At 46.3% G+C, this 1153433-nt stretch overlaps 2 protein-coding genes across 2 annotated transcripts; both read left to right on the top strand.

Moving 5' to 3' along the window:
- Positions 1-562399: 562399 nt before the first annotated feature.
- Positions 562400-564481, top strand: LOC138508003 (axoneme-associated protein mst101(2)-like). Its single transcript, XM_069625447.1, has one exon. It carries the CDS (start codon positions 562400-562402, stop codon positions 564479-564481), a length of 2082 nt encoding a protein of 693 aa, XP_069481548.1.
- Positions 564482-659518: 95037 nt separating this feature from the next.
- On the top strand, positions 659519-1143732 carry LOC138507837 (E3 ubiquitin-protein ligase DCST1-like). The gene is made up of 17 exons (XM_069625446.1): positions 659519-659528; positions 660032-660115; positions 660605-660733; positions 729977-730116; positions 767805-768156; positions 929829-929972; positions 973614-973735; positions 990177-990334; positions 1008183-1008282; positions 1020882-1020977; positions 1024360-1024486; positions 1035541-1035657; positions 1038189-1038331; positions 1055259-1055372; positions 1056247-1056289; positions 1072718-1072836; positions 1143415-1143732. The coding sequence occupies exons 1-17, from the start codon at positions 659519-659521 to the stop codon at positions 1143646-1143648; spliced, it is 2232 nt and encodes a 743-aa protein (XP_069481547.1). The 3' UTR covers positions 1143649-1143732.
- Positions 1143733-1153433: the final 9701 nt, after the last annotated feature.

The raw sequence follows: 1153433 nt of genomic DNA, 5'->3' as shown, positions 1-1153433 counted from the left end.
CCGTCAAGCACGTATTAGAGAACCCTGTCTCCAGGAAGAACTCCTTGTTTCTGACAGGGTAAGCTAGGCAAGGCGCTTGTTAGAGGCTTCTCTTGAGTTGTTTTACTGCCTCGGATTGTTCTGGACCCCATTCCCACTTGACCCCCCCTTCAAGAGATGAATCAGGGGTCTGGTGATCTCTGCGTAGCCCTCAATGAACTTTCTGCTGTAATTAGTCAGTCCAAGGAGGCTCCTTAGTTTCCGCAGAGTTGTGGGATCCTTCAGTTTCTGGAGTGCTTCCACTTTCTTTTCTTGGGGACAGAGACCCTGAGGAGTAATCTCATGCCCCAAGAAATTAACACGGGTTCTACACCACTGTGCTTTCTGAAAGGAAAGTTTTGCTCCGGCGGCCCTCAACTGTGTCAGAACATAACGGATCTCCGCTATGTGTTCTTCCACAGATGAACTTTTGATGAAGACATCATCTACATAAGCCAGGTTACCCTTCGCACCCAGGTCGGGCATGGACTTATGTAGGAAAATGTTGAATTCATTGCCGGAGTTGAGGTATCCGAAGGGAGTCCAGGTCCATGTGTACTGCTGGCCCCCAAAGGTAAAAGCCAGCTTGTATTGGTCCTCCCTACTGACAGGCACGGTCCAGTACCCACTGGTCAGGTCTATTGCAGTGAATACCTGTGACCCCTGGATCTGGGCCAGCCCTTGGTCAATGTAGGGAAGAGGCCATCGGGAAGTATGGACCCGTTTGTTGAGCTCCCTAAGGTCGGCGCAGAGTCTCCATTGGCCATTTGGCTTCAATATTCCCAGCACTGGATTATTGAAGGTGCTGTGGACTGGACGGATTATTCCCCAGGACTCAAGATTCTTAATTATTTCACTAAGGGACTCCATGGATGCGAGAGGCAAGCGATATTGCTTCACAAACACTGGAGTCATGCCAGGGTCCGTGGGAATTGTTGTTGTGTGGATGTCGGTGCGACCAGAGTCATATGAGTCTACCGCAAAGAGATCTTGGAAATCCAAGAAAACTTGTTTCAACTTTTGCTTCTGTTCCAGAGTCACACAGGCATCAGCTAGGTTGACTCTCTCTTCCACCATCTGCCTGAAGCCTGGAAAGACTTCTGATTTGGCTATCTCAGCGGCCTCCTCCAGCTGGGTGGAGAAGTCCCTGGTCAGAGTGCTGATTTGGACTGGAGGCTTCAGGTGGGAAAGGCAGCCCTCATGGACCTGGAAAATCACCTCATCCCTCCTGAAGTCACAAGTCACATCTTCCTTACCATAAGGGCAAGAAGTGTACACCAGGAAGTTCCCCCCATGCCGGGTAAAGATCCTGTATGGTGTTGTATTGTCATCACTGTCACTGTCAAAACAGTCCTTGAGGATTGGTCCTAACAGTTCATTTCCTAAATCAATGGAGAAATGTCGGTCATCAACCGCCATTCCAATAATGGTGCCTGCAGCTAGAGTAATACTCTGTAAGTCGCTGTTATCCACCTCTATTGGAATGGTGTCATGTTCTATGTTGACTAATGGTGTTGGGTTTACCCCTAACCCTTGCTGTTGGAGAGAAGCATTTAGATGAATATAAGCATCAGGGTTTTTCAATCTTTGTCCTCTTTTAACTTTTACTTCCAGGGAGAATTGTCGGGTCCTTTCTGGGATGGTGACTTCCTCTTTGAATTTCAACTGCATAAGGTAGCAATTGAGCTGACCTAAATGCTTTCTCTTGATCATCAAAGCCCATGGGATTATCCGCTAATCGGGGCCAAGCTTTGACGTTTATTAGGTCCAAACTAATGGCGAAGCGATTGAGAATGTCACTGCCTAAGTAAAAGGCGGCAGTGACGTCTCGCACAACCCAACAATTATGGACTATGCTCTTGTTGCCAATGGAGATTTTGAGCATACACCTGCTTGGCAGGAGATGTTTGGAATTGGGTGTTTCCAGATCCATTTCCCATTTGTCTATCAGTTTGAATGTGGGAATGGCTGGATCTTTTGGGAGTTGGCGGAACATGGCTTCGCTGATGAAGCTCTTACCGTTGTTCACACACACTCAAGCGAGAACAGAGTCCTTCCCATCATTTAACTGAACAGGGATGAACAACTGCTCTCCAATTTGCTGAATATCAGCCAGGCTCTGAGCTGATTTCACATCTTTCTGGACTATAGGAGTGGGAGTGTCTGATTGTGGATTGGTAAAGAATTTCAGAGTATTTCCTTCCAGTGTGGAATACCACCTTAAACTGGAAGGAAGGTTGATTTTCAGAAATAGAGAGGACCCCCCATCACCAGTCTGTTGTCCTACTGCTAATACTGTCACGTCTGGAATTTGGTTGTTCTGGAAGGGAAATTCTACTTGGTCCGATTTTTGTTCAACCATGTGGCAGGTGCCATTTAAACTAACATGGTTGGCACTCTGTTTTAATTTTATTTGTCGGCTAGTCTGGGTCAAGAGGACCTTGTTTATGCAATCTATTAGGGGTGACAACCTTCTCAGGAGGTCATTCCCTAATAAACAAGGGGTGCCCTCTGGAGTCACTTCTATGACCGGGTGTTTCAACTTCTGATGCCCAATTTTAATGTCCAAATCTGCAGTCCCCTCAACGGGAATTTCCTTCCCGTCAAAGTTCTGGAGTTGTCCAGGAAGAGAGGTGAGAGGAATACGGTAATTCTCCCCCCTTCCTGCATTTAGTTCATCAAAGGTCCTTCTGGACAGAAGGGTAGCCTGGGATCCAGTTTCCACCAGCGCCAAAATTGTACCCTGCCCCTGTACTTGTACAGGAGCATAATATCTTCCCTCCTTCTCCTCAAGGGGGCACAGATAATGCACATTTTTGGACAACTGGTGGGCTAATTTTCTGGTTTTGGACATTGCTAGCGAAGAGATTTGGGCGGAATTCTGTGGAGAGCCTGGGGAATCTGAAAGAAAAAGTTGGCAACTGGAAATGGTTTCGGGTTCTGGGCTGCCCTCCCTTTTTTGGAGGCAGTCACCAGGATGGGTTTGAACCAGGGGATTTCGGTATTGTGGGTTCTGGGATGAGATGATGGGCGGCGGTAGCTCAGTCTCCATATCTCCCCATTCTGGATTGGAATCCCTTGGGACCCATTTTTCTTTGGGAGGAGTTCCCCCATCTCTAAAGGAGAAGATCCTTTCCCCAGGATCCTCTGAGGATCCCTCTCCCTCAAATTGGAAGATCTGTACCTCCTCCACAAACTGGGCCTGTTTGGGTCCTTTGTTTCTCCTACCCCCCCTCTGCTCCTTGGGAGGCAGGCTTTCAGAGGCAGGAGATTTTGTTTCCGGTTCCTGGTTTTCCAGGGGCTGTTTACAAGTTGGGAAGGAAGCTTCCTCCAAGGCTTTACACCCTTCTTCCCCTTGTGCCTCCTCCCTGGGAACCGGTGGGTTATCGGGGTGCTGCCCCCGTCATTGTTCTGGAGCACCAGGTCCAGAGTTTGGGGCATTCTGTGGTGGCATGCTCATCTGAGGGTTCTGTTGAGCCCTCAGTATGTGACCCAGATCCCGTGCCATATTTTGGACCTGGCGCTCAAGTTGGGAAACCCGCTCAGGTTGATACGGGGTTCTGTTTTCTCCCCTGGGCTGATCCCGGGAAGGGTAGCTATCCCTTCTCTGGTAATACCCCGGGTTGGGAAGATTTGGGTACCCCTCCACCCTTGGCCCCCCCTCTCCCGGATTAGGTTGTCTGGGCTCAGGGAATTGGGGAAAGAAGGATGGATGGTTTTGGGGCTGGAAACCTTGTGGATACCTGGGAAAAAAGTTCTGCCCAGTGTTTGGGGAATTTCTGCCCTCCTGTGGGAAGTTAGGAGGGAAGTTCCCTGGGTCAGGTACTTGGCTGGATCCCCCCCCTTAGGCTGGAGGAGTCCACACATAACCCAGGATGGGTTGGTTTCCCTTGTAGCGGGGACTGACATAATCAGGGGAGTGAGGGACCCCATTTATGGGACTACCTCCTTGGCTCCCTGTCTGTGACTGGCCCGAGGACCTTCTGGGCCTAGGATTATTTGGTGCAGGCAGGTTTTTAGGCCCCCCATCTCCAAATCTAAAACGGGGGCAACCTTTACCTCTGCCACCTTGGCAGCAGCAGGGGTGCTGGTAGGTTTGGGGCTTTTCTGCGCATTACTTTTGTTTTCTATGGGCTTCTGCACCTCATAGATCCGGGTGGCTTGCTCAATGACCCAGTCTAAAGATCTTTTCTCGTGAAAATCTCTCACGAGCTGTGTCATTATGTATTTGGGGAGAGCATGGAAAAACGTTTTGATAAATTCTCTGCTGTCCGTGCGCACCCTTCTGGTGGTCTGCACAAAAGCACGCTTTAATTCTTGCACAAATTCTTGTGAGGCCTGATCCTCCCCACATTGTAAATTGTAGGCTGCCTTGCGAGCCTCTTGAGGATTTCTATGAACAGAAAAATGTTTCAAGATGTCCGCCCTATATGCGGACCATCTTGAATGGTTTTGGTCCTCCAGCCCTGCAAAGAAACTGGAGTATTCTGGGGAGAATGTCCATTTGACGTACTGGATGCAGCTACTGCTGTCCTTCAAATGGAAAGTCTCCATCATTTGCTCATGGAGCTCCAAGTGTTCCCAAACAGAATACTTGGCGTTCTTATGATAAGGCGTGATGACACTCCTTATTGCCTTTATTTGTTTCAATGGGTCCTTAAGCAAGGCCCTTTTTGCCTTATTGGCCTTTTCGGTTCGGGTAACCCTGGTCCATTCATCCTCCGACTCAGAAGCACTGCTCCCAGAGGTGCCCGTCTGATCTTCCAGGTTTTCCCAGATTCTGCGAGCCTGGGAATGACTGGCAGAATGTGGGAACCTGGTCTCCTGTGTCCTGTGACACTCAGAGGAGTCTTCAGATCCCTCCTTGCTGCCAGGATTTGATGGGTACCCCCCCCCCCACTGACCTAACTGGGCAGAGGTTTTCAGGATGCCCTTAATGGGCCTACTCTCCTGGGGTTCCCCACTAAATTGCACTGTGCTTTGGGTGCCCATACCCGGATGCCCGCCCCTCCATTCCTGGGTGGTACTGGCCTATGAGCCCCATACTTTTAGCTGGATAGTAATCTGCCATCCCTGTGGCCCCATGCTCATGTGCGCCAGGGAACATGGGGGTGGCAGAGTCCAGGGACTGGTAGAGATGAAGGCTTCTGGTACTAGGGCTCCTGAGGTTACGCTCAGGCGTTTCCCTTTCCCAGCAAACTTCATCTCTATCATCCCCTGCTCCCTTTTGCAATGCAAGAGCCTGGGCTTTCAGCTCCTCAACCAAGGCCTTACTCGACTCTATCAATCTCTCCTGCATGGCTACCTGTTGCTGGAGCCTATCATTGTGCTGGCAGAGAGCCTCATTCTCTCTCTGTGTCTCCTGATTGGTCCTGGAGTACTGGGCCAGTCTTTGCTGCAGGAGGGTTACCTCCTGCGTCCCATCCCTACTGGCCTGCTCCTTTCTTGCCAGAGCCTCTTCCACCCTCCTGATGTGCTCTAACAGGTTCTGATGCTCTTTTTGGAGGTCACCCAGCCCCTGGAGGGCCAAGTGATTTTCATCAGTTTTTCTTTTTAAATGGCAGACTTCCTGGCCTAAGGTGTCCCTTTCCTGACTAAGAGTCTGCATCTGTGCCGCCAGGTCGTCCCTTTGCCTTTGAAGGGCACCAGCTTTCTGGCGCTCCTGATCAAACTCTGCCTTGGTATCCAGGTCTTTCAGGATCAGTTTATTGCTCTCTGCCTTTTCCCTATCTAGGTGGTTTTGCGGGGTGACTACCTGCTCAGCACATGCCCTATTGAAATCTAATTGTTGCTCCAGCTTTTTCTGTCTCTGCAGTAGGGAGTCCAAACCTTCTTGGTACTCCTTCTGCAAGGCCATAAATCTGGTATCCTGGTCAGACTTTTCCTGTTTCAGGATACACATGTCCTCTTTGATTTTAATGAGATACTGTCTGCTCTCATTTTCTGACTCCTGGCTTCTGTGCATCCTCTGCTCAGAAGAGACCAGGTCAGATTGGGCCTTCTCTAACGCGATCTGTTGCCTATTTGCCAGATCTTGGCCTTCAGCACATTTGTCCTGCATGGCTCCCATATATAGATACAAATATGCCGCTATCCTAACCATCTTGTCGTGTTCATCTTTAGCTTTAGGAGCCATGTATAGTTCACTCAGGGCCACATGTAAGGGACCCTGATCTCTTCAGATATCTAACTCAGTTGCAGTGACCTGTTGCGTGATTGCCTGCAACCACGCATCCTGGCCCTGCTCAATCCATTCACCTCTCACAAATACCTTATGTAAGAAGTGCTCTCTGGCTATTTTGATGTCTACCAGTGTCGTCATTCTGGAATTTGAGTTCCTTCCTGACTTACAGAAGTTTGTATTTTATTTTGCAAAACAGACCGTTTCCTTAGAGCGTTCCTTTGAGGGGTGCTTTCACAGTGTAAAACAGTGTGGTGATCTAACCGGATATGTGTATCTGGTCAGTCGGCACACTGTATTAAGCTGCACAAGTGGTAATTCTAACCCATAATATCCCGGCTCCGAGCCCCCACTTTGTAAGCGACTTCAATTCAACACTACAGCTAAGTCAAGGCCTAGTCTGGGATGCTGATGGAAGCCCTTATTGATGTATTTTTATGTCCAGTTCATTTACCCTCATATAACACCCCTCTCTCAGAATCCCCCCGACCCTGCTGAGTCAAGAAGTAGGTTTGTTTTGCAAATTTAAAAGGTTTATTTGAAAATTAAACACTATATATCTATCACACTTTTATAGTAAATTAATATTTGATATCACACTTGAGAATATGAAGTTGATCAACAATGGATAATGTTATAGTGGTACACTCTTTTTAATTGCTTAGAAGTTGATATAGAGAGGATAAAGTAGCTGAGAATGCTTTTATGGCTTCAAGGACAATGCAATGATGAATGAAAATGCAGTACAGAAAATAAACTTGATGTGACTTCAACAAAAGACAAAGTAATCACTTTTCTTTGACAGTTCACCCTCCCTCCCTCCCTTTATGCAAGGTAAAGAGATGGAAGGAAAGCACACAGTTCTCAGGAATGCAATCAAATATAATTCAGTTCCCCCCTAGCAAGCTTAGGGGAAAACAGGTATGAGTTTTAACACAGGCAAGATACTTTGATGTGGTTGCAATTAAGTGAAAAATATGCTAAAAAGGCTTTTAATTCCCTATAGGGGGTTCAGGGTAGTGATAGATACTTTGAATCAGTTCAGGATCACTTTAGCAATGCTCTATAAATGATTGTCAGGTTGCACACGAATTTCAGCAAGCAAAGCAAGGACAAATATTTTTACACGTGGCTGAAATTGAGCAAAATGTGAAATTGTGGCAAATTTATTCGTGTGCGTTGAGCGCGATCACAGAGGCACTATAGGGACTAGGAAGTCGGTTCTAGGCTCGTTGGAAAGCCTAGAATCTTAGCTTTAAGATGACAGTTAAGACTCGCTCCTAGCACAAACGGTTCCGGAGATACGGCCAATTTAATAAAGGTAGTTTTTCGGATTTGAAATTTTAAAGCTCAGAATGACAGATGACAGTTTTCAGTTTTGAAGATGACAGAATGACACAATTCTAGGAGGCAGTTCTAATAGGCTAAAATAGTTTGGATTAGATTATTTTAAACTAAGAGATTGGTTTTGCAAAGTGAGTACTCACACTATATTTTTTAAATAAGCCGTCAAGGTCTGGTCAGGTTGGATGGGACTTCCGGCTGGTGGTTCTGAAGTCCCGGCTATCTGGGTCAGCTCTGCTCTCGGGGTCTGTCAAGCACCGGTTCTGCTCACAACGGTCTGGTTTGTGGTTCTCTCTGGTTCCAGATACAACACTGCTTTCTGGATACTGCTACAGGTTCTTGCAAAAGTTCTTGGCAAAAATTCAAACAGCTCGCCCGGCTGTTGAATAGTTTGGTTGGTTTTGAGGCCTGCTGAAGAGGATTCAGCTTGTGGATTCAGGCCTCTCTGCTACAAATTCTGGAGTTAATTTCTGCTACAGGTTCTGGAGATTGATGGATTTGAAGTCTGGATCTCTGGATGTGAAGTCTGAAGTCTCCCGGCAAAGCGTCCCGCAAGAAAGTGGAAAGTGAATCTCCCTACCTGTCCTGCACTGTCTGCTTTTATGTGTTTAGAAAGTGGGTGTGTGCGTGGCATAACTGAGCCTGCCCCTCTCTACTTGTCATTGGCCCAATTCTCCCCTCTCCCATGATTGGGGGAAATAAATGGGGTGTCAAAGTGATGCTGTAGGTTTTATGGTCAGAGGAACCTCCCCTTGTCAAATTGCACACAAATCTATTTCTGACCCCAATACATATTTATCAGATACACAAGTGGTTGACATTACATGTATATATTACAGATGAATTAAGACAGGTCTCTGTTCAAGCCCCATGTTCCTGCGAGCCGGGATTCAGAAATGACAACATTTTGCGCTTTTTGGTCGGTTTACCAATATCGGACATTTACCAAAAATTACACAAATGTGCGCAAGGAGTATGGACATTAATTGATGAAGTGTCAGATTTTTAACATGCAGACATTTGGAGTAAGACCCTATTTCCCGCTAGCAACCCCCCAGAATACACCACAGGGTCCAAACACCTCTTAAAACGTGCACAGAAAAATCACAAGAATAATGATATTACTTATATAATTCTGACAAGTCCGTACTATGAATTATCCATCTTTTTTAAAATTATGCTCTGGCCAAAAGGGGTGTGGTTTCCCCCAAGCACATGGTGGAGTTTCTGGTTTGTCCACTTCCCCCAAGCTCAGCTTGCTAGCAGAGGCACTGTCCCTCCCATTTCCTTCCAAGAGGAAGCCACTTTACGGCCCCCCCAATATAACATTTGCCTGAGTCCAGGACAGGGCTTTGTTCAGTTTCCTGTAGTCCCCAGGTGCCACTCCCCTAATTCAATCAGAGAGGTGTCATCTCCTTTTGGCAGGGGCAGCAGGATTCAGCCAGGCCTGGGAAGAGTTGTTGAGCCAGTTCAACTCCTGTCGGGGGTAGTTGTCAGGCAGAATTCAGCTAAATGTCACTTTAGTTCCCATTTTTCTACATTCAACCCAAACTTACAATTTTTACACATGCAGCTAGAACACTGATTCTAAGTTCAAAACGATGACATTTAAACAATTGCAACCTATGTGACACTCACAAGTAGGTCACTCATTTATTCCAAACATTTCGATTTTAGTGGCTTTACCCCCAAATTCACTTAAGCTGCTGACATCCCCAGCTATTTTTTTATATATACATTAAATAATTACTTCCTTCAAGTCATTTCAGAATATAGTTTTACATTGTATCCACCTCTTAGCAAGTCTTTCCTTGGCCTGGTTTGGGTTCATTTGTTCAGTTTTACACAAAATTCTGGTGGTTTTAAAACGCCGGCTTTCTGATAGTGGTGAGCACCAGTATTGCATCCCTTTTGACATTAATAAAATGAATTCCCCACAATTCTGGGTTGCTTTTGGCAATCATCATTGCCATTCCCAATGGTTTCAGGCTACTGTGTGTGTAGCCCCATGGTGGTTTTAGGCAGTGCCCTCCTGTGCTCACAACATAGGCAAAAATGGGTGGCCGCCTATTCTTCATGTTTTCCCTGTGCACACTCTGGAGAGTTCTGTCCATCATGATGTTTTCAATGCCAGTACTGCAGAGTTTTATGGTAGGGCTTGGCTGCATGGGTAAAAACATCCCACACCGGCATCCACGCTGAAAACGTTGCGGCACCTAAAAGACACAGAAAAAGAACTCAGTTCAATACAAATACGAAAGGGTCGCATCGCGCATCAAGCTCTCACTCACCTTCAGCGCTACTCATCTCAGCAGCACGTCGCCATCCCCGGACGCCGGCCATCATCTAAGGAAGGAAAGGAACGAAGTTAGAGAACTGTTCAAAAGACTCATTATACTTACCTGTCGGACTCTTGCCAGTGAAGTAACTAGGCAGCAACGAGCCTGCATCAATCAGCGCACCCCTGCGCTGAAAGTAGGACGCAGAGCACACTTTCCAAGAAAACAAGGTGAGCTGTGGATCAAAGGGAAGGGTTGGACCCCGGGGAAGAAGGGGTTCAAGCACACAGACCCAATAGGAAGTTAAACTCTACCAATCCTGTGTTTCAGGCCCAGTCTCCAGTCGAGTAGACACCAGGGAAGGGTTTGAGGTCGTAAGAGGTCAGAACAGGCTGAGAGACGTCCCCGTGGATACCAGGTGAGCGTTACAGAACGCAAAGACACACATCAAAATCCACCTGGGCGTCATGGAAACGTCAGAAACTGACCAGTTAGCCCACATGTTGGGGCAGCTACGTTCCGAAGTACATGCCAGGCAGGAGACCAACACCCTGAGGAGAGAGCTGATAGTAGCCAAAGAACGCACTGATGATTTAAGCCGGCAACTTCTCCAGTCACAAGCAGGACATGCCCCAATGCCGGGAAGCGTGCCCTCGATGCCAGCACCATCAGCCAATCCCGTTCAGATAACCCTTCCTGGGGCAGTTCCTTTGGCCCCACCCGAACAATTTACGGGGGATACCAAGAGGTTTGCAACGTTCATGAACCAGTGTCGCCTGCACTTCCTTTGTAGAGCAGGGGCCTTTCCGAATGACCAATCACGGGTCGCTTTTGTGCTATCCTACCTGAGTGGTAGCACTGCAGACTGGTCTGTACCCTTTGTGGCCCAAGACGATCCTTTGCTGCATGACTTCAGGGGCTTTCAGCAGGAGATGGAAAAGCTGTTCGCCTGTCGTACTCATGGGCAGGCATTAGACAACGAACTTCTGTCCTTACGGCAAGGGAATCAAGACCTATTAACATACATAGCCACGTTCAATAGACTCGCAGTTGAAGCAGAATTGCCAGTGGAGAAGAGAACCACGTTATTTCATCTGGGGTTGCGGGGGAGCTCAAGGATGTTCTTGCACAAGTAGTGAACCCCCCGCAAGACTGCTCAGAATTCATTGACTTTGTTGTTCAACTGGATCATAGGTTGCCGGACCGAAGAGCAGATCGAACCAGACCGGACCCTCGCCCTATGTATGTGCATTCAAAGGACAATATTGCCTGCACAACGGAAGGTTCAGGAGAACCAATGCAAATCGGAGGAGTCAGATCCCCCTTGACTAAAGCGGAAAGGGATAAAAGGAGACAGCAGCAGTTATGTCTGTACTGTGGAAGGTCAGGTCATTTCCTTAAAGAGTGTCCTGTGAAGCCACCGAGGAGGACAGTAGGGGCCACGGACATGGAAGATACCATCAAGGAATCAGAAAACTCCCCAGCCCGGCAAGTGTAGGGGTCCACTTGTCGAGCGAAGAAAGTGAACTACAGACCTCCCATTTTGCACTACCTGTGGTCTTGATCAATCACCAACAACCATCTCGGATGCACGCAGTAAGAGTGTACATTGACAGTGGAGCCGTTGGGAAATACATCGACCAGGATCTTGCGGCAAAGATGGGGCTTCCGTTACACCCTAAATCAACCACCGACACTGTTACCACTGTCGACGGTACGGAAATAGCTTCTGGTCCAGTATCCCAATGCACTGCAGCTTTAACCCTTCTGTGCCAGGATGGACACCAAGAATCTATCGTTTTCAACCTCATTAAGGCACCACAGTTCCGGGTGATTTTGGGAATGCCATGTTTGGTAGCTCACAATCCTCGAATCGATTGGCGTGCAAAAGAATTGGCCTTTCCCGAGACTTGCGCCCACACATGTTATTGCCAAGAGAAACAACCAATAGACACCAGAACCTCCACGCTTGCGACTGTGGCAATCGGGACCCTACCAAGTGAATACCAGGACTTTCAAGATGTCTTTCAGAAAGAACAGACTAATACCCTGCCACCGCATAGACCATACGATTGCCAAATTGACCTGATACCCGGCGCACAAATCCCTTGTGGGCGAATTTACACACTCACGGAACCAGAAAACCAGCACCTGAAGGCCTATCTTGACCAATACATGACCAACGGGTTCATCCGTCCCTCGAAGTCTCCAGCAGCCAGTCCTCTATTCTTCGTACTGAAAAAGGAGGGGGGGACTTGAGAACGTGCATCGACTATCGCGCACCTAACCAGATTACCGTACAAAACCGCTACCCCCTGCCACTGATCCCTGAATTGCTTGATCAAGTCAAAGATGCCCAAATCTACACAAAACTAGACCTGAGGGGGGCATATCACCTTGTTTGCATAAAACAGGGGGACGAATGGAAAACCGCTTTTCGCACCAAATACGGCTTGTACGAATATCAAGTAATGCCCTTTGGCCTTTACAATGCACCTGCAGCATTTCAATACTTCATGAACGATGTCCTACGGGAATTGATTGATGTCTGTGCTCTAGTGTACATCGACGATATTCTAGTATATTCCGCATCAAAGCAGGACCACGTAAAACACGTCCGATCTGTATTGGAGAAACTCCATCAACACCAGCTCTACGCCAAGCTCGAAAAAGTGCTCATTCCACGTCTCCGAGGTGGAATTCCTGGGCTTTATTCTCAGCCCGAATGGAATCCGAATTGATGTACACAAGGTAGATGCTATCCTGAGCTGGCCATCCCCAAATTCATTTAAGGGGGTTCAAAGTATGCTCGGTTTTGCAAACTTCTACCGGCGGTTCATCCCAGGATTCTTGCAAATCGTGCATCCCATCACGTCATTGCTAAGGAAAAGCAACAAAAAGTTCCAGTGGACAACAGAAGCCGAGGAAGCTTTCCAGGAACTCAAAGCAAGATTCACATCTGCCCCAATCTTACGCCACCCTCGCCCTGATCTCCCATACCTGGTGGAAACGGATGCCTCAAGCATGGCTATGGAAGCCGTCCTCTCACAAAAGGACCCCGAAACGAGCCAGTTACACCCTGTTGTCTTCTGGTCGCGTAAATTCACACCCCCTGAACTCAAATACGCTATCACAGACAAAGAACTCCTGGCCATTAAGTCAGCCTTTAAGGCATGGCGGCACTACCTCTTGGGCACCAGACACACAATCACACTAATAACTGACCACCGGAACCTCCAGTACCTAAAAACGGCATTTCGACCAGGGGTGAAAAACGGGAAGGCCGATGCCCTTTCCCGTATGGGGGTGGAAGAGCAAGGGTATCAGACCCCTGACCCAATAGCAATCATCCCAAGTGACAAGCTCCTAGGAATCACAGCAACCATAACTCAGAAAGAATTACATGAAGAAATCCAAAACCTGATGAGTCCGGAGCAAATACAAGTGTGGAGTGCACAAAGAGAACATTACATGATAAAAGATCCGTTGCTCTACTTCAGGAATCGTTTATTCTTACCAAACCAAGAACTACGAGAACAAGTAATGTCCGGTTATCATGATTCCTTGATCGAGGGCCAACCCGGAATCGCTAAAACCCTAGCCAAGGTAAAACAAAATTATTGGTGGCCCACGTGGCGTAAAGACATTATCCAATTCATCCTATCTTATGGAGTGTGTGTTCAAAACAAGTCATCCAAGCAGAAACCGGCTGAGCTATTACAACCATTGGAAATCCCACCAGCACCCTGGCACACATTGTCCCTCGATTCTATTACTGACTTACCACCCAGTCAAAGGTTTAACACTATTCTTGTGGTCATGGACTATTGCACATTTCATTCCTCTTAAGGGGCTCCCAAATGCTTCCACTCTGGCAAAGGTATTTCTTGAAGGTATCGTACGGCTCCATGGGTTTCCTTCAGTTTTGGTCTCAGACCGAGGTACTCAATTCGTATCTAACTTCTGGAGAAAATGCTTCTCTATGGCCCAGATCGACATCCGGCTATCCACCAGTCACCATCCCCAAACGGATGGTCAAACTGAGAGGACAAATCAGACGCTCGAGCAGTATCTGCGTTGCATGTTACACCAAGCTGAAGGAAGCTGGTTTGACCTATTATGGATAGATGAATATGCTAATAATTCCCTACACACCAGCACTGGGCAGACACCCTTTTATACCATGCATGGCAAGCACCCACGTACTTCTGAATTGGACGTTCCTACAACCCTGGAAATGCCAGCAGTCAAAACATTGAACATAACCATTTCTCAAACCTTTAAAAGGGCAGCTGAACACCTACTTCAAGCTAAGAATCGCCAAAAGAAGTTTGCTGATCAACACCGAGCAAAGGCCCCCAACTACCAAGTTGGAGACAAAGTCTGGCTGGCGTCTAAACACGTGTCCATTAAAGGAACCTGAACTTTACGTCCAAGATACCTGGGTCCATTCACCGTCACCTCCGTGATAAATCCTGTGGCGGTCAGACTAGCTTTGCCGTCAAACATGCAGATTCATCCTGTGTTCCACATGTCTCTCCTTAAACCTGTTCAACCTGGGACACGGGTAAGAACGCCACCGCAGCCAGTAGTAGTCGCTGGGGAGCCAGAATTCGAAGTCAAGGACATCCTGGATTCAAAGTACTTCAGATCCAAATTATACTACTTAGTAGACTGGAAGGGGTATGGTCCACAAGACAGGACATGGGAGCCTTGTGAGTACATCCATGCACCTCGCTTGCTTAGACGATTTCATCAAAACCATCCAAACAAACCAGGACCAGACAGAGGAGCCACCTTGAGAGTGGCCTTGGGGGGGAGTGCTGTCATGATTCCTGCCCCTCATGTCCCCAGCCCTCCAAGATGTCAGGCTGGAGCCAGCCCACTGTCACCTACATGGCCCTCAAAGGCCTCTCCATCCCTCCAAAGACCCACTTGGAGTCAGACTTGGCGCTTGTGGCACCAGACTCACTCACTCCCAAAGGTTAACATTGTTGATTGGACTTGTAGTGCATTGATGGGGGCAAGATGGATGCCCCCCCATATTTCGGTTCCCAGAACTGCATGCGCAGTCTAGTCTTTTGGGTGTGGTTCAGCCCAGAGACACATGGGATACCCAGAGACTATTTAACCCACGCCCAGGCTGAGAAACATGCTTTGCGTTTTCAGCACCTGCAGCCTGACTCACAGTGTTCGGATCGGACTCCAGTAGGCCTGCATCTTTCTTCTGCGCTCAGCTCCTGCAAGAACAAGAACACTGTTAGGAACAGCCTTACCTTGCGGCGCTCCTGCCCATCATTCATCGGTCCTTCTGTTCTGCAGGCAACTTCGGCGGTGTCATTCCCATCCCGGCATGCCGCTTCCTAAGGAAAAGGGAAAAGAACAGAAAAAAGGCAATAGTGAGTATTGAGCAAATCTGTGCTTATTTTGAAAGACTGTACGAGCTTCAAAAGCTTACCTGAATCCCAGCCGCTCTGGGGGAACTCTGTCTTCTGAACTTCTCATCCATCTGCAAGAGGGAAAAGACACTCCAGGTTAGTGTGGAAATGTCTAGAGGCGTCGCATACCGCGCTTACTCACCGCATTTCTTCTTCATAACCGGCATCCACGCTGAAAACGTCGCGCCACCTATAAGACACAGAAAAAGAACTCAGTTCAATACAAATACGAAAGGGTTGCATCACGCATCGCGCTCTCACTCACCTTCAGCGCTACTCATCTCAGCAGCACGTCGCCATCCCCGGACGCCGGCCATCATCTAAGGAAGGAAAGGAACGAAGTTAGAGAACTGTTCAAAAGACTCATTATACTTACCTGTCGGACTCTTGCCAGTGAAGTAACTAGGCAGCAACGAGCCCGCATCAATCAACGCACCCCTGTGCTGAAAGCAGGACGGAGAGCACACTTTCCAAGAAAACAAGGTGAGCTGTGGCTCAAAGGGAAGGGTTGGACCCCGGGGAAGAAGGGGTTCAAGCACACAGAGACAATAGGGAGTTAAACTCTACCAATCCTGTGTTTCAGGCCCAGTCTCCAGTCAAGTAGACTCCAGGGAAGGGTTTGAGGTCGTAAGAGGTCAGAACAGGCTGAGAGACGTCCCAGTGGATACCAGGTGAGCATTACAGTTTGTCACCTGAAGAAGTTGAACCTCAAGGGTGGGATTCCTCCTATGAAGGGGATGGTTAGACCTCTAGTGAAGAGCAGGTCAGCTTGCCTGTGAGAGAGAGACATGACCATCCATCCTCGTGCCTGATGGAGAGGCCTCAGAGGGCCCGAAATTGACCCCAGAGACTCATAGAAGAAATGAACTGAAATGTAACATGTTGTTAAGAAAGGGGGGGAAGGGTGATGTTGCATGAAGCCAGCGTCCGTGGCACGGGGATCATGGGAGAAGAGGAGTGTCGGGAAGGGGAGGGATAGTTATGTAGGCGTTGGAGGAAGAATAAAGACGTACGTAGTAATCCTCCTTCTGTGTCCGCCTTTTCCTTACTTGCATGCCGCAAGAAGGGGGGCTGTGTGGGCTGATACTGGTGAGACCTAGAAGAGATCAAAAGTTAAATACTGAATCTTATTTTTTAAAACATTTTCTAATGTACTGTCTGTGCACTTTAACATTAATATTTTTAAATCCCAGTCTGTTAATTCTCTGTTCTCTCTGACCTCATGCAGATAGGGGAAGTCTCGTCTTTTTATTAAAGCTTCACATTGACTTTGCTTAGATTTCTTTGCATGTGTACCAAAATCAGGTCTTCAGAAGCAACGGAGACTTGGGCTATCTTTTAAACATGTACACTAGAAACCTCCAGGTGCTCAGCGTAAGTGAGTAGTGCTAACAGGAAGTCTTCTCAAGGAGTGCGCGCTCGCAGAAAAACACGTCTGTCTATGCAAATCACTGCGTGCTTCTGGCCTTGCACAAGAACATGCAGCCTCAAAGATGCTGCTTGCTCAATAAGTCCAAGGCATATCAATCCGCCCAAACACAGCCCAGCTGCTGCGCCTCTTTCTTGGAGTAATTATCACAATTCAAAATATGTACTGCAATCCCTTGCCCATCTAACACCAGGACAGTGATATTTCTACACACACACACTCTCGGGTTTAATAAACGCTTTATAACGTCAATTTAAGTCAATTGTAACGCAGCGCTCCGCCTGAGATTTGTTCTGTAAATGTCTGACGCTGAATCTTATTCTCTGATGCAATCACGTCTTCTTGGTAGCTCGGATTTTCTTACGACTTCTCTTCTCAAAAGGTGTCTCATTCAAGAACCCCAAGGAAATAGGATCAAAAGCTAAGCTGAAAGGCAATTTAGAAGGCCCCATTGGCAGTGTTACTTCCTGTCTCTCAAGGTTCCAGTCCTTTCGGAACTCAGGATGTTTCTCTCCATCTTCAATTGGGATTGGAGGCCCTCCTGAATGATGGTTAATAATAATAATAATAATAATTTTATTGTGAATTAGTTCAAATTTGAACTTTACACAAAAAGTACAAATACATAAATACACATAAAACTTAATACAGACGTAATTATCAATACATACATTAAATATAAAAATCATATAAAGACTGCATAAAATTAAGTAAAAATATACATTTATGTATATATGTATATATATATACATAATCAAACACACAATACAATACAGGGATAATACAATGCCGAACAGAAATGAGATACAGAGGTGAAATGTAGCATACTCTATACTTGTCCCATTCAACTCTACACACAAAGTGTCCAACACAAGTGAACACTTGCTGCCCGGTGCCAGATGTCAAAGGTAGTGATCTAGCCTCAAACTACAAACATCAGGCAACAGGCGTCAAACATAGGGGGCTAGGTTCTAAGGGTTCCTGTAAAGGAGCCACTTGCATCTCCTCTATAGCCTGCTGGGTGGGTAATAAGCTTTCAACTTTAACCCAAACCCTGTATAAAGCCAGTTGAGTCCTAATTGAGACCGAGTTTAAACAATAATCCCAAAAGGACTCACCACATATATAACGGGCCCAGGCGAGGGCACATAGTCAGGACGTGCCTAATGGTTTCTAAGTGTTCTCCCTTTGCACAAATACGACAACTCCTATCCTTAGGTGGAATGCCCAACCGTGGCCCAATGACTGCAAGCACCTGTAACTGGTTCGTCCGCAGCCTTAACATAAATTGACGTACCTCCGGATCAGGGCATAATAACAAGTATTGTTGGGGTTTTCTACATTGATGAATTACATGAGATACAGCTTTGCAGCCCTTCAAAGTTGACAAATGTGTATAGTTCTGAGTCCAGTCCCATCTATTCATTTTTTGTATAAAAGTTTTTTTTGATGGATAAATGGCATTAGCCGCTTCTTATCATGGGACCAATCTATGTCAACAAAGAGTGCTTCGTTTAGCTGTTTATGGCTATTTCCTTGGGGTGACTTCTCGTTATCAAAATTAATACCGGCCAGGCTAAGCAGTTTGCAAGTTGCAGGGGAGATAGCTTTCAAGTAAAATACACCTCGAGCTCGCAATCCCATGCCTTTCAAGGATGTTAATCCCAGTTCTAATCTGATATCCTGAACAGGGCAAGCCGGGCCCAAGCCCAAGACTGCTTGCCAGTACTGGCCCTCAAGTATGTTGAGCCAATTCAAATCTTGTATAGCTAAACCTCTAAGCCATACAGGACGGCAGGGACAAAGCACTGTTGATAGAGTTTGATAATCCCCGCTATGCTAAACCCCGCAGTTCCTTTGGCAAATTTGCAGGCCTGCAGAGTAAGAAGTTTAGCCCGCCTCTTTTTTTGCGAGACGATTGAGTTGTAGTTGGGATGGATGTCAAATTCTAACCCAAGGTAAGGATATGTTTGATCAATACTTATACTCCCTAGACTAGTCTCGACTCCTGACCGGCGTGGGCCACTTTTGGCGATAGCCAAAATCTTGGTTTTCCTTAGGGCAATGGTAAGTCCCAACTCTGCAGAATAAAGAGACAGCGCCTCCAGCATGCTCTTTACTCCTGGCAATGTGCGGTCGAACAAAATTAAATCGTCCGCATAAAGCATCCCGACTATAGGGGTGTCACCCAATTTTGGGGGTAATTTGCTTTGACGGCCATCCGGGGTAACAGATCGGCTATGTACAAGTTATAGCACATGGGCGCACCAACACAGCCCTGTTTTACACCCGTGTTGATACTGATGGAATCAGTGGCCTCTCCCTCGTTACTGAGTCTAACCCTGGTACTATTATTACTATGTAAGCTCACCAATACATGAATTATCCAGCCCGGGCACTTCAAATGCCTTAACTTGTCCCACAGGATCTCCCTCTTGACTTGGTCAAATGCGCTACAAAAATCAACAAAGAGTATATACAGAGTAGCATTTTTGTTGCTCAGAGTGTTATTGATCAGCAGGTCCAAAACCCTAATATTATGGGCTGTACCAGAACCGGGTCTAAACCCTGTCTGGGCAAAGTTCAGGATGTTATTTCTAGTAACCCAAGATTCAAGTTCCTTAAGGACAAGTGACATAAAGATTTTACTGGTTACATCGAGCATGGCCGGAGACGGTAGTTGTTAGTGTTACCTCAGTCTCCCTTTTTATGCACTGGTATAAACACCGACCTTCTCCAAGAGGCTGGGATTACGGCCACACTACAGATGCGAGAATAATGTTAAGAGTACGTGTGCCCAGTTATCCGGGTCACTTTTTAGTACCAAGTTTTCCAACCCATTCGGGCCAGGGGCTTTGGAAGGTTTGAGAGTTATAATAATCTGTTTTATCACTTTATGGCTCAGGGGCAAGGGCCAAGGGGATGTATTTGAGACTATGGTAGAGGCGGGCGTGTTTTCATCAAAAAACGTATGCTTAATATAAGATACCCACTGTTCCTCACCAATCGGATTAACAATTCTTAATCCCTGGTCCCCGCCAGCCTCACCTATTAGTTGCCAAATTCTACGAGCATTTCTACTCATAAGAGTCTGAATAAAACACTCCCATTTTTCACATTTTTGAGACTTACGATAATGATAAAGCCATGCACGATAACGTCGCTTTATGGACTTGATCGCTGTCAGGCTCTCCTGCAGGTCCCCGATATTAATAAGGGCGAGTCTACAGGAACGAATTTCCCGCCTCATTAACCTTTTACGATCTCGGATCTTGATATCAAACTTGCCCCTCTCAACGGCTTTCCATTTAGTTTTGGGTGCCTGCATATGCTTAAACAGGGACTGAGTCAGAGATTGTATCCATACCTCTATCTCCTCAGGCAATTTTCCCCTTAATTCATTCTTCAAACAACAGCCCTCTGGGAGAATCATGGTCCTCATTCTTTCAATATTAGTCTGGGACCAGCAAATCCGATTCCCATGGTTAGTTGTAATCACATTGCCACAGACATTCCCCGTGCCATTTCCCCCTCCCCCATTCAGGGACAGGACAACTGGGGCGTGGTCACTGTAAGTGTTGGGAGCAATATGGATACCCATAACATTACTCAAAACACCTTCAGAGACCACCATATAGTCCAGGACTGCCCTCTTTGTGCCCATATTCCAGGTCTGTCGGCCGGGATTATCACCAGTTGTGCGACCATTTAGGATTATGCACCTCCATTCATTTAAATAATCAACCCATACCTTGCCTTTGGGATTAGAGGCAGTTTGTGGCAACTGGCTAAAGTCAAATACATTATTATAATTACCACACCCTTCTAAATCCACACATCTCGCATTCAGGTCACCACATAGTATGATCGGGTTGCTTTCATGATCAGCATCCCAATTCATTAATATGGAGTCTAATTGCTCGAGGATGGACTCAGACTTCGATGTACCCGATGGGTCATAGATATCAATAATTAGCAACTCTTGGGGTTTTCCTTCTTTCTCCGTTAGGGTCCCTGCCACAGCCAATAGATTACTACCTGGTTTAGAGTCAAATACAAGTCTCGGGCTATATGAGGATTTTATACCTATTAACAGGCCACCCTTAGGGCGACCACTTTCCCCCTTAGTGGCCTCTGATTGAAAAGTCACATACCCGTCAAATTTCCCATCAAATGTAATCCAGGTCTCTTGTAACACAAAGATATCATGCGAGAACAGGAGTTCCTGTGCACTAACCCCGTTAAGCCAGTGGTTGAACCCCCTGGTGTTCCAACTCACCACTGACCAAATTCAATCTGAGCAACTTTTAGATGCAATCATATTCTTTAACCATTCCCAGCCTTGTTTGTCGTTGCATTTAACTATTGACTTCGGTTCAGCTTTAGAGACCTTTGATTGAGTCTTTCGACAGTTACATTTAGTACATTCTTCTTCGGGCAAATCCATCTTTGGCGGTATGTCTATAGCATATGCTAGATGTCCCAAGGAAGCTGAATGTAGTCTGAGTAGAGCTGTAGTTTCCGGCAGGCTACAGTGAATTTTAGTGATCATAGCGTTCAGGGGTCTCAATGGCTCCACAAAGTCAAAATCCCCACTATTAAGTATCCTTAGGGAAGGAACCTTATTTAGCAGTGACAAAATTGTAGCTCGATTCAACGGCCGTCCCTCGGCAGCTATCTTTGGTGCAATAGTTAATGTTCTCTGTGGTAACGTCACTGAATTAGTAAGTGGTGGAGACACCACGGAAGGGTCAAGGGAAGGAACGATAATATTACTAGAAACCGTATTTGTGATAGGCAATGGGTTCTGAATCACTTGCGGTGGTACATTTAGTTTAACTACTGGATTAAGGTCTACTTGGGCCTGTTTTGTGACTATGTCCTCTTCATGGAAAGACGTGGCACAGGCCGGGCCTTCCTCTATCAGCCAGCTAGTAAGAGTGCCCACAGTTTGTGCCGACCGTCTTTTGCATCTAGCAGCTCTTTTTCGTTGCTTTTTTGACATATTGGCACTGCCGGGTCTAATTGTAGAGTTTAAAACAGGACGATTCGCATCCTGGTTGTCCGGCAGTGCAATATTGATCTTCTTTTTTGACCTTGGGACATTCTGTTTTGGCTGCATCTCCTGGGAGTTAGTGACAGACCCCGTGACAGGAATCCCCCTTATGAGGTCTGCCAAGGACGGGGACAAGGGCGTGTCCCGATTTACTGCCCTCGGTTTCACAATGACGCAGTCTTGTGACGCACCTGTTGCAGCAGAAGATTTCTGAGTAGCAATCTCACGCAGGTCAATTATTGCCTTCTCTTTGTGTTGAGTTTGAGTTGATAAACGTTCACATATACTTGCAATTGCAACTCCCTGCAGCTTCAGATCTTCATGTATTGTGCTGCATAATTTTAAAAGGATTTTTACTGCAAAATTTAAAGTGCTGTTGTTATGATTTGAAGAAGTCTCGTGGGTACTGTATTCATCCTCAGTAAGAGTACTTGAGGGCAAGGCAGTGCCATAGAACATATTAGGACTGGCGGATAGCCTGGCTGCCCCTCCTGTATTGGACTGTTGGTGCTGTGAGGTTTCATTTATTTCAGTGGCCACAACAGTACCCACTATCACCCCCGAGGGGGGCGCTACACCCAATGTAATCTCTTCCCTTGGCAGTAAAGGGACTTGAGTCTCTTTTACTAGAGGAGGGACTATCAAGGGGAGCTGCAGTTATGAGGACGCTGTATTTACAGCCTCTTCAATCCTCCCCCTTATGTCAGGGGAGGTACGGTCTTGTAGGGCATAGCATAGCTGTAGTAAGGAGTCGTTATCCAAATCCAACGGAAGGTAACTACTATCTGCCTCAGCTAGAGGAGGAATCACATCGGATGCCGGCATAGAAGTTATCTGGGCAAAGGTTTTAGTGGGGAGAAAGGCGTCCAGTGGACCTTTTTTTTGGATAGACTCCTCAGGCACTTTCAGACCTGTGTCCCCAGCCTTGTCGCCTTTCTGCAGCCCCATACAAACTTCATCAGGCTGTTTAGTGGAGCGCAGTGCATGGTTTTTTTTTCCCCGAGTGCCGGCTGCTTTGCAACGGCTGGAGGCTTTCCCTGGCATTACCAATCAGTAAGAAGGGGGTTCACCCCAGGGCAGTGAACCGACCTTACGCTCAACCAGGGGGACCTAAACACTACGTGTCTAAAATGCCCAATAAACGAGTGTTACAGAATCCCTGCGTCACTCAGCCAGTTAGGTTCGTCACACCGCACTGCCAACAGCTGAAGATCACTGGCTGCTGTTCCCGACAAGCAGGGTGTCCAAATAGTCCGTAACGCCAGGAGTGGAGGGTAATTGGACTTAACAATGAATCCTTATTGGGGACTCACCCAGCTCCTGCGAATAAATGGTAGGTACAGCAGGCGTGCAGGCCTCCTTCTGCAGATCAAAATCCAGCAGGAGCAGGGAGGAGCCAATGTCCGCACTGAGCACTCCCAGGGCCCGACTCCCCGGTCCACACGGCTTCGCTCAGGGCGCACACAGGACACGGCTCCTTCAAACTACTCCTCCGGTCCGCCACCCGCCGCCCGCCGCCCACTCGAGCGTTACGCTGTGAGCAAGAGATCTGGCTCCAGCCGAAGCGCCCGATCACGTGAGCAGCAAACCGTCAGACCGTCAAACCGTCACTGCAGGGAGTTACGCAGACAAACAGCGTAAGATTTGCAGCCACTTCCGACAGTCGCAGCCACTGCAAACCAGTGTTCTTAACCAATGATGGTTAAGAAAATGTTCTAATGTACCTCGCAACAATCAACAATCCAAATTCCCCCCAAAGTCTCCTTTACAATCACTACCTCACCTTCTCCTAATGGCAGAGCATCCCCGTACCCCCTGTACAGCGACTTAACATCGGTGGAACATTTCAAGCCCACCTGCTTGAAATGAAGATGAAGGGGGAGAAGAAGAAAAGGCACCAGAAGTAGGCGACAACAGTGACGGACACGGGTGTGATTGAACTGGGTGACTGCCCACGCGGAAAGCGATAGTGAACAATGTTTTCTATTAAAGCATACAGATAGCACCAGTGGTGTGCAAGGAACATCACCAAACAAAGCAGTGCCGATCCCATGGTTTGGGAAAACAAATGTCTTCTCAGTTCCAAATGCATTTGTACGTGTTAAGGGACAGTAGTGTTAATTAAAAAAATATGCATCAAACCCTGCATTAAAACAAACAGGACGCGTTCAAGCATTTATAAAGGAAACGAGCAATATACCCAGTAAACAGGGTCATTATACATAAAGAACATGTTGACGGATTGAACATTTCACTCACGTGTTTCTCTTGGGAGCTTGGCCTAGCAGACCACTTCCTGTGCAATGCGGGTTTGTTCAACCAAGTGTTTGTTCATGCTCGGACATACCTTGATGACTTGCCTCATCGGACATAGCCACCAAGGAAACATTTTCCTGCACTACCATTCCCGGGCCACCTGCCATATTCATTGAGGACAAACTCTCACACTCAACACTGACGCTACTTGCGCTGCCATCAGAATGAATATCAGTTGTAGGAACGATGCCAGGATTCATGAGGGGAAGTGCTCCAGGAAAGTGGTGAGAGTGGTACACAGCGTGGGGGTATGATATGATATGGCATTTATAACGTGCATATATATACACAAGTGTTTCAAGGCGCGATGAGGCAAGGAAGGGGGAACAGAGGGAAGACAGACAACAATCTTACTAGGCCAGGTGACATTCAGATCGTGCAAGTGCAAGGGAAGGGGGAAAAAGAAAACTGTGGGGGTTAAGGGGGAGGGAAAAGTGCAGAACATGGGAAATAAAATAATAAGATAAATAATAAGATAAATAAAAGAACGGCCAGCTGGTGGCATGTGCAGGAAGAGTGCAGATATAAGTGCTGGTGGGGGGGACTATAGGATACAGAAAACAGTCCCCAGGTGCAAGGGTTGCCAGGAGGCAGTGCAGGCGTGAACTGGCAGGGCTTGGGCCCAAGATCAGACGGATGGGTGGCAAGGTAATCAGTGCAGTCTCAGTATCAGCCAGGACTTCAGCAGGGGAGAGGGGGAGAGAAGGCAGAAGCAAAGAGGAAGGTTTTAAGGTGCTTCCAGAACCAAAGATGGTTCTCCTCAAGTTTCAGGGACAGGGAGGTTGTTCCAAAGGGAGGCCCCAGCCGAAGAGAGAGATCTACCACCAACTTGTTGCTTGGAGAAGCGACTGACCCTGAGGGAGTTGGAAGCAGATGAGCGAAGTGCTCGAGAGGGAAGATATTTAGGAAGAGAGAGTTGAAGGTATCGAGGCCCCAGGCCCCAGAAGACCTTGTGGACGATGCAGAGGGTTTTGAACTTAATCCTCACTGCCACTGGGACCCATTGCAGAGATTTCAGTCCTGGAGAGATACGATCCCTGGGCCTGAGCCCAAGGTAAAGTCTTGCAGTCATGTTCTGGATGAGTTGCATAGGGCGTAGAGTAGAAGCAGGCAGATTTAGAAAGAGACTGTTGCAATAGTCCAGCCTAGAGAGAACCAGAGCTCTGGAGACAGTGAGCTTCTGGGGGAAGGAGAGGAAAGGAAGAATACCTCTGAGGAGGTGCAGCTGGTAGTGTGACTTCTTAGAGACGTCAGAGATGTGAGGAGAGAAGGAGAGTGTGGAGTCAAAGATGACCCAGAGGTTTTTAGCCTTGCAGGTGGGAGCAGGAAGAGGGCAAAGAGAGGCCGGCCAGAGAGCTACTGGAAAAGAGGGAGTGGCTGTGCCGATGAGGAGAATCTTAGTCTTACTGGCATTAAGGCAGAGGTCATTGGCGGCACACCACTCCTGGATAGCAGACAGACAGTCAGAGATGAGGGACGGAGAAGAGGTGGCCGAAGGTAGCCTGAAAATGAGCTGAGTGTCATCTGCATAGCACTGATAGTTGGGGCAGAGAGTGGCAATGCAGTGGGCAAGGAGTGCCAGGTGTAGGTTGAACATCAAGGGGAGAGGTTAGATCCCTGGGGGACACCACAGGTACAGAAAAAGATAGCAGAGAGGAAGGACCCAAATTGGACCTAGGAGGGTCAGTCAGAGAGGAAGGAAGTCAGCCACGCCAGGGCCTGACCGGTGATACCCAGGTTATCAGGAGGTTTGGATGCTGTCAGTGAAAGGATGAGAGAATGGGAAGCATTAGTGAACAATTATTTCCAGAACATAGATTATATCAGGAGACTGGAGATATCCCATTCCAAGATGGTGGGAACATATCACAACAGTGATTGGCAGCAGGAGGTTAATTGTGCGGTAGAGTCGAATCTTGGGAAAGATTCTAAACTGCCTTTCACCCATGTCATGGACCAAGATGGTCACAGCTTAACTGAGCTCTTGACAAAGAAGTTACTAAGGAAGAGAACGCAGAACCAGAAGATTCAGAGAACCCAGAGACAGTCCAGAGGTAAGCTGAAGACAAGATAAGTGGATATAGTGTATATTTATTGATACTGAACTTGTTGTATCTAGTTACAATAGTGATTGCCAGTATATGCAATTAAGGGTAGGAAAAGGAGAGATGTAATGTTTTTACCAGACACACACTAAAGAAGACCACTGTAAATGGTCAGTAACTACAGTTAAAGAAGTTTAGGGAGCACAGATGTTTCAGAGCTGAGCGTGTGTCAGGAAACATGTGGCGTCAGATGCAGTTCCCTGCAAGAAGCCGAGCAGGACTAAAGTAAAGCTCCCTAACACGCACGCATGCACGTCCACTCTCAGTAAGAGAGCGAAACGGTTTGATGATGGCGGGTGCACAACACGCTTCCAAGATAAGGACTATGCATCCCATGAGGGCAGGTGTGTGGTGAAGTCCTGAGTAAAGGGATTTCATCTTTTAGAGCGCGGAAGCACGGTATGAGTTAACGGATTATAACTCACAGAGTGTGGGTGCGCAGAGCCGAGTGGAAAGATTAAATGCACAAGTTAGCCCGGGAACGTGTGAAAAACCCATAGGCGACCAGGAGATCAAACTGGGAACAAGTGCAGGCAGTGTGGTGAAGCATCTTCTGAATTCTATGTCTGGACCGGAGGCTTCGTATTATGCAATAATCTCCTTTATCTACTCATCCAGCAGCAAAGAAATGTTTGTACATTTAAACAAAACTTCTTTCAAAAACAAAATTAAACAGTTTCTGATAACATGAAACGTGGCTCCATAACTTGCTGGGTTCATGACCTCTTACCCAGCCAATCACAGTCAGACCCAATACATAAAAGGCTGTGTTTTTAGTCTCTCGTCTTTATTCTTTGCTGCTCGTCATAGCAGATAGTACTCGTCATGCCTGCTCACGCTGATTACTCATGTGTGTTAGGTTAGCTACAGTTTGCGTATGTGTTTACCTTAGATTAAGCAGGTTTACTGCAATATGTATGTTTTTGCATGTTTTGCTTGCAGTGTGCAAATGGTCTTACTGGTGCATCAGCGCTGCTTTTTACTCGAAGCTCAAGAGAGAAACACCTGCTTTATTTGAGCTTGCCGACGGTCTCCTTCAGTTGGTTTGTTTTTACACAACATTGCGCACTTATTTCCAGCTCACGTTCTTTGGAGTTCACTGACCCTGGTTTGTGTGGGGATCCTGTGGAGTTGCAGGTCAAGCATCATTAAAGTATGTGACGCACGTGGTGTTTTGTTCCTCATTTAAAGGAGGCTTCTCCTTATGCAAAGGGAGTTCCTGCTTTATTGGTAATGTTAGCCCGCTGCGCGCGGGGTTAACCAGCGTGCCTATCAGCGCGTGGAATAATATGCAAGAGCCGGAGGTGCTGTGAACTATCTTTATTAACTTCGTGGCGGCAACTGCCGCAACCCCGCTCCCGCCCCTCCCCTTCCCTTGACGTCACGTCCGGGACGTCAATGTCCTGGCCGGCAACGGCGGCCCGCCCACACAACGATGTGGGCTGTCCGACATCTCCCCAATTTTTAACATGTAAGTCCCACCGCTGTCCTTACCCCATCTCCTCGATGAGTCGAGTGGGCTTCATACGGCTCCTCTGGGGACGTCTCGACCTGCCCGGGGTTGGTCGTTCCTTGGCAGGCAGCGGTGTGCCTGTTTCGCCTCCTGATTCTTCCCCATCTCCTTGATAGGCTTCTTCTCGGGGACGATAGGCTTCTGTCTCGGTCCATCGTCCATTCACCTTCGGGGCCAGGTGTGACGCGTTTGAAATGCGAGCTGTTCCTCGTCACCACTGAGCTGTCGTGTCTTTGTGCGGTGACCATAGTGCCTTTCTTATGGGTTATGAGGAGAGGGGTGGATGCGAACGTGGCTTCTTCCTTTCGGCTTTTTGGTTATCTGAACCACACTTCGTCACCTGGCTGCATTATGTTTTCGCGGGCTCTCCTTTTCCTGTCTGTGACTTCTTTGGACGTTGCCTTCCTCGCGGTGTCGTTGTCTTTCGCCACTTGCTCCAGCGGCGTCAGTTCTTGCGGCCTTGGATCTTCCGGTAGCCTCGTGGTGATTGGCCTCCGGAATAGCAGGTCCTCTGGGCATACTCCTGTCGTACTGTGCGGCGTGTGCCGATATTCCCTGAGTAGCTGGTTGAGGGCCTGCTCGAAGGGCTTGTTTTGCACGTGTGCGATTTGTAAGGTTCTCCTGATGCTGGCCATGAACCTTTCGACCATGCCATTGGCCTGGGGCCACCGGGGGGTTATTTGTCTGTGTTGGAACCCCATGTATTTCGCAAATTTCTGGAAGTCATGGCTTATGAATGTGGGGCCATTGTCCGACTTTATGACCTTTGGGATGCCGTATGCTGAGAGCATTCTGTCAAGTGCCGGGATGACGCTCGAAGTCGCACTGCTGTCCACTATCTGGGCATCTGGGTATCTCGAGTGTTCGTCCATGAGTACGACGGCGTGAGTCCCATTGCTTAGAGGTCCAAATAGGTCTACCGCTTGCTCTTCCCACACTTTGCTCGGCAATGGTGATGTCTGTAGGGGGTTCGGGTGAGTTGGCGGTGCCACTTGGGTGCAGACGTGGCAGTTTCCAACGATGTTCTCTACCAGCCGGTCGAGCTGCGGAAACCAGGCTTTCTGCCGAATAAGACGTTTCGTGGCGACTACACCTCAATGTCCTTCATGGGCCACATGTACTATCCTCTCCCGGAGGGTTCTCGGGATGACGACTTTGCAGCCCTTTAGCAGTACGTTGTTCTCTACAACCGTCAGTTCCTTCCGGTCTTGGTCCAGCCACTTGACCTCCTCTCGTGTGGTCTCTGACTCTCCCCTCGCTTGTTGTCTTATGAAAGCCATCTTGTCTTCTTGCAGGCAGTGTCTCACGATTTTGAGTGCTGGGTCCGCCTCTGACTGTGCTGATAGCGCTGCCCACCCTACTGGCATCGGTTATAGGTGGTGTACGATATAGTTTATGTACGCATCGGCTATGGATGGCTGGGACGCCGTTGTGTTCTTAGGGTGGCGGGAGAGGTAATCTGCGAGGTTTTCCTCCTTCCCGGGTCGGTGTTGTATTACAAATCTGTAATCCTGCAAACGCAGACCCCATCGGGCTATTCTCGGTGGCATCCTGGCTTTCGGGCTACCGTATATGGTGACTAATGCTTGGTGGTCGGTGATGATGGTAAATTCCTTGCCGAAAAGAAAGAAATGGAAATATTCGCAAGCCCAGACGACTGCCAGGCTTTCCTTTTCCGCCTCGGAGTACGCCTGTTCCGTGGTTGTCAGGCTTCTGCTGGCATATGCCACTATGTGTGTACTGTGTGGTTCCTTGGGGTCCTTCTGTGTTAATATGGCGCCGAGTCCCACGGGACTGGCGTCCACGATGAGTTCGGTGTTGCGGCTGGCATCAAAGTACGCCATGTCTTCAGCTTGCGATATGGCTTTCCGTATGGCTTCGAACGCCTCTTGACAATCTTTCGACCATATGAACTGAGCGTCCTTGCGTGTGAGTAGACACAGCGGGTTGCTGACTGTGGCATAGTCTTTTAGGTATCTGGAGCAGTAGCTCGCTAGGCCCAGAAACGACCTCAGGTCCGTGGTGTTGACGGATGGCGTGGCTGAGTTGAGCGCCTCGACTTTCTCCGGATCGGGTCTCATTCCTTTTTCCGAGAAAATGTGTCCGAAGAATCTCAGAGAGCCCTTTGAGAACTCACATTTTGATTTGTTTAGTGTCAACCCTGCTTCGTCCAAAGCTTGGCACACCCTGTGGAGGGCTATGTTGTGTTCTTCCTGCGACTTGCCATAGACTAGGACGTCGTCCGAATAGTTCAAACAGTTCGGAACGTGTCTGATGACCTTGTGTATTTCCTCCTGAAAGATTTCGGCGGCGGAGGAAATGCCGAAACTGAGTCTTTTGTATTGGAACAAACCCAGATGGGTGACAAATGTGGTGATGTAGCGGGATTCAGGCGCTATCTCGATCTGATGGTAGCCTTTCGTGAGGTCCAATTTGGAGAAGATCCTTGCACCGTGCAGGAGATGAATCATATCGGTGATCCTGGGGGCCTGGTGCCTCTCTCTTTCGATGGCTGTGTTAGCTCTGCGCATGTCTACGCATAGACGTATGGAACCGTCCGGTGACTTCTTGGGGACGGGGACGATGGGGGAAACCCATGGTGTGGGACCCGACACAGGTTCAATGACGTTCATTTTGATGAGTTTATCAAGTTCTTCTTCCACTTGCCTCTGAATGTTAAAAGGGATCCCTCGATAGTGCTGGGCAACCGGTTTGAAATGAGGGTTTATGTGGAGATGGACCTTCCTGTTTCTCAGTTTGCCTAGCCCGGTGAAGAGTTTTGGAAATTATTGTTCGATTGCGTCCGGTTTGGCGAAATATTTTTGCGCCATCAGCTGGTATAGGATGTGCACCAGTCCCATGTCTACCGTGGTACGGAAGCTTAATATGCATCCGCTGTTAGCCTCCATTTTTATAATGTGTAGAGGAACTTTTGCTGTGTGTTCCTTATGAGTGCACCATGCTGTGATCATGCCTCGGCACGGCAGAGGGGTCGTGGAGCCATATGGATATATGTCTACCGTGGCTTTCTTGATTTTGGGTGGTCGGCCCAGGGACTCGTACGCTTGTTCACTGATGATGTTGACCGTCGCGCCGGTATCTATCAGAAACTTTAATGGGGTGTCATTTACCAGCAACGTTAGTATGGGACTGTGTTGGGTAGCTGCTGTGTTGTCTTTCAAGGCCCACACGTACCCTTTCCTTCTTTGGTCTTCTTCTGAGGACGGGGTGTCGCTGCTGGTGGGAGAGCGAGTTTCAACATACCTCACAAAACGTCTTCTGTGTGAGCGTCTCTTGTCTTCCGAGGAGCGTCTGTCCTCACGCATGTATCGGCTCTTGCGATCGCCTTCCTCTTTTCTGGAGGGTCTCCTTTCACTGTCCCCTAGGGAGCTGGGTGAGCTCTGGCGACTGTGTCGGCGCCTGTCTTGATTACGGTGCTTGGTGGGCGTGTATGTCGGCGCGTTTTTGCACATGGCTCTATAATGATCCATGCCTCCGCATGCGGCGCACTTTTGTCCTATGGCCGGACATTCTCCCATGTGCGGGTACTCATATCCGCATTTAAAGCATGTGGCTTCGGGGCGTTTGCCTCCTTGGCTGGGGTGTGCATACAGTTTGTTGACTGAATCGTTGTTTTCGCTAGGCTGTTGTACGGATACTTTTCCAAGACTGTCCAGTTGGGAGTCGACGGCCGCTTCCATGTGCGCCAGTGCTAGTATTTCCTCCAGGGATCTTTGTTTCTGTAATAGTTGCTTGCAAAATGGTTGCGAGAGGCATCCCGCAATTACTTGAGACCTGAGGGCCTCCTCGTTCGAGTATCTATGGAATTCACAATGTTTTAATTTAATGCGAAGGCGCATTACGAAATTGTCTATTGACTCACCCTTTTCTTGTCTGGTCGTGTGAAACACGTGTCGTTCATAGTCGACGTTGGTGTGCGGGGAAAAGTATTCAGATAGCTTGGCATTCAGTTCACCGTATGTGACCGTGTCCACGTTTAGCAATTCCCCTGCAATGTCTCTTACTGCTGACCCTACAGCCATGAATAATGTGTTTTTCAGCCTTGTGTCGTCAGTTAGCCCTATGGCGCCGGTGTAGAACTTAAAGTCCCGGAGGCCATATGGTCCATCGGGGTCCTAAATTCGACGTATCCCGAATTTCAAACGGGTTTGGCATTTGCATGACCTGGGATGCGCCTCCCTCACTTGGTGTGTGTTGATTGTTCACTTGTGCCGCATCTATGCCTGATGACGCAGGTGCTGCCGTTCCCGCCCCACCCGAGGATGAGGCTGGGGTGCTCGCCATGTCCGACATAACTGCTGGGCGATGGTGGTTGCTAGTGGGCAGGCACGTGCGGGGTGCGGCTTCTGTGCCTGGTGCCTGAGGGTTGTGTTCCCCTCAACACGTGAGGCGACTTGCCTCTGTGCCTGCACGTGGGGCGTGCGACGCTGGCTTCTGGCGCTCTGCGCACGTGGGGCGGCTTGCCTGTGTGGGCACTGTTCACCCAGGGGTGAGCGTTCTGCTCTCGCCGACGGGTCGTGTGCAGGGAGCTGTGGAGTCCCTTCTGCAGGCTTCGTGGTTCCCTGCCGCCTCCTCGAGGCGGGCACTGTCCTTTGCGAAGGCATGGTATCACACGGGAGCCGGGTTGCTGAAGTCCGCTGCCGGGGGTCGTGCCCGAGGCGCGCCGACGCGCTGCACTGCTCGACTGCAGGCCCCGGCACGACTAGCTAGGGCCCGTGTCCGCTCGTCGCCATTGTTAGCCCACTGTGCGCGGGGTTAACCAGCTTGCCTACCAGCGCGTGGAATAATACGCAGGAGCCGGAGGTGCTGTGAACTATCTTTATTAACTTCGTGGCGGCAACTGCCGCAACCCCGCTCCCGCCTCTCCCCTTCCCTTGACGTCACGTCCGGGACGTCAATGTCCTGGCCGCAACGGCGGCCCGCCCACACAACGATGTGGGCTATCCGACAGGTAAATGCTTAGCTTCTTTTGTCAGTCGGAGGTGTCTCAGTACATGGGCGCTACATAATTTATAATTCTGCCTCCAGACAGAGGTTATCTAATAGTTCAGCTCTTTTTCGTTGCTTTTTTGACATATTGGCACTGCCGGGTCTAATTGTAGAGTTTAAAACAGGACGATTCGCATCCTGGTTGTCCGGCAGTGCAATATTGATCTTCTTTTTTGACCTTGGGACATTCTGTTTTGGCTGCATCTCCTGGGAGTTAGTGACAGACCCTGTGACAGGAATCCCCCTTATGAGGTCTGCCAAGGACGGGGACAAGGGCGTGTCCCGATTTACTGCCCTCGGTTTCACAATGACGCAGTCTTGTGACGCACCTGTTGCAGCAGAAGATTTCTGAGTAGCAATCTCACGCAGGTCAATTATTGCCTTCTCTTTGTGTTGAGTTTGAGTTGATAAACGTTCACATATACTTGCAATTGCAACTCCCTGCAGCTTCAGATCTTCATGTATTGTGCTGCATAATTTTAAAAGGATTTTTACTGCAAAATTTAAAATGCTGTTGTTATGATTTGAAGAAGTCTCGTGGGTACTGTATTCATCCTCAGTAAGAGTACTTGAGGGCAAGGCAGTGCCATAGAACATATTAGGACTGGCGGATAGCCTGGCTGCCCCTCCTGTATTGGACTGTTGGTGCTGTGAGGTTTCATTTATTTCAGTGGCCGCAACAGTACCCACTATCACCCCCGAGGGGGGCGCTACACCCAATGTAATCTCTTCCCTTGGCAGTAAAGGGACTTGAGTCTCTTTTACTAGAGGAGGGACTATCAAGGGGAGCTGCAGTTATGAGGACGCTGTATTTACAGCCTCTTCAATCCTCCCCCTTATGTCAGGGGAGGTACGGTCTTGTAGGGCATAGCATAGCTGTAGTAAGGAGTCGTTACCCAAATCCAACGGAAGGTAACTACTATCTGCCTCAGCTAGAGGAGGAATCACATCGGATGCCGGCATAGAAGTTATCTGGGCAAAGGTTTTAGTAGGGAAAAAGGCGTCCAGTGGACCTTTTTTTTGGATAGACTCCTCAGGCACTTTCAGACCTGTGTCCCCAGCCTTGTCGCCTTTCTGCAGCCCCATACAAACTTCATCAGGCTGTTTAGTGGAGCGCAGTGCATGGTTTTTTTTTCCCCGAGTGCCGGCTGCTTTGCAACGGCTGGAGGCTTTCCCTGGCATTACCAATCAGTAAGAAGGGGGTTCACCCCAGGGCAGTGAACCGACCTTACGCTCAACCAGGGGGACCTAAACACTATGTGTCTAAAATGCCCAATAAACGAGTGTTACAGAACCCCTGCGTCACTCAGCCAGTTAGGTTCGTCACACCGCACTGCCAACAGCTGAAGATCACTGGCTGCTGTTCCCGACAAGCAGGGTGTCCAAATAGTCCGTAACGCCAGGAGTGGAGGGTAATTGGACTTACCAATGAATCCTTATTGGGGACTCACCCAGCTCCTGCGAATAAATGGTAGGTACAGCAGGCGTGCAGGCCTCCTTCTGCAGATCAAAATCCAGCAGGAGCGGGGAGGAGCCAATGTCCGCACTGAGCACTCCCAGGGCCCGACTCCCCGGTCCACACGGCTTCGCTCAGGGCGCACACAGGACACGGCTCCTTCAAACTACTCCTCCGGTCTGCCGCCCGCCGCCCGCCGCCCACTCGAGCGTTACGCTGTGAGCAAGAGATCTGGCTCCAGCCGAAGCGCCCGATCACGTGAGCAGCAAACCGTCAGACCATCAAACCGTCACTGCAGGGAGTTACGCAGACAAACAGCGTAAGATTTGCAGCCACTTCCGACAGTCGCAGCCACTGCAAACCAGTGTTCTTAACCAATGATGGTTAAGAAAATGTTCTAATGTACCTCGCAACAATCAACAATCCAAATTCCCCCCAAAGTCTCCTTTACAATCACTACCTCACCTTCTCCTAATGGCAGAGCATCCCCGTACCCCCTGTACAGCGACTTAACATCGGTGGAACATTTCAAGCCCACCTGCTTGAAATGAAGATGAAGGGGGAGAAGAAGAAAAGGCACCAGAAGTAGGCGACAACAGTGACGGACACGGGTGTGATTGAACTGGGTGACTGCCCACGCGGAAAGCGATAGTGAACAATGTTTTCTATTAAAGCATACAGATAGCACCAGTGGTGTGCAAGGAACATCACCAAACAAAGCAGTGCCGATCCCATGGTTTGGGAAAACAAATGTCTTCTCAGTTCCAAATGCATTTGTACGTGTTAAGGGACAGTAGTGTTAATTAAAAAAATATGCATCAAACCCTGCATTAAAACAAACAGGACGCGTTCAAGCATTTATAAAGGAAACGAGCAATATACCCAGTAAACAGGGTCATTATACATAAAGAACATGTTGACGGATTGAACATTTCACTCACGTGTTTCTCTTGGGAGCTTGGCCTAGCAGACCACTTCCTGTGCAATGCGGGTTTGTTCAACCAAGTGTTTGTTCATGCTCGGACATACCTTGATGACTTGCCTCATCTGACATAGCCACCAAGGAAACATTTTCCTGCACTACCATTCCCGGGCCACCTGCCATATTCATTGAGGACAAACTCTCACACTCAACACTGACGCTACTTGCGCTGCCATCAGAATGAATATCAGTTGTAGGAACGATGCCAGGATTCATGAGGGGAAGTGCTCCAGGAAAGTGGTGAGAGTGGTACACAGCGTGGGGGTATGATATGATATGGCATTTATAACGTGCATATATATACACAAGTGTTTCAAGGCGCGATGAGGCAAGGAAGGGGGAACAGAGGGAAGACAGACAACAATCTTACTAGGCCAGGTGACATTCAGATCGTGCAAGTGCAAGGGAAGGGGGAAAAAGAAAACTGTGGGGGTTAAGGGAGAGGGAAAAGTGCAGAACATGGGAAATAAAATAATAAGATAAATAATAAGATAAATAAAAGAACGGCCAGCTGGTGGCATGTGCAGGAAGAGTGCAGATATAAGTGCTGGTGGGGGGGACTATAGGATACAGAAAACAGTCCCCAGGTGCAAGGGTTGCCAGGAGGCAGTGCAGGCGTGAACTGGCAGGGCTTGGGCCCAAGATCAGACGGATGGGTGGCAAGGTAATCAGTGCAGTCTCAGTATCAGCCAGGACTTCAGCGGGGGAGAGGGGGAGAGAAGCCAGAAGCAAAGAGGAAGGTTTTAAGGTGCTTCCAGAACCAAAGATGGTTCTCCTCAAGTTTCAGGGACAGGGAGGTTGTTCCAAAGGGAGGCCCCAGCCGAAGAGAGAGATCTACCACCAACTTGTTGCTTGGAGAAGCGACTGACCCTGAGGGAGTTGGAAGCAGATGAGCGAAGTGCTAGAGAGGGAAGATATTTAGGAAGAGAGAGTTGAAGGTATCGAGGCCCCAGGCCCCAGAAGACCTTGTGGACGATGCAGAGGGTTTTGAACTTAATCCTCACTGCCACTGGGACCCATTGCAGAGATTTCAGTCCTGGAGAGATACGATCCCTGGGCCTGAGCCCAAGGTAAAGTCTTGCAGTCATGTTCTGGATGAGTTGCATAGGGCGTAGAGTAGAAGCAGGCAGATTTAGAAAGAGACTGTTGCAATAGTCCAGCCTAGAGAGAACCAGAGCTCTGGAGACAGTGAGCTTCTGGGGGAAGGAGAGGAAAGGAAGAATACCTCTGAGGAGGTGCAGCTGGTAGTGTGTCTTCTTAGAGACGTCAGAGATGTGAGGAGAGAAGGAGAGTGTGGAGTCAAAGATGACCCAGAGGTTTTTAGCCTTGCAGGTGGGAGCAGGAAGAGGGCAAAGAGAGGCCGGCCAGAGAGCTACTGGAAAAGAGGGAGTGGCTGTGCCGATGAGGAGAATCTTAGTCTTACTGGCATTAAGGCAGAGGTCATTGGCGGCACACCACTCCTGGATAGCAGACAGACAGTCAGAGATGAGGGACGGAGAAGAGGTGGCCGAAGGTAGCCTGAAAATGAGCTGAGTGTCATCTGCATAGCACTGATAGTTGGGGCAGAGAGTGGCAATGCAGTGGGCAAGGAGTGCCAGGTGTAGGTTGAACATCCAGGGGAGAGGTTAGACCCCTGGGGGACACCACAGGTACAGAAAAAGATAGCAGAGAGGAAGGACCCAAGTTGGACCTGGGAGGGTCAGTCAGAGAGGAAGGAAGTCAGCCACGCCAGGGCCTGACCGGTGATACCCAGGTTATCAGGAGGTTTGGATGCTGTCAGTGAAAGGATGAGAGAATGGGAAGCATTAGTGAACAATTATTTCCAGAACATAGATTATATCAGGAGACTGGAGATATCCCATTCCAAGATGGTGGGAACATATCACAACAGTGATTGGCAGCAGGAGGTTAATTGTGCGGTAGAGTCGAATCTTGGGAAAGATTCTAAACTGCCTTTCACCCATGTCATGGACCAAGATGGTCACAGCTTAACTGAGCTCTTGACAAAGAAGTTACTAAGGAAGAGAACGCAGAACCAGAAGATTCAGAGAACCCAGAGACAGTCCAGAGGTAAGCTGAAGACAAGATAAGTGGATATAGTGTATATTTATTGATACTGAACTTGTTGTATCTAGTTACAATAGTGATTGCCAGTATATGCAATTAAGGGTAGGAAAAGGAGAGATGTAATGTTTTTACCAGACACACACTAAAGAAGACCACTGTAAATGGTCAGTAACTACAGTTAAAGAAGTCTAGGGAGCACAGATGTTTCAGAGCTGAGCGTGTGTCAGGAAACATGTGGCGTCAGATGCAGTTCCCTGCAAGAAGCCGAGCAGGACTAAAGTAAAGCTCCCTAACGCGCACGCATGCACGTCCACTCTCAGTAAGAGAGCGAAACGGTTTGATGATGGTGGGTGCACAACACGCTTCCAAGATAAGGACTATGCATCCCATGAGGGCAGGTGTGTGGTGAAGTCCTGAGTAAAGGGATTTCATCTTTTAGAGCGCGGAAGCACGGTATGAGTTAACGGATTATAACTCACAGAGTGTGGGTGCGCAGAGCCGAGTGGAAAGATTAAATGCACAAGTTAGCCCGGGAACGTGTGAAAAACCCATAGGCGACCAGGAGATCAAACTGGGAACAAGTGCAGGCAGTGTGGTGAAGCATCTTCTGAATTCTATGTCTGGACCGGAGGCTTCGTATTATGCAATAATCTCCTTTATCTACTCATCCAGCAGCAAAGAAATGTTTGTACATTTAAACAAAACTTCTTTCAAAAACAAAATTAAACAGTTTCTGATAACATGAAACGTGGCTCCATAACTTGCTGGGTTCATGACCTCTTACCCAGCCAATCACAGTCAGATCCAATACATAAAAGGCTGTGTTGTTAGTCTCTCGTCTTTATTCTTTGCTGCTCGTCATAGCAGATAGTACTCGTCATGCCTGCTCACGCTGATTACTCATGTGTGTTAGGTTAGCTACAGTTTGCGTATGTGTTTACCTTAGATTAAGCAGGTTTACTGCAATATGTATGTTTTTGCATGTTTTGCTTGCAGTGTGCAAATGGTCTTACTGGTGCATCAGCGCTGCTTTTTACTCGAAGCTCAAGAGAGAAACACCTGCTTTATTTGAGCTTGCCGACGGTCTCCTTCAGTTGGTTTGTTTTTACACAACATTGCGCACTTATTTCCAGCTCACGTTCTTTGGAGTTCACTGACCCTGGTTTGTGTGGGGATCCTGTGGAGTTGCAGGTCAAGCATCATTAAAGTATGTGACGCACGTGGTGTTTTGTTCCTCATTTAAAGGAGGCTTCTCCTTATGCAAAGGGAGTTCCTGCTTTATTGGTAATGTTAGCCCGCTGCGCGCGGGGTTAACCAGCGCGCCTATCAGCGCGTGGAATAATATGCAAGAGCCGGAGGTGCTGTGAACTATCTTTATTAACTTCGTGGCGGCAACTGCCGCAACCCCGCTCCCGCCCCTCCCCTTCCCTTGACGTCACGTCCGGGACGTCAATGTCCTGGCCGGCAACGGCGGCCCGCCCACACAACGATGTGGGCTGTCCGACATCTCCCCAATTTTTAACATGTAAGTCCCACCGCTGTCCTTACCCCATCTCCTCGATGAGTTGAGTGGGCTTCATACGGCTCCTCTGGGGACGTCTCGACCTGCCCGGGGTTGGTCGTTCCTTGGCAGGCAGCGGTGTGCCTGTTTCGCCTTCTGATTCTTCCCCATCTCCTTGATAGGCTTCTTCTCGGGGACGATCATCCTCTCTGTCTCGGTCCATCGTCCATTCACCTTCGGGGCCAGGTGTGACGCGTTTGAAATGCGAGCTGTTCCTCGTCACCACTGAGCTGTCGTGTCTTTGTGCGGTGACCATAGTGCCTTTCTTATGGGTTATGAGGAGAGGGGTGGATGCGAAAGTGGCTTCTTCCTTTCGGCTTTTTGGTTATCTGAACCACACTTCGTCACCTGGCTGCATTATGTTTTCGCGGGCTCTCCTTTTCCTGTCTGTGACTTCTTTGGACGTTGCCTTCCTCGCGGTGTCGTTGTCTTCCGCCACTTGCTCCAGCGGCGTCAGTTCTTGCGGCCTTGGATCTTCCGGTAGCCTTGTGGTGATTGGCCTCCGGAATAGCAGGTCCTCTGGGCATACTCCTGTCGTACTGTGCGGCGTGTGCCGATATTCCCTGAGTAGCTGGTTGAGGGCCTGCTCGAAGGGCTTGTTTTGCATGTGTGCGATTTGTAAGGTTCTCCTGATGCTGGCCATGAACCTTTCGACCATGCCATTGGCCTGGGGCCACCGGGGGCTTATTTGTCTGTGTTGGAACCCCATGTATTTCGCAAATTTCTGGAAGTCATGGCTTATGAATGTGGGGCCATTGTCCGACTTTATGACCTTTGGGATGCCGTATGCTGAGAGCATTCTGTCAAGTGCCGGGATGACGCTCGAAGTCGCACTGCTGTCCACTATCTGGGCATCTGGGTATCTCGAGTGTTCGTCCATGAGTACGACGGCGTGAGTCCCATTGCTTAGAGGTCCAAATAGGTCTACCGCTTGCTCTTCCCACACTTTGCTCGGCAATGGTGATGTCTGTAGGGGGTTCGGGTGAGTTGGCGGTGCCACTTGGGTGCAGACGTGGCAGTTTCCACTGGCGTCCACGATGAGTTCGGTGTTGCGGCTGGCATCAAAGTACGCCATGTCTTCAGCTTGCGATATGGCTTTCCGTATGGCTTCGAACGCCTCTTGACAATCTTTCGACCATATGAACTGAGCGTCCTTGCGTGTGAGTAGACACAGCGGGTTGCTGACTGTGGCATAGTCTTTTAGGTATCTGGAGCAGTAGCTCGCTAGGCCCAGAAAAGACCTCAGGTCCGTGGTGTTGACGGGTGGCGTGGCTGAGTTGAGCGCCTCGACTTTCTCCGGATCGGGTCTCATTCCTTTTTCCGAGAAAATGTGTCCGAAGAATCTCAGAGAGCCCTTTGAGAACTCACATTTTGATTTGTTTAGTGTCAACCCTGCTTCGTCCAAAGCTTGGCACACCCTGTGGAGGGCTATGTCGTGTTCTTCCTGCGACTTGCCATAGACTAGGACGTCGTCCGAATAGTTCAAACAGTTCGGAACGTGTCTGATGACCTTGTGTATTTCCTCCTGAAAGATTTCGGCGGCGGAGGAAATGCCGAAACTGAGTCTTTTGTATTGGAACAAACCCAGATGGGTGACAAATGTGGTGATGTAGCGGGATTCAGGCGCTATCTCGATCTGATGGTAGCCTTTCGTGAGGTCCAATTTGGAGAAGATCCTTGCACCGTGCAGGAGATGAATCATATCGGTGATCCTGGGGGCCTGGTGCCTCTCTCTTTCGATGGCTGTGTTAGCTCTGCGCATGTCTACGCATAGACGTATGGAACCGTCCGGTGACTTCTTGGGGATGGGGACGATGGGGGAAACCCATGGTGTGGGACCCGACACAGGTTCAATGACGTTCATTTTGATGAGTTTATCAAGTTCTTCTTCCACTTGCCTCTGAATGTTAAAAGGGATCCCTCGATAGTGCTGGGCAACCGGTTTGAAATGAGGGTTTATGTGGAGATGGACCTTCCTGTTTCTCAGTTTGCCTAGCCCGGTGAAGAGTTTTGGAAATTATTGTTCGATTGCGTCCGGTTTGGCGAAATATTTTTGCGCCATCAGCTGGTATAGGATGTGCACCAGTCCCATGTCTACCGTGGTACGGAAGCTTAATATGCATCCGCTGTTAGCCTCCATTTTTATAATGTGTAGAGGAACTTTTGCTGTGTGTTCCTTATGAGTGCACCATGCTGTGATCATGCCTCGGCACGGCAGAGGGGTCGTGGAGCCATATGGATATATGTCTACCGTGGCTTTCTTGATTTTGGGTGGTCGGCCCAGGGACTCGTACGCTTGTTCACTGATGATGTTGACCGTCGCGCCGGTATCTATCAGAAACTTTAATGGGGTGTCATTTACCAGCAACGTTAGTATGGGACTGTGTTGGGTAGCTGCTGTGTTGTCTTTCAAGGCCCACACGTACCCTTTCCTTCTTTGGTCTTCTTCTGAGGACGGGGTGTCGCTGCTGGTGGGAGAGCGAGTTTCAACATACCTCACAAAACGTCTTCTGTGTGAGCGTCTCTTGTCTTCCGAGGAGCGTCTGTCCTCACGCATGTATCGGCTCTTGCGATCGCCTTCCTCTTTTCTGGAGGGTCTCCTTTCACTGTCCCCTAGGGAGCTGGGTGAGCTCTGGCGACTGTGTCGGCGCCTGTCTTGATTACGGTGCTTGGTGGGCGTGTATGTCGGCGCGTTTTTGCACATGGCTCTATAATGATCCATGCCTCCGCATGCGGCGCACTTTTGTCCTATGGCCGGACATTCTCCCATGTGCGGGTACTCATATCCGCATTTAAAGCATGTGGCTTCGGGGCGTTTGCCTCCTTGGCTGGGGTGTGCATACAGTTTGTTGACTGAATCATTGTTTTCGCTAGGCTGTTGTACGGATACTTTTCCAAGACTGTCCAGTTGGGAGTCGACGGCCGCTTCCATGCGCGCCAGTGCTAGTATTTCCTCCAGGGATCTTTGTTTCTGTAATAGTTGCTTGCAAAATGGTTGCGAGAGGCATCCCGCAATTACTTGAGACCTGAGGGCCTCCTCGTTCGAGTATCTATGGAATTCACAATGTTTTAATTTAATGCGAAGGCGCATTACGAAATTGTCTATTGACTCACCCTTTTCTTGTCTGGTCGTGTGAAACACGTGTCGTTCATAGTCGACGTTGGTGTGCGGGGAAAAGTATTCAGATAGCTTGGCATTCAGTTCACCGTATGTGACCGTGTCCACGTTTAGCAATTCCCCTGCAATGTCTCTTACTGCTGACCCTACAGCCATGAATAATGTGTTTTTCAGCCTTGTGTCGTCAGTTAGCCCTATGGCGCCGGTGTAGAACTTAAAGTCCCGGAGGCCATATGGTCCATCGGGGTCCTAAATTCGACGTATCCCGAATTTCAAACGGGTTTGGCATTTGCATGACCTGGGATGCGCCTCCCTCACTTGGTGTGTGTTGATTGTTCACTTGTGCCGCATCTATGCCTGATGACGCAGGTGCTGCCGTTCCCGCCCCACCCGAGGATGAGGCTGGGGTGCTCGCCGTGTCCGACATAACTGCTGGGCGATGGTGGTCGCTAGTGGGCAGGCACGTGCGGGGTGCGGCTTCTGTGCCTGGTGCCTGAGGGTTGTGTTCCCCTCAACACGTGAGGCGACTTGCCTCTGTGCCTGCACGTGGGGCGTGCGACGCTGGCTTCTGGCGCTCTGCGCACGTGGGGCGGTTTGCCTGTGTGGGCACTGTTCACCCAGGGGTGAGTGTTCTGCTCTCGCCGACGGGTCGTGTGCAGGGAGCTGTGGAGTCCCTTCTGCAGGCTTCGTGGTTCCCTGCCGCCTCCTCGAGGCGGGCACTGTCCTTTGCGAAGGCATGGTATCACACGGGAGCCGGGTTGCTGAAGTCCGCTGCCGGGGGTCGTGCCCGAGGCGCGCCGACGCGCTGCACTGCTCGACTGCAGGCCCCGGCACGACTAGCTAGGGCCCGTGTCCGCTCGTCGCCATTGTTAGCCCACTGTGCGCGGGGTTAACCAGCTTGCCTACCAGCGCGTGGAATAATACGCAGGAGCCGGAGGTGCTGTGAACTATCTTTATTAACTTCGTGGCGGCAACTGCCGCAACTCCGCTCCCGCCTCTCCCCTTCCCTTGACGTCACGTCCGGGACGTCAATGTCCTTGCCGCAACGGCGGCCCGCCCACACAACGATGTGGGCTATCCGACAGGTAAATGCTTAGCTTCTTTTGTCAGTCGGAGGTGTCTCAGTACATGGGCGCTACATAATTTATAATTCTGCCTCCAGACAGAGGTTATCTAATAGTTCAAGGGCAATGTTTCTGTCCTGTAAACAAGATGGTGCTGCGCATTGCAGGTTCGAGCGACTGCATTCATTTTCGTTTTTCAAACTGCTATTTCTTTATTTAAACGTTTATTTTCACAGGAGTGCTATGCGCCCTGGGTATGTGCACTGGCTGATTATTTAATAATTTAGTTTAACCGTTAAAGGACTAAACGGCTGCATTACCAAGCCTTGCCTTGCAGGTTCCACAACAAGGAAGTCGGGGGAATAGGCACTCTGCTTGGGTGCCCTTCGCTGCATACACTCGTTTATGTATTTATGCATGTAATTCTGAAAGTTCTAAATCAATTCTTGCTGTGTTTGGATACTCTTGTTCTACAACATGGAAGTTGGGGGAAGAAAGGAACCCTGCTTGTGTGTCCATCTGCATACATGCCTTTATATTTTAATGTATGTCATTTGGTACACTTTGTTTACATCCCTGCTCTGTCTGAGTAATATTTTCACTCACATACTGGAACCCTACATGCTCCACTTATGCGGGCTAGGTTACTCTCATGCCTGCTGCCAGATTTACCTAATTCAATAATGGGACCAGGTGCCTGGTACTGTTGTTACGCTGCCTGCCTGCTTGGCAGTAGCAGTGCCTGCCTGCTTGGCAGTGTGTTGCTATGGACCTGGCATTGGTGGTGTTACACCTTCTGCCTGCTTGGCAGTGGATTGATATGGTCCTGCTATTGGTGGTCTTCTGCCTGCTCGGCAGTGCCTGCCTGCTTGGCAGTGGATTGATATGGTCCTGGTATTGGTGGTCTTCTGCCTGCTCGGCAGTGTCTGCCTGCTTGGCAGCGGATTCATATGGTCCTGGTATTGGAGGTGATACACCTTCTGCCTGCTCGGCAGTGGATTACTATAGACCTTGATTGGGTGTTACACCATCTGTCTGCTTGGCAGTGACTGCCTGAGGTTGCTGCATTTGTCAAGACTCTGCACCTAAAGGTGGTCCCGGGAAACAGGTCAGAGTTCTGTGTCCCATGATTCCATGCATGTGAAGCTCACGTGCAATAAAAGCTATAGGCTTGACAATGTTAACGTGAACTGAGGAGCAATCAGGGCTTTATCCTGCTTGGATACATGTGTTCTTGGGATACTGGTTGGTATGTATATGTATAAAATGCTATCATATTGTCGTACTGTTTTAAAATGTTATTGTTGGGAGATCTGGTCATGTTTTTGTAATTGTTGGTGGCAACATGTATCCTGTCTTATTGCATTCTTGAACATGGTCACAGAACTTTCAAGTCCAGTCAAATGAGGATTGATTTCTTCTAGCTGTAAATTCATCTGGCACTATAGTGGAGAGTCACAATTAACAGCATGTTCTGCTCTTGGGGGTATTAAGGCATGTTTCCTCATGTGGGTCCCTTATTTCCCCTTTGGATGTGGGAAGCTCGCAACCTTTTACTCATGTTTCTGGTCAGAAGTGCCGCGAACACTGACTTAATAGTGTCATAAGGTCTGCTCTAGCCTCATGAGAGGTTTTTCTCACTCACAGCCCTTTAGCTCGCCAGCAAAGTTCATATAATAGTTATGTCTCGCTTCACAGACGTTTCTGTTCAAGGCTGCACACACTATCAGTCCAGCCAGCTAGCTAACATGGCATGGAGGGCATACATTCTCTTGATGAGTCTGGTGTCTGCTCACACTAACAGAGGACATTTTTTGCTGGTATGAAGGTGTCCTCCCCATTAGTAAGAAAGACAAGTGTTTTCAAGTATCTCACATCTGTATATGGCATAATTGCTCCTCCTTCTTAATTGATTCCTCTACCCACGCGGTTGGAACAACCATTTTGTCTGTTTTTTGTCATTAAGAAGAGAATTCCGTTGGGTCCAAATGTTTTCTTCCTAAGTGGACAGTGTTTGTATTACTTAAATCATGGATGATTTTGATCTGCATGGTCAGTGCGGTTTCTTCCCTTAGTTTCCCTAGGCTGGTTCAGCGGGTATTCTTAAATGGATATATTATGTGACTTTCACCTCCTCCTAGGTGCCAGGCAAAAATCCTCTGGGAAATGCGCTCAGATTTTCTATTTATAGTCTTTCAATACATCATCACCATTTGTTTCTGCCCAGCTGGCTTATGGCATGCAATGGTGTCAACATTAACTTGTCGGGATGACTATAGTTTAGATTTAGAGGGGTAACAGACGCGATCTGGTGGTGTAACACATGGTTTTCTCACAACTCCTGAAATTGGCCTTTGCAAAAGAGATTTAAACTTGCATAATAGGAAGCCTCCGGTCTTGCCATAGAATGGCGAATCCCCCTCACTGTGGGGAGTGGGGGGGGTTAGATTCTATTAAAGAAACAGAGGCGAGTTTTATCCCTCCCTCCCGGGTTTATCACAGCTCTTTTCATACCTGGGTTATGCCGGAGTAGAGGATTGTAATTGCAAAGATGATACTATCCTATGATTGTCATAGGGCATTTTCCTTCCAATGGGCAAATGTTCACACTTGTCTGGTTTCAACATTATTGGTGTCAGGAAGTTTCTTTGCCATTGCCTCAGAGGGTTCATTTTTCACCATATATCCCAGGGTTGCAGTTACACAGGTTTGTCGGTTTTGGCTATCCCATTCTTCAGTCCCAACCTCTTATGATACAGTCAATGAAATGGGTAGTTTTTTTTTTTTAGACTGTTTTTCGTGTCATCAGCTGGCCCTGCCTATTGAGACTATGACAATAAGACAAGTATTCAATGGGTAAAAGAGGATTAAGGTGACCTATCCCGTGTCAAGGATGACATGGAACATCTCATAATCTGTTTATTGGCAAGAGGGTTGCAATAATGGCTAGGCAGCGGGCCGTAGATGAGTCTGTGCATGGTGTCTTGTTCCTTATGTCAAATAGCTACATGACTCAATCTTAATGAACTCTGTTCCATTTTATAGTTCACAGAAAGTATGTTATTTCTCGTAATGGTTAATTTTTGAATGGTAGGTACCCATTTTGTAGAATGTTAAAAAGAGTATTCTTTTGGTAAGTTACCTCAATAACCTGTTTTTGCTATTCAGGATATTTTTTATTCTGATGCAGAGGATCCTCTTACGTGAAACATTTAAATACATGGTTTCAATGTAATACATCACATTTGAGAGGTATGGAAAGGGCCATTCGGGATTAATTTCTGCTTTCCCTTTGCTTTGAATGTGTTTTGCTCAGCATTAATGTAGGAGTCATATTACATTTTAGTTACCTTTCGGATTAGGGCTGTTCATTTATTACGGAGAAACACCTTTCCAAGTGTCAATTTTTGGGGCTTTATTTCTGGTGAACACCCCTTTTTATCTGAATGATGCTTCAAGGTATATTTTAATACACATTCCAATCCCTGTGACCCCAGGGTGTATAAACTGTGACCTAACGGTTGCTATTTTCACTGGTTATCAGAGATGGGTTAACTCGTGGAGGTTGTCCTGTTGAGATGGAGTCTGCTAATAGCCTACAGCCAAAATATTTCCCACTAAGGAGAATAACTTCCCATATTCAAAGAAAGGGTAGGTCATACCTTGATCTGTTCTGTAAAGCATTCAAAGAATACCAACGGCAACAGGGGGCAAGGTATCATTTCATAACATTACCCTCTGCGGAACAGAGTGCATTTTATTTGCAATATGTTTGCCACTAGAGCAGGTTTGGCATATCTCTGGTCAGTAGCTGCAGGAAATGATTTTCCTCCTCGAGGTGTGGTTTGTTATGCCTTGTATCCACGGTTATATCTTTTATCGTTATTTTTGCCTGGCATACAGATCACAGAAAATCTATATTTGGATATCTGAGATTTTCCAAAGGAGCTGCCAGACTCTGTAGCATGCTTGTGGATCTATATGCTTCTGTTCATGATAGTTGGTATTGTTGCATAGATATTCATGTAAATTGCCTCGAGTGTGAGGTATTATTATTGCTGGTTACCTCCATATCAGACCCCCTCAAGGTACTGCAATATATATTGAGATAGTAGCAATGGTTACCAACTGTAATTTGGAAGTCAGGATATTAAAGCTTGTGGTGGCATCTGTACATGCCACCCACTGGTTTCATTCTTTTCTCTCAGGTCCTAAGGGGTTTAAAGGCTGTCCTTGGTTTATTAGAGGCAAATGAGTTGTTGAAAGGCCTTACGGAAGCGTATTTTATCCTCAATACACAGCCTATGAAGGACAGTGGCTGATATGAAGTGGCAAGGGTGCTGGGTTACCTCTTTGCTTGGATCCTTAATGTGGGGATTATTTAAAGTAACTTCTATTGTTCCGAATGTTAAAGATGAAGGATGAGAGACTAACAGCACAGTGTTTTTTGTAGTGGGTCTGGTTGTGATTGGCTGGGTTAGAGGTCATGAACCCAGCAAGTTATGGAGCCACATTTCATGTTATCAGAAACTGTTTAATTTTATTTTTGAAAATGTTTTCTTTAAATGTAAAATTTTTTATTTGCTGCTGGACGAGTACATAAAGGAGATTAATGCATAATACTCGCCTCTGTGTCTTTAATAGAATCTAAACTCAAACAAAAAAGGAACTGGTAAGAGACTAAGCAGCAATGAAGGCAAACCACATTACTGCACATTTAGTGAAAAGACACATTGAACTCAAGAGAAGCTTTTAAATTCTTGTAAAAATATTCGTCTTTGTAAATACTTCTCTATACAGCAGTAAGACATTCAATATGGTCAAAACATTCCAGTAGATACATCTTTTGTAATAGAAACTAGAAGAACAGTTCTAAGGAGCCTTCAGTCATGCAGTGATCGCTGTCAGGCGATTGTAAGAGATCTGGGAGTCTTTGAAGTAAACAGGGTTAAGTAGTGAAAGAAATATAATAGTTTTGTGTTTTTTTTCAGGTCCGAGCTGAACTCAGGTCCGTGATCAGGGAATCGGACAAGAGCAAGCAGAGGACAGACATTTTTGATTTTATCCACTTCCCCTTCCCCCCACAGGGTTGGCGATGCTGCAATTATAACACAAAGGATGCAGGGTTGGCAGTTTTCAAGAGGTGTGTGGGGTTAATCTTCAATCTCCACGGGTTTGGTAAACTGGGACCTGACAAATGAGCTGCAGTAGAGTTCCCTTTTCAAAGGACCAGTTAGCAGGTCGATTTCATTTTCTTGATTCTCCAATAGCTTAATAAGGGAGGTCAAACAGTATTTATGTTTTTGTGCACACAAGGTTTACACTTTCAACAGTTTCAATTTAGTACTGTTGCAGAACTCTGTTGAGTTTGCAGACTATTGTTGATATACTTTTACAGTCCTCCACTTGCAAGTGAGTGAGTGCCTTCAAGATTACTGCCAGGTCCTTGCTGCTGTCAGTGACAGCGATCATGAGACAGGCTAATGAACGACCCATCACTTTCCTGTCTGTGTGCATGGGTGTGTGACTTCTATGACATAATGGTGTGACGTCTGCTTAAAACCTCCAAGACAATGCACTGCTTATTGGTAGTCAGAAGCAGTTTCTCTGAGTTCCTTGCAGTGCTGTGCTTGAACACCTCATTGTTGACCATTAGGATATCGGTATAGCGTTCATTGTGTGAACAGTCATCAGTGCCTACTATGTTGATGATGTAGGATCTATGTGATTACAGCAACCCTCACAATTGCAATGGCCGAAAAAGGCCGACATTTTTATTTCATTTTTTTAAAACCCCTTTACACCACATATATATGTGGAAGGAGACCCCCACTTGCCCATATTAATATTATATCCTATACCCACCATATATATATGTGGTGTAAGGGGGGGTCTAAAAAAAAGGAATCTGTATTTTCGGCCGTTGTAATTGTGAGGGCGACATTTTTGGCCATTACCCATGATGTCATCCTGATTTAGCAAGTTCTCCTGTGCCTTTGATTTGCTCTTCAGAGTATTCTCTCATCATGAAAGTTTTGTCTGGCCACTTAAACCATTTTCATCTCTTCCACTCATGATGATGATGTAGATTGCAATAGAAGCAGTTATGAGTGATGCGAGCCATCCTAGATGAGGAACCAGCAAGATAATTAAGTATAGTTAGAATAGGGAAACGCTTTTTGCATACGTTTACTTTGCTGTACATGTTTTTGGATTTGTTTGTTAGTTAGGAACTGGTGATTAGGATTTAAAAAGGAGACATGGTGTTCAAGATTATTAATGTGGTTTAATATTCGAGTTCTTGATCCTAAGTGTAACCCCTAAAGAAATTGAGATACTAACACGAAAGGAATGACACATGTAGGATTATTTCTGCTTAGTGAGGGTTTTAACACATTAGGGTCTGACCATTTCTGATACGTTTGTTGTGCTTGTATTTACAGGGATCATGTTTACACATTTATTAGTGACGTTTGTTTTTAGGGCACTTTCTTGTACATTATTGCTTTTTTACGTGATCAATTTCAAATTTGTAATAAAGAAGTTATTTTTCTATACAAAAAATAATTCTGTGAACTGATAAAGTTGATAGCCTACACATCGAGCATTGTTGAATGAGGCCATTGGTTAAGTGGTGTTGTATGTTTCTTGGGGGTGACTCACTCCATAGTTCCCCCTTTGTCCCTTTTAAGTATTGCTTGTAGATGGACAGAGTAACATATATGAAATGTTTTTATAGATGGGTATGCAGCAGGACACTCCACACAAATCACACACATACTTCTTCATTGTGTGGATTCTTCTTTCCATTCCACCGATTGATACAATGCTCCCTGCAACTATTATAACCTGGTCTAACCTGCAGGTCTTGGATGTGGCTCTGGTTCCATGGGCATGCTCCTTGTACTTTCTCCCTAGGATGTGCCAGAGATTGTACCAACAATTTAAGTATCCTTTACATCATGGAAGGTTCCTCCCACCAAACTGATGCGCTCCCGTATTCCATTCCAAATTTTGGTCGTCACGGACAGAGGTTTTTCGGATTCCAGGATGTATTTGTTGAGGGGGTAGCGTATTACCCCCTCAACAAATACATCAAGTTTACCCTCACTGAATTTAACGTAGCATTTCTGAAATGACTTTGCCTTGTCTTCCAGTTTTTCTGTCCTCTAATTGGAAAAATCTTATGCATGTGACAAACCTCTCAAGAGCAGAGGTCCCAGGTGGCACCAGGAGACTAGCATGTGTGTTTGGAAGAAGTGCATACACATTGATGCAGCATGTGCATCTGGCACAACCCACCCTGCGGGTGCAGCTTAAACACATGGGCATATAATGGAGGTTTACAGACCAATTCAGGTTGATACTCCCCAGTGCTTATGCCAAGACTAGCATCTTCTGTATGCCTCTTCATTAATCACGCGCGGTGCATTATTGCCTCCATGCCTCAGCGGAGTGCATTCTCAGGACAATTCTGCCTGTACACTACGCACCATCATAAATCAACACCAGAGTGTGGTTAGCAAGAATGGACCAAAACATACGGCAAAATGGGCATGAAGCATGGCCAATGAGTTGGCTAGCCCATATGGAGTACCGAACACAGAGTGGTGTCAGCAGAAATGGAATTTAGATAGAACGGAGTGGGGTTAGCCGAAATAAACTAGAATGTAAAGAGGCCCAATTACTCACCTTTTCTCCGATTGGGTAGTAAACATTTGAGACTGCCCCCTGCTGTGCTGAGAATGTACTCACCTGCTCCCGGAGTGGATAGTACGCCGCACAGACGAACCTCTGTAGTCTATAGACGTACGCTCCAAACAATGCAACGAAGAAAGCAATTCCATACAAGAACCCTGTTGGAGATAAAGACAGAACGACAGATTACAACAGAAATTCGAAAGGTTTTGTCAGTCCCTCAGTACACATGCAGTCTATGGCTGCACCACTATGTAATTATCATTGATAATGATAATAATATTTGATTTGATTGTTTTTCTAATCATTATTATTATTAATATTATCGCTGGCATATAAATAAAAGCATATTAGTACCTGGCGAGGGACAATGAGATTGTTGCAAACAATCGGATTGGCCCTCGCTGCGTCCTTAGTAGCCCAACAAAGCACTGCTCGGTGCTGTGTCCCTCGGTATTCCTTTCACGACTGGCCACCATGGAAAGGGAGAAGGGACTATGTGTAATCCCTTCTCCCTGTTCCCTGGCGGACATCATTTATTTATTTTCTTACAATTCAATGGCCGAAATGGAAAGGAGAGAAGGGAGTACATAGTCGCTTCTCTCTTTTCCATGGCGGCCATCTTCTTTGTTACCTTTTTTTTTCCTTTTTGCATGGCCGCGTGGAAAGAGAAAAGGAACTAGATATAGTCACTTCACCCCATTCCATGGCAGACATCTTTTTTTTCTTCTGTCTTCCAGTTGCGAAACGCCAGTATAACAGGCCGTGGTACTAATATCAATAAGCCTCTCACCGGGTGGGGGGCATAACCACGTTAGGTAATGCAACAGGGTCTTTGTTAAGGACCTTGCTTTGCTCGGCCTGTAACTCTGGGCCCCAGGGCATTACCTGATGCCATAATGCCCCCGCTGGCTCTGGGCTTATTTCTTAAAGAACACTGTAATTTCTTGCACTTGGTGTCTTTATAATCCTCTAATTGTGAAAATACGGACGAATACATTATTATTCACTAGCTGTTTCATCAACGAGCTGATTATATTACAATCCTCTAGATTCAACATCACAGATTCCCAGTATTGAAGTCAGTGACAAGGGGACTACTTTTTCATTTTAGCATATTAATAGAAAAACTAACCCTTCAAATAGAATCCCATCACAAAAAGTTTTAATGACATTATATGCCACCTGCATGTTTGGAATAAGTCATTACCACTGGCCAAAACATGTCTGGGGTTGCTTGAGGTGGTGTACAGAACGCATGTGAACTAACAGTTCTGGGTGGACTGCCACTTTTGGGGAAGGACCACGTCTGCCTATCATATTTTTTTTCTCGTTCTGTTATGGCATGCTGAAAAACAAGTGTTTTAAGGGGTTGCCCAGAGCAATGCCAGTGGTTCTGATTTAGTCAAAGGTATCCATCAGTTTTCAGTTGCATATGACGCACTAAGCTTGGGACCTCATGCATTACCAGACACTGAGTTCCTTGTGACGTGTGCCGTCCGTATGATATAGCGTTGAGGGGAATTCTTTTTAAATGTATTATGATTTGTATTTTATTGCCAATATCATTATTATATTCATGATTGATAACATTATAATTTAGTGCCAACAGAACATGAAAATAGTATCCGTAAAATTTAATAAAAGTTTATAAAATCTAAAAACATAATTTAAAATTGAATTACATCCTGTATTTTATCTCTCGCTAGTTACGGGTCATGAGCTATTTACCTTATGCCTTATACCATGGATAATTAATTTCGCAAATAAGGTAAGATTATTAAATGGAATTCCTCCATGGCACTCCACATAGTTTTACCTCCACCCTAAATGTGGGTGGGTGAAAATATTGTACCCTCCCTGACATATTACTTTTTAAAATCTTTAAGATTTTACAACTATTATTAATGAATTATTTTTCATTGCTTTATCTGGTTACAATGAGTTACACTGAGTCATATGCTGCTGCAGACGACATAACCTCACGTCTAAGCCCAATTCCCACGTCCCTCCCGCCCCACCCGTTACTTGCATGGTAAATGCAGTGTCGCTACTGTGTGAGCGTTGTGAATTGTCGCTAGAAGGGGGAGTGGGTCGCGCTAGTTGTTCCCTGGTTTACACTGTTCCTTGTTTCTTGTTATCCTATGTGAGGGAACTGAGGTACTTTCTGCATTGTTGCCATATATCCTTAGGTTGGCTTTGGTGTGGTAACGTGGCGCTGTATGTAACGAGCTTCATTCAACTCACACTCGATCATCAGCTTCAACCAAGTTTCATGCTCCGGGGCGGGCCTCTAAACTACGTCTTCACTACCCTTAGTCTCGCGATTATTGAAGCCATGTTTAGGAATGGGTGTGTTATTCTATCTTGTGTCTCAAAAAGACATAGTAGCCATATACTTGGCTTGTGTTCGATGTTCATCTCTGTGATTTCACCTACCGTTTTGGTGCCCTATTGCCAGAAAGTGGATATGGCGGTTGTCCACAGCCGGTGCAAAAAGGCTGCCTTCGCTGATTGGCACCGGGTGCAAAGGGGGGAAGCATCAGGGATGATCGAGTGTAGCTTTTCCAGGAGTGTGATATGCCTGAGCAACATATTTAAAAGGAGTTCGTTTATATGCCTCATTATGGGAGAGGTTCTTTGCAAGAGAGTAGGTGATCTTCGTCCATTGGTTATCTGTGACTGGCTCATAGATTTAAACCTCTCACCGTTGGCGAGCAAGATCTGGGCCACTTTTTACCCAATTATCCCCTCAAGTGGTACATTTCCCCTTTCAGTTTGGCATTTTCAGATAAGACAGTTCAAACATTGCTCAAGCGTTCCATGATAAATTACACAAGTAACCCGTGCATGTTGATGATTTTCTCTCATTTTGTAAATTACGTCCATTTGAGTGAACAAAGTGAGGCAAATTGCTCATGGCACACATATGATTCTTTGTGAAATACCATGTGTGCCCGATTTGTGGGTAATCGCCACTGAGCATGCAAATGGATTTCTTTGAGATTAGGCCTGCATCTGTTCCCTCCAAAGGCTGGTTTTCTCCAATCTCCCTCTTATCCTGTATTCCATGCGTCTCCCTATTTGATGGACACATTGGGCCTCATTACAAGTCTGGTGGTAATTTGTCTGTACATCTGCTGAATTACTGTCAAACCGCCATATGGTCCCGTGGGTTTACCGCAATGTTAAAAGTGGTGGTAGGACAATGTTTATCACTATTTCTGGAGTCCATTGGGTTCCATGGGGATTTCGGTGGATTTACTGTGAGCGGTAATTATGCCGCAGTAATTCAGCAGATTTATTTTTACTTAAAAGTGGGGGATATACCTTCAGCATGATGCTGGAGGAAAATCCGCCACTTCAAGGTCAAACTTGTAGTTCAGCGGTGCGGGAAAAAAGGCGTTTATTCCGTTACGGCCAAATAAAATGTTGCTAATGGAATTTCCACCTGTTCTTTCCTGCCAAACTCGTAATGAGTCCATTGTGAGGACGGACTTTGAGTTCCTTGAATCAACTTCTTTCTATCACAATCCACCTGCATTTGTGAGTTTCTTTCCCACAACCTCCTCCCCTCCATTCTGATGATCCCTTCTTGGCTCCTCACCTATGATGAGATACCCTGTGTAGTCTGGTTCCGATGGCTCCAGGAAGCACCTCTTTGACATAATGCTGATGTTTGCCTGCTGCAGTGCGTCAAAGGCTGATACAATGTCTCTGAAGATGTCAGAGGCAAATCCAGTGCCTTTCACATCAACGTTGACGTCAACAGGGGCTGAAGAGGGTAAACAATGTTTGGTCAGAGACAACGTCACAGCGGAGTAAAGGCTCACATTAGGGCACCAGGCTCAAAAAGTCTTAGAGAAGAAGCATTAGGTGGAACTATGCTTCTTCCATGCTCCTTTACGCCTCTGATTTTTGAGCAATAAAACGTTCTTATTAACATATAACTTGACATTCCGTAACTTAATTAAACTTTACATAATTTATCATCATTTATGTTACCTTGCTGTAGCTTAACTTACCTTTTCTAACTGAACACAACTTACAACTTAAAGGAGAGTTCCGGGACTTTTTTTTTATTGTCCCTACGGGTCGGCCATGTGTTTGTAAGCATAAATCGGTAGATCGTAGGAAACTTTCCTATGGACCTTACCCGACTTTTCGCCCATTATCGCACTCGAAATCAGCCTCCATTTTGTGATAATCCTATCATTCCGCCGCATCGCCCTGGCTCACCTGCCTTTGCGGCACTAAATCAAATCCCCCGCCCCTGAGCCTGACATCAGCAGACGCGTACTGCCCATTTCAAGCACGTCTCGTGTCAACAATCGCTGCGCCTCAGCTATTGACGTGTTGCCATGGAAATGGCAGGACGCCTCTTTCCCCAATAAGTATAAACAGACCGTTTCACAACACACAGCAGCAGATTTTCGATTCCATTCCTCTCTCTGTGTTACTTTGAGTATTCTGTGACTCGTTTCAGTGCTCTGGTCAGCTACCTTCGCCGCTTGTAGCCCGTGTGAACACCTGTACCATCTCTGTAAATTATTTTACTATCTTTACCGCACAATGGCCACAATAATGCCGTATATGTACGAGCCCGAGTACACCGAGGAAGAACTACTGGAAAGTCAAGCACGCGAAAACGATGGGGATTCGGACGGCAGTTGGGAGGACCAGTCAACGGATGAAGAGCCTGGACCATGTCGCATGGACGGCGTCTCCACCTGGTGCACGTGCAATCGGTGCGAGCTAATGCCAACTGAGGAGGAGAACTGCTGCTGCCGTGAAAATTCCGGGTGCTTGGCCTACATTTCGGAAAGCGAGCAAAGTCTGCAGGAAGGCGAGCAAAGTCCGCAATGCATCACCGAGCTGCCAGAGTTCAGGGAAGCCTGCCTCTCACGGACCGTGTTGAGGATGATGATGGTGCTTATGCACGAACTTCGCGGCACTGTTCGTCCGCGTAATCCGAGTAACGAGTAAGTATACTCTGTTTGTGATGTCAGTGATGCCACCACTATTTCATGGTCGTCTCCCACATATAAAATTACATTTACATATCATTCGAACGCATGTAAATTTGTTCCATATAGTGCATTTTCTAGATATAATTTTTTTCTAAGAAAAATGACATGTGTTACCTGAATCGACATTGATAAGAAAGTTTGGTCAGTTTAATACAGTTTGCATCTTTTTTTTTCACAGGTGGTACAGGCTGGTGGCCTATCGTTGCTTCACTTGGTGGCTTCACGGGAGGCTCGGACACCGCGTTCGGAGAGTAATACCTGCCTGTGCGGTACTTGCCATTAGACAACATTTCCCCAGTGACAGTGGACAATACCGCGGATTTTCCCTCGATGTGATGCAACCTCAACTTTACAATGTGTAATGTTTATTATTTATGTTTAATTAAAATCTAAAATAAAGCCCAACATATATTTTAACAATGGTTGTTTTGATTTTTTAAATGAATCTAGTGTATATTCTCCTGGGAGGGTGAGGTATTTATAAACTCACCCCCCTGCATTCCATGTAGTAGATCCTGCAGCCATCCTCTTACATTCAGTTAGATGGCCTCTCCTTGGTGAGGCCCTGCGGCAAACGGGTCTTGTCTGCACGACCACCGCCCCGATCCACCCCCCGCCCTATCAAAGGCAGTTCGCACCGGGGTACTTGTGCTGGCAAGTGGAGCTGTCAGGGAGCGATAAAGGCCAAGAGGTGCCAAAGACCATGTACACTTCAAAGTGGTCTATAGAGCATGGGTTGTTGTTCCCATGTCTACCTCCAGACTCCGTGTCTCCTGCCAAGCATCCCCCCTCACGCTGGACGGCCCCCTGCAATCCACATAAGTGTGTCTCCATTCACGAGTCTTCCTGTGTCTTGTCTGCACGACCACCGCCCCGATCCACCCCCCGCCCTATCAAAGGCAGTTCGCACCGGGGTACTTGTGCTGGCAAGTGGAGCTGTCAGGGAGCGATAAAGGCCAAGAGGTGCCAAAGACCATGTACACTTCAAAGTGGTCTATAGAGCATGGGTTGTTGTTCCCATGTCTACCTCCAGACCCCGTGTCTCCTGCCAAGCATCCCCCCTCACGCTGGACGGCCCCCTGCAGACCGCATAATGCCACGACATATACACGTCATTCATTCACAAACACACCCCTGTTTCGAATTCTTTATAACCCACTTCATATTTCTAATGAGAACTTCTTTGCGCTTTGCTAGTCAACCCGTGAAGGTGCTGGTTATCTGCTCTTCGTCTCTGTGAACTTCCGTGACCACTTTGAGCAAACTCGTCAGTTTGCAACCTGTGAACTGCTCCCTGTTCTACGACAAGAAACTACTCTGATCCCTGCATCTAACTGTTTGTTCGTCAAGGTAAGTCCATGTACCATAATCATTTTGCGTCCAATTTTTTAATTTATATCTATTTGCTAGTAGTCATCAAATTGCATCCATGTTTTCTTTTCGTTCACGACAGTACATGCAAGGAACTAGTCACATGTTCTGAGTTTAGTCAAATTACTTTTTCTATTTTTTGAAAGTTATTGAAATACTTATCCGCATGTGAATAACATGTATAGTTCCAAGAACCAAAACGGACCTTGCATTGAACCTTTTATGTGTCATTTAATGTTTTAACACATTGGTATTCATAGAGAATTGTTGATCTTTACTTTTCAGAACTTTCCATAATGCCTGCCTGTTCCATTGGCGGTTGCCCTTCGAAGACCCATAACAAATCTGAAGGTACTATAATGCATGTTTTCCCTAAGACAATAGATCAGATAAGAGAATGGGTCCGATATTGCGGATATCCAGCCTCTGAGATAGAAAGTAGAGTCCTAGAAGTCTTTGCGGACAAGAGGGGTGATCGATACCGCATCTGCAGCAGGCACTTTAGCCCAGACATGTACTCCACATCATTGCTAATAAGGACGAAAACACTGCGAGCGAGGCGAAAATTGCTCTCAACCGCTATTCCCACTCTATTCGTCCACATCCCTCCACTGGTGAGTCAAGTTTACGTATTTATCTCTCGGCATTGCGGTAGTGTGTAGCATTAGCTAACAATAATTTCCCCATTTATGTATCCACTCAATATGAAGGCTGAAGATTCTCCATCCGTGTCGTTATTGCAGTCATCAGCCACTTCAAGCGCCTATCGGGTAATCATACTTAGCTATTCTGACACTGACTTGTTTTAGGCATGTAAATCAATAGTTTTAATTGATCGTGTAATTATTTTACCTAATGGTACACCACAGTACTCGTCCTCTAGTCTTTGTTTTCAGTTATAATTATTGTTATCCAAAATAATGCAAGTACTGTCTTTCAGGGAGATGCTGAGGAGTCCAACGCATTGACGACAACCGTAGATGTCACTCAGATGCTCGAGGTACGTTTCCGGACAGTTCCATCGATGGAGATCATCAGATCTTGCATTCTTGTAGCGTGATTGTTACACACAATGTTTCTTTCGTTTTTAGCCATTGGTATGTCCTTCTGTCGTCGCCCTCCTATGTGTCTTCTTTTTTCAATATTGTGTTCATTACTAATGAAAGTCCTATGTTTCAGGGAGTCGATGGAGCATTAGTCCAAGAGGAAGGGGGAGCATGCAGTTACGGGTCGGCGCAACAGCTTGCAGAAGTGTGCACCGCAGTTACAGCGTCCCTTGATGTTCTTATGCATTTCGAGGTATGGATACTGACAGATCAATCATGCGAGATCAAATGACGTGATTACATCCGCTATACTTCCTTCTTTATTAACGCAAGTACTATGTTTCAGGGAGCTGACGGAGCTTCTTCAACAAGAACATCACCCCTAGTAGTTGATGCAGATCTCTGGGTGGTGACACTTCCAACGATGGAGCAAATCGAATCATATTTGGATATCCATTATTTATTTTAGACAACTGATCATTTGTGCAGGTCTATTTAGATGAGCCGTTGACGCCTGCAGAAAGTTTATGTTCTTTTAAACAAAATAGAAAACCATACTAATGCAATTACTGTGTTTCAGGGAGTTGCTGAAGCGTCATCTTCAATAATATCATCAATGGAAGTCTATGCGGAGCCCGAGGTATGGATCTTGACAGTTCAATCTAACTAGATCAACAATGCGTGAACTATTGTCGTTTGAATGTTCTACACAATGCGTTCATTCGTGTTTTGCTATTGAGATGTACGTATGGGTATTGGTCCCCAAGTACATTTTGTGTTTTCAATATTATTATACATACTAATGAAAGTTCTATGTTTCAGCGAGTCGATGGAGCCTCAGTGAGTGATGGATGTGCTTATCATGAAAGTATAGTCGTTGCAGCGCGAGAGGAAGTGGAGACATGCACACACGAGTCGGAGCAACAGCGTCCAGATGTTGAAGTTCGAGGAAAGAAAGTTTCAAAGAAAAGAAAGCAAAAGAAGGTTAGTGTCCTGTTCACTATATTATGTTGTCTTTCACTGTCAATAGTTCAATACTGTAAGTTGTGTTTAAACTGAACATCCCTTTTCTAATCTGTCCTCTAGTTGCGAGTGGGTGTAAGAACTAGATCTACACAGACAGTGAAGCGAACGAGAGATGTTGCTTGTCAAACCTTTTGGCAGGGACTTGAGACTGGAGATGCATCGTGCCAATGGGAAGAATATGAAGTGATTGACAACGGAGCTATACCACCACCAGCCATTGATAGTGAATGTCCTCCTGGTAGTTTGGATGCAGTCGTAGATCAATTCACAGAATCCACACCCGCAAAAAATAAGAGCACGCGAAAGTTGAAGACATTGTTTTTTTCTCCCATCTCCTGACAAGGAACAGATGTTGCAATGGAAGAGAATGAAGTGGACGACAATGAAACACCATCAATATCACTCAGCATAGCGGAAGACGATATCAGAGATTGTACCTTTCATGCGAGTGACATGTCCTCAACGTTACAGGCCGAACCAGCTGGGATGCAGAGTGACAGTATAAGGAAAGAGGCCAAATTCATTGTATTCGATAGCTGTTTGATGGATATTATTATGATGATGAAATGTGGGCATTGGGTTGGTGGGGAAGTATGTGGGGAGCCATTGATTAATGTGACTCGTGCAATTCGAGGCACTAACCTTAAAATACATGCCACCTGTACACAATATCATCCGTTCGCATGGTCTGCACAACCCATGCTGGGGCAACTGCCAGCAGGCAATCTACTTTGTGCAGCGGCCGCACTTTTTAGTGGTTCAAGTTTTAAAAAGTTAGAGTATTTCTTTCAGTTTGTGGGAATCCATTTCATTGCGAAAACTCAGTTCTACAAATACCAAACCGATTATCTATTTCCAGCCATTAGCGAAGCTTGGAGAATGGAAAAAATGTCTATTGAAAGTACATTCGCGGGCAAACGGTTCAGGCTAGCCGGTGATGGACAGTGCGACAGCCCAGGATTTTCAGCCAAGTACTGCACCTACCACTTTCAGGACATGGAAAGTAAGAAAATTGTGAGTTCGGTGGTCGTGCAGGTGTCAGAAAGTACATCCTCAGTGGCCATGGAGAAAGTTGGCTTTGTAGCATCATTGCAAGAACTACAATCGCGGGGAATGGTGATCGACCTGATAGCCACGGACAGACACGTTTCAATTGCCAAGACAATGAGAGAACAGTACAAAAATATAAATCACCAATTTGACGTTTGGCATCTTGCAAAATCAATCAATAAAAAATTGTCGGCTGCAGGAAAAAAAAAAGATATGCAAGGTATTTCACAGTGGTCCAAGTCAATCAGCAACCATCTTTGGTGGAGCTCAAAAACATGTGAAGGGTCGTTGGAAATTCTACTGGAAAAATGGCGGTCAGTAATGTTGCACTGTAGCAACGTACATCGATGGTCGACAAATGAGCATTTCCACAAATGTGAACATGGCCATTTGTCCACAGAGGAGGCACGGAAGAAGAAGTGGTTGATTCCTTCATCACCCACTCACAAGGCCATTGAAAAGATTGTATTTGATAAAACTATAACAAAAGCTTTGAGGGGACTCACGGAATTCTGCCACACAGGAGATTTGGAGGTGTTCCACAATATGTGCCTCAAGTACAGGCCCAAAAGATTGCATTTTGGCATGGAAGGCATGATAAATCGGACTCTTCTAGCGGTCTTGGCACATAACCATAATGTTGGCCGTCAACAAAGTAGGACGACCGGAACTTTAGGGACGCTTCGCTACAATAAGGCCTTCACTAAAAGAAGTAAACAATGGGTGATCAAACCAGTGTTTGAGGATATGCAATATGAGTTTATTGAGAGACTTATCGTAGATGTCCTCGATAGGCACATACATGGAGTGGTGAACGAACCTATGCAGGGGACAACTGCATTGCCACCCAACATTGCCTCTGTTCCATGTCCACCTAAAGCAGAGCTCATTGAGAAATACACATCACGGTTTAAATGATTGTAATTCGATTGTCTGTTCTCTCTTCTCTCGAGTCTCCTCATGTTGCAGGCCCATTTCAATTAAACCAAACAGTAATATAAATCATTTTTACAAAAATTATAGAATGTTTCCGTATTACAAACACATGGCCGACCCATAGGGACAATAAAAAAAAAGGCACGCAGACAAGATGCCCTTACACTAACTGGAGCTAACTAGAAATGTGTGCTCACTCAAAGTGAAGGTCAGCTGCTTTGATGTTTTGCTCGGGTGGCGGAACGGCCCACGACCCAATATAAGGTTCTATTGTGATTTGACCTTGACAGGCCGGGACCATCCTGAAAGACTAAGAAAAGATAATGAATAAAATTTCAGAAACGAAACGATGAGCCACGTTCATTAGAAGAAGTAACGTCGGCAAAGAAGGAGTGGTGTTTCGGGTCTGCCCTACACAGAGACACAATGGAAAATGCAAATATAATGTAAGTAACTTTTGATGAGTTTATACCGCAATTTCATTACTATACAGTGGCTTTAAAGACGGGTTCAGTTGTACTTGTTCGTTCTATGTGGCATAGTGTTTTCTACCGCGCACTATCTGGAGGAGAAACATCTGCTTTTACTGAAGCACCTCAAAACCTTCCTCTTTGCTTCTGCTTTCTCTCTCCCTCTCCCCTGCTACAACTGGTCCACTGTCTGCGACCTCGGTCCTGGGCCCTTCCACTCTCCACCTGCACTGCCTCCCTGTCAACCCCTGCACTGGGGGACTGTCTCAGTATCCTACAGCCCCCCCTTCCCAGCACTTGTTCTGCACTTACCTTGCACTTGCCACCAGCTGGCCCTATTTATTTATTATTTTATGCTACTTACCTTGTACTCCACTCCCCCCCCCCTCCATGCCTCGCCACGCCTTTAAACACTTGTGTACACCCAGTAGCGCTGTCCTCGCTATGAAATGAATAATTTTAATAAGGATCTGATGGTGAGACTAATTTCATTTTTTATGTTTTTAGGTACATCATTCACTACTGTCTGTGTCACGAGTACCAGACACCGGCGGACGGCTTCTACAGCCGCCAGTTGCTTCTCCGCGTGAACAACGTTACCACCCTGACCATTTTATGGGACGATCGCCAAGTACAAGTATGCCCTTACGCGGTACTAACGGTTAGATGCAACATACCTACCGTTGTGGTGGCCTAGTGCCTCGTTGTTGGAACAGCCATGCGATTATCAGTGCGACAGAAGAGCTTATTTTTATCGTAAACCAACACCCTGTGTACTGCACACGAACATCGCTTCCCTCAAGACGAACTAATTTGGATCGAGAGCAAAGAAAAATGCAAATCGCTGAATATTCTCTAAACATTTGATGTCCAATAAACGTACTTTGACAAATGTACAATCTTGCCGTTTGCTTTTAAACCACGGTTTCACATTCCGAATTGTGGTGCTGTATTGTGAGATGCTCTAAGACCCTGTGTACAGCAAAGGACCATCGCGTTCCTCAATACGAACTTTTTGGAACATGAGCAAATAAAAATGCAAATCGCTGAATATTCTCTAAACATTTGATGTCAAATAAATGTACTTTACCACATTTACAATCTTGCGGTTTGATTTCAAAGTACAGTTTCATATTCCGAATTGTGGTGCGCTGTATTGTGAGCTGATCTGTGTTGATTTCCGGGGTCTGTGTGGAGTCGCGTAGAAGACGCCTGGGCGCGTTTGCCTACGCAGCTCAGTCACGTCACGGATAGAGGCGGGGAATATGAATGTTTTGATAAAGTCTGTTTCAGGGGCGGGGGATTTGATTTAGTGCCGCAAAGGCAGGTGAGCCAGGGCGATGCGGCGGAATGATAGGATTATCACAAAATGGAGGCTGATTTCGAGTGCGATAATGGGCGAAAAGTCGGGTAAGGTCCATAGGAAAGTTTCCTACGATCTACCGATTTATGCTTACAAACACATGGCCGACCCGTAGGGACAATAAAAAAAAAGTCCCGGAACTCTCCTTTAATATAACTTGATAAAACCTAGTGTAACTTTACACAATTAAATGTATATTAAGTAAACTCAATTAAACTGTGCTTGGCTTAACTTAACTGGGCCCGACTAGACTCGCCCCAATGTGACTACATTTATTGTAACTGAAATTCTCACTGAATCCTTCAACCACCACCGACTGCAAAGGAAAAGACGATCTTGAAGCACAAATGTTAATTTTGTACATAGGGCTCCTTCAAAGCCCAACTGGTCTGCGATACAGGTTCCCTGTTCAAGCACGTATAAGCCAATTTTCCAGGCTCCGTCCACGACAGTCACATATTATGGGACTCTAACATGTGTGCGCAGTTGTAAGCTGGACACAACAGGGACCTGGGGCTGATGGGTAAGTACTACAACTCCTGCCACCTTCAACCACACACATTCATCCAGAAACAGGCACATGACCATCGCAAAATGTGCATGCCATCACTGAATCCACATTAAGCCAACTAGTATGCATCCAACACCACACATGAAGGAACACCCAAGGTGCACTGACACCATTCATGCCCTTCTCCATGCAGGTGTGATGCCGGTTACTCATTGAGGCCCTACCTCATGACATCCTACAGGAGGCCTGCTGCCATGCAACTGAAAAGGTGCAATACAATACGTACAGCTCTGGTTCTCTCTAGGCTAGACTACTGCAATAGCCCTTTCCTTAATCTTCCCTCTTCTTCTCTTTGACCCCTCCATGTAATCCAGAATAGGGCTGCAAGACTTATCCTTGGCCTCAAGCCTAGGGACTGCATATCTCCACCCTAAAAACTCTCCATTGGCTCACTGTTGCTGCAAGGATCAATTTCAAATCCCCCTGCATCATTCATAAGGCTGTGTGTGGCCAGGGACCATGCTATCTACAACCTGCTCTCACTAAATACTCTCCCTCCAGATCTTTAGGTTCCTCTGGCATCAACTTTCTGTGTGTCAAGCACTTTGCTAAACACCAAGCTGGTGGCTGATCTCTTTCCTCAGCAGTCTCCCTCCTATGGAAAGCCTCCCCCTTCCTCTTCATCTTGAGTCGGATCTCCTCAAATTCTGGAAGCTCCTCAAGATTTATCCCTGCACATCGGTCTATTAGGATATTTCTCTTCTTTGAAAGGGACAGTGAGTAATGACTTGGTTGAGACTCTCCCGGGGGACATCCATCCAAAAACAGGTCAATGGGCTGTGTTCGTGCCGGTAGAGGGACTCCCAGAACCCCCCTTGTTTTGCATATTAAGTAGCTTTGGGTTTCACCCTAAGTTACCAGGGGAATCCAGACGTGGACCCCTTGCCCACTGTTCTTAGAGAGGCACAGCTCCACCTCACTGAAGAGGCCCGACTAGGCCGAAACACGTGTCTGGGGTTTCTGTTGGTACTCTTGTTCAGAGGAGAATCGCCTAATATTTCGGTGCTGGACTGCCCCTGGGCAGGACAAAGACTCAAGTGTAGTTATATTTCTCCTCTGTGAAAGGGACAGTGAGCTAAGGACTTGGTTGAGACACTCCCGGGGGCCATCCACCCAAGAACAGGTTAATTGGCCGTTTTCGTGCCGGTAGAGGGACTCCCAGAACCCCCTTATTTATTGGCAGCTGACCACACTCACATAGGCACTTACAGCTGCTCACTCCATAGCACTTCCCTCCTGGTACACCTAGCATGTACCACCCCACTCGCTTACCCCTTCTCTCTCTCTCTCTCTCTTTCTCTGTGCACCTGCACATTCGAATGCTCACAAGGCCTAGTAGGTCCGCCTCTATCTTTTATTGTCATATTTGATTTTAATTTCCATGTTCCCTCCCTGCTGCCCTGTGGGCGTTTGAAACACAATTTACTTGATGTATAGGCTCCTTACAAATGCATAATAAAAAAAAAATACACTGCACACAAAGCGAGCAGGGGTATCATTGAGAGTCCCATCAACCTACTGAAGTAATGATTCAGATGCCTTGACCACTCAGGGAGTGTTCTCCTGTACAGGCCACACGTCATGTGCCACATCATACATGCCTGTTGCATCCTGCATAACATCGCAGTGCGTAAAGTGTACATGCAGACATAGTACCTGACCTCAGACCAGCGCCAGTCACCAGGCCACCGATCCAGGGGGAGCCCAGTGCGACAGCATCACGAGTGAGGGAGCAGCTGGTCAGCAGCTTCTTCCCATGAGCATGCATCCTTCCAGAAAGGAACAGTGACTGCATATGAGATGGTGTCCATGATGAAAGGAGGACAAGTGCAAGGCATCACCTGTCTGAGATGGCCATGAAAACAGACATCCACCATGCCAACAAATAGCAAACAGGCACGCATCCACACACACAGCCCCCCACTGCACGGAAGAGCAATGGACACATCCATACAATCATACCACTTTGCCAGTAAAGCACATCCCCAACATTCCATAAGGGAAGGCCATGGAGTCTGTGAAGATCAACATCAACTCATATCAACTCAGCAGCACACAAACCACCATGTACCCCTCAGTACCAGCATCTCTGTCCACACGTACACCCACACCACCAGACATGCGCCCTACATGTCATGACACACATGGGCAACCATCTGCATGACGTACTCACAACAGTGACCGATTGCGCACAACACATCGTGACACAACAACAGCACAATCCCACAGAGTCCAAACACTCCCCAGCGCAGCAACAAAAATGAAACACCAGAGGACCAACAGAAACACATTGGCTGACTCGACACGCCATCAGCGAATCCGAGAATTAGCCATTCCATGGAGGAATGTCTGCCATAGACACACAGTCCAGAACCAGGCTATGGGAAGAAAGCAGCACACAACAACCACTCACAAGGCACTCATGCAGAAGGTGTTAAACAGTAATTATGTAGTGCCTCCTTAGTATTTATATTGGCCTAAGCCTACTCGCGCTACACGGAAAACCACGTTACAAAGTTCCGATTTTGGGTTAACTTCGCCGCCATTTTAAGATTCATCCGCCATTTTGATTTCTACTCGTGTGTTCTTTGTTCTAAAATGGTGGGCTATGTTTTCAATTTGCAACCAAGCCTTCCGACCTTTGAGTTCTGTTAATGTTTAGGCTGTCCGAGAGCCAACTGTTTAGACTGAGCAATGAGACCATGTGCTTCATATGAACTGTTGTTTAAGTGTTGTCTACGCTCACAAGACTCATCCTTGTATAAATATTGGGACAATGAAGAGCAAACCTCAAGCGTATGCATTGGTCGAACTGTATTGTAAAGGAACTTGGTACAAGGCTTACCGCGGGATCTGAGAACATACATCACCATTGTGTCTTCATGGAAATGCAAACCTATTTAATCCTTTGCATAATATTGTATAATCTGTATGTGAACTAGGCACAAACTCTAGACCATGAATTATTAACATGAAGAGAGGCTTGACAATATTACACGAATTGTATAAAAGCACAAATGCTTAGATGTCCAACACTCTCTCACCTCTCCTTGTCGGCTGGTATACATCGTGAGGTGTTGGGAGCCAGGTAGCTATCTGTTTTGCTTTGTAAACTGTACATTAATAAAAGATCTGTGAATCTTTTTTAGCCCTTGATTGGTGTATTTCCTTTGTGCTACTCAGCCTCGATATTTCTTTGTTCTTTCAGATGGCGCCCGAATAAGGACCCTCAAGATTGATGCCACCTCTTTGAAGAGTTGACGCGGCTATCGTACCGGGATCGGACGGTGAGAAAAGGGAGCCCCTTCTTGGATGAGACGCAACACCTCAACAGTACTGCACGATCCGATCCCTGGACGGTGAGCACGCGGTCCGAGACGGCATCTTGATGAGAGTCCATATATCGAGGCGGCCAGTTTTGCCGAAATCACCAATGACGAGGGTCCTTTATTCTTTGCAATCCGATCGCACCTCCCTTTGTCCTTTGAATCAGGTGAGTTGTGCCCCGTATCCTGATATTTGGATGTAGTATTGTACTCGGGAGCACAATCAGTGCCAGGTAACACCAGTAATCTGACATGCCTGGAAAATTGTCTGCCTGTTTCAGGGCGTTATTCCACAGAGACAGTCAATCTGTGGAATTTGGCCGTCTGGCACCACAGGAGGGGTCGCCGGCATGTACTATGTACTTTAAGTACGGCATTGGTAGTACAGTATTCAATGATATTTGGCACAGACAAACTAGACATGCTTCCGAACTTCAGTGGCCAATCAATGGTCGTATTGAGATTTCCCAAATAGAGTATTTAGAATCCATATTGTTAAAGAAAAAAGCTAGACCTGCAGCATTTGATGTAATAAAAAATTGGAAAAATGAAGCTATGCAGCAATTTAAGAGTATGTTAATGACTCCAATCAAGCAGTCCCACTAAGTCAGTGCCTTGTCTGGGATTGCTCAAGGGAAGCCCTTATTTATATATTTTTATGTCCAGTTCGTGTACTCTGGATGACAACCCTTATATAACACCCCTCTCTTAGAATCCCCCTGATACCACTGAGCCAAGAAGTAAGTTTGTTTTGCAAATTTAAAAGGTTTATTTGAGAATTAAACAATATGTATATCACACTTTTATAATACATCAATAATTGATATCACACTTGTGAATATGAGCAGTGATCAGCAATAGGTAATCCTACAATAGAACAGTTCGGATGACTTATGACTAGGAACAGGGGAATACGGTATCAGAGCATGCTTTATGGTTTCAAGGAGATGCAAAGATGAATAAGAGGCAGTACAGAAATAAACTTGATATGATTTCAGCAAAAGATAATGTGATCACTTTTTCTTCGACAATTCACTCCCCCCCTATGCAATGTAAGAAGATGGAAGTAACACGCACAATTCTCGGGAATACACACAAAAGCAATACAAAGTTCCCGTTCCCCCCAGCGAGCTTAGAGGAAAACAGATATGATTTTAAACACAGGCAAAATCCTTTTAAAGGTGGTGGCAATGAAGTGAAAAATATACTCAAATTGCTTTTAATTCCCTATAGGAGGTTCAGGGTGAGTGATAGCTACTTTAAATTAGTTCAGGATCACTTTAGCAATGCTCTATGAACGATTGTCAGGTTGCAAACGAATTTCAGCAAAGGAAAGCAAGGAGCTGCTATTTTGACACGTGAAGAAATTTGAGCCAAATCGCAAATCGTGGCACTTTTTCCGAGTGCGTTGAGCGCAATTACAGAAAAGGTATAATGAATAGAAAGTCGGTTCTGGGTTCGTTGGTAAGCCCAGAATCTTAGCTTTAAAATGACGGTTAAATTTCGTTCCTAGCACCAACGGTACAGGAGATACGGACAATTTAGTGGAGGTAGATTTTCAGAATTTAAATTGCAGTTTCAGAATGACAGATGGCTTTGGAAGGTTTTGAATCAACAGGATGGACACGATTTCTATGATGCAGTTCTCAATAGGTTAAAATAGTTAGAATTAGATTATTTTAAACTAAAAGATTGGTTTTTGCACAGTCCTGGCTGAGTACTCACACTATATGTTGGACAGGAATGCGACTTCGTCACGGATCGGGTCAGGATTGGCTGCGGTTCTCTGGTACTGGTTCCGCGCACAGCGATCTGGGTCAGCTCTCGGCACTGCACAGCGATCTGGTCTGGGCCTGGTCTCTCTGGATAATTCTGCCTTCTGGGTCTCTGGTTCTGGCAAAAGTTCTTGGCAAAAATTCAAACAGCTCGCCCGGCTGTTGAATAGTTTGCAAATGATTTGGAGGCCTGCTGAAAAAGGATTCAGCTTGTGGATTCAGGCCTCTCTGCTACAAGTTCTGGAGTTAATTTCTGCTCTCTGGAGATTGATGGATTTGAAGTCTGGATCTCTGGATGTGAAGTCTGAAGTCTGGATGTGAAGTTGTCTGTCAAAATGCTCCGCAGAAAGTGAAAAAGAAAGTGTCTATCTGGCTTCCAGTGGCTCTTTTTATGTGTTTAGAAAGTGGGTGGGTTGGCTAATTCTGCATGCCCAACCCTCTCAAGATTTGATAGGTCAAAGAACATCACAGAGCGACCAGCCTAGTTTTGAACTGGGAGTGAATGTGTCAATTTAAAGATCCCAAAGTTGTACATTTCTGTCATCTGGTTACAATTAGTTATCAGTGTTTTTATAAAACATATATTTGACTTCAATTCAATTCACAAAAAGTGTCTGGGTCCGCCCCCAGAAACTTGGGAGTCGGGGACCACATGTCTCTTCTGCCAGGCAGAGCTCTGTTTACCGTCCACACCCAAATTAACATACCCTATTCAATTGCAAGAGTCTATTGTGTCGGCTGAGGTCAGCAGGCCAGGGGGCCACTCTGCATTTGGTTAGCATGTCCATGTGATCTCCTGAATTCATGTGTGCAGTTCTGAGGTGAAAAGGTTTCCCATCCTCTTGCAATGTTAATTGTATCAGCCTGTCTTCAGGGAACAGCAGGTGTTTAAATTTTTAATTAACCAAAAAGGCTTTGAAGTTTCCAGCTGTCTCAGGAGGCTGGCAACTCCTGAAGTACAGTTCTACTGTCAGAGTTTAGACCACTAGCGCCGGCTTGTGTCCAAAGCTGGTACTGCAGCTATTTTTTTAGGAGTTGAATTTGACAGGAGGATTTTGCTTGACAGCTCTAATCCTTGCTGCCATTGTTTTGATGGGCATCCTTACAGTAGAGTGGTGATGTGGAACCCCCCTCAAGAAGGTTGAATCTTTAGAGTGGTCTTGTGCCCATGATTTTAGCAACTTGTTGACATCAATAAAAACGGATTTTGAACAAATTGAAATGGACATTTTGAGCTTGCACTTCAGAGAAACAGCAGTGATTTCAAGGCGCTTTTGATCTAAAAGGCACTGCTATTTTTCCTTTGGCACCACCTTTCAGCCCTGGCGCTTCCGGTCCATCACGCTTGCACTGGTGGGTGGCAGGTTAGGCGACCATTTTGGTGTGCGCAAAACTGCACGGTTCTCCTGGTTCTGGGATAGAATGATGGGCGGCGACAGCTCAATCCCCACATCTACCCAATCTATTGATTTAGTTGTGTTCTGGGATAGAATGATGGGCGGCGACAGCTCATCCCCACATCTACCCGGTCTATTGATTTAGTTTTGCTCTGGGATAGAATGATGGGCGGCGACAGCTCATCCCCACATCTACCCAGTCTATTGATTCAGTTTTTGTTGTCACCTAATAATTCAACATGGGTCAAAACCCTTGACAAGCCCCCCCGCCCGACGGCGCTTTGATTTCGAGTCGAGGGGGAGTCGGGTGCAACGGATGTTTTGATCCATGCGCTGGTATGTCCGCATCATCTTCTTCCAATTTCGTAGATGGCACAGTTCAGCATCTTTTCCTCCCTCCAGTTGGATCGATCGGTTCTCCTCGCCGGTCCTGATGGGAATATTGGGCGGTACCCCGGGCCCCTCGGATCTTTGCTCCCGGTCCCTGGGTCGTTCTCCTTGGTCAGTCTCCATGGTTTCATCTCTCCTAGGATGATAAAGCAAAAGTGGCAATACCTATTCGCAGACATTTCTCCCCCACTATTGATATAGTGGGGCGGCATATACATTTTATAGTCAAAAACATGAACATTTACATTTTTTTTAAATCAGGAGGCCAGAACATGTTCAAGAATCATAGAATTTTATAGGCTATATGTGGAATATTTTAGGGTGGAACTGAATTAATCTGGAGCAGTCCCCTCTGGTATTGCAGAGGACTCCTCCAGTTGCTGCAGAGTGTGCCTGGGATGGCAACACTTTAGCTGATTTATATGGACCCACTTGTCTCCCCCTTCCGCCAGACTACCTTTGGGGATGCGGATCTTATACGCTACTGGGGAGACCTTGTCTATAATTTCAAACGGTCCCTTCCATGTAGGCAAAAATTTTCGCTGTTTGGCCTGTTTTCTTTGGAAATTGTATAGATAGACCCGGTCTCCCACATTATATACTTTCCTGGAAGTTTTCAAATCGTAATGGGTCTTCATGCTATCAGCTGATCTTTCTAGATTCCGCTGAGCATAGGCAAAAGCATGTTGGAGGTGTTTCCTTAAATTCTCCACATACTCATGAGTTGTGGAGGCGTTTATCAACGTCTGCTCTTGGGTCCTGTAGAGCAAATGCTGGGGAAGCACCATCTTGCGTCCAGTCATCAGCTCAAACTGTGACATTTTAGTTGCAGATGAAGGGGTAGATCTGATGGCCATTAGGACCAGAGGTAATCGGATATCCCAACTTGGCCCAGAATCTGCCACAAACGTTGTTAATATGCTCACAATGGTTCGGTTGTATCTCTCTACTGCTCCAGAAGAAGCTGGCCGGTAAGCAATATGTAGCTTCCTTTTGACCCCCAGTATCTCCCACATCTTTGTCATTACCTCACTGGTGAAATGGCTATCTCTGTCTGACTCAATCCTTTGAGGTAGAAAAGATGTGGTTAATCATCAGGGCAGCTGCTGTTTCTCCCTTGCAGTTTGGGGCCGGGCGACATTCCACCCACTTGGTAAACAATCATGTAACCGTCAACATGTACTTGTTTCCACTAGACGAGCGAATCACAGGGCCTACAAAGTCGATTTGCAAATCTGACCATGGCAGTGTCATCCCCCTCTTTTGGAGAGGCGCCCGGTGTGTGAGGGATGTTGGCTGAAATTGTGCACACACAAGACACCCCTTCAAGTATTGGTCGAGGTCCTGCCCCATGTGTGGCCAGTATGCAACCTCTCTTAAGATTTCCAGTGTTGTGTGAATCCCTCTATGACCGGCGGTGGCCGCATCATGGGCGTGACTTAACATCAGGCTTTCAGAATGAGGTAGGGACCACCCACTGATTGTGGCCAGCTTGGGATTTCCTTACCAACAAACCGTCTTGGATTCGGAACATCTTTGGACATTTCATCAACACTCTAAGGTCCTCTTTCCCAATGTAATCGGTATCCGTCAGGGGAAAGTTCTCAGGGTCCTCAATGTGTTGGTAAAACTTACCAATTATTGGATCCCCCTTTTGAGCCGTAATTAAATCAGCATCAGGGGTCTCCTTACTCCATTGTGCAGTTGAAAGATCATTGTGAGCATTTGTCTGGGACCTAGTGATAGCATTGACCTGGATTTTCCCCCAACAGGGACTCTATTTCTATTAGATCCCCTTGGATGGCCCCGGTTTTGGCCAGCTGATCAGCTAAGTCATTTCCAGTTTTGTCTGGTCCCTCTACTTTGGAATGACCCTTGATCTTTTTCCAGTAGATGGTCATCCCATTCGAGGTGACCAGGTCATCAATGTTTTGGATTAACTTCCCATGTTTCAAGGGTTTGTTATTAGCACATAACATGCCTCTGGTTTTCCAATTAACCAGGTGCTCCACGAAACCGTTCCGTACATAATCCGAATCTGTGACTATGGCCAGTTCGTGGAGTTGATGTTGGACAGCAGTGAGGATGGCTTGATGCACAGCCATCAACTCTGCTACCTGGCTACTTCGGGGACCAATTTTGTACCCAGCGGAGGGTTCTGGGGACTCATTCACCCATGCATTCCCTATGCCGACCACCAGTTCTTTTTCCCCATTGTTGTCAACATGGTAAGAGCATCCATCCACATAGACAATGGGCATTCCCTCACACTTGTCTTCTTCAAAGACTTTGTAGGGAGAATTAAGGTATGCCTCCATGTTGTCCTTGATATTAAGACTTTCGTCCTCGAGACAGTTTTCTCTGGCACAATCATGCAAGTCAGCCAGACCTTGCGCGAGGGGACTCTTCTTGTTTTGGCCATATCTGACCTCCACAGGAAAGCCTTGCATTGACAGAATCCAGGAAGTAATCCGGGAATTACTCACATTTCCGGCCTGGATTCTGTCACTTTGGAGGTATTGCAGAGGCTGGTGTGGAGTCTCCACTATGATGTGTTCCCCCTGGATGAATGGGCGGTAATTCTTCAATGCCCACACCGTTGCCAGGAGTGCCTTCTCACAATCGTTGAATTTTTCCTCCACAGAGGATAAAGTTTTGCTCGCACAGGAGATTACTTTATTGACCTTGTCATGCTTTTGGTATAATACTGCCGTCAAGCACGTATTAGAGAACCCTGTCTCCAGGAAGAACTCCTTGTTTCTGACAGGGTAAGCTAGGCACAGCGCTTGTGAGAGGCTTCTTTTGAGCTGTCTTACTGCCTTGGATTGTTCTGGACCCCATTCCCACTTGACGCCCCCCTTCAAAAGATGAATCAGGGGTCTAGTGATCTCTGCGTATCCCTCAATGAACTTTCTACTGTAATTAGTCAGTCCAAGGAGGCTCCTTAGTTCCCACAGAGTTGTGGGATCCTTCAGTTTATAAGTGCTTCCACTTTCTTTTCTTGGGGACAGAGACCCTGGGGAGTAATTCTCATGCCCCAATAAATTAACACGTGTTCTACACCCCTGTGGAGGCGTTTATCAACGTCTGTTCTTGGGTCCTGTAGAGCAAATGCTGGGGAAGCACCATCTTGCGTCCAGTCATCAGCTCAAACTGTGACATTTTAGTTGCAGATGAAGGGGTAGATCTGATGGCCATTAGGACCAGAGGTAATCGGATATCCCAACTTGGCCCAGAATCTGCCACAAACGTTTTTAATATGCTCACAATGGTTCGGTTGTATCTCTCTGCTGCTCCAGAAGAAGCTGGCCGGTAAGCAATATGTAGCTTCCTTTTGACCCCCAGTATCTCCCACATCTTTGTCATTACCTCGCTGGTGAAATGGCTATCTCTGTCTGACTCAATCCTTTGAGGTAGAAAAGATGTGGTTAATCATCAGGGCAGCTGCTGTTTCTGCCTTGCAGTTTGGGGCCGGGCGACATTCCACCCACTTGGTAAACAATCATGTAACCGTCAACATGTACTTGTTTCCACTAGACGAGCGAATCACAGGGCCTACAAAGTCGATTTGCAAATCTGACCATGGCAGTGTCATCCCCCTCTTTTGGAGAGGCGCCCGGTGTGTGAGGGATGTTGGCTGAAATTGTGCACACACAAGACACCCCTTCAAGTATTGGTCGAGTTCCTGCCCCATGTGTGGCCAGTATGCAACCTCTCTTAAGATTTCCAGTGTTGTGTGAAACCCTCTATGACCGGTGGTGGCCGCAACATGGGCGTGACTTAACATCAGGCTTTCGGAATGAGGTAGGGACCACCCACTGATTATGGCCAGCTTGGGATTTCCTTACCAACAAACCATCTTGGATTCGAACATCTTTGGACATTTCATCAACACTCTAAGGTCCTCTTTCCCAATGTAATCGGTATCCGTCAGGGGAAAGTTCTCAGGGTCCTCAATGTGTTGGTAAAACTTACCAATTATTGGATCCCCCTTTTGAGCCGTAATTAAATCAGCATCAGGGGTCTCCTTACTCCATTGTACAGTTGAAAGATCATTGTGAGCATTTGTCTGGGACCTAGTGATAGCAGTGACCTGGATTTTCCCCCAACAGGGACTCTATTTCTATTAGATTCCTTAGGATGGCCCTGGTTTTGGCCAGCTGATCAGCTAAGTCATTTCCAGTTTTGTCTGGTCCCTCTACTTTGGAATGACCCTTGATCTTTTTCCAGTAGATGGTCATCCCATTCGAGGTGACCAGGTCATCAATGTTTTGGATTAACTTCCCATGTTTCAAGGGTTTGTTATTAGCACATAACATGCCTCTGGTTTTCCAATTAACCAGGTGCTCCACGAAACCGTTCCGTACATAATCCGAATCTGTGACTATGGCCAGTTCGTGGAGTTTATGTTGGACAGCAGTGAGGATGGCTTGATGCACAGCCATCAACTCTGCTACCTGACTACTTCGGGGACCAATTTTGTACCCAGCAGAGGGTTCTGGGGACTCATTCACCCATGCATTCCCTATGCCGGCCACCAGTTCTTTTTCCCCGTTGTTGTCAACATGGTAAGAGCATCCATCCACATAGACAATGGGCATTCCCTCACACTTGTCTTCTTCAAAGACTTTGTGGGGAGAATTAAGGTATGCCTCCATGTTGTCCTTGATATTAAGACTTTCGTCCTCGAGACAGTTTTCTCTGGCACAATCATGCAAGTCAGCCAGACCTTGCGTGAGGGGACTCTTCTTGTTTTGGCCATATCTGACCTCCACAGGAAAGCCTTGCATTGACAGAATCCAGGAAGTAATCCGGGAATTACTCACATTTCCGGCCTGGATTCTGTCACTTTGGAGGTATTGCAGAGGCTGGTGTGGAGTCTCCACTATGATGTGTTCCCCCTGGATAAACGGGCGGTAATTCTTCAATGCCCACACCGTTGCCAGGAGTGCCTTCTCACAATCGTTGAATTTTTCCTCCACAGAGGATAAAGTTTTGCTCGCACAGGAGATTACTTTATTGACCTTGTCATGCTTTTGGTATAATACTGCCGTCAAGCACGTATTAGAGAACCCTGTCTCCAGGAAGAACTCCTTGTTTCTGACAGGGTAAGCTAGGCACAGCATTTGTGAGAGGCTTCTTTTGAGCTGTCTTACTGCCTTGGATTGTTCTGGACCCCATTCCCACTTGACGCCCCCCTTCAAAAGATGAATCAGGGGTCTAGTGATCTCTGCGTAGCCCTCAATGAACTTTCTGCTGTAATTAGTCAGTCCAAGGAGGCTCCTTAGTTCCCGCAGAGTTGTGGGATCCTTCAGTTTATAAGTGCTTCCACTTTCTTTTCTTGGGGACAGAGACCCTGGGGAGTAATTCTCATGCCCCAGTAAATTAACACGTGTTCTACACCACTGTGCTTTCTGAAAGGAACGTTTTGCTCCGGCGGCCCTCAACTGTGTCAGAACATAACGGATCTCCGCTATGTGTTCCTCCACAGATGAACTTTTGATGAAGACATCATCTACATAAGCCAGGTTGCCCCTCGCACCCAGGTCGGGCATGGCCTAGTGTAGGCAAATGTTGAATTCATTGCAGAGTTGAGGTATCCGAAGGGAGTCCGGGTCCATGTGTACTGCTGGCCCCCAAAGGTAAAAGCCAGTTTGTATTGGTCCTCGCTACTGACAGGCACGGTCCAGTATCCATTGGTCAGCTCTATTGCAGTGAATACCTGTGACCCCCAAATCTCTGCCAGCCCTTGGTCAATGTAGGGCAGAGGCCATCGGGAAGTATGGACCCGTTTGTTGAGCTCCCTAAGGTCGGCACAGAGTCTCCACTGGCCGTTTGTCTTCAATATTCCCAGCACCGGATTATTGAAGGTGCTGTGTACTGGACGGATTATCCCCCGGGACTCAAGGTTCTTAATTATTTCAGTAAGGGACTCCATGGATGCGAGAGGCAAATGATATTGCTTCACAAACACTGGAGTCATTCCAGGGTCCGTGGGAATTGTTGTTGTGTGGATGTCGGTGCGACCACAGTCATATGAGTCTACCGCAAAGAGATCTTGGAAATCCAAGAAAACTTGTTTCAACTTTTGCTTCTGTTCCAGAGTCACACAGGCATCAGCCAGCTTGACTCTCTCTTCCACCATCTGCCTGAAGCCTGGAAAGACTTCTGGTTTTGCTATCTCAGCGGCCTCCTCCAGCTGGGTGGAGAAGTCCCTGGTCAGAGTGCTGATTTGGACTGGAGGCTTCAGGTGGGAAAGGCAGCCCTCATGGACCTGGAAAATCACCTCATCCCTTCTGAAGTCACAAGTCACGTCTTCCTTACCATAAGGGCAAGAAGTGTACACCAGGAAGTTCCCTCCATGCCGGGTAAAGATCCTGTCTGGTGTTGTATTGTCATCACTGTCACTGTCAAAACAGTCCTTGGGGATTGGTCCTAACAGTTCATTTCTTAAATCAATGGAGAAATGTTGGTCATCAACCGCCATTCCAATAATGGTGCCAGCGGCTAGAGTAATACTCTGTAAGTCACTGTTATCCACCTCTATTGGAATGGTGTCATGTTCTATGTTGACTAATGGTGTTGGGTTTACCCCTAACCCTTGCTGTTGAAGGAAAGCATTTAGATGAATATAAGCATCAGGGTTTTTCAATTTTTGTCCTCTTTTAACTTTCACTTCCAGGGAGAATTGTCAGGTCCTTTCTGGGATGGCGACTTCCTCTTTAATCTGAATTTCAACTGCATAAGGTAGCAATTGAGCTGACCTAAATGCTTTTTCTGGATCATCAAAGCCCATGGGATTATCCGCTAATCGGGACCAAGCCTTGAAGTTTATTAGGTCCAAACTAATGGCAAAGTGATTGAGAATGTCACTGCCTAAGTAAAAGGCGGCAGTGACGTCTCGCAAGACCCAACAATTATGGACTATGCTCTTGTTGCCAATGGAGATTTTGAGCATACACCTGCTTGGCAGGAGATGTTTGGAATTGGGTGCTTCCAGGTCCATTTCCCATTTGTCTATCAATTTGAATGTGGGAATGGCTGGATCTTTTGGGAGTTGGTCGAACATGGCTTCGCTGATGAAGCTCTTACCGTTGTTCACACATAGTCGAGCGAGAACAGAGTCCTTCCCATCATTTAACTGAACAGGGATGAACAACTGCTCTCCAGTCTGCTGAATATCAGCCAGGCTCTGAGCTGATTTCACATCTTTCTGGACTATAGGAGTGGGAGTGTCTGATTGTGGATTGGTAAAGAATTTCAGAGTGTTTCCTTCCAGTGTGGAATACCACCTTAAACTGGAAGGAAGGTTGATTTTCAGAAATAGAGACGACCCCCCATCACCAGTCTGTTGTCCTACTGCTATTATGTGACGTCTGGAATTTGGTTGTTCTGGAAGTGAAATTCTACTTGGTCAGATTTTTGTTCAACCATGTGGCAGGTGCCATTTAAACTAACATGGTTGACACTCTGTTTTAATTTTATTGGTCGGCTAGTCTGGGTCCAGAGGACCTTGTTTACAGAATCTGTTAGGGGTGACAACCTTCTCAGGAGGTCATTCCCTAGTAAACAAGGGGTGCCCTCTGGAGTCACTACTATGATCGGGTGTTTCACCTTGTGTCGCCCAATTTTGATGTCCAAGTCTGCAGTCCCCTCGACGGGAATTTCCTTCCCGTCAAAGTTCTGCAGTTGTCCAGGAAGAGAGGTGAGAGGAATACAGTAATTCTCCCCCCTTCCTGCATTTAGTTCATCAAAGGCCCTTTTGGACAGAAGGGTAAATTGTACCCTACCCCTTTACTTGTACCGGGGCATAGTATCTTCCCTCCTTCTCCTCAATAGGGCACAGATAATGCACATTTTTGGACAACTGGTGGGCTAATTTTCTGGTTTTGGACATGGCGAGAGAAGAGATGTGGGCAGAATTCTGTGAAGAGCCTGGGGAATCTGAAAGAAAAAGTTGGCAACTGGAAATGGTTTCGGGTTCTGGGCCGCCCCCCCCTTTTTGGAGGCATCAGGATGGCATCAGGATGGGTTTGACCCATGGGATTTTGGTATTGTTGGTTCTGGGATAGAATGATGGGTGGCGACAGCTCAATCCCCACATCTACTCAGTCTGTTGATTCGGTTTTCGGTTCCCCTGGTTCCGGTTCTGGGCCGCTCTGCCTTTTTGGAGGCAGTCACCAGGATGGGTTTGGACCAGGGGTTTTTGGTATTGTTGGTTCTGGGATAGAATGATGGGCAGCAACAGCTCAATCCCCACAATTACCCAGTCTGGGTCGAAATCCCTTGGGACCCATTTTTCCTTGGGAGGAGTTGCCCCATCTCTGAAGGAGAAGATCCTTTTCCCAGGATCCTCTAAGGATCCCTCTCCCTCAAATTGGAAGACCTGTACCTCCTCCACAAAATGGGTCTGTTTGGGTCCTTTGTTTCTCCTACCTCCTCTCTGCTCCTTGGGTGGCAGACTTTCAGGGGTAGGAGATTTTGTTTCCGGTTCCTGGTTTTCCAAGGGCTGTTTACAAGTTGGGAAGGAAGCTTCCTCCAAGGCTTTACACCCTCCTTCCCCTTGTGCCTCCTCCCTGGGAACCGGTGGGTTATCGGGGTGCTGCCCCCGTCATTGTTCTGGAGCACCAGGCCCAGAGTTTGGGGCATTCTGCTCTGGCATGCTCATCTGAGGGTTCTGTTGCGCCCTCAGCATGTGACCCAGATCCCGTGCCATGTTTTGGACCTGGCGCTCAAGTTGGGAAACCCGCTCAGGCTGATACGGGGTTCTGTTTTCTCCCCTGGCTGATCCCGGGAAGGGTAGCTATCCCTTCTCTGGTAATACCCTGGGTTGGGAAGATTTGGGTACCCCTCCACCCTTGGCCTCCCCTCTCCCGGATTAGGTTGTCTGGGCTCAGGGAATTGGGGAAAGAAGGATGGATGGTTTTGGGGTTGGAAATTGGGTGGATACCTGGGAAAAAAGTTCTGCCCAGTGTTTGGGAAATTTCTGCCCTCCTGTGGGAAGTTAGGAGGGAAGTTCCCTGGGTCAGGTGCTTGGCTGGATCCCCCCCTTGGGCTGGAGGAGTCCACACATAACCCAGGATTGGTCTGTTTCCCTTGTAGCAGGACTTACATAGTCAGGGGAGCAGGGGACCCCATTTGTGGGACTACCTCCTCGACTCCCTGTCTGTGACTGGCCCGAGGGCCTTCTGGGCTGTGAATTATTTGGTGCAGGCAGGTTTTTAGGCCCCCCCATCTCCAAATCTAAAACGGGGGCAACCTTTACCTCTGCCACCTTGGCAGCTGCAGGGGTGCTGTTGGTTTTGGGGTTTTTGGGCTGATTCTTATTTTCCACGGGTTTCTGCACCTCATAGATGCGGGGGGCTTGTTCAATGACCCAGTCTAAAGATCTTTTCTCGTGAAAATCTCTCACGAGCTGGGTCATTATGTATTTGGGGAGAGCATGGAAAAATGTGTTGATGAATTCTCTGCTGTCCGTGTGCACCCTTCTGGTGGTCTGCGCAAAGGCACGCTTCAATTCTTGCACACATTCTTGTGGGGCCTGATCCTCCCCACATTGCAAATTGTAGGCTGCCTTGCGAGCCTCTTGGGGATTTCTATGCACAGAAAAGTGTTTCAAGATGGCCGCCCTATAGGTGGACCATCTTGAATGATTTTGGTCCTCCAGCCCCACAAACAAACTGGAGTATTCTGGGGAGAATGTCCATTTGACGTACTGGATGCAGCTACTGCTGTCCTTCAAATGGAAGGTCTCCATCATTTGCTCAAAGAGCTCCAAGTGTTCCCACACAGAATACTTGGAGTTCTTGTGATAAGGCGTGATGACACTCCTGATTGCCTTAATCTGTTTTAAGGGGTCCTTAAGCAAGGCCCTTTTTTGCCTTATTGGCCTTTTTGGTTCGGGTCACCCTGGTCCATTCATCCTCCTACTCAGAAGCACTGCTCCCAGAGGTGCCCGTCTGATCTTCCAGGTTTTACCGGATTCTGTGAGCCTGGGAATGGCTGGCAGAATGTGGGGACCTGGTCCCCTGTGTCCTGTGATGCTCAGAGGAGTCTTCAGATCCCTCCCTGCTACCAGGATTTGCTGGGTACCCCCCACTGACCTAACTGGGCAGAGGTTTTCAGGATGCCCTTAGTGGGCCTACTCTCCTGGGGTTCCCCACTAAATTGCACTGTGCTTGGGTGCCCATACCCAGATGCCCGCCCATCCATTCCTGGCTGGTACTGGCCTATGAGCCCCATCCTTTTGGCTGGATAGTAATCTGCTATCCCTGTGGCCCTGTGCTCATGTGCGCCAGGGGACATGGGGGTGGCAGAGTCCAAGGACTGGGAGAGATGAAGGCCTCTGGTACTAGGGCTCCTGAGGTTATGCTCAGGTGTTTCCCTTTCCCAGCGAACTTCATCTCTATCAGCCCCTGCTCCCTGTTGCAATGCAAGAGCATGCGCTTTCAGGTCCTCAGTTAAGGCCTTACTAGACTCTATCAGTCTCTATCAGTCTCACCTGCATGGCTACCTGTTGCTGGAGCCTATCATTGTGCTGACAGAGAGCCTCATTCTCTCTCTGTGCCTCCTGATTGGTCCTGGAGTACTGGGCCAGTCTTTGCTGCAGGAGGGTTACCTCCTGAGTCCCATCCCTACTGGCCTGCTCCTTTCTTGCCAGATCATCTTCCACCCTCCTGGTGTTCTCTAGCAAGTCGTGATGCTCTTTTTGGAGGTCACCCAGCCCCTGGAGGGCCACGTGATTTTCTTCATTTTTTTCTTTTAATTGGCAGACTTCCTGGCCAAGGTGTCCCTTTCCTGACTAAGAGCCTGCATCTGTGCCACCAGGTCATCCCTCTGCCTTTGAAAGGCACCAGCTTTCTGGTGTTCTTGATCAAACTCTTCCTGGGTATCCAGGTCTTTCAAAATCAATGTATTGCTTTCCTCTTTCTCTCTGTCTAGTCGAATTTGCCGGGTGGCTACCTGCTCTGTGCATGCCCTGTTAACGTCTAGTTGTTGCTCCAGCTTTTTCTGGCTCTGCAGTAGGGAGTCCAACACTTCTTGATACTCCGTCTGCAAGGCCAGAAATCTGGTATCCTGGTCAGCATTTTCCTGTTGCAGGATATCCATATTAGTTCAGGATCACTTTAGCAATGCTCTATGAATGATTGTCAGGTTGCAAACGAATTTCCGCAATGGAAAGCAAGGAGCTGCTATTTTGACACGTGAAGAAATTTGAGCCATGTCGCAAATCGTGGCATGGTTCGTTGGAAAGCCCAGAATCTTAGCTTTAAAATGACAGTTCAATTTTTTTCCTAGCACCAACGGTTCAAGAGATACGGACGATTTAGTGGAGGTAGATTTTCAGAATTGAAATTGCAGTTTCAGAATGACAGATGCGCTTTGGATGGTTTTGAATCAAAAGGATGGACACGATTTCTATGATGCAGTTCTCAATAGGTTAAAATAGTTTGTATTAGATTATTTTAAACTAAGAGATTGTTTTTTGCACAGTCCTGGCTGCACTGCACCACCTCCTTATGTACCTATTCCTCCTGTCTTAGCTCTTCCTGCTGTCGTTCCTCCTCCTGTAGCAATTTTTGTTCTTCCTGTTGCTCCTCCACCGCCGGTTATTGCTCTGCTTCCTGTTGTTGTTCCTCTGCCTATACCTCCACCTTTACCGACTGTTACGGTTCCAACAGATCCGTCTTTATTGCCAGCGATAGTGTCTCCACTACCTGTTGTACAGGATTTGTCGACTCTTTCTTTCCCAAGCGGTTCTGCTCCGCTCATAGCTGATGAAGGAGTAAGTGTTGAATCAAAAGTTGTAACTCGAAATACAGTTTCCAATGAGAAGAGGAGAGATTTGAATGCATGGGCTAAGCAATGTATAGAGAAAGTTGAACAATCTGCTGTCTTAGCTACACTCTCTAATCTAAAAAGTATTCCCGATCAGAATCTCTTCATTGAGGGGATGGGGATACACTTGGCTGTAATGTGGAATAGATTGACAGACACAGATGTCCCACAAGGGTTGAGGGATTTGAACATTTTAGCTTATTCAAGTGATACTGCAGAGAAAGTACATGAGCATGTCGAGAGGGTTTTTGAGTTTAGAAGGAGTTAGAACGGTTGCAGAATGATGAAATAGATGGTGATAGTTTGGATGCTTTTTACATGCAGAAACGATTCTTTCCTCTTTGTAAGTCAACGAGTGAAGAAACGTGAATTTGCACAAGGGATGCGCTTAGATGGATATCAGATGTGTCGATATCTCCCATTGAAGTATATGATACGTATAGTCAGTATACTCCACAAATGCAGAGGAAAGTGTTACAGGTAATGGTAGAATACCTGCAGGATGAATATATAAAGAAAAAGATGTGTTGTTCCACAGAATTATTGAATATCTATAAGAGAGCTTTTGCGTCTGATACCACTTCCACCACTTTAGCGCTCAATTTGGCTCTGTTGCTTAGTAAACGTTCGGAGTTGCCTACTTCTCAGTTGCCTATGAGAGAGGTTCCTCCAACATTTGTTCCCAAAGTTGAGATTCCGGCTAATGTTGCAATGGGTGCAGCAGCCTATGATATTGCAGCTCACTACATATCACAGTTTATTCACGTTGCGTTCTCAAGACAGGAAGTGAATACTATTAGACAGTCGATTCCAGACATTAGGAAAAATCCAACAGTATTTTACAAAGAAATAGAATCTGTCTTGCATTCGTCAGTTTTTACTCTGGCTTATATAGACTTGTTGTTTCCTGTGTTCCTACCTGCTGATTTATGGAAACAGATTAGGAATGTAAATGATCCAGCAGGGTTAGGTGACACATGGGTTAACTTGGTTAGGTTAGATGGAGAAAGGACAGCTGGTGAAAGACCACCACAGGTGATACTGACTTTGCCAGATAGAATAGTAACAAAATTGAAGACTTTATTTCCAGAGTGAAGGATTGGTTGGGACAAACTCACTGCTTATACCCAAGGAAAATCTGAAGGTGCTACCAAATTTCTTAATCGGTTCGAACAAGTATTCTCAGATTTTAGCAGACAGGATTTAAGCACTGAGTCAGGAAAAAAGATTGTGGACAAGTTTGTGCGTGGATTATTGCTCGACATCCAGTCACAAATTATGACTTCCGAGAGTTCTTGGCAAGCTAAATCACAGTCTGAAGTGTTGCATATGGCTCAGTATTATGAGAATAGAGTCAACAATGAGAAAGAAAGGATTGAAAAGAAAAGGGGAGATCTGAAAACTAAGGAATTATTGCAACAGATGATCAGAGGGCCTAGAGGTGGTAGTACACAGTTTCAAGGTCAGTTAGTTCCACAAAGTAATGTGCCCTTGGGTCCTGTACACGCGAACCAATGTGCTTATTGCAGACAAGAGGGCCATTGGCGAGCACAATGCCCGATCCTCCAGCAAAGATCGAATAACACATGTGGTGTCATGGGTAGACGATCCAGAGGCCGCCCTGGGGTAGGGGGTCCTGGTACAAGCCAGTTTGCTCAAAATTCTCAGTCTTTTTCACAAGATAATCAGCAACCTAATGTAGATAGCAGAAATATTTTTGATAATCCTTCAACTGCCTATCTTTCTGAAGATCTTGTCTTCGATGATATATTGTTTCGTTAGGACAGCCCGAAGCAAGGGTCTGGAACCAACGCCTATTTGTCAGGGCTGGCTGGAGTAAGAATCAGGAAGAGGTTGGCTGGAGTAGTATTCAGGAAGAGTTTGTACATAGAATTAACATTGTGGTTGCCCAAGTCAAGATGGAGAGAAAGAAACTTAATCTGAATGGGTTAAGGAACAATAGTATGTTTGGTTTGTCTGATTGGTGGATAGGATAATGGGTTGGATTCTTGGGAGGTGAGCAAGATTCTAAACTGCCTTTCATCCATAGTAATTCCGTGGCTGGTTGTGTATTAGTTAAGCTTCTTAAGTAAGGCCTTTCAGAGTTCAGAAGATTTACCAAAGAAGTAAGAAAATCGTTTGCTGAGCCAGAGTGAACTAGAAGACATCAGGTGGGATTGTTCTTTTTATAAGCTAAAAGACTTTCACAGTGAACTTTCATCTTTCATAAGAAAAACTTAAAGAGTTTACGAGTTTTAAAGTTTATTGAGTGAAAAGACGTTTTACAGTTCTATTACTATAAGAAAACACGTGTAAAGACTGTGCGCTCAAGTTTTAAAGTTGTTTACTGCATGAAAAGTGTTTGAAGACTGTTTAAACGCGTGCGTGAGTCCGCGTGACGTCATTAACGTTGTTATGGGAGCGCGCAGGTATTCGGAGCGATAAAGCGCATGTCCAAATGAATAGCGCAAGTGTTTTTTGAGTGCGTGCACATTTTTAACATGAGAGACTTTGCGTAAGAAAGCGCGTGTTGGGTTGCGATAGAGCGCAAGTCCATTTTTAACTAAGCGCGAGTTGTTTTGAACGCGTGTACAATTTTTAAGTGAGTGACGTTGCGTATAACCACGTGTGTTCGGTAGCGATAGAGAGCGAGACCATATACTTAGCGCGAGTTGTTTTTTAGCGACCGTACTCTTGTTTTCACGCGTACGTGTATTTGTTAATATGCGCGTGTGAATTTTATACGCGAGGACAATTTTTCACATCTTGTGATTTCGCGTGTTTATCACAAACGCGTGTCGCGAAAGAAACTATGCGTTCATATGTGTAAAAAGAAAAGGTTCACACGCAGAAGAAGAGCAGCATTCAAGAAAGTTTATGAGTTTCTATTTAATGTAATTTTATGCAAAAGGAATTCAATTCTTCAAAGAAAGACTGCATTTCACAAAAGAATTTAAAACTTGAACTTTATAGAGTTAAGAACTTAAAAAGCAAAGAAGAATATCTAAATCTGTAAGGTGCTTGCAAGAGTCATTACTTTAGGATTCTAAAGAGACTTGAATGGCTTGACTATATGCACTAAGCATTATAATTGTTTACAAGATATTCCATACAGATAATTAACCTCTCAGTCTTATACAGAGGTTTAAGAGGTAATGAAGTTAGAGTTTATTTTAAAATAATTTTAGAAAAGAAGTTTACATTAATATATAAGTAACCAAGTGTATTTGTTTACTACAGATACCAGAGCCTAACAGACGGTTGCAGGGCTGCAGTGTCCCAGTTGTTATTTTCTCCAAATTCCCCTTTCCCTTTCTTGGGGTTCTCAGCTCAGCTTACACTTAAGGGTTGAGAGGTGAACTCCTGGTGAGGGTCTGTGAGGCCAGCATCAGCTCCTGTGGAATTCAGTCAAGCCGGACCCTGACAGGATGAAAGGCCCACGATAATTTTTCCCCCTGAGCTGATATGGATCCCACAGAAGCATTAGCAAGTTCCATTAGGGACATGTTTTCAGAGTTAAGGGAGGAGATGAGGGCTGTGCGAAAAGAGAACCAAGAATTACAAGTTAAGTTTGAAGAATTAAACTCTAAGGTTACCCGAAGGGATGAGGACATTTCTTTGGAGTCAAGAGTTTCAGAGAATCCTAGTAGAGAATTACCAGTGTTAATTAGAGAGGATTTGAGTGAAGGAACGAGTTCTCAGGGGATAAGTAGGGGATGTTTGAATATACCTATAGGTCCAGTCCCTTTAGCACCTCCAGAACGTTTTGGGGGAGATGCCAAGAAATGCCAAATTTTCCTTACACAGTGTGAACTTCATTTCCTTTGTAGACCTGAAGCTTTTAATACAGATGCTACTAAAATAGCTTTTATGCTGTCTTACTTTACTGGTGAGGCGGCAACCTGGGAAGTGTTATTAGTTGGTCAAGAGAATCCTATACTAAAGAACTTGTTAGCCTTCAAGTTAGAATTTTAAAAAAAAGTTTGACAGACGACTATTATCTCAAGAAGTTGATGGAGAATTATTAGAGTTAAAACAGGGAACCACAGATTTAGTGTCTTACATCACACAGTTTAGATCTTTAGTATTAGAGAGCAATTGGCCAGAAGAGAAGCAATCATCTTTGTTTTATAGAGGCTTGAGAGAGGAGTTAAAAGATGCTTTATCTACAATTGTTAATAGACCCACTTCATGTGAAGATTTAATTAATCTAGTCATACAAATTGATTATAGATTAGAGGAGCGCAAGGCTGAGCGCAGAAGAGGAGGAGTTGAGCAACCCAGAGTTTTCCCTAGAGTTGATAAGGGAAGATTAGAATTTGTAAATAAAGAATTGAGAACTGGGAATGCTTGGAGAGTAAATAAAGTGAGAGGTCCATTAACTAAGGATGAGAAGGATAGGCGAAGGCAGAATAATTTATGTTTATATTGTGGTAGATCAGGACATTTTGTTGGAAATTGCCCTTGGTGTCCAAAAACCTCTTCGTCTACAAACAGTTCCAGAAATCAACAAGTGGCAAATACAATCCAAGCTGCGGTACCACATATTACATTGAATGTATCCTTGTATATAAAAGAGGAATTAAAGGGAAGTGGTCCAGTAGTAATTGATTCTGGAGCCACTGGTAACTTTATGGATTGGAATGTGGTTAAAGATATGAATGTGCCTTACATTGTAAAAAATATACCAGAGAATGTGAGAGCGGTGGATGGGTCTCAACTGACTTCAGGTTTAATTACACATGAAACAATTCCATTGGGGATGGAAATTGGAGGACATTGGGAGGAAATTGTGTTTGAGTTAATAGATACTCCACAGTTGAAAATAATTTTGGGTTTGCCCTGGTTGACATATCATAACCCTCAGATTGATTGGGGAAGAAGAGTGGTGAAAATGGATTCTTCGTTTTGTGTTACAAATTGCTGTAAGGAAAAAGTTCAGGAGGATGTTTCCGTTAGTTGTTCAGAAGTAGTGGAAGGTTTGGTGGAATTGGGAACCATAGTACATTCTATTGGGGCAGTAATTGGACAATTACCAAAGTGTTATCAAGATTTTAATGATGTGTTTAGTGAAAAGGAAGCTAACGAATTACCTCCTCAGCGAGAATACGATTTTAAAATTGATTTAGAACCAGGAGCCCACATTTCTTGCAGTCGCATCTATGCCCTGACTGAGAAAGAGAATCAACATTTAAAAGATTACATTCAAGAAAATCTGGCTAAGGGGTTCATCAGGCACTTTCAGTCACCAGCAGCTTCTCCACTATTTTTTAGTCCAAAAAAGGAAGGTACTTTACGGACATGTATCGATTATAGGGCATTGAATAAAATTACAGTTAAAAATAGATATCCTCTGCCCTTAATCTCTGTGATGTTGGACCAGATTCAAGGAGCTTCAGTGTTTACCAAATTAGATCTTCGTGGTGCATACCATTTGGTGCGGGTATGTCAAGGTGATGAATGGAAAACAGAATTTAGAACAAAATTTTGTCTTTTTGAATACCAAGTAATGCCATTCGGACTGTGCAACGCCCCGGCGGCTTTTCAATTATTTTTATAAATGAAGTGTTGAGAGATTTTATTGACATTTTTGTAGTAGTATACATTGATGACATTCTCATTTTTTCTAAGGATCTACTGCAACATGAAGAACATGTTAAGTAAGTTCTACAGCGACTAAGGGAAAATAAATTATTTGCTAAGTTAGAAAAGAGCCAATTCCATACCCAAGAAGTGGAATTTTTGGGTTTCATTATTTCACCCAAAGGTTTGGAAATGGACATGAAGAAAATTAAAGAAGTAGAACAGTGGCCCATTCCAACTTGTGTAAAAGATATTCAAAGCTTTCTGGGTTTCGCAAATTTTTACAGGAGATTCATAAAAGATTTCTCTCAAACTGTTTTTCCCATCACCAAATTATTGAAGAAAGGAATGAAATTTGAGTGGAAAGATGAAGCGGATCAGGCCTTTAAAAAAATGAAGAACTGTTTTACATCGGGACCAATTTTATTACATCTCGATCCTTCCAAACCATTTTTTGTTGAAGCAGATGCTTCCAATACTGCAATTGGAGCAGTACTTTCTCAAAGGCATCCTGAAACTGGGAAACTGCATCCTGTGGCCTATCTATCCAAGAAGTTGCTTCCTGCCGAGATAAACTACACGATTACTGATAGAGAACTCCTTGCAATCAAGAAGGCATTTCAAGAATGGAGACATTATCTGTTAGGAGCAAGATTCACAATAACAGTTTTAACTGATCATAGGAATCTTCTGTTTTTGAAATATGCTCGAACATTTTCACCAAGACAACTTAGATGGTCACTTTTCTTTTCAGAAAATGATTTTGTGATAACATTCAAACCAGGGCGGCTAAACGGTAAAGCGGGTGCTTTATCTCGACAAAGTTCTTCAGATGAGGTAGAAAATCAGTTATTACCTGAGCCAGTGATTGCAGAAGATAGATTTATTCTAAGTACTACGAAAGAAGAGAATATGCTTCTTGAAAAGATTCGAAGGGAATTACCGGAAAAGGCGATTCAATCTTGGCTTGCGGAAGATTCTGGAAGACATTTAATTGATGGATTTCCCTGTGTCCATTCTAAATTTTACCTTCCAAGTAAAGAACTGCAAAAGGAAATTATGCAAGAATGTCATGACTCAGAGTTGGTGGGTCATCCTGGTATTCGTAAGACAATTGAATTGGTGGAAAGAAAGTTCTGGTGGAAAGATATGAAAAAAGATATTGAAGACTATGTGAAAACTTGTGAAGTCTGTGCTTGAATGAAATCAGGAGGAGGAAAACCATCTGGATTACTTAATCCGTTACCAGTACCCCCTAGTCCATGGTTTACAATCTCCATGGATTATATTGTAGATCTTCCTAAAGATCAAGGTTACACTACAGTATTAGTAGTTGTGGATTTACTGACCAAAGCTGGGCATTTCATTCCCATGAAAGGAGAGGCCTCTGCAAGGAATCTGGCAAAGAGTTTTTTGCAAGAAGTGGTGCGACTCCATGGATTACCAACACAAATTATATCAGATCGAGGGTATCAATTCATTTCTAAGTTTTGGTGAGCTTTCTGTAAGGAGTTGGGGATTGAGATAAAGCTTTCTTCAGGTTATCATCCACAAACCAATGGCCAAACAGAACGAGTAAATCAGGAGTTAGAAAAATATATCAGAACTTATTGGCAGGAGAAAGGGAGCTGGGTGGATCTTCTTTGGTTGGCAGAGTTTAGCTATAATAATTCTGTCAAAGACTCTACTAATCATTCTCCTTTTTTCAGTAATTACGGTTTTCATCCACGATTTTTGAAAGAAGTGTTACCATCTGAGTATCCCAATCCAGAGGTTGAGCATCGTTTGACTAATATTAGGGATGGTTTAGAAAAAGTAAAGAAAACTTTGGAGAAAAGTAAATTAAGGTTTAAGGCTTTTGCTGATAGAAAACGTCAAAATGCACCACATTATCAGGTGGGTCAAAAAGTTTGGTTGTCCACAAACAATCTACGCTTAAAGGGAAGAACTAAATTTAGCCCAAAATGTATTGGTCCATTTGAAATTGAAAAGATAATAAATCCAGTGGCAATCAGGCTGAGATTACCCCCCAGTATCAAAAGTCACCCCACATTTCATGTCAGTTTAGTTAAACCTTGTGTGTTAGGGACTAGATTGGGAAAACCACCACCAACAGTTTTTACAGAGGAGAATGCAGAAGAGTTTGAAGTTAAGAAAATTTTAGATTCCAGGTTTGTTAGAGGTACCTTGCAGTATTTTATTGATTGGAGGGGATTTGGGCCTGAAGAAAGATCTTGGGAGGATTCGATTGATGTACATGTCCCTCAATTAATAAGACAGTTTCATAGAAAGTTCCCTGCTAAGCCAGGCCCTGGGACAGGGCTTTGAAGAGGGGGTACTGTCAGGGCTGGCTGGAGTAAGAATCAGGAAGAGTTTAGCTGGAGTAGTATTCAGGAAGAGTTTGTACATAGAATTAACATTGTGGTTGCCCAAGTCAAGATGGAGAGAAAGAAACTTAATCTGATTGGGCTAAGGAACAATAGTATGTTTAGGTTGTCTGATTGGTGGATAGGATAATGGGTTGGATTCTTGGGAGGTGAGCAAGATTCTAAACTGCCTTTCATCCATAGTAATTCAGTGGCTGGTTGTGTATTAGTTAAGCTCCTTAAGTAAGGCTTTTCAGAGTTCAGAAGATTTACCAAAGAAGTAAGAAAATCGTTTGCTGAGCCAGAGTGAACTAGAAGACATCAGGTGGGATCGTTCTTTTTAAAAGCTAAAAGACTTTCACGAATAACTTTCATCTTTCATAAGAAAAACTTAAAGAGTTTACGAGTTTTAAAGTTTATTGAGTGAAAAGACGTTCTACAATTCTATTACTATAAGAGCACATGTGTAAAGACTGTGCGCTCAAGTTTTAAAGTTGTTTACTGCATGAAAAGTGTTTCAAGACTGTTTAAACGCATGCGCAAGTCCGCGTGACGTCAGTAACGTTGTTATGGGAGCACGCAGGTATTCGGAGAGATAGAGCGCGTGTCCAAATGAATAGCGCGAGTGTTTTTTGAGCGTGTGCACATTTTTTACGTGAGAGACTTGCGTAAGAAAGCTCGTGTTGGGTTGCGATAGAGCGCGAGTCCATTTACTAAGCGTGAGTTGTTTTGAACGCGTGTACAATTTTTAAGTGAGTGATGTTGCGTATAACCGCGTGTGTTCGGTAGCGATAGAGCGCGAGTCCATTTACTTAGCGCAAGTTGTTTTTTAGCGCGCATGCTCTTGTTTTCACGCGTGCGTGTATTTGTTAATATGCGCGTGTGAATTTTATACGCGAGGACAATTTCTCACATCTTGTGATTTCGTGTGCTTATCGCAAACCCGTGTCGAGAAAGAAACTATGCGTTCATATGTGTAAAAAGAAAAGGTTCACATGCAGAAGAAGAGCAGCATTCAATTTTTCAAAGAAAGACTGCATTTCACAAAAGCATTTAAAACTTGAACGTTATAGAGTTAAGAATTTAAAAAGCAAAGAAGAATATGTAAATCTGTAAGGTGCTTGCAAGGGTCATTACTTTAGGATTCTAAAGAGACTTGAATGACTTGACCATATGCACTAAGCATTATAATTGTTTACAAGATATTCCATATAGATAATTAACCTCTCAGTCTTATACAGAGGTTTAAGAGGTAATGAAGTTAGAGTTTATTTTAAAATAATTTTAGAAAAGAAGTTTATATTAATATATAAGTAACCAAGTGTATTTGTTTACTACAGATACCAGAGCCTACCAGACGGTTGCAGGGCTGCAGTGTCTCAGTTGTTATTTTCTCCAAATTCCCCTTTCCCTTTCTTGGGGTTCTCAGCTCAGCTTATACTTAAGGGTTGAGAGGTGAACTCCTGGTGAGGGTCTGTGGGGCCAGCATCAGCTCCTGTGGAATTCAGTCAAGCCGGACCCTGACACTATTCCCGTCAATCAGAGAGGTCCCTATGTTGAGATGATGGTAGGGAATAGGAAGCATCTATTTTTTGATAGACACAGGAACACAGAAGTGTTCCATTGATCATTCACGGGTTCTAGACATTCCACTGTCGGGGCAGAATAACGTTTCTGTAGGGTTTTCTGGTACGCCAGTGGTTAGTCCGGTTTCTCTGCCGGTACCGATTTCACTGGGTCCATTTACGGATCACTGTCCGTTTCTTCTGACAATGAACTGTGGAGAGAATTTGTTGGGGTTGAATCTGTTGAAGGAATTAAATGCGGTAATTCATTGTTCTTCGGGTGGAGTGTATTTGACGATTTCACCACAGCAAATTTCTGCCGCACAGTTTTTGACAAGACCTTTGCCGCCAGAATTTTGTGAATTTCCAGCGTGTTTATGGGCGATTGACGACAATGATGTTGGTATTTTGCAAATTGAGCCTGTTAAAATTGTTTTGAAACTAGGAGTTAAGTTGCCACAAATCCCACCATATAAGATTTCAGTTGATGGTGAGCAAGCTTTGAAGTGTATAGTTTCTGATTTTGTAGATCGTGGAGTAATTGAAGAAATTGCAGGAAGTTTGTGCAATAGCCCAATTTTACCGGTGTATAATAAAGGGGATAATGCAATTCCCTTCCGTTTCATTATCGATTTACGCACTATTAATAAGATTGTTGATCCACAGTTTCCAATTGTGCCTGATGTAACAACGATACTAACAATGATTCCAGGTTTTGCATCTCATTTCAGTGTGGTGGATCTTAAGAATGCCTTCTTTAGCATTCACATACACGTGGATAGTAGATATTTGTTCGTGTTCACCCTAGGGGGACGCTCGTTTACATTCACCCGTGCGCCACAAGGGTGCACGGAGAGTCCGAGCATTTATAGTAGGGCTTTGAAAGAGCAGCTCGATACACTTGAGTTGCCTCCTACTTGTACATTGCTACAATACGTCGACGACCTTCTCTTAGCTGCAGACTCAGAAAGTGCTTGCAAGGAAGGCACTGTGTTATTGCTTATTCATCTAGCAAAGCATGGGCATAAAGCTTTGTTGAAAAAGTTTCAGTATTGTCGACAGGAGGTCGCCTATTTAGGCTATCTCCTGTCAAAGGAGGGAAGAAGATTGACACCTGAATGAATTAAAAGCATTTCTAGCATGTCTGTCCCAAATACACAGAAGGAAGTCAGAGCCTTGATAGGAATGGCTTCTTACTTTAGACAGTGGTTCCCTAATTTCTCACCAGTGATCAAACCAATGTTGGCATTGACAAAGAAGGGCATTTCTTTGCCACTACCGTGGAACTTGGAACACCAGAAAGCTTTTGATCTGCTGAGGACTGCACTGTGTTCAGCACCAGTTTTGGGCACACCAAATTATGATAAGGCCTTTGAATTGTATGTGCATGAACGTGATGGATGTGCTTTGGCTGTGTTAACGCAGGAACATGGGGGGAAGAATGGGCCGTGCAGTTATTTTTCCTCCACACTTGATCCTGTTGCATGCGCTTTGCTGAAATGTTTGAGAGCTGTTACTGCTGCTGCTGCGTCTGTAAAGCAGAGCGAGGGTATGGTCCTAGGCCATACTTGAACTGTGTTGGTACCTCACTCTGTAGACGTTCTATTAAATAGAACGCAAACGCAACACCTTACTTCCGCACGGTTAACAATCTATGAACTGATCCTATTTTAACTGCATATTCAAATTAAAAGGTGTTGTGTATTGAATCCGGTTGAATTGTTACCTCTTCCGCAAGATATTGCTTGCATTGACGAAATGTCACACGACTGCCTTTATACCACAGAACAAGAAACTAAAGGCAGGATTGATTTGAAAGATGCACACACCTCTGAATGATCCACAAGGGGAGCTGTTTTGCGATGGCTCCTGCTTCAAGCTTCCAGATGGTACATCCACTGCTGCTATGCCATCACTACACTAAGCACGATTGTGGAAAGCAAGAGAATTTCGCATAACTCCGCGCAGGCCGCAGAGATTATTGCACTGACTCGAGCTTGTGAACTTTCCGAAGGGCTTAGAGTGAATATATTTACTGACAGCCAGTATGCCTTTGGGGTGGTTCACAACTTCAGTAGACTATGGGCAGAACGAGGTTTCTTGACCGCACGTGGAACGAAAATCCAGCATGGCACCTTGATAGTTCAGCTACTCTCAGCACTAGCGCTTCCTACTCAACTAGCAAATATGAAGTGCGCGGCACTTCAGAAAGTAATAGATGATGTAGGGAAAGGGAATGCTTTTGCTGACAGGATAGCTAAATAGACTGCTACTGATTTATGCTCAGAAATGTATGTTACAAAGGAAGCCACAAACACTTGTACTGTAGATGAAGGGATTGACTCAATAAAGAATATTCAAGCTGATGCCACTCTAGAAGAACTTAAACATTGGGCTGAGGGTTTGGCAAAGTTGGATGAGGAAGGGTGTTGGGTAGATAATTCAAAAGGAAGATGGATGTTACCCGATGCATATGTCACCGCCATGATCACAGCGGCCCATGGTCCCACTCATACATGTGCTAGGAACATCTGCAAAATGTTAGAACCTGTCTGGGTGAATGTTAACATCTCAAAAACTGTTGAGCATTTTTGTCCAGAATTGTATGGTTTGCTTACAGCATAATGCGGGGAAGGGTACGACGACACCGAAGGGTAGTTTTGGTCCCCCCTCTGTGCCTTTTGAAGTAATTCATTTCAACTTCATCGAGATGGAGCGCTGTAATAACTACAAATATGTTTTGGTAGCCGTTTGTGCCTTTAGCAAGTGGGTTGAAGCCTTCCCTGTGAAAGATGCTACACCAATGACAACGGTGAAAACCATGCTTAAGGAATATTTTCCTAGGTTTGGTTTACAGAGGGTCATCTGGTTGGATAATGGTCCAAATTTTATCGCTGCTGTTATTCTGCAAGTATGCACAGGATTACAGATCGATAAACGGTTCCATTCGGCCTGACACGCTCAAAGTGCCAGACTTGTAGAATGCCAAAATGGTATCTTTAAGAATAAAAATGCCAAAGTCTGTGCTAGCAGTAATTTGAAATGGCTAGATGCTTTACCTATAGCACTACTGTCAATGCGGACAACCCCACAGACTAGAACTGGGCTCTCCCCATATAAAATTGTGATGGGGAGGCCAGCTAACATTTGGAGCCTGCCAAAGCCAAAACAATTAAAGGATGTAGAGCATTTGCTTCTTTCTGAATACTGTGACCGGTTAACTCAAAACTTGTATTTGATTTATCAGCAGGTGCGAGAAGCCCTCCCAGTTAAATAGGAGGGGCCAGGTCACAGAATTCGACCCGGTGAATGGGTGCTCATGAAGTCATTTGAGAGAGCATCCAGCCTCGCACCGTGCTGGAGAGGACCATTCTAGGTCCTGTTGGCCACCCACACTGCTGTACGAATAGCTGGAAAATGACACTGGATACACGCTACACACGTCAAGAGGATACCTTTCCCTTTGCCACACGACGGAGAAAAAAAGAAGAAAGGTACTTGCTCTGTTTCTGATGATCAATACGTGTTGAACGACACCAACGGTATTTCGGAGACCCTTCCTGAGCCCGAGGGGCCTGGGGAGATTGCTGCTTTGCCTCTGAATTCTTCTTCCGATCTTTCTGCACCTTTGAACGACCTTGCCCCTGTTTCACCACTTCCATCAGAAAGCAACGACACACTGTTCGCAGATCACGCAGTACCTGGAGTCTTAAGGTACGATCTGCATCCACGGCACTAGACTTACAGCACAGCACGGCTGTGCCCACAGGAAACGACTCTTGAGCTCATCCCTTCCCACTTTTTGCGCTGAAACATAAGTAAGTGGCTGGGACCGGGAAAAGCTATCTTCAATCAAGATCGCGTGATCACGAGATCACCAGCAAATGAACTATGGTGTTTTTCACAGGAACTTTTCGGGAAAGAGCTTCGAGGAACAATGCCTGTCGCTATCTCTACTCGTACGGAGCAACCGATTGATTTTGCGGCTAACAAAGACATTGGACAGAAAAATACATGGTCCTTGAGGACGTATTGTTTCCTTGTAATTATGTCAACCGGTCTCACAGTAGTAATTGCTCTTGGGTTTTGGTACATTGAAGGGGTGCATCCCCTTGAAACATTTTTTCCTACTCAGAGTGTTCCCACTATGTCTACACCTTTTGTGCATGTAAACACTCTAGCTCCTAGGGATTCCCAGCACAAACAGAGTTATCACAATAATACACTTCTGTTAATAATGAATGCCACTCATGCGATCTTGAATAGAACTAATTGCTGGATCTGTTTGCATTTGCCACAACACAGGGAAAAAGGGTTGGGCTGGTATATTCATCCTTTGCCTCTAACTACTGCATGCTTTGCCTCTCTAAGGGCATTATTCTTTGGTCGTTGGAACAATAGCATTTCAGGGAACTTTGATGGGACTAATTTAAATGAGTTCAAAAGGCAAGTCCTGACGCCTCTGGGATGCTCCCTTTTTGCAAATAGGAGCAAGCTTAACGTTGGCCTTCCGATAGACTATCTAGACCTTTTCACTCGTTAATCTCTTTCAAGATATCTCACGTAGGCAACCGGGATGCTACGCCTCCTTCCTATACTATCAATCATATCCCCAACTCTGTTTCCTTTTGCATACAAAGGAATGGTTCTCAGTCGATGAGTACTTTTGAGGGTTGTACCAATGTTGCAAACTTGACCAGTGCGGACAGACCTTTGTACGTAGGTGATCCTGTTTATTTCATTTGCGGTAATGAAGCTTATCCATGGCTACTTAGGGATTGGCAGGGTACTTGTTATTTGAGTATCTTGCTACCAAGGGTATATGTAGCTAGCACCACTGAGGTCTCTAGGGCTCGTCCAAGGCTGAACGAGAACAGTGATACTCCTTCACAAGTCATGGGTGATGTAGTGAAATCCTTTGTGCCATTTTGGGGTTAGATCATGAATTCCGAGGATATTAGGAGACTATCAAGAGTATTGGAGAGAACCATCAACCGGACCACCGATATACTCTACAACATGATGCAGAACAGAAGATTTAGATTAGTGGCTTTGCAGAACCGGATGTTGTTAGACATCATCCTGGCTGAGCGTGGTGGAGTATGTAAATTGGTGGGATCTGCTTGTTGCGTTTTCGTACCTGATTCCTCCCCTGCCATATTCAAGGCAATACAAAATCTGCACGTCCGAAGTACAGAAGTGCATATTCCTGAGGGAAACTGGGATCTTGATACTTGGTTCTGGGACTTTTTAAAGTCTTGGGGATGGAAACCTCTTTCAGTCTTAATGGTAATCCTTGGTATTTTGTTGTTCTGTTGTTGTTGCATACAATGTCTTCCTGCCATATGTTCGATGTTAGGGGGATGTTGTGCGCAAACTGTAGGAACATTAGGACCGAAAATACACACACCTGAGAAGATGACTAATGTTTTTGTAATGAGGGATATTACTGTTAAAGATCTGATGGCAATTGATATATCTGATGAATGTGATTCAGAATGCACGGACATTGAAACGTGGATTTACGAGTAAAGCAAATATTTTTAATAAGGCTCTTGGCTTAGGCCAAAAGGAGGGTTTGTTAAATGGTAATTATGTAGTGCATCCTTAGTATTTATATTGGCCTAAGCCTACTCGCGCTACACGGAAAACCGCGTTACAAAGTTCCGATTTTGGGTTAACTTCGCCACCATTTTAAGATTCATCCGCCATTTTGATTTCTAATCATGTGTTCTTTGTTATAAAATGGTGGACTATGTTTTCAACTTGCAACCAAGCCTTCCGACCTTTGAGTTCTATTAATGTTTAGGCTGTCCGAGAGCCAACAGTTTAGACTGAGCAATGAGACCTTGTGCTTAATATGAACTGTTGTTTAAGTGCTGTCTACGCTCACAAGACTCATCCTTCTATAAACATTGAGACAATGAAGAACAAACCTCGAGCGTATGCATTGGTCAAACTGTATTGTAAAGGAACTTGGTACAAGGCTTACCCCGGGATCCGAGAACATACATCACCATTGTGTCTTCATGGAAATGCAAACCTATGTAATCTTTTGCATAATATTGTATAATCTGTATGTGAACTAGGCACAAACTCTAGACCACAAATTATTAATGGGAAGAGATGCTGGACAATATTACACGAATTGTATAAAAGCACAAATGTTTAGATGTCCAACACTCTCACCTCTCCTTGTCAGCTCGTACACATCGCGAGGTGTTGGGAGCCAGATAGCTATCTGTTTTGCTTTGTAAACTGTACAGTAATAAAAGATCTGTGAATCTTTTTAGACCGTGATTGGTGTATTTTCTTTGTGGTACACAGCCTCAATATTTCTTTGTTCTTTCAAAGGGGCAGAGTGACAATGGGACACATCAGAGAGTGCACATGTTGGAAATACGCATCACCACACAGCATTGATGTGGTGTCATTAGGCACGGCCGGGACCTCACCCACAATGGCACCACATGAATGCATGGACAACTCTCGTCGCATGCCAGAGCAAACAGGACTCCTGTCCAATCCTAGCAGGAATCACAAAGTGCTCACATGGATTGAGCGAAGCTAACATACCACCACCAAAATGTGCACAATGGACGATTGAAACACTGTGCACCTGAACCTTGGGATGCAAACACGATGGAAGTGACACCAAGCACACGAGATGCAGGAGTCCCACCAAGTACACATTTGGGAAGCAGATACATCATCCTCGAAATGGGGTGGGTGCACACGGGTTTTTTTTTCTGTGGAATCCAGAAGCATAACAGCAAGGAACATCTAGGTGATGCAGAGATGGCATGAGGCCCTGTGACTGCAGGCCGCTGCAAGCTGAACTTCAGTAAGTATCAACGTATGCAACCAGAGGGTACACACAACTCATGATGACAGCACAATGCTGCCAACGAGGCAGGGACATCATTTGAGGGTCGCTATGGGTTGCAACTGCATCTGGGACCCCGCAGGGGGGCTCAGGTTTAAAAAAGAAAGACATTTCTGTTTCAGGTTACTGTAATGGAAATCATTTCTTTTTGAAGTAATTTCCGAGTGACTTCAAAATTAAATTATTTCGTTTTGAAATTCAAACTCCACCCCTGCCTCCCCAGCCCCCTTGGACATGGATGGCTCTGGCTCCTGTGCTATGCTGTGCATGACAGGAACAAGAGCTTGTTCCTTGCATGCATGCTGGAGCATGGGAGTCAAAGTCATGCCTGCAGAGGAGGAGCAACGGATTAGAGAAGGTAAGACATTTATTTTTTTAATGTAAAAGTGTATGTGTGTGTATATATTATGTAATATATGTGTGTGTATAGATCATGTAATGTGTGTGAATGAGTGCATGATGTTTGGGTGGCTTTGGCATGTTTATGTGAGTAAATGGTGAATTAGTGCATGTGTAAATGAGCAAGTGGTGTGTGAACATGTGTGCTTGTGTTAAATACCTGGATTACTTACCAGTAATCTTTACTACTCCTAGTCCCATGCTTCCTTGTCCCGGTACTTACCTTTGAAGCACCTTGCCTCATACATAAGTACTGGGACGAGGAAGGGGGACGTTGAGGTAATACCTGGCAGAGGAGTTGATTTTGAGGGTTGGAGGAGGAGAGTGGGAGGGAGAGGGCAGGAAAGGGGTGCACTACTACATAAAGGTCATTAATGCTAACGCAAGCATGATATGTATTAGTGGCTGGACTGGCATTTTGGTACTGCCAGTCTAGTCGTTTCTTACTGTGGCATGACATGTTTACTGGGCATCTATAATAAGGTAAGCATGATAAGTGTTTGAAGTGAAGGACTTCCAGGAATCAAGGTAAGTTTCTGGTAAGTATTTATTTCCATTAAATGAAGGCCCTCCTCTCTCAGGTGAATCTGTCAAGGTTATGGCAACCTTATGGAGGTTCCATGTCTCCTGAGAGACCACATAACATGTTTATTATGATTTGGCAGATGAATGGCAACAACAATATATACACGTTTGGAAGTGGTATAAGATCATATAATATGTTTATGAATACAGTTAAAGCAGGAACCACAACATGTTTATTTATTACAGTTACTTGTCCCTATCTCTGAAGATGCATTTTATTATAACCAATGTTAATCTCCTTATAAGTAGAATAATGTATGATACATGGATAGTAATGATACATATGTTATTTTGAGTATAAGGGATTTTGGCTAGGTGGTTGAATATATAACAGTCTTATTACCTGTCTAGCCTGGCATTTGGGTGCATCCAATATAGCCTTTTCATATGGTGTCATGGCATATTTTCTGGGCATATATAATGAAGTAAGCATCGTAAGTGTTATTACGTGGATAGACTAGCATTTTGCTGCAGCCAGTCTAGCAATTTATTACTGTAGCTTGACATTTTGTACTGGGCATCTCTGATAAAGCAATCATGATAAGTGCAATTACCTGGCTAGATTGGCATTTGGGTACATCCAGTCTAGCCTTTCCTTATTGTGGCATGGTATATGTTTCTGGGCATTTATGGTAAAGTAAGCATGATAAGTGTTATTACATGGTTAGATTGGCATTTTGGTTCAACCCATCTAGGTATGTCTTACTGTGGAATGGAATCTTTTACTGTGCATCTTCAAGGCTACATCAAATATGATAAGTGTTATTATATGTCCAGTCTACATTATGCAGCCAGCTTTGACATGTTTTCATATTGTGGCCTCTTCGACTCCACACTCTCCTTTTCTCCTCACATCTCTGACGTCTCTAAGAAGTCACACTACCGGCTGCACCTCCTCAGAGGCATTCTTCCTCTCCTTCCTCCCGGTTCTCTCAAGGCTGGACTATAGCAACAGCCTCTTTCTAACTCTGCCCGCTTCTACTTTCTGCCCACTGCAACTCATCCAGAACCAGCCTGCAAGACTTGTTCTTGGCCTCAAGCCCAGGGATCATATCTCTCCAGGACTGAAATCTCTAGACTGGATCCCAGTGGCTGCGAGGATTAAGTTCAAAACCCTCTGTATTGTCCACAAGTCCTTCTGGGGCCTGGGGCCTCAACACCTTCAACTCTCTCTTCCTAAATTTCTTCCTCCTCGAGCTCTTCGCTCATCCGCTTACAACTCCATCAGGGTCAGTCGATTCTCCAAGCAACGAGTTGGTGGTAGAGCTCTTTCTTTGGCTGGGGCCCCCCTCTGGAACAGCCTCCCTGCAACCCTGAAACTTGAGGAGAACCATCTCCGGTTCCGGAAGCACCTCAAAACCTTCTTCTTTGCTCCTGATTTCTCTCCTCCCCTCCCCTGCTGAACTCCTGGCTGAAACTGCACTGATTACCTGGCCACCCTCTGTTCTCGGGCCCTGGTCCCCTCCCCCATCAGTTGCACACCTGCACAGCCTCCCTGTCAATCCCCGCACTTGCGACTGTGTTCTGTATCCCGACCGTCCCCTACCAGCACTTGACACCGGATGTCTGCACTTACCCTTGCACTTGCCACCAGCTTGCCGCACTCTTTTACTTATAATTTTACAAAGGTAGCGGGCGCCCCTCTCTCGCAAGAACAGACATGATAACCTGTTCAGTGGTTATTAACCACTTGAGAGTTCGCAGCCACTGCTTTTACTCACTGTGCCTTTCACAGATGGGTAATATCCATTTGCATATCAGTCTTTGTCCTGCCCAGGGGCAGTCCAGCACCGAAATACAATGGCAATTCCAATCTGAACGAGAGTACCACCAGCAACCCCATACACGTGTTTCACCCTTGTTGGGGATCATCAGTGAGGTGAAGCTGATGCCTCTCTAAGCACAGTGAGAGGGAGACCACGTCTGGTTGCCCCCAGGAGACCTAGGGTTACCAATCCCAGGTTCCTTAAAAAATAATTTTACAAAGGTAGCGGGCGCCCCTCTCTCGCAAGAACAGACATGATAACCTGTTCAGTGGTTATTAACCACTTGAGAGTTCGCAGCCACTGCTTTTACTCACTGTGCCTTTCACAGATGGGTAATATCCATTTGCATATCAGTCTTTGTCCTGCCCAGGGGCAGTCCAGCACCGAAATACAATGGCAATTCCAATCTGAACGAGAGTACCACCAGCAACCCCATACACGTGTTTCACCCTTTTTGGGGATCATCAGTGAGGTGAAGCTGATGCCTCTCTAAGCACAGTGAGAGGGAGACCACGTCTGGTTGCCCCCAGGAGACCTAGGGTTACCAATCCCAGGTTCCTTAAAAAATAATTTTACAAAGGTAGCGGGCGCCCCTCTCTCGCAAGAACAGACATGATAACCTGTTCAGTGGTTATTAACCACTTGAGAGTTCGCAGCCACTGCTTTTACTCACTGTGCCTTTCACAGATGGGTAATATCCATTTGCATATCAGTCTTTGTCCTTCCCAGGGGCAGTCCAGCACCGAAATACAATGGCAATTCCAATCTGAACGAGAGTACCACCAGCAACCCCATACACGTGTTTCACCCTTGTTGGGGATCATCAGTGAGGTGAAGCTGATGCCTCTCTAAGCACAGTGAGAGGGAGACCACGTCTGGTTGCCCCCAGGAGACCTAGGGTTACCAATCCCAGGTTCCTTAAAAAATAATTTTACAAAGGTAGCGGGCGCCCCTCTCTCGCAAGAACAGACATGATAACCTGTTCAGTGGTTATTAACCACTTGAGAGTTCGCAGCCACTGCTTTTACTCACTGTGCCTTTCACAGATGGGTAATATCCATTTGCATATCAGTCTTTGTCCTGCCCAGGGGCAGTCCAGCACCGAAATACAATGGCAATTCCAATCTGAACGAGAGTACCACCAGCAACCCCATACACGTGTTTCACCCTTGTTGGGGATCATCAGTGAGGTGAAGCTGATGCCTCTCTAAGCACAGTGAGAGGGAGACCACGTCTGGTTGCCCCCAGGAGACCTAGGGTTACCAATCCCAGGTTCCTTAAAAAATAATTTTACAAAGGTAGCGGGCGCCCCTCTCTCGCAAGAACAGACATGATAACCTGTTCAGTGGTTATTAACCACTTGAGAGTTCGCAGCCACTGCTTTTACTCACTGTGCCTTTCACAGATGGGTAATATCCATTTGCATATCAGTCTTTGTCCTGCCCAGGTGCAGTCCAGCACCGAAATACAATGGCAATTCCAATCTGAACGAGAGTACCACCAGCAACCCCATACACGTGTTTCACCCTTGTTGGGGATCATCAGTGAGGTGAAGCTGATGCCTCTCTAAGCACAGTGAGAGGGAGACCACGTCTGGTTGCCCCCAGGAGACCTTTAAGGAACCAGGGATTGGTAACCCTAGGTCTCCTGGGGGCAACCAGACGTGGTCTCCCTCTCACTGTGCTTAGAGAGGCATCAGCTTCACCTCACTGATGATCCCCAACAAGGGTGAAACACGTGTATGGGGTTGCTGGTGGTACTCTCGTTCAGATTGGAATTGCCATTGTATTTCGGTGCTGGACTGCCCCTGGGCAGGACAAAGACTGATATGCAAATGGATATTTCCCATCTGTGAAAGGCACAGTGAGTAAAAGCAGTGGCTGCGAACTCTCAAGTGGTTAATAACCACTGAACAGGTTATCATGTCTGTTCTTGCGAGAGAGGGGCGCCCGCTACCTTTGTAAAACTATTTTTTAAGGAACCTGGGATTGGTAACCCTAGGTCTCCTGGGGGCAACCAGACGTGGTCTCCCTCTCACTGTGCTTAGAGAGGCATCAGCTTCACCTCACTGATGATCCCCAACAAGGGTGAAACACGTGTATAGGTTTGCTGGTGGTACTCTCGTTCAGATTGGAATTGCCATTGTATTTCGGTGCTGGACTGCCCCTGGGCAGGACAAAGACTGATATGCAAATGGATATTTCCCATCTGTGAAAGGCACAGTGAGTAAAAGCAGTGGCTGCGAACTCTCAAGTGGTTAATAACCACTGAACAGGTTATCATGTCTGTTCTTGCGAGAGAGGGGCGCCCGCTACCTTTGTATAACTCTTTTACTTATAGTTTTTATTTATTCTACTTATCCCATGTACTGCACTGACCCCTCCCCTTCCTGCATGCACCCCCTCCACCCACACTTTTCCCTTTCCCGCTTCCCCTGCACTTGCGCGATCTGACTGACACCTGGCCTAGTAAGATCGTTGTCTTCTCTCTGTTCCCCCTCCCTTGCCTCATCGCGCCGTGAAGCACTTGTGTATAGGTGCGTTATAAATACCATATCATATCATTGGATTTTTAATAGCAAAGCAGTAAGATAGCTCAGCGGGTTGAGCGCTTGCTGCTGCAATCAATGCGTGATCTGCAGGTTGCAGGTTCGAATCCCGGCCAGGCCAAGTCAGTCTTTCATTGATAAATGAGTACCAACATCAGTTATAATGATAATTGTATTTAACTATGTGCTATGGATAGTGCTTTGGCAACAGCGCTATATAAATAACAAATTGTTATCATGGACCAAAGCATTTATGCTCCTGTGCATTGTTGGTGACTTGCATCTATTGGATTTTTAGATACTGTAATATCACAGCAACTGGCAATGTAGGGGCTCTACTTATCATATAATGACAATACATGACCAGCGCCATGATACCTTCAGGTGACCGTGCGCTTTACAAGTGTACATAACATAGCTGACATAACATGACATGTAGCTATAACTGGCATAGTATGGAATTAACTGGCCATACAATGCTGAAGTGTCATATCTATGACAGTGCCTCGACCTATGCTGATTATATTGGATCTAACCCTATCATATCATGATCCAATCCATGGCATATGAAGGCAGCACCCTTAATAACATGTGGCTGGTATCTGAAATGTTCTTGTCTGCTTTACTACCTATTTGGAATTTTAAAAATTGTACTTTTATTTTCTGCCGGCAAGCCACTTCCAGTGATGTTACCAGGGTTAAAGAGGAACTGATACCATCCAGGTCAAAGGTCATGTGACATCACTTCCAGTGATGTCATCAGGTGTGTGATGTCACTTCCGCGACCCCTGGCATTTTGGTGAATCGAAGTCCCTGCATCGAGAGCACTGATAGTGATTTGATTTTGATTTTTATTTGGCATTTCTAACGCGCATATTCAAATGGGTCCTGGCGGAATCTGCATCTGGTTGCAGGTGAGAAGTAAACAGAAGTGGTCATAGGCTGCACTGAAAGTAGGCTAGTACCTTATGATAGATGAGGATTACAAGAAAAGGTGGGTTTTCGTTTTTTTTCTGAAAATAGACTTGGATTCTATCTGTCGTAAATCCACTGCAAGGGAATTCCAGGAGTGGGGGACCAAGAAGGAGAACCGTCTGTGCCTCCACGTTGTGGTTTTAGAGAAAGGGACCACCAGGAGACCTTATCCCATGAATCGAAGAGATCCGTTAGGATGGTGGGTGACAATTGTAGATGTCAGATATGCCGGGCCAGGCTGTGAATACATTTAAAAACCAGGCATAGGATTTTAAACAAGATCCTCTGCTGCACTGGAAGCGAATTAAGGCTTTTTCGGTACTGCGAGGCAGTTATGATATAGCATTTGTAACGCGCCTATACACAAGTGTTTCAAGGCGCGACGAGGCAGGGAGGGGGGAACAAGGGGAGACAGACAACGATCCTACTAGTCCAGGTGTCATTCAGATCGCGCAAGTGCATGGGTAAGGGGGATGGGAAAAGTGCACAGGGGAAAGGGAGAGGGGAAAGTGCAGTACAGGGTTAGTAATGAACAAGATAAATAATAAGTGCCAGCTGGTGGCAAGTGCAAGATAAATGCAGACAAGTGCTGGGAAGGGGGGCTGTAGGGATACAGAGACACTCCCGCAGTGCAGGGGTTGCCAGGAAGGCAGTGCAGGGGAGAGTGGCTGGGCCAAGGACTGAGATTGGTGAGTGGCCCAGTTGCTGATTCAGTCCAGTTTCAGTAATTTAGCAGGGGAGAGGGAGAGAAAAAGCAGAAGCAAAGAGGAAGGTTTTGAGGTGCTTCCGGAACCGGAGATGGTTCTCCTCAAGTTTCAGGGAGGCAGGAAGCCTGTTCCAGAGGGAGGCCCCTGCTGCGGAGAGAGATCTCCCCCCAACTTGTTGCTTGGAGAAGCGGCTGACCGTGAGGGAGTTGGAGGCAGAAGAGCGAAGTGCTCGAGAAGGAAGATATTTAGCAAGGGAGAGATGAAGGTAATTTGGCCCCAGGCCCCAGAAGGCCTTGTGGACAATGCAGAGGGTTTTGAACTTAATCCTCGCAGCCACAGGGAGCCAGTGTAGCGATTTAGTCCTGGAGAGATACGGTCCCTGGGCTTGAGGCCAAGGACAAGTCTCGCAGTCCTGTTCTGGATGAGTTGCAGAGGGCGGAGAGGAGAGGCAGGCAGATTTAGATAGAGGCTGTTACAGTAGTCCAGCTTTGAGAGAACCAGGGCTCTGGAGACAGTGAGCTTCTGGGGGAAGGAGAGGAAAGGAAGGATACCTCTGAGGAGGTGCAGCTCGTAGTGTGACTTCTTAGAAGCGTCAGAAATGTGAGGAGAGAAGGTGAGTGTGGAGTCGAAGGTGACCCTGAGGTTTTTTGCCTTGCAAGTAGGAGCAGGAAGAGGGCCAAGAGAGGCCGGCCAGAGAGCTGCAGGGAAGGAGGGAGTGGGTGTGCGGTTGAGTAGAATCTCGGTCTTACTGGCATTAAGGCAGAGGTCGTTGGCGGCAAACCATTCCTGTTGATTTCCTAGGTAGTGCAAAGATTAGCCTGACTGCAGAATTCTGAGCGACCTGTTATCTCTGCAGTTGGAATTTGAATTTGTGAGTCTACCAACTACTGTTGGACTGTCCTTCTCCGAAATGAGAGGCAGTAAGGGCTTTAATAGTTTAAGTTGGTAGTAAAGAGATTCAACAGTTTGATTGATATGTAGGTTACAGTCCATACTGGAGTGCAAAATGCAACCAAGAATTTTCACTGTCTGGCTAAATTTTGTAGGGGCCCCAAACAGAATTGGACATAGGGCAATATGTAGGACATTTGCAACCTTCTTTTTGGAGCCAAATACAATGCCCTCCGTTTTAGATGGATTAAGTTGGAGCTTATTTTCTAACATCCAATTTGAATTTTATCAGCACAGGATAAAACTCAATCCATTTCCTACAGTGGTTGCTTGAGCCGGACGTAGATCTGGATGCCAACGGCATATGAGTGATAACTCAAATCAAACTGAGGACAGATGTTCAGCAGTGGGTGGATATAAACGTTAAACAGTAGTGGGGACAGAGAGGAGCCCTGGGGCACCCCACAGGTGACAGGCAAAGAATCAGAAAAATACGGACCTGCTTTGACCTGCTGAGAGCGGTTAGTCAAAAAAGAGGTAAATCATTTTAGCGCATTGTTGGATACCTGAGCCACTGATGATAGTCTTGAAATAAGAATATTGAAATTGACTGTGTTGAAGGCTGCCGAAATTTCCAGCATGACAAGCATGCTTATGTCAGCTTCATCAGCAGCCTCCAACAGATCATTCTAGACGGCCCTAAGTGCTGTCTCAGTGCCGCGGCCTAGTCTAAATACCAACTGGTATGAGTCCAGACTGTTGTGTTCTTCCAAGAAACTCTGGAGCTGCAAAAGTGCACCTCCCACATCCCACCACCCAACATGACAGCCCCTGACCAAACCAGCACAAGTGTGAACATCTGTGCAACTTGCTTACCAGACATATGGACACCGCCCCAGACAACCTGTTGGAAAGCACCACAACACATCAACCAGTCGACAGGACCCCTGCATGGACCTGATGGAATGGCACATCTCCTAACACACCTGTATGCACCCATGACCCTTGGATAGCCACGCACCAGCATGAGCAAAAATCTTCATGTACGACATGCAGACATGTGCATAACACCCGGGGCGACTTTACACCTTATTGCACATCACACACATTGCATCACAGGGATAGCGCAAGTGTGTCGTCATCATGCATAGCACGGCATGTGGGCAAATCAGCCCGGTAATGTCACTGTAGATGATCAACAGGGAACCGCACAATGGCAGGTAAATGGCTGTCATTTGTTGGAAAAATCCATCTTCTGGGACAAATATTCCACAACGGCGACAGACTGTGACAATGGGCCTCATTACGAGTTTGGAGGTAAGTAACTGTCCTTACCGGCATGGAGCAAATACCGTGTCCGTGTAGTAAAGAGTCTGCTAATAGAGGGCTGTTACGAGTATGCATCCAAAGCTTTGCGCCATGCCGGTACCGACATTACCGGCATGCCGTTAAAGTCCAAAAAATGGCCCTTAGCGGCATCATGGAAAGCGCAGACAGCACTACCGGCATCAATTGAAACGGCATTAGAAGTGACCGCTATCAGCGGTGACCATAAGCGGAACCGGAAGTAGCGTCATCGCACAGGAATGGGAAAGAGCACGGCGGCCATCTTTAAAAACACAATCCATTGCCATACTCAGCACCCATGACCTGGAGCATATTGCTGAGTAGATACATTAACCTCCAACAACTATATCATGCCCAAGGCAGTTAAAAAAGGCACCTCACGCCAGCGCAAGGAGTGCTTTAATGAGGATGAGCTCACCATGCTGGCTGAGACCCTGGCTGACAATGCCACGGTCGTATTCACAAACAGCCTCAAGAGGGAGGCAGTGATCAAGAAAAAGGAAATCTGGGAACTTTTCGCCCAAAGAGTCAGTGCGGTAGGCAACACCCTCCGCACACCAAAGGATGTCTGGAAGAGATGGGATGACCTGCGCCTGTGAGTCAGGAACATCCTGTCCGCAAACAGGAGCCAGGCCATGGCTACTGGTGCAGGAGCAAGCTCACCAATAAAGCTAAGCCGGTGGGAGGAGATCTGTGCCAGCACTATTGGCATAGAGGCCATCGAAGGTGTGGGTGATATGGAGTGTGGCGCCACCTCATCGGCGGAAGGAGGTGAGTGTCCTAAGAAAACACTGTAATGCAAAGTCTAATGATAGTCCACCAATTTGTCTGTCTAAAGAGGCAAGGCATGGCCCAATACATACACATTCCCAGCCTAGTTGTCGTCCGCAGCACAGACACATGCACATGTCTGCAGCATGGCAATGCCATACCCGACACACACCACACAAATATGAAAAGGGCATAAATCACACTGCACGCAGGCCACAACAGAAATGCATGTCACATAGCACACGCCCGCCCCAACATGAGTGACCCCGATGGATGCCTGCATGATCCACCTATATAGCAAGCAACGTGATCATCAAAACTCCACTGCCTATTCCCCTCTAATGTGTAGATGAGCAATAATACAAATGTATGCATGATGCTTTTCAAACCATCACTCATGCCGTCCCTCTCTTCGTCCCCCACAGGCTCAGATCCTGACAGCGAGGCCTGGCACTCACCCCCACAGGCGACTACACCCCGGAAGAGGGCCAGGGATGAAGGCAACAGGCCTTCCACTTCCAAAGCCCCACACAAGCCATGACAGGCACCGAAGACCAAACCAGCTCATGATGCCACGGCACTGGTGCCGCCAAGGCCCTTCACCACAGTACCCACAACACCTGTGACACATGCACAGGAGACAGTCGAAGGGGCACAATCTGCAAACAACAGCTCTGTTGGGGAGGCGGCAGCTACAGCACCCCTGACAGATGACGATGTGCAGGGACAGGTGTGTGTGGCTGTCGAGGACGACTCCTCCGACCTACCTGCTACACCAAGTCCGGGCCCATCCCCCCAGGTCACACCTGTCGACTTCTATCACGACACCACCACGGAGCAGTCTGGGGGGAGTCCCTAAAAGGGAGCATGAGTCCCATAGAGGACCCAAATGCATTTGCCCATGTCACACATGCACCCTCCAACTCCACTGGTGTGCCAGCGGGGGTGCAGAAGGCAGGACATGCTGCGCAGCACCAGGAGGAGCTCACAGCCCTGGTGAGACAGTTCGTCACAGACAGTGCCCAAGCAAGGCAGGAGGGGCGCGCTAACACCGCCTCCCTGAGGTAGGTCATTGTGGAAAGCACCAATAGATTGTGCGAGGAGGTGTCTGCCCTTAGGCTGGTCCTCAACCGCATTGCAGATTCAATGGAAGCTGAGCATCCAGCCCCCAGAATGGAGCAGGCGGCCACCCCATCTTCCTCAAGCTCCACGCAAACCAGCCCCCTACGCAGGTGAGAGTGCAGGGAGTGGCAGGATGTAGACGGAGCAGTCTGATGAAGGCAATAGACAATTACTTGGACACCATGTGTGGCGGAGTTGTGGGGGGTGAGGGTGTGTGGGGGAGTTGTGCGGGGAGGCAGAGGGGGGAGGGTATGTGGGGGAGTTGTGGGGGGAGAGGGAGGAGGGAGAGGGTGTGTGTGGTGGAGTGTTTGAGCACTTTAATCTTTATTGGACAGTTAAATACACCTGTTGTGTGAAAAAAAAATCTTGAGTGGACATTCCTTATTGCATATATGTCATTTATTCATGTACAGTGCATAGTATACATGTACTCCCACACCCAGTGCCCTCTGTCCAACTTTCATGTCAGCCTCTGCACCCATTGTGTTAGAAATATTGTGCAATCACTGACTGACGCACAGCACGTCCCTCCTGTGCATCGGCACCGTGATGATGTGCAGCCACATCTTCTTCATCCCCTTCATCATCACCAGGTGGTTGCAGTTCAATGTCAGGGGGCAGGGGCACGTTCCGTCAGATACACATGTTGTGCAGTATGATACATGCCATGATGATCTTGGCCACCTTCTCATACCTATAGAGGAGTGCCCCGCCCGACCGGCTAAGGCACCGAAACCGTGCCTTCAACAGGCCAAAGGTCTGCTCGATGACCACACGGGTACGGTTATGGGAACAATTGTAGTCCTCCGCATGCCTGTTCTGTGGGTTTTGGACAGGGGTGAGGAGCCACGACTTCAAGGGATAGCCACTATCACCTGCATGAGAGGCAATAAAAGGTATATGTCAGTTGATTCATGATAGACAGCTGTACTAGTCACACATCCCTGCAGATTATCGTTGCTCACATGCACATGTCCCTGGTTGTATGCACACAATTTTCATGTTCTCAATGTGTTATGTGCCATTGACTTATGGTGTGGGTTGCATCTCCAAGGTGATCCACGGTGTATACTGCCTTGATGTTGCTCACGCATTGTGGACGCATACCGCTGTGTTTGTGTCAAATTTGTGATGTGTAGTGTTCCGTCAGATTTTCTTACTGGCAGCGTGGCAGTAGGCTCGGCAATATTAGGCATTCAGCGCTGATTATTACGATGGTGACATGCTGCACTTCTGCTTCTGTGGTGGTGGCGGCCCTGTGACAAGCAGTGGATTCCCTTGGTGATTTTGTTCAGTGCACTCCCATAGATGCTTGTCCTGTGTAGTGATTTGCTGCAGTCATTTACACAGTGAATATTCACAGCATGTTCCAGGATTGTGTTACAGAGGATGATGGGTGGTGGACGTGTTGTTTGATGTGGGGTGTTTTTAAGTTTGGCATGTTGTGATAGGTGTCCAGCTTACCTCATTGCTATGGGATTTTTTTGTTATGTTCAGTTAGGGATGCTTTGGGGCACAGTGTTTTCTGATGTGCACATCATGCTGTCACATCAAAAATGACCACGTGGTGGTGTGTGCATCTATCCCCCCATTTCACTGCCATGTGCCTGTCATGCAACTTACCAAGCAGCCAAGCAGGTCGTCCTGCATGTCGCTCCATGTAAGTTGGTAGCGTAGAGTTCCGCAGGACCATTGAGTCATGTGTTGATCCAGGATATCGGGCACAACAATGTGTGATGATCTTGCTGGCATCACATACCATCTGCACGTTGATGGAGTGGTATTGCTTGCGGTTGCGGTACACCACCTCCATGGCATGCGGGACCACCAACTCCACGTGGGTGCAGTCGAGGGCACCTATACAATTTGGCATGCCTGCCAGTTCATGGAAGCCAACTTTTGTGTCAAAAATCTCCTGGGGAGTCTGTGGTAGGGATATGTGGGCCCTTGTGTGCTTCAGGAGGGCATCCAGCACTTTGTTCAGCATGCGAGAAAATAAGGGTTGTGACATGCCATGCATGTGCCCCACTGTGTGCTGATAGGTGCCTGTGGCAAGGCAGTAGAGCACCGACACTACCTTCAGTAGAGGGGGGATGGCATATTTCTATGAGGCTGACAATGTCGTTGTGTATCATGTCCACGATGGTGGTGATGGTGTCCCGGTTCAGACGTTACAGGGTGTGGATCTGCTCAGGGGTTAGGTTGAATGGACTGGCTCTGATGCGAGAGATTGGGGGCTGCCTGCGTGGTACCACTGGCTGCACTGGTGGGGCATGTTGGGCCTGTCTCACCCTCCTTCTCCTCCTGCGTCTCCTCTGTGGTGCCTGTTGTTGTTGTTGTTGTTGTTGCTGGTGTAGCAATGCAAGAATGTCCTCCATCCCCAGTATTGCTACTACTAGTGGAATCGTGTTGGTGTGGGAAGGGGTGTGGTGTGTGGGTGGGGTCCTTTTGTGCTGGCCCAGACTCCATTGCCTCCACCTGTGCTGATTGTGTGCACCCGTGGCAGTTGGGAACACTGCACATAGCAGTTTACGGGTGCTTCGCATATACCGGTATTGCCGGCATGCCAGTATCCCCTATTAGCGCCTTCATGATGCCGGTATTTGCATGTCCGCCGACTTGTGATGTCCTCCTGTTAGCGGCATTCCGGTATTGCCGGCCTGAAGGCCCGCGTACCCGCGCCCTTGCCGCTATTAGAGGCACCGTTATTAGCGGTACCTCTAATACCGGGTTCTTAGGAGCAGAGCGGTATGCAATGCCGGTAATCTTTAACCAGCATCGTTTTTCCATTACCTCCAACCTCGTAATGACCCTCAATGTATCTAGTGAGAGGGAATGTACAGTCAGAAGCCAAAATAGGACATGAGATCCAAACCCTCCCCAAAGCTTGCAGAGAGATACATGCATGGAGCCATGCTAGTTTAGAAGTGTGCTCACATCAGATGTAGAGGTCCCGAAGGATAGACACGTGACAACAATCCTCCCCTGTGCAGGAGTCCGACGCTGGCACTGTAACGCATACAGGTATATGTTCATGCAATAGCTCACAATCCACATGATCGTTCACACAGGTACATGCATACTCGCAATGTACCCACCTATACTCTGAATGTATCCCAGAGTGGAGCAGACTGATGCCCATGGTACACACCCTCCAGACCCTCTTTGCGCTAAATACTTGCAGGCCCCGACAGGTTGCCCATGTTCATTGGCATCCGGTGAAGGACTCATGACCCTCACATATTCAGAGGAGCCATCGAATATATGAGTCCCACTCCACTAATCAGTTGCGGTAGGCAGCAGTAAAGAGTGTGTCCTTCACTGTTGCAGAAGAGCCTTTCAAACCACAACCCTCAAGGTTGCCATAAACAAGGCCCCATTTACCTTATCGAAGTGCAGGCAAGTACAAAGCCAGTGTGCTCTCTGAGGATGTACGCAGGCCATGCAAGATGCACATAGGAATGCATGGCACATACCCTCATGCTCACACACACCTCATTCACCCTAATGGAATACCATGAGCATGACACATCCACGTGGGGACCTTCCGTTGCTGCATGTACTGTCATGCTCATGCTTGGACACCACACTTGATTTATGGACACATATATGTCCAGAACAACTTCATGTCTGCACATTACACACAGAATATCTGCATGGCCTGACAGCCACAAAACCGATGAAGTGGATACACTGCCTCCGACACAGGACTACTCACCTGATACACGTTGATTCACATCTGCATCATGAGTCAATTGCACAGACAAGTCAGGCGATGGTGCACACATCGTGAAATGAGCATACATGCCACCCATGTGAATGACTGATGATGCCATGCCCATGGACACACCTGCCGCGTTCATGTGCAGCATCAGGCTTGGCATCGTCCCACACACCACAACCTATATAGCCACAAAGGAAATACACATGAAATAATGGATTTGAGTGGTGGATGGCACACGTCAGACATGTATTGAAATGTACAGCATGGTGTGAAAACAAGGGTAAAGCTGAACATGTACATGGACAGGGAAGACATGAATGCATGGGGAGTGCAGGGGCATGAAACATACACGTTGTCTCACACATTTCGGCGCTGCACTGCCCCAGGGCAGGACAAAGGCTGATATGCTGGGAAATTTCTTCTCTGTGAAAGGGACAGTGAGCTAAAGACTTGGTAGAGTCCCTCCCAGGGTTTATTCACCCAAGAACAGGTCATTGGGCTGTGTTCGTACTGGTAGAGAGTCACTCTTTGTTGTAAATATATATATATATATATATATTTTTTATGTTACCTTACTTTATGTTGGATACATCTTTACTTTGTTCCAGAATGTTCAGTTTGAAAGTGAATGTAAATTGTTTTACCCACTACTGTTCTTGTTAAAATGTTTTACTTAAATATACAATTGGTTTATAAGAGATTAGTCAATTGTTCTAGAATGTTCTAAAAGAAAATGAAAGCATTTCATGGTAGCCCATACATTCATTTTTTATTACTTTGTACACAAAAGAAGTTCTGTGATAGGTTAAATTGCAGATTTTTATGATTGCAATAAGCTGCACGTGAAATGTGTTTAATGTTAACATATTGTGATTGTGGAAGGGTTATAGTGTACATTGTTAAGATGTACTTAATCATTATAACATATTAAGTGAAAATATCAAATGTGTAATTGTAACATTTTATCAGCCTTATTTTACATGGGGCAGAGCAGGACATGGAAACATAAAAGCGAGGCATAATGATTTTTACACCTCCATTTCCTGTTGTGCCCATTTCCTTGCAGTGACAAGATGGGGGAGGGGAACATACCGGAGATAAGAACAATGCTGTGCTGACCTCCTTCGTTTTTAGGGCATTTAATTTTACACCTGTAATAGAGTTTAATGCAGGTGTAAAATAAATGGATTGTATACAATCCACTTAAGTTTTACACCTGTTAAAGACCAGAAAGCCCAGGTGTAATACATATAGGAATTTGTTAATAAATACTGCCTGCAAAGTGCACTCTAATGACTTTATTTATTTTTCAACAAGACAGAGAAGAAAATTAAAGAGTTAAAGTGAACAAGAATAGGGCCCATTTTACTCTTTATTTTTACACTCGGTCTTGTGAACATTTAAAATTGAATGCAGGGGACCCAGCAGCATGTAAATGCTAATGTTGGTGGTCCCATTCACAAAAGTAACATTTCTAATAAAATGAGCCTATTTATTATGTTTTCTTTATAACTACATGTATTGTTAAAATTATGTTCAAAACGTTGTTGTATTTGCTTTTGTATTTGCTGAAATATTTGTTGATTCTATGTCATTTCATCGACAGACTTTTTTTTATGAGATTTTTTTACAGACAATTTTCTAGCAAAACATTCATTGATATTGGTTATTTTTTATTTTTGGGGGTGTCCCCCTGTACCCTCCCTACCCCTATTGTTTTTTTTACTATTCCCAACCCCCCTTCCCTTATATGTAGTTTACCCCCTATATTTTTCAATTCGTTTTTCGTTGTAAATCTTTTGTTAAAAAACTCACCGCAAAAATTACTGTTGATGAAAGGATGTTGTACCATATTTATATATATATATAAGCAATTATTCCAGAGAATTGCTTTAGATTTCATTGTTGTTTGGCAGGTATAGTTTATATATTTTCATATGTATACACACATACGCTGTAATTGTTTGTATTTTTATTGTGTACATATGTACGTTTATATGTACTTTGTGTGATAAACATGCATTTATTTTTCTACGTAAACCTACATGTTACATATAATGTGTAAGTATTGTACATATATTTAAAGGTGTGCTGTTAGTGTTATTGATTTGTCTTTATCTTTAGCATGAACATTAGTTATACAGCAACATATTGTTTAATGCTAATACAAATGTTCCATGTGTAATTATTATTAGTGTTCATATAGTGACAAATTAGTGCATGGGCCTCATTATAAGTTTGCTGGTCCGGGAACTACGTTACCAGCAAGCTTGCTGGTACCATAGTTCCTGGACTGGCAAACTACGAGTTTTGCTCGCGGGTGCCTTTCTGCCCACCAGGTGAGATCTGGCAGGCAGAGCGGCACTCGCGAGCACAGCATGTCAGATGCACCAGCACCGTTCAAAATGGTGCCGGTGAATCCAGCTTCCCCATTCCCACTGAGCCCAGGAATGGGCAAATACCGGGTCAGGCAAGGCCGTAATGACCTGGTAATTGCACATTTTTGGGTCCGGAAAAAATAAAATACTGGCGGCCTCGTAATGAGACCCTATGTATATGTTCACATGTAATTCCTCAACGTTTTTTTTCTAACCAGTAAAAAGTGGTAGCTTTAATATGATTACTAGATCCGGTGATCATAGTAATGTTGAAGAAACTGTGTTATTACATACATGTACTATTATATATTAAACATTAATTGATTGTGTGGTAAGTGGGCTTGGTATACATTTTGTATGTACATATATCTAATGTTTCAAATGTAGTATATGTTACGTACATATTAACTTACAATTAGCACTTGGCTTTGATTTAAAGATGAACCATGTCAATATGGTGAATGTCTACTGTAATGCATCATACATTTTATAACTTTAACAATGGTACACAAGCAGCGCTAACAATTTTTAATTTGTAAATTGTAGTACATGTATACATATGGGTAAATTGAGGTTAACATTTGTAGAGCTGATTTATTAATACAAGTAAATAGGTTAAGTAAGACCAAGTGTACTAAGCTTAAAAGAAATAGTGTAATTTGGACTTGGTAAATCAGCCCCACATATATATGGCCCCAATTTTTTAACTATGACTTTTATATGCGTAAATTACAACAAAAGTAATCTAGTCATATGTGCAGTGTAATTAACGTCAAAATCGCCAAATGCACTAATCACGGAAATTCAGTGTATATCATACTGTGCACAAAATCGGATGTAAGTCAATCCTAATTCACTGACAAAAACCACATACATCAAAATATACCCCATATAACTTTTGTGGGTGGACCACATGCCAGCGTGAGTGAACGCATCAAGGAAAACCCAAGTAAAACATGATGAACATGCACACATACCACCCACGAATGACTTTCACATGTTCCCACAAACATTTGCCAAATATTCCTGCTGCCACTGCACGATACAACACACTTAGCCACATAATGCAGCACACTTACACCACCAACATTATGGTTTAACTTACGACACTCCACACACATCTCCCAAGTACCAACTTCACTTAGTAAAAACCTATGTACTTACACCCTTCATACGGCAAACTTGCCGAGACTCCCTATACCCCCAGCACACCCAGCAAAACACAGACACACACCCCAGTGGATGGACACTGCCACCGACACACACACACGAAAAACAGACATACACACACACACACACACACACACACACACACCAACACGCCCACAATTCACTGGATACACATGCAGAAACACCCGTAGAACACAGGCAATAAAGGGAGTAAAAGGCTGAAAGCACACCAACAACACGTGCACCATACATGCCAGACATCCTGACTCTGACATTACAGTATGGAATGGCGCAACATACACCAGTTGGCACATGTATACTAGAACCTCTCTGACAATGCCAACACAATGCAAGACACACACAGCAGACACACACAGGACCCACAGGACAAACACATCACAAAACGACACAGACATATCCAAACACATACCACGCCACAAACATACATAACGCACACAGCGACTTCACCACACATGTGATAACATCAAGAACACATGGATCCCACAATCAGCAAACAAGGTGCACATTAGGAATAAGACCCACCTCTGGTGACATGAAAGTCACAACACCTGCGCACACACCTGAGTTACGGAGCACACACAGTGAAAAGCACAAAACTGAATGACGCACCCACCACAATCAGAGTCGAATGCCTACACCACCACCCCTGACAAACTAGAAATACCATACACATGTGCCCTCAATCGCTGCATAGGTCGTGTTATCTAGCAAGATGGAAGCTGCAAAGGAGGTCCGCTGCAAGATTAACTTCACCAAAGGTGAGGTGGACATGATGGTGGAGTTTATCCACAGCCACCAGACCTGCATGCTCCGGATGCCTGGACACTGCATCACGCAGAGACAGCCACATGCACATTGACTCAGGCTCATGGATCGGGTCAACAGCCTGGGCATTAAGCAACACACCTGGGAGGAAATCATAAATAAGTGGTTTGACGAGAAGCAGAGGGTCAAAACAGGGATTAACCGGACTAATGCCTCCGATGCTCGATTGAACAAGCCATATATTTCAACCAACCAATACAGCATTTACCTGATTGCTACATTTGTTTTCGACCACAGTTTCATGTGTATTGCTGTGCAACACATACAACCAGGCATGAGAACTCTCCAGATTTGCTAATCGAAATTGTTTTGCCTTGAAAACGACCATCATGTCGAAACACGAGTCGGCTGTTTTTGCTTGAATTAAAATTTACCCATGAAACTGTTCTATTTGTAATAACTACTATTACTTCAATGGTGCAGAGCGCATCACCATCGCATACCCTGTAATCATATCAAATCCAGTTCCCCTTGCCTCAGAGCAGACCCACCAGGCTTTGGGTTGCGACTGACACCAAGGGAGGAGAAGACCCTGAGCCTGATCCCGGAGGAGGTATGCACTGGTTTACGAGGCACAGAATCAGGCACAGACTGTCAGGTATAGCAGGTAGCCAGTGACTATAGATAAGGATGTTTTACTAAAAAAAAAGTGTTAGTGTGGTTAGTTGGGAATGATGTATGTTTCCTTATTTTTTCCTTAACTAAAGTTATTGAGGAATCCCAAGCCAAGATGGCTGAACAGTGAATGGAACTGGACAATTCTAGTGGGAACGCTATAGACAAGATACTTTAGACTTTGTGAAGACCTGTGAAGTTTGCACCCATTCTATGGCTGGTGGGGGGAAACTTCCTGGACTACTTATGCCCTTAACAGTGCAACTGAGCCTTTGGTATACTTTCTCAATGGATTTCATAGTAGATCTTCCTAAGGACATGGGTTGCTGTGCAGTATTATTGGTGGTAGATCTATTGACTAAAAGTGCCCATTTCATTCCCATGAAAGTTGAGGTAACATCACAAAATATTGCTAAAAGCTTCCTACAAAGGGTGGTTACATTTAACGGAGTACCCACACAAAATATTTCAGATCGGGGATCACAGGTTGTTTCAAAATTCTAGAGTGCCTTCTGTAAAGAGCTGGCAATTGAGGTTCAATTGTCATCAGGATATAATCCCCAGACCAATGGGCAAATAGAACGGATCAATCATGAGTTAGAGAAATATCTGAGATGTTTTTGCAAACCGAGAATAGTTGGGTGGATCTACTGTGGTTAGCCGAGTTTAGCTATGATAACTCAGTAAATGATTCCACTACCTTTTCACCTTTCTTCAGTAATCGTGGATTTAACTCCAGGTTTCTTAAATAAATAGTTAAAGAGAAGAGTCCTAATCTAGAGGTTGAGAATAGGTTAAATTGCTTGAGGAAAAGTTTGGCTGAAGCTGAAACACCACTTCAGAGGAGTAAATTGAAGTATAAACAGTTTGCAGATCGTAGGGGGTAAGGCTAGTCCACAATGATGGGTTAGCGAAGAAAGTCTGGTTGTCCACTAGACATTTACTTTTAAAGGGGAAAAACTAAGTTTATCTCACGATTTGTTGGACCATGTCAAATTGAGAAAGTCATACATCAAGTAACAGTGGGGGTCATTGGGACTTTGATGGTATTCTGCTGGTAAATATGGTGGGCTACCCATTCCATAGGACTCCATGGAGGGGATTTCCGGTATTACCGACACCGGTTATACCGGTGCTAGTAATACTGGCATTTTCTTTTTGCTGGTGGGGGCCTGATTTATCCCCATCTCTTGGCTGGAGGAAAATCAAGCAACCCCCACAGCAAACCTGTAGTTTTGCAGTGCAGAAAAAGTGGCGGTAACAGAATTACCACAACTTTTACCTGCACTTTTCTGCACCGCAAAAGCTCTCATGATCCCCAGTGACTCTTGTTAGGGGAGTTTTGCTAAAGTCCCACTTGGCGGTAAGACTTTAGTAAGCTATTCCAGTGGTTTGTTGATCCCCAACTCTTGGGGCCTCATTACACGGTAGGTGCTAAACTATGGTGCTATTAGCACCATGGTTCATGCCGGTAATTTACCAATTCCGCCATGGCGGAATGGGGAATTACCACCCCATTCTGAGGTTGGCGGGGCGGTAATTCCCCATGCCGCCATGGCCCTTCCCCATTCCCATTTTTGCCCCATAGGGCATAATGGGAATGGGGAAGGCGCTAATTACGGTACCGCTGTCAGGACTGGCTGAGTTAGTAACAGGAAGAGTAACAGGATTAACATTGTGCTTTCTGAGCGGGCTGGGTTAGTTGTGCTTTCAGAGCTGGCTGGGTTAGTAACAGGAAGAGTTTGTACATAGAATTAACATTGTGCTTGCCCAAGTCAAGATGGAGAGAAAGAAACTTAATCTGATTGGTTAAAGGAACAATGATATATTTGGTTTGCCTGATTGGTGGAAAGGACAATGGGTTTGATTCTTGGGAGGTGAGCAAGATTCTAAACTGCCTTTCATCCATAGAAATTCAGTGGCTGGTTGTACATTAGTTAAGCTCCTTAAGTAAGGCCCTTTCAGAGCTCAGAAAATCTACCAAAGAAGTAAGAATATCGTTAGCTGATCCAGTATGAACAAGAAGTCATCAGGTGGGATCGTTCTTTTAAAGATTTTAAGATTGTCACAGTGAACTTTCATTTTCCTTTATAAGAAAACTTAAAGAGTTAACAAGTTTCAAAATTATTTGAGAAAAGAGACATTTACAGTTGAAGTTATTATAAGGAAACAAGCTTGAAGATTGTGCGTAGAAGTTTAAAGTTAATTAACTGCGTGTAATGTACTTCAAGACTGTTTAATGTGTGCGCGAGCCCGCGTGTCATCGTTTACGTGTTTTTGGAAGCGCGCGGGTATTCAGAGCGATAGAGCGCGTGCCCAAATGAATTGCGCGAGTGAATTTTAGTGCGTGTACATTTCTAACGTGAAAGACGTTTCATGGGAAAGCGCGTGTTGGTTTGCGATAGAGCGCGAGTCCATTTTGATTAAGCGCGAGTTGTTTTTAACGCGTGAACTATTTTACATGAATTACGTTTCGTTTCTCCGCGTGTGTTCGGTAGCGATAGAGCGCGAGTCCATTTTAACTAGCGCATGTTATTTTTATCGCGTTTACGTATTTTTTCACACGCGCGGGTTTGGTTAAGAATCGCGTGTGTATTTTAAACGCGAGGACAATTCTTCACGTCTTCTGATTTCACGTGTTTAACGCACACGCTTATCAAGAAAGAAACTATACGTTCTATGTGTAACTAAGGAAACAATTCACACGCAGAAGGAAAGCAGCATTCCAGAAAGTTAAAGAGTACCTATTTAATGTAATTTATGCAAATGGAATTCAATATTTCAGAGAAAGACTGCATTTTAAAAAAGCATTAAAAACTACATAGAGTTAAAAGAACTTTAAAGCAAGAAGAATATCTAGTTCTGTAAGGTGTTTGCAAGGGCCATCACTTTAGGATTCTAAAGTGACTTGAGTGGCTTGAACTATATGCACTAAACAAGATATTATTTACAAGATATTCCACACAGATTATTAGCCTCTAAGTCTTTTACTGAGGTTTAAGAGGTAAAGAGTTTAGAGTTTATTTAGAATAATTTTAGAAAAGAAGTTTATATTATCATATAAGTAACCAGGTGTATTTGTTTACCACAGATACCAGAGCCTACCAGAAGGTTGCAGGGCTGCAGTGTCTCCGTTGTTATTTTCTCCAAATTCCCCTTTCCCTTTCTTGGGGTTTTCAGCTCAGCTTATATTTAAGGGTTGAGAGGTGAACTCCTGGTGAGGGTCTGTGGGGCCAGCATCAGCTCCTGTGGAATTCAGTCAAGCCTGACCCTGACAACCGCAAATTGCGGTACCGTAATTAGCACCAAGGTCCATTTGCGGGTCCCTACTTTAACGGCTGGTCTACACCAGCCATTAAGGTGGGGTCCCGCAAAGGGACCTCGTAGTAAGTCAGTAAGAGTTAACGGTCACCGGTAGCATTACCGGTGACCGTTAACCCTTACCACTTTCTGTGTAATGAGGCCCTTAGTATCTGTCTGTACTACTCAGAGACCTTGGTAGAGTTGCAGAGCAGCTAGGCTTATCTGAAGAGGAATAAGTGAGCTGTAGGTAAGTACACTGAACCCAGTTAGTTAATGCACATCAAAGAAACACTTACACATACATTTATATTAAAATGTAGATGTATTATCTTTACACAAGAGACCCTGTTAAATACTTAGAACAATAAACCAACACACATATGTATACTTTACAACACTTTCAAAAGGCCACTTGTTAGTTGGTAGTAGCTAAATGCACACAATTGTTACAGGAGTTTGACAGGTCTACCGTACTATTGGTAATAACGCGCACCCACAAAGTAATACAATAATTGCATTTAGTCAGCATACACATATTATATAGTGATTTCTGTGAAGGAAAACAGTTTGTTAGTGTTATACTAGCAGAGCCTTAGGTTCTATATGCAGTTTTGAGGCACAGCAAGTCTTTTAAAGTCCAAAATGCAACCCTAGCTAAAAGGCAGTTCGGAGAGTCTTGCAAAGCAGCAGAAATCAAACGTTCCTGTGGAAGATACATGAAGGCTTAACCAATGTTGGAGATCCTGTTAAGGGACTCGCTAAAGGGACACAAGCAGCGACTTGAGTCAGAGGTAAGAGGGGGTTGCCCTGGACCTCTCTATGTGCACTCCAACGCTCTGGAGCGACTTTCTGGAATAAGGTAAGAAATACCTTTTCCCCCACAGTACCGTAGGTTTGAAATTTTTTTTGTGGTGGATGCTCCGTGATGTTGCAGCACTGGATCCGATCTCCGGATTCATTGGTCTGATGACAGAAGGCAGGACAATGACTAGAATCTTTCAGCAGCACTCTCGAGGGAAGACCTCTTGCATGGCTTTCATCAACTTCTTTGGTAACTCTGCTGTTTTGGCACCTTTTCTGCAGCACCAACAAAGGACACGATTTGCTTGGTCAATCTTCTTCAGTTTTTGCAGTCCCACACTCTGATGAGGGGGTCTGGGTGAGTTGAATTGTTTCTCTGGAGTGTTCTTGAAGGCTCAGCAAAGACCTGGGCAGATTCAGAATTTGCAGGATGATGCACTGGAAATGGGCAGCAGGTCTCCTGGTATTGGGGTTCCGCAGCTCTGGCTACCCACAGGACCTCGAGAGATAGCTCAAATCAAAGTTTGTCTTGGGACTGGTTGTTCCCACCAGTCAAAGGGAAGGAGCCGTCCTCTTCGGAGTTCCTCTGTCACACAGAAAACAGGGCCAGGACAGCAGTTATCGTTTCAAGGTGTTGCAAAGGGTCTGCAGGCATCTCTGGTCATCTTGTTCCTCGGTTACTTCAGCTTTCAGTGGTTGACTTGCTTTTCACTCCAGGAGCCTCACCTTTTATACAGTTCCAGCACTCACTCCTCTGAGTGCAGTTTACAGAAAGGGGCATTTGGCAGTCCGATCAGGACAGCCAGACCCCCAGTGGGAGCTGGTCCTATTCTGGCAGACAAAGGACATGGGGGTGGAAAACTCCTGCCCCACTGCCTGCCTGCCCAGACACTCTGGAGCCTAGGTGGGGACATGTAAGGGTTCCCACCAAAGGCAAAACACACACACACATGCCCCCCTCCCAGAATTGTAGAAGAAGGGCTGACAAAAAAGAACCACATTAGTAATGGTGAAAAAAGAAGGGAGGCCCCAGGTTGGTACATGGGTGCCCCTATTGTGCACTACCATGGCTATGGACAAATCAGACAACAGTTGGTAGAACACGCCCACTGCCATCCGCCAAAACTAGGAGATTTTCTCTGTGGCTAAAAAGTGACAGGAGCAGAGAGTAGGGGGGTGAAGAATAGAGTTCCAAAAGACAGAGCCCATAAGAATGAATGAGTGGACAAAGGCTCCATTCATTCAGTATTTCAGAAAAAGGTCCAGAAGTCCAGCAAAAAGGGACGGGGGTCTCAAAGGAGAGCAGATGAAGCATAACAATGACAAATCTCCCTAACAACTCTAAAGGTACCACCTGGCATAAAGACACATTAAACCTTTCATGTAAGCTTGTTGAAACCATGTTTAGTGGGTACACGGCTTGGTAAACCCCCAGCTCCAGTAATCATAGAGGATAACAGGGAAGAGTATGAAGTCAAAAGTATTCTGGATTCAAGAAGGGTCAGAGGTCATCTGCAGTATTTAATTGACTGGAAGGGTTATGGTCCGGAAGATAGTACATGCACCCAGTTTGATCAAGATTTTCCACAGAAAGTTCCCACACAGCCCTGGCCCTGAGAGAGGGCTTTGAAGGGGTGGGGGCAGGGAGCGGGGGTATTGTTAGGTATAGCAGGTGGCCAATGACTGTACATAAGTTTGGGGGATGTTTTACTTACTTTTCCCTTGACTAAAGTTATTCATGAATCCCAAACCAAGATAGCTGAACAGTGAATGGACTGATTGGTTAGGAGAACAAGGACAGTCAACTTGGAATGTTCAGAAACTTATCTAACTGCCTTTCATCAGAGTTTTTCCCCAGGCAGTTATAGTCTCCCCCATTTTAGACCCAAAGTACAGCGAAAACCAGTTGAAGACAGAAGCAAGATTGAAGAAAAAAGAAAAACTACATAAGTTAAGAAGATTTGCAGGTGGGAGCGCAGCATTTTTAGATATTAAGCGCAATTGTAAGTGTAATGTTACTTAGTGTACATAAATATGACAAAATGAGAGAATGATAGTGTACATAAATCCTCACTATTTAAATCTTATTTAGAGGAAGATCAATTTAGTAAAAACAAGCTGCGTCTCTTTGGATTTAAAAGCTGAAGCCATGTTTAACTACATCCCTAGCTCAAGAGTCGGAGAAAGCGAGGCGTGCAAGTGTTGGCAGATGTCTCTTAAGCCTTAGCTGAGTCAAGGCGGGACTGCGTTGCGTGTCACTCGTGTCCCAGAAAAGTCTGAAGTAGCGCAGGGTAGTAGCACAAGGGCTTGAGGCATTTTAAATAAAGTGAAGGGTCCAACACATCTCTGCACATCTCCATTGAGTCAAGAGAGGCGCGGATGCTTGTAGCTTGGAGGCAGGACTGAAGGACTTCTTAGACGCATGCAGGGGTGTTGCTAGGTCTGGAAAAAATCCGGGGCTACACTAATGTCGAGACTGTTGGGACTTCGGGCTAGCTAGGTTTTAGTCTATCAGGGGCTACAACCAAAAGACTCGGGCTATAACCACCCCCCCACCCCCCAACCCTCTCACTAGCGATGCCTCTACACACATGCGCAGGAGTAAAGACACTACTTAGGGAAGTGAAAAGACGAGCATGCAGAGCAGCATCGCACTAGTCACAGTGCTTGTTTCAAATCTGGGATATTGACTCTTGAGACAGTAGGAAAAGGAGTAATCCTGCAGAGAAGCGCAAGAGAAGATATACAAGTAATTAAACGCTCAACAGTTTTTTTTATTCTAATGTAGTTAGTGATAGGGAAAGAGTTAGGTTAAGATTTAGGAGAATAAGATTTCAATGGAGACTCATTAAATATATATGCAGCTGATTCCATCACAGACAAAAGGATTCACTCTATTCTTCACACCCTCACCTCCTAGATTGGGACATGCCATGGCTGTAACCTGGATCCCCCGCACCTCACAATCAAACATAATCACATTCATCATTGAAGTGGTTATGTCTGAGTGCAAGGCGCTGGCGCACCATACAGCAGTCATGGCATTTTTTATGTCACATGGTTGATAAAGCAAGCATGATAAGTGTTAATATGTAGCTAGACTGGTATTTCAATGCAGCCAGCCTAGCCCATTATTTCTCTGGTATGACATTTTGTATTAGGCATGTTTGAAAAAGCAAGCATGATAATTGTTATTATGTAGCTCGACTGGCATTTTAGTACAGCCAGTTTTGACATGTTTTCATACTTTGGCATGCATTTTTAATAGTAAAGCCAACTGGAGTATGTTTGTATGTGGGGGTATTGCCATATATTGGCAGAACAAACATGGACATATTTTCTTACAGTATCATTACTGGCATTATGCGCAAAGCAAACATGAGTATTTTCTTATATGGGAATATTAGGTTACAATGGTGCAGTCAGCATGAAAAGAAATTGGCACAGCCAGTGTGAAAATGTTTTATACTGGCACACATTGTGCAATAAGGCATCATGAAAATGTGTTGGAGAAATTCCACTGCGCACTGTTGGTGACTTGCATCTATTGGATTTTTTCATGAGTTACCCTACAAAACCAATTGCAAACTGTCTTTTTACCTAATTTTTCTAAAAAAGTGTGCTCTAAAATACACCATTTTAACCCATTATTAAAAGAAAATGTGCTTTATTGGTGCGGGATCCCTAGCTATGCTCGGTTGATGTGGCATATCTGGGACATATATTTACTCCCCTCCAGTTAGAAAAATTCACTAGCTGCCACTGGTGAGAAAAGCACTCGAACCGGGACGCTCCTGGGGCTGTGTGGGAAAGTAGAATAGGATGCAGAATGAATGAGAAAGTATATGCCAGTAGAAATTAACCCAAAGCAACGGATTGAGCAGAAGATACAAGGAGAATATAATATGCAAGCGGCGTGAAAAGTCACAATGATTGAATACTAAAAGAAGGCTGTTGGCAACGATGTGCCGTGATGACAAGTGTGTGTGAAATTCAAATATTGCCTATTGAAAGCCATGTATGAAGCTCAACAGAAAGAAATTATGGAAGATTGCGAGAGAGCATTAAAAGTAAAGCGGTGAAAGAAAATAAACACCACAAAGTGAACTATATATGAAAACACATCGGGCCTCATTCCGGGTTTGGAGCTAACCATGGAGTAATTAGCTCCATGGTTGCCTCCGAAACCGTCCCAAATCCGGCATGGTGAATGGAGTAATTACCGGTCCATTCCAGGGTTGGAGGGACCGGTAATTCCCCATTCACCTTTTGCCCTTCCCCATTCCCATTTCTACCCCACAGGGCTCAATGGGAATGGGGAAGGAGGTAATTACGACACCGTAAATTACGGTACCGTAATTACCCCCGAAGTACCTTTGCGGGTCCCGTACTTAACTCCTGCTAAAAGCAGGAGGTAAGGAAGGACCCGCAAAGGGACCTCGGAATACGGAGGTAAGGGATTACCGGCATCGGCACCCTTACTGGTGCCGGTAATTCCTTACCTCCAACCTCGCAATGACCCCCATTGTGGTAAGGACAGAAGACTGGCAAAGGAAATAACACATTGTGGCGAAGCAAGGAGGCTGACACACAGGTACAAATACAGGAGAACCTGTGTGGGCTGGAGAGCCTAGGGTTCCTGGTTGCACAACCTGTAATGGGTGGATCGTGTGGTCTGACAACTATGCCTAGACCAGGGATCCTCAACTTTGAAAGCCAAAGAAGTTGCTGAAAAGAAACAGAATAAAGCAGTTTAATTGAACTGTTAAGAAACCATAAGGTGTATAAGGCCGCTGGGGAGCAGGTGTATGTGGATCTGGGTCACCTGGCCTAAGCCGCACCCACCTGGTGCCTTCCGAGTTGCCGCTCTTTCCCCTACTTAAGGAGCCCTCCAGCCTCTTTTCCTTTGCAGCTGGGGAGCAGGTGTAAGTGGATCTAGGTCACCTGGCCTAAGCCCCGCCCCCCTGGTGCCTTCCTGGTTGCCGCTCTTTTCACCACTTAGCAAGCCCCGCCCACCTGCTGCCCTCCTGGTTGCCGCTCTTTTTCACCACTTAGCAAGCCCAGCCCACCTGGTGCCTTCCTGCTTGCTGCTTTTTTCCCTACTTAAGGAGCCCTCCAGCCTCTTTTCCTTTGCAGCTGGGAAGTCCTGATGTCCTTTGCTTTACTGACAGGAACTATAACTCCCCTTGCTCGATAACGAGAGGATCGTTGAATTACTTGTGCAGAAGGATGTGGATCCAAAAGTATATTGTTGTTTAATGATGTTGGCATGTTGGTTTTCAAAGAGTTAGTCTGGGACATTGCCTATCCATTGATATTTACAATCCTGATAGAAGGTAAGTGTCAATCGTAGAGTCAAATTTGGGGGGGGAAGGGCACAGTGTAACTCTGTGTTAGTCCACTAAAAAATGCAACTGCCTTGGGGCTCCACAATGTCTTGCATGAACTTAACGGGAGACTTTTCCTATCAATAACGTTTGAATAGAGGAAAGTGTCTCTTAAATGAGTTCTTGAGGCAGACAGTCGGTTCAAAGGAAAAACCTGCAGTTTCTGACGTTTAAATCCACATTTTTGTTGGGGGGGGAGTGGAGTATACAGTGCTCGCGGTTAGTCACGTGTGTGTTTAAAACTAAGATTGGCGGGGCCGGGATAGGAACTTACCATAACACTGAGACAGATGATTAGATTTCAAGCTCGGTAGTTCCTTCACAGCCACAAATCCCCGCCGAACACTGAAGAACACTTTCCGCCTACTTTCGCTCTGCTTTCGTGGGAAGCTGAGCTTTTAAACACACGCAGGTCCTCCTGGAAAAACGGGTTAAAGCTGCAGTAGCTGGACTACTCAAGACACTGCCAAGCACCACAAAAAAACAGCAGAACACTTTCCACCCACTTTCGCTCCGCTTTCGCAGGAAGTTAAGCTTTTAAGCTCATGCAGGTCCTCCTGGGAAAATGGGTTAAGGCTGCAGTAGCTGGACAACTCGAGACACTGCCAAGCACCACAAAAAAACAGCAGAACACTTTCCACCTACTTTCGCTCTGCTTTCGCTCCACTTTCATGGGAAGTTCAGCTTTTAAGCTCACGCAGGTCCTCCTGGGAAAACAGGTTAAAGCTGCAGTAGCTGGACAACTCGAGACAGCGCAAGGTACCACTGCAGAACACTTTCCGCCCACTTTCGCTTACTTTTGGGGTAACAATAGCCCATACATTCTCCTGGGATTACGGGCTCATTATGGAATGGGAAGTGCTAGTACTGTGTCTTCCTCAGTGAAGTCCTCTCCCCAAACCCCAAGGACCCTCCACCCAGGTGATCCTCCCTTGCTTCTCCATGTCCAGGGTCAGGATCGAAAAACAATTGCCTTTCCCTGGCCACCTGAGAAGAGGACCTATGGGGAGTAGATTTGAGGACGCCCTCAAGTTTCTCACACTCCCTGTTGATCATGTACAGTGACATTACAGGGCCGATTTGCCCGCATGCAATGCTATGCATGTTGACTGACACATTTGTGCAACCCCTGTAATGTAATGTGCATGATTTGCAATAAAGTATAAAGTCGCCCCTTTCGCCATGGACATTTATGCGTGTTGTACATGGTGGTTGTTGCACATGCTGGTGCTCTTGCACAAACATGGCTACTTGCTGATTCTCTAATATGCATACTGCCTGCATGGCTATGCAAAGGTGGTGGGTGCATGTGGGTGTGTGGGAAGATGTGCCATTCTATTGAGTCCATGCAGGGGTTCTGTAGCAATCTACTCATTGATGTGTTGTGGTGCTTTATGATAGGTCGTCTGGGGTGGTGTCTCTATGTCTGGTAAGCAAGGTGCACAGATGTTCACACTTTTGCTGTCTTGATCATGGGCTGTCATGTTGGGTGGTGGGTGGGATGTGGAAGGTGTCGTCATGCAGAGAGGGGTCATCAGATGTTGCTGTACATTCTCATGTGGGTCAGGTGGAGTAGTTGCCATGAGGTAGATGGTCCTTTCAGGTGTGTCAACGATGTGCCAAATGATGCCCTCTCCCCCTGATCTCTCAGTCCAGGCAGTGCAGGTGTGCAGTGTGCATCAGCACTGGCAGCTCACAAGTAGCCATCACTATCAGTGCCCTCCATGGCAGCATTTTAGTGTCATCATGAGTTGTGTGTATTCTGTGGTTGCATATTTTGATACTTACTGATGTTCAGCATGTTGTGGTCTACAGTTATAAGGCCTTATGTCATCTGTGCCTCCCCTGGCTGTTCCTTGGTGATATGCTTTTGGATTCCACAACCATCTCACCCGTGTGCCCACACCTCCACCCCCCTTTTGGGGATAATCTGTCTGCCTCCCACAGTTGTACTTGGTGGGACTACTGTATCTCTTCATGTGCTGGGTGTCACTTCACCAGGCATGCACCATCATGTGTGCATCCCAAAGTTCAGACACACAGTGTTTCAGTCGTTCATTGTGCAATTTCTGGTGGTGGTATGTTAGCTTCGCTCCCTCCGTGGGGGCACATTGTGACAAATGAACAGATTGGATCTGTGTCCTGCCATTCCTTTTCAAATGTGGCATGCAACTAGAGTTGTCGGTGCATGCATGTGATGAAATTGTGGTGAGGTTCTGGCTGTGCATTCTGACACTGCATCCATTCTGTATGGTGATCCAACATGTGTGCTCTATGATGTGTCCCATTGTCATTCTACCCCTTCTGTGTGGGTGTCTCATGAGTGGTTGTTTTGTGGTGCTTTCTTACCTTTGTCTGGTTCTGGATTACAGGTGTGTGATGGATGTTCCTCCAGGGGATGTTTGCACAAGGCATGTCGAGTCAGCCAATGTGTTCCTGTTGGTCCTCCGGTGTGTCATATTGGTTACTGTGCTGAGGAGTGTTTCAACTCCGTGGGACTGTAATGTTGTTGTGTCACGATGTGTTGTGCGCAATATCAGGACCCGCCTTCAAGGTTCCTCAGGAGCCGCTGAACCCCACATACCCACAAAGGCGTCTTGCTCACAACTGATAGGATTTACAGCTGAGTTCGAACACCTCTGGGGGAAAGGGGAATGGGACAAAATAACAAACTCAGACAATGGATCTTCCTCATTAGGGTTGATATCTGCATAAATAAGAAAAGACAACAAGGTGAATTTCTATTTTCAGTCTACAACACCTCCCTCTCCACCCAGAGAAAATACACTGTACCTGAGAAGCCTCTGCTGAAAGCCAAGAGGAATTGTTCCAATTTAAATCCACTGATAAATGTGAAGAAAAAGTTTTAGTGGATCTCAAACTAATATTTAACTCCACTAAGGTTTTCATGAAAGACTTCCTTTTTTCTCTTCCTATTATGCCAACCACCCTAAATGAGTTAATATTCCTGGAGAATTCAAACTACTGTTGAATTACTGTTTCTTTCTTTTCCTTTTGCTCGAGTTAAATGTTCAAGAAAATTGTCTTTTCTGTCTTAGTAGGTCTGAATGATATTTCCAGAGACCTTTGCTAGTTAGATTGAATGTGCGTCTGGAGATGAGTTATCACATTCTTTTACTTAACCTAAAATGATTAAACCTAACTTGAATCTTATTCTTTCAGGTACTGAAACATCTCTGTTTTGCTTGCCAAACTGTAGATTCCTCATGTGATGCAAATGAATTTCTTTTTATTTCCTTCAATTCTTAAATGCATCCTATTTAAATTACTTATTTAATCCTGATAAAGTCCTAAAGCCTAGCAAGGCATCACCTGGATCAAATGGCCTGAAAATCTGACCAGGAGTAACATGGTATATATATAAAGTCCCAGCGTTAGTCAGAGGAACGAAATAAATAACCTGTTGCTGCGCTAGTCAGAAAATACAAAATCATGACAAAAAGTTGCAGTGCTACAGCCGCTGTGTAGCTCACCTTAATCAGGAAGGAAGTCACCTGAAAGGATCTGACTCAGCTTTCTCAATGCCATTCAACTGCGGACTCGACACGCTGCTCCTGCTGATCACTAGGACAGGACGCGACGAAATGGAATGCTTTGCTGAGGGAAAGTTGCGTTTGTCGCATAAGTGAAAAAGGTAAACAAGCAGGGAACTGCGTAAACAGCACACTGAACACTGCTTCCTTACAGACCCAAAAAATGTGCATGCATTAAGAAAAAACGTCTCTGAGAGCACACGCAAGAAAAAAGGCACCCGCTTCCGCTTCCCTAGCAGATAAATAGTAGTAGATAATGATTCATTGGAATGAACTACTAAAACTATTTAAATCTATTTTTAACAGATTAAATTGTTTCCTTCAAAAAATGCATCACTTAACTTAAATTGAAGATATGATCACGGATCTTCCTGCTTTAAAAATAAGAGTCTTTATCTTCTTCAACTGAAGCTGATCTTCTTCTTCTCACGTAACTCCAGGCCTAAAGCTCAAGACACAAAAAACAGGACCTACTCCAAGGACAAATCTTAATGAAAGGCAGATTAGAATGTTCTGCCTGGCCCTTTGTTTCTCCTTCCACCAATCAGGGCTCCAGGTTCTTTCCACCATTTTGGCCTGGGAAAACCTCTGCACTCTGAATACCCATGTTAAGGCCTAAACCAACTACTAATTGAAATACAGGAATAATTGTATGTAACTAAAATAAATGCAGTTAAGTGTCTACAAATGTAACATACTGTCCACATCTGCCAGGAAACCTGACATGCCATTGCTCATTGTTGTGGGTATGTCATGCAGACGGTTGCCCATGTGTGTCATGTCATGTAGGGCACATATGTGGTGGTGTGGGTGTACATGTCGAATGTGATGCGGGTTCATGTGGTGCTGAGGGGTACATGGCGGTTTATGTGCTGTTGTGTATAATTGAGTTGCTGTTGATCCGCGCATTCTCCATGACCTTCACTTACGGGATATTGGGGATGTACTTTACTTGCACGCTACAAAGGCTGTAGGTATGGGTGCATTGCTTTTCCATACAGTGTGGGGCTGTGTGTGTGGGGGCATGCATGTTTTCTATGTGTTGGCATGGTGAGTGTGTGCAGGCCATGCCTGACACCTGTCATCCTTTCCATTCAGGCAGCATGCATGCTCATGCGAAGAAGCTGTTGACAAGCTTCTCCCTCACACACATTGCTGTTGAATTGGGATCCTCCTGGGTCAGTGGCCCGGATTTCAGCTCTGGCTGGAGGTCAGGTACTAAGTCTGCATGTACACCGTTGTGCACTGCAATGTTATGCAGATGCAACAGGCATGTATGATGTTGCACACAACAAGTGGCCTGTACAGGAGAACCTTCCCCCCCTCGAGTGATCTAGGCATCTGAATCATGACTTCAGGCGGCCTATGGACCGCTTAATGATGCCCCTGCTCACCCTGTGTGCAGTATTTTACCTTTCCTGTTGCTTGGTGGTGGGCCACCTGTAGGGTGTCATGAGGTAGGGCCTCAATAGGTAACTAGCATCACCTGTGAGTAGAAGGGAATCAATGGCATCAGTGCACCTTGGGTGTTCCTTCATATGTGGTGTTGGATTCATGATGGTTGCTTTTGTGTGGACCCACTGATGAGGGGCACGTGTTGCAATGGTCATGTCTCTGTGTGCCCATGTGTGGATGTGTGACTGTGTGTTTGTGGTGGAACATGGTGGTAATTAGTGTACTTACCTGTCAGCCACATGTCCCCATAGTGTCCAGCTTCCAACTAAGCACAGATAATGGAGACATGGAATATGTGGCTGTTGTGGACAGAGCATGGGAAATTGGAGCAGTCCATGAAGAGGCAACCGGCATCACCGACAAGTTGAGGGTTGAAGGAGTGCCATCGGTGCTGGTTCCGGGACATGTCTGCTTGGTCCTGGGGGTGCATAATGCGACATGGGTGCAGTTGATGGCACCGATGACCCAAGGGAATTGGTGCGCTGTATAAAATGCATGAGCCACCTGTCTCTGCTTGTCCTGGCTAGAGGGCATGTGGACATGGCATTGGCTGCATATGATGCATGCCATGATCTGGTGCAGGGTGCATGACAGCGTTGCCTGTGAGATGCCTGCAGTGATGCCACTGGTCCTCTGGAAGGAGCCAGTGGCAAAGAAGTGCAGTGCGGCCAGAAGCTTCACATGTGCGCTGATGGCATGTGACTGCACGGTGGTGGGGATGCAAAGCACCCTCCCACTCCTGCAAAATGTCCATGATGACATGCAGAGACAAGAAAGCATTGGGCAGGCCGAGGAGAGTGGCGCTGGTGCGGAAGACACGCTCCCTCCATCTCCTCCTCTTTTGCTGGGGTGCGGCAGCGACTGCAGCGTCATGTCATTGCTGTGTGTAGATCACTATAGCCAAATCACAGGGATACAGTTCCTTGTATGAGGGCATGGAGTGGCTCTGTGTGCCTTTATGTCGGGACGTGTGGCATCATGCTGTGCCCGCTGATGTGCATCGTCACTGTTTTGGTTATTTTGTTCTTATTTGCGTGGGAGATTCTGCAGCTGTGTGTGTGTGTCTGGGGGGTGGAGGGTTTCAGGTATGTCTTTTTTTCGAGAGTTGTGTGTGTGTGTTTTGCATGGAGGCGTTGTTTATTTTTGGAATGGTTGTATTGGTTGCACTTATGATGTGGCTGTATGTGTGTTTTATCTGTTCTGTGGTGTGTGGCAGGGCGTCTCTTGGGATTTGTGTGTCCTGTCTCCTCTGTGGTGGCTTAGTGGTGATTGTGGCTGTTGTGTATTTTTTGGTAATTGTTTTGCGTTGATATTGTTTTGTGTTGACGGGGTTATTCACACCTTTCCGTCTTTGCGCAAGCTCCGCCTAGGATGAACGTTCCACTTTGACGTACACTTTTTGTCTGGGCTTCTGCCTGTCTGTGTTTTTGTCATAAGTCCTTTTTGTAAATAGGTGTAAGTTACCTTAACATAAGTTTCAAGTCATGTTGGGTTTAAGTTGTACTTTACTAAGCTAAAAAGAAATAGTGCAAGTAGCACTTACGCCATTTTTTGGTGCAAGTGTTACTTACTCTATTTTTTTAGCTTAGTGAATCAACCTCTTATATGTGTAAGTATGTTTGGGGTGTGTGGTTTAATTGTGTGAGTATTATTTATACATCAACTTTGTAAGTATCAACATTTTGTAATGTACATTTTGAATGTGCATACATGTGCCTATTTATGGTCAATACCAGAACTAATGTATAAAGGAAATGTGGAATTACTATTGTACAATTTACTTAACTTAGTTTTGTGTTTCTATTAATGGCATGGAAGTGAGTATTATGCACGTCTCCTTTCTTTAATAACAAATATCAGCAAAGAAAAAAAACAACAGCTCCCACAATTCACCCCTTTGTGCCCCCCTTCTGTCCTCCAATCAGAGACTGTCCGTATAAATTCTCTCTGGCCCATTCCCGTCCTCTTTCATGGCCGCAACGTCACCAGTGAAGTATGCCACGACCGTCAACCACTGTGATGCCTCCTAGAAGCATCACCAGTGGCTCAGTAGCCCGTGCGAGGAATTTCAGAAGAATTGCCTCTTTGGAGAGGAGAAACATGTTATTTCCCGAGAGGGATAATACTCGCTTCCATGCCATGAATAGGATCACAACTGCCCATCATAGACTAGGGCTAATCAGAATGCTAAGGCATGGCACAGAGGGTATTATCATGCACTATGCAAAGCTGTGAAAAAAGCACAAAGTGTAAACAACGGGCTTACAACAGAATGTAGGGGACATTATCCCATTCAGTTGTCCTGAGAATATATTCAAGCCGGCTCTCTCACAACACTCTTGACACATCTGGCCAGCATGAGGGAAGACACTGGTGCAAAATGTTACTGAAAGGATAGAAAAAGAGGTTCTGCCGAGATTCTCACGGCAGCTGTGACCAGTCCCTACTGTTTCAGACACTGAACCACACACACTTGGGGATTGGCCGGGAAATCAATGACTTTGAAGCAATGATACCAAAGAAAGAAATTCCAGAAGGTGTGATTACTCAACCTTTAAGTCCTAGGGTGCGAATATCTGCCACCCAAAGAAAAGCCACCAGACACATCAAAGCGACCAATTTAGAAAGCTGTTTCAGGGATGAATGAGCTTTGGGCGGACACTATTCAAATAGACACAAGAGGAGGTTGGCACCCCACTACCAAGAATACCGGGGCACTGGAGGAGACCGAATTTGAACACCTTTCATGGGTTGATATATTAATGGATGTTTCCCCACAGGAAAAACCTTTACTAAATCTTCATAAGTGGAAATCGCCAAGCAATACAGATTTACTGTTTGATAAGAAGCAGAGCCAGCCAATTCCACCAGGAAATTGACAATGGCTAAAACAGTGCCAGATAGGTAAATGAGTCCCTTCATAAACACAAGAGTACCCAGGCTGCGCAGGCTGATTTGTAAGACAGGAGAGTTCTAGGTGCCCATGAAATGGTGATGAAGCTTGTAGCTGAGCTATAAATGCCTTGATGAGTGCAACGTTACCCGGTATTAATGAGGTGATCAATCTGAGGGTTCCCTCCAGAACGGGTGGATGGGCCTCTCCATGAGGGACCAGTAGAATCCAGAGTAACATTGGCAACATTTGTGGAACCACTATGAGAAGCTGAATGACCAGAGCATACAAGGCCTGCGATGGCCGCCGCAAACAGCATGGTGGTACCCTGGGTTTGCACTTGTAAAAAAAACCTGGGTATCAGTGCAAACAGAGGAAATACATAAATCTGGTCCTTGCTCCAGTATGGGAGAAAGCGTTCATATCCAGGGACTCCTGGTCCGGTTTCGGACTAAAAGACTTTGCAAAGTTGTGCATTGAGCCATGATGCGAATAGATTGATCTCAGAGGGGCCACAGAGATTGTGCAACTTGTGAAAAACTACAGGGAACATGCGTCAGTCTGCTGGGCCCCGCCAATGACAAGCGCACCAGCCCGCCACGACTTGGATGCTTCAGGAATAAGAACTGGCCGCACCTTCAGCTGGTGCGGAATACAAAAGTCCCAAAACCTCTTTGCCAGATTCTACAGACTTCTGGTCCATGTGCCCCCAACTTGTTGGAAATGAACAACCGCCTGACTGTCCATTTGGAGAGTGTTGGTATAGCGACACCTGTTTTTGGCAAATCATTGGTCCATACAGGGTGCAGCCAGCATCTCTAAACTACTAATGTGCCATTGAGACTCTGTGCAAGACCACCTACTACAATGGAAATGCCACCACACCGATCTCCCCAACTGCTGAGTTTTGCATCGGATTCCAAGAAAAAACAGAAGTAGTACCAGTAATCGCCCTCCCGTTCCATTTATCTACATGATGGAGGCATCATCTTAATTCATTACACGCTTCTGAAGAAAGTAGTACCCAATCGGCAGCGTTTTTGAATCTTCAACCACTGTAGGGCCCTGTTATGTAAATACAGGAAAAAACACCCAATGGAATAGAAGCCCATATGCAACCCACTAGAATAAGTGGCAGGTGTGCCTGTAACGCTCTTCCAATTTCTCTCGATACCCTTAATCTTTTCCCTCAGCAGCGAGAGGGTACATGACACACAGTCTATCACAAAACCCAGAAACTGCCTTCGTTTTGATGTTTGACACCCTTACTTATACCAGTTGGTGAGGAACCCCAGAGATGTCAGAAGACTGACACTTAAGTGGAGATGCTCTAATAGCGAATGCAGTGACTGGGCCATAAAGGGGTATCATTAAGGTAAATCGGAAGTATGACTCCCTGATGATATTTAGAAAGCAATTAAAAACATTTAATTTTCAGTGAGTCTTTCTCTTGGAGTCATTTGTAGTTTTCATCTGCACCCAGAGATAGGTTTTTTGTGAGGTGCTCTTGCCAGGTATGCCCAATATAAATTCTAAATCAAAGCAAAGTTCTCTGAGATTGAACACTGGACAAAAAAAAATGTTTTCTTCCAGACTAAGAAAATGTGGCTGAGGAAGTTGGCTGGATGAGGATGCCATGGTTCTATAGCCATTCCTTCCATAATAAGACCACTTCCTTAGCATGACCTTGTTTCTGGTGGAATCTGAGGAAAGCTGGAGGGGTGAAATGTCGAGGGAGTTTTAAAAAATGTGATAACCCCAGACTGTATCTAGTACCCAGGATCTGTAGAAACAAAAATCCAATTTGTGAAACAATCCTGTATTCACCCCTCCATGGGTATGTGCAACCAGGGGACTGGGACCAAACTCACATTCATAGGCTGGTTGTGTTGCCTCCTGCCTGGAGCCACGTGTGCGTTGACCCCTTCCTGGGAAAGAAGGCCCCCTTATCCTCTGCTGGAAACTTCAGGACCTCTCAAAGGGTTGATGAAAAGGTTGTTGGGAAGGTCCTCCTAGAGCTATACTTTCCGTCTCGAGATCGCTGACCGCATGACCCTTGGAACAACCAGCCTGGATGGAGGCCTGGGTCTGAAACATTCATCTTATTGACATATGTGCTTTATCAAGGGTCGTAAATGTAAACACACATTTACCAGTTTTCCTTGATGGAACCGTCCCCAAGTAACACTTCTTTTGTGTCTCCAACCCAATTAACTTTGGATTCACCTTCATTAGGATGCCCTCACCAGACCACTGAATTATTGAAGCTTTTGTGTCCCCTACAAAACACAATGCCCTTTGGGTCCAACCAAAGATAACCTCGGGGTCTAAAGGCTTCTCACTAAATCTGGTAGGCAAACGTTTAAAAAGGATATCCTGGTCTCCAACCCAGGCCTCCCTATCGCTGACACCTATACTAGTGCCTCCTCCAAGGAAACTCTTACTGACATCCTCTTTTTCGTGCCTTCCCCTGACCAATGGACCCTTCATATGGTCTCTGTGCTCTCTCCCTTCTCCTCTTCTCCCATTCATGGTGGCACCCGTTGGGATGTCCTCTTGGCCCCCTTCCGCTCCTCTAAGGCCATCATTAATGTCTACGCTAATGGGACCGTCTTGGTCCAAGGCCCTCAGGCCAACCTCCACCTCTTTGATAGACGCTTCCCGTGCCTCATCAACTTCCTTTCCTCTCCTGCTGTCCCCTCTTCTCTGTCCTCGGCTACCTTGCCTTCACCCTCTCACCCTGCCCTCTCTCTTGCTCCTTCCTCTTCACCTCCACAGGGCGTACCGCTGATCTGTACCCCTCCCCGGTAGTCCTTTAAGGATGGCAACATTCTCCTCATTGCCACTCTCAACTCTCGCTCTGCCGTCAAACATTCCTCTGATATCTGTCGCCTTCTTGAGGAACTGGACCTTGACATCCTCGGCCTCACTGAGACATGGTTCACGGCCAGCTCTGTCACCAGCTTTGACACACTCCTACCTGACGGTTACAAGATCCTCTCCTTGCCCAGGCCCAACCGTGCTGGGGGGGTCGTCGTGGCCCTTATCTTCCCTAAGTGGATTCCTGCCACTGTCACCCCTACGCAGACCTACTCCTCCTTTGAATGCCTTGTCTGCCGACTCTCTCTCTCCTAGCCATTCCTTTACCGTGGCTACTATCTATCGGCCACCTGGTAAAATTTCCTCCTTCCTCTCTGAGTGGGCTGACCTCTCCTCCTCACTCCTGTCCTCAACCACTCAACTCCTCTTTCTTGGAGACTTCAATATCCACCTTGATGCCTCCTGTCCTCCCTCTGGACTCTTTCGCGACCTCTGCGACTCTCTCTCACTCTCTATTCTCCCATCTGGGACGACCCATTCTGCAGTGCACACTCTTGATGCTCTGATCTCTTCTGACCTTCCCCTATATGTCCCTCTCTCCACTCCTCTCTCCTGGAGTGATCACTTTCTCCTATCCTCCCACCTCACCTTCCCTATCCCACAGGCAAAGCCACCCTCATCACTGCCACCCACCTTCGTGGTCATCCGACCCATGAAGCGCGTGTCAGTTGAGGCTTTCGCTTCCACCTACTCGCCCCCCTCCCTCTTCGGCTGACTCCCACCCTGACACAGCCCTCTCCACTCTCCACTCTGCTATATCTGATACCCTTGATATCCTTGCCCCTGTCATGAGAATCCGCCTGAAGCCCAAAGCCAAATGTAACTCCTGGTATGACTCGGATCTCGTCACCCTTAAACGCAAGTGCAGGGTGGCAGAGAGGAAATGGCGTGCTTCATGTTCATCCTCTGACAAACTGGCCTGCCGCCTGCTCCAAAGGCAATACCGGCTCTCCGTTCTCACTAAGAAGAGAGCCCTTATCCAAGCCCGCATCTCTGCGGCATCTAACAATTTGGCCGAACTCTTTAAAATCTGCAAGAAGCTGGCCAACCCTGCTGCAGTCTCCACCTCTCCTGTCCCCTCCCAGGCCCTCTGCACCGCACTGGCCTCTCACTTAATTTCAAAAACTCAGGACATCCTGTCCTCACTCTCCTCCTATCACCTCCCCTCCTCTATTCCCTGCTCTCCCTCTGGCCCTTCTGCAGCCACCCCTCCTCCCTCCTTCTCTGCCTTTCCCCTTTTTTCTGCTGACGAGGTTTCGAGACAAGTCCGATCTACGAAAGTCTTGTCAAAACAGGTCCACCCCTGTTCCTCCAAAACTATCAAGGACCACATCGACTCCCTGGCGCCTGCCCTGGCTGACTTCTGCAATCACTCCTTCGCCTTTGGAGTCTTCCCAATCCCCCCTCAAGCACTCCCTTGTGCACCCCCTTCTTAAGAAACCCTCCTCCGACCCCTCCTGCCCAGCTAACTATCGCCCAATCTCTATCACTCCCTTCCTGGGCAAGCTCCTGGAGAAACTGGCCATCTCCCTGCTTAATCTCCATGCTGAATCTGTTGGTAGTCTTCATGACCATCAGTCTGGCTTCAGAGCTGCCAGAAGCACGGAAACTGCTCTCCTGAACATCCATGAGGACCTGCTCTCAAACCTTGACTCTAACACCCCTTGTGTTCTCATTTTACTCGACCTCTCTTCTGCCTTTGACACTGTCAACCACACTTTCCTGCTCAACCGTCTCCGTGATAACCTGAGTATCACTGGTCAGGCTCTGGCGTGGCTGACCTCCTTCCTCTCCAATCGACCCTCCCAGGTCCAACTGGGTTCCTTCCTCTCTGACATCTTTTTCTCTACCTGTGGTGTCCCCCAGGGATCTAACCTCTCCCCCTGGCTGTTCAACCAGATCCTGGCACTTCTTGCTCACTGCATCGCCGCACTATGTCCCAACTTTCAGTGAAATGCGGATCATACCCAGCTCATTTTCAGGCTACCCTCGGCCTCCTCTTCCCCTTCCCTCATCTCTGACTGTCTTTCTGCTATCCAGGAATGGTGTGCCGCCAACGACCTCTGCCTTAATGCCAGTAAGACTGAGATTCTACTTATCGGCACACCCACTCCCTCCTTCCCTGCAGCTCTCTGGCCGGCCTCCCTTGGCCCTCTTCCTGCTCCTACCTGCAAGGCAAAAAACCTCTCCTCACATATCTGACATCTCTAAGAAGTCACACTACCAGCTACACCTCCTCAGAGGTATCCTTCCTTTCCTCTCCTTCCCCCAGAAGCTCACTGTCTCCAGAGCCCTGGTTCTCTCGAAGCTGGACTACTGTAACTGCCTCTATCTAAATCTTCCTGCCTCTACTCTCCACCCTTTGCAACTCATCCAGAACAGGACTGCGAGACTTGTCCTTGGCCTCAAGCCCAGGGACTGTATCTCTCCAGGACTGAAATCGCTACACTGGCTCCCAGTGACTGCGAGGATTAAGTTCAAAACCCTCTGCATTGTCCACAAGGCCTTCTGGGGCCTTGGGCCAAAATACCTTCAACTCTCTCTTCCTAAATATCTTCCTTCTCGAGCTCTTCGTCCATTCACCTCCAAATACCTCAGGGTCAGCCGCTTCTCCAAGCAACGAGCTGGGGGTAGATCTCTCTCCGCAGCAGGGGCCTCCCTCTGGAACAGCCTTCCTGCCTCCCTGAAATTTGAGGAGAACCATCTCCGGTTCCGGAAGCACCTCAAAACCTTCCTCTTTGCCTCCGTTTTCTCTCCCTCTCTCCCCTGCTAAAATCACTGAACCTGCACTGAATCTGCAACTGGGCCACTCACCGATCTCGGTCCTTGGCCCAGCCACTTTTCCCTGCACTGCCTACCTGCACTACGGGACTGTCTCTGTATCCTACAGCCCCTTCTCCCGGCACTTACCTGCACTTGCCACCAGCTCGCCCTATTATTTATCTTGTATTCTACTAACCATGTACTGCACTCTCTTTACACTTGCCACCAGCTGGCCCTATTATTTATCTTGTATTCTACTAACCATTTATTGCACTTTCCCCTCTCCCCTTCCCCTTGCACTTTTCCCAGTCCCCCTACCCCTGCACTTGCGCGATCTGAATGACACCTGGCCTAGTAGGATCGTTGTCTTTCTCCCCTTGTCCCCCGCCCCTGCCTCGTCGCGTCTTGAAACACTTGTGTATAGGCGCGTTACAAATGCCATATCATATCATATCATATCATAATGAGTGCCTTCAAAATTGGGCCACAGTCATTTAGCAGTCGCTCCTAACAGGTAGACCAGGCCTTGTCAGCATCTTTTGACATATCCTTAGCATACAGGTGTGAGGGTGCAGAAGTGTGAGTCTGACACAGAGGTGGTATATTGGTTGGTATAGACTTTTATTAAAGGAAAAATGGAGGTTGGGGAAAGGCCTCGCTAGCCCTAACGCTAAGAGGGGTTTCCCTGCCTCATCATAAATCTTAAAGGTGTCTGTTAGGATGTCAAAACAATGGTAAGTCTACTGTCGTGTCAGAACTCTACCTCTCAGCCTCACACTAATAACTAAATACAAAGTGTAAAAGGGTTGTCTGCTCAGCAGGATCTTCTTCTCAGAGTTCAAAACACAAAGTTCAAATTGGTGTGAAAATAAACCAAGTTCCACAGGGGGTCAAGAGAATACTCTCCTTCTCTTGATGTCTCACAGTAATGTTCAGATGAACGTTGGTGTGAAAATAAACCAAGTCTCACAGGGGTCAAGAGAATACTCTCCTTCTCTTGACGTCTGACAGTAATGTTCAGATCAACAACAAAAAAACACTGTTCCTCAAACTCCGAGGAGGAGATGTTTCCTTGAATCTTGCTCCCTCTGGTGCACAACCTACTGTTCCTTGAATCTTCTGGAGGAGTCCTTCCTCTGTCTGATTCAACAAAAATGAACCTTTCTAGTCTTTTATCAGGTCTGGTTCACTAACCTGCTAGACTTGACTTGGTCCTTTACGTCCCAATGCTGCTGGTTTCCTATTTTATTTCTCCTCTTCTAGTCGGGCTCTCTCCGACTGTATCTGGGATCCTGCACACTGGTTGCAGTTACCTCTATGCTATGGAGGGCCTTCCAGCCTTAGATATTTCATTGATGGGACCTTGCCAGATTCCTTTTGGATCCCAGACCCTGCTGCACTTTGGCAGGGCTTCACTGCTTTCATTTGGGTCTCAGACCCTGTTGCTTTGCTTCTGCAGGATACATTTCCCTGTTTTACCTAGTGTTCACTCAGACAGACCTGGTATAGTTTCCTGTCAGGCACTATCTCACATAGGTATGTTCCTAATATTGGTATTGGCTTTAGTACTCTCTCTCTCATATCCCTTTGTAATCTTTGGGAAATGCTTATCTGCTTTGTAACGCTCTTGTCAATCTGTGAAATGCTGCTTTCTTCTCCTTGTACTCTCTGCGATGTAGTTGCACAGTTTACAAAGTTTTCATTGATTCGTGTAATGCCTCGTACATCCCCCTGTGCTCTTCGGGATATATTTGCATGGGTTACCAAGTCTGTATCAAATGTAATGCCTCTTGTACCCCCTTGTGTTCTTTGGGATATATTGGTATGGTTTACAAAGTTTGCATCAATTATGATGCCTCTTGTATCGCCTTGTCCTCTTCGGGATGTGTTTGCATGATGTACCAAGTTCATATCACTTATAATGCCTCTTGTATCCCCTTGTGCCCTTTGTTGATGTGTTTGTATGGGTGTTCAGCTCCTCTTGCTCCATCAGTGCCCTAGCCATCAGACCGGCCTGTTCCATACCTTTGGAAAGCCTTGGGCGGTCTCTGGCATGTTTGTGTGACGGAGTGGAGCTTCCTTGTTGCTATCACCAAGCTTGGTGTTCTTCTTCTCCTCGTCACATAGGATATGAAGACAGCCAATGTTTGATCCGCCCCTGGCACCCTATATTGCTTGCCCGACATAGAGGTCTTTGGTCACTCTGCCCTAATTTTCCTTCAGGAGCCACAATACAACTTTCTACGCAGAAAGAACTGCCCACATCTTTCCACCTGCGAAAGGATATAACACTCAGAAAAATTAGGATGAGTTAGCCCAAAAGGGTTGAACATTGGCTCATCCATGTCGTCCGTAACTCCCGACGTGGAAGTATCATCTCCTGTTATGTTCACTACTCTCCAGATGAGGGAGCAATGGTAAATCAAATAAGTGATGGAATAATCATAATTCGCCCAATCTGGAATCCACACCTCCCCACCTGACTTTGCGACTGTGGCTGTGAATCTAGCCGACTTTTATGGATATTTATCATCCCTCTGCCAGAGGGCCCACATGGTGCACCAGCGTCAACCAGCAGAAACATCCCCTAAAGTGCATCAGTCCTGGGGATGCTGGACTACCTGGACAAATCAATGTCCACATCTATAAATGCCTGTGTAGGGTGTCACATCTGTGTAATTTTGCGTGGCACAGACACTATCCCCATGTCATCACGGGCCTTGCCCTCGGTGCATGGGTGTTCTGCCAGCCCCTCATTAACAGCATTGTGACAGACTCTCCAAAGGTTTTGGCAATGGATGCCATTCATTCTTTAATGACTGACCCTTCATGCTCTCCAATATCTCATTTGCAGGCTTAGGCCACAGTGCCATAAATAAATGATGCAAATGTCCTGTGCCATTGAAAGGCGCTGGCACAGGCTCAAATTGCAAGGAAGGCTTAGCGGCCTTCCTATCTTTTCCAGCTACTGCACCCAGTATAAAGGGCTCCTCAGTTTACACAGAATAGGTATGTGATAGGACTAACAGCATGTATACATTTTGGTCATAGGAGGATAGCTCAGGGGCAACGGCCGGGTCCGCGCTTAGAAACCTCTTGGTATTAAGCGCGTTATGAATAACTTATCATATCATATGACAAACAAACCCACTGTCGGTTCTCTTTCCATGCCCATTGCTGAAACGCGCCAATACTGGGTCCCCTCCTCTAACCCACATTGGGCGTTCCACAACAGACTAGATGGGAAGAAATGTCAGAGCTATTAGCTCGCACCAGAGCGCATTAACCACAGCAGTACGAGGGGCTCAAGAGACCCATATGCAATAGCGAGCAGGGGATGGGCGCATACAGAGAGGAAAAGCAAACTTCAATCCTCTGCGGTGTAGCTGTGCAACCGAAAGACGAGCAAGATGAGAATGGGCCAGAGTGTGCTTAATGGACAGCCTCTGATTGGATGACAGAAGATGGAGGGCCCAAAGGGGTGAATTATGGGAGCTATAGTTGTGTATTCCTTTATGTTTTTCTTGCAGCTATTTGTTATAAAAGAAAAGAGTCCTTAAGAGCCTCCATGACGTGCCTAAGAATTTTTTGCATGTAGTTATTAACAGAATGTTTATTAACTTTAAAATCACAAATCATTTTGTGAACAGTTATTTTATATATACATTTGCCATTGACTGTTTGTGACTGTTTGTAAAACAAATTGTTTTCATTAATTGATTTATAATACATATAGACCAATTATACACCAGAAAATAATATTTAGATGCATGTACTTAATCAATTTGTTTTTCAATTATTTAAAGCAAACAAGATTGTGTCCAAAATGTACTTAACACCAATAAATAAAATAAGTACCATAAAATGCATCAAAATGGAACATGAAACTAATATCGTAATACACAAATTATGTTAATTGCACATTCGTTTTCAATACAAATACACACAATAAATAATGTACATCTATAAACAAATAACATTGTAAGATGTACAATACAAAACCACATCAGTTAACTACACATAATGGACTTGTTGCTTGTTTTCATCAATGTGTAATTACATTTGTAAGAGATACTACTTTGTTGTTTGTTGAAAATGTATTTTTTTAAACACCGTTTTTTGTTTTACTTGCCGCGGCATGTTTTAATTCATGGTAACATCATTTTGTAGTTATGTTATGTTATGTTATATCATTTATAAAGCGCCAAAGCCCTCAGGCATCTAAGCGCTCCTACACAAGCAGAAAAGGTTCAGTGAGGTTAAGCCGAGAGTTAGATGAAGAGTGTCGTTTTCAAAAGTTTTCGGAAAGATAAGAGGTTACTTTCCCTCTAAGGCCCGACGGTAAGTTGTTCCATGCCTTAGACGCAATCACTGGAAAGGAGCGTACATTTCCACGTGCACTCTTAGTCCTTTCCACCTGTAAAAGCCAGGTGGAGGTAGAGCAGAGATTTTGTGTGGGCTGGTATATGGTAATCCTATTCCTTAGGTAAGTAGGGGCTGTCCCATAGATGCATTTGTGGCACATAGTCAGTACTTTAAAAGTAATTCTAGCCATTATCGGCAGCCAGTGTAATTCCCTTCTAGCCAGAGAGGTGGGTCCATTCCTTTTCATACCATAGATTATCCGCATGGAAGTATTTAGAATTTTCTGCAGTCTAAGGACGTCTTCTCTGCTAGCACCCCCTAATAGGGCGTTGCAGTAGTCCAGGCGAGGCAAAATAACTGCCCTTACTAACTTAACTCGATTTTCTTTAGAAATTAGAGGGGCAACTTGTCTCAGTACTCGCAGATGATATCGGGTGTTTTTTTCAATAGCATCTACCTGGGCTCCTGCATCCAAGGAAGCCTCTAGGTATGCACCCAGAGTTTTTACCCTATCAACCACTTTGATAGGGCTGTCCTCGACCATAAAGCTCGCAAACGCAGGAGCTAATGCCTCTCTAGATTTTTTGGACCCATAAATCATAAGTTCCGTTTTGCCTACATTCAGACATAACCAATTTGAGGTCATCCAGTTCTTTATCACTCTATAAACTTCATTTAATTTATGCTGATCCTCCAGGTAATGTCCTGACAGCTCCATAGACAGCTGGAAATCGTCTGCATAATTGGTAAAGAAAAAGCCCAGCTTTTCCAATTCTCTGCAGAGGGGAACAATGTAAATATTGAAGAGCAGGGGCGATAAGCATGCTCCCTGAGGGACACCAAACAAAATAGTTTCTACCTCAGAGACTGCGTCTCCCCAATGTACCCTGGATCTTCTGCCCTCCAAAAAGGATCTAACCCAGTTTATCGTCTCGGTGGTCAAGCCACACGTATCCAACAGCCTATTTAATAGAATCGTATGATCCAGGAGATCGAAGGCAGCACTAAGATCGAGTAGTATTAGCAGTCCTGGTCTGCTCCTTTCCACTAAAGACAGCATATGGGTTTGGAGGTCCACCAAAGCACTGTCTGTGCCGTGGAAGCAACGGAAGCCAGATTGTGTTTCGTGTAACCTGCTTGTATTTTCGATATGAAGTTGAAGGTGGATTGTGGCAACATTATCAACCAATTTCAGCAAAAATAAGGTGTTTGTAATTGGTCAAAAGTTGGTGGCTTCTTTAGGATCTAGGCCGGCCTTTTTTAAGAGAGGTTTAACTGCCACTGTTTTAATGGCTTCTGGGACCATACAGTGTCTGAAAGAGGCATTCACAAATCTGCATAAGAAAGGAGCAAAAATGCCCAAATGATCCAGGATAATTTTTTAAGGTAAGCGATCCCCCGGACAGCTAGCCGAGTTCATGGTTCTCATAATGTCTTCAATCTCTATGATTGAAATATCTGGAAATTTGAATCCTGTATGAGTAGTTTTCAATTCCTCCTTTAAAGTAGGTATCTGATCAATCGAATGTTTGGTTCTTACATTCTGTAAGTTAAGGGAAGCTTTACTTGAGGTTTGATTTTGTAACTCTCTCCTAATTTTGTCCTGGGCACTTAGCAATTTATTTGCAAAAGCTCTCTGTGTTCTAACAGAATCCTCCTCGGTCGGAGTGATGGTGTGATTAAGAACTTCAGGCTTCTCCCAGGATCTAAAGAAACAAAAGAGTTCCTTAGTATCATTATCTGCTGATTCAATTTTATCATTGTAAAAAGTTCACTTGGCTTCTGTGATAGCTTCTTTGTTTGTTTTCTCATGTAATTTCCAAGTGGCCTTATTCTCTAAATTCTGGTCTTTAAGACAGATACGTTCTGCGCATCTTTTACTCTCTTTCAGTTTAGTCAGCTCTGGTGTAAACCAACTATGTTGGCGCACAGATTTCCTAGTAGTTTTAGATTTCAAAGGGGCCACATCATCCAGTAAACTAGTTATGTGCATATTATATTCTTCCACAAGTGTATCTGGATGATCTGATTCATTGGTTTTGTACATAAGAGAATTCATACATTCCGATAGATTATCTGTGGTGAGTGCCTTATAGTTTCTAAGAGTAATTTTATGCAGTGGCTCTTGTGTGATCTTTTTAGAGTTAGGAAGCAATATTTTGCTGGAAACAAAGGAGTGGTCAGACCAAATACAAGGTGTGGTAATAATCCCTGAGAGTGTAATATTCTGGCTTGCCATCCAATCCAAAGAATTCCCCTTAATATGTGTTGGGTCATTATTATGCACTAAGATATTATTTTTCTTCAACAGTTTTTCCAGTTCCTTAGCTTTTTTATCTGCGGTATTTCCCTTCCATAAATTTAAATCTCCTACTAATATGATGGCGGAATTCATGGTTTGTATAGCATTAAGTATATTTGTGAGTTCCTCATTAGAAATTGTGACACTCCTGGTGGTCTATATACCGTTATCAGATGTATACTAAAATTGGGATTAGGAATACATTTTGTATGTAGGATATCACATGCCTCACAATCAATTTGGGTTTCGTACATTTTCATACCCTCTTTACAGATGACTGCGACGCCACCACCATGGCCCTCTTTACAATGTTTCCCAAAGAATGTATAGCCTGGTGGGGTGACCTGTTCTATAGTGGGTCCGTGCGCCTCAGATAGCCAGGTTTCAGTTACACACATAATGTCTATATTGTTATCACTGATGTAATCCCGGACGTCCAAGGAGTTTTTGACCAAGGATCTAGTGTTTAAAAGAGTTAAATTCAACACTGGGGTATTCAAGGGGAGGAGAAGTACTTTATTTAACTGGGAAGAGCGGCAATTGCCATTTCATGTGTGTCATTTATCATGCTGACTTGAGTAGTGTCATCTACCATGTTGACATTTCCCTTGTCCATGTTTAGCTGACCCTTTCCATTAAGTGGGAATACTATCAAAGGATCCACGTTACCATTTCATGTAACCGGGGATATTTCTAAAGTGGGAGTGATATTTCGAACAAGCTGACTAGTCAGCGGCAGTGATATGTCGCCGGTATACCTAGAGGGTATCGTTGACTCCACAGCTGTTACTGCTAAGGGCGTTATTGCCAGCATTCTATTTTGGGCTTCAGCAGTACGGGCTAATGACCTACCTCTAGCTGCTTCAATGTCAGCAAGCAGTTCCTGAAGACCCATCTCCTTGGAGGGGTCGCTGCACCTGCACTACTTGACACGGACCGCCACAGACTGGCTGGTCACGTGCGCGCCGGCGCGTTCGTGCCTGGGGGCGGAATAAATTTGCTGAAAAAGAACGACAGTTCCACTGTAGTCTAGTTACTGAATCAGTTTCACAAACAGCAATTATTGGCCAGAATTTTAATCACCATAAAAACTGTTTGAAATTCTATATGTACTGTTAATAGTGCTGGTTGCAAATTGTAATTGTCACCAACCTGATATGTATGTTTTATTTTTACTTTTTAAATAGGTAATGTTTACAGTGGGATCATCTATTCTTACTTCTGTGTATTTTCTTTTATGGGTATGCTTTTATCCTGGATGGGAGTTATATAACATACATTACTTAATGTAATCGTATTTCTGGTGCTTGTATCTGCTTAGATTCACATGCTGTGCATATAGTCCGGCATCTAGTGGTAATCGCAGAGTATTGCATCTTTTTTTTGAAGATCGAAAAGGGATGTCGACCTGGGCGTGTCTTTAACACTATGCCTACTGTGGCGTGTAGTTTACCCATGAACCCTCACGCGTCGAGGTCCTGACGTTTTTTTTTCTGCCATGAGGGAGCCTGAAGATAATGCATGAGTGAGTACAGAAGGTTAGAAAGATGTAAGATGTCTATGTCTCTTCAACTCCAAGCGGGGAGGAAGGGTGGGTGCATGTGAATCTAAGCAGATACAAGCACCAGAAATACAATTAAGGTAAATTATGTATGTCCTCTGATGCTTATGAATCTGCTTAGAATCACATGCTGTACATAGACTAGTGAGCAGTATCAGGAGATGGAGGTGGAATGTTTGAAGGAACAGCGGCAAAGACATTTCTTAACACCGCCCGACCCACCTGAGAATCAGTCTTAGAATGTGTATCTAAGCAGTAATGTTGTGTAAAGGTGTGAACAGAACTCCACGTAGCTGCTTCGCAAATAGCATCTAAAGGAATAATTGCAATGAAAGCTATAGTAGCTCCTGTGCCTCAAGTAGAATGTGCTGTAGGTGTAAAAGGTAAAGATCTCTTTGACAGAGAGTAACACATTTGGATACATCTAACAATCCATTTAGATATTGATGACTTAGAGACAAGATCTCCGTCTCTACTAGGGGCAACAGAGACAAAAAATGGATCTGTCTTCCGAAGTGGTTTTGTTTTATTGCGGTAGTACATAACTGCATAGTCTTCTAACGTCCAGTGTATGGAGAGTACTTCCAGCTGAATTGGTTGGATTCTGAAAGAAAGAAGGCAGTTCCATGGATTGGTCCACATGGAATTTAGAGATAAATGTAGGTGTAAGGCATGGATGCGTGCGCAAAACCACTTTAAATTGCCTCATTACGAGATGGGCGGTATTCCAGCAGTAAATCTTCTGGAATACCGCCCAACTGAATTACTGTTAACACCACTTGGTATGGCGGAATTACCGCCGGATTACAAGTGGCGGTGGCGGTGTAATTCCCCATTATTTTGGAGTCCTTTGGACTCAATGGTGCTTTTTTGGTGGAATTACTGTAGCAGAATTTCTGCTGTGGTAATTCAACCAATTCTGCCGATTTTTGGGCTTTGAGTGGCAAAATTTACCTCCAGGACAATCCTGGAGGTAAATCCTCCACTCCAGGCCCGACCTGTTACTGCCAATTTTACCACTTACTGCCATACTCGTAATGAGGCCCTTTGTCCTTATAAATAGTAACAAATGAGTCTCGCACAGTGAGAGCCTGCAGTTCACTTACCGTCCTAATGGAAGTAATGGACACCAGAAAAGCAGTCTTATCAGTGAGAACCTTAAGACTAGCTTTGTGCATTGGATAAAAAGAGGGCCCATATGTTTAGTAAGGATGACATTCAAGTCCCACCCGGGAGTTGGATTAGAAATATGTGGGAGAAGTCTTTTCACTCGTTCCATGAAAGCCTTGATTACAGGGAGTTTCCACCAGGAAACTTTGCTTTGAGAGGTGGTGTAAGCATAAAGGGCAGCAAGGTGGACCTTTATTGAGTTCAAAACTAGTCCTGAGTCTATTAGGTGAGTTAGCTAAACGATTATGTGAGTGGGTGAACAATCAATTGGGTTGATGTTACGAGTTCCATATCAAACGACAAAGAGTCTCCATTTACTTGAATAAAAGTGTCTGGTATTTGGTTTACCTGCCTTTCTAAGAATGTCCATACACTTTTGAGGCAGTTGGAGATGCTGAACTCCATGACCTCAGGAACCAAGCTGCTAAATTGCATGTTTGAGGGCATGGGTGCAGTGTTGTCCCGTGATCCTGGGATAGCATGTTGGAGGGGCAGGGCAGTTTCACTGGAGGGCAAGGTGACATTTTAATGAGAAGCAAGAAAGATGGCTGATGAGCCCACATTGCTGTAATCAGGATTAGTGAACCTTGTGCCTGGTGCATCTTGTGAATTATCCTGTTGAGGAGAGGAGTTGGGGGAAAAGCGTAAGGAAATCTCCCTGACCATTTGTTCCAGAGACCGTTCCCCTTGGACATATTTTGGGGCTACCTGGAGGCAGAGTTTGGCCATTTGGGTTCTCCAGTGTTGCAAAGAGGTCGAGGTCTGAATGCGCCCATTCTGCAAAGACGCTGTGCAAAATGTGTTAGTGCAAACGCCACTGGTGTTCTACAGGTAGTTGAACGTCTGAAGATTGTGTTACCCTGGAAGGTGTTTTGACACGAGGACCATGTTGAGTTTGAGTGCCTGCTTCCAGATGCTTTGTGCTTGCTTGGACAGCCCTGGAGAGTGAGTTTCTGCTTGTTTATGTAAAGCATGGCTGTGGTGCTGTCTGTTAGGACTAGAATGGTCTTCCCTTGCAGTTGTTGTTGAAAAACATTTAGGGCTTTGAACACTGCTAGTAGCTCTAACATGTTTGTGCTTGCTCATTCCTGATTGTTACCACGTTCCGTGCACTGTCTGGTGTTGAAGGTGAGCTCCCCACCCTGACAGGGATGCTTCTGTGGTGAGAGAGGCCTGAACACAGAGATATCCTTCAAGTCCAAAACTTCAGACCCTAGAAAGTCAACCCTGAGCACTAAAGTTGTGTGAACTATTATGAACACTTTGCTCAATGTACCAACCTTTGAGACAACTGAGCCTCAAGTTCCTTGTGATAACTCATACATGTCTAGTAATTGTTCTGTTTGATGATATGTCACATACAACACACTGCAAGAAGTATCTAGGCCAGATTTAGGCTTAGTGTTTTACTGCACACTAAATGTTTAGCACTGAGGATTTAAAGTGCAACATGGTTATATGTCATTTTATTTTTGTTTTACCCTTGTATATATGTGTCACTGTGAACTGTTCAATACACATCTGTATTATATAATTTGGTTCTTTTCACTACATAAATTAATTTTGTCTCATCAGAATTGTTCGCATCTGGTCTTTCATCCTTTCGGCAAACATAGAGACCCCCCCCCTTTTTTTTCTTCTTTTTTTCTTGGAATAATGACCTCTAAAGGGAATACAGGTTAAGATACTGACCACTACTACGTGCAGAGCCATGTGATGAGTTCCTCAGTATTCCCTTGTCTGATAACTAATGGTTACTCAACACGTGACAAGGTAGGAACACGTTTATGCCCCCTTTAGAATAGGAGGGCTTTTAATAATCAGCTACATGAGAGAGGGGACAACTTTTTCTTGTTGACATCTGTGGTGAGAGTGGCATTTTCCCTTCTCCACCACTGCATTGATAGAACATGGGCTTTCACTAGGTTGTCCCACTGACCGCTTGCTTGAAACCAATGGAGAGCCACTCTTGCATAGGATTCATACACAGACAGGCATGTGGCACCAGAAAAATGCAGGAAGCCATCATTCCTATTAGCCGCATGGCTTTCTGTACGGTTATCTGATGACCGGCTACATAATTAGGGATTTGGAACAACATGTTTTGGACCCTCTCGTTGGAATGGAAGACAAGGCCATCTTCTGTCCGAATTAAAGCTCCCATGAATTGTTTTACTTGGCTGCGGACAAGGCTTGACTTCTTGATAGAGAACTGCAGTTGAAAGAGTAGGACTCCAGTCTTTTCAGTGTTCTCTAGACATACCTGGTGAGTATCTGCTGTTATGAGCCAGTTGTCCAGATAAGTGTACACCAGAATGGACTGTCTGTGTAAGTGAGCTGCTGCCACTGCCAGAACCTTGGTAAAAACCCTTGGGGCTGAGGCAATGCCGAAGGGAAGCACTTTGAATTGATAGCGAGTCTCCCCTAACTTAAACCTCAGGTATTTTCTGTGTGCGTGTAACATTGAAATATTTATTTATTTATTTATTTATTTATTTATTACATTTGTTACTTGCCCAGACCCACGGGTATCACAGCGAAAATTCAATAAATTGAGGCATTTTTATACAGTGTTACAGTTACCATCACACAGAACATATTTAACTAAAATACAAATAACTCATGTGGTCACATTTCTTATACTCAATTCAGTTGGTCAATGTAGCAGGTCACATATTATTTGAACACTAGTTACAAGAGGCGAGCCCTAGGGGAGCATGAAGGACATGGGCTACGTTAGCTGTTTAGATTCAAAGAGGGCGGTGACCCAAAGCATTCAGTTAGGTTAATATTTGTTAAATAACCAGGTTTTCAGAGCTTTTTTGAATCTTAGTAGGGAGTCCTCATTTTTGATACTAAAGGGTAGTGCGTTCCAGTGCGATGGGGCTAGGACTTTGAAGCTGCTTCCTCCAGCTCTACTATATTTGTATTGGGGAACTTCCAAGAGGGCCAGTTTATTGGATCTCAAAGTACTGCAGGAGGTTTTTGTTCTTGATGGTGTGATTGAGGTAGCTAGGCGCTTTACTGGTGATGCATTTGTAGACGGTGCTGAGTGTTTTGAAGATAATTCTTGCTTCAATTGGCAGCCAATGGTTTTCTCTTCTGATGCTAGATATATGTTCTGATTTCTTTAAGCCTAGAGCCGCTCTAAGGGCTTTGTTTTGTAGTAGTTGGATTTTATTTAAGTTGGTTTTGGAGGTTCCTAGGAAGAGGATCTTGCAATAATCCAGTTTCGTTAAGATCAGCGCTCTGGCCCGAGTGATGCAATTTGTGGGGGTGAGGAATTGGCGGCTGAATGCAATATGTGTTGCTGTAAAGGCTGTAGAGGAGGAAAGGGCTGCTATTTGTTTGTGCATAGTGAGGTTGGCATCTATATATACCCCAAGGGTTTTAACTTGTTTGAGTACTGGGATCTATGTACTGTCAATGTGGATGTGAGAGTAGTTAGCGTGGAGGGTGATTATTCTTTGTTGGCAGCCAACAAAGACCTCAGTTTTTTCATCATTAAGGCAGATGCTGTTTACGGCCATCCAGTTTTGAATTATAGAATACACTTTGTTGATAGTGTCAGTGTCCTGGGTGTAGTCACCTGTGATGGGGATGAGGATCTGGGTGTCATCTGCAAAGCTCTCCATATCGTCAAGAGCCGAGAAAAGGAGTTTAGTATATGCATTATAGAGGGTGGGTGAGAGGCAGGATCCCTGGGGGACTCCTATGGGTACTACTAGAGGGTCTGCTGCATGTTACCGATGGCAACTCTGGATGTGCGGTCCGTTAAAAAAGATTTGATCCACTGAGTAGCGTTAATAGAGAAGTTAAAGTCTTTTTTCAAGGTGTCGCACAGTTTGTCATGGTCTACTAGATCAAATGCTGCTGATAAGTCCAGTAGCAGAAGGGTGGCTAGTTTGCCTGAGTCTCTGATAGAATCCAATTGGATTTTCAAATCCAAGAGGGCTGTCTCTGTCCTGTGGTTAGGCCTAAATCCAGATTGTCTGGCTCCTAGTAGGTTGTTTTGTTCGAGATGGCTTTGTATTTGGTTGTAGGCTATTTTATCTATAATTTTAAGTAGGAAGCGGACAGTCATTATGGGCCGGTAGTTCGTGGGTACTAATGGATCTAGTAGAGGTGTGACCCACGCCACTTTAATGCTAGCTGGGATCTGATTGGTATGGAAAGAGGCATTCACGAAATTGGTAATAATGGGTGTGAGAGAAGGGCCACATAATTTGATTAGGTGTGCTGGAAAATTGTCTCCTTTGCAGTTTGAAGCTTTAAGTTTAGTTCTGGCATTAAGTACTACATCATGTGAGACTGGTGAGAAGTTGAAGAAAGGGGTGGTGTCTACTATGTTCATGGAAATTTGGTTGGACGTGGACGGCTTATCGGAGAGGAGATTTCTTTTGGAGATGATTTGTATTGTAATAGTTTGATTTTGGATGCCAGCGCATCTTGAATGGTGGTGCACCAATCTTTACTTGGCTGGACTGGGTTGATTATGGGGATCGGGTTCTCCAACTCTTTGAGTTTGGTGAACAGTTCTTTGCTGTCAGAGGTTGCATGACTGATTCTGGTGTTAAAGGCATTTGCTTTAAGGGTAATGATGGCTAATTTATAGATTTTGTTTACAGTGTTGAAAGCTTCCAGAACTTCTAATGTATGGGTTTTATTGAGCCGGTGTTCGAGCGATCTTTTAATCCGTCTTAGAGCGACTAGTTCCTTGTTGAACCAGAAAGAGGATTTTTTATCCTTGCGTTTGGTTTTGTTGACACAGGGTGCTAGGGTATCAATTGTACTGGTAAGACAATTATGGTAAATTTCAGCTAGGGCACAGGGGTTTTCAGTATTGATCTTTTTATTATTGACAGAGGTGGCTAAAAGAGGGTTGAGATTTTCTGCTGTAAGTTTCCGGGTGTTTCTTGTTACATAAGATTCCTCAATGATAGGTTTAGGTGGGTCTGGTTCGTTGCACAAAATAGAAAACTATCTTTCATATTCAAGGTCGCCATATAATCCCTGTCCTTCAACAGTGGAATTACCTCCTGCGGAGTTGTCATCCTGAACCTTTGAGGCTTGACATAATTGTTTGCAGGATGCAGATCAAATACAGGGTTGATTGTTAGATCCTTTTTGGGTACAAGGAAGTATATTGAATAGATACCCTGGTTTACATGGTGAACCGGGACGAGTTTTATCACTCCCTTTTGCAGCATGGCTCGACTTCTGCTTGAAGAATAAGGAGATGGTCTGGAGACATTCTTCTTGTCTTTGACAGGTGGTACCGATGTGTCTGGAGAAACTCGATGCAATATCCCTCACCCATTGTCTTGAGCACCCACTTGTCTGAAGTAATCCCCTCCCATGTGTGGGTGAAGTGTGTTATCCAACCTCCTACTGGAGATGCATGGGAAGGGATGTGGGCCAGAGAGTCATTTGTTGGGAGGGGTAGGGGAGCAAAGGGACTCCAGCACACTTCCTGGTTGTGGTGAGCACCAGGGAATCAGGCACAGAGTGTCCTCGGATTTATAGGGGATCAGAGTGAGCAGGCCTGAACATCTTCTCAACCCGCAGGTTAACTGCTGGAGTCAGGGAGGGCATGAGCGGAAAAGGGGTGATTCGCTTTTTTATAGAATTAAGCCGGGGAATTGATTGACTCACAGGCTTCTTTTCTTTAAGAATATCCTCCACAAAGTTAGGTTCAGGCCCCACCTTCCTCTTAAGTGTGTATTTTAAAGTGTTCTGCTGTTTTTTTGAGAATATTATTAAATAGCAGCGGGTCATCAATTGGGGAAGAGTCCCGGGGCTGCACAACAGGTGTGGCGTCAGCAAAAATGTAATTGGACTCCACCACATGAGTGGTTGTAGTAGGCCAAGGCCCCTGGTCACTGATGACATTGAGCCATGTGTCTGGGTCCTGGGAAGTAGGATACTGGGGTTAATCTCCCTGGTCCGGGACATAATATAAATCCTCCTCCTGATCATATAGATCACTCTGCAATGTATCCTCCAAAAAATCAGTATGTTTTGGTACTTGAAGCTCAACCCCTCCAAGAACGAATTCTTACTCCTCACTAACAACACCGAAAACACAGACATACAGACCTGGCTATCAACCATGAACTCTGAGGGCTTCACACCCGAGCTCAACTCCTGCGCCAAGTCCCTCGGGTTAGACATCGACAAACACCTCTCTTTCAAAGCACACATAGCTAAGAAAACTCAGACTGCTTGGTATCAGCTCTTCCTCCTGTGAAATGCCAAGCTCTTCCTCCCTGCAGATAGCTTTAGATCCACCATTCAAGCAAGCACTGGTCCCATCCCACCCTTATGGAGAAATGCACTCTTTGAAGGCCTCTTGTCATCCTCCCTTGTTCAACTGAGAAGTGTCCTACATGCGGCTGCACGCCTCATCATGTGTCTCTGCAGATTTGACCACATCACTTGCTCCCACATAGACCTTCACTGGCACCCAATGTATGCACGAATCATCTTCAAGTCTTGCTGCATCATCTATAAAGCAGTCGCCCTCAAGTCACCCAGCTACCTCGCGGAGAAACACAGCATCTCGCCGGACAACGCCCCACCAGAAGCCAGGACATGTCCAGACTTGAAATCCGTCACTGCAAAAAGGAAAGGACCAGAAAACAAGCCTTCTCTGCCTACTCCACAAGACTATGGAACCTCCTTCCTGTCAGCATCAAACTCGCCCCCACGCTCTCACAATTCAGAGAAGAACTCAAGACCCACTTCTTCAAGGAGTTTTTCTTCCTCAACACCTAGGCCATCACATTGTCTCTTGCGCCACCTTACTCCCAAGACGCCGCCCGCCCCTCTCCTCCCCCGTTACAGCTGTACCCTTCCTCTGTGCCCCTCTATATCCTACTCTGTGCTGTATAACTGTTCTGTTACCCCTGAAAAGCGCTCTGTTATGCATCTGTAATGTTGTACACCTCTCTAAAGCACTTTGTTATGTATCTGTATTGGTGTATACCACTATAAAGCGCTCCCTTGCTTCTCAAAGCAAGGTTCGCACTCAATAAATACCATATTAATAATAAAAGAGGAAAAATTTTCGCTCAATTTAGGGTGAGTGTTAACTGTCGACGCACGTTTTGACGTGTCTTTCGACATGTCTAGAATGGCCGTTGAAGATTTAGGGGGAGCACCTTGGGAAGTGGAAGACTTTGAACCATGCACTAAACACAGAGGCGGATGCACAGCAGGTTGAGAACCGGAAGGTTTTCCAGGATTCACCGAAGATTTCGACGCACATGTAAGTGCAGTCGGCTTCTTCGATGGTACCGTCAAGGAATGCCCATGGGTTGTGTGCTTGGGGTGAGTGTGTGTGCCCCTGTCGCCAGTGGGTGGCACCCCCAGAGAAGTACGTTCGGCATGCCTGCTGGTGCTGGGAACGGGCATGCAGGAGTCCAAAGCCTCTGCAACACTGGTGGTTGCTCGATTATTCCTCATCCGCTGGGGGAATGGGATTCGGTCTGCATGGCATCGACTGCCCACCTGTTAGGCAGAATCCTGTGCAGTTCCCTTGGGGAAGACTGCAAAAAGATTAAGACTACAGGAGTAAGCAGTAAACCCAATTGGTAGCAGTCTGCACCACCCAGATTTACCTGGTAGCTGTGGCTGAGCAGTCAGACTTCTCTCAAGAAGAGTAGGGCAGTATATAGAGCATACACAATAGGGCTAAAAACACAGTAGAGCAAACAAACACTGACCAGAGCTTTGTATAAAAAGTATATAATTATTTATTTAAAACACACTTTAGGCAATAGACTAGCACTCTAAATCAAAAGCAAGTTAAAACACAGTCAGGTAAAGTATACACACCTCCCTTAATAACTATTAGACAAGTCGGGATTAAAACATCACAATTTGTTAAACAGGTGTGAGCGCATAACCTGATGGCACTCCAATAGTTCAGTTAAAGGGAGAAAAAAAGACAGGGCATAGAAATAAAACAGGTCCCAACACTTTTTAGGAGTTCTCAGCAAGGGAGTAAAGCCAGTATAGACTGTCGAGCCAAAGTTCATAGGCCTGGCCCACTTTAAAGGGAGAAAAAGCGTAATGTGCCCAGGATCACACGGTTTAAAATGCACTAAAAGTCTTTGCAGAATGTTCAAAAGAGGTTGGGGCGATTCAAGAAGGTAAAGTTAGAAGGTCTGGGGCCAACCCAGTTGGCAAGCCAAGGATTTAAGGGTCACCTTGGGCAAACCGAAGAAAGGGAGGCCAGGCAGGACACAGTACCTTAAACAGAGAGGAAGCTCCAGCGGTGACAGTTGTTCCTGGCAGTGGTTGCAGTTCATTGTTTCGACCAGGGGAAGAGAGGATCTCGTCGAGGAGGAAACGTGGAGTCGTTGCACTGTACAGGGATGAAACCAGCCGCGGAGTTCGTCAATAAAAGGAGCGTTCCTTTTATTCGCGGTCAAAGTGGTGAAGCTTGGCTATCCTGCCGTTGGGGTGCTTGGCACGGGCGAGTCAACCAAGAGATGTCTTTGGAAGGCGAAAAGGGTGAACTGGTTGGCCCCCACCAAATCAGAGGAAGAAGATTCGTCCAGCAGAAGATCTTCTCTTGTCGTCGGGAAAGTGGTGAGGTCATTGCAGCAGGGCTCCACCAGTGGTGTCGTCGTTGCAGATGGCTCAGCTTCTTCCCTCTTTGGATTCTTAGGTCCTGTGGCGACTTCTGAAGTTCCAGTCCCAAAGGCCCTGCTTTTATGCAGAAAAACCCCCATTCATCAGCCTAGCTGTCAATCACACATGCTAAGTGGTGAGCCGGGCGGCTCACCACTGGGCCAATCAGAGTAGAGTGCGACTTGGGTTGCAGAGGCAACACAGTCCAGGGTGCCATTTCTCCCCTCCACCCCTCCTGTGTAACCCAGACAGAGTGGTACCGTTTGGAGGGCTTCTATGGAGAAGCCCGCCAAAATAGTGGAACAAAGGGCTCGACCTTGGTCAGAGTTACAGAGACGGACACAAACGCCATTTTAGAAAAGAGTTCTGGCAAAGAGACCCAACCGGGGATTTAATATTAAATAAATAAACCAGCGGTATCTTTAACATTGCACCAAAAAGTGGTGCGTTTAAAATCAATGGGAAAATCCCATAGAGAATATTCCGGTGGAATATTTTGCGTGGTAACCACTGCCACCAGCCAGAAACTCAATAAGGGGGGACTGGTCAGTGCCCCCTTGAAAACAGACCCAGGGGCAATATAATTAACCCCTTCCAGTACTTCCACAATATGATGGTTTGTACTGGTACTGTTCATAATTTAGGACTAGTAAAGTCAATGGTGACTTTACATGCCCTGGGAGACAATAGTCAGTCCCAGGGTATGGAGTATATGTTTGGGGGTCACTATGACACCCCTCTTTTACTGCACTGAGGGTGCTGTGTAACACACACATACAACATAGATGATACCCTATGGAGTAGAAAGAAAACCCCATAGCCCATAAGCACACAAAGAGTCAAAGACACTCAAATCATGCCTAAGAGTGGGAGGAAAAGAGTCTCACTCTTAGCAGGAGAAAAAAACAAACCTCAAAAATCCAGCAAAGCTGCTTGGGGACTCACTAGGTTTGGGAAATTAGCCTTATAAGAGAATTCTCCCTAACACCACCACTTAGTGCGCCATTCCTTAAATGTCTTAGGCTTAAAGAGTCGACAGGTCTTGCCACGCAGTTCGGAGTGCTCACGAGGCAAACAGTTGTTACACTCCTTATGTGTGCCCTTCCGTGTCCTTCCAACAGAACTTTCTGTTGCAGGAAGGGCAACATTTAAAAGGAGTTCTCTCCATTATGAAATATAAAGAAATGAGTAGCCAGACAAGGGAAAGAAAAGGGAAGGATGAAGAAAAGGCATTCTCTAATTGGGAAGAATGTTGAAAAGAAGCCCCCCACTCTCCACACTGTGAAAGGCTGAAGCCTGATGTGAAGGCTGCAGGCAGTCATCGAACGTCAAGGATGTCCTTCAGAACACTTGAAGGGGTGCCGAAAGTGCATCAAAAGTTGGACTAAGTTTAATAACAATAACTAGCAATACATTTGTAGCACAATACGAGCTCCACATTACGAGACCAACCAGTATGGCAGAAAGAAAAAATCTGAGGGAACTCAACGCGTGAATGATCATGGGTACCCTACATGTCACAGTAGGAATAGTGTTACAGACACACCCAGGTCAACATCCCTTTTAGATCTTTGAAAAAAAGATGCAATACTCTGCAATTACCACTAGATGTCGGACTATATGCACAGCATGTGGTTCTAAGCACATTCACAAGCATCAGAATGGTTTTTATAGTAGTAAGCAACATTTAGAAAATATATACTTTGATGATTGTTTTTCATATGGAACAACACTGCTGAATTTCCCAGGTTGTATTTTTTTGGATTCCCTCTTTTTATAAAACTTTCACAAAGCTTACAAATTGATTTGTAAACATTTTCTACATCTTGCGGTTCTGGGATCTCATAAAATTCCCACAAGCATTAATGTATTTTGACAAATTATAGTGTGCCTGAAGAAGGTAATGGGGTGGTTGTCTTGGGCTGATTACTACCTGTTGTATTGGTGGAAATAACAGTTGGTGTACAGGTAGGGAAATGCATTTGATTATGGTTGTCTAGTGTCGAACATTGTAATTTACCTTATTATTTTTAATATTCAATTTTGGGATGTGTTCATGTATTAAGTGTTGTAGCAGGTACCTTAGAAGTAAGTCCTGAATTTTGCTTTATGAAATCTGGCATTGATGAGTTTGCTTCTTGCCCATGGATTGCTGGGGTTCTTGTGGAAATTCTATCACGAACATCAACAGGTGACTCCACAAAAGACATGTAATGGTTGTATACAACAAAAACAAATGTTATTTCACATATCTATTCATGTCAGTTCTTACTAATAATAACATTTTACAATAGTGTGTAGTTTACTATTTTATAGTACTAACAGTAAAGGTTTAAATCATTTAAATTTACAAATATGTTTCTCATTATAATATTAATATGTATATATTTTATTTACTATTGTTACTCCACTTACTTGGGTCATTAATTTCTTCAATGTTTCCTCCACTAACAGTAAATGTTAAAGGCTGCTGTTGACATGGTAAGGTACAAAAAAGTGCAAAACATTTTTTCAGATGTTTTACTTGTACTACATCTAATGATTTACTTATTTTGTTTTTAGAGATTTCGTCAGTTCTTTCAAGCATTTTTAATTCTGGTGCTAATTTCTCTTGGTGGAGTGGAGTTTCAAATTGAAGTGATGGGTTTCCTGGACTGATTTTTCTTGGTGTGGTGGAGTTTCTAATTCAAGTGAGGGATGTTGATGATGTCATGGTTATTTTGTTGCCCAGTGTAACAGAGCGTGTTATTTCAACATCTCTTTTTTCCCCTGTTTTAAGGATTATATATTTTTGAGATATGATTTTCTTTGACCAGTTTCTTTTTTCTTTTTTCTGTTTTGGATGCTGATTTTTCTTTGAAGCTGAAACTACAATAAAAAAGACAAGTTGAAAAGTTAATTTTATGGGACTATTTTATTGTCATCAGCTTTTTGTAATTAATCAATATTACAAGTGTGATGCTGATGTTTTATCTCATGGTTTTTTAATGCTTTCTGCTGCCATCACCTCCTCTACAATTATTGCAGAAGGAATGTCTTATGGCTGTTCTCAATTATCATATTTCTTTTTATACTAATGTAATAAGAAATTGTATAGAACATAAATGTTCTTATTAATACATGCAATACAGTTATTGTACTGTAATATGTGACATCATTTGTAAAGAGTTTATCAAAACGTATACGACTGTTTTAACTATTGTTTGTGTATTGTAAATGAATTACTGTAATTTAAAAAGTATTATGTATTCTTCTGAAATGTAAACAAAATAAAAAAGTATATTGATAGCATGAATATCAATCTATCAATTTTTATTTCGGAACCATTGTTCCATAAAATACAAAAGTGGCAGCATTATACACAATAAAATCATTATCATTGTTAGTACGAACACTGACATTTTGCACGTAAATAGACCATCGGCAGGTCACTCAAAATTACATATAAATATTTAAAAAACTCAAATAAAACATAAGGTCACCTTCAAGTGCAAAACACATTACAGCGTAATAAAAGATTGTTTCTACTTACATTTTGTTAGTATTCAATTTTTTTGGGTCTGTCATGTTACTAACATGCGTAGTTAGTACATGCATACTTAGATTGTCAAAACATGTGTTACTATTGTTGTATATTTTCATATGTTTCTGTTTGGATGCCTCACCTTTGTAATAAACTGTTACAGTTGGAATGTCCCAAATTTGTATGCACATGTTTGCAGTTTGACATTTAGCTGTAAATTACACATATATTTAACATTCAATATGCAGTACATAAAAATGTGTAAACTATTTAATTACGTTACTATTCAGTGCATGATTGTTTACATATGGTAGTGCATTGACCATACATATATGTGATGGCGTACATTTTTCTATTATTTTTAGGAAGCTAAAAGTACAGATTTTGGAGTTTAAAACTGCATGGCATATTATGTGCATGTGTCTGTAGTAAGTATGCGTACACTAATGCGTAGAAGTTGCGAACATATGACTATGTACATACAGATTGGACAAATATACATGCAATGCTGTTTGACTGCCGAAATATTTATGTGGATAAATTGGTAATAGAATAATGAATGCATATGTATGCTTAACTCTGTGTACTGTGACGATTCTCCAGATGGTTTCACTTCGCCCCAAAGGGGAGCCCTTTTCATGAGGGTAGGGAGGTGCTGAAATGCGGGAGGACCTCATGGGGAGGAACTCCCCTCCTGGGATAAGGATGTGCGTATGGTCACGGCCCCTTTAACTCCTGACCCCAAACCTTCTCTACCTATGATACAGTCTGAAACCATGTGTTACTGTAAACTGTCAGACAATCTTGCTGTAATGAATACAGGAATGAAGAAGATCCTGAGCATGCTACAATCAAGTAGAAAGAGTGCACAACTAGCTGTTTTCAATCAAACTGATGTTATGCTGGGGCAGTCCCCGCTATTTGATCCCAAACAGCAAAGAAGGACTTTGTTCTGGTCTGTATCCGGGAGGAAAACCCAGTAAGCGAGGACGCTGTCGGGAAGCCTGCAAGGTTGAAACTGGGCTTCAGGAGACTGCATGGAGGCAGCTCTCGGGTGTAACAGAGACGAGCAGCAGGGCGCCCGGGCTGCATCTTGTGAGTCGGCTGGGAGCCGGCATACTTGAAGTGGAGAAACTGAAATGTGGTGGCGGGACCTGTCGTGGGTGGACCGTGCGGTTCAAGAACTGCACCAGGACATCCTATTCTGGCCTACCGCTGAGCAACATAGGCAAGAATATGGGGAGAACAAGAAACTGTGGTGGTGGCATGTCCTGCAACGGGTAGACCATTCGGTCTGGAACTTGTGCCGATATCGCCAGCAGCAGCTGGCTGCAAAGACAAGCTGGCCTAAGAAAAGAACTAGAAGTAGAAGGTGTAAGAACAAACCCGTGACCCCTGGGGAAACCGGTGAAGTATTCCACGAGTGAAGGTACCAGGAATAGAAGTAAGTCCAGGAGGGGGCCGATAATGTTTGTGACTGTGAATTGAGAAGCAGAAGAAGTAGAAGAAGAAATGGTAGTGAAACACATTTTGAGGCAATTCCCTGGCCAATTCCACAAGGGAGTGTTTCTGGAGCATCAAGGAGGACTCAGGGAACCTCTTCCTCATCCCAGCGGGGGAAAGTTAAAGAAAGTAGAAAAAGTAGAGAGTGGAAGAAGCTTTTGGAGGGAACTGCAAGATTTGTTAAAGAAATTGAAGATAAGCCTGAAAGAGGCTTATAGAGAACTGGGGAGAAAGCTAGGAGAAGGGAGTCAATCTCCTAGCCCCACCTGAATATTGTGGAACTTTGTTTCTTTTGGTTTTGAACCTTGGAACATTTCCTGAACGCTGCACCTTGAGAGACTCATGCCCAGGAAAAGGGAGTCATTCTGCTGGGCTTTAGAAATAAAACATTTTCTTAGATTAGGATTTGTGTTTAAGTGGTAGAGATAGAATAGGAGTTTGGACTAGGACGGTAAACTTTTGATTTGGACTACACAGACTTCTTGACTGCCAGAGTTTTAGTTTGAAGTAGGGAAACCACCTCTAGTTAGGGATAGGTAGGTTTGTTCACTCTGTAAATAAAAGTCTATAGCAACCACTGTGCCTACGTTTGTCAGACTTCTCATTCCATGCCGCCACATATGGTGTAAGAAGTGGTATCCTGCTCAACTGACATACATTGGGGGACCCTTAAATTTACCAAACTGACCATGGGAGCTTCCATCCCCAGAGTAGCAACGGATTTGATTTGTGTAGTAGTCAGGACATCGTAGTGGATGTGGGCCAATGCCAACTAATACCCAGAGGGTTTATTTTGTCCCCATTAAAATGCACCTACATCTGGCTAGTATCAAGGTCTGGTTTGGCCTGGAGACATGGTCTGGATGTGGTAGCGGGAGTAATCGGCCCAGACTACTGGGGAGATATAAAAACGTTGCTCCATAATAATGAAGAGAAGGCCTATCCCATAAAGGTTGGGAAGAAAATAGCACAGGGTATATTGGAGTCTGCCCTCTTTCCCTAATCTTTGGAGGTACAGGAACATGAGATCATGGAGAGGGGTGCCAAGGATTTTGGGGAAGCTGGCCAACCTCTCCCTATTAAAGTTATCCCAATGGGAAAAAAGATGCATCTGTTGCTGCAGAAATGCTAGGACCAGTGGATAATGACACCGAAGTAATTCTGGACCCTGCATTCTCACAACGGAATGACCCTATATTAGTTGAGATTTTCCACCAGGACACTATTGAAGAACAAGGTAGAGAAAAAGGAGGACCCTTCTTCTTTTAAAAAAAGTCTCCTCTACCAAGGAGATACCACAGATGATGGGGATGAGGATCTGGGTGTCATCTGCAAAGCTCTCCATATCGTCAAGAGCCGAGAAAAGGAGTTTAGTATATGCATTATAGAGGGTGGGTGAGAGGCAGGATCCCTGGGGGACTCCTATGGGTACTACTAGAGGGTCTGCTGCATGTTACCGATGGCAACTCTGGATGTGCGGTCCGTTAAAAAAGATTTGATCCACTGAGTAGCGTTAATAGAGAAGTTAAAGTCTTTTTTCAAGGTGTCGCACAGTTTGTCATGGTCTACTAGATCAAATGCTGCTGATAAGTCCAGTAGCAGAAGGGTGGCTAGTTTGCCTGAGTCTCTGATAGAATCCAATTGGATTTTCAAATCCAAGAGGGCTGTCTCTGTCCTGTGGTTAGGCCTAAATCCAGATTGTCTGGCTCCTAGTAGGTTGTTTTGTTCGAGATGGCTTTGTATTTGGTTGTAGGCTATTTTATCTATAATTTTAAGTAGGAAGCGGACAGTCATTATGGGCCGGTAGTTCGTGGGTACTAATGGATCTAGTAGAGGTGTGACCCACGCCACTTTAATGCTAGCTGGGATCTGATTGGTATGGAAAGAGGCATTCACGAAATTGGTAATAATGGGTGTGAGAGAAGGGCCACATAATTTGATTAGGTGTGCTGGAAAATTGTCTCCTTTGCAGTTTGAAGCTTTAAGTTTAGTTCTGGCATTAAGTACTACATCATGTGAGACTGGTGAGAAGTTGAAGAAAGGGGTGGTGTCTACTATGTTCATGGAAATTTGGTTGGACGTGGACGGCTTATCGGAGAGGAGATTTCTTTTGGAGATGATTTGTATTGTAATAGTTTGATTTTGGATGCCAGCGCATCTTGAATGGTGGTGCACCAATCTTTACTTGGCTGGACTGGGTTGATTATGGGGATCGGGTTCTCCAACTCTTTGAGTTTGGTGAACAGTTCTTTGCTGTCAGAGGTTGCATGACTGATTCTGGTGTTAAAGGCATTTGCTTTAAGGGTAATGATGGCTAATTTATAGATTTTGTTTACAGTGTTGAAAGCTTCCAGAACTTCTAATGTATGGGTTTTATTGAGCCGGTGTTCGAGCGATCTTTTAATCCGTCTTAGAGCGACTAGTTCCTTGTTGAACCAGAAAGAGGATTTTTTATCCTTGCGTTTGGTTTTGTTGACACAGGGTGCTAGGGTATCAATTGTACTGGTAAGACAATTATGGTAAATTTCAGCTAGGGCACAGGGGTTTTCAGTATTGATCTTTTTATTATTGACAGAGGTGGCTAAAAGAGGGTTGAGATTTTCTGCTGTAAGTTTCCGGGTGTTTCTTGTTACATAAGATTCCTCAATGATAGGTTTAGGTGGGTCTGGTTCGTTGCACAAAATAGAAAACTATCTTTCATATTCAAGGTCGCCATATAATCCCTGTCCTTCAACAGTGGAATTACCTCCTGCGGAGTTGTCATCCTGAACCTTTGAGGCTTGACATAATTGTTTGCAGGATGCAGATCAAATACAGGGTTGATTGTTAGATCCTTTTTGGGTACAAGGAAGTATATTGAATAGATACCCTGGTTTACATGGTGAACCGGGACGAGTTTTATCACTCCCTTTTGCAGCATGGCTCGACTTCTGCTTGAAGAATAAGGAGATGGTCTGGAGACATTCTTCTTGTCTTTGACAGGTGGTACCGATGTGTCTGGAGAAACTCGATGCAATATCCCTCACCCATTGTCTTGAGCACCCACTTGTCTGAAGTAATCCCCTCCCATGTGTGGGTGAAGTGTGTTATCCAACCTCCTACTGGAGATGCATGGGAAGGGATGTGGGCCAGAGAGTCATTTGTTGGGAGGGGTAGGGGAGCAAAGGGACTCCAGCACACTTCCTGGTTGTGGTGAGCACCAGGGAATCAGGCACAGAGTGTCCTCGGATTTATAGGGGATCAGAGTGAGCAGGCCTGAACATCTTCTCAACCCGCAGGTTAACTGCTGGAGTCAGGGAGGGCATGAGCGGAAAAGGGGTGATTCGCTTTTTTATAGAATTAAGCCGGGGAATTGATTGACTCACAGGCTTCTTTTCTTTAAGAATATCCTCCACAAAGTTAGGTTCAGGCCCCACCTTCCTCTTAAGTGTGTATTTTAAAGTGTTCTGCTGTTTTTTTGAGAATATTATTAAATAGCAGCGGGTCATCAATTGGGGAAGAGTCCCGGGGCTGCACAACAGGTGTGGCGTCAGCAAAAATGTAATTGGACTCCACCACATGAGTGGTTGTAGTAGGCCAAGGCCCCTGGTCACTGATGACATTGAGCCATGTGTCTGGGTCCTGGGAAGTAGGATACTGGGGTTAATCTCCCTGGTCCGGGACATAATATAAATCCTCCTCCTGATCATATAGATCACTCTGCAATGTATCCTCCAAAAAATCAGTATGTTTTGGTACTTGAAGCTCAACCCCTCCAAGAACGAATTCTTACTCCTCACTAACAACACCGAAAACACAGACATACAGACCTGGCTATCAACCATGAACTCTGAGGGCTTCACACCCGAGCTCAACTCCTGCGCCAAGTCCCTCGGGTTAGACATCGACAAACACCTCTCTTTCAAAGCACACATAGCTAAGAAAACTCAGACTGCTTGGTATCAGCTCTTCCTCCTGTGAAATGCCAAGCTCTTCCTCCCTGCAGATAGCTTTAGATCCACCATTCAAGCAAGCACTGGTCCCATCCCACCCTTATGGAGAAATGCACTCTTTGAAGGCCTCTTGTCATCCTCCCTTGTTCAACTGAGAAGTGTCCTACATGCGGCTGCACGCCTCATCATGTGTCTCTGCAGATTTGACCACATCACTTGCTCCCACATAGACCTTCACTGGCACCCAATGTATGCACGAATCATCTTCAAGTCTTGCTGCATCATCTATAAAGCAGTCGCCCTCAAGTCACCCAGCTACCTCGCGGAGAAACACAGCATCTCGCCGGACAACGCCCCACCAGAAGCCAGGACATGTCCAGACTTGAAATCCGTCACTGCAAAAAGGAAAGGACCAGAAAACAAGCCTTCTCTGCCTACTCCACAAGACTATGGAACCTCCTTCCTGTCAGCATCAAACTCGCCCCCACGCTCTCACAATTCAGAGAAGAACTCAAGACCCACTTCTTCAAGGAGTTTTTCTTCCTCAACACCTAGGCCATCACATTGTCTCTTGCGCCACCTTACTCCCAAGACGCCGCCCGCCCCTCTCCTCCCCCGTTACAGCTGTACCCTTCCTCTGTGCCCCTCTATATCCTACTCTGTGCTGTATAACTGTTCTGTTACCCCTGAAAAGCGCTCTGTTATGCATCTGTAATGTTGTACACCTCTCTAAAGCACTTTGTTATGTATCTGTATTGGTGTATACCACTATAAAGCGCTCCCTTGCTTCTCAAAGCAAGGTTCGCACTCAATAAATACCATATTAATAATAAAAGAGGAAAAATTTTCGCTCAATTTAGGGTGAGTGTTAACTGTCGACGCACGTTTTGACGTGTCTTTCGACATGTCTAGAATGGCCGTTGAAGATTTAGGGGGAGCACCTTGGGAAGTGGAAGACTTTGAACCATGCACTAAACACAGAGGCGGATGCACAGCAGGTTGAGAACCGGAAGGTTTTCCAGGATTCACCGAAGATTTCGACGCACATGTAAGTGCAGTCGGCTTCTTCGATGGTACCGTCAAGGAATGCCCATGGGTTGTGTGCTTGGGGTGAGTGTGTGTGCCCCTGTCGCCAGTGGGTGGCACCCCCAGAGAAGTACGTTCGGCATGCCTGCTGGTGCTGGGAACGGGCATGCAGGAGTCCAAAGCCTCTGCAACACTGGTGGTTGCTCGATTATTCCTCATCCGCTGGGGGAATGGGATTCGGTCTGCATGGCATCGACTGCCCACCTGTTAGGCAGAATCCTGTGCAGTTCCCTTGGGGAAGACTGCAAAAAGATTAAGACTACAGGAGTAAGCAGTAAACCCAATTGGTAGCAGTCTGCACCACCCAGATTTACCTGGTAGCTGTGGCTGAGCAGTCAGACTTCTCTCAAGAAGAGTAGGGCAGTATATAGAGCATACACAATAGGGCTAAAAACACAGTAGAGCAAACAAACACTGACCAGAGCTTTGTATAAAAAGTATATAATTATTTATTTAAAACACACTTTAGGCAATAGACTAGCACTCTAAATCAAAAGCAAGTTAAAACACAGTCAGGTAAAGTATACACACCTCCCTTAATAACTATTAGACAAGTCGGGATTAAAACATCACAATTTGTTAAACAGGTGTGAGCGCATAACCTGATGGCACTCCAATAGTTCAGTTAAAGGGAGAAAAAAAGACAGGGCATAGAAATAAAACAGGTCCCAACACTTTTTAGGAGTTCTCAGCAAGGGAGTAAAGCCAGTATAGACTGTCGAGCCAAAGTTCATAGGCCTGGCCCACTTTAAAGGGAGAAAAAGCGTAATGTGCCCAGGATCACACGGTTTAAAATGCACTAAAAGTCTTTGCAGAATGTTCAAAAGAGGTTGGGGCGATTCAAGAAGGTAAAGTTAGAAGGTCTGGGGCCAACCCAGTTGGCAAGCCAAGGATTTAAGGGTCACCTTGGGCAAACCGAAGAAAGGGAGGCCAGGCAGGACACAGTACCTTAAACAGAGAGGAAGCTCCAGCGGTGACAGTTGTTCCTGGCAGTGGTTGCAGTTCATTGTTTCGACCAGGGGAAGAGAGGATCTCGTCGAGGAGGAAACGTGGAGTCGTTGCACTGTACAGGGATGAAACCAGCCGCGGAGTTCGTCAATAAAAGGAGCGTTCCTTTTATTCGCGGTCAAAGTGGTGAAGCTTGGCTATCCTGCCGTTGGGGTGCTTGGCACGGGCGAGTCAACCAAGAGATGTCTTTGGAAGGCGAAAAGGGTGAACTGGTTGGCCCCCACCAAATCAGAGGAAGAAGATTCGTCCAGCAGAAGATCTTCTCTTGTCGTCGGGAAAGTGGTGAGGTCATTGCAGCAGGGCTCCACCAGTGGTGTCGTCGTTGCAGATGGCTCAGCTTCTTCCCTCTTTGGATTCTTAGGTCCTGTGGCGACTTCTGAAGTTCCAGTCCCAAAGGCCCTGCTTTTATGCAGAAAAACCCCCATTCATCAGCCTAGCTGTCAATCACACATGCTAAGTGGTGAGCCGGGCGGCTCACCACTGGGCCAATCAGAGTAGAGTGCGACTTGGGTTGCAGAGGCAACACAGTCCAGGGTGCCATTTCTCCCCTCCACCCCTCCTGTGTAACCCAGACAGAGTGGTACCGTTTGGAGGGCTTCTATGGAGAAGCCCGCCAAAATAGTGGAACAAAGGGCTCGACCTTGGTCAGAGTTACAGAGACGGACACAAACGCCATTTTAGAAAAGAGTTCTGGCAAAGAGACCCAACCGGGGATTTAATATTAAATAAATAAACCAGCGGTATCTTTAACATTGCACCAAAAAGTGGTGCGTTTAAAATCAATGGGAAAATCCCATAGAGAATATTCCGGTGGAATATTTTGCGTGGTAACCACTGCCACCAGCCAGAAACTCAATAAGGGGGGACTGGTCAGTGCCCCCTTGAAAACAGACCCAGGGGCAATATAATTAACCCCTTCCAGTACTTCCACAATATGATGGTTTGTACTGGTACTGTTCATAATTTAGGACTAGTAAAGTCAATGGTGACTTTACATGCCCTGGGAGACAATAGTCAGTCCCAGGGTATGGAGTATATGTTTGGGGGTCACTATGACACCCCTCTTTTACTGCACTGAGGGTGCTGTGTAACACACACATACAACATAGATGATACCCTATGGAGTAGAAAGAAAACCCCATAGCCCATAAGCACACAAAGAGTCAAAGACACTCAAATCATGCCTAAGAGTGGGAGGAAAAGAGTCTCACTCTTAGCAGGAGAAAAAAACAAACCTCAAAAATCCAGCAAAGCTGCTTGGGGACTCACTAGGTTTGGGAAATTAGCCTTATAAGAGAATTCTCCCTAACACCACCACTTAGTGCGCCATTCCTTAAATGTCTTAGGCTTAAAGAGTCGACAGGTCTTGCCACGCAGTTCGGAGTGCTCACGAGGCAAACAGTTGTTACACTCCTTATGTGTGCCCTTCCGTGTCCTTCCAACAGAACTTTCTGTTGCAGGAAGGGCAACATTTAAAAGGAGTTCTCTCCATTATGAAATATAAAGAAATGAGTAGCCAGACAAGGGAAAGAAAAGGGAAGGATGAAGAAAAGGCATTCTCTAATTGGGAAGAATGTTGAAAAGAAGCCCCCCACTCTCCACACTGTGAAAGGCTGAAGCCTGATGTGAAGGCTGCAGGCAGTCATCGAACGTCAAGGATGTCCTTCAGAACACTTGAAGGGGTGCCGAAAGTGCATCAAAAGTTGGACTAAGTTTAATAACAATAACTAGCAATACATTTGTAGCACAATACGAGCTCCACATTACGAGACCAACCAGTATGGCAGAAAGAAAAAATCTGAGGGAACTCAACGCGTGAATGATCATGGGTACCCTACATGTCACAGTAGGAATAGTGTTACAGACACACCCAGGTCAACATCCCTTTTAGATCTTTGAAAAAAAGATGCAATACTCTGCAATTACCACTAGATGTCGGACTATATGCACAGCATGTGGTTCTAAGCACATTCACAAGCATCAGAATGGTTTTTATAGTAGTAAGCAACATTTAGAAAATATATACTTTGATGATTGTTTTTCATATGGAACAACACTGCTGAATTTCCCAGGTTGTATTTTTTTGGATTCCCTCTTTTTATAAAACTTTCACAAAGCTTACAAATTGATTTGTAAACATTTTCTACATCTTGCGGTTCTGGGATCTCATAAAATTCCCACAAGCATTAATGTATTTTGACAAATTATAGTGTGCCTGAAGAAGGTAATGGGGTGGTTGTCTTGGGCTGATTACTACCTGTTGTATTGGTGGAAATAACAGTTGGTGTACAGGTAGGGAAATGCATTTGATTATGGTTGTCTAGTGTCGAACATTGTAATTTACCTTATTATTTTTAATATTCAATTTTGGGATGTGTTCATGTATTAAGTGTTGTAGCAGGTACCTTAGAAGTAAGTCCTGAATTTTGCTTTATGAAATCTGGCATTGATGAGTTTGCTTCTTGCCCATGGATTGCTGGGGTTCTTGTGGAAATTCTATCACGAACATCAACAGGTGACTCCACAAAAGACATGTAAAGGTTGTATACAACAAAAACAAATGTTATTTCACATATCTATTCATGTCAGTTCTTACTAATAATAACATTTTACAATAGTGTGTAGTTTACTATTTTATAGTACTAACAGTAAAGGTTTAAATCATTTAAATTTACAAATATGTTTCTCATTATAATATTAATATGTATATATTTTATTTACTATTGTTACTCCACTTACTTGGGTCATTAATTTCTTCAATGTTTCCTCCACTAACAGTAAATGTTAAAGGCTGCTGTTGACATGGTAAGGTACAAAAAAGTGCAAAACATTTTTTCAGATGTTTTACTTGTACTACATCTAATGATTTACTTATTTTGTTTTTAGAGATTTCGTCAGTTCTTTCAAGCATTTTTAATTCTGGTGCTAATTTCTCTTGGTGGAGTGGAGTTTCAAATTGAAGTGATGGGTTTCCTGGACTGATTTTTCTTGGTGTGGTGGAGTTTCTAATTCAAGTGAGGGATGTTGATGATGTCATGGTTATTTTGTTGCCCAGTGTAACAGAGCGTGTTATTTCAACATCTCTTTTTTCCCCTGTTTTAAGGATTATATATTTTTGAGATATGATTTTCTTTGACCAGTTTCTTTTTTCTTTTTTCTGTTTTGGATGCTGATTTTTCTTTGAAGCTGAAACTACAATAAAAAAGACAAGTTGAAAAGTTAATTTTATGGGACTATTTTATTGTCATCAGCTTTTTGTAATTAATCAATATTACAAGTGTGATGCTGATGTTTTATCTCATGGTTTTTTAATGCTTTCTGCTGCCATCACCTCCTCTACAATTATTGCAGAAGGAATGTCTTATGGCTGTTCTCAATTATCATATTTCTTTTTATACTAATGTAATAAGAAATTGTATAGAACATAAATGTTCTTATTAATACATGCAATACAGTTATTGTACTGTAATATGTGACATCATTTGTAAAGAGTTTATCAAAACGTATACGACTGTTTTAACTATTGTTTGTGTATTGTAAATGAATTACTGTAATTTAAAAAGTATTATGTATTCTTCTGAAATGTAAACAAAATAAAAAAGTATATTGATAGCATGAATATCAATCTATCAATTTTTATTTCGGAACCATTGTTCCATAAAATACAAAAGTGGCAGCATTATACACAATAAAATCATTATCATTGTTAGTACGAACACTGACATTTTGCACGTAAATAGACCATCGGCAGGTCACTCAAAATTACATATAAATATTTAAAAAACTCAAATAAAACATAAGGTCACCTTCAAGTGCAAAACACATTACAGCGTAATAAAAGATTGTTTCTACTTACATTTTGTTAGTATTCAATTTTTTTGGGTCTGTCATGTTACTAACATGCGTAGTTAGTACATGCATACTTAGATTGTCAAAACATGTGTTACTATTGTTGTATATTTTCATATGTTTCTGTTTGGATGCCTCACCTTTGTAATAAACTGTTACAGTTGGAATGTCCCAAATTTGTATGCACATGTTTGCAGTTTGACATTTAGCTGTAAATTACACATATATTTAACATTCAATATGCAGTACATAAAAATGTGTAAACTATTTAATTACGTTACTATTCAGTGCATGATTGTTTACATATGGTAGTGCATTGACCATACATATATGTGATGGCGTACATTTTTCTATTATTTTTAGGAAGCTAAAAGTACAGATTTTGGAGTTTAAAACTGCATGGCATATTATGTGCATGTGTCTGTAGTAAGTATGCGTACACTAATGCGTAGAAGTTGCGAACATATGACTATGTACATACAGATTGGACAAATATACATGCAATGCTGTTTGACTGCCGAAATATTTATGTGGATAAATTGGTAATAGAATAATGAATGCATATGTATGCTTAACTCTGTGTACTGTGACGATTCTCCAGATGGTTTCACTTCGCCCCAAAGGGGAGCCCTTTTCATGAGGGTAGGGAGGTGCTGAAATGCGGGAGGACCTCATGGGGAGGAACTCCCCTCCTGGGATAAGGATGTGCGTATGGTCACGGCCCCTTTAACTCCTGACCCCAAACCTTCTCTACCTATGATACAGTCTGAAACCATGTGTTACTGTAAACTGTCAGACAATCTTGCTGTAATGAATACAGGAATGAAGAAGATCCTGAGCATGCTACAATCAAGTAGAAAGAGTGCACAACTAGCTGTTTTCAATCAAACTGATGTTATGCTGGGGCAGTCCCCGCTATTTGATCCCAAACAGCAAAGAAGGACTTTGTTCTGGTCTGTATCCGGGAGGAAAACCCAGTAAGCGAGGACGCTGTCGGGAAGCCTGCAAGGTTGAAACTGGGCTTCAGGAGACTGCATGGAGGCAGCTCTCGGGTGTAACAGAGACGAGCAGCAGGGCGCCCGGGCTGCATCTTGTGAGTCGGCTGGGAGCCGGCATACTTGAAGTGGAGAAACTGAAATGTGGTGGCGGGACCTGTCGTGGGTGGACCGTGCGGTTCAAGAACTGCACCAGGACATCCTATTCTGGCCTACCGCTGAGCAACATAGGCAAGAATATGGGGAGAACAAGAAACTGTGGTGGTGGCATGTCCTGCAACGGGTAGACCATTCGGTCTGGAACTTGTGCCGATATCGCCAGCAGCAGCTGGCTGCAAAGACAAGCTGGCCTAAGAAAAGAACTAGAAGTAGAAGGTGTAAGAACAAACCCGTGACCCCTGGGGAAACCGGTGAAGTATTCCACGAGTGAAGGTACCAGGAATAGAAGTAAGTCCAGGAGGGGGCCGATAATGTTTGTGACTGTGAATTGAGAAGCAGAAGAAGTAGAAGAAGAAATGGTAGTGAAACACATTTTGAGGCAATTCCCTGGCCAATTCCACAAGGGAGTGTTTCTGGAGCATCAAGGAGGACTCAGGGAACCTCTTCCTCATCCCAGCGGGGGAAAGTTAAAGAAAGTAGAAAAAGTAGAGAGTGGAAGAAGCTTTTGGAGGGAACTGCAAGATTTGTTAAAGAAATTGAAGATAAGCCTGAAAGAGGCTTATAGAGAACTGGGGAGAAAGCTAGGAGAAGGGAGTCAATCTCCTAGCCCCACCTGAATATTGTGGAACTTTGTTTCTTTTGGTTTTGAACCTTGGAACATTTCCTGAACGCTGCACCTTGAGAGACTCATGCCCAGGAAAAGGGAGTCATTCTGCTGGGCTTTAGAAATAAAACATTTTCTTAGATTAGGATTTGTGTTTAAGTGGTAGAGATAGAATAGGAGTTTGGACTAGGACGGTAAACTTTTGATTTGGACTACACAGACTTCTTGACTGCCAGAGTTTTAGTTTGAAGTAGGGAAACCACCTCTAGTTAGGGATAGGTAGGTTTGTTCACTCTGTAAATAAAAGTCTATAGCAACCACTGTGCCTACGTTTGTCAGACTTCTCATTCCATGCCGCCACATATGGTGTAAGAAGTGGTATCCTGCTCAACTGACATACATTGGGGGACCCTTAAATTTACCAAACTGACCATGGGAGCTTCCATCCCCAGAGTAGCAACGGATTTGATTTGTGTAGTAGTCAGGACATCGTAGTGGATGTGGGCCAATGCCAACTAATACCCAGAGGGTTTATTTTGTCCCCATTAAAATGCACCTACATCTGGCTAGTATCAAGGTCTGGTTTGGCCTGGAGACATGGTCTGGATGTGGTAGCGGGAGTAATCGGCCCAGACTACTGGGGAGATATAAAAACGTTGCTCCATAATAATGAAGAGAAGGCCTATCCCATATAGGTTGGGAAGAAAATAGCACAGGGTATATTGGAGTCTGCCCTCTTTCCCTAATCTTTGGAGGTACAGGAACATGAGATCATGGAGAGGGGTGCCAAGGATTTTGGGGAAGCTGGCCAACCTCTCCCTATTAAAGTTATCCCAATGGGAAAAAAGATGCATCTGTTGCTGCAGAAATGCTAGGACCAGTGGATAATGACACCGAAGTAATTCTGGACCCTGCATTCTCACAACGGAATGACCCTATATTAGTTGAGATTTTCCACCAGGACACTATTGAAGAACAAGGTAGAGAAAAAGGAGGACCCTTCTTCTTTTAAAAAAAGTCTCCTCTACCAAGGAGATACCACAGTTGAGGGAATCTCGAGAACTCAATTGGTGGTTCCTCTGAGTCACTGCCGCATTGTCCTGGAGATGGCACGTGCACATCTGACATCCCGAGACCTAGGTATGACGAAAACCCAGAACCAGATAATACCAAGGTTCTACTGGCCGGTTGTACATGCAGATATTAAGAACTTTGTTGCCATATGCACAGCCAATGTGCCACTTGCCCCATTACAGCCCCTTACGATTATCAAGATCCTTTTCTCAAGGATAGGAATGAATATTATCGGCCCTTTGGAACCATCCCGATTAGGAAACAAGTACATCTTGGTAATCTTTGTTTATGCAATCTGTTACCCTGAAGTGTTTCCCTTGAAGAGTAACACCTCTCAACAAATACTGAATTATTTGATCCCTTTCTTGTCACGGGTGGGGTTTCCCAAAGAAATTCTAGCCGACCAGGGGCGTACGTCTATGTCAAAACCCATGGCGGAAGTGAAACAAATCCTCCACATCACCACATTGCGTACCTCTGTGTACCATCCACAGATGGATTGGTTAGTGGGTCGATTTCTTCAAACCCTAAAGAATATTCTTAAGAAGTTGGTCGAGGTTGATGGCTGAAACTGGGATATAATGCTGTCCTGGGCTCTTTTTGCCATTCGTAAGTCCGCCCAAGCTTCTTTGGGTTCCTCCCCTTTTGAACTCTTGTATGGTTGGGATCCAAGTGATGTCCTGGATATGCTCAGGGAAACCTGGGAGGAACATGTGGAAACTGTCCTCCAATTATCGCAGACATCACAAAGTCTAAAGAAACACATGGCCTTGGTCCGAGACCTCATTCAGAAACATCTAGAAAAGGCCCAGGGAGCTCAAAATGCATATTATGATCCAAAAGCTGTGAAAAAATCATTTTCAATAGGTAAAAAGGTTCTTGTATTGCTACCCACTTCCGAACATAAGATGACTTCAAAGTGACATGGTCATTACGAGGTATTAAAACAAACTGGCCCATTTAACTATCGAGTGTCACAGCCGGACAGAAATTCTAAGACTCAGATTATCATATACATCTAGTAAAAGAGTGGAAGGAGGATCCTGTTGAGAGTACTTCAGTGGTTATAGCAGCTCTCTTGTCTGAGCGGACCGTGGCGTATAATTTGATACCTCCTGAATGAACTCCCGAACGAAAACAATATATGCAGGATCTACTTGACCAATTCCCTGATGTAGTTGAGTAACCGGGGGGAGTTCCAAATTGCCAACATCATATCTGCACTCCCCCGAAAAAGTAGTTGATTTACAACCTTACAGAATCCCAAAGTCCAGAAAGGAAATCATTTTCAATGAGCTGTAGAAAATGTTGTAGCCCGAAATCATAGACCCTTCCGAAAGCCCATCGTCAACGCCAACAGTCCTAGTCGCAAAACTAGATCAATCGTGGAGATTTTGTACAGATTTTAGAAAATTAAACGCATCCCAGTTTGGCAAATATCCCATGCCTCAAATCTTATTGACAGACTGGGACCCATTGTTTTCATTTCCACAATTGATCTAAGGGCTATTGGCAGATGCCATTATACCCCTACAACAAAGAAAAAACTGCCTTCTCCACGCTTAGAGGACTGTTTCAATTCAAAGTCCTACCTTTTGGACCCCATGGTGCCCCATCAACTTTCCAGCGATTTATGGATAACATATTGAGACCCTTTTCCCACTTCCACTGCACATATCTTGATGATATTGTGATCCAAAGTTGAACCTGGGAGGAACATCTACGTCACCTACATGAAATCCTAACAGCCCTAAGGCAGGCGGGGATGACAGCCAACCCAATGAAATGCCACTTGGCCCAGTCAGCAGTGAGATACTTGTTTCTTTTTGTAGGGAACGTTTTGGTGAGACCTCATGTTGAGAAAATTACGGCTGTTAGTGAAACTCCACCCCCTAAGACCAAGAGGGACTTTAAAGCATTTTTGGCCCTTGTTGGCTACTATCAGTGGTTTATTCTGAATAATTCCAGTATAACATCTTGCTTGACCGATAAGCTAACAAATGCTGGACCCCAGAAGCTATGCTGGGAAAAACCAGACCAGGCCAGTTTCAACACCCCCAAACACATCCTCTGCAGTAAACCAGTACTTAAAATGCCCAACTTCAACAAAGAATTTGTTTCCCATAAGGATTCCCCCTTAGTTTGCTTATAATCCACCTCCCCTTGTAAGGGATAGATTAAATGTTCTGAGGTTTCTTTCTTACCAGATGCACTCTCATGGTAACCTCCTTTACCTTCCCTAAGGATCTCATGGGAGGAGACTTCCCACCAACTCATCCCTTCCGATTTTTAATTGGGATTAAAAAAAATGTAAGAGATTAAATCTTAATTTCTTTCCACGTCAGAGGAGTGGTAGTATTTTTAACTCTCTTTCTCTATGGGACATAACATAAATGGCAAATTGTCTGGAGATGTTTATCTGTTAATCTAAAGAGGCTATTGTCTTGTCTCTCCACTGTACCATATTTTCTTGGGGACTAAAGAGGTGGTAAATGCTCCCCTCCACAGTCTTCCTTATGGAGAGAATGGCCTGTGAGGTGAATAGGTGGAAGGTGACTCCTATCCTTTCATTATTATTATTATTATTATTATTATTATTATTATTATTATTATTATTATTTGCATATTTATTGAGCACAGACCTAGCTTTGAGAAGCAACAGAGCGACCTACAGAGGTATACAACAGTAAAGATGCATAAACGAGCGCTTTTCAGAGGTAACAACAGACAAGATATACAGCTGGTGATATAGTGAAGCACAGAGGAGGGGTACAGCGGTACCGGGTGCCGGGGAGGAAAGGGGCGGGCGGCATCTAGCGAGTCAGATGGAGTGAGGGGTGACGTGATGGCCTAGATGTTGAGGAAAGATTCCTTGAAGAGATGGGTCTTAAGTTCTTTTATGAGTTGTAGGAGTGTGTGGGCGAGTCTGATGCTGATGGGAAGGAGGTTCTATAGTCTTGGGGTCTAGGCAGAGAAGGCTTGTTTTCTGGCCCTTTCCTTTTTTGCAGCAGCGGATTTCAAGTCTGCACGTGTCCTGGCTTCTGGTGGTGCACTGTCCGCCAGAAATGCTGAGTTTCTTTGCGTGGTAGCTCGGTGACTTGAGGGTGACTGCCTTATAGATGATGCAGCAAGACTTGAAGGTGATTTGTGTGTGCATTGGGAGCCAGTGCAGCTCGACGAGGACCCGGGTGAGGTAGTCATATATGCGTAGAACCTTGATGAGGCGTGCAGCCGTGTGTAGGAGACTTCTCAGGGGCACAAGGGAAGCCAATGGAGGGCTTCAAGGAGTGCCTTGCCCCCATCCAGGTGGGATAAGACCAGTGCTAGAATGGTGGATCTAAAGCTGTCCAGAGGGAGCAAGGGTTTGTCTTTGCACAGGAGGGAGAGCTGATACCAAAGTGTCTGAGTTTTCTTAGCTATGTGTGTCTTGAAGGACTAATGTGTCTAAAGTAGCCGAGAGGTGGAGTAGAACCAGGAGGCAGGGCTGGCCGTCGTCAAGGATGTTGAGGGCCTTGTGTAGCCTAAATGGTTGTGGGGTTGGTCAGTCTCTGTTTTATGAGTATGGGACATACTGGTGGAAAAGAGAATTCCTGGTTGCTCTTTTCCACTTTTAGGGGTCCCCCACCTTGTATCAACTGGACCCGGTCCCACACCTGAGACCATATGTGAAAAGCCAGGAATGAGACACAGACACAGAGAGCTCATAGTTTTGGCTATAAACTTTTAATCAAAATAAAAGGGGGTTGGAAATGCCTGGTTGTCCCTATTCTATTCCCATTGGCCAGGTGGAGTCAGGACTCGGGCCTCTAGAACCTGGCATCCTTTTCCAAAACTCTCTTGGGGCCACTCCTGGCGCCTATGGTGCCAGGCTCATACACCATGAAAAACATGTGCTTGGGAACTACTTCATGTGTTAAAGAACCAAGCTATGCGGTCTAGTGTTTTGGGTGTGGCAGCCTAGGGACTACTTTACCTGGACTATTTTGTTCGGGCTATTTAAACCACACCCGAGCAAGACAACACGCTTCGCGTTACTTTGCAACGTGATGCTCACCGTGTCCAGCTATTCCCTCGAACCTCAGAGAAGCAGAACCTGCAAGGAAACAAAAGGAAAATCATTAGCAGCAGCATCTTACCTGCAGTCTTCATCTTTAGCCACTCGCAGCTACAGAGAACAGCTTCCTCGAATCTGCACACCTCCCAGACAGAACGACCTGAAAGAGGAAGATAGAGGCAACATTAAAGGAAGCAGTAGAGACATTTGCAAGTTACAAACTGCTCAAAAGGCTTACCTGGCTGGTCGCCTCTCGGCTGGCACCACTCTGGACATTCCACTCGCGCTGAAGAACACTGTGACCTACAAGGAAGGAAAACACAGGTTAGCAAAGGCAAGACTTCGCAGCGCTGTGCATAGCGCTTAATTACCGCATCATAGCGCTCTTAATACGCCATCATTTACCAGCGGGGCTCAACCAAGCCAGTTCGCCGCGCTGAAGCTTTGCATACCTAAAGGAGAAAAAAGAGAAATTTTTAAACAAATAAAGGCATGCAGGTTAGCAACAAAACTAAAGAACAGCAATAAGACCTACCTGAACAATATCAAACGGGCCGGCATCAGTGAAGTAACTGGACCGCACACGCCCATGAAAGACAACGCGCCCCTGCAAAGAAGGCAGGACGGAGAGCACGCCTAACTCTACCACAAGGTGAGGAGAGGGTCCCAGAGGGGCTGAAATCATACAGGGGTGGAGGGAGGATACTTACCCCGGTCGGTCAGCCTTGAACACAGTCCTCCTGTATTTTCAGGCAGAACCTTCCCCTCAGACCACAACTGGGCAAAGCTGAGAAGCATACCAGCGAGTAACCGGCTGGGTGGCGTCCCTGTGGATACCAGGTGAGCGTAACAGCCATCGCACAAGCTCTTCACCAACCCTTAACATGTAAGACACACGGTCTACTAAAAATTGGAAAACCCAAGTAAATAAAATGATCTACTTTTCCAATAGATCCACTCCAATTCGTCAAATGGAAGCTGACTCCCTTTTTAACGATGTGCATTGCATAATTTTTGATTTTTGAGAATTAATCTCCAAACCATTCTCACCAGTATATTGGTCAAATGAGTTTAGAAGGTACTGTAACCCTCATTCGCTACAGCCAAATGTAAGGAAGTCATCTGCGTAGCTTAGCCACTTAACTTTGAAGTGTGCCTACTTCGGTGAAGCAAAAGCTACCATGTCAAGATGCTCCCCGATGTCCGACATGTACAAGTTGAAAAGACACAGAGTTTTCATGCAAAGCAATTATTAGTATTAGCCTTAAAAGCCCAATGGGAATCCGCCATGTAAATAATTTCTTCCACAAAAGTTCTCTGTTTACCATATCAAAAGCGGAGGTAAGATTGCTTGTTGCAAGGAAAACTGATTTATACTTCTTGGACCATTTCAGAATAAAATCATTTAGTGATGTCCCCATAGATTTTCTAAATCCGGTCTGCCAATTTTTTAATCATCCAATCTCCCAAAAGCATTCTCGCAAATACTTTGCTGTTGGCATCCAGGATTGAGATGGGATGATAATTAACCATTTCTTATAAATGGGAACTAGATGAGCAATCTGCCAAGATTCTGGTAGTCGATTTGACTTAATTATGTTCTTAAAGCGGTAAATCAGAATATTTGACCATATAGCCGGATAATTACGAATGAGCAGATTAAACCAATAAACATTATTTACCAAGATGTTTACATTCCTTTTCCCCACATTCCATTTTACGTGGGTACTCAATAGGCCCCTTAATGAGTCATCCACCAACACAATATCCATACCAACACTCAACCTAACCATGGTCAACAGACCGCCACATGGCCGCCCGGTTGAATTGCATATTGATTGTTGGACCGTAGTGAAGCTATCTGTGTAAACTCGCCCCAAGAACCAGGTTTCCTGCAAAAGTACAATTGTGTATTGTCTTCGTTTTTCACAAAATGCAGGATCTGTAAATAATTTTCTATGCCCCCTCGCGTTCCAGGAGAGTAAAGACAGATGGGTTTCTTTTTCAAAGATGGCGATTCTCAAAAGGCCTGTTTCTTGTACCATTCAACGCTCCCCCTACCAACGACCACTTTTGCTCATTAAAATACATGTGTGGTTCATTAATCAAACTGGTCGCCTTTCTAGCAGGTTCAGCATGCATTTCTAATGTTGAACTTTTGTCAATTGAAAATGACAAGAGAAGAGGTCTCTGATTCCAGTTCCCCTTTTCTCTGTCAATTGAGAATAAGAAGTGACGTTGAATCCCAATTGACAAAGCAAATAAGCTTGTTGCAAAATAAGATCAGAAACAACCTTCTAATTAATATACAGTAAAACTCGATCAGTTTGAAATAAGTCCACAAAATCTACCCTAGTAATGTCTCTTGTAGGAAATGCACACACATTTTCCACTGAGCTAAAAAGTCTTAGGATGTTTGTTCTGTTTAAATTAACATCCAGATATTCTGGCAATAAGCATTCAACAAGTAATAAATGTGTGGATAGATCGCTTGGCTTTACGCGGATGGGATTCCGACCACCATCCTTTCTACCTGCCAAGTCATTTTGTGTGCTGGAGTCTAAATCTTGATAATAGTGATCAGTACCTCTTGCTCCTTTTAAAATACTCAACACTTCTCTCTGTACTGTCAATCTTTCCCATCCCATCATGCGAGGAATTGTAATAGTAACCTTTCTTTGTGTCCATATGTATGGAAGAACAACCCGTGAAACGAAAGACTGGCCCATGGACCAGGGTTTCTCTTTATGAGATGCCTTCTCTTCCTTGCCTTCCCACACCCTTTCATAACACCTCCCACCTGTTATTTACTTGTGTTCCCTGCTGACTCCTAGAATTTAAGACCAGGTTGGGAATTGACACACATTTGTATCTCGTAGACCCAGAAGAGATCCCTTCAAACAGGACCATGCAAGACTTCTGATCAGGGCAAGGATCCTCGGAATATGTATCTCGGGAAAGAATCTGCTTCCTGCGCCCAGCAACACTATCTGTGATGGCTGGTGAGCTTGTCCTAAGGTCTCCGCACTGGCTCCTACAGCCCTTAAATACTCAGTCATAATTAGGTAGGTCATTCTCAAGTTCTTTTAGCCCTTCTGTCAGTAATTCTGAGTTAGTGTGTTTTACCTTGGCAGCACATTTTTTACGTTTCACAGGTTTCTATGTTTATCTATTCCTCAAAATGGAAATTACTGAGGGATGATTTTTCATGTTTCTAATAAATGTCCTTGACGATTGTTTAAATTATTGTTTTTTAATTGGTTCTGTAGATATGCCTTCCTTAGACTGGTCAATCCATTTGCCTCTTTTATTGTGTTTTTATTTTCTGACCTCCTTCCCCACAGGACTGACCGACAAGGACTCTTCTACAACAATTAGATCAGAAGTATCTGAGTTCCCTGAACTGTCGATTACCATTGGCTCCGACTCATACTGGGGTACTTCAATCCTTGATGTATTCAAGTCCCCTACGGTGCAGTTTTCATAGTGGACCCCCTCCTGTATGAAGTCAAGGAGAGTGATCTGTTAGAAAGATTGGTGCGCCCTGAGTTCCCTTAGGGATTATGTTGATCAGGGCTTATGCCAGTACTTCTTTGTGTAGTTCACCTTGTGCAGTTGCAAACTTGACTTTGCCTGGTATACTCTCCTGCTAGGGCTTTCTCATGTGATTCACTTTACACACTTGCCAACTCGACTTTGCTGCATTCACTCTATTGTTCTTCTTTTGGAAATATCGGATCTCATATTCGCTTTCATTCACCTCACTTGCTTTTATTTGTGTTCGGTAATGTTGCCAAAGCGCCCCTGTGTCCCATTATCCCTCCTGAGGACTCACCGGCTTTCCATGGTGTTTTCCAGCTCCTTCGCGGTAAACTGGAATCAACGCTTCTGTGTCCCGTTTCCACTTTATGGCCTCATCGGCTTCACTGAATGACTTCCACATCTTGCCCGGCAAACGATTCTCTGTGTTTGTGTGGGGCAGATGCTGCTCTCCAGTTCCTGTGACCGTTAGAAAGTCTCCACTTCTCTTCCTCTCTCTGTTTCCCCACAGCAGACCAGTACCTGCAGTTCTCCTTCTTTGGCCCTCTCCCTGAGCCTGAAGGGCTCCACAGTCTTCTCTGCGGCTTGTCAGTCCCTTGGTCAGCACCAAGCAGGAGAAAACTCCCAAGGCAGTGTCTCCTTCCTTCATGCTTGTTCGGGTTTTTAATTGTTCCGGGGCACCTATCATACGCTCACAACCACTAGAGCGCGTTCAGTGTTTCTCATTCTGACTGATCTTCATTGTTCCATTCAGCCTCCTTGTCCCAGTACTTTCACATGTCTGGGAACAATTGACAGTTCTTGGTATTTTCTCTAAAGAATATTGGAAGGTGTCAACACTAGGCTCCATTGATTGTTAAAAAGAGCCATCACAATATGCCATCAAGAAAAAGGGGGATACCATGTCTCATTCGATGATGTCATGTCACTCCCTTGAGGGTTGCCACCCCCAGGTGGTCCTCACTCATACAGACACCCCCAGGGTCAGGATCAGGTAGCGACTGTCGTCCCCTGGCCACATGGGGAGAGACTACTGCTGGGAAAGGAGTGATGACATCATCAGATTCATTGGAGACTCCTTCCAGAGATTATTTGTTCTTTCCAAATAACACTTCAAAGCCATGGCTACATCCAGGTTGTGTAAAGTACTTTCAGCCTCTGTAGAAAGAGATGGGGAAAGAAACTGGTAAGGCGATCTCTTCATTCAGGTGAAAACCGTTGACAACTTTTGGTAGAAAGGTAGGTTTTGTTCTAAGCATCACCTTTCCCTTGTGAAAAAATTATATAGGGCTCTTCAATACAAAAGGCCTCTAGTTCCAAGATTTCTCTTGTGGATGTGACAGCTACGAAAAAAGGCCGTCTTCTGAGTAACCCATTTTCGATCTGTGGATATCATAAGCTCAAAGGGACTCTGCATGTGGGCCGGAAGTACAATATTTAGATCCCACGGACAGTGCGATTTCCGCCTTGGTAGGTCGAGTTTCATCAGTCCAGTAAAGTGCTTTTTGGCTACCTCGTTGGACGAGAAGTCCATCACCCCCTTGTTCAGATATGCCCCTATTGCGGACAAGTATGTGCGGCATGTTTCTGCTGACTTGCTTGTTTCCGCTAGGTGCATTATGAAGGACAGGACGTCATCATGTGATGCCGCTGTGGCTCCTTTTGTTTCTTCAAACACCAGTGGCAAAAGCGAGTCCACTTGCTTGTGTAGTATTCCTTAGTGCTATCCTTGCCCACAGCTTTGATGATCTGTAAATTCCAAAGCCAAAGTGACCATATACTAGGTCCTCAGCGACCAGGCTGCCAAGCACAGCGATTGAGGGATAGGATGTAAGACCCTGTCCCCCTCCTGTGAAAGCAGGTCTGCCCAATCTGGTATTTTCCATGGGTTCTGACATTTTAGTGTTTGCAGATTCGAGAACCAAATCCTCTTTGGCTAGAAAGATGCTATCAGAATCATGTGACAACTGTTTGTTCATTTTAATTTGTGAAGCAATGTGTTGATTTGTGCGAGCGGTGGAAGAGCATACAAGGTCTGGCTGCCCCATGGAAGTAGGAAACCCTCTGACAGATTTGATGAAAAATGTTGGGGTAGAGGAAGGGAAGTTGGTGGAGGGGAAGGGATGGGATGACAGTGACCTGAACTCACCACCGAGACCATCCAAACATTTGTTGTTATCCCCTTAAATGTAGGGATATTTGACCACTCACCAGTGTTAAATGCTGCTGGATCCACGGAATATCAAACTTGGGTTTGTTTGGGAACTTTGGAAGAAGTTTTCCAGCTCTGAGCTTTTATCATGGGTGCTGCCCTGAGACCTCCCCTCTAATGTTCCTTCTCTGCGTGCAAACGAGGAAGCCTCTGAAGCCGCTTGTGGATTTTTGTATGGGTAGGAATCCCCAGTCTTATTTTCTGGCCGTGATATTGCTGACATGCTCTTTACTGTTAGCGTGTGTGCCTTTTCCTTTGTCAGCTCCTCATGGGTTGATGGGTCAAAAAGATATGTGCCATCACATGGAAGTGACCGCACACTCTCCTGCACCTTAACCAGGCACCCTATTGCAGATCCACACTAAGGCAGATTTCTCTGGCTGCCGTATCCACATAGCCAGTGGCGGCCTACAAAATGTCTTGAGCCACCAACCTTGCACCACATAGGCCAGCCAGGAATTGTTCTTTCCTTGCCCCAGTTAGATTGTGTGCAGATTCCTCCATTTTCCGTCACAGCTTGTTATTACACGCAGCGAGAATGGCATCACTATTAGCCTGCCTCAAGTGAAGGGAACTATTACAGTAATCCTTCTTACCCAACGTATCCAAGGTTTTTTGTTCTCTACCTGAGGGTGTGAGAGCACTCGGTGAAGCCCCAGAAGGTGCTTTTCCTTGTGCCAATGCGGCCGACCACCTCTAAGTCTGCTGGCGGGTTGGTGAATAGGCACAACGTCTCTGCCGGGCCCTGCTGGAATGTGAGTCCACTTTCTTGTTGACTGGTTGAATGTTGTGTGGTTTTTGTCAGGTCATTTTCGCTTCCACCAGAATGTCATGCTACAACGGTATTCCTGTGCAGTCTGATTTTTTTGGAAGGACTTCAGAAAGCACACCAGATTCCACTGCAGGGATTTCTGGAAGTGGCAGTTGGAAAAATTCCACTACATCCCAGATTCAGTTTCTTCAACATGCTCGTCATCCTCGTCAGTTTCTATCACCTTAGCGTGGGTTGGCCTGCGGTCTAACACCTTTGCCACCTGCTCTTGGCTTTCTGGTACAGGTGCCAGTCCTGGCCCTATAGGAGTTGATTGGGCAGTAGGAAGCATTACCTCCTTGAAGAGGTCCTTAAAGAATTCTCGCTGTTCAGGTCCCTGAAGGAACTGTTTGAACCTCGTCGTATGAGATTCGTCCCCTGGCTGGGTAGTGTCCTATGGCCCACTACGGTAGCACAGAAGGGGTGGTGAGGCAATGCTTGAGTCATTTAGCCCCCGAAAGGAACAACATGTGGACCAGCCTGCCCTGGCTGTGTGCCCATGTATGTTCCTCTATGACCTTCAAGCTACAAGTCATACAAAACAATGTGCTCAAGGTGGCCATGAATATCCCACGACATGAGCACATCTCTGTGGCCAGAAGAAGCGTATATTGGCTTCCGGTTCGTGAGCGCATACTCTTCAAGACACTAACCATTACACACAATTTCCTCTCGAACAATGCCCGTAGATACCGCTCGCAAAAGTTCACAAAAGCGAATTTCGGGAGACCTACCTAAACCTACTACAGTCACCCCCTCGTCACCCCTAGATTTAGACTGCAAAGACCAGGGGGATTGAGCTTCCCAGTCATTGCCACTAAGAATTGAAACTCCCTACCAGTGACCCTAAAATCGGAGCAATCTTATTGGACCTTCCGTAAGCCCCTTAAGACCTTCCAATTTGACCAAGACACAACCCCGGGGAGTCTCATTTCCTAAGAACTTCTACGCATTTACTCAAAGATGTATGAAATTGCTGAACTGTTTCCTTGGTTGTTGTAATTTTTGTATCCAACGCCTTGATGCCTCTGGGTTTGGTGTGCTTTATAAATGACAAAATAAATAAATAAATAAGACATAGAAAATCCATTCCTCAAAGGGGTTCATCACATACTTTTCTAGGTTTGGACCAAAGAGATTCTCCAGACATGAAAAAAGAGAAGAACACTAACCTGTGACGAAGGCCCACCTTGTCATAGTGACTACAATGACAGAGTAAGTGGCTGCATCCTTCATTAACTGTTGACTCTAACCTTCGGTGCTGAAAGGGAACTGAATCTGCAAAGTCCTTGAGGACGGAATGGGCCAAATAGACTACACAAATCACTGCCATAGGGAAAGTCTGGATGCATTATGCAATTTCTGCAAGGACGCACCCACGTTTCTGTCAGCTGGAACAACAGAAGCCCTGCCCCATGCCACCAATGAATCCTTACCGGAAATATTCAGCACAATGGGCGATGCCTTGCAGTATCTGCCAAGCTTCCGATCCCTGTTTCATGAACCTTCATGGGCAGGAATGTAGGAAACGCCCTGTTCAGGATCCCTTCACCCTTGTCGTTTGATAGGCATCAGGGCTGAGACCTTAAGGAATCCCATGTGCTCATTCAAGCCCTTGGAAGGTCGAAGAACGTCCAAGTTATGCTATATGTGATGAACAAAGCACTAGGCATTTTCATCCGAAACCTGGGGAAACACTTGGGAAGGAATCCTGTACAAGGACTTCTGAATTTCTCTTCCCAGATGAGCGTTCAAAACAGCTGGAATAGACTTAGACCTGGAACTGGCCACATCGAGCTGTGAAGCTTGCCCCCTCTAAGAACGAGGAGCAGACACCACAGAATGGGCCTCATTACGACTTTGGAGGTAGCCATTCCCTTAATAAGGGCATGGCTGCCTCCAAAATCGGGTCCCGGTTCCCTGAATGGGGAAATACCGGGCCATTCTGAGTATGGAGGGCCCGGTATTTCCTCCTTCAGGGAACCCGGGCCCGGTCCTTCCCCATTCCCATCGAGCCCTCATAGTGCTCGATGGGATTGGGGCGGGAGCTAACAACGGGCCCATTACGAACGGGCCCGTTGTTAGCTCCCTGGTCCCCTTGCAGGACCCGCTATGGACGTCTGGAAAAACCAGACGTCCAGAGCGGGTCCCGGGAGGGGACCTCGTAATTGTGCGGAATGGGTTTAACGGCACCAGCACCATTACCGGCGCCGTTAAACCCATTATGCACAACTTATAATGAGGCCCAATGAGTAGTAGGGGGCCAGAATATCAGGTAGTAAAGGCATGATCTGATACACCCTTTCTGCCTTCTAGGGAGAGAAACCAGGACTTCCTCAAACCGGCCTCCGTATCATACTTGCAGGACAGTTAAGAATTGCTGCCTCCAGAGGAACTTTTTAACAAACCCTTTATACGTCAGAGCTGCAAGTCAACTCTGAAGAGATTTGGGACCTATAAAGGAATGTGGTGATGGGCTGAGAAATGAGCTATATTCGGAGGAATTGCAAAGGACTCTGTACGCAGGGCAGGAAGAGAAATTATCGGGCAGTGACAAATGACTATAACCTCTTCTGATGTACAATGCTTCGCAAAATTATGTTAATGATCAGCAAAATACACAATAACAGGTTTAAAAAAATTGGCTTTGGGGTGAGAGTGGGCTGTAACAGGGACGTCATTTCACCAAAATGCCAGGGGTAGCGGAAGTGACATCACACGACCCTTGACCTCTGATGACATCATAGGCAGTGATGTCATTTGACCCCACCCGAAGTCACGAAGTCACGTCACGTGAAGCGATGAAACACAACCTTTCACCCCATGACAAAATAGGAAGTGGCGTCACATAGCATTGTTCATCAGTACACTATGAAAAATAAGGTTACGGCCTTGATGTTAATTTTAGATGTCTCCCATTGCCCTTCGCCATACTGTAGTACTTCAAATCTAGGTGATACCCATTGCCCCTAGCCATACCGTTGTACTTCAAATCTAGGTGATACTCTTTGCCCTTAGCCATACTACCTCTTCTCAAACCTAGGTGTTATTGGCGCACCCTACCTACACCGTCCCATCCTAAACTGAATTGCTTCTCACTGCCTCATAGCTAATTCGCTTAGCCCTACCCAGATGCTACCTTAATGGAACTCTGCCTAATTGTGTTAGCCTAACTAGGTGTCACACTAACATACATCAATCGAACCGGTGTCAACTAAGTCAATCCCCGATCACCCATCACTCTTGCCATTACCACTGAGCATGTATACTTTATCCACCAACCTGCTCACTTGCATCTGGTTCCTCATCAATACTGCCTTACAGCCCAGTATGGCTCCTCAGCCACCCAACATGTGTTACACAATCATGCCTTACACCAAGTCCTCATACCCAACTATAAATGAGCTCCAACCACTACAACTTACCAGTCTCCCCAGTTCTACTATTCATAGGAACCTAGGATCTAGAGCCAGATTAGCCAAAATCTATGAGCCACTAGCCCGCTCACTGCCTACCCAGAACTCCAAAACTATACATAGGTCCACCACTAAAAAATCCAACGTGTCCCAATACTCCAACCCCAAACCCTCACTCAGCTCCCCTATTCAGGCCTCCCCTGAGTCAACACAGGACAAGCGCCACAGTACCACCACTAAAAACTTAACCAGCCCCAAAATAAAGGGAGCCTTGATCAACGCCAGATCGCTAGTAGCTCACGCTACAGAAATTGCTGACTTGATCCTCAAAGAAGACCTCGACCTCCTTGCCATTACTGAGACCTGGCTACCCCCAGCTGCAGGCCCCATGCTCATGTTGGCAGTCCCAGATAATGAGACAAGATCGTCCTAATTCCAGAGGAGGAGGTGTTGCCATTATCCATAAATGCAGTCTCACCATGAGACTAGCAACACCCACCAACGTCCCATCATGCGAAACACTCACAGTCAAAATCCCACTTACTAACACCCAAACTCTCAACATCCACATGATCTACCGCCCACAAGGCCCCATTGGCACCTTTGATGATGATATCAATACTATCCTCTCCAGCAACCTTACCAGTTCTACCCAAGTCCTCACCTTTGTTGACTTCAACTTGGGATATAACGATCCTGAAGACCATTCTGCCAGCATTATAGTCAACACTCTCTCGGAACTAAGTTTCACACAAAGAAGCATGGCACCCACACATTCCAAAGGCAGAACACTCGACTGGGTAGCCGATTACAACTGCCTAGCGAACATTACAAATATCTCACCTCTAGCCTGGACTGACCACTACCAGGTGTCATTCCTACTCTCTACTGACAGACGACCACCCCCACCTATTATCAGGGCCCCACCCACTCTCACAAGAAATAAGAAGAATATGACAGTCGAAATACTCATCCCAAACCTACTCCCTACACTCAACTCACTCCCAGATTACCTGGACCCAGAGACCTTGGTTGATGAATATAATAAGATCATGGCCACTTCGTTGGACCTAAACAAATGGTACTCTCCATTCCTTAAAAATTTAAGGGAGCAAAAAAGGAACTGTGAGGCCGTTTGGAAAGAATCCCCCTCAGCCACGAATAAACTCAAACTCTCCAAACTAGCCACACTCTACAAAAAAGAAATTTACCTGGCCAAACAAACCTCTTTTGACTCTCGCATATCCCAAGCAAAATCAAACATGAAGGAACTATTCTCCATCCTTAAAGAAGTTGAAACCCCCATAGTACCTTCTGACACCTGTACTAAACACAAAAACTGGTGCTCAGAAATCCAAAGCGCCCTAGCCAACAAAATTGCGACCCTCCAAAGTAAAATCTCTAGTAAAAAAGCGTCCCTCAATGACACTCTTCCCTCAAAAAACTCCAGATACACCTACGCTCATAGATCTCCCTCGCTTTAACTTTGCTAAAGTCACGATTCTCGAACTGGAAAAAATCATTCTGTCCCTGAAACCCTCCAACTGTCAGGGAGACCTGTGCCCGGCACAACTCATCAAAGATGCCGCCCGCGACCTCTCCCCATTCATCACAAAGCCGATTAATGCCTCCTTCGCATCTGGTTCCATCCCCACCAATCTGAAACAATCCTGGTTACTTCCACTATTAAAAAAAAACACACTCGATCCAGCCACGCCCACAAATTACAGACCCATAACGGCCGTGCCCTTCCTACTAAAAATCCTGGACAAGGTTGCTTATGTACAAATACAGAAGCACTTGGAAGAACACCACTTATTAGGCTCAAGACAATCAGGGTTCCACCCTCAACATGGAACTGAAACCGCTCTCATCGACTTGAAAGCTCAGATCGATACACTCAGAGACAATGGCCAAGTTGCCCTACTCCTCCTCCTAGATCTGTCTGCAGCTTTCGACCTGGTCGATCACTCTGTTCTATGCACACACCTCCACACATCAGCCCACTTCTTGGCCGAGGCCATCACTTGGATTACCTCTTTTCTCAACGGCAGAACCATGAGGGTCTTCTCACGCACTGCGGCGGCAGACCCCATACCCATCACTTGTGGCATTTCACAAGGTTCCTGTGTCTCCCCCACATTATACAACATATTTACCAAGCTCTCGGTACCACCTACACTAACTATGCAGATGATACCCAGATCCTCCTTCCGCTTTCTGGAGATTATGGAAAGGATTTGGCCTTGTTAAATAGGGTGTACATCATCATCCAGGCATGGATGGCCACACATGGACTATGCCTGAATGATGATAAAACGGAGCTTATCATCCTAGGCACCACATCCAGCTTAAAGAAACTTGGCCCTCCCTACAACTCCTTTATGATCGATGGTAACAACATCAAGGTTGGACAAGAGGTCAAACCTTTAGGCTTTTACCTGGATTCCAATTTCTCCCTCAGAAGACAGGTGAGCTCCCTGGCTTCCTCCACGGCATATACGTGTAAACTAATCCGCATAGCTAAACCATTTCTGTCTGACACCAGCTGCCTTACCCTCGCCAGAGCCCTTATACTGTCCCGCCTAGACTATTGCAACGCCCTCTATCTGGGATCGTCCAAGGCTACCACCAGCAAACTACAAATTCTCCAGAATAATGCCTTCAGAGCGGCTTTAGGCATCTCCAAAAGAGAGCACATCTCAGGATTTAGTGATCAGAACAATTGGCTTTCCATCAACGAAAAAATTCTGTTAAAAACCGCATCGCTCACTCACAAATCCCTTAATAACGCTGCCCCTACCTACCTGATGAACAGATTCCACAGACAACCTTCCCTGAGACCCACCAGAACTGCCTACAAAGACTGCCTCTCTGTCCCTCACTTTAAACGTGCCACCATAGGAAGCAATAGTTTCCCAGTGAAAGCAGCCAAGCTTTGGAACTCCTTACCACCAAATCTCAGAGAGGACCTGCCTTACCAGAACTTCCGCTCCAAGGTCATTTCTTGGCTGAAAACGTAGGCGGCCAAAGTCACCTGAAGCGCCAGGCTGTCCCCCTGTCGTGCCACTCGCACACATTGTAACCTCGTGTGCTCATTTGTCTATATGTATATTATATCTATGTAACTCATTGTTGATTTGTATATATTATTGGTGGGCCATCTTGTCTCTCTGTATATTCTATGACTATTGGAACCAAGCTTTGCATATTCTTGTAAAGGCTGCGCCCTGATACTCTTGGGTACGCTGGCGCATTACAAATAATAAAACAAACTAATGTGATATACATTTCCTACAAGAATGGACCACCATATGTATCATTAATATCAGTGTGTATAGGCCCATAGTACTGAGAATGCAAACAGACATCCAAGGCAAAATGATAAAGATGCATTATTATATAGCACTTATGCTTAAGCGCTTTATATAGAACAAATATACATACAATATCACACAACCAGTGTTGGTACTCATTTATCGACCTCAGAAGGATGAAAGGCTGAGTTACTGTTGGCAGGATTCAAACCTGCAACCTGCAGATCACACACACATCGCAGCAGCGAGCACTCAACCCACTGAGCTATCTTACCAGCTCTAGTAAAAAGAGCAATTACATGTCTGAATGTTCTCAAAGTCAGAAAGCAAATTAAACTGGTAACTGAGATTTAATAGCAGGCCAGTTCATCTGCTGGTTTGGTGCAACGTTGGCCGCATGTCAAGCCTGCGTGGATCTACTTTTCAGGCTTCGGAGTTTGAAAAAATAGGGAAAGCAGCGCACTTGCACAACATCCCATACTCTGGGCATTCATTTCCTCATACATGAAAACAAATATCCTTAAAAGCATGAGATGGGAAAGATAGACACATTACAACAAAGCATTCATTGTGCCACAATGAAATCAATGGCCGCTTTATGTGCTATGGTCAAATATTTCTACACTGTACGCAAGCTGATTAGGCAGAATGATTTTGTCAAGTGAGCGAGGACACCGAGATGGAATGTCTTGTGATGATTGTAACAAAGACAACGGCAGAAAAAAACATGCTGAAAAGCAAAATACATACTCCGAAATGTATGAGTATTCTACTCTTAAGAAATGTTTGTCTGCGTTGTGAATTTGAGGTGTTTAAGAACAGACTAAATCAGTGACTCACCCCCTGAAGTGTGCCTGAAATAAACCTTTAATGAGTTTACCAATTATTGTACATAATTCCAGAAAGACAAATTATTTGTTATTCCTATTCTTTCTTATTTAGGGTCACTGCTCAAAGTGTTCACTTGTGGAACCCCTGTTTTTCAAAGAGTCTGAACAAGAATTCCAGCCACTCCAGAGACAAAAAGCCACAAGCCGCTGGCCACAGCCCGGGAGCTTTCATTAAAAAATGTTTTTTTAAAAGAATACAAAACTTTTATTTTTTTAATTTGTTTTAGGCGGAGCAAGGGAGGCCACAGGGGTAGCAATGGAGACCCCCAAATGACGTCCCTGGGCTGTAATGGCCCACTCTCACTACAAAGCCAAAAGCACCCTGTTCTGAACCAGTAATGTTGTCTATGATGCTGATCAATGTTGCCTCAATGTCTCCCAAAATATGCCCTGTGTACACCATTTGCAGAATCACTGGCAGCCAGCCAGGTCTCTGAGGAGACCTACGCTTTGCCACTAACATTTGGGCCATCTCAGAACAGAATATAAGAAAGTGAGGGTTGCACTGAAATTTGTTAAATCCTTAGGCCTTCCCAGAACTTCTGGTGTGCATTGATCTGGAGATTAGGCCCCACAAATTGGAAGACCTCGGGATTCTTGTTTATTTATTTATTTATTGAATTTGTTAACAGCACCCAAAACCAGAGGTATCACAGTATTCATTTGTAAGTTGATAGGATGAAGAAAAAAATCATTTTAAAAAGACAATGCTGTTAAAACATAATCAGCTACAGAGTGAGTGGGCCTCATTATAAGGTTGCCAGTCCGGTAACAACGGTACCGGTAATCTTGCCGAGGTCTGCTCGCGGGTGCCTTTTCATCCGCTAGGTCTGACCCGGCGGGCAGAACAGCACCCACAAGCAGACCATGTCAGATGCAACGGCACCATTTACGAATGGTGCCGTTGCATCCGACCTCCACATTCCCATTGAGCCCTAAGGGCCTCAATGGGAATGGGGAGTAATTATTACCAGCACCCGGCAAAGGGGCATTACCGGGTCCAGCAGAGCTGGAATGCCCCGGTAATTGCCCATTGCCGGGTGTCAGTAAATTCATGACTCCGGCGGTGTGGCCCAGTGACAATGGTACTTTTAGGAGATAGATACAGAGACAATGGGCCTCATTCTGTGGTCGGCGGAAACCCGCTGGTGCCACCGGTGGTTGCTGCTGACCCGGAAACACTGAATCCGGTGCCACCAGGACATTACAAGTCCCGGCGGTGCCAGACGTCAGGCGGCAGGTCCGGTAACTCCCCATTCCCATGGAGTCGGGAGACAGAAGCACTGGAAGTGTTTCTAACGGTACCAGTGCTTCTGTGAAAAGTATGCCTGCAGGGGCAGTTGCGCCTGGGAAGTCTGACCCTTTTGGGCGCAACTGCCCCTGCAGGCAGACTCGTAAAGTGGCAGTCCGGAAACAAGGGTGCCGGTAAGCTTACCAGCATCCTTGTTTCTGTACTGCCGCACTTGGAATGAGGCCCAATGACACAACCAGGCTATCATAAATGTTCTGGCCAAATGATAGGAAGTCAGTCAGGTCTAGGTTCTTTGATGCAAGGGGGTAATGCGATCCACAGGGTGGGAGAAGTAACCGTAAACCTAGACCCCCTGCTCCTTTCCTGTTGTATCTAGGGGTGGACAGGGCCAAGGTGAAGGAGGAGGGTATGCAACGCAAGTTTGTCTTTCTGGAGATGCGTAGCTTTAGAAAGGATGGTGCTGCATTATGGATGCATCAGTGTATGATCGATAACATTTTGAATTCGATCCAGTTGTAGTCCATGGAACTACGGGGCCCGGCTAGTTGGGCTACATGCTGGCCCTCTGAGGGAACACACAAGAAAGAAAGACACAGACACAGTGTAATGATAAAAGGTTTTATTTAAGTGTAGTGAGTGTTGGTTTATATATTCTGTGTGTGTGTTTTGAAAGAATCCATCCAGACCGGGCTGCCTGGCCGTGCCCCCAAAGGGCTGCCTCGTGGCCAGCGAGACGGGCCCATTAACAAAAAAATCCTCCTGGGCTGCGTATGTCAGGAGCAGTTCGGGAGCTTGCAGAGATGCCCAGAGAAAGTTCACTCCACCCCAGAGGGTGGAACGGTGAAGAAAGAAGAGGGTGAAGAGGAGGCAGTGGTGAAGTCCCGAGTCACTCCGTTGAGCAGCCCAGATGAAGATGCAGCATGCTTCCTGCGTTTCTCAACGCATTGCTGAGGGGGCAGTCCAGAAGGAGGCAGGAGCATGAGCATGGCGGCGTCCCCATAGCAATGGGGACACCATTGAAATAGAAAATGCCACCCGGGCCACACAGTTACTTCTAAAGATTCGGGGGTCGCTGCATTGATGTCGGTGGGGCCTCCAGCCAATGGGGCCCACCCTAAAATAACATATATACCACGGGTCACATCTGTGAGTGTGGGTGGCCCTTGGTGCATAGGGGGCTGCCCAGGACAACATGAAGGGCGCATGTTGTGGACGGGCCACACTGGAAGAAGAGAAGGGGGCCAGGCCTCACTCGTCAACTGTGTGGCAGGGCCCAGTTCTTCAGTCAGTGTCATCAGGAGCAGCCCTGCACATTGGACAGACCTAAAGGTACTGTAAAGGGGTGACTGTCTGCAGCAGTCACCCCATTGTGACATTGGGTGTTTGTCTAGTATTTCCTATATATATATATATATATATATATATATATATATATATATATATATATATATATATATATATATATATATATATATGTTATATATATGTTTGTTATGTTTATAATTATGTACCGTTAAGTAGGGTAAATGTTAAGTAGGGGAGGTTAGGGAGTTGTGGTAATAGTTAGAGGGAATGTTAAGTAGGGTCATTGTTAAGTAGGAATGGATAAGATGTTATATAGATGCCCATTAGTTCAAGTATGGGGTAGAGAGGAGGCACCAAGGCGTGAGGAGGTGGGATATGTTGGTGGCCTACCCAAAGCCGCCCTGAAAGATGGGACCACCCACAGATGCCATCCTCTGGCCTCACTCTCCATGTGGGGGGGTATTTGAGTTTAGGAAGGGGATTGGGTGCGGCAAGCTTATCCTTAGAGTCCCTGAGACCCCACCAAGGAAGGGTAAGCTGACGTAGCCGGTCCCCGCTTAGGTGGAGCCCATGCCAGGGGAATCCTAAGGTTTATATGTAAAGGTATGTTTGATAAAGGGGGGCCCCATTGGGTTCTCTATATACAATTCCCTCTGTTGTCTCTGTCCTTAGTCATTTAAGAACTCAGGGTGTAGCCCATCTCATGAATTGATAACTTTTCTATTTGCATGTTGCTCAGCGCCCCATCAGAGCAGCTGCTCTGCGATGGTGGGGTGGTGTTGGTGAGTCTGTTCCTGGCCCGGATTATTTATAATACTGTGCTCGACCAGGCAATGAGGGCATTGTTTTGGAAGGCTTATAGTGACATTTTCGATTGTGACATTTTTGAATGCCTTTTTCTCAAATGAAAAAGTTAGGAAAAAAAATGCTGAAATTTTAATTTCTTTTAATTTTTTTTTATTGGGGTGGCGTTTTCCCCCCAACCCCCTGTTTTTTTTATTGACTCTTTTTTTACTAACTAAACCAAAAACAAATATATAAAATTAAAAAAATTATATTCAGGATTTTTTTTCAACATTATTTTTCGACATAAAGGCATTCGAAAAAAAATGTGCATTTCAAATTTTAACTGGATACCGTTTTGGAACAGTTGTAAGTTGGAGATATTGTTGGTGGAGGTGCCAGAGAAGAGGGCATTACAGTAGTCGAATCTGCTCCCGATGACTGGGCACAGGTGTAGGGTTTCTGTCAATGGAGAAGGAAGAGAAAGCAGGGTCCAGTGATTTGAGTAGATGAGGGGGACCCACGATGAGAAGCTCAGTTTTATCATCATTAAGACAAAATATGGTGATTAGCGTTTCAAGTCTGGATGATTCTGTAGATATGATTGATATTGGCTGAATCTATCGAATGATCACCAGTGAGTTTTAGTAGAATTTGGGTGTCATCCGCAAAGTTCGTGTAAGGGATATCAAGAGTGTTGAGATGATCAAATAGGGGTTTGGTGTGCATGTTGTAAAGTGTGGGGGAAATGAAGGAGCGTTGACGACTCCATAAGAAACAGGAATAGGGTCAGCCGCTTTGTCACTTGATGAACTATCGCTGAGGAAGAACCTGACCCAGCTGGCAGCTCCGCAGGAGAAATGGAATTTGGAAGTAAGAAGATCACATTGGATGTCATGGTCGAAGAGATCAAAGGCAGGTTGAGGTGGAGAAGGATGGCAAGATCCCCAAGTCACGTATGCAATCGAGCAGAATCTTGAGATCAAGGAGGGCTGCTTCTGTGCTGGGCTGAAGCGAGATTGGCCTAAACCAAGCAGGATGTGATTCTCAAAGTAGGCTTGGATTTGGGAGTAGGTTGTGCGGTCAAGGATTTTGAGTAAGAAGGGAACTGTGAAGGAAACTGTGGTGATGGGTGGAAATTGGTCGTAAAGGTGTGGTCAAGAGAGGGTTTTTTGAGTAAGGGCGTAACTCAAGCTTCTTTGATTGATGTGGGACAATTCCAGAGTCAAATGAGACATTTATGAATTTGGCATGGGTGAGAGTTGATCAGCACAAACCTTGACTATGTGAGCAGCGAAAATGTCACCTTTGCAGTTAGAGGGTTTTTGATGGAGGATGATTTTGCAGATGTCAGTAGGGGTGACTGGTGAGAAGTGGAAGAAGGATAATGTGCGCCCTAATGCAGGAATAGGGAGAAAAAGAGTAGTGATTCTAAATCCTGTTGTCATTCCATAATCATCAACTTGATGTAAGGTGTTTAAGGAACAAAAGTAAAATGCAAAATTCTTATATCCGTAGCAGTCAAATGCTCATATCTCAAAATACATACTCCCCACCTACTATCAGCTGACAGTAAATATTAATGTCAGAGTGTAATGGCCAAGTGGTGTGGGATGACACAAAGTAAGCACACTCATGCGTAAACTGTCTCTTTTAGTTCATGCAATCCAAGAAGCTCAGTATTGATTAATTACGTTGGCAGCAATGCAAGCCTAACAAAAAAGTGAGTTGTTGTCAATTTATGACACCTGAAAATCCTTCCATGGCACAGAAGCTCAATTCCTCATATTCCTCATACACAAAGGCAGTCACAGCAAAGACCAATGGGATAAAGGCAAAATGAGCACCAGAGATGGAAGTCTTACCTCGGGCAGTGATCTCTCGTTGCAAGTGAAAGCGGGCCATGTCAAGAATCCAGAAGACGATATAGTCTATGATGACCAAGAACATGACAATGATCATCTGCCGCATGATTTTGGTGATAGTGAGCGTGTACCTTTTCCTCTCCTTTCTTGTCAAGAAGCACGAGCCTGGAGTAAAATGGAAGGAAAGGTGGCCCTCCAGGATGAGTAGAGAGTCAAGAAACATGTGACACATTATCCAGGAAATCTATCATACCACTATTAAACCACAGAAAAACGAACCTTGCCAAAAGATGAGAACACCTTTCACTTCAGCTTTCGCAATTAAAAAAAATAATCACAAGTGGCATGTATTCATCATTTTGGTCCACTGATGTCTCATCATGCCATCGATTTGCACAATGTAAGCTGTGCCATCGGCCTTTTGTAACTGTATTCCCAGAAGGAATTGGAGAATCTTAAACAGTAGTTTCATAGCAGTGAAACACGTAACAAGGCAATATATGCATACAGTCAGGGTGTCAAAGAGGGTCCCCATTATTATGAGGGATTCATGTTGCACACACCCTATTGATGATGGGGAGATGGCAGCAAACTGGGGCAGTGTTGCAAATCCATATGAATCGAATGGAGTTAATTATGGATGGGATAAGTTACTTTTAGTGTTACAATCTTTTTGAATGTATACATATTAGATTTTCATGCAAGTAGAAAGATACAATATTAAAACTGCAAATGCAACATGAACACAATCCACACAATGGGTTGCTTTTCTCAACAGTTAGCTGTTGCACATTAGTTCTAAATAGCAGGTACATTCTCGGAAAGAAGAATGAGTTACCTAGTAAGAAGGTCAGCGTATGAACAGGACAAGGTTTACAGTCCTGCAAGGGAACAGATGTTATCCCGCCCTTTCAATAAAGACATTTAGAGGGGGTTAGTAATTTGTTTGGTAGTAATAAACATGTGTCCTGTGGCCAGTGGTTAAGTGCTTTTCCAGGTTATCAAAGGCTGTATGTGGCCGCATAAATTAGAAGGTCTTTTAGAGGCACCAGAGTCTGGGGAATTAAGATTGCAATCAGTAGTTCAAAGAAAATCTTGTTTATGCAGTCCTTCCTCTATTTGCTCAAATACTTAAGTGGACCATGTGTAATCATACTTAAAGTTAAAGGCCTTAGGCCAGTTATTGCTTGAAATGAATTATGTTTTCAATACCAATGTTTAACCATGTACTGATGTCTAGACCTACTATGGACGAATCCCAAGGAGAGGTGTGTTTTGAATATGATCTGAAGATGATAATCAAGATAAGACTGGCTAAGGAAAATGGAAGAATTTGGAAAAGATGGGACTTCTTTGAAGAGGTTTTGTCCAATCATATTTGAGGAGTGGGTTGTTAGAAAGTATCTGGGAGTGTTTTAAATTGTTCCAAAAAGTATATAAGATGCCAAATGATGTTGTTTTGTTGAGACTTAGGTTAGTTTGGTTCTGCAACACCATCTAACCGCTCCCCCCGAGCTTTGTACAACAAACTTGATTTATGTACAACCGTGTACTCTCTTCTGTTTTGGGTTAACGTGATTAAAGGCCCATCCCCACATTCGGGCCAGGTGTTCCAAGACGTTAGGGGTCTTCTGTCCACACCTCTCAGCTACGGCACCTCATGACAATGACAAGTCTTCTGTGCACAGCGAGAAAGTGGTCTGCGGATGCCACATTAGTTAAAGGTCCGTCTGCTCCCTGGAGATGTGGTGCTGCAGCTTAGCTGTGTGGAACGATTTGACGAAGCACCACATCAGAGCACCTCAGGTACACATGAGTACACATGAGTACACATTTGGGGGTGTAAAGCTAGGGTGAAATAGTGGTAAAAAAGGGGTTGTTTCTTTGATTTAAGTTTTTTTGGATTTTTGTTTTTCCTTTTTTTTGGTAAGGGTAGACTTTGAGTGTGGATGTATAATTAGTTGAGGTTGCAGGGTTTGGAAAAGTGGATATTCTTTGATAGAGTGGTCCAACTGTTCTGTGTTGTAAGTCCATTGTATATATTTGTAACTAGTTTGTTATTTTAGAGGTGTGAGGGGGTACCTTATTCAGCATGCCCAGTGTGAAGCTTGTCCATGTCAGAGTTCAAGGAAAAGTAACAGCACACTAGGTATAGACACAAGAAGATTAATAGCACACTAGGTCTAGGCACCTTAGGTATATTCACTTTACTGTTTCCAACTTTTTTGTAAGTTTCCTCAAGGTTGGTTTGGGCCTTGACTGGTGTTATTCAGAGAGCTAGTGAGTTCCCTGACCAAGATAGAGGGAAAGAACAAGACTTGTGATTGGAGAATGAAAGGACAAAGGGCAAAACTGAACATTCTAAACTGCCTTTCATTAGAGTAATCATTTGAGTAGGTCATGTTTTGTGAGTTTCAGAGTTTCAGGCCTTTGTTTTCCAGAAGAGTAGATTCCTCATCAAGGAAGTAAGAAGAAATAGAGAAAGCATCATTCATCCAGGAAAGAAAAAAAGATTGAATAGAACTTTCATCAAAGGAAAAAGCTAAGTTCAAGTTTGCAGTGTTAAAAAGATTATTTCAGTGAGTGTAGCTGCTTCACATTAATGGTTAAGTACTGGTTAAGTATCTTAAGCCTAACGGAAGTCTTGTAGGGAGTTGTACAGTGAAATACTGGGTTTACTTGTCGCGCGGGCATGTTTTTTTTTGCTGAGTGAAACTGACAAATTTCAAGCAGAGCCAGTAACGCGATCCTCTATATCCTCTATAGCGCTTCCCTCAGTCATCGTTGTTCATTGGCGGCTAAGTGACGACCAGAAAAGGCCAGAAGCTACGTCGTTGTTCAGAAGTGAGACTGACTTGAGTAAGCTGAGCGGCTTTTGTTTTGGCGGCAGCGTTACATGAGAGGTGAGATTTCACAGAACCGGTCTGAGATCCCAGCAGCCTCCTATAAGAAGGTGAGAGGCGCGCATGTTCTTTTTTCGCCGTGGTGATTTTCCATCAAGAACTGAATTCTTTGTTTAAAACGGAGTGGGCAGTGACAGGGGATTTTAGCCGAGACTGTTTCCTTGGCTAACGTTAGTTCACAAACAATTATAAACCTGTGAAGAAGCCACACACAATTTTAAAAGGAAAGCAACTGTGCAAGAACTGAAAAATGAAAGCTCAAAACAATATGAAACATGTTATTTAAAATCAAACTGATGGGCATGATACAAGCTTTTAAAAAACGAACAGATGGGCTTAAACTGTTTAGTCTGAAGATGAAGGTTCATACTATACATGATGATTGGATTAGGTAAATAGATAACAGGAAGGTTTAAAGGACTAGGCATTGAACACTTAAAGTTAGAAATTCATGAAATACTTTAGGGTATGCAGTTAGAATTATAGATAAATAAAAAAGAGTTAGGAAGTTTATCCTCCAGTTTAGAAGATACAGCTAAGAAAAGTTTACATTATCTGCAGAAGATAAGAGGTTCACAAAGAAAGTCAATGGGGCTCATTACGAGTCCGGTGGTAGCCTTGCCGGTAAAACAGGCAGGCTGCATTTTTCTGGCACCTGGCTCCATGGAAACATCGGGGTATTAAGACCCTGGTGTTCCTGGAAGTCAGGCGCTGGAAAAATGTTAATCCCCATTCCCATTTGAGTACCATAGGACTCAATGGGAATGAGAATGACGGAAACACCAGCACCGTTGATAAAGGTGCTGGTGCTTCCCGGAAAGTCTGCGGGCATCTGCCGTTCCACCGGCCAGGACAGGCAGCCGCCCGCAGCCACCCGTAGTCTCGGAGTGTGCCGGTCCGGTAACAACGGTGCCAGTAGGCTTACCGGCACCGTTGTTACTGGACCAGAACACTCGTAATGAGGCCCAATAGCTTCTAATGAAGTTCTAATATCCGATGGAGATAGATACACAGTCTGAGGTGGAGCTTCAAGTTCTTAAGAATATTATTTTTTCTTCTAAGCTGTTGCAGAGGAATTTTCAGGTTTTTCCTCTCTTTAAGGTTAAAATCTGAAATGTTCATGGAGGAAAGTGAGGGAAATTACATTGTGTGATTTTTTCTCATCCATGCAGGTACCAGGACGAATTGAGACATCCAGTGTCTGAATGTATTATTTTATCCAATTCCCCTTTCCCTCTGGGGTGTATCAAACTCAGCTGGATATAAAGTTATTTGAGGGCATTACACCTTTGTGGGTCAGTGGGGTTCAGCAGCTCCTGCAAAGTTTCCGAAAATTGGACTTGACAGTCCTGATACCCTTTAGTTTGCTTGTCTGGCTGGCTGGAGCCTTCACCTGAAGGTGGGGTAGTTTCCTAGGGTTAGTCCAACTGTACATACCTTTCTTTAGTATTTGCTGTGCAGGTAGAGCCCCTCACCTCGATTTTCCTGGCTAGCCAAAGTAGTAAAGGGAAACTTCCTGTAGTCAGGCAAAGACGGTTTTGTGGTAGTGAAAATCGTAGCAGTAATGAAGAGAGCAAGAGCAGAGGTGCTGTAGTGGAAAGCGTTGCGCCCCTTCTATGCTCAAGTGGTGGGGATATTGGCTGGTGAGTGTTTTTCATAAGATGCTGTCTTCTGTGTATGAGTGAGAAGTAGAATTGGAGTAAATAGTGAAGTGAGGTCATTGTGGTATAGGCGAGTACAGTGACTGAGTGTAAAGTGTAACTAAGGAATTGGGTAAGGGTAAAAACATTAGGTGACATTTTTTTCGTGCTGCAGGTTCAGCTTGGTATCAGATTTTTGTGAAACTATTGATAACTTGGGTTGGAGTATGAAGACTCAGTTGAATCATTTGTGCCATGTGTAGCCCGGCTATAAGGCAAACATTTTAAAATATCATAGGGAATGATTGTGGGAGAGGAAGGGTCAAATTATACATTCTTGACCTATTGAGGGATCATATGATATGGGAATATTGGAGAACCTGTATACCTTATTAACTATAAAGCACAAGGGCTCAAATTTAGAAAAGCGGTTAAACATCTTGGATTTATGGAGGATGTATGAAAAAAGCAGGAAGGGCCATAATGTTGAAATTGTGGGGGGAGGGCCGAAAAAGGTGGGTGCAGGAATTTCTTCGGCACCACCCCCATATGGGTGCTATCCTTTATCGCCCGCCGAGCGGTACACAGACCCTGAGTTCATACCACCATTTTTCCCAGCAGCTACTCCAGTGGTTGCAAGATGGACACAGGTAATGCCTCCATCCGTTACGATTTCTAAGAACTGGGATTTTGAGTACAGTGGAAGGGTAACTCTTTCAATGGTTAGGGTTGCAGAGAGGTTGAAAAGGGAGAGCGGGAATGGGATAACTCTGCCAATTGCTAGGTTAGCAGATAGATTAAGGGTGGAGGAGCAAGAAAGAGTGAGGCCGATAGTTAGAAGAGCAGAGGAAGGATTGAAAAGGAGAGAGGTTAGACGTCTTCCTGCAAGGATAGAGGATAGGCTGGGTAGAGCGGTAGATGCTCAAGAATCGCAAATAATGAAGGAAGCACTATGGCTAGCAGAGGAAGAGGTAATGCTATTACAGTGGCAGAGAAATGTGAGAAACCAAAGGGTGTCTCACCTACTAGTCCCCGGGGATCTCTCTCTCAGGTAGCCAGGGCACGGCCATCACCTTTGGATCCAGACCCTGGGGGTGGTCCAGTGTGGGAGGACCACCTGGGTGAGGGGTCTTCGGAGAGTGGGAGTGAGGTGACCGATGGTGAGGATTCTGCGATGTCCCAACTCCCCCCCCATTTTCTACACAAGCCCTGGGCCGAGGAAGATGGTGAATGAGAGTAACAAGACTAACTCTTACACATCTCATTGGACATTTTACTCTAATTGGGTCAGGTACTTGACTTTAAGTGCATACATCTGATACCAATTAGCTCTCCTCACACGGATAAAAGGCAGAACATAGAGACATACTCTGAGCAAGGTGGAACATGAGTAAGAGCAGAACCCCTGAGTGAAGGCGAACTTACTGGATCAGTGCGATGGACCGAGGGACGAGAGCAATGGGTGGAGGACCCCTGGAGTTCCCTGCAGGTGGTTGTTGACTCCAAAAGGCAGAGAAAGACACGTGCAGAAGGCCAAATCCCAATCAGGAAGGCTGCATTGTGTTTCAAGGATGCCAGAAACCCTCCTGAATGAACAGCAGAGTTGGGGAGGCGAGGCCAAGCCTGTGGTACTAGCCTTGACTTGTGACTTGAAAGACAGTAAAAGACAAGAAAGAAGCGCACACGGCCGGTGATTTGGCAAGTGACATGGGCGACCAGTGTATGCTACAGAAACATTGAAGTGGCAACATTATATCGCTCAATTGAAGGCTGCACACATGTGGATGAGACACAAAGAAAAGCAGACCTGTGAAGGAACTTTGAAGTAAGGATAGCTGTGGAACAGCAATACGGAGTAACAGAGTGGTCTGGCGAAAGGAAGTAGCCCACTCGAAAGTCTCTGTGAAAGGTGAAATGTTTGTAGCGATAAAATGAATGAACTGTCAAAGCGAAGTGATCAAAATTAACCCAGATAAAAGGGAAGAGTCAAAAGGTGGACGTTGAACTTTGAAGTGGTCCTACGCAGGTCTGTAGAGAAAGCCACGCACATTCGAAAGTCTTTGACATCAGGAAACAGCCTGAGCCCAACTGAGAGAGACCGGAAGTGTAATAAGTTAGGGGAAGGGAACCCCTAAAGGATTTGAATTAAGTTTGGGGAAAGGAGCCCTTGCAAGTGGTGGTGCACTTTTGTTTTGAAAGGTCTGAGCCCGAATGAGGGGGACCAATGTGAACCTTTGTTTTGGAAAAAGTCTGAGCCCGACTGAGGGGAACCGATGTGAACGTTTGCTTTAAGAAGTCTGAGCCCGATTTAGGGGGATTGGCATGAACTTTTTGGTTGAACTCTGGAAAGCGATACTTTAACGTGGAAGGCAAGCCCGACCTCGATCCACGATTTTACACTGCCTTTGTGTTAAGAATCTGAGCCAGAGTGTGTCATCCTGCCTACGGGCATCATCTCACTCCGTGCTGTCTAATGTGGGGAGGAGAGCTGACTCACCCAATAGGTTATGTTGCTGTGTTCTGCTGGAAGCGCTGCTTTCTTTGCTGGATAATTCGATTCTTTTAATCAGAAACTAGTGCTGCTCTTAATTTGATTCGTAGTTACTTTTAGCCTTTTGATTTTAGCATCTGTTTTTACATTTTGAAATAGTTGATCTGTAATTACTGCAGTATGTACTGGCATACTACGGTGCTGCTACTGTGTGCATACCGCAGTTGTTAAAGACCGTTACATGCCCCATATGCTAAAGAACTACAAGTCCCAATGTACTTGTAATCCTTTTGACCGCTAAATTAACCTGATAGGCGCGTCAGCGCCGGCGCATCGGGGCAGTCAGAAAGAGAAGAGGAATGTATATAAAGTTAGTTAATTGCTTCCTTCCAATCAGTTAGGTTGCTGTGTTCTGCTGGAAGCATTGCTTTCTTTGCTGGATAATTTGATTATTTTAGCCTTTGATTTTAGCATCTGTTTTTACATTTTGTAATAGTAGATCTATAATTACTGCACAACGTACTGCCATACTACGGTGCTGCTACTGTGCACATACCACAGTTGTTAAAGACAGTTACGTGCCCATACGCTAAAGAACTACAAGTCCTAACATACTTGTAGTCCTTTTGACCGTTAAATTAACCCAACAGGCACGTCAGCGCTGGCGCGTCAGGGACAGTCAGTAACGGTCTGTACAAGGTACGGATAAGTACAGGTCTGAAAGGCTTGTTATAATTTTTAAATAATGGGACTGCAAGAGGTCTTAGATGCGATAAAATGTGCTCGAGAAGCATCTGAGGTAAGAAGCATGAAACTCCATGATAATGCACTAAATGCCTCTTTGTTATTAAAGCAAAAACTGGATAATAGGCATGTCGGTGCCTGCCGTGTTTCTGTAATTCCATCCACACCTCTCTGTCCACCCTTGGCCTCACTATCTGACACTGTCGGGGAACTTTATGGCACGACTCAGCGAATGGTTAAACCAGCAAAAATTCGTATTAATGGAACGGGTGAGGAGATTAAGGTCAGTCTGCCACATGTGCCCATACATGCTTCTCTTCCCCCGACCACTTGACCCCTATAATGTCCTCATTTACTGGTGACCTCTTGCCCCGTGAGGTAGCTTTTAAGGCCCATGGGATGGGAAAGCCTCTAATACAGGACATTATTGATAGGGTTCATAGTCATAATATCGAGAAAAAAAAGTCGAAAGTCATAATATCGAGAGAAAAAAGTAAAAAAAAAGTCGAATTTCTTTTTTAATACGTTTTTTATTCGAAATGGAGGGATCCCCCAAATCCCCCGTTTTTTAACCTTTTTTTTATCTACGAGAGCCAAAAAATAAATATAAATAAAAAAATTAATAATTCTACTTTTTTTTCGACTTTTTTTCTCTATATTTTTGTCATTCGACATTTTTGTTCTCGATATTTTGACTGCACACCTATTGATAGCCCCAATATGGTCGAGGAGACAATAATATCACAAATAAGCAATGGGAAACTTAAATGCTGCTTACTAAACACCCGTTCCCTTGTAAAGCATTCTGTTGAAATTGCAGATATGATTCTGGAGCAAAATTTAGATATTTTATTTATAAGAGAAACCTGGATGACTGAGACTTCTCACCATGCCCTGCTATTGGCTACCCCCAACAGATAGTCAGCCCTCCACTTTGATAGGGAGGAATGTAGAGGAGGGGGGATGGCTATTATTTTCAAGCATAATCTGACGCTCCACACAACTAACATTCCTGATATAGAAAATTGTGAAACCTTAATGGTGAAACTCAATATAAACCCTGTATGCTCAATTAGCCTGCTCCTATTGTATCGTCCCCCAAGATCTTCCCCTTTGTTTGAGGAACAATTACTGGCTGCTATAGGTAACTCATCTAAGGACTCCACAGCTTTTGTTGGCCTTGGCGACCTCAATCTCTGGTATAATAACCCATCAGATGAGGAGGCCAAGGATTTGAGAATGTCCTTGAAATCCATTGGTTTCCAACAATTGGTCCAAGCTGCAACACATAATGGCGGCAATACACTGGACTGGATTGTGGCAAAAAACCAAGAAGCAACAATATCCTCAATTTAATAATGCGCCTGGTCAGATCACTATCTCGTAAGTTTTGTGTGCTCCACACAACTACCACAGGCATCACTGTCAAATAAGAATAAGCCATTTAAGACCTGGCGTATTTATAAAAATGTGACCTATGAGGCATTTAAGGAGCTAGTAGTCCCACTCCTTCCATCTTTACAGGGGCACATTTCCCTCAATGATCTTACCTACATGTTCAGAAAGGCCACCAGCTCTGCTTTTGACACACTAGCCCCCCTCAAACCAGCCAAGATGAATACATCTACGGACCAAAATAAATGCTTCTCAGAGGAAATTTTGAAAGCTAGACTTACCAAGCGAAAAGCAGAATGTCTCTGGAGAAAAGCCTCGTCGGTACAGACAATTTCTAGTTATAAACGGGCTGTAAAATCCTACAAACTAATGATCTTTAATGCTAAAGCCAAGAAATTCAAAGAAAGAATCCACCAAGTGAAATCTCCTTTGAAATAAATATTTACCATCTTATAAGAGCTAAAAAACACCCCAGTAAGTTGCCAGGAACAAGAGAGCAATGTTTGGTGTTAAGCGATTCATGATGGCTTCATTAGCAAAACCAAAAAACATCAGTAGGCCATCAGAGAACAGTTAAAAACGTTCACTAATGGCACTATAGCATCAGAGCATGTAGCTCATCATGTTCAAACCCATCCCAAAGCTTTCTCCTTTGAAAGGGTATCAGAGTTGAAGGTTCTTGAGATCATTCACAACCTAAAACCATCCTAATGCAAAGGAGAGATTTTCCCTGCTAAGCTCTTCAAGGACTTTGCAGAGACTCTAGCACTTTGGGTTGTCCGTTTTGTGAACCAGTCCATCAAAGAAGCATGGATCACTCCACTTATCAAAAAAGACAATCTTGATCCTTCAGTCCCAGGAAATTTCAGGCCCATTACTAATGTGCCGTTTTTGTTAAAGATAATTGACAAGATGGCACACCAACAGTATCAGAAATTCGTAGTAAATAATTATATTCTTGCGGAGGAACAATCAGGTTTTTGTGCCAATAATGGATCTCGAGACAAACATTGCCTCTATTATCGAAGAAGAGAACCCAGATCGACTCTTGCTGCTAGATCTTTCCTCAGCATTTGAACTGATTGATCACGATCTTCTTGCTGAAACACTAATAACAGTCAGTGGGCCTCATTACGACCCTGGCGGTAAGTTACCGCCAGGGCCGTGACTTTACCGCCATGGTGCTAACTACGTTAACGCCATGGCGGTAAGGGGATTTACCGCCCCATTCCGACCTTGGCGGGGCGGTAAATCCCCAATCCCCATTTACCCTTCCCCATTCCCATTTTTGCCCCATAGGGCATAATGGGAGTGGGGAAGGCGTTAATTACGCCACCGTAAATTACGGTGGCGTAATTAACTCCATGGTACCTTAGCGCCATGGATTTTAACACCTGCTAAAAGCAGGTGTTAAAAGCGCCATGGCGCTAAGGGACCTCGTAGTTGGCGGTAAGGGGTCGGCGCAGCTAACGCTGGCGTTAACCCCTTACCGCCAGGGTCGTAATGAGGCCCAGTATATCTTCTCCTTCTACAGCACATTGGTTTAAATCCTTTCTGGGACCCAGAATGGCAGCAGTAGTTAAGGGGAATTTCACCTCCCTAAAGACGTTGCTGCTCTGTGGTGTCCCTCGGGGGGTCCTGTTTGTCACCCCTACTTTTTAACATTTTCTTGAAGCTATTATGTGACATGCTACTAACCCTGGGTGTCAGGTTTACGAACTATGCCGATGACACCCAGTTGGTGTTCACGTTGTCGTGAGACTATGGAAAGAATGCCCAAAGAGTAAGGGAAGTGGTCTATGCTATACAAAAATGAATGGCATCCTATCTGTTGGCTCTCAATGAAGCTAAAACAGAATTATTGATAGTTGGCACGTCACAGAGATTAAAAAATCTAGATGATCAATACCAAAGATTTAAAATCAATAACAACAATATCTTGGTATCTGATCACGTAAAAACACAGGGTATTTTCGTGGACTCTCACCTATCCTTTAAGAGGTATGCATCATATTTAAAATCCATGTGTGCTTTCTACTCCAATTTATTATGGCAAATCCGCCCATATCTATCCAAGTATAACCTTGCTGTGATTGCCGGCGTCATAATATATTCCAAATTAGACTACTGCAATAATCTACTAATGGGCACCTCGAAATCCAATATAATAAAAATGCAAACTATTCAGAATGGAGCTGTCAGGGCTGTTAATGGGCTCAGCCGACGCTCTAAGATCTCAACAGCAAGGAGGAAACTACATTGGCTCCCGGTTGAACAAAGAGTACATTTCAAAGGCGCAGTTATGGTTTGATTTGCATCAATCCCCGCCAATTTCTTAAAAGAGTTGGTAGTATCAATTTTAGCTTCTGGGCCCCTATGGTTTGGAACTCCCTGCCTTTTTCCATAAAAAACTGTGGATCCATCAATACATTTAAGAAGCAATTTAAGACCTGGTTGTTTGATGAAGGAGCAGTGTAACCAGCTACCCACTTCCGCTTGCCTCCCTGGAAAACCAGCATCGTGCCGTTTTCGTGTCTCTTCTCTGTATTAGTGTTTGTCTGTCTTTGTGAGCGCTCTGAGGCCTCCAGGTCAAATGGCGCAATATAAAAATAAATATAGCTAGATAGATAGATTTATTCTTTATATTTGAACACTGTTTTCCTTTATATACACATTCTCCTTTCCACACTTTTGTACGAGAGATAGGGCAGGCATTAGATTTTGTTAGTATAGGCCATTTTGATTTGACAAACTCAACTAGGACTGTTTAATTTATGATTTGATGGTCGAGACTACTCCCATCCTAGTTATAGGGCAAAGTAGGAGTTTTCCCAAAGCCAGAAACATTAATAAAGGTTTTATAAATTGTACCTATTGTGTCAGTGTCATACTTGTGATACCATGCCTCCCCTACAGAGATAAAGAGCGGGAGGAAGTGAGAAGACAGGTATGGGATGTAGAAGGAGGAAGAAGGAGACATGGGCAGGTTCTTGTTAAATTGGACAACTCAGTTATCAGATTGGTTGAGGTGGACATCAAAAACAGGGATGCTGCGGGAGATGGCACCCTATGGTAGTGCTGATTAGGCTTCCATGCCTGTAGAAGGGTTAGGGGATGTAGTAGCCAGAGGAGACCATACCATCCTACCTCCCGATCCAGTAGCAGTGATAGCAAGCACACTATGGAGCCATAGGACACACCAAGGTATTTGTGAGGGGGGTCTTGCCAAGTCCCTCTGGTCCATTCAAAGAGCTCAATATCGATTTTGTGGCCATAACTAGGTGCAGTAATTTCAGATATCTTATTGTGGTGGCTTGTCCATTCTCCCTGTGGCTTGATGTTGGTCCCTGCGTGTACCCTGATACTAAATTGACAGTAAGATTTCTGGTGAGAGAGGTATTTCCAAGGTAGGGAATTTGTGAAATTCTAAAATCTGACAAGGGAGCCCACTTCTTTAATTCCTTGTTCAAAGAAATCACTTTGCTGCTAGGAATAAAGGATTGGTTGTGCACGGTGTACCACCCGCAGACCAACAGAATTGTGGAGAGGCTTAATGGGGTCCTTAGGGCCCGGTTAGCCAAATTGTGTGTTGAGTATAATAAATTGCGGTTTGTTGCCTCCCACTAGCTTCATTTTACATACAAAATCAGCCTTGGAAGGACCACCATTTGAGTCCTCACAAAATTGTGACTGGGCATAGGCCACATAGACCTCTCTCACCTACACATATGACATCAAATGCACACAAGATCTCAGCAGTTTTAGGAGAGGAGTTTATCGAATATCTTACAGCATTAACGAAAAGTGTTAAGATTATATCATCACAGGTTGTGCTCACCAACAGACAACAGGAGAACATGGCAAGACAACCGAGGATCAGCACAAAATACAGCTTCTCCCCGGGGACAGAGTCTACATTTGTTTCCATGGGCCACATACAGTGGTCTACCCAACTCCAACTGCTGTGAAGGTGGAGGGCAATAAGAGTTGGATCCACCTGAAAGACACTTGAAGGGATACGCCAGCCCTCCACCTGCACAGTAGCAGTTGCAGGCATTGAAGTTTGGTACGCTCTATGGATTTATCATTTGTTTCAGTAGAAAGGGGGGTACGAATGGAGATCTGGCGTTTAAATAATTTTTGTATAAGAAAAGGAATGTTTAAGAGTGTAAATCGTGTAACAATTAATGTTTTTGTGTTTTTTTTGGTCCTTGGGTCATCATGTCTGAAATTGACAAACAGTACGAATGGAGACAACTTAAATTGTCTAATCTTATGAAGTCTGAGCAGAAAACGTTAAGAGGAAAAAGAAATGTTGATAACCAGTTTTTTATATAATGATAATGATAAGTTAAATCCCATAATAAATGGACTGGGTTTCACAGCTAACAACGTATGGTATGGCCATGTGAGGAAGGTGGAGAGAGAGATCTGTAGGATATTCCTACATCTGCTCTCTCATCTCCCATGCTTCTGCGGTTCCTAGGGTCTTCATCCAGAATGAGATACAGGTAGCAGATGTACTATGTCTCATGCACTTAGCCCGGTGCAGGGTTTGAGGGCAGTTTAAAGGGCCCAACAGGTACCAGGTACCAACAGTTGCTGCCATGATGACCGTAACCCTGTCCAAGACTAGGGCCACCAATACTTTATCCCATATGGATACTCAAACTGAATCTGTTCTGTTTCCTCCACCAAATTGGCATCCTTGTGTGGAGCAGAGGGTAGATTGCGGAAGTGGTGTTGGAACGAGTTGGGTTGATTCAGCGGAGGAGTATGCCCATATTGAGACCGGGGTGAGAGATGGTTTTAGAAATATTCCCTAAGAAGATGATTATGATTTGTTAGTTAAAGTATTAACTAAAGGGGGCAATGTTGGGGCAGTAAAGGAGGGTCCCCATTATTATGAGGGATTCATGTTGCACACACCATATTGATGACAGGGGTATGGCAGCGAACTGGGGCAGTGTTGCAAATCCATATGAATCAAACGGCGTTAATTATGGATGAGATATGTTACTTTTAGTGTTACAATCATTTAGCATTTATACATATTAGATACTCACGTACGTAGAAAGATACAATATTAAACTGCAAATGCAACACAAACACAATCCTCACAATGGGGTGCTTTGCTCAACGGTTATCTGTTGCACATTAGTTATAAGTAGCAGGGACATTCTTTTTTTTAATAACATATTTTATTGAACGTTCTTTGAACATTCATACAACATACCAACTGTTTTCCCCCACCCTCCGTCTCCCTTTGCCAGGTCGATCGTCGATCTTTTCGTCTCTTGCCACTCTGTACATCACCTGTCCAGCAATAAGTTATTTGCCATGTCCATGTTGTGCTCCTGCGCTTCTCGCTCTCCCATCCCTCAGAGCGATCTCAGGTCACACGTTCTTCCCATTTTCCCCAGATTTTTGTGGCCTTTGCCGGGCATCCATGTGCTGTATACATTCTGAGTTCTTTCGCCGCGCAGATGTCCATTTCGTTGGACCACTGAGCCGCTGTCGGGCACTCCGGGGCTCCCCATTTCTGCGCAATGTCACGTTTTATCAGGCCCATTGCTGTGGAGAGAAGAATGCCTTCCCATTTATTTGAGATGTTCTCATCTGGGGCCCTGAGTAACATTACTGCGGGTCACAGTTCTATCGTGCGGCCCAGTGCTCTGCCAAAAATTGTAAGCATTGTGTCCAGAATGTCTTGATTTTAGGGCAGTCCCAAAGGAGATGGATGAAGGTGCCCTCTTCCCCTCGGCATATCAGACAACTTGGATCCGTTGCCCTTCCCCAACAGAAAAGGGACACTCGGGGGTAATATATCCTATGTAGTATCTTTAGCTGTACCAGTCTTATTCTGGAGTCTATAGAGATTTCACGTGGATGCATGAGAACCTGGATCCAGTCCTCAGGTTGAATGACCCCAACATCCCGTTCCCATCTGGCTTTGAGGCTGGTCACCTCTGGGGTAGCGAATGCGTTAATAGCTTTGTATAGGGCGGTGGTCACCTTGGTGGGGATATGTTGTGGAAGTAAATTGCGTTCCAGGGGTGTGGAGTCTGGGGCGTCAGCAAGTGCTTGCCTGTGGCCACTAAGTGCGTGTGATAATTGTATGTAATGGTAGTGTTCTGCTGCCGAAATACCATATTCCTGCTGGAGCATTTCAAACGAAAGAATAGAGCCCTCTGTTAAGATATTTCCTATCGTGGTTATTCCGGCCCTCACCCACCGGGTCCAGGCGGGTAGCTTCCACACTTCCGTCAGCATGTGGTTATTCCATAGTGGTTGTGCCATGGTAATCTTGTTCCCCCAGCCTATGTGCTTGTGTGCCTGCCGCCAGACGATTGCGATGTGAGAGGACATTGTCTGTGCAGGGGTCTGGATAGGCGTTGATACATTGTTTCGAGTGGTGGGGTATCTTGCCTGAAGGGTAGTTCTGCTCTGATGTGTGGTAGGGCACGGTCCCCATGGAGGAGGTCATTGACAATGTTTAGTTGACTGGCCCAGTAGTAGGACTTCAGGTGTGGGACACCAATACCCCCCTCCCAGATCAATCACTGCAGCATGGTCAGCGCGATTTGAGGTTGCCCCCCCTTCCATAACAATTCCCTGAGGAGGCGTTCTACCTGGACAAATTCCGAGTTTGGTATGGCCAGTGGGGCGTTCTGCAGTACATAGAGGAACCTTGGAAGTGCCATCATTTTGAAAAGGGCCGCCCTTCCCATGAGTGTGAGGGGGAGGTGCATCCAGTGTCGCACATCCCCCACGAAGCGGGCCGTCAGTGGGTGCAGGTTGTGACGCACATAGTCTGAGAGAACCCCAGAGACCCACATGCCCAGATAGCGGAAGCCTTCTCTTTCTATTCGGTATGGGGAGTCCCGGGGGATTGCCGAATCGTCCCCTTTTACTGGGAAGAGAACTGATTTCCCCCAGTTTACTCTAAGGCCACTGAAGTCTCCATAGGTCTTTAACATTTAGGTTATGATTGGGCATGCTTGGCCTGGGTTACTCAGGTAGAGTAATAGGTTGTCTGCATAAAGGGGAAGCTTATCCTCCCGTCCATTTGGCCAACAGAATCCGGACCACGTGGCGACCTGTCGGAGCCAAAGGGCCAGTGGTTCGATTGCCAGGGCGAAGAGGAGGGGAGAGAGAGGACAGCCCTGCCGGGTGCCTCTGCCCAGCGGGAAGGTCCCAGAAGTCCAGCCTTTCATCCTAAATGTAGCTAGTGGGGTTTCGTATAGGAGTTTAATCCAGCTAAGGAACATTTCGCCGAAGCCCATGCGCCTCATTGTTGCCCACAGGCTAGCCCACACCACCGAATCGAACGCTTTCTCGGAATCTATTACGAGGAGTGCGAGTGGAGTGTTTAGGGTCGGGACCTCTTCCAAAAGCAGGTGTAATCGGCGTAGGTTAATTCTGGTCGATCTTTGCGGCATGAAGCCGCATTGATCTTGATGGACCAGTGAGGATATTACCCCTTGGAGCCGGTTGGCCAGTGCTTTGGCAAGGACTTTTGTTTCGCTGTTGAGAAGCGATATCGGTCTATACGATGTGCACTGATCAGGGGGTTTGCCTTTTTTGGGAATGACCACTATGGTGGCCGTCCATAGATCCGGTGGGAGGGTGCCCAGTTCTTTAGCGGCGAGGAATAGATCCCGGAGGGGGGCGGCCATCTTATTGCTACCCAATTTCTTCCAGGTCTCGGCCGGGAAGCTGTTTGGGCCGGGTGTCTTCCCAGATTGTAGCTGGGTCATGGCTTCCGCTATTTCAGTTTCATCTAATTCCCTGTCTAAATGAGTTTTCTGCGATTCCGATAATTGCGGAAGCACGATCTCATCCAGGAGGGAAGCGTCTGTGGGGACAGTTGGGGCGGCATAAAGCGTACTGTAGAATTTTGCAAAGGCCTCTGCTATTTCTGGGTCTGTTCGGCCCTTCGGTGATCTGTCTGACATGTCTATGTCCCTCCTCCCGTCTTTCCAGCCATGCCAATAGTTTGCCGGCTTTGTCCCCGTGCTCATAAATTCTCGTCTTTGATTCCCAGTGTGCCTGCCGTGCGTTATCAAGCGCCGTGTTATGAAGTGATGCTCTAGCCTTTAGGAGGGAGTGGTGAATTTCTGGGGAAGCGCAGGATATATATCTGGCTTCCCATTTCTTTACTTCCTCCTCTGCCTCCATCACCCTCCTGTGATGTTCCCTCTTTTGGTTACAGATCCAGGCTGTCATTTCCCCCCTAAGTACTGTCTTATGTGCTTCCCATAATATCACAGGGTCCTCTACCGAGCCTGTATTGATCTCAAAGAATTCATTGGATTTGTCCGTGATGTGCTCCACGAACTCGGGGAGGCCCAGGTAGTAGCCATTTAGCCGCCATATTTTGGGCGGCAAGGGACGATCCGTACGGAGCGTCACCTCCAGGGGAGAGTGGTCTGATATGCCACGGGGTGGAAATCTGCCGATATAACCCTATATGCTTCTGGGGCCGGGAGGAAGAGGTAATCCAACCTGGATAAGGATGCACGGACCCCGAGTGGAAGGAGAATCCCTGGTCTGTAGGGTGGAGTTCTCTCCACACGTCACTCAGACCAAGTGCTGATGCGAAGGTCGCCAGCCGCGTGGGTCGGTCTGCGTTCCGGCTGCGGATGTGGGTCCGATCAAGTGGGTTGCACATAACATCGTTAAAATCCCCCCCACAATCCACACCTCTGCTTGCTGTTGTGCCATCATGGCCGTCACCTCCCTCAGGAGACCCTTCCCCAACCCCGGCGGGGAATATATATTGCTAGAATGGCCACTGTCTCTCCCCTCAGCGCGCCCCGGATCATCACAAAATGGCCCGAGGGGTCCTGTACCACAGCAGATAGATCAAACGGGAATAGCTTATGTAAAAGGATCAGGGCGCCCCGGGAGCCCATCGTGTACCCTGCATGGTATGCTAGTCGATAATTAGTTCTGCGAAAGAGCTGGCAGGTTGAACCTGCTAAGTGGATCTCGGTAAGGAGGGCTATGTTGGGAGAGCATCTGTTAAGGAATTGCGTGACTAATCGGCATTTGATACTTGACCCCATGCCGTTTACGTTCCAAGCAATGATTTTGAGTGATCTGTGGCGTTCGTGGGGCGTCGTTGGGGCTTATGTGTTTCCATAAGTGGGATCATCTTGGCGCTGTGTGGTCATTGCTGTCTAATGTTTGGCTGTGGAGATGTGGCGTGTGTGTGAGGTGGAGGCATTGGCATCGGATATGGTGTGTTCGGTGGCATCTTAATCACTGTGGACATAGTGTGATTTCCCGGAAAGTAACTAACGTAGAACTGTATCCCTTCCCCCCTCCCCATACTGCTCCCCAACATGAAGTATCTGTCGCCCAAACTCTACTGGCGCTCAAAACAGTGTCGCCAGATTAACTTAATGTGAACTGTGGTCACCTTCCCACCAACCTACTACTCGCTTGCGGGTCTGGTAACTCGGATCAGGGGCGTGGTGTCTGCCGATGGTATGGTGTGTTAGCAATGGCAGCGCGTGGCTCTCTGATCAGTTGTCTGGGAGCAACGGCTTCCCATCACCGGTGCCGACCCGGGAGGGGCGTTGCATTGCAAATGGTTGCCAAGAAAGGGATTGGTCGTTGAGGGTACTGATGGTACCGTGAGTTCCCCTCTCTGACCAACATGGTTGTTCCAGGGACCTTGTCAGGGATCGCGGTCTTCGTCCGGGTCCGTTGGGATCTCCGGTATGGGTCGTTGGGCGGGTCCCTCTCCCCGCAGTCGAGGTCTTGGTCTACCTCTACGGTTTTGAACGGGTGCGGTCCAGTCCCCTACGATGTGGGTCTCGGCCCATTTCCAGGCTTCCTGAGGATCGGTGAAGTGGACGCTTTTACCTTTGTGCTGGATTTTTAACTGGGCCGGGAACAGCAGCCCATATCTCACGTTCATGGAGTGGAGCTTCCTTTTAAGGTGCTTGAAGGATTGTCTGGCTTTCTGGACCTCACGAGTATAATCTGGATAGAAGGCAATTCTGGCTCCGTTATATGTCATTGTCCCTTTGGTTCGGGCCATTTGTAAGATGGCGTCCCTGTCTCGATAATTGAGCAGCCTTGCTATGATTGTCCTTGGGGGTGCACCCGGGGTTGGGCGGCCTGCCGGTATGTGGTGTGCACGTTCCACCGAGAAAAAGTTTGAGAGAGTCTTTGGCGCATACAGGTCTGCCAACCATTCCTCCAGAAAAAGTTCCATGCTGGGTCCCTCTTCATGTTCCGGCAGTCCCAGGATGCGGATGTTGTTGCGGCGGGACCTGCCCTCGCCCACTCGGGGCTCCAGGGTTTTCAATCTGGTTAATGCTTGCGCCAGTTGTTGATGTACCCCACCGAGGCTATCCTCCACACCGGAGATACGTTGTTCCGCCTCCCCAGTTCAGGATGACAGTTTTTGGAGATCATGGCGTAGGAATGAGACCTCGGTAGAGATGGCGTCCATTTTTTGCTCTACCGAGGAGCGCGAGCTGGCGATGGCGGCCATCACATCCTTGAGTGAGAGGGTCTTGTCCGGCGGAGGGGGGGTCACTCCCTGGTCCTCAGCGCCCTGTACATTGGGTGTGCTTGTGGCGTATTGGTCCATGGTGCTTTGTGTCGAGGTCTTTCTGCTCTTTTCTTTGCCCATGGTGTTGCTCTGTGTAGGGCCTCGTGTATCTGTCAGTGCTCGTAGAGGGGGCCCTGTTCGACAGGATTGGCTTCTTTTGCGCACTGGAGATGTCGGTGTACTTCTGCCCGTATTGCGTATACGTTTTTGTTCCCCCAGGGTCACTCCCTATGGGCGCACCGGATTCGAAATGGCAGGTCCCGCGTGGCCGTTCACTTTAGTTCTGGGGTCCGGGATTCAGGATTCCGGGCTGCCGCCGCCTGTTTCGAGTTCCGGGGGGATCCACTCTCTGTCTCCGGGGGGGGTCGAGCCATCCGCACCCCGTCCCCTGGCCGCACCACATGTACCCAGCCTATGTCACAGGCCGGGGGACTCACCCACTCTGGTCTTCCCCGCCCCGGCTGTACCGGGGACAAATGACAGGATTCAGTAGCGGTGCACCCTCGGATCGCCCTGGGGTGCTAGGCCTGGCTGCTGCGTTCAGCTGTCGGGGCTCGTGGGCTGCATTCGCTAATCCCTGTCACGCTTCAGCGGGTCTTGGCGGCGGCGGCCATCTTGTTCAGGAGGTTCCCGGGCAAAATTTCCAACGCCGATATCTCGTGTTTCCCTTTGCGAATTTAGCTCTGTTCACCGCTGGGTGTTGCTCCGAGGTTCCGCTGCCCGGAGTTATCTTTATTTTGCTTTTACACGATCCATATGGCAGGATTTTGCAGGATGTTTCAGGCGGCCACGGGAGCGCCGAAGCTTCACGTCTTCATCGCGCGCTCGCTGGCCACGCCCCTGCAGGGACATTCTTGATGGAAAGAAGAATGAGTTACCTAGTAAGAAGGTCAGCATACAAACAGGACAAGGTTTACAGTCCCACAAGGGAACAGATGTTATCTTGCCCTTTGTATTAAGATCTTTAGAGAGGGTTAGTCATTTGTTTGGTGGTAATAAACATGAGGCCCGAGGTCAGGGTATCCAGCAGTTAAGTGTTTTTCCAGGTCATCAGAGGCTGTATGTGGCTGCTTAAATTTGAAGGTCTGGGGAATTGAGATTGCAATCAGTAGTTCAAAGAAAATCCTGTTTATGCAAGACGTCCTCTATTTTCTAAAATACGTAAGCAGACCAATGTTTTACCATGTACTGACGTCATGACCTACTATGGACGAAACCCAAGAAAAGGTATGTTTTGAATATGATCTGAAGATGATAATCAAGATAAAACTGACCAATGAAAATGGAAGAATTGGGAAAAGATGGGATTTCTTTGAAGAGGTTTTGTCCAATCATATTTGGGGGGTGGGTTGTAAAAAGTATCTGGGAGTGTTTTTAATTGTTTGAAAAAGTATATAAGTTGCCAAATGATGTTGTATTGTTGAGACTTGGGTTAGTTTGGTCCTGAAACATCATCTAACCACTCCCCGGAGCTTTGTACAATAAACTTGTTTTATGCACAACTATGTACTCGCTTCTTAAGTGGCGGGCTTGTTTTGGGTTAAGGTGATCAAAGGCCCATCCTCACACACAGTGGACTGTAAGGAAGCATTTTCCCTTGTAAAATTCTGTAACTAGATAGTTAATATTTTATATACACCATCATTTCAGTTTATTCTAGAACAGAGTATTTAAAATCACAACCATGAGTTAGAATATTAATTACCTGAACTAAATGTTTGCAAAAAGTAAAAATAAATATACTGTGAAATCAGTTGTTCAATATATGTGAAAAACCGTTGGTCACCAAATGCATATAGCATTAAACACCTGTGGACACGAGTTCCATGAACAACAGAGAGAAATACCCAGAACTTCAGCTGATTATTTATATGTTTAGGGGCTCAGTGCATCATAGTTCTTGTTCTTTGGCCCTTCATGTTTTTCAATAGAAATTCATAGGGCCGGGAAGAGGTTTTGGATTACTATCCCTGGAACCCTTCTTCTTGGAGACACCCATGAGCGCTTTGGGAGTGCTGGACTTTAAGGGTGAATTGAAGTGATTAACTAATGTGCGACTATTCGACCTCAGTGTTAAGTTTGCTAAGGGCTAAAATATTCAGGGGCAATAGTGGACCACTGTTGGAGTTTAGAGTTAGGAATGAAAAGTTTTTCTCCAGGGTGTCATGGTGCCCAGATTGGCCAATTGGCCTGGGTGCTTTGTTAGTGGCCTTTAAAAAGGAAAACCTTGGAGTGGAACTGGGCTTGTTGTCATGACCACATAGGAACATAATCATTGTTATCTACCTATTCAAAGCTATTTTCCCCTTTCAAGGGCCCAAAGGTATATACATCAATTTCCAAGTCCAGTAATGCTGAGAAGGTTAAACAAACTACCTTTAATGGAGGTGAAAGGAGTATGGTTACATCTTCCAATTGAAAAACGAGGTTGCCATTTGTGCAAAGCTCTGGGATTTACTGAGTCACTTCGCCATGCTCTCACATCCTGTAGATGTATAATTAAGCATTATGTTGCATAGAATATGTCTTTTGCGGATAGTCTGCAGGATTTACAGGGTGAAGAGTTCAGGCTGAATTGCCTCTCTGCATGTAGCTTAGCCAGGCCCCTCGTGCTAATTAACGTATGACAGGTCTTTGAACTTGAACTTTTAGGGATGGAGGCAAAGTATTTCTACGATGCGAGATACGTATGTTTTTATTTTGTATTTTGTTTAGTAATAAATCTGGGAAAAGTGTAATGTATAACTAATTTAAAGGTTGTGAAATTAAGCAGAGATATAGGGATGTTATTATTGTGATGGGATTATGAATTGGTTATTTTATGCATTTGACACTTGTAACATTTTAATGAATTTTGTATTGTATTTATTTGTAATTGAAACTTAACTGAAATGTGTATTTTTTTGTGAAAACTTCGTGATTAACTATAACACAATAAAATTCAAAAATAAGGATATGCTGTAAAATCAGTTGTTCAATATATGTGGAAAACTATTGGTGAACAAATGTTTACAGTAGTAAACACCTGTAGACAGGAGTTCCACGAACAGCAGACAGAAATACCCAGAACGTCAGCTGACTATTTATATGTGTAGGGGCTCAGTGCACCATAGTTCCTGTTCTTTTGCTCTACATTTTTTAAAATATCAAATGTATAGGGCAGGGAAGAGGTTTTGGATTACTAGCCCTGGACTCCTTCTTCCTGGGGACACCCATGAGGGCTTTGGGAGTTCTGGACTTTAAGAGTGACTTGAAGTGATGAATGAATGCTCTTGGTTGGTCAGGAGACCCTCTTAAAACCCTGAAATCCCACATTGAGATAGAAGGGGCTGAATGGAACCTACGGCATGTTTCTAGTCTCAGGCTCACATATATAGGTAGCCAGGCTAGCTGGGTAAGAAGCCCAGGGTCATGTTATGGGTTTGTTTGATATGGGGAGCTCGTCTGCAGAATTTTATTGTTTTGGAGGTATGAAAACACCCTAGACGATGCACACTGCTCGGTCACCCAGTCAGATTTGGGGCTATAGTCAAGAGACTGGTCTCCAGGTAAGACGAGAGTTTGGAAAGTGGGTGGACTCAGTGGGTTTGCTGGTCTTATTGTTCTGTTATTTTATCGGTATATAATAATTTGCCTTCTACAGGCTAAGAACATGCATTTACGAAGGACCCATCTGTCACCTTGTCACCATGTTTGAAACGATTGTTCCTAGTGGAAGCCAATGATCTGCAAGTTCAGAAGACATTAAGTCCAGGATGGTTACCCCCAGAAAATCAAATCCAGAAATTTGGAAAGGGAATATAGTAAACTATGTGCAAATAAAGCCCAAAAGGGCAGGACACCCACCTGACACTATGTGCCGAGATACAGGCTTGTGGAAACAAACAGTGGGATTGGATAAGAACTATTCCTTTAACAGGCTGCTGATTTGAAGGCAGTTGCAGCAAATTGCCTTTACTTAATTCCTCATGGAAATGAGGCTCTCACTCACACAACACTTAACAAAGTTTATCTGAACCCACCTGGTCGGAGATACAATTTTCTCTCCGAAGACAACAATGGCAGAACAGTCTCTTGACCAATCCTTGCCCTTATGTAATCGATTTCTACAAATGTGGTGGTGATGTAGACATTGTCAAAGGTATCATCAAACAGGTACTTTTTGCGGTAGATCAGTGCCCTAGAAGGAGGAAGCAATCAGAGGAAGAAGAGGTTACTGAAAGCTGGATATGAGCTACTCTCCCATGGATTCCCAATAAGCTCATTTTGGAAAAAGGGAATTCTGTGTGGGTGGGCCATTCGGATGATGGCAATGCTACAACCTTTAAAAGTATAATGTCTGTCTTCCTTTTATATCCCCCTGCCCAAAGACTTATTGGTTTGGGGTTTTAGGTCAAACCCCATCACTGTTACATCTAGTGACTGATGAAAACACTTATACTCCCAGACCCCATCCTAACATCCAAAAGAGGAGGAACATTTATAAAATTGTATAACTGGCCCATATATCTGACATGCGTCAAACCTAAGTATAGAAAACAGTCATAGATGAACTACATTAACAGCTGTTTTTGTCAATCAAGTGGTAATGGTGTCAACCCACATGCTGACTTGATGCTGACTGCGCCCATACCCAATTAACCTTTGAGTGACACCCACCTCCCTCTTGATCTCTCATTTGGCCAGTCCAACTTTGAAATTTGTGAGACCCTTAAAGACAGTCGATTCTCTGTGGTAGTCCCACTCCTCTTCAGCCGCGCCTGAATCCTTCCCTAGACACCTCCATGCACCCAAGGCTCTGTTTCCACTCCTCCCCAATCTGCCCAACAGGCACTCACCTGAAGTAGATATACACAGTGATAATGGAGGCCAGATAGCCAAAAATGGTGATGAACTCGCGGTAGGGGCGGATGCGCTCGTGGACATCCTGCATTATGTCTGTGGCGATTTGTGATATTGTCTTGCTCGCACCAACGTCCACGCTAAAGCTGTGTTCAATTTTGATGTTGAATTGGAATTGCCGCTTGATGAATTCAATGATATTCATGAGGGCTGTACCAGGTGGGATAGTGGACAGAGGAAAAACAGAGAGGTCAGAAGCTTGGAAAACCATGGTCAACCCTTGCTTGCCCCGCACAGGTTTGGAGTTGGCCATTTGGACCAGCGATTGAACTGAAGGATAGTCATTCACATGCAAGCAAGAACCTCAACGTGCACTCAAATAACGTTCCCAATGTTTTTTTCTAATTTGTTTGTTATTGTTGTTGCCAAACTGATAAGGGTTCATCCACAAAACTCCCAGTTCAGAATGATATGTCAACAAGTGATATCATTAAATATAACTTGTTTCAAGCAACCATCACGTTTCCAGTATTCTAGAATGTAATGGCTACAGATCCATATCCACTCTTCCATCGGGAGGGTAAGGAGCATGTCAGCTTCTGACACAGAATCATAGAAGGGTATATATCAACCACGGATATATATTTCGAAGGGTTCAGAGAGCAATCACATTGTCAATGAGAGCAAAGCTCAAGCTTTCTATGATGCCACTCAGACCTCTGAGGTGGAATGCACACCATGGTTGAAAGCCACCCATCTATACCTTTTGCTGTGTGTGGCCACCATGCTTCCATTGCCTCCCCTTTGCGCTGTCCTCATGGAATTGCATTGCAGGGGTAGGAGAGCAGATGCATGAGAGAACTGTATAAAATACCTGACTCCATCTTGACTTACCTCTTCCCGCAGCAACCTAAAAATGGAAATTAAAGTATACATAGCAGACAAAATGCATTATCCCCCCTGCTGTGATGTCATAGCAGTTGATTGTGCACTCCATATTCATTTTCTATGACGTCAAAGCAGGCGGATTTGGAATTCAGAAAGGAAAATAGCTACTAAAGGTTTTCAATGGAAAGCCATAGACAACATTTCTATCAGGCATGTATTATCTAGAGCCAACTACTGATTCAGATGCTTCCCTTCATGGACAAGGAAATGCAGACTGCTCCAGGGAAGCACAAGGTACTGCCTCCGAGTATGCATTATCAATCCACAGCTGTCCACCATGGTATGGTGGGGTGCATGTTACTTTCTGTGACAGGTCTCAAACTATAGGCCATACACTTCAAATCAAGTTGAAAACAAATTGCACATCACAAAATACTAGTTTTAATATCTTATCTGTATTATAGTATGAATGATACTGTTTAAAATACAGTGACTGACCCATAGGGCATCTCTGAAGGGCCGTTCCAACAAGCCAATGTGGGCTGTTTTTCTTTCATTTTTTTTATTGAATATAGCTGAGTAAATTGAACTTTTTCAAAACAATTTTACATTACATCATTTAAACATTGGGCTGGTTTTAGGAGGCATTGTGGGCCAGCTTAATAATTGAGTGCACTGTTTGACTGGTCATTTTCATCAATTTTGTTGGCCCAATGTGCTTTAAAAATACGCTACTTTATATCTACCTTTCAGATTGTATTTTGTATTTTATTGCTATTTATTAAGCGCTTTTCTCAAAGCGCTGTTCAGAAGAACGATACAATAATTGAGTGGCAGGCAAACAAAAGTAGCAATTTAAAGTCGTAAAGGGTTAAGGCAGAGAGTGTTAGTATGTAGTGAGCTTTGATATGAGTATGAAAAAATAGTAGGAGAAGGAGCAGAGCGAATGTCGGGCGGTAAAGAATTCCAGAGTTTAGGGGCCAAGAGAGCGAAAGAACAGAAACGCGAGATGGCACAAGGGTGTTGAGGGACAGTGAGGAGACCAAGGTACTGGCAGCAAAGAGAGTGGGAAGGTGTATAGGGAGAGATCTGGGAAGAAAGATAGGATGGGCAATACCATGATAGCACTTAGAGGCAAGGCAGAGAAAATGAAATAGAAGCCGGGAATCAAATGGAAGAAGAGAGATAGAATGGAGTTAAGGAGATATGGTGGATCTAGGAGGAAGGTGAGAAAGAAGCCAAATGGCACAGTTCAAACCTGATTGGAGGGGAGAGAGGTGCGAGGAGGGAAGTCCAACAAGAAGAGCGAACCACTAATCGAGGGGTGAAAGAATGAATGAGAAGATAAGAAGTTTCCTTGCTTGAAAGGACAACAATAGACAGCTTTTGCTAATATTCAAGTAATGGACCCAGCTAATACGGGCAGCGGAGGAGGTTTGATGAGAGAATGATAGAGCCGAGTCAAAGGTGACTCTAACATTGGGGCAGTAGGGGTGAAAGAAAGGGAGGAAGGAGGGACAAAGAGAGCAGGAAGGGGAAGAGTAGAGGACCTCAGTATTCACTGGGTTGAGGTGAAGAAAACGAGTGGACATACAGGCTTGGACAGCAGAGAGACAGGAAGAAACAGTGAGTCAGAAAAGCAGAACATATGGGAATTGTCTGCATAGACATGACAAGAGGGATAAAAGGATTCCGTAAAGGACAGATCCTTGAGGTACACTGTAATAGAGGGGATGGGAGGAAGAGGTGTGTCCAGCCCAGGAGATGGAGTAGGAGCGTACAGAAAGGAGTGAAGCCAAAAAAGGACTGAACCAGAGAAGCAAAGAGAGAAGAGAGCAGTGAGTAAAGTGGGGGTGGTCAACCATGTCAAAGGCAGCAGAGAGATCTAGAAGAATGAGAATAGTGGAAGACTTGTTGTGGCGAGCAGAGAGAAGGGAGTTGGTGACATGAACAGCAGTCTCTGTGGAGTGTGCAGGATGAAAACCAGATTGAGTGGAGGGTAGAAGAAAGTAGAGATTAAGAGTTTAGAGAGGAAAGGAGGAACATAAATTGGCCGGAAATTAGATGGAGAGGAGGGATCAAGGGAAGCTTTTTTAAGATAGGAATAATAGTAGCATGTTTGAATTGACTAGGGAAGGAAGAGGCAGAAAGTGATAGATTGATAAGAGGGGTAAAATAAGGAAGCAGGGGGGTAGATTTAGGGAATAAGAGATGAGGGACCAGAATCAAGGGGTGAGGTGGTAGGATGAGCGATAGAAATAAATTATGTAGTATCGCCATCAGTAAGGGGGTGAAGGAGGAAAAAGCAGGAGGAAGAGGAGATTGTTGAACTTCAGCAAAGTCAGTTGCAGTGAGAGGGGATGAGATGCAAGGGTCAGGGAGGGAAGGGGAAAGTAATCTATTAACCAATTGGAAAAGGCAACGAGGGTGGTGTCAAAGGGTGGTGGTAATGGAAGACAGGTATTGTTCTTAAGCCTTAAGAAGAGTAGTGTCATAAGAGGAATGGAGGATAGACAAAAGTGTAAAGTTAGCATGAGAGAACGAGATTTCTTCCAACAATGCTCCACTTTGCGTAGGGAGGAGTGAAAAGCGTGAAGGGAAGGAGAAAGCCAGGATCGAGAGGGTCTATGTGAAGGGGTAAATGGATGGAGAGGATGGAGAGATTCCAAGCTTGACAAGAGAGTGTTGTGTATTGTGAAAGCAGCCCCTGAAAGCAGAGGTCTGGAGAGAGAGTGCAGAAGTGTTTGATAGAAGGGAGGGTAGAGGAAATCCCAGAAGCAAATGTGAGCATAGAGAATTGGCGTGAATCATGGCGAAAGAAAGAGGTAGAAGAGGAGGAGTTTCAATAAATGGGCGCTGAATAGAAAATGTGACGTGGAAACGGTCCAAAGAGTAGATAGGGTAGGAGTGACCAAGGAATTAGTAGGAATATTGGAGAAGATAAGATCGAAGGTGGACCCAGACATGTGGAAGGGGGAGAAGAAAGAGGGAGAGTAAATGAGACAGCTCACGAGTAGATGAAAGGTGGAGGTTAAAATCAACAAGGAGAAAGTCATCTGGAAAGCAGCAAGTCAAGTTCTCCCAAATTTTCCTTCGACTCACAGTTCTTCATGGTCATAACAATGGCGTTTAGGCAATATACACATTTCACATAACATAACACTTCCCTTCTCACTATGTAGGGCCTCTTGTGGGAAGTATGTATCGGGTGTTAAAGACACACAGTCAAAGGGCCTCATTCCGAGTTTGGAGGCAGCCATGGCGCTATTAGCGCCATGGCTGCCTCCAAAACCGGGTCCGGGTCTGGTCTGGTTGAATGGGGACTTACCGGGACATTCCGACCTCTGCGGACCCGGTAAGTCCCCATTCAACCAACTATTCCCCATTCTCATTTGAGGCCCCATAAGGCTCAATGGGAATGGGGAAGGTGCTAATTACAGGCCCGTAATTAGCGCTCTGGTCCCTTAGCAGGACCCGCAAAGGACGTGTGGTCAGACCACATGTCCTTTGCGGGTCACGCTAAGGGACTTCGGAATTGGACGGTAAGGGTTTAACGGCACCAGTCTCCTTACCAGTGACCCTTAACCCTTACCGCCCACCTCAGAATGAGGCCCACAGTGTCCAATTGTTCTCCAGCAAACAGAGACCACTGTGAATTTATTAAAACATCTATTTGCTAATTGTGCTGTCGTAAACACGTTTGTGCCTCATTATGGATCTCAATATCCCTTGCAAGCTTGCGAGTAGCACCCAGACGACGGAGAGGGCAGGAGCCCCTCCTCACCAGCCCTTCAGCAGCCCCTCACTTGGTGCATGAAAGAGCAGCTGCTTCCTGCTCTGCGCCGGAGGAGCCCGTACGACCAGGGGCCCGCATCCACCTGGAGGTGAGCCAGATGCGACCTAAAGATCTCCTCCTGCTGTAATCCGCTCGTCTGCAAACCAGCAGCAGAGACGGATTACATCCTTCTTTTCACTCGATCCTATGCCTGGTCTGAAAATGGCCGTGCGGCCCACACGCAACGCAAGCCTCCACAATGAGGCTGTTTACTGCGTTGCTTAGCAACGCTCATTTCATCTTCTGCCCGCGCCTATTCGCCGCTAGGCGTAAGCCAGCACCAGCCCTTCCGGCAAAGGCCTGGAGAACAAGGCCCTGTTTCGCACCTGCAGCCCAGTAGCACCCCGACGACGGAGAGGGCAGGAGTCCCTCCTCACCAGCCCTTCAGCAGCCCCTCACTTAGTGCATGAAAGAGCAGCTGCTTCCTGCCATGCGCCGGACAAGCCCGTATGACCACGGGACCCGCATCCACCTGGAGGTGAGCCAGCTGCGACCTAAAGATCTCCTCCTGCTGTAATCTGCTCATCTGCAAACCAGCAGCAGAGGCGGATTACATCCTTCTTTTCACCCGATCCTATGCCTGGTCTGAAAATGGCTGTGCGGCCCATACACAACGCAAGACTCCACAACCAGGCTGTTTACTGCGTTGCTTAGCAACGCTCGTTTCATCTTCTGCCCGTGCCTATTCGCCGGCAGGCGGAAGCCGGCACCAGCCCTTCCGGCAAAGGCCTGGAGGACAAGGCCCTGTTTCGCGCCTGTTTAGCGCGTGGATGTGCGTATTTGCGCCGGACGCTGCCAATTCTGGAAGCTTCCCTACTTCTGGTTCTAGCAGCAAAGGCTTGCACTGCCAGAGCGAAAACAAGTATAGAGAGAGAGAGAGTGCACCCATATCTCGAACTTCTTGTCAACATGAAATCCACTTTCAGATACCCTAGCCATAGGAGCTGCATAATGAGCTAAGTCCCATTCACCAGCACCTCGCTCAGCCATCCGACCCCGTAAGATCTCTAACGTGCCGGTGTCCTGCTGCACGCCAAGGATGAGGAATACAGGAGCCGCAGGTAAGCAATAATTGCAGCCACAGCCCGCTCCCTTCATTCCGTTCCCTCCGAGATCCCAGCCCTGCAAAGCATCCGCCACACACGAGGAACGCAATGGCGGCTCCCTCATTTCTATTTGTTTACTGTTGCTAAGCAGTGCATCACACTACGCCTGCTCCACACCGTGCTGCCATCATAGAGTGAACTATCCACTAGAACCAATTATATTAGCGGTACAACACAAGAAATCATATCCGCCTGCTACCGCCACACCTGCCCAAGTGTATAATCTGCTGCATACTGTAAGTGTATTCCTAGTGTACTCCTACAATCTGGCTCGCCATGAGCTGCCCTTTGTAACAAATTACTGCTCTGCTATTCTGCCTCTCATGCCTTGCCCTTCCACATTGCATTGACCCTAACACTGTATCATACAAACCCTTGTGATTCTTGCTGTACATGTGTGGATCGAATCTAGTGAAACACTACCACATCTAGTCATTGCAATCTAATGTGTCTTTAACTGCTTACTTGATTTTCGAATTTAGGTGAATCTCTGCCCCACTTAGCCAATGCAAACTAGTGTGTTTTTAGCTGTTTACTTGATTATCGAATTTAGGTGATTCTCTGCCCCACTTAGCCAATGCAAACTAGTGTGTTTTTAGCTGTTTACCTGATTTTCGAATGTAGGTGATTCTCTGCCCCACTTAGCCAATGCAAACTAGCGTGTTTTTAGCTCATTACCTGACTTTCGAATTTAGGTAAATTTCTGCCCCACCTAGTCAATGCAATCCAGTGTGACACTAGCTACTTTGCGATTCTCATACTTAGTTGAAGCCCCGTCCCACCCAGTATATGCAATCTGAGGTGATTTTTGACGCTCCTGTGGTTCTGAAGCCTACTGCCCAGACCTCCAGCCCTAGGAACTCAGCAACTCAGGAACCAGCTGATAGCAGACAAATGTCCACTGTTCTCACCTCCTCCCACCAAAATGTACCTACCAGGTATATACTCAGTATTGCTGAGAGTCATCCTCCACCTTATCCACGTATCTAGTCATCTCAGCCCCCCACCAGCCCCCCCAGCCCATCTAACATGGTTACCACCTCCCCACTCACCATGTACCTCTCCACACCTTGCAACCTCTCTGCTAGAAACTCCAAACTACGCGCCAGACTCCCCAAAATATATGAGCCCAGAGTAAGGGATACGACCCAGACTAAATCATCTAACTGGTCCCAGCCTTCTATCATGGCCACCCCCTCCAACAACCGCACAGACCTACCTAAGCCCAGCCGAACCAATACTATCAAGCACAAGACTCGATTATCAACCTCTACATCTGCTAGTAAATCTGTCACTACACCCATAAGAGTTGTTCTAATCAATGCGCGATCTGTAGTTGCTCACGCGCCAGACATAGCAGACCTCATGCTAATGGAAGAATTAGACTTTTTAGCCATCACTGAGACCTGGCTTCATGCTGCCGCTGGCCCAGCCCTTGCGCTAGCCATCCCTGAGAACTTCTCCATCCTCCGAGCAGACAGAACAGATTCCAGAGGCGGTGGCCTCGCCATAATCGCTAAAACCCACCTTAACCTTAAACCTGACACCACTGACCACTACTCATCATGTGAATTTCTCACAACCAAGCTCCCCACCACTAACTCTGAAACCATCACCATCCACCTATTATACAGACCCCCGGGACCCCTAGGTTCCTTCGAGGAAGACCTCAACTCCATCCTCTCCAACAACTTAAAAAATACCTCCCAAAGCCTGCTCTTAGGAGACTTTAACTTTGGCTACAATGACTCTAAAGACCCCAAGCGTCCGCCATTAACAACACACTGTCAGAACTAGGCTACACCCAAAGAGTGTCTACCCCCACTCATAACAAAGGGAGAACCCTTGATTGGATAGCAGACCACAACTGCGTGATCTCCATCACTGCCATCACCCCGCAACCATGGTCAGACCACCACCTTCTCTCCTTCACACTTGAAGCGTCTAGCCCAATCACTAATAACTCTCTAGCCACTGCTATCCCGACTAGAAGCAAGAAAGACATAACTGTGGAAAAACTCATCCCTCTCATTCTACCAACCTTGAACCAACTCTCGGCCAACTCTAACCCCCACCACCTTGTTGAAAGCTACAACAATAGCATGCGCTTAGCCCTAGACGCCATCGATCCTTTAAAGATGAGAAAATGCAAGCTGATAAAACACCTTAACACCTGGTTCAGGGCCCACCTAAAAGCCCTTAGATTAGAGAAACGCAAAAAAGAACATATTTGGAGACAAGATCCCACAGACAGCAATAAGCTAACCCTCAACAAAATAGCTTCTACCTAAAAAAAGAAATCTTCCGGGCCAAACAAGAATCGTACAACCTGAGAATACTTCACGCCAAATCCAGCACTAAAGAACTGTTTACCATCTTAAAAGAGCTAGAAACACCCATCCCTGCCCCAGACACATGCAAGAAAGATAAACAATGGTGTACCAGTATCCAAAATGCCCTGTCCAATAAAGTTGCAGGCCTCCAAATCAAAATTAATAGCAAGAAAGAGGCTTTATCCAACTCGTCCAAACCCAACAACACCCCCCGCGTACCAGTCATACTCAGCCTCAAACCTTCTAACTGCCAAGGCGACCTTTGCCCACCTCAAATCATCAAAGACGCAGCCAGAGACCTATCTCCATTCATTACCAAACTTATCAACGCGTCCTTCTCATCAGGTACCACCCCCAACAACCTCAAAGAATCCTGGGTCCTAATACTAAAAAAGCCCTCACTAGACCCAGCCGTATCCACTAACTACAGACCCATCACCACCGTCCCCTTCTTACTTAAAATCCTTGACAAGACAGCATACCAACAAATTCAAAAATTTCTTGAACAAAACCATCTCCTAGGAGGCCGGCAATCAGGATTTATACCCCAACACGGCACAGAAACCGCTCTCATTGACCTCAAGGCCCAAATCGACACTCTGAGAGATAATGGGAAAACGGCCTTACTGCTTCTTCTAGACCTTTCGGCAGCATTTGACCTTGTTGATCATAAAATCTTATCTAGCCACTTAGATTCGGCTGCCCACTTCTCCCAAGAAGCTATTGTCTGGATCAAGTCATTCCTAAGCAATAGATCCATGCGCGTCTTTTCCACCACGGCCTCCGCTGACCCCATCCCCATCACTTGTGGGGTCCTTCAGGGGTCATGTGTCTCCACTACACTTTCCAACGTGTTCACTAAGCCCCTGTTTGATGATCTCGACGGTCTGGGTATCACCTACACTAACTATGCTGATGATACCCAGATCCTCATCCCGCTGACGGGAGATTACAACACGGATTTGGCCTTGGTGAACAAGGTGTACCTCATCATCCAGGCATGGATGGCCTCCCATAGTCTATGCCTAAATGATGACAAGACCAAACTCATCATCCTGGGATCAGCCACAAATCTAAACAAATTGGACCTCAACTACTCCAGCTTCACCATTGACGGCAACTCTATAAAGGTAGCCAAGGAAGTGAAAACCCTCGGCATCTACCTCGACTCCACCCTCTCCTTCCATAAACAGGTCAGCGCCATGGCCTCCACCACAGCCTAGACTTGCAAGCTTATACGCTCGGCCAAACCCTTCCTTTCCACCCAAAGCTACATCACTCTAGCCAGAGCCCTCATACTATCCAAACTGAACTATTGTAACTCCCTCTATGTAGGTGCTAACAAACAGGCTATCAACAAAATCCAGATCCTACAGAACAATGCTCTCAGAGCAGCGCTCAGCTTCCCTAAAAGAGAACACATCTTGAATATTAGGAGAACCCACAACTGGCTCACCACCTCGGACAAAATCCTGCTCAAGGTAGCCTCCCTCACTCACAAATGCCTTAACAATGCAGCTCCCCGTTACTTATCCGACAGAATAACTAGATACACGGCCAACAGACATACCAGAAATAGCAACGCTAACCTGCTCGCTGTTCCCAGATTCAAGCGAATGAAAATGGGCGGCAATAACTTCCAGGTGAAAGCAGCCCAACACTGGAACACACTACCTCCCTCCGTTAGAGCACCGCAAACCTATCACCAATTTAGCCGAACTACATCCAGTGGCTTAAGAACCAAGACCAATAACCGACACCTTATTGTAATTATTGTAAATATGCTCAACCTGTAACTCTATCGCTCTGTCTCTCGTAATTGTACTTCACTATTTCCTCCTTTGTAACTGCATTACCTCACTGTGTCCTTCGCAATAGCATTACCCATGCTCACACTGTAAAATAATGTACAGCACTGTAACTAAGCTGAGAATATACTGGTAATGCTTGCGCCCTCATACCTCCGGGTCCGGTGCGCCATATAACTAAATAAACAAACAAACATAAACAAGCAGCCATTAATGACAATACTCCGTTTTTATCCAAACATTTAAGCAGCACTGTGATACACACTGAAAACGGGATCATTCTGAAAGTTCCTGTTGGTCTATGGGTATATACATCAAACCAAAAATGTTTAAATCTGAAGTACATCTGGAGTCCCATGTCATCAAGCAAAGATGTCAGTCAAAGGGCCTAAGCAGTGCCATCAAAGATAATCTACATTGAAGTCAGGCTTCCAAGGGGAGAATCCATGAGTAAAAAGCAAAACAGGTCAACATCGCCCTGGTCTATCGGCACCGTTGGGTCAATCGCAGTCTGGGCACAAAGATGCTATAATTACACTCTGGAGAATCAAGATGAAGCTGGTGCTCAGGAATCATATGGCAATTTAGCAAATGATCAAAGAACTCACACACTCAGGTGTCAAACCAATGAAAACAAAGGTCTGCTGCAAACACCCACCCCATCACAGAATGCTGGTGCTCAGGCTGGACCGCTGTGTATCCCCAGGTCAAGACAGCTGATCAGTATTGAGAAACCCAATCTTTAAAAGCCACAGGCAGCTTGAGAGACAAACAAGATGTCTTTAATGAAGATAGTTAATTATGTATTTTAAATAGGAAAGAAAGGAAACTAGTACATTCGTTTCAGTGACATCACAAGAGCCCTTCCCTTCACAATATTACTGTGCTTTAAAAATCTAGGGCCTTGCAGTCCTGCAATCGGACCAGATGCCACTGCGGCATGGACGTCCACATCCTTCTCAAAACATAGGTCTACGTCCACGTCATCTGTAGTTTTCGGATTATCTTGTAAGACATGTTTTTCTCTCGAGCCAACTGTTTGTTTACTGCGTCATATGATGGCATGGACTGGAGGCCGGAATAGGCAGCAGCACAAGCGTGCCATAGTGCATACATGAGGTGCTGTGGAGGTTGACAGCACCACTGGACTGTTCAGATTGCAGAACTACACAATTCTAGGAGGCGTTTGCAGTCTGACTCTATGTCACTTCTAAATATACAGTAGCAGTCTTGTTGGGGCCGTGTGAGGGACGGGTGGGAGCTGTGTGAGGAAATGTTGGGAAACGTGTGAGGGTCTTTCAGAGGTTATGTGAATATCTGTTAGGGGCTAAGTAGGTCTCTGTTGCTAGATATCAGTGAATCTGTTGTGGGTGTATGGTGCTCTATTTGGGGGCATCGTAAATCTATATTGGAACCCGGCGGGGATCTTGGACGAATGTTTCCTAAAAGCTTTAAATGTTATGTTGAATGTAGTCATTTTGGACGGTTCAGTCCATAAGTTATTAATTGCAGGCGATTTTAATTTCGATTGTATTGGTTCTAACAACAAGAACAAATCAATGCGTATCAAAAAATGGTCTCAATTTGTAAATCATCATAATCTCATTAGGCTTAATGGAACATTCAGTTCTGACATCCCCCGGGCGCCACTTGGTCGAGAGGTGTCTCCTCATCCATTATTGATTACATGTACACAAATGTATGTCTATGTTCGGATATTCTGGATTTTGAAATCGTGAATTCTACTATGAGTGATCACAATCAATTAACCACTCATTGGCAGTACCTTGCTGATCCCAATTTGCATAGAGACAAAATTGTCCAAGGTCGGTGTACTGTTAACAATGCAGGTAACAGACTTTGATGGACGGAAAAAGCTCTGGATTCCTTTCATGATTGTTTGTCCCAGAAGATAGTAAGCCATCAGGCAAACCTTAATTCTCCAAATGTTTGCTATACTGACATGATCCAGGCTTTTCGGTCCTCGGCGTCCAACACCCCAAGGTCCGCTCATCATCGCCCTACATTACATGTCTACGATAGTGAAATTAGAGAGCGTAAACGTGTGTTTAGGCTACAGAAAAGAGAAGCGCAAAATTTGCCAATTCATATTCGTTATAAACATCTTATCATTTTGAGAACGAAGTACAAGAATTGGATCACAGCCAGGCGTGCCCATCTATATAATAGTGATAGTCAACAACTTCTGGCCGCAGTACAAAGCAAGAACATTGCCAAAACCTGGGCCCTCCTTAATCAACCCACGGTTGGCCCCCAAACTATCATGCAAGCCAACGAAGTTTCTGAATCCGCTTGACTTGTGCATTTTTCCGACTTATATAAAATTCCAGTTGGTGGCACATCCCTAGAGTCTTTATGCCCCCCGTCCACCTTCCATATACATTTTGATTTAGATGAGATTCTTTTCTTTATTAAAAAGGCCAGTCGGTCTGGTGCTCGAGGTCCAGATGGACTCTCTAATAATATGCTAAAGGCTCATCCAGAAATCTGGGGTCGCATTTTGTTTCACATTTTTAGTTTTATCATCATGACCCAAAATCTTCCATCTACTTGGACACATTCCATTATTGTACCAATTTTTAAAAAAGGGGACAGGACCTTCCCCTCTAGTTATAGACCGATAGCGTTATTAGACGCTCCAGGAAAGATTTTCTCTCGCTTAATCCTAAGAGGTCTGCATCAGTGGATTACGCAGGCCAGGCTCAATGACCCTTTTCAATCAGGTTTTGTGGCTGGGTTGGGCACCATACCCAATATCATTACATTACATATGGTGTTATCGAACTATGCTGCCTGTAATCAAACGCTGTTTCTTGCCTTTGTTGTCTTTAAGGTCGCATTCGACTCTATCGACCGCACACTTCTCTATTACAAATTAGTTAAATTTAATTGCCCATCCTCCCTGCTAGCTTTGATAACTTTGTCACATACCAACACTTCTATGCAGGTTAGATTAGATCTGGCGGGCAATATGACCTTGAAATTTCATACATACAGAGGACTGAAGCAAGGGTATATTATAGCTTTATCAATTTTCAATGTGTTCATATATGATCTGGGTGTAAATCTTAGTAAAGTCTTGAGTGATCCTCCCAATTTAGGCACTTATAAATTATCATACCCATTTTATGCGGATGATCTAATTCTTATTTCTGAAACCCATACTGGACTGCAGAAACTCTTAGATGCCCTTGAGTCTTATGTAGACGTAAATCACTTAAAAATTAACATCAATAAAACTCAGACAATGGTTTGTAAATGGCGCCCGGGTTGTAAAGTTAAACCTTTCAGGTGGTGTTTGCATAATGTTCCTCTCGAACGAGTGTCCAGCTATAAATATTTGGGAACGCTTGTGACAGACACTCACTCCAGCCCTGAGGTTGACTTAGAAATTACTGCCAAGTTGCGATCTTTGATTGCTCAAGCAAGTTTTCTTATGGGTAAATTTGGAAAATTCACAATTAGACATGTGCTAACGTTTTACCTCCAGAAAGTTCTTCCAATCTTAACCTATGGGTCTGAAGTTCTTGGTTCTAAACCTGTAGCATGGTGGGACAAATTAGAATCGTCCTTTTGGAAGCCAGTTCTACATCTCCCCAGGTGTACACCTTTACCTCTTATTCGTTTTGAAGTAGGTTCATTATCTATGGTATCCTTTGTCACTTGGAAATATTGTGCCTTCTTTCGAAAATTTCTGCTATCTTTGGAGCGTCCAGATATACTAGGTAAAGTGGCAATTCATTTACTTATGCAAAATCAAATATTTTCTCGGAGGTGGTGCACATTTACTATGAATGTCTTATCTGACGCTTCTGTTGATCTAGATTTACTTTTATCCAATGAAGCTCGAGCAAAACTGAAAATGTGTCAATATGACTGGTGTATGACACAAAACCAATGCCTAAAATATAAGGATTTTGATCGAAGCTTATTTGGTCACAAACGCTCCAGAGTTATGGCCGATTATTTGGCCAAGGCTCCAAGCTCTAAGCTGCGGCAAAAGTTTCTTCGCTTTCGATTGAATCTTTGGCCAACCTTAGATGTACTGGCTCGTAGGAAACAAATTCCTTCTGTTGAAAATCAATGTCGGTTTTGTAAAAATCCTACTCAAAGGGAAACATTGGAGCACTGTTTAATACACTGTCCACTACTATTCTCTATTCGAAAGAAGTGTTTTAAACATTTCTTTGAAAAACAGAATGTATATATTCAGAAAAATATGTGGCAATGTATCTTCACAACTTCGTCCCTCTCTGTAAAGATAGCTACCATACAATTTTTGGACGCAATTTTTCCAGATTCGTAATAGCATTGTATTTTCCCTCTTAAACATCACTATTCATTATCAAATTACTTGGCTACAGAAGGAAGTAATTTTAGAGGAGAAATGAGTTGTAATGAATTATCATGCTGTTTCTTTCTGTTCTCTTGTCTTATATTCTTGTAATTAGTATACAAGATGTTTTTTTAAACAGAATGTATTGCATTGTCCATTTTTATATTTCCTGTAAAATTTGAAAGGTTGATTTTATCAACCAAACAAATAAAAAAATAAAAATAAAAAATATATATATATATTTGGGGGCTATACGAGTTGTGGGGCTGTGTGGGGGTCTGTTGCTTTTTGATATGTGCTTGTAGGGCTGTTAGGTTCTCTATGAGTGTCTGTTGGGGGCTATGGAAAAGTCTATTGACAACTATGCGCGAGTCTTTTTGGAGATATGTGAGGCTTTTCAAAACTATGTGAGGTTTCTTGAGGGCTCTTTGAGCCTCTGTTTGTAGTTGTGTATGGATCTGTTATGGGTTTGTAGGGGACTGTGAGTCAGGCTCTGTAATGGCGTTTGAAAGGTGCTGCTTGAGCTGTAAAAGAGTCTTGGGAGTTATGAGTGGGTTGTTTTGTGAGATAAGCAAGGTTCTGTTGAAGGCTAGATTGTGGTCTATTAAGGGTTATGTGAGTACAACTTAATTGAATTGTGTTTTATTCATATAGTTCTAATCAACTGCTAATAGCGCTTGATAAGAGGGGATAGTTCAATGGTGTAACGATAAAGTTAGAGGGTGGGGACTGTTTGAGGGTTAGCTGGGACTACCTACATTTCTTTTGGGAGCTTTTTGAGGGTCTGCTAAGGCTTTGTCGGCAGTCTATGTGAAGCTATTTCAAGGTCAGCTGGGAACTATGTTGATCGATGTAGGGTGATACCAGAGTCTCTTCATGGCTAAACCAGGGCCTCCTGGGGACTGCTCGTAAAGGTGTGTTGGTACTTTCTGACAGCCTGTTTGGGGGAGCGGGGGTTTAATTATGGTATGTTGGGGTAATGTGGACGTCTGTTGGATATGCATGGTAGTCTGTATAGGGTGTGTAAGGGCCAGGTGAGATATGTATGAGACACTTTTTGAGGGCGCGAGTTACGGTCTGATGTGGGCTGTTTGATGGTTCGTTGAATTTCTTTTGAGGGCATGTTTGGAGCTATTTGAGGGTGCCTGTGAGCATGTTTGGGGATTTTATTAAGGTGTGATGGGGTAGTATGCAGATATGCTGAGATTATATGGGGAGCTTTTGAGGTTATTTGAGGGTCTGTGGAGTGTGGGTGACTGTTAAGATCTAAGTGACTGTTTGGGGTTCATGTGATGGGCATTTTGGGTGTTATATGACAGTTTTTTGGGGACTAGGTGTGTCTCTGTTGGCGGTTACATAATGGTTATCTGGAGTTATGTATTTAAATGTGCTGTATAGCTGGTGCCAGATTTTTTTAGGCCTATTCATGAATGATGTTGTCAATGAAATGGACATTTGGTGGCAGGGATGCACGGGCCATAAAATACATCATGCCACCAATAGAAAAGTTGCACACAATTGCAAATGACAATTTGTTACTTTTTGTTGCAAACTATTTCAGAACCACCTGGAGGGCATTTTTGGTAAAATGTGTTGCAAATAGCGCATTGTAATACAAAACAACAACAAGACATTACCACATGGGATCAATCGAAGCAGGTTAAATATAAAATATATTTATATATAATACTAAATAATATTTAATGTGTTTGGATTGATCCCATGCGGTAATTCCTTTGTTGCTTCTCTTGGTTTTAACCCCCATACCACAAGAGTTATTGGGTTATTCAATAGTTCCAGTTGTAATGCACATTTGGTCAGTAACATTGGTCAAATCTACCAGCGTCACAGTGAAGTAACTCATCATACTGGCCAGCTCTGCCCCCAAAACCTAGCCCACACTAGCATGTTGTGCCAGCCCTTCCGCATTGCCTTACAGGCCAGTGCAAGTCTGTTTGGAGGCTACGGGAGAGTCTGGGGCTGCACATCAAGGCCTGCTGTGGCTACTCATGGACATTCTGAGACTTGTTTGAGAGCCATCTGTTGATCTCTGTGAATCTGTGATGCTAAGACTGGGGGTTATGCTTGTTTCTGCGTTACATTTGTGAGGGTCAGTGGGGAGCAAAGTGAGGGTCTTTTGGGATCTAAGTAAGAGGCTGTTTGAACTATGCAGAACACGGTCCTCCTCTCAGACCTCTTTTGCAGTGCTCCAGCCGTCCGCTGCCCAAATGGCCCTTCAGGGTTCCTTTGTCGTCTCCCATCAGCACGGGATGGAATAAGACCTTGAGGTCATATCACTGTATTTTAAACCTTAAAAACCCAGGTTCTGGTCTGGGTTTGACACTTTTGCCCAACACTCTTTTCATCATGATGGACTGGCCTTCCAGTGGCTTAAGCTATCCCTATCACCTTTGAAAGGCCAGTAGGGTGTAGCCAGAGTGGATTGCACTGCAGGTTTTACTCTGTTGAGAGACTTGCTCTTCCCCCTGCCCTACATCTCTTTCGGTGGCGCAGCCTTTCCGATGGATGTTCCCAACTTCCACAAGGCACCGGCCCACCTGGAGCCCAAGACTCAACTGCAGAAGTAAAGATTTGTCAAAAGGACTTACGTTCAGCAAGTTTGCCCCTTAGGTAGCCCTGGATGAAGTGTGGGATAATGCAGAACAGGAGGAGCACTGGAGGAGGGAAAAAACAGTATCAGGAAAGACATTTCAACCTATGAAATAAAGGAACTCTACAATGCTGAACAATATTTTGGGTTGTCAGAGACCCACAAGTAATCCTATGAAATTCCCACATATCAGGCTGCTGGGACTCCCAAAACAAGTATAGTACACCCCCCCCCCACATATCACATGCCAATAATGGCTGTTTGGCCCTGAAAAAATATTTTTGTGTGCTTAGCACACCACACCGTGGCACAAAGCCACAGTTAGGTTCTATTTGATGTACTGCATCGGTACTATTTTTGTTTTTGGCCAAAGCATTCACCAAACACAGGTTTGCTCTTTTCTACTGACCCAGACACACAATGCAGTTATTTTCTGTATTAGTAAATTCAGGAAGTTAAGCAGTTGCCTACATAGAGAGGCACACGCGTGCAGTCAAAGGAGCCAGGAGCTACTCACATTTGGCTATCCAGCAGAGGAACTTGAAGAGGCGCACAATGTAGCAGAGGAAAAAAAGGAACGGGATGACCTTCATGCACGAATCAAAGGCATCGTCAAAGATTTTGCAGCACTTGAAGTAAGGCTTGCCCAGCTCCTCATTGCAGATATCACCAATCTGGAGCATAAAGTACCAGATGTTCCGAAGGGCTCGAGCTGTGGAAGCAAGGAAGATGTTACACCATTGAATAGCAAGGTGCGGTCAGGTTCAGGCAAACCGCACAGAGAACCCATCCATGGAAGGAAATCTTGATCCAGGGGTGGTAGACAAGCCGACGTTATACTCAGGGAAGGGATCTGTGCTCTAAGGTTGGGAGACAAGTCTACCTTCTGCTCAGAGGTGGGATTACTGTTCCAAGGATGGGAAACTAGCCCACCCTTCCTTGTGAGAAGCAATTGGGAACTGGGTGAGTTGGAGGTGAAGAGGGCTGTTCTCTGGCAAGAATGACCCACTGAAATGTCATGACTGACATTAAGTCAACTTTGTTAGTCCTTTCAGAGGCACCAGCCTAGGAAGTTAGGGTGGCCTTTGTGTTCCACGGCGATGCCAATGTGTTGGCCAAGAATGCAAAGGTGATGTTCACCATCCACACAAATACTAACGCATTTAAGCAACATTCAGAAAGGAATGTATCAATTATTTGCAAAGTAGGATTCATCAATTGTCACTTTTCCTAATCCCAATGTCTCCACTCACCAATGAATAAAGCCCAACCATGCGCATTTATACTTTAAAAAGTAACAAACAGGTACACTCACTGGATTATACATAGCTAAACCTCCTGTGTTTGTGTTTTATTTTTTCTAAAAGTGTCTCCTCACTTTTCCAAGCTTGCTTTTTACTTAAGTTAGCAATATTTCTGCCTGTAAAGTAATTGTTCTGTTAAAAGGAAGTCAACGCTAGTTTCTCCACATATCTTTTTGCAATTTTTAAACAATGGTCAAGAGAAAATGTATGTCTATTATTTTGATAATGAAAAAAAGCACTTTGCGTGTCTGTGTTCTAAAGAAAGTCAACACAATTGTGTTCATCAGGCAGTTATTGTGCTGTAATCATGCCCCTGCCAGTTGTGAGGGAATATTTCACTTACTGCTATTTTACCTCTACAATTGTGGACTCCCAAAACCTTTTGCTTTTTGTTTCAGACTCCTGTCCTGACTTTTGCCAGTGGAGCACAGCCTTCAGCTGCACTCCCCCAGGCTTTTGCTCATCATTATGGGAAAGTAACATGTCCTTCAGACTGTCAGTACTGAGAAACATTTTTTCTCTTACTCTTTGACTTTGTCGCCACTTTTGGCAACTGTATTGCATTGTATAATGTACATTACTGTACCATGTAATGGGGCCCTTGCATTTCCGGGCCCTAGTCATCCACTAAGGATGTTTTGGTAACTGGAAAATGGGCCTCATTAAGAGTGTGGCGGTCCGGAAACAAGGGTGCAGGTCGTACCGTACAAGCACCCTTTTCAGACAGCCACACTACAACTCTGCCTTCCTGGGCCATTGTGTCCTGAAGGTCTGACCTCCCGGGCGCAACAGCCCCGAAAGGCAGAGTTGTCACTGAAGCACCTGCACCGTTACAACCGTGCCGGTGCTTCCGTGTCCCCTTTCCCACATGAGAATGGGGACTTACATTTTCCACCCCCTGATATCCCGGGCCACCGGAACTTGTAATGCCCCAGTGGCACCGTGATCTCAGGCAGCGGAAACAATGTTGCGAGTCCGGCGTCTTAAAACCGTCGGTAGCACCAGCGGGTTACCGCCGGACTCGAAATGAGATCCAATGTGCCTAGCAGTAGACTGGTGGCAGCAGAAGCTTTCTCTTGTACTTTTATGAATGCTTACAGTGCCATACCGCGCTTACCGTGTTTGGCTCATGACTGTGACTAGTGTCCATCATGGCCATGCCACAAGGTCTTTTGTCTTTTCCTTTGACCATTTTGTCCGATGGCCTTCCTCCTGGTCTTTGTGACCCAGGGAGTGCCTTTTTGGGCTTGCATTCACCTGAGAAAGCCGCTGCTTTTCGCAGGTTAATGCATGTCACGTGTGTAGGTACCCAGGAAGTGGGCTGAGACTGTATGTTCCCCATTCACACTACGGGTGCCAGGATGTCTGATCTGCATGAGGACATGAGAGCTGCAGTGGTCCCTGATTGGACCACTACTGGCGTGTATGAGTGGGGCACATCTCTTCATTGGCCACCTGGGTGTGAGTGCTTGCTGGAGTTGTGGCTATGAGGAGGGGTCCTGAATGCAGACCTGCAGATCAGCAACAGGTCTGATTTGACCTGTACACAAAACCAAGTATCCATAACAGCTGAGCAGACCCAAGGACTATCCGGAACCTCGCAGAAGACAGTTGACAACCTGAGCCCGCTGAAGTACCGGCAGAGCCCTGCTTTGCGCTCGATCTCTGAAGACCTGTGAGGATGCATCGGCCCCTTGGAAGGTGGGACCAATCACTCTTGACGCCGCCTGGTTGCCCTGCAAAAGGGCCTTCTCAGAAGTGTCCCAGGGCCACCCAGTGGACTGTCTGACTCGAACGCTAGCACTCATGCATGAGCATTGTCCTATTGAGTTTTGCCTCAAGCTCTAGAAATCTTAGCTTGCACTGCAAAACACCTTTTTGTAAAGTTTCGTTGTCCCAGTCCCTTTGGACCGCGAGTGAGAAGTGTGCATCAGACTGTGAGGTTTGGGTGCCTCTGCCTCCATGTGCAACAGTGACAGTCGCTGCGGGCAACTTTCACACCTTTCTTCAAGTGTCCTGAGACCAGCTGCATCGGTGCTTTCTTTGTCCAGCAATCAAGACAAGAGATACAGCTCCAGTTGTAAACCCGACCCGAATCAGCACCCGCAGCGCCTGTGCACTTTGAAGCGAAACCAAGGGAAATCATACTCCAGGCGACATTCTCCAGACCTGTCAAGTTCGGGCCCAGAGTGAGCTAAGGTTGGAGAGTAATCAAACCACTTACCAGTGGCCCCTAGTTCATCCATTGCATTGCATTTTTAGGCACAAAGGATTCCTAGTGGTCCTTGCCTTGGCTTGGATAGCCTCTGCTTCCTAAAGCCCTCCAAAAGTTGGGAATAGCTTTGTTCTCTGCATCTGATACTCCCATGACTCTCTGAACCCATTTTCTACACTTCAGAATCCTCGCTCGACTTTGCCACCCCCTTTGTGTCTTTACATACAAATGAGTGCTTTCACACGCACAAGGCTCCAATCTTCATAGGGCTGGACTTCTAAAGTTAGGGTTATGCATCTCTGAAGTTTGCCAATGTTATCAAGTTTTCCTGCCCGTTTCCCTTACAGCGACTGGCGGAATTCTGCACTTTAGCGCAATGACCAAAGTGGCAGTACATTTATTTTACATAGTGTGTGTTTCAGTGGTGATATTACTTTGGTTTCCATTATTCACTTGTGTTTGTTCTTGCGGCTAATACATTTTATATTTTCATATACTACTGTCTAAGGGTAATTCTTGGTCCCTAACTGTGTGTTCTAATCAAAGGCCTCAGATCACCCCCACTCTTCGTGCGACTTAGCCTTGACTCCTCTCCAAGCTACCGTGAAGTGGTCTGGCTATCTTCCCCGAAGTGTTCCCTGTTTTACTAAACAAGGGTGGCCTCCTAAAAATCTGTTCATCAGAGCAGAGTTTAGAAATCCTTTCTAACAAATTGGTGATCAGCAGTGCGATACGATCTGACTTACTTTGTGTTTTGAACACTGGTATAGAGCCTGGATTACAGATACACAGTAACACAGTGACCTTTGATTGTAATTCTAAACAACCTGCTAAACTTATAAAATGGAATCAGTCACTACTATTACTTTGGGTGCTACTAAATCTGAAACACTAAGAAGGCTATCTGCAGAAAGAGGTATGACTACCTCTGGCACACAAGCCAAGCTAATCCAATAGATTGTAGTTTGGCAGAACAATAGAATTGTACCTCTTCCCTCCTATGATTGTGAAGAAGGCACTGGGGCTGCTCCCGGAAACAGTCATGATGTGTCTGATGCTGCCATCATAGAGAGCGAGGATGAGGAAGATGTTCTGTCCAATGTATCCTCTGTTTCCGATGAAACCAAGGCTGTGTTAGATCTCAAGGGACAAAAGCCTGGCTGAGCTAAAGATGGAAACATTGGTGAAACAGAAAGATAGGGAACATCAGTTGGAGCCTGTCAAGCTTCAAGCTGCCAACAGCTCCTCAAGAGGGTCCCTCTTCACATTTTAGATTTCTTAAAGATCTGCACAGTGTGAATGATGAAAAAATGACATCATGGACTGGCTGACTGCGTTTGAGTATGCATGTGAAGTGCAAGAAGTAGTAGATGCTGATAAGATTGCATGGTTGCTCAGTAGACTGCCCCTTTCTGGCTGCAGTGCCATTGTGGAAATGTCAAGGACTGAGAAGAAAGAATTTGCAAAATTGAAGCAAACCCTGAAGATTCCTGCCCAATACTTGAAAAGATTCAAGAAGTACAAGAAAAGAGATAGTAGTATTTGGGTCACATATGTTACTGCATCTTTAAAGAACTTGACTGGTTTAGTGGAAAGCTATACAGTTACCACTTTTGAAGGCATAATACATTTGGTTATGTTGGAACTGATTTTGCCACATGTTCCCCTGAGCTTGAGCAGCATCTGGCTGACTCTAAGGAGATCGATCTTAAGACTTTAGCCACTGCAGCAGATGTATGACTATCCCACAGGGTGGCCAATAAGGTCAAGCCTGCTACTGGGAAGCAGGAAGAGGGAAAGAAGCAAAAAGAGAAAGAGGGTGGGTCATCTGAAAAATCTTCATCCCATCAGGGCCATAACATGTTTAAGAAGGGTAAGTCACATGACCGTGTACAGGGTAGTGGGACTAATCATCCCAAGCACAACTCTAGTTATTCTAAGCCTCCCTATGTCCCAAGACCCAGTGGATCTTGTGTGGCCTGTAGAGTAAATGACCATGTGAAGGAGGACCCCAGATGTAAGGTCGAAACCTTGGGGGTCCACTTTGTGAATCTGTCCTTCTCTCATGATGAGGAAGAAATACTCACAGGGTCATCCTTCCCTTCTGGTTCCTTACCCTGTGGGATAGAATCAGAAGCAGTCTTAGTTTCCCTGTGATCCTGTGAACCGAGAGTAGCTGAGGCATATGCCTCCATCCCTAATAACACAAAGCATTACTTTCAGGATAGTGTCTTGGTAGCTGATGCAGACACCTTTGCCATCAGGGACACTGGGGCCATTAGAACTGTAGTGGATTACACTTTGGTAAACCCACAGGAGCTCACCAGAGCCCCTATGATACCCACTAAGTTGGCTGATGGACCCCCCTCTGAAGTTTCCAGTTATGCCTGTAACTCTAGCTGTGAATGGTGGAGTAGTAAGGATACTTGTGTTCAGAGGCAAGTCCCTGAGAGAGTGCTGCTGGGAAATGATCTCAGAGACTTAGGTCTTGTGGGAGATACAGCACAACGACTCTGCACTAGGTGTAGCTCCTGGTCTGTGCAAGGGTGAGCTCTTCCCTTTCCCGGAGCAGGGACAGTTCCCATGGATACCACCAACCTCACCCCACATCTCGCTGGGTAGGGAGGGGCGCTGCACCAGCTAAAATAGAATTGCTGAAAACAGGAGATGGGCTACACCCTGAGTTATTTGATGACTAATGGACATAGACACCAAAGAACTTGTCTAGGTATCCCCACAGGGACCGGTCTTTATTTATGATAAACACTTATACTTTTAAATATTCTTCACTTTCCATTTCCCTAGGATTCCCCCGGCATGAGCCCCAACTAAATGGGGACCTGTTATGTCAGCTCACCCTTCCTTGGAGCGGTCTTGGGGATCCTTATTCATTTATTTATTTGAATTTATAAAGCGTGCAGCGGCCCTGAGGCATTGTGGCGCTGTTACAGAGGTTTCACTTGGATACAAAATTGCATAGGAACAAGAAGTGAAATAGAGACAATTACAGTAGGTGTGTTCCATGGTTACAGGGGAACTCTCTCAAATACGGATCATGGTTACAAGACGACTCTCTCAAAAATGGCCTAGTTAAAAAGCTTTGTTTTCAAGGCTCTTCTGAACACTGTGAAGGTGGTTTCATTTCTGAGCATGAATGGCAGTGCGTTCCAGTTTTCTGGTGCTAAGACCGAGAAGCTAGCACCTCCAGCTTTGACTCTTTTGAAGGCCGGGACTGTAAACTGGTGTGAGTATTGGGCCAGCTTAGGTCTGTTTGCATTTGCATGGTGAATTCTTTCTGATAGATACATGGGTGCCGAGTGAGAAAGGCATCTGTGGGTGATAGCGAGGGTCTTGAAGAGTATACGCTCTTTGACTGGGAGCCAATGGGCGTCTCGTTTGACCTGGGAGATATGATCCCTCCTAGGAATGCTTAGTGCCGTCATGAGGGCGTTATTTTGTGTGATTTTCAGTTTGTTGATGTTTTTGGTTGATGTGCCTAGGAACAGGACATTGTAATAATCCAGCTTGGCCCCAATGGTGGTCCTGTCTATATTAAGGCCGTTTCTGGTGGAGAGGTACGGTTTTACTGCATTCATGATTTTAGTCGTAAGTGCCGCTGACAATGAGATGGCACTGACTTGACACTTCCGGTGAGCTGGGTTTGCACGCGATTCTGGATGGTAGGTGGAAATGTAGGAGATGATGATCGGTCCATGATCGTGGTGTATTAGAGCTGATGTCAGCTGCACAATTGTGATCAGCTATCCAATCTATTATACGACCTTTGATATAAGTCGGCTTAGTGACTCTTTGGATAAAACCCATGTCTAAGAGAGCTTTGGTAAAGGATTTGCCTTTCTTATCTTTTGGGTCATTGAAGCCAAGATTGAAATCTCCTAGAAGTATTGCTCTAGTGTAATTTTTTAGATTGTCTCCTAAAAGGTGTAGAAGATTACCTTGAAAGTCAAGAAAAGGGGCGGGGGGCAATAGATGATGTGAAGAGTTATCGTATTGTTCGGTGTGAGGGATATTTTAAGTGAGTCTGATGCAACAGACCCCTTAACTACACTCAGGTACCACCCACATGGAGTGTATGGCCAGAGTATGGCTTCCTTGGGTGGTACCATCTTGCTAGGAGGCCTTGGGCGGGCCGCCACACTATCCTGCTACCTCACGCCAGGGTACCTCCCCTTTACCCCCTTTTTCTTCGTAATGTCTCTATATATATAGTTAACGTCCTACCCCTGCTTAACCTTCAAGTCTACATAACATTCCCTTTCTATATAACCCCCATTCTACTTTTCCCTACTTAACAATATTTAAATATATACATATAAGTACATTTACATACATACTTTGACAACATGTATCACCAAATAAACAGTATGTCACAATGGGGCTGACTGCTGCAGTCAGTCAGCCCCTTCACAGTACCTTCAAGGGCTGTCTCTGGTGACACTGACACCCTGAGGGCTGGCTGGGGGCCTGTCCACTGATGATAGATGGGGGTTTGGTCCCGCTTCCTTCTTCGGGTGGCCTGGTTCATCACATGAGGCCACCTGTGCCCTGCTGGTCTTCTGGGCAAGTCCCTGCCAAAGTGGGGACCGGGGTCCGCCCGCCACCACCATGGCTCTCCATGACCTGTTTCATTCATCTGGGTGGCCCGGATGGAGTGGGGGCCACCAATGATCATCAGGTGCCTGCATCCCTTTATAAATCTTCTGGGCGGGCCTTGTTGGCTGACACCTGTCAGAGCCCCGTGGCCGTCAACCTGCTCCTTGCATGAGCAGTTCAGCCCCTAAGCTCACTCTTCAGGGGGCTCCTGGCATAAGCAGTTATGCCCCTTGGTTCACGCTTCAGAGGGCTCCACACCAGCCAACCATGCCCATATACCTGGGTGAGTGGGGGGTTGGAGCAGCCCTTTCTTGAGCAGGGGAGTTCTATTCCTTTGTTTTCCTTTCTTTCCTTTATTAACATTGCATCCAGCCCCATGGTGGGCTGAATGGTTTGATCTAAAGCCAAACACATTGAACACACACACATAAATAAAACATACACAACACATTTAACAAAGTACTTTTATTACCCTGGTGTCTGCGTCTTTATTTCTAGGTGTTCCCTTAGGGGACAAGCACATAGCCCCTACTAGCCAGGCCCTCTGGGGAAACAGGCAACACAGGTCACAGAACATGGCTGACCTGGCCAAGACCAAGGCTGAACTTAAATGGGAAACCCAAGGCTAAAGGAGTCAAGAAACAGAAAAGAGGGAAAGAGATTATTCTCCCCCAACTCAACTACCACTGATGTAGAGGCAGTTGGCCAAGCCCCTGAACCTGACAAAGAAGAGGGGCTGCATGAAATACTTAACCCCCATGGCCATCCTGAATTGTAGAGCTTACTTGCAGAAGGCGGTCCTGGTAGGGAAGAGTTCAGTAAGGGCCAACAAGGATGCCCATCTTTGGAAGGCCTGAGGAGACAGGCCTGTTTCCCAGCTTGAAGCTGAACCTCCTGGGAAACACAAAATGTATTGGGAAGGTGGGCTCCTGTATAGTGAGCCCACAGAGCCCACTGAAATAGACCATAGGAGGTTGGTGGTCCCCCTTCAAATGAGATCCTTCCTCCTGCTGTTGGCGCATGAGGTCGCTCTTGCAGGTCATCTTGGTATCAAAAAGCCTAAGGAGGGTTTATCCATGCACTTTTACTGGCCCCAGATGAGGGGCCAGGTAGAGAGCCATTGCAGGAGTTTTGCCACTTGCCAAATTTCTGGTAAAAGTGGTGCAACAATTCAGGCTCCATTGGTACCACTCCCTGTAGTGGGTATACCATTTGAGAGGGTATGGATTGACATTGTTGGTCCCCTTGATCCTCCAACATCCACTACACTTGTGAAACACTTGTGTATAGGCGCATTATAAATGCCATATCATATCATATAACTAGCATATAACTAGCAGCAGGTGTATTCTGGTGTTAGTTGACTATGCCACCAGATATCATGAAGCCACCCCACTGAAGACAGTAACTGCCAGGTCAGTTGCTAGAGCATTGCTTGTCATTTTCACTGGGGTTGGCTTCCCTAAAAAAGTTGTGTCTGACAGAGGCAGATAATTCATGTACAAGTATATGCAAGCCATGTGGAAGGAGTGTGGGTCTCCTATAAATTTTCATCAGCTCATCATCTACAGACAAATGGCTTGGTTGAGAGATTTAATAGAACTCTCAAATGCATGATTGGCGCTATTGAGGAGTCCCAAAGGAGAAAGTGGGATCTCCTTCCAACATGCTTACTCTTTGCTTACAGAGAGGTCCCTCAACAAGGGGTTGGATATAGTGCCTTTGAGCTTCTCTTTGGTAACCCTGTCAGGGGACCCTTAGCTATAGTCATGGAAGGATGGAAACTCCCCACTTCTCCTGTCAGTACAAATGTAGTGGATTATGTGCTAGGATTGAGACAGCGGATGGCCTTACTGATGGCTCAGGCCAGTGACAAGTTGAAGGCTGGTCAGGCATTGGTCAAACATTGGTATGACCAGAAGGCTTCACTTGTTCATTTTCCCCCAGGCCAAGGAGTCCTAATCATGAATCCATAAGGCCTACGGCCCTACAGGATAAATGGTCAGGCCTGTATAGAGTTGTGGAGCAACCTGGTGAGGTAAACTATTTAGCCTGGTTAAGCCCCAACGGTGTTCCATGTAAATAGATTGAAGGCATTCATCCATAGGGTTGAAATGGCTGCTCTGCTCTTGGCATCAGACACAGAGGAAGAGGAATCTGAACACCTCCCTGTCCTGTTCCAGTGCAGTCCTTCAGATGGCTCAATTGAGGGTGTCAAATTGGCTCCTCGTCTGTCTTCGCAGGAGCAGTGTGAGGTAAGAACTTTACTGAGGCAATTTTCCCGCTTGTTTTCACTCACTCCAGGTTTGACACCTTGGTGCAAACATTACATTAACACTGGAGCTAGTGTGCCTGCAAAAGATAGGAGCTATAGGATGTCAGACAAGGTAAGGTCCCACATCAAATCTGAGGTCAACAAGATGTTGGATCTAGGGGTGATTGAATCCTCCAGTAGTCCATGGTCCAGTCCTGTGGTTCTGGTGCCAAAGGCAGGCACCTCTGAGTTGAGGTTCGGTGGTGATTACAGGGCTCTGAATGCTGCCACCAGACAAATGCTCACTTCCTACCAAGAACAGATGAATAGGTAGACACGCTGGGTGCTGCCAAGTATCTGAGCACCTTTGATCTAACTGCAGGGTATTGGCAAATATCCCTGATAGAGAATGTCAAGGAGAAGACAGCATTTCCAACTCCAGAAGGTCTTTACCAGTTCAGGGTAATGCCATTTGGATTGAAGAATGCACTTGCCACTTTCCAGAGGTTGGACAACCATGTTCTGAAGGGGTTGGGTGAATTCTGCATTGCATATCTGGATGGTATAGCAGTCTTCAGCTCCAATTGGGAGGGGCATGTGAGACACCTAGGGATTGGTGTGCAGGTTCTTCAGAAGGCCCACCTGACCATAAAGGCCAGCAGCTGTCAAATTCATCAGGCTTCAGTGGTCTACCTTGGGCATGAGGTTGGTGGAGGTAGAATTCAGACTCTTCCCAGTAATGTACTAGCAGTGCAAGACTGGTCTACCCCCCCAACCCATGAGGGCTTTCCTGGGCCTCATTGGGTATTACAGGAACTTCATGGCAGGCTATGGTACCATAGCCACCCCCGTGACTGACCTCACTACTCCAAAGAAACCCAAGAAGGTGACTTGGTCTGAAGAGTGTGAGAAGGCCTTCCAATGCTTAAAAGACTCCTTTTGCCTGGCCCCTGTTCTCAGGACCCCTGATTATCAGAAATTGTTTATTGTGCAGACAGATGCCTCTGACACTGGGATAGGTGCAGTTCTATCACAGCTAGATGAGAAAGGTAGGGAACACTCTATTGTCTTCATCAGTCGCCAAGTTAAGGACAGAGCTCAGGTGATCTACTGTAGGAAAATAATGTTTTCCTATTGTGTGGGCCCTAAGTAAGATGAGGCCCTACCTCTATGCGACCAACTTCACTTCATTGACCACAGGCACTTAAAGTGGCTGATGAACATGAAGGGTGAGAATCCTAAGTTGCCCAGGTGGTCCATTAGCCTTCAAAGCTTTGACTTCACTATTGAGCATAGGCCAGGTATCCAACATAGCTATCCTGATGGGTTGTCCAAAATGTTTAACTGACCTGAACATGAGATAATGGTAAGAGGATGCAACCTACTTGCAATCTTTTCCGCAAGCTCCTATTGTAAGCTTACTATTAAGTCTAGCTGATCTCTGTGGCTGCAAGGTAATAAGTTCATTGAGGTTGCCCAATGGTTGAATAGATAGAAACGTGAGTAAATTACCTGTTATTTTGCGCCTTCAGATTTGAGTAGTATGTAGGACAAAACAGATAGGCAAGGTATCATTAATTATTATTTATTATTTGCATCGCATTAATGGTATTGATATTTTCAGATGTTCTTCACAATGTTTTGGATGCAGTTCAATTATTCAATTGTTAGTCCTTCATATTACTTCATACAAGGATGGTTATATGAGTAGTTATCCAGTTAGATTGAATGTTTAATGTTATTTCACATTAGGTAATGAATTGATACTTGATGTTAGTTCATATTTGTGATCTCTCGTTTCGTCTTGGAAAAGTTGACATCTAAAAATAATGATTTTCTATTGTGTGGGCCCTAAGTAAGCTGAGGCCCTACCTCTATCCAACTCACTTCACTGTGCAGATTGACCATGGGCACTTAAATTGCTCAGGTGGTCCATTAGCCTTCCAGGCTTTGACTTCACTATTGAGCAGAGGCAGGTGTCCAACATAACTCTCCTGATGGGTTGTCCAAAATGTTTAACTGACATCAACATAAGACTTATCCAGGGTTGGATTAAGTCCATCTTTCCTTCGCTCGGGAGGGGCGAGTGTTACGGAAAATATTACTTACTGCTATTTTACCTCTACAATTGTGGACCCCCAAACATTTGCTTTTGTTTCAGCCTCCTGTCCTGACTTTTGGCACTGGAGCACAGCCTTCAGCTGCACTGCCCTGGGCTTTTGCTCAGCGTTATGGGGAGAATGACATGTCCTTCAGACTGTCAGTGCTGAGAAACTGTGTTTCTCTTAGTCTTTGACTTTGTTGCCACTTTTGGAAACTATATTGCATTGCACAATGTACATTACTGTACCGTGCAATGGGTTCATTGTGTTTCCGGGCCCAAGTCATCCACTAAGTATTTCTTGGTAACTGGACAATGTGTCTAGGTGGTGACGCTTTTTCCTGTATTTTTATGAATTTTTACTGAGCCATATCACACTTAACGCATTTGGCTCGTGTCTGTGGCTAGTGTCCGTCATGGGTGTGCCATGAGTTCTTTTGTCTTCTCCTTTGGCCATTTTGTCCATTGGCCTTCCTCCTGATCTTTGAGACCGGAGAGTCCTTATTTGGGCATGCATTCACCCACGAAAGCCAGTACTTTTCGCAAGCTAATGCATTTCACGTGTGTAGGTACCCAGGAAGTGGGCTGGGACTGTCTGGTCCCAATCCACACTACTGGTGCCAGGATGTCTGGTGTGCACGAGATTATGAGAGCTGCAGGGTCTCTGTTTGGACCACTGCTGGCGTGCATGGGTGCAGCATATCTCCTCATTGGCCAGCTGGGTGCAAGCACTCACTGGAATTGTGGATATGAGGAGGGGTCCTGAATGCAGACCCGCATATCAGAAACAGGTCTGAATCGACCTGTACACTGAGCCAATTATCCAGAAGAGCTAAGCAAACCCAAGGACTATCCGGAACATCGCAGGGCACCCTGAGCCCGCTGAAGTCCCGGTAGAGCCCTACTTTGTGCTCGATCTCTGAAGACTCGACCCCTTGGATTGGTGGGACCAATCAAGCTCGATGCCTCTTGATTTCCCTTCAAAAGTGTCCCTGCGCCATCCAGTGGACTGTCCAGCTCGAATCTTGACACCCAGGCAGGAGCTTTGTCCTATCGTGTTTTGCCTTGAGCTTTGGAGAAATCCTATCTTGTGGTGCAAAGCACCTTAATGCCAAATTTCGTTGTCTCAGCTGCTTTGGGCTGTGAGAGAGAAGCATGTGTCAGACCGCAAGAGATGGGTGCCCCTGCATCACTGTGTGACAGTGTCGGTCGCTACTGGTGACTTTTCCCGCCTTTTTTCAAGCTGTCCTGAGACGAGCTGCATCAGTGCTTTCTTTGTCCTGCAATCGAGATGAGGCATACAGCTCCAGCAGTAAACCGTACCTGCATCTGCACCCGCAGCACCTGTACACTTTGAAGCTAAACCAAGGATGGGATATTGTACTCCAGGCGACCCTCTCCAGACCTGCCAAGTTTGGAACCGGAGTGAGCTAAGGGCGGTGAATAATAAAACCATTTACCAGTGGCCCCTTGTTCATCCATTGCATTTCTACGCACCAAGGATCCATTGTCGTCCTTGCTTTGACTTTGGTAGCCTCTGCTTCCAAAAGCCTTCTGAAAGTTAGGAATAGCTTTGTTCTCTGCAGCAGATACTCCCCCTACTCTCGGAACCCGTTTTCTACACTTCAGAATCCTCTCTCTAACTTTTCCACCCCCCTTCAATATTGTACTTTGGGTCTTTACGCACGTCCAAGGGCTTTTTACACGCACATCTTACATTGAGTACAAAGCTCCAATCTTCTTAGCGCTGGACTTCTAAAGTTAGGGTTATCCCTCTCTGAAGTTTGCCTGCTCTTTTCCCTTACAGGTTTTGGCGGGATTCCGCACTTTAACGCATTGACCAAAGTGACAGTACATATATTTTACATAGTGTGTGTTTGAGTGCTGATATTACTGTGGTTTCCATTATTAGCTTGTGTTTGTTCTTGGGGCTAAAACATTTTCATATTTTCATATAAGCGGGAACTGGCCAATCCTGCCACAGTCTCTACCTCTGCTGTCCCTTCCCAGGCCCTCTGTACGCCACTGGCCTCTCACTTCATCTCTAAAACTCAGGACATCTTGTCCACACTCTCCTCCTATCCCCTCCCTCCCCCTACACCCTGCTCTGCCTCTGGCCTTTCTGCAGCCTCCTCTCCTATCTCCTTCTCTGCCTTTCTCCTATTCTGCGCTGACAAGGTTTCTAGACAAGTCCGATCTATGAAAGTCTCATCAAAACAGGTTCACCCCTGTTCCTCCAAAACCATACAGAACCACATTGACTCCCTGGCTCCTGCCCTGGCTGATTTCTGCAATCACTCCTTCGCCACTGGAGTCTTCCCATCCGCCTTGAAGCACTCCCTTGTGCACCCCCTTCTTAAGAAACCCTCTGCTGACCCTTCCTGCCTGGCAAACTATCGCCCCATCTCCACCACTCTCTTCCTGGGCAAGCTCCTGGAGAAACGGGCCATCTCCCAGCTTAATCTCCACACTGAATCTGTTGGCTGTCTTCATGACCATCAGTCTGGCTTCAGAGCTGCCAGAAGCACGGAAACTGCTCTCCTGAACATCTGTGAAGACCTGCTCTCCAACCTTGACTCTAACACCCCTTGCGTCCTCATCCTGCTTGATCTCTCCTCTGCCTTTGATACTGTCAATCATGCCCTCCTGCTGAACTGTCTCCGTGATAACCTGGGTATCACTGGTCAGGCTCTGGCATGGCTGACTTCTTTCCTCTCCAACCGACCCTCCCAGGTTCAACTTGGGTCCTTCCTCTGTGCTTTTCTCTACCTGTGGTGTCCCCATGGGGTCTAACCTCTCTCCCTGGCTGTTCAACCAATACCTGGTACTCCTGGCCCACCGCATAGCTGCTCTCTGCCCCAACTTTCAGGCTACCCTCGGCCTCCTCCTCTACTTCCCTCATCTCTGACTGTCTGGCTGCTATCCAGGAGTGGTGTGCCGCCAATAACCTTTGCCTCAATGCCAGTAAGACTGAGAGTCTCCTCATCGGCACACCTGCTCCCTCCTTTCCGTTATCTCTCTTGCTGGCCTCTCTTGGCCCCCTTCCTGCTCCCACCTGCAAGGCTAAACATTTCAGGGTCATCTTCGACTCTACACTCTCCTTCTCTCCACACATCTCGGACGTCTCTAAGAAGTCACACTACCAGCTGAACCTCCTCAGAGGTATTCTTACTTTCCTCTCCTTCCCCCAGAAGCTTACTGTCTCGAGAGCTCTGGTTCTCTCCATGCTGGACTATTGCAACAGCCTCTTTCTAAATCTGCCTGCTTCTACTCTCCGACCTCTGCAATTTATTCAGAACAGAACTGCAAGACTTGTCCTCTGCCTCAAGCCCAGGGATCGTATCTCTCCAGGACTGAAATCTCTGCACTGGCTCTCAGTGGCTGCGAGGATTAAGTTCAAAACCCTCTGCATCGTCCACAAGGCCTTCTGGGGCCTCCATACCTTCCACTTTCTCTTCCTAAATACCTTCCTTCTCAAGCTTTTAGCTCATCTGCCTCCAATTCCCTCAGGGTCAGTTGCTTCTCTAAGCAACTAGTTGGGGGTAGATCTCTCTCTTCGGCTGGGGCCTCCCTTTGGAACAGCCTCTCTGCCTCCCTGAAACTCGCGGAGAACCATCTTAGGTTCCTTAAGCACCTCTAAACCTTTCTCTTCGCGTCTGCTTTTTCTCCTCCTCTCCCTTGCTGATTTCCTGGCTGACACGGAAACTGCACTGGTTGCTGAGCCACCCTCTGATTTCGGGCCCAGGTTCACTCCCCCGCCAGTTGCACTCCTGCACTGCCTTCCTGGCAACCCCTGCACTTGGTGACTGTTTTCTGTATCCCTACAGTCCCACTTCCGGCACTTACCACCAGACGTCTGCACTTACCCTTTCACTTGCCCCCTGCTGGTCGTACTTCTATTTATTGTTTATTTATTGTGCTTATCCCATGTACTGCACTGTCCTCATCCCCCCCGCACTTCTCCTCCTTCCCCTTCCCATGCACTTACGCGATCTGATTGACACCTGGCCTAGTAGAATCGTTGTCTGTCTTCTCTTGTTCCCCCTCCCTTGCCTTGTCGCGCCTTGAAACACTTGTGTATAGGCGCGTTATAAATGCCATATCATATCATATTATATACTACTTTCTAAGGGTATTTCTTGGTGTCGAACTGTGTGCACTCATCAAAGGCCCCAGATCACCCCCACTCCTCGTGCAACTTAGCCTTGATTGCTCTCCAAGGGACCGTGAAGTGGTCTGGCTATCTTCCCAGAAGTTTTCCCTATTTCACTAAACAAGGGTGGCTTCCTAAACATATGTTCACCAGAGCAGAGTTTAGAAATCCATTCTAACACCAGTGATTGTGCCCATAAATGTGCCTCATCACTTTGTCACTTATTCAGCCACATGACTCTTCCATTATTTTTTCCCTGATCATGTGCCCATTGGATAGGCTTTGTGCCAGTGGTACCGCTTCTATCAATTATAGCGGAGCGATCAGGCTCATATTGGAAATCATGTAAGTCATTTTGGCTCCATCAGTAATTGTGCCAGTGGTTACAGTTGGGCACGATCTTGTGCTAGTAATCATGTCCCATAAGTTGTTTTAGTGCTGATGGCCCTTTTAATTATAATGTCACTAAGCTTGCACTATTAGATATTGTGCATGGACCCATCATACCTTGAGGTCATGCCCAGCTTATACTGGTCTTTGGACCGTCATCTGCCCAGAACAGCCACATATGCAGGCAAGCAGTGCAAACTACAGCTAGTATTTCCATTTACGTCACCCATAGGCATTGCTCCAGGAAGCATTTTGGTGGGCAACCTGTGTCCCTCCAGATATTTCTGCCTAAAACTTCTATCAGCCCTCACCAGCTTAGTCAATAGGGAAGGGCCATGGGAGTCCCAGGCCAAACCATCTGAAGGTCTGCAGGTTTCCCGCAACTTCTTGCATGAGAATGCAATGAGGAGCTTAATGATGCAGCCGGTGCCCTTACCGATGTGCTTGACGCCATTCTCCACCGCTTTGAAGAACCGCCGCACTTTATCTGCCACCTTCTTGCCCTTCAGCATCACCGTCTTCAGTTTGTTGAGCACACCTGGTGGAAACAGGGAGACACGCAATCATTGAAACCTAATGTTCCTGCACAATATTTTTGCATGTGTGTGTGTATAAATATTTGTTTTAAAGCACACGGGTTGTTACCTTTCTATAATGAAATAGCAGTTGTTACTTTCCCCATAATGTCCCATGCGTAACTGTGGACCGTGAATTAGTTCCCTAAGCCTGATTTCCTTCCCAGTCCTCTATATGATATCTGCACGAAAATCCCTTGAGTAAACAAAAACAACATTCACTTCAATCTGTCCCCATTGTCCCATCTGCTCTCCAGCATGAAGCGTGAAAAAAGACTATGCACATTCTGTGCAATTAGCTTCCCTTGATAGGCGAGCATTTAAAACAATGGCTGTAAACCAACTCCTGCTGCGGGAATGAAATTTGGTCAAATGTACACCTACAAATAAAAGGAAATTGCATTGAGAAGTGCGACTGCTTTTGAAGGCGAGCGGGCTGTCTGGTTTGTTGAGATGGCAGAGTACTCAGAAAACACGTACTCTAACACACCCATACTCACCAATACTTATCCATTCAAGCACACTTACACACACTCACTTTCGATCAGTCACCCTCCTTCTCATTTACACTCATTCGTATCGCTCTCACACAGACTGTAACACTCACTCTCACCCACACTTAAACCTCACACTAGCTTTCACACTAACAGTCACAATCACAATCATTGTCAGACACACACCCACTTTCAACACTCACTCCCAATCTTAAGAACTTCCACTCTCAGTCATAGTTAAACTCACCCTAGCACTGATACTCCTTTACACGTCCACGTATCCTCACTCACACTCCGACTCAGTCACTCCCTCACACTTATTTTCTTTCGTGCTAACTCACATATGCACTACAACAGCCACACTTACCCACAAAATCACATTCAATAAATCACTCACACTCGTACTCACTCCCATTTACACTTTCACTCACTCACAGTCCTCCTCTCGCCATTGCACTTACACTCACTCTGACATTTATGCTCACTCACACTCATACTCAGTATCACACACACTCAAACCTCACGTACACGTATGCTAACAATTACTCTCACAATCGTTCACAACCGCTCACTCGTACACACTCGGATTCAGACTCACACTTACTCTCTGTCATCCCCATTCATGCTCACCCTCTCGCTCGCTTTCCGTAATCCTCACTCAGGCTAACTAACTCCATGTATTCAATGATTGGAAACTACTGTGTGAACAATTCTTCCACCCTTCCCCTTTCTGAGCCCACCTTGTCTTCAGTTCTAGAACCCTCTCTCTCTACTCGATCGCGGCATTGAGTTTGGGGACTTGGCACATGGCCCTACATAGAAATGTAAATGTTATGATTGCCAGGAGAGCCTGTAGAGGAGGTCCCAGATATGGCCTGCACTCCGGCCACCCATTTTGAAGTACCAGGAACGTACACGCCAAGATATGTGACATATGATGAGCAAATAAACCAGCAGAGAGTCGCACTAGGGCTCTGCCCAGTGCTCATCAGAAGAGCAATACCCATTGAAGTGCCCATAACCAGACAACCATGGGCAGTGCGGTATCCATTGAGACAGCCGTACCAGCATAATGACACGAAATGAAGACTACTTGCAAACTGTCCCAGAAGAGATCCAAAGGGCCTTAATCGAAGGCAAATGGTGACGACACAAGGGCCCGGACAGACTCAGAGATGAAAGAAACGACAACCAAAAAGGTGATAAACAAAGACGAAATGTTACAAAGAAATTATGCAATGGACCTAGAAGAAGGGATGATGACGAAGTAATAAAGGAACGTAACTATAAAGCAGGATGAAAATATGCAACTAGCTAACGCCTGTAAATAGGCTTGGAACGCAAGAAGCTAAAAAAACAGTGCTGCTTGCTATGCTTAGTAGAAGAATAGAGCGGCAAGTGCCAACTATATATCTACCTCAACGAAGCACATTATATGAGTGCGAGTCCAGGATTTGTATGCCAGCTCAAAGCCAGATGAAAGAGCGGAATCAAAACTCAGCAAGAGGCAGCTCGTGCCTGGGAAGTCGAGGTAAAACCAAGTGGGGGAGGCGGATAGTAACCTCGGAAAATCGAAACTTGAGAGAACAGCCTGCCCCGTGAAGGTCGAGATAAGGAGGCCCAGGCAGGTGGCGGCCGAAAATAAGAATTAAATGCACAAATAGAAGGGAAAAGAAGCAGATTCACGGTGTATTAGCACATGACCAGTCAAGCACAAAGAGGTACCAACGTCTGATGTCACCCAAAAGCAGAAGATACCATAACGTTTCCTGACAAGAAGCTACAGTTTTGAGGCCATCCTCAGCCAACTAACTGACACATAGCCCTAAAGTGTTGATTGATGGAAGGGAGGCAGGGTGAATCTTGGGGCATACTGAATCTGGGTGACCATTCTGCATGCTGCTAATTAAAGTGGAGATTTATGCTTAGGGTTGTAGCCAGCCCAATCACAGAGGGACAAATAATCTAAGGTCCTATAGATAGTAGAACCAATGAGACGTTGTACGTTTAGTGACGTTTGCATGAGTAATGTAGAAGGGAAGGGCGTAGACGGCCACCGATAAGAGTTATCCAATCCTCACACTCTGTTACCATATACAGATATAGCACCTACACTTAAGTTACCTTTTCCAACCAATAGAATGGCATGACAAACCTTTGAGTGTTACACGTCAATGATGATGAATTTTGACTATAATTATTGCTGTTTGAATGAAGATTGCGGGAGTTGAAGCCAGACGGGTGATCGCATTACTGTTGATTTCCATGTTTCCCCGTTTTTTGTACTTGTCATTAAACGGACTTCCCTTTGCCAACCCATTGAGTTGTCCTTATTGATTGGTGTTGGAGTAAGAGAATCTCGCACCCCATGCACAAGGTGCATCTATCTCGTCCTAAAGTACTCGAGGGTGAGCTCTGATCCTATGGGCCCGTCAGAGGTCACTCCGCCCTCCTGTATACTTGGTAGCAGAGAGGATGGTTTTTACCATCATCTATTGATTATTGATTGATTAAAATAAGACACCTATTGACTGTTAACACAAAGTAACTCTAGGTCTTCGGCAATATCACAAGTCCTTCACCATTTGGCTGAGTAGACTGTGAAGCTTCCCGTGGACAATGGTTGTATAAATTGACCCAAAACTGCAGTGGGCCTGAAGAAACCTGTTTTAAAAACATATCCCTTCCCATTCCTACGGGCAGTGGATCAGGCGAAAGACTGAAGGAGGCGATAACGGAGGCGGTAACCCCGAGGGTCCAGAGAGGAACGATGCGAACGGTGAGTGAAACAAAAAATGTAATGTTTTGGCAAATGTCATAGGCTTTAGAACAAGTAATGGAAAAGGTAAGGGAGGAAGGTGGAAAAAACAAAATAATCATAAGTAGAGAAGACTGTATATATATATAAGGGGATAATGACTCGAGAATAATTGAATAAATAGTGGTTACCAGGGTAGACACCCGCGAAGAGAGAGAATACCGGGGTAGACACCCGAGAAGAGAGAGGATACCAGGGCGGACACCTGAGCAAGAGAGAGGATACACCTTATTCCTGCACTTTAACAGAGCCCCACATAATAGGGGACGACTAGGCTACCACCACGTTTAAAGACGTCGTGAACGGGGTTCATTTAAACTCCATGTCGGGGTACAAATTAGAGGCAGCGATATTTGCGTCCAGCTGGTGTCTGTCTAGTCTGTCAAGTGTCTGTCGTACGTGTTTTGTTGTGTGTCACATGTAAGGAATGTTGTTGTTTGGTGGTTAGAACTGATTGGGATTTTACAAGATTGTATAGCCGAGAGGGAATCATGCACGAATTGACATTGCGAGTAAATTGGTGATATAAAAGTTTTGGCGGGAAAACATTGGATTGGAGCTTGCCGTGTTTGGTGCTCGCTCATATTGTTGGCAGTATTAAAGTTGCATGAAAGCATTGAAAAGTGTTGTATAAGAGGACAATAGAACAGATCTAAGCATGGAAGACATTACTCCATTAGCGCACTTATGTAAGCAACTGCCGAAACATGCACCCAAGCTTAAGAAATATAGCACCAAGTGGGTTAAGGGTACCGCCCACAAGATGTTTATGCCGTGGCCACAAAATGGATCCTTATCTAAAACCGTTTTACAGCATATGACGACTTACTTGCATGTCACACATACAGGCAAGAAGCTAGAGAAACGCCTTGCTGTTCTAGAACTTTGGAAAATGTTTGAAAAGTCGAAGGAGGAACAGCCACCTGCAGACAGGATATTAAATGTATGCACGGAGGGGGTGAGACGTCTACCGCGCCACCTGCACCACCTGAAACAGAACCCGAGGGAAGTACGCCTGAGGGACTCTACCCATTAAGGGAGCTTAAAGCAGCTACAGGTTACATCAACCTCTCATATGAGTCACCTACATACAGCAGGGCTGAAAATCAAGGGAAGGAACAGAACAAGATTCTGATGGGGAGCAGGTGCAAGTGGATCTAGGTCACCTGGCATAAGCCCCGCCCACCTGGTGCCTTCCTGCCTGCCGCTCTTTTTCATCACTTAGCAAGCCCCGCCCAACTGGTGCCTTCCTGCTTGCCGCTCTTTTTCACCACTTAGCAAGCCCGGCCTATCTGGTCCCTTCCTGCTTCCTGCTCTTTTTCACCACTTAGCAAGCCACGCCCACCTGGTGCCTTCCTGCTTGCCGCTCTGTTTCCCCACTTAAGGAGCCCGCCAGCTTCTTTTCCTTTGCAGATGGGGAGCAGGTACAAGTGGATCTAGGTCACCTGGCCTAAGCCTCGCCCACCTGGTGCCTTCCTTCCTGCCTGCCGCTCTTTTTTACTGCTTAGCAAGCCCCACCCACCTGGTGCCTTTCTGCTTCCCGCTCTTTTCACCACTTAGCAAGCCACGCCCACCTGGTGCCTTCCTGCTTGCCGCTCTGTTTCCCTACTTAAGGAGCCCTCCAGCTTCTTTTCCTTTGCAGATGGGGAGCAGGTGCAAGTGGATCTAGGTCACCTGGCCTAAGCCCCGCCGACCTGGTGCCTTCCTGCCTGCCGCTCTTTTTCACCACTTAGCAAGCCCCGCCCAACTGGTGCCTTCCTGCTTGCCGCTCTTTTTCACCACTTAGCAAGCCCCGCCCACCTGGTGCCTTCAATCCTGCCTGCCGCTCTTTTTCACCAGTTAGCAAGCCCCGCCCACCTGGTGCCTTCCTGCTCCCCGCTCTTTTTCACCTCTTAGCAAGCCACTCCCACCTTGTGCCTTCCTGCTTGCTGCTTTGTTTCCCTACTTGAGGAGCCCTCCAGCTTCTTTTCCTTTGCAGGTGGGGAGCATGTGCAAGTGGATCTAGGTCGCCTGGCCTTGGCCCCGCCCACCTGGTGCCTTCCTGCCTGCTGCTCTTTTTCACCACTTGGCAAGCCCCGCCCACCTGGTGCCTTCCTTCACCATCACCGTCTTGTGGCCAATGCTGGATTTGACTTTTATGGACTTCATTCATTCACAGTGCGTCACTCTTTCTCAACTCTCATGCTGCACTTTCTTTGCATCTTGTACTCAGGGTGGCCCTGAATCATGCTATTCCCATCTTCATCTTGTATCCTGGCTTGCAACATTATGTGTTACTACTGACTTCTGCAATTGTATTGCTCTCCACTCTTGCTTCTCCACTCTTTACGACTGCTTACTCTCTGTTCTCTCCTCTTTTCCCTTCTCCCTTTTCCTATCTCCTCCCCTTACTTTCTTCTATGCACTTACTCTATCAGAATTGTCCCTGGACTTATATGATAGCAACCTCGTCTGTTTCCTCCACCCTCCCATTACTGCTTCCCCCCACCCCCACAACCCACGATCTGAAATGTCGTCAGGCCTAGTATGATAGTCGCTTGTTTTGTTCCTCCCCTCCCTTTCTGCACCCCTCTCCCTCACCTTTGTTTTTCTCCGGCTCTACCAGAAATGTCGTCAGGCCTAGTACGGTATTTGCCTGCCTGTTTCCATTTCCTTCCCACTCTCCCTCTCCCTTCCTTATCTATGTCTTAGCTCTTGCACTATCTGAAATGTCGTCAGGCCAAGTACGATAGTTAATTTCACATCCTTACTGTTCATGGCCTGTAAGAATGTGGTTGTATTTTCCCTTGTTCCCTCCCTTGCCTTGAAGCGCTTTGAAACACATTGTGTATAGGCGCTATATAAATAAACTATCATATCATACTATCATACCTCTGCAGTCCCGAGGGACAAGGAGAGACGCGACGATGAAAGGAAGGATCAGGCACAGACAAGTGCATCTCTCCGTAAGGACAGAGAGGGAAAGAAATGGAAAGGAAGTGAAGACAGAACTGATGAGATAGCATTCACAAAGGACGAATGGATGGGAGGACAAATACTATTGAAACTCGATGGAAAAGGAAGTGTGGAATTGAGACCTAAAGAGAGGTTAGATGAGGCACAGAGAAAGGAGTAAGAGAAGGAGTTAAGGGATGAAAGGATAAGAAGGAAAGATAGGCTGAGGTGAGAACAGCTACATCCCGAAGAGCAAGAAAAGCAGCTTGATTGCAAACAGAGAACAGCCTATAAGCACGACAGACAGAAACAGCTAAGGCTGGAAGAAGAGCAAAGGGTACGTGAAAAAAGGATAAGGAATCAAAGGGTTGAGGAAGTTTGAAGGGCAGATGAATGTAGAAATGAAAGGAGAAGGGAAGAAGATACGGTCAGAGAAGAGGAGAGGAAACGCAGAGAATTTGATGATGATATTGACCGTAAGCGTAGACAGAGGGCACGTGATCTCGAATATTTGGAGAGTAAAGTTAAAAAACCCGATCCAGTTGTAGACTGGGAAGACATTGAAGAATTCTTTCCTGCGTATGACTCAGTACCAGGCACGATTAGGGCAAATATTGAAGATGACTTCGACACCAGAAGCATCGGGGAAACGATCGATAAGATATATGATGAAATGGGGCTACAACAAATATCCCAAGGAGAAGAGGAAGACGAGCGCTTGGAAAGCACTCAGCTGTATGACACTGAGGATGTCACCCGAAGTAGTGGGGACAGGAAACTGTCCCTGGACAGATCAGAAATCCGTCAAAACAATGATGACACAAGGAGTTGCGTGAATTGGGAACAATCAATGTCCGACTCCAGAGAGGTGACGGAGTGCGAGACAAATGAAGAAGGGAGATGGCGCGAAAAGCGGCTCTCAAGGGACAAAGGGGTACGATGGTCAGATGCTAGCGAGTCCGCACCAAGGACATCAGAGTCTGCCACACAGTCTGACCGGCATGAAGGAACACCACATGGTCAGAGGGGGGTGTCAGCACCTGCCTATGTAGACATATTGAGGACACTGCCAGGCAGACAGCGATGCGGGAATATTACCCCTGTGATAGACAGAAGAGCTATGAGAGAAGAGAAAGAAGGCTGCGCATTACAATTTCCGCTACTATAAAAGGGGGGAGCAAGACCGCAATATATCCCATGGCCACACATGGATCGAGAATACCTGAAAAATAAGCTTCCAATGCTGACATCGGGAGCCGGAAGTGGATACATGAGTTAGAAAAAATGACAGGGGGAGTCACGCTCGCAATAGGGGACATTAAAGGTCTCCTGATCGCCATGCTTGGTGAGAGAGCAGACGATGTGTGGACACGAGCAGGGTACCCTGGTGTTATGACAATTAACACTGCACACGATGGAGCACCATTTAACAATTGCAGAGCAGCACTATTGGAAGCGCTACGAGTGTTCTACCTAGACACTTCCGATATGGGAGCTATAATGACTCAAAAAATGAAGGAGTCAGAAGATCTGTTAATTTATATCCAGAATTTCCAAGACGTGTGGATACTCGAAACGCATGAATCTTGGATGAAATCTATACGAGTGTTTTACCACATATTGTGCCAAGGGTTGCCAGAACCAGTGCAGAAACAGCTCAAGAAATTGGTAGGAATTGAGGGTAAACCTTGGGCTGAAATACAGTTGACTATCGCACATTACTGTAGATTGTTGCAAGAATCAAATCGAAAAAGGAGGAAACTCGAAAGGGTGAGGAAGCAAAGCTGGTACAAAAGAAATGATCAAAGTATGCTCTTGAAGGAGCCATGCTGACTAACTCAGCTGAACAGAACATGCAATAGGTGGCTAATCCACAGCAGAACAACCAGGGTAACGTAGGACTGTACCCGAGGGGAAGAAGATTTAGAGGAAGAGGATAGCAGAGTAATCAGGGATGTTTCCAAAGTAATCAAAGAGGCTTTCAAAATGTGCAAATGGGCAACCCAGATATGTCAAATGGACAAATAATCCGACCACTGCCAGTATGTTGGCTGTGTAGAATGACAGGGCATTTGGCGCGCACGTGCAGAAGCCAAGGCGCGTGGCAGGACAGCCAAGGAATGGGAGCAGGCACAGCGAATCCACCTGCGATCCCACAACAGGGTGGTGCACAGAATCACACGGTGCAGCAGCAAGCACCAGGCGTGCAGCAAGGTGCGCAACAAGGGGTTCAACCACCGAACATGGGAAATTTGCCACAAGGGCAATCCCAACAGGCACCACAACAACCTTTTCAGGGCACAAACTCCGGAAGGGGAGGCAACCCTGGGAATGGAGAAAATCTACAAGTGTACAGTGGGCCGAACTTGTATATGAACTAGGACAGCTGACTGGGAACCCTGAGGTGCTTTACCCTATCAGTGACACCAGACCCTAATAGGGAACCTAGGGTGAATGTCGTCATAGGGGGTAGAGAATATTCCTTCCTAGTTGACACGGGTGCAACACACTTGTGCATACGAAAAGGCAAGTTTTCCTTGTCCGGCGAGGCCATAGATACTCAAAGTTTTAAAGGAGCTCACAGTCGTGTTCCATTTACAGATGCACTCCCAGTCTCCGTAGGAGAGTGCAAAATGAATGTACCTTTGTTGTATTCGCATCAGACCCCTGTAAACATTTTGGGTCGAGACTTACTGACAAAATTGAACATGACAATCTCGTTCACGGAGGAGGGCATAGTATGCTACACTCCAGGAATGCATTATTCAAACGTGTGCAAAATGATTAGAGCATATTCAGGACACATAGCCATGAGAGCTATACGGCTGGAGCCAGAAATGTTTGCATATGGCATGCGTGTACTTATGGCGGGATTGCCAGGCCTTGCAGATAAGGTCAAGAGAACCCCTGATGAATTTTTATTCAGACCAAGAATACCTATGCATGAAGAGGAGGGACAAGTATTTCCCTTGATGGTACATGCTGCAGCAGTGCGAGCGAAAGTAGCATTGGTCGAAGGCTACGATGATGAAGGCAAACAATGGTGCGCGATTATCGCCATTGAAAAATGGTATCGAGTGACTGACGTCACCAATGAAGATCTGTTTGAAGAGCAACCAGACTAAGAAGAGACAAGGGTGGAAGTGAGTCTCATCTTTTGGGTAAAACTGATCAAAAGAGAAGTGCCTCAGAGAATGATGTTGGCTCTGATACGTCCGGAATACTTTGATGACGACATGGCCCAGGTGCCTGTCTCAGTATGGACTACAGGACTCTATGACGTAGGCCTCCTGAAGGGGGTGGGAGAAGTGAAAATTAAAACTGAAACCAGGAGCAATTTTACCGAGAGCCTGACAATATCCCATGTCCAGAGAGGCGGATGAAGGGATCGCAAAGACAATTTCCGCCATGATGGAACAGGGCATCCTAGTGACGTCAGAGTCACCATGCAATACAGTGATTTATCCTGTCAAAAAATCAAAGGGACGGTCTTGGCGTTTAATCAAGGATTTACCAGCATTAAACGATATTGTTGAGGCCGAATTCCCTCTAGTCCCTAACCCGTCTACAATATTATGTAATATACCCATCGAGGCAAAATATTTCACGGTGATTGACTTGAAAAACGCCTTTTTCTCAATCCTGTTGCACCGCGACTCACAAGATCTGACGTCATTTACGTTCAGAAAAATGCGTCTGAAAAGCACGAGGTTGCCACAGGGGTACTGTGAGTCCCCGTCCATTTTCAATAGAGTCCTACAGATGGACCTAAGCAATATTGCATTAGAAAGTGTCGTCTTGCAGTATGTGGACGACATCTTAATCTGCAGCACCACAGAGGAGCAATGCAGGCGCGATTCTGCTCAGCTATTGACTATACTGGCTGAGAAAGGTTATAAGGTTGACAAGGAAAAGCTACAATATTGTCAACAGGAGGTGCCATACATAGGCCAGCTGATCTCACTTGAAGGCAAGAAGGTGACCCCCACAAAGGGCTGAAGCCATATTGAACACGGCTAAGCCACACACGATAAAGCAAATGCAGAGCTTTCTAGGCCTGTGCAACTATGTTAGCATGGGTTTTCGATTACAGCTCATATACCAAGCCCTTGCTCCAGGCCCTAAAGAAGGCCCAGATGACAAAGGAAAAGATCGAATGGTCTGAAGCGATGGAAAAATGGTTTGCAGAACACTAGAGAGCGATTTGTACGGGCCCAGTTCTCGGGATTCCTAATTATGCAGAGGAATTCTACCTGTTTTCACACACAGATGGCAGCGTTATGACGGCAGTACTCACTCAAAAAAAACCTTGTTTGGGTACAAGCCCCTGGAATATTACAGTGGGAACCTGGACCCAGTAATGAAAGGCCAATTCCCATGCTGCTGCAGCGTTCGCCATAGAAAAGGCGACAACCATTGTAATGGGATGTTCCATGACGTTATACGTGGAGCACTCATTATTTGCCATTTTAGAGAAACCAAAAGGCACATTGACATCCCAGAGAGCGTCTGCATATGAAGTGATCATTTCTAATCCATCGATTAAAATAGTTTGATGTAAAACAGTGAACCCAGCCACCGTTCATAGCTGAGCCAGTCACTGAAGGAGAGCCAATACATGACTGTGAAAACTATGAAGAATTCTATGATGAAATCCCCAGGGTGAAGGAAAATTCCCTGATGGGAGGGGAGATCGTTTTTATTGACGGTTCTTCCAGAATCGATCAAGAAGACGGACAAAGATATACAGGCGTTGCTGTAATGAAACACATAGCAAACAGAGAATTTCGAGTACTCGTCAGTGCACGAATACTATCTCACTATTCAGCGCAGGCTGCAGAATTATTGGCTTTGATACTCGTCATTGAGAATCACGCAGACCAGGAAGTAATGGTGTACAGTGACTCTGCCTATGTGACGTCCACAGTGCACGCAGGACTAGTGCACTGGAAGAGGAGGGGCTACCCAGAGCAGATGGCACGGCAGTGAAGCATGCAGCCTTATTGGACAGGCTGATTAAGGCACTACAGCTCTCAGTGGGCATAGCTGTCGTGAAATGCACCCCTCACATGAAAGGGACAGATTTTGTGTCGCATGGAAACCACACAGTTGACACAGAAGCAAAGCATATGGCATCCAAAAGTGAGACGGTTATGGAAGTGGAAGTGGCTTGCACCCATGAGAGAATGATGGTGGCACGAACCACACCTGAAGCCTATAGCATTCTGGGGCAGACACAACTGATGGAGCTACAAGGGGAGGCATCGCAGGACGAGAAGAACCTGTGGAAACATCGACGGTGTTCCTTAAACCCCTCCGACAGATTGTGGCGGCAAGACAGTACTGGTAAACCAGTAATGCCTGTAGCCCTATTAAAAATAGCATTAAAAAGCTACACTACCCGATACACATGTCAAAAGAAAATCTAGCAGCAACGCTCACGGAAGACTGGTTCATACTGAATTTAGCTGAGCATGTTGCTTTCTTTATGGTGAACTGCATAATCTGCAAGCAATTCACCTCTGGGCACATATTAAAAGTAGTGAGAGGAGGCATCCCCTGGCCAAATGGGCCTTTTCAGCATCTGCATGTCGATTACGTCGACATGATTCAAGTATGCAACGGGTGCAGATACTTAATTGTTGTTGTGTGTCCATTCTCTAGGTGGATAGAAGCAGGTCCATGTACACACCCAGACTCTAATATACATCTTTAGGGAAGCCCAATAGAACTACCTAAGTAGTCGTTCTACCTTTTATTGGGGGTGGGTCAAGATTTCGAAGCATAAGAAGGTAGTTAACACATATCAACAGTTTACAGTTGTATTCATTAAATCGAAACTGTAAGTGGTATATTTAAAGTCATATTTTAATTCAATAATTTATAGAAAAGATACATTTTGAGTTAAGAAATGATGGGACAACCCCATTCATTTGGTACAATAAAACATTCACACAATGTCTAAAAAGAGAGAAAGACTGTTTAGTCGTGACACATTGATTTGTATATTATGATATCAAATATCTAGTAGCTTTGAATGGATATAATGATCTATGCAGAAAAAAGATCTTCCACTTGCAATGATCCTTATGCCCTATTATGAGGCAGTTATTTCGTCAAGCTAGTAGTTGTTACACTAGATGGTTAAGTGGAACTCAACATGTTTCAGTTCTCTGGTGATTCTGGGAACTTTCTTCAGGAGTAGTGTCACTGTATCTAAATCATTCCTTACAGTAAAAACAAACATTAGTAAGAGGTGTATTTAATACATTTATCATCGGATATCAGTTCCTATTACTGGTATTGCATGGCGGGTTTGGATCTGCCTACTGCAACTGTTGATATGAAACAGAAAAACAGAAAGATAAGGGATATGAATATTCCAAATAGTTCTGTAATAATTTCAATTTACAAGACAGGGCTAGGATAATTAATTACCTAGTCTTGTCAGAGGTGAGTGACTTATGAGGAGGTAGGGATCCTGAATTAAGCAGGTTTTCGATCTCCTAGGTCTGTTGATAACTCGAAGTTGAGTTATGGTGCGACCTGCAAAGTTAATATGCATATTTTAGTGAAAAAACGTCAATCCCTTCTTAATTGTAAGTCGTTTACCTGTATTAGTAATCAGGTGATTTTCGGCTCGTATGTGGCTTAGGGCAGGTATGTCCGTATTCCTTTAGTTTTCTGAATACGGTCGGTTTAATTTAGGTTCAATTAAGAAGGGAATCCGCACTTGCTATCAATAAACTACTAATTTACAGCTAAACTTAACGCTATAATAGATCCAATTGCCGTTTTTTCTAGGCTCTTGCTCCCACTACAGATTTTGACTTATGAGAACATTCCGTTCCCACCCACCTAGCATAACACAAACAAATAGACGCGGCCTGAACATTCAAAGCCCCTCTATATATAGAACGACTTTTGAAGTTCCAATATCTCATGCTATGAGGTAAGCCTTGATCTACTGTCCTCTCAATGTACATTCCTACAAGACTGGAGCCAACCTGTTAGTAACCTTCACTAAAATATGCATATTAACTTTGCAGGTCGCAACATAACTCAACTTCGAGTTATCAACAGACCTAGGAGATCGAAAACCTGCTTAATTCAGGATCCCTACCTCCTCATAAGTCACTCACCTCTGACAAGACTAGGTAATTAATTATCCTAGCCCTGTCTTGTAAATTGATATTATTACAGAACTATTTGGAATATTCATATCCCTTACTTTCTGTTTTTCTGTTTCATATCAACAGTTGCAGTAGGCAGATCCAAACGCGCCATGCAATACCAGTAATAGGAACTGATATCCGATGATACATGTATTAAATACACCTCTTACTAATATTTGTTTTTACTGTAAGGAATGATTTAGATACAGTGACACTACTCCTGAAGAAAGTTCCCAGAATCACCAGAGAACTGAAACATGTCGAGTTCCACTTAACCATCTAGTGTAACAACTACTAGCTTGACGAAATAACTGCCTCATAATAGGGCATAAGGATCATTGCAAGTGGAAGATCTTTTTTCTGCATAGATCATTATATCCATTCAAAGCTACTAGATATTTGATATCATAATATACAAATCAATGTGTCACGACTAAACAGTCTTTCTCTCTTTTTAGACATTGTGTGAATGTTTTATTGTACCAAATGAATGGGGTTGTCCCATCATTTCTTAACTCAAAATGTATCTTTTCTATAAATTATTGAATTAAAATATGACTTTAAATATACCACTTACAGTTTTGATTTAATGAATATAACTGTAAACTGTTGATATGTGTTAACTACCTTCTTATGTTTCGAAATACACACCCAGACTCTACCTGTGTAGCCAAATTCCAAGTGAGGGAAGTGTTCCCTAGATGGGGGATATGTGTCACGATTCCTGCCCCCAGCCCCCTGGCATATCAGGCTGGAGCCAGGTCACGGCCACCTAGTCGGCCCCTAAGGGCCTCTCCATCTGCCCACACACCTACTTGGACTCAGACTTGGCACCTTTGGCACCAGGCTCACACACAGTTCTGAGATCCACTTAATATTGGACTTGCAATGTATTATGGGGCAATGGATTCCCCCATGTAATTCAGTTCCTTGAACTGGATGAGCGGTCTAGTCTTTCGGGTGTGGCTCAGCCCAGGGATACCTGGGATACCTACAGACTATTTAAACCACACCCGGCCTGAGAAACATGCTTTGCGTTTCTCTGCACCTGCAGCGTGACACTCACTGTGCTCGGATCTCCTGAAGAGGCCCACTTCTTTCTTCAGCGCCAGCGCATCTGCAAGAATAAGAACTTTGTTGCCAATACTCACCTCGAATAGCATCCAACGTCTGTCCAGCTCTTCCCAGTCTTGCGGATTCCTACGGCAGAGTCATCTCCATCTCGGCACGCTGCGCCCTACCAAAGGGGAGAAGAATAGAAGAAAAGACGATAGTAAGCATTCTGCAATACTTAGCTCTCTCGAATTTGCAAATAGAGTTTAATCCTTACCTGACCTCCCGTCGATCGGACAACTTCTGCTCCGGAGCATCCCGCCGATCTGAAAAGGGGGAAAGACACTTCAGTTAGCGCAAAACATTTAAGAGGCGCCGCACATCGCACTTTCTCACCGCAGCTCATCTCCTCAGCTCGCTTCCATGCTGGGTTACTGTGGCACCTAAAAGGACACGGAAAAGACGAACATTGGTTAGTGCTAAGGAAGCCAATAAGCATCACGCTCCACATTCCTACTTACTTCAGCAGCGCATCACCATCCTCAAGACCTTCATCACCTAAGGAAAGAAAGGCACAGTATTAAAGGGACCAGAGCCATCAGAACTTTTGTAAGACTCATTCCAATTACCGGTCAGGCTGAAGCTGCAGCAAGCCCCGTCCGCCGGGCCTGTGCCAGTGAAGCAACTAGGCACCCTTCAGCCCGCATCCCCCAACGCACCCCTGCATCGAAGGCAGGACGGAGAGTGCCCCACATCAAAAAACAAGGTGAGGAGAGGTCCGGGGGAAGGTTGGTACCCAGGGAAGAAAAGGGGGGTCAGACAAGCAAGACCAATAGGGAATTGACCTCTGATAATACTGTGTTTCAGGCCCAGTGCTTGGTTGAGCAAGTCAAGGGAAGGGTTCAAAGTGGTCGGAAGTCCGGACCGGCTGAGTGGCTTCCCCGTGGATATCAGGTGAGCGTTACAGTATGTGAAGTAATGAGATCAGATAATGGGGCTCATTTTGTAAATGCAGTCTTTGAGCAGATTAGCTGGCTGCTTGGTATAAAGCCCAAGTTCTTGTCGGCATATCATCCAGAAGGTAATGGTATTTGTGAGAGGCTCAACGGCTTGTTAAAGGAAAGGATAGCCAAGTTGAAGCTTACTCTAAAGAATGGATGGTTGCACTGCCTTCCATTGGCATTGTATGCTCTTCGGAACCAACCAGCCTCCGACCATCATCTTACGCCGCACGAGATAGTCACAGGAAGGAGAATAAATACTCCCCTAACCTCTCGAGACAGAGCTAGATGTGATGCCCAGTCAACCCAAGAGGTACTGGGATCCGAAATGCAAAAGTACCTGAACTGCATGACATCCAGCCTTATTGTAATTTCAGATCAACTACAACAATGATGAAAAGAGTGCAGCGCAGCACAAAACACAGCAGGAGACACTGCAACAGACCCAGTTCAAGGTCTACGTGTTCCACCCGTCTTTCCTGGAGATGCAGTGTTGGTAAAAAACCACACGAGGAAGAGGTGGGACGAGCCAAGATTCAATGGTCCTTTCATCATGGAGGACTGCACTCCATCAGCTGTGAAACTGCAGGGCAGGGGAGCATGGATTTTTCTCAATGACATTAAGCCCTATATCGGAGAAAGCCCTTTAGCTGCACCCCACTGCGAAGAAACTACAGACAATGGGGAAGAAGCACAGCACATGCAGACAAGATCCATGACGAGGAAGAAGGATGCATGAACAGCAAAGCAAAGAAAAAAAAAGAACCCGTTAGCAAGTTATGGCATAACTTGGACATTTAACTTAAGCAAAAAAGGGGTAAGGGCATAAAAAAAGGGACACTCTGTGCATCCTAGTTGCAGGGTGAAGAAGAAAATTGCTCATGTAAGCCACAGCACGGTTGTTAACACAAACCTTTGAACAAAGTCACACTTAAGCCTTGTTGAGGAAAAGACTATAACAAACATTGATCAAGGACTTTTACATTGAGAACAAAAAGTAGCAAGACTTTGTTCGACAGCACTTATGGTGTCCCCCAGTGGAGACATCACAAAGGACGTGCTTAACTATTTCCATTTAGTATTGGTATCATATCCGTCGCTGGTAGGGAGGGTCACCAGTGTCACAGACTTTATACAAGATCCTGCCAACAAGAAAGTAATTTGGCAACTGCTTACTGTCATCGCGGAAGCCTTCATTGTCCTGCCAGAGTACAGCGAAAAGGACACAAATGCTTCCACCATAGACGATTCTAGATGAACTCAGCAATACACTTTTCTTCTGCATAATCGAAGATTGCCCATCTATTATCGGGAGAACAACTGACACTCTGACCTTTATTCGAGATCCAGCAAACACTGAACATTTGAGCCAGCTGTTAAACAAAATTAATATACTGGTCGCAATCCATGCGTCCGGACAGTGCAAACATTGTTCACATCAAGAAAAGAGCCTACAATCCTGAACCCAGCAAGGCAGGGAAAATGTCCCTGTCACCCGAAGACAGCAGACTGACACGTAATGTCCTTTTTCACCTAGTCACTGACTTTCCGGAGATGGTGGGGAGACCTATCGAGGTTGACGTCCTCACCTTCATCAGAAATCCAGCATTGTCGCTCAGATGGGAATGCTCCTCCATGGAATAATGCTGCAAGTGGAGCTTTCTAACTTTCAGAGAGAGTATGGAAGGATGTTCTAGAGAAACTTTCCGCCGAGGAACAGATCGAGGGAACAGAATCAAGAACCCTAATTGGTGTATTTGTTGACACTTTTCCCCTTTTTCCACACTGACCAGCATCCAGCATGTCCTCAGGACTGGAGCAGATTCGGGGGGGTGGACTGGGAGCTCACGTGTTTCGAACATGCACAGTAACAGTGACTTCCTGAAGTGTTAATCTAATCTATTTTTCCATAGTCTAGCAAGGGAACTATATCTTGTATCGAGAGACAATCGTCACCCGCAAGAGGGGGGACACTTGTGAAGCACCAGACACTTTATGATACAAACTGTTCAAGAACAATATTGAATTGGGGAGAACAATAACATTGACATTTAGTAAATGATTGAGATCAGGGCCCAGAACAGTAACCTGGTCCTCCCATAAGTAGAGGGGCACTCTCGCTTCTCTGGGAGAAAATGCTGCCGCCTCACTTACCGTACCATCATGTATTTATGCATTGTGTTTATCATTATTTTGCTGTCATTGCCGATCAGAACTGCATTTTTTATTGCTGCACGAAGCATTCCAATTTCAGTGCACCCACCTGATGATGTACGCATGAGTCCCACAAAAGCACCCAGACCCTATGTAGTAATTCAAGTCCAGAGTAAAAATCTGATGGTAAGGTAAATGACTTGAGAATGAATGTAGTTAGCAGTGACACATAAACGCTTGAAGTAACGAATGACCAGGAAAGCTGGAGACAGGGTCGGCGCGAAAGATATGAAGACAAAGCACTGACACCCACACGTGCATACACACTGAATATACACGAACCAGGCCTAGTGTCCATAACCACAAAACCTCAAACGAAAGCTACAGAAAAGACGAAACTGCCTATCCAAAAGGTCTTTACAGGAGTGGTGAGAAAAAACGAAATGAAGTAAGAGGAGAGTCAACAGAAGCAGTACTGACAGATGCCCTGCAGAAAACATAAGCGGCCACAGCAGGACTCTCCACAAGGACACAAATGATCATAGATCTTCTACTACCAAGCATAGCCAGAGTAAGAAAACTACAATAGGAACTGAAGAACAAAACAACAGAGGCTCTGCTATCCAGCACGCATAGTGCAACGCAAGGGACAAGTACCAGGCCTACCATACAGCCCTACACCGGACCAGTGCTAGGCTGGTTAGCATGGGCACTTGTACGCAGCAGACAAAAGTTGCATGAGGACTGGGAAAGAGCAGCCAGACTCTTGTCCACTCAAATGGCACAAACAAAGAAGCCTGCACCGTGGACCAGGATACCTGAGAATCCTCCAGCAAGAAAAAGCCACACAGACGCATTTAGGGATGTAGCTATAGCAAACTACAGGAAGACCCTGAGAATCAAGAGAAGCCTACATGAAGGTAACGATGAATTAAACGACTACCTGGACAGCACAGCACATCTAGGGAACAACATTTGGTACCAGCACATGAAAGAAGTTGGAAGTCGAACTTCAGAAGGAGAATGCTTCGTTTGTGCACTTCTAACATACAGCATGGGGAAATCCAAGATCTTCGTGGCTATTGAAATAGATGTCCCGACGGCACATTGTCTGTCACACGTAGCAATGTGCAACACCAGAGGCCAGTTCATGGGGAGGGATGCGTCATTGATATGGGCAACTGAAACAGATGACCCCGATGAAGATGATTATGTTCAGGACATTAAGACGAGAAATAGAGCCCATACTAGGAATTACGTGATCAGGTACGAAAAGCGTGAAGTTAAAGGAACATGAACAAGATGGGAAATAAACCTGAGACTGAACGTCCAAGAAAAACCCCAGAAGAGGCTCAAATTTGGAAGAACAGAGGCCAGATGCAGATTTGGGGAACAGTGCTTTCCCCAAACGGATGGGAAGAAGGAGTGGTGATCTGCCGAGCATGGATGGTCCTTGGAGCCTGCAAGTAGGCAATAGAAAACTCACAGAGGTTGTGCAAACCTCTATGGCCGAGACTCACAAGATTACTGACATGGGTGGAAGACAGAGGAGGACCCATGTAGATAGTGCCACGGGAAAGCCCAAAATTGTGGTTCAGGAACAACGGCACAAGGAAGATGGGAGAAAATCAGAATTGCGGACACATTTTGAAGCTCCAGGAATGACTCACGTAACTGCAGCAATTATGGATCATTATTGGGCGTGTGGATCCAAAGCATACATAAAACTGCCGAAAAACTGGGGAGGCATATGCACAATAGTGAACGTCCACGTTCCAGCACTAGTGATCCTGAAAGGTGACCTGAATATTGACAGTTTCCCAAAAGCAGATGCCCACCTGAGGAAAAGGAGATCTGTGGAATTGACAACTCGAGTGGAGAGAGAAAATTATTTTTCTGCCAAATCAGAAGAAGCATTTGATGCAATCCCATATGAACACAGGCTGTTCAGCCTCATCTCATCACTGTTCACGACAATCCTCATGCCAAGATTCCAAGTTGTAGCAAACACTAAATGGTTGCAAATAACCAGATGGGAATTATTGCAGACCATCAACTCGACAATAAAGGGATTCAATGCGATCAAGGAAGAGTTAAGAGCCATTCGATTGATGACCCTCCAGAACAGATATGTACTTGACATGATCACAGCGATGGATGGAGGTGTTTGTGCAAAAATCCGAGAATCATGTTGCACATTTATACCTTCTCATGACGAAGTAAATAGAACCTTAACAGAAGCCATAGGTATGCTAACAAACCTGCAGAACCAGATGATCGACGAAACTGATGTAGTTGATGACGACAACTGGTTTGGATCACTATTCTCATGGTCCCACAATGGATGGCAGACATATTCAAGTTCCTGGCAGCCCTGCTATTGATGATACTACTAGGATTTTGTGTTATCAAGATAATAATCTCGCAATGCCAGAAAACTCAGAAGAAAGCCATAGGGATGAAGATCATGATCGATGTCAAGCCAGGATGGAAGCCCAGAGTGATGATGAAATAAGAGACTTTGTGAAGGCCAGAGAGTATGCGCCAGAAGGAACAAAGTTTATGTATCCCAAGAAACAAAGAAAATATGAAGGAAAGTGGATCTATTGTAGCCCAAATGGACAATGTCAACGAATGAACTAATGACATGGAATAAAGACGAACATGTGAAAACAGCAGGAAACTTGAAAGGAGTGATAAAAATATAGACTCCAAAAAGAAACTCCTTCCCACCATCATGCACAAATCCAGAAGACGAAGAAATGGATACAGAAGAACCAAATAAGACGAATCCAAAGGAGGAAGCTGAAGTGGTTGATGAACCGACCAGAGGGGGGAGTGTAGAGGAAGTCCCAGATATGGCCTGCACTCCGGCCACCCATTTTGAAGTACCAGGAACATACACGCCAAGATATGTGACATATGATGAGCAAATAAACCAGCAGAGAGCCACACTAGGGCTCTGCCCAGTGCCCATCAGAAGAGCAATACCCATTGAAATGCCCATAACGAGACAACCATGGACAGCACGGTATCCATTGAGACAGCCGTACCAGCAGATGACACGAAATGAAGACTACTTGCAAACTGTCCCAGAAGAGACCCAAAGGGCCTTAATCGAAGGCGAATGGTGACGACACAAGGGCCCGGACAGACTCACAGATGAAAGAACCGACAACCAAAAAGGTGATAAACAAAGACGAAATGTTACGAAGAAATTATGTAATGGACCTAGAAGAAGAGACGATGACGAAGTAATAAAGGAATGTAATTATAAAGCAGGATGAAAATATGCAACTAGCTAACGCCTGTAAATAGGCTTGGAACGCAAGAAGCTAAGAAAACAGTGCTGCTTGCTATGCTTAGTAGAAGAATAGAGGGGCAAGCGCCAACTATATATCTACCTCAACAAAGCACATTATATGAGTGCGAGTTCACTTTATACAATAGAAGAATTAAGTCCAGGTTGCTAGGGGTCAAACAGGCCAGGATTTGTATGCCAGCTCGAAGCCAGACGAAAGAGCGGAATCGAAACTCAGCAAGAGGCAGCTCGTGTCTGGGAAGTCGAGGTCAAACCAAGTGAGGGAGGCGGATAGTAACCTCAGAGAATCGAAACTTGGGAGAAGAACAGCCTGCCCTGTGAAGGTCGAGATAAGGAGGCCCAGACAGGTGGGAGCCAAAGATGAGAATTAAATGCACAAATAGAAGGGAAAAAAAGCGTATTCACAGTGTACTAACATGTGACCAGCCAAGCACAAAGAGGTACCAACCTCTGATGTCACCCAAAAGCAGAAGATACCATAACGTTCCCTGACAAGAAGCTACAGTTTTGAGGCCATCCTCAGCCAACTAATTGACACATAGCCCTAAAGTACTGATTGATGGAAAGGAGGCAGGGTGAATCTTGGGGCATACTGAACCTGGGTGACCATTCTGCATGCTGCTAATTAAAGTGGAGATTTATGCTTAGGGTTGTAGCCAGCCCAATCACAGAGGGCCAAATAATCTAAGTTCCTATAGATAGTAGAACCAATGAGACGTTGTAGGTTTAGTGACGTTTGCATGAGTAATGTAGAAGGGAAGGGCGTAGACGCCCACCCGATAAGAGTTATCCAATCCTCACACTCCCGTCACCATATACAGATATAGCACCTACACTTAAGTTACCTTTTCCAACCAATAGAATTGCATGATAAAGTATTGAGTGTTACACGTCAATGATGATGAATTTGGACTATAATTATTGCTGTCTGAATGAAGATTGCGGGAGTTGAAGCGAGACGGGCGATCTCGCATCACTGTTGATTTCCATGTTTCCCCGTTTTTTGTACTTGTCATTAAACGGACTTCCCTTTGCCAAACCATTGAGTTGTCCTTATTGATTGGTGTTGGAGTAAGAGATTCCCGCACCCCATCCACCTCAAGGTGCAGCTATCAATAGCTAAAAAAGCCTGTACAAGCCTAAAAAAGATAGACTCAGGTGCGTTTTCTAATGAACGCTACTGTGCCCAGCCCAGAAAGGAGGAAGTCCTTCTGCCAGAGTAGTTATCTGTGTGCAAGCCTCTGTGGTCCGTTGCTATGTGGACTCGCAAATATCGGATTGCTCAGAGAATGCCAGGTTAGAATTTCAGATTTACTCACGTGTACTTTGAACCTTGAACCCCCAGAACTCTAGGAGGAGGACACGGAAATGGGCCACGGAAGCCTGCAACGGGAAACCCACATTACCAGCCAACCAGGAGTTTGTTTAAGGGCCTTCCAATTTGTATTTTTCGGATATGCTCATTTCCACTACTCCTTTCAATAAGCAATGGACAAGATAAAAAAAAAGAGGCGAAAGGCAGGGCCCATGACGATTTACCCTCCTAAAACAGATCTCTTCAGTGAGCCCAATTCTGGAAAGGGGAAATTGATGATCTACCCAAATCATAGATGGCCACTACCTCTCTGTGTCTTCAACCTCCTCTGGGAACCTCAAGTCCACACAAACAAACGCCTTTCTGCATCCAGTGCACCTCTTCTATTTCCCTACGTTCATAGGCCAGCTCCTGCATAGACATTCATCTAAGACACCTGGAGTTTGCAGCTACAGTGATTAGCTTCCCTTTACTGTAGCTTTCATGGTGCCCCAAAGGATGTTTTGTAATGTTTGTTGGAGGCTGTTTGTTTAGAAGACTCTCATATTCTCTACATCCAGCTAATTTACAGGATCATTTAGCATAGACTCCTTGAGCCTCTTCATTTTTCTACCTTTCCTTTCCCCCCAAAGTGTGTAATAATGTGCACAGGGACATGATTGGGCAACATCCTAACCCCTATATCAGCCGCTTTAAGATGGGCCATGACAACGCAGGATCTCCAAATATTGAGTATTCCTCAGTACAGGGCATGAGCACAAATATAAAAAGAGGGTCCATGATTGCACGAATAGGCAGTGGGCGTGGTAAGTACCATGGTTTCAAATGAAAATAAGTGGCCCATTGAGAAAGTTGTGAGACTGCAGCATTCACCTGTGCTCCTGGGTTGGAAGCCAAACAGCACATGCAGAGTGAAGTAGACAACACTTTTGAAAAACTTGAGACAAAAATCCTGGAGATCTGCGCCAACTGGTGTTTTTCCAAGTTTTTATTTATCAAATTGATTGATTGATTTCTATCGCGCTCGTACACAAGCGTTTCAGAGCGCGACAAGGCAAGGGAGGGGAACAGGGGAGAACAAAACAGCGATCTTACTAGGCCCAGTGACACTGAGAACACGCAAGTGCATGGGAGAGGGGGAGGGGAAAAGTGCATGGAAGGAGGGAGAAGCAGAAAGTGCGAAGCAGAGGAGAAACAGATAAATAACAATAATAAATAATAAAGGCAACAAACAGTGGTAATGCAGCCAGCAATTTGCAAGTGCTAGGTTTAAGGCAGCAGGCAGGGTAGGTCTGATAAGTGTTGGAAGAAAAGGGGGGGGGCTGTATGGGTACAGATACAGACCCCAGTGCAAGGGGTGGCCCGGTGGCAGCGCGGGAGCGTGGCAGGGTGCGCAGGTACCTGGGCCCGAAGAACAGAGGGTGGCCAGGTGCACAGTGCGAAGAGAGAACAGATCAGCAGGGGAGAGGGGGAGCAAAGGCAGAAGAAAAGAGGAAGGTCTTGAGGTGCTTCCGGAACCCGGAGATGGTTCTCCTCAAGTTTTAGAGTGGCAGGGAGGCTATTCCAGAGGGCGGCCCCAGCCGAAGACAGAGATCTACTCCCAGCTCATTTCTTTGAAAAACGACTGACCCTGAGGGAATTGGAGGTAGAGGAGCGAAGAGCTCAAGAGGGGAGGTATTTGCGGAGGGATAGCTGAAGGTATTTTGGACCCAGGCCCCAGAAAGCCTTGTGGACAATAAAGTATGGTGCCCTTTGTGATGACGTGTGTTTCGGCGAGGTTGCCTTTATCAAATCAGGGCAAGGTCTTGGTAAGTAAATATACAGATAATAAAACAAACAATAAATCAAACAAAAAGATTTTCACATTAAAGAACCATAAGTATGAGCATTTGTTTGGTTGTACATTTGGTGAACGTATATATAGTCATACAGTTAAGGTTCCACATGATTGCATTCAATGAACAGAGATTGCGGGTTGGTATCGGGGAGGATTGATAGGGGTTGAGAGAAAGTAAAAGAACAGAGAAAACCCGTCAGAACACTTGATTAACTTGTAGCATACAATCTTATTTTTTCAGTAGAATGAACTTTTAACAGTTTTTGCACCTGCTTACCATCTTTAATTGGTAATTTCCATATCTCTTGATTCATCTTTCATGGGTCAAATCCCTTCATTACTGAAAACAATATACAAGATATCTCCTTAAACTATTAAGTTATTGCACCTTATTGGGTTGTATCCATGCCATTGTACATCCACCTTGCATCCCCGGACTGTTACAAGATACTTACTGACAATCCCAAATGTGATATTGTTAACCAAATAGAGGGATACATAACCAGTTGGCACAAAAGGGGACTTATCTCAGATGAAGAACAGTTGTATCTAAGGATCAAGGAACCTGTAACACCCACAATGGCCCTCATTACAACCCAGGCGGTAAATTACCGCCTGGGTCGTACCCTTACCACCATGGCGTAAACTACGTTTACCGCCCCATTCCAAGGTGAGTGGGGCGGTAAATCCCCATTTCCCATTTTACCCTTCCCCATTCCCATTTTCGCCCCATGGGCATAATGGGAATGGGGAAAGGCGATAATTACGGCACCATAAATTACGGTGCCGTAATTATCGCCAAGGTCCCTTTGCGGCATGGATTTTAACGGCTGCAAAAAAGCAGCCGTTAAAAGCCATTTTAAAAAAGCCATTTTTAAAAGCAGCCGTTAAAAGCCATCCCGCAAAGGGAACCTTGTAATCAGGCGTTAAGGGTTGGCGCCGTTTACGGCGCCGTAAACCCCTTAACGCTTGAGTCAGAATGAGGGCCAATGTATTTCTTACCAAAGATACATACGAAATATGACAAAATTCGGGAGGGACGTCCAATCCTCAGTTGGATTGGATGGGCAACTGAAAACATTTCAGAATATCTGGGTACCATCTTAAAACCAAGAGCAAGTCAGCTAACGTCATATCTTGAAGACACAACAAGTGTAATCAACAGACTTAAATCAGTGACATGGCAAGAAAACTACATGCTGGCCACCTTAGACGTCAAGGCCCTCTATACCTCGATTCAGCACAAATAGGCAATAGCCACGATTGCTTACTCATTCAGGAAGGATTCCGCTTCATATTATCAGCAAATCTCAATGATTAAAGAAATGTTATAGCTAACACTTGATTTCAATATTTTTACCTTCAACAACACATTTTAACCACAGATTAAAGGTGTGGGCATGGGCACAAGATATGCCCCAGCCCTGACCAACCTATTTATGGGTTTGCTTGAGGATCATGCAGTTTACTACAATCGAGACTTTGACAATTGGATACAACTCTGGACACGGTATATAGACAATGTCTTCCTCATTTGGGAAGGAACAACAGACGAGTTTCAATAATTTACCGATAGAATCAACAGAAATGATTATGGAATAGAATTCACGGGTGAATGTAATAGTAATCAAATACACTTTTTGGATTTGACAATAAGTGTAGATGGACAACATTTAGAAACCTGGACATTCCGGAAGGAAACTGAGGTGAACTCAACTCTGCATGCTAGCAGTTGTCACTACAAAACAACAATAAATAATATTCCGCTCGGGGAATATATTAGAGCAAGAGGGAATTGTCAAAAACAAAATAGATTTGAAAGAGAATGTGCATTACTGGAAAAGCATTTTCTGCAAAGAGGATACAAAATCAAAAGTGTATAAGGAGCATATAAAAGAAGCAATTAGCTTAACCAGGATAAAACACTACAAACTAAGATTAAAGATGATTTGGTGAAACCAACGGAAGTGGGGTTCATTACCAAGTATAGCAGCAAACATCACAGCATAAGAAAGGTTTTGATGACACACTAGTATTTTCTAAAATTGGATGAAATATCAAAGATTATGTGTGAGAGAAACCAAACATGATCGTCAAGCGAGCAGACACTTTAAGGTCTAAGGTAAGTCCATCACTATTACCAAATCCAAATGTCTCAACAGACACAACATGGTTACACAAGGATCAGATGGGTTTCAGAAAATGCGGCACGTGCACTATGTGTCGATATGCACATTTTAAAACTCAAGAGTTTCAGGATATTAAAGGCAAAACTATCAGAATTAAACAAAGCATTAACTGCAGAACCAAATTTGTCATTTACGGGATCATCTGCACATGTTCTAAACTATACATTGGAAGCACAAAAAGGGAACTCAGAATTAGGATCAGAGAACATTTGGCAAAGATTGGCAGCCAATATCCGAAGTTACCATTGGCACAACATTGGCAAACGGAGCATCCAATGGAGGACAAGTCACATATTAGATTCATACGACTACAAAAGATAGAACTTGGAAGAAGAGGGGGTGACAGAGTGAAATTACACAGGCAATCTGAGGCCAGATTGATCTGTCATCTTAACACTACTGTGACGTGCCTACACTCAGACAATGGGCCTCATTGCGAGTTTGGAGGCAGCCATGGAGCTATCAGCTCCATGGCTGCCTCCAAACCGGCCTCCTTTACTGGGTTCCTGCAATGGGGACTTACCGGGTTACTCCGACATAGGAGGACCCGGTAAGTCCTCCTTGCAGGAACCATTCCCCATTCCCATTTGAGCCCCCAGAGGGCTCAATGGGAATGGGAAGGGAGGTAATCACGGGCAGATTACATCTGGCCCGTTATTGCCTCCTTCTTCCCCTCGCGGGACCCGGAAAGCACGCCTGGTTTTACCAGGCGTGCGATCCGGGTTCCGCGATGGGAACCCTGTAATCAGCCCTGACGGAATGAAGGGGGCCGGCCCCGGGACAATGAGGCCCAATGTAATGGCTTCCTTCCTTGGAGTTTAGAATACATGGAAGAAGTGAGGACTGAAACCATGTCCAGACATATACCTTAATACATGCATGATTACGGTAACTGTTGTAACTGTATGATTTGGTGCAACTTGACATATTTTCTTGTGAAAGCGCACACTTTTTAAGAATTATTCACATTGTTTAAATATGCGATATGTAGATACAGGCAATTTGTCAAATGAGTATAATGGATTTAATATTATGGATAGCTGTGATATAACGTAAGGAAGCTAACTATTTGGAGAGGTGTGAAGAGCACTAAGCGAAACGCGCCTATGCACCCAAGCGGAGATCACCAATTAATACATCAGCTATAATATGAATTGTCAGACATTAATCCCCAAAATATTAGAATTAACATCAGGTAACGTAGAGTGCAGGGGGGCGTGGCCTGAGCTCATGCCGTGAGGACGCATCCACCCGCGGCTCCTACCTAGATCCTGGAAAGATCCTGTGTTCTATAGTTAAAAGCCTTAACTGCGCGGTTCCGCCCACACCAACGGCACAACAAGCTCTTCCCCAGCCCCCAGACCGCACGACTTCAGAAAACGGAGTGCGGGCGAGGCGGAAAACAATGGTGAAGTTGGGGCCCCCGGGTTCCAAGATGGCCGATGCAGCATCGACCCGGCAGTGAGGGGGAGGAGCGCACGGGGATGCACGGCACCAAACAAAGCCCGCCGGCGCTGTGTACATTGACAAGCTGCGACAGTGTGGAGGGGACGAGAGGAGGTACGAAGAACTGCCGCAGTGGCTGGCTAGAACCCCTCGCATGTCGAAGCAGGACCGAGGGCGGAACCGGGGACGGCTGCCTGGAAAGGGCACTGACAACATCAGTGCATACACGCTGGGTCGCCACTAGCCAGCGCAAGGAGGTGGATCACCAGCAGCCCCAGACAGCCTGGGCTGCTGATTACATACGCAGGCTGCCCTGGGGGCACAGAGACGCGGCCCCGCAAGCAGCGGGTGGAAAGGAAGTGACTCGCCCCGGTCGAGTGTCAGCTGGCACAGGCTGGGGGAGAACGGACATCCCACACACTTGCGAGCAGGAGAAGCACTGCGATCGCAAAGAGGTATGTGGCTTACGCCGGCAACACCTTGCACATTAAGCTGAATGCACAGCGAGCGTGGGGCTGGAACCCTGAGAAACCTGGGCACAACCCTCTACGGTCCCCTACAGAGCGTGGGAGGAAGCTGGCCATAGTGAGGGCGAGGACACGTTACAGCGAACTACCCAATAGCAGGGTTCCATCCCCGGGACCACGCACATGTTGAGAAAGTGTTTAAAAAAAGGTAGCAGGCACTCCTCTCCAGAAGGAACATGGCATGGTAACCTGTTCTGAGATGAGAGTTTGCAGCACACGCTTTTTGCTCACAGTACCTTTCACAGATGGGAAATATTAATTTGCATATCAGTCTTTGTCCCGCCCACATGGGCAGACCAGCACATAAATGCTATGGCAATTCCTCCCTGAACAACAGTACCAACAGCAAACCCATACACGTGTTTAAGCCTTGTTGGGCCTCATCAGTGAGGTGAAGCTGTGCCTCTCTGAGCACAGTGAGCAGGGAGTCCACGTCTGGTTGCCCCCAGGTAATTCAGGGTGACCAACCCAAAGTTCCTTACATATATTTCAAAAAAGCTAGCAGGCGCTCCTCTCCAGAAGGAACATGGCATGATAACCTGTTCTGAGATGAGAGTTTGCAGTACACGCTTTTTGCTCACTGTACCTTTCACAGATGGGAAATATCCATTTGCATATCAGTCTTTGTCCCGCCCACATGGGCAGTCCAGCACCGAAATGCTATGGCAATTCCTCCCTGAACAAGAGTACCAACAGCAACCCCATACACGTGTTTCAGCCTTGTTGGGGCTCATCAGTGAGGTGAAGCTGTGCCACTCTGAGCTCAGTGAGCAGGGAGTCCACGTCTGGTTGCCCCCAGGTAACTCAGGGTGACCAACCCCAAGTTCCTTACAAATATTTCAAAAAAGGTAGCAGGCGCTCCTCTCCAGAAGGAACATGGCATGATAACCTGTTTGGAGATGAGAGTTTGCAACACACGCTTTTTGCTCACTGTACCTTTCACAGATGGGAAATATCCATTTGCATCTCAGTCTTTGTCCCGCCCACATGGGCAGTCCAGCACCGAAATGCTATGGCAATTCCTCCCTGAACAAAAGTACCAACAGCAACCCCATACACATGTTTCAGCCATGTTGGGACATGTTGAGAAAGTGCTAGGTGGGCTGGGAACAAGCGCTGAACGAGATGCGAGGGGCCGCTGCCCACCACAGCAAACTAGGAGCAACTCATTTTGAATATGGCTGTGGGCAACCAAGCTAAAATCCTGGGACAGTAGGCCACAGCCTCCACGGCCCACGGAGGGCTGAGCAAGCTGGGAATTGCAGTAAAACACCCCACGACAAGGAGCGGCCGGCGGTCCAACATTCTGAGGGACCCTTACACGCAAGGGTTGGCAGCATGCACATGACGCAGAGCACTCCGAACTGCCGCACTGCTCACAACTGGTTGCATGACATCCTACCCCTTGGGGAGGGCATCATATCCAGGCTTTGCCACGGATCACCAACATACGACAGCGACGGAACCCACAGGGAGGCGTCAGGCACAAAGAGACATTGGTCAGGCGTAAGGACATGGCCCTGACGGGACGTAAGGTGGGGATAGTCTGCTGGGCCCACGTGAAGGCGACGAAATAGCACAAGCAACGTTGGGCAGATCCAGAGCGCCGCACTGACTGAATTAAGGGGCCCACGGCCCGCACGGTAGCAGAGAACATAGCGCTGCCACCACAGCACCAAGGTATCCTTGCTGGCTGCGAGGCCTGAAGGAAACTCCAACTCCAAGACACGAGCTGCAATGAGGGAAGCTGCCTGACGGAACCAATCTGGGGACCCCCACACGAAACAGCATCGCTCAACAACTAAGCGCACACCTGTAGAGAAGGACCGATATCCCCTGCAGCGCCACCCACCACAGGGGACATACCTACCATGAAGCAGAAAAAGTACCCAACAATCATGGACTCCTTTCACGTCGCCAGACAAAAGGGGCCACCACAAATCGCCCTGGACACACAGGCCCTGCAGCCTACTGTGTATTAGGGAACCGACATAACAAATAAAAAGGCTTACCTCTCAAAACTAAAGGATAAGTGTGAGCAAAAGCGACGAGATTCGTCTAGCTCGTGTTTTCTGGCGTGTCAGGCAGTGTCAACACAGATAACTCTGTCAAATTCTGTATACGAGACAAAATGTAGAGAAAAACCACGTTGTTATGTCGGTTCCCTAATACACAGTAGTCATATAATGTTGTGAACCTTCTCTATTCCTTGTGTTTGGATACAGTGAGTATCATTTGGATACCTGTATACACGAATGACTTACAATATATGCGCTCTCTCTAGATCTGCTAACAAGTACTATTCCTTAGAACCATAGACTACACGAGTCACGGCTAAATTCTATATTTCTAACTTTAGGTGCTCTAGTCTCAGGAGAGGAGCGTCATTATTTACTGGTGTGTGAAGAGGTTGAACACACTCAGTCACCATCCATAGCGGAAGACACACACTTCCCCTACCACACATGCAAGGTATGTTTACTCTAAACAATATGATGGAGCATGACTGTTTGCGAATATTGTTTTAGAATAAAACTGGGTCGTGCTTTAGGCATGTATTGATCAAATTGGTGCCCACTGGCCACAACAGAGTCCTTTGAAACTCAGGAGAGCTCTTTTCTAACGTGCTAGAATGTCTTCAGTATTGTGCCCATAAGGTTACATTGACAAATTTATGTCCAAACCACAATTGTTCTGTATAAATTTGATACACTTGATGAAGGGCATTATGTTGATATGAATTTCATAGGATTATAGTCCAGTTGATTGAAATAGCTTTCATTTATTTATGTTTTTCAGTTGATTTCATTTGGCTCAAGAAGAAGGGATAGATATCCCGAAACGCGTCAGCCACCGTTGAATTGTATACATGGATTATCATTTCTTACCAATATACTTTGTTAACAATCTGCTTGGTTTGGTTTTTTCAGTTTAAAATGTTTAATGGTGAATCTATTGTGATTAATTATTAAAACCTCTTTGAGGTCTTTTTATGAAACTAATGAATGATTGCTTTTTTTCTTGATATCAATCATATATTGTTGAAGAAATAATAACTACTATACTTTACCATGTTGAACCATCATTTGATGGATTTAAAATAGAGTGCAGGGGACGGGAGGGCTCCTACCTTTGGATCCTCGTTTCTCTTCCTGCATATATGTTGTAGTGATCCTGTGCCAGGGTCACTTTTTCCTCCCCCGCACCTAAAAATAATATCTAAATTACCACTTACTAGCCAGAAAGCGTACTCTATACTTTAAACATTAGGTAGTGCGCCTACTAAATCTCTTTTGATAACGCTAATATAGCCATATACCCAGATTACACCCCAGCAGTGCAGACGGGCCGGAACTCCTTCATGCCGGTTAAGCTGAAACTCAGGAAATCGAACCTCAAGTACATGCTGATGTACCCATCCCGGCTCAAGGTCCTCTATAAAGGGCGTGCTGTCTTCCTAGAAACGCCAGCGACGGCCAACATGTGGCTGGAGCACAACAATCTGGATCATGGCAGGGAAGCGGTCACATGAGGAGCAGCGACCCAGATAACTATGGGGGTGGGGGCAGAACGCAGCGAGGGAAGCCCCCACGGGTGCAAGTAAAGAACCAAGAAGATTGCCATAGTTTGTTATAAGGCAGGAGTGAGGCGGGAGCCTCCGACGGAGCGAAAGAACACACCCCACGAATCGTTCGGTGTCAGCCGGTTGCTGACACATCACAGCCCGCACGCGTTGGCCCTGGAGGACTTGGCAGCTGTGGGGGCACTCGAGCGCCACGGACAAAAGGTGGATGCTGAGTGCAGTTACCTAATTTTGGTTTGGTTACAAGTTTGTTTGGTTTTTGGTTGTTCTGAATTCACTAGTGGTGAGATTTCTACACGAAATGGGATATGCAATATGAAGAGCAGGTGTGTTGTCGAATGTTATTGGGTTCAGGGAAGGCCCAACTGGAGTGGTGGACCAACTCGACAGCTAAAACGAGGCCAGCGGCTGGATGGCCCTGGAGTCGGGGTGTGGGGACACATACACTGCAATGGCCAATGACATTAAAATCTTAACGTGGAACGTCCGGGGGCTGGGCACCTACATGCGCAGAAACAGAGTCAAGTCCTTCCTCAACAGAAAGAGGGTGTCCATTGCCCTGCTTCAAGAGACCCACCCGACGCAGCAGGCCCTAGGGGTGGTGGGGGACCACTGGGACGGGCAATGCTATGGAGTTCCCTATTCCAAGTATGCCCGGGAAAAGCTCATCTGGATAAGCCCAACGGTCCCATTTAAAGTATCATGCTGAGAGGCGGACCAGGAGGGACGTTATCTGGTGGTGAGGGGCTGGATTGAACAAACGGAAGTCTACATAATAAACTCGTATTTCCCCAACTACGGGATCCCAAAGCATTTGGACACACTGGGTGCCAAGCTAGCTAGCCACCAAGACTGCCTCTGCATCTGGGGGCGGGGAGGATTTCAACTGCGTTAGGGACTGGGAACTGGACAGGTCTAAACCATCAGTAACCAGGAATGATGCGGCGACTGGTGCGCTAAACGCGCTGATAGAAGTCTTAGACCTGGTTGACGCGTGGTGAGAGCTCCAACCAATGGACAGGGGCTACTCATACTTCTCCGCACCCCACGCCCTGCACACCAGAATAGACTACTTATTTGTACCTAAACACTACCAGCCACAAATAGACTCGGCTCAATATTTGGGCAGGTCAATCTCGGACCACTGCCCGCTGCAGGTGTTGTGGAAAGTGAGGGGCCCTAGGCCACCCATACCACTATGGCGTATGTCGCCGGATGCCTTGGGGGACCAGGCCTTTGCAGAGGAGCTACGGGACAAACTGGAAGAATACATGGAGATAAACGTGGGCAGTGCTGAACAATGGGGAACAGTATGGGAAGCAATGAAAGTAGTCGTGAGAGGGGAGGCCATCACGGGAGCAGGAGGCATAAGGAAAACACTAAAGGCAGAACTGGAAAAAACGGAAGGGGAGATACAACAATAGGAAGCCAATACCAAAGGGACACAGGGGGAGGACGAAGAACTAGCATTGCTGCGAGGTAACTGCTCGGAAGCATGGGGCAGGCTCTCCAAATTTGACTACGCAGTCAAAACTGCCAAAACGCACGCTGAAGGAGATAGACCCAGCAGATTGCTAGCATGGTTATGCAGGAGGGGACACCCACGACATCAAATAACCGGATTCACGGACGAAACAGGCACACGACACAAAACACAACAGGACATAAACGATACATTCTGGGACTTCTACTCCCGTCCATACAGTCATGACCATCAGGTGGCACACTCCGACACACTAGACACACTGGATGAAATAGGCCTCCCCAAAATGGAGGTAACACATAGAGAGGCCCTAGACGCTGAAATAACAGGAGAAGATATTACCGAGGCAATCAGGTCCTTCACTTCCGGCAAAACACCGGGTAGCAACGGACTTCCCCCCGGAGTTCTACAAAACATATGACGCTGTCATCACACCGGTATTACTCTAGCTTTATCGAGAGGCATTGACCAACTGGGTATTACCAGGGTCCATGAGAGAAACACTAATTGTCCTGATACCCAAGCCTGGGAAACCAACGGAAATCTACGGCTCCTACCGCCCTTTGGCGATGCTAAATTACAACATCAAAATCCTCACCACAATACTTGCCAAACGCCTGAACAGAATACACAATGATCAAACAGGGTTTATACCTGGATGCAGCACTGCTCTAAACCTGCGCAGACTGCAACATATCCTGGCGCAGACCGAGGGGTCCCAAAAGAAATACACTATACTCTCCTTAGACGCTATTTAAGCATTTGATTCAATCTACTGGGAGTGGTTGCTGGCAGTGCTGAAGGAGTTTGGATTCGGGGAGGTCTTTATTCGTTGGGTTCCTATCCTATATACCAACCCTAAGGCCAGGGTTAAAACAGGGAGGCTGGTGTCTGCAATCTGGGACATAAAGAGGGGGACTAGGCAGGGCTGTCCACTATCCCCAATGCTGTATGTTCTAGGCCTCAAACCAATAGCAATATATCTTAGGAAACAGCACCTAGATGCTGGTGTCTGGGTTGGGGGAGCGGGGCACCTACTGTCACTCTACGCTGATGACATGCTCTTATATGTTAGGGACCCACACCTAAATGTTCCAGTTGTCCTAGACATACTGGACAACTATACCAAGGTATCCGGTATCATCTTTAGCAAATCTAAATCCTGCTATTCCCAATAGCCAGACTAAGAGGGATGGACCCCAGCACATTACCTGCGGTTGGACTTAGGTGGGCAATGGATTTGTTTAAATACCTAGGGTTCAACATTCAACACACGCCCGAACAACTACACAAACTTAACACAGCTAGAGTGCTACATGGCATGAGGAACTCTATGAAGTTCTGGGCCAAGCTACCGTTATCTCTACTAGGCAGAGTGGCCATCACCAAGATGATCATCCTCCTGAGATTTTTATACTTCGTTATCAACGTGCACTACAACATCAAAGCCTCCTTCTTCCGCATATTGGAGAAGCTGATCCGGGGGTTCCTGTGGGACGCCGCCCATCGCAGACTCTTACTAAAAACACTATACTTGCCATATGACCAGGGGGGCGTGAAACTACCAAACTTGGAAAAATACTATTTAGCAGCCCAACTCAGCCACATGGTAAAATGGTTGTCGGATGAGTCCACCTCAGAGACTATCCTGCCACAACAGTCGGTGGCACCCATCAAGCTGAAAGAAGCACTTTGGGTGACACTTGGGGCGGCGAAGCACACTCAAATGGTGGTACTACTGGGAAGAAAAATATGGAAAAGGACACAAGCCCTACTAAAACTCACACACCCATACTCCCCAGAAATACCAATAGCGGCTGGCACATGCCAACACAGTACAGACATGGCGGTGCTACGAAGATGGGAGGGGAACGGGATATACACATGGGGAGACATGTATGACGAGGGTGCCTTCAGGGAGTTCAGCTAATACAAGAGCGGGAAAGGGTCCCCAGCGAGCAGTTCCAGTGGTATCAACGGGTTCAAAAGGTGGCAAGGGATGGCTGGGGGGGATGGCCGGACGAGCCGCAAGCTGAACCAATCCTCACCCTGATGTACAACCTCAGCGACGGCTGGCGCACAGTCTCAAGTCTATATAGCATGCTCATAGACACACCAAACCCCAAGAGCACAGCGCGAAAAGAACAATGGGAGGAAGATCTGGGCACAACACTAACGGAGCAGGACTGGGAGAGAGCACTGAGCTACCCCAAAGCAGTGTCACAAAACCACTGTTTCAAACTGATACAGCTAAATGTGTTGTACCATACCTACATGACCCCACACAGGATTGCCACCTTTAACAAGAGTGCTAGCTCGCGATGCCCATGGTGCGCAAGAGAGGGAGCTGACATGATACACATGTTCTGGGGCTTTGAGCGGGTGAAAGGTTTTTGGTCACGAATAGAACAAGCTTGCAGAATGGCCGGCGTCGTCAGATATGAGTGGTCACCAGGAGAGTGTCTACTTGGAACCTATCCCAGGATCAGAAAGCACAAACATGTGCTCAGATTCATGGACCTTGCATGCATCCTGGCTAAAAGGACCATCGCCATGTCATGGAAAAAGGTTGGGGGGCACAATACCAACAATGGCATAGGGAATTTGAGAGATAGACTGAGGCTGAAACTAAGGTATGGATGGAAGCGGCTAATAGATCTGGGCCGGTAGGCAATGACAAATGGGCTGCATGGAAAGCACTGGTATGGGACATGTTCCACCCATCCGATGACAGACCACGCTGAACGAACCATGTATCGCGGCACAGGCTCCCTCACTCCCACGTGGCGATCTGTCCGCATCCAATATCCAACAGCTGGGGATGATGCCACGTGAAAAGGGACAAAAATGCACCCCGGACGCCGGGACACCCGCCTAGTCTCACGCTTCCACACATGAAGACTGTAGTAGGAAACTGCTTGCTTTGTTTGTTTGTTTGACGGTTATTATTAAAAACTGATCCTCAGTAACAGTATGTAATGTTAAACTGTTCCTAACTAAATGCAAATAAAAAACATTTAAAAATAAAATCAGGTAATGTAGAGTGCACCCACGTGGAGGTCATAGCTGAGTACATCAGCTATAACGCGAATTGTCAGTTCCTAATCCCTAAAATATCAGTTTTAATATCAGGAAACACAGATGATTATAATACATACATGAACGCACCAAACAGTTATATGATGAACCTGTTTGATTCATTAGACATCACAAAGTAATTTTACTTTTCGTAAAAGACCATTCAAAGATGGTGTCACCGGTCACCAAAGGAAACTGTGGACGCACTATGGCTGGCCTGTTCCCTTGGCAACTGGTGTCAACAGTGAAGGTTCGCCATGACAACGCATACACAGAAAATCAGTATGGCGTCGGCGTTCAGCGAGGGAAGAGCCGACACGTGAATATAGAATGCAGCTACGTTAAGATGCAGTAAATTTTAACATGAGGGAATTAAATCACATACGTTTATTATTTGCACTGAGTATGGTGATTGCACTTAAACTGAATCGAACTATACATCAGGCAGAATATCCATGTGATGTATGCAAATGCAGTTACAGAAAGATGCAGCGTTTTTTAACTTTAGGTAACAGCATCTCGTAGACTTACAAGTGCACAGAGTATAGTGATTGAAACACAATTAAATTTGAACTTGATACTAGGTGGAATGGATGATGTGCCTTAACACGATAATAAAGGACAGTGGATACTTAGAAATGGATTCAGTATGAAAACATTAATAATGTGGATAGACATATGTACAATACAATAGCATAGATACAACCCAGCAAGGTGCAATAACTTAATAGCTTAAGATATCTCGTAAATAGTATTCAATAATGAAGGGATTTGACCCATGAAAGATGAATCAAGAGATATGGAAATTACCAATGAAAGATGGTAAGCAATTGCAAAGACTGTTAAGTGTTAGTTCTACTGAAACAATAAGATTGTGTGCTACAAGGTAATCGAGTGTTCTGACAGGTTTTCTCTGTTCTTTTACCTTCTCTCAACCCCTATCAATCCTCCCCATACCAACCCGCAATCTCTGTTCATTGAATGCAATTATGTGGAACCTTAACTGTATGAATATATTTACGTTCACTAAATGTACAACCAAACAAATGCTCATAACTATGGTTCTTTTTTGTGAAAATCTTTTTATTTTATTCATTGTTTGTTTTATTATCTGTATATTTACTTACCTAGACCTTGCCCTGATTTGAGAAAGGCAACCTCGCCGAAACACGTGTCATCACAAAGGGCACCATACTTTATTTGATAAATAAAAACGTGGAAAAACGCCAACTGGTGCATATCTCCAGGCTTTTTGTCTCTCTATTGTATCATTGGGCGGTCCTGGCCTTCCTCCGCCTACCCCAGTGAGAGGCGACAATTCAGTACAGAAAACGCACATAGCACGATTCTTTCTCCCAATAAAGAACAATCGGTATTATTCTGGAATGTTGGTGAAAAAGGCAGCAGCTTAAACCAACTGCTCCTGCTCCCTCCCAGCCTATGGATAATTAATATTGGAAATTGAGAAAAATGAATCCTGCGCTGATATCAAAGAAGAAGATTGAGATCCCTGACAACCCCAACTCCAAAAAAGCTAAACAAGGGGAGAAGATGGGTGAGAGTTCAGAGAATGGTGACATGTATGCACTGCTTCTCCAGATTGCCCAGGATGTGAAGGAAATGAAGTTTACCCTCAGTGAATTGTCCTCTCAAGTCGGTCACCTGGAGAATAGAGTCAATAAAGTGGAAGCAGAAAATACAACCTTGGCCACGGAGGTTGCAGGGAGTTATAGGGCCTACAAGGAGTTGAGATATGAAGTTTCTGATTTGAAGAGGAGGAACCTGATGTTGGAGGCTGATCAAAGGAACTTGAACTTGCGCTTGTTGGGTGTGAGTGAAGACTCTGCTTTGGACAAAAACCTCGATCACAGAGTCAGAGGAGTACTGGAGGCAACTTTGGGTAACAACATCCTAAAAGAAATGGACATGGATTACTCCTTTAGAGCTGGTAAGCTGGACCAGGCCGGAAAACCAAGACAGATCATCATGGTGATGTCCAGAGTGAGTGCAAAGGAAAGGATTTTAAAGGCTGCGAGAGAAAAAGGGAAACTTCTGCTAAATGGAGATCAATTGGCGATCTATCCAGATTTCCCTAAGGAAATAGTGGAAATGAGGAAGGCGTTCAAAAGTGCAAAAGCTTTGGCACAAGAAAAAGGGATTAAAACTCTGCTGGTGAAACCAGCGACACTGAAGATATTTTTTGGATCAGGTGTCAAAACCACAGAGGATCCAGTTGAAGCTGAAAAGTGGCTGAGGGCTGGGGGTTTAAACTTGGATAATAGTATTGCAGATTGATGTGATGCATGATATATGAAGCTGTGAAGATGTAAGGTTACTTTTCTTTATTGATTCATTTTTTCCTGAAATTGTTAGATGGGAATTGGTTTGTTTAGGTATCAGAGCGTTATTAATGTTTCAAATATGCTGTAACGGTTTTTCGCTCGAGCGTAGGCTTGATGTGGTCTCGGATAATGGATGCTTTACTCTACGGCAGTACGCGCCCTATTGGATTTTTATAGGTGATGGTGCTTGTTTTTTGTTTGGACGGAAGGCCGGAGGTGTCATGCTGTCCGGAAATGGCGGCCGTGTGACACCCTTCGGAGTCTTGCCGGCAGCGGTGTGTTGGATTGGTGGATGCGGGTGACTGGCCACTGCTGACGCACATTTGAGGTAAGGCGCAGTGGCGCGTTCTCCTTTGGGGCCGCAGCGCGCGTGTTCCGGGCAATGCGCCTTGCTGCATGTTCATGTGTTTGAGGGGGCACAGTGGGTGTAGAGGCTGGGGTACATGTGTTGTGGCTGAGGGGAGGGGAATGCTCTTTGCATGGCTTTATCCCGGACTGCTGTGGTACGTTGATCGTATTGCATTGTTTCCATAGCCAGAATTAGATGAAGGAATGCCACGTTTGGGAGTATGTTGCCCAATGCTAATCCCCTGCACATGTAACAGTTGTTCTTGTCCTGGTTGCACACCCCTGACATGCTAAGTGGGGTGTATTTGACATGTACTTGTACTGTAATAACGAAGCCAACTGTATGCCATTAGCATCACTGCATAATGAAGGTGAGAGTTGTCACTACTGGGTACCTGGGGTTTCACTGTAGTCTACGGCCCTCATTACGACCCTGGCGGAAAGTGACTGACCGGACCGCCACAGCGTAAATAGCGTTTCCGCCATTGCACGATGGAGCAAAGTGCGGCCCATTCCGACCCATCGGGCACGAGCACCACGGCATGGCGGAAGTGCAAAGTCCGCGATGGCGGAAATGACCCCAAAACGGCCCACACCGCCGCCGTACGGCGCCCTAGGTGCAATACCGCCACCCATCATAGCGGACACCGCAGTGAGCGCCAACCGGAAAGTACGGTGACCGTAAATATACGGAAACGGAAGTAAAAACATGGGCCCGGAACGGGAAACAACACCCCGTACACCTATAAAACCACAAAATACACACAACCACTAAAAACACCACCCTGAGACACATCCCAACCCGTCATCCACCCTAGTGAAACCAAGAAAAATGGGAAAAGTAGCGAAGAAAGCGTGCGACCGCAAGCGGCAGGTCCACTTCTCCCGTGAGGAACTCACCGTGCTTACAGAGACCCTCCAGGAGAATGCCGCCGCCGTCTTCTCCACGCAAATGACCAGGACGGCACTTGCGAACAAGAAGGCCATATGGGCCCTGGTGGCACAGCGGGTAAGTGCGGTGGGGACCGCACCCCGCAACCCACAGCAATGCAGAAAGCGATGGGACGACCTGCGGATACGCGTCTGTAGCATACTTTCTGCCAACCGCAACATTGCCACAGCCACCGGGGGAGGATCGGAATCACCCATCAAGTTGACCCCCTGGGAAGAAATCTGTGCCTCCACCATAGGAATGGAGAGCATAGAGGGAGTCGGAGGGATGGAGAAAGGAGTGCAGACATCCGAAGAATCAGGTAGGTGGCCCAAATAAAACAATGCCAAAACCACAATGTCCAATCATGTGAAGTACCACGTGCCCACATAGCGCAACAGCAACACATGGCCAGGAGAACGTCCACACACATTGGCCTGATAGCGCACTTTAAAACTCACAATAAATACATAAATAAGTAAAAAACCCAAAAACACCCACTACACGTGCAGCAGGCACACCCTAACTGCAGGCTGCCAAACAACTGCACCCTCACTCCACACACAAATGAAAGCACCTCCAAGGCCCCGACCCAAATCACCCTCAGGTACCACCCCAATGCATGTGATACATTGCCATTCCAATTCCCACAGACCCATTAATAACGCTCGCCCTCCTTTACTCCACCACAGGGTCCGATCCAAACGACGAGCTCCAGGACACCCCTACCAGCACACCTGCAAAGAGGGCCAAGACCGACGGCCAAAGACCCTCCACCTCAGCTGCATGCATCAAGACACGGCAGCAGCACATATCAAGTGGCAGCACACAGGAGGGAACATCAACAGGCACCCCAGCAGCCAGCATGCCCACAACAGCACCACCACAGGTCCCCCCAATGGATGCCACAGAAGGTACTGCCTCTGGTGGCAGCAGCACCATAGGTGACACCCCATTAATGGCAGCATGCTCCGACACAGAAGACGGGGATGTCGAAGTCAGATCCATCCATGACCTGTCCCAATCCCCCTGTCTGTTCCATCCTGTACACCATGAGGATACCACGCAGGGGCACCCACAAGACGACGACTGGCCATCCCCCACAAGCCCTGTGGCAGGGCAACATGAGGCGAACAGCCCCTCTGTGACACCACCGCAAATGGCCATGGCCCAGCAGAGGCAACAGTCCCTCGACCAGTTAATCGTGCAACAGCAGCAACTGGCCACGCTCCTCAAGGACCATGCCGATGGATGTGGGGGCACTAAGGCAGACATAGAAACATCAACTGAGACACTTAGGGCACAAATGGAGAGTAGCACCGAGTGCCTGAGAGTCCAAATGGAGAGTAGCACCGAGAGCCTGAGAGTACAAATGGAGAGAAGCACCGAGAGCCTGAGGGGGGAACTGCATGCGACGTCCAAAGACGTATGTGCCGAACTTGCCGCAGTGCGCCGTGTGCTCACTGAGCTCTCACAAACCCTTAGGGACATGCATGGACGTGAGCAGGCAGAGACATCATCCGTTGCAAGTTCCGTCCAGGGCAGCCCCCAACGTAGATCTGGGAGGAACCTGCGCTCCACAGGCAGGGGTGCCCCTGATACCCGCAGAGGGGGCTTGCAATAGCGACTGCCCACTGACAATGAGCATCTTTGGACACTGGTGTTCGGGGGGGAGGTAGGAGGGTGGAGGGGGTGTGTTGGGCTCACTTGGGTGGCGGGTCGATAGGGTGTTAAACATGATATCACATATGCCATAAACAATGCACGATCAAACAATGAGATGTGTGGACAATGATCTTTGTGTACTAGGCCATCATAGGCGTACAGTCCATTTTGTGCATGTACCAGACACACACAGTGCCACGAGTCCCGTGTCCATGTATCAGCCACCAGGCGTGAGTGCTAGAAGCATGCATCTATGAGATGCTGACGAATTTCACGGCCCTCCTGTGCCTCGCAGACTCCTTGAGGTGCTGCCACATCCCCACCCTCATCATGACCATCTTCAGATGCTTGCAGTTCTGCGTCAGGGGGCATGGGCACATTTCTACGTACGCACATGTTGTGTAGCATGACACATGCCATCACCATCTTTGCAACCTTCTCATGGCGGTACAGGAGTGCCCCGCCAGACCTGCTGAGGCACCGGAAACGGGTCTTCAGTAGGCCGAATGCCTGTTCAATGACTACACGGGTACGTGAGTGGGCATGGTTGTAGTCCTCCTCATGCTGGTCCCGTGGGTTCCGGACTGGTGTGAGGAGCCATCTCTTCAGTGGATATCCGGCATCACCTGTATGTGGACGATAAACGAATTATGTGGAATGCCATTGCTACGTACGCGCCCCCCCCCCCTTCCTGCCAGGTCATTGCCGCATCACATACCCCACATCATCATGCATGAAATGAGACTCACCGAGTAGCCAGGATCTGTTCCCTGCGTGTCGCTCCATGTAGCGTGGTATTGTTGAGTTCCTCAAGACCATAGAATCATGGGTTGATCCAGGGAATCGGGCACAACAATGTGTAATGATCCTGTTGGAGTCACACACCATTTGTACATTCAGTGAATTAAATTGTTTTCGGTTGCGGTACTGGGCCTCCATGGCATGTGGGACGACCAATTCCACATGGGTGCAGTCGATGGCACCAATGCAACCCGGTATGCCGCCAAGTGCATGGAATCCCACTTTTGTGTTGGTTATTTCCTGCTCCGAGCGTGGTAGGGAGATGTAGTCGTCTGCGTGCTGCAGGAGGGCATCGAGCACTTGCAATAGTGTCCGTGAGAACAGTGGCTGAGAAATGCCATGCAACTGTCCGACTGTGTGCTGGTAGGTGCCTGTGGCCAGGAAGTGGAGTACAGACACCACCTTCAGTAGGGGTGGGATGGCGGTTGGGCTATCTATCATGCTGACAAGGTCAGCCTGTGTCATGTCCACAATGGCGGCTATGGTGTCCCGGTCCAAACGGTAGAGGGTGTGGATCTGCTCATCAGTGAGGTTGAACGGATGTGCTCGGAGGCGTGGGATTGCGGGCTGCCTGCGTGGTGGTAGTGGCTGTGCTGGCAGCCCTTGCTGGCCCTGCCTTGCCCTCCTCCTCCTCCTGCGTCTCCTCCGTGCGGCTGGTTGTAGTTGGTGTTCGTCTTCTTCTTGGAGTTGGAGTACTTGCAGTGCTATCAGGTCCCCCAGGGCCAACATCGCGAGTCCTGCCGGTAGCATTTCGGAGTGGGTGTGGTTGTGGGAGGAGACTGGGTGTGCAATTTATGTGTTTTCAGGCTGTATGGCCTCCACCTGTGGTGATTCATTCCACCTGTGCAAGCTGCTCTCCCCTTTGGGCGAGCACGTCCCGCACACAACGCTGCAATTCGAGGAATGGCATCTTGCTATTACAATCATGTATTAGTACCCGATGGCCGTGTAACATTGGTTGATATGTTCATTCGGCTATGGTCCCATTGTTTCACATGCATTCTATGCAGTCGCGAACAGACTTGTGAAGGGTCAGTGGAACGTAGTACTCGAGTAACGGTGGACCCTCATGCATCACTGTACCGAGGTTCACCGACGGGCGGGGCCTCCCATTTGTGAGTGAAGGCAGTTGCCATTTTCACACAGAGCCGCACTAGATGGATTAATTTGTGATTTCAAGCGGCCACAGATGCCTTTTCGACGTGATGTTGCAAATGAGGAATTCGAAGGGCGGCGCTTTCGGTCTTCAGCTAGCGGCGAGGAGATGCCCACAGGTCTGACTGCAAATATAACGTTCTATTGTTCAGTGTCCTTGGGACAGGGGCCATGGCGAGGATGCAATGATTGATATGAATAGTTTGGGATGCGCAATAGCGAAGTGGATGATGAGGCCGGACGTTCCCAAATACATGTTACTTCACAACACTGGAATTACGGGCTGGGGCACAGTGGATTTTGCAGGCTGCATAACGCACAGACTCAATGGAATTCTCACATGTTATGTGAGTATGGAAACAGGCGTTATCATTACGGGATGAGGGAATGATGAATGGATGCATGGACAGATGATTTGATACAGTGTTTGCCATGTACAGGGCTTCTTGGAATCTGTCCGCCTACCCTGCGCTATGTGATGCAGGGCTGCCATAGTGGGACCATCGTCTATCTGGCCTTGTTGAGCCCTCCCTGTCTCGACGCGCCTTCAGACACTTGTGTCCATGCACGTTACCAATCCCATCTGATGGATTCTGTTTTCACAGACGCATGCACAGGTACACTCGTTTGTGATGGTGTTTTCACCTCGATATGGATAGTTATGAGTCGCAAGTGGTTTTGGGGTGGTGATGATCCTTTGGAGTGGGCTAGCATGCATATGGCTGTGGATTTAGTGTGATCATTGAAGTGAGTTGTTCGAATGTAGTTCTGATGGCCATTCTATTCTTTTTCTTTTCTTTTGGTTGACAGGTATCTCCTCCCCTTTTGCCACTGCCATCTGTATGCCACTCCTGCAGATGGGTTTTACTCCCGACACCTGCTGCTTCGTGTTAATCAGTGGAGCAGCATTACGATCTTATGGGACGATCGCCAATGGGCCACATGCCCTTACGCAGTACTAGTGGCTCGGAGCAACATTTCGGCCTTTCAGCTGGACTAGTGCCTCCCTATTGGGACGGCCCTGCGGTTCTAGGCGCTTCCATGTTGCCTTTTCGTACGAGAATGTAGCCCCTGTGTACCATGAAGGAACAGGGCGTCACACAAGAAATAGCTGGTCATTTATTGCGGATGCAGCCCACAATGGTGAAATGTGTTTTGGAGTTAATGGCCTAATGGCTGTATGGGCTTGGTGAATTTGTTGTGCATTAAATTTCTATTCTGATATGGGCCGTGTAGCGTTCTTCTTTGCAAGTGATGTGGCATTTTCCTATTTGGGGAGCGATGTATTGTGAGGAGATCTGCATTGGGTTCCAGCTTCGGAGTATAGTTGCGTGGTACTGTGCTGGGCGCGTTTGCCTACGAAGCCCAGTGAGGTCAGGGGTGAGGGCTGCCAATATGACTGTTTGAATGATGTCATGCTCAGGGGCGGGGGATTAGGTTTTGTGTAACAGATGCCGGTCAGCCAGGTGGATTGGTGGAATGATGTGATTATCGGAATATTGCTGGTCACAGGTGCCTGTGTTTGCGTGCGTTTCTTGGTGGGAGACTGAGGTCATGTCCATTGGTATAGCTTCTGTATTCGTGCCATCTGTGCCCTGCAGCTCCCATTGGCCCCTCTTGTGATTCTTTTGTTCGTTGGCATGCATGGGTGACTTGTACATTTCACTGGTTGCATTGTGACTTCGTTGCACCTACGGGGAGTTGTACTATGTGGCCAGGGAGCGGTGTACAGGCACTCAGTGGGGCCGTTTACGGTTGATTCGCGATGCCGTACTTCTCACCATGGCGGAATGGTACTTTCCGCCGTGCTTGATGGCGTTAAGTACATGTCCGCTAGGGTCGGAATTCGCGTACCCTTGCGTCATGGTGCTAATTACGGTTTGGCATGGCGCGCGCGCGCGTACTTGGTGCAGTTAGCGTTGGCGTTCACTACGGTGTCGCTAATGGCATCGTACTTTACGGTGACGGGTCATAGTCGCACCGAGCGCTATTCGATGGCGGTATTGCATTTCCGCCATCGTTTTTCGATTTCCGCCAGGGTCGTAATGAGGGCCTACACCTTTTACTTTACATGGGTACGTTTCCTTTCGTGCAGTAACGAAATCAGCTGTGAGAATGTAATAGTGCTGTCATCTAATGTGAACACTGATGAGGCCTATGGTTAAGATATGATTGTGCACCTCTGTCTACTTACCAAATCACAGACAGAATTTTCGATGAGGGTTTTTTTTGCAGTAATGCTTACGTTGGAGAGGGTTTGATTCCATTCTCAAAGCGCAATGAGTGATGTGCCAACATGTTATATCTGGAGTGCCCAGTTATACAGTACATTTGGATTAACACGGTGGGGGTTGCAGTTTTGTGCCATGGAAGTCACATGGGGGAATGTAGTGTCCAGGAAATACCGGAGATTCTGATTTTTATGCTTGGCAAGGTGAGTGGTAAGGCCACCGGGAAAGTCATGGATTGGTGTGTGAATGCCATGGAAAAGTTTAATGCTGTATCTGGCTTCTAATCTCATTTGGTAGGGTGCAGGGACACAGGTATTTTGCAACTCTCTGTACACTTGCTCACACTTTCTAGTGATGATTCACGCTCAATTGCTCTGCATGCCCGCAGTAGTTGGGATTTGTGATGTTTAAACTATTGGTTGTGACGGTAGGTGGATTAGTGTGATTCGTTGATGGTTATAATAAGAGAATTCAGGTTTTGTCTAGGCATGTGATTGACACATGGTGTGGTATTTAGCGTTTTTGAGTAGGGGATGTTGCATCTATTCAGGAATGCTTTTATTTGTGCTTTCATTTGCTGGAGAGTTGTGGGAATTCGTTTAGACCAAATTGTATTTTCAACTTCATTTGAATTTGAACAAATGTGGTCTGTGGCACCCTTTATGGGCTTTCTATAGGCTGACTTAAGGGAGGGGGGGTAGTCCCTTTCGGCATGTAGCTGGAAGGGATGTTCTGGATGGTTGGGTGGTTCAAGCCCAGGAGCGTGTTTTTTTTATTTTTTATTTTATTTCTTTACTTGACTATAGGTTTAGGTAGTATTGTGTCTTGTGAATTCATTGCAAGGATTGGGAAACGGGATCTAGCAATGTCTTACACTTATCAGCGGAATTTCAGAGTGGTATCTTGGAATGTGAATGGTGCACATTGTGCTGTCAAGAGGAAGGTGATTTTGAGTAAACTAGAGGAGATGGGGGTGGATGTCGCGATGCTTCAGGAGACTCATTTGTTAGATGCGGATATAGATAAGTGGAAAAAGGAGTGGGTTGGTGATGTTTATGGTTCATCGTTCACTACTGGTTCTAGGGGTGTGTGTATTCTTTTTAGGAAGAATCTCCAGATCACTGGGGTGAAGTGTGTGAAGGATGGGGATGGAAGGATAGTGTGTGTCACTGCACATATTCAGGATGCTCAGTATTGTTTCTGCAATATATATGCTCCGAATGGGGGTGATGGTAGTTTTTTTGTAGCTTTAACGCAAATGTTGCAGAATGTAAATGCGGTTAATGTGATTTTGGGAGGGGACTTCAATGTGGTTTTAGAACCTGGACTTGATAAAAGTGTGGGAGGTGTGGACAATGCCAACGCTCTGAAAAGAACAGCATTAAAGAGACTAATTGATGAATGGAACCTCACAGATGTTTGGAGATTGCAAAACCCTTCTATGAGACAATATACTTTCTTCTCTGCAAGGCATAATGCTTACTCGAGAATTGACCTCCTTATGACCTCTGGCCTCTGTACACAATCATTCCAAAGGGGTGACATCGGATCACTACTTGTTTCGGACCATGCTCCAATCTCCATAGACTTGCAATTGACCTTCCCAGTTCCTAGGTCTACCACCTGGCGGATGAATGTCTCCCTCTTGGACAACGATGAAATTGTGGACAAAATTGTTCAAGAGGCGAGATTCTTTATATCTGTGAATTGGACTGGTGAAGTCAGGGTGGAGTTTGTGTGGGAAGCCTTCAAATCATATATGCGAGGATTGTTGATTGGTTTGTCCAGCAAAAAGAAAAAAATGAGAGATGCGGAAGTGAAAAAGCTTTTTTGTGGATATTCAGGATCTTGAGAGAAATAATATGCAAAACTTTTCAGATGAGACTATAAAAATATTGAAGCAGAAAAGGAGACGATTGGAAGATTTGTATTCTTCGAAGGCTGAGTGGTTGCTTTTTAGAACCAAAAGCAACTATTATGAAAAAGGTGAAAAATGTGATCGACTTCTGGCACATCGGTTGAGGGTTATGGACAGTGGCAGATCTGTCAATGCAGTGGAAAGACAGGATGGGTTGGTGACTTTTGATCCTGTGGAGATTAATGCGGCATTTCTGTCGTATTATAAAACCCTGTACTCTTCAGAGATCAACTTATCTGAGCGTACAATTGGTCAATTCATTGATGACTGCCATCTGAAGAAAGTGAGTTTGGAATCCTTGGAGTGTATGGAAAGAGATTTGAATGTGGAGGATCTCAGGTTGGCTGCTTATGCGCTGAATTTTGGGAAGTGTCCAGGTCCGTATGGGCTACCAGCTGAACTTTTTAAAATGTTCCTAGAAGAGGTGTTTGCTTTGATGCTGGAGATGCTGCGCGCCTCTTTGAGGAATGGGTGCCTTCCAAGTTCAACAAGACATGCTTCAATCTCCGTTTTTCTGAAGGAGGGATGATCACCAGTGAAAACTGGCAGCTATAAGCCGATCAGTTTATTGAACACGGACAACAAGATTTTCGCCAAGGCGTTAGCTTTGAGGATTGAGAATGCGCTGATGGATATCATAGATGTGAGCCAATCTGGATTTGTAAAAGGCAGACATGTTTCAGAAAATGTGAGAAGATTGGTGCTGACACTGTATGAAAGTAAAGAACACCATAATGATGTGGTGACGTTGTCCTTGGATGCTGAGAAAGCTTTCGACCGTATTGAATGGACATATCTTTTAAGTACATTGAAAGGCTTTGGTTTTGGAGATACCATGATCGGATGGATAAGACTGCTGTATTCCCGGCCGACTGCTTGTGTTCGGACTAATGGCATGGACTCGGGCATTTTTGAACTTGGGAGAGGCACGAGGCAAGGCTGTCCACTGTCGCCGATTCTGTTTGTGATCGCCATGGAATTGCTGACTGTGAGGATAAGAGAAGAGGATAGAATTGAGGGCGTACGCTTTGGTGCAGCCTCCCAGAAAGTTTGGTTGTATGCGGATGACATGCTGGTGGTGGTTCAGAATGTGGAGAGCTCCATTCCTGTGCTGATGGAGTTGATCGATGTGTTCAACAAGGTTTCTGGATACAAGATCAATTGGACCTTGTCGGAAGCGCTGCCGGCATCAACCACTTGCACTGTTTTGAAGATGCAGGGCTTTCCCTTTAAGTGGTGTCCGAATAAGATGAGATACCTTGGGATTTGGCTAACGAATGATGTCTCGAAAATAATGGATGTCAATATTACAGATGTGATTCAATCTTTGGAGGTGGACCTGAAAAGATGGAATGCACTTAAATTGAGTGTCTGGGGGAGAGTGAATGCCATCAAAATGACATCAACACCGCGAATCAACTATGTGCTCAGTGTGCTTCCCCTGGACGTAAAGAAGGGCCATTGGAGGAAAATTGAGAGTTTAATCCAGTCTTTTCTCTGGGAGAACAAACAGCCACGCCTCAGCTTGTGGAAATTGCAGCTGCCCCAAGACTGTGGAGGCTTGGGGGATCCTGACTTTGAGAATTATCATTTGGCCTTTGGAGCCAGGCATCTGGTTCCATTTATTGAAGATTCGGAGGATGTTTGGACGCTGGCGGAATCAAGTAGTTCTTCTCCGTTGCCGCCTAGGGCCATACTGTCCATGGTGGATGGATCTGGTCATCGCTCATTTCCGCCGACAAGATTCCTGAGAACTTGTTGGAGGGAACTATGGAAGAAAAGTAAGCGCAAGGTATGTGATAATGAATACATCCCTATTTGGTTGAATCCAGGTATTTTGCTGAATGGGAGGCCGCTATTGTGGTTGAACTGGCTCCTGAGTGGTGTACTATAGTTGAGTGATCTGATGGAAGACGGCAAATGGATCAGCTATAGAAGACTTGCACAAATTAAAGATCTCAGAGACTGTACAATGGGTGAATACAGAAAATTGAGAGGTTTGCTGCGGAACCAGAGAACTGTTGATGGCGGTGGTTGGCAGTTATGGCTACCTGAATATAAGACATTAGGTGGTATGGCGTCCAAAGTATATAGAAATCTGAGCCAACAGTACACGCCAGCAGAGGGGTTTTTAACTAAGTGGTCTGAGGTCCTTGGCTCTGATATGACTGTGGAGAGGTGGAGGTTTCTTTGTAAAACCGCAACTCTGACATCCATTAATCTTGGAGAACAATGCCGCCAAATCAAAATTCTTAATAGAGTGTTTTGGACTCCCCAGAGACTTTATGCGAGAGTGATGATTGACTCAGAGGCCTGTTGGAGGTGTAAGCATGATGTCGGCTCCTTTGAACACTTGAATTGGGACTGTTATGAACTGAGGACATTTTGGAGGAGTGTCACTGAGAAGATTAATGAGGTTCTATTACTGCAAGAGGATTTTGATTATAACACTATCATCTTGGGTGAGGATGATAAAGTGGAAGATCTCACTTATCCACAGAAATGCTGGTTTTTTAGGGCTGCAAATTCTGCGAAAAAAATTGTTTTGAGAAAATGGAAATGTGATGAGAGGCCGACCTGTTCAGAATGGGTGGAGGACTTGAGGCAAGTGGCCAGAATTGAGAAGGTTATCCTTCGCAGGAACAAAAAGTTGAAATTGTTTGATGATATGTGGGGTGGGTTTTTGGATGACATGTGATAATAGGTTGGTCTGTTTTGCTTTTTAGATTCTGTGAAGGTTGGGGGTGGTTATGGGGTGTGGATTCTATGCAATGAGTTCTACGATTACAATGCTGATAAGTTTGTTGCTTGTATGTTTTCTATAAAATTCAATAAACTTAATAATAAAAAAATAAACACCAAAAAAAAGAACAATTGGTATTTAGAGGAGTCGCCGACTAGACCAGGCTCAGGAAAAACTGAACCTTTGTTACTTGAGATCTTTTCAAAATGGTCATGCAAATGCCTCCTGTTGTAGGATACTTTGTCCTCTGCAGATAATGAAATGAAGTCTTGAACCCAATCATTCTGGGAAAGCTTTTTAGACAAGGTACCTAGATATGATATGATATGATATGATATGGCATTTCTAACGCGCCTATACACAAGTGTTTCAGGATATGTGTTTCTCATACAATCAATGTTTATTAGCCCCACAATACTAGAGGTCAGACTAATTGCAATCACTGCAGAACATATTGAAGGATTAGGAGAAGTTGCTCTTTGGGAGTTTGTGAATAGAGATCAAATCTAAATGTACCAGGCGCTTTGAAACACATTATGCATAGGCGCTATATCAATAAACTATCATATCATATTATATGGGAAGTGTCAAATGTTTCTGGTAAGGGAAGCAATCATTATGTCTTAGGACTAGGGGTTTCCCCTTGTATTATTTCCAATTGGAAGTGAGCCTCAGGTTGGGAGGTAGCCCCCCCCCGCCCCCACTTGTGCAACAGATCTCTCATTCTTAGTCTCTATGTGTGTCACTTTTTGCTTGTTGAATACTGCTTCGAGGTGGAAAGTACCATGAGATTAGACCCGTATTTCATTATAGCCCCTGGTGCTTGGGTATCTTCCAGCAAGGAATTGCCTGACATATTGACAGAAGAATGCCTGTTTATATGGGTCTAGAATGATTAGGGTGTGGCTTAGAAGCCCCCATGCTTTCAAGTGAGAGACAGGGGAATTAATTTCCTTACAGGGTGTGGGTTTTGGCAAATCCCCAAGATCACATTCCAGGTATTTGTGTTGTGTCTTTGACCCGGCTTCGTGGGTCTAGGCATCCCTCAAAGCTCACGGCATAGGTGTTTGCAATTCCCTGTCTTTCAGTCCCTTAGTTGCTTGGGTGTTAAATCTACTGTGTGCCACTCAGGTGCTCCTGTGGTGAAGGTATTGCTGTTGCAGAAGCGCAACCATGCAGCGAGTCCTGGTGTCGCTGGTGCTGCTAGCGAAGTGCTACACGTCCAGTGAGAGGTGAGACAGAGGTGTCTGTGTGGTTCGGCATGCTAGTGTACACGTTACCCTACAGTGGACTGCTCTTAAGGTTACCCTCTACATATCCAGACAAGATGTAAGAAGCTCATAGCTAGCAAAATATTGGCTGATCTTCCAGGTCCTCAGCCCACCAATGAAGCTTTGGGAATGGGTTTATGTATAATTTAAATATGTGATCTTGGTATATATTAACCCATGAACATGAATGAATGTTGTCATATTTAAACATGTTGGTTTCAAAAAAGTATATGGTTTCTACTTGACTGGTGTTTCTGTTTAGTTAGTTGCCTTTGTACGTATAGACTCATTTGGGGTACCTACTAACCCCATCTAAAAATATTGTATGCAGTGGTAGGTGGAGGCATGTTTGTAGAAGTCTCATGCAACATTATACTCTAGCCTTGATCCATCTGTGTGCCAGAATCAATACACTTTTAACGTGGAACTCATTTATATTGTGTGCACGCCTCTCCAGTGTAAGGCAAGGTAGCACCACTAGACCCCTCAGTTCACGGAGGGGGTTTACATTGTGATTTTATTTCCACCCATTTCACCAGAAGGGAAAAAGGGGTTAAACAGTTTTACTACGTATTAACTAAATCAGCCTGCAGTCCCTAAAGGTCTCCTAAAGATTTAAAGATATATTCCTTTACAATGAGATTCATCCCGATTCCAGCTTTACTTAAGTTTTTAGGAACCTGTGCGACAAACAGAAGGAGTCATTTTATAGAGCGTGTTAACCGCCATCTGTAAAACATCTCCGTTAACACCAGTGTCACAGTGATTACCGTGATTATTATGTATTTACGCTCGGCGTGGTGTGACAGTCTTTCACGCTGTCATATTGCATAAGGAGAAAACGCGAGAGGTTTCTGCCTCCTTTGTAGACAGCATAAAGGCAAAGCGATGCATTGCGTCCAATTCCAGGCCCACCTCTAAACAGAGCGATGATGTCGATGTGGAACTACCCAGAGCAGCACCGTCACACGCCAGCCCACCAAGGCCCTAACAGTAGACCGTACGCGCCAGCACGCCCTAATTTGCCAGCCAATATGTGAAATAAGTTATTCTGCCTTTCGTCCCCCACCTGCTCTTTGCTGCTGCCCCACAATTTTCTCTGTAACTCCACCTTGCTTGCACTGAGCCCCTTAGCCCCTGTGACTCCCCTTACGCCCCCCATGGCCTTTCTGACCCACGTGATTGCAAGTTCCACCTTGCCCCTTGTGACCGTCCTTGTCGGAAAGTGACACGGCAGTCGCTGTTACCCCTCCTCATGCAAGTTCCCCCACTTAGACCGCATGGCCGCCCCTGACTGCAAGTGCCTGCCCTTGGAGACTGTGAACCCTGTGACTGCAAGTGCTCAACCTGAGCCCCTGTAGCCCCCCCTGACTGTAGGTGCCCTCCTTGGCACCTGTGACCCAGCAAGACTTCAACTGACCTTAGCCCCTGTAAACTCTGTCTGCAATCCCCTTCCCTTGGTCCCCATCACACGCTCTAACTGCAAGTGCTTCCCCTCAGTCCCTGTCATCCCCCTAACTGCAATTGCCTCCTTGGCCTTAGAAATGTGCTCTGAATTCAAGGGCCACCCATTGGCCCCTATGACTCCCCCGCCCCCAGGCCGCAAGCGCCGCCCCACTGGTCCCTGTGTGCCCCTGTTGGCCCCTGTTACATTCTGACTCCAATTGGCCCCGACTTGAACTTACGTGGCTGCAAGTGCCTCCCTTTGCCCCTGTGACCCCCCCCCTTAACTGTCTTTACCTCTTACCCATGTGATACCTCTTTATCCTTGCACCGCCATCTGGCTCCTGCTGCCTCCAACCTCCCAGCCCTGCCCCAGAGTCATCTCGTTCACGTCCTCACCCCACAACCCCAATGTGACTAACGGTACCTACAGAGACACGTGTGCAAGCGGGCTGCAGACCACTGGAAGGACTGCCTTGTCACAGAAAGCAATGAAGCACTTCTCGAGCTGGCGCTGCGTTGCAGGAGGAGCAGGCCATGAGTGTTATCAACCACAGCTGCTTAGAGGGAATTGGAGGACTTCAGACTGGGGTTGAAGGTGAGTACATCACATGCGTTCAGTACAAAAGCCATGTATTGTCCTCCAAACTGTATGACGAACAAAACCATATCAGAGGTGCCACAAGTGTAAATAAGAACTCCAGTAAACCCTAACACAGACACATTTCAACCAGCACATCAGCAACCTGTCCTTCCAGTTACTGAGCGCATGCTTGGTGACCACTACTAGGCAGATTAACTCCCAGAAGAGTCAGGAGGAATCAAACCTTCCACACCATTCCTATCCCGATAAACCAACTCACCAAAACCGGTTGCACTCAATGTTCTCCTTCATGGCATACAATTCTACAGTTTCATCAATAGGCAGTGCTGGGAAGTAGAAGGTACGGCAAATACCTAATGTATAAAACCAAAACACATACACAACACTCACAAAAATGGAGGTTGTAGATGGAGTAAAAACTCTTCCAAACAAAGATAACTAATTTAGTATAATTTTAATATTTCAAACGAATTATAGGTTATATTTTCTGTAACGATAAAGTCATACATTCCATGAATCATTAAAAACATTAGGAAAATTATAAATAAAAATGTATGTGGCTTCGAACAACACATTTTCTGCAGGTGATAATTCAAAGAACATCTTAAAAGAAAAGCTGCTAGTTAAATTTCACCAATTTGAAGTGGTTATGGATAATGTGTGCAAAGCTTTTCGAAATTACTTTCTTCACCAAGGACAACCACCACTAATCATTTCTACCAGTAATGAGAAATAGGTACCTATTAATATTCAAATGTACACACTTTAAAGGCTCCTAAGAAAAGGGAGAGCATCGCTAAATACTAACCATACTGTGTTCTTACTAACACCTGCAGAGTCACCAATTACACTCAATGGGGCACAAACTGTAAAAGATTAAAGTCATCTGTAAGAATATAGTTGTATTCTAATCAGACTCACATTCCACATTTTAAAGAAAAGGGTTCTTATGGGAAGGAATTATTAACCCCTTATGTCAGACTAACTACCGCTCTATCTCCATTACCCCCTTCCTGGGAAAACTCCTGGAGAAGCTGGCCATCTCCCAACTGATCCAACGCACCGGATCTGTCGGTTGTCTCCACGACCACCAATCTGGCTTCAGAGCAGCCAGAGGTGCGGAAACTGACTTGTTCTCAAATCTTGATTCCAACTCTCCATCCGTTCTTATCCTTCTGAATCTTTCCTCTGCCTTCAACACGGTCAATCATGCCACCCTGACAAAGCGGTTCTGTGACACCCTTGGCATCACAAGCCTGGCACTGGAATGGTTGACCTCCTTCCTATCCGACTGTCCTTACCAGGTTCAACTGGGCCCTATTCTCACCCCTATCACACTTTCCACCTGCAGCATCCCTCAAGGCTCTATCCTCTCGCTGGGGATCTTCAACATCTACCCTTTGGCCCACCTGATCCCGTCCTTCTCTCCCCACTTCCAGTGTTATGCAGACAACAGCAACTCTCCTTCAAGCTTCCCTCCACTGCCTCTTCTTTCGCTCTCATCGCTGACTGTCTGACTGCTATTCAGTCATGGTGTGCTGCCAATGATCTCTGCCTTAATGCCAATAAGACTGAGATCCTTCTCATTGGGACCTCTGCTCTTCTCATCCCTCCCACCCTCTGGCTGCCCTCTATGGGTCCCCTAACCTCACTCTCCTGTGAGGCAAAAAACCTTGGTGTCATCTTTGATTCCTCTCTCTCCTTCTCTCCTCATTTCGCAAAGCTTGCCAAGAAGGGCCACTATGAACGATATTCGGTCAAAAGACCTTTTACTAGAAATTGATTTAAAGAAAGATCGATTTAGAAAGACCACTCTGTGACCACACACAGCAGTCTTTCTAAATCGAACTGTCAGCCCCTACAATGCACATGAGTGTGTGCAGGGGCTGACAGGCACAGTGAGACCAAAAGGACGAGCTACGGGAGTGACATGTAGGTGTCTGTGTGCAGTGTGTGTGTGTAAGAAAATGTGTGTGTGTGCAGTGCGGGGTGGCAAGGAGAAAAGAGGGCTCATGGGGTGAAACCCCCCGAATTAAAAAAAAAAGAAATGCCTCGGTCATGTCCCTTTTCCGCTTTCTGAGAGCCACACACAATTGACAGAAATATTTTTTTTTTTATATGCGACCTTCAGAAAGCGGAAAAATGACATACAACCCTATCAGCTGCACCTCCTCAGGGCATAGAGGCATTCTCCCTTTCCTCACCTTCCCCCAGAAACTCAATGTCTCCAGAGCTCTAGTCCTCTCTAGGCTTGACTACTGCAACAGCCTCTTCCTTAATTTTCCTCTATCCTCCCTTCGCCCCCTTCAACTAATCCAGAATAGGACTGCAAGATGTATCCTTGGCCTCAATCCCAGGGATTGATTTGATTGATTTTGATTTTTTACATTTGTAACACGCTCATGACGGAGGGACCCGTAAAGAGGCGCAGATGGAACAAAAAGTGTACAGAGGTTGGACAAGGGTCCAACGAAAGGTAGTCATGCAGAAATGAAGGAGTGAAGTTATCTGAATAGAAAAGACTTCAGTGCTCTCCGAAATTGTGGGAGTGGCTGTAGTGTTCTAATTTCCAGTGGAAGTGAATTCCATGATTTTGGCCCAAACACAGCAAATCTTCTGTCTCCCCTTGAAGTGTAAGCAGAACGGGGAATAACCAGAAGGTGTTGGTTGTTAGAGCGTAGAGATCTTGATGGTTGATAGACTTGGATCAGATCTCTTAGATATTCTGGTGCAGAGCCATTGATGCATTTAAAGATTAGACATGCTACTTTAAATCTGATCCGATCTTACACAGTGAGCCAATGTAGTGCTTGCCGCGATAGAGAAACATGTGCACGTCGATCTAAATTAAAGATGGTTCTACGCTGTGGCATTTTGCGCTTTCTGTAATCTTAGTATTTGTTTGTGAGGAATGCCAAGCAGTTGGCTATTACAATAATTCAAATGCCTGTTGGTTAAAGCGCCTACTACCATGGCATAATCCTCATTAGGGATGAGAGGTAGTACCTGCCTGAGGAGCCTAAGGGAGAAATATACTGCCTTGACCTTTGCTCTGACTTGGGCCTTGCTGCCAAGGTCATCCTGCCAAATGCAGCCCAGGTTTTTAACCTTAGTGACAAAGTTACTCCTCTTTTGAATCTCTTGTCTGCCGACTCTCTCTCTCTCCTAGCCATTCCCTTACCGTGGCCACTATCTATTGGCCACCTGGTCAAATGTCCTCCTTCCTCTCTGAGTGGGCGGACCTCTCCTCCTCACTCCTGTCCTCAACCATTCAACTCCTCCTTCTTGGTGACTTCAACATCCACCTGGATGCCTCCTGTGGACCCTTTGGACTCTTTCGCGACGTCTGCGACTCTCTCTCACTCTCTATACTCTCGTCTGGGCCGACCCATTCTGCAGGGCACACTCTAGATGCTCTGATCTCTTCTGACCTTCCCCTCTCTGTCCCCCTCTCCACTCCTCTCTCCTGGAGTGATCACTTTCTCCTCTCCTCCCACCTCACCCTCCCTACCTCACAGGCAAAGCGACCCTCATCACTGCCACCTTCCTTCTCGGTCATCCGACCCATGAAGCGCGTGTCAGTTGAGGCTTTCGCTGCCACCTTCTCGCCCCCTCCTCCCCCTTCGGCTGACTCCCACCCTGACACAGCCCTCTCTACTCTCCACTTTGCTATATCTGATACTCTTGATGTCCTTGCCCCTGTCATGAGAATCCGCCTGAAGCCCAAAGCCAAATGTAACTCCTGATATGACTCGGATCTCGTCACCCTTAAACGCAAGTGCAGGGTGGCAGAGAGGAAATGGCGTGCCTCATGTTCATCCTCTGACAAACTGGCCTGTCGCCTGCTCCAAAAGCAGTACCGGCTCTCCGTTCTCACCAAGAAGAGAGCCCTTATCCAATCCCGCATCTCTGCGGCATCTAATAATTCGGCCAAACTCTTGAAAATCTGCAAGGAGCTGGCCAACCCTGCTGCAGTCTCCACCTCTCCTGTCCCCTCCCAGGCCCTCTGCACGGCACTGGCCTCTCACTTCATCTCAAAAACTCAGAACATCCTGTCCTCACTCTCCTCCTATCACCTCCCCTCTCTTTTCCCTGCTCTACCTCTGGCCCTTCTGCAGCCACCCCTCCTCTCTCCTTCTCTGCCTTTCCCCTGTTATCTGCTGACGAGGTTTCGAGACAAGTCCGATCTATGAAAGTCTCGTCAAAACAGGTCCACCCCTGTTCCTCCAAAACTATCAAGGACCACATTGACTCCTTGGCTCCTGCCCTTGCTGACTTCTGCAATCACTCCTTCGCCTCTGGAGTCTTCCCATCCCCTCTCAAGCACTCCCTTGTGCACCCCCTTCTTAAGAAACCTTCTTCCGACCCCTCCTGCCCTGCTAACTATCGCTCAATCTCTATCACTCCCTTCCTGGGCAAACTCCTGGAGAAACGGGCCATCTCCGAGCTTAATCTCCATGCTGAATCTGTTGGTAGTCTTCATGACCATCAGTCTGGCTTCAGAGCTGCCAGAAGCACGGAAACTGCTCTCCTGAACATTCGTGAGGACCTGCTCTCGAATCTTGACTCTAACACTCCATGTGTTCTCATTTTGCTTGATCTCTCTTCTGCCTTTGACACCGTCAACCATACCATCCTGCTCAACCATCTCCGTGATAACCTGGGTATCACTGGTCAGGCTCTGGCGTGGCTGTCCTCTTTCCTCTCCAATCGACCCTCACAGGTCCAACTGGGGTCTTTTCTCTCTAACATCTTTTTCTGTACATGTGGTGTCCCCCAGGGATCTAACCTCTCTTCTTGGCTGTTTAACCAGTATCTGGCACTCCTCGCCCACCGCATCGCCGCTCTCTGCCCCAACTTTCAGTGCTATGCGGATGATACCCAGCTCATTTTCAGGCTACCCTCGGCCTCCTCTTCTCCTTCCCTCATCTCTGACTGTCTTTCGGCTATCCAGGAATGGTGTGCCGCCAACGACCTCTGCCTTAATGCCAGTAAGACTGAGATTCTACTCATCGGCACACCCACTCCCTCCTTCCCTGCAGCTCTGTGGCCAGCCTCTCTTGGCCCTCTTCCTGCTCCTACCTGCAAGACAAAAAACCTCGGGGTCATCTTCGACTCCACACTCTCCTTCTCTCCTCACATATCCGACGTCTCTAAGAAGTCACACTACAAGCTCCACCTCCTCCAAGGTATCCTTCCTTTCCTCTCCTTCCCCCAGAAGCTCACTGTCTCTAGAGCCCTGGTTCTCTCGAAGCTGGACTACTGTAACAGCCTCTATCTAAATCTGCCTGCTTCTACTCTCCGCCCTTTGCAACTCATCCAGAACAGGACTGCGAGACTTGTCCTTGGCCTCAAGTCCAGGTACCGTATCTCTCCAGGACTGAAATCACTACACTGGCTCCCAGTGACTGCGAGGATCAAGTTCAAAACCCTCTGCATTGTCCACAAGGCCTTCTGGGGCCTTGGGCCAAAATACCTTCAACTCTCTCTTCCTAAATATCTTCCTTCTCGAGCTCTTCGCTCATCCGCCTCCAACTCCCTCAGGGTCAGCCGCTTCTCCAAACAACTAGTTGGGGGCAGATCTCTCTCTGCTGCAGGGGCCTCCCTCTGGAACAGCCTTCCTGCCTCCCTGAAACTTGAGGAGAACCATCTCCGGTTCCGGAAGCACCTCAAAACCTTCCTCTTTGCCTCCGCTTTCTCTCCCCCTCTCCCCTGCTAAACCTCTGAAACTGCACTGAATCTGAAACTGGCCCACTCACCGTTCCCAGTCCTTGGCACACCCACTCTCCCCTGCACTGCCTCCCTGGCTACCCACTGCACTGCAGGACTGTGTCTGTATCCCTATAGCCCCCCTTCCCAGCACTTATCTCGCACTTGCCACTAGCTGGCCCTTGTTATTTATCCTGTATGCTATTAACCATGTACTGCACTCTCCCCTCTCCACTTCCCCCTTGCACTTTCCTTTCCCCTCTACCCTTGCACTTGCGCGATCTGAATGACACCTGGCCTAGTAGGATCATTGTCTGTCTCCCCTTGTCCCCCCCACCTGCCTCATCGCGCCTTGAAACACTTGTGTATGGGCACGTTACAAATGCCATATCATATCATATCAAGTTCAGGTTTGAGCCCAACAATGTTGGAATGGGTAGCTTCTTAGCAGTCACTACAAGATGTTTAGGTCCAAATAAAATCAGCTCTGTTTTAGCAGCATTCAACTGTAGCTGATTATGAGACATCCAGGTGCTAACCTCATGCAGACACTGTGCTAGTGTGCTAAATGCATAATCAAAATTGGAGACTCTAAGGAAAATCTGAGCATCATCTGCATAAGAGTGATAGTTCAGTCCATAGCGTCTCAGGATCTCTGAAAGAGGACGAATATATAGGTTGAAAAGCCGAGGTGAGAATGAGGACCCTTGTGGAACCCCACAAATCAATTTGATAGCATCTGATTACAAACTTTCCAGTCCTACTTGTTGGTAACAGTCAGTCAAAAATGATCTGAACCAATGCAGAGCATGTTCAGATACTCTTCCCACTTCCTGTAGTCGACTCAAGAGAATGGTGTGATTGACTGTGTGGAACGCTGCAGATAGATCGAGCATCACCAATAGGGACAGCTCACTCTAACCGCATCTCTCCATCCCTAATTTCCCTCCACTGGTTCACAGTTGCTGCTAGGATCAAATTCAAGACCCTCTGTATCATCCACAAAGCTGTCTGGGGCCTGGGACCCCACTACATACAACTCTCTCGGTCTGCTAGTTCAAACTCTCTGCAGATCAGATGCTTTTCTAAGCACATAGTGGGGGTAGATCTCTCTCCTCCGCAGGAGCCTCCCTCTGGAATGGTCTCCCTGACCCTCTCAGGCTTGAGCCGGATCTTGTTAAGTCCTGTAAATTCCTCAAGACCCTGCATTTTGCTTCTTCCCTACCTCTCCCCATTCCCTGCTTACACCTGTCTGCCTCAGTAACTGGCTGTCTGGTTCCCTCTGAGTTCTGCAAGGCTCCAGGCCCCCCTGCACAGTCCACCCCCCCTTCATTGTAAGTGCACCACTGCATTCCCTGGCACTTGCCTTCCTGCCCTGCCCTTAGCACTTGCACTTTATCCTCTTTACCCTGCCTCTCCTTTCCCACCCTAGCACTTTGCATATTGAGCAGACCAGCATTGCCACCCAAACCCTCCCTCGCACTTCTTGTACTGCACTTGCACGGTCTGAATGTCACAAGGCCTAGTAGGACCGTTATTGTATCTTTCTCCCTTGCCCCCCCACCTTTTATGTCTTGTGGTGCCTTGAAACACCATTTGTTGCATAGGCTCCCTAGAAATATCCAATAAATACAATTAAAATAAATTGGACTACAATGATCTGCAGTGTCATAAAAAAAACCTTAACAAAGGATGCCAATACAATCTTCAGGGTCAATGTAGTTGAGCAGATCTTCAGAAAGATAGTCAACGTCACGTTATTCATTAATGTAAAATGTAAGACATCCAAGCGAACATCAATAATTATCAGCAAGCGTACTTCTCTACCAATCCAGTAAAAACTCCAATGGGATAGTTTCTAAAAGAATCCAAATAAAGAGTCTAAGGGGGTCATTGCAAGTTGGGCGGTAAGGGATGCCGGGCACCGGTAAGGAGACCGGGGCCGGTAATCCCTTACCGCCCAATTCCGATGTACCTTAGCGGGAGCCTCAAAGAACGTGTGGTCTGACCACATGTCCTTTACGAGTCCCGCTAAGGGACTAGGGCGCTAATAACGGTACCGCAAATTACGGTACAGTTATTAGCTACTTCTCCATTCCCTTTGAGCCCTATGTGGGCTCAAATGGGAATTGGGAATGGTTTGTTCAATGGGTATTTACCGGTCCCTCCAGGGTCGGAATGCACCGCTAAGTCCCCATTGAACAAGACCGGTGCCGGACCCGGTATTGGAGGTAGCCATGGAGCAAATAGCGCCATGGCTACCTCCAATCTCGGAATGAGGCCCTAAATCTCATTGCAGAATAAGCATATTCATTCTACACAAGTACCAAAATTCTGAAAAACTATCTGCAACTTACTTGACATAAGTCGTACAACTTCCTCCCATGGATCAGCGCTATCAAATGATAGACGTCCAAGGTTAGTTGTATACCTTCTAGGTCACATGAGGCTGGAGCATCAGCCACCATGTGTCCAATGTTGGTATAGGTGTAAGCAGCATGTCATCTTGGAATGAGGTTCGTAAACCCAATTTCAAAGCAAAACAAGTAACAGAACATTAGCTCCTATCATTATTGAAGAGACTTTGCATAGTCAAAAAAAGACGTTTATCCAAATTCTATTTAGGTTATTTCTAAGAAAATCAGAATAAAAAGTTTAAGTCTCATGGCAACATAAATTAATTAATTCAAAACGGATACCAAATGTTCCCCCTAATAACCAACAGTAACTTACTTCATAAAAGTCCTACAAATGGCTCCCATGGATCAGCGATATCAACTGATGAACGTCCAAGCTTAACTTTTTATAGGTTACATGAGGCCGGAGCACCAGACATCATGTTACCATAGGTGTAGGTATAGGTGTAAGCAGCACACCATCTTGGAAAGGAGTTCATAAACCCACATTCTATACAAATTCTTTGCAAAACAGGTACCGGAACATTAGCTTGTGTCATTATTGAGAGACTTGCATGGTCAATAAATAAATATAGTACAGTGCTACTGGTAGAAAAGTAAGTTTGTTGATAATTATTGATGTTCTCTTGGAACTCTTACATTGTACATTGGTGAATAGCACAACTTTTACTATCTTTCTGTGGATCTGGCCAACTACATCGACCCTGAAGATTGTGTTGGCATCCTTTGCTAAGGGGTTTCTTTGATAACACGGATCATTGTAGTCCAAAAATTCCTTACCATAAGTACGTCTTTCTTTAAAATTTGGGATGTGAGTCTGACTAGAATACAACTATATTTTTACAGATTTTGTAAAATTATTTAAAGTTTGTGCTCCATTGAGTGTGATTGGTGACTCTGCAGGTGTTAGTAAGAACATAATAAGGTTAATATTTAGAGAGAGCGCTCCCTTTTCTTAGGATCCTTTAAAGTGTGTACATTTGAATATGAATAGGCCTATTTCTCATTACTCGTAGAAAGGATTAGTAGTGGTTGTCCCTGATGAAGACAGTAATTTCGAAACGCGTTGGACACGAAATCCATAACCAAAATTTAACTAGTAGCTTTGCATAAAGGAAGCTTTTGTTTTAGATTTTCTTTGAATTATTAACTACAGAAAATGTGTGTTGTTTGAAGCCACACAAATGGAACTTTGTATGAAAAATGCATTTGCATGTATTGAGTGACTGTCTATTTTATTTCTAATGTAAGTGATTTATGGAATGTATTACTTTATAGTTACAGAAAATATAACCTATGATTCTTTTGAAATATAACATGTATACTAAATTAGTTATCTTTGTTTGGAAGAGTTTATTACTCTATGTAGAGTGCAGGAAGTTCAACCTCGATTTTTATGAGTGTCGTATATTTGTTTTGGTTTCATCCCGATAAACAAACCAGCAAACCTCAAAAACGTAGTGAAGCCTGGTAATGGGCTTCACTCCTATCTGAGCCACAGACCAAGACGCTACCGCATGAAAGGATTCCCATACTTCTGGTAAGTGATTTAATGTCCCAAACCGGTTTGTGGCTATTCCTGGCTAGAAGAGCGTGTGCTTTCCTATGCCTTTGGGCATCACTTCAATGCACGTAGCATGTACCGGTAAGCCCATAGCCTGTGGCAAAGATGTCAGACAGCATCTGCATACAGGCCTCATAATCAACTCGGGCCCTCCTAGAAGGTTGTCACAATGTGAGAGTGCCATGTGATGCAGGTACATTGCCATGCTTTATTTCACAACCTTACATTCAATGCCATACTTAGCTACTGCATTCCAGTGGCACACCTACCAATTAACTACATGCAAGGCCAACATTTGTTTCCACTTCCCCACCAGTGCCCAAACTAGTATGTCTTGGGGTGGGGGAGATCTTTATTGCCTAAATCTTCATTGATGTCCCCCAGCACTCATTCTGCACACAGCCAAGTCCTGGCTTGGACACCATCATCAGCGGCCACAGCTCTGGCAGAATAGACTTTTAGCCATCAACACGAGGGATTCCAAGATGACCATCTGCTTAGTAGCCCTCCCAACTCCTTGGAACTCCAGAGTATTCCTCAAGGCCATCATGCCCCACAACACGATGCAATTCCACCACCAAACCAGTAATTGTCTGCTTGATAATCCTGCCGGCTACTAAGGGAAGTTCCAGTCCCTACTGATGAATAAATGTTTATGTGCTGAAAACCCTGAGATCTGTACATTAATTCCAATGATGAACATCATTCACCATTGTGGTTTCATTGGACTACATGAACCCATCACCCAAAGAAACACCAGACAAGCCAAGCAAAATCTCCTACACATTCCACTCTGCAAACTAACCTGCACATAAAAACAAGCATTCACCGAGTGGGCATCCAGAGCATGGAACATCCTATCACTTCACACCAGCAGTGCACTTTCAATCATCACTTTCTGAGAATGCGTCAAAACATACCTGTTTCTCCACATCTAATCTAGCCAGACCAATCCCTGTCCTCCTCCATCTGAATACTGCCGATTGGGCAGCCTCTGCTATTATGACCTAGCCCTCAGGGAGTCGGATGGCGATGCAGGCCCCCTGTAAAGGCCAACTATCAAGGCCATTTTAATCTCTTGTCCGGCCCTGTCAGGCCGTAGAAGGTCGCTGCTCGACGCTTCTCACTGCACGGTATGGTCTCCCTACGATCACTTCACATAAATATGCCTTCCCACTATATACCACGTGTGTACTGCCACAAGACAATGGTGTTCTCCCAATACTTTCCTACCAGTCGTTATCTCGCCACCACTCCCTCCCCACTAACAAATGTGGCATCGATGCCAGGCCTCACGCCCCTGCCTAGGCACACTCAAATACCAGCATCTTGCAGCACGAACCACTCACTGCAAACGAGAGCTGAATACTGCCCTCCCTCTCCTTTGCCTCAACGAAAGGCTTGGATCACTTATGCACAATGCGCTACTCATTTTGGTGAATCCCCCTACATACCACAGCTTAATGACAGTCCGTCTAGTCAACCACCCCACCACTAAGGGCTCCGGCATTACACATGCTTACGAAACGCTCCTGTCAAGCAGCACACCACATCCCTCTACCTCATTAGGAAGTAACCAATCAAAATATTCATCATCTAGATCCTTACCTACTGTTCCATGCACAGCAACCAACACTATGCTGCGACATGCCCCAATGACGAACACCTGGTTGGCGCCCCTTATGCCCGCTGATGACGCATTGATCTCTCTTGATGCCCTAAGCCTCCCAGAACCCACTACCATGTCCTGCTCACTAATGCCTTCAAACATCCATGACATATGCCTCCCTAGCACTTCCTGCCCATTCCTAACAATCAACCTCACAACAGCCTCTGCTCATAACCAGCCTGGCATCTTAGCAACACCAAGCCGGATTGCCACAGACCTTAATCAAGACACCTTGACTAGTCCCCCCTGCTCCAAGCCTGTACCGCCCAGCCCAAGGATTTCACACAGCCAGACCATCAACTCACCCAATCTACCTATCAAAGGTGCCCTTATCAACACTAGGTCCCTTACAGCCCATGTGATAAACATTTGTGACCTAATCAAAACCAGCCAGCTGGATCTGTTGGCCATTATGGAAATGTGGCTGCATGCACCCTCTGGCCCCTCCCTCTCCCTGGCAGTCCCACCCAACTACACCATCTTCTGCAAAGACAGGCTTCACTCCAGAGAAGGAGGTGTGGCCTTATTCACTAAAGACTCTCTAGGATGCAGAGAAGCCAAATCTCATGACTTCCCATCAGGAGATTGTCTACCAAATGGTCACCCACACACTCCTCCACCCTGAACATACACGTGATCTTCCGTCCCCCGGGCCCTACCCTATCCTTTGAGGCTGAGATTATTCATCTACTCTCCACTGAAGCAAAACCAAATACTAAAACCATTCTCATGGGCGCTGTGAACCTAGGCCTCAATGATGGCTTTGACCACAATGCTCTAGCACTCTCCAATGATCTGGATTCCCTTGTCTTCAAACAACGTATCACCGGTCCAACACATAATAAAGGTCGGACACAAGACTGGTTGGCCGACCTGAATTGCAAAACCACTATTTTATCTAATGCACCCTGCCCCTGGTCAGATTATAACATTATTACCTAAACACAGCTAGCTGAGCACATACCGGCTAGCTTAGGCGTCTCCTCAGGACTAACTCAGCCAGAACTCAGTCTGGGTGTCCACCCTGAAGACTGAACACATCCAACTGATCTCCTCAGCACCACACCTACTGCTAAGAAGTGGCTATCATGCAACAACCACACCAGCTGCACAAATACCCGGTGCGCCCACGCACCACACGACATTCTCTCTCTCTACTGACTTGAACTGCGGTTCCCGAGGGCATTAAACCTACCAGCGCTTTGAGGTCATACCAATGATACATAAGGCGCTATATAAATGGCAAGTAACATAACATAACATAACCTTCAATATACTGACCTGTAACCAAACCCAGGGCCTTACCTAAGCCTGCACCTGCCACCTCGACCAGAAATATGAGAAACATTACACCGACCAGTATCCTGCCACTATTGAAGGCCCTCACTGACCATAAAACCATTCTATGAACCCTTCCAAGATGGTAGACACTTATAATCAATTCCTTCAGCACCCCATCAACGCAGTAGCACCACTGGAGAAATTCAAAGCCAAACCCTTTGCACACCTTAACTCACGGTTCACCCCCGAACTAGAAGCAATCCGCCTAAACAAGCAGTCGAAAAAGCTTGACGAAATGACCCTAGAGCTGCTAACAAAACCTTATTCGTTACTCTTGCAAAAGACTACAAGTCAGCCATACTCCTGACTCCTGACTAAGAATACCACTTATAATGGCCGTTAAGACAGCGCTAATTCCAGCACGCCAGTCCTTCACATTGACATCTGCCACAAAGATGTTACCAGGTGTACCAACATACAAAATGCACTTTTTGACAAATTAAACACCCTCCAAAAAAAGATTGCTCTAAAGAAAAGTTATATACCACCCCCGCGGCTATTCCTTACTCTAATCACACTCACAACACCCACCTCTTTGACTTTAAATCTGTCATTGAGATGGAGCTAATGGAAATCATCAAAGGGCTCAGACCCTCTAGATGCCAAGGAGACATCTGCCCTGCCACAGTAATCAAAGATTGCCTAGATGCGCTGGCCCCTTTCATTACTTCACTCATCAACTCGTCCTTTGCCTCCAGCTCTGTACCAAATCACCTGAAGAATGTGTGGGTCTTAGACTAACTAAAAACAACTCTAGATCCTAATATCCCTACGAACTACCGTCCAATCACCACAGTACCATTCCTCCTCAAAATTCTGGATAGAGCAGCCTACCTTGAAATTCAGCATCACCTTGAATCCAATGTCATCCTAAGCCCACGCCATTCCAGTTTTCGGCCTGGCTTTGGGACAGAAACTGCACTCCTTGACCTAAAGAATCAAATGGATGAACTCAGGGTTGTCGGCAAACTAGCTCTCCTCCTACTGTTAGACCTTTCCGTTGCCTTTGACGTAGTGGACCACCAAATCCTGTCCCCACACTTGACCATGGTGGCCCACTTCTCCGACAAATCCACCACCTGGGTCTCTTCCTTCCTCTCTAACAGATCCATGAGAGCATTCTCCCCGTGAACTGTACCCAATCCAGCACCTATCACCTGTGGTGGACCTCAAGGCTTCTGTGTATCTCGAACTTTGTAGAATATTTTTACTAAGCCCCTCTTCGACCTACTTGACATCCAGGGAATCACCTATACAAATTATGCGGGTGACACAGATCCTTCTACCCATCACAGGGAACGACATCACAGAATCTAACTCACTGGAATCAATCTTCAACACTATACAGGCTTGGATAGCCCATCACTCGCTATGTCTCAATGATGATAATACAGCTCTGCTCCTGGTCCGCTCACAATCCCAGATCAACAAAGTCGACACTTCCGACAAATTATTCTCCATCAATGGCTTTCACGTACCAGTCTCTTAGGAAGTCAAAATTCTTGGAGTCTATCTAGATTCCAGCCCCTCTTTATCAAGACAAGTCAACTCCATTGCCTCCTCAGCAGCTTACACCACAAAACGTATCAACGCCTGCAGGCAGATAGCTGCACTTCCATCGCCAGAGTGCTCATAGGATCTAGACTCGACTATTGCAACTCTCTGTTCGCTGGCACGAGTACTTGGAACATCAACAAATAACAAATCATACAAAACAATGCTCTATGAGCTGCCCTGAATATCCAAAAAAAAGAGCAAATTTCTGCTGCAAGGAAAAAAGTGCACCGGTAGCCTATCCGGGAGCGTATCTTGTTCAAAACATTGACCATCAAACACAAATGCCGCTCGAACACCACCCACAGATACCTATCCTCCAAGATCAACCAATCACAGTCTACCAGACCTACCCGCACCATGTACATGCATTGTCTCGTCACCCCCAGATTTAATCTGCAATGAGCAGGAGGCAGCAGTTTCCCTGTCTATCCATCCCGAAACTGGAATGCCCTCCCACTTGTGCTAAGAGCGGAACACTCCTACTGATCCTTCCGGAAGCACCTAAAAACTTGATTCTTCAACCAGGACCAAAATAAAATACCATTAACTGCCCTTGCGAACACTGTTGCTTTGCCATGCTCCACTTCCTACATGTCTGCTCATCCACCTTAAAGTAACATGATATGCTTTCCAATCCCACACTAGCCGTGGTGATTAACCATTTAACCTTGTAAAGTTTGAACTTACTTATCAGCGCCTTGATGCCCCTGGGCTTAGCACGCTCTCCAAATGTAAAAAGAAATAAATAAATCTGTCCTGATCTTCCTATCCTGTTCTGAAAATGTTGTAACTTCTTTTTCAGCACCTCCTATTTGTATTTTGTAAGGCACTCAGAGACCCTCCGTGTAGGGCCAACGCTGGACAAACATGTAAATAAAAAAAATATAAATTACTTGTTTTGATTGAAGTCTGTACCATATCATTTTTTTCTCCATGTCATTTCCCAGTATTTTTTTATGCTTCTCAGTATCTCGGTTTTGGCATTTTCCGGATTCATACCCAGATTTTCTGCTTCCTGTGTCCCCTCTTTGTGTCGGTTCTGGGCAACTGAACCCGTTTCTGAGTCTGCAGTGCTTCGGCCGACGATGCCTCTACCTATCTGGTGGGTTGGAGGATGAAAATGCTCTCATTGGCCCCTTTTCCTTTCCATCCCACATACCGTAGTCTTGATGCCACCCCGAGTGGGATTCCAATTCACCTATACATGGACAAGGAATGGATCATGGAGACACCTACAGCAGTGATGTGCCCATTATAAAGGACTACTAACATAAAATAATATTACCTTAGGGAATTGCCACATGATGCCACCAAATGCATACACACGCCCATTGTCACACCCCACAACAATCCCCAAGGAGCCTGCATATGTGGTAGGTAGGCTGCCTTAGAATGGGGCAGCATAGAGTGGCTAAAAACAATAGTTGGCTTACAACATCATCACATATCCTCCTTGTGTGTTGAAAACATGATCTTTGCCATATATCCATCCAATCTCCATTGGCTGCCCAGCAAATTATGTGCAGAAAACCCCTCTAACCTCTACCACCACTATTACCTCAACCCCTGAAGAAGCAGGTCCAAGACATAGTGCAGGGGGCAAAGGGGGATGGACAATTATAAAGTGGCCCATGAGCCTTCTACATCTATGCATGTAGAAACACCTAGGAGCATAGAAAGTTGATGGCAAATACATGACTAACCACAGTGTTCTTGCTAGGCAATTGCAATATAAAACATGTAAAGAAACCACCATTACTGATCAAGCAAGGGTCAGCAGATCGTATATAAAATTCTCAACCTCACCCAAACACAAATACTCAAATGACCTGTACAGAATCAATATAGAACCAACACATGACCACGTGCTGACTTGTGAAAGAAACTAAGCAGTTAAATATGTCCTCCTGTGGTGCGACATGCCACACTCCACTCCTTCACAGAGTAATAATGATAGTTGTAGAAATCACACGGTATGGATGGCAGCTCCATGAAGGACGTGTCACAAGGCACAGTAGGCCACAGGAGGGTGCATGTGTCGCCAGGCCAACCTACCCATGGTGGCTGGAATGCATGTTGGCAGCACTCTCACAATGTGATTATGCCAATTGCCCTGGGCTGGTCTCAGGAGCCAGAGAACACTGAGAGTGGCTTGTATGTGCTGCATTCAAAATGTATACATGTAACTGCTGGATCAATTTTATCTACAGGTATCACTCCTCAATCCCATGTCCAAGGCACATCATTGAGTGATCATATGGGCAACTCTATATCGTCCCATGAATGCAGTCCTCCCATTACCAGCATGCCAACATTACAAGCATAGCACGATATGACCATGCATGCTCACTGTAAAGAAAGTGGCAAGGATACCAAGGGAGTCTCTGTTGAAGTCGAAAAGAAAAGAGGGAGCGAAACCGTTGGTGTATGTCACAACACACTCACTACAAAGTGGGCAAATCAAAAAAATAATCAAGAAGAATTGGTCGCTGTGGAAAAGGCACCCTACTCTTGAAAAAGCATTACCAGAAGTGCCCACTTTTGCGTACCGCAATAGCCAGGCAGTTTGTAATACATTGCTCAGAGTGGAAATGATGGACATGAAGAAAACATCAGGATTCAAAAATAAAGGTATGACATCGTGCCTGAACTGTCAGCATTGTGACAGTATTATCAAGGGGAACGAAATTAGACATACATACTCTGGAAAAGCCATTCAATTAAACCACTTCTGCACGTGCGACTCTAATAACGTTGTATGCGCATTGAAGTGCCCTTACGGATTATTTTACGTAGGGATGATAACACGTAAAGTAAAAATACGATGGACGGAACATAAGTCCAATATAAGAACAAAAAACCTCAAGTCCCCAGTATCAACCCATTTTGTGGAAGCTAGACATAATGTCAGACAAATGAAGTGCGTAATTTTGTTTGGAACAAGTAACACTGAGCAGAAGAGAAGGAGATATCAATAAGAAACTCTTACAGAAGGAAATATCTTGGATTGAAAGATTAGACTCCCTTTCACCAAGAGGGATGAACTGTGAGTTTGAAAATGTGTTTCTTGTAACCAGAGATTCTATAACAGCTGTACTGGGGTGGAGTAGAAGGGATCTAGGGACCTGGACTTGGATGTAACATCATGTTTGAATCTATAAACTGTGAGCCATCTCGATGGACAGATGGTGTGTGTTACAAAACAGTAAGAATGAGTACATGGGTAGGAAGGTGTTTTTACGGAGGCGAAGCAGTACGGGACGGTTTCAGCTGTCGGTAGCTGCACGCCAATGCAATTCCGCATACCGGATTAACAAAGGTGTTCATGAATTAATCAAATTTGGGAAGGAATATTGTGAGTTATACATTGGATCCTAAGAGAGGGGCTTATTGGCCATCAGTCTAGCTCTGGGAAGATTTAGATATGGATGTTATGAAAGTAATACCGCGGTTCCCGCTCTAGATGCACAGTAATCACAACTAAACATGATGTACTATGGTTATCTATCCTCCTCTGGGACATGTGAATAGGAGTATTAAGTGAGTAAATAATGCAGGGAGTGGCACATACGAGTATGCGGCAACAGCGATGGGATCGCATGCATATACATAACGCGGTGAGCGGAGCTGGTGAGCCGAGGTCGGAGCCAGTCTGCGGCAGTCCAGTGTCCAGAGCATTTCCACATCGTTGTAAGTGGGAAGTGCTTATATCTACCCAAACACACCGCGGAGCTTTGAGCAGAGCTGGTGAGCCGAGGTTGTGAGCCAGTCTGCAGCAGTCCAGTGTCCAGAGTATTTCCACATCGTTGTAAGTGGGAAGTGCTTATATCTACCCAAACACACCGCGGAGCTTTGAGCAGAGCTGGTGAGCCGAGGTTGTGAGCCAGTCTGCAGCAGTCCAGTGTCCAGAGCATTTCCACATCATTGTAAGTGGGAAGTGCTTATATCTACCCAAACACACCGCGGAACGGTGAGTAGAGATGGTGAGCCGAGGTTGTGAGCCAGTCTGCAGCAGTCCAGTGTCCAGAGCATTTCCACATTGTTGTAAGTGGGAAGTGCTTATATCTACCCAAACACACCGCGAAGCGGTGAGCGGAGCTGGTGAGCCGAGGTTGTGAGCCAGGCTGCAGCAGTCCGCTGCAGACGCGGAGCCGGAGCAGAATGGACCTGGACGCTCGACCAGCAAAGGTAATGCCAAAGCCAACCACTCTAAAGAGCCTAGGAAGAAAAGAGAGGAGCAATACTGAATCGGAATCGGCTCCAAGACCTGTACCGAGGGATACGTTGGAGCACATGGACCCGGAAAGCTCCTGCAGTACACCCGAGGGGGTCAGGGAAGCGAGGGAAGTAAAAGAACATGAAGCCGCCATAGAAAATTAAATTGTACCTGAGCCACCTGTGTCTGTGCCGTCGTCTTCAGAGGAGGAACGGGGGGCGAGTGAAGATCTGAGGCCCCCGGAGGCCCGCGAGCAGGGGCGCAAGGAAAATTCCAGTGTGGAAACAAAATACCCATCCATCCGCGTACTCGCTGCTGGTCGCAGTCCGCCATCCGCCGGAGTGGTGAGTAGAGTGCGAGCGAGAGCGGTCGGAGGACTGCTCCCGCCGAACTCTAGGCGGTCTCCCAGCGGCGAGGTCAATCGAGGAGGAGGAACGGAGATGGAAGGGGGTCTCGAGGAACAAGAGGGAAAAGAGGGGCCGGAGGTCGGTAAAGCCCCAACCCACCAGATAGGTAGAGGCATTGTCGACCGAAGCACTGCGGACTCAGAAAGGGGTTCAGTTGCCCAGAACCGACACAAAGAGGGGACACAGGAAGCAGAAAATCTGGGTATGAATCCAGAAAACGCCCAAAACCGAGATACTGAGAAGCAGAAAAAAACAGAGAAAACGGACCGGATAAGACTGTTGACAATACAGCGACACACGTGGACAATACGCTGAAAGCGCAAAACAAAATAAATATAAAGGCAATGATACACAGCAATAACAAAGAGCAACAGGAAAACTTGCAAGGCCAGGTGGAGCCGGTAGGAAAAGGGAAAAAGAATGTATCGGACAAAAAAGAAAAAAAAAATGGAAGCTATATCTACTAAATCAGGAGCAAAAATTGCACCGAAAATGAAAGCAAAGATGGACCAGAAAGGAAAAAAGGTGAAGTCAAATGGAAGTGAGGGACTAAACGTGATCAAAAGACGGGGATTCACGTCAAAAGGGTTGCCAAACCCCCTTCTATCATGCCCCCTAAAGGCATTTTTCACGCAACAACACAAAAGAAAGCAAACCATGGAGACAGAAGTATCTGATACAGAAATGCTAGAAGTGGCACAAGAATCTCTGCCAGTTCCAAAGCAGAGGAAAACGGACATGGTCCTTACACCAAAAGCCAACCCAGAGGTAGAAGAGATCAAACCTCAAGAAAAATCAAATTACGATGGAAGAATAAATTATGAAACCCCAAAGAGGGTGGGAACGCTGACTTCCAACCAAGCAGACATAAGGAGTGAACCTAGATTCAAAGCATATAGTGAGCAGATTGACCAACTGAAGAAAGGGGCACGGTCAATTCCAGGCGAAATAGAAGAAAGTGTGGATCAAGAATTACTGGTAACATCTCAGCTGCAGCAAACAACGCTAAAAATACAACAACAGGACCACACACAGGCGGAAAGAGAGCATCGTTTGGCCTGGACAAAGCCCCATCTGTCTATAGGGCAGAAAAAAACGACATCTATAAAGAAAACAGATGAGGAATTATGCAATGGGGAAAACCTTCGAATGAACAAACGGTCATCTGGGTACTCAGCATCCATAGACCGGGATTCAAGGATAATGATGGAGCGTACATCAACGGAATCACCAGGCGTCTCAAGGAGATTAGAAAAAAGCCAAATATCACCAAAGAACAGACGGCTGAGTGACATTGCTGCATCAATGCAAAAAGAATCGCCAAACAAGAAGCCGGACATGTCAGCAATCATGTCCGCTATGACATTTGTATTAGCGCCGTTCTGTAAACTTTATGAAGCCATAAAAGAGGAAATTCAAGATAAGACAGCAATCTTAATGAACATGAATACAAAAATGTCACATGTAGAAAGCTACATAATGGCGGTGGAAGACAGAGCAAGCACTCTGGAAAACAACTGGGAAAGAAAGATTGAAGCCTTAGAAAGAAAGATCGAAAGCATGGACACAATAAACAGAAAGCTAGCGGAATCAAAGACCATGCTGAACCTTAACACCCCAGACCTGCAGATACAGGTAGGAGTTAAGGAAAACCCCCTGTCATCGCCAGCACCAATGAAAAGCGCAGGCAATCAATTGCCTACAAAAAAATAGGGACCACAGAAAACAAGTACAGAAACCAGAGGCTATGACAAAATCCAACGAAGGAAAAAAGGAGACCTGTGAACCACCTGAAACACCACACATTAAAAATGGGCTACAAGCAAGAGAACAGCAGGATAGTGCCATCAAAGGGTCAGCGGAGAGACCCACAAAAAGGTCACGAAGAACAGCGGAGGATTTTATGGTCAACTCGGACTTAATGAATATATCGCAACATTTGGAAAGCAATGTGACGGAATCTAAAGAGGAGGATAGAAAAATAAATAAAAGTAGCAAGGACTTAAGTCAGGAAAAAGAAACAAACTTCGTAGAAAAATCAAGGAAAGAAGAGGACCGTTATAACAACGACCAAAACGGCTCGCCAAGGAGGAAAAAAAGTGCTGAACAACATAAAAATAAACGATCCCAAAGTGAAGAACATCAAAAGAAAAAAAGAAATGACAACAGAAGGAAATGAAGTCCAAGGCATTATCGATCATCAAGAGAGGAGGTTGAAAATCAAACAAAAACAAAAGAAGAGGTATGTGTATTCAAGTTAGAACAAGTGGAAACAAGAAAAGACTACCTCATACTAATCGATCAACAGTTTTACGGAAAACAAAGAAAACAAAAACCCTAAGAAAAATCAGAACAGAAGATTTCAAATTAATTGAACCATATCACAGTGAAAAACGGGCCAAAGCTTATCTTCATGTAAAATCTGCGGGAATCAAATACATCGACTAGTCAGCATTTGAATAAATTGAGCAAATGGGCTTCGACCTGGCTGAAATAAAACAGAGGAGGGGAGAAAAGGATCTGGAGACAGAGAAGAAAGAAAGAAAGGACAAAACAGAGCACCCATTACCATTCAAAAACAGAGGAACTATACCGTCAAAACCGCTGGAAGAATTCCCAAGTAGAAGAAGAAAATTGGCGAGGTAAATAGTATTGGCAAAGAAATGGAAATCGACAAAGTGACAAAACTGGAACAGAAAAATCTGAAAAAAATAGACAACAGACGTATTTAAACAGAGAAGATTCTGATTACAGACAAAGCTGTGTAAGAAGTCGAAGAGATGAACAACATGAGCTGAGGACTCAAACTTTGTCAGGCTCAAAAGTATACGAACCAAAGAAAAACGCAAAGGAGTCCAACTCAGAGAAAATGATAGGAACATCTCAATCAAAAGGCCCATGGAAGTGGCTCGCATCAACGTGGAACAAAAACAGTGGGAAATAGCAACGACCAGGGCCTGCCCTCGACCAGTCAAACGACACCATGAGAAGAGCGGAGCGGCCCGAAAAAGAAACATACAGTTTGGGATCTTGGAACACAAGAAGCCATGCACATCTAACGACGGTTGGGGATGTGAATCTAAGCCTCCACGATATAGTCTGTCTGCAAGAGACATGGCTGATTGAGACACCCACGCTCGACGGTTTCACGGTGGTAATATCACCGGCAGTTAAAGGGCTTTTAGGCAGACCATCGTCGTGTCTATTAACGGCAATTAAAACGAGCGTGGGTCTCACTGAACCCAGAAAATGGAAAAAAGCATATGAAATGCTTGTTATCCTGACAACATGGTCACAAGGATGCATGAAGCAGAAAGGTGTTCAAACAACGTTCCTAGTAATAATAAATTGCTACTGGAACCCTCAACGAATGTCAACTAAAACCTTCTGTGCTAATATGGGAGCAGCGATAGATCAGCTGTATGAAGACTTTGATAAAATTGAAATCATAACATGTGGAGATTTCAATGCTAAATGTAACAACGTAACTGAGGTGAAATCTGGCGACAACCAGCGGCCAGGAGGAACGGAAGCAACCATGAACCGAGGAAAAGCATGGAAAAAACTTATCAGATCGAGAAATATTCAAAACGTAGCCTCTCTTATCCCAGACCAAAAGAACATCCCTACTTGGGAACATATGTCCTCAAAAGCAACAATAGATTACATATTTATCACCCTAGATCTAACTCAGAGTATCGAGAGCTTTGAGGTCCAAAGAACAGTACACAGTGACCATAATTTACTGTGTTGTACTTGGCAAGGAACGAGACCTGAAAAACTGAACTATCACGCGGTCACAGAAGTGAATATCCAACAAACACGGCTGCGTCTAACTGAAGCAGATATCCAAAAAATCAGAACATCGTGGGATCTGAAAATTGCAAGCAATCCGCCAATCAAGGACAATGAAAGACCAAATTATCTGCCCTTATTGCTGAAATGTCAAAAACCTAAGTCAAGAAAGACCATTAAACCAGATCACTCCAAGCATGCTTACGATAAAGAAGTGGTGGAAAAAAGAAAAGTGGGGCGGAGACTGAGAAGAATAGCAAAAAAAACAAACGCCAAAGAAGATTGGGAGAAAAGGAAGTTAGAAGTGAAAAGGTACAACAACTGGCGAAAACAACACAGAGCGATCCAATACCAATACCAAAACGATGATGAGAAAAATATCGACAAAAAAATCAAGCGAATTTTGGGCACTAATAAAAAACTATGAACAATACCTCTAGTGTGGCATTGACCAACACAGTGTCAGAAAAAAATGGATTAATTACTTAACGACAGAATTTGAAGACACTAAATCAGCTACCACGGCGACAGAGCTAGACTCAAATACAACATGGGTTGATGTCTCAAACCTGGAGGACATAGAAAGAACAATCAGGAAGCTCAAAACATCCAGAGCTCCGGGTCCAGATGGACTGTCGAATGTCGATCTGAAACAGTTTCCTAAAGAGTGGTCGGAAGTGATTGGCAAGATTTTCACGGAATGTGGCAAAAAAACTGATTCCAGAAACATGGCAGAAGGCAGTTATAATACCAGTGTACAAAAAAGGAAGTAGAGATGACCCAGTGAGCTACAGGCCGATAGCTTTACTGGACATCATAGGCAAAATATACGCATCACACCTGCTCGAGCACTTCAGGACCTGGGAAAAAAACAGGCCATCAAAAGACCACCTGCAAACGGGCTTCCAGAAAAATGGTAGTACAGCAATTAACATCATGCTAATAAATATCATGAAAGCCAAAGTGAAGGAAGGAGCGCCAAAGGTGTACCTGGCGCTTGTGGATCTCTCAAAAGCCTTTGATAAGATCGATCGAAAAATACGGTGGTCAAAATTACAGGGCTGGAATTGTCCAGCAAATGTGCTAGTTCCAATAAAAACTCTTCACTCCCAAACCAAGATAAGAGTTAAACTAAACCATCAGGGCACATTATTGGAAGAGATCATAGTAAACAGAGGTGTCAAACAGGGTTGCCCTTTGGCCCCGGCCCTATTTATTGCATTCTTAGTAGATTACCAGCAGAGTGAAACCAAAATAAGGGCGTTCCCAATGAAAATTGGAAAAAACTTCATCCCAAGATTTTTGTACGCACGATGTCATCATAATTGACGAAAGTAGGGCTGCAACGGAAACTAACAAACCTGGCCAATTATATTGCCGATAACCTCCTAGAGATAAAGAAAATGAAAATGAAAATTCTGGCGATTGAGAAAGCCCCCAACAAAACAACCAAGCAGCAGAATTGGTTCCTCGATAACACCAAAATTGAAATTGTAAAAAAACATCAAATACATCGGAGTTCAAATCGACAGCTCAGGAACGGATAAGGCCATGCAAGACTCGCTGTGGGAGAAAGTTAAACGGTTAACTTCACAAACAAGAGCAGTAGACAACAAGTTTGGGAAGTTTTCTCTAATCCCCGCGATACATTTCTACAAGACAAAGGTAGTTCCAGCACTGGTATATGGAATGGAAGCTTCTCTGAACATCCCACGCCCACTCTGGAAAAAATTGTAAGGACACGTTTGGAAACAGTGTTAGGCTTGCCAAAGTCGACCTCCATGCCGGCAATCAGACGAAAACTAGGCTTAGTATCACTAGCGTCTTTGATTGACCAAAGTGCCATGAGACTCTACAGAAAAATCATCATGGCAGATACATTACAGGCATATAACATCATTAAGGAGGAAATCGAAATTGTTAAATTTGAAGCTTTAAAAAAATGGTTTGAAAGCAGAAAAGAGATGCTAACTGACATAGCCTGCAAAGAAAAGGAGCTAAAAAAAACCCAGATCGAATAAAAAAAAAATGGAGGAGATGGACTGGATCCACACAATCGAAAAAGCAGCAGGGAATAAACTCTTAACTCATCTACCCCCGACGTTCAACAAGTTGAAAAAAACGCAAAATTATTGTGTCAAATTTCCAGAAAAAAAGAAGAGAAAACTGTTCATGAAAGCTAGACTGAATCTCCTGCGAACCCAAGAAATTACGACCATTTGGGGATCGACAAGCGAAAATGGCTGTCACCTATGCAAAGAGGCAGCGGTGGTTGAAACTCTGAAACATCTGGTGATAGCCTACCCCAAAACTAAACAAGACAGAAGTACATATCTCCTACCGCTGATAACAAACCCATGGATGGTAAAAGAAGACGATCTGTGGCACAGATTAATTTCTGGAGAAACCACTAGATGGACAGTTGTCATGGTGAAATTAATTGAATTAGCATTTTTTAAGAATACTCAGACATTGACGCCAGCCACTCCCCAGTCAAACTGAGACTTATCCTTCGATGAGGGAAGGCCTGATTCCTTTTCATTCAGATCCTACTGCTGAAAGAGATAGCGGACTGGGGTTTTAGTGTAGTGAGAAAAGGAACACAAACTTTGTCTCGTAATTTTGATAAAATTCAGGTGTTACCTGAGTATAATTCAATAAAAAAATGTTTTTTTTAAATAACAAATTTTTCATATGAAGTGCTGTGATTGTCCGCCCAGGGAACTCGGCGGGCTAAACTTTATGTACAGCATTAGTTGTACTGCAGTATTGTAGGAGGGGAAGCCACACTAATGGGGGAGCCTTTTGGCTCGAGTCTATGGCACTAGCGCCTAGAGGAATATGGCCAGAAGAGCTTTCCAGTTAGAAATGGGGTCACGAACATGATATCAGTGACCCACAAATAATACCAACTGGTACATTTAAAATAATAAGTTGTTTAGAGGTGACATATAAAGTGTATGTCACACTGATCAAAACATACAATCTCCATGTACTCTACGTTGCTCCCGGGCAGACTGAGCAAAGACTACCTTAAAGATTGGAGCTGGAGCATTAAGAGAAGCTGATTCTGAACCTAACATTATTACACTTGGGTCCAGGTAGATATGATTTGGCATCCCCAGGAGGGGTCATATTAGATGTTAATCATTCATGCGAACTTAAACAATTGTTGAATGGTATTGTTTTATGTAGATGATGCAGAACAATGGACAGAGAAGAGTGTTGTGTATAAGGATTCCAGTACATAGAGTCACAGAACAACATAAGAAAACTCCAAAAGTTGGTGCATTAGACATTTTTCTGATGACATTAATGATAGAATAGTGGCAAACATATGGTATATTAACAGGAATTATTGTTATTGTTCACAGATACACAGATGAAATTAAATGTCTGTAACAACGAAGCATCAATGTTGAACAGGCCCTGATGAAGGATTGTTAATCCGAAACGCGCAGGCCATTGTTTGAATATTGGAACATTGATTAGGACCATGAATGGTCAATCCATTGTATCAAAGGAAGGGAATTTAATGGTTTGAACATATTAAAAGTTTCTTTAACATTGCTTAGGGTGAGGATTGTTGGCTGTACAAAATCTTCACAGTGTAAATTGGAGAGTGAATTGGAACTTTCAAGACTAAAACATTTGTTTGAAACTTTTTGTTTTAAATTTCTTTTTGGAATTATGACTGAAGATGAAGTTAACATTCATTTACTAAGAGTCTGAATAATATGACATTGTGTTGTGTTATTAATGTGTAATATTTGGAAAATGTGAGGTTTTTGTAACCCCACTAGAGTGCATAGGGGTTGCCTGTTGGAAACAATGGCCCTCATTACAACACCAGCGCTAAACCATGGCGCTATAAGCTGTCCTCTTCTACTAGATGGTGGAGGCCTGCCTGCACCAGGCCCAGTTCTAGATAGCTTGACTGGGCTGATCACATATAGAGAGCAGTCCTTTGCCCACAACCATCCCTTCCTCGGTTCCTACATCAGCACAGCAGTCTCCTCTCAATCACACAACTCCACTGCCTCTGCCATCAGCAAACTGGGTGCCCACAATCACTAACCAAGCGAGAACTGGCGACTAAACAGCAACAGGGGAAGTGACCCACCCTTCTCCCCTATCTTAACTCCATTCCATACCTGGCAGAACTGCCACTGTATTTTTTGTTTATATGACAACATCCAGGCTTCGGAATCACAGCCATGAACATACATTTCATTATGACACACCCAGGACTTGGCCTTAATGAACATCACCCTACTTTCTTTGGACTCCCCTGGACACTTTACTATAACAACCTTTGGAAGAATTTGGCAACTTAAGATCTTTGGTTTGGGACTCCTTTGAAACTCCTCAGCCAGATAATGTGTGAAAAGTTACTCAAGTAATTTACCCCATCTGCAAAGCAAATTTAAAAGGTTAATCCTAAAAAATATGATTTAAGAAATTCTGCATGTTGTCACATATGCAAAACAGACACAAGCAGATATAGAAATAAAACAAACAAACTCAAATAAAGAACTACTGTTCTGCTGTAGTTAGTACAAGTAAAGAACACAGTGTTAAAAGAAAACAAATAGAAAGACTAAGGGCCTCATTCCGAGTAGGGCGGTAAGGGTTAACGGTCACCGGTAACGAGACCGGTGCAGTTAAACCCTTACCGCCCTACTACGAGTTCCCTTTGCGGGTCCTTCCTTAACGCCTGCTTTTAGCAGGCGTTAAGGAAGGACCCGCAAAGGGACTCCGGGGTCAAGAATGGTACCGTAATTACGGTACCGTTATTGCCGCCTTCCCACTTCCCATTGAGCCCTATGGGGGCTCAAATGGGAATGGGGAATTACTGGTCCCTCCGACCTCGGAATGGACCGGTAATTACTCCATTCACCAGGCCGGAGTTTGGACGAGTTCGGAGGCAGCCATGCCGCAAATAGCAGCGTGGTTACCTTCGAACTCGGAATGAGGCCCTAACAGTTTAAAAAGTACATGAACCTGTACCTTCAAAATGTCCCACAAAATATCAAATTTGTGATTTTGTGGTACTTCCAAGTGTACGAAACACTGATCCAGAATATGCTTATTCTTTTTTAGGCTGCTTATAATGTGGAACAATAATTGCAGTAGGAGAAACAAATGCTGCCACTTTTCTGGAAAAATCAAAGTACCATCAATTGTGACATACTTAAAAAAAGTAAATATTTATTACAACCATGTCTTTTCTTTGCATGGAATACTACAGACATGTGAATATTTGTTTTTCAATATTTGCACTTTACCCCCTTTTTTTTAAATGTTGGCTGCAATTTTTTTAAATAATGAGAGTATTACATTCAAATATTTGTGTATGTACAAAATAATAAAATATATTATTTTAGAATATATTTACAAAAGATAAGTATAAAATACACTCAAGTATGTTTTCTACATACTCCTATTTACTATATATAAAACATTACATTTTAGTAAAGGAAAAGATACTCCCAACACATCATGTGAGTATGTTTTTATAGAACTAAAACTACATACATAATGTCAATGTGAGTTTGACCATTAATAAAACAATACATATTATAATTAAAACATGTTGTATGCAGTCCAACCATACAAACACATACAAAGTGTGTACTCATTTAAAATATGAAATCCTGCAATATTAATAATGCGTACAACAAATAGTATAATGTTAACGATTGGGCTATGCTGTACAAAACATACCAACACTAACAAAAGTTGTACTAATTGAAAAAATGAAAACCCAGCACTATTTTATTTATTTATTTATTACATTTGTTACACGCCCAGACCCCGAGGTATCACGGCGAGGTTACAGACAGCTTAGTAAAATAGTAGGTACACAGATTACAGAAATATACTATGTCCTGATCAAATATACAGCAGGTTTGCATTTTTACAGAATTACCGTGCTCATTAGTGCAACAGTATTAACAGTATTGCAGGGTTGCTGAGAGCATTAGTGCAGGAAGAGGGTGGCATTATTTACAAATTATGGGAAGTATGATTTCATTGGTATTGGTTGAATAACCATGTTTTGAAGGCAGTAACTGATTCTTCTTTTTTGATGCTGAGCGGGAGGGAATTCCAATGTTTGGGGGCTGGGCATTGGAAACAGCTACCCCCGGTTCTGGATTTACTATAGCGGGGTGTTGCCATTAGCAGTTGGTTATTGGATCTGAGCACTCAGGCATATTCTTTTTTAGCAATGGCATCGTTCGGGTAAATGGGTGCTTTTTTGCAATGGCATTTGAATGCAATGAATAGTGTTTTGAAGATGATTCTGGCTTTGATGGGTAGCCAGTGGGAATCTCTTCTTATCTTGGAGATGTGGTCACATTTTTTGTATGCCTAATGTGGCTCATAATGCTTTATTTTGTATAAATGCAAGTTTATTGATGTTGGAATTTGAAGTTCCAAGTAGTAAGACATTGCAGTAGTCGAGCTTTGATAAAATCAGAGCCCTTACTAAGGTGGTGCAGTTGGTTGGTGTCAGGAATTGACAGTGGTGATTGGAGGTTTCTCCTCTATAAATACGAATTGCATTGTAAATACAAATATTTTAAATTTGTCTTAAATTTCTTTTGAGCCGTTGGAGAAATGTCCATATTCCTTAACAACTGGGACTTATTGTGGCAAGGCCAAGCAAGGAACTGACCCATTAGAAGCTTTTAGGGTAGCTAATACGGCTCACTCCTTTGAAGGGAAAAACGGTGTAATCCCAATGACTGGTCTAGAATCATGCTCTGGAAGGGGAACTATTGAATGCCACCCTCTACCTATTATCTCTACCTATTATAGTCTTCCACACCTTTGAGTTGGTAGCGAGGTTAAGTCATGTACTGTCTGGTGCTAAAACCCCTCAAGCTGCTAAACTGGTGTTATCACCACATAATCTGGAAAGTCAGGGATTGGTTACAGAACAGCCAGTGTATGAGGAAGAGGGTGAAGAGATGGCAAAGGAAAAGGAGGCAGGAGTGACTGTGACTATTATTATGGATGTGTTTAAACCCTGCCTAGATGCGGGCCACCACCACTCAAGCTCGCTCCAAGATACCATTAGGGAGTCAGGTTGTGCGGCACCTTCATTGCACTTGTCCTCCCCTGCTAGTGGTGATCAGGTAAACAATTAGATCATCCATACCCAGTGGATTAGCTTATTATGCATGACCCCAATGAGAGGGGAGTAGGGAATCTAGGGATGTGGGCATCACGATTAAAGGGAAAGCAACTTGCTCAATAGGAGTACAGGCAGCCCACACTGAGACTGTGGCTCTACGCTCACCCTTTCTTAGTGTGACCTATGGTAATGGTTACGATTGTCGTGGAAAAAACCTCAGTAAAATAATAGCTGCATTATGCAGCATTACTGAGGAGGTATCTAGTCTGAAGAAGGACGTTGTTAAGTTGGTCAAAGACTCTGAGACTAGGTTGCCCAGGGTTGATGCAGTTAGTACAGGCCTTGGTAGGGCTTTTTTAGTTAGTAAACAGGGCATACTACTCCTCTCATTGGGGAAAAGGGTACATGTGGGACAGGTCCTGCACATTCTGCCAAATCCGGGGCTGTGCTGAAAGGGGTGAGATTTCTTTCTCATCGACTGACCAAAGGATTTGGTCCGCCCACCAGATGTGGCCCCTGCCATGTTAGTAAGGGTTCTCATGGTGGGGTTTTATTACCACTATCTGCCATTTCAATGATTGTGTCTTTAGAAAAAACATGTTAGGGCCCATCTTTAATAATGGCAACAAGAAGCATACAGGGAATTATATGCCTATTTCTCTTTCGGATGCTGTAGGAAATGTCTGTGCTAAAGTTCTGTTGGCCTGTCTTCAACATTGGGCATCTAAGGGGGGGCAAATGACTAATCTCTAAGCTGGTTCCAGACCAGGATCAGCACTGTGGATCAGTCTTTTAGGTTAAGTGCTATTCTGGATAAGTATGTTTCTGTACAGCACTCCAAAGTCTACGCAATATTTGCAGATTTGTGTACAGCTACTGATTGTGTCCCCGCTCCCCGGATGCTTCTTGTCGGCCTTCTTAAAGATAGGTAGAATTATTGCCCTGTGCCAGGATTGTGGAAGACTCCCAGACCTGGCGACAAAACCAAACACCCGTGTCAGCAAGGAGGCCCAGATTCACAGCTCAACCTTGAGCAGGTCAATAGGAATTTTCGGGTCCTGGCACTTTCCTGCTTCCCAATCCAAGTATTACCTCCTCCACCTCATTGATTGTAAATGGCGGGTAAGCCTCACCAAGGTGTTCAATGCTTACACAGTGATATTTCATGGGCCTCACCAAACCCATGTTTATATAAACTGCTGAAGTCCTGAAACCATTCATTCAGAGGCATATGGCAACAGACAGGCCCTACACAATTGTAATATCTTCCTCCTATGAGCTTCCAAAAACGAATCTTGTCTCCCCTGGCACAGCATAACAGCAAATCATCCTATTTTTTTTTTTAATGTTCTGCTTTCTTTGTGGCAAGTCCTGCCTTATATTTGGCCATCGGATTTCTTAGATAAGGTTTATCAATCTGGGCTGTATTTTTAAGATAGGTTAACAGATCTTGTTTTGCCATCTGGCAGTCCTCATTATACCAACCCCCGTTCCCTACAGTGATCTTTCTAATTCCCCCCACATATTTGGTGAAATAGGGGTGCAAAACCTTCATCATATTACTATATGTATCCTCAATGCTGGAAAATGGGCCCTCGGGCATGCAGATACCCACAATGTGTGATTCAATGCTTGTATAGATGGGGGCTTAACAACAGATCCATCCATAATAGACCATTTAACAGCTTGTCTTCAGTGTCCCGAGACAGAGACCTGGCTTGCATCCCTTGGGTCATCAGGGTGTCCCAGGGTACCTCTTAGTAAATATTCAGTCTTTATATACTGATAATAGCGCTTCAGTGAAGTGGGGATTGGGAGGGGAGACAACGGAGTTCTTTGAGGTTGAGAGGGGAGACGCCAGGGTTGTGTGCTGGCACACTCTTATTTTGCCTATATATTAATGTAATCATTGAGGACCTATCTGTTTGCTGTCTCGATCCTCTGAAATTGGTGAATGATCCCTGCACTTGAATGATCTGTATGACACAAGGCCTGGTAAGATCATTATTTTGTTTCCCCCTCCTTGTCTTGTCGCGCCTATAAACACTTGTGTACAGGTGCATTATAAAAGCCACATCATATCATATCATATATCATATCATAGGCTCCCTGCGTTATTTTATGCCGATGACACAGTGTTACTATCGACCACCCCTATGGGACTGAGACACAATCTACAGGCTTTTGTTGAGAAATGTAAGGAACTCTCAATGGTGCTTAATACTGCGAAGACCAAAGTGATTGTGTTTAGCCAGAAATCTGGTAGGAAAAACAAACTGAAGATCTCAATTAAAGGGTGTGCTTTGAAGCAGGTGAGCTCCTTTGATTATTTGGGTGTTAGGTTCACTAATGATCTTATCTGGTCGGCCCAGCATACAAAGGCTGTAGTGACCCTAGAAAAATACAGTGACGGAGTTTGTCGCTTTTACTTTAGCCATGGTAGAGGAGCAGTCTCTCCGGCCTTTCATTTATATAAGTCCTAGGGGCTGGCAGGAACTATGTATGGGGCAGAGCTGGGGAGACACTGTACAATTCCTCCACTGAATGTACTTGATAACAACTTTTAAAGAGCGCTACTTATGCAACCAAGAGGTGCACCCATGGCCAGTCTTTGTTGGGAATGTGATTTCAATCCAATTTTTGAGGTACTGGCGACCAAACCGTTGTTATACTGGGCCCGAATCTGGAGGGTACCCGAACTGGGCAGTTGTGGAGATGCACTCAGATGTTTGATGAATGTACCTGGATCTGGCCTTTTGCCCTGGTTTAGGTTTATTCGTAAGGGTCTAGCAGGATTGGATTTGGATGTTTTCTGCTCCAACACTGCAGGGCTTTCTTCAGGTTCCAGGGTGACGGTAAAAATGGCCTGCCATGAGGCGATTATTAATAGAATGAAATGGGCTTTCGTTAATTTAAGCACTGGCTCTTTGTATTATGTACTAAAACAGACAGAGGGTGTTGAGCCTTACTTAGATTGTATTGGTCCTGGCTATGCTCGGGCATTATACATTCAGGAGTCGATTCATGGAATTAATGTGCGCCGAAAATTCCCGCGCAGAGGTGCCAAAACGTGCGAATCGCAGTAAAAGTGCGAAAATCGCAGTGCATGTGCGAAAATCGCAGGTAAACCAGCGCACATCGATTCATGGAAGTCCGTGCGCGAGAAAAACATTGGATGTGCGCTGAAAAAGTGCGCCGCGCATGCCGGCGCACAGGTCATCCAACAGCGTGCGCCATGGCCACTGCGAAATCGCACATAGCGCGGCGCACATCACAAAAGTAGGCGTAACACGGGGCGTAACACTCGGAATGGGGAACAACGCGTGAAAATATGGGTGTCACGGGGAAAGTACAGTAGGCAAGTGCGCGGAACGCCCACACGCGCGCCTACAACCCGTATTCATGGAATCGAATAGGGCAAACCAGCGCACGGTGAAAGACGCGCACAGGGCCAAACAAGTACGCCACAAGAAAGCAGGCGGTAGCGTCCCTGTGCCTGAAATAAATGTGCGCCAAAATGTGCGCTAACAAAAAGCACCCATATACAGCCATGATGAATGGTCCATACAGTGGCCCTCTAGGACAAATGAGGTGCAAAGGGGTACCGACAAACACGGACACCCGCTGTGTGAAAAATAGCGTGTGCGTGTGTTTCTGGGTGCGCGGGAAGTTCCACACGCGATTGGCCTGGGTACGTGTACTTCGGGATGCGCGGGAAGTTCCACACGCGATTAGCCTGGGTACGTGTGTTTCGCGGGATGCGCGGGAAGTTCCACACGCGATTGGCCTGGGTACGTGTACTTCGGGTGCGCGGGAAGTTCCACACGCGATTGGCCAGGGTACGTGTGTTTCGGGATGCGCGGGAAGTTCCACACGCGATTGGCCTGGGTACATGTACTTCGGGGTGCTCGGGAAGTCCCACACGCGATTTCAGCAGGGTACGTGTATTCCGACGTGCGCGGGAAGAATCACACGCGATTTCAGCAGGGTACGTGTATTTCGGTGGTGCCGGGGAATGCTACACGTGATTTGGCCGTGTGGGTCCTCCCAGGTGTTCCCTCTACACCCTCCACGACCCCTGCAGGCAGCCCACACCACAGGGGACTACCCTGCACCCCTGCTCATGTCCCACAGGCAACCCATCCATCATGGCCATGCCCCCCAGCCAACCCACATGTCACCTTGCACTACTGATCACCAACACATGTCTCCCAGCACCCCCACCCCCCAGCACTGCGGGTCACCCTCCACCAGGCCCCCACTCATGTCTCCCTGCACCCGCACCCCCACCAGTCAGGGGCACCCTCCACCAGCCCCCCACTCATGTCTCCCAGCACCCCCTGCCCCCACCAGTCAGGGGCACCCTCCACCAGGCCCCCACTCATGTCTCCCAGCACCCCTACCCCCCAGCACTGGGGGGCACCCTCCACCAGGCCCCCACTCATGTCTCCCAGCACCCCTACCCCCCAGCACTGTGGGGCACCCTCCACCAGGCCCCCACTCATGTCTCCCTGCACCCCCACCCCCCACCAGTCAGGGGCACCCTCCACCAGGCCCCCACTCATGTCCCCCTGCACCCCACCCCCCAGCAGTGCAGGGCACCCTCCACCAGGCCCCCACTCATGTCCCCCTGCACCCCCACCCCCCAGCATCCAGGGGCACCCTCCACCAGGCCCCCACTCATGTCCCCCTGCACCCCACCCCCCCAGCATCCAGAGGCACCCTCCACCAGGCCCCCACTCATGTCTCCCATCACCCCCACCCCCCAGAAGTGCAGGGCACCCTCCACCAGGACCCCACTCATGTCCAACTCATGTCTCCCTGCACCCCCACCCCCCAGCAGTGCAGGGCACCCTCCACCAGTCCCACACTCATGTCCCCCTGCACCCCCACCCCCCAGCATTCAGGGGCACCCTCCACCAGGCCCCCACTCATGTCCCCCTGCACCCCCACCCCCCAGCATTCAGGGGCACCCTCCACCAGGCCCCCACTCATGTCTCCCATCACCCCCACCCCCCAGCAGAGCAGGGCACCCTCCACCAGGCCCCCACTCATGTCCAACTCATGTCTCCCAGCACCCCCACCCCCCAGCAGTGCAGGGCACCCTCCATCAGGCCCCCACTCATATCCAACTCATGTCCCCCTGCACCCCCACCCACCAGCATCCAGGGGCACCCTCCACCAGGCCCCCACTCATGTCCAACTCATGTCTCCCATCACCCCCACCCCCCAGCACTGTGGGGAACCCTCCACCAGGCCCCCACAAATGTCTCCCTGCACCCCCACCCCCCACCAGTCAGGGGCACCCTCCACCAGGCCCCCACTCATGTCTCCCATCACCCCCACCCCCCAGCAGTGCAGGGCACCCTCCACCAGGCCCCCACTCATGTCCCCCTGCACCCCACCCCCCAGCAGTGCAGGGCACCCTCCACCAGGCCCCCACTCATGTCCCCCTGCACCCCCACCCCCCAGCATCCAGGGGCACCCTCCACCAGGCCCCCACTCATGTCCCCCTGCACCCCACCCCCCCAGCATCCAGAGGCACCCTCCACCAGGCCCCCACTCATGTCTCCCATCACCCCCACCCCCCAGAAGTGCAGGGCACCCTCCACCAGGCCCCCACTCATGTCCAACTCATGTCTCCCTGCACCCCCACCCCCCAGCAGTGCAGGGCACCCTCCACCAGTCCCCCACTCATGTCCCCCTGCACCCCCACCCCCCAGCATCCAGGGGCACCCTCCACCAGGCCCCCACTCATGTCCCCCTGCACCCCCACCCCCCAGCATTCAGGGGCACCCTCCACCAGGCCCCCACTCATGTCTCCCATCACCCCCACCCCCCAGCAGTGCAGGGCACCCTCCATCAGGCCCCCACTCATGTCTCCCACCACCCCCACCCCCCAGCAGAGCAGGGCACCCTCCACCAGGCCCCCACTCATGTCCAACTCATGTCTCCCAGCACCCCCACCCCCCAGCAGTGCAGGGCACCCTCCATCAGGCCCCCACTCATATCCAACTCATGTCCCTCTGCACCCCCACCCACCAGCATCCAGGGGCACCCTCCACCAGGCCCCCACTCATGTCCAACTCATGTCTCCCATCACCCCCACCCCCCAGCACTGTGGGGCACCCTCCACCAGGCCCCCACTGATGTCTCCCTGCACCCCCACCCCCCACCAGTCAGGGGCACCCTCCACCAGGCCCCCACTCATGTCTCCCATCACCCCCACCCCCCAGCAGTGCAGGGCACCCTCCACCAGGCCCCCACTCATGTCCCCCTGCACCCCACCCCCCAGCAGTGCAGGGCACCCTCCACCAGGCCCCCACTCATGTCCCCCTGCACCCCCACCCCTCAGCATCCAGGGGCACCCTCCACCAGGCCCCCACTCATGTCCCCCTGCACCCCACCCCCCCAGCATAATGAGGCACCCTCCACCAGGCCCCCACTCATGTCTCCCATCACCCCCACCCCCCAGAAGTGCAGGGCACCCTCCACCAGGCCCCCACTCATGTCCAACTCATGTCCCCCTGCACCCCCACCCCCCATCATCCAGGGGCACCCTCCACCAGGCCCCCACTCATGTCCCCCTGCACCCCCACCCCCCAGCATTCAGGGGCACCCTCCACCAGGCCCCCACTCATGTCTCCCATCACCCCCACCCCCCAGCAGTGCAGGGCACCCTCCACCAGGCCCCCACTCATGTCCAACTCATGTCTCCCAGCACCCCCACCCCCCAGCAGTGCAGGGCACCCTCCATCAGGCCCCCACTCATATCCAACTCATGTCCCCCTGCACCCCCACCCACCAGCATCCAGGGGCACCCTCCACCAGGCCCCCACTCATGTCCAACTCATGTCTCCCATCACCCCCACCTCCCAGCACTGTGGGGCACCCTCCACCAGGCCCCCACTGATGTCTCTCTGCACCCCCACCCCCACCAGTCAGGGGCACCCTCCACCAGGCCCCCACTCATGTCTCCCATCACCCCCACCCCCCAGCAGTGCAGGGCACCCTCCACCAGGCCCCCACTCATGTCCCCCTGCACCCCACCCCCCAGCAGTGCAGGGCACCCTCCACCAGGCCCCCACTCATGTCCCCCTGCACCCCCACCCCCCAGCATCCAGGGGCACCCTCCACCAGGCCCCCACTCATGTCCCCCTGCACCCCACCCCCCCAGCATCCAGAGGCACCCTCCACCAGGCCCTCACTCATGTCTCCCATCACCCCCACCCCCCAGAAGTGCAGGGCACCCTCCACCAGGCCCCCACTCATGTCCAACTCATGTCTCCCTGCACCCCCACCCCCCAGCAGTGCAGGGCACCCTCCACCAGTCCCCCACTCATGTCCCCCTGCACCCCCACCCCCCAGCATTCAGGGGCACCCTCCACCAGGCCCCCACTCATGTCTCCCATCACCACCACCCCCCAGCAGTGCAGGGCACCCTCCACCAGGCCCCCACTCATGTCCAACTCATGTCTCCCAGCACCCCCACCCCCCAGCAGTGCAGGGCACCCTCCATCAGGCCCCCACTCATATCCAACTCATGTCCCCCGCACCCCCACCCACCAGCATCCAGGGGCACCCTCCACCAGGCCCCCACTCATGTCCAACTCATGTCTCCCATCACCCCCACCCCCCAGCACTGTGGGGCACCCTCCACCAGGCCCCCACTGATGTCTCCCTGCACCCCCACCCCCCCAGCATCCAGGGGCACCCTCCACCAGGCCCCCACTCATGTCTCCCATCACCCCCACCCCCCAGCAGTGCAGGGCACCCTCCACCAGGCCCCCACTCATGTCCCCCTGCACCCCCACCCCCCAGTGTGCAGGGGCACCCTCCACCAGGCCCCCACTCATGTCTCCCACCACCCCCACCCCCCAGCAGTGCAGGGCACCCTCCACCAGGCCCCCACTCATGTCCCCCAGCACCCCCACCCCCCAGCATCCAGGGGCACCCTCCACCAGGCCCCCACTCATGTCTCCCAGCACCCCCACCCACCAGCATCCAGGGGCACCCTCCACCAGGCCCCCACTCATGTCTCCCTGCACCCCCACCCCCCCATCAGTCAGTGGCACCCTCCACCAGGCCCCCACTCATGTCTCCCAGCACCCCCACCCCCCAGCATCCAGGGGCACCCTCCACCAGGCCCCCACTCATGTCTCCCAGTACCCCCACCCCCCAGCATCCAGGGGCACCCTCCACCAGGCCCCCACTCATGTCTCCCAGCACCCCCACCCCCCAGCATCCTGGGGCACCCTCCACCAGGCCCCCACTCATGTCTCCCTGCACCCCCAACCTCCACCAGTGAGGGGAACCCTCCACCAGGCCCCCACTCATGTCTCCCAGCACCCCCAGCCCCCAGCATCCAGGGGCACCCTCCACCAGACCCCCACTCATGTCTCCCATCACCCCCACCCCCCAGCAGTGCAGGGTACCCTCCACCAGGCCCCCACTCATGTCCCCCTGCACCCCCACCCCCCAGCATCCAGGGGCACCCTCCACCAGGCCCCCACTCATGTCTCCCATCACCCCCACCCCCCAGCAGTGCAGGGCACCCTCCACCAGGCCCCCACCCATGTCCAACTCATGTCTCCCATCACCCCCACCCCCCAGCATCCAGGGGCACCCTCCACCAGGCCCCCACTCATGTCTCCCTGCACCCCCACCCCCCAGCATCCAGGGGCACCCTCCACCAGGCCCCCACTCATGTCCCCCTGCACCCCCACCCCCCAGCATCCAGGGGCACCCTCCACCAGGCCCCCACTCATTTCTCCCACCACCCACACCCCCCAGCAGTGCAGGGCACCCTCCACCAGGCCCCCACTCATGTCCCCCAGCACCCCCACCCCCCAGCATCCAGGGGCACCCTCCACCAGGCCCCCACTCATGTCTCCCAGCACCCCCACCCACAAGCATCCAGGGGCACCCTCCACCAGGCCCCCACTCATGTCTCCCATCACCCCCACCCCCCAGCAGTGCAGGGAACGCTCCACCAGGCCCCCACTCATGTCCAACTCATGTCTCCCAGCACCCCTACCCCCCAGCAGTGCTGGGCACCCTCCACCAGGCCCCCACTCATGTCCCCCTGCACCCCCACCCACCAGCAGTGCAGGGCACCCTCCACAAGGCCCCCACTCATGTCCCCCTGCACCTCCACCCCCCAGCATCCAGGGGCACCCTCCACCAGGCCCCCACTCATGTCCCCCTGCACCCCCACCCCCCAACATCCAGGGGCACCCTCCACCAGGCCCCCACTCATGTCTCCCATTACCCCCACCCCCCAGCAGTGCAGGGCACCCTCCACCAGCCCCCCCCACTCATGTCCAACTCATGTCTCCCATCACCCCCACCCCCCAGCATCCAGGGGCACCCTCCACCAGGCCCCCACTCATGTCTCCCTGCACCCCCACCAGTCAGGGGCACCCTCCACCAGGCCCCACTCATGTCCCCCTGCACCCTCACGCCCCAGCAGTGCAGGGCACCCTCCATCAGGCCCCCACTCATGTCTCCCATCACCCCCACCCCCCAGCAGTGCAGGGCACCCTCCACCAGGCCCCCACTCATGTCCCCCTGCACCCCCACCCCCCAGCATCCAGGGGCACCCTCCACCAGGCCCCCACTCATGTCCCCCTGAACCCTCACCCCCCAGCATCCAGGGGCACCCTCCACCAGGCCCCCACTCATGTCTCCCACCACCCCCACCCCCCAGCAGTGTAGGGCACCCTCCACCAGGCCCCCACTCATGTCCCCCAGCACCCCCACCCCCCAGCATCCAGGGGCACCCTCCACCAGGCCCCCACTCATTTCTCCCACCACCCACACCCCCCAGCAGTGCAGGGCACCCTCCACCAGGCCCCCACTCATGTCCCCCAGCACCCCCACCCCCCAGCATCCAGGGGCACCCTCCATCAGGCCCCCACTCATGTCTCCCAGCACCCCCACCCACCAGCATCCAGGGGCACCCTCCACCAGGCCCCCACTCATGTCTCCCATCACCCCCACCCCCCAGCAGTGCAGGGCACGCTCCACCAGGCCCCCACTCATGTCCAACTCATGTCTCCCAGCACCCCTACCCCCCAGCAGTGCTGGGCACCCTCCACCAGGCCCCCACTCATGTCCCCCTGCACCCCCACCCACCAGCAGTGCAGGGCACCCTCCACAAGGCCCCCACTCATGTCCCCCTGCACCTCCACCCCCCAGCATCCAGGGGCACCCTCCACCAGGCCCCCACTCATGTCCCCCTGCACCCCCACCCCCCAACATCCAGGGGCACCCTCCACCAGGCCCCCACTCATGTCTCCCATTACCCCCACCCCCCAGCAGTGCAGGGCACCCTCCACCAGCCCCCCCCACTCATGTCCAACTCATGTCTCCCATCACCCCCACCCCCCAGCATCCAGGGGCACCCTCCACCAGGCCCCCACTCATGTCTCCCTGCACCCCCACCCCCCACCAGTCAGGGGCACCCTCCACCAGGCCCCCACTCATGTCCCCCTGCACCCTCACCCCCCAGCAGTGCAGGGCACCCTCCATCAGGCCCCCACTCATGTCTCCCATCACCCCCACCCCCCAGCAGTGCAGGGCACCCTCCACCAGGCCCCCACTCATGTCCCCCTGCACCCCCACCCCCCAGCATCCAGGGGCACCCTCCACCAGGCCCCCACTCATGTCCCCCTGAACCCCCACCCCCCAGCATCCAGGGGCACCCTCCACCAGGCCCCCACTCATGTCTCCCACCACCCCCACCCCCCAGCAGTGTAGGGCACCCTCCACCAGGCCCCCACTCATGTCCCCCTGCACCCCCACCCCCCAGCATCCAGGGGCACCCTCCACCAGGCCCCCACTCCTGTCTCCCAGCACCCCCACCCCCCAGCTGTGCGATTTGCCTGGGTACGTGTATTCCTGGGGTGCACGGGTAGTCTCACATACGATACCATCAGGGTACGTGTATTATGGGTCCGCGTGAACTTCCACATGCGATACCAGCGGGGTGCGTGTGAAGTTTCACATGCGATTTTGCAGGGTACGTGTATTTCGGTGTGCGCGTGAAGTTTCACACGCGACTGGGCCTGTGAGAGTGGGGTATGTGTATTCCAGGGGTGGGCGGGAATATTTACTCGCAACTGGGCCTGGGAGAGCGTGTTACGTGTATTCCTGGGGTGGGCGGGAAGATTCACACGGTCGCCTACAACGCGCCAAAAAATAAATGGTCCAATCCTGAAACACGTACGCCAGCATGAAGCAGGCGTACGTCTACCCACGCAGCATAAAAATGCGCGCAAGCAACAAACAAGCTCAGACGCCAGGATGAATATACCGTTCCTAGCAGCAGGGGCCGTGGGTTACCAAAGGAAGAGGAGGAGGATAGTGAGGGCCCAAATTTTCACTCCCAGAGCCAGCCTTTTTGGGATGCCTGATGACCAGGTGTATGGGAGGTACAGGTTTCCACCACACATAATACTGGACCTGGTCAGTGAGTGGGAGGATGACCTCACATCACCCACCCTGTGCTCCCAAGCACTCAGCCCCCTGGAGAAGGTCCTTAATGTACTGCACTTCTTGGCCACTGGATCATTTCAGCGGACAAGTGCCATAGTGGGTGGTGTGTCACAGGCCACACAGTCACGCTGCCTACACCAGGTCTTGAACATCATCACTGCACGCCCATCAGTCCGCAGGCACATATACCTGCCCAGGACACCTGCAGAAAGGCAGGCTGCCGCCCTGGATTTCTACGGTGTGGCACAATTCCCCAAAGTGCTAGGTGCCAGTGACTGCACTCATGTGGCACTACGTCCTCCCAGGGCATCTGAGCACATCTATAGAAACCGCAAGCACTGGCATTCCATCAACGTGCAGGTAGTATGTAATGCCAAGGGAATCATCACCTCAGTATATGCCAACTATCCAAGGTCCACCCACGACAGCTTCATTTACCGAATGTCTACCCTAAGCCGGGACCTAGAAGCTGGGCGGCATGGCGATACATGGCTGCTTGGTGAGTATGAATGCCACTGCACATGGATGCATGTCAGATGCAGAGTTATGTCACTACCCCACTAATGATACCCATCACCTCCTCACCAGGGGACAGTGCCTACCCTCTGAGCACCCACATGATGACGCCAATTCGGAACCCCATCACGCCTCCCGAGGTAAGATACAACACAGCCCATATTGCAACCCGGGGCATAGTGGAGCGCACATTCGGAGTGCTCAAGTCACGCTTTCGCTCCCTTGACCATTTTGGCGGGCAGCTATTATATGTGCCCCCAGTAGTGTGCAGGATCATAGTGGCAGCATGTGTCCTGCACAATGATGCAACACGCCGGGGCCTGGCTGTGGACATGGTGGTGCCCCCACATCCCCAACCACATGCACGCCCGCTGCGCATGGGATGGGAAAGGGCACGGGGTGAGGCAGCCCGTACGCAGCTGGTGGCTAATTACTTCACATAGAAATCACACCCCTGTGGAGTGCACACAGCCCTGGCACATACCATCTGATAAGCAATGATGACTCGACCTGATAATTATGACGAACAAAGGGACAGTCAACTGTCAGAACCATAGCAGCCTGAGATTGTTCATGTGGAAGTGTCAGAATGTGTGCATCCCTACCTACACAAACACCACCAATGCAGTGTCATCAAAAGACACACTTCCATGCTTCAGAAATGAATACCCACTTGCAAAATACTATATGAGAACAGTGCCATGTCACCCAACCCCTCCCCGGCAGGGCCACACAACACACCATGGCATGTCATGCAATGTGAGAGCAAACAAATTAATCCCCACAACATGCCCCAAGTGTCACAAACTACAGTGTCCCTAATGGAAACTGGCCACACATGAAATGCTCACAGTAATGCAGGACCTACAACACACATTACCAAATACTTACCAAGAATACCAATCACCTACACAACCTCCAACCTACCTTAAACATGACATTACAGGCTTAAAACATTTGTAGCCTCACTACCTGATAATGCCAGCACTTCGAACACTTCCAAGTATACAGTGTTAGCGCCACGCAAGAGTGTATGTGCACTGCTTACAACATGGACTCCAGTTCCAAGGTAGACCGCCTTGTGAAGACATGAGAAATGGACCTGCAAATTAGGAGGATGAGATGGATGCAGAGCCACATATCAATACACCATGCAGTGTACAATACAACAACAATATGCACTATGAATGTATACACAGTATTGACTACAGACTGCCCACACATCAAATGGGAGTCCAACGTCACCATGTACGTCATTGTCACTTGGGCACACCCTTTGCAAGCCCATGGAAACGGGAAGCAGGAGGGGTGTGTGTCACACAAACCCAAGCATCTGAACCAAATTTATGACAAGCCTGATTGTGTCCAGCCACAATACAGCATATGCCCAAAGGAGCCACACAAGGCAACACACTGTCCAAAAACAAAAAATAATAAATAAAAAAATTAAAAATAAATCAAAAATGGCCATAAATGGGCACGGGGGGGTGGATGAGGCCACCCAGGAGGTCCGAGGACAGGGTGCACACCAAAACCCACCTGTGTGGATCTTGCGAAAAAAAAACACCTCCATGGGCTCATGGCCTGCACGGCTACCCTATTGTGATAGAATCACTGCTGTCGCTCTCCTCACCCTCTGCAGCTGCATCAGGAGTTGGTGGCACTATGGGAGGCAGCCCACGCAAAGCCCTAGTCTGGTCCTCCATGGCAGCAAGCATGCGGGTGTGGAAGGTCTCGTTCTGGAGGATAATTGTGCGTAGGTCCCCATGCAACAACTCACGGGGTGCCCGGACCTCCGCCCTAGTTGCCTGCATCTCAGCTGAGAGCGTACGTGTGAGACGCTCCAGCTGCTGCTCTGTCCTTCTGTTTGTTGAAGCCTCAAGCTCAACAAGAGTCGTCCTGGGGTGAAGGAGTTCCACCCTCAGGGCTTCCCTGTGGCCCTGGGACTCTATGGAAATGGCTTCCCGCACAGTCGCCAGTGCCGCCCGCCTGTCCCTGTCGGACGCCAACATGTCCTCCCTGTGTGACTGGCACATGGAGTCTGTTGCCTGCTGTAGTCGCTCCATCAGCCTTTCGGGGGGGACAATGGAAGTGGCCACCCAATCCATGGCCTGAGCCATCATCTCTGATGATGCTGCCTGTTGGGTTGCCATACCGTATATGGATTGCTACCATGCGGTATTGCCAGGTGGCGTACGGCCACCACGTCGGCGGGCACCACACCTGTCTGGGGCAAGGCGAACTGCGCCTTGCTGTGCCGGCACTGCCTGAGGCTGCAGGACTGCATTCCCCCTCTGATCTGCTGGCCCAGGAACAGGATCAGATGTTGCGGAGTGTGACCCTGCATTCGTAACCACCAAAGGCGTACCTGCCAACACTGACATCCCCATTGAGGGTTCTAACCCTGGTGCAGGTGGGCCGGACAGAACAGAATCCCTCCCAGGAAAACTCACCTGCGACGGCACATAGGTCTCATCATCCGAATCGACACCTGAATACAGCTCGGGGGAGGTGCAGCCAGAGACACCCCTTGAGAGCACGACCTGCAGCAGTTGTGGGTTCTCACCCACCACCACACCACGTCCCTCACTGGTGGTCGGTCGGGCCTGAGACCCCTCCTGGGTCTGCACCATCTCCACAACCCCAGCAGTATCAAGTGCGTCATCCCCTGCAAAGACATAAAAGAAAACAAATGGAAACAGGCATTAGCACTATGGCACACAATTAGGGCTGAGAAGCTACAGAAACAGTACTTGATTGACACATGTCCCACATGACTAAAACCCTCCCATGCATGCACCGTCACTGCGTGTGAAGGGGAGGCAGATGGCACACATTGATGACACCAAGATGGAAGATGAACACATTTGCTGCATGCTGCCTAGCAGTGGCATCACACATTGGCCTGTGATTGGCAGGTCAAATACACATGCCATCACACAGATGGCATGTACCCTAGCCATAAAGTGAAGAGGGAGAGGAGGGCACCAATTGTTCATTCAGTCTAGTTTGCTCATGAAATTGATTTTTTCATTGAAATGGTTCAAATGTTTAACCTGGAGCTGCCAGTCCAAAATGGTCCTATAGCACAGGGACATGTCTAAACAAATCATGTCCAGGAAACAAAGCCAGTCCACTGTACCATAGCCATGTCAGACATGTGACAATAGGACTGAGAAATGCCTAGTAAAAGTAGTGGTATGCAAACAATCTGCCTGAATAAACAGAGGAAAATAAGCAACAATGTTGTGGCAAGATGACACTTCAAGGGCAACTGGCGTGGTGTTGGGCTAAATGTCTAATGTTGGCAGAAGGGATACTGCTATACCCAAATGCTGGTGCGCAGAATGTATTGGATGAGGCACATGGGTGACCCAAACCACTCAGGCACACACACCCTCACCTGGCACCCAAGCAGAAGCCCTCACACACACACCATGCACATGGATGACACACACATGCATGTGCACTCACCGGACAATGCCTCGTAATCTGCCAGTTCTCCCACGCCTTGGATCTGTTCCTCCGTGACGTAGGTCCCAGCAACATGCTCATGTGGAGTGAGTTCTATGTCCTCTGCTGGAGACCCACCTCCAGTCACTAGAGTAGCGGCATGACTTGAGGCCAGCTTATTCTTTGCCCTGCGCTTCAGGTCATTCCAGCGCTTGTAGCATTCATTAGCTGTGCGCCTCACGATTCCAAGGGCACTTATGATGTCCGCGATGGTCTGCCAGTGCGCCAGACGTTGTGCAGGTGTGGTCTTGGATCCTGCAACAATCACCATTTCGCGGTCATGTGCGGACACATACTCTACAAGTGCATTCAGTTCGGCCTCATTGAAGCTGGGCTTCCTTGACAGGCCGGACTGTGTAGCCGTGTCTGGGGCATCAGCCTCTACTGGACGAGCACTCTTCCTCTTCCGCTTGGAAGGTGGTGGGGATCCTGAGTGTCCTACGCCGCTCTGGACACTAGGGGCAGGAGCCCCGGTGTACTCTGTACTAGGAGTGATGGGAGTTGGTGCAGGCATTAGCTCAAGTGTGATGGTTTCAGGGGGAATGTCAGCAGGATGGACTTGGACCGACACTGTCCTGGCTGGGTGTGTGAGAGGTGGGGTGGATGGAGCTGCAGCTGCCCCTGCAGCCTCCCCAGCCTGCCTACGCAGGGCAGCAGATGACCTAGCTGCCCCTGATCCACGTGGCCTGATGACACCAACGTGCACCGGTGCACGTGGCCTAGACCTGCTGACCTGGAAGTCAGCCATGGAGTCACCCTGTGCCAGGTCTGGTTCCACAGTGGGCTGGTCCAACAAGGGCTGAGCATGGATGGTGTCAGCCACGTTACCCTCAACCAGGGGGGGGGCATGGGTGTCCCTGACTGCTCCTCCACACATGGGGGGCTAGGGGCACCCTGCAAGTCACGGCCACGTCCCCTACCGCGTCCACCACGGCCACCATTTGGGTCTCGGCCACCTTTGCCACCCTTACGGCTTGTTTGCCTCCCAGCCATGGCACTGATGTTATTGTGCGTATGGGAGTTGCTGTGAACTATTGTCCTGGGCAATTGCGGGTCAAAGGGGTTGGGTACCAGATGGTAATCGTACCCTAGTGCTCTAGCAAGGCTGTATGTCACCCCTGGGGAAAGATGACGCGTCACGCAATGCACAGGCACCCCAAAAAAGGGAAGTAAGGTGCACGCAACCCCTCCTAGACCACGTGTGTGGAAAAATAAACCTGCACTACGCTGTGGCACCCAGAAACACAAGAATGAACGTATGCGTGTCACACGCAGCCTAGAATGACCTCTGAAGGGGTATGCGACACACGGGGCAAGCACAGATGTTAAATACGTGCGCGACTCACCGTCTGCCAGGAACAAAAGCGTGAAAAATATGCGCGTGTGCGCGTTGGCAACACCCCCGCCAAAAGAAGAATTGTACGCTGTCTGAGGAGACAGGACAACAGTAGAAGGGAACGCTGTTTGAGGAAACAGGCCCAGGAAAAAGAGGAAAAGAGAAAAAGCTGTCAGAGGTAACAGGGAGTACGAACTTGAAACGCCGTGAAGTAAATCGCGTGTGAACCGACAAGAAGTACAGATTTCACCCACTCGCTCTCCACGAAAAGCACATACAAGGAAATGGTGTTCTACACGTACCTTTTATACACATGTCACAGACGCGCATACGCGATGAGGCCATTTCCACCAATTACACGCTTTGACACTCGGACGTGTATCTTTTTTTTTACACACGCCATTCTCTACGGCCATGCGCATGACGTCATAGATGCGCATGGGGGCCTTTGGGCCAATGAAATCGCGTATGTGTGCAGACGCGCTTACGTGCTAAGGGCCTTTCCTCGAATTACACGCAGACGTGCAGGATTTTCACGTGCCAAATCACTCCGTATCAAGCTGGCCACGCGTAAGCACACGGAAGACCACGCTCCTGCCCAGAAAGCAGATTTACTGCCCCCCAGAGCCCCGAGCACGCTCCCACCTGCCATCTGCTGCTGCCTGACTGCCTGCTGCCCACATGCCCTGCCATTTGCTGGCTGCACATCAGCCAGGGGTGCTGTTGCTGTGACCACCCCTGCTGGAATCGAAGACTCCCGACTGGGATTCCATCGCTCCACAGCCCAGCCCCAGGACCCAGTTGCCCACCCACTGCTGCCTCTGGGGTTGTCATGTCGGGCACTGCAACATCTGGCACCACTGACAACCCCCGGCCAGAGAGGCAGAGGGGCACCAGCTTCACTGCCACTGAAGTTGGTGTCCTGGTGGAGCAAGTCCTGGGGCAGTATGATGCCCTCTTCGGAAGTGTGCGCACCGACAAGGAAGGACGGACTCGGATCTGGACGGACATCGTGACTGCCATCAACGCGGAGGGGGTGGCAGTCCGCTACTTCCAACATGTCAAGAAGCGCTGGGAGGACTTCAGGTCCAGGACCCTCAACAAGGCCCAGCGCCTCCTGAAGGCAGCGGATGCTAAGGGGCGCCGGGGCCACTTGTCGGAAGATCAGATGAGGGTCCTGGAACCCATATCCCCAGCGCTCCACGTCCAGGTCCTTGAGAGGCAGACCCGTCTGGAGTCGAGCGGTAAGTGTACATGCATCATGATTGTAAGCTGTGCGTGTGGTGATGTGCCAGTAGTGTGCAGGTTGCAGATCTGTTTGTATGGGGCCGAGTATGGGTGGGGGTGTACAGGGTCATGAGGCTAACACATGCGAGGGCTGTCATGTGTGAGACATGGATGGTGTGTGTGTAGGCTTGCATGCAATGCTTGTGTGTGTAGGCTTGCATGCCAAATGCAGTTGTGTGGGCACACATGTTTGGATGAATGTGTATGTAAGTAGGCATGTTCGTGATGTCACGCATGTATGTTGTTTTCAGCTGCATGTATCAGCACTGTGTACATGTGCATGTGTGTGTATTTGACAAGGGTGCAACAGTGATGCAACATGGATGCATGTGACAGCGGGATGTGGAAGCCTGATTGGCAGATGTGACATGGATGCCCATCTGAACACTGCGACAGTTGGCTGAGGCGTACACATGCATGCAATTGTGGTGGTGTGCGTGCATGTGTAGTGCACTCCCTGTGTTGCATGTGATGTCTGGCTCACCTTTGCCTGCTCATGCTGTTGTATGTGTATGGATGGTGCTGGCAGTTGCGATATGGCTGTGGTATGGCTCATGTGTGCAAGTTGAAATGACATGTGTGTTTCCGATTGTGATGCCATGTCTGAGGTTTGCCAATGCCACTCATGTGCAACTGTCATGTGTGTATGTGTCCATTGTACAGTGCCCTGATGCCTGTGTTTTATTTCTCCCTGTCTGCAGCGTCAACTGATCAAGAGGGCGGAGAAGGTGCTGTGAGCACAGCGGTGGGGATCGCACCGCCAGCCGGAGACGCAAGGCCCGGCTCCCCTCCCAGGTTGTGATCTCATCGGGGAGTGAGGAGTCCGGTGCCGCGTCCCAGGCCGCAGCTGCCGGGGGGAGGTCCAAGAGGCGGAGGTCGGAGTTGGACTCCTCGGCAGCAGAAGGGGCAGCTGGGACCCTACAGGGCCCAACGGGGGAAGATGGCACGGAGTCATCCAGGTTGGTGGGGGGTTTGGTGGAGAAGGAGGCAGTGCAAGCAACAGAGACGGGGTCTGGAGGTGGGGATTCCACTGGTGCTAGTGGTGCAGTGCAGGACCAGGGACAGGAGGCAGCACAGGTCGCCGCGGAGGTGCCTGTGTGCAATCCTGTCCCTGATCCTGTCACTGCATCATCTTGCACCAGCAGGGATGCCTACGTCCAGACCTGTTTTCAGGCAGGGGATGAGCTCACGACAACTGGCCTTCCTCTGCCTGCGGACGTGGCTATCCGGGTTCGGGTTGAACCTGTCCTGACTGGTGTGGCGTTGCGTCAACGGGCCATGCGAGGTGACCTGCAGTCTTTTCATGAGGAGACTGCACGTCATCTCGAATGGCTCGTTGACCGCGTCGGCCTACTGGGACAGGTCACCCAGGCCGGATTCCTCCGTTTGATGGGGCTTGCTCAGACCCCCTCCTCAACTGAACCCCCTATGCTCCAGTCGTCCTCCGTGCCATCTTCCCACCCATTAGTCACCTGGGTGCCCTGTGGAGCTGCCTCTGATGGTGGGGCCAGGCTGGTGGAGGAGGCATCCCTACCACAGTCGGGAGTCGGACGTCCAGCAGGGGTGGCCACATCAAAGACTGCACCCCAGCCAGCTGAGGATGTGCAGGCAGCAGGAGGCAGTGCACGGGCAGAGGCACAGCAGCAGCAGCAACGTGGTGGGAGCCATGATGGCTCGGGGCCTTCGACATCGGAGGGGCAGGCATCGGCCGGAGGGCAGGAGGACCCAGGACGGGAAGTGTCTTCCGTGTGGCAGCGGTTGGGCCACGCCATAGATGCGGAGCGGCAGCGGGCGGAAGAGGCACGGCTCACGATGGTCAGGGCGGAGAACTCCATGCGGAGGGCCCTGAGGCGGGCCGAGTGCCTCGAGGCAATCCGCAGGGAGTTCGGGGTGAACATGTCGACGGCCCTGCGGACCCTCGGGCATTGAGCAGGAGTTTGATGATGCCCTGGCCCGGAACATCCCGAAGTGAGCCGTCGGACTAGCCCGCTGCCCTTGTAAATAGTTCTGTAGTTAGTGTTAGGGTTCCTTTGGTTTTGCATTTTTTTTGGACCTTTTGGACATTGGGCCACATTTTTGTATATAGTTTTTTTTTTAGGTAGTGTTATTAGATAGGTTTCATTTCTTCTGTTGGGATCATGGACCCTGGATTGTTTATCTGTATATAGTTGACTGTTGGATTTTCATTTTTTTTAATGATTTACCCATGGAGCATTGGATTTACTTTTGTGGACTGTGACTTTGGACACCTTTCCTTTGGATTATGATTTGTGGTTTTGCATTATTTCACGGACATGCTGTTTTTATTTTTTTTAAATTCCCATTATTGTTTGTTTATTTTTGATTCAATTTATGTTGCTTTTAATACATATTTTTTCTTCAAACTTGAATGTGTAGTATCATCTCATTGGTTTCATGCATATCATGATATGGGTTTTGACATTCACTGACACCCATTGAGTGTATGTGAGGGACATGTGTTCATTTCCAAACTTGCAATTGGGGTTCTATCATGTTATTGCCATTTCTAAGTGGGTGGATGCAATACTCGGGTGGGTGTTTGGCATTTGGAGGCTGACCATAAGGGCCAGGGATCTAGATTGTGATGACATGTTGGCAGGGGGACATGAGTGGGGGCCTGGTGGAGGGTGCCCCTGGATGCTGGGGGGTGGGGGTGATGGGAGACATGAGTGGGGGCCTGGTGGAGGGTGCCCCTGACTGCTGGGGGGTGGGGGTGATGGGAGACATGAGTGGGGGCCTGGTGGAGGGTGCCCCTGACTGCTGGGGGGTGGGGGTGATGGGAGACATGAGTGGGGGCCTGGTGAAGGGTGCCCCTGGATGCTGGGGGGTGGGGTAATGGGAGACATGAGTGGGGGCCTGGTGGAGGGTGCCCCTGACTGCTGGGGGGTGGGGGTGATGGGAGACATGAGTGGGGGCCTGGCGGAGGGTGCCCCTGACTGCTGGGGGGGGTGGGGCTGATGGGAGACATGAGTGGGGGCCTGGCGGAGGGTGCCCCTGGATGCTGGGGGATGGGGGTGCTGGGAGACATGTGTGGGGGCCTGGTGGAGGGTGCCCTGCACTGCTGGGGGGTGGGGGTGGTGGGAGACATGAGTTGGACATGAGTGGGGGCCTGGTGGAGGGTGCCCTGCACTGCTGGGGGGTGGGGGTGCTGGGAGACATGTGTGGGGGCCTGGTGGAGGGTGCCCCTGGATGCTGGGGGGTGGGGGTGATGGGAGACATGAGTGGGGGCCTGGTGGAGGGTGCCCCTGACTGCTGGGGGGTGGGGGTGATGGGAGACATGAGTGGGGGCCTGGTGGAGGGTGCCCCTGACTGCTGGGGGGTGGGGGTGATGGGAGACATGAGTGGGGGCCTGGTGGAGGGTGCCCCTGGATGCTGGGGTGTGGGGGTGCTGGGAGACATGTGTGGGGGCCTGGTGGAGGGTGCCCTGCACTGCTGGGGGGTGGGGGTGGTGGGAGACATGAGTTGGACATGAGTGGGGGCCTGGTGGAGGGTGCCCTGCACTGCTGGGGGTGGGAGTGCTGGGAGACATGTGTGGGGGCCTGGTGGAGGGTGCCCCTGGATGCTGGGGGGTGGGGGTGATGGGAGACATGAGTGGGGGCCTGGTGGAGGGTGCCCCTGGATGCTGGGGGGTGGGGGTGATGGGAGACATGAGTGGGGGCCTGCTGGAGGGTGCCCCTGACTGCCGGGGGCTGGGGGTGATGGGAGACATGAGTGGGGGCCTGGTGGAGGGTGCCCCTGACTGCTGGGGGGTGGGGGTGATGGGAGACATGAGTGGGGGCCTGGTGGAGGGTGCCCCTGGATGCTGGGGGGTGGGGGTGATGGGAGACATGAGTGGGGGCCTGGTGGAGGGTGCCCTGCACTGCTGGGGGGTGGGGGTGGTGGGAGACATGAGTTGGACATGAGTGGGGGCCTGGTGGAGGGTGCCCTGCACTGCTGGGGTGGTGGGAGACATGAGTTGGACATGAGTGGGGGCCTGGTGGAGGGTGCCCTGCACTGCTGGGGGGTGGGGGTGCTGGGAGACATGTGTGGGGGCCTGGTGGAGGGTGCCCTGCACTGCTGGGGGGTGGGGGTGCTGGGAGACATGAGTGGGGGCCTGGTGGAGGGTGCCCTGCACTGCTGGGGGGTGGGGGTGATGGGAGACATGAGTTGGACATGAGTGGGGGCCTGGTGGAGGGTGCCCCTGACTGCTGGGGGGTGGGGGCGATGGGAGACATGAGTGGGGGCCTGGTGGAGGGTGCCCCTGACTGCTGGGGGGTGGGGGTGATGGGAGACATGAGTGGGGGCCTGGTGGAGGGTGCCCCTGGATGCTGGGGGGCGGGGGTGATGGGAGACATGAGTGGGGGCCTGGTGGAGGGTGCCCTGCACTGCTTGGGGGTGGTGGTGATGGAAGACATGAGTGGGGGCCTGGTGGAGGGTGCCCCTGACTGCTGGGGGGTGGGGGTGATGGGAGACATGAGTGGGGGCCTGGTGGAGGGTGCTCCTGACTGCTGGGGGGTGGGGTGATGGGAGACATGAGTGGGGGCCTGGTGGAGGGTGCCCTGCACTGCTGGGGGGTGGGGGTGATGGGAGACATGTGTGGGGGCCTGGTGGAGGGTGCCCCTGGATGCTGGGGGTGGGGGTGCTGGGAGACATGAGTGGGGGCCTGGTGGAGGGTGCCCCTGGATGCTGGTGGGTGGGGGTGCAGGGGGACATGTGTGGGGGCCTGGTGGAGGGTGCCCTGCACTGCTGGGGGGGTGCTGGGAGACATGAGTTGGGCATGAGTGGGGGCTTGGTGGAGGGTGCCCTGCACTGCTGGGAGGAAAGGGTTCTGGGAGACATGTGTGGGGGCCTGGTGGAGGGTGCCCTGCACTGCTGGGGGGTGGGGGTGCTGGGAGACATGAGTGGGAGCCTGGTGGAGGGTGCCCTGCACTGCTGGGGGGTGGGGGTGCTGGGAGACATGAGTTGGACATGAGTGGGGGCCTGGTGGAGGGTGCCCCTGACTGCTGGGGGATGGGGGTGATGGGAGACATGAGTGGGGGCCTGGTGGAGGGTGCCCCTGACTGCTGGGGGGTAGGGGTGATGGGAGACATGAGTGAGGTCCTGGTGGAGGGTGCCCCTGGATGCTGGGGGGTGGGGGTGATGGGAGACATGAGTGGGGGCCTGGTGGAGGGTGCCCTGCACTGCTGGGGGGTGGGGGTGATGGGAGACATGCGTGGGGGCCTGGTGGAGGGTGCCCCTGACTGCTGGGGGGTGGGGGTGATGGGAGACATGAGTGGGGGCCTGGTGGAGGGTGCCCCTGACTGCTGGGGGTGTGGGTGCTGGGAGACATGTGTGGGGGCCTGGTGGAGGGTGCCCTGCACTGCTGGGGGTGGGGGTGCTGGGAGACATGAGTTGGACATGAGTGGGGGCCTGGTGGAGGGTGTCCCTGGATGCTGGGGGCTGGGGGTGCAGGGGGGACATGCGTTGGTGGGCAGTAGTTCAAGGTGACATGTGGGTTGGCTGGGGGGCATGGGCATGGTGGATGGGCTGCCTGCGGGACATGTGCAGGGTAGGCCCCTGTGGTGTGGGCCACCTGCAGGGGCCGTGGAGGGTGTAGAGGGTACACCTCGGAGGACCCACACCTGCAATTCACGTGTGGTGCTCCCCGCGCAACCCTGGAATACACGTACCATGATGGAATTGCGTGTGATACTTCCTGCGCACCCCTGAAATACACGTACCCTACTGCTTTTGCGTGTGATACTTCCCGCGCACCCCTGGAATACACGTACCCTGCTGCTTTTGCATGTGATACTTCCTGCACACCCCTGGAATACACGTACCCTGATGGAATTGCGTGTGATACTTCCCGCGCACCCCTGAAATGCACATACCCTGCTGTTTTTGCGTGTGATACTTCCCGCGCACCCCTGGAATACACGTGCCCTGATGGAATTGCGTGTGTTACTTCCCACGGACCCCTGATGTACACGTACCCAGGACAATCGCGTGTGAAATTTCCCGAGAACCACTGAAATACACGTTCCCCGCTTGGCGTTTGCTGTTTGGCAGCCCTCTGAACTGGTCCAGGGTTAGCGCAGCCCTTTGCGATGATTTTAGAATTTTGAAGGCTTTTCCCTGCGCGAGGGCGTTCCTGGGGGCGTAACTGGCGCTGCTGCAGGGTCGCTGCGCCACTCTGCGCCACGGCTGGTTTCGGAGGCTAAAACCCATGAATTCGCTGTGCGATGAAAAGGATTTTTTCGTACGCGGCTGGCGCAGTGTATCGCACGGGTCACTGTGAACCAGCCGCGTGCGGCACTTTTGTGCAAATTTCTATGAATTACGCTGTCAGTTGCGTAATGACACAATGAAGCTGGCCACATTCACAGCGAAGTGGAATCGCTCCATTGACTGTCAGTGCAAGGTCTGTGGATCCCCTCAGGAATCGATAACACGCTTTCTATTGCTTTGCCCAGGATGTTAACATCTGACGGAACGCTACTTATTACATGGTTATATGGTTAAGAAGAACGCGTATTATTGCACTCCTGTGATAAAAATGTATCTGAATTTTGTAGTATGTACTTTTGCTGGGTCCTGCTCTTAATGTATTCGAGTTGATGATGAATTACTGGTTTTACAATTCTTCTTGTTTAATGCTTTGTTTTATGAACTGTGTGCTCTAATGATGCTTTTATGTTTTTTTAGCCGAATAAAGCTATGTTTGAATGCAAACATATGCTAAGTTTACTCCTATAATGAATGCAACTTAAGTACTAAAACATTTATTTAAAAAAAGTAACTCTCCTTTACCAATTTAAAATGATATTAATACCAAACCAATTACCTCATATAAATACCAAATATACATGTTATACAACATGTATAACATTTGTTTAAAATCAAAAGGTGCACGTCATATACAAAATATTTTAAGAAAACTATTTTAAATTTATCAGTATTATAAATAAACATAAAATAAAACAAGCATTACATGCGTTCAAATGCAGTGTGACACAATCTACCACTTTAAAAGTTCAAATGCATTTAAAACACAGTTGCTGAAACTAAGTCCATAAAAACGCCTTTTTGAAAAAGCACACCATCAAACCAATCCAATTGGTTCCTACAGACAATTCAAATCACATGATTCTTAAAATACTTTTGAAAATCGCTGGAAATTATTTTTGCAATCTAGTAATATTTTACGACATGCCTTCCTATTGAGTACAATGTAAACATACTTTATGAATGTTTTGCCCTCTTTCTGTAAAACATTTCACACAATACAGAACTCCATACTTTGTACAACAAAATCAAGATACACAAACACTATTAATCAACAGTTACCATGATTGAATGATGTTGGTGAGTTTGCAAAATTTTAATCCATCTGAAATAAAGAATTAATGTGACAAATGAAAAGCTCCAAATATATCAAAATAAAGTTTTATTTGTATTTTTAAAAAAGCTATTATACATAAATCAAATATAATTGGCATTTTTTAAATGTAAAATGTTTTAATGTGACTCTTTTTAAAAGGTTCTTGCTAACATTGTAGGTAAAGGACAGCTGTAAGGGGCCTCTTATGGAGGCTGTCATAAAAATGTAATTGACATTTTCAAAAAGATGAATCATTTATATTTTACACAACAAAATAAATAAAGATAACACAATTACATCCAACATTAATGTATTTCAATTCAATAAATGGCACATTATAATTTACCAAATGTAATAGTCTGTTAAAGCATTTCATAAACAATTACGTAACTGTAAAAAAAGTGGTAATTATTGGCAACATTTCTTCTCACAAAAGGCTTACGGTTAAACCAGCAGTTGAAATTACACATGTCATGGAGGGTTTCATTTCATTTGTGTTCGTCTCCTGCCATGGGATTATGGCAAGCGGAGCTCAAACAAAAATAACCACTGTTTGGCATGTCAGTGTTTACTCACTTTGCACTGTGGAGTGAACATGTGAAGGCCAAAAGGTGTTGTATACAATTATACACCACCTTTTAACCTCTACATTTGCACCCTGCAGTGCCAATGATGAAAATGCTGCTGCCGGTGAGGTGCTTACATTACAGTGTAAACTTATTGGCACCCGACCGTCAATTACAATTTTGGACAACATTTGCAACAAGTCAACAGACATTAGAAATATCTATGCAAATTTTGGGTACTTTGAGTTCTCACCCTAAATTACCAGGGCAATACAGACGTGGACCCCTTGCTCACTGTGCTTAGAGAGGCACAGCGTTTAAAAACAAACAGGGTACATTTGTAAGAAAAAGGGGGAGATGGACAAGCCGTCCTATTCCTTAACCGTTAACTGGATATGATATGTTCACACAAAACAACGGTAAAGCAGGAGAGAGGTTATTCAAAGTTACAGTGTACTTAATAACTTTACATAGACACACAGTTTGAAAGAAGGGGGATCTGGATGTGTCCCAATGGCTGGCCAGGGCCAAGATTGTTGTGCTTACCTCCAGGGCAGAGGTGCTGAGTCCAGCGATGCCGGGCGATAGTTGGCAGTGGGATAGTTTTTGGGACTAGATGCACTTGGATTACGCCATTGGGATTTCAGGTCCAGGGTAGCACTCTGCTTAGAGCCTCCCTCCTTCACCACCACCCCCGGTTGTCCTCCCCACAAGATCATGAGATTCACATTCCATCACTAAGGTGATCAGGCACCGAAGTAGCCTGCAATCAGTCAGGAACCAATCCTACTGTTTCTTTTGTGTAAGGATGCCACACATTGCCCATTAGCTAGAGGGACCCAGGTCACGTTCTTTTGCTTCTAAAACCCCCTGTTTCTCTCTCTCTATTTGTCTCCCTACAGGGGACGCATGTACCCATCACTGGCACCTCCAGTACAGATATGCTGGATAAGTAAATTAGCTTTTTCTCTTATATCACGGTCCTGATGAAGATGGCTTATTTCTCTAACGCCATCGAAACCGGTCGACCCTCTAGGTCATGAGGGCTCTCATGACCTTGCAGATATCTCCCACAAGAATTGAGAGATACTAGTTGGACAAATCAGATTGTACACGCACATAGACGGAGTGAACATTTTTATAGAGCCATTTTTAGCGTGCTTCTTTTCAGCAGGCATTCCGACTGTACTTGTTGTATTCCAATACCTAAGACCCACAGGCATAATTAAAGTTTGTATTTAGTTTGGGATCCAATTAGTTAACATATTTACAGGTTGCCACCACTTAGAGCCAGAGTTGACAGAATCTAATGCACAGTTCTGTCCTTTTTTTGCATCAGCCAGTTGGAAATGCTCTGAATGTATGTTTATGTGTTCTATCAGGTATATGCCACCATTATAGAAGGTTAGGGGCAGTTTCCTTCTCTATCCCTTTCAGATAGGTGTTGCTCCATACGCCACCTAGGATGAGGCACTTTTGATAGGGTCAGGGTGTCCTTTCCCAGGGCTAGCTTGTAGCTAGGTTTTCTCCCCTAGGGAGGCACAGCTCCACCTCACTGATGAGCCCTGATTAGACTGAAACATCTTCTGGGGTTGCTGTTGGTACTCTTGTTCGGAGGAGAATTGCCTACCATTTTGGTGCTGGACTACCTATGGGTGAGACAAAGACTGATATGTGTATGGAAATTTCTCCTCTGTGGAAAGCATAGTGAGCTAAAGCGTGTTTGAGACCCTCCTGGGGGCCATCTACCCAAGAACAGATCAATGGGCCGTGTTTGACCCATAAGAGGGTTTCCCAGACCTTTCTATGCAAATTCTGGGTACTTTGGGTTCTCACCCTAAGTTACCAGGGCAATCCAAACTTGGACCCCTTGCTCACTGTGCTTAGAGAGGCACAGCTCCACCTCACTGATGAGGCCTGACTAAGCCGAAACACGTGTCTGTGGTTGCTGTTGGTACTCTTGTTCAGAGGAGAATTGCCTACCATTTCGGTGATGGACTACCTATGGGTGGGACAAAGATTGATATGTGTATGGAAATTTCTCCTCTGTGGAAAGCATAGTGAGCTAAAAGCATGGTTGAGAACCTCCTGGGGGCCATCCACCCAAGAACAGGTCAATGGGCCGTGTTCATACCGGTAGATGGTTTCCGAGACCTTTCTATGCACATTTTGGGTACTTTGGGTTCTCACCCTAAGTTACCAGGGCAATCCAGACATGGACCCCTTGCTCTCTGTGCTTAGAGAGGCACAGCTCCACCTCACTGATGAGGCCCGACTAAGCCGAAACACGTGTCTGTGGTTGCTGTTGGTACTCTTGTTCAGAGGAGAATTGCCTACCATTTCGGTGATGCACTACCTATGGGTGGGACAAAGATTGATATGTGTATGGAAATTTCTCCTCTGTGGAAAGCATAGCGAGCTAAAAGCGTGGTTGAGACCCTCCTGGGGGCCATCCACCCAAGAACAAGTCAATGGGCCGTGTTCATACCGGTAGATGGTTTCCGAGACCTTTCTATGCACATTTTGGGTACTTTGGGTTCTCACCCTAAGTTACCAGGGCAATCCAAACTTGGACCCCTTGCTCACTGTGCTTAGAGAGGCACAGCTCCACCTCACTGATGAGGCCTGACTAAGCCGAAACACGTGTCTGTGGTTGCTGTTGGTACTCTTGTTCAGAGGAGAATTGCCTACCATTTCGGTGATGCACTACCTATGGGTGGGACAAAGATTGATATGTGTATGGAAATTTCTCCTCTGTGGAAAGCATAGCGAGCTAAAAGCGTGGTTGAGACCCTCCTGGGGGCCATCCACCCAAGAACAAGTCAATGGGCCGTGTTCATACCGGTAGATGGTTTCCGAGACCTTTCTATGCACATTTTGGGTACTTTGGGTTCTCACCCTAAGTTACCAGGGCAATCCAGACGTGGACCCCTTGCTCACTGTCCTTAGAGAGGCACAGCTCCACCTCACTGATGAGGCCCGACTAGGCCGAAACACGTGTCTGGGGTTGCTGTTGGTACTCTTGTTCAGTGGAGAATTGCCTACCATTTCGGTGCTGGACTACCTATGGTTGGGACAAAGACTGATATGTGTGTGCAAATTTCTCCTCCGTGGAAAGCATAGTGAGCTAACGCGTGGTTGAGACCTATCTGGGGGCCATCCACCCAAGAACCGGTCCATGGGCCGTGTTCGTACTGGTAGAGGGTTTCCAAGACCTTTCTATGAAAATTAGAAATAAAAACGTTGGGGTACCAACATGAAACATGTTATTAATGCATATATACAAATGTTATATTAAAATCAAATGTCTTTTAAATAAAAATGTATTGTGCATTGGTTTACATGAAACAAACCTTACAACATAGTGAAAAACCAAAGGAAAAAAGAAGGGGAAAAGAATTATAAAGTACATTTAGATTACAATTAAATTTCGAATGGATTCAAATTGCATTCTGATTTGTTAGACTATAGTTCATCACAAAAGTAAATTTTCAACAACTGTAAGATTTCATTCAAATTGAATTCATTGGGGCGTATTTACTAAGCTAAAATAATAGTATAAATTACCCTTGCATCAAAAAATGACTTAAGTGCTACTTACACTATTTATTTTTATTATTATTTATTTATTTGTTATGGTTTATATAAACCATACAAAATATTGAAATAGACATTTCTCACACGTATTTACATAACTTTGACATAAATTAGAACCAGTCTCAGAAAAGAAACAAAGACAAGTACATAATCAAATACTGAGAAAACACAGTTCCAGATCTAAACAGCAGCAGGAAGAAATATCAAAAATCACCAAACCTAATAAACATTCTCTCCAATAAATACAATCAAACTTTTTTAAAAAAGATCACATACATTTCTCAAGAAAGTTGCAACCCTAACATTTAAATTGCCTTTACTACAATGAAGCATTCTATACCAAATAAAATCTCTATCCACATGAGCAGTATTGGATACATATTGACTGAAGTATAGAAGTCTTTTGGCCTTAAGTGCCGGGCACACCAGCAAAATATGCTGTAAATTCTGAACCGAACCGTCCCCTCTACCAGGCAAAATCTGCACCAGGTCCAAGACCCTTTCACACTTGATCTTATAACATTGATCTGGTTTGTATTAATGACATTAAATCTAAAACGCATAAAATCATTTCTTATTGGCTTACAAGGATATTTAGCTAAATACTGTTCCATATCTGGAAACCATTTGTTCAACGCACATACTTGATGGTACAGTTTGGAGTCCAAAATTTTATTTTTTGTATGTAGCCAATCGAACCCCATCACACTTTCTTTTACCCGTGTGGGTTTCTTCTTTAGAGAGGTTACTGACATACCTAAACATACCAGAGTCTTTGTAGTTTCGGCATTCATCTCTTGTATAAAGGGGTTACCAGAATCCTGACCTACACAGTAGTACAGTGAATTCATTTCACTAACCATACATTTCCTCCACAACTTTAGTCTTTTCCAAGTTACATGTGCCACTAGAGAGTTTAAACCAAATTCGTACAGAATTAACTCCAGAGGAATTGATTTAGGTAAGAAATACAAAACAGATTTCCAAATATAGCTCTCAGTAGCAGACCAGTCCCCCTCGTATTTAAGAGACTGTAATTCGGCCCCATATATTAATCTCGGGATGACCTTTTTCGTATAAAATTCTCTCAGAGGACACATTGTAAATCTACCATATTTGGATTCGATTGCTCTCATTTGACGGATAGCAATATCAGCCTTGAATCTAAGTTGAGTTCTAAATACTGATCTTAAGTTAGACCCCGATATAACAAACCCTAAGTATTTAAACACAGGCTGGGCTCTAAGCCTCGATATACCACATGACCAGGTAAGGGCGTCCAGCTTCCTACTTCTATTGCCCAAACGAACTATCACGGTTTTTGCCGGATTGATCTTCAACAGTAGGGAGGAGGTAAATTCATCAAACGCTTTCAGCAATTTTTGTAGACCGATCTTTGTATTGTTAATAAGGAGGAAATCATCCGCATACGCTAGCCATGCTACACGGATATTCCGTATTTTTGGAGCTACGAGGCCTTTATTCGTCAGGGCGGTATTCGCACCACTTACATACAAGTTGAATATTGTTGGTGCCAACCGACAGCCCTGACGCAAACCATTATATATGGTCAGTGCACTAGTCAGAGTACCCTCAGCATCTAATCTTACCCTTATTATTGTATCGGAGTATATAGCCCTGACTTTATCCAACAGGATAGGTGGCATGTTTAGTGATCTAAGTCTCTGCCAGAGAACCCTCCTATCCACCAAATCAAACGCAGAGCTTAAGTCCATGGACGCAACATAAATGGGTAAGGCCCCCTTCTTCATGGCTTCAGCACGCAGACAGCTAAGTATCATCCCTCCACATTCGGTTCCCATATTTTTCCTAAAGCCGATTTGCCTAATGTACAGAATATTCCCTTCAAGCATCCACTTGTGAATTTCCTTCAGTACAACAGACGCAAACAATTTTGACTCTGGATCCGAGATGTCAATTGGCCTATAGCTTAGGGGACATTGTCGGGATCCCTTCTTAAAGATCGGGATGATAATAGATACCCTCCACGACAAAGGCAAAACTCTGGTCAATAATATATTATTAAACAGACTAAACAATATTTTTGCCCATATTTGGGGTTCACGTTTAAAAGTTTTATTCGAAAGATTATTCGGCCCGAGCGCACCCGAGTTCTTAGATTTAGTTATTAAGTCCACAATGTCCCTCATGCTAAAATTCAAGTGCCATTGGTATCCTCCATTCACTACATCTTTCATATCATGATTTTTAGTGTGATATATATCGGCAAAATGACCCAGCCAAGTGGATTCGTTAATCGGATTAAGAAGCATCTCTTTCTGGGGTTTCTCAAGGTTGTTAATTAAGTTCCAGAAGTTGCTGGAGTTATGTCCTCTAAGGGAGTTTACCATAATTTCCCCGTCCCTCAGCTCTTTCACCATACGATGTTGGATCGACCAATTTTTATATTTTTGCTTTATTTTCTTTACCAGGGCCACCGTATAAGTAATATCGTACCCCGCTTTCCAAGCCTGTCTAATCTCTCTCCTCATCAGACACTTCCTGTCCTTCACTGTCTCATCAAAATAATGGGTCTTACAATTATTACCTGTGATCTTCTTACCAACAGACTCCTCAATTTTTCTAAGTGAACTATTAATATAATCTGTAAATTTAACAGCCGAATATGTGTCGACCCGTTGGCTATCAGAGAAAGTTTCGTAATCTTTAATCATGGTGGCCGTGAAAGAGGTGTTTTTTTTCTCAGTCTATCTGATTCTATTCCCAGCCTGGTTAATTTCCAAGGGATGATTATACATCAGTTTTGATTTAGAGTAACCCACCGTGTCCATTTCAAAAGAGAGCATACAATGGTCGCTAAGATTAGTATCAATGATATCCAGTCTTCCTGTACAGTTGAACACGCCCACAGAACAAATAATGTAATCAATAGTGGATTTATAACCCTGAGCTTTCCAGGTGGGAAGAGGATTAGCCACAACTATCATACCCCAAATCTCAATAAAGTGCAACCAAATTTTACCTCGGCCCTTGGGGTTATCCACTGATGGTAGTGCGATCACATCATTACCCATATACAGGTCTCCAATCGGAGAGTCCACAGGAATATCAGCATTTAGGTCTCCAACTATAACCATGAGCCCCCGGGATTTACAGCCATTCAGGATTCAAATAATGATCCCCAGTTCCAGCCTTAATTGATTATCAGAGTAGTCTGCCTGGTTCCAGTATATATTCACTATCAGAAATGCAGTGTCCACCGCGTTAAACTTCAGTATGTAACCCACTACTAAAAAGTGATCCGAAAACGCCCATTCACCCGTGATTCTAGGGTCAATGGTATTTTTCACTGCCGTTATAAGACCACCTTTAGGTCTACCACGGCTGCCCCCTTTTGCGATTACAGACGAAACAGTGAAACCCTCCCAGCATAAATGAACCCTAGATCAGGTTTCTTTTATACAAACAAACTCATATCGAGCTAAATCATTCATAAGGCTAGGATTATGCAGCAGGTGCGAGGATCCTCGCGAATTCCAACTAAGTAATTTCGAGATTCCTTTTTTCAGTTGCTAAAGGGGCTTAGATAGATTTTTAAGAGTATCAATAGATTCACGTAGGGACAAGGCAAGCCACCTCCAGTCATGTGTGTCCGGCTTCTCTGTTAAAGACACTGATCCCCCCGCCCCATTGTTGGGATAAAATCCCTTTCCTTGACCACTATACGTTGAAAGAGACTTTTTTAACAGCGGTTGTACATATACATATTCAAAGATGTCGTAGCCTCTTTGTTGAAACTGTTCTGCTTCTTTCAGGAGAAGGTTTCTAACCAAAGGTGATGGAATTACTAGACGAACGTAATCAAGACGTTGTCTGTGTATGTAGTCAACTAAATCAATGTCGGTCGAGGTGATCAAGCTCAGGTCCGGAATTTGACTCAATAGTGATAGAATAAATGGTCTGTTTAGTGCGGGCCCAGTAGAGTAATCAAAAAGAGTTGTTAGAACAAGCCCCGGCAGCTCCGGTGTTACAGGTTCTTTTAAGTCAAGCACTCGATACTCCAGAGACTGTTCATTGCCCTTTTCTTGAATGCTAGGAATAATCATTCCCGACCTCCCCTCATCTCGACCAAAATCCTCACAGCTACCAGCATCATTCATTCCCCTTGCAGGTCCTACCCGGAACTCAGGCAGGTCTTTCGCATGTTTTTCCTTGAGCGATGTTATTATAGATACATAATAAGCCTCATTATTCACAGTCTGTATGGTATCGCTCACACTACTCAAATCAGGGACTTTTTCAGTATTTACAGCATAATCCCCTTTTTTTGCTACAATCTCTGTGTCCTTACAGGTTTTACCCTGTGCAATTTTCCAATCATGAGTCCCCATTCCTGTTTTACCCGGTGCAATTTTCCAATTGTGAGTCCCCATTCCTGTATTAACCGAAATACCTACATGATTCCTCAGTGGGACCGCATCATGGTCACGTGCATCTTCGTTACTGATCTTTGTTTCTACCATCACTGACCCTTTGTCATTGGCCAAAATTATGTCTTTGCCATCCAGAGGATTTTGTAATTTCACTGAGGACCCATCATGCACGGCCGCATTAAATATCTCATAAAGATCATCTCAGTGTTTTTTCTTTTTCAGAGTATCACAGAGTCGATATTCCCCTTCGAGATAGGAACTCTGTGTGGATTGATCAATACCTCTACTTTTTTTTACAAGTATGTCTTTAGTTCCTACAGGTTTATTACTGTGCAATTTTTTCTCTACACTGATTAGTTGTACATCATTAGCCTCATCATAAGCGAGATCTCTGAGGAATTTTCTAGAGGATTTCATCTGCCCCCCTTGTTTATTACTATTATTGTTTTTTTCCTCAGTTTCGCCAACCTTTTCCCTTGTCTTTTAGAGAGTTTAGTATCATTCACACTTGGTTCATCTCTATTTCCGGGAACTTTTCCCCCCTGCTCACAATGAACTATATCCGCCAATTCTGCCGTAGTAGTACCCATACCACTCCCCACGGCAGGGTCCTGAGTAGCTGGTATAACAATAATCTCATCTACAGACTAGACAGAGAAAATCTTTGTCGAGCCCAAGCTGACATCATTCGGGCTAAAATTGTTATGGAGACTTGACTTTGTGATTTTACTCAATGACTCAGATAATTTCTCGGGAAGCATAGAGATTTCCGAGACTAAGTCCCGAATGCATTTCGTTTGATCCCTCAATTCAGTAAGCATTAGGCTATTAAAGAGACTCATCATCATATGGAAATCAGAAGCCAATGTGTCTGGCATACTTGTAACAGATTTAGAAGCCTGACTAGGCAATTGATTAGATAGATCTAGCAAATTATCATAGTTAAAGTCACTAGGGAAACAATTATAATTTTCATGTGAATGTAATTCGAGATCGATGCCAGCACCCAGGGCCTTAGTTTTGTTACCCATCGTATCAGTCATCTCCTCATCACCAAAAAGTGGTTGAGAGGAATCAATACTCTCCCCATTCTGTTTCCCCAACAGGGAGCACTCTTGTGCACACTGCAGCATTTCCAACTCCTCATCGTTAACTTCGGGCAACGGTAACGCAGCCGCACAGGCAAGACTAGCACGTCTTGTGCTAACTGCTGTAAAGAAGTCAGCACCCGCTTCTTTACGCATCGATGGTAATTTGAGTTTCCTCATAATTCACTTAGGGCCCCAAAGTAAGAGCGCCCCTCCAAACAGAAATAAATGAATACAAACAACCCCCCTTTACACTCCAACCACAACCACCTCCACCCGAACCACCAAACGGCCAGCCACTCAGTCCGGCAATGAGGCAATGAACTTATATCAGTGGTCAGGACACGCAATATGGTGCACTTAAAGCATATAAATAATAGAAGGGCAGTATGATGTCCAATACAACCCACCAGATAAAATACCTTAATAACCTCTGATGACCATAGGAGGGTGTCTTAGCAGCAGCAGCACGCCCCACGCCGCGCACCGTGAACAGTAAACAGTACTTGCTGTGCTTGAACGGTGCGCGCGCGGGTGCGCTGGTGCCTGTGTATTTATTCTCCTCCCAGCAGAAGCGAGCACGCCAGGAGGGGTGGAGTCCTCGCGTTCAAGTCGCCCTTAAACAGATTAAAGAAAAGTATATTAAGTAACTATTAAAGAGTGTGAGTGGCACAACACTAAGTACGACTTCTTTACAATGTGCACAACATGCACAACTATTCTAAGCAGCACAACGTACACAGCAATCACCTTCTTTTGTTTTTAGCGTCCAGGCAAAATGGTGTTGCAGAAAAAGACGTCCTCCAGCCCGTCAATACGAGCTTTGCAATGGACAGCCCACAGCTCCAAAAATCCACAAGTCCAAGAGTAGTGACTTCCAGGACACGGCAGCCCCTGATGATAGCGCTGCCCCAGTAAACAGTACTTGCTGTGCTTGATCGGTGCGCGCCGATTTTGAAATCAGTAAATTTAGTCTTACGCTACTTATTTAGCTTATTAAATCAGCCCCATTGTTTTAAAACTCCATACTAAAAAACAGATAGCTGCCAATGCTCGAGCGGTTAGACTACCTGCCAAAATTGTGTACAAAGCACATTTAAACACTTAACATCATGAACAAATTTGCCAAAATATTTGATTCTTTGATGGGGAAGCATAGGGCATTTTAGAAGCAGATGTTTCAAGGTCTCAATTTCAGATCCAGTACATACCCTACAAAATCAAATAGCATGGTAACTTTAGCTCTCGCACAAACCTAAAAGCATCAAATATTAGTGGTATATGTATACAAAAAAGTCCTTTTCTAATATATAAAAGTATTAAAAAGTAAATTAAATGAAGACTATTAATACATCTTTGTAGGGGAGTCTTAAAATATGGGCACCATTATTCCGTTTGGGAAATGTAGATGAGGTGTTTATAGTGATAAATAGATGATCATCACAAGTTTACATTAGAAGAATGCCTTACATGTAGCCTTCCAAATTTAGTTAGCTTCTCTCAAAGCACAAGAACCTTCCCCAGCTCCTCAAAACAGGACTTCAACCAGTTGCTCATTGAAAGACACACACGCACACACACACATATAATATGCAACTTAGCTAGGCCGAGCATCATTTTGCTTTAGTTAGAAAATCCTATAGAAAGTGTGTTTATATTGACAAATACATGATTGCCCGTATTTTACATTAGCTGAATGCACTTCACGTAGGCTTAGAGATTTAGAAAACCATTCTCGCTGCATGGGATTCTGCCCCCAGTACCCCACCGTAGAATTCAGCATTCAGAACTTTTACTGAAAGGCACACATTCTACAGTTTGCAACATCTTACATGGCCACAAGCCAGATGCAGCACAGGAACTGATTAGAGCGAAACGCTTCCCAGAGTTTTATTTGCCTATTGAGGTCATGAAAGTGCACCAAAATTGTTTACTGCAATCCCAGAGGTTTAAAGACAAGCCGATTGATCAGACCACTGTAAGGGTGTCCCTAATTACGCTCACACCAGAATCAATGCACCCTCTAGGGAAATAAGGCCAAAGGCGATCTTGTAAGGATAACAAGTTCAATGTTACAAATGAGGATGGTAGCAAAGGACCCGGCTGCCTGAACAGTCTTCTCCTGTCCCTCTTCCCATACCTTCCTGCCAAAGTGGTTTCAAGCAGGGTTTTATATAGGTCTGGCTTACCATGGTGATGTCACTGGAGCTTGATCATGACTTCAGCTAAATTCGTCCTTCTTCCATAATAGGGATGCTCCAAAGCCTTCTTTCTTCGTTGTCAGTGTTTTTTTCAGGGCATGATGTTCTACATTTCACTCTCCTCTTCCAAGATCTTTTAATATTGGTTTGTGGAAACTGTCTTGGTTTCTGTCTCTTATGGGACTTCTATCTCCTGGGGGAAAAAGGGAACAGGGAAATCCCTTCTGATCTTTCTTTGTTTCCTCACCTCAATGAATGAGCTTTAAGTGTTTGTTAGCTTCAGCGTAAATCTGAGCTGTCTCTAAGTCTTAAACTAGGTCTGTTTAAGTGAAGGACTGCCCTTTGTAGGTAAGGACGTAACGAGTTTATATATTGCCTGATGGTCAGAGCTTCTATTACTTCAGGTAACATTTTCTTGCCGAGCCATAAAGACAAGTATTTTGTACTCGGTACCCCATTTCGATTGGTGTTTCTCCAGGGTTCAGTTTGCTTTCTCTCTGTTACTCTTTATAGAAGTTATCTGTTTAGCCCACCCTTTGTAATAATCATTGTTTTATTTTATTAAATATGGCTGTTCAATAGTTGTATATTTTGTAATTCACCTCTCATTGGAGGACCCAGATACCAGGTGTTCAAATCATTTTCCCCGCGGAATTGATATGCTAACCTTTTAAAGTTGAGAAAAATAATTCCCAGATCTTCTCTCTCCTTGTAAGGATGTAGCACCGCATCGGGCAGAATAGGTCTTTGCTGAGAGACAACAATTTGATCCAACCCGATTTGGAACCTTTTTTTTGGCTTGGATCTGGTAAGCGGTGTAAGAAAGGCATGGTATCTTGAATAGACAGACACAAGTGATCACAGTTTAAGGGTGTTTATTAAACTGTATAGGTAGGTTGGAAAAATGCCTACTCTAAACCTAAACCTAAGATGGGAGCAAGCTACGACCATCAAATTGTACAGAAGGCCCCAGCACCTTCTCTGGGCCCTGGACCCCCGGGATCAGGAAGGGGAGGCTGAAACACATCAAGACACTCAGACTGGATTCTCAAAGGCATCTCTTTATTCTCTGCAGCAGAACAGGACACAGCATACAGCATACTAAAGAGCAATCTGCAACTCCCAAATCCCCTCCAATTTCGGCTCCTTATAAACTCTTTTAAAAAGTGAGGTAATGCAATGATCAATGTACAACCCCTTTCCTGCCTGGGATTAGTTGGCCTACTTGCCACCCAGACCCAGTCTGAACAGGTTTCATCTAACTCATTCTACACCAGTGGCCTCTCCATGAACTTGTACGAAAAAGGTTATCCACTGACCTCATCATGACTAGCAGAAATCAACCATTTTGTATGCTCAAGCATCCATCTTAGAGTTGCCTGACTTGTCTTATCAAAAATGTCCGACCAAATTACAAGATGCCTGACCAACTTATTTTTACTAAAAACGTGGTCCCTGCTCAATTTCAAATCTGGATTTTTTGATAATTTATGATAAACATGTACTCCTTAACATATTCTCTACTGTGCACGACATTCTGACCCCACAAATTAGTTCGCCTTTAAATCGCTTTTCTGAAAGGCACTAAATTTCTGATTTTCGCAGTGTTAGAGTGATTGATCAACCCGACAAGTTATCTGCATTCGATTTGAGGGGGCGTGGGGCCTATCTTTTATACATTCAGTTTGAGGGGCACCGGGGGGCTCGTCTCTGTACAAAATCATAATAAGGCAGTCCGAGTAGCGTCTTGTCAAAATAAAAGGGCCTATACTAACAAAAAAAATGACTGCCAATCCTTACAACTAAATACCAAAAAGAGTGTGGGATCGAGTGTACAAGAAAGAAAGAAGTGTTCACAAATGATAAGTCAGGATTTGGTAGCCGGGGGTCTACCTTCCTCATGTTTTGAGCACAGGATAGGTGGGACTCCTGAGCACAGCGCACGCTCAAGCTTTCCCAGCACAAGACGACAGTTTGACCTTAGATATCAGGGCCGTCGGTGGTAAAGTATCTTTTCTACAAAATGTCTCTTGGCTCTGACGACCTGATAGCCTCCTAAAATAACAAACAAAAAGTTCCTTTCAAATGTACGTTGGGTGATGCCTTAACCCCTGGCTCCCCTTCTTCAGGGCTCAGACCCTTCCCGACTGTTTGCCTCCCTCCATCGGGTTCACTGCAGCTTTTCACAAATCAATTTTCTCTTCTGGCACTCACAAATCTTAATGTCTATTTAAACAGTTCACTGTGGACATCCCTCTGTTGGGTTGACTTTTGTCAACACACTGTTCCTTGGGACTTTAGACTTCACCCCTCTATACTGGCATCCCTCCGTCGGGTTCACTCTTGCCATTTCACAATTCATTTTACTTTCTTCTAATGAAGGATTCACTTCCCTTGCGTTCTTAATGCTTTGTCGGTCAAAGACTTTCAACTGCACAGGGATTTTGCTAGACCCCTGTATGACTACTTTGAACTTTTCCTCGCGGCTCCCCCAGGACCTTCTGGTATGAGTAGTTTCATTTAACGCAGGATCAAGCAGAGTCTCTCAAGTGAGCACCCATGTGGTGCCGGACCCTTCTGCAGCTGGTCTTCTTTTAACAATTTACAGTTCTTTGATCTTTTATCAATGTGCCACTTGCGACTTTCATTCAACACAGTTTGGTTTCTTTATCGGTTCCCCTTCGACTCACTGGCTGTGATGAACCGCTTGGCTTTTTCAGTATATCTGGAGTCAAGTCTGGTACCATGGTAGCAGGCGTCTCCCTCTGTCGTGCTAATCAGCATAGGCACACTCTATGTACCGTTGACATCTGCTGCAACACACTTTGGCTATTGTTCATGGTCTTACAAGTCCTTCCACAGCGGTCTCGCGGGTCTGGGTCAGAAAGGGCAAGGTCGCTTCTCTCCTTGCCAGCCTTTTGGTTCTCGCCGCCTTTCTCCTCCTCTTGAACTGCCATGCCTGGATAGCTGTCTTGTCCTGCCGTCTGCCTTGCTCGTATTATGCTCTCATGCTCCACCTTTTATCCCTGTGGGGAAGGGAAAGGGCCGTCAGGTGTGTGTTATCCTGGTCAATTGCCTGACTTTGCCTGACCCTTGTGCTGGGATATGTCAAGTAAACGGCTTTGGTGTTTGTCCGTCGTCTTTTATGGTGTGCGAAAGTGTTTGTGTCAGAAAGGGGGGATGGGCAAGGTTTCTGAGCTTCCTATATAGCAGGATGGGGAAAAGGTATTAGAAGAAGGGGGATACCACGTCTCACCCATCGGTGTCCAACTTCCACTCCCCGAGGACCCCCCCATCCAGGTGATCCACCCTCACTGGTCCACCCCCAGGAACTGGATCCAATAGCGATGGCCATGGCCTGGCCACCTGGATGACAGATCCCCGGGGACTAGTCAGGGAGACACTTTCCGGGATCTCACAGCGATTAACTGAATCAACAGATTTTTTAGAGTGGCCATTTTGGGGTTCTTTGTTATGGTGGGTATTTCAACAGGATTTTCCTGTTCAACAAAGACATGTCTTTTTCAAAAGTGTAAAGAGCTAGATCCCTAATAAGTCTCACTATCTGATCGGTTGTAAAAGAAAACACTTCTTGTTCTTGGTACTGATCTATTTCTATTGGCCTTTCTTGATCAGGTACGTCCCTCTGTTTGATGGGTTCCCATAGATGTTCTTTTCCGGCGGGGTCTGGGAGGGTCTTCTGAGACCAGGTTTTATGCCAGAAGCAGCTATTGATGGGAGATCTATACTGGGCTTAACTACAAGTTCCAACTTACTGTTGGATTTTACTGCATAATTTGTCAATCTTTGTCAGGTCACTGGGTAAATGTAAGGCCTTGAGAAAGTAAAATGAAAGTTTAATCTTGGTTTGTATTTCATTTTTATTTAATTAGGTTAAGTTTCTTTCCGGTTTTTAGTTAGGCCTTAACTTTAGTTTTCAGAGTGCAGTTGGGAGCCCAAGCCAAGATGGTGGAAAGGAGCAGGAGCCATGATTGGTTGAGGAAGGTACAAAGGGGCCATTTCAACATTCTAAACTGCCTTTCATTTACAAATTCTTCTGAGCCAGTCATGTTTCTGTTTACTCCTGAGTATATTAGGCCCAAAGCTTTTTGAGAGGAAATTTGGACTTGAAAATGTCATCATCCCTTTGAGGAAGAAAGACTTAATTTCTATGTGAATATTGAAGAAAACCCAGCAGCAAGAAAATAAAGATTCAGAGTTAAGTATAACTCATTTTGTTCAAATAATAACTGGTCTTCAGTTATCAAAGACTATAATCCTTGTTAAAAGTTTTTTTCACTTTTTATATTAGACTTGGTCAGCAAGGGGTTAATATTATTTTTGACTGTATGTGCGTGTAATGAGCTCCGTTATTTTCTGTTTATGCATGCGTATATTTTTGATGCCATTGCTCACCTCATCTGGATGCTAGTAATCCGTTTCTGCTTCTGAAAGGTTTAATTTCATTTTCCTGTATTTTTCGTGTCAGCGCCATTGCTTGGAGAGGCCAGCGTTTGAGGAAGCGCGTATTCCGTGTCATGTGGGGGCATCACAGAGAGGAGCCAGCTGTTGTGGAGTCGTACAGGTCGTGAGTTTTTATATTAAGGAAGTGTAAGCCTCTTCCGAGTTTTACCTTTAGAAGTCAAGGTAAGTGGCACTTTAAATAATATTTTTGTCGAACCTTAGTATTTTTGCAAATCGTTTTTGCTTCGGTTAACTCTGCGTGTATTACGAACTGTTCAGACTTGTTTACATTTTCTTTCCTTGCTGATATAAATGCCTTGCGTGGCGAATTCGTTTTTTCAGCAACTCTTATGAACTGCCACTATTGAAGGAAACCTATTACAGCAACACATATGAGGTTCAGTTTTTGTTGGGCAAAAGACTGGATAATGCACTTCAAGGAACACATTATTTAAAAAGGCATTTTCAACGTTATAACAGAGCAGACTGCAAATTAAACTTTCAATTAAAACAAACTAATGTGTTTGAAGTGAATACTTCCTTTTTCTGATTAAATACAAGGAAAAGCAATTGCAATTTAGTTAAGAATTAACTATAATAATAATAATATTTATTGTGTTATAGTTTAAGTTATAAACTTTACACAAATTTCACGTTACATACCATATAGTATTAAAACATGATCCAAAAACAATTTTAGGTACAAATGATTCAGAATCCAAGTACAATTTTAAATACAAATAATTCCTATCTTTTACCGAAAAAGTTAAAATAGATGAATATATAATCTATATACATATGTTTCATACAATCTATTTGGTATTTACCCGCATATAATGAGTATAGTCATCTATAGAGTTATACCCAACCTAACTTCAATTTGCAGCCAGATAGTGTACAGGACTGTCAGCAGACGTATACTGTTAGAGTTGAGACAATGATGCCAAAACAAAGCTTCCCCAATATGCGTGGTTTCATGGACATAGCTGGCAAAAAGAGGGGAAAATATGCTGGCCATCTCTGGACATTCAGTCAATAGATGCTTTGCCGTTTCCAGCTGCTCTTGGATTTTACATAGTCGGCATATGCGCTTCTCAACAGCAATCATATCTTTTCTCCCTGTGGTCATAAGCGTAGGTAGTTGTTCCAGTCTGAGCAACAATATGAACCGTCTAAGTCTGACAGATGGACAGATATTCAGATATTTCTGGGCTTTCCTAAAGTCGAACAATCTATATTGCACAAAATGGTAACTGCTCAGGCTCTTAAGATGTTCAAAATTCTCCAGCCAATCCCAGAGATCTACACGTTTGCTTAGTGCTCTATTTACTTCCTATGAGTATTTACCATCTCTGTGTTGCCAGCCTATTTCGCGGAACAGATTATTCATCTGGTCGACGGTTGTAGAGATCAAACTTTCCTTTTCTAATTCCTGATGGACTGCTGTTAGTAGGCCATTACTTACATCTCGGGTCATTCTAAGATAAAGCGAGGCCCTCTTTTTCAGTACTAAAGCCTTTAACGAGGTCAGACCCAATTCTAATCTGATAATGGCCATAGGGACGGAGGGAGATAGGCCCAGAACATGTCGCCAAAATGTACCCTCTAGCACCTGTAGCCATTTCAGATCAGACTCCAGGAGGCCTTCCAAGCCATATGTTACCGCTGGAGCAAAAACCTGGATATAGAGTTGAGGAGTCCCCCACAGGCTAAAACCGCCTTGTCCAACAGTAAATCTATGGAACAAGGCAGTCAATTGTGACGCTTTAATAGGGCGTGTTTGTTTACAGGCGACATAATCTCCACGATCTTCAAAATCTATGCCTAAATAGCGGTACTGGGGGACATAGGAAATGTTCGCTAGCCCTACTGTGAGTTGCACACGTGAGGCCTTCTTTTTTGTATATCTCATAATCTTTGTTTTGCCTAGGTTAATACTCAGCCCATTCTTTTTTGCATACTCCCAGAGTGCCACCGCCGATCTACGCATCCCACTGATGGTATGGTCAAATACCACCAGGTCATCTGCATAAGCTAATACTGGGCAACTTGTTTTTCCGATTCTCGGCGGACAATTGCTAACATCATTTATAGCGTCTGGGATATCATAAACATATAGGTTATAGTTTAGGGGTGCTGTTACACAGCCTTGTTTGACTCCCCTATTTTGCACAATATTTTCAGTTGTGTGGCCTTCTTGGTCCAGCTTCAATTTAACTGAGTTGTTCGAGTGCAAAAGTCTAAGATAATATATTAAGCCTTCCGGACAGCCCATTGTTTGTAGTTTTTTCCACAGACAGCTACGAGGTATAGAATCAAATGCCGCAGAGAAATCTATGTAAAGTGCATAGAGAGGGGCAGATCCACTTCTCAATGCTCTAGATCGCAAGATATCCATTACCATGAGGTTATGGGCAGGAGAGTAACCTTGTCTAAACCCACTTTGGAATCTAGACAGTACTCCTTTACCCTCGGCCCAAGATTGTAGTTCATTGAGCAAAAGTGAGGCAAATATCTTTCCCGTAACATCTAACATTGAGAGCAACCTATAGTTGCTTGGATCAAGTCTATTACCCTTTTTAAAAACGGGAATTAATATTGCCGTCTGCCAGGAGCAGGGTATTTTACCTGTTGTTACAACTTTCTCAAACAGGATATTTAGGAGACTCGCCCAAAACTCAGGGTACGCTTTCATAACAATGTTGGCCAGACCATTGGGTCCCGGTGCTCTTGACGATTTTATCTCTTTGATTTTATTCAGGATGACCTCGTATGATATAGGAAATGGGACCTCACAAGGCGGGCTGCCCAACATTGTTTCTTCCTCGCCCTCTATATTTCTGTTTTCCAGAAATTTTACCCACACTCTCACTTCAATAGGGTTAACTAGGGCCCTCCTCTGTGGGCCTTGTGCCTCGTTCAGAAGGGACCAGATGTTACGGGTCTTTCCTTCACATATGGTTCTCACCAGTTTTTGCCATGAGAGTAGCTTATCCGCCCTTTTTTTTGCCTTAATGGCTGACCTGAATCTATTTTTGATCTCTCTAACTGTTCGATAATATACTTCTCCAAGGGCCATTATTTTCTTGGCCCTTTGCAATTCAGCTCTACATTTGCGTTTCATATCTCGGATTATTTTATCAAATGGCAGTTTATTTCCCCCACTACCCATCATTTGCCCCATAGGAGCAACCGCATGTTTACCTGCAAAAACACGAATCCAATTCTCTATGGAGTTAATGGCCATTGCCTTAAGTTTGGACAACTCATTGGGCTCTACTGTTCCCAAGGTTTCAACTGCACGTACTATATTTTTATCAGACCAAGAGATCCTAGTACCTGCATTGTTGACTTTTACCATACCCACATTGCTAGATGGACGCTATGCAGAAATAGTTTATGTTTTCTGAAAATATTGGAGTTTAAACAAGTTTGGAAGAAAGAAAGAAGTCTTTGAATAAATATAAGGAAAGAAGTAAAATAAACATGTCCAGGGTTTGAAATTCAGTTTTCTTTCCATATGAAGAATTTTGGACTCAGCAGATGAACTCTTTTCAGTATTTGAGTCTCATGTCAAGCCAGAACTTAAAGATTTATCATTTGAGAATTAAAGGGCGCACACTTTAATTCAAAAAGAGAAAATGAACTCATATTAAATGAGCATCACATCTTCCCTTGCAACAAATAAACTGTTTATGAAACTGATTCATTAACAAGGGAAAAGTCCTCTAGGCATTAGCAGAGGATTATCAGGTACATCTTGTTTGAGTTAGTAATATAACCAGAAATTGAAATGTAAATGTAATGCATATTTATTTTTGGTTTAATTTGTTGATTTCTCATCTAAGCAGATACTTTACTCCAGAAGAGACTTCAAGTTCCAGCATCTGAGTTTATTTTATCCAAATTCCCCTTTCCACCTGAGGTGTCACGGACTCAACTGGTTTTATAGTTAGTTGAGAATGCTACGCTTTGGTGGGTCTGTGGGGTTCAGCAGCTCCCGCGTTGGATTAGAAGACTAGTCATGACAATCTTAAAGCATCTAGTAAGGGCCTTCCTTGAAAACGGAGTTGTTGGCATCTTATGTGAAGATGGAATTTACCTGCTGCTGCTTGTTTAATATTAAAGATGCTTTCGTCTGTGGGTACCTCTAGAATAAGCACCTCACCATGTAACTGTTAGACAGTTATTATCATAGTGATGACAATTAAGGGTCTGTAACAGCACCGAACAAATAGAGCCCAGCCTGTACTCTTGGTCTTTTCCACTCTGCCTTACTCGGCTCATCTTCCTCGTCCTTCGTCCTTGTAGTTATGGGAATGGTAGTCCATTCCTGATGCTTTACATACAAAGTCTGGGTAAGTGTTCTTTAAGGGCAATTTAGAGTGATTTGCAGGTGAAGTTTGGAAAAGTATTTTCATGAGACTTTCATACAGTTTTTGAGGAAAGATCTTCCATGTTCTTCCTAAATGGATAAAGGGAGGTGTAACAATATGCCATTAAGGCATTAAAGACATGGCCTAGTAAAAAAGTTTATTTAAAAAATAGATAGGCAACATAAAAAAAAATACTAGCATTCTCTTTTTTAAAACTTCCTATGTAAAATTTTGAGCTATTCAAGCTCAAAATTCGCAAAAGCAAGCACATGGGCGCATCCATTTTGTGAAATGGATGCTCGCCTCTGCTGGCTTTTGCTTTTGCGGCACTAATGAAGGAAAAGCCAGCCAGCTGTTGTAAACAAAATCTACCGCTGGGTGGCTTTCCCTTCATTAGTGCTGTACGCAGAGGACGGGGACCAGAGACCAGAGCAGGAAAGCTGCAGCTGAACTCGGTAAGTGCTATTTATTTTTAAAAAATATATATTTCCACATGGATGGGTTATGCAAATGGTGTTCCTGGGGGATCAGGGTGTAGGAGGGTGTTAGGTGCCATGCATTTCGGTATGCAGCTGCCATGGCCTGCCCATGGCCGGGAACAACATGCTGACCTTGGACTTTTCTGCTATGTCGATAATGTGATTGGGGCCTTGTTTTCTGCAACCTTTTGGTTTGGGGGTTGAAAGGCTCATCAGCAACAAGGAAGGACTCACAGTTTTATGCGGCCTACTCAACTGATTAGTGTAGAGGGAGTAGGACTATGGTTGCCTTGTTAAAATATGTGTGGGGGGGTCACAAGCCCATGTTCTATCCTGCCGGTGTCGAAGGCAGAAGTGTGTGGAAGGGGTGTGTTTTAAACATCTGGATGCTTCTCTTCCGAATACTATCAGACTACATGTGGGAACATTGCAAGTATGCGTGTACCCATGTGTCCCATGATGAGCAAGTGTGTGAAGAGCTGTGTGTATTGTGAGCTTTTGCCTGAGCTTTTACCTGTATGTCTTCTAGATGCTGCATTGAGCACGTAACCAGGGGGAAGATGTCGATTAGAGTCTACCCTTCGCGATCTCTGCATCTGATGTAAGGACACTTCTTAACTTGCATGGCCCCATGTATGTGTATATGTGTATCTCTGCAAGTTGTGGGGAGTGGTAGGGTCTCACATCCCATATTGGCTTCTCCCTATGCTTTCACTCTCCTGTTCCCTAGATACATTGCTACTGTTTGCAGAAGGTGTGGAATATTTATCCCAGGAAATTGATTTTTCCATGAGGTGACAAACCATTCACCTGCCATTCACCTGCCATTTGGCAGGTAACTGTTGATCAAGCACAGTGACATGTATGGACTGATTTGTCCTGATGCTGTGCAATGCATGTGAGAAATACCCTTGTGCTACCCCTGTGATGCTATCAGTGTCTTTTGTAATAAAGTGTACAGTCACCCCTGGCAACATGAACATGTGTGTGTGTGAGTGCGTCGTACATGATGATAGCTGCTCATACTGGTAGCCTGCACTTTACATCGTAATAGTGGGATCTTCCAGCTTCACTCATGTGCATACTGAGTGGCTATACAGGGGTGGTGGGAGCAAGGTCCATTGTGGGGAGTTGTGTGATTCCTTGTGGAACATGCAGGGGTCCTGTTCCCGTCTTCTGGTAAATGTGTTGTGGTTCTTTTGGAAAGGTCAACTGAAGGGGTGTCGTGCATCATGTAATCATGATTCACTCATGTTTCAAATGTGTGCAAGGTGGAGGGATGTGGGAGGCTCATATTCTGGGAGAGTTGATGTCTGCAGTGGGTATCTATGGTGCTGTAATTCCTCATGTGGGTGAAGTGCAGTTGTTTACATAGTGTGGGTGAACCATTCAGGTGAGTCAACGTTGTTGCAAGTATTGCACTCTCCCCCTCATGTCTCATACCAGGCAGTACAGGAATGCAGTGTAAGTCTACATATTCATGTCACCACCTGCCCCCACTATCAGTACCCTGGATGACAGCGATGTTGTGGCCTTGTTATTTGGGTGTTCCTTGTGTACATGCGTGCCTTGACTCGTTCACACGCTGTGCTTGTTAGGAGTCTGCACTTACAGTGGCGTTTGTCAACGGTGCATCCACAGGGTTTGTTTCTGTACTGTGTCCTGTCCTGCCTGCCGATGGTCCTGTCAGTGAGCCTGGACATGTTGAACCACACCCTCCACTATTGTAGATGTAGTTGCGCTACATTGGGTGAAAGGCTTCTAGTGCCATTGCATGTGACATGCTCGCAAGTGTTGCTTCATGATCTGTCAACTTTTTTCTCTCTTCACATTGTTATACACACTCAGCTCCTTTGTGTGCACCCCTCGCCCCACCAGTGCGGATATGATGATGTGTCTGGCATCTGACTTTCTAGTTGGTGGGACCAGTACACCTTGTTAGATGCTTAGTGTCACTTTACCAGGCTGTGTCCATCATGTGTGCATCCCAAGGTGCAGCCACTCCGATCACTCCAGTCGAACACTGTGCACATTTAGGTAGTGTGTGGGAGTGGCGGGCCATTCGGGCCCCCCTCTCGCATTCAGTTCAAGATGCATCACTTGCTCGATCAACAGTGGGGGATGCTTCCTTCACCCCTATGTGCATAACCAGCCCTCCTGCTGATGATGACGTAGGTGGGGCTGTTGTAGAGACACTTGGCATCCATTTTGAGCACCCTCGACTCCATCTTTGGACTAGGCCTCAATGCGATAATACAGAAAGGCTTCTCTCCACTCTGCAGCACCGCGCACAGCGCACTCAAAGGTCCCCACCTTTTCTCCCTGTGTCTGAAAGCCTTGCAGCTCCATTCTCACGCTTGAGCCGGAGGTAATTGCAACAAAACAAATGTAAGGACTTACCCTTCCTCTGAGATCACTGCCCTATGTGTGAACCGGCTCGAACCATGCCTTACAGCCCATCCATCTCCACAAACCTTCCTGTGCCCTCTTACCCCCGCTGTTGGAAAATTACTGCCAGTATAACCCCATGGGCCTGCTAGGTATTCTCTTGATGTACCAGACATGTAACCTTGGTGTGATGCTCACCCCAGTGTGCCACAACTAACAAAGCCAACCTCTGTCACAGTATATCGCACCTCAGAACTAACAAATGTCAGCATGCCCCCTAGTCCCTTTGATGTGCTCAGACCCACCCCACGATCAATGATCCCACCTAGGTCAAGACCCCCGAGTTCTGATAAGCCACATAAGCCCCCAGTGAATAATGGTGTTATCACAAATACAAAATTTATAGGGTATAATGATTTGCTCAAAGGAGCTTTAGTGACTGTTAGTTAGTGCATGTTTAAAACAATATATTATGTTACATTAGTTAGGACCTGCCCTGCTTCATCACGACCTGACCCTCACCCCACCCGGACACAGGCAACTGGACCTCGTGATGCTCACCCTCCCGCCAACTGAACAACCAATCCCGAGGGAGCAACGCTGACAGCGACATATGCAGCTGAATGTTTTACCCAATCCTGTGTCTTTGTAGTCCCCTTTGTGATGATGTCATTTGTGACGATTTTTACCTTCATAAACTAATACACTTGTAATGTTTGCCAGAGCGCTCTCAGGCAGCAGAGTTCTCTGGATGGCAATTTTATATAAACAACTAACTCTTGCAGCCTGTTCTCTTAGTATCATTCCCCGCTGGGGTGTGTCTTATTCCTTTGCATTTTGAACGTGTAAGTCGGGGAGTGGACCTACAGTAGTGAGATTTTCCCTTGGTGAATCATTGGGGGCACTTTGGGTATATGGCTCCTACTGAACGCGAAGTTCATACCCCATGTAGTGTATGTCAATTGTTGGCCATGCATGAGTCTGACACTATTGTGGGTGATCTTCCTCCCATGCGTAATGGTGGCATGACCATTTGGCAACGTGCACTCTTAGATGTGTCTCAGTTTACCTTTTCCCCTACAGCGCAAGTGACTTGTGAGTGAGTGTGGTGTAGTGCTGTATTTGCATTGGCTGCTTCAAGGCGATAGGTAGGTGGTGGATGTTCCGCCGCGGGGTGGCATACTCTCCAAATGACTGGCGGCATGTCAGGCCAGCCAGTGTTGATTTGTGAGCCTGCAAGGTTGACCTCTATCTTATAGGCGCAAGGGAGTATTTGGACTCTGTGTTTGACTGTACTGTCCTTGTATCACAATGTATCCACCGCTATTTGTCATTGGTGTGTGTACGGCATGCAGGTGATTGGTTGTCTGTGACATGTCTTGTACCCCACTTGTATAGTGACTTGGGTGAATGTGTGGACACTATTGGGCTTTCCGGTGGTGATGAGGGGTACTTGGCTGTTTGAGTCCTGCTGTGCGCAATAGCCCAGTTCTTGATCAACACTTTTTCCAAATTCATCCTTGCAATCTATTTTGGTAATGTGTAATAGTAGCGTGGCTGAATGATTGTGTGTGTATGTGGCCATTGATTTTTGTTGCATTGTGAGGCTGTGGATGTGTGTAGTGCGTGTGCGAAAATAAGACAAAAAACATGGCGCTGATGCACAGCCATCTTGGACATTCACTTCAATTTACTGCAATGAAACAGCAATGAAAGCCTACGTTTTCATGAGTTTAGCAAGTAAACATATATTTCTGCAACGGAGGCAAGGTCACATATTGATGTAACTGTGGAGAATAGTTGTTGTATTGTCCACCGAAGGACAAGCCAGAAAGGGAGCCGGAGCACTCTCCAGGTGCAGTGATAAGGGTTACTGGGAACGAAAGCGAGGAGAGAAGTGTTTTTTTTCCGCATCTAGCTGGAATATTCCACTCTTTGCTCTTCATGCATATTGTCTGCTCTTCGGCCGAGGGCAGTCTGGTAACCCATGAGGGGCGGGGAACGAAAGTAGCCCCATAAAGAGAAAAGGTATTCCTCTTGGGAGTTCAGTTAGAATTCGGACCCCGGGTGATGCAGACTTGCTGAGGGGGAGGACGCTCCACTCTGGACCCTGTTAATACGAGTGATCTCTTTGCCTACCTGCTTTGGGACTAAGCAGTGTTGTGGTGGCCGAGATGAAGGTGTCTTCTGCAACTATCCTAACGGTGATGCTTTTATTTTCTATGTTTGTGCATAACTGACTATGGGCCTCATTACGACCCTGGCGGAAATCGAAAAACAATGGCGGAAATGCAATACCGCCATCGAATAGCGCTCAGTGCGACTATGACCCGTCACCGCAAAGTACGATGCCATTAGCGACACCGTAGTGAACGCCAACGCTAACTGCACCAAGTACGCGCGCGCGCGCCATGCCAAACCGTAATTACCACCATGGCGCAACGGTACGCGAATTCTGACCCTAGCGGACATGCACCTAACGCCATCAAGCACGGCGGAAAGTACCATTCCGCCATGGTGAGAAGTACGGCATCGCGAACCAACCGTAAACGGCCCCACTGGGTGCCTGTACACCGCTCCCTGGCCACATAGTACAACTCCCCGTAGGTGCAATGAAGTCACACAATGCAACCAGTGAAATGTACTAGTCATCCATGCCTGCCAACGAACAAATGAATCTCAAGAGGGGCCAATGGGAGCTGCAGGGCACAGATGGCACGAATACAGAAGCCATCCCAATGGACATGACCTCAGTCTCCCACCAAGAAACGCACGCAAACACAGGCACCTGTGACCAGCAATATTCCGAAAATCACATCATTCCACCAATCCACCTGGCTGACCGGCATCTGTTACACAAAAGCTAATCCCCCGCCCCTGAGCATGACATCATTAAAACAGTCATATTGGCAGCCCTCATCCCTGACCTCACTGGGCTTCGTAGGCAAACGCGCCCAGCACAGTACCACGCAACTATACTCCGAAGCTGGAACCCAATGCAGATCTCCTCACAATACATCGCTCCCCAAATAGGAATATGCCACATCACTTGCAAAGAAGAACGCTACACGGTCCATATCAGAATAGAAATTTAATGCACAACAAATTCACCAAGCCCATACAGCCATTAGGCCATGAACCCCAAAACACATTTCACCATTGTGGGCTGCATCCGCAATAAATGACCAGCTACTTCTTGTGTGACGCCCTGTTCCTTCATGGTACACAGGGGCTACATTCTCGTACGAAAAGGCAACATGGAAGCGCCTAGAACCGCAGGGCCGTCCCAATAGGGAGGCACTAGTCCAGCTGAAAGGCCGAAATGTTGCTCCTAGCCACTAGTACTGCGTAAGGGCATGTGGCCCATTGGCGATCGTCCCATAAGATCGTAATGCTGCTCCACTGATTAACACAAAGCAGCAGGTGTCGGGAGTAAAATCCATCTGCAGGAGTGGCATACAGATGGCAGTGGCAAAAGGGGAGGAGATACCTGTCAACCAAATTAAATGAAAAAGAACAGTATGGCCATCAGAACTACATTTGAATTACTCACTTCAATGATCACACCAAATCCACAGCCATATGCATGCTAGCCCACTCCAAAGGATCATCACCACCCAAAAACCACTTGCGAATCATAACTATCTATATCGAGGTGAAAACACCATCACAAACGAGTGTACCTGTGCATGCGTCTGTTAAAACAGAATCCATCAGATGGGATTGGTAACGTGCATAGACACAAGTGTCTGAAGGCGCGTCGAGACAGGGAGGGCTCAACAAGGCCAGATAGACGATGGTCCCACTATGGCAGCCCTGCATCACATAGCGCAGGGGAGGCGGACAGATTCCAAGAAGCCCTGTACATGGCAAACTCTGTATCAATTCATCTGTCCATGCATCCATTCATCATTCCCTCATCCCGTAATGAAAACGCCTGTTTCCATACTCACATTACATGTGAAATTTCCATTGAGTCTGTGCGTTATGCAGCCTGCAAAATCCACTGTGCCCCAGCCCGTAATTCCAGTGTTGTGAAGTAACATGTATTTGGGAACGTCCGGCCTCATCGTCCACTTCGCCATTGCGCATCCCAAACTATTCATATCAATCATTGCATCCTCGCCATGGCCCCTGTCCCAAGGACATTGAACAATAGAACGTTATATTTGCAGTCAGACCTGTGGGCATCTCCTCGCCGCTAGCTGAAAACCGAAAGCGCCGCCCTTCGAATTCCTCATTTGCAACATCACGTCGAAAAGGCATCTGTGGCCGCTTGAAATCACAAATTAATCCATCTAGTGCGGCTGTGTGTGAAAATGGCAACTGCCTTCACTCACAAATGGGACGCCCCGCCCGTCGTTGAACCTCGGTACAGTGATGCATGAGGGTCCACCGTTACTCGAGTACTACGTTCCACTGACCCTTCACAAGTCTGTTCGCGACTGCAAAGATAGTATGTGAAACAATGGGACCATAGCCGAATGAACATATCAACCAATGTTACACTGCCATCGGGTACAAATACATGATTGTAATAGCAAGATGCCATTCGTCGAATTGCAGCGTTGTGTGCGGGACGTGCTCGCCCAAAGGGGAGAGCAGCTTGCACAGGTGGAATGAATCACCACAGGTGGAGGCCATACAGCCTGAAAACACATAAATTGCACGCCCAGTCTCCTCCCACAACCACTCCGAAATGCTACCGGCAGGACTAGCTATGTTGGCCCTGGGGGACCTGATAGCACTGCAGGTACTCCAACTTCAAGAAGAAGACGAACACCAACTACAACCGGCCGCACGGAGGAGACGCAGGAGGAGGAGGAGGGCAAGGCAGGGCCAGCAAGGGCCGCCAGCACAGCCACTACCACCACGCAGGCAGCCCGCAATCCCACGCCTCCGAGCACATCCGTTCAACCTCACTGATGAGCAGATCCACACCCTCTACCGTTTGGACCGGGACACCATAACCGCCATTGTGGACATGACACAGGCTGACCTTGTCAGCATGATAGATAGCCCAACCGCCATCCCACCCCTACTGAAGGTGGTGTCTGTACTCCACTTCCTGGCCACAGGCACCTACCAGCACACAGTCGGACAGTTGCATGGCTTTTCACAGCCACTGTTCTCACGGACACTATTGCAAGTGCTCGATGCCCTCCTGAAGCACGCAGACGACTACATCTCTCTACCACGCTCGGAGCAGGAAATTACGAACACAAAAGTGGGATTCCATGCACTTGCCGGCATACCGGGTTGCATTGGTGCCATCGACTGCACCCATGTGGAATTGGTCGTCCCACATGCCATGGAGGCCCAGTACCGCAACCGGAAACAATTTCATTCTCTGAATGTACAAATGGTGTGTGACTCCAACAGGATCATCACACATTGTTGTGCCCGATTCCCTGGATCAACCCATGATTCTATGATCTTGAGGAACTCTACAATACCACGCTACATGGAGCGACACGCAGGGAACAGATCCTGGCTACTCGGTGAGTCTCATTTCATGCATGATGATGTGGGGTATGTGATGCGGCAATGACCTGGCAGGAAGGGGGGGGTGCGTACGTAGCAATGGCATTCCACATGATTCGTTTATCGTCCACATACAGGTGATGCCGGATATCCACTGAAGAGATGGCTCCTCACACCAGTCCGGAACCCACGGGACCAGCATGAGGAGGACTACAACCATGCCCACTCACGTACCCGTGTAGTCATAGAACAGGCATTCGGCCTACTGAAGACTCGTTTCCGGTGCCTCAGCAGGTCTGGCGGGGCACTCCTGTACCGCCATGTGAAGGTTGCGAAGATGGTGATGGCATGTGTCATGCTACACAACATGTGCGTACGTAGAAATGTGCCCATGCCCCCTGACGCAGAACTGCAAGCACCTGAAGATGGTCATGATGAGGGTGGGGATGTGGCAGCACCTCAAGGAGTCTGCGAGGCACAGGAGGGCCGTGACATTCGTCAGCATCTCATAGATGCATGCTTCTAGCACTCACGCCTGGTGGCTGATACATGGACACGGGACTCGTGGCACTGTGTGTGTATGGTACATGCACAATATGGACTGTACGCCTATAATGGCCTCGTACACAAAGATCAATGTCCACACATCTCATTGGTTGATCGTGCATTGTTTATGGCATATGTGATATCATGTTGAACACCCTATCGACCCGCCACCCAAGTGAGCCCAACACCCCCCCTCCACCCTCCTACCTCCCCCCCGAACACCAGTGTCCAGAGATGCTCATTGTCAGTGGGCAGTCGCTATTGCAAGCCCCCTCTGCGGGTATCAGGGGCACCCCTGCCTGTGGAGCGCAGGTTCCTCCCAGATCTACGTTGGGGGCTGCCCTGGACGGAACTTGCAACGGATGATGTCTCTGCCTGCTCACGTCCATGCATGTCCCTAAGGGTTTGTGAGAGCTCAGTGAGCACACGGCGCACTGCGGCAAGTTCGGCACATACGTCTTTGGACGTCGCATGCAGTTCCCCCCTCAGGCTCTCGGTGCTTCTCTCCATTTGGACTCTCAGGCTCTCGGTGCTACTCTCCATTTGTGCCCTTAGTGTCTCTGTACTTCTCTCCATTTCTGCCCTAAGTGTCTCAGTTGATGTTTCTATGTCTGCCTTAGTGCCCCCACATTCATCGGCATGGTCCTTGAGGAGCGTGGCCAGTTGCTGCTGTTGCACGATTAACTGGTCGAGGGACTGTTGCCTCTGCTGGGCCATGGCCATTTGCGGTGGTGTCACAGAGTGGCTGTTCGCCTCATGTTGCCCTGCCACAGGGCTTGTGGGGGATGGCCAGTCGTCGTCTTGTGGGTGCCCCTGCGTGGTATCCTCATGGTGTACGGGATGGAACAGACAGGGGGATTGGGACAGGTCATGGATGGATCTGACTTCGACATCCCCGTTTTCTGTGTCGGAGCATGCTGCCATTAATGCAGTGTCACCTATGGTGCTGATGCCACCAGAAGCAGTGCCTACTGTGGCATCCATTGGGGGGACCTGTGGTGGTGGTGGTGTGGGCATGCTGGCTGCTGGGGTGCCTGTTGGAGTTCCCTCCTCTGTGCTGCCACTTGATTTGTGCTGCTGCCGTGTCTTGATGCGTGCAGCTGAGGTGGAGGGTCTTTGGCCGTTGGTCTTGGCCCTCTTTGCAGGTGTGCTGGTAGGGGTGTCCTGGAGCTCGTCGTTTGGATCGGACCCTGTGGTGGAGTAAAGGAGGGCGAGCGTTATTAATGGGTCTGTGGAAATTGGAATGGCAATGTATCACATGCATTGGGGTGGTACCTGAGGGTGATTTGGGTCGGGGCCTTGGAGGTGGTTTCATTTGTGTGTGGTGTGAGGGTGCAGTTGTTTGGCAGTCTGCAGTTAGGGTGTGCCTGCTGCACGTGTAGATGGTGTTTTTAGGATTTTTAATTATTTATGTATTTGATGTGAGTTTTGAAGTGTGCTATCAGGCCTATGTATGTGGACGTTCTCCTGGACATGTGTTACTGTTGCACTATGTGGACACATGGTACTTCACATGATTGGACATTGTGGATTTGGCATAGTATCAGTTGGCCCACCTACCGGATTCTTCGGTTGTCTGCACTCCTTTCTCCATCCCTCCGACTCCCTCTATACTCTCCATTCCAATGGTGGAGGCACAGATTTCTTCCCAGGGGGTCAACTTGATGGGTGATTCCGATCCTCCCCCGGTAGCTGTGGCAATGTTGCGATTGGCGGATAGTATGCTCCGTACGCGTATCCGCAGGTCGTCCCATCGCTTTCTGCATTGCAGTGGGTTGCGGGGTGCGGTCCCCACCGCACTTACCCGCTGTGCCACCAGGGCCCATATGGCCTTCTTGTTCGCAAGTGCCGTCCTGGTCATTTGCGTGGAGAAGACGGCGGCTGCATTCTCCTGGAGGGTCTCTGTGAGTACGGTGAGTTCCTCACGGGAGAAGTGGACCTGCCGCTTGCGGTCGCACGCTTTCTTCGCTACTTTTCCCATTTTTCTTGGTTTCACTAGGGTGGATGACGGGTTGGGATGTGTCTCAGGGTAGTATTTTTAATGGTTGTGTGGATTTTGTGGTTTTATAGGTGTACGGCGTGATGTTTCCCGTTCCGGGACCATGCTTTTACTTCCGTTTCCGTATTTTTACGGTCACCGTACTTTCCGGTTGGCGCTCACTGCGGTGTCCGCTGAGATGGGTGGCGGTATTGCACCTAGGGCGCCGTACGGCGGCGGTGTGGGCCGTTTTGGGGTCATTTCCGCCATCGCGGACTTTGCACTTCCGCCATGGCGTGGTGCTCGTGCCCGATGGGTCGGAATGAGCCGCACTTTGCTCCATCGTGCAATGGCGGAAACGCTATTTACGCTGTGGCGGTCCGGTCAGTCACTTTCCGCCAGGGTCGTAATGAGGGCCTATGTGTTTATTTTTTCTTCATGTATGTAATGAGTGAATACAGGGCCTATAACGAGCCATTTATATTATTATCATAACCCGCGTTTTGTGTGTAATTTTTTGCCTACCAAAATCAGTTTTTTGTCCAATAACTGATTTTGCAAGGCTCCGGGGGTAGAAGTACTAGGTCTCCCCACATGGTCAAAATAAAGCAAAACAATGTGGCGGCGTGTATGTTTCCTATGTGTTGGTATGCCCACATGGCTGTTTACATGGGCGCTTCAGACAGGTGACTATGTACAAGGTGCACCCAGTGTGAAGAAGGGCATGATTGGTGTTAGTGCATATTGGGTGTTCATTCGTGTGGAGTATTGGATGCAAGCTAGTGTCCTTTGTGTATACCCTGTGATACTATGCATGTGTTGCGATTGTCATGTGGCCCTGCACCTGTGTGTGAATGTGAGACTACGTGCATGTCGTAAGACATGGAGTAGTTTCCTTAAAGGGATACTCTAGTAAAAAAATTTATTTCAAAAATAGATAGGCCACATTAAAAAAAAAATACTAGCATCCTCCGTTTTAAAACTTCCTATGTAAAATTTTGAGATATTTAAGCTCAAAAGCAAGCACAAGGGCGCTGCCATTTTGTGAAATGGAGGCCCTCCTGTGCTGGCTTTTGCGGCACTAATGAAGGAAAAGCCAGCCAGCTGTAGTAAACAAAGTCTACCGCTGGGTGGCTTTCCCTTCATTAGTGCCGGGACTCGGAGGACGCGGACCGGAGACCAGAGCAGGAAAGCTGCAGCTGAATCTCGGTAGGTGCTATTTATTTTTTTTACAAAAAATAAGCACTAGCTGCGGTTTTTTTTCTAAGTTTTCCGGGCTGGAGGAGCCCGGAAAACTTAGAAATAAAACCGAAGCTTTAAAAACGTTGAATTTATGTTTGCGGTCGCTTTTGAAGCGACCGCAAACATAAATACAACGTTATTGTGTTGGAAAACGCTGCGGTTTTAAAACCGCAGCGTTTTCCAACACAACCGTGTTGTGTCTGCCTGAATCTGCTTTTCCATTTGGGGCTCTCGGGCTCCCCACGGGGAGCCCGAGAGCCCCAAATGGAAAAGCAGATTCAGGCAGACACAACGCGGCATTGCAGAAAACAACCGCGTTGTATCTGCCTGAATCTGCTTTTCCATTTGGGGCTCTCGGGCTGGAGCCCGAGAGCCCCAAATGGAAAAGAAGATTCAGGCAGACAACGTAGCATTTCCCATTTGGGGCTCTCGGGCTCCCCACGGGGAGCCCGAGAGCCCCAAATGGGAAATCAGCTGCAGGTAGAAACACTACGCGGCATGTAAACATAACCGCGTGTGTTTCTGCCTGCTGTGGCTTTCACTTTGGGTCTCCGGTGCTCCTGGAGCACCGGAGTCCCAAAGTGATAGCCACAGCAGGCAGAAACACACGCGGTTGTGTTGGAAAACGCTGCGGTTTTTCGTTCCAAGTTTCTCAGAAACTTGGAACGAAAAACCGCAGCGTTTTCCAACACAATAACGTTGTATTTATGTTTGCAGTCGCTTCAAAAGCGACCGCAAACATAAATACAACGTTTTTAAAGCTGCGGTTTTATTTCTAAGTTTTCCGGGCTCCTCCAGCCCGGAAAACTTAGAAAAAAAACCGCAGCTAGTGCTTATTTTTTGTAAAAAAAATAAATAGCACTTACCGAGATTCAGCTGCAGCTTTCCTGCTCTGGTCTCCGGTCCGCGTCCTCCGAGTCCCGGCACTAATGAAGGGAAAGCCACCCAGCGGTAGACTTTGTTTACTACAGCTGGCTGGCTTTTCCTTCATTACTGCCGCAAAAGCAAAAGCCAGCACAGGAGGGCCTCCATTTCACAAAATGGCGGCCCCCCTGTGCTTGCTTTTTCGAATTTTGAGCTTGAATAGCTCAAAATTTTACACAGGAAGTTTTAAAATGGAGGATGCTAGTATTTTTTTTTTTATGTGGCCTATCTATTTTTGAAATAACATTTTTTACTAGAGTATCCCTTTAATTACCTAGGAGCCACACGCCCGCAGTGTTTGGCTTCCAACTGTGCACACCAGCTGGAGACCCAAAAGATGTGGCTGTCGTGGATGGAGCCCAGAAAGATGGCATGCACATCTATGAAGAGGGCACCCGCATTGCATACCAGTTGGGCGTTGATGGAGTTCCAGCAATGCTGGTTACGGAAGATGCATGCATTGGCCTGGGGGGCATAGAAGAACATCCGTGCAGTCAATGGCACTGATGACTCTGGGTTATCGGTGCAACCCCTAGAATTTGTGTGGTCCTGCTTGCATCCCTCCTGGGTCGGGGTAAATACCTGGTACAGAGTGTGTTATTTGTCAGCCCGGGAGATGCCAGAAGTGATGCCACTGGTCCTCTCGAAAGAAATGCAGTGCAGCCAGGAGATTCTCATGTGCCCCGATAGTATGTGAACATGTGGTGGTGGGGTGCAAAACAGCCTCCTAATACTGCGACGTGTCCATGATGACATGCAGAGGGATGTGATACCTTCCGAAGACCTCCGTGTCAGACAAGCCATACTGGAGAAAACCCACTCCCTCCATCTCCTCCTCAGCTGGGGCATGGCAGCGGCAGCTGCGATGGTGGTGCCATCCCAGTGCATAGAGCGCTATCGCCAAATCGCAAGGATACATTTCCTGGGATGGAAGTCGTGGAGTGGTGCTGTGTGCCTTTGTCACGGATGGCACTCTGTTAAGAGTGGCACAGGGCACCCAGGTAGGGTTTGGGTGGTTGTGCTGAAGTAAGGTGGACAGACAAATACACACAAAGCAGAAAGTAAAAGATAACAAAGTGTAGGCAAGTGTAGCAGGGGAATAAAGGTACAAACAAACTGGATTCCCTCTTGGGGTGTATGCAGAAGTGGGAAAGAGTGTTCCACGGACCTTAGGAAAAACTCCAACCTTCTGCACAGATTGCTATAACAGAGGCCCACGCTGTTTGCTCATGGCTGGGAACAACAGCTGTGGGTGTCTGTAACACAGAAACGAGACAAGGGAAGGGGCAGAGGTTGCCTTCGGGAAACCAACAGACACACTCTGTACAAAGGGGTCTACAATAATACAAGAGAAGACAATTACAGACAAATCCAGGAAAATGGAAGTCGATGAGCAAACTAGCAGAAGGAAATGAAAGGAAAGCAGTATAACTGAATTGGACAGGGATAAAGAACTGAGGGTTGAAAACAAGGAAGAAAGCAAGGGAGCAGCAGTCAGGAAACGGGGGCTGCAATAACTGAAAGTAATAAATGCAGGTAAACTATTGTGGATTACAGAGGACTGTAGGGTGCAAGGTAGAGAGCTCAGAGGAGCAGGACAGCAAGGAGCAAGCCCAAAGGAGCAGGGCTGTAAGGAAGGGAGCCCAGAGGATAAGGGCTGTAGGCAGTGGAGTGAAGCAGGCTGCAAGACAAGGAGCCTAAAGGACAAGGGCTGTAGGCAAGGAGCCCCAAAGCCAAGGGCTGAAGGCAGAGGAGTGTAGCAAGCTGCAAGACAGGGGTTCCAGAGGACAAGGGCTGTAAGCAGCGGAGTGATGAAGACTGCAAGGCAGGGAGCCCAAAAGGCTAGGGCTGTAGGCAGCAGGGTGTAGCAGGCTGCAAGGCAGGACGCCCAGAGGAGTAGGGCTGTGAGACAGGGAGCCCAAAAGGCTAGGGCTGTAGGCAGCAGGGTGTAGCAGACTGCAAGGCAGGACGCCCAGAGGAGCAGGGCTGAGGCGGGGAGCCCAAAAGGCTAGGGCTGTAGGCAGCAGGGTGTAGCAGGCTGCAAGGCAGGACGCCCAGAGGAGCAGGGCTGAGGCAGGGAGTCCAAAAGGCTAGGGCTGTAGGCAGCAAGGTGTAGCAGGCTGCAAGGCAGGAAGCTCAGTGGACTAAGGCTGTAGGTAGAAGGCAGCGGAGCGTGATCGGCTGCAAGGCAGGAGCCCGGAAGAGCAAGGGCGGAAGGTAGAAGGCAGCAGAGCGTGATCGGCTGCAATGCAGAGAGCCCGGCAGGGCACTGGATTAAAAGCAGGAGTAAGCAGGAACAGTTTACAAAAATTCGTAGCTCGAAGCAAAAAGCTGCTGGAAGGACTCTTAATGCAAGAGACTGAGCCCCTGCAGGCAGCAGCTTTTATACCCCCCTGCCCAGCACAGAGGCAGGCTAATTGGCCACACCTGGATCAGCACACCTGAATACAATCTGCCTCCTCCCTCTCTGTTCCTGAGCTGGTGGAAGCAGCGCTGATCCCTAGGGCTTCTGGGAATTGTAGTTCCGATGATGACGAATTGGAATGGCCATCATCAGGAAATCCTCACTTCGTCCTATAAGAACCCCCATGACAACCAACTCCGAGTCCCCACCATAAGAAGAGCTAAAGCTGGAGGCATTGGCTTCCCACACATAGCACCTAAGCTCTGGAACAACCTCCCTAACTCTCTCAGAGCGGACCCCTCGCTGCTTTCCTTTCGGAAATCCCTCAAAACCATGCTCTTCACATAACCACCTCATACCCCCCATCCGACATGAATGACACATATTCCCTGATGTCTTATGTATGTAACTAAAACATGATACTGTTAATCTAAATGCCTTGTAAACGTATTTATCTAAAACATGATACCGCAAATCAAAATGCCTGTAAACTTAACAACCTTCCTTCTGCAACCAGCCAAATGCTTATATGTAACAGCGCCATGATGCCCACGGGCTGAGTGTGCGCTTTAAAAATATGAATAAATAAATAGTTATAGTAAAGTGCATTGTGGTAGGTGTAGTTAGTTGGGTAAAATAAAAAAGCACCAAAGTCTTGCAAATGCGAATAAGGTCCAAAAAGTGAATAGGGGTTGTTCCAAGAGATTTCTGTAGATAAATGAATAACAATTAGTCCATAATGGTCGCCAATGTATGCGCCCATGGCGCAGGCATGACAGTATGCCCCTCTCCTGGCCCCCTGAAGACTGACCAACAAGAAGAATGTCTGTCACACCGTGAAAGAGTCTTAATCCAAAAAGACACATCATGAAGCACCAAAAACTGTTTAAAGTTGCAAGGTGAGAGTCTTGAAGGGAGTAGACAGTACCAATGTTCTGAACCTTTGAGGTAGAATTCAGAAAAGACAAAGGCCCTCATTACGACCCTGGCGGAGTGGGTTTACGCCAGCGGTATTCGCGGCGGACCCGTCCGCCCTACTACGAGTTCCCGTAGCGCCATGGAGCGCTTTCCGCCTGGTTTTTCCGGGCGGAGAAATCCATGGCGCTACGGGACCTTGTTGTTAATTACGCCACCGTATTTTACGGTGGCGTAATTAACGCCTTCCCCACTCCCATTATACCCTATGGGGCAAAAATGGGAATGGGGAAGGGTAAAATGGGGAATGGGGATTTACCGCCCCGCCAAGGTCGGAATGGGGCGGTAAATCCGCCAACCCCCATGGCGCTATCGGCAGCTTTCCGCCGTGCTCCATGGTGCATTTTGCACCACGATTTCCGCCAGGGTCGTAATGAGGGCCAAAGTCTTTGGAGCACAAAACCCAACAGTATGTTCATAAACTGAGGAACTGTGAAAATCTGCTGCAGGCTTCATGGCAAATTTTGCTTTGAAAGTAGTGGTCTTCCTAAGGGCCGGCAACAGTATAGTGTTGAAAGGTGGAGCCAGAGAAACAGCTGAGTTGTTTGTTCTAGGAAGGTTTTCCAAGGCGTCAGAAGCAGCAATGGCAAAGTCAAGATTAGCCGCAGAGAATTCAGGAGTCACAGCGGCTGGTTCTCCATGATTTGTAGGAAGTTCAGAAGCCAGAGCAGCAGGGAGATCATGAATGGCTGTTGATAGTTCCGGTGCTGTAGCAACTGGGAGTGTAGGTGCCATAGGAGATCCAGTGGGCAGGAACGCATCTGAGACTGGTAGAGTAGAGTCTGGTAGTTTAAGTGCTGCAGAGGCACCAGCAGGAACAACCAGAGCTGTAGTCTTAAATGAAGAGCTGTTAACTGACTTAGCAACAGGTACTGTCCTTGCAGGCAGAGAGGAAGAGGGTGCTTCTACTGCAGAAAGAGTGACGTGAGATGCTGCATCAGTAGCAGATTCAGAAGTACTAGCAGGAGAGGTTTATAGTCATAATGTCGAAAAAAAAATGTCGACAGACAAAAATGTCGAAAAAAAAATGTCGAAAATAATAATGTCGACATCCTATACTTATAATGTAAAAAGTCATTTTTTCGAAAAAAAAATGTCGACTTTTTTTTTAGACATTATGACTATAAACCCTTAAAACTATCAACACCTCACCCAACACCCTCCTGCAACCCCCCCACACCCCCCACCACCACCCTCCCACCCCTCATATGCAACACATTCTATTTATATATTTATTTATTTATTTATTTATTCAATAAATAAATAACCAAAAAAAGGATCATTTTCTATGGAGGGGGTCCCCCCCAACCCCCACTCACCCAACACCCCCCTGCCACACCCCCACCACCACCCTTTCACCCCTCATACTCAACACATACCAATTATATATTTATTTATTTATTTATTTAGTCAATAATTAAATAAATAAAAATAGTATCATTTACTATGGGGGGGTCCCCCCCAACCCCCCCTCACCCAACGCCCCCCTGCCACCCCCCCACACCCCCCCAACCACCCTTTCACCCCTCATACTCAACACATACCAATTATATATTTATTTATTTATTTATTTAGTCAATAATTAAATAAATAAAAATAGTATCATTTACTATGGGGGGTCCCCCCCAACCCCCCCTCACCCAACACCCCCCTGCCACCCCCCCCACACCCCCCCAACCACCCCTCATACTCAACACATCTTATATATATATATATATATATATTTATTTATACAATAAAGTCAAAATTTCGAAAAAATATCGAAAAATGTCGACATTATTGTTTGTCGACATTATTTTTTTCGACATTTATTTTTCAAAATTTTGACTGTCGACATTTTGACTGTCGACATTATGACTGCACACCGCAGGAGAAGCAGCAGAGATGGGGCTAGCAGATACTGTAACAGGTAGCATGACAGATGTGGGGTCAGAATAGGGTAGGCGTTCTGATGGCTGGTTTTCAAAGTCTGGTGTGCTCAGATTGCTAGGTGGGTCAGGGGTATTGACTGTTGGAAAGGCTGGATTCCAGACAGGTACTGGGTATTGTTTAGAATCTGACTCATGGTCTGGTGTACAAAAACCCTTAGAAGCAGAGTACATTTCTGATTTGGTCACTTCAGTAGAGGCTGTAAGTGTGACTAAAGGACAATAGTCAAGGGTAAGAGCGGAACCATCCTTTGACTCAGCAGGATCTCCAATCAGAAGATTACACTTGATTTGTGGTGTAATGGCAGTGTGAGTGATTTGTCCCACCGAAGGAGTTAATCTTTTACTATCTGTACAACAACCTGAGTTACTGTGGCTGGAAAGAGAAAGAGCTGTGTCAAACTTTAGAAGGGATGCATATGCTAAATTTAGGTCTTCCATCTGCTTGGTATAAGTCTGTATCTTTTTCTGCGTAGCAATTCCAGGCCTTATCATGTCGATCTCTAAAGACAGAATGTCGGGTGTTGGACATTGTGTCAGATGATCTGGTAAATTGTGTCCCTTCGTTAAATTCTTACTATGCAAATAAACAAATTCGTCATAGAGGTCTTCGTTTTGTCTTTTAAGGTGTAAGAGTTGTTCTTGTAACAGGTATGTTCCATTAGCCTGATCTAAAGCTTCAGAATCTGGTGTAGCAGAAAATTTGGGTGTTGCAATAGGAAGACTGACCTTAAAGTTATTATGGTTAGTAGATACTTGGGAAGCATTAAGACAACCGATGGTCAGTATTGGTCTTTTGTACCCAGGACCAGCTGCACTAACCTCAGGATACTGAATGCCTTGTCCTGTTAAATGAGGGTTTCCAGCAGTCTGGGGAGCTTGCCAAGCTGATCTTGAGCATATCACTCTGGCAACAGCGTACTCTGGTTGAGAGTCTCCCACAATGAGTGCAATATCCTTGGCTGTAGCAGTGTTAGAAGAAATGTCAGAAGGCGCAGGAGTGTTTTTCACTGTTTGGGCTAACAAAATCTGTAAGAATTAATTATCTTGCTGTAGTTCTTCAACAGATAAGGACTGCGGATCATAGTCGCAAATGTCATAATAATTATACATGGAAGAAGGGTCAGCAAGCCAGTGAGTGTAGTACTGTGCTTGTAAATCTTTGTTTACTAAGGCGAGACTGTCTTTTAAACTAAGGTTTTTGTTTGCTGTCTTTAGGGAAACTTTAGATTTTTGCAAAGGTTTCTTAACCCGAAAGGAAAGCATCCTTGGTCTGTGTGTACCTTTCCTGCCTATGGAACAAGAATTTTTTCGCTCTTGCATTCTGTCACGGATGGCACTCTGTTAAGAGTGGCACAGGGCACCCAGGTAGTGTTTGGGTGGTTCTGCTGAAGTAAGGTGGACAGACAAATACACACACAGCAGAAAGTAAAAGATAACAAAGAGTAGGCAAGTGTAGCAGGGGAATAAAGGTACAAACAAACTGGATTCCCTCTTGGGGTGTATGCAGAAGTGGGAAAGAGTGTTCCACGGACCTTAGGAAAAACTCCAACCTTCTGCACAGATTGCTATAACAGAGGCCCACGCTGTTTGCTCATGGCTGGGAACAACAGCTGTGGGTGTCTGTAACACAGAAACGAGACAAGGGAAGGGGCAGAGGTTGCCTGCCGGAAACCAACAGACAAACTCTGTACAAAGGGGTCTACAATAATACAAGAGAAGACAATTACAGACAAATCCAGGAAAAAGGAAGTCGATGAGCAAACTAGCAGAAGGAAATGAAAGGAAAGCAGTATAACTGAATTGGACAGGGATAAAGAACTGAGGGTTGAAAACAAGGAAGAAAGCAAGGGAGCAGCAGTCAGGAAACAGGGGGGCTGCAATAACTGAAAGTAATAAATGCAGGTAAACTATTGTGGATTACAGAGGACTGTAGGGTGCAAGGTAGAGAGCTCAGAGGAGCAGGACAGCAAGGAGCAAGCCCAAAGGAGCAGGGCTGTAAGGAAGGGAGCCCAGAGGATAAGGGCTGTAGGCAGTGGAGTGAAGCAGGCTGCAAGACAAGGAGCCCAAAGGACAAGGGCTGTAGGCAAGGAGCCCCAAAGACAAGGGCTGAAGGCAGAGGAGTGTAGCAAGCTGCAAGACAGGGGTTCCAGAGGTCAAGAGCTGTAAGCAGCGGAGTAATGAAGACTGCAAGGCAGGGAACCCAAAAAGCTAGGGCTGTAGGCAGCAGGGTGTAGCAGGCTGCAAGGCAGGACGCCGAGAGGAGTAGGGCTGTGAGACAGGGAGCCCAAAAGGCTAGGGCTGTAGGCAGTAGGGTGTAGCAGGCTGCAAGGCAGGCGCCCAGATGAGCAGGGCTGAGGCGGGGAGCCCAAAAGGCTAGGGCTGTAGGCAGAAGGGTGTAGCAGGCTGCAAGGCAGGGCGCCCAGAGGAGCAGGGCTGAGGCAGGGAGTCCAAAAGGCTAGGGCTGTAGGCAGCAGGGTGTAGCAGGCTGCAAGGCAGGAAGCTCAGTGGACTAAGGCTGTAGGTAGAAGGCAGCGGAGCGTGATCGGCTGCAAGGCAGGAGCCCGGAAGAGCAATGGCGGAAGGTAGAAGGCAGCAGAGCGTGATCGGCTGCAATGCAGAGAGCCCGGCACGGCACTGGATCAAAAGCAGGAGTAAGCAGGAACAGTTTACAAAAATACGTAGTTCGAAGCAAAAAGGTGCTGGAAGGACTCTTAATGCAAGAGACTGAGTCCCTGCAGGCAGCAGCTTTTATACCGCCCTGCCCAGCACAGAGGCAGGCTAATTGGCCGCACCTGAATCTGCACACCTAAATACAATCTGCCTCCTCCCTCTCTGTTCCTGAGCTGGTGGAAGCAGCGCTGATCCCTAGGGCTTCTGGGGATTGTAGTTCCGATGATGACGAATTGGAATGACCAGGAATAGATAGTTATAGCAAAGTGCATTGTGGTACGTGTAGTTAGTTGGGTAAAATAAAAAAGCACCAAAGTCTTGCAAATGGGGAATAAGGTCCAAAAAGTGAATAGGGGTTGTTCCAAGAGATTTCTGTAGATAAATGAATAACAATTAGTCCATAATGGTCGCCAATGTATGCGCCCATGGCGCAGGCATGACAGCCTTCATAACGGGTCGTGTGGCATCATGATAGGCATGCTGGTGTACATCATTGCTGTATGGGTTGAGTTGTCCTTGTTTATGTGTGATGGTCTACAGCTGTGTGCATGCGTGTGTGTGTGTGTGTGGCATTGAGGTGTGTCTTGTTTGGTGGTGTTCTGTGTGTATTTGGCATGGGTGTGTTGTTCCTTTTTCGGCATAGTTGTATGAGTTTCATGTATGATGTTCAAAAAGATCTGGGAGCCCCTCTACTGAGAACAGACAAATAACTTGTTCTATTGGAATGTGCCCAATCAGGAGGGTCTAAAACCATATTTTAGGTCACTGCACCTTTCACAGAGGAGAAATATCCATTTGCATATCATCCTGGTCCCACCCACTTGGGCAGTTCAGCACCGAAATGCTAGGCAATTCACCTCTGAACAAGAGTGCCAACAGCAACCCTGATGTTGCAGTATGTATTTGATGTGTTATGTGGGGTTTTAAGGGACATGTGCTGGATTTTGGGAGTCCATACTCATCTTGGGTGTTTTAGGGCCTCATTACGAGGTGGGCGGAATGGGTTTAACGGCGCTGGTAAAGATGCCGGCGCCGTTAAAGCCATTCTGCCGTATTACGATGTTCCCTTGTGGGACCCGCTCTGGACGTCTGGTTTTACCAGACGTCCAGAGCGGGTCCTGCGAGGGGACCAGGGAGCTAACAACGGGTTATTACGGGCTCGTTGTTAGCTCCCTCCCCATTCTCATTGAGCCCTATAGGGGCTCGAATGGGAATGGGGAAGGTCCGGGTCCAGGTTCCCTGAAAGGGGAAATACCGGGCCCTCCAAGGTCGGAACATTTGGGCCATAACCATATAAATTTTGCAATTTGCATTATAAAAATAAACAAACTTCATTTTCAAAATACAAATATTGTAAGGAATCTGATGATGTCATCCCTTCTCCCCTAGGGGGAGCCCATTCTCATGAGGCCAGGGAGGTGAGGCTGCTACCTGATAGTCCCCCTTGGGGTAGTTCTCAGCGGGTGCTTCTAAAAAAAAATAAAAAAGTTAAATACATGGTTTTTAATTTACTGCTGTGCTCGATATTCAATGTAATTGCGGATATCAAGCTATTCATTTTACTGCATTTGTACTTGTACATTTAATCTTAGGTTGTGGTAACCTAGAAACGGGTGCTTCTCATATGGAGGGATTCCCCCCTGGGATACAGGTAGAACATCATGAGAGAACGCAGTATTTGTCTACCTCACCAAAACCTCACTTACCCTCTTCTCCTCTTACTTTTCAATCTAACCCACATACTTCTCTGCATGTCTGTAGAGTGGAAGAACCCATCTCCTTAGAAAGTACTGAGGCGAGGAAGCATGGGAGCTACCCAAGTAGAGCTTCCTTACAAAGTACTGAGACAAAGAACTCTGTTGACTCCTGGGAGAACAGTCCTTTCAGTACTGTGACGAGGAGGAAGGACAAATACAGGGTCAAGTAGTCCCTCAGATGTACATCTACCTTGTGGCAGTACCTCGCAAGGGAGTATGCCAGGTCTGCCCAACTGAGCCACTGGAGAGGCTCATCAGAAGCTTGAGAAAGGCCTGGGGAAGGGAGACATTCACCCTGCTTTGTGCAACTGTGAAAATCAGCTTGAGAAAGGCCAGGCGAAGGGAGCCATTCCTCCTACTTTGTGAACTATACCCATCCAGAAGAAGGAAGTCATTCTGCTGGACCCAGAAGAGACAAATCCAGTTTAGTTTGGTTATAAGTGCAAGGGATAGAAATAGGGTTTTTTGATAAGGGACGGCAGATTTTTTAGTTATGGACATTCTGACATTTCTTTAGTGTTTTGTGGAGGCAGTGAGACCCCTCTTAGAGTTAGGGATAAGTAGGCTTTCTTTTTCCTTTTTCTAAAATAAAAGTCTTTGCCCAAAAGCATGCCACCTGTCTGTCAGTCTACTCCTTCCACACCTTTACAATATATGATGTAATAAATACAACATAAAATACAACATACAGTACACCAAAAATAAAATGTAAAGAAAGTAATTGCAATATAATAAATACTATTTAGTTACATTTATTTCAACAACAAAAATCAATATATACACAATGTATACAATGGGCCTCATTACAAGGTTGCCGGTCCGGATACAACGGTACCGGTAAGCTTACCGGTACCGTTGTATCCGGACCAGCAAACTCTGAGTTGTGCTCACGGGTGTCTTTCATTCTGCCAGGTCTGCCCTGACAGATTGAAAGGCACCTGCAAGCACAGCAAGCCTGTAGCACCAGCACGGTAACGAACCGTGCCGGTGCTACAGGCATCCCCATTACCATTGAGCGCTATGGGGCACAAATGGGAATGGGGATCTACTGGCTCTGGCACCTGCGAAAGGGCAATTACCGGTCCGGCTGGCCGGAATACCCTGGTAATTGCCCATTCACGGGTGCCTGACTTTCGTGCCAGTTTAGAGGTAGCCTTGCGGTTTTACCAGCAAGGCTACCTCCAAACTTGTAATGAGGCCCATGTACCTAACAAACTATCCGTGATGTTGAAATAGCAAGTGTATCATTGCATAAATGCATAGAGTCTCTCAAAATTAGGATTAGGCCCTCCAAATCATTTCAAAATGCCTTGAAATTAACAGAAAATATTTTTTTTACAATGCTAAATTGGGGTGTTTTCCCCAACACACATTTCTTATATTTTCACAAGGGTCAGATCTATAAATGTATCCATAGGAATGCGAAATACAGTACAATATTATATTGTTCATATCGTCATGCCAGACGATGTGATCAATATAATATTTGGAACTGTATCAATTGTATCTGCAGGGTCTATGGACGGGATCAATACATACAATATTTATTAATGTTATTTGAATGTGTGCGTATTCTGGAATAAAGCACAATTTGTGTTGATAAGGTTCTAAATATGTGCATGTGATTTGTTAATATATAATGGAAATTCCTTTTTGTTCAGGTTCTATGATGATGAACAGCTCTACTATATGGTTGGTAGGTGTTGCATGTGAGAAAAGCTCAGAACCCCTTTAAGAAGAAAGAGGCAGAGGGCAAGGGGAGGGAACAGGGAAGTGGAAGGAAAGGGAGGGACAAAGGGGGAAACGGGCAGAACTGTACTGGAGGAATAAAGAGAAGGTTGAAGGGTGAGATGGCTCCCGAGTAATCTGTGCATGAAGGGCTGTGTGAAGGAAGGTGCCAACAGGAGGCCTGCTTGCAAATTGTTGCTATGCAATATACATCACACATTTTTATTCATTAGTAAAGGATCAAAAAACTTCTATGATAATTTTTTTATTACTAAAATCTTGTAGAAGTAGGCTTTATAGACCTGACAACCATACCTACCAAGCACCAAGCCCTCACTGGCTGGGCCACAACCATCAACAACAGCCCTGAAAACCAACTAAAAGGGTCCTAGAAATGAGAGGGTCAGTGGGCCTTGCCATAGGGCACCATGGATTGGGTGACACCAAACCCATAAGTCCCCACCACAACATATAGACAGTGGCCATCTTTTCTCTGCCTTTGCTGGGTGGGCCATTCCCAGTGAAAAGATATTTTATTAAATATCTTTTCACTGAAAGGTCGCTTTAGAAAGACCGCTCTGTGACAGCACAGAGCGGTCTTTCTAAAGCGAACTGTCACACCCCTGCCGCACACGAGTGCGTGCAGCGGCTGACAGGCTCTGCGAGAACCAGAAGCACAGGACCAGGAGAATGGGTAAGTGTGTGAGTGCGTGTGTGTTGGTGTGTGTGTTGTGAATATGTATGTGTTTTGGTTTGGGGGAGTAGGGGTTTGGGGCTTGGGGGGCTGGGTCTGAGAGATGGGGATTTGTGGGTGCGTGTGGGTTGGTGTGTTGTGTGTGTGTGTTTTGGTTTAGGGGTTGGGGATGCAGGGGGTGTGGGGAGGGACTGGGACTGAAATCCTGATGGTTGGGGTGGGTGCTGGGGCTGAAATCTTGCAGGAGAGGGTGGGGGTGGCCTGTTGAGGGGTGACAATGGGAGGCTTGGTGGTTGAAATCCCCCGAATATTTAATAAAATGGGGGGAAACTACATTTTAAAGGTCTCAGAAGAAAACGACCTTTACAACGACGTTTTCCTATCAAAAAAAAAAATCGGTCAAAGTAAATCATCTTTTTCTCTTGAGACCTTAAAAAAAATGTAAATTCACATAGAACCGGGTAGGCTGTCCACATCAGCAGTGCTCCTGTTAACCCTCCACAGGGCCAGCTGGCCCTATTAATGGGCACTTGTTATAGGTGACTAAGTTGCCTTCCTCCTAAGAGACTCCTAAAATGTCATCATGCCCATCAGACAATTGTCAAATAGCGTCTTATGTGAGTAAACTCCGAGATGGCAACCTCCATGGCAAAGGCATGGGATTCATTCATTGTGTGTGTGCCAACTATTTTCAAATGTCACTAAATTAACAGACATTGGTCCCATAATCCCTTATCACCACTGTGACCCCTTTCACCAATGTTCTACTTTGTAAGTGAGAGACCCCCAAAAATGCTGGTAAATCACCCAACAGAGTCAATAAAAGTACATCCCAGGAGGGAATGAGACCAAGACCAATTGAGAGTGATATCAAAGGCTTTTATCTAAATTAGGGCAAGCAGAATCTACTCTGCTCACGGCGAGAGCGCTCTGCAGAAAACATGTTACAATTTGGTTATAGACAAAACAAACGTCATCAGCTGTGGGAAGGCCTAGGGGGCACAAGAGTAATTGGGATTGGACACTAAGGGTGGACACCTATAGATGCCATAGGGTCGGAGGCACCCGGTTGGTTTGAGGGCACGTGATGAGATGACATGGTGTCCCGGGTCAATCGGTCAGCTGGGCTCATCGGGTTGGTATGCCGTGTTGATACTTGTGTTCACTTGTCACCCTGTTAAAGAGCAAAAATGAGCAAGGTCATGGGATACCTGGCTGATGAACGAAGGGTGAACACACACCTATGGGGGTTACACCTTGGTAAGTGTGTACACGTTACTGTGAATTAATTCTGACAAAAATGTATCAGGACAATTCTGAGTACTGCAGTCAGATTTTTAATAAAACTGCAGTTTACATGTTTGTAGATACACTTAACTAGGAGTTACACAAGATACAACAGTATTTACACATTTTTCAGGTGTAGTAACCAGTTTGTAAGTGACAAATTCCAAATATTTGTAGCGTCTTTCCAATGCTTACACATCCACTGAGGGGTCCTTGGGAAGGAGACCAGTGGATTTAGTGAGGTGATAGCATGTAATAATCAGCACATATACATCAAAACAATGTAGGGTTGAACAGGGACAACACAGATAACATAACAGTCAACACAACAGTGTTTCGGCCAGAAGGTGAGCTGGGATGAGCTCTGATGGTGTGGCCTTCATCAGGACGAGATATTCCAAAGCAGGAAGTATCTTCCGAGGTCCGTTGAGATAAAGAGACAAGATGTTATAGGAGTGGGCACATTCGTGGGTATCTAGCACAGGTAGAGGTTTAAATACATGAAGGACCGGTGCTTACCGGAACTTGGGAGCACAGTGGCTCAGGGAGTAGCAGTGTCAGGAGTACACTGGAGGATTTTCGAGGTCCTAGAAGTGGCCGTTCCTGTGGAAGTAGGAAGAACATGGAGGCTGTGTTAAGCCATAAAGAGTGGGCGAGCAACTAAGGGTTAAAAAAGGGGTAAGTGCAAACTTACCTTAAGGAGGCCTGTTGCTGTGCAAATTATGGGTGGAACAGGCTGGCGTGATGAATACGCAAAGTCAACCGCAAGCGTGAGGGGCTGCGGAAAAAAGGACACACAGGGCTCAGATTGCAGGCCTCGGAGTATAATAAGTGTCATGGTGCACGTGAGGGCTGGTGAGGCATGCAGGTCACAGATGGCCACGGATGAGGTGTGGCAGATGCGTTGTCAAAAACGTCCGTGATGCTAAAAAGGAAATAATTACAACCTTAAAAACCCAGGCGGCGGATTAGCAGGATTGCCAGTGCAGGAAGATATGCTGGGGTGAAGAAGGTGGAAGTCTAAAATGGAGGCTAGGCTTCCGTACCTAAGTGAGACATGCAGCCGAGAAATAGGTGCAAGGGATCACATAGCTGCAGTGGTGGCCTGCGCGTGTACTCACCTAGGGTTTAAGGAAGGATGAGCGCTGCAGAGCAAGCTGTCAGCGGTCACGGTCCCTTGCTGCGCACGGAGTGAGCTGGGGAGCTGACTGTGATTAAATGGGGTGAGCGGCCATGATGAGGTGCGCGAGGCCGGGGTGCCCGTGAGGGTGCCTGACCGGAAAAGGCGCTTGGTTCCAAAGTCAAAGTAAAAAACACACTCAGCCATGGGGAAGCATACTGGTGTGTATGCATATGCATGACAAGATGCGTGGCTCAGGTAGGTTGTCAATGTACAGGCAGGCGGGCGAAGGACACCTCACTGCCAGGCTAGGATGCTGATTGGTCGGCGTCAAGGGTGTGGTGGTAATGGTGCCCAGAGCTGCTAAAGAGGGGTAAAGAAATGGAATGGATGGTGTGAGCATAATAACATGTTTTGGTGACACATATTATGATACATATTTACAGGAAATGCCCCATTTTTGATGGTGGTTATGTTTAGCAGTGACACAGGAAAAGGCACATATTAACCAAATAGGGTGGCATTTACAAACTCCAGCAGTGCCACTTGAGGTCAATTAGGAGTAGATGCATTGGGCCTCATTACGACCCAGGCGGTAAGTTACCGCCTGGGCCGTGACTTTACCACCATGGCGTAAACTACGTTTACGCCATGGTGGTTGGCGGACTTACCGCCCCATTCCGACCTTGGCGGGGCGGTAAGTCCCCAATCCCCATTTACCCTTCCCCATTCCCATTTTTGCCCCATAGGGCATAATGGGAGTGGGGAAGGCGTTAATTACGCCACCGTAAATTACGGTGGCGTAATTAACTCCATGGTCCCTTAGCGCCATGGATTTTAACACCTGCTAAAAGCAGGTGTTAAATCCGCCATGGCGCTAAGGGACCTCGTACTCAGGCGGTAAGGGTCGGCGCTGTTTACGCTGCCGTAAACCCCTTACCGCCTGGGTCGTAATGAGGCCCATTGTCTCAATTACAGGAAGTGTTTCCACTCTACACAGATGTTTAAACCTGACCGGACAGAATTTAATTTGTGCACCCATTTCTGTTCTAAACGGGTAAAGTTTCTGTCGACGTCTCCCCCTCTGATGGTGGCAGTAACTTTCTGTATTACCACCCATTTGAGGTCCATATTGGTATGATTTTTCTTGACAAAATGATCTACAAGGGGTTTATCAGGTACTTTGTTTTTTATGCACGAGTGGTGCTCGCAGATCCTGGTCTTGACTGGTCTCATGGTTTTGCCCACGTAAATGAGTCCACAAGGGCAAGTTATAACATATATGACCTGTTTCGTATTGCAATTGGTGTGGTCCTGCAGAGTCCAATTAATGTCATTATGTTGGAATATTTTGGTAGTCTCTGTGAATTGGCAGACCGTACATTTGCCACACCGGTAGTGGCCTTGTACGGGTGGAAGATTCCATAGAGTGCTGGTAGACTTGGTGGGTTCAATGAAGGTGTGTACCAAGGATTCTCTGATGTTCCGTTTTTTCTTGAAGGTAAACAGTGGGACTTTTTGTAGTGATCCCACGTTTCTGATGATGGGCCAGTGTAGTTTGATGGTCTTTTTAATGAGGTCACTGAGTGGGCTAAACGTGGTGACACATACCAGTCTGTCAAGCTCCTTTTTGGTTTTTGGTGAGACATATAGTGCGGTCGGTGTTGGCGGCCCGCTTCTTGGTGTTTTTGATGGCTTTTCTGGGGTACCCCCTGTCGGCGAGCCTAGTTTGGAGGTCAGTGGCATGTTTGTCAAAAGAGGTGCGTTCGGTGCAGTTTCTTCTGATGCGAAGGAATTGTCCGTACGGTAGATTGTACTTCATGCTTTCCAGGTGGTAGCTGTTGAAATGAAGCAAGGTGTTCCTATCGGTGGCTTTGCGAAACAGTTCTGTGTTGAGATGGTCGCCAGATCTATAGATGTGTAGATCTAGAAAATCGATCCCATGGAAATCCCAATGTATGGTGAATCTGATGTGCTGGTTGCGCTGGTTGAGCCATCCATGGAAAGCCATCAGATCTTCAGATTTGCCTTTCCAGATGAGAAGAACGTCGTCAATATATCTCTTCCATAAAATGATGTTCTGTTGGTAGGGATTGTGCGCTGACAAGATGTGTTCTGTTTCATAATGGGCCATGTATAGGTTCTCTATGTCAGGAGCGAATGTGGCGCCCATGCTGACCCCTTTAATCTGTATGTACAATTGGTCTCGGAACAGGAAAAAGTTTTTGGTCATGGCCAATCTGACACATTCCAAGATGAACTCAGTAGGGACTGCCGTGATGTTGTTTCTAGTGTCGAGGAAAAGTTTCAGTACTTCCAAGCTTTCTAGCTGGGGTATCGATGTATATATAGCTTCCACATCCAAGGTGGCCAGGATGTATTCAGGTTTCATGTCAATCTCATTCAACATAAGAATGGTATCTGTGCTGTCCTTGAGATAGGAGTCCATTCTGTTGACTAAGGGTTTGAGAAAAAAGTCGTTGTAGACCGAAAGGGGTTCGAGTATAGAATCACAAGCGGAGACAATAGGTCTACCGGGTGGATTGGTGAGGTTTTTGTGAACCTTGGGTAGTATAAAAAATGCTGGGATGCGCGGGTGGTTTTTGTTCAAAAATCGATGTTCCTCGTCGCATATCCAGGATTCTTGTAGAGCGTGGCTGGCCAGGCTCAAAATTTCTTCCTGCAGTTCTTTGGTAGGATCTCTATGTAGAAGTGAGTATGCATTCACATCGCTCAATAGACGTAAGCATTCCGTGTCATAGTCTGTGGTGTTGGAGATGACAATACCCCCGCCTTTGTCGGCAGGTTTGATTGTGATGGCGTGATTGGCTTTAAGTGAGGAGAGGGCCTTTCTTTCTTCTGTGGAGAGGTTATCCAGATAGAAATTCCTTTGAGAGAGTCCTTTCCGGATCGCGTTGGTTACCATTTTCTTGTAGGTATCAAATTCACAGGGGATAGTGTGCGGTGGTGGCATGAATGTGGATTTAATTTTTAATCCTGTGATGTTTTCTACAAACACGTAAACTGCAGTTTTAAATCTGACTGCAGTACTCAAAATTGTCCTGATACATTTTTGTCAGAATTAATTCACAGTAACATGTACACACTTACCAAGGTGTAACCCCCATAGGTGTGTGTTCACCCTTCGTTCATCAGCCAGGTATCCCATGATCTTGCTCATTTTTGCTCTTTAATACGTGACTACCCACCTGGGTAGAGCAAGGCATCAACCAGGTGCCCTTTTTGATAAACACTTGTCACCCTAGCCATGTAACATTTGCCCTTGTGGCCAAAAACTCCCATTCATTCAGCAATCTGATCTGTTTGTCTGGTGGAAACTCAAAGGCCTGTATCTTAAACACTTGTGAAAACATGGTTCGAGGGCAGGTTATTTACTACTGCCCATGAATTAAGTGTCCCCCATCAAATAAAGTGCTCACCCTGTTCAAACAGCCCTGGATATATTGACTAGGGGGTAGAGCTCATGGGGTCATTGCATGGTCAGATGGATCCATTTGATAACAACAAAGAGGATTCGTAATAGATGGCTGAAATGGCTAAATCATTATAGGCATACATTTCATTGTGGGGGTTCACTGATCGAATGTCCAAACATCACTAACTCTCTGTTAATCTCTGTTGACACCCATATGGACTGGAGAGAATCAAGACTCCTTTGGGGCCTGGTTCCTTGTTGCACAATAGCTCAGGGCTTTTAGGACACAATTTTACATGCAGGCGTTTTACACGTGGCTGGCTGTGTTGCACTTGACTCATACCGGTTTGGAGCATACTATATTTTCCATTTAACTAGGCGTTCTCATCATAACTGGAGGGAAGGAAAAGAATTCATCAGGAAATAAAACATATTTTTGGCTCGAGGTTCACTTGTTCATAAAGAGGCAGGTCACAGCTCGGGGTCTATGGGTGCGTCTTTAAATGGGAGTGTGGCTTGCTAGGAGTGATTAACTTCTGTGTTATGCTTACACGATACTACACATATATTTACATTTGAACTTATAAAAAGTGAGGTAGCGTGGTGCTGGTGTGTACAGTTTTACATTTGGTTATGTATTGTGCTGTTACAAACTATTACTATGGGCAGTTCTGTATCATAGGTTAAGTGCATCATACTTCCATCGTGGCGGGTTAACGTAGGGACTTATAATTACACATGCGTATGTATTTGTTTTGTTCACTCATAGGCCCATTAGCTCACTATTAGGTTCATATGATCTTGCATAGAAAAAAGGCGCGCTGACTCTGTCCATATTAAAGCGTAAATAGGCACATGGGATCAAGGGTATTTTTAACTGTTGACTCTGCCATAGGGGGTATGGGGATTATTTGTTTATGGCAATGGTCTGTGGGTTGTGGGGCAGGTTTATAGAGACAGATAGCTTTTGCTATCTGTCCAAACATCACTAACTCTCTGTTAATCTCTGTTGACACCCAGATGGACTGGAGAGAATCAAGACTCCTTTGGGGCCTGGTTCCTTGTTGCACAATAGCTCAGGGCTTTTAGGACACAATTTTACATGCAGGCGTTTTACACGTGGCTGGCTGTGTTGCACTTGACTCATACCGGTTTGGAGCATACTATATTTTCCATTTAACTAGGCGTTCTCATCATAACTGGAGGGAAGGAAAAGAATTCATCAGGAAATAAAACATATTTTTGGCTCGAGGTTCACTTGTTCATAAAGAGGCAGGTCACAGCTCGGGGTCTATGGGTGCGTCTTTAAATGGGAGTGTGGCTTGCTAGGAGTGATTAACTTCTGTGTTATGCTTACACGATACTACACATATATTTACATTTGAACTTATAAAAAGTGAGGTAGCGTGGTGCTGGTGTGTACAGTTTTACATTTGGTTATGTATTGTGCTGTTACAAACTATTACTATGGGCAGTTCTGTATCATAGGTTAAGTGCATCATACTTCCATCGTGGCGGGTTAACGTAGGGACTTATAATTACACATGCGTATGTATTTGTTTTGTTCACTCATAGGCCCATTAGCTCACTATTAGGTTCATATGATCTTGCATAGAAAAAAGGCGCGCTGACTCTGTCCATATTAAAGCGTAAATAGGCACATGGGATCAAGGGTATTTTTAACTGTTGACTCTGCCATAGGGGGTATGGGGATTATTTTTTTATGGCCATGGTCTCTGGGTTGTGGGGCAGGTTTATAGAGACAGATAGCTTTTGCTCTGGCCGCTGCTCTGGGCTGTTTCTGGGTCAATGAAGTCAGACGGAAGGCAGAAGACACAGTGTGGATTTTTATGCATTCTCTCAGCTAACCTTCTCATGGGAACCGAGCAGTTTCAGAGACGGCACAGGGGAGGTGGGGGGGGGGGGAACTCGTTGTGCCCACCTGACGGGGAGAGCTGTAGGCTTGAGTGAAAACTTCACGGCTATTTTAGTATTGCAAAATGGAGTCAGTGATTTACAAAATGGAGTCTTATTCACCTCTGGTCTTATACTGTTATACGGGGTGTTTGCACAGGGGTCACAGTTCCTAAAGGTATTCCCGCAGGAGTTCTCCGGGTCCCTGAACCCAAAGCAGCCATGGCTGGGCCTACTCAGGAAGTGTAGAAATAAAGGAGGGGTGCTTCAAAATGCCCACTCCTTCCACTCATTCCCCCTTTCATAAATTAAGTAACGAATATTGTAACTGTCCCAATTTCTTACGTTCTTCCTCCTCCGCTACTGCTTCATTCCATGCAGGTGTCCCCATTATTGGCATCCATTCCCAGCATACCGCTCTGATGCTTTCCCCCTTCCTAGCATATTCATCAGGAGTACAGGTCATATAGATGCACCTTCCCTCACCCTTTAGGTCCACCCATACTTCCTTCTACCATTGCAAATCTCTAGGTTCTTTTATGGTGGTGTGGTATAGACTATCCACTCGGTGCCCTGTGTTATATATGGCAGTCATTCTATATTTGGGCTCTGAGCTGTCTCCTGTTTGCACCTCCGCCTCATGTCTGATCTGTACCACACCATTTGCACGTCCCATTGTTACCATCATCAGTGCACCATTTGGTACTGCATTTGCACAGCATCGGAGTCCCAATTGACACACACAAAAAATAAGGAGAAAAAAGACGATGAGTGGTATGAGGAGCTTTACCGTCATTCCGAGCCAAGAGGGTACCCAAGAAAAAAGCTGATCAAACCAGGGGCTATGCTGTGCCCCTCCTTCGTCCTTCATCCGCTTGCCGAGTTCGTGCACTGCTGCTATCACATGTGATAGGGAACCGTTCTCAGCGTATGCAGAAGGTACAAATGTGCAACATGTGCTCCCGATTTTTCGGCAAACGCCTCCATCGATTGCTGTTAATAGATCCAGCACATATCGATTCTGCATCGTCATTAATCGCAGGGCACTAAGTTCCACTTTGATGACATTGAACCCTTCTTCAGTGTCGTTGGCCAATTGGATGAGCTCCCACCTTGTGATTTGGAGCCACTTGGCATTCGCTCTCGCCTGGATGCTGGGAACGAGGGACGCAAAAAAATTATCTACAGAGCTGAATAATCGGAATTGGTCCGGTAATTGGGCTGGGAGTTCTGAGGATTTGGCCGAAATATAGTTTGAGGATCGCTTCTTCCTTTGGAGTGGATTTTGTACACATTCCCCGTCTATGGCATACACAGGAACTGTTTCAAGCGGCGTCGGGATGGTTCTTCTTGGATTGCCGTTGTTTGCTTCCTTCATGGATGTGGCTCTCACGGATCACCATTAGCGCAGAATGCAGCGTCGCCAGGGAACACGTGCCTCTCCATAATTGCGGGATATGCAGGTATGCCATGTTGCCGCAAACCCAATATGTGTCCATCATCGCAGCTGTTCCCTTTTTCATGTCAGGTGTTATGAAAGTTTTGCTGAAGTTTTTGTTGTCCCCCATGTCCCTCTTGCCTTCCCCATGGAAGCACAGTTCATAAGAGATGTTTTTTTGCAACTTAAAGGGTTTTTCGATGGCGGTGACCCAAGTGAGTTTGCTTATGTGTTCAGTCCATATTGGGCCTCTGCAAATGGAATTTCTTGTGGCAGTAATACCTCGGGAGTGCCTGAGGCATGGGGTATAAGAGAGCATACATAACAACTCTCATTAGTTGTTTGTTTTTCCGTATTGTTCATATCTGCATACCACTTATTTGTCTGATAGGGGTGCTGGGGATCATCAACTGTGTCTAGGCTGAATTTATAGTGTTCTTCCCAACTTTCCTGTTGCGTTTCCCTCTTCTTCCTCCTGGGCCCGCCTCCCTCAGTCCCCTGGCCCTACCTGTCACTCTCCTTACCATCCCATTGTGTATATAAACTGTAGTAAGTGCTTGCCACGTGTTCATTCCTATTACCCCCTTCTCTGGTGGTTGGGCTGTTAGACGTTGCCATTTCTCAAACTAGCACAGTAGTTGGATAAGGGTGGTTCTGCACCCACATGATTTCTGAAGGGGTTCTGTCATTCATTGAGTACACACTGAACTGGGATTCATTTATATGCGGGGACTGTGGGGTGGCTCACATCGTTGTGATATGTGCAATACTTGTGGTACTATTAGGCTCGTTCTCGGGAGTTCCGTGGCCCCATATTAACTTCCCACCATCCCAAATTAGGTGGGTCCCCTTCTTGATTGTTTCCATGCCCACACCCCCCTGGCCAACATCAATTGAAATATATACAATTATCCAATACAGGAACAGGCCAAACAATGTTGAAAAGAATACTGCTGCACACACAAACTGCACGCATTCATATGAATAACTAGGATAAACATATCTCCTCCGTCTATTCCTATCTACACTATCGTTTGCTGCTGCTGGGGCCTCGTCCATGCCCATTGAATATCCTAATAAATGAAATAAAGCAGTTGTTAATCACGCATATTACTCGCATATGTTTTTCACAGTCATTATTTTGTATATTTTAAGTTAGCTTTTCCGGGTCATTATTAATTCTCTTTACCACTCATAGGTGAGTTTCATTATCATCCTTGTATATACACATTTTGTCCCTCTGCATCCTTTCGTTCCCCCCGCACACCTCAAGCCTGGGGGAGGGGAACCGAGGGAGGCAAATTACCGTCAGTTAGAACCATTGCTAGAAATAAAAACGTTATTATCGTGCACATGTTCAACTGTATAAAGAGTTCATTGTTATCTCACCCTGCCATACAAGCATCAAAACATTATTACACTGTACAACTATTTACATGTTTTTACCAGTCCTGAGTTTTCTTCTTGTTTTATTCCCAGCACCTGTCCCTGTAAACCTACGCTTCTTATTTTATACGTTTGTGTGCTACCCTCGTCCCCGCCTCCTTCGGGGTCTGTGCCATTCACGCTCCCATGGGCTCTACAAACATCTGTCAAATGTACTCAGTACTTCAGGCCCTTCACCTTGACCGCCGTGGGCGTACAATATATCACCTTATATGGACCCTGAAATCTTGGCCCGCTCCATCTCCGCACAAAACCTCTCACGTATACCATGTCACCTGTCATAAACTGGCAGTCTGGGCTCTCTGTAGCTGGCGTTACTGTGTCAGTAGAGTTGTCCTGTGTAAATGGGGGTGCTATTTGCTTGGCTATGGCTCATGATGCTCTTGTCAAATTTCTGAGATATTCATGGAATTCTTCTCCTAAAACAGTGGCGCTTTGGTGCACGTCTGATTGTCTGCACAAGGGTGAGTGGGATGTGTGCATCCTCCTACCTGTTACGATTTTATGGGGTGACAGGTGGTGGTCCTTGCTTGGTTGATTTCTCATTTCGAAAAGCGCCAGGGGTAAGCAATACACCCAGTTCTTTTTGAGTGTGTGGCACAGTTTCGACAATCTACTCTTGAGCAATCCGTTCATTTTCTCCCCAATCCCATTTGATTGCTGATGATAAATCATGCAGAGCTTGTGGGTTATGCCCAGCATTGCAGTGATATGCTTAAATGATTCACAAAGTGCGTTCCATTGTTGGAACATATAACGTCACAGATGCCCCAGCAGGGAAATACTTCTCTTACAAAAAATTTGGCGGCACACTGCGCATCTGGGTGAGTGCAGGGGCCGGCTTCCCCCCACCGAAAAAAGGGGCACACAACAACGATCAAATATCTAGCCCCGTTAAACCGCTCTCCTGTGTCTAATCTATATGCAGTTCTCTGAAGGGCCCCTCTGGTTTTGGCAATGTTCCTCTGAGGGTTCGTAATGTCATGCCGGAGTTATATGTTTGGCAGGTGATGAATTCTATTATTAGCTTTGTGACGTGTTCCTGTATTCCAGAGGCAAACCAATTTTCCTGTATGTCTGCAATGATGTGTTGCTTTGCGTTGTGAGCTGGGTAGTATAACTGTTGAAATGCTACCTCTAGCAATTTTACTGGCATCACTACGTTGCCCGTGTTATTTTGTCTTTTGACGATTGGCTGCACCCCCTTTTTATCCACGTCTCCTTCTCCTCGCTGGGCGCATGGTGTTGAAGCTCGATTATCTGAGAGACTGGTAGCGAATTAAAGCCTTCTGCTTGTGCTTCCTCTACTGTCTTCTGTAGTATGTACTCATCTGTTGGGACCTTTGGAAAATAGGCTTCTTTCGTGGCAGGGTCCGCTGTTGCATTTCCCAATGAGATGACGTCATCACCTCGTGTATGGGCCTGGCATTTAACAACTGCTACAAGCATAGGTTCTTTCAATGCATCACTCAATTCGCCTAGTAGTGCTGCATGTTGTACTGGGGACCCGTCTGCCCTTCGAAATCCTCTCCTTCCCCACCTTGCTAGTCCTCCATGTACTGTTGTTGCCATATAGGCAGAATTTGTATAGAGGTGACTATGCACCCCTTTGCGGTTTGAAGCGCTTCTATGAGCACTACTAGTTCTGCTGCTTGGGCCGAGAAGTGTGGTGGTAATCTTTTCTGCCCAATAATTTCAAATTCCCCATCCTCCACCTGAACTACTGCTTCTCCTACATGTTTTTCTCCCGTCTCACAATCTATGGAGGCAGACCCGTCTACGAAGTAGATTTCCCCTTCTGATAGTGCATTTTCATGTGCTTTGGGTGTGTCATCATCATCTCCTGTGTATGTGGTGCAGTCGTGCTGCTGCATGTCTTCTACTGTGCACGCCTCTGTGATAAATGTGGCAGAGTTTACACTTTTGCACTGCACGATATGGATGTTAGCACTAGAAACAATCAACTCATATGCTGTGGCCCTTTGAGTAGTTAATGTGCTTTTTGATCTTTCAAGGATGGCAAACAGGCAGTTTTCTACGTATAACGTGACAGATCATCCCATCACAATCGTAGAACTTTTTTCTATCACACACGCGGCGGCTGCGAGGGCCTGTTCACACGCGAAATGTCCCTGCATTACTGCATCGAGTGTTCCACTGTAAAATGCCAAGGGCTTGTGGCCCAAGGATGTCTTTTGTGTCAGTACGGCTGTCATGAGTGTGCCATTGCAGTGTGAGAAGAGATACAATTCCTGCTCATAGTTGGGGGTCGTGAAGACTGGGGCAGTAGATATCAGCTCTTTGAGTGTGTCAAAAGTTGTGTGCATTTCCTGTGTCCATTGTAACTTGGCGTTTTCCCGCTGTGCTTCCTTGAGTGCCTGTAGCAGGGGTTTGGTGTATGATGCATAGTCCAATATCCAAACTCGGCAGTAGTTACACATGCCGAGGAACTTTTGCATCTCTTTGACTGTATCGGGCTCTTTCACTGCTCTTATTGCTGCTGCTCTGTCAGGCATGATTCTTTTACCATCTTTGGAAATCAATTGGCCTAGGTATAGTACCTCTGTCATGCAGTATTGCAGCTTTTGTCCATCTACCATGTACCCTTTCTGTGCAAGATGTGTTAACAGGGTAATGGAGTCCTCTCTGCACTCTTTTTCACTTCTCCCGCAGACTAACAAATTGTCTATGTACTGAATTATGGGACTCGTTGTGTGTGTGTTTCCAAGGTCTTCATGCAATATTCTGTTGAAAATACTAGGGCTTTCACAGTACCCTTGGGGCAGTCTGCAGTGCTCATATATCCCCCCCCCCCAGCGTGAATGCTGTTAGGTACCATGAACCTTGATCGAGTGGGATTGAGAAGAAAGCGTTTTTTAGGTCCACTACCGTGAAATGAGTGGCTTCTGTTGGGATACTGCATAGAACTGAGGCAGGATTTGGGACAAGAGGGAACTCCTTCTGTACTACGTCATTGAGGGGGTGTAGGTCCTGGATCATCCTCCACGCCCCTCCTTTCGCTTTCTTGATTGGGTAAATGCAAGTGTTGCAGGGCGAGTTAGATGGGACTATTGTTCCCTGTATCATGAATGCATAGATTGTGTCTTGTATTCCTTCCTCAGCTTCCCTAGATATGGGGTATTGCCTCAGCTTCATGCAGTAACCCTACATTGTGTGGGCCTGTGGTCCACAGCTGCTGTGGCACTTGGGACATGTGTTCCTCAAAGTATGCTGGTGGAGCTTTGATCACTGCTACGAGGGGTAGCGGCACCTCTCTTCTTTGGATCATGACATCACAGGGGATTGCAATTTCTATCACTATTTCCCCATCATCTTCTGTGTCACAAAAGAGTTCCTCATCTGTCAGGTCACGCAGGGCCTTCCTGATGTCAATGAACAGCACTGTTCTCCACTGGCATCCCTGCATGTCCATTGCTATTGCTGTTATTCTTTGGGTTGATACTTGTACTGCATGTATATCCAGAGACACTAGACTCTGGTACTATTTCTGGGTCTGCAATTGGACGGAAAATGAATTCTGATGGCACCCTCCATTTTTAATTTTTCAATTCTGGCACTACTCTCGCTAGTATCCTCAAACCTTGTATAAACATGTCTGGATTTACAGGTATGCCGCATGTTTGTGGAAAATCTGCCTGGGTGTGTATCACTAACATGGCACGGATCGAGCATATGCCTTGTGTGGAACACACTATTCCTCTATCAGTGAAAGAGATTGCCATGTTGAGTTTGCTGAGAAGATCCCTTCCCAGCAAGTTGATAGGTGACTCTTCGTAGTACAGCAGGAGTGCACGTACGGTTTTCCCTCCCACCGTTATGTCTAACTCTCAGTGTATGGAACCTCGACCACTGCCCCAGAGAACCCCTGCGTTTCCAAAGTCTGATTCGAAAGCGGGAACCTGCCTTCCTTGAGGCATGATTTTTCCGCTCCCGAATCCACCATAAAAATAAATTGTTTGTTTCCTATCACTGCCCCCACACGTGGTTCCTCTGCTGCATTAAGGGTCGTCGACAGTATTGGACACGCAAGTGTTCTCTGTGGGCTGTCCTATGCTGAATGCCATGGGAGTTCATCAACATCAAAAACATTCCCTGTCACCATTGTGGTCCCCTGCACGGTGTCGTTGGTGCCCCATTTGCCGTGGTAGCATAAGTGTTATTGCGCAATGGGGCGGTATTGTCATGACACTGGGGGGTGTGAAGGCATGTTTTGCGGGGGCATTGGGCGCTCGTTCATGTATCTTGGGTCGGGCTGACTGTCTCGTCTATTCCCGCCCATCGGTAGCCAGTAGGGGCTTCCTGGGTGGGGGTGTCCGATCTGGTGTTCATTTGGATATGAATTGTTGGGCCTGATTCGACATTCTCTCATAAAATTACCCCACCTCCCACAATTCCAGCATTGTCCTTGCATTCCCCCTCTACACCCTCCCCATGATCCCCTGAATCCTCCTCGTCCCCCTCTCGATGGCCACTGTGGTCCCTCATATTGATTTTCCCCTGACCATTGGTCCTGGCTGTTACCTGTCCAGTTTGCCACCATCTGCATTGGTATTCCCATCTGTCCGTCTTGCTCTTCCCGCTCCCTTCCTGCCGCGCTGGTAGCTGCCACTGCACTGACCTTCAGCATTTTACTTTACACTAACTTAGCTTCGTCTGCCAACCGCCGCTGAGCTATCTCTTTTTTCCTTCTCTTTGATCCTCTTGCAGTGATGCACTATGATGCTTTGAATTTCAGGCCACCTCTTGGCTTCTATCCCAGCTATTCTATCAAGGGCCTTCTGCACTTCCTTTGGGAGCCCCCTTTTTATAATGAAGTAGAAGAGGGACGTTGATCGGTCCAAGGCCGTACCCGTTTCCGCTCTCCGCATATCTTGCACCCGGAGAATGAAAGACATCACATCTTCCTCATCATTCATTGTACATTGCATCACTGACTGTAAATCTGGAGTGTCTGGGAATGTTTCCCTCACTGCATCCCATATGCGCGCTCGCGCTGTGTTGAATGAGGCGCCATCATGGTGGTCACAATCTAACGTTATTCCTGGGAACCCCGCCTTCGCCCAGACCCTGTTGGCTTGGTCTCCCACTGCAGATACCAGCAGGCTTTTAACATCCACCACCGCCAAGGGCACTCCTGCTGTGTGTTTTTCAAATGCATATATCCACTTACTGGCGCCTCCTGACAGTGGGGGTAGCTGTTTGAGCAAGTTGGTCTTGTCCATTTGAGCCCATGGTATATAATTTGGCCTCCCCGCCCCCCTGTGTATTAGTGGCAGCTGCAAATTCTTCCTCCATTCTTAGTGCTCACCTTCTTCCCTTTCTTCCCGATCACAGCCATGCGCCTGTTGTGTTTCTTGGCCTCCCCCTACATTCTTCCATGAGAGACAACCCTTCCCCAAATGAGGCCCCACCAGTGGCAATGCCCAGCCTTCTTCCCTCTTCTTCCTGCTCCTCTAAGTCAAACCAATATTCTTCCTCTCTGACGCCACCCCTCCTTCCTCTACCTCCCGCTCACTATCAGCTGTGTTTATTTCTATGATTCGCGTGGGGGTCTAATGTATTCTGAATAGGATCTCTCCCTTCTTCCATCCAACTTCCCCCATGCCTACACTTGGCTGGGGCATCTCATTATGTTCTACCCGGGGGGGGTTAACCCCCCTCCTTCTCCCATGGCCCTTAGGCGGGACAGCTCAGTTCGAGCCATTGTTAGTTGTGAGTCTAAATCCTGTGCAAACTTTCCAATATCGATTGTAGGGGTGTCCAATTTTCTTGTTACACCTTGGCTCTCATACGGGGGTGGTGCCGTGGCGGATGGCTTAAGTGTAGGGGGTGCTGTGGGTTGTGCTACATATACAGGGTCACTATATCCTTCCGCAGTTACTGGCTTTGATAATAAAGGATAGGATGGGGAGTCATAATGTCGAAAAATAAATGTCGACAGACAAAAATGTCGACAAAATAATGTCGAAAAAAAAGTCGACTTTCGTTTTTTTTAATTATATATTTATTTTAGGGGTTAGTGAGTAAAAAAAAAGGGAAAAATAAAAAAAAAATAAAAAAAGGGGGGCTGGGGAGGAACCCCCCCATTTCGAAAAAAAAATGCATTGAAAAAAAAAGTCGACATTTTTTTTTTCGACATTTTTTTTTCGACTTTTTGACTGTCGACATTTTTGTTGTCGACATTATGACTATAAACCAAAGGATAGACACGTGTGACCTCTATTGTCTTCTCATCCTGTTTGGTTGGCCCTTTACTGCCAGTTGTTGTCAGGGGAGATGCATTATGTTCGCTGCCTTTCTCCGGGGGCACTTCCTCAAACAGGCGCCACAAGTCCAATATCTCTCTCCTATTTTGCAACTGCTTTCCCTTATATTTAATGGACAGGCAGGTGGCAACCATGTCTAATACCGCCTTATCAAAGGACCCTCCCTCCGGCCATACTTGAGGTAATCCTTCTCCCTTCAACTCCATGACCCCTTGGTCATGGTATTTATTAATCTTTTCTGGATACCCTGGTAGGGTTTTACAAATATGGGCAAGGGGCGTCCCTGCATCCATTGTACTTACTATCAGTGTACCTTAACTGACAATTATACTTTATACTTGTACACTTCTCATATGACCAATTCAATGCACTTTGCAATCCTTCTCAAACGAAATGAACTGTTCACTTACTTTTCAATATCTTGAAACTAAATTAACATACATGCAACTCTTTTTATACAATGTCAAATTCATTCATTATTGTTCATGCACTAAAAGACTCTTTCCCACAAAGAGACGGACGTTTAACAATTCACATAGACAACAAAAAACATAAACAACATAAATTATATTTCAGCATCCCTAGTACCCCTTCCACTCTTGCCTAGCTCCCCGTCCCTCCCTGGATCTATTCTCTCCCTTCATCTTGCTCTAGTCCACCCACTGGGGAAAGAAAGAGATAGATAAGATGAAGTTGGAAAAAGCGCTTCTAAATACTCTTCCGGGTCTCCCCTTAGGACCCCTACGTTATATTCTTTTACAACAATTCCCCACACTCATATATCGTGTACTAGTCTGTGCAGCGCCGCCTTCCACCCCCACCAGAGATAGGATCCCTATTAACCTCTTTTCACCTTGTGCTTTGTCTCTGCCCTAATGGCCATATGCGATAGAGTAAGAATAGAACGGAATATAGAGAAGAAAAGACCTGCAGGTTCCCAAGACCTTTTTCCCTTTATACTACAAATCTCTACACCTTTTTTACCCATATTATACTGATTATCTCAAGACCTGCCAATCTGACTCCCACCCATGCTTTCCATATCACCCGCACTTGATGCTCATGTGTCCGTCTTGATCCGAGACCCTCTGGACCCAATCATTTAGTGCGCCGCTCCTCGCTCAAAGACCACGCCCGGCTCTGGTGAGTGGTACGATGGGTTTTGTAAAGGGGGATCCTGTACCCTCTCGCCCTACTGCGTGCGCACGTCTAGGTGTACCGGTTGCCGTTGGCGGGTAGCTCTTGAGGGAGCACGCTCTGGGCCAAAGCAGGGGGGCGTCTCATGCCAGAAGGACGGGAAAGAACGCTATCGCGTCGGGGTCACCAATGTAAGTGAGAGACCCCCAAAAATGCTGGGAAATCACCCAAAAGAGTCAATAAAAGTACATCCCAGGAGGGAATGAGACCAAGACCAAGACCAAGTGAGAGTGATATCAAAGGCTTTTATCTAAATTACGGCAAGCAGAATCTACTCTGCTCATGCCGAGAGCGCTCTGCAGAAAACATGTTACAATTTGGATATATTTTTTAAAAAAACATTATTATCTGTGGGAAGGCTTAGGGGGCACAAGAGTAATTGGGATTGGACACTAAGGGTGGACACCTATAGGTGCCATAGGGTCGGAGGCACCCGGTTGGTTTGAGGGCGCGTGATGAGATGATGTGGTGTCCCGGGTCAGTCGGTCAGCTGGGCTGATCGGGTTGGTATGCCGTGCTGATACTTGTGTTCTCTTGTCACCCTAGCCATGTAACATTTGCCCTTGTGGCCGCACACTCCCATTCATTCAGTACGCTGATCTGTTTGTCTGGTGGAAACTCAAAGGCCTATATCTTAAACACTTGTGAAAACATGGTTCGAGGGCAGGTTATTTACTACTGGCCATGAATTAAGTGTCCCCCATCAAATAAAGTGCTCACCCTGTTCAAACAGCCATGGCTATACTGACCACGGGGTAGAGCTCATGGGGTCATTGCATGGTCAGAGGTGTCCATTTGATAACAACAAAGAGGATTCGTAATAGATGGCTGAAATGGCTAGATCACAAAAGGTACATATCATTATAGGCATACATTTCATTGTGGGGGTTCAGTGATCAAATGTCCAAACATCACTAACTCTCTGTTAATCTCTGTTGACACCCAGATGGACTGGAGAGAATCAAGACTCCTTTGTGGCCTAATTCGTTGTTGCACAGTAGCTCAGGGCCTTTAGGACACAATTTTAAATGCAGGCGTTTTACACGTGGCTGGCTGTGTTGCACTTGACTCTTACCGGTTTGGAGCATACTATATTTTCTATTTAACTAGGCATTCTCATCATAACTGAAGGGAAGGAAAATAATTCATCAGGAAATAAAACATATCTTTGGCTCGAGGGTCACTTGTTCATAAAGAGGCAGGTCACAGCTCGGGGTCTATGGGTGCGTTTTTAAATGGGAGTGTGGCTTGCTAGGAGTGATTAACTTCTGTGTTATGCTTACACGATACTACACATATATTTACATTTGAACTTATAAAAAGTGAGGTAACGTGGTACTGGTGTGTACAGTTTTACATTTTGTTATGTATTTTGCTGTTACAAACTATTACTATGTGCATTTCTGTATCATAGGTTAACATGCATCATGCTTCCATCGTGGCGGGTTAACGTAGGGACTTCTAATTATACACGCGTATGTATTTGTTTTGTTCACTCATAGGCCCATTAGCCCACCATTAGGTTCATATGATCTTGCATAGAAAAAAGGCACGCTGACTCTGTCCATATTAAAGCGTAAATAGGCACATGGGCTCAAGGGTCTTTTTAACTGTTGGCTCTGCCATAGGGGGCATGGGGATTATGTTTTTATGGCCATGGTCTGTGGGGTGTGGGGCAGGTTTATAGAGACAGATAGCTTTTGCTCTGGCCCCTGCTCTGGGCTGTATCTGGGTCAATGAAGTGAGACTGAAGGCAGAAGACACAGTGTGGATTTTTTTGCATTCTCTCAGCCAACCTTCTCATGGGAACCGAGCAGTTTCAGAGACGGCACAGGGGAGGAGGGGGGGAGGAACTTGCTTGCTGTGCCCACCTGACAGGGAGAGCTGCAGGCTTGAGTGAATACTTCACGGCTGTTTGAGTATTGCAAAATGGAGTCAGTGATTTACAAAATGGAGTCTTATTCACCTCTGGTTTTATACTGTTATAAGGGGTGTTTGCCCAGGGGTCACAGTTCCTACAGGTATTCCTGCACGAGTGCTCTGGGGCCGGGGCCCTGAACCCAAAGAAGCCGTGGCTGGGTCTACCCAGGAAGTGTAGGAATAGGAGAGGGGGGTTCCAAAATGCCCCCTCCTTCCACTCACTATTAGCATGGGATTAATTCAGTTTGTGTGCCCACTATTTTCAAATGGCACTAAACTAACAGACATTGGTCCCATAATCCCTTATCACCACTGTGACTCCTTTCACCAACATTCTACTTTGTCACCTCCAAGAAATAAGCAAGTGTGATAAAGTGATTTCACCAGCATGGCCAAAATGTCCTCCAGCTGAGTCTCTTTTTGTAAACCAGTGGTCGGTGATGCAGTTTCGCTGAGAGTGAGGAAGCCATCGCCCAGAAGTAATAGAAAGTTTTGAGGCAGAAGGAGGTGGAAGCCGTTGGTGAAGTTTTGAGGCAGCAGGAGCTAGAACCCGGTGGTGAGAGAGGCTGGTGGTTGCAGGTGGGGAGACCTGCCCGAGGTGACTCTGAGGCACTGAACCGCCCGAGCCAGAAAGCAGATAAGTAGCAACTGATGTGAGATCTTGACGAGGAAACCCAGTTGGATTTAACTACTGGGGAGCCAAGAAGCAACTTGTGCATTAAGCCACTGGCTTGACACCTTGCAGGGGAGACTCTAAGTTGCTGCACTGCTGGAGGCTGCAAGGACAAGGAGAGAAATAGCCGGAGCAGGAAGTGACTGCTGTACAGAAAAGAGAAATCCAACAGCAGATTCCACTAGCCTGAAAAGATGGGGAGCTCACAAACACACTTGTTACGTTCCTGAGAACAGTGACAACTGATAGACAGGCCATACAGTGGTACAGAACAAAAGACTGCAACTGGGAGGATCAGGGCACACTGGCATGAACACTGACAATTGAGTGCCTGATGGGGTTGCTGTGCTGTCACTCTGTGACTAGTGTTAAGCTGATAAAAAGAACCAGAAGAACTGCAGAAGGCTTAGAAATAAACTGGCTGATAGTAGTTGTGGTTCTGTCTAGGGCTGTACTGAATAGCATATTTAATATTCGGACAAATACTGAATAGTTTGTCAACTATTTGGCCGAAGCCGAATATGAAGCTGAATAGTTGCTTTATTTAATAAATCATGTTCCAAACTTCAAAAAACACACTTATTAAAAAAAACAAATAAAGTACCAAATTAAATGAATTCTATACTTTTATTTCTTTTCATTGTAATTAATGTAGCATCTTTATTTAAAGTATAAAAGCCAGAAATAGAGCCGATTTAACCAAAATGAAGGGACCAAATGTACAGAAGATTGCTGCAAATTCAGTGCCAGTTAAAGTAGGAGGCTTCACAAATGCAAAAGGACTGCCTTTGTGAATCAGATGCATTGCATTCTCTATTCAGTTGCAAAGTCGATGCGGTCGAGTTTCGAAACTTCTTTGCAGCTCACATAGAAATGTATAAAATGGTTCATGTCGGCTCATGCAGGACACAAGTCAAGAGGAAATCTGAAATGCGTGAAATCCATCTTACAACTATTCACCCCACCCAAACAAATGCTGCTCACTTTTCACTTATCCAAGACGCTCTTTCTCGCCAATACACAAACGCATGCAACTTATAATTCCTGACAAAATATCATATAATGTTAAACTCAGGACTTAAGTCCTTAAAAAAAGAAAAAGGGGACTATGACATATGCAATGGGAAGTCACATGACAGGAACTGAAAGTATCTATGCACATTTCTTTCAGTTTGTTTTTTCCAACTGAAAAAAGTGTACATGGCATATAAACATCTGCCAAAGAAACAGATGTTCCTCTATTGTTGCAGGCTAAGTATAAAAGATGAGCACCTTTTTTGTCTAAGAATCTGTAACAAAACATGCCCTAAAGAGCAGATTACAATATAAGATATTTTTCAGCCTTGTGATAGCAATTTGTCTGGTCTAATTCTATTCAGTTTTGCAAACTGAAGTCTATATTTGCCTTTCTGAGTTCATGTTGCATTGTATTATGTTATGTTACTTTTCATTTATATAGCGCCTTATGTATCACTGGTATGATCTCAAGGCACTATTCAAATGATAATGTCAAAGTATTCGGCAAGAGCCGAATAGCTTTTTTTCAGCCGGAATTCGGCTGAATACTTACTCAAAGCCGTAGTTCGGTACACCCCTAGTTCTGTCACTGCTTAGGTAAGGTTAAGCTGAAAAGAGACCCAAGAGAACAGTGTATGGTATTCAGACAAGGAAAGAGAAACAGTGTCACACTGTGACAAGGAGAGAAGTGTCTGATGGAAGTCAGGGATCTGTCACGCCCAGCTATTGTTACGCCACAAAGAGAACCAAAAAAGGAGCATATGGTACACAGACAACGAGGGCGAAACAGAGTGTGGAACGAAGACAAGTGAGGTGGCTGATGGGAGTCTCTGGTCTGTCACTCAGCTAAGGTTAAGCTACAAAGAGAACCATGTATTTTGCACAGTCAACAAGAGTGAAACAGATGGTGGTAAACTGACAACAAGTGCTCTTGTGGATCAGGTCTGTGGTTCGATTACACTGTGCTGGGTGACAGTCCAAATGCACTGCCTGATGGGGTTGTGATTCTAAAACTTCCAGATGTGTAAAGAAGCAATAGAGGTGCGCTCTCCCCCGGGAATCTAGAGTGTGGCTTACTGACAGTATAAGTGGCAGTCCACACTAAATTCCTGGCGGTCTGTGCGTTTCCATTGGGAGTTGTGCGTTTTCACTCCTTAACGTGAAGATCAAGTATTGAAATACAAATAGAACTCTGAATCCACAGCATGGGGCGGTAAACATCTAAATGCACTGTTCAGTGGGGGTTCTGATGCTGGACTCCCCAGTTAGCTTGTGGAGTGCTGGAGCTCTCAAAGATACGTTATAGTATAAAGTATGATACCTTGACAATCTCAAAAAACTTCCAGAATAAATTAAGCAATATTGACAAATGAGTCACGTGTCAGAGAAAAAGAGGGGTTACAAGACGTATGCCATGAATGCTGTGTGAAACAAACAACAATAATTGTAATTGGATTCAATTTAATTTTTCATTTTGTGATGCCATTTTTGTAACTTCTCGTCAGTGATAGGGATCTCCGATGCTGACCTCCTATCTAAAGGACAAGCCTTTTCCACACTTCTCCCGGTGCATCCTTCATTTGAACGCGCCTGCGTAAAGCACGTCCATCTTTGACTTAATGACAGTGGAAATGATTTGATTCACATGTATTCATCAGTTTATTAGATGACCACAGTAGTGGGGTTGAGACCCTTTCACGTTCATCTGAAATGCTTCACAGATTAAATACCTGGATTCTGAAGAGGATTTGACACACCACATACCCTTTCCCAAAAGAATATAAGCTCCAAACACAGAGAAATCAATGTTTTTGACCCCCTAAATAGTCTCCAGTTAAACGGAAAAATCATCAGAGGAGACCTGAGCACCATAATTAAATTACAAGACAAATCTCAGGCATTATCACCAGATGATACATAACGCAAAAAGGATATTTCTTATCATCAATTAATTAAAATAAAATAGACAACACACCAAAACGAATAGTTTTAAATCCTTAACACATTTTGCAATCCTAGTGCTTTGCATATGAAACCGTCATTTACTATTTGTGACCCTCTTCTTGGCTACTTCAAAACAATTTTGTTTGCATTCCCCAATAGTACTTGAGGATCCCTACTTAAAAGTTATTGGAATTGCTCAATTAGAGAGTAACCAATTTAAATAAACTGTGCTGCATTGAACAAATACTGGTTTTAAGTAGTTAAAAGACTTAAAGTATCCAGCACATCTTCAGATTTTTCCCCCGCAAAACACTTTAAAACTTAAGTACAGTTCCAGTTAGAAGAGAAGTCCCTTAAAATGTGATGAATGTATCTCAGCTTTTGTGTATAGTCTCGCACATCTTAAAGAAGCCTCGACAAAACTCCAAACAGATCTCAATGAAATCTCTAATTGTAGGCTAATATAGAATGTGCTTTCCCTGCCAACGTCCTGAGCCAGGCAATGGTAACCCAGCTGCAGGTGTTCATAGAGACCAACAAGATCATAGGTCTGCTGTGGGGTATATTCTGCCCTCTTAGAGGTACAAAAGTGGTGACAACCATCCCGGATGATTGCACAAGTGAGCTCAATGTTGGCGGTGTTGGAGACCTTGGGCCTCATTACGAGGAAGGAGGTAAACATGCCGCTATTTGCGGCATGGCTACTCCCATTCCGGGTACCCGGTCCGAGTTCCCGGAATGGGGAAATACCGGGCCATTCCGACCTTGGAGGGCCCGGTATTTCCCCATTCCAGGAACCCAGACCCTGTACATCCCCATTCCCATTCGAGCCCCCATAGGGCACAAAGGGAATGGAGAGGATGCAAACAACGGGCCCGTTAATAACGGGCCCGTTGTTTACATCCTGGTCTGCTCGTGGGACCCGCTAAGTACGCCTGGTTTTACCAGGCGTCCTTACCGGGTCCCGCGAGCAAACCTCGTAATGCGGCGGTAGGGGGTTAACTGGGCCGGCAGCTCTACTGGCCCCGTTAACCCCCTACCGCCTTCCTCGTAATGAGGCCCCTAGTCCTGCTAGACATGTTTGCAGTGTTTGAAACCATTGGCCACTGGATCCCCCAGGAGAGAATTTGTGAAACTGATATACAGGGATCGATGCACAAATCGATTTGATCTTTTCTCAATGACCGTGAGTATGGATATTTACTGCTTTCCCATTGTTTCCCTTTTGTGAAGATAACATGGGGAGCACCACATGGCTCAGCCCTATTGCCTATTTTGTATAAAGTAACCCTTTTCCATTCTTTTAATATTTATTTTCTTAACTATGGTGATGCTACTCAGCTTTTAGCTAAACACATCAAATACTTCTACACAAAGTAACTTCACCTGCTCCTTAGAAGCAATTGATAAATGAATGGTAGGCAACAAGTTAGAAATGAATGCTAAAAAACACAAACTCTTGGTCACAGACCTGCTTTCAAGAAGACGTCCTACTATCTGGCCCACTCACCTTGACGCAACCCCAGTACGCCGCATGGCCAGAAATATGGGAGGCTTAAAGGACCAATGTCTGCTATCATCTAAGAGTGTTGCATCATATCTCATATTTACTATTCCGGCAGGATATATTGTGGATTGAGGAGATACCATGCCCACCAACTGCAGTTAAATAAAAAAGTGGCAGCAAGAATGGCTCTTCCACTCGGGAGTAGAGACCATGGGCCTCATTACGAGTATGGCATTCTTTCTGCTGGAATTACCAGTTATGGGTATGGTAATGCAGTGTTAAGCCCCATTTTTGAAGTCTATAGGACTCCATTGGGATTTTGGAAGAATTAATGTGGTTGTAATTCTGCCTGCTGTCATTCCTCTGTTTTTTGCCGTTATGGTGGAAGAGGTAGCTCTGGCAATATGCTGAAGACATCATGTCCATTTTGTCTGGAAATTAATGATTCAGCTGTGTGGACACGTGCCAGTAATGTGGTGGTGAACTCATTACCCCAACTTTAACTGCCATTTTTACCTAAACCACAGAACTTGTAAGTAGCCCCACTGTCTCCCCATTATGATTTTGTTATAATTGCTACCAGGTGGCAGGAGAAATATATTCAGGGTGCAATGTATGCCTCGCAAATCCTTTCCTAAGGCCGACCGGCCGTGGTTGATATAAAAAGAAAACTGCCACACTACTGCTCACAGTGGTGACGTTGCTTGACTACTGCTAAAAGGCTCTCCGTTCCAAGATTAAAATTTAAAACAAAAGGGTGGGTTTGCCATTTCTGTTCAGTACACGCATCAATAATACGGAACAAGCTTTGTCTCCATATATTGATGCCAGCCAGATCACACTTTCTCGTTTACCAAACTCTTGAAGAGCTATCTCACCAACTGTTCATTGAATAACTGTATGGTGTGTTTTGTGGCTGATCAGGCAATAAGAGCCAAGTGGCCTGCGGTTGGCAGCATGAGAGACAAATCATCTATAACATAATATGACAAGCCTACAACTAGTCCATCCCACCCTCTGTGTGCCAGGAATGAAAGAGAACACGTCTTACCCATCAGAGGCTGTTTGATTCTTTCCACCAGTTCCTTGGTCTGGTTCAGGGCCACTTCAGCATTGCAAGACAAGGATACAGAGGCGCGGTTGAAATTCTCAAGGATGTTCATAATGGGTCCCTCCAAGGCCAGTGTGAGCGCAGCTATCAGTAGGAATGTCTTTCCCTGCGCTGCAGAGAAAATCAAGAGAAACAACAGCTTACCTTCGTGTCACAAGTAGGGTTCGGTCTATATTTCTTATTGACATATCACCTCAGAAACATTACAAAAAAGTTCGGATGTCACTGGACATGTACTGACTCTCTTCACATTTATATTTTTAAATCCATTGGATACAATACCTTCTGAGAAAATTGATTTCAAGAGAAAAGTGTTTGAATTTTTTTCATAGCATATTGTTGTATTTTTTTTTCTTTTTTCTTTTTATAAGCATCTTGTTACAAAGACAATAAGGCAAAAATATACAAATAGCAATCACTTATTAACATTTAAATGAAAACCCCAAGTGAAAAACAGACCTAACATCTATTTGAATACAATTCATCTCAATCACTTCCATCACCTCAGAAAGGCATTACTTAAACTGTAATGACGAGTCTGGTGGGCCGCACCAAGAGGTAATGACTGCCCATCTAAGTTATTGGTGCGCGAGTTCTAATTGCCACTGGTATCACAGTTATAATAGCTATGTGTTAACGATCATACCTGGGAAATGTGTTTTCGAAGTGCCCTCAAATTTGACATTGACTTGGGTTCGGAGTGGGTTCGGAGAGGCCTAACGGAAGGGAGTGGTTGTATCACCCTCCTTGTTAACTTATATCACAAAATAGCCATTTTAATGTTGATCGCAACCGCGTGCGCTTAACAAAAATACACTGCCGATGGCTTACAAAGCTGAAAAGAAGAATCTGAGCCTGAAATACAGTAAAATGCACATGTATTGTCGCTAAATGTTGGCGACAATAGACAAAGGATTATAATTAAATCATGTTTCAAGGTGTTCATAGTGCTCAGTTACCATGAACTTGTTTTATGACACTGGCGGGAAACGTGGAGGCAATTAAGAAAGAGGTGGAAGTCGTCTGAACACTCCTAAAAGCTGACTGCCAGTGAATCATCCTACTGCTCCCTCCATCTGCCCCCTGCCCCCATTCCACTAAAAAGTCAAGAGCTATCTATGAAGAACTTAAATAAAGTGGTTCGGGAGAGTGCCTCACGCTCAAAGTCCAACTCTATTCAGTGTAAAGTTCATCCAAGAAGTCTCGAAGAATCAACTTGGTGATGAATCATTTTTTATTCTTTCGTGATAGAAAAAACAGCCAACATGTGTTTCGACCATCGTTGTCAAGGCATACATTAATTCCATGTAATACGTGTCCAGTGATTGGAGATTGGACTGCCGTCTTTCAATAGAAATTGGTCACTAATTAGTCTTTTGGTAAATCCAAAGTTCATATGCCTTGACCATGCACAATTTGCTTGGGATTTAACCCATTACTGAGGGACTCCGGTAGCAACCAAAATAATGGTGTACTAAATTTGATGTCTTGCACTTCATGATACATCTAGCCAGCCATTTCAGGCACGATATAGGTTAAGTATGAACTTTGGATTTACCAAAAGACTAATTAGTGACCAATTTCTACTGAAAGACGCCAGTCCAATCTCCAATCACTGGACACGCATTACATGGAATGAATGCATGCCTTGACAACGACCAGGGGTCGAAACACGTGTCGGCTGTTTTTTCTTTCACGAAAGAATAAAACATGATTCATCACCAAGTTCATTCTTCGAGACTTCTTGGATGAACTTTACACTAAATAGAGTTGGACTTTGAGCACGAGGCACTCTCCCAACCACTTTATTTAAGCATTTCCTTATACATGCTTTGTGGGAGGCTTGAGGGAGCTGGTTGTTTTCTCGCTGCCAAGGAACTTACCCAATATTTTGGAATTGCATGTGTAACTTTAGAGTGGGGACTAGCGCACTTTTGAGATCGATCCCATAACCTAATATTCTACCATCTATGAAGAACATTGGCAAAATCAGCAAACTCAGAGCCAAAATGTATATAGTGCGGGGTGGTAACGGCCAGCCTGCAGCCATTCACAGTAGAAATAAAGGGGAATTTTCATGTATTCTTCAATTACAAGTTAAGGAAATCAGGTTGCTTCATTAGGTGAAAGAGATCACTGACTGGACATCCATTCAACAGCTCACCATGATCAAATGACACACAAAGAACTATCACACAGCACAAAAGCGCTTTGATTTAGGCCTCCAACTAGCGCTATCGGGGCTTCCCATTATTTGGTATACAGGTTTGGTGGAGTGAATCTGTGCCCCGTTATTCATGATCATTTACTGGCTTTCTGCTGCAGATCCAATGAAGTTCACCAATCCATGATGGCTGAGCTGGCTCAGAGTGGAGTCAACCTTCACGAGTGCCAGTGACCCCAAAGCTAGATGCGGCGATGCTCTCGGACATAGAGGTCCTCGAGGTGTCCTTCTGGCCATGACTACTTGGCTTCCGAGCTGCTCGTTCATTAGACAGTCCAGTAGGTTCTAGTGCTTCAGTAGCATTTGCAGGAACAGAAGTGGCAGTAGTGCTGGGGCCTGCCATTGTCTCCTGGCTGTTGTGTGTGCCTCTTGGGAGACATGGAACATGGTATTATTACCTTTGTAGTGGTGTGGTTTGATGCACTTAGCAGTGACCTACATGAAACTCATGGTGGACATGGTCCCAAAGTTCCAAATGGGGCTGGTTTGAATGGCAGGCAGTGTAACAAGTGATTGGGTTGATGACTGTTTTCTATTTGAATGTGTTTGAAATGTCCAGCTTGGCTTTCCTGTGGACCTATGGACTGCCAGATTGTGCAGGCTCATGGGTGCCCGTGTACACCTGGACACATGTTTGTGAACTGAGCTGTCCACTCACCTGAGAGGTGCAGTAGTACCTGTAATATATGGGCCACATCATGAATTGGGCGGTAGCCCTTAAATGCGGTCGTAACGTTATTATCGCCGCATTTAAGGGTTGGCACAATCATGAGTTCGGCGGAATGTCTGGAGTTTTACCTTTTTAGCTTTTTGCTAGAGGTAAAACTGTTCACATTCTGCCCGTTTTTGGCACTATTAGCGTGGCGAAAAACCCCATCGGACCCAATGCCGAATGGGGCTTAACCGCCTTACCGCTACTCGTGATCCAGCGCAAATATCAGAAGGAGAACATTTTAGTGATGTACATCCAAACTAAAAATAAAATGGCCTCATGTTCCGCTAGGGGCTGACATAAAAAGTGTCTGTCATGATACAGTAATGCAATGCGATCATACTAGCCTGATAGAATAAGGCACCGGAAACCCAATTGTTAATTACATTCTTGGATATAAACAGTCATGTAGGCTAAAGCACTGGAAGGTTCTCAGTGCTATTCCATGGAATTAATTTGACACACAAAGATGGTACCTACCCCGAAATGCTGAAAATTGAAACTTTGTACATCAACACTCACAAACCTGTCCCACATCTTTTGCTGTCAAACAGGAGTTGTGTGTGACAAGAGCCCCTCAGTGGTTCTCCCAGACTGATGAGAAGTTCAGTAGATGTGTAGACATCATCAAGCACACGGATGCCACCTCGTGGTATAGCACCTCAAGGATTCCCGATGGTGAAGTGAAAATACAAGGGCACCCACACTGCAGGCATTCCCCCTAAACAACTATACATGGAGAAGTGATGTTGACATAATGGGGAGGGTTGCCCCATGGTGTAGAACCTCGAAAGTGCTCAATGGTGCGGAAAACTCATTGGGTGATGCAGAAAATATCTGTGCCGCACCGCATAACGCACATTTGCCATAAATGGAATGCTATGAGGCAGATCCACAGGTCCCAACTCTCTGAGGAGTGCAGCTGCATCTCTTGCGGTGCAATGGTCCAAGTGTGCTAAGACCTGTGTACCCAGTGTCCTGGCAAAGCAGACGCCACAGATGGCACACAGCTTGCATGCACCCATGGCCATGCTGAGACGAAGCGAAAGCGGCGTCAACATGACAAGAACATCCTGGCACATACAGATCAGACTTGGCATTGCAACATCCTCAAGGCATCGCTCAGCCCGGCGCAGCTGGCATCCTTACACAGACGGAGCATGCATTCAAGGTGCACTCCGTGCAGAGCAGTTGTTGGTATGCTGTGAATACATGAATACTGGGCCACTTTGAAATTAGTCTACCAATGCAGGCTTCAATGTCTCATGCAGGTCAATCATATTGGAGGTCGGCATGCAGGGCACTGAGCAAATAGTAAAGTGGCTCGAGTGGCATTTACCCATACATTTCAAAAAGCAAACATAGTTTAAACAAATTATCCATTCGCTGATTGCCAGGCCACAGGGCATAATTAATGTGGGGACAATTGGCCCCTGTTAAACCTAATTACTTAGTTGCAGCAGTGTTAATAGGGTTCCCAGGAAATAGGCAGATGGGTACCCCGTGGGCTGGGAACAAGATCATCTGCCTACGGAGATCTTTGGGAGAAAGATACCATGAGACATAGTGATGTCAGGGGGTGCCAGTCTCCCACACCCTCCAGCGTCTCCTGGTGCCTTTCTTCCAAAGACTCCTCAGGAAACAGCATGTACAAGGCTTCTCTGGTCCCGCCAGGAAAACTACAGCGATGGTAGCTGCACATGGGATCCATCAGAAGAAGAGATTGCAGCTGCCATTGGAGGTTTAAAAAATGTCACAGAGGATTCCAAGATGACCACCAGCAGGATGAGGACGGAGCAACGTGGCTCAGCCCCACAGAGACAGCATCTGAGCACCGTGAAAAAGACTTACGGCCCTGGAACATTGCAATGCCTGAAGCCCTATGGCGGAGGGAGGTGGGGGGATGAAGTCCCCTCCCCCCGGCGTGAGTAGACTCACACTGGCGCAGGAGAGTCCGGGGATCGCCGTGATCCTACGCTCACTAGAATGCAGCCGTGCTGCACAGGGAACCCAGTGGGCCCCTGCAGAAGCGGCTTGAGGGAACCGGGAGTCTGCTAGGGACTACCGCATTGCATAGCAGCTGGCCCCTGGAGGCTGAGCCCCCCTGTCCCTCGCTGCAGGTCAGCACCAACCAATACAGGCAATAGCCTAAACAATCAGCAGCTCGGAATGGGGCACCAGAGAGGAAGGCAGCAGTCACCCGCAACAGCAATAAAAGGTGAGGAGTGGCTGTCGACCACAACACATAAATATCTGCTATGCCCTGCTACGGGGATCTGACAGGGGCAGGCGGCACATCAGGGCTGGTGCTTCCAGCAAGCACCACACAGGTGAGCTGCTTGCATGACAGTGCCGCCCTTGGGCGGGGGCGCATAGTGTGGGGGCTGCCATAGGAGCTCTGCTCAGCAGAGGTGGGGAAGAAGTGGTCCCCAGGACCTTTGGTGGTGGTCCTCATGGGATTACCGAGAAATGAACGAATCTGAGTGGTGAAGGCAGACGGAACAGGTGCTGACCTGATCGCAGAGGGCCAATAACCACCTTAAGGGGCACATAGTCCTGGCTCTGACGTGCGACGAGGGGCGCGGACCCCCCATGGTGTCCATGCCTAAAGGGAAAGAGACCCTGGCACGTCCAACGACGACCCCGCAGTGAGTAGAGGGTTCCCTTAGCAAGTGCTAGCAACTGGATAAACCAAGGAATCAAAAACCTCTGCCAGCACTTGGTGCACCTCCTGGAGAAGGGGCTTCAGCACAGCAGTGTTCCATGGCAGGAATCGTAGAAGAATTGGTACAATGCCTGACCGACCTCCAGACACGGATCACAGAGTCTTTCTAGGAGCAATTCTCCTCCTTGAGGTCGTACCTGAAAAACACGGTGCAGGAGTTTAAAGGGGAGCTTCCGAAGCTGGGGGAGAGAGTGGACACTAACGAGCGAGCAAACCAGGAGCTTGCAGATGATTCCAGGAAAGCAGAGGCGGAGTTAGAACATCTTTCATGGCTCTCACACAACCTAGATCTGAAGTGGGAGGAACTTGAGAACAGGTCGTGGCACTCAAACATATGCCTTAAAAACATCATGGAGAAGGTCACAGACAAGGACCCCAGGGTGACAGTCCTAAATATTTTGCAGACCTCCTTCTGGAGGTCCCCTCTGGAGGGGTGCATCTAAATAGGATTCACAGATTGGGACCGCTGCAAAGGGAGCCTGGGGCATGTCCGAGGGATGGCTTGGCCGCTTTCACGTCCAATGGCTAGAAGGAAGACATTCTAAAAGCAGCACACCCGGCCAGCTCCATACGGATTAATGGATTAGAGGTCCAGCTCTGGCCCACTCCACTCTCCTGAAAAGGAGGATGATGGGTCTAGTGATAAAAATATACTCCAAGAGAAGATCCGATACAAGTGGACTTTCCTGTTTGGATTGCTGTTCACATGGAAAGTGAGGCAATGTAAGGTCTTGCAAGGAAGGCCTCAATATTATCTCACCCGGGGACCCTGAAGGCTTCCCCCTACCCCTAGGGACATGATTCTCACCTCCCAGAAGAGACCCCAATGGGAATGGGTGACAGTGGCGAGAGAGAACAAACAAATCGGAGCGCCGAAAGGCAGAGTCAAACCTAAAGAGGTCACCCGAGGGTGAGATGGGGGGGCCTGTAGGGGCTGGAACCAGCCAAACCTACGATCAAGGTGATAGGAATGTTGGAGTCAGTGGAATGGGGGTGGGGCTCTTGTTCCCTAGTATGCTATCACAGCTCAGAACAGGCAGATTATTTTGGGGGCCAGGGGGTGATTGGGGAAGGGTCAGGCCAGATACAGTGTGGCGACCTCTTGGTTTCTATGGGGAGGAGTAGTGGTATCTCCCTACAGTTCTTGGATCCGGGTTGTTTTTTGACTCTTGGCCAGGATTTTACACCCATGGACCTGCCTGGGTGGTTGTTGTTGGCGTGGGAAGTTTGGGGAGTTAGGGGCAATGGCAGGGGGTGGTAAGGAACTGCTATGCACTATAGGTGGATGCCAGGGGGGGATTAGAGTGGAGAATGACAGATGGGGGAACATCCGGGGGCCGGTGACATACGCTAGGTTGATAGTACAAAGGAAGAAGCAATTCACTGGTCTTTTTTTTATAAATACCAGCACTCTATACTTACATTGGTTTGCAAAGGTAGCGGGCGCCCCTCTCTCGACAGAACAAGGCCTGATAACCTGTTCAGTGGTTATTAACCACTTGAGAGTTCGCAGCCACTGCTTTTACTCACTGTGCCTTTCACAGATGTGAAATATCCATTTGCATATCAGTCTTTGTCCTGCCCAGGGGCAGTCCAGCACCGAAATGCAATGGCAATTCCAACCTGAACGAGAGTACCACCAGCAACCCCATACACGTGTTTCACCCTTGTTGGGGATCATCAGTGAGGTGAAGCTGATGCCTCTCTAAGCACAGTGAGAGGGAGACCACGTCTGGTTGCCCCCAGGAGACCTAGGGTTACCAATCCCAGGTTCCTTGAAATTTAGTTTGCAAAGGTAGCGGGCGCCCCTCTCTCGACAGAACAAGGCCTGATAACCTGTTCAGTGGTTATTAACCACTTGAGAGTTCGCAGCCACTGCTTTTACTCACTGTGCCTTTCACAGATGTGAAATATCCATTTGCATATCAGTCTTTGTCCTGCCCTGGGGCAGTCCAGCACCGAAATGCAATGGCAATTCCAACCTGAACGAGAGTACCACCAGCAACCCCATACTCGTGTTTCACCCTTGTTGGGGATCATCAGTGAGGTGAAGCTGATGCCTCTCTAAGCACAGTGAGAGGGAGACCACGTCTGGTTGCCCCCAGGAGACCTAGGGTTACCAATCCCAGGTTCCTTGAAATTTAGTTTGCAAAGGTAGCGGACGCCCCTCTCTCGACAGAACAAGGCCTGATAACCTGTTCAGTGGTTATTAACCACTTGAGAGTTCGCAGCCACTGCTTTTACTCACTGTGCCTTTCACAGATGTGAAATATCCATTTGCATATCAGTCTTTGTCCTGCCCAGGGGCAGTCCAGCACCGAAATGCAATGGCAATTCCAACCTGAACGAGAGTACCACCAGCAACCCCATACACGTGTTTCACCCTTGTTGGGGATCATCAGTGAGGTGAAGCTGATGCCTCTCTAAGCACAGTGAGAGGGAGACCACGTCTGGTTGCCCCCAGGAGACCTAGGGTTACCAATCCCAGGTTCCTTGAAATTTAGTTTGCAAAGGTAGCGGGCGCCCCTCTCTCGACAGAACAAGGCCTGATAACCTGTTCAGTGGTTATTAACCACTTGAGAGTTCGCAGCCACTGCTTTTACTCACTGTGCCTTTCACAGATGTGAAATATCCATTTGCATATCAGTCTTTGTCCTGCCCAGGGGCAGTCCAGCACCGAAATGCAATGGCAATTCCAACCTGAACGAGAGTACCACCAGCAACCCCATACACGTGTTTCACCCTTGTTGGGGATCATCAGTGAGGTGAAGCTGATGCCTCTCTAAGCACAGTGAGAGGGAGACCACGTCTGGTTGCCCCCAGGAGACCTAGGGTTACCAATCCCAGGTTCCTTGAAATTTAGTTTGCAAAGGTAGCGGGCACCCCTCTCTCGACAGAACAAGGCCTGATAACCTGTTCAGTGGTTATTAACCACTTGAGAGTTTGCAGCCACTGCGTTTACTCACTGTGCCTTTCACAGATGGGAAATATCCATTTGCATATCAGTCTTTGTCCTGCCCAAGGGCAGTCCAGCACCGAAATGCAATGGCAATTCCAACCTGAACGAGAGTACCACCAGCAACCCCATACACGTGTTTCACCCTTGTTGGGGATCATCAGTGAGGTGAAGCTGATGCCTCTCTAAGCACAGTGAGAGGGAGACCACGTCTGGTTGCCCCCAGGAGACCTAGGGTTACCAATCCCAGGTTCCTTGAAATTTAGTTTGCAAAGGTAGCGGGCGCCCCTCTCTCGACATAACAAGGCCTGATAACCTGTTCAGTGGTTATTAACCACTTGAGAGTTCGCAGCCACTGCTTTTACTCACTGTGCCTTTCACAGATGTGAAATATCCATTTGCATATCAGTCTTTGTCCTGCCCAGGGGCAGTCCAGCACCGAAATGCAACGGCAATTCCAACCTGAACGAGAGTACCACCAGCAACCCCATACACGTGTTTCACCCTTGTTGGGGATCATCAGTGAGGTGAAGCTGATGCCTCTCTAAGCACAGTGAGAGGGAGACCACGTCTGGTTGCCCCCAGGAGACCTAGGGTTACCAATCCCAACAAGGGTGAAACACGTGTATGGGGTTGCTGGTGGTACTCTCGTTCAGGTTGGAATTGCCATTGCATTTCGGTGCTGGACTGCCCTTGGGCAGGACAAAGACTGATATGCAAATGGATATTTCCCATCTGTGAAAGGCACAGTGAGTAAAAGCAGTGGCTGCGAACTCTCAAGTGGTTAATAACCACTGAACAGGTTATCAGGCCTTGTTCTGTCGAGAGAGGGGCGCCCGCTACCTTTGCAAACTAAATTTCAAGGAACCTGGGATTGGTAACCCTAGGTCTCCTGGGGGCAACCAGACGTGGTCTCCCTCTCACTGTGCTTAGAGAGGCATCAGCTTCACCTCACTGATGATCCCCAACAAGGGTGAAACACGTGTATGGGGTTGCTGGTGGTACTCTCGTTCAGGTTGGAATTGCCATTGCATTTCGGTGCTGGACTGCCCTTGGGCAGGACAAAGACTGATATGCAAATGGATATTTCCCATCTGTGAAAGGCACAGTGAGTAAAAGCAGTGGCTGCGAACTCTCAAGTGGTTAATAACCACTGAACAGGTTATCAGGCCTTGTTCTGTCGAGAGAGGGGCGCCCGCTACCTTTGCAAACTAAATTTCAAGGAACCTGGGATTGGTAACCCTAGGTCTCCTGGGGGCAACCAGACGTGGTCTCCCTCTCACTGTGCTTAGAGAGGCATCAGCTTCACCTCACTGATGATCCCCAACAAGGGTGAAACACGTGTATGGGGTTGCTGGTGGTACTCTCGTTCAGGTTGGAATTGCCATTGCATTTCGGTGCTGGACTGCCCTTGGGCAGGACAAAGACTGATATGCAAATGGATATTTCCCATCTGTGAAAGGCACAGTGAGTAAAAGCAGTGGCTGCGAACTCTCAAGTGGTTAATAACCACTGAACAGGTTATCAGGCCTTGTTCTGTCGAGAGAGGGGCGCCCGCTACCTTTGCAAACTAAATTTCAAGGAACCTGGGATTGGTAACCCTAGGTCTCCTGGGGGCAACCAGACGTGGTCTCCCTCTCACTGTGCTTAGAGAGGCATCAGCTTCACCTCACTGATGATCCCCAACAAGGGTGAAACACGTGTATGGGGTTGCTGGTGGTACTCTCGTTCAGGTTGGAATTGCCATTGCATTTCGGTGCTGGACTGCCCTTGGGCAGGACAAAGACTGATATGCAAATGGATATTTCCCATCTGTGAAAGGCACAGTGAGTAAAAGCAGTGGCTGCGAACTCTCAAGTGGTTAATAACTACTGAACAGGTTATCAGGCCTTGTTCTGTCGAGAGAGGGGCGCCCGCTACCTTTGCAAACTCTATACTTACATACTCACCGGCCCCCGGATGTTCCCCCATCATGAAAGGTCAGATTGTTTTTCATTCCTTGGGGAAGTTTTAGTCTAACGGCCCCTGCGTTAATGACCTTCGCAATTTCAAACAGACCCACAAATCTGGGATTTAACTTGTTCCACCCTAGTAATCTATGATGTTTTGTAGACGAACATATCTTTTTACCCCACATGATACTCTGGACTTAAACTGTGTGACTAATGATCAAATGCCTTAAATCTACTATTACTTTCTTGTAAAGCAGTCATTGCCCTTGAAACATTTTCCTTCATCACCCGTAATCTCTTTTTTATATCTGGATTAGTACTTCCTCCGCTATATACCATTTGGAGAAAACATGGATGAAACTATTGACTACAAAAGAAAGGGGATATAGTGGTGGAATCCTTTACAGAATAGTTTTAGCTAAAGTCTGCATCCATATCAGATCTACTCAACTACTTCCTGTCTGCAGATAACATTTCAAATATGTTTCCAATTCTTGATTGACTCGTGCTGCCATTCGATTGGTTTTGGGATGATATCCAGGAGACAAAATACTTTCCATTGCCAGTTCCTTGCAGAAGGTTTCCAAAATGTCGACACAAACTGTGAGCCTCTATCTAAAATGAGGTGTGTAAGGCCCAATCAGTCTCACGATCCCCTGTAAAAATTCTGGCTAATTTACTTGCCAAAAGTTCTCCTTTCATTGGTATAATAAAGTTTCCTGCTTCAGTTAACATATCCACCACATCTAACACTGCTGAACAGCCTGATATTTTGGTAGATCTACAATGAAGTCCATAGAAATAGTATGTGAAGGACGGGGGAAAAGGGCAATGTCAACAATAATCTAGCTAATCTTTCAACAGAAACCTTGGAACAATACAATACTCACACGTTTTGACGACATTTAGTGCATCAACTTTCAGATTCCCCCCAGAATTCTCTATGAATTAGTTCCAATGTGTCCCTAAAACCAGGGTGCCCTGCCAATTAGGACAATTAAAGTACTTCTTCCTGTAACTTTTCAGTTGGCAAGAACAACTTGAAATCCAGCAATGGAAGCCCATTCCCAATGTGGCAAAGAGGATCTTGGCCCAATTCTGCATCTCGGTCTTCAATATACTCTGCCAAATCTCTTGACTGAAAACCACATTCTCTAGAGTAATAGCTGAAATAAAACGATTTTCCGCAATAAATGTGGTTTGCCACTCTTCCCCTGGTTCACTACTGGGAAACTGTCAAGATAAATTGTCTGTAATCCCATTTAAACGACTTGGGTTAAATGTGACAATGTAACCATTGACGATAAGCTCTCTTGACAACCACATATGAATAATGAAGTTAAAGTGGGTCAGCAGCTTGACAGTATATAATGACTTTCTCTTGAAAGTATGGTGGCTTTTAACTTAATTCCTATCAAGGTCTACAAGGTGAAAATCCCTTCTGTGCTATTATATGGAGCAGAAGAAGTTTGGGGATTTAGACATATTGCTAACATTTGCAAATTAAAAAGCATGTGCCCTAAAACTGGATCTGAAAGTCCCAGCTGCTTACCGATTTAATGTCTGTATGCTGAATATGGGCTAAACAGTATTGCTATCCCATTGAAGACACGTAGGCTGAACCTCTATTGGAAACTGATGAAGTCTCCTTCCAATACATTAATACATCATATCTTAAAAATATCCAACAATAGGATGCGTGGATGTTTGAGGCTTATAGTTACTGAAGCTTGAGGGTGGTGCCAGTGTCCATTGATCCTTTTAGGACCTCCTATTCTCGATTTAAACATATCACTAAAAACTGCATTTTTGCATTGGATGTTGAACAAGTTGTGACAAATTTGGCTACTAAATCTTTAAGTGGCGAGTATTTGTTGCAATATCAATTGTTCAGGAAACTTCCTCTTTATCTGCAAGAGTTCCCTAACAATTGGATCACTCATGAATACATGAGAATTAAATTTAATGTGGTAAAATCACTCTGGAGGTTACGGGAGCGAGAGATGGTTTGAGCCGATTATGCGGACAATGTGATGGTCATGTTTTGGAGTCTGTAAACCATTTAGGGGGTAATTCATAGAAATCAGCGCACAAGTGGCGCACGTGGCTGGCGCACACTGTGCGCGTGCGGCAATCTGCGCCAGCTGCGTGCGCCAAAACCCATTTCAGCGCACAGCATATTCATGGATTTTAACATCCATAACCAGCCGTGGTGCACAGAGGCGCAGCGACCCTGCAGCAGTGCCAGTTACGCCCCCAACCCTGCCCCGTGCGCCATGAACAGTGCACAAATCCAGTACCTGGCGCAAAGGCCAGTGGACCAGCATACAGCCCCCCAACCACGAAAACGTGTGAAAAACTCTCCCTGCACCCATCAGAATACACGTCCCCCTCTCGCGCTAGCGAAATCGCGTGTAAAACTCCCTGCGCACCCCTCAGAATACACGTACCCATCTTGCGCTAGCGAAAACACGTGTAAAACTCCCCGCGCACCCCTCAGAATACACGTAACCCTCTCGCGCTAGTGAAATCGCGTGTAAAACTCCCCGTGCACCCCTCGGAATACACGTACCCCTCTCGCGCTAGCAAAAACGCATATAAAACTCCCTGCGCACCCCTCAGAATACACGTACCCCTCTTGCACTAGCGAAATCGCATGTAAAACTCCCCGCACACCCCTCGGAATACACGTACCCCTCTCGCGCTAGTGAAATCACGCATTAAACTCCCCGCGCACCCTTCAGAATACACGTACCGCGCTCGCGCCAGGTAAATTGCGTGGAAAAAGTCCCCCCTGTGGTGTGGGCTGCCTGTGGGGCATGGCCAGGGTGGATGGGCTGCCTGTGGGGGATGGGGAGGGTGGATGGGCAGCCTGCGTGAATTTCGTGGGTGCGCAGGAAGTTTCACACGCGATAGGGCCTGTGCGAGCAGGGTACGTGTATTTGTGGGGTACGCAGGGAGTTTTACATGCGATAGGCCCTGTGCGAGTGGGGTACGTGTATTTCGGGGCTGTGTGGGGAGTTTCACACGCAATACTCCATGCGAGAGAGGGGTACGTGTATTTGGAGGGAACGCAGGGAGTTTCACATGCGATTTGGCATCGTGGGACCTCCCGGGTGTGCAGTTTCCCCCCTCTCCATGCCCTGCAGGCAGCCCACACCACAGGGGACTACCCTACAACACTCACCATGCCCTGCAGGCAGCCCACATGGCACCATGCACTTGTGAGCACACTTGTGAGCCCCGACTCATGTCCCCCACCCATCCACCCACCCCCAGTGACGGGCACCTGCCAGCAGGCCCGACTCATGTCTCCCCACCCACTCACCCACCCACCATTGACGGGCACCTGCCAGCAGGCCCCGACTCATGTCCCCCTGCACCCCCACCCACCCAGCAGTGACGGGCACCTGCCAGCAGGCCCTGACTCATTTCCCCCCAACATGTGATCACGATCCACACTCATGGCCCTTATGGCCACCCAAATCCCACCCCACGCCACCCCAGTCCAAACACCCAACCAACTATTCCATCCACCCCACATTTAAATCCCCATGTCATGATAGATCCCAAATGAAAAGTATGCACATCAATACATGTCCGTCACACACACACAATGGGTGCAAGGGAATGAGAAAACCCACATCGTGACATGTGTGAAACCAATAAGAGAATACCACACAAATGAAGTATGAAACCAAAATGTATTAAATACAAAAGCAAGGGAATAAAAGAAAATCACACAATAAAAGAAATAATAAACAAAAGGCTGCATGTCTAAAATGAATGAAAAATGTCTGAATGCTGAATCCAAATAAATCCAAATGAAAAAGGCTCCAAAGCGTTTGTCCATCAAACCAAATCCAAAGGTAAACAAAAAAGGGTGCTCCATGGGTAAAAAAAAAATCAACGAAGTCAAATCCAGTCCAGAAATATATACAATGTAAAAATCCAGGGTCCATGAGCCCAACAATCCAAAGGAAACCTACAAAATACCCTACCTAACAAATAACTATATACAAAAAGGTGGGGCATAGTCCATGCGCCCCAAATGAAAGAAAAATAGAAAGGAAACCTAACACTAATTAAGCAATATGACCCGAGCGGCGGGGGCATTACCGACTCATCTAATTCCCCGAGGCCCATAGGTATAGGCCCTGAGAAAAGCAAGGGCCTTACCGAAGGCCCCGGGGCATTACCTGAGTCAGTTATGCCCCCGCCGCAAGGGTATTATTGCTATTAGTTCCCCCGGCCCGCATTATGTGCGTGACCGGGGCACTAAAAGCATTTTTTTCTGTCCCGAAAAAGCTGCAGCGTTTCGGGACAGAAAAAAAGAAATGAAACTACCAAGAAAATGGCCGCCATGAAAAGTGAAAACGGAGTCCGTTTTCCCTTTCCATGGTGGCCATCGGGAGCGGACGCGCTGGGAACACAAGTGTTCCCAGCGCGTCCGCTCCCGAAAAAGGATCAAAAAGAAGGTAAGTGGGGTTGGGAGGGTGGGAGTGGGACGGGGAAAGAGGGAAAAAAAAATAACGTACCTGCGTCCCCGGCGTGGGATGAGGGAAGCCCACAGCCGTGTGGAGGCGCAGAGCGGGGATGGCCCGCTCCGAGTCTCCACACGGCTGGAGGCTTCCCTCGTCCCCCGCCGGGGACGCAGGAACAAGAAGGTAAGTTGAGGGGGCGGGTGGGAGGGAGGGAAGGGAATTAAAAAAAAAAAATTAAAAAAAAGACTTACCCGAGTCCCCGGCGGGGGGCCAAGGTAGCCTCTCAGCCTTGGGGAGGCTCGGAGCGGGGATGGCCCTGCTTCGAGCCTCCTCATTGGCTGAGGGGCTGCCACTCCCCCCGCCGGGGACAAAGGCCGTGGAATCCCGACGGAGGGATGCCCGGCCTGGTAACGACTCAACGAGGGCCAATCAGAATGGCTCTTTCATTCTGATTGCGCCCTCGCCCGGTACTAATGAACTATATACAATGGCGGCGGGCAAGTCCTGCGGCTCACTTGTTGATTTCCCGGGCCAGGGCATCATCGAATTACTGTTCAATGTCCTGGAGGTGGGCCTGTTCCATGGCCCGAGGTCTCACAGGGATAACGCCATGTCCACCTCCAACTCCCTGCGAATTTTCTCGAGGCACTCAGCCCGCCTCAGCCCTCTGCACATGGAGTTCTCCGCCCTGACCATAGTGAGACGTGCCTCTTCCACCCGCCGCCGCTCCGCATCTATTTGCTGGCCCAACTGCTGCCACACGGAAGACACTCCCAATCCAGGGTCCTCCTGCCCTCTGGCAGATGCCTGCCCCTCTGATGTTGATGGTCCCGAGCTATCATCGCTCCCACCTTGAGCCTGCTGCTGCCGTGCATGTGCCCTGCCTGTTGATGCCTGCAAGTCCTCCTACTGCTGGGGTCCAGTTGTTGGGGTGGCCACCCCTGCTGGACCTCCGACTCCCGACTGTGGCAGGGATGTGTCCTCCACCAGCCTAGCCGCTGGGTCAGAGGCAGCTCCACATGGTGCCCAGGTGATACTTGGGCCAGAAGATGGCACAGAGAACGACTGGCGCATAGGGGGTTCAGTTGAGGGGGTCGGTACAAGGTCCAGCAGACGGAGGTACCCAGCACTAGTGACTAGTAGGTCGATGCGGTAAATGAGGCATCCCAAATAACGTGCAGAGTTCTCACGAAAACCCTGCACGTCATCCCGGATGCCGCGTTGACGCAACGCCACCCCAGCCAGGACAGGCTCAACACGGTCCCGGATTGCCACGTCCACAGGGAGAGGAAGGCCAGTTGTTGTTTGCGCATCCCCTCCATGAGAACAGGTCTGGACGAAGGCATTCCTGCTGGTGTGGGATGATGCAGTCACAGGATCGGGGACAGGATTACACACAGGCACCTCTGTGGGCACCTGTGGTGCCTCCTGTCTCTGCTACTGGACTGCACCGCTAACACCAGTGGAATCCCCCCTCCAAACCCCGTGTGTGGCCCTTCCACGGCCTCCTCCTTAACCAAACCCCCCACCAACCTGGATGACTCTGTGTCATCTTCCTCCATAGGTCCCTGTGGGGTCTCAGCTGCCCCTTCTGCTGCCGAGGAGTCCACCTCCGACCTCCACCTCTTGGACCTACCCTCGGCAGCTGCGGCCACAGATGCGGCACCAGACTCCTCACTCCCCGACGAGTTGACAACCTGGGAGGGGAGCTGGGCCTTGTGTCTCCGGCTGGCGGTGCAATCCCTGCCGCTGTGCTCCACAGCACCATCTCCGCCCTCTTCATCAGTTGATGCTGCAAACAGGGAGAGACAGAACACAGGCATCAGAGCACTGTACAATGGTCTGATACACACATGACAGTTGCACATGAGTGGCAGTGTCAAACTTCACACATGGCATCACACTCCTCAACACACATACCATTTCAACCCACACACATGCGCAAATTAACAGGAATGTTACAGCAGGGAGCACCATCCATAAACATACAACAGCATGAGCATCCGAAAGTTAGCCTGACGTCACATGCAACACGGGGAGTGCAGAACACATGCACACACCTCACCAGACATACATGCATCTGTACATCTCCACCACCTGTCGCAGTGATATCATTGCCATCCATGTCACATCTGCCAATCAGCCTCCTACATGTCAGTGTCACATGCATCCATGGTGTATCACAGTGGCACACATGTCAAATACACACACATGCACATGTACATTGCGCACATACATGAAGGTGGAACCAGCGTCCATGTGTCACACAACAACCATGCCACAGTACATTCACAGAAATTTAAACATATGTGCACCCACACATGCATTTGCCCACCATGCATTTGAACACATACACCATTGATGTGCCTCACACATGACTGGACTCACATGCGGTAGGCACATGTCCCTGTACATACACATCCATACATGGGCCTACCAAGACATATGTCCAACCTGCACAATCCTGCCACACCTCAACATGCACAGCGTCCAATCAGTACGCATGTACACTTACCGCTCGACTCCGGACGGGTCTGCATCTGAAGGATATGGAGGTGGAGTGCTGGGTCTATGTGTTCCAAGACCCTCATCTGGATGTTGGTAAGGCGGACCCGGCACCCCTCTGCATGCTTTGCCTTCAAGAGGCACCGACCCTTGCTGAGGGTCCTGGACCTGAAGTCCTCCTAGCACTTCTGGACGTGTTGCATGTGGCGGGCTGCCACCCTCTCCACGTTGATGGCAGCCATGATGTCCTTCCAGATACTCTTCCGTCCTTCATTGTCATCACGTGAACTTCCAAAGAGGGCATCATAATGCCCCAGGACTTGCTCCACCAGGATGCCAACTTCATTGGCACTGAAGCTGGCAGCCCTTGGCCTCTCTGCAGGGGGGTTGCCACTGGTGCCAGGAGGTGTTGTGTCAGACATGGCAACCCCCTGAGGCAGGTGTGGGTGGGCAACTGGGTCCGGGGGCTGGGCTGTGGAACGATGGAATGCCAGTCGGGAGTCTTCTGTTCCAGCAGGGGTGGTCACAGTAACTGGACCCCTGCAGATGGCTGACGTGCAGGCACCAAACAGCAGGGCACATGGCCAGCAGGCAGGCAGGCAGCAGCAGATGGCAGGTGGGAGCGTGCTCGGGGGTCTGGGGGCAGGAAAATGGCCTTCTGGGCAGGAGTGTGGTCTTCCATGTGTTGTCACGTGGCCAGCTTGATACGGAGTGATTTGGCACGTGAAAAAAGTGCACGTCAGTGTGCAATTTGAGGAAAGGACCTTAACGCATAAGCGCGTCTGTGACATGATATGCGCAGGCATTTCCCTCAGCACGGGTGCATCCGCATGTGCCAAAAAATCACATACGCGTGTGAATGCATGTAATCCGAGGAAAGGGCCTAAGCGCGTAAGAGAAGTGATGCGCACGGGCGTTTCCCTCAGCACGGGTTAAAGGTGAGCGGGGCCAGCAGTTCGCTGTACATGCCTTTCGTGGAGACCGACGTGTGTGTTGCTACTTCGTGTTGTTTCACGTGCCATCACAACTTCACAGCGGAACAAGGACGAATCTCTTCTTTTGGCAGGGGTATTGGCTACGCATGTTTTTCATTATCACGCTAGTCTGACGGTGAGTCGCGCACGCTATTTTTCCCACTGCGGGTGCCCCTGTGTATCGCGTACCTGTTTTCGAGGTCATAGTAGCCTGCGTGTCCCACACGTACCTGTATTTTGTGTCCGTGGGTGCCACCGCGTACTGCGGGAGGTTAATTCCACACACGTGGGCTACCGGGGTTGCGTGCACGGTTTTACTGCAGATTTGGGGTGCCTGAGCGTTGCTTGACCCGTCACTTAATCACCGGGGTCACATACAGCCTTGCAGGTGCAGGGGTGCTGTTAACATCTTGTATCCCACCCCCTTCACCCCAATTTCCCAGGACAATTGTTGTGTACACCTCCCATTGGCACTACTACATCTGTGCCGGCACTACTACATCTGTGCCATGGCTGGGAGGCAACGAAAGGTGAGGGGCGCCTCAGCTGGGCGTACTCCACTTGGTGGGCATGGTCAGGGACGTGGTCGGGGTGACCAGGGAGTAGGGGGACTCCAGGGTGTCCAGGGTGGCTGCAGAGGGGAAAAAGGCAGGGGTGCGCCACTTCAGCACGATGTTGTGCCACGTGTTGGTGATGTTGTGCCATGTGTTGGTGCAGTCATGCCACCACCCCCTGCGGCTCCGGGAGATGCAGTTCTTGCATCTCGCACTGGCGCCAATGTGACCCGGCAGTCTGTTTCATCGACTGCCATGTGCCCAAGGGGAGTGGTAGCTGCAGGTGCAGCTGTGGACACCACCACCCAGGCTCAGGGTCTGCCAGCGCAGTCTGCGTTGGCACCTGAAGAGTCCCTGGAAGATTTCCAGGACGTCAGGAGGCACACCGTAGGTGCATGCAGGGCTGGCCTCACCGAGGCACGTGTCCCTGGGGCAGTAATGTCATCTGGTGCCCCGACCAGCCGGGCGTTGGCAAGTAGATGGGCAGATGCAGCCGACACCACCCCGGTTTGTTAATCTACCATCCAGGACAGGCCCGGTCAATGACCCTGGCACAGCGGATGTTGCTGCGCAGGGTCCATTGCAGGGCACCCAGCAGCCACTGACGCAAGTCAGGGCTTCCGTCCTCGTTCCACCTGCCACTCCCTCGGTTCAACCCACCAGTGCCACAACCCATACTGATCAGGGCACAATTGCCAGCCAGGGTCAGGATCACTGTCCAAGAGGAGGAAGGTTGCACCTGCAGTAGAGAATGTGACACCAGACACAGCTCCGGCCTACGGCACGTTGAGGAAGAAGCCTTTCTGCATGCAGGAACTGGACTTCCTTGTGGACTACGTGCAGGACCACAACCGTGATATGCTAGTGGGGCCAAATTGTCAAACTACGGCAGCCCATCGTATGTCCCACTGGAAGCAAGTTGCGGATAGTGTGAGTGCATTCGGCCATGAGGTGCACACAGCTCCAAAGTGCAAAAAGCATTGGCATGAACTCAAATGCAGTACTAAGGCAAAGCGTGCCTCTAATTACAACATGACTCTGGTGACTGGCAGTGGGCCACCACCTGAGGAGGAATACCTCACTTCGCACGAGTCAGTCGCTGCGGAGTTCATACCAGCAGGAATGGTCGAAGGAGTGGGAGAGATGCTGGACTTTGATGCCCTCTACCAGTGAGTGTTGTTGCGTGTTTGTTGAGGACATGTGTTGTGCTTGACTGCCACTACATGTCATGTGTACATGGTTCCCATGTGCAAGTCATGCAATGCTTCAATGATGCGTGCCTGCTGTGCAGGATGCTGGACATGTAGAGCAGACAGGGACTGTCCTCATGGCCACACTTGCACCCTACTCACATGCTAGTCACCCGGCTGCCCCTCCGGTCCATGTTCCAGCTCACTGGCCCTTCTGCATGTCGTCTGGGGTGTCTTTCCTCTCAGCACTGGGACTATGTCATTGCATGACTGATGTGCATGTGTCTTCTGCCTGCATGTGGGTACTCCACGTAGGCATGCTCCTTTGCCCCCCACCCCCCCTGCACCCCAGTTCCATCATGGCACTGGTGTGCATCATGTTGGTGTACTGCAATGGCCTGTTCAAGGCTCCTGTGTACATGCAAACTTCCACCAGCCAACCTGCCAGACACATGCAGTGGGGTACATCCGCTGTCCTTGATGCAGAGTGTCTCACTTGGACTGTGCAGATGGCAGATGCTCCGCAGGGCCATGAGTGCCCATTCATGCTCCATGTGCATTCCATGAATGCCCCTATGTGTCCTTGACAGGATGATCATAGTAGTAGGTGTCCAGGATGACCTAAATTTCATGGCATTTGATCATCAATTCCATGCCCACTCTGGTTCAGGCCAGCATCACACACAGGTTTAGGGTGTCACAGTCTGTGTGGGGCATAGGCCTGCTGTCATGATGCCTACCCCCGGGGACCCAGACCAGGTCCAGCAACCCCGGATGCAGGCATCAAGTTATTTTGGGCAAGCCCAAAAACCCCTGCTAGGGGCTGTTTGGGTGCGGTCCTGGCGCCTATGGCGCCAGGCTCATATGGAGAGTCAGTCCTGGCGCCTATGGCACCAGGCTCATAGAGTAGAACTTACCTGATGCAGACCATGCTGCAAGCTTACCTGATGCAGACCATGCTGCAAGAGCTCAAAGCCAAATGAGGCTTGGAAGGGACTATTTTACCTAGGGACTATTTTTTTACTCGTGCGGGGCTGGGGAGGAATACTTACCTGGGACTACTTTGGAGGCTATTTAAACCACGCCCGAAGAGCAGCACACGCTTCGTGTTATTCTGCATCCAGCAGCGTAACGCTCACCGTGCCTGCAAGTCTGCATCCAGTCTTCTGCCACGCCCGCTTCGAGTTTGGAGCTCCTAGAAAAAGGAGGAAAGAAGGAGAAAAGGTTAGAACAAGAGCAATACCTTTGATCCTTACCTGAATTCCCGATCCATCACGCCTTCGAGCTGGAAGAAAGAAGTTATTTTATGCGCGTCGCCTCGCCTGCTGCAGCGGCGCGCTGAACTCACCGGCCTTCGCAGCATCTTCACATTCCACCGCATCCTCCTGCATGTTCTCGCCGCATTCCGGTACCTAACGAGTAGACAAGAACAGCAAGGTGAGCCAAGGGAATACACAGAGGAATATTAGTACCCCCCCATAGACTTACCTGATTTTACCACCGGGGGTACGATTCCTCTTCACGGGTCGGCGCAGCTTCCACTGCATCTTTGCCGAACCCCGGCCCCTAAGGGGAAACAAAAGGACAGCAAGGTGAAACAAAGGGACTATCAAGGGAACCCTCCTCATCACATTAGACTTACCTGATTTTACCGCCAGAGGTATTATTGCCCGAGACTTCATACTTTCTCTCGGTGCCTGAATATGGGAGAAAGCAACAGGTTACATATTGACATTATTTATCGAACTGTGTTGGAAATACAAATCCTTACCAGAATATTACCGGTTGCCACGAGGAACTCTTTACTAGGGTCAAGCTGCAATCTGCAAGGAATTGAACAAGAGTGAAAGTCAGGCATTTTAACTCTTACGAACTACATATTTTTCGGAGTCAATATTGTTCTGGAACTCACCAATTCCTTCGAGCCAGTGAAGCAACTGGTTATCAACGCGCCCCTGCGCTCAATGCAGGATGGAGAGCTCATCTTTTCAAACCATCAGGTGAGACTATAAGAGGGGACATCAAAGGTGATCCATGGGGAGAACAGCGGGGATGGGGGGATTTACACTCAACTCCACAGGTGGTTAATTCCTTTTCTCCATTTGCAGAAGAATATTCCTATGGGCCAAGCAAACGAAGCTAGGTGGGCCAGTCCAGTCCGTCATCTCGGCCCTACGCGTCACATTGGTGGAGACCGCAGCTGTCCAGTTCAGATTGACGCCTCTGTGGGAGCCAGGTGAGCGTAACACCTCCCCCTGTTTCAGGCTCACTGACTCTGTTCAACTGGTGTAGTGGCTTCTGCACACATGGGTGTACTATTGAGGGTTCATCATGTGTCCTGCTTACTGTCCCATCATCATTTGCTGTGTTGTCAGTTGACTCAGATGATGCAATTGACACTAGTCAACACTGTCTGGCAATACACAGATCTCTGGTCACCCTTTCGCTGCCATGCAATGCCTCCCTGTATTTTCACTTAGGGCTGGTGAGGGGTTTGCTTGTAGCCATGCAACCGATTGCATGCACATTACACGTGATGCCTGAACTTGCCCTTGCACTGCCTTCACGTGTATTGGTAGACTTCTTAATGTACTTGTTCATGTAGATAGTGGGTCACGTACACATGTTCTGCACTGCATCAACCCACTTCTGAGCCAGGTTACACCCTTCTACATGACTACTCACTGATGCAATGTCAAAGTCACCTGGCATGTATGGACTGTTTTTCATTCTCTGTCATGTATGCGACGGGCACAGGTGCATCCTGTGACACATGTACTCAGTATTGGAACTCCCTAGTGGTTGTTTAGATGAGTTTATTGGTCAATGTACAGCCTATACCAACTCGCATAGGGCACTGATTGGATGTAGCCTGCCAATGGGTTGTGATGACTGATGAGCATCCTTCACGTGTGTATGTGTCACTTCCACATAAATCAAAGCAAGCAGCGTTACAGCTGCTTGCTTTAGTGTATTGGATGCTGGTCATGTTCACAATACAGGTGTATGGGGAAATGGGTGTTTTTGAATGCTTTCACATGTACATATGCAAGCAGCTTCAACGTTGTGTGGTGCAACATTGCGAGTACTCACTTATGTGTTTGTGAACGTGTCAATTTACACGGATGTCTTCTGCAGCTTTTTTGTTGACTTATATGTAGTTGATCGACGTTTGTGCTGGTGAGATTTCTGCATTGCGCAAGTTATGTGGAACTGGCATGATCCCAAAGGTTCCCTGTAGTGCAGTATGTTTATGCCCAGGCCCACTTAGCTACTATGGTGGGTCCTGGCCGTGGTGATTTCCACATGGAATGATGTAATCTGGCACATTCATAGCCCAATGTGCTCAATCAGGCCCTGAGGGGTGTTGTGGAGGCCTCATGGCCTGCAGCTCAGACAGTACTGGGCATCATGGTCCCTCATGCCTGGTTGCATTCCCTTGCTTTGCTTGTGACATTCACTATATCTACATGGCCCATGCCACCCCGTACGGGCCGAGCTGCAGATGGATGTAGCTATATTGATGATGATGCTTTAGTGATGCATGTCTACATGCATGGTACCTGTGTCATTGTGTATTTGGAATCACTTGCAGCTGTGGTCATTTTGCAGTTCAGAAATGCTTATGGTGTGTTGCATCTCTTAGTTGCCATCTGTCTTTTCTGCCTGTGACATGTGCCTGACAGAGGTGGTGTCTGATGGAGTTCATATACTACATTTTGTACTTGTGTAGGCTTTGCTATTTAGACACATCCATTCCTGCTTTTTGGATGTGTTTGCATATCAAGGCCACTGGATGCATGCCAGGTTCTCATTTGTGTGGGACGTGTCAGCTTCATGTGTTGGCTGCCAATGTGATGTCTATGTGTGTGTGTGTTAATTGCTTCTGACATGTGTACTAATGTTTATCTTTTCTCCACTTTTCAGATGATGACGCAAAAAAGCCAGAGGATGGTGTTGTCATGCCAGACACAGGGTTGCTATCACACCAGCAACCCCGCACAAGTGGGGATCGTGGGGTGGTAGGCCACGAGAACCCACTTGTGTTACAGACCATCTTGTCTAGGGCTGTCAATGAGTCTAGCTCGGAAGATCACTCTGATGACAATGGGGAGTTGGATGTGCATCGGGTCCATTCATCAGGGGTGAGTGATTCTGATGTGGACGCTCCTCTGTCCACAACACCTGCACTGAGGGGCCAGACGGTGGTGGGACCTCCGCCTGCGGTGGATCGGGACGCAGGGTCACCCTCCACTCCAGTTGCTGATGTTTCTGGGGCATCAGGTCCATCGAGGAATGTAGTCCTGCAGCCACGGTGGTGCCAAAGCAACAAAGACGTCGGCTTCTTGGGCCCCGCAGGTGTCAAGCCCAACAACGCGGTGGCAGCGCGCCACTTGGGTATACTGGGTGGGAGCAAGCCATGGTTGCCAATTCAGAACACCAGGGGGCAGCAATTGATAACATCGCTGAGAGCATGGAACGTGTGGCCAAATCCGTTTTACCCCCTGCTAGACAACTGGAACTCCAGCAGCGGGTGGCACAGTCCGCAGCCCGCTCGCTCAGGCTGGGCATGGCGGCCGCAGACAGGGCACTCTGGGCTGAAATGGTGTCTTTGCATCAAGAAATTGCTGCTCACGCAGAGGCACACATGAAGGCCATGAGGGTTGACTATGAATCCCTCGAATCTACTCTGGCTGTGCTCATGATGTCCCAGAGGAGGCGGTCAGAGGAGAGGTTGGAGCAGCTAGAGAATACCATCTCAGCTGAGCTACGTGCTTGCCGGGAGGTGTACCAGTTGTCCAGCCAGGCCATGCAGGAAGAACTCTGTGTTACACGTTACCTTGCAAGAGGAAGCACGCGTATCACGCAAGGTTCTACATGCTGACCTATGTGTCATCGCCGCACAGAACCAGGCTCACACATCCCGCAGACTTGCTGCTGACGAGGGGCAAGCTGCGCCTAGGCATGGTTAGGGTACTGTGCCAAGTCAACCTTTTCAGCCAGAGGGTGATGAGGACGACAAGTTATTTCCCACACAGGTCGGGCTGTGCAGGCGTTGAGCACATGGAGGTTTTTTTTTGTCTCAACATCATCGCATGTGGGTGTTGAGGTGCACCCTGTACCTCCCCCCTCCTGGGTGAGCCCCCCCCTGGGTCGTATGTGGCCATTTTTGATTTTTCTTGTTAGTTTAGTTAGCTAATATGTTTTTTGATAGTTCGTTTAATTAGGTAATTTAGGTTTTTTATAATTAGTTTAATTAGTTAATATAGTTTAAAATTGCTTGTCTATTGTGCATTCATGTGACGGTGTGGTGCTTTGTGGCTTTTGAAAGCATCCACTGTCTGGTCCAGCTTGGCCCTTCAAGCTTGTCTCGTGTATGTGTTTGCAGCTTGGGGTCCTGACTCACATAGGCCACTCCTGCTTCCCTTATCCATGGGCTCGCAAGTATGGTTTCGTGTAACAAACATTTACACAAGGGATTTGGACTTTGTCATATCTGTGGCCTGTCTGCTGCTGTACTTCTTGTGTTAACACCCCTAGTGGGGATTGAGTGGGTTTTATCCACGGCATGTCTGTAATCTATTTGGGTGAGTACATGATTGATGTGTCCATTAATTGATGTGGATTATGATGTATGTTATTTTCTTGTATGTATATGTGCTTGATGCACTTCAAGCTGTAGACAGTAGCCTGCACCCTTTTCCTGTCAAAGTCACACTGATGGTGGGAGGAGTTCTGATGTAGGTCTCTAACATGGCCCAGTGACAACCAGCATGAAGACACACACACAGGGAACTTTCCAGCATTATTAATATGTTTTATGACCTTTCTGCAGGATAATGAGCCCCCAGATTACCTTTGCCAGCAGACACAGGGCCAAGTACTACAGAAACCTGCCCACGTTGGGTGGTGTAGACGTGCGCATGTGTGCGCAAGCAGAAGCACAGGGCTTGTGCTCAGACGTCCGACAGAAGCAGATGTGTTTCCAGGATCTCCAAGCAAGGTGAGCAGCACAAGGGGCCACATCGCAGCCAACCTTCCACCAGGCCACTTGCACATGCATGCTAAGTAGCGCCAGTGCTGGGGAGCTTGGCCAGATATTGTTGTAGAAGCACACAGTACAGCTAAGATGCATTGAGGGACAAATGCCAAGTAGATTTACAAGTTGTCAGAGGCACACGCAGGGGTCGTCGCACATATCTTCGAGTCCACCCTGCTCCGTAGAAGCTGAGTTATTAGCGCAGTAGCGTTCCTAGCCAGAAAGTTATACAGCGCACAGGGACACCCAGCGAGGCACAGACTCACGTGCACTGCATATCATTTGCATGTGCAAATTGCCACTTGCACTACCTATTGTAATCCACGGCTGCCAGAACACGACTTGTACTGAAGTCGCACCTCGCTATACGCGTCTAGCAGCTCACCCAGAGACCATTCTATCATGTGTGATTCTTGACGCATTGGTCTTCCATTTACGGCGCGCCCACGTTCGCCGGCCTTACTGCATTGACAGTGTATGAACCATCACTGGAGCAAGCTAACATATACGTACATAGCAGCAGTTTGTGGAGAAGTCACTTACTTTGGAGCATGAATGGTGTTGTGTGTGTGTTGTAAACACACACAGATTAGTAACTCACGCTCTCTTTGCAGCATTGAACTGATCCTGTTATCGGACCTGAGAGTGCGCAGGCAGGAGGCTAGCACTCACCCCAGAGATAAGTCTCTCTTTGTCTTGCATTTGACTCATTTAGTACAATGTGCATGTAGAACATGGTTTCTCTGATTGAGTATGTGTTATTGTCTATAGTTGTATTTTGTATTTTGCCTACTTTCCCTTGCCAATCCAACTTCCCTCTCCTGCCCCTCTTTCCGGTTATCCTGAATACCAATGCCAATGTCTGACCCTCTTTCCCCGCCGGGGTCTCGGAGGCCTGTGTAAGTTTCACCTTGCAGGCGCCCAGACCACGGAGGGGGTGGTTGGTTCGTGCCACTCCTGCGCCTGGAGATCGGAGCTGTGACACTACCCATCAGTTGTTCCATCCTCATTGTATGTTGTTTCCGGAAAAAGGTACCCATCCTGTTGAACCATTGTTGAACTGTGCTACCTTGGTAGTTCTATCATTCTGCTTGAACGTGTGCCTGGACTTTTTGTCCACTTCAAGTAATCTACTGGAGACTCTTCCAGGGTTTTTTTGTGCCTAGAGGATTTTTCCCTTTTTTTAGGGGTTTGGCTCCTTGGAGTTCTCTACGATTTGGGATTTTTACCAGTCAAGGAGGCCTCTGAGGGGGCTGACCCTATTTACACGCAAGGTGGCACATGAAGAACAAGAGGTAGGGGGATCCTGTAGCCAGGTAGACTAAAAGGGAGAAGGCTACATTCCCCAGACACAGTTGTTCAGAAGGTCATGGTGATGTGTAAATGAGGGAGGGCCTTTTGTTGTTGGACAGTAAGCCTGGGCTACACTGTTTGGGCACTCTCTGACAATGTCATTGTGGGGTACTATGTACATGATGTATTCTGCTGGTCAATGGCTGTTCCTGTGTTGTATTTACTTTTCAGGTGTCAGGGGATTGTTGTGCTTTGACATGCTGGGGTGTACACATGGGCAGTGTTCACATGTGATGTGTACAAGACACTGAGGGTCACTTGATTTCAGATGCATATATTGAGTGCATGTCCCTACTGACACACACTGTTGTACAATGCTCCACCACATGTAAAACCACCCTTCCATGCCCACAGGTGCACACATATTGCCTTCTCGGGCATGCTGTGTCCCTGCAGCACATGATCAATAACCATTTGGGGATCCTGTACATGCGTCCATAGGTTATTTTTTTTCTTTGTCCTTTTCATGTGATGCTCAAGGTGTATCCCTAACACAATAGCTGCTTACTGTGCTGTGTGCTGAGCAATGTGTAGCAGGAGACACACACAGCACACGGGTTCGGGAGTAGCGATTTTGCCTTGTCCAATGTGCATGTGAACAGGCATTCAGTGCTGTGTTCAAGCTACCACTGGTGGAAGGCATTTGTGTATGACTTGGTATGTGTGGGAGGTTGTTGGTGGGAGGTTGTTGGTCAGTCATTTCATCTGATTCCGTGTCAGGCGTCATTTTCTCGGGCCACTTTCCATTTATCACATGTCACTTTGTATCTTATTAGTCATGTGTTGAGCTTTTGCTGTTGCATGCCATGTCATGGTGTGGCAGACAAGGGTGATGTGGTTTGGGAGGGTTTGGGTGACATACCAGGGATTGTCATGGTCTGTTTTGCAGGGGGGGTGATACACACGTTGCATGTTTTCCTTTTGATCACACGGGATTGGTTATGTTTAAGTAGCTAGGGATGCACACAATGTAGCACTTCCATGGCAACATCCTTAGGGGGGTAAGGTTGTGACAGTTGACTGTCTCTTTGTCATCATTGATTGTCACCTGGTATGTGCCAGGCCTGTGTGCACTCCGCAGGGGTGGGAGTTTAGTGAAAAATGTGGCCACAAGCTGGGTCCGGGCTGCCTCGCCACTTGCCCTTTCCCCTCCCATGGGCAGCACCTGTGCCTGTGGTTGGGAATGTGGTGGCACCACCATGTCCACCGGTACACCCTGCCGTGTTGCAACATTGTGCAGGACACATGCTGCCACAATGATCCTGCACACTACTGGGGGTGCATTTAGTAGCTGGCCGCCAGAGCAGTCAAGGGAGCGGAAGCGTGACTTGAGCACTCTGAATGTGCGCTCCACTATGCCCCTGGTTGCAATATGGGCAGCGTTGTATCTTACCTGGGGTGGTGTGGTGGGGTTCCGGATTGGCGTCATCATGGGGTTGCTCAGAGGGTAGACACTGTCCCCTGGGGAGGTGATAATGGTTGTGATTAGTTGGGTTTGTGTATTTGTCTGTGTGTGACATGCATGCATGTGCACAGGCATTTGTACTCACCTAGGAGCCATGTGTCTCCATGCTTCCCAGCTTCCAGGGCCCGGCTCAGGGCGGACATTCTGTATATGAAACTGTCATGGGTTGAGCCAGGGTAGTTTGCATAGACAGAGGTGATGATTCCCTTTGCATCACAAACAACCTGCACGTTGATGGAATGCAAGTGCTTGCGGTTTCGATAGATGTGCTCAGTGACCCTAGGTGGACGTAGGGCCACATGGGTGCATTCTATGGCACCGAGCACTTTGGGGAAGTGTGCCACCCTGTAGAAGTCCTGGACCACATCCTGTCTTTCTGTGGGAGTTCTGGGCATATATATGTGCCGGCGGGCTGAGGGGCGCGCAGTCATGATTGCCAACACCTGGTGTAGGCAGCGTGACTGTGTGGGCTGTGAGACCCCCCCCCCCACTATGGCAGTTGTCCACTGAAATGACCCAGTGGCCAAAAAAGGCAGGCCATTGAGCCCCTTCTCCAAGGGGCTCAATGCTTGGGAGCACAAGGTGGGGGATGTAAGGTCATCTTCCCACTCCCTGACCAGGTCTAGGATGATATGAGGTGGAAACCTATACCTGCCATAGACCTAGTCGTCAGGCATCCCAAAAAGGGTGGTCCGGGGCAAAAAAATGCGGGGCCTGGCTATTCTGCTCCTCCTGCGGTGTGCCACGATCAGTGCTGCGACAAATGGGGCATTCACCGTAGCTGCATATACGTGTTTGTTGTTGCGCGCACTTTTATACTGTGCGCGGGGACGCTTACGCCTGCCTTCGTGTGGCAGACGTGTTGACGCCTGTGCGCATCTTTTAGCGTGCACAGGTTTCCCGTATTAGATTCCATGAATACGTGTTGTTCGCGTGCGTCTGGGCGTTCTGTGTATTTTCCTGCAGTACTTCCCCAGTTACGCCTTCTTTTTCACGCGTTGTTCCACCTTTACACGTGTTACGCCCAGTGTCCCGCCCCCTTTTTGGTGTGTGCGCCAACGTGGTGCGCTTTCTCTGTGCGCGTCGCGCACAGCGTTCAGGATGTTGCTGTGACGTGTGCGCCCGTGCGCGCCACGCTCGAATTTGGCGCACATCCCGCAGTGAACACGCGCAGGCCCTTCCATGAATCGCAAGGGTGCGCGTGCGTTTGCTTTTCACGCTTGCACCAGCTTGCGTTTAGATTTTCGGCGCACATTTGTTCCATGAATCGGCCCCTTAATGCTTGCATGTAAAAGCCTTGTATTAATTAAGAGGAAGCCTTTTCTAGCACATGGCAAGCCTTTGACACCAGCAGACTCTTAATTATTATGGGAACGCTATTACGGTGGAAATGCAGTCACGTTAATATATAATTTCACCAAAATGTGGGACATTATTAAGCAAATATTGGATCTTTTTTTATAACATACGTGTTTGTATTGTTTTAGGTTCATTGATCATAGTGCTTTGCAATTAATGTTGCCTTTGTAATTGGATGTATGTATATGAATTGTGATTGTCTATATATTAATTATATGTATATATGTATGCAGCCACCCTATTCTTCAAACGGTCTTGTTCAGAAAAACCTTTAAATTCTTTCGAAAGTCCCAAAAAACCTAGTGCCTAATCCTAAAACCGCTCATGTCTTCACCCCAGTACTGAAATAACTTGCTGCGCTCCCACCATTTTACAGTGACTGTGCTGCTTCCAAAATTAGTTTCTTCACAAGGTTTTTAATAAACTTCTTTCAAGCTTCTTGTTTTCAAGTTTATTTTCTTATAAAGGGAGCTCCAAGAAAACAGGACCCGCTGGCTAAGAAAACTAGATGAAAGGCAGTTGTTGAATGTTGCAACATTCCAAATTGCCTTTGTTTAGCCAACCCAAATTCAATCTCAATAACTCCAAAAACCTCTACGCAGTTACTTCCTTCTCCAACAATTTTATTTCCTTCAATATTAAAACAATATTTTCCTGAGACAAAGCACACCCCAATCTTATGCGCTACCAGTGGGGTACCCGTGGCGGGACTGGGACCTGACCGTACCCCCCTGCAAAGCCCTGTCTCAGGTCCTGGTCTGGGGGGACATTTCTCGTGAAAATTGACTATTAGTTGCGGGTGATGCACATCGCTCACTGACTCCCCAAGATCTCTCTGGCATGGACCGATTGGGGAAGGTGGGCCTAAAGAGGTAAGTGTAAGGAAAGGTACAGGTGGCATGAAAAACCCTCACACAAGGTCTCTGACAAAAGGGCCCCCAGGAGGGAGAATGATGGTGAAAGTGGCAGGTGGCTGAAGGAAGCATGCCTGTGAGGAGAGGTTGCAGGTTCTTCAAGCAAAACAAATTGCATCAAGAACGACAGAAAGTCAGCAAAAGCTTCCCAGAAAGGATGCAGTGACAGAGTGTCAGCAAAGAGATACAGCTGGGAGAGGAGGTGACAGGACGAGTATTGAGTGAGGCTGTGTACTTGAGTAAGCCAGCCCAACTGAGTTTCATCAAATGCTGTGGATGGCATAGCACAAGCTTGCAGTAATTCTGCTCATGGAGTAATATGGGCTTCAAAAATGGGTACTAACACCGAATTACTACACGACCAAGTGGTGGTAACAGTAACCGGTTTTCACAGTAATTCAGCAGAACTACAACTGAATTACCACCAAACTCGAAGTGATTCCCATGGTATGTTACATGATGTCAGTGTTGGTGTGGTTTCTGTCCTCTGTAACGATCGCAGTCAAGTTGGCAGGGATTCCATTCGACTGAAAGCGTTTTTGCGGCTATGCTTCCACTGCTGGGGTAATGGAGAGGAGGCTCTTCGAGGGCTGGGCCAGATGCAGGAGCACCTGTTGGGAGACCTGGAGGCCTATGTTAATTGGAAGGATGGAAAGTTTTTGGCAAAGATGCAAGATGTGTACACATCAGCCTGAGAAGTTAGCCTATTTTGGTCTCCGTGCTAAGTGCTGTTCTTCAGGGCAGTTAATGAGTCTGTACAATGGATGGCAGACCAATACCGAGTGGTTTGGCGAAGGGGTCTACTTGGGAGTTAGAATGTATAAAACTGACCAGAGGGGGAAAGGTATAGGCTCTTACTGGGCTGGTCGGGGATGTGCATGTTTGCCCAATGAGGGCATTGAGGGAATTGTGGGGGATGACGAGTGGAACAGGGAGGGGAGAGCTACTCGCATATGAGGATGGCACAGGGCCGGTCTTACAACAGATTGCACCCCAGGCGGGAAGCATCGTTGACACCCCCCTCTCCCCTGACCTGTGATCTCAAGCATGTGTCATGGGCTGAGCAGTGGGAGTGGGGACTATTAGTTAACAAAATTGTCAATGCTGGCATCTGCTGAATTTCATGAACCTCAGAAAACAGCAATAAGAGGGTCAAACCCGAACAGGCCTGGTTATGTTAGTCTGCTTTTGCTCTTCATTTTTTGCAACAATGACCAGTTTGTTGCTGTGACTCAGGTCAGAGAATCGACAATTTCAGATCTACACTAATGTCATTCATTGACCTCAAACATTTAGCCACTCTTAAAAGGTGATGAACTGGTCTTGAACAGTGTTACTCAAACCTCCAAGAACAAGCACCAGCAGCATACCCACCGATAGCTGTACAAGCCCGTCTATCTCAGCATTAAAATACATGCATTTATGCCATATGTATTGCATCAAATATTTCACGGGAAGTTAAATATATTTAGGAGGGACACACGTAAACAATATCACTACTCCATGTGAGTGGTAAAGTCTACCTTAAACATATGCAGAGAGTTAACATGCATGTACAATTCAACATAGCTCCCAATGTTAATGTTTGAGAGGTGGCGTTCTAAAATTATGACATTACGAGTATTGGGGTTTGTTTCGCTCATGCTTGTGAACTCTCCAAATTCTTAAATGTTTCCTTCGTGATCACTCATTTTAGCTCCCGACAGCACCATGAAACTGTAAGATCGCAAAGAAAATTATGTATACCATCCCAACATAAAAACAAAAACAATCAAATTCTTAAAGGGTGGAAGAATACCTTTGCTTGGGACTTGTTAAGTTTACTTATTGCAAATTACTAGTCGTGTGCTGCTTGAATAACAGCGGCCCTTGCACATTGTGCAGTGCATAGACGAATTTCATTTCAAGGGACTTGGAGTACTGCGGGTATCAGGGGAAGCATCTCCAGTGTACCCCAAGCATAGTGTGCTTTGCCCTCCACCCTCACCCCCCAGCCTTGCAGTCCTGTGCTTTTTCACATTCTCCATTATGGTAAAGAACATTGTCCCAAGCTTGGGAGAGAAATGGACTATGCAAAAGGAGCTGCCTCCCCAGGGTGTGTTTAGCTGCTGGTGTATCAAATGCGGAAATGGGTGGCATCAAGAGTCCCACACTCGGAAACATCTTTTGCGCACTGGTTGGTCACATGACAGAAAGTGTGAGCAGATGATTCCCCAACACTTGAACCATTCTTTAGAGACCTGGATTTGATTGATGTGGCGTTAGCTAGTCATGGCCATATCCCAGCGTTTGTGTTAAAGGAGATCAGAAGCTGCACCGTGCATGGAGTTTTTAGGCCATGAATTGATGCTAGAGCATGTTGCCCCCAATGGAACAAAGAAAGTGAAGCATGCATCCTACAAGTCTGGGTATTTGCATTTTACGGAAGACGGGCCAACCGTCCACGGAGACGGTTTCTACTATAGTTGCGGAGTCGCTTTCCCAAGCCAGCTGCTCTGCAGACTTCGCTCAGCTTTTAGTCCAGCGCCTGCATCCATCCTTCACACCATCAATCACAAGGCGCGTTCTTGTAGGTTTTTTTTTTTCTCGTTAGACTAGCGTGATTGCTATTCCAAACAAAAGAAGCACAACGACAAAGAAGAGTATAAGACGAGTCTGAGCGAACAGTGAAATGTATGAAACTCTTGCACTAAAATAAAGTCAGCAATGCATGCCCAGGAAAGAGGGAACGATGAACAATATGCTCGGGCGCAGGAACTAGGGGGGCGTAGTAACCCCCAAACCGGCCCAAGCGTGGTACCGGCCCCCAGGGCCTCGCCCTCGAAGTGATTTTGGCCCGGCCAAAAGACCGACCAATCCAACCCTGATGGAACGTGCAACTGTCTAAGATCTGCTGACGGTGACACTCTGCCAAGGTCTTCCGAGAACCAGCCTTTTGATCTCCTGAGGAGAGTCCACCACCAGTGCTCGCTTCCTTTTTCATGACTACTTGAGCCTTGAGAAAAGTGTCTAGGTTTGTGGCCTCCACAGGCTGTTCTTGGATGGCCCAGTCATCTCCGCAATACCATTTTAAAATAAATAAAACGCCTATGCAGCAATAGGCCTCACCTGCGAGGATGGGAGCAGGAGGAAAGAAGTGTGCTTTCCTCGGCAGGCTGTAGTTAATGCTGGGTTTCCTGAAACAAGGCCAATCAGTGAGGGCAGGATGTGGAAACTGTTTGTATTTGCTGATTCTGCTACTGCTTGGCAGTGTGTGCTTGTGATGGGAACCACTTCAGGATTTAGTGACCCACTCGCTTCTCTTTTCTGTAATGGCCGGGGGCGACAACACCAGCCAGCAACCAATCGATCCACACTTCAGTGTCAGTGCCAGCCCATAGCTTGGAGGAGGGCACACCGCACGTGCCGGCGCCACCCGGGGCCAGGGGAAGGTAATAAAGCAACAAATGTTGCAAATTTATTTGCCAATTGCCCTGCCCTGCCTGAGGGCCGGGGCCAGACCTGTTTGTTGGCCCGGACGAGGCGGTCCCTGGAGCCTCTGGAGGGGATGGAATTCCCCAGTTTGTGGGGCGGCGCATTGACATGGGGAAAGTTCCGCAGGTCAGGTGCTGGCAATGCCCCTTCCGACTGTAATGTCATGTAGTACAAAAGTACTACGTGACATTACAGAAGTCAGAGGCTCCCTATGACCATTTTTGCGCCACTTGGGGTTGGGGCATAAGCACACCAATAAAAACACTTTCGGTCTCCCTGCAGCTAAGACCAGACCCTTCCATCACAATGCCGGCAGGAAACTGCTAATGGTGGCCCATTAGTCACTAAATAGTTTCGTGCTGTCATTGAGATGGGAGGAGAGGTGCAGTGGGCTGTGGGGAGTGTGCGTGCCTTGCAGGGACGCACCTAGGGCCCCGACCAGTTTGGGCCCATGGTGCATCCCTGCAAGCCCAGAAAATGGACAAAATAATAGATTAAAGCAGCGCTATTTCTTTCATGCTGCTTCTTTTTCCAAACTATATATCAATTACACTTTAAACCACTTCCATGGCACTGGTGATGAGTTACTTCACTATGCGGATAATAGTTTTGACCAGTGTTGCTGAGTAAATATTCTTTAAGCTACGAACCGGTTTATTTATTTATTTATTTATGCAATGTTTGTCGGGTACATGGAGATGGATAATTTATTTATTTATGCAATGTTTGTCAGATACCTGTATCCGACACACATTGCATAAATAAATAAATATGCAGGTACCCGACAAACATTGCATGAATAAATAAATAATCCTGGTCCAGGTATCCTTACAACAGTCAAGACTTTATTGTATCAAAGCATAACCCTTGATTCCCATTCAAAGAATGTTAAAGTGATTGTTTATTGGGATCAGGTGTCTCCCTGTCATTGCCCTTTTGGCTTAGGTTGCCTTCAAACCCCCTTCAGCATCTTGTGTTCTTTGTTGGTTGTATATACTGCATCCTGTGCCATATTCATGGTCTCTTGGTTGGTGTGCCCAGTCCTCATTATCTGCAGCCTAAGTGTGACTGGGGCATAAAATTGTCTTGGGCACCAGTGAAAAAATGGCCCACTGTTGCAAATGGCAATTCATTCCTTGTGTGACAGACTGTTTGACTTTGGGTAGGAGTTCCTTAACAGTGTAGTTTGGGAATGGTGCGCAGGGTGCAGTGGGAGTGGTGCGCGGGGTGCGGTGAGAGTGGTGCACGCGGTGCGGCGGGAGTGGAGCATGGGATGCGGTGGGAGTGGCGCATGGGATGAGGTGCGGGGGGGGCGCATTCCTAGTGTTTCACCCTGCGACTAGAAACTGACCTGGCCAAGGCCACAGCCTGCAGCAGTTCCAATGGTAGAATACACGTGTAACACGTTCGTTTCCTAACATTATAAAAATGAACAGGCACATTCACTTTTATAATGTTAGGAAACTAACGTGTTACACGTGTATTCTAGCACTGCCCTGCCTGAGGGCTGAGGCCACAGCCTGCAGCAGTGCCAGTGGTAGAATACACGTGTAACACGTTCGTTTCCTAACATTATAAAAAGGAACAGGCACATTCATTTTTATAGTGTTAGGAAACGCACATGTTACACGTGTATTCTAGCACTGTGGACTGCTGGTGCAGCGCCCCCTAGAGGCTGACTGACCCAAAGACCAGCCCAGGCTGTGGTGGAGAGGCAGAGGTTGTCAGTCTTGATGAAATGTCTGCTGTGGTGGAGAGGCAGAGGTTGTCAGTCTTGATGAAAGCTCTGGTGGCAAGGGGGCAGGACCTGTCCCAATTTGGGATGCACTCCTTCGATATTGGGGAGGGTGGCAGAATTGACATAGAAGAGAAGGAATTAAGGACACTCGGTCAGTGGAAATCCTTTAGGTATGGGGGACATGTAAGGAAGGTGGTGTTTGTGGTGTAAAGGTAGCAAAAATGTATTTCTTTTAGAAATTAGATGTTGCCTGTGTGGAGAAAGCACAATAGAAACAGCAGAACATATCATGTGCTATTGCAGAAGCCTGAATGCTATTAGAGCAAAATACATGAAATCTTACACTAATGTCTTAAATTGTGATACAGTGTCTTCCTTATGGGCGCTGCTATTGGAAGACAGCAATGTCATTCTTACTTTTATTATGATGACATGTTATGGTATATGTATGATGATTTTGGACGAATTACCAGCAGAGATATGCTGAGTTGTGTGTTAAGAAGATTATGCTTGAAAAATGGAAAGTGCCGTATTATATAGATTAACTAATTTTGTGTCATGCGTAGCTATTTTATGTTTTATGTTTTCAGCAATTGTTTGTTGTCTTAAATGTGTCCTATACAAAGTCAGTGATGGCTGTATGTATATTAATAATTTAAAGAAAAAGAAATGGCATGGCAAAAGTCATCATGCTAAGGGACTATAATGGGAGAAACAGGACCTTCACACTAGCATCTACTTTAACATATTAATATCACTTAAAAATTTGGCAAACAATGGGTACAATTCCAGCCACCACTACAATGCAGCCTAATATAATTTAATAACTGGGACCTGTGCACTCCTTATCTCCCTCTAAAAGATTAAGTATCAAAAAGTCTCTGACCTCACGTTTCCTGCGAAAGTCTGCCCATATCAATCCATCCTCTTCAGAGCATAACTGTTTAAATCCTCGATCAGTTATTCAAATCAACCCAATTTCTTCCTTTCAAGATCGCGACCCATATATAGCAACCAAGTGCGTTCTACTGCACAGGGACCTCCTAGGGTAAACCGGTTTCTAATTTCAGAATTTTTCACAGGAAACGTGAGGTCAGAGCCTTTTGAGCGAAGTTTAAGGATATAAAAGACTTAAAACTGCAACTTCAAGTAATTGATGTATGTTTGTAATACGATGGTGATTTAGAACTGTGATGCATTATGTAATCAGCCCTGAGGAAGACCTTGATTAGGTCGAAACATGTGTCGGCTGAGTGTTTACGAAAATAAATCTAGATAACAAGCATAAGTTGGCCACTGGGCATTTAATTTCTTTAGATCTCATTTTTTAGAGGCAGATAAGGAGCAAACAACTCCCGGCTATTCAATTACATTGTACTTGTGTGGCCTTGGGCTTAGGCTATTTGCTAAAGGACTGTGCTTGAAACCTGTAAGAGTGACTATACGGTATTCAGAGTTAAGTTAGCATTTACCAATAAACGGGCACCTAGTTCAACTGCATAACAGCCCCCCAGTTAGACGTTACATTGCAGCCTATGCACAGCATGTGAATGTAGAGCAGATTTACGCTACAAACACACCTTTCAGAGACTTTGCCTCTACTTTTAACAAGGTGGATTGGACAAGACTAGAATAAGCAAAGTTCGTAGGCTAGGACATCCTGATCAATTTATTAAAACCCATCATCTGCCTTCATGTGGAAACCTGGATACGGGTTAGGCTGAGGAGAGAATGACTGGACTGCTGTGTACTAGCACTGCTTGTATTTAACTTGTATAGCTGACATCACAGAGGACCTGAATCAAATAAATGAATACCCACAATCTGATTGAATTTACTATGCCCTTTGTTTTGTGCAGACAATAAAGTTTTGCTGGCCAATAGACACAGATGGCTTTGATGGGGGCTTGAAGCACATTTGAAAGCTGCCACTTAACTATGGTAAGTACATCTCAGGAGAATGAAGAAAGCTAATGCAAAGTTTAGTCAGTATGCGATAAAAAAATCATGCAACTTATAGCAAACATACAGAATTGGGAGTAGTTGTGGAAGTCAATAAAAAAACGTGAATGACTACCAGACAAGGACATACTGTAGCCCAGTGGCATGTAGAACTCAGCTCAGATTGGTCCGAGTTCTATATTACCTATCATTAGGTAACAGAGCCTCACAGCAGCTCAGTCACACCACCCACTTTATCCATGAAAATATGCCCAATTAGCCATGATTCTCTTCTACCAGATTTTGGAGGCTCCAGGGAACAGAGGGCTTGATCGTTGGAGGCACAGGTAGCCTGTGGCTGGAGCCCTTTGAAGTGGAATTCATCAGGGAGAAGTAGATTAGTAGGACCACCTGATAATCCATCATACCAGCAAGGGTACTTGCGCAGTGCATGTCCTAGCAGGAGGCCTGGCAAAATGAGAGTGCAGAACAAGATCCTTAGTAGAATGCCTGGGAAAGGTGGTGTGGGGGGCAGTCTTTTTTTCTCCTTCTTTCACCTCTGTGTTTGACCATCCAATCCCTCAGCAACTTCACGTGGCCTCCATGCACAGTTCCTGAAAATAAAGCTGCTGATACAGCTTGGGAGGAGATTTCCATGCACCAATCTCCCTCACAGGTAGCGGCGTGCAGAGATGACTACCATAGATCTAAGCAGTGACTAGTGCGATACATCTGCTTCTGTGCTGAACACTAGTCAGCCATCTTAGATCTCCTCTGCAGTTCAGATGTACAATTCTGTGCATGGCACCCTACTGGCACTAACACTTTCCAGTTTAAAGGCTCCAGTTTTAGTATGGAGGATTAGGCATGTGATCTACGCCGGATGCGGTTTGACATCCATTGTGGCACTGTTGAATTACACCATCAACATCTGCACAATTGGGCCATGTTCATATCATTTCAATCCCTCCAGATTGAGGTCTTGAACACCAGAGAATACCACTGCGGAAGGAGGTGTAACACGGTTCAGTTGATAGCAGTCAGACTCTAGGTGTGCGGTGCACTGTGGCAGGAGGGCACTCCTCCAGGAGCGGCCTCATAGTAGGTTATACTGATCTGACTGGCACAAACAGAAATAGGACTTGTAGAAAACCGTCTCCACTACCAGCCATCCATCTGGGTGTGGACTGCTAAACAGCCTTAACAATGGGAATCTTACATGTTTAGTAACCCTGCTTTAATAACGGGAACCTTGTATCCGCAAGGGCAAGCATTTACCATCACATACATTTGGCAACACACTTGAACTGAAGGGAACGCAGTGTCCCAAAGGAAGCTTGAAAGCAGACATGCAAAACGCAAAGCCTTCATAGAAAATGATCCAGTAGTAGGCTCTATGTAGTGGCAGCCAACCCATGCAGTGCAGTGCAAAGGACCAAGCTACTTTGATACAAACCCTACCTTACTCACCATGTGCCCAAACACACAAAAACTGGAACCTACTCCTACTGAATAACATTATGGATGAGCTCGTAGGTGGTCTTCGGTGCACAAAATGGTCAACATTATCCATTGCACCTACTTGCCATTTCTTCCTTACCAGATCAAGCCCCGCACGACCAGTCATCCATGGTCCCACTCACAACCCACCTGACTTACTCATCAGACATTCATCAATCCATGAAACCACTTTCAGCCACTGCATTCCTGCCCCTTCCAACATGCATCCTCCTGACCTCCTTGGACATTACATCAAATAACTTAATTCAGGGGCATGGTCACAATGGCGGTGTGGGCAGAAATGTCTTGACAGTGATCAGTCCCTCCATCTTTCCCGTGAAGCCCGCCGTAGACCTCACCTGCAACTGGTAAAGCAAGATTGTAGCTGAAGGACAGGGGAGGGGTGAAGAAGGCAGTGAGTTATCCCTCATTCGTCAAGAAAGGAGCTCAGATTTGATGAAGAATGGAGACACCCAAGATGTCGGAGTGTGACCGGAGCACCGTCAGTCCTGAGTGTAGGGCTGTACCATAGGAGAGTGTTGGCGAATAAGCTTTAGGCGACTGAGATGAGTGGGGAAGCTGCATGCCGGCATCCCCATGGGTGATGGGTAGAGAGTCCAGAGGCGGGCTGGCAAACTGAAGCATGGGTCCTCCACATAAGACTCCTGCCCATTGGGACATGCATTTAACGCCTTGGGGGATAGATTCCACATTCATGGAAATAGGAGAGAGCCCTCCCAGCATCAGATTCATGAAAGCAATAGGAAAAAGGAAATTAGCTGGGAATAATTGGGGGCACGTTTTTTGGAAGCAACACTGATATCCTCCCCACCAGACCCCAGGAAGATCATTTTTTATTTTGTATTTATTTATGAAGCGCTTAAGCCCACAGGTGTCAAAGTGTATTCAAACGTTAAATGCACAAGCTGAACAAATCATGGAAAAACCTCATATGATAACAACAAAGCAAAAAGGCCGGGCATCATGAAGATGGAACAAAGCGAGACCACGAGAATTATGTAAAGTGATCTCTAAAGAAATGCGTTTTCAACTGTTTTTTTGAAGCAAACAAGGGTAGAATCAGAGCGCAAGCGAGGTGGTAGCATATCTCACCAATCTGATGCCATTATCTGAAGTTATCTGCCACCTGCACAGTTATGCTTGTAGCGTTTACAGGTTAGGAGTTGTTTACTAGATGTAGAGCGCAAGATGGTTTGTGAAGTCTCAATCGGGCTTCAAGATGAAATGGGTCATCACCATGAACGCATTTCTGAGTGATAATCATGGTTTTGTATATCGCATTGTAGATATTAACTTGGCTGTCTGATTACCAATAAGGAGGAAGAACTATAATCAATTTGAATTCACGTCCAGTGCTTCATTAACAGATTTCCCCAAGTCTTATTTGGTTCTCTCACATTCCATGAGATGTTTGAACGTCTCCTGTTATGCAGATTTCCTTCATAGACCACTGTTAAATTCACTTGGAATACCCATAAATGGTCCCGTAACAGAGAATAATGAAACGAAACAGAAACATACTTCTATATTTCAAGGAATAATTGTACCCCCTGGAGTACCTCAAGGCTTTATTCTCACTCTACTCTTTTTAAACTTTTTTCAGACCCCTTGGAGACATCATCAGTTTCCCCAACCTCTACTTCCTCACTTCTGGGTGACAAGATGCTCTCTTAGAGACTGGGATAACTATACCTAATTGGCCACTAACTTACTCAATTGTATGATGTTTCTGAATAAACAGACTAAAATTCAACCCCACCAAAAGTGAGAATGTCTTTCAACACCAGCCAAATACCCAGGACCCAAGAAATACGAAAACCTTGCCCACCACAGGACAACAAGGTTGTAACCTTGGGTATCACGGATTCTGACCTTAACTTTGACAGCAAAATCAGTTCACTAGTCAAAACATTGTTTTGCACTTTGATCACTAGGATGCACTGTTGAGATTTCTCTCATGGTGCCAAAATTATTACAATGGGCTCTATCTGGGCTTGCCGAAATCTACAGACTAGTCCAGAAATCAGCTGCCCACCTCATCTCAGGCCTACGATCCCAAGACCACGTCTCAACAGCAATCAGATTACCCCATTGTCTTCCCCTTCTGCAAAGACCCAAACAGAAAGCTCTAGGCATCATCCACTATGTTCACAACAGTATTGGTTCCAGAGACACACACTAGACTATGGAGAGCAACCAACAAAAAACAGCCAATTCCTTCCAAAGCCTCTGTCACAAAGAAAGGCAGCTGTACCTTTTCGGTCCAAGCCAGCAGTCTTTAAGCAGGCCAAACGAAGAACCTATTGTAAGCAACTGGGTCCCTCGATTAGGGAAGTAGAATGATATTGGGGGTATGGGATGAGGACAACTGCTGCCTATGAGTTTTGAGTTCTGCAATGGTGGGCATGTGCGGACTTGTTGATTATTCATCGGGGAAGATTGAAAACCTGGTTGCCTGCACCAGGTCAGTGATCAAGTGGATGAAACACGAGTTGAGGCTCATAAAGTGTTTTTAGCTGGATACAGAAGTGTGGTGGACTCAAATGCAGTCACAAGGGTCTCCAGGGGTGCGCTGAAGAGGGATGCCATATTGACAGGGCCAAGAAGGAGGTGAATAGGGAGGTTTCAGGGTTCTGCAGGAATTTGGGAGTAGGGGTATTGCTTCATGAGTATATAACCTTTGACAATGCAGTCCATTTGTTGCAAGATGGAGTGCACCTGTCCTTCCCTGTGACAAAGGTGTTCTCTGATGGGGTTGATGGATTCATGGGGAGTGGCAAAGTGGGTTAAAGGAGGGGGCAGCTTAAACACCAAGTGAGGAACAGTTGGAGAACAAAAAGTGTTAATGTTCAAAGTTAAAAAAGACAGTTTTGGCTTAAGAAGTTGGGGTACAACAGGAAACAAAACAGGAAACAAAACAAAATAAGGCACCTGAAAAGGAAAGAGAAAGGTGAGTTTAGTAAAGAAAGGTCTAGGCTGGAAGGGACCAGCAGGGAAAGAGGAAGATACACGTTTTCGGGAAGGGAGGAAAGGTGTTGGAGGGAGGGGAAAAATGGAGGGGATCACACGTGGGAAATTGATGGACCGAAGAAGACAGGAGGGTAATATACTGGACCTGCCTTAAAATAGAGCAGCCTTTCTACAAATGAGAAACATGCCACAAACTATTCTTTAAGCCATGTCTCCTAAGCGGGGTCCCGCAAGCGGGGAACAAGATCGTCCGCCCGCTGTGAGCTTTAGGAGAAAGGTACTGGAGGACGTGGTGATGTAAGGGGATTCTGGCACTGCTGATTGGAATGGGAGGCTGATCCCCCCCATTATGACGTGTTTCCGGCGGTGCCTTTTGACGAATTTTCTTTTTGCGGGTGCAGGTGGGTTTGTTGGTTTACAGAGCAGGCACCGGGTCCTCCAGTTCAAGGTGCGCAAGTGGGGAGTTATTTTTCATTGTTGTTATGTTGTATAATATTAAGCTGTGGACAAGGAAGCTGCCAGAGGAAAAAAGAGTGAACAACAGTTGGGGAAGGAAATGTTCTAATGTTCAAAGTTAAAAAGGACAGTTTAAGAAGGTGGAATACGATGGGGAAGAAAACAGGGCACCAGTGCTAGAGTAACCAGGTACACCTGAAAGGGAGAGAGAAACGTAAGCAATTCGAATACTTAGAAGTTAGAACATGTGTTTGCAGGTTCATGACATCACTGACTCCATGTAGAAACCTGGGGACATCACCATCCAGGTCTCCACTGGTGACAGTGGGGGGTGGAGGGGATGGCGTGTTGGCCGTGAGTTGCATCAATAAAACCCGCTCATTTTACCTGAGTGTCCTGGTGGTCACTTCATTGGCAACTAGTGGAAACACCAGGTGCACCCATGATGGCATGTGTTGTGACTAAAGGCCCTCCTGGGCTCATGCAGAAGTAACGTGTAATGTGACCAATGGGAGACGTGTCACCCTGGCAATAAAACCACCATGGTTCCTACTGTCTGTGTGTCATTTCAGCACGTGCCAGGGCACTGCAGTATGCTGTGGGCCTGCACACCAAGGCCCTCCACCACCAGGGACTGGGACCGCCGGGCCCCATAACAACTGGCAACGAGGATGGAATGCGGCACGCTGCCGATCCCCAAGTACAAGGGCCACAGCCTGTCCCGGCAGCGTGACAACGGCGTTACTGAAGCCGTGGTGGGCATTATATGACATGATAGGTTATTTATAACGCACTTAATACCCAGAGGTTTCTAAGCGCAGACCCGGGGATCGAACCTGTGTTGCTCCATGCCGTCTTGCTTCAAAGGCGAGTATTTTGCCCCTGAGCTGCCCTCCCGAGATGAGATGGACACAAGATGATGGGCACAACAAGGGCTAGGCCAGACCGGTCATGCGACCCACATGGCAAAACTTTCTCCCCAGATGGGTTAAGATTGCGCCCAGACCGCCGAAGTCAGGGCGGGCACAGCAACCAGGGCCCAGATGGTGGCTGTTAAGTTCCAGCCCGCGGCGTGCGCGCTCGGGGGCTGGCAGCTGGAGTAGGCCGCACGGCCTGTGGCGCAGCTCCAGCGGGAGCAGCAAGGATGCACACACACACGCGTGGATGGTCTGCCCCGGAACTGCCTCCCGAGCGCGGGGGCGGGGCTTTTATTAGGAACGCCCTGCGTCACCGCGTAGCGGGACGCAGGGCGGAACGTAACATTCATCCTTTATTATCAAACAAACAAACATAACAATAACTGACATAAACTGGAAGTTCAACATCTGTTCACGTCTTTAACCAATAACTACCCTGCCATTAATGTTCGTGGTCCGGGTGCATCAAACTACCACACATAGTCATTTAACTTGGCTGGCGGTCTCGTGGCAGATCTCAGACCGTATCGCCCTTCTCGGGGCCTACACCCCCCCGGCTCATGATCTGGCTCACCTTCGCTATTCGGGTCCTCGAGGCCGGGTGCACCCAGCAGTTCCCAAGTTCCATCCATCGCTCCTGTCTCCTCCGGGACGGACCCAGGCTCTTCTTCGCTGGGCTGAGCGTCCTCGTCTTCCCGGTGGCACTCACTGTCAGTCCACAGGTTGCGAGGCACCGCCTTGAACCACGACGAATTCCTCGTCACTTGACGGCGTCCTCGTGTCACAGTCACCATGGTTCCGTGCCGGTCACTGACGGTCCATGGCAGTTCCTCGTATCTGGTGTCGAGTTTTGACTTGGTGGGGTTGCGTAGCATTACGACTTGGTCCCCCACTTGATGATTGGACGGCCTCGCTCTCCTCTTGCCACTCATGTGGGCGTTGGCACTCCTTCTCCTCATTTCCGTGCGTCCTTCGTTGACCTCGTCCGGGGTCCTACTTGGATGGTGCGGAATCAAGGATCTGATGACGGTGCCGAACATGAGGTCCGCCGGCGGTATGCCGGTTGTGCTGTGGGGGGTGACCCGATAGTTCCGGAGGAAACGGTAGAGGTCAACCTTCCATGGGCTGGCGTTCGCCTTGGATACCCTTAGCACCTTGTTAATGGTTCCCCTGAACCGTTCAGCGTCCCCATTGGCCTGGGGCCATCTCGGCATGATGTGATGATACTTTATATTGAGGTCCTGCAGATAGTTTTTGAATTCCTCCCCTATAAACGGTGGTCCATTATCACTTTTGATGGAGGTAGGTAGTCCGTGAGTTGCAAACATTTTCTCTATGGCCGGAATGACCACTTCCGCTGCTGTGGACTCGACTATTTCAACTTCCGGATATCGGGAGTGGTCATCAACGGCCACCAAAAGGTGGAGGCCTTCTCGTAGCTTATAGAAGTCAATGCTGATGGCCTCCCACCGAGAGCGGCCGCGTTCCGCCGATAGAATTGGTTCCGGTTCTGGCGGGGACCCCGTTATCTGACAGGATAGGCGCGTGCTAATGAGTGTCTCGACCCGTTCCTCGATCTGGGGAAACCATACCCTGTGCCTTATGCGGGCTTTTGTCCTTGCCAGTCCTTGGTGTCCTTCATGCGCTAGGGCCACTATCCTGTCTTGTATTCTGAGAGGGATTACGATACGGTTTCCTCTTAGTATCAATCCGCCTTCTGTGATCGACAAATCTTGCCGGACGGTGAACATGCCGGACAGAAACCCTTTCGCTTCCGCTGTTCTGTTGTGTGTGTGTCTCATGAAGGTCTTCCAGTCCCCTGAGATAATGGCATCTTTCACTAAGTTGCAACAAGGATCCTTGTGAGTTTCTGACTCGATGTCCTCGATGCTCACAGCCTTTGGTCTTATTGCGTGCACCACTTGGCATATATGTTCCTCAGTCTCTTCGGCCACTTGGATTTCTTGTTGGGTTGCCGCTCGCGGATGCCTCGAGAGAAAATCCGCGGGGTTTTCGCTGCCTGGTTGGTAGATGAGATCAAAGTCGTATTGCTGAAGATGTAGTAGCCATTTGGTGATTCGTGCCGGAGGGTGTGACGACGTTCCCATAAAAATGGGTAGTAAGGGTTTGTGGTCAGTGATTGTCGTGAACCGCCGCCCATATAAGCACGGCGATGGCCTCCTTTTCAATGTGGGAGTACCTCTGTTCAGTTTCCGTGAGGGCTCTCGAGGCGTAGGCTATCGGCCTTTTCTCCCCTTCCTTCGTCACCTGCATTAGGATGGCTCCGAGCCCAACGGGGCTTGCATCCACGAACAGTTCTGTGGGCAGCTCGGTATTGTAATACGCCATTTTGGTGTCGACGGACAGGGATTCCTTGATGCTTTCGAACGAGTCCTGGCACTTCTGCCCCCAGTCCCACTTGATGTTTGCTTTCGTCAGTTCCCGTAATGGCTCAGATACGGTGGCCAGGTTTCGGATAAACCTCCCGCAGTAGGTAGCCATACCTAGGAAGCTGCGTACCTCTGTGGGGGTCATCGGTGGGCTTGCCGCCTGAATGTTTGCGACCTTCTGGGGATCAGGGGAGATGCCCGTGCTGCCAAACTTGTAACCAAAGAAAGTGATTTCCGATCTGAGGAACTCACACTTCTCCCTGTGTATGGTAAGCCCAGCTTCTTGTAGTCTGCCCAGTAGGGTTTGAAGCCTCTTGATATGCTCTTTCTTGTCGGGGGCGTGAATCAGAATGTCGTCGCTCACGTTGAGGACACCAGGGATGCCCCTGATGACCTCTTGAATGGTTTGCTGGAATACCTCAGCAGCGGACGATATCCCGAAACTCAGGCGTTTGTATCTCCTCAACCCCAAATGCATCGAGAATGTTGTGATGTAGCGAGAGTCTCTGTGGAGTTTGAGTTGGTGATACCCCGCCTTCAAATCAACTTTTGAGAATATACAAGACCCCGTGAGGTCCGCCACGATTTCGTCGATCATTGGTGTGATGTGGCGTTCTCTTTTGATGGCAGTGTTAGGGAGACGCATGTCTATACAAATCCGGACTTTTCCGGGCTGTTTAGGCTTTCGCGTTACAACCATTGGAGAGACCCATGGTGTGGGCCCTGTGACCTCCTCTATGATGCCGGCTTCTTCCAGTGCCTTGAGTTCCTGCTCCACTTGTTCTCTCATGTGGAATGGTGTCCTCCGATGCCTTACGGCTTTCGGCTGTACTGTTTCATCAATGTGCAGTCTGATGGTTTTGCCCTTCAAGCAGCCTATTCCATCTTGCAACTTGGGGTATTGACTCAACATTTTCTCCACCTCCTCGGCTTCATCGACATGGCAGATGAATTTGACCACTCCCAGATCTTCTGCTGCGTCCCCACTCAGGAGGCTTTAAATTCCTGCTTTCACGACATAGACTTTTGACCATAGTCTGTTTTCGCCGTGTTCCAGCGTAGTGCGGAACCTGCCAATAACTGGTAGGGGCTTCCGGCTGCCGTATGCATACAACAGCGTGTCTTTGCTTTTCAGGTCTGGTTGAGGGTTTAGAGTCTGGAATATGCTTGTGGGCATAACATTCACCGAGGCGCCTGTGTCAATGGTCATGAGAATGTGTTGGTTTTGGACGGTGACCATGCACTTGCGCCTTCGGACAGATTTTCTTTGTGGTTCTTGACCTTGGCTTAATGCAGACACCAGGTATACCTTCCTCCCTTTCCTATCGTTATCCTTACCGGGATCCTGCTGCCCTGCCGAGACATCATCCCCTTCTTCCTCCGTGGAAGAGTTGGCCGCTGCGACCCTCCTTGCACTGGCTTGCTTCTTTTTCTTGGTCGTGTTCTTCTCCGGAAGGTTCTGTGGGGGCTGCGTGGAGGTACCCGCTGATCTGCATACCTTTGCATAATGATCCTTCCTGCCGCAGGCGCCACATGTGGTGTCTTGTGCGGGACAGTTGCGGCGGCCATGTCGTGGGCCACCACACCAGCCGCACTCTGTGGGCCCAGGAATGCGCGGTTGCCACCTGTTCTGGCCATAGCCCCCACTGTAGTCATCCCTCGAGGATTGTTTGTTGGTGATCTGGGCCACCATGGCTGTGTTGAGAGCAGGTTACAATCTGTGTAGCGTGGCCTCCATGTTGGCCGCTCTGGTGTGAGCTAGTTCCCTTTGTCGTCCAAGTTCAAGGATCCGTTGCAGGGGAATACCTCTCTCGCTGAGTATCAGGCGTCTTAGTTTTTCTGAGTGTATGCCGTTGATGATTTGCCTCCTGATCTCCCTCTCAACATTTGTGAACTCGCAGGACATGGCCAATTTTCTCAACCGAGTGTGGTAGGCATCCAGGGTTTCGTCCGCTGCCTTTATAGTGGTGCAGAAGATAAAAGTCTCATAGTCCGGGTTCAGTTGAGGGAGAAAATGAGCCTTGAGGGCATCTTTTGCGCTTTGGTATGCATCTTGGCCATCGTCAACATTCAAGGAGTTGAAAATGTGCAGTACCTCGTCACCCACACTGAGCAGTAGGTGCGCCTTCATCTTCCTGGCCGATGTTATATCTTTGCACTCCATCGCCATCTCGAATTTCTGGATCCACAGCTGCCATCTGTGTCCACTTGATGATGGGTCCGTGAAGGGGTCAAAAGGCTGGACCAGTGTCGACGAACCTCCTTGTGTGCGAGGCTGTGGTGATGTCATCGACAGGTTTGTCGCAATTCTGGACGGCGTGGTGGGCGTACCGGCCGCCATGTTGACGTGTACCTGGTCGGTGTTGGCGTGAGCTCTTCGGACAACCACCAGCGCCGTGAGGTTGGGCCTTCCCTGGAAGTGCTGCGGTTTCCAGACACTGTGACGGAAAGTTCAGGAACTGATGCTTCCACGTGGTTTTGATGCCAGTTCGTGTTGCTGCCTCTAGTGTGGGAGGCCAGATGCCAGATGGCTCCACAATGCCCAGCCGGCGAGTAGAGGGCGAATGAGAAGGAGAGGCAAAAAAAAAAACATTGTTTTTTTTTTTTTTTTGGGGTGGGGGGGTCACGTGTGCGACCCCCCCCCCCACCGGGTGTCCAAAAATTTCGCCGCGATGGTTGCGGGCCATCTATGCGCTGTAAATGCCGAGCGCGTGTTAGTATTCGCTCCACCTCGTCGCCATTGTTAAGTTCCAGCCCGCGTCGTGCGCGCATGGGGGCTGGCGTAGCTGGAATAGGCCGCATGGCCTGTGGCGCAGCTCCAGCAGGAGCAGCAAGGATGCACACACACACGCGTGGATGGTCTGCCCCGGAACTGCCTCCCGAGCGCGGGGGCGGGGCTTTTATTAGGAACGCCCTGCTTCACCGCGTGGCGGGGCGCAGGGCGGAACGTAACAGTGGCTACAACCAGGGGTGCGGCCTCCCCACAACCCCAACACACAACGGGCCAACTGGTCTCCCGTCACATGAAAGGTCTGCAGCACCCCCCCCATGAACACGATGCCCGCGTGAGAGAAAAAAGGAAGACCGGAACAAGGTCAGCCCTGCCAGCTGGACCAGGCCCGTCCTTGCGGCCGACTGTGGGCCAGGAGCGGGTCTGGCACAGAGCAACCCCCATTAACCGTTTCCAGCCATGGGTGCTCCAGACTGGAGAAGGAGACAGCACACGACGTGCTTAGAGAAGCGGCACGTTGCCATTCTGAACAAACACATCTCCCATCTGGGGGAGAGGACGCAAAGGCGCGGCCTCTGCAGCGAGAAGCTCCCGCCTGAGAGAGAGCCCGATGCCAGTGGCGCCGCCACAGTGAGTAACGGCAGGCTCCGCTGCAACATCAAAAGGGAGCCAGCCATGAGCCCGGCCTGAGTGGTGATTAGGAACGACCCGCTGCAGCACCAAGGAAAGTGGCCTGTGTGGTGGCCGACATGAACCATAGATGTGGCCCCCACATGGGTGCAGCTTTGCTGGCATGTGGTCAACGAACGCTGATGCAGGAACAAAGCTGTCCCCTCCATGCTGCCATGCTTCAAGTGGGCCTTACATTGACATATCTCTGCTGCAGTGACCCTGCACGGGTTACCACGCTTAAAGTGGCCGGAGTAAGACTGTGGGTCAGAGGCAGTGCTCCTGTATGATCGCAGCATATTTACAGTGGACCCAGTGAACCTGCTGCTGCTGACCCTGCCCCACCCTTCCTGGACTAATAAAGTGTTCCCTCAGGGGCAATGCCCAACGTCCCCATGGATTCAATTTGAAATGTATGCCATCGTAGACGACCCCTTGCCCCAAACAGACACCCTGTGGCAGATGTGGCCCCTGGCGTACCCAGGTGTGGCTTTGCCTGCCCCACCCTGATGTTAATGAACTAATAAAGCTAAACGTATATGCCCTAAAAACCCTGAATGGACCAATGAACCATGTGATATATGAAGCTGGTAATCCAGCATGCCCCCACATCCTTAAAAAGGTCACAGTAAAATATCACATTGTCATGGCATTCCTGTTGCATTTGTTTGTCTGTGCATCCTTTTCCATGCGCATGATCCAAAATATATTGAATGTTGCATATGGTCATTGTTTTACCGTATACCCCTGGCATAGGATGTTGTGACTTACGCCAGTCCTGGGCTCCTGGAGAAGACATGTGTAATGTGACATGTTGGAGACGTGTCACTGTCATCCCGATGAAATAAGGAGGTGAGCGGTTTCCCGCTCGGCTGTCTTTTACCACCATGAGTCCTGCTGTCTGTGTGCCATTTCATGCACCAGCGTACCACAGTATGCAGTGGGCCTGCCCGTCAAGGCCCTCCACCCCCAGTATGGACTCACAGTATAGAAAGGAGGCGAGCACTAAGAACGAGTTCCCTGACCTCGCTGTTGAGGGGTCATGAAAGAGTGGCGAGCTGCCATCTACACGATGAAGAGGTGAGGCATCAGTATGGTGCTACAGAAAGAAGGGTGGTCAAGCAACTCTTCTGGCGCTAATTAAAGGGAACAAATGCTCTGATATCGGTGAGGGACCCGGTGAATGGCGGCATCATTTCGGGCAATAGACGAGCCAGCAGGCTTCTAGGTTCATGGAGCACCCCTAATGAGTGTCTGGTGGAGCCATGCATTGCTGCAGCTAGAGGAGAGGAGAAGCCACCGGATATTCAGTAATGAGGATGAACGGGGGTCCCTGCAACATGGACACTCTAGCACATGCCACGTGTTCTGTGTATCTGATTAAAGAAAAGAACGCCAAAGAGTGTATCCATGAAGCCACCACTCATTAGGGGTGCTAGAGGAAAGTACCTTACGTATAACGCGCGAGTCTCAGCAGGGGCCAGCAATGGAAAACAAATCACTACCACAGAGCAACCACAGAGCAAACAAGTTGATAACGAGTGCACAACTAGGCTTATATGCATTCCCAACGGAGAAGAAGAGAGCGAAGCAGGTAAATCACACCAGTTCTCCAAGTACTGCAGTCCACTAATGCCAACCCCCCGCCCCCCACCATATCTTTGGCGTCCCCTGGTGAGCCACCCATAATGTGGAATTTGTGGGAGGATTCTTTCAAGGCTGCTTGTGGTGCATCATACAGATGATCAAAAGCAGGCAGCTTTATTGAACTGCATTGGGTCCCAAGGATTGAGACAATGTAGGCTCTTATTGAAGATGACACAAGAGCAGAGCCGTAGCCAGGAATGACTAACACATGGGGCCTGAAGCAAATGTAGTTTTGCCCACCGCAGTGACATTAACATCTGTAAATGCCCACATAGCACTGGTGAGATTTTGGGTGAGCCGTGCCCCTCAGGCCCTACCCTGTCTACGTGTCTGCAATAAGAGTAGCTGTATTTGGAGGCAAAGAAGGCAAGACTGTAGTCAGCCTATATGAGACCGCTTTGTACAAGTTAGAAAAGTGCATTGGAAAAAAAAAAATGTGTTTCTGGAATGCCATCATTTCTTTTCCAGGGCACAAAAACGGGGAGAGTCTGTTGATGCATATGTAACGGTTTTCAGAACACTAATCCTATCAGGCACATTCACACGAGTAACTGACGAGTGTATCAGGGGCCAACTCATGATGCAGACATGGAATTCCAAGATCATAGAGTAGTTGTGGCTAGCAAAGCTCCCACCGTGGAATCTAGAAATGGCTAGATCAATTGAAGGGTCTTGTGCAAGAACTAACTGTAAAAAGCAAATGGTGATGAGGTCCAAGCCAAAGTTCCCATACAAAAGTCAGCAATGGGAAGCAAGACTTTAGGGGTGGGAGGTAGAGGGGTAAGGAACACGTGGCAAGAATCAAAGAAATGCAAATTAGACATCTGTAGCAGAACACACCTGCATTCAGTTTAGGTGGTGCAGTCACAATAGTGGTCCCAAAGAGGGCCCTGAACTGGGTGTTGAATGTAGACAACGTGTAGACAGAGGCCATTTTGCCAGCATGTGCAGGACAGCTAATGCCAAGGTGTACAGAAATAGCATCTCCACTAGGTTTGGAGTTCAAATGGTAGAAAGTGAAGATCTAGGAAATAATGCAGAAGGGGTAATACTACAGATTCAAGGTGCTGGGAAAGCTGGCCCGTGAATGGCATGATTGTAAATGGGGTGGAATGGAAAATGTTGGTCGGCTCTGCGTCTTCACATGAACTACACAAAGCTATGACAATGCTATGTTAAATCTGATGCCACCTAACCTAAATCCCAGTGTGTATGGCCAAGTTAGTATCATGAGGCTTTGGGCGGGCCAAGAGTGACTACAAGTGACGCTTCACGGAAGGAAAGTTATATTTAGCTCACAAGTGTGCCAGCATTTTGGGGTGGGAGGAACCAGCTGCTTTGGATATTTACATTCCTCCAGGAAGGAAGGTACCTATTATGTGCATGAACAATGGGCACAACAACACTAACAATAAAGAAGATGTGTCAGGAAAGAGGCTCAAAGAAAAATATCTATTAGGTTTTACGCATAAGTTGGGAAAGCTTCATGAATTTTCACAAAAAATTGCACTTAAAAAAGTTGCGATACCCAAGGCGCATGAGGTCAAGAATGGACCTATGTTAGACTGGGAGTTCTTAAATCGGAACTGGACAAACTCAAAACAGCAGGCATCATAGAAGAAACAGAATAATGGGAATGGCTGTCTGCGGTTGTCCTTGCAAGTAAACAAGATAGTGGTCTTGGGATGAGTGCAGATTTGCAAGAATTAAGTGCCAAAAAAATGTAGACAATCATACCCTGCCCAATATCAATGAGCCATGGCTACAGGAAGCAAGGCACTATGGTGTTCTGCCTTTGATTTGGCATCTGCGTATGAAATTAACTTTCAGGAGGAGCCGCGACCGCTGACATCATTCGTAACTCTTTTTTGCGCTTTTAGAATTTGTTGTATGCCTTTAGGTTTGACGTCAGCATCTGTGGTTTTTCAGCATCTCAAGCAAGAATTATGAGGTCAAGCTATTAACCTCAAGATAAATAATATGTAAAATATGCTGTACAGTTAGCTGTGGTGAACAGTTTAGATTGGCAACGGATACTAACCCATGCTTGGCCCACAGATGCACACCAACAGCTCTCACTGGTTATTCTCCATTTGAGATGATGAGGGGTCAGAGGGCAGGATTGGAACTCAGGCTGGTCAGTCTGGGAGGGGGGGTCGCATTTGGTGATAGATTTGAAGGCTGTGGCAGGGGAGGCCAGATGTAGGCAGATGGAAAGGACAAAATGGTGTAAGAGTGGACAGGAGAGAAGCACACAGATACATGTTGGTGATGTGGTTGGGGTGAGAAATCCTAGATTTGTGGTGAAAGGTTTTGCAGTGTTCATGCCACCGCGCACTGTGACCAAAGTGGGGGACAGTTATGTTTGTCTGGATGATGGGTTCGGTGGAGCAAGAGGAGGATTTCTATGCATAACCCAAAAGGGGCATGGTGAATGGAAGATGTCAACAGTGCCAGTGATGTGTGCTGGCAGGATGTATCAGATTCATATTGCGACATGCAGTCCGGGCAATACGGTTTGTATTCTAGTCCATCTGGACAGGAAGGCGGCAGGTATGGGGAAGTAGATCTCCAACAAAGGGGGAGATCCAGGCAGGCATGGAGTGTAGGTGGCGGGCAGATCGAGTCTGTCCGTGGTGAGCAAGGTTCTACCACTCGTCGATATATCATATCATTAGCAGGGCTCCTCTGCCCAAATTGAAGGATTACATGTGGGAGAGATACTAATCTAGCATGAGAGTGTACGGTGTGGGGAGATGGGAGGAAGATTGGCTTATTCTTATTTGTGTGGACACGTTGTATGCTGACGTTATGTTTAGTAGTTGATATTGGTATTAATGTTACATATAACCATTTGTTCAGTATATTACTTTTATTAGTGGGGAAAGGTGTTGTAGGTAGAAGTTAAACCATTATACTGTTTCTGCATGTTCATGAAGTCATTGACTTCCTGTAGAAGCTTGGGGACATCACCATTCCACTGGTGACAGTTGAAGGCTGGCGTGATGGCCATGGGCAACATCAATAAAACGTGCTAACCTTACCTGAGTGTCATGGTGGTCACTTCACAGTTCTGCAAAGAAAGGTCTAAGCTGAAAAGGACCAGCACGGGGAGAGGAAGATACACGTTCTTGGGAGTATAGTTATTGCTGAGGGGAGGGAAAACAAGGACTGATTTACAAGTGGTAAATTGAAGGTGTGAACATGGCATGAAGGCATGGTAATACACTTGAATTGAAATAAAGTGGCCTTTTCTACATATAATAAAAGTGTCATAGACTATTCTTTAACACAGGCCTCCCAAAGTGCCCTTCATGGCACATAGTCTAGTATCATTCTGCAAATGCATACTGTACCTTGTGTGATAAACAAACTTAAGTCAGATCCTGACAAAAAAGCCAGCGGTGCAACACCAAAATGGTGTCCTGCAGTGCCACAGGGGGAGTGCTACAGGAGGGACCGTAACATACTTGTATATTGTCAGTTGCTAAGAGGTCACCCCTCCTTAATTAACTCTGAACAGCTGCCTCAACAGCTCTACGAGCACGCATACTCCCCACCTCGGCTTCCTTCCAAGGGAGTGCAATAGAGCAACAGCTCATTCCTGCAGTCTCTGGCCCCTGGACACCCACAATTTACTAGCTTCCTGGCAGTAGCTTGTGGGCTAAGGCTCTGTGGCTGTCACTGGACCGAAGGATGGCTTTCATTTAATCCCCTCCTCTTTCATCTCAGCTGTGCTCACAGTTCCAGGAGGGAGGACTCCAGGGGTGCACCAGTTCCTCAAGTGGCCTTTCGTCATTGGGTTTACTGTAGGGCAACTGCTCCTCCCTGCGCTCATGGCCTCCCACCCTTTAGAAATATACTGGGCAGAGGGGGTTTTGTGGCTGTTGCTCGATGGAGAGGGGGCTAGCACTGTCAGGTATGGATGGCTTCTTCTTTTCTTGGAAGGAGGTGGGTGTCTTGAAGATTGTGCTCCACCAGCAGCCCATATCCTTTTTCTATCTCAATGGTTTTGGATCAGTCACAGTAGATTTCAAGATGGAGTTTTGTGACGAATGTTATGATGTTGTCCCTTCTCCCCTAGGGGAGACCCTTCACATGAGGCCAGGGAGGAGAAGCCCCTACTCGATATTCCCCCGGGGGGGGTGGTACCCAGCAGGTGGATCTCATGGGGAGAGATTCAGCCCTGGGATACAGGGAGGAAGGACACATCATGGTAGAACACAGTATTTGTCTACCTCACCAAACCCTCACTTACCCTCCTGTAATCCATCTCCTTAGCAAGTACTGAGATGAGAATACGTAGGTACTATCCAAGTAGAGCCTCCTTGCAAAGTACTGAGATGAAGAAGAACTCTGTTGACTCCTGGGAGAACAGTCAGTGCAGTTCTGTGACGAGGAAATGCAGGGTTTACTCCAGTGAATGCCCATTGCAATATACTGAGACGAGAAGGAGACACGGAGCCAGCATGAATCATCCTCAGAATTGGATTGAATGATCTAGCTTTCGAAGGCCCAGTGGCTTAAAGATGGTAGTAGAACTGACATAAATGTCAGACCATCCTTTAAGGCACCTCGAGCAAAGCACCCATACTGCAAGCCAAGAAGCTGAAGCTGCTGACCGGGACACATGCAAAGGAACTACGGCATCCCTCTCGGGTCCACTGTGCACTGGCAGACTGAGAACAGAAAAAGAAGAAAGCCCATGCGCGTGAACCCGCCGAACCACACCGTCAAGCTGAGATGTGCAACCCAGCTCAAGTGAAGTACTGCAAAGCTGTGAGAGGCAGTGCAAGGACCAAAGAACCAGAGAAAGCCTTCAGAAGCATCTGAGAAAACAAAAACCGATGGAGAGGAGTGGTGACTCTTGTTGAAGGTACTGCGGCTACCTGGGTCCACAGAGGGGAACACAAGAAGCCATTTTAAGAGGGTCGGGGACGTAGAACAAAAATATAGGACAGCTTGTGCAAAGTACTATACCTGGCAGGATAGTGAACGGGGTTTAGTAGAAGTTGAACAGAGTGAAAGAAACCGGGTCAGGGACCCACCAGAGAATGAGGAGGAGTTCCTCAACTGTTCATCTTCTTTGTGACAGTGCCTGATAGGTAAGTGTACTAGGTATGCCTGCCCGTGTCACTGGAGAGGCTCACACCAAAAACAGAAAGCCTGAGAAAGGCCAGGGGAAGGGAGACATTCCCCCTGTTTTGTTGAACTGCCATCTAAGCCTGAGAAAGGACAGAGGAAGGGAGACATTCCCCACGGTGTGTTAAACTGCGGTATAAAGTCTGAAAATATCCTGGGGAAGGGAGTCATTCTCCCAAAATCCGTGAAGTGTGACAAACGGTCAAGAGAGATCAGGGGAAGAAAGCCATATTGCCTGGTGTTGTGTACCATGAAACCAAGTAGAAGAAATCCTAGTGAAGGGAGTCATTCCCCTGGCACGCCAAAAGTATTGAGAACAAGATACCTGGAGAAGGGAAGCATTCTCCAGGAACCCAATAGTGAGAAAACACTATGGGCAATGAGGAATGATGTTTGACTTGGAACTTTTGAGTTTGAACTGAAAACCTTACAACACCTCAAGCTGGAGCTTTGTGTTATATCCTGGAAAGGAACTGAGACCTGGGGGTCATTCTCTCAGGCACAGTTCCCACATGCCAAATGGAACTATAATCCAGTGTCCAGAAGAAGGGAGCCATCCTTCTAGACCAAGAAGACCCAGAGTATCGCTTTAGTTTACTTAATAGTGTAAGGTATAGAAGCGCCCTGATGCTTGCGAGCTGCGGCGCGTTATAAATATATAAATTAAAAAAATGTAAAAACATTTGACACGACAGTGGACTCTTTTATTTACTTGGACATTCTGACAGATTGCTTAGTTCCTTATTTGAGGCAGGAAACCCCCTCTTAGAGTTAGGGAGGGATAGGTTTCTTCTTTATTTCTTGAACAAAATAAAAGTCTGTGTCAACGATCATGTCACCTGTGTGTCAGTCTCCTCCTTCTACACCCTTACAGTGTGTATATATTCTTCAGTTACAGGTTCAGGAAATCGGGTTGCATCATTAGGTGAAAGGGATCAAACACTGGACATCCATTCAGCAGCTCCCTGCATTCAACTGAAAAACACAACCCTCACACAGCTGACAAGTCCAGGGTCCCATGCATCATCCCATTCCAGACATCAATCACTCTCAGCCACTTCTCTCAGCATTCACTCTGTATATATCACAAAATCAAACAAGTCGAAACCAACATTGACCTACAATTGTGCTCCAGTATGGCTCCTCATGTCTTGTCCCAGCCCAGACTGGCGTGGACTCTATCCAAGCCACTCGCATTGGAAAATCTCACCAACATTATTTCCTTCATCGAAGCCCAGGGAACAACTTTCTCCTTCCATATTCATGTCTCATCACACCTCTATTGCCCCCAACCTCTTGACAACATCAACATGGAGCTCTCATAAGGCATCTTCCACTTAAAACTGAAAACTGGTCAAATATTCCCTTCCCTGAAAAACAACCTAAAGAACTAGCTGCCCATTGTAATTGTTCTGTTTCTAGGAACAATAAAATAAAGAGCGATTTCTATTAAACACCAGATCTACAAAGACCATTATAACCTATTGCAAGCATAGCAGCATTGATTTAGACTCAGTTGAAGCACCACAAACAGCTACCCATATTGACATCACGCTCCGAATCGTGGACCATAAAAAACATGCCTGGTCATCTGCTAGACCTCTTAGGCGTAAGACCCTGCTCACTACTCCCTTACTGTGTATTGTCATGGATGAGAATGGGCCTCATTACAAGTATGGAGGTAGCCATGCCGCTTTTAGTGGCATGGCTACCCCATACCAGATACCGGGTCTGGGTTCCTTGAATGGGGAAATACCAGACCATTCCAACCTTGGAGGACCCGGTACATCCCCATTCCTATTTGAGCCCCCATAGGGCTCAATGGTAATGAGGAGGATGCTAACAACTGGCCTGTTAATGACAGGCCCGTTGTTAGCATCCTGGTCTGCTCACGGGACCCGCTAAGGACGCCTGGTCTTACCAGGCGTCCTTAGCGGGTCCCGTGAGCAGACCTCGTAATGAGGCGGTAGGGGGTTAATGGCGCCGGCAGCTCTACCGGCGCCGTTAACCCCCTACCGCCTGGGTCGTAATGAGGCCCAATGTCTTAGAGCGGTTCTCCTTCAACTCAATCAATTACCAATTCATCCAATATGAATTGCTGATTTACCATCTCAATCTTGCCATTTGTTGAGTACTGCAAATCACCATTCTTTCTCCAGCATTGGATCTTTCATGGATTCACATGCTTAGAATATTCCCCGTCGTCAGACTGGGAACCCTCGGTACACATATATAGTCGTTTTCTATAGGAAAAACTTCCGACACTTGTGTGTCCTATCCACATCTACGTCCTCTCCGGGGCCGTCCACGCAAGCCCCGTTGGACGCAATGGTATAAAAGGCCCCGCCCCCGCGGGTCCCGTCAGATTTCAACCGTCTCCAAAGATAGTGGGATCTCCTCGCGTAGTCTCTACTGCTAGAATTTGTCAAATTGTCGAACTCCTGTGAGTTTGGGAGTTTTATTGGAATGTCGGGAAAACCTCTATTTCGCCCGTGTGCCACGTGCGGATTGAAGAAGGTTTATGAGGGGGACGGCCATTTAGACTGTATTTATTGCCTCCACCCTCACCACTCGGCAGACCAGTGTGAAATATGTAAGGGTTTTTCCCAGAAAACCCTGAAGGATCGAAACCGACGACTGGTATCCTGGTTAAATGACGGTGCGGGAGCGTACCCTCAGTCTGAGGTGGGCTCTCTGCGCAGCGTGGCCTCTGCGAAAACATCAGGAGCTCCTCGGCGCTCAACTTCGTCGGAGCCTCCGGCTAAGAAGTCACGACCTGTGGAAAAGGACGTTCCACGAAGTCACTCTTCTAAGGATTCTGCTAAGGACTCAAGAAAGTCATCTTCGTCAACTTCGTTGAAGAAAGGAAAGGAGAGGCCTAAATCCTCCTCGGGGGATCAACACAGATCAGCCACGAGTAGAGATTCAGAGAAACGCAGGGAGAGCGTTGTGAAGGCGGGACCGCCTAAACCACCTGCAGGCCCAACGTCGACGACGACGATCCAGTCGGTGTCCTCACTGCCTCTGACGCAGTCGATTTCACCCGTCGTCAACCCAGCGACAACCTCGACGACGATGTCCTCGTCGACGGAAGTTCTGGCTTGGAGACCAGAAGTATTTGATGTGGGGTTGCCTGACACATTGCTACAGGAACAGGCAGCGTCAATTGCCTCGAAAGAAGACGACGGCTTCAGAATTGTGAGCCCGGAGGACCTCGGTCTACAAGCCAGGTTTCCATCAGGAGCAACCTGCTCTCAGGTGTTTACCCAGCCTCCAAGCTCTCAGGCGACCCTGTCCATGGAGGTACTGTCCTCTTTGCACTCGCTGCTGAAATCGCTGGACGAAAGGCTTCCACCTATACCGTCGACACCCCCCGTCGACGAGCCCGGCCCGTCACACCGCCCGACCAAGTCGATCGGGGTTCCAACTACTCCAGCGGTCCAGGAGGAAGGTGAGCTTTCGGACTCCCTATCTGACCACGGGTCAGTGTCAGATATATCCCTCTCACCATCTAAGGATCCATCCTGGGTGTCGGATGTGGAAATGGAAACACCAAAGAGTCCTACTCACCCGTCGCCACCGGACGATATAGATGCCTTTCATTCTATGATGGAAAAAGCGTGCAAGGAGTTTGGCCTGGTTCAGCAGGAGGAGAAAAAGGACTGTTTTCTCTTTGACCATATGGGCAAGAGTAGACGCTCAATATTTTCAATACCCATTTTAGACCATGTCTGGAAAGAAGGTGTTCAGACCATGCGTCACCCATTTTCTGAGCCGGCTGTCAAAGGCCGCATTGAAAAGAAATTTAAAGTCCCAGACTCTACACCGAAGTGTCTTTCGTCTCAACCTACACCGGACTCAGTGGTTTCGTCGGCGGCGACGAGAAAAGCAAAGGCCCAACATAATGTTGTACCCCTCCAGATAACGAGGCGAGGCACCAGGACGTGTTTGGAAAGAAGGTTCTTTCTGTGAGGGCCTCAACGGTGAAAGCAGCTAACTCCCTGGCGATTGTGGCCAGATATGACAGGGAGATGTGGCACAGACTGGCACCTATCCTGGACCACCTCCCGGAAGAACATAGAAGAACGGCGATGTCCCTGGTTCGAGAAGGCGAAGAAGCATCGAATCATGCTATTAATATAGCGGTGGACCTGGCAGATTCGGGTTTTAAACAAATAAATAACGGAGTTGTTCTAAGACGCCAGGCTTGGCTTAAGTGCACCAACTTCAGTCCCGAAGTACAGTATAAAGTCTTGGACATGCCCTTTGAAGGTGATCTTCTTTTCGGAGAAAAGGTGGATGAGGCCTTGAAGGGCATGAAGGAGGACTCCGATACAGCATGCTCGTTGGGTTCTCTCCAGAGCGGTAAGCCTTTTCGTTCTTTTCGTCCCTTTAGAGGAGCATCTGGAAACTCACGATTCTCAGCGACCAGGGATAGATCTTTTGGTAGATCAGCGTATCCTTCCCAGGGATATAGACGCGCCTCTCAGACCTCAAACCGGCGCAGAAACTTCCAGTCTTCCAAGAGACGACCAACTTATTCGTCGTCGACGAGCAAGCAGAAAGACCAGCAATGACGGGAAGCGTACCGTTCTGGGAGGAAGAGTGTCAAGCTGCATCGAGGAATGGGAGACCATCACAACAGATCAGTGGGTTTTGGACACGGTGAGGTATGGGCATTCCCTACTATTCAAATGCAAACCTCCAAAATGTCCACCAATACACCTATCCCAGCCACATCTAAACATCTTGCGGCAGGAAGTAACACTCATGTTACAGAAAGGCGCCATCGAATTAGTCCCTGCATCGCAGAAAGGCCTAGGGGTATACTCACGGTGTTTTGTGGTAAAGAAGCCCAACGGAAAATGGCGCCCTATTCTCGACCTCCGAGACCTCAACAAAACCCTACAGAGTCAAAAATTCAAAATGCTTACACTGCAGGAGGTGATCAAATCCGTCCAAAAGGACGATTTTCTGGCTTCACTAGATCTACAGGACGCCTACTTCCACATTCCGGTGTGTCAAAAACACAGGAGGTTTCTGAGGTTCATGGTAGGTCAGACACACTACCAATTTGCAGTGCTTCCATTTGGTCTAAAGTCCTCCCCAAGAACGTTTACAAAATGTTTAGCACCCGTGGTAGCCTGGCTGCGAAAGAGAGGGCATCATGTATACCCGTACCTCGACGACTGGCTTGTGAGGGGATCCTCCCCAGCGTCGACCAACAACAGCGTACAAGCTACCTTACAACTTCTGCAACGATTGGGGTTCGCAGTGAACTTCAAAAAGTCTTCTCTAAAGCCCTCAAGGAGCTTGAAGTTCTTGGGAGCTCAATTCGAAACCCACTCGGGAATAGTGAAACCGTCCCTAGACAGAATATTGAAGATCGAACAACTGACGAGTCAACTTCGCCTACAGAGCACATTTTCTGTGAGAAAATATGTGGCAATCCTGGGTTCCATGGCTTCGTGCATCCACCTAGTAGCGAACTGCCGATTGTTCATGAGGCCTCTACAGGAATTCCTGTCGGACAGATGGAAGCAGGCCACGGGCCGGTGGTCAGACAGGATCCTCGTCGACGACGAGGGTGTCATCAGATCCCTCCAATGGTGGAAAATCTTTCACAACCTGGACAGAGGGGTTCCTCTACAAGAGCCGGAATTTCAGAACACCATCATCATGGACGCCTCCCTGACGAGCTGGGGTGCACACATGAACGATCATCAAACCCAGGGCAGATGGTCTTCGACCGAATCGCACCTACACATCAACGTGCTGGAACTGAGGGCAGTGAGATGGGCTTTGAAATCATTCCTTCCACATATCAAAGGATCAAGAGTAAGAGTGCTGACAGACAACACGACAGCCATGTTCTACTTGATAAAGCAAGGCGGCACCAGATCCAGGACCCTCTCGGCGGAAGCGCAGAAGATCTGGCACTGGGCGTTGAAACACAACATATCCTTAGTGGCTTACCATCTCCCGGGTGTGAAGAATGTGCAAGCGGATTCCCTGAGCAGGACAATGGCTCAAATACACGAGTGGGAGCTGGACACCGGTCAGCTACAAATAATCTTCGGAAGGTGGGGGACCCCCTCAATCGACCTCTTCGCAAAGAAAGAAAACAGGAAATGCGATCAGTTCGCGAGCAGATGGCCTCAAAAAGGATCCCTGGGGGAAGCGTTCTCGTTCCCTTGGACGGACAAATTCCTGTACGCTTTCCCTCCGTTCCCCCTTATACGGAGGACAATCCAGGGGATTCTCAGGTACAAATGCCGGGTCATTCTAGTGGCTCCGTACTGGCCGAGACAACCATGGTTTTCCGACCTCCTACATCTGTCGTTGAAACAGCCTATAACTCTCCAGAAAGTGCCGAACCTACTGTCCAGGGACAAGGGAACGGTGTGGCATCACAATCCGGACAGCCTCAGCTTAACAGCATGGCTCCTGACTTCTCAGAGTTTGGCAGCTTGAAAGTCTCGTCGGATTGCCGGAGAATTCTACAGGCGGCTAGGGCCCCTTCGACTAACAAATCATACATATACAAATGGCGAAGGTTCTGTACGTGGTGTCAAACCCAACACGAAATTCAGCCTTTAGAAGTAACCCCTGAACAAATTCTTCCGTATCTTCTTCACCTAGCTGAGAGTGGGCTGTCATCATCGTCCATCAAAGTACACTTGGCGGCCGTTTCAAGGTTTACGAGGAGGAGACAGTCTTCACCATTATTCAGTGACAGACTGGTGAAACATTTCATGAGGGGTCTCTTTAGAACTTTCCCCCCTACGAAACGGTTCCCACCGTCGTGGAGTTTAAATGTGGTGTTGGCTGCCTTAATGAAGCCTCCATTTGAGCCAATGTCCTCTTCATCCATGCAGTTCCTATCGTGGAAACTGGCTTTCTTAATTGCCGTTACATCGGCTAGAAGAATGTCGGAATTACAGGCATTGGTCATAGATCCTCCGTATATGAGATTCTTTAAAGACAAAGGCCCTCATTACGACCCTTGCGGAAATCAACCGACCGGACCGCCATAGCGTAAATAGCGTTTCCGCCATTGCACGATGGAGCAAAGTGCGGCTCATTCCGACCCATCGGGCACGAGCACCACGCCATGGCGGAAGTGCAAAGTCCGCGATGGCGGAAATGACCCCAAAACGGCCCACACCGCCGCCGTACGGCGCCCTAGGTGCAATACCGCCACCCATCTCAGCGGACACCGCAGTGAGCGCCAACCGGAAAGTACGGTGACCGTAAAAATACGGAAACGGAAGTAAAAGCATGGTCCCGGAACGGGAAACATCACGACGTACACCTATAAAACCACAAAATCCACACAACCATAAAAAATACTACCCTGAGACACATCCCAACCCGTCATCCACCCTAGTGAAACCAAGAAAAATGGGAAAAGTAGCGAAGAAAGCGTGCGACCGCAAGCGGCAGGTCCACTTCTCCCGTGAGGAACTCACGGTGCTCACGGAGACCCTCCAGGAGAATGCTGCCGTCGTCTTCTCCACGCAAATGACCAGGACGGCACTTGCGAACAAGAAGGCCAAATGGGCCCTGGTGGCACAGCGTGTAAGTGCGGTGGGGACCGCACCCCGCAACCCACAGCAATGCAGAAAGCGATGGGACGACCTGCGGATACGCGTCCGTAGCATACTTTCTGCCAACCGCAACATTGCCACAGCTACCGGGGGAGGATCGGAATCACCCATCAAGTTGACCCCCTGGGAAGAAATCTGTGCCTCCACCATTGGAATGGAGAGCATAGAGGGAGTCGGAGGGATGGAGAAAGGAGTGCAGACATCCGAAGATTCAGGTAGGTGTCCCAAATAAAACAATGCCAAAACCACAATGTCCAATCATGTGAAGTACCACGTGCCCACATAGTGCAACAGGAACACATGTCCAGGAGAACGTCCACATACATAAGCCTGATAGCACACTTTAAAACTCACATCAAATACATAAATAATTAAAAATCCTAAAAACACCCTCTACACGTGCAGCAGGCACACCCTAACTGCAGGCTGCCAAACAACTGCACCCTCACTCCACACACAAATGAAACCACCTCCAAGGCCCCGACCCAAATCACCCTCAGGTACCACCCCAATGCATGTGATACATTGCCATTCCAATTCCCACAGACCCATTAATAACGCTCGCCCTCCTTTACTCCACCACAGGGTCCGATCCAAACGATGAGCTCCAGGACACCCCTACCAGCACACCTGCAAAGAGGGCCAAGACCAACGGCCAAAGACCCTCCACCTCAGCTGCACGCATCAAGACACGGCAGCAGCACAAATCAAGTGACAGCACACAGGAGGGAACTCCAACAGGCACCCCAGCAGCCAGCATGCCCACAACACCACCACCACAGGTCCCCCCAATGGATGCCACAGTAGGCACTGCTTCTGGTGGCAGCAGCACCATAGGTGATACTGCATTAATGGCAGCATGCTCCGACACAGAAAACGGGGATGTCGAAGTTAGATCCATCCATGACCTGTCTCAATCCCCCTGTCTGTTCCATCCCGTACACCATGAGGATACCACGCAGGGGCACCCACAAGACGACGACTGGCCATCCCCCACAAGCCCTGTGGCAAGGCAACATGAGGTGATCAGCCCCTCTGTGACACCACCGCAAATGGCCATGGCCCAGCAGAGGCAACAGTCCCTCGACCAGTTAATCGTGCAACAGCAGCAACTGGCCACGCTCCTCAAGGACCATGCCGATGAATGTGGGGGCACTAAGGCAGACATAGAAACATCAACTGAGACACTTAGGGCAGAAATGGAGAGAAGTACAGAGACACTAAGGGCACAAATGGAGAGTAGCACCGAGAGCCTGAGAGTACAAATGGAGAGAAGCACCGAGAGCCTGAGGGGGGAACTGCATGCGACGTCCAAAGACGTATGTGCCGAACTTGCCGCAGTGCGCCGTGTGCTCACTGAGCTCTCACAAACCCTTAGGGACATGCATGGACGTGAGCAGGCAGAGACATCATCCGTTGCAAGTTCCGTCCAGGGCAGCCCCCAACGTAGATCTGGGAGGAACCTGCGCTCCACAGGCAGGGGTGCCCCTGATACCCGCAGAGGGGGCTTGCAATAGCGACAGCCCACTGACAATGAGCATCTTTGGACACTGGTGTTCGGGGGGGAGGTAGGAGGGTGGAGGGGGTGTGTTGGGCTCACTTGGGTGGCGGGTCGATAGGGTGTTTAACATGATATCACATATGCCATAAACAATGCACGATCATGCAATGAGATGTGTGGACATTGATCTTTGTGTACGAGGCCATTATAGGCGTACAGTCCATATTGTGCATGTTCCAGACACACACAGTGCCACGAGTCCCGTGTCCATGTATCAGCCACCAGGCGTGAGTGCTAGAAGCATGCATCTATGAGATGCTGACGAATGTCACGGCCCTCCTGTGCCTCGCAGACTCCTTGAGGTGCTGCCACATCCCCACCCTCATCATGACCATCATCAGGTGCTTGCAGTTCTGCGTCAGGGGGCATGGGCACATTTCTACGTACGCACATGTTGTGGAGCATGACACATGCCATGACCATCTTTGCAACCTTCACATGGCGGTACAGGAGTGCCCCGCCAGACCTGCTGAGGCAGCGGAAACGAGTCTTCAGTAGGCCGAATGCCTGTTCTATGACTACACGGGTACGTGAGTGGGCATGGTTGTAGTCCTCCTCATGCTGGTCCCGTGGGTTCCGGACTGGTGTGAGGAGCCATCTCTTCAGTGGATACCCGGCATCACCTGTATGTGGACAATAAAGGAATTTTGAGGAATGCCATTGCTACGTACGCACCCCCCCCCCTTCCTGCCAGGTCATTGCCGCATCACATACCCCACATCATCATGCATGAAATGAGACTCACCGAGTAGCCAGGATCTGTTCCCTGCGTTTCGCTCCATGTAGCGTGGTATAGTAGAGTTCCTCAAGACCATAGAATCATGGGTTGATCCAGGGAATCTGGCACAACAATGTGTAATGATCCTGTTGGAGTCACACACCATTTGTACATTCAGGGAATGAAATTGTTTTCGGTTGCGGTACTGGGCCTCCATGGCATGTGGGACGACCAATTCCACATGGGTGCAGTTGATGGCACCAATGCAACCCGGTATGCCGGCAAGTGCATGGAATCCCACTTTTGTGTTGGTAATTTCCTGCTCCGAGCGTGGTAGAGAGATGTAGTCGTCTGCGTGCTTCAGGAGGGCATCGAGCACTTGCAATAGTGTCCGTGAGAACAGTGGCTGTGATATGCCATGCAACTGTCCGACTGTGTGCTGGTAGGTGCCTGTGGCCAGGAAGTGTAGTACAGACACCACCTTCAGTAGGGGTGGGATGGCGGTTGGGCTATCTATCATGCTGACAAGGTCAGCCTGTGTCATGTCCACAATGGCGGTTATGGTGTCCCGGTCCAAACGGTAGAGGGTGTGGATCTGCTCATCAGTGAGGTTGAACGGATGTGCTCGGAGGCGTGGGATTGCGGGCTGCCTGCGTGGTGGTAGTGGCTGTGCTGGCGGCCCTTGCTGGCCCTGCCTTGGCCTCCTCCTCCTCCTGCGTCTCCGCCGTGCGGCCGGTTGTAGTTGGTGTTCGTCTTCTTCTTGAAGTTGGAGTACTTGCAGTGCTATCAGGTCCCCCAGGGCCAACATGGCTAGTCCTGCCGGTAGCATTTCGGAGTGGGTGTGGTTGTGGGAGGAGACTGGGTGTGCAATTTATGTGTTTTCAGGCTGTATGGCCTCCACCTGTGGTGATTCATTCCACCTGTGCAAGCTGCACTCCCCTTTGGGCGAGCACGTCCCGCACACAACGCTGCAATTCGACGAATGGCATCTTGCTATTGCAATCATGTATTTGTACCCGATGGCAGTGTAACATTGGTTGATATGTTCATTCGGCTATGGTCCCATTGTTTCACATACAATCTTTGCAGTCGCGAACAGACTTGTGAAGGGTCAGTGGAACGTAGTACTCGAGTAACAGTGGACCCTCATGCAACACTGTACCGAGCTTCACCGACGGGCGGGGCGTTCCATTTGTGAGTGAAGGCAGTTGCCATTTTCACACACAGCCGCACTAGATGGATTAATTTGTGGTTTCAAGCGGCCACAGATGCCTTTTCGACGTGATGTTGCAAATGAGGAATTCGAAGGGCGGCGCTTTCGGTTTTCAGCTAGCGGCGAGGAGATGCCCACAGGTCTGACTGCAAATATAACGTTCTATTGTTCAATGTCCTTGGGACAGGGGCCATGGCGAGGATGCAATGATTGATATGAATAGTTTGGGATGCGCAATAGCGACGTGGGCGATGAGGCCGGACGTTCCCAAATACATGTTACTTCACAACACTGGAATAACGGGCTGGGGCACAGTGGATTTTGCAGGCTGCATAACGCACAGACTCAATGGAAATTTCACATGTTATGTGAGTATGGAAACAGGCGTTTTCATTACGGGATGAGGGAATGAGGTATGGATGCATGGACAGATGATTTGATACAGAGTTTGCCATGTACAGGGCTTCTTGGAATCTATCCGCCTCCCCTGCGCTATGTGATGCAGGGCTGCCATAGTGGGACCATCGTCTATCTGGCCTTGTTGAGCCCTCCCTGTCTCGACGCGCCTTCAGACACTTGTGTCTATGCACGTTACCAATCCCATCTGATGGATTCTGTTTTAACAGACGCATGCACAGGTACACTCGTTTGTGATAGTGTTTTCACCTCGATATAGATAGTTATGATTCGCAAGTGGTTTTTGGGTGGTGATGATCCTTTGGAGTGGGCTAGCATGCATATGGCTGTGGATTTGGTGTGATCATTGAAGTGAGTAATTCAAATGTAGTTCTGATGGCCATACTATTCTTTTTCATTTCATTTGGTTGACAGGTATCTCCTCCCCTTTTGCCACTGCCATCTGTATGCCACTCCTGCAGATGGATTTTACTCCCGACACCTGCTGCTTCGTGTTAATCAGTGGAGCAGCATTACGATCTTATGGGACGATCGCCAATGGGCCACATGCCCTTACGCAGTACTAGTGGCTAGGAGCAACATTTCGGCCTTTCAGCTGGACTAGTGCCTCCCTATTGGGACGGCCCTGCGGTTCTAGGCGCTTCCATGTTGCCTTTTCGTACGGGAATGTAGCCCCTGTGTACCATGAAGGAACAGGGCGTCACACAAGAAGTAGCTGGTCATTTATTGCGGATGCAGCCCACAATAATGAAATATATTTTGGAGTTCATGGCCTAATGGCTGTATGGGCTTGGTGAATTTGTTGTGCATTAAATTTCTATTCTGATATGAACCGTGTAGCGTTCTTCTTTGCGAGTGATGTGGCATATTCCTATTTGGGGAGCGATGTATTGTGAGGAGATCTGCATTGGGTTCCAGCTTCGGAGTATAGTTGCGTGGTACTGTGCTGGGCGCGTTTGCCTACGAAGCCCAGTGAGGTCAGGGATAAGGGCTGCCATTATGACTGTTTTGATGATGTCATGCTCAGGGGCGGGGGATTAGCTTTTGTGTAACAGATGCCGGTCAGCCAGTTGGATTGGTGGAATGATGTGATTATCGGAATATTGCTGGTCACAGGTGCCTGTGTTTGCGTGCGTTTCTTGGTGGGAGACTGAGGTCATGTCCATTTGTATAGCTTCTGTATTCGTGCCATCTGTGCCCTGCAGCTCCCATTGGGCCCTCTTGAGATTCATTTGTTCGTTGGCAGGCATGGATGACTAGTACATTTCACTGGTTGCATTGTGTGACTTCATTGCACCTACGGGGGGTTGTACAATGTGGCCAGGGAGCGGTGTACAAGCACTCAGTAGGGCCGTTTACGGTTGGTTCGCGATGCCGTACTTCTCACCATGGCGGAATGGTACTTTCCGCCGTGCTTGATGGCGTTAGGTGCATGTCCGCTAGGGTCGGAATTCGCGTACCGTTGCGCCATGGTGGTAATTACGGTTTGGCATGGCGCGCGCGCGCGTACTTGGTGCAGTTAGCGTTGGCGTTCACTACGGTGTCGCTAATGGCATCGTACTTTGCGGTGACGGGTCATGATCGCACCGAGCGCTATTCGATGGCGGTATTGCATTTCCGCCATCGTTTTTCGATTTCCGCCAGGGTCGTAATGAGGCCCAAAGTAATTTTATCAACTAACCCTACTTTCATCCCGAAAGTACCGACAGTCTATCACAAGCACTCGACCCTGGTCCTTCCTACTTTCTTTGCGTCCCCGTCGTCGACGGCGGAAAAAGCCCTTCATACTCTGGATGTCAAAAGGGCGTTAAAATTTTACCTGCAAAGGACGCAGGATATCACAACTACCAGACAGCTGTTCATTGCCTATGGCCCGTCGGTGAGAGGAAGGGCAATTTCCAAGCAAGGGCTGGCTCGATGGGTCTCTTCGCCGATTATTTTTAGTCACTCCAAGGCCGGGAGACCCCTACAAGAGTACCCTAGAGCCCATTCCACAAGATCGACAGCCTCCTCCGCGGCTCTATGGGCTGGAATTCCTCTAACAGACATCTGCCAGGCGGCGGCATGGTCTGTTCCACACACGTTTACTCGCCATTACTGCCTGGAAAGGCAGCACGCGGATGAGGTACAGATGGGAAGGGCAGTGCTGCGCCATCTGTTTCAATGAGGTAAGCCAAATACGGTGAAGCTGTTGTCTCTTACCTTGCCTATGTTTGTTTCCTTGATCTTATTTATGTATTATGAATATGTTTATATCTGAAAATATGTTGCTGCTTACACACATATATATATATATATACATATTGGACTGAGAGTGTTTCTTGTAAAAGTAAAAATTGCATTCTCACCTCCGTCTTCAATGATACTGCTATACAATCTATTCTAAGCATGTGAATCCATGAAAGATCCAATGCTGGAGAAGGGAGTAGTTTCTTACCTGTAACTCCATTTCTCCAGCGTTGGTATCTTTCATGGATTCACATGCGCCCTCCAGCCTCCCCGGATTGCAATGTGCAAGATATGTGCATAAGCAGGTTCCCCTTTTCTACTTTGGAGGGGCCGAAATCTGACGGGACCCGCGGGGCGGGGCCTTTTATACCATTACGTCCAACGGGGCTTGCGTGGACGGCCCCGGAGAGGACGTAGATGTGGATAGGACACACAAGTGTCGGAAGTTTTTCCTATAGAAAACGACTATATATGTGTACCGAGGGTTCCCAGTCTGACGACGGGGAATATTCTAAGCATGTGAATCCATGAAAGATACCAACGCTGGAGAAATGGAGTTACAGGTAAGAAACTACTCCCTTCTTTCATGTTTTCCTTATAAATGGCGCTGTTTGAAGCCATACTGTATTAAAACACTGTATGGCGCCTTGAAACACTTGTGTATAGGCGCCATACAAATGAGCAATATAATAGATAAATAGTGACATTGTAGACTCCCTCCATGGGTCGCCCCACTGCACATCCTCCTATGTGGAGGCTATGCACCACCTAAAATCCTTTCTGGTGTGATGACCAATAAAGGCTGCATGTGCCGGATCAAGATAAGCCGCATGACCTTGGAGTGAGAGTGAATAAAGGATGCCTAGTCTAGTTTAAATGGATAGCAGAGGCTGGAAGGCCTTCGTGTGATGGCAAACAGAGGTGCCAAGGTCTAGGTGTGATGGATAGTAGACGCTTCTGGGGCCAGAGTCTGCTGGAAAATAGGGGCTTTATGACCTGAAGTGATGGACTAGAGAGATGGTAGATCTGGGAAGTGAGAGAGAATAGGATCTGTGTGTTTTCCTTCGAAATCATGGACAACGGCAGCAGCATGGCCATGATCTGTTTGGCACTAGAGACTGCATGGCATGGATATGAGGTAAAATAGAGTCTGCATGGCTTAAAGGTAAATGGCAATAGAATTGGCATAGCTTCAGAATGATACACAATAGAGGCTGCACAACCATGGTGTGATGGGCATCAGAGGCTGCATGTCCCGAGACTGATGAATGCCAGAGGTTGATTGGGTAGGATAGACAAGAGTGGCTGCATGGCATGCATTTTATGGATAATAAAGGCTGCAAAACCTAGGAGTGACTGAGAATGCAAGCAATGTATCCTGAGCATGATGGACAAAAGAGGCCGCATGGCCTGACCCTAACAGACAGTGGCCCTCATTACGACCCTGGCGGTAAGGGGTTTACGCCAGCGTTAGCTGCGCCGACCCCTTACCGCCAACTACGAGTTCCCAAAGCGCCATGGTCACTTTTCCGCCCGCTTTTTGCGGGCGTAAAAATCCATGGCGCTATGGGACCTTGGTGTTAATTACGCCACCGTAATGTACGGTGGCGTAATTAACGCCTTCCCCACTCCCATTGAGCCCTATGGGGCCGAAATGGGAATGGGGAAGGGTAAATGGGTCAATGGGGACTTACCGCCCCGCCAACCTCGGAATGGGGCGGTAAGTCCGCCATCCGCCATGGCGTAAACGGACTTTACGCCATGGCGGAAAAGTCCGTCGATGGCGGAAAAAATCCGCCAGGGTCGTAATGAGGGCCAGTAAAAGCTGGATCAGCGGGATGTACAATAATATCTGCATCTGAGGGGTGGAAAGCAGAGATTGCATAGTTCGAGCCTAATTGAAAATCAAAGTTGCACGGCCTGCAACTGATGGACATTACAGCCTGCATTATAAAGGCCTGGTAGGCAAATGAGAATAGAGGCTGCATGGGTGCAAGAGACAATAAAGGCATCATGGATTGCATACATGTTAAAAATTGAATGAGTGAGATGGACAGTGGAGATTGCATGGATGGGATAGACAAAAGAGGATACATGGGCGGGATGGGAAATCATAGTCGCATGGATTTAATAGATAACAAGGGCTACACAGGTGAAATGGACAATACTGGCTGCATGGATGAGATGGTCAATGAACGTTACATTGATGGGATGAACAATAGAATCTGCATGGACTAGGCGTGTAGGCTAACAGAGGCTGCATTGCCTGGGCCTAATGGACTATAGGGTGTGAATGGTAAGGCCATGATAGACACATGGACAATAAAGCATACAAATATGGAATGGACATTAGAAGCTGCATATGTGGGGTGGACAATGTAGGTTGTACAGATGGGATAGTAAACAAAAATAACATAGTCTAGGCTTGTCTGACAGCAGAGGTTGCATGCTCTGGTCCATAAAGGCAATAAAAGTGGCATGTCCTTCACTTGCCCCTTACCTGAGAAGATCTGGGGGATCATCAGCAGCATGGTGGCTCTCACCTTCACGGAAAAACCCATGCCCAGGCCAACAAAGACGCCAAGGACAATGGTGACAATCATGCAGAACCAGATGTCAAAGCTCTCCACAAACAAAAGGATACCACCATAGAGTGTGGTGAAAAGGAGGCCAAACAGGAAACCGCCAAAGCTGCGAATGATCTTCTTGGGCAGGGTATCTTCCGGTCCATAGTGTACCCATCTCCCGTTCATTCTTCTAAGCGCCATTGTAGACTTCCTTCCTACATTTTCAGCCATTACCCATTCCATAGTTACCGTTCCCCACTGCTTTTTAGTCCTCTTTGCCTCCTCCTCATTCATTTTTAACTTCTTCTTAGCCACTTCCCCCTCCTTCTCAGCCGCCTTCCCTTCCTTCTTAGATTTCTTCCCCTTCATTTTAACTATTTTTTTATTCTTGTCCGTCTTCCCTTCCTTCTTAGCCACCTTCCCTTCCTTTTCAGATTTCTTCCCCTTCATTTTATCTACCTTTCCATCCTTGTCCTGCTTCCCTTCTTTCTTAGCCGTCTTCCCTGCCTGAAACATTTGAGACAGGATTTATGAGTGGTACTCTGAGTGCCTGTCCCCACAGAGGCAGGAAGGGTCTCTAATAGGAATTCTCTTAACTCCGATCACAAACCTTGTATGCAGCACCTGGTACCACCTTCATGTTCTGCCATATTGGCAGATATAGTCCACCCCCTTTCCTAAGTGAGACCTGTCTGTGCCCCAATCAGAGACTGTAGCAAGCACCCACGGGCTCCAGCTAAAGAGAAAGCTGCACCTGCCCCGTGCCTTCGGAAGACAGAGCTCCCCTGAGCTTTCAGATGAGGATTCCACCTCACAAGTCAGAAAAGGGAACACTTCTCTCCCTCGAGATCCAACCAACGGGTATAAAAATAAAAGAATTGCTTACACAGCTCCTAATATTAAAAGGAATCATGAACTGGGATCGTGTGGCCAAGTCTCCGTCAGAACTAGGCCTAAATAGCCTATTATTTGTGAACCTTTAGGAGGCCCTACTGAGCCCCCACAGATCCTCACTTTCACTAGACCCCCTCACAAGGCAGCTCTAGTCGGTTGGAATGTTATGCACTTGAGTTCCAGGACCATTGTGAGGGGACAAGAGTTCCAGGGTTCCAATGTTCTTTACCATGCAGAGAGTTCAAGAAAAAGACTTGAGTGGCCACAGACCAAGTTGCATGTTCGACGCAAATCAAAGTGGCAATGCAACTATAAGGCATCAATGAGTACTTGTTATACAGGCTGGTTTGTATATAAAATCATTTGAGCCTAGCTGACACATTATTGTCAGTTTACATTAAGTCTAGTTATGCAATTACCTTATGCCACTTAGAGATTGCAGAGAAATATTAAATAGGAGGCAGTTATTGCAAGCTTTATTGGGGTGCAGCTATGATACTCCAGAGCTGTACCCAGTCAAATCAATACCTTTATGCAGGACCAATACGTATCAATGGGTAGGGTGCTCAATCGCGACCTAAATCATTTTTCCAAATGAAAGGCCAAAATAGGAGAGAAAATGTTGATGTTATAAAGACAATGGGGCTCATTCTGAGTTTAGGGCTAATAATGGCAGTAATTCCACTATACGGAATTACTGTTACCAACAATGTGGTCTGCTGAATTACTGCCATATTATGAGGCCATGGACGTGGAAAAATCCACCTTGCAGTAACGGTATTTCCGCCAGGCAGAATTAGCGCCAAGATCCAACACTGAGTGGTAATTCCACTGATTTATGGCAATTACCATTACCAGCATCGAAATTGGAGGAATTAGTAAAGCCAAAAATCAGCAGTATTAGCACCTTGCTATTGTGGTGGACCAGAAGAAGGCTGCCAGAAAAAAAAAAATCATTGGCTACCAATACGTGAGCTTATTATTTTCAAAACATTAGCCATCACCCACTAATGCCTATGTAACTCTGCCCCCACTTACCTTCCTCAAAAACTCCAAAATGCCCAATCTCAAGACTCACTGGCTCATCGCACACTCACCGGCTTATCACACTAAGATTCAGACAAAAGAGAGACAGCGGGATGAGCTTCCCGGTCATCGCCACCAAGAACTGGAATTCACTACCCTTAGCTCTGAGTTTGGAACAATCGTACTGGACCTTTCATAAACACCTCAAGACACTGCTTTTCACCAATGGCCCTTCACTGAGTTGATCGGCTCTCCTGTGACTAAGAACTATCTTCTATTGTTTAATCCTGTAGCCAGCGCCTTGATGCCCTCTGGTTTAGAGTGCTTTACAAAGGTAAAAATAAATAAAAATAAATACCTTTCCCTATCATCAGAGGGTGTTCCCTACCTAGATCACTAACTAAGGTGATCGTCAGTCGTGAATCAATGTACAAAAACATCTGTCCGCTGTCCCAAACTAACCTAACTGACTCTACCACTATTATAATCAACTAAGGTCAGGAGAATGACTCCCTACTCATGGTAGCTGTGTGTTTGCACTGTGGTTCTCTTATGTTAAGGTTCTGCTCAATATACAATCCGTAAATAGTTTCTTGTTATCTTCTGTATTAACTCGTGTAACTACCTTAGGGAATTGGTAATCTTGTTCTCCTCTTTTATAGGTTTTTTCATGCTCTTGTAGGTATCCTTCTCTCTCTCTTAGAAGGCTCTAAATGTTCTTGTATAAGATATATCCCAGGGACCCATCATGGCTTTACTACACAAGTGTCTCTCTGTTATGTTCCACTCTTTGTTTCTTGGCTGTTGGGTGATTTTCCCCTTTTCCCAGGGTAATAATACTCCAATTCTACTCTTCTCACTCTCTGGGATGTGAGGGGGCGGCCCGCCACAAAGAACCACTCTGACTTTTAAAGGAAAGTTTCAAGGGTGTTTATTAAGACTTGTGCTTTTCAGAATGGCTGGTTCTATTTGGGACCTAATGGACTGGGGATATTTTGGCGCTAGGGCTGGCCTTTTCCTCTCAACTTTCACGGGCTTGGTTCCCATCTCCCTAGCCCAGACGTCCCTATCTGGGTGGTTAGTAGATCTCCGATTGGTAACACCTATCTGTCTTTCTTCTTCTCTACACTTTAGGCATTTGCTCTAAAACAATGTCTACCTGACTCCCTAGGTAACTTCCAGCTTTCCTTCTCCTATAGTTGACCAGTCTCGGAGAATAGGGAATGGTGCCTTCTTTCGCCCTGCATCCCACACACTCCTTTCACAACCTCTCACAGCTGACCCTGTGCTGTACTGATCCCAACAAGTGTTCTCCTCTCCCTATGTCACTGTCCCTCCAATCTCTCACTTCCACCTCTACCCTTCGATCTTACTTCCTTTCCCACTCCTATTCCTTACTACTGCTTGCACTTCCAACTATTCCTTTCCCTCCTTCCTCTCACTCTTCTCTACCCGCCTCTTACTTGTTCTATAGTTACCCTATGTCTACACCAATATCTACTCCTACTCTCCCACTCACTATCAATCTTCCCGCTCTACCTCTACTACTGTTCCTATTTCACTACGACCGCTACCTCTCTACTGCCACTATCTTCCTCTCATCGGAACTCCATGGATATCATTCCCTGCTTACCTCTTTCGCTAGCACCTGGTCAGACACCAAGGGATAAGGTGCTCTGCACACACCTCTATTACCCACTTCCACCTATCTCCTTCACTCGCTATTCCCACCGCTTACTTAACTTCCAGTTACTACCACCACCTCTACCACTACTTCAGTCTGCCACTAGTCATACTCTACCTTTAATACTCACACTCACTCTCTCTCACACAAACATTCCACAGACATCCTCCTTTACAACAACCTCCGCAATCCAGTCACTCTCACCTCATCTGGTCTCTTTGACGCCCTCTGCCGCCCGTCCTAACCTAACGGCAGCCCACACAAACGACTCCCAAGCTCCATCTTATATATCCCTCCCCCTCTCTGGATTGGCCCCACTTACCAAACAAATGGCTTACCTTGTTTTCAAGGGGTCTGACAGGGGAGGGCTTCAGAGGTTACATAAGGGTTTCAAGCCCTGCCCCCATTTAAGCCCAGCTTTGCTGGATTAAAGAGTTTCTCTTGGTGAGCTGGCTCTTCTTCTTTTCTGGTCTGTGGTTTTTCTTGCAAGGATGTTATGCAGTGCAACACCAGGTCCTGCCATGGTACTGTCCTGGCAGATAAGGATATGGTGGGAGGAAGCCTGTCTGTACTTTCTGTGGCACCCAGGGTTGTTGAGGTAGGGCTCCCTCCCACCCCTGACAGGGCTGGAGTCTCAGCCCTGTCACAGTGATTTCTGTGCTTCTTTTTATCACTTTAACACCGTTTTTAGTTATTAGCTTGCTTTGCACTCTTTTGTCATGGATACTGGGACACGTTTCTCTTGTAATCAATCTGGGAGTTGCTTCCTCCCTCTGGTGGTCTTGGCGCTGTTGAAAGGGCAGCCTGCCCAACATGATTCCTCTTTGGTCACGCCACCAGGGAGCTCTCCACTCCAGCCTTCCTTGTTTTCTACTCCTCATACCCGCTGGGCTTCAAGCATTTCCTGCTACAGCTTGGAGCCGTCCTGAAGTTTGAGAGCTCTGCGGTCTACATCAGCTCCCCCTCCTTCAGGTGTGCTAGGCGCAAGGGGCTTCCCCTGTCTGTCTCTGCCTTGCGCTCTCTCTCGCCTTGTCTCTGGCGTGTCATACCTTTTCAACAAACTCTGCACAGTCTATTGGAGACTATGATTTAAAGGGACAGTTTCTTCTTCTCGTTCGTAACGAAATACGTTAACTTTATCTTCATTCCATTGATGGGAATTATACTAATTCGGTGTATTCGATATTTCCATGTATGCCGTCAGATGGAAAGCCACAGGGAGTTCCTCACAGAAATGGGAGTCCTTGTCCCCAAGGGGAGAGACTCTCACGGTCAGGTCCCACTTGCCCCGACCCCTAGGGAGGGTGTTGCGGAGCATGCTCACCTCCCTCCATAGCTTCACACGGGTGGCTTCCCCCTGGGGTGAAGTGACGAATTTCCTCGATTCATCATAACATTTTGAAAAACACAATCCATTGAATATCAGCAGTTGTAGCAGCCATCCAACCCAAAAAAGGTGGCCAGTCATGTCAGGGGACAAAGCCAAATCCTGTGTATCAGAAATGAGGCTGTGGAAGCCAAAATTCATGAAGGTGAGCTGATGACTGGCTGATGAGGTGGTGGCAAATGAAGACTTGTTCTATGGGGCCAGTAACAGGAAGAACACGCTACAGTGTAAGGCTGCCACTTGGGCACAGGTCTGTGACAAAGGGGTGGCAGTGGGGATCGTACCCAGGGAGGTCAAAGACATCAAAAAAAGATGGAACGACCTGAAGGCCAGGATGTGCAGTCTCCCTGGATAACATTACAGGGAGACAGCTGCCACAGGAAGAGGCACCGTGGCACGGTAACCCCCTTTCGGCGTGGCCGTTTTGCCGCGGGACGGTTCGGTGCGGCCAGCTGGCCGCAGCGGCCAGTTCGGCACAGCCATTTCAGCGCAGGAGCCTTTCAGGCACCGCCGATTTGGCGTGAGGGACGTTTGGACATGGCTGACATTGCAGCCACGTCTAAACTTCCTCACGCCAAATTTAAAGGTATAATTATTTTCAAATGCAGCACGTTGACAGGAACTGTGCCTGACAACGTGTTGCATTTGAAAATAATTTGTGGTCAAGTTACTCCTTCTAGGGCCGCTTTCTCAAGCCAATGCTGGTGTCTAATCAAATAACGTGTATTACCACCCTCCTCCTGCCCCCCTACTTTCATGCACAGTTTGGTATTTCTCACTGTCTAGGTCAGGTAAAGGTATTGGGGTTCCGTTTTTGATTTTGTAGAAGGAACAGTCCATTTTGCAGAGTGGTGTATGCACACGTTGTTGTCAATGTTTTATTGGGCGCGCATTGTGTGTTGTAATCCTTTCCTGATCTTTGGTGACGCTTTCCCAAATGTATCCCGATTCATGAATGTAGTCTAATCCCCCCTTCCCACCCCCTCCCCGCGCCAAAACATCCCTGCGGCCAAACGTTGCAGCGCCAAACTGGGTGCGCCCAATTGGCTCCTGCTCCGAATCGGTCGCGGCAGATTGGCCCGTGCCGAACTGGCCGCGCCTAATCGTCCTGCTCCGCCGTGGCACCCCTGGTGCTGGCCGACTGGGAGGAGACAGCCAGCACCATCCTCCACCTGGCAGGGCTGAAAGGTGTAGGAATGGCCGATTGTTGAGCTGGCAGCCAACCTGAGGCTGGCAAGTGCAATGTGAAACATCAGAACCAAAACATAGAGCACAATGCCTCCACTGCTCGTCAACCTGCTGACTAAGGGGCTGACAATAAAATGCAGAATGGTGCAAAGCAGCGAGCAGGCCATCTGGCAGCTCACACCCAAGAACACTTGATGTGCAGTGAGAGGACACTGTAAAAAAGTAACATAATTGTAACATATAAGTTGTCACATGTACCCTGAATGGACCACCAACTCTCCAGTGCATGATGATGCAGCATGACCCATCAACCTCACACAAAGAGGCATAGGCAAAAATGCAATGCAATGGTCAGAAAGACATATGCGGGGCATATGCTGCCTATTCACACACCAAGTCTCATGCAGGGCTGTAGGGATGCTGCACACCTCAGCAAAGGCCTACTCGAGTGAAACGCTGCACCCAGCCTCACCGCTATGATCAACCCCGGTGGCCATTATGCAATCCCTTTAGTGCAACGCCACATACTGCATTCAAGCAGTTAAGATACAGTCACCAGTTGCATGGTACAAAGCTATCATGTCCCTGGGTGGGTATCATGTCTCTGCCGGCGCTAATTCCCCCTGCAGAATTAGCGCCAGTGGAATTACCACTGGTTTTGTGTTCTTGTAATTTAGCAGTGCAGTAAAAGTGTCTGTAACGGAATTACTGCCACTTTTTTACTGCACCACCACACTCGGAATGAGCAACAATGTTTTTGTAGACAATATTCTGTTGAATTGCTATTCTTTGTGCATTTGTATCAATAATAAAATGTGGAAAGTAGTCATCAAAAGCCACTTCTGTTTAGTTCAACATGATATCTTCAATCTTGAAGCAATTTTCAAAGTAAAAGAATATTTGAAATCCACTGTAATTAAATACATATGCAGCAAATTCTAACGGTGCTAGGGAATCCATAGCAAAAGATGAAGACGAAACCAAAAAAAATAATGTATCCCGACATGGGGGTGGAAATGAGAAGTAATCATCTTGAGAAGCAACATGTCTGGAACACTTCAATGTGCCAAATGTCCTATTTGCTGAAGTAGCAGGGTGATCGTTTAACCCACCTTATTGGGAGACAGGTGTAGGCGGGCACACAATATACAGCTTAAACCTTAATTTATAAATTGACCTGCCTCTTAGCTGTTCTAGGTTCAAGTTCACCCAGTGTACCTCGCTATAGAAGTGGTAAGTGTGTTATCGTGCTATAGCTCCTGTGAGACCTCTTTGCCCTGTTGCTGGGAGATTCCCGTCTATTTCTATCATCTTCAAATGGGATTCACAGCTGAAAACATCTTCCCAGCACGTGTTACCGTGGGACAATGGAAGGCTGAATCCAAGAACCTCGAACAGTGAGTAATTGGCTGTCGGTATAATTACTTCATCTTTACTCTGCTATATGCAACGGTCCACTTGCTGAGTCTTACAGCTTTTCTCTGCTCTTGTCTGTCACCTTTCAGGCGTCCATCTTATAGGGGATGATGACTAGGCTTGTGCTTTTGAACCCCCCAGTGACTGTTCGGAAGTCAGAGCTAGGTAGGCTAGGTTTGTTAAGTGCAAAGATCATTACCCTGTTCTCGGCCCTCGCCTGCTCGCGTTTCAGCAAACTAACTTAGGTTGGTGTGAGTCTCCTACTTGTATTTGTACGCCAGGGACCTTAGGAGTGGGGCAAAAAAAATCTTGCAGTATGCAATTGATCTCCCCCTCCATCCGTCTCCTGTCAATGTAACTCTCCAAGTTGCAAACAATTTACAACCCGTTTTGATCAATCAACTGGAAGTGGAACAAGCTGCGATTTGTCCTCTCCAAAACAACAATTTCAAGGCAACTAGGCTGATAAACTGTTATTTTACGAAAATGCAGAAAACCATCATTCTTGATCACCAAATCCCCTCCACATCTGGACTATTGAAAGATCATATTGTTTTATCTATAGGCTCATTGCAACAGTCAGAAGCAATTTCCAGTGTTGATCTTACGTCCGCTGAAGAGACGGAAGCAGATGACCAAGGAATGGATAAAGTCTTCTTTCTGAATACTCTGCCGATCTTTTATGAAGCCCAAGACTCTGACTCTGGCTCGGATCTATCACTTCTTATGGGCGAACCCCTGCCCCGGCACAGCAAAGGAGGCTTTCTTTGGCGATTAAATCTTTAGACCCCACCCCCCTGTTTCAGGGCTATCTGACCCAATGTTAATGGAATTTAATCAGGTTTTGAGCTCATTGATCTCCTTATTTGAACATTTACAGAGAGACTTCCAAACTCATGCGACTTTGCTTGATTTAATATGGGGTAAAGTACAAAACATCGCTGCAACAAATGTGGCTGAGAAGCCTTTGGTTGGAGGGCAGGTTGTATCGTCGGAAAAATGAAAGGTTGCCTTGATTTTGGTTCCACAAGGATAAGGGGCCACTTATAGCCTCTGCCCAAGAGGTTTATTTGGTAGAATCATGGAGGGCCAGTGTAGTTCCTCCAAAGGCCGCTCATAATAAAGCTCATAAGGAGGTCAATATAAAAGCTAACACTAAGAGAAAAAGTAATCCAAGAATCTCGAACCTCCAAAAATGACAAACTCCATTTGTAAAGCTTTTTTTAAAAAGCCTCTATTTCCTTGGATGGGTTACCGACAAGACATCCTGTGACCAAACAAGTAAATATCTCGACTCAAGTTGAGAGCCCCCTGATTGTTGACCCTTCCTTCCTAACCACTAAAACACCCATAGTTGCAGTTTCCTGGCGATTAATGAGTCGACTAAGAATACTGAAGATAGAGTGCAATCCTCCCTATCTATTGACAAACAATCACAGTGTAATCTCTCCCTCCCTAACATACTAAGACCCCTAATGGAGGGATAGGGTGAAAGTTCCGGCATTAAGCTGATTACATGCTCTTCTGGAAACTTATCAATTGAGGGTGGCCCAACTCTGTCCCCCCTCAGAAATGGTGTGTGGGGTGTGGAACCAGGTAAAGCTATTCAATACATTTCTTCAGAGTGGATGGGGGCAGGAGGAATACCATTCTCAAAACTTATTACTTGCCCAAAGTGACCCGAAGAGGCTTCGTCCACAGTTCCCCCAGACAAGTTTAGGAAGCGGATCAGGTTCAAGAACAGATTCTATCCATTCTATCCCATGGTGGTTTGTGAGGGAGCCGGAGAGGAGAGGTAACGTGGAAGGTAGCGCTGTTCACTTATCACACTCATTCACTCCAAAGCTAGGTAGAGGTAGTAAATCAACCTTCACCGAGAACATTTGCGGTAAGCAAAGTGGCTGACAGTTCAAGGTTACATGCACTGCATTTTAGAAGAGGCTATTTGTATTGAATCGAACTGGAATCCTGAGGTTACTCTCCCAAGTTTCTAGTTTAAGAGCAATATCTTCTAGAGAAATTGACCGAATTGAATTTCCATTTAGAGGAATTACAGATTTACTAATATTAACTTTTGCCTTACAAATTGTGGCTGATCTGATTCTAAATGAAATTGATTCTATTGAGAAATCGTTTGGGATTTGATTTCTCAATACAGGTAACCAGGAGGGGCCCAGATCGCATAGACAATATGATCACACATAATGGGTCAAATCGCACTAACCATCCAGTGCGTTTTCACAGAATGAATGGCCAATTTAATACAAGTCAGAGAGTGGGAGGTGATGTTCTGGGGTCTAGATTTGAGTATAATGAACAATTTCGGGTCCCTGAAGTTAATCATGTGATATATGATCCGAGGTATGGGAACAGGTACTAACAAGTTTATTATCCTATCCTGGAACAGCTGTGGTCATACCCAGCTATACACTAATCCTGATCTGGGAAAACTCCTACTTGAATATAATATTATTTTTATACAGGAAACCTGGCTAACTGACACTCCAGTAGTGGGTGGCTGTATCATTTTTCACCACAGCAATTAAAAGTCCTAAGTGGAGGCCATCGGGCGGGCTTGTTACCCTCGTAAAATAAAATTCTGGATTGTCTGTAGATCATGATATGATATGATATGGCATCTGGTTATCTCAAATAAAAGCTTATTGGGAATCCAGACTTCGGAAAAAACATAAGCTGCTACTGTTGAATATATACTGGCACAATAAATTGAGTAACATCCAATGTATTCTGGAGGAGGTAGCAGATATTTTTTCAATATGGTTGAATAGGTGTAGTGAGGGCTTTGTAGTTTTAGGGGGGATTTGGATACATTTTGTTTCTCTAATTCAAACCCATGCCTTGGGGTTTATTGGTATCCCGCCCCCTTAAAGGCCAAGTATGGTGTAAAATGGCTCGAGACTTTGAAATCTGTTGGCCTAACCCCGACTGACTGGTTCTGTGCTGGGAGACTTGCAATGACAATCTACATCGACTAGGGGTTCGAAACAGGCGATTTTAGATGATCTCTTTGTGGATGAGGTACTCTTCGATAGGTGTATAACCTTTAGGGTTTTACCCACTGATCTTAGCGACCACGAGATGATCACAGCCGAGTTTGACTGCCCCTGGAGAGGGAATCGGGAGTCAATCCCCCCCCACTATCTGTTAATCAGGCATTGAATAGAATCTTCTGGAACCCTCATACGGCTGCATTGGTGAATGGTAAAGTTGGGAGGCTATTGGACTCCAGTACTATATACTGGAAAATGTTTACCTTTAATTTTAATCACTTCGATTCTTTTTTGGTTGATCTTCTTGCTAAAACTAACACCAGAAGGAAGAATATTCCTAAAAAGAAAGTTTATCAATTCAATTGAACATTATGGTAATGAAAGAAGGATCTGAGGGTGAGAATTAAGCTAATTAAGAGTGCCTCTAACTCTGATTTGCCATCATAGTTAAAGGAAATCAAAAAAGAGAAACAATACTATAGCCAATGGTGTAGATTGTATAAACGTCAGCTATTACAAAATGACGCGGAATGTATGATGAACTCATTGTGTCAAACAACTACCTCGAAATTCTGGTGCCTTATAAATCCTTTAGGAAAAACGTGATTGGGTTTCTTATTACCAAATACACTATGGACAGAATTCTACTCTTAAATTTCCTCCCCTCAATCTCCCGGAGCCATTTCCAAGGGACTGGAAATTACCTATTGATTTAGAGGAAATTGCTGAAATTTACCAGGGGCATTAGTAGCTCTAGGGCTCCCGGGCCTAATTACCTTTCCAACTTGCTTTTCAGGAATGATCCGGCATCCTGGTCTACCAAGCTGACCATTTATTTTCACCAGATTTTGAAAGATGAATCCTCCCAGCAAGTTGGCAAACAGCCTTTTTGATTCCCATCTATAAGCGGGGCATCTGCAACAATCCCTGAAATTATCAACCTATTTCTGTCTTGGATGTGGGCAATAAAGTGTTTGCATCATAACGTCTTAAAATCTAGATGCATGGGCGGTCCATTCAGGTCGTATTAAAAAATGGCAGGTGGGGATTCCAAAAAATCACAGTAGGAACATCAATGGCCTGTTGATAACATACGTTAAAGGACCTGCCGTCAAGGGCACAGCACACACATCATATGTTGTAAGTTTCGATCTCAGCTCAGCTTTTGATACTGTGAACAGGGCCCTCTTATAGAAGAAGTTGGCCAGCTGGAATATACCCGTGGTGTCAGTCTGAAATAACAGAACCCATAACCGTCGTGTTGCCCCCGCTTGGGCAACCAAGCTGCGGTCTTCAGACAATCTTTGACAATCTCCTATTGGAGGTGTGGATCACTATACACCCCCTTTGGCTGCATTCGTATCAGGCCCCATGTGCACTGTGTACTCCTATATTACGCCAAATAACATACACCTATCTTACTACCATGGGCAATAACAAATAACACTAAGACACAAAGAAAACACAAAGAATCGATTCAATTTATAACAATGGGATACATTTATTTATATACACACAGCTAAGCACAATGCATGACAATGCAGGCAGTTCTAATGCTATGTCTAATTTGCACCTTTTATACTTCTGGTGCAAAGCTACCATGCAGTATCTATAAGCCTTTCAGGTTCCTAATGTAAGCCTGTGCTGCAAATGTGTGGTTCTAATGCAATCTAATGCAAGTACTAGTCATCCATCACCTTCATGGGCAAATCCACACTATCAATCCACACCATTCACACTCTCCTCTCCCAAAGCTCTGTGTGTGTGTGTGTCTGTCTGTTCTTATCAATCAATTTAAGCCTAGGCCAAACCCATACTTCCCATTCTGTTGTCAATCAGCCAGTGGCAGGCGTCAAGGCGTCAAGGCGTCAAGACTGCCAACTGCCAAGCTCTCGATCTCATCAAGGCCCATCAGTCTGCTGCACCAAACACCATCTCCAGCCAACTCTCTCTCTGTGACTCTCCCGATCTCTCTGGCCAACTCTCGATCTCTCGTGCAGACTCCTCTCGTGCAGACTCCTCTTGTGCAGACTCCCACAACTCTCTCCAGTCTTCCACAACTCTTCTGAACTCCTCACTCTCTCTCTCTCTCCAGCCCTCCTGGTTATAGTCTCCTATGACGTACACATCACTATGGTGACATACATTCTATGAGCTAAGAATGTCTAAGAATGTCTCTCCCTCAGCGTTTAGCAAAATGCCTGCCTGTCTCCTTGCGTGTTACTTGTCTCGGCATGTCCTGTTACTTCGTGTGCTGTCAGCGTGACCTCATATCTCTCCCTCTTGGCCTTCCGAGTATGTTGCGAAATACATCATCTAATCCCTGTTTCTCCATTCCCTCCACTGTAGGCTTCACTCTGTATTACAAAATGCACTCTTTTAGGCCCCGTCCCTCTCATACAAAAGGCACCTCTCCATCTCTCAATCGTCACTCCCTTCACGCAGCCCACCCCTTTGTGGTTCTCTCCGCGAAGCACACCAGCCAAGCTGATAAGCTTCCTAGGCTTTCTCTACTAGGACAAGGGTCCATGTTATCTGTACTCTCTGCCAATGTTTACGAACAGTGTACCATAACATTTCGCTCTGAGCAACTTCTGTCTTTCTCCATCAAAAAATGGCTCATAGGCCTTGTGTCTCATTCTGAATGCTTCCTAGTGTTTACCGCAAATCTCTCGCAATGCAAGCGCTAACCACATAATGCAAACTCATTCTAAGTAACTCAACATACATACATACATACATGAAATACAAAACATATCTCTAAATGTGTCTCTACAAAGCATAACAATGTGTGAATGGTTTTTCATGCATTTCAAATATGACAGTGTGTGTGCGGTGCAAGCAATGCATTTTCTCTCTCAGCCTAAGTGCTATATCTAATGCAAACATAAATACATAGCATATCATATCATGTCTCTAAAACACTACATGGCACTTCAGATATATGTGCAAGTGCAAGTGTCATTCTATTTGCAAATGGTACAGTGCAAAGTGGCAGCATGTTTCTCTCCTAATGGCAAGCAAAATATGAGGCAATATCATTCTAAAAGCATATTGCAAATGCATACAAAGATGACAGTCTAATATGTGGACAGTGTCTACTTCAGCAATGTACTAATCAGAACTAAACAGAATGCAATAATGGAATGATTCCATTGCAAAGAGTAATGATTGGGTAATGGTGATTCTAACAGATACTAATGATGGGTCTAACGATAGCAATACCAGGCTCCTCATTTTATCAGATTCACAATTCTCTCCTCTTATCGTTAGATAAATCATAATCATAACAAAACATAGGATAGCATAGCAATCGTGGTATGCTAATACCAAACAAAGTTACTGAAGAAAGGAAAAACATATATCATTCAAGATGCAGAAAAAACCTTTTTTCAAAATGCAAGCATGTCACTCTATCAGTGGCAAGCTAAAATATCAAATGCAAAGCTCTCAGAAATCAGAATAACATAGCCAAATGTCAAAGGTCAAAAGTCGAGTCAAAAAGGCCAAGAAGTCAAAGTGTCTACAAGCCAAAGGTGTGAAAGTGTCTCTACAAGCAGAAAACGAAAATGCAATGCATAGAATCAATGCACAAGTACTGCGTATACAGGTGTTTCCATCTCAATGTGTCAAGCCCAAAATATGACAATCACTTTCACAGGTGTGAAAGGTCAGTACAGATGTCAGTAGCCAAACAGGCCATCCCTTCCATTGATCAATGCATACAAATCAGTGTATACATGCAGTGTATTGGTCATATATTCCATTTTAGTTATATTCCAGTCCAAGGTATTTCCAAGTCACTCATGAGGTATGTGTGTCCTCACAACCGTGCACAGTACAAATTCAGTACAAATCAATTCTGGTGCAAAAGGTTCCAGCCAAGGAATGTCAACAAAGATGCAATGTCAACAAAGCGAGTGTTCACATACGAATAATATGTTCACAACGAGCATATCAGAGTTCAGCAAAAGGTCAAAGTTCAGGTACCGAAGTGTTCTCCACAACAGCAAAGTGTGAACAAACGTGAAGCAGCAAAGTGTTCAAGCCAATAGTGTTCAGGCAATCAATGTTATAAATGCCAGCATGAGATTTTTGCACAGGGCTCCATCAAGGAGCAAGCAAGTGTCAGGTACCATATGTGCCCCATTTCTCCATGGAGTGATCACACATGCCCGTCACTTCAAAGGTAGCATAGGGAAAAACTGCGTGTCATAACTTTCAATATGCCAATCGATGCTTACGCTCCCCTTTTCCCTTCACTTCATGAACAAAGGCGACAGGTGCACTCATTCAGAATGTTTGCAAGACATTGCAGGTGGTTACTCTCCTCTGGACACAGTAGCCCTTCTCCATAGGCCCATCTGTAGCAGGTTCAAATTCTCTCCTCTCTTGCCAGGTCATGCTGTTGTCATGCCATTTCATTTCATGCCAGCCAGTCCCATGCTCTTCAAATGAGGGACAGCCAACGTTAAATGTGAGTGCAAATGCTTTCAAAGCACGATACTCTGTCTCCTTCACTCAAGAGATCAAGAGCTTCACTGTTATCAAACGTGGATCAGGCAAGAAATGCTTTCAGAGCGTGTATTCCTGCTCATTGCTTCTCATTGCTGCATTTTTCTCTCTTTCTCTGCTCAGGCCAAACTTGTCTGGTGCAAAAGGCATTCCAAATGGATTCTCTTCTCGCTGCAGATTATAAAGCAATTCAAATTTCTTCTTCTGCTCTCCTCTGCTGCTGCTTCACTGCTGAACAATTTTCTCACTGCTCTTTCACTTCTGGCACCGATGCTGCAAGGTGTATCCCTCTCTGCACAGTCGGTCACAATCTCTTCACTCTCCATGGCAATAGGTGTCATGCCACAAAGTCTCTCTAGCAGCAGATTTTCTGGGTACATTCTCAGAGCACAGCCATTGGACAAGGCGCACACCCTAAGGCCTCAAGTCGGTCGGTCGGCATTCCCCAAAAGTGCTGCTGCAAAGCGTCAAATGTCAGATGCCAATGTCTCATCATTGCTGCAAACAAACAGCCATGATGCAAAGTCACATTGCACTGTGACAAAAGCCAGTCTCTTTCTGGTGCTGCTTCAAAACAGCCATGCAAAGTCACAAGGTGTCAGCCATCATGGATCTCGAACAGACGGTCAACGAGGTCTGGTCATTTCATTCGGTCATCATGCCGGTCATCTGGACATCTGCTCTCAGGCATGCTGCTCCAAATCATGGTCTCATCATTTCATGCGGCGATGCCATCTCGTCTGGTCATTATTGCGATCTCGGTCTGTGCGATCTCGGTCTAGTCAAGGTGTCTCTCCAGATTTCATGTAAAGAAACAAAAGTGCAAGAATCAGTCTTACTCAGTTTCAGGTGTTTCAAAACCAAAATAAAACAGCAGTTCTCATTGTGCGTTGAAGTGCACATCTGCTAGTCCTACACTATCCCATGTCTCTCAATGGCATCCATGCTAGTTTCCCCTGTGTCTCATCAATGTGCCAGTGCCTCTGTCTATTGTCTCACTAGGCCTGTCTCTCCCTGCATCATAATGCATGCATGCTTAATGCATGACTCCTGCATCCATCCCTATCCTTTTCAAAACAAAACAAAAAAATCAGTTTCACATACTCCAAACATTTCACATTCAAATGCACATTCAAAAATGTCACAACTGCATTCAATTCCACTCCTAAATTTCCTTCTGTATCACTTCCATGTCCTCTAAATGTCTCAACACTCTCCCCATTTTTCTTCATTAAGAATTCACAACGCTGAATTATTACATGCTGAAAAATCACATCAGTTTCATTCAAAAAGCCTCTTATATACAATGCAATTCACATTCAAACTACATTCCTGCAATGCTGGAAAAAATGCACTGCCAACTCCTGCTTCAAATACACAGTCTGCCAGTCCTGCGCGTTCTCGCATGTCAACAAACATGCTCTCCATGCACATATTTAAACTACAAAAATTCCAGGAATGCAAGCTTTTAAAACATCCAAATTTAGAACGATTCCCTTTATCAATCTTACATCTCAATGTTGTGAAAATATCTAGGTCATTGGACAATATTATTTTTTCACTCGAAAACGTAGACAAAGTGCTGATGTTACCACTGCAAAAACTGTCTCTCTCTCTGTTCAAATCAAAGATTTGCACATAACTCTGTTCATGCACATAACTCTGTTCATGCAGGCGTCTCTCTAATGACACAGTTTCACAATGCCTCAAGTCTTCATAGGCACCCCTTTTTTCCCAGTTACTAATCACATCTCTGAGACAATATATTACTGAGTGCAAGTCAACAATATATGGGCTCCCTTCTGTAGCTACACTTTTCACTTTCAATACAGTTGATCCCTGGGATGCCTCCCAGGAAGCAAGTGTATTTTTAAGCCGATTTCTTATTGCCTTCAGGTCACTAAGAAATGAACTCATTCTGCAGTTTCAATTATTCCGAGCATCTTCAATTCTCTCACTCAGTGAATTAATGTACATTTATTCATAAAACATTTGTCAACTAATGTCAACCAATTCCGGCAACCAAGGTCAAACAATTACGCTCCGCTTCCTACGATGAACAAAATTGCAGACAGCATGCTCTAAGTAACCAAGACAGACAAAGCATGAAACAAAAAAAATCTCTTCCCACGACGAACTAACAGGAAAACAAAAAATAATTACACAGTTGCACAAGATGTTCAAACTTCGACTCTTGCAAAACCGATAAGTATGCCAGCAGACCAGCTGCAAAACATCTATCTCTATCAGTTAGCATTGAGTGAAAAATCTGTGTGTCCCCTGCATTTTGTCAGTCTGAAATAACAGAACCCATAACCGTCGTGTTGCCCCCGCTTGGGCAACCAAGCTGCGGTCTTCAGACAATCTTTGACAATCTCCTATTGGGGGTGTAGATCACTATACACCCCCTTTGGCTGCATTCGTATCAGGCCCCATGTGCATTGTGTACTCCTAGATTACGCCAAATAACATACACCTATCTTACTACCGTGGGCAATAACAAATAACACTAAGACACAAAGAAAACACAAAGAATCGATTCAATTTATAACAATGCGATACATTTATTTATATACATACAGCTAAGCATAATGCATGACAATGCAGGCAGTTCTAATGCTATGTCTAATTTGCACCTTTTATACTTCTGGTGCAAAGCTACCATGTAGTATCTATAAGCCTTTCAGGTTCCTAATGTAAGCCTGGGCTGCAAATGTGTGGTTCTAATGCAATCTAATGCAAGCGCTAGTCATCCATCACCTTCATGGGCAAATCCACACCATCAATCCACACCATCCACACTCTCCTCTCCCAAAGCTCTGTGTGTGTGTGTGTGTGTCTGTTCTTATCAATCAATTTAAGCCTAGGCCAAACCCATACTTCCCATTCTGTTGTCAATCAGCCAGTGGCAGGCCTCAAGACTGCCAACTGCCAAGCTCTCGATCTCATCAAGGCCCATCAGTCTGCTGAACCAAGCACCATCTCCAGCCAACTCTCTCTCTGTGGCTCTCCCGATCTCTCTGGCCAACTCTCGATCTCTCGGGCAGACTCCTCTCGTGCAGACTCCTCTCGTGCAGACTCCCACAACTCTCTCCAGTCTTCCACAACTCTCCCGAACTCCTCTCTCTCTCTCTCTCCAGCCCTCCTCGTTATAGTCTCCAATGACGCACACATCACTCTGGTGACATACATTCTATAAGCTAAGAATGTCTAAGAATGTCTCTCCCTCAGCGTTTAGCAAAATGCCTGCCTGTCTCCTTGCGTGTTACTTGTCTCGGCATGTCCTGTTACTTCGTGTGCTGTCAGCGTGACCTCATATCTCTCCCTCTTGGCCTTCCGAGTATGTTGCGAAATACATAATCTATTCCCTGTTTCTCCATTCTCTCCACTGTAGGCTTCACTCTGTATTACAAAATGCACTCTTTTAGGCCCCGTCCCTCTCATACAAAAGGCACCTCTCTATCTCTCCATCGTCACTCCCTTCACGCAGCCCACATCTTTGTGGTTCTCGCCGCAAAGCACACCAGCCAAGCTGATAAGCTTCCTAGGCCGTCTCTACTAGGACAAGGGTCCATGTTATCTGTACTCTCTGCCAATGTTTACGAACAGTGTACCATAACATTTCGCTCTGAGCAACCTCTGTCTTTCTCCATCAAAAAATGGCTCACAGGCCTCGTGTCTCATTCTGAATGCTTCCTAGTGTTCACCGCAAATCTCTCAAAATGCAAGCGCTAACTACATAATGCAAACTCATTCTAAGTAACTCAACATACATACATACATACAGGACATACCAAACATATCTCTAAATGTGTCTCTAAAAAGCATAACAATGTGTGAATGGCTTTTCATGCATTTCAAATATGACAGTGTGTGTGTGGTGCAAGCAATGCATTTTCTCTCTCAGCCTAAGTGCTATATCTAATGCAAACATAAATACATATCACATCATATCGTGTCTCTAAAACACTACACGGAACTTCAGATATATGTGCAAGTGCAAGTGTCATTCTATTTGCAAATGGCACAGTGCAAAGTGGCAGCATGTTTCTCTCCCAATGGCAAGCAAAATATGAGGCAATATCATTCTAAAAGCATATTGCAAATGCATACAAAGGTCTAATATGTGGACAGTGTCTACTTCAGCAATGTACTAATCAGAACTAAACAGAATGCAATAATTGAATGATTCCATTGCAAAGAGTAATGATTGGGTAATGGTGATTCTAACAGATACTAATGATGAGTCTAACGATAACAATACCAGGCTCCTCATTTTATCAGATTCACAGTAGGTCTTCTGAGATTAATAATTGCTCTTCATGATCACACCAGAATCAGGATTAGACTAAACCGGAGGGGTAATACATCTGTACCCATTAACACAATATCAGGAGTTAGACAGAGGTGTATGTTGGCACCATACCTATTTAATTTGTATATGTCTGATGTTGGTGATACCCTAGAGAAATCTACATTTGCTTCTCCGAGTCTGAATAACCAGCGCTTTATATGGATCTCCTATGTGGATGATTTCCTTTCGTTCGACATGACGCCACAAGGTTTGCAGAAATTGATTGATGCTTTTGGAAGTTACTCTCAGTCGAACGACTTGATTATTAACTGTTCAAGGACAAAGGTCATGAGATTTTCAAATTGAAATAAGCGAACAGCTCAACATTGGTGGGTGGAAGGTCAAACATTGGAAGTGGTGGGCTTGTTAGTCTATTTGGCATTCCGTATTGAGTCTAAACCCACAAAGCGACTCCTTATGAAGAACCTAGTAAATAGTACTTTGGGTCTTTGCTCCCAGCTGAAAAAAGGTGATGGGAAGTATGGAACATTCTGAATCCTCCCTGCGTTGAAATTTTATCAGGGGAAAGTAATTCCAAAAATACTGTACGGCATAGAAACACAGGACTTCTCTGTGCTGCAGCTTCTCCCTAAACTCGAGGTCCTTTTGTGGAGAAAACTCTTACATATTCCAAACTCCCTTGAAGTGGTCTCATTGAGATATGATCTGGGAATTCAATCACTCAAATCAAGGGGTATGTGGTGCTTCCTCAATCTTTACTACATGATTTTGACTGCAGATGACTCCACACGTTATGGGGCTGTCCGTTTATCCCTGTTTCTCCCCCCAAAAATTCACCCTTTTCTGTATAGGAAAGAATGTGAGGAGCTCCTCCTTGAGATAGGTTCACCTCAGGAAGAGCTAAAAAATGGACCACAGCACACTAAACATTGCCTGAGACTTTGGGATAGGGCCCAAACAGTAGAATCGCTTTACCGGTTCACATATTTTTCTTACTTGAGTACTGAGCATAAGAAGCAAAGAGTGGTGGCATCTTTCTTGACAATGTACCCAGGCAGACCAGTAAGAAATTAATTTCTTAGATTTCGGTGGAACTTTATGCATACTAAGGAGATTCTTCTCTGATATAAAATGATTGAACCTGGGGATGCTAAATGTAGGTTTTTTGACTTTGCAAAGGTCGAATCTTTGAGACATATTATGATGGAATTCCCCTCCTGGCACTTTGTTCGTCTAAGGTATTTTAAGTGATGCTTCGTTTCCAGAGAGCCCTTGGATGAAGAGGTTGTCTGGAACAGATACTTGGGGGGTTTTGTTACCTTGGATATTATATCAGTTGTTGGCTTTTTAAGAGTTATAGATTTGATTTAATGTGGGTCATTCGCTTTTATTTTTTTAAAATATTAATTGTATACATTTTATGATGCTGAGGTGTTCTTATCAAACATGAATTTGACTAAATTGTATACAATTTATTGTATTCTTGATTTTTCTTTTTTTTCCATTTGTTTTAAGCTGTATGTCAGCTGTATAACAGATTAAATTTAAAAAAGAAAGTGGTACGGCTAGGGAAGATCAAGAGGTTAGGGCAGGCAGGTTCCCCAAATACCCGTAAGGAGAAAACACAAAGTTAGAGTAAGAAAACGGGGACTGGTTCTTTAGTTGTTTAAAGCTCACTTATATACTTGTCCTGTACACCAGCGGGGTTTTGTGACTTTTTCTATAAAAGGGGCAAACACAAGACACTGGGCCTCATTCCGAGTCGGGTGGTCCATTAAAAAAGTGCTAGTATCCGTGGATACCAGCACTCTACCAGACCGCCCCACTACCGGAGTGCCGGTGTGGCACTTGGCTTGCCTCTAGCCAAATGCTTGAGGTAAGCCAGGTGCCCTACCGGCCAAAAAAGCCCTTGTTGGAGTCCTACGGGACTCCATGAATGGAGATTTACACCGTACCGCCGGCAATCATAATCTGGCAGACCAGGTGCCATTAAGGGTAAGTACCAGATGCCAGTATCCTGGCGGCTCTACCGCCAGTTTACTGGCATAGTCGGAATGCGGCCCACGATATACATATTACCCTAAACCCCAAGAAAAAAAAATATAAAAAAAGAGTCCTTTAAATGTTAAAATTATAAAAGAGTCTTAAAAAAGATATACAGTGCACTGTATTTAAAAAACTATTTATAAAGACCTTACTTGCAAGACAACTTGACCAGGGCTGTCTCAAGGTATCTGGCTACTGCTCTCAATGTTCCTCTCCATGCTCTCCTGTGGTGGCTCTTCTGTGGCCAATGACTGCAGCGGCAACAACAAGGATGGAGGCCCCAAGGTCATACTTGGGCTGTGCTGCTTGACAAGAAGCAGCCGAGCACTCAGATGCAGTTTTGGTGGGGGTTAGGGGCACAGGATTTTTCATTCCTGGGGCACGTCTGGCAGGTGTGGTCCAAGTCTCGGTGGGCCACCCGTCAATGGGGAGGTGGCCCCATTATTTAAACTTTGAGTGCTCCCCTGCTGTGGGGAGTGCAGGTGATTTAAATGGTTCCCCTGGCCCTGGAAATGATAATAAACCACCTGGTGTGGCACTGCTTACGGGCACTCCCCTGATAATCAGGCTCATGCGCGCAGGTATCCATTCTTTAATTCCCCCAACCTTGGGTGACAGAGGCCTCCAGGAAGAGTCCACAAGTACATGACTGGCTAATCTGTTTTAAACCTTTTAAAGGGTGGTGTGTTTAGTTAGGAATCCCCATGTAAGTCCCATAAATGCATCCAGCATTAATTAAGGGAGAAATTAAAATGGATCTCGACTCCTGTGCCATTTCCTAAATCCCATGTTCTTGGCAATAGCCTAGAATCAGTCTTCTCTTAGATAGATGGGGTTATGTTTCCCATGAAGGCAGCATGAAGGAGCCACAGACAACAGATTCAAATTTGTACTGAAATGATTTGTTTAACTTAAAATGCAGGATGGAGTAAGGCCTCACTTGCCCTATGTTAAGGTGGGATTTCCCTGCCTAAAGAAAACTAAGGATAATCTGCGTCAGGATGTCCAAACTGTCTATTTCCAAAACCTATGCTTGCCTTCACAACTATGTGTATAGTGATGTCAACCTCAAAATGAATAGTGTTCAAAAGAAAGTTTAGAGTTTAGAGTTTCTTCCGGCTCTTGGCTTATGATCAGCTTCCCCTTCCCTAAATTCAAGACAGATCACAAAATATTGGGGTTCCATTAAAAAAAAAGAAATGTTTTAACTCTTAACTCTTCCCCAAGAGTTAAAATCATCCAGCTTTTCAAAACAATACAGTTCTTTGGGATACTTCCCAACTCTTTTGCCATTAGTACTCTTCGCTGGTTCACAAAGACAAGTCTGTTTCGTGACATCAAAATCATATAAGCAGCTGTTGTACATCACAAACTTCTGTATGGATACTTTCATTGGCTTTCTTCATAAAGGGCACTCAGTCTAGGCACAGTTGTCGGACCACACGGTCCACCCATTACAGGTCATGCAACCGAAACCCCTTTCCATCAAAAATTGGCCACTGCTATATGATATGATATATGATAATACATTTATAACGCGACTGCACACAAGTGGTTCTAGGTGTGACTGTTCCTTGAACAGTTAAGCTTGTTCCTTTCATCAATGTTACACTCTTCCATAGCGTTGCCCTGGCCTGGTTTGCCACCATACACTTTGTTACACCTTGTGTATTCTTCTGGCTCTTGCCAATGCAGGTTTTCCCCTAACTTGCAGTTTCTTTAACTATTTTAACTTTGTCCAACACTTGGCTTCTCTTCTCATACACTTCTTGGTATTATGTTGGCTTTGCCAACTCTTGCGTCTCAAACAACTCACTCTGTGGTATCTCTTACTTGCACCCCCTTGTTTCCATGCCATTCACAAGTACTGATAACTTGCTTTATGAAATGAAGCAGCTCCCAGCCTTCTTAGGTTGACTTGCTAGGTTTATTACCAGCTTCATAGGTATCTTTATAGATAGTTTCATAAATTACTTTCAAGTTACATAAAGGACATAAACACTGGTGACCCATCACCCAGGCAGAGGGCTGACCAACTGACCAGGTTAGAACCTTCACACATACATTCTCACATTCAGGCATCAACACTCCACATGACATCACAACATTCCTTCTTGCCCATAGAAGCCATACACAAAACATCTCCCCCCTTTGCATTTGCACATCAAACACAACAAAGCGCTACACAACACATCTCCCCTCTCTTTCTGGGCACAAAACACAACAGAAAACTGCACAACACACAACTCCATTCACACCCGCACAACCATTCACACCGACTCTTATCACCAGGGCATGCACCGATCATGTGACCAACACTCTACCAGTCACAACACACCTGATGCACTGGCCAGGTACACCGAGACCAACAACTAACGTCACACTGAACACTCTGAACCCTGATGAAGATGGGATGAGTCATACATGAGCACACAGTACAGCCAAACACAGCTGCCTTTGTGCGACGAAACAAAATGAATGTGTCACAAGACCACAAAATCGAAGTATATACGTGACCCCGCATGACCATTACTACAGACATGCCCAACCAAAACCGGGGGCGTTACCACCCGCCATATGTACCTCGTTATACCATGCATGACTTGACACCACAACCATGCCCACACCAAACTGGAGGCGCTACCCCCAGACACCACACTTTGAAGCGCTACCTCACCAATACACTGTGACCTACTAAACATAGGACTGACGGCGATCCCCCCAGTAACCTCATTTGGTGAGTCGCTACCTCACTAATACCTTGTGGCATACGCATCCACATCCATACTGAAATTTGAAATTTCACCGAGGCGCTACCCCAGATAACCAACAACATTGGAGACGCTACCCCCAGTAATCACATTTGAGAGACGTTACTTCCCAAATACCCCAGTGGCATACACATCCACACAAAACTGAACAATCCACTGAAGCACTACCCCAGATAACCAACAACATTAGAGGCGATACCTTTGCCACATCCTCGTGGCTTATTCATTCACACCCAAACTCATGAAGAAATTGGAGGAACAGTCCCCAATCTGACATGTCTCCCACATCATGACAGAAATTCCATACTCAACACCATACACCACAATCTGAATAATGCAGTTTATGTTCTAATGCCCTATACATTTACCAAAATAAAATGTAACCACTCAAACATAATAGATGTCATAAGCGAGCCCAATCCAACCCAATCCTAAAAGTCCATGTCGTGATTCAGCGACCTAAATGCTGAAAATCCTCAAAAGAGTTAATTCTTGTCTCTAAGGCATTAGATGTCATGAACCCTACCCAAGTCCTATCCTAAAAGTCCTTGTCCCTTATGCACGACCTAAAAGCTGCAAATCCTCAAATAAATTAGACACATTACAAGAGCAATATATCTTCATCACTGCCATCCAGATTCATACACCCGCAGCCCCACACCATCTGACTGTCACACGCATGCAACTGGCACAACACCAACACGTTATTTACCCCCACAAGTAAATACGTGACCCAAAAGACCATTTCCAACCATTTCTGCAATTACCAGTAAATTAGAGAAACCATGCGGCTGGCTATTTGCAGAACATACGTGACATTTACTTAAGATCGGTACGTGCTTCTAGGGATTTAATATCCACAGTTCCTGCAAATAAAATAAAAAAATAGTTAATCCCTACAACCACATGCCAAACAAATTCGTACCCAACTTAAAATTAAAAAGGATACACATTACAAATGACACCATCCAGCATCCCTCTTTTTTCTTTTCTTTTTTTTTTGCCAACCCAACAACCCAGATCTGTCCCACGGCGTACTGTTGAAACATCTTTGCCATAATCCTCAACAAAAGGATCCTTGCAGAAAGAATGCACAAGAGAATGTAAACAAGTACTTGTAATCTCGCGGCCCATCCAAGACCATAGCCATGGTCGCTCCCGTTAAGTTCCCACTCCTGTTCGTTGGTGCCATTTGCACGCAGTATCACTGTCGCTCCCCCTAACACAGAACGAATATCAAGCAGCCACTTCCTGGTTGCAGGCGATTGCACGTACTTCTACGTCCTAGGGTTCTTTACTCGAAACCCTTCTCCACTTCACCAACTCAGCCGCTCCAGTTCCCAGCGAGGCGGTAGCTGAATCCCGACACAGCCGGCATTTGAAAGCATCGTTGAGTCTCCCAGGTGCTTCAGTTACGTCTAGGGTTGCTGATGGTACTCTTGTTCAGAGGAGAATTGTCTAGCATTTCCGTGCTGGACTGCCTTTGTGAGTGGGACAAAAATTGATATGCAAATGAATGTTTCTCCTCTGTGAAAGGTACAGTGAGCTAAAACCTGGCTGTAGACTCTCCCAAGTGAGAACCTATCCAGAGAATAGGTTATTTGGCCGTGTTCGTTCTCAGTAGCTGGGCTCCCAGACCTTTTCTATTTATTTTGAGGCACTTAGGGTTTTACCCTAAGTTACCCAGGGTAATCCATACGTGGATCTCTTGCTCACTGTGCTGCAAGAAGCACAGCTTCACCTCACTGATGAGGCACAACTATGACGAAACACGTGTCTGGGGTTGCTGATGGTACTCTTGTTCAGAGGAGAATTGCCTAGCATTTCGGTGCTGGACTGCCCTTGTTGGTGCGGCAAAGACTGATATGCAAATTGATATTTCTCCTCTGTGAAAGGTACAGTGAGCTAAAACCTGATTGTAGACCCTTCCGAGTGGGAAACTATCCAGAGAACAGGTTATTTGGCTGTGTTTGTTCATGGTAGAGGGGCTCCCAGACCTTTTGCATATATGTTTTGGGACTTGGGGTTTCACCGAAACTTACCCAGGGCAATCCAGACGTAGACCCCTTGCTCCCTGTGCTTAGAGAGGCACAACTTCACCTCACTGATTCGGCCCGACAAGGCCGAAACACGTGTCTGGGGTTGTTGATGGTACCCTTGTTCAGAGGAGAATTGCTTAGCATATCGGTGCTGGACTGCATTTGTAGGTGGGACAAAGACTGATATGAAAATGGGTAGTTCTCCTCTGCGAAACATACAGTGAGCTAAAACGTGGTTGTAGACCCTCCCGAGTGGGAATCTACCCAGAGAAGAGGTTATTTGCCCGTGTTCGTTCTGGGTAGAGGGGCTCCCAGACCTTTTGTATTTATGTTTAAGGAACTGGGGTTTCATGCTATGTTACCCATGGTAATTCAGACGTGGACCCCTTGCTCGCTGTGCTTGGAAAGACACTGCTTCACCTCACTGATGAGGCCGACTGGGCCGAAACACATGTCTGGGATTGCTGATGGTAATTTTGTTCAGAGGAGAATTGCCTAGCATTTTGGTGCTGGATTGCCCTTGTGTGTGGACAAAAACTGATATGCAAATGGAGCATTCTCCTCTGTGAAAGGTACAGCGAGCTAAAACATGGTTGTAGACCCTTCCGAGTGGGAACCTACCCAGAGAACAGGTTATTTGGTTGTGTTTGTTCTCGATAGAGGGGCTCCCAGACCTTTTGTATATATGTTTAAGGACTTGGGGTTTCACCCTAAGTTACCCAGGGTAATTCAGAAGTGGATCCCTTGCTCGCTGTGTTTACAGAGGCACAGCTTCAACTCACTGATGAGGCCAGACTAGGTCAAAACATGTGTCTGGGGTTGCAGATGGTACTCTTGTTCAGAGGGGAATTGCCTAGCATTTTAGTGCTGGACTGCCCTTGTGGGTGGGACAAAGACTGATATGCAAATGGGTATGTCTCGTCTGTGAAAGGTACAGTGAGCTAATACCTGTTTGTAGACCCTCCCAAATGGGAACCTACCCAGAGAACAGGTTATTTGGTTGTGTGCATTCTCGGAAGAGGGGCTCCCAGACCTTTTGGACATATGTTTAGGGAATTGGGGTTTCACCCTAAGTTACCCAGGGTAATCCAGATGTGGACCGCTTGATCACTGTGCTTAAAGAGGCACTAACTAACTAACTAACTAAGGATTTTCTTATATAGCGCAATCACTCACCCAAAGGTCTCAGGGTGCTTACATAACATAACAAACAAAAAACATAAATTGAAAAAGAAGGGGAAGAAAAATAACCGCGATGGCGACTAACACGTCCTGAGAGATAGCCAGAGATCTTAGGGCATACAATGCCGATTAGACATCAAAAAGAAAGGTCTTAAGACGTTTTCTGAATTGTTGCAGTGTGGTGGACTGTTTGAGGTGGAGAGGGATTATGTTCCAGTTCTTAGGGCCCCAGGCCCCAAAGCTTGCTTCACCCACTTTCTTCAGAAGGGTACGTGGTTGTGCCAATAGCAGGAGACTGTTTGAGCGTAGCGTACGCTTTGGAATCGCTGTCTGTAGCCTAGTTTTTAGATATTCCGGGGCTTTGCCTGAAAACTATAACTAGTCCTTTGAATTTAAGCCGCTGCTCAATAGAGAGCCAGTGTAACTTTCTTCGATGTTCTGAGATGTGAGTTTGGCGACTTAGGCCACATACAGCTCGAACAGCTCCGTTCTGTATAGTTTGGAGACTCCTAATGTTTCTTTTTGAGGTGCCTATCAGGAGGCTGTTGCAGTAGTCCAGCTTGGTGTTAACTATGGCTGCTGCAATGGATGCTCTATTAACTTCGGACAGATATGGTCTTATTTGCCATAAGAGATGTGTGAAATAACTGCACGATGACTTGAGGTAGGATACATGCTTCTGAAATGTAAGATAAGTATCAAAATATACTCCCAACGTTTTTACAGAATCTGATACATGAATGTTATTACCGCCAATTACGAAGGCTGTATAGTCTGTGTCCATGTTTTTATGCCTAAAAGGTGTACTGATGACCAGCAACTCTGTTTTTTTGTCGTTGAGTGCGAGAGAGTTAAGAGCCATCCATTTTTGAATGGTATCATAAATTTCATTTACAGTAGCCAAATCATCCCTGTAGACACCAGATAGTTTAATCACTATCTGCGTGTCATCGGCGTAGTTAGCAAATTGTATGCCCATTGATTTCAGCAAATCACATAGGCATTTGATGTAAATATTAAAAAGTAGTGGGGATAAGCAGGATCCCTGGGGGACACCACAGGTCACAGGAATTTTTTGAGATTTAAAAGATCCCTTCGCGACACATGCATTCCTAGGACCCAGGAAAGATTTTAGCCACCGTACCGCTTCAGGAGAGCATAGGCCGGTTTTTTGGAGTCTATCAGCAAGTAATTCATGGTCGACCAAGTCGAACGCAGAGGAGAGATCCAGCAGGAGCAGTAGAGCAGAATTACCCTCCTCAAGTATCTCTGTTATATTGGCCTTAAGATCTAATAACGCTGTCTCAGTTCCATGGTTGGCTCTGAAACCGGACTGTTCCCTGGCAAGAATGTTATTATTTTCGACAATTTTCTCCAGCTGGATATAGGCTATTTTGTCCAGTATTTTAAGTATGAAGGGAACATTTGTGATGGGACGATAGTTCTCAGGTAGCAAAGGATCGAGATTGTCCTTCTTAAGAAGAGGGGTGATCCATGTCTCCTTTATGCCAACAGGAACAGCAACTTCACCTCACTGATGAGGCCCGACTAGGCTGAAACATGTGTCTGGGGTTGCTGGTGGTACTCTTGTTCAGAGGAGAATTGCCTAGCATTTTGGTGCTGGGCTGCCCTTGTGGATGGGACAAAGACTGATATGCAAATGGGTATTTTTCTTCTGTAAAGGTACACTGAGCTAAAACATGGTTGTAGATGCTTCCAAGTGGGTAGCTACCCAGAGAACAGGTTATTTGGCCGGGTTCGTTCTCGGTAGTCGGACTCCCAGACCTTTTGCAACTAAGATTAAAGTCTGTGTGTCAGTAATGGTAGTATAATACAACATTATTGCCCCCTGTCAGCTCTGCTGGGTGCCCCACCCCAAGTGCCTAGAAAAAGTGCATACTGCACAACAGGCTCCCTGCCAGTCTGGTGGGGCGAGTTCCTAGTATGTAAGTGAATGCTACATGGTGCCCCCAGAGAACCACTTATGGATCCCCAAGTCACTGAACAACTGCAATGAGAATTTGCCAGGTTCATGGATCTTGATTATGGGTTCCTAGACTTTTTCAGACCCACACCAAAAGTCAACACATTTGTGGAAGAATAGCTCACAAGTAGTGTAGGCAGCCAGACAGTAGCTCCTACCACTACAGAAGCCAAAGAAGAAACTAAAAATGCTGCCAGCTTCATTTTGGCTTTGGGCTATCCTGCTGATGCACCACATGACCATGGGCACATGGCTCAATACAGGAACAGACCAGGCCCTATGGCCAGGGGTAACCAATGATGTCACAGAGCTTACAAGGGAAGTGGAAACTAGTCTTTAAAAAGCAGTCAGCTTAAGCAGGGATTTTCATTCTCTGGGAGATCTGCCAGCAAGAAGACGGCAGATCCTGCGACATCCCACGCGTTGGCCAGTAGAAAGGTGTATGAAAGAGCCTTTGCGACAGGTACGGGTGTGTAGCTAAGTTAGAGAAGTGTGCAGAAAGTTGGAACCTTTCACGGGAAGTGTATTAAAGTTTGAGGTGTGTGAGAGTACTGTAAGGAAAGGAATAGGCTTGGTGGTGAAGAAGGTTGTTGAATTGGGAAGAGAAGGACAATTGAATTTAGGGATAGGAAACACAGGACGGAAAACCCAAAGTTGGATCCCTTACAGAGAGTTTAGTTGGCTTTTGAGGAGGGGTTAAGTTGTAAAAAGGGGGTAGGTTCGGTTTGGAAGGGAGACACTGATTTTAAAAGGGAGAGGGGTTAGATTCATGGATAGTTTTGGTTACTATAGAGAAAAGGCTGAAAGTACTTGCAAGAGATAGATGAGAGGAGTGACCCGCATTGAGGACGAGAGGACAGGTGAACAGAATTGAGAGAATATTTTAACGAGGAAGAGCACGGTTGTTGTGAACTGAAGGAGAGGGAGAAGAGCAATATTGTTTAACTGAAGATAAAGGTAGACATTGGGTTAGACATAACTAAGAGAGTAGAAGAAATACTAGAGAGGAGGGTACCATCTGGGAAAAGGAAACACAAGATATTGAAAGAAAATATGGTTGTTGTGAAGGAAGGAAATAATAATGACAGGAAGCTGAAAGAAAGCTAGCAGCTGGAAGAAGGTACCATCCGTAGAGACAGGGAAGGGTTGAAAGCCTGGAGAAGTGGAGCGACTCGGACCCTCAAAAAAGGGCAGGAAAGATGGTGAAGAAGAGAGCAGCTTCTGAGATAGCGGAGGCAGGAAAGAGACAGGCAGGTCCAGTATGCCCACATTGAATCAAGGGGGAGTGGACAAGCAAGTGGAGAAACCAGACAATCCATTATGCTGGGGGTTAGGAAGGATGGCCCAAGAGTAGACAGGCAGAACAAGTGTCTAGGGGAAACCCAGAAGGGGGCAGAGAAAGACAGGGGAAGACTATCAATATGTTTCTGCACTGAATTACACCATGGCGCAACACACTTTTGCTGAGGTGCCAACCTGTCCTACTGAAAATGGCTAAGAGGTAGTAAGCCCCCACAGTTTCGATCATGGGAAGAGCAGTGACGCCCTCTGTGAGGAGTACACCTTTTGCTTTGACATTTCCATTCATTAAGACTTAAAGGAATTTAGAAGCAGTTTTTTTTGCAACCATTGCTCGTTTGGGATTACTTTGAGCTGTTTCCTGAAACCTATGGTGAAACGTACTATTGTTTTGCGAAAACCTTTGGAATAAGAAGGAGAACCTTGCTTTGTTGCGAGGCTGGCTCTTCATTTCTCCTATTATCCTGACACTTGCAGAGCAAATCAACCTGACACTTTTAGAGCCTATTACCATATCAGTTAGCGAAACAAGCATCCTGACACCTAAATATTCTGAGTACTGAAATATCCTGGCAATGTTTTACTGGTGAATTGTATTTGAACGGGTAATCAAACATCTTCAGATCTTAAACTGGTATCTGAGACTCCCTTCTATCAAGGTTACGGTAAACTGACCTCATACACATACTATGGCCTGTTTACCACACTGGGCTAGCATGCATGTTCAATGCACATAATGATCATGCTGTTGATGGCCACTATGCACTCTGTTCTGGGTCAAAGATGTAAGTATGTTTTTTAATCAAACCTTACATCTTTCACCTAGCTTATGAACAAGGGAGTGGCGATGCCTGGCCACTACCACCACTGTGCGCAGCCATTAATATTATTATGTATATGCCAGAGGCAGCTTTTGGTGCTGGGGGCAGGCATCCATGAGGGGGCAGTGGCATTGTAAAAAATGTAAGGTCAGTGGCAGTTGGTGAATTATTTTTGTAGAGGGGCATTAACATCTCTAACAAGCGACTGAACGCAGAGAGTGAGCCCTATATAATTTCGGCAGTGTCTTGAGAAGGGTGCAGTGAAGGTGCTGATTCAGCGCTGTCAAGGGGAGTACACTTACCAGCTGTGGGAATGATGGGAGCAGGGATGGGGTATCCCTAGATGGGGAAGGGACATTATTGACAGCTGCAATTGGTGATGCACGAGCCGATGCGGACGTGCGCTTGAGAAGTCTGGGGGAAAGACAAGGGTGGGGGCGCTGAAGGGTGGACACAGGGGGTACAGGGGATTCGGGGTAGGAGCACAAGGTAGAAGAGGTAGTATAATACAAAGTGAAACACACAGCTGCCATTATGGGGCGAAAACCACAGGTAAGAAAAACCCTTGGGTTTAGCACTGACAGGCCCTCCATAGTGGGCAGACATGAATTTTATGAGAACCCCCTAACAACAGTGTGCTGGAGAAATGTTGCAAGCTGGTTGTTCCCCGGAGACAGCAATCACTGGGAAAAGAGGCCAACAGATACACACAAGGTTGGCGAGCCAGGCTCACAGGCGCTGGCTGGGAAAAGAGAAAATGAAACACATAGATGCATGCTTTGGGAGGCAGAGCCACATTGGGGCCAGTGGTTTCAAATTGCCTGTTGGCAGATGTGCCTGGGAAGAAGGTTGTGGGATGAGGAGACGAGACGGGAGGGAGCGAATCAGCAGATGAGTTTGGTCAGAAGATGCAACAGTGTTTTGTGTCCTCCCTAATGTCGGCAAGGTAACTTATTGGTCGGATGCCATGTGAATGTCTCCCTTCCCACAAGTTCAGGGTGCCTTGTGTTTCCTATGTGTGCTAGCCAATGGCAGAATAATAAAGTTCCGGAGGTCAGCACAATTACGTATTGCTAATAAAAAAGTAATTTCTTGGGGCCGAGTGGGAAGGTATGTGATGTCACAGGGGTGTCAATGAACAGAGGGGTCAGGACTGTTTGCTCCAATTATTTTCCATTAACCTATGTTTAGCTATAAGGAACTGACGTAGTCCCGCCAATTAGCTTTGTAGGATGTTTAATATTTTGCAACAATGCTCGCAACTGTTTCTGACTATGCAAATAACATGCACATTTTTGAAATATTCAGCCGCAGCAGGCAGTTTCATCAGCTCCTATCAACCAGTTCTATTCCCTTGTGCTGCTTGATTTGTACTTGCCCAACTGTAATAAACAGTCTTACTTCTTGTTTGGTGTATGCTCCTTTTTGGATTACTTTCGATGTTCCAGTCATTACCCGTCTGATAGGACCCCTGATACAAGGGGAACGATGGGAGGCTCTCCCCTCAAGAACATTTTAAAAATAGTCTGTTGAAATGCTACATTGCACAGCACAATTTCAGAGAAAAATGGGGTGAAAAGCCATTCAATTTAAAATTGCCAATTGCTTCTCTGGGGTAGCACATGAAAGAACAGTAGATGCAAAATAGAGGTGGGCTCTACCAAGGATGGGTGCATTGACTAAAAGCTGGGCTGCATGCCCCAAACAATAAATAATGCTTCACTCAGCTTGGTTTCGGGTGGTCTTGTTTGCATCCAGTCTGCACATTGTAGATAACGATTGCTGTGTTTGAAAAAAAACACTCTCTTACTCTGCATATAAACAATTCAATTATTCAGGCTCATTTTGTGGGGAACCCCTCCATTTCATTTTCCCCTTTTACAAAACGATGTGCAAAAGGAAAAATAATTAGAGGCAAAAACACCTTTGCTCTCATTTTTCTCTTCGTTTTGTACACATTGAAAAGCTGCCAGCAAATTACATTTTGCAGATGGCATTTAGAAGGGATTCCTGTGCAAACCACCTGCTTTTAAGTGTCCAAATGTATGCGGACTCCATAAAAAATAAATCAGTTTTAAGCATGCTCGAAAATCTCATGCATGCATGAAACTAGGTGGTTTTGCAGGCACAGCAGGAATGGAGGGTATTTGTTAGGATGCCATGCACCACGAGGCTCAGATCACTCGGACAAGGCTTCCCTATCTCCTCTAGCTTTCCCATAAACTCATACTCACTAGGTAGACACACTCTACCTAAACCACATCCCAGCTGGCTTCAAGACATCTCGCTCTGCACAAGAATCTACGCCGTTTTGCCCCATCACAAGCTCCGCACTACACTTCCCAGCGGGCTCAGCGTATTGGACGTTATGGCCGTTCCTGGTGGCTGTCTTGGAAGCTATGGCGGCCATGATTGTTGTGTAATCACGTTGGGACGTCGTTCATATCATGTGACCTTTTCCGTTCTATTTATATTCTGCCTGTTCCTGCTTTTTGACCTCAGACTTTGTTTCTCCTGGATTCGTCATCTCCTGCTCCTTGTCGGCTACCTTTGCCTAGATTCGTTGGATTTATATGGTATATCCATCTCGGCCTGTGTATTGGATTTCTTTGGTTCATCCTTAACTGCTATGTCCCTTTTTGCCAGCTCCATCAGTTTATGTCTGTTTTCTACGTCGGAGTCAGTTCTACTGGACCTGTCCTGTGCTTCCAATCTCCTTGTTCCGTCAGAACAACTGCTTTGTGTCCCAGTGAAGCAACCGCCCTTTCCGTTCCCCTCTGTTGCGCACCTTGGACTAGTGACTGCCTTCCTGGTGCGCACAATTGTTTCGTTCTCGTTCTGTCGGGCTCTCCCTATGGACTAGAGACTTTACGAAGGCGTCCTCGTTTCTTCGGGCACAGTAGGGCTGGTTGCTGCTTTGGACCAGAGTTATTTCCTTACTGCTTTCTATGCTGGTCTTCATTGGGTTCACGGTAAGACACAGACTCACATGCACTCATACTTCAACAGTTGTGGTTTGTTATCCCAATACTTACATTCTTGTCTCTGTTTGTAATGCCTAAAATGGGAGGATAGATTAACATCAAACTCCTACCAATCATCACCCTGCTATCTTCCTTCTCCTAAGGTGGGCTCCATATCTGATTATATACTAACAGGAAATTGTGTACTATTTGTGCTAGTGTTAAATCTAGACCTTGGCCCTCATTACGACCCTGGCGGAAAGTGACTGACCTGACCGCCATAGCGTAAATAGCGTTTCCGCCATTGCACGACGGAGCAAAGTGCGTCTAATTCCGACCCATCGGGCACGAGCACTACGCCATGGCGGAAGTGCAAAGTCCGCGATGGCGGAAATGTCCCCAAAACGGCCCTCACCGCCGCCGTATGGCGCCCTAGGTGCAATTCCGCCACCCATCTTAGCGGTCACCGCAATGAGCGGCAATCGGAAAGTACGGTGACCGTAAATATATGGAAACGGAAGTAAAAACATGGTCCCGGAACGGGAAACAGCACGCCGTACACCTATAAAATCACAATTTCCACACAACCATTAAAAATACTACCCTGAGACTCATCCCAACCCGTCATCCACCCTAGTGAAAGCAATAAAAATGGGAAAAGTAGCGAAAAAAGCGTGCGACCGCAAGCGGCAGGTCCACTTCTCCCGTGAGGAACTCACCGTGCTCACAGAGACCCTCCAGGAGAATGCTGCCGTCGTCTTCTCGACGCAAATGACCAGGACGGCACTTGCGAACAAGAAGGCCATATGGGCCCTGGTGGCACAGCGGGTAAGTGCGGTGGGAACCGCACCCCGCAACCCACAGCAATGCAGAAAGCGATGGGACGACTTGCGGATACGCGTACGGAGCATACTATCCGCCAACCGTAACATTACCATAGCTACCGGGGGAGGATCGGAATCACCCATCAAGTTGACCCCCTGGGAAGAAATCTGTGCCTCCACCATTGGAATGGAGAGTATAGAGGGAGTCGGAGGGATGGAGAAAGGAGTGCAGACAACCGAAGAATCAGGTAGGTGGGCCAAATAAAACAATGCTAAATCCACAATGTCCAATCATGTGAAGTACCATGTGTCCACATAGTGCAACAGAAACACATGTCCAGGAGAACGTCCACATACATTGGCCTGATAGCGCACTTTAAAAGTCACATTAAATACATAAATAATTAAAAATCCTAAAAACACCCTCTACACGTGCAGCAGGCACACCCTAACTGCAGGCTGCAAAACAACTGCATCCTCAATCCACACAAAAATGAAACCACCTCCAAGGCCCCAACCCAAATCACCCTCAGGTACCACCCCAATGCATGTGATACATTGCCATTCCAATTTCCACAGACCCATTAATAACGCTCGCCCTCCTTTACTCCACCACAGGGTCCGATTCAAACGACGAGCTCCAGGACACCCCTACCAGCACACCTGCAAAGAGGGCCAAGACCAACGGCCAAAGACCCTCCACCTCAGCTGCACGGATCAAGACACGGCAGCAGCACAAATCAAGTGGCAGCACACAGGAGGGAACTTCAACAGGCACCCCAGCAGCCAGCATGCCCACAACAGCACCACCACAGGTCCCCCCAATGGATGCCACAGAAGGCACTGCTTCTGGTGGCAGCAGCACCATAGGTGACACTGCATTAATGGCAGCATGCTCCGACACAGAAAACGGGGATGTCGAAGTAAGATCCATCCATGACCTGTCTCAATCCCCCTGTTTGTTCCATCCCGTACACCATGAGGATACCACGCAGGGGCACCCACAAGACAACGACTGGCCATCCCCCACAAGCCCTGTGGCAAGGCAACATGAGGTGACCAGCCCCTCTGTGACACCACCGCAAATGGCCCTGGCACAGCAGAGGCAACAGTCCCTCGACCAGGTGATCGTGCAACAGCAGCAACTGGCCACGCTCCTCAAGGACCATGCTGATGAATGTGGGGGTACTAAGGCAGCCATAGAAACATCAACTGAGACACTTAGGGCAGAAATGGAGAGAAGTACAGAGACACTAAGGGCACAAATGGAGAGAAGCACCTGAGGGGGGAACTGCATGCGACGTCCAAAGACGTATGTGCTGAACTTGCCGCTGTGCGCCGTGTGCTCACTGAGCTCTCACAAACCCTTAGGGACATGCATGGACGTGAGCAGGCAGAGACATCATCCGTTGCAAGTTCCGTCCAGGGCAGCCCCCAACGTAGATCTGGGAGGAACCTGCGCTCCACAGGCAGGGGTGCCCCTGATACCCGGAGAGGGGGCTTGCAATAGCGTCTGCCCACTGACAATGAGCATCTTCGGACACTGGTGTTCGAGGGGGAGGTAGGAGGGTGGAGGGGGTGTGTTGGGCTCACTTGGGTGGCGGGTCGATGGGGTGTGTAACATAATTTCACATATGCTATAAACAATGCACGATCACCCAATGAGATGTGTGGACATTGATCTTTGTGTACGAGGCCTTTATAGGCGTACAGTCCATATTGTGCATGTTCCAGACACACACAGTGCCACAAGTCCCGTGTCCATGTATCAGCCACCAGGCGTGAGTGCTAGAAGCATGCATCTATGATATGCTGACGAATGTCACGGCCCTCCTGTGCCTCGCGGACTCCTTGAGGTGCTGCCACATCCCCACCCTCATCATGACCATCTTCAGGTGCTTGCAGTTCTGCGTCAGGGGGCATGGGCACATTTCTACGTACGCACATGTTGTGTAGCATGGCACATGCCATGACCATCTTTGCAACCTTCTCATGGCGGTACAGGAGTGCCCCGCCAGACCTGCTGAGGCAGCGGAAACGAGTCTTCAGTAGGCCGAATGCCTGTTCTATGACTACACGGGTACGTGAGTGGGCATGGTTGTAGTCCTCCTCATGCTGGTTCTGTGGGTTCCGGAGTGGTGTAAGGAGCCATCTCTTCAGTGGATACCCGGCATCACCTGTATGTGGACAATAAAGGATGTTTGTGGAATGACATTGCTACGTACGCACCCCCCCCCTTCCTGCCAGGTCATTGCCGCATCACATACCCCACATTATCATGCATGAAATGAGACTCACCGAGTAGCCAGGATCTGTTCCCTGCGTGTCGCTCCATGTAGCGTGGTATTGTAGAGTTCCTCAAGACCATAGAATCATGGGTTGATCCAGGAAATCGGGCACAACAATGTGTAATGATCCTGTTGGAGTCACACACCATTTGTACATTAAGAGAATGAAATTGTTTTCGGTTGCGGTACTGGGCCTCCATGGCATGTGGGACGACCAATTCCACATGGGTGCAGTCGATGGCACCAATGCAACCCGGTATGCCGCCAAGTGCATGGAATCCCACTTTTGTGTTCGTAATTTCCTGCTCTGAGCGTGGTAGAGAGATGTAGTCGTCTGCGTGCTTCAGGAGGGCATCGAGCACTTGCAATAGTGTCCGTGAGAACAGTGGCTGTGAAATGCCATGCAACTGTCCGACTGTGTGCTGGTAGGTGCCTGTGGCCAGGAAGTGGAGTACAGACACCACCTTCAGTAGGGGTGGGATGGCGGTTGGGCTATCTATCATGCTGACATGGTCAGCCTGTGTCATGTCCACAATGGCGGTTATGGTGTCCCGGTCCAAACGGTAGAGGGTGTGGATCTGCTCAGCAGTGAGGTTGAACGGATGTGCTCGGAGGCGTGGGATTGCGGGCTGCCTGCGTGGTGGTAGTGGCTGTGCTGGCGGCCCTTGCTGGCCCTGCCTTGCCCTCCTCCTCCTCCTGCGTCTCCTCTGTGCGGCCGGTTGTTGTAGTAGTTGGTGTTCGTCTTCTTCTTGGAGTTGGAGTACTTGCAGTGCTATCAGGTCCCCCAGGGCCAACATCGCTAGTCCTGCCGGTAGCATTTTGGAGTGGGTGTGGTTGTGGGAGTGGGTTGGGTGTGCAATTTATGTGTTTTCAGGCTGTATAGCCTCCACCTGTGGTGATTCATTCCACCTGTGCAAGCTGCAATCCCCTTTGGGCGAGCACGTCCCGCACACAACGCTGCAATTCGACGAATGGCATCTTGCTATTACAATCATGTATTTGTTCCCGATGGCAGTGAAATATTGGTTCATATGTTCATTCTGCTATGGTCCCATTGTTTCACATACTATCTTTGCAGTCGCGAACAAACTTGTGAAGGGTCAGTGGAATGTAGTACTCGATTAACGGTGGACCCTCATGCAGCACTGTACCGAGGTTCACCGACGGGCGGGGCGTCCCATTTGTGAGTGAAGCCAGTTGCCATTTTCACACACTGCCGCACTACATGGATGAATTTGTGATTTCAAGCGGTCACAGATGCCTTTTCGACGTGATGTTGCAAATGAGGAATTCGAAGGACGGCGCTTTCGGTTTTCAGCTAGCGGCGAGGAGATGCCCACAGGTCTGACTGCAAATATAACGTTCTATTGTACAATGTCCTTGGGACAGGGGCCATGGCGAGAATGCAATGATTGATATGAATAGTATGGGATGCGCAATAGCGTAGTGGACGATGAGGCCGGACGTTCCCAAATACATGTTACTTCACAACACTGGAATTACGGGCTGGAGCACAGTGGATTTTGCAGACTGCATAACGCACAGACTCAATGGAAATTTCACATGTTATGTGAGTATAAAATCAGGCGTTTTCATACCGGGATGAGGGAATGATGTATGGATGCATGGACAGATGATTTAATAGAGAGTTTGCCATGTACAGGGCTTTTTGTGATCTATCCACCTCCCCTGCGCTATGTGATGCAGAGCTGCCATAGTGGGACCAACGTCTATCTGCCCTTGTTGAACCCTCCCTGTCTCGACGTGCCTTCAAACACTTGTGTCTATGCACATTACTAATCCCATCTAATCGATTCTGTTTTAACAGACGCATGCACACAAACACTCGTTTGTAATAGTGTTTTCACCTCGATTTATATAGTTATGATTCGCAAGTGGTTTTTGGGTGGAAATAATCCTTTGGAGTGGGCTAGCATGCATATGGCTGTGGATTTAGTGTGATCATTGAAGTGAGTAATTCAAATGAAGTTCTGATGCCCATACTATTCTTTTTCATTTCATTTGGGTGACAGGTATCTCCTCCCCTTTTGCCGCTGCCATCTGTATGCCACTCCTGCAGATGGCTTTTACTCCCGACACCTGCTGCTTCGTGTTAATCAGTGGAGCACCATTACGATCTTATGGGACGATCGCCAATGGGCCACATGCCCTTACGCAGTACTAGTGGCTAGGAGCAACATATCGACCTTTCAGCTGGACTAGTGCCTACCTAATGGGACGGCCCTGCGGTTCTAGGCGCTTCCATGTTGCCTTTTTGAACGTGAATGTAGCCCCTGTGTACCATGAAGGAACAGGGCGTCACACAAGAAGAAGCTGGTCATTTATTGCGGATGCAGCCCACAATAATGAAATATATTTTGGAGTTCATGACCTAATGGCTGTATGGGCTTGGTGATTTTGTTGAGCATTAAATTTCTATTCTGATATTAACCGTGTAGCGTTCTTCTTTGCAAGTGATGTAGCATATTCCTATTTGTGGAGCGATGTATTGTGAGGAGATCTGCATTGGGTTCCAGCTTCGGAGTATAGTTGCGTGGTACTGTACTGGGCGCGTTTGCCTACGAAGCCCAGTGAGGTCAGGGATAGGGGCTGCCATTATGACTGTTTTAATGATGTCATGCTCAGGGGCGGGGGATTAGCTTTTGTGTAACAGATGCCGGTCAGCCAGGTGGATTGGTGGAATGATGTGATTATCAGAATATGGCTGGTCACAGGTGACTGTGTTTGCGTGCGTTTCTTGGAGGGAGACTGAGGTCATGTCCATTTGAATAGCTTCTGTATTCGTGCCATCTGTGCCCTGCAGCTCCCATTGGCCCCTCTTGAGATGAGCCTGGCTGCTCAGTCACTCTGCCAACTTGTGTGGTACATGCTTATGCTGATGGTTGGTTTGTTTACTGGCAGGAGTACAGGGCTGGTGCAGTCTCACTCAGGATACTGCTTTGAATGTTGCCTTACACTGGTGTCAGTCGATGGGGGGGCCTGTTTTTGTTTGTCTCATTTTTCTGTTCATGTTGCTGGACTTGACCCTTCACATGCCTGTGCTGCATCAGTGCGGCAATGGTGCCATGGCAAATATGGATGGCCACTCACAAGGCACTTGGAGCCCCTAGATTCATTTGTTCATTGGCATGCATGGGTGACTTGTACATTTCACTGGTTGCATTGTGTGACTTCATTGCACCTACGAGGAGTTGTGCAATGTGGCCAGGGAGTGGTGTACAGGCACTCAGTAGGGCCGTTTACGGTTGGTTCGCGATGCCGTACTTCTCACCATGGCGGAATGGTACTTTCCGCCATGCTTGATGGCGTTAGGTACATGTCCGCTAGGGTCAGAATTCGCGTACCGTTGCGCCATGGTGGTAATTACGGTTTGGCATGGCGCGCGTGCGCGTACTTGGTGCAGTTAGCGTTGGCGTTCACTACGGTGTCGCTAATGGCATCGTACTTTACGGTGACGGGTCATAATCGCACCGAGCGCTATTCGATGGCGGTATTGCATTTCCGCCATCGTTTTTCGATTTCCGCCAGGGTCGTAATGAGGGCCCTTGTCTTTAGGTACCTGGTGCTGCTGACTCCGCCATTGTGGACGATTCTCCTGGTGTGTTCGTGGGTTTCCATCTTTCAAGGAATACCATGGATTGTCTGTTTATTTAGCAGCCAGTAGGTGGTATTGTTGGGAAGAAATCTTCGGCTGCACTACGTGGTCAAGTGTCCCGTGGATTTATGACAGTATTAGCCTACTTTTTGGAAAAACCTCTGACCTTTTACTTTTGACCAAACTTTTTTTACAGTTTTCTTGGTAGAAAATTCAGTCAAATCTTATTAAATATATAAATGGGGTGGGGTGAAGAAATAGGGGAGGGGTTTGCGGGGGTCTCCCCTCGCATTTTTGACCAAAAAACGAGCAAAAACGATTCAGTCGAATGTGAAAAGGTCAAATATTTTCAACCAAGTAGACCTAAACCGGAATGGAGAGGGGGGACCATACTTTTACTCCTATCCCCCAATCCAACTACAATACATCTGTGATAACGATTTAAGCTGACTACCTTCTGTACACAGAATGCACACTGGGCTTGTCCCAAAACTCAACCTGACAATAGCAAAGCTAGAGGCATATATGCTAATTTGGACAGAATTTCGTTTTGGATTGCAGGCTTGGGGTACTTTTGGGCTACCACAGTTAGTAAAAGGGTAATCCCACAACCTGGGAGAATAGAAAAGTTGGGGTAAAATGTTTGGAGGTGGCCAAACGTCTTTTTCTGTATTTTGAGGGGTCAAGACACTCTTAACATCCCTGGTAATTGCACATATGACTTTATAAAGACTAACCGATCAATTTTGCATGTCCGTAAATATTTCCAAAATTGTAAGGCCCTAATAGAGATTTAGTTCTTTCACAAAAATCTCACTCATGATTATACTGGCTATAGTACTGCTTCCTGTAAAATTATAATGATCACTGATATATTACACACAGTCATTTTTTTTTCTTTGCTCGCTCATGGCAGCACCACTCGAAAGTCAAGGCACTCTTCTAATCTCAGTCTATGTTGGGACGTGTGCACCTTCTCGGAAACTTAATCTGTTGACTATATGTATGCTATGGTGTGTGTACATTCCTCATTGCTTCCAATCTGTGCCCGCATTCATGCTTGAGTACTTGTACAGTCTGTGAAGAGGCCAGGGTGAGTTCTGTGCCCATGCTGGGGTATATGCAGCTTTTTCAGACAGATACTGATCTGGGCCCTGCAGCTAAGGGGGCAGAACCCTTATATCTTCCATGTGACTGTCGATGTGTGCCCTGCACCTACGCTAGAACACACGCATCCCGTCGTGAACTGCTTATGATTCTAGCAAGGATAATGGGCATAAGGAGATTTGAAGACAACATCAAGCTATGCATTCTGATTGTGACAAAAGGAGGTGGGGGGGCAGCCAAAGATTCTTGGACCCCATAATTCTTTAGAGTTGTGATGGCCCTGTGTCTATTACCTACACTACTGTTTTAATCAATTAGTATTTTTTCTATGTTCATTGTGGTTCTCCTTCACCTTGCTCAACCAGTGTTTCCTCTATAATGCTATGATAGGATAACGCGAGATAGAGAAATGGAAATCTCTGGAGCTGCTCATTATTCCAGTAAAGTCCTTGCACGGACGCAGTGCGAGAGAAGCAAAATGCGTGTCCTGGAGGCTCTTTAGTGCAAGTAGTTGTTCTATGCCATGCAGTGAGATAAAGGGATAGACAGGCCTGTGGTTATATGTTATTCCGCACAGTGAGGAGGTGAGATAGATATATAGCAATGCCAAGAAACGTCTTCTTTCAATGCAGCAGCACAAGGCATTGGAGGAGGGATGAGAGTGAGTGAGATGTTTAATATGTCATGCAGCGAAGCAGGTACATCAAACAAAAAAGAATGGCGGCAGGCACGATCTGCTGGGTGGAAGGGGCAGGTAAATTACTCTGTGCTTATTAACATCAACAGAATTGATCCCCTGTACCCTCTAACCCTTAAAACATATACTACTTTTGATTGGTAGTATGCTTTTATTGACAATACTAGCAATCAAAAGTAGTATAGGAATCTGCACAACTATCTATGTTACTTACCCTCACTTGAATGTGAAGTGTAAATGTTTGACTTTGTAGCCCCCATTGGGCATATGTCTTTTTAAGGTCTAATCCTATGCACCTAGACCTACAATTTTTATATGTGTGTCCAATCTTTTTGATTAAAATAAATTGACTCCTAGAACTTTCCAGTTCTCCTTTGTTGTGACCACCCCAGCTAGTATTTGTTAAACCTAGTCTGCTGCTTTTCATGCCTACCCCCAATGCGTGGTTGGACAGGGGTAGCTGTTGACTCTGCTCCTTTATCTTAGTGCTACACCAAGTACAGGAATAGCGAGGCCTATTGCGGCTATTTAATTCAAGGCAGTGACACAGTGAGACAACAGCATGGGATGTGTTATGGGATCCGGCCCACCTCGTCACCTCGCTGTTTGGCCACATTTTTCATAATTACATAGTCCCGTACCTCCATCCCCTCTTAATCCTCCCACCACCCCAAAAAAAACGAACAGAGCGTCAAATGTGGCAAAACGTCAATTTCCCTATATGCGGTGAAACGGCTGCACTGATACACTGAGCTCAAAGAATACTACATTATTCCGTGCACTCACACAGGAAAACAAATGGATGCAGGACCTGGGATGGTGTATAGTGCATGCAGTCAGTGGTAACCTGAGGCGAAGGGCATAGAAAGGCATATGTGTGTCTCCCTGTTTAAATGGGAGCTAGGAGAAACAGGTGTGTGTATGCCATGTTTAGTATTGGCTATTAGATGGCGCTGACAGCTATAAAGCCGAAACAGCACGTAACCTTACAGGGTGTAGGCTGACTGACAGGTAGAGCGACCATTCAGAGTTTGGGAATTTGGCAGCTGGTCCTGTTGGGATTTGTTTTCTGTGAAGGAAGAAGTGGAAGACTGATAGAAAGTGTTTCCTAAGAGGGTGCCGTGACTATACCCCTGAACTAGGAGTTTAAACTTCCAAAACTCTAGAGTCCCGCCCCCCCCCGCCTTAAGTATGGTATTGGGTGTCCACCATACACCTGTTGGCATTTTTATACCCTGGTTGCATGACTAATTCGACCATGAGCAGATGTCCTTCAAGGGGTGGAGTGGCACTGCAGTATGCAGAACATAGTGCCTGGTCAGTGAAGACTGACAGGAAGCGTACAGTGAATGACTTATTGTATTTATTTATTTATTTATTATGTTATTTAGTTCATCAGAACTTTACACGTAAAATAGCCAACATTACATACATGCATACACAATCTTTATCATTCATTCAAAGTTATTTCAATCAATTCCCTAACTAATTGATAAAATATACACAATCTTAAAACAGTCATAATAAACTCTAAAAGAACATATTTTTTAATTCATCTTTCAACATTTCATCATCTATGATAGGTTATTTATAACGCACTTAATACCCAGAAGTTTCTAAGCGCGGATGCGGGATCGAACCTGTGTTGCTCTGTGTCGTCTTGCTTCCAAGGCGAGCACGTTGCCCATGAGCTATCCTCCCGAGATCTATAAAATCTTTAAGAGATTTTCTTTCAAATATATTTCTTAATATGGAGCCATTTTCGATACCTAGCAATATGGACTGAAACAGAGTAGCTGTTAAAACAGTAAGTCCAGAATACCTGCTCTAAAATTGCTTCCTACATATGAACCAGATGCCCGAGATAAATCATATACACTGGACCCAGCCTTGGACATTCTGTAAAGATATGTTTATCCGTTTCTTTATTCCCAGGGATCAAACAAATTCGACAATATCTGCGGTCTTCTTGCAACTTCAGCCATGCACATGTAATAGCGAGCACTGGCAATTGATTATTGCGGATCAGCAGCCTAAGCCTAGGCACTTCAGGGTCAGGGCACAGCATTAAATAAGGCTGAGGTTTCATAAACCTATGGCTTACCCTTGACACCGGAGCGTAACCAGGAAGTGTAACCAAATGTTCATAATTACGAATCCAATCCCAACGGGCCACCTTCTTCGCAAATACTCTCTTGAAGACCACACATTGAGTCTCATGATTAAAATCAGGGAACCAATTAACAGAAAGGAACACATTGTTTATCAGTTGTAGATATGTATCATCTTTCTGTGTCACAACAGGACAATATGAAACCATACAGGCCAACAAGTTGTCTTTGCTAATAGTTTAAGATTTTGCAAAAACAGCTCTCCCCTTCGTCTTAGCTGCGGCAAACTCAACATAAATGAGTTAAGTAATATTAGAGGAATGAGAAAGAAGGCATGTTTTTGTCACTGACAGGGACTTTTGAGGAAACCCCACAATGCTGGTATGCTGGTCACCTGATGTTATGGGGTGGACTACCTCTGCCAGGGGAACGGTGGAGTCCTGGTGCATGGTTGGAAGTGGTTGGCCTTAACATATGAGGCAATCAGCAGGAAGGTTGAAATGCCTGCGGTTTTATGGCTACATACAAAAATATCCCAGCGAGAACCGGAGAAGGGCTCTCCTTTGAGGATTTAGACACATCACAACGTCCAGGAAGTGTGATTGAATGGTATCTTCTTTGCAGGGAATGCTACTAGTACCCCTCCAAGTGTTCTACGATAAATGAATTGCCAGCTTTAGTTTCTAGGCGCTACCTTTCCTGGAATTTCCTGGGGTTGTAGCCTTTAGGGATGCCCGTGCAATATATAGAAAGTTATTTAGACCATGTAAAGCCAAGGTGACTCCCAGCTCAGGTGTTCAGTGTAAGAGGGAGGGCTGACCCTCGTGCCGAGTTGAGGGGCTTGTGGTGAAGGCAGTCTTGCTGGGGAAGTGTGAGCTTATTTAAATGCCATCACATGCCTGAAATAGGTTTGCATGTAAAATTGATCTTCCAGTGCGGGCCCTGTAAATGGTCGTGTACACCAGTCCTGTCTTGGACTTGTTTGGCTGCCTGATATCCAGTGCCGGGTTTCCTTTTTAATCAAATACAAGTCCTGCTTCCTTCATAACCTGTTGCTTAGACACTCTTGGTGCTCAGTCTAGAGTGAGGGGCTCAATGCTGAGAGCATTATTGGAAGATATGGGTCGAATGAGCTTCCTGCTGCCTCATTCATCTCTGGCAGGTGGGGGCATCAGAGTGTGAATTGTATATGTTTCATTTCAATATGCTGTTGGCCCTTAAGGAATGATTTACCGAATAAGGTAGGTGCAGTCTGATGGCGCCCTCATGCAACCCACGTAGCGCTGAGAAGGCTCATACTGCCGGAAGGAGCATCAATTATATGTAATTTCAGCCAGGTATTACGTTTCAAGCAGTGACAAAGTGAGACAAAGGGATCGAAAGCCATGGGGTGCTTTATACGGAATGCAGTTATACCCCAAACTCAAAAGAATGGCTAGGCCCAGGGGAAGACATTTATTTCCTGGCCTTGACATTTTGAAGCTGACCTGGGACGTTTGATATGGCAACAGGAGGTTTTGCCGCAGCAGAATTGTTCGATGGAGAATTCATTGATTTTTTTTTAAAATGCCGCAAATGTATGTGGGGGTGGGTTTACGTTAATAATTGATGTTGGAGGGTTGTTGGGTGGGCTGCGGGGCGCCTCGCATATGTTTGCGGGAAAATAAAAATTCGATGAAATCTCCCTTGACCAATTGTTTTCGATAAAATCACATAGAGCTGTTTGATATTGCTGGCAGGTGTAGTGTACACTGAACTCCAAGAATGGCAAGGCCTAGGGGCAGTATTGGCAAGGGGGGACACATTGAGGCCCAGCAAAGGTCTTTATTGTGAGAATGACTAGTTTCTGGGTGCTCTCTCGTCAATGTACTGACATCAAGGAGGCGGGAAGGATGGGCTTGCTGGGCTGCAATGTGGGATCAGGTCGCCTGTCTAGACCGTAGCCCACGCACGTGGAACCCCTGACGAGCATACGAGGCCCGGTGAGGTCACAATGCACTCCTAGTCGTGGAACTATCGCGGCATTCTCATTCCCAGCGCACACACCTGCCAGAGTGTGTCTCTTACAAGGAATAAGCCGCCAAAACGAGGTAAATCGCGCCTTTGCCACCCGAGCCTAATCTCCACCAGCCTCCTGGGGATCGTTTTTAGTGAGGCGGGCATGCGCAGAAGGGAAGGCACGTGCAAGCTACTTGAGGTGAAGTAGAAGGGCTGAGAAAGCACGTGTAAGAACGGATAAGGATACAGGGGCTGAAGAGAGAGGAGAGACAGAGTAGCTTGAAGGCGAAAGAGGGCAAAGGAAGATGTGTCGAGGAATGGTATAAAAGTGAAGCGGTAGCCAAGGAAGCGGTAAACGAGGAGGATGTGAGAACACAGTAAGGAAGAGAGAAAGTTTAAATAATGAAAACGGAAAGGAGAGGAGGTGAAGAAGACAGGTGTAAAAGGAAGAGGCGGCAAAGGGGCGAAGGTGTGACACAGTAAGAGGAGGAAAAAGACAAGGTTAAAGGAAAAAGGGGGAAAGGAAGAGGTGAAGAAGCAAGATGGCAAAGTGTCAGGGGTAATAAAGCAAGCTGGAAAGACACAGGAGCAGAAGAAAGGGAGACACCAGCGTGGATGTCAGGAGGAAAGAGGAGACAGTGAATAATACATGGAGAAAGAGGAGAAGGCCATGAAGGACGACGAAGAAGTGGTGACGGAGAAAGGAAGGAAAGAGCAAGATGTGAGGAAGAAAGGAGAGCAAGCTGAGGCAGCCCCGAAGAAAGGAAACAAGACAGAAGATGTGACGAAGAAAGGGCAAGGCGATGAAGAGGTGAAAAAGAAAGGAGGAAAAGAGGAAAAGGTATCAAAGAAAGTGAGGGGAAAGTCAGGGGTGAAGAAGAAAGGAGCCAGAGACCAGAAAGTAAAGAAGACACGAGTAAAAGAGGCAGGCGGGAAGAAGAAAGAGGGTAAGGAACAGGGGATGCTCAAGAAAGAGAGGAAGGACAAAGGTGTGTTAAAGAAAGAAAAGAAGCAGCCCCTGGTAAGGCATAAAGGATCAGCAAAGGCCCGGCTGAAGACAAAAGAAGACGAAAAGATAGAGCGGGAGGAAAAAGAGAGGAAAGGGATAGAAGTGAGAAAGGCAGCGGTGGAAGAGGTAGAGTTAAAAAAGAAGTTAGGGAAAGAAGCAGTTAAGGAGAAAGTGGGGAATGACAAAGAGGTGAAGAAGATGTTGCAAGGAGATAAGGAAACAGAAAGGGGGGAAGTGGAAGAGGCAAAGAAGAAAAGTGGTGAACAAGAGGTAAAGAAAGGAAATGATTTAATTGGAGACAAAGAAACAGGAACAGGGAAAAGAGAAAAGGTGAAGAAGGATACTGGGAAAAAAGAGATGGACTCGAAGAAAGAAATCGAGCCAGTGAACAAGGTGACAAAGGATACAGAGAAACAAGAGGCCAAGAAGAAAACAGAGAAAGGGGAAGTATCAAATAAGGAAACTCAGACGGAAGGAGAGGCGAAGATGGAAATGGGTAAAGTGAATGAAGCAAAGGAGGAAATCAGAAAAGAAGGGGTGAAGAAGAAAATGGGGAATGTAGACATGGTAAAGATAGAAATGGGGGGTGAGACAGATGCGAACAAGAAAATACCAGTGGATGAAATGGTGGCAAAGGAAGCCCCAGCTGCCACTGGTGGTGACAAGAGTCTGAAGGATCAAGCCACAGAGAAAAAAGTGTCGTGGGCAAAAGAACCTCAAATGAAAATGAGAACCACACAGGAAAAAGAGCCAGCGGTGAAGAAGAGAGCCATCAGGCGCAACGTTCTAGAGGCAGGAAGGAGGACAAACTGGGTCAAAGTTCCAGGTGTGAAGAAAACTAGGAGCCTGACAATTCAACGGATGCCTCGGGACGTAAGAAGGTGGCACAAGTTAAAACCCAAGCAGCATTGGCAGAAGTTGTCTATGAAGACCCCAGACTCAGCAGGACAATGGCCATCCATGGAAAGGACTGAACCAAGATACAGCCCGGCGGGGTCAGCACCAAGGCTTATCTTCTGGAATGATAGATATGGGACTTTTGAAGATAATGAGGATTCTTATGATTTTATTATTGAGAAGACTGAAAAGGGGAAGATACTGTCCCCTCCAATGTCTTGGGATAAACTGGTCTGGGCCACCCCTCAGCCTACAAGACCACTCCTGATTTTGGAGCCAACTATATTTGAGGACATACATGAATCAGCAGAAGCTGAGGAGTTTACGGAGTCAATGGAAGAGGAAGATATTAGCGAGGAAACAGAGGAGGGGAGTACAGTGCCAAGCGACGAGACGTCTGAGTCAATGCCAGTGAGTACAGTGCCAAGTGACGAGACGTCTGAGTCAATGCCAGGGGTTATAGAGGAATCAAAAGCCGATATAACAGAGCCAGCGGCAGTGGAAGGAGTGACAGAGCCAACCCAGGTAGAAGGGGTTCCAGAGGCCGCAAAAGCTGAAGAGATTACTCAACCCACCCAGGTGGAGGGGCTTACAAAGCCAACAAAATTGGAGGAAGTCACACCAGAGGAAGAAGAGGAGATAGTGGAGATGGCGGAGAAGGTGGTGAAGAGGAAAGTGATGAAGAAGGTGAAGAAGCCACCAAACACAAGTAAGAACTTGTTTGTGTGCGGGAATAATAAGGGGGGAAGGGGCAGTTTTAGTTTGTTGATAATTAACACATTTCCAGTAACTCGAATGTGGAGGTTAGTGACCTCTACAGGATGATAGGACATCAATTACAAGGGCAACACTAGTGCTTCTTCTGGTGAATATGAGGACATGGTTATCCTCTCAAAGGCGGAAGGTGAAGCACCCTGTGAAGATACACAGATAGCTAGCCTGAGGATACAGGTGGACCCCAGGGGGCAGATTGGCAACTTAGGTTTGTAGTCCCTTGAAGCAATCACATCTGGCAATGGCACAGCTCCCTGATACTCAAACATTTTAGGCATGGAAGCTTGCATATTGGGCCTTTCTGTCAGCAGAACACGAAACAGTGATCACTGTGTAAGGGTGACATTCTGTGATCAAGAACCTGCAGGTAGTCATTCTGTAAGGTGGATATTCTGTAAGGAAGATATCCTGTATAGAGATCCCTTCATAGTAAGCCACACTTTAAAGAAGATATCTTGAAAAAGGTGGCACTGCCAAGCCACCATGCTGTAAGCAGGATATTCCACGAGGCTGCCCTTCTACAAAGAGGTCACGCTGTAAGAAGGACATGCTGTAAAGTTATCACTCTTTGAGAAGGTCACTCTGTAAAGAGGACATTCTGTAGAGAATTCCCTCTGAGAGGAATTCACTGTATTGGGTTTTCACAATGTAAGAAGGACACTCTCCAAGGAAGACATTCCAGAAGGGGGAACATTGAAGAGGTCACTCCATAAGGGGGCCCTCCTGTAGTAATGTCACTGTGTAAGAAGGGCTTTCTGTAAGGAGGTCACTGTGCCAGAATGAAACTGGGTATGCAGGACATTTTGCATGTAAGCCACTCTGTAAGGATGCCAATCTGTAATGGGGGAGGAGAGGGCACTTTTTAGGTAGGACCTTTTGCAATGTGGCTGTCTAAAGCGGCCTTGCTGTAGGGAGTTCCCTCCTTACAAGGGCATCTGTAAGACAATCAATGCAAGGAACTCACTCTCCAAAGACAATGCACTGTAAGGTTGTGTCTCCCTTCCTTCTCTACTTTTTCCTAGTGCTGAAACGAGCAGTCGTATTCCTGCTGCCCTCCTGCTGCAGCCGCTTCCTATGGAGTGAACGGCGAGAATTCTTAATCACCAAGATACTGTTAGGTGCTGGCTTTGGTGGGTTTGTCGCCCTCGGTGAGTACAGATTTCAAAGTACCATTCAAAGACTTAGAGTGAGTGTTTGAGAGAAAAACGACCACTCAGTTTAAATAATGTCTTTGTTCGGAATGCATGTGTGCTGCTGGCAAACTCAACAAAAATATATTGAAGCTTATGGTTCTTTCGAAAAAAAAAAAAGAATTCCCGCCTTAGCTTCTCATTCCCGAAAAACCCACGGCCAACCTGCCCACCCATTTCCATCCAATAAGAATTACTATGTCTATCCGCCCGTCTCCATAAAGAACAATGACCACTAGGCCGGCCTAGGCTTCCTATTTCCGAACAACTAAGGACTGCAGTGGGGACGCCCAGGCTACCTGTTTCTCTACAGAGTGGCCTGCCTGGACCAGGCTACCTGTTTCCCCAGCGAGTGGCCTGCCTGGACCAGACTACCCATTTCCCCATGGAGTGGCCCGCCTGGACCAGCCTACCTGTTTCCCCACGGAGTGGCCCGCCTGGACCAGGCTACTCGTTTCCCCACCCAGTGGCCCAGGCTACCCGTTTCCCCACCGAGTGGCCCGCCTGGCCGAGGCTACCCGTTTCCGCACAGGTGGTCCGCCTGGACCAGGCTACCTGTTTCCCCACGGAGTGGCCCTCCTGGACGAGGCTACCTGTTTCCCCACGGAGTGGCCCGCCTGGACCAGGCTATTCGTTTCCCCACCTAGTGGCCCAGGCTACCCGTTTCCCCACCCAGTGGCCCGCCTGCCCCAGGCTACCCGTTCCCCCACCGAGTGGCCCGCCTGGACCAGGCTACCCGTTTCACCACCGAGTGGCCCGCCTGGCCCAGGCTACCCGTTTCCCCAACGAGTGGCCTGCCTGGACCAGGCTACCCATCTCCCCACTGAGTGGCCCGCCTGGACCAGGCTACCCATTTCCCCACCGAGTGGCCAGCCTGGACCAGGCTTAGCCACTAGCACTGGCTATGATCCCTTAGTAGCTGTTGCAGGATATTTTGAGAGTAACTACATCAATTACATTGATCATAATACATGTAGATAGATTTGGAAGGTAGGTTGTAGAATTTTTTAGAATGGGACACTCGTGGGACTTTCACTCTACTAGTCTCGTACGGTGAACAAGTCATCCAGGCCTACGGATTCATTTGATATCATACACATCCCAGATGTAATTGTGTTGTCCTCACCACCCCAGTCTACAATAGGATATAATTACCCACATTTAATTGAGGTTTAGTTTTGTGGCCTGTAGTCTGTGGAAGAAAAATGCACACGTGTGCAAATTTATGTCTCTAAGAATGTTGATGCGAAATGCAATTGTAAGTGAATCTAAATGTAAATGGAAGAAGTAACTCGATTTGAGAAAGACAAGTCCTCTATGTTCAGTACTGGGCCTCATGTAGCTCAGAGGAAGAGTCTATTTTGAATCATATGCCTGAAGACAGGGTGGAGAAATTAAACTTAGCTACAACTGCTGAATTTACTGTCATGTTTTGAATTTTGCTGGTTAAACAAAGTTTATTAGAAATAGGCCCAGACTGCCAAAGGTATACCAATATCAAACAAACGACAGTTAATTCAAAAAGAAATGATAAAGAGTGTGATTCTTAATTGTAATAAGTGTGTGCATCTGTGCTGATTATCTTTCAAGACTCGGGAAGTAACCTTGGGAGTCTAGCCTTGCCTGGCTTTGCATAGAAGAGCATTGTGCTAATTGGTAGGAGTGGCATCCACCGTAGGGAAGTCATAGAAAAGTCCACTTCATGGATCCTATGTGGGGGCAGCTATGGAGACCATCTGCTACCCCTTGCAATATGTAGCCTGTGGCCTAACGGGGCCCGGCTAGTGTGGCTACATGCTTTTACCCTGAGGGAACACCTAGAAATAAAGACGCAGACACCAGGGTAGTCAAGATTTTTTGCCCTATCTATGGAACCGTTTGCTGTGAGGATTCGCCGTAATCTGTCATGATGCCTACCCCCGGTGACCCAGACCAAGTCCAGCAACCCCAGTAGCAGGCATCAAGTTATCCTAAGCAAGCCCAACAACCCCTGCTAGGGGCTATTTGGGTCCAGTCCTGGCGCCTATGGTGCCAGGCTCATACGGAGAGTCACTCCTGGCACCATAGGCGCCAGGCTCATAGATTAAAACGTACCTGATGCAGACCATGCTGCAAGAGCTCCAAGCCAAAAGAGGCTTGGAAGGGACTACTTTACTTAGGGACTATTTCTTACTCGGGCGGGGCTGGGGAGGAATACTTACCTGGGACTACTTTGGAAGCTATTTAAACCACGCCCGAAGAGCAGCACACGCTTCACATTATTCTGCATCCAGCAGCGTAACGCTCACTGTGCCTGCAAGTCTGCATCCAGCCTTGTGCCACGCCCACCTCGAGTTTGGAGCTCCTAGAAAAAGGGAGAAAGAAGGAGAAAAGGTTAGAACAAGAGCAATACCTTTAATCGTTACCTGAATTCCCGATCCCATCGCGCCTTCGAGCTGGAAGAAAGAAGTTATTTTATGCGCGTCGCCTCGCCTGCTGCAGCGCCGCGCTGAACTCACCGGCCTTCGCAGCATCTTCACATTCCACCGCATCCTCCTGCATGTTCCCGCCGCACTCCGGCACCTAAGAAGAAGACAAGAACAGCAAGGTGAGCCAAGGGAATACACAGAGGAATATTAGTTACCCCCCATAGACTTACCTGATTTTACCACCGGGGGTACTATTCCTCTTCACGGGTCGGCGCAGCTTCCACTGCATCTTCGCCGAACCCCGGACCCTAAGGGGAAACAAAAGGACAGCAAGGTGAAACAAAGGGACTAACAAGGGGAACCCTCCTCACCAGAATAGACTTACCTGATTTTACCGCCAGAGGTATTATTCCCAGAGACTTCATACTTTCTCTCAGCGCCTGAATAAGGGAGAAAGCAACAGGTTACATATTGACATTATTTTATTGAAATGTGTTGGAAAATACAAATCCTTACCAGAATACTACCGGTTGCCACGAGGAACTCTTCATTAGGGTCAAGCTGCAATCTGCAAGGAACCGGACAAGAGTCATTTGAACTCTTACGAACTTTATTCTTACGGCGTCTTGCAGGGAATCTCGGAGTCAATATTGTTCTGGAACTCACCAATTCCTTTGAGCCAGTGAAGCAACTGGTTATCAACGCGCCCCTGCGCTCAATGCAGGATGGAGAGCTCATCTTTTCAAACCATCAGAGGAATATTCCTACGGGCCAAGCAAACGAAGCTAGGTGGGCCAGTCCAGTCCGTCATCTCAGCCCCACGCGTCACATTGGTGGAGACCGCAGCTGTCCAGTTCTGATCGACGCCTCTGTGGGAGCCAGGTGAGCGTAACATAATCCTAACATCAGGGGTTCACGGTGGAGGGGTTGAACATAAAGTAAAGCTCTATGCGGACGATGTCCTCTTAACCATCATCGATCCAGACAGATCGCTACAACCTCTGCTTGAAGAATTAGAGGCATTCGGGGCAGTCTCTGGTTTCAAAGTGAACTATGACAAGTCTTCAGCCTTACCAATCAATCTACCAAAGCGTCAGAGGGATACTCTGTGCCCCAACCTCCCGATCCCTTGGGCTAACGCCACACTGGAATACCTAGGCGTCCGCATCCTCAAAACGACTGCACTAATCTACAAGCATAACTTCCCACAGCTATTCAAAGCCCTTCAAGCAGACTTGAAATGGTGAAGCAAACAGTAAATCTCCTGGCTGGGCCGTGCGGCAGCGGTGAAAATGAATTTATTGCCCAGAGTGCTTTACCACTGCCATGCACTCCCGACCCATATCCCGGAGGGTGACCTCATCTCTCTGCAGCGGGAAATCATGAAATTCATCTGGGGGGGTAAAAGACCTCGTATTGCAAAGAATTTATGACCCAAAGCCGTCAGTTGGGAGGGCTGGGAGTTACGGACATTCCCAGATACCGGTGGGCAGCCCAGCTTGCGCACGCCTTCACTTGGACTCATATCACAGACCACCCACGTTGGCTACAACTGGAGGAGGCATGGTGCGAGTTGTCCCTGCCTGACCTGCCGCACATCCAGCCCTGGAGAACCACTCCCACTCTGAACCCTTTACCAGCAACTTGCAACACGGTGGATGATTGGAGAACCGCGATCAGGAATTGGGGAATAAAGAGCTCACTGGGCCCGGTGACTCCAATCTGGAGCAATCCGGGCTTTGCCCCCGGCCTCTGTAGCCGCAGCTTCGTTAAGTGGATAGAGGGCAGCCTCCATAGAATCTCTTACTTTCTAAAAGAGGGTCAGCCGTTCTCATTCGAGGATTGCAAGTCGAGATTCAATGTCCCCGAGGAGGAGCGGTTCCGCTATACGCAGATCCGCCACTGGATCTCTCAAAGCACCGTCAAAGAGCGTGGCTCCAGAGGCCTAACACCTCTAGAACTTACACTAACGTCTTCCCCCCCGAGGGGCAAGATATCTGCCCTTTACAAACTCCTGGAAAAGGCTAACCCAGAATCGAAGGAGAGATATATGTTGAACTGGGAGAGAGACCTGGGGCGCTCCCTGGAGCCAGAGGCATGGAACAAAATATGGACAAGACTGCACAGCAGCATTCAATGTGTCGACAATAAGGAAGGGGGGTATAAGGTTTGCTTCAGGTACTATATCACACAAGCCCAACTGTATAAGGCAGGCGCAAGCTCAACGCCGAACTGCTGGAGAGGTTGTCCGCAAGAGGGGTCGCTGTTCCATCTCCTGTGGGAGAGCCCCAAAGCAGCGCACTGTTGGAAAGGGGAACTGACGCAAATTCAAGCAATCACAGGTCTTAGTATCCCGTTGGACCCCGGAATCATTTTACTGGGAGACATGGGGGATGGGCACCTACTGCTATCAGGGAGCGCGGCCCGCTTGTGCACACACCTGTTAACAGCTGCCAAAATAGCCCTCGCCTGCCTTTGGAAGCACCCCGAGGGTTCCTCGATCCCACTGTGGTGGGCTAAATGTTGGGACATTGCCATAGCAGAGTGGGTAACCGCGCTCCGCATGGGCAGCCTTAACCCCCTCCTAGACATTTGGGCCCCATTTATGGACAATGCGGAACGCTATCCAGCCCTCACACAAAAGCCTCCTACCGCACGCTGGCTTTTCTGAACCATGAGGCGAGTCACCCCCCCTCACACAAAACCCCTCCCCGCCGCCCACGGTCCCACAGCCAAGTAAATCTGCGAATGAAATGCATGCTCATTTTCTTGACTTTATTATTGCCATAATGATCTGTGCCTTTATGAGTTTCTGCCAACTCCAATGTCTACTGTTTAATTGTTATTTCTTTGGATAATAAATACAATTTGCATATTGAAAAAAAAGTGTAGTCTGTGTTTTATTTATTTATGTGTCCTGTATGTGTGTGTTGTGGACAAAAGCATCCATCCCTCGATGGGGCTGGGTGGAATGTTTAAAAAGAAAAGAAGAAAGGAACAATAGATTAGCAATCCCCTGCCCAGGAATGGGCTGGGCAGGGGAGAGAAAAGAATCCAAAGAGGACTTAAAAAGAAAAAGGCAGTTGAAAAAGGACAGAATGGGGAAGGAGAAACAGACTTATCTGGGGTGTTGGAGCGTTGCCTCAAGCGCCCACCAGGGCCTACATCGACGTAATGGTGCTATGTGGCACGTGGGCAGTCCCCCAAAAAAGGATCCAAGGGGCCCGAGTTGCTGATTTCAGGGGCCGTGTCAGATGTGGTCCAATTGGGGGCCAGACTGGAAAGGCCCACCAGTATCCAAGGCCCAGGCAGCATGCCAGAGACTGCCTGGGCCAATGAATGGGTGTGGGGGCAGCCCAGACCAGGCTGCCAATTTGTGCCCCTAATGGCCCACCTCATGGCCAGTGAGGCGTGCCCTTCATTGAAGTCCTCCCGGGCTGCATATGCTAGGCACATCCCAGGAGGTGAAGCGAGCCGAGCGGTGAAGCCCGCTCCACCCAGGACATTGGAGCAGTGGCCCCAGAGGCCAACCATGGTGAAGAGGAGGGGGGGAGGAAGTCTTGGGTTGCTCTGTGAGTGGCCCGGCTGAAGAAAGCCCTGAGCTGCCCAGCAGAGCAGCTCGAGTGAAGGCAGCAGCCCTCCCCCTGCGTCTCGCAACGCAATGCAGAGGGGGCAGGCCAGAAACCCAAATGAGGCTGCAGAGTGTGGCAGTGAACTCAGCAGCACCCCTGTTGTCATGGGGACGACGCACGAAAACAAGATGGCTGTTGCCCAAAATCAAGGTGACGGCACGGGCCTTGTGGAGACTGATGCAGCTAACAGGGCCACCACCAAAGATTTACAAAGAGCTGCTAGTGAAGCAGTGATGTTGGGTGGGGCCCCAAGCCAACGGGGTCTGCCCAGAATAAAAAGACATGTCATGGGTGGTGTGGTGATGTGGCAATTGTGGGTGGGCACCCAAACAATGGGGCCCATCCTGAAGATCATAAAAGGGCCACGGGCCACAGCAGTGAGCGTGGGTGGATCCCCACTCATGAAATGGGCTGCTCAGGACTATATTATGTGCAGTGAGTGCAGGTAGCCCCATGCGGTTGGCGGGCCAGGCTGGAGAAATTAAGTGGGACCAGGCCCCAGCCGTAATCTGTAGGGGACAGGTGCCTGACAGCACCATCCAGCCTTGCCACCAAGATCAGCAGAAAGCTAGCCACCTTCCATCCTTGCCTTCAGCCATGCACCAGCCAGCACAGAGCAAGTGAACCAAGGACAGAACCACGAAGTTCCTGTGAAAGGGGTGACTGACTGCAGCAGTCACCCCATTGTAATTGTAATTGGTTATTTATAACTCGCTTAATACCCAGAGGTTTCTAAGCATGGACCTGGAGATTGAACCTGTGTTGCTCCGCATCGTCTTGCTTCCAAGGCAAGCGCATTGCCCCTGAGCTATCCTCCTTGTGACATAGAGTTTTATGTAGTAGTAGTATTTATGTTGTAAGTCAATGTATATATATATGTGTAGGTATATGTATATATCTATTTAAGTAAAGTTATGTAGGTTAATTGTTAAGTAGGAGGAAATGACGAGTTGGGGCAAGTGTTAAGGGGTATGTTAAGTACAATTACAAGTTAAGTAGGGCTAGGAAGTATATATATATATATATATATATATATATATATATATATATATATATATATATATATATATATATATACCCTTAGGATTTATAGTGGTCCTACTATGTCAATTATTTGTCCCTTAACATAAATTACTGCAAAATATACTACACAATATATTTGCATGTCTTTCTTTATCCACTTTGCTGAATGAAGTGTCGAGCATTTTTGAATTTACCTGGCATAAGATTAAAGTACTTGGGTGATTGAGTCACAACACTCAAACTTGTGAAGTAGTATCTTCCATGACTATACATGACGTATGATGTTAATCTGGTATAAAAAGACATGTGAGCTATATCATGTTGCACTTTGCATTTTATTGCAGTGCCTGACATGAAAGGCAATGTTTAACACAGTATGGCTATACCTGGCATCTGAGCCTTTGACAGATATAAAATGGCAGTGACTGGCCATTCAAGGCAACACTGGAATAAGAACGCAGTGCTACTGACCCATCATGGTTCTACTGGGTGTGCCCAGGCAGCACCATACTTAATATATGGTTGAGAATAGACTTTTGCCCGTTTTTGTACTATTTATTTGTACACTTATTGAAGATTTTTTACATTTTGCAATGTCACTTTCCTGGATGTCACCAGAGTAAAAGGCCATATTATATTGCAGAACTTCCTGTGATGAGGTCGGGGTCAAAGGTCATGTGATGTCACTTCCAGGAATGATATGATGTACATGAAATCACTTCCACTGCTCCAGGCATTATTCACTCATTGTATTCCAGTCAGAAACCAGTGATTCCATTGCAGGAGTAAATAGAGATACAATAAAGGGGTAAAATTAATGAAATAAAAAAATGAAGAGGGTAAAATACAGTGCCAGGATGTAAAAATATTGAAATATTGCCAATAATATAGTATTGCTGGTTTGGGTTTAAGTGGGGAAAAAAATACTTCAGTTAAAAAAAAAAAATTATAAAGGGGGGACGAAAAAAAGGAAAGACATTGACAGGAAAGACAGGAATACGTGGACCTGGGGGGTGGGTGTTGTCCTCCCATAAAGGGTATTAGCAAGGCAAAATAGGCAAAATGTAATATGGTAAAAGTGAAAAGACATTTCAAAGCACAAAAAACAGGATTTTATTTCTTAAACATTCCACAAGATGGCAGTCACACACTATAGAAACAGTAGACATAGACATCTGCATGTAGATAATATGGGCTATGTAACAGGTATGTTGTTATTTTTTGTAAGTTGTTAAAGGCATGGTCTAGTAAAAATTTTTATTGTCCCTACGGGTCGGCCATGTTTTTTTAAGCCTAAATGGCTCGATTTTAGAAAACTTTCCTATGGACCTTACCCGAGTTTTCGTCCATTAAACGCACACGAAAACAAGCACCAGGGGGCTGCCATTTTGTGATAATCCTATCATTTCCCCCATCGCCCTGGCTGACCTGCTTTTGCGGCACTAAATCATATCCCCCGCCCCTGAGCCTGTCATCAGCAGACTCGTAACGCCCATTTCCCAATGCCAAAGCACGTCTTGTGTCAACATTCACTGCGCTTCAGCTAATGACGTGTCGCCATGGAAATGGCAGGACGCCTCTTTCCTCAATAAGTATAAACAGACCGTTTCACAACACAAAGCAGCAGATTTTCGATTCCATTCCTCTCTCTGTGTTACTTAGAGTATTCTCTGACTCGTTTCTGTGCTCTGGTCAGCTACCTTCGCCGCTTGTAGCCCGTGTGAACACCTGTACCATCTCGGTAAATTATTTTACTTTGTTTACCACACAATGGCTACAATAATGCCCTACATGTACGAGCCCGAGTATACCGAGGAGGAATTACTGGAAAGGGAAGCATCCGAAAACGATGGGGATTCGGACGGCAGTTGGCAGGACGAATCAACAGATGAAGAGCCTGGGCCTAGTCGCATGGACGGCGTCTCCACCTGGTGCACATGCATCGGTGCGAGCTAATGCCAACCGAGGACGAGAACTGCTGCTGCCGAGAAAACTCAGGATGCCTGGCCTACATTTCGGAAGGCGAGCCACGACCGCAATGCATCACCGAGCTGCCAGACTTCAGGGCAGCCTGCCTCACACGGGCCGTGTTGAGAATAATGATGGTGCTTATGCACGAACTTCGCACAACTGTTCGTCCTCGTAATCCGAGTAACGAGTAAGTATACTCTGCTTGTCATGCCAGTCCTATTTCATGTTCTTCTACTATATCCAAAATTACATCTACATATCATTGTAACGCATGTAAGTCGTTCAATAGTGTGCATTGTCTAGATAGCATTTGTCCGTGCAGAATGCCATTAGTTACAAGAATTGTCATTGACAACAAACGTTTATTAAACTTATCTTGGTCATTTAAAAACAGTTTGTTTCATTCCTTTTCACAGGTGGTACAGGCTGGTGGCCTATCGTTCCTTTACATGGTGGCTCCACGGGAGGCTTGGACACCGCGTTCGAAGAGTGATACCCGCCTGTGCCGTTCGTGCCATTAGAGAAACGTTCCTGAGTGACAGCGGTCAGTACAGGGGATTTTCTCTCGCTGTGCTGCAACCTGACCTGTATAATCTTTAAAGTCTTGTATTTTTGTGTCATGAAAATAAGATACAAAATAAAACACCACATATATTTTAACAACGGTTGTTTCAATTTTTTAAATGAATCAAGTGTGTCTCCATTCAAGGATGGACGTCAGACATCTGTGCTCTGAATGGGTGAAGGTCTGGTCGCTGTGAAGCAGGGTGGTCACTATCTATCTAAGCTAACATAACATATTCTCGATAATGCATGCACTAAATAACACTTGTTCAAAGTCTTTCAGTAGGTTATGTCTCTATAAAAGTCACACATATATCTATACTAACAATTACCATTGGATTATACAGGCCTTAGGGTCTTGACCACTATAATACACTGGTTGAAGTGTGGGTCTGTGCTCACAAGAATCTCCGGTATGTGGCATTTGTTATTGATAAGCAACGATATACTATCAAAGGCGGTTCGCGCCAGTGGATGAGCGCTGGCATGGGGGGCAGTCAGGGGCACGAAAGGCCAAAGTGCCAAACTGCATGTACACTTCAAAAGGTATCCCACGCCAAGGGGCCATCGGTCACACGACCTCCTCAGACCCTATGTCTCCAGCCAGGCCTCCCCTTGAAGCAGGCCGCCCCCCTAAGACCACGACATACATACGTCATTCATTCACAAACACACCCCTGTTTCTAATACTTTATAAACCACTTGATATGTCTCATGAGAACATCTTTGTGCTTTGCAAGTCAACTCCTGAACGTGTTACCTGGCAACCACTGAGATCTACGCTAATCTGCTCGTCGTCGTGCTATCCGTGAACTTCTGTGACCGCTTAGAGCAAACCCATCAGTGTGCTACCTGTGGCCACCCACCTATTCTCCTGCAACATACTGCTCTGCTTGCTGAATCCAACTGTTTGTTGGTCAAGGTAAGGCCATGTATCCTAGTCATATTTCGCAGATTTTTAAATTTCTATCTATTTGCGAGTAGAGTACACAATAGTGCTATGTTCATTGGTCTCATTGCTATTGACTTGAGTTTCCATTGCTATGCTATCAATAGATCTATTTATTTTCATCTGTGTCTATTGTCATCAAATTGCATCCTTCGGGGGTCCAGTCTATAATGTAAGCATGTTGTCATGATCTCTGCTTCCAAAAGGTCAGGGTTTTCCCAACTCCCTTGGAAGCAGATCCATAACCCAGGTTCCGAGTGCCAACCAGTCCCAATTGGGACCTTTTGGACCTAGTCCTGGCGCCAGTGGCACCAGGCTCATAAATATGCCCAGTCCCAGCGCTGGAAGCGCCGGGCTCATAATGCTTGGGTGGACTTACCTGCAGCAGACCATGCTGGTTACTTGCCTGCCAGTTGAGCCTCTGATCCTCTTCTGTTTGGAACTACTTTTCCTGTTGGGTGGGGCAGGAGCCACTCCCTAGATTCAGAACACTGGACCTCTTCTGGAAAGCAGGAACTCTTTTCTTACCTAGGCGTGGCTGTGGAAGGAGACACCTAAGCACTACAGGAGGCTATTTAAACCTCACCCGATGGATGAATCTTGCTTTGCGTTATTCTGCATCCTCTGCAGCAGAACGCTCATCGTGTCTTCTGCATCTGATCCTGGGCCTAAGGAAAAAGGCTTACCATCCTGAATCCAGTCTTCAGCAACACCTATAAAGACAAGAAAGAACAGGTTAGCATTACGGTCTTCAGTGACAGCTCTTCACTTACCTGGTCCATCGGCTGTCACCAACGCCTCGCGCTGCATTCCGGAATCTGAAAGACAAAGGCTTACCTACTCTTCGTGCGCTCCGGAGGTCTTCACACTGCATTCCGGCATCTGAAAGACAAAAGCTTACCAACTCTTCGCACGCTCCGGAGGCCTTTGGCGCTGCATCCCGCATCTGAAAGACAAAACAAGGTGCGTTTAAAGACATTGGGGAACTTTAATACTCACGTGCCATTACTCCTTTCCACATCTAACCCAGTGGGTATTCCGGCACCCTGCAGCCACTCCGAACTTGTACCTGCAAAATAAAAAGACAGTTAGAGCGCATCGTGAAGCAGGCACAAGCGCTTACTTACGTGCTTCCAGGCGCTTCTATTCATCACACGGGCTCCATCTTCAACTCACTTCAGCCCGTCATCCGCCATCGCCGGAACCCTGCAAAACAAGAAACATCATTACTAAAGACTTTAAAGACATTAGAATTACTCGAAACTTACCGTTCGTGCAGTAAACGACGGACAGCAGTCCTCTGAAGTCAAGAGGCCTGCTCCCCTTATCCAGTGAAGAAACTGGTTACAGCACCCTGCACCGAGGCAGATGGAGAGCACGGTGTTCACTTACCTAAGGTGAGAGCGTTAACCTTTGGGGTTCTACAGGAGAAGAGAAAGGGAAGAAGAGAGAGACATTCAATAACCCAGTTCCTTAATCCCATATTTTCTATCTGCAGACATCTTACCCTTCGAGTCAGACATACAGTGCACAGAGGTCCAGCCCAAAGAGCCAGCCGTGTGTTACACATCACCGTTGAAGATACGGTATACGCCCAGTCAAGACCGGCGCCTCTACGGGAATCAGATGAGCGTTACAGAACGCAAAGCCTACCACAAAACTCCCGTCCAGGCGCTATGGAAACCTCGGATACCGACCAGCTAGCCCAGTTACTTGGGGAACTAAGGGCAGAAGTGCATGCAGCCCGTCAGGAAACGAACGCTCTAAGAAGGGAACTGATTATTTCCAAGGAGCGAACAGATGATCTCGCTAGACAATTGCTACAGTCACAAGGCGGACGGACCCCGTTACCCGCATCTGGGGGAAATCTTCCTTCTACATCCTCTATGAATCCAGTGCAGATCAACCTACCTGGGAATGTACCTCTGGCTCCGCCCGAACGATTTTCTGGTGACCCAAAGAGGTTTGCAGTATTTATCAATCAGTGCCGGTTGCATTTCTTATGCCGGCCAGCAGCCTTTCCAACTGATCAAGCTAAAGTAGCTTTCGTGCTTTCGTACCTTAGTGGCAATGCGGCAGACTGGTCGATCCCTCTAGTAAATCAAGATGATCCGGTCCTCCATGATTTTCAAGCTTTTCAGCTCAGTATGGAAAAACTGTTCGCAAGACATTCACAGGGGCAGGCCTTGGACAATGAGCTTCTTTCGTTGCGACAAGGTAATCAAGACCTTTTGGCTTATATTGCGTCTTTCAACAGACTGATAGTGGAAACTCAATGGCCTGAGGACAAAAGGATTACGCTATTTTATAGAGGTCTACGTGGAGAGCTCAAAGATGTGTTAGCCCAAGTAGTGAATCCCCCACAAGATTGTTCGGACTATATAGACCTAGTCGTTCAAATAGATCACAGACTGCAGAACAGGAAAGCCGATCGTTCCAAGTTTGATGCTCGAGTATTTTCCAAACCGCCAACTCCTTCCAAAGGAGTAGACTCCGGGGAACCCATGCAAATAGGGGGTCTGAAAGGTCCTCTAACACAAAAGGAGCGGGAAAGGAGAATACAGTTGCAATTATGCCTCTATTGCGGAAACTCAGGGCACTTTCTTCGAGACTGTCCGGTGAAACCTGCCAAGAAGGCAGTAGGAGCTGCAGTTACCAAAGTTACAAACTCTGAGCAGGGAAACGACCTCGCCCGACAAGAATAGAGGTCCTCTTGCCGAGCGTGAAAACCAGTTCCGTGACCTCGCATTTCGTGATACCTATGGTCCTCATTAGCCCTGATAATCCGGATCGATTACATGCAATTGAAGCTTACGTCGACAGCGGTGCCATCGGCAATTATGTGGATCATGAAATGGTTTTGAGGATGAATCTAACTCTTTGTCCCAAGGCTGTAAAGGACGTCATTACTACGGTGGATGGTACGGAGATAGCCTCCGGGCCAGTAACGCATACCACTCAAGAGGTGACGCTAGTAAGTCAAGATGGACACCATGAGAAGATCGTGTTCGACGTGATCAAGGCCCCTCAGTTTCAGATTATTCTAGGAATACCTTGGTTAGAGAAACACAATCCTCTGATCGATTGGCGAGCAAGAACGGTCCAGTTTCCAGAATGTGTCTCTACTTGTCACCCTCCACCTGGTGTTGCACTGGCAGCAATTTCTTCAGAGACTCCCCAGTTACCTCCCGAATACCTAGAATACCAAGATGTTTTCCGGAAGGATCAGGCTAACTCTCTACCTCCTCATAGGTCTTATGACTGCCAGATAGACCTGATACCTGGATCTACTCCTCCTTGTAGTAGAATTTATGCCCTCACCGAGCCTGAGAACCTTCACCTTCGACAATACCTGGATCAATACCTGGCAAATGGGTTTATTCGTCCTTCCAAGTCCCCTGCTTCTTCAGCTTTGTTCTTCGTTCCAAAAAAGGAAGGAGACCTTAGAACTTGTATAGATTATCGCTCCCTGAACCAGATCACCGTTAAGAATAGATATCGGTTACCTTTGATCCCTGAACTCCTGGACCAAGTCAGAAAAGCATGCATATATACAAAGCTGGATCTTAGAGGAGCTTACCACTTGGTACGAGTAAAAGAGGGCGATGAATGGAAGATGGCCTTCCGCACCAAGTATGGGCTATTTGAATATCAGGTCATGCCCTTCGGACTTTGCAATGCCCCGGCCGCCTTTCAATATTTTATGAACGATGTCCTCAGAGAGCTCATAGATGTGTGTGTTGTTGTTTACATTGACGACATCCTCGTTTATTCTTCATCGGAATCTGAACATCGGAAACACGTGAAAATGGTCCTCGAAAGATTGCGTCAACACAAACTTTTCGCTAAGTTGGAAAAATGTGTTTTCAACGTGACTGAAGTTGAATTCTTGGGATTCATATTATCACCTGGCGGAGTGCGTATGGATTCAAAGAAGGTCGATGCAGTTCTCAAATGGCCATCACCATCCTCCGTAAAAGGTGTGCAAAGCATGTTAGGCTTCGCTAACTTTTACCGCAGGTTTATCCCCGAATTCTCTCGAATAGTCCAGCCCATCACTGCCTTGTTAAAGAAAAACAAACGTTTTGAATGGTCTACCGAGGCGGAACAAGCTTTCCAGGATTTGAAGACTAAATTTATCTCTGCACCAATCTTAAAACACCCTCGCCCCGAACTCCCCTACATCGTGGAAACTGATGCTTCAAGCCTTGCCATGGGGCAGTTCTATCACAAAAGGACCCGGTAACCAATCAGTTGCATCCCGTGGCATTTTGGTCCCGCAAATTCTCGCCTCCTGAAATCAATTACACGATTACTGACAAGGAACTTCTGGCTATCAAGTCTGCCTTTAAGGCTTGGCGGCATTATCTGCTGGGGGCCCGACACACCGTTACTGTGATTACGGATCACCGAAACCTGCAATATTTGAAAACCGCAAAAGCCCAATCCTCTAGACAACTCCGTTGGGCATTATTCTTTGCCGAGTTTGACTTCATAATTACCTATCGACCTGGTACAAAGAACGGTAAAGCTGATGCCCTTTCTCGGATGGGAGTGGAAGAACACTTGATCAACCCTAAACCTGTACCAATCATTCCCGAACAAAGAATTCTGGGTGTAATCGCCACAGAATCCATAGAGGAAGTTAAGGATAAAGCCAGGCAACTTGTAACTCCAGCAGACATACAGAATTGGCATCTGCAGGGAAAGGACTTTGCAGTAAAGGACAACTTATTGTATTTCCAAGAACGATTATACCTACCCAGCACAGATTTACAGAAAAAAGTAATCTCTTGTTATCACGATTCTTTAATGGAAGGACATCCCGGTATGGCTAAGACCTCAGAAAAGATCAAGCGCTACTTCTGGTGGCCGTCTTGGAAAAAAGATATCAGAGACTTTATAATGTCCTGTGGAGTATGCGCCCAAAACAAGAGTCAAAAGGAAAGACCAGCAGGCCTCTTACGCCCTATTGACATCCCACCTCGCCCTTGGCATACGCTTTCTATGGACTTCATCACCGATCTACCTCCATGCTCCGGATACAATACGATTCTAGTAATCGTGGACTTATTCTCCAAGATGGCGCATTTCATTCCGCTCAAAGGCTTGCCAACAGCAGCAACTCTGGCCCGAGAATTTCTCGAAAACATTGTCCGACTGCACGGTTTTCCTTCGGTTCTAATTTCGGATCGAGGTAGTCAATTTATTTCTCATTTTTGGCGAAGTTGCTGTCGGTCGGCTCAAATTGATGTGAGACTATCGACCAGTCACCACCCTCAGACCGACGGACAAACCGAGAGGACCAATCAAACTCTGGAACAGTATTTACGCTGCATGCTGCAACAAACTGAAAAAACTTGGAAAGACATCCTTTGGATAGCCGAATATGCCTACAATAACTCTGTCCATTCGGGAACTGGGAAAACCCCGTTTTTTCTTTTGTACGGCAGTCACCCTCGAACCTCGGAGTTGGATCCCCTCCAAGATCTTGAAACACCAGCAGTAGACTACCTGCATTCTACAATCACCCAAGCCTTTAAGGAAGCTGTTTCTCACCTTCAAAGGGCTAAAGAACAATACAAGAAAGGAGCAGATCAACATCGGAAGGAAGCCCCTCAATATCAAGTAGGGGATCAAGTCTGGTTATCCACCAAATATCTACCTCTAAAAGGGCCACGCACATTCAACCCAAGATACCTTGGTCCCTATTCCATCACTACCATAGTAAACCCAGTAGCGGTCAAGTTGGACTTGCCCCCGCACATGAAGATACATCCGGTCTTCCACGTCTCTCTATTAAAACCCGTGCAACCTCAAACCCGACTAACTAAATCTCCAAAACCTATCCTAGTTGATGGAGAACTCGAGTTTGAAGTCAAAAGCATTCTGGACTCCAAGATCTCCAAATCTAAACTATTTTACCTAATTGACTGGAAAGGCTACGGCCCCCAAGAGAGATCCTGGGAACCTGCTGAATATGTCCATGCTCCTCGCCTAATCAAAATATTTCACCGAACATTTCCTGACAAGCCAAAACCCCCGGAGAAGCCCGGTTTGGGAGGGGCCTTGAGGGGGGGTACTGTGATGATCTCTGGTTCCAAAAGGTCAGGGTTTTCCCAACTCCCTTGGAAGCAGATCCATAACCCAGGTTGCGAGTGCCAACCAGTCCCAATTGGGACCTTTTGGACCCAGTCCTGGCGCCAGTGGCACCAGGCTCATAAATATGCCCAGTCCCAGCGCTGGAAGCGCCGGGCTCATAATGCTTGGGTGGACTTACCTGCAGCAGACCATGCTGCTTACTTGCCTGCCAGTTGAGCCTCTGATCCTCTTCTGTTTGGAACTACTTTTCCTGTTGGGTGGGGCAGGAGCCACTCCCTAGATTCAGAACACTGGACCTCTTCTGGAAAGCAGGAACTCTTTTCTTACCTAGGCGTGGCTGTGGAAGGAGACACCTAAGCACTACAGGAGGCTATTTAAACCACACCCGATGGATGAATCTTGCTTTGCGTTATTCTGCATCCTCTGCAGCAGAACGCTCATCGTGTCTTCTGCATCTGATCCTGGGCCTAAGGAAAAAGGCTTACCATCCTGAATCCAGTCTTCAGTAACACCTATAAAGACAAGAAAGAACAGGTTAGCATTACGGTCTTCAGTGACAGCTCTTCACTTACCTGGTCCATCGGCTGTCACCAATGCCTCGCGCTGCATTCCGGAATCTGAAAGACAAAGGCTTACCTACTCTTCGTGCGCTCCGGAGGTCTTCACGCTGCATTCCGGCATCTGAAAGACAAAAGCTTACCAACTCTTCGCACGCTCCGGAGGCCTTCGGCGCTGCATCCCGCATCTGAAAGACAAAACAAGGTGCGTTTAAAGACATTGGGGAACTTTAATACTCACTTGCCATTACTCCTTTCCACATCTAACCCAGTGGGTATTCCGGCACCCTGCAGCCGCTCCGAACTTGTACCTGCAAAATAAAAAGACAGTTAGAGTGCATCGTGAAGCAGGCAACAAGCGCTTACTTACGTGCTTCCAGGCGCTTCTATTCATCACACGGGCTCCATCTTCAACTCACTTCAGCCCGTCATCCGCCATTGCCGGAACCCTGCAAAACAAGAAACATCATTACTAAAGACTTTAAAGACATTAGAATTACTCGAAACTTACCGTTCGTGCAGTAAACGACGGACAGCAGTCCTCTGAAGTCAAGAGGCCTGCTCCCCTTATCCAGTGAAGAAACTGGTTACAGCACCCTGCCCCGAGGCAGATGGAGAGCACGGCGTTCACTTACCTAAGGTGAGAGCGTTAACCTTTGGGGTTCTACAGGAGAAGAGAAAGGGAAGAAGAGAGAGACATTCAATAACCCAGTTCCTTAATCCCATATTTTCTATCTGCAGACATCTTACCCTTCGAGTCAGACATACAGTGCACAGAGGTCCAGCCCAAAGAGCCAGCCGTGTGTTACACATCACCTTTGAAGATACGGTATACGCCCAGTCAAGACCGGTGCCTCTACGGGAATCAGGTGAGCGTTACACATGTTTCCTTCTCGTGCAAGACAGAACATCCAAGGGACGAGTCACATGTTCAGATTTTAGTCACATCATTTATACATTTCTGCAATTTATGCAAATACTAAGCCGCACATAATGAACTGGTATAGTTCCTGCAACCAAAACAAACCTTGCATTGATCATTGTATGATTCGTTTACTTTTGTATCAAATCTTTATTCTTGAAGATTGTATAATAATGTCGATATTTACTTTTCTGATTTATCAACAATGCCTGCCTGTTCGATTAGCGGTTGCCCTTCGAAGACCCATGCGAAATCTGAAGGCACTACAATGCATGTATTCCCGAAAACTGTTGATTGAATAAGAGAATGGGTCAGACATTGTGGATATCCACTGGATGAGCTGGAAAGTAGAGTCCAACAAGTCTTACAGGACAAGAGGGGTGATCGATACCGCATCTGCATCCGGCACTTTTCCTTGGACATGTACACAACATCTTGGGTAACAAAGAAGAATAAACGGCGAACAACACGGAAATTGCTCGAAAACGCTATTCCCACTCTATTCGTCCACATTCCGCCACCGGTGAGTCAAGTGTCCGGATTTAGCTTTAGGCCTTGCGGTAGTGTGTAGGTAGCCGAACGGATTAATTGATATTGTAGGTGTTCTATCCCTTGTAATAATTTCGATATTGATATGAGTGTATAGTTTTTTGAATAATGACATTTATCAATATATTCTTTTTCGATTTCATAACCCACAAACGCAATGTATATATGTGGGAACAGGGAACTGTGCTGTATTGAGCATTTTTCAAGTATTCTGTCGCCTTACATGGCTATTTTTAATATTGGCATTTCATTATCAATCATTAATTTACCTTTATAACTTCTTGACTATCCCTTGAATCTGAAGCAAGAACATTCTACATCCTTGACGTGGTCACAGTTATCAACCACTTCTAGCGCGTATCAGGTAATCTTACTAGGCTAATCCGCTACAGACTTGTTTTATGCATGTCAAGTAATAGTTTTATTTTATCGTGTAATTATTTTACCGAATGTTTGGTTAGTGCTTTCCAATTGATATACACCTTAGTTATCGTCCACTGGTGTTTGTTTTCAGTTATAATTAGTGTTATCCATACTAATGCAAGTACTGTCTTTCAGGGAGATGCTGAAGCGTCCGCCACATCTACAACATTTCTAGATGTTCTTCACCAGCAGGAGGTATGGATACTGACAGCTCCATCGAGCGTCATCATCAGAGCTGGAATTCTTGTCGTTTGATTGTTCTACACAATGTTTCATTCGTGGTTAGCCGTTGATATGTACCTGTGCTGTTGACCCCACGTGTGTGTTATGTTTTCACTATTGTAATCCTCACTAATGCAAGTTTATGTTTCAGGGAGTTGATGGAGCGTCAACCCCTGCACTTGATGCAGAGCCTGACATTCAAGTAATTCCAGGGGAAGTGGAAGCGGGACCATGCGTATACGAATCGGCGCAACAGCTTTCGGAAGTGCGCACTACATTTGCAACATCCATAGATATTCTTCACCAGCACGAGGTATGGATACAGACAGCTCCATCATGCGTGATCATATAACGTGATTCCATTTGCTATACGTTCTTCCCTATTAACGCAAGTGCTGTGTTTCAGGGAGACGACAAAGCTTCCACTACAATCACAACATCCAATTTAGATGATGCAGATGTAAATAAATCGGAGAAATGAGTCGATGAAATGTGATCATATTTAGATTTTCCTTGATTCTTTTGGACAATGCATCATTTGTGGTTATCTCTTTATATGTACCTGTGCGTTCGACCCCAAGTGTGTGTTATGTTTCCAATATTGAAAACCATACTAATCCTAGTACTGTGTTTCAGGGAGACGACGGAGCTTCCACTACAATCACAACATCTCATTTAGATTATGCAGATGTAAAGGAATCAGAGAAATAAGTCGATGAAATCTGCATACTTAAATTTTCCTTGATTGTTTTAGACAATGCATCATTTGTGGTTATCTCTTTATATGTACCTGTGCCGTCGACCCCAAGTGTGTGTTATGTTTCCAATATTGAAAAGCATACTAATGCAAGTACTGTGTTTCAGGGAGATGCGGATGCCTCCTCTCCAATACAACCATTCATGGCAGTCCATGCAGAGCCAGAGGTATGGATACTGACAGCTCCATCAAAATAGATCATCACTGGTCGAATACTTGTCGTTTGATTGTTGCACACAATGTTTAAATCGTGTTTGGCTATTGAGATGTACCCGTGTGTTCGTCCTCACGTGTGTTTTATGCTAACAATATTTTGATACATAGTAATGAAAGTACTATGTTTCAGGGAGACGATGGAGCCTCATTCCGTGCTGTCTATGCGGATACAGAAAATATAGTCTTTGCAGCGCAAGAGGAAGGGAGGACATGCGGAAACGAATCGGAGCTACAGCGTGCAGATGTTGAAGGTCGAGTCAAAAAAGTTGCAAAGAAAAAAAAACAAAAAAGGTTAGTTACAAACAGTTCATAACTTTAGTATTTTTTTTGTGCTGGGTACTATTTTATGTTTTTTTCCAGTCAATTGTCCTATACTTTATCTTGTGTTTAAACTGAACATCCCTTTTCCGATCTGTCCTCTAGTTACTTGTGGGTCTACAAACTATACATACACAGACAGTGAAGCGAATGAGAGATGTTGCTTGCCAGACCATGTACACTATGGAGGAACTATTAATTGAGGCGAGGCGTGTTCAGGCTCGAGATGCTCATGTCCAATGGCCAGAACATGAATTAACTGTGTTAGGAGACTACAGCAAAGCTGCATTGGACCATAGCTACAGTGTGACCGCACCACCACAAGAAGATGTTATTGAATGTATTGAAGATAGCTCTGAAGTAGTTGCAGATCAATTCACACAATCTACACCCGCCAAAAATTTGCCACCAAAAAACCTGTCGACATTGTTGTGTTCTCCCATCAATGTTGAAGTAACAGATGTCGAAATGACAGAGAATGAACCAGCCGCAGCATCCATAGACGCATCAGAACTTGATATCAGCGATATTACTTTCCAATGTGTTGAAATCTCCACAACGTCACAGGCCGAAACAACGTTGACGCAGGATGACAGTCTAATGAAAGCGAGCAAATACATTGTATTCGACAGTTGTTTGATGGAAATTATAAGTATGCTGAAATGTGTGCATTCCATTAGAGGGAAAGTATGTGGGAAGCCATTGATTAATGTGACTCGTCAAATAAAAGGCAGTAACGCCAAAATAAATGCCGCCTGTAGATTAAATTATAGGTTCTCATGGTCTGCACAACCGATGCTGGGGAAACTGCCAGCAGGCAATCTACTGTGTGCAGCTGCATCACTTTTTAGTGGCTCCAGTTTTAGAAAGTTAGAGGCTTTCTTTCAGTTTGTGGGACTCCATTTCATTTCTAAAGCGCTGTACTACATATACCAACGTGATTATCTGTTTCCGGCCATTAGTGATGCTTGGAAAATTGAACAATTGTCTCTAGCAAGTACATTCGAAGGCAAACGATTCAGGCTAGCCGGCGATGGACAGTGCGACAGCCCTGTATTTTCTGCCAAGTACTGCACCTACCACTTTCAGGACATGGATAGTAAGAAAATTGTGAGTTCGGTGGGCGTGCAGGTAACACAATGTACATCGTCAGTGGTCATGTAGAAACTAGGATTTATAAAATCAGTGGAATATTTACAATCAAGGGGAATGCACATCGACCTCATAGCCACGGACAGACACGTTTCAATTGCCAAGACAATGAGAGAGCAGTTCCCACATATTAAACATCAATTTGACATATGGCATCTTGCTAAATCAATCAATAAGAAAATCTCGGCTGCAGGGAAAAAAAAGGTTTTGAAAGTATTTTGCAGTGGTCCCATTCTATCACCAACCATCTTTGGTGGAGCTCAAAAACTTGTGAAGGGTCAGTGGAAATACTACTTGAAAAATGGCGGTCACTGATGCACCACTGTACCAACCTTCACCGCTGGACAGCAAATCAACATTTCCACCAATATGAACATGGCCCTTTGTCCCCAGAGGAGGCACGGAAGAAGAAGTGGTTGATTCCATCTTCACCGACACACAAAGCCATTGAGAAGATTGTTTTTGACAAAACTCTATCAAGAGATTTGAGAGGACTGACAGAATTCTGTCACACAGGAGATTTGGAGGTGTTCCACAATATGTGCCTAAAGTACAGGCCAAAGCGCTTGTATTTTAGCTTTCGAGGCATGAAACATCGCACTCTACTAGCGGTCTTGGCCCATAACAGCAATGTCGGACGTGAACAATCTAGGACTAGGGGTAAAGTAAGGATGCCTCGCTACACTAAGGTGTTTTCAAAACGAAGTAAGCAATGGGTGATCAAACCAGTCTATGATGAAATGCAGTTCGACTTTGTGAAAGGCCTTAATGTTGCTGTGTTAGAGAAGCACAGATATGGAATTTTGGACGTTTCTGTGCAGAGCAGTGATCCATTGCCACCAAACATTGCGACTGTGCCATGCCCACCCGAAGCACAGCTGGTTGTGAAGTACAAATCCCGGTTTAAATAATTGCAATACGATTGTCTTTTTGTAAATAAATGTTATTGTACAGTGTACCTGTAACCCTAACCCCTACCTTCACCATCATGGGTGGCGAACAAGCTGGGTGTCATCTTTGAATTCTCTCTAATCACCTCATATATGTGTATGTATATATTTTTCTCATGTCTCATCTCATGTAAATGTAAATGCTGCGCACTGTTAACGGAGGGGAGGCTTGCGTATTGCAAATAATAAAACAAACAAACAAACAATAAATCTCACTTTTAACTCAACTCCTGTGGTACTTTATACTTTCCCTGACCTTCCACCAAAAATTAAATGTCTCAATTTGGGCTGCAAAGCTCGCAGACAACGGGGACAAAATTGGGGCACTTAGAACGCGCCAAGCGGGCCGTGGCATTTGGGAGAGAAGCCAGTCAGCATTTGCACATTGAGGCGCACTACATAGACGGATTCTAAACTTCAAGTTCTCACAGATGCCTATACTACGTGATGTTGCAAATAAAGAATGCGAAGGACAGCGGCTTTGATTTTCAGCTCGCGCCCAGATGAGGCCCCCAAGTCGCACTGGAAGTATAAGGGTCTATTGTTTTTTAAACTAGACCGAGTTTCATTTTAGTTCAGTATACGAAAAATCGTTGTCAAGAGCACGGTCCGTTTTACAGACTGCATTACGAAGAGACACAATGGAAATTTCAAATATAATGTAAGTAAATCTTTACACGCTTTTATACCGGAATGAAGATTTAATGAATGGATGCATGAATAAATGAATGAATGAAGAGCTAGGAAAAGCAAGGAAAATGTGTTCGTAGTGGGCACATGGGCATGCAGGTCCACTGGTCTCACCGATCTCGGTCCTTGGCCCAGCCCCTTCTCCCGGCATTTACCTTGCACTTGCCACCAGCTGGCCCTATTATTTAATTTGTATTCAACTAACCATGTACAGCACTTTTACCCCCCCACCCCCTTCCCCATGCGCGATCAGAAAGACACCTGGCCTAGTAGGATCGTTGTCTGTCTGCCGTTGTTCCCCACCTGCCTCGTCGCGCCTAGAAACACTTGAGTATAGGCGCGTTACAAATGCCATATCATATATCAAATCATTCCTCACGCATGTAGACTAACTGTTGTTTATCATTGTGTGTTGGCCTCGATTTATTTCGTTACTTTTCGCATTGATTTTAGAGCCGAACATACTCCATTGAACTATCCTTGCAAGCAAATAGTTTCTGATCGGCTGTAATAAATAAAATGAGTAATATTAATGAAGATCGCTGGCGAGACTAATTATAATTTTTTTGTTTTCATAGCAGGTATTTGCTCCCCTTCTGCTACTGCTATCGGTTTGAGACACCAGCAGATGGCTTTTACAGTAGACACCTGCAGCTTCGTGTGAACAACTGGAGCACACTGACAATTTTATGGGACGATCGCCAGGGGCCCACATGCCCTTACGCTGTACTAGTGGCTAGAAACATAATATCAACCTTTACGATGGACTAGTGCCTAGTTGATGGAACAGCCTTGCGGTTCACCTTGCTTCCAAAGTGCTTCTTTTAACGAAAAGCAACACCCTGTGTACCATGGCAGATACAGATAAAAGAAAATAAATGGCCTTCGGAGTTCATATGGCAATTGCTGAATATTCTCTAAACATTTAATGTCAAATAAATGTACTTTACCAAATGTACCGTGTTGCTGTTTGATTTTAAAGTACAGTTTCATATTCCGAATTGTGGCGCGCTGTGTTGTGAGATGGTCTGTGTTGGTTTCCGGGTTCTGTGTGGAGTCGCGTAGAAGACGACTGGGCGCGTTTGCCTACGCAGCACAGTAACGTCACGGAGAGAGGCGGGGAATATGAATGTTTGGATAATGTCAGGCTAAGGGGCGGGGGAATTGATTTAGTGCCGCAGAAGCAGGTCAGCCAGGGCGATGCGGCAAGTGATAGGATTATCACAAAATGGCGGCGCCCTGGTGCTTGTTTTCGCGTGCGTTTAATGGACGAAAACTCGGGTAAGGTCCATAGGAAAGTTTTCTAAAATCGAGCCACTTAGGCTTAAAAAAACATGGCCGACCCGTAGGGACAATAAAAATGTTTACTAGACCATGCCTTTAATGTCTTTATAAATGTATTTAGATGTTTTGTCAGCAATAAAATCACATGTAGCCATTCAAGTCAATGGACCACATTGCGAGCTTGGAAGTGAGGCAAAAAAGTGGTGGTAATTCCGATACCACCACTTTTTTGTTTTGTGGCAGTAATGCAATTACTGCCACTTTTACTGCACGTCCGATATTTCAGTCCCATGTTTGTTTTACATGGCAAATCTGAGATTTAATTAGATGGTCCATAATATAGATAGGTGCTTTAACCTTTGATCGTGTTACGTTTTGGCCTCACTAAGAAGTCTGAGATATAGTTTTGTGGCCCTCTATATCGGATCAGAGATTTAACTTCATGTTCCACAACACCCATGCTAGAAATGTAGTCTAAGGCATGACTACAAAACAACCAAAATTGAATTGTATGTCCATAGCCCCTCACAATTATTATATTTAACTGTGGCATCCCACCCTCCCTTCCTTTATTGGTCATGTCACCTACTAGAAAGCATGGCAGTCATCACCTTCTGGAATGTTTGACTCTTGGAACAGCAGGCGACCAATAGGAGTGAAATTTGGTGGTCTGCTCAAGGCTGTTTGATCTAGTATACCTGTTACACCCTGTGCATTTGTGTTGCCTGCATACCTCAATTTGGTGATGATGGGCCTGCACCTCACCCTTGTCACCATGAGTGAACTGGAGTTTCTGCCTGCTTGTCACCACCTCTTCCATTCCGGCGAATCTACTTGCTGTCTCTCTCTAGCTGTGCCAGCTCTCAGATGAATGCACCATCTCTGCGCTGCAGGCCTCTGCCTTCATTGTGGACATATTGGGCAAGGGGAAGTTTAACAACATCTGCCTACATCTACATCGTTGTAGTTGCCAACATGATCCATTATAATCGTAGGTGCTTATCCGGTCCTGTTTTTTTTGTTGCATTCAGAGGCACATAGTCTGAGTTTTATAATGGGATAAACAGAATTACATGTCACAGAATACAAAGGGAAAAAAACAGGACTGGACAAGCCCCTGCAGATTGCAGTGGGTCATGCTGGTCACTATGCATTTGCACCCCCTTACAAGGCCTCCCGGGCACCACAGCGCACCTCGCTGCATTTGCGAGGCGAACAAAGTGATCTTCCATTTCAAGTGCTAGTATCAGTGACATCATTTCAACAAAATGCCAGGGGTAGCGTACGTGACATCACACAGGCTTTCACCTCCAATGACATCACAGCAAGTGATGTCATGTGACCCTGCCCCCAAGTGTCATCATGGGAAGTGATAGCGCGCGACCCTCAGATTTGTCTAACACCTGTGTTTCCAGGCTCTCTCATTTCAACCAGATATAAGAAGCGAGGGATGCGAGATTTGTCCACGATCACACATTTGGGAAATCTAATTTTCATGATTCGACGTGGAGCCTACATGTAAAACATACATAATGCAGTGCTCGTTATGTGTGGCATTGATCTGTTACACAAGCGAAAAAAGTACTGACTTGGGGAGGTGTGCTCTGCCTGTTTACACAGGAGCAAAATGCTGCACGAGCAAGGCCTGAAAATTAAATCATTGACCAGGATTTAGTATCAGCGAAATTCCCTCGTTATAAATGTATCTATGAGTCAGTACCACTACAATAGAGGAAACCAATTGTGCGGATGTAAGCTGATGCCATCTGTCTCTGTGTGCATTTATCTTTAAGTTATGTGACATGCAACCACATGTTGCCCCAACAACCCAGAGCTGAACATAACACCTTAATGTCCTGGGTTTTAATACATGACTCTTCTTCAATCTTTTGTAACACAATGAGGTGTGGGGAGGAGGCTGAGGCTAAACTTCCCTCAGAAATGGGGCTCAATGCATCTACAATTTTAAGAGCTCTACGTGTGAGGTGTGTTATTCAATGACACCCCCACCCTCCCCCCCCAGGACCAGCCAGTGAATGAAGCTTCCACAAAGCCCTTTCCAAGTAGGAGTTTCAGTGGGGAGGAGTGGGCCACGCCATGGCTCTCTCACTTCTGAGAACTCTGTGTCCAACGCTTATTTTCTTAATCAGCGTTGCACCAGAGAACGGTACTGGTCGAGTTTGCGGCCCCTCTCAACCAATCACATCACAGTTGAATGCATTCAAGGTGAGCAGAGCCCAATCAGTGGTGTAGCACACAAATTGGGCCCCCCCCCCTGCGAGCCATGCTGTGCCCCCTCACCCAAGTTCCTTAACAAAGCACAGGACGCTCCACATCCCGGGCCAGCCAGGACCACCACGTGTGCACAATGTCCAGGATGATTATGCCGCTGCAGGAGCATGCACTACTCCAAGTGAAAGAAGTAAATATGTTTTTTAATCAAAGCTTAAATGTTTCACCTAGTGTAGAAAGAAGAGGGTGGTACCTGGTCCCAAAATATACCAGCCACTAGTGGTGGCTGGTGAATTGTTTTATTGGAGGGTGAAATTATTTGCCACAAACATGCGATTGTGACCGAGCATAGCGAGGGGGTACGAACTTATGAAAATGGGTTGGGGTGGGGTGAGAAAATGTTTTGAATAATGGGTTGAAATGGTACATTACACAGCACACTTTCTGTGAACCTTTGGGTAGAAGGCCAGGCAGTTTGCAATCAGTTTTGTAGGGTGTAGGATAACTCATGGAAAAAAGGTTCAAGAGATGCAAGTCACCAAAAGTGCACAAGCACATTTCCTAATCCATTGTCATGCCGGTCTCTTCAATATGTGCCAGTATAAAAATAATTTTAATGCTGGCTGTGCCTATACATTTCCCTGCTGGCTCCACCAACATCTGCTAGTATTCTCATATAAGAACATACTCAAGTTCGATTTGAGATATTTTTTGTAGTATCATTACAGGTATTAGGCACATAGCTGGCTCTGCCAATATAGGCCAGTACTCCTGTTCGTTTGGCCATTAAAAGTGACATGTCACAATAAGAAAACATGCCCAAACTAGTTCCAGTGTAAGCCATTCTAGACCCATAAAAACACATACCATCCTTACTTCATCATAGATGCTCAGTTAATAAAAAGTCATGCTACAGCAAGAAATATTCAGGCCACTACACCAAAACGCCAGTCTAGCGAGGTAATACTACTTATAATGCTTGCTTTATGAAAGATGCCAAGTAATAAATGCCAAGTCACAATAAGTAATGGCTAGACTGGCTGTACCAAAATGCCAGTCCAGTAAAACATGCAAAGTCGAAAAAGGATGTGTCAAAATTGGTCCGCAGTCTCCCAGGGCGTTATACCTTCCCTCACATACACTGACACTCACCCAGCCAGAACATTTACACACACACAGACACACACACACAATCCTACTCACACACCCACCATTCACTCACCCATACAACTCTCGCATCCACTTACACTGCATTCTCCACACAGGAGAAGGCAGTACAGCTGGAAACGCTTTCAGGTTCCAGTATATGAGCCGCGAGGAAGCTGTAGGAGAAGGGGTTGGAGCTGAATGTGGCATATGACACGTGCTACATGCCACTGTCAGCTCCAACCCCTACTGAGCATTTCCTTCTCACTCTGCAATCCCTGGCCCAGCCTTCGCTCTAATGGGTTAAGAATGAGCTGGGGCACCCCCAGACCTAGTGTGGCTCGACTTCCACCACGTCACCGGGGTTGCGGGGGCCTCCCTTCTCCAGGAGCTACAGTTTAAAAACATTTTTTACCTTGTTTTACAGGGGTATCCAGGGAGATTGCAAGGGTAGAAAGGGGGAATACAGGAGTCCTGGCTGCGACCCCTGGCGACCCCCAAATGACATCCCTGGCTGGCATGTGCATATGTACCTGTATCTGTGACAAACGGGTAGACCAGCATCCTCAGAGTCAGAAGACTTCACGGAGGACAATCGAAAAGGACCCTCAAGCGCCTGCATACATGTCAATGCTCCGTTCCCCGCTGATGCTTACTTTAGAAAACATACTCTACATGTCGAGGTGCACACTAGAGGAATAGCAAGATAGCACCTCTGTTGACACCTAAGGACTTTACAAGTAAATTCCTTTCAAACAGCATACAAAGCAACTTAAAATAATTTGTCTCTCAAAAAGAATAAAGGGGGATAACCATTCTTATTTGTGTCAACCCACTAGCACCTTTTGAACCCCCAACTCGCACCATGTGAAGAGTAAATACATTTTTGTGTTCTGGAATGTTTATTCGCCAACCCAAGGCAACCAACAAATTGTTGGCAAGAATAGAAAGCATACTGGAGAAGCTAGGCCAGCACAATTGACTCAGAGAAGCTAACCCCTTTCAAGAAGAAGCCTATTATAGTACATGCCATTAACCCTAAGGGCAGGGAATGTACAGAGAATGACCCTTCTTGCAACAGGGACAGGAAAGTGCAATGAGAGTGAGCTTGCTATTAAGCAGTAGGATGAATACTATGCCCGTAAAACCATAGTTGGCATAAAAATACATGATTTTTATTACCGCGGATGGAGAATTATTTGAGGATTTCATGTCTACATTGAAAAAGTTGTCAGTCTCATGTCAGTTCGGCATAGGAGTACTTTTAGATGAACTGATTAGAGAGCAGATAATTATGCATACAAACAGCCCTGTTACCCCAGCAACGCCTTTGGCTTAGTGGCGACCGACATTGGAAGGAATTATTGCCACAGTTAAGAAAATGAACAATACCGCACTCTGGGCCAAGGCTGTCAAAGAAAAGAATGCCTTGAATTGGAACAAGAGGCTGCATGAAATAAAGAAGCAAGGGAAGCAATACGAAAAAGAAGCAAAGTAGGCAAGGAGAAAGAAACCTGCCCGACCCCTGTCTTGGAGATGGTGAAGTGCTTCAGGTACATATGCCTGGGGCACTTTCTAATTCTTGATTCTAGCCCACAATAGACCAACAGTGCTGAACCTGTGGCATCAAAGGGCACATAAGTGCAACATGCAGAAAGAAAAGATCTACCTGAGAACTCTGGCAAATCTAAACATTAGCTTGTGTGGATAAGCCGAAAGGAAGGTGCATATCTTAAGTGCCCTGTGAAGATAGAAGGACTATCAGTAAAGTTCTTTGCAGACTCGAGTCCTCTGTACTAAATTGTATCCATGAAAACATGGGAGTGTTTCTGTCATTTGGGACTGAAAACTCTGATGTGCAAACCTGAAATGCGGTATCCCAAGAGCTAGGCGGTGTTTAAAATTATGCTACATGGATTCACCCAGGACCTTGCTGAATTCAAAGGCAGCCTGGCCGTGACCAAACTCTATTTGGCAGAGAAAGGTGCAAGCATCCTTGCAAGGAAGGACCTGATTGGGCGGAAAATGTAACCCTGGACCCCAAAAGTCAAGACCAAGTGTTGCCAGTCAATACCATGCAGCAAGCTATAGAGTTAAGGGTCCCTACAATGTTCACCAAAAAATTCGAAGGCTATGAGCACAAAATGAAACTCAAGGCAGATGCCATCTGAGTGGCACACACATCAAGGGGCATCCCCTTCGCTGCTTGCATGGAGGTTGAAACTGAGATAGAGCATCTAGTAGCAAAGGTGATCATGGAACTGATAGAGATTACACAGTAGGGGGTCCCGATCATCATGGCCAGCGAGGTAAATGGTAAGAACAGGGTGTGTGTTGACCTTCAGGGCATACACAAACATATAACTGTGAACAGGTTACCCTTGACCATCATTTTGGAGATGCAGAACTCTGTGACGGGGGCTGATACCCTCACCACCTTAGTCTTATATGCTGTTTATCACCAGATACCCCTTCAGGACAAGAGCAAAGATGCAAAGCTTGTTTCAATGGATTAAGAAACTCTGCTCTGGTGAACAGAGTTTTAGGAGTCCACCCTTGTTAGTGAAACAGGGAACACTTCGGGGAAGATAACCAGACCAATTCACGGTAGCTTAGAGAGCAGTCAAGGCTAAGTCACAGGAGGAGTGGGGGTGATCGGAAGTCTTTTATGAGCACACACAGTAAGACACCAAGAATTGCCCTTAGACAGTAGTATGCAGAAATATGCAATTTATTAGGCCCAAGAATAAACACAAGTGAAGAATGAAATGCACAGTAAAATCACCGCTCAGAAAACACACTGTAAAAGGTGTACAGTCACTTTGGTCAATGCGGTGAAGTGCAGAATCCCGCCAAAACCTGTAAGTGAAAAGGGCAGGCAAACTTTATAGCATAGACAGCTTTCGGAGATGGATAACCCTAACTTTATAAGTCCAGCCCTACAATGAATGGAGCCTCTTGCTCAATGTTCGATGCATGCGTAAAGTACAATTTCTAATAAACTGGCAAAGTTAAAGAAAGGATTCTGAAGAGTGAAAACAGGTTCCAAGAGACAGGCGAGGATCTGCTGTGATGAACAATGCTATTCCGAACTTTCGGAGGACTTTAGGAAGCAGAGGCTACCCAAGCCAAAGAGTGGACCACAAGGGATCCTCTGTGCATAAAAATGCAATGGATGAACAAGGGGCTACTTGTAAGTGGTTTCAGTACTCACTGCCCTTACCTTCGTTTGGGTCCAAACTTGGCAAGTCTGGAGGGGGTCACCAGAGGTATGATAACGCGCCCTTGATTTGGCTTCAAAGTGCACAGACGCTGTGGGTGCAGATGTGGGTCCGGTTTACACCAGGGGCTATATCTCTCGTATCGGTGGCAGAACGAAGAAAACACAGATGCAGCTGGTCTCAGGGCACTTGAAGTAATGTGGGTAAACCACTTTCAGTAACCGTCACTGACGCACAGTGACCCATGGTCACCCAACTCTCACAATCTGACGCATGCTTCTCTCTCGTGCCCCAAAGCAGCTGGGACAACACAATTCAGCAAGAAGGTGCATTGCAGTGCAAGCTAATATTGCTCAAATGTTCGAGTCAAAACTCAATAAGACAACGCTCCTGCATTGCTGTGAAGGTTAAAGCTGAACACTCCCGCTGGATGGCCCAGGGACACTTCTGAAAAAAGCTTTTTTGCAGGGAAATCGGGAGGAGTCGAGAGTGATTGGTCCCACCACTCCAAGAGGTTGAAACACCTTTACAGGTCTTTGTAGATCGAGCGCAAAGCAGGGCTTTACCGGGACAACAGCAGGCTCAGGGTGACAACCTTCTTCTGTGCTGTTCTGGGTAGTTATTGGGTCTGCTCGGCTCTTCTGGATACTTGGCTCTGTCTACAGGTCGATTCTGACCTGTTGCTGGTCTACGGGTCTGCGGGTCTGCATTCAGGATCCCTCCTCATATCCACAAGTCCGGTGAGTGCTCACACCCAGCCGGCCAATGAGAAGATCTACCCGACTCATGCACGAGTCTCCGGTGCTCCCCCAGGGGAAAGTGAAAGCCGCTGCAGGCAGAAACACAACGCGGGTGTTTAGAAATGCCGCAGTGTTTCTGCTCACAGCAGCTTTCACTTTGGAGATCTCGGGCTCCCCGTGGGGCGCCCGAGAGCTCCAAAGTGAAAGCCGCTGCAGGCAGAAACACAACGCGGGTGTTTAGAAATGCTGCAGTGTTTCTGCTTACAGCAGTTTTCACTTTGGGGCTCTCGGGCTCCAGTTCCAAAGTGAAAGCTGCTGTAGGCAGAAACACAACGTGGGTGTTTAGAAATGCCGCAGTGCTTCTCACTGTGGCAGCTTTCGCGTGGAGTCTCCTGGACGCCCCCAACCCTGAGGGAGTGCAGGAGACTCCAAGCAAAAGCTGCTGCAGTGAGAAATACAACGTTTTTGGTTTTGTAAATGCTGCAGTATTTACAAATCCAAAAATGTTGTTATTCTGAATGCGGCAGCTTTCGCTGGGAGTCTCCTGGGCTCCCTCAGGGTTGGGGGAGTCCAGGAGACTCCATGCGAAAGCTGCCGCTGTCAGAATAACAACGTTGTTGCATTTGCGATAGCCGTGGTTTTCCAACCACGGCAATCACAAATACAACAACGATATGTTTTTAATTGGTGCGCCTTGGCTTTTTGCCTTCATTTTACATTTTCTGTGCTTCTCTGGGCTTGGGTAGCACAGAAAACGTAAAAATGAAAGTGACGGCAGCCTCCTCAGTTCTGCTCAGGCTGCAGTAAGCAAAAGCTCCCAGTAGGGGGCTTTTGCTGCTTGTTTAGTGCCGCAAATGCAGAGCCGAGGAGGCTGCCTGCAATCACAAAATGGATGCCCTCTAGTGATTGTAATTTTAAAGTTTGAGCTTCATTTGCTCGAAACTTTCCATAGGGGCTTTAAAAAATATATATTTTAGATATTTGTTTTATTATTGGCCATCTTTTTGGCCAATAATATTTTCTGACCGAACCATTCCTTTAATCTGGTGACTGATGAATCCAATAGGGTGTTCCCTGCCTTTATCATCTAGCTGTGATAGAACTGCACCTATCCCAGTGTCAGAGGCATCTGTCTGCACAATAAATGTTTTCTGATAGTTAGGGGCCGTGAGAACAGGGGCCGGGCACAGGGAGTCTTTTAAGCTTAGGAAGGCCTTCTCACGTTCCTCAGACCAAGCGATCACCTTGGGTTTCTTCGGAGTAGTGAGGGCAGTCAGGGGGACAGCTATAGTACCATAGTCTGCCATGAAGTTCCTGTAATAACCAGTGAGGCCCAGGAAAGCTCTCACTTGGGTTTGGGTTGTAAGGGTAGACCAGTCTTGTACTGCTTGTACCTTACTGGGAAGAGGCTGTATTCTACCTCCACCAACCTCATGCCCAAGGTAGCCCACTGGGCCCTGACCAATTTGACTCTTGCTAGCCTTTATGATCAGGTGGGCCTTCTGAAGGGCCTGCAACACTATCCCCAGGTATCTAACATGTTCTTCCCAAGTATGGCTGAAGACTGCTATATCATCCAGATATGCATTGCACAATGAATCCAATCCATTCAGAACATGATTAACCAACATCTGGAACGTGGCAGGCACATTCTTTAATCCAAATGACATTACCCTGAACTGGTAAACCCCTTCTGGGGTCAAGAATGCAGTCTTCTCCTTGGCATAGTCTGTCAGGTATATTTGCCAATACCCTGCAGTGAGATCAAAAGTGCTGAGATACTTGGAAGCACCCAGCATGTCTACCAGTTCATCTGTTCTTGGTGAAACTCACAGCGAGTACAAGCTTTTTCCACCAGCACCTGGAGAGCAGGCAGACCGATGGCATGGATCCCAATGTAACGACTCGAACTGTTATGCAAGGCAACCTTTGACAACCCATGGTCTAAATTACGTGAAGCAGCGAGCCTCACACTGAGACGCTGTGATTTTAGGTACTGCAGTGCTGTCATGGCCACTGAGCAGGAGGCCAGTGCTTCACTTCATGCAGGGTCCCAATGGACCCTGTCTTGGCAACTATAGCCCCAAGCTCATTTCAAAGTGTGCTTGGCACACAGAACACCAAATGCATGTGCAGCAAGGCCGGGGGGGGGGCGTCCTATTATCACAAGGAAGGCATGTGCAGAAGACAGAAGGAGGAGCAAGGGGGGGCACAAGGCGGGGCCTAAAGAGAGTGGCTGGGGCCAGGCTATATAAGCCAGCCCCACCTGCAAACCGGCGCTTTGCGTTAGTCTGCTGAGAGCAGCGTAACGCTTACCGCCGTTCAGAAGACTACCTGATTCAGCATGTGTGCCTTCAGTCTCCGGAACCCTCCAGCACCTACCTGGATCAACATGTGCATCTTCAGTCTCCGGATACCTCGACCATCTTACCTGGGTTCAGCCGCACCATCTCCAGAAACACTGCCATCTGCTTCCCACTCTGCAGTCGCTGCGCACACCTTACCTGGAGGCCACACCATTGCTGGAAGCGCTGACATCGGCTTCCCATCCTGCAGCCGCTGCGTGCATCTTACCTTGAGGCCACACCATTGCGGGAAGCACGGCCATCTGCTCCCGACTCTGCCGCAGCCGCATTCATCTTACCTGTCTTCTGGAATCCTCTGCAGGTACCGGCCAGCATCCTTACCTGTTCTGAATTCCACCAACACGGGGCCCTCATCGGGTGCAGCCTCCAAGCAGATCTTCATCTCCGACCGCCAGTAGGAGTCGGAACTCGCTCGCCAGCATTCGCCGACCTGCCGCACCTGCAAAGGGAATAAGAGACATAGGGCCTCATTACGAGGTTGGAGGCAGCCATGGCGCTATTAGCGCCATGGCTGCCTCCAAACTTGTTCTGACTCCGCCCTGGTGAATGGAGCAATTACCGGTCCATTCCAAGGTTGGCGGGACCGGTAATTCCCTATTCACCAGGGCCATTCCCCATTCCCATTTGAGCCACCATAGGGCTCAATGGGAATGGGGAAGGCGCTAATAACGGTACCGCAAATTGCGGTACCGTTATTAGCTCCAGAGTCCCTTTGCGGGTCCCGTCCTTAACGCCTGGAAAAACCAGGCGTTAAGGGAGGACCCGCAAAGGGAACTGGTAGTAGGGCCGGTAAGGGATTTGTTGCAGCTTCTGGAACTGCCTACTTATGAGAGGTGGGGCATCCAGAGCAGACTCTTTTCTCCATCGTGCGCTCCTGGGTCATCTTCATCACTACAGGGGAGAGAGAACAATATACCGGTACGAACAATATTCATTGGGACTGTATTACTACAAAGAATAAGGGCAATAATCATAGTCATAAACACTTACCGTCAAGACGGAATGGTCGCAGCTGGTCTGGACCTCCACCATTTGGACCAGTGATGCAACTAGGTCCATCCACAGCGCCCCTGCTGAAGGAAGCAGGATGGAGCAGGATGGAGAGCTCATCCTTACGTATAAACAGGTGAGCCTGCATGGGCAATCTTCTACGCACTACATTTTGGCTCGAAAGGGCAGAGGGGAACTGCGACACCACCACACTATCCCCACTGCCTCTCATTTTATCCCAGGAACAGGTCCAGCCTTCCGGGTCCAGGAAAAGACAGCAGTTGGGGGAGAGAAGCAATCTGAGGGAGCTAACTCCGGGGAGGGTTCTAACCGTGTCCCAATGCCCCCGCAGAGACCAGGTGAGCGTAACAAATACATGCAGACTTACAGGCTGCAAATGACGCTTCTTATATCTCTGATCAAGCAGAAAATCACGCCCGCGATTGGGGAACGGAGGTGCCGCCTGGATTTAATTGATGGTCCACAGAAGGAGTGAAGCCCACAATAAGATATTTAGGTCCTGAAGAAGATGACCAAAATAACTGTGGTTATCGAAACCGGCTGACCAATATGCCCATGAGCCTCCTCATGAGCACAACGATGTCCAACTCATGGAGCAGGAAGACGTCATAAACCACTTCTTATACTAGACTGGCTTTTTGCCACTAGGTTTTTTCCCCTCTCTGAGGGTCTTTTGTTTTAATAGCTCAGAACAAGTTCCAATGCGACATGTATAACTGCCTAATTGGTGATTACAACATATAGAGAAATTCCAGGCAGCAGAAATCCCTTGTTCCACACGGAGGAGACAAGATCTAATGCACACTTTCTAGCTTCAGAATTTCTATACTTGTGTCTGGCCTTTTTAACCACTTTTCTGTAGTATATGTGTATACCTGATGATCAGGGAGATTCTCCTCGCTATCCCTTTTAGATAGGCGACGCACCACCGAGCACCTAGGGAGAGATACCCTGAATAGGGTCAGGGTGTTCTTCTCAGTAGGGACAGCCTGCATGTGTGTTTTGTCAGTAAGATGAGAGTTCTGTCATTTTGTAAATACTTCTCCTAGTACCGTTCTTTTGTGATAAAACGTATTGCCCTAACGGCAGTAATGCAATGCTAACCGATATGGTTTACCGCTAAGCCATAGGTGTTTTTGTAGTCTTGGTAGGAGGTGATCAGCTGTCTTGGTGACAGCATTCAGAGCCCTGTAATCCACATGGAACCTCTCAGAGTTACCTGCCTTTAGCACCAGAAACACAGGGCTGCACCATGAACTACTGGAGGGTTGTAACACCCCTAGATCCAACATCTTGTTGAGCTCAGACTTGATGTGAAACCTTACTTTGTCGGACAACCTATAGCTCGTACTTTTGGTAGGCACACTATCTCCAGTGTTAATTTTATGTTTGCACCAATGTGTCAAACCTGGAGTAAGTGAGAACAAGGGGGAGAATTGCCTCAGCAAAGTTCTCACCTCACCTTGCTGCTGAAGAGACAGTTGAGGAGCCAATTTGACACCCTCAATGGAGCCACCTGATGGACTGCCTTGGAACAGATCAGGGAGGTATTCAGATTGCCCTTCTCCTCTGTCTGATTCCAAGAGCAGGGCAACCATTTCAACCCTTGGGATGAATGCCTTCAGCCTATTTATATGGAGCATCTTTGGGACTTGACCAGGCCTTCCAAGGTCCACTAAATAATTCACCTCCACAAATAGTGGTCCACAACTTTGTAAGGGCCTGAGCACTTATCCTGTAGGGGCCTAGGCCTTACGGTATTCATATCCAGGACTTCCTGGACTGTGGTAAATGTACAAATTAAGATTTCTTGTCATGCCAATGTTTGACCAAGGCCTGACCAGCCTTCAACTTGTCACTGGCCTGAGCCATCAGTAAGGCCATACTCTTTCTCTAACCTAGCACATAGTCGCCTACATTTGTAGTGACAGGAGCAGTCTGAAGCTCCCATACCTCCTTGACTATAGCCAGTGGTCCCATGACAGGGTGTTCAAAGAGAAGTTCAAATGGACTATACCCAACTCCTTGCTGAGAGACCTCTCTGTGGGCAGAGAGAAAGCATGGTAAATAGAGATCCCGCGTTCTCCTCTTCAGCTCCTCAAGAACTCCAATCATGCTTTTGAGAGCTCTATTAAACCTTTCAACTAAGCCATTTGTCTGTGGATGATAAGCTGAAGAAAACGTATAGAAGACCCCACAATCCTTCCACATGGCCTCTCTGTATATGATTGGACATGAAGTTGCGCCCATGTCAGACACAACTTCTTTAGGGAAGCCAACCCTAGTGAAAATGCCAAGCAATGATTTAACAAATGATCTGGCAGTTACTGTCTTGAGTGGGATGGCTTCAGGATATCTGATGGCATCCGGTGGCCCCTCGCATCCCTGGTTCTCGGATGAGTTTAAGACCTTACGGGCCAAAATACGTCAGGCTGAGCAAAAATGGCGAGTAACTTACTCCCATAGTGCTAAGTCAGCTTTCACTCTAACATGTAGCACTTATCATCTTGCTATTCAGGTGGCAAAAAGTGCTTTCTACACCTGTAAAATTGAAAATGCTCTTAATCGGAGGGGGCCGCTGTTGTGCACACGTGAAATGGCTGCCTGAACGTACTGCTCCGACTTGAGCAACATCCTCATCTTCGCAATTTTCTCACTGGTGCTCAGTTGAACACAGAAAAAAAAGACAGAACTGGTGCCTGATAGCACTGTGCTACAGCTGCCGAACTGCTGTCCCTCACATTGAAGCCGAGGCAGAGATAATCGCCCCGATCTAGCCACTGAATGCATTCAGAGCCGCGACCCGCGGCACACTTCCACCCTGCTTGGGCTCCCGCCGACTAGAGACCCGCTGGTGGTGCGGCGTTGTCAAGGGGAGAAGCCTTTTCTCCTCTGTTGTGCGAACTGCAAGACCTTCTCTGCGGTCCTTCCGTCAGCTCAGATCACTGGGCCTGGTGACCGGAGATTGCTTGGGTGCCCCCTGCGACGACCCTGTTGGCACAACTGCGGGTCTACGGTGCCCCGGATCTGGCTGCTGCCTCATCTGCGGGGTGGGCTCTCACTCACCGAGCTCACGATCGGAGCGCCCCCACTTATGAGATACCTTAAATTGACCTTCTTCAACATACAGAGGCACCAGGCGTCGGAGAGCTCCGGCGACACCCACAGAGGGCAGTGGACGTATGAATGGGGGACAGCCCGCGTGGGTGAGGCACGGACACCAGACCTCCTCTACATCTTACCGGCTCCATTTGCACTGAGCCGCAGTCATGGTAAGCTCGCCCCCATACTGCAGCGCCTGATAAGGGCAGAGGAGCAGGTTGTTCCTAGCCCTGGTTCCCGCTCCTGAGGGCCCCCGTCTGCCCTCCTACAACTTAATTAGCCCTACCCTTGTCACGGGCAATATACACTGGGTGTCTGGGGTCCCCGCACAGTGCTCTGATTCCTCATGTACGCTACATCCAGACTTTAGTCCTGCCCAGTTGCCATACCTGTGCCACAGATGATCGCCCTTGCGAGACGGGGCCCTGCGGGGTTGCATGCCAGCCACCCCCCTTATACCTGATGCGAGTAGCTGAGCTACAGGGTGATGAACTACACCTTACTCCTCTGCTGCAGGACAGGGCAGCCGTAACCCCCTGGCCCCCTAGTACAATATAACTCGAATTGCTCCAGGAACCTAAGTTTGAAGGCACGACCATTCACAGGCTGATTACCTGAGACTCCTCAAATGCCCACACTTTGGCCCGTGACCACAGGATAAGCAGGGACCTACGAGTGTGAACACAGCCCATTCTAGCCTACGCTGTTGGCGCCTTGCCAAGTGATTACATCGGTACGTACAGGATTTGGCCGAACTGACCCACTATGAGACTCTGCCTCTGTGTCCTCATATTGCCAATTTGCTGCCCTGAGCAGCCACCACCAATGCCCTGCAGGTACTGGCTGTGTGCGCCCAGCCCACTGGACATTGGCAGATTGTGCACTGGTCCCCTCCTCCCCACATTGACACTACACTCCAGGGGGGAACACACACTGCTTTCCATATCTACCTTCCGAAATCTTGATGATATATGTCCAACATCCCTACGTCTACAATTTGTGCCCGAGCCGCCTACGCACCTGCACTGAAATCTGCGGCCCGCGCCCATTCACCATCTCCAGCGCACCACCCAAAGACCCTTTCTGACTAATGCGATCGGTGAGGACATCCTGGAACCCCCCCCCCTCTAGACCATATTCCTAATTGCTTAACCTCACTGCGATCCTACAGACGCCCTGATCCAATCATGACTAAAGGGACAGACAAAAACAGAGCTCCATAAACATGTTTGTAAAAACAGCCCCAAAATCAATCGAAGTCCCACCCGAGTCGGAGTCCCCCCTGACTGAACCCTCTGAGACCACAGAACTTCGGAAAATGATGTACTATATGCGGGAGGGGTTCACAACCCTTCAATCTAAACTCGATGACGTGTCCCGGACAATCAGCTCCATTAAAGCCCGGATGGAGAAGATGGACACCAGAGTGATGGAGATGGAGTCCAGGGTTGGCCTGGCAGAGTATGACATTGGAGTACTCCGGGCTGAAGTGGCCACACTGTCCAGGCAGGTCCAGATGGTCAGCAAGAAGAATGAAGACCTCGAATCATGGTCCAGACGGAATAACCTGCGTATCATCGGTGTTCCAGAGGAAAACATTGATGGCCTTATGGAGGAATACATGGAGCGATTCCTGCTTGCAATATTGGATTCCCCAAAGATCTCACCTCAGTTTACAAATGAGCGGGCCACCTAACTCCCGGCCACAAAGCCAAAACCTGACGCTCCCCCAGCCTATTATCGCAAGAGTTTTAAACTACCGTGATAGGGATGCCTTGCTACGTGCAGCGAGAAGGTCTATATCAGGGGCATTGCACTAGCCAAGGGGGCAGGCATCCTCAAAGTGATCTGGAGGACATCAAAGAGAGTGAGTCACTCCTGGCTAGACTCGAAACTCAATACGCCAAACCACCATCTGACACTACACTTGGTGAGATAGGCTCAGCATTAGACACCTTCCGGGACCAGGGCGAACGTGAGCATAATTTACGGGACGACCCCCAGATCGCTTGGAGGTATGGGAGAGGGAATGCCACAGCCATCTATTAGACAGACTAATCCAGACTAATCCGTAAAGAAAAGGGGGCACCCCATATCCTGGCTATTGGAAGATCAGATGGCACCCTATGAAACGCTTTACACTAATACTGATATTGCCCCCACAGTGGAGATCGAAACATTTCTGGATAGTCTACCGCTCTCTGTGCTGTCTGCAGAGACCAGGGGAACCCTAGACCAGCCGGTCTTGGCAGAAGAGCTATTTAAGGCAATAGACTCATTGTCAGCGGGTAAGACACCTGGCACGGACGGGCTCACTGCCAAATGTTATATATGCTATAAGGGCCGCCTGGTTCCCCGACTACTTGCTTTGTAGGAGGAGGCGTGCGAGGTTAGTAAACTTCCCCCCCTCTCTTAGAGAGGCGATCATCTCAGTAGTACTTAAACCCAGCAAACCAGCTACGCAATGCGGCTCCTACCGCCGACTCTCTCTTATCAACTGCGATGTAAAAATATTTGCCAAGGTACTGGCCCTCCGGCTTGCACCATACATGTCACTTGTAGTCCACCCAGACCAATCAGGGGCGCTATACTTCTCTTAATCTACGCTGTCTCTTTAATATTCTTGCCCGTATTAACCCTGGTGCACAGGCTGTGGCAGCCACTTTAGACATGCAAAAAGCATTCAACTCGGTCTTTTGGATGTTCCTGTGGCTGGTACTGGAGAAGAGCAATTTTGGCACCCATTTTATACCTTGGGTGAAACTGTTATATTCATCCTCTTTGGCCACGGTCTGTAACGAAGACCGCTGTTCTGCCCAATTCGAGATAGCTAGAGGTACCAGACAGGGTTGCCCCTTTTCACCGCTAATATTTGCGTTGGCTATTGAACCACTGGCGGACCGGATCCAGCAACGACACGCTCAAAGGGGTATAAGACTGTCTGAGGCTCCTGCAATCATCCCTCTCTACGCTGACAATGCCTTACTATATACCCGCTCCCCCGAAGAAAACCTGGCCCCTATACTTGCCGATGTCCTCCTTTTTGGTGAACTGTCGGGCCTAAAGGTTAATTGTTCTAAATCCATATTGTTCCCGTTGAACGATACCACTGACCCCCCCGGAGATCTCAGGGGTTCAAGTGGTCCCAAACAGAAATCACCTATTTTAGGGTAGTACTCACACGTCATTGGATCCCTCTTTATTGCTCAACTTCAGGAATTACCTCACCTATCTTACCCGGAAGATGGCTGACTGGACTAAATTGCTGATTACACTAGCCGGGAGGGTGGCCGTTCTCAAAATGTTAGTCTTACCACAACTCATGTGTAGATTCCAAAATGTACTGCTCTAGCCAGTCCAGGAGTTTTTTAAATCACTGTCCCGAATCCTAAATGCCTTCCTGTGGCACTCCGGGGCTGTGCGCCTAAAATGTGAAACATTGGCTGCTCCAGCTGCACGGGGCGGGTTTGGTGCCCCCAACTTTGAGGGATACTGGATCGCTGCGCAAGCCCACTTCGCGGCATTCTGGTTTGATCCTGACAGATTCCCCACACGTCAAACTCGAGCGCGTGGCGGCTGGCGAGCTAGATGTTCGCTCCCTGGTTCTCCCTTCCCTGGATCTCAAACTAGACCCTATGGACCCCACTGGATCCACGATGATGGCATGGAACAAACTCTGGAAAAAGACAGGCACTCCATGCCCATTTCATGGTAACTTCCTCCTGTGGAACTATCTCCCCAATTCGCCACGTGTAGATTCCACTGCGGTTCGCCACTGGGTCACTGGGGGATTTGTCACCTTACGGGATACGTTCACCTTGGGGACCTTCACTGAATGGCTAGACATACCCGAATCCGTACGAGGACGGCCTTCCTACTGGCTTCAGTATGCAGAGCACTGCTGTTCTCTCAAGAGCAGATGGCCTGTATACCCCCGATTCCCCCAGACTATTCCCTACTAGCTGAGATCAAGTTGGGTAGTGCCTCCAGACAGAGGGTCTCCAAATTGTACGTTCTTCTCCAGGGCAGAATGATCCACTCAGGGGAGGGGCACTGGGATACATGGATTAGGGGCCTCAGCGACCACAAAATCTCTTTCAACTCTACATTTAAATTAATCCAATTTAAAATACTCTGCAGATACCACTACACCCCAATCAGACTACACTGCATGTCAGAGGATCATTCCTCTGAATGCCCCAGGTGTGGAGCGGCCAATGCGGACTACATACATATGCTCTGGTCCTGCCTGAACCTTTCCACATTCTGGAAGGAGGTATGCACAACCATATCTCAAATACTCGCTTGCACTATCACACCATCCCTGTTGGCATGCCTCTTCCATGAGTTTCCCCGTATGGGTCGCGATTCCAGCAAACTGGCCGGATTGTGCATGTTGCTTGTGACTCGCTGTATTCTGCTACTCTGGTTGCGCCCTAGGTCTCCCACCTTCAACAAATGGCTCCAGGCAGTCCTCTGGGCTTCTGATACTGAGGAGCGCTGGGCAACCTTGTAGCCGACGGTAAGCAGTCCTAGGAACATCTGGACCCCCTTCTGTTCATTTTTACTATCCTCTCCCAGTGATGACGAGGCCGATATTGACATCCCCTCGTCCCCTACACTTAACCTCACTTATACTGCTTGTCTGCTCCTTGGATGCCTACCTCCCCGTCGTAGGGCTCATATGTTTAATTTGTATGGTCCTGCGAGACCATGATACCAGACTATGTACTTTATTGTAAAATGCTGATTGCTCATGTGCTGATCGCTGTTCTCTGTTGTATTGTCGAGCTAATTAAATAAAGGTTTTTAAAAAAAGAAAATGCTCTTAATCAACCTTGGGAACTTTTTTCTGTTGTACGCTCACTTTCTTCTCCCCCAGATACTGCCTTGCAGGTTGGTCACTCTCTGGCTTTTTGTGACAATCTGGCGGCATTTTTCAATATTAAAGTTAATTTGATATGGGAAAAAATCAGTTAATCTGCTTTTCCTGCTCCTGAGCAGCTGCTGTCGCCTTGTAACCCGGATCACAATTGTTCGGTATTTCCTATTTTTTCGGTCCAGGAAGTGGAGCAGGCGATTGGCAAATACAAATCTGCCCCCCCTTCGAATGCCATTCCTTTGAGAATTTTAAAATACATTTCCCCCCATATTTCTATATGGCTGACAGAAGCGGTCAATGACTCTTGTCAATTTGGATTTATTTCATCGGCTCTTAAGCAACCTGTGATCATTCTACTTTTGAAGAAGCCTTTGTTGGATCCTGCTTCTCCCGGGAATTTTCAACCTATTTCCTTACTCCCGTTCTGTATGAAATTGCTAGAATCCCTTGTCTCTCCTCTGCTTAACTCCTTTTTTAAGCGTTCCTCTTTTTTGAAGTAATTCCAGTCTGGCTTTCGTCGGGTCGAGGGACAGAAAGTGTCCTGGTCTATGTGTACAATGATCTCTGCCGGCTGGCCGATGAGGGTGGAACAGGAGCCCTCATTCTGTTAGATCTATCGGCCATGTTTGATACAGTGGACCACCAGTTGCTACTGGATCATTTGCCAGTGGCCGGCCTTTCTGGACAAGTCTTGGCTTGGTTTGCCTCTTTTTTAGCCAATCGTAGCCAAACACTGCTGCAGATGTAATGCTATGTGGGGTCCCCCAGGGATCGGCCTTGTCCTGGGCTATTTTTAATATCTATATTCAACCTCTTGGTTTGCTCATCTGCTCTTTCGGCTTCAGGTGCTAATCCTTTACTGATGACATGCAAATCATTGTCCGGTTGGATTCTGCCCAACCGGGCCTCGCATCTCAGTTTAGGAGTTGCCTGTCAGCCGTGAGTAAGTGGATGGGCATTAATTGGCTGAAACTGAACGGGGACAAGACAGAGGTCCTGTCCTTGCACCCCCCTTGCGGTCCTCGTCGGCCTGTCTCCGTTCCTGCTCTGACTTTGTCCCCGGCCTTTAGACCTATGGAACTTGGGCCCTGTTCTTCCCTGGTCTCGGAGGTAAAAAATCTGGGAGTAATTTTCTCTGCTTCGCTGTCGATAAATGGCCAGATCGGGGCTATTTGCAAAGCAGGCTTCTTTTAGCTTTGTGTACTTCGTAAGGATTTGCTGTTTCTCCCTGTCCGACTAAGGCCCTTAGTTATGGCCTCATTAGTGTTAAGTTGGCTAGCCTATTTCAACTCCCTGTTTCTGGCCCAAACACTGTACCTCCTTCACCGTTTACAGCTTCTCCAAAACTATGCTGCACGGATCTGCATGGGCACTCCATATGGCGTCCATATCTCCCCTATCCTTCGTTTATTGCACTGGCTCCCAGTTCATCAGCGCATGCAATTTAAATCTCTGGTGAAAGTGCATCAGACCTTTTATAGCTCTGGGGCTCAATATCTCCAGGACAAATTCGGTCCCTATGTACCCTCTCGTGAACTGCGGCTCAAGGGCTCCTGTCTTCTTGTGATTCCCCATTATCAGTTCGAACGGGTAGGGGGCCGCTCATTTTCAGTGGCAGCTGCCAAATTGTGGAACTCTCTGCCAGTTTCATTGAGGTCCACGGGAAACATCCTGCCTTCCATCGATTGCTAAAAAATTACCTGTTTTAATTAAATTTTCTTTCCTTTCTGATAGTTGATCTCTTGTCCTTCCGGTTCATCTCAGCACCAAGGTGCTTTGGCGTGCATACGTTTTACAAAATAACAATGAAATTAACACCAGAATAAGCCTGCAGCAAGAGTACCTTGGAGGGTCACGGGGTCCAACAATGTCAATCCCTACCCTCTCAAATGGTACAACCACTAAAGGGAGTGGCACCAATGGCGCCTGAATTGTTGCACCACTTTTTCTAGAAATCTGGCCAGTGGCACAACTCCTGCAATTAGTTTCTATCTGGACCTGCATCTTGGGCCAATAGAAGTGCAATAGAAGTAGAAGTGACCTCTCTTTAGTCTTCTCGATGCCAAGATGACCTGCAAGGGGGACCTCATGCGCCAACTGCAGGAGGAAGGGTCTCACTTGAAGGGGTACAACCAGCCTCCTATGGTCTCCTTCAGTGGACTCTGTGAGCTCACTATATAGGAGCCCACCTTTTCAATACATTCTGTGTTTACCAGGAGGTTCACCCTCAAGCTGGGATCAGGTTTGTCACTTTGGGCCTTCCTTATCAGGACCACCTTCTGCAGGCAAGCTCTGAAATTCAGGGTGGTCATGGGGGTAGAGTATTTCAGCCAGCCCCTCATCCTCGTCGTCAAGTTCAGGGGCTTGGCCAACTGCCTCCATCTCAGTGGTAGATGAGTAAGGGGAAATATTCTCTTGCCTTCTTTTCTGTTTCTTGACTCCCTTAGCCTTGGGTTTCCCCTTTGGCGTTGGCTCAGCCTTGGTCTTGCCAAGATCAGCCTTTGTCGGAGACCTAGTGCAGGGTCGTTCTGCTGTATCTCCCACAAGACCTACGTCTCTAAGATCTTTTCCCAACAGAACTCTCCCAGGGACTTGCCTCTGAAGACTCACAGGTATCCTAAATACTCCACCATTCACAGCTAGACTTACACGCATAACTGGGAACTTAAGTGGGGGTCAACCAGGCAACTTAGTGGGCATCAGAGGGGCTCTGGCTATCTCCTCTGGGTTTACCAAAGTGGAATCCACTAAAGTTCTGCTGGTCCCAGTGCCCCTAATGTCAGATGTGTCTACACCATTTACCATGACACTATCCTTAAAGTAATGCTTTGTGTTATCAGAGATGGAGGCATATGCCTCTGCTACTCTCGGTTCCCAGGATCCCAGGGAAACTAAGACTGCTTCTGATCCTATCCCACAGGTTAAGGAGTCAGAAGTGAAGGATGCCCCTGTGAGTATTTCTTCCTCATCATGAGAGAAGGCAAGATTCACTGAGTGGACTCCCAAGATGTTGACCCTATAACTGATGTTCCCTATCTTTCTGTTTCTCCAACATTTCCATCTCCAGCTTAGCCATGTACAACTCAAGTTCTTTTTCTCCTAGCCTATGCTTTTGTCTCTTTAAGTCTAACACAGCCACATCCTCTCTCTCTCTATGGCAGCAACAGCTCCAGCATGTTCTGCACAATCATAGGAGGGAAGAGGTACACTTCTACGTTCCTGCCAATCCACAATCTTTTGGATAAATTCAGTTTTTGTGCAGGAGATAGTGATACCTCTTTCTGCACACAACCTGCTTAATGTTTCAGACTTAGAAGCACCTAGAGTAATAGCAGTGACTGATTCCATTTTATATGTTTAGCAGGTGGTTTACAATTACCAGCTACCAAACATCACTCTGTTACTGTGTAACTGTAATCCATGCAGTACACCAGTGTACGACACCAAAGTACCTCAGTTCTTATCCCACCGCTGTACACAAATTTGTTAGAATTGATTTCTAAACTCTGCTCTGGTGAACAGAGGTTTAGGAGGCCACCCTTGTTAGTGAAACAGGGAAGACGTCTAGGAAGATAGCCAGACCAATTCATAGTAGCTTGGATGGAGGGCAGTCAAGGCTAAGTCACAGGAGGAGTGGGGGTGATCTGAGGTCTTTAATGAGCCCACATATTAAGACACCAAACATTACCCTTAGACAGTAGTATACGTAAATATACAATTTATTAGGCCCAAGAATAAACACAAGTGAAGAAAGCTATACACTGTAAAATCACCACTCAAACAACACACTTTGTAAAATATATACAGTCCCTTTGGTCAATGCAGTGAAGTGTGGAATCCCTCCAAAACCTGAAAGGGAAAAGGGCAGGCAAACGTTTTAGCATAGCTTCAGAGATGGATAACCCTAACTTTATAAGTCCGCTCCTACGATGAATGGAGCCTTGTGCTCAATGTTCGATGCATGCATAAATGCGCACAGTCATGTGTAAAGTCATAAAGTACAATTTCTAAGGAGCTGGCAAAGTGATAAAAAGGATTCTGAAGGGTGAAAACAGGTTCCAAGAGTCAGGGGAGGATCTTCTGTAATGAACAAAGCTATTCCCAACTTTTGGAGGACTTTAGGAAGCGGAGGCTACCCAAGCCAAAGAGAGAACCACAAGGGATCCTATGTGTGTAAAAATGCAATGGATGAACAAGGGGCTACCAGTAAGTGGTTTCAGTACACTCTGTTCTTAGCTTGTTTCCGGTCCAAACTTGACATGTCTGAAGGGGATCAACAGAGGTATGATTTCCCGCCCTTGATTCAGCTTCAAAGTGCACAGGCACTGCGGGTGCAGATGCAGATCTGGTTTACACCAGGCGCTATATCTCTCGTATCAGTTGCAGAACAAAGAAAACACGGATGCTGCTGGTTTCAGGGCACTTGAAGAAACGGAGGAAAACCACCTTCAGAGACTGTCACTGTCGCACAATGATGCAGGGGCACCGAACTCTCATGGTCTGACGCACACTTCTTTCTCGTGGCCTAAAGCATCTGTGATGAAATTCAGCAAGAAGGTGCTTTGCAGTGCGATCTAGATTCCCCGACAAGTTTGAGGCAATACTCAATAAGACAACGCTCCTGCACCAGTGCCAATGTTCGAGCTGGACAGTCCACTGGATGGCCCAGGGACGCTTCCGAACAAGCTCTTTTTCGTTGGCAACTATGAGGCGTCGCGATTGATTGATCCCACCACTCCAAGGGGTTGAAACATCTTTGCAGGTCTTTGGAGAACGAGCGCAAAGCAGGGCTATACCGGGACTACAGCGGGCTTAAGGTGCCAACCTTCTTCTCCACGGTTTCAAATAGTCCTTGGGTCTGCTCAGTGCTTCTGGGTATTTGACTCTGTCTACGGGTCGATTCTGACCTGTTGCTGATCTGTGGATGTGCATTAAGGACCCCTCCTCATATTTACAAGTCCGGTGGGTACTCGCACCCATCCAGCCAATGAGGAGATCTGTCCCATTAATTCACGCCAGCAGTGGTCCAATTAAGGACCACTGCTGCTCTCATGCCCTCCTGCACACCAGACATCCTGACAATAGTAGCGTGGATTGGGACCAGACAGTCCCAGCCCACTGCCTGGGTACTCACACATGTGACCTGCAGTAGCCTGCGAAAGACGCGGCTTTCATGTGCAGCTGCATGCCCAAATAAGGAATTCCCCGGTCACAAAGAGCAGGGGGAAAGCCAACAGACAAAATGGCCAAAGGAGTAGACAAAATACCTTGTGGCACGGCAATGACAGACACTATCCACATTCATGAGCCAAACGTGGTAAGCGCAATATGGCTCTGTAAAAAGTTATAAAAGTATATGAAAAAGCTTCTGCTGCCACCAGCCACTCCTAAGCACATTGTCCTGTCACCAAAAAATCCTTAGTGGATGACGATGGCCCGAAAACACAAGGACCCCATTGCGCTGTAGCGTAATGTATTTTGCACAATGATAAAATGTTACCAAAACAAGCAACAAATTAGAAAGACTAAGAGCAACAAAGTTTCTCAGTACTGCCAGCCTGAAGGATGTGTCAGTTTCCCCATAAATATGAGAGAAAGCCCAGTGGAGTGCAGCTGAAGGCTGTGCTCCATTGGCAAATATCAGGTCAGGATGCTGCAACAAAAGCAGAAAGTTTGGGGGGTCCCCAAATATAGAGGCAAATTAGTTGTAAGAGAAATACGCCCTAACAATTCTATTCTTTATACTTTTGGGAGAATTCTGGCATTGCAGGATGCCCTTAAGTCACATAACTGCTGGTGCAGTCTTTCAATGAGTAATGACACACTTGCTCTGATGTCTCGCAGGTGTTCTAGTCTATCAGGACAATGGGCTTCATTCGAACTTTGCCAGCATCCTGGCAGTAGAGCCGCCAGCATACCAGCAAATATTGTTACTATTTCCAGCACTCGGTCCTGCGGCATTGCCATCTGATCACTGGTGCCAGAGGCACAGTTCAAATCCCCATTCATGGAGTCCATAGGACTCCATGAGCGGATCTGTTGTCATTACTGGCACCAGCAATGCTGGTGCCGGTAATTACAGCTTTTCTTGCCAGTAGAGTGCCTGCCTTACCTCCAGATTTTTGCTGGACGTAACTCAGGTGACCCATCAGCAAACCCATAGTCAGTCGGTCCGGTAAAGTGCCGGAATCCATGAATACCGGCACTTTTTTACTGGGCCGGCCGACATAGAATGAGGCCCAATATCCTTATTTATGGCCAAGCAAAAAGGGACCTTGACTCAAAACTGGAGGTAGTCCTTTGGAGATTGGAGGAAAAAGCTTTGACGCTGGAGACCAGCACTATTCTGGGAAAGGGAGTTAACTACTTACGACACACCATAGGGAAGGATGGCTACAGGCATAGAGAAGGCCTCTTGAAGGTCCTTGTTGAAGCACTGGTTCCGAAGAGTATATATGACTTAAGATCTCTTCTTGGGCCTAGCAGAACTCCACATCACACCCATGTTCACCTCCACCCAAAACACACCCCTTAAGATAACTCTTGAAAAAGCTGAGCATAATTTGTGTGGAGTCCAGATAATCACAAAGTCCTTGATGAAACAAGAGAAGTGACTTGTAGGGAAGCAAACTTTGTGGGTTTTGATTTAATCAAGGCTGCGATCAACACTGTGGATGCCAGTGTCATGTGGTTTGGGGCAGTTCTCTCCAAGGCTCTGGGTGGGGAGGAATGGGGTGTGTTATATGCCTCAAGAGCTGTAGTAGAGACTGAATCAAGGCACACTGTGATAGAAAGGGACTTGCTGGTGTGTGGCCGAGGTGCAGAGCACTTCTGCAAGTATTTCCTGGTTCACCGACGTCAAACCACTTCTCAAAGTGTTGATCATTCATCAAAGGGTTATCCAGGGCTACCGCCAGGATAGCAATACTCAACTTGAGGCTGCAAGAGTATAATTCTGTGATACATTATATCCCAGGCTAGAAGAATAGTGTAGCAGATTTCTTTTATCAAGGATGCCTCAGCTGCAGTATGTACAAAACATCTAGGCACAAAGGAGGAGTACATTGTGGCTGCGTTTACAGAGCAGGAACCAGGGTGCCTTTCAGAAGAGGAGTGGTCGAGGGAGTTCAGTCAAAACCAAACAATAGAACTTGTAACTAAGTAGAAGATAGAAGTGTGGCCCAACAAAATGGACACCCTGGAGTGTGTTTGGGAGAATGTGTTCTCTTTTGAAGGAGGTGACATGGAGCGATGCTAGGTTCTCCACTGAGCCTCAGATTCTAGAGACGGTGCACCAAGAACACCCTGGTATCACGGCAACTAAGAGGATGGTATCTGGCAAAAGATCTAACACCATTAAGCAGGCACTCTAACCTCTGTTAATTCTGAAAGAGAGTTGGCAACGGTTGGAGACTGACATTACAGGACCCATTGAGAACATATGCAGGTATCCAGGGCATGAAATATGTGATCACCATGGTGGAACATTTTTCCAAATGATGTGAAGCATGCATTGTGCAGTGCATCAGCGGCTAGGCCATCGTGGAATTCTTAAAGGATGAGTTTAGGAGAGAACACTACTCTGAGATGATAGTCAGCCACTATAAAGCTCAATTCATAGGGAGTAAAGTAAAGGACTTCTGTCATCTGAAAAGTGTTGAGTGGCACCATTCCTCTATTTGGCACCGACAAATCAATGGAATGGCCAATGGCAGAAAAGCCAAGGCCACTCTCAAGGAAGTGCTCTGGAGCATGCATACTTCTCCCAATGGGGTCACTCAAGTCAGTTAATTTCCTTTGATGAGAGCAAGAGAAGTGAAGATGAAACGTAACTCTGCATTGGTGAACAAGACTAAATATAGGGAAATAGACCTCTGCGCTATAACGGTGGCCATGGAGTGTGCATGTGCAACGTTTAAAGACTTCTACGATAGGGGTGTGAGAGACATTGCGCTGGGTAAAAGTCGAATGAGGTATAAAGGTGGGTAGAGTGCACGCTAAGTATTCCAACCTAGAGAAGAGTCTCCACAACACCGTCCAGGTGGATGAGTGATGATTTGACATATTAACTGGATGACCAAGTGGTTTGCTGGAGTTAGGGGCATGAAGAAAATTAGAGGTGGAAGGCTATAGGCCCCAACAGGGTTGGACTGGGGAGCAGGCATGAACCTAATGTGACTCCACTTAATACTATGAGTCTCGTTGGGAGAAGTCAAGAGGCGGAGGCACAGACAGAGCCTTGTGGAGTGTGAGCAGAGAGGAGGATCTACCCAGGGTCTTGACCAGAGTAATTCCTGACATGATGGTTTCCTTGTCTATCACCACAGAAGTGGGGCAGTGAGGCAAGATGCAAGGGCAGATAAGCCTCCATGAAGAATGGTTGATTATGAGATGTATTGTTATTTTTATGAGATGTATTGTTTTATCAGATCTATTGATCAAGCTATAGAAGGCTGGTACTCCTTAATGTGTGCAGTTAATGGAGTGATTCAAGCACGGGATGCCTTTTTTCCTTGTGTTAAATCTGTTGAGGTTGCCATTGTGGTTGGTGAGATGTTGTCTAGGTGGGGGGGAGGGTGGTTGGCCAGTACCAAGGTTGTGGTGCTGTGGGCTGAGTGTCCCTGCGCTGTAGTCTCAGTTTGGATAGGTGCCATGGTGGGCACACTAGGAAGTCAATGTTGTCTTCATAAAGGTACTGCAAGACTGTTTTGTCTTGTTTGAGATAGATGAAGAGTTAATAGGTCTGTCGGAGGCCTAATAGTGTTGGGATTTTAGGACACGCCTCGCTGTATCATTGGGATTTTAGGCGTCAGTTCGGTGGTTGTTGGGTTGGGTCAAGTTGGTGGTAGAAGAGGGGTAGACAGGATTATTTTTTCTTCCTCTGACAGGGCCCAAAAGGAGCCTCTGTATATACAGGACTACAAAACAAGAACCCCATAGGGGGCGCCGGAACGATCTAACATAGATAAGCTTCATTTAGAACCAAATAATTGGACACTTATTATACCACAGATCTCAAGCTAACATTTGCCTCTTCCCTCTCTCCCCTCCACTTCTAACTTCTTCTATACCCGTGAACTAATGGGTACAACATACATAATCGCAATGCTAAATGTATTTCGTTAAAATGAACTTATTGTAACTTATGCAAATACCTAAACTAATTGACCAACCCCACTGAATCACTTATCAACATGCACTGTGCACAATTGTATGTATACCATGTCACCACTATACTTCAACATCACTCACTGTCACCACACATGATTTTGGATTGTATCAGCCTTGAGAAAGACCTTCGGGTCGAAATATGTGTCGGCTGACCACACAGGACAATAAGAATCCCACCCTAACCATGTTTGGGTATAACCCAAGTTAATAAACAAATCTGCCACAAAGCAGCACCTTCAAAAACACAAACCTGTGTGGAAAACAGATTTTTTCGCATATTCTCTCTGACAAGGTATCCAGACCATTGGGTGTGACCTTTGGTGGTGGCCTCAAGATTGTTTGATCCAATAAACCTGTTACTACCTCTGTTTCCCATTGCCTGAATACCTCAAACCCTACGGATCTACCCACCCAGGCCTTTGTTTTAGTTTTAAGACCCCAGTATCCAATGTCTGAGATTACTTTTTTAATGTATTTTTTATATTTTGGGCATTCATTGAGCCTGAATCTGGGTTCAGGAAGTTACAGATGGCTGTACAGCAGTAGAGGCAACAGGCATAGATTAGATTGTGCAATAGGCATGAGATGGAAGCCCAAATGTAATCACCACAGGCTCTTCAGGTGGATTCGTGAACATCTTTAATAGCAGTCAGCAAAGCCAGCATACACAGGACAACAGCAGCCCAACGTCAGAACGAGACTTTGTGCAGCAAGCCCGCTTCCCTCAAGGCACAGAGCTTTTATATAGGAGAGCACACATGCATTTCAATGGAAAAGGAGGCTTCAGATATGGCATGAGATCATCAAGCAACAATGTTTCAGGTGGCTATGTTCTCATGCTTGTGAAGGCACAACTGGGCTGTCTGCGGAAGACATATTAAGATACAATACAATTCTTGGAGTGCAAACTATTTCTATGTTTATTTATAACGCACTTAATACCCAGAGGTTTCTAAGCACACACGCAGGTAGAAAACCCATGTTGCTCCATGTTGTCTTGCTTCCAAGGCAAGCGTGTTGCCCCTGAGCTATCCTCCCAAGACTATTTGAATAATCTTTCAGTAATTATTTACAGAATATATATTTTGTCCTTCTTTTGTGGGTAGAGTTCATTTAGACAGTAGACTTTTTCCAGAATTTGTTCTGCTCTTTATTTGCATTGTGTTGAGTATTGATTTCACTAATTTCTACCAGGGGGAGCGCAGGGCAGTCATAAACACTGGGTTATTCCGTGAGTTTTCATGCTATTACTCTGTGCGCATGTGTATGAGAGAAGCGCCTTAATGGTTTATCACTGGGATATTCTCCTGATGCTGCACTGCAGTTAATCTCAAGGTACATTCAATATATAATTGGAATTGAAAACTGGCTATTGATATGCATACAATGTGGCAGTTCATCTCAAGAATAATACATTCACAAAATGTTTCTGAGTCAAGGAACACGTTAAAATAGTTCCTAAATACATAATCCTAGCCTCAGAATTTGCTGCGCTCCCGACAGTGGTATCCAGAACATGTCCCTCTCCGAATCCTCTTCATAGATATTTTCTAAAAGACTTAGGGGCTGATTATGAGTTGGGCAGTATATGGTAAAAGTGGTGGTAACAGAATTACTTTACCATACAGCTGAATTAGAAGTCATTGTTAATTCTGCTGGTGAAATTAGCCCTGGTGGAATCAGTGCCATTAGAATTAGCTCCAGCATATAGCGGAATTACCGCTGAGATTCAAAACAGTATTTCTGCCGTATTACAAGTTGAAATACGGCTGAAGTACAGCAAAAAATGGGCAGTAAGTCTGCCAAAAACACAGTGCAGTTACCTCCACCGAAAAGGTGGAGTTAAATGCATAAAGGTGATGGCAAACAAGTCACAGGTGCACCCAACCCAACCTGAAAGACTATGAAAGGACTGCACCTGACCTTAAGACACTTTGCAAAACCATGATGCTACTAGTTGTTGCAAACTGGGACATGCAGCTCCTCCTGCTCCATATTGAGTTGCAGAGGCAGGAACGGGTGCACAGGGCACAGAGAGGAGGAGGAGGAGGAGACTTCATGGAAGGGGAGGGCACATTCCCTGCATCTGGCCCACACCCTGGGCATTAACCGACACCCAATTGATCACTCTGTACTGGCTGAACACGGAGACCATCGTTGAGCCCCTCATCCAAGATGACATTCAGAGCAGGATCAATATCAAAATTGCCTTACCCATGGTGCTGAAGCTTATGTCAGTCCTACACTTCCTCGCTACTGGCACCTTCCAGCACACTGTGGGCATTCTATATGGCATGTTTCAGCACACAATTTCAAATGTCCTTGTGCAGGTTCTAGAAGCACTCCTGCCCCATGCCTCGCGGCACATTTCCCTGTTCACCACCCCGGTACAGATAAATGCCACGAAGGCATGGTTTTATGCAGCATCCCACCTGCCCAATGTAATTGCTGTTCTGGACTGCGCCCATGTGACGTTGGTTGCCCCTCAGGCATCCGAAGAGGAATACTGCAACAGGAAGCAGTATCACTCAATGAATTTACAGGTCACCTGTGATGCTGACCTTGTAATCACATACTGCTGTCCATTCTTTCATGGTTCCTCACACAATGCCATGGTCCTGCGGAACAGCACACTGCCGGCATACACGGAAAGCCACAGAGGCCAATGGACATGGATATTGGGTGATTAAAAGTGCCATCACACTAACTGATTTTGCAGCAACAATGAAATGCTATGTGAAAAGGGGGAAGGACATTACCACAACTGAACAATGCATGCCCTGTCAAAACCCTGTCCATGCAGGACCTGTCTTCTAACCCTGCACATGATAGCAACCAACCTACAGGACTACGACATGCTGGACAGTGCAGTAGTATGTCAGCACTACATTTTTCCCCAACAGGCAGGCAATGTACACAAACAGGACTGCAGGAACCACAATGCAATTGAACACATCACTACACATCGAATGTCACAGTTCAACACCGAACAAAGACAATGCAACACTGGCAGAAAGTAATGCCATGTCCTCTGGTAACCATGTATGTGAAGCCATAATGGAATGAATGCAGACACCACAAACTTGCACAAGTACAAATAATTAGCCATCAGGGGACAAGCATGATAGCAACGCACAGGCCTAAGACAGACAACATGCATTCTCCCGTGCCAATCACAGACCCTGAAAGCGATGAGAGCTGGCCGTGAGCTGTGTTTATCGTGTAATGCTAGGAAAAAAAACAATTCAAAATTCGAATCCTCCCGTCCCCTGCACACTGTCAAATGCTGATTGAAACAGCTAAAGTATATAATGTAGAAAATCTTATTTTTATGTATCACTACGATCAATAATTGGAAAGAATAAAAAAAAATCACATCTCAAGCTGATTTTTGTAAAATAGTATATTCTTGGATATTCGAACAAGGAATTATTGTACAAAGCGACGCAAGCAAATGCAAATATGCAAGTTCGTTCTCTGTGGCTGACGCATTTCGAGGACTCGTCTCCTCTTCTTGAAAAGCCTGTGGGAAAATGTTATACAGAAAGACAATGTCAAGATCAATACAGACAAAATGAAAGTCAGATAATCGTAACAGACTACAAGTCAACTACAAAAATTATAGCAACAGGTGGGCTCTAACTATTTACCAAGGTACATTTATGAAGGTACACTCAGATCTTTAACATGTCGGCATCATGTCCTGGGTCAATCTTATGCTATACTTCATCCTGTGATCTACCTGTACATTGCAATACTACTAACGGACTCTCGTTATTGGCAACGGCACATTTATACGGGTGGTGATCCTTGAATATAAGTATCTTTTGTCTTTCACAGGCCGAAATTTTCCTCAGGGTCAATCATGTATTCTAATTCGTCATGTAATATACGTGTGCATTGCAATACTACAAAAAAACTACACAAAACACAGTGTAACACTTAAACATGTATAGTGCTGACCATTAACAGTCTCTAGTAATGACTCCTACATTATCACCTAGACATAAAGTAAAAAGTCTTTATTTAAGACGTGTGCCATTGTGGTTAAACCAGGAATGATGTTATAGAAGGCAGGTTATAAAAGGTGAAGGAAACAAATTTTAGGTCGAATTGTAAGCACTCACCTACCTTAGAATCTGATGATTGGGATCGGATACGGGGTCCACCATTGGAACTCAAATTACTGAAGAATATTATTGAAAGTGAAACTACAATTAAGGTAATTGCTCCTTCGACCCCCCCCTTCTATAACATCATTCCAGGTTTAACCAGGATGGCAAACTCGCAAGCATTGTTAGTTTCAGTCTTCAACCCTCTCAGGTACTGCATTCCTGTGAGGGTTTTGTAGCTGACATTCGTATCTCTCTCTCTCCGCTCCATCCTCCTCATCCCAGTTAATTGGAGCTTTCCATTTAAAGTGACATGCTTTGTTTCTTGTTGACAATAACATATCGTCTTTCTCTCTTCATTTAAGTCTCTGTATGTTGTTCCCAAAGATGTTATTTTGGAATATCCTTTAGGGAGTTCCTCACAGGAACGGGAGTCCTTGTCCCCATGGGGGGAGTCTCTCCTGGTGAGGTCACATTTTTCTTGACCCCTAGGGAGGGTGTTGCAAATCGGGCTCACCTCCCTAGCCTCACGGTGGGAGGATCCCCCTTGGGGAGAAGGGACAAAATCCCTTGATTCGTCACAGGTTCCACTGGGACATTTGGCATAAGAAGGAGCTTAGCCCGTACAACACCCCTTTCTGCCTATGGGTATTCTATTTTAAAAGGAGCTGGATGATGTCCCAGAAAGAAAATCCACCAGCTGCATGCTCAGCTCAGTGTGTCCCCAGGTTTGAGCGGCATGCATGGAGATGCAAAGTTGAATCTTGGTCTCTTGATCACTTACCAAAGAGTGACACTGCAGAGGGCTGCCTGTTAAATGCAGCACCCTACAAGGTCACACTTGCCTTTTATGCCTCCCTCTCACCACTTTCAGGGGGATCCCTGCCCCACAACCCCCGTTCCTGCTGCATGGCACTTGGCCCCCTCCCGCACTGATCGCCCACTAGACACCCTAACTAGCTCCTGCATGTCCAGATGTGAAATGTCCAGCTGCCAGGGTGAGAGAGACGTGCTGTCATGGGTTGGCTTCTGCATGATGCTCCTTTTGTCTATTGCACTTCTCAGTAGCAGCTTTAGTACTGCAATTGGCAAAGCCAGTGATCTGAGCATAGTCCTGGCGCACAGTTCCTCCTCACTGCCCAACCTTGCACTGTGGAGCTGTCACCAGCTGTGGCAGTCCTAAAGCTTGCCAGGGCGTGGCTGAACTTCCTTCCCTGTGTCCCATTACATGACATTACAGGGATGAAAAGAGATCAGAGAAGAGAAATGTTTAGTTCATGTCTCGATCCCCACTGAAATTGGACCCTTAAAAATGGTTTACCCAACGTCTTAGTGCCTGCAGTAGGTTATGTTACAGGAGCTTCCTACAAATAGGTATTATCACCCTTGAGGGACTGAACCACAGTTGCGAGATGGTGGAGAACCTATCAGATTTGGAGCGCCAGGCCGCTCATCTTCCCTAGCAGTCACAATGTTATTGGTGACCCGCCCCATATGCCACTAGGTCACCTCAGCAATACACTTAGAGCAAGCAAAGCTATCAAGGGCCGCTTTCCCTTTCTGGAGGAAAAAGCAGCAGGAAACAAAATCCATGAGTGATACAATATCAGTCTTCTCCAACTTTAAGGAGTGCACACCAAAGAAACAGGACCAAGGAAGAGACAAGGATAAATGGAACATTCGATGCATCTTTCTTCCTTCCAATGGCTTCTTATATGCTACTCTGGGTCAGGTGACAGAGAGTATGGTCACATCCTCTGCGGTGTCCGATGCCTCACTAAAACAATAACGTGCAATGAAGGCCATCACGTATATACAGGAAACACACTGACATTGGTTTCTGGGCTGGTCTCATGGCTCTTTCAACAGAAACCAGCCTTGGCAATTCTCCAACCCCTCCCTACCAAAAATAAATAAACGAATAGTCAAATTCCTTAACGCTATGTGGAGCATTCTATGACACAAACATCTGTGACTGCCCACAGTGTTGGGTATGGAGTGTCAGTGATTTACTGCGGATTCAAAGACAGAGGCATCAGGGCAGAGACTGTGTACCAGGGCTTTAGCAACGTGGTGATGCAGGGTGTCATTGGTCACATAAAAGGGTACTGTTTCGGTTAACACATTTGCAATGACCAAGGTCACAGAACACACCTTGTCTTTGGGCAGGTCCCTAGTAGAGTCCAGAGCCGAGATGGAATGTGCAAGGCATCAAGCGCCCTAAAGACTTTCTTCCTTCCAATTGTTTATGGGCACAGGTCTCACGTGTCTTCATAAAGTTCAGTGTCTTCATACATGGTCTCTGAACCACACACTTCATGGAGCAGCTCCAGTGCCTTTCGGTAACTGGGATGTCATGTCATCACAGACTCCTTCCAGGCTGAAACGTGCATCTTCTCAGAAGACAGTTACAATCTAGATCATTGCTGGCCCAACCTGCATATGCACCAAAGACAGGTTTTGCTGAGTCTCCTGATGCAAATCCTAAATCACATTTGTGCCAGCTACCACAAAATGCTGTAAAAGTAGGAGGCCATAGTTCCAAGGGCTTCCTTTCTCACTGCCAGGGAGTTGCTGGGGCAAAGTATCTGCGTTTCCATTTTGGCTTCCCGGTTCAAAGGTAATAATGAAGTCATAGCCCACAAAAAATGAGGACCAGCACAGCTGGTGCAGTGTTAAGTGTTTTGTTAATCTCAAAAACAGGAGATTGTTATCGTCGTTCAGGACAGTGATTGTGTCTCTTGACCCAGTTGGTAATGCCTCCACTTTTGAAAAGCCGATTTTATAGCCTACAGCTCACGTTTGGAAATGGCACAAAAAGAAGCCACAGGACGCAACTGCCCCATTTCCAAATGGTGCTGCAAATGTACCTCCCAAAAAGCGAAATTAGAAGTGATGGATCCCACAGCTCATCACCATATTATCCAATAGAGGAATCAGGCAGCAAAGGTAGGGATAAGCGTTTTTTCTCACGTAGCTGGACAGAAATGGGAAAGGAACCTGACAGAGTATACCCGTTCAAAAGCGTGACACCAGAGCACAGAAACCTCAGAGGTTTTAGAGGTTTTTACACAGTGAACCTTATACCGAAAAGTCAGTATGATAAATTAATTGGTTAAATTAACAATGGACATCCTTATGACACATCCTCTGGCCTTAAAGGGCATGGCTTTACACCACCATTCGGGCTCCCTACAATTTTGGCCAGACTACCCAGGTGGCACAGACCATGGCTGCCAGCTGTTCTTTCCATACTTCATACTTTCCATACTACATAATGTAACTCCTGGTTGGGGATTAATGACAGGATCCCAGGCACATTAAGCTGCGCCGGGATCCCGAAAAAAGAGGCGCTCGGCTCTGTGCCCTGACACTGCTGCAGCCTGGTCCTTTATGCTGGCATGCCCCTGATTAGCAGGGAGTGCATCTAAGCATTGCCACCTCGCAGGTGGTCTTCCCATGGGCACTTTTGCTGACGGGCGCTCCCCGTTGCTAGGTAGCGCCCTAAATGTGATTTTATCCCTCCTGGGGCCTGAATTTAAACGAAGGGCGCCACCCCCTTTAAGGTGGTCCACCTGAGCTCCCTAGGCCACACCTGGCAGACATGGCCCAGGTGGAGAGAGTAGTGTGGGGCCCCCACGCTGCAAATGAGTGCTGGACTGCATTTTGCCAAGCAGCCTAGCCAAAGTAAGACTTTGGTGCCCCCATCTTTGCTACTGCTGCCTGCTGTCGCCATCTGCTACACAAGAGCCACCACAGGGGACCTCAGAGAGGAATATCGAGAGCAGCAGCCAGAGACCTTGAGACAGCCCTGACCAGGTTGTCTTGCAAGTAAGGTCTTTCATTAATCGTTTTTTAATACAGTGCACTCTATAGACTTGTATATTTTAAAGACTCTTATATTTTTAATATTTGTAAGGACTCTTTTTTTAAAATATTTGTGTTTTAATTTTAGTAAGGCAGCTGCTTGGGAGTAACATACGTTGTGTATAGTGGCTTGTGTTTGACCCTATTATACAAAAAACTCCTGCCCTTCTGATGTCCCTACACTAACCAGTGTCACATTGAGGTACACCAGGGTGATCGTGAACCCACGAGAGCCGGGTCTCGAGAAAAATTAAGGGGCGGGTCAAGTTATAAGTAAGGTTTAAAAGATCTATTGTGTCGCCGCCTACACCAGTGTCCCAATCAGGTGCGTTGGACGATCATCCTGGTACATATTTTGTAGGCACTGCTGAGATCACCTTTGGTGTGCCTATACCTTGCCTATCCTACCTACTTAACTTATACCTACATTTTCCCCTTCCTGGGGTAGTGTATAATTTGCTACCGGTACACTCCGAGTCTGAGGACGGGTTCCGTCCCGCCCGTCAGGTCAGGCCAGGCGGGCGGGACGGAACCCGCCTGAATACTTTCCGGGAAGCACCAGCACCGTTATTAACAGTGCCGGTGCTTCCGTCATCCCCATTCCCATTGAGTACTATGGGACTCAAATGGGAATGGGGATTAACATTTTTTCGGTGCCTGCCTTCCAGGAACACTGGGGTTGTAATCCTCTGGTGTTTCCATGGAGCCAGGCGCCGGAAAAAAGCACAAGTACAGTGGCAGCCTGCCGATTTTACCGGAACGGCTACTGCCGGACTCGTGATGAGACCCTGTGTTTTGATTTGTGTTTTGATTTGATTTGACCGGATTTTACACCTTATCTGACAGACAGGTACCACCCTAATGGATCGGCTTCAGGTAGCCAGCTCGGCTGAAGCTGAGGGGATTAAGCCCGACCATTGCTTTATCATAGGTGACGTCCCTTGGAACACACCTCTACACCAGGGGCTCAGGTTGACAGAGTACCTAGACTCCCTCACCATCCAGATTAAATGCCTGGGTAAAGCCCCTAGCAGGAACCAGTATCCTGGTCTGCTATGGGCCTAAGGAAGTAAATCTGGAGACATTGCCCCTTACCATTCATGGGGCAGACCCAATAGTGTTCTATCCTCTCTGGGCATCAGGGGTGCATGCTAGTGACCCAGTCACACGACCTGTATATAGCCCAAATCCTGCATTGCCAAGCACTGAGATCCATCATCCTGCAATGCCCAGTGTAGATGCCATCATGGCTGCGTCCGTAAGCACCCCTATCTAACCATGGCCTAGAGTGTGTGGAGGTGTTGAACCAGAAGATAGAGGCACCAAAATGATTGCTTCCTCCATGCCAGATGATTTAAAGGATGTGATACCATCTGCGCATGGCCCCTATGTCCACCTGAGACCCTTCTTGGGGGAGAAAACCAACCCCCAGGGTTGAAGAGGAATACCGACTTTGGGCAGACCAGACCAACCAGATGATACATGACTGGAGAGCTATAGACCGGGATGAGATGTATTGCATAATGTGAGTCTGCGCAATCCTGCATTGAGAGTCATACAGGTGCTCCGTGCCACGCATTCATACCCCACAGTGAAGAACATCATGTACACTATGGATGAAGTGTTTGGAGCCACCGAGTCTGGTGCAGAGCTGATGGTGAACTACTACACCACCCGCCTCCAACAGGGTAAGCGTCTCTCCGAATATCTGGCCAGGACAGAGACGATTCTTCAGCTGGGTTTGCAACGGAAGGGGATTGATTCAAACAGCCTGAACCTGGTCAGGCTGCAACAGGTCATGCACAGAGCCAAATCGCTGCCACTGTTACTTCTGCAGTTACGACTCAGAGAACAGACCCAGAAACGACCATCCTTTGATGAACTGGTCCGAGAGGTGCATACTCTGGAGGGCGAGATGAAAGATGCAGTGTACAGTTTACCGAGTCAACTGGAGTCTTCATACGCTGCCCTGGAGTATGATCGGAGACATCAAGTGGAGGAATTGCGCCAAACCATCCAGCTGTAGAGGGTGCAGGCAAAGCCACCGCCTGCAACGACAACCAGACCATTAGAGCGCGGAAGGGTCTCTACACCTCCATCCAGAGAGAGAAAACCAGCTCTTCTGGTGTGCTCAAGAGCCAGGGCAGCCCCAAATGAACCAACAGTGTACTGCACCACTCCAGCCTTGGCAGTGCTGCCTTAGGTGTGGACATGAGGGCCACACCTTCTGTATGTGCATGAACCCACCGGATTACATCCAAGTCGTGGCAAGGTTCCAGGCCTTGAATAGTTCAACACATGCAATGTTGGGAAATGGCAGCGAGGACAAGGAAGTGGAGCACCTGAATCCTCAATACTACTACGCTCCAACCGAGTAGAGGTGACAACTAACAAGTCTGCGCCAACAGATGAGCTCATGGCTACAGTGACACCACCGGTGGGCTAGTCATCTGGGAACCAGCATCCACCCAGACTGGCTAGTCCACCCGAAAGGAAGATCACCTGTAGTCAAACTACCAGCAAGCGGAGGACCCGAATGTCATGGGCATTACCGGATGGGCTGGTAGGACCACCAGCCACTGGGACAATTGCCATAGCTGGTTGGCAGGCACAAGTGCTTCGGAATAGCAGCTCACAGGTGACCATCGTATATGAGCCTTTCTACAAAAAACACCTGGTGCATATCCCATTGGAGCCTTTGGCTCGGCTGAACCTTCTTGGCATGGGAGACAACCCTTGCAAATATCTGGAGTACATACCGGTCAGACTGCAGTTTCCACGCAATGTAGCTGGAGTGAGCAGTCCTATCCACACTGGCTCTGTTCTACAGCAGTCGAAGTGAAGATCCTGTGGAACCCAATCAGGTTTCATCAGGTTACATCAAAAAAGCTAGGAAGATCATTAGAGAGCCCACTGGTGTCCCACCACACAGGCTACATCTTCATCAGATGCCTGGGTCGGAACTCCAACCACACAACATTCTTCTCAGACACACAGGGTTCTACGCTGACATTCTACACTGACATCACCACTCACATTGGACATGCATACAGGGACCAGGACCAGACATAATACAGAGTTCCCAGGGGGTTTACTGGCACAGCAGACCCTGGTGACAACGGATGCAACAGACCGGAAGATCATCAAGGTACCGGTCATTAATGTGACCAATAGGATCATCCGTGTACCAGGATGCACCATCATTGCACAGTTCCACCTGAATTCCTCTGTAGCCCCAGCGACTGTCACCACCAGCTCATCCGAGACGGCATTGTACCAAAAGACCTTGGACTTTGGAGACCCCCTGATCTCGCACAGGGACAAGGACAACCTTTGGGAGCAGCTCGCCCTGTACGCGGAGGCATTCTCCACAAGCCCCTGAGATATTGGCTATGCCCATAGAGTTGAACAATGGATCTAGGTCTCTGATGACACTCCATTCAGGGAGTGGTTGCAATGCCTGACCCAGGAAACTTGGAGGATGTATGCCGCCTGCTGGATGATCTTCTGCTGGCAGGGATTATCCAGGAGTCCAGGAGCCCTTATGCTTCTCCCATTGTCATCGCCCGGAAGAAGAATGGAGATGTCAGGATGTGCATCGACTACAGTCGACTCAACACCTGCACTATTCCGGACCAGTACATCACGCCCCACGTGGACGAAGTACTGGACTGGCTGACTAGGAGAAGGTGGGTTTTGGTCCTGAACTTGCAGAGTGGCTACTATCAGATCCTGATGCATCTGCCATATTGTGAGGTAATAGCTTTCATCAGTCCCTTGGGATTTCATGAGTTTGTCAGGATACCTCAGGGGGTGAGTCAGCGGTTTTCCAGCGCCTTATGTAGAAGACCATCAGCGACATGAACCTCCTGGAGGTACTGGTGTACCTAGATGGCAATATTATGTTTGTGAGGACCCTGGATGAACACAAAAGGAGGCTCATGAAGGTGCTGCATCGTCTTGTGGGAGCAAGGGTTAAAGGTCAGTGTGGACAAGTGGCAGTTTTGATGGACAGGTGTCAAGTACATCAGACACATCTTCTCTATGTATGCCATCACCGTGGATCCAGCAAAGATGGGATGCCCTCCTCACCAGGCCAAGACCTCAAACACTCAAGGAGTAACAGAGTTTCCTGGGATTCTGTAATTACTACAGGAGGTTCATCGCAGGATACGCCAACATCGCCCGACCACTTGTGGACATCACCAAAGGGTATCCACCTACCCAGAGGAGCCAGAAGAACACCACCAACTGTGTGGACCATGTCTATCATCCATGGAAGCCCTTTGGTGAGCAGTGGACTGACCAATGGCAGCAGGCCTTCGAGGAGCTCAAGCAGAACGTCACCACAGCACCAGTCTTGGCCTACATAGATCCGCAGTTACCTTACATCCTGCATGTGGATACAAGTCTGGAGGGATTGGGAGCTGCTCTCTACCAGGAGACTAATGGTGAGACGAGACCACTCACTTTCGCCTGCTGAGACCTGCATGCAGCAGAGAAGAATTATCCAATCCACTAGTTGGAATTTTTGGCATTGAAGTAGGCGTTATAGAGAAGTTCCAGGATTATGTCTATGGCGCCACTTTCAAGGTGTGGACGGACACCAACCCATTTACTTATGAGATGAAGACAGCGAAGCTGGATGCTACTGGACACTGTTGGCTCATTGTACTGTCCACATACAACAATACAGACCTGGGCGCACTAACATCGATCCTGATACCCTCTCTCGAAGGCCTCAAGCTCAGATGGATGATACAACTGGATCCACCTTGTGGAAGGAGTTGTCTTCAGCAGGCATCAGAGCTGTCTTCCAGGCTGCTAGCAGCAGGAGCCAGACACAGTTCACCATCAGCTCTGCATAGTTGATGTCAATCTGATCGACCCTCCCAGGTCCAACTTGGGTCCTTCCTCTCCTCTATCTCTCTCACCACCTGCAGTGCCTTCCAGGGGTCTAACCTCTATCCCTGGTTGTTCAACCAATACTTGGTACCTCCCACCCACCATATTGCTGCTTTCTGCGCCAACTTCCAATGCTATGCGGATGACACCCAGCTAGTTTCCACACTCCCCACTGACACCTCTTCTCCTTCTCTCCTCCCTGATTGTCTCTCTGCAATCCAAGCATGGTGCACCGGCAATGATCTCTGCCGGAATGCCAGCAAGACGGAAATCCTCCTCATTGGCACACCAGCACCCTTCTTTCCCCTCACTCTCTGGCCGGCCTCCATTGCCCCCCACTCCCTGTTCCCACCTGCAAGGCTAAGAACCTCAGGGTTATCTTCGACTCCACACTCTCCTTCTCTCCTCACATCTTCAACGTCTCTAAGAAGTCAAACTACCAACTGCACTTACTCAGGGGTATTCTCCCTCTCCTCTCCTTCCCCCAGGAGCTCACTGTCTCTAGAGCCCTGGTTCTCCCTGGGCTTGACTATTGTAACAGCCTCTTTTTGAATCTTCCTGCCTCTACTCTCCGCCCTCTGCAACTCATCCAGAACAGGACTGCGAGACTTGTCTTGGCCTCAAGCCCAGGGATTGTATCTCTCCAGCACTGAAATCTCTCCATTGGCTACAGGGAAAAAATTCAAGACCCTTTGCATTGTCCACACGGCCTTCTGGGGCCTAGGACCAACATATCTCCAGCTTTCTCTTCTGAAGTATCTTCCTACTCAAGCCCTTCGCTCCTCCACCTCCAACTACTTGAGGGTCAGATGTTTGTCCAAGAAATGAGCTGGAGGCAGATCTCTTTCTTCTGCGGGCGCCGCCCTCTGGAAAAGCCTCCCTGCCTCTGTGCAACATGTGCAGAACCACCTCCGGTTCCAGAAGCAGCTCAAGACTTTTTTCTTTGCTCCTGCCTTCTCTCTTCCTCGTCCCTGCTTATCTCCTGTCTGTCACTGCACTGGCTACCTGGCTACCATCTGCACCACAAGCTCCGGTCCCTGCCCTCCCAGCTGCACGCCTACACTGCCTCCTGCACTTGGGGCTGTATCTGTAACCCCACTGTACCCCTGCGTGTACTATCATCTATCGTTCTGCACTTAAGCTTGCACTGCCACCTGTTGGTCACACTTCTCTGATGTTATGATCCTATATCCTGCACTTCTCCTCCTCACCTTCCGTCAGCACTTCCCCTTCCCTCGGCACTCTCCCCCTTCCTCTCCCCTTCACTTGCGCAATCTCAATGTCACTGGGCCTAGTAAGATCGTTGTCTTGTCTCCCCCTTGTTCCTCCCCCCCTCGCCGAGCTTTGAAACACTTGTGTATGGGCGCACAATAAATACAATATCATATCATGTCATATCATATCATATTGTGCTCTCTTGTTCCCTCCCTGTTGCCCTGTGGGCGCTTTGAAATAGTATTTCACTTGCTGTATAAGCGCCTAACAAGCAAACAATAAATATATAAATAAACAAACCTTGTCATGGGTTGTATCACAGTTCCAAAAGATTGATGGCAGGTCCCTGCCAGTATAAAGGAGTTTCAAACATAAATATGCAGGCAGGTCATAATAACGGTGGAAAGAGTATCTCAGTTATTGAAAGGGCATGAGGGACACAGTCTGGATGGTAGAATATCTAAGTAAAAGTAAGCCAGATGCCTTGGCTGTAACTATCTCACAGTTTGTGGGCAGTTTGCGGAGGTTATCTTTCCCGACAAGCAGGGCATTCTGGCAAGGAGATCAGTCTAGTCCAACATGACCATTCCATGCCCAATTTACCGTTCCAAATGACGATGATCGCTTTTCTAGCCGAGAACAATATTGTGTGGGCAAAGATGCTTTTCTAAGATAGAGGTTGTCAGGAACGGTACGCCCTCACCAATAAGAGTTATTAAAGGTGTCAGTGTGACAGAGCAGACTGCTGCTGTACACATCAGTTTCTCAACCTCCCTCCAGAACCTTTGAATATTTTTGTACCACCATAACAAATGTGCAAGGGTAGCCTTTACCAGGGCAACAAAACGGGAAGCCCCCAAGGAACATTCCAAATAGCGGAGGTGTGGTATAACATACTCTTTATACATTTTTAAATTAAATGTCCCTATTTCTAACCGAAACAGAGACACCCACTATCAAATCCCAGTAAGCTAGGGTGTCTCTATCAACAAAATCGACGTGAGGAACTTTTGCCCCTGCGCAAGCCCCAATCCTATTTCTCTTTTCTTTAAACTGTTTTTGAATTAATTTCTTAATTCTTATTACAAAACGAGAAACATTCCAGCACACACTGCCCCGCCACCCCTTGCTTCACCCCCACCCAACAAACAAAAGTATGGGAACAATTACAATCAAGGAGAAAATTAGGCTAAATAAGTCCAGACAGAAGAAACACATTTGCAATCAGACCCTCCCCCCCAGATTCACTGTTACCATTTGGCAGTATATATGTGACATTTACGGCCCCCAGATGTCCTTAGTTTTTGAGGCAAGGTTCACCATGGCACCATAGTCCGTTTCCAGTTTCCGATATCTGACTTCCACTGATCGTATACAGGAGGGCGACCCCTCCACCACACCATAGCAACCCTCCTTTTGGCCAGCAGTAACAACACACCCAGAAGGATTCTGACATGCTTAGACAGCTCTTGTGTGTGGCCCAGCAGTGCTACAACAGGGGGCGGAGCTCCCCTTACTCCAGCATTCCCTCAGCCATTTCAAACACCTGTATCCAGAAGGAATGTATTTGGGGACATGACCAAGCCAGATGTAAGAGGTTTGCGGGAGAGACACCACATATCCGGCATGGCTCTGGCCACTCCGAGAAGAACCTGTCAATATCCACTGGGGTCAGGTAGAACTAGTACCGAAATTTAAAATGAATGACCTTAAAACCGCCACCTTTCGGGTCTAGGTGCAACAGTATCTCCATACATCTTCAACTAGGGGAACACCCAGAGCTTCCTCCCATTTAACCCGGGAATCTCCAGACCACCCAGCGGACCTGTCAATTATGCTGGAGTATATTCTAGAGGCCAGCTTGGACCAAGTCCCCGTGCCAATCATCTTGTGCAGTACCGGAGCAAAGGGAGGCTCCTGTGGAAAGTCTGCAAACCTATCCTTCAACCCGACTCGCAGCCTGAAGTAAATACAAATGTCCAGTGCAGACACTTCTCCCATGGCCTTCAATTCTTCCAGCATCAGGAACTGCCCATTCGGAAAGAGATCTCGCCAACTTGCTAAACTCAACCTATCCATGCATTGTACAAAGACCTTATCGCCTGTAAGCGGTATCCCTGGAATATGCTTAATAGGGAGGCGTGGGGAATAAAGTAACTCATCCCTCGATTTGCCCTCAATACACTTCCACATGCTGCATGTCAGTTCAACCATTTTACGCACCTTGGGGACCTGCTGTGGTGAGGTGAGAACCACTGCTCTCAATAGCGATGTCCCTACAATTGCCCTCTCAATCTGCACATGAGCCTGATCTGGTTTCATATCAAACCAGTGGGGCAAGAAGGGTGCCTGTGCAACAATCCATTAAGGCTCCAGGTCAGGCAGGGTGAGCCCCCAACCCACCACTCTCCAAAGGAGCAGTTCATTTCTCCCACCACACTCTGGTTTGCTTCCCTTGCCTTATAAATGTCATTAAAACAGATTTCACAGATTTAAAGAATTTTGCAGGGACCATTATGGAAGGTATACTGAAATCTCGGTAATATACCATTTTAATTAATGAGATGCGGCCAAATATAGACAAAAGCAATTTTCTCCACCACCCCAGCAAAGACTCTGTGTGTTCCAATTTAAGCCCATAATTCTCCCGGTAGAGTAGTTCCAGAGATCTGGCCACCATTACCCCTGGATAGCGAGTATGGTCGGGATGCCACTGAAAACCAAACTCACCCTACAACCTCACAGTCCCCTCAGTCAGGGGGAACAGAGGGATTAATATTAAGTCTTGAGAACTGACTGAAAACAAAGACATCTCTCATGACGGGCGGCAGGTTTGCCCCAGGGTGCCCGATAAAAAGGATTAAATTGTCTGCGTAGAGCGAGATTACCACTTTGTGTGTAAACAATTGAACTCCCCTCTCTATGTGCCTCATCCGAACCAGTTCTGCTAGGGGATCCACCGTGAGTTCACTCTGAGGTGCGCGACCAAGCCCTTAATACAATAAATGCCCCATTCTTATAAGAACCTCCTTCATACCCAGACACCTCAGCACAGCGAAGAGAAACAGCCACTCAATCGCTAAGGTCTGGTGTTCAAGAACCAAAAGGAGACCAAAGAGTCTGCGAAGCCCATAGGACATGGACTGCCTGGGAATAAACCCTGCATGGTCGGCCGTACGCACCTTGACATTAACGGGGAAAGTCTATTGGCTAGCGCTCTTGCTAGGATCTTATTGTCCAGGTTTATTAGGGAGATCTGACGATAGCATAAAAAAATGTCCACCTCCTTCCCGGGCTTCAAGAGGAGGGCAACCACCGCCTTGCGCATTGAGCCTGACAGCTCGCCATCTTGCAGCGCCTGCTGATACATGCAAAGCATGTGAGTAACCAGAATACTTGCATAGACCTTGTAAACCTAAGCTGACAGCTCGTCCCAGCCAGCAGTCTTCCTGGGGGGTAGCAACTTCATTGCCTCATGGATCTCCTGTTCTGCTAAGGGCTTCCCCAACCATTCTCTTTCATCCTGCGCCAACCAATAGATACCAACCTGGTCCAAATATTCATCTGACATAACCTGGTCCCTGTTGTACCTTGATGAGTGTAATGGCCTGTAAAAGTCAACAAATGCCCTTATTATCTGCTCGTCTGTCTGCATGAGCTTCCCTGTGTGGTCCACGACCCCAATGATGTTGGATCTGGAATTTTCAGATTTAATTAGACGCACCAACATGGCCCCAGTCCTCTGACCCTCCCCATATCTCCTCACCTTTGCCGACCTATTAAGAAATCTAACCTCTCTATCAGAGGTACTCCTAAATAATCCCAGTTCCTCCTGGAATCTAGCCTGCTACTTTCGTCCATTAGGAACCTAGTCCCTGATTCCAGTTCCTACAGGTGGGCCTCACAGGCAGCAAGCTCGGCCCTAATGGTTTTCAGAATTCCCGCCTTCTTTGCGATACACAAACCCCTTATCACACACTTGTAGGCCTCCCATAGCATGGAATAAGAGGATACGGAGCCCTCATTCGCTCAGAAGTAGTGAGTCATGCCTTCCCTCACCACCTCCCAAAACTGTCTCTGGCAGGCTTTCATTCTTGAAGTGCCAGCTTCTGGATAGGTTGGGACGGCTTAGCACAAGTGTGTCCTAGGGGTGTATCCCTTTCCTAGGATGGAATGATTAGCAAGCTCCGGAGCATGGTCGGAAAATGTGTGTGCGAGGATATTACATTCCGAAAACCAGCCATACCCTTTGCTGAAGGCAAGACAAAAGTCCAGTCGAGAAGCAGAACTATGAATGGATATTACATTTTCCGAAAACCCGCCAGACCATTCGGTGGAGGCAAGAAAAAAGTCCAGCCGTGAAGCAGAACTATGAACAGAAGACCAAAATGTATACACTCTTTTCTCACCATGCTCAGCCCTCCATACATCCACCAAGCTCTCATTAGTGCAGATCTGCAAGAGCTTCCCAAAAGCCTTGGACACCGCTCTGCTAAGCCGTACAAACCTATCCAACAAGTTATTAATGACAACGTTGAAGTCCCCCGCTAAGCATACAATGTTCTCTGGGTGCTTCTTCATGTGACCAATGAATTCCATTGTCTCGATTCAGTCTGTTTTGGGACTCTAGTAGTTCACAAAGGTGAACCCCCACCCTTGTATTTGTCATGTGTGAACCAAGGCCCTTCCTTCAGTGTTCCTCCACACCTCTGTGCAACAAAACCCCACATGTTCTTAATGATTATACAGACACCCAGAGAATATTTGGAATATGATGAAAAGTAACTGTGGCAACCCCAGGATTTGTCAAAGGCTGATTCACTAGTGAGCAAGAGATGCGTCTCCTGAAGAAGAGCAATATCCACCCTTGCCCTTGCATGTAGAGTAGAATCCTTCTAGCTTTCGAGGAAACGGTTCAACCCTCTGACGTTCCACACCATACATGTAACCCCCTTATCAGCCGTACCTCCAGGTATCATGAATTCGAGCCTCGAAGGGTGAATGCTCCTCTCCCCTCCACCAATATCTCAGAACAGACTACCATACCTTCAACCCGAAGAAATGAATCATGCTCTCAAACTCAGGCCAACCACTGCTAACCCCGCTCCCGCCCTTGTCAGCGAAGCCCTCTCTCCACGTTTACCTGTGATGTAACTAGAGGCCTTAAAGGTGTGTGCTGAAAAAAACAAACCAACCCCACCCAATGTACCAACAGAAACACCCCATCTTCCCTCCCACCCCCACCAGTAGGGACCTGCCAGTAAAGACCCCACACCCCGCAATGCAACCATATGCCGAAGCATGGGAGCTACTCGAGGCTTAGCCCACCCAGTCAGCCACAACCACTATTAAAGATCCCATCAGTTGATCACCCCACAGAAAATCAAAATAAGGCAGCCTGATGAAGAACCGCCGCTCAACCATCGTGTCATTCCGGGTCTCGTGGCAAGGCCCTCCCCTGGCCGCCTCTGCCATTTGCCGGTATGGACTCACCATCAGCGATGTCCAGGAAGTCGCTTGCCTCCCCCGGAGTTAGAAAGAACAGGGCTTTGCCAGTGTGTTCAACCCACAGGTGCACAGGGAACAGCATGGCATGCTTCAATCCTTTATCTCAGAGTCTTTTCTTTATATCTGGAATTTATTACGCGATGCCTGCACCTTATTTGAAAAATCAGGACAGAGACGGATCTGGACCCCTTGATAGTTGAGGGATCCCAGCTCTCTTGACCGTCGTAAAACATGGTCCCTGTTGTGGTAATTAAGGAGTTTAGCGATGGTAGTTCTAGGTCGCGCGCCCGGTATCAAGGCATACCCTTGGAATGCGATGTGCTGTCTCGATCATGAAGGAAGAGGAAAATCCAGATTCTCCCAGCATTTCCTGCAGCATCGCCTCCACCATTTGCTCCATGGGCCTTTTATCCATTGCCTCCAGGACCCCGACTATACAGAGATTATTTCGTCCGCACCTGGATTTCAGGTCACCCTGCTTCACCTGGAGCTCCTTGGCTGCCTTCCGCAGCTGGTCCACCTCCCTAGAAGTTGCGGATGACTAGTCCTCCAACGTAGATAGCCGTTGTTCAGCTTCATCCAGCATGTCCCCGTGTCTGTTGAACCAGACCTGCATATTGTCCACCTTAGAGGTGAGTGTATCCATCTTGTTGTCGAGGTAGGTAATGTCACTTTGCAGCTGGGTCAGGATGCAATAATGCCCCTAAGGGGAGGAAGGATAGCTCAGGTGCAAGGTGCTTGTCTTGGAAGCAAGACAATTCAGCACAACACAGGTTTGAATCCCGATCCCACGCTTAAAAACCACTCAGTGGTATTAAGTGCATTATAAAAGAACAATTATAATTATAAGTGTATACGGTGAAGGCTCCAACCTCTGCTCAGCCACCTCCTCTGCCTCCTGAGTACCCCGTGAGGCTGACTTTGATTGTGATGGAGTCCCATATGGAAGCTTGGATTGCATTTTCTCGTGCTTCCCCATCTTGTTCCAAATACCTTTACGACTGTAAGGCAGACTTAGATTACATAAGGACCACAAATATCTCAGCAGGCCAACCGCTGCAATTTCTGCTCTGTGCAGGAACTATCATCAGTGCTCTGGGACTACCAGCTGTCTATCACCCAAGGAAGTGCGACCGGCGCTGCAACAGCCTCTCTATGTCCAGAGCACCACACAGATCATTGGCGCACACTGTAATGGGTCAAGGGCAACTTGTTCCGTGGTGCAGAGTGCCAACCTGCTTCCATGCAGTAACCAAGGACCAACTGCACCCACCAGGATTTGTGCCTTACAGCCCAAGTCTGCTGAGCATAATGTCCCCCTTTCCTGCCAGCCCACTCCACATATGAGGGTCCCACCATACTCGCCGCCTTACTTGCACACTTGACGGGGGCTAAGACCCTCCAGGTGCAGCCAAATCATCTCTGTGTTCCAAGATCACTGCAGCAGAGCGGGAGTGCTCTCTGTCACAATCAGGCATACACAAATGCATCAGAGGTAATACCTTGTGCTCCCCCTCCGCAGGCCTTCAGCGTCCAAAGCCTCCACGTGCTCTATGCAGTTCCTCTCAGGTTGTATATCGGCTGCGCTCTTCTCTCTCTCCAATGTGGTCTGCCGCTCCAGAATGCAGTCAGCCACTGCGGAGATGTCACGATTGTGCCACTGGCACACCAATTAGCACCCATCGTGGACTATTTGGGACTCATTTGTTTCCGTAATACTCCCTGGACAACACCTATTCATTTTATTGTCCTTACTTTCCGTTTGCAAGGCTTTGGTACTTTCTTATTTACTTTTACAAACTACATGTCCCATAATGCACCTTCTGGTAGTTCCCATTCCCTGGCTATTCCTATGCAGCAGTTCTAGCACTACAATCCCCTGAAGCCTTAGAGAACAGTGCAGCTTTCCCTTTCCCAGGACTAGAGAGGGAGGAGGCCAATTACATTCAGGCGTGCTGCTCCAGGTGCTGCTAATTAGCCTACTTCAGCACAGGGCAGGTCAGTATTTAAGCAGCTGCCTGCAGGAGCACAGGTCTCTTGCATTGAGCTTTCTACCAGTCCTTTGTTCCTTGGAAAATTGCTGTGTCCTGTGGTTTCCAGGTCCTGCTCTTGTTCCAGAGCCCTGTGCTTCCTGTCTTGCAGCCCTGCTTCTCAGCCTTCTCTCCCTCCCCTGCCTTTTGCCTGCACCTCTGTGCTTTCCATACTGCAGCCCTGCTTCCTTGTTTGCAGCCCTCTATTCCCTGGCTTCAGCCCCCTTGCTTTCTTCCTTGTTTGAAGCGCTCTGTTTCCTAGCTACAGCTCCCTTGCTCTCTTCCTTGCTTGCAGCTCTCTGTTCCCTGGCTACACCCACTTTGCTTTCAACCATCTATTATCTTGTTCTTTGCCGTGTGCTGTGCCCTCTGCCCATGATTCCTGTCTTTAGCTTCCTTGAGTCTTCAGTCCTCCCTTTTTTCATCCACTTCAGTAGTACTGTTCCTTGATATCTCTCTGTTAGCTTTCTTTTTTCTTTCCAGCCCCGTGTTACTGTTCTTAATTCCCATGTACAGTTTCTGGTTGCCGTTCCCTGCATTTAGGTACTAGGTTTCTGCCCTTCCTTTCTTCCGGTTCTCTGTCCTGAACTTTGCTCTCTTTGACTTCCTTTTCCCTGGATATTTCTGTTCTTGTCTTCACTTGTGCTTTATGTAAATCCTATGTACAGAGTTTGGCTGCTGGGTTTCCAGCAGGCAATCTCTGTCCCTTCCCTTGTCGCGTTTCAGTGTTGTACTTCGCGTCTTTGTTAACAGTGTACTGATTCCGGTTTCAGGAAGCAGTCATTGTTTGGTTCCCGCTGGACCTGTACAAGCTTCAGTCTTGTGAGTACTATTACCTTGTTCATGCTTTAGGGTCCAGATACAGACACCCACTGCTGTTGCTCCTTCCTATGAGCATTCAGCGTGGGCCCCTGTAATATCAATCTATTCAGAAGGCTGGAGTTTCCCAAGTTCTGTGGAACACTCTTCCCCATTCTGCGTACTCCCCAAGAGGGAACCAAACATGTTTGTTCTCTTTTTATTCCCTGCCCCTTTTTGTTTACAGCCTCTGTTGCCTATCCTTTTTTGTCTGCAGGACTCCTTGTCATCCAGCTTCTTGTGTGCCTTTCTTCCTTTGGCTTAGTGGGCACACCTCTACCCTCAGGCTCTTCCTGACAGAATGCAAGAGCAACATTATTCTGCTTTCCCAGTAAGGGTAGGCACATTTAGGTCTAAGGTATCTGAATCCCTGCAAAAGAAACCCATGCTTAAGACTGTAGGTTCACACACCTTTGCTAAGAGAACTGCTAGTCTTAGGGAGACATATATTCAAGAAAATTACTTTTTGCGTGATGCTTGTTACACACACTGGCTCAATGATCCAAAGATGTTAGATTACAATGACATATGTGATTATGACCCTGAGCTACTACCTAGGGAGGAATTGCAAGATGAAAACCACTTTTTACAGACATTACTAGCACAGCCCATGGGAAATTCCGGTAATAGCTTTAGTGCTGCCAATGCACACATCAAGTCAGAACCTTATGCCAATTCTGTACTTACCTCTCAGAGCCTGCATTCCACTTAGTCGCTCCCAGAGCACACTACTGCCCATTTGAATCTCCTTTTCAGGCGCTTCCCTTACCTCAGAAGGCATACTACAGCAGTACATTAATGGGATCCCTGTTGCCAAAGTAATTTGCTCTTGATCAGCATGGCTAGCTGCACAGTCATCCCAGATTGCTAAAAACACTGATTCAACAGGACATGATACTCAGTGTTCTGGAATTAGTGCTGCTGGCCCTGTATACAAAAGACCATAACAGTTCATAGGATTTCTTAATACCTCCCCGATAACTAACCAGAGTAACACAAAGGTTAGTCTTCACATTTCAACACCTTGCTCTTCTGTGACACCAGAGTCTGACATTGTAGGTCTGGAAGATGTCACAGGAACATATCAGTTAGGGAAACAGCTTGTGTACCTTAGAAGACAAACTGAAGACCTCCTATGATGAGTTTGTCTGCTTGCATAACAGGAATCTAGCAAGGGGCCACAATATACCAGACCATGTGGCACTATGTAAAACACCCGACATTCTGTCTTTTAATATCGACATGGCAAGGCCAGGAATGGTAACACAGAAACTGATACAGAGCAGATGGAAGACCTGAACTTGGCATATGCATACCAGCTACAGCTTAACACAGCTCATACCCTTACCAGCCAACGTAACTCAGACTGTTGCAGAACTATTGAATAATTCACTTCTCCAGTTGGCCAAACAGCTCAAGCTGCCATTTCACCACAGGCCAATTGTAACCTTCTGAGTGAAGATTCCGGTGAGTTGAAAGAGTTGCCAGTTCTTGCCCTTGATGTCAGTCCTTTACTCACACTTACAGCCTCTACTGAAGCAACCAAGTTAGATATGTACTCTGCTTCTATGGACATTCCAGCACCAGACCATGAGTCAGACATTGAGACCCATCCTGAACTTAACCCAGCACCTGTATGGAGTCCATTTCTGTCATCAGTCAATACCCCAGAACCATCAGGCAGCCTGAGCATACAAGACTTCAAACACCAGCTACCTGAAAGCCTACCCTTGCCTGATACTTTCCTAACCAACAGGGAAGACATGTACTTGAACAAAGTTGTCCAAGACCTATTGATATGCACAGCCATTGGTGACATGCTTCTTGAAGACATTCCTTCCGTTCACAAAGACTGTATATAACCTCCGAGGGAATCCCGATCCACATCCCTCAAATTACCCTGTTGTGGAGACAGATACTGAGATAACTGAGTGAATAGTGGATGCTGTTCCTTTCAAGAACCCTTCCAGGTACATGAATGCCAGTGAAGATTCATTTATGAACAAAGATGGACCCTTGTTTATACATTGCAATGAGTTTCCTGTCTTGCCTGATGTGCCTTCCAATAAGAAAATCACGCTGACTATCAATACATTGGAAGATCTGGAAGAACCCCTAAAGCAACCAATTCAGCTGTAGCCCTGGTTCCACCCATCATTGTTGCTCCATTGCCAGCCCTACGGAAAATCTCTTCCTTCAGAAAAGAAGCAATGTAGCATGCAGCAGAGCTTCAGTTCCCCAGTCCATGGACGCTTTGCAGTGTTTTGTGCCTCTGAAAACTTTTCTTTCCTGGATTTAAATATCAAGGTTCTACAGGATGTAAAAGTGTCCTCCTTGAAAAACTCTCACCTTGAAGCCTTAAACAGGGTCTGGTTCATCATGATATGCTATCACAGTTTAAGACCCTTCTACAGTGAGACAGACCTGGGACTCAATCTTCTTTTTGGTCTAACTACATGGGGCCTGGGGAGAGGTATACTGTCACGACTGTGCCACTGGCGCACCAATTGGCACCCATCGTGGACTATTTCATTCAGGTGTGCTGCTCCAGGTGCTACTATTTAGTCTACTTCAGCACAGGGCAGGTCAGTATTTAAGCAGCTGCCTGCAGGAGCACAGGTCGCTTGCATTGAGCTTTCTACCAGTCCTTTCTTGCCTTGTTCCTTGGTAAATTGCTGTGTCCTGTGGTTTCCAGTTCCTGCTCTTGTTCCAGAGCCCTGTGCTTCCTGCCTTGCAGTCCTGCTTCTCGTGCAGTCCTGCGTATCACAGTTCTCACCGTCAATGCCTCACCGAGCCCCTGCTCTGCATCAGAGCCACACCGTAGTCGACTGCCTCTGGCACTTGGTCCGGGGGAGGGATAACACGAACCATGCCCAGATCTCAAAGTTGTAACTGCAGCCCCAAATAACCTCCACATGCCTCCTGGGCCACTGCAACCCATCCCCTATGGGATTTAGCTCAGATCTGCTGCAATCTCTGCAGACCAGTACTGCTCATGCACCTGGCAACTGACCATCCGACCAATGCACCTTCAGCAGGACACCCTGAGATTTCTGGAGCAAAGCAACCGTGGAATAACAGGATTTTGCACGGATATACATGTGGTTCTACCGGGAGCTCACATAAGAGCGGCCATCTTGGCGCTGCTCTCGAGCGCCCCCCCTTCAATCCTATTTCTCAACGTATAATCTATTATGAGCAACCTATAATAGGGACGGATCTAAGAAAAAATCATAATCTTTGACCAGACAGCTTTCTTCCCAGCATGTCAGAGCCCGAACCTGATTGAGTTGTCGAGCATTCTTATTTAAAATGGAGATGCTGCACATGTAATGCCATCAATTATCAGCACTCGCACGTATGATAGAATGTAGGTCAACAAATGACATTAATGAGTTTTGTTTACAATAAATACCAGAAATTCTGAGACTCCCTCTTTCAGTCAATTTAAGTTTAATAGGAACTGTTCCATCTGAGAGCCATAACGAAAGAGCGCTTACTGGGAGGGCCAGAAGAACATAGTTTAGTTGGATGTCCCATCTCTTTTGAACTTTATACCAGTATTTATTGGAGGACTCTTCTATTGGTTGATTCAAAAACATTGTTGGGATTTTGTCTCTGGACAGAAATATCAAGCTCTCCAGGGTCAGAGGATGTTAAATGGGTATGCAGTGATTATGTGGAATAACAAAATAACGAATCCAATTAAAACAAATCCAAAATAACTAGTTCTAAAATAACGAAATGGAATAAATAAATATGGGGTTAAGAGTGGGAATAGTGGTTTTGGGGGTGGGGCAAAAGTATTAGGAACAAAAAAGCGGGGCTTTGAGAGGGAAACGCCCCCAAAAAATAATGAAAAAGTAATTTGTTATTAGTTATTTTGGTATTAGTTGTAATTGGATTCATTATTTTGTCATTCCACGTAATCATATGTAACCGTTAAATACTGGCTTCAATTTGTTTCCAGGCCAGGGTATCTTTCTTTATTATCCACCTCTTGACATATAACAGTTGCAAAGCCATATGGTAACTCCATATATTAGGGAAAGCCAGGTCTCCATTCAACTTAGTTGCCTTAAGAATACTGACATGAATGCAGGGTTGCTAATGCTTTCAAGCAAATCTCGTGAAGGCTTTGTTAATTGATTCTGCTTGTTTGAGAAAGTGGTAAGATATTCCATCTTGCTAGATCTTTCTTAATTTTCTCACCAGAGGTGACAACTTTAAATGTTATTATCATGAAGATTACTAGCGAACCAGATTTTTAGATACTTCAGTTTGCTTAGAGACATATAGAAAGGAACGGCCATGTTAGTCCCGAAGTCCTGTTCTTGATACATTGGCGGGGGACTGATTTTTTAAATAAAATTTAAATGCATATGGTTTATAGCTTTAAACCTTACATTTGTCTTAGTCTCATTAAGTAAGTTTGTACAGAAATATTTTGACATTTTTACATGAATTATCCAAGGAGAGATAATTGTCCATGACCAGGCATTAATTGTGTCTGGATTGCTTGCCAGAAACAAATAACCGCAGTCGTCATTGAGTTATTGTTGCCAGATAAATATGTGCCCATCATTCCTCAGGGTCCATGGATCTGTTGGATTTCATGTAGAGCCTACCAACTGCAATGCGTTCATCTGCTAAGGTCGGACATTGCATTAATAGATGATAGAGACTTTCAATAGTGTCTTCTTCCCTGCAATACCTGGATGTCTGATTTCGAAGAGTTTTTTGTGCTCGTATCCCAAGAATTTGCTGTGTTGGAAGAGCATTAAGGCGAAGCCGCATGAAGGTGTCTCGGATAAGGCGGTCAGGAAACAGGTTAAGATAACGAGGGATCACATTTAAGGCTCTAACTTTGGTGATATAGTTTAACATAAGTTTGTATACATCTTTTTCTTTTATTGTTGATATCCAGTTGAATCTTTCAATTTGGATTTTGGCTCTTTGGGGTCTACAAACTAATGTTTCGATTGATATGTCATATCTTATCCTTTCTTGATTGAGGAATTCCTTCCATTTATTCAGTGCCATTGCGTTGATGTTTCCAGCAATTGGACGAAGAATGTTCAGGGCGGGAATCTTCTCGTTATTGCTTATTTTTCTGAGAAGATCAAGTTGTTTCCACTATATGAATGATTGCAGTGATTGCAGACCAAGTCCGAATCGATTTCTTGATGAAGGAATGGATTTTGGAATGGCTAAGACCTTTGTCCAAAAGATTCGTTCTAGTTGGTCCCATACGATTGTTGTTAAATGTATCATTGACTCTCCGCCGTATGTCAAGATAGTTACAACTTTTTGTTTGTAAAAAATTACGATTGGTTTCGTGGAATATTTCCCACATTTTTTATGAAGTACTAAGCCTTGACGCGCTAGAGAGTGTGCTTCTTTCAGATGATCAATCCATGGTTGCTCGACAGAGGATTTATTGAGCCAAACCCCTAAATATTTAATTGTTTGAACTTGCTCAATTCTTTTCCTTCTGTAGAAAGAATTATGGTATTTTCTGAGTAGGGCCCTTAAGACTAGATAATGTCAAGATCTTAGTCTTTCTGGTGTTTATTTCCAGCTGATTTTTGTCCATGTATTCTTGAATATTATTCAGGGCGGTCTGCAGGCATCTTGGTGTTTTGGCAAAGATTGCAATATCATCAGCTTAGAGAATCATTGGAATTGCTGTTGAGTTTAATTTTGGTGGGTTTATTTGAGGGATAACTATAGTCTCTTCAAAATATGAGGTAAACAGGTTGTACAGGGCTGCAACCAGTGGGCAGCCTTGTTTAAGCCCATACCATGTTTTTATTGGTTGCGTGACAAGGCCACTCTTGCTTAAAAGTATCTGCACTTGTGTATTTGAATATAGCAACTTTATTGGTTCCAGTATGTTGTTTGGGCAGTCCCATTTTGACAATTTCTCCCATAAGATGTTTCTGTTGATTTTGTCAAAGGCGAGATGCAGGTCAATGACAATGAAAGCCGCATATGTCGGAGTGCTGGATCTGATGGTTTCATGTTTAAGCAGGTTTAAAATGAGTAAATTGATGTTGGTCCCAACGTTTTTTACAAAGCCAGTTTGACGAATGGCATGTCTGTTCGCTGTGGTGGCCAGTGGTTCAGTTTCAGGAGAAGGATGTTTGCAAAAACTTTTCCCAATGGGTCCAATAGCGCAATAGACCTGTAATTAGATGGATTCTCAGTTGGTCCTTGCTTGTAAATAGGGATTATTATCGCTCTTTGCCATGAGGCAGGAATATGTTTCGTGCAATTTATCAAGTCAAATAAATGGCTACAAAAAGATGCCCATGTGTCAGGATTATTTTTTATAATGGCATTTGAGAGGCCATCTGGACCAGGAGCCCGAGATACATTTAGTTGGCGTATTGCATCATTTATGTCCGCAAGATCCCACTCAAACGTCCAGTTTGGTTGCGGGGTTGTTGGTTCATCGCTGCCGACAGGTAGTCGTTTTTGATGTAGATGGTGGTAATGAGTTATCCAGCTTGTTTCAGGGACCTCGTAAATCATATGGTAAGATGTCTTTGTTGTTTCATTCAGCAGTTTCCAGAGATCTTGTGAATTTCTCGTCCCCATGGCTCTTAGCATGGTCTCTGCGTCGTTTTGTTCGAGGGTCATCTTAGCATTTTTCAGCAAGTTCTTATATCTTTATTTGAGCTGTTTGATCTGATTATACTTAGCTGGATTAGGTTGTTTCATTAATTGCTTGATCTGAGTTCTTAGAGCTTTTTTCCTTAGAACTATCATGCGGCTGTAGGCGTGGTGGTGTTTGTTTCTCTGTGTGTGTCCGGCATTCGGACATTGGTGAAAATGTTGTAGTATCCATTCATACTTTAGTTTGGATTCATCTATCATCATTGTGTTCTTGAATAGATCTGGCAGGGACTTTGTTTCAGGTTGGGATAGTTTCAATCTTGTTTCCCTAGAATTGGCTTCCAACTCTGGTAGTTGTTGTCGCAGTGGTGCTTCTCTGCTGTTGGACCATGATCTGATCAAGATGTAGTGACCGCTATCCTTTGTGGCAATATTTTCCATCCGGCGTATGGGATCTTTAATGTTCCCTGAACGGTATATATATTGAATGATCCCAATACTAGTTCCAAGTGACCACGTCGGTGTAAGGCATTTGGAGGCTGCATTAAGGGCATCTAGCCGCATAATATTTCTAGCTTTCATTTCTTTAGACCATCGCCGGGCACAGGGTTTGAGCAGATGTTCTGCAAGCTCTTCACCATTGGAGGAAAAAAGGTGTATGTTCAAGTCGCTGCATGTGATAAATGTAATTCCAGGATATTTCAAGGTGTCTTTGTCCATTGTTGTAAAAAAGGAATCTATGAAGAGTTTGTCAGGTATTTTGTTGGAATTCCAATATAGATTGAAAAGACCCATGCATTGGGTGTGACCGGGTATCAGAGGATCTTGCATGGAGTTCTTCTCAAAAATCCGATCTTGTTGTACAATGAGTCTATGGATCCACGGGGTGATGTCTTGTGCTTCTATTACATTTAAGTGAGTGCCCATTTTGATAAAAGTTGGGAGACCGGCGGAGGGGCGTCCTTTTTGCCAGCAAATCGCCAGGTTCATGTAGGCCTTGTACCCGTCACATACTGGTTTTTGATGTAGCTATGTTTCTCGGAGACATATAATCTCCGAATTATTAGTTCAGGTCTTGTCGATTGGTACAGATAAAGGTGACCTCGGGTCTTCCATGAGCAAATTGTCAAAGAGTAGAGATATTGATGCGGTCGTTTCTAAGTGGCTTCCTGGACGCTCGAGTTGGTAGATGTGGTTGAGTAACTCATGTCTCTCCATATTGGTTGTCTTTCCTTCGCCGGCTGGTATCTATCATAATGGGTGGACTCTGTCACAAGTTTTGTTGATCGCTTTTGGAAGGCGATGTGGTTTTCTGAGTAATGGCTTTCACTAGAGCTTAAAGATGAATATTGTTGTATTAATCGTTTTATCTTTCTCTTGTTCAAACTTGGAGTCAAGTTTCGTGTCTGTGACGCTGAGGTAAAATCCCAACGTTCGGAGATCTTCGGTGTAGGCTTCAATCAAATGTAGAGTCTTCATAGTGGCACATTTGATCGCAATTATGTCAAGTTTTTTATGATCCATACATTCGATTAAATGTATATCTTTAGTAGTAACTGTTCTCAACGCTGGAATGGCGTGAAGGAGGTGTAGAGTATTTGTCCTATTGAGGATTAAATTGTCATAATGGGTGTCAATTCTTGCAAGTTGGAGTCTGTTCTTTGAGGATTTCTCTCGTGGATCAATGAAATAAGGAAGTTTCAAGGCTGCGGAGGCTGGTTGATTGAGGATTGAAGCACTTAACGAGGTTTGCGAGATGCATAGCCATGTAGGTCGATAGTAGGGATTTGGAAAGATGCGTCACCGTTCTTCTCATCATCAGGATCTATCATGGATTGTTGATCTGAGTGTGCCCGTTCGTAGTGATCAATAATAATTTGAGAAGATTCATTTAATTGGATCTCTTCCTGATCACTGACTCCATTTTGATTACTTGAGTATATGGATAAGTTTAATAATAGTTCTGTATCAGCCTTCTCTGTATCGATTAAATGTACTTCCCTAGTGTTGCTTGATGATTGTGGTGGCACTTTCTGTTGCTGTAGAGGACTGGCTATGGGATCTGATTCTGAATTGGTTCGGATCAAGGTCTGTTGTGTTGTAGATCTTGATGCTTTAGCAGCCTGATTCGCTGGGATTTTAAGATTGCGTAGGAAAGCTAGTGAGTATTTTTGTTGTTGTTTATATTGTTTCTTTGTTTTCTGGTGGCCAGGATTGGGGTTGATGAGTGGCCATGTTGGATTGAATATACTATAGGAGTCCTTGGTTTTTGAGAGGCACTCAGAGGTTACTTGTGGACAGTTACCTAGGTCTCTTGTTGCAACTTGTGGGTCAATGGTTAAATCGATTAAGCAGTCTACGATGCTTCCTCTATTGTTTGAATCTGAGGAAGGTCTGGTCCCTGTCTCATGCGGGTGGGGATCCAAATGATCCTTTTGTGTTGCCATGTGTTTTGGACTGTATATCATGTCTCGCTGAGACTCTTGATTACGTGGAGAATTAGCTATATTGGTGTGTATTAGTTGTATCAGTGCATCAGTGATGTGTGCCTTTTTTATTATTTCCTTTTGTGCTATATCAGCTAGCCTTTGTTTCCAGGATGCACTGGTTCCAGCCTCCGCTTGGATCCAGCCTTCTATTTTGATCATCAGCACTTCCTGGATGGATTTTTTGCTTCGAGTAGATTGAAGCTAAGATTGAGGCTTGGTCCCGTGCTGTATCAGCCTGTGCTTCTTGCAGTTTCATATACGGAATAAGGGCTTGAGTGCAGACTGTTACCAGATGTTTTGAAGGTCCACCATCATCGTAGGAATCAACTCTTGCTGTTGAGGTGGGTTAGGCATAGGAAAGGTTTGATAGGGATTGGAAAGGGAAGGTTTGTCCTCACACTTAGGCTGCGGTAGGTGCTGTATACTTGCATTCAAGGCCGGCAGTGGTGTGCTTGTTGTTTGGTGTGTTTTGGCACTTATGTATGGTCCGCAGCTATCATTTTGTGAGGTTTGTAGTTGGTCCCAGGTGTTTTTGGATGTCTTCCTTTTGTTTTCTTGAATCTCCATTAGGGCTTCAATCTCAGTTAGATCCAGCGATAGGTGCTGCAGTCGTTGCTTTCTGACTCCTTGAGGCAGCAAGTCATGTAGTTCTGATTTAGTTCTGCACTCGTGTAGGGATTTCCATCTAGCTTTGGCCAGCTTTGCTCTGTCTTTTTGGTATTCCCGGGTTTGTGAAGGAACTGTGCTAAGTTGAGAATCTGGTTGGTGGCTAGGGGTTAGAGTTATTTTTGCCTGGTGAGAAGTAACGTTTTGCAGTTTGGAAGGAATGGAGTTTTCAGGGTTCACTGAGCTTGTATTCTGTTGTTGTTGACTGCCGTTTGGATCTGTACCCGGGTCATCCATCTTCTCCGAGTCACTTGTCCGGGTTGCGCTTTCTATCTGTTGGATTTCAAGTTTATGGATGCCTAGCATTGTTTCTATTTGTGGTGTTGACTTGGTTAGCTGTGTAGGTCTTATCTGCAAAGCGCTGCACACCACAGAGGAGATATCGTCGGTAATTGCTGGTTTAAACATGCTATCTGGAATGCAGGTTTGTTGAAGGCCTTCTATAGGCTTTATTATTGTAGTGGTTTCGCTGACTGTTGTTTTTTCTATGTAACAGAGGTTTTCATTAGACATAGTTGGAGTGTTTTGGTGGGTGTATTTTGGACGTGGGTTGTGTTCCATTTGCCGGATTGCTGTCTTGTTTGCATGCGTAGTGCACCTAGTTGGACACTAGGGGGCTTGCTTGTCGAAGTGCCCTGCTTGTCTGACATGACAGGTTCTTGTCTGGCTTGTGGGCGGGGCTTCGTCAGGGCTGGGAAGCCGCCGCGGTTGCTCGACTCTCCGCACCAGGAGGAAAAGCCCAGCAGGCCCGGGCAGTCACAGGTTCTGACACGCACCTCTTATCTAACACGGGGATAGCCGCCGGCAGAGCCACCGGATCAGAGATCCTAGCCCCTCCGCACGCAGGAGGGCTCCAATGGCTCAAAAAGACACGCAGCACTGGGAGACACCCTCTGCCCCTGCAATCACAGCACCCAGGGGGCAGTGAAAACGGGAGGAGACCCGGTCTGCTGGGGCGAGGCATCCGGACGAGGTGAGTCGGGGGTCAAGATTACTTCTGCCTGCTAGTACGTAGATGAGTACAAGTATATCTGGTGGTGCAGCAGGCTGGCTCGTGGCATAGCCTGATTTCTAAAGCGAAGCCAGAGTTCCGAGGGTTTCAGAGTAGGAGATAATTGATGGTAATCAACGTCGTGAGGGTCAAAGGAAATTTTCCCGCAGTCTTCTCGCGGTCACTTAAGTTTGTGTAGAGGTTTATTTGTCGTAGGTCTGGGTGGGAAGATGAGCTCCTAGAACGTTAGGAGAGAGCGAATAACTTTATGCGTGTCCCAAACTTCGGCACATTTGATGCTGTGCTACATTATCCAGCACTTTTATTAAGGCAATATGGTATACAGCCACGTGGGTCAAAGGTTTCCCCGCAGTCCCCATGCGGCGTTGGCTTCTAATTGTAATGAGTTCAATAAGGTTCCATGTGGCACGGGTTTACCTGAAGGATGTATTGGAAATGTTGCACCGTGTTGCTGTTGCTGTAGGTGTTAGAGGCACTCCTGACTTCCGCAGACTTCCAGGGACTCCAGTGACTCTGCACCGACTCCGCTCCGCGGGTCTAGGTGGTTTAAGAGTCCTGGAACCACCTTCTTCCAGAAGAGAGAGAAGAGAGACTCCCAGTGGTCAGGATAGGCAAACACAGGTCCAGAGGAAAAATGGGTCCATGCTTCCACTCACTTCAGTGACTCTGCGCCGACTCCGCTCCGCTCTGCGGGTCTCGGTGGTTTAAGAGTCCTGGAACCACCTTCTTCCAGTAGAGAGAGAAGAGAGACTCCCAGTGGTCAGGATAGGCAAACACAGGTCCAGAGGAAAAAAGGGTCCACGCTTCCACTCACTCCAGTGACTCTGCACCGACTCTGCTCTATTCTCTGAAATAGATCCACAGGCCCTCTGTTAAACTGTTCAAATTGTCAGCATGTGTTTAGACACAAACATCACTACATCTTCAGCATTAAGTGAAATTGTGTGTTCCATAATGCCATGATTAAGGGAATGGGATCCGAGTGTGCATGCAAATGTCTCAATAACAAGCGTCTACGGGAGGGGAGATAGTGGTTATTCCTGTCTGGTCCCAGAGAAAATGTGGAAGGGGTTCGATAGAAAGCCATTAGCTAAAACCGATGCCATTGGTGACTTATATAGTAGATAGATGAGACTCTCAAAATATCTCTCTATGACAAAACCCACTGAGCCCTAAACATGCAGTACCACTCCACTCCGTCAAAAGCCTTCTATCCATCCAGGGACAAGATTCCAATCTCTGTATCCACCGAGTCTGTTATTAAACTTAGTAAACACCTCATGTTTTCATTTGAAATACATTGACCAGGTAATTCATAGATTATTCGCGCTGAAAAAAAATGGGATTTGTGCGCCATTCTGCCCGCAAATCCCTGTTTAACAAATTGGGATTTGCGGGCAGAATGGCGCACAAATCCCGTTTTATTCGGCGCAAATAATCCATGAATTAACCCCTGAATGTCTTCCCCTGAGAAGGATGGTGATCTCACTTTTGGTGTCAACGAATATCCGCAACTAAATGTGCAACAAAACAGGGTAGCTTTTTTGGAATCTGTTGTCTATCTGATGTAGCAAAGTCCTCATCCATAAAAGCCTCCTTTACCAAAAAAGAGGACTCTATAGTGCTCCCTTTGTCTATGATTACAGCAGCACTCGGTCATAAGCTGGTATTTTTGCCCAATTTGAGAATACGATCTAGAACTTCCTCATAAGCTGTTGGAAGAGCCTGGTCACATGCTGTCTGAACCTCCCCTTTTATTCATTTTTCGGGAGGATTTACGATGCACTGAAAATTTCATTTTTTCAGGACGGTTGTATCATTCCATTTTAGAAGCCTCTGCAGATGCCAATGCAAGCCTTTTTTTGACAGGGATGTATTTCGGGTTGCTCTGGGACATTCTGGCAAAAGTGATCTTTCTATTAAATCGAAAATGGTTTATAGTGAAAATGTCGACTGTAAAAATGTTGAAAAAAAGAATGTAGAAATATAAAAATATAGATTGTTTTTTTTAATTAATTTTTTTAATGGGGGGTTCCCCCAACCCCCGTTTATTTTTACTAGCTAGACCCCAAAAAAACATACAAATTCAAAAAAACACATTTGAATTTTTTTTTCGACATTTTTTTTCTTCCACATTTTTGCATTTGACTTTTTGCAGTCGACATTATAACTGGACACCATCGAAAATGACTGCAGTTTTACTACTCTGGAGTGTGAAATAAATGCATCTCCACATCGCCAGCTCTATTTCTTTCTGGTGTGCAGTGGGATCATATCAGTTGAGCTGTGCGAAGGCTTGGCTGCAAAATTGACCTAGAACCTCTGGGATGCGTTAGACTGACATATGCATAAGATACTGTTACCAGCAAATCCTAAAATGTAGCAATAGTATGTATGCAATCAGCTATGCTGTGCTCTATTGAAAACATATAACATCACAGAATATTTAATTGTTATAATTGAGAGACTATATTTAACGGGTAACAGCTTGCTGCACTTTCTGTGCCTACAAAATTTTGCTGAATTCATGATTTAATTTCAGTGTTAATTCATGAGAAATGTATCTGAGCAATAAACGTAATATAAAATGTATATAAACCAAAGTCTCTGGCCTGTTTCTATTAGAGACAGAATAGTTGAAAAGCAATTGTGCATCATAAATGCCTTATGTTCGATTTGTCCGACTAATGTGAGACAAGTACTTCTTGAAGAACACATCCTCACACATGTTCCCCATGAAAACAATCAGTGGGGTTACAAAGTCACATGGACCAAATTACCTTTCTCACAGTCTAGCAGGCTTCTGGGAAACAAGGAACATACATGCTAAAGGACTTGCACCCTGAAGGCTGTATACCTATGACCCAAAGCTACATCTTACCAAGTGGCAGAAGTGGACACCACCTCGCTTGTATGAATTATAGGAAAGCATAGCAGAGCAATGCTCCATCTGGTATACTGACTGGACCTCACTCCACCCATAGGCCTTCTCTGTGAGTGTCCACAATTACACAGTAACTACAATCAATAGCATGGCTAGAAAACCCTTGATAACAGATCTTAAACTGTTGGGTGTTGCATTAACAGCAATGGATGCTGTCCAGCGTACCTATACTTAGGGGAAGAGTAGTAGTGGTATTCTGAAATACCTTCTTGGTTTTGTTTCACCCACCCTTCCAACTGGTAACAGCCCGTCTTACCGAAGTGTCCACAATTCATCACAACAGTGAGGGAAAACTCCTTTCCAAATGCCACCATGAGAACAGCCACCCTCACTCTCAAGCCTCATGCTTATAGCCAACTGGAAAGCGACCCACAAGCAGCTGATGGATGGGGAATGTGAACCCTCACCAGGTGGAAAACGGCGGTGGAGCAAGATCAAATGTAAAACTGTGGAGCTGCATGTCCAAACAGGCACATCTGCCTCGCCTCAAATTGGTGGACTAAGCCTTTAAACCACTAGCCGCACTCCTCAAGTACTGTTTAGACTCAATCGCAACAATGGAGGAAATGAGTGTAACCTGTTGAGGAAACCAGTGGAGGAATCCATACACCTTGGAAAGCATACAGAACATTAAAGCAGAACAAATAACAAGACGAGAGGAGGAAGAGGCTAGAGGATCACCAATCAGGAGCGTTACTAGTCAACAAGGACACTGTAAAATCTCACAGTTTGCACTGAGGGTGTCTGACTGGGCTACTGACCCGAAAGCAAAGAGAAGCCAGAAGGTGCCAAATAATGTGAGCCCCAAAGACAGGCCTGAATTCTGCTGATGGGTATATTTCAGACACTGGCAGAGACCAGACCAAAAGGAGCTGAAAGCCTACTCAGGGCTATCCCTCAGGCAATGGCATAGACCAAACTCAGAGAAGGGGAACGAGTTGAAAGCCTGCTGATTAGTATCCACCAAAAACTGGAGAACATCACACACAGGGAAGGAGCAAAAGTTAAAAGGCGGCTAGCAGCCATATCACTGACGCTAGCAGAGACCAGACTGAGAGACAAAGAGAGAGACCAGATTGCCTTGTTAAGGGACAGAGATCAGATTAAGAGAGAGGCCAGAAATCCTGCTTAGGGCTATAACCCAGACCCTGGGAGCAAATAGATCCACAAGTATAAGGGATTGAAAGCTTGGTGATGGCTATATCTCAGACTGTGGGTGCATTCAAAGGCACCAAACAGATGTCCCTATCACATGAAAAGCAGGATTTTTCAACACTGACACGAAAACCGATTTGCGTGTGGCTGCAAGTGAAAACTGAAGGGCCCTTTCCCCTGAAAAGCAGGATTTTTAAACACTGACCCCATAAACAGCTTGAAATGAGTATCTGCAGTTTAAATGTGAAAATATACCACTGCTAATAGGATAAATGTCAGGGAAAAACACATGGGGCCTCATTACAAGTATGGAGGTAGCCATGGAGCTATTAGCTCTATGGCTGCCTCCGTACCGGGCTCCATTACCTGGTTCCTGCAATGGGGACTTACCGGGTTACTCCGACATAGGAGGACCCGGTAAGACCTCCTTGCAGGAACCCATCCCCATTCCCATTTGAGCCCCGAAAAGGGCTCAATGGGAATGGGGAGGGAGGTAATAACGAGCAGATTACATCTGGCCTGTTATTTCCTCCCTCTTCCCTTCGCGGGACCCAGAGAGGACGCCTGGTTTTACCAGGCATCTGATCTGGGTCCCGCAAAGGGAATCTTGTAATCGGCGCTCCCGTAATGAAGGGGGCCAGTCCCGTACCGGCCACCTTCATTACGGGAGAGCCAGCCTTATAATGAGGCCCATGGTGCCTATTGACAAAAAGTTATGTATATTATGTTTCGCATACAAAATACTAGTGACATTTGAAAAGCCACTTTGTTTTCATGGAAAAATGTCAGCCCAAGGCAAACCCTTTTTGCTGGCTGTGGGCAAACTTCACAAGGAAATCCCACACTGTCAGTTTGGATGTTACATCTCCCATCTAATTACCAACTGCAATAAAGTGTCCTGCTAATGGTATGAAAAACCAGTGTTCCACCAGACTGGCTTGCTCTGAAGGCAGTTACTGCAGGACAAGTTTCCCTTGGCTGAAGCATGATTGAAAGGTGTGAAAATTGAGGCACAAAGAGAATAATACACACTCTGGTTACAGACCAGATGTACCAGATGGCCTGAAGGCAGGAGAATGGCCATTTGTCCCACATGAAGAATCACAATTAATTTAAAAGGACTGTTATCATTTAGGCCTTTTTCTCAGCAAACATAAGTTGTACTGATTATATGTATGTGTTATTTTCTTTGTAATTTCCGGGTGATTGTGGAGATATAAAATGCATCCACCTGCGGTGCCAGGAACTTTAATGGCCATCTAAGATGTGTTTCTGGCTGATCTGAAAAGGTTCCAATTCTGACAGTTGGTGAACGGGTGGAGGGAAAAATTAGGAATATGGGTAATAAATTACATATTCAGAACTATTATGCTTTTTGTGAAAACGGCAGGAAATTGCCAGACAGTCGCGCAACATGGTGCAGACCCGGCTGTTGTTTGATTAAATGCCCCACGGTTAGCTGAAAAGGAAAATATATATATTATGGCGGTCACTAGCAAATCACAATGTTTTTGATAAATAACTTGTTTTTGCCGACAATTTGAAAGGAGAACAAATAGTGATTACAAATGGGAATTGACGTATGTTGCTCCAGACCCCTAAAACAATCCTGACTGGGAGGCTGGGTTTGGGAGGAGAGAGAAGGGTAACTGTCCAATCCTATTTGGGTGACCTCTTGCAGGGTACTTCCCCAAGATTGTAAAATTGGTCACTGCTATATAAGGGAGACTGGACCAGGAGGAGAGGAGACAGAGCTGGTGAAATTTATCATCAGGAGGGCTGCTGAAACATACCATCTGATAGCTGTAAGGAAATATCAGAGGATATTGCGGAGAGTGCATCTGGGTGGAGCTGTCTATTTCTAGGAAGTCCTCAAAGCTGACTGGGTCCTATCGTGGAGAGCGGGAGACAATCTTTAACAGTGGAGTGACCAGACACCTGACCTATCTTTCCAGAGTGTCCTGATATGCAGCTGGCTTTCCTGAACTTTAAATAGAGGCTTTCTATGTAAGTAGAACTAATCCCTGGGAAACCAAAAGGTGGGGGTGTGCATGCCTTAAATCCTTTCCCTTTATAGTAAATCCTTAGCCTATTTAACTAAAAATATTAATTAAATTAATTACCCATTTGGCAGAACACTATGGGGTGAATTTTGTTAAAATTGGAAATTAACAAATCTCACTTCCCAGTGTGCGCTGAAAATGATAGCCTATAATTTAATTGGGTAATCCTTTTTGTCCTGCTCACTCTGACTACTTTAAGGAAGAGGGGTGTCTTTGTTCTTAAATCCGTCCAACCTTTTTATCCAGCTTCCCCAACTCAGGCCTTTCATTGGAGCCCTTATGCTCACAGCACAGGCATCAGGAAAGGAACATCTTACACTACAATGCAATGAAGATACTCTATAAAATAGGTTTCCCTGGTCTGCAGGACCACGCAATAGAAATTACTCAGATAAAATAAATATGATCTCTCTTACTATATAGGAAAACCCATCATATGACAGTATGTTTTCATTGATGTAGCTCTGGATGACATTAAAGCAGTTTGGGATGGTATCAGACAGGAGAGAGGGGGGGTGATGCTGGGCTGGCAGAGTGGGGTGTAGCAAACAACCCCAGGCTCTATACTCTTTTTTTTCTTATACATCATGTTGCTTGTGAAAAAGGTGTTGGACTACATGTTTAACTGATGCATTATGTTGGTTCTACATCACAGTGCACACTCTGTGGTACACTGAGTTGGGGTGGCACTTGATGTTGCAATCTGCAGAATTTGATGAATGGGCTTTTGTTAAAGAGTTTTCTCACTGTAATCGTGCACACGCTTGTGAAATAGTTAAAGAAACTTGAATAGCAGTAAACATGTACACATGTACATTACTATTTGCATGATGGCTTTCTCTGAATGGACACTACTATTGAAAGAACATATCACCATCATTTATCACTCCACTCACCCCTACTTCACCTATGTAACACACTCCTCCCATTCTTCCCCTACTCATTTCAACTACCTTTGCTCCCTTCTCCCCACCTGTTACCCCTAGGTGGGTCCTGTTTGTACAGCGCTCCGTTGTTTCCCAGCTAGGCTTGTGTTTTTTATGAATCACATACATACGTACATAACATACATACATACTAGCTCAAATGAATGCATACATTAGGAAAAGTGTAAATAAAATGGATATATTAGTAACAAAATAATCATGTGATGGTTCGCATTATCCCTCAATAATGGTTAAAAAATGTCTTCTCAACAAGACACTACAGTTTAAACACTATCATGCAACAATTGTCAAGAGAAATGCTTAATGTACCAACAGTTTAGTATTCTAACATATGTTCAATGTTTTGATTCCGAACCAGAAGAACATGGGCCCAAAAATTCTTTGAATTGTGAAAATAATGCTTTTGTCACAGTCACCACGTGCCTCTGTGTCGCCAAGACGACATGTCCCCAGTGTGGCTCTTTCTTTTAATACAAATACAATTTCCTGGAGAAAAAGGTTTGCATTTGAGCTAATTTGCATACCCACAATGTCTTGCTGTTGTGGCTCAGAACTGGAGGTGAACTTCCAATGATGGCTACTAAGTGGCATTGTGGAATGTGGGACTTGGCTAGAATGGGTTTTCCTATTTTCACATTTCAGCTGAAAGGGTTTTTTTTCAAACCTTTTTAAACCCACCATAACTTTCTTGGTGTTGTGAAAACATGGCCCAATGCTCCAACCACAAGGCTGTCAGGACTATACTGCATTGATGATCCTTAATAAGGGTTAAACCAGGTATGTAGTTGTACTGGCAGCCTTGCAAATGTCTGTCTTGGGTTAATTAAGCTATGTATAAAGTAGCACTGCCCTCTTAGACAAAGACAATGGGCCTCATTACACTCCAGGCTCCAGTGGCTGGGAACATTTTGTTGCTCCCCATTCCCATAGAGTCCTGTAGGATACTATGGGAGTGGGTACAGGCAACCGTGGCAGACAAAGCACCCGACGGTTGTGCCTGGCAGGCAAACCTGTAATTTGCTGGTCGAAACAACAGTGCTACTGTGCCTGGCAGGGTCAGACCTGTCACGCACAGCAGCTCCGGCAGGCAAACCTGTAATTTGCCGGTCTGGCAACAACGGTGCCGGTAAGCTTACCGGCACCGTTGTTTCAAGACCTGCAAACTTAGAATGAGGCCCAATGTCCTAGAGAAAAAGGTTTGCATGTGAGCTAATTTGCATACCAACAATGCCTTGCTGTTGTTGTTCAGAACTGGAGGTGAACCTCCAGCCTTGCGTTGTGGAATGTGTGACTTGGCTCAAATGGGCTTTCCTATTTTCACATTTCAGGTGAAGGTTTTTTTTTCAAACCTTTTTAAACCCACCATAACTGTCTTGGTGTTGTATAAATATATATATATTATGTATATATATGCGCTCGAGGAAAGCTGATGAATCCTGTTTTTCTAATTAATTTTCAGGTTTCTTTTTCCTTATAATCGATCCCTTGGCTCTCAATGAACCCCGCAAGATGGGTCTCCTGGGTGCATTGTTTGGTGAGTTTAGTTTCCTACACACCACTGCGTGAGTTAGATAATACAAGTCCTCCTTTTGTATTGTTGCCAACCATATGTCCATATATGCCAGTGACTACACACATCAGTGTCAACCCATAAATCAGTGCCCCCACATATAAGTAACACCCACATGTCAGTGCTATGGACATATAACTGTGCACCCACCTACCACAGAGTTCCCTGCATATCACCATGCCCTCCGCATAGCCTAGTGTACCCTCACACATCTCATGGCCCTCACATATGCGAGTGCTGATCACCTCTTCCAGAGTCCCCACATCTGCTAGCGGCCTAAGGCACCCTTGATAATGCTACCATATATCACAGTGTCTCACCACCGTTGTTCCCATGCCTGACACTCGGAGGCATGAGGAAACGGAAGCCCTGATGTGATGGGAAAGTAGCAAAGATTTGATCGCAGCCTGTGATATATTGGAATGTTTATCCTTAATGTTACATTTTTTTTCTCCCTTGCAGTAATCTGTGTCCTGGGCTGGGCCCTCTCGCCCATTTTCCGATGTGTCTGCTTCCTGATCCTCCCACAGGTGCTGGGAAAAGAAGGGAGAACATACCTGCTTATCTATGTCGTGTCTACAATCTATGCCGGTACAGTGCATGCTTTTTCAATTGCATTGATTGGTCAAATTTAATATATAGTGTGAGTGACCTGCGAGTATTTTCAAGCATTCCAAAGGGCCATCCCGCATTTGGAATGGTCACTCAGGATTTCCCAGATGAGCGTGTCTGCGTGCACCTTCTGAGCGTTGACCAATAGTCTTCATGAGATGTTCACATTGACAAAAAATTAAGCTAACTCAGAAATATCGAGTTCCCTTTCCATTTTCATTGAAGAAGGGAAAGCTAACAGTGCCTTGGTATCTGACCAAGGAACAAGGCTTATAACACCGAAGCATAGTGGAGAAAAGCAGTGAGCGACTCAAGAGGGGAGACCAGGAGGCGGGCACAGCCAAATGGAAGGCTTAGAATTGGCACAATACCACGGTTACAGCCTGCATTCTGAACCTTTTGATTGGTTCCCCTGCAACTCCAGAGTGCTTATTTCCTAGTTGCACAGCACAGAGACATCACCAAATTAGTTGAAGAAAAATATAAGCTGAATCTGGCGGTAGCAGCCTGTGCTGCATCTCATCAACTGGTGCCTCGCCCAGAGGTCCGCCATTTTTTTGCACTCCTGCACACACAGACATCTCTGTGGCATCCACGCCCACCCTACATCCTGCACCCCCCACCACTCGAAGTCCTCCACTCTCCCCAACACCACTTACCTGTCCTCGCCCATTCCTCCCTGCTAGCAGCTTCCCGTTGTAGGGCCCCCCATTGATATACTAAAGAGACACACATTACCAGTGGTAGCTAGAATGGTTGTAGTTTTTTGGTAATGGGAAATAGGTGCAAGTGAGCCATTTAAAGCCAGTATCCCTAAAAATGTGTTATTAGTACCATGAATGTTTGCCTGGGGTGCTAATAGCAATAATCACCAGTGGTAGAGACTACATGGCCGGTAACTGGTTAAGCCCTTGTGTTTAGGCCCTGTTACCGGCCGTATAAGCCCAAACCCTCAGACAATAATGCCATAATGGACGACAGCATCAGGCCTGCCTTGATCTCAGTCATAATCTTTAAAATTGAGTCTAAGGAAAGGATAGACCTAGAACTCGGACAGGCTTTTGTTTGTTTCCAGCCTAATGCATTAGGGCAATTTGGGCTTTGCTCATTGACATTTAAATCAGATTTCATTAAACATATTATAAAGCTTGATGAGTACACTAATATAACACATAATACAAGGTCAAGGGTCTATGGGTCGAGGCATGACTAGAGCAGAAAGACAGCAGAGAGGTCCTCACATCATGAAGGTAAGGGACAAGTGAGTCATGCTTGAATTTCCTCCTAGTCATTGAAGAAGGGACAGGAGGGGATGGTGGAATGACCAAGATGTTAAATAAAACAATGGAGCGATCAGGAGGGAGGGGTGAATGGAGAGGTCAGAGGAGAGTGAGTTAGAGAGAAAAACAAGGTCAAGAGTGTTTCCACCAGAGTGGGTAGGCTGGTCGTGGAAGGAGTGGTCAGATAGAAAGGAGTTAATTTCATGGCAGATGGCTGTAGAGGGCTTGGAATGTTAACCCCTCTGACCCAGCAGGGCAATAGAAATGTCTGTAAGAAGTGACTTGGGGAGAAGATTCAGATCAGGAAAGGAGCTGAGAGTACCAGGGTGGCACGAGAAAGCAATGCAGCGCAGGGTCAGGGGGGTCTACGGCACACTTTATTGGGATACAGGTGTAGGCGTGCACACAATATACTTATTACATAACTTGAATGAAGACCTGACCCGCCTCTTATCTGTCTCCAACCCTGGCTTACCTGGGTCCAAGATTACCCCAGTGAGCTCCGCTGTGATGTAGTGGAGGAATGAGCATGGATTAGAGCAAGATTTTCCCAAAATACCCCTCTGGAAAAAGACACTCGGTTAAAGTAACGGGCACACAAAAGGAAAGGTGGACAAAGGTTACATTCTCACTTATACGTTTCACTTCTGGTACACCAGCAAGGTTTTGAGAGTTTTTTTTTTACGCAAGACACAATATACAATTAAATTACTCCTAAACAGGTGCATATCTCAACAAAAATATTAAAAAAGAGTCCTTTCAGATATTACAAATTTACAAAAAGTATTTACAAAATATATACAAAGTCCATACAGTGCACTGTACAAAAAACTATTTATAAAAACAGCGTATTTATTTATAAAGCGTACCTTCACCAATGCGGGCATCATGGTGCCACTTGGAGATAGGGAGAAAACATGAACAGTCAAGAAAGAAGAATCAGACAAGAGAGAAGAGAGCATTAGAAAAGAAAAGTCTTCAAAGCTCGATGAAAAAGAAAATGTTTTCCGTGTGGCACTCAGGGCAAGGGGGAGGGAATTCTATAGCCTAGCGGCCACAACAGAAACGGCATGACCCCCTGATCTTCAGTGATGTAAACAAGGGATCTTAACCAACAGAAGAGATGCTGAGCAGAGAGAATGAGAGGGAGCATAACAGAGACATTTCTCCTGTAAGTACTCAGGGCCAGAGCCATAGAAAACCCGGTGCACCATAAACAAGGTTTGAAGTCTACCTGCCTCGCAATGGGAAGCCAGTGCAGTGAGATGAGAATGGGGCTGGGGGAGGGTGGATAGAAGCCCGAAAAGAAACCCGAGTCGTCATTCTGGCAGCTGTGTTCTGCAGAACCTGCATGCGATGAAACAGGTAGAGAGACTGGGCTAGATACAGAGCATTATAGTAGTCCAGAGAGCCCGACACCATAGCAGAAATCACACAGAGTGCAGGTGAACTGGGAAGTAAGGGAGAACTTTGCAAAGAACCTTGAGCTTCAAATAGACGGACTAGCAGACTGTGCTAATCTGACATGTACTGCTCTGGCAGATGAGATATCAATACATAGCAAAAGATTTTTCATTTTAAGAATGTGAGTAAAAGGGAGAACGGAACATGCAAACCCGGGAGTGATGAATAAGCACCACACCCCCTGGAAACCTGGACAGGGCTATCTCAAGAGTCTTGACACGCTCTCTTGTGATGGTTTTCTTGTTGTGACAGAGAGACAGCAGTAGGCAACAGCAGCAACAATGGGTGGGGGCCCCAAAGTCTTTACTTGGGCTGGGCTGCGTATGCAAGGTGCATCCCAGCAACCTGATGCAGAGTGGGGAGCCCCACACAACTCCACCTGGGCCACGTCTGCCAGGTGTGGCCCATGGAGTCCTGGTGGGATTCCTGAAAGGCGTGCAGCCCCTTCAATGACATGCAGCCCAATAGGGCAGAAACCGTTTGGTGCTCCACTGCTGTGGGGATTGCTGGTAAATTATAGTGCTGCCCGTGGCTTGCGGTGGTAAAAAAGTTATGGGCCACCTGGGTGGTGGCAGTGCTCACAGCATGAAGCTCCGCTTGCGCTGGTAAATAGTTGTTTTCTTATTTGGAATAAAGGATCCTCGTGTGATGACGCATGAGGGTCCTTTACTTTAATTATTTCTTTTTTCTTTTTCGGATCCCTGTGCGCTGATTCTTTGTTTTTCTTTTTTGTAATTTTTACTCCTGCACAGCTAGAACAGTGAGAGGAGTAGGAGGTAGGAGTTGAATACTTGCATATTCGAAAGAAAAAGAGTTGATGTCAGACAGGGATAGAGTAGAATTGTTGAGGGCTTTGTTGAAAGGGAACCCATACCACCACCCTTACCAACAGGTCGAGGGGAGTGGGAGATGGTAGCAGAGTCGGAATGGAGAGTTGCTATTATAGCAGAATTATGAGGGGAGATCCAAGTTTCTGTGGTAGCAAGAGGTGAAAGTTGAGGGTGATAGGAGTTGAAGTGGTCAGTGATGTAGGAAGACTTGTTGCAGAGGGGTTATACATTCCAGAGGCCAAGTGAAAGTGTGATGGGAGGTGCAGCAGAGGAGCAGGTGTTGTGTGGTAGGCAAGGGGATAGATGAGATTGGAGATCCTGGGAGAACAGGAGCGTCTCATTTGAGGGTTGGGGGTGAGGGGGCAAGAAGGGAGATGGAGAGGACTGAGAGTGATGCAGAAGTGAGAGAGGGTAAGGAGAAGAGTGAGTAGAAATAGGAATGGAGCGAAGTCAAGGTGCATGATGAAGGGTCAAAGAAATAGCCAAGTGGAGACAATGAAGAAAGGGTGCAGCCCGAGTTGGAGAGAGGGCAGGTGGGGGAGTGGAAAGGGTAGGAGTGGGTGTGTGGCTGAGAAGAATCAGGTTTAAGTTCTGAGTTGGGCATGAATGGGGATATGGGTAGCCAAAAGGCAGTTAACAGGCTCAGAACAGGAATGTTTCTTGGTCCTGTGAGGGAATAGAAGTTCCTTGGTGAATGAATAGTAAACTGGTGGAAGAATATAAGCAGGAGTCAGGTAACAAGTAAGCGCAAGGCAGTCCTTGTTCGAACAGAGATTCTGGCCCTAGGATGATTCCAACCCTAACCGGCTCAAACAGGGAGTTGCCCTTTGCTGCTTCTGGTTCTTGGCTGCAGCACCCGGGCTGATGCCCAAGGGAGACTGAATAAGGGAGGCAGTATGTCACAGGACTACCTGGAGCCAATTACAGTGCTCCAGAAGTCTCAGACTTGCATGCAGAGTCCTGGGCGTTCAAGGCCCAGGGAGCTTCGTCAGGCAGGACAGCAGGTGCACAGGGTCCACTGACAAAGCAGTATTTGGCCAAGAAAAAATGTAAACGCCTCCAGTCACATGACCTTTGGAAGCCACTCTCAGTTCTCCAAATGGTTTCCAGACTTGCCATCTGTGCCAGTTGGTTGCTGCCCCTACACACACGCATCACATTCAAGAACAGCTGCATTATTTACTCTCAGCAAGTAATCCCCATGTAAAAGAGCCCCCCAAACTGGATTAATTATACACAGGACTCTTTACTTCAGCCCATTTTAAGAATTGCTCTGAAATACTATTTCTTAACCAGACTTGATTCCAAGTTTAAACTTAACAAGGTTACGCAATCAACCAGGGTCTGCAATCCTTTAATATGTGAGGGGAACAGCAGCCACTAGTTGTGCGCTATGTGCATTAATATGTAGCTTTACGCATTGTTACCTGCATGGGGCTGACATTCCTGTGTAAGGTCACAGCCATCTTGGCATATTTTTCTGGGTCATGTTAAGTGGTGCAGATTAGCAAAAATTGATTGGTAGGTATCAAAATAAATTGAATAGCTTGGTATTGGATGTGAAAATTGAAAGACATATGATACTTTCCATGTGTGCGCGAGTGGATGGTCCTAAAAATGATTGTCTGTGCTTAATAGAAAGGATTCTGTAAGTGACATTAGTAAAAGAGCAACCATTTTAGAGTGCTTACAATGGCAACCCTTTCGAATGGATTGTGTCCTCCCACATATTCCTTCTCTTTGATATTCTCCGATATCTTGCATGCAGCTATGGAAAACTTTTCACAGCAGAAGGCGCTGTGCGTCGTCGCCGACCCCATGTCCCTCAATGGCCTCCGTCCGCTCTCAACCATGACACTGGCGTCAGTATAAGGGCTTCGATCACCCCATCAAAGTTAAGATCTTCAGAGTACAAGAGTTCGAGAGAGGTTTCTCCTTGCTGGTCCAAGAAGCACAGCAAGCATGCAAAGCTGTCCATGTCAAGGTCTCGTCACTCTTCGTCCTACTTGAGGAAATCCAGGAAGAGGCACCATCTGTCTCTATTGCCTTCATCAGAATCCTCCCCCGATGAAAAACAGGTAAGCTTTCAGAGCAAGACATCTTCTAAAGCTGAGTTGGAAGAATTCTGAATAAAAATGTTGGAGGTGTTTACAAAATCGGCAAAACCTACCTCTTTGGATAAGTCTAAGAAGGCTTCCAACTCCATCGCGTTGCATCAGGCTGACAGTGTGTTGATGAAAGCCTCTGTTCAGGCACCCAAGAGCCCGGACTGAAAGGTCTAGAAAGTTCCTTGCGCGCCATGTGTGAACTAGACACCTCGAGTAAAATCAAAACCAACTCCAAATCCACTCCAGTCTGCTCTTTCGAAGGTAAGTCGTCATTGTGGAAGCCTTCGACATCTTCTTTGAACCCATTTAAGGTCTTTAAGCCACAGACGACAAAACACATTTCTAAGTCAATGAGTTCCATTTATGAGGAGGAGGAGCAGAGCACATTATTTGGGTTTGGACTTGATAATGGCACACCTTGTGTCCCAGAAGAGTTCATCTTGGAAAAGTTGAGAATGAGGGACCTCGTTGACACCCTTAGGGATGCTAGGGGTCTGGACACATCTCCAAAGGTGGAGTTTGGTACTCCTGAACGATCTAGGCATGCTGATGCTTCTTACAGATCTGTGATGTTGAAGGTTATTGAATATCTTGGTTGGGGTAGAGCTGCTGTAGAATTTGAGCTTTAACACACATCCTTGATAAAGGTCCTGCAAAGGATCCCATAGTTCCATTCCACTTTGCAGTGAAGAAAAGAGTTCTAGATAATTGGAAGAAACCAGATTCTACCCCTGCAGTGAATAAAGACTTCACCAAGAAGTACAGACCCTCCTCTGTTGATCCAGAGTTTCTTTCCAAACATCCAACTCTGGAGATCTTGGTGTTAAAAGCAGTCTGCAGATTCCGCCAGGGAGGGACGATAAGAGAGTTGATGCGCTGGGGAAGAGAGTGTTCACGCAGGGATCATGGCATTTGAAGGTGGTTAATGCCACTTGTGCCATGGCCATGTTTTATTACACTCTGTGGGCGCTTGTTGCGATGGCTGCTGATCAAATACCCAAGGGGGAGGAGAGAGCATGTTTCCTCAATATAACACAGGATGGAAAAGATGCCATGTGCCAATCTCTGCAGTCTGGGTTAAACACAGCAGATTGTGTCAGCCGCTTCATGGCAGCAAGTACTGTTTTAAGGAGGTTTGCATGGCTGTGGGTTTCACACCTGATGTGCAATTTAGCCTTTTGGGTATGCCCTTTGTGGGTTTTGACTCTAGGGCAGGTGAGAGCTTAGAAAAGCTGCAGTCTTCAAAAACTGCAGCTAGGTCTTCGTCAGCCACAGCAGGGCCAGTCGACTTCTCAGGGTTGGAGGAGTCGGTCATTTCTATTTTACTCTTCCATCGAAAGCTCGAGAGGCCAGTTCTTAGAGATGACAGAGGAGATAGCCTCGTGGTTCACGAGGATGTGGAGTCAGAGGTGCTTCAACGCCCTATGCCTCTCTACGATTTGTAGCCTCTGCAACTCCAAAACCTCTTTGAGGTCTTAATCCACAGGACTGTGGTAGGGGGCAGGTTATCTCAGCATCTGGAAGAGTGGCAAAGTATTACTTCCGATGCTTAGGCACTGAAAATAGTTGCTCATGGTTACTGCCTTGTTTTTCTAAAATGGCCTCCAAACTGCCTCCCAAGAGGCCAGTCCTTGAAAGAAACAGATCTGCTCCTCTTACAGGAGGTGTTAACTCTATTAGGGAAATGTACATTCAAATTGGTACCTGTGGTAGAGAGGAATCCAGGCTGTATTTTCTGATCCCCAAAAACGACAGAGGATTGTGACCCATATTGGACTTGAGATGTATGAACAAGTTCCTCAGGAAGGACAAGTTCAAGATGGTCACTCTTTCGCAGATCCTCCAAGCCCTTCAGCTCCAAGATTGGATGGTGTCATTGGATCTCCAAGGTGCTTACTTCCATGCGCCAATACATCACAAGCAAATGAAGTACACGAGATTCGCCATTGGCAGGTCTCACTATCAGTTTCGAGTTCTGCCTTTCCGGCTCACCTCTGCCCCGAGGGTCTGCACCAAGTTGATGGCAGTGGTGGCAGCGAATCTAAGAAAGGGAGGGATTCACATCTACCCCTGCCTGGATTATTGGCTGATCAGAGCCCATTAATCCGAACCGGCTCTGCAACATCTAGACAGCATCTGCCACTCTCTCCACAAACTGGGCTTCTCCCTCAACTTCAAGAAGTCCCACATGATACCTTCCCAAAAGCTGCAATTAATTGGAGCAGTCCTAGACTCTTCCTCAGGAAAAGCTTTGCCACCTATGGTAAGGGCTCATCACATTTTGCAGATGCTAAGCAAATTTCAGAGTGCCCAACGTCTACCGGCCTTTGATTTTCTGAGGTTGCTGGACCTCATGACATCCTGCATTTTCCTGGTGCCAGAGGTCCCTCTAAGGATGAGATCTCTTCAGTGGGACCTCAGATCCCAGTGGTCACACAGTTCACTGGCAGAATGACAGACCTTATTCAGGTCCATAGCTAGGTCGCTCAGGATCTCCTGTGGTGGGCCTTGTGCATCTGACCCATCAGTGCTTCAAGTTTCTATGGCTAAGGGCTATCTGGCTGCAATGTCCATTTTCAAGCCTTCCCCGGAACAGGGCTCTTACTTCAAAGTCACTATTGTCATCCAATTTCTGAAAGGGTTGACTAATATCTTCCTTCCGGTTCCCTTTATTGTTCCAGTTTGGGACGTCAATCTAGTCTTGAGCTTTGTGGTGGGAGCTCCTTTTGAGACTCTGCATTCCTTTCCTCTCAGGATGCTTCCTTTAAAAACTGTGTTTTTAACAGATGTTAACTCTGCTCGTAAGGCTAGCAAGCTTCAAACTTTGCTGTCTAAACCACCATTTATGTTTTTTTTTATAAAGACAGGGTAGTTTTGAGGGTTCCGTTCTCTTTTCTACCCAAGGTGATTTCAGAATTCCATTTGGCACAAAAGATTGTTTTGCCTCTTTCTACCCTCCATCTAAGGAGGAGGAAAGACTCCACGGAATGGATCCTAAGAGAGCGTTAAGCTTTTATATTAAGAGACTCTCTAAATTAAGACAGGATGATTAGCTTTTTGTAGGCTATGCTGGCCACAGGATGGGGCAGGCAGTTACAAAACAGACCCTGTCTCTGTGGATTATCCTGTTCATTTCTGAATGTTACAATCTGGCTACAATCTTACTGAAAAGGAAGTTCCTGAAGGCACACTCCACTAGAGGGGTGGCTGCTTCCTCTGTCCTTCAGAGAGGTGTACCAGTGCAGGACATTTGTAGTGCTGCCATCTGGTCTTCGTTGCATACCTTCACAAAGCATTATTGCTTCGATTCTCTATCGGGTCAGGATGCCATATTTGAAAAGGCTACACAGCATAAATCAGAAATAAATGCTCCTTTACCACCTCCTGCAACGTACTGTTATGGAAGTCTATGAAAGATGAGGAATACATGGGAGGACACAATCCATTTGAAGAACAAATTATTTACCCCTGGTAATGTTCTTTCGAATGGTATTTCCTCTCATGTACATCTCCCTCCCATCCTACCCCTCTATCAGGAGAGAATTTCCATGATTTACACCTTTCTCTGTTAATGCTCACATCTTTCTCATTTTCGAGACTGCTGTGCTGGTGAGCGGAAAAACATGAACTGAGACAACAGGCGTGGTGCGAGCCATTTATACTGCTTCCCACATCATGGTTGAGAGTGGACAGAGGCCGTCGAGGGACACAGGGTCACCGACAACGCACAGCGCCCTCTGCTGTGAATAGTTGTCTGAACCTGCAAGCATGATATTGGAGTATATCAAAGATGAGGACTACGTGGGAGGAACATCCAGTCGAAAGAACATTAGGGGTAAGTAATTTGTTCTTCTATGTAAGAAGTAGTAATGGTTGCCGTTTTAGAATGGTGGGAATGATAACATTTACATAAGAGCATATATCAGTATAAGGGAAGTATTGTTTATGCAGTCATATAGGGGGCACTGTTAAATATTTGGAGCCAATATTGTTAAATACTAAAGTATTTATACAAGGATTTCCATTAGAGTCACATTAATTACATTTGATTCTCCTGCAAAACTGTCTCTGAGAGAAATCCTTTTATGAGTTTGGGCCAAGACAAAATGAAGAGAGTTGAGGCTGAAGGTATGACCTACGAAGGGAAGTCAATCAAGGTCATATTGGCATCTTTGAGGCTGTCTGTACAATCCACGGTAGGGCCTTCTCAAGGAGTTGATTGGCAAGCTCTAGGCCTTGCTTCTGTTTTTTAAGTGGCTCGCGATATCAGGAATTATTGGGTAAATGTTATTCATAAACGGAGTTACAGCTGCATTTCTACTGCTATGGCATACGGTTAATAAATATGCCCAGTTTTATGGTAAATATGCTCCTGTAGAAATACATCTAACTCTAACTGGTTATAGGGGCTTCTTAATAAATCCTCATTAAAAACAAGCTGATACTGATATACTTGTGCTACTAACTTTGAAGTATTTCTTTAAATTCAAAAACTGGTCGCTGCATCACGGCATGCATACAACACATGTTCCTTTATCATGAACACCAGTTCTCAACATGCACAAAGAACAAACGTTCTTACTCGCCAACTGTGACTATATTACCACTTACCAACAGTTATTGGCAAATTCAGATTGTAGCGCTATATATTTTTTTTCACCTATCTTGTGGCAACCGCATTTTAGTGTGGATTATACATATATCAACAGGACACTCAGTGTTCCCTAAGGATGTATATATTAGGGTTAGGGTAAAGCCACCCCAAAGGGTGGTTTAAACCTGTGATCTGGATTCACAAAACTGAATCCAGACAGGGCTGGCCGCCTTTAACCTCGAGGTTGATGAATTGAGCCCCTCAGTTCCCCATATTGTACATTAGTACCCCGGCGAGAGACAATCAGAATGAAACAAGCATTCTGATTGGCTCTCGCCAGGTCCATACCCGGCCGGGATCCCTCCGTCAGGATTCCACGGCCTTTTTCCCCGGCGAGGAGCGTGGCAACCTCTCAGCCTATGGGGAAGCCCGAAGCGGGGCCTCTCCGCGGCTGAGAGGCTGCCTCGCCAGGGGACTCGGGTAAGTATTTTTTTTTCTCCCTTCCCTCTCCTCCCTCCCACCCGCCCCCCCAACTTACCCTCTTATTTCTGCGTCCCCCGCGGGGGATGAGGGAGGTCTCCAGCCGTGTGGAGACTCGGAGCGGGGCTATCCCCGCTCCGCGCCTCCACACGGCTGGGGGCTTTCTTCGTCCCGCACTGGGGACGCAGGTACGTTTTTGATTTTTCCCATCCCACTCCCACCCTCCCAACCCCACTTACCTTTTTCTTGATCCTTTTTTGCGTCCCCGGCAGGGGACGAGGGAAGTCTCCAGCCGTGTGGAGACTCGGAGCGGGGCCATCCCCGCTCAGCGCCTCCACACGGCTTGGGGCTTTCCTCGTCCCCCGCTGGGGACGCAAGTACATTTTTTTTTTTTTTTTGTCCCCTCCCAACCCCACTTACCTTTTTCTTGATCCTTTTTTGGGAGAGGACGCGCTGGGAACACATGTGTTCCCAGCGCGTCCGCTCCCGATGACCGCCATGGAAAGGGAAAACGGACTTGTTTCCCTTTCCATGGCGGCGGCCATTTTTTTCGGGACAGAAAAAAATTGCTTTTAGTACCCCGGTCACGCAAATATTGCGGGCCGGGATACTGATAGCAATATGACCCTCGCGGCGGGGGCATTACCGACTCTGGTAATGCCCCGGGGCCTTCGTTAAGGCCCTCGCTTCGCTCGGGCCTATAACTATGGGCCCCGGGGCATTACCTGAGTAGGTAATGCCCCCGCCGTTCGCGTCATATTGCTTAATTATAACCAAGGGTTGAAGTGTGCAAAAAAAGTAGTGCAACTATGTTTCTGTTGCCCCGCTCACTTTTATGCCCACCCCACTCCCATACTCACCATCACCCCCCAAATCAATCCCCATACCGGGTCCTTCCTTTCCTCCACTGAACCCAGCAATGCTGCGCTTTACAACATTTCTAGCAAGACTGAAGAAAACACAGTGCAAGAAAATGCATTTAAATCACCACTGTTAATGTGTCAATAATCAACACTAATCCAGGCATACAAGATAGCACAGTGATATATTACACTGATTTGTTATTGGCAGGGCTCAGGTGCGAAACCCCATTGGGGGATATGTCTAAAAAGAAAATGTTGACCTCCTGGAACCGAGCGTTCATGGATTGTTCTAAAAGGTAAGGGAACGTCGTACCCTTTAGGTCCCGCACAGTTTGGCCTCTGATTACAACCAGCACGACCGTGCTCTGCAAAAATCTCCATTGCAATCCAGATCCTGGTTTTGAAATCAAGTCTTGTAATGAGCAGGAAAAACTCTGCATCCCAATCAGCAGGAGTACTACGAAACCTCCAGTCCCAGGTCAACTAGAGATTGGGTCTCAAACAATTCACTCTAACACCAAAAGCCCTCATCTCCTCCCCACAACTATCTGACCTCATTCTCTATTTTCTAGCACCGTTACACTGCACACAGAAATCACCACACACAAGACATCTTTAAGCCTATTAATACCACATTAACCTCTGCCAAACAATCTCAGTGCTTACTTCCTCAGCTCTATCAAACTCCCCTCCACCAGTAATGGCAGCGGATAACTTGTTGTCCCAGCACTACCATAAGGTGGATTGTGTGCTCTTCATCTGGATACAAAACTCACCTAGGTGTCGCAGCTGCAAATCACATAGAACCGGTACAGTACTGAGGTCTCTGGTCCTGCCAACCTACATTCGTCAACACTTCAGGTTTTACAACTGCAAACCCCCCTCTACTCCGCGAACATCCCAACCCCTCCTCGCTCATGGTCACTTTACATTGCAACCTTAACCTTTCATTCAACGAAAATATGTTTTAAAAAAAATTATATATGTAACCATTTTAAAACCAAACCAAAAAGGGATGGCAGCACTGTGGGACCTGATCAAGATGGCAGAGTTTCCCTGAGTCCTCGTGTGTAGAGGGAGACAATAGCAGAGGACAGAACATTTCCCAATATCTTTTTCCATTCGGTATTCTTTTCCTTTCCCGATTCTGTTCAAACCCCAAGCCTTTCATTTGGCAAACTCATCTCATTCCCCCAAATACTTTACCATACCCAATTCTGTCCTTTCCCCAATTCTTTCCCTTCCCCAATTCCTTGCGTTCCCCCATAATTTACCAGCCCCTCTTCTTTGTAGCCCAATGCTTTACTTCCCAAACTCTGTCCAACGCGAACCCTTCCCATTAGCTGGATCCTTCATTGCCCTCTTCTCTCCATACCCCATGCCTCCAACTCTTTTCATCCCCCAATTCTATCTCCAATTCAAACCTCCGATTTCTCCCATGCCCTATTCTTTCCATTCCCCAAAAACGTTCCCTAATTCTTTCCAATACCCAATTCTTTCCAGTCTCCAATTCTTTCCAATCCTCAAATCTATCCATTCCCCACTCCATTCCATTCCCCCCTTCATTCCACTCCCCTATTCTTTTATTTCCCAATTCTTTCCATCCCCAATTCTTTCCATTCGTCTTTACCCAAGCTTCATTCCCCAAGCTTCATTCCCCAGTTCTTTCCTAACCCCAATCTTGAATTCCCCAATTCGTCCCATTCCCCTGTTTTCCTCTGTTCCCCTTTAGTTTTCATTTCTCTCTTATTTTCCATTTTCCATTTTCTTTCATTCTCCTTCTCATAACCTCCCCAAACCCTGACCCACATTGTTGGAGTTGGAAGGACTTCCAAGCCCCCTACACCCTTCCTTGCCCTGAGCCTCCCCTGAGTATAGTACTCCTGAGTGTCATTCTATTCTAGGCTAGTGGCTGTGCAGTCCCCTCGTGGTATCTGGCAGTGCTTCCTTTAGGGATACATCATGTAACATCCACTGGGCAGTTCTGGAAGAAAAAACAAATCATTACATTGTTACCAACAAACAACAGGGATGGTGGGTGGGTGTCTGTCATGGGTACCAGGCATGTAGTCGGGGCAAGCTGGGTGGAGGCCTGGCAGACCTGGCATAGGTACATAAAAAGCCCATAGCAGATACCATCTTTTAATTCCTTCCTGGTGTTTGTAGTTACCTCGTGGTTACCACTTCCTGTTGCCAAACAGGAAGTGCATGACAGTCCATGAGCTCTCTAGTGTTCGGGTGTGGCTGGTGAAAGCAAGCGTCCCCAGCCAGCACGATCCTCCCCGCAATGAGAGACAATGAAGGACTCTCCCAGGTAGGGAATAAAGCCAAGACAGAGTGCGGGTGAGCTTAAATGGGAGTTTATCAATCAGAATAGGGCATGCAAAGAACTCTGCAAACTCCGAGAGCGCTCTGTCTGACAATAGCAAAGACAGGCGTATATATTTACAAAAAACGTCATAAGAACCTACATACTATAGGGGGCACAAATACAATGGGATTGGGTGGCGATGACTAACTATAAGTGCCTCTGCGATGCGGTTGGCCGTGGCTGGAGAACGTCACTGGTCAGCCTCGTGGGTTGGGCTGGGCTTGGCAGGTTGGCAGAGTTCATCCGGGCGGTGTTGGTGTGCCATTGCGGCCAGTGTCAGAGATGAATGTCTTTTCCTGACTTATCTGCCCTAGGCCATGCACACCGCAGTCATTCAGTCACTGCAATATTGTCTTCTTTAGTAAATCTTCCAATAGGTTACTCTACAGGTTAATGCAACACAGGAGGAATGCACCTTGTACGGGGTCTAATGGTCGTTCATCAGGGCATGGTTACCAGCGTCCTGTTGACCGGTGCCATAGGTTGAGGGGCTAAGCTTCAGGGCATGGGACGGACGGTACAAGCCTCCCTGTCTTGTTAGATGTGGTTATAAATGTGCCGCGGTGTGTTGCCACAGTGTTGGGTGTCCTGACTGCACAGGGCCATAAGTCTAGGATGCTCTGGTGGTTTGTGGGGTTTACGAGGGGGCGCCCTTAGAAGTGTGGGTTCAGGCAGAGGTTTACTGCTGTGCTGTAAATAATGCAGGTGGCGGCCCGTGGCCTTGGGTGCGGCAGAGGGGGTTGCACATCATTGAAGCGGCTCCAGTCTGGTTGGGGGAGGTGGGGCAGTGCGGCGCGGGCCTCTGCTCTCATGTTTGGCAGTCTCTGCAGGGTGGGAGGGGAAATGGCCTTGCACATTTTTACAAAGGTATCTTCCTCGCGTGTTGCCGGCTTTTAGAGGCGAAAATATCACAATCATTAGAACACTTTATAATATTTGTTTGAATTACTTGAAAACATACATTTCACTTCGCTGGAGGTGTCTTAATTTATATCCAGCCTAAGCACCTTATACGTACACTATGTTTCGACGACTTCAGTATTTAGCTATATGCATATACATTGGCAGTAAGTGAGGTAGCATTGAGGTTGGTGTAGTACATAGAAAATGAACCGCCACTGTATGTGACGGTGGTGGCACACAAGGGGCTTTGAACATTCATGCGTGACGAGTACATTCTCGCACACCCTTCACAGGCGCCCCCCATATGGTTACATTCGTTTTCTTGTGTACTCTAGCAGCATTAGTTCAGTTATGGCGCGGGACCGCAGGGTGTACTGTTTTTAATAATACTTCTAAGGACCACTCCCCTGGAATGCTTTTGTCATTGGCACACCCCTATAGGGGTATGGGTCCTTCATTGCTGGTGTTATGTACACTAACTACACAATTCTACAGGTATCTTTGGTATACATGGTTTGTATGGAGAGAAGACAACAAGTAGTTTTTTTTTTTTACATTCGTATCTGGGTACTTTTCCTCTTCTCTCAGAGGACCGTTCAGCAGACCTTCCCATCACCCAGGCCCTGCCGACCGGGCCATTCTGGGAGCAGTGATACACTGCGGACGGTGAAATGTTACAGTGTCAGTGTATTTTGCTAGCTCATGTCCGTCTTGCTCGTGGGTACGTGCTTGCAGCCGATCTGCCAGGGAGCTGCGGCAACAGGGCTAATCGAAAAACCCTCCGAGGGTGGGGGCCGCGCTACAGTGCGCTGATCTCACCCCATCCTTGGTAGGCGAAAATGGTTTCTGGGCCTAGCTAATATCAATATATATGGTGTAACGCTCACCTGATTCTCGCAGAGGCGCCGGTCTTGACTGGGCGACTACCGTATCTTCAAAGGTGATGTGTAGCACCCGGTTGGCTCTTTGGGCTGGACCTCTGTGCACTGTATGCCTGACGTGTAGAGTAAGATGTCTGCAGATAGAAAATAAGGGGTTAATGAACTGGGGTTATTGGGGTGTCCCTATCTCTTTCCTCTTCTCCTCTCCTGTAGACCCCCAAAGGTTAACGCTCTCACCTTAGGTAAGTGAATGCCGAGCTCTCCATCTGCCTCGGGGCAGGGTGCTGTAACCAGTTTCTTCACTGGATAGGTAGCGCAGGCCTCTTGACTTCAGAGGACTGCTGTCCATCGTTTACTGCATGAACGGTAAGTTTCGAGTCATTCAAATGTCTGTAAAGTCTTTAGTAATGATGTCTCTTGTTTTGCAGGGTTCCGGCGATGGCGGATGACGGGTTGAAGTGAGTTGAAGATGGAGCCCGTGTGATGAATAGAAGCGCCTGGAAGCACGTAAGTAAGCGCTTGTTGCCTGCTTCACGATGCGCTCTAACTGTCTTTTTATTTTGCAGGTACGAGTTCGGAGCGGCTGCAGGGTGCCGGAATACCCACTGGATTAGATGTGGAAAGGAGTAATGGCACGTGAGTATTAAAGTTCCCCAATGTCTTAAACGCACCTTGTTTTGTCTTTCAGATGCGGGATGCAGCGCCGAAGGCCTCCGGAGCGTGCGAAGAGTTGGTAAGCTTTTGTCTTTCAGATGCCGGAATGCAGTGTGAAGACCTCCGGAGCGCACAAAGAGTAGGTAAGCCTTTGCCTTTCAGATGCCGGAATGCTAACCTGTTCTTCCTTGTCTTTATAGGTGTTGCTGAAGACTGGATTCAGGATGGTAAGCCTTTGCCTTTCAGATGCCGGAATGCTAACCTGTTCTTTCTTGTCTTTATAGGTGTTGCTGAAGACTGGATTCAGGATGGTAAGCCTTTTTCCTTAGGCCCAGGACCGGATGCAGAAGACACGATGAGCGTTCTGCTGCAGAGGTTGCAGAATAACGCAAAGCAAGATTCATCCACCGGGTGTGGTTTAAATAGCCTCCTGTAGTGCTTCGGTGTCTCCTTCCACAGCCACGCCTAGGTAAGAAAAGAGTTCCTGCTTTCCAGAAGAGTTCCAGTGTTCTGAATCTAGGGAGTGGCTCCAGCCCCACCCAACAGGAAAAGTAGTTCCAAACAGAAGGGGATCAGAGGCTCAACTGGCAGGCAAGTAAGCAGCATGGTCTGCTGCAGGTAAGTCCACCCAAGCATTATGAGCCCGGCGCTTCCAGCGCTGGGACTGGGCATATTTATGAGCCTGGTGCCACTGGCGCCAGGACTGGGTCCAAAAGGTCCCAATTGGGACTGGTTGGCACTCGGAACCTGGGTTATGGATCTGCTTCCAAGGGAGTTGGGAAAACCCTGACCTTTTGGAAGCAGAGATCATGACATATGGGTAATTGATACGTGTGGGCAATGTCGTCACCAGGTGGACCCTCCACCACCTGGGCCCGGGTGGTATGAGGGGCCACCCAAGGAGCCATGGTCCTCACCTGGGGAGAAAACGTGGGCGAGGAGGGTATTTTGGACCAATCCTCCCCTACATTTCCCCCCTTTCGTTACTTACGTAACGAATTCTTTAACTCATTCAGTCTCCTGCACTCTTCTTCGTTCATAACTGCCTCATCCCATGCGGGTGTGCCTTTTATGGGCATCCAGGCTCTGCACACCCCCCTTAAGCACTCACCCCTCCTAGCATATTCATCTGGGGTACAGGTCAGGTATATACATCCGCTGTCTCCTTCCAAGTCTACCCATACCTCCTCATACCATTCTAGTATGCGTGGTTCTCTGATGGTGGTGTGCCATAGTTTGTCTATAATGTCCTTGTCGTGGTATCTAGGCACTAGTTGATACCTAGGTGTGTCATCAGTCCCTGTTTGTACATGTACTTCCTGCGTGGCTTGCATTGTACCCCGGGTGTTGCCCATTGTCACCATCATCATTGCACCATTCGGTACTGCGTTAGCACAAACCCGAAGACCCACCTGGCACAGGCAAAAAATTAAAAGGAGGAACACCACAGCTGGCATCAAAAATTTCACAGTTGTTCCAAGCCATGAGGGGACCCAGGAGAAGATGTTATCGAACCATGTACTGTCTTCTGCCCCACCTTCCATTTTCATTTTTTCTCCTAGGTTATGGACTGCTTCGATTACATGGGATAGGGAGCCATTTTCCGCGTCTTCAGAAGGTACGAAAGTGCAGCAGGCACTTCCGATTTTTCGGCAAACACCTCCGTCTATCGCCGTTAACAGGTCCAGGACATACCTGTTTTGCATGGTCATCAGTCGTAAAGCTCTTAGTTCCACTTTGATTGCGTTAAACCCTTCTTCAGTGTCGTTCGCCAGCTGAATCAGTTCCCAGCGTGTTATCTGGAGCCATTTTGCATTTGCTCTTGTTTGGACACATGAGACCAGTGAGGCAAAGAATGTTTCTGCTGAGCTGAATAATCTATATTTATCTGGGATCTGGGCCAATAATTCTGACGATTCCTTTGATATGTAGTTCGATGCACGTCTGTTACGGGTGAGCACTTCTCCCTTGCTTCCGGAAGATAGGCCGTACATTTGTAACTCCGCAGTTGGCTGGGCTGCACTCTGTTGCTGGCGTTCCTGTGTCTTTTTGCTCCCGTTGATGTGGCTCTCCGGTATTACCATTAGGGCTGAGTGTAGAGTGGCCATTGAGCAGCTGCCACTCCACGACGGGGGGAGATGTAGGTATGCCTGGTTGCCGCATACCCAGTACATGTCCATAAGGGCCGCTGTCCCTTTTGTGAGGTCTGGGATGGTGAGGGTCTTGTTACAGTTCTTGTTTGTTCCCATGGAGGTCTTCCCCTCCCCTTTGAAACACAGTTCATAGTCTATTTGGCTCTGTAGTTTGAAAGGTTTTTCGATGGCGGTTACCCAAGTTAGTTTTGAAATGTGTTCTTTCCATACTGGTGTGCATGTTTCTTCTATCCATCGCAATTTCTCTGGTGCCACACCTCTCAGTGCCTCCGCCTTGCACATTACTTCTTCATCCTTCCACTTGTTATCCGAAAAAAGTGTCCCTTGTATTACAAAAAATGGTTCTTTCAAACATACTACCCCTGCCGTTTTTGGGTAGCATGTTTTCTCGTTCTGCAGCATTTGAAAAGTAACTTCGTGTGCCTGGAAGGTGTTCTTAATTCTGCATAACGTGAGATGAAGGAGACATTGGGCATCTATAATTGGCAACTCTTTGGGTAACAATACTTTGGGTGTACCTGAAGCGTGCGGGATGAGGGAGCAGACATAACAGCTCTCGTTTGTTGTTTGTTTAGCTGTGGCACTCATATCTGCATACCACTTATTTGTTTGGTGAGGGTGTCGTGGGTCTTCCATCTTATCTAGGCCTAAACCATAGTACTCATCATACTTCCTCCTCCGTGCTTCCCTCTGTCGTCTGTTGCTCTTGTTCCTCATGTACTTCCCAACTTCCTGGGCGAAGGGTAAAATAGACCCCCCTTTCTCATTCCCGCCCCCCTTGGCCCAATCCTCGTATAATATTTCGTGTGCTGCTTGCATTTTTTCACTTATATCTTTTACTTTATCTTGCAGGTTGTTTTTTAAGACGGGGGCTGGTTGACTGGTAGGCGTATTGTACAACCATGATATAGCGGATGGGTTTCGGTCATTTAAACTGTGAGCATTAAACCTTTGCATCCCAGGTGGGGACATTGTGTTGTTTTGCATTTCACCCTGTGGCCTTTTCTTTTCAGATATGACAGTGTTGGATGGTGTGGTGTGATAACCCCATACAAGTTTAGTTCTGTCCCATATCAGAAAATCCCCTTCCCTCATATTCACACTTGCAGTTACATTGGTCCCAGTAGTGCTGTTAATCCCAGTGCTGTTAATCCCTCCCCCCTCGTTCATCTCGATAGAGATGAACGCTATAAACCAATACGTAACCAAGCCAAACATTAGCATAAAAACATGGGAATACATATAGATAATCCGCACTCATACGAATATCTGCATCTCTCATTTAATATTTCTCTCATTCTACTAATTCTATCCGTTGCAGGCTGCCTGTTAGATGCCATGGTAGTTCCTGTTTAAGATACAAAAGTGCATTAAGTGCATGCATGTAAATGTTTTGTTGGCACCATTAGGGCCGTTATATGTTGATGGGAAATGGAGGTGGGTAGGGTTGTAGGGAGGGGAATTCACAGACAAGGGTGTAACAAGTTATAATTTGATCATTTCATCAATCACATAATGGGATAAACACACCAAAAAGAAAACACAAATAATCAAACAAAAATGCAACAATTTTTTTTCCAGTCACTTTCCCATTCGTGTTCACTGCTGACGCACCCACACACAAGTCGATGTTCAGACATTTTGTTCAGTTAAATTGGTTGCTGTTGTCTGTGCCTCCTCATCTGCCTCCTCTTGCACATTATTGTAAGCTCTTCGCACATCCGTCAAATGTATCCAGTACCGCAAGCCCTTCACTTTTACAGCTGTGGGCGTGCAGAACACTACCTCGTACGGGCCGTGGAACCGTGGTGCATTCCATCGACGCACAAAACTTCTGACATATATTAGTTCGCCTGGCATTAGCTGTAACTGCTGCTCAGGTTCTGTGACAGACCCTGTTATGTTTCCCTCCTCTCTAGTGAAGGGTGGGGAGAGCTGCTTTGATATTACGCGCGCTGCCCTTGTTAGTTTTTTCAAATAGTCCGTGAATTCTTCTCCTAATATCGCGGCGCTTCTATGTGCATCTGAGTGTTGGCGTAGCGGGGAGTGTGCTGTGTGCATTCGTCTCCCAGTCACGATTTCGTGCGGGGACAAATGGTGATCTTTACTTGGCTGATTTCTCAATTCAAATAGTGCAAGGGGCAGACAGTAGATCCAGTTCTTTTTCAATGAAAAACATAGTTTTGATAGCCTGCCCTTTAACAGTCCGTTCATCTTTTCTACTACGCCATTACTTTGGGGATGATAAATCGAACACAATTTATGTTTTATCCCCAACAATGTTGTCACCTCCTTGAAGAGTTCATTCACAAAGTGTGTGCCGTTGTCTGAGCGGATTACGTCACAAATCCCCCAGCGCGGGAACACTTCCCTCACCAGGAATTTCGCAGCGCTCTTGGCATCAGGTCGTGCACACGGACCTGCTTCCACCCACCTTGAAAATGGGCACACAACCACGATCATGTACCGTGCGCCATTACACCTTTCCCCCATGTCTGCATAATCAATATGCAGCTCTCTGAATGGGCCAATGGGTTTTGGGATAGTTCCCCGGAGTGTTCGTAATGTCATTCCTGAATTATAGATCTGACATGTTGTGCATTCCATTGCTAATCGAGACACGTGCTCCTGGAGACAGGATACGTACCATTCTTCTTGTATTTCGGCTGCAATGTGCTGTTTGGTATTGTGCGCAGGGAAGTGTAGTTGCTGGAACGCAATTTCTAGTAGCTTCATCGGCATTACTAGCTTTCCTGAGTTATTTTGCCGCCACAATAAGTCTGTTCCCGACTTGCTGCACCCTCGTTTTGTCCACATTAACTTTTCGTCTTCACTAGCCCCGTCCTGCAATTCTAGTATTTGGGATATGGGCATCATATTGTACCCTTCTGGGGGCTCTTCGTTCGCTTTGTGCTTCATCATGTACTCACCTGCTTCATATTTCTGAAAATAGGAGGCCTCCTTGGCGGCAGCGTCCGCTGCCGCGTTTCCCAAAGACACAACGTCTGTGTTGGACGTATGTGCTTGGCACTTAACTATTGCCACTGCAGTAGGGTTTTGTAGGGCCTCAATTAATTCTTTCAGCAATTCTGCATGCTGTACTGGTGTTCCGTCTGCCCGCCGAAATCCCCTCCGCCCCCATCTTGCTAGACCTCCATGCACTGTTGTTGTCATGTAAGCTGAGTCCGTGTATATGGTTACTGCGCATCCCTTTGCTGCATGTAACGCTTCTATGAGCGCAATCAGTTCTGCTGCTTGTGCGGAGTAATGTGAAGGGAGGCGGTACTGCACTAGTGTTTCATACTCACCGTCTTCTAATCTCACCACCGCCATCCCAACATGCTTTTCTCCCGTGTCCACATTAATTGATGCAGACCCATCCACAAAGTACACTTCCCCCTCGCTCAGAGCGTTCTCACACACAACTGTGTCCCCCTCTCTTTCTCCTGTGTAGGTTGCGCAATCGTGGTCTTGTATGTCCTCTAATGTGCAGGTTTCTGAAATGAATGTTGCGGGGTTTACTGTCTTGCATCTTACCACATGGATGTTGGTGCTGGACAATATTATTTCATATGCTGTTGCCCGCTGTGTTGTTAGTGTGCTTTTTGACCTCTCAAGTATTCCAAACAATGAATGTTCCACAAACAATGTTACTGGGCAACCCATTACTATTGTGGCACTTTTCTCAATCGCGAACGCAGCTGCAGCGAGCGATTGCTCGCACGCGAAATGGCCTTGCATTACGGCATCCAAAGTACCGCTATAGTATGCCAAGGGCTTGTGTCCTAGGGATGTCTTTTGTGTCAGGACAGCTGTCATGAGTGTTCCCTTGCAGTGTGAAAATAGGTAAAATTTGCGTCCATAATCGGGGTTGGCTAGCACTGGAGCGCTTGAAATTAACCTTTTTAACGATTGAAATGATGTACTCATTTCTTCTGACCATTTGATCTTTTTATTGTCCTGTTGTGCTTCTTTAAGTGCTTGCAGTAGGGGTCTGGTGTATGCTGCATAATCTAATATCCATGCTCGGCAATAGTTGCACATTCCCAAAAATTTCTGCATCTCTTTTACTGTTGTGGGTTCCGCTACTGACCTTATCGCTTCTGCCCTATCGGGAATTATTCTTTTTCCATCTTTTGATATCAGCTGTCCCAGGTATAAGACCTCTGTCAGGCAATACTGTAATTTCTCCTTGTCTACCTTGTACCCCTTATCGGCCAATAGTGTCAGGAGCGTTGTTGAGTCCTTTCTACATACTTCTTCATCTTGTGCACACACTAACAAGTCGTCTACGTACTGAATGATTGTACTCTCAACTGATAGGTTTCCCAAGTCTTCATGCAATATGCGGTTGAATATGCTCGGGCTCTCACAGTATCCCTGTGGTAGTCTGCAGTGTTCATACCTTTTCCCCCCTAGTGTGAAGGCTGTAAGGTATCTACTCTCTTCGGCAAGGGGTATTGAGAAAAATGCGTTTTTCAAATCCACTACTGTGAAGTGTGATGCCGACTTTGGAATGCTGCATAATATGGATGCAGGATTAGGGACCAGAGGGAACTCTTTCTGAATTACATTGTTTAAGGGGCGTAAGTCCTGTATCATCCTCCACGATCCTCCTTTTGCTTTTTTAATTGGATAAATGCATGTGTTACATGGGGAGGTCGAGGGCACTATGATTCCTTGTGCTAATAGTGCATTAATGGTCTCTTTTATCCCTTCTTCAGCCTCACGGGACAATGGATACTGTTTTACTCGGGGTAAAATTGCTCCTTGCTTTAGTTTTATTACCACAGGTTGTACTCCATGCAACAGCCCTACGTCATGGCGGCCTGTTGTCCACAAGTTCTTTGGTATGAGCCTCATGTCGTCATCAAAGAATGACGGTGGTGCTCCTACCACTGCCATCAGTTGGACGGGGGTTTCCCTGGTTTGAATTAAAATGTCACAGGGCATCGCTATTTCCATTACTATCTCACCATCCCCTTCTGTGTCGGAGAAGAGATCCTCATCCGTTACCTCCCGTAGGGCGATGTTGGCATTTGTACATAGTACTGTGCGCCACTCACATCCTTCCCTATCCACTCCAATCACAGCAATTTTTTTTGCTGATACCTGCACAGCGTGCAAGTCTAATGGTACCACTGCTCCGGGTGCGGTATCAGGGCACACTATGGGACGGAAGAGGAATTCCGCTGGAATCCTCCAGTTCATTCTTCTTAGTTCTGGAATTATGAGGGCCAATGTCTTTAGCCCTTCAATAAACATTTCCTCATTTTTTGGTAATCCTCGTACTTCCAGTGTGGTCGTGTAGGCTTGCACTACCAACATTGCACGCAAGGGGCATATCCCGGTGTAGAGCACACTATACCTCTCTCAGTGAATGATATGGTCATGTTAAGTTTGCTTAGGAGATCCCTCCCTAATAAATTTATGGGTGAGTGTTCGTAATACAGTAGGGGTGCCTTTACAGTTTTACCCCCCACCGTTACATCCAATGCTTCTGTATAAGGAACTTCAATTACAGCCCCAGAGAACCCCTGCGTCTCTAACTTCCTGTTAGATAACGGGAACCGGCCCTCTCTAATACATGATTTCTCCGCTCCCGAATCGACCATGAATATGAACTGCTTGTCTCCTATCTGCGCCCCAACCAATGGTTCCTCTGCGGCATTGTAGGTTGTAGATAGAACTGGACACGCAAGTGTTCTCTGTGGGCTGTCCTATGCGGGATGTCTCATCGCCCCCCCCTGATTAAAGACATTTCCTGAAACCACCGACATGCCGTTGTAGGGTGCTGGTGCAGGGGCTCCGTTTGCTGTTATTGCGAAAGGGTTGCCTGACGGGTATTCCATATTGTCATTATTTTGTGGGTGGGCATGTGTTCTATACTGGGGCCCCTGCTGCTGCTCAGAGTTACCTTGTCCTGGGTTTCTCGGTTGTTGCTGTCCCATTGGAAGACCGTATGGGCTCCCGGGTGGGGGTGGCCGTACTGTCCTCCTTCTTGGAACCCATTGTTGGGCCTGGTTCTGCACTCCCTAGAGTAATGCCCCCGTTGTCCGCAGTTCCAGCAACTCCCTTGCGCACCTCTAGGGCCCTGCCATCCATTTCCCCCCATTCCTCCATATCCCGTTCCACCTCCCCTTCGGCCCCTGTACCCACCTCGTCCCCCTCGAGGGGTCCACTCTTGCCACTGCGGACCTCCACCTTGTTCCTGCTCGTTCCACTGCCGCTGTCCTGCTCCTGCCCAATTAGTTGCCACTCTTCCTTGTATTGCTGTCAGCCCCTCCTCCTCCTCATCTCCCTCCCCTATGTATCAATGGGAGCTGTAGCCTTCCTTTTGTCGTTCCATCTGGACCCGGTTTGATCACTGATGTACCCAGTGATGCCATTTTCCCCACCCTGTTCCTCAATCGCCCTGTCCACTCATCGTCCAATGTTCTCATCGAACATGTACCCTCCTCCCCTTCGCTTCCCCCTCCCATCGCCATACTCAACCTGTCGCTTTCTTCTAACTCATCCCTTATATCACATAGTAATTCCTCTCTAATCCCCCCAAGCCTTTCTTCGTTATCAACATCTCCCTCTCGTGCCCCTACTTCTATTATTCGTGTCGGTTCTTCCTCAATTCTGAACAGGATCTCGCCCTTTTTCCACCCCTCTTCGGGCTTTCTATTTTCACCTGGCGCTCTAGACGTGCGCCCTGCTCTAGTTGCATCTAATGCTGTTCGTTCGCATATGTCTTTTATCCTTGAGAGCTCATCTTTTGCTATCGAAAGTCTTGATTGTAAATCATCTGTAAGTTTCTCTATGTCTCCCCTTTGTGCGCCTGCCTGGGCTCGCTCCCTTGTGCTTTCATATGGTGGGGGTGCCGTGGGCCGGTGGGGTGTAGTAGCTGTCGGGGGAGGTACATAAGTGGGGTCACTGTACCCTTCTGCGGGCACAGGCTTGTTTAGTATCGGGTACAAACTTATTACCTCCATTGGAGGCGCTACACTTGATATTTCGTTAACATCTTTCTGTATCATCAACGGGTTGTCGGTGGTGGACGGGAGGTCAGGATTTAACGCTGGTGCTTTAGGAGGTGGTATCTCCTCAAATAACCTCCAAAGGTCTAATACTTCTCTTCTGTTCTGCAACTGCTTCCCCATGTACTTTAGAAAAATGCATGTGGCCACCGTATCCAGAACACTTTTATCAAATGACCCTCCTTCTGGCCAAATCTGAGGTAACCCCTCCCCCTTTAACTCGGTCACCCATTGGTCATGATATTTTTTAATCCGCTCCGCGTAGCCTGGTAAATTCTTACAAATGTGCGATAAGGGTGTCTTGGCCCCCATCTTGTGTGTTCCCCTAGCGCTTGCTTCTACCTGTGTGTCCACAGTTACAATGTAAACCTCTTACCAATATTATTTTTGTTTTTTCCTTTTTTACATTCAATAATGAGCTCCTCTGTGCTCTGCCCCCTCCCTGCGCAATACTCAACTGGCTATACACAGTCGCTATTCTCTTCTCTTTGGGGGGAGGGGGTACGTACAAGAGCAAACCATCAGTTATTTTGACAACATCGACCCGGAAACCAAAATAGGCACACACTCACTCCCACTTGTTGTTTTATTTCTTCAACAGGAATCCTATCTGGTCACACTTACCATGACCATTCCATTTCTGTACGTTTATGGCCAGTTTACACACATACAACATCAACTTGTCGCCTGACACATACGAGGTGCACGCACCTCCCAGTAACACTCTGTTCACAATTCAAGCTGCCCTCCTTTCCTCCCTAGCTGGCTGTCCCTATCCTTCTTATTCCAATAAATGGATGCCCATATATATATATATATATTGATCTCCTCTTCCTTCTTGTAATAGGATTCTCTCCCTCTTACTTTCCCCCTTAGCTTTGTACTAATTTCACATTTATTTTTCCCCCTAACCTTAAAGAAAAAGAAAAGAAGTAATAGCGGTTTCTAATATATTCTCAGTGCCCCCTTTTGCTGAACACTTTTTCTCTTATATTCCACTTATTTATATATTCCCAGTACTAGTCAAGATAGCACTATGCGGCGCCGCCTTCCACCCCCTTTCGGAGCTAGGTTCCCGTCACTTTTATCTCTTATTCACCTCTTAATCCTAATGGCCATATGCGAAGAAAAAGCAAGGAAATTTTAGAATGATCCTTAGTAGATCTGCGTACCCCCTCTTCGTTCCCTGTCCTACACTCCTTCCCCCACTCCCTTTACAATCGCTCGCACTCAATACTCACGTGCCCGTCTTGAACCGATAGTCTCCGAAACTGGGTCCGTCCAGGCAGTGTCGCCGTCAGCTCAACAGTCAGCCCCGGCTCTGGCGAGCAGTTCTCAAAGGGGATTTTGCAACTGGGATCCCGTACCCCCTCTCTTTTGAGTGCGCACTTCTTAGTGTACCGGTCGCCGTTGGCGGCCAGCCTCCCGGAGCCGGCTCACCGTGCGTATCCCTTTTCGACTGGAGATTCTCGTGCCAAAAGGGGATGGTAGCGTTAGATCGGGAAGAAATAATAATAATTATCACGCTTTCGGGGTCACCACTGAAAGCAAGCGTCCCCAGCCAGCACGATCCTCCCCGCAATGAGAGACAATGAAGGACTCTCCCAGGTAGGGAATAAAGCCAAGACAGAGTGCGGGTGAGCTTAAATGGGAGTTTATCAATCAGAATAGGGCATGCAAAGAACTCTGCAAACTCCGAGAGCGCTCTGTCTGACAATAGCAAAGACAGGCGTATATATTTACAAAAAACGTCATAAGAACCTACATACTATAGGGGGCACAAATACAATGGGATTGGGTGGCGATGACTAACTATAGGTGCCTCTGCGATGCGGTTGGCCGTGGCTGGAGAACGTCACTGGTCAGCCTCGTGGGTTGGGCTGGGCTTGGCAGGTTGGCAGAGTTCATCCGGGCGGTGTTGGTGTGCCATTGCGGCCAGTGTCAGAGATGAATGTCTTTTCCTGACTTATCTGCCCTAGGCCATGCACACCGCAGTCATTCAGTCACTGCAATATTGTCTTCTTTAGTAAATCTTCCAATAGGTTACTCTACAGGTTAATGCAACACAGGAGGAATGCACCTTGTACGGGGTCTAATGGTTGTTCATCAGGGCATGGTTACCAGCGTCCTGTTGACCGGTGCCATAGGTTGAGGGGCTAAGCTTCAGGGCATGGGACGGACGGTACAAGCCTCCCTATCTTGTTAGATGTGGTTATAAATGTGCCGCGGTGTGTTGCCACAGTGTTGGGTGTCCTGACTGCACAGGGCCATAAGTCTAGGATGCTCTGGTGGTTTGTGGGGTTTACGAGGGGGCGCCCTTAGAAGTGTGGGTTCAGGCAGAGGTTTACTGCTGTGCTGTAAATAATGCAGGTGGCGGCCCGTGGCCTTGGGTGCGGCAGAGGGGTTGCACATCATTGAAGCGGCTCCAGTCTGGTTGGGGGAGGTGGGGCAGCGCGGCGCGGGCCTCTGCTCTCATGTTTGGCAGTCTCTGCAGGGTGGGAGGGGAAATGGCCTTGCACATTTTTACAAAGGTATCTTCCTCGCGTGTTGCCGGCTTTTAGAGGCGAAAATATCACAATCATTAGAACACTTTATAATATTTGTTTGAATTACTTGAAAACATACATTTCACTTCGCTGGAGGTGTCTTAATTTATATCCAGCCTAAGCACCTTATACGTACACTATGTTTCGACGACTTCAGTATTTAGCTATATGCATATACATTGGCAGTAAGTGAGGTAGCATTGAGGTTGGTGTAGTACATAGAAAATGAACCGCCACTGTATGTGACGGTGGTGGCACACAAGGGGCTTTGAACATTCATGCGTGACGAGTACATTCTCGCACACCCTTCACAGGCGCCCCCCGTATGGTTACATTCGTTTTCTTGTGTACTCTAGCAGCATTAGTTCAGTTATGGCGCGGGACCGCAGGGTGTACTGTTTTTAATAATACTTCTAAGGACCACTCCCCTGGAATGCTTTTGTCATTGGCACACCCCTATAGGGGTATGGGTCCTTCATGGCTGGTGTTATGTACACTAACTACACAATTCTACAGGTATCTTTGGTATACATGGTTTGTATGGAGAGAAGACAACAAGTAGTTTTTTTTTTTTACATTCGTATCTGGGTACTTTTTCTCTTCTCTCAGAGGACCGTTCAGCAGACCTTCCCATCACCCAGGCCCTGCCGACCGGGCCATTCTGGGAGCAGTGATACACTGCGGACGGTGAAATGTTACAGTGTCAGTGTATTGTGCTAGCTCATGTCCGTCTTGCTCGTGGGAACGTGCTTGCAGCGGATCTGCCAGGGAGCTGCGGCAACAGGGCTAATCGAAAAACCCTCCGAGGGTGGGGGCCGCGCTACAGTGCGCTGAGCTCACCCCATCCTTGGTAGGCGAAAATGGTTTCTGGGCCTAGCTAATATCAATATATATGGGTAATTGATACGTGTGGGCAATGTCGTCACCAGGTGGACCCTCCACCCTGAACCCAAGCTTGTGGTGCAACTCCGTAATCCACTCCTGCAAGGGAAAGGAGAGACATTACTATGTGCGCTCGAACCTATAACACCACGCATAGCTACCGGCGGCTCTGAGTTCTACACGCAGCGCTACTCACCCAAGATACCTTGCCAAATAAAGACAATTCTGACGATTCCGGACTCTCAAAATCCAACGCACAACGTTCACCTTGTGGAAAAGACTTTCTTGCTATTGAAGAAACTAGCACATTGAACACTTTGCCTCGCTGTGAAGGCATATAACAGCATGTGACATCAGAAATCGGCAAACCGACATTGGCATCATCCCTACGAGTGTAGGGCTGTGAATCTCCCATAGAATCGTGCCCCTGCGGATGCAGGATGGAGTGCACACCCCACTAAAAACCAAGGTAAGCCCTTAGGGGACATCACAGCACAAAGTAGAGAGAAGGGGCACAGGGGAATCAGGTGAATCCAGGTCTGAGTGTGCATCTTATATTTGACAGGTGTTCCTCCGGGTGAAACAGGGGAAGTGAGAACTCGGGGTCCAAGGAGGCTCATCCATCGCTCCTGCAGAGGCACAGGTGAGTGTGACAGAACACAAACAACCTCAACAACTCTGCCCGAGCGATGGAAACCTCTGTGGTAGACCATCTTTCCTATTGTGAGGCGAACTACGGACTGAGGTGCATGCAGCCCACTCAGAGACTAATGCCTTAAGGCGCGAACTGGTAGTCAACACGGACAAAACAGACGACTTAGCAAGACAGCTCTTACAGACCCAAGCCGGTCTAGCACCCTACCAGGTGGAGCCCCTCATGGGCAGCCCACTGTGGCATCTGTAGTCACACCCTTCAGGTACTGCTTCCAGGCAATATCCCTTTATCACCCCCAGAAGGTTTCTCTGGGGATCCCAATAAATTTGCAGCGTTCATGAATCAATGCCGCCTACACGTCATTTGCAAACCGGACTCTTTTCTGAATGACCAGGCTAAAGTAGCCTTCGTCCTCTCCTATTTAGGAGGACACGCGGCTGACTGGTCTGTCCCATTAGTGCTTAGGGACAACCCCTTGTCGAGAAATTACCCAGGTTTTCAACGTGAACTGGAAAACCTATTTGCCCATCGGACTCATGGTCAGGCCTTGGATGATGAGCTTCTCTCTCTGCGACGGGGTGATCAGGATCTTATTTCGTATGTTGCCACATTCAATCATCTAATAGCCAAATCAGGTTGGCCAGAGGAGAAACGAATAACATTATTTTATTGAGGACTGAGTGGAGAATTAAAAGATGTCTTGGCACAAGTTGTTAATCCTCCTGAAGATTGTAGTGAATACATCGATCTGACTATGCAACTAGACCACTGGTTACAGGATCGCAAGGCCGACTGAACCAGATAAGAACATAGACCAGTGTATTTCCGACTGAAAGAAGTGTCCAATCGACAGGCCTCCAAAACAAACTCAGAGCTCATGCAATTGGGTGTCCTCAGAGCACCACTCACCAAAGCAGAGAGAGAACGGAAGCGTCAGGAAAAACTTTTTTTTATCACGGCCAATCTGGTCACTTCCTCCAGAACTGCACGGTTAAATCCCCACGGAAGACAATGGGGGTCCTGGATAACACAAGGGAAGACACTAAAGCGGAAAACACCAACGCCCGGCAGATGTAGAGGTCGGTCTGTTGAGCCAACAACGGAGCACTCAGATCTCACATTTCAGTATTCCTGTAGTTCTGGTAGATCCTTCACAACCCACCCGAATGCATGCCCTTAAGGCTTTCATAGACAGTGGGGCTATCGGGAACCTCCTGGACGCACTGGAAAGACCTTGGGATTGGCATTCCACCGTAAGGACACCGTTGAATGTATGACAGCTGTGGATGGCACACAACTCCTTTTGGGACCAACAACACAGTGTACTTCCACTCTCACCTTAATTTGCCAAGATGGTCATAGGGAAGGGATTAGATTCGACCTTATCGCAGCACACCAATTCCAGCTGATTCTTGGGATACCGTGCCTAGAGACGCACAACCCAAGGATAGATTGGCGAGTTAGAACCTTACTCTTTCCCACGGAATGCGTCTCTTGCTATGACCTACAAAGGGACCCAGAGAAGCCGATTGTTAGCTTGACAGGAAAAGATAGCAGGTTTAGGTTTGGTGGGGACCTTACCAGAAGAATACCAGGAGTTCTAGGATGTGTTCGCGAAGGAGCAAGCTAATACGTTACCACCACATCGAGTTTATGACTGCCAGATCGATCTGCTACCAGGGGCACAAGTACCGTGCAGCCGCATTTATGCGTTAACCGAGGAAGAGAACACTCATCTACGGAATTACTTAGACCAATACCTGGCCAACGGTTTCATTAGACCATCTAAGTCACCAGCCGCCTCCCCACTTTTCTTTGTACCTAAGGAAGAGGGGGATTTAAGAACGTGTATTGATTACCAGACCCTAAATCAAGTCACCATAAAGAACAAGTACCCATTACCTCTGATACCAGTACTCATAGACCAGGTGAGACAAGCAAAGATTTTCACAAAACTAGACTTACGTGGTGCATATCACCTGCTACGCATGAAGAAAGGGTACGAGTGGAAGACTGCGTTTCGTACCCGCTATGGTCTGTACGAATAGCAGGTAATTCCCTTTGGGCTTTGCAATGCCACGCTGCATTCCAGCATTTTATGAACAATGTGTTACGGGAACTCCTCGATGTCTGCGCAGTCGTCTACATCGATGACATTCTGATTTACTCCACCACTCCCCTAGAACACGTAACCCATGTGCGAGCAGTACTCCGCAAACTGCGTGAAAACCAACTGTATGCAAAACCTGAAAAATGTTCCTTCCACTTCACCGAGGTGGAGTTTCTGGGATATGTACTGACACCGCAGGGAATCAAGATGGACAATAGAAAAGTGGAGGCAATCCTCACTTGGTCCTCACCCACGTCTGTAAAGGGAGTACAGAATCTCTTAGGTTTTGCAAATTTCTATCGACGCTTCATACCAGGATTCTCACATTTAGTACACCCAATTACGTCCTTGCTGCGTAAACACCGAAAATTCGAATGCACACCAGCGGCGGAAGAGCCCTCAAGGAAAAATTCACCTCAGCCCCAATATTACAACACCCGCAGCTCGATTTACTGTACATCGTAACGGACGCTTCAAGCATTGCCATGGGGGCAGTATTGTCCCAACAGAATCCCAAAATCGGATGCCTTCATCCCATTGCCTTTTGGTCGAGAAAATTTTCCCCAGCAGAATTGAACTATGCGATTTCTGAGAAAGAACTCCTAGCACTCAAGAGTGTACTGTGTGAATGGCGACATTACTTACTTGGAGCAAAACACACCATCACAATAATAACAGATCATCGGAACTTGCAATACTTACGCTCAGCAAAAGCTCAGTCTTCAAGACAGCTCTATTGGGCCCTATCCTTAATGGAATATGACTTTGTGATCATCTACTGCCCCGGAGTTAAGAATGGGAAAGCGGATGCATTATCCCTCATTGGCACAGCAGAGGAAGTCTATAATGCCCCTAACCCGGTGGAGATCATACCTAGCCATAAAATTCTCGGCTTCTGCATTGGCTCATCTCCGTTAAACACACTGCAGGAAGCAATAAAAAATAGTATGTCTGAAAGAGACCTACTGGCTTGGGACAAGAATGGAGAACAGTTCACCATTCAAGACAAACTATCATATTACCAAAAACGTCTGTACTTTCCAACTAAGGATCTGCAACAAGAAATCATGTCTGACTACCACAACTCGCTGTTGGAAGCCCATCCAGGTATAGATAAAACCATGAAGAAAGTAAGCAAATCTTACTGGTGGCCAACTTCGCGAGAGGATATTGCTACCTACATAGGCACCTGTGAGGTGTGTGCACAATACAAGACATCCAGGCAAAAACCAGCCGGCCTCCTTCAACCATTCACCATTCCACCAGCGCCCTGGCACACAGTATCAATGGACTTTGTCACTGACTTACCTCCCAGCTCAGGTTATATTACCTTATAATACCATCCTCGTAGTAGTGGACCTCTTCTGCAGGATGGCCCATTTCATAGCTCTGAAATGTATTCCTTCAGCTCTGACTCTGGCGCATGTTTTTCTAGACCGAATCGTCAAGTTACACGGATTCTCAACCGTAACCGTTTCTGACAGAGGCAGCCAATTTGTATCTCATTTCTGGAAGAGATGTTGTGCCCTGGCAAGAGTAGAAATCCGTCTGTCCTCTAGTCACCATCCTCAAACGGACCGTCAAACCGAGAGCATGAACCAGACCATGGAACAATATTTATGCTGTCTGTTACACCAAACAAGTCAAAGCTGGACAGGAATACTATGGATGGCAGAGTATGCCTACAACAATTCAACACACTCATCAACCCAAGCAACACCTTTTTTACTATATATGGTCGAAACACCAGAACATCTATCTACGACCCGCCAGAAAACATTGAGATGCCCGCGGTAAAGAATTTGCATGCCAGCATCATTAAAGCAGCCAGAGAGGCCAGCAAGCCAAATAAACACAAAAAAGAAACGCTGATCGCCATCAACGAAAAGCCCCAGATTATCAAGTGAGAGACTCGGTCTGGCTGGCAGCTAGACACATCGCTTTAAAAGGTCCCAAAAAATTTCATCCTAGATACATCGGCCCATATACGATTGAGACAGTGATTAATCCAGCAGCCATGAGACTGGCGTTACCTCAACATATGCGTATGCATCCCGTATTTCATGTATCGCTATTAAAACCAGTACACCCAGGAACCCGAACCTCCACACCTCCCACACCCATACAAGTGGGGGAAGAAGCACCATAATATGAGGTAAAGAACATATTATATTCCAAACTAGTACGAAAGACGCTGTATTATTTGATTGACTGGAAGGGGTATGGACCCCAGGAAAGATCATGGGAACCCAGCACACACGTGCATGCCCCCCCGATTGGTGCGAAGATTCCATCGGGACAATCCTGATAAGCCAAAACCCACACTCACACCATTGGGAGGGGTCTTGAGGGAGAAGACTGTCATGGGTACCAGGCATGTAGTCGGGGCAAGCTGGGTGGAGGCCTGGCAGGCCTGGCATAGGTACACTAAAAACCCATAGCAGATACCATCTTTTAATTCCTTCCTGGTATTTGTAATTACTTCCTGGTGCATGACAGTCCATGAGCTCTCTAGTGTTCGGGTGTGGCTGGCTATATAATCCACACCCAAGATTCTTCCAGTGCTTCGTGTTGCTTTCTGTAAGCTGCATCAGCAACACACTCACCGTGCTTCTGCCTACCTGCTCCGGATCATCCTGCTTCTGCTTACCTGCTCCGGATCATCCTGCTTCTGCTTACCTGCTCCGGATCAACCTCTGTGCTTTCTCCACGCCGCAGCTTTCACCGGTCACGAGGTGAAACCTACACCGGCACATGTAAGCACAAAGAGGAACTTTCATTAGCGTGCTTGCTCCAGTAACGCTGCGCATACTCACTGAATCTTCCCACCACGCTGGAATCCAGGTTCGTAGTCCGAGCGCCCAAATTCCTGCGAAAGAAAGGAGAGACATTACTTACTGCTCTCGCTCAAGTAACATTGTGCATACTTACCAAAATTTGTGCAAAAGAAAGGTGAGACGTTACTTACTGTGCTCACTCCATTAATGCTGTGCATACTTACCGAATTCTCTGTACATACTTACCTGACCACCGAGGCTCTTCAGTAGCGCTGAGCCCAAGCTCATGGTACAATTCCATAATCCACTCCCGCAACGGAAAGGAGAGACATTACTAGGTGCGCTCGAACCTATAACGCTGCGCATACCTACCGGCGGTTCTGAGTTCTACATGCAGCTCTACTCACCCAAGATACCTTGGCAAATAAAGACAATTTGGACAATTCCGGACTCTCAAAATCCAACACGCAACGTTCGCCTCGCTGTGAAGGCATATAACAGCATGTGACATCAGAACTCTGCAAACAGACCTTGGCATCATCCCTAAGAGTGTAGGGCTGTGAATCTCCCATAAATTCGCACCCCTGCGGATGCAGGATGGAGTGCATACCCCACTAAAAACCAAGGTAAGCCCTTAGAGGACATCACAGCACTCAGAGAGAAGGGAAGGGGCCCAGGGGAATCAGGTGAATCAAGGTCTGAGTGTGCATTTTATATTTGACAGGTGTTCCTCCGGGTGAAACAGGGGAAGTGAGAACTCGGGGTCCAAGGAGGCTCATCCATCGCTCCTGCAGAGACACAGGTGAGTGTGACAGTGTCTCAAAGCTGTGGGAAGCAGGAACAAAGAGGGCACCCCCCTAGCCCTCTGCACCTTATGTAGGCTACTCTTTGACCCTGCCACCCCACCTGTGGCCCCCCTATGACATGGCTTCCGCCTTCCATATTGGAAGGGTCAGCCAGGTCAAATCCCCCTTCCCCACTTGGCTGGAGCAGGCTTGGTGGGCGTCCCAGCTAAGGGCGACACCTGCCGTGTGCACACTGAGCAGTCTTTCCACTGGTGAGTGAGCCACGTGATCAAGGCATGAAACCTGCAACATACAGCATGCAAAGCAGTACATTAGCCATTTTTGGAATCTGTTAGAGTCCTTTTCTGACACGGATTGGTTGAATACTGAACAATGATCATGAATTGCACCACGTTAATCTAGGTGGTGGCGGACTGTGGATTCCATTGGAATTTGATTTAGGTTTTTAGTTATGTAAGACTAGAAACTGAAAACTGCCCCTCAATTGTCCACAACTCTGCCTGGTACTGTATAATGACTGCACTGTTTCTTCAAATATCCTCTGTGACAAAAGAGCTACAGACAAAACTGGTAGGGGCACTGCAGTTGGAACATAGCTTTCAAAAATCCCTTGGTTCATTATTGGGGTGGGATGGCATAGTAGCCTTAAATGGCTGACTGGGCACTGGGCTCTGCTGTAGAACAATCTAGCAGCATAAACCCTACAGAGGAAGGTCCTTCACAACAGAAGTTCTCCTGTGCGTGCATATAATTGAACTGAGAATTTGCAAATGGTTGAACTCTTGGCAGAAAAGAGACGGATGAATGAAGGTTTGGAAGCATCAAATAAAAATGTTACAAAGCTAGTACATAAAAATAAAATAATAAACTGTAAAGTTGTACAAGCTGACAGAATCAAGGAGAATGAGAGAAGAATAGGCCCCACATCGGACAACTACTACACCCTCAATGAAGAACCGCCGACTGCAATTTGCAAAATGCACATCTTGACTGAGAAGTTGAATAAGCAGTGATACAGAGCATGTCACAATAACTTATGTATGATGGCCCTGCCAGATGAAGAGGAAGGCCAAAAACAATATTTTATATTGAAAACCTTATTTAAAGATGTGATTAAAAAACTACTTTTGAGGACACAGTAGGTGAACCTGCACACAGAGCTCCTGACCCTAAACCAGGAAAATTACACCAATTATAATGCAAATTTTAAATTGTCAACATAAATTGACCACTTTCAGAGTTTATAGTGTTTGTCAGAAGTTGTAATGGGCTGGAGTGAGCCTTAATCTGTTTAACAATTTCTCTGCGTAAGTTGTCAATCAAAGGCAATTGTTCATCAAAGCATTTAAAGTCCTAAAAATCTTCTCAGTACACCTTTATCTGTACTACACGATTGTGCTCCACATTGAACACCATCAAGACTGGCATAAGTCTGGGGATCCTCATACAGTGCTAGACTGTCTGAAAATACACAATCTTATGCAGGATATAACACAGTTGTCATTGGATGAATATGTATCTACTACCAGCTCCAGGACCTGTGAAAAGTTAGGAGCAACAGCTTTCAGAACTGCAACAGTGATATATTACACTGATTTGTTATTGGCAGGGCTAAGGTTCAAATCCCCATTAGGGGATACGTCTAAAAAGAAAAGGTTGACATCCTGGAACCAAGCGATCATGTACCTCCCCAAAAAGTAAGGGAACGTCGTACCATTTAGGTCCCACACAGTTTGGCCTCTGATTACAACCAGCACATTAAATCCAGCCTAACAGTGCTCTTCAAAAATCTCCATTGGAATCCAGGTCCTGGTTTTGAAATCAAGTCTTGTAACGAGCAGGAAGAACTCTGCATCCTATTCAGCAGGAGTACTAGGAAACCTCCAGTCCCAGGTCAACTAGAGACTGTGTACTGGATAGTCCAGTCCCTTTGATGAGCAGCAATTACCCTTGAGATAGATGGGGATGCAGATCTTACTCATACATCAAATAATAAAGCCGACTCAGGAAGTTGACAAAAGGAAGACTGTTTTATTATCAATTGTATAAAACAGGAAGCATAACGAACATCAACACAAACGCTTGATCTTCAAACTCAAAGCATTTAAGACAAAACTGTACATTTATAGGCAAAATGTGTCATCACTGACGTTGACCTATGTCACTACCAACGTCATCCTACGTGCAAACTATAAAAACTTATAAGCGTGGGTGATTGGCTCTGGGTGAACATCTAAGTATATGATCCATACTAGTCTAAAAAAAGTGTAACTGTGTGATTGGTTACCTAACATCAGGTGGGCAACTAAGCCCTCTTCTAAAAATGACCACTATGAATGTCACGGAATACACAACATCCCATTGGTTTACACACTATAGGACCCCTGAATACACAGGTCCTCTACAATTGCTTGGCACTCTATCCATCTTCAGTACTTTTCCACCTATGTTAGCAGCCTGCAGGCTGGCCGTTCAGATACTGGTGAGGTTGCCTTAACTTTAGCTTCTGACTAATTAGCATATCAATCTATCATCACCTCAGTGGTGTACTGTCAATTAGGCCTTTTGAACCTCATCCTTGAGAGTGTTCTTAGCTCCGAGAAAATTAGGGAGTGAGCAGCACAGTCTGCCTTCATGCGTAGGTGCGACCATCTTGTTCGTCCAACTTCATCCTTCCATGTGGCTAGAGACCATGAAATTGAGCCTTTTCGTGTATTTTATATTTTATTCCAGTAGACCTCTGACATCTTCCTTGTTATGTTCATTCCTTCTGGACAGGAGGTTTGTTCTTTCACATGATTTTGTATCCAAAGTCAGTTTAGTCCAGTTTGATAAGACCTTGGCTTCTTGGAGCTCATCCAACCTCGCCTTTCTGAGCTCTGCTTCTGTAATTCAATGTCTGCTTTTTTTCACTGTCACATACTGAACTAGGGCCTTTTTGCTAATGTCCAACCTGCTTTAATACATTTAGTGGAAACATCCTTAATTCTCTAATTCCTATGCATGTATACGTTGGTGCTTGCAGCAATCTATTTTACTATAAGCTTAGAGCTAGCTTCTCGATTACTTTGCTGCATGCTTTTCTTTTGCATCTCTACATGTGTAAAAGGATTTAATATCTTCATCTGTTTCTGTGGCATAAGTATTTCTCTGACCACTGCATCATTTTATGTACTTCATCTTCAACTCCATGTAACATAATACTACCATTCATCCTTGCCGTTTATTGGTTCTGCCTCTTCTGGGATCTCGTTCAGATGACCATTGTATATTTTTGTATGCGGTTAAGGTTTTCTCAATGGGTAACCTGGCTCCCAGATTCTCTTAGGTACTGGCCCTTTCACTGACACTGGACTGAGTCCATATTCTGCTCTTTGTCAATTCAGCTGTTCTGTATATGTCACATACTCTGGTTTCCAGCATACAGGTTTAAGGGGCGGGTTGATTGAGGTGGGGGTACTTGGCTCCTTCTCTACACTCCGCCTTCGGGGTGATTCATCGACTACTCCCACATCATCCTTCACATCCAGGCAGCTTGGCCTGAAGAACAACTTTTTTGGGACCCATATCTTTATGATTCCCTTCAGGCATCCTGCTGTTTTCACGTGCTCATCCTTATTCCATGTCATAAGCTGGCACTGTCCACTTGGACTGCAATAGATCCACCTTCCCTCATATTTCTTTTTGATTCTTCGGATACAGGAACTTTGTCCCCTTAGGTGCATGGATAATGGCTTTCACAAAGTCTCTGATCTCTTCATCTGTCAGGTCTTTTGGCTTCCATCCTGATCCGACATCGATCATGATCTTTATCCCTATGGCTTTCTTTGATGTCTTCTTGGACTGTGAGATTATTATCTTGATAACACAAAATCCAAGCAATATCATCACTATCAGGGCTCCAAGGAACTTGAAAATGTCTGCCATCCATTGTGGGACCCAAGGGAAGAGTGATCCAAACCAGCTGTCATCAGCAATGTCTTCTAATTCCTCTATCATCTGTCCATGGAGTTTTGTCAGCATGTCTATGGCCTCTGTCAATGTTCCATTCTCGTCATCATGAGAAGGTATAAATGTACAACATGATTCTCCGATTTTTGCACAAACACCTCCATCCATTGCTGTGATCATGTCCAGGACATATCTGTTCTGAAGAGTCATCAATCGTATGGCTCTCATCTCTTCTCTGATTGCATTGAATCATTTTATTGTAGTGTTAATTGTCTGCAGCAAATCCCATCTGGTGATTTATAGCCACTTGGTGTTTGCGCCAACCTGAACAGCCAGCATGAAGATCAACGTAAACACAGATGATGTCTAGCTAAACAGCCTGTGCTCATATGGTATGGCATCGAAAGCTTCTATTGACTTAGCTGAGAAATAGTTCTCTCTCTTCATCCTCTTTATAAGCTCCACAGATCTCTTCTTCCTCAGGTGAGCATCTGCTTTTGGGAAATTGTCAATGTGTAAATCTCCCTTTGAAAACACTAAGGGCCTCATCACGAGTTTGGCGGTAACCCTTAAATCCGGCGGTCGCGCTATTACCCCGGATTTAAGGATCCGCCAAATCAGGGCTTCGGTGGATTTCTCCCCAGCTCTGAGCTGGGGGGAAATCTGCCGAAAATTTGCGCTATTACTGCCGGCGGAAAATCCGCCGTCGGTAAGAGTGCGAAAATTCCCCATTGAGTCCAATGGGGAATGGGGCATTCCCGAATGGGCTCAGTGGGGAATGGGGAATTCCAATACCGCCAAACCTGTGATCTGGTGCTAATAGCGCCGGGGGGTTTGGCGGTAGGGCTAATACCTCCGGCGGTAATACCGCCGGCATTACCGCCCAACTCGTGATGAGGCCCTAAAGCTGGAACATGGACATTCACCATTGTGCATATTCCTCCCCAATCTGCAGGCAATCTGATATAGGCTCTGGCTGCACAAGCCCAATAATGAACCATGATCATTGCTGTACCATGTACCATTCCTGGAACATCAAAGATTCGACCACAATTCTTGTTTTCTCCAACTTTTCTTGGGTCATTATTTCTGAAGCACAGTTTTGAACTTTCCAATGGCACAATCTGCAGAGGTCCTCCTCTGTCTTCAACCCAAGTCAAAAATTTAGCAAGTCTTGGCCTTGATGGCTTACAGCCATTCTGCACAATGTCAATGACTGGTTTATAGCATCCAATGATCACCCAGGCTCTGCAGACGACCACTCGGGTGATCTGATCACATGATTCTTAATGTGGGCTTTATTTCTTGTTTTAGTATCTTGCACATAGTCATCTTCATCTGGATCTGTCCAGTCAGTTGCCCATTTGAGGTAGGCATCTCGACCCATGAACTGGACTCTGGTTTTTGCAAAGTGCTATGTGTGAAAGACGGTGAGCTGTTTGGACATCTATTTTGATAGCTATGAAGATTTTAGACTTTCCCATACTGTATGGCAGGAGTGCACACACAAAGCATTCCTCATTTGGGGTCCTTCTTCCTACTTCTTTCATATGCTGGTACCAAATGTTATTTCCCAAATGTGCTGTACTGCCAGGTAATCATTTAGCTTGAAATCATCTTCTTGAGTGTTTCTTTTAGTTCTCATTCTCCTCATGTGACCTTCCAGAATCAAGTCATGAAGTGTACCAGCATACCAGCATAACTCCTGCTTTCTGGATAAATCATAGGCACATCTGTCAGTGGACGAAGTACACCTGTTAATGTTCCCCTGGTAGGAGAAGGTTCAGAGCGTTTCCTTAGCTCAGCTGTCCATTTAGGCATAAAAATGTCTTGTATAAACTCCATATATGTCTGTCTTATAGGAGTTACCTTTGGGTTCTTCACCACAGGATCAGGTGTATTTGCATGTGTTACTTGTATAGGCACATTGTCTGGCAATCTCTCAACTTGCCCATTTTGCAAGACCTGTTTCTTGTTTCCAACCAAAGTTTCTAAAACCCTTCTTGCATGTGAATGATTGCTAATGGTGCTTATCTCAGACTCAGGTTATTGGTCATCTTTCTTTGGAACAGGAATAACTGCAAAGGGCCTTAGGTGTCTCATAGTTGCCACAATTACTACTTCCTTTTGCTCAGGAAGATTCACTGGATTCTTAGCCCCATGTATATCAAGGTAGTAGGATGTGCGGACTGTGAGTGAGAACAGTATGATTATAAACACAATGCAACCATAAATAAGGCAAAAGTATGTTGATGTACAACACCTATTCCGTGGACAACGTGAATGTCTTTCTACGTCCAGGATCACGAAGTTGCTACTAGTACTACCCATTTTTTATTGCCTAATGAAGGAAAAATTATTTTTTTAATACATCAGCATTACACACTCCTCCTGGAAGTTGCTGTCCTGCCTTGGCACCTTCATCCACTGGTCTGCTTGCTGAATAACAGAAAGGAACTCTTGATCTTTTTTTTCTGCAACCAGTTTTTAACCTTAACCATGCAAAATATCAATGTCTCCAGCAAGAAGAAAGCTGCTCTAAATATGTCGAGATCAATTCTACGACATATACCAGCTCCCAGTCCACTCCTCAAATCTGCTTTAAGCCAGACAACATGATGAACTTCTTTCATTATAAAACAAAATGTCAGTCTTTGCTAGCAACCTTCTCGATCTGTCCCTCGAAGGAAAGTCTCACACCACCGTCCTGTGGGTTCTCTAGGAATATAGGCTTACTTGGATAATTATTCTCTGCAAGATCTCAGCCAGATTTTCAGTGTTACTGGGATCCCTTAGGAATGTGAGCATATTTCTGTGTGTCTGCCAACAAGATGTGGGTATTCTTAAATCAGACAAAAGAAAACCCTTCCAACAAGTCTGTGTGCAGCCTCATGTGACAGGGGCATTTGTGCTATGCCCACTGTACTCGGGAAACTGCAACACTGGCTCGATAATTGCTGCAAGTAGTCTCCTTACAATCTGGCCAGTTTTAGGATCTTGCAAAAAAGTATGAATGTTAAAAGTTCTCCCCACAATTGCTGGATATGAGCGAGGCACGTAGAGAAAAACTTCAGATATAATCCTTGAAACATTGTCATTGGATAACACCATGGGCAAATTCCGAATAAGAACTCAGTATGGAACGAATCAGGATACTGCACTCTCTTCCAGTTATCAAAACCACGACCAGAGTCTGGCATCTCTCTTCTTATCAAGGCTTAAGCATGCCTCAGTCCAAAGTCAATAAGCTACTGTGGCTTTAAGAATATAAATCTTCCCTTAACCCTTTCAGAGACAGTAAAAAGGAGTGTCCTGGACCAAACCACAGTTCAACACTTTCTATCGTTCTTATTTTTCAGCTTCTGCGTCCTTCTTCCTCATCATAGATGTCGTCTGCATGTGCTGTGGTTCCTCCTCGATGCTTGTACTTGCTTCTCGGTGGGGTGTGGCGGGCAGAGAGGTTTCTCCAGCAAAAATGTTGACGTCTCCAATAGAAATCCAAGCACACATGCCCTGCACTTTGAAAGCAGATGGTGTGATGTCATCTGCTATAAATGGGCCATTGAACCGTCGTTAGTCCCATATTTTTCTCGTGTGGTTCCGAATTAAGATCTCATCTCCAGCGAATAATTTGGGAAGACGAAATTCTCGAGGTTGATTTGTTGAAGCATCTCCTTCTGTGTTCTGTACTGCCCTGCACCCTTGTCGCTGCAGCTGTCCTGAAATGACAGAAATACTGGAAGTCATACAGTTCAAATAATCATGCATTTTCATTCCCAACAAATCTACAGTTGACTGAGCATCACTTCTAACTCTGTATGGAGGTATTAGGGGTGTTCTCATCCGCTTCCCAGTCACAATTTCGTGCGGCGTGAGATGGTGGTCAGAACCCAGTTGGTTCCTCAAAGCATGTAATGTCAGTGGTAGGCAATGCAACCACCATTTCTTCAGAGCAAGCTTCAACTTGGCTATCCTTTCTTTAAGTAAGCCATTGAGCCTCTCACAGAATCCATTTCCTTGCGGATGATAAGCCGAGGAAAACGTGTGCTTTATACCAAGCAACAAGCTGATCTGCTCAAATGTTTAGTTCACAAAATGTGGACTGTTGTCTGATCTCATTCCCTCACATGCTCCCCATCTAGGAAATACTTTGTGCACCGAAAATGTAGCTGCACAGGTGGAGTCTGGATGCGTACAGGGACCTGCGTCAATCCACCTTGAAAAGGGACATTCCACAATAATCATGTACCTATATCCATTACATACTTAAATCATATATCGACGTAGTCGATATGCAAATGTTGAAAGGGGCCAATGGGTCTCGGGATAACCGCCCCAACTGTGCACAGTCCATGCCCAGCTGGCAAATTATACAGTTCGTCATGAAGAAGACAACATGCTCTAACAGATTTGGTACAAACCAATCTTCAGCAATCGTTGCAACAAGGTTTTCCCTAGTTGTGTGTTCAGGGTAGTGTAGCTGTTCCAGCACCACCCTCAGTAAGGCTACAGGCATCACCAGTTTACGGGGTCTGTCCTGTCGCCACAGTGCTTCGGAGGGGTTTAAATAACACCCTCTTCGTGTCCACAAATCTTTCTCATCTTGAGGTGCTTCCCCATGAACCTCCATAAGCTGCGTTTTTGACAAATCACTATATTTTTACATCAGTTTCAGTGTTTATTTATTATTATTTTTCTATCAGCAGCGGCGTTCTTCATCATTATTTTCTTTGAATTTGGGCTGCAATACTTGCACCTTGTTCTGCTCGTGGAATCTCTTTATTGGCAGCACTTGCTGACATGCTCAGTCAGTCTTTAGCTTTGCCTTTAAAAAGGCTTTTGTGTACTATTGGCTGTAGCCAGCTACTCCTTGCACCAGCCTACGGAGCCAAGCAACACTTCTTTCCAGGAAATGCACACTGCAAGAGACCAGTAAGTACTCCATAGCGGCTCTCTATCGGACCCTATATCTGTTTTAATCGCTTAAAACAGTACTGAAGCGCTCTAAACCAGGGTTTCTTGATTCCATAGAACTCTTGTAACTACAACGGGGAAATTGACTACATCACGCTATACCGGCGGACTACTCTAGTTCCTATGGCACAACCATCTTCTCTATTATTTCAGAATATTACCGCCTAGTAAGTGTATTATACTTTGCTTTTTTGATCATTAAGAAAGGAATACTTTTAAACTCTTAGGGATCACTCTCTCTCTACCGTACAACTACCCAGTTCATATAATATTCTAATATTTAGTTCACTTAACATTAGACTTTTTCACAGCCTTTATTACCTAGTAACCTTTGACTCACACTATTACTAGGAAATTGATGAATTATTACTTAATAATCTGGGGACCATCTCTACTTACCAGACCTTCAAGAAATGTTATACAGTAATAGGCTTTGAATGGCTTATAATTTATCTACACAGTTTATACTAGCATGCTCTACTGACTCCTGGAGAACCAAAGAATATAACCATTCCCGACCCAATATCATGGAAGGAAGATCGCCCTTCTACCCGATTTTCTAAGAATAAAGAAACAGGCTAAGCGCTCTTTAATTATCACCATCTCTAGGTTCCAAATCTTGTAATATGTAGGACAAGATAGGGTGCAGCAGAATAAAACATCATTCGAATTTCCCTTAACTAGGAGTATGAATATTTGGCCATTGAGCTCATTTACCATTGTCAAACTGCCATCAATAATAAATATGAAAAATCACTAGGTAGAAAGAGATAAGGTCATCATTCTTAGGTTTTTGACACAAATTTGCCTTATTATATTGTATAATTTGAACACTTGACCCTTTTTCTTCTCACATGATGACAATTGTTTCGAACTTGGATGATGTCAAAAATTAAGTTACAATTTATTGTTTGTTTGAGCTACAAATGTCAGAATTGATCTTAAACATTTAAGTTTGTACCCTGGATCTAATCTAGAATATTGATTTAAAGTTTGACTTACATATTACAGCCCCTGAAGAAGAGAACCATTCTTGAAACGTGTTGGGCAATCTTGTTTGGACCAATAAATCCTGAACAAACTAAAGACCAAGTTGTCCTTTGTACATAAGTGAAAAATGAACTATCATTGCTATTACACCTTATGATCAAATTATGTTATGCTTAAAATTTTACTCAAGCTATGAAATGTTTAAAAGCCTACTTAAGAATTAGAATGAATATATAATGATATATTCTGAAAGCCTTGGCTACATAGCCCCAGAAAGTGTGCAGGGGGTGGAGTTCCCTAACAGGGAAGTTATTTTGTTCTCACTTTGTGCTGCACTAACGTGCCATCCGCGCAGAGGTAGCTCCTCCTTTTCCAACATGCTAACCCTGCATGCACTGTTGATGTCACATAGGCGGCACTGTTGATGTCACATAGGCGGAGTCGCTGTACACTGTTACTTCCTGGTATGAATGATTCTCGAGCGTGACAATCAGCACCACTAACTCTGCAGCTTGTGCTGAATAGTGAGACGGTAGTCGTGCACTTACCAATGTCTGAAACTCCCCATTGGCTGTGTATTTTACCACATCAGCACCCGTATATCCCTGTCCATCATTTTGATTGATTCTTGAAGAACCCTCAATAAAAACAATTTCTCCACCCGGCAAGGCATTTTCTTTTACTCTTGGGATGTCATCACAGAACTCTTCTTAGTTTGAACAGTCGTGCGCATGCTCATCCTCTGCCAATGGTTCGGCTACAAACATGGCAGGATTCACTACTCTGCATCGAACTATTTTGATCGCTGGGTTTGATATAGCTACCTAGTAGGCAGAAGTTCTTTGAGAAGTCAATGTGCCCTTAGGTTTCTCTAGAATAGCAAATAGTGCATGCTCTACAAATAATGTCATTGAACATCCCATCACTATGCTTGCAGCTTTCTCTATGGCGAACGCGGCGGCAGCCCAAGACTGTTCGCATGGAAAGTGACCTCTCATTACTGGGTCTAAAATCCCACTGTAATATGCAAGGGGCTTGTACCCCAACATGGTTCTCTGCGTGTAGACCGCTGTCATAACAGTGCCATCTGTGTGCGAGAATAAAAATAATTCCTCAGCATAATTAGGAATCCCTAAAACTGGAGCTGTACAAATAGCTTTTTTCAGCTCTTCAAATGCTTCCTCCATTTTCTCAGTCGACGTGTTTTTTTCCAGTGTTACCTGTGCTTTCTTTAAAGCTTGTAGTAAAGGCCTTATATATGAACTGTAATCAAAGACCCATGCTCTGACATAATTACATAATCCCAAAAATCTCTGCATGTGTTTTATCGTGTGTGGTTATGCAGTTTTCAAAATAGCCTCAACCCTCTCAGGAGTAACGTTCTTTCCTTCATGCAAAATCAATTGGCCAATATACAACACTTCTTGTTGACAATACTGTAACTTTTCTTTGTCAACCGTATATCCTTTGTCAGCAAGTATCATCATCAGCTGGACAGAATCGCGTCTGCACTCTTCCTCTGTAGTGCTCCAAACTAATATGTCATCTACGCATTGCAGAAAAACACTTTCCAAATCAATATTGTTCAAGTCCATCTGCAGAACTCTATTGAAAATTGATGCAGACTTGCAATACCCCTGGGGCAGACAAGTACTTTTCAGCCGCGTTTGTCTGAACGTAAATGACGTCAGATCCTGTGAGTCTTTGTGCAATGGGATTGTGAAAAATGCATTTTTCAAATCAATCACAGTGAAATACTGTGCTCCAACAGGTATACTACATAGAATTGTGGACGGGTTAGGGACTAGAGGGAACTCAGCTTCTACAATTTGGTTTGTAGGCCTTAAATCTTGAATTAGTCTCCAAGATCCCCCTTCCCTTTTTTCACAGGATAAATTGCAGTATTACACGGTGACTCTGACATCACCAAGATGCCCTGCTCCATCATCGCAGAAACTGTTTTGAAAATACCTTCATCTGCCTCTCAAGACATGGGATACTGTTGTGATCGAGGTAAAATTGCTCCTGGTTTCAGTTTAATCTTCACTTCTCCAACCCCCTTCAATAGGCGTACATGATAGGGGTCTGTGGTCCATAATAAAGCTGGCACTTTTGCCATGTCTTCCTCAAAGTACTCAGGACGTTGCTGTGCCAAGATCATTTTCTGAGGTACCTCTCGTTTGATTGCTCTTACCCAATAAGTAATATTCATCTCAAATACTCAGATAGATGATTGCCAAACATGTCCTCATCGGTGACATCAGTTAATCTGTAACCTTCTCTGACGGCAATCACTGCACACCATTGTCTGCCTTTGTCATCGTTCCCATAAATCAAAGCCATTTCACCTTGCATTATGGCTGCTTGCAATTCCAAGGGAAAAACTTGCCCTTCTTCTTCATGCATATGTATCTTTGGTCTAAACAGAAATTCATCAGGTATTCTCATTGCCATGCCTGCGAGGCCTGGCAAATATGCCAATAGAACACGCACTCTATAATGAAAAAACCTCTGGCTCTATATGTATTGCTCTCATGACTACTTGTACTGCAAATGCTCTAATAATTTCACACACGTTTAAATAATGCATCTCTGGAGTTGAGCACACTATGCCTTTGTTGGTAAACGAGTTGGTCATATTGAGCTTTGTCATCAAATCTCGACGCAATACATTGACAGGTGTCTGCCTAGAGTATAGCAGCAGCATCTTCATGTCACATTCTCCTATAGAGACTGGTAACTCTTCAGTTAAAGGAATTTGACTTGTAGCTCCTGAAAAGCATGAGTATTCATGGCGGTGCAAGACATTAAAAACCTTCCATCACGTGTACATGAGCGCATTGCACCTGTGTCTACTAAAAACAAAAATATTTGCCCCCTATTGTGACATCTACCCTTGATTATATAAACCACTTCAGGGGCTTATGATCTGTTTAGACCCTGTAAGGTAGGGCCTAAAATGCCCAAGGCTCCACATTGTACTGAAACATTCCTTTCCAACAGTAGCCCACCTAAGTTATCTACCCTTGAGTTGTCTACTGATGAATATGATTGGATGTTCCCTCCCTTTGTCATCTAACTGGGACAAGACAGCTCCAATTCCGGCGTCACAGGCATCTGTCTGGATGATAAAGGGTTTGCTTTAGTCGGGCGCACACAACACAGGTGCCCTACACATACTTTCTTTCAAAACAGCAAAGGCCCTCTGACAGTCTTCAGTCCAATTAACCTTCCTTGGTCAGAGCTGTTAGAGGGGTAGCTATGGTTCCATAATCCACCATGAAGTTGCAATAATACCCAGTGAGGCCCAAAAAGGCTCTCACCTGGGTTTGAGTAGTGGGAGTCTCCCAGTCATGTACATCCTGTACCTTACTTGGGAGAGGTTGGATTTGACCCACTCCTACCTCATGACCCAGATATGTGACCTTCCCCATAGCTATCTGGCACTTGGTGGCCTTGATAGTGAGGTTAGCCCTTTTCAAGGCTGCAACACCTTATCCAGCTGAGTCAAATGCTCTTCCCAGGTGGAACTGTAGACAGCAATGTCGTCTATGTAGGCCACACAAAAGGCCTCCAGCCCACTGAACGCATGATTGACAAATCTCTGGAAGGTGGCAGGTGCATTTTTCAACCCAAAAGGCATGACTCTACACTGGTAGAGCCCCTCACTCTTCCCAGCCTCCACCGGCATAACCGATCTAACACCATGGCCCATCTCTCCAAGTCTGCTTGCACCCTACCCCCTCACAACCCCTCCTTTCCCAGTCTCAATGACCCAAAAAGTCCCACCGCCCCTTCAATCCCCCCATACCCCTCCAGCTCACCTCCTGATGTCCTCATCCAGGACCACATTCCACACCATAGTCCACTGCATCCTTTTTAATGCCCGCTCCCTAGCGAAAAACAGACACCGAATCTTCGACCTCCTCTCCTCTGGCAAACCAGACCTAGGGCCTCATTACGAGTCCGGCTGTAGCTGTGCCAGAAAAACCGGCAGACTCCTGGTAGACCCGAAAGACCATTCCGCCTCCGTGATTGCCGGAATCGCGAGGGGATTACAACCCTGGTGACCCGGTAATTCCGGAAGGCAGAATTCCATAAATCCCCATTCCCATGGAGTCCCATAGGAATCCATGGGGATGGGGACAAAGGAAACACCGGTTCCGTCTATGACGGAGCCAGTGTTTCCATTTGCGCCTGCAGGCGGGTGGGATTACTCCCACCAGGTCAGACCTGGCGGGAGTTACACCTCCTGCCTGCAGAACTCAGAATCAGCTGGTCCGGAATCAACGGTGGCAGCGGATTTACCACCACCGTTGTTTCCGGACCGGCTGACTCATAATGAGGCCCCTAGTCTTTATCACTGAAACCTGGTTCTCTGATGACTTTGGTCCTGTTGCACATGGCCAAAATGTCCTAGGGTCCAGCCTTACTCTTGCTGGCCCCTCACATACCTCTGGGTATCTTTTTGTTCCCGACGTAGACCAAGGTTTGGCCGCCTATAGTTAAAAGACTATTATCTAAATATACAGGTGCAATTCCCGTGAGGAGAGGACACTTTCTTTCTTGCTGCTGCTGCTGCTGTCTTTTTTCAACGTGCGCTGGGAGTTCTAAGAACTCGCGCATTTCGTATTTCCAACTCGCCTGCTCGCTCGCTTCCAGGAGGAGGCGGAGCGCTGTGCCGTCACGTGATTGATCACCTGACCTACCCAGGCACAGAAAACAGAGCCCAGCACACCCTTGCGGTGTTAAGCCCGAAGGAGAAAAGGCCGCTGGCTGTTGTGCGGCTGTTTGGCGCTGGAGGTGCACAGGTCAAACGCTAGATTGACGGATAAACAACATCTGGGTAACTGTATCCAGAGTTGAGCTCGGAGATCGGCTGTACACCGTACATCGGACAAACCAGGTGAGCAAACCCCGCACCCTTATCAAACACTCTACTCTATTTAATAACGAACGCCAAGCAATAGCGTACAACGTTGGATTTAAACATTTCACCATCTGGGTGGAGTGTTGCCGAGAGTTGCAGGAGGCCAGATACCTTAGATCCCTAATCCCCCACAGCTCAGAGAACACTTCCAAACTGAGCTGATCTAACTATACATCTGCAAAGTCTAGGGTACTCTTACCAAAAGAGAATGGCTGATACACAAGGCCATATTGGAAAACTTAACGTGGACTCAGCAGCATCATCCAAAATGTCGTCTGCTGGTCGCCCACATGTGGAAAACCTGACACACCCACACACAAGATCACAGTTACGAAGATGGAACTCGCTGGCCACCTCAAGTAAATCCCCACGGCCGCAGCCGATCTATCGTAAACCTGAACGCAAGTCAGACTGCGACGGTGATTACACGGGGGAGACAAGCCGTCTATCATCAGCATCTGAGCCTGAAAATAGACAAGATCTAGATAAAGACCTAGATCATACACAAACAAGAGAAGAACTACCAAAAACTCCTAATGTTAGGATCAATAAACAGCGACACACCACAAGTTTGCAGAACGCGGGCCACAATCGGATAGCAAGTTGCCCAGCTGTGATAGGTCTCACTCCCTCTAACACAAAAGGAGTCCCAGAAAATGACCTCTCAAGCGTCCCGTCGAACAACGATATCTGTGACGCCGAGCCAGGCAAGAATGGTTCTCCTTGCAATTCAACTCTACAAAGCGACAGGAGCCAGGGCACGACCCACGATGAATGTAGCATTCTATCACAGGCTACTGAGATGGGAATGTCAAAGGAAAGCTCATATATCAATAGACATGATTCCTCCACACCCACCCCGAGGAGCTCACTAACAAACGGAGAAGAACATCTGTACCCAACACAAAAAACGGGACATACGGACGACTGGGTCGGTGCCTCAAAAGACGATGAGGTCTTCCACCAAGCACATCATGATATAATCGAGACCCTTCGCATCAATGAGCCAATCGCTACGGGATCCAACAGGAGGAACTCACTGGAGGTCGTTAACAAGATACTAAACGACATCACTCTAATAAATAAAGCACGAAGCGCCATAGCAAAAGACAAACTGGTCACCTTGAACATAGAGCCCAGCGTCTCCGAGGCCATTGAAGACATTGTAGATGTAATGAAGGAGACCTTGGGAGCCCCGCCCGTAACACAATGGAAAAACGCCTATGGGAAACGCAGGCGCATTGATCTATCTCCGACCCTTCCTTGTTCACAGAGAAAAGGTACCAAGATCTCTCCACAAAACTTAATGAGACCATCAACTCCACCATCTAGACACGGAGGCCTCTCAGAAATGGCACAATCACCTACCCCTCTCCTGTCATCTTCGTCTGACTCTTCTTACTCAGAGTCTCAGCTCAACAAACCAAGTTGCCATAGTCCTCGAATACCTCAACTCCCACTAAAAAAACATGCAGAGTCTTCTTCTGATATAGTCAGCTGCATTATGAAAGAAATACAACCGCTTGTAATGTCCTCTCTTGCAATATCTATAGCTCCGTTTTTAAAACTGTATGAGCAAGTAGATGGGAACCTCAGAGACCTGTCCACACTAGTTGCAATGATCAACTCAAAACTGGTAGGTCTGGACATGGAAACCACATTAACAAATCAAGCGCAACGAGACTCCAATAAAAGAATTGAGGCTCAATTGAATACTCTCCTGGACCAAAGGAAATCCAACGGATCGGAAAAAAAGGTACTGGCAGAAATCGCTAAAGAAGCACTCAACCTCTTAAAAACAAGGAAAACTCCAACGCAGTCTGCCAACGATGAACACTTTAGCATCCGTCCGGATTCTCAAGAGCTGACATGTACGAACAACAAAACAGGTCTACAGGCGTGCACCAACCTGGAGCCCAACTTGAATAAACAAACTTCTCCACTGCAACAATCCGAGAGCACAATAATCGAAAACCAAGGGGCGATTAGCCCCCTGCCTCCACCAATAGATCTAACCAAAGATGACACCACACAGCAGACTTGTTTACACGACGACACTAGATCGGTGGAGACAAGTAACCCTGAAGTATATGATAACGCATCAAAAGCTATTCCATCTAACACGCACCCACAGGCTCAACTAAACAAGCCTTGCTTTCAAACAATCCTAGATAAAACAAGATCGATACTAAATCCAGCCTCCCTTGATCCACAAACACCGACTACCTCAACTAACATCGAGAAATGTGCCAGACTACAAGATTGCCCCTCTGGGCACCTCGACACTGAAACTGAAAGAAATAAAGGAATCTTCGCGATCTTTAAGCAAAATACTAATCAGACCACGAGGACACATCCAAACCAAACTAGAAAGGAACCTCAAATTAAAAAAACAAAAAATAAACGCACCAAGAACACATGACGCGGAAACAATTCCAGAAAGTTCTTACGCAACATAAAAACAGTAAATGTAATTGTAAACCAGAACACAAAATCTGTGGATCTAACCCCGAATAAAAAGATCACAGAAAAGGAGGCAATAAGCGAGCACGCAAATCAAAAAAGCGAGGATTCTGACAAGGAAGCTGACTTATTGAACAAGTTGATAAATATGTCAACGTATGATGACACAGACGAATTGGTGCCAATCAATCCTAAGACTTCAATTGGGTCACCTTCCAGTTCAAACGACCTTTTACGAGACACAGTAAATAGGATCACTGAACAAAAATCAACACCTACATTGTTGCCCTCACAAGTTTCTACGTTACAAGGAACCTGTACAATGATCCCCAAGAATGTAAACATTGAAAAAGCCTCACCGGTGAAGGCCAGTCCTATCTTCCTCACTCTGACAGAAAGACGGGAAAGGCTGCTCAAGAAAAACGAGGATAGAGACTGTCAGAAGACAAAAAATCTCAAAAGCCTGATAGAATCAGACCGCAAGAACGAAAATCGGGAGCTTTATGACGACGTTCGAAAATTTGCACCAAACAAGTGCTATGGAAAAGAACCTTCGGCAACCAAAGCTCCCGCAACAAAACAAGTGCCTGGCGATTATAAAAGAATTATACCCCACCAAATTGAACAATTAGGCATTAAAGCACCCATACCCAACTACAAAATAAAGATTGAAAGACTAGAAAGTCAAGACGACGTGATCATGAATCGCAACAATGTTCTACGACTACTCCACTGTGTCCCGCGTCTGAGAACGAAACAATCGTATGACATCAAAACAGTGGAATTTCCACGAGAAGGTCAAAATGACCTCGTTATACTACATCTGAAATCAAAAATTATAACCAACAGTATCTTGGATGCTACACCTGAGCTGTTGTCGCTCGGATTTGACACTCTGGAACTAATCGACGAAGACACCCACAAAAGTCATTTCAATAAAATTATAGATCTACAGCCAGTCTCATCCTTCTGGAAGAAAAGTAACGAAGTGAAGAGTTCTGAGAAAATGCAAGAGGCTGGCCAACATAACAGAAATCAGTGCTCCAATAACGTCTGCGGCCTGAGAAAAGTGGAACACGTCCAAAACGACTCGGTGGAACAAATCCAAATCACAGTCGCTGGCACCAAAGCTCTCAACAAGAAAAATGGCACAGGGGAACTAGAAAACAACGAACATGACTCAACGGACAATTGGGGGTGGCTCGCAAAGGCCCTGAATAAAACAACTCAAAGCTAACGCCAACTAGAAAACTCGCCCCTAACAACTAAGTTTGGATCCTGGAACACCAGAGGTTTTGTGCACCTATTCCAAGAGAGTTGCTTCCCAGAGCTGGATGTCGTGTGCCTCCAAGAAACGTGGCTGGATAATCGCCCCATTGCTGGAGAATACGAGATCGCCTTTAATCCAGCCATCAAACAACTGATGGGTAGGCCCATGGCCGGCCTTATCACTATGATCAAAAAGAGATCTGGATATCAAATCCTCAACACTGAAAACGTGACTCCATATATTCAGGCAACGACAATTGCTCATAATTACGAAGAAAATAAGAAAATCCACATCCTGAACCTATACTGGAACCACAAGACTAAAAATGGTAATGGATATATAGACCAAGTTACAACTATAATAGATGATTGGCTCGAAACAGACGTTGGTGCTGATATTGTGATCTGTGGAGACTTGAATATGAACTGCTTAACAGCTAACAACGAATCAAATCCAAAAAATCCCAACAAAACACAACTCGCCAGTCAATGGCCGACAGAGATGGAGTTAAGAAATCTCATGCTGATGAACGGAAACTTAGCAGGAGACATACCAGCCCAACCTACCTGGTCCAGAGGCACCCAACGATCGACGCTGGACTACTTCTACGTCAGCGAGAAAATACATCAACATGCAACATCCCTCACCAATAGTGATCATGACTTAGTCATCCTGACATATACCACAGACTACGGATTCAAACCCACAACTTGGACATTCCCGGTAATGATCGAATCCAACAGGGTGAGACTGAAACTAAAGAAAACAGAGGTCAAAAACATACTAACCACATACGTAGACGATCAAAAGGAGACTGAATACATCCATCTCTTAGACGACTACAAAGAAAAACATCAAGGATCCAAAGCCCGTGGCTTTGTTGCTAGACACAAATTTGATCTAGAGTTGAGAAAAAGAAAGAGAGAACTAAGAGCGCAAATAAGAAATCTATCGAAAACGAACTTCAAAAGCTACTTAACTGCAAAAAGAAACTGTAAACAAAAGTACAAAAACTGGTTACGATCACACAAAGCAGTTATGATGCAGAACGATTCAGAACTAATAATGCAAAAACTGCAAAACAAAAACTCCTCTGCTTTCTGGAAAATAATAAACAACGCAGGAGCCCCACAAATGGCATTACTTACAAACGCAATTCCTGAAGCTGAATGGATACAACACTTCTCGAAGCTATATAGCAAAAGAACAACTGTAGCAGAGACACCACCACCTACTTTAGAAAAATGGAAGCTGGAATTCGACAAAAACGACATTGAGGAGATAATAAAAAGAGCTAGCTCCTCCAGAGCCCCAGGCCCGGATGGTCTAACAAACCACACAATCAAAGAAAATCCAGAGCTGTGGGCAGAGCTATGTCACATGATGTTCAAAAGAATAGCAGCTAACTGCAAGAGTCCGGACTCATGGAAATGCGCAATAATCATTCCTATCTTCAAGAAAGGGAATCGATCTGATCCAACAAATTATCGACCTATTGCGCTGCTAGATGTGTTAGGCAAAGTGTACGCGACTCTCTTACAACAACAACTTGTAAAATGGGCAGCTGACTCAAAACATCTGGACCCACGTCAGACCGGCTTTGTCAAGGGTGTAGGCTGCTCCCTGAATCTTCTCTTAATCAACCTTCTTAAAATGGAAGCAATAAGAACAAGAACAAGAACTGCCTTCGACAGTATAGATAGAGAACTACTATGGGAGAAAATGAAGAAGTGGGAATGTCCAAAAGAAAGCGGCCATCTGATAGCGGCCATCAAAGAGCTACACACTGGCACAAGCATCAAAATCCATCTGGACCAAAAGGGCACCCTGTCCAAAGCGATAAACACCTATAGCGGGGTTAAACAGGGTTGCCCACTGGCTGCTATAATATTCAACCTATTCTTATCGGACATTGGAGATGCAATTGACAGCGTGCGCTCCTTCTCTCCAAAAATACATGGAGCACCGTTAAGCTGGATGCTTTACGCCGACGACCTAATATTGCTAGACGTAACACCCATAGGCCTACAGCGAATGATTGACGCAGTAGACCTCTACGTGAGAGCTAATGGCTTACAAATCAATAAAAAAAAGTGTGAGGTGTTAACATTGCAAAACTTGAAAACAACAAAGCATAAAAAACCTAAATGGCATTTGGGAAAAGAGTGGCTAAACAACACAACAAACACAAGATACCTAGGCATGCAAATTAACTCGAGCCTGAACGACAGTCAATGGGAACAGATAGCCAAATCCAAATGTCGGCAATTTGCATGCCAAGCTAGCGTCTTACATAAGAAATACGGTACATTTTCAATAAAACCGGTAAGGAACTTTTACTCCCAAAAGGTAGTGCCGGCCCTGATTTTTGGTGCTGAAAATGCCCTCGGATGCTCCGCGGATGTCTGGCCTACCTTAGAAAACATCTTCTGGGTAAGAGTTCTGCAACTACCAAAGGGTACATCAACTGCTTGCATCAGATACGAGCTAAATCTAACATCAATTAATGCACGAGTCAGTTGGAATCTGCTGAGCCTCTTTAGAAAGATAACCATGAAGAAAGTGGCCCTACAATTCGAAATACTACAAAATCCCAGCAAAGGAAATCCCAACTGTCTGCTATCAATGTGGTATAAACGCTGCGAGGAAATTATGGCTTTTTATGACATCAACCTAAAAATCCTACACGACAATCCGAATGCTGCAAAAACTAAGGTCTGGCGATTAGATTGGATCATGACTGGGAACTTAAGATCAGCCAACAACTTAATGAAGGAGGTGCCGAGCGAAGCAAGAAATCTAAACACCCTACAGCCTTATATCGAACTGTCCCCAGACAACGGCAGCAGAGCTTTGTTTCTACACTTCAGATTAAATGCATTTAAAACAAGAGAGTGGACTAGAGAGCAACGCAAAATAGAAGAACCCAATGCAGCCTGCAGATTCTGCAACAAGAAGGAAGAAACTTTAAAACATTTAACACTCGAATGCAAAAGCCTACACCGGGAGAGATCATTGACATTAGGGCCCCAATTAATGAAATTTCAAACGCCAAGTGCGGACGATTGGTGGCAAGCTCTGTTCGACAGCCGGGAAAAACACCTGCATTATGCGTTAATTCTCTTTTTGAGCCTGTTGAAAAAACTACTGATATAACACCTAAAACAAGGACAAAATTGTGAGAGTGAAGCAAAGGCGAAGGATCGAAAGCGACTTACAAAATCATGATGCTAAGGTGCCATCAGACGAGAGATATCCGAACACTCAAGGAGAGAAGAATGAACTAATTGTAGTGAAACATTCATCTCCTTTCTCTTTTTAAAGGCATTTTATGCCAACAAAAATAAAATTAAAAAAAAAAAAAAAAATATACAGGACTTGCCTCGACTATGGAAGGACAAGTTTCTCTCCGTCTATTGTGTGCTTACACTATAAATTAGTGCTTACTAGACCTGCTCCTGTTTCACTGCAGTCTACTTTTATATTACACTTCACCAAATTGTTGTCAATGCACTGTTGTTTAGGTTCTTTTTGCTTTTCGCTTTATTTTCATGCTTTTCAGTTTACAACTCCTGTGTTTTGACAAAGTATGATTACATGTGAATAACCTGTTTTTTCTTTTTGCATATTGCTTATTGTAAAATACATTCAAGATACATGCTTCTAAATATTATCTGTTGGTATCAAGACGCCCTACCTTGATTGTAGTTGGCCTGATATCTTTAGCTCAATGTAATAAATTTGCACTACATAAAGCTCCTTTTTTACCAGTACTGTGCCTATATGTACGACTGAATATAGCCCTTACTTGGGGTCATTTAGACTCTGTCACTAATATGGACTAGTGGTGATCTTTTAAAACACCATAACTACTTTCTCTTAAATAATGGCATACAAAATCATGAGTATGCTCTAATTATTGTTTGGCGGTTAACCCTATATGTGATACCCTGTTGCACATGAAGCATTCTCCCACCCCGCTACTCGCTCATCCCATTCAACAGACCTTCCAGAGGAGGCGGTGTGGCAGTCCTCTTCAAATCTCACTTCTCTATCCGTCTTGTTGAATCACAGGCTTGCATTCATTCATGCAAATCCCTTGTAGTTAAGCTCTCGCTACGTCCGACTTTCTCCCACAGCTTCCAACTCATCTACAGACTGCCTGGTTACGACAGACATTTTGCAAACAACCTCTGTGATTTTGTAGCAACCATTCAAGTAAATCACCCCTCTCTGACACTCCTTGGAGACTTCAATATCTGGCTGGACATTCCCACCAACCCCATGACCCTGGTCGACCGCCTTGATGCACTCAACCTCTCCCTCCATATGAACGGTCTAATCCATTTTAAGGGGCACACCCTAGATGCAAGCTTCAGCTCCCACGACATAATCCATCTAGCCCCCCCCATACCTCTCATCTGGTCCGACCACTTTGTCATCCCTTTCTCCATACTCACCCCGTCCCTCCCCCTACACACCCCTCGCCCTAAACAACAAACTGTCCCTCCTCTCCTCCCAATGACCAAGCAACCTTACAACCCTCAAACCCACCCCCACACTAATCCCCGATCCACCCACCTTCAACTTGTTCAGACCCAAATCCAGAGATGAGTTTCTTGACCTACTATCCTGTAGGAAACCATCTGGCTCCCCCTTTGACTCCTGCCCTGCCCCTGTCCTAAAAGAAATGTTCTCGTCCACCTGCACAGGAGAACACGTGAGAACCATACTGAACGATTCTCTCAGCTCGGGCATCTTCCCTGATGCCTTCAAAATTGCACACGTCAAGCCTCTTCTAAAAAAGCCATCCCTTGACCCCCTTGACCCCAAAAACTACAGACCCATCTCAAACACCAGATTCATTGCAGAACTCATCGTCCAAACAGCGTACTCCCAGCTAAATGCCTTTGTTGAATCTAACAACCTCCTCAACCGAGCACAATCAGGCTTCAGACCATGGCATAGAACCGAAACCAAACTGATTTTAATCTGGGATGATCTTAAAGTCACTGCAGACTCTGAAGGATGCGCTGCACTAATTCTCCTCGACCTCTCTGCAGCCTTTGACACGATTAACTACTCAATCCTCCTTGACGCCTGCACTCCCTTGGAATCTGTCGCACCGCTCTAAAGTGGATTGCCTCCTTCCTTAGCAACAGTAAACAAATAAGCCTCCTCTCCCCTTTTGCCTCAGCTGATCGCCGGTTAACAGTGGAGTACCGCAAGGGGCATGCCTATCTGCCCTCCTATTCACCCTCTATATGTCCACCCTTCCTGGAATCATCTGCCTGCACAACATCTCGTGCTACAACTATGCTAATGATACACAAATCATCCTTAAAATCCACAACTCAGAGACCAAACCCCAGCCCGACCTTGAAGCCTGTCTCCTAGATATCGACCGATGGATGACAATAAACCACCTCCTCTTAAACCCCACAAAAACCAAAATCATGGTGTGCGGCAACTACACGCTTCTACCTCATCCTCTCCCTTGGCCCTCTTCCCTGGGCCAACCCCCCACCCCCTCCGACACAGTAAAAAACCTGGGCTGCACTATGGACTCTGGCTTAACCCTCTCCCGACAAATCAACAATGTGTCTAAAAGCTGCCACTACCATCTCAAACTTCTCAGACGCATCTTCCCCTACCTCCCATTCCCGAACAGACTTGCTGCCGTTATGTCGATTGTAATGTCGAGGCTGGACTATGCACTCTCCCTTTACCTAGGAGTCCCAGCATACCACTTTAACAAACTCCGAAGAGCGCAAAACGCTGCTGCTAAACTGCTCCTCGCCCTGGGTCCAAGAGACCACACCTCTCCCGCTCTCCAAACCCTCCACTGGCTCCCAGTCGGACGTAGAGCAATTTTTCAAGACCCTGTGCATCACTCATCAGTGCACAAGACCGGCCCATTATACCTGCAAGAAAAGCAAAAACCTTACCTCCCACTGCTCACTCTGAGATCAAGCACTGCCCTCCTTTTAGTGATCCCTACCACTTATTCTGTCAGGATCGGTGGGTCTCCTTTCTCAGACTTGGTCCCGACTCTGTGGAACTCCCTTCCCCCACATATTCGACACACCCAAGACTACATGAGATTCCGCAAAGTACTAAAAAAGTGGCTCTTTCCATAACACCATCCTCAACCTTAAGAATTGATTGATTTTCAAAGAAATACTATGTGAACCAACCAGGCCTTCAATGAACACAAACCTAGCAACATTGTGCTGTCATAAGTGCCGTCGAAATGTACCTCTCTGTTCCCCAGGTTATCGCTGTCTGTCCAACCCTATAATTCCTGTGATGTCTCGATAACCCCCACAGGCCCTTTATCTCGTAATCTCCCTGTGTCTCCTACCCACTTACCCGAATATCCTTTGTAACCCCCTGTGCCACCATTTATGCCCAACCCCTCTATTACCCTCTAGTCCCTTCGACAACACATCTAGACCCGTGATGTTGCTTTGTGCCCTGTGCGTCGCTGTATACTCCTACCCCTACTCCCGTCCTGTCTCTATGTATCCCTCTGTATTGCCCTCCCCTCGAGTCCCCATGATGTCGCTATAAGCCCCACTGCGCCCATGTGTCGCTCTGTTCCCTGCCCCCCTCCCAACGTTGTTATGTATCCCTCTAACCCATCCGTCCTGTTACTGTAAGCCCAGTCCACTGTCTCTGTGTGCCCCTCCCCTTTAGCCTCCCGCTGTATGCCCCACTGCGCCCGTGTGTCGCTACGTTCCATGCTCCCTTCCCCACGCCATTATCCCCCTCTGTCTGGTCATAATAACCCCGAACCCTCTGTCCCTGTGGGCCCCTTTGTGCCTTTTTGTCACTGTGTACACCGGCCCTCCTGATCCCATAATACCCCCATATATCCCTCTGTGTCGCCCGCCCCTTTAGTCCCCATGATCCTGTTGTGTGCCCCTCTGTGCTGGCTTGCCACTGAGTACCCTGCCTTCCTGGTCCCCATGATGTCGCTATGTACTGCTCCGATCCCCGTCCTGTCTGCACCCCGGGCCATGCATGCTTGCTGTCTGTCCCTGCCACATCCTCATGTACCGTTACTCGCATGTCCTGCATGTCCTCCCCACTCTGTACCTTACCACTTGCTTCAAAGCGCATTATGCTTAGGCGCTTTATGCATGAACCATTATATCATATCTTTACGCATCCTCTCGACTCTACACCATCACTCAATTTGAGTACAGCTATAGCCCTCAATAAATTCGACCTAGCTGCTCAAATAAGAACACTACCCCACGAACACCTCATCACTCTAATAAAACGCAGCTATATCCCATGACAAACTGGCCAAGCTGCCCACATAAGCGTCCTACAGGCCTAATGCAGACAGAAACCAGTCTCAGTGTCCACCCCCCAGACTGCACACATTAAACTGATATCTCCACCACCACACCTAATGCTAAGATACAGCTACCATCAGGCAATTCCATCAGCTGCACACATAACTGGTGCACCCACGCACCCTACGGCACTATCTCTCTCTACTCGGCATACTGACCTGGACTGCGGTCCCCGAGGGCGTTCAACCTACCGGCACTTTGATGTCATACCAATGATATATAGAGCGCTATACAAATGCCAAATAACATGTAATAACATAACATAACGTAACATGTGTTGAGAATGCAGCCTTTTCCTTGGCATGGTCTGTTAGAGCTATTTGCCATTAGCCTGAGGTAAGGTCAAAGGTGCTCACAAATTTGGCAGCACCTATGGTGTCCACAAGCTCATCAGCCCTGGGCAATGGGTGCGCGTCTGTTTTGGTGACGGCATTGACCCCTCTCTAGTTCACACAGAACCGCCAATCCTTGGTACCTGCCTGGGAACTTTCCTTGGGACAAGGATCACTGGAGTGGACCAGGGACTGGTTGAGGGTTCAATAACACCCAGATCTAACATCTTGGCGACCTCAGCCTGGATGTGTCTCTTCAGTGTCTGACATCCTGTAGCATCTGCTTTTGACAGGTACACTGTCATCATTGTCAATTTCATGCATGCACCATGGAGTGCCTATGTCTTTCTGAATGTATTGGGAGGGTGAGCTCCTTGTTAGTGAGCCCACTAAGCCTGAACCTGGTGCCCTCAACAGGCTGGTGGTACCCCAGGTTTACAGGCCCTTCCTACTGCAGTTGGCACATGAGGTGCCATTGGCTGGTCATCTTGGGACCAAGAAGACAAAGCAAAGGCTCTCTGACCATTTCTACTGGCTCTGGATGGGAGTACAAGTGGAGTCCCACTGCAGGACCTGCCCAACTTGTCAGTTGTCTGGTTGGTACTCAACCCGGAGGACCACCCAGACTTTCAATGCCTGTTGGCTGAAGGGGGACCCTCCCGGGCAGACTTGTGTAAGGATCAGAGAGAGCGCCACTCTCTCGAGGGACTGAGGACAGCCCCTGGCCCAGGCACAAGGCCTGGGCCAGGGCCTGTGGGTCAGGCGACAGCAAATCTCTTTGCTTAAATTCCCTGAACCTTTTAAGGTATTGGCTAGGTGTCTTGCCAAACTTGGCACTCAAAACGGACTTCATGCACTCATACTGACCCCTTTCTTCCACACTCAGTTTCAGAATACAGTAATGACCAGTCTGAGGTATTCTACCTAACAGACACTTAGCCTAATCTCTTTTATCAACATCATGAATTCCACAATCCATTTCAAACACTTCAATCCACTGCAGGATATCAGAACCCTCCACATCCACACCAGAGCTTTCTCTAGCTGGATGTTCTGACATTCAGTGTCCTTGTTTATGAGTTCAAGATCCTTATCTTTGAGTATCACATGCTGTGCCAACTCCTCTTTCTTAAATTCAGCTTCAGTTTCCAACGTTCTATATTCAAATAATTCAAGTTCCAAGGAATTCCCTGAAGAAACATTGCTGGAGGTTGGAACAGAGGCAGCAGGAGTGGTGACATTCCCAGAATCCGATTCATTAACAACCCCAGGGGCAGGGGCCTCAATGGTTGCACCCCCCTTCAAGCGTTTAACAATCTGTCTGGTAGTCCACCAGGGCAGCTATCAGCTCAGCCCTAGACTTATCCTCAAAGTCTAAACTCCCTGGCTCCACAAGCACTCCGGAGAGCCTCGAAGCTCATCCTAGTCAATTTACCATTTGCAATAGACTCCATTGCTTGTAATGTAGTTATCTAGTACCCAACTAAACCTCAGTTCAACAAAGTGTGGATTTTTTGTAAGTGGCAAGGTTACAGACTGATTCTTGAAACCATAAACATCCCACTGCTGCCACCAGTGTAAAGACTGGAGGGGGGTATCTGTACTCCTGCTCTCTATATGGCAGAATAGAGGCACATAGCACCCCAGCCAATATTCTAAATTTTGGTAATGTGGACGAGCAATCAAGGCTTAGGCTCTCAGGAGGTGATGCAGGCTGGTTCTTAAGTACAGTGTAGCCCCAAGCACCCACAAAGGAATGTCCATACACTATGTTAGTGAAAACACAGTCTTTATATGATAAGGTTCAAGGTTATATACACAATCACAGTAACACACTTTGTGCTCAGGTTAAACTACAATGGAAAATATATACAGCTTCTATGTGGCACCACAATTACTCTTGGATTCCCTTAAAATGCATTGACTGTACTCAGTTCAAATGTCATACAAATCAGTTAATAATGTGAACCAACAATAGACATAGGAGGAAAGCAGGTTGGGTAAAACAATAGGCAGAATACTGGGCCCCTACCACTAGGAACAGTTCTGTATGAGGATCCCCCCATCAGGGCAACATGTAAATAAAGATATAATACAAGCCCAGTCCATATATTGTTTCTATGAGTCTTATTTCCTTCTAAATAGTTCTACCACCCTAATGTACCTGGAATAGCATAGTTCTTCGATGAGGTATTGATGGATCCTTCTTGAGTGTCCCCCTTTAAGGTAGGAGCCATGGATCATCGATAGGCCTCGAAGAAGGGGAACCTTGGTGGCGAGAGTTGCCGATGAAAAGGTTTGATGGCGTTAATGCAGCAGCATCAGTCCTGGCGGTGCTCGTAGACGTTCGGTCATGGACGTCCTGCAAAGATGAGGCGTGCGGTGCACCTCAATGACAATGGTTTGTTGCCGCAAAAGAGTCAATGAAGAACTTTGGCTCAGCAAGGGTGTTGAGTCGTTCAGTGTCTCTGCAGTCTTCGTGTGGTGGAAAACCCACCGACGGATGCTCTTGGCACGTCGGCGGCCTCGACGTTCTCCGACGGGACAAAGCGATCAGTGGTGCTGGTGAGAGCGTCCTTGGATTCAAAGTGTCTTAATCAGGTGGAGCGTTGCGGCTCTGGTCTTCGGCGGCACGGCATCAAGCGGTCCCCACTTCAGGGCAACACGGTTTAGACGGGCCTCCAGCAGTTATAGCAAACCTGCGAACCATGTTCGACAACGGTGGACGGAATGTCTGGTGCTTTTGTCCTCAATGATGATTATGCGCTGCAATTGTTCCGAGTGGCTGTTCTGTCATAAGCTCTGTGGTCGCCACTGGCCACGCTTGGAAGTGCCACGCCCTAACAACGTCTCAAAAGAATCGCGGTCGATTGTTGATGTTGCGCCGCCAACATCCAGTCTTTAAATACTTTTCCCCGATCCCGGGATCCTAATGAGGACAGCTTGGTAGTTGTTGCATAGATTTGGGGGCCATTTCATCTTCTTTTTTTCAGGGTGGCTGAGAGGAGCACTCTCTTCACAATGCCACTATCTTGGCAGCCATCTTGGAATCATCATGATCTTTTTGATCAATGTAAATAGTTGTGCAGAATCTTTGTCATGTTGAATTATTATGTTTATTTGTGTTCTTTAGCCACTTGTCAACCCAGGAATAGACTCACTGGCTCCACCCCACCATCCTAGACCAGCTGCTCTGGTGGGGCGCTGAGCAACCTGCAAATAAAAGAGTTATCAATTCAGGAGATGGGCTACACCCTGAGTGAACCTTTATAGGGATCCCAATGGGGACCCGTCTTTATTGAACATACCCATTCTTAAAACCTAGACCCTAGGATTCCCCTGGCATGAGCTCCATCTAAGCGAGGACCGGCTACGTCAACTCACCCTCCCTTGTAGGGATCTCAGGGACACTAAGGATGAGCTTGCCACAACCAATCCCCTGACCTAAACTTAGGCATCGCCCACATGGAGAGGCGTCCAGAGGATGGCCTATGGGTGTGGTCCCATTTTTCAAGACCTCCTCGGGCACAGCCGCCAACCTATCCATCTACCTCACACCAGAGTACCTCCCCTATACCCTTATTAACAACAATTGCTATCGACATAATATCTTATCTATCCCTACTTAACAGTTACCCTTCTTAATATTCCCCCAACACCCCAACTCTATACTCCCTCCTGCTTAACATATACCCTACATAGCATTAATCACTTATACACATAGCTACCCATACATATATACATAGACTCACAACATATATACAACATAAAACACTATATTACAATGGGGCGACTGCTGCAGTCAGTCACCCCTTCACAGAACCGTGAAGTCTGTCCTGGGGCGCTGTCTCTGAATGGGTGAAAGACTGGAGAGTGCTTGTTGCAGGCTGGCTGGTCCTGTTGACATTTGATGGTGGGGTCCCATTCCCCACAGGTCTGGTCTGGAGCCTAGCCCCTCTTCTATCTTCAGGATGGCCCTGTCCATCACCTGGGGCCACCCCAACTCACTGGTAGCCCGCATTCCTTATGTTGTCCTGGGCGGCACCCTATGCACCTGGGAGCTGCCCACACTCACCGCCGCAATCCGCAGTGTATATATTATTTTTAGGGTGGACCCCGTTGGCTGAGGGTTCCACCTGACATCACTAACGTGACCCGCGGCATCTTCAAATCCATGGGTGGGCTGCCACCTGAGGTCACTGCGTGGCCCGGGTGCCATTTTCAGTTCTGGCGGTTTCCCCGTTGCTATGGGGACACCACCACATTCTCTGCCATGCGCCAGGCCTCCTCCTGGCCTGCCCCCTCAGCAATGCATTGAGGAAACGAAGGGGGCGGGCTGCGTCTTCATCCGGGCCGCTCTGCTGGGCAGCCCAGGGCTTTCTTCCCCTGGGCCGTTCAACGAAGCGACCCAGGACCTCCCCGCCACCTTCTCTTCACCTGGGTGGATCGTCGAGGCCCACCCCGGCCTTACCTCTTCACTGCTCCACCCTTTGTGATGGCACAGGCTTCTGCTGCGCTCTCTGCATTAACTCCCGGGCTGCCCTTGACACACGCAGACATTTTTCAATGACAGGCCTGCCTCGCTGGTATGAGTCGGGCCTTTGGGGGCACGGCTGACCAGCCCGGTCGGGGCCGCTTCCCACATGCGGTACTGGTCGGGCTGTTCATAACGGGCCCCGGCAGCCAGGGCCATGCTGCCTGGGCCTTAAATGTCTCTGGCCCATCCGGTCTGACCCGGGGGCAGGCCACTGGCAGAGCAACTCGAACCCCCTGCACAGTCTCTGCTGGGAGCCCCATGCGCCGTTTGCCACTGATCACAAGTCTAAGGCCACAGGGGGCCACTAGAGGCAGCGACCACCCAGGTAAGTCTCTCTCTTTCTTCTCCCTCGCTTAACTGTCTCCTCAACTGTCCTCTTTTTTAATCCTTCTGGATTCTTTTCTCTCCCCCCATTTGTGGGCAGAGGAGTTATTTCCCCAGGCTACACACTTCTGTGAAACAGAGTATTATTTTACAATGAAGTATGGGTCAATTGTCTAAAGTACAGACTTCGCTCAAATGGCATCATCTTCTCTTGGCTAAAGTGTGTGATTGAAAGAAAATAATTTTAATTATACTTTGTAGTACAGGACACCCAGCACAGGTTTTGTACTATGGTGGGTTGTGTCAGGGCCCAATAATTGCTCTCTCTCTCTCTCTCTCTCTCTCTCAGAGAACTTTGTTCAATGATGAAGAAATTCTTAAACTCCTTAGGTTCATCATCTAGTCCTGCCCAGTCAGCTCTTTTGGGGAATGATTTTAATGTGTTGTTTAAACAAAAGAGGAAAGCTATTCAAACGCACGTATTCCATTGTCTTAGAACCTGTACCTGCTAGAGTTCCCTTTGATTTCTCAGAAGACTCTTCAGACATGATCACTAAGCTTCTCCAGAAGGGTGAACTCACAAAATATCTTTTCGATATGATCCCTGCCTACTCTGCTTGCAACAAGCCCCTCCATATGAAAGACATTATGACTTTTTTTGTTAATCTCTCTATAAATCAAGGGATTGTTCCTACCACACAAAAAACTACTACCTAAATGCCCATGTTAAAGAAATTCTCTTTGAAACCAGGAGCTTTGCAAAATTATCATACAGTCGCTGGCCTACCTTACCCTGCCCACATTTTTTAAAAAGTAGTAACTTCTCAGCTACAGGCTCATTTAGACAAATATCCAATGATGGATCATTTTCAATCGGGCTTCCAGCCCTTGCATGTGACAGAGACAGTACTGGTCGCAGTATGGAATGATATCTTTAAGAATGGCAACAAAGGGGCTCTGACCTTGTTGATTATGCTGGACCGCTCTGTGCATTTGATAGGGCGATGACTTCAATATTCGGCTCTCAACAGTAGTCCGAATATCAGAACATGCGTGTTTCTGGTTTCATTCTTATTTAGCAGATCGCTACCAGTGCATGAAGTTTGGAAGCTTTGCATCAATAGCTATCCCTATTGAATGTGGAGTTTCATAGAGTTCCTCATTGTGCCCAATTTTATCAAAATGTGTGTCCAGCCATTGATAAATATTCTGTCCAAATTCAACGTTTCATACCACTCATATGCAGACGATAAACAGATTTATCTGTGGGTAATTGACCCATCTCTATCTTTCCCAAACATCGCTTGGGCTGGGTGCAACGTACTTGTCTTGGAAGCAAGACAACTCTGAGCAGCATGAGTTTGAGACTCCATCCCATGATTAGAGGCATGAAGCATAACATAAAAGCCCACATTTTGTTTTTCTGTTGCCCAAATAGTTCAGTGGATAACAATGAATAAATTGCACCTTTCAGTAGTTGCGAGTAAATTGTAAAACTCCATGCCAGTCAACTTTAGACGTACATCTAATCATCATTTTTTTGCTGTCTCCTTAAAACCTGGTTATCCTAACTCCTAGCTCGGTTGCTTAAGCGTTATCGGTGTATTCCTCACACCAAGATACCTTCCACTGGACGTGCGCGCTACAAGTTTTAATAACATAGCATAACATAACAGGGGTTGGGGAAATGTTGTGGGGGTGGTGTGGGGAAGTATCTGGGGGAACGCAGTGCATAGTGGCAGTTTCCACCCAAGTTTCCAGTCCCTGGTTGGCTGAGCGCCCATCCTCAGGTGATAATGTGAAACTACTTTAGATAATTTGGCATAGTCAATGGAATTCGGAAAAAGCAGTGGGAATTTGATATGAGTGGGGATTAAGTACGAGCTGTGGGGACTAAGACTGATCAATGGGAATTCAGAATGTTCCATGGAAACAACAAATATTTTTGTTTGAAGGCATTAGGATCTCTGACTGTGTCTGGAGGTTCCAACATTTGATCCATTCAGAAGTAGGCCTTGTTAGCTACTGAAAGTGTGATGGTCACTCATCACCCCATATTTCTAAATCTATGTAAGCAGGGCTCTTTATTCACTTAAGTGTGCATAACAGAGTCTTTGCAATTTCAAAAGTGTGCAATTCATATGGTCCAGATTTATAAAGGTTTACTGTTCATAGAAGGAGCCCAGCGTGCACACAGATGGTGGCTGCATGGTGCTGATACTGTGGGCACTAAGTATCCAATCAGGTTGCACCAGCGACAATGCCTTGAGTAGCTATTTCTTAGTTTGGCCAAGGGCATCCTCTAATGTTTATGATTTCACGCTGGCTGGTTTCTAACATTTAGTGGACCATAACTTCAAGCAGGTTTACCACTTCCAGGTCATGACAATGTGGGATACAGTGTTCATGGTTGGCTACCTCCTAGTTTCTGCCATCCATGTAACCCTCAGTGCAATGAGGAGACACCTTGTATGACAGATTTCACAGGTTGAGATATAGCCCATATATAGCGGCCTATGCCAGTACTACAAATCCCAGAATGCAAACAAAAAAACATCCTGATGAGTATCTCACGAGTGACACCAGCATGTTTGCCTGTATGGTATCTCCTACTAATATGTGTGTTGCAGCCTCAATGGATGCGCTCACCTGTTAACCCACTACTGCCATGATAGCCCCACCTCCTTTGTGTTTCCATGTAGGACCCATCTGGAACATTGAAAACAACCTGGACCATGTGGTGGAGTCCATCGGGTGCACAGTGGAGCAGCAGATTAACCACACCAAGATGATGTGGAAAGTGATGATCGCCCCTATGAAGAGCATTGTGGAAAATCTAGTGGTACGTGTCGTAGGAGGGTAGCGTTCAGGCCTAGAGACAAGGAGCCATGAAGAATTTCACAGAGAAAATGTGTTGTATCAGGAGCATGTTGGATATGTGTGACTTTGCATAGAACAATATAGTGTGTGGGATCAGCCTGAGACCAGATTGCAGAACACAGAATGTGATGGGGAAGTGTGGATGGGAACATCAAATTAGGACAGTATTTGACAGCACACACTGTGGAGTTTTTTTCTTTGACATTGTTTTATATATTGTGCATTTGTGAAAAAACAATTAACATCAGTCAATAGGGAAACTCAAAATATAAAGCAAACTGGCAAAGATTGGTTGTTAAAGGGAAGATTATTGCTTAAAACCATTGACTATGTAACCAAGAGACACGGGTTCTAATCCCAGTTTACCCACGTGAAAAAAAAACATTTGATCCTGGCTATATTGAACTGCACCTGAGGTACTTGGGCCTCTAGCATGCAGCGCTGAAGCCAAGCTCCACCTACCTCTTAGTCACCATCTGTGTTGCCGTACCCGTGTGGTATCGCGTTCTTTTATCGACAGTATGTGCTACTCCCTGTTTATATTTCAGTCCTGTGCTGTGTTACTTAGCAGTTTTCTCGTTGTTTGTTTGCTAACAGGAGTGGAACTGTGCTTAACGGCAGTTAAGCTGGGATGGGCAATGGCTGTTGATGATGTCACTGAAAGGTGCTTTCTTATGTAACCCTTTCTTCCTTCCTTTTTAAAATAAATATGCCACATGTCAGTCTCGAGTGCCTGGACATGATCAGGTGTGAGTCACATCAGACACGCCATGGTCTAGCAACTTTGGAGACGAGCTGGATGTGGAGGGAATTACAATAGGTCGCTATGTCAGCAGGCTTGGCATCTCAGTGGTCCGGTTTCCTTAGGCATCTTGCAAATGTAGGTCTGTGTCTTCAGTTGTTGATGCGGTCGCACGACCAGTCCAGGAAAAGTGGATCAGTGTGACTAACCGATTGGGACCTTGTGCTGGAGCACTGTAAATTCGGGAACCACCTGCAAACCTCTGCATGCGCATTACTGGAAGGATCCACTTCTTGGTCGCCACAGGTTGATCTGTGTTATAACACTGCTGTGCTCCTCTTACTGTCACCTTTGGGGGCAACTGACTGTCTTGGGTTCTGATGTATTCCATTGTTGCCCTTTGGGTCATTTTTGTGGCTGCTGTGGCTCATGTGGTAGAGTGAGATGTGCTCTGGGGTACTGAACCATAGCTTGTCCAAGCAATGCCCCTTTTTGTTTGTTGACAGGAATGCTACTACAATGCTTTAATGACAGGTGCTCAACTTTTCTTCAGAAAGGTTTTGAAATGGTCAGCAAATGAGGCCCATTGTTTTGTGGTAAAGTCTTTCAGGGGAACCTCAAACTTAATATTCCAGATAGATACTTCCGTCAAAGGTCCTGTATAGTCAATATAGAGGTATTCCTGATGGCCTACTGCCCTGGTCCAAAGTTATTTCCCTGTTATTCTTGGATGCCTTTGAAGATTTTCATGTTGGAGGCTATTAAGGCAAACAATCTTTGTAGTCTTATCAATTCCTGGCTGCTACACAATCTCGTTATTTATGCTTTTGTTTGAGGATGACCCCAAAGTATTTGGTACAGACCTTGTTCTCGGGGTTTTTCTGTTAGGATCCTTTGCAGACTCCAGAGAAGGCCTGCTCCCGGAAGGGTGAGCTACTGACATTGTTGTGATATTGTTCAAGCTTGATATGGGTCCCAGAAGGTCAGCCGGCCGGCGTAGACACCATATCTGGGACATCATTGATTCTCATCGCCTTATCGTGCTGATAGATGTTGTTGTGAATTGCTGAGGTAGAGCATGCCTGACGTTGACTATTAGGGAAATGGGAATTTGATGAATCATAAACAAAAAGGGATGAAGGCACCCAGAACTTTGCAGGGTTAAACCTATCACCATGAAGTCTTAATGTAACTTCGCCCGCCACCCTGCTCAGGATGCCAGAACTTAAGCTGGTGCATCAGAGTGTATCAGTTTGAAGTACGGCAGCCACCTTATTGCTAGGGGGCCACTAAAGATGAACAAGTGAAGGACACTTTAAAAGCATTCAAAATGTCTTACACATATATGCATTTATATTTTTTTCTTATGATATTTTTATTTTATTAATGTGACATTGTTTATCAATTAGACCATTCACAAAGTGACTTCTACTTTCTGGCCACCTTTTCTGGGTGTTCCCACGATTCCGGTGACAGTGGCGAACAACGTAGGTGTCTATTTGTCCACGTCGCTTTTTACGGCTGCCCAGGTTAGTGCAGTCTGTAAAGCCGGACACTTTCATCTCAAGGTCCTCCGCAAGGTGTTACCCTTTCTTCCTAATCGTCCTGGGCCTTTGGTAGTTGCCTCTCTGCAGGTCAAACGTCCATATGGGAATGTGGGGGTCAGCAGCTCCTGCAAAGTGTGATCTGGCTATTTGGTTGTTACCGGGACTATGATAGTTTGTGCCTAGGCCTCCTTCAACACCATATACACACCCTCCAAAGTATATGAAACAGAGTTGCCAGCCTAGTCCTAAAACTAAAATCATGTGGCCACATCAGTCCATACCTGAAGGTCCTGCACTGGCTTCTTCTGGAAAAAAGAGTTTAATTCAAAATCTTGTGTATCATCCAACACTCGATTATTGCAGGCGTCGCCTGGAATCAATGCCTCCAGATAGTCAACATGGCGAAAGCCTTTCCTTTATCGGGGGCGTAGCCGTAGCATCACAAGATGGCCATACTCTAAGGGAGCTCCAGTTGCTCCTCCAGAAGAAAACAGACTAATTCAGTGGTATTGGCAGAACCAGGGCTGGACTGTCGACTGGTGAGCCGGGAGGGTCTGAGATTGTTTTGACAGCTGATGGGCCACCAGATATGGGAGCAGCCTGAAAGAACGCTGCATCGGAGGCAGCCACTGACCTGTCTGTAATGGTGGCTGTACACTGAGGCGGAAGTCCCCCGGAGGATAAAGAGCACCAGGAAGAAGGAACAATCAGGGAATTGCTTTCCCAAGGGGGCCCCTATGAATAATGGGGAGAGCCCCAGCAGAACTATCAAAGGAATGTGTGGAACCTCTGGGAGGTGATCACAGCACTTGGATCCAGGAGCAGCTCAAGGGAGGTCGGCATCCCGGTATGGGACACATCAGGCACTACACCTGCCACTACACCTGCTCTCCTGCTGCTCACAGTGCTTGGGATGGATCTCCTGAAAAGGAAAACCTGCTGCCCCGTTGGAACACAGCCTGGACTGAGAAGTGAAGTTAGGAGCTTGGGCATGGGTCCCTGGGACACATGAAGACTGGGGATTTGTGCGCTCTAGAGATGAGTTAGCACAGGGGGCCACCTCAAAGAGAAAAATTAAGAGGCGTATTTAGTGACAATGCCAACTTCGGGGAGGATTGGTGTGAGAACCATCTAGCTTGCAGAGAGGCACTATACAGTCATGCTTTAATCTGATTTGGAGAACACCATAGTGTGGGGATGAATGAGCACAGGAGTAAATCAGGAAAGAAGACTTAACATACGTGCATCCATTTTCTTCACCACAATGTAATTTTGGTGAGGTCACTTACCAAGAGATCATTTACATGGATAAAACAACAGTATACAGGCTCACCCGTTTTTATTCTGTGCATCAGAAAAAATCAAAAAGGGTGGGTGGTGCTTATCAGGAATAGCTCCGCATTTAGACCCACAAATGTGAAACAAGACCTGGAAAAATTGTATATATTGGTGAAGGGAGGGGGCGTGGCTAGAGGCCCTGTAAGAAGGACGTGTTCTTCAGGTGCTCCTGAATATCCGTACATTGATCCGACAAATTCAGCGGCCTGCAACGTTCATGAATAACTGGATGCAGCATATGGCAGTGGGAAGATACAGTGCATCGTTGTATTAAACAAAATTGCCCCGAGATGACTGATCTCTGTGCGAGCTTTGGAGGAAATCTGGAGCCGCAGAGGAGACCAAAATGGCGGCCAGAGCTTTAGGGGCAGAGCTGAGGTGAACGAAGATGCTGTGTGCCTGTGAAAGGGAGGATCCCTGGCCCAGTCGAGGGCGGACTGTGGTACCTTGCACCGGGGAACCGTTTCTGACTGGATAGAAGCTGGAGAGCAGAGGATTGAATAGCCTGTGTGTCGCTGTAAACAGGGGCGGCCCTGCACACACAAAGTCACACTAGTGGACCTATCTGCTGCGGAGGACCGCAAGGCCATGTAGCGCAGCACCCCTAGTACAGACCCCGGACCGCCACACTCGAGTGTGCAGACCTGCAAGAACTGGGCACTTGCAGGCACAAGACGACTCGGAGTAACCACAGCGGAGCTGCAGAAAGTGAAGACATACATGCGGAACCACCAACGTTGGGCGTCCACAGAGTGGCAGCTGGTGCGAGGCCGAAACAAGAACAAAGAGAAGCGGGCAGAGCTTGAAGATGGCGGTAAGGAGCTGACGGAAGGAGGGGGCCCAGGAAGACACACATCACTTTAATACAGTAGTGGCCACCCCTCGCTCGGACTGTAGCACCCCGTTGGGCGACCGTGATAATTAGCAGACCACGAGGCGCCAGGGTGCCTGCAGAGGAGAAACCAGTGCGGGGCCGGGACACGGATGAGGAGGAGCAGGCCGAGCCGGGAGACAGTGGTAAGGAGCATGGGAGAGGAGGAGGCCCTGAAGGACTCGGATCACTTCTCACATAGTAGCGGGCCCCCCTCCGATATAGCACCCTGCTGGAAGGCTACTGCAGTTATCGGACTGCGAGGAGCCAGGGTGCCCACACTCACAGCCATTTCCCCAGTGGGGGAGCGTGGCAACGAGAGCTAACCCGCCCTTAAGAGGAGACACCAGATCAAAGGCGACCCGGACCGCCATAGCCAGTAGGAGTGTGCGCTGTGGCACACACACCGTTGCAGCACACCAGCAACATTTACGTGCCCCGGACTGGGAGACCCATCCTCAAGTACCTGGGTGGCCTGCCCGGGCCATAGAGGAGCCCCAGAAAGAAGGGACCGCAGACAGGCAGACAACATCAGCTGTGAAGCCTGAACTGTAGCGCACAGGCTCTGAAGAGGAGACGCACAGCTCTGCGTCCTTCTGGAGGCGCAGATGCCCTGAAGACACTGTTGAAGACCATAAGGTGATGGTTACAGGCATAAGGACACTAGGCATTGCGGGTGCTTTTGCGGTCACACTTGAACCCCAGCAACACCATATTGGGCCAAGGACCAGATGTGTTGGCCCTCGAGAGGATACATCCTCAGCACACTGGGACAGAGCGAATGTGGCAAGAAATAGCGGTGAAGGGAGTCACCTGACTACCGGCCCCAGGCCTCCATAGCAGCCCGAAGTAGTACACCCGCTCGCTCAAGAAGACGGATCTCACTTCGGACTGCGCACATAAGCACTAGCCCCACCGGGGCATAATCATCCTCATGAGTTGGCAGTCAGCCTCGCGGGTTAGGGGCAATAGGAGATCAAAAACTAACTCCATGGGGCTGGCAAACCCCGCCATACCACTCCTGTGTGCACAAACTAAGCGCCCTAAGGCTGGGCCACCCATATTAGAGAATCTATTCCCTAGAGACGAATCTTGTGTTCTGCTGCTGTGCAAGCTGTGCCTGCTGGTTGTTGGAGACTGCCATGTACTTGTTCGAGGACTTTCCCGTCTTCTGGTATCTTTGCTGTTCTCCGTTGACTGGAAAAATGTGACGTTCTTACAGACCGACTGAAAGTGGTTTTCTCCTTCACACTTGTCACAGTGAGACCTACAGCCGGGCATGAACCGACGTGCGGGAAGGTGTATACACATCTGTAACATTTCTTTTGTTCTGGGTTGCGTTCAGACCTGCGCACGGGACACAGAGATTCCGGTGACGCAGTTTGTGTGATTTTGATATTGCGCAGCGATTCTGTTTGCAGAGACAGGGCAGAGTCCACCCTCGCAAGTTGAAGGATTTCACGCAGGGTTCTACTTTCCTGTAATAATTTTTCCTAAACTCAGGTGATTCACATCCTACAATGGTTTGTGATTTTAAAGCCTCCTCTGTGGAGTAGCGGTCAAAATCGCAGCATTTTGCTCTTTTCCTCAGTCTCATGACAAAATTGTCCATGTTCTCCCCTTTTTCCTGCGTGGAAGTGTGGAAAATGTGTCCCTCATAGTCCACGTTCTTCTGGGGTGCGAAGTAATTATTCAGTGAGTCAGTTATGCCCTGATAAGTGTCAGTCGTGTTTTCCGGCATTTCAAAAACAATGTGATAATATACCTTGAGGCAGCGTTCTTCCCTGACACCAGTTGCATCAATGTATATGTGCAGTTCCTTGAGCCACCTGTTCCATCTTCGTGCCAGGCTGCTTGTATCAGAGATATCAAAATGTTGCAAAATGTATAAAAATGTTGCATAGCTTGCAACTGTAAAAATTCATGGCCCCCTTCCTCTTGGGCACAGGATTGCGAGGGGTCGAATTTAACTGAGGGCTGTGTGAGCTATTGAACACCCCATTGTCTGACATGGTGGCTTGGGCGTATACGGGAAGGTATTGCAGTGCTCACCTTTGGATAGAGTTGAGGGCTTTGTGTTGCGGTCCAGGTGGGCCAGAGATGCACAAGGCCTTCCAAGGCATGTGTCCTCCTGTGCATGCTGTTAAAATTGCATGGGAAGTTCCTCCGTGGCGGTGCACGCAGCTTTAAACTGCTGTGAAATACAGGATGGATTTCCTCGTGGTGATGCACCGGTAATATGTGCTGCGATAGCAATAAACATGCTTTGTGGCGGTGAAGATGTGCGTGGGCCCAGTGCTCATTGGGCCTGGCACTTAGTCGCGCAATGCAGTCGGGAGTACCTCTGTGTTGAAATGTGGGCCACATTGCGGAGCGGGAAAGTGGCCTTCCCCGGCTCTGCGAGGGTGCAGCAGAGCCGCGTGTAAAGAGACCGGCCTGCGGACCGAAGGGGGCACTGCAGTAGCAATCTTGAGCGGGCACGCCGTGGATAACCTCGTCACCAATGTTAAATCTATACATGCAAATAGCCATGAGTATAATCTGCAATAATGTTGCATTTAAATAAAACCAGGAGACGTCAGAGACAGGTGCACCTTCTTTAATGATTCGACTCGAACTGCTGCGAATACCGGTAACCCCGCCTTCAACATTACGTGGGTTGCAACTCACAGCAAACACAACAGAAAGGGGGCAGGAGGCCTGCCCTTCACAAACGTAACACCATAGAGGACGTTACAGAATATTTGAACAGAAGGGATTTCAGATATTAGGTTTGGTATTAGGCCAGCACAACCTTCGCCCTAATTTCAGTCCAGTCCAGATTGCATGTTTCCTCCGGACAGAGGTATTTCACTGGTTTGCCACAAACAACTCCCCCGCATGGCTGATGACTTCTGACTTCGTATGCAAGGACCTGCTGCCCTGCCTTAGCTGTATTCCAGGCACCTTTCCCATGGCTTTGTTTGCAGACATGTGTGCCACTACTTCTGGGCTCGAATGTCAACAGGAAATTTGGGCTTCAGGATGGATTTGTGTTTTTAACAATGGCCGCCGCATGACGCTTTTCCACTGGGCGCTAATTCTGCCGGCGGAATTACAGTTGAGTAATTCCTCCAATGATCTAGTGGTAATGGTAATTCTAACGAAAATGAGAGAAATTACCACTCTACAATGGTATTTGGAGATAATTCCACTGGACTGAAGTACCGCTACTGCTAATGACTGATGCGCGCAACCATCCACATGTGATGTGGCAGTAATACCACCAGGCACCATGCACCATGCCGCGTAATTACTGCTGAATTTACCACACAACTCATAATGAGGCCCAAATAGTCACATAGCCACGGCCACCACAGAAGAACACAGATAACAGTGCAGTGCATAAAAAGAATAAAGAAGTAATCAAAAAAGTTGGCCAAATGGTACAACATCATGAGTAATGTCAACGTTCTACGAGACAATACCAAACTTGAATGAATTGATCAATGTCTAATTCATGAGAATGAGTGAACATGCCTGTCTCTGTAGCTTTAGAACACATGCAGACCGAAGGGCTTGTTAGTGATAGGAGACAACCATTCCAACACCATTGACCGTGCAATAGAAAGCCTCTTACTGAATGTGATAGATAGATGGCACTGGCAAAAGTAACAGTAACCTTACTGTGACATGTATGTGGAAGGATGGAAAGTATGCATGCTAGTGGACTAAGATCTATCCTGGACATTATACAGAATGAACCTATGAATACATAACAAATGCAGATAACAGAATACATCAGGAGTGAGCTATGCTTCAAGAACAGAGACACGAAAGCCAGCGGTCATTGCCAACAAAGGAGTACCCCAACAACAGCCATGGGCCTGTATTGCTGCTCCATAGATTCTACACCATTGGCACGTCAAGTTCCAGTTCCAGTGTATGAGGAGCTAGGATACCTACTCAAAGACATATTTCTCCATAAAATGATACGCCCAGTAGAAGCCACTGTGCAGTTTTTATTGTATCCTTGTTGCTGTTATAATGTAAAGCGCTTTGGCGTAAAGCGCTATATAAACCCAATAAACATAAATATATATGGCAGACAGCAGCATGCTGAGGTTCTGTGTGAACCCAGTAGTTTGCATGCAGAATTTCCTTTATCATAACTACATAGTCCCAGTGGTGCCACTGGCGGTGGGGGAGGCAGGAGGTGCAGACCCCCGGGTGACACCCCTTACAGTGGGTGACACCAGGCACGCCGAGTCCCCACACCCCCTAGTGATGCCACTGTGTAGGTTACACCTTTGAGCAATTCAAACGCAATTGCTCAAAGGTGCAGCATAGCATTGATTCTAACAGAGAGTCACCCCCTCTGTCACAGTCACGGCCTGGGATGTTTACTTCACTCAGCAGCAGGTGGTAACTGAAGTGTGTGTGCCACCCGATGCGGTAACTCATGGTCTCACCACCGCCGCCCCCTCGGAGGGGGTGAGACCATGAGTTACCGCACCATGTGTCACCAACCCTAGTGACGCCACTGCAGAGTCCTCATCTTGTCCCTGAATGGAAGTTAGACTGGACATTACCAACACATATCATCAAGTCAGGACACACCCAGTATTGAAACACAGGGCATTCGTCACACCTTTTGTGGTGTACCAAAACACAAGAATGCCCTTCAGGGATTGAAATCAGGACGACATCCTGGTTCACTGCAAATCCATTGAGGAGTACATTAAGATAATGGACAAGGTGCTCACTTGCCTGAATGACAGCAACTTTCACTTTCAGATGCAAAAACAACAAGGTTTTTCTAGGAAGTTGTATCTTCATTCGAGAGTTAAGTCTGGAGTAAATCCAGTGAGGAGAATATTAGCTGACAATGAACAGCTAACGATTTATGGGCATGAAGGCTTACTATAGAAAGTTATGAGAGACAGTTAAGAAAGATGTTTATTTTTGCAACTTTCCTTCCATTGACATCAATGAGGCTCCCAGCCATTTGCAATGTCTTGAACCCTCATCTGACTTTGGAGGTAAGTAAATCCTTTTCAGCTACAATTACCGTGCTCAACTGATTTATTTTCGGCATACTGGTCAGCTAATAAGGTTACCAGGGCATGGGGACCATTTTCCACTTTCATGATTTCCTGCGTTGTTTTTATGTGTAGCAAACGCACCACAAGGAGACATGGCAAAATTACTTTGTAACCCCTTTTCCTTTGTTTTTTACAACATTGTTTTCCTTTTTGATATGTCTGGGGCACGCTGGTGGCGGTGAAACGTGGTTTATTTTTACGGGACAGTATCTTTTTTTTTACCATATAATGCCATTTAGAGTACCATGTACTCAAAAGGACTGTGCCACGTGGTTGTCCTGCCTTTTGGACATCTTTCTTTTGGACGTCTTCCTTCCGTCTTAGGGCAAGGAACACCATTTCACATTGCTACTCATGCTGGATCTGACAGCCACATTCGATACAGTAGATCATACCATCTTAATTCAATTGTTGGGTAACCTATTTCAAATGACTCAGCATCTAAGTGGTTTCTCGCATTTCACACAAACAGAACACAGAGTGTGAAACTGGGGCCCCATGTATCCCCAAAGAAATCCCTGTTATGAGGATTCCCTCAGGGATCGCTGTTGTATCCTCTATTTTTCAACCTATACATGAGATCTGTTCATGATATTTTTAAGAAATACAATGTTGGGTAACACGCATATGCATATAGGCTCGGACTGGCCTACATGGCAATAGGGCAATGCCCGAACCAAAGAAACACAAATCTAGTGTGGGACATTTTTGAGGGTCAAAGAGGTTCACTTTTTTGGCCAAAATGGGCCAGATTGATGAGTTACTTCACTATGCGGCTAGTAGTTTTGACCATTGTTGCCAAATAAATATTGTTTAAATTGGGGGCGTGGCTTGAAGGCCATGTGAGGAGACGTGCTCTCGGAAGAGCTCCCGGAGATCCTTCATTCATCCTTGGAAAAAGTGCACTTGTGCTGACCTTTCGACGCCAGGAACACAGGCATCTGCTCATGAGGGCACGTGGAATAATTGCCAATAATATGAGACGCGAGCAACCCAGGGAACGGCAGATCTGAGCGTGCAAAGCCCCCGGAGCTGCGGACTGGCGTAGACAAAATGGCGGCTGCGCCGAACAAAGGACCATAAGCTGGTGAAGGCGCTCTGTGTGAGGACGGCCGCGGGGCGGGCCGTGTGGGGCATCCGCGCACCTCTGGGGTGCATTGCCGTGTCTCCGGTAGCCTCCGTTGCCCGGTGCGGGCTCGGAGGACCGCCCATGAAGGTGAGCGGCCGGCACTAGGGCCCAACCGTGCTGGCGGGTGAGGCGGACCTCACAACGAAACTAACGAAGTGCCCTGCATTTCTCGGGGCTGGCGAGGGCGGACGGCGTGCGCTGGGCCGACTGGAGACGGCGGACTGCAGCGCTGGAGCCGCTGCGTTGCATGTGAGTCCCTCAGCCCACAGAGGCGGGTGTTCGGAAGCAGCTCAGAGGCGAGATTTGAAGCTCCCGGGCTACGACACGATCCGAAAGTGAAATCAGGACTACACAAGTGGAAGGCTTTACAGTGTCTACATGAGCATCTACATTGTAACAATCCCCTCTGTAGATCACCCATGGAATAAACTGCACTGACCCTTGTGCTGAGACATTGCTAGCATCTAAACACTGCCCCTATGATAATAGAAGAAGGGAGAAAGTGGATTGGCAGGCTATTGCGGACTGCCTCTGATGGGTCAGGGAAGTGGCTGGATGGGGGAGCGTGGCTTGGAAGCCATGTAAGAGGACGCGCTCCTGGAAGAGCTCCTGGAGATCCTACATTTATCCTGCGCAAAAGTGCATAAGCACTAACTCCTGAAAGCCAGAAACGTGGGCATCCGTCCATGAATGTAAACTGCACAACTGCTGACGAGCTGGATCCTTCGCAAGCCCGATAACAGCAGTTATATGGGATCGAAGTCCCTGGAGTCGCGACCCTGACTGAGCGAAAGTGGCAGCCCATACCGGACTACGGAGGAGACACATATAGGATGGGGGGAGCACCCTCGAGGTGAACGGCGGTAGCGTGGGCTGTGTGGAAAGAGATACGCCTCTGGGAGAACATCGGCGCGTCTTTGTGGGCACCGATTACCTAGCACGGGCTCGGGAGACGGTCAGCGACGGTCAGCGGTCGGCACTGGGACCCGCCCTGGCTGACCGGTGGAACGGACCTCGCGGCTTGAGTACCGAAGTACCGCATGCATGTTACGCGGAAGTCCCGAGACGAAGGGCCCACATTTTGACGTTGCTGGCCTTCTTGGTGGCTGGCAGCCAACAGGAGACGCTTGGATTACGGCCAGTCCTACGACGGTGCTGCGTGGGACTTGGCGGTGATCCGAATCGGCTACTCTGCCGGTGAACTGCAGCGGGAGTTCAGGAGTCCTTTGGTGGGGGACCCGGATGAGTGGTGGAAGAGGCTGCTACAAAGGGACACTTGAGGCGTGAAGAAGAACACGCTCCATTGTGGGCGGAAAGTAGGCCTCTCTCCCCCTTGGTGGTGGTGAGGTGGGAGTGAACGGGCCCACGGCATACAGTGGCTGCGGGATGTCTAATAAGCCCATCAGACAGAGAGTGAAACAGCCCACGTTGGATGAGTTTACCAAGACACCGACGGGCCCGGAGAGTGCTCGGAGCAAGGAGAAGCCATCCGCATGTGGCATGGCCACCGCTAGTCCAAATCAGGATGTGTTAGTTGCGATCGCTGAACTGAAAGCGGATTTGAAAACCGCCTGGGAGGCCAAGCTTGAAATGGTGGTGGCGGACCTGAAAACAGTACTCGACCTCAAAGTGGGAGAAGTTCGGGAGGAGGTGAATCTACTTCGACAGGATGTGAAGACCCTATTGGAGCGCACGGAGAGCCTAGAAAAGGAGGGGAGCGCCAACATGGCGGATTGTGCCTCACACAAGGCCGACCTGCATGTCTTGGCGCAGAGAGTGCGCAACTTGGAGAACAGAGCCGAAGAAGCAGAAGGGCGCGCCCGGAGGAACAATATCCGTATTGTGGGCATCCCGGAAGGATTGGAGGGTCATAACCCCACGGAGTTTATCGAGAATATGTTGCTCCAAGAGATCACCGGGGGTGCGCTGTCGCAGGGTTTTGCGGTGGAGCGAGCACATAGGGCATTGGCTAGGAGGCCTCCACCGGGCAGTCCGCCCAGGCCTATGATAGCCAAAATCCTTAACTACCGAGACCGAGAGAGGATTTTGGAGCATTTCCGTAAGGGGGGAACCATCAAGAGAGGGGAGGCAACTATAACGGCCTACCCAGACTACACCATGATGGTGCAGAGGAGTCGGATGAACTTTGGGGCGGTTAAAAGAAGACTGAGAGAGGTGGGAAAGAAATATATGCTCCTTTATCCGGCCAAATTGAAGGTGATTCACAACAACAGATCCTTGTTTTTCGAGTCGCCTGAGGAAGCCATGGGGTGGCTGGACATGCAGGGCAGCCCCCAGGAGCCGGATGTCCAGGCGGATAAAGGTGGAAATGAGAGATAAGTGATCGACGACGGGAGAGGGTGCAGCTGGAGACTATGGGACTTGACTATAGTTATTGCTATGGCCTGGGGAAGTCGGGCCTGGAACTGGATGGTTAGTGCACTGTCTGCACTGTAACTGTTGTCTTATAAGGGAGCCTTTCGGGGCTAGTCCATTCACCCCCGTTTAGTGTTTTTTAGTTAAGTGGCCGTTAGGGCGACTTTACCCTACTGGGCTCTGTGTGTAACAGCCGGAACTAGATGTGGGGGGGCCTGAGATCCAGGGATGGAGCTGGGCAACAGTTGGGGGGGAGTTTGGGGGGGGGATGGGAGGGGGGAGTTGGGGGTGTGGGGACAGTTGGGGTGTATATAGTGTTGGGAAGTTTGAGTTTGATCGCGAGCCCTAAGGGAGTATTGTGGATGAGATATCTAGACGGCATGGATGAGCGGGGATGGTCGGAGGGGAGAGAGCAGGATACCAGTGAATTATGGGGGAGCTAAAATTGTTGACATGGAACGTCAGAGGCCTAAATAGTTATCTGAAACGAAACAAAGTCATGCTATACTTGAGAAGACAGAAGATAGACATCGCATTATTACAAGAAACGCATCTGACCCGAGATAAACTAGAGCTGGTGAAGAAAAAGTGGGGAGGAACGGTGGTGGGATCCACGTACTCTGCTTATGCTAGGGGTCTGCTGATCTGGGTGGCGCCGCATGTCCCGTTCCAACCGAGGCAGGAAATGTTGGATACTGAGGGGCGTCTGGTTATGGTAAGAGGGGTGGTTGAGAACAAAGAGATGTGTATAGTAAATACGTATGCCCCCAACCAGGGCACGGCAGAGTACTTCCGGACCATGAGTACCAACTTGAGCTGGTGTGTTGGGAGTGCGGTGATGTGGGGAGGGGATTGGACAGATCCGACGACAAGGTGATTAGGCCCGCCCCGGCAGCCCGGGCGCTGCGGACGCTGCTGCGGGACTTCGAGCTCGAGGATGTGTGGAGGACCAGGCACCCCAACGTGAGACAGTACTCTCACTACTCGGCCCCACAGCAGTTGCACACTAGGCTTGACTACTTCTTTGCCACGTCGGATGTATTGGTAGAGGTGTCTAGTGCGGAATATAAAGCGAGGGTCCTATCAGACCACTCGCCTATGGTGGTGGGATGGCAACATGGCCGCCCCAGAGCGCGGATCCCGACGTGGCGTCTGCGCGCAGAGTCGCTTAAAGACCATGTTTTTAGAGAAGACATGCGGGAAGAAATAGTTAGCTATTTCGAGACAAACACTGGCAGCGTTGACTCGGCGGGAACTCTGTGGGAGGCTTTTAAGGTGGTGGTACGAGGGGTGGCGATTGCCAAATCGAAAGGCTTGCAGAATGGGGTCCTGGCTGATTTACAGAGAGCAGAAAGCGAGCTGGAACAGGCGTTGAAAAGCGAGCACATAGACAACGAGCTGGTGCTTAAACTACAACAGCAGTGTACGGAATATTGGGGGAGGCTCTGTAATCTAAATTACAAAAAGTATGTTGAGAGACAACACGCGGGAGGAGATAAAACGGGCCGTCTTCTGGCATGGTTGTATAAAAAAGAAACCCCGAGACCCCCGATTAGGACGATAACTAGAGAGGATGGAAAGCAGATAGATACCCAAGAGGGCGTAAATGAGGAATTTGTGAATTACTACAGGGAATTATACGGGGATCCAGGCGGTGGTGACCGGGAGGAAATGTTAGAGACCCTGCAGGATATAGGGCTGCCCAAGATAAGCACGGCAGAGAGAGAGGAACTAGATGCCCCGATAACACTGGGAGAGTTGGAGGCGGTCGTCCGGCAGTTACCCACTAGCAAGACCCCGGGAACGGACGGCCTGCCCAGCGAATTTTACAAAACCTTTGGGGCGGAGGTGCTCCCCCCGATGCTTGACATGCTTAATGAGGCGTTTGAGACGGGGAGGCTGCCGGAATCGCTCAGGGAGGCGGTCATCATACCGCTCCCTAAACCCAATAAACCTGGGCATAATTGTGGGTCGTACAGGCCACTATCTATGCTGAATCAGGACAGCAAGATACTAACGGCTGTCCTGGCAAACAGACTGCGGAGGGTGATAGGCAAACTGGTACACCCGGACCAAACGGGGTATGTCCCGGATAGAAACATCACCCAAAATCACAGGCGACTCCATCGGGTGATCGAAATGGGATGCAATAATGAAGGGGAAATGGCGATAGTGTCGTTGGATGCTGTAAAAGCCTTTGATTCGGTTAATTGGGGGTGGCTGCTGGCGGCCTAAGGAGAATATGGACTGGGACCGGGATACATTAGATGGGCGGAATTGCTGTACAGTGCTCCACTGGCCAGAGTCCGGACGGGTACAATCATATCCGAGAGATGGCAATTTAGCAGAGGCACTAGGCAGGGGTGTCCCTGGTCCCCGATGTTGTACATCTTGGCCCTGGAACCTCTGGCACTGTACCTGCGGCAGCAGTATGATATTGTGGGTATTGAGGTTGGGGGGGAAAAGCATCTGATATCCCTGTGTGCGGACGACTTGTTATTGTACCTGAGTCATCCGGAGGAGAATCTACAGTATATCCTGGACGTGATGGAGAGGTATGCGAGGTTGTCAGGCATAGCGGTCAACCCCCAGAAATCGAGCATCTTCCCGTTGGGTGACTATAGGGGTGTTCCCATAGAAAAGCTGCCGGTGTTGCAGGTGCCCTGGTCAGTCAACACATTTCGTTACCTGGGGATAGATGTCTGCCACACGGTTGAGAAAGAACATAAGTGTAACACTGAGATGGCTGTTGAGAAAATACGGGCATGCATGAGTTTTTGGAAAAAGTTGCCCTTAGCGATGATGGGGCGTGGAGCGATGATTAAAATGGTGGTTCTGCCTAGGCTGCTACATTACTTTAGCAACATCCCATACATGATCCCTAAGAGTTTCTTTGCTAAAATAAATGGGGTTTGCAGAGAGTTCTTGTGGCATGGTACTCGAAACAGAATAGCGCTTTGGAAGTTGCAGAACTTTCATGAAAATGGGGGAGTCAGACTCCCAAACTTTGAGGCTTATTATATAGCGAGCCAATTACAGTTTGTGTCCAAATGGCTTTCCGACGAAGAGACCCCAGAACTTAGACTGTTCGGGCAAGATTGTGCCCCGTTTTATCTAAAGGAAGTCATCTGGTTGCCTGAGGCTGTCACGAGGAAGTATCCGGCGATGGTGAGGCTGGGGTGGAAGATGTGGAGACGAGCATGCAAAATGATGGGAGACCCACTCCCGCGTTCTCCGCAGGTGCCACTAGTTGCCCTGGCGGGGGTAGATGGACAGCTGAGAGGGATTATCAGGACCTACTGGGAATCGGTGAGGTTAGTGACATTGGGTGACGTGTGGCAGGAGGGCGCCATTAAGGGGTTTGTAGAACTTAGCGAGGAGGTTGGATTACATGGAGGCCAATATGTCACATATCACAGATTGGGGAAGAGAATTCGGGAACTGTGGCCTGAGACTACATTGGCAGATGAATTGGATGTTACTATGGAAGGGATATATGATACAACGGAGGGGGACATGAAATCTCTAGGTTATATGAGATGGTGATGTCGAAGGTTGGAAAGGAACTGACATACCTACGATCAGAATGGGAGAGCGAGGTGGGGACCCAGATGGGAGACGGGATGTGGGAGCGGGTTCTAGGATACCACAGGAGGGTGTCTCGGAATGCTAGGTTACAGCAAATACAGTTGTATGTCACCCACAGGGCGTATATGACCCCGTTGAGGATATCCAAATTCCGGAATGCAGGCAGACAGGCATGCCCTAAATGTGACGAAGAGAATGCGGACATGACGCACATGTTTTGGGCGTGCCCAGTGATTGAGGGGTTCTGGAGGGAGGTGGCGCGCAAGCTGAAAGAGAGAGGGGTCACGCTTGCTGTAGACACTGCCTGGGCATGTCTGCTGGGTGGGTTTTCCAGACCTCGGAAGCAGAAACATGTTAGCAAATTAAAAGACTTAGCGTATGTGCTAGCCAAACGAAGAATAGCCATGGGCTGGAAGAAATGTCACAAGCCACGGGTTGAGGTGTGGTGGAATGACCTGCAGAAATGGGCGGAGGCTGAGACAGCGGTGTGGCAGGAGGCGAGTTGTATGTCTTGGGAGGAGGAACTGGGCTCTCTGATGGCATGGAAGACATTGATATCCTGCATATTTGGGACAGGGGTGGATTCGGAAGAATCGGATGATAACGATGCCCGCTCATGTGCGCCAGATACAGAAAACGACATGGAAACCGGCTCGCGAGGGGGGAGGGATCAGGGAAGCAGTGCGCACTAATGGTTGAATGTTAAATGTAATATTGCTAATTGCACTGCGGTTTGGTTTGTATTGTTGGTTGTGTTGAAAAATCAATAAAAATTAAAAAAAAAAAAATATATTGTTTAAATTGCACAATTTCCATCACAGTTTATCAGAAAACTCCTCCTTGTGCACCATTCATTCATTTACAAAAGGAATGAATTACCATTTGCAACTGTGGGCCACTTTTGCATTGGCGACCAAGACAATGTTATGCCCCAGAACGACCTGTATGCAGACGATACTCAAATATATATTAAATTAGCAGATCGTGACTCTGAATATGAGTCCTTAGCCCAATGTCTTGTTGAAGTGGATTCATGGATGCTTCAAAATTCGCTCCAACTCAATCCTAGTAAAACTGAGGTAATTCTCTTTGGACCAAAATATAAGTTTCATAGCCAGGAAAGCCTACCTACCAATCCTGTCCTGTTCGAGCTTCCAATGAGCTATCCCACAAAAGTAAACAATCTTGGCTTTTGGTGGCAAAACCATCTCTCGCTAGATGATCAGATAGGTCAAGTGGTTAAAGCATTGTTCTTTAAATTACGATTGCTCCGAAGAGCAACTCCTTTTATCGGGTTATAATATTTACTGAGTGCGATGGGCTCTTTTATCAATTCAACAATGGACCATTGCAATCTGTTATACTCATGTGTTTCTTCCCAACAACTCTTTCAACTGCAAAAGTTTCAAAATGCAGCTGTTCCTCTCATCTTTAATCCATCTCACTCTGACATGTCTCTATTTGTCAGCAGTCTATTCATTGGCCAACAGTGGATAAAATATTTGATTTTAAAATCCTATGTTTGACTTTTAAATGTCTGCACAACCCTGCCCCATTATATCGGATGGAATAAATCTGAGGGTAGCAGTACGCTCTCAAGATATATAGCTCAAGATATAGCTTTATTCATTTATTCCATGCACATTATACTTATTTATTTATTCCACATGTTTATTCATTTATTCCATACAACGTGTCCATGGAAGACATCCCAGGCACCGTATCCATGGGAGACATATATATAATTTAATGTATTTATTTATTCCATGAATTTATTGCATGGGCATTCATTAAATGTATTGCTTGAACATATTATTTATTTACTTGTGCAAAGATTTCTATGCATTCCATGCAATCTCTATACACCCCTTGCAGGCTTCACCACAGAAATTGATGATAGATTGGCACCCAACGAAAAACCACACCTGAACATCTCAACTGTGGAAAACATCTACACTTAAAAATAGGTCATAAGTGTGTGCGCCAATATTCAGCAAAAGTATTCCATACTATGCCAGTTACTTTGATTACAATTCACTCCTACAATACATTTGCACTCTCAATAAATGCGTGCATAAAAAGCCAAACAGAATTCAATGTTTGCATGCATATGGCATAATAAGATGCAATTGTGATTAAGCGCATGAACAGCTTTAAAGCCCGTCTCGCTGAACAGATCGACATATGTGGTCACATAACAACCGCCAAGTTCATTAATTCACTTTCTCTGGAGACGTCTGGGATTAAACACTCCCAAAATATACTAACATGCAACTGTATGAATATTCATATAAAAAAATGTTACTCTACAAAAAAATGTCTACTAACACTCATTGTACTAAATGTTGCCAAATCCACAACACTCTGACAATCCTTTCCACGCCAGTATCACAAGTGTACTATACACACAAATAAGTCCAAATATCTTAATACACATGTAAAACACGTAAAACGTCTTATTTGTAGGAAGAAACGTTTACACACAACTTATAAATAAATGTGCATCTGGCATGTCACACTCTCCGTATAATATAAATTGACAAAATCTCACCAAAAAAAAAATGTGTTAGCATCATTCCTTAAATAGTTGCAAATACATGTATATCACCTGTGGGTATTAATGTAGCGATATTCATGTGCTTCCCAAAATTGCTTACACACACAAGAATAATATTCATGTCACAGCATTATGAAGTATATTTCACACGGAGGTGTATTACGGTAAGTTATGTATTTATTGTATATATATATATATCATGTAAAGGGGATAAATAGTTATGTGGTAACGGGCTCCACCGGCTGACGAGCTGTTCCGTTGGCATTTCAAAGTCGCCTCCGCTCGCTCACACTCGATGCGCCCTCTGCACTGTGACGTGCTTCAATGGATCCCCTCTCGTGCTTGCCTGGTCACGAGCTCTGCGGTCTTTAGCTGGATTGTTTATACTACACATCTCCCCTTCTTAATATTCGAAAACATAACAAAACTGTCTCTTTACAAATTGTATTGGGCTCATTGTTCACACACGAAGTCTTTCAATCTGCAGGGATGATGAATGACTCTCCCTCTTCTTGATGTGCGTGAGATATCTGTTCTTGGTTTTGGCAAGGAAATCATTGATGGGTCTTTCTCTTGTGTTACATCCCTCTGACATCTCTCAACATCATTAGTACCATTTGCATTCGTTCTCTCTCTTGACTTCCCTCGACTACTATGCATTGGTGCATTCTCTAAAGGAGTATCCCACACACACACTCTCTTCATATTCCAGACTCTTCCATCTTCAACCTCACTGCATGTTTAAAGACTTCAATGTCCCCAACTGGCTTGGACCATTTACATGGACCATTTCTCAATACAGGCGGAAGTTTGATTCTCACTCGTCCTCCAACCATCAACGTTGGACTCCCTTTTTTTTTGTACTTACAGACACATCATGAGTTCTCTTGTTTCTTAACTGCATAGTTCTGATGTTCTGGCATGCATCTCCGAAATCCTTCCTTATCACAGTCATTCTTTTTAACCAGGATGGTGTTAACTTAGTGTTAGCTTTCCTACCTCTACTCATTTCAAATGGCGACAGGCCAGTCGTACAGTGTGTTGTGAAACGGTGTGCATCAATCTTTTGTTTAACAGCTTCTTCCCATTTCACACCGTTTGCCCAAGCCCATCTCACAGCATCTTTAAGCACTCTGTTAAAACGCTCGACCACCCCATTAGTCTGTGGGTGATATATGGCGCTTCTTTTATGTACAATGGAATTTTCCACACAAAATTTTTCCATTTCTCTTGAACGGAATTGAACTCCATTGTCTGTTAGTATGCTTTTGGGTAAACCTTCCCTTCCACATACTTCTTTTAAGAAATCAACTACCATTTTTGCAGTCATGCATGGTTTAATTATGACTTCAACCCATCTAGTCAAAAGATCAATAATCACTATACAATACTGTTGTTTTCCCTCACTGTAAATTGGACCTATTATGTCCATACCCAGATCTTCCCATATGTTACCTGGAAGTTCAGTAATTACCATGGGGTATTTCTCACTCACACATCCTCTATCACTCTCTTTGCAAAGGATACAGTCACGTATGACTCTCTCAGCCTGTAGATCATATCCTGGCCACCAGAATTCATCTTGTATTCTTCTCTTCGTCTTTACAATTCCTTGGTGGCCTTCATGACCTAACTCAATGATCTTCCGACGTAGGCTTACAGGTGGAACAATTCTGTCACTCCTCATAATTCTGTTATTTTCCACCTTCAGTTCATTCGCAACCTTCCAGAATTCCAACAGTCCATTTTCTTCATATTTGGTCTTGGTCAATGCATCACCACTTATAATGATGTGTTTCAACTTATTGAACATATCATCCAACTCTTCTGCTTCGTTCCATTCCTTTTCCGATATAGATAGTTCTTCAATATTTAACACAACCTCAGATTCCATATCTTCAACGTCATCTACCTCCAAGACATTAGTGAGCCTTGATAAACAATCAGCAGCACGATTTTTTATGCCTGGTACATATTTCACTGTACTATTGTACTCTTGCAGAAGTATGACCCATCTTTTCATACGATTTGAGACATTGTCCAAACCCTTACTCATTATGACATGGACTAATGGTTTGTGATCTGTGCGAAACTCCACTTCTGTTCCCCAAATGAAATTTCGAAACTTCTCTGCCGCCCATTTAATGGCCAACATCTCTTTTTCAATGGCTGCATATGTTTTTTCAGCTCCCTTCAGCAATCTGGATGCAAAGGCTATCAATCTCTCTTTACCATCACTTTCTTGTGTGATAACTGCACCAAGACCTACATTGCTGGCATCTGTCGTGATAACGGTTTTCTTACCACTCTTGAAATTTCTCAATGATGGCGCTTTATTCAGTTCGTGTTTTATCCACTTAAATTCTTCTTCACATTCTGTATCCCATGCAAATGTTTTCTTCTTCAATAATTCACGTAGAGGAACGGTATGTGCAGCAAAATCACGCATGAATTTTGAATAGTATTCAGCCATGCCGATGAATGTACGTACTTCCTCTTTAGATTTGGGCCTTGGCATATTTTCTATTGCTTCTACCAGTTGTTTCTTGGGTCTTACTCCCTCTGCCGATATAGTATGTCCTAAATATTCAATTTCACCACAATTTATCTTGCATTTTTCTTTACTAAGGGTCATTCCAGCTTCGTATAATTTCTTGAATACTTGTCGTATTTTCTCATCATGTGTTTCCTGGTCAGTAGCATGTATCAAAATATCATCCTGGAAGCATATAACACCATGATCTCCTTCAAACAGTTTATGCATGACCTTCTGGAAAACAGATGCAGCTGATATTAGCCCAAACGGTAGTCTCCTATACTGATATAGACCATCCGGCGTAATAAATGCTGTCATGCATCTGGATTCTTTGTGTAGATTCACCTGATGGTATGCCGAAGTCAAATCAAGGGTGGAGAAATGCTTCGATGGACCAATCGTGGAAACTATTTCATGAATGTTTGGAAGTGGGTGTCTGTCGGGAATTACACATTTATTCAGCTCACGCATGTCAACACATATTCTCAATTTTCCAGATTTCTTCCTTAAGACAACCAACGGGGATACCCATTCGCTGGCATCAATACTTTCTATGACTCCTTGCTCAACCAAATTTTTTATTTCTTTCTTGACTTCTTCTCTCATAGAAAGAGGAATATTCCGTAATTTCTGCGCCACCGGAATACATCCTGGTTTCATTCTGATTTTATGTGAATACCCACGTAAACACCCAATTTCATTCTTGAACACCTTCTTCATTATTTCTTCCATTTTCTCATGTGTTAAACGTTTCCTTGTTTCATCATTTTCAATATTCATCACTGATTCGTCAGCATTGGCGTCCAATCTCACTCTGAGTTTGCTCTGATGGGTCCAGCTTAATAAAGGAATTCTCCCAGATTTTGTAATGTAAATCTTCCCATTCGCCTTTCTGTTTTTAAATTTGAGTGAACCCCAAAACCATCCAATGATATCTATTTTAATGCCACCATAGGCTCTGGGTCGAATGTCAGGTTCATACAAATATTCATGTTTCTTTCTGTCCCACATCTCTTGTGGTATTAGTGTATATTTGGCACCAGAATCAACCATCATGTGCATATTCACTCCACCTATACACACCATGGCTTTAGGGCTTTCTATTTCTTCTTCCTGATCTTCATCAGATATAGCAAAAACACATTCATCATCATCAATATTACTGTCATTATCACTACTAATCCAATTCATGGAAGTATTTGATGCTTTGCAACATCTGGCATAGTGGCCCTTGCCCTTGCATTTGCCACATATAATTTTCAAAGCAGGGCATTCAGGATTATCGGCCCAATGGTCAGTGCTGTCACACCTAAAACATCTTCCCTCATTTCTTCTTCTTCTTGGGTTGCCTCCTTGTCTGCGTGGACTTCTTCTCTTCTCATTTACTCTGGTTGCACCTCTGCCCCTTCTATTTCCATTCCACGATGAATTACGAAGTCTTCCTGATTTGTCTCTGCTGCTAGTTACATCCATCACTTGGGTTATTGATTCAGTGCCTTTATTTGTGTTCATAGTGTTATTACTCTTTGGAGTTTCCTGTTTAATCTCCACAGACTGCATCCTGTTTTCTAGTTCCTGAACACATTTTTCCGTATGTTCAACTTCTTTGGCTATCCTCAGAACTGTGTCAAGGGGTGGGTCATCTTCAGCCCACAACTTTTCCCTCACCTTGCCGCTTCTGCACTCTAACATGAATTGGTCACGTAGTCTCTCATCCAATTGTGCATTGAATTTACATGTTCTGGCTAATTTCCTTAAATTAGTTATGTATTGTTCAACACTTTCGCCTTCCTCTTGAATTTTCTTCCCGAACTTGTACCGTTCTAGTATAGTGCTTAATTTCTTTTCATAATGTTTACTCATTTTCTTCACAGAACATTCATAGTCGTTTAAATCTGCACTCTCTTCTGGTAATAGTTCTGGCAGATCTTCAAATTTTTCTTGTCCAGCCGGTCCTAAGCAGTGTAACAGAAGAGATTTTCTTTTCTCTATACTACAATTAGGACCGCACACTACTCCTGCATAGTGTTCAAAAGCCTTGATCCATCTCATCCATGGTATTGAGGGTTCCCCTACATCTGTCAAAAAGAACATGGGAGGTGGAACACCACTGAATGCCATTTTGAATGTCCTATTAAGACTTGGCCTAATTAATAGTGCGCACAATATTGGCAGTGTGCCTCTGTGGTAACTCAAAATCCGGTTCACATTCGCTTTTCAGTATCAGCGTTTCCCATTAAAATGCATTTCACACCGTTTAAATAACACTCTTGTCCTGCAATTAAAAGTAGTTAGCTACCAGAGTTCACTTCCTCATCTATAGCGTGGTGTACGGTACAAAATTTTACTTTTATCATTCCCTGCTATTAAAGGTAGTTTGTTAACCAGAATTCACTTGCTCATCTATAACGTGGTGTACAGTATACAATTTCCGTGTACACACTGTGGGCTGGTTGAGTGGGCGGGATATTCTCCTGGACTGTTTCCAATTTGAAACAACGAAAGCACTTACGTGATGATGTGCTCTTCGCAGACGGTAGGGTTATAAGGTGGCTGCTGCTACGTTCACGGGAACGGAGCGGCCATACTCATTGTTGGGCCACTGCCACGCTCGGGAAACAGAGCGGAGCGGCCCTGTTCCCCTGGAAATGTTCTCCGGAAACTGAACGCACAGGCGGAAGGAGGCGGTGGAGCCCGAATCCTCGTCGCCACTTGAAGTATATTTCACACGGAGGCGTATTACGGTAAGTTATGTATTTATTGTATATATATATATATATCATGTAAAGGGGATAAATAGTTATGTGGTAACGGGCTCCACCGGCTGACGACCTGTTCCGTTGGCATTTCAAAGTCGCCTCTGCTTGCTCACACTCGATGCGCCCTCTGCACTGTGACGTGCTTCAATGGATCACCTCTCGTGCTTGCCTGGTCACGAGCTCTGCGGTCTTTAGCTGGATTGTTTATACTACAGTCTTGTTGAAGTGGATTCATGGATGCTTCAAAATTCGCTCCAACTCAATCCTAGTAAAACTGAGGTAATTCTCTTTGGACCAAAATATAAGTTTCATAGCCAGGAAAGCCTACCTACCAATCCTGTCCTGTTCGAGCTTCCAATGAGCTATCCCACAAAAGTAAACAATCTTGGCTTTTGGTGGCAAAACCATCTCTCGCTAGATGATCAGATAGGTCAAGTGGTTAAAGCATTGTTCTTTAAATTACGATTGCTCCGAAGAGCAACTCCTTTTATCGGGTTATAATATTTACTGAGTGCGATGGGCTCTTTTATCAATTCAACAATGGACCATTGCAATCTGTTATACTCATGTGTTTCTTCCCAACAACTCTTTCAACTGCAAAAGTTTCAAAATGCAGCTGTTCCTCTCATCTTTAATCCATCTCACTCTGACATGTCTCTATTTGTCAGCAGTCTATTCATTGGCCAACAGTGGATAAAATATTTGATTTTAAAATCCTATGTTTGACTTTTAAATGTCTGCACAACCCTGCCCCATTATATCGGAAGGAATAAATCTGAGGGTAGCAGTACGCTCTCAAGATAAAATGCTGCTCATTGTTGCCTCTTCCTCTTCTCAGAGAAGAGATCAGAGAGTGTGTTTGCTCCTAAATTATGGATGCCCTTCCTCAGAAGACATGAGAATTGCACAATTTTCTTCCATTGCAAAAAGTAATTAAAGCTGGCTATTCTGTTAGTATTTTTTCCTGTTATGCCTGCAATGGTATTCTAGCTTCTACTGGTTTCATGGTTTGCATGGCTTGTTTCGCACCGTGACACTGCTTATTCTGCATGTAATGCATTAGAAATCTATATTGTATTACATTGCATTACCATATAAGGTAATTCACTTGCTGAGATCTGGCTTCGATTCCCAGGCTAGTGCCTTTGTGTGGAAGAAAGTGGTCAGGGCTGAGTTTGGGACTGCGAGATTCCAATACACATCCCTGCTAGGAAGTTTCTGATGTTGAGCAGATGTGAGGTTTGTCACTGTCAATGATTTAACTGCCCTTACCTGTTTGAAAAGATGCTATTCATTGCTACAGCAGCCCCCTGTCCAAATGTGGGAACAGAAGAGGTGCTCTGACACATTTTCTCAGGTCAATCACTGGAGCCACGAATCTGAAGAAGAGCCCATGCTGAAGACCAGGAATATTGATACCAAAGACAACCAGCATTGTGAAAGTCCTCTCCCAGAGAAGCATTGCTACTTTTGCTGCAACCAGCCAAGACCCTGGTCAGTGCTTCAACCCTTGTACTGCTGGGACCAGCTAGTCATGTTTCCTCCACCTGAAGACTGCTGTCAAGGGGCATTGGGAGTGTCCCAGGATCATCCTGTGGGCCGCCCATGCGAAAACAAGGCCTCTCTGCTGCATCAGTCACCGCCCCAAAATGGAACTTGGAACTTTGCAGATCATCAACCTGTGGCCTAAGATCACCTCTCCTGCTATTGCTTCTCTCCTAGATGAAGAGGGGCCTTCCTAGAGATGGACCTTTACAGCCACCATGAATCTCGTCTACTTACCCCTGAGTTGGGTTTCTTTGATGTTGCCCTGCTTCTGCTGTGTCCTGGAGGGCTCTTCCCATTGTTGGGCTTGTTCTGGCTGCTGCCGTGAGGTGACTGGCCTGTCCAGCTGCAAGTCTTTAAAGGCTATCTTAGAAACCAAGATCGGAACTGAATCATAACCGGACCCAATCCCAATTCCATCTTCAGCCAGACAAACTGGCATCTGTGGACCTCCATCAGTGGGACCAACAGCAGAAGTAAGGTTCCCAAGTTGGTTTGAGCACCCCAGGGCTGGTCACTCAGAACATTGGGGAAAGGAGCATGAATGTACTCAACTGATTTCACTCCCCCTCCAACAATAGGGATTGTATGGGTGTAAAGTGCACTCCTTAAACCTCTCTTGCCTGGGTGTGATTGGTGGAGTTCTAGCCAAGTATCCCCCCAAGAGTAGCACCTAGTGCTGTGGATTTAAGAGTGCATTCCCTTAAATGCTCACTTACCTGTTAAATCCCCAAATGCTTTTAATGTACATCTTTCTACCATCCTGTTGGCTTTGTCATAGCTTGTACGGGGAACCTTTGGGCCTTCCAATTCCTCTCTTGGGTGCTTACCTGTAGCATTCATTTAAGCTATTGAGGCACTAGGCCTACTTACCTGATAGGCAAAGCCTGCTAAGGCTAGGGTGTCTGCCTCATATTTAGTCTGCAGAATATAAAATGTATGTTTTCATGCATTGTTCTTTTCACTTTACTTGTTCCAGTTTCAGTGCTCTGCTTTACTGAACTGCTGTTACAGTGTTTTAGTGTAACGTTTAGATCATCTCACTTTGAGATTACTAACTGTTTAAGTATGTGTGGGTAACGTGTGTTGTGTGATATATTACTTGTTGGTCTATTCAAGCCTAATAAATTAGTATATTGTTGTACTTCTGTGTGGATACTAATATTTGTCTCTATGTGTGGTTAACTGTACTTACACCCCACCCCATAGTGCCTTACTACTTATACCATGTTACCGTCACTGATTTTGGCTAGTCTAAGTTGTGTTAACTGGCTTTGCTGGCCTCTCAAAACCCTCCCACAGGGCTGGTTCTAAAACTCCATGTTAAGAGAGACGTTTTTAGGAAAGACAAAATTCTTTAGCACTACTGAAAATGAAATGCAGTTCCAGTGGTAAAAGCAGCATCCATATGTCTATGACAACATCAAGGTGGAAATGACTTTGGCAAACAGCCTTTGCCCATTTATTTGATTGCTTATAGCGCGACCTAGCTCAAGAGCAGCAGAGAGCTTTACAACAGGATTGTGCCAGAATTTGGCTTGGTATTTTGTACAGTAATGAAGTATTGTTGGTGGAGGGAGAGAGGGATCTGTATTCGTCCAGTAGGTGTTGTTGAAACAGCCACATTTGTTGTGTTTTGTAGAACTGGAGGATGGTAAGGCCATTTCGATCCTCTACTGGGCTTGGTTTCCAGATGGTCGGTTGGGACAGAATGACGGCTTCCAAGTCTTCTCTTCATGTGCTAGCTTTGACTGAAGCTTCAATGCGTCATAATACCTAAACTGAACTCAGTCCCAGACATTATGGATCGTAATAGCTAGCTGAACAGTACAATGAAGCTATGAACTCAGCCCTCGACCACATAGCTCTGCTGAAATTAAGGAATAGCAAACCGAAAAAGCATCTTAACTCATGGTTCACTCCTCATCTAAAAAATCTTAGGCTGATTAAAAGAAAACTTGAAACCGCTTGGAGACTCTCCCCATCAGCCGAAAATAAACTTAACCTCTCCAAGGCCTCATCCCAATACAAGAAAGACATATTATTAGCCAAACAGGAAACTTATAATACCAGAATATCTCAATCTAAATCTAGTGTCAAAGAATTGTTCAGTATTTTGAAAGAACTGGAAACTCCTATTGTTCCACAAGAAAACTGTACCAAGGACAAAAAATGGTGCTCTAGTATACAACTTGCCTTAACAAATAAAGTAGCTAACCTACAAACTAAAATTGCTCTCAAGAAAGCATCTCTAATGCCTCACATCCCTCAGAGCTTAGTGCCACCACCACAGCCTAATCAAGAAGCCCGATTCTGCTTCTCTAAAGTATCGACCATTGAGGTAGAAAAGGTCATTCTGGGACTTAAACCGTCCAACTGTAAAGGCGATCAATGCCCAGCACAACTTATTAAGGATGCTGCGAGAGAACTATCGCCATTCATAACTAAACTCATCAACTCCTCCTTCACCACAGGCACGGTACCGAACAACCTAAAAGAGTCTTGGGTACTGCCACTATTAAAGAAACAAACCCTCGACCCTGCCATTCCTACAAACTTCAGGCCCATCACGACTGTGCCCTTTCTTCTAAAAATCCTAGACAAAGTGGATTACATGCAAATACAAAACTTCCTAGAATCCAACCACCTACTCGGAACCCGCCAATCGGGATTCTGCCCGCAACATGGGACCGCAACAGCTTTAATAGATTTTAAGGCCCAACTAGATGAGTGCAGAGACAATGGCCAAGCAGCCCTACTCCTCCTCCTGGACCTTTCAGCTGCATTTGACTTAGTTGACCATTCAGTCTTATGCAGCCACCTAGACTCTGCAGCCCATTTCTCTAAAGAGGCTATAACATGGATCAAGTAATTCCTGAGTAACCGGACTATGAGAGTCTTCTCTCCATCAGCCTCAGCAGACCCGATCCCTATAACATGCGGTGTACCACAAGGATCTTGTGTGTCACCTACCCTCTACAATGTTTTCACAAAGCCCCTCTTTGACGAAATGGATCATCTGGGTATCGCCTACACCAACTACGCAGACGATACCCAGATCCTCCTCCCACTTTCAGGAGATTACGCCAAAGATCTGGCTCTAGTGAATAGAATCTATAGTTTTATTCAGGCATGGATCGCCACCCACGGCCTATGCCTGAACAATGATAAAACTGAGCTCATTATCCTAGGCACTTAAACCTATATTTCCAAACTCAGCCCTGACTATGCCAACTTCATTATTGATGGGAATAACATAAAAGTAGCTAATGAAGTGAAGACCCTAGGATTTTACCTAGACACCACCATGAACTTTGCTAAACAAGTTAATTATCTAGCCTCTGCTACGGCATACACGTGCAAACTTATCAGAGCTAGTAAACAATTCCTCTCCACAGATAGCTGCATTACACTTGCCAGAGCCATTATACTTTCCAAATTGGATTATTGTAACGGACTCTACATTGGGGCAAATGAACAGACCATCCATACATTTCAAGTCCTCCAGAATAATGCCCTGAGAGCAGCTCTTAGAATTAACAGAAATGATCATATATCCTCTGTAAGAAAAGATTACAAACGCCTATCCACTTTTGATAAAATTCAACTTAAGATCGCCTCCCTTACCCACAAGTGCCTCAACAATAAAGCACCTCCCTACCTCATGGACAGGTTATGTAAAAGAACCTTGTCTAGACCATCAAGAACAGCCAACGCGAACTGCCTCCAAGTTCCGCGCTTCAAACTCTATACCATAGGAGGACACAGCTTCCCAGTCAAGGCTGCACAGTTGTGGAACTCCCTTCCCCATGGCTTCAGAGAATCTCAGCCCTTCGCTAATTTCAGACAGAACCTGACCAGGTGGCTGAGAGCTAACGACATCTAACTATTCTGACCTGCACGTCTCTTTTTGATGTACCTCCCTTGTCGCCTACCCTCTGCTCCCGGAGCTTACTTACTATGTGATTAAAGTTCTGTGCGCACCTCATTACTATGACATTTGAATCTGTTTTTTTGCACCTCATTACTATGACATTTGATTCTGTTTTTTTGCAATGCATTGTTCCTGGCACTACTTGACCTGATATGAAACACTTTATATAACTGCATATTATAACCCTATGACTATCCAGTATACATGCACCCTGTTATTCTGTTGTTCCTTGACCTTGATCCTGCCTTGCATATACTTTGCCTATTGTAACATCGCTGATGTCCCTGTATTTTCCTACTTACCATGTACTTGTAACTAAGTTGAGCATATTCTTGTCTTTTTGCGGCCCTGATGCCCCAGGGTCTGGTGCGCTCTATAAATAATAAACTAAACTAATGTATATTGGTGTTCCGCTTGAGACTGCTTGAATATCATCCTTGCAAGAAGGGGGAGCCAGTGAAGTGTGCGCTGTGTTGGAGAGATATGGTTGAATTTGTGGGCACCTGTATTGAAGTGTGCTGCAGCTTGGTGTGCTCCTTTGAGGGGGGAGGGGGTGCGGCTGGAAGCACTGTAAGGTGGGCATTAACCCCATCAATGTGTGAGATAAAACGAAGGCTTGGACCACCGAATGGAATTCGTTAGATGGATTGAAGGATTTGATTTTGCAGAGTGTGTGGATCTGTAGCCATGAGGTTTATGCCTTTTTGGCTATGTGTTTTTGGAAGGAGAGTCTAATGGCAACAATGAAGCCCATGGATTTGGCTCAGTTTGACTGAGGGGTGAATCTTTTCAGGCACATGTCATCCAACCATTGTTTCACAAGTTGTTGTTTGGTGGAAGGAACGATGAGGACAAATTCGTACTTGGTCAGATCCAGTTTAAGGTAAGGATTTGACAGCCATGTTTGGATAGTAGCCAGGCATTCCTGGAGGCAAGCCATATCCTGGGCACCACTGACCTTCAGGTACAGATGAGTGTCATCAGCCTACTGATGGGTGGCTCTGTTTGGGCCACTTCGGAAAGTTCCTAAGGTATCAAAGTATAGATTGAAGATGATTGGGGAGATAATGGAACCTTAGGGGATCCCAAACATGACTGGGTGTCGAATGGATCTTAAGGAGCCCATCTGTATGTCCTGGTGTCTACCAGATAAGTAGGATGCAAACCATTTTAGGACTGTTCCAGAGAAGCCCATTCTGTAAGTAAGTAGGGATAGGGATATTTGCTGATCAACTGTGTCGAAGGCAGCTCAGAGGTCTAAGAGGACTAGGAGACAGGAGTCAGTGACTCTGAGTGCATCGTCCACCACTTGAATGGTTGCAGTCTGAGTGCTGCATTTGGAGTGGAAGCCAGACTAGTAATCAGGGCAGGGGGGAGGTCCAGCTGGTCGGGGGTGGCAAGTAGTTGGGTCGCAACTACTTTCTCCATAAACTTCCTGATAAACGGGAGGCTCGTGATGGGAAGGCACACAATTGGAAACCATCATATCAGTGGATGCAAGATCATATGTCATAGGAGAGTTGTCGATGCAAAAAGGTGGGCAAGAGACAAACAACATCATCTTTACATTGAAGGTGCTCAGTAAGACTGTCCTGCACTACCCAGTGATCGAAAAAGAGATGCTGGTGCGTATCTAAGCAGTAATTTATTTTTGATCATACCTCTGGATAGATAATTTTGATTACAGACGGATCACAAACCAGGATCTGTTCTGAGGCAATCAAGGCTACCATCCAAGGGGTAGGAATATCATTTTAACATAGAACATTTACCTGGTGGGATCACCTCCACGCTGACTGTGGCAACTACCATATACATACAAGTACATACAAAAGGCATCATGTGTCAGTAAAAGTGGCACGAAAGTATGAGTAACAATGTAATCCAACAACAAGTAATCAAACACACTAATTCATGGTGGCCAGATAATGGTATTTGCTAGTTGCACAACAACTCTACCAGAAAGTTGTCCCTGAACTGTAAACCCAATGGGATGTTTTGATGAGTTGAGACACATTTGTCTTACCAACACAACCACAGATGAAGCAAATGAACTTGAGCTATGGGGGCCAGCTAGGTACCACCCTAACATAAAAGGATGACAGTGTTGTGTTTGCGGTAGCGGTGAATTCCAATTTCAAAAGATTCATTTACAGGTGCTACGTTTGCAAAGGAAGTAATACAACTCCCATGACAAGGCGGGCACCACTCTAAACAATAGAGTCTATTTGAGAGAACCCATAGAGCAAATACTCTGCAATCATTGCTACACAGTGGTGATGGTTGACTACACAACCAAATGTGTGGAGGTGGAGTTTCTTGAAGAGTTAACCACAAGAACAACTAGGAAATTCTTCACCGCAGTGTTCAAGAGAGAGGGATATCCATCCCAAATGGTAACAGATATTGGAGTCCAGTTCATCTCATCTCAGCGAAGAAGTCAAGGTTCATATCACAGAGTGGCATATGCAGGAACGTCATTTAGGGATCGCCAGGGGTCGCAACTGTGACCCCTGAGGTTTCCCTTGCTACCCCTGTGGTCTCCCTTGCTACCCCTAAAAAAAGAAAAATGTGTGTTTTTTTATGTGAGGTCCTGGTCTGTGGCCTGTGCATGTGGCTCTTTGCTTCTGGAGTGGCTGGCTTTTTTGTTCAGGCCTCTTAAAAAAACGTGCAGCAGTGAACCTAAATAAAAAAAGAATAGGAATACTTAATAGGTTGTCTTTCTGGAATTCATTACAATAATTGCTAGACTCTTCAAAGGATTATTGCAGGCACACTTCAGTGGGTGAGTCACTGATTTAGGGGGTAATTCATGGATTATTTGCGCTGAAAATTTGTTAAACAGGGATTTGCGGGCAGAGTGGTGCACGCATCCCGTTTTTTTCGCCGCAAATAATCCATGAATTACCCCCTTAGTCTGTTCTTAAACATCTCAACTCAGCCTTTCATCCTTCTGAGGTTGATAAATGAGTACCAGCCCAGGCTGGGTGATATTGTATGTATATTTGTTCTATATAAATTGCTACATCATTATCATTTGGCCAAGGAAGTCTGCTTGCATTCACAGTAATTTGGTGATATGGGCCTTTCTCACACTGATCTTAACGATACATATGCGACCCATTCTTGTATGAAATGTATATCACATTATATTGATATCGTAAAATATGTCTCAGTGAGGAACAATGCTATGTGAGGCCACTCCCTGTTTTGTCAAGGGGTGAAAGGTTGTGTTCCATCACTTCCTGTGATATCGCTTCGTGTGGAGTCAAATGACATAACTTCCTGTGATGTCGTCAGAGGTCAAGGGTCATGTGAGGTCAATTCCACTACCCCTGGCATCGTGGTGAAATGGCGTCCCTGGACATATGCCACATAAAGTCAGCCATGTACCAACAAAGACGTCAGTGGAAATGTTGAACAAATTCTTTAAAGGGACCATAGTGGCAGCGTTCGCAGGAGGCCTAAAATGTCCGGAAGAAGTCCACAAGACTAAAACAGACCATAGGGCATCTCAAACTAGCATCACATTTGGCACAGGGGGAACCTGCACAAACACAGCTTATATTCCAATGGATCTTGCAAGAAAAAACTCTGAAGAAAAACAAATGCAAGTCAGACACTTATTAAAGAGCCAACAATTAAGAAAAAAGTTGAATTATGTCACGACCCTAGCAAAACGAAAAAGTGATGACTGGAAGGTTTTGAATAAATCGTAACCACGGGCAAAGCTCTGGGCAACTCTCCAGACCATCGTTTTTCAGTCTGCCAAGCCATTACAGAAGGGGAAAAACCATATGCAAATCAGGCTTGGTCCTACCCCAAAAAGGGCAGTCCAGCCCGAACTGCTAGGTCACATCCCTTCTGCACGAGACCACAAGCATCCCCAGACATGTTTCAGCCTTGTTGGGCGTCATCAGTGAAGAGTAGCTTGGGTCTCTAGGCCCGGCAGACTCGGGACCCACATCTGGGCATACCCCTCCCACTCGGGGTGACTTTAGCAAAACGAAAAGGTGATGGCTGGAAGGTTTTGAATAAATCATAACCACGGGCAAAGCTCTGGGCAACCCTCCAGACCATCGTTTTTCAGTCTACCAAGCCATTACAGAAGGGGAAAAACCATATGCAAATCAGGCTTGGTCCTACCCCAAAAGGGGCAGTCCAGCCCGAACTGCTAGGTCACATCCCTTCTGCACGAGACCACAAGCATCCCCAGACATGTTTCAACCTTGTTGGGCGTCATCAGTGAGGAGTAGCTTGGATCTCTAGGCCCGGCAGACTCGGGACCCACGTCTGGGCATACCCGTCCCACTCGGGGTGGCTTTAGCAAAATGAAAAGGTGATGGCTGGAAGGTTTTGAATAAATCATAACCACGGGCAAAGCTCTGGGCAACCCTCCAGACCATCGTTTTTCAGTCTGCAAAGCCATTACAGAAGGGGAAAAACCATATGCAAATCAGGCTTGGTCCTACACCAAAAGGGCAGTCCAGCCCGAACTGCTAGGTCACACCCCTTCTGGGACGTGGGTCCCGTGCCTGCTGAGCCTAGAGACCCAAGCTACTCCTCACTGAGGAGCCCTAACAAGGGCGAAACATGTTTGTGGTCTCGTGCAGAAGGGATGTGCCTAACAGTTCGGGCTGGACTGCCCCTTTTGGGGTGGGGCCAAGCCTGATTTGCATATGGTCTTTCCCCTTCTGTAATGGCTTGGCAGGCGAAGAAGGTGGTCTGGAGGGCTGCCCAGAGCATTGCCAGTGGTTAAGATTAATTCTAAACCTTCCAGCCATCAGCTCTTTGTTTTTGCTTTATGTAGCGACCAGACCTCCTGGATTTACAGTCGGAGACTGTCAAAACATCACGTTTTCACATAAACAGAGTGTGACAATGGCAATGTACAGTGCAACACATACAAGTACAGGAAACAGAACATAGCTATGAGGAACCTCTGATGGAAGGCCACGGACGATTGAAAGAATTACAATGTATAAGAAAGAACCACAACGCAGCACAAAGAAGATGGCAGAAGCGAAACACCAACCAGAGCTGAGCCAGAGCCAATACTTGTGCACCGCCCATGGGCCAATGAAGAGGAAAACACACCCGTCCTCAATCAACCTATGGAAGGAGAATCAGAGCAAGGCGAAGAGGAAAGGGAGAGTCTACACTACTCCAGGAAAAACAAAACACCTGCGGAACCGAAGTTCTCAAGGGTGTGGAAGCTCTGCAACAAGTTTAGAGACCCAAGAAACATTAAAACCTTGAAGATCACCTGCACTGAATTCTGAGAAATGCAGAAATTCCTCATTGACAAAGGGCTACAACTCCCACATTTTTCATTTTCATGCTGATAATTTGCCAAACACACCAGGGTGCATTATCCAGGGACCTCTCCGATCCTCGGGCCAGAATATAATGTAAAGATGGTATGGTGGAAATTAAAGCTTACCAGTTACGAAAGGTGTCCACTGGATCCTGTTGCTGGCATCTGTTAAAGCAAAAATTCCAATGATTTCCAGTTGCATTATGGAACTGGTAACTGGTGATTACCAAGTTCGATTGGGTAATAATAATTGCATATAAAAATGTTCTACGTAAAGCGCTTTGGAGAAAAGCGCTATATAAATGAAAAGTTATTCCAGTGTTTAATGACATTTCTTTTGGTTTTGGTTGGTATTTTTTTAACCAGTTGGTTAAATAGGGACACGATTCCCAAAATAATGTTCATCGAAAAAAAGCACTGAGGAGGCACTGTTTTAGGTGCTAGATTTTAGGAAATTCACATGTCCCCCTTACCCACAAAGGTGAACTGTGTATTTACAGGGGCCTGTGCACCAGTATAAATGATGCATTGCCTCCCAGCCCCCATGCACATCATGGCAGCACTTTTTACAGTGAAGGACCCTTCAATGCTCTATCATTGTGACTTGTAAAAAAAAACATCCCATTCCTTGAAACACTTGTGTATAGGTGCGTTATAAATGCCATATCATTTTTTAAGTAGTTTGTATGGTGCTGTTATCAACAGTAATCCAGAGTGCTTAGAAATCAATGTTGCTAGATGCTTCGATCTGGCATAACAAAGTTTTACAGCTTGACAATAGATGCCTGTACTGGCAGAGTTGGGTTAAGAAGGTTATTTTGACTCTGGGTGATATTTTAGATGGGGATCGTCTTTTGACATTTGTAGAAATGCAGAGAAAGTATGGGCTACATACAAGAGAAAGAAAAAGATATGTTTAATTACTCTCATTGATTAACCTCAGGAAGAGTATGGTTAATGATTCCCTGGGGGTCACACCTGTACTGTGTCAACTGCTTACGGGGCAAGAATATACTGTACGTACATACATGAACTTTATGCAATTGGAACAAAAACATGTTGTGGCATGGGATAAACGTAGAATGGCATGGTCAGTTGATCTGAATATTGTTTTCACGGATAAAGATTGGAAAGGTATACTTAGGGTGAGTGTCAATGTAGGAATAGACTTGATTTTGCGTCTAATCAGACAGGAAATTATAGGCAGAGTTTACTGGACACTGGTTAAAATGTATCAATTGAGATTACAAACAGATGATTTATGCTGGGGGTGTGGAATGAATGGGGTACCTTGTTACACCTCTTTTGGTACTTCTTAAGGGTTCAGAGTTTCTGGGATGAGGTGATTGATAGAGTTGAAATGATTTTAAATATTGTTTTACAAATATCGGCAGAACATATAATCCTACTACTACACCGGGATAAATGTAAAAGCTCTATGCAATACAATAATTGGATAGATATGTTACTGGCAATGAGACTGATTCTTCGTGTCTGGAAAACTAGAAAAAAGCCTTCAGTGGAAGACTGGTTAGTTTATTTGCAAACTTTGCCGAATTATGAAAAACTTTCATTCAAGGCAAAAGAAAGAGAATAAGAGTATATTTTAATTTGGGGGCAATTCAATGCCTTATATGATTAAATATTTATGTTGAAGATATTGATGTGGAGTGGGCTATTTTGTTTCTCTTTCTTCTCTTCTCCTTATTCTCTTTTTCTTTCTCTTTTTCTTCTATTTTTTCTGTCCTCTTTATTGGGTGGTTTAGTTTAGTGTTGTCTGAGGGATTTTATGTGTTTGTGTCTGTGTCCTAAACTTATTTGTATTTTTATCTTCTGTAATTGATCTTTTATTGTATTTGAAAGATTTTTAGTATGTTCAGGGGGAGGGCTTTGATTGTGATGTTAATTATTGATATACAACTGACTATATGTTTATGAATTGTTAATTTATGGTTTTTCAATGCACCTCTGTATTATACTGCTATAGAATATTTGTGTGGACATACTAATAAAAAGATGTTTTAAAAAAAAATCAATGTTACTTATTACTGGCATTACTGCCACAATGTGGTACTATATTTAAATAACTGGGAGGGGTACGGGCGTTAAAGGGCTGCAACGCATAGTAATGTTTCCAAGGTAAGAGCATTGCAATTGAGCTGCCTGTCCTGCGCACTAGCAGTGAAATCAAACACCCCACTCTAAAAAGCTTGCACTTCAACCTTTGCCCTTCAGATGCTTATAGAGGAGTACAATTGGTCATAATAACATGTACAAGGTGACAACATTTTTCTTTGTGACATATAACGGGTCCATTTTATTTTCAGCAACAATCAAAGGAGCTCAACAAGGACACCAAGAAAATTGAAACGTTTTTTGAGCCAGTCAGGGAGCAGATAATGAGCCGGGAAGGCCTCGACGAAGAAAAGGAGAATAAAGAGGAGGCAAAGGAGCTAGAGAAGATGCAGGAAAGGGAGAAGGAGAAGGAGAAAGGGGAGGGGAAGGGTAATGGGAACGAGCAGGAGGTGATGAAGGAGAAGGAGCCAGAGATTGAGAACCAGAAGGAGGGGGAGGCGGCGGAGGTGGGGAAGCCAATGCAAAGGAATATCAAGCAGAAATTGAAGAAAGCACTATCCACCCAGAAGCTTTTCGAGATCAAAACCATGCTACGTTGTGAATGTGAGTAGATACAACCTAACCTTATATTGAAAAATAGTCAATGACTACATGCATTTCCCTTACATTTTAAAAATCCCTCCTATGAAGAGGTTTGCCTCAGACCCATGAGCACAGATGTCAGGAGCCGCAGACGCTAGTTAAGTGGCAAGGGTGGCTTTCATATACCAGGTCGAAGTTCACAAACAAACACAAACCTGGCTTGTTGCTTTTAACAGACTAAACCCCCCGTTTGAATTTAGCAATACCTATAAATCTCTTACCTCTACCCATTTGCTTCCTCTCCTAGAGTTCTCTCCTACTCAACATGACTCCCCCATTTATTCCTGCAAGATTATACCCCACACCCCAATACATCCTCTTGCTCCTGCCCTGACCCCAGGCTAGCATGACTATACCCTAAGCCAGGCCTAACTGTCCCCCTCACACTTCCCCAGAATTGCACAAACTACTAGTATTATTGACTAATTAATGAATTAATTAATTAATCTTTTATAACGTACTGTAAGGCAAGCCCCGAATCCAAATGATAAAAATGTATCCAATAAGCCTAAAATTAATGCACGAGATGTGAGAAAAACAAAAAGTTTAATAAATACAGCCGGGCTGGCGAATAATCAAAAAGACATTCAACATTGCATTAGAAAATGGCTGCATTTATAGTAAGAATTAGAAGTGAGGTGATTAAAAGTAAGAATTAGAAGTGAGGTGATTAAAACATGTTACAGGTCATTCACAATTCCCCAGCCTGTGATTGGGTAATGTTATTTGTACTGTAGGAGAATCTGTACAATACCTAGCCCTGTTGAATTATCCCACCCCTCTTGATCATACTATGACTTCAGTTTATTAATTAATTTGCAATGGTACCATCTTCCTTCCCATGATGCTGATTGGATGTCAACCTGTTTACCGTGTATCGTCTAAACTACGTTTTTGATTGGCTATTCCACGTGGAGTATCCTTGGAATGAGTGACTTGAGGGGTTTTGACTAATCCCAATGTGAGATGACAACAAAAATGATATCTCTATATCCTTTCCCATAGACTTCATTGGTTGGCACCAATTTACCGTTCCCACCATTATGAACTGTTCAACTGACAGTTAACATTGCGACTCTTCGTTGAAAACATTGCTCACTTCCCCTTCAATATTTCCTTTCTCATGGCTTGTGCATGACCTTATTAACACTGTCTTAAACCTTATGAAAGGAGAAACTAAGGTGTCTGCAACAGTCACTCTTTTCAATAATATGAGTGTATGTGTACAAATCAGAATAATATGAAAGTATCTCTAGACCAAATGGGTGTGTTGCTTAGGGTTACTCATACAACTTGAAAGGTCTTCGATGCCTGATCGATTCTATTCTATTGGCAATGGTGTCTCATAAGGTTCCTGGCTTGGTGGTTGGGTCTCCTCTAGTGAGGGTTTCCCTACAGGGGGCAGTGTGGCTCCTCAATCGTACTTCCTGAACTGAAACTGAGCCTTTCGCTGTTCATTGTTTAATTCCCACCAAACTGTGACCTTCACTGTTTAAGTTTCAATGCACTAGCTAGGAACATACCCTGTTTATTTCTTTTGTACACATGCTTGGGAACTGGGCTAGGCTGATGTTTCTTAACCAATACATATGCAGTGTCTGTCTCTTAGCTCAAGAGATAGTTACTTCTATGTTGCCTTTGCATGACCTGTCTGCCGAAATTCAGGGCTTGAAATTGTATTTGCCCACCTGTCTTGACCAATCACTTTGCAGCGTTCAGCCGTACTGTTGGAAGCTACTGACTTAGTATGTGTATGCTTTTATTGTAAAGGACTGACTGATATTTTCTGCTAATTCAAGATGATTCTTATGCTTCTGAAATGGCTGTGCGTGTTTCAGGACCCACTTTATGTGTTATTCACTCAATTAGTGTCAAGCCTACATTCATTTGCTATCATGATTAGTGCCCCTGCTGATTTCCTGATTAGTATTAAATGTTGCTATACTCGTTAAGTATGTGTGTGTATATTCAGGTATATGGTTTGCACCTCATGGCTTACATCTTTTCAGGGACATTGCCTAATCAATCACTGTTACTGGTGCGTTGTAGGCCTACAAAGGGAGTTCTACATGTGTGGGGTTGCTTTCTTCATGACCTTGCTTTTCCTTCAAAGGGGAGCTTGTACTCCTGTGCACGTTGGGGGCATTGGATGTACTCCCCAACAGCACTTAATACCGGAGTCCAGTCTCTAAGCAGGACAGGGATTCAAACCTTTGTTGCACTGCGTTGTCTTGCTTCCAAGAGAAACACGCGTTGCCCTATAACCATCCTCCAAGCCCAAAACGTAATTTATAACTCCAGTAAACCAGTAAGGCACGCCACAGAAAATGACAGCGTATAACTCAAAAACCATAACTGTTCCAACCTGTTGACAGGGTCGGACTGGGACAAGAAATAGACCCAGACACCCAAAGAAAAGTGGCCTACCCCTCACCTCAAAAAAGTGGCCTCACGATCATTGACCTCAGATGACATCACCAGAAGTGATGTAATTTGACCCAACCCCAAAGTGACATCCTGTGAAGGGATGAAACGCAACCTTTCACCCCTTGACAAAACAGGAAGTGGCATCAAATAGCATTGTTCCTAAGTACACTGGGAAAAATATGGTTATGATTTCACTAATGTGATATACATTTCATACAAGAATGGATCACCATATGTATCATTAATAGCTGTGTGTATAGATCCATATTGTCAAATAACTGTGAATGCAAGCAGACATCCAAGGCCAAATAATAATGTTATTGTATAGCACTTACACTTAAGCTCTTTTTTATAGAACAAATATGCATACAATATCACCCAGCCTGTGTTGGTACTCATTTATCGATCTAAGAAGGATGAAAGGCTGACATGGCCTTGCTGGGATTCGATGTTGTAACAAAAGGGGGAGCCCTACAGGCGGAACTTTAGGCTAAGTGCAAGTATGCATAACTGGGGTGGTGGTAGCCGCCGAAGAAATTAGAACATTTCTAAAGTGTAGAATGTTGTATTATTTGCGAGAAACTGTGGACCTCATTACGACCCGGGCGGTATGGTATTATCGGTACCGGTAAGGGCACTGGTGCCAGTAATCCCTTACCGCCCAATTCCGAGGTCCCTTTGTGGGTCCTCCCTTAACGGCTGGTTTTACCAGCCGTTAAGGACGGGACCCGCAAAGGGACCTTGGAGGTAATTACGGTACCGCAATTTGCGGTACCGTAATTACCGCCTTCCCCATTTCCATTGAGCCCTATGGGGGCTAAAATGGGAATGGGGAAGGGCCAATGGTGAATGGGGAATTACCGCCCCGCCAACCTTGGAATGGGGCGGTAATTCCGCCATTCACCATGGCGGAATCGGTAAGGTACTCGCGTCAGCCATGGTGCTAATAGCGCCATAGTTAACAATAGCGCCATGGTTAACGCCTGGGTCTTAATGAGGCCCTGTGTTGGTGTTAATGCTAATCACCATAAACCCAGTATGCAAGTATTTCGAATTGTGCTCACATGCAGAGGGATAACAGGACTGTTTTTGGAATAAATCACAAATCTGTTATATGCCCCATAATTCAGGGGACATGTGTTTATTTGCATGTATTGTAAGTAAAAGTCAAGTAGGCATAATATATAAACAAAAATGGTCATTGTCATTGTGAATATGCAAACAAGAAATGGATATAATACTCATATCCATGTATAACCACAACTTAACTAAGCATACGTCCTAGAATAAGAGTGGCTAACAGTGTTGGATTTGGCAGGGAATTACTCTCATCATGAGACAATGAATTCCTAATATTCAAACCAGAAAAGGCAATGACAAGCGATTCATTATTTCTACAATTTTTTAGTTTTTTTGTAGGACATAGATGAACTTCAATACATCCAGTATTACGCAAATAATTGTGATAAGGTAAAACAAACAAAGTAACAACAAAGGTTTAGTACATTTTGCTGGAAAACACAGTTGCTATCTGAGAACATGACACTTTGCTAGGCATAAAAAGTGCTACAGGTCCATTGTCCAAGAGGGAACCTAGACCTAACTGTTTGTTTGTAAATAGAGCAAAACCTTGTTGTTTGCAGTGAAATGTTACACATTAAATGGGTAGTGGCCAACCCTTGCTGGGATTCGAACCTGCAGATCACACACCAATTGCAGCAGCTCAACCCACTGAGCTATCATATTAGCTATAGTAAAATGAGCAATTATCCTGTAGTGGATACCATTAAACTGGTAACTGAGATTTAACAGCAGACCAGTTAAGTTCATCTGTAGGTCTGGTGCAAAGTTGGCTGCATGTCAAGCCTTCATGCCTTCATGCATCTACTTTCAGGCTTCAGAGGTTGGAAAAATAGGGCAATCAGCGCACTCACAGGACATCCCATACTCTCGTTACCTCATACATACAAACAAACATCCTGAACAGCATACCAGTGAGATGGGAAAGATGGATACGTTGCAACAAAGCATTCATTGTGGCACAATGAAGTCAATGGCCACTTGATGTGCTATGGTCAAATATTCGTACATTGTACAGAAGCTTTTAGGCACAAGGATTTTGTCAAGTGACCGAGGACACCGAGATGGAATGTCCTGTGATCACCATAACAGAGACAACGGCAGAAAAAATCATGCTATCACTGCAACTTGCGAAAGTCAAAATACATAGTCCGACATGGATGCTTATTCTACTCTAAAATTGGTTTTTTTATCACTAATATCACTAACACCGGGACCAGACGGGCTAACTAACGCCCATCTGAAACAGGCGCCGGAGGATTGGGCTTTATTTATTGACGCAGTAATTAAAAACATCATTAGAACAAAAACAATCCCATCAACTTGGAAGAAATCTATTGTAGTCCCGAAATAAACGACGGTCCCAGAGAAAACCCAAAGAACTATGGACCAATAGCCCTTTTGGACGTTATTGGAAAGCTCTATGGTTCTCTTTTACTGGACCTCTTTCAAACCTGGGCTAATGAGAAAGGTGCCACTGACCCCTTCCAGTCAGGTTTTGTGAAAAACGCCGGGACTCTGGCTAATATCCTACTGATTAATATCTTAAAAGGTAGGACAAAGGAAGGCAAACCCAAAGTTCATATGACTTTCGTTGACCTGGTTCAGGCTTTTGACCAGGTCAACCAGGAGCTACTGTAGGAAGAACTACGAGTGCAAGATTGCCCGAGAAATATCCTGGAACAAATTCGGGCATTACATACTGATACATCAATGTCAGTAAGATTGAATCAGCAAGGAACCCTTTGAGAACCTATCCAAACATCAAGAGGGGTTAAACAGAGGTGTCTGTTAGCTCCCTCTCTCTTCAATGCTTACCTATGGGATTTTAAAGACACAGAGAAGGTAGTGAGATATTTCCCTCCATCCATGGGAGGTTCATCGATATCCCGTCTCTTATATGCAGACAACCTAATTCTTTTAGACCAAACTCCAATAAATCTGCAACGTCAGTTGGACAATCTGAGTGTCTACATCAGAAAAAATCATTTGGAAATCAACACAACAAAACAAAGATAATGACCTTCCAAAAAGCACCAAGGACACACAATAACTTTATTTGGCAGTTAGAGGGTGCTAAAATTCAGAATGTGAATTTAAATATCTTGCAGTCATCATGAGTAACAACTCCACTGTAGTAAATATGCAACTAAGTCTACAGAATAAAGTCAAAAAGCTGACGAGCCAAGCAAAAGCAATTGAAAGGAAATTTTGTCGATATTCGTTGACTCCAATTCTTCAATACTATCGGACAAAGGTGGTTCCTTCTCTAATTTATGGAGCCGAAGCTTTCCTAAAGATCCCAGAAGGCATATGGCAAAAACTTGAAAGCTATTTCTGGAGAAGTCTTTTGAACCTACCAGCATCGACGCCAATGACCCTGATCAGAAGAGAATTGCGTATCCTGTCATTAAAAGCTATCATTGATAGAAACCGGCTGATGTTATTCAGAAAAAGTATTCTACCGGAGTGCTCAAATGACTTCAAAATTATCTATAAGGAAATACATGATCCAAACACTGTAACTACGAAAGCTTGGACACAAAAAATGTATCAAAATTTGGAGGAAATAGGATCCAAAGAAGATGAATTAAAGAACAACCCGACTAAAGTAGCAACAAAATTCGAAAACCTGGATTGTATAAAAACTTTGGACAAAGTGGCTGGATATAAATGAACAGTCCATTTACCATCAGCAAGCAGACAACTGAATGACACAAAACCGTATCTGAAGAAATGTTCTAACAAGAAACTACGACACACCTTCATCAGAACTCGTCTCAACGTTCTGCTTACAAACGAGATAAGGGCAATTAGAGGAATCTCAAACACTAACACCTGCCGCTTTTGTGAGATGGTGGAGCAGAAGGAAACACTCTTAGACTGTAAGGGACTTGCGAAGGAAAGAATGACCCACATGGCCCACCTGTTTAAAGACCATCATATCTACGTAAAAGAAGAATGGTGGAATTGCCTGATAGAGGGCGAAAGGACAAGAAAGGTTATTGCAGTAACACAATTTCTGCAACACATTGATCTTTCAAAAACAATTGTTGATACAGGAGTGTAGGATTGCAGCGCGAACATCTCTATATGACCTAAACATATGAACTGATGATGGAAAGATTAACCTACTGATGTCTGGCGCCTTTGGTCTTTGTTGTTTCCTAAATCTCTGTCTAATGCTTACCCCTCTCTTCCTTCTCCTCTTCCTGAGATTTTAGGATGATTTGAAAACGTAAAGGAAGATGAACCTGCTTGAGAATTGTAAAAAAAAGTGTAAGCATTTTAAATCAGTAAAAAATATATATATATATATATATCACTAATACATATGTATCAGTAATACAACAGCACAGCAACTCCAGGGGGCACCATGCCCCCTGGAGTGGGGGCACAGTGACAGTCGCCGGCCCGGCAGCAGCCCCGGCCTCTCAACTATGTATGCTGCAGCAGCACGTGAATGATGCATGCAAAAAATCATCAAAGCAAGGTAATATGTTTTACCTTGCTTTATGCCATTGCAGGTATTTTATTTGTCAAAAACATATATTTTTTTTCACATTTTTTTTCCCAAACTTTTTTGTTGTTGTCCAAACCGGCTCAGGCATGGCCAGAAACCAGCCCCCACTCCCGAGGGACGATTTCAGCCCAGCCACGGGCGGAAAGGCTGAGGAACCAATCCAACCCTGCCTGTTGAACAAAACCACTCTCTTATTCCAAGCATTACCAAAGATAAATGAATAGGAGGACTGAAAACACCTGGTCAAAACGGTGCTGTAGCACTCAAACGCCTCGGAGGGGAGACCTAGCAGCCTGTCTCCCCTCCGTTTCCCCGCATAGACATAATCTGTGATTGATAAAATAAGCATTGTATGCCTGTGCTGTACACGTTCTGTGTGTTTGAAGGAAGCAGCACTTCTGCTGCGCATACTGTTGGGGGTAGGTTCCAGCACTCGTCAAGGTCCCCACGCACTACAAACACGCAGAGCCATCGTTCGTGTCAACCTCTCTTTATTTCTTTTCCAACATAACTGTTGTTTTCTCCCCTTCTCCCCCCCTTCCGCCCTCCTCCCGCTTCCCTGTGTGCATCCGTTCTTAAAGGGGCTGTGTCCCTTTTTGATCACGTACAACACCTCCCCCGTGCTTAACATGAAAGTCCAGTTACATCTGTTCGATGAGTCTCACTGGTCTCCTTATTGTTCTGAGTGGCCTCCCTGGGGATTCCCTGCTTTCACCGGTCGTTTCCACTGGGGGTTCTGCTTCGTCTTCTCCACTTGAATCTTCAGCTGCTATCTCCTGTGTCTCTGGTTCTTCGAGATATAGGGCCTCATTACACGGATGGCGGAGAACCATGGCGCTATTAGCGCCATGGTTCATGCCGGTAAAATACCGGCACCCCCTTGGCGGAAAGGGGAATTACCGCCCCATTCCAAGGTTGGCGGGGCGGTAATTCCCCCTTCCACCATTGCCCTTCCCCATTCCCATTTTTGCCCCATAGGGCATAATTGGAATGGGGAAGGCGCTAATTGCGGTACTGCAAATTGCGGTACCGTAATTAGCTCCCTGGGTCCCTTTGCGGGTTGGTTTTTAACGCCTGCAAAAAGCAGGCGTTAAATCCCCCAACCCGCAAAGGGAGCTCGTAGTAAGGCAGTAAGGATTTACCGGTACCGGTATTTTACCGGTACCGGTAAATCCTTACCGCCATCCGTGTAATGAGGCCCATAGTCTCTTAAAGAATGAGGAATTCCGCGTGATGTCCCCTGGTTCTCCAGTTGCTGTGATCATGGGTCCTTTGATGGCTGTGATGACCCGGGGCTCTGGGCTGTATTGCGTGTCTGTCTTCTTGCATTGAGTTTGCCGAACTAGGACTGTTTGTCCTGCTTCCAGTTGGTGTTCCTTCGCTCTCCTCTTCTTGTCAGCCCACTGTTTGGCTATCCTCTTCTTTTCGGCGTCTCGTTCTCTGATGGTCGCATCCTCTTCTGGTGTGTAGTCCTCCCACCGGGAATGCGTGTTCGGGGTTGGTATCTCACCATGAGTTTGGCGGGTGGCTTTCCCGTCGCGTCATGTTGGGTGTTTCGATTGCTTCTGAGCATACTGCAGATAGCCTGCATGTGGGGTGTCTGCTCCGCCACAGCCTTCTGTCTGGTCAGTTTGATGGTGGCCATAAATCGTTCCACCATCCCGTTGGCTTGGGGCCAGAGAGGTGTAATCTTCTGGCAGTGGAATCCTAGGTGGTCTGCGAGCCTCGCAAACTCTCGTCCGTTATCTGTCTTGATAATGTTGGGGATACCCCACTCGCTGAACAATTCGTCTACGACGGGTGCTGTTTCCGTGAATGACGTTGACGGTATTGGCTTAACGAATGGGAACCTGGAGTACTCGTCTATTATCACTGGTAGGTATCCCCCTTCTTCCAAGGGTCCGTAAATTCCATCGCAACTTTTTGCCAGGGACTGGTTGGGAGTGTTGCTAGTTGGAGGGGGTTCGGCGTTGGCCCCTTTGCTGCTAGTTGGCAAGGTCTGCAGTTCTTCAGCGTGTCTTCCACTATCACGTCCATGTAAGGAAACCAGACGTGGTTTCTGAGAATTTGTTTTGTGTTGTCTATCCCCCTGTGGCCCTCATGGGCTAGTGTTACCAGGGTCTTCCTTAGGTCTCTCGGGGCTACTAATCTGTTTCCGTGCAGCAATATTCCTTGGTCCGTGGTTATGAGTTCTTTGTGCACTTTGGCTAGCCTCTCGAGTTCCTTCTTGTCCACTTCCTCCCCTCTGTTGTCTTTTTTTTGACGCTCCCGCCATTTGTTGGAGCGGGTGAGTGAGACAGCGGCCTTGATCGTGGGGTCAGCCTTGCTTCTCTCGTCAAATGTTGCTTCTGAGATCGTCGGCGGCATGGCATTTGAGGACAGGTAGGAGATGTAGTCAGCGGCTTCATGGGCAAGGGTGTCATTTTTGTTCGTCGTGGGGTGCCTGGACAGGTAGACCGCTGGGTTGGCTTCTCCCCGGGTTTGTGGACGATCACATAATTGTAGTCCTCTAGTCTTATTCCCCAGCGCTCTATTCGGGGTAGCATTTTGGTGCGGGATTGCAGAATATTGAGAGGAGTGCCTGATGGTCTGTCACAAGGGTGAATTTCTGGCCGATGATAAAGTGGTGGTATTTCTCGCAGGCCCATACTGCGGCTAAGCTTTCTCTCTCTGCTTATGAGTAGGCTCTTTCTGTGTGTGTTAGAGCGCGGCTGACGTATGCCACCACTGCATGCCGAGTGGTGTCTTTGGCATCGGTCTGGGCAAGGATCGCTCCGAGTCCCACTGGGCTGGCATCTCCCGTAATGATGGTGTTCCAGTCTGGGTGAAAGTATGCCAGCTGACGTATATTGGTGAGGCTTTCTTTTATGGTTGTGAACGCTGCTTGGCAGGGTGTGTCCCAGGCAAGGGGTTGGTCCTTCTTCAGGAGAGCGCGGAGTGGGTCAGTAATTGTGGCATAGTTCGGGAGATAGCGTGCACAATATCCAGCCGTCCCTAGGAAAGAGCGCAGTTCCGCCGTTGGTGTGGAGCTTGGAGGTTGGTAATGGCCTTTATCTTATCAGGGTCAGCTGTTATTCCTTGGTTGGAGAATATTTGCCCGAAGAACTTGAGGCTGGTCTTGTTAATGTCACATTTGGGTTCATTTAATGTCAATCCTGCTTCTTGGAGGGTCTTGCAGATGGTTATCAGGGCATTGTCATGTTGTTCTTGGTCCTTCCCGAAGATCAGAATATCATCACTGTAATTTAGGGCGTTCATTTCGGATCCTATCTGGCGTCTGATCGTCTCCTGAAAGATCTCCGCGGCAGATTGATTATATGCCAAAATTTAGTCTCTTGTATCTGAATAGTCTGTCATGGGTCGTGAACGTGGTGATGGATCTTGAGTCCGGGTCCAGGACGAGCTGGTGGTAGCCCTGATTGAGATCCAGTTTTGAAAAGTACCTTGCCTGATTTAACCTGATGAGCATGTCTTCCAAGCTTGGGCCTGGGGGCCTCTCCCTCTGGATGGCGGTATTTGGGATGCGCATATCGACACATATGCGTAGGCGTCCGTTGTCTTTGGGCACTATGACTATTGGGGATACCCATGGTGTTGGTCCTTCTGCCTTCTCTATGATGTCGTTGAGAAAGAGGAGCTGGATCTCCTTTGATACTTGTGCCTGAAGGTGGAAACCCACTTTCCGGGGGTGCTTTGGCACCGGCGGGATGTTGTGGTTGATGTGTAGTTTGATGGGTGAATTTTTTAGCATCCCCATTGTAGGTGCCTTTCCCCGTCTTACTACGTGTGAGAGAAAAAATAAAATGGCAGACAACACCCCTTGTCGGGGAAAGAGGCACTGAGACCCGGCTGCAAGGGTTCAAAGGATGGTTTATTTCTCCAGCTAGGAAATAACCCAAAAAACTCTAACCTATTTACATCAGTGCCAACATTTATATTAGTTAAAGTAACTCTAACAAAAAATACTAAATGGACCCGATTGGCCAGACGGTGTGGTGCTGTAGGTGTGGGTAGCATCTCTTCCTCCTGGTTGGCTGAGTAGCTGACGGACGTCAAACATCTTGTGCTCCATGCAGGTCAGGGTCCGGTCACTGTGGTCACTACCTAAGCTAGTATTGTTTCATACTAAATGACAAATTATTTAAAACATTTTATGCTACTTGTCACTTTTCTACATAAGTTACACACAATGATTATTGTCAGTACAATTGGGTCATTCGTGGCTTCAATTGAAGGCCTTGACCTTTATTGTGCATGTAAAAGAATCAGGCTATGTTTCGCATCTCTTTCTAGGTTTCAAATTCATTAGTGCAAGTAAAAGCATATATAATAATAAAAATGTTTAAGGTTAGTAGTGGGTGTGTTGGGTGGGTTTCGCAGCACAGGCGAGGGTCTGGCACTTGAAAGAAATACCTTACAGGGGGTGCAGGGTCAGGATGGCAATAAATTGTTCTAATGGGGGTGGGTGGCTTGCACGTTTATGAGGACGAATCGAACAGAAAGTGCTTAGCTCATCTTGGTTCACATGCCGGTTCTCAGGCAAACAGTGATCTCAGAGGAAGAAAACTGTAGCATATTAATTGTTGCAACTTTCTCCAGCTTCAGCGTGAGAGTAGGAGCGCAGTGCTTTCCTTCGCAGGGGAGAGGCCTGTCTATTCAAGATGAAGTCGAAAAGGGGCACAAAAGATGGATGCCCCATGTCCTGCTCAGTAGTCCCATCTATGCAGTAGTCAACCGTAGTTAACTTTACATAAGGGCAAGGGGCAATTCCACTACCAGAGGCACGTGGTCCAAGCTTTGTACTGAGGAGCGTACGACGCGAGGGGGCCTGAGGACCCCTCGCTCCCATACACCACTCCCTCAAATAGCTTGGGGAACTGATGTTTGAGGTCTCCTTTCATGAGCGGTCGGCCTAATATCGCCATGATTGGTTCCTGCGATGAAGGGTGTCCTTTTATTATTTCCGATCAGTCATACTGTAGGTTGATCAGTGCCAGAGCGCTGGCGGTTCGGTAGCTGAGGAGGCAGCGACCTATGGACAGGCTTTTAACGACATGGATTGTGGATGTCACTGTGAGATTGCGGTGTGTGAGGTCACACTGAAATTGTTCCTTTGATGTCATGGGTAGGGCTGCTCCCCACTGGAAGATGTGTGTTCTGGATTCTCGAAGGGGGTACAGCGAGGCGATGTTATGGTATAGGTCCTCGTTCATGACGTTTACCGTCGCTCCGGTGTCGACCACAAACTTGTTCATGTTGTTCCCCATCTGAACAGTCACTTTAGGAGCTGAGGTGTCTTCAACATCGACACTGAGGAGTCGGGCGTACTCCCTGTCGTAGCCATCTTGTAAGTAATAGGTTTGTTTGTCTTCCCCTAGTTGATGTTTCGGCGGGGAGTTGTTGTATGGGTCTGTGTTTTGTGCATGGGGTGACAGGGGGTCCCGCATGTATGTCTCTTCTTGTTCCGGCGTTGGCTTTGTGTCTCGTTGGCGAGTGTCATACAGTTCATTGTCTCTCCTGTCTGGCTTAATCTGAAGTCCTTCCAATGCCCTTAAGGTGTTCGGGCGTTGATATGAGTTCATGGGGTATGTCGGATTTCTTTCGACGTGGCGTTGTTGTTGGTCTATATGTGTCTCCGCTGCGCGGCTTGTGGTTCATTGGCGAGTTGAGCCTCCCTCGGGGAGCAGTTCCTTGCACATCACTTGGAAGTGGTTTTCCATTCCACATCTTAGGCAGCGCTGGCCAATGGCGGGGCATGGTCCTCTGTGTGGGTATTCGAACCCACAGCGATAGCATTGACGGTCACCTTGGATACGTTGGGTGGAGTATCTGGAGGTGGGTTTATTCTGTGAGGCTGGGTATCAGGTATAGGGGCTCATAGCAGCGATGATGTCGCCCTTTTTTGGATTTTCAATGGCTGCAGCCTGCACATCCACTCTTTCGTAAACTCTGGCCAAGTCTAGTACCTCTTTTAGGGAGAGGGGCTTTTTTAGGAGGTGTTTCCTGAACATGGAAGATACGCACCCTTCAATGATGCAGAGTCGGATGGCCTCGTCATCATTAAAGTTGGCGAAGTCACACTTCATTATCTTTCTCTGGAGGCGGATGACGAATTCTCCTATAGATTCATGGGAGAGTTGACTACACTGATTGAAAGTGTATCGCTCATAGTCACGATTGGGTTAGATGACAAGTTTTTCATTGATGGCATGTAAGAGTTTTGCGTACGTGGTGCGGTCCTGTAGGGGAATCGTGCGTATGATGTTTTTAATTTCTCCTACTGCACCATTGGCGAAAATGCTTAGTATGTTGGGGGTTCTTGTGTACCGATGGCACCTTCGAAGTCCTCAAATTCTTCCACCCACTCTTCCCATCGCTGGCCCTGGTCATGGTGGGGGTTGAGTGCGAAGGGTGTTGGTCTCCTCATCAGACTGGCATGCGAGGTGAGGTTGGTGTTGGCTACTGGTGGTGGTCCGACATCCGCAGCTGCCTGCGCCTGGTCAGTCATGATGGCCGTTCGATGGACTGTGGGCGGCCTGGTGCAGTTCCAGTGGTTGTGCTGCGGGCTTGAGTTTTGCAAGTGGTCTCTGTTCTTTTGTGGCGGTGCACCTAGAGGTGAGGGGTCCCTCTTTCTGTGAGGGTGGAGGTGGCGTCGGTGCCACTGGTCACAAGTGCCACTGCAATCTTCTCGGTATGTCAATTTGGGTGGTGGACGGCCACCTTTGCCGTCTCTTTTAGGGCGCTGTTCTAGGGCGCTGCTGTTACCCCTCCCGTTTTATGTTGCGTTGGCTGGGGCAGTTGGGATGGTGGTCGGTAGTGATATTAGCAAGTGTCCCAAAATGTGGCCTGGTAAGATGCTGGGCGCTCTTTCAAGTTTTCCTGGTTGGGTTGTGTCCCCCGTTAAGTTCAGTTAGGCTGGGTAAGCCGGGATAGTCGCAGGCACTGCAATGACTATGGAGATTGTGATGCTTGGATAATGGGCACAGGCTCGGGTGAGTAGATCTAGCTTACTTGAGTTTTTGGCGTCTCCCTCCGCGGACCGCTCCGCCGGTCAGGACGTTGCACGCTGGTTTTGCAGCTTCCGTCACTCACGGGCTACTGCACTCCCCAGGGCACACGGGCCCTCTGCAGGCTGATGCTGCGTGGTCCACTTAAACCGCGGGGGCCTGCGGGTCCGACGCTCACGGCAGCACAGAGGCACGCAGGCTCAGTGCGGAGCTGTGTTCGGGCTCTCTAGCCCACTGTCAGTGTAGGGCGCACCGGCCCACTGTGGGTACACGGGCTCACTCTCGCTGTTGGGCGGGTCAGGCCGCCGTAATTCCTGGGCGCGTAGGCCCGCTTCAGGGCACACGGGCCCACTGTTGTTACAGGGCGCACGGGCCTGTTGATGCCGGGCGCACAGGCCCGTTGCAGGGCTCACAGACTCACCCTTGTTTGTAGAGCGCTGTGGCCCAACGTAGTTTATTATTATTTTATTTTGGCGTGCAGGCACACAGGCCCACCGCTATTGCAGGGCACACGGGCCCACCACTGGCATCGGGCTTACTGCAGGGCACTCGGGCCCACCGCTACTGCAGGGCACACGGGCCCACCATTGGCATCAGGCTCAGAGTCTTCCTGCCGGGCACACAGGCCCACCGTTCTCGTTAGGTGTGCTAGCCCCCCACAATTCCTGATACACTAGCTTGGTACGTGTAGGGCATGAGTTCTCGTCTGCCCTTCGTCGCCAGTTGTTGGGGGTGGGTCCCAGCACTCTTCAAGGTCCACACGCACTACAAACACGCAGAGACATCGTTCGTGTCAACCTCTCTTTATTTCTTCTCCAACATAACTGTCGTTTCCTCCCCTTCCCCCTCTCCTTCCACCCTCCTCCCGCTTCCCTGTGTGCGTCCGTTCTTAAAGGGGCTGTGTCCCTTTTTGATCACGTACAACACATACTAGGCTAGATCTGTGGGTTTGAGGGATACTTCCGCTGCCTGTGCTGTACCTGCTCTATCTGTGAGGCCCGCTGGCACGTGATCCTTCTGTTCTTGAGATGTTCTCTTTGAGGAAAGCTCGGATGGGTACTCCCCATGCTGTATATAGTCTGTTTCCGCCTGCTACCTTTTTTGTATTTGTGCAAAAGAAGCTTTCACTTCTGATTGTCTTGCAGTGGATGTGTTGGAAGCCTGCGCATGTATATTACACTGCTGCCAGCACTGCACATGCTCTGCATTTGAGGGAAACTGTGTGATTCCATGGCCCGTGTTTACTTTGTGGTCTTCTACTTGAGCTCTTCTATGTCGACTTTTCTTTCATTGTTTCTTTTAATGGGAGGGGACCCGTAAAAAGTCTCCCTCCTCCCTGCCCCTACTCTGCCCATATCCTCTACCCCTATATAAAACTCCCACAAAAATCAACATAGAAGAGTCGAAGTAGATGGAATCACTGCATACCAAGGGAAACATACACTGCTTCAAACTGCTGCCCTTCTGTCAGCAGGCTCGGGCTGACCTGTAGGGCAGTAGGGCAATACCCGAACAAAAACACAAAATGCTAGTGTGGGCCAGTTTTTTTGGGTCGCAGTGGGCCTCTTTCTTGGCCCACGTGGACCCGTTTGATAAGTTACTTCACCATGAGGCTAGTAGTTTTGACCAGTGTTACTGAATACATATTGTTCAAAATGCACAAATTGCATCACATTTCATCAAAAACCTGCCGATTGGGTACTACTCAGCCTGTAACAAAAGGAACGAATTACCATTTGCAACTGTGGGCCACTTTTTCATTGGTGCCAGAGACAATGTTATGCCCCCGGCCGACCCTGTCTGTGAGTGCCTTGTGTACACCACTCCCTGAGGGAAGATGCACTGTTTCTGACTTAAACCTACCTCTTCTGTGAAAATATTGAGGGGCACTGCGTTCCCATTGCTGTCACAGCACTCATTTTACTCCATCCCCAAAAATGCATCGGCCAGCCCCATACTGCGTACATTCATTCCTTCATTTAATCTCATTTATTAAAATTAATAAAGCACACAATAACCAGAAAGCAGCTTTAAGGTGCAAAACAAATAAAGAATAGCAACTTTGCTTCTCATGTAAACAAAATCAACAAAAAGACATTTAACAGACATGGACAGTGAAAAGCTCTTTGTAAAAATCAATCTTTTTATTTAGATTCATACAAATAAAAAAAAAATAAAAAAAAAAAAAATAAAGAATAATTATACAATCCTAAATAACAATACTTACAAAATGTAGAAATCTAAATAAGGACATGATAAGTAAGAGGATTCAACACTCGGGCCCGATTATGAGCTCGTGATAAAAAGTGTGTGGAAATATGACATTCTCCCCTCCACTTTCCAGCACCATCATTCTGAGGTGGGTGAAAATATTGGAGAAGAGATGGGCTTTCCAGCAGCAAAACCTGCTAAAATCACACCTTTTGGGGGGAAATATCTGCTCCAGCGATATTGCTAGCATTTCTTAATAGACTGCTCATTTTCTAGTTTGAGAACGTTTTCTTAAACTTTCATTAAACTAGAAAAGTGTTGCTGCGGTCTAAGAAATGCATTGTTTATAAAGGGAAAAAGTGTTCAGTGGAGTTTAACGGCACCTCGAAGTTACCATATTATTACTCCTTTTTTTGATGTTCTAATCTAGTGCTGCTGGGAGGAGAATCCCCTCCATGTGGCTGCCCTGCATCCCTGATGGTTGCTAGAGTTGTTGTCAAATCATAAATCAGGCACAAGCCAACACCACATTCTTTCTTCATCAGAATATGGTGTTTGTAAGTAAAGTGTTCCTCCTTCATGGAGGAACGCTTTCTTACATTTGCACACACCTCAGAATTAGCCCCTCAGTCGTTGGTTTGAGACAATGGGGGTCATTACGAGTATGAAGGTAGCCATGGAGCTATTAGCACCATGGCTATCCCCATACCGCATGCTGGGTCTGGGTTCCCCGGAATGGGGAAATACCGGGCCATTCCAACCTTGGAGGACCCGGTATTTCCCCATTCAGGGAACCCATCCCCATTCCCATTCGAGCCCCCATAGGGCTCAATGGGAATAGGGACCATGCTAACAACGAGCCCGTTAGCGGGACCCGCTAAAGGACCTCGTAATGCGGCGGTAAGGGGTTGACGGCTCCAGCACCCTTACTGGCGCCGTTAACCCCTTACCGCCAACCTCGGAATGAGGCCCAATGAGTTGATGGAGTGGTAATGACAGGGTCCACTAGACTCTTCTGATTTAGGGTCCCCACCAGGAGAGCAGGAAAGCACTGTTAAATCTACTTTCGGTGAGATGTTGCTAATGTTATGACATGTGGACATTTGTTATTGCCCAGATGGTGGCTAAAGCATCTAGTTAATATAGCCAACACTTCTTGCCTATCAAGGGTGAACAACCCAATGTAGGGCCTGATACTCAAAAACAAACTCAATGGAAACAAGTACTGGCAATGACAACAGTTTGGGCTTTTGTGTAGGCATGGGAAAGGCACTTGCCAGGCACAGCCGTAGTTGTATTAACTACCCATCATTAGTAACAGGTGCAAAATGGTGTGAGTACCTGGGCATCTAATAGCAGTGCCTGGCAAAAGCTTAAAACATATGTACAAGCCAAAAATGTTAGTTTTGTCAATACTTGTTTTACACAGAACTTCAGTGACTTCGCCAATGCTTGTTGTTTTTAAAAGGACTTCAGTGAAGGACATGCAGAGTGCTTATAAATGGAGTGGCTGAAGGCAAGCCAGTAGTGCGTTTACAACTCCAGAAGACGGTTTTGAACAAACTCTGGCAGGCACTTTGAATGCAAAGCCTGATGGTAAAGCTTCATTAAAGCGAGCTCAAAGAGTTCTCATGAGGGGGAATGGGTAGGAATGGCCATAGGGATTAGCATGGCTATGGGCAGTCAATGGGTGGGCACGTAAACATACAACACCTAAACACTCTGGGCCTCATTACAAGTTCGACGGTAGCCTTGCCGGTAAAACCGTCAGGCTGCCGCCGAACTTGGACCTTTTTCCGGCCCCTGGCAATGGGGAAATACAGGGCCATTACAACTCTGGTGGACCCTGTATTTCCCCATTGCCAGGGGCCGTAAACTTTTACTCCCCATTCCCATGGGGAGGCCGGTAGCACCAGCACCATTCAGAATGGTGCCGGTGCTACCGGCAGTGTCTGCTGGTCAGACCTGGCAGGCGAAACGGCACCTCCTAGCAGAACTCATAGTTGGCTGGTCCGGTAACTATGTTGCTGGCAAGATTACCGGTGCCGTAGTTACCGGACCGGCAAACTTATAATGAGGCCCTCTGTGTCCATCCTCATTTGTCATTCCTCTTATCTATATTCCAATGCAGTCGTTTTGGTTATAGGTGTTGCAAGCGACACCTAATTGCTTTCGGCCTAATAGCCCAGACTAAAAAGTGCTAAGGATGTGTTTTTTTAATTTGCATTGGTTTTATGAATGCGCAGTTTGCTTTATTCTCAAAGGTTACTTTTGCGCTACGTGGGGGCTGGACAGCAGTGCAAAAGATGAGCTGGCCAGGCCCTTTGCATGTGCAGTCAACACTAATGTAAGACTGGCTGACAGCACACAAATTGGTCGCTGGTGGATCAATTGAACGTGACAGGCCCTTAAAGAGTCTGTGGATTCTGGTTGTTTGCCCGTAACGGAAAGGTTTGCAGATGAAAAGACAGTAGCTAACTTGACTGTTACGGTCAAACAACCCATACATTAGGAATACACTCCCTTCCACCCCCCCACGTACCTATTTGCAGCAGACCTCCTTGGGTATTGCCTCTGACTCCCCTGACTCCCTGCGCCCCCGTTCGCTGCACTTACGTGCTAGGGAACCAGCACCGCAGGGACCTTTCCTTTAAAAAAAAAAAAAAAATCTTTATTATTGGGACGCGGTGGACACCCCTGCAACCCCCATTCCCATTATATCAAACATGGAGAGCGGGGGACACCCCCGCAAACCCTGGTCCCCTTGTCTGCTATAATGGGTTTGAATGCCATGTTTGATCGAATTTTTGGTTGTACGAACTTTTCATACAGAATAAATTTTGTCAAATATGCCATTGGGTCTTTTAATTTCAGTCTTTTGGGGTATTTCCAGAGTCTGTCATAGTGAGATACTAAAAAAAGAAGATACAAAACATGCCTATTCCTGTTTGAGAGTTTGAAAGGCAATGGGACAGCAGTAGTTCATACAGCTGCTGTTCCACTTAAAACATCCATGAAAAGATCATGACCACTCCTGTTTATGCAATCCACATCCCCATGCACCAGTCGTTGGGGAATGTCTTTTTTCCTGAGCAATTTAAAGCACATCTCTTCTTTGAATACTGGACACCATTTAGGGTGCACAGAAATGCCTCACAGCACATTTCAACATTGGAACATTGGAGCCAAAAACCTTTTGTGAATGTGCCCCAGAGCGTTGAGTGCCACCAGCCCATCAGTCCCCAGTCCATATGGCGAGGCATTAAAAATTTACCAATGCCTTCACCTTCCAGAGATCATTTGTTGATTGACATGTTTCAATGCAGGATGGTTTCCACTGACATTTTCCAGTAATAGATCATATGAATGTTACATGGCACCCAAATATATTAGAAACTGTGGTTAGTCTGTTAAAAGTTTAATAAGAACAGGCATCAGTTAACATTCTGTGAGCAGGGGCTTTAATAGTCGTTTTTTCTTTATTATCAGTGGTGCAGTACTGTGTATATGATTTATGTCATGCTCTGCATGCCAGACATTTACCTCTACCATGCTCTAAATGCCCACCTGGGGCTCTGACAGGTTTTGCGGTAGAGAATAGTGTTGTTCCCGAAGCAAGGCTCTGAAGAAAGTTGGATTTCTCTGCTTTATAGCTAGAGAACCTGCTATCCCTGAGCACCGGACAGGCTTACTATTGAACAGCAATATTGTTGTGGGTCTATCTCTATAGTACCTATGCACCATTGCTCACGACCCTTTTGTGTGTGATTAACTTTAAAAGCTATCCACATTTTCCATATGATATGATATGATATGATATAATATGGCATTTATAACGTGCCTTTACACAAGTGTTTCAAGGCGCGACATAAATACACAGTTTTATCACTAAACCATCAGGTATTTTCACTTTCAGTATAGTGTCTTTTATACATAAATAGAAACACATTAAAATGATCTTGCTCTCTTGTTTAGCATTTATGTAACTTATAAGCATTAAAGATAGTATAGTCAAACAGTATACAATTCCCAATATTAGCAATAAAGTAGTTGAGTACACAGCACCCTACTATTCCATTCCGAAATGTTTAAACCACTGAGGTAGGTCAGAGATAGGAGCCGGACAAGTGGACAGTTTGGTTCAAGTCTTGGCTTTATTACACTACACAAATTCCTCACCTAGCCCTAGCCCTATAGTGGGGGTTCCCTATTCTACAAAATAAAAAACAGTGTTTGTCAGGCTGTCAGAAACACAACTAGTCCTCTGTCCAAACCTATCCTTATCTAACTGGCCCTACCACTATAAAACAGAAAGACAATCTTGGCCTGCAGAAGTGGTCCTGATTCCCTTTTTCTGGCTCCTGCTGGTTGGTGCATGACCCCCTCCCTAAAAGTGTCTCTTGAGAAAGTCTCTCTTCCTGTCTTTGGATATAGTTCAAACCGAAATAGTGTATATCTGAAGTTTCCCACTAAGTCCAAAAGAAAATAATGTTCCTCCTATCCACTAGTCTTCAACTTTCTTGTCCAGTTCCAAAAATTCACCAGTTCATGTTTTGTAACACGAGCACAAAGGATAAACTCCTGGTTTCTTCCACATCAAGTTGCTCAACTGTGACAGTTTGTCTTCCAATTGATAAATTGATCTTGCAACTCTTTCAAGGTTTCTTCCCCTTCTTGGTCCACCCTTCTAGGGTGATTGAAAATTAGATAGGCTATACTTGTTGGTGGTCTTACTAGGACTGAGTGAGTCTACTTCATACAACTGCTTATTGTTCTCCAGCCAGAGTGTCTGGCTGCGGTTTGTAACCTGGCTTAGACCTCTTGGGCCTCCTTCTTGAGGAATGTATCTTTCAGCTACAAACCTCATGGTTGTTTCTGCTTCTTTTATGCTTTCAGTCACACCTCGTAGGGTATATGCTTTGGGCCGGTTTGCTTACTATTGGGTTTTTGGTAGCCCCTTCCCTGGCCTTAAAGTCTGTTCCCCCTCTTTAGGTTTTTCTTCCAGTTGCAGGGTCTTTTTAGACCCACTGGGTCCCTACTGCATTCGTTCCGCTGCTTAGCATTAATGTTCTCTCTTGGAGTGTCAGAGCTTAGCCGCCTTTCTCCCTCTCCACGAGGAGGGCCGTGTACCTGTGTTCTTGGAGGGCCTGTCGTCGGGGGAGGTGGTTACTCCTGGGTGGGAACAGTCCTCTTCGGTTCACCAGCATCCTCCTTTTTCGCTCTTCTCTGAGACTGTGGGGACGGGAATCCCCTACATTCCTGGAATCAGCAGAGTTGTGCAGGCTCTCTGTCCACCACGTATGCCTCATGGTCCTGCCTCCAGTCAATCTTGGCTCCACGCGGTAGATGCAGCTCTTGCTCTGCGCGGTCTCCTTGCTGCTGGTCCCTTTATGGCAGTTTTCCTCTTCTGCCGCAGCTCTGCTTCAAAAGGCTTGTCCCTTATTTGCCGTACGAGAGACAGAGATCCATAGGTCATGGACTTTCAGCTTCATGGAAGGGCAGCAATCAAACCCAGCATTTCTAAAAGACCCCCTTCATTCACAATGTCATCAAATTGCTTGTATGCAACACATCTGTTGAACATGGGGGTTAAGGGAGATGGTATAGATTGCTTTACATGCAAGTTTTTGTCCCCAGTTAGATCCCTCCAGCCCAATCCCCTAGTCTCAAAAGGGGTGGCTCCCCATTGAGGAGAAGGTGTCATGCCTCCTGCATATCATTGCTGCAGGCCGCAGCGGCTCACCTGGTGGGTTTAGTCGCAATGATGCTTGCAGCACATGGGGGCTGGTGGGCAGGGCAACAGCAGCAGAAAGCCATCTGGGCCCCGGCCCGACTGTAGACAAAAGTCTGGTGGGCCCACCATGGGCAACACCATTTTTCCATGCTGCGCATGCACGAGGGCTAGCGCCATGCTTACGCACATGCTCAGTCGGAAGGTTATCGTCCATTGACATGACAACAGTGTTCAGTGCAGTGAGCCCCGCTCACAGGACGTCGGGATATTCAAACCTCACAATTGTAAATACGGACGCGTCTTAACATGTTCCGTATGCAGCCTGCTTGCCTGCCTGCATATTACGCCTGTCCCTTGACCACCTTCTTTATTCTTATCCCTATCCCATCTGACTCTACAACCGACCTTCCTCCCATGCCTTCTGCTGCTCTTTTGCCTTCTCCCTGCTGGTCACCTTGCCCTGCTTGGCTGCTTGTGTCCTGTGGTCATATTGGCTGCGCTGCTTCCTCCTCCGCATCTTGCCACTGGCCCACCAAGTCATCGTGCCAGCAGCCCACCATCACATTGCTCAGCTTCCCTAGCCAGCACCTTGCTCTGTTCATACGCAACGTAAATCGGAGAACCTAGCTGCACCATGGCATGGGGAACCGGCCTCTGGCCTCCTATCCTGTGTACACCTCAAGGAGGGGGGCTTGGGTGCTGGTCCCTACGCCATACTGACAGACTGAAGGAACTCTGTAATGACTTGGAAAGTCTAAAACATATTTTTCTCACCAAGAACGATCACTAAGACCCAGAATCCAGCAGCGAGGAGACCAGGTACTTGACAGAAGACACTAATTCCATGGATTCATCACACTACTTACAAACCAATCAACAATGTATGTGTAGCCATTGAGGCACAAAAAAACATAACATCATACTCACAATTGGAATGCTAAGGAACAGCAATCCAGGGGACTGGTGAGGTTACACAGAACAACCTCTGAATACCCTCTTAGATAGAAAGGGTTGCAATACTCAGTCAAAAGTCAATGGCTTCTATGGGCAGTTATCTAGGAACAACCTAAAAGAAAACTACTATAGCCATGGAAGAAAAGTTTACAGGTAGAGCTTTTTTAAATCCTTCTGCATGGATTACTTTGTGCTTTGATTAATCCACTTATCCTGACCAAAGACGTATGATGGGCAGGACAGGCTATCTTTGGACGCTGTGTCGAAACTCAGTACCACAATAAACTCAGTGTGTCACCAGCACAGGTAAAGTGGAAAGGCTAACCGGACAAAAGTACACCATCGTGTTTCTTAATGGTGTCAGAATGGATAAGTGAAGTATATGTTACTATATATATACAGGCGACACCCAACTCATCTTCAAGATAACCACTGACCACAACCTTGACCATTGCTTCAATAAATTTCTTACCAATATAAACACCTGGATGGCAGTCAACAACCTTAAACTAAACCCTGCCTGAACCCCTCACCCAAAAACTACAACACATGCAAAATTTTGCAGTAAGACTACTCCTGAGACTAAACATCACACACAGCCCTGAGAATTCTACACTGACTACCAGAAAGAAATGCATCAACTTCAAAGCCCTCTGCATTGCCTGTAAATCAATACACTAACAAGGAACTGAAATCCTTCAAGCAAAAATCACCCGATACCAAACGAGAAAAGACTTAAGATCTAGCACCGACCTCAAAATGGAAACAAGACACTATGAGAAAAGAAAATTCAGAGGAACCACCTTCTTCCCCATAATAGCCAAACTATGCAACTTGACCCCGAAGGAAATAAAAACAACTCAAGACCACCCAACTGTCAGGAAGTGACCAAAACACTGGCTATTCCACTTGCCGAGATAAACATAGACCAACTACACAACAACCAGCCCTACGACTGGACAACCTCAACCTCATACAATTCCTACTGCTACAAACTGTAAGCCCAGAACAATGAAAATGTGGGATAAATACTCATAGAAAGAAGCAATAATAAAGCTATTCAATACCCAGGAACCACCCAAAACCCACTGAGCGCCTGTAGACCATGGAAATGGAAGCGGTGCACGGTATAAATCAATTTAAGAAACATAACATGTAACACAAATGGGTAAAAAGGCCTTTCTTTTAATTGTTTAAAGCGCAGACCTAGTCCGAGAGCAGGGGCGTGCTGTACAGAGTGTGGGTAGCCAGCATTTGGGCTGCATCTTTTAACAATAGTGCCCTACTGTGAGTTTAGTGTCCACTGGAATTAGTCCTTCGTCAGGCGTTGTTGAAAAAGCTTTGTTTTGAGAGGTTTGTGAACTTGGAGAATTGTGGGGTCATTCCGAGCTGACACTCGATCGAGTTCCAGAAGGTGTGTGCATGACAAGAGAATGTGGGTCTTCTCTTTGCGGACGAGTTGTGATTCAAGCCGGTTGGTCGATTTGCTGAGTGAGGAGCATGTGCCATCAGATATGTGGAACTTAGCTGATAGGTACTCTGGTGTGCTACTCATGACTACTTTGTAGATGATACATGCAGTCTTGAACCGTATTCTGGCCTGCAGAGGAAGCCAATGTAGTTGGTGTATGAGTGGGGTGATCCTGTTAAATCTCCAGGCTCCTGTAATAAGACGTGCTGCAGCGTGCTGGACTGATTTTAGGGGAGGCAATTGAGTAGCTGGGAGCCCTGTCAAGAGAGCATTTCCCTCATCGATGTGCGAGACCACATGTGCCTGCGCTACAGTCCGGAAGTCCTGTGGCGGGTTAAAAGGCTTTTGATTTTTCGAAGAGTAGAGATTCAGTGACAGGCTGTTTGGGTCCTTCGTGGCTATGTGTTTCTGGAAGGACAGGTTACTTGTCAATGGGGAAACCGAAGGAGTCTGATAGTTGTGGATCAAATCCTTCTAGGCGCATATTGTTGATCCATTGTTGGACAAGTTGATTTTTAACCAGCGGAACAATGAGGACAAATTCAATCTTGGACGGGATTAGTTTGAGGTAGGCAGTTGATATCCAGAAATGGATTATGGCTAGTTAATCACAGAGACAAATTATGCCCTGCATGCAATCTACTATCATGTACAACTGAGTATTGTCTGTAAATTGGTGGATGGTTATATTGAGATCTTTGAGGTGAGTGCCCAGAGGCTCGATGTAAAGGTTATAAAAATAGGATTGGTGAGAGAATGGAGCCTTGGTATGATATGATATATGGTATGAAATGATATGGCATTTATAACGTGCCTATACACGTGTTTCAAGGTGCGACGAGGCAAGGGAGGGGAACAAGGAGGACGGACAACAATCCTACTAGGCCAGGTGTCATTCAGATCTCGCAAGTGCGTGGGAAGAGGTCAAGGGCAGTGCAGTACATGAGAAAGATGATAACAATAGTAAGTAAACGGCCAGCAAGTGGCAAGTGCATGGGTAAGTGTGGGCAACATCAGATGTCAAGGGCTGGTAGGGGGACTGCAGGGATACAGAACAGTCCCCAAGTGCAGGGGTTGCCAGGTGGGCAGTGCAGGTGTGTGACACTGGCAGGGGGAAGGCCTGGGCCCGAGGTCAGAGGGTATCCAGTTAGCCAGTGCAGTTCCGGTTACAGCCAGGAGGTCAGCAGAGGAGTGGAGGAGAAAAAGCAGAAGCAAGGAGAAAGGTTTTGAGGTGCTTCCGGAACCGGAGGTGGTTCTCCTCAAGTTTTAGGGAGGCTGTTCCAGAGGGAGGCACCAGCCGAAGAAAGAGATCTACCACCAACTCATTGCTGAGGGAGTTGGAGGCAGATGAGCGAAGAGCTCGAGAGGGAAGATATTTAGGAAGAGAGAGTTGAAGGTATTGAGGCCCCAGGACCCAGAAGGCCTTGTGAATGATGCAGAGGGTTTTAAACTTAATCCTCGCAGCCACTGGCAGCCAGTGCAGAGATTTCAGTCCTGGAAAGATACGATCCCTGGGCTTGAGGCCAAGGACAAGTCTTGCAGTCCTGTTCTGGATAAGTTGCAGAGGATGGAGAGTAGAAGCAGGCAGATTTAGAAAGAGGCTGTTACAATAGTCCAGCCTAGAGAGAACCATAGCTCTGGAGACAGTGAGCTTCTGGGGAAGGAGAGGAAAGGAAGAATACATCTGAGGAGGTGCAGCTTTTAGTGTGACTTCTTAGAGACGTCAGAGATGTGAGGCGAGAAGGAGAGAAGGAGAGTGTGGAGAGTGTGGAGTCGAAGATGACCCCGAGGTTTTTATCTTTGCAGGTGGGAGTAGGGGGGGGGGCAAAAGAGGCCAGCCAGAAAGCTCCAGGGAGGAGGGAGCGGGTGAGCCAATGAGGAGAATCTCAGTCTTACTGGCATTAAGGCAGAGCTCATTGGTGGCACACCACTCCTGGATGGCAGACAGACAGCCAGAGATGAGGGAAGGAGAGGAGGAGGCCGAGGGTAGCCTAAAGATGAGCTGGGTGTCATCCGCATAGCACTGAAAGTTGGGGCAGAGAGCAGCAATACGGTGGGCAAGGAGTGTTTGAACAGCCAGGGAGAGAGATTAGACCCCTGGGGGACACATCAGGTAGAGAAAAAGATAGCAGAGAGGAAGCCTTGAAGAGCCTTGAGGGACTCCGCAGGAGGCATTGTTACGCTCACCTGATTCCCACGGGGGCGTCGATCTGGACTGGCCCGCTGTTGCTTCCACCAGAGTAACACATAGAGCCGAGATGACAGACTGGACAGACCCACTTAGCTTCGTTTGTTGGACTCGTACGAATATCTTTCTGCAATGGAGAAAGGGAATTAACCTCCCGTAATCTGAGCGTTAACCCGCCTTCCCACTCCCCTTGTCTGCCCACAGAACACTCCTGAAGTTCCCTCTTAATCTCACCTGAAGATTTGGAAAGATGAGCTCTCCATCCTGCGTCGAGCGCAGGGGCGCGTAGAAGACCAGTTACTTCACTGGTGTGGAGGAATTGGTGAGTTCCAGTATTGACTCTAAGTCCAATTGTTCGTAAGAGTTCAAAAGTCTGATCTTCACTCTGCCAGATTCCTTGCAGGTTGCAGATTTAAACCACCAGAAGAGTTCCAAGTGGCAATTGGTAAGATCCTGGTAAGTCTATTGTGGTTCTCCCCTTTGGGGCCGGGGTACAGCGATGATGCAGGATTAACTGCGCCGACCCGAAATGAGGTGAGTACCCCCTGTGGTAAATCAGGTAAGTCTTTGGGGTTAGGTTGTATTGTCCTTGTGTTTTTCCCCTTAGGGGCCGGGGTGCGGCGGTGATGCGGAATTGACTGCGCCGACCCGAGATGAGGTGAGTACCCCCCTGTGGTAATCAGGTAAGTCTTTGGGGGTGATTTGTATTGTCCTTGTTTTACCCCTTAGGGGCCGGGGTGCGAAAGTGATGCAGAATTGACTACGCCGACACGAGATGAGGTGAGTACCCCCCTATGGTAAATCAGGTAAGTCTTTGGGGGTGGTTTGTATTGCCCTTGCTCACCTATCTGTTCTTGTCTCCCCCAGGTGTTGAAGAATGGCCTGGAGATGCTAGATTCGCGATGGAGTAAAGAAATGCAGCCTCGGTTGGTGAGTTCAGCGCGGCTCTGCGAGGTGCGTGGCAATGCACCTGAGAAGGCTTCTCTCTTCCAGATCGACGATGTGCTGGATCAAGGATTCAGGTAAGGGTTTTGTTCTGAACTCTTCCCCTTCTCCTTTTCTTGTTCCAGGTGTTCCAGGGCTGAAGCGGGCGTGGCTGAAGACTGGAGCTGCTGAAGACACGGTGAGCGTTACGCTGCAGCAAGCAGAATAACGCAAAGCACGTGTGGCTGTCCGGGTATGGCTTAAATAGCCTTGGAAGAAGTCCCAGGTAAGTATTCTTCCACAGCCCCACCCGAGAGGAAAGGAGTCCCTGAGGTAAAGTAGTCCCTTCAAGCCTCATTTGGCTTGTGGCTTCGTGCAGCATGGTCTGCATCAAGTAGGTATGGAGCATGGTCTGCAACAGGTAAGATTTCTGTAATGCCGCCAGGACTGACTTTATTCTTATGAGCCTGGCGCCAGGACTGTAGCCAAAGAGCCCCTAACTGGGGTTTTTGGGCATGCTTCAAGTGGCATGATGCCTGCTTCCGGGGTTGCTGGGCCTGGTCTGGCTTTCCGGGGGTAGGCATCGTGACAGCACTCCCCCTCAAGGCCCCTCCTAAAGCTGTTCTCCCTCTCGGCCTTGGTTTGTCTTGGAAATTCTTGGTGGAACCTTTTCACTAATTGAGTTGCATGCACATGGTCACTAGGCTCCCAAGATCTTTCTTGTGGACCATACCCTTTCCAATCAGTGAGATAGAAGAGGTTTGATCTCACCCTTTTAGAGTCCAAAATATTCTTGACTTCGAATTCGGGTTCCCCGTCTATGAAGATAGGTTCAGGTGGGGTGGTTAGTCTAGTTCCTGGTTGCACAGGCTTCAAAAGAGACATGCGAAAAACAGGATGAACACGCATATGACCAGGCAGGTCCAACTTGACGGCCACTGGGTTAATAATAGCCCTAATAGAATAAGGTCCCAAGTACCTGGGGTTAAATGTCTGTGTTCCCTTGAGTGGTAAGTACTTGGTGGCTAACCATACTTTGTCCCCTACTTGGTATTGCGGTGCTTCACTCCTGTGTTGATCAGCATCCTTCTTGTATTTATCCTTAGCCTTTTGTAAATGTGCAGTCGCTTCTTTAAAGGCTTGTGTGATAACAGCGTGGAGATGGTCCACCGCAGGCATCTCTAAATGCTGGGGAGAATCTAAGTCTGAGGTTCGAGGATGGTGACCATATATGGTAAAAAAAGGGCTTTGTTTAGTTCCTGAGTGTACAGAATTATTGTATGCATACTCGACGATCCAAAGAATGTCTTTCCAATCCTCCTCAGATTGATGTAGCATACAACGTAGGTATTGCTCAAGAGTCTGGTTGGTTCTCTCAGTTTGACCGTCGGTCTGGGGATGGTGGCTGGTTGAAAGCCTAACATCAATTTGTGCCAGCTGGCAGCACTTCCTCCAAAAATGTGAAATAAATTGACTTCCCCGGTCTGAAATTAGCACGGAAGGAAAACCATGTAGACGGACAACATTTTCAAGGAACTCCTTGGCCAGGATTGAAGCTGAAGGTATTCCTTTTAAAGGAATGAAATGGGCCATTTTAGAAAAAAGATCTACAATAACTAGAATGGTGTTATAACCTTTGCACGGGAGTAACTCCGTGATAAAGTCTAATGACAAGGTATGCCAAGGAGTAGGTGGTATGTTTAACGGTTGTAATAATCCAGCGGGTTTTTTCTTTTCTCCTTTATTTTAAGCGCAAATGCCACAAGACATGACAAACAACTTGACATCTTTTCGCCAGGTGGGCCACCAAATCTGTTTCGTGATTTTGGCTTCAGTTTTAGCAATGCCAGGATGTCCTTACATCAAGGTGTCGTGGTAATGAGAAATGACAAATTTCTGTAGTTCCTCTAGTGGCAAAGGTAGATTAATAAGGTAGATTGTTGGTGACAGAATACTCTGGGCCTTTCCTTGCCCAGCCCTGTAAGGCATCGGAATCAAAGAGTTGATGGACCTTTTCTTGAATGTCCTCCAGAGAGTGTATGGATGTCAGACCAAGGATCCTCTGTTCAGGAATTAAGGGTACAGGTTCTAAAGCTCTTTCTGTTTCTCCCATTCCTATTCGGGACAGGGCGTCAGCTTTTCCATCTTTACAACCTGGTCGATAGGTTATTACAAAATCAAACTCGGTGAAGAACAATGCCCAACGGAGTTGGCGTGAAGATTGGGCCTTGGCTACCTTTAGGTATTGTAAGTTGCAGTGATCAGTGATGACCGTAATGGTATGCCTGGCGCCCAGCAGATAGTGCTGCCAAGCCTTGAAGGTGGACTTGATGGCCACCAGTTCCTTGTCGGTTATAGCATAATTTAATTTGGGAGCCGAAAACTTTCTTGACCAAAACGCCACTGGGTGCAGCTGGTTAGTTTCGGGATCCTTTTGGGAGAGCACTGCTCCCATAGCTGAACTGGATGCATCTGTTTCCACTATGTAGGGAAGCTCTGGGCGCAGGTGTCGTAATACAGGAGCGGACGTGAATTTCTTTTTTAACTCTTGGAAGGCGTTCTCGGCTTCTTCTGTCCATGTAAAGCGTTTATTCTTTCGCAATAGTGTTGTAATGGGATGTACAATGTGTGAGAAGTCCGGGATAAACCTGCGGTAGAAATTGGCAAAGCCGAGCATGCTTTGCACTCCTTTGACTGAGCTTGGCGAAGGCCAATTAGGAATTGCGTCCACCTTCCGTGTATCCATCCGGATTCCTTTCGGGGTCAGAATAAATCCAAGAAACTCTACTTCCGTAGTGTGAAAGATGCACTTTTCCAGTTTAGCGTATAACTTATACTGGCGTAACTTTTCTAGGACTGCTCGGACGTGCTTTACATGATCGGATTCTGATAAGGAGTATACTAAGATATCGTCGATGTAAACGACTACACAAACATCGATGAGCTCTCGGAAGACATTGTTCATGAAGAACTGGAAGGCTGCTGGTGCGTTACACAGTCCGAAAGGCATCACCTGGTACTCAAATAATCCGTACTTGGTGCAAAAAGTCACCCTCTTTGACGCGTACCAGATGATATGCCCCCCGAAGGTCTAGTTTTGTGTATATACAAGCGTTCTTTACCTGGTCTAGTAGTTATGGGATCAAAGCCAATGGGTACCGATTCTTGATAGTTATCTGATTCAGCGCGCGGTAGTCAATGCATGTTCTAAGGTCGCCTTCCTTTTTTGGCACGAAGAACAAAGTGGAAGATGCAGGGGACTTGGACGGGCGGATGAAGCCATTAGCAAGATACTGGTCTAGGTACTGGCGCAAGTGGAGATTTTCAGGTTCCGTGAGGGCATAGATTCTGCTGCAAGGTGGTTGTGCTCCTGGTATGAGATCTATTTGACAATCATACGATCTGTGAGGTGGTAAGGTGTTTGCCTGCTCCTTTTGAAAGACCTCCTGAAAGTCTTGGTATTCAGCAGGTAATTGTATGGCAGCTGGGATTTTTGGGGCCAGTACTGAATTTAGAGTTCTCTTTGGGTAACAGGTGTTAGCACATTCTGGGATGGTTAGTCTCTTCTCTCGCCAATCAATACAGGGATTGTGTTTTTCCAACCAAGGGATTCCCAGTATCAGTTGAAACTGTGGAGCCTTGATTAAATCAAACACCATAACCTCTCGGTGTCCATCCTGACCCAGCAAAGTCATCTCTGCAGTGGAATGAGTTACCGGCCCAGGGCAATTTCAGTTCCATCAACAGTGGTGACGACATCGGTAGTGGTCTTTCGGGTGAGAGGTAGATTCATCCTGGAAGCCAATCCGTAGTCCAAATAGTTTCCTATGGCTCCACTATCTACGTACGCCTTTACCGCGTGCATGTGTGATGGCTGCTTTGGATCTATAAGGACCATGGGTATAGTGAAATGCAAGGTCAGAGTGTCCTTCTTTAAGCTCGGCAAGCTGACCTCTACGCTTGCCGGGCGTGATCATTTCCCAAGTCAGGTTTCAAGTGGTTTTCGTCTGCTGCTCCTATAGTTTTCTTGGGTGGTTTTACAGAGCAGTTCCAAAGGAAATGACCAGTAGCTCCGCAATATAAACATAATTGCTGTTGCCGTCTTCTTTCCCTTTCCTTCTGGGTTAAGGGTCCTCTAACCCCCCCGATTTGCATGGGCTCTGAGGCATCTACCCCCTTCGAGGGTACGTAGGTTTTAACCAAGACCTTGTTTTCAAACTTGGTTCGATCAGCCTTTCTGGTTTGAAGTCTGTGATGTAACTGGACCACAAAATCTATGTATTCAGCACAGTCTAAAGGCGGGTTCACGACTTGGGCTAAAACATCCTTGAGTTCTCCCCGAAGCCCTCGATGGAATAATGTAATTCGCTTGGCTTCAGGCCATTCGGTTTCCACAACTAATCTATTGAAAGTTGCAATGTAAGATAAAAGATCATGATTACCTTGCCGTAAGGATAAAAGTTCGTTATCCAAAGCCTGCCCTTGGGAATGTCGGGTGAACAGTCTTTCCATGCTAGTTCGAAAACCTTGGAAATCTCGAAGAATCGGGTCATCCTGATTTACTAGCGGAATGGACCAGACCGCTGCACTGCCGCTGAGATATGACAGTACAAAAGCTACCTTGGCTTGATCGTTTGGGAAAGCTCCAGGTCTACATAAAAAGTGTAAGCGACATTGATTCATGAATATAGCAAACCTTTTAGGGTCTCCGGCAAAGCGTTCAGGCGGAGCCAAGGGAACGGCTCCAGGAAGGTTTATGTGCACAGGGTTACTCGGTGGCACCGGAGCTGGGCTGCCCCCGAGTCCAGGTAGAGGTGTTTGTCCAGCCTGGCTTTGTAATAGCTGTCTGGCCAAATCATCAGTTCGTTCTTTTGACACTATCAATTCCCTCCTGAGGGCATTGGTTTCCTGGCAGGCAGAATGCACTTCGGCCCTTAGTTCCCCTAATAATTGGGCCAACTGATCGGTTTCTGAGGTCTCCATGATGTCCAGGTGGGTATTTGTGGGTAGGTTTCGCGTTCTGTTATGCTCACCTGATTCCCACGGGGGCGTCGATCTGGACTGGCCCGCTGTTGCTTCCACCAGAGTAACACGTAGAGCCGAGATGACAGACTGGACAGACCCACTTAGCTTCGTTTGTTGGACTTGTACGAATATCTTTCTGCAATGGAGAAAGGGAATTAACCTCCCGTAATCTGAGCGCTAACCCGTCTTCCCACTCCCCTTGTCTGCCCACAGAACACTCCTGAAGTTCCCTCTTAATCTCACCTGAAGATTTGGAAAGGTGAGTTCTCCATCCTGCGTCGAGCGCAGGGGCGCGTAGACGACCAATTACTTCACTGGCGTGGAGGAATTGTTGAGTTCCAGTATTGACTCTAAGTCCAATTGTTCGTAAGAGTTCAAAAGTCTGATCTTCACTCTGCCAGATTCCTTGCAGGTTGCGGATTTAAACCACCAGAAGAGTTCCAAGTGGCAATTGGTAAGATCCTGGTAAGTCTATTGTGGATCTCCCCTTTGGGGCTGGGGTACAGCGATGATGCAGGATTAACTGCGCCGACCCGAAATGAGGTGAATACCCCCCTGTGGTAAATCAGGTAAGTCTTTGGGGTTAGGTTGTATTGTCCTTGTGTTTTTCCCCTTATGGGCTGGGGTGCGGCGGTGATGCGGAATTGACTGCGCCGACCCGAGATGAGGTGAGTACCCCCCTGTGGTAATCAGGTAAGTCTTTGGGGGTGATTTGTATTGTCCTTGTTTTTCCCCTTAGGGGCCGGGGTGCGGAAGTGATGCAGAATTGACTACGCCGACCCGAGATGAGGTGAGTACCCCCCTATGGTAAATCAGGTAAGTCTTTGGGGGGGGTTTGTATTGCCCTTGCTCACCTATCTGTTCTTGTCTCCCCCAGGTGTTGAAGAATGGCCTGGAGATGCTGGATTTGCGATGGAGTAAAGGAATGCAGCCTCGGTTGGTGAGTTCAGCGCGGCTCTGCGAGGTGCGTGGCAATGCACCTGAGAAGACTTCTCTCTTCCAGATCGACGATGTGCTGGATCAAGGATTCAGGTAAGGGGTTTGTTCTGACCTCTTCTCCTTCTCCTTTTCTTGTTCCAGGTGTTCCAGGGCTGAAGCGGGCGTGGCTGAAGACTGGAGCTGCTGAAGACACTGTGAGCGTTACGCTGCATCAAGCAGAATAACGCGAAGCACGTGTGGCTGTCCGGGTGTGGCTTAAATAGCCTTGGAAGAAGTCCCAGGTAAGTATTCTTCCACAGCCCCACCCGAGAGGAAAGGAGTCCCTGAGGTAAAGTAGTCCCTTTAAGCCTCATTTGGCTTGTGGCTTCGTGCAGCATGGTCTGCATCAGGTAGGTATGCAGCATGGTCTGCAATAGGTAAGATTTCTGTAATGAGCCTGGCGCCCATGGCGCCAGGACTGACTTTATTCTTATGAGCCTGGCACCATAGGCGCCAGGACTGTAGCCAACGAGCCCCTAACTGGGGTTTTTGGGCATGCTTCAAGTGGCATGATGCCTGCTTCTGGGGTTGCTGGGCCTGGTCTGGCTTTCCGGGGGCAGGCATCGTGACAGGCATGGAGTCGGTTAGAGCGCAAAGAGTTTATCTGTACAGCCTGGTGTCTGCCTGAGAGGTAGGAGGTAAACCAATTCAGGACAGTGCCAGAGAATCCCATCCGGTCGGTAAGGAGGGAGTCAAGGATGCGGTGGTCGATGGTGTTGAATGCAGCCAATGGGTCAACGAGGACGAGGAGGCATAAGTCACCCTTATCCATGAGTTGGAAGGAATCACCCACCACATGGATGGTGGCTGTCTCAATGTTACACTTGGGGCGGAACCAAGATTTTACCAATGGGAGGTTCGTAATGGGCCGTTAGTTGGCCAGGTCATCCGGATCTAGGGTTGTTTTCTTTTTCAAAAGAGGTTCTATGAGACTAGTTTTAAGGGTGTCAGAGAATGACCCTTCTGTGAGGGTGGCACTGAGGGGTGCATTGAGCGTCAGACCCGTACATTGTTTTATGATTTATGATAGAGGCTGGGATTATACCGTCAGAGTAAGAATTAGGTTTAAGGGAGCCAATCATTTTTAGGAAATCCGGGGGCAAGAGAGGTGAGAATTTTGCCCAGAGGCGCAGTGTGTGTGCGGGGATGCCAGGGCATGAATGCTGTGAAGGTTTGATTTGATGGTCTCTCAGATTTGGTCTATTTTATTGATAAAAAATGTGTTGACTCGGTAGCAGTTTTCCTGGTTTCTGGTACCTGAGGGTCAGGTGAGGGTTTGGTACAATGCTTTACTACTTCAAAGAGGGCTTTGCTCCTGTATGAGTCTGCCACAATGGTGGTGGAAAATTAAGCAGCTTTTGCCTCATTACTCAGAATCCTGCATCTGGCGCTGAGAGATTTGAGGTTGGTGAGGTCTCCTGGGTTATGGTTTTTGTGCCCTTGGTTCTCTAGGGCTCTGACTGAGCGATTGTTGGAGGCTAGCTCGGGTGTACTAATTGGCAGATGGTTAAGTCTTAGCCTGGCTGGTTTTCAGGGGGGATGAGTGTCCACCAGTTTCATAGAAGAGGTGTTGAATAATTCTAGGAGGCACGAGGCATTCCCTGTGATGGGCAAGTCTGCAAAGTTTGCTTCTACCTCATTGACCAGGAAGGTTCTGAATGAGCAGAGTTGAGTAGGGGGCTTTAAGCTTGACCGTTGCGGCCTGTAGTCGAGTGGTTGACCGATATTGGGATGGCAGCATGGTCAGACCAGTCAAGTATCATAGGGTCTGCACAGGTGATGTAAGGGGGTGATGTGAAGACTAAATCTAGGGTGTTGCCTTAGTTGTGCATGGGGAGAGCACAATTTGCTTAAGGTCCATGGAACCGGTCAGTGTTTAGTGTGGTTGTTAGCCTGTGACTCTGGGATGTTAAAATCTCAGAGAAAGACATTATAAGAATGTGCTAATTCGACAGAGGAGAGCATATTGGAGATGTCAGCAATGAAAGAGTCACTCCTGTAAGGTGGTCTGCAGATGAGGTGGAAGGTAATGGATTCCTTGTGTGATAAAGGAACCGGAAGGTGAGTGATTCAAACATGTTTGTTCTGGGAGAGGAGATGATGGAGAATGTCCAATTGCTCCTGTGGATGATTGCCACTCCACCTCCTGCCCTTCCTGACCAGTCTGCATGTTGGGGTAGGAAGACATTGAAAACAGGAGCAGAAGATGGGGTAAACCATGTTTCAGGGATTTACAGAGCATCAAGGTTGTAAGAGATGAGGTCTACAATCTCTGCAGCGTCAGCGACTGCTGTACGAGCATTTATCAACATGAGAGGGCATGTGCGTGTGGTCCATGGGCGTTGGATGGGGACAAGGGTGATATTGATGAGGATAGCTAGGGCAACTTGGAGGGGTTCCCCAGGGCCAGGGCGCTTGGTCATACGAATCCTAACGAGAGTGAGGCTGAGTTGTGGAGGAAGGAGGCACATAATTATGTCTTTCGGTGAGTATAAGTAGTAGCAACTGGTTACATGCAATTATAACTAATGAAATAATAACTAATGAAAAAATAATGAATACAAAATAACTAATTCCAAAATAACTAATTCATTTTTCGTTATTTTTGGGGGTCCTCCCCCAAAGCACCCCTTTTTTTTTTATAATACCAACATCCCCAAACCACTATTCCCTCTCACAACACCACTTTTAGCTTTTTTCTAAATTAGTTATTTTGGATTTAGTTGTTTTTTCATTCGTTATTTTTTCATGAGTTGTTTTGTATTAAATATAATCACTGCATACGGTAGCAACTAGTTTGTAGGTGAAATGCAGGATAGCAGGTCTGGCCCTTGGCCCTATCAGGCCCAAACAGGCACAAAGAGGCGAGGTCCTTGTCTTTGTCCATTCTTTGCTGAGGACGCAAGCAATGAGGACGTCTAAGGCGGACTGCTAAAATAGGTGGTGGGCAGAGCAACGAAACCTACTCAATGATGTTTGCCTGGAGCTGGCCTCCAGTCCTTATGTAGATGCCAGGAAGGTGCAAAAGCTGCTGGTGGGTGGAGCAATGGAGTGGCAGAGCCTGGTCACCTGACCAGCAGCCCACTCAATGCTGTCTGCCTGCAGCTGGCGTAGAGTCCTTAAGTAGAGGCTTGGAATGCATGAAAACTGGTAGTGGGCAGAGCAACTGAGTGGCAGAGCCTGGTCACATTACCACTAGCCTACTCAATTACCTTATTTCAGCCGCCAAATACAGAACCAATCAAAAAAGTAGAATTTAGGGGAATTTGCAAAAGTGCCAATTTTTAGGCCCTAGTCAATAGAGTTGCTCTTTGGCATCTAACCCAGGCAGGTCAAGTCTTGTGGGATTGGTGATCATCTAGGCTCTGCCCTTCATGATGTCATGATAAAGCATCTAATGTATTTTCAAAAGTCCTTCATGGTTGTCTGAAATAGCTGATTTATAAACGATTAGTACCTTCCCTTCAGCTTAGTTTGTTCCACTCCTTTTTTAACTGCTGTTGTCCTACCCAATGCTAACAGATGAGTATCCCCAATGTGGTCAGTTGCAACAGACCACCCTGTTCGTTCACCTTGAAATAAGGACAACATTATGCTGTCGCATGACATGTATACACTGGCCTATTTGTCTTTCAGCCAGGAAATGTAAGACCATTGTTTCCCATTTTAGCTTATATGCGACTGACGGGCCAAAGAGAATACAAGGGCCATGTTTCTCATAACAAAATCATTTTCGGATGTGTCTACTTATCTCAATAAAGCATTCAGGCTCGCTTAGTTTTGATTTACATTAACAAGTATGTACATCTTTTGTTTACATAAGCATTTTTGGATGCAGACATGTACAAACCCCTACACATTGAATACCCTGATATAAGTCTCCCCTCCCCTGACATGATCCATCCACGAGTATAATTTCAGGGTTATGCAATGGAATGCCCTTCAAGTGTGGGAAAATAATGTTTCAACAACAAGCAAACAATAATGGGGAGACCCATCTAGCGGAGTTGACAACAAAGAAGCAAGGTTTAAAACAGAGCAACGACTGAGTAACATGAGCTGATGAAATGAGCATCTTTACATATTTAGTCAGCCTGGAATTTGACACATAGGGCCTGATTCATGGAATAATATGCACAGAAAATCAGGACTTTGTGGGCCATTCAGCGAGTAAATCCGCCTCTGTTGGTTCATGGAATCGACTTTGCCATAACTTTAGCCTTGGTACTTTATTTTTGGCTTGTTCCCTTTTCATGAAAGTGCTGTGCAGCCAGCAAAACACCAGTCAAATTCTTTCCTTCCCAACTAATCAAGATCGATTTTATACCTTCAGCCACCGTCAGCTGCAAACCCATAACCAACTGTGATACTGCAGTCTGTGGAGCCGCAACAGTCACACATATGAATCCAGAATATTGTTCAAAACATTGGGGCTCAATATGTGTATGGCTGTAATACGGCAGTAATTCCGTCATGGCAGAATTCCTTTTACCGCTATGGTGTCCAGCGGAATTACTGCCGTATTGGAAGTTGGCGGGAACACTCACACAAAATTGGCAGAGGGTGGAGAGGAGTGTTGGGGATGGTGTTTTGGGGAGGGGGAGGTTGGTGGGCGTGAGTGTTGGAGATGGTGTTTTGGGGGAAGGTGCTGGAGAGGGAGTGTTGGGGATGGTGTTTTCAGGAGATGAGATGTGTGGGGGGCCAATGTTGGGGATGGTGTTTTGGGGAGGGGAAGGTGAGTGGTAGGGGCTTTTCAAAAGTCAAAAGAAAATACTAGTTCACTTGAAGCAATGCTAGGACATTCCTTATTGTGTGCATGTATTTAATTCATATTGTGACAAAGTGCAGAGGTGCATAGCATGTGGATATCAATGTGCTAAAAACAATTGTGCATCAGTTGTTGCTGAAGCAGAGGCCATCCCTTCCCTCTTCCCGCTCACTGCATGGCATCGCAGTGAGCGGGAGTATGTCCTCATAAGGAGTAAGGGGGACATTCCACCTGAGGCAAATGTGCAGCATGGCACAGGCAAGAACAATTTGTCCAACATTCTCTGGCCTGTACATTAAGGCCCTCCCAGGCCGTTGTAGGCACTGGAAACAAACCTTCAACAGGCCAAAGGTCTGCTCGATGCAAAGCATGGTCTGGACGTGTACATCATGGTAGGCTTCCTCTTGTGGTATCTGTGGATTCTGCACGGGTGTCATCAGTCATGGTAGCTGGTGGTATACTGAGTCATCGCAAGGGCAAAGGTCACTGGTGTCAATCACAGAGCATTGTGGATGTGTTACCTTTTATAACGCCATGTTGATGGACACTGTGCATGCATTTTACAAGTATTGTCGATTTTCCAACTAAGTACTTACATGTGGAGACATTCACTATGAATGGGCATTGTTTGTCGTGTAACTGCCTCCACTAGAGAAATCACAGAGATTGTCTGGGGTAACTGCCTCCACTAGAGAAATCACAGAGATTGTCTGGGAACACGACAGGTAAATCCTGCTTACCAACCAATTTAAGCACACAAGACCTTATAAAACAAAATGTATTTGAAGAAGCACTCCATATTACGGAATGGCATTACCAAATTAGATTTATTATATTATAATATCTCAAGAAAACAGCGATCGACCAAATCCTAACATCAGTAACTCATAATAATAGTAAAGTGTCAGTGCTCACAATTTAAAGAGCAAATATTTAAGGTGCTCAATGCAACATTGTATCTCCCTAACAAATAGTATATTTAATCATTTAATAGATAATAACACAATAGAAAAATGTCTTAGTATAAAAACCACTCACTCATAACATTCAATCCCAAACACTCATAAACACACTTCATAGGACCACTTCATAAATTGAGCACAATATCCATTTTGTGCTCATAATACTAACGTTGTAAATTGTAAAAGAATGCTACCAATTATGTAACTCTCACTCATCGCTAGCTTATCAAACCTTACCATTTACTCACTAGGCTTCACTGCTGTCATGTTCTCACAAATAGAACATCCACCCCTGGTCACTGGAAAAACAAAGAAATGATCCATGACTGGCTAAATCATGCTGGGCATCCGCTCTCAAGGGGTCCTGGACTGCCTTACCGTTGCAGCGCAGCAGTCACCCTTCCAATCCGTGCTTAACAAACCGTGCACTGATGCGTAGCCATAGCTTACGCTAATTCGAGAAGAGCAACATGCATGGTGTGCATATGTGCTCTCACGCTACTGTCGTGGTTGTAGCCACGTTACTCCTTTCTTTCCTCTAATCTTTTATTCACCTGTCAGAAAGGTAACAAAATAAGGTGCATCTAATCCACAAATGCAATTATTCGACATTAAGCCATTCAATGCACGTGTTGAGCCCAACCACATTGTTTTTCGTAAAAACAAAATACGCTCTTGCTCTTTACAATGCAAAAGCATTTTGCTGGCTGCAGCATCCCTACCCTTACATACCTGTAGCAGCACAGTGCAACGTACCTCTTCACAATTATGATTAATTTCCACAAAGCTTTCAACTAGTGGTGCTGACAGAATTGCATTTCTAATGCAATTCTTGTGTTCCGTGATACAGACACATACTTTCCTTTCTGTTTTGCCTACATAAATTAAATTGCATTGCATGGCACCAAAGACCATACACCACCTTACTTGAGTTGCAATTAGTGAATGCCATCTGTTTCCAGGGTCTACTTAGCCATATATCCACTTCAGTACTTTTTGTTTGTACACAACATTTGCAGTTACCACAAGAGGCATCACCGCTAAGTTTTTCAAACCCCCACAATTCCGACAGATTAATGGTTCTCTTCTTAATTGTAATGTCATTCAGTATCAGCTGGTCTTTCAGATTTTTACTCCTTTTATAATCGAAAAGTGGCTCATCTACCGGCGCCTTCCGAATTTGCCAATTTTTCAATATCATTTTCTTGTTTTTCTTAGACATTTTTGAAAAGGTGCTTCCAAATACATCTTTGTCCTCATTCTTGTCTCTTTTCTTGTGTTCAAACAGTGCACTTTTATTGTTGTATTTAGCACTTTTCAGAGATCTGTTGATTAACCTTTTTGGATAACCTTGCGCTTTCAACCGTGCCCCCAGACTTTTAGCCTCTGTGAGAAATACTTGCTTAACGCTACTATTATTTTTCAATATTAAAAACTGCCCAAAAGGCAAATTGACCCTCATGTGTTTAGCATGAAAACGTGTGTGCCTTAGAAGTGAGTCGTTATCCCTTGGTTTACGGAAAGGCTTCACCAACAAGATATTTTGAGTCACATCAACAAGTATAGTGACATCTAAAAAATCAGTCGCATGATCACTGCAATTTGCTGTGAATTGAAGATACTTGTCTTGGTTATTCAACCATTTGATAAAAAAAGGAGCTGTGTCAATATTCCCTCTCCAAACCACCAAGACATCATCAATACAGCGTCACCACTCAGGTCCACACTCGATCCTCCTTGCAAGCTGCTAAACCCCACTGTTCCCCATGAGACGCTCAGCCCCAGAAACTCTTTTAGTTACTTCTGTGGACTGGTCACCCCCAAGGGAAAGGGGAAGTGTATAAAATGAAAAAGCCTTGGAGGCTTCTGACCTACTGCTCTCCGGTTGAAGAAAAAATACAACATAAGTAGATCTTACTTCACTAGGGTTTACCTTTCACCAATATATATTCTTCCCCCCTAGTCCCTTAAAAGTACCTGTGCTTCCTCAGCAAAAGCCTTGAGGCAATATTCCTGAATAACTTAGACTTGAAATAGCTACTTCAGTCTTCACCTTCTTCTCTCTACTTGAGAATATTTGTTGTCCATATATTTTATGTAAAGATTATCCTGTTAAGTAATCTTAAACCCTTGGCAAAACTCCTATTCACCACTCTCTGTCAAGTCTTGGTTCTGCTGCCTTAAGATTCCTAGAGTTTCATTTGTAGATTCAAGAAGGTTTCATTTTCTCTTTAAAAAATGTGCTTGCCTAAATTTATTAAACTATTTAACTCTAAAATGTGTTTGTTACCAGTTTTTCTTAGCAGAGACTTGCTGTTACTTCGCCTCCTAGAAATCACTGATCGCTGCTGACGCTCATTTTCTCTCGCTGACCACCGTGCTCATCGCGCCCTGCTAAACGGATCTCTCCTGAGACCTTCTATCGCTCTGCTTCCTGCGCCGCCCAAATGCCTGACACAAAACTCTGCTGTGCTTCTTCCTCGTAAGGCTAATTAATGGCAATCCCTCTAGACTGACGGCGTGCATTGCCTGACGTGACTTCTCCTGCATCATTAAAGAAAGGGCACACACAGGGATTTCACACCAAACTGTGATTGCTGTGTTTGTTTCACTATAAACCCATTCTCTGCTCTTGTATGCGATTTGTGCTTCTTTGATCAGCGAAACACAATAAAACTGGTGATTAAGATTTACTTAAGCTCTGCTATGTTTTCCTGGCCAGAGTATTTATCCTAAGTTACGCAATTGGAACAAATCTAAAACGCTAGTGATATGCTTATTTTGAGCAAACCTCTACTAATCATTCAGTTTTACATTAGCGCTGTATCTATTTACACAAATTTTAACACTCCTTTTAAAACAGATTATCTTGACAAATTCTTACAAAGTGCTCTCTCACTAGTAAATCATTTTTACAAACTGCTGTGCACCCACCAGTTAAATCACAATTTGCTCGTTCTTCTGAACTCAAATAACTACCTGCGACACTGAGTTTCTTTGGTTCCTTTTCAAAATAGTCTTTTGTTCAGGAGCATTTTTAAAATGATGTTTCTGCTTCAGCTTCTGTGATGAAAGGCAGTTTTGAATGCCAAGAAGCTAGTCATCCCCCCAAGGTTCCAATCCCTCAATCTTGGCTTGGGAAGGCATCACATCTCTGTACCTAAGGTTAAGGGTTACAATTCACAAAGCCACCCTGGAACCCAACAACCAATATCTTTCTATCCTAATACCCGATGACACTCCTCCCTCACATGCCTAAGTTCAAAGTGGCCTATGTATATCTATGCAAAGTGTCTATGTACAATGTGTCCAAGAACCCTGACAGGCTATAACTTAATGTACTCTTTGTATGGATTTGTATCTGTGCACTGTGATGAATCGGATGGTTTCCTCACTCCTTTCCCGGCGGTGACCGCCCCTCATGTGGCCAGGAGACAGCAGCCGCTTCTTGATCCTGACCCTGGGGGTGGCTGTATGAGGGAGTATCCCATTGGGGGGAGACAACCTCCGGGGAAGTGTCATGGCATCTTCGAATGAGACATGGAATCCCCTTTTTTTCTTCAGAAGAATTCCCACCCTTACCTAATGCCTTAATGGCGTACTGTTAAAACTCCCCTCATCTACTTAGGAAGAGTTTTGACAACCTTTTCACCAGATCTGTATACAAACCATCAAGAACCGACTTGCCTTTAAAAACCACTAAGAACATTTGCCCAAACTTCATATGCAAGTCGTCAAGAATGGACTTCCATTCCCATAAGCACAAGAATACTGGAACGAGGAAGAGGGATCAAGTACTACAGATCACCCAAGGCCAAGAGCACAAGCCGCGCTCTAGTTGTTACGAGCACTTAGCTACAGTTGGGGAAATTTAAACAGCAGAGGCAGCTGATCAAGGAGAGCTGCTGGTGGGAGAAGACTGCATCTCTCAGAAGCAACCGAGAGAACAAGGTACTAGAAGGCGTTCTGTGGAGTCAATGGGCTCATCAAGAAGGAGAAGGGAAGTGGACGGTGAGAAAGAACATGATGCAGGGACGCCAGAAGCTGAGAGAAGATGTTTCTGTGTTTGTAAGTGTTAGAATGTTGCTACTACTTTACCGGAGCTCTGCAATATGCCAGAGAGTCCATTAGGAACCGCGAAGAGCAGAGAAGCCGAGGAAAAAGAAGCAGCAAGCAGGATGCTGAACGCTTGCTGCCGGTTTACCTCGGGAGAGACAAAATACGCCACGAAGAACTGGTAAGTCCACAGAAGGAAACCAGTGACACCAGGGCACATTGGCAGACATGCCAAATACCTTTGATGAACAAAACAGCCCTTCAAAGAATACATGCAAGTGATCATTGTTATAAAAGGGGAAAAGTAACCAAAACAAGAGACTTACAACCGTATGAGTGTATGCAAAACACATGTGAAAGAAGTCCTAGCAGAAAAGTATACCAGGCAGATACAAGACCAGAAAAAGCTAATAGAAGAGACTATCAATATTGGAAATGTACGCAGAGTCCATATCAAAAAGTCCTGGCAGGAGAGTATACCGGGCACTCTGAAGGTGAAAGAAAGTGCATCTGTAACAAAAAGCCCTGGCAGGAGAGTTACCAGTCAGTTTGAAAGTATAAAGAAACCCCTATGTAAGAAAGTCCTGGCCGGAGAGTATACGAGGCAGATGCAAGTTGCAATAGTGTTTATGAAAGAAAGTCCCTGGCAGGAGAGTATACCCGGTGGATGTTAATTGGGAACATGTGTCTTTATGAGAAAGCCCTGACAGGAAAGCATATCAGGCATGAAGATGAACAAAGTATGAAAAGAAATGGACTCAAGAAATCTTGATCAGACCCTATCAGGAAAAGGTAAAGGAAATATAATGACGGTGAAAAGAAACCTGTCAGGAGATTACACCAGGTATCCTAACACGACAAATTCCAAGAGCCAAGTTGTTTTGTGCGCCTGCCGTGTTGATGCTTAAGAGACTGATAAACCTGAACAAAAACCAGAATGAAGAGAAATCCAGGGAAGGGAATCCCTTTCTGGAGCAAGGAACTCTATCTTTTGCAACATTTTGTGTTGGAGTTATGCATTTTCTTTTTGAACATTCATACATCACTCAAGGCCAAATACATTTTCCCTTTTCACTTTAGAATTGGTTTGATAGAATGTGAGGGGCAGAATAGAACTTTGGACGCAGGACATTTTGTTTTGGACATTCTGACCACTGACAGTTCATTAGTTTTGGTTTTAGGTAGGGAAACTCCTCTAGTGCCGGGACAAAGAAGAATTTTCCAAACCCACTTTTATTTAAATAAAAGTCTTTGACCAAAACTACGAACCCCTGTGTCAGAGTTTCATTCCTGATTCCTCACAGTACTCTTCAACCTCTTCCAGACCTTCAACATACAGATTCGCCAAACTGGGAGCCACAGTCCGGTGCATTTGGCAATAGAGCTTGTTAAGAAAAAAAATAGTTTTCAGTAAGTGCCATTTCGATACACTGAAGTAGAAAAGAATTTGGCACACGCTGATCGACACGCTTAAGTTCCAGCATATCTTCAAGTATAATCAAATTAGCTGCCTGCGGGATAATCGTATAGAGAGATGTGATGTGATATCCACCCCAATAAGAACATCACACACCAAGTTCACACCTGATACAATTAGAAGTCCTGGTGGATTGCTAAAACCTGTATCTATCTTTGGTAAGATATAACATTTTGGAACTCTTGGTTGGCTATTCGTCAAAAATGGCGCCTCTTTGGTGCTAATGCGTTGTCTATGGAGGGCTTTTTCAACTTTTTCACTAATAAAGCACTTCAGCCCATTTGTAGGATCCACCTCCAATTGTTCGTAAAACATAGTGTCAGCCAGTTGATGCTCACACTCACGTATATAGTCACTCCTATTCAAAATAGCAGTGGCACTGCCTTTGCCCGCTTTTCTGATTATAATCTGATAATTCTGGGACAAACTATACATAGCTTCTCTCTCAACCTTCGACGCATTGTAAAATATATTGCCATCTAATTTCTTTCTAACTTGTCCAATGCCTCAAGCTGTTTGCTTTCAAAATCTATAGATTCTGGATTATTAGTATAGGCTGGAGGGCAGAAGGAGGAAAGATTACGTAGCCCAGTTTCATTATCAGTACGTGGGTCATCACTTTCAGAAAAAACTGCTTCAGATGTATTTCTTTCATTAATTGACAAAATTCGACACAAAATTGGAACTTATTGTGCAGATTCGTACTCTCAAAACCTGACTCTGTTTCTAAAATTCATATTTCCTCAAGCACAGGGACATAGTCTGATAGATTGACTGGTTATTCTGGGTTTTATTCAAGGCCAATGTGGGCGTGCACGTAACTGAAACTTGCCATGAGGGATAGGCTAACCTGATTTAGTCGGCCATGGATTTTTTGTTTGTTTTTCCAGTGACCAGACATGGGTGTTATATGTGTGAGAACATGATGGCAGTGAAGCCTTGCGATTACACTTTTATTTGCTAAAGGGTACGGTTTGATAAGCTATGGATGAGTGAGTGTTATATAAATGGTAACACTCATTTCCCCCCTCCTTTTATATGGGTATGTACTCTACATGAAGCAATGGCAGACATGAATGTTTCAATGAAGAAGTTCATGAGGGAACAGATTTGAAGCGATTTTAACACATCGTCTGACTTGTGAATGTTATCACCAATTGTGTTAGCTGAAAGAAGATATTTTTGTTGAACAGCAGTGTATTGGGTGCCCATGCTATGAGAAAATGTCTCTTTTGTTGGACAACATTGTTATAAAAAGAATTGGGTGGTTGAAGAAGTAATTTGTGGTGTATGTCCTGTATTGTAAATAGTGTCCCTGCACATGACCCCTGAAGAAGTACCCCCACCACTGGTTACAAACATGGTGTCACCGGGGTCGGTGATATCTTCGTCAGACAGTGTAGATTCCGAGATCTCCCCCTCCACCGACTCCTCACCTTCTTCTTCCTTCCAAGAACCCTTCTTTTCCTTTCTTCGTGATCGCACCTTTTTTTATGTAGATAGGGACGACCGCGGGAGGAAGCCACTGTGCCCCCCAAGAAGGGAGACCAAGGGGCCCCTCCCCCGGGAACGACCAGGAGGGGAAAAAGCCCTTAGGCACAAAAAACCCCTGTGCTATCGCCGGGTGCTTTGGAGGAGTGGAACCAGGAATCCTTGTAGGGTGAGTGCTGGTAGAAAGTGTCTGGAGGCAACCCGAGGAAGAGAACCCCCAGGGACACAGGCAGTCCAGTAAGCGGTCCGAGGAACTGGTACACGGGATGCAAGAAGAGACGGAGCAGAGCGAGAGGAAGAAGGATACAGAAGGAAGGAGCAAGCGGAACGGTCAAGAGGAAGAAGAGCGGTAAGTGAAGATGGGAAGGAGGGAGGGTAAGCAAATTGGAAGGAGGGCAGAGGAGGCGGGCGAGTGAAGCAAAGCAAAGGGAGCGAGAGAAGGGCAGGCAGAAACAGCGGAGGAACGAAGGATGAGCAGAAAGGGAGCCGGACTGGGCGCGAGGACCCAACCGGCGGAAAACGAGTAACCAAGATAGAGAGCAACAGTGAGCAAGCAACTCAGGGCTAATGGGACGAAACCGGAAGCGTTGCGACGCGTCCGTGGCCCGGAAGTGTCTGATCAAAACACCGGGCCGCGGAGCGCTCAACCAATGAGAACAGAAGGAAAGTGAAACCAGGAAATAGGGGGCGTGACAGAAAGCTGCTGGCGGACGGGACTAAGTTCCACGTCGCCAGCGGCTCCATAGACGCCAGGAACTCGGCGGCATGACACATGGGAACGAAACATGTTGGGCTGATATGAGTTCATTTTGTGTTGAGATGAAGTAATGATCAACACTTGGATGAGTAAAAATACAATATACAATGTTAGTATTTAGAGAACAAAACAGGGATTGTGCTCAATTTATGAATTGGTCTTATCAAGTATGTTTGTGAGTTTTTGGGATCGAATATTATGAGTCAGAGGGGTTTTTGTACTAAGGAATGTTTCTATTGTGTGTTTATCTATTAAATCGTTGAATATACTATTTTTTACTGAGTTTTTAGTGTGGCAAATGGTCGTGAGAATGATTACTAGTGTATATCAGACCAGTGGCCTCATCCTAATATAGCAGCCGATAGGTGTAAAAGTTACGATGACCGCTATGTGTCAGAGTTATTAGCCCAGACCTCCTTGTTTGAAGAAGACACCGAAAATGGGATACATTGTAATTAGTAATTGGGATGCGCTGTTGCAACTAAAAAAGAGGGTGGTACAAACTGAATTGCATGGGTCCATTCTGCTTCAATATCTGTGGAGTGGGGTGCTGCCGCACGGGCTAGTTGTCAGGAATGAGCCATGTCTGTTTCTTGACAACAAGGAGTTTATAATACAGTGGAACTATATAGCCAACAAGTGCGGGAGAGACTCAGTCATTCTAATTATAAATACCTCCAATAGTATGGTTCACAAATGCTGTGGATCTAATTGCAAGGACGTTGGGGGTTGCTAGCGGTCAGGACCCATGAGGTCTCAATTGCTACTCCTACAAATGGAAGCTTCTTGGCTGTGGCCAGCAAGCACCATGTGGCTCTTTGTTTCTGGAGTGGCTGGATTTCTTGTTCAGGCCTCTTTAAACAAAAAAACAGTGGGTTCCACAAGTGTAACACTTTGAGCAGTGACCCTAAATCAGAAAGAATAGAAATAACAAACAATGGGCCTCATTTCGACCGTGGCGGTATGGGTTTAACGGCACCGCTAGAGCTGCCGGCACTGTTTAACCCATACCGCCCTATTACGACGTCCCCTTGAGGGACCCGCTCAGGACGTCTGGTTTTACCAGACGTCCTGAGCGGGTCCTGCCAGGGGGTCAGCATGCTAACAACAGGCCTATCATTAACTGGCCCATTGTTAGCATGCTCCCCATTCCCATTGAGCACTATGGGGGCTCAAATGGGAATGGGGACGGTCCGGGTTCCCTGAATGGGGAAATACCGGGCCTTCCAATGTCGTAATGGCCCGGTATTTCCCCATTCAGGGAACCCGGACCCCAGTTTAAGGGCATGGCTGCCTCCAAACTCGTAATGAGGCCCAATGTGTCTTTATGGGATTCTATACAATAATTGCTAGACTCATTAAAGGTTTATTTCAGGCTCACTTCAGGGGGTGAGTCACAGATTTATTCTGTTTTTAAATGCCTCAAATGCACAATGCAGACTTGGGCCTCATTACACGTTAGGTGGTAAGGGAATAACGGTACCGGTAAGGGATTACCGGTATCGCTAAATTCCCTAGCTAATCACGACCCGGACTGGCCGCTATTAGCGGCACCGCTAAGAACGGTGCCACTAATAGCGGCCAGTCCGTGGGCACGCGACCCCTCATGTCGCAAATAGTGGCATGGCGCTAATAGCACGCCATTACAAGGCATGCAGACATGCCAATAGCGGCATGGTATTGGTCGAAGAAGCCCATACCGGCAAGGAGGAAATACCGGCATTGCGAACCACACGTTAAGAGAGCTGAGTAGTGTCCCCACCTGCCACAGGTGGCCACAACACCACAGGTGGAGGCAATGGAGACTGGGGCAGCACAAAAGGAGCACACCACACCCCTTCCCACACCAAGATGGTTCCAATACTTACAGCATTACATGGGCTGGAGGACATGATTGCATTGCAGCACCAACAACAACAGGCAACACAGAGGAGACGCAGGGGGAGGAGTATGGCGATACTGGCCCAGCAAGCCACACCAGTGCACCCAGTCATACCACAGAGGCAGCCAGCAATCCCCAGGATTCTAGCCATTCCATTCAACCTAACCCCTGAGCAGATACACACCCTGTGCCGCCTGAACCGGGATACCATCACCACCATGGTGGACATGAATCACAACAACATAGTGAGCCACATACACATCTGTACTGCCATCCCCCCTCCACTGAAGGTGGTAACTGTGCTCCACTACCTGGCCACAGGCTCCTACCAGCATACGGTAGTGCAGATGCATGGCATTTCATAACCAGTATTTACACGCACGCCGACCCAGGTGCTCGATGCCCCCCCTGAAGCACACCAGTGAACACATATCCCTGCCACGGACAGCCCAGGAGATCTCCAACGACAAAGTTGGCATCTATTCACTTGCATGCATCCCAAGTAGCATCGGGGCAATCGACTGTACCCATGTGGAAATGGTGCCCCACATCACAATGAGGCTGTCTACCGAAACAGAAAGCATTACCACTCCATCAATGTGCAAATGTTATGTTACTCAAAAAAGAGAACAACAGCCGTGACCGATACCCCTGATCAACCCATGAATCAATGGTCCTGCAGAACTCAATGACACCACGCAACATGGAGCGCCATGCTGGACAAAGTTTGTGGCTACTTGGTGAGTAGCAGGGCAGGCACATGGCAGTGTGATGTGGGGTGTTTGGGGGGGGGGGAGATGCATACTCCTACTGGTTGTGGACTGTCGTCCGTACAATAAAGAGACATGCAGATGTACGCCAATGTCCACCAACGTGGCACACAATGGAGAGGACACGAAACCACATGCAAGTAGTAAAATGCACAACAAAGGCATCAATCCGTACCCCAAATAACACAATACATGACACATCTATCCACATTCACATTGCACATCATACCATACCCTATATGACACAAAGCTACTACATGCAGCCAATATGCATAATGTAAATGTGCGTTGAACAACATCACAACAGATAGGCGTCCTTGAGTGCATGCAAAGGGATCACCTGTAGCCATTGTACAGAACCACACCCGTACACCACTACTGATGTACCGCTTCACAGCATGGGGACATTGGAATCATAATGCCAGTACACTAGCAGTGTTGTACAAAGGATGCCTGGGCCCAGGAACACCTAGGACCTATCCACACCCAGGACATTGGAAATACTGCCGGAGGCATGCATGGTGCATGTCCACTTGCAGGGACTAGCTTACCTTCTCACATTGCAGTTACACTGATCGTCTCCATGCATGCTGGGAATCGTGGATGATAATCAGAATGCTAAAAGAATTAGTGTGAAATGTCCAGGTTGCAATTGAGGTGACCAGTAACAGGGCCCCATTGTTCCAGCCATGCAGGTCATGCTGGCTATCCCCTGAAGAGTTTGCTCTTTACCCCTATACGGAACCCACAGAACAGGCACAAAGAGGAATAGAACCTTGCACAGAACCGTACCCGCGTCGTGATTGAGCAGGCATTTGGCCTTCTGAAGACACGGCTCCGGTGCCTAAGCTGGCCGGGTGAGGCTCTCCTGTACGGCCATGACAAAGTGCCGAAGACAACCATGGTATGTGTCATGCAGCACAATATGTGTATCAGACGGAATGTGTCTATGCCCCCTGACATTGACATGCAACCACCTGATGAAGATGATGTTGATGGGGATGAGGATGGGGGAAATGGGCCACCGGGACATGCAAGTGGTGATGGCCAGGAGGCACACGATGTGCGTCAGCATCTGATTTATCAAATATTCTGAGAGACAAGAGTCAACTATTTTGTATGGAGATGGCTATTGTTGCCCTGCTGTATGTGGTGAGGCGCACAATGGACCCTGTCCCCAATAAAGTACACATACACAATGATGAAGACCAAGCCTGTGTCTCTACTTGTCAACAGTGTATTCTGATTAATTCATGAACAAAAAGTGCATGGCCCCAACTGTGCAAACACCCTTTCTCCCCTCCCCCCACAACACTCCCAAAAACACCCTTTCCTCCCTCCCCCCACAACACTCCCAAAAACACCCTTTCCCCCCTCCCCCACAACACTCCCAAAAACACCCTTTCCCCCCACCCCCCACAACACTCCCAGAAACACCCTTTCCCCCTCCCCCCACAACACTCCCAAAAACACCCTTTCCCCCCTCCCCCCACAACACCCCCATGTGTGGCTTGTAGTGCGTAGGTGTCCTGCTGCACATGTGCCAGCTAGTTCTTGCTGGCCCTACTTCTCATGGCCTCCACCGCCATTGGGAGGTTGGGATGGCGTGCGCCTCATGGTGCGCAAGGAGCGGCGGCGGGGGCTTGTCTGACGAGAACTCGCAGAGGAGGAGGTGCCCGGTTGATCCTGTGGTGGGGGGGATATTGTCGCTCCATAGCGTCCGCTATGCGTGTGAGGACCTGCCTCAGTTGGGCCATCTCCTCGCATAGCCTGTTTGTGCAGGCCTCCATGCCCTCTCTTGTCTGGCTTGCATTCGACCTAACCTCCTCCCTCAGACAGGCTGCCTCTTCCACATGCTGGCCAACCAGCGCTGTTATTTCCACCTGCCTCTGGCTAATGGCTGACAGGCGATGTCGACTGCGTCCAGCTCTTGGGGTGGCTCCTGCGCCCTGGTCCATGCCTCGGCCATCAGGTGAGGACACCTGAGGGCTCCAGCGCCCTTCCACGGTGTCGTTGCCAGATTGTCCATGGCTACTTGATTCCGGTGGTGGCCGTGGGCTTGACTCAATGGATTGCGGGGATCTGGGGGTCTGCCTTTATGTTTCAAGGTCAATGGTCTCCTCAATGTCTGACAGCGGTGCGGTGGCTGCTGCCTCACCAGTGGAACTGGTGGCAGCAGAGAGCGGGCCCTCCGTGCTTGTTTCCAATGACGGGGGGAACACTGCTGTGGGTGCAGCTATTGTAGCAGCCGTGGCTTCAGGCCGTGTTGAACTGGCACTCTTGCTGCCTTACCCCTCTGCTGGTGCTCACTCCTCCCGGTGCCCCTTGAGGTGGTGACGGTGTCCCCTGTCTCCTGTGTCCTGGGCTTTTTCTTGGCTGGGGGAGCATGTGTCACAGTGCCCTGTTCATCACTGTCTGTCTGTGATCCTGTGGGGGACAAAAATAGGGAATATCATTGGTGATGGTTCTACGTGCCTTATGCAGAATGATTACGTCATGCCGCTCTATGCATTGGGACCTCTTTAGTTGGGAATCCGGTAATGGGGATATCGGGAGGGTCATGCATGAATGGTTCTGTGTTGCACGTGTATGTAGTGATGCGTGCATGTGTGTGTGTTGGGGTGTGACACTCACATTGGCAGGGTTGTGTGCATGTATGTTTGTGGCTGGATCCATGGGCTGGTTCTGGACTCAGATTTGGGGGGCCCCTCACCCTTCACAGTGCATTGTTTAATGTACACTCACCTCCATCTGATGAAGTGGGCGCACCACGCTCCATATCTCCGACTCCCTCGATCGATTCCACGCCAATAGTGCTGGCGCAGGTCTTCTCCCACTCCCGGAGTTTTATTGGTGAATCAGCTCCACCTCCTGTGGCCATAGTCCGGTTGCCATTTGCAACCAGAATGCTGCGGACCCAGAGCCGTAGATCGTCCCACCGCTTTCTGCAGTCCTTGAAAGTGCGGGTGGTGGTGCCCACCGCACTGACTTTGTGGGCAACCTCAGCCCAGATGGCCTTCTTCTTCACGAGAGTCTCACGCCGCATGTCATTGGTGAATAGAACATTGGCATTTGCGGCAAGGGTCTCGGTTAAGATGATCAGCTCCTCGCTGGTGAATTTTTCTTTGCGCTGCCGATCAGCACCTTTCTTGATGGCCTTTGGCATATTCAGGGTATTCGGGATGATTTGGTGTTGGAGTCGTGTGGAAACAAGTCCTGGCTGCTGAGGATGGCAATGGATTGTGTTTTTAAAGATGGCCGCCGTGCTCTTTCCCATTCCTGTGCGATGACGCTATTTCCGGTTCCGCAATTTTACGGTCACCGTTAATAGCAGTGATCGCTGATAGCGGTCTCCGCTATTAGCGGTGACCGCTATTTGCATGTAGCGGGAGGTCGGAAGTGCTATCAGCGCTTTCGTCGAAGCCGGTAAGGGACTTTTTAGGTTCTTTTGTGGCATGGCGGTAGGGCCATTACCGGCATGGTGCTGTGCTCATGTCCGCATACTCGTAATTCCACGCTATTAGCAGCATCATGCGACGCTGGACACGTTAATAGCGCCATGCCGGTAATGGCCGGATTTTACCGCATAACGTGAAATGGGGCCCAAAAACTTCCATAAAGCATTGTTACGCTCACCTGGTCTCTGCGTAGGCGTTGGGGCACGGTTGCAGCCTTCCCTGAACTTGAATCACCCCCTTCAGGCCTCTCCCCCAGTAGAAAAGCTGTGAGCGGTGGTACGTGGTGATACTGCTCCTGCGTGGAGACAAGAGTGTATGAGTGCGCCAATCTGTGATTGTTGTACCTCTTGAACCCTTCACCCCAATGTACGGTTTCTGTGAGCATATGCCAGCCCATAAGCTCACTTGTGAATTATGGAAGATAAGCTCTCCGTCCTGGGATCTAGTTCCTTCACTTATCCCTGATAAGAATTAGTCTAGTCCAGCTGCGACTATGCTTCTCCTTATGATTGGTAAGTCTTTCTTGAGCTGTTGTGATGCTGTTCGTTCTCTCTAATGTCTGTATATGTTGCTCCTATTTATGCCCACAATAATGTCCCTCTTCTGTTTTCTTCCCTTCGATGGAAATGCGGCCTCAATGCAGCTGTGAGGCGCGCGACGCGGTCGGTTGGAATGTGGATGCAACCACAATACTTGACAGCAGGTAAGTGATGGTTTAAGGGAAAGCACAAAGTATGACAAAGCGCAACCTTAAACGGACCCTTTTTTCGATGACTAACCTTGTCTTCTGTTTTTCCTTGCAGGCGTTGCTGTCGACGATGGAGCGTGTCATTCTGCGGTGCCAAGATAAAGATTTCGGCGTTCCAGAAAGTGTAAAGATGAATACCTGGTTCGCCGAAGAGATGTACAGGTAAGAACAGCTTCCCCCAGTTGGTAAGTATGCTGGCAGGAAGCAGGATGTCCAGGAAGCAGGATCTTCAAAGGTAAGTCTGACCTCAGGCGATGGTGAGCGTTACACTGCTTGCAAGTGCAGAATAACGCAAAGCGTCTGTCTTGAGGATCGGGGCAGCTTATATAGCTGAGATCGTGGGCACGCCCATAAGGGCTGGTTTACCAGCCACACCCTGCCACTCCTAGAGAGTGAGCACGTGTCCATTAGCAGCCACACCCAAGAAAACACTTGGGGCTGCTTAATGGATGGAATGTTCAAGGTTAATGCATCCTGCTTAATGGATGGAATGTTCAAGGTTAATGCATCTGAAGTGCTATGTTCATAATAAAAGTCTTTTGGTGTTAAATGGATGTTCTTGTTTACTTTTGTTCATGAGCCTGGCGCCAAAAACGCCAGGACAGTGTCCACCGAGGTCTCCTGTGCATGTGACCCCTGCATGCCTGTGCCCCTGACTTCATGACCATGACAAGCATTTAGAGTAGGACAAGCATCCATTTCGGACTATGTATTTTGCTTTTCGCAGGTTGCAGTAATAGCTTTTTTTTTCTGCCATTGTCTCTGTTACGATCATCACAAGACATTCCCTCTTTGTACGCTCGGTCACTTGACTAAATACTTGTGCCTAACAGCTTGTGTACAGTGTAGAAATGTTTGACCATAGCACATAAAGTGGCCCATGATTTAATTGTGCCACAATTAATGCATTGTTGTAATGTGTCTATCTTTCCTATCTCCCTGGTATGCTGTTCAGGATGTTTGTTTGCATGGATCAGGTAAAGAGCACCCAGAGTACGGGATGCTGTGTGAGTGCGCTGCATTCACCACGCTAATCTAAATTCTTTAATACAGTGTTATGAACCATCCCAAAGGTAGGTATTTTGCCAACCTCTGAAGCCTGAAAAGTAGATCCATGCAGGCTTGACATGTGGCCAACTTTGCACCAGACCTGCAGATGAACTGTCCTGCTGTTAAATCTCAGTTGCCAGTTCAATGGTGTCCGTTACATAGTGTAATTTGCTTTTTGACTTTGAGAACCTTCAGAAATGTAATTGCTAATTTAACTTTAGCTGGTAAGATAGCTATAGCTGGTAAGAAAGCTCAGTGGGTTGAGCGCTCACTGCTGCAATGTGTGAGTGATCTGCTGGTTGCAGGTTTGAATCCTGGCAAAGCCAACTCAGCCTTTCATCCTTCTAAATGGGTACCAACACAGATTGGGTGATATTGTATGTATATTTGTTCTATATAAAGCGCTTACGCATAAGTGCTATATAGTAACACATCATTATCGTTTGGCCTTGGACTTCTGCGTGCATTCACAGTAATTTGGTAATATGGGCCTATATGCACTAATATTAATGATACATATGATGATCCATTCTTGAGTGAAATGTATATCAGATTACAGTGATATTTTAACCATATTTGTCGTAGTGTACTTAGGAACAATACTATGTGATGCCACTTCCTCTTTTGTCAAGGGGTGAAAGGTTGTGTTCTGTCACTTCCTGTGAAGCCACTTCAGGTTGTGGTCAAATAACATCACTTGCTGTGATGTCATCAGAGGTCAAGGACCGTGTGATGTCACTTCCGCTACCCCGGGCATTTTGGTGAAATGATGTCCCTGTCTAATTGTGATGGAAAATTAAATAAAAAAACTGGTCCCTTCAGATGTTTTTAAAAAGAGATTGGAGGAAATATTGGAAGAGATCAATTAACTTATAGTGTACTTTACACAGGAGCATATTCCGAGAATGAAAAAAGATCTGAGCAATTTCGCACATGAGAAAGCATTTGCCTTTACCAGAGATGATTATGATCCTAAACAAACCTAGAAGAAAAAACACCAGATACTCATAAGAAAAGTATCTGGTTTAGATAAACATCATGTTCAAGTGGTGATAGCTCCTATGAAACACACAACCAATATAATGGTGGTAATCAACAAAGGGGCAATGCCCGTAGAGGTGGACCTAGAAACTGAAGATTTGGTAATCATTGGCCTCGGGGCAGAAGAGGTTCCAGCGATGATAACCACCACCAGCCTGCCTTCAGGTAAGCCCGAAGGGCTCGAGGGTCATTGCCAGCATTATTGGAGCGCCATGCACTCACTGCCAATTCAGCAACAACAACAAAACAAAAAACATCATTTTTTGGCACTAAATTCGAATTCAATTTCACATCGTGTCAATCCTCCCAGTGCAGCGCCCTACAGAGGACTGCTGTGTGTATTTGCACACTCTGCTCCAGAAGTTACAGCTTGCTGCCTTGAAATCTCATTGTTGGCCTCCCTTTAAACATGGTTGCCCTCTAATTTTAGGCACTGGTGTGCCCGACCTTCCATGCCTCCTCCTCAGTGATTGGGCCTTGCTTTCTCCATAAGGCTCAATCAGGTCAGCCGGCAGGTGAACGCCAGATCCCACCCAAGGCCTACTCCTAAGGCTCCTGTCTGAGCCTGTGTGGGCCTGACTAGGCTTGGCTGGCTCCTGACTCTTCTACAGGCAAAGAATGTGCCATACTCCTGGGCACTTCCAACACTCGCCCTTGGACTATGGCCTCCTTCCATCTGCTATAACGTGAGTGTTGACTGATTGCGCCGTTTGCCTGCATGAGCTATCCTTGACTCTGTGCCTGTGCCACTCCTGACTTTCTCACTGTTCTATCTCAGCTGGCAATTCTCCACTTGTACATCATGGACAAAAGTTCTTTCATTGTCTTTGCTCCCTGAGCTCTCACTTCCTTGTTGCTTCCACTCTATACTGCAGTTCTGCAATACCTGTGTCTTAAAATAATTGAAGCTTGGTGTGCTCACATCCTGCATTGCTTTATGCCCATTGCTTTTAAAATCGAACTTAGGTATGCTCAAATCCTGCATTGCTTTTGTGACTTTTGCTTTTTAAAATCGCACCTAGGTGTGCTCACATCCTGCATTGCTTTGTGACTTTTGCTTTTTGAAATCACAAAAGCAATGCTTTATGCCCATTGCTTTTAAAATCGAACTTAGGTATGCTCAAATCCTGCATTGCTTTGTGACTGTTGCTTTTTAAAATTGCAGCTAGCTGTGCTCACATCCTGCATTGCTTTGTGACTTTTGCTTTTTGAAATCGAATTTCGGTGTGCTCACATCCTGCATTGGTTTGTGACTTTCCCTTTTGTTAAATTGCGCCTAGGTGTGCTCACATCCTGCATTGCTTTGTGACTTTTGCTTTTTAAAATCGCACCTAGGTGTGCTCACATCCTGCATTGCTTTGTGACTTTTGCTTTTTAAAATGGCACATAGCTGTGCTCACATCCTGCATTGCTTTGTGACTGTTGTTTTTTAAAGTTGCACCTAGGTGTGCTCATATACTACATTGCTTTGTGACTTTTGCTTTTTAAAATCGCACCTAGGTGTGCTCACATACTGCATTGCTTTGTGACTTTTGCTTTTTAAAATGGCACCTAGCTGTGCTCACATCCTGCATTGCTTTGTGACTTTTGTATTTTTAAATCGTGCCTAGGTGTGCTCACATTCTGCATTGCTTTGTGACTTTCACTTTTTTTAAATGACACCTACGTATGCTCACATCCTGCATTGCTTTGTGACTGTTGCTTTAACATCCACGTGGCCGCCTGTGAGTTAGGGTCAGAACTATGTACTGCAGCACCCCCCCTCTTTATCTCTCTGCCTCTCGGATATTTCCTCTTGCTCTGAGATGCCACTCTCCATCTCTCCAATCTACTTCAACTGCTACACTATCACCTACCCACCCTCTCTCACAAAATCTGGCCGGAAAAAAGCACAGAAAAGACATACTTGGTGCAGACCCTAGCCTCCCAATTGCATATACCTATGTCAGTGCATCCTCCAGAGACATCTTCACTGACATCCTTTTCTCTGACCCCTCTCCAGACCTATGGACTTCACATCTCCACACTCTCCTCTTTCTATTCCTCTCCCATTAATGGCGGCACCAAGTGGGAAGTCCTCTTGGCAGGCTTCTTCTCATCTCGCTGCTGCATTAATGTCTACTTCACGGGCACCATTCTGTTTCAAAGCCATCAGGCCAACCTCCTTTTCTTTTACCGGATCCTGCCGTCTCTCATCAACTTCCTTCCTTCTCCTGCCTTTCCCTCCAGTTGCCCCCCTGCTCCGCCACCTCTGACTCAAGTACCACGCCCCTGTACTCCACCTAAAAAAACTTCCAAAGGCAGCGAACATCTCCACCTGGCAACCCTCAAAGCACGCTCAGCCAACAAACACTCTGCTGACATCTGCCTTTTTCTTGAAGCCACTGATCTTGACATATTGACACTCACAGAGACTTGGTTCAATACCAGCTTAGTCACTACCTTTGACTCTCTCTTACCCGATGGCTTAAAGATCACCTCCAAGCCTCGACCTCACCGGGCTGGCAGTGGGGTTGCCCTAATCTTCCCTGAGTGGAATCCTTCTTCCATCCTACCCGCTCAGCTCTATTTGTCCTTTCACAGCCTAGTATGCAAATTGGTCATCTCTCCCTCCGACCACCCTGACCATTGCTACCATATACTGGCCTCCAGGCACTTCCTCCCTGTTTCTCTCTGAGCGGGCCGATTTCTGTCCTCCTTACTCTCAACCACCTCCAACCTGCTACATCCAATTAGACTCATGGTGCACAGCATCCACTCTCTTCATTGACCTCTACACCTCTCTATCCCTCTCCATTCTTCCTTCTGTTCCAACCCACTCTGCCGGACACACAGTGGACGCCCTCATCCACTCGGACCTCCCCCTTTCATCTCCTCTGATCACCCCTCTCTCTTGGTCTGACCACTCTCTTCTCTCCTCCCACCTGGGACCCTGTGGCCTTGTGACTGTGGCAACTCCCAAATAAAGCCCTGCCAACCTTGTTCACAAGCATCCGACCGATGAAATGTGTGTCAGCTGCTGCCTTCACTTCCACTTTAATTCCCCCTTGCCCACCCAACTCAGACTCTACCTCTGATTCTCTTCTCAGCAACCTCTATCTATCCATTACCAACACCCTTGACATCATTTCCCCAGTCCCCTACTTCTTTCTCCACCTGTAGCATCCCCCAGGGCTCCATCCTTTCACCTTAGCTCGTTAACATCTACCTTACTCAGCTGGCACGCCTCATTTCCTCCTTCTCCCCCTGCTATGCTGACGACACACAACTCTTCTTCAAACGTCCTGCTGATGCCCTTGCACCCTCCATCATCCCTGACTGCCTCTCACCGATCCAGGACCGGTGTACTACTAATGATCTCTGCCTCAATGCCAGCAAAACAGAGATCCTTCCTATTGGGACCCTGACACCCTACTTCTTCCCTTCACTCTGGCCTTCTTCCATGGGCTCTCCCTGTGCCCCCTACTCGGAAGCCAGAAACCTCAGAGTCATCTTTGACTCTTCTCTCCCCTTCCTCCCTCACATCCAGGACATTGCCAAGAAGTCCCACTTTCAGCGTTTCCTTCTGAAAGGAATTCTACCTTTCCTCACCTTCCCCCAGAGACTCAATGTTACCCAGGCTCTGGTTCTCTCCTGGCTTGACTATTGCAATAGCCTCCTCCTTAATCTACCTTTGTCCACTCTGCGACCCCTCCAGCTAATCCAGAATAGGGCATCAAGACTTATCCTTGGCCTCAAGCCCAGGGACCACATCTCTCCTGCCCTACAAAGACTTCACTGGCAATTAATTTCCCTCTGCATCAGCCACAAGGCTATCTGGGGCCAGGACCACTCTGTCTGCAACTCTTTCTGCCTAAATATTTCCCCTCTAGACGTCTGCGTTCCTCTGGCACTAACTCCTTGTGTGTAAAGCAGTTTGGTAAACAGAGGGCAGATGGTCGATCGCTTTCCTCAGCGGGCTCCCTTCTGTGGAACAGCCTCCCCCTCCCTCTTCATCTTGAGCAGGACCTCCTTCAGTTTCGGAAAAGCATCAAGACCTTCCTCTTTACCTCTTCCTTACCTCCCTCTCTCCCCTGCTAATTGCATAGTAGCTTTATTGGTGTGCAGGGCCCTTATGCATCCTCTGGGCCCTGACCTCCCACATCTTATCATCGCATCTGCTGTCTATCCTCTCCACTTGCCTCGGCTCTCCCTCCACCACTGGAGGTTGCACTTACCCTTCTTCATAGCACTTCACCTTCAGCTCTTCATGAGCCCCATAGCACCTATCCCATACCCCTCTCCCCTCTGCACTTGCATGTTCTGAACACTCACAAGGCATAGTATGCTTGTCTTCCCCTGCCCATTTTTAATTATTTAACATCATTGTAATTACATTGTCTATCATCCCCTGCCCCCTCCCTGTTGCCCTGTGGGCACTTTGAAACAGTATTTTCTTCCTGTGTAAGCGCATTACAAGTGAACAATAAATGATATATATAAATAAATAATATAAATATGGTGGGAGGAAGATGTGGATTGGATGAACAAACCCAGAATAACCTGGAGCAGGAGAACCTTATAGTGAATCTGTCGGACTACGTCCCTACACCTGAAGAAATGCGAATTTTAGAAAGAGGGTTAGGTTTTGTGACTACAAATCTGCATGATGAGTGCCAATTTCATGTGGAATTTTGTCAATTAATGAGAAAAATACATAAAAGATTTTTTTTCCTGAAAGGGATGACCCTGGTAGTGATAACAAAACTGGGATATGTAATCCATCTTCCTTCTGCCTTCCAGGGATGTCATTTGGGAGTTGCTAGGGGTCACAGCTGTGACCCCTGCTGTCTCCCTTGCTACCCCTATTTTGCTTTTTTTTAAAACTGTCTGCAACCAGTAGCCACCGGGTATTTGTCAAGGTCCATTGGGCAGGGGAACATCGTACCATCCCTTTTGGTGGTCACACAACTAAAAGATCTTGGTAATATAGGCTTGTACACACTGATATTAACGCTATATATGGCGATGAAATGTGCATCATATTACAGTGATTTTGTAACCTTATTTTGTGTTATTTGTCGCCACTGCCTGCTTTGTCAATGGGTGAAAGGTTGTGTGCCATCTCTTTCCGTGATGTTACTTTGGGGCGGGGTCAAATTACATTACTTCCTGTGATGTCATCAGAGGTTAAGGGTCGTGTGATGTCACTTCCACTACCACTGGCATTTTGGTAAAATGACGTCCCTACTGCCCTCCAGTCCACACTCACAGTCCGCAATCCATAGTGTTGGAAAGAAAAGTGACTGAGGCATTGGACAAGTTGAGAGAGAAGCTGTTGATTTGATTTGATTTTATTGTTTATTTGTATAGCGCCTAAACACAATGTGTTTCAAAGCGCTTCAAGGAGGGAGGGAACATGGGAGAATACAATTCCATTCTTACAGGTCCTTGAAACAGTTTAGAATGTGAAAAATAACTATAGTAATTAGCCTGACGACATTTCAGATAGTGCAAGTGCAAGAAACCATAAAGGAGAGAAATGGGAAGGAGCGAGTGAGACAGAAACCATCAGTAACATTACTATGCCTGACGACAATTGATGTAGTGCATAAATACAAGATGGGGGGGAGAGGGGTGTGGAGAGAGAGAGGAGGAGAGGAACAGACAGGAGACTATCATAATATGTCGGGCGACAGTTCAGAATAGTGCTGTGGCAGTGGGAGGAAAAAACATGAGGGAAAGAAGGGGGGACAGAAAAACTGCTATCAGAGATAATAAGGCAATGATAGGAGTAAGTGCTAATGTACAATGTACATAGAAGGGGGTAGATGGGAAGGTGGCTGCAGGGCAAATAAGGGAGATGAAGGAGAGGGGGAGGGGCTGCAAAGACAGGCGGCAACGATTGCTATGCCTGACGGCAATTGGGGTAAAGTCAGTCTTAACAAGGGAGGGGGGGCTGTACAGGACAGGTGGCTACGATTACTATGTCTGACGGCAATTGGGGTAGAGCCTGAAGTAACAGGAGGCGGGACAGTCCAGGGAAGTAGGGGACAACTGAGACAAACACAGGTGGTTAGGGGGTGGGTGGGGAACACATTGGCAATCACGGGGGGGCCAGGGTGACACAATCACGCTCACAGGGGGCAGGGGGAGGGTGAGGATCACAGTGGCAATCACAGGGGGAGCAGGGGGACACAATCACACTCACGGCGGAAAGCGGTGGGTGAGGATCACAGTGTCAATCACAGGGGGAGCAGGGGGACACAATCATGCTCACAGGGGTCAGGGAGTTGGTGAGGAACACAGTGGCAATCACGGGGGCTAGGGGGACACAATCACACTCACAGGGGGTAGGGGGTGGGAGTGGAACAGAGTGGCAATAACAGGGGGGCAGGGGGACACAATCATGCTCATGGGGGCAGGGGGTGGGAGTGGAACGAAGTGGCAATCAGGTGGGTCAGGGGAACACAATCACACTCACAGGGGGCAAGGGGTGGGTGTGCAACACAGTGGCAATCACGGGGGCCAGGGGAACACAATCACGCTCATGGGGGGCAGGAGGTTGGTGAGGAACACAGTGGCAATCAAGGGGGCAGGCGGACACAATCACGCTCACAGGGGCAGGGGGTGTGTGAGGAACACAGTAGGAATCACGGGGGCAGGGGGACACAATTACGCTCACAGGGGCAGGGGGTGGGTGAGGAACACAGTGGCAATCATGGGGGGCAGGGAGACCCAATCACGCTGACAGGAGGCAGGGGGTGGGTGAGGAACACAGTGGCAATCACGGGGGGCAATGGACAAAATCACGCTCATGGGGGGCAAAGGGTGGGAGTGGCATACCGTGGTGGACAGGGGTAGACAGGGCCTTTTTATGAGTGGGCCTTGTGATGAGGGCCAGCCAATCCTGCCGGCCTTCCCATAGGGCCAGATGTAAATAGCCCCAGCCAATGCATGACCACCAGCAGCACCGTGCCCAGCACTCCGGTGCAGGCAAAGGAAACTGCCATCTTACAATGGCAGATTCCACAGAACAAAGGCAGGTGAAAAAACAACTTGGCAAAAAGAGGGAGCATTATCTGGGCTCTCAATCATAAACATATTCAATGGTCCAGAATGCCTCAGCAGGCAAAGTTTAAAATAAATGTTCAGCAAAAAACTGTGTGCCGTCGCGCGCCTCGCGTAGGTGCCCAATGGAATTGGGCTTTCACCTATCCGTAGTTTGTCCCAGAATTATCAGATTATAATCAGAAACGCAGACAGGGTGGTGCAACTGTTATTTTGAATAGGAGAGACTATATACAGGAGTGTGAGCGTCAGCTGAATGACACTATGGCCCTCATTACGAGATGCCCGCTAAAAACAAAGTCATTACTGGCATGGAGGAATTAGCGCGTCCCTGCACCCTTGACGCCGCTAATGGCGGCTGATTACCAGTGTGCGAGCACGAGCGAACCACCATGCTGGTAATGCTACACCGCCATGCCGCTAAAGGCCCTCCAACTCCCCCGATAGCGCCATCAAGGGACCCGCCGATACCGCCTCTGCCAAGGAGCAACCCCTTAATCACGACCCAGTAATAACAACATGCTAATACTGGGTTCGTAATACTGGACCCGGAAGAAACGTCATCACGTCGGAAAGGGAAATGTGCCGGTGGCCATCTTTAAAAACACAATCCATTGCAATCCTCTCAATCCAGCAGTGCTAAAGGGGAGAGAGCAGGGCCATAGCATCCAGCATGTCGAAGGCTACCCGCAAAACTACCCCCGCCTGCGCAAGAAGCGCTTCTCCGATGAGGAGCTAAACATGCTGGCTAATACCCTTGCAGCCCATGCAGAAGAGGTTTTTGCTAACAACCTCAAAAGGGAAGTTCAGATGCGAAAGCACAAAATCTTGGAGGAGGTTGCGCTCAAGGTGTCAGCAGTTGACACCACCACCCACACAGTCAAAGACTGTAAAAAAAGATGGGACGACCTCCGTCTCAGGGTCCGGAATATCCTGTCCAGCAATCGGAGGGCGGCCAGGGCCACAAGCGGGGGTGCCCACTCACCAGTGAAACTGATGCGCCTGTTGTTGTAGCTGTAGTTGTAGTTGTTGTTGTTGCTGTTGTTGCTGTAGTTGTAGCAGTACAGGCATGTCCTCCAGCCCCATGATCGCAACAGCTAGTGGGATCATTTTGGTGTAGGAAGGGGTGTGGTGTGTGGATGTACGCCTTTTGTACAGGGACTCCATTGGCTACACCTGTGGTGATTGTGTGCACCTGTGGCAGTTGCCTGCACTGCAGGCTGCTATTTGCGGGGGGTCCACGATGCCTGTATTGCCGCCGTCGTACAGGCCCTGATTACCGCCTTCGGGATGCTGGTAAGAGCATGCCCGCGTAACTTGTGATGTCCTCCTGTTAGCGGCATCACGTTATTGGCGCCGTGAAGGGGCGTGTGTAAGCGCGCATGCCGGTAAGAAGGGGCACGGTATGGGCAGTGGCGGTATTGGCGGGTTGCCGTGTCGTAATGGCCCAGACCCGTTAACAATGCCGGTAATGCCATTCCGCCTTCCTTTTTTCATTATCTCCATACTCGTAATGAGGCCCTGTGTGTTTCAAATGATTAGAGGTGGATCCTACAAATAGGCTGAAGTGCCTTATTCGTGAAAATGTTAAAAAAGCCCTGCAGAGACTATGGATTATCACTTAAGAGGTGCAGTTTCTGACAAATAGCCAACCAAGAGTCCCCAAATGTTATATCTTACCAAAGATACATGAAAGTATAATTAATCTACCAGAATGGCCGATTGTATCAGGTGTGAACTCAGTGTTGGAACACTTGTCAAAATTTGCCAATGTTTATTTGAGACCAAATGTCCACTCAATGAAATCTTACTTACAGGACGCAACTGAGGTTATTAAGTTAGTAGAAGGGATGGAGTTCAACCTGAATAGTGATTTGCTTATCGGGCTGGATATCACATCTCTTTATACGATAATCCTGCAAGCAGCTACTTTAACCTAAAGTGCCGACCAGCGTACGCCAAATTCTTTTCTATTTTGGTGTATTGAAATGGCACTTACTGAAAACTATTTTGCTTTTCTTGGCAAGTTTTATCTCCAAATAAACGGGGCTGCGATGGTACCCACTGTTGCTCCCGGGAGTGGTGAATCTTTATGTTGAAGCTCTGGAAAAACGTTAAAGTGTACACAGATACAAATCCATACAAAGAGCCCATTACGTTGTGGCAACGTTATATTGACGATGTCTTGGACGTTTGGAGAGGGAATATTGACACAGTTACCTTGTTTATTGAATGGTTGAATAACCAAGACACATATCTACAATCTACAGCAAATTGCAGTGACCATGTGATTGATTTTGTTAGATGTTACTACCCATGTTCACATGACTCAAAGTATCTTGGTGGTGAACCCTTTCCATAACCCAATAGAAAAGATCTCAATTCTAAGGCACACAGGTTTTCATCCTAAACATATGAGGGACAATTTGTCTTTTGGATAGTTTTTAAGATTGAAAAGCAGTGTTAAAGAAGTTTTTCTCACAGAGGCTAAATATCTGGGTGTTCTGTTGATGACGTGACGTTATCCTGAAAGGTTAATCTATTCAACAGTTCTTTGAAAAAGAGCTAAATACAACAATAGAAGTGCACTGCATGCTTGAACATAAATAAAAGAGACAAGAATGAGGACAAAGTTTTATATGGAAGCACCTTTTCAAAAATGTCTAATAAAATCAAGAAAATTATAGTGAAAAAGTGGTATATTGTGGAAGGTGGGAAGGCCCCAGTAGATACGACACTTTTTGCTAATAAAATGAGTAAAAATCTGAAAGACCAGCTGATGCAGAATTACATTACAATTAAGAATAGACCCACAAATCTGTCTGAGATGTGGCGGTTTGACAAACGTAGCAGTCATGCCCTGGTGGTAATTGCAAATGTTGTACACAAACAACAAGCAGTACTGAGGTGGATATAGGGTTAAGCAGACCCTGAAAACAGCTGGCATTTACTAATTGCAGTGCAGGACGAGGCGTCTTAAATCTAGGTGTGTTAGACCTGCCATTTTGTGAAGCATAGGCCTCTCCCGCACTATCTGGGAGTCTCAAGTCTGGATGTGGTCAGTACATTAAAGCATACGGTACGCATATTTACACCACATCTGTGGACACAGGCCGCAGGCACAGCCAAACATCAATGCACCGTAGAATGCAGCTATGACTATGCCATTCAAGTCTAGCAGTGCACATAACCGTGCACACTGAAACAACTGACGTACCTCAACACCTCTGCCACTAGCATACAGCGACTACCAACGAAAAGAATTTTGGTATAGCTGGGCACACATCAAATCTTCAACAATAGCACTCTAGCCCAAACCACCCACAGCGCTGACCACATGCCTTACCTTTCGGCTGCTTAGTGGAGCCGAGCCAGCCAGCTAAGTCCTAAGCCGGCAAAATGCATGCAAGCATCTCTTAATCTAAACTCTTAGAACCTCCACCACATTGACTGTGATCACCGAGTACGTTCCAACCACAAAGCGCATTGAGGCCATACAAATGAGCAAAGAGCGCTATATAAATAACCAAATACAATACAATACAATACCATTGAAACTTGAGTATGGTGGGTCTTTGATGCAATGGATGTAGGCAAAACAGAAAAGAAAGTATGTGCCCATATAACGGACCACAAGAGTTGCATTAGAAATGCAATTCTGTCGGCACCACTGGCTGAACATTTTGTGGAAATGAATCATAATTGTGACGAGGTACGTTGGACTGTGCTGCTACAGGTACAGAAGGGTAGAGATGCTGCAGTCAGCAAAATGCATTTGCATCGTAAGGAGTAAGAGCTTTTGACAAAAGGCAGTGTAGTTGGGCTGAAAAAGTGCATTGAATGGCTTAATGTCAAATAATTGCATTTGTGGATTAGATGCACCTTATTTTGGTACCTTTCTGACAGGTGAATGAAATATTAGAGAAAAGGAAGAAATAACGTGGTTATAATGTGACAGTAACGTGAGAGCACATATACACGCCATTTACATTGCTTGTTTTGAATTAGCGTAAGCTATGGCTACTCATCAGTGCGCGGTTTGTTAAGCATGGACTGGAAGGGTGACTGCGGTGCAGCCACAGTAAGGCAGTTGTGAGACAGACATGGTATCAAGAGAGACACAGGGCCTCATTAAGCGGCAGGTGGTAAGGGATTACCGGCACCGGTAAGGTCACCGGTGCCGTTAATCCCTTACCACCCTATTAGCGGGTCCCTTCCTCAACGCCTGGTTTTACCAGGTGCTATGGATGGGACCCGTTAAGGGACTTCAGAGCCAATAACGGTACTGCAAATTGCGGTACCGTTATTAGCTCCATCCCCATTCCCATTGAGCCCTATGGGTGCTCAAATGGGAATGGGAATGGTTCCCGGAATGGGGACTTACGGGTCCTCCAAGGTTGGAATTACCTGGTAAGTCCCTATTTCGGGAACCCGGACCCAGAATGTGGTAAGGCTGTAGCCATGGTGTTAATAGAACCATAGCTACCTCCTACCGCGTAATGAGGCCCACAGTCTCATAAATACGTTTTCAAAACCTTTATTTCTTAAAGTTTCCCAGTTGGTGCAATACCTAACTGTCCATAACTCTAAAGGGATGGTTTCCTCAAATGATGTGTCTAAGGGATATTGATGTCTGAAAGTCCAAAATAATTGTCCCTCTGCCTCTAAATCTATGCTTGCCCTTACTCTATACAAAAATGTGTTAGGGGATCTTTTGTCAAAAACTAAAACTAGTGGTTCAACAGAAAAATAGAAAACCAGGGTTGGTTTCCGGTTGCCTTCTCACCAGATGCATTTTGGTTAAGGTCACAAAAATCTATTCAATCAAAAGGGCTGTTCATAAGACCTTCTCCACAGGGCCCTTGCAATGATTTCAAATACCGTCAGTGTCTTTGAGTCCCTTCCCCAAGCTTCAACTTATTTAAGTTTCAAACACCACAAAAGAAATGTAACACAGTTCCTTTTTGAAGTTTCTCGGGGTTCCCTTCCCCACGCTTCAATCCTTTCAATACCATAAAGAAAAACAATAAGTCTCCAACTTGGTTGGGCCACTTAGGGTTCCCTTCCCAAGCCCAGGCCTCTACCATCTTTCAACACAAAACAAAATATATCACAGTTCCTTTTTTGGTTTCTCAGAGGTACCCTTCCCAAGCTTAGACCTCTCTAGTTCCAAACACAAATTCAGCTGGTCAGGATGTATCTACTCCTTATATACAGCTTTTCATACATACATTCTTCTCATGGGGTAGAATCAGAGGCGTTCGAAAACGCCAGGCTCTTTGCTTTTCCAAAGTGCGACTCTCCTTCTGTCGTGCACACTTGCACTGACTTTTTCCTATCGTGCCTCTTGCACATTTCTTTTACTCTTCTGTGCACACCTGCACTTGTTTCTTTCTTTCTGGGTCACTCGCACCCTTTCCTTTTAATCTGTACTTCACTTTCACCTCTGCGCCGCTAATGTATCTTTTCCTTCCTTCTGTGCCACTAGCACACTTTCTCATTCTTTCTTACTTTCAGTTTGTTAAAACTGTCCTTCTTGCAATTACAAATCTTGCTTTTTTCTCCCTTTTCCGCTCCAGCCACCCGCACTCTCCAGAGTTTCTCTCTCACTCATGCGAAACTCAACGGGTAACGTAGAACTGGTGAGGGGTTTCTCCGGGATGCTTTGGGTCGAAGTCAGGGTCTCACCACTTTCCAATCAAACACCCTTGTGCCCGGCACATGGCCCAAGGGGAAGAGCGATTGCACGGACACCGCCAGCAGGGTCTCAGCTGCCTTGCTCCGGCTCTCAGGAGACACGGCACACCAGCCATGCTGCAGCCCTTCTCAAACACCGGGCCAGTGGTGCAGCACGCTGCTCTCCTCCGGATCCTTCTTCCTGCAGCTCCTGCCTTCTTCGTGGCTTCTCTGGTCCAGTATGCCTCCCCAGATCGCTCATCCACTGGTGTAAGACCACAGCTTTTATAGTGAAAAAAACAGTCAAGGAGAGTCAGGTGTAAATGGTCACTATTAAATGGCGGACCCTGCCTGACTCATTAAGTGGGACAACTTGTGTTCTTTCCAGGGTAGGTTTCCTTATTTTCCCCATGTTATTCGTATGGGTAATCTTTACTGATCTGAGTTGCCTCTTCCACATCGCAGTATTTGTTGGAAATGAGAAGGGGGAGATGGGTTGATATTGGAGATACCCCAGAAAGGCTGAGGTTGGGGTGTTTTTGGGGCTGGAGGAATACGATGTCTCACCCTTCGGTATCCTCCTCCCAATCCCTCATAACCCTCCACTCAGGTGATCTTCCCTCACTTGTCCACCTTCAGGTTCGGGATCCAAAAGCGATGGCCCTTCCCTAGCCACCTGAATGGAAGATCCTGAGGGAGTGGGTGGGAGAATGCCGTCAGGTTTCTCACACAGTCCAGGACCCCTTGCAAGCAGATGCCTTTGAGGCAAAGGCACCCTTCATGTCCCACTTGGAGCTCAGACGATTCATTGTCTCTATTTATGCAACGATGAAGTGTTTAAAACGCATATCAAGCAATGCCTGCATTTGGCCGATGTGGGTGTGCCTAGATTGGATACTCTGCACAAGTGGCCAGGGAAAGGCCATCACTCTTGGATCCTGACCCTCGGGGTGGAGAAGCGATGGAGGATCTCCTGGGTGGAGGGACCTTTGGGACTGGAAGTGGGGTGCCCTCTGGCGAGACATGGTATCCTCCTTTTCCTTTTAGTGACCAACCCTTCCCCCATCTTCATGGGCTGTTTTAAGCCAGTTCCCATAATTTCTCCCCATTTGACACTTGACAGTACTGGGACGAAGAAGATGCAACTAAGAACAATGAGGACCACACTCTTTCACCACTCTGGTACTGGGACAAGGAAGATGCCTGCTAAGAGCTGTACAGGTCTGGCATGTCCCGTTTGTTTGTGGTCAGGCAGGGCTCATTGTACACCCACAACTGCAGCCTGTCAAGGGGCTGCAGGTATAAAAAGGAGACCAGCCCAGCAACAGGAAAGACAACAGGGAGACCTGTGTGTTGAGGAATGACGGGAGCAGAAGCAGGCAGGGCGGTGCAAGTAGTAGGGGACCATACTTGAGAGACACGCTTAAATGCTGAAGTCTGCAGAGAGAGGCAGTCTTTGGAAGCGTGTTGTGGGAGCTGGGGCTCTATGGAGCAGACCGTACATTACAAAGGGAGCCGTGTGAAGAGGCTGTCCCTTTTATCCTTTTATATGCGTTAAGATGGTTGTTCCCCTGTGTTGAGTCATCGACGCAGGAGTGCCTCATGGGCAGGAGTAGGACCCCTGACGTGAAGAGCAGAAGGCCGTATGCTCCAGGCTGCTGGGAAGCCCCTGAACACGACCAGTGAGTTTCTAGCAATTGAGAAATCCTGTGCACAAGCAGTTAAACTTTGCTGTTTGAGGAATACTTTGAATCGGAGTGGTTGCGTGTTTGAGGAAACACATTTTCCAAGGTCTCCGATTCAATCCATTGTCCAACATTAAAATACTAGGAATACTCTGTATCGGAGTGGTCTTATGTTGGAGAAAACACATTCTTGAAAGTCTCTGAGTAATAGACATTTTATTTGAAGTGAATTAAAGAAACATTACACAGCGGGTCTAATGTAAAGTGTGTTCTAAGTGCAATTCGTCCCTATTGAACAACAAATTGAGTACAATCTATGTTTCTTGAATACCAAACTGAGTGAAAAACGTACATGAGAGCAAAACTGTTACACATTAAGTTCAGAAGTAAATCAGGACTTTAAATCCAAGTAAAATCATTACATGCTGCATGGTAACAAGGATGAAACTTTAAATCCAAGTAAAACCAGTATGTGCTGTATTCTAAATTAGTACCTCGCAGTCCTATCCACGGGATTACACTGAAAGATGATTGGCTCATTTCCGAGCCCTACCTCAGTGTAATCCAGTGGATGCATGAACGTCGTTCGCGTGCAGGGTACACTCTTTTTTCAAGGCAACCTTGGAAAGGGAGAAGGGACCACACGTAGCCCCTTCTCCCTTTTCCAAGGTGGCCTTTGGCTTGCTACGCTCTGGCCTGTAACTTGAGGCCACGGGGGCATTACCACAGGCGGTAATGGCCCACCAGCTCGGCGGTTGTTGCCACAGTAAATGGAACTTTAATATTACAACAAAGTAAAGCATATTGGATATAGAAGGCGCAAAAGGGCAAAGGACTTTAAAAAGACTAAGGATATTTTTGAACTGCTGAAATTAAGCCTTGGGGAAGGGAACCCTGAGACTTAAAACATTTATTGAACTAAGACCGGAGTCTCAAGGTTCTTTGGTGCTTGGAATTGTGTTACCTGGGACTTGGGGAAAGGAACACCAAGTATTGATTAAAACTGTATCATTCTGACCTCAAGGGACGGTACATTTGAGACTCTTTTTGCTGGAACTGTTTATACTTGGGGAAGGGAGCTGAAAGGAAGCTGCGAGCTGGAAGAGGCTCCGGACTTTATGTTGTACACTCTTTCTTTTTGGTTGCTGACATCCCTACACATTGTATAGATTAGTTGTGAGGGCAAGTATAGGGTTTGGACAGATTCTTCAGTTGAACTCTTTGGCACAGACTTGCCTTAGTTTTATTTTGAAAGGGAAATCCCACCTTATCATAGGGCAAGTTAGGCCTTCAACCATCCTGGTATTAAAGTTAATAAAAGTGTTTCTTTTGAATTCAGACTCTGGTGTGTGTGTCTTGCTTCATGATGCCTTCACAGAACGTAACTGCATCTTGCCAGGAGGCATAGGCTAGTCTGATTTAGTTAGTTGTGGATCAATTCTTTGTTTAGGCATGGATGTTCTATGTGTGAGAATATGACGACAGAGAAGTCTTGTGAGTACACTCGTTATTTACTATAGGATACAGTTTGATAAGCTATGTATGAGTGAGCGTTACATAATTGGTAAGACTTGTTTTCCCTCTCCTTCTTTTATGGGTATGCACGCTACATGAAGCAATGGCGGACGTGAATATTTCAATAAAGAAGTTGATGAAGCAACAGAGTTGAAGCGATTTAAACCCATCTTACGACGCGTGAATGTTATCACCAATTGTGTTTGTTGAAAGACGAAATTGTTGTTGAACAGCAGTTTATCGCTAAAATGTTTCTTTTGTTAGGCAACATTGTTACAATAAGCATTGGGTGGTAGAAGAAGTACTGTATTGTAAATTGTGTCCCTGCACACGACCCCTTAAGAAGTTCCCCAATCACTGTTTACAAACATGGTAATGAAACATTTTGGCCTTTTTTGAGTTAATTGTGTGTTGAGATGAAGTAATGATTAACACTGGGATGATTAAAGTACAATTTACAATGTGAGTATAATGAGCACAAAATGGGTATTGTGCTCATTTTATGAATTGGTCTTATTGAGTGTGTTTGTGAGTGTTTGGGATCGAATGTTATTAGTGAGAGTGGTTTTTATACTAAGAAATGTTTATATTGTGTTATTCTCTATTGAATGATTGAATATACTATTTGTTAGGGAGATACAATGTTGCATTGAGCATCTGCACTTTAAATTTTGGGCACTGACACTTTACTTTTGTTATGAATTACTGTTGTTAGGATTTGGTCGATTGCTGTTTTCTTGAAATATTAAAATGTAATACATCTATTTTTGTAAAGCCATTTTGGAATGTAGAGTGCTTCTCCAAATTCATTTCTGTTTTGTAAGGTATTGTGAGTTTAAATTGCTTTGTCTTGTAACACCATGCAAGCAGCTCACAGCCAGCACTCACTGCTTTCAGGGTCTGTGATTGGAATGGCAGAATCCCATAATGTCTGTGTTGGGCCTGTGTGTTGCTCTCATGAATGTGCCCTGATGGTGGTTAGTTGTACTTCTGCAGGTTTGTGTTGTCTGTGTCTATTTCATAACAACTTCACATATGTGGCTATCTGCGTACATGGCATTACCCCTGCCAATGTCGCATTCCTTTGGTGCAGTGTTGAACTGCATCATTCATGTATAGGAGTGTGTGTGTGTGTGGCTGTCATGTGGAGGTTGAGAGGGCAGGGCCTTAAAAGGACATGCATTGTTCAGTTATGGTAATGCCCCCACTTCACATGGCATTTTACTGGTGCTGCAAGATAAGGGTGTGTTATGGGACTTGTACTCACCCAACATCCATGCCTGTTACCCCCTGTGCCTCTCCATGTATCCAGGCAGTGTGCTGTTCTGCAGGACCATGGCATTTTGGGTAGAACCAGGGAAGCGGGCACAGCAGTGTGTCATGAGAATGTCAAGATCGCAGGTGACCTGGACATTGAGGGAGTGATCCTGGTTTCGGTATACCTCTTCATGCCCGGGGTGCCACTAACGCCACATGGGTGCAGTCCAGAGCAGCAATCACGTTGGGCATGTGGGCTGTTGCATAGAAACATGGCTTCATGGCATTCTCCTGTGCGGGGAGATGTGTCAGGAGACATGGCTCAGGAGGTCAGTTGCCAATACAGGATCGACACAAGCTTCAACACCAGGAGTCAGACAGTACTAATGTTGAACCTGCTCACCATGTCATCCTGGATAAGGGTAAACCGCTCACCTTACATGGTGTCTCCTCCTCCTCTCTGCGCCCTGTGTTGCTCTTCCAGCCTGTGCAGCTCCATACGGAGCAGAAGCAACAGCATGTCAAAATTCACAACAGCTTGTGGCAACATGGTGTTGGGAAGTGTGTTTGGGGAAGGTGTGGGCCTTATGCACCCTTCCTGAGTGGATACGGTGCACCTTTGGCTTGATTTCCATCACCGGAATGCATTGATTTCCACTCTTCAGGTGCAAGTGCAAGAAACTGTGGTGTATTTTTGACTGAATCACCGCCAATTTTCGGTGGTATTTCAATTTGTAATATGACAGAAATACCGTTTTGGATCTCAGTGGTAATTCCGCAGGCAGAATTAGCACTGGAGCTAATTCCACCATAAATTGGTGGTAATTCCTCCAGGGCTAATTCCACTGGCAGAATTAGCGCCAACTCCTTATTCAGATATGTGGTAAAACAAAGTGGCAGTAATTCTTTTACTGCCACTTTTACTGTAGACCCCCAAACTCATGATGAGCTCCATTGTTTCAATCATTCAAGATAGTCTGCTGGATTTGCACCCTTCGCCTGTTTGCAGGCATTTATTTTTGCCCAATCCATCTAACGTCAGAGAGATCTCAAAGAATTGGATAAGACTTATCCTTGGCCTCAAGCCCAGGGACCGTATCTCTCCAGCCCTAAAATCTCTCCACTGGCACCTGGTGGCCGCAAGGATCAAGTTTAAGACCCTCTACATCATCCATAAGGCCTTCTGGTGCCTGGTACCACGCTACCTCCAACTTTCCCTTCTTAAATACTCCCCCAGCCAGTTCCCTACGCTCCTCTAATTCGAAATCCCTAACGGTCTCTCTCCTCGGCTAGTGCCTCCATTTAGAACAGCCTCCCTGCTCCTCTTAGACTTGAGCCGGACCTCCTTAAGTTCTGGAAACTGCTCAAAGCTCTGCTCTTCTCTACCTCTTTTGCTCTTTCCCTTCCCTGCTAATCACACCACTGCTGCTGTGACTGGTGGCCTGATCCTCATGAATCCTACAGGATCGATCCCAACACCACTCCCTCACACAGCACTGCCCTGCGGGTCCCTGCTTGGCGGCTCCACTTCCCACCCTTTAGAGTCCCCTCTACTAACATTTAGCCTGAGGTTCTCCTCCTTGGCGCCCCTTTAGCACGTCCCTCCCGGACCTTCCTCCAGCACTTGTCCACTCCTCTGCTCCTCCTTCCCACCCCCATCCCCTGCACTTCCCCTCAATGCACTTGCATGGCAGAATGTCACAAGACCTATTAAGACCACGACTGTATATAGCTTTTTTGCCATTGTAATGATTTCCCCTTTTGCCTTCCCATTCAGCTTTGCAGCACTTCCAAACACAGTTCTGTTATGTTCAATAAATAAAAATAAAAAAAATAAAAAATGATTGACTGTACTAATCTATCTGTAAAAGCCTTTAAATCAATTGTGACGGGTTCTTCATTGGGCCAGTTACATCGCTGTTTGAATAACACAAATGTGTTGGTGGGGAGATCCGCCCTCAGCAATTGGTTAGGATCAGCGCATGTCGGTCTATAACAGTCTGTTATGACCTGCAATTCCCCTTGGCAGTTGATAGGATCTTCTCGAATCTTTGGACATGTTTGAATAATGTTAAAGAGATCAATGGTACTCTATGGAGCATGCACGGCGACTATGGTGTTTCCTCCTCCCTGCAGTTGCCTGAAAGGAAATGTGGCTATATTACTGGACGTTGGGGAACTGGGAAACCGTTCAAAGGTGCGGGATGTGTCCTGGAATAGAGATCCAAAGAGGCTAGAGACACAAGCCTGGAGAGTATTTGGGACAGTGGATAGTTGTCATGGGTTAACAGGCAGGTGTATCGGGGTAGACTAGTCATAGGTAGATGGTTCATTCATGGTTGAATTAGGGCCGGCGAACTGACTTAGGCTACTGTAGAGGGGCAGTGGCAGACGTAGGAATGGCAGCTGTCTTGGCGGGGAATTGGGGGCTTGGTTCAAGATAGCAGGATTATGGCTATCGAGAATGTCTTCAGGTGATTCCTTGGGTTGGGGTACTCCTTGATTGACCGGGTATAAGTAGTTAAGACTAGGTGTATGCTTCACCTGCTTTTGCAGTTTCTCTTGGGTGTCTTTCAGAGCTTGAGTTTTTAACTCAGACTTGCTCTTTGTAGCTTCAGTAAACCAGTCTGCTATCCCATTGTTGTAGATGCACTTATGCCCCTTTTATTTTCTAAGGCTTTTCACAGCGCTGTAATCTTATCCATGTCAAATGTACCTCCCTGGGGGAATTGTCTAAGTGGGTCTTTTTGCGTATAAAGGTGGCATTTATCCAGAAATGTACAGGTTTTGGCTGAGTAGTGTGTAGGTTTAAGTACGCTGGACTTTATTTAGGAGGAAGTGGCATTTCTCTAGATTGAACATATCCCATTCTCACAAGGGCAGACAGGGTATGGCTTATTGCAGAACCAGGTCCGTACCATTCTCTGTCGGCATCAAGCGTTACTACCATGCTCAGTGGCTGGCGGGGTCGTTTCAGCTCATGATGACCGCTTTGTATCGTCTATTCAGAGGTTCCGGTGGAGTTACATGAGCTCTGGTCCTCCCTGTTACAGAAATTTCTAAAACACCTGTCAGTGTTGGCCAAATGAATATCCTGATAGTTGTGCTTCATGCCGAGGCAATCTGTCACAGTGCACACCCTCTGTTACGCTACCGAGAGTACAGAGAGGTCTACCTTTTCCAGAGACAGACAGGGTAGGGAAGCTTCTTACACAAGACAAATATACGCTGAAAACAAGCTCCCATACTAGGATAGGAAAGAGAGGAACAACATTTTGTTTTGCTACAGCGGTGCACATGTAGGGTTTCTGGGCAAGGAAAAGGGTTTCGACTGGGCAAGACGTTGGTGCTTGCATCCAGTATATTTTCTTCACATTTACACCAGAAGCACAAACTCAAGACCCTAGCCTGTACTAGTCTACTGTGACTGTCATCAGCCTTATTTACTCTCATTAAATATGATTCATGAGTGCACTGGTTGCAGTTACATGTTACTTTACTATCATGGTGGCCAGCCGCTTTACTTTTTCTCCAGACAGAAACAGATATAGGCAGGGGACTTTCCCTCTTTGTTCCAGATGTAACCATACATTGTTTCGATTTCAGATTCCCTTTTCTTACTCAAGACAAACATTAGCCTGGCACGTTACCAGAAATATGGAACACAACAAACCATGACAGAGAGCTAATGCGATTAACTGCCATCCCCATCCCACATTTTTGAGTCGGCTCCCCTTCTGCTCTGCCTACTTTCCCGAATCCCTGGGCGCACCTGCCAGCGGTCCCCACAAACTCGTCTTACCTGGGTCCTCAGGGATCACTGGGAGTGTCGCCTGGCGAACCCTGGGTTTTCACTGCAGAGCAGCAGGATTCCGAAGGAGCAGGCACCAATCTTGACATGGAAAAACACCTACAGACACTTCAGGTAGATTGGTGAGCGTCCTTACTATCAATCAGCAAGATAGCATACAGAGACTTCACAGTATGCATATCTGCTGTCTTCTGATGATAACGACATTTGTCCTGTCCTGCTGAGTTTAGGATTACAGGCCCTTCACTTGACGCGAACAGTCTCTACACTTTCCTGCTGCGTGGATTGCTACTAAATAGTTTAGTTTAGTCCACAGTTGGTTCAAATGTTCTGTGTTTGTTGGATCTCGAATGAATGTCAGCGTGTCTGTGGTTCTTCCGATAAGACCTGGGCACTCCTCTATGATGCGAAAGAAGAGAGTATTTACGAGTTCATCTATAATTGCCTGCGGTGGAAGCATTTGTGTCCTTATCACTGTATTCCGGTACCTCGATTTAGGCTTCCACGATGACAGTAAGCAGTTGCCAGATTACTTTTTTGTTGGCAGGATCTTGAATAAAGTCTGTGATACTGGTGACTCTCCCTACAAGTGACGGATATGTCTCCAGCACTAATTGAAAACAGGACAACACGTCCCTTGTGATATTTCTGCTAGGTGACACCATAAGTGCTGCAAAGCAACGTCTTGCTCTTCGATGAGTCAGGATGCTGAGTTTAGCTCTTTAGGCAGAAGTCCTTGATCATAGTCTATTTGAGTCTTGTTTCTCAACACCGCTTCAGTGTGATTGCTTTACAAGTTTGTGTCAACAACCGTGTTGTGGTTTAGATGCACAATTGTCTTTTCACCCTGCAACTAGGATGCACAGAGTGTCTGTTACGTCCTTATCCCCTCTTTTGCTTATAGGAAATGTCCTGTTTAAGCCACAACTTCCAACCGTGTTCTTTGCCTTGGCTTTGCTGCTCATGCGTCCTTCACCCTCGTCATGGATCTCGTCTGCATGTGCTGAGGTTCTTCCCTGTTGTCTGTATTTTCTTCGCGGTGGGGTGCAGCTTGGGGGCTTTCTCCGATATAGGGCTTAATGTCATTTAGAAAAATCCATGCTCTCCTGCCCTGTAATTTTACCACTGATGGAGTGCAGTCCTCTACGATGAAAGGGCCATTGAATCTTGGCTCATCCCACCTTTTCCTTGTGCGGTTTTTTACCAACACGGAATCTCCAGGGAAGATGAATGGCGTATGTAAACCTTGAACTGTGTCTGTTTCAGCATCTCCTGCTGTGTTTTGGGCTGTGCTGCACCCTTTTGGTTGTCACTGTAGGTGGTCTGAAATGACAGTAAGACTGGATGTCATACAGTTCAGGTATTGTGACAATTCAGTTTCCAGGACCTCTCGGGTTGACTGGGCATCACATCTAGCTCTATTTCGGGGGGTAAGAGGGGTACTCATTCTTCTTCCTGTGACTATCTCCTGCAGCGTAACATGATGGTCAGAGCCTGGTTGGTTCCGAAGAGCATACAATGCCAGTGGAAGGCAGTGCAACCATCCCCTCTTTAGAGTAAGCTTCAACTTGGCTATCCTTTCCTTTAACAAGACGTTGGGCCTCATTACACGGAAGGCGGTGAGCCATGGCGCTATTAGCGCCATGGCTCATGCCGGTAAAATACCGGCACCGCCTTGGCGGAAAGGGGATTTACCGCCCCATTCTAAGGTTGGTGGGGCGGTAAATCCCCCTTCCGCCATTGCCCTTCCCCATTCCCATTTCTGCCCCATAGGGCTCTATGGGAATGGGGAAGGCGCTAATTACGGCACCGCAATTTTGCGGTGCCGTAATTAGCTCCGAGGTCCCTTAGCGGGTTGGTTTTTAACGCCTGCAAAAAGCAGGCGTTGAAGCACCAACCCGCTAAGGGACCTCGTAGTAAGGCGGTAGGGATTTACCGGTACCGGTATTTTACCGGTACCGGTAAATCCCTACCGCCATCCGTGTAATGAGGCCCGTTGAGCCTCTCACAAATACCATTACCTTCCAGATGATACGCCGACGAGAACTTGTGCTTTATACCAAGCAGCAAGCTGATCTGTTCAAAGACTTAGTTAACAAAATGAGCCCTGTTGTCTGACCTCATCACCTCGCACACCCCCCATCTAGGGAACACTTCCCTCACCAGGAATTTGGCAGCACAGGTTGAGTCTAGGTGTACAGGGACCTGCTTCTATCGATCTAGAGAAGGGACACACCACTACAATTAAATACCTGTACCCGTTACACACTTGAATCATGTCGACATAGTCGACATGCAAGTGCTGAAAAGGCCCATTTGGCCGGGGGATGACTCCTCTCACTACTTTTAATGTGTGCCGATGGTGAATTGCTGGCAAATTATGCAGTTCACCATGAAGAATGCAACATGCTCAGCTAAATTCTGTATAAACCAGTCTTCCGTGAGCGTTGCTACTAGATTTTCTTTTGACATGTGTATGGGGTAGTGCAACTGCTCCAATGCTATTTCTAGTAGGGCTACAGGCATGACTGGTTTACCAGTGCTGACTTGCCACCACAATCCGTCGCAGGGGTTTAAAGAACACCCTCGATGTTTCCATAGGTTCTTTTCGCCCTGAGGGGCCTCCCCTTGGATCTCTATCAGTTGGGTCTGCCCCATATTACTATAGGATTCTGGTGTGGTTCATGCTATCATCATTCGTTCATGGGTGCACGCCACTTCTACTTCCATGATCATCTCACTCTTGGATGCCATACGCTTGGCTTCCGTGTCTGCTGCGTGATTTCCGCGTGACACAAAATCTGTCCCATGAGTATGGGCAGCACATTTCATGACCGCTATGCCCTCTGGGAGCTGTAGTGCCTTACTCATCCTGTACAATAAGGCTGCGTGCTGCACTGGCGTGCCGTCTGCTCAGAGGTAGCCCCTCCTTTTCCAGCGTGCTAAGCCTGCGTGCACTGTGGATGTCACATAGGCAGAGTCACTGTACACCATGAGTTCCTGGTCTGCGTGATTCTCAATGGTGAGTATCAACGCCAATAACTCTGCAGCCTGTGCTGAGTAATGAGATGGTATTTGTGCACTGACGAGTACCCAAAATTCTCAGTTCGCTATGTGTTTTATCACAGCAACGCCTGTATATCTTTGTCCATTTACCTTGTCAATTCTTGAAGACCCGTCAATGAAAATGATCTCACTTCCCGTCAGGGCATTTTCTTTCACCCTGGGGATTTCATCCTAGAATTCTTCATAGTTTGTACAGTCATGTATCGGCTCTCCGTCACTGACTGGCTCAGCTATGAACGTAGCGGGGTTTACTGTTTTACATCAAACTATTTTGATTGCCGGATTAGATATGATCACCTCATAGGCAGAAGCTCTTTGAGATGTCAACGTACCCTTTGGTTTCTCCAAAATGGCAAATAATGAGTGTTCGACGTATAACGTCATGGAACATCCCATTACAATGGTTGTCGCTTTCTCTATGACGAACGCTGCGGCAGCTAAGCTTTGTTCACAAGGGAACTGGCCTCTCATTACTGGGTCCAGATTCCCACTGTAATACGCCAGGGGCTTGTACCCCAATGAGGTTCTTTGAGCGAGCACTGCCGCCATAACGCTGCCATTTGTGTGCAAAAACAGGTAGAATTCCTCTGCATAGTTAGGAATCCCGAGAACTGGAGCCATACAAATCGTTCTCTTGAGTTCTGTAAACCCCTTTTCCATTGTGTCAGTCCATTCAATCTTTTCCTTTGTCACCTGGGCCTTCTTTAGGGCCGGGAGCAAGGGCTTGGTATATGATCTGAAATCAAAGACCCATGCTCTAACATAATTGCATAGGCCTAGAAAGCTCTGCATTTGCCTCACCGTGAGTGGCTTTGCCATGTTCATGATAGCTTCTGCCTTCTCTGGGGTTACCTTTTTCCCCTCATGCGAAATTAACTGGCCTATGTACAGCACCTCCTGTTGACAATATTGCACTTTTTCCTTGTCAACCTTATAACCTTTCTCAGCCAGTATAGTCAGTAGCTGAACTGAATCGCGCCTGCATTGTTCTTCTGTCATGCTGCAGATTAGGATGTCATCCACATACTGCAAAACGACACTTTCTACTGCAATATTGCTCAGGTCCATCTGAAGGACTCTGTTAAAGATGGACGGGGACTCACAGTACCCCTGTGGCAACCTCATGCTTTTCAGACACATTTGTCTGAATGTGAATGGCGTCAGATCTTGTGAATCACGGTGCAACGGATTGAGAAAAAAGCATTTTTCAAGTCAATCACCGTGAAATATTTTGCCTTGACGGGAATGTTACATAAAATCGTGTAAGGATTTGGAACTAGGGGGAACTCGTCTTCAACAATATCATTTAATGCTCTCAAATCTTGGATTAAACACCAAGACCCTCCCTTTGATTTCTTGACAGGATAGATCACTGTGTTACAGGGTGACTCTGATGTCACTAGAATGCCCTGGTCCATCATGCCGGAAATTGTCTTCGCGATTCCTTCATCCGCCTCCCTGGACATTGGATATTGTCGCACTTGTGGTAAAATTGCTCCTGGTTTCAGCTTAATTTTCACTTCTCCCACCCCCTTCAGGAGGCCTACATCATAAGGTCCTGTGGTCCATACTGAGACAGGCACCTGGGCCATGTCGTCATCAAAGTATTCCGGACGTGTCAGTGCCAACATCATTCTCTGAGGCACTTCTCTTTTGATAATTTTCACCCAAAATAGGAGACTCACTTCCACCCTCGTCTCTTCTGAGTCAGGTCGCTCTTCAAACAAATCGTTATCTGTGATGTCAGTCACTCGGTAAACCTCTTCAATGGCGACAATTGCATACCATTGTCTGCCTTCATCATCGTATCCTTCAACCAATGCTACCTTCCCTTGTACTGCTGCCGTATGTATCATCAAGGGAAATACTTGCCCCTCCTTTTCATGCATAGGTATTCTTGGTCTGAATAGAAACTCATCTGGGGTTCTCATAGTTCTATCTGTGAGGCCTGGCAATCCTGCCATAAGCACACGCATGCCATATGCGAAGACCTCTGACTCAAGAGGCGCGGCCCTCATGACTATGTGCCCTGAGTATGCCCTTATTATTTCGCACACGTTTGAAAAATGCATTCCAGGGGTAGAGCATACATGCCTTCATCTGTAAACGAGATGGTCATATTCAATTTTGTCATTAAATCTCGACCCAGAATGTTTACTGAGGTCTGACGCGAATACAACAAAGGTACATTCATTTTGCATTCCCCTATGGAGACTGGGAGTGCGTCTGTAAAGGGAACTTGACTGTGAGCTCCTGTAAAACTCTGAGTATCTATAGCCTCGCCGGACAAGGAAAATTTGCCTTCTCGTATGCACGAGCGTGTTGCCCCCGTGTCAACTAAGAAGAAATATTCTTTACCCCCTATGGCGACATTCACCCTAGGTTCCCTATTAGGGTCTGGTGTCACTGATAGGATAGAGCACATCAGGGTTCCCAGTGAGCTGTCCTAGTTCATATATAAATTAGGTCAACTGTACGCGTGTGGATGTTCTCCATTCCTGGGGTTGCCTCCCCTCGCGGAGTTTGTGCCCTGAGATATTTGTGGTGTTGCCTGTTGGAATTGCCCTTGTGGCAAGTTCCCAAAGCTCGCGGGTTGAACCCCCTGCTGCGCACCTTGCTGCATGCCTGGTGCTGGCAGCTGTACTGTGTGATTCTGTGCACCACCCAGTTGTGGGATTGCAGGTGCATTCTCTGCGCCTGCTCCCAATCCTTGGCTATTTTGCCACGCGCCTTGGCTTCTGCAGGCGCTTGCCAGGTGCCCCGTCATTTCACACAGCCAACACACCAGCGGTGGTCGGGCTTTTGTCCATTTGACATATCTGGACTGCCCATCTGCACGTTTTGAAAGCCTCCTTGATTACTCTGGAAACCCCCTTGATTACTCTGCCATCCTCTTCCTCTCAATCCCCTTCCCCTTGGGTATTGTCTTATGAAACCCTGGTTATTCTGCTGTGGGTTCTGTTAAGCTGGGATAATCAGCATGGCTCCTTCGAGAGCGTACTTGGATAATTTCTTTTGCACCAGCTTCGCTTCCTCACCTTTACGAGTTGCCTCCTTTTTCCGATTCTTTTCATGTGAATGTCTGCAATAATGTGCAATCTTCAACTGTATTTCGGACAACGGTTTAGCTTCAACTCCTACCAATTTCTTAAGCTGTTTTTGCACAGGCTCTGGTAACCCTTGGCATAAAATGTGGTAAAACACAGGTATGGATTTTGTCCAGGATTCATGCGTCTCAAGCACCCACACGTCTTGGAAATTCTGGATATAAATTAACGGATCTTCTGACTTCTTCATTTTGCGAGTCATTATAGCTCCCATATTGGAAGTGTCTGGGTAAAGCACTTGAAGCACTTTCCATACTGCTGCTCTGAAATTATTAAATGGTGCTCCATCGTAATCATGGTAACACCAGGGTACCCAGCCCGTGCCCATACATCGTCTGCTCTCTCACCGAGTATGGCAATCAGGAGACCTTTAATGTCCCCTATAGCTAACGTGACACCCCCTGTCATTTTTTCTAACTCGTGTATCCACTTCCCAGCTACCGATGTCAACATTGGAAGCTTGTTATTCAAGTTCTCTTGATCCATGTGTGGCCGTGGAATATATTGTGGTCTTGCTCCCCCTTTTTCTAAAAGCGGGAATTGGAGCACGCAGACTTCCTTCTCTTTCCCCATAGCTCTCCTACCTACCGCTGGGGTAATTTTGCTGTATCGCTGTCTACCTGGCAATGTCTTTAACCTGTCCACAGAGGCGGGCGCCGGCACCCCCCTCTGACCATGGGGTGTTCCTTCGTGTCAGTCAGACTGTGATGTAGGGTAAAATTCTTCAATGTCTTCCCATTCTACAACATGATTGGGTTTTTTAACTTCCCGCTCCAGATATTCGAGATCGGGTGTCCTCTGTCTACGCTTACATTCAATGTCCTCGAATTCTTTGCGCTTCCTCGCTTCTTCTCTGACCTTATCTTCTTCCCTTCTCCTTTCATTTCTACGTTTGTCTGCCTTTCGAACTTCCTCATCTTTTCGCCTCTTTATCCTTTTTTCAAGTACTCTTTGCTCTTCTTCCAAACTTTTCTGATTCTGTCTGTACTGGTCATAGGCTGCCTTCTGTTTGCAATCGAGCTGTTTTTCTTGCTCTTCGCAATATAGCTGTTCTCGCCTTAACCTATCTTTCCTTTTTATTCTTTTGTCCCTTATTTCCCTTTCTTTCTCCTTCTCCCTTCTCTGTGTCTAAACAAACCTCTCCCTTCTCACATCATCATTTCCTTTTCCATCGAGTTTCAACAATATCTGTCATCCCATCCATTCATCTTTCGCGAATGCTATCTCATCAGTTCTGTCTTCACTTCCTTTCCATTTTTTCCCCTCTCTCTCTCTCTCTATCGAGAGTTGCACTTGTCTGTGCCTGATCCTTCCTCTTATCATCGCGTCTCTCCTCGTCCCTTGGGACTGCGGAGGCAAAATTTTTATTCTGATCCTTCCCCTTATATTCGTCACTACTGTACGTAGGTGACTCATATGCAGGGTTGCTGTACCCTGTAGCTGCCTTGAGCTCTCTTAGTGGGTAGAGTCCCTCTGACTTACTTCCCTCGGTTTCTATTTCAGGTGGGGCAGGTGGTACGGTAGGCGTCTTAACCCCCTCCATGCATCCATAGAATATCCAGTCTGCAGGTGGCTCTTCTTCTTTCGCCTGTTCGAACATTTTCCAAAGTTCTAGAACAGTGAGGCGTTTCTCTAGTTTCTTGCCTGTATATGTGGCATGCAAATAAGTTGCCATATGTTGTTAAATGGCTTTAGATAAGGACCTGTTCTGTGGCCATGGCATAAACATCTTCTGGGCGGTGCCCTTAACCCACTATGTGCTGTATTTCATAAGCTTGGGTGCATGTTTAGGCAATTGTTTACACAAGTGAGCTAGCGGAGTAATATCTTTCATGCTCAAATATGTTCTAGCAATACTTTCATGCAATTTCACCACACACAACAATATGAGCGAGCACCAAATATCGCAAGCTCCAATCCATTTTTTTTCCGCCAAATTTCTTATATCACCAATTCATTCAAGAACATCAATTCATGTGCAATTCCCTCTTAATTATAGAATCGCGAAAAACCCTAATCCATTTAAAAACAACACGGAAACAAATTTTCTTACATGTAACACATCAACAGAACATGTATGACGAACGTTAAACAGACTAGACAGACTAGACAGACACCAGCTGGAAACTGATATCTCTGCCTTCTAATCAATACCCCAACATGGAGTTTAAACAAACTCCTTTTATGACGTCTTTAATCATCATAGTAGCCTAATTTTTCCCTATTATGTGGAACTATGAGTTCACGTTTCTTCTGACCGCTATATTAAAGCACAGGAACAAGGCGAATCCTTTACCTCGGGTATCCTCCCCATTATCCTCTCTCTTCTCAGGTGTCTGCCCTGGTATCCTCTGTTTTCTCTCGGGTGTCTATCCCAGTATCCTCTGTTTTCTCTCGGGTGTCCATCCCGGTATCCTGTTTTCTCTCGGGTGTCTATCCCGGTATACTCTCCCTTCACCACAATTATTCTAGAGTCATTATTCCCATATATATATATATATATATATATATATATATATATATATATATATATAGTCTTCTCTACTTCTGACTATTTTGTTTTCTCCACCTCCCTCCGTTACTTATTCTAATGCCTAAGGACATTTGCCAAAGCATACATTTTTTTTGTTTCATTCACCGCTCGCATCGTTCCTCTCTGAATCCTCGGGATCACCGCCTCCTTTACCGCCTCCTTCGGTCTTTTCGTCCGATCGGCTGCCCTTAGGAATGAGAAGGGTTTTGCTTTGAAAGGCAGGTTCCTTCAGACCCACTGCAGTTTTTGATGCACTATCATTGTCCACGGGAAGCTTCTCAGTCTACTCAGCCAAATAGCAAAGGTCTTGTGATATTGCCGAAGACCTAGAGTTACTTTATGTCGACGGTCAATAGGTGTCTTATCAATAATCAAAATTCACTAGTCGATGGTAAAAACCATCCTTGTCGCTACCAAGTGTAATGGAGGACAGAGCGACCTCTGAATAGACCCATGAGATTCAGAGCTCACCCTCCGGCACCTTAAAACGAGGTAGCTGCACCTTGAGGAGAATGGGGTGCAGGATTCTCTTACTCCAACACCAATCAATAAGGACAAGTCAATGGTTTGGCAAAGGGAAGTCCGTTTAATGACAAGTACAATAAACGGGGAAACAAATGGAAATCATCAGAGCTGTGATCGCCTGTCTCGATTCAACTTCCAAATTCTTCATGCAAACAGTAACTTTTATAGTACATTCTCATCATCATTGACGTGTAACACTCCAAAGTTTGTCATGCAATTCTATTGGTCAGGAAAGGTAACTTAAGTATAGGTGCTATATCTGTATATGGTAACAGAGTGTGAGGATTGGATAACTCTTATCAGGTGGGCGTCTACGCCCATCCCTCTACATCACTCGTGATAGACATCACTACAAATACAATGTCTCATTGGTTCTACTAGCTATAGGACCCTAGATTATTTGGTCCATCGTGATTGGGTGGGTAACACCCCTAGGCATAAATCTCCACTTTAATTAGCAGCATGCAGAACGGACACCCAGATGCGGAATGCCCCAAGATTCACCCTGCCTCCCTTCCATCAAACAACACTTAAGGGCTATGTGTCAATTAGTTGTAAGTAGTCTTCATTTCGCGTCAACTGTTGGTATGGTTGTCTCAATGGGTATCGTGCGGCCCATGGCTGTCTGGTTATTGGTGCTTCAATAGGTATACAAGTCCTTCTGATGGGCACTGGACAGAGCCCTACTGTGGCTCTCAGTTGATTTATTTGCTCCTTATACGTCTGGCATCTCAAAATGGGTGGCTGGAGTGCAGGCCATATTTGGGACCTCATCTACACTTTTACCAGTGTGCTGTGAGCCAGTATAGTCATAAAGATGTGCCAAAAGAATTAAACCCCTAGAATTGCTTCCAAGTGTGTGCGCAGGGAGTAAAAACAAAATTGTCCTGTGTCCCCATTGTGCTCTGGAAAAAGAATTTCCATTTGCATTTTCTTTCTTACCTTGCATCTACCCAAAATCGATTTTTCCACTGTGTGCTGACTAATATTCCCCAAACCCCTGCCTGTCCTTTTTGGTGTAACAAAAATGAATTTCACATTTCTTTCTATGCTTTCCTATGGCAACTGTGCTAGGTAATTTAAAACCGATTTCTGACCATAATCCTATAGCCATGTGTGTCTTTTAGGTGTAAGAAAAAGGAATTCCCCATTCCTTTCTATTCTTTCCCATAGCATTGGTGCTAAATAATTAACAACCGGTTTTACCATTGTGCTCTGAAAAACGAATTTCCCCTTACCTTTCTTCCTGTCATACGGTTTCTGTGAACCATAACCCAAATCCCATTTGTCCATTGTGTTCCCACTCCCTGCCCCTGCCTTCCATTCAAAAGAGTCAAGCCTAGTGGATCTTTGGAGGGTGAGGGTCTGGGACAAGTTGCGCCTTGAAACACTTGTGTATAGGCACTTTATAAAACCCATATCATATCATAACCCTGTTTGCATTCATTTTCTTTGTGCGCTCTGAACTGTTCTTTGCTTGTATTGGGGGTGATGTATTCTAGTGCTATCTCTGTGTTGATACTTTACAAAAGGTCATGGTGTTTTTGTGTTGCCGCAACATTGGTGGCTGATGTAATCTGTTTGTTCTAATTTGACTTAAATATATTAATTAATAAATATCTTCTTAATACACACTGGCCTGGTTCCTTGTCCATTGGGGCACTGGGTATTCGTTGGGGTTGTGTGCGAGACGGGCAGAGGCCTTATCAAAAGGCACCTGAATGATATAAAGAAAAGCTTTTTCATTGTGCGCCACACTCATTGTGGGGAAGGAGCTCTCTGACTTGGGTCTGACTGTGTAATTAACTGCAACATCGTCTCGAAACTCCGTGCGGTGCTCTGCACCCAGCCAGCTAACATATGTGAACTCCAAAGGTGCACTTCTCCAAGTGTCCATGGGGAAACAGAAGCAGGAAACACAGGCCCAAGATCACATTACTGCCGCCAAACTGTGCTCGTCTCGATACTCGCCTGATCCTGATAATTGCCCAGTCTCCAAAACCTTGGACAGTCTACAATGGCCAAGAGGTCTAATTCTGAAAGACGGTGCTGATCCAAGTACAAAGTCATAAATATTTACAGACACATTCTGCTTTATAGAAAGCTGGATACTACAAGAATTCCAGACCCCATCGAACGAACGACCGATGATGGTTGTGATGGTTCATCACCCAGCATGTGTGCGCAATATTGGTACTGTATATTAGAGAGGCACGGAGAACTCTAGAATAATATGGACAATTTGGGAAACAAATCTGTAGACCAGTTAACAAAGTGGCAAATTATTTAGCACCTTTCAAGGGCAAGTCATCCATATGTGTATGTAAATTATCATACAGTGCCCATATGTATCAAGATCCGTAGAGATCTACAAACAAGAATGCAGAATTGGGACTACAACAAGAATTGAATGTTAAATAGTCCTATTCTACCCTACTCTGCACTTCAGAAATTTTTGTACTGTTTCTTGTGTACAGTTTTACACATTTTGGAGTCAAATGAGGTGTGAATGAAGGAGAAGAATGACTCAGAATAATTTGTTGAATTTATAAGTATGGGTGTCTTTTAACATAAGATCATTGTAATAAATCTTTTTCTATAATCATGAATACTACTACAGTTTCCTATTTGTATACAATGATATACTGTGTATCAGTGGACTGGCCACAAGGTTTTCTAAGTAGGCAATATTGACCTCACAGGAGGCTCTGAGACATGAAAGACAGTAGGAGTATGTAGAGGTACACCATACACTACCTTTGTGTGGGTTATTCGTTCAACATCCCTGCCAGTGTATGGCAATACAGGGACTCACTCAGTAGGTAATAGACAATGAAGAACTCGTGCAATTTCAACATATACATTTTCTTCCTCAGTCTGTGCATCGACTTGAACAGCTTGTTGTTCTTTAGTTCTGTTCACCAATAAAGATTGCAGCTCCAATGCTTTCTGTTACTTTCTGCTCCTGAAGAAAAGGATGAGGAGAACCAGAATTACTTTAGCAGCAAATATGTAAAACAAATGTGACATGCACGTGCCCAGTCTTGACATGAAGGCTAGGATGCCTGCTCTTGTATTGAAGACAGAGCGTGTGACTCAATCTACGCTGTTTCCGGAAGTTCTCAATGTGTGCCAACGCCAGTGACATGTGATGAATCCTGTAGAGTCATCATGTCGGAATCGAAATAATATTATACCTCCAATCGCATTGTTTTAATGTATGTTGGCCTACGCCAAGTTGTCTAAAAAACATCGAGTAAATAGATTCCGCGGCAAGGTCTTGACCTTAATGTACTATGTAAATCGCCATCTTGGATTTAGCCGGCATTTTAGGTTCTCTTGTAATGTGGAAGTCACCCTGAACATCAAAATGGAGGCCGAATGACATTTCGAGTGGGATTCTGGCCGTTGTGACCTCGGCATACATGAATGAATAATATGCCTGCAGGCCACTTGTTGGGGTCGCGAACTGAGACCTTGGGCCTCATTACACGGTAGGCGGTAGGGGTTTACTGGTACCGGTGCCCTTACCGGTACCGGTAAACCCCTACCGCCTTACTAGGAGTTCCCTTTGCGGGACCCGACTTTAACGGCTGGTTTTACCAGCCGTTAAAGTAGGGTGCCGCAAAGGGACCTCAGAGCTAATTACGGTACCGCAATTTGCGGTACCGTAATTAGCACCTTCCCCATTCCCATTATGCCCTAGCGGGGCAAAAATGGGAATGGGGAAGAGCCTTGGTGAATGGGGAATTACCGCCCCGCTCACCTTGGAGTAGGGCGGTAATTCCACCATCCACCAAGGCGGATACGGTAAAATACCGGCAGCAACCATGGCGCTATTAGCGCCATGGTTACCGCCTACTGTGTAATGAGGCCCCTTGTCCTATCTCTGACCTATGTGTAAATGAACAACTATATCAGCGAAACTGATCGAAATGCATACATTATGGGATCGACCTGGCGACGAACCCTAGGCCTGGTCCTAAGAATGGTTAACCCGCGAGGGGGTTGGCCAGAGCTGGATAAAAAAGTATAAAAGCGTAAGCATCCCAATGTACGGTCTCTCACACTAACGCAGTGAACTACCGTTGAAAGTTTGTTCTGTTATTCTGAGAGCCGAATAGCTATCCGTTTGTCAATTGACTTTTTGGTAATTGTTGTAGCTTTGAATAAAGCACTTTGTATGTTCTTTGTAACCTGTGTTGGTGTGTTACCTTTGGGCTTCCCGGCCTCATATCAATTTATTTGTTTCCACAGTTGGCGCCTGAATAGGGACCCTCAAGATTGATGCCGGATCATTGAAGGTTGACGCAGACTATCGAACCGGGATCGGACGGTGTGATTCTGCGGGCCCGACCGATCGAGACGCGATACCTCGGCAGCGCTGCACGATCCGATCCTTGGACGATAGTCGTGTGGTCTGACACGGCATCTTGATGAGGGTCCACTTTTGAGGCGGGCAGATTTGCCGAAACCACCAAACACAAGGTAAAATTCGTTAGGTAAGTTCTTTGATAAACCGTACGGTCCTCCTTAGGTTTGGTCAGGTGCAGTCGTGACCCGGCTCTTAATTTAACCCTGACAATTTGAATTTGGCGTATTGTATCTGCAGACACAATTATTGACCAGGTAACACCAATTTTTTGTGAAATGCCTGGGAAATTGTCTAGCTGCTTTAGGGCTCTGTTCCGCAGCGATCGACAATCCTTGGAATTTAGCCGCCCGGCACCACAGGAGGGGTCGCCGGCGTGTACTATGTACTGTAAGTATGGCATTGGAAGTATAGTATTTAATGATATTTGCCACAGACAGACCAGACATGCCTCCGAATTTCAGTGGCCAATCAACGGTAGTTTTGAGATCCCCCGTATTGAATACTTAGAATCGATCTTGTTAAAGAAAAAGGCCAGACCAGCAGCCTTTGATATGTTACAGAATTGGAAGAAAGAAGCATTACAGCAGCTTAAAATTAGGGCTAAGCATGCACGTCGTCATAAAACAAACGCCGAAACAGCATTATTGTATGATAAACAAAAGCGTTCAGAATCAGTTAAAAATATGGATAGAGCCTTTTCACTCGGGATCCAGAAAATGTACCCCTCTAAAGATTTCCATGTTTCTGAGGAATTTATTGAGAAGTTATTAAATGAACGCAGGCCTGATGCCTCAGCGCCACCTCCGTATGCCCCTATTTTGGGCACTCTGCCCATTCCTGTTGTCGCTCCTGTTGTTATTCCTGTTCCCCCTGTACAGCCTATTGTTCCTAGTCCTTTGGTTGTTGTTCCTCCGCCTATCGCGCCGCCCCTTCCCTTTGCACCGATAGTTGCACCTTTATTAAATTTACCTATACCTCCGCTCCCGAGTGGCCCCATATTGACTGAAGTCGATCCAGGTGCAGGATCAAAGATTGTGACTCGTAGTACTGTTTCTGCAGATAAGAAACAGGAATTGTTTGCATGGGCTAAGCATTGCATGGAGAAAGGTGATCAAGTTAATGTTTTTTTCCACATTATCTAATTTGAATAGTTTTCCCGAGAAAAATGTTTTTATCGAAGGTCTGGGGACTCATTTATGTGTGATGTGGGGTAGATTACAAAATTCAGATCTTCCACAAGGGGTGAGAGATCTGAATGCTTTGGCACTTTCGAGGGACACGGAGCAGAAAGTATATGGACATGTTGAAAAATTGTTTGAGTTTAGGAAAGACTTTGAAAAGTCGCGAGATGAGGACGACGAAGATGATAGAATATATGTACAGACACGGTTCCTTCTGTGCCGTAGATCGGCACCTGAGGAAGTACGAATTTGTACTAAATATGCGGTTCAATTGATCTCGGATTCATCGATACCGACAGATGAAGTATATGACACGTATAGTCAGTATACAGTAGAAATGCAAAGAAAGGTAATTCAGGTGATGGTACAGCACCTGCAAGAGAAATATGTAAGGAAGAGGGTTAGCTGCCCCTTAGAATTATTGGGGATTTGTAAAAGGGCTTTCTCGCCCGATACTTCTACAGCTGCCTTAGCGCTCGACCTGGCTCTATTGCTTAGTAAGCGGCCGGAGGTACCTATATCTCAGTTGCCTATGAGAGAGGTTCCTCCGACCTTTGTCCCAAAAGTTGAGATCCCCGCCAACGCTGGGACTGGTGCCCCCGCTGTGGATATCCCTGCACATTATGTATCGCAATTTGTTCACGTCCCGTTTTCACGACAGGAAGTGAACACAATTAGACAATCAGTTCCCGATATTAGGAAAAACCCGACGGGGTTCTACAAAGAAATAGAGTCCGTTTTACAGTCCTCTGTGTTCACCCTTGAGTGACATTGACTTGTTATTCCCTGTACTCCTACCCGTAGATGTATGGAAACAGGTTCGGACAATAGACGATGTGCCAGGGTTGGGAGATACGTGGGCTAATATGATTAGAATTGATGGGGAAAGACCAGCTGGTGAGAAACCACCACAGGTAATACTTACTTTGCCTGATAGAATTGTTGCTAAACTAAAAACTATAATTCCAGAGAAAAGGATTATTTGGGACAAGCTTACGGCCTGTGTCCAAGGGAAAACTGAAGACGCCACCAAATTTTTTAATAGATTCGAGCAGGTATTTTCTGACTTCAGTGGACAGGATTTAGGTACAGAGTCGGGGAAGAGGTTGTTCGTGGACAAATTTGTACGTGGATTGTTACCTGCCATCCAGTCACAGATTATGTCCTCTGAGAGCGCTTGGCAGGCAAAATCTCAATCTGAGGTTTTGCACATGGCTCAGTATTATGAGAACCGTGTTAATAATGAGAAGGAAAACATTGAAAAGAGAAAGGGAGATTTGAAAACCAATGTATTATTACAGCAAATTGTTAGAAACCCCAGAGGAGGCACGACACAGACTAGAGGTCAGTATGTCCCAAAAGGAAATGCTCCTTTGAGTCCTGTGAATATTAATCAATGTGCTTATTGCCGCCAGGAAGGTCATTGGCGAGCACAGTGCCCTGTCCTTCGCCAGAGGTCAAACAGTGTGTTTGGGGGTATGGGTAGACGACCTAGGGGCCACCCTGGAGCAGGGGGCCCTGATAGAGGTCAGCTTCTACAAGATCCCCAGCAACCTTTTTCACGGGAAAATCAGACCTTGAGTATGGACTCGAGAAACATATTTGATCACCCTTCTGCTGCCTACCTTTCTGAAGAGCTTCCTTCTGACGAGGCTCTGTTCCATTAGGATTGCCCGAAGCAGGGTTTGGAACCTTCGCCTATTCCCGTTAATCAGAAAGGCCCCTACGTTGAATTATTAGTAGGGAATAGGAAACACCCGTTTTTGATTGACGCTGGAGCACAGAAGTGCTCCATTGATCATTCTCGGGTTCCAAACATCCCACTGTCAGGGCAAACAAATGTTTCTGTAGGGTTTTCTGGTATATCAACTGTCTGTCCGGTTTCTGCGCCGGTATCCGTTTCTTTGGGTCCCTTTGCGGACCATTGTCCTTTTCTTCTCACTTCAAACTGTGGAGAGAATTTGCTGGGGTTGAATTTTTAAAGAAATTGAACATAGTAATTCATTGCTCTTCGGATGGAGTACGGCTGACGGTTTCACCACAGCAACTTCCTAATTCTCAGTTTTTGATTCGACCTTTACCCCCCAAGTTTAGCATTGTCCCGGAATGTTTGTGGGCAGTGGACGACAATGATGTCGGAGTGTTACAGATTGAGCCTGTTAAAATAGTTCTGAAACATGGAGTGAAACTGCCACGCATTCTGCAGTATAAAATATCAGTAGAAGGCGAACGTGCTTTGTCTCTGATTTTGTGCATCGTGGGGTGATCGAAGAGATTACAGGTAGTTTATGTAACAGTCCGATCTTGCCTGCATATAAGAAAGGCGACAATGCAATTCCATACCGGTTCATAATCGATCTTCGTGCTATTAACAGAGTGGTCGCCCCGCAATTTCCCATTGTGCCCGATGTGACGACGATATTGACAATGATCCCTGCTACGGCTACGCACTTCAGCGTTGTGGATCTAAAAAACGCCTTCTTTAGTATTCCTATACATAAAGAAAGCAGATATCTGTTTGCGTTCACCTTGGGGGGACGCTCATTTACATTTACAAGGGCACCCCAAGGGTATACTGAAAGTCCCAGCATTTATAGTAGAGCTTTGAAAGAGCAGCTCGACACCCTTGAATTGCCACCTACTTGCACGCTGCTTCAATATGTTGACGATTTGCTTTTGGCTGCAGACTCTGAGAGTGACTGTAAAGAAGGCACTTTACTGTTGCTTGTTCATCTAGCTAAAAATGGTCACAAAGCTTCGCTTAAAAAATTTCAATATTGTTGTCAGGAGGTTGCCTATCTAGGCTACCTCCTGTCAAAGGAGGGGAGAAGATTGACACCTGAAAGAATAAAACACATTTCTGGCATGTCTGTTCCAAATACACAGACGGAAGTCAGAGCCCTGATAGGTTTGGCTTTTTACTGTAGGTTGTGGATCCCGAATTTCTCACTAGTGATAAAACCGATGTTGGCTTTGACGAAGAAGGGCATTTCTCTGCCACTGCCATGGGAATCGGAACATCAACGATCATTTGAGCTTCTCAAAACCGCGCTATGTTCGGCACCGGTTCTGGGTACTCCAAATTATGACAAGGCCTTTGTGTTGTTTGTGCATGAATGTGATGGATGTGCTTTGGCTGTGTTAACACAGGAACACGGAGGGAAGAATAGGCCGTGCGGCTACTACTCCTCCGCACTTGATCCTGTCGCATGCGCTTTGCCAAGATGTTTGCGCGCTGTCTCTGCTGCTGCCGTGTCTGTAAAACAGAGTGAGGGAATGGTCCTAGGCCATGATTTGACTTTGATGGTACCTCACTCTGTTGATATTCTATTGAACAAAACCCAAACGCAACACCTCACCTCTGCGCGGTTAACAAGGTATGAACTAATTTTGTTTGCCCCTCATATCCAAATTAAGAGGTGTTGTGTTCTTAATCCGGCTGAACTCTTACCTTTTCCGCAAAACACTGTTTGCGGTGACGAAGAATTACATGACTGCCTGTATACCACTGAACAAGAAACGAAGGGCAGGATAGATCTCATAGATACTCCTTTGGATAATGCAGAAGGGGAGCTGTTTTGTGATGGCTCCTGCTTCAAACTTTCGAATGGCACATCTACAGCTGCTTATGCAGTTACTACATTGAGCAAAGTTGTCGAAACTAAGAGAATTTCGCATAATTCCGCGCAGGCCGCAGAGATTATAGTGTTGACCCGAGCTTGTGAACTTTCCCAAGGGCATAGAGTAAATATATATACTGATAGTCAGTACACATTTGGGGTGGCTCACAACTTTTGAAAGCTCTGGTCGGAAAGAGGGTTCTTGACCTCACATGGGACCAAGATCCAGCCCCTTGATAGTGCAATTACTCTCGGCGCTCTCACTCCCTAAACAGTTAGCGATCATAAAATGTGCAGCACATCGGAAAGTTATAGATGATGTGGGAAAAGGGAACGCTTTTGCGGATTTGATAGCCAGACAAACGGCCACAGACCTTAGCACGGACATGTATGCCTCGAGGGAAATGAGAGATGCTTGCATAATGGATGAAGGTATTGGGTCTGTGCAAGATATTCAAACTGATGCCACGATAGAGGAATCTGAAAGGTGGGCTGAAGGAGTGGGGAAACTGGATGATGAAGGGTGTTGGGTGGATACATCCAAAGGGAAATGGTTGCTCCCTGATTCATATGTATTGGCAATGGTTACGATGGCACATGGACCTACGCATGTGTGCGCCCAGCAGATCACGAAAATGCTAGAACAAGTTTGGGTAAATTACAAGATTCCGGAGACCGCAAAGAGGCACGTCCAGAACTGTATGATCTGCTTACAGCACAATGTGGGGAAGGGGACAGCGACTCCAAGGGGAAGCTTTGGGCCCCCTTCTTTCCCCTTCGAGGTCATTCACTTTGATTTTATTGAGATGGAACGATGTAATAATCTAAAATATGTTCTTGTAATTATTTGTGCCTTCAGTAAGTGGGTCGAGGCTTTCCCCGTCAAAGATGCTACCGCCATGACTACTGCGAAGATTATGGTAAAAGAATTCTTTCCTCGATTTGGGCTCCAGAGGATAATCTGGTCGGATAATGGCCCTCACTTTATCGCAGCAGTAATTTTGCAAATATGTACAGCCCTATGTATTGAGAAACGATTTCATTCAGCTAGACATCCCTAAAGTGCTGGGTTGGTGGAAAGACACAATGGTATTTTAAAGAATAAACTTGCAAAAACATGTGCTGATACCAAACTAAAATGGCCAGATGCCTTACCTATTGTGTTATTAGCTATGCGTACCACACCTCAGACTAGAACTGGGCTTTCTCCATTTGAAGTAGTGATGGGGAGACCTGCTAACATTTGGGGTCTCCCGAAACCTAAAGCTCTGAGAGAGGTGGAAAATGTATTGCTTGTAGACTACTGTAACCAGTTAACTAAAAACCTGTATTTCATTTATCACCAGGTTTACTCAGCTTTACCTGTACGGTTCACGGGCCCAGGACACGATATACAGCCTGGAAGTTGGGTCCTAGTGAAGGCCTACGAGAGATCTTCCTGTCTCATGCCTCGCTGGCGGGGACCCCATCAGGTGTTATTGGTCACCAGGACAGCAGTGCGGGTGGCTGGAAAGAAGAACTGGATTCACACGACGCACGTCAAGAAACTTCCTCACCCGACGCCACACATTACAGAAGAAGCAGAACCCCTCACTGACGCTACAGTCTCTGATCTTGGAGTAGCAAACAGCGCTGTGAGTGCGTCGGAGAAGTTCTCTGAGCCTGAGGAGCTTGGGGAACAGTCCATTTCGTCTCTGAACTCTCTTGAAAAATCACTTCCGGAAAACACTGTTTCGAGCTCTGCGACTTCCGTCGCCTCCGACACGTCGCTTCCCTCAGGAAGTGACGACACTTTACTTCCGGACCAGACAATTTTGGTTACCACCAGGTACAACCTTCGACCAAGGAAATAGAACTACGGCACAAGTTTTGCGTGCATTCGGGAAAAGGAAGTGACTGGAAATCCTCTTGTTAGGAGAAAGTTTTGTTGAACAAAAGGGATTCTGCTGGCTAGGGTTGGGAAGAACTAAGAAATCGCGCGGCCGTAGCGTCGCCAGCAACGAACATTGGGGACGCCGATTGAGGAACTACGATGCCTGCCACCTCCGCTGCTGCCCTCCGCATTGGACTTGTGAATAAGGGGGTGACCAAATTGGACAATGAACAATGTGCCTGGGCCCCGAAAACGTACTGTTGTGTGTTGATAATGATAATTGTTATTTTTGCAACTGCTGCTGTAGGACTTTGGTATTTTAAAGAAATCTATCCTCTGAAACCTTTATTACCGACCGAGATTGTACCAACTGTTTTGACTCCCTCTGTACACCTTCACACTCTGTCACCTAGAGACTCCCAACATAGACAAAAGTATCATAATAACACTCTGATGATAGTAATGAATGCTACTCACGCCATTTTTAATAAGAGTAATTGTTGGATTTGTACTCATTTACCACAACATGGGAACAAGGGACTGGGATGGTATATACATCCTCTACCTTTAACTTCTGCTTGTTATGCCTCTCTTAGAGCACTATTCTTTGGCCGATGGAATGATAGCATCTCAGGGAACTTTGATGGAACTAATCTGAATGATTTCGAGAAACGTGAATTAACTCCCCTGGGATGCTCGCTTTTTGCAAATAGAAGTAAACCTAACGTCGCTTCTATTAGGCCGTCTGACAAACTATCTCTTCCTTTTCAAACTCTGATTTCCTTTAAAATGGCTCCGATAGGCAATAAAGACGCTGTACCTCCTTCTTATTCTATAAATCATAGTCCTGACTCGGTTCCCTTCTGTGTACAGAGAAATGGCACTAGGCCAATGGGAGATTTTGAAGCTTGTAAAAACGTTGTAAATTTGACTGGGGAAAACAGGCCTCTGTATGTAGGGGGGCCTGTTTATTTTGTTTGTGGTAGTTTAGCATTTCCCTGGTTGCCCAAGGATTGGCAGGGAACCTGTTATTTAGGAATATTGTTACCCGGGGGATTTGTAGCAAGTACATTAGAGATTTCTAAGGCTCGCCCGCGGCGAGACGACAACGGAGATACCCCTGGGCAAGTATTGGGGGACATAGCGAAATCAGTTGTGCCCTTTTGGGGACAAATAGCAAACTCAGAGAACATTAGGGGATTAGCAAGGGTACTGGAGAGAACGATCAACCGGACCACGGACATACTCTACAATATGACCTTAGAGCAAAAGGCAATAAGATTGGTAGCACTTCAAAATAGGATGGCATTAGACATTAGATGTCATCTTGGCAGAACGAGGTGGAGTATGCAAAATAGTGGGGTCCGCTTGTTGTGTTTTCGTACCAGACTCCTCGCCAACAATTTTTAAAGCAATACAGAACTTGCATACTCTCAGTTCTGAAGTCCATATCCCTGTAGGAGACTGGAACCTTAGTACTTGGTTCTGGGATTCTTTGCGATCTTGGGGTTGGAAGGTGCTTTCCGTTATTCTGGTTATTTTGGGGATCCTGTTATTCCTTTGTTGCTGTTTTCAATGCCTCCCAAGTATGTGTGGAATGTTAGGGGAGGTGTTGTGCCCAAGCAGTGAGCGCAATAGGGCATAAAATATATGCCCCAGATACAGCATCTAAAGAATTCATGTTACAAGAGGTTTTTATGAACAACCTTATGGCTATAGACATTACAGACAATGATGCGGAATCTATGGATGATAGCACATGGAGATATTTTCAAAAGTATTAGGAATGATGTTTAGCACTTGGCATAGGCCAAAGTCGGAATCAAAATAATATTATACCTCCAATCGCAATCGTCTTGACCTTAATGTACTATGTAAATCGCCATCTTGGATTTAGCCGGCATTTTAGGTTCTCGTGTAATGTGGAAGTCACCCTGAACATCAAAATGGAGGCCGAATGACATTTCGAGTGGGATTCTGGCCGTTGTGACCTCCGCATACATGAATGAATAATATGCCTGCAGGCCACTTGTTGGGGTCGAAAACTGAGACCTTGTCCTATCACTGACCTATAAATGAACAACTGTATCAGCGAAACTGATCGAAATGCATACGTTATGGGATCGACCTGGCGACGAACCCTAGGCCTGGTCCTAAGAATGGTTAACCCGCCAGGGGGTTGGCCAGAGCTGGATAAAAAAGTATAAAAGCGTAAGCATCCCAATGTACGGTCTCTCACACTAACGCAGTGAACTACCGTTGAAAGTTTGTTCTGTTATTCTGAGAGCCGAATAGCTATCTGTTTGTCAATTGACTTTTTGGTAATTGTTGTAGCTTTGAATAAAGCACTTTGTATGTTCTTTGTAACCTGTGTTGGTGTGTTTCCTTTGGGCTTCCCGGCCTCATATCAATTTCTTTGTTTCCACAATCACTGAACCCCAGCCTAGAATGCCCTCAAATGTGGCTAGAGGAGGGCAGCTGGTGCCTGACCCTAACCCTGGGAGTGGCATTATGGGGGAGGATCACATGGGAGGAGATGGCTGTCCAAGAGAAGTGGCGAGTCCTTTTTGAGGGGCGGGCGCAGTAGTCATCCTCTTATGAGGATGAGGACCCTATAGTTCCCAAATACCTAATGACATGATGTCACTGTAAAAGTCCCTCCATAGAAACAACCCAAAGAACATTCTATGAAAAGTCATACAGACAGAGTAAAGTTTGTACCTTGGGAGTTCATGAATCAAATGTGACATCCTCTAATTGCCATGAGTCTGTCTTACATAGAAGTCCTAACCCCAATGTTAAATCAGAAACCATTTAGATAACATCTCCTAACTCTCTCAGTTCATCAAACAATCCGAACTAAATGACTGTAAAAGAATCAAAACCACTATGGACTTCAGGATCATAATGCCTGTGGTAATGGGAGGAGGAAGAAAAGTGCTGCTAACAGGAATGTGCAGGCTAGTTGTTGGAAGTCAAGGCACCTGAGTGGGAAATTTCAACTTGAAATGAGTCGCAGCTTGTGGAAGGATTAGCAGAGGCAGAAGCACCCAGGAGAGAGGCCAAGGAAGTCAGGAAGGTCGCCGATGGTTGAAAACTGGTTGCAGCAGAAGAAAGAGCGCCAGCAGAAGCTGACACAGGAAGAGAAGGCGTGTGGCTTTGCAGAGTACGCACAGCAGGAAGCAGAGTTGTGGACGGCAACGGGGATAAGCCAAGCCATGTGGGTGACCAGCTACTGCCCCCAACGTGAGTTGCTCTGGTGTGCGGAAGGAGGTGGAGACCTAGTGGAGCCTGTGGAGCTCCAGGAAAAGCTGTGCAGTCTGCTGTCAACGGTATGGTCAGACTGCAGAAGGTCTGCCGCAGCATCAAGGAGTGACATGGAGACGCAGAGGTAGACCAGTGAGTTGGCCTGAAAGATAAGGGAACCCCGGGGCACTCCGAGCAGAACATTTTGCAGTGACAGATAAGTTTTAATACCGAACAAGTAAAGAGGCAACAAGGGCACAATTCTCCTTTTATGAAATATCTACTTGGAGAAACCTGTAACCAACATTGCCAACAGCCAAGAGGCTGCAAAGAAGCAATAAAGGGGAAACATGGGCACAATTCTCCTTTCTTAAGATGCCGGTTTGGGGAAACATGTAACCCACATTGCCAAGAGTCAAGAGACTATAAAGACCGACAGCCATTGTTCAACTCTCCTCACATGGGATACTGGTGTGGAGAACCCTGGAACAAATACTGCCACTAACAGAAAAGACTAATTGTAGTTGTAAGAGTTTTTCTTCCGGCCAGATGAATAAACCAGGAACGGTATCAGTTGTAGTTAGACCTGGCACGCAAGTAAACCAGGAAAGAAACAGTTGCTTTGAACAAGTGCGGTTGTGGCAAAAAAGTGATGTGGAAAGAAACTGTTAACTTTATCAACCTGACAAACTGTTGTATAACAAAATATTTTTTCTGTGCTGTCCTGACAAAGGTATTACATTGGAAGAATATTGTGGTATCCTTATATCTGATTTACATCCTGGAAAGAACACTTTGTGGAGGAAACAGTTACTTTGATTTTGAACCAGTGTTTTGTGAAAGAGGCATTTACTTTTCCAAGAGGATGTGCTGAATAGAAAAGACATTTTGTGCTGAACTGAATAGAACTTTGTTGAATCAAACTCTTTGCAAACGACTTCCTGAATCGATCCAGAGGAAGGGAATCCAATCCTGGTCACAAGGAGCACCTGGGGAGAATTATAGGTTTGAACATATGCACGGTTTTGTTGAACTGAAATCAGATATATTTACCTTGTACACTTTGGTTATATGTACTAATGTGAGGGTCAGATACATTTGGGGCGCTAGGTCATCTTTTTGTTTTAGTTTTAGTTTTCTAGGTAGCAACATTCTCATTAATATAGGGACAGATAGGTGTGAATCTCACCCTCTTTTAATTGTAAATAAAATGGCATGCATTGAGAAAACTACAACTTTGTGTCTGTCTCGCATTTCTGACCCCTCACAGACCGCAGGTCAAACTGGAGATGCCTTGGTTTGGCTTCAGGGCATTGCACCTGCACTGATTCAGCATGAACTGGTGGTTGGATAATGATTTCATGGTGAGCAATTGACACCTATTTGACAGTGATCAGGCTGGCCATTTCCACAGGAACACCACAACATGGTTTATTGAACTGGATGATGTAGGACACATTGGACGGCACATAAGATTTGCTCACAAATGGTTCAACCTTTACTGCACTCATGGTGCAGACCGTAGAATTTGATGACAGTATAGAGGGCTGTGCCCTTGTGATGCTTTGGCACGCAACCTAGTGGGTGCTAATTCAGTCTTTAAGGGCATACTAGCAGGTTCTTGAATCCCCTAGTGCAACGTGTGTGTGTGTGTGTGTGTGTAATGTGAAGTATTTATCACGTGCTTCTCTACTTGATGTAGGCTACCACAGGAATGCAGTGCTTGGCAAAACAGATTGGGTTTTGTAGGTACTGGAAGGCTCAAGACCCCATGGGTTGACCAAGATGTTACACCTGTAGCCCAGGCCAATGGTGCATAAAAGGTGTTTGTTCACCCACAAAAGTATATGTAGTTATTGATAGGACCTGACTTCTTGCTTGTTTAGAAATATTAAGCTCCCTGATTTGTATGGGGAAGATCAGTGAATTCCAATCTGGAGTACACCTTGAGAGCGTGTTTAGCAAGGCAATCACGTTTAAAAGATTTATTGAGGCCCTTTGGTGAACTCTTGATATGGATAGATCATGGTGTATCATGCCAATCATATATACAATTCTCTGAAGAAGTAGTTGTTTTGGGCATTCAAGTTGTCGTTTATTGCATAGAAGCTTCTCTTTATGGTATGATCTTCTAGATGTTGTATGGCTGAGACAGCATCCTGGCAGGAACATACGGATGTTGGGCCTCAGTACAAGTTTGGTGGTGTGGTAAGAAATAGTAATAATGCAGTGGTAACAAAGTTACCACTGCATTACTGCCGCATTACCACACCGCCAAATGCCAGGTTTGGAGATAAGTCAGAGGAAACACCTCCAGCAAAATGCTGGAGGTAATTGCTCTGCTTTACTGTCCAAATACAGCCAAATCAGTGGCATTATCACCAGTGGTAATACTTCTGAAATCTCCATGGAGTCCTATAGACTTCAATTAATGGAGACTAACACTGCCAACCAACACTTGTAATTCGGTGGTAATACCACCAGTAGTAATACAGCTGGTGATGATACCACCGGACCAAGTGGTGGTAACGGTCATACCATTTGGTGGTATCTCAATGTTATTGCTGCCGAGATACCACCAAACTCGTAATGAGGCTGTTGCCTGGAGTGCCTATGTCTAGGGTTCCCTAGTTGTGTCAATGTTTTACTTGGATGCATAAAACATTGGCTGGCAAAGTGTTCTAATTGATACTGCAAAGGTTTCTGAAGTGGTGTGTGAATCCCAAGCTCAGTAAGTACCTGCACTGGATCGAAGGTGCCTTTTATTGCACTCAGTGGATTGTATACCCCATGATGATAACATACCTGAAGCATATATGATGTGACTTCTACCGCTAAGCATGTCTTCCTTTTCTTTCAAAAGAATTTGAGGAACAGTTAATAAAGGCCTACATAAAAACTTGATTTCTCTAAGAGCAGTTCAACCGTTCATGAACCATGTTGGTCATGACATTGAAGGCCCACCACACAAAATACAGGTTTACTTAACACCTAATCCTCAAAAACAATAGTACAATAAAAAAACAAGCTACCCCTTACATAAAAGCAATAGTACACCATTCAGAGAGTCAAAATAAAACAGGAAACTCCACAAAATACACCAATTCTTCCAGTGGCCAAACCAGACAGTACTTACCGTTTTGTTTTAGACTGCAGATTACTCAATTTACACACACACACACACACACACACACTCTCACACACACACGCAGGGAGGACGTCCAGCAACTACACAGTACTACTGTGTTGAGTGACATCCAGGAGTGCAAATACAAAACAATGTAAGATCTGGGCGACATGTTAAAGATCTGGGCAATTGGTTCTTCACACAACAATAGAGCCATAGAGTTTGAACTACACTGATTTACCTTCCAAAGGAAGCACTACTGTTTCAAAAGAATTCCTCAGGGCTACAAAACATCCCTGAAACATTCTTATGTACAATATAGATATATACTGCAAGGCATTCCAAAATGTTAGTTGTACATAGATGACATCTATTGTACAGATTAAGATTTAAATACCCATCTAGAAAAGGTACATTCAATAATAAACACATTTTATTATTATTATAATTATGGTATTCATTGAGCGCAGACCTAGAAGCAACGGAGCGCTTTACAGAGGTATACTACATTACAGATGCATAACAGAGTGTTTTTCAGAGGTAACAACGGAACAGATATACATTGGGGATAGTATACAGAGGGACACAGAGGAGGGGTACAGCTGTACCAGGTGGCAGGGAGGAGAGGGGCGGGCAGCGACTAAAATAGAGGTGAAAAAAAATCCTAAACTGTGGCCCATGCTTCTGCATCACCTCTATGGAGGGATATTGAGAACATCAAAAGTCCCACTATCTTGGAAATCGGTGGTGGTGGTCCTCATTTTTAATAAAGGTTTAAGATCTAATCCGGATAACTACCGGCCGATTGCCTTATTGGGCGTGGTTGGCAAAATCTTTGGATCGATACTATTAAAAATTTAGCAAAATGGCGAATGGCAGCAGGCCTCTTAGATCTCTGGCAAGCGGAGTTCATGAAGGTTATTGGTACACCACTAAATATTTTTCTGATCAATTTGCTAAAAGCTAAGTCAATGCAAAACCTTTCAAAGGCATTTGACTCTATTAGGAGAAACCTGCTATGGGCAAAACTTGATAGATGGAAATGTCCGAAACAAATTCTAAATAACTTCAGCGATCTCCATCAGGATACAACTATTAGGGTTAAACTGGATTGATTGGGAATTCTTATCAATGCAATACCAATAAAGGCAGTTCTAAAACAAGGGTGCCCGTTGGCACCCAAACTTTTCAACTCATTTTTAGCAGATATTGATTATGCCTTGTGGGTTACACGTTAATTTCACCCAAGAATCGGCAAGACGACAGTCAGTAGACTCTTGTATGTCGACGATATAGTGGTAATTGACCAGACCCTGATAGGTCTGCAGCGTCAGCTAAACTCCATTCAAAAGTTTTTGGAGGACAATAAATTAACAATAAACCCAGCACTCTCTGGCCGGCTTTCCTTGGCCCTCCTCCTACCCCCACCTGCGAGGCTAAGAACCTCGGGGTCATCTTTGACTCCACCCTTTCCTTCTCCGCCCACATCTCTGAGGTCTCTTAAAAGTCAAACTTCCTACTGCACTTCCTCAGAGGTACTCTGCCTTTCGTCTCCTTCCCCCAGAAGCTCATGGTATCCCAAGCTCTGGTTCTCTCTCGCTTGGACTATTGTAACAGCCTCTTTCGAAATCTACTTGCCTCTACTCTCTGCCCTCTGCAACTAATCCAGAACAGGACTGCGAGACTTGTCCTTGGCCTCAACCCCTCTCTCCAGCTCTGAAATCTCTCCATTAGCTCCCAGTGGATGCAAGGATTAAATTCAAAACCCTCTGCATTGTCCACAAGGCTTTTTGGGGCCTGGGTCCAAAATACCTTCAGCTATCCCTCTGCAAATACCTACCCTCTCGAGCTCTTCGCTCCTCTACCTCCAACTCCCTCATGGTCAGTCATTTTTCAAAGAAACAAGCTGGGGGAAGATCTCTGTCTTCGGCTGGGGCCTCCCTCTGGAACAGCCTTCCTGCCACTCTAAAACTTGAGGCGAACCATCTCTGGTTCCAGAAGCACCTCAAACCCTTCCTCTTTTCTTCTGCCTTCGCTCCCCCTCTACCCTGCTGATCTGTTCTCTCTTGGCACCGTTCACCTGGCCACCCTCTGTCCTCGGGCCCAGGTACCTGCTCACCCTGCCACCCTCCCGCACTGCCTCTGGGCTACCCCTTGTACTGGGGTCTTTATCTGTACCCATACAGCCCCCCCTTTTCTTCCTACACCTGTCTGCTGCCTTAAACCTAGCACTGCAAATTGCTGGCTGCACTACCACTGTTTGTTGCCTTTATTATTTATTTATTGCTATTTATCTGTTTCTCCTCTGCTTCGCACTTTCCACTTCTCCCCCCTTCCATGCACTTTTCCCCTCCCCCTCTCCCATGCACTTGCTCATTCTCAATGTCACTAGGCCTAGTAAGATCGCTGTTTTGTTCTCCCCTGTTCCCCTCCCTCGCCTTGTCACGCTCTGAAACACTTGTGTACGAGGTCGATAGAAATAAAATATCAATATCAATATCAAAAATAAGAGTGATGATTTTGGGAAAAGGAAACAGTATGAGAGGAAAAACGACCTTCCCATGGACACTTAAGGGGCAGCGAATTGAGATTGTGAAAGAATTCACCTATTTGGGAGTATGCATTAATAAAAGTGGATGTGAGGCACCTAGAATGGAGTCATTGCAAAAAAAGGTCAAAAACTTGGCGGCTCAAGGAAGAATTTTACTAAAAATAATATTGCTGTTATCCGCTGGCGCCATTGCTGCAATTCTTTAGAATGAAAGTCACGCCCATTCTGACATATGAGACATCATTCATGCTGCCAGAGGGGATTTGGCTACAGGTCGAAGGCCTATTTTGGAAAACTACATTAGGTCTGCCAAAGAGTACTCCTATGTTTATCATCAGAAGAGAGCTAGCTTTGACATCCCTTAAAGCAATAGCTCTATGGAAATCATTATCTTTCTATTGAAAATGTATAGAAGAATCAATGAACTTGTAAAAACTTTGGTGAAAGATTTTCAAAATTGTAAACCATAATAATGCCAAATAAAAAATAAAAAATAAAAATATATAAACTCATGAAAAATATGCCAGCAGAGGCTAAATCCCGAAACAAGCTCTCTAAATATCTAGACAAATTTCCAGACAGATATCAGAGAAACCTCTTGGTGAAATTCAGGATGAATCAGTTTAAAACCAAGGAGGTGATAAGCCAATGGCCTAAATATACCAGCATGAGTTTAAATTGCAGATTTGGCAATAAACATGATGAGACACTTAAACATCTGATACTGTTCTGCGGGGCTTTCAAAAATGAAAGAACCAAACATCTAGGTCCATTAATAATGAACAACCGCTCAATGAACTCAGAAGACGGGTGCCAAAATTGTTTTAATGAAACTGACAATAAGCTAACATTTGCGTTGATGTTTTTGCTTGATTTAATTATGGAGTGTCTTTCTGCTACTATTGACGGCCAATCAAAAAGGGTCTAAAAGAAAGATATCTGATAATAACAGCAAGAAATTAAAAAGAAGAATTCTATGGACATAATTAAGCCAAAATGTTTATATGAGGCATAAAATGCAACTTTTCTTCTGTAAGTTTTGTTATCTTGTAGATTAAATATTTTAAAGGTGTATACAAACCAATAAAAACATTCAAACAAAAACAACCCGACTTAGATACATTTAATAAATTAATTGTGTCCTTGATGCCAAATGGTAACACTATATACTTTTCAACCGTCAACCAAGCAGGTACATTTATGTCTTCACTTGGGGAGAACTCATTTTTGACTTGTTTTAGAACAAAGGCTCTGTGGTAATTCCTAAAGTCTGGGAAAGTCTGGGAAACCTACACCACCACAAGCATATGTTTTTAAGTTTACTAAACGCAATTCTTTTCCTTTTCTTAGTGCCTCATAGGAAATCAGTAAGTATCTTGTTAATAGACTTAAAACAAGAGGATGGTAAAGGGATATGGAGCATTTGTAAATAGTATAAAATTACTGGTGGGACCATCATCTTGATGGCCTCCAATCTTCCCTACCATGAGAGGAATAACGGGAGAACATAAGGCAATGTACTCATTTAACTTTAATTGCAAGCTTTGCAGATGTATCTTAATCATTTGAGCAAGTGAGGAAGCAATTGAAATACTGAGAAATGTAATAGAGATTGGACACCAACTAAGGTCTAAATGAATAAAAACTAGCTTTATACCATAAACATTAAGTGGAAGCATCTCAGACTTGTCTTTATTTAATTTATACCCCAAGAAATGGGAGAAAAAGTTAATTGTATCTAGTAAATGGGGTAGAGTTGTACTTAGATTATCTAAAGAAATGTGTATATCATCAACATATGCAGCAAGTTTAAATTCAGAATTGCTACATGTTATGCCTAAATATCTTTATTTATTCATATTAGCTCCAGAAGTGGTTCAAGGGCCAAAACAAATAAAATAGGGGAAAGGGGACAACCTTGTCTTGTAACTCTATGGAGGGGAAATGGGGGGGGGGGTGGAGAAATTGACCATTGATAAATACAGCTGCCTTTGGTTCAGAATATAGACGTTTAACCAATTGAAAAAAGCCATTTATAATACCATGACATTTTAAAGCTTGAAATAAGAAAACTCAATCTACATGGTCAAATGCTTTTTTCAGCATCAGGTGCTACTGCCATGTAGCTATTCGTTGGATGATGCTTTCTATTTGTACAATGAAGAAGATTCACAAATAGTCTAGTATTCACTTAAATAATTCTTCCTTTTACAAAACCTACCTGACCAGGGTTAATTAATTTATGAGTTAAGGATTCTGATCTATTTACCAGAATCTTTACAAACATTTTACAATCAGAATTAATTAACAAAAGTGGCCTATAGTTTTTGGGTAGTTCATTATCGTTATCATGTTTGGGAAAGAGGATTATAAGAGCTTCAGTAAAGGTACCATATGACCTATCAAAATACTTGAAAATAAATTGTATATAAGTCTAGCTTTGGTGTAAGGGTAGAAGACAAATGCACACAACACTCCATAGAAAACACATCAGGCCCAGGGGCGCAACCTTTCTTAAGGCCTTTAATGGCTTTGGAGATTTCATTTACATGAATAGGCGCATTACGACTACTTAAATCATTATCCACTAGACGTTTGCATTTTAAACGATCAAGGGGAATATTAAAATGTCACGATGCCCGCTCCTGGGGAGCCGGCTCAGGCCCTGCGTCCCCGAAAGCGGACATCAAGTCCCCGGGGAAGGTCCCAGCAACCCCTTATAGGGGCCCTTTGGACAGTGTCCTGGCGCCTATGGCGGCAGGCTCATAGAAAACGTCAGTCCTGGCGCCATAGGCGCCAGGCTCATTATGAAAGTGTTTGGGTGCACTTACCTGATGCAGACCATGCTGCAGAACCCCGGCCTCCTTGAGGCCTGAAAGGAACTACTTTACCTGTGGGACTCATTTACCACCCGGGCGTGGTCGGGGAAGGATACATACCTGATTGGAGGAAGGACACATTCTAGGAACTTCTTCCAAGGCTATTTAAACCACACCCGATCAGCCACACGTGCTTCGCGTTGTTCTGCATCTAGCAGCTGGACGCTCACCGTGTCTGCTCCTGCATCCTGACTTCTGCCACGCCTGCCAGCATCCTGAATCACCTGCAAAGGAAGGGAACAAGAGAACAGAAGAAGGAAAAGGCCTTACCTGCTAAATCTGCATCCCGGAGACATTTCGCCGACGATCCTGAAAAGGAAGACATTTATTTTTAAAAGCACATCACATCGATCGCTGCAGCACCTCATTCTACTCATTTTACAGGGCGCTTCCATGTTCTGCAGCGACCATCCGGATTCACAGTCGCGCCCCAGCGCCTAGGGAGAAAAAGACAATAACGAAGGTGAGAGAAAGAAGGGAAAAGGGAAGCTAAATCTCCATGTTAAGACTTACCTGCTGGGTCATTCCCTTTTCGTTTCGGGTCCGCGCCGCATCCAGGCATTTTCGGACCACGGCCCCTAAGGGGAAAAAGACATCAGCGTTAATGAGCGAATGGAAAGACATTACCAAGACGCTCATTAAAGACTTACCTGATTTCCACAAGGATTTCACCTCTCATCTCGGGTCGGTGCCTGTTCCCCGGCATTCTGTACCCCGGCCCCTATGGGGAAAAAGACACTAGCATTAGAACATTAATGCATGGACACAAGGGGAACCACTTATCAAAAACTTACCTGGAAGCCAAGCAAGTTTGGTTCTCACCAATCCGAAAATCCAGTGAAGTAACTGGATACCAACGCGCCCCCGCATCTGAAACCACCAATCCGAAAATCCAGTGAAGTAACTGGATACCAACGCGCCCCTGCATCAGAAGCAGGATGGAGAGCTCGTCCTTCCAGACCCTAAGGTGAGACGCTACGGGGAAGCACAGAAGGGTTTTGCGGAGGGTGAGAGGGGTAAGTGGGAGGCCGATTGCATTACCCCGCAGACAGTTAACCCCCTATTTTCACCTACAGAAGGATACTTCTGCGAGTCAGACAAGCCAGATTTGGGGCCCGGTCCAGTCCGTCTGCCGACCCCTGGGCATCACCTTAGACGAGGTCACAACAGCGCGAACCAGGCCAGCACCTCCGTGGGAGTCAGGTGAGCGTTACATAAAATCAATATTAGAGCGTGAGTGGTGTGAGGTATATCATTTCTCATAGAAGTTGGTAAACACCTTCAGAATATCCCCATCAGTGGATTCAACTTTTACTAATTCATTATTAATAGCATATATTCTAGATCTCTCTTTTTTGACTTTTAGATATGAGGCTGGAGCATAATTTGCTTTGTTAGATGATTGATACATTCTGGACTTGATATTTAGTACACCACAAGCTTGCTCTTTCAATTTTTTGTTAATAGAAAAGCAAAGAGCTAGGATTTATCTAAGAAGAGTATCATTTGCTTTTGACTTGTATTTCTTATCTAAGTACCGCATTTCACTGTTAAGAGTATCTAAACCTTGTTTAACATCCTTCTTTTTCTTGGCTACGCATGAAATAATATGCCCCCACAAGGCAGCCTTATAGGTATCCTAGTTATTGACCGCAGAGGTATTTTCATCTTTATTAATTTGAAAGAAAAGCTGGTGAAAAGCAAGATAAGATTTTTCAAAATTGATGTCTTCAAGTAATGAGTTATTGAATCGCCATATGTATGCCCTTTCTAAAACATCCCAAATCCAACTTAGTTATTTCAGGAGAATGATCTGAAATTTGCGAACATTCTCTAATGGAATCAATTCTTGAAGGGATTTGGCAACACAAATGTAATCGATAGGAGGTAATGAATTATGTGGAAGGGAGGGAGTGAAAGGTGAAATCCAAATCGGTAGGTTGTGAAAACCTCCATGATTCAACAAAACCAATTTCAGATAAACATCTTGTAAATTCAGTATGTGATTTGCTATTTTTAAATCGACAGGGGGACCTTGTATCTAAAAATGCCTCTATAAAATCCCCCAAAGAGTACCAAATTAGGTAGGTCTGACTGTGATTTATTTTGTTTCAGATCACTCCAGTAGCTCAGATCGGATTTAGTGGGTCTGTATACATTAAGAATCGAAATAATCTGAGACTCAATAGATAGTTTAGTTAAAATCCATCTACCTTTAGTATCTGTATCCTTATGTAGGATTTGATGGTTAACACCCTTTTTAATTAGTATTGCCAAACCATTATGTTTACCATCAGCTTGACTGGTCAGTACATCACCCACCCAAAACCTTTTCAGTTTGTTGGATTCTTGTAACGATAATTGAGTTTCTTGTAAGCAAGCCAAGCAATAGTTGGCTTAAATCTATTGATGTGAGCTAGAACCTTTTCTCTGTTGGATTGTTGAGACCTTCAACATTCCATGTCATCATGTACCTAAAGGTCATAATCTAAGAGAAAACAGAAAAATAATCTCAACATTGACTACCAATTTGAAATCCTGTCTCCAATCAAGGTAATTCCTGTCAAGCCAATAGTTAGAATACCCCAAAGTAAAGGCATTTTTACTTAGCTTGTGAAAAAACCTAAAAATGGGTAGAAAAACACATAAAAAGGAAAAAAAAAAGCAAGCAAACATTACAAGATCTGACAACACAGTGTTGAGATATCGACATTTCTTAGGCAACTGTGTTCAAGACAACCCCACCCAAAACTTGTATGAAGCTGAGATAAAACAAAAACAAAATGTTTGAAAGTCAGAGATGCAATGTCATGAACCAAGAAGGAGTATGGCCGCATCACATAGAAGGACAAAACAGCAAACACATACTTGGCCACTCGCCATAGCGTGAATATAACTGTTCTGGAGTGAAAAATAATTTCAAAGAAATGTCATATTATAGTGGATTGAGTGGTTTACACAAAGAGAGAAAAGAGAAAGAAAAATGATACATGACTGGTAGTTACGGTGTCCACTCTCTCCATCTCAAATGAAGATTCTTTGCCATTGATGTAACTCTAAAAGTGAAGGGGTGAATTTGACCTTTTCACGAATATCTCGCATTCAACTGCATAAGCGAGGATGATCAGAGAGTAGTTCTTTCCTCCGTTGGGCCGTAGCCTTGGACACATGTTGCGAAATAAAGATTCTGTGACCGTTGCATACCAGATATTCAATCCCTTTTGCCTTCTGCAAAATTAGCTGAAGTTGAGTACATTCAAGAAGCGAAAAAGATTATTTTTCTTGGGGCAGCTTTTTTGTGAGCTTCTCTTTTTTAAACCCCACTCTGTGTCCTTTGTATGTTATGGACAATGGAAGAGTGTAAATTACGAATATTAGGTACGGTTTTCTTGAGGAAAAGAGCAATGTCATCACCTTCAACTCCCTCTGGAAAGCCGAATACAAAGAGGTTGTTTTCTAAGATTCCTATTTTCTAAATCCTCATTGAATGAGTAGCACAAGTTCAATACCAGTGGTAGCACTGATATTTTCTTAACCTTGAGAAAGGCTTGTTAAAGGTAAAGAACAAGCATGTGCACACATGTTTCGCGTTGGCTTTTACATTTATATAGTTGTTCTTATGGTCGCAATTAAAAATTGCAGAAAACAAGTATCAAAGATTGATTGTTTCTCTGGGTCCGTGCATCTGTGCCATGTGGACAATTCCCAATACTGTAATGTAGGGTTGTTAGGTGTTAAATAACCACAACACCAGGCATGTGCTGCCGAGCCAACCAAATATAATTTCCGGTTTTTAGTTAACCACATCTAACCAATTGTTATACAGTCAGAACTTAGTGGGTGGCTGGTTGTTGATACCCATTTTGCTCTTTTTATTTCATCCACTTCTGTTATCCCCTCAGGGTGACCCACCTCTAGTAGTGAGCAGAGTGACTGGAGGTGGTGTGCCCTGGCAGGTCGGGGGGGCTCATCAGCTCCTATGGATTCAGATGTTGGGACTTGATAGATTGTTAACACCATCCATGAATGCCACAGCCAATCTGCATGCTAGGGGCCCCATCTTCCTCCCCTCCTGTTTACTACAGTCTGTTTTTTTGCTGCTGCCTTGATCCGTTCGATCCTTTGCTCTGCTGGCCTTTGCAGTTTGGTTCCCTCCTTCTGCCTTGCTGCTCTTTGGAGCTGAAGACTGTTCCACGGCCAGTTTTTACCACCTTTCTTGGACCTTCACATGGCTTTTCTCATCTGAGTTTTTTCCTTCTCTTTTGGGCTGCTCCTCCAGAGTAGCCACATGTTTTCCCTGTTAGCTAAGGGTATACTGTGGCCCCAGAATAATTAAGGTAAAGCGCAAACTTCACACTTGCATCAGTAGCTGACACATTCCTCAACAGCGCATTTGAAGTTACATCCTTGACAATCAACCTGGCAGGGGAGAGCAGTGTCAAAGGGAGCTTTACATGCTGCTGGGCATGGACTAGCTCATGAACAAACGAAATTGTCTGGAGAATTGTACAGTTGTTGAGATGCTATAGATTGATTGTTTCTCTGGGTCTGTGCATCAGTGCCATGTGGACAATTCCCAATACTGTAATATAAGGTTATTAGGTGTTAAATACCCACGACACCAGGCATGTGCGGCCAAGGTAAACAAATACAATTTCAGGTTTTTCATTAACTACATGTAACCAATTGTTAAACAGTCTGAACTTGGCGGGTGGCTGGTTGTTGTTACACAAGTCTGCTCTTTTTATTATATCCACTTCTGATTTCCCCTCAGGGTGACCCGCCTCTAGTAGTGATGAGAGTGACTGGAGGTGGTGTGTCCGGGCAGGTCGTGGAGTTCATCAGCTCCTATGAATTCAGTTGTTTGGGACTTGATAGATTGTTAGCACCCTCCATGAATGCCACAATCTGCATGCTTGGGGCACAGGCTTTTCATAGCAGTACAACCTGACATTCTGTGCAGGTTGACAGCCCCATTCACACGCTCCCCACTTCCCCTGATAGTCCTCTGCGTTCTAGCCCAGTGTTATGATATCTATAATTAGATTTAGAACTTGTGGTGCAAGAGGCAGGCGTGCAGTGCATAAAGTAGGAGGTTATTTTTCTCCTTTGAAAAGACCAAGAGAAGGCAGATCTAAATAGGGACATCTGATAATGTCTGGATGGGTTTTCGGTGTGGAAGTTAAGACCTGGTGTTTTCCTTGACAGTTAGCCTTAGACAAAATTGCCTCATCAGTCCGGGATGGTGTAGAGGGTTCTGCTATGCGATTGGTTGATGTGTTCTCGCAAGCAGTGTGGAACCCAGCTCAAGGTTGTGAACCTGCCTTTCATCAAGCCATCTCCAGAAAAGGACCTATCTTCTCAACCCTCTCCAATTTTTGGTCCTAGTTTCTGCTTTCTTCACTATAGATTTAGAGCCTTCACCTGGAACTCAGAATTGACCATTGAGAGTGGTGCATCTGGAGGGGGCAGCATTATTAGAACTGCTTGTCTTCATTCTGTGTAGATTTAACTTTAAAATATTTGTCAAGCAGGAGCTTATTGGCAGGACATCCAACCATCCACAGGAACCCAGAGAGATATCTCCAATGGCTCTGGCGGTGATTGTACTCAAGAACTGTCCTTCCCAGGCTTCCGCTTACCTACCTTATGTCGTGTTCTTAGTAAAGGAGATCAGTGTTGCGCATCCCTTCTAGTGACATGTGAGCAGATTCACAGCACATTGCAGGTGACTGATGTCATGAGTTTTCCCTCACTTTATAAAACAAACTATTAGCATTGCATTATCTTTCAGGAGACTAGCGCCCTGGGGTCCACGTGCATGTTCAACAAGGGGGTGGTATGCAATTGTACAAGAATGTTCTTACATCTAGCAGGGAATCTTTGAAACTTGATGTCAGGATACATACTCATTGGTCCTTAAGGGCACGATGGAGATGACTGTTCCCTCACCAAGATGGCAGACTTGCATGTACAATGTGTCCCACTCTAGCATGGCTTCCACATTATGCACGTCGGCTGATGTCACACACCGGAACGCTGGTACTCCGAAGCCGGTTGCCATAAAGCTTCCTAGCAAACGGTAACCTTGCATTGCAACTGCTTCCTCTGTTGAATTGACGCTTCTGTTCCTTGTACCTCTCACCCTGTATTCTGCTTTTTCCTTGTCCTTGCCCGTCTTCCTCCACTCCTGTTTCCTCCAGTCTGTTTTCCTGCTGCTGCCTTGATCCATTCGATTCTTTGCTCTGATGCCCTTTTCAGTCTGGTTCCCTCCTTCTGCCTTGCTAGTCATTCGATCTGAAGACTGTTCCACGGCCAGTATTTACCACCTTTCTTGGACCTTCACATGGTTTTTCCCATCTGAGTTTTTTCCTTCTCTTTTGGGCTGCTCCTCCAGAGTAGCCACAGGTTTTCCCTGTTAGCTAAGTGCACACTGCGGCTGCATGAAAGGACAGACCCTTCCTCTACCCAGACAGGAACCCCAGATTAAATAATGTAAGGTGCAAACTTGACACTTGCATCAGTAGCTGACACATTCATCAACAGTGCATTTGCAGTTACATCCTTGACAATCAACCTGGCAGGGGAGAGCAGTGTCAAAGGGAGCTCTACTTGCTGCTGGGCATGGACTAGTTCAGGAAAGAATGAAATGGTGCGAGAATTGTACAGTTGTTGAGACAGTATATAGAGAAAAGACTGGACATTAATAATTGATAGGAACAGAAATAGTTGTTAGGAAATATTCCAGAAAGTGAAGTCAACTCTACGCCAGTATTTTATTGCAAGCTTTTGTTTTAGTTCATGATGCCACCTCTTGTGAGTTTTCTTTTACGAACCACCAACTGTCCTGAGGATTTTCTGGTTAATTATTGTATCCACCTTCCCTTTCCTTCAAGGGTGTTGGGATTACAGCAGTACATTGAGTCTGGTGTTCAATGAATGCTCTCTGGGATCGGCAGGGCGAGTAGCTTCTGTGCAATTCAAAAGCTTTGGGATCTGACACCATGGCAATTTAAAAGGCATTTAAAATGTACCCTCCGCTTCACTTTTACCGTCCCTCACTCCCGGCAGTGCTTCCTGCAACATACCATGGCCGCTATGAAAATATAAAGGGTTGGATTCTAGAACTGCCAGTGCCAGAGATGGCAGCTTGAAAGCTGTGCTCGTATGCCCTGTTGCTTTGAACCTTCTCTGCTACAATGATTGACCCATGTCCAGCTGAGGCATCCCAACCTGCAAAGAGGCAGAACAGTAAGGAGGACACTGAAAGGAGAGATGGCAAACTGCTTGATCTCCTGACCAAAGTGACATTTGACATTGCTGAGATCAAGGCTAAACTCTACAATGCTGAAGAAAGATACATGGAGCCGACAACAAAGGTGACCACAGTGGAGGAATACCTTACTTCAATGAATGACAAAACATTGTGGATGACTGACCAGATAAGGAACGTACAGATTCAAAATGAGAAATTGGCTCTCAAATTATCTGAACAGGAGAACGTTTCCAGAAGAAACAACATTAGGATTGCTGGTTTTCCAGAGAATGTGGAGCGGGGCAACCCCAAGTCTTTCTTGGACAAAACACTCATTACTTTGCTCAACTTGGATCCAAAGAAATGGAAAGGGCTCATAGATCATCGGGTCATAAACCTTAACTGGGTCAACAACCAGGCACTTCATTGTGAAATTTCTAAGATTTCCTGTCAAAGAGATGATCTTGAAGAAATCACGTCAAATTGCTGATCTATCCTGGGGAGGAAATCATGATTTCTGGAGACCTGGGCAAAGAGGTGCTGGAGAAGAGGAAAGCTTTTGATGTAGCAAAAGAAAAAGCAAGAAGTAAGAAGCTGAAATATTACATGGTCTACCCAGCAATATTTTGTGTCATCCTGGAGGGCCAGATACACCCTTTCACAGACTGCAAGAGTGCAGAGGCCTTTTAGACTGACCTTGACATTGAACCTATGGAAGCTATTATTCAGAGGAGAGCATACTCCAAGAAAAAGAGACAGTGTGGCTTTTATTTCATACTCTAAGCTGATGTATGACTTACACAACGTGCTTGACCGGGAGCATCTTGTAATCTTTACTACACATGTAAGGATATACTGATATCATATAGTGTTTATTTAATTTCTTTTTTATTTGATTTTATTTATAATTCCTAATGTAGGGATGGTGCCATTAAGCCATATTTAACCGTTACGTTTTGATGGTTATCGGATTTGTTTTTGTTTGAAGCTCAGGGACGTGACACAACGAGAGTTACAATAAAGCCCCCATCAACGCGTGGCATGTTGTGTCATGTGTCATTACTCTGCTGTTCTGCCTCGGTTGGACACCCTCCCCGCTCATTCCCAGATATGAAATGACTTCCAGGAGGAAATGAATCCTTCCATGTAGTGAGGCAACCGTTCATCAGAGGTGGCGAGGAACTGACATATAAATGCCGGCAAACGTAACAGAGTTTGCTGGGAGGCGCTGAGAGGGGGCGATCGAAACAGTAGTAGTTGCTTGCAATAGACTGTAGATGTGAACTGGGTTGGTATCTGACCAAGCGTCCCGAGAGCCTGCCACGGCTTTTGCTTTGCTTTTTATTTATTTTATCTTGTACCATTGCCAGGGTTATGTTCCTCACGGTGGGAAATGTATATAGAGGGTAACTAAATAGTGCGGTAGTTCCCGAAATACTGTATGGCAAATGTTTCTAGAATGCATGATAGGATGTAAGCTAGGAGTGCACAATGCATTATTCATAATATTTACATATTGAAGTTCTGGAATGTGATTGATGGGAGAGAAATAGCAAGATAATGGTAGTCTTGAGTGACCTTGGGGTATTCTTCTTTTTAACAGGCTACTGTCATTTTAGTCTTGTAACCCCTGCCTACATAACACAAAGTGTTTCATATGTGGCTGTGGGATGGGATTATAGGTTTGCTAGGGATTGTTGGTAAAATAAACTGGGGGGTGTAGTTTGGTTAACATAAGGCGGGTGAAGGTGAGAATAGGAATAGCATTAACAAAACAGGGGCAAGAGGTTCCCGGGGTATAGTTCTGATGAGTGGATGGATTGTAAATATTTGTGCTTTTAAACAGTCCATTGTTTTATGGGCTGACTTTGTTCAAGGTATACATTTGTTTTTGTGTTTCTGCGTCTATGTTTTGTGTTCGTCCCTAGCATGGGGACAAAGAACATACTCTGAATATACTGCACCATCAGTAAATGTCCAAACTGTAATAGGCTCATGAATTAGAGTCAAATACTCATTGAATGTGTCATTGGATTTTACAGCCAGCGCATTAGGAAATTAGATAATGCATGAGCATATGATGTTTTACGCATATGCAGAAATATATCCTGAAAGGGGCTTATAGATGGGATTACTGACGCTGGCCACTTGGAATATTAAAGGCTTAAACTGTCCCAAACAAAGGACAAACATTTTATCAAGGATTTGGGGGTAGGGGGCAGATGTCGTCTTTTTACAGGAGACACACTTTATAGAAAACCCTGAGAATTTGCTGAACAAATCAAGGTATGACAAGGTGTTGCTAAACTGTTATTCCTCTAAATCAAGAGGGGTGGGTATTTTGATTAGGAAAGTACTGGGAATGGCTATAGAGAAGGAGACAATGGATGATGAGGGCAAAACCTTTTGGTGGACGGGAGATATGAGGGAAGGCTGATGACATTGGGATCTTTATATGCACCTTGTTCTACATGAGTGCCTTTCTTCAGAGTCAGTTTGATCTAATTGACATTTGGAGGGTTTTACATCCTGAGGAAAGAGAATATTAATTTTACTCTCCAGTCCACGACTCCTATTCAAGGATTGATTACTTCCTGATCTCGGACAGGATGATTGAGAAGACGGTTGGGGCGAGTATAGGAGAACACGGTTTATCGGACCAATGGTGATGCTAAAATTGGATATGGAAGTCCATCGGTCCAATTTCTTTAGGTGGAGGCTTAAATTATTCAGACTAAAAGATGAAGAGACCTATAGACTTATAAGGCCTTGGGGAATTGTATTACTTTCTAGTTTCTAGTCTAGTCTAGTCTTGAAGTCTAGTCTTGAAGAGAATAGTGGGTTGACAGATAGTCTGATGGTATGGGATTGCTTTAAGACTTCTGTTCGCAGTGAATTAATGGATTGGACTTCTCGGGCGAGGAGTCAGGAATGGAAAACTTAAAGGGGTTGGAGATGGAGCTAGGTGACCTGCAAAAGAAATATACTTTGTCAAGGGACATGGGAGACAAAATGAAGATGGATAGGCCTAAGGAGGCGCTGAAGTGTGAGATGGATAAACAGGCGGAAAGTGGTATTTTCTTTATGAAACATAAATATTGGGAGGAGGGAGGCTGAGGGGGTCGACTCCTAGTGAATAAATTGAAGGGTTTGATGGAGATTGTATATTCATAGGATAGACAATGAATGGTTCAGGTGAAATGGTTGCAAAAAAGAAGACCATTCGCAATTTATTCCAGATCTTTATATGTGGAGGAGCTTTATCCCTCCAGTTCGGATCTGGCTAATTTCCTTGGAAAAAAAAGCATTCTGAGTGTGTCTGAGGAAGGCAGGAATTCACTAGATGCCCCTATTAATATTCCTGGAGTTCCAGAGGTCTTGATGGCGATAAACCAACTTAACACTGGAAATCCCCAGGCATGGATGGATTACCTCTAGAGTTGTATAGATCGTTCAGCTCCAAACTGGTACTCATACTTTGTGGTTTATATAACCATACTATGCGGGATGGGATTCTCTGTCCATCGATGAGAGAGGTGATTGTCACCTTGATCCCAAAGCCAGGAGGGATAATACTAAATGTAGTAATTATCGCCCAATCTCGTTGCTTAATGTAGGGGCTAATATATTTATTAGAATACTGACTAATAGGTTGAACAAATATATGGGGGATTTAATTGACCAGTCCCAGGCAGAGTTTTATGAGACAGAGATATGGATATGATAACATTACAAGATAATAGACAGTATGGGGCTTCCAGAAGCCGAAGTGGAGAATATGTTATTGATTTTTATGGATTCTGAAAAAGCATTTGGCCATGTTAACTGGACTTTTTTTAATTACACATTGCTTGAAATGGGATTCGGGCCTTTCTTTCTGAATGCTGTTGGTGCGCTAGAGTCCAACATTACTGCTATAATCTGGGTGAATAACGAATTATCTACATCCTCCCCGTTGTTTTCTATTTAATCTGGCATTGGAAGCCTTGGTAGCATATATCAGATAAGAGCATGGCCTTCAGGGCCTGAGACTATGGGCCAAGGTACTTGACTACGCGTATGACATGATCGTACTTCTAGCAAACCCAGATGAAGGCGGGGCCTTGCTGAAACAGCAATTTGAAGAAGTGGGTCTTCTCTCAGGGCACACAATCAACTGGGAGAAATCTGTGGTCTTCCCGATTAAAGAGTCTCCACCATGTACAGGACTGTCCGATTGGAATTGTCAGTGGGAAAACACAAGTGTAAAATATTTAAGGGTCTTCCTTATTCGTGATCTGAAGAAAATTGGGAAATGTAATATCAATAAATTAATAGAAGTGCTCCAAAGGGAATATCCGCAAATGGGAGCGCATGACTTTGAATATTTGGGCAAACGTGAATGCCATTAAAATGTTACTTCTGCCTAAAGTATTGTATGTTATGCAATCACTTCCTTTGAACTTTCCCAAGAAGGTGCTTAAACGTATCAATAAAGTTTTTCAGGGATTTTTTGGGGACATTGGAAAGAGGCTGAATATTCCACGATACATTATGTTACGTAGTGTCCGGGATGTTGGCATTGGTTACCCAATTCTTGAGAATTACCATTGGTGATTCTTGTCGAAAAAATCTGCCAATTATTTTGCTAAAAGTGGGGGATCAGAACCTTTGTGGGTATCGATAGAGAGGGAGAGGTTGTCGCCATATTGCCTGGGTAGTGTGTATGCTCTTGGAAAAATGCATAAGCTGTCAGCAAGATTACAAACTATCAATGTTAATAAGACTGCACTGAGCGATGGAGCAGATAGAGCTCTGAAACTAGAGGCAGAGGCAGCTAGCAGGCTGGAAGCACCCATAACGGCGGAGGAACTTGAATCCACTATACGTGGGTTGCTGACTGGTAAACCTCTGGGGGCTGATGTGTTACCCGGTGAATTCTACAAAGAATTTATGGCAGATGTAGTACCCCCATTGTTAGAAATGCTAAATGAAGCATTGGAGACTCAATCATAGTTCCATTGCTGAAGTCTAACAAGCCGGACGATGATTGTGTTTCTTATAGGCCCCTATCGTTACTTAATCAGGATGGGAAGATACTAACCGCCCTACCGGCCAGAAATATCTAAACTTATCAACCCAGACCAGTCTGGATATGTCCCAAATAGGAATTTTACGTGTAACATCAGGAGGTTGCATCATATCATAGACTATATGCAAGCTAGCACACATCAATATACGGTGGCCTCACTGGATGCAGTTAAAGCATTTGATTTGGTCAGGTGGCCATGGCTGCTAGCAGCACTTAAAGGCTTTGTCATGGGACCGACATATATAAAGTGGGCCAGCTACTATATAATAGCCCCATTGCCAGGGTGAAGACCGGTGGATGTATTTCAAACCAATGGCAATTAAGTAAAGGTACCAGGGAAGGTTGTCCGTGGTCCCCTATGCTATGTATAGCCTTGGAGCCGCTCACGATATATCTTCGCAGAAAATACCGAGATGCTGGCATAACTATACGGGGTAGTACTCATCTGCTCTCCCTGTATGCCGACGATATGCTCCTATACTTACAAAAGGCCGAAACTAATCTCCAGTACATTCTAGATGTGTTACACAGCCCTTTTGGGTATCATGATTAATGCTCAGAAATCATGCAAGTTCCCCTTAGCAGTGTATAAAGGGAAAACTCTAGACAGGTTGCCAGTACTGCCGATCAAATTGGAGCACGTTCAGATATTTAGAGGTGAATATTTTTTACGACCCTAAGACGGAACACTTACAAAACACAGTGGCCCTCATTACGACCCTGGCGGAATACGAAAAACGATGGCGGAAATGTAATACCGCCATCGAATACCGCCCGTTGCGATTATGACCCGTCACCGTAAAGTACGATGCGATTAGCGACACCGTAATGAACGCCAACGCTAACTGCACCAAGTACGCGCACGCGCGCCGTGCAAAACCGCAATATCCGCCATGGCGCAACGGTATGCGAATGCTGACCCCAGCGGACATTCACCTAACGCCATCAAGCATGGCGGAAAGTACCATTCCGCCATGGCGAGAACTACGGCATCGCGAACCAACCGTAATGGCCCTACTGAGTGCCTGTACTCCACTCCCTGGCCACATTGCACAACTTCTCGTAGGCGCAATGCAGTCACACCATGCAACCAGTGAAATGTACAAGTCACCCATGCATGCCAACGAACAAATGCATGCAGGGGCCCCAAGTGCCCTGTGAGTGGCCATCCCCAATTGGCAACACACCATTGCCGTACTGATGCAGCACAGGCATCTGAAGGTGCAAGTACATCAAAAAGAACTGAAAATTCCATGACACAAAACAACAACAGTCCCCCATTGCTTGCCACCAGTGTAAACCAACAGTCAAAGCAGTAACCTGAGGGAGACTGCACCAGCCCTGTACACATGGCAGTAGTCAAACCAACCATCAGCATAAGCACGTACCACACAACTGTACCCAGAAGCCGTAACCCAATGCAGAACACCTCACAATACATCGCGCCACAAATCGGAATATGCCACATTACTAGCAAAGAATAACGCTACACGGTTAATATCTGAATATAAATTCAATGCACATCAAAATCACCAAGGCCATACAGCCATTTGAGCATAAAGTCACAAATGATCAGCATTACTGTGGGCTGCATCCGCAATAAATGACCAGCTTCCCCATGTGTGACGCCCTGTACCTCCATGGCACACAGGGGCTACATCCACGTCCAAAAAGGCAACATGGAAGCGCCTAGGACCGCAGGCCCGTCCCATGAAGTAGGCACTAGTCCAGCTGGAAGCTAGGTATGCTGCACCTAGCCACTAGTACTGCGTAAGGGCATGTGGGCCATTGGCGATCGTCCCATAAGATCGTAATGGTGCTCCACTGATTAACTCGAAGCTGCAGGTGTCGACTGTAGAAGCCATCTGCAGGAGTGGCGTACAGATGGCAGCGGCAGAAGGGGAGGAGATACCTATCACCCAAATGAAAAAAAAGATAGTATGGGCATCCGAACTTCATATGTAGTACTCACTACATTCAACACACCAAACCTACAACCATATGCATGCTAGCCCACTCATAAGGATCAATTGCACTCAAAATTCACTTGCGAATCATTACGACACAAATCGAGGTGAATACACTATTTCAAACGAGTGTCTGTGTGCATGCGCCTGTCAGAACAGGATCCATCAGATGGGATCATCAACGTGCATAGACACAAGTGATTGAAGGCGCGCCGAGACAGGGAGGGTTCAACAAGGGCAGACAGACGATGGTCCCACTATGGCATCCTTGCATCACATAGCGCAGGGGAAGGGGATACATTCCAAATAGCCATGTACATGGCCGACTCCCAATTAAAACATCTTCCCATGCATCCATTCATCATTCCCTCATCCCGTAATGAAAACGCCTGAATATTCACTCACATCACATTCGAAATTTCCATTGAGTCTGTGCGTAATGCAGCCTTCAAAATCCACTGTGCTCCTGCCCGGATTCCTTGTGTAGTGAAGTCACATGTATTTGGGAACGTCCTGCCTTATCGTCCACTACGCTATAGCGCATCCCATTCAAATCATATCATTCATTGCATTCCCGTCATGGGCTCTGTCCCAAGGACATTCAACAATAGAACGTTACATTTCCAGTCAGACCTGTGGGCGTCTCCACGCCGCTAGTTGAAAACCGAAAGCGCTGTCCTTCGAATTCCTAATTTGCAACATCACGTTGAAAAGGCATCTGTGAACGCTTGTATTCACAAATACATCTATGCAGTGCGTCTGTGTGTGAAAATGGTAACTGCCCTCAATCACTGATGGGACTCCCCGCCGTCGGCGAACCTCGGTACAGTGCTGCATGAGGGTCCACCGTTGATCGAGCACTACATTCCACTGACCCTTCACAAGTCTGCTCGCGAATGCAAATATCGTATGTGCAACAATGGGACCATAGCAGAATCAACATATAAACCAATATTCAACAGCCTTCGGGATTAAGAACATGAATGCAAATGCAAGATGCCATGCGTCGAATTGCAGCGTCGTGTGCGGGACGTGCTCACACGAAAGGCATTGCAGCTGACACAGGTGGAATGAATCACCACAGGTGAAGGCTATACAGCCTGAAGACACATAAATTGCATACTCAAACCCCTCCCACAACCACACCCACTCCAGAATGCTACCGGCAGGACTAGCGATGTTGGGCCTGGGGGACCTGATTGCACTGCAAGTACTCCAACTTCAAGAAGAAGACGAACGCCAACGACTGCAACAACCGGCCGCACAGAGGAGACGCAGGAGGAGGAGGAGGAGGGCAAGGCATGGCCAGCAAGCCCCACCAGCACAGCCACTACCACCACGCAGGCAGCCCGCAATCCCACGCCTCCGGGCTAATCCGTTCAACCTCACAGCTGAGCAGATCCACACCCTCTACCGTTTGGACCGGGACACCATAACCGCCATAGTCGACATGACACACGCTGACCTTGTCAGCATGATAGATAGCCCAACCGCCATCCCACCCCTACTGAAGGTGGTGTCTGTACTCCACTTCCTGGCCACAGGCACCTACCAGCACACAGTCTGACAGTTGCATGGCATTTCACAGCCCCTATTCTCACGGACACTATTCCAAGTGCTTGATGCCCTCCTGAAGCACTCAGACGACTACATCACTTTACCACGCTCGGAGCAGGAGCTTACAAACACAAAAGTGGGATTCCATGCACTTGGCGGCATACCGGGTTGCATTGGTGCCATCGACTGCACCCATGTGGAATTGGTTGTCCCACATGCCATGGAGGCCCAGTACCGCAACCGGAAACAATATCATTCTATCAATGTACAAATGGTGTGTGACTCCAACAGGATCTTTACACATTGTTCTGCCCGATTTCCTGGATCAACACATGATTCTATGGTCTTGCGGAACTCTAGAATACCACGCTACATGGAGCGACACGCAGGGCGCCGATCCTGGCTACTCGGTGAGTCTCATTTAATGCATGAGTATGTGGGGTAGGTGATGCGTGAATGACCTTGCAGGAAGGGGGGGGGGGGTGCGTACGTAGCAATGACATTCCACAAACATCCTTTCTTGTCCACATACAGGTGATTGCGGGTATCCACTGAAGAGATGGCTCCTCACACCAATCCGGAACCCACAGGACCAGCATGAGGAGGACTACAGCCATGCCCACTCACGTACCCGTGTGGTCATAGAACAGGCATTCGGCCTACTGAAGGCTCGTTTCCGCTGCCTCAGCAGGTCTGGCGGGGCACTCCTGTACCACCATGAGAAGGTGGCAAAGATGGTCATGGCATGTGTCATGCTACACAACATGTGCGTACGTAGGAATGTGGCCATGCCCCCCAACGCAGAACTGCTAGCACCTGAAGATGGTCATGATGAGGGTGGGGATGTGGGAGCACCTCAAGGGGTCCGCGAGGCACAGGAGGCCCGTGAATTACGTCAGAATCTCATAGATGCATGCTTCTAGCACTCACGCCTGGTGGCTGTTACATGGACACGGGACTTGTGGCACTGTGTGTGTCTGGAACATGCACAATGTGGACTGTACGCAAAGATAGGCCTCGTACACAATGATCAATGTCCACACATCTCATTGGATGATTGTGAAGAGTTGTATTGCATATGTGAAATGACGTTACACACCCAATCGACCCGCCACCCAATGAAGCCCAACACACCCCCTACACCCTCCCACCTCCCCCCCGAACACCAGTGTCCGAAGACGCTCATCGTCAGTGGGCAGACGCTATTGCAAGCCCCCTCTCCGGGTATCAGGGGCACCCCTGCCTGTGGAGCGCCGGTTCCTCCCAGATCTACGTTGGGGGCTGCCCTGGACGGAACTTGCAACGGATGATGTCTCTGCCTGCTCACGTCCATGCATGTCCCTAAGGGTTTGTGAGAGCTCAGTGAGCACACGGCGCACAGCGGCAAGTTCACCACATACGTCTTTGGACGTCGCATGCAGTTCCCCCCTCAGGCTCTCGGTGCTTCTCTCCATTTGTCCCCTCAGGCTCTCGGTGCTTCTCTCCATTTGTGCCCTTAGTGTCTCTGTACTACGCTCCATTTCTGCCCTAAGTGTCTCAGTAGATGTTTCAATGGCTGCCTTAGAACCCCCACATTCATCAGCATGCTCCTTGAGGAGTGTGGCCATTTGCTGCTGTTGCACTATCATCTGCTCGAGGGACTGTTGCCTCTGCTGGGCCATGCCCATTTGCGGTGGTGTCACAGAGGGGCTGGACGCCTCATGTTGCCTTGCAACAGGCCTTGTGGGGGTTGACCCGTCGTCGTCTTGTGGGTGCCCCTGCGTGGTGTCCTCATGGTGTATGGGATGAAACATACAGGGGGATTGGGACAGGTCATGGATGGATCCTACATCTACAGCACCGTTTTCTGTGTCGGAGCATGCTGGCAGGAAAGCAGTGTCACCTATGGTGCTGCTGCCACCAGAAGCAGTGCCTTCTGTGGCATCCATTGGGGGGACCTGTGGTGCTGCTGTTGTGGACATGCTGGCTGCTGGGGTGCCTGTTGATGTCCCCTCCAGTGTGCTGCCACTCGATTTGTGCTGCTGCCGTGTCTTGATCCGTGCAGCTGAGGTGGAGGGTCTTTGGCCGTTGGTCTTGGCCCTCTTTGCAGGTGTGCTGGTAGGGGTGTCCTGAAGCTCGTCGTTGGAATCTGACCCTGTGGTGGAGTAAAGGAGGGCGAGCGTTATTCATGGGTCTGCGGTAATTGTAATGGCAATTGTATCACATGCATTGGGGTGGTACCTGGGGGTGATTTGGGTCAGGGCCTTGGAGGTGGTCTCATTTTTGTGTGCATTGGGGATGCAGTTGTTTTGCAGTCTGCAGTTAGGGTGTGCATGCTGCACATGTAGAGTGTGTTTTTTGGATTTTTAAATATTTATTTATTTAATCTGACTTTTAAGGGGCGCTGTCATGGAAATGTATGTGGTCGTTCTCCTGGACATATGTTTCTAGTGCACTATGGGGACACATGGTACTTCACATGGTTGGTAATTGTGGATTTGGCATAGTTTTATTTGGGCCACCTACCTGATTCTTCTGATGTCTGCACTCCTTTCTCCATCCCTCCGGCTCCCTCTATGCTCTCCATTCCAATGGTGGAGGCACAGATTTCTTCCCAGGGGGTCAACTTGATGGGTGATTCCGATCCTCCCCCGGTAGCTGTGGCAATGTTCCGGTTGGCAGAGAGTATGCTCCGGACGCGTATCCGTAGGTCGTCCCATCGCTTTCTGCATTGCTGTGGGTTGCGGGGTGCGGTCCCCACCGCACTTACCCGCTGTGCCACCAGCGCCCATATGGCCTTCTTGTTCGCAAGTGCCGTCCTGGTCATTTGCGTCGAGAAGACGACGGCAGCGTTCTCCTGGAGGGTCTCTGTGAGCACGGTGAGTTCCTCGTGGGAGAAGTGGACCTGCCGCTTGCGGTCGCACGCTTTTTTAGCAACTTTTCCCATATTTATTTTTTTAACTGGGGTGGCTAACGGTTTGGGACGTGTCTCAGGGTCGGATTTTTAATGGTTGTGTTGGGATTCTGATCTTATAGGTGTACGGCGTGCTGTTTCCCGTTCCGGCCCCATGTTTTTACTTCCGTTTCCGTATATTTACGGTGACCGTATTTTGCGCTGACCGCTCATTACGGTGACCGCTAATATGGGTGGCGGAATTGCACCTAGGGCGACGTACGACGGCGGTAAGGGGCGTTTTGGGGTCATTTCCGCCATCGCGGACTTTGCATTTCCGCCATGGCGTAATGCTCGTGCCCGATGGGTCAGAATTAGCCGCACTTTCCTCCATCGTGCAGTGGCGGAAACGCTATTTACGCTATGGCGGTCATGTCAGTTGATTTCCGCCAGGGTCGTAATGAGGGCCAGTGAAAGTGGTGGACAACATAGACAAATCCATGGTTTTCTGGGCAAAGCTCCCGCTTTCATTGATGGGAGGATGGCGCTATTAAAGATGGTGGTGCTGCCGAGGCTCCTCCACTTCTTCACCAACATGCCATACAGTGTACCTAGAAGCTTCTTCAAGAGGATAGATACAATATGCCGTAGTTTCCTCTCGAGATGCTGTATGTCCCTCGCTAAATTGCAGAAGCCATATGCCCAAGGTGGAATTAGCGCCCTGCATTTTGAGGCTTACTTTATAGTGTGTCAATTGCAATTTGTAGCGCATTGGTTGTCTGACGTGCAGTCCCAAGACACCTTGATATTGCAACCACAGTGTACCCCATTCTTCTTGAAAGAGATAATATGCACTGGGAGGTCATGTACCCCTGACCTCCCGCTGCTTTTGAAACTGGAAAATGAAACATGGCATAGAGCCAGCCGCTTACTGCACATAGACTCACCGTATTCCCCCCAAGTACCACTAGTGTCGCTAAAATGGGAAGATCCACAATTCAGATTGAGCATAAGGAAATATTGGGGGAACCAATGGGGGTTGCGACGGTGGGTGACTTACTGCAAAAAGGCAAATTAATAGATTTTGATACACTTGCCTCTGAACCAGGGATACATGAAGGACAATATATCACACATGCAGAAATACTGCAGGGGGTACAGAGTAGATGGCCGGTCATTGATGGGATGTTACAGGAAGATGAAATCATAGAAACACTGTATGACATTGCAGAAGGAGGACATAAGGTGTCACGGCTATATGAGCCGTTAATGTCACAATCAGATGATATGATGGTGCAGATCAGGTGCAGGAGGCAGGCAGACCTACAGGAACAACTGACGGATAAATCCTGGAAAAGAGCTATAACATACCATAAAAAGGTCTCTAGGAACCCAAAGCTCCAGTTGATCCAGTTGTATGTCATGCATAGGGCGTATCTGATGCCGACAAAAGATTGCCAAATTTAGCAGTGTGACGAGCAGGTTTGTCCAAAATGCAGAATGAAAGATGCGGATTTACTACACATGTTTTGGGCGTGTGCAGAGATTAGGCTTTTTTGGGAGGAGATAGCTCAGGCCCTGGCCGGGATGGGTATAACACTAGATGTTAGTTCCCCAGCGGCTTGCAGGTTGGGTATTTTTGCACACCCGAAGCAAGCGAGAGACGTGAGTAAACTAAAAGACCTAGAATGCATACTTTCGAAGCGCAGGATAGCTATGGGATGAAAAGCACGCAAGGGATGCCCTTTGTTACTCATTCCCAGAATTATGGTTTAGGTAAAGGGGAGCTTAGGAGATACAAGGCTTTTGGGGCCTTGTTAACTGAGAGGCAGAGGATGCTGAATGCACCAATGGAAGACAGGCCCAAATGTATGTGACTTGTTTGATGCACCGCCCCGTATGGTGGCAACCTTTCTCGAGATGATGCCGGTAGAAGGCTCCTTGACAGCTTCTTTGGAAAAGCTGAGGCAACCCTGGATTGAAGAGCTGGGCAGAAATATATCATTAAAGGAATGGGGGTTGCTGTGGAGGGTGGCGACAAGGGCTAAAATGGATTTGAATGTACGTTATAATGACCAGAGAATTCTAGGTCGCCTCTACTGGACTCCGATGCAGATGTGTGGGTTGGGTATGCTTGATATTGTGACGTGCTGCGGCTGTGGTCGAGAAAGGGGTTCTCTGCTGCACATGCTATGGGACTGTACTAGGGTTGCTGACTTCTGGAGGGATGTGCTTGATAGGCTGGATACAATCTTGAGTGTGGCATTCCCCAGATCTTCAACTGCCGTGCTTCTACTTTCACCCAACGTTAGATGTGATGTGACACGTGACTCGTCATTCTGGATTGATAAAGTACTGATTGTGGCGACCAAGCAAATCCTGAGAGTGTGGAAAACAAGGAAAAAAACACTAGATGGGGGTTGGCTGTCAGATGTGCAGACTGTCTCAAACTTTGAAAAGCATATGTTGTTAAAACAATACCGGGAGGACATTTAGCTGGAATTATGGGGGCCTTTTAATGAGATGAGATATGCTCCTATACTTACAAAAGGCCGAAACTAATCTCCAGTACATTCTAGATGTGTTGGAACATTACACAGCCCTTTTGGGTATCATGATTAATGCTCAGAAATCATGCAAGTTCCCCTTAGCAGTGTATAAAGGGAAAACTCTAGACAGGTTGCCAGTACTGCCGATCAAATGGGAGCACGTTCAGATATTTAGAGGTGAATATTTTTTACGACCCTAAGACGGAACACTTACAAAACACAGTGAAAGTGGTGGACAACATAGACAAATCCATGGTTTTCTGGGCAGAGCTCCCGCTTTCATTGATGGGAGGATGGCGCTATTAAAGATGGTGGTGCTGCCGAGGCTCCTCCACTTCTTCACCAACATGCCATACAGTGTACCTAGAAGCTTCTTCAAGAGGATAGATACAATATGCCGTAGTTTCCTCTCGAGATGCTGTATGTCCCTCGCTAAATTGCAGAAGCCATATGCCCAAGGTGGAATTAGCGCCCCGCATTTTGAGGCTTACTTTATAGTGTGTCAATTGCAATTTGTAGCGCATTGGTTGTCTGACGTGCAGTCCCAAGACACCTTGATATTGCAACCACAGTGTACCCCATTCTTCTTGAAAGAGATAATATGCACTGGGAGGTCATGTACCCCTGACCTCCCGCTGCTTTTGAAACTGGAAAATGAAACATGGCATAGAGCCAGCCGCTTACTGCACATAGACTCACCGTATTCCCCCCAAGTACCACTAGTGTCGCTAAAATGGGAAGATCCACAATTCAGATCGAGCGTAAGGAAATATTGGGGGAACCAATGGGGGTTGCGACGGTGGGTGACTTTCTGCAAAAAGGCAAATTAATAGATTTTGATACACTTGCCTCTGAACCAGGGATACATGAAGGACAATATATCACACATGCAGAGATACTGCAGGGGGTACAGAGTAGATGGCCGGTCATTGATGGGATGTTACAGGAAGATGAAATCATAGAAACACTGTATGACATTGCAGAAGGAGGACATAAGGTGTCACGGCTATATGAGCTGTTAATGTCACAATCAGATGATATGATGGTGCAGATCAGGTGCAGGAGGCAGGCAGACCTACAGGAACAACTGACGGATAAATCCTGGAAAAGAGCTATAACATACCATAAAAAGGTCTCTAGGAACCCAAAGCTCCAGTTGATCCAGTTGTATGTCATGCATAGGGCGTATCTGATGCCGACAAAAGATTGCCAAATTTAGCAGTGTGACGAGCAGGTTTGTCCAAAATGCAGAATGAAAGATGCGGATTTACTACACATGTTTTGGGCGTGTGCAGAGATTAGGCTTTTTTGGGAGGAGATAACTCAGGCCCTGGCCGGGATGGGTATAACACTAGATGTTAGTTCCCCAGCGGCTTGCAGGTTGGGTATTTTTGCACACCCGAAGCAAGCGAGAGACGTGAGTAAACTAAAAGACCTAGAATGCATACTTTCGAAGCGCAGGATAGCTATGGGATGAAAAGCACGCAAGGGATGCCCTTTGTGACTCTTTCCCAGAATTATGGTTTAGGTAAAGGGGAGCTTAGGAGATACAAGGCTTTAGGGGCCTTGTTAACTGAGAGGCAGAGGATGCTGAATGCACCAATGGAAGACAGGCCCAAATGTATGTGACTTGTTTGATGCACCGCCCCGTATGGTGGCAACCTTTCTCAAGATGATGCCGGTAGAAGGCTCCTTGACAGCTTCTTTGGAAAAGCTGAGGCAACCCTGGATTGAAGAGCTGGGCAGAAATATATCATTAAAGGAATGGGGGTTGCTGTGGAGGGTGGCGACAAGGGCTAAAATGGATTTGAATGTACGTTATAATGACCAGAGAATTCTAGGTCGCCTCTACTGGACTCCGATGCAGATGTGTGGGTTGGGTATGCTTGATATTGTGACGTGCTGCGGCTGTGGTCGAGAAAGGGGTTCTCTGCTGCACATGCTATGGGACTGTACTAGGGTTGCTGACTTCTGGAGGGATGTGCTTGATAGGCTGGATACAATCTTGAGTGTGGCATTCCCCAGATCTTCAACTGCCGTGCTTCTACTTTCACCCAACGTTAGATGTGATGTGACACGTGACTCGTCATTCTGGATTGATAAAGTACTGATTGTGGCGACCAAGCAAATCCTGAGAGTGTGGAAAACAAGGAAAAAAACACTAGATGGGGGTTGGCTGTCAGATGTGCAGACTGTCTCAAACTTTGAAAAGCATATGTTGTTAAAACAATACCGGGAGGACATTTAGCTGGAATTATGGGGGCCTTTTAATGAGATGAGATATGCTCCTATACTTACAAAAGGCCGAAACTAATCTCCAGTACATTCTAGATGTGTTGGAACATTACACAGCCCTTTTAGGTATCATGATTAATGCTCAGAAATCATGCAAGTTCCCCTTAGCAGTGTATAAAGGGAAAACTCTAGACAGGTTGCCAGTACTGCCGATCAAATGGGAGCACGTTCAGATATTTAGAGGTGAATATTTTTTACGACCCTAAGACGGAACACTTACAAAACACAGTGAAAGTGGTGGACAACATAGACAAATCCATGGTTTTCTGGGCAAAGCTCCCGCTTTCATTGATGGGAGGATGGCGCTATTAAAGATGGTGGTGCTGCCGAGGCTCCTCCACTTCTTCACCAACATGCCATACAGTGTACCTAGAAGCTTCTTCAAGAGGATAGATACAATATGCCGTAGTTTCCTCTCGAGATGCTGTATCTCCCTCGCTAAATTGCAGAAGCCATATGCCCAAGGTGGAATTAGCGCCCCGCATTTTGAGGCTTACTTTATAGTGTGTCAATTGCAATTTGTAGCGCATTGGTTGTCTGACGTGCAGTCCCAAGACACCTTGATATTGCAACCACAGTGTACCCCATTCTTCTTGAAAGAGATAATATGCACTGGGAGGTCATGTACCCCTGACCTCCCGCTGCTTTTGAAACTGGAAAATGAAACATGGCATAGAGCCAGCCGCTTACTGCACATAGACTCACCGTATTCCCCCCAAGTACCACTAGTGTCGCTAAAATGGGAAGATCCACAATTCAGATTGAGCGTAAGGAAATATTGGGAACCAATGGGGGTTGCGACGGTGGGTGACTTACTGCAAAAAGGCAAATTAATAGATTTTGATACACTTGCCTCTGAACCAGGGATACATGAAGGACAATATATCACACATGCAGAAATACTGCAGGGGGTACAGAGTAGATGGCCGGTCATTGATGGGATGTTACAGGAAGATGAAATCATAGAAACACTGTATGACATTGCAGAAGGAGGACATAAGGTGTCACGGCTATATGAGCTGTTAATGTCACAATCAGATGATATGATGGTGCAGATCAGGTGCAGGAGGCAGGCAGACCTACAGGAACAACTGAAGGATAAATCCTGGAAAAGAGCTATAACATACCATAAAAGGGTCTCTAGGAACCCAAAGCTCCAGTTGATCCAGTTGTATGTCATGCATAGGGCGTATCTGATGCCGACAAAAGATTGCCAAATTTAGCAGTGTGACGAGCAGGTTTGTCCAAAATGCAGAATGAAAGATGCGGATTTACTACACATGTTTTGGGCGTGTGCAGAGATTAGGCTTTTTTGGGAGGAGATAGCTCAGGCCCTGGCCGGGATGGGTATAACACTAGATGTTAGTTCCCCAGCGGCTTGCAGGTTGGGTATTTTTGCACACCCGAAGCAAGCGAGAGACGTGAGTAAACTAAAAGACCTAGAATGCATACTTTCGAAGCGCAGGATAGCTATGGGATGAAAAGCACGCAAGGGATGCCCTTTGTGACTCTTTCCCAGAATTATGGTTTAGGTAAAGGGGAGCTTAGGAGATACAAGGCTTTAGGGGCCTTGTTAACTGAGAGGCAGAGGATGCTGAATGCACCAATGGAAGACAGGCCCAAATGTATGTGACTTGTTTGATGCACCGCCCCGTATGGTGGCAACCTTTCTCAAGATGATGCCGGTAGGAGGCTCCTTGACAGCTTCTTTGGAAAAGCTGAGGCAACCCTGGATTGAAGAGCTGGGCAGAAATATATCATTAAAGGAATGGGGGTTGCTGTGGAGGGTGGCGACAAGGGCTAAAATGGATTTGAATGTACGTTATAATGACCAGAGAATTCTAGGTCGCCTCTACTGGACTCCGATGCAGATGTGTGGGTTGGGTATGCTTGATATTGTGACGTGCTGCGGCTGTGGTCGAGAAAGGGGTTCTCTGCTGCACATGCTATGGGACTGTACTAGGGTTGCTGACTTCTGGAGGGATGTGCTTGATAGGCTGGATACAATCTTGAGTGTGGCATTCCCCAGATCTTCAACTGCCGTGCTTCTACTTTCACCCAACGTTAGATGTGATGTGACACGTGACTCGTCATTCTGGATTGATAAAGTACTGATTGTGGCACCAAGCAAATCCTGAGAGTGTGGAAAACAAGGAAAAAAACACTAGATGGGGGTTGGCTGTCAGATGTGCAGACTGTCTCAAACTTTGAAAAGCATATGTTGTTAAAACAATACCGGGAGGACATTTAGCTGGAATTATGGGGGCCTTTTAATGAGATGAGATATGCTCCTATACTTACAAAAGGCCGAAACTAATCTCCAGTACATTCTAGATGTGTTGGAACATTACACAGCCCTTTTGGGTATCATGATTAATGCTCAGAAATCATGCAAGTTCCCCTTAGCAGTGTATAAAGGGAAAACTCTAGACAGGTTGCCAGTACTGCCGATCAAATGGGAGCACGTTCAGATATTTAGAGGTGAATATTTTTTACGACCCTAAGACGGAACACTTACAAAACACAGTGAAAGTGGTGGACAACATAGACAAATCCATGGTTTTCTGGGCAGAGCTCCCGCTTTCATTGATGGGAGGATGGCGCTATTAAAGATGGTGGTGCTGCCGAGGCTCCTTCACTTCTTCACCAACATGCCATACAGTGTACCTAGAAGCTTCTTCAAGAGGATAGATACAATATGCCGTAGTTTCCTCTCGAGATGCTGTATGTCCCTCGCTAAATTGCAGAAGCCATATGCCCAAGGTGGAATTAGCGCCCCGCATTTTGAGGCTTACTTTATAGTGTGTCAATTGCAATTTGTAGCGCATTGGTTGTCTGACGTGCAGTCCCAAGACACCTTGATATTGCAACCACAGTGTACCCCATTCTTCTTGAAAGAGATAATATGCACTGGGAGGTCATGTACCCCTGAGCCTCCCGCTTCTTTTGAAACTGGAAAATGAAACATGGCATAGAGCCAGCCGCTTACTGCACATAGACTCACCGTATTCCCCCCAAGTACCACTAGTGTCGCTAAAATGGGAAGATCCACAATTCAGATTGAGCGTAAGGAAATATTGGGGGAACCAATGGGGGTTGCGACGGTGGGTGACTTACTGCAAAAAGGCGAATTAATAGATTTTGATACACTTGCCTCTGAACCAGGGATACATGAAGGACAATATATCACACATGCAGAAATACTGCAGGGGGTACAGAGTAGATGGCCGGTCATTGATGGGATGTTACAGGAAGATGAAATCATAGAAACACTGTATGACATTGCAGAAGGAGGACATAAGGTGTCACGGCTATATGAGCTGTTAATGTCACAATCAGATGATATGATGGTGCAGATCAGGTGCAGGAGGCAGGCAGACCTACAGGAACAACTGACGGATAAATCCTGGAAAAGAGCTATAACATACCATAAAAAGGTCTCTAGGAACCCAAAGCTCCAGTTGATCCAGTTGTATGTCATGCATAGGGCGTATCTGATGCCGACAAAAGATTGCCAAATTTAGCAGTGTGACGAGCAGGTTTGTCCAAAATGCAGAATGAAAGATGCGGATTTACTACACATGTTTTGGGCGTGTGCAGAGATTAGGCTTTTTTGGGAGGAGATAGCTCAGGCCCTGGCCGGGATGGGTATAACACTAGATGTTAGTTCCCCAGCGGCTTGCAGGTTGGGTATTTTTGCACACCCGAAGCAAGCGAGAGACCTGAGTAAACTAAAAGACCTAGAATGCATACTTTCGAAGCGCAGGATAGCTATGGGATGAAAAGCACGCAAGGGATGCCCTTTGTTACTCTTTCCCAGAATTATGGTTTAGGTAAAGGGGAGTTTAGGAGATACAAGGCTTTAGGGGCCTTGTTAACTGAGAGGCAGAGGATGCTGAATGCACCAATGGAAGACAGGCCCAAATGTATGTGACTTGTTTGATGCACCGCCCCGTATGGTGGCAACCTTTCTCGAGATGATGCCGGTAGAAGGCTCCTTGACAGCTTCTTTGGAAAAGCTGAGGCAACCCTGGATTGAAGAGCTGGGCAGAAATATATCATTAAAGGAATGGGGGTTGCTGTGGAGGGTGGCGACAAGGGCTAAAATGGATTTGAATGTACGTTATAATGACCAGAGAATTCTAGGTCGCCTCTACTGGACTCCGATGCAGATGTGTGGGTTGGGTATGCTTGATATTGTGACGTGCTGCGGCTGTGGTCGAGAAAGGGGTTCTCTGCTGCACATGCTATGGGACTGTACTAGGGTTGCTGACTTCTGGAGGGATGTGCTTGATAGGCTGGATACAATCTTGAGTGTGGCATTCCCCAGATCTTCAACTGCTGTGCTTCTACTTTCACCCAACGTTAGATGTGATGTGACACGTGACTCGTCATTCTGGATTGATAAAGTACTGATTGTGGCGACCAAGCAAATCCTGAGAGTGTGGAAAACAAGGAAAAAAACACTAGATGGGGGTTGGCTGTCAGATGTGCAGACTGTCTCAAACTTTGAAAAGCATATGTTGTTAAAACAATACCGGGAGGACATTTAGCTGGAATTATGGGGGCCTTTTAATGAGATGAGATATGCTCCTATACTTACAAAAGGCCGAAACTAATCTCCAGTACATTCTAGATGTGTTGGAACATTACACAGCCCTTTTGGGTATCATGATTAATGCTCAGAAATCATGCAAGTTCCCCTTAGCAGTGTATAAAGGGAAAACTCTAGACAGGTTGCCAGTACTGCCGATCAAATGGGAGCACGTTCAGATATTTAGAGGTGAATATTTTTTACGACCCTAAGACGGAACACTTACAAAACACAGTGAAAGTGGTGGACAACATAGACAAATCCATGGTTTTCTGGGCAGAGCTCCCGCTTTCATTGATGGGAGGATGGCGCTATTAAAAATGGTGGTGCTGCCGAGGCTCCTCCACTTCTTCACCAACATGCCATACAGTGTACCTAGAAGCTTCTTCAAGAGGATAGATACAATATGCCGTAGTTTCCTCTCGAGATGCTGTATGTCCCTCGCTAAATTGCAGAAGCCATATGCCCAAGGTGGAATTAGCGCCCCGCATTTTGAGGCTTACTTTATAGTGTGTCAATTGCAATTTGTAGCGCATTGGTTGTCTGACGTGCAGTCCCAAGACACCTTGATATTGCAACCACAGTGTACCCCATTCTTCTTGAAAGAGATAATATGCACTGGGAGGTCATGTACCCCTGACCTCCCGCTGCTTTTGAAACTGGAAAATGAAACATGGCATAGAGCCAGCCGCTTACTGCACATAGACTCACCGTATTCCCCCCAAGTACCACTAGTGTCGCTAAAATGGGAAGATCCACAATTCAGATCGAGCGTAAGGAAATATTGGGGGAACCAATGGGGGTTGCGACGGTGGGTGACTTTCTGCAAAAAGGCAAATTAATAGATTTTGATACACTTGCCTCTGAACCAGGGATACATGAAGGACAATATATCACACATGCAGAGATACTGCAGGGGGTACAGAGTAGATGGCCGGTCATTGATGGGATGTTACAGGAAGATGAAATCATAGAAACACTGTATGACATTGCAGAAGGAGGACATAAGGTGTCACGGCTATATGAGCTGTTAATGTCACAATCAGATGATATGATGGTGCAGATCAGGTGCAGGAGGCAGGCAGACCTACAGGAACAACTGACGGATGAATCCTGGAAAAGAGCTATAACATACCATAAAAAGGTCTCTAGGAACCCAAAGCTCCAGTTGATCCAGTTGTATGTCATGCATAGGGCGTATCTGATGCCGACAAAAGATTGCCAAATTTAGCAGTGTGACGAGCAGGTTTGTCCAAAATGCAGAATGAAAGATGCGGATTTACTACACATGTTTTGGGCGTGTGCAGAGATTAGGCTTTTTTGGGAGGAGATAACTCAGGCCCTGGCCGGGATGGGTATAACACTAGATGTTAGTTCCCCAGCGGCTTGCAGGTTGGGTATTTTTGCACACCCGAAGCAAGCGAGAGACGTGAGTAAACTAAAAGACCTAGAATGCATACTTTCGAAGCGCAGGATAGCTATGGGATGAAAAGCACGCAAGGGATGCCCTTTGTGACTCTTTCCCAGAATTATGGTTTAGGTAAAGGGGAGCTTAGGAGATACAAGGCTTTAGGGGCCTTGTTAACTGAGAGGCAGAGGATGCTGAATGCACCAATGGAAGACAGGCCCAAATGTATGTGACTTGTTTGATGCACCGCCCCGTATGGTGGCAACCTTTCTCAAGATGATGCCGGTAGAAGGCTCCTTGACAGCTTCTTTGGAAAAGCTGAGGCAACCCTGGATTGAAGAGCTGGGCAGAAATATATCATTAAAGGAATGGGGGTTGCTGTGGAGGGTGGCGACAAGGGCTAAAATGGATTTGAATGTACGTTATAATGACCGGAGAATTCTAGGTCGCCTCTACTGGACTCCGATGCAGATGTGTGGGTTGGGTATGCTTGATATTGTGACGTGCTGCGGCTGTGGTCGAGAAAGGGGTTCTCTGCTGCACATGCTATGGGACTGTACTAGGGTTGCTGACTTCTGGAGGGATGTGCTTGATAGGCTGGATACAATCTTGAGTGTGGCATTCCCCAGATCTTCAACTGCCGTGCTTCTACTTTCACCCAACGTTAGATGTGATGTGACACGTGACTCGTCATTCTGGATTGATAAAGTACTGATTGTGGCGACCAAGCAAATCCTGAGAGTGTGGAAAACAAGGAAAAAAACACTAGATGGGGGTTGGCTGTCAGATGTGCAGACTGTCTCAAACTTTGAAAAGCATATGTTGTTAAAACAATACCGGGAGGACATTTAGCTGGAATTATGGGGGCCTTTTAATGAGATGAGATATGCTCCTATACTTACAAAAGGCCGAAACTAATCTCCAGTACATTCTAGATGTGTTGGAACATTACACAGCCCTTTTAGGTATCATGATTAATGCTCAGAAATCATGCAAGTTCCCCTTAGCAGTGTATAAAGGGAAAACTCTAGACAGGTTGCCAGTACTGCCGATCAAATGGGAGCACGTTCAGATATTTAGAGGTGAATATTTTTTACGACCCTAAGACGGAACACTTACAAAACACAGTGAAAGTGGTGGACAACATAGACAAATCCATGGTTTTCTGGGCAAAGCTCCCGCTTTCATTGATGGGAGGATGGCGCTATTAAAGATGGTGGTGCTGCCGAGGCTCCTCCACTTCTTCACCAACATGCCATACAGTGTACCTAGAAGCTTCTTCAAGAGGATAGATACAATATGCCGTAGTTTCCTCTCGAGATGCTGTATCTCCCTCGCTAAATTGCAGAAGCCATATGCCCAAGGTAGAATTAGCGCCCCGCATTTTGAGGCTTACTTTATAGTGTGTCAATTGCAATTTGTAGCGCATTGGTTGTCTGACGTGCAGTCCCAAGACACCTTGATATTGCAACCACAGTGTACCCCATTCTTCTTGAAAGAGATAATATGCACTGGGAGGTCATGTACCCCTGACCTCCCGCTGCTTTTAAAACTGGAAAATGAAACATGGCATAGAGCCAGCCGCTTACTGCACATAGACTCACCGTATTCCCCCCAAGTACCACTAGTGTCGCTAAAATGGGAAGATCCACAATTCAGATTGAGCGTAAGGAAATATTGGGAACCAATGGGGGTTGCGACGGTGGGTGACTTACTGCAAAAAGGCAAATTAATAGATTTTGATACACTTGCCTCTGAACCAGGGATACATGAAGGACAATATATCACACATGCAGAAATACTGCAGGGGGTACAGAGTAGATGGCCGGTCATTGATGGGATGTTACAGGAAGATGAAATCATAGAAACACTGTATGACATTGCAGAAGGAGGACATAAGGTGTCACGGCTATATGAGCTGTTAATGTCACAATCAGATGATATGATGGTGCAGATCAGGTGCAGGAGGCAGGCAGACCTACAGGAACAACTGAAGGATAAATCCTGGAAAAGAGCTATAACATACCATAAAAGGGTCTCTAGGAACCCAAAGCTCCAGTTGATCCAGTTGTATGTCATGCATAGGGCGTATCTGATGCCGACAAAAGATTGCCAAATTTAGCAGTGTGACGAGCAGGTTTGTCCAAAATGCAGAATGAAAGATGCGGATTTACTACACATGTTTTGGGCGTGTGCAGAGATTAGGCTTTTTTGGGAGGAGATAGCTCAGGCCCTGGCCGGGATGGGTATAACACTAGATGTTAGTTCCCCAGCGGCTTGCAGGTTGGGTATTTTTGCACACCCGAAGCAAGCGAGAGACGTGAGTAAACTAAAAGACCTAGAATGCATACTTTCGAAGCGCAGGATAGCTATGGGATGAAAAGCACGCAAGGGATGCCCTTTGTGACTCTTTCCCAGAATTATGGTTTAGGTAAAGGGGAGCTTAGGAGATACAAGGCTTTAGGGGCCTTGTTAACTGAGAGGCAGAGGATGCTGAATGCACCAATGGAAGACAGGCCCAAATGTATGTGACTTGTTTGATGCACCGCCCCGTATGGTGGCAACCTTTCTCAAGATGATGCCGGTAGGAGGCTCCTTGACAGCTTCTTTGGAAAAGCTGAGGCAACCCTGGATTGAAGAGCTGGGCAGAAATATATCATTAAAGGAATGGGGGTTGCTGTGGAGGGTGGCGACAAGGGCTAAAATGGATTTGAATGTACGTTATAATGACCAGAGAATTCTAGGTCGCCTCTACTGGACTCCGATGCAGATGTGTGGGTTGGGTATGCTTGATATTGTGACGTGCTGCGGCTGTGGTCGAGAAAGGGGTTCTCTGCTGCACATGCTATGGGACTGTACTAGGGTTGCTGACTTCTGGAGGGATGTGCTTGATAGGCTGGATACAATCTTGAGTGTGGCATTCCCCAGATCTTCAACTGCCGTGCTTCTACGTTCACCCAACGTTAGATGTGATGTGACACGTGACTCGTCATTCTGGATTGATAAAGTACTGATTGTGGCGACCAAGCAAATCCTGAGAGTGTGGAAAACAAGGAAAAAAACACTAGATGGGGGTTGGCTGTCAGATGTGCAGACTGTCTCAAACTTTGAAAAGCATATGTTGTTAAAACAATACCGGGAGGACATTTAGCTGGAATTATGGGGGCCTTTTAATGAGATGAGATATGCTCCTATACTTACAAAAGGCCGAAACTAATCTCCAGTACATTCTAGATGTGTTGGAACATTACACAGCCCTTTTGGGTATCATGATTAATGCTCAGAAATCATGCAAGTTCCCCTTAGCAGTGTATAAAGGGAAAACTCTAGACAGGTTGCCAGTACTGCCGATCAAATGGGAGCACGTTCAGATATTTAGAGGTGAATATTTTTTACGACCCTAAGACGGAACACTTACAAAACACAGTGAAAGTGGTGGACAACATAGACAAATCCATGGTTTTCTGGGCAGAGCTCCCGCTTTCATTGATGGGAGGATGGCGCTATTAAAGATGGTGGTGCTGCCGAGGCTCCTTCACTTCTTCACCAACATGCCATACAGTGTACCTAGAAGCTTCTTCAAGAGGATAGATACAATATGCCGTAGTTTCCTCTCGAGATGCTGTATGTCCCTCGCTAAATTGCAGAAGCCATATGCCCAAGGTGGAATTAGCGCCCCGCATTTTGAGGCTTACTTTATAGTGTGTCAATTGCAATTTGTAGCGCATTGGTTGTCTGACGTGCAGTCCCAAGACACCTTGATATTGCAACCACAGTGTACCCCATTCTTCTTGAAAGAGATAATATGCACTGGGAGGTCATGTACCCCTGAGCCTCCCGCTTCTTTTGAAACTGGAAAATGAAACATGGCATAGAGCCAGCCGCTTACTGCACATAGACTCACCGTATTCCCCCCAAGTACCACTAGTGTCGCTAAAATGGGAAGATCCACAATTCAGATTGAGCGTAAGGAAATATTGGGGGAACCAATGGGGGTTGCGACGGTGGGTGACTTACTGCAAAAAGGCGAATTAATAGATTTTGATACACTTGCCTCTGAACCAGGGATACATGAAGGACAATATATCACACATGCAGAAATACTGCAGGGGGTACAGAGTAGATGGCCGGTCATTGATGGGATGTTACAGGAAGATGAAATCATAGAAACACTGTATGACATTGCAGAAGGAGGACATAAGGTGTCACGGCTATATGAGCTGTTAATGTCACAATCAGATGATATGATGGTGCAGATCAGGTGCAGGAGGCAGGCAGACCTACAGGAACAACTGACGGATAAATCCTGGAAAAGAGCTATAACATACCATAAAAAGGTCTCTAGGAACCCAAAGCTCCAGTTGATCCAGTTGTATGTCATGCATAGGGCGTATCTGATGCCGACAAAAGATTGCCAAATTTAGCAGTGTGACGAGCAGGTTTGTCCAAAATGCAGAATGAAAGATGCGGATTTACTACACATGTTTTGGGCGTGTGCAGAGATTAGGCTTTTTTGGGAGGAGATAGCTCAGGCCCTGGCCGGGATGGGTATAACACTAGATGTTAGTTCCCCAGCGGCTTGCAGGTTGGGTATTTTTGCACACCCGAAGCAAGCGAGAGACGTGAGTAAACTAAAAGACCTAGAATGCATACTTTCGAAGCGCAGGATAGCTATGGGATGAAAAGCACGCAAGGGATGCCCTTTGTTACTCTTTCCCAGAATTATGGTTTAGGTAAAGGGGAGTTTAGGAGATACAAGGCTTTAGGGGCCTTGTTAACTGAGAGGCAGAGGATGCTGAATGCACCAATGGAAGACAGGCCCAAATGTATGTGACTTGTTTGATGCACCGCCCCGTATGGTGGCAACCTTTCTCGAGATGATGCCGGTAGAAGGCTCCTTGACAGCTTCTTTGGAAAAGCTGAGGCAACCCTGGATTGAAGAGCTGGGCAGAAATATATCATTAAAGGAATGGGGGTTGCTGTGGAGGGTGGCGACAAGGGCTAAAATGGATTTGAATGTACGTTATAATGACCAGAGAATTCTAGGTCGCCTCTACTGGACTCCGATGCAGATGTGTGGGTTGGGTATGCTTGATATTGTGACGTGCTGCGGCTGTGGTCGAGAAAGGGGTTCTCTGCTGCACATGCTATGGGACTGTACTAGGGTTGCTGACTTCTGGAGGGATGTGCTTGATAGGCTGGATACAATCTTGAGTGTGGCATTCCCCAGATCTTCAACTGCTGTGCTTCTACTTTCACCCAACGTTAGATGTGATGTGACACGTGACTCGTCATTCTGGATTGATAAAGTACTGATTGTGGCGACCAAGCAAATCCTGAGAGTGTGGAAAACAAGGAAAAAAACACTAGATGGGGGTTGGCTGTCAGATGTGCAGACTGTCTCAAACTTTGAAAAGCATATGTTGTTAAAACAATACCGGGAGGACATTTAGCTGGAATTATGGGGGCCTTTTAATGAGATGAGATATGCTCCTATACTTACAAAAGGCCGAAACTAATCTCCAGTACATTCTAGATGTGTTGGAACATTACACAGCCCTTTTGGGTATCATGATTAATGCTCAGAAATCATGCAAGTTCCCCTTAGCAGTGTATAAAGGGAAAACTCTAGACAGGTTGCCAGTACTGCCGATCAAATGGGAGCACGTTCAGATATTTAGAGGTGAATATTTTTTACGACCCTAAGACGGAACACTTACAAAACACAGTGAAAGTGGTGGACAACATAGACAAATCCATGGTTTTCTGGGCAGAGCTCCCGCTTTCATTGATGGGAGGATGGCGCTATTAAAAATGGTGGTGCTGCCGAGGCTCCTCCACTTCTTCACCAACATGCCATACAGTGTACCTAGAAGCTTCTTCAAGAGGATAGATACAATATGCCGTAGTTTCCTCTCGAGATGCTGTATGTCCCTCGCTAAATTGCAGAAGCCATATGCCCAAGGTGGAATTAGCGCCCCGCATTTTGAGGCTTACTTTATAGTGTGTCAATTGCAATTTGTAGCGCATTGGTTGTCTGACGTGCAGTCCCAAGACACCTTGATATTGCAACCACAGTGTACCCCATTCTTCTTGAAAGAGATAATATGCACTGGGAGGTCATGTACCCCTGACCTCCCGCTGCTTTTGAAACTGGAAAATGAAACATGGCATAGAGCCAGCCGCTTACTGCACATAGACTCACCGTATTCCCCCCAAGTACCACTAGTGTCGCTAAAATGGGAAGATCCACAATTCAGATCGAGCGTAAGGAAATATTGGGGGAACCAATGGGGGTTGCGACGGTGGGTGACTTTCTGCAAAAAGGCAAATTAATAGATTTTGATACACTTGCCTCTGAACCAGGGATACATGAAGGACAATATATCACACATGCAGAGATACTGCAGGGGGTACAGAGTAGATGGCCGGTCATTGATGGGATGTTACAGGAAGATGAAATCATAGAAACACTGTATGACATTGCAGAAGGAGGACATAAGGTGTCACGGCTATATGAGCTGTTAATGTCACAATCAGATGATATGATGGTGCAGATCAGGTGCAGGAGGCAGGCAGACCTACAGGAACAACTGACGGATGAATCCTGGAAAAGAGCTATAACATACCATAAAAAGGTCTCTAGGAACCCAAAGCTCCAGTTGATCCAGTTGTATGTCATGCATAGGGCGTATCTGATGCCGACAAAAGATTGCCAAATTTAGCAGTGTGACGAGCAGGTTTGTCCAAAATGCAGAATGAAAGATGCGGATTTACTACACATGTTTTGGGCGTGTGCAGAGATTAGGCTTTTTTGGGAGGAGATAACTCAGGCCCTGGCCGGGATGGGTATAACACTAGATGTTAGTTCCCCAGCGGCTTGCAGGTTGGGTATTTTTGCACACCCGAAGCAAGCGAGAGACGTGAGTAAACTAAAAGACCTAGAATGCATACTTTCGAAGCGCAGGATAGCTATGGGATGAAAAGCACGCAAGGGATGCCCTTTGTGACTCTTTCCCAGAATTATGGTTTAGGTAAAGGGGAGCTTAGGAGATACAAGGCTTTAGGGGCCTTGTTAACTGAGAGGCAGAGGATGCTGAATGCACCAATGGAAGACAGGCCCAAATGTATGTGACTTGTTTGATGCACCGCCCCGTATGGTGGCAACCTTTCTCAAGATGATGCCGGTAGAAGGCTCCTTGACAGCTTCTTTGGAAAAGCTGAGGCAACCCTGGATTGAAGAGCTGGGCAGAAATATATCATTAAAGGAATGGGGGTTGCTGTGGAGGGTGGCGACAAGGGCTAAAATGGATTTGAATGTACGTTATAATGACCGGAGAATTCTAGGTCGCCTCTACTGGACTCCGATGCAGATGTGTGGGTTGGGTATGCTTGATATTGTGACGTGCTGCGGCTGTGGTCGAGAAAGGGGTTCTCTGCTGCACATGCTATGGGACTGCACTAGGGTTGTTGACTTCTGGAGGGATGTGCTTGATAGGCTGGATACAATCTTGAGTGTGGCATTCCCCAGATCTTCAACTGCCGTGCTTCTACTTTCACCCAACGTTAGATGTGATGTGACACGTGACTCGTCATTCTGGATTGATAAAGTACTGATTGTGGCGACCAAGCAAATCCTGAGAGTGTGGAAAACAAGGAAAAAAACACTAGATGGGGGTTGGCTGTCAGATGTGCAGACTGTCTCAAACTTTGAAAAGCATATGTTGTTAAAACAATACCGGGAGGACATTTAGCTGGAATTATGGGGGCCTTTTAATGAGATGAGATATGCTCCTATACTTACAAAAGGCCGAAACTAATCTCCAGTACATTCTAGATGTGTTGGAACATTACACAGCCCTTTTGGGTATCATGATTAATGCTCAGAAATCATGCAAGTTCCCCTTAGCAGTGTATAAAGGGAAAACTCTAGACAGGTTGCCAGTACTGCCGATCAAATGGGAGCACGTTCAGATATTTAGAGGTGAATATTTTTTACGACCCTAAGACGGAACACTTACAAAACACAGTGAAAGTGGTGGACAACATAGACAAATCCATGGTTTTCTGGGCAAAGCTCCCGCTTTCATTGATGGGAGGATGGCGCTATTAAAGATGGTGGTGCTGCCGAGGCTCCTCCACTTCTTCACCAACATGCCATACAGTGTACCTAGAAGCTTCTTCAAGAGGATAGATACAATATGCCGTAGTTTCCTCTCGAGATGCTGTATCTCCCTCGCTAAATTGCAGAAGCCATATGCCCAAGGTAGAATTAGCGCCCCGCATTTTGAGGCTTACTTTATAGTGTGTCAATTGCAATTTGTAGCGCATTGGTTGTCTGACGTGCAGTCCCAAGACACCTTGATATTGCAACCACAGTGTACCCCATTCTTCTTGAAAGAGATAATATGCACTGGGAGGTCATGTACCCCTGACCTCCCGCTGCTTTTAAAACTGGAAAATGAAACATGGCATAGAGCCAGCCGCTTACTGCACATAGACTCACCGTATTCCCCCCAAGTACCACTAGTGTCGCTAAAATGGGAAGATCCACAATTCAGATTGAGCGTAAGGAAATATTGGGAACCAATGGGGGTTGCGACGGTGGGTGACTTACTGCAAAAAGGCAAATTAATAGATTTTGATACACTTGCCTCTGAACCAGGGATACATGAAGGACAATATATCACACATGCAGAAATACTGCAGGGGGTACAGAGTAGATGGCCGGTCATTGATGGGATGTTACAGGAAGATGAAATCATAGAAACACTGTATGACATTGCAGAAGGAGGACATAAGGTGTCACGGCTATATGAGCTGTTAATGTCACAATCAGATGATATGATGGTGCAGATCAGGTGCAGGAGGCAGGCAGACCTACAGGAACAACTGAAGGATAAATCCTGCAAAAGAGCTATAACATACCATAAAAGGGTCTCTAGGAACCCAAAGCTCCAGTTGATCCAGTTGTATGTCATGCATAGGGCGTATCTGATGCCGACAAAAGATTGCCAAATTTAGCAGTGTGACGAGCAGGTTTGTCCAAAATGCAGAATGAAAGATGCGGATTTACTACACATGTTTTGGGCGTGTGCAGAGATTAGGCTTTTTTGGGAGGAGATAGCTCAGGCCCTGGCCGGGATGGGTATAACACTAGATGTTAGTTCCCCAGCGGCTTGCAGGTTGGGTATTTTTGCACACCCGAAGCAAGCGAGAGACGTGAGTAAACTAAAAGACCTAGAATGCATACTTTCGAAGCGCAGGATAGCTATGGGATGAAAAGCACGCAAGGGATGCCCTTTGTGACTCTTTCCCAGAATTATGGTTTAGGTAAAGGGGAGCTTAGGAGATACAAGGCTTTAGGGGCCTTGTTAACTGAGAGGCAGAGGATGCTGAATGCACCAATGGAAGACAGGCCCAAATGTATGTGACTTGTTTGATGCACCGCCCCGTATGGTGGCAACCTTTCTCAAGATGATGCCGGTAGGAGGCTCCTTGACAGCTTCTTTGGAAAAGCTGAGGCAACCCTGGATTGAAGAGCTGGGCAGAAATATATCATTAAAGGAATGGGGGTTGCTGTGGAGGGTGGCGACAAGGGCTAAAATGGATTTGAATGTACGTTATAATGATATTATATTGGTCATTATAACCAGAGAATTCTAGGTCGCCTCTACTGGACTCCAATGCAGATGTGTGGGTTGGGTATGCTTGATAGTGTGACGTGCTGCGGCTGTGGTCGAGAAAGGGGTTCTCTGCTGCACATGCTATGGGACTGTACTAGGGTTGCTGACTTCTGGAGGGATGTGCTTGATAGGCTGGATACAATCTTGAGTGTGGCATTCCCCAGATCTTCAACTGCCGTGCTTCTACTTTCACCCAACGTTAGATGTGATGTGACACGTGACTCGTCATTCTGGATTGATAAAGTACTGATTGTGGCGACCAAGCAAATCCTGAGAGTGTGGAAAACAAGGAAAAAAACACTAGATGGGGGTTGGCTGTCAGATGTGCAGACTGTCTCAAACTTTGAAAAGCATATGTTGTTAAAACAATACCGGGAGGACATTTAGCTGGAATTATGGGGGCCTTTTAATGAGATGAGATATGCTCCTATACTTACAAAAGGCCGAAACTAATCTCCAGTACATTCTAGATGTGTTGGAACATTACACAGCCCTTTTGGGTATCATGATTAATGCTCAGAAATCATGCAAGTTCCCCTTAGCAGTGTATAAAGGGAAAACTCTAGACAGGTTGCCAGTACTGCCGATCAAATGGGAGCACGTTCAGATATTTAGAGGTGAATATTTTTTACGACCCTAAGACGGAACACTTACAAAACACAGTGAAAGTGGTGGACAACATAGACAAATCCATGGTTTTCTGGGCAGAGCTCCCGCTTTCATTGATGGGAGGATGGCGCTATTAAAGATGGTGGTGCTGCCGAGGCTCCTCCACTTCTTCACCAACATGCCATACAGTGTACCTAGAAGCTTCTTCAAGAGGATAGATACAATATGCCGTAGTTTCCTCTCGAGATGCTGTATGTCCCTCGCTAAATTGCAGAAGCCATATGCCCAAGGTGGAATTAGCGCCCCGCATTTTGAGGCTTACTTTATAGTGTGTCAATTGCAATTTGTAGCGCATTGGTTGTCTGACGTGCAGTCCCAAGACACCTTGATATTGCAACCACAGTGTACCCCATTCTTCTTGAAAGAGATAATATGCACTGGGAGGTCATGTACCCCTGACCTCCCGCTTCTTTTGAAACTGGAAAATGAAACATGGCATAGAGCCAGCCGCTTACTGCACATAGACTCACCGTATTCCCCCCAAGTACCACTAGTGTCGCTAAAATGGGAAGATCCACAATTCAGATTGAGCGTAAGGAAATATTGGGGGAACCAATGGGGGTTGCGACGGTGGGTGACTTACTGCAAAAAGGCAAATTAATAGATTTTGATACACTTGCCTCTGAACCAGGGATACATGAAGGACAATATATCACACATGCAGAAATACTGCAGGGGGTACAGAGTAGATGGCCGGTCATTGATGGGATGTTACAGGAAGATGAAATCATAGAAACACTGTATGACATTGCAGAAGGAGGACATAAGGTGTCACGGCTATATGAGCTGTTAATGTCACAATCAGATGATATGATGGTGCAGATCAGGTGCAGGAGGCAGGCAGACCTACAGGAACAACTGACGGATAAATCCTGGAAAAGAGCTATAACATACCATAAAAAGGTCTCTAGGAACCCAAAGCTCCAGTTGATCCAGTTGTATGTCATGCATAGGGCGTATCTGATGCCGACAAAAGATTGCCAAATTTAGCAGTGTGACGAGCAGGTTTGTCCAAAATGCAGAATGAAAGATGCGGATTTACTACACATGTTTTGGGCGTGTGCAGAGATTAGGCTTTTTTGGGAGGAGATAGCTCAGGCCCTGGCCGGGATGGGTATAACACTAGATGTTAGTTCCCCAGCGGCTTGCAGGTTGGGTATTTTTGCACACCCGAAGCAAGCGAGAGACGTGAGTAAACTAAAAGACCTAGAATGCATACTTTCGAAGCGCAGGATAGCTATGGGATGAAAAGCACGCAAGGGATGCCCTTTGTGACTCTTTCCCAGAATTATGGTTTAGGTAAAGGGGAGCTTAGGAGATACAAGGCTTTAGGGGCCTTGTTAACTGAGAGGCAGAGGATGCTGAATCCACCAATGGAAGACAGGCCCAAATGTATGTGACTTGTTTGATGCACCGCCCCGTATGGTGGCAACCTTTCTCAAGATGATGCCGGTAGAAGGCTCCTTGACAGCTTCTTTGGAAAAGCTGAGGCAACCCTGGATTGAAGAGCTGGGCAGAAATATATCATTAAAGGAATGGGGGTTGCTGTGGAGGGTGGCGACAAGGGCTAAAATGGATTTGAATGTACGTTATAATGACCAGAGAATTCTAGGTCGCCTCTACTGGACTCCGATGCAGATGTGTGGGTTGGGTATGCTTGATATTGTGACGTGCTGCGGCTGTGGTCGAGAAAGGGGTTCTCTGCTGCACATGCTATGGGACTGTACTAGGGTTGCTGACTTCTGGAGGGATGTGCTTGATAGGCTGGATACAATCTTGAGTGTGGCATTCCCCAGATCTTCAACTGCCGTGCTTCTACTTTCACCCAACGTTAGATGTGATGTGACACGTGACTCGTCATTCTGGATTGATAAAGTACTGATTGTGGCGACCAAGCAAATCCTGAGAGTGTGGAAAACAAGGAAAAAACACTAGATGGGGGTTGGCTGTCAGATGTGCAGACTGTCTCAAACTTTGAAAAGCATATGTTGTTAAAACAATACCGGGAGGACATTTAGCTGGAATTATGGGGGCCTTTTAATGAGATGTATGTTTGCACGTGATTTTGGAGCAATTTATGAGTTGAATGTGTGTGTGGGTCTATATGGTGGTTTATTGTGTACAGATATGTGTTTATTTGTGATTTGTCCTGTTCAGTCTATCTAGTTTGTGTTTGTGTATTATGTCTTGACCTATGGGCACTGGGTATTTTGTTTATAGCAGCTTGAGATGATTTAATGGATATATTTATGATAAAATACATGACAATATACGACGAATATTTTTCAAATCGGTATAATTTTGAAACCCATGTGCTATTGGATTATTTTTTTCTTCATGAACATCTAAATAAAGTGTTGAAAAAAAAAAGGAAAATAGAAAGGGTCTCGTTCTAGAGACCACTTAGTTCATGGAGGCTCTCCATTTTCTTATTTTATTTGTTTTTAGTAAACAAATTTGCTCTCGCCTATGCTGAAAATAGACTGGGTGCAAATGTTGATAACACTCAACTCCATGCACCTTCCTGGATGCTAATGTGGTTGAGCAGCCCCCATAAAGGGGATTCTCTGTGCTTGGGCCTTTTATCAGACAGCAGGGCAATCATGAGCTAAGATGGATAGCTGAGGCATGTTTTATCACCATACTGTGGATGAGGGAGCAAGTGAGTGAATGGGTGGGTGAGTGAGGGAGCGTGCAAGCGAACAGACGGGACGGATGCATAGACAGAAAAGGGGCATGGATGGCTTGATGTATAACATGTTGTGTAATCGAACTACTGGCTGGATGGGTGTAGCCTTCGAGAAGCAAGTTCATGGAAGGCTGTGCCAGGCACCCACGCCCCACTCCTCACACCTTGCAGAAGGAAGGAGCAGAAGAGTATGAGCTGTAATTGTAAGAACATGATTCCAGTTGTGAAAATGGGAATTTCGAAAACACTCTCACAAATAATATAATACTGTAGAGGTTATTGGTGTCAAAATGATTTGTTTACTGACTTATTTAGTTCTAGATAGCCCAAAACTATGAATAGCGCGCTACTTCATTTTTCTTTTGTCAGATGTGTATTCTTGTTATAACAAAAATATCTTTTTAGCAACACTGAAATAAAAGTGGCACTTACAAGCAAATCGTAGCAGATATAATATTTTGTTTTAAAACAATGCTCATTCGTAACCCTGCCAATCCTCCACGCATGTCGTGATTAATTGAAAGGCTCAATATATATCATTGAGACTTTTTTGTTCGTTCACAATTACAGCGGAGCACAGCCACACATATTTAAAATGTGCTAGCCAAAAACCTCCAAATGGCGGCCATTGATTTTATAAAGCTACATAGGATAACGAAGTACGAAGAACTGTCAGCCTCATTACGAGCTTGGGGGTATTTCCTCAGTTCTTCCACTGGGAATTCCACCAGAATAGTTTATCGTTACACTCAGGCGGATTCCGTTAGACTATGGGCCTCATTACGGATCGGGCGGTCCAGAAATAACAGTGGCAGTAAACCCGCCGCCACTGTTAATTCCGGACCACCCTATCTCGAGTCCTGCAGGCGGGAGGTGGCGTTCCCGCCAGGTCTGACCTGGCTGGTTTAACACCGCCCGCCTGCAGGTGGACGTGGAAACACCAGCACCATCACAAGCTTGTGCCGGTGTTTCCACTTCCCCATTCCCATTGAGTCCTATCGGACTCAATGGGAATGGGGATTTACCGAATTCCGCCTCCGGAATTTCCGGGACACCAGGGTCGTAAGCAGGAGGGAATTCAACGCACATAAATCTTTCACTTGTTTTAGGTAACGTGGAGGGAAAACCTCCAGCTATATGCTGGAGTTATCTTTTCCACTTTACCACGATTCTCCAAATTTGGTACTGTGGTAAAAATGCCTTAAAATCTGTTGCTGCCATAAAGATTCTGGCAACAGTTCTACCACCACTTTTTTACTGCATCGCCAAACTTGTAATGAAGTCCCACGTCTCTTCACCTTGGTCCTAAACTGAGAGAGCCATCCCGCTCCCATTCATATCCATAACTACTGCATAGAAACAAACGGAAACCACTTTCCCAGGTTACCTGTGTGTTCCCCTAACAGCCGATGTATAGGCATTGTGAAGCTATCAGTAATAAGTACGCATATATCCACATGTGCCCTGCTACTCTCTAGATCAGGAGTGTCAAGCAAAAAGGCCCACAAGCCGGATCAGGCCCTCAGAGCCATTTCCTCTGGTCCTCCACACACAGTGCATATTTCAGAGGAATGTGCTCTGATAGAGGAGCTAAAAACAAGGCTCCCTGGTTGCAGATGTTTTAGTTTCATTCATATGACAGAAAGCCATTGTCTCCAGTGGCCAATTTTCTGCAGAGCATCCCAGGGTCGAAGCACCAAACGGGTGAAAATCAACAGCTTACAGTTGGTTTTGGATTGCGATGGAACAATCCAATAGATGCTCCAGTCATCAACAGTGCACATGAGCATTTGCCAACACCTTTTCATGATGCCTTTGCCCACAATATATACACCAGAATTCTGTCCGTGTAAGAAATCATTTTTGTGCTGGCTGTGCACATACATGTCCCTTCTGGCTGCAACAATATATATGCCAGTACAAGATATACTGGCATATATTTCCACACAAGAACCTTACTCATTTTTGCTTTGCCCATAATGTCAATAATGATACTACAAGAAAATATGTTTGATGCTGGTTCTGCCGATAAATGGCACTGTCCCCATGTAAGAATATACTCCTGTTTGCTTTGCCCATAATACCAGTACAAAATGCCCTGCCACAGTAAAATAAAACATAGCCAAGCTAGCTGCAACAAGTATGGCATTATAAAAACACCCATTGTGTTGGATTTGCCCTATAAAACCTTACAAAATAGAATTTCATCATAAGAAAATATGTGAAAATGTACGCAATGCCAATAAAACATGCAATTCCACTGTAAGAAAACATCCATACTGGCTGCACTAGATTGGCCAGTATTGCACTAATTGTCATGGTTCTGCCCATACCATGCTGGCTACACCAAGGTAGTCCTTCCCCACCTCCAAGTAAGAACAGTCATCAAGTTGTCTTTGCCAACATTGCCCGTATCACATGCTATGCCACTTCCCCAATCTAGCCCCCGCACTTCTGAACGCAGTTGGCTTTGGCCATAATGTCAGTAAAATGTGCCATACGACTATAAGTAAACATCATTTTGGCAATTCCAATACCTCACCAGCCTCGCTCCCTGGCCCACATGCACACACATTCATACATACCATGACACAGTAAGAAAATGCCATGCTTCCTGCCCCAATGTAGTCCCCTAAATCTGCTCCCCACCTAAGGATACTCAAGTTGGTTTTGCCCATAACGCCATTAAAACATGCCATGACACTGTAAAAAATCCATGCTGGTTGCAAGTAGGGCTGTATTTCTTGTAAGAACTTATCCATGTTGTCTTTTCCCATAATGTCAGTAAAACATGTCATACAACTGTAAGAAAATGTCCATGCTGGCTGTGCTAATGTAGCCCCCACATTGCCTCCCATTTAAGAACACTCATCAAGTTGTCTTTGTCCATAGTGCAAGTAAAACATGTCCAGCCACTGTAAGAAAGCTTCCATACTTTCTTATCTGCTCCTACAGTTTCAAAATCCATGCCCCCTCCAAGCTGCTCTCATGCCCTCTGAGCTCCCAAGCACTATGCAGACAGGACATAGGAGAGCTCTGCCAGGTTCCTGACATTTGCGGTGGAGCTGGGGAGCCAGAAACTGCAGTGCCAGGACAGGAGACCTCAATGCATGGGGAGGCACGGGTGAACCAGCCTACTTGCCCAATGGGCAAGGCAAGGCTGGTGTTGCAAAATTTCCTCTGGCCGTCCATGGTCCATTGGGGATGTGCGCTGGGGAAATGCAAAATGTGCAGGGAAACCACTTGACCTTGCTTTTGCTCGCTCAGACCCCGGTGCCTGGCTGGCTCCAACTCAGAGCCCCATCGCACACTATGGACAAGCCCCCATTGGCACCATATATAAACAAAAAATGAAATTGTGAGCTCAACATACAAAAAATGTCCTATGAAACATCACTGGAGCCTGGGATATACCACTAACATAACACCTGTGTATTAGCTGTAACAAACATGAATCTACAATTATTATTAAACTACCAGCTCACATTGCTTCAGTAGTCCACCTCACTGGCACTGTGCAATACAATTGCACGCCTCTTCTTTAAGAGAGGGCCTAACAAGGTTATCTTGCATTGTATTTTAAATTGGTGCAATTTCTACTGGCATGTCATTTTTCCCAAGTGTAGAAGTGGCAAATCGGGCGGTGCTGCTTCAGCGATGATGTGGCAAAAATATGTATTTCTTTACTGTGCATTCATTTAACTACTGGAGGCGCAATGTTTTGATGAGCACGACCATGATTTACTGCAGTGAATCTGCACGGTTGGCAATTTTGCATTTGCAGGTTTGGAATATTTAATGTGTTCCTCTACAGGTATTTTTGTAAATCCTATCGATTTTAATCCAATATCTTCGGAAACGTGTGTTGTAAAATGCACCATATTGACCAATTTAAAAATCATCTCTTGTGGGGTACACTGTCAACTCTCCAGAATTGTTTTAGGATTGCTCACCCCGTTTGCTTGCACTTTTTTACAAGAACAAATGTACGCCACAACTCTTTAGAAATCCACAAGGCGCCACTCTTTACTGTTGTCCTGTTATTTTCATGGGTTTGGTGGTGAGGTCCACAAGGGGTGAATATGACTCCAGACCAGCCCATTGTCCAGGTTCCATGTAATAATGTCCCCTCAAAAATATCACCATGCAAAATGTAGCCGAAAAATGGCGGTTTTTTGTGGGGACATTATTGCATTTTTTTGCTTCCCCTATCCCCATATATATGGTCACCCATATAATATCGCCACAACCTTTTCCCGGCGATATTATGTACGGCGACCATATATATGGGATAATATTACCTGATACCATTGTCCATTGGGTTTGACACCCCTGGTCTAAATTCTAATTCGTTACCGCGTGTCATCCACTAAAATCGCACAAAAAACGGTTTCATTTGAAAATGAGCAACATGTCCCCTTGTTCTTAGTCTGTTCTTTTGCTAAAGACAAGTCCTCATACTAAAGTAAAGTGAAAGAATAACAAATTTGATTAAAAAAATGAAAATATATTATTGAAAATTAATCTAATATAAACTGGGGTTACTTTCAAGCAATGTCTCCAAATAATCTAAACTTGCTAAGTGTCGATCAGTTTCTCCTGAAACTGGCTTACCAACTTTTATCAGGACCAATTTATGGAATTAGATCAGGCTTAGAGAGATGCTGAACATTAGCACAAGTGTTATCAACCAGGACATGTCACTTAATGTTCTGTATCACATGATAAGGGAATATGTTACACATGTAGATTTAAAGCATGCAATATTATGTTGGGATAGCTAAAGAATGATAATTAATACTCCCTTTGCCTGTAGTGTTTACAGTACCTGACAATCTGCCTGAAAGGTATGTTTTGCTATGTGGCCTTAGGATGTTACCTGTTGCAACCTAGTTGTGCATTTCTGTCGGTGGTTTTCTTTTTGAATGTTTTATGTAAGCTACACTCTCTGACAGCTGTCAATAGATCTAGAAAATGTCATCCTCGACCCAGTGAATTTTTCAAAAAATGTGTTTATTTAATCAATCAAATGAAGACATACATTCAATGCCTGTGACCAACCAAATTATTAGGATGTTATCGATATACCTGATTTCATAGGTACTGACATAGTCCGTTTTTAAACGTAAACTAGGTTATGGGGAGTATAGATGTGGGTTTTGGGCAGTACAGATGTTGGTTCTGCAGTCTCTGCTAAGTGATTAACAAATATTTGGGTGAGAAGTGTTTTGCAAAGACGATGTAAAAGTGTGTATCCGTAACCACGTTGTGTGCAGAGATCATAACTTTAAATGTAATGTTCTGCTGCTGACTGTTTCATACACTTTTATATTCATATAATGTTTGGTTCTCTGATGTACTTCTAGGAAAAAGGAAGAAGTTAAGACATTTTGGGAGAGCCTGATGGAAGAACTGTGATGCCCAGGCTCAGCAGGCTTGCAAACAGCACTTCAGTTCCTACAAGAAAGTGCTGATTCAAGCTAAGCGATGCTATTACTCCACTCAAATTCTCTCTAGCCCTAATTTTGTGCAAGAACTTTTTAAAGTGCTGTCTGAACTGCGCACCCCGCTGGCAGTAAATAGGAACTTTGCACATTCTCAGATTTTATGCGACAAATTGGCTCAATATTTCCTTGATAAAATCTCTAAAATCCAATCGGAATGGGCACTCCGACTACTCAGGACTGCTTCCGTACAGGTGCACGATTGCTCCCGTCAAGCAACAGCAATGGAAACTTTGTTTTCTTCTTTTGATTCAATCACTGAGCCTTTTCTGTTGGCGCTTATGAGTACCCGCCATCCGCTGGAGTCCTCATTCGATCCTTCCCTATTGACAGCTGTCAGAGAGTGTAGCTTACATACAACTTTTCTTTTTAAAAACGACTGGCAGAAATGGATATTTGGTTGCAACAGGTAACATCCTAAGGCCATATAGGCCCAAGTTTTGTGAACATGCTGAGTCAGTGCTGCTGTCTTTAAGCATTCTGGAACCACTCCGATTTTAAAGAGCTATTAATGAGAAGACGGAGATGAGGAACTATCAATGAACTCAGATTCTTTAGTTTCCTAGTCGGTAGTACTCCCCCCTTTTGTATTGGTGACTATACCTGTCCCCTGTGGTGTTCCTTAGGGGTCAGCCTTAAACCCCCTTTAATTTAATCTTTATATGAAACCTCTAGCATATCTAATTATATCTCTCAGAGCCAGGTTTTATATCTATGTCGACAATACCCAACTGATCTTCCATGTTGGAGAGCCATTAGGTGATCCTGCGGGTGACAAGAAGGCCTGTCTGGAGCCGATTGATGGGTTGATGACTGCCAATCAATTTTGTTATGCGCTTCCTTGAGACCAGCTCAGCCATCTGCTGAGGTGGAAGGTGCATGTGTCCCAGAGCCTGCTATAGCTGTGCTCTGGCCGGCGAGGCTGGGAGAGTGCCTAGTCCCTGTCTCAATGGCTAGGAATCTCAGTGTATGGCTGTATTCTTCCCATTCTCTCGAGAGCCATGTGGCCTGTGTGGCTAACTCCTGTTTCTTTCATCTACGTTCACTTAACAGACTTCTGGACTGCTTTTTATTCCCTCACAAGATCCAATTGCTTAATGTATTATTCTCTACTAGACTTGACTTTTGCAATGCAATCTATTTGGGCTTACCCAAACGGACTCTCCATAAACTGCAGATTATCCGTAATGCCTCTGCAAGGCTTCTTTTCATTTGAGTCGCAGACATCATATCTCGTCTCTCTTACGATCACTGCCCTGGCTTCCTGTTGCCGGGTCAAGTTTAAAGCACTGATGCATAAGGTCTTCTTCAACACTGCCCCTCTTTTCTTCAGGGTCAGATTTCTTCGGGGACACCTCTGCCAGAGTGTTGTGGTCATCATCTGCTGAACATTTTGGGATGCCTAGATTTAGATTTGAAAGATGGGGTGGTTGTTCGTTCACTGTGCAGGCAGACACACTTTGGAATGGCTCCCCTCTGTCCTTGCGCCTGATCTGCGATCATCTGAAGTTCAGATGAGTTGTGAAGACCTTCCTGTTCTCCCAGTAATATTCTTCTGAGCAGCAATGTGGGTTTAGCTCTGCTGTGTTGAGCCTTCTGTAGTGACGTAATTCCTTTGCAAGGTGCGTGTCTGCACTCTATAAGTCTCTTTACCATACCATACGATGTCAGGGTGATGTTTAAAAACCTTAAGCTGAGAACGTGGAATCAGAGGGCACCCTTTACCTTGCAGAAGACCTGCACAGCATTCTCTGCATCGAAGTGAAGAATCTCTAGAAAACCACATATATTGCACGATAGATCATTGATTTATATGTGTCCACATAGTGCATGAGTGCAATCGAATCTTTAGTCAGGGCTTTGTCTGTCAAGGTTCCTACACAGAAAAAGATGAGCAATTAATTATCATCGAGTTAAGCACACCCTTCAGACACAACCTGCAGCCACAGACTTGAAACCTTGCCCTGCCGTTTCCCACCTTTTTTATTCAGAGTTTGATTGCCCTTAAGTTATATATTAATACGCAGCAGCACCTGGTATATTAGCCCTTGTAGATGGGGGAATCACCCAAGTGGTGCTTAATACCAACGTGCTCTTATTCTTATGACTGTGTTTGTCTGGGCCTACATACAAGGAAACCACAATAGTTAAAGAGATGTAAAGATAAGAATAAATCATATCTTTCTGTTGTAAAGTGAAAGTAATGTCCCCTTCTTCTCATTTATTTAGGCACTCCTTCCTCTTTCCTCCTTATAATATAAAGTGTAATGCATAATGACGTCAAATCAACGTATCACCTTCCTTTGCATGGTCTGTGAATACATATTAATCAATAAATACAAATACAAATATTAACTGTGAAATGTTAACATTTCTCATTTGTGGGTGCAATATCCTCTCGAATGCTCCTAATGTCTTATAATATATGTATGTATGAATGTAGGTGTGGATGTATGGGATTTAGCTCTGTACGTGTGGAGCCGACCCACAGTTTCACAGTTAGGGTGAAGGGTTAGCAGAGGCAGTCGCAGTGGGTAGGGGGAGCATGGGACGAGGGAGCCCCAGCAGGGTAGAAGGTGGGCTGACAGGAGTGATCGGAGATTGGCGGGAGTAGGGTCTGCAGGCCTTTCCTGAAGTGTAAGATAGAGAGGTCCAGTCACATCTATGTTCGTGACTTGTTCCAAAGACTGGGGGCATAACAGGAAAAGGCCTGTTTCCTATTGTTCCCCAGTGCAGTATTTTAGTTCCAGTCTGGAGATGTTGTGGCTTCTGGTAGTGCAATGGCCTGCGAGATGGTATGTTTCTCAGCTAGGTAGGCTGGTGCTTTCATTGTTTATGCTTTGTAGGGGATGCAGGATGCCTTGGACACAGGGATTTTTGATGGGAGGGCCAGTACAGCTCCTTTTGGATGGGGATGATGTGGTCACATATTCTTTACTTCTGTGATACGGTGTGCTGCAGAGTGCTGGAGAGCTTTAAGAGGGGGCAGAGGGAGTCTTGTGAGTAGGAGGCAGCCATGTCCAGTTTGGAGATGATCAGGGAAGGACAGCTGCTCTGAAACAAGGTTAACAAGAAAGGTTTGACTGAGTGTGAGCTGGTGCTATGGTATTTGGGTGTTCTTGTTGATGGGTACTGTGAATGAGAGGTCACAGTCGATGGTAAAGCAGAGGGATGTTGCTTTGGGTGAGTGCTGATACGAGTCAGTTGAGCGTTATGTCATATAATCACTTGGTGTTTCACCCACCACAGTGTTGTGAATAATACAGAAGCACAACTTTATCATTTCTTTCCTGTTAGACACGTGTTCATCTGAAAGTAGCATCCAGACGGTCTATTCAATGCTTTTCTGCTTGATCCGTTATGTTCGCCATTCACAGGTGGGAGCACTGAAAACTGAAGACCATGCACACGCTCCACCTCTTTAGAAGCTTTGCCACACTAGGACGCCCCTATGGGACCCCCCCACGCCCCCCCGCCCCTGTAATGCATCACTGGTTGCTTGTGTGATCCACCTAAGGTTCACATAGCTCTTGGCTGTACTGCACCTTCCAATGTGGGAGATTGCTAGGAATTTTGCAGGTTCATTGTTGGCACTGTTATGCCATAGCCAGTGAATGGTTTGGTGTTATGCACATGTTCTCTATGTCATGTAATCTCAAATTAGGTTATATTGATATGTGATGTTGCCGTACAGACTCTATTCAAACACCCATAGTTAGGAGTTCAGACACCCATGGGTATTAGGACTTTCTGTACAGAACAAAAGGGCGTTCTTCTCCCTGAACAATTGAGATCAAAGGAATAGGACAGGAGTAAGATATAGAGCATCAGGGTTGTCCTGTCTCTTAGGCATATGTCTCTGTTCTCAGCACCAGCCCAGGGATAGAGGTCTAGTACACTTCTTGGAGTGCAGTCTCTATAGAGCATTGAGCATCCCGCTGGGTCACAAAGAATGCAGACTGTCACACACCCATTACTATGCTGGCCACCACACCATGCACATCAAAGCCCGCAGCATTATTATCATGTTAGATACTGGTGGTAAGGGATGGACCGCTTCCCTGGTGTCACAATATACACTATCTTAAGCCACTGTTTCCTTTAGGCAAAGGTTTTTAAGCGTGCAAGACGAAAATGTACACTAGGCCCTGCCTTGCCGTCAGACTCTCTTGTCAGGAATAACCTTAGACTTTGTCTGCAGTTCACTACATTCCAGATTAACGTTTGTAGTGCATTATATGAACTCTCAATGGGTTTGATTGTGGTCTACCACCCAGACAACCCACAGTGTAACGAGACACTACCGATGGCAGATCACGCTCTACACATGACGCACATCATGGATCCACTGCCCCCACAGCTCTCTTCATCGCCCACTATTTGAGGTCTCACTGGTGCAATGTAGCTGGCAGATGAGGTGGACTACAGACCTTAATCAGGGCTTGCTTTCTCTTGCAGATGTTGCTGACAAGGCTGAAGAGCGATGTCGCACGTGGTTCGATGCTAAACATGAAAAATGCATGCGGACAATTTGGGTCCCCATTCTGAACCATTTGCTTTGCTTGCCCATGACGTTCAAGTTCCTTTGCAAACTGGTGCACTGTAAGTGACTCAATTATCTTTGCCATAAGATGGGAGGGGGGGACTGTAGAGTAACACACCTGACATAGCGCTGAAAGGGCCAAGTGAGTGACAAGACTGATACAGCCATGGATCCAGATAAGTGTGTAGTTACATTTCGCATGCCTCAAGTTCAGGCCAACACTCTCAATAAAGAGTGTCAAGACTGATGTAGCCAAGTAAGTCTTTAAATACGCTGCGTAGCTTCTCATCTATAGCGGGGTATACTGGGGGACAGGTGTGGAAGGGCACACAACATATACAGCTTAGCCCTTCACTTATAACTTGACCCGCATCTTACCTGTTTCCAAACCCTGCTCTCCTCACCTCCCGAGACTCCATCTCTGCTACCCTATCCTCCATTGGCTGGCTTCACTTTAACTCCCAGTTTAAATTTCATTTTCTCTGCTTAGTCTTCAAATCTCTCCATGATCTCGCTCCCCCTTATCTCTCTTCCCTTCTTTCTTTCTGCACTCCCTCTCGCTCCCTTCGCTCCGCTGACCACTTCCTTCTCACTGTTCCTCCTTCCCCTTGTGCCTCCTCCCCTTTCCGTTCCTTCCAACTCCTAGCCCACCTGCACTTTAACTCCTTACCTCTCTCAATCCGCTCTATTCCACCGTTTTCCGCATTCCGCACGTCCCTTAAATCTCTCCTTCTCCATTCCCCGCCATGATACCCCTCCCCCTTCTGGCTCCCCCTCTCCCACCCTTTCCCTCTTCCCCTTAATCCTCTCCCTCCACTTCCCCTCCACCCCATCCTCACCCCTTCACCCCTTCCGTTTCCCTCCTCCCCCTACCCATCCTCCCTCTTCCTCCCAGCTCTACTCCACTACTCTCCCCCTTCCCTTCTGTCTAAATGCTCTACATACTGTTTTGTTGGTCTGATTCAAAATTGTAATTTGCTTCTACTGTTACTGTTATTTTGTTATTGTTAAATGTATCCTGTTGTTGTTAAGATGTGCAGCATTTTGGAGTAAAGCGCTATTTAAACTTAATAAATACAAATACAAATACAAGGTGGTGAGGGTAGGGAAAATCAAGAGGCTAGGATACGCAGGTTCCCCAAGTACCCTGAAGGAGAAAACACAAGGTTAGAGTAACTGGAGAACAAAAGGAAAGGCAGACAAAACGAATGCTGGTGTACATTTCTTTTTAGTTGTTTAAAGCTTACTTTTCTTCTTCCAGTACACCAGCAGGGTTTTGTGAGTTTTTTTTTACAAAAAAGGGGCAAAGTTAACAACACTATATGCAAATTACCTTAAACCTAGCAGCTGCAGAACTAAAAAATGAAACACACAAATATAAAGTCCTTTAAAAATATTAAAGTGTGTTTAAAAATATATACAAAGTCTATACAGTGCACTGTATTAAAAACTATTTATAATGGCCTCACATGCAAGACAACTTGGCGAGAGTTGTCTCATGGTCCTTGCTGCTGCTCTCTCTTCCTGCACTCTTTGGTGGTGGTTCTTGTAGAAATAGGCGGCAAGCCGGATCAACAGTAACAGTGTGGAGGAACTCCAAAGTCTTTGTAGGGCGGGCAGTAGGCAGTGAAAGGCAGAAGCGGCAACAGCATGTGGGGGCCCCAAAGTGTTTATATGGGCTGGGCTGCGTATGTCAAATGCAGCCCAGCACTCAGAGACAACATGGAAGACCCCCACTACTCATTCCACCGGGGCAACGTCTGCCAGGTGTGGCCCAGGGAGTTTAGGTGGGCCACCTGAAAGGGGGTGGCCCTTAATTTCAATTCAGCCCCCAGGCTGGCTAAAAATACATTTTGGGTGCTCTGCTGCTATGGGGAGTGCCAGTCATGAAAGGATCCCGGGGCCCAGCGGTAATAGAAAGCCACCTGGGGGCTGGCTGTGCTAACAAGTTCCCCCCTACTAGTCGGGGGAGCACCAGTATGAAGGCACAGGCTGCGGCAGTAACAGAGCGCCGCTAACCCTCTTGCAGGGTTTTTCTCAACTGTCACTCTGCTCATGCTGGTGACCATTTTTTTTCTTTTAGCATAATGGGACCCTCGAGTGCCCAAGTCCGAGGATCCCTTACTCTAACGTTTTTCTTTTTTCCGGGTCCTCGGCGCAGCTCTCGCGCCGGGGATCCTTGCTTTCATTCCCCCGACCCGGGGGTTACATATCTCACACGTTAAAATCAGGCCAATACTCCCAACAAAGGTAGCTATGGCTTCAGACAAGCTGCGTAGCTGCCCATCTCACACCTTAAAATCAGGCCAACACTCCCAACAGAGAGTGACAAGACGGATGTAGCTATGGCTTCAGATAAGCTGCGTAGCTGCCCATCTCACACCTTAAAATCAGGCCAACACTCCCAACAGAGAGTGACAAGACGGATGTAGCTATGGCTTCAGATAAGCTGCGTAGCTGCCCATCTCACACCTTAAAATCAGGCCAACACTCCCAACAGAGAGTGACAAGACGGATGTAGCTATGGCTTCAGATAAGCAGCATAGCTACCCATGTCACACCTTAAAATCAGCCCAATACTCCCAACAAAGAGTGACTAGACTTATGTAGCAATGGCTTTCCAAAAAAGAGCAATAAGACTGATGTAGCCTTGGCTTTCTTTCTAGATGGTAAAGTATTCGATGCTTTGGCATTCGATGCTATGACTAGATACCCTTTGGCGTTAGATAAGCAGCATAACTTCCAATCTCACACCTTAAAATAAGGCCCACACTCCCAGCAAAGAAAAAAATAGAGTAACAGGTATCCACATGCCTGATCTTTTATGCCACCTAGACTGCGTGGCTAGAGCAGGCCCAGCCACAAATAAGGTCTCTTGGCTAAAAATATTCCAGTTAAGCCAAGACATGTTTGCTCCATAAGAAATCCTTTTACTATCAAAGTCCCAAAATAGACAATAAAATACTCTCAGTAAAATTCTTATCTTGGACCCTGCATGTAGCCATGCTGCGAGAAATCTAAGAGTAACAATGAAAAGGATATACCTCATCTCACTACATGGGACATTTTACAGCATTTTACTGTGGTCATTCTTTGGGGGGGGGGCAGCCCGGCAGCCTCAATACCCCTGTGTTATCACCAGCATTGTCCCTTCCCCTGCGCCCTCCACACCCTCCCGCAGCCTCTCTTTTACAAGCTCCTGTCTTTTAATACATTTTTTTTTGTGCATATTAGCCAAACAAAATTTCGACTTTTTACACAGTATCAAAAAAGAATAAAACATTTCATTATTACAAAATTATACAATCACATAATCAACCAATTTTAAAACTTTAAGTAGTTTCACTACTTCCATTGACAAAAAAACGTCATTGCCAGCAATTATTCTTTCCCAAAAGTCATTTGGGTCGGGCCATCTCCCTCTGTCAAAAAACCTCTCTAATCTCCCACAAGTTAGTTCCCTTGTTCCCGGACAGGATAGGATCAACTGTTTCACAGTCTGTTAAACATTTCCATCACATTCCTGGCAGACGTCAGATGGATAGACATGCTTGTCACGAATGTGCAGTATTTCCAACGTTGGAAAAATGTTTAATTTAAATTGAAAAAAATTCATCCTAGCCTTGGAGTCGTGTAATGAGGCCCATTTTATTTTAAGCATTTCCAAAAAAGCATTATCTCCCTTAATCACTTGATAGTGAACATCCCCATGAGAGTGTCACGTTGGGCATCCTTTATCAGTCTAAACAATGAGACCCATCTTAGTTCCATAGAGAATAAAAGGGAAAGAAGACCCAACACATATCGAACCAAGGCCATTGGAACAGAGTTTGGGAGGCTAAGAACTCTTTTCCATAGCTTCGCCTCAGCATGTTCCCAGATAATAAGGAAACCTTGAATATTGCACGCAAGACCAAAGAGCAGCATTGGTATAACCTTTTCATTGTTAGTGGAGCATGGGGTAATCGTCGAGCCAAGATAAATGAGTTCCCCCACTACCGATACAACCGTGCCATTGATTTTCCAAGAAAAAGGCTTAGTTTTCGTCAGTGGGCGCTTAAAGATCATCACTTTGGATTTATCTGGGTTGATTTTCAAATCGTTAGCTAATGCATAGTCTCCCAGTGCCCTCACTAGCCTTTGGAGGCCTATTTGCGTATAATCTAAAACCATGATGTCGTCCGCGTAGACTAAGAAAGAGAGCTTGGTCTCACCAATCTTAGGACTGGCCAACAAAAGAGCCAGGAAGGAATTTAATATATCTGAGATATAAAGATTGAATAGGAAGTGGGCCACCAAGCAACCCTGACAAACCCCTATCTGAATTCTAATCAGCTGTGATAGATCACCCGCAGTCGATAATCTGACTCTTAGTGTAGAGTTTTGATGTAATTCAATAAGAATTGCCAACAGCGGTTCGGGAAACCCCAATTTTTCAACTTCCACCACAGGCACTCCCTATTTACAGTGTCAAAGGCCTGGGATAAATCCACCCATGCCCCAAAGAGTGGTCTCCCCCCTTGACTGTACTCCCAGAGCTTAGACAAGTTAAATAAGATTATTGAGAGAGGTATAGAGGCCCCTCCGGAATCCTGTCTGAAATTTAGACATAATTTTATTTGCTGATGCCCACTCTTCAAGATCTCTAAGGACCAGACCGGCAAATATTTTGCTGTCTGCATCCTGAAGGGATATCGGGCGGTAATTGCTTGCAGCTAGGCGGTCACCATGCTTGAAAATCGGTATTATTATACAGCTTTTCCAGGGATTAGGTATAATAGTTGTTGCAATGATGTTATCAAATAAAGCTTTTAGGACCCTGGACCAAGTATCTGGGTTGGATTTCAAGATAGCATTAGATAGGCCATTAGGCCCTGCCGCATGGGAGACTGATGCTTTAGTTATTTTCAATCGAATCTCCTCCACAGTGTAGGACAGGGCCCAATTACCCCAGAGAATAATAATCAGTGGTTTGTACTCTTTTACACCATAGATCTTATGGTGTAAAGTGCTCCACCCAAGAATGCTCCTGGATAATAGTTTCTTGGCCATGTACATTGGTTTTATTAATTAATGACCAAAAGCTGTGGGAGTTTCTGAAACTGACAGTTTTCAGCATAGATTCACCCTCTTTCTGTAGTCTTATTGCACGATGCGATCTCATCTGGTTCCTAAATTTGTTGTTTATCTATCTAACCTCCAAGGAGTACTCAGGCTTATCCTTTTTTGCAAAGTTTAACAGAGATAGGGCCATTCTACTATCTCTTTTTTCATTTCAAGAATGCCAATATCAAAGCAATCCATATGGTTTGGATTCATCTTATTCAAACCTAATTTTGGGGGGCCAGTTTCCAAAGAAGATTTACAAAATTATTTGGTTCAAATTGACACAGAAGATCCTGGTGAACATTATCCAAGATCATTGTCTCTAATCTGTCGTTCAGTATCTGACCCCCCTTAATAAATTTGACCAACCTGTTCCAAGCCGTATTAAGTGAGAGCGGTTGGTTCATATATGGCACCCTTTGAGTCAAGGGAATACAAAAGTTATCAGTCGACATGGCATGATCACTCATCATTTCTCCCCCGATCTTAAATTGACTACAGGCATCAAACTGGTTCTGAGAAAATATGATCAATGGTTGAGTATGACAACCCCCTTCTCCATGCGGGGCAATCTCATTATTCATTTCCAAATTACCATGTAGGCCTGTAATTCCCAATCTTTCATAAATTCAGCCCAAACTCTCCCATCTGTTCTCCTCAGCTTTCTTTGATCCACAGCAGACGTATTCTCTTTCAGACAATATGAGTTGAGATCTCCCATCAATAGTATATCATTGCTTGGAAATTGCATAGTAAATAAGGTCAACAGGTACCAAAGTTTCTGTACAAAAGGTATACTGGGTATTGAACAGGGTTCCAGTACACATTTACAAATAACCACCCTCTATCTCCATCTAAGTCCTTCAGTACTGCTCTTACAATAATAATCCCTGAGTCATCATTAGCAAGGACATACAAACTCCTGAAGATCCTATTCCTGCAAACGATCGCTAAACCCCCCCATCGGACGTACCACCACCCCTTTCGTTGACAGCTGAGGGTGAGAAGCAAAACCCTATACGTCAAACGATTTGAGGAGCCATGTTTCTTGAACAAAGATCAGATTGTGTAAAAGAAAGATGTATGACCTCGTAATATCATTACAGAGCGAGTTAGTGCCCCTCGAGTTCCATGATAGGGCTCTAACCCTCAGTGCAGTTAGAGATGCTGATCAGCCAAACCCAATTTAAGTAAGATCTGTGAGACAACCTCAGGGACCATAGCCAAGGTTGGTAACAATGGTTTGGGATCCTTCCGTTGTCTCTCTTCCAATCCATTTTGTGGCCTATTTGGGTTGGCCAGACTTTTTCCAGACATGTCTTTTGGTTCTACTTCGGATACCACAAGACCCCTATGGGACCAGTGAACACTAGCCCCCAAAACGGATGACCAGCCAAGCTTGGATTTAAGAGTCAGTCTGGCAATATTCATATTTGGAGAACACGGGAATCCAACAACATCAATATCTTCTGATGTATAGATGTTCAAACTCTGTATTTCCCTTGTTTCCGCCAAAATGGCTGACCGATTCAGCTTGTTTTTCCCCCTTTGCATTGATGGCAATCGTGATAGGTAGAGAACCAGCTCGGTACCAGAGTTTTTCACTTGGTTGTTTTTATTAACATTCTTTCTGGGCTCCGAGGGATGAAATCCTCTTAGTTGTTTTTCCTGTTCATTGTTATTAGTAATAGCTCCCAGAGGCCGGCCAGAAGGCTGGTGTTTTTCAAGTTCAAAAGACGAAAGCTGCTTCATTTTATTCTTTGAGTCTTGCCACTGCATCTCATTTTTTTTACCCAACTCCCCCTGCCGCCCTTCTTCCACCACCAGTGCTGGTAAATTGCCCACCTCCTTTTTCCTTAGAAACATTGGTGCAATCCTAGGCGATGGTTTTGGTATAGGGAGGAAAATTGGAGCAAGCTTTAAAGGGGGTTTGATGACATCCGTCTGAATCCCCACCGTTGACATGCTTACTTCTTTTTTTTTAACTGATGATTTCAATTTCACAGAGTCTGTGTTTTCCTTTTCAGTCTCTTCATTTATCCTCACCCGCTTGCTTTTCTTTGGCATCATCTGCTCTGTCAAGATCGCTTGTTTTTTTTTTTTAAGGTTTCGTAAGAAACACTTTGAGGATTTTGATTTATTCTTTTTCTTTTTAGATGGATAAGCCTCAATTTCTGTGTCACCACTAAACTGATGAGAGTCTATAGATATCACAGACTCCTGAAATTGTTTTTTCCGCTTCTTTTTCATTTTCCCATTGGGTTTTGTCCCTTTTTCCTTTTGGTATTTGGGTACTGGCGAGGGAGCTATTTTTCCAGAGATCTCTATTTCTCTCTTTGATTCATCTGTCTGTGGTCTTAGAGCTTCTTCTATTTCCACCAGTCGTGCCAAGCGGACAAACTCCTCCATAGTAGAAGTGGAAAGAGGGGTATCATCCATCTCCTGTGCCTTCATCTTTAAGTGAGCACAGTTTCCACATTTATCTTCCTTATCTTTCAATCTTTCCTTCTCCAGCCAATACTGATGGAATTTGGCCATATCATTTTTCATCTCCTCACATTTAGAGAGGATCTGATCTGATCTCTGTATAGTGATTTGTTGACTTCGTTCTTGTCGAATTTCAGTTGTTATATCATTTAAGGCCGATTTTAGCACCACCAGAGAAGAGTCATGTATTTCCCGATCTTTTATCATTTCCAGAAGATGGGCAAAATTGATTTGAACTTTATTCTTTGTAGCTTCACAGACCTTCATAAGTGAGCCCAGAACAAAGCTGAGAGCAGCCATAGATTGGGAATTAAGAGGCTCGTCCTTAGGAGGAGAAGCCCTCTTTTCTCCTTCCATGGGTATTAGTTCTTTACCTGCTCTTCGGTCTTGGTAGTCTCTAGCAACTCTGAAAACCTCCAACAAGGCGGAGATTGCATTCAATTCAAAGGATGAGGCTAAATTTAGGAGATTTTCTGAATTTATCAGATCTTGTTCCGAAAGATGAATTCTCCCTTTCCCCGCAGTCATTAGACAGGATTGCAGGTCTACAGGCACCAGGCTCTCTTTCTCCTTCACTTCTGCTGACGGGCACATTATCTGACCAAGATCCCGAGGGAATTAATCAAAAATTGTAGTTTTTAGAAATTCCAAGGACGCCACCCGGCGGCCGCGACTTGGATCACACTCAACTGGTGGGTCAAAGGTAGCTCCACCCGCAGTCTCCTTCTGGTCGGTGATACAAAGTTAGATGCTGCTGACTCAAGCCCTCCTCCTAACTTGAACAACGCCGGCACTCCACCGCCACCCCACGGTGAGAAATTGGATTTATTGGAGTACTTAAATGTGCGAACTGCTTTGTTGAAACTACATACGGCTCTAGAATTATTTACTTGACAGTAGCCGTGCTTGTTTTGCCTGCTGCATACAGTTGTATGCTTAAATCATTTACTCAGGTTTAGAGCATTATGGAAATGGAGTAATTTCTGATAATTACTGGCATTTTGCTTGCCCCACCCCCATGCTGACATAAAACCTTCAGGCTTTCAAAACACTGGTTTCCCAACAACGAGATTTATTTAGAACTCAAGGCAACCCTAATGAGGTCTTTACTGAGGTCAGTCAGTTTTTTGCATTGGCTGGCAGTTTTCCAGTGTGTTGAATGTATTGAGTTTATTAGGCGCACTCTGTAAAGCAAGCAAAAGCAAGCTAGAGGTTGCTTTGTTTACAAGGTACTCCACCCTCCGCTGACCACCCACTGCTGCTCCCACTGCTTCCCGCACCAAACTGATGCTGGAGTTTCAGTTTTCAAAAGCAATTTCAGAGACAACAAGCCAAGACGATCCAAGCTGAGAGAGGCCGGCAAGCTCTGACAAAACTCTGACAGAATTCTCCGCGAAACGGCGAGGTTGGGAGCCTCGCTCACCTCCACTCCACTGCCGCCACTACCCTTAAAGGATAGTTTTCTGTATTCCTGTATTCCTAATATAACAACATTAAAAGAAATACTGCTCTCCAAGATTATTTTGCAGGTGTTCATGATTAATCGTCTGAGTTTCAATAACGTTTATTAATTCATCAATCTTTTATGACGTGCTTAATACCAGAGGCGAGTCTCTTAGCACAGGACGGAACCTGTGTTGCTCTGCCTTGTCTTGCTTCCAAGACAATCATGTTGCCCCTGAGCTATCCTCCCGGCTGTGGTATCCTACAGTACCAACACTACTGTATTTCTATGATTCCCATGTATGTCATCATATTTATCGGTGACCTTGTGCTTCGACTTGCCAGGCAGCTGTGAGAAAGCACGGGAAAGGTGAGGTGAGGGTCGATGGCACTATATGGGCTCATAATCAAGTTTCAGAAGTAGTCCAACACTCACAAGGATGGAGACGCGATCACTTCATTGACGGCTTTGGGCAGAATGGCCCACATCCAACATGGGGACTTGTCTTGGGATACCCATTCTTTGCATTCCGACCTTGCAGTGAAGCCGGGTAGCAGAAGTGCCCGCTCAACATTAGAAGTCCCAGAAATGTCAGGCAACTCTCTTTTTTGGAGTGATACACCAGATATTTCTGCCCAAAATGTTTTTAAAATGTCTCAAACCTAAATTTTACTTTATTTCAATGAGAGTCAATAAGAGAAAACAACTTTCCTCTTACTGGTCAAAATCTCTTCTTAAGTATTCTCAAATGATGGAAGGTATGGTCCAACAGTTCACTCTGCACCCTCACAGACAGCAACACTGGGGACAGGGGTGCAGTTGAGTGCAAGGTCTCAGCACAGACGGCAGACATTGTGAGTGTGTGCTATAGAGACATTCACACAGCCAGGGCAGTATTTGACTACGCACTAGACCTCTGAATCACTTATGGCCTAAAGTCCTCTCGCAGAGCATGAGACTAAGACAAAGCCCTCAAGCCCTTTTTGTAAGCAATGTAGGTCCTAGTTAACATATCAGGATGCAATTGGGACTGACCATCTATCAGACCAAGTGTCATGATCACTGCTTCCAAGGAGTCAGGACCAGCCCAACGTCCTTGGAAGCAGGCCCCTAACCTTAATCCTAGGCACCAGCCGGTCCCCACTGGGACCTTTTGGACCTTGTCCTGGTGCCAGTGGCGCCAGGCTCATCAATGCCATCGGTCCCGGCACTGGAAGCGCCGGGCTCAAAATCTATATGAATATGCTTGGGTGGACTTACCTGCAGCAGACCATGCTGCTTACTTACCAGCTGCATAAGAATCCTCAGTAAGCCGGAACTACTTTCTTACCTGGGTGGGGCAAGCTCCACTCCCTGGATACAACACTGGAACTCTTCTGGAACAGGAACTCTTTTCTTACCTAGGCGGGGCCGTGGAGGAAGACGCCTCAGCACTCCAAGGCTATTTAAACCACACCCGATTGATGAAACGTGCTTCGCGTTATTCTGCATCTGCAGCAGAACGCTCACCGAGTCTGTTCCAGCTTTTCTTCTATCCGGGCCCGAACCTGCAAGAATAATTCTTACCATTCCTGCATCCAGTCTTCAGCAGAACCTGCAAGAACAATACTTACCATCCCCACATCCAGTCTTCAGCAGCACCTGCAAAATAAGAAACTACAGGTTAGCACGGCAACCTTCATACGAAGCGCATTACTCACCTGATTCATCGGCAGCGCCCATTTCATCACGCTGCATCTCCGCCTGTGAAAACAAAGGCATAGTTATTTCTTACCGGCACTCTGGGTCTCCAACGCTGCAATCCGGACCTGAAAGACAAAGGAGAGACATTAGACAGGTATTTACTTACGCCCATCGCGCTCGCCATAATAGGACGCCTGCAAATACTCCGGCGTTTTCCAGCATCTCTTCAGCACGAACCCGCAGCTGCAAGAGAAAAGAAACAGTTAGAGCGCTTGCATTTACTCACGCATTCCAAGCACTCCATTCCCATTCCAAGGCTCTGGCTCCAGCTTCGGCTCCCTTCACACCATCTTCTGTCTCCAGAGCCCTGCAAAACAAATAGGAGAAAGCATTATACCAAACCCTGATCTACATAAAGGTGCCCTCGCACGTAAAGACTTTAAGGACAAAAGGTGTCCGGAAACTCACCGCTCGTGCAGTTAACGGCGGTAGCGATCCTCTGATGTTAAGAGGCCTACGTTTTACCCAGTGAAGGAACTGGCAACGGCACCCTGCACCAGACGCAGATCGAGAGCCCAGCATTCACCTATCTAAGGTGAGCACGTTGACCTGGGGGATTCTACGGGGAAGCTGGGAATAGAGAGAGAGAGAGAGAGAGAGAGACACTCAACTGCCCAGATCATTAACCCCCATATTCTCTCACCTGCAGAAATCTCACCCTTCGAGTTCGACACACAGTGCGAAGAGGCTCAGTCCCAGAAGCCAACCGAGTCCTGCACATCACTTTTCGAGTCACAGACACCTTCCTGCCTAGACCAGCGCCTCCGTGGGAATCAGGTGAGCGTTACAGAACGCGAAGCCCACCGCAAAATTCCTACCCAGGCGCAATGGAAACCTCGGACACTGATCATTTGGCCCAATTGCTTGGGGAATTAAGAGCAGAAGTACATGCAGCTCATCAGGAAACAAACTCACTAAGAAGAGAGCTGATAATATCCAAGGAGCGAACAGAGGATCTCGCTAGGCAATTGCTACAAACGCAGGCAGGACAGACACCTTTGCCCGCTCCAGGAGGAAGTTATCCTTCAGCATCCTCAAATCCTGTGCAAATCAATCTACCTGGTAATGTGCCCTTGGCTCCGCCCGAACGCTTTTCCGGTGACCCAAAGAAGTTTGCAGTGTTTATTAACCAGTGCCGCCTACACTTTTTATGTCGACCAGCTGCCTTCCCAACAGATCAGACCAAGGTGGCTTTCGTACTTTCTTACCTCAGTGGCAGTGCCGCAGATTGGTCGATCCCTTTAGTCACTCAGGATGATCCGGTTCTTCATGATTTCCAGGCCTTCCAGTCCAGCATGGAGAAACTGTTCGCAAGACATCCACAAGGGCAGGCCTTGGACAATGAACTCCTTTCATTACGGCAGGGTAATCAAGAACTCTTGACTTATATTGCTTCATTCAACAGACTTATAGTGGAAACCCAATGGCCTGAGGACAAAAGAATAACGCTTTTCTACAGAGGCCTGCGTGGAGAGCTCAAGGATGTGTTAGCTCAAGTTGTGAATCCTCCACAAGAATGCTCAGAGTATATTGACTTAGTTGTTCAATTAGACCACAAATTACAGAACAGGAAGGCTGATCGTTCCAAATTTGACACCCGAGTGTTTTCTAAACCACAGACCTCTACTAGGGGAGCTGACACCGTGGAACCCATGCAAATAGGGGGCATGAAAGGACCTTTAACCCAAAAGGAGCGGGAAAGAAGAAGACAGCTGCAATTATGCCTCTATTGTGGAAACTCGGGGCACTTTCTTCGAGACTGTCCAGTGAAACCAGCTAAGAAGGCTGTAGGAGCCGCAGATACCAGTGCCACAAATTCTGAACAGGGAAACGACCTAGCCCGACAAGTGTAGAGGTCCTCTTGCCGAGCGTTAAAATCTGTCCCGTGACCTCGCATTTCGTGGTGCCTATGGTCTTCATTAGCCCTGAACGTCCGGATCGTTTGCATGCAATTGAAGCTTACATCGACAGCGGAGCAATCGGTAATTATGTGGATCGTGAAATGGCATCAAGGATGAATCTACCTCTTGTCCCTAAGGCAGTAAAAGACGTCATTACTACAGTGGATGGCACGGAGATAGCCTCTGGACCAGTAACGCACGCCACCCAAGAAGTGACGTTAGTGAGCCAAGATGGACACCGGGAGAAAATCGTGTTCGATGTGATCAAGGCCCCTCAGTTCCAGATCATTCTGGGAATTCCTTGGTTAGAGAAGCACAATCCTCGGATCGATTGGCGAGCAAAGACGGTTCAGTTTCCAGAATGTTTGACCACTTGTTATTCTCGGCCTGATGTCTCATTGGCGGCAATCTCTTCTGAGGTTCCCAAATTACCTCCCGAATACCAGGAATTCCAAGACGTCTTTCGGAAGGACCAAGCTAACACCCTGCCTCCTCATAGGTCTTACGACTGTCAAATAGATCTGATACCTGGAACAACTCCTCCTTGCAGTAGGATTTATGCCCTCACCGAGCCAGAGAATCTTCACCTCAGACAATATCTGGACCAATACCTAGGTAACGGGTTTATTCGTCCTTCAAAATCTCCAGCTTCCTCGGCTTTGTTCTTCGTTCCGAAAAAGGAAGGAGACCTTAGGACTTGTATAGAATACCGCGCCCTGAATCAGATCACCATTAAAAACAGATACCCGTTACCTTTGATCCCTGAACTCCTGGACCAAGTCAAAGACGCATGTATATATACAAAGTTGGATCTCAGTGGAGCCTACCATTTGGTACGAATAAAGGAGGGCGATGAATGGAAGACGGCCTTCCGCACCAAGTATGGGCTATTTGAGTATCAAGTTATGCCCTTTGGACTTTGTAACGCTCCGGCCGCCTTCCAGTATTTTATGAACGATGTCCTTAGAGAACTCATCGATGTATGTGTTGTTGTCTACATTGATGACATCCTCGTCTATTCATCATCTGAAGAGGAACATCAGAAACATGTTAAAGAAGTCCTCGAGAGATTACGTCAACATAACCTTTTTGCTAAGCTTGAAAAATGCGTTTTCAACGTAACTGAAGTGGAGTTCCTGGGATTCATATTGTCCCCTAACGGAGTCCATATGGATTCGAAAAAAGTCGATGCGATCATCAAGTGGCCTTCACCAACCTCTGTAAAAGGAGTTCAAAGCATGTTAGGTTTCGCTAACTTTTACCGTAGATTCATTCCTGAATTCTCTCGAATTGTCCAACCCATCACCGCTCTGTTAAAGAAGAACAAACGTTTTGAGTGGTCTACCGAGGCAGAACAAGCCTTTCAGGACTTAAAAGTTAAATTCATTTCTGCACCTGTTCTAAAACATCCTCGTCCAGAACTCCCCTACATTGTGGAAACGGATGCTTCTAGTCTAGCTATGGGGGCAGTTTTATCACAAAGAGATCCGGTCACACACCAATTACATCCTGTAGCCTTTTGGTCTTGCAAATTCTCGGCTCCCGAGATCAACTATTCAATTACAGACAAGGAACTTTTAGCTATCAGATCGGCCTTTAAAGCCTGGCGGCATTATCTTTTGGGAGCCAGACCCACAGTCACCGTAATGACAGATCACCGCAACTTACAATATCTAAAGACGGCCAAGGCTCAGTCTTCCAGGCAACTTCGCTGGGCTCTGTTTTTGGCTGAGTTTGACTTTATAATTACTTATCGACCAGGCAGTAAAAACGGAAAAGCAGATGCCCTCTCCCGGATGGGAATAGATGAACACTTGACCAATCCAGAACCAATACCCATAATTCCAGAACAAAGGATTTTGGGCTTGGTCAGCGCTCAATCCTTTGAAGACATCAAGACTACAGTCAAATCAATCCTAACTCCGGCCGAATTACAGGACTGGCAATTAAAGGGAAAAGAATTCACTGTGGATCAAGACCTTCCATATTTGCGAGGACGATTGTACTTGCCCAGTGAGAAAATACAAGAACAAGTGATCTCCTGTTATCACGACTCACTAATGGAGGGTCACCCTGGCATTACCAAAACCATGGAAAAGGTCAAAAGACATTTCTGGTGGCCATCATGGAAGAAGGATATTAGAGACTTTGTAATCTCCTGCGGTGTATGTGCCCAAAATAAAAGTCAGAAGGAGAAACCAGCCGGCCTCTTACATCCACTAGACATCCCTCCCTGTCCATGGCATACCCTGTCCATGGATTTCATCACGGACTTACCTCCATGCTCAGGGTATAATACCATTTTAGTAGTCGTGGATCTATTCTCCAAGATGGCTCACTTCATTCCCCTGAAAGGCCTACCTACAGCTTCAGTATTGGCCCGAGAATTCTTAGAAAACATCGTTCGGCTACACGGTTTTCCCTCGGTTTTGGTCTCCGATAGGGGAAGTCAATTCATCTCCCACTTTTGGCGAAGTTGCTGTTGTTTAGCCCAAATTGATGTGAGACTTTCAACCAGTCACCATCCCCAAACTGACGGACAAACCGAGAGGACAAATCAAACTCTAGAGCAATATCTACGTTGCATGCTCCAACAAACTGAAAACCCTTGGAAGGACATTCTTTGGATCGCGGAGTAGGCTTATAACAATTCGACTCATTCGGGAACCGGGAAGACTCCCTTCTTCTTATTATATGGACACCATCCTAGGACCTCGAACCTGGATCCTCCCCAAGAATTCGAAGCACCTGCTGTGGATCACTTGCACTCTGAGATCACTCGTGCTTTTAAGGAAGCCACTGCCCATCTGCAAAGAGCTAAAGCTCAATTCAAGAAAGGAGCAGATCAACACCGTAAAGAGGCCCCTCACTACGCAGTAGGAGTTCAGGTCTGGTTATCCACTAAGCACCTGCCTCTAAAAGGACCCCGCACCTTCATTCCGAGATACCTTGGACCCTATCTCATCTCTGCTATAATTAATCCGGTAGCTGTCAAATTGGAATTACCTTCGCATATGAAAATACATCCAGTATTCCATGTCTCCTTACTAAAACCAGTACAACCAGAAACCCGATTGACCGAACTCCCAGAACCTGTTTTAGTAGATGGAGAACTCGAATTCGAAGTAAAGAACATCCTAGATTCCAAAATCTCCAAATCTAAATTATATTATCTGGTTGATTGGAAAGGATACGGCCCCCAGGAAAGGTCTTGGGAACCCTCAGAATATGTCCATGCACCTCGTCTGGTCAAGAAATTCCATCTGAATCACCCCGACAAACCAAAACCCCCAGAGAAGACACGCTTGGGAGGGGCCTTGAGGGGGGGTACTGTCATGATCACTGCTTCCAAGGAGTCAGGACCAGCCCAACGTCCTTGGAAGCAGGCCCCTAACCTTAATTCTAGGCACCAGCCGGTCCCCACTGGGACCTTTTGGACCTTGTCCTGGCGCCGGTGGCGCCAAGCTCATCAATGCCATCGGTCCCGGCACTGGAAGCGCCGGGCTCATAATCTATATGAATATGCTTGGGTGGACTTACCTGCAGCAGACCATGCTGCTTACTTACCAGCTGCATAGGAATCCTCAGTAAGCCGGAACTACTTTCTTACCTGGGTGGGGCAAGCTCCACTCCCTGGATACAACACTGGAACTCTTCTGGAACAGGAACTCTTTTCTTACCTAGGCGGGGCCGTGGAGGAAGACGCCTCAGCACTCCAAGGCTATTTAAACCACACCCGATTGATGAAACGTGCTTTGCGTTATTCTGCATCTGCAGCAGAACGCTCACTGAGTCTGTTCCAGCTTTTCTTCTATCCGGGCCCGAACCTGCAAGAATGATACTTACCATTCCTGCATCCAGTCTTCAGCAGAACCTGCAAGAACAATACTTACCATCCCCGCATCCAGTCTTCAGCAGCACCTGCAAAATAAGAAACTACAGGTTAGCACGGAACCTTCATACGAAGCGCATTACTCACCTGATTCATCGGCAGCGCCCATTTCATCACGCTGCATCTCCGCCTGTGAAAACAAAGGCATAGTTATTTCTTACCGGCACTCTGGGTCTCCAACGCTGCAATCCGGACCTGAAAGACAAAGGAGAGACATTAGACAGGTATTTACTTACGCCCATCGCGCTCGCCATAATAGGACGCCTGCAAATACTCTGGCGTTTTCCAGAATCTCTTCAGCACGAACCCGCAGCTGCAAGAGAAAAGAAACAGTTAGAGCGCTTGCATTTACTCACGCATTCCAAGCGCTCCATTCCCATTCCAAGGCTCTGGCTCCAGCTTCGGCTCCCTTCACACCATCTTCTGTCTCCAGAGCCCTGCAAAACAAATAGGAGAAAGCATTATACCAAACCCTGATCTACATAAAGGTGCCCTCGCACCTAAAGACTTTAAGGACAAAAGGTGTCCGGAAACTCACCGCTCGTGCAGTTAACGGCGGTAGCGATCCTCTGATGTTAAGAGGCCTACGTTTTACCCAGTGAAGGAACTGGCAACGGCACCCTGCACCAGACGCAGATGGAGAGCCCAGCATTCACCTATCTAAGGTGAGCACGTTGACCTGGGGGATTCTACGGGGAAGCTGGGAATAGAGAGAGAGAGAGAGAGAGAGAGAGACACTCAACTGCTCAGATCATTAACCCCCATATTCTCTCACCTGCAGAAATCTCACCCTTCGAGTTCGACACACAGTGCGAAGAGGCTCAGCCCCAGAAGCCAACCGAGTCCTGCACATCACCTTTCGAGTCACAGACACCTTCCTGCCTAGACCAGCGCCTCCGTGGGAATCAGGTGAGCGTTACACCAAGGGTGTTCAGACCATGGTAAAGGTTACCTTAAGACCTCCACAGACAAGGCCCTATCCATAGTTTAAGCACGTGCTTGGCTCATTCGTGGATATAACAGTACTCATGTTGGGTTAGATGTCTGAATATAATAATATTATCTTCTTGTCTAGCAGTGCCTCCTGTCAGACTGTGTGCCTGCTTCTAAGCACAGTAATAACAGGTGTTGTTATTACCCCATTTTGAATGCTACTTGGTTGATCAACCTCGGAAGGCTGAAAGGCCCAGCCGCGGGATTTCAAACTTGACCTTTAGGTCCAACAACCATAGGCATGCCAAAAAGGGTATATAACATTTCTGGTGGAAATGTTAGGTCACGATGCTGCACTGGCTACAAGATAAGATTACAGCTGTGGTAGAGGAATAATAGACTCTTGGATGCTCCTAGATCCCAAAGTCGAGGAATCTGCGTTATGGTGAAGTGGATATGGCTATGGCTATGGCTATTGCTAAAAAATTGCTAAAAATTGACCCATTGGCCAACCATTCTATGGACTTTAAGAAAAAAGCATAAGGTGAGTCATGTGATGAAACTCAAGAAATTCAATAAATGGATTATTTATATCGGAAACCATCCTTCTGCAGTGGGACATCCTCTTGAAGGGGGAATCGTTAGTGCCATTGGACTTTCAGGCCATGTTACTAACTGTCCCAATATATCGGCCTTAGTAGACACTTCTGAAATTCCACGGGGTGTGGACATTTTTTTGTCTTCTCATCCGTATCTCTTCTGTGGCCTAGTGTTTTATCAACCTCCTGTAGCCAGTAGCAGAGGCGCTTGAGACTCTGCGGTTGTGGATTATAATTTATTTGTATTACAGAATTGTCATGTCAAAAGACGAGTTCCTATGGTCTCAGGTGAACATGGCGCAGGATTTGGTTCAGCACTTTGGCTTTTTGTTCAAGTGGGAGAAATTCGAGCTGATACTTTCATGGCCGATGTAGTGTCTAGGGTTCAAGGTGGACACTGTGAGTGTGACTGAGGTATTTGACTCATAAGGTTCATGCAATTCTATAGAAAATCACAGTAGTTATGCCAAAAGCCAGCATCCCATTGAGAGAGCTGGCAAGTCAATTTCCACCTTTATCAATCCGGGCACTCATTCTGATGTCGTCTACATTACAGTGATCTGCAAAAACAAAAAATATGGCAGCTGTAGGTCTGTATGTCACTGGCATGAGAATAACGGCACAGAAAGCCATCAGCTACAGGCCGATCTTTGCCTTTCACGTCTCCCCCTCGTCACTTTCAGGTGGGTCACAACTGCAACCTCACGTTTATGCCGCTCACACCTGCATCCCTTTCCTCAATGTCACCCCCTCCCTTGCTTATCCACTTACCTGTTTCCGCCTTCCCATCCGCCATAGCACCCTGCCCCAGGGAGAAGTGTGTTGAACTGTTGTGCATCAGCCTTCACACAATGCTCTTTTGTTGTGCAGCAAGCTTTTCCCTGGTGGCCTTGAGACAGCAAACAAATCAAGTAATTGTGCCAAGGCCTTCCGTACGCTCGTTTGGTTCTCCTTACAGAAGAAGCCCTGATAGAACTTCAGTGGTGGTTGGATTATATGGAGGTCTGAAAAAAGGGCAGAGCCATCACCAGCTCCATTCCTGATTCGGTTATCAAATTAGGTGTAAGCAGGTCCAGTTGTGGGGGCTAGACATGGGAGCATCTCCACTAGGACAAATTAACTGATCCTTCGTGTCAATATTTCACAGGGTTTGGTAGGCTCTTTTCAAAGGCAAGTTCCTAACTAACAAAAGATAGGGTGAGGTGTTGTATCCTATTTAAGACGGTCAATATTTTGGCCATCATTTTTATTAGTCACCTGAACAAAATGGGGTTTAGACTGTTGGGAGAATTGGCAAGGAATTTCAAGCACTATTGCCTAGTCAAGGAAGTTTCAGTCGGGGCAGTGTGCCTACTCAGTTTATCTAATGAAGTGGCAGAGTGGAGCTCCAAGTAATTTCAAGATTCCTAGGTTTGGAAGCTGGAGGCTGATTTGTTTAGCAGGTACAGTGGGGAAGATATCACACTGACCTACTTGCTTCACAACTCAACTCCCATCTATTGAGGTTCTTCATCTGGAGACTCGTGTCATGATGCCTACCCCCGGGGACCCAGACCAAGTCCAGCAACCCCGGAAGCAGGCATCAAGTTATTCCAAGCAAGCCCAACAACCCCTGCTAGGGGCTATTTGGGTGAAGTCCTGGCGTCTATGGTGCCAGGCTCATATGAAGAGTCAGTCCTGGCTCAATAGGCGGCAGGCTCATAGAATAAAACTTACCTGATGCAGACCATGCTGCAAACTTACCTGATGCAGACCATGCTGCAAGAGCTCCAAGCTAAAAGAGGCTTGGAAGGGACTACTTTACTTAGGGACTATTTTTTACTCGGGTGGGGCTGGGGAGGAATACTTACCTGGGACTACTTTGAGGGCTATTTAAACCACGACTGAAGACCAGAACGCGCTTCGCGTTATTCTGCACTCACCGTGCCTGCAAGTCTGCATCCAGTCTTCTGCCACGCCCGCCTCGAGTCTGCAGCTCCTAGAAAAAGGGAGAAAGAAGGAGAAAAGGCTAGAACAAGAGCAATACCTTTGATCCTTACCTGAATTCCCGATCCAACGCGCCTTCGAGCTAGAAGAAAGAAGTTATTTTATGCGTGTCGCCTCGCCTGCTGCAGCGCCGCGCTGAACTCACTGGCCTTCGCAGCATCTTCACATTCCACCGCATCCTTCTGGAAGACAAGAACAGCAAGGTGAGCCAAGGGAATACACAGAGGCAATATTAGTTACCCCCGATAGACTTATATGATTTTACCACCGGGGGTACTATTCCTCTTCACGGGTCGGCGCAGCTTCCACTGCATCCTCGCCGAACCCCAGCCCCTAAGGGGAACAAAAGGACAGCAAGGTGAAACAAAGGGACAAACAAGGGTAAACCTCCTCATCACAATAGACTTACCTGATTTTACCGCCGGAGGCATTATTCCCCGAGGCTTCATACTTTCTCTCAGCACCTGAATAAGGGAGAAAGCAACAGGTTACAAATTGACATTATTTCATCGAACTGTGTTGGATAATACAAATCCTTACCTGAATATTACCGGTTGTCACGAGGAACTCTTCGCTAGGGTCAAGCTGCAACCTGCAAGGAATCGGACAGAGTGAAAGTCAGACATTTGAACTCTTGCGAACTACATACTTACGGCATCTTGCCGGGAATCTCAGAGTCAATATTGTTCTGGAACTCACCAATTCCTTCGAGCCAGTGAAGCAACTGGTTATCTACGTGCCCCTGCGCTCAATTCAGGATGGAGAGCTCATCTTTCCAAACCATCAGGTGAGACTATAAGAGGGGACATCAAAGGTGATCAGTGGGGAGAACAGCGGGAGTGGGGGGGGGGGGGTTAAAGCTCACCTCCATGGGTGGTTAATTCCCTTTCTCCATTTGCAGAAGAATGTTCCTACGGGCCAAGCAAACGAAGCTAGGTGGGCCAGTCCAGTCCGTCATCTCAGCATTATGCGTCACATTGGTGGAGGCCGCAGCTGTCCAGTTCAGATCGACGCCCCTGTGGGAGCCAGGTGAGCGTAACAGAACGCGAAACCTACCCACAAATTCCCACCCGGGCGTTATGGATACCTCAGAAACTGACCAATTGGCCCAATTACTAGAGGAGCTGAGGGCTGAAGTGCATTCCGCCCATCAAGAAACCAATGCACTTAGGAGAGAACTGATTGTGTCAAAGGAGCGAACTGATAACCTTTCTAGGCAACTACTGCAAAGCCAGGCTGGTCAAGCACCCCTACCAGGTCCCAGGGAAAATCCAGCTCCCGTGTCATCGAGTAACCCTGTGCAAATAAACCTACCAGGAAATATTCCATTAGCTCCGCCCAAACTCTTTGCCGGAGATCCCAAAAGGTTCGCCGTGTTTATGAACCAATGCCGCTTGCACTTTTTATGCAGACCTGGTGCCTTCCCAAACGATCAAGCCAAGGTAGCCTTCGTTTTGTCATATCTCAGCGGCAGTGCAGCTGATTGGTCAATTCCACTAGTTACTCAGGATGACCCAATTCTTCGGAATTTTCAGGGCTTTCAAATGAGCATGGACAGACTATTTGCCCGGCTCTCCCAAGCACAGGCCCTGGATAATGAACTTTTGTCCCTACGACAGGGTAACCAGGACCTTCTATCCTACATCGCGACCTTTAATAGGTTGATAGTGGAAACTGGATGGCCTGAGGTAAAATGAATCACGTTATTTCATCGAGGGCTTCAAGGAGAACTCAAGGATGTCTTGGCTCAAGTCGTGAACCCACCTCAAGGCTGCGCTGAATATATAGACTTAGTGGTCCAGTTAGATCACAGACTTCAGAACAGAAAGGCTGATCGAGCCAAGTTTGAGAATCGGGTGTTGGTCAAAACCCACGCTAACCCCAAAGGAGCAGATGCTTCAGAACCCATGCAAATCGGAGGGGTTAAAGGACCCTTAACCCAGAAGGAAAGGGAAAGGAGGCCGCTAATGCAATTGTGTCTATATTGTGGAACCTCTGGGCATTTTCTACAGGATTGCCCTGTAAAACCACCTAAGAAGGTGGTAGGAGCTGCTGATAAAAGCCATATGGAGTCAGACTCTGGAAACGACAACGCTCGACAAGCGTAGAGGTCCGCTTGCCGAGTTTGAAGAAGGATACTCAGACCTCACATTTCATCATACCAATGGTCCTCGTAGATCCAAGGCAGCCATCGCGTATGCACGCAGTAAGGGCATACATTGATAGTGGGGCCATAGGAAACTATGTGGACTATGAATTGGCTTCCAGGATGAATCTACCTCTCTGCCGAAAAACCACCTCAGATGTCATCCCCACAGTCGATGGAACTGAAATTTCCTCTGGACCTGTAACTCATTCCACCGCAGAGATGACACTATTGGGTCGGGATGGGCATTGGGAGACTATTGTGTTTGATCTAATCAAAGCCCCACAGTTCCAAATAATACTGGGGATACCTTGGTTGGAAACACATAGCCCTTGTATTGATTGGCGAGAGAAGAGAATAACCTTCCCGGATTGTGTACAAACCTGTTACCCAAAAAAAAATGTGAACGTAGGCCTGGCCACAGTAACTACAGCAGTCGTGCAACTACCTCCAGAATACCAAGAATTCCAGGATGTCTTCCAAAAAGAACAGGCAAACACCTTACCTCCTCAAAGATTGTACGATTGTCAAATCGATCTCATACCCGGTGCACAGGATCTATGCCCTTATGGAACCTGAGAACCTTCACCTACGACAATACTTAGACCAGTACCTTGCTAATGGCTTCATTCGCCCATCCAAGTCCCCTGCATCTTCAGCTTTGTTCTTCGTGCCCAAAAAGGAAGGTGACCTCAGAACGTGCATAGACTACCGCGCCTTGAACCAGATAACTGTTAAGAACCGATACCCATTGCCTCTGATCCCTGAACTACTAGACCAAGTGAAGGACGCTTGCATATACACAAAGTTAGATCTCCGGGGGTCATACCATCTGTACGTGTAAAAGAGGGTGACAAATGGAAGACTGCTTTTCGCACTAAGTATAGGTTATTCGAATACCAGGTGATGCCTTTCAGGTTGTGCAATGCACCAGCAGCCTTCCAATACTTTATGAACGATGTCCTTCGTGAACTCATTGACGTTTGTGTTGTCGTATATATATCGATGATATTCTAGTATACTCCTCTTCAGAATCCGACCATGTGAAGCACGTCCGAGCAGTCCTTGAGAAATTGCGCCAGCACAAACTATATGCAAAACTGGAAAAATGCGTTTTTCATGCCAAAGAAGTGGAATTCCTTGGGTTTATCCTGACCCCAAAAGGAGTCCGAATGGCTCACGAAAGGTAGACGCAATACTTAAGTGGCCATCACCAAGTTCAGTTAAAGGAGTACAAAGCATGCTCGGCTTTGCCAATTTCTACCGCAGATTCATCCCGGATTTCTCACATGTTGTACATCCCATCACAGCACTCTTGCAAAAAATAAACGCTTTATGTGGACTGAAGAAGCTGAAAATGCCTTCCAAGAGCTGAAAGCGAAATTCACGTCTTCGCCTGTATTAAAGCAACCGCGGCCTGAACTTCCATACATAGTGGAAACTGATGCATCCATTCTAGCCATGGGAGCTGTCCTGTCTCAAAAGGACCCTGAAACTGGCCAGCTTCACCCAGTAGCATTTTGGTCCAGAAAGTTCTCGGCACCTGAGTTAAACCATGCGGTTACCGACAAGAAGTTATTAGCCATTAAATCCACCTTCAAGGCTTGGCGGCACTATCTTCTCGGTGCCAGGCATACCATTACTGTGATCACTGATCACCGGAACTTACAGTATTTAAAGACAGCCAAGGCCCAATCGTCACGCCAACTCCGATGGGCATTGTTCTTTGCCGAGTTCGATTTCGTGATAACCTATCGACCAGGTTGTAAGAATGGTAAAGCAGACGTCTTATCCCGAATAGGGATGGGAGAGGCAGAAGTGAACCCAGAACCAGTACCTATAATTTCCGAACAAAGGATCCTTGGCATGACTACTCTACAGACACTAGAGGACATTCAGGTAAAGATCCAGCAACTCTTTGATCCTACAGCCCTGCAGGACTGGGTAAAGAAATGCCCGGACTACTCTGTCACCAATGACCTGCCTTATTACCAAGGGCGGCTATTTCTGCCACACAAGGAACTACAAGAGCTAGTCATTTCCCGTTATCATGATACCCTAATGGAAGGGCACCCAGGTATTTCAAAAACTGAAGCTAAAATTAAGAGACTATTCTGGAGGCCCACCTGGCGAAAGGATATTAAATCATTTGTGATGTCTTGTGGTATTTGTGCCCAAACCAAAAGTTAAAAGAAAAAACCAGCTGGACTCCTACAACCTTTAGACATTCCGCCTACACCATGGCACACCTTATTGTTAGACTTTATTACTGATCTACCCCAATGCAATGGATTTAACACCATTCTAGTTATTGTGGATCTTTTTTCCAAGATGGCCCACTTTATTCCTTTAAAGGGATTACCTTCAGCTTCTATCCTGGCCAAGGAGTTCCTCGAAAACATTGTTCGCATACACGGATTTCCGTCCGTATTGATCTCTGACCGGGGCAGTCAATTCATTTCACATTTTTGGAAAAAATGTTGTCAATTGGCGCAAATCGATGTGAGGTTATCGACCAGTCACCACCCCCAAACCGACGGTCAAACGGAGAGGACCAACCAGACTCTCGAACAATACCTGTGTTGTATGCTACATCAGACTGAGAGTAATTGGAAAGACATTTTTTGGATCGCCGAATATGTATACAATAATTCAGTACATTCTGGAACTGGACAAAGCCCCTTTTATACCTTATATGGGCATCATCCTCGAACCTCAGACCTTGACTCACCCCAACACTTAGAAATGCCCGCAGTGGACCATCTGCACGCTACGATTACACAAGCCTTTAAGGAAGCAACTGCACATTTAAAACAGGCGAAAGAAAAATACAAGAAAGATGCTGATCGGCATAGAAGTGATACTCAACAATACCAGATAGGGGACCAAGTATGGTTAGCCACAAAACATATACCTCTAAAGAAAACACGGACCTTTAACCCCAGATATTTGGGACCTTACTCTATTAAGGCCATTATCAACCCGGTGGCTGTCAAGTTGGACTTACCTGCTAATATGCAAATTCACCCCGTCTTTCATGTGTCACTTTTGAAGCCAGTGCAACCAGGGACAAGACTAACCAAGCCACCAGACCCCATCCTTGTAGACGGGGAACCCGAATTTGAAGTTAAGAACATCCTGGACTCCAAGCTGATAAAGTCAAAACTTTTTTATTTAATCGACTGGAAAGGTTACGGACCACAGGAAAGGTCATGAGAACATAGTGACCACGTTCATGCACCCCGATTGGTGAAAAAATTCCACCGAAATTTTCAAGACAAACCGAAACCACAGGGACGAACGACTTTAGGAGGGGCCTTGGGGGGGAGTGCTGTCATGATGCCTACCCCCGGGGACCCAGACCAAGTCCAGCAACCCCGGAAGCAGGCATCAATTTATTCCAAGCAAGCCCAACAACCCCTGCTAGGGGCTATTTGGGTGCAGTTTTGGCATCTATGGCGCCAGGCTCATATGAAGAGTCAGTCCTGGCACCATAGGCGCCAGGCTCATAGATTGAAACTTACCTGATGCAGACCATGCTGCAAACTTACCTGATGCAGACCATGCTGCAAGAGCTCCAAGCCAAAAGAGGCTTGGAGGGGACTACTTTACCTAGGGACAATTTTTTACTCAGGTGGGGCTGGGGAGGAATTCTTACCTGGGACTACTTTGGAGGCTATTTAAACCACGCCCGAAGAGCAGCACGCGCTTCGCGTTATTCTGCATCCAGCAGCGTAACGCTCACCGTGCCTGCAAGTCTGCATCCAGTCTTCTGCCACGCCCGCCTCGAGTCTGGAGCTCCTAGAAAAAGAGAGAAAGAAGGACAAAAGGTTAGAACAAGAGCAATACCTTTGATCCTTACCTGAATTCCCGATCCAACGCGCCTTCGAGCTGGAAGAAAGAAGTTATTTTATGCGCATCGCCTCGCCTGCTGCAGCGCTGCGCTGAACTCACCGGCCTTCGCAGCATCTTCACATTCCACCGCATCCTTCTGCATGTTCCTGCCGCACTCCGGCACCTAAGGGGAAGACAAGAACAGCAAGGTGAGCCAAGGGAATACACAGAGACAATATTAGTTACCCCCATAGACTTACCTGATTTTACCACCGGGGTACTATTCCTCTTCCTGGGTCGGCAAAGCTTCCACTGCATCCTCGCCGAACCCCGGCCCCTAAGGGGAACAAAAGGACAGCAAGGAGAAACAAAGGGACAAACAAGGGGAAACCTCCTCACCACAATAGACTTACCTGATTTTACCGCCGGAGGCATTATTCCCCAAGGCTTCATACTTTCTCTCAGCGCCTGAATAAGGGAGAAAGCAACAGGTTACAAATTGAAATTATTTCATCGAACTGTGTTGGATAATACAAATCCTTACCTGAATATTACCAGTTGCCATGAGGAACTCTTCGCTAGGGTCAAGCTGCAACCTGCAAGGAATCGGACAGAGGCAAAGTCAGACATTTGAACTCTTACGAACTACATACTTACGGGAATCTCAGAGTCACTATTGTTCTGGAACTCACCAATTCCTTCGAGCCAGTGAAGCAACTGGTTATCTACGTGCCCCTGCGCTCAATGCAGGATGGAGAGCTCATCTTTCCAAACTATCAGGTGAGACTATAAGAGGGGACATCAAAGGTGATCAGTGGGGAGAACAGCGGGAGTGGGGGGGGTTAATGCTCAACTCCACGGGTGGTTAATTCCCTTTCTCCATTTGCAGAAGAATATTCCTACGGGCCAAGCAAACGAAGCTAGGTGGGCCAGTCCAGTCCGTTATCTCAGCATTACGCGTCACATTGGTGGAGGCCGCAGCTGTCCAGTTCAGATCGACGCCCCTGTGGGAGCCAGGTGAGCGTAACAACTCGATCCAGAAGAGGTGGCATCTGATGGCTTTCTCTAGGTGCACTTCTTCTTTGGTCACCGCATCTAAGAGATAATGTTGATCAGAGACAGAGTGTGCATTTCTGACTTTTACAGTGATTGCCAAGACCCTGGCTGTGGTGCAGAGAAGGTGAGTGGGGTTAATGATGATCACCTCTTGTTGTATTTTCAATTGAGGTTCCTGCAATTACTGAAAGTTCCTATGAATGCTCCAATCTGTTGTCACCCCCTATGGTGAGTGCAGGGTATCTCACTCTCATACGTGGAGGATTTAAGGTCATGTTGGAGGCTACTAAGACTCATGACTAACCTGAAGGGTTCATTCAGGACTCCCTGGCTCCCTTCAGGTCAAAGAGTTAGAGAGCAGCCTGGACTGCCTGCCATGGCTCATGGTATGTACAGCAGGGGTTTTATCCTACTTCAGTGGGTTTAGCATGTGTTTCATTTTTTGCCTCTCAGTGGAACAATGGAAATGCTTATGGGACTTTGCGTACAGTGGTTCATGACTTTATCAACAGAGGCGGCAGTGTTGAAATAACCCACAGTCTGTAGATTGCCGAATGAGATGTACGCAGTCGATGGCCAGACCTAAGTAATTTAAACCCTTCAATAAATATTATTTAAGGCAATCTCGCAATGCTTTGCGCGTGTATTGGATATCATATCTGTATGAATGTCAATTATTTCTATCACTAAGTTGTCCTTATTTATATTTAGAGGTACATGACTGGGTGGTTTGAGTGTTTGGAAGTTTTTCATTAATCTTGAAGCCTGCCATGTTGCAGGACTGGTAGATTGTATCCGGGTGACTTTTCCATCCCACCCAATTCATGGCTAATGATGATTGATTTGTTCATTCCTTTGGGGTCAGAAATTAACATGAAGGGATTGAGAGGTTCCAAGATAGAGGTCTACAGTTTCGCTCTGTGTGGTCAGACTTGCTGACGTGATCGATTGTTTGTTTCGCTTACACCAAAGAGAGTAAGAAGATAACGTAGGAGGGGAGGCGAAACCAAGGACAATTCTAACAGGTTTATCGACCCAGTTATGTCACCTGTTAAAGGTTATGACATCATCATTTTTTAAAGTTTCATGTGAAATGTAGGTCAGTTTGGAAAGTAAGAAGAGCGATCCATAATACTTGCCCTCATATCTTATTTTGCCCTATGCAGGAGAGAGTAGTTCATACTGTCCTGCTTTTACCTTTACATTCTGGTACTTGCAGTTTCCTGATAAAACTGCAGCTTTTATATGAATTGATCAATCCAAGTCCCAAAATGCCAGGAATATTAGTACTGGCTGGGCTACAATTTCCTTCTGCTATTCAGACTGTCACCGGAATGCCTGCTCTTCAATTTGTAATGGTATGGGGTATTGTGAGATCTAAAACGTAAGACTCTTCTGTCTCCATACATGAGCAAACGTGTTGTAAAATGCCCAGATCTGTTCCCTTTTTTCTAACATTTTGTAAGGTTAGTACTGTGACGAATTGACTTCTGTCCAGCAGGTGTACAAGGATGAGTAGAGGCTAAAATGTCCACTCACCCCTAACACTTCTACAACTAAGAGCCAACACTATCATAAAGGAAAAGCAGGCATAGTCAAGAGGTTATTATAAATTATAATTATAATTGTTCTTTTATAACACGCTTAATACCAGAGACTGGTTTCTAAGCGAGGGATTGTTCTTTGCCGAGTTCGATTTCGTGATAACCTATCGACCAGGTTGTAAGAATGGTAAAGCAGACGTCTTATCCCGAATAGGGATGGGACAAACAAACCTGTGTTGTGCTGCGCTGTCTTGCTTCCAAGACAAACATTGCCCCTGAGCTATCCCCCCTCATATATATGCCTCCTTCAACATTTGTGTTTAGGTGGGCCGAGGGATGGCTATACTCTCAAGAGTGGCGTGAAAGTGGTTCAGTAGCAACCCAAACAGCAAAGTATAACAATCCAAAATAAAAGAATGTCCAATCAAGGTTCTATAAAAAATATATACTTTATTGAATCACCATGTACAATAATAACTAACTAGAAAACACTGTAAAAACCCACCCTCGCAGAAAGAACAAAGAATATGCAAAGATATAATTCATGCAGCACTCTGGGTAATGAGACAGTGGGAGAAAAGGAAACTGTCAGGGTTTGAGGTACAAGGAAGGGGAGATGCATGGTAGTACATCATGTGGGAGGTTGTTTTACCATTAGGAAAGGTAAACAGGTCATTTAGCTTTTAAAGCAAAAACAAATACGTGATTCTCCTTAACAGTTTTTTCTTTGTAGAGAGATAAGCTTCCCAAACAAAGATTCAGTAGTCAGAGCAGATTAGTGATTGGTTGGAACATTGGGTGAGCAGTATAGATTCCTGCTGCAAACATTCCCAAACTGCGTTTCATTTGAAATCTTTAGTTAAGAACATTGTTTTGCTGTAGCTCCGATAGTTAGGCCTTTAAGGCTTTTTAGGAAGTTCAACAGAAGTCAGGAGAAGAAGCGTGCTACTTCGGACATGCAGGAGTAGACTAATGGGAGAAGAATTAAAACAGTCATGTACTTTGAGAAAAGATAATTTGTTATGCGAGAAACTCAGGAGCCAAGTAAGTGTATTTAAGGATTTGGCATTGTTACAATAGTCAAGAAAACTGTTGGCGCATTGAGAAATTAGAGTATTAAGGACATATCAAGTCATTGTTACAAGTGATTGCGAGCGCAAGTCTCTATTTGCTTACTGTGTAAAGGATTTTTCTTGTCTTATTTCAAGTGATCGCGAGCATGAGACTTGGTCACTTCAGAGTAAAGGACCTCCTTCTGTGTCTTTCGATGTGCACCTACATTGAGAATTGCCTGATATGGCCCGTGGGAGCGTAAAGCTAGTGCAAGCAGAAGAGTTTATCAGCTGAAGCACGGGGAGCAGCAGAATAACCGCAGGTGGTTCCTTTCGGTTCACACACAGTACAATTGCGGTTACGCACGTGTTATCTCCCATATCTTCTGAACTGAAAATGAAGTCCACGGTGAAGCTGAGACTGTGAAAAGACTAGTTATTACAGAGAACTAGTAAATGTACAAAATAAACAAGGCATACTACACAACTATTTAATAGAGTTCGTCAGATAGTTTGGAATAGAAGTAAATTAGTTTAGTTAAGAGTATAGTTTAGTATTAGTGTTTTAGAACTTGTACAGTACTTAGGAATACTTTGATAGCAACAGGCAAAGAAATCAGTCATTCAAAAAAAAGGAAACAAGAAGAAGAAAGTTCAGAAAACACCAATTGAAGTGCATGTCATTTCAGAAGCATAATACAGCTGTGAGCAGAGGTGGTCAGGTAAAAAAGGTGGTTGGTTTGTGGGAAGAGGAATAAGGAAGAAAGGTTAGACGTGTTGGTAACAATTACGTGTGTGTGTATGTTTACAGATCTCAAAGGAAGAGAAGAAAGAGAAAGAACAAGGAATAAGAGATATAGAGGAGTTGGAGTCTGATGTTCATTTTTTTATCTACTTCCCCTTTCCTCCCCAGGGGGTCATGACCTGCAGCTGTAATTATTAGTTGTGAGCATGACTAACAGGGAGTGGTCTGTGGGGTTTGCGGCAGTCTCTGCAAGGGATATTGAAAGCAACAAAAGACCACAATGTTCAAAGGATATGTTCTTGAGATTGCAAAATGGATTACAATTACCTATCCAGTCTCTAGGGGCCAAAGATGGACCAGGGGAGCAGATACCAGTCAATAGTACCTTTGTAATTGTCTTGGTGGTTTGACGTCCTTGAAGCAGGCTTCTCAGCACTGATCGCAGATTCTCTTCCATTCGAAGATGCAGCAGCCTCGGTGGTCCACCAGCAAGCACGCATGAATCGGGGTCAAATGGAAGGTGGCTGCGATTTCAAAGCGTCTACTTGAGCTATGCAGATCGGGTGGTCAACAAGTTCATTCGCAGCCGGGTTTCGATGGCAGTGAGCCGGTACCACGATATGTAGTCGAATCAATTCGATGCAGATGATTGGATGTCACTGTTCGAGAGACACGAGGGTCTGGTCAATCGATTTAGAGGAGCAGCGATTAAGACGCGGATGTTACAAACAGTGACTCGAGAAATGCAAGGCAGCAGTACTTTGTTGGTTTAAGCTGAGGCAATGTCACACTTCAGCGGGCATAGTGGGGCAGCGAAGTGAGTCGAACAGGCAAACGGAAGTTCAGAGAACAATGAAATCCAAAGGCAGCGTTGAAGGATCATGATAGTTTGCTCAGTGTTGATCACGCTCGAATCACGGCTCACTGCAACATGGTGAGGCCCCAGGCAACAAGGTTGCTGGCAGAGATGGGGTCTTGGTCCAGCAGCGGTCACCGTTAATGGTCTGTAAGGGTGCAGCAGTAAGACTATAGGATGGAGGGGTCATGGTGATTATTAGAAACTTTTATTAATTCAAGTGCAAAAAGGAAAAGAAAACCCTATCTCGCCCTAACCCTAAGAGGGATTTCCCTGCCTCAACTGAAATAATAGTGTCAGAATGTCCAAAGCAAAAGACCCAGTCTGACTCCTAACTCTGTCCCTGACATTATAAGTGTAAAGTAAATGAAAAGAGGATCTTTCTAAGCCGAAGGGGGTGGCTCCCTTTCCTTCGGAAAAAGACAGTTTTGAAAAGTTCTAATCTTCAAATCCTGAAGTATTGGGCAATAGCTCCCTTCCCCAGCCTTGTTCAGATTCTTTGCAAAGTTCAAACAATTGTTGGGGAAATCTCTGTTCCCTTGATGGGCCTTTTTCAGGCTTCCTTTTCTGTCTCTGGGTACCTGACCCTGGTTGGCAGACCTGGTTTCTCCCACCATGTACTACAACGGAGAAGAATAGCTTGGGATGCACGCCCCAAGCTGTGGTGGGTTCCTGGCCATGGTTGGCAGACCTGGTTCCACCCACCAGGTACTAGGATGAAGAAGAATAGCTTTGGATGTACTGCCCAAGCTGTGGTGTCACATACAGATGCCTACCAAGTACTGTATGTATTGTAAGTCACTGTCGCAGTTCACTTTATATGTGTGCAGGTCCCAGACTCGCACTGGGGGGTTCCGGCAGCATCCCGCCAAACTTGGTTCACAGTTCTGGTAATTCATATTCTCTTTAAATGGGTATGATCCAAGACCCATTCATGTGGCTCCTTAGGTGTATCTGCCTGTTCCCACTGTCTCTGCAACTTAACAGTGACCCTGGCGCTTCTCTGTTCATCAGCGTACTGTATTTAGTGGTCCATGATGTTCTTGGAGCGTCGTGTGTGCCTGCCGTTAGTGGCAGGGCTTCTTCTGCTTCCTTTGGTCAGCCGGTGGCTCCACTGTGCATGCTTCCTTCTTGTAAGCCTGGGACTGCTTCTCTGCGGCTGCTGACCTTCAGGGATGCCAGCAGCGCCTTCCCAGATGCCCGTTCTGCCTTTCTTCTTCACGAAGCAAACTCTTTATCGCGGTTCCTCCAGTACAGGCTTGACACCTGGTCAAGCCCTTCTTTGATTTTAACGCAGCTTCTTCCAATCGGCTGTTGGGAACCACTAGAATGAGCAGCGTGGTTCTGGTAGGTGCTTGATATTGCTCAACGCCTCCTCATCCATCCAGTGCTGATCGAGTTCTGATCTTGTAACTCACTAGAGATCCTCCTTGTCTCAGTACTCTCTAGTTTTGTTTCACATAGTAACATGGCATAGGAGGGTAGGAGTGGAGAGGGAGGAGGTGAAGGAGAGAGGAGAGTACTGAGACAAGGAGGATCTCTAGTGAGTTACAAGATCAGAACTCGATCAGCACTGGATGGATGAGGAGGCGTTGAGCAGGTTATAGGGATTCCGAGTTCTCGCAATATGGTCGTTACTGGCACCAAAGGGGGTGTCCCCTCCCATGAGATCCACCCACTAATTACCACCCCCAGGGGGACTATCGGGAGGTCGCTTTTCCACCCTGGCTTTGTGGTAAGGGGCTGCCCCCTTGGAGGTATAGACGACATCCTCGTATTCGTCACAGGTCCCTGGGAATGGTTGGGGACATTGCTTTTCTCTGCATTGGAACATCTGGGCCCACACTGCTGACACATATGATATCAATTTAATGTGGCTGGGATAACTATGAGAGATGCTGGCCACCATACCTTAGCTCAGGAATGGCTTCTATTTACAGTTTACCATGCGACCAGGACAGGTTCCTCAGAGTTATGCAGTTTTTGGAACAGGGGTTATGATATGATATGACATTTATAAAGCGCCTATACACAAGTGTTTCAAGGGGTGACGAGGCAAGGTAGGGAAAAAAAGGGAGGACAAGACAACGATCTTACTAGGCCAAGTGACATTGAGACTACGCAAGTGCAGGGGAGAGGGAAAGGGAAAAGTGCAAGGGGAAGGGAAAAGTGCAAGGGGAAGGGGAGGAGGAGCAAGTGCAGGACACAGAATCAAAAAACAAGTAGTGCCACCTGCAGGTGGCAGTGCAAGGGTTAAGTGCAGACAACAAGTGTCTGATAAGTGGAGTTATAGGGACTGTAGGGTTGCAGATACAGACAGGAGGCAGTGCAGGTGTGCAATTGGGCAGGCAGGGATCTGGGCCCGAAGTTCAGAGGGTAGCCAGTTGACCAGTGCAGTATCAGACAGGAGATTAGCAGGGAAGAGGAAGAGAGAAGGCAGAAGCAAAGAAGAAAGTCTTGAGATGCTTCCGGAACCGGAGATGGTTCTGCTCAATATCAGAGAGGCAAGGATGCTGTTCAAGAGGGAGGCACCCGCCGAAGAGAGAGATCTGCCCCCAACTCGTTGCTTGGAGAAGCACCTGACCCTCAAGGAGTTGGAGGTGGAGGAGCGAAGAACTCGAGTAGGAAGATATTTCCAAAGAGAGAGTTGGAGGTATTGCGGTCCCGAGCCCCAGAAGGCCTTGTGAACAATGCAAAGGGTCTTGAACTTGATCCTTGCAGCCACTGGGAGGCAATGGAGATATTTCGGGGCTGGAGAGATACGATCCTTGGGCCTGAAGCCAAGAACAAGTCTTGAAGTCCTGCTCTGAATGAGCTGTAGAGGACGGAGAGTAGAGGCAGGCAGATTTAAAAATAGGCTGTTGCAGTAGTCAAGCTGAGAGAGAACCAGAGCTCTGGAGACAGAGAGCTTCTGGGGGAAGGGGAGGAAAAGAAGAATACCCCTAAGGAGGTGGAGTTGACAGTTTGACTTCTCAGAAACGTCCGAGATGTGAGGAGAGAAGGAGAGTGTGGAGTCAAAGAGGGAGGCCGGCCAGAGAGTGGCAGGAAAAAAAGGTGCAGGTGTTCCGATGAGGAGGATCTCCGTATTACTGACATTCCTGCAGAGATCATTGGTGGCACACAACTCCTGGATTGCAGACAGACAATCCGGGATGAGAGAAGGAGAAGAAGCGGCAGAGGGGAGGCTGAAAGTGAGCTGAGTGTCGTCTGCATAGCACTGAAAGTTGGAGCAGAGAGCAGCAATGCGGTGGGCGAGAGGTGCCAGGTATTGGTTCAACAACCTGGGAGAAAGGTTAGACCACTGGGGAACACCACAGGTGGAGAGAGAGACAAAGGAGAGGAAGGACCCAAGTTGGACCTGGGAGGGTTGGTCCGATAGGAAAGAAGTCAACCAGGCTAGAGCATGATCAGTGATACCCAGGTTATCACAGAGCTGGTTGAGCAGGATGGCATGGTTGACCGTGTCGAAGGCAGAAGAGAGATCAAGTAAGATGAGGGCAGAAGGGAGATTAGCATCAAGGCTAGAGAGCAGGTTTTCACTGATTTTCATGAGAGCAGTTTCTGTGCTACTGGCTGCTCTGAAGCCAGACTGATGGTCATGGAGACAACCAACAAATTCAGTGTGAAGATTAAGCTGGGAGATGGCCAGCTTTTCCAGGAGTTTGTCCAGGAAAGGAGTGATGGAGAGTTAATATCTTAAATGCAGCCCCTGTGCTGAAGAGGCTTGGCCGTCACTGCCATGTCAAGATGGCACCTGTGACCTCTGTACCTGCTCTGTAGAGCAGGCGCAGCAATTTAGAATACTGATGCAGCAGGGCACAAGTACACACTATGCTTTTGGCATGCAATTTATGAAAGGGGAATCTAATCAGCAGTATTATTTAATACAAAATTAAATAACAGGGATTTCACACCCTTGCCAGATGGCAATTCTCACACACACCCCAGCCATAAAAGGCTGAGAATCACCCTACTAGTTGTCAGGCCCATCCTCAAAGCAAGAAAATAACTGAATGCCATCTGCACTAGCATGTTGAGATCCAGATGTAAACAGCCTGTCCAATATAACTCTCTGTAGAGAGATCTCAGCAAGCTCAAGCTCTGGACTCTTCTCAACCATGGCCCGGTTTCTCTCTAGTCCTATCAGCCACCTGTGAAGACAGGCAATGGGCTGATCACTGACATCGAGGCTCAGCTGCACTGATTCCACTCCATGTCAGGTTTTACTGATGCCTGTCTTGCTTTTATTTCCCTGCCCATAGTCTTGGGAGTTCTAGTGCTAGGGTCCTGCTTAAGCCAGCTTTCCAGCTCTGGAAAGTGATTTGACAGGCATAGGCCTGCTGATGTTTCTGTGGTGCTTGTACAGTCACAGAAAGAACATGGAGTCCACTGTCAATTATGACATCTTGAGGGGATCCCACCTGAGAGAAGTTACCTTCTCTCTCACAAAAGCACCCAATCGCAGGTAGTGGGTTTAAAGGGGTTGGTGGTACTCTCATGTCCTGTCAGTACCTATGCAGGACTCCACTGAGTGCACAGTTTGCATTCCTGAATCCACAGTGCTTTACGAGAAATGATCTGATAAGCAGTCAGATGTCTCAACCACATCTAAGTGACCAGCAGGTTTGTCAGGAACCAAATCCAGTATTAAACTCCTGAGGCCTGGGTGAACAACCAACTCCTGGATGTGCCCTGCCCCAGAATTCTTGGGCATCTTGTCTTTGAACTGGCCAGGATTCTCACATTGCACCGGTTCCTGGTTTGGGAACAGGCCAGGGCTTCCGCTCTGCAATTAATAAATAAATAAATAAATAAATAAATAAATAAATAAATAGGCATGCATTTTTCCAGAATACAGGAGGTGGGAGGTATAGCTGATCACGTCAGAATGTTTCTATTGCCTGTTTATGGCTACATCAATATGTGCCTTGAGTCAAGGGGCTTTTATGTGGCCATGTTCTCCTTGTATTGTTTATTTCAATTCTCATGATGGGAAGTAGGTCTTGTGTTGGTATTTATTATCATTTGTTTTCCAACACTCATTGGGGTTTCCACTCTTCATTGAATGTACTAGGGAGAAGATTATTTTGCCTATTTTATTTTTAAGGTTGGTGGAATCCGTTCACAGATTTTCACAGTTCTTCTTTAAGATATAAGAAATGAATTGCAAAATGGAATGTACTCAATCTGTGTACGTCAGACTTCTCTTCCTTGTTTACGGTGAATATAAATTGGTTTTGTCACAACTGCCCGAAGAATGGACCCATCTCATCCTGAAAGCTTGCAAAAGAAAAAATATGCAGTAGCCTTATAAACATTCCATTCTAAAAATATGGATACGTGTTTATGTTTTCCTCTGAATAACAAGGTACTGCCCCAACTTTAGTGACCAAGAACATAGATAAATATAGAGTCCCAAAGCAAGTGACACAATGAAGACAGACACACAGGAACCAGAAATAAAGGGGCGGCAACCGTGAGTGACTCCATAGAACTATACATGAATGCACCCATAAACCGGCAGTGATCGACTATGAGTGACAATACAAACATAGGCACACAGAGCCCTACTTAAAGTGTGCTAGCAAACAGGGGCATACAATAGTCAGCTACGTAACTCACATTAAAATATTTATATGGGGATCCACCAGGGGGCGCAGAGATGGACTGACGCATCTCGGCTCGCCTCCCCAGAAGGGCACTGTTCGAGGGACCTGAGCCCCCCCCGACACCCCCGGAGTGAAGAGCCGACACCACCCACGCCAGTACGAAGGTGCCGGGCACCCCCGGTTCGAATTTGAGCCTCGAACGTGGTGCGGAGCCGGAGATTGGAACCCTCGAGTCTCGAAGGACTGAAGTCCCTCCCCCCTGCGGCCCCGCGGCTCCGCGGAGATCTAAGGCGAGCCCGGGCCCGAGCGAGGCCTGTAGAAGGCCCTTGCGACTCCTGGCCGGCAGCTCCCGCCCCAGCCCTGAACCACCTGGCGGCGGCGGGACGACCCTGGGGGCAGACGCGGCAGGCCCGTGTTCGGGAGGTGGCCGCACCGGAAAAGCGCAGGAGACAGGCGGTGCCCCTCGCAGGTCAGAACGTACCACATGCAAACCCCCACGGGGAGGTAAGGAGGTCCGGACTGGGGCTAGGCAACCTCCGGGAGAGTGAGACTACCCAAGGGGGAAGCAGGAGAAAGGCGGGGGTGAGCCCCCGGCATGCAGGCGAACCCCGAAGGGGCCTGGGGCAACGAGGCTTCTCCCGTGCAGCGCACTCCCCAGCCACGCGCTTGAGGCCCGGCTGAAAGAAAGCACCCCCAGCAGGCCTCGCGAAAGGACAGGCTACGGGCCCTGAGATCTCTTCTTCGCGCGAACGCCCCCGGGGGCAACAAACACCGACACGGCTTCGAAGGGAGGGAAGTCGAGCCATTTGAGGATCGAGAGGTGTGGGGGGATCCCTGGGGGGACGAATCTCCCGGGGCTGCGTCCCTGCCCTTTTGCCCCAAGGCAGACAGGGCCCCCCCGCCCCCAAGAGGGAGATAAGCAGGCCGCATCGCCCACAAACACCGGGGGGTAGCCCCCGGAGAACAGAGGAACACGGGGAGAGCCTATGACCTGGAGAGAAACCTTGCAAAAGTTCCGCCGCCCGCCTCCCGAGCCCCTGACAGCCCCTGAAATGGAGGCCCAAACGCAACGGGAATCCGCGGATGCAAGCACGGTCACCAGGGGTATGGCGGCCCTATTGGAGGAAATCAGAGGCTTCAGGGCAGATATTACCCTAAGACTGGACACCCTAGACAAAAAGGTGGACAATATCGATGACAGGGTCCAGGCATTGGAGAACACTACAGCCTCGAGCGACATCTTCGAGACACAATTTGACATGCGCCTGTCCGAGCTCGAGAGAAGAGAAGAGAAATGTTCCTTAAAAATTGACGACTTGGAGAATAGGGAACGCCGCTGTAATTTGCGCTTCCTAGGCTTCCCGGAGCACGACGGTGAAACGCAAACGGACATTATCAAGGCCGTTAACGAGGTAATAAGAGTGCTGTTTGAGGGGGCCAACACCAACGAACCTACCATCGACAGGGCCCACAGAGCGGGGGCATCCTCCAGAGGCCCCAGATCTGTCTTGGTCAGCTTTCACTATTTCTCTGAAAAAAGCAGGATCCTCGAACTGGCCCGCAAAAAGGGCCCAGTGGAATGGGAAGGGGCCCAGATCTCGGTGTATCAAGACCTGTCGGCCTTCACCCTGGCAAGACGTCGCCTTTGCTCCCCGCTGACAAAAATGCTCCAAGCCAAGGGAATCCGATACAGGTGGGGGTACCCATTTTCACTCTCTTTCGAGTTCGAGGGCTATAAATACGCCTTGATCACTGAAGGCGATATTCAGAGAGTATCTGGCGAACTACTAGACAATGCAAACACGGAGCTGGGAGACCGGGACCAGGAGCGTGGCCCGACGGGCCCAAAAGGGAAGAAAGCTCCAAAAGAAAGGCACAGAGTCCGAGGCCAGAGGAAATTCAGGAGGGTGGCCCCAACGTCGCCAGACCAGCAAGGTAGCTGAAGAGCGCTAATGGAGCCCGACGAATAACTCCGCAATTGACACTGTGAAGGGTGGGTGATGTTACAATTCATGAATCGCATTGATCCTGGGGGTGGGGGGGGGGCTCGAGTTGTTGTTTATGCAGAGTTAATGAGCCCGGAGGGGGGAGACATTGGTGGCCTGGTCGGGGTTTCTGGACAATGCCACGACACAACCAGGCGATTAGGGGGAAGGGGGGAGGGGGGGGCGGAGGAGGGGGAGTTGGGTTGTTGGGGGTACAGTTATGGTGCGCCAAGTTTTAGGGATTCTCTTGCACCCCAGGGGCTGTCTCGAGACGGCTATGGGTTGCTAAAGCATCGGGGGAGTAATAATGCTTGCTGTGTTGAAAATGGAGGTATGAGCTTCGATCCGCATTCTAATGGATGATTCACTCCAATCCTTGACAGTGGGGACACTGAATGTCCGTGGACTAAACTCGCCTACGAAGAGGTCGCTACTTATAAGGGAATTTGTGAGGATGAGGCTACACTTCCTCTTCGTGCAGGAGACTCATTGGGTTCGAGGGAAGGAGCCTAAGCTCAAGGCCAAAACAATAGATCAGGTGTATATGGCTTCTACCCAGGCAAAGAAAAGAGGAGTAGCTCTACTGGTGTCCCCCGGGGCCCATTTTGGGTTTAAAGCCTCAAAGACAGACCCTGAGGGGCGGTATCTCATGGTAAAGGGAGATGTAGGAGGCCGTTTGTTCACCTTGGTTTGCATATACGCCCCAAACGAAGCGCAGGACACCTTCTGGGAAAGTATGAAAGGGAAAATAATGGCATTCGCTGAGGGTACCCTTCTGGTGGGGGGGGATTTCAATATGGTGCTTTGCCCCGAGAGGGATAGGAAATCCGTGAATCCTTGCCCTAACATCTGTCACTACAAAAAGATGGCGCTGACCTTTCTGGAAGTGAATGGGGAGCTTGGTTTAAGTGATACTTGTACACCTAAGAAGGGTCGGCACCCTGGCTACACATTCTATTCAAAACCACATGCTGCTTTTTCACGTATAGACTACATCCTGGTAGATTCCTCGCTGCAGGGAGAGGTCTCGAGCTCAGGAGTAGAGACCGTCCCTTGGACGGACCATGATATGGTAAAGATTAGGATTGGCCTTCCCCCTCCCCCGATAGCCGGATCCAGGTGGAGCTGTAACGACCTTCTCCTACAGGACAGGGAGATACGCCAAACCCTCCTAACAGCCATAGAAGACTACTTCACCCTTAACGACAACGGGGCGGTTGGCACCATGGGAGTATGGGAGGCATTTAAGGCAACTATTAGAGGCACCCTTATAGGCATAGGGGCGGGGAGAAAGAGGGAGAGGGACCGCGAAGAGAAGGTGCTTAAGGGCAAGATAGAGGCTATTCAACCGGGAGGGAAGTTGAAAACGCAGATGTTTCCTGGGCAGTGGGAGGAATTGCAGGGGCTGCGAGACAGGTTGGCCGACCTTCAGGTGGGTCAAGTGGAAAGGAAGCTCTCATTTTTAAAACAAAAGTACATGGAAAAGGGGGAAAAGGCCGATAGGATATTGGCCTGGAGACTCCGTGAACTTAGGAAAAGCAGGAGGGTGAATTCAATCCACACCCCGGAAGGGGACTCAACCACGAGGGACTCCAAAATAGCAGAACAATTCAGGCTATACTATGAAAAACTATATTGCACAGAATATTTGGGGGATGGGAGGGACATTGACAGATTCTTGGATTCTCTCCCGGTCCCGGGCCTCCTCCCTGACAAAGCTGAGGCGCTAGAAATACCCATTTCCCCCGAAGAAGTAGTAGATACTATAACTTCTTTAAAGAGCGGCACTGCCCCGGGAGATGATGGCTTCACAGTCAAGTTTTACAAGACCTATAGGTCTACACTTGCCCCATTCTTGGCTAAAATGTTCAATGCTGCACTGGTCCAAGGTACTCTCCCACCCACGATGATGTCAGCATTAATTGTAGTCCTACCTAAAGAGGGCAAGGATCCCGCTTATTGCCAATCGTATCGCCCCATATCACTCCTTAATACCGACGTTAAAATACTGGCCAAGCTCCTGGCGAATAGATTAGCAAAGCACCTCCCAACCCTAGTTAATGGGGATCAAGTGGGCTTCATCCCGGGGCGCCAGGGGTCAGACAATATAAGGAAAACCCTTGACCTTATGCACGAGGCAACTAGACAGGGAGTGGAGGGGTACCTCCTCTCGCTAGACTCAGAAAAGGCCTTCGACCGTGTCGAGTGGCCTTACATGGGCAAGGTTCTCCGGAAGATGGGTCTGGGAGAAAACGTTTGTGGGTGGGTCGCGACACTATACAACTCGCCTTCGGCGAGAGTGTTGGTTAACGGGGGTCCCTCAGAGCCCTTTTCCCTTTCCAGAGGCACCCGGCAATGCTGCCCCTTGTCGCCTCTATTGTATGCCCTGGCAATGGAGCCCCTGGCCATAGCGGTCAGGAACGACTCGGAAATCACGGGAATACAGTGTGGGGAGTGTGACTTTAAACTCTCCCTATTTGCAGACGACATACTGAGTTATTTAACCAATATTCCAAAATCCCTACCGCGGTTGTTCGATCTCATACATTATTTTGGCTCCTTCTCTGGGCTGAAAATAAACACATCTAAATCAAGTATCATGCCTATGGGTGCGGGGGACCAAGACATCGGGAGCAAAGTGGAGATTCTGGGGGTCAAAATTGAACGAAAATCCACTAGATACCTGGGCACCACCATCCCCAGAGATTTAACACAACTATACCAGTGCAACTTCCCGGGGATCCTCGCCCAGGTCAGTAGCGATCTTAAGAGATGGGCACCCCTCACGCTTACCTGGCTGGGGCGCATGGTCACGGTGAAGATGAATATCCTGCCACGCCTACTCTATCCTTTCACAGCCCTTCCCGCTGTGATACCCGAGACCTTTTTCGAGGTGCTCCAATCCCGTATCCTCCACTTTATTTGGAACGGAAAAAGGCCAAGGGTTAAAACATCCACCCTGACCCTCCCAAAGACTCATGGTGGCTTTGGACTCCCCGACTTCAGGATATATTACAAAGCAGCGCAGCTCAGGGTGATGTTGAAGCATATGCGGGACGACATGCGAACGTATTGGACATATGTCGAAGACATTCACGCTCACCCGAGAAAGGTTAGGGATTTTTTTTGGACCGCTCCTAGGGCTATCCCCTTACAGCTCAGAAGGCATCCTACCCTATCAGCCCTGTGGGCGCTATGGAAACCCAGTAAAGCTAATAAACTACTGACTACTTGGCCTTCGCCGCTTTCTTCGCTCTGGGGGCCTCCCATTGACCTTGGCACAAAAGGGTTTCCACGACACTCAAGCCTGGTCTAATATGGGGTTGGAAAGAGTCTCCCAACTCACACGTGAAGAGGGCTTCATAGAGTATGACAACCTGGCCGAGGCTCTGGTGGATAGGCCCCCCACGGTCTTCGAATACCTGCGGTTGAAAGGGATTTTGTCCCAACCCCGGTGGACCGAACAACTTAGTCGCCCCCTCACCCCATTTGAACTCATATTGGCTAAAAGTACATCTCGAAAGGGCTCGCTATCCAAGCTTTATAGTGTACTGATAACATCAGATCTAGAGGGTAGACAACCCTTCAAACGCATATGGGAGGAGAGATTGGGGATGACACTGGATGATCACACTTGGAGGGCGGTTTTTAAATGCATCTTTACGGGATCCCTGTAAACGGCTGCCATGGAACACAGTTTTAAAATCCTCCATTCTTGGCATCGCCCCCCGGCCCTGTTGTCCAGGATGTTTCGGGAAGTGTCCCCCTTCTGCCCTAGGGGATGTCACCAAAGGGGAACCTGGTTTCATATGTGGTGGAGCTGCCCAGTTATACAGGTTTACTGGACGGAATTACTTAGCTGGATCAAAGATATTGAGGGGTATGGTCTGTCCCTGCACCCACTGGAAAGCCTATTGGGCATCCCCATGCCGGAGTCGGAAGTAAATGTTTACCCCAAGGTCATCGGTGCCATGCTGCGAGCAGGGAGGTTGGCGCTAGCCCAAAAATGGAAGAGTGTCTCGGCCCCCTCCAAAGAGGAATGGCTCTGCAAACTCAGGGTGATTTTTACATATGAAAAACTCACAGCAATAGCAAATGATACCTTGTCTGATTTTGCACAAGAATGGACAGCAGTTCTACTGCATGATGATTGTATTTCCATGCGCCTGTAAATGAGAGATTGAACGAGAGAGAGCATGGCACATTCCCTCATAGCCCTCAAAGTCCCGGTCTGGCCCCTACCTAATGGTTTCCCGGTTATACCCCACTGTTTCAAGGAATGCTCTTAGCAACCATGTGGTACGCAAGCGTCCCCCCCTATGTTATAACTACTAGCAACACTTCTAAACTTGGCATGTTGATCGTTTGGGGGGGAGGGACGGGAGGGGGGAAATGGGGAGGGGAGTTAAGGTAATGAAAAAGAAAATGTTACTCACAATGTGGTTCATTTTTGCCGGTTCGGTCGACCGTTAGGCCCAACCTAAATTGTAAATTGTCAATAAAGATAAATTTAAAAAAAAATATATATATATTTATATCATTGATAACTCTGAGCCAAAAAATAAATAAAGACATATGGGGCCACTCTGAGTAACACAATGGACAGAGATGTGCAGTTGCCAACCAGGAGAGACAAAACAACAATAAACATTCGGTAAAAGCACTCAGATGGGGTTTCATGCTATTGCTAATGTACAGGATGATTGAGTGAGGTTTGGTAGATGGATATTAAACACTGTCATGTCTTCTCATTTTAAAACAATACCCCATCCCTAATTCTAGTGATGACTCATTGGTGCAAGGCCAAGATTCCGTTGGAAGGAAACTTCGGGAATACCTTCGACAATGTCAACTCAATTGTGACCAACTTGTCAAACTCTTTTGAAGCTGAGATGACTATGAAGGTAAGTTTCATGGTTGGGGATGACCCGCCAGTTTGTTGGTAGTCCCAATGCTTCATTAACATTCTGCTGTCCCTTTTTCCCATTTCCTGCCATCTCTCAAAACTGTTAACCTATCGTGCCCCGCTGGGGGGTTCATGTTCTCTTCCTTCGTTGACTGACTCTCTCTCCCTTGCCTCGTTACTTTCTTACTTCCCACATTCTCGTCTATCCTGGCACCCCACACCTCCTGCCAACCCAGGCAACCACTTCCCTCTGTGATTATCCTCAAGTTCTGCCTTTCCCTTAACCTCTGTCCACCCCTATGCCTGTATCTCACTTCTTGTCTACTAATTGGATATCTCACGCCAAGTTACCTAGTGATAATTTCTAGGCCTGACATCCTCCGTAACCAAATAGTGAATCTCTGAACCAATCACATCATCTCCCTGTGCCACGTTTGCCCTTCCTGAAAAGATTTATAGAGACCAACAAACAGAAATAAGCATTATAATCAAACTGGACTTGGAAGATATTCAATGGCACATGGAGCTCTGATTAATGTTCTATAATGTCATTTGTGAATGAACAGAGCAGAAAATAGATCATAAATTTACTTTTTGTCCAATTAGGAACAGTATTCGTAAGTCTGGGTACAGTCAATTCTACCTGTTCAAGCTCCACGCACCTTTATTTCCTGTTTCATTTCCAGGCTCCTTCTGTTTGTTGTCCATTGACAACGCTCTTGCTTGGTGGTTAAACAGCCAGATCATCCAAAACCTGTACCTCAAATTACCCAATCCAGAAAATTAAATCTGAACTCATCAGACATTGTTTTTGTCTTTTGGAGGGGAGGGATGGTGGAGGCAAGGATTTATGCTGCCCAAGGCAAAATACAATTGCTGTGCGCCATCACTGACATGGTACTGGATGTGATGTTTTCCAGGACCCAATGACACCCTCTGATGCTCCTCTGCTGGTGGCACCAAGGAAGCAACATAGAATTACCTTCGTTAGCATTAGATTAGAGAGTGCATAAAAGTTTAATGGGTAGAGAGGGCCATCCGCAAAATGCCCAGCATTCAACCGGTCCAATCATGCATAGTGGCTGTGGCATTGTATAATGATGGGCTACCTGTAGCCTCTAACTTAACACTGCATAATGAAGGTTTATGAATAGCAATGGGGCACCACTCTTACAGGCAGAGTCAACCAGTATTGTGCCACTATGGAGTAGAGGCCACAGACTAGGGCACTGGTTTGATCCTCCTTAGTATGGATCGGCTTCAAATAATAAACGATGCCACAATACCATAACTTATCAACATTCTTTCTCTTTGTTTGAGGGTTCCCTCGCGCAGCACACGCATTGGGGAGACGCTTTACTTTGGTATGTCTAGATCAAACCTGGCAATGAAAAAATTATATTACAACTTTCTTTAAAGAGACAGGCCTAACAAGGGCATCGTACCGGCAGCATTCTACAACCATAGCCCCACCTTATTCAGTAGCCCAGACATTTACAAAATGGCTGTTACTATTCGGACCAATGCCATTTTGCTCAGTTTTCAGGGATTTACGAGCTTCATCTATGAGCTGCATATGTGTATATATATCTATACACAGGGCATGCTAGACTACAAATTGATCTTACAGACAGCATTCTAAAACCATAGATCTAGCTTGAACAGTGGCCCAGGCATTTACAAAGTGTATGGTTCTATCCTGACAGATGCCCCTTTACAACTTGTGTTGTACATCCCCTCTTTGAATTTCTCAGCTGGCTTAGCATGAACCATTGCTTTTGTTGTCACAGAGGGTACACACAGCAAATGCACAGTTTAGGAGCGCGTGTGGGGTATTTCTGCTGCCTTGCTTGATATTTGTCTTCAGACATCTTACTAATTTGTGTAAAATGTCTAAATGCAAAAGTGCAGAATTCAGTCTACACCCCATGTACTTCATAGAGACAGTCCAGCTGCCTCTCTCCTCCTTCTACTCTTTCCTCTCTTCTGTAGTATAAATAGCTGTCAATGGGTGAGACAATACCTTCCCTGGCTCCAGAAGAACCCCTGTGGAGAAAGCTCTCACCTTGTACATACGCTAATCCCTGACTGCCCCTCACTACCCTTGGAAGTGCAGCTCTTAAAATCTGGAGGAATATAGTATGGCTGGTTTTGTCCTGGTTTAATAATTTAACTGTGGCAAAAGTAAGGAAACCCCCCTTGAGAATCTTAATTGGCAAGAGGCTAGTGAGACTGAAAACTCGAGATTGCAGTCTTATTGAAAGGTCTATCATATCCCCTTGCCCCCTCAAAAATCCCTTCCTGTCACTGCCAACACAGTCTCTTCACAATCATGCAGCCTTTGCACCTCCGTCCCCTTTTTTAGGCCAAGGTGCTGCATATTGGTTTGAGGAATCTTTTCTGCTCCTCGTTTCATTGTGAAGAACCCCCGGCAGAATTGCAGCATAGCTCTGATACCGAAGGCATGGTACTGTGTCAAAAGTTGTGGGTGGCTATTGGTGGTAATGAAGGGGGTTTCATTTTGGACTGTGTGAAAAGAGTTTGGGGCATAGGGGAGACTGCAGGATAGACCTCTGTGCGGAACAAGGAGGAATTCTAGCCCCTGTCCTCACCAATGCCTGATAAAAGTCTGACAAACACTGTGCCTGCCCCTATGGGCCCTGCCCTCGAAGGGCAAAAGTCCCATCAAGCCAGTGAGCACAGCACCTAGGCATGTTAGAGTGAGGGTTATGGCGTTTCTCAGCTTGCCAACCAACATACTAAGGAAGTTGAAATGGGTGACTGAGGTTCTCAAATTTCAAGCAGCCCTTCGTCTGAAATTAAAGTCCTTTCCTCCCATAATGTAGGTAGCTAACACAGAGAGAGAGAGAGAGAGAGAGAGAGAGAGAGAAAGAGCGAGAGAGCACGAGAGAGCGATACAGAGAGAGAGAGAGAGGGAGATTGAGGGAGAGAGAGAGAGAGAGAGTGAGAGAATGATGCAGGAGCTTGAAGCAGAAATACATCTCAGGTAAGGTGTGCTGCAACACGCTGAGTCAAAATAAGAGATCTACTCGATATCCATTGAGTGTGATTGCAAATAATTCACTAACTGGGTGCACTTTAAAATGCCATGAAAAGAGGGTCCTCCCCCTTCTGAAACAGGTGCAGAAAAGGCACAAATCACAACAGGGTTATTTCTGGCCCTTTCGTGATTTGTTTTTGACAGTTTAAACCATGGCTGTCACGCTTGCATTTCCATCCCCCAAACATGGAAGGAAATACTTTTTTTTGTGTATGTCACCAAGATGCGCCATTAACGCCGATTTTGGTGAAATGCGCTTTTGGAAGCATGTCATACATTAGTGTCTTGGGGGTTGGACAGTGCATCTTTGCGCTATTGGCCTTCCTTTCCTGGTATTCTCAGGCCACCTTTGAGTTGCCCTGATAATGTCTGCTTTTTGTGAATCTGGCCCATAGTCAACAGTATGCATGTGCATTGCAAAAAAAAGAATAGCAGAGCCCTCAACTGTAAACAGTTTCCCCAGGGGTTCATACGCTTGTTATTCCCTCTACTTTCCTCTCCATGCGCTACACCCCATAGCTATGCCCATGAAAACCAATCTGTCCAGCTGTCACATAGTCTGTATCATTTTCAATACAGTCTTTGCCTCTTCCCTATTCACTCTTCAGGCTTCCAATGTGTTGACACAAGACATTTCTTCTTCAAATGTCTCGACACGAGACATTTCTGCTTTCGGCAAGGTCCCTAAACTACAATTTCTGTTGCATTCATTGCGTTACTCCTCTCGCCCGATTTTTCAGATCACTGTCGCCTGAAAGGCCATGCTTCCCACAGTAATTCAACACCATAACATATGGCAGGAGGTGCTATACAAATATAAAATAACATAACATGCTTCAAACAACAACCTTGTGATATAGAGCTGGGGTATAATGGGGATCCATTGTGTATCGCCTCTGGATCCAGCATCACACCATCGGTAGCGACCAATATGAATAAACCACCAACATCTGCAGTGAAACCCAGGGGAACTTATCACAACGCACAATCCATTATTTTAATTTCATGTATTTACAGCTGTGCTAACCACCCTAGGGGTAGTTAAACTCTAGAAGATCTTAGCTTGCAACTAAACCAAGATGGCCAATGAAAGAAGAAAGAGAGACTAAAAGAGCAATGTGTTTAGTTTTTTTCTATAAGACAATAATGGACTCAAACCGCAAAGTTCAAGCAGCAGAGAATTCCAAAGTGTACTTGAAAGGAATGCCCCAAAGCTCTTAAGCGCTTAACAAATGGGACAGAAATTAAGACTTTGACAATAGACCTTAAGGATCTCCTTGGGGTATACCACTGGATAAGGTCTGCCATGTAAGCAGAAGGTTTACCAATAGGGTTTTATGTACCAGAATCAAAGCTTTAAATGTCACCCTGGCCTAAACTGGTAGCCAGTTCAGTTTCCTAAGCACTGGGGTGATGTGCACCCTATGAGGAGAACTGATCACAACACGAGCTGCACTAGTAAGGAGGATTTGCAGACGTTGAAGAACTATCTTGTTTGCCCCCAAAAAGAGGGCATTACAGTAGTGGTAGCGTTTTTATAATAATCAAAAAGGAGCTTATCTGCCTCAAAATCATCAGATAATACGAAGATGTACTAAATGCCTCATTGCTTGTGGTATCAGATATCCTGTCCTCAAGCAGCATGCCCAAAGATTTAACTTTTTCAGCAATTTTAAAAGAATGTTGAGCTAGACAGATTTGGGCATAATCTAATTGCATTTTGGCTCTAAGCAGGTAGGAGCAAGCAGGCAAAAATTCAGCCATTTTCTAGCATCTATGATTCAAAGTTAAAAACGGATCGGATGCAGGCTTGTCTGTTTCTAGGCGTTTTTGATATTTTGAACATCTTTGTGTCGTCCACGTAAAATTATGAAATATTACACTGGGCTTGACCAACATCTCGTGCAGTGGATTAAACTAAAGATGTAACCGCAAAGGAGACAGTCAGGAGCCCTGAGAAGCTCTGCAAGTCTGGTCAGGGGCAAAGGATTCCAAAATCTTTTATCTGCACGGTTGTGGAACAATTTGATATAAAAGACAAGAGCCAGTTTCTTTTCTGATCGGGTTCCAATTCTGTCAAAAGTCTCAAAAATACTATGATTTATAGTATCGAAAGCGGAAGATAAATCAAGTGACATCAGAAAACCAGCGCCATCCATTTCCATTTGTTTATGCAAATTGTCCCTTACATAAATCAGTGCTGTTGCGGAGCTATGTCCGGTACGGAAGCCGGACTGGTTTTTACCCCTATTCTGTTTTCCGCAAAATCTCTAAGTTGGAGATACGCAGCTTTGTACAAAATCTTTAACAAAAAGGGGAAATTTGAAATTGCGTGATCATTGGAGCAGTCAAATGGGTGCACCAATGTTTTTTTCACAAAAGGTGTAATTCAGCTTTTCTTTAAAATGTTAGAAATAACGCGCTCATTAAATGAGGTATTTACAAAACCAGCTAGATAAGGAGCTAAAAGCTCCAGGTGGTGAATGATCACATCAACTGGACATGGGTCCTCAGGAGCAAATGTAGGCACAATAGATTTTACAATATATTACGAAGCTCTTCAATGCTAATGGGCTGGAGCGTAAAATTGAGTGTGTGGCGTGCCTGCTCTAACAGAGGGTGAGTTCTTCAACATAGATGCTAATGCCGGACGCTCCTCATTCTCGGACGCGATTTTATTGCGTCCATTTGATCATTTCAATATAATTTAGGTCTGAAGGTTGCCACACCAGTTATTCAAGGGACTAGGCCCGATCTGTTCCTGTCTATTAGAATTCCATTGCGCGAAGATCTTAAACAGCATCTTCAATTAATTTGATGCTGATGCCATTTGAGACTTTACATTTGACTTCTTTGCTTCAATAATAGCAGTCTTGTAAATCTTGTGACAGATTTTTAATTTGTGAGTATGCTCTGATTTTGCCCATGAGTCCAGTGGTCTAAGTGGGTGGGAGCGGTGCTCTTCTACTTTCTTTTTATGTTTTACTGTTCCTATACTTTTATTTAAAAAAGAAACCATTCCGGAATGGTTTCGTTTTTAAAATAAAAGTGTTGGAAGAAGTTGAACCTTGCACTTGCACTTCAGTGCACTGCACTGAACATTCTCTTAAACGGCAGATGTGTTTGTTTGGGTGTTTGGATTGCGCATGGGAGGGGGCCTGCCAATGGGGTTTTTGGGGAGCGGGGGCAGGTCAGCAGGGAACATAGTTCCACTACTTCTTTTCGTACACTTCAACCACTGCTTAAGTCCCATTGCTCTTTCTGTGTGACAAACGTCTGGCCGGCCTCACAGGTGCCACTGATTGCCTTATCTCTAGATCGAACACTGTTTTTATCAACATCGTTTTAGTAAGTATACTTTTTTCAAAGCAATTGCATTATGATCGGAACTGGGGATGTTTAGTTAAGTGGCTTCCTGGGGTTTGTGGATTTTGTCGGAGAAAGGATGAGCTCATCTCTGGATTGATGGATCTGTTTCCTAAGAGAGCTATGCACTCCTTCATTGCCAGACGACTATATTGGTTTGCTCCTTACTGTAAAATCAGGAACATCCTGCAGTTTAAAAAGTGCCTCATTCTCCTAGTCCCAACAACCTGCTGTGCTACAACAGGGGAGTCAGTTGTCTTAGTCCCGAAACAAGATAGAATTGCTCTGCTAGCTGGAAGGAGTTGCTGGACTGATGCTGTACTCCAGACCCCATGTATCGCTCCTCCTGCTTAAAGAACATCACACAATAAGAGTCTCTACTAATTTAGCCTAATTTAGCAATGTCGTTCATACCACCCAAACGTAGACATATATTCATTTTATTTAATTGTTTATTTTATAACACACTTAATACCTGAGTTCGGTTTCTAAGCGCGGATCAGAAATATTTGTGTATAATTTGTCTTTATGAATGTACTGTATTGATCTATATTATGCACATAGGTTTAGCATGTGATTGAATCTGCATAAGCAGACTGTATTGTATGCATATATCTATTACCAGTGCACAGCAGTTGAAGCGGAAGAAGTTACTTTGCGCCATTGGGTGTTTTCAAACGAACTCCTCGAGAACGCGGTGAATACTCAAACAGGGGACTGCTTGCGTGAGATTGAAAGAAATAATATAACGATCCGCGCAGGCACTTAAGCTGTGAGAGACTGCTGAGTTAATCGGGACACCGAGTGCCCCTTGCTTGAATAACTATTAGTATTTCCTGAATTGTACTTTTGTTAGGAATTATTTCTATGTACTTGTCACTGCACATAGTCACCTATCTTGGCATGGGAGCTATGAGGATTTCCCTCACCTATGAGCCGTGGTGGTACTCTTCATGATGTCTCCACTCATTGATGGGTATACATACTACACAGGGAATATCTCCTTTGTTAATTTCCACCTAGATTCTGTGTTATGGCAGACAGGTGGATGGTGCATGGGCAGATGGGATTTGTCCATCAATTGGCTCGTTTGCCTATTGGAATCCCTGATGGTGTGATCATTGCCCATCATGCCCCGGGACTACACGTGTGAGGGGGATATTGGCTTTGGTGGTGGCCAATGGAGAGCGGACTTTACAGACACTACTGAATACATGATGCTACGTATCCATGACAGACTTGCTACTTTGATACCATGCAACGTCTGACAGCACATCTCTTCTAAGGGTATCAGTTGACAAGGACCCTCATTACTTGCTCCACTGTATTGGGTGTATTCATTATGCATGTGCATTTCCACCCCCAGCGTCTGCAGGAGGCCATCCAGATTGTGGCTTGGCATGATTCGATACTAGACAATGGCAGGGTAACAATCAGCACTGGGCTTTTCCTACACACTCCATGGCTGCCATGTGAATCATGCTTTTGTCCATCTTCTCCCATGGTGCCTCTTTATGGGGCTCCACAGCCACCCTCCCCCCTCTAGTGTCAGCGAGCTCCTTTCAGTGGTTAGCTATGATGAGCTTTGAGGTTATTCCACCTCTTCCTCAGATCATCAGAATCCCGGGGCATTGTCCCGAGGGCACAACCTTGTAACGTACCCCACCCCCCCACCCTAAGATGGCAGCCTTCCTCTGCTGAGTGGTCTTTTTATGAATTGGCAGCAAAACCCCATTGTCTCTTATTTTGAGCATGGATTTCACCACACTTTTCGCAGCGAGAAGTTCTCTTAGGCTGCTGCCTGACCAATGCTCTCTGGACTCTCTCAGCAATAAAGCCAAACACCTTCTCAGGTCCTACCAGATTCTGCAATTATTGCATAATAAATTCCTCCATGCTGTGAATCTCGGCTTCCTCTGGTAAACTAACCAGCAATAGGTTGTTTGATTTAGGACAGCACTGAACATCTGTTGTCCTTGCCCTAAGGGCCACTGCCTACTGCATGGTTGAAATCACCTAATTCTGTAGAGCATGTATTGTATCCTCCACCCCACATAGCTTCCCATCTGCGTAGCTGATTCCAGTACACACCTTCTGCATGCCATAACAGATTCCCATGACATTCAATGTGACTGACCAAATGTTTTCCTCCAATGAATGTCTGGCTTCCTTTATTGCCTGGAGCATTTGTGCCAAGGAAACTTCACCTTCCATACTTTACATCTTTACCCTGTATGTGTAGGTAACCCACGTTCTGCATCTAATCTTATAGTACAGCTAGGCCTCATGCTTCTTGCTGTGCCCTAAAAAAGGCACTCTGTAAGACCTGTATCGTGCTAGGTTCTGCTCACTAAGGCGGCTTGTTGGGGTGGAAAACACTGCACTTCGGTTGACTGTTAGGACAGGAAATGTGGAAATGTATCACTCCTGGATGGATTGTCCGGGTAGGAGATGTGTTGCACTTGGATGGGCTGTTGGGGATGGGAAATGTGTCACACTTGGAGGAAGTGTTGGGGGGTGGGAAGTGTGTCACACTTGGATGGACCGTTGGGGGCAGAGGATGTGTCACACTTCGATGGATTGCCGGGTTGAAAAATGAATTGTACTTGGACAGATTGTTTGGTGGCAAAAATTGTGCGAGACTTGAATGTTGGGTATGAGGAATGTATCACACTTGGATGGATTTATGGGGGTAGGAAATGTGCTGCCACTAAATAACCATACTAAAAACTCACCACTCTGCATACATAACCTCACACTCTGAACTAAACACAACCATACCTCCACCCAACCACAAACTGCACACACCTCACAACACCCAACATCAAAACAAAACAGACACAATCATACCTCAACACCACATGATGGCCACCAACCGCAAACGCACCAATGCTCAGTGACCGGTTTCTCCTAACTGAAGCTGCACACAGCACATCAAAGCTCCCTTGCTCTTCTCTCTCTCAATCCTACTAACAAACCACCACCCATCAAACCTCCCTTTCATTGCAGACCCACCAGGGTGCCAAGAGACCATGCAAGTGGCAACAGTGCACGGTACACGCCACATTAACATTAACATTCCGCGTTGGTGTCTGAAGTGGAACGCGCAGTGGTGGTGCAGTCCTCCTGTCTTATTGGTGATTGGTGTGTTTATACATTTTGTATTTCTTTTTGTCTCTGTCCATCCCACTGAGTGTTTGCTCCAGGCACAGAGCTCATCCACAGTACCCATTTCAGTGGCAATGCACCTTGGTGGGTGTCAGAAAGCTGTTCCACAGTTATTGCTGTAGTTCCCTTTTAACTGAACCAGCTCTGGATTGCCCAGTATGTCCTTTCTGGAGCATTGTCCTCTTCAGCCATTTCTTTTAGAAAAATGCTGAGGTGACTAGGACTGTTCCCTACCCCCACAGTCTTTTCATTCCCTGCAGAAAACGAGACCTTGCTCACGCATTCAGGCTCCAGTGTAATCGTGGGTGCAATCACTAGTACAGGCCTTACAGGGGCACCATTGCCTTTCAGACAACCACTGCATTGTGACCCCCATGTGCAGAGTCCCAGCTCACATCAGCTCAGATGCGATTTCAGAGAACACTTTCAAGTCACACCCATTCACTTTACTGCTTTTTCTTGAGGATCAGCCACTGTCCACTTCAAATAGATTGTGTCCTCCCACATATTCCTCATCTTATATTCCTAAATCCAGCTTCAGCTGCTGCAGAAATTATTTCCAGCGAGGGCACTGCACGCCGATGCCTGTCAACTCGATATCCCTCAAAGGACTCTGTCTCGATGTCAATGTAATCGATGGTAAAAAGCTTATGCAGCGACCCTTGGCTTCAGTTGTGTTTTTCCACGAAAGCTATTGCTTCGAAAATGATGCGCTTCGGTTCCCTAACGAGAATCTTCGAGTTAAAAGCATAAAATGTCATCGGCGTCTTCGACTTCGAGATCGGGGTTTAAGAAGTTCCAGGACTGTGGGACGAAGATGTCCCTTACGGACCCCCATCGGGTATGTCTGTGGTGCCTTGGTTCCTCTCACGCTACCTTTGACTGTCAGGCCTGTCTATCGATGACAGTGAAAGCCCTTAAAGAGCGCAGAGGAAAACTAGTGGAATGTAGGTCAAAATCCCCTTCGACGACTCTGTCGAAAAAACTGTCTTCGGACGAGTCGAGAAATATTTCTCTTCATCGAAAGAAGACAAAAAGATCGAGATCACGCAGTGGTTCACATGACTCGTCATCTTTGCGACGTTCGAAGAAAAGGCACCATAGGTCGTCGTCGTTGAGTTCCTCCCCAGAATGGGTTAAATGCCTGATGAAATTAGCCTCCCCGGCAGAGTGAAAATGATGCAAGTATTCCAGAATGCAGTATTGACTCCCTCAAAGACTTATGAAAGCAATGCCTAGGTCAAAAAACTCAACAAGAGAAAAGATAAGGGCAAAGCTTGTGCGCTTTCGGGCCCGGGAGGCAAGGAAAAATCTCCTCTAGAGCAGTCGAAGGATCCCTCGAGTTGAAACAAATCATCCTTGAGGAAGAAGTCATTGATGTCATTGGTGCCGAAAGACTCCTCGTCGGACCCTAACAAGTCCTCGACGCCGAAAGCATCAAAGCCCTCAACCTCAACGGTGTCGATGATTTCAGCGCCTCCATCGATGCCATTGAGGATTACAGAGTAAATATATACACCACTACCAAGAAAGGATTTTTTAAAATCACTTTCTTCTATTTATGAGGAAGCAGAACATTCCTCCGATGATTCAACCCGATTTGGTCTACATTATGGAACACTTGGGGTCCCTGAACCCTTGATCTCTGAGGAATCAAGGGGGAAAAATGTACAGGAGTCTCTGCAAAATGCAAGTGGACGAGATATGTCCACAGAATGAGAATTTTGGAGACCTGATCCTACTGATCATGCAGACTGGTCTTAGAGACATTTAATGTCCAGGGTGGTGGAATACATGGGGAGCAAAAGACCCACACCAATTTATGAGCAGGGTGATCTTACTGACATCCTAGCTAAATGACCCCAGGAGGATCCTATTCTTCCTTTTCATGTGGCATTGCAAAGGCAAATAAATATAAATTGGGAGACGCCAGAATTAATTCTGGCAGTAAGTAAAAAACTAACATCAAAACACAGGGCATCCAGTAGTGACTCCAGTTATCTGATGAAACAACCCACTCCAGAAAGTTTGGTGGTACAAGCTGCCACATCCACCTCAAGACAAAATGCATACCCGACTATTCCCCCAGACAGAGATGACAAGCATTACAATGCTTTGGCCAAGAAGGTTTCTCTGCATTACTTATGGCCCTAAAGTCAGTGAAAGCTGCATGCACGTTGGCCAGGTTCACTCATACTATTTGGGAATGTATAGCAATGGTGGCTGAGCATATACCCGAAGGTGAAGAAAGAGACACATTTTAAAATCTAGTCAAGGATGGGAAGGACGCAATGTGCGAATCCCTTCAGACAGGTCTCAACACTGCTGACAGTATCAGCAGGTACATGGCAGCTAGTATAGTAATGCACAGATTTGCCGGGTTAAGAAAGTTTGGTTTTGCTCCAGATGTGCAATCCAGACTGCTTAACATGCCCTTTGATGGCACACATTTATTTGGTAGCAAGGTTGACTAGAGCCTTGAGAAACTGCAGTCCTCCAAAGCAGCAGCAAAATCCGTTGGTGCTGCTATTAGACAGCCACAAAACTACCCCACCGGCACACCTTGGAGGGATAGGTCATTTCCCTTTTACTCCTCAGTTGGAAGGGGGAGAGGACTGTCAAAGGAAAGAGGTCAAAAAAGATTCCCCGTGGTTATCGAGGAAGAGGTCAAAAAAGATTCCCTCGTGGTTGTCGGGGAAGAGGTACTAGGACCGCCCAGGCAGCGGCTACTTTACCATCAGCCACTGCTCCAGCCGCCTCAAAACCTCTCTGAGGTCTTATTTCACAAGACCTCGGTGGGAGGCAGACTCTAACTGGATCTGAAAGAATGGTGAGGCATTACCTCAGATACATGGGCATTGGAAACAGTTGCCCAGGGTTACTGCCTTCCCTTTCTAAAAAAAAAGCCTCAAAGTCATCCACCTGGGAACAACTCTTTCAAAGTTTCAGATCTGCTCCTTACACAGGAAATCTTTACCCTGCTAGAGAAAGGTGCTATAGAACTAGTACCTGTAGCGGGGAGGATCAAGGGTTGGTAAGCCCCGTACTTCCTAATTCCCAAGAAGGACAGAGGATTGAGATCCATTTTGGACTTAAGAGAATTAAGCAAATTCCTCAGGAAGGCCAAGTTCAAGATGGTTACCCTTTCTCAGATCCTTCAGGCCCTCCAGCTTCAGGACTGGATGGTATCATTGGACCTTCAGGATGCTTACTTTCATGTGCCAATCCATCACAAGCACAGACAGAACCTGAGGATTGTCGTTGGTGGTTCTCATTATCAGTTTCGAGTTCTGCCATTTGGACTGACCTCCACCTGAGGGTTTGCACCAGTTTGATGGCGGTGGTGGCAGCAAGTCTCAGGATAGGGGGATTCACGTCTACCTCTACCTGGACAATTCGCCAATCAGGGCCAGTTCCCCGGAACAGGCCCTAGAACATCTCAGCTACCCCTGTGATTCCCTCCACGAACTGGGCTTCTCCGTCAACTTCAAGAAGTCTCATATGATACCATCTCAAAGGCTACAATTCATTCGAGCAGTCCTAGATGCATCCCTGGGAAAAGCCTTGCCACCAGAAGTGAGAGCTCAAAACATTCCGCAGATGGTCACCAAATTCCAAAGTGCCAAGCGTCTCCCACCTTTGACTTTCGGAGGTTTGCTAGGCCTAATGGCATCCTGCATTTTTCTGGTGCCAGAGGCACGCCTGACAATGAGATCTCTCCAGTGGGCTCTCAGGCCTCAATTCCCAGGCAGGATGTCAGATCTCCTTCAGGTACCAAGCAGGGTAGCGCAGGATCTCCTGTGGTGGACCTGCGAGGACAACATTCTGAAGGGAGAACCTTTTTGGCAGCCATGGCCGGAAATGAAGGTAGTAAGGGACATCTCAATCACAGAGTGGGGAGCACATGCCTACATCTGACAATCAGCGGTCGTTGGTCTCCATCAGAGTCCAAATAAACAAACCCAAAAGAAGTGGGAACCTCAACAATCACTGGTACCTTGAGGTAGAAACATATAATAATATACAGAAAATGGTACCAGGAGGTAAGGAAACACTATAGAAAGAGGGCAAATGGATGCATGAATCAAATTATCATTTTCATTTTATTTAGAATTATATAAAACACAATATTAGGAAAACATTTAAATCATTATAAAAAACATTTTGCTACTCAGACATTCAAAAACATTCATTCAAATTATTTGCACATCTAAAAGTTTATATAAATATACTAAAGTGCCATAAGAAATGTCATTTATTTCATTGGTACATTTCTTTTCATTGTGAACATAATAATTCAGAAAAACGCAAATAACAAAATTGTGGTTCATTCCAGAAAAATATATCGACTATTGGTGCCTTAACAAATCGTTCTTCTTTACGAAAAAGCTTCCCAGTTGGTAAATAGTTTCGACTTGACAGATAGTGTGTGTCTTCATCAGGATTGGATGAACATTTAACAAATATTTAGCATTTTTGTGTTCTTTCTTCCACTATGTGAGACTAGGTTCAGAGGACGACTGAGATGAAAACGTTATCGGAGATCATGGCATGTGTTGCAGAAATCTTCATTTCAATGTTTCAATGCTGTTGTACCTTGCTTGTGCTGCATTAGTTAGCTAGCCATCCATATATATTCAATCATGACAGTCCCAATCCAGAGCCGCAGATGATCATAACCCGGCATCAAGTTCATGCGGGTATCCACGGGATGCAGCATCTACCGAGTATCCAAGGACTTGTGACCGAGTAGATGCTGCATCCCGTGGATACCCGCATGAACTTGATGCCGGGTTATGATCATCTGCGGCTCTGGATTGGGACTGTCATGATTGAATATATATGGATGGCTAGCTAACTAATGCAGCACAAGCAAGGTACAACAGCATTGAAACATTGAAATGAAGATTTCTGCAACACATGCCATGATCTCCGATAACGTTTTCATCTCAGTCGTCCTCTGAACCTAGTCTCACATAGTGGAAGAAAGAACACAAAAATGCTAAATATTTGTTAAATGTTCATCCAATCCTGATGAAGACACACACTATCTGTCAAGTCGAAACTATTTACCAACTGGGAAGCTTTTTCGTAAAGAAGAACGATTTGTTAAGGCACCAATAGTCGATATATTTTTCTGGAATGAACCACAATTTTGTTATTTGCGTTTTTCTGAATTATTATGTTCACAATGAAAAGAAATGTACCAATGAAATAAATGACATTTCTTATGGCACTTTAGTATATTTATATAAACTTTTAGATGTGCAAATAATTTGAATGAATGTTTTTGAATGTCTGAGTAGCAAAATGTTTTTTATAATGATTTAAATGTTTTCCTAATATTGTGTTTTATATAATTCTAAATAAAATGAAAATGATAATTTGATTCATGCATCCATTTGCCCTCTTTCTATAGTGTTTCCTTACCTCCTGGTACCATTTTCTGTATATTACTCCATCAGAGTCCAAACCACATTTCAACGTTTTGGAGCCGAGAGCAATCAGACTAGCGCCGAAAGCCTTCCTGCCCTTTGTGCGGGGAAAAATGGGCTGATAATGACAGACAACAAAGTGGCCATGTACTACCTCAGCAAGAGAGGCGGTGTAGGGTCACTACCATTGTGCACAGAAGCAATGCAGCTCTGGTACAGGGCAATTCAAGAAGGAGTCTCCCTATCAGCAGTTCACCTAGCCGAAGTGGAGAATACGGCGACGATGCTCTGAGCAGGAAGAGCACAGTGTCCCACGAGTGGGAACATTCTCAGTATGTCCTTCAAGAGATCACCCTTTGGGCAACCCCCCAAGTGGATCTGTTTGTGACCAGTGTCAACCGGAAGTGCGAGCAGTAATGCTTTCCTGCCCAATATGTGCTTGGCAAGATGGTGCAGACATCTTTTTGTAGTTGCACAACACAGTTTTGCCGTGAGGCAATGGTGCTCACAGGAGCCAGCGCAGCCATCTTGCTGCTTCTGCTGAAGTGCAGCTTGGTTATGGAAGGGAGTACAGCTGAGTGGGTAAATATATCCCACAGGTTATCTATTGTCATGTCCCGATTGCCTTCTCCAGTGTGTTCTAAGGTGGTCTTCAGGGTGCATTTGTCTACCAAATGATGGCCTTGAAGGTCATCTTGGACTTCTGCAAGTCTGCCATCCTCAATTCAATACTGTCTCCAAGAGGCTCCTTTCTCACTACATTTAGAGTGTGTCAAGATGGATGATGCAGCCTGCAACACCACAACCACAAAGCATGATATCTACTGCTCCCTTTCATGGCACTCATCAGAATGAATGGGCCACAGTCAGTTGGTTGAGCATGTGCCTGCCGGACTACCATGGGCACCTCTGGAGGGGCTTAAAAGAAGATCTATGCCATCTGTGTTGCCTTTGTGAGTCCAAAGGATTGCATTGGGCGCAATACCCCTGACTCATGGCATAGTTTAGGGCCTGTGCTATAACACACTGCTACTACATGGCCTCTGCTCATTGACTACCAATGCTTTCTATGTCTTAGGCTGCAATCTATGTGTGGCCCTTGATTCACCTGTGCATACACATCACCAAAGTAAATAAATGTATAACTGAAGCTGCCGGGGCCACCATGAGGGACCAATGATCTCACAGTGGGTGTTATTTCCTTTTAGTGCTGTTACTTGCCTCCTTTCCATCAAGCACTTTAACATCTGGTTGTGGCATTCATTGTCATAGATCTGGTGTTGCTTTGTTTATTCTCTTTATCTACGTTGTAAGGTCTGCTACCCTCTTTACAATTTCCCTGTTTTAACACCGCAACACAGATGCACTCTGCATTAACCCTTTATTCCCCTGTTATCTTCTGCTTACAGAAAACAGAACAGTCCATGATCCCTGGGGTCAACATCGCCACCCCGATGATGATGGAAGAGGTGAAAGCTGATGTTATCGAACAAAAGTCACGGCTGAACAAAATAATAATGCTGATCCAGACAATTATGTCCCTCCTCGTCCTTCTCATATTTATATCGTGAGTATTTCAACTAACTCATGCTTCCCGTAAATTCAAAGTGGAGCAAGACTCGGGTGGTCTCTTAACTGTCAGAGTGCAGCAGTTTATGAGAGGTTAGCTGGGGCTTTTGGCATGGGATTGTACAAACAGATGTTGGCATCTAGTGCCGCATTATGCAATTGAAACAATGGTTCAGAAAAATATGATACTGCCAAAATAAAATAATACTGACCAGGCATGGCACTGAAACAGTGTTGTTGACCGTTTGGGATGACATCTTATCGACCTCCAATGAAGGAGACATCAGCATGCTGGTCATGCTTGACCTATCGGCTGCGTTCTATACTGTTGACTTCGATATCCTGATCTCAAAATGAGTTACAGTTGCATGTGTTTCTGAGATGGTTTGCCTCTTTTCTGTCTGATCGTTTTCAACAAGTTAAGATGAGACCTTTTCTTTTGGATTCTCTTTCAGTCATATGTGGAGTGCCACAGGGATATTTTCTCTCTCCACTACTGTTTAATGTCTACGTTTTCACTCAATGGCTGATATCAATTAAATCAATGTCAGATAAAAAAAAATATATGGATGCCATAGATCACCTGTTAGCCTGTGCGTGCCAAATTAAACAGTGAATGTTGGAGAATAAACTCCAAATAAACCCCTCCAAGACAGAGATCATTGTATTTGGCTCAAATAAGCAACTTGCAGATTTGTATCCATCAGTCTCCTGCAAGTCAATCTTTGACGTGCTAGCGTTTTTTTCTGCCAAGGTAAAGACCTTTGGCAGGCAAATATGAAAAGTAACCTTCAAGTTGGCAAAATCGTTAAATCTATCTCTTTCCAACTAAGATTGTTAAAACCTCTTTTGCTTCTGATTTCTTGTGGCGACTGGCCGGTTGTCATTGGAGCTTTGATTAACTCCAAATTAGATAGCTGCAATGCCCTTCTTATGGGTATTCCTAAAAACCAAGCACAACGTCTTCAAGTTGCCCAAAACTCAGTCACTAGGCTACTGTTTGCCCTCCCTAAAGCTGCCTCAATTTCAAAATTTAATTGGAGCTTGCACTGGCTCCCAGTCCAGCAAAGGGTGCTTTTTAAGATCCTCTGTTTGGTTTTTAATTGTCTTTGTGGCCTGGCTCCCCACTACCTCTCAGCTAAAATGTAGATGTACAACCAAAGCACACTCTTTGGTCTGCAAATCAAAATCTGCTGATTATCCCCATATATAAGTTTGTTCCCTGCTTTTCCATCTTTGGGCCATGAGCTTGGAACTCCCTACCAGCCAACATTTGTGAGATTACTTCCTTAACACTATTAAGACAATGTTTTTAAAAGTATCTTTTTTAATAACTATGTACTGATTCACTGTTTATGTAAGTGTCTTGCTTTTACCATCTGTGCCCAGGTGCAGTCCCTGCACGGTTCTTGGATATGCACGTTACAAATTGATTAGAGATAATAATAAGGATGAATTAATATGTTGTATTAATTCATGAAAAATACAATAGATAATCAGTTGAGCACTGAGTGCTTCGTTTGCAGTCAACATTAGCTTGCCTTCAATAATCTGGATTGGATAGCTTCACTAGCAATCAGCATGGGATTGCGCCAATAGGGATGTGCCTGAAGCTGATCTGTTAAAAGTCAGCAATGGTTTCCCTCATTAAATGGTAGCATTTATTTACCCCACCAGAGGTCAACATGAAAATTTCCCATTATGCGTTAGCATGATAATGCAGCTTGGAGTAGCTATATTATTGCTTCAGTATGAGTCAGAATATGGCTGCTCCATTACAATCTTGCATGGGATTGCTCTACAGAGCAGGAACCAAGCAAGGCAATTGCAAGCTGGAGTTTCTTCACAAGGTTCAGGAATTTGAGGCCTATATGTGAGTATCACTAATTTGATGTTGTGGATTGGATGGATTCCTGCAGGCTGTGCTGTTTTTAATATGACTTGAAAAGGCAGAGATACTCCGTAGAGGTCAAATGCAACACTGCTTCCATGTTTATCTTGGCGGCTGTGATTGCATAGTGCAGATAAAGATGGGTTCACTACATGAAACGGTAACAAGCACATAATCCCGGTATCCACTCTGCAAGCCTGAAGTGCAGTAGCACTGGTTGTCAGGCTTCATCGGCCAGATTCTATGGCATGTACAGACTGTACCGGTAGGCATTAGCATGAGATTACTCCAATAGAACTTCAGTGCAGCTTGTCATTGGAAATGTGAGACTATGGGCCTCATTACACGGAAGGCGGTGAACCATGGCGCTATTAGCGCCATGGTTCATGCCGGTAAAATACCGGCACCGCCTTGGTGGAAAGGGGAATTACCGCCCCATTCCAAGGTTGGCGGGGCGGTAATTCCCCCTTCAACCATTGCCCTTCTCCATTCCCATTTTTGCCCCATAGGGCTCTATGGGAATGGGGAAGGCGCTAATTACGGTACCGCAAATTGCGGTACCGTAATTAGCTCCACTGGTCCCTTTGCGGGTTGGATTTTAACGCCTGCAAAAAGCAGGTGTTAAATTCCCCAACCCGCAAAGGGACCTCGTAGTAAGGCGGTAAGGATTTACCGGTACCAGTAAAATACTGGTACCGGTAAACCCTTACCGCCTACCGTGTAATGAGGCCCTATGACTTCATGGGATTGCCCCCTAGAAGTTGATATGGGATTTCCACTAGGAGTCAGAATAGTAATGCCCCAATAGAAGATAGCATGGATTCCCAAAATGAGCCAACAAAAAGGGAATGCTCTAATAGGAGTTGGCATGGATCGTCCCCAACAGGAATTTCCATGGAATTGCCTCAGTAATAAGAGTCAGTGGGCCTCATTACGAGTGTGCCGGTCCGGTAACAACGGTGCTGGTAAGCCTACCAGTACCATTGTTACCGGACCAGCACACTCTGAGTCTGCAGGCGGCTGCCGTCCCGCCTGCCAGACGGCACCCGCCCGCAGCCTTTCCGGGAAGCAGCAGCACCGTTATCCCCATTCCCATTGAGTCCTATGGGACTCAAATGGGAATGGGGATTAACATTTTTCCGCTGCCTGATTTTCAGGAACACCAGGGTCGTAATCCCCCAGTGTTTCCGTGAAGCCAAGCTCCAGAAAAATTCACAAGTCTGGCGGCAGCCTACCTGTTTTACCGGCACGGCTACCGCCAGACCCGTAATGAGGCCCACAGTATCTGGTTGCCCCGTTTCATGTGATTCACAATGGGAATACACAACAAGAGCCGGATTTAGGACAGGAACAGGTAGTATACGAAAACCACTTTCATAAGAAATCTCCAAAACCTCTTTTTAGGATCCAGTGTAACCTCCTGAAACCAAGTAAAACAGGCTATTCTTAAAGGATAGTTCCGGGACTTTTTTTTATTGTCCCTACGGTTCGGCCATGTGTTTTTAAGCATAAATCGGTAGATCGTAGAAAACTTTCCTATGGACCTTACCCGACTTTTCGTCCATTAACGCACTCGAAATCAGCCGCCATTTTGTGATAATCCTATCATTTCCCCCCATCGACCTGGCTCACCTGCGTTTGCGGCACTAAATCAAATCCCCCGCCCCTGAGCCTGACATCAGCAGACGCGTACCGCCCATTTCCCAACGCCAAAGCACGTTTCGTGTCAACAATCGCTGTGCCTCAGCTAATGAAGTGTCGCCATGGAAATGGCAGGACGCCTCTTTCCTCAATAAGTATAAACACACCGTTTCACAACACACAGCAGCAGATTTTCGATTCCATTACTCTCTCTGTGTTACTTTGAGTATTCTGTGACTCGTTTCTGTGCTCTGGTCAGCTACCTTCGCCGCTTCTAGGCCTTGTGAACACCTGTACCATCTCTGTAAATTATTTTACTTTCTTTACCACACAATGGCTACAATAATGCCGTATATGTACGAGCCCGAGTACACCGAGGAAGAACTACTGGAAAGGCAAGCACGCGAAAACGATGGGGATTCGAACGGCAGTTGGGAGGACCAGTCAACGGGTGAAGAGCCTGGAGCATGTCGCATGGACGGCGTCTCCACCTGGTGCACGTGCAATCGGTGCGAGCTAATGCCAACTGAGGAGGAGAACTGCTGCTGCCGTGAAAATTCCGGGTGCTTGGCCTACATTTCGGAAGGCGAGCCAAGTCCGCAATGCATCACCGAGCTGCCAGAGTTCAGGGAAGCCTGCCTCTCACGGACCGTGTTGAGGATGATGATGGTGCTTATGCACGAACTTCGCGGCACTGTTCGTCCGCGTAATCCGAGTAACGAGTAAGTATACTCTGGTTGTGATGTCAGTGATGCCACTACTATTTCATGGTCGTCTCCCACATATAAAATTACATCTACATATCATTCGAATGCATATAAATTGGTTCCATATTGTGCATTTTCTAGATAGAATTTTTTTCAAAGCAGAATGACATTTTTTACCTGAATCGACATTGATAAGAAAGTTTTGTCATTTTAATACAGTTTGCATCTTTCATTTTCACAGGTGGTACAGGCTGGTGGCCTATCGTTGCTTCACTTGGTGGCTTCACGGGAGGCTCGGACACCGCGTTCGGAGAGTAATACCTGCCTGTGCGGTACTTGCCATTAGACAACATTTCCCCAGCGACAGTGGACAATACCGCGGATTTTCCCTGGATGTACTGCAACCGGAACTTTACAATGTGTAATGTTTATTATTTATGTTCAATTGAAATTAAGATCTAAAATAAAACCCAACATATATTTTAACAATGGTTGTTTTGATTTTTTAAATGAATCTAGTGTGTCTCCATTGAATAGTCTTCCTGTGCCTTGTCTTGTCACACCACATGTCTCCGGCCAGCATCCTCCCTCACGCTGGCCGCCCACCTTCAATCCACATAACCGTTGAACCCATATGCAGCAGACATACATATGTTATTTTGCGGGTTGGCATCAAGCCTCCCGGCCTTGCCTCCTCCCCCAAAAATACTTACCACACCACTTTGTTCAAGCGTTGGCAATAAAAGGCCGTTGGATTTTATTGATACAAAACATGGTTATAGGTAAATAATCAATATGGTTGATCATAATAAATCATCCTTTTGGGCACCGGGTATAGAGATGACCCCCTCTGGCCCGTGCCGCCTTGCCACCACAGGCCAGCCTGCTGCTGACTAACTGCCTAGGCATCCAGGGTCTCCAGGGTGAACTGCACCCATATATTCTCCTGGGAGGGTGAGGTATTTATAAACTCACCCCCCTGCCTTCCATGTACTAGATCCTGCTGCCTGCCTCTTACATGCAGTTAGATGGCCTCTCCTTGGTGAGGCCCTGCGTCAAACGAGTCTTGTCTGCACGACCACCGCCCCAATCCACCCCCCGCCCTATCAAAGGCAGTTCGCACCGGGGTACTTGCGCTGGCAAGTGGAGCTGTCAGGGAGCGATAAAGGCCATGAGGTGCCAAAGACCATGTACACTTCAAAGTGGTCTATAGAGCATGGGTTGTTGTTCCCATGTCTACCTCCAGACCCCGTGTCTCCTGCCAAGCATCCCCCCTCACGCTGGACGCCCCCCTGCAATCCACATAAGTGTGTCTCCATTCACGAGTCTTCCTGTGTCTTGTCTGCACGACCACCGCCCCAATCCACCCCCCCGCCCTATCAAAGGCAGTTCGCACCGGGGTACTTGTGCTGGCAAGTGGAGCTGTCAGGGAGCGATAAAGGCCAAGAGGTGCCAAAGACCATGTACACTTCAAAGTGGTCTATAGAGCATGGGTTGTTGTTCCCATGTCTACCTCCAGACCCCGTGTCTCCTGCCAAGCATCCCCCCTCACGCTGGACGCCCCCCTGCAAACCGCATAATGCCACGACATATACACGTCATTCATTCACAAACACACCCCTGTTTCGAATTCTTTATAACCCACTTCATATTTCTAATGAGAACTTCTTTGCGCTTTGCTAGTCAACCCGTGAAGGTGCTGGTTATCTGCTCTTCGTCTCTGTGAACCTCCGTGACCACTTCGAGCAAACTCGTCAGTTTGCAACCTGTGAACTGCTCCCTGTTCTACAACAAGAAACTACTCTGATCCCTGCATCTAACTGTTTGTTCGTCAAGGTAAGGCCATGTACCATAATCATTTTGCGTCCAATTTCTTTTCGTTCAAGACAGTACATGCAAGGAACTAGTCACATGTTCTGAGTTTAGTCAAAGGGCCTCATTACGACCCTGGCGGTAAGGGGTTTACGCCAGCGTTAGCTGCGCCGACCCCTTACCGCCAATTACGAGGTCCCTTAGCGCCATGGAGGTTTTAACACCCGCTTTTAGCGGGTGTTAAAATCCATGGCGCTAAGGGACCATGGAGTTAATTACGCCACCGTAATTTACGGTGGTGTAATTAACGCCTTCCCCACTCCCATTATGCCCTATGGGGCAAAAATGGGAATGGGGAAGGGTAAATGGGGATTGGGGACTTACCGCCCCGCCAAGGTCAGAATGGGGCGGTAAGTCCGCCAACCACCATGGCGTAAACGTAGTTTACGCCATGGTGGTAAAGTGACGGCCCAGGCGGTAACTTACCGCCTGGGTCGTAATGAGGCCCAAATTATTTTTCTATTTTTTTAAAGTTATTCAAATACTTATCCGCATGTGAATAACGTGTATAGTTCCAAGAACCAAAACGAACCTTGCATTGAACCTTTTATGTGTCATTTAATTTTTTAACACATTGGTATTCATATAGAATTGTTGATCTTTACTTTTCAGAACTTTCCACAATGCCTGCCTGTTCCATTGGCGGTTGCCCTTCGAAGACCCATAAAAAATCTGAAGGTACTATAATGCATGTTTTCCCTAAGACAATAGATCAGATAAGAGAATGGGTCCGATATTGCGGATATCCACCGTCTGAGCTTGAAAGTAGAGTCCTAGAAGTCTTTGCGAACAAGAGGGGTGATCGATACCACATCTGCAGCAGGCACTTTAGCTCAGACATGTACTCCACATCATTGCTAATAAAGAAGAACACACCGCGAGCGAAGCGAAAATTGCTCTCAACTGCTATTCCCACTCTATTCGTCCACATCCCTCCACTGGTGAGTCAAGTTTACGTATTTAGCTCTCGGCCTTGCAGTAGTGTGTAGCATTAGCTAACAATAATTTCCCCATTTATGTATCCACTCAATATGAAGGCGGAAGATTCTCCATCCGTGTCGTTATTGCAGTCATCAGCCACTTCAAGCGCCTATCGGGTAATCTTACTTATCTATTCTGCCACTGACTTGTTTTAGGCATGTAAATCAATAGTTTTAATTTATCGTGTAATTATTTTACCTAATGGTACACCCTTGTACTCGTCCTCTAGTCTTTGTTTTCAGTTATAATTATTGTTATCCAAAATAATGCAAATACTGTCTTTCAGGGAGATGCTGAGGAGTCCAACGCATTGACGACAACCGTTGATATCACTCAGATGCTCGAGGTATGTTTCCGGACAGTTCCATCGATGGAGATCATCAGATCTTGCATTCTTGTAGCGTGATTGTTACACACAATGTTTCTTTCGTTTTTAGCCATTGATATGTCCTTCTGTCGTCGCCCTCCTATGTGTCTTCTTTTTTCAATATTGTGTTCATTACTAATGAAAGTCCTATGTTTCAGGGAGTCGATGGAGCATTAGTCCAAGAAGAAGGGGGAGCATGCAGTTACGGGTCGGCGCAACAGCTTGCAGAAGTGTGCACCGCAGTTACAGCGTCCCTTGATGTTCTTATGCATTTCGAGGTATGGATACTGACAGTTCGATCAAGCAAGATCATATGACGTGATTACATCCGCTATACTTCCTTCTTTATTAACGCAAATACTATGTTTCAGGGAGATGACGGAGCTTCTTCTACAAGAACATCACCCCTAGTAGTTGATGCAGATCTCTGGGTGGTGACACTTCCAACGATCGAGCAAATCGAATCATATTTAGATATCCATTATTTATTTTAGACAACTGATCATTTGTGCAGGTCTATTTAGATGAGCCGTTGACGCCTGCACAAAGTTTATGTTCTTTTTAACAAAATAGAAAACAATACTAATGCAATTACTGTGTTTCAGGGAGTTGCTGAAGCGTCATCTTCAATAATATCATCAATGGAAGTCTATGAGGAGCCCGAGGTATGGATCTTGACAGTTCCATCTAACTAGATCAACAATGCGTGAATAATTGTCGTTTGAATGTTCTACACAAAACGTTCATTCGTGTTTTGCTATTGAGATGTACGTGGGTATTGGTCCCCAAGTACATTTTGTGTTTTCAATATTATTATACATACTAATGAAAGTTCTATGTTTCAGGGAGTCGATGGAGCGTCAGTGCGTGATGGATGTGCTTATCATGAAAATATAGTCGTTGCAGCACAAGAGGAAGTGGAGACATGCACACACGAGTCGGAGCAACAGCGTCCTGATGTTGAAGTTCGAGGCAAGAAAGTTTCAAAGAAAAGAAAGCAAAAGAAGGTTAGTGTCCTGGTCACTATATTATGTTGTTTTTCACTGTTAATAGTTCAATACTGTAAGTTGTGTTTAAACTGAACATCCCTTTTCCAATCTGTCCTCTAGTTGCGAGTGGGTGTACGAACTAGATCTACACAGACAGTGAAGCGAACGAGAGATGTTGCTTGTCAAACCTTTTGGCAGGGACTTGAGACTGGAGATGCATCGTGCCAATGGGAAGAATATGAAGTGATTGACAACGGAGCTATACCACCACCAGCCATTGATAGTGAATGTCCTCCTGGTAGTTCGGATGCAGTCGGAGATCAATTCACAGAATCCACACCCGCAAAAACTAAGACCGCGAGAAAGTTGAAGAAATTGTTTTATTCACCCATCGCCGGAGAAGGAACAGATGTTGCAATGGAAGAGAATGAAGTGGACGACAATGAAACACCATCAATATCACTGAACATAGCGGAAGACGATATCAGAGATTCTACCTTTCATGTGAGTGACATGTCCTCAACGTTACAGGCCGAACCAGCTGGGATGCAGAGTGACAGTATAAGGAAAGAGGCCAAATTCATTGTATTCGATAGTTGTTTGATTGATATTATTATTAGGATGAAATGTGGGCATTCGGTTGGTGGGGAAGTATGTGGGGAGCCATTGATTAATGTGACTCGTGCAATTCGAGGCACTAACCTTAAAATACATGCCACCTGTACAAAATATCATCCTTTCTCATGGTCTGCACAACCCATGCTGGGGCAGCTGCCAGCAGGCAATCTACTTTGTGCAGCGACCGCACTTTTTAGTGGTTCAAGTTTTAAAAAGTTAGAGTATTTCTTTCAGTTTGTGGGAATCCATTTCATTGCGAAAACTCAGTTCTACAAATAACAAACCGATTACCTATTTCCAGCCATTAGCGAAACTTGGAGAATGGAAAAAATGTCTATTGATAGTACATTCGCAGGTAAACGGTTCAGGCTAGCCGGTGATGGACAGTGCGACAGCCCAGGATTTTCAGCCAAGTACTGCACCTACCACTTTCAGGACATGGAAAGTAAGAAAACTGTGAGTTCGGTGGTCGTGCAGGTGTCACAAAGTACATCCTCAGTGGCCATGGAGAAAGTTGGCTTTGTAGCATCATTGCAAGAACTACAATCGCGGGGAATGGTGATCGACCTGATAGCCACGGACAGACACGTTTCAATTGCCAAGACAATGAGAGAAGAGTACAAAAATATAAATCACCAATTTGACGTATGGCATCTTGCAAAAACAATCAATAAAAAAATGTCGGCTGCAGGTAAAAAAAAAGATATGCAAGGTATTTCACAGTGGTCCAAGTCAATCAGCAACCATCTTTGGTGGAGCTCAAAAACATGTGGAGGGTCGTTGGAAATTCTACTGGAAAAATGGCGGTCAGTAATGCTACACTGTAGCAACGTTCACCGCTGGACCACAAACCAACATTTCCACAATTGTGAACATGGCCATTTGTCCACAGAGGAGGCACGGAAGAAGAAGTGGTTGATTCCTTCATCACCCACTCACAAAGCCATTGAAAAGATTGTATTTGATAAAACTATAACAAGAGATTTGAGGGGACTCACGGAATTCTGCCACACAGGAGATTTGGAGGTGTTCCACAATATGTGCCTAAAGTACATGCCAAAACGATTGCATTTTGGCATGGAGTGCATGATAAATCGGACTCTTCTAGCGGTCTTGGCACATAACCATAATGTTGGCCGTCAACAAAATAGGACGACCGTAACTTTAGGGACGCTTCGCTACAATAAGGCCTTCACTAAAAGAAGTAAACAATGGGTGACCAAACCAGTGTTTGAGGATATGCAATATGAGCTTATTGAGAGACTTATTGTTGATGTCCTAGATAGGTACATACATGGAGTTGTGAACGAACCTGTGCTGGGGACAACTGCATTGCCACCCAACATTGCCTCTGTTCCATGTCCACCTAAAGCAGAGCTCATTGAGAAATACACATCACGGTTTAAATGATTGTAATTTGATTGTCTGTTCTCTCGAGTCTCCTCATGTCGCAGGCCCATTGAATATGTGTAGCTATGTATTGTGTAAATAAAAGTGATTGCTCAGTGTACATGCAATGTGTCTCTCCACTCTTGCCCCACCCTTCACCGTGCAGTAGTGCAAACCACCCGGGTGTCACCTGTGACTTTGCTCTGGAGTCTCCTCATGTCGCAGGCCCATTGAATATGTGTAGCTATGTATTGTGTAAATAAAAGTGATTGCTCAGTGTACATGCAATGTGTCTCTCCACCCTTGTTCATTTGCGCATTAAATTAAACCAAACAGTAATATAAATAATTTTTCAAAAAATATAGAATGTCTCCGTATTTATGGTTCGCTGGGGCTGCAAATGCACGCAGACAAAATGCAAAGATGGAGTGTAAATTTCAAGTCCTGTGAGATGGCCTTACACTGAATGTAGCTAACTAGGAATGTGTGCTCATTCAAAGTGAAGGTCAGCTGCTTTGATTTTTTGCTCGGGTGCCGGAATGGCCCACGACTCAGTATAAGGTTCTATTGTTATTTGACCTTGACAGGCCGGGACCATCCCGAAAGACTTCTTTTTGGGGGTGTGGTGCAATAACGTAAGAAACGATAATGAATATAATTTCAGAAACGAAAGCCATTTAATGTTCGTTCATTAGAAGAAATAACGTCGGCATAGAAGGAGTGGTATTTCGGGGCTGCCCTACGCACAGACACAATGGAAAATGCAAATATAATGTAAGTAACTCTTTAGATGAGTTTATACCGCAATTTAATTACTATACAGTAGCTTTAAAGACGGGTTAAGTTGTACTTGTTCGTTCTATGTGGCATATTGTTTTGTACCGCGCACTATCTTGAGGAGAACCATCTCCTTTTACGGAAGCACCTCAAAACCTTACTCTTTGCTTCTGCTTTCTCTCTCCCTCTCCCCTGCTACAACTGGCCCACTGTCTGCGACCTCGGTCCTGGGCCCTTCCACTCTCCACCTGCACTGCCTCCCTTTCAACCCCTGCACTGGGGGACTGTCTCAGTATCCTACAGCCCCCCTTCCCAGCACTTGTTCTGCACTTACCTTGCACTCGCCACCAGCTGGCCCTATGTATTTATTATTTTATGCTACTTACCTTGTACTCCACTTCCCCCCTCCCCTTCCCCTTGCACGTTTACCTTCCCCCTACCCCTGCACTTGCGCGATCTGAATGACACCTGGCCTAGTAGGATCGTTGTCTGTCTTCTCCTTGTCCCCCCCCCTCCCTGCCTCACCACGCCTTGAAACACTTGTGTATAGGCGCGTTGCAAATGCCATATTATATCATATCAGTGACGAAGTGGTCCACTGGCGCTCAGGCGGCTCTGAAAAAGGCGGAGGAGAGGGGGTGGGTTACATGGAAATGACGTATAATACCCAGTTGCACTGTCCTAGCTATGAAATAATTTCCCGACCTAATATATAAAATGAATAATTTTAATAAAGATCTGATGGTGAGACTAATTTCATTTTTTATGTTTTTAAAACAGGTACATCCTTCATTATTGTATGTGTCACGAGTACCAGACACCGGCGGATGGCTTTTACAACCGCCAGTTGCTTCTCCGCGTGAACAACGTTACCACCCTGACCATTTTATGGGACGATCGCCAAGTACAAGTATGCCCTTACGCGGTGCTAACGGCTAGATGCAACATACATACCGTTGTGGTGGCCTAGTGCCTCGTTGTTGGAACAGCCATGCGATTATCAGTGCGACCGAAAGAGCCTATTTTATCGTAAACCAACACCCTGTGTACTGCACACGAACATCGCTTGCCTCAAGACGAACTATTTTGGATCGAGAGCAAAGAAAAATGCAAATCGCTGAATATTCTCTAAACATTTGATATCAAATAAATGTACTTTACCAAATTTACAATCTTGCGGTTTGATTTAAAAGTACAGTTTCATATTCCGAATTGTGGCGCGCTGTGTTGTGAGCTGATCTGTGTTGGTTTCCGGGTTCTGTGTGGAGTCGCGTAGAAGACGCCTGGGCGCGTTTGCCTACGCAGCACAGTCACGTCACGGATAGAGGCGGGGAATATGAATGTTTTGATAAAGTCTGTTTCAGGGGCGGGGGATATGATTTAGTGCCGCAAACGCAGGTGAGCCAGGTCGATGGGGGGAAATGATAGGATTATCAGAAAATGGCGGCTGATTTCGAGTGCGTTAATGGACGAAAAGTCGGGTAAGGTCCATAGGAAAGTTTTCTACGATCTACCGATTTATGCTTAAAAACACATGGCCGAACCGTAGGGACAATAAAAAAAAAGTCCCGGAACTATCCTTTAAGCTTTGTAAGCATTTCTTGGTCGAACAACTGAATCCGTTGGCAAGCGGTCAAGGTTGGTTCTTAGGAGGGGAGTGAGCTGGACTGGATTACATGGTAACAGACAATATTACTCTGAATACAGAAATGCGCACACAGAAATATATCGAAATCTATTTTTATAAATCTTACAAGGAAGGTAAAAATGTTGGTGCAGATCACAGGTAGGAAAATTCAGGTTCACAAAATCTTAGGTCTTAGAAAAGACCATTCCTTGGTCTTTACCCTGTAATCTGGGAACCTCACAGTAGGTTATCTTCCATGGCCTGACCATGACCAGTCAATGCTTGGTTTACGGTGGAGGTGAGAGGTCCATGATGGAGGTTCCTGTGTTACAGTTTTACAGTAATGCTTCCCGTGCAGCTGATTAAGGTCTTTGATTTTGAAGGACAGCTTTCGTAGCCACTGGTGAAGCTGGTATGCCACAGAATAGCAGAAATGCTGACGCTCAGGTGTGATGTAGCTATCCGGTTTTTTGGAGGTGCCACTTCAGTGGCAGAAGATAGAGGTGTTGTCTAACAATCTAAATTCAAACGTTACTCTTTCACCTGAATGGCACCATTCACGTTGAAGTGGTAGCTTATATTGGCGGATTGTGTCTATAATAGCAGCAGGTCTTAAACTTTCAAAAAGCATGGATTCTTGGAGGCCCTGCCTAGTCAGTTGAAGAGAGCACCACACTTTGGTCTGTCTCTACAATCTGACGGCCTGGCAGCTACTTAAATGTTGGTGTCCACTTCTTTTCTTCTGGACTCATCTGCATGTGTTACAATTTAAGGGAGTGGACCCTCCGCCTTTAAGGGGAAAACTGAGGCCACATTGACAGTCAAATTCATGTGAACATTCTGGTGGCCACGTATCAGTGGTGGTCACTTCTTTCAAATTCCGAACAGTTTGTTGCAGGCTTTCTCCCGGGATTTGCTTCAGACTTAAATCCCTGTCTCCATTAACACATTGGTGATATAGGGTTTTGGCGCAAATAGGCCTCGCCCTCCTAGACAGAGTGGAGAAATGATCATTTATGGTCAGAATCCGGATGCCACTCTCTTGTAGGAACAATATTTCTGGCTTTTGGGCTCAGTAGTGGTTTTTAATTGGGTTCCTCATTCGAATCACAAATCATTTGCCACCAAGCATTTGAGACCAAAAATCCAGCCATGTAAAGGTAGCCAAACAGGGAAAACAGAGTGCTTGACGTAGACTAAAAGGTTTAGAGCACCTCGGGATGCAGAAAGTGTATTTGTATCTTTGTTGAAGAATCATTTGATGGCTCATCAGGGAAAAATACAGGTAAGTCAGGTAGAAACGATCTAAGTATCACAGTGGCCTTGCAGAAGAGTGGCAGGGTGGGACTTTCAGTCTCACTGCCACAGACTCGAGAACACGCAGCCAAGACATGCCACACTTAACTGAGACCTACTAGTGGGATAGACTGGCGACAAATGGATAAACTATATCCAAATAAAAGAGGCTGAAACATGTCTGGGGCTGCTTGTTGTCTCGTGCAGAAGGGCTGGGACCTAGTGGTTTGGGCTGCACTGCCCCTTTTGGGATTGGACCAAGCCTGATTTACATATGGTCTTTCATATGGTCTTTCCCCTTCCGTAATGGCATTGCAGGCTAAAATAAAGGTGGTCTGGAAGGTTGCCCAGAGAAATGCCAGTGGTTTAGATTCATTTAAAACCTTCCAGCCATCATCTTTCTGTATTGATAATGGGATATCCTACAGAGATGCTCTGTTTTCTGTGGGTTGTAGATTAATTCACTGGATGGGGCTAGAAATAGAGAATATCCAATGAAACCTGGACTAGCTGCTGTGGGTTGGCGCGTGTGCGTCTGGATAATGCTTCGATTGCCCAAGGGACGCGTGTTGCAGGCTTGTGCAAGTTCTATAACAGAAGGTGGCTGTCGGGTTCAGTGTTTGCAGATTTCACCCTCTTCTCGAATGAGGCAAGCTTCATAGTGCTAAGAGGTTGTTGCAGAAGAATAGTAGCATACTGGCTAGGGAATGAATTGATATGATATGACAGTCATAGTGCGCCTATACACACGGTTTTCAAGGTGCGACGAGGCAAGGGAGGGGAACAAAGGGAGGACACGACAGCGAACTTACTAGCCAAGTGACATTGAGATGATTGCAACTGGTACCAGGTAGCAAGCTGGGATGGAAGTGGACCACAGAATGGAGGGCTGATTATAAATGATGTACGGTGAGCAGGTTGGATGTTCCTCGCCTGATTGTCTTATGCTGTGCCTTCACCCACAGCCATATTTGGATCTGACTGAAAGATGTCAATGAGGCAGGTTTTTGCAAACCTAAAGGTGGCCATGCCTACGTTTAAAATGAAATAGGCAGGTCCCCTGGAGACAAAATGCACTAGCAGCTCTTACTCGTCTTCAGCATGCACACAGCACGATAAGAGTTATCGCAGCGAGCCATATTCACGTTGTTCTGTGTCATGCAAGGTGCACACACGCTTTGGCATGCATGATTCATATGATCTGTCTGCCTGTTTGTTGCCTATCCTGTTAAAGCTCTGTAATGCATCCCACTGCCTTTCTGAATCCGGCTGATCTATAAGGAGATCCTGCAGCGAGCTTGTGGTTGAACTCTCCTTGACTGGGGTACTCAAATAATTGTAATTCTATGTTCAATATAAAGATAATTTATTAAGGAAAATGCTTAGGGCCATGTTCGGCTGAATGACACTGATAATGTTTTATGCACAAATATGCTGAGGTCCCAGGCGGTCACTTGATGCCTATCTGGCACTGTAACATCTCTGTTATCCGGCACTAGAGGAATCAGAAGCGCCAGATAACAAAATATGCCAGTTCATTGAATGTGGCCTTTCTCCAAAAGCAAAATGGCAGTAAGAGAGGGGAAATGGCAGATAACAAAGCAAGCAGAAAGTCAATTCTATGTACCAGCAGATAAACCTCTACAATGTGTTGCTCTCTTGCCCAGCACTCCATCCTTTGTAATGCTTCTACTCAAGGCACTGGCAGGTGCTAATGATTTGAGGTTATAGGATAACATGGGGACAAATAACGGAGCTTTTTCTGTACTGTTTTCAGAAGAAATCATTAGAGAGGCAGAGAAAAATATGGTGCCAGAAAGACAATAGAGAGCAAAAGGGGGTGTGTTAGAGCTAGGAGGGGGAACGCAAGAGGGAAAGACAGGAAACATAAAAAAGAGATTATGGAGATGGAGTGGAGAGGGAGAAAGAGGAATTGGGACACTGACCAAGAAATAAAGAGAAATGGAAAGGTTGCAAATATGGAGGGATGAGCGAGACAAGAGAAGAAATGGAGTGACAGTAAAAGAGCACAGAAGGGCACGAGGGGTTGAGACATGAAGAATGCAAAAAAATGCTTAGGGTGTTCAGGGCTTTATGGCATGGAGAGGCAGCTCAAGATGCAGAGACTTATGTCAAATAGAGAAAGGAAAGAGCAGGACAGAAAGAAATAAGGATAGAAGCAAAGATGGGGTGACAAGAGGATGGGAAGGTGGAGGGGAAATATGGGGTATACAAGAGAAGGGGCAAGAGGAGAGACAAAAGAAGACCAAACTTATGGAGGTCAGGCTGGGGCTTAGGGGTGACATTGCCAACTTACGTGTATCTGTCTTGAAAGGGCCAGTGGTCCCATTGTTTTCCACCCGACTATCCCCAGGACACCACACCCTTCATATAAACCCCCAGAATCAGGCAGGATATGTCACGTCTTCCTTTTTTGCTCCTCACATTGTAGGAAATCGCGTGTCCACTCCATAGTCTGTGGCCACCCCCCAAACCAACCGACAAGGTATTTTTCTTGGCCCACAGTTTCTCACTCGCAATTGCACGTAACCATTTATCCAACTGTGGAAGGTCAGTGCCTAAGGGGGGCTTTTTGGGTAGGCCTGGTAGGAAAGCCACCTTCCCATGGACTGTTAATTACAGCCGGGCATTTGGACAAACATTGCAGTCAACACTGACTGCCTGTGCCATAAATTCCGAAGAGGATGTTTCAAATGTAATCCAGTGCAAAATGTCCTGTCTGAAATACATGGAGAGTAAAAAGGTGACTGGACAGGCTGGGCCAGTGGAGGGGGGAGGTGAGATATGTGGTGAGTCAGGTGGTTGGGTCAGGGAGGAGGCAAACTGAAAGGGGAATTGAGGAGGGAGGCGGTGTCGAAGTGAAGAGAGGAGACAGGGAGTGGCAAGGGTTCCAGGGCTATCTCCTGGTTTTGGCACATAGGGAGGGGGAGGGAGAAAAAGCAAGAGCATGGGTTCCTGGTGTGTCCCCCAGAGAGGCAGGGGAGTGACGGGGAGGGTGCAGGGGGGCCATAGTGAGACAATTAATGAAGTTTGCAAATCTCTCCTGGTCAGCTTCGTCTGTATCTTCCAGGATACAGCAACTGGTGTTGATTGGTTTAGATGGGGACAGGGTAGGGCAGGCGGGAGTCCAGTGACTGGGTTTCCCCACAGGCATCAGACGTTATTATGGGTTATTCAGCAAGAAGTGGTGCGGGTTCGCGTTGCTCCCCGTTGGTTGGGGACTTGACTGCTTAGGCAGCCTGGTACAGGAGCACAACATGTTTGATGGGTTCTAAAATCGCAATATCAATAGGTGGCCTCTTTCTGGTGATGAAAGAGTGGGAATAATGAATGGTTTTTGGTAGGTGGCTGAGGGGCCATTGCAGCACCTGGATAGCCCCACTGCCACTGTGGTGCTGCCTTAGTGGTATGCCAGTGGGGATAGCATTCAGGTCACTGTAAGTAGATGCTGAACGTTGAATTGGACAGTTATAGTTATGCCCGGGTTAATTAATCTGCACATTACATGTCAGAGTTCTGTCAGCCTTCCTTGGGCCCTAATGGTTTGATATTTACGCACCAATACACGAGGCGGCACGAAATATGCAAATGATCAATATTATGAAAACGAAAACGCTGTGTTTGATAAGAGGACCTCTGTAAATCTCCACTTCTTTTTTCTCCTACGCAGAGCCTTTTCCTATGTCGTCAAATACAACACGGACATCGTTTTCGACAACTTCTACATCACCACATACTTCAAACAGATTGATGCGCGCCGGTACAAGGCGGTGAGTCTACGGCTTGGCAAATCTACCTCAAATGAGCAGAGGGGTTATTTACAACCCTCCAAGTCACATGAGAATAACGATGGAGTGTTGCCTGTCCTGAAGTCAGTCAGTCATTAAGTCTGCAATTTAAAAACATGATTTCTGTCCCATAACACAAATAAATCAAAGTGGTAGTGCATTAAAAGACAATGGGCTTCGTTACAAGGACGGGGATAGTTGCTGCGACCCCAAAACACTGAATCCACTGCATGACTTCCCAGTGCCACAGGGACATTACAAGTCCCAGGGGAGCGGGACGTCAGGTGGCAGATTCGGTAACTCCCCATTCCCGTGTTTCGTCCTATAGTACTAACGGTGCCACTCGACTCTGCCTACCAGAGCCGATGCACCTGGCGGCGGTCAGACCTGCCGGGCACTACGACCCCTGCAGACAGACTCGTAATGTGGTGGTCCGGAAACAAGGGTGCCGGTAAGCTTACCAGCACACTTGTTTCTGGATCGTCACACTCGGAATGAGGCCCAATGTATCATGTGTTACATTAAAAAAGTAAAACATAAAAAGCACACCTTAAAAAAACATGTTTTGTCAAACAAATTAAACAAATTTGCACCAATGCCCCTACCCATTCGCTCCTTACGATGGATAGTTCAGCCCATGCTATGGGACTTATATAGTACATTCGGCCCTCCAGCAAAAATATTTGTGTGCCCTTGAGGTAGAGGGTCTAAAAGTGGGCGCTATACATACATTATTTGCAAGGGGGTGCCTTGGGGCAATGTGTCCATTATTAGTATGGTATTTAGTAAGCCCGGACCTAGCTTTGAGAAGCAACGGAACGCTTTAAAGAGGTATACACCAATACAGATACATGACTTAGCGCTTTACAGAGGTTTGATACATTACAGTTTCATAATGGAGCACTTTTGAGTGGTAAAAACAGAACATATATACAGCGGGGGGTAGGATACAGAGGGAAACAGAGGAGGGGTAAAACTGTACCGGGTGGCATGGAGAAGGGCGGTGGCATCTAGTGAGTGAGGTTGCGCAAGGGGCGATGTGATAGGTGTTGAGGAGGAGAGACTCCTTAAGAGGTGGGTCTTGAGTTCTTTTCTGAATTGTAGTAGCGTGTGGGGGCGAGACTGATGACGGGGAGGAAATTCCATATTCTTGGGGGTAGGCAGAGAATGCTAGAAGGCTTCTTTTGTAGTCCTTTCCATTTTGCAGCGGCAGATTTCAAGTCTGCACGTGTCCTGGCTTCTGGTTGTGCGCTGTCCGCTGGACATGCAGAGTTTCTCTGTGAAGGCTGGGTAACTTGAGGGAGACTGCCTTATAGATGATGCAGCAAGACTTGAAGGTGATTCGTGCATGCAGTGGGAGCCAGTAAAGGTTGATGAGGGCCGGGTGATGTGGTCATATTTGCATAGCCCCTCGATGAGGCATGCAGCTGCGTGCAGGACACTTCTCAGGGGCACAAGGGAGGATGACAGGAGGGTTTCAAGGCATGCATTGTCCCCATCCAGGTGACATAGGACCAGTGCTTGAACGGTGGAGGACACTTCTCAGGGGCACAAGGGAGGATGACAGGAGGGTTTCAAGGAGTGCATTGTCCCCATCCAGGTGGCATAGGACCAGTGCTTGAACGGTGGATCTAAAGCTCTCTGAGTTTTCCTAGCTATGTGCGTCTTGAAGGAGGAGTGTTTGATGATGTGGATCGAGGGACTTGGCGCAGGCGGTGAGCTTTGGTGTGAAGCCCTCAGAGTTCATGGTTGATTGCCAGATCTGTATGTCTGGGTGTTCAGTGTTGTTGGTGAGTCTAAGAGGCTAATCGCATATTCCCCTGCAGTCACCTAAAGCAGGTTAGTTCTCGGAAAAGCAGCTTGTGGGCATGTATCTTGCCTCCAATGCATTGAATTGAGTTCTATAGAATATGCCTACGAACAAAAACTTTACTGTCCCTGAAAGAAGCCATGTGACAAAAGGTGTTGCCTTACTCCACTGGGCTAAGGCTGGATGTCCTCGTTTAGAGGGATGATGTTAAAGTTAATGTTAAAAGATATTTGTGCCGTCTATCACCACCAAAGCAATGATGTGCTATTGGCGGCCTCAGCCCTGTGGGTCCCTTAGCTGGGCCTGGGGTGTTTTATGGTCGAGAGTCGTCGTGTACTGTTGAGCGAGTCTATGTGTGTTTTGTTTTGTTGTTGCAGTGTAGTGAAGTTTGTGCGGATTATTGTGCTGTAGGCTTGTGGTTGTGTCTGGTTAGAGTTTGGGAGGTGTATGCAGGGGGGTGAAATTGTTAGTGGATTGGTTAATTGGCATTGCTGTCCCGACGTGCAGCGCTGAATTTCCGTGTTCTGTCCAGGTGGGGGTGTGGGAGCATTTCTGCATATCTGTCATGATCTGGGCCGTCCGATACTCACAGTCCCTTTCACATATGGCCTCCATTCCCATTCATAACCTTACCCAAGTTCGGCCTCGGCCACCTACGTGACTGTCAGGGTCCGGCTTGAACGAATTCCACAGGAGCTGATGCTGGCCCCACAGACCCTCACTAGGAGTTCACCTCTCAACCCTAAAGTAAAGCTGAGCTGAGAACCCCAAGAAAGGGAAAGGGGAATTTGGATAAATAACAACGGAGACACTGCAGCCCTGCAACCGTCTGGTAGGCTCTGGTATCTGTAGTAAACAAATACACTTAGTTACTTATACATTAGTGTTGACTTCTTATCTTAAATTATTTTGGAAACAACTCTAACTTCTTTACCTCTTAAACCTCTGTTTAAGACTTAGAGGTTAATTATCGGCATGGAGTATAAAACAATTGTAGTACTTTAGAGCATATTGTCACTAGCCATTCAAGTCTCTTTAGAATCCTAAGTAATGACTCTTGCAAGCAGTTCACTGACTTAGATATTCTTGTTTGCTCCTTAAGAACATTACACTCTATGAGATTTGAGTTTTAAATGCTTTTAAAAACAATGCAGTCTTTTCTAAGAAGTATTGAATTCTTTTTGCGTGAAGGTTATTTTAAATGAAACTCGTTAACTTTCTTGAATGCTGCTGCTCCTGCTTCTGCGTGTGAATCTTTCCTTTTTACAAGTGCGAACGTTTTGGGATGAACATGTGAATTCACAAGACGTGAAAATTGTCCTTGCGCTGAAAAAATCACATGCGCACCGTATTAAAGAGAAAACACGTACACGTGCTAAAAAGCACACGCGCACCTTAACTAATTCACGTACGCATGTAAAACGTGCATGCAATTAAAAATCACACGCGCACCGTAATGAAGAGAAAACACGTACAAGTGCTAAAAGCACACGCGCACCTTAACTAATTCACGTACGCGTTTAAAACATGCACGCAATGAAAAATCACATGCAACGTAAAAATGGACCTGCGCTCTATCGCAACCAAACACAAGCTGTCGTACGCAATGTCACTAACGCGAAAATTATACACGCGCTAAAAACAACTCGCGCTCTGTAAAAATGGGCTCGCGCTCTATCGCTCTGCATACCCGTGCGCTCCCATAACGACGTTGCTGAAGTCACGAGGCCTTGCGCGTGCGCTAAACAGTCTTGAAACACTTTCCATGTAATTTATAACCTTAAAACTTGCGCGCACAGTCTTTACACTTGTCTGCTTACTGTATTTAAACTGTAAACGTTCTTTCTCTCAGTTAATTTTAAACTTCTTAACACTTCAACTTCTTATTAGAAAAGTGGAAATTCTCTGAGAAAATCTTTAAGCTTTAAAAAGAACGATCCCACCTGAGGTCTTCTTGTTCACTCTGGCTCAGCAAACAATTCTCTTACTTCTGTGGTAAATCTTCTGAACTCTGAAAGGCCTTACTTAAGGAGCTTAACAAATGTACAACCAGCCACTGAATTTCCTTGGATGAAAGGCAGTTTAGAATCTTGCTCACTTCCCCAGAATCCAACCCATTATCCTTTCAGCCAATCAGACAAACCAAACATAGCATTGTTCCTTAAACCAATCAAATTAAGTTTCTTTCTCTCCATCTTAACTTGGGCTACCACAATGTTAATTCTATGTACATACTCTTTCAGGTCACTACTCTAGCCAGCCCTGACAGTACCCCCTCTTCAAAGCCCTGTCCCAGGGCCTGGCTTAGTAGGGAATTTTCTGTGAAATTGTTTTACCAATTGAGGGGCATGCACATCTGCCTGATCTTCCCAAGATCTTTCTTCAGGCCCATATCCCTTCCAATCAATTAGATACTGCACGGTACCTCTAACAAACCTGGAATCTAAAATGTCCTTAACTTCAAACTCTTCTTCATTTTCCTCTGTAAAAACTGCTGATGGTGGTTTTCCTAATCTAGTTCCTAACACACAAGGATTCACTGAACTGACATGAAATTTAGGATGACTTTTAATACTGGGGGGTCATTCCAACCTGATTGCCACTGGATTGATTATTTTTTCCATTTCAAATGGACCAATAAATTTCGGACTAAATTGAGTTCTTCCCTTTAGACGTAGATTTTTTGTGGACAACCAAACTTTTTGACCCACCTGATAATGTGGCGCATTTTGACGTTTTCTATAAGCAAAGGTCTTGAACCTTAATTTACTTTTCTTCAAAACCTCCTTAGCTTTCACTAAACCATCTCTAATACAAGTCAAACGATGCTCAACCTCAGGATTGGACTACTCAGATGGTAACACTTCTTTCAAAAAACGTGGATGAAAACCAAAATTACTGTAAAAAGGAGAATAACTAGTAGAATCCTTGACAGAGTTATTATAACTAAACTCTGCCAACCAAAGAAGATCTACCCAGCTCTTTTTTCCCTGCCAAAAAGATCTAATATATTTCTCTAATTCCTGATTTACTCATTCTGTCTGGCCATTGGTTTGTGGATGATAACCTGAAGAAAGTTTTATCTCAATCCCCAACTCTTTACAGAAAGCTCGCCAAAACTTAGAAATTAATTGAGACCCTCGATCTGATACAATTTGTGTTGGCAATCCATGCAGTCGCACCACGTCTTGCAAAAAACTCTTTGCCAGATTCCTTGCAGAGGCCTCACCTTTCATGGGAATGAAATGCCCAGCTTTGGTCAATAAATCCACAACTACTAATACTGTAGTGTAACCTTGATCTTTAGGAAGATCTACAATATAATCCATAGAGATGGTAAACCAAGGACTAGGGGGTACTGGTAATGGATTAAGTAATCCAGATGGATTTCTTCCTCCTGACATCACTCGAGCACAGACTTCACATGTTTTCACATAGTCTTCTATATCTTGTTTCATCTCTTTCCACCAGAACTTCCTTTCCACCAATTCAATGGTTTTGCGAATTCCAGGATGACCCACCAACTCAGATTCATGACATTCTTGCATAATTTCTTTTTGTAGTTCTTCACTTGGAAGGTAAATTTTAGAATTGACAAATGGGAATCCATTAATTAAATGTCTTTCGGAATCTTCCGCTAGCCAAGATTGCATCGCCTCCTCCGGTAATTCCCTTCGAATTTTCTCAAGAAACAAATTCTCTTTCTTAGTAGTACTTAAAATAAATCTATCTCCTGCAATCACGGGCTCTGGTAATAACTGATTTTCTACTTCTTCTGAAGAACCTTGTCGAGATAAAGCGTCCACTTTACCGTTAAACCGCCCTGGTTTGAATGTTATCACAAAATCGTATTCCGAGAAGAAAAGCGACCACCTAAATTGTCGCGGTGATAATGTTCAAGCAGATTTTAAAAACAGAAGATTCATATGGTTGGTTAAAACAGTTACCGTAAATCTTGCTCCTAACAGATAATGCCTCCATTCTTGAAATTCTTTCTTAATCGGCAGGAGTTCTCTATCAGTAATCGTGTAGTTCATCTCGGCTGGAAGCAACTTCTTGGATAGATATGCCACAGGATGCAATTGCCCAGTTTCAGGATGCCTTTGAGAAAGTACTGCTCCAATTGCAATATTAGAAGCATCTGCTTCTACAAAAAATGGTTGGGAAAGATCTGGGTGCAATAAGATTGAACATGATGTGAAACAATTCTTCAGTTGTTTAAAAGTCTGATCAGCTTCATCCTTCCACTCAAATTTCATTCCTTTCTTCAATAATTTGGTGATAGGAGAAACAGTTTGAGAGAAATATTTAATGAATCTCCTGTAAAAGTTCACAAAACCCAGGAAACTTTGAATATCCTTGACACAAGTTGAAATTGGCCATTGTTCTACTGCTTTAATTTTCTTCATGTCCATTTCCAAACCCTTAGGAGAAATAATAAAGCCCAAAAATTCCACTTCCAAGGTATGGAATTGGCTCTTTTCTAACTTGGCAAATAATGTATTCTCCCTTAGTCGTTGTAAAACTTTCTTGACATGTTCTTCATGCTGCAGTAGATCCTTAGAATAAATGAGAATGTCATCAATGTATACTACCACAAAAAAGTCAATAAAATCTCTCAAAACTTCATTTATAAAGTATTGAAAGGCTTCGGGGGCGTTGCACAAACTGAATGGCATTACTTGATATTCGAAAAGACCAAATTTTGTTCGGAATGCCGTTTTCCATTCATCACCTTGACATACCCGCACCAAATGGTATGCACCACGAAGATCTAATTTGGTAAACACTGAAGCTCCTTGAATCTGGTCCAACATTACAGAGATTAAAGGCAGTGGATATCTATTTTTGATGGTTATCTTATTCAAGGCCCTATAATCTATACATGTTCGTAAAGTACCTTCTTTCTTTGGAACAACAAATAGTGGAGAAACTGTTGGTGACTGCGAGTGTCTGATGAACCCCTTAGCCAGATTTTCTTGGATGTAATCTTTCAAATGCTGATTCTCTTTCTCAGTCAAGGCATAGATGCGACTGCAAGGAATGTGGGCTCCTGGTTCTAAATCAATCTTACAATCGTATTCTCGATGAGGAGGCAATTCATTAGCTTCCTTTTCACTAAACACATCATTAAATTCTTGATAACACTCTGGTAATTCTCCAATTACTACCCCTATAGAATATTCTATGGCTCCCAATTTCAACAAGCCTTCCACAACTTCCGAACAACTACGAGAAACATCTTCTTCAACTTCTTCCTTACAACAGTTTGTAACACAAAAAGAAGAATCCAATTTCACAACCCTCCTACCCCAATCAATTTGAGGGTTATGGTACGTCAACCAAGGCATTCCCAAAATGATCTTCAACTGTGGAGTATCTATTAACTCAAACACAATTTCCTCCCAGTGTCCTCCAATCTCCATCCCCAATGGAATTGTTTCATGTGTAATTAAACCAGATGTAAGTTGAGACCCATCCACTGCTCTCATTTGCTCTGGTATATTTTTTACAATGTAAGGCACATTCATTTCTTTAACCACATTCCAATCCATGAAGTTACCAGTGGCTCCAGAATCTATCACTACAGGACCACTTCCCTTAAGTTCCTCTTTAATATACAAGGATACATTCAATGTAATATGTGGTACCGCAGCTTGGATAGTATTTGCACTTGTTTGTTTCTGGAACTGCTAGTAGATGAAGAGGTCTTTGGACACAAAGGGCAATTTCCAACAAAATGTCCTGATCTACCACAATATAAACATAATTTGTTCTGTCTTCGCCTAGCCTTCTCCTCCTTAGTTAAAGGACCTCTCACCTTATTTACTCTCTCTGCATTCCCAGTTCTCAATTCTTTATTTACAAACTCAAATCTTCCTTTATCTACTCTAGGGAAAATTCTGGGTTGCTCAACTCCTCCTCTTTTACGCTCAGCCTTGCGTTCTCCTAATCTATAATCAATTTGTATGACTAGATCAATTAACTCTTCACATGTAGCGGGTCTATTCACTATTGTAGCTAAAGCATCTTTTAACTCCTCTCTGAAACCTCTATAAAACAAAGATGATTGCTTCTGTTCTGGCCAATTGCTCTCTAGTATTAAAGATCTAAACTGTGTGATGTAAGACACTAAATCTTTAGTTCCCTGTTTTAATTCTAATATTTCTATATCAACTTCTTGAGAAAACTGTCGTCTGTCAAACATTTTTCTAAATTCTAACTTAAAAGCAAACAAGTTCTTCAGTATTGGATTCTCTTGACCAACTAATAACACAGACCAAGTCGCCGCCTCACCAGTAAGGTTAGACAGCATAAAAGCTATTTTAGCAGCATCTGTATTAAAAGCTTCAGGTCTACAAAGGAAATGAAGCTCACACTACGTAAGAAAAATTTGGCATTTCCTGGCATCTCCTCCAAAACGCTCTGGAGGTGCTAAAGGAATTGGACTTATAGGTACCTTTAAGCTCTCCCTACTTCTCTCCTGAAAACTAGTTCCTTCACCCACATCTTATTAACACTGGGAATTCTCTACTAGGGCTCTCTGGAACTATAGTCTCCAAAGAAATGTCCTCACCCCTACGGGTAACCTTAGAATTTAATTCTTCAAACTTGACTTGTAGTTCCTGGTTCTCTTTTCGTACTGCCCTCATCTCCTCCTTTAACTCTGAAAACATGTCCCTAATGGAACTTGCTAATGCTTCTGTGGGATCCATATCAGCTCAGGTGGAAAACATTATCGTGGGCCTTTCATCCTGTCAGGGTCCGGCTTGAACAAATTCCACAGGAGCTGACGCTGGCCCCAGAGACCCTCACTAGGTGTTCACCTCTCAACCCTAAAGTAAAGCTGAGCTGAGAACCCCAAGAAAGGGAAAGGGGAATTTGGATAAAATAACAACGGAGACACTGCAGCCCTGCAACCGTCTGGTAGGCTCTGGTATCTGTAGTAAACAAATACACTTAGTTACTTATACATTAGTGTTGACTTCTTATCTTAAATTATTTTGTAAACAACACTAACTTCTTTACCTCTTAAACCTCTGTTTAAGACTCAGAGGTTAATTATCTGCGTGGAGTATAAAACAATTGTAGTACTTTAGAGCATATTGTCACTAGCCATTCAAGTCTCTTTAGAATCCTAGGTAATGACTCTTGCAAGCAGTTCACTGACTTAGATATTCTTGTTTGCTCCTTAAGAACATTAAATTCTATGAGATTTGAGTTTCAAATGCTTTTAAAAACAATGCAGTCTTTTCTAAGAAGTATTGAATTCCTTTTGCATGAAGGTTATTTTAAATGAAACTCGTTAACTTTCTTGAATGCTGCTGCTCCTGCTTCTGCGTGTGAATCTTTCATTTTTACAAGTGCAAACGTTTTGGGATGAACACGCAAATTCACAAGACGTGAAAATTGTCCTTGTGCTGAAAAAATCACACGCGCACCGTATTAAAGAGAAAACGCATACACGCGCTAAAAAGCATCCGTGCACCTTAACTAATTCACGTACGCGTGTAAAACGTGCACGCGATTAAAAATCACACGCGCACCGCAATAAAGAGAAAACACGTACACGCACTAAAAGCACACGCGCACCTTAACTAATTCACGTAAGCGTGTAAAACATGCACGCGATGAAAAATCACACCCGACGTAAAAATGGACTCGCGCTCTATCGCAACCAAACACAAGCTGTCGTACGCAACGTCACTCACGTGAAAATTGTACACGCGCCAGAAACAACTCACGCTCTGTAAAAATGGGCTTGCGCTCTATCGCTCTGCATACCCGCACGCTCCCATAACGACGTTGCTGAAGTCACGAGGCCTTGCACGCGCGCTAAACAGTCTTGAAACACTTTCCATGTAATTTATAACCTTAAAACTTGTGCGCAGTCTTCACACTTGTCTGCTTACTGTATTTAAACTGTAAACGTTCTTTCTCTCAGTTAATTTAAACTTCTTAACACTTTAACTTCTTATTAGAAAAGTGGAAATTCTCTGAGAAAATCTTTAAGCTTTAAAAAGAACGATCCCACCTGAGGTCTTCTTGTTCACTCTGGCTCAGCAAACAATTCTCTTACTTCTCTGGTAAATCTTCTGAACTCTGGAAGGCCTTACTTAAGGAGCTTAACAAATGTACAACCAGCCACTGAATTTCTTTGGATGAAAGGCAGTTTAGAATCTTGCTCACCTCCCCAGAATCCAACCCATTATCCTTTCAGCCAATCAGACAAACCAAACATAGCATTGTTCCTTAAACCAATCAAATTAAGTTTCTTTCTCTCCATCTTAACTTGGGCTACAACAATGTTAATTCTATGTACATACTCTTTCAGATCACTACTCTAGCCAGCCCTGACAGTGACACCTGTTGGTATATGGGACAGGCATATGTGCATCTCTTGAAATCTGGCCCAGAGAGCATTCCCAATTTAGTCGGTGCGCGGCATTGACTAGTCAAGGCTACTCCATCCATATGTGGCGTGTGGTGGCATTCATCATCTTATTCAGTTGTTTTTGCAGCAATGTTGATGAGCAACACTCTAATCTTCACTGGGTGAAAGAGGGTATAAAGTGTAGGCCCTGACTCCACGGGAGAAGGTGAGTAGTCCTGAAGCATTTGACCTAGGCACCTTAAAACATAGCCACTAAAAGAAGGTGAGTACTAAGGAAGGTCTGTCTTACCAGCAGATTATTCGGCAGAGGAGGTTAGCCTTTAGGCAGCTTGCTTGCTAGCAGATGTCCTACCTTTATTGACTTGGAAGTACACCCTAAGGTAAAGGGCTCGAAAACTGACATGTTATCTCCACAGCACAAAAAGGTTGAGTACCATGGGAGAAAGCAGACTCTCTCCCCTCGAGGGAACAAGGATGTGAGGCATGGGAAGACCATCTACTGGATGATGAGTAATCTGCACTGAGAGAAGGAGTCCTGGGGAAGGCGGCCTATGAGCAGAGTCTTTACTGCCACTCAACAAAGAAGCTGAGTTCTGGTACAAGGGGCCAGTGAGGTTATCTGCCATCTTAACTGAGAAGACAGTGGGCCTCATTACGTGTTTGGAGGTAGCCATGCCCTTAATGAGGGCATTGCTACCCCCAAACCCGGGTCCCGCAAAAGGGGACTTACCTTGGAATGTGTAAAGAAAATGATTGCTCTGGTGGACACCCAACTTCTATTGGGAAAGGAGGTGAATCCTGGAGCATCTGATCTACATGTAGAGACCCTAACTTCATAGAAGCAAGGCGGTTGGTCACGGGGCGCAAAGGGGGGAGGTCCATCTCAAGAAGTAGAGAGGGTATTGGTATTAACAGGATTCTCCAGTCCTTAGATGCATCTACCTTTTCTTAACTGTTTTCTGGCATTGGTAAAAAATCAAAAACACTTTGAATTGAAGAAAACAATGTTTCTTTCATTTGGACTTTCATTCCTCTCAGGGGCATCACTGTGCATATACATTTCGTCTCTCTCGCTAGTACCATCTTACAATCCATTTTCTTGCCACTCGAGAGGTACAAGAACCTCCTTCATCTAGTTTGCTTACCTTCAGGTGCTTTTAGTTCCTCTTTTAAAAAGCTGTTTTCATTTATTTTGTTTTTTGGTCCCTGTTGGGTGCTTTCTTATGTGGAGGGGTCTGTTTTCATGGAAACTTGGACACGTGGTGGCTGCTAACTGTATTTGCACACGCTGACCAATGTATTTTTTCCTCAATATTTGTCTGCCTTTTCCTCACAATCTGCCTGTAGGATCAGGGTAGTGTGAACTTTCAGGCATTCTGCATATGGGAGGAAGACAAAGTGACTGATAATCTTCTGCTTGGTTCACGTTTAGTATATCTCGTCCCTTGTTCTGTGTGCGCCCTGAGGCCTTCGGGCATGTTGGTGCATTCTAAAAATAAATAAATAAATCATAGGAGTGGAAGGACAAATAGGGCTATGTGTCCCAGGGGAGACTCACCTGCTCAGGGTCTTTTGTGCCATATTAGGGGGAGAGTGCAACTACACAAGGCTTCTTTGGCAAGGGGGAGGGGGTGAAGTTAGAGGTCCACTATCGAGAAGCCTTGCATAAAAGGCTCCACAACCACTTATGAGGGCATGCGGAGGCCTGGGCTGAGAAGCACTGATGCTATTATGAAAGGGGCTAGGGCCACACTAGGACTCGGTGGCTTCCAGGTTGGGTTGGTGGACTGTAGACTCACTGGCTTCCAGCACTGGCTTCGGGTGCTTCGGAATTACTGTTTTGTGAGGCCACCGCATTGGGTTGACTGCCATGCTGTGGGGAAGAGAGGCCCCCATGGGAGAAACGTACTTGCTGCGGGGGATGATGCTACCATGGGAGTGGCTGGTTCACTTTGGAGTTGAGTCACCATCGGACTCACTGGTAGAGAGAACATTTTGGACTCAGTCACTGGCTTGAAGTGGGATTCGGGGGCCTTTTAAGAGTCACTAACTTTCAATTGTGGTAGATGAATTGCACAGAGTGGTCACTACAGTAAGTTACAGTGTTCCTCTGGAAGTCACTGGCTTCCAAAGGGTGCTGGAGGTCCCCCTGCACCTTTCCAGCCTTCCAGTAGGGGTGTAAGGACCCACGTCAGAGTCACTGGTTTGAAATGGTGCAGATAGACCCACTAGGACTCACTGGCTTTCAGTAATGGCTGAGCGGTGTTGTGTTATTAAGGATCTTGCAGTGTAGGTGTCGTGTCTGTGGGATCACCTTGGTCTCACAGACAACTTGTGAGCTTGTGTTGATAATACCCTCTTTTTGGCTTTTTACAGGGGAAGCGGATCTTGCTGCCCTTGAAGAAAGGCGAGGCTGTGGACTACGTCTTCCCCTTCCAGATCCGTATCGCCCGAATGGAGTTGAAGAAGATGGTGAGGAAGATTGCGTTGCAGAAGCAGCATCTGACCCCACTCAGGAACGACAGGGCACCGAAAACTCATCCCAGTGTCCAGCATTATCAATATGTGCTGTATTGGGGTTTTGTGGCTGTCTCCGCTGCATTTTGTTCATCAGATTGTTTCCCTCACAGGGACAAGAGGTCCCATGGCTCCTTTATTGTCAGTTGAACAAAGATGCAGAAGCTTCCTGGTGGGCACCAGTAGAAGCTGGGAGACTTTCTGAGAGGCTGGACTATTTAAAAATTCAGTAAGGCCTGAGAAAGAACCTTTTCAAATTCAACAAGACCGGAAAAAGAGCCAGTCACATGCCCGCTCCTGCAGTCACCTATAAGAGATTATTAATATTCTTCCACTGCTACATTAAACCTAATCACATTCCAACAAGGCTTTTGCGCGAACCTCAAAATGGTAACTATTTTTGCTATTTAAAAAAACAGCTGTTTCCGAGATATCAGTGCTAACTTTACCCCAATCCGGATACTGTGATGTACTGGAGGCAATACACACCTGATCAGTGTACAATTCTATAACGTAACAGAGCTAACAACAGCTTAATCCAATCACAAATCTATAATTGATCGGAAATATAAAAGCAATCTAACTACAATTTTATAATCTCTCATTGCCAATGGTAGTGTCTAATGCATGGCTGCTATTTCAAATGTGCTCCATTCATGCCCAAATAATGCAACCCAAACACAATTCAATTAGTTAATACACAATAGGTACATCTATGATTGTACAAGAACTAATACACATGTAATCCAACCACAATGCTTTAACATATTGGATCTTATACACAATCCGTTCATGACTGTTTGAAGTACCAAAACTAATACAAATATAAAGCTATCACAGTCCTATAAGCTAATACACAATTAACACATTGGAAAAGAACTAATACAAATGTAATCCAAACATAATTCTAACAGATGTTGGGGCAAATACAAAATTAATCTGTTCATCATTGTTGAAAGTACCAGAACTAATATAAATCGAATCCATTCACAATTCTATGATATACTCGGGTATTTGTGGCCTAGTAAGCCAATGGTTGTTGGCTCCAGTGGGCTTGCTGTGCCTTTTGGCTTCTGTTCTCCTCAGCATGTCTCTGTCACTATTCAGAGACCAGCCGAGGAGCCGAAAGGCACAGAAAGTCCACCGTAGCCAACATCCATAGGATTACTAAGCCACAAATACCTGAGGCCGATCTTCAATTACCCAACAGAGCCAAGGAATCCAGCTCTGCCATTGCTAATGGGATTGTCCAATTTGCAGGCCATAAACCCATCAACCATGGGCAGCCAAGAATTAATTTAGCCTTGAGGAAGACACTTAAGGGTCGAAACATGTGTCGGCTGACCTACCTAAATCACTGATCAAATCCTTTACAAGAAAACTAGAAAAACATTGTGTACCTCATTATCAGTGCAAGAATGATGGGTCCAACCCTTTCCAACTAAAATACACCTCATCTCTCTAATCTCTCAAACACTCTCTGAGTCTGTGTCTGTGTGGGACAAATGTCTATGTGGTCCCTGTTCTCTGTACCTGGTTGGGATGTCTGTTCTTTTAGTCCTATTTGTCCCTCACCGCTTACAAGTTAGTAGTGCGTCGGCTGTACTCTTGTACTCCACCCCTCTCTGCAACGTTGGTAAATATCACCCTTGCTTTTGAGTTTGGTAAATAGGGAGGTATGCGGTATCCTGCCCCCTTATCCCTGTGTAAGTCTTAGGGCCTCATTACAAATGAGGCGGAACGGGTTAACAGGCTCTGCTAAAGGAGGCGGACCCGTTAAACCCGTTCCGCCTCATGACAAGCTCCCCTCGCGGGACCCGGTAAGGAACGCCTGGTCAAACCAGGCGTCCTTACCGGGTCCCGCGAGGGGAGGAGGGAGCAAACAACAGGCCACTCGTAATTGGACCATTGTTTGCTCCCTCTCCCATTCCCATTGAGCCCTATTGGGGCTCAAATGGGAATGGGGAAGGTCCGGGCCCGGGTTCCTGGAGGGAGGAATTACCGGGCCCTCCGAACTCGGAATGGCCCGGTAATTCCCCATTCAGGGAACCCGGACCCGATTTTGGCGTCAGCCATGCCCCCAATAGCGGCATGGCTACAGCCAAAGTCGTAATGAGGTCCTTAGTTTTGAATATGTTGGTACAAAGGGTGGTGTGTAGTGTCTTGTATTCCTTCCCAAGCCTGTAAATGTGATGTCAGAGTGACTTTTGAAATGCATGCCCGAATAAAGGAACCTGACCCGCCTGAGCCACGGACCTTCAATTACTACAGCGTTCCATGGTGAAAGTAACCACAAAAGAATGCTTGTGACCTCTTCACTGATGCAAGCCGTTGCTTACCACAATTCGAGAACACACATTTCTGTCTGAAGTATTTTTTTGTAATGCCCACCACCTGCGGGCCTCGCCCTAGAGATAGTGGGCCTCATTACAACTAGTGCGGAATGGTTTTAACGGCGCCGGTAATGGTGCCGGGGCTGTTAAACCCACTCCGCACTATTACGAGGTTCCCATCGCGGGACCCGGATCGGACGCCTGGTAAAACCAGGTGTCCTTTCCGGGTCCCGCGAGGGGAAGAGGGAGGTAATAATGGGCCAGATGTAATCTGCCCGTTATTACCTCCCTCCCCATTCCCATTGAGCCCTATGGGGGCTCAATGGGAATGGGGATGGGTTACTGCAAGGAGGAATTACGGGTCCTCCTATGTTGGAATGACCCGGTTATTCCTCATTGAAGGAACCCGGTAAAGGAGCCCGGTTTGGAGGCAGCCATGGAGCTAATAGCTCCATGGCTGCCTCCAAACTCGTAATGAGGCCCAGTATGTTTGTTATCTCTAACACTGACCCACCCATGCTGGAAATATAGCTTATTTTTCTATGTCTAATGTGGACATTACAAACACTACTTCTATTATAGGACCCGCCCTAGAAAGAGTTTTGTTGAATGTTGTTATTTCATGTTTGAGAGGCATACCGCCATACATTCATGCAAGGATTGGGGAGCTCAGAGTGACCTGCAGATACTGGGGTTGGGAGGGCAGACACATTTTTCATGGACGCCACAATTTGCTATTGAGAATTGTTTTCAAAGGAGATTGTGTGAGCGTTGAAAAAGCACTCTGTCGTATTGTGGTGCATTGTGGGAGTTATAGAATTTGACGAAGCCTGCTAAGTCAATTGGGCCAAAGGTTCTGATTATAGTGATATGTACAAGAAATGCGCAGGCGTGTCACAGTCATATGGGGGTCACAGGGCCATCCATACCTGGCCGTTCAGTTGGTTTCTTCCTACGTCTGCCAGTTCTCTGTTTCATCCCTGTCTGCTGCCTCTCCTCTGCAGATCATCGAGCTCTTTCACTGCGTGCCCATCTTCCTCTTCCTGATCGCCGTCTGCATCATAGACTACCTCTTGACCGTCATCCTGCAGATTATCAGAAAGCACGCCGCCATCGAGCTTACCTTCAAAAGTAAGTGCACGCATGCTGCTGCTGGGGACCTTCAGAGCCCATTTACTTTTGCAGCGCTTTCCAAACCTTTTGGACTGTTTTTTTAGTTTGAGCTATAAACCGAAACTATTGCTATAGAGTACAGATAGGGAGAAATGTTATATGAGGAGGGCAGTGAAGTAACTTTGCTGAAAAGGTTGGGGGGACAGGACATCTAAAGGAAAGGGGCCCCTGCTAAGTGAGGGGGACAAAATGGTGTGTCACGAAAGTTGGGAGGGTTTGGGGGACAAACACCCTTGTCCCCACCTAAAATTACACCCATGGAGGACATACAGCTTGTAGGTGCTGGTTGGTTATTTGCCCATCCATTGACTCCCCATGGCCATGCTAATCCCTATGGTAATTCCCACCCAGTTCCTGCCCTTCCCCGCCCAAAACACCTCCTTATGGGAACTCTTTGAGCTTGCTTTAACCAAGCCTTACCATCAAAGTGTGCAGTGGAAGTGCCTGCAAGTGTTTTTTCAAAGCAGTCTTCTGAGAGTTTGATGTCTGTAAACCTGCTACGGGTGTAATAAAAATATCTTAAACAGGCCTGCCTTCAGCCACTCCATTTATGAGCACTATGCGTGTCCTTCACTGAAGTACTGTTAAAAACAAGCGCTGGCAAATACAACAGTTTTGGGTTGTGTATAAGTATTAGGCATTTGCCAGGCCCTGCTATTTTGCCCAGGTACTCGCACCATTTTGCACCTGCTATCATCAATAGCCAGTTGATACCACTACAGCAGTGCCTGGCAAGGGCTTTTGCCATGCCTACACAAACGCCCAAACTGTTGCCATTGCCAATGCTTGTTTCTGATTACCTCAGTTCCTACTGGTGAAAGCACCCCCTTTCGATACCAAATACAATACTTAGTACGAAGCAATAGTAAAATGACCCTTATATTGCAGCCTGGCATATTAATTTCCGCGCACCACACACAGATGGAGAGCTCGTCTGCAGCAGTTGAGAGATTAACAAGATAATGAAAAAATTCAGAGAGTTCATAGGGTGCGGGAAAGGGACAAGTGAGCACATCCTCCTGTGTGTGTTCTATGGGTCACATGTTTGAATCCTGACTTGCCTTAGTAGCACCCTTCTGTTAGTAATGTTGGCCTCACTGCACGTGGCTCTGTAAGGGAAACGGATGGAGAGGGCTTTTTTCGGATAGCAAGAAGTCCGATGAGGAAACATATGGAGTTGATGAGTGCAGATTGGAAGTACTGTTACCTGAGTGCTGAAATGAAAATCTCAGACCTTTGGTGAGAGAACCATAAGGGCAACCCACTGGTTGTAAAGCAGCAATCAGTGTGGTTGTTGATAAATGATGAATAGGGGAAGGAGTTTGCCAAATACACTACACCAGCTGGGATGTCTAATGAGGTGTGAGTGGAGGGTAAGCTTGCAAGATTTTATATATATAATGAGGAGTTAGTTGAAGCAAGAGAGGGATAGGGGGAGGATTTCAGTTGAGGAGTGTCACTTCCTGGAACTGGTTGTAGGGTCTTTCTTCGGACTGAGAAATTGGGGCCTAGTCCAGTGTCACATAGTAGGGGAACTGGTAAGTCGGCGGGTACCGCATTAGGAGCAGTCTTCTGCATATTGTATCACTTAATGTATGGGAACCATCATCCCTAATAGGGCTTTGATGCAAATGTTGAAGAGAATATTTTATTGGGATATCATTTGTTGAAAAGTGACACCATCTATTGTTCAAGTGTGAAGAGATGGGTGTGAGTGTTTTTCCATAAATGGGGTGATGTGGGATGGTCTGACGTTGAAGCATGCTTTGTGAGACGAGCTGGGCACCTTGTCCGAGTGTTTGGCATGGTGTAGGGATCTGGTAGTCATTTGGTTTCCTTCCAGGCAGAGATACTTGGGTAGATTATTCCAGAGGTTTGGGGCCAGCAGGGAGAATTAGCATCCTCCGTATTGCTTATTTAAGTTGGAGACTGTAAAGACCGGAGGGGGGTGTCTGTACTCCTGCTCTCTATAGGGTAGAAGAGAGGCACAGAGGACCCCAGCCAAGATTCTATATTACGGTAGCTATGGTCGAGCAATCAAGGCCTAGCTTCTCAGGAGCTGATGCAGGCTGGTTCTTGAGTACAGTGTAGCAAGCACCCACAAAGGAATGTCCACACACTATGTTAGTTAAAACACAGTCTTTATATAAATAAGGTTCAAGGTTATATACACAATCACGATAAAACACTTTGTGCTCCGACAATTCTAAAATGGTAAATATATACAGTTCTAGGTGGTACCAAGATTACTCTGATTCCATTAAAATGCATCAGCTGTACTTAGTTCAAATAGCATATGAATCAACACATCAAAATTATATCAACCATAGACTTAGGAGGAAGACAAGTTGGTTAGACAATTGGCAGACTATTGTCCCCGTTTACCTAGGCACAGTTCTGTATGAGGATTCCCCCACCTGGGTAACCTATAAATGAAGATGCACTACAAGCCCAGTCTGTATATTGTCTATTAGAGTCGTATCTTCTTCTATAGTTCTGAAACCCAAATGTACCTTGTGTTGTAGAGTTCTTCGTCAGGGAATCGACAGGCCCTTCTTGGGTGCACTCCCTTTCAGGCAGGAGCCACGGGTCATCGAACTTCCGAGATGAAGAAAGGCTGAACGTTGTCGTTGAGGCAGCAGCTTCAGTCCTTGAGGTGGTCGTTGACGATCAGTCAAAAACGTCCTGCAACAGGGGAGGCGTGCAGTGCACCTCAACGACGATGGTGTGTTGGTGCAAAGAGCCAGTAAAGAACTTTGGCCCAGCAAGGGCGTCGGCGAACGGGACATGACCATGGCTGGCTTCTGTAGCTTCATCGGCGGCTCTGAGGTCTTCGGGTGGCGGGAAACCCACCGGTGGATTCTCCTCGGTCATCGGCGGCCTTGACATTCTCTGGCAGAACGAAAGCGGTCGACGATGATGAACAAGGGAGTCCTTGGATCAAATGTTCTTAAGGAAAAGGAGCATGGTGGCTCCAGTCGGCGACTGCAGTCGTCAACAGTGGACGGCTGACCGGTGCTTCTGTTCATTCTCCTCGGCGGTCCCCTTCTCCGGTCAGCAGCCTTTAGTAGGTCTGTCTACCAGGGAGCTTTGGCAAAGATTAGCTGGTGCACAATGGTCCCTCGTAGCTTGGGAAGAGGTCTCCTAGCCAGGTCCTCTCTTGGATCAGTTCTTGAAGGCACAGCAGCTTTCAGATTACAATGAAGGGAACAGCAGTTCACCTTCTTCTTCCGGCTGGGCTTCGAGAGTGAGCATCAGTTTTGACTTCAGGTTCTGAATGATTTCTAGCAGTGAGAGGCCCCCAGATATACTGTTGATCTCCCATTCACTCTGCTGGATCACACTCAGGCCACCAATCACTCAGAAGGGCATAAAGACAGTCAGGCAGCCAAACACGTGCACAGTGAATTCAGGCCATTCTTCTCCATCCAGACACTCACAACACAGAATGTGGATTCGGACAAGCACTCTGCCATTCAACACTACACACTGCATTCACACCAGTTTCGGGCAGGGCTGTCTCAGTCATTGTGTCAAACATCAGATACTAGACACCCATAACACAAAATGCGTATTCGTCACACACTCCATTCACCCAGGTCCCACCCCACAGGATTACCCACAACATCCAGTCATTGGGAAGGCTCCAGCCAGTGTGGCCTGGACTTCCCCACAACACCATATATGGAACTTTCACCCACAGCCACTCAGGGGGAAGGGACAGAGTCAGGGCTTCCCAGGACTTCGGGAAAAGTAAGGTAACAGGCGATAGAAAGCAAGAGGCCACAGGTGCCTTCTTGTTTCCTATCAGGAATCCACTGACTCCAATGACAGCGCCAGGGCATCCCAAAATGGAGGACGCTCAGGGCATCTGTCAATTCAGCACGGAGCTGCCACCAGCCCGTACACTGCTCTGTGGGCCACACACAGGTGCCCAAAAACATACACTAGGAATACAGGGTCATACTCCCACCCATGGGTGCCATAAGGGTATCCCAAAGGTCTGTTCACCAAACCAAATACAGGAAGAGCTACGTCCCACTTGAACTCCTGCGCGGAAAACAAGACATAACTCATGTTTAAAAGCAATAAAGGACAAGGATTCAGAGGCCCTATCCCTCTGATGCATTTCCAGCATCACAGTGACCAGCCTGTTGCTGCGTTACTGGACAGTAGTTTTGGAAGTTCCAGCACTACAAGTCTGGAAGGCGTGTAGTGCTAAACCTTCCTTCTGAATGATAGTGGTCTCTTTTCATGATAAGAGTGAAAGGGATATGCAGTAATTTTTGAAATATGTCCTTTTCTTTTTTTTAACCATTTTATTTAATGATTTAAAATAGGACAAGTGCAATTCAATAGCACTACATTACAATCAGATTGCAAAATTCATAACAATATTAGGATTAGTACAGAAATCCAGCAGAATTCATCATAATACAGAAACCAACCGTTACAACCAAGCACTATTTACAATCATATAATGGATCTATAAGCTCAACAAACAAGACAACAATAAAACATACAACTCGCAGCCCCATACCTCCATAAAACCTTCCCCCCTATCAAAATAGCACACAGCCAAAATCAGACACTTTCTTAAAGCATTAGAAGGTCCCCATATCCGAGAGTAATGACCCTCCCTTCCCTGTCTGAAGAACATAATTTTTTCATAGTTCGACAAGGTCTGTACATCCAATATCCACTCCTCCACCTTTGGTTTCTTTCTTGTCTTCCAAACACGTAATATTTGCTTCGCCGCTAGCACCAAAACCCTATTTATCTAATCCGTTTTACCCCTGGCCCTATCTCCCCTTCCTCCATTGGATAACAATATTGTAGAAGTGAAAGCATGAGGAAATATGTCCTTTTCTTGACATGTAGCCAATGGAGTTCTCAATGCTGCTATGATGTGTTTACATGTCGTAGTCTGGCCACTACTTTCGCAACAGAAAAAAAGAAAAAAGAAAAAAATGGCCGCCACGTAACAGGGAGAAGGGACTACAAGTAGTCCCTTCTCCCTTTCCATGGCGCCCTTGAAAAAAGAAAAAAAATCAAAACAAAGAAAATGGCTGTCATGGAAAGGGACAAGGGGCTACACATAGCCCCTTCTCCCTTTCCATGGCTGCCACTCCTGGAAGGAACCCGGGGCCGCGGTGGTGAGCAGAGCCTTGTCAGTCAGCTAAGGACCCAGCAAGGGCCAATTAGATCGTATGAAGCAATTTGATTGTCCCTCACCGGATACTTATTAAGCAATAGAACCCGAGCGGCGGGGCATTACCAACTCAGGCAATGCCCCGGGACCCATAGGTAAGGGCCTGAGCGAAGCGAGGGCCTTACCGAAGGCCCCGGGGCATTACCAGAGTCGGTAATGCCCCTGCCGCGAGGGTTCTATTGCTATTAGTATCCCAGCCCGCAAAATTTGCGTGACCGGGGTACTAAAAGCAAATTTTTTCTGTCCCGAAACGCGGCGGCGTTTCAATGCTGCAGCGTTTTGGGACAGAAAAAAAAAACAACTAAGAAAACGGCCGCCGCCATGGAAAGGGAAAACGGAGTCCGTTCTCCCTTTCCATGGCGGCCATCGGGAGCGGACGCGCTGGGAACACAAGTGTTTGTGTTCCCAGCGCGTCCGCTCCTGAAAAAGGATAAAAAAAAAGGTAAGTGGGGTTAGGAGGGGGGGAGTGGGACGGGGGAAAAAGAAACAAAATAAGTACCTGCGTCCCAGGGGGGGACGAGGGAAGCCCCCAGCCGTGTGGAGGCGCAGAGCGGCGATGGCCCCGCTCGGAGTCTCCACACGGCTGGAGGCTTCCCTCGTCCCCCGCCACGGACGCAGGACCATGAAGGTTAGTTGAGGGGCGGGTGTTATAGGGAGGGGAGGGAAGGGAAGGGAAAAATAAAAAATGTAAAAAAGACTTACTCGAGTATCCGGCGGGGGGCGAAGGCAGCCTCTCAGCCACGGGGAGGCTCGGAGCGGGGATGGCCCTGCTTCGAGCCTCCTCATTGGCTGAGGGGCTGCCACACCCCCCGCCGGGGACAAAGCCCGTGGTATCCCGACGAAGGGATTCCCGCCGGGTAGGGACCTGGCGAGGGCCAATCAGAATGCTTGTTGCATTCTGATTGTCTCTCGCCGGGGTACTAATATGGCTTAGTGTCCAGAGTTCCAAATTCAGTTTCTGACAATGGCCCTTAACTGTCATTCAAATGCAAGGGTATTGTCCATTGTGGTTCTGAGGTTCCTTAATGTAGAGAATGGCGCTGGACATGGGTTCATCGCACCAGTTCAAGGGGTTGAGGTGGTGATATAGGTAGCTGGATTGTAAAGCATTGGCTCTTGTTTTGGTGGAACTGAGTTTTATTCTGTTGGCTGTTATCTATGCATTCACATGTGAAAGGCTTTTTTAAATGTCTGGAAGGCTTGTTGACGGATTGTTGTCCACAAGTTTGTAGATCATTTGTGTGGTCTAGGCATAATTGTAGCAGGTGCTGCCCAAGTGATTGATGAGGCCGAATGGGGATGAAATGTAAATTTTGAATGACTGTGTGAATCTTTGGGGTACTCTGCAGTTCAATTGGTGTGGTTGGGATTTGGAGGGGGCCAAGAGAGTGGTTTTGGTTCTACCTGTCCAGGAGGAATTGATTCAGTGTAGTGCTGTTCTTTCAATACCAATGCCTCCCAGTCTTTTTAGAAGGGTCTTGTGGCTGATCATGTTAAATGCAGCTGAGATGTCCAGGAGGATGAGTGCACTCTCTGATTTTTGAGCTAGGTTGTTTTTATGTGTTTCCTGGACTGAACAAAGAGCTGATTCTGTACCCCTAGATGATCAAAAGCCAAGCTGTACCTCAGTCAGGAGGTTGTTCATTTTGACAAAGTACCAGATTTGGCCATATAAGACTCTTTCTAGTAATTTCCCGTCAACATGGGTCTTTGAGATAAAGTGATAGCTAGCTAGATTGTTTGGGTATGTTGTCGGCTTTTTGAGTGGAGGCATCTGATCTAAGCAGATTTCAACAGAGCTGGCAAACTTCCAGTTTTGATGTAGTTAATAGAATAGGAGTATAGATGTCAGTTCTAGTGTTGTGTGATGGATTTTTAAAAGATTGGGGGCATGGATCCTCCAGAGATCTGGTAGGGTTGCAGAGAAGGTCCTCTGTAGAGGAAAGATGGGTTAAGGTTAGAGAAGGGGTGTTCAGAAGGGTCAATGATGCTTTGTTGGTGGCACATGAATGTGGCCATCCATTATTATCGCAGTGCTATCAGATTTGAAGGATTGTATTGTTGAAATGTGCAGCCATCAGGTCACAGAGTTCTTGAGTTGAAGTAGGGGTTGTGTTGCAGGCTATTAGGTGTTTGAATTGTTAGATGATCTTTTCTCATTTTGGCTGTGTTGTGCTGATACTATGAATTGAGAGTAGTGTGATTTTGTGGCTTTGATTACTTCTATCCTCTAGAAGCACAGCTGTTCATAATACACATCTGTCAATACCACGGATGCCCGTCCGCCATCTTGAAAGAGTGGATCCTCTGCGATGCAGCCATTGGACAAAGCTGGCCATCAATCCACAGTGGCTCCACCACCCTGGCACTTGTTGATCTCTTGTCACGTAGTGGTAGAGCAGTGGATATAGCCGCTGCAGTCCGTAGTTGTAATTCCAAAATGAATGAGGCCCAGACAGGGGAGAGTTCTTCTCTAAGTCTTTACCCAGGGGCCAGTTTCACCTGCAAGCTCCCAGCCAATGGGACAATGTAGAAGATAACAGCCTATCAGGGCACCTGTTGGTGGCAAAGGGCTAGAGCAAGCCCAAGTCAATAACACGGACGCCCTGTCTGCCATTTTAGAAGAGCGGTTGCAAGATCAGCCAGATCGACAGCTCTGTAATGCCGGCCATAGTATAGCGGATTCTCATGAGAGCAAGGGCTGGGTGCGGAGGAACGTGAAAAGATAAGGGAGACTAGAGCATGTACTAATAAAGAAATAAGGGAAGATGGCAGCAATATTGGGGATAGTAATTAAAAGAGGCATTTGTACCAAAAAAATTAGAAGCTAATCTCATAATGGAATACATGCACAATATCAACTGGCATTGTCCCATATAGGATTTTAACAGTATGTAGGTTTAAAATATGTGTTAATGTAAAAAAAGAATGCAAAATATGAACGATAAATGTACATCGTATGTGGTTTGTTCACAAATTACTGCATGAAAGGAATAGCGAGGTTATGTGCTGAGAAGCTCCGTACTCACCAGTCATCAGTAGTGAATGTGGGGTTTATCGGTTGGTAAGAGCTGTTTCTAGCCAATGAGGAAACAGCAGGTGCTAGTTGTGGCCAACAACCTGCCAATTATAATTCATTCGATGCACGTTGACCTATCCTGAAAACTGGACTTGTTTTAACTAATCTTTTTTTTAACGAGTTTAATGTAGCGGGGCGATCAAGCAATGCACCTTATTGGGTGGCTATTAAATAGCTTATGTCTTAACTTTTCCGCACAACTGCAGCAACACACCGACAACAACAGTGTCCTCCAAACCTACCAATCCTGATTCAGACCCATATGCAGCACAGAGACAGCAACCACCCAGGTGGTTGAAGACGCCCCCAACATCCTTGATGATGGCCCCCCCTGCCTCCTGGTTCTGCTCGACATCTCAACCGCTTTTGACACAGTAGATCACCAGGCACTTACGGACACCTTACATTGGCGCATGGGTTCAGCAACCTTGTCCTACGCTGGTTCAAGTCCTACATCACCAATCGCAAAATGTTTGTTCAGATGGACTCCTCTGGATCGCCAATGCTACCCATCACTTGTGGAGTCCTGCAGGGTTCCATCCTCTCTCCAGTTATCTTCAATCTATACATGGAGCCCCTCTGAGCCCTCCTAGCCACACACACAACATCCACATCCACCAATACGCTGACGACACACAGCTATACCTCAAGATCCACTCAATCAAGGACATCCATAGGCTCAAAAGCTGCCTATCGCTGATCCAGTCTTGGATGTCCAGTGCATACTTGAAGCTGAACCCCTCCAAGACCGAATTACTACTCCTCATCAACAACACTGCACACTCAGATATACAGACCTGGCTATCAACCATGAACTCTGAGGGCTTCACACACAAGCTCACCTTCTGCGCCAAGTCCCTTGGGTTCCACATCGACAAACACCTCTCCTTCAAGACACACATAGCTAAGAAAACTCAGACAGCTTGGTATCAGCTCTCCCTCCTGTGAACATTCAAGCCCTTTCTCCCTGCGGGCAGCTTCAGATCCACCGTTCAAGCACTGGTCCTATGCCACCTGGATGGGGCAATGCACTCCTCAAAGGCCTCCCGTCATCCTCCCTTGTGCCCCTGAGAAGTGTCCTACATGCAGCCGCATGCCTCATCAAGGGTCTCTACAATACAACCACATCACCCCAGCCCTCATTGACCTTCACTGGCTTCCACTGCACACACAAATCACCTTAAGGTCTTGCTGCCTATAAGGCAGTCGCCCTCAAGTTACTCAGCTACCTAACAGAGAAACTCTGCATCTCCGGCAGACAGTGCACCACCAGAAGCCAGGACACATGCAGACTTGAAATCCACTGCTGCAAAAAGGAAAGGACCAGAAAACAAGCCTTCTCTGCCTGCACCCCAACACTATGGAATCTCCTCCCAAACAGCATCAGACTCGCCCCCATGCTCCCACAATTCAGAAAAGAACTCGAGACCCACCTCTTCAAGGAGTCTCTCCTCCTCAACAGCTAGGCAACCATGTCGCCGCTTACGCCACATGACTCACTAGACGCCACCCGCCCCTTTCCTGACAGCCACCCGGTACAGCTTTCCCCCTCCTCTGTTCCCTGCTGTATATCTATTCTGTTGTTACCACTGAAAAGTGCTCCGTTATACATTTGTAATGTTGTACACCTCTGTAAAGCTCTTTATTATGTATCTGTATTGGTGCATACCTCTGTAAAGCGCTCTGTTGCTTCTGGAAGCTAGGTCCGCGCTCAATAAATACCATACTAATAATAATAAAAAATCTGCCCAGGGCTGTCTCAAGGTCTCTGGCTGCTGCTCTCTGTGTTCCCCTCTCTCTCTCTCTGCGCTCTCCTGTGGTGGCTCTTCTGTGGCACATGACGGCACCAGTCAGCAGCAGCAATAAGGATGGAGGCCCCAAAGTCTTACTTGGGCTGGGCTGCTTGGCAAGATGCAGGCCAGCACTCAATTGCAGCGTGGGGAGCCACCCAGAGCCTTCTATCACCTGTGCCTCAGAAAGGTGTGGCCCAGGTCTCAAAGGGTCACCTGCTAATGAGGGGGCTGCCCCTTTGCTTTAAAACAGCCCAGTAGGGCTGGAAAACATTGGGCTCTCCCTTGCTGTGGGGTGCACCATATAATTACTGAGTCCAGGGCCTGTGGCGATAGATGGCCACCTGAGGGGGTGGTTGTGCTCCGCGCCGGCATGAAGGCCCGGCCTGCGGCGGTGTCGACAGCCTAAGGGTTCAACTGTCCCCCAGCGCTCCGCTTACGCTCCCTACGTTTTCTTTTTCTCTTTTTTGGTCAAAGGGATCATCGCATGACCACATGCCAGACTCCCAGTAGCCTCATTACTCTAGTTCTTTCTTTCTTTCCAGGATCCACGCACTGGAGATACTTTATTCAATCTCCCATGCTGGGGGGGGGTTACATTAATACTGGAGACCAGTCTCTAAGCGCAGCCCTAGGATTCAAACCTTTGTTAATCTGCGTTGTCTTGCTTCCAAGACTAACGCGTTTCCCCTGAGATATATTCCTTACTATGCAGTGAATAAGATGTGCCTAGCCCTACTATATATAAAGCCAGTGCTATTATGATATGGTGCAGAGCACAAACCAAATTGCTTTAGTTCCTCAATATGAGGTTGTTATTTTACCGAAATGTTTGGTACTGGTTTTCTCTCCCTCGGAATGGTGGAATGCTGAGTAAGTCCGTGCCAGTATATGAACCATCACCTCAATGTCCTTGATTTTTCTTTTTCAGGTCAGCATAAGATTGATGTCATCATTGGCGGAGACGGCATGATGGCCAACCTCCTCAGGAAGACCATTGGAGCCCTGAGCTCAAGTTCGAACACAGAAATGAAAAGTGACAATACAAGTAAGTGTAGGATGTTGGCTGCAGGGGGTCGCTGAGGAGCATACTGCCTTATGGCAAATTTAGGGTTTCCCTATTGGACAGGAACAGATTTATTTGCATGTCAGCCTAGGTTTGTTTGTTTATTTATTTGTATTGCGCACCAGACCCTGAGGTATCAGGGCGCATTGGAGTCAAGAAGTCTTACAGCTTAGTTACACATAAGAGAACATTCACATCAGAGGAGACTACAAATCAAGACAGTGCAAATACAATATGCATAAAAGGAGTTGCAGGTAAGGCATATATAATAAGGTATTTACTGGCAATCAGGGGCTATACAAATCATTCAGCACGAAATTCTGTATTTATTTACTATTGTCTTTGAGCCAGTTGATGAGGTTTTGTCTGAAGTTTAAGAATGGTTGCTCCACTTGCAAGGCGGGAGGTAGGGCATTCCAACGCTGCGCTGCCTTGACGGGGAAGCTGCAGCTCCCTACTTGGAAAGTTTAAATCTTGGGACAGTAAGGCAGTTATTCTTGGCTGTTCTAGTGGGTCTAAGCGAGGATTGTGTGGTGAATCTCTCTCTGAGGTAGCAGGGTGCAGCATTGTTCAGACATTTGTGGGTAGGTGAAGCAGTTTTCAGGTACAAAACTGAAGAGTCTGAAGAGTCCCCAAGTGGGTATGGTATATCTTCAAATATGAAATGTTAAACCCTCTTTTTGATGGAAGTTGTCTATAAAATACACTTTATGTGAGATATGAAATAAAGTGGACGTGGGCTAGCGAGTCAAGTGAGAAAGGTTGGCGCGGCACCTTGGAAGTGTCTAGTGTGGCCTTAAAATTGCATGCAGCTAAGGAACTTCTAAAAGATGTGTGGCCAATGTAACTAAAGAAGTAGCTTAACAGATGCGGCCGAGTCTTTGTACCTACCAGGAGATGCAGCAAGGTATATTTTAAAAGTTGCTTAAAATATAATAATTAACTAGCAGACGAAACATCTAAAATAAAAATATTCAAAAATCAAAACCCAAACCAAGTCAAAAAAGGGCAATTAATGATACCGTCCCTCAGTTCCTTTGAAGGAAATCCATGATTATAATGTATTAAAAATGTCACCTAATCATTCACATGGTAAGACTTCAATAAAATATTTTGCAAAAATCTACCAAAACATTTTCTGTATTATATTTTACCCTCAGAGTATGAATAAACAAGTAATCTGATTCCGTGTTTGAAACTAATGATGTAATTCTAAACGTGTTGTCACAGGGACATCTACTGGCAAAAAGCTGTATTGTCACTGTTCATATTGTCAATTGGCTTTTATGGTGCAGGGAAATCAGATCCGGGAGCCCAGGCAGAGCCCTGGCTCAAAACCAATGGGTCTACCTGTACTGCTTTGCTCAGTCCAATCCACCTAAATTCAGGGGATTGGGGGCTCAGAGTTTGGCAGTGACACCATGTCATTGTCCTGCATGTGTCATTCGACCTGGGCTCTCCATGAGCTAAGTGATGCCCTGACAGTACAGGTGACCCTGTTTGGGCTTGCCTCAGACACAGACACCAGTTATGCAGAGCTCCTGCCTCAACCCCCCCCCCCCCCCCTCATGCTATAGAGGAAAGCTGGTTTTGCATGCTTACTGATCAGTTCAATTCTCCTGTATCCCTCTGTAAAAGTTCAAAATATTGACATTTTTTATCGGAAAGAGACGTTCTGCTTAAGAGGGACTGCTGTTGCAGTGCACTACATTAAGGTTCAATTAACTAATTAAGCAACAAACCTTCCAGGTCTGTGACCAGTAAGTGATAGAAAAACAAAAATCAGATGCATCATTTATGTTCAGTAAATCTTTATTAAGTGCTTTAAAATGTCACTTTTCTTCTTTTGTTCCTTATTTTTCTAAACGTCCATAGGGAAAGATCCCATATAACACATCAATTAAAACATTTTAATTAACATGTGTGTGAGCAGTGCAACGTGTTCAGGTTTTCCTTCGTGCCTTTGTGGCCATCCTAGATGTGAGCCAGAAGCAGGCAAACCAGACATATGACTGCCTCTGCCCCCGACCCTAGTATGCCATTCCGAGACAGGTGAGCCTGGCATGTAGATTGGTCCCTGTGCTATCTCTACAGGCTTTCAGAGACTGGTGAATGTGGCTTGCTGATCGTTCAGAGACATGTGAGCATGGCACATTCTTGATTATGGAGCCCCCTACGGGCCATTTAGGACTACTAAGCCTGAAATGCACATAACTCATACCCAACCAAGGAGCTTTTCCTGATATGCGTCTCACTCTTGTTCTGCCCTTTCAGGGAATGATGAGCCTGATATCTTACAGACCCTTCCTTTCCAAGATCCTAGCAGCCTTTCTGAGGGAGATAAACGTAATGTGAGACTGATCGTTTGCAAGCACTGCCCAGTCAGCCCTTTCAGACCTAGCACACAAATTCCCATAGGCCAGCCAGTCTCCAACCGATGCTTCCCTCTCTGCCCTATCCTGACTATTGGAATACCTGAGCTAAGGATGACTCTCTTGCTTTTCTTTTCTTAGGGTGTCTCCCAAACCCTGATCCAATGGAGGCATGGGCATACTTCCTGGTAACATGGCCAATTCTGTTTCTAGTATTCTTCTGCATCATGCAAGTCTATATGTGCCGAATACGCAGAGCTGTAGCGGCCTTCTTCTATCCCAAGGTAAGCTGGGCTAATAGCTATGGAAGTGTTGCTAATAGAAACAATGTAGTCTGGGAACAAACCTCCTTTTGGGGGTGCACGGGTGGATAGTGGTCCGAACGATAGGAGTGGGTGGCGAGGAATCATGACAGGAAATTGATAAGCCTGTAAACGAAACGCAGCACTATAACAACACTGTTTTATAGAGAAGATTTGAAGTGTGCACAAATCACATAATAAAACAACCGGGCAAGATATACATTTGGATGTTACCACAATTAAAATTGAAAGAAACACAGTAAAAGAAAATGCATGAAAGTATCACCCTTCCCATTTCCGATCACCAGGCATCAGTACCTTTTAAGGCACACGCCGCAGACCATGCCTACCCACAGTTATACACTCACTGCTGTGGTCTGCTGCCATCTAACTTCAATTGCTTCAAGTTTTAAATGTTGATAGAGAAAATATAAGGGTTAAAGGAAATGTTGCAGTCAGTCTCGAGAGTGAGGCCCTTGTGGGTCCTGCTACTTTAAAATGAGTTCTGCTTTTCTCAGCTTTGAACTTATTCTCCAATGGGAACAACTGATCAATGCAGGTGCATTTGTCTGCTGGATCCTGGGTCTGGGGAAATTCAGTCCTATTCCTGCACTGGTCTCTCATGCTGTTTATTTGCATGTATCCTATATGCATACAAGAGTGCTGCTCCAAGTACTTTTGAGGTATCAACTTCCATGACATGAGCCCACCCCCTTGCCTCAGGAGCTATAAAACCTCCAGTATCCCACAATCCCTCTGTTATTTTTCCTTTTCTGCCGGACAAGACCCGAACAGACGGTTTGGTTGCCTGCTCATGAAACCTCTAAACTCCACAGGGCTTGGCTTTAAGGGCGCAACACTTGCTGGACGAGGACCATAATAGTGATAATGGGCCTCATTACTGGCGGTGGCCGTGCCTGTAATGCAGACACGGCTGCCGCCGGTATTCATTTTTTTCTGGCGCCCAGAAATGGGCCATTACCTGGTCATTACGGCCTTGCTGGACCTAGTATTTGCCCATTCCTGGGCTCCGGCAAAAATTCTTCCCCATTCCCATTTGAGCCCCGTAGTGCTCAATGGGAATGGGGAGGTTGAATGCACCGGCACCAAACGGTGCCGGTGCATCCGACATGCTGTGCTCACGGGTGCCTTTCATTCCGCCTGGTCAGTCCTGGCGGAATGAAAGGCACCCGCGAGCACAACTTGGAGTTTGCCAGTCCGGATACAACAGTACCGGCATGCTTACCAGTACCTTTGCATCCGGAGCAGCAAGCTCGTAATGAGGTCCAATGTCTGCCTGACTGGGGGCCTACTGGGTGAGACTTCCTAATTGAGGCCAACTGGAAAGTATGAACCATCAGCTCTGAAAAATCCATGCAGCAGCAGCATTGCCTATACGGAGCCGCTGTAGGATCTTCGCATAGAAAGGCGTCATTCCTTACAGGGTCGAAATGGGACAAAAGTTAGGCCCGGCCACTAAAAGAGTGTCCCACAGTCATAAAAAGAAGTATTCCTGTCAGGACTGGCTGGGTTAGTAACATGAAGAGTAACAGGATTAACATTGTGCTTTCAGCGCTGGCTGGGTTAGTAACAGGAAGAGTTTGTACATAGAATTAACATTGTGCTTGCCCAAGTCAAGATGGAGAGAAAGAAACTTAATCTGATTGGTTAAAGGAACAATGATATGTTTGGTTTGCCTGATTGGTGGAAAGGACAATGGGTTTGATTCTTGGGAGGTGAGCAAGATTCTAAACTGCCTTTCATCCATAGAAATTCAGTGGCTGGTTGTACATTAGTTAAGCTCCTTAAGTAAGGCCCTTTCAGAACTCAGAAAATCTACCAAAGAAGTAAGAATATCGTTTGCTGATCCTGTATGAACAAGAAGACATCAGGTGGGATCGTTCTTTTAAAGACTTTAAGATTTTCACAGTGAACTTTCATTTTCTTTTATAAGAAAACTTAAAGAGTTAACAAGTTTCAAAATTATTTGAGAAAAGAGACATTTACAGTTAAAGTTATTATAAGGAAACAAGCTTGAAGATTGTGCGTAGAAGTTTAAAGTTAATTAACTGCGTGTAATGTACTTCAAGACTGTTTAATGTGTGCGCGAGCTCGCGTGTCGTCGTTTACGTGTTTTTGGAAGCGGGCGGGTATTCAGAGCGATAGAGCGCGTGCCCAAATGAATTGCGCAAGTGAATTTTAGCGCGTGTACATTTTTAACGTAAAAGACGTTTCATGGGAAAGCGCGTGTTGGGTTGCGATAGAGCGTGAGTCCATTTTGATTAAGCGCGAGTTGTTTTTAACACATGAACTATTTTACGTGAATTACGTTTCGTTTCTCCGCGTGTGTTCGGTAGTGATAGAGCGCGAGTCCATTTTAACTAGCGCGTGTTATTTTTATCGCGTTTATGTATTTTTTCACACGTGCGTGTTTGGTTAAGAATCACGTTTGTATTTTAAACGCGAGGACAATTCTTCACGTCTTCTGATTTCACGTGTTTAACGCACACGCGTATCAAGAAAGAAACTATACGTTTTATGTGTAAATAAGGAAACAATTCACACTCAGAAGGAAAGCAGCATTCCAGAAAGTTAAAGAGTATCTATTTAATGTAATTTATGCAAATGGAATTCAATACTTCAGAGAAAGACTGCATTTTATAAAAGCATTAAAAACTACATAGAGTGAAAAGAACTTTAAAGCAAGAAGAATATCTAAGTCTGTAAGGTGTTTGCAAGGGCCATCACTTTAGGATTCTAAAGAGACTTGAGTGGCTTGAACTATATGCACTAAACAAGATATTATTTACAAGATATTCCACACAGATTATTAGCCTCTAAGTCTTTACTGAGGTTTAAGAGGTAAAGAGTTTAGAGTTTGTTTAGAATAATTTTGGAAAAGAAGTTTATATTATCATATAAGTAACCAGGTGTATTTGTTTACCACAGATACCAGAGCCTACCAGAAGGTTGCAGGGCTGCAGTGTCTCCGTTGTTATTTTCTCCAAATTCCCCTTTCCCTTTCTTGGGGTTTTCAGCTCAGCTTATACTTAAGGGTTGAGAGGTGAACTCCTGCTGAGGGTCTGTGGGGCCAGCATCAGCTCCTGTGGAATTCAGTCAAGCCGGACCGTGACAATTCCACATTCACAGAAAAGTGTCACACAGTCATAAAAGTCGTGGCAAACACTCATGAATCACAGCATACTTCAGTTAGTATCTAGGTGCAAATATTTAGTTCTGTCTAAAGCGCACTGTGCACTAATATTGGTCACAAGTGGACAAAGTGTATCAATAATGTCATAGGCTATCCCTCTGTTAGGCAGAATCCACTGCAGTTCCCTTGGGGAGCACTACAGCAGATTAAGACTACAGGTATATGCAATAAATTCCCTTTGGTATCAGTCTGTACCACAAAGATTTAGTTGGTAGCTGTGGCTGAGCAGTCAGACTTATCTCAAGAGGAAGATGAGCAGTATTCAGGGTTTACACATTAGGACTACAGTACTATGGTACAAGGAAACACTGACCAAAGCTTTGTATTAAAAAGAATACATATATTTATTTTATACGCTTATAGTTCAACACATAGATCACAATTATAAAAACAAGTTAAAACAGTCAAGAAAAGTATACACAACTCCCTATTTAAATTATAGACAAGTTTCGGCAAGAGCGGCACAGGTCAACCAAGCAAAAATGGCACTCTAGTAATTTCTCAAAGGGGAGCGAAAGGACAAGTTATACAGAGTTAACCTCTTAAACACACGAGCAACCCTTCCCAAGCGGATTGTGAACAAGTTAGGCAAGGTAGCACTTTAGCAATTGTCATATATAGGTAAAAACCGAGCAAAATGGCACTTCAGCAATACTTAAGAAGGAAGGAAGAGTGGTTATAAGAGTTTTTGGTGCACCAACACAGTAGAGGGTGAAAAGCAATCTAGTGAAGGCAGTTGTAACAAATTTAGCCAAAGTCAATAGGCCTGTGCCAGAGTTAGTGGTACAAGGCAATGTGCCCAGGATCAAACTGTTCTAGTAGCTGCAGTCAAGTCTTTGGTTTAATGATTCAAAAGGAGGTGCAGCAGGTAAAAGATAATGTAAGTCGATAGGGGCGGCCAACCCAGGAGGTAGGTAAAGGATTTCAAACACCTTTAGCAGTACCCCGTGAAACGGGAGGCCTGGCGGAACAATGTACCTGAAAAAGTTGACGCAGCTCCTGCGGTGGTGGTGGTTCCTGGCAGTTCCTGCAGTTTGTGTTGTCCAGCAGAAGAAGAGAGGCCCTTGTCATTGAGGAAGGTTCGAGTTACTTCACTGCCCAGGGAAGAAACCAGCCGCAGTGATGCCAAAATGGATTAAAAGGTAGGCTCCTTTAAATCGCAGTCGTGGTGGACGGGTGCCTGGCTATCCGGTCTCCGAGTGCAGGGCACTGGCAATTCGACCAAGGCAGGTCCTGGAAGGCGATTGGCAAACTGGTTGGCCCCACCAGCTGAAGGGAAGAAGGCTCTTGCAGATGAAGATCTTCTCTCGTCATGTGGAAAGAAGTGGTGAGACGCTGCAGCAGGGCTTCACCGGTGGTTCAGTCATTGCAGATGTCTTTGGCTTCTCTCCTCTTTGGCTTCTTAGTTCCAGTGGCAATATCTTGCTCTTCCAGTCCACAGGACCCTGCTTTTATGCAGAAAGACCCCCATTCATACAGCCTAGCTGTCACTCGCACAGTATAGTGGTCATCCTGGTGGGAGACCCTCCAGCCTATCAGGGCAGAGTGCGACTTGGGTTGCTTAGGCAACCCTGTCCAGGGTGCTTACTCCCCCTCCCACACAATGGGTCTACCCCAGATTCAGTGGCACCGACAGGAGGGCTTCTTGGCAGAAGCCCGCCAAAAGAACGAACAAAGGATCCCAGACCTGGTTTAGTATCTCAGAGAAAGACACGAGAAAGAAATATTATAAAAGTTCTGGCAACAAAAAAAACAACCAGATTAAAGTTAATAAAAATATAAACCGGCGGTTCGTTAGAGGCTGTCAGTAAAAGTGGTAGCCTCGAACAATGGGAAAATCCCATAGGAAAATATTTGCGGTCGAATAATTCCAGTAGTAACCACTACCACCAGCCAGAAACTTTTGAGAGAGGGACTGTACGGTACCATCTCGCAAATGAACATAAGGGAAACATTATTAACCCTTTCCAGTACTTCCATAGTAAGATGGTTTGTACTGGTTCAGTTCATAACTATTGACTAGTAAAGTCAATGTGGACTTTACATGCCCTGGGAGACAGTAGTCAGTCCCAGGGTTTGAAGTCTATGTTTGGGGGTCACTATGACACCCCTCTGGTGTTACTGCACTGAGGGTGCTGTGTAGCACACATGTATAAAGATGGTTCCAATGAGGGTGAGAAATCCCCCATAGACATTAAACACAAGAAATAGCCTAGAACACACATCAGCAATCTGTCTAAGAGTGGAAAAAAGAGTCTCACTCTTAGCAGGAGAAAAAACAAACCCTTCAAATCCAGCAAAGCTGCTGGGGGACTTTATAGGTAAGGGAAATTAGCCATAGAACGAGAATTCTCCCTAACACCCTCTATGAGTTTTGGGAACATTTTCTGGCAAATGGTGCATTTTAGAACACTCTAAAGCAATAATATTAATGAAAGCTGGATAGGATTTAAGTATAATTGTATAGGGAGCAATCTATGCAGCACATTAAGAGTATATTTGACCCAAAGCTCCAATCACAATTTCCTGCCGTTTAAAAGGGGGCATGAGCTTGATAGCCAAATGTGTGCAACTGGTACACATCAAAGTCGGCTCCCCACCCGAGACCTATAGATAGTGCTAGCACCCACCAGTACATCTCACAGAACACAATGGGCAGTGAGTGCCAGATTCTCGGTAGACCCAAATAATCATAGATCAGAACACAGTCTCTGGGATTTGGCTACACCCCAACAGCCCCAATACTAACACATAACAGCACCCAGCTCATCACTCCACACAATAAAAGAGATTCAACTGGCAGCCCAACATTTCCCCCATGCCATTGGTGCATGTAATAGCTCCACCAAGCACGAAACTCTGTCACATAGTAGCTTCATTGCCAAAACCGGGCATCACCATAACGGAAATGTGCTAATCAGCCGACACAGTTGGAGTCATTATAAGTTTGCCGGTATCCCATCGATAATTCTGGTCGGGATACCGGCAAACGGACCTGCCGTTACCGGCTCCTGATATCCCGGAATTTCTGGGAAATTACAGGTGCCGCCAATGGTAGGTAAATCTCCACTCCATGGTGTTCATAGGACTCCATGGGGAGATTGCCGGTATTACTGACACCGGTAACACCAGTGCCGGTAATACCAGATTTTTTGCCGGTGGGGGCCTGATTTACCTCCAGCTCTTGCCTGGAGGCGAATCAGTCAACCCCCACCCGCAAACCTGTAGTTTGGCGGTGCGGGTAAAGTGGCGCTAACGGAATTACCAACATTTTGTACCACCACTTTTCCCACACCGCCCAACTTATAATGAGGCCCAATGTCTTTCAGCAACCATTGACAGTGTTTACAATGCACAAGTAAACAAACTTGGGCATTGTTTAATTGGGCCGAAGCACTAATTTGGGCAGTGCTGCCCTCATACACATATTTTGCCCAGTGTCAGCAATGGCAAGGCACTTAATTACCTGCTATACGGTGCAGTAGCAATTACTGTATTTGCAGTTTTTAGCTTTTAAAGTGTGCAGTAAGCAAAGGGCTAGTTTTAAATGCAGACACAACTAGTTAGACAGTCGGGGATATACAAAAACACAGCCACACCGACAGTCTCACACTACACTACACTACACTGCATATTTAGAGGTAATCACAGACAGACAGGCAACTCGCACCAGCCCCTGTCCCCATCACTATGCACATGCTTTTGGCGGGTGTCACCCGACGAGGAATCGGTTCACTCCCTCCCCAAGTCCTTTACTCATCTATACTCTTCAATGAGCTCTCACCAGCAAACAACAAAATTGTCTCTTTTCACGTGGGGACTCAAAAGGTTGAGAGGTATGAATATGTCTTTGGTGGATAATTGCTCTGAAGGGTGGGAAATGCAAAACTCAGGGTGATTAACACCATTCCGCCTCAGACATAAGGTGAGTCAAAAAAAGTAGGTATAGCCTATGCAAAATAGTCTTCAAGGTAATCTACATACCACCCAAACCCCTCGTGCACTCCTAGATGACCCATTTCTCCCTTAAATAAAGGTTCAAGCATAAACTGCATTTATGTACATTTTTACTAGGAACTACCGATCAAAAGCTTGGATTACACTAGAAAATACTGCCTCGTGGTGTGGAAAATGTCCTGTGTACACCCCATTATAATTTCCCCTCTCAATTACAGCGATAACGACATTATAGTTCATCTCCAATGACACTTTGCATAGGGAAATGCCAGACAGTTTGCTCAGTACCTTTCGACCTGATCCATTAACGAGCATCTAATTTGGCAAACAGATTATCTTGCCACATCTGAACATTCATATCAAATTTGGTGAAGTTGCATGGAAGTTTAAATGTAGAAAAAGATTGTTTTCCTTTCCCCCGAAATAAATCATCCATTCAGGACACATATTTCGAAATTGTCCACTTACTTCTTTGGCACACTCCTAGCTTTGCTCTATATCGGTCACTGGTACACGCCACATCCCAACCTTCCTCGTCCAATGTGCAATTTTATAATTAGCACTCTATCATCCCATCAGCTTTAGGATATTGATATTTGGGGCAAGATTCTGCTATACAATAGGGTCATATTTCAAAACAAGTGCGGTCGAAGAAGGGGGATTATTTAAAAATATCACTTTCAGGTAATAATGAGATGACTTGCATTGCGCTTCATGCAGATCTGCATCTAAGCGTTGCGATAAGTGGTGCCTTAGAACTCTTTCATTTATTTCCCTGATCAATAATCCGACTGGGGTATTGAGGCCAAAATTATTGTAATCCTTAAACATGACAAAGATCTAACGCTCACGAAAAATGACAGGCCCATTAGCTAAGTGAATGTAGGTTGCAAAATATATGAAAAATCCTTGCATCTAGATTAGAACAAATTCTCCCGCGCTTAGTTAAATCCACACAATCTAGGTTTGTTGAAGAAAGAATGTGATCAGCCAACACCAGAATTCCCTCCAACATTGTCCAGTAATTCATTAGAAAAATTATTGGTAATGATTCTCTGTGGCAAAAGGGCTTTTGATTGTCCAGAATGGCCATATCTTTTTGCTGCCCTCAAGTTGCAAGACTTTTCCGACAATTTTACCAGCATGATCAAAGTTACATACTCTGCCCCAAAACCATCTCTTTTCGTTAATGGTGTGTTATCATCCGCTTTTAAGCTTTTCCAGGGAACGCACTACGGTTGCCCATTATCAGCAATTCTCTTCATTCTTGCTCTCAAACCTATTAGATTCCATACGAGGTGAACAAGACATCAAGGGAATTAACTGTGGGAAGCCAGAATGTATACTGGTGGTATGTGCCGATGATATTATTATTTTCATTTCGGACCCTATTGTGTCCATCACGAAAATGATATCCCAGCTTAACAAATTCTCACTCTTGTCACGGTGCAAGCTTAACAAGGATAAAACCAAATCCTTGCTTTTGCTCCCATAGCAAAAGAATTTGACATCCCAGTGGCAGGCATGTTCTGGAACAAATACGTGATTTACTATCTGGGAAAACAATACCATAGCTTCCTTAAAACCACTTGTGATAATATCCAAGCATTCATAGTTAACAATATATTTGAGAAACTAGTTTCCTGGTTGCCCTTGCGGTTATCATGGTGAAAATGACTAGATACAAGTAAAATTATGGTGGCTCCTATAATACTCTTTACATTAGCAATGCTGCTCATTTCTGTGCCTGTCAAGTGCTAAGAAAAATTAAACAAACTTATAATTAATTTCTTATGGTCCAAGAAAACTAGCCTAATCATGTCAGTAAACAAAAACAAGTGGCCCAGATATATGATGTCATCAGTGATGTCATCAATGACATTTGGGATGTCATCTTTGATGTCCTGGGTGTTAGTCTTAGCCGTGCACGGTGGTGGCGCGAGTTATGGTTGCTTTGCTTACCATAACTGGTGAAATTCTGAGGTTTTTCGGTTTTACTTGTAACCATAATGTCCCTTTAACAAAGTTTTTTCAGTGAACATATATTTATATTAAAGAGAATACAACTTGATTTCTGAGCAGACTGAAGCATTGCACCCCACCATATTCATTGCAATGTCCCAGGAAGGAGAACACCCAACTGAGGTGTCGGAGGCGGCTGCAACCATCTGTTGCAATGCGGCTTGACGTTTGTGGGTCCTTTCCTCTGTCTCTCATTTTGGCTCCTCGCAGCGTTGGTAGCTGTGACTGCGACAGTGTTCGCTGTTGGCTGGGGGCTGCAGGGCGGTGTGCGGCGTCCCTGGTGCCCGGGTTTGATGGTGGCCTGTGGCGTGGTGCAGTACGGTTTGACGGCTGGGTTTGGCGACGTGCCAGCACTGGTTCCGGCATGGAGGAGTGCTCGATGTTCGGGGGCCCTGATTGCAACTTTGGCCTGCTACCCCGGTGAGTCAGCGCTGGTATTAGTGCACTAGGGTTGATCTTTAAGATAAGTGTTGCCCTAACCCAGGCTATTATTAACCAGCGTTTTCTTTCTCCTAACTCGTGAACACTGGTACGTAACCTGCCAGCAAGAAGACAATGTGATGTTAAAATAAACCCTACGCTGGAACAAGCACTATTCTTGCCTGAGTAATTTCTGCAGAAGGCATTACAGTGGTCATGTCGCCTATTCTCAATAGAGACCGCTTATCCTATTTCCTTGCCCTTAGCACTCGCAGGAGGCAGAGGCTGCAAGGCGGGCACACAGATGCGCTCCCTGACACTGATGAGATCTATGGTGCGGCTACTCCTCGTAAGTGTATAAATAAGGAATCGGACTGTCGGATATCTAATTTGGACCTCATAGCGACTGTTATCCCGGAACCCAAACCGGGAGGGGATAATGTTACTACAAGTGCTCTTTCCTCATTCACCTCTCTTCCAGGAGGGAAAGAGAAGTATGCCAATCAAGAAATACTGTCATCTCCAACTACACAATTGTGTATAGGGCCTAATAACATTTCGGTGGAACATATTACCCATGCCCAGTGGACTCATATAAAGGCCAGTATATCTAAAGAGCTAAATTTGTGTAATAGCTTTTCCGACTTCTGCACCTGAGTTGATCTGTTGGATGGCTGTGTTACTAATCTTCGTCTTCCCAAAGTGGATACTGCGTCTCAGACAGATGTACAACCTGTCTCAGCCGCACATCATCGGCTTGTAAAAACTGACAATTCTTGCAAACAGATGTACAGTTGGAGAGGGTGGACCAATCCTCACAAACTATACAGACTGTGTGCGACCCTCTAGCATTTGAAGGCATTGTAACTCCAACGAATGCAAAATTCCCTTCAGCTAATGACATTAGCGGGTGAATACAGGAGCCTAGCTCTACACTCTTTGTCCCTGATTGCAAACCTCTACCAAACCCTGCAAATCAACCCCAAGAGGTGCATGCCGAGCCAATGCAAAGCCTCACTGCAGGGTATGTGGCTGAAAAGGTTCCTGATGACAGCTGGCACTATCGATAAGGAATCGGTGGGAGCAAAGAATCCATTACAAACCAGCATTCTTCACCTATGCACCAAGTCTGTGGATCCTCCTATCTATCAGCATTAGACTCGCTCCCACTCTAGCACTGTTCCATATCCCCTCGTACCAAATGTTACCTATTCACTCCTCCCTTAAATGCCATGCTGGCAATACCTTCCATGTTCTAAGGACTTTTCCCCATATAACCATCTATTGTTTGTCCGTAATCCCTACCGATGAACAGCACGTGGTTGCTTCCAACAGTTCGTGCTCAGTAAATACCCAATATAGAATTCAAATTAAATGAATGAGCTTGGGTATGAAGAGCATGAATGCTCCTGAGTTACTGGCAGATCTAAAAGTATTGTGTTATTTTATGAGCTTTGGAACTCCTTATTGAACTGTGTATTTGGCAATACAGAAAGGTGTGCTGGAAAAGGCACTGTTTGGAGCCATTCTTTAAATAATTTCTTGCTGGGAGAACCTCCTTAAACGACCCCTGAAAGGTTTAGGGTCATTTACTACACTCACTTGTATGGTGCACTAGGGGGCTGTGTAAGACAGAATTCCCCAAGTAGTGCAGGCTTTTAGTGTCCCTGGAACATTTGCGCTTTATCTGATTGCCCTGATTGCACAAGAGCAGTCCTGAAACCGGGATAGGGATTTTTAGAATATTTCGTGACGTGAGAATCCTGATATTTTGAGAAATCTGAGATTTAGAGAAATAACACCCTACTTCATTGCTTTCCACAGGTTTTTCACTGCCCCTCCTGACTGACCCAAGTGTAGTAAACAGCACTGAAATTGTTTGCACACTTCGTGATGTGAGAACCTTAAAATCCCCCTAAGGAATCCTGACGGGTCAAGGTGTAAAACCTACACTCAGTAACTCAGTTCTCCACTGTTCTCCCGTGCCTGCTATGAGGCCAGTCTTTGTTGGTACCAGTGTTTTTGGAATTAATAGAGTTGTTGAGCAGGCTGTGACGACTATCTTTGGACCTATATGAGGGAAACCCTAATACATCTATTAGAGGGGGACCTTTCTTGCCAGCAGAAAGCCTCTTGTCTGCCAGACTGCTCCACGGAACATTGTGAGTCCAAAGAGATCTGGAAGGCTTGTCTGGGTCAGACCACGTCTGCTTCCAGAGTCATTGCTCTGCCAGCTGCTCCAATGCCAATTATTGCACTGAACTGTTAGGGAGAATTCTCAATAATGGCTAATTTCCCTTACCTACTGAGTCCCTCAGCAGCTTTGCTGGATTTCTAGGATTTATTTTTTTCACCTGGTAAGAGTGTGAGCCCTTTTTCCCACTCTTACATGTGTTTTGCTGTGTGTATTTAAAATGTGCTTGTGTTCATAGACTGTGGAGCCTCATCTACTCCATAGGCATCATCTTTTTATTGTGTGTTACACAGCACCTTCAATGCAGTGACACAAGGTTGTCTTTTAGACTTCCCAATTCAGACTCCATTTTCTGGGACTGACTACTGTCTCCCAGAACATGTAAAGTTGCCATTAACTTTATTTAGTCTTTTAAAATCCACAGGCCCAGTACACCCTATCTTACATAGAGTACTGGAAAGGGTTAATACTTATCCCTTTTTTGTCTATTTCTCTTGAAGCATTGTTTCGCTCCCTTTTCATCAAGACTTGGATGGTGGCAGTGGTAACTACCCTACTTTTCCTACCACGGTTATCTTAAATAACCTTGGTATTGTTTTAGGCTATCTTGGTAGCCTCAAACTTAAACCCGCTAGACCATATACGTTTTTATACGGTTCCGGCTGGGTTTATTCACCATTTCTTTTTGAAAATGTCTTTTTCATGTTTTACTCCGTGCGCCAAACCAGGTTTGGTTCCTTTGTTCACAGTCTTTTCGCGGGCTTCTCCGCAGAATCCCTCCTTAGGCGCCTGAAAGTCTGGGTAGGCAGGATGCGAGGGAGGGGTTTTAGGACCCCTGCCATGGGTTCCCTTGGTAACCCAAGTCGCACTCCTGTGTGATTGCCTAGGTGACTGTCCCGGCGGGACAGCCACCCTGCTGTGTGATTGACAGCCAGACTGTGTGAATGGGGGAAAACTGCATAAAAAGCAGGTCTCTGTGATTGGAAAGGCAGAGTCACCACTGGAACGAAAGAACCAAAAAGGAGCTGACAGAAGAGGACACCTACAACGACTGAACTGCCCGGTGAAGCCCCGCTGCAGGTCCGAATCTTCAAGGTCCAACGACAGAGAAGATCTACCAGGAATCTTCTTCCCCTGAGCTGGTGGGACCAACCAGTTTGCCCAAACTGCAAGCCAGGACCCCCTCCTCTGGTCGAATTTGCTGTACAGAACTACAGTGAACTGGATAGCCAGGAGGGTCGGGCCCTGCTTGGGTTTTAAGGAGCGCACCTTTTATTTGTTGCTTTGCTCTGCTGCTGGTTTCTTCCCTGGGCAGTGCAGGACCCGCCAGTCTTCCTACTTCTTGTCAGTCTGACAGTCGCTTCAGGAACCGTGAGCCTGCAGGAACTGCCAGGAACGTCCACCTCAGCTACAGCTTCTTCTCCATTTAAAAGTACTGTGCAAATCCGGTTGTTCATTTCGTCCAGCCGCGGTGAAGGTGTGTGAAACCTTTTGCCAATCTGAGGGCTTGTCCTTCTCTACTCTTTAAACTAACTTTTATGCCGACCAACTGCGTTTGGAACTCTTGGCAAAGACTTAACTGCGAACTACACTGAAGTGTGTGATCTTGAGCAAAAGACTTTTGTCCTATTGACTTTGGCCCTAAGCCTTTTTGATTTGATTCCATCACTGTAGTTCCTCTTTCTAGATTGCCCTGCTTACTTACCTGTTGGTGCTGCTCAATTTTTACCTAACTTTGTCTTTCCCTCCCTTTTTAAATCACTGGAGTGCCATTTTGCTCATACTTCATTTTGAGTTTAACTTGTCCGTAATCTATTGGGAGTGGTGTGGTGTATTAAGAGTGTGATTTTTCAACTGCTTTACTTTAGTGAAATGTTTTACAACTGTTGCGTAAATAAATGTATATTCTTTTACTCAGAAACCTTGGTCTGTGTTTGTTTGAATCATAGTAATTGTTGTCCTTTGTGTAACTATTGATACTGCTCACTTGCTCTTGAGATAAGTCTGGCTGCTCAGCCATCGCTACCACTTTTCTGTGTAGTACAGGCTTGTACCAAAGGTGAATTTGTACTGTCACTTGTAGTCTTAATTGTGTGTGGTGTTCCCAAAGGGTACTGCATATAATTCTGCCTAACATGAACTATCAGCCGAGAAGAGGAAGCAAGGGTGGGCACCTTCTAAGAGAGGTTAGCCTGCTTGGTGGAGGGATCCATCTGCCTGCCCTCTGCACCCAGGTCCCATCCTGCTCTGGAGAGAAAGTGAAAGGTGCATACACGTCATCGTCCCACTAGGGAAGACTTGCAGTGCCAAGGTGATGTCCACCGCGAACATTCATAGATCCAGATAAATCGATACTCTGTTCAGTCAGTCTTGGTGCACAAGAGAGGCAAGGAGGAAAGAAAGAACCACAATGTTCCACTGCTCACCTTGTGAGTTCACACAGATGTTTGTACATTTCTGCCCCCAAAATGCTACTAAATCTTTTTTCACACAGCATAATCATGGTCGGACTAGGGCATGACATCCGGTCAGGCACGAATGAAAAAGTGGCCCTCAGCAGCACATTGCAGTGTCTTACTATCCAGAACAGACTGTTTGAGTACTATCCAAGGGTGGTTTGGGGGGAGTTCATAAAACGTGTTGCAAAGAATGCATTTGAAAACATATTTGCTCAGCAACATTGGTTAAAACTAAAGTAGAAACTTATGAAACTGGTCCATCTAGAATCATGGGTTGGCACTGTAGGCTTTGCACTGTTGCCCTAGAGGCCAGTCCAGGCCTGAGCATAGTACTTCCTGACTGATATCTACATAAGATAATATTTTTACGGAGTGCCTTTTTACTAGATATGATTAAAGATATGTATAATTTAACAACCGATTGGCGATTGCTTTATTTATCCTGTGAGCTGTTTTGCTCTGTTGTGCTGTAACCTCCTTCCACCCCACGCCGCCCACATACTTTAAGCCTAGAACTGTGCGCACCACGGCGCATAGGCGAATAAGGGTACTAAGAGGCCGCAGCTTTTTCGTGATAAGTCTTTTGTGGCCTGGGCCAGTTAAGGGAGGCTGTATGGGGTTCTGTCCTTCTGTCCTTCTGTACTGGTGACCTCAACTTACTACAACGGGCCTAAACTCCTTTTTAAAACCGTTTCCAGGATTACGTTTGGTTCTCAGCCCAATTCATAAACACATCTACAACGACTTCAACCTGAATGTTTCAGACACTGAACACGGATTGCCAGGTCTCCCATGCATCCTTTATTTTTGTGTTTTTTTTTTATTCTTTTTTTTTTACCTTGTCCCATGCATCCTTAAACATAGTAGTCTTTGGTTGCATTGTCGGTCTTGCTGCTGTTATCAGGTTACTGGTGCTACGATTAAGGCTGGTCTGATCGACAGCACAAACATCAGACAGCTGAAAACAAGTTAGTCTGCCTGGCACCTATGGGGTTATTAGAAGGCTGCAGTCCACAGGGGTTGCATATTTTGTTTTCCCCATGTCTTCCCAGCAAACTGCCATCACAATTAGCATAACATTGGCATCTATTTTGGCACTCTCAGCAAAGAGGCCCGGTGTTCAATCATCATGGAGCTTGACCTCACCTACTTTCGCACCTGAGCATGTGTGATGAGCACGTGTGGACAGCGTGAAAAGTTGCTACTGGCAGTCTCTCTGAGAGACAGCTCTGTGTTGCAGTGTGAAAAGCTGCTACTGGCAGTCTCTCTGAGAGACAGCTCTGTGTGTTGCAATGTGAAAAGCTGCTACTGGCAGTCTCTTTGAGAGACAGCTCTGTGTTGCAGTGTGAAAGCTGCTACTGGCAGTCTCTCTGAGAGACAGCTCTGTGTTGCAGTGTGAAAAGCTGCTACTGGCAGTCTCTCTGAGAGACAGCTCTGTGTGTTGCAATGTGAAAATCTGCTACTGGCAGTCTCTTTGAGAGACAGCTCTATGTCGCAGTGTGAAAACCTGCCACTGGCAGTCTCTTTGAGAGGCAGCTCTGTGTTGCAATGTGAACAGCTAGGATTCTTGGGCAGTGTGTGAGGCTGCCGCTATGTACTTGTGGTGGCAAGAGTGAAATGTTTGCCTTGGTGGTACGTTTTAGAACGTGGCAAAGTAAGAAGCTGGCACGAATGGGCGATGGTAGAGTCTGGCAGTGATTGGCAGCATGAGAATCCGGTACTCAATCTCAGCACCCGACCAGAACAACACATATACATTCAATTTACCAAAGCCATTTTGAGGCAATTCTGTATGGAAGTAACAGGGGTGGTGGAGATTGCTTCCCCAAACTCTGCACAAGTGTGTTTGTCTAATTTTCAGCTTTACTGCAGCTCAGGGTCCATTGCAACAACTTCAGTAATTGTGCACAAGCTTCAGCCCCCAAGATTACTTGTGTGAGGGAATGTGGTACTGTTGCTGGTTGTGTAAGCGTGCACGTCCTGTGAGTAGCTAGTGCCGCCTGCTGCGCCTTTGCTGAACCCTCAGTACACAGAAAGCCAAAACCGCCAGTGCAAGAGCATCCTCCTTAAATGGCACCCTCAAACCCCTGCCCTTCCAGTCCACTGCACCCTTGGCATACAGAAACCTGGGTATGCAGCATCCTTGGACAATCAGCAACCTCACAGTAGGACAGGCTCACCCTCACCACGCACCATGAATGTATTTCGTATTTGTATTTGTTTTATTTATAGCGCGCGGCCTTGCCCTGGGGCATCTGGGCGCGTGGTTACAAGAAGGTGGTTACAGGCAGGCAGAGTGAGTTACAGCAGGGACGAAGTCTTAGTCATGCTAATATGTACACCTCCCCAGTTCACAACAATATCATTACAGAGCAAGTTTAGTCCATCACCCAGTGGGAACTGCTGTGGCCAAACACACACGTTTGCCTATGCTTGATATGATGTGATATGGCATTCGTAATGCGCCTATACACAAGTGTTTCAAGGCGCGATGAGGCAAGGGAGGGGGAACAGAGGGAGGACAGAGACAATGATCTTACTAGGCAGGAAATGTGTTAAAGTACTCGTATTAATATTGTTATCATCGTTATTGTTTAATTGTTTTTTGTTATTTCTGCTATTGGTACATTTGTCTTCGGCTAGAGAGAGAAGCAGAGGATTATCTTCCTGTACAATGAAATGCTGCGCAAGAGGACCTTTTACATCAACATTCAGAAGGCAAAGATATGGAAACGGGCACGCAGAGAAAAGCTCACGGTGAGTTGCACTCCCTTTATTTAGCTGTAAATGGAGTTTCTCATCCACTTTGGACTGCCTTCTCAAGCAACACCACTCAGAAAATACCCGGCCACAGTGCCCTGGGGGCTGCTACCGGCCTAAGGCCATCCAAGGGGTGGACCTCACCCGGGCCATCACCTTTTATACTTTTCCTTACAGTATTTGTTGGACGTCGGCCTCATGTTCGTGTTTAGCGTTGGATGTGACTCATTCACATTGAGAGCGTTCAAGCAATACAAACTCTAATCTGTAGAGATGTTCATCGAGGTCTAGGAAAGGGCCCAGTCAATTGGGCCTCATTATGAGTCTTGTGGGATACCACAAGTCCAACCAAATACCACCAAATGGTATTACCATTACTGCCACTTGGTCTGGCGGTAATACCAACAGATCACAAGTGGCGATAGGCGGTGTTAGTCCCCATTTTTTTGAGTCCATTCGACACAATGGGGGATTTTGGCAGAATGACTGCGGCAGTAATTTCACCGAGATTGGGAGGAAAGATGGCGGATTTACCTCCAGCTCATAGTTGGAGTTGAATCCTCCAAGTTTCCCCCAACTCACTGGGCTCTGCAGTAATGCAGCAGTATATGATAATTCTGCCACATTTAACCCAGAGTGCCCAATTCGTAATGAGGCCCATTGGCCTGACATGTGACTACTTTTTCTCGCCCCTCTTTTCTTTTCATAGAAGAGTTGTACCTGAAATGTAACTAAGACTTTCACGTGCCATTAGGCCTTTTAGAAGTTGGTGGTGTTTGACACGTGTAAAATTCTCTCTCAGCCTGTCTGCCTTTCCGGAGGCAGGTGATGCTTGCCACGTGACTCCTTGTTGCTCTGTATTTATCTGTAGATGTTTTACGTCTCTTCAGTAGAGAAGCTCAATGACCACATTGGTAATTTGGCCTAAAAAAAGAAGATCGTAATGTAGAGGGTGATCACCTCATGTTGAATCTGAGTGACCAGACATTGAAAGGAAAGAGCACACTACGAATGTGGCAGAGGTCGGGCAGGCTTTATAGGACCTAAATGGGGACCTTCTCGATGGTAACAACAAAAATGAATAGGAGTTTAAATTGCATAGAAACAGTTCTCCACATGTGGACACAATTGAGCAATAGGCATCTATTTATTTATTTATTTTAATATTTATTATGCGCCACATGCCCATAGGCCTCAGAGCGCACATGAAGAACAAACAGAAACGAGACAATAAAATTCATTTGTCAGGCAGGGGAATCATGCAGGAAGATGGGGAGTACTGGATTTATCCTGGGTTGAGGTTCAACAGATACGTTTTAATCTGCTTCTAAAATACTGCCAGATTCCCAGCCAGGCGTATAAGCCTGGTGTATCTAATAGGCGTATAAGCCAGTGTGTATCTAATAGGTATTAAATATCAGTTGAATAGATATTAGATATCAAAACCTTGGACAATTGACTTCAGGGCACAGGTTTGCTAGTGATCCAACTTTGGCCCAGCTCCAGATACTCGGGCAGATGCAAAAGACGCAAAGAAATGATCCCGGAGCAGTGCAGATTCATCACTGGGCGGGGCTAGAGGAGGTCATCATGACTAACTAAGGGAAGAAATGCCTCCATCACAGAGTTGGAAATGTTACTAGGTCCCCAGTCATAGAAGAGTGTGGCCAAAGGAGCACAGCATGGTACGTGTGCATTTGCATCTAGACATTAAACAGACATTGGAAGATAAATCCATCTTGCTATCCAATGCCACACTGCGGCAGTGCTGTTCATGCCTCCAACATGGTTTCTTTGCAAGGATACACAGAGGATAGCATTTGAAAAGAAAGCATCACCCTGTACTCAGTATTAGAAGTTGAGCAAGGACGTCATTTAGGGGTCGCCAGAGGTCGCAACTGCGACCTCAGAGGTCTACCTTGCGACCTCTAAAAAAAAGATTTTTTTTTTTTTTTTTGTAATGCAAGCTCCTGGGCTGTGGCCACCACCATGTGTCTCTTTACTTCTGGAGTGGCTGGCTTTCTTGTTCAGGCCCCTTAAAAAAAGAAGAAAAATAAGAACAGTAGTACCACAAGTCTAACACTTTCAGCACTGGGCCTAAATAAGAAAGAATAGGAATACCAAATAATGTGTCTTTCTGGAATTCTAAACAATAATTGCTAGACTCATTAAAGGTTTATTTCAGGCACACTTCAGGGGTGAGTCACTGATTTAGTCTGTTCTTAAACGTCTCAACTCAGCCTTTCATCCTTCTGAGGTCGATAAATGAGTACCAACACCGGTTGGGTGATATTGGGTGTATTTTTTTTCTATATAAAGTGCTTAAACATAAGTGCTATATAATAACACATCATTATCATTTGTTCATGGACGTCTGCTTGCATTCACAGTAATTTGGTAATATGGGCCTATACACACTGATCTTAACGATACATATGGCGATCCATTCTTGTATGAAATGTACATCACATTATAGTGATATCGTAACCATATTTTTCGTAGTGTGCAATGCTATGTGATGCCACTTCCTGTTTTGTCAATGGGTGAAATGTCATGTTCCATCGCTTCCCGCGATATCACTTCGGGGTGGGGTCAAATGACATCACTCTCTGTGATGTCATTAGGGGGTCAAGGGTCGTGTGATGTCACTTCCGCTACCGCAGGCATTTTGGTGATATGACGTCCCTGAAGTTGAGAAGCACATTTTAGGAATTTAAAAAGGAAGATAGGCGCTCATAAAATGCAAGTGGGCCATCCCCACATTGTGGTAGCGCACACTGATAAATCTATTTCCTCAAAGTACATGGAGCTGTGTTGATGGATAACACACATGCTGGCCGTTGAGGCCAGAGTTTGGTTATAAAGATGGGTTACATTTTGCGATGAGACTGTGAAAGATTCTACTGAATTCGTTTTGTTGGTTTGTATTTAGTGAGCTCATATAAGGAAAAAAGTGAGATGTTGGCACCGGGCACAGTGTCCCAAGTTCCAGCACTGTCTTTGTAGAACTGGGCTAACGTGTATTAGGGAGACAAGTACATTTAGGGGGTTTGGTGTGTTTGAAAAGAGTACACAGATAAACATATCATTCATTTTGCTGCCACACGTTCCCTTCATTCTGGCCCACTGGCCCGATACTGGATTTATGGACCTCTGCCACATTTTGGATGTTCCAGGATCTGCAGTGGGCTGGCAGATGCAGGAAATCACAAAAACACTGGGAAACAGACAACACGCTCACCTATGAGTGCCTCCCACACTTGAAGGGAAGTGTGTGGATAATGGAGGGGAAGGGCTTCTTAGTTCTTACTCCACCCACACTACTACCCTTGAAAGTGAAACTGGCACTGCATACATGGTATACCTCTTCGTCAGGTAGAATGCACAGTGTGCAGGCTCCTACTCTTCAGGAGGATGTGTGCCAGTATGGAATCATCCAAAATAACAATAGTAAGGCAATTACCAAAATAAACTAAATTCCCAAGGACCGTATCTCGCCAGCCCGGAAATCTCTCCATGATCAGTCTTCCTTGCACTGCCTCGGGGCCTACTTAGAGGCTGTAACTGTAACTTTTACCTTTTCCTTTTTTACCGGGCTCCTTACACTTGCCCAGAGCCACTCTTCCCTGATTGCACTTACTCCTTCCCTCTCCCCGACACTCCCCCTTCTCCCTTCCCCCTGCAATTGGCCTTGTCGCACTTGCACAATCTAAATGATACAAGGCCTAGTAGGTTTGTTTGTCCTGTCCTCCCTGTTTTCCCCTCCCTTGTCTTGTGGTGCCTAGAAACACTTGTGTACCGGCGCATTATAAATTACTTATCATATCCTATCAATGAGCCCATGGAAGGAAACCGGGAGAACAGAATGTTCAGCACCGCCACAATAGATCTGCAAGCACCAGTCGGGCAGAGAGAGGCAGGGCAGCATAGGGAAATCTTGTATCTTTTTTTCTTGTGAGGAAGAACACGTAATATTGAATCATTTTAATGCATGGTATGTGTAAAATGGTTGTATGTTAAACCAATCAGCACAATACATTAACATTTTTATAACATTGTACAACTTATACTGATTGGGACTGCCTAAGGATTTGAATATGAGGTTATGATGGCAGTCACATCAGTGCTTTGCATAATTGTAGCCGGTTCTCGGGGAGAGTGTGGCTGCGCACATGCACATGCGTAGAAAGCCCACAAGAATTATATATGTTAGAAAAGCCAATGTCATCCAACAAGCCACAGTGCCAGCCAGTAGCCATCCATGGAAATATCTCTCTAGTTCAGAGCCATAGAACAATGTATTGGGGGTCTACAAATTAACTCAAATACATGTTTTTTTGCGCCAGAAAATTGTCTTTGCCTTACAGGGCAGAACTATTTTATGCATCTTTATGAACCCAACAAACATGTTTCAACTTTATTAGGGATAATCAGTGTAGTATAGTCTGTCAACCTTCTTCTTCTTCTTCTTGGGATGACTCCTCAAGGGCCGGAGCCGGCGATTTCCATCTGGAGAGTTGATGTTTGCCCTTAGTCACCCTTGTCAGCCACGCAACTGTCAGGACTGGCTAGTTTAATAACAGGAAGAGTAACAAGATTAACATTGTGCCTTTAGAGCTGGCTGGGTTAGTTGTGCTTTCAGAACTGGCTGGGTTAGTAACAGGAAGAGTTTGTTCATAGAATTAACATTGTGCTTGCCCAAGTCAAGATGGAGCGAAAGAAACTTAATCTGATTGGTTAAAGAAACAATGATATGTTTGGTTGCCTGATTGGTGGAGAGGACAATGGGTTTGATTCTTGGGAGATGAGCAAGATTCTAAACTGCCTTTCATCCAGAGAAATTCAGTGGCTGGTTGTATATTAGTTAAGCTCCTTAAGTAAGGCCTTTCCAGAGCTCAGAAAATCTACCAAAGAAGTAAGAATATCGTTGGCTGATCCAATTTGAACAAGAAGTCATCAGGTGGGATCGTTCTTTTAAAGATTTTGAGATTGTCACAGTGAACTTTCATTTTCTTTTATAAGAAAACTTAAAGAGTAAACAAGTTTCAAGTTCATTTGAGAAAAGAGACATTTACAGTTAAAGTTATTATAAGGAAAACAAGCTTGAAGATTGTGCGTAGGATTTAAAAGTTGATTAACTGCGTGTAATGTTCTTCAAGACTGTTTAATGTGTGCGCGAGCTCGCAAGTTGTCGTTTGCGTGTTCTTTTTACAGCGCGTGTGGTTTGCGATAGAGCGCGTGCCAAAAAGAATTGCGCGTGTGAATTTTAGCGCGTGTACATTTTTCACGTGAAAGACGTTTCCTGGGTAAGCGCGCGTGGTTTTGCGATAGAGCGCGTGCCCAAAAGAATTGCGCAAGTTAACTTTAGCGCGTGTACATTTTTTACGCGAAATACGACTCAAGAGAAAGCGCGTGTTGGGTTGCGATAGAGCGCGAGTCCATTTTTATCAGCGCGTGTTATTTTTATCACGTTTACGTATTTTTTAACGCGCGCGGGTTTTGTAAAATTATCGCGTGTGTATTTTACACGCGAAGACAATTCTTCACGTCTTCTGAGTTCACGTGTTTATCGCACACGCTTGTTAAGGAAGAAACTATACGTTCTTTGTGTAAATGTGTAAATAAGGAAAACAATTCACACGCAGAAAGAAAGCAGTATTCCAAGAAGTTAAAGAATATAATTTAAAGTAATCTATGCAAATAGAACTCAATGTTTTCAGAGAAAGACTGCAATTTATGTAAGCATTGAAAACTACATAAGGTCAAAAGAACTTTGAAGTAAGAAGAATATCTAATTCTGAAAAGATGTTGCAAAGGCCATCACTTTAGGATTCTAAAGAGACTAGATTGGCTTGAACTATTTGCACACCCACAAGATATATTTACAAGATATTCCACAAAGATTACTAACCTCTAAGTCTTTTACTGAGGTTTAAGAGGTAAAGAGTTTAGAGTTTATTTAGCATAAGTTTAGAAAAGAAGTTTTCTTATTATATAAGTAACCAGGTGTATTTGTTTACTACAGATACCACAGCCTACCAGACGGTTGAAGGGCAGCAGTGTCTCCGTTGTTATTTTCTCCAAATTCCCCTTTCCCTTTCTTGGGGTTTTCAGCTCAGCTTATATTTAAGGGTTGAGAGGTGAACTCCTGGTGAGGGTCTGTGGGGCCAGCATCAGCTCCTGTGGAATTCAGTCAAGCCGGACCCTGACAGGATGAAAGGCCCACGATAATATTTTCCACCTGAGCTGATATGGATCCCACAGAGGCACTAGCTAGTTCCATAAGGGACATGTTTTCAGAGTTAAGGGAGGAAATGAGGGCTGTGCGAAAAGAAAATCAGGAATTACAAGTCAAGTTTGAAGAGTTAAACTCCAAGGTTACCCGTAAGGGTGAAGAAATTTCTTTGGAGTCAAGAGATTCAGAGGATACTAGTAGAGAATTACCAGTGTTAATTAGAGAGGATTTGGGTGAAGGAACGAGTTCTCAAGAAAGACGCAGGGGAAGTTTGAATATACCTGTAGGTCCAGTCCCCTTAGCACCTCCAGAGCGTTTTGGGGGAGAGGCCAAGAAATGCCAGATTTTCCTTACACAATGTGAACTTCATTTCCTTTGTCGACCCGAAGCTTTTAACACAGATGCCTCTAAAATAGCTTTTATGCTGTCTTACCTCACTGGTGAGGCGGCAACTTGGTCAGTATTATTGGTTGGTCAAGAGAATCCTATACTAAAGAACTTGTTAGCTTTCAAGTTATAATTTAAAAAGATGTTTGACAGACACCAATTATCTCAAGAAGTAGATGGAGAACTATTAGAGTTAAAACAGGGAACCAAAGATTTAGTGTCTTACATCACACAGTTCAGATCTTTAGTATTAGAGAGCAATTGGCCAGAAGAGAAGCAATCCTCTTTATTTTATAGAGGTTTGAAGGAGGAATTGAAAGATGCCTTATCTACAATTGTTAATAGACCCACTTCATGTGAGGATTTAATTAATCTGGTCATACAAATTGACTATAGATTAGGGGAACGCAAGGCTGAGCGTAGAAGAGGAGGAGTTGAGCAACCCAGAGTTTTCCCTAGAGTTGATAGAGGAAGATTAGAATTTGTAAATAAAGAATTGAGAACTGGGAACGCAGAGAGAGTAAATAAAGTGAGAGGTCCTTTAACTAAGGAGGAGAAGGATAGGCGAAGACAGAATAATTTATGTTTATACTGTGGGAAATCAAGACATTTTGTTGGAAATTGCCCTTGGTGTCCAAAACCTTCTGCATCTACTAACAGCTCCAGAAATCAGCAAGTGGCAAATACCATCCAAGCAGCAGTACCACATATTACATTGAATGTATCCTTGTATATTAAAGAGGAATTAAAGGGAAGTGGTCCAGTAGTAATAGATTCAGGAGCCACTGGTAACTTCATGGATTGGAATGTGGTTAAAGATATGAATGTGCCTTACGTTGTAAAAAATATACCAGAGTATGTGAGAGCGGTGGATGGGTCTCAACTGACATCAGGTTTAATTACACATGAAACAATCCCATTGGAAATGGAAATTGGAGGACACTGGGAGGAAATTGTGTTTGAATTAATTGACACTCCACAGTTGAAAATAATTTTGGGAATGCCTTGGTTGACGTATCATAACCCTAAGATTGATTGGGGAAGAAGAGTGGTGAAATTGGATTCTGCTTTTTGTGTTACAAATTGTTGTAAAGAAGCAATTCAGGAAAATGTTTCTAGTGATAATTGTTCAGAAGTAGTGGAAGGTTTGGTGAATTTGGGAACTATAGTACATTCTATAGGGGCTGTAATGGGAGAATTACCAAAGTGTTACCATGATTTCAATGATGTGTTTAGTGAAAAGGAAGCTAATGAATTACCTCCTCATAGAGAGTATGACTGTAAAATTGATTTAGAACCAGGGGTCCACATTCCTTGCAGTCGCATCTATGCCTTAACAGAAAAAGAGAATCAACATTTGAAGGATTACATCCAAGAAAATTTGAATAAGGGGTTCATCAGGCACTCTCAATCGCCAGCAGCTTCTCCACTATTTTTTGTTCCCAAAAAGGAAGGCACTTTACGAACATGCATAGATTATAGAGCATTAAACAAGATAACAATTAAAAACAGATATCTGCTGCCTTTAATATCAGTAATGTTAGACCAGATTCAAGGAGCCTCAGTATTTAGCAAACTAGATCTTCGTGGTGCATATCATTTGGTGCGAGTACGTCAAGGTGATGAATGGAAAACGGCATTTAGAACAAAATTTGGTCTTTTCGAATATCAAGTAATGCCATTCGGATTGTGTAACGCTCCCGAAGCCTTTCAATTTTTTATAAATGAGGTATTAAGAGATTTTATTGACATCTTTGTAGTAGTATACATAGATGACATTCTCATTTATTCTAAGGATCTAATGCAACATGAAGAACATGTAAAGAAAGTGTTACAACGACTAAGGGAGAATAAACTATTTGCTAAGTTAGAAAAGAGCCAATTTCATACCAGAGAAGTGGAATTTTTAGGTTTTATGATTTCTCCCAAAGGTTTGGAAATGGATATGAAGAAAATTAAGGCAGTTGAACAGTGGCCAACTCCAACTTGTGTTAAAGATATCCAAAGCTTCCTGGGCTTTGCAAACTTTTACAGGAGATTCATTAAAAATTTCTCTCAAACTGTTGCTCCTATCACCAAATTATTGAAGAAAGGAATGAAATTTGAGTGGAAAGATGAAGCGGATCAAGCTTTCAAAACATTGAAGAACTGTTTTACATCTGGACCAATCTTATTACACCCAGATCCTTCACAACCATTTTTTGTGGAGGCAGATGCTTCTAATGTTGCAATTGGAGCAGTGCTTTCTCAAAGGCATCCTGAAACTGGACAGTTGCATCCTGTGGCCTATCTATCTAAGAAATTGCTTCCAGCAGAAGTGAACTACACAATTACAGACAGAGAACTCCTGGCAATCAAGAAAGCATTTCAGGAATGGAGACATTATCTGTTGGGAGCAAGATTCACAGTAACCGTTTTAACCGATCATCGAAATCTTCTGTTTTTGAAATCTGCTCGAACACTATCACCTCGACAACTTAGGTGGTCACTTTTCTTTTCAGAATACGATTTTGTGATAACATTCAAGCCTGGGCGGTTAAACGGTAAAGCGGATGCTTTATCACGACAAGGATCTTCGGGAGAAGTTGAAAATCAATTGTTACCAGAACCAGTGATTGCAGAAGAAAAATGTATTCTAAGTGCTACAAAGGAAGAGAATCAGCTTCTTAAAAAGATTCTAAAGGAATTACCAGAAGGTGAAATTCAATCTTGGTTAGCGGAGGATTCTGGAAGACATTTAATTGAAGGATTTCCATGTGTCCACTCTAAAATTTACCTTCCAAGCAAGGAACTGCAAAAGGAAATTATGCAAGAATGTCATGAATCCAAGTTGGTAGGTCACCCTGGAATTCGTAAGACTATTGAACTGGTTGAGAGAAAGTTTTGGTGGAAAGAAATGAAAAAAGATATTGAAGACTATGTGAAAACATGTGAAGTCTGTGCTCGAGTAAAGTCAGGAGGAGGAAAACCATCTGGGTTATTAAATCCATTACCAGTACCCCCTAGTCCTTGGTTTACAATCTCTATGGATTATATTGTAGATCTTCCCAGAGATCAAGGTTACACTACAGTATTAGTAGTTGTGGATTTACTAACGAAAGCTGGGCATTTCATTCCCATGAAAGGAGAGGCTTCTGCAAGGAATCTGGCAAAAAGTTTTTTGCAAGAAGTAGTACGATTACATGGTCTACCAACACAAATTGTATCAGATCGAGGGTCTCAGTTCATTTCTAAGTTTTGGCGAGCTTTCTGTACAGAGTTGGGAATTGAGGTAAAGCTTTCTTCAGGTTATCACCCACAGACCAACGGCCAAACAGAGCGAGTAAATCAAGAGTTGGAAAAATATATTAGAGCTTTTTGGCAAGAAAGAGGAAGTTGGGTAGATCTTCTTTGGCTAGCAGAGTTTAGTTATAACAATTCTGTCAAGGATTCTACTAAGTATTCTCCATTTTTTAGCAACTATGGTTTCCACCCACGATTTTTGAAAGAAGTGTTGCCATCTGAGTATTCCAATCCAGAGGTTGAGCAGCGATTGACTTGTATTAGAGATGGTTTAGTGAAAGCTAAAGAAACCTTAGAAAAAAGTAAGCTAAGATTTAAGACATTTGCTGATAAGAAATGTCGTAAAGCACCACATTATCAGGTGGGTCAAAAAGTTTGGCTGTCCACAAAAAACCTACGTTTAAAGGGAAGAACTAAATTTTGTCCGAGATTTATTGGTCCATTTGAAATAGAAAGAATAATAAATCCCGTAGCAATCAAACTGAAATTACCCGCAAGTATCAAAAGTCACCCTACATTTCATGTCAGCTTAGTGAAACCTTGTGTGTCAGGAGCTAGATTAGGAAAACCACCACCAGCAGTTTACACAGAGGAAAATGACGAAGAGTTTGAAGTTAAGAAAATCTTAGATTCCAGGATTGTTAGAGGTACCTTACAATATCTTATTGACTGGAAGGGATACGGTCCTGAGGAAAGATCTTGGGAGGATCAAGTAGATGTACATGCCCCTCAATTGATAAAACAGTTTCACAAGAGGTTCCCTGCTAAACCAGGCCCTGGGACAGGGCTTTGAAGAGGGGGGTACTGTCAGGACTGGCTAGTTTAATAACAGGAAGAGTAACAAGATTAACATTGTGCCTTTAGAGCTGGCTGGGTTAGTTGTGCTTTCAGAACTGGCTGGGTTAGTAACAGGAAGAGTTTGTTCATAGAATTAACATTGTGCTTGCCCAAGTCAAGATGGAGCGAAAGAAACTTAATCTGATTGGTTAAAGAAACAATGATATGTTTGGTTGCCTGATTGGTGGAGAGGACAATGGGTTTGATTCTTGGGAGATGAGCAAGATTCTAAACTGCCTTTCATCCAGAGAAATTCAGTGGCTGGTTGTATATTAGTTAAACTCCTTAAGTAAGGCCTTTCCAGAGCTCAGAAAATCTACCAAAGAAGTAAGAATATCGTTGGCTGATCCAATTTGAACAAGAAGTCATCAGGTGGGATCGTTCTTTTAAAGATTTTGAGATTGTCACAGTGAACTTTCATTTTCTTTTATAAGAAAACTTAAAGAGTAAACAAGTTTCAAGTTCATTTGAGAAAAGAGATATTTACAGTTAAAGTTATTATAAGGAAAACAAGCTTGAAGATTGTGCGTAGGATTTAAAAGTTGATTAACTGCGTGTAATGTTCTTCAAGACTGTTTAATGTGTGCGCGAGCTCGCAAGTTGTCGTTTGCGTGTTCTTTTTAAAGCGCGTGTGGTTTGCGATAGAGCGCGTGCCAAAAAGAATTGCGCGTGTGAATTTTAGCGCGTGTACATTTTTCACGTGAAAGACGTTTCCTGAGTAAGCGCGTGTGGTTTTGCGATAGAGCGCGTGCCCAAAAGAATTGCGCAAGTTAACTTTAGCGCGTGTACATTTTTTACGCGAAATACGTCTCAAGAGAAAGCGCGTGTTGGGTTGCGATAGAGCGCGAGTCCATTTTTATCAGCGCGTGTTATTTTTATCGCGTTTACGTATTTTTTAACGCGCCCGGGTTTTGTAAAATTATCGCGTGTGTATTTTACACGCGAAGACAATTCTTCACGTCTTCTGAGTTCACGTGTTTATCGCACACGCTTGTTAAGGAAGAAACTATACGTTCTTTGTGTAAATGTGTAAATAAGGAAAACAATTCACACGCAGAAAGAAAGCAGTATTCCAAGAAGTTAAAGAATATAATTTAAAGTAATCTATGCAAATAGAACTCAAAGTTTTCAGAGAAAGACTGCAATTTATGTAAGCAATGAAAACTACATAAGGTCAAAAGAACTTTGAAGTAAGAAGAATATTTAATTCTGAAAAGATGTTGCAAAGGCCATCACTTTAGGATTCTAAAGAGACTAGATTGGCTTGAACTATTTGCACACCCACAAGATATATTTACAAGATATTCCACAAAGATTACTAACCTCTAAGTCTTTTACTGAGGTTTAAGAGGTAAAGAGTTTAGAGTTTATTTAGCATAAGTTTAGAAAAGAAGTTTTCTTATTATATAAGTAACCAGGTGTATTTGTTTACTACAGATACCAGAGCCTACCAGACGGTTGAAGGGCAGCAGTGTCTCCGTTGTTATTTTCTCCAAATTCCCCTTTCCCTTTCTTGGGGTTTTCAGCTCAGCTTATATTTAAGGGTTGAGAGGTGAACTCCTGGTGAGGGTCTGTGGGGCCAGCATCAGCTCCTGTGGAATTCAGTCAAGCCGGACCCTGACAGCAACTCTGCTAAAGCTCCTCCCACTTCCCAGTCACGGCTTATCCTCGGACCCCATTTTGAGGTGAAGCAAGTCAAATATACTCTTCACTGCCACCCCAATGCTACTCATCTTGGCTATTAGCAATTCTCTATGCAGTCTGAACTTTTCACATCCCATCATATAGTTCTCCACCGTTTCTGGGCTTCCGGACCGCCTCACAATTCGCAGATGTGACTCTTCCCATCTTAAACTTCCTTCCTTTCAAACCTGCATGGCCCACTCTTAGCCAATTCAAAATAGTTTCCTCTCTGCATACCAACTGTGCATCCCCCCACATCTTTTACAATGAACCTTCCTTTGTACCGCAAATATGTGCCTCCCCTTCCTGCTCATATCCCATCTGCATTGCCATTCTCCTTTAGGTCTGCCTTTCACCACCACGTGGACCTCAGACACACTTAAGGGGATATCTATATCCACTACCACCCTAGTTGTGGCCTCATATGCAGCTCTGTCCACCAACTCACTTCCCACTATCCCACAATGACTGGGGATCCATGCCAACTCAATCCCCATCCCACCCACTGTGAATTTCTCCAGCTGCTGTCTAACACACAACACACTGTCTTTTCTATCGCAGTTCCATTCCTTAATAGCTTGCAACGCACTCAACTAGTCCACAAATACCACTAATTTTGGCCGCCGTTTCTCCATAGCTCTACCCACTGCCCTATTCACTGCCATCAACTCTGCTGTGCATATGGAAACATTATCTGATACCCGCACCTTTTTAAACTCCTTCCTCCTTAATATAGTAGACCATACCTACATTGTGTCTGGATCCATTGGTATATACTTGTGAACCTGTGAATATACTTGTACCACCCACATAACCAAGCACCATTTTTTTTATTCCCCCTCTATCACCCTTCTTTTTCACCACTACCTTCCTCAACAGATTTTCGGTTCATGCAACATCCATATCGGCAATAGCACTCTGTCAACATTCTCCGCAATCTGTAGCGCTTCCACCCCCAGGCGCTTCGCTGACCTAGCAGCGTGAAACCCAAAGGTCCCCCTCTTCTCTCCCAGCTTTCACCTTTGTATACATGCATCCAGTTAACCTCCAGGCACTTTTTTTATTGGGTGCCACTCACTGTGAGTGTGGCATTTCAACCAATAGTTAACACATAATTCCACCCTCCTCAGGTCCAAGGGCAATACCCTGCCAACACCTGCACTGCTTCAGTACGTGATGACCTTACTGTACCTGTCACAATTCTCAATGCTCTTGCCTGAATTCTATCCAGCAAGCCAAGCTGAGTCTTGCTGTAACTGGGCTGCAGTTGAACCCCGTATTCCAACACACTCCTAACCATGCCAAGATACAGCAGTCTAATGCTTTTTTGACATTCCCCCACACCTGGCCCGACACCGCCCTTAGAAGATTTAGGCGTTCTTTACATTTCGCTACTGTCCTTTCCACCTGTGTATTCCAATGTAAACACTCATCCAGAGACACTCCTAGGTATCTAAATGCTGTCACTTGCTCTAGCGCAATCCCACGCAGTCTAAGGTCTAGGTTTACTATTGTTCTACGTCTACGAAACAGCATACAAACTGATTTGGAGCTAGACATCGTAAAACCCCATTTCGTGCACCATCCTTCCATGACATCCAATGTCATTTGCAACTTCTCCTGAATATTGCCACCCATAGCATCCCATCATCCACATGGAACCCGACTTTAAATCGACACTCCTGGACCTTTCCTATAAGACCATCCACCACTTTATTAAAGAGAACAGGACTAATAGCGCTGCCCTGAGAAGTCCCATTCTTCTTCAGATATTCCTGTGATATCGCATCCCTTACTTTCACACTCTATTTTCCAAACAATTCTTCACCCAGGAGAATAATTTCCCTTGAACACCTTTCTCCGGCAAAGCTTAGAGCAGTCCTCCACTCCACACCATATCGTAAGCTTCTCCATGTCTATGAAGATTGCGCTCATCATGTCACCGCAGCTCTCTTCAATGTCCAACATCAGAGCAATCACGGCACCCATAATTGACCTATGTTTCTGAAATCCATGCTGGAAAACACTTAGTTTACCCTCCGACTCCAGAAAGTATACAAATCTTTCACATATCATTTTATCCATTACTTTGCATAGGACAGACGTCGGGGCTATAGGCCGTTAAGATATGCAGGAATCGGCTGGTTTCTCCGGTTTCAGAAACGGGAGGATAGTAGCCCTCTCCCGCCCAAGCAGAATTGTCCCACCAACCCACATCATATTATACAATCTCAACACTACCTCCAAGCAGTTATCCGGTAACTTATGCAGGAAGACATATTGCACACCACCCTCTCCCGGGCTAGAGTCCCAACTCCCCTTCAAGGCTCTCTGTAACTCCTACTTAGAGAAAAGCACTTCCAGACAGGGCATCCACACCTGCACATTCTCCCACACACTCACATTTGCAATTGCAAAATGTGTCACCTCTTGTCTAGCTGCCGGAGAATAATTGCACTTACTGTGCACACTCTCAAAATATACCCCTAAAGCATTCGCTTTACTACAATCTTCGACCAATTCACATCCATCCACAGTGATGAGTGGGATCTGATAAAATCGCCTCACCTGACCCGAGATACATTTAAATCTTGCTCATACCTGTGCCATACTCGTATCCTCAGAAAGGGTACTGCAATATTACCTCCAATAATTTCTTTTATGTGACCTGATTACACGTTGAGCAAGAGCCCTGGCCTTTCTATATGTCATCACATCCTCTAAATACATGGAGCGTAAGGCCTTCCACCGCTTCCTTTTCCTATCCCTTAAAATCGCCAAACATTCTGATGACCACCACAGGACCTCAGGTTTCCTAAACTGCTTTCTCCGAGCCAGAGCCAGTTCCTCCACTACACTCTGAAACAAATGCACTATCGCTTGATTCAACTCTTGTATTGAGGAGTGTCAGGAGCAAGGGGAGGTTGGTGGCAAGTTCTGGGTGTGGTAAAATTGTCTCTTATGTTAACCTTGATTTCCTTAATAAGTGGATTCAGAGTTTTGATGGCTTCTGTCCACAAGATGGAGGATTGGGATCTTGCCCAAGGCAAAATGGTGGGTCCTCACAAGAGTAGTTCTCAGTATAATGTTGTGAACAGGGGAAAAACCATTCTAAACTGCCTTTCATCTGAAGCTTTGGAGAATATAGGATCTATGCTTTTAGTCTCCAGTTTAATAGATTAGTTATAAGATAAATTAAGAGATAAGCAGCTGGAACCAATCACTCTGAAGAATCTACAACAGGAATCAGTTTACTGGTGGCAGCGCAGTGTTTTAGAGCTTTTGAAAAAGATGTTAATATTCAATTTGAACTAACTTTGGGCTGTGAACATTGTATTTGCTGCAGCAATTCATTTATGCGTTCTAAACAATTAAGCAATTTATATATGCCTTTAATTTAAAAGATATTTAGAATTCAGTGTTACGCTTTTTTGAGTTGATCATTTTTAAAAGCATTGTTAAAACCTCTGAATAGGAAGTTCTCAGCATTATCTGTCACATGCAACAGCTTCCCAACAAGACTTTCAGTACAATATAATTAACAAGAGATTAGGGCAATTTGTCCGAGTCGCCGCGCTGCATAGAGACTTTCCTTGGAGCGGAGCGCAGTGTGGGCAAATATAACATTAGGAAACTCGCGTAGTGCCAGCCCTGTTATAACATTCCTTCTAATGCAGCGACTAATGAACTCAGCCCCGCCCTACCAGAGACTCTTTAGGTATAATTATACCTCGTAAAAACCAGAGATCCAACGACAGCGCAGCTCGCTTCCATATCATTAGAAGGGCTTGAGTATCGAGTGGCATAGGCCATTTTGTAGGGCTTCTGGGAGCCGTAGTTTCTAGCGGTCCACACCTGTAGGCAGGAACATTAACATTTTAAAAACAAGAAATAGAAAAAAGATTTTATCAAGTTAAGTTTTAGAACGTTTCTTTTTTAGGAAATAAAGCCAATCTTTCTGGCAGTTACATTTAGGTAGTAAATAATATATATTGCAGTAAGGTCACATACTGTTAGAAGCATTATCTTGAACTAACTTTTTATGGACTCTCAGTAAGGATTGAGTGAACCAGTTTAATTCTCAACAAAGGAAAAAGTATTTTCATGTTACATAGAAGAACTTTAAGAGGATTAACTTTCACTTGTCTATTGCAACATAGCAGTGTGAAAGCAAGTTCATATTTCCTATGTTTTCAGTGTATTCCTCACCTGTTGGCTTGGTGCAGAAGTTACACTGGTAATTAGACAAGAAGAAGAAATATAATATACTGTATGAAATGTGAAGTAGAAGTAATGCTTAATTTCTATACAGATTGCAGTTTAAAGAAGTAAAAAAGAGATCCTGTGTTGTTTGTTATTTTATCCACTTCCCCTTTCCCTTTCTTAACTAGACTGCACCTCATTTTGCCGTCCAGCAGTGAGGCACAGAAAAGTCGGAGGGGGACTGTGGGATTCAGCAGCTCCCACAGATGGGCAAGTTCCAGAGCATGACAGTATGAAACACCCAAGATCATAATTCGTCTGAGCTAATATGGACCCCATAAGTCTTTCTCTGGCTGGGTTGGGGGAGGTTATTCAAGAGTTACGGCAGGAACTGAAAGGTATAAGAGCATAGAATCAGTCTTTGAGTTTAAAGGTGTATAGTTTAGGTAACAAGGTAAATACCCTGCAGGCTCCAGGGAATCCCCTATCAGTTGATATGAGAGATGAATAGAAACCCCCAGATCTTTCTCAGGAGGATATTTCTAGTAATGAAGGGACATCAAGAAGTAAGGGAAGTTATGTCCCAATTCCTTTGGCTGCACCTGAACTTTTTTTGCAATTTTTGTGACTCAATGTGAGTTCCATTTTTTATTTAAGCCGGAGGCTTTCTCTTCTTGAGCGGCTAATGTGGCATTTATGTTGTCTTATCTTTCAGGGGATGCTGCAGCTGGCTCAGTTTCGCTGGTCAGTCATAAGAGTCCTGTTTTGGGAGATTTTGAGGGTTTCTTAAGAGAATTTGGCAAGATGTTTGATAGGCGGAAAGTATCTCAGGAGGTAAATGGAGAACTACTAGAATTAAAGCAAGGAAGTAAGGAATTGGTACAGTACATGATTCAAATTTAAGTCTTTGGTGTTGGAAACTAAATGGCCAGAAGACAGGAGGGCGACTTTGTTTTACAGAGGCTTTAAAGATGACCTGAAAGACGCATTGGCTTCAATTGTTGAACGGCCTACTTCAATTGATCTCTTAAGTTATGTAACTAGATTTTAGACTGAATGTGAGGTGAGCGTCAGAGAGGATGGCAGGTTGGTAGACCAAATGTAAGGTTTGAGTGATGAAGTGCAGGACAAGTGAGTCAGGAGTTCAGATCCTCAGTGGGTAATCGAGAAGGTCTCTTGAACTCTAGGGGTCCTTTATCCAAAGAGGAGCAAATAAAAAGAGTCAGGGAAGGGTTGTGTCTGTATTGTGGTAGAGCCAAACATTTGTTGAAGGATTGTCCTTGAATTGCTCGCAGAAGGCCTTTGCCAGTTCCTGGTACCCAAGCGGTGGTGAATTCCATGCTGGCTACAGTTTCCCATATCAACGTGAATGCATCCTTATTCTTGCCAGGAATGGTGAAAGGAAGAGGTCCGGCAATGCTGGATTCAGGAGCCACTGGGAATTTCATGGATTGGGGATTGGCAAGATCTTTGGGTATTCCGGTTGTGCAAAAACATAATCCTGAAACAGTCTGAGCAGTAGATGGATCACAATGCTCCTCTGGACAAATCACCCATGAGACAGTTCCTTTATGCATGGAAATGTAAGGTGGGCATGGGGAGGGATTAGTTTGGGAATGTATTGATTCCCCTCTATTGTTGTTAATTGTGGGTATACCTTTGCTTACATTACATAATCCTTTGGTTGACTGGGAGAAGAGAATAGTGATTTTTTATTCAAAATATTGTAACATGCATTGTATGGCTAACAAGCAGGACAACCATCAGGTTTTGGGTGAGGTTGGTAATTGCAGCATGGTAGCGTACTTTTAGCTGAGGGAGGAAGTTCCACTGCAAGTATTGGGGCGGTAGTAGGACAGTAACCCAAGTGTTATGAAGAGTTCTGGAGTGTGTTCAATGAAAAAGAGGCAGGGGAGTTGGCACCACATTGATCGTATGACTGTAAGATCGATTTGGAGGATGGAGCTCCTGTTCCCTGTAGTCGAATTTATGCGCTTACTGTAAACGAAAATGAACACTTGAGATCCTATTTAGATGAGAATTTTGTAAAAGGTTTAATTCGACCATCTCAGCCCCTGGCTGCATCTCCACTTTTTTTTGTATTCCAGAAGGACAAAACATTATGGACTTGTATTGACTATCGTGCCCTTAATTGCGTCACTATCAAGAACTATCAAGAACAGGTAACCGCTTCCCCTCATTTCAGTGATGTTAGATCAGATTCAAGGATCCACTATTTTCACAAAGTTGGATTTGAGGGGAGCTTAACATTCAATCAGAGTTTGTGAAGTTGATGAGTGGAAGACAGTATTTAAAACAAAATGTGGCCTTTTTGAATATCTTGTAATGCCCTTTCGGATTATCTAATGCGATTATATAACGAGAATTAGTGGCCATTTTTGTGATTGTCTACATCAATGATATAAAAAAATGTCTTCGAGTGACAATCAACATCAGGAACACGTGAAGATGGTTTTGTGCAAGTTAGGCGAGAACAATTTGTCTGCCAAATTGGAAACGTCGCAGTTTCACACTGATAAGGTGGACATTTTGGAATTTGTGATCACGCCTCAGGGTTTGGAGAGGGATTCTTGCAAGGTGAAAGCTATCAGGGATTGGCCATCTCCCAACTCGGTGAAGGAGGTACAAAGTTTTTTGGCATTTGCCAATTATTATCGCCGCTTTATAAAAGACGTTTCTCTTAAGGTGTCGCCGATTACCAGGTTACTAAAAAAGGGGGTGATGTTTTTGTGGACAACAGATGCAGAACAAGCTTTTAAGGATCTTAAGACAAATTTCAGCTCAGAGCCCATTTTGCTTCATCCGGATCCTGCTCAACCCTTCTTTGTGGAATCAGACGCCTCTAATGTGGCGTTTGGGGCAGTTTTTTCTCAAAGACGTAAGGTTTCTGGCCAGTTGCACTCAGTGGCTTTTTTTAAAGAAATTGGCCCCAGCAGAAATCATCTGTACTATTATGGATCTGGAGTTGTTAGCCATTAAAGCAGCTTTTCAGGAGTGGAGGCATTATTTGTTGGGAGCGCGACATACAGTCACTGTGCTTACGGACCATCATAATGAGCTTTTTAGAAATCGGCCAATACCTTAACCCTGTGACAACTACTGTGGTCATTGTTTTTTGCTGAGTTTGATTTTTTAATCATTTTTAAACCCGGACGACAGAGTCGGAAGGCCTGTGCTCTTTCACGCGAGTTTCCGGGAAGCTTGAAAAGTGAGGAAGACAGGAATGCTCCTTACAGGTTGCATTTTAAAGAATTAAAGAAGAGATGTTATTTGTTATTTTATCCACTTCCCCTTTCCCTTTCTTGACTAGGCTGAACTTCATTGTGCAATCCTTCAGTGAGTCGCAGAAAAGTCAGTGGGGGACTGTGGAGTTCAGCAGCTCCCATGGATGGGCAGGTTCCAGAGCATGACAGAGGGCAAGTGTGAACCTTCTCCACTATCAACCATCAAATCAGTGCACCTCACACGAAACCTCATCCAGTCCTTTTTTTAATGTTACAACCCTTGGGGGCAGCACTAGTCGCTATTACCATCCTGACGTTTACCTCCAGTTCAATAGATCCATGATCGCTCCCCATCTCCCCATCCGTCCTCTACCTCCACATGCACTTAGGCACCAAACTCGCCGAAATCCACGTCAAATCAAGGCCGGACCTCTTGCCTGTAGTCACATCCATCCTTTTGTATTCTTTAGAGTTCAACAATACAAGCCCACACTCTTCTGCCATCGCCTCAAGTCTATCCCCGTTCATATCTGTCACATGACTATTCCATAGGGTATTATGACTATTTAAATCGCCACAGAATATAAACCTGCTCCTTGACTGATGGTGTGCTGTAACGCCCATATAAACAAGGGGTTTGCATGGGTTATAGAAGTTGAGCACAACTATCGCTCCATTACCCACTGGTATTTTAATACCTATACGTTGAATGTCCCCATCAAACTCAACTACTGAACATTGAATACCACTGTTAACCAAAATACCAACACCACCCACTCTACCTAAAGCTCTATCCTTCCGATACAACACTTATCATGGAAAGTGAAAGTTGAGACCACCTATCAACCAAGTCTTCTTTATATACACAATATCCACAGCACCCTCTTTCAATAACTCACTCTTCAGCTCTTGTCCATTTGCTAATAAACTCCTGGCATTCCACTGACATAATTTCTATCATGGGTAGTATCACCTCCACTCATCATTCTGTACACATCCCTGTCGGTGAGATTCCCTATCTTCAGATACATCTTTGCGGCTCTCATGACTGCCTGTAATCTGTCAGATTTCAAATGACACTCAGCAGTAATGTTTATGGTTGCAATAATAAAACATAACAAGTCCTCCATTCTGACCTCACCAATCCTATGGGTCTGCCACACCGCCACCTCCACCTGTGCCTCAGGCACCTTAGGACTTCTCGCCACCTCCTTCCTCTCCTCTCTAACTTTCTGAACCGCCGCAGCATAGCTGATTTTTTGACTCACTCTTGTTTGCATTACTTTCCAGGCCTCTACTTGCTTAAGGCAACCTCTATATGAAGCAACATGTTCACCACCAACATTACAACACTTTGGCGCATCCTCGGTCACACATTCCTTAATATCATGGGGTCCACCACATTAAGTACACCGCTTATCTTTCCTACATGTTTGTGCCACATGGCCAAACACTTGGTATTTATGATAACGAAGAGGCGCTGAGACATACTCCTGACCCTAAAGCGCTGATACTCCAAATACACACATTCTGGGACTACGCTCCCCTTAAACCACAGTGCCACAGTCGTAGAGCTATTGCCCCCATCAGAAGTTTTTCTGCCCAACCGCCACACTTCCAACACCCCATATCTTGCAGTGATCTCACTATATCCGTATCATTTGTACTAAGAGTGACTCCATATATTACACCTATACATGTATCACCATACTGTTTTGTCACAATTATAAGGTGTCTCCCAAGGCTATCTAAGTCTAAAGCATTGTGCCTGGTTCCCTCACCCAGGGGTGTTGCTAGGTCTGGAAAGGATCAGGGGCTAAGCTAATGTCAGGACTGGCAGGACTCGGGGCTAGCTATATCCTTTTGGTTGTAGTCCCTGAGATTCTATCCGGGGCTACAACCAAAAGACCCGGGGCTATAGCCCCCTTAGCCCCCCTCTAGCAACGCCTCGGCCTCACCTAGACCTTTTACCAACAATCTCCATCCACTTATCACCTGAACAGACTGCACCTCACCAAACCCTTTCTTTACCCATTCCGAAATAACAAAAGGGCTGGCCGACTTAATGACCATTCCCCACTTCAAATCACCCTCCAGACCTGCTATCAGCTTTTTCACCTTACTGTCCATTACCTGCCCTCCCAGCTTCCTCAACCTTCCTATCCACTGGCGACCTACTGCATGACTGCTCATTAGTACCAGACCCTTGCACCCCTTCCCCTCTCCCCTTGACACTGCTTCCCACAGGAACACCCACTGAAGTGTCACCTGTGCCACATTCCCCTTTATTTCCTCTTTTCCCATTCTTTCCACTACCTTCCTTTTGCGCCCACTTGTCTGTCACCCCTCCACTGCATTCCTCTGTACTGAGCTTCCCTTTTTTTTATTAAGTGAATTCCCCTTCCCAGCAGCCATCAGAGCTCCATCTGACATGCCTTCCTCTACTCTTCCCCTGCCAGTGATGTGGATGCTTCTCACAGGAGATCCGTGACCTAAGGCAGCCAAGCCACGGCCACCCAGCCCCCACACAATGGCACCAGACAACTCTCCCCCTACTGTGTCTGCAGCTCTTCCTCTCTCTCAGAATAAAAGTTATTTGCCTGACCTATCTCTGAACTGCCACAGGCCCCCTTGAGGCGCCCTTCAGAATTGGAGCCCAGTGCAGTCAGTTCTTCCCCTGCGCCATCGTCAGCCTTCCCCGCCAACTCCGTCTGTCAACCTTGTGATTGGAGAATTTGAGTATGTTTAGTGAACACCATTAATGTTACGGTGGGAGTAAAGAAGGACGAAAAAATCCTTTCCACCTGAAATGTGAGAGCAGAAAAGGTCATTTCAGACAACAAGAAACACATGCAATAGTGACATCTAGCAGTCACGCCTAGAAGTGCAACTTCAGTTCAGAGACACTGAGCAATGCATTTTGGCTATGCACAAATATTTTTCTCTTTATCGTTTATTCCCGTCCATGAAAGTTCTGCAAAATTGCCTTGCCACTGATCCAGAGCGAAACACTCATGCCATATTTGGCAAAGCTTCAAAATAGGGATTGCCTTACTGCCACAGGTTCTTCAGGCTAAATATAATGGAACAACAAAAATGAACCTGGGCGAAATGAGATCAGAACATCTGTACACATTTAAACAATACCAGGTCTTGTCAAAAAATATATATTTATTTATAAGCAATTTACACAAATATTTATTGTTCTCAACATCCACATTTAAACACCACCATTCATTCCATCATTCATTCACACTCTCAATATACATGTCAATATTCCACACTTGTGGTACTTAGACCACCTAGAACCAATATATTAACATAAATGTCAACACCTCTTGGTGATTACAGTTAGTGTTAATACAAAAACAAATAGAATCCTGCTTATTTGCTGTAACTCAACATATGTTTCGGTTGTCACAATAGGCCCCTAATTCAACCCCGTAAATATAAGCGACCTTCTTCAGGAGACGGATGGTTCTGTTGCAATCACTCCGAAATGTCAAAAGGTGGAGGATGTCATCAAACCTCAATCTCCACGTGAAATAATGGAGATGCGTGTCAACGATGGACTAAATCCTGCAGTGGTGCTAGATAACTCTGCGCCTATACTGATCAAAGCTTCAGGTATGGGGGTGTCTTGCGTCTTTAGTCAATAAATCCAAAGAGGAAAAATCCCTGTTCTCGCCTCATGTGGCCGAGTCCAGATATGTTCTATTCTGGTACCCCAGTTTTTTCTCACTGTGCGGTGATTCCAGTTCAATGTTCCATGGGTTCCTTCTCTCTTGTCCTGCACACACAGTGTGCCGAAAAAACTGGGGTACCAGAATAGAACATATCTGGAGATTGAGGTTTGATGACATCCTCCACCTTTTCACATTTCGGAGTGGTTGCAACAGAACCATCCGTCTCCTGAAGAAGGTGTTACGCTCACCTCGTATCCACGGGGACGCCACCCAGCCAGTTGGTCGTTAGTGCCCTTTTCAATGATTCCCTGGTGAGGTTCGCGGTGGAATTCCTCCTGGAAATGAAGACTATGTTTAGGAGTGGACAGCCAAGGTAAGCCTTCCCACCTCCCTTGTGATTTCAGCCCCTCCGGGTTCTCTTCTCACCTTGTTATCGAAGTTGGTGGGCTCTCCATCCTGCTTTCTGGGCAATGGTGCATTGTCCTTTGTGGGCGCGTGCGGTCCAGTTACTTCACTGACCTCGGCCCAAGTAATGTCTTTCAGGTAGGTCTTATTGCGGTTTATGGAGTTCTTATTCTTGCATGTCTTTTCTCTTTTCGATAATGTCTCTGTTTATCTCCCTTAGGTGCGCGGAGCGTCTGCTTGGCGAACTGGGTAGGCTGGTTCTTGCCGGTACATGATGGTGCACAATAGCGCTATGATGCGGTAATTAGGCGCTTTGCACAGCGCGGCTATGTCTTGTCTTCACTGACCTGTGTTTTCTCTTTTTTGTAGGTCGTGGTGTGCTCCCAGCGCGGATGGAGTTCCGGAGCTATACCGGTCGAACAACCACCAGCCAGGTAAGTCTCTAAGCAATTTGTGATTGAAATGTCTCTACTGCCTTCTTTAATGATGTCTTTGTTCCTCTCTCAGGTCCTTCGATCCGGGTGGCGAACCATCCACACGGAGCTGCCCAGGAGCTGTGAACAGTGAAGGATGGAGATTGCAGGTAAGATTCTGCTGCTAACGATGTTCTTTGTTGATTTCTGCAGGTCCGGATCTTGCCAGGCTCGTGAGAAGCTGGACACGGTGAGCGTCATGTTGCTAGTAGCAAAGTAACGTGAAGCGTGTTGTATTGTTCGGGTGTAGTTTAAATAGTCTCTGCAAAGTAGTCCAGGTAAAGTAGTCCCTAGGCCACCACACCCAAAACACTATACCGCATAGCTTGGTTCTAGGAATCAAGCTATGTGGGTGCCTCCATGCTGGCTGAAAGCCTGAATAAAGTAGTTCCTTTAGCTGATGTCTTTCCCTGTTTATGAGCCTGGCGCCAAAGGCGCCAGGACTGGCCCCAAGATGGCCTGTGAAGCGGATGCCAGGCCTTATTTGCGATCCGAAGTCTGATTCCACCTGGCCAATGGGCTTTCCAGTGGGGATCAGGGCTGAGGGTCATGACAGAAGGTCGCTTATATTTACCGGCTTGAATTAGGGGCCTATTGTGACGACCGAAACATATGTTGAGTTACAGCAAATAAGCAGGATGCTATTTGTTTTTGTATTAACACTTACTGTGATCACCAAGAGGTGTTGAAATGTATGTTAATATATTGGTTCTAGTTGGTCTAAGTACCACAAGTGTGGAATATTGACATGTATAGTGAGAGTGTGAATGAATGATGGAATGAATGGTGGTGTTTAAATGTGGATGTTGAGAACAATAAATATTTGTGTAAATTGCTTATAAATAAATATATATTTTGTGACAAGACCTGGTATTGCTTAAATGTGTACAGATGTTCTGATCTCATTTCGCCCAGGTTCATTTTTGTTGTTCCATTATATTTGGCGAAGCTTCATCAATGTTTTCAAGGCCAATCTCATTGCTTAAAAATATATTTTGTTTGCATTGTAATTTTGGATATTGGGTCTACTGCTCGATATTAACAGCTTATAGACAGATGCAACTGATAGTGATTATATAGTCAACTTGCAAACTAGTCGGCCCATGCGTATAGACACTTACTTCTACTCTGTTTTACCTTCCACAATGCTAAAATGGCATTTCATTCACTATTATTAACAAACGATCCTACTATCCTGCATTCTTGTTTGTGGGTTTACAGATACCTTACATCAAGTAAAAAGCATTATGTAATTTTTTTTAGACTTTGTTCTTTTTTGTATTATTTAAATACGGTGGTTTGGCAGTTTATCCGCAATCTAGTTGTAACTTCATGGGCCATATTTGCAGTATTTCTCGTGTCCCTGTTGTAGCCATAGAATCGTGAGTACCTTTATTTTGACATATTCATAATGTAAGATTGAAGACCGTGTCGTTTGTCCAGCTATTCCACATGTTCACCGCTAGATGGCGATCACTATTAATGTTTCTAATGCTTAAGCTAATGTTGGCGTGTTGACACTGGTGGTCAGTACATGTTGATCAGCTCGAATGCAGTTATGAAACTATAAACAGTCATCACAATGGGGGCGGGGTTTGGGGGAGGAGGAAGTGGAGACGAAGTTATGGGTGTCCAAAGCTTGCATTTCCCACGCAGTCTTTGCTGTCACTTATTTGTACCTTGGACTACTAGAAGGCTGCTGGTAGTCTTAAAGATGCCTTCTGCTACACTCCATTTCTGAAGGCATCCAGAACAGCCAGAAGTTCATTGCTCATACAGATGGGTGCAGCCAGAAAATGTGGGCAGTTAAATGAAAAGAACAAAGACCAGCCAATGGACTGCACAAGCAGGGATTACTAGCTAAAGACCAGCCAATAGACTACACCATCAGGGATTGCTAGCTAAAGACCAGCCGATGGACTACACCATCAGGGATTGCTAGCTAAAGACCAGCCGATGGACTACTCAATGGACTACACCATCAGGGATTGCTAGCTAAAGACCAGCCAATGGACTACACCATCAGGGATTGCTAGCTAAAGACCAGCCAATGGACTACACCATCAGGGATTGCTAGCTAGAGACCAGCCAATGGACTACGCTAGCAGGGACTGCTAGCTAAAGACAGCCAATGGACTACACCAGCAGGGATTGCTAGATAGAGACCAGCCAATGGACTACACTAGCAGGGACTGCTAGCTGAAGACCAGCCAATGGACTACACCAGCAGGGATTGCTAGCTAAAGACAAGCTAATGGACTACACCAGTGGGGTGATTTCTAACTAGAGGCCAGCCAATGGACTACACCATCAGGGATTGCTAACTAGAGGCCAGCCAATGGACTACACCAGCAGGGATTGCTAGCTAGAGAGCCGAACACATCTGGAATGGAGCAAGAATGTTTTGCAGAGGTCTGATCTGTGAAGACTTGATTGGTGCACATCTGGTAGAGCAGTTGCAAGCTATGCGCCTAATGCTTCATTTTGGGACTATGAGTCCTGAGAAGGAATTTTGAACTGAAAAATCAACGTGAGTCCAATGGCAAGTCACACTGCCATTCGCTTTTAAACCACTGCATGTGAGGAAGGAGTTTATTGAAGCCCTCAGCGAACTGAATTTAGTGTAAAAAAAACATTGCATGCTGACCCGAACCGTTGTTTATATAAGACCAATGCATATTTGGAAATAGTCTGAAACCCTGGACTGGATTGAATTACAATTTGTTTAAGACAACGCTGCATGATGGGAAAGAGTCTGAAAGTTCAGAACGGTTGTTTGATTAACAATGCTGCCTGCTGGCAAAGAGAGTTTCAAGGCCCAGAACTGTTTTTTAATCAGACAACTCTGTGTGCTGGGAAAGAGTGCTTCAAATCCCAGAGCTATTTTTGTCTAGCAACACTAAATTCTGGGAAAGTGACTGTGAAAGCCCAGAAACATCAACTGTTTAACAATGTTACATGCTGGAGAAAGCAAGTCTTAATTCACTGTCCATGCTTGAAACATTGTCTCCTAGGAATTTCAGTGTTAGGAGATCCAGAACCCAAACTGTGAGCACATTGCTGACGAATCAGAGACGAGTGCAAACGCAAATCTATGACACAAGCCAACTCAGAAAACGGAAAACAACCTGCTCTGAAGAAGAAAGTAATTTGTGTTTAAAACTTCAATGAAGTGGTTCATCCTGGCTGTTTTCAAGTCTGTCACAGAAGTTAACTGGAGCTGTGGGGGGGGGGGCTTCCAAATTCATAACCACCCCTCTCCTTTCTAACCACATAGCCTTCACACTTGGCATGGGACTTTCCACAGACAATATTCACTGCCAGTTCACTGTCTGCAGCCACCCACCACTAATAAAGAGTGTCCTACTTTAAATGTTCCACCAATAAAGTAATGTGTTAAAAAGATATTTGACTTACCCCAGTGTGAGGCCCTACCTAAAGTGCCAAGTCAGAGGATCCAGGACATTGTATCTATCGCTGGTCTCCCCGCGACAGCTCTGGCTGCAAAGGAGGAAAGGGTTGCAAGATGGAACATGAAAAAGAATAGAGCTCTTCCAGTATGAGCTTGGAAGTTAGTCATCAAGCCACAGTCCTCAGCGGAGTTGCTTTGTTCCGGTAAGGGTAATTCCTCTATGACTTCATGAAGACATGTGCCACAGTCATAACGAGGGCCTAGATACATCTCTATAGACTTTAGAGCAATTTATTCACAGCAGGAATCCATCGTTCCACCACAGGCGTAGAGGGTACGCATCTGACCGGATAAAAGCCTGAGGATAGTGCAAAAAGAGAGCTGAGCCTTCCGGGGCAGGATTGCATGTAGAACATCACAGAGGTGAGGTTCGTGGAGACAGAGCAGGAGGGATGAGTCTTTAAGCCTCCCCGGCATAGAACCCTGTTCACACAGCATTTTGCCACTATATCTTTTGAATCTGGTGGGCCAAAAGTGAAGTAGGCTCTGATCGAAGGCCTGTGGATGGCCGAGCTAGCCGGAAGCGTGAGCAAGGAGGACTTTGTAGACCAGGTATAGATGCTAGGAGTGTTCCCTATACTTTATCAGGGGCCAGTGGAGGGATATCAGTGCAAGTGTCATGTGGATCCAAGACTAAATGGGTCGCCTGCTTCAGGAGTCTTTGCAAATTTAAGGCAATTTTTTGGAGGTCCTTTGCAGAACTGTTGCAGAACTGTTGCAGAACTGTGCATTCACCAGGCGACTTTTGGTAAAACGTATCCACAACAATAGAGCTCCCATAGTGTATGAAGAAGATATCCCTCTCAAACAGTACACCCAAGTGTCACCCACGAGTACACAGGAGAGTACGCCGCTGCCAAGCCAACATTGCAGTTAGAGGGCTTCAATGGCACTAACAAAAACACACATATATTTGTGTGGCTAAGGAACTCCCACCAGGGGAGTCCAGGGCTAAAACGAGCTGGTGAGCAGCTGGTATTGGAATGTGTAATGATCTAACTTTCACAGGAGTCCAATGGAGTAGAGAAACTAATCCATTTCGTCCTGGGCAAGAGAGCATGGCACCAGTCCAGGCCATTGCAAGACAATGCACCAGGTGCATCCCAGAAGAATGAAGAGGGAGTTGGGATTGAAAACAGATGCAAGCTCAGCAGGTGATCAAGCAACTAAGAGCCCTGAGATGATGAACCTGTTTCAATAAAGAACTGTTGTAAACCCCTGAAAATCCTCGAGATATGAATACTCAAGCTGGGCAAGCATGTGTACAGCAGCCACCTGATCAGTATTGGCCTACTTAGATTCAGCAATTGACAGTTGCTGAAAGCAGATACAAGCTGCCATTACCACATTGTGCATTCTAAGTTAATGGTATATGTGTTTCTTGTTTTAAGAAAGAGGAACAAAATAAATGATTACACTGTAATGATGCTTGCGTTAATATCACAACAGCCTTCATCCCTTCAAACATTACTTTAATTTCCCTTTTGAATTGTAGTTCTTCTATTTCTGTTTATTGAGCCAAAGAGCATTTACCTGAGTCTTAGATAGACAGAAGCACAAGGGTGTAGCCGAGCTACAGACATCAATAAAATCTCCAGTGGAATTTACATCTAGACTTGGAATTTACAGAACAGTACCACAGTCTACCATCAGCCTCCTTTCTCTCCTGAAGTCATCCAGCAAGCACGGAATTGCTCTCTCCTTAGCACGAGGCTTGGATGAGCCCCCTCACAACCCAGATGAAAGGTAAGCACTGTTGGGCGTTTGTGGAGCCCTAACCACTGGCACTCTGGGTGCACATGCGTTTTTGCCTAAATATCATAAAAACGAAAGAATTATTTTTTGCAAGATTTTAAATTAAAAGAAAAACACTTGCGCCATTGCACTGCTGCTGTGTGCATTGTACCATCCATTAGCTTCAGTTGAGGGCCATCCTCTCCATCATGGCCACTGCTGGATTTGTAAGCACTGGAGTGCCTGCCTTGGGGTGGAAAGCCCTGCTGTGATTGGGCCCCTCTTCCATCAAAGGCCCAATCAGGCAATCCGGTAGGTGAAGCCGACCCGCCTCCCAAGTCCCGATTCTAAGGCCCTTGTCTGTGCCTGTCCAGGCCGAGGAGGGCCTGGAGGGCCTCCCACCGCTCCTCAAACTATGACTCGGCCTTCAGACAAATAACTGCTTCCGCATGTCTATGCTCCCTGCAGATCTGCAAGTGAGCTATGGCTGAACTCCTCCACTAACCTCTTCTGAACCTTTTAATTGCCTTGGCACTCTGCCTTCCTTGCTGCAGCTAACCTACATCTTCTCGCACTGCATTTGTGCCTCCTTTTTTACAAAAACGATTTTAGGTGTGTTTACTTTTTTCATCTATGAACCTCCTGCATTGCATTTGTGCTTCCTTTTAAAAAAATGATTTTAGATGTGTTTACTTTTTTCATCTATGAACCTCCTGCATTGCATTTGTGCCTCCTGTTTAAAAAAAACGTTTTTAGGTGTGTTTACTTTTTTCATCTATGATCCTCCTACATTGCATTTGTGCCTGCTTAAAAAAAAATAACGATTTTAGGTGTGTTTACTTCCTGTCTGTTGAAATTCTATTCCTTTCTGGTTTGCATGTATGCCCTTGTGACTACTTCTACTAGGCCACCTGGTGAGTTTCTTATTTTCTTTTACTGCTACACTATCTCCTAGCCCCCCTCTCTCATGAAGTCCAGTAGGAAAAAGCACAAAAAGACATCTTGACTGGAAACCCTGGACTTCCCATTGTAGAGACGTATGTCAGCGCTACCTCTAGAGAGGTTTTCACTGATATCCTCTTCTCTGTCCCCTCTCCAGATCTATGGACCCCCCATCTCATCTTCATTCTCTCTCCTTCCACTTCCTCTACCATTAACGGCGGCACCAAGTGGGAAGTTCTCTTGGCGGGCTTCTCATCCTCACGTTGCTTCATTAATATCTATCACACCGACACTATCCAGGTTTAGGGTCCACAACCCAACATCCTTCTCTTTGACCGCATCCTGCCTTCTCTCATTAACTTCCTTCCTTCTCCTGCATCCCCCCCTTCTACTCTCGCTCTCCCTCCTCTGACTGGTGTACCACGTCCCTGTACATCACCTCAGAAAACCTTCAAAGCCACAGGCCTCCTCCACTTAACGCCCGCTCAGCCAACAAACACTTCACTGACATCTGCCTCCTACTTGAAGACATTGACCTTGCGTCAGTGTCTGACAGCCTCCAATTACTGTCTGGATGCCCTTGTGCCAAAGGAGTCCCTTTGTCCTCTTGACCCGGGAGTGGTCTGCTTTCGGCTCTGTCCTGGCCTTCTCTGTGTCTCCTTCAGGCTTCCCATACTTCAAGTTCTCTCGTCCGGGTTGGCCGTGTCTCTCCGATAGGCAGTCCTTCTTTGGTTTTTATGATGTAGGTGGAACCACACCTCCGCGGAAGTCTATACAGCTGTGGTTCCTTCTTGGTATTGCTCTTCATTGTTCCTGTGCCCCACCTTGTCCTAGTGGTTACCTGTTTGGTAATCTTCATGATGTGGTTAATATTCTTTGTCTCATTCAAAATAATAGGGAGTTGGGACTATAGCAGATAGAAATGCTAGGAAGGGGAGGTGATGGAATGGTGGTAAAAGGTTTGGAAGGGCTGAGGTTTGGGTGTGGTGTTCGATTCTACCCAGTTGTTTGTCCTTATCTCCGGGGGGGGGAATCCCTCTCCATGAGATCCTTCCACATTATACTACCCCCAGAGAGACTATAGGGTAGCAGTGTCAACTCCCTGGTGTCATGGGAAAGGGCTCCCCCTCAGGGAGGAGTAACGACCTCTAGTGAATCGTCACACAACACTACTGACTCTAGTGATGTACTGGAGATGTAAAGCCTGTGGTATACACTACTTACTCAATCAGGAGTATGCAAAGCAGATTGGTCTAAAAGAACATGCAGTGGCCCTTTAGCATGGTGGGTGAATATCTACTTAATGAATGTCACATGGGTGTGAATTATTTTCACTAAAGTACAGGTTCATTAAGTGCTCCATCTTACCATCACCTCATGTGACAATTGGCATAGAATCCCTATACTGTCCTTGCCAGTGTTCAGTCTGATCGAGTTTCCAGTGCTGCTGGGGCTCCTCCTATCCACTACCATACTGAACTCTTCCTCGTATGTTTGCTCCTATGCTTCTTTTTTATTCCATTCCTTGGTGGGCGGGGTTCCTCCCTCTCACAGATGTTGCCTGTCCTGCCACATATTTGGCTGTGAACTTTGAAGTGTATGTCGGGGAGGGGCACTGAGGTATCTTAAGACCTCATTCCTTTTTTATCCTTGCACCCTGCTGACGCAGCGCTCCTCGTGCGCACATTTCTTCAATTGACCAGCTGTGTTCCAAGCCCTGTGGTCCTCACGCTCGTGCACATACTTACAATTGTGATCAGCTGTTTATCTCATTATAAGCAGACCTCGCGCTCTCTGGCGCACCTTTCTATCTGGATCAGCTGTTGGTCCCAAGGCTTCTGGACCTCGCACTCACCGCGCGCACCTTCCATCTTGTAATCAGCTGTTTATGATGTTACTGGGTATGTCTCCAGCAGCAGCGCCTCTGTGCCATTCTCTGCCACAGTCTCACCCCCTCTGACCAATGTGAGTAAAGAAAAAGGCCAGTTTTTAAAGACAAAAGAAAAGAAGGAATGAAGAATTTAAAGTGCATTTCCTGTTTTGCACATTTTAATTGCAGCCACATGCTTAGAGAAGCACGTGTGCCGAAGCACGTGTTTTTCGCTCAGCACATCGCTGTTGTGTGCTCCTGATTTGCTCAGCTGAGAGCCTTTGTCCTCCATTTGCAGTATCCTGCAACCCATCCCAAAATGGCTGCATGATTCTTACTGCATCCTGTGCTGGCTGCCTTTGGGCCCTCTGATTGGATGTCTCTGTCTCAACTTCCAATCGGTGGGACTGGGAGGCGTGGAGCTGTTGTGTTGTTCTAAGGCCCACTTCTAAGGCCCCAGTCTGCTCCCTGTCCCCTACCAGAATGCTACATGAAACGTCTGCCTCAACCTGACTCTTTCTGGGGTTGCTAGCACACTCAGCTATAAAACTGAGCTACCAAAACTCTCTTACTTCCCTCATCATGGGTTAGTTCCCTCCTTTCTATTTGCCCTTTCCTTACCTTCTTGGGACCTGCACCCTCTTCTCTGCTTGTTCTAACAGGTCTCCCTGCTTTGCTCACTAATGCACTCCTTTCAGTTCTCACCTCTAACTTCTGATTCATACCTCATTTTTTCACATATGGTGCCTTAGCCGTTCACTTTGAAAGTCAAATTTGGGTGTGTTTTTCATTTAACTTTAAAAGTCGAATTTGGGTGTGTTTTTCATTAAACATTGGCCATAAAATTGAAATCTGCTAGCCCAGTGTCTGTTCCATACCGCTGTACTTGCATACTTCTCCCACTGCCTCCTCTCGCCACTCACTCATGGTGCTATCTGTTTCTTCTATCTATTCCAACTGCTTCTCTATCAACTATCCTTCCCTTCTCACTAAGTCTGGTAAGAAGTTTAAAAAGGATATCTTGGCCTCCAACCCAGGTCTCCCCATTGCCGATACCTATTCCTGCGCCTCTTCCAGGCAGACCCTCACTGACAATCTATTTGTCATTCCTTCGCCAGATCTATGGTCCCCCCATATGATCTCTGTGCTCTGCCCAGTCTCTTCCTCTCCCATTAATGGTGGCACCCGCTGAGAAGTCCTCATGCATTCCTTTAACTCCTCCAGAGTCATCATTAGTGTCTACCCAAATGGCACTGTCATGGTCCAAGGCCCCCAGGCCAATCTTCTCCTCTTTGATAGGTGGTTCCCTCACCTCATCAACTTCCTTTCATCTCCAGCTCTCCCCTCCTTTCCTCCCTTGGCTACCTTACCCTCTCTTCCCTCCTCATCTGTGATTTGTACCTCTTCCCGGAAGGTCTTTAAGGCTGGCAACCTTCTTCATCTTGCCATCCTCAACTCTCGCTCTGCTGTCAAACATTCCTCTGACATCTACCACCTCTTAGAAGAACTTGACCTTGAGGTCCTCATTCTTACCGAGACATGGTTCACAGCCAGCTCTGTCACAATCTTTCACACCCTCCTCCCTGATGGTTACAAGATCCTCTCCGCACCCAGATCCACCCGTGCCCAAGGGGGCATAGCCCTGATCTTTCCTGAGTGGATTCCTGCCTCTATCAACCCCACTCAGACTTACTCCTCTATCGAATGCCTTGTGTGAAGGCTCTCTCTCTCCCTCCTAGCCACTCTCTTACTGTTGCTACTCTCTGCCAGCCTCCTGGTCAAATCACCTCTTTTCTCTCTGAGTGGGCTGACATCTCCTCCTCCCTGCTTGCTTCAACCACTCAACTCCTCTCCTCTCCTCTTTGGTGACCTCAACATCCATTTCGATTCTCCCTGTTCGTCATCTGTGCTCTTTCGCAACCTCTTCGATTCCCTCTCCATATCTATCCTCCCCTCTGGTCCAACTCACTCTGCAGGTCACACACTTGACGTCTTGATCTCCTCTGGCCTCCCCCTCGCTATTCCTCTGACCACTCCTCTCTCCTGGAGTGATCACTGCCTCCTCTCATCTCTCCCTCTCTTCCCCCCTAAGCCAAGCCTACCCCAAGATTGCCACCTACCTTCTCAGATATCCGGCCCATGAAGTGTGTGTCAGCTGAGGCTTTTGCTGCCACCTTCTCTCCCCCACCTCACCTCTGGCTGATTCACACCCTGACACAGCCCTGTCCCTGCTCTACTGCTCAATTTTTGCTACTCTTGATACTCTTGCCCTGGTCATGAGGATCGTTTAAAGTCCAAAGTCAAGTGCAATTATTGGTATGATTCCGACCTAGTTACTCTTAAATGTAAGTGTTGGGCAGATGAGAGGAAATGGAGGGCGTCTTGTTCATCCTCTGACAAACTGGCCTGTTGCCTACTCCAAAGGCAATACCGACTCTCTGTCCGCACTCAGAAGAGAGTCCACATTCAAGCCCGTGTCTCTGCGGCATCTAGCAACTCGGCCGAATTCTTTAAAATCCAGCTGCAGTCTCGACCCTTACTCTTGCCTCCCAGGCTCCTTGCAATGCCTCTGCCTCTCACTTTATCTCTAAAACCCAGGACATCCTGTCCACCCTTCCCTTCCCCCTCCCTCCCTCTCCCCTCTGCGTCTGTCACACTTTGCCTGAAATCTCACCTGTTAGTCTTTCGTAGTCTTGGACTGGTTCTTTTCCTTTTTCCAGACAACTCGGGACTTGTAAAGACACTGTTGCGTATCCTATGTTGCCAGCGTGTAGGCTAGTCTGACCGAAGGAGTCTGCGTTCAATTCCAGGAAGGAGCACAAGCAACTAAGGTCCCGGAAGGAGGAAGCCAGGAAGGAACCAGGAGAATCAAGGTAAGGAGCGAGCGCTACGGGCAGAAGGCCCTCGACAAGGGGGAGTGCTGAAGAAGACTAGGAATGAGGAGCACTAAGAACCTGGACAGAGGGTAAGAGCACAGTAAAGTACGAGCACACTTGCCGAAGTTTGGAAGTCTAGCATTGAGACGCAAAGCGCCACGGGGGCATGTCCTTTTTCAAGGGACTGGCGAACTCCTGAAAACGCTAGAGCGGTACTCGCGCACTAACGTCGGCCATGTTGAGTGTGCCTTAGAGGGAATGTAGCAACGTAGTCAAGAAGGGGCTGAAACGGCGAATCATGACAGCATCTCTGCTTGCTGACCCTCCGTCAACCACCCCTCCACCCTCTTTCTCAGCCTTTCCTCTTTTCTCCCCTGATTAGGTCGCTCAACAAGTCTGATCTATGTAAGCCTCATCAAAATAAGCTCATCCCTGTTCCTCTAAAACCTTCAAGGTCCACATCAATACCCTCGCTCCTGCCCTTGCCGATTTGTACAACCTCTCCTTTTCCTCAGGATCTTTCCCCTCCCTTCTGAAGCACTCCCTTGTGCATCCTCTCCTTAAGAAACCTACAGCTGATCCTTCTTGTCCAGCTAACTATCACCCAATTTCCATTACTCCTTTTTTGGTTAAACTCCTGGAAAATCTAGCCATCTCTCAGCTTAACCTTCATTCTGATTCTGTGGGCTCTCTCCATGGCCACCAATGTGGCTTCAGAGCTTCCAGAAGCACGGAAACTGCTCTCCTGAACATACGTGAAGAGCTGCTCTCCAACCTTGACTCTAACATTCCCTCTGTCCTCATTCAACTCGATCTCTCTTCTGCCTTCGACACAGTCAACCATATCCCCCTGCTCAACTGTCTACGTGACAACCTGGGTATCACTGATCAGGCTCTGGCCTGGCTGACCTCTTTCCTCTCCGATCGACCCTCCCAGGTCCAACTTGTGTCTTTCCTATCATCTGTCTCCCTCTCTAACTGTGGTGTTCTCCAGGATTCTAACCTTTCGCCCTGTCTTTTCAACCAATACCTGGCAACTCTCACCTGCTGCATTGCCTTTTTCTACTCAAACTTCCAGTGCTATGCTGACGACACTCAACTCATTTTCAGGCTTCCATTGGCCACCTCCTCTCCTTCTCTCATCTCTGATTGCCTAACTGCCATACAAGATTGGTGTGCTGCCAACGATCTTTGTCTAAATGCCAACAAGACTGAGATTCTCCTCATCGCTGCACCGCCACCATCCTTTCCCCTTACTCTCTGGCCTGCTTCCCTTGGTCCTCCTCCTACCCCTACCTGCGAGGCTAAGAACCTCGGGGTCATCTTTGACTCCACAATTTCCTTCTCCTCCCACATCGTGACGTCTCTAAAACATCAAACTTCTTACTGCACCTCTTCAGAGGTACTCTGCCTTTCCTCTCCTTCCCCCAGAAGCTCACTGTCTCCCAAGCTCTGGTTCTCTCCAGGTTGGACTACTGTAACAGCTTCTTTCTAAATCTACCTGCCCCCACTCTCTGCCCTTTACAACTAATCCAGAACAGGAATGTGAGACTTGTCCTTGGCCTCAAGCCCTGGGATCATATCTCTCCAGCTCTGAAATCTCTTAATTGGCTCCCAGTGAATGAAAAAGGCTTTCTGGGGCCTGGACCCAAAATACCTTCAACTATCCCTCTGTAAATACCTCCCCTCTCAAGCTCTTCACTCCTCTACCTCTAACTCCCTCAGGGTCAGTCGTATTTCAAAGAAACAAGCTGGGTGTAGATCTCTGTCTTCGGCTGGGGCATCCCTTTGGAAGTGTCTCCCTGGCACTCTGAAACTTGAGGAGAACCATCTCCGGTTCAGGAAGCACCTCAAGACCTACTTCTTTGCTTCTGCCTTTGCCCCCTTCTCCCCTGCTGATCTGTTTCTCTCTCCCGGCACTGGGCACCTGTGTCAAGCATCAATCTACTGCACACCACCATAACCAGCGTGTGCACCTTTCTCGTCCTCCGCCCGCTCCACCCTCATTACAGGATCGGGCCCCTTCATACGGTACTCACCGTAGCAGGGGTGCTGTTTCCACACAAAGGGGACGTTGCCGACAGATACGGCTGCTCCCGCATTGGCGGTTACCATGGCATCTGGGAGAGAGACGAGGAACAGAAGTCACGTGAATGGTTACCATGACAACTGAAAAAACAAAGAGGTGATGGCTGGAAGGTTTAGACTGAATCTTAACCACTGGCATTGCTCGGGGCAACCCTCCAGACCATCGTTCTTCGCCTGCCAAGCCATTACAGAAGGGGAAAGACCATATGCAAATCAGGCTTGGCCCCACCCCAAAAGGGGAAGTCCAGCCCGAACTGCTAGGTCACATCCCTTCTGCACGAGACCACAAGCATCCCCAAACATGTTTCACCCTTGTTGGGGCTCATCAGTGAAGAGTAGCTTGGGTCTCTAGGCCCAGCAGGCACGGGACCCACGTCTGGGCATACCCGTCCCACTCGGGGTGACAAAGCAAAAACAAAGAGGTGATGGCTGGAAGGTTTAGACTGAATCTTAACCACTGGCATTGCTCGGGGCAACCCTCCAGACCATCGTTCTTCGCCTGCCAAGCCATTACAGAAGGGGAAAGACCATATGCAAATCAGGCTTGGCCCCACCCCAAAAGGGGAAGTCCAGCCCGAACTGCTAGGTCACATCCCTTCTGCACGAGACCACAAGCATCCCCAAACATGTTTCACCCTTGTTGGGGCTCATCAGTGAGGAGTAGCTTGGGTCTCTAGGCCCAGCAGGCACGGGACCCATGTCTGGCCATACACGTCCCACTCGGGGTGACAAAGCAAAAACAAAGAGGTGATGGCTGGAAGGTTTAGACTGAATCTTAACCACTGGACTTGCTCGGGGCAACCCTCCAGACCATCGTTCTTCGCCTGCCAAGCCATTACAGAAGGGGAAAGACCATATGCAAATCAGGCTTGGCCCCACCCCAAAAGGGGAAGTCCAGCCCGAACTGCAAGGTCACATCCCTTCAGCACGAGACCACAAGCATCCCCAAACATGTTTCACCCTTGTTGGGGCTCATCAGTGAGGAGTAGCTTGGGTCTCTAGGCCCAGCAGGCAAGGGACCCACGTCTGGGCATACCCGTCCCACTCGGGGTGACAAAGCAAAAACAAAGAGGTGATGGCTGGAAGGTTTAGACTGAATCTTAACCACTGGCATTGCTCGGGGCAACCCTCCAGACCATCGTTCTTCGCCTGCCAAGCCATTACAGAAGGGGAAAGACCATATGCAAATCAGGCTTGGCCCCACCCCAAAAGGGGAAGTCCAGCCCGAACTGCTAGGTCACATCCCTTCTGCACGAGACCACAAGCATCCCCAAACATGTTTCACCCTTGTTGGGGCTCATCAGTGAGGAGTAGCTTGGGTCTCTAGGCCCAGCAGACACGGGTCCCACGTCTGGGCATACCCGTCCCACTCGGGGTGACAAAGCAAAAACAAAGAGGTGATGGCTGGAAGGTTTAGACTGAATCTTAACCACTGGCATTGCTCGGGGCAACCTTCCAGACCATCGTTCTTCGCCTGCCAAGCCATTACAGAAGGGGAAAGACCATATGCAAATCAGGCTTGGCCCCACCCCAAAAGGGGAAGTCCAGCCCGAACTGCTAGGTCACATCCCTTCTGCACGAGACCACAAGCATCCCCAAACATGTTTCACCCTTGTTGGGGCTCATCAGTGAGGAGTAGCTTGGGTCTCTAGGCCCAGCAGGCACGGGACCCACATCTGGGCATACCCGTCCCACTCGGGGTGACAAAGCAAAAACAAAGAGGTGATGGCTGGAAGGTTTAGACTGAATCTTAACCACTGGCATTGCTCGGGGCAACCCTCCAGACCATTGTTCTTCGCCTACCAAGCCATTACAGAAGGGGAAAGACCATATGCAAATCAGGCTTGGCCCCACCCCAGAAGGAGAAGTCCAGCCCGAACTGCTAGGTCACATCCCTTCTGCACGAGACCACAAGCATCCCCAAACATGTTTCACCCTTGTTGGGTTGGGGCTCATCAGTGAGGAGTAGCTTGGGTCTCTAGGCCCAGCAGGCACGGGACCCACATCTGGGCATACCCGTCCCACTCGGGGTGACAAAGCAAAAACAAAGAGGTGATGGCTGGAAGGTTTAGACTGAATCTTAACCACTGGCATTGCTCGGGGCAACCCTCCAGACCATTGTTCTTCGCCTGCCAAGCCATTACAGAAGGGGAAAGACCATATGCAAATCAGGCTTGGCCCCACCTCAGAAGGGGAAGTCCAGCCCGAACTGCTAGGTCACATCCCTTCTGCACGAGACCACAAGCATCCCCAAACATGCTTCACCCTTGTTGGGGCTCATCAGTGAGGAGTAGCTTGGGTCTCTAGGCCCAGCAGGCACGGGACCCACATCTGGGCATACCCGTCCCACTCGGGGTGACAAAGCAAAAACAAAGAGGTGATGGCTGGAAGGTTTAGACTGAATCTTAACCACTGGCATTGCTCGGGGCAACCCTCCAGACCATTGTTCTTCGCCTGCCAAGCCATTACAGAAGGGGAAAGACCATATGCAAATCAGGCTTGGCCCCACCCCAGAAGGGGAAGTCCAGCCCGAACTGCTAGGTCACATCCCTTCTGCAGCACGGGACCCACGTCTGGGCATACCCGTCCCACTCGGGGTGACAAAGCAAAAACAAAGAGGTGATGGCTGGAAGGTTTAGACTGAATCTTAACCACTGGCATTGCTCGGGGCAACCCTCCAGACCATCGTTCTTCGCCTGCCAAGCCATTACAGAAGGGGAAAGACCATATGCAAATCAGGCTTGGCCCCACCCCAAAAGGGGATGTCCAGCCTGAAGTGCTAGGTCACATCCCTTCTGCACGAGACCACAAGCATCCCCAAACATGTTTCACCCTTGTTGGGGCTCATCAGTGAGGAGTAGCTTGGGTCTCTAGGCCCAGCAGGCACGGGACCCACGTCTGGGCATACCCGTCCCACTCGGGGTGACAAAGCAAAAACAAAGAGGTGATGGCTGGAAGGTTTAGACTGAATCTTAACCACTGGCATTGCTCGGGGCAACCCTCCAGACCATCGTTCTTCGCCATAGACCATATGCAAATCAGGCTTGGCCCCAAGACCCAAGCTACTCCTCACTGATGAGCCCCAACAAGGGCGAAACATGTTTGGGGATGCTTCTGGTCTCGTGCAGAAGGGATGTGACCTAGCAGTTCGGGCTGGACTGCCTCTTTTGGGGTGGGGCCAAGCCTGATTTGCATATGGCCTTTCCCCTTCTGTAATGGCTTGGCAGGCGAAGAACGATGGTCTGGAGGATTGCCCCGAGCAATGCCAGTGGTTAAGATTCAGTCTAAACCTTCCAGCCATCACCTCTTTGTTTTTGCTTTGTCACCCCGAGTGGGACGGGTATGCCCAGACGTGGGTCCCGTGCCTGCTGGGCCTAGAGACCCAAGCTACTCCTCACTGATGAGCCCCAACAAGGGCGAAACATGTTTGGGGATGCTTCTAGTCTCGTGCAGAAGGGATGTGACCTAGCAGTTCGGGCTGGACTGCCCCTTTTGGGGTGGGGCCAAGCCTGATTTGCATATGGTCTTTCCCCTTCTGTAATGGCTTGGCAGACGAAGAACGATGGTCTGGAGGGTTGCCCCGAGCAATGCCAGTGGTTAAGATTCAGTCTAAACCTTCCAGCCATCACCTCTTTGTTTTTGCTTTGTCACCCCGAGTGGGACGGGTATGCCCAGACGTGGGTCCCGTGCCTGCTGGGCCTAGAGACCCAAGCTACTCCTCACTGATGAGCCCCAACAAGGGCGAAACATGTTTGGGGATGCTTGTGGTCTCGTGCAGAAGGGATGTGACCTAGCAGTTCGGGCTGGACTGCCCCTTTTGGGGTGGGGCCAAGCCTGATTTGCATATGGTCTTTCCCCTTCTGTAATGGCTTGGCAGGCGAAGAACGATGGTCTGGAGGGTTGCCCAGAGCAATGCCAGTGGTTATGATTCAGTCTAAACCTTCCAGCCATCACCTCTTTGTTTTTGCTTTGTCACCCCGAGTGGGACGGGTATGCCCAGACGTGGGTCCCGTGCCTGCTGGGCCTAGAGACCCAAGCTACTCCTCACTGATGAGCCCCAACAAGGGCAAAACATGTTTGGGGATGCTTGTGGTCTCGTGCAGAAGGGATGTGACCTAGCAGTTCGGGCTGGACTGCCCCTTTTGGGGTGGGGCCCAGCCTGATTTGCATATGGTCTTTCCCCTTCTGTAATGGCTTGGCAGGTGAAGAACGATGGTCTGGAGGGTTGCCCCGAGCAATGCCAGTGGTTAAGATTCAGTCTAAACCTTCCAGCCATCACCTCTTTGTTTTTGCTTTGTCACCCCGAGTGGGACGGGTATGCCCAGACGTGGGTCCCGTGCCTGCTGGGCCTAGAGACCCAAGCTACTCCTCACTGATGAACCCCAACAAGGGCGAAACATGTTTGGGGATGCTTGTGGTCTCGTGCAGAAGGGATGTGACCTAGCAGTTTGGGCTGGACTGCCCCTTTTGGGGTGGGGCCAAGCCTGATTTGCATATGGTCTTTCCCCTTCTGTAATGGCTTGGCAGGCGAAGAACGATGGTCTGGAGGGTTGCCCCGAGCAATGCCAGTGGTTAAGATTCAGTCTAAACCTTCCAGCCATCACCTCTTTGTTTTTTTCTTTACCATGACAACGGGGCTGAATGAACGCTCTGCGCAGTGCTCACTGCTTCTCAGCTGTGTTCCCCGGCCGACGTTAAGCGTTCCTCGTTGCTGCATTTCTACGTTGTTTGGATTACTGGATTCTGACCTTGACCACGTTGCTTGGACTTCAATTTGGATTGCCCTGATTCTGCTCCTGGTGTTTTCCTCCTTTTGGATTGCTTGTGTTACATGACCTTGGATTTGTCTTTTCGGACTGCTTTGGACTTCCTCTACTGTACCTTGAACTGGCTTGCTTGTGGTTTTGACTCCAATGCCTTGGACAAATCATAGCAGGTGCTGGATCCAACCTACACATCAGACTGCACTGCAGTAGTAGGGGATGTGCCTCCTGTACATCAGGAGTTCTATATCTTCTCCTATTACAAGACCCTGTCTCCAGCATCTCATCGGTAGGTGAAGTTCCTAATATGATTATGTGACGTAGGGCCGTGAGCCATACGGGAAAGAGTCTAGGGAGCCTCCTCACACCGGCCCCTGCATCCACTGCAGGCAGCCGGCGCGAGGTGAGGCATCCCATCTCTGGGCACTCGTGAAACTTTTGGGCCAAACTAGGCACCAGGCACCCCCGAAGCGCTCCTCTCCCACCCCGCACCCCTTCCTGGTCTCTGTTCCCTCCCATCCTCCCAACCCGCCCATCCCCGCTCTCATTGGGCCGTGAGCCCTTCATCACTGGTCCCCCCAGGGCAGCCCTCTGCCCGGCAGCCCCCTGCGGCTAAGGGCCCCAAGGCCAAGGGCGGCTCCAACAGAGGCGGCTCCAGGAAGTGTCAGCAGGTGTCCGCGGGGAAGCCAGTGGCCAGCCATCAACCAGCAACTACAAGGACCCGTAAGGTAGGGTGGCTTGGGTTGGGGAGAGGTACAACTCTACCCTAGATACCTGACCACTAGGCAAAACCAATGTCGTCACCTCCATTGCCCCAAACTGCATTGATAGCAGGGCTTCTGTGCCCAAATTGCATTGTGTGATCTCCAAACGGCATTGTTAGGCCTCTCTCCCACTATACAGGTGTCTCAAACTTAGCAGGGCCTCTGTGCCCAAATTGCATTGTGTGATCCCAAACTGCATTGATAGCAGGGCCTCTGTGCCCAAACTGCATTGTGTGATCTCCAAACTGCATTGTTAGGCCTCTCTCCCACTTTACAGGTGTCTCAAACTTAGCAGGGCCTCCGTGCCCAAATTGCATTGTGTGATCCCAAACTGCATTGATAGCAGGGCCTCTGTGCCCAAATTGCATTGTGTGATCCCAAACTGCATTGATAGCAGGGCCTCTGTGCCCAAATTGCATTGTGTGATCTCCAAACTGCATTGTTAGACCTCTCTCCCACTATACAGGTGTCTCGAACTTGGCAGGGCCTCTGTGCCCAAATTGCATTGTGTGATCCCAAACTGCATTGATAGCAGGGGCTCTGTGCCCAAATTGCATTGTGTGATCCCAAACTGCATTGTCGGGCCTCTCTCCCACTGTGCAGGTGTCTCAAGCTTGGCAGGGCCTCTGTGCCCAAACTGCATTGTGTGATCCCAAACTGCATTGATAGCAGGGCCTCTGTGCCCAAATTGCATTGTGTGATCCCAAACTGCATTGATAGCAGGGCCCCTGTGCCCAATTTGCATTGTGTGATCTCCAAACTGCATTGTTAGGCCTCTCTCCCCCTATGCAGGTGTCTCAAACTTGGCAGGGTTTTCTGTGCCCAAATTGCAGTGTGATCCCAAACTGCATTGATAGCAGGGCCCCTGTGCCCAAATTCCATTGTGTGATCCCAAACTGCATTGATAGCAGGGCCTCTGTGCCCAAATTCCATTGTGTGATCCCAAACTGCATTGTTAGGCCTCTCTCCCACTATACAGGTCTCTCAAACTTAGCGGGGCTTCTGTGCCTGGGTTGCATTGTATGATCTCCGGGCTGCGCTGCTGGGCCTCTCTCCCACTATACAGGTGTCTCGGGCTTGGCGGGGCCTCTGTGCCCGGGTTGCATTGTGTGATCCCAGACTGCATTGATAGCGGGGCCTCTGTGCCAAAACTCCATTGTGTGAGCCCAAACTGCACTGCTAGACCTCTCTCCCACTATATAGGTATCTCAAACTCAGCAGGGCTTCTGTGCCCAAATTGCATTGTGTGATCTCCAAACTGCATTGCTAGGCCTCTCTCCCACTATACAGGTGTCTCAAACTTAGCAGGGCCTCTGTGCCCAAATTCCATTGTGTGATCCCAAACTGCACTGATAGCAGGGCCTCTGTGCCCAAACTCCATTGTGTGAACCCAAACTGCACTGCTAGGCCTCTCTCCCACTATACAGGTGTCTCAAACTTAGCAGGGCCTCTGTGCCCAAATTGCATCGTGTGATCCCAAACTGCATTGATAGCAGGGCCTCTGTGCCCAAACTCCATTGTGTGAACCCAAACTGCACTGCTAGTCCTCTCTCCCACTATACAAGTATCTCAAACCTAGCAGGGCTTCTGTGCCCGAATTGCATTGTGTGATCTCCAAACTGCATTGATAGCAGAGCCTTTGTGCCCGAATTCCATTGTGTGATCCCAAACTGCATGGTTAGGCTTCTCTCCCACTATACAGGTGTCTCAAAATCAGCAGGGCTCTGTGCCCAAATTGCATCGTGTGATCTCCAAACTGCATTTATAGCAGGGCCCCTGTGCCCAAATTGCATTGTGTGATCCCAAACTGCATTGATAGCAGGGCCTCTGCGCCCAAATTCCATTGTGTGATCCCAAACTGCATTGTTAGGCCTCTCTCCCACCATACAGGTATCTCAAACTTAGCAGGGCTTCTGTGCCAAAATTGCATTGTGTGATCTCCAAACGGCATTGTTAGGCCTCTCTCCCACTATACAGGTGTCTCAAACTTAGCAAGGCTTCTATGCCCAAATTGCATTGTGTGATCCCAAACTGCATCGATAGCAGGGCCTCTGTGCCCAAATTCCATTGTGTGATCCCAAACTGCATTGATGGCAGGGCCTCTGTGCCCAAACTCCATTGTGTGAACCCAAACTGCACTGCTAGGCCTCTCTCCCACTGTACAGGTGTCTCAGATCTAGCTCACTCGCACATTTAGAAAACTCTCAAGTGAGACAAAAACCACCAGCGAATTACGGCGGTGGGTCACTCTGACTAAGGCCTCTCGCATCACTAGGCGAAAGTCCAAGCTACGCCCGTCCAAGCCACCCTCCAACCAGCAGATACCCTTTACAACCCACACAGCCTGCTCCACAGTGAACCACGCTTAGGGAGACGGACGGTAAAGAAAGCCACTGATAACACCCAACTTAATAACCTTTACCACCCCCACCCCTCCTAAGACAGCGACTGAACGAATCGTCAACTCCAGCCAGAATACCACCCACAGACGGAGCCCAAACTAGTAGCGGACAACCCCTCACCTGCCACTACACCACAAGACCACAAGACAACCAGACCAAAGCAGGACCAACTAGACGTCACCAAACAAAGACTAAACAACTCTCAATCCTACAATGCAGCGCAGACAACCCATTCCGAGGAAAAGACAAAGAGATGAAAGAACAAACACGCAAGAGCAGCAACCTAGAACAACAACCATAAACTGGACCCCCACAGACAGGAACACAAGCCGTAGGAACTCTGAGAAAAGAGAAAAATCCCTCTACCTAACTCCATACCTCGCCGACAACGGGACACCACGGCAATCCAACCCAACATTAGAGGCAACAACATCAATCAACGTAACACAAGCAAGTAGAAGAAGGATGACCAAGACAAACAACAAACAGACAACCGACCCAATGACTCCCTACATCACCAAAGCAAGAGGAACTTCCAATCAACAACCACAACCCCCGGAAGACGAACCCGATGAAAACACAAAAAACCCAAGACAAAACCTAGAAGAACTCTTCGAAGATGCTGACACCCCGAATCCCACAGCCCAACAAGTGGCCAACCAAGAAGGAAACCTCAACACAGAGGGGAAGACGACCTCGACAAAACCCAAACCAAACAACACCTCCAAACTTCACTGCAATCTAATAAACACAAGATCCATGTCAAAACACTCAACAGAGATCTTCGACCTACTCGACGACAACGGCATTGACATCCTGTTCATCACAGAAACATGGCTGGACGACAACTACAAAATCAAACTCCAAAGCTGCCTTCCGACCGACTTCAAATGCCTACAAATAAACAGAAAAAACAAAAAAGGCATCGCTATAGCATTCAAAGAACACCTGAAAATAAAAACTGACGAACCACTCAACATCCTCAACTGCAAAACCATGGTAATACACCTAACAGCGACCCCAAAAACCAACATCACATTCATCCTGGTATACAGACCACCAACGTATGATGCAACATTCGTCGACAACTTCATAGAAGCCATCACCAACTTAGCCATCAACCACAAACACCTAATCATCCTGGGGGACTTCAACATCTGGTTTGAAGACAGCCACGCCAACTCCCAAAACTCACTAATTGAACAACTCAGCACCATGAAACTACAACAACTAGTCAAAGGAGCAACGCACTCGGCAGGACACACCCTAGACACAATTTTCGCCAAAGAAAAACTCATCACCACGGCACTTCCGATACAAATACTATGGAGCAACCAACTCATCATCCCATTCGTGATCCCTCTGCCTACCCAAGCCTACATCCAACATCCGAAACTCACAACCACCACCAAAAGAAACTGGAAACACATCAAAGAAAGCAACCTATTCGAACAACTGGAATTAACGAAACCCTCAACCACAGAACTGGAGCTAGCTGACCTAGACGGAAAAGCAGAGATACTGCACAAATGGATCGCAGATACAACAGACAAGATCGCCCCAGAAAAACCATTCAGCACATCAAAAAAAAGAGCAATTGCAAAATGGTTCACCCCACTACTAAACAACATGAAAAAGGAAAACAGAAAGATGGAATTAGAATGGAGGAAAGAATACAACCCAGGGAAAAAAACACTGTGCCAGAAACAAATCCGTGCATACAAGAAGGAAATTCAAATGAGAAGACATTACGATGACAGAATCAACAATGCCACCAACACACAAAGAGAAATGTTAAGCATCATTGAAGAAATGAGAAACCCACCATGCTGCGATAACGCCCCAACCCCCTCAGAAAAACTATGCAACAACCTGGCAGATCACTTAAAAAAAAAAAATCAATGAAATCCGTCACACCATACAAAAGCAACCAACCAACCACATCATACAACCCAACGAACCCAACTCGGAACCACAACACAAACTCTGAAGTTTTCCTGAAATATCAGCAGAGGCATTCGCAATCCTGGTTAAACGAAGCAAGAAAGCGGGATCACCCATGGACCCATTTCCCCCAGACATCTACAAATCAATCCTCGCGCAAGGATCGCCAGCAGAACACTACAGAAACCTTCTAAATCTATCGCTATCAACAGGGATTGTACCGAAGATCTTCAAATCAGCATACATCAAGCCACTCTTAAAAAACACAAAAGTGGTGACACAGATGACCTGTCCAACTACAGGCCGATCTCTAACATCCCCTACCCAGCGAAACTTCTAGAAACCTACGTATATAAACTAACCCAAGAACACGTAGAAAAAAACCACCTGCTGGACCAAGCTCAAATCGGTTTCAGACCAGCGAGAGGAACGGAAACAGCACTACGATCCATCTGGGACGACCTCAAAACTAACGCAGACTCAAACACTACCTCAGCCCTTATTCTGCTCGACCTCTCCGCAGCCTTTGACACAGTTAGCCACGATACCCTGACCAAAAGACTAGAAGACATAGGCATAACAGACACAGCACTACGCTGGACCAAATCATTCCTAGTAGACAGAACAGAAACCGTATGGATAAAACCTTTCAAATCCACTCCACGAGTTAACGATTGTGGAGTACCACAAGGATCCTCACTATCTCCACTATATTTCAACATCTATCAGACTCCGGTCATCAGAATCTTAAAAAAATACAACATTACATGTTACAACTACGCAGACGACACTCAGATCATCTACAAAATCAAAGACACCGATGCCGACCATTCAACCCTAATCGACTGTCTAAAAGAAGTCTTCAACTGGATGGATGCCAACAACCTGTAAATCAACCCAGGAAAGACAGAAATCATGATCGTATCCAAAGACCAAGAGAACGAAACCACCATCCCATGGCCTACGTAAATGGGAAACGCACCAACACCATCAAAGGTAGTAAAAAATCTGGGAGTCCTAATGGACAACAACCTAACCCTGGAACCACAAATAAATGCAACAGTGAAGAAATGCTTTTTCCTCCTTCACACGGCAAGAAGAATTCTACCTTTCCTCTCCTTCACGCACAAAACACTCACTATCGTCACCCTAATCATGTCTAAAATCGACTATGCAAACAGCCTCTACCTCGGAATACCAGAATACCTCCTGAAAAAACTGCAACGGATCCAAAATGCAGCAGCAAGACTACTCCTCAAACTATCCAGAAGAGAGCACATCACTCCAGCCCTAAAAACACTACACTGGCTCCAAGTAAAACATCGCATCACCTTCAAAACAATGTGCATAACGCACAGGGCAATCAGCGGACAAGGAGCAGAATTCCTACAAAAGAAAATAACAGTGTACAAACCAACGAGACCGCTCGATCAAGCAACGAAATCCGCCTGGAACTCAAACCATACCTGAAGAAAAAACTTGGAGGCACCTCCTTCTACCATTTAGCCGCAAAAACCTGGAACAACATCCCAAAAGAAATAAGAAACACTGAAGATCACCTAAAATTCAGGAAATCACTAAAAACCTGGCACTACAACATCACAGACTAAACCTGGAAACCGAAACTGGAAAAAGGATGACTAAACCGAAAAGACACGGACAGCCCTGACCCGAGAGAGTAACGCCCACGACACCTGGACGGGTGACACTGGATAGACTGGAACACAGGCGGCACGCACGGAGACTGAGTCAGCTACCCCAGACAATCCCACCAACACTTCACCCGCCCCTTAATTACCGCCAGGTACCACATTGGTGTGGAACTATCGATATATTGGCAATCGCCCACTACCTGAGAGGTTGTCATTGACAGGGGCACTGGCCACAGGAGTATGAATGGAGGATAAGGGGAGCTATGAGAGAGCATGTTAGAGGCGGGGGGCTAGAGGAGTAAGGAACCTGTATGCCAGTCAGACCCAGTACAGGACAGAGCCGCAACAGGGAGACTACGCAAGCCGAGCGCTCCAAATTCAGGATAGAGACGCAAACTAACCAACCCTACTAACAATTTCCCTTTCTGCATACACCTCTCAAACTGCAAACCAAACACAACCAAAACCTACAGCACAACAAACCGCACAAACTTCACTACATTGCAACAACAAAACAAAAAACACACATAGCCTTGCACAACAGTACTCGACGACTACCGGCCGCAAACACCCCAGGCCCAACCAACGGACCCACCGGGCTGAGGCCGCCAACAGTACATCACTGCTCTCTTGCATTTTTCCTGCTTCCTCCCACTAACGCAACCCCCCCTCCTCTTTCAGAGCCGCCAGAGCACCAAGGGACCACTCCGGTGGTGATAGTGCACGGTACAAATGTCCTTTAACATTAACATTAACATTAACTGTTCTTGTCCATTGAATTGGCCTCAACTAGTGTTGTTTTCCTTTGCAGTTACATGGGGACCCGGTGCTGTTGTTCCAGCCACCTGTGGCCCCAATAATCAGTCAATGAGTGGTACTTTTACCTCCCTGACTGGTGCTTGGGGACGGAGGTACTCTAGTCCACATGGTACCTCACGTCTTGACAACCTGGCCACCCTCTGTCCCCAGGCCCAGGTACCTGCTCACCCTGTCACCCTCCTGCACTGCCTCCAGGCCACCCCTTGCACTGGGGTCTGTATCTGTAACCATACAGTCCCTCACCCCGCTTTCCTTCTGCACCTATCAGTTATACCCTGTCAGCTAAACTCAGCACTTGTTACTTGCTGGCTGCACTGACACCGTTTCTCACCTTATTTATTATATTTATTATTATTTATCTGTTTTTCTTCTGTTCCACACTTTCCACTTCTCTCCCCTTCCATGCACTTTTCCCCTTTTTCACTTCCCTTGCACTTGTGCATTCTCAATGTCACTGGGCCTAGCAAGATCATTGTTTTGTTCTCCCCTGTTCCCCTCCCTTGCCCTGTCGCGCTCTGAAATACTTGTGTATGAGAGTGATATACATAAAATATCATATCATATCAGGACACTAGGAGGCTCATGTTTAATGTAAATCCAATGCCTACAAGTCTTGCGTACGATTTTTACACTTTAGATCAGGGGTGCACAACTGATTTTGACAGAGGGCCGAAAGTACCTTACATGATGCCTATAGCGGGCCGAAAAGTAAATGTGGGTGGGGCGGTAGGCATGGCATGGCGTGGCAGGGGGCTTTTTCAACCCCCTCTTTTCATTAAACACATGGGAAAAAGAATACATTTTTGCGGTGTAACTGTTTATTTCAAACTTACATTTTATACTACACATTTTCCATTGTTATCATTTATTTCTATTTAGTTATTGCATACTGTCTGTTTAATTAAAGTAAATATATTTTATTGGCCCTTGAGTGGACATTCTGTTATTTTGGACTGCTATAGTTTGCTGTTTGGGTTGCCAAAAGGAGTTTCACCTTCGTTGAGTCAGGTTTCCACAAAAAACAAAGGATGTACATCTCCTAATTGTGCCTGTTTTATCTTTATTATTGGGTTCACTCTTGGAGTGTGGCACTATACCTCATGGCCCCCACCCCCCAACCAAACACTATGTATGCCCCATGGCCCCCTCACCCCCAACCAAACACTATGCCCCATGGCTCCCACCTCTCAACCAAACATTATGCCCCATGGCCTCCAACCAAAAACTATGCCCCAAGGCCCCCACTCCCCAACCAAACACTATGCCCCATGCCCCTCACTCCCCAACCAAACACCTGGCCCCATTGCCCCCACCCAAACATTATGCCCCATGGCCCCCACCCCCAACAAAACACTATGCCCCATGGCCCCCAACCAAACACTATGCCCCATGCCCCTCACTCCCCAACCAAACAATATGCCCCATGGCCCCCACCCCTCAACCAAACACTATGCTCCATGGCCCCCAACCAAACACTTTGCCCCATGGCCGCCACACCCCAACCAAACACGGTTTTTCATTGAGCAGAACATTAAGGAAAGAAGGGCCAAGCAGTGTCAAATAGACACGTGGCATTCAATCGGTTTTGCACTGATGGTACAGTGTTGAGAAAGAAATGAAATGGAAAGAGAGGTATTTTCCCATAGCTGCATGCCATGGAGCTGGGAGCAGCCATCACGACTCCTCTGTCTGCTGTTTCGTCTGAGATAACCCCTCAATGGTTTGTCAGATAGGATGTGTGGGACATTTGTAGAGTTGTTAGTTTTTTTGAGAACATGATAGTTAAAACATTCCATCACTAGGTTTTGCACCAGATTACATAATTGCTGCCGTGGGTAAGTGATGTATTGGTACCCATGGGAGAGAGGCACTGACTAATCAGGAGGCCAGGAATGTGGGCTTAAGTCCACTATCACCGTCTGTGCTGCCTCCTGGTACCTCACCAGCAGGTCTGACTTTTGTACTCCACTGGGCGGCACACACCTAGACCCGTTCCCCTCTGGATCCTGAACGCACAATCTCGCCCTCTACACCCTACAGACCCAAACTCCCCACCACCCCAGTATACACAATGCATACACCATCCACACTGTCAATGAAAAGGCAAGTCAGTGCAATTTCATCAGCAGCAGCGGTCACAACAAAAATCATCAAGGCAGTAAAACCTCACCTATCAACCAAAAACTGCGTCAACATTGCTAGAGCCACCATTGGTACAAAGTTGGACTATTGTAATGTCCTACTTCTAGGTACCTCATCTAAAAACCTAAACAAATTGTAAATCACGCAAAACAATGCTCTCAGAGCAGCTCTAAGTATCCCTAGGAGAGAGCATATCTCTCACGCCAGACGAGACGCCCACTGGCTCCCAGTCAGAGTGCATACTGTTCAAGGCCCTCACCATCACACACAGATGTCTATCTCAGCCTGCTCCCTCCTATCTCGCAGAACAAATTTATCAGGCGCCATCCCACAGACCAAAACGTGCCCAATACTCACACCAACTCTCAGTCCCTGACTTGAAAAGAGCCAAAGCGGGCTGTGCTAGTTTCGAGGTGTTAGCACCAAACTCCTGGAACACACTACCACTCAAATTCAGAAAGGTAACTGTTATAAAGCTCAGTCCAGGCAGCTTTAGGTTACTTGATAAGTTTACTTCAGTTCTTATGTTTCAGTTACAGTTACAGAATTAAGACATAAGCAATAAGGAGATAGAAAGACCAAGACACCGGCACCCATCACCCAGGGAGGGAGGGCTCAACTGACACAACATAGAACTCTCCACAGCATTCTCCCACTCATGCATCAACATTCCACAGGCACTCTGGTGACATCATAAATCACATGACAAACCACATCAGACTAACCAAGCACATCACAACACATCTTCCCCCTTACCAAACACACTTGCAACAAAAGCTTCACAACACATCTCCCTCCTATCAGACATTTTCACAAAGGCACCACACACATCTCATCCAAACCCAAGAGCAATGGAGGTTTCACATGAAAAACCCACAACTATGCAATTCCAGAACTCCGCCTATCATTCTTAAACACCATCAATAACAGCACTAATCACCTCCCATCCGCCCCTGCCACGAGCAGACTCTAGTCTCCCACACTAGACACAAACCAGCCCAGATCCAAGGCTATACCTAACCCACAATACCATAACCAACACAAAACAACTTTGGTCCTCCTGCTCGCCCCTGCCACAGGCGAGCCTTCAGGCTGCCACCCTGAAGCACCTACTTGTCACCCCGACGCAATACTAGTCATCAGGATGACAACAAAATCACCATAGACAGATAAGAGGTTCAGTAAAATTCTACAGCTCACTAACACACAACCAGCAACAGGCATGCCTCAGAAACACACAAGCATATATATATATATATATATATATATATATATAGGTGGACCAAGCCAATCAAGCAAACCTAACCATACCATGGCGTAAAGCTCCTCAAATAGCTTGGAGATCCTGGCCAGTCAACTCCAAGACCATCTACAAAACATATGGTTGACTCTAACACTCTTCTCAATGGCAGTACAATCCAGTCTCGTAATCAAACCCTGACCAGATAAAATAGCCAGGATCAACACATAACACACAAAGATAAACAAATCACCCTGAGATTCTTCATCTCGAACAGCATCTTCAACTTTATCATAGTATTTACTAGAGGGCGTCCCCTACCAGCAACCCGCTTCACCTGACCTCTACCATCTGTCCTTTAGGATAAGAATCATATTCTCCAAAGAGTGCACTACCGCCATAACAAAGGCACTAGACTACCGCTATAGCAAAGGCACTAGACTTTCCAGTACCCTTAACATTAGTGCAACTCTCACTAACCATTCATTAAAATTCCTGACAAGGCGCTACCCCCAGGATTCACCTTGCTCACACCTAAAACCTACAGAGGCGCTACCTCACCTTATTTGCATCACAAAAGGCCATCTCCATGACCTAAATAGTGCTCCTAAAAGCACTAAAAAAAATGCACTACTAAGTGGCGCTACCACCTAACAATACTCTTCAACACAGTAGAACTACCTACTGTTAATACCAACGGAGGCGCTACCTCCCTAATTTCTAAAACGTATACTCAAAGAAAAAATGAATGTTGCACCCACTCATTCTCTTATACATCCATACCACTTAACTAGATAATATACTAATGACATACCCTCACTTCCATATTTCTCAAGTGCATGGATACACATGACATTTTCACATCTTCATTTTACATTTTCTTTTTAAACTCCAACATATTATACCTAGCATATGCAATATTACTTCACATCAAGCTATGGTCGTTATATATGCCTAAAAGTCCATGTTGTTGAGTAACAACTTACTCCTAAAAATCCTCAAAACGTTAAGTAGGTCAATCCACATAGGCTTCACCTCGCATAATCATCTTGCATTGCCTTCAGCTATGCACACCTATCATTCTTGCCCTAGCATCACCCGTACTTCACGCTTTTAGAGAACACATACATCATATATGATGCAGACATTTTCTTATAGTCCTTTTTCCTGCAAATCCTCAAGGTAATTACATCTATGCAAAACATCTCCTTATCAATGGGGCTCATTACTCAGGATTGACGTCACTCACACCTGACCCATCTACAGATTACACTTACAATGCATTTGCTACATTAACCTCATAGCGTTTTACTAATGCATTACCAACTACAAACTTGTATTAGTTGAAATACTTGTTCAGTTCCCGACATCTTGAGATGGCATTATAATAACATGCCAAACCTTTGACCAGTGCATAAAACTCATTGTCGGGACAGAGCACTTAATTGCACCTAGCCTCGAACAAAAAAAACGCCATGTATGCACCTTTCATCTTCCGATGTTTTTCTACCTCTTTGACATCAAATAACTATTCAGAAGTCTTGAGTGCATTACATTCCTAAATCATACACTGATCATGACAGTGCATAACTGCTAATAGTCCACAGGTGAAGAACATACCATTCCATAAGCATTAACCTCTTAAAAGCATTTTGCCCACTTTCCCAAAACTATGCAAAAATGCCCAAGCATGTTTAACACGAGTGCTTCAAAAATGACATAATGTTCTATCAAATATGCAAGTGATTAATGCACTTTTACTCTTGCATACACGTCTTATTAAAAAAAATGCCTATCCCCGACAGGCCTGCACTCTCATTGTTGGCCATTACAACTTAAGGGACAAAACAGCTTTGCTAAACGTGCATTTTTCAGACCTGACATGTCACCTTACTGGTTGGCCGCATCTATTGTCCCACTAATTGAGACGAAGCGGCGTATAGGCATCTGAAGATTAGAGGCTGGATGCTTCTCCTCAGAACTCGTCACTAATGATGCGAAGCAGGCAGCTTATTACGTTCACAATCCCACAATACTGTTCGGTTTCCTTCTTGGCGCCCACGTGACATGACGCACCGGACAACAACAACAAGGTCCGTTAGTCGAATACTGCAGCTCAGACAGACGCTACTGACTTCATCACTAGAAAGAAGTTCCAAATGAGACCGGTTGCTTTGACAGAAGACTGAAACCAAAGCGTTTGATTGCTTCACCGAATCCCTCTGCTCCTGAACTGACGTCATCAGTGTCTCAAATGACACGGAGCACAGAAGAACTCCTGCTCTGACCAACGGCCACTTCACAGTGCAGTAATGTACATGTACGCAGTGCCTTTCTCCATTCTTCATACTTAAGTGCCAGCTTAAACATCATTCTAGTGTACTTCTCGACTTCTCTCTTTCACAAGGAGACTCTCCCTTTTTTAAATTGTCTTCCCTTCTTGCCTTAATTTTAAAATTCGCTTTCTAGAAAAAGTCTTACAACCCCATAATATCACTCAGGGGTGCTTCTATTTCCTGTAGCTGATGGGGCACTTCCCATTCTGGGAGCCCAGACACTTTTAGGGAGCCTCTCTTCCACTTTTAAGGCCTTCATTAGCACTTAAACCCCCGGACCCAGCACTCCCATCAGCTTAAGGGTTGCTATCTGCTATCTCAGTCCAAACGGGGCTTTCTGCTGTGGGCCTACGATCCCCTCCCTTGTCCTGCCCTGGGTGATGGGTTTGCTTACTTGGATTGGGGGCGGTGTCGTCTATGCTTCTATTTCCTGTTTCTTCCTGCACCCCCCGCAGCAGGCCACTTCAATCCTCAGCTTTTTCCTTAGTTTCCTTGGTTTCATCAGCTTCCTTTGCATATGGTTCTTGATTTTAAGGAAATCCTCGTCGCCATTGTTATAAAGCTCAGTCCAGGCAGCTTTAGGTTACTTGATAAGTTTACTTCAGTTCTTATGTTACAGTTACAGAATTAAGACATAAGCAATAAGGAGATAGAAAGACCAAGACACCGGCACCCATCACCCAGGGAGGGAGGGCTCAACTGACACAACATAGAACTCTCCACAGCATTCTCCCACTCATGCATCAACATTCCACAGGCACTCTGGTGACATCATAAATCACATGACAAACCACATCAGACTAACCAAGCACATCACAACAGTAACCTCATTCACTGTGTTCAGAAAGATGCTGAAAACTAAGCTCTTCAACTAGATTGTACCTGAAGTTGTTCCTCAGTAACCATGGAACATTCATACTACATTATTTGTTGTGAACATCTTGTAAAGCCATCTGATTAGTCAGATTCTTTGTAATTTGTACCGAAGATCAGTCAGATTTGTATATAATAGAGAATATACTGTAACAGCTTCACGATGCCTAAGGGCCGCTGTGCGCTTTATTAGTTTAAATAAATAAATGAAATAAACAAATAAATAAAATACATACCGATACAGACCTGAACCCCCACCATACATACTACCAAGCATGCACCATGCATGCATACATATCCATACACACCCGAACCCCCCCACCCCAGCATACAGACTAACAAGCATACACCATGCATACATACCCATACAGACCCGAACACCTCCACCCCCATCTCAGCATACAGACTACCAAGCATGCCCCATGCATACATACCCATACAGACCCGAACCCCCACCATACAGACTACCAGGTATACACCATCCATACATACATATCCTTACAGACCCTCTCCTCTCACACACACATTGCTAAATAGAATCAGACTGACATTCTCACAAATATGAAATGTGCCAGCATACAAAGCACCAGCCGAGAGGCATAGAAGATCCGACTCATTCCGGTTGGATTTCCCCTCACCCTTTAAACCAAACTGGAAAAGTAAGCACTGCCGTTAATGGAGACAATCAACAATCACTCAACATTTGTTAATGAAAAGGTTCCCTTGTGCTTTACCATCCCCCCTCTTCCTCTCTCCACCTTACACTACTCACACAATCCACTTTCAAACACTGCAGTAACTGCCTACAAATACAACACACTAATGGTGCATCACTATCACTCACTTCTCTGGCACTATCAACCCCCCTCCCACCTCCACTTCAACAGCTACCTAAGTCCTCCCAACGCTGACACCAATTGATTGAGCTTGACCTCTCCCTTCTGAATGACACACACACACTCAAGGTTGCCTCTGCCACTACCCACCTAGAAAAGATGTATGTGATCACTGCAACACCCATAATGTTGTAGTGGGGCATTTATTGCAAGCTGCTCCCCCAACCCCTGCCTTCCACAGAAAAAAACGAAGCTATAAGGTGACAAAGGACACATTTGAAACTGCACTTTGAAGTCTCCTGAAAATTCAACTGGCATAAAGATTAAGATAGTTGGCACTACACAATTAGGAGCCAGATATGGCCTAGCATGAAGGCATTAGCATGCAAAAGTAGTGTGCTTTAAGGTAGAGTAGATTAGGTGACAGGAACGTGTTTACAGAAGTAAGGGACTCACTACACAAGCGGATTAGAAGATTGCAAGTAGATAAAGGATGATGCATACCCATAGGAAGGGATGAGATATGACAGGCATGCATCAGGAAATTGGTAGATAGTAAAGTGAAGGTGTCCTGCAAGGATAAAATGTGACAAACAGTGCCATTTACAACTTTAAGGGTGTTTCACAGCAAGTACGCTATAGAAACAAAAATAGTTAATTCAAGAAAATCCGTAATGCTGGACATGGCCGCCTCAAAGGAATGTTCAAGGCCCAGGGAACTTAAAAGAAGGGTGTTCATAAAGAAACAATTTATCAGTTTCTCCAGCAGTGGCCGTTCAAGCATTGAGGTGAAGTAGTTATAATAACACAGCAGATGGATTTCAAGTTCATGGGATAAGGAGTTGCTTGCAAAATATCTTGGTAGCTGACGGATTGGATTGGGGTTGGAAGCCTGTGACGGAAATCTTTGAGGGAGAAAAGACACAAAGTTATTTTTCTGAAAACTTTCAGTCTTTTCTCCCCTGAACATTGCAGCCATGGGCTTCCAACCCCATCCCCAACCCCAACCCCAACTAACCTTGTGGTGGCTCACTTCGCTGTTTGCCGCCGACTCGCTGTGTCCTGTTCCCTTTCACTTCCGTGATCGGGAACCAGTGCCGCAGGGTCCTTTCCTGTTTTTGTGTTTTAACTCCATTCAGGATTGGCTGCGAGGGAAACTCCCACAGCCCCCATTCACTATATAGTGAACAAGGTTGTGGGGGACACCCCCGCAGCCCGTCCAATCAAATCGGGGATTTGGTTGAACTTTTCAGCGATTCAGAATTTTTGAACGGCTGAAATTCGGCCAAATCTCCCATTCAGGCTTTTTTATTCGGGCATGTTGGACATTTCCGACAGATTAATGTCTCTGCAATTGGCTATGTGTAATGCACACGGACGGATGTGGCAAAATCACAAATAGATGGTCAAAACAGCATGACTCATAAAAATTGTTATTCATAATGTGTCGAGGAAGGATGGGGTGTCCATTGAGACAAGACAGGGGAAGCCGGAACTTGGCAATTGAGCGAGGACAAACTCTTTGAAACTCAGAGACATCATGACAGATATAACATTGGTTGTTTTATTTAATTAAGAACTGAAAGTGACACACTTGGTCTTCTTCCCCCAGCCACACCTATAATTCTTCATACCCACTGGCAGTTCAAGGACAGTGTCACCACATGTTAAGCATATGTCCTTTTCATTGTAGAAGTCATTTAGAGCCTACCTATAATATTCAAGCATGATGATGTCGTACATTTTATGGGATGTTTTATAGGTGGGATCTTAGATAAGAGTCATCCAATAATTATTGTGGGACATATACAATTATATGTATAGCTTTGCAGAGGGAACCAATGACCAGGAGCAATAGGTTTTCATAACTCAGTGATCATGATGACATCAGAATGACTATATAAACTGCTGTTTGTTTACTGTTGAAACGTTGGAGAAAATCTTGAGTGAGAGCTTGGCTGTTGATCTTCTTTTTTCCCCCAGCTTTACATTGCTAATAAAGCTGCTGGGTTGCCCTGCATTGTGCATACCGCAATCCACTCTGTATTGTCTCTTTTATTGGCAAATACCAGATAGAGGGAATGGTTTTATTTTAAATTAAAAGAGTAGGAATAAGTGGAAACTTGCACTACGTCCCCTTAAACAGCAGGTGCATTTGCTTTGTGCATTTGGCTTACTGGGGAGTACAACCTGGGTCCAACCTGGGACTTGCTGGATCATCTCCAACCTCACATCACGGTGAGCTGTCTTAGAACTTCTAGGTTGCTGTTATTTTTTAAGTGGCCTGCTTGGGACAAAGCCCGTTCCCAAGTCCCATCATAGCCCTGCTCCTGCAGTAATCATCATGTTGCTTTTGCATCTAAGAAACTTAACGTGAAAATACTGCAGGCAAAGCTGTACATGCAGTTAATGGGTAGGTGGGAGGGGTGGCTTGAATCTTTAGCATTTCCCTTAAGTGGTCTGAACGGTAGGTGATTAGAAAGGGGAAAGAGTGGAAAGCTGTATGCTGTGGGGGACAATGAATACAGGTAATGGGGGTCATTAAAATGCATTTTCTTTCACTGTTTTTCTTTCAGCCTTTACACAGTGGTGGGGGTGTAATGGGGGAAAGGAGGGACCCGGGTATGGGGTTTGTATTGCGCTGGGAGGTGGCAGGGTGATGAGGTTTGTGGGGAGTGGGGCCGGGCCAGCACGGAACATAGTTCCACTACTTCTTTTTGTGCACTTCGACCAATGATGTCATGATAAGATACAATTGTTTGTGCTACTGCTCTTCACAAGCCATATGCGTAGGTCCTGCTCCTACTATTTTAAAGCAACAGTAGTTTAGGAAAGAGCTACCTTTCAACAGAGTCGAGAGCACCAGCATTATAATGTTTTGTGCTCTCCTCACTAGCTGAGAGCCGCCAACATAACATTTCTTTGTGTACTCCTCACTACCCGAGAGCCACCTATATTTGAATATTTGGGTTCGACCTAAAACCCGAGAGCAGTCAACAAGAGACTTGATTGGGTTATCGCTGCTGAATGACAGCTTCCATCATGAGAATTGTTTGGATTCTCCCTGCTACCTGGAGCCACCTATATGAGACTGTTTTGGGTTCTCCCTACTACTGAGAGCATTTTACGTGTGAATTGTTTGGCTTCCCCAACCACATGACAGCCCCAACATGATAATTATTTGGGTTCTACCTGCTCCCTGACAGCCACCAAGATGATAATTTTTGGGGTTCTCTGCTAACCTCAAACCTACCAACAGGAAGCATTTTCTGAGGTCTCTCACGCCCCCATCGAGGGATCTAGTCATGATATTTCTCTCTGCCCAGTGATGTTGGGTGAAGGGTAGGACATCGCCTGGGGATAGAGAGCAGGCCAGCAGGAGAACAAAGAGTATTTACAGGCATATGCTAACAAACATATAGGCAGTGGCGGTTGGGGGGGTGAGGCTAAAGTGGCGCAAGAATGTATTCAAAATGTCTCGAAGGAACTCACGTGTATTGTATTGCATTGTATTCGTCATTTATATATTGCCCTTTCCCCATTTGTATGACCTCAATGCGCTTTGTGGTTGGAACACCCTCGGTCACCGCAGTCCATCGGTGGGAGATTATAAGAGTTAAAGTAAAGATGCGTGCGTGCATTTTGCCAGGTAAGGACTTAGGTGGGCTGGCTAGGCTCCAGTAAGCATGCCAGAGGACGGGCACATGAGCGGGTGCTGTTGGTGGTTTAGGATAGAGTGCTAGTTTCCGGAGATTCGATGTGTGCCCAGCTAGGCCAACATTTTTCGTAGGTTTACGCTGTATACTAATGGCAGAAGTGTTGAAGTACATCAGGGGTTTCAGTGTGGATGGCTATGCGAGCTGGTAGACTGGAATAGCGTAGCAGTAGCTGCATTCTAGAGTGCATGGATGGGTGGCCGTGCCTGCGGCCTGTGTCCACAGATGTGGTGTTTAGTATATATACCATAAACTTGGATGGAGTTCCTCTTAGATGTCATTCTTGCCAACATGATTGGCTGGTCTCGCCAGTCGTGGTCTCCCTAGATTGAAGTCTGAGCAGTGGGAGAGGGGCTCAGAGGGGCCTGCGGCCTCTGTCCACAGTCGTGTTGCTTAGTATACATACCATAAAGTTGGATGGAGTTCATCGTCGATGCTGTTTTTTCTAGGTCCAATGCAATTGGCTCGTCTCGCCAGTTGCAGTCTCCCTAGATTGAAGTCTGAGCAGTGGGAGAGGGACCCGTATAGATGTGGCGGGGGTTGGGTTATCTATGATCATCTGTGGGTGACGGGGTCAGGGGTTTGGTGAAAAGTTTGTCACGGTGTGCCGCTGCAAACGAATCCGTGGGAGTGGAAATGTGTGTTGTTGGGTTAGGTCAGTATTTCGGTGCGTGTGTCAACAGTATAACAGTGCGAGAGGTTTTCAAGAGGAAGAAGGGAAGAGCCAGGTTTTGAGGGCCTTCCAGAATGCCAAGTGATTGTCAATGTTGCTGATGTGCAGGGGCAGAGAGTTCCAGATGATCGGCGCTTGGACGGAGAAGGAATATCCGCCTAGTCTGGTGGAGTTGAGCTGTGCCAGATCTGAGTGACCTTGCGAGGTGGTAGCAAGTGACTTTGTCTTGGAGGAATTTGGGGCCTGTGTTGTGGATGGCCCGGTGAGTGATGCACATGGCTTTAAAGGTAGTACGTCAACCAATAGGGAGGCAATGGAGGACTCTTAGTGTGGTGCTGATGTGTTCTCTCAGAGGTGGGCTATTGAGCAGGCAGACCGCAGCTTTTTGGATTCTTTGCAGTTTCCTTAGCTGAAATGCTGGTGCGCCTAGGCAAAGGTAGTTCGCATAGTCTAAGCGGGAGAGGATAGTGGAGATGATGGCAGAGAAATGGTGGGGGTATGGAAAGTTACGCATGAGGATACATAGATGGAAGAAACAGGTTCTGGATATGGAGCTGAAAGGGATAAAACTGTGTCCAGTGTGCATCCAAGGCTTTTCACTGAGGTGGAGTTTGCCAGTGGGAGGACTAGGGATTGAGGCCAGGGAATAGGTTGCGGAAGGAGCGTTGTTTTCCCGCAAACTAGGATTTCCGTTTTCCCCGGATTGAGTATGAGGTGGTTGGTCATCATCCAGTAGTCAATATCCAAGAGGCATGATGACAGATCTGGACGATTGGGCCGATTGGGCCTGCCAATTTAGGAATTTTAAGGATGATCTGGGTGTCGTCTGCGTAGTTGTAGCAGGTGAGATTGTGGGAGCGGATGAGTGTGCAGAGTGTGTCAGATAGATGTTGAAGAGGAAGGGAGATAGGGATGCTCCTTGTGGGACCCATTGTGGTACTGGTCATGAGGCAGAGGCAAAAGGGTGGAGGAGCATGATTTGTGAGTGATTAGAGATGGAAGAGGTGATTCAAGAGAGGGCAGTGTCTTCCTAAAGAGTGTAGCCAGTCTAGCAGAATGCTCACTGTTCTTAGAGAGGCAACAGTTTCACCTCACTGATGATGCCCAACAAGGCTGAAACACGTGTATGGGGTTACTGATGGTACTCTTGTTCAGAGGAGAATTGCCTAGCATTTCGGCGCTGGACTGCCCCTGGGCAGGACAAAGGCTGATATGCGGGGAAATTTCTTCTCTGTGAAAAGGACAGTGAGCTAAAGACTTGGTAGAGTCTCTCCCAGGGGTTATTCACCCAAGAACAGGTCATTGGGCTGTGTTCGTGCTGGTAGAGAGATTCCCAGACCCCCCTTTGTTTGCATACATTAATTTTGGGTTTCACCCTAAGTTAACAGGGCAATCCAGACGTGGACCCCTTGCTCACTGTTCTTAGAGAGGCAACAGTTTCACCTCACTGATGATGCCCAACAAGGCTGAAACACGTGTATGGGGTTACTGATGGTACTCTTGTTCAGAGGAGAATTGCCTAGCATTTCGGCGCTGGACTGCCCCTGGGCAGGACAAAGGCTGATATGCGGGGAAATTTCTTCTCTGTGAAAAGGACAGTGAGCTAAAGACTTGGTAGAGTCTCTCCCAGGGGTTATTCACCCAAGAACAGGTCATTGGGCTGTGTTCGTGCTGGTAGAGAGATTCCCAGACCCCCCTTTGTTTGCAGTCTAGCAGAATGGCCTGTTCAATGGTATTGAAGGCATCAGAGAGGTCAAGGATAATGAGTACAGCGCAACCTTCTGCATCTGATGTTCTTTTTAGGTCGTCCCAGACAAACACTAGGGAGGACTCTGTTCCTCTCAGCGGTCTGAAGCCAGATTGGGCAGGGTCCAGGAAGTTGTTGGCTTCGTTGAAATGGCCAAGCTGCTTGTATGCTGTGCAGTTCATGAGTTTAGCCATGAAGCGGGTGTTGGAGATGAGCCAGTAGTTCTGGGGGAGCAGTGGGTCGAGTGCAGATGTTTTGAGGAGGGGTTTGATGTAGGAGGTTTTTTATGATTCTGGGATGGTTCCCGATTTTGGGGAGTGGTTGAGGATTGAGCGTGGTATACTGCCTGCACAGGTTGAGGCTAGGATGTTTTTGAGGAGGGTGGGCAGTTAGGGGTCCTCGGGGGAACCTGATGGTCGGCTTTGTGTTAGGAGTGAGACGAACTCCTGGAGTGAGAGGTGAAGGTTTGTATTGGGAGGGGGTGTTGGATGGGAGTCGGGCTGTGGATGGGTACTGGGCAGGGGCATTCCTTCTAATTCAGAGATGATGGCGGAGTGTCTGTCGATAGCATTGTGGAAGTGTTATGATAAGCCGTTGCATAGGGATTGGGAGTTGGGTGGAGGAAGGGTAGAGCAGCCCGGAGGATTCAATTCAGACATTATTCTATGCAGTTCCGTGCTTGTATTGCCAGAGTTTAACATTCTGTTCCCATATAATTCTTTCTTGGTTTTTATCATTTCCAATATATGCTCTTGTTAGGCTTGCTAAAGAGGTTTTGTTCTGGGCGGATGGGTTGGTTCTCCCGGTCTGTCCCAGACGGTGCTTGTGGGATTTTAGCGATCTGAGGTGGGCGGTGTACCACCTGGGTTTGGGGCCTGATCTTTGAGAAGGCTGTTTTGTTGGGGTTAGCAGTGCGAGGGCACTCCAATGCCAGAGATCGAAGAGATTGATGGGATGTGGGGCACTTTCCTGGAGGGAGAGTGCTGTGAGTGAGGTAAGGAGGGAGTTGGCTAGATCCGGGTTGATAACGACTTTGTTTCAGAGTGGAGGGAGAAGTGTGGAGGTTGGTGGTGGTCGGGCGTGGCCTTGGGCGTGGGCTGCGGTTGAGAGTGGTACTGAGAAGAAGATTGCTGAGTGATCTGTCCATGTTAGGGGGCTTGGAGGCAGTGTGGATATAATATTTTTGGTGCTAAAGGCCACATTGAGCATGTGGCCTCCAGTGTGGGTGGGCGTGGAGATGTGTTGTGTCAAGCTGAAGGCTTCTAATTTGTCTGTGAGAGACTGGGTCATACGGTTTGAAGGGGAGTCAAACCAGATGCTAAAATCACCTGGGATGGTAAGTGTTGGATGTAGGTTGAGGTTAGTTGTCAGAGCGTCACAAAGTGTGTCTGCAAAGTGTTTGTTGTAGCCAGGGGTCTGTAAATGAGTAGGAAGCTGTGCAGGGCGGAGGGTTAGAGTTTTACCAGAAGGAATTCATAGTCTGTGGTGGTAGCTGTGGTGTTCTTAATAAGTAGTGGAAATTGGTGTTTGTGTAGTATTGCATGCCTTCATGATCTGCTCCGAACAATAAGGTTGTAGCCGGATGGGAAGGCCTTATGCACAATGGGCTCACAATAGTCAGAAAACCAGATCTCTGTGATGAAAAGGACATCTGGGTTTTTGTCTGTGATAAGGTCAAAGATGTTGTATTTGTTTTTAGAGACTGACCTGGCACTGATGAAGATGCAAGAGCTTTGGTGGGGTGTGTTTACAACTATTGGACGAGTCGGGTTGGGGATTGTAGGAGGAGAGGGAGTGAAGGAGGGGGAGGTGGTGGGGGTGGAGGGAGAGTGTGGCCAGGGGAAGCCATTGGGGGATGGGGTTTGGTCATGGTGGGTAGGGGGAAAGGGTGGTCGGAGGATGGCATGGGTGGAGGGCATAGGGCAGGAGGTGGACCAGCAGGGACGGGGGAGGAAAGGATTAGGGCTAAGACTGGGTTGGGTGCCAGTGGGGAGGCTCAGGCCCTATAGTGAGGTGGCAGTGATTGGTATCTTTGTTGGAGCACGGTGGCCTAGGTCTGGGCCTTTCTTTGACTTACCGGGGTGTGGGTGAAAGTAGGAGGGCTGTGGAGGTTGGGGTTTTGGCCAGGGCTGCTCTTGCTGTGGTTAGAGAAGGGAAGCGTCATTTGGGGGTGGGGGTGCTATATTGTTCGGGAGAGGTGCGAAGTGAGGGTGCAGATGAATGGGTAGTGGGGGGTGGGGTGGGAAGGTTGTCTCAACTGGATCACTGGGAGGTGCAGTATGCTCAGGAGTCAATTTTTTCAACTCCCGCTCTCCATTGGGCCACTCTCCATTGTGGGGAGCGAGATCTGCGTGGAGGATGTAGCTGGGGGGAAAAGGAGGTTGAACAAGCATGGAGGAGGGACATACCACCTTGGGGTTAAGTGAGTGAGGGGGTTCCGAGACGAGGTGGAGGGTTGGGAGGTTGGGCTGTACGTTGTAGATGGTTGGGTTAGGGGGTGGTGGGTCTCTCGAAGCCTACTGGCGCACCAGTGTGCAGCCCTGATTTGGGCAGTGTGTGGCATGGTGTCTATCCTGTGGGTAAGGTGCATCCTTAATTGGGATGTCACCCACATATGTATGGTGCAGCTGGGTCAGGTGTCGGTGTAGGGGTGTTGGGTCAGGCCGCTAAGTGTGGAAACAGGAACACCTAGATTAGAGACACCTGAATAGAGGAAGTGTAGAAACAGGAGCACCTAGATTTGGGACAGCTGAATAGAGGGGGGCACGTCCACCTGTGGCACAACAGTAGATGTAGACTCACCCGGCCCTGGGACATATGTGACCATTTAGTGTATAACCAAGGCTGTGAATAGGGTCTGCAGTAGACAATAGCACAAATGTTGTTAGAACACGTCCACTGTCACCAGCCAAAACTATCGGGTTGTCACTGTGACCAAAACATCACAGGAGCAGAGAGAAGGGAGATACCAGGTGTCCCCTTAGCACTCCACATAACATGGGATATGCTAATCTCTCATATGTTAAAGTTTTAGGAAGGATACAACGTATCCCTCTTTCCTTAAGAACAGTAGTTCTTTGGGAAAATTAGAGAATATGAAAAAAGAACCCAAAGAGTTGCACATAGGGTGCTGTGTGCTGCAAAGGTGTAACACAGATGCCTTTAAGAGAAATGGAGGAAAGCAAGACTCAAAATAATGTAAACCATAAAGAACAACTTTCCTATGGTTAGAGTAAGTATGAATGAATGAGGGGAAAAAGTCTCCCCTCATTCAGGAGAACAAGATAAAGGTCCAGAAGTCCAGTAAAAAAAGTGCAGGGGTTCTCACTAGGAAAGGGATTAAGGATACAACTGAAAAATCTCCCTAACACTGGATGGATCTCTGATTCCAGTCAGTCATACTTTCTAGAGAGACCATCAGCATTCTTATGTTGGGTACTTGACTGATGATCAATGGTGATGTCAAAACCTTGTAGACGGATGGACCACATGAGCAATTTTGGATTTTCCCTTTTCATCTGCATTAACCATCTCAAAAGTTGGTGGTCTGTTTGAATTATGAAAGTAGATCCATACAAGTATGGTCTAAACTTCTTCAAAGCCCTCACTATGGCAAAACATTTGCGTTCAATAATTGCTTACCTTGTCTCCCTATCTTTAAGTTTTCTACTGATAAAGCAGATGGGGTGCTACCTGCCTTTGCTGTCCATTTGGCTCAAGACTGCTCCAATCCCTGTATTGGGTGCATCAGTCTGCACAACAAAGGCCTCTGTATAATCTGAAGCTCTCAGCATTGGAGCTTTACAGAGGGCATCTTTCAGACCCTGAAATGCGTACTCGCAGTCTTCATTCGACTTTGCCCTCTTGGGGTATCTGGGAGAAGACACAGTATTCAGAGGAGAAGCTATGGTCCCATAGTTCTCGATTAAATTCCTGTAGTATCCTGTGAGCACTAAAAAGGCTCTCACTTGTGTTTGAGTAGCAGGGGTGGATCAGGGCTTGATCTCACCACCTCCTACCTCATGCCCAAAGTAGACCACTTAACTCTGCCCAACTTGACATTTGCTTGCCTTGATGATCAGATTGGCCTGATGAATAGCATGTTCTTCCCAGTTAGGGCTGAACACTGCTATGTTATCCAAGTATGCCATACAGACGTTCTCTAACCCATTCAGAACATGATTTACCATTCTTTTAAATTGGCCCGGGCCTTCTGGGGTAGAAATAGCTGTTTTCTCCTTGGCATGGTCAGTCATGGCAATTTGCCAATAACCACTTGTCAAGTCAAATGTACTGAAGCCAACTCATCCACCAATTCATCAGTCCTTGACAAAGGATGGGCATCCATTTTGGTAACTGAATTCAAGGCTCTGTAGTCCACGCAGAAACCTAGTTCTTTGGTCCATGCTTTTGGTACTAGCACAACTGGGTTAGCCCATGGGCTAGTGGAGTGTTCAATAACTCAAAGGTCAAGCATCTTGTTGACCTCTTCTTTAATGTGATTCCACACATGATCTGACATTGGGCCTCATTACGACCCAGGCGGTAATCTTCCGTCATTACCGCCATGGCGTAATGAGCGTTTACGCCGTGGGCCGATGGCGTAAAGAGCGCCACATTACGACCCATCGCGCACGAGCATTACGCCATGGCGGTAATGCAATTAACGCCATGGCGGAAAAGGCCCCTACCGGCATCGTAAAGCGAGCAAGGTGCACCTCCGCCACCGTAATTAGCGGTCACCGTAATTTGCGGTGGCCGTAAAAAGCTGAACCGGAAATAGCGTCATCGCGCCGGAACGGGAAACAGCACGTCGGCCATCTTTAAAAACACAATCCATTGCCATCCTACCGAACAACACCAGACCCAACCCTGACACCTGTCCCAACCAATCAGCCACCCATCCAAGTACCCGAAAATGCCAAAAGTTGTAAAGAAGGCATGTGACCGCCAGCGCCAGGAGAGATTCAGCCGGGAGGAACTCTGCATGCTTGCGGAGACCCTGCAAGACAACGCAGGTGTCGTTTTCTCCCCGGAAATGACCAGGACAGCGATAGCGAAGAAGAAGGCCATCTGGGCCCTGGTGGCCGAGCGCGTCAGCGCGGTGGGGACCGTACCCCGCACCCCACAGCAGTGCAGGAAGCGCTGGGATGACCTACGCATACGGGTCAGAGCCGTCATCTCTGCAAACCGCAACCTTGCCCTGGGTACCGGTGGAGGGTCGGAATCCCCACTAAAACTCCAACCGTGGGAGGAGATCTGTGCAACCACGATTGGCATGGAATCCATTGAAGGCGTTGGAGGGATGGAAAGGGGAGCTCCGACATCAGGCGATGAAGGTAGGTGCCTCAAACAAGACATGCCATAGTCACTGCAGTCCATTCATGTGTAGCACAAGGTTGCCCTACAGTGTAAATGCAACACATTTCAACACTGCCCATAGCCACATGCGAGCACCACCCTGTATACACTGCTGGCGCCCGCATACCTGCATCCACATTCCACACTAAAAGGAGACAACCTGCATGGCCCTGCCTGAAATCTGCCTCATCTACTGACCAGAATAATGTCAATCATTGTGATTCCAAAGTCCGCAGACCCATCAATAACGCCCTCCCTCCTTTGCTCCACCACAGGCACAGATTCACACCCCGAGGACCAGGACACCCCTGCGACGAAGAGAGCCAAGAAGGCCATCAATACCGTCCCCGCACCCTCAACCTCAGCTGCAGTGAGGCAGACCCCACAACAAGCAGGACCCACTGCGAGCATACCGGACGTCCCACCGGCAAGCACCCCTGTAGGCAGCAGGCCAGCAGCAGCTGCTCCACCTCTACCGACATTGCCTGCCACAGAAGGCACCGGGTCAGCGGCCAGCAGCAACATCGGTGAGACAGCTGCAATAGCTGCATGTTCAGACTCAGACATGGAGCACGAGGTCAGAAGCCCCACTGACCTACTACATTCCCCCTGTTTCTCAGACGCCAGCCCCCATGAGGATCACACACAGGGGCACACAGAGGTAGAGGAGTGGCCTTCCACCCCATGCCCAGTCCTCACTCCACAGGAGGGGAGCAGCCCCTCCATCACACCACCAGCACTGGCCATGGGCCAGCAGGGGCAGCAGTCCCTCGAGGACATCACAGAACGGCAGCAACAACTGTCCACGATGCTGACTGAGCATTCCGCGGAATGTGTGGGGGCTAGGGCAACCATTGAACAGGCCACGGAGACCCTAAGGGCCGAAGTAGCGCAGAGCACTGCCACCCTGAGGGATGCCATGCAGGCCATGTCCAGGGACATCTGTGCTGAACTTGCCGGCTTGCGTCGTGCGCTCACTGAGCACACCCACACCCTACAGGACGTGCATGCACGGGGGCAGGCAGGGACATCCTCCACTGCCAGTTCTGCACAGAGCAGCCCCGTGCGACGTGCCGGACGTAACCTGCGCTCCACAGCCAGGGGTGCCCCGGGGGCCGGGAGAGGGGGCTTGTTACAGCCTGTGGCCACTGTCACAGGCATCTGTTGACACCTACATGGGGTGTGTTGGGGTGTGCAGGGGGGAGGTGGGGGGGGTGTGTTGGGGTGTGCAGGGGGGAGGTGGGGGGTGTGTGTTGGGGTGTGCAGGGGGGAGGTGGGGGGGGTGTGTTGGGGTGTGCAGGGGGGAGGTGGGGGGGGTGTGTTGGGGTGTGCAGGATGGAGGTGGGGGGGTGTGTTGGGGTGTGCAGGGGGGAGGTGGGAGGGGGTGTGTCACGACGTTTCATAGTTTGAATACACTTTTTTCTTTCCGAAAAAGATTTGTGTGGACATTTTCATTGCGTATGTGTGCTTTATTGGTGTACAGTCCACAGTGTGCATGTCCCAGAGCCACACAGTGCCCCAAGTGCAGTCACCATGTGATACACACCAGCCGTGTGTGCTAGAAGCAGTGGTCGATGATACTTTGGCGCATTGCACGCCCTCCTGTGCATCGCCTCCTCCATGGGGTGCCGCCCCATCTGCACCCTCCTCATCCTCATCGTCAGGTGGTTGCAGTTCTGCGTCAGGGGGCAGGGGCACATTCCGTCTGACGCACATATTGTGTAGCATGACACATGCCATGACGATCTTTGCCACCTTCTCATGGCCATACAGGAGTGCCCCACCAGACCTGCTGAGGCTTCGGAACCGTGCCTTCAATAGGCCGAATGTCTGCTCTATGACCACACGAGTACGTGTATGTGCACGGTTGAAGTCCTCCTCGTGCTGGTTCTGCGGGTTCCGGACTGGTGTAAGGAGCCACCTCTTCAGGGGATAGCCTGCATCACCTGTATGTAGGCGAGAATGTATGTGTCAGTCATGTTGTCTGATCAAGAACATGATGTTCCACCATGGCTTGCATCCAACTGTTACTTTGGCTCACTTCTACATGCACTAATTGATTAACACAATGCTACCACTATATGCTCATGGCTCCCATGGCCTGTTTTGCATGCCATCACCCAATGTATGCAGAGGGGTTGTGTGCATTGTGAGTGCCCGTCCTCTGTCTCCGTTCTCTGTGTTACTCACAGCCAGGTGGAGTATGCATCCCCCCCCTTTCAGCCAGGTGGAGTATGCATCCCCCCCCCTTTCAGCCAGGTGGAGTATGCATCCCCCCCCTTTCAGCCAGGTGGAGTATGCACCCCCCCCCCTTTCAGCCAGGTGGAGTATGCACCCCCCCCCTTTCAGCCAGGTGGAGTATGCATCCCCCCCCTTTCAGCCAGGTGGAGTATGCATCCCCCCCCCTTTCAGCCAGGTGGAGTATGCATCCCCCCCCCTTTCAGCCAGGTGGAGTATGCATCCCCCCCCCTTTCAGCCAGGTGGAGTATGCATCGGTACGTCATTCACCTGCCCACTTCCATGACATTGGACTCACCGAGTAGCCAGGATCTTGGCCCTGCATGTCGCTCCATGTAGCGTGGTATTGTGGAGTTCCTCAGGACCATAGAATCATGGGTTGATCCGGGGAATCGGGCACAACAATGTGTGATGATCTTGTTGGAGTCACAGACCATTTGCACGTTGATTGAGTGGAACTGTTTCCGGTTGCGGTACGGTACCTCCATGGCACGTGGAACCACCAATTCCACATGGGTGCAGTCGATGGCACCAATGCAACCGGGTATGCCGGCTAGTGCATGGAAACCCACTTTGGTGTTTGCAATCTCCTGGCCAGTCCGTGGTAATGAGATGTGGTCGTCTGTGTGCTTGAGGAGGGCATCGAGCACTTGGATGAGTGTTCGTGAGAATAATGGTTGTGAAATGCCATGCAGGTGCCCCACTGTGTGCTGGTAGGTGCCTGTGGCCAGGAAGTGGAGTACAGACACTACCTTCAGTAGGGGGGGGATGGCGGTTGGAGTTTCTATCATGCTGACGATGTCGTTGTGTGTCATGTCTACGATGGCGGTGATGGTGTCCCGGTCCAAACGGTACAGGGTGTGGATCTGCTGAGCAGTGAGGTTGAATGGATTGGCTCTGATGCGTGGGATTGGGGGCTGCCTGCGTGGTGGCACTGGCTGTGCTGGTGGGGCTTGCTGGGCCTGCCTTGCCCTCCTTCTCCTCCTGCGTCTCCTCTGTGCTGCCTGTTGTTGTTGTTGTTGTTGTTGTTGTTGTTGTAGTTGCTGTTGTAGCACATGCATTGCTATCAGGTCCTCCAGCCCCAACATTGCTAGTCGTATTGGTATCATTGTGGAGTGTGACTGGGTGTGGGAAGGGGTGGGGTGTGCTCTTTTTGTACTTCCTGAGTCTGTATTGCCTTCACCTGTGCTGTTTCTGTGCACCTGTGGCAGCTGCATTCACTTAACATGGCCCTTTACGGTTGGTTCGCGATGGCGTTATTAGCACCATGGCGGTAAGGTACTTAACGGGCTGGGTGATGGCGTTAGGTGCATGTCCGCTTGGGTCGGCATTTGCGTACCTTTCCGCCATGGCGCTAAGTACAGTGTGGGCGGTCGCGTGCGTGCACCCTTAGCGCAGTTAGCGGCAGCGTTAACTACGATGCCGCTAATGGCATCGTAGTTAACGGTCACGGGTCATGATCGGACCTGGCGGAAAACGATGGCGGTAACCATTTACCGCCATCGTTTTTCACTTAGCGCCAGGGTCGTAATGAGGCCCATTGTGTAGCCCCTGTTCTTCACAGGGACACTATTGCCAGTGTCAATGTCATGCTGAACCCAAGTGGTGAAGCCTGGTGCTAGCGAGAACAGAGGGGCAAACTGCCTTGACAGAGATTTGCACTCCTCCTGTTGCTGCAGTATCAAATTAGAAGAGAGTTTAACTCCTTCTATAGATCCATCTAAAGGATGTCCTCTTAGAAGATCTGGGAGAGGCTCGCTGTCCTCCTCATCTTGATCAGAAGCTAGAAGCAAAGCTCCTATCTGTGGTCTTTGGACATAGGATTTCATTTGGTTGGTGTTGAAGACCTTATGGGCCTCCTTAGGGGTTTCCCAAGCCCACCAAATAATTAACCTCTTCACGTTTGGCTACAATCTTGAAGGGTCCTGTCCATTTGTCCTGTAAGACTTGTTGGGCCTCATTACACGGACGGCGGAGGACCAAGGTGCTTTTGCACCTTGGTCCATGCCGGTAAAATACCGGCACCGCCTTGGTGGAAAGGGGAATTACCGCCCTATTCCAAGGTTGGTGGGGCGGTAATTCCCCCTTCCCCCATTGCCCTTCCCCATTCCCATTTTTGACCCATAGGGCATAATGGGAATGGGGAAGGTGCTAATTACGGCACCGCAAATTGCGGTACAGTAATTAGCTCCCTGGTCCCTTTGCGGGTTGTTTTTTAACGCCTGCAAAAAGCAGGCATTAAATTCTCCAACCCGCAAAGGGACCTCGTAGTAAGGCGGTAAGGATTTACCGTTACCAGTAAAATACTGGTACCGGTAAACCCTTACCGCCTACCGTGTAATGAGGCCCGTTCTCTTACTGGGACCATAACAAGAACTAGCTGGTCTGGAGTAAACTCCACCATGTTAGCTTTCTGGTCATGCCAATGCTTGACCAGCCTTCAAATTTTCAGAAGCCTCTGTCATCATGTGTGCCATCCTCTGCCTGAGGCCTAGCACATTGTCAGTAATTGGTACTGGCTTTAAGGGTTGAGCACTCTCCAGCCCTGTCTTAATCAGGGCCAAGGGGCCTCTGGCGGGATGACCGTAGAGGAGCTCAAAGAGGCTAAAGCCCACTCCAGCTTGAGGCACCTCTCTGTAGGCAAAAAGAAGGCATGGCAGTAGAAGGTCCCACTTGTGCAGGAGATAGAGTTGTAGGGCCGAATTGAAAGGAAATATGTTGGTAGTATTTTTGATGTCCGGGAGTAGGGAGGGAGTTTCAATCTGCACCACGAGGAAGAGTAACGTACAGCACATCAATGTGAAGAAGAGAACCCAGTTGCCTTTTAAAACACGGACATTAAGGTCTGAACTCACATCAGGAAACACGCACTGTACTGTGCAATAATTACATATTATTAGTCCACAACTAAATAAGGATTCCGCCCCATAGGTACTTCCATTTACCAAAGGCACGCTGTAACGAAATACCCCAAAAAACAGTCAACAGATGGAATTTCACCATCCAGCTCATGGCAGTCACATGAAAATTGACTTTTGCTACAAGTCACCTATAGTCAATGCATTTGCATCGAGGTGAGCATTTTTAACCTTAACAATAAAATGTTTGTGCAATATAAAAACACAGGGCGTAGAACTGGGACACCGCGCTATTATAGTAGCGACTGAACCCAGATCTTGCCCACCCTACATGAGACAACTCATGCAGGTCTTTTTTACCTAATTTCAGATCTTACTTTCAGTCACTAACATACAAGTTGACTTGAACTGGTTAAACCTTCAGGTAGGCCACTGCACCAGAACACTAATGTTAGTGGGTCAGAATATAATTGTGAACTATTTAAAAATGTGAACCAAGTAATTATAGATTCACACATTTCTTATATTATTTAATTTTCAGAAATATTTGAATTGTCCATACATGATGAAGGGCAAGTAAGCCCGAAACGCGTTGTATAGAGACAAAGGGATATACTTTGGAATCATCCATTTCTATATTTGGCCTTATCTCACATGATTGGACTTTGAACGTTCATGTTCTCACAGAATACAATTTGATTCATGAGACTGTAATAATTGTGTATCTGAATTTTTGTTTTGAACACAAGCACTGTTGTTCCAGGCGAGTATAATTCATTAAGCAGTATCAATTGATGTTATGAACTTCATTATTTCTATATTTATGAATATGCTTATTTAACCATATGTTTATATAATCCTTTACTTTATTAAACACTATGGGCCTCATTACACGGTAGGCGGTAAGGGTTTATCGGTACCAGTATTTTATCGGTACCGGTAAACCCTTACCGCCTTACTACGAGGTCCCTTTGCGGGTTGGAGAATTTAACGCCTGCTTTTTGCAGGCGTTAAAAACCAACCCGCAAAGGGACCAGGGAGCTAATTACGGTACCGCAATTTGCGGTGCCGTAATTAGCACCTTCCCCGTTCCCATTATGCCCTATGGGGCAAAAATGGGAATGGGGAAGGGCAATGGGGGAAGGGGGAATTACCGCCCCACCAACCTTGGAATAGGGCGGTAATTCCCTTTTCCACCAAGGCGGTGCCGGTATTTTACCGGCAAGGACCAAGGTGTTATTAGCACCTTGGTCCACCGCCGTCCGTGTAATGAGGCCCTATATTCTTTACCACACTGAACTTCTTTTAGCATGTCCATTTTGCTATAAAGTGTGCACAGAGCTCAAGTCCCACCTGACTTGGTGGCACTCATTTCTCTCCAGTTTCATATATCGATCTTGTAGCCCAAGATCAGCCTCTGTTGCACCTAAATATCATTGAAAAATTGTAGTTAAACTAAAAAAACAAAGAAACCTTCCTTGAGTTGAGGGCCCCTCTACATTGCTATTTTTACAGCTTCCTGGCCATGCCAATGCTAGACCAGCCTTCAAGTTTTCAGAAGCCTCTGTCATCATGTGTGCATCCTCTGTCTGAGGCCTAGCACATTGTCAGCAATTCGTACTGGCTTTAAGGGTGGAGCACTCTCCAGCCCTGCCTTAATCAGGGACAAGGGGCCTCTGTAGGCAAAAAGAAGGCATGGCAGTAGAATGTCCCACTTGTGCAGGAGATAGAGTTGTGGGGCCGAATTGAAGGGAAATAGCTTGGTAGTATTTTTTATGACCCGGTAGTAGGGAGGGAGTTTCAATCTTGGGGTGGAGGATGGAGGCAAGGATGCAGAATGAGCCGAAGTGAGAGAATGCACAGCGTCAGTGAAAGCCATAGAAATTGAGAAGGATAGGTGTTAAGGTTATGAAGGGGAGAAGTGAGAGATGGGAGCACCCATGTGGGGAGTGCAAGACAATGTAAACATATGAAATGGTCAGCCCCCTTGCCTAATTCAGTGAGGATGTTTGAGTGAAGGGTATGCAGGTGTGCCCCAACAGTATCTTGGACATCAGTGACCTCCAGTTCGACCCCTAGCACACCACAATGCCACAATGCAAGCAATGATATCCTGCATGCCAGAGAGACAATCACACAAGTCGGTCACGTATGGCACAGACAACCCTTAAAACACAGAAGGGCATCGAGCCAACCACTCAACACAGGCCTGATAGATAAAACTAGGATCACTGACTGAGCCTCTTTGGAAGACCTCAGTGCTCTACATCATACTGGGGAAGGAACTGCATCTTCAAACATGCTGGCAGACACACGTTTGTCTGTGCCTGTCACTCAGGCATGTGGAGAACTTAGGAAGGGCCCAGACAAGAATGTATGGGACAGTATCCTTTTGTTTGTCCCCTCCTGTGTCCCACCTTTCCCCCTCCACAGGTCAAGAGCCACCATCATCAGCTCTATCAACATCTTCCTTCACCTTCTAGTCCTGCTCCTCAGCCTCCTACTGCCTTGCATCTACCCCCTCGTGTCCTACCACTTCATCTAACACCTGCTGCTTTTCATCCACCTCTTCACATTCCTCTTTTGTCGGCCCCTCAATTTCTATCTCCTCCTGTTTCACCTCCTGCTACCCTCCTCCACCCCCCTCATGGTGCCCGTCCAACTGTCCCTCAATTTCTGCCTCGTCGTGCTCCAGCTCCTGCTGACCCTCAGTTTCTGCCTCATCGTGCTCCAGCTCCTGCTGACCCACCATCACTGCCTCTTCCTGTTCAACCTCTTGCTGCTGCTGAACCTCCAGTTCACCCGAAGATGAGGTGCTCCCTAAGAGAGCCACGTGTTCCGTAACAATTGTGGAAGCATGGAGCGCAAAGCAAAATGTTTTAACAAGTACTAGTGCAAAGGGTTTCAAAGCAGGTATCTCTTTTTCTTTATTCAACCATCAACAGCATCAACGTTAGTTGCTTTGTCTTCTGCCAAATAAATTGTCCCCCAGATCCAAACACAGTACGTGACTCTATGGGCAGGTCTGCTCGTATGCAGGAACACACCCTTCTCCATGCCTGGTGAGGACGTTTCTAGTAGTAAGTGTTTCCTCCAACATGAGAAAACCTTTATTTACATATGAAAACAATGCAGTTGCATATGAAGTGGTTGCTCCTTATTGACTGAACAAAGATTTCTTTAAAGCTGAGCACAAAATAAGGCTTGTTGGAAATCCATTTGCTCTCACCTAAGAAAATAATTCTCCAGATCGAAGGATGATGTAAGTCATTTTGTTTCAGGTGCTCTGTCTTACCTGAACAAAATATCCTTGAACAAGTTTACGGCTCAGTGGGGCTGATGTTGCTTTCCTAAGCAAGGTAGTCGCTTCAACTAAACTCTTTGTGGAAGGTGTTCCTCTAGCCTGCGAGAAACTTTCTCCAGGCATGATCACAATGTGAGGATGGTGAAGGAATCTCCAGACCTAAACACAATTTTAGGCTCATGTTGTACCCTTTTGGATAAATAATTTTTCCATTAGCTAAACGCAACATTGGTTCTCATGTGTCATGTGCTTCTTTATATGTCTTTCTGAGGGAGGCGCTTTCTCAGACCTGAACAATCTATATTGATAAAAGTAAAAATGTGTTGGTTTGTTTCTGGCATGTCGAAGTGTTTTTCCTTATACAATTCCACACCATTTCACCAATCTGCACCAAATGTTGCATAGTTCCCTGTTAGGACCCTCCGGACAACACTGGCTACATGACATTTGGATGCCCTACACCTTTCCCCAGATTTCACCAAAGCTCTAAATTTGTTTATAGCTTGGCAAAGAGTTGTTCCTTGTACAATTCCACTCCATTTCACCAATCTGCACCAATGTTTGCATAGTTACCTTTTAGGACCCTCCGGACAACACTGGCTACATGACATTTGGACACCCCACGCCTTTCCCCAGATTTCAGCAAAGCTCTACATTCGTTTGTAGCTTGGCAAAGAGTTGTATTTTGTATTTGTATTTATTTTATTTATAAAGCGCACCAGGCCCAAGGGCCCAAGGAATAATACAGAGTATATACAACAGAATACATAAGGGAGGGAATACAAGCAGTGCAACAAAAGGATACATTTGGGATAATATACAAGTTCTATACATATTAACAATAAGGAGAGGCATCTAACAAGTTGGCGCTGGTGTAGCAAGTCCAAGTGACAGTGGGCACTAAGAATCAAGGCTGGTCTTGGGCTGACAGCCAAGCTTTGGCTTTGCTCTAAAAGGCCAAGAAGGACGGTTCTGCTCTGAGTGGATTGGGTAATGAGTTCCATAGTTTCGCAGCCAGGACTGGGAAGCTGCTCCCGCCTGATCTATGGAGGTTAAAGCGGGGAATGGAAAGGCAGTTGGTTTGAGCACTTCTGAGTGGTCTTGAAGAAGTGTGTAAAGAAAATCTACTGGCCAAATAACTGGGTGCTTGGTTCGTGAGGCTTTTGTGTGTTAGCGATAGCGCCTTAAGTGAAACTATTTGGGAAACTGAGAGCCAGCGGAGACTCCGTCTATAGTCTGAGATGTGGAGGTTCCTAGGGTTGTTTAGTGACGCTCTAATGGCATTATTTTGTATGATCTGTAGTTTGTTAATGTTGCATCGGTTAGTGCCGAGATAGAGGGTGTTGCAATAGTCAATCTTAGACAGGACCAAGGTCCTGGCTAATGTGGTGCAGTTGGCTGGTGATAGGAACGGTCGACATGCCGTAATGAGCTTACATGTATATGATGCAGCAGAGGAGACTTCGTTAATTTGTCTAGAAAGTGAGAGAGTGGGGTCGATATAGATACCAAGTGTTTTTGTATCTTTGGCCACTTTGATGGTATTGACATCAATTGTGAAGGAACTGAAGGACGGATCTAGCTTACTAAGTCTTTGGTGAGAGCCTAAGAGGAGAATCTCCGTCTTTTCATCGTTCAAGCACAGTTCATGCTGCGCCATCCAAGCCTGGATGACTTGGTAAATGGAATTGATGGCTAAAGTGTCAGTTTTGTGGTCACCTGTGATAGGGATGAGTATCTGGGTGTCATCAGCGTAATTGCTATATGTGACCCCCCCAGATAATCCAATATGTCAAAGAGTGGTTTCGTAAACACATTATAAAGTGTTGGGGAAACACACGATCCTTGTGGAACCCCGCAGGTGACCGGTGCGGGAGCGGCAGTGGCAGAAGGGGAGAAGACTCTCATTGATCTATTTTCCAGAAAGGAGGTGATCCAGGCCGTGGCTTTGTCTGAGAAGTGGGCGGCAGTTTTAAGGTGACGGCAGAGGATTCGTTGATTTACTAAGTCGAAGGCTGCAGAGAGATCTAAAAGGAGTAATAGGGCTAGCTTGCCCTTATCTTTTAGGTCTTCAATCTGCATTTTAAGATCTAAGAGGGCAATTTCCGTACCATACTGAGGGTGGAAACCTGATTTTCTCAGTCCCAGGAGATTATTAGTTTCCAGGTAATCTTAGATCTGCAAGGATGCAGCATGATCAATAATTTTTAAGAGGAAAGTGACCGTGGTGATGGGCCTGTAGTTAGTGGGTATGTTAGCATCCAGAGTGGGTTTTATAACGAGGGGAATGACCCAGGCATCCTTTAGGTTGTCAGGGACAGTCCCAGAGCTGAATGATGAATTTATGAACGTGGTAATGAAAGGTGCTAGACTGTGCAAGGCCTCCTTAATAATGGGGGCAGGACATAGGTCGCCCTGACAGAAGGTTTGAGGTTGTTGATGATATGCTCAACTTCAGTGGTGGATAAGGGTGAGAAGCTCAATGGTTTTAGGGTATCAAGATTAGTGTTGGTGCTGGCCTGAAGGATTTTTTGCTGCAGACTAGTCTGCAGACTGTTTTTTTTGTCATTGATTTTAGTTTGGAGAGTGGCGATTTTGCCGAGGAGGGCCTTTTGAATGCTAGTAAACCAAGTACTGTCTTTGGAACAGGTGTCAGGGGGAATGGCAGGAGACTCCAGTTGCTTTAAGATTCTGAATAACTCCTTGGTGTTTGATTGAGCTTGTTCAATGTGTTTGTTATACTCATCTCTTTTGGCCTGTAGTATGGCCTCTTTGTAATTTAGAGTAGCTAGAGTAACGCTAGCTTTGTTTGTTTCAGTTGGGTTACTTTTTCAGCGTGATTCGAGGCTCCTTTTTTCTTTGCGAAGGGTTCTCAGTTGTGGCGTAAACCACGAGTTGAGGTGGGCCCGTGGTTTAGGTTTTCTAAGTTTGGTGGGCGCAATGAGGTTGAGGGCTTTCAGCATGGTCTGATTGTATGTGTCTACCAGGACAGTAGGGTCAGAGCATGAGAAGGAGAGATCATTGGGAGCAGGGAGGATGAGTGGAAGTAATTTAGCGCAGGCTATGTTACGCTTGTTTTTTGTGGCGGTGGCAGGTCGATATCAGGGATAGTGTGGATGATTATAGTGGGGATACTGAAGGTGATGAGGTGGTGGTCTGTCCATGCACATGGTTGGTTATTGGCTTCCCATTCTTGCACCAAAGGGGTCCCCTCACTGCAATATCCACTGCTTCAAAAGTCCAACAAAAATTCCAAGCTCTGATGATCAAAATCCTAAAGCTCAACTAAAATTCCTCCAGTGTCCAAACAAAGGCATTTTCCACAAATCTCATCTTCTTCTGTTGTAAATGTAAGGCGGGTGGCTTTTTCCACTGGCTCTTTGCTTGTCCTCAGAATAAACATCTGATATGGTTCCATTACTCTTGGGTAAAAAGAACTTTTGATGGTCAGCTAGAAATGTGCCTTCTAGGTTTCTTTTCTTATCTTCGCTCATATTCTTGCTTGCCAGAAGGTATTTATGGCCCAGATGGGGCTTGATGATGAAGCAACGCCCTGCTAATAGCCACCCTCTTCTTCCTCGTATGTTGCTTCCCAGTCCTGCCTTTCATTTCTTTCTTCTTCTTAGCCTCTCCTTACTGTTCCCAGGAGAGTGTTGTTGCCTCAAACCCCCTCCCATTACTACTCCCTTCCCTGGACGAATGTGGTCCTCTGGAACCTCTCGATTCTTGTCCTTGTACCTCTTACCTGTTTCTGAATGGTATGGTGTTATGCCCCTCTAAAGGTTCTCTGCTTCCACCTCACTTTCCGAAAACATTTCTAACTCTCCTGATACTTGCCTTTTTGGGGATTTACCACCAGTCCCTCCTGGGCCTTGGTTCCCTCTCATCCAGGAAATCTATCTCATTATTCTAGTATCACCAACCCTCTCCCTCTGACTCGTTTCTCCCTAGACCTCTTTCTTTCTGTCGCCTCCCTCTGACCTAAGTAAACTTGCTCACTTCACTATTTCTGTCTCTTGCTTCTGAGCTGTCACCCGTTCACCCGTTACTTACTTCTCCAAGGTGGTATCTCTCGCTCTCTTCAGAAACAGGTTTACCTCTCTCTCCTCATAAGTGATCTCTTCTGCTCTCTCTCTAAACCTCATATTTCCCTTCTGTTGCCTGTGCTTTTCTTCTTGCCCAAGTGGTATCCCTGGAGGCTCTCTCTGTATCCCTGGAGGCTCTCAGGGTGAGAAGGCTGATACCCTTCTCACCCTGCTCCCAAGTAATCTCCTCTGTCTTCTCTCTCTTTTCTCTTTCTCTCTCTCTCTCTCTAGGGACTTGGTTTGCACGTTTGTGATGGGGGATGTGTTGGTCCTTGATGGGGGCATGTGCTCGTAGTCAGGTGATCTTTTAAGGGTTGGCCTAAAGCTATATACGGCATATCTACTGTGCTGATACTTGTTTGTTTTAGCAGTGTGTTTTGGTCCACCTCCATTGTTGCTGCCCGCTTCTCTCTGTGTGCTATGGTAAGCTCAGTGTGTGCTTTTCCTACACATAAATCCTTCAGTAAGTCTTGGGAAGTGTTTTTTACTTTTTGGAAAAAGCTTTTTATTTTAATTCACAGAGTAGCATGAACAAATCTTGGTCATGAGTACATGGCAGACATCATTATAGTTCAAAGACAGAGACAATGCATTATATCCCCAAGGAATGGAACATGTACAACTCAACAGGACACACAATGACATGGAAAAGATAGACAAATAACAGGACGAAGAGAGGGAAAAAAGTTGTAGTTCGTCAAGACACTCACCGGTTGATCCATATGGAGAGGCTCTGCCCTAAGATCATTCTCATGTACCAGGAATCAATGCTGAATCATCCTGCTGACTCATGTTCCCACCACCATGTGAAACCACCCCCAAATTCCTTCAAAATCCCTCCCTTTGTGTATTCCTTTGACTAAATATCACTCTCTCATGTGAACTTAGGTGGTTCATCTCCGCAACCCGTGTACATACCTCAGGCAACCCTGTGATAAAGTTTATTTTACGGACCTCGTGAATTGCATCTCCCCTTAGATCCATATGCGCTCGTCCAAACATTTTTGCCCACAGTCACCGTCCTCTCTTCGCACTCGTCAATATCTAACCATTTAAATAGTTTGCACGTCTTCACCTTCCCGTTGCTGATTGTACCCACCGGCCCATCAGCCCAGGTGAGCCAGGCCAGCGGACCATCTGTTGCGCGCAAAACTCCTGTCAGTAAGTTCCTAAATACCCTGTAATATCTCTCTTCAGCATTGTTAACTTTGCATTTGTATTATTTTCCTTTTACAGGCTGCGGGTTGTACGCATGGTTGTTCACAATCTTTGCATTCAGCTTGCATTATTTTATTTTATGGTATTATTATTTTTATTTTATCTTACTTTAGTTACATTTATTTTCATTGTATACCGCATCACTGCGGCTGAGGATGCCTGGCCTCATCAGGTGGTCTGGTGTCTCGCGCCCAAATCCATCTGCCCTCACGGGTCCATTTTACATTTCTTACTCACACGTGCTGCGAGTCTGTTCTCACTAGATGTCACAAAAGCTCAGCTGATTGGCTCCTGCCCATATCATAAGCCTTCTTAGGAATGGCCCTCCCTGGCAGCGCAGCAGAAGCTCCTCCTCTGCGCTGAAGTCTGAAGTCAACCACATAGGTCTTTCACACGACGTTCTTGTTGAATTCGCTCCCCCAACAACTTTGTGGACCTCTGGCTGGTCTATCCTGTCTCCTCCCTGCCCTTCTGTTCCATCTGGTCCGGTTGCCCATGTGAAATGCTTTTTGCTCACTGTGCTATCATTAAGAGCTCAAGCCCTTCCTTTTTATGAACTGCTCCAGGAACACATGCCTGATTTCATTTTTAATCACAAAAACCTGGCTTAATGAGACCTCTGGTCCCTGCCTGGTGCATGCTCTGCCGCATGACTATCACATTCTGTGTTTTGATCGTCCTTCCCAAAAAGCGGGTGGTGGTGTTGCCCCATTCCATCATTCCAGGTTTGCATGCTCTATCCTTCCTCTCATTCATAATCTCAAAATGGAGGCTCTCTTGCTGCGTATTGACGTATCTGCTATGAGCACAGCCCATGTCTGCGTTCTTTATCGCCCCCGGCCGTGGACACTCTGCTTCCACTTGCTTGTTCTGAAGCTATTGCGCATCTCCATCTGCGTCACAGAGATCTCATCATTATGGCTAACTTTCATTTGCACCCCAATGACCCGCTGGACTCATATGCGGGACTGCTTGCTAATACCCTCTTCGACCTTGGACTGGTTGCTGGCCCCACTCATGTACTTGGCAACATCTTAGAGCTGTTTTTTTGGGCCCCTGGATTGGTGTCAATTTTCCCTGCCAGCCCCATGGTCTGGGTTGATCATTTTCGTTTCCCTTCCTCTATTAGCACAGTGCCTCTAGTGATGCAGCTTATCTGCAGTCGCCCGCCCCTACTGCAGCTGTTGGACTATTAGTATGTCACATATTGTAGACAACATTACTCTCATCTGTCCCTCTCTGCAGGCTACTGAACTGGTAACTTTAGCCTCAGCTTTTACTTCTACGGCTGCCTTCTGGCCCCCCTGCCGCTATCTAAACCACACAGGCTCACCTTGCACCCTTGGTTTTCCCCAGGCAGAACATTAATGCTGTGCCTCCTATAGTCCTGCAAGCCGCCTGGAGCTGTGCAAGATTACTACAGTTTTGCAAACTGCAGTATTTTAACCCAAACGCGTTTTCTTTTCCTCACGCGTGCTGACCGCTGTGAATCAGCCCAGCGACATGTTTAGGCTGGCTCTGTCATTACCATCCTCAGCTGCTGCCTGCACCTTTGAGGCTACTCAGGGACTGTGCGACTCTCTGGTGGAGATCTTTGTGGATAGAATTGCTATGATATGCCAGAAATAGTGAACTCTGGGCCTCAGGCATCTTCAACCGCCCCTGTAGTCCTCTGCTCTCTTCTCAAATCTGGGCCTGTGTCCGGTCTTTAGCGAGGAGGATATCTTGAAGTCTACCATTGCCCTCAAGTCAGCCTCCCCTGCCCACCCTATCCCACTCACCTCCTCAAGAGGATTATCCCGATGATTGGCCTTTGGGTGTCATCCGCTATTAACTGCTCTTTGTCAAATAGTTGTATTCCTGCCTCTTTCAAACACGCTATGGTGATCACACTTCTAAAATGAACCCTCTCTGGATTCTTCTGTTCTTTCTTCCGTCCTATTTCTCTTCTCCCTTTTTTCATGACATTTCTTGAATCCCTGATGATACATTTACTCTGCTCATTCTTGAAAGACTCTGGGTTCTTGGACCCTTTTCAATCTGGTTTCCCACACGGGCGTGGGACTGAGTCTGTGCTGGTGTCTGTCGTGGACGACATGTGCTGCATGGTGAATCAGGGTGGTGGGGCTCTGATTTTGCTACATCTATCAGCAGCCTTCAACACCATTGATCATGTCGTATTATTGGAGAGGCTCGCCCTGGCTGGCGTCTCCGGGTCGGTGCTCGTTTGTTTCTGCTCTTTTCTTTCTGGGAGATCACAATCTCTTCTCTCTCTCCTTTCTACTATGCTCCTTCACTTATCTCCTGTGGGGTTCCACAGGGGTCATCTTTCTCTCCTCTTCTTTTCAATATCTATATTGAGCCTCTGGTCCTCCTTATTCACTCTTTCAGGTTTACGTGTTATTCTTACGTGGATGGCACCCAAATAGTGATCCGTCTTGACCTATTACTGGAGCACACAGCTGCTCGCTATCAGGCTTGCTTGTTGCCGGTCAACACCTGGATGAGCGACAACTGGCCCTCTTAAATGGCAACAAAACCGAGGTCTTGGTAGTGGGTCCGACCTCAAGCTCTGTCCTCTGGACCGCCTATTTTTGGCCCCCTTCTTTGTGTCCTCTGCCTAAGCCAGCTCAGGTGGTTGAAAACATAGGCATCAAACTTTCATCCACGCTGTCCTTCGAGCAGCAGATCAGTGCAGTGTGTCGGTCCATCTATTTCAAACTCAAGGTTCTCTGCAAAGTCCTTCCCTACCTTTCCTCTCACCTTCATTCTGTGGTGATATCATTTATGGTGGCGGGCAGCTTGGACTATTGTAACGCGTTGTATCTTTCTCAACCTCTTTACCTACTGCGCCGCCTTCAGGTCCTGCAGAACACTGTTGCCAGAATGGCAACAGGGGCACCTTTTTGCGCCTCTGCCTCCCCTTTCCCTGACTCTTTGCATTGGCTGCCGGAAGCTATCCGTGTTGATTTTAAATTGCTTTGTCTGGTGCACCGGGCCATTTAGGGTCTTGGCCCTGAGTTGCTGCAGGAATAATTCCTTCCTTACTTCCCCTCTCATTCTCTTCTTTCAGCTCTTAATTCAAGTCCCCAGTGTACAGCGCTCAAGATCTGGGGGGCGCGCCTCTCGGTGTTGGCGGCCAGGCTATGGAACTCTCTACCATGGGCCCTGCGTGCTATGCAGGACCATCTCCTGTTCAGCCATGCCTTGAAGAACTTTCTTTTTTAGTACTTCCCCCTTTTTTAGTTTGTTTTGGTTTCTATCTTGCCCTCTCCCCAGTAGCGCCACAATACCATTGTTGATGTAGGTGGTGCTCTTTATAAATGATTAAAATAAATAAATAAATATATCACAGATGCCCAAAGCTAGGTATCCCATTGCTGTGCAAAGGTCGTCAGCTGTGCTTTGCTTTTGTTTCTACTGTTGGTTGTTAAGATTGTAGAAATGGTCACATTTTATCGCCTGCAATGCTTTCTGGAGTGGGAGAATAATGTGGCAATAAGACCCGAGGCGGTGGGCCAATACCGCCCCAGGTAATGCCCGGGGCCGTAGTTACGCGAGGGCCTTAACGAAGCCCCCGGGCATTACCTGCGGCGGTATTGGCCCGCCGCCGAGGGTCTTATTGCCATTAGCACCCCGGCCCGTTGGATCGGGGTGCTAATGGCATTTTTTTTTCTGTTTCGGTGCATTTCGAAACAGAAAAAAAAAAGACAAAAAATGGCCGCCGGGAAAGGCCATCGGGAGCGGACGTGCTGGGAACACAAGTGTTCCCAGCGTGTCCGCTCTGAGGGACGATGGAAGCGCGGAGCGGGGATGGCCCGCTCCGAGTCTCCACACTGCTGGAGACTGCTATCATTGCCCAGAGGGGACGCAGGAGCAAAAAGGTAAGTGGGGTAGGGAGGAGGGAGGGTGGAGGGTGGAGAGGAAAAAGAAAAAGCTTACCCCAGTCCCTGGCTGGGGGCGAAGGCAGCTTCTCAGTCGTGGGGAGCCTCGGAGCAGGGATAGCCCTGCTTCGAGCCTCCTCATTGGCTGAGGGGCTGCCACGCCCCCGCCGAGGACAAGGCGGCTGGAATCGAAGGATTCTTGGCCGGGTAATGATCCGGCGAGAGCCAATCAGAATGCTTGTTGCATTCTGATTGTTTCTCGCCGGGTACTAATGCTCGATACATTTCAAAAGTGCTTGTATTTGCTCCTTTCTCTGGCCAGAAGGAGAAACTGACACAATTGAGTTTGGCAGTAAATCCGACAAACTACTGCCAAACTCTGTTAGCCTTATCATCACTTGGCCCGGCTGGATTACCGCCGGATTACAAGTGGCGGCATAGCAGTGCTAGTACCGTGAGTCCATAGGACTTCATGCGGTTTTTGGCGGAATTACCACTAGCGGTAATTCCACTGCAGTAATTCCATAGAAAATTGGCAGTAGAGTGGCGGATTCACCTCCAGTTATGTGCTGGAGGTAAATCCTCCACCCCACTGCCAGTCTCGTATTTCGGCGGTATGGGAATGCGGCAGTAATGAAATTACCGCTGCATTCCCCCCCAATTTTTCGCTCACCGCCGACCTCGTAATGAGGCTCATGTCGATCGTGCAGCCTGACATGTTGATTTTCCTCAGCAAAGCTGCCAGTGAAAAGAAAGTAACAGAACTGCAAAACCATTGCCTGGGTAACTGCAATGCTTTCCCTTAGTGGGTTTAAAGTGAACTGGTCTCTTTTCCATGACAGGAGACTGGTTCTGACTACAGGGAACTGTTATGCCTGTCTCACCTGCGGGCCTCACTTTAAGTGGCATTTTTTGGCCCCTGAGATTACATATCTCACTAAAAGTATTGGTTTTGTGGTCAAGGTGGGCGCAAAGGGATACCGGGCACCGGTAATGACACCGGTGCCGGTAATCCCTTTGCGTCCTATTCCGAGGTCCCTTTTCGGGTCCCTCCCTTAACTCTTGGTTTTACCAGACGTTATGGACGGGACCCCCAAATGGATACCGGGGTCAATAACGGTACCGCAATTTGCGGTACCGCTATTAACGCCTTCCCCCTTCCCATTGACCCCTATGGGGGCTAAAATGGGAATGGGGAATGGCATTTCAAATGGGGATTTACCGGTCCCGCAAAGGGCGGAATGGACCGGTAAGTTCCCATACCACCACGTCGGTGGCGGTACCGATATTGGTGCTGGTCATGGCGCTAATAGCGCCATGACCAGCACCAACCTCGGAATGAGGGCCCTTGTCTTGTTTACCCCTGAATTATCAAACCCCATCCAAAGCATTTCTTATCGAAATAATTCATATATTTATATATAATTGATATATATATATATATATATATATTTACGGTCCTTTGCTTGGGCTTCCAATGTGTGCACAGACTGGCACCACAATACTTACATTGATACCCTCCAACTGTTTCAAAAATCTATTAAACCTTAAACATTTTTTAACTAACTCTACCTAGTCCTTTCTCTCAGCTTATTTACTTTCTCAATAACTCCATACGTATTTAATAAAGCCATAATGCAATGTAAGTAATCCTGATGCACGGATGCAATTTGTTTTGCCTGGTTTATGCGCATTATAACAAAAATAAATAAAGGCATATGCACACATTTCTGAATGATATTTTCCAAATTCTCTCCTATCTACAGAGGTCTGGCTTTGTGTTCCGAACATTTAACCGCTGCTGCCCATGTCTCCGATGGTGCTGCCGCAGAAAATGCATTGTGTGCAACGCATCGCAGAACAAGAAGTCGGTGATCTGTCAGAATAAAGACTGCGAGACAGTCTACTGCTATGTATGCTGGCTGGACCTGGGCAAAGTGTGCTATGCCTGTCTGCCCCAACAGAGAGAAATGTTCATCTCCGGGGACAGAGAGGGTTGAACACCTCTGATGAGTGGGGAAATAACAAGAAGAATAATTGCACACATTCACAGTAGAACATATCCTTACCCAAAGGTGTGTGTATAGCTAACATTTTAAATAAATATTTTTGTACTTACCTGACATTCTCGGTCTCAGGATATTTCTTACAAATTCGCCAAAGATAACTCTCGCACCTCTTGCAGTGTGTGCGTCTTCTATGTAGCTCTTTCTCGTGGGTGGTTGGGTGGGTGGGTGTGTGTTTTTGTATACTATATACTACCCCCTGTAGTTGTTAATGCTCACAACTAAATAAGACACTTGACAACTAAAACCTTTTACCCGCAAAAGGGATCTTTATTTCCAGCTTAAATACCACAACATTCACAGTTTCCCTTGTCTTATTCATGTACAACCTTTGCAGCTAAACATAGGTAGGAACCAAGCAGTAAGCAGCACTTTGCCATCAATCAGACACATGGGAGAGTCATGTCGACACAGGTATCTATAACATCAAGTTTAGGTACAGCCTGGAGTTGCAGTCCTCATTCTTTTCCATATCTATTAGGCAGGTGTTACAAATCAACCTCTGGGGTACCAATGGTCCAGGGATGAATATCGGTTTCTAAACCATCAATCAGCCCCACACCCCCAGTACACCAGAAGGGATCCGAACAGATTGGAATACAAGTAAATTATAAGCCTCCTTGTCCAATTTTGGTAACGTGGACAGAATGGCAGGCTTATAGCTGCAAGGTCGTGGATCGTTGGTTAGTTGCAACACAGCGAAAATACAATTATTACCCAATGATAAAAGGGACTGTCCAGTCAAGGTTGCATGAAAATACCTACTTTATTATTATTACAACAGACAATTCTAGCACGCTACAAAATACAGCCCACCCTGTAAAGGATCACAGAGGACAGTTTCACGAAGGAAAGGGATGCACTCTGCATACTGACAGGAGGGTAGTCGGTAAAGCAATCAGTCTTAAAGCTTATTTGGTTTCAGCCCCAAGGGCGCAAGGAGTCGTAAATGTCACTAGGGGCCTTTGGAGGCAGAACTACAATGTACCTGGTGCTTGAGATGATCTTGATGCTTGACAGCGTCGAGTCGGTTCCAGGACGCTTTCCAGCTCTTGCGGAAGAGTTCAAGATGGGAGACAGCTGTGGGTATTGGGCGGCAGGCAGTCTGGCAAGCAAGGCTGGACAGATGCCTGCAGGCTGGCCTACACAGCAGCTCAGGGCCAAGAAGCATTGTCTCTGTGCTGGTTGGCAGATCTGAAATGCTGGTCGAGGTGTCTCGAACGGCTTTATTGACTGCATCGTGAAAACAGTCAGTGGTGCAGCCGATTGGGGTTCAAGGACCCAACTGCCTCGAAAATGTCCTTAAAAGATGGATGCTGGTTGATGCTTGTCGTGGGACTCCTCCTAGCTTCTTTGCAGGGCTTGTGTCGTCCTTTAAGGCGGATGGCCCAAAGCTGAGGAGTGTGTTTGCAGGCAACGGCCTTGTCCTTTGTTCAGAGACTCTCTGGCACTTCCCACCTAGGAAGCTTGCTGGCAGAACCTAGCAGGGCATGCTGTGTGCTGGCTGGATACCGGTTATGGAGCTGCCGGACGGGTCCTCTGAGTTCGGTATCTCCCTCTGTTCGCTGGGAGATGTTTAGGGGGGGGGATATTGCTTCCCTTTTGGAAATCCTGACCTTCCTTCACTGGCGTGAGCTGTAAGGCAGACTGTACCTCCAGCCAGGGTCCAAATGAGTCCTTCTTCTTACTCCTTTCGAAGTCGTCGGATGATCTTCAAAAAGAAGGGCTCAATCCTCTTTTGAACCCAAAGGGCCCCAGTGATTGGTGCAGGCTAATCCTACCTTAATGAACCAATCCTATGTCCCCACCAACAATCTTCTGTTATGCGTGAGGTCATAACCAGAGTGCTTTGCAATAGGTAAGGGGTCAACATGTACTACTAAGTCCCACCCATATTCCTGTCTGTTGTGGATCAAAGTGTCTCTCTGGTTAATTGAGCTCTCTGTGCCTCCTGATCAAAGCACAAGTCTGCCTTGAGGTTTGTGGCGAAAACAGACTTTCTGTCTCTATCAAATCACATACTTCTTCCCTCTGAAAGGGGCTTCCCTGCAGACGTTGCCTACTGTAAACAGTTGTCCCAGACATGACATTCACTGACCTTCATACACAGGGGTGGGAGCTAGCTTCAAGTTGACACGTTGCTTTTCAAAGAGGTGTTAGTTCTCCAGCATTGTATCTTTCATAGATTCAGATGCTCGAATATTCCCCGTCGTCAGACCAGGAATCCTCAGTGATTTAAATAATTATACATTTTTAAAAAAAATATATACATTATTTCCATAGAAATATGACTGTAGATTGCCCATTAAGGTCTATGAGCCATTCACTAGTGTAGTCCCTCCACCTCACTTTGGTCCTTTATGGTCCTAACCAATGAGGTGGCAGGGTTTAAGCTCCGCCCCAGTTAGCCATCTTCAGATTTTTCACTGCAGTCTAACAGACAGAGGGAATCCTCCAGCTCTCTGAGCTTTTCAAAATCTTTCTACTGTTAGATATGTTTGTTTATCGCAAAAAGATATATTTTGAGATCTCCTGATCAAGCCTTTTCTGCTCTCTGTTTCTGGGCTCAGAAAACACTTTCACCTAAAATTCGTCAAGTGAAATCCTCTTCAAATCATGGCTGAACTTACAACTGCCAAAAAGCCTTCCCTGTTCAGGGACTGCACGAGGTGCATGAAGAAACTAATCTACATAGGATCCTCATGAGCATTGCATCTACTGCCTGTATCCTCATGATATCAATAAATGTGACATTTGCAGGACTTTCTCCCACAAAACCCTGCAGGACAGACACAGAAGACTTCTTTTACATTTAGAAGCCAAAGGTCTATCTTCTGATGAAGAATCTGCCAAGACAGCTCCTGTACATTCTACTAAACCATCTGAGAGGCAAAAAGAAGGTCCTCTTCAGTGGAAAGGAGTGTCTCTCCCTCTCATAATAGTAAGTGGAAGGTGGCAATACCCCCTTTGAACTCGGGATCACAAGAAACGGCATACTGAAGAAACAACCACTTCCAAAGGTAAGGAGGCGTTTTCAAAAAACCTGGTGGGGGGGCAATCATCAACGGATAAGCCGGCTACGAGTGGCTATAGCGATAGAGGCCCATCGACGACCAAGGCGTCAACCAAACCTGCATCGTCCACAACAACGACACTTCAAACCTCGTCATCGATGTCCAAATCTTCGTCGTCGAAATCAGCCTCCATCAAACATTCGTTGACGAAGGAGTCCCATCAGTCGTTCACGATTCTCTCGTCCACGAAGATCCCATTGACGGATAAACACAGTCAACCATCAATGAAATCATCGTCCACGAAACCACAGCTGACGAAGTCATCGTCCACAAAGCCACCGTCGACGAAACATACAGTGACGCCGTCAACGACAACGTCAATTCCTTCAACCACGGAGAAAACGAACCCAAAACAACCGCCGGAGAAGCCAATGTTACACCATCCAATGAAAAAACAGTGCCTCCTACAATAGAGACTCATGAACCAATAGGAGCCCAACTATCTCCTTTAAGAGAGATGGCAGAACTCCCAGACATCATTCTTCTAGAGGAGTTTTCAGACACAGAATTTGTTGGTGAGCAACCTTTTCTCACCCCAAAGGAACACAGTCCTCCCTGGCAACCAACTACGGAGGAAACCGCAGATCCTTACGATCCAGTTCTCATGGAGTCGATACAAAGGATCATTGAAGAATTCAACAGCCGTCAAATGGAAATGAATAAGTCATCCTTAAAGAAAGAGGTAACACCACCACAGAGGAACATCTCACCTTGACATAGCACACCTAGAGAGTCTCCTTCCAGGAGCAGGCCACATAAAAGGGCACATTCACCTGAGCCTCCTCGCGTATCCAGGAGCAGGACGCTCAGTGCTTCACCGACAAGGGTCCCATCTCTAAGATCATCGCCTACGCCAAGATCACCTGTTCGAGATCCTATGATTGTACCTTCAACCGCATCTGTCTCAAACTGGAAAGAGGATCCTTTCAGAGATTTTTCAGACCCCGAGGAAGGGGAGATTACAAATGAGCCTGACACTCATAGCGAATGGGACGATTACATAGTTGAAAAACCTAGAAAGACTCTCCAGGAGATTCTTCACCACCGGACGATTTGGAATCTTTTCATACCATTATCGGCAAAGCTGCAGATTTATTCAAGTTACAAGTCACATCTGAAGAGAAAAAGTCAGTGCTTTAGGAGCACAGAGACAAACGTAGAAGGACAGTCACTACCATCCCTCTTCTTGATACCATATGGGATTCTGGATCTAAGATTTTGGCTACACCTTTATCTACTCCTGCTCTGGTTTCAAGACCTGAAAAGAAATACAAAGCCCCTGACACAGCGCCACTTTGTCTATGGGGACATACTAAGCCAGATTCTGTCATCACGGTGGCATCCAGAAAAAGGTTGGCCAATCCTTCATCGCCCTTATCAGTACCTCCCAACAAGGAAGGGCGTAAGTTAGAGGGCATGGGCAGAAAGGTATCCTCATCAGCCTCTCTCACCATCAGAGTGGGCAATGCACTAGCCATGACAGCATGTTTTGACTGCGTGCTACGGCTATGTATGTCTAAACTAGCCAAACATTTACCAGTGGATCTCCAGGAAGAAGCCAGAGCAATCATAGCAGACGGGGAAGCTACCTCAGATCATATGATTGACGCAGCAGTGGACGTGGTGGAATCAGGTTTCAGGCAAATGGCTCACGGTACTGTACTGAGGAGACAAGCCTCAGACAAACTTCAGACCGGAGGTCCAAGCACAAATGTTAGACATGCCCTTCGATGGGCAAGACTTATTTGATAAGAAGATCGATGACCACCTCAAATGAATAAAGACGGACATGGACACAGCTCGAGCCATCAGTTCCCTCAAAGACAAGGACAAAGACTGTAGATCTTTTCATCCTTTTCGAGGCTCATCCTCCAAATTCAGAGGCTTTAATCATCCCTCTTATGGCCAAAAAACGCAGGGAAACTCCTTCTAGGACAACAAATACCACCAATCCTCTAGCAGGTACTCCCAGAGGGGAAGGCGTGGTTCTACACAGGGCAAGACCCAGAGCAAGCAAAATTGAAAGATCATGGGCCTCATTACGAGTCCGCTGACCCGGACTTAACGCCACTGGTATAACCATACCGGCACTGTTTCCGTGACCGTCAAATCACGACCCACGATTCTGGAAAAACCACCACCACAAACCGCCGCCACGGAGTTAGGGGACCCCTAAAATGCGTCGGTGGGGGAAAAAAAAACCAGTTACTGGCAACACCAAACACCATGAGCATTATGAGTACCACAGACATGGACACACCGCCATAAAAATGGCGCAAAATCCATGGCCACGGATGCGGTATGACGTTAAACAGTGCCTGGTGAGCTGAATCAGGACACAGGTACAGCAAATGAGCCCAGCTGGACCCAGCAGGCCACTGGGAGCCTACAAAAGGGCCACACCCACACCCAGGCCAACTCCAAACACAACTATGCAGGCAGCAGCTGCGGCAGCATTGGGACTGGGGCTATTGAACCTACAGGCAGCAGTGCACATGGTGGCAGTAATGGTGCAGAGGAGGATGTGAGGCGGAGGAGGCGCAGGCGGCAGTTAGCAAACCCTGCACCCATGCCAAACCCAATTGTGCAGCTGGCACGACCCCGCAGATAGCCTGCAATACCCAGCATCAGGGCCTCACCCTGGAACCTGACCCCAGGACAGATCCACACATTATACCGGCTGGACCGTCCAACAATCATGTACATCACCGCTATGATTGAGGACGACATCAGCAGCCACATTGCCATTTCGACCGCAACCCCCCCCTCCTGAAGGTGGTGTCAGTACTGCATTTTCTAGGCACCGGAACTTATCAGCACACAGTTGGTGAGCTGCACGGGCTCTCACAACCCTGTTTCTCTAAAATATTGGGACAGGTACTGGATGCCCTGCTGCGGCATGTGTCGGAACACATTGCCCTACCCCGTACCCTTGCACAGGTCATTGCCACCAAGTTGGCCTTCCATGCCATTGCGGCCATGCCAAATTGTATAGGTGCAGTAGACTGCACCCACATAGAGCTGACAGTACCACATGCAATGGAGATGGTGTACCGCAATAGGAAACTGTACCACTCACTGAATGTATAGATGGTATGTGACGCCGGACAAGTGATTACACATTGCTGCGCACATTTCCTAGGGTCAACACATGACTCAATGGTCCTGCGGAATTCAACATTGCCACGCTACATGGAACGCTATGCTGGACAAAGCACATGGCTATTGGGTGAGTACAACTGCCAATGCACAGGCCCTGTGGAAGGGGGCTGTGTGTCCAGGGCAATGACCTGTGTGAGTGGGCTGCTACAACTGCACATGCATCACCCCTGGCCCATGTAATGGACGGTCAGCATAACCCACACATCACAAAGCTACTCATCACAGGTTGGCACAGTGTGCCCGTACACACCCTGCCAAATGAGACATACAACCACTACTACCACAAGGCCATACAACTTGAGCCACTCAATACAGCCAGTCACAATATGCACCACTGCCAATACAGCCACCCACACTATGCACCACTGCCCCCAATGCACATGATGACTGCACATGAGACATCCTGCAACAACCACATCATCACAGTCTATTGATTGACTCCTCCATGTGTGTACGTCATTGCACAATGCCATACTTACCAACCTCTATTTTCCGCAAGGGCAACTACATATGCACAGCAAGTCGTTGGGCAATGTCCAAATGCCACCGTCTACAACATTTACCCATGAATGGTAATCACCCACCCGTCCGACCACTGCTTGACCCATATGGATGAATGAATGATGACACAAGATTGCACTGCATCTGATCAAGAGATGATACCACAAACACTGACATGTCCCACACATTTCCATCCCATGTAGGTTAATGCTGGATATGCACTCACGCCATGGCTGATGACGCCTGTATGGAGGCCAAGGAACAGGCATGAGGAGGTGTACAACAGGGCACATGTCCGCACACGTGGCATGATTGAGAGGGCATTTGGCCTACTGAAGAACAGGTTCCGCTGCTTAAGCAGATCTGGAGGATCACTGCTCTACAACCCAGTGAATAGAGTTCACTCTCCTTCCCCTTTACACTGCAGCATCTTGATTCTTCAGGACTTGAGCCCCTGCACTGATGCAGGATGGAGAGCCCACTACAAAAGTATATTAGGTAAGAAAATCTGGTGAAAGAGTCTTAGCAAGGGAGAGATAACACTGCACTAAAGTCTGCAACACTAACTCTAGTAAAAAATTGTGTATTAATAGGGTAGCGCTTTCACTGAAGAAGTTTTTGATTGATGAACAGCGCTCTCTGAGAAGAGTCCTAGACTGGTTCCTTGAGTGTTTCTGCAGAGTCAAGGTAAGCGTTACAGAACGCGAAGCCGTGCTGAAATATACTCTGCCTGAACATCATGGGAACTCCAGAGGTTTATCAGTTGGTTCATTTGTTGGGGGAATTGAGGCAGAGGTTAATGCCGCATGTTCCGAGACTAATGCCCTGAGGAAGGAGTTAGTGGGAAACAGAGAAAGAATAGAGGAACTAGCCCGCCAACTCCTACAAACACAAGCTGGTCAGGTTCCCTTGCCCATGGGTAATCCGCAAGCATCATCCTCCATTGCACCGTCTGTGCCTGTTCAAGTGGTTGTCCCAGGAAATATTTCTTTGGCTCCTCCGGAGCGTTTTACGGGAGATCCTAAAAAGTTCACAGTATTTTTGAATCAATGTAAATTGCATTTCTTATGTAGGCCAGGAGTTTTTCCTAATGATCAATCCAATGTGGCATTTGTGTTATCATATTTGGGAGGATATGCTGCTGACTGGTCCATAACCCTTGTCAACAGAGACGATCCTGTGTTGAGGAATTTTCAGGAGTTCCAATGGGAACTGGAAAAACTCTTCGCTCATCACACAAAAGGGCAAGCATTAGATAATTAATTGTTATCACTTTGTCAGGGCACTCAAGATCTGCTGGCATATGTGGCAACTTTTAATAGGTTGGTGGCCGAAACCAACCGGCCTTCGGAAAAAAGAACCACCCTGTTTTACCGTGGGTTGAGGAGTGAATTGAAGGATGTCTTAGCACAAGTGGTGAATCCGCCTGAGGGTATTACGGAATTCATAGATTTGACCATTCAGTTAGATCATCGCCTACAAGATAGAAGGACCGATCGTGCTCGCCTAGAAGGTAGAGAATATTTTGTTCACCCAAGGGAATCTGTTGGGAAATGATCGTCAGAGACTCATCCTGAACCCATGTAGCTGGGTGGCATACATGTGTTACGCTCAGCTGGCTCCCACAGGGGCGTCGATCGGACCCGGACAGCTGCGACCTCCGCCAACGTGAAGCGTAGTGCAGAGATGACAGACTGGACTGGACCGCCTAATCTCGTCTGCTTGACCCGTAGAAATATTCTCCTGCAAGTGGAGAAAGGGATTCAGCCACCCGTGGATTTTAGTAATGGCACCCCACTGTTCTCCCCACTAATCACCACCGATATTCACTTTCTGTAAGATCACCTTATGTTTGTAAATGATGAGCTCTCCATCCTGCGTGGAATGCAGGGGCACGTAGACACCAGTTACTTCACTGGTTTGAGGGCGTTGGAAGAGTTCAAGATGAATATTGACTCCGAGGTTCCAGGCGAGAACCCGTAAGTATAAAGTTCAAAGAATTCAATATGTCCGATGTTCACTCTTGTACATTCCTTTCTTGTGTTGCAGCTGGGTCCAAGGGAAGATTGTCTTGTGGCAGCTGATGGTGTGAGGTAAGAGTCTGTATTACCCAACACTGTCCGGCAAAAGATGCGTGTGTTTAAATTGCTGGTTTCTCTCTCCTTACAGGTGCGGTGTAAGAAGTTGCGGTTTGTTACAGAATAATGCCTCCGGTTGTTAATCAGGTAAGTCTATGGTGGAGAGGTTGTATTTGTTGCCTCTCTCGGCTCACCTTATGTTTCTTTTGTCCCCTAGATGGTGGAATTCGGCGGAGAAAATGATGGAGGCTGCGCCGGATCAAAAAATGCTGTGAGGACTGGTGAGTATGGCGCAGCGCTGCAGCTGGCGATGCGACGCGTGTAGAATAATGTCCTTTTCAAGTTCGAAGACGTGATGGATCCGGAATTCAGGTAAGGATTGAAATAATATCTGTTTTCTAACCTTTCCTTCTTCTTTCTGCTATTGCTAGGAGCTCTTACATTACGCTGCTGGATGCAGAAAAACACGAAGCATGTGCTGCTGTTCCGCCGTGGTTTAAATAGCCTCCAAAGTAGTTCCAGGTAAGAAGTCCCTAGAACCACACCCAAGTAAAAAATAGTCCCTGTAGCAAAATAGTCCCATCCAGGCCTCACGTTGGCCTGGATTCATTTGCAGCATGGTCTGCATGAGGTAAGTAAAGTCTATGAGCCTGGCGCCTATGGCGCCAGGACTGATTTCTATTATGAGCCTGGCGCCTAAGGCGCCAGGACTGAACCCAGACAGCCCCCAGCCGGGGCTGCTGGGGCTTTATTAAATACCTGGATGCCTGCTCCCGGGGCTGATGGGCTTGATCCGGATGCCCGGGGGTAGGCATCATGACAGCACTCCCCCCCAAGGCCCCTCTTAAAGTTGCTCTTCCCCTTGGTCCTCGTTTGTCTGGGAAGTTCCGATGGAATTTCTTCA

Source organism: Ambystoma mexicanum, chromosome 1p (genome assembly GCF_040938575.1).
Source record: "Ambystoma mexicanum isolate Mex_15411 chromosome 1p, UKY_AmexF1_1, whole genome shotgun sequence".
Classification (NCBI taxonomy): Eukaryota; Metazoa; Chordata; class Amphibia; order Caudata; family Ambystomatidae; genus Ambystoma; species Ambystoma mexicanum.
Note: the sequence above shows the minus strand (reverse complement) of the source record. Positions and strands in the feature narration are given on the sequence as shown.

Coding starts and splice junctions, on each gene's coding strand:
- LOC138507837 (XM_069625446.1), top strand. Junction 660,116..660,604: donor TGCATTGTTTGGTGAGTTTA/GTTTCCTACACA, acceptor TCTCCCTTGCAG/TAATCTGTGTCCTGGGCTGG. Junction 1,020,978..1,024,359: donor GAATGGAGTTGAAGAAGATG/GTGAGGAAGATT, acceptor TCTCCTCTGCAG/ATCATCGAGCTCTTTCACTG.
- LOC138508003 (XM_069625447.1), top strand. CDS start 562,400: ATGGAGAAAGAGGAGAAGGCCATGAAGGACGACGAAGAAGTGGTGACG.